The following is a 916,988-nucleotide window of genomic DNA, read 5'->3' as shown; positions in this document are numbered from 1 at the left end:
TTCACCCCATGCTTTTCAAGCAGTTTGGTATCAAGTCCATTTTTTCAAAATAGAAATCGGTTTCTGCATCATTTTTTGGTAGGCGGATAAATGTGCACACACACACCCCCACCAAATTTGGGATTTTAACTGCCCCAAAATATAATTTCACATTTTAGAGGAAAACACTTGAAGTTTGTGATGCTCCAAATACTCAAAAATTAAAGTCAGGGTGTTTAAATTTTTATTTTGCTGCCCTCCATAAGACTACTTGTAAAAAAGTGATTATGATTAGAATGTGATTTTTTTTTTTTTTGAGGATACAATAAAACATGTTTCCAGCTTAATTCGTTTTCCCTCCAGGGAAAAAGTAGATGGCACAAAGCCATTATCTGGGAGACTGTCCTGGAAAGTAATAAGAAATATCTTCAAAAGAGTTGTTTCGATAGTGCCATTTCCATTGGTGTGAACAATGTTTAACAGGGGGCTTTGGTATGACACTTGGGAATGTCATTTCTCTTATAAAACTGACAAGCAAACAAAGACAATACTACCATTAAATTTTAAATGTGCTTTCTCTTCAAGCTCCAAAGAAGTTCAAATATGGGGAAATAAAGGCAGGAGTGGAAACAATAAAAAAATTAATAAACAGTAGTGACAAAATCCACATCTCTATTTGAAAAGGAAAATCCTTTCACAATTTCGTTTCAAAGACTTAAAACATCTCAAGCAATCCAGCAAAGGGTGACGGAGAACTGTGCCACCTCTATGGATGGTTTATAAAGGAAATATTGTATTTGGAATTATCACCACTGTCTTACAACATTTCAAATGAGTTTCCTTTATTTGAATTTCTTAGCAATAAGCATAAATGCCTACAGTAATAGCAGCTTTGAGTTCAATCCTGCAGGTTATAAGTAAAAAAGCAAAAGCAAAAAAATAATGAATTAAGAAAAAAATAAACACAACCTAGCCTTTAATATAGACTGTTGAGCATTTTTATTGTGCAATAAAATGGGTACTTCCACCCCCTTCAAGATAGCTTTTCGTCAAAATTATAACTGCTTTGTTTTATTGAATTGCTGAAATTTAATGGTTTAATGGGTGAAGGCATGAAGGAAAGGCTGTAAAAATGTGAATAATGGTGAAGCAGAGCTGTGCGGAATCTGGAACCCGCCTCCTTGTACAACTCTTGTTAAACACAGCGTGATATGTATCTGTCATCGATTTAATATGTCTTAATTCAAATATAGCTCCCTGATCAATTTCTTTTTATGGACGCCTTAAAAAAGAAAAGATTTTCTTCAGAAATGATAGAGTTTGGGTAGCAGTTGGAAAGAGGGATATTTACAAAGTGAGTTTAATGAATATTTGCAAATTTATGACCAAACCTAGACCCTAAAAAGATAATTGACTCAGGTAAATCGACTTGAGATGCTAATTCTTAAAAGAAAGGACTGGGAGCAAAATTTCAATCAACACCAATAAGGCGCCAATAAACCGCCTGCCAATTAAACCTGAGAATAGGCCTAGCTAGATGTTCCTCAGGAAGGCTCTCAGTGGATTTCCGGGATTGCCTTTCTTTATAAAAGAGCTTTTTATTTTGTAGAAGCGCTTTTTGTTATTGTGATGACCCTCCTGACCCCAGGTGCGCTGTTTCTCTTTCAAGCTATTTGGGAGCCAAATCAAATCCCCTGAACATTCCGAGTTTCTAAGGACCCAATAACTGTGCCACACTTCCTAAATAAACACCAACAAATTCCAGGGCGTTGAAGAAAATAATAATACCAGTTTTTAAAGCAGGGGGCTGTAGAAGGCGTTATGCCAATTCTCCTTCTGTGGATTTAGTCCCACATTTCGACGGCGGTGCTGGTTGTCCGGGCCAGTCCTCCAAACTCATGCCTGAGTTTGTGTTTTGCAGCGGAGGTGCTTGTGTAGAGGGAGCAATTTGGCAAGCCATGGATATGCCCTTTCTGCAGTTAGCAGGACATCTTGGGGCGTCGTTTTCCAGATCTCTCTCCTTTGCACCTCAAACCCCAAACTCCTTCCAACCCCAAACAAAGACGCGAGAAGGCTGGGGAAGTGAGAAGCACAGTGGAGTCCCAGCTGGCCGGAAGCCGGCCGCCACGCCGCGCTCAGCTGCCTGGAGACCGCAGGACCCTGTGTCTGGGGACGCTCCGGCTGGCGCTCACGGCTCCCCGCTGCGCCGAGGGGAGACACGGCCTCATGGCTCTCCTAAGTCCTAGGTTCATCACGGGACGCAGCCCAGCTTCCTGAGATAGGTGTGGGCAATTAATAAACTCTAAGGGAAGTGAATTGGACATTTCCTGGCCTTTGAGCCTTTGTTTGATTGTTTCTGCGGGCGGAGGGAGGGGGAACTATGGGGGGTGGACAAGAAAGCAGCTGGGGGATCCACCTAGCCCCTGTTTATTGCCCCTGCAATTGCTCTACGACACTCTGGTCCCGCGTGGTTTCCATGAGAGCCGCCTCCTTGCAGAAGAGCTGGGTGCCCGCGAGTTTGGAGCGTCTACTGCCGCGCCGGGGGCGGGTTCAAGGGCGAAAGGGACGCCAAAGGTGGATAACGCGAAAGAGTAGAGAGTGGCTCTAAGACACTAGGAAGGCGGTGATAATCAGCTCACCCTCTTTGAAAGCCGGGGCGAGATGGGCAAAACTGTGGTTTAGTAGAGCTTTGTCACCTCCGGAAGGGACAAGAACTTTGGGTTCAAGGAATTTTCCCAAATCAGGTTCCTCAGGCGTCTAGGCAGCAGGGTCCAGGCCCTCCTCTCCTGATCGCCTGCCCCGGCTGCCCTGGGATACCCTCCCCCCAACTTTTGTCACTCACAACTGGACTTGTGTGAGGGCTGCGACCCGCCCAGATGCCTTGGGGGTTCCTAATCGCGCCCTGTGAGGCCCTCTCCGAAGGTTTTCTCCCTTCTGAGTTTACACTGGATCCTCAGACTCCACGGACATATCCGGGGCTAAGAGTAACCAAAAAAGGGCTTCTTGCTAATTTCATCACCCGTAAGTGGACTTAATGAGGATAAAAAGAAGATTGGGGCAGTGTGGCCATCACTAACATGTTGGATTCCCTGGGGGATTATTATTATTTTTTGTTGTTGTTGATTTTTGGATTGTCAAGAATTGGACTCATCCATGTCCACCTCACCTTGGTGGTTAAAAGCTACTGAAAAAGTATCACTCTCTCTACTTCCCCTCTAAGAAGGAATAAGTTGAGTAAAATTTGCCTCCCTTCAAATACTCCTATTGGGTTATCAATCATTTTTACCCTCTGAAATGGAGGTTGTTGGAGAAAGGCCATTGGCCGACATTTAACCATCAGGGTTGGTGTTTTCTTGGAAAATATTATACATCATTGTGCTAACATATGCTCAGAAAGTCAAAACGAGAACCACAAAACTCTACATGTTCACAGTTCATATAACCACCCAATATTTATTTACATTGGCCCCCAAATGTGTTTCTCCTCCTCTTCATCCCTTAGCCTTTAAGATGTTTTTGGATAGACTATAAAGGAGTAGAGGTTGTACAGTTAAAAATATAATCTCAAATTTCTTGGGTGGTTCCTCCCATGCCACGCTCCTTCCAGTATCTATTCTTCAAAATTTGAAGAAGCTGTTGAGATAAATCAAATAGTGACACGTTGATGGATTTACTTGTATAAGCAATATGGTTGACATATGGCATTGTTATTTATGAATGACAGCATAAATTGTATTACAAAGTCTATTGGAATAATACTGCAGTTTATTGGAAAGCTGTTTGCCTGTCATTGGTATTCAACCTCCCTCAATATGGTTGGCCTGGGAGCCCCAAAGATAGGTCCTCAGAATAATTAAACACATTCATGTAAGCCTATGCCTCCTATTTTTTGTTTTGTTTTGCAGTAATAGAAACAATGGGGAAGAGGAAACAAAGTAAGGACAATTAATTCTCTTCCTTTTGCAAAACCACAACCACTCACTGTCACCAATTCAAGGGAAAAGGCAGAGATGGCTAATGGCTTCTATTTTTTCTAAGTCCCTTTTGACAAACACACAAATAGTTACATACCTATCACTAAGCTGCTGTGGAACATATATTTTGTAGGGAAACTTTTTATAAACCCAGTTACAGAACAGTAACTTTTAACTGTAGGAAGAAAAGACATTCTTTTAGCAGACTAGAGAGGGCCTTGTCATATGACAACTCTACTCAACCACTCCCCACCCTTCTTAAAAATGGTATTTAAAAGTTACAATATTGGCTGAGATTTTCACAATTTCCCTTTCTTTTACATTACACATCTCTAAAGCCCTGACAAAGAACTTTTGTTCTAGGTGTGTTTTACCAGGGAGCTCCCCCACCACATATGTGGTCCTTCATGGGTCAGGGGTCACCCAACCCAGGAGTGGCTGGGAAGGCCGAATCAAAGGTGACCTGCAACTTAATATCCTGTTGATGATCTTGTTGAATTTATGAGTCTGCGATGCAGAAGATGGTGCTAGAATCTTCGGAAATCCTTTTTTAATTTTTTATTTTTTTAGTCCAGTTTATATAGTTTATTCCACACACACACACACAACCCTTCCCTCAACTCCCACCACCACCCCATTTCCACCCCCTTCCTAGGGAGGAAAATTAAAAGTTTGAATGATATGGCCACCAAATGCTTCTGCTTTCCAATTAAAGGTCAGTTTTGTTTGCTTGTTGTTTTTTCCGGCTTCTCTTGTGCAGCAATGCATACCTCTGTGTGTGTGTGGGATGGGGGGAGAGTACGTGTGTTTATATAAGCTGTGTTTATGTATAGGTACACAAAAATGCAAATCATACTACAAAAAGATCTCAGTCAACACCGTTCACAGAGGTTCGCTTGGATGTGTGGAGGATTTTCCAGTTTTTGATGACAGCCCGAATTCTGAATTATTAATTGTGCTGTCACTCCTCTTCACTTAGGGGGAAATGTCTGCCAGCCCCAGGCTCTGGCCCAGCACAATGCCGGCTCCTTAAGATTTCCATAGGACAATTTTGGGAAACTTACTAAGAGGGACAAGTTTGTAGGATGGAGACAGTTGCCCATCCTGAGGGCCTGACACCACTGTAGACTGGTCTTTTCAGAAACCTGTTGAAAAACAGAATTCACTCACATGGCACAGAACCCAGCTTGGCCACTTTCCTTTCCTACAGCAAAGGAACCTGCGTCCACTTTTGAAGCAATAACTCTGAAAGCCTTTGCAGGTTTTCCCCCCTTGCTTTCTCTCTGGCTGGTTCTTCGCTTTTCTTCCTTAAAAAAAAAAAAAAATACAGTGTCATGAAGGAAAGAGGTTTTGCGGCTTGCAGAGAAATAAAGCACTTCTGAGAGGAGAAGACGACGTGACTTTGAACTTGGCTCAGCTTCTCTGTGCCCTGACGAGAGAGGAGAACTAGAGCCGGGGAAGAATAGCCAAGAGGGCCCAGGCTGCGGGATCTCCGACGGGAATTAAGGCGTCCGCCCGGAATCCAGCCCAAGCAAGCGCCCAGCCGCGCAGCCCCAAACGCTGGCTCACCAAAGGAGGAATCAAAGTGAAAGGAGAGAATGGGTCACGGAGAGAGGGAGGGAGGACTGCGGAGCAGGTGAGAAGTGGGGAAGGAGGAAGACTTCCAAGTCTAGTGTCTTGAAAGAAGGAAGGAAAGTGAGGTCTTTGGATGTGCAGGTCTGCTATTCTCATAACCAATGTCTAAGGAAATATTTTCTTTTGGAAATGTTTTTGGAATAAGCCATTCCAAGTACTTTCCTCTTGCTCCCCTCTCCGCCATGTAAGTTGATGAATAAAGTAAACAAGTGTGAAAGACTGTGCATTGGGCAATTTTCAATGGATTCAACGTAGCAGAGCAGCTTAGAGCAGCCTTTTTTTCCCCTCTCCGTCTGTCTCTCACAGTTCCTTCTCAATCTAGGGGGCCTGCGTGGCATCCGCCCTCTACCCCCTTTTATATACAGAGAAAGGGGTGTGGAAAAGAGGAACATTTCCTCCTTTTGTGGAAGGGAAGAATCTCCAGACTCCAGGCACACTGGTGTTTTCAGACAAGCTACCACAGCCTCAAATGGCCAGGAAGGTGGGAGCACCGGGCCTCTTAGGCCAGGGACTGCGTGCAGCCAGCTCCATCCTTCAGTGACTCGCTTAAGTCTGAGATAGGCTGTCCGAAAGGCGCAAAAGAGCCAGGCTCTGCCCGCAATCATGAGCTGCAGGAATTCTTCCCACGTTTTTGTTGATTTCGTGTCAATATATAATTTTGAAATCGTGCTAATTTTCGCTTACTCGAATTTTAACTCCCAGAGACTGTAAATAAAAACAGTTCTCCAGACCAACCAGGCGAAGACGCCTGAGGCTCTAGCCTCAGGCTGTCTCTTCACACCTCCGCAACCTCCTGGCCCGCCATTCCTTCTCCTTTTACCTCGAGAGGGAAAACTTTGGGCAGCGGGACAGGAAATGTCCGCAGTAGTCAGCCTGGGGCCCGGGACACGCCGGAGCTGCGGGAGTAGCCTCGCAGCTAGGCTACCGCCCCAAGGGCACACCCTGCTCCAGGAGAAGACCGATATTATACCCTTCTGTAAGGTTTAAGCGCTGCCAATGTGGTAGTTTCTTCTCTGGAGGCCCGGGATTTGACCTGTAGCCAAACTCTGGCCACAGCTTTGCTTGAACGCAGATGTCCCCACACTTCCCAGCTCATCGAGGCTGGGGCCCGGTTTCTGGGCATTTACCCCGAGGGTGACACAGTCTTTAAAGGACTTCCAAACAACTCCCCCCCCCTCCCAGGAGCTACGGCCCAGTGTTTACTGCTGTAATCAGAGCAGGGGCGCGAGCGGCGGGAGGTGGAGGGAGGGAGCTGAGATCGCCCGGGGCGGATGGGGGCCAAGACGTGGGGGGGTAATGTCTGGGTGGGCGTCCCCAGAGTGGGAGGAAGGGGCAAGCTTCGCTTTATCACGGCCCACGGTTCTGCACCTGTGGTTTCAATACCACCAAGCAAGTTTACAAAGGTGCGGGGAGTGTGCCAACCCGGCAGGAGACCGCCACCCCTCGCCGCTTCCCGCGATGCGCTCCGGGTGGGGATCCCTGCCCGAAAACTCCCCACGGGCAGAGCCTCCAGTGGGGCGACCTGCCAGCTGGCTGCCTGGAGCGGTAGGGAGCGTTCGGGTTCGGTGTCCGTCGGGAGCGGATTGGATACCCAGGGAGTGGTGGCCTCGGCGGAAAGATGAGAACTCTGGGCGCCGTCCTGCTCCTGACCTGGCCGAAGGGCCTTGACCCAGGGGACTTGGCCCGCTCAGAGCCTGATGCCTGGTTCCCGGGAGCGCCGCGGCTGGCAGGAACTAGAAGCAGCGCGGGGCGCGCGGGCGAAGCGCTGCAGGATCGCAGGCCGAGGCCGCGGGCACGTTCGGCGGCTGGCGGGGCAGCAAGAACCTCCAGGGCTCAGGCGAAGGGCGGGCGGGCCCGGGGAGGGGGCGCCGGATTGACGGGGCCGCGGCGGCCAATAGCTACGCCGGGAGGGCGGGCGGGGCGGGAGCCGCTGTTAAAGGGGCGGTTTGACCGCGAGGCCGCGGCCGGGAGCCGGAGCGAAGGAGCGAGCGGGGGAGGGAGGGAGGGAAGGAGGGAGGGAGGCTGGGGCGGGAGGCAAGGGGGAGCGGGGGGAGGGGAGAGGAACAGGCATAGACAAAAAATAAAAAATAAAAGGCTGCTGCTGCGGTGGCACCCACCGAAATAAACAGAGGCGGTGGCGAACGCAGCCCACCGCAGCCGAGACGGGCGAGTCCGCTCTGGCCTCCCCGCACTTGCTCCCGCCGCGGACTCAGCTGCAGCCTCGCGGCGCGGACGCCCGTTCCCGGTCCAGCGCCCAGGCCCTGCTGGGGAGAGAGAGGGGGCGAGCTAGAGATCACTTTTTTATTGTTATTGTTTTTCAGCCTAGCCTCCCCTCCCCTCCACCCGCCCTCCTACTCCCCTCCCACTCTCCCCCTCCCCCGACACAACTTAAAGAAAGGGGGAGCAGCGCGGCTGCTTCCTTCATCTTGGGGAATTCGTGGCCACTGCAAGTTTACTACGCGAGGCGCAGCCAATGCCAAGCGCCGAGAACTAGGAGGGCTAAGCTCCGCGACCGCGGCGCCGAACAATACAAGCCGCGCGGGGCGGCGCGAGCCGGGCCGCGGGGGAGGGAGCTGCCGTCCGAGCGCCGAGGAGAGGGCGCCTGGCCTCCGCCTGCCGCGGTCAGGTGGAGCCACGGGTGCGCTGGGCCCGAGCGCCGAGCTCGCCTCTGCTCTGGTTGCCCGCTCGGCCTGCTCCCCGCCGCCGCCGGGATTTCATTCTGCCGCCGCTGCTCTGTGCGGCCGAGCCCGAGGTCCGTGGGGTGTGCGAGCGAGCGAGTGAGTGTGTGTGTGCGCGCGCGAGTGCGCGCAGGGGTGGGAGCCGCGCCGCAGCGCTCACCCCCCGGCGGCCCCCCTCTCCGCTCTGCTCCCCGCACCTCCCTCCCGCTCCCTCCTCCCGCCCGCCCTCCTCGGCCCTGCCCGCCCGCCCCCGCCGCAGCTCCTTTAATACACTTTGGTTCTCCTCCTGGCTTTGGACTCTTCTCCACCTCCACCTCCTCCTCCCGCGCCTCCGCCGCCGCCTCCTCCTCTTCCTCTCCGCGCCTTCGTTCTGCTCCCGGCCGCCGGAGGCAGATCCGGCGGCGGCGGAGGCGGCGGGCGCAGGAGCGCGGCTCCAGGAGCCAAAGCCGCCGCTACCACCGCCGCTTACGCTCGGAGCTCGGTGGCCGCCGGACGTACCGCGCGGACCAGGAACGGGAGCGGAGGCGACGCGGAGGCTTGGGGCTCGCCGGGGCCGGCGGGGAGGGCGGGCGTGTTGGCCATGCTCCTGGACGCGGGTCCGCAGTTCCCGGCCATCGGGGTGGGCAGCTTCGCGCGCCACCATCATCACTCCGCGGCGGCGGCGGCGGCGGCGGCCGCCGAGATGCAGGACCGTGAACTGAGCCTGGCGGCGGCGCAGAACGGATTCGTAGACTCAGCTGCCGCACACATGGGAGCCTTTAAGCTGAACCCGGGTGCGCACGAGCTGTCCCCGGGCCAGAGCTCGGCGTTTACGTCGCAGGGCCCCGGTGCCTATCCCGGTTCCGCAGCCGCTGCGGCTGCTGCCGCGGCGCTCGGACCCCACGCCGCGCACGTTGGCTCCTACTCTGGGCCGCCCTTCAACTCCACCCGGGACTTCCTGTTCCGCAGCCGCGGCTTCGGGGACTCAGCGCCGGGCGGTGGGCAGCACGGGCTGTTCGGGCCCGGCGCAGGCGGCCTGCACCACGCGCATTCGGACGCGCAGGGCCACCTTCTTTTTCCCGGCCTCCCGGAGCAGCATGGCCCGCACGGCTCGCAGAATGTGCTCAATGGGCAGATGCGTCTCGGGCTGCCCGGCGAGGTGTTCGGGCGCTCTGAGCAATACCGCCAGGTTGCCAGCCCGCGGACCGACCCTTACTCGGCGGCGCAACTCCACAACCAGTACGGCCCGATGAATATGAACATGGGTATGAACATGGCAGCGGCCGCGGCCCACCATCATCACCACCACCACCACCCCGGTGCCTTTTTCCGCTACATGCGGCAGCAGTGCATCAAACAGGAGCTCATCTGCAAGTGGATCGACCCCGAGCAGCTGAGCAACCCCAAGAAGAGCTGCAACAAAACTTTCAGCACCATGCACGAGCTGGTGACCCACGTCTCCGTGGAGCACGTCGGCGGCCCCGAGCAGAGCAACCACGTCTGCTTCTGGGAGGAGTGTCCACGCGAGGGCAAGCCCTTCAAAGCCAAATACAAACTGGTCAACCACATCCGCGTGCACACAGGCGAGAAACCTTTCCCTTGCCCCTTTCCGGGCTGTGGCAAAGTCTTCGCGCGCTCCGAAAACCTCAAGATCCACAAAAGGACACACACAGGTAACCACTGGCCGAGGCGGGGAGTGGTGCGGAGGGAGAGGGGCTGGGTGTGCCGGTGCTGGACACAGCGCCAGCCGGGCGCCTGGGGTGGGAGATGTGTTTTGTGTGTGCGAGAGAGCCAGCAGCTTGTTTTTATTGGAGGATGAAATAATATTATTCGGCTGGATTTTTCCATGTGCGGAAATTGAGTTTTAAACCATCAGCGAAACAGCAAATGTATGCTGTGGGTCATGCAATTGCTTCGTTTGCTCAGTCGGTTAATAATTTCCGTTCTAAATAGAACGCACAGAATAAAACTGCTTTCTAACTTGGTGCCCGGGAATCGAGCCTAGAGAGGATTTTGCCAGCTTGTCTGAATGTGCTTTTCTGCTCCGGGGGTTTGTCTGTGTTTGAGTAGCTTGTGTGTTTTCCCATTTCTTCCACTCCAGGTCCAAACGCCCTTCCCGAGACTGTTTCCCATTAAATTAGTCTGGTGTGAGCCGAAGCTGTAAAGCGTTTCTCATTTTTAAAGTGTTTTTTAAAGCTGATCTCGGGGTGGGTCGTGGGGGGTTTACGGTGGTTTCACAGCAGTTTGTGAAATTCTGTAATGGGCACCAGAGGGTTTGCGATTCCCAACTTGTACCCACAACCGGGTCAGCCAGAGCCCCAGGCGGCGCAGCCCTGCGGGGGGATCGCGTGAGAAGCTAGAGCCGCAAAAGAACGCGCCTCCCGCCTCATAGATTATTCATCTATGACCAGGTCCTAGCCAAAATCGTGCCAGACGATTTCCTAAAAGAAAGCCAAATGTTTTAGCAACTTCCCCCGTCAATATTTACTCCGAAGTGGGGATGCGTCAGCGGCCTATTGTTCTCTTCCGGGAAGGGAGGGAGCGGAGGTGCGAGACAAGCTTTTAACAAGGTTTAAAATTTGAGAAATTTATTTGTATGCAATGCTAGCTTTCGAGTCCTGTGTCTGAGCGGATGTCTTTAAGAAACAATTTAGGTGCTAATGGAATTTAATGTTAAATGGTCCCCTTTCCAAGTGGAACGACGTTTGAGTTCTCACACCTCTAAATGACTCCAAGCATTTGGAATTCTGGCAACAGGATGCGGGGACCGCCAGAAAATTAAACAGGGAGATTTTGAAAGGCTTTCCAGGCCCCCCCACCTCCCAGCTTGTGCCCCTCCACAATCGCTAGATGCTGCCTGTCTCTAATAATTTACTTTCTCCCCTCCTTTACTTGTAAAATACTGACAGTGAAACTATGACTAAATCAATTTGCAGAATTTTGGATGAAAAACACTGGCTCAGTAACTAGCCACAGCCCGTCCCCAAACAACAGACAGCAACTCCAAATGTAATTGCCCACTGGCCTCGGAGAGAAACCGACAGCAGCCCAGCAGCCTGTGTGATTTTGATAATGTCCCAAATATTTTGTCATAATAACAGCTTCTCCATGGTGAGACCAACTTGTTAGAAGCTGCGAATCCAGAAAGGCAGGCAGGGCCAGGAACTACCCCAAATTCCTTAGAAATTTGAGGAGATGGGCTTCAGCCTGGAAGAAAGTAAAATAAATTAATAAGGAGGACTGTCAGGTGGGATGGAAGGTGGTTAATTTCAACTAGGTTCTGCCACAAAGGGGATTCAACATGTTTAAGGGACATAGCCCCCGGTCGCCCTTCCTTCCTTCTCTGTCACCCGCGGCCCTGCCCCCTCCAACTCTGGGTGCAAGTTCTCAGGGCTCCAGGTGTCCAAAGCAAGCACTGGTGTTTGCTGTCCACAGGGGAGAAGCCCTTCCAGTGCGAGTTCGAGGGCTGCGACCGGCGGTTCGCCAACAGCAGCGATAGGAAGAAGCACATGCACGTCCACACCTCGGATAAGCCCTATCTCTGCAAGATGTGCGACAAGTCCTACACACACCCCAGCTCGCTTCGGAAGCACATGAAGGTACCACCACGGCGGCCGGGAGGAGGGCGAGGCCGGCCCAAGGCGCTGGTTCTCAGCCAGCCTGGGAGGGACTGGGGACCAGGGCATTTCTGGGGGTACTCCCTCTTGGGGGGCAGCCCCACAGCAGCTGCACTCACACCCAGTCCCCTCTGGTCCCCCCTCCTGGCTTTTGTCTTGCAGGTCCATGAGTCCTCCCCACAGGGCTCTGAGTCCTCCCCGGCTGCCAGTTCCGGCTACGAGTCGTCCACGCCCCCGGGATTGGTGTCCCCCAGCGCTGAGCCCCAGAGCAGCTCCAATCTGTCCCCAGTGGCGGCGGCGGCGGCGGCAGCGGCCGCAGCAGCGGCGGCCGCGGTGTCCGCAGTGCACCGGGGCGGAGGCTCGGGCAGTGGCGGCACGGGAGGTGGCTCCAACGGCGGCAGCAGCAGTGGCGGGGGAGGCGGCGGGGCGGGCGGCGGGGGCGGCGGCAGCTCTGGCGGGGGCAGCGGCACAGCCGGGGGCCACAGCGGCCTCTCCTCCAACTTCAATGAATGGTACGTGTGAGGTGTCCGGGCCTCTCTCCCTCCCTCATTCCTACCCCGGCTCAGCAGCCCTCCCCTAATCCAGCGCCGGGGGCACCTTATGATCATGTTAAAATTATGAATCTGATTTTTACGATGATGAAAATGATTTTACTAGCAGAAGGATTTTTAAAAGTTTTTTTTTAGTTATCTAGGCATGAAAAGCAAAAATATCCCCCTCGGGAGTCTTTGAAGCTGAAAATATAAAATAAATAAAAAAATTAAAACCCATAAAAATATTGAACCAAACCTTCCTGCTAACCCCATGCCCACGTCCCTGTTCCTAGTCTTATGACAGACTGTACATAGCAGACTCCTCCTTCCTTCTCCGAGGTGGTTTTAATGGCTTCTTGGTGTATAGAAGTTGTCCGTTTGTAAAACTCTGGATTGCGTTTCTCTTTCCTTTCTTTCCCTTCCCCAAGTGATGGGCCTTTTCTTTTCTCTTTTTAGTTTACTCGATTTCTTTTTTAAGTAATGTGGAAGAAAATGGTTTATTTTGTACTGTGATACTGAATATTGTGTTCCTTTTTATGAGGCAACCTGATTGTAAACTTCATGCAACTATAGACTGGAAAAAAACGAGCCGTGCCAAAGTCTCCTTTCTGTTTCTTCAATACACTGATCCACAGCACACACACTTGCCACCACCACCAACGCTTGTGAATGTATTTTTCTGTTAGCTGGGTTTACATGTGATGTTTTAGTGCTTTTGCAAGTTCAATTTGTTAGTTCCTGTATGAAAGATTGTGGGGGGGGGGGATAAACGTCGTGCCGTTAGCTTTTTCCGTAATAACACCCTTCCTTCTGTAAATACCCGTTACCATATTTATCCATTTGTAATTAAATTATGGTATTAACTTGCTACAGAGGAAACAATATTTATAAAGAATGTTTCTTAACTATAAATATGTACACTTGTGGGCATAAACTGTTTCAGATTTTTTATTTGAAGGTTTTAAGTGGTTTGATCATTTCTTGTGATGTTTTGAGAGTAATGCATACAGAAATATAATAAAATGTGTTGAAACTGCATGAACATACTATTTTTTTCCAGCAAAGTTATTAAAGCAAAAGGGGAAAGAGGCAGCTGAGGGTTGACCTGCAGATGGGCCAGTGAGGCTGAGTGAATGGGAGACACCACCATGCTTTCTGGGGAGAAAGGTATATGTATGCATAAAAAAAGGAGACCAAACTGCCCCTTTGGCAGAAAGTCTCAAAATTATTTTCTCCGTTCTTTGTTTAGTAGCTGAGAGTGAATTAAATTTTTGGAAAGCCCCTGTGAGGAATGGTGGCAGGAACCTTCAGAGTTTCTAATGGCTCCATTATCTGAGGGAATGCCTTTCTTTCTTTCAGCTATTTGGGCTGGATTTAAGAGCACTAAACATTTCCTTATTCTTTTGTTTTCTCTCTTCCCTGCCTCCTTTCCACTCCTCCCTCTGAAAAGCTGAGGCATAGTTATTTTTAATTGCACTTTTAAAACTAAGTTGAGTACTTTGTTTTTGAACTTGGCCCAATGGTTATGGTTTAAAGGCCCAAATTTTTACCAAAAGTGTTTTTCTGGAAATTTTAAGCAAGAGAGTGAATCCTGCAAAGCAGCTGGGAACACATGAGCACGACCTTCAAGGGAAGGTGGTAAATATACTAATTTTCATTTTCTTTTGGGAGGGGAATAGATAAGAAAGCCACACACTTTTTTAGCCCCAAATGAAAGAGACCCTCTTCAAGAGTTCAGTACAATAAATTGGAATAAAGATATAAAAACTCAAGATTGCCAGGTGGAAGCGAGCTGGAGCTCCAGCCACCAGCTTCTCTTCTGGGTCTGTGGCCTTACTACCCTCCCCCTCTGGAGCTGAACGATTTTCAAACAAGGTACTCTAAGGAAGAAGGCAAAAATAATTTTAATGACAAAAGGGTGGGGATGGGGGAATATTTAAATCCCTGAGGCATCCAAACATCTCCATCAAAAAGTCTCCATCTCTTGGGCGGCACCCTGGAATAGGGTGCCAGTCACATATGCCGGAGGTGGAGGGTTCAAACCTAGCCCTGGCCAAAAAAAAAAAAAAAAAAAAGTCTCCATCTCCAACAGTCTCCCTGAAGCCCTGAAAGGGCTCTGGCGGTCGTGGAACTACCCCCCTGCCCCCTGCGGCCCAAACTTGGGAGGCAGCAGCACCACCTCCGAGAAATAGCCCAGCGCAGCACCGCGCTCGGTCCACCGAGAGTAGGGGTGGCTGCGATAGCGACCGCTGCTGTGCTCCCCTTCCCTTCTCGAATGGGCCAGGCCCGAAGTGCTCTGGGGAAGAGGAGGGCAACTCTGACCTCCGGAAACCACACTACCAGTTCTTCGGGCAAAGAGTCAGCCTAGTGTGTGAGTGTGTGTGTGTCCAGAGGATGACAGACGCTAGGCTCCCCCAAGCGCCAAATGCTGAAGCAATCAACCCCCTATTAAAATCAAATTTATAACCCCTAATAATATTAAGCGAAATTATTAAAATAATGGGCATATGTTATTGGTCTTTAGGAGAGTTCATTGAACACATTATAAGCTGTGAGAAAAATTGTTTAGGGTTTTCCAAAGCCTACCAGCCCCGTGGGTGGGGGGAACGAAAGAGTCACAGTAAATATTTGTCATGACTTGTGCAAGAATAAAAGGGCCTATTCCGAATGTTTTCAACTTTTAAATTTTCTTGTTGGAAATTGTTGATTTTGAGACATCAGATCTAAGAAGAAGAATGAAACAAGCGGGAACTTTAGCATCAACTCAAAGCCTGGAGGCTTTTCTTATTTGGGGGAAGAAGGAAAACGGCAAGACGTGTTCGACAATCTCAGTATTGAATTGGTTGAATGACTTAGATCTAAAAGCTGGAGAGCTGCCAGAGGCCCCTTTAGGTCCAAGGACACGGGTGCTGGTTTTCAGCAAGAAAATAAAATGTGAAGGAAGAAGATGCGGCCTGGGGGTGGCCTTCTAGTCCACCCGAGGACGTGTGGAGCGGGTGGCCACAGCTTTCTCACAAAATGGTTCCCAGTTCTCCGGCCCTCGTGTCCCAAGGCTTTGTCCGAACAAGTCACTGACCCGACGGTATAGCCCAGTCTTCCCCTTTCGCCTTTCTCTCCCGCTCTTCCACTGCTGAAGATAGGATGGGGAGCGGGAGGGAGACGGCAGAAGTGTAAGAGTCTCAGATTGAGTGTGCAGTTTAGAGCCTGGGTAGGGGCTCTGGGCCCAAGGACCTGCCCCGCTACCAGGTGCCAGGGCCTGGGCAGGGGGTGGGATGAGGGGTGCAGGCGTCCTCCCATCCTGCACCCACGCCCCCACCGTCTAAACAGACCTGAATGCTAACCTGCCCTTGCCTTCACTCCAGAGCCCTCACCCCCTGTCAGGGACCCAGAGCTGCGCTGCGGTTCGCTGCCCACAGGGAGGCCCGAGTGCGGTCAGCGCAGGATGGTTCCTGCCAGCCACCGCCAACGTGAAGTTCAGTGAGCTCCAGCTTGCTCCCTTCGCGCTGCTCTCCATCCGCCACTAAATAACTCCCCTCAACGCGAGAGTCACTTTATCCCGAGGCAGCTGGAGTCCCCTGGGGAGGCCCATCATTATTATTATTAATCATCGTGACCCTCACTGCATTATTAATGACCACATGATAACTGGCATCGGTATCAGCTTCTCCCGGCTCAGGGATGTCCCACGAAGTCCCGAGCTGGGAGGAGGCTCCTCTCGGATCAGAGGCTGCTGCGGTTCTGCTTGGGGCACGAGCCAGGGGACGCTGCTGGGGCCAAGGCTCGGCTGGGCCCGAGGAAAGGAAACACGTTCCAGGCCACACACGCCCATCCTACTCCCAGCCGGCTCTTTTCCCCTTTGCTGGCACCTTCTCTCTTCTTCCTCCCCACCCCTTAGCTCTTTTGTCTCTTTTTCAGACGCTGTTTTCAGTCTCAAGTGGTTTTATTTTCCGCACAAAACCCTGAGATCAAGAGCAGATCACAGGCTGGACCGAAGGCTCGGGTTTCCCTAGACCCTGTGCGGTGCTCCCGCACCCGGAGGTTCGCTAGGAAGGCCTCGGCCCTCCAGGTGAGGGACAGCCTGCCTGGGTGGCTAGGATGGGGAGGTGTTTCCTGACGGGTCCCTGGTGAGCTCACTGGTAGCATCAGGCATATCTGGGGACCCACCAAGGATCCACTACGGACTCGGATTCTATCCTCCCCCACATTACCCACGGAAATAATCTGTAATCCATAGGGCACGATAGGGCTGTTTCCAAGGACTAAGATATATAGGCCTCAGAATAACAGCCAATAATATTTGGATGAGTTTTTCTTTTAACTTCAACATACACATGCCCCGGAAAGAGGCCCTGGGGATCCAAAGCAGGGGTTCGATAAGTACTTGCCTATTGATTGATTATAGTCTGATATCGCTCTGGTTCCACAAAACTTGGAGCTCCTTGGCCCACTGTTACCCCCAGCAGACTGCAAGAACGGTTTCTATTTTTAACTGGCAGCTCAGAACAAGGCCTTAGAAATGCCTTCCTCCCCCCTTCACTTCCCCTTTCTTGTCCCCCACCCCTTCCGCCCCGGCTGATTGTTGCTGGATTTTTATTTTAGGTAAAAATGTAGATCTTTCCAGACTGGATCCGGTGGTCGGGCATAAACCCTCAGGTCTGTCCCGCTGAGCGTCTGAGAACCAAAAGGCGGCCTTGCCCGTTTAAACTGAGTGTTACAAATGAGAACTTCTGTAAACCATAACCAGGGCAGCCGAAGGGTCCAGGTTCATGGTCAAGGCTGTGAGGCGAATGGGGCCAGCAAGTCCAGGCCCCGCCCCGCCCCTCAGCGGCGACCACCGAAATCTCCCGCGAGGAACTTGGGACCAGGGTCCTCCCACTCTAGCCCCGCCCTGACAGGGCACAGTCCGGGAGCCCTGAGTTCAGGGGCCACCTCGTCGTCGCCCTCCCACGTTTTCCTTTTGTTCCGAGGGGCCAGAGCTTTTGAAGAGGTGACACCTTGCTTCGCCTTCCCCAGCTCTAGATCCTGCCTTCCTCCGGCACCCTCCTGATCCACCGAACCCAGAGAGGTTCGGCTCAGCTGCCAGGCAGGGGGTGGCGGCGCCCCTTCCCTTGGGCGCGCGCGCACAGGCACACACACTCAACACTTTCTCCACATCCCAACCGACTCACACATGCTCACTTCCTTCGGCTTCCGCACCTCCCAGCCACGGGCTCGCGTGGGTGGGAAGGACCTGAGGCCGCAGAGATGGGGGTGGGGTAGCGGGAGGACCCAGCGCAAGATGCTCCCCGCACCCCTCGGCTCATTTCTGCCTCTCCCACCCCGTTTCTAGAATCACTACAAGCTGGCCACGTCTGCGCTGCGCCCTTGACTCAACCGGTCTTTGGAGGGGCCACCGCCCGGGCGGCACCCGGAGGCCGCCCTTTGAACCACCAGCGTGGGACTGGGCAGGATGGGGGCTACTTGCAGTTGGGGGTCCCTCAGGCCCATAACCCGGGGACTGCGAGGAGCCAGACTGCCCGGCCTGCCGACGCTCCTCCACCCCTGGGCAGTGTGCTGGGGGGGATCCCCCTCACCTCCGGGTAAATCTTGAATGAGGGAAGAGCGGACTCTCCCCTCCCCCTCTACAACCCTGGCCTCAACCTCCTGGAACCAGGCATTCTCTGTCCCAGAGGCCCGGCCAATGGCCCGGGGGAGCACAACGGAGCTCTGCGGAGCCATAGAAGGTGGGGGGTAGAAATAATAATAATGTTAATAATGTCAAAGATAATCATTATCGTTAACCTTCCGCCACTGAGCTTCTCCTGAGAGGCCCACAGAGGCCTGGGGAAGCTCCTTACCGAGCAGAACCGGGAATGGGCATGGGGTTTCCTTAGGGGAGAGGAGCTCTTATTTTGTCCCCGCTAAAAACGAACCAAAACCTCGGGTCTGGAACCAGGCAGAGCCTGCGAGGGCCCCTTGCTGCAGACAGGGCTGGTCCTTTTTCTTTTCTTTTCCCCTGGGCCCACAGTGGTTAGTGTGAGGGCGTGGGGTTACCCGAGACTGTGGAGTCTGCTGGGTCTCCTAGGCGCGGCCTCCGCCCCCACCCCCTGGACCTGTTCCGCGGCCTGTCCCCGCCTGCCTGGACCCGGTGGCTTTAATGAGCGCCAGTGCGGCGTTGGCCCCGAGGTTCTGCAGATGCGCTGACCTGAGTGGAGGGCGCGAGAGGTCAGGCGCGCGCCGGGCTCCTCCCAGGCCCACGCTGCGCGGATATTGATCCTGGGAGAAAGATAAACAGAAGAGTTGGACATTCAGTCATGAATACTAATGAGCCAGGGTAGGGGTTTTAATTGCTGTGGACTTCCTTTTTCCAGTTAATCCTTATTGCAAACTTCACAGGAGTCAGCTTTTTCCAGCTTCGTTTTGTCTCTTCTCTCCCCACCACCCTCCTCATATTTTCGTGTGAAATGTCCCCGTGAGAGAGACCCGTGTCAACTTCACTTTCTCTCCTCGTAGTGCTAGTGCAAGTGCCAGGGCCTACATCCCCGCGTCCCCAGCGTGGCTCAGCTCACTAATTCTGAAAATAGAGGGGATCCTATAAAATAAATTGTTTCAATGTGGGTTTGGCGAGTCTGCTTCTTGACTTCCTCACCCTTATTGTTTCAAATACTTCGTGTCCTTGGCCTTTAAACTTCCTCTTGACAATTGCCTCTTTTCTCCTGGCACCAAACGGTGGGTGTATTCCATCCATTTCTCAAGTCTCCAGTATTTGGCACTGGCTTTGCCAACCGCAGTTTCTAAGTATTTCAACCAAGCAGTGAATTGTCAGGCAAGCTAATTCACCAGTTTACATAAATGTAGTGGTTTCTTTGGTATCTATAAGCAACACTGAAATATGAGACTAGAACCTAAGGGAAATGTCAGAAAGATTTCTGCCTGCCTTCTTGATATGCATTTTATAACTTAGCCATAACTATTTTCTCAAAGCCACTCTTGAATTGAGTTTCTTTTCCTTGAAACTGTATACATCAACTGCAAATTCTATGAAGCACTTTTGGTTGTGTGATCAGGAGAGAAAAACAATGCAAGCCCATTTCTGTGACAGACTATGTAGACATGTGCTGAAATGCAAGCCAGAAAAAAAAATCAAATAGAATAATTTCCAATGTTATTCTGATCTTTAAAGTTTCGGACAAAATAGGCCTATATTTCATATCATTGCCAATAGGTTGCAGCATTGAAGTCTCCTGAGGATTCTGTTTCACTTACACTTTTCAGTCCAAACTTTTTTTTCTTCCCACAATGATTTATTATGTAAGTAATTTTAAGGGATACAGTTTACAGCTTGAATTATTAGACTGAACACCTCTGGCTGACACCACAACGCCTTTTTTTTCCTGCCTGCAGCTGTGAGTCACAACCCCATTTTCATACCCAACTGCTGCACATTCCTTCACAAGTATACTTCCTTCTTGCAAAGATCAAACATGCTTTGGTCAAAGTGTTTATTTTAAAATACAGGAAAATTAAAACTAAACACAGATCTACTGAAAAATCCCCAAATGTATCATATTTTCCTCCTCCTGTGCCCACAAAAAAAAAAAAAGGTAACAAATTGCACCACTTTCTGGAATAAAATTTTGAATTGAAGAACACATAGGCATATAAAGACACAGTTTTCATTTTATTTTGGAAACATAACAGAAAATGTCCCAATTCTGTTCATATCTAGGTTTCTGTTTGAATGGCTCTGATTTTTACCATAAAAATATCACAGGCCAAAAAATAACAACATCAACATCATTAAAAAGATGCTGAAGGCATCTGTTTTATTCACCAACCTACACACTCCTTGTTCTTAGTTCATTTTTCCATCTTAGTCTTTTTATTTTAATTATACCTTCCAGAATGTAACTTGGATATCTTGGAGAAGGATATCTTGGAGTATTTTCCAAATAGAAAACAAAAGGACTTAATAGCTCAGAAATAACAATTCCTAAGTGTCTCTGTAGGTCTTTGGTGTGTGCGTGTGCTTACCTTTTCATTTCAAATTAAGGTGAAAAATTATAAGGCAGAATCACTCCTTCTCGGCACCTAAATCCTGGAAAGTGGATTTTACCTGAGGATTTTAGTGAGCAAGCTGCCCTTTTGCAGCACATTGCCTGACTGCTTATTTCAGCTTCTCTCCGCTCCCTTGTGAAAGACACACAGATTTTAGCCACCTTCTCTCTGAAGCAGTTTACTCAGCTTCTGCAGCCAGAGTTCCTTAACAGGGCAGAAATTGTTGGGCTGTTTTTAATCAAGTTTGGAAGCTGAATCTTTTCCCCCGGACGACTGTGCCCAGGGGTGGATCCGGCTGAATGTCTGGCTCTGCAGGCAGCGGATTCAGCCACTGGTTTTTCAGACACAACACTAGAGAATGGCGTTGAAATAATCGCGAGCGGCAGAAATGTTTAAAAAAATATTAACTTCCCATACCTCCCATACTTCTGAACTAAAAGGCAAAAGAAGCCAGAAGGAAATCTGAAATGATACTCATTTACTTACTGAAAGCAGACCAAGAAACTGTAAAGATACTTGGTGCTTTAAAAATGTACTCTACAAAATCTTTCAAATTAGATGCCATTTAGGGTCAAGAATAGTAAAGATATTTTACGATTGATTGGTTAAAACTTTGCTATACATTAGGGATAATAAATAAACAGACCAGAAGTTTCTTTCCAGGAAGAATTTGGGAAGCATACAGAAAATAATCTGTATGTGATACTCTTCCTTCTATTCTCTCAGGGGAGATAAATTATAGTACATACTATTTGTATTTTTTTTTTACATTAGAGAAATAAATAAAAATATTTAGCTTTATATGCTATTGAAAATTCTTTGCAAGAATGAAAAATTCAGGATTTTCAAGATAAAGAACAAAACAAAGACTCATATTACAGTCTTCCTCTAAAATACATTTCTTCCTTTGCTGGGTTATCAAATGGCATCTTTGGTGATTTTTTGTTTATTTGAACAATCTTTTCAAATTAAAATGCACCGAATATTTTTCCCTAGCTAGCTTAACTTCAGGCACACAAACATTTCAAAAAATTCTAAATGGCAATACAAGTGTTTTTGTAAAGCCTGAACAACAACATTTCATATTATGAAAAAATTAATTTATTGTGACTTTCCTATTTAGTAAATTATCAGATATATCAAAAAATTTCACCTTAAAAATGTGAACTCCTAATCAATCTTATAAATCTGAGAAACTATTTTTATAATGGGTAATTTTAGGTTTATACTTCCATTTCCATTCTTTAAATCCAAGTGAGTTCATTTTGAAAATAGATTTGGACTAAAGGGAAGTAGTGAAAAGTCTTAAAGTATTAATAAAGTACATCTCGACTATATTACACACACATACTTCTTGAGTAGGCAAAAATGTTTCAACTGAAGAGAGCCATCACATCGACCATCTGACTTCAGATGCTTTCTACAGAAGTTTAACATAGCTATTTTATAATACAGCAAAAATGTCATCTGAAGCTTCAGGGTGACATTTTCTTAATCTTGATGTGATATTAGTAGATTACTAATTCAGACATGTAACAAATAACTGATTTTATTGGGCAAAATACTGCTTCATCTATTTGTTAATATAGCTATCTCACATAAGATGCTATTGTAACCTATGCAAGTTCTCTTTTCTGTACAATTGTATTCCCTTGTAGGCAATCTACTATTCTCTTATGCCCCCAGCATTCTTGCACTGGAAAGGTGAATGTTGGGTACTCAGGTTGGAAACCAAATTGAGTGTCTTATGAGAAAGCAAAAGATGTCTCCCTCTGACAGATGCTACTCTGGGTGCCTTTTCTGCTAAGCAGATCTCAGAGCTAAATTAGCCTCATCATTTGCCTTTCTCTTTTTTTCTTCCCCTAAGGTTTTGGTCCAAGTGGCAGCCCTCCCTGCAACAGACCATAGGTTCCGTTCCATAGCTGTAGTGTCAGCTATTTCTTTGCTTCAAGTTTTCCTTTGTGTTTAAGCTACAACAAAACAAGTTTGAAAATCATTTTTAAGACAGCATTTTCAAGAAACTCTTCCTTTCCTGCTGCCAAACAGCGCTGCTCCCCAACCTCTTGGCTGGAACCCTTGCTTTCGATTTGTTTGTTTCACGCGTTTCCCTAAAGAGCCGGCTCTTTGCGCTGTTTAATTCTGCTTTTAAAATGCATGGCTTATGCCCTGAATCATTTTCTGAAACAAATTGCTATCGAAAGTGTATCAGATTCGTTCCAAATATGGGATTTGGGTCAATATTCTCATGGTCTAAATATTTTTTTAAAATGTTTTTTGTCGTAGGAGTTCACACTTTTGCAATATATTTTCAGTTGAAGTAGTGTTGCCTGTATTTCTCATGATAAACAAAAAGTAGCAATTACCTACTGCTTAGACTTTCCTTTATTATTATTTTTAGCCTGTGTATCATTACCTAACTGGTATGTGTTGTTCTGTCCAGCTCTTGATGATCTAGTTGAATTCTAGACATTGTGCCAAGAAGTGTATTTGAAGCAGATAAGTACGTATAACACAAATGCGTTTTGTTAGACCTGATGGATGCTATTTTTCTTTTAATAGGTTTGTAGCAAACTAACACAATAACACAATGTATTCCTTTTCAAGGTACATTGTTGAAACAGGTCTATTAAGAGCGCGTTGAGCTATTTCTCGCTTCTATTGAACAGTCTGTTGCTCAAACACAACAGCCAACAAACGCCAGCTGCCTCAACAAAAGTAGAAACCTAACCCTTTTATGTAATGTTTTAACAGAAAGGGTAGCTCTGTTTAATTAAAAACATTGATGATTCAGTGAAACAATGGAAACTCAAGTTCAAGTGGTGCTCTATTGATTTAAGATGATTTTTTACTAGCAATGGGTATAATTCATTTTTTTTTCCAGCTCTCTCTTGTGTAAAGGGGTTCCTTCTAGGGGCATTATTTGGGTGAATAGGAAAAGACAGAGATGGCTATTGCCTTAGAAACCTGATTAAGGCATGTTGCTTTGAGGATAAGGTGTTTAATTTATAAGTGCACCCCATATTTTTTGTCAGTTTATTCGCGGCAGGGAATCTTTGAAAAGTAGCTCCTCTCAGCAGGTTAAAAAGTGAAGTCTGCGTCCTGGCATTTAAATGTCTTTGTTATTGTGTCAAGCAAGTTGTTGAAAACTGCATGCTTGGAATACTAAGGTTGGGCAGCTAGAGGAGGCAAGGTGTGTGTGTGTGTGTGTGCGTGTACGCGCCCCTGGGCGCAGGGCTGTGTTGGGAGGACAATTATTTCCATCAGCTGCTCGCTAGCCCGCGCCCGTCTGCTCCTCTTTAGAGAACCGACGGCCTCCTGGCTTTCAACTCTGGAAGTGAAGCAGGACGAATTCCTCCTTGGAGACTCCCTCTTCGGGAGCGTCGAGCTCTCTCTGTCCTGAGGAGTGGGGCTCGATAAAGGGTACCCAGGTCACCCGGGCAGGGGAGCACTCGAGGGCCGCAAGGCTCCGGCCCCGTCATCCTCAGCCGGGCGGTCAGCCCAGGAGGGCGGCGGCCTCGGGGTCCAGGTGGGCGGGGGCAGGTGCTTCCCCCGCGGCCGCGGCCACAGCCCGCGCCGTCCCTGCTGCCCGCCGGAGCCAGGGCGGCCGAACGTGGCGGCCGCGTTTCGCGCTCCTTCCTCCCACCCGGGCCCGCAGGCCGAGCTTCCCAATTCCCAGAGCCCCGGGAACGTGAGCGCCCTGAGGGGACGCAGGCCCCGTCCCTCTAGGGCGCCCCCCTCCGCCCGCCCAGGCCGGGAGGAGCAGTGGGCGACGGCCAGGGGCTCTGCTGGGTCTTTCCCAGCGGCCCGTCCCTAGGTGGGACGAGGACAGAGAGAGCCCCAGGCGTCGCCCACCTGCCGCGACCCGCCCCGAGGGCCGCGCTTCCGCCGCCTCCGACGTCCCGCGCACCCAGGGGTCAAAGGGCGCTGCCGCCTCGCCGGCTTCCGGGGTGGCGTCCCCGACCCCGCTCGTCCCCTCGCGACCGCGGGCCACTGTGGGTCCCGAAGGCCCGAGACCGGGGCCCCGTCGCGGACGAAACTCCGGGGGAGACAGTGCCCAGAAGAGGGACCTGGGAGGGAAGGTCCGTGCGGGCCCCTCAGGCCCACGGTGAATTATTTAAGCTGTTCCTGGTGTTTAAAGAGGTTTTTCAGTTTTTAAAGAATGTTGTAAAAAAATATCAGCCCTTGTTAACTCCCTCATTATATGCTTTTTTTCCCTCGGCTGAACAAACCCAACTTCCTGAGACCGAGGAGCTATGTAAGTGTTTAAACATGTGTCAAGTGTCTTATAAATAATACAAATTCATAGAGAAGAGGAGGAAATTTAACTGATACCTGAAGTAGTTGGCATAGCTGCATTTTGCTGTGAGGTTATTTTTGGCCGTGGGGCGTAAAGAAACTACCCCGAGAGGGGGCGTCGCGTGGAGCTCCTCACTCTGCTCACCCACCTGTGCTCATCCCCCTCTGGAGATGACTGGTAGGGGCCTGCGTCCAGTCAGTCGAAAAAGTTCAAGTTCTCTGCAGAGTCTGTAAGTTACAGAGTTAATGTTTAGCATTTTGGAGTTGCCTTCCTATCTTTTCCTCTCAACCCCCTATCCTTTTCCCATTTTCCTTTCTGCTCTTTTTATCCAAGTATCTGCTGCTATGACATTGCTGTGACATCGCCCATTTCTTTTTTGTTTTTGTTTGTTTTTGAGACAGAGTCTTAACTATGTCTGTCGCCTTCGGTAGAGCCGTGGCGTCACAGCTCACAGCAAGCTCAAACTCTTGGGCTTAAGGCATCCTTTTGCCTCAGCCTTCCCAGTCGCTGGGACTACAGGCGCCTGCCACGATGCCCAGCTAGACATCACCCATTTCTTGTTTATGGGGATTAATGCTGCTTCTGGCACAAAAAGACAGTAGGAGGGATGAGGTCTGGGCTTTAACTTGAGATCTGGGATGCCAAACCATTTATGTTTTGATATTCATTTTCTTACCTGGAAGAGCTGAAAAGAAAAATGTTGGGTGTAGTAGCTTATACTTACAATCCTAGTATGCTGAGGCCAAGGCAAGAGGATTGCAAAACCAGCCTGAGCAAGATCAAGACCCTGCTCTATAGCCGGGCATTGTGGCGGGCGCCTGTAGTCCCAGCTACTCGGGAGGCTGAGGCAAGAGAATTGCCTAAGCCCAAGGATTTGGAGGTTGCTGTGAGCTGTGTGACGCCACGGCACTCTACTGAGGGCAATAAGGTGAGACTCTGTCTCTACAAAAAAAAAAAAAAAAAAAAAAAAGACCCTGCTCTACTAAAAATAGAAAAACTAGGTGGGTGTTGTGGCAGGTGCCTGTAGTTCCAGCTACTTGGGAGGCTGAGGCAGGAGGATTACTTGAACCCAGGAGTTTGGGGTTGCTGTGAGTTATGACATCATGCACCCTTTACTTGGGGCGATGACATAGTGAGACTCTTACTTTAAAAAAAAAAGATTCTTCCTTGGGCGGCGCCTGTGGCTCAGTCGGTAAGGCGCCGGCCCCATATACCGAGGGTGGCGGGTTCAAACCCAGCCCCGGCCAAACTGCAACCAAAAAATAGCTGGGCGTTGTGGTGGGCGCCTGTAGTCCCAGCTACTCGGGAGGCTGAGGCAAGAGAATCGCCTAAGCCCAGGAGTTGGAGGTTGCTGTGAGCTGTGTGATGCCACGGCACTCTACCGAGGGCCATAAAGTGAGACTCTGTCTCTACAAAAAAAAAAAAAAAAAGATTCTTCCTAACACATTTTTTAGTACTTCTGAGGAAGTAAGTATAACATATTATGATAAAATTACATATACACACTATTTTGTACTAAACTGTACCCTATTTTTAATTGCACATTAACTTTGTGGCCACCCTGCATTGTGTGCCAATTAACCTTTAGTGTTGTCTCCATACTTTAGTTCCTTGGATGACATTTTTCATATTGATCGTCATTCTGAGGAAGATTTCTTTGGGCATTCTATTTCTAGCTGTTTTAAAATGTCTAAACTAGGGGGCGGCGCCTGTGGCTCAGTCAGTAAGGTGCCGGCCCCATATACCGAGGGTGGTGGATTCAAACCCGGCCCCAGCCAAACTGCAACCAAAAAATAGCGGAGCGTTGTGGGAGGCGCCTGTAGTCCCAGCTACTCGGGAGGCTGAGGCAAGAGAATCGCTTAAGCCCAGGAGTTGGAGGTTGCTGTGAGCTGTGTGAGGCCAAGGCACTCTATCGAGGGCCATAAAGTGAGACTCTGTCTCTACAAAAAACAATAAAAATAAAATGTCTAAACTAGAGGGAGATGTGGGAATTTTCATTTATTTATTTTTTATTTATTTATTTATTTATTTATTTTGTAGAGACAGAGTCTCACTTTATTGCCCTCGGTAGAGTGCCGTGGCATCACACAGCTCACAGCAACCTCCAACTCCTGGGCTGAAGCGATTCTCTTGCCTCAGCCTCCCAAGTAGCTGGGACTACAGGCGCCTGCCACAATGCCCGGCTATTTTTTTTTTTTGGTTGCGGTTCAGCCGGGGCCGGGTTTGAACCCACCATCCTCGGTATATGGGGCCGGCGCCTTACCGACTGAGCCACAGGCGCCGCCTGGAATTTTCATTTATTAAAATAATCAAATGTTGGCCAGGCACAGTGGCTCATGCCTGTAGTCTTAGCACTCTGGGAGCCTGAGGCGGGAGGATCACTTGAGGTCAGGAGTTTGAGACCAGCCTAAACAAGAACCAGACCCCATCTCTACTAAAAATAGAAAAATTAGCTGGGTGTCATGGTGGGCCTCTATAGTGCCAGCTAGTTGGGAGGCTGAGGCATGAGGATTGCTTGAGCTCAGGAGTTCAAGGTTGCTGTGAACTAGGTTGAGGCCATGGCACTCTAGCCCTGGCAACAGAGTGAGGCTCTGTCTCAAAAAAACAACAAAAAAAAAAACTCAAGTGTTTTCATAAAGGCAGAAATATCTTTGATTTTTAAAGCATCATATTCATTGTAAGTATGATTATCTTCAATTTGGAAGATTAACAAAAATTGACTGCAAACCTGTCTATCTTACCTTGACCACGTCGTTAAATTAGCCGTGGTCCCTGTTCACAGCACCATGAATTTCCATAAAACTCCATCCAAATATTTCTAGGGTACTCAAGAGATGTCTTAGGTATTTTCTTTTTTTTTTTTTTGTAGAGACAGAGTCTCACTTTATGGCCCTCGGTAGAGTGCTGTGGCCTCACACAGCTCACAACAACCTCCAACTCCTGGGCTTAAGCGATTCTCTTGCCTCAGCCTCCCAAGTAGCTGGGACTACAGGCACCCGCTACAATGCCCAGCTATTTTTTGGTTGCAGTTCAGCCGGGGCCGGGTTTGAACCTGCCACCCTCGGTATATGGGGCCAGCTCCTTACCAACTGAGCCATAGGCGCCGCCCTGTCTTAGGTATTTTCAATGACAAGTCCAGTAGTAATAGTATCTTACATTTTTAATCTCTTCTCCAAGTCCTTGTCTTCTTCTGTATGCTTTGCCTCCAGGCTGTGGTTGCCTCATCTCTGTGCTCTGTTGACTGGTCTGCTGGGTGTGGCCTCTCTTGTCAGACATGCCTTCCGTGTGCACTGTTGCTGCTGCCTCTGGATGCAGCTAGTGGTAACTGTGCTGGTGATTTAGAAATACCAAAGCTCTGTTGTTGATTATCTCTGATGTCGTCTCTCACAGGGTTCCAAACCTATGGTCTGCAGTGTATTTTGTCACTGGTCTTCATATAAACAGTATTTCTTTTCTTTTTATTTTCTGAGACAGAGTCTCACTTTGTCACCCTGGAATTGAGTGCTGTGGCATCATCATAGCTTACAGCAACCTCAAACTAATGGGCTCAAACAATCCTCATGCCTCAGCTTCCTGAGTAGCTTGGACTACAGGTGCCCACCACAATGCCCAGCTAATTTTTTTATCTTTTTTTTTTTGTTTTTGGCCGGGGCAGGGTTTGAACCCGCCACCTCCGGCATATGGGACCGGCGCCCTACTCACTGAGCCACAGGCGCCACCCTAATTTTTCTGTTTTTAGTAGAGACAGGATTTTGCTCTTGCTCAGGCTGGTCTTGAACTCTGAAGCTGTCTCAGCCTCCCAGAGTGCTAGAATTACAGGCATGAGCCACCACAGCTGGCCAGTGTTTCCATTTATATTTATAGCCTTACTGTTTTGTTTTTTTTTTTTGTAGAGACAGAGTCTCACTGTACCGCCCTCGGGTAGAGTGCCGTGGCGTCACATGGCTCACAGCAACCTCTAACTCTTGGGTTTACACGATTCTCTTGCCTCAGCCTCCCGAGCAGCTGGGACTACAGGCGCCCGCCACAATGCCCGGCTATTTTTTTGTTGCAGTTTGGCCGGGGCTGGGTTTGAACCCACCACCCTCGGCACATGGGGCCGGCGCCCTACTCACTGAGCCACAGGCGCCGCCCAGCCTTACTGTTTTTAATTTGAATCCAAGGTGGTCTGAGCTAGGGATAATTTCCAGTATTAGGAATTAATAGTACATTCAAAATTACTCCTCTAAGCAACCTTTGGTACTTTGTTTCTAAATCAAGCTACCCAATTTTCTTTGCCTAAGATAGTAAGTTTACTCCCAGGAGGCTTTTTGGTTTCTCATGTAAATACATTTTAGGTGATTGTCTTCCTGCCTTTTCAGAGTTGCTCAGATACGTATGAGCCCTAGTGAAAAAAGATAGGAATAGTTAGGATTATTTCTCTTCCCAGTACTCTCACTTAGATGTAAATCTGCATCTATACTGATCAACTCCGAAATTGGCAGATGAAAACTTTGTTGAGGTTAAATAAATACCTTTTTGATGTGTAAACAATTTGTAATAAGAATGCCAGCCATCTGTTGAAAGACAAACAATAAAAACAAATAATTGTGAACAGAATAGTCAATACATACATAATTTACTAATTTGTTATTTGTTTTTAATATTTAGCTAGTTGTCAGTAAACTGACAAAGCTAGGAACTGAGACAAGACTGATGCTGAATTCAGATAGGGAATTTTGATTTTTTTCTTTATGTGCCACTGTCCATCCCATGAAAGAATATGGTGCCTCCTCACAGGAAAAGATGTAGCTTGTTCTGTAATGATGGAGTTAAGGCAAGTATGGAAAATGAGTAAGTAATACAAGGTAAATAATACAAAGTATGGAAAGTGGCTAAGTAATACAAAATATCGTGACTCCCTTAAAAGAATTATTAGTAAATTATTTTTGTCTTTTTTTTAAATTAAATCATAAATGCATAGATCATGTATACATTAATGCATGTATGGAGTACGAATAAATTATTAAATATTCAAAGGCAAGATAACTTCAGAAATTATAGAAGGATTACATAACTTACCAATCGATAAACATGTATATTTATTTATAAATGTAATACATAAATCATGTATAGGTGGTCCCTGGGCTATGGGTGTGATTATATTAATGAGAATGGATGGGGTTAGGGCTGATCTGTATATGACTCAGATCCCTAATGATCAGTAATAACAGTAATAATAATAACAACAATACTGTAATGACTCATATATGGTAATAATGACACAGTGTAATACTGTGAAAATAGTAATACCCCTATACTGTTATAATACGTTACAGAAAGTATTCTCTCTCTTTTAATTCAAACTGAACATTAAAAAAACTCATATAGGGCGGCGCCTATGGCTCAGTCGGTAAGGCACTGGCCCCATATACCAAGGGCGGCGGGTTCAAACCTGACCCCGGCTGAACTGCAACCAAAAAATAGCCTGGTGTTGTGGCGGGCGCCTGTAGTCCCAGCTACTCGGGAGGCTGAGGCAAGAGAATCGCTTCAGCCCAGGAGTTGGAGGTTGCTGTGAGCTGTGTGATGCCATGGCACTCTACCGAGGGCCATAATGTGAGACGCTGTCTCTACAAAAAAAAAAAAAACTTATATAAAAAGTTTTTTTTTTGCAGTTTTTGACCAGGGCTGGGTTTGAACCCACCACTTCCAGCATATGGGGCCGGCGCCCTACTCCTTTGAGCCACAGGTGCTGCCCCATATAAAAAGTTTTGATAGGACATCAGGGAAATTTCAAAAAGAGTCTTAAAGGTTAAGACTCACCTAATGGGCGGTGCCTGTATATCACTGGGTAGGGCGCTGGCCACATACACTCAGGCTGGCAGGTTTGAACCCAGCCCGGGCCTGCTAAAACAACAATGACAACCGCAACAACAACAAAAATAGCTGGGCATTGTGGCCAGGGAGCTGTAGTCCCAGCTACAGGAGGCTGAGGCAAGAAAATTGCTTAAGCCCAAGAGTTTGAGGTTCCTGTGAGCTGTGATGCCACAGCACTCTACCCAGGGAGACATAGTGAGACTGTCAAAAAAAAAAAAAAAGAAAGAAAGGAAGGGAAAGCGGGTGGCGCCTGTGGCTCAGTGAGTAGGGCTCAGGTCCCATATGCCGTAGGTGGCAGGTTCAAACCCAGCCCCGGCCAAAAAAAAACCACAAAAAAAAAAAAAAAAGAAAGGAAGGAAAAGAAGGAAAGGAAGGAAGGAAGGAAGAAAAAAAAAAAAAAGACACCTAATGTTGCATCAACATCTTGCTTACTGGAGGGGGCATTTTTTGAGTCAAGAAGTAGGCTAGGCCAGGTGTGGTGGCTCATGCCTGTAATCCCAGCACTCTGGGAGGCCGAGGTGGGCAGATGCCCTGAGCTCATAGGTTTGAGATCAGCCTGAGCTAGAGTGAGACCTCCTTCTCTAAAAATAGTTGGGCGTTGTGGTGGGTGCCTGTAATCCTACCTATTTGGGAGGCCGAGGCAAGAGAATCACTTGAGCCCAAGAGTTTGAGGTTACTATGAGTTGTGACACCATGCACCATGGCACTCCACCAAGAATAACAAAGTGAGACTCTGTCTCAAAAAAAAAAATGAATTAGGCTGAAATTAACAGAAGATGTACTTGGTGGCTTGCCTTCCAAGTCACGAGATTTCTAGGCTTGCCAGGACAATGTCTTGTTCTCAGTAATTCCTCAGATGAGTTATGACATTGGTGGCTGTTGTAGTAAGTATGTTTAATCCTCTATAGATGATGATGGCGAGGATGGAGTGGGTGCTGGAGAATCAGGATTTGATCCTGTTGTTGGAGGAGGGGAGTTTACCACTGAAATCAGTTTCTTGAAAGAGGTATCTAGGGTTATTTGCACACCCTTTTTTCTTTCTTTCTTTCTTTCTCTCTCTCTCTCTCTCTCTTCTTCCCTTCCCTTCCCTCCCCTCCCCTCCCCTCCCCTTCCCTTTTTTGTTTTGTTTTGTTATAAATGGTCTTGTAGCAGCTGATGTTCTCACTAACTGCACAGTAAACCTTTGTAAACTGCTCAGCATTAGGATCCTAGCAAATCCTGTTTCAGTGAGATGCAAGGCTTCAGGTAATTCTTTTGTTGTAAACATCTTGGCTGTAGATCTTTTGATTCTTTGTGTTCTTGTGTTTCTGTTAGCTGCTTCTGTAGTTCCATAAGGTCTTGTGGTTAACTCCTGTAAGTCAATGACATTGTTTCCATTGCTGTCGGATTGTACTGCATTGCTGCTGTCCTGCACAGCTTTTCTAGCTTCAGCATTGTCTTCCTTTGTGAAGCCATGAAAATAATTAACAAAAGTGAGGGCACAGTTTGTTCCACACCCCTTTCATTGCTTATTGCTTCATTTTTCTCCCAAGAATCAGCAGTGGTTTTGATGGCATCACAGATGTTACAATTCTTCCAGAACTCTAAAGGTCATCACATCATCTTCCATAGCTCCAACTGCTTGTGCAAATGTAATAAGCCTTAAATGCAGAGATAGCTCCCTGTTCATTGGCTGTAGTAATGATGTAGTATTGGGCGGCGCCTGTGGCTCAGTGAGTAGGGCGCTGGCCCCATATGCCAAGGGTGGTGGGTTCAAACCCGGCCCCGGCCAAACTGCAATAACAAAAAAATAGCCGGGCGTTGTGGCGGGCGCCTGTAGTCCCAGCTGCTCGGGAGGCTGAGGCAAGAGAATCACATAAGCCCAAGAGCTGGAGGTTGCTGTGAGCCGTGTGACGCCACGGCACTCTACCGAGGGCGGTAAAGTGAGACTCTGTCTCTACAAAAAAAAAAAAAAAAAAAGATGTAGTACTGAGTGGTAAAAATATGACCTTTATATTAGAGTAAAGGTCATCTGAATGTAGCAACCCGTATAGCCTATGGCTAAGAGGAGTGAGAGTTACAAGAAATACCTGTATAGCTCAATAATGGACCACCTTGATGAAAAGGGCATGGAGAGGGATTTGGCTCTCCTAACAAGCATGAGAGCTCGTGAGATGAGAGCAGTGGTGAATTGGCAGTCTCTATACCTGTGGTGTTGAGAGGCACGATATCAGCCTTTTATTAGGCTGGAGGAGAAGGCAGTCGTGGGCAAGTGCCTTCTATCACTGACCCGCTTACTCTGACTCTCTCCTCTCCTGCCTGCAGAACGCCAGCATGGTGGCTCTCAGGTGAAGATTACCAAGCTCTGCTAAAGACTAAGATCTATCTATTCTAAGACTGCTTTACCCTCTCTAAGACACACACACACACACACTCTCTCTCTCTCTCCTGCTAAAGTACACAGCCCTCAGGTACCTAAGAGAAATTGTTCCTGAGCAAGGTAGCTAAGCGGTCTGCATCTGGAACCTAGTTAAGCCGGGCCAAGACCTGGCCAGTCCAGGACCCTAACAAGCGGTTGCAGTGGTGGGCTGTGACATCTGAAAATGTTGGATGTCCAGGAGCACTGTACAGCACAAGCAGAATTTTAAAGAAATATATACATACATATCTATTTTATTTTATTTTATTTTGAGACAGAGTCTCACACTGTCGCCCTGGGTAGAGTGCTGTGGCATCACAGCTCAACAGCAATCTCAAACTCTTGGGCGTAAACAATTCTCTTGCATTAGCCTCTCAAGTAGCTGGGACTACAGGCGCCCACCACAACGCCTGGCTATTTTTTGGTTGGAGTTGTCCTTGTTGTTTGGCGGGCCTGGGCTGGGTTTGAACCCGCCAGCTCTGGTGTATGTGGCTGGCACCCTAGCTGCTTGAGCTACAGGCACCAACCCAGGAATATTTTTTCTAAACAATAATGTTTCATAGCAGGAATAAAACTGTTCAAGATTCTGGGCCAGGCACCGTGGCTAACTCCTGTAATCCCAGCACTCTGGGAGGCCAAGGTGGGTAGATTGTCTGAACTCATGAGTTCAAGACCACCCTGAGCAAGAGCGAGACCCCTGTCTAAAAAATACCCCTGTCTCCCAAACTAGCTACTTGGGAGGCTGAGACAAGCGGATCACTTAAACCCAAGAGTTTGAGGTTGATGTGAGCTAAGATGCCATGGCACTCTACTGGGGGTGACAAAGCGAGACTGTGTCTCAAAAAATAAAAATAAAAATAATGCTGTGAAGTACTCTTGGATTTTTAGAAATAGAAATAGTAATAGAAATAATAGAAATAGAAATAGTTTCTATTTAGAAATAGAAATAATTTCTATTTAGAAATAGAAATAGCTCACGCCTGTAGTCCCAGTGCTGTGGGAGGCCGAGGGGGGTGGATTGCCTGAGCTCAGAGGTTCAAAACCCATATGAGCAGCAGTCAGCCAGAGTAAGACCCTGTCTCTACCAACAACATCAAAAACAGCCAGCACCGCAGGAGAAAGAAGAAAATCAACAAAAAAGGAGTACTTCAAACAAAGAAGAATGAACAAGCACATTGAAATTAAAAAAAAAAAAAGAAATAGAAATAGAAAAAGCCTTGAGCTTAAAGTCTCCAGATGTATTACCCCCAAGCAACAAGATTAGTAGTCTCCCCCAGTGTACTTTTTTATCTTTCAAGATATAAGTTCTTTCAAGCACTTTTTGTCTGGAACAATTCATTTTTGTCCATGTTAAGTATTTGTTCTGGCAAATAAGCCTCCTCTCAATAATTTTCTTCAACATTTCAATGAATTCAATTGTTTTAGCTACATTGGCACTGGCTGCCTCCCCTTTCACTTTAATATTATGTATATTTATTCTGTTTTTAAAGTGATTAAACCAACCTTTACTTGCAACCAGTTCTTCATAACAGCTGCTATTTTCCCGTATAGTTTCTAAACTGTCGAAAATGCTTCCAGCCTTTTTCTGCTAGGCTAATAGGAATATTACACTTATTTTGATCTTCTAACCAAATTAGTAATAACCTTTCCATTTCAGAAATTAATCCACTGCTTAGTGACAATTGATGCTTTCACTGGAACACTGCCTGTCACATGTTGCACTTTCACTTTATCCTTTATGATTGTTGGATAGTTGAATGACCGAAGCTTAATGCTTTCCCAGTGAATGGTGTCTGGCCTATCCAAATGCTTAAGTTTTTTTTTTTTTTTTGTAGAGACAGAGTCTCACTTTATCGCCCTTGGTAGAGTGCTGTGGCGTCACACAGCTCACAGCAACCTCCAACTCCTGGGCTTAGGCGATTCTCTTGCCTTAGCCTCCGGAGTAGCTGGGACTGCAGGCACCCGCCACAATGCCTGCCTGTTTTCCTGTCCAAATGCTTAATTATTTCTACTTTGATTTCCATTGTAATCACCTTCCTTCTCTCTGCAGGCTCACCTGGACTTACAGTGGACTTTTACTTCGGAGTCATGATCATAAGAGTAATCATAGACTTACAAAATCAAATTAAAAAGTTAAGACAATAAACATACTTTTTTTTTTTTTTTTGTAGAGACAGTCTTCACTGTACCACCCTCAGGTAGAGTGCCATGGCGTCACACGGCTCACAGCAACCTCTAACTCTTGGGCTTACGCGATTCTTTTGCCTCAGCCTCCCAAGCAGCTGGGACTACAGGCGCCCGCCATAACGCCTGGCTATTTTTTGGTTGCAGTTTGGCCGGAGCTGGGCTTGAACCCGCCACTCTCGGCATGTGGGGCCGGCGCCCTCCCCACTGAGCCACAGGCGCCGCCCAGTAGACATACTTTTATCTGACAATGTGAACGTTACTTTTTTTCGCATTATTATTGCTCAATATTTTGTTGCAGCAATCATTTGATTTCTTTTCTGATTTTTTTTTTTTTTTTTTGAGACAGAACCTCGAGCTGTCACCCTGGGTAGAGTGCCATGGCATCACGGCTCACAGCAACCTCCAACTCCTGGGCTGGGTGATTCTCCTGCTTCCACCTCCCAAGTAGCTGGGACTGCAGATACCTGGCCACAATGCTTGGCTGTTTTTTGGGTGTAGTTGTTATTGTTGTTTGGCAGGCCTAGGCTGGGTTCAAACTTGCCAGCTCAAGTGTATGTGGTTGGCGCTGAGCCTTTTCTGAATATATTTATCTTCATTCATTCTTTTTTTTTCTTCATTCATTCTTTACGAGGTTTTTGTTTCTAGTTCTTATTTTAAACATTGTTATTGTTATTAAATTTTAAGTCTCTTTAATTTTGTGAAGGCAAAAACTGGAAACCAAATAAACACATGTACATGTATAGAGAAAATAAAAAAATAATAAAATGTCTTTACAAAAAAAGAAAGTTAAGACAAAAGTGATGTTCTGTATAAGCAACCGTATAAACAAAGAGACTACCTGCTAGCATAAAGACGCTACACTCATGAACTGCTTGTACCACATGGTTTGTTTGCAGGCATAAAAGAAACTAGTTCTTTAGTTATTAATTTTTTTTTTTTTTTTTTTGTTGCAGTTTGGCTGGGGCTGGGTTTGAACCCGCCACCCTCGGCATATGGGGCCGGCGCCCTACTCACTGAGCCACAGGCGCCGCCCTAGTTATTAATTTAATTATTTAATTATAAATTATCCTTATGTGGAGCTTTGGTAGCCATTAAGTATGAAATGCTATAAGTTGGGTCACTGGTAGCCTAGAGACTGACTGTATAGAATTAATATAAATTATATTGTAGGGCGGTGCCTGTGGCTCAGTGTTTGAACCCACCACCTCCGGTATATGGGGCTGGTGCCCTACTCCTTGAGCCACGGGCACCACCCTATTTTATTATTTTTTTTGAGACAGAATCTCACTTTGTTGCCCTTGGTAAAGTGCCATGGTGTCATAGCCACAGCAACCTCCATCTCTTGGGCTTAAGCGGTTCTCTTGCCTCAGCCTCTCAAGTAGCTGGGACTACAGGAATCCACCACAATGCCCAGCTATTTTTAGAGACGAAGTCTCGCTCTTTCTCAGGCTGGTCTCAGACTCCTGAGCTCAAGCAACCCTCCTGCCTCGGCCTCCTAAGTGTTGGGATTATAGGCGTGATCCACTGCACCTGGCCTATATATAATTTTTTTATTCTATGTCATCTCTCAGTTTTGTTAAGTTGTATTATTTATTTATTTATTTGGAGACAGAGTCTTACTTTCTTCCCTCTAGTAGAATGCCATGGCATCATAGCTCCTAGCATTTTCAGTCTCTTGGGCTCAAGCAGTCCTCTTGCCTGAGCCTCCCTAGTAGCTGGGACTACAGGCACCTGCCACAACACCCAGCGATTATTTTATTTTATTTATTTTTATTTATTTTTCTTAAGACAGAGTTTTACTTTGTTGCCTTCTGTAGAATGCCATAGTGTAGCTCACAGCAACCTCAGACTCTTGGCTCAAGAGACTCTCTTGCCTCAGCCTCCTGAGCAGCTGGGACTATAGGAGCACACCACATGCATGGCTATTTTTAGAGATGGGGTCTCGTTCTAGCTCAGGCTGGTCTTGAACCTGTGAGCTCAAGCAATCTACCGCCCTCGGCCTCCCAGAGTGTTGAGATTACAGGTGTAAGCCACTATGTCTGGCTTTAATTTTTAAATTTTTATTTTTTTTTTTTTTTGTAGAGACAGAGTCTCACTTTATGGCCCTTGGTAGAGCGCCGTGGCCTCACACAGCTCACAGCAACCTCCAACTCCTGGGCTTAAGCAATTCTCTTGCCTCAGCCTCCCGAGTAGCTGGGACTACAGGCACCTGCCTAAATTTTTATTTCTATTAGAGATAGAATCTCACTGTTGACTAGGCTGGATTCAAACTCCTGGGCTCAAAAGATCCTCCTACTTCAATATCCTGAGTAACTGGGGCCACAGGCAGATGCCACTGTGCCCAGCTGTGTTACATTTATGTTGTGTTAATAGTATTAATCTCTCTCTCTCTCTTTTTTTTTTTTTTTTTTGTTTCGAGACAGAGTCTTACTTGGTCGCCCTTGGTAGAGTGCTGTGGCGTCACAGTTCACAGCAACCTCCAGCTCTTGGGCTTAGGTGATTCTCTTGCCTCAGCCTCCCGAGTAGCTGGGACTACAGGTACCTGCCATAACGCCCAGCTATTTTTTTGTTGCAGTTTGGCCAGGGTCGGGTTTGAACCTGCCACCCTCTCGGTATATGGGGCCAGTGCCCTACTGACTGAGCCACAGGCGCTGCCCAATAGTATTAATCTCTTATCAAAAAGTTGTTAAAAATCACTCTTTCTCTGGCCAAGATTCACTAACTGGTACCAGAGTATAAACTACATAAAACTGGACAAAATACAAAAATACATAAAACAACTGTTTTCAGATTTTGGACAAGAGGCAGTGTAGGACTGTATCTGTTAGATAAAGGAAACACACAAGTTGAGCCTCATAATTTCCCTGACTTTGTGCATGGAGGTGCTTTTTGATCTGTGGTGTGGAGAAGTAGAACCCATACAGAGCTGCACAGAAACATAGTATCAAAAATCTGCATAAGGACCCCTTAAGTCTTTGGAAAAATGTAGGCTGTATATGCACGGGGAAGGACCCTGCAAGACCTGTAGAGAATAGCTACAGCGATGAGCTGAATGGACATATCAGAGACCACATTGTGCTGGGAGATGCTGGACATCCACCAACCAAATGGGAGAGATCTCAATAAACACTCCAGTTAACAGCTTAGGAGTTTGGCTACTCTAACCCTAAGGTGTCCTCTAGACCCATGTACTTAAAATTTTAAAACAAGCCTCAAAACTTGGAGGTGATATGCCAGTAAAAAATACCACCTGAAAAAAAGTCCACCTGCCACAATAAACCTCTCTTTGAAGAAAGATAAAATCAAAAATTAAAAATATAACAGCCAGACTTGGTGGCTCATGCCTGTAATCCCAACACTGTGGGGGTATGAGGCGGGTGGATTGCCTAAGCTCACAGGTTTGAGACCAGCCTGAGCCAGAGTGAGAGAGACCTCGTCTCTAAAAAAAAATAAAATAGCCATTGTCGTAGTGGGCGCCTGTAATCCCAGCTACTCAAGAGGCTGAGGCAAGAGAATTGCTTTAGCCCAAGAGTTTGAGGTTGCTATGAACTATGATGCCTTGGCACTCTACTGAGGGTGGCAGACTGAAACTCTGTCTCAAAAAAAAAAAAAAAATTAAAAAATAAGGTAGCATGCATGCAGGAAATTGAGATTTATAACTAAGAGTAAAGCAGTCAATAGAAACAGACTGAGAGTTGACAGGATTCAAATAAACAGACAAAAATGTAATATGACTATTTTTTTAATTTTTTTGTAAAGACAGAGTTTCATTTTACTGCCCTCGGTAGAGTGCTGTGGCGTCACACAGCTCACAGCAACCTCCAACTCCTGGGCTTAGGCGATTCTCCTGCCTCAGCCTCCCGAGTAGCTGGGACTACAGGCGCCCACCACAACGCCCAGCTATTTTTTTATTGCAGTTTGGCCGGGGTTGGGTTTGAACCCACCATCCTCAGTATATGGGGCTGGCGCCCTGCTCACTGAGCCACAGGCGCCGCCCTGTAATATGACTATTTTAAATGTTTAAGAATTCAAGGAAGCTGGGCGAGGTGGCTCACACCTGTAATCCTGATATTCAGGGAGGCCAAGGCAGGTGGATTGCTGAGACCAGCCTGAGCAAAAGTGAGACCCCATCTCTACTAAAAATAGAAAAACTGAGGTAAGAGGCTCATTTGAGCTCAAGAGTTTGAGGTTGCTGTGAGCTAGGATGCCACGGCACTCTACTCAGGGTGACAGCTTGAGACTCTGTCTCAAAAAAAAAAGAGGCTCAGTGCCTGTGGCTCAAGCGGCTAAGGTGCCAGTCGCATACACCTGACCTGACGGGTTTGAATCCAGCCCAGGCCTGCCAAACAACTATGACGGCTGCAACCAAAACATAGCCGGGTGTTGTGGCGGGTACCTGTAGTCCCAGCTACTTGGGAGGCTGAGGCAAGAGAATGGCTTAAGCCTAGGAGTTGGAGATTGCTGTGAGCTGTGATGCAACGGCACTCTATCCAGGGCAACAGCTTGAGGCTCTGTCTCAAAAAAAAAAAAAAAAAAAAGAATTAAAGGAAAAGAAGGACCAAATGAATGAATAGATAGGACATATCAGTAGAGAAATGGAAACTATTTTAAAAGAACCAAATAGAGCTCACTCCCCGGCCATCTTGGCAGCTGGTCTTGGTTGGAGGCTGTCCTGCATTTAGGGCAGGAAGATGGTGGCCGCAAAGAAGACGAAAAAGTCACTGGAGTCAATCAACTCAAGGCCCCAGCTCATTATGAAAGGTGGAAAGTATGTGCTGGGGTACAAGCAGACTTTGAGGATGATCAGACAAGGCAAAGCGAAATTGGTCATCCTCACTAACAACTGCCCAGCTTTGAGGAAATCTGAAATAGAGTACTATGCCATGTTAGCCAAAACTGGTGTTCATCACACAGTGGCAATAATATTGAATTGGGCACAGTATGTGGTGCCCCGGCCCACGGGGAATTCAACAGGGACCTGGGAAACAAAGGGGTCAGTCGAATGAGGGGACAAGAGACACGAAAGAATGAGAGTAAGTCAAGAGTCTGATCAAGCTCCGTGGAGTTTATTTTTCAGCTGGACTTATAAGCACACAAACGAGGAAGTAACTAAGGGCTATTCCTAACAGGCTGGGGAGGGGGCTAGTTTCTGGAAAATTACTAGGAGAAGGACCCTAAGGCAGGGGGTGCATTTTTGAGGAGATATGGAAGGGGAAAGTACCGTTGCTATTTACGGTTGAATTCCTGAGAATAGTTTGCTCGTAAAATCAAGATTGCAAGGGGCATTTTTGTGATATGTTTTGGCTCCCGGCATGTGGGAAATACTACAGAGTGTGCACACTGGCCATCATTAATCCAGGTGATTCTGGTATCAGTAGAAGCATACCAGAACAGACTGGTGAAAAGTAAATCATGTACATTTTTTCTTTAATAAAACTTGCTAGAGCTTGTTTAAATAAATAAATAAATAAATAAAAGAACCAAATAGAAATTCAAGAACCAAGAAAATATTATATCTAAAGGAAAAATTATACAGGATAAATTTGACAGTGGATTTGATATGGCAAAGGAAAAGATTAGTGATCTTGAAGACAAGGCAAGAAAAACTATCCAAATTGAAGTACAGTGTGAAAAAAGGCTGGGGAAAAAATGACTGGAGCATCAGTAACCCGTGGGCCAAGATTTGTGAAACTGGAACCTTGTAATTATAGGAGATGCTAAGGGAGAAGATTTCTAAGCAATGGTGGCTGAGAAACTTGATGTATTTGAGGAAACTATAAACCTATATAGATCCAAGAAGTTCAAGTAAGGGTTTGATAAATGAAGACAACACACCTAGGCATACCATACTTGATTTTCTAACATCTGAAGATACAGAAATAAAAGTCAACTAGGAGCGGTGCCTGTGGCTCAGTTGGTAAGGCGCCGGCCCCATATACCGAGGGTGACGGGTTCAAACCCAGCCCTGGCTGAACTGCAACCAAAAAATAGCTGGGCGTTGTGGCGGGCGCCTGTAGTCCCAGCTGCTCGGGAGGCTGAGGCAGTAGAATCGCGAAAGCCCCAGAGCTGGAGGTTGCTGTGAGTCCTGTGACGGCCTGGTACTCTACCGAGGGCAGTAAAGGGAGACTCTGTATCTACCATAAAAAAAAAAAAGAAGAAATTCTATAGTCAATGGAAATATCTTTCTAAAATTAAGAGAAATAAAGATGTTTTCATATAAGCAGAAGTTTATAGAATTCTTCACTAGCAGACTGCAGTCCAAGAAATTTTGTTAAAGGAAGGCTAGAGGAAAAGGAAAACAGAAAACTGTATCTGCAAGAAGGGAAGAACACTTGAAAATATGTGGGGAAGTAGGAAAGCCTTTTTTTTTTTGTAGAGACAGAGTCTCACTTTACTGCCCTCGGTAGAGTGCCGTGGCGTCACACGGCTCACAGCAACCTCCAGCTCTTGGGCTCATGTGATTCTCTTGCCTCAGCCTCCGGAGCAGCTGGGACTATAGGCGCCTGCCACAACGCCCGGCTATTTTTTGTTGTTACAGTTTGGCAGGGGCTGGGTTTGAACCCGCCACCCTCGGCATATGGGGCCGGCGCCCTACTCACTGAGCCACAGGCATGCCCGGGAAAGCCTTTTTTTATTTTTTATTTATTTATTTATTTTTATTTTTATTTTTTTTGGCCGGGGCTAGGTTTGAACCCGTCACCCCTGGCATATGGGACCGGCGCCCTACTCCTTGAGCCACAGGCGCCGCCCTATTTTTTATTTTTTTTGAGACAGTCTCACTTTGTCGCCCTTGGTAGAGTGCTGTGACATCATAGCTCATAGCACCTCTCTTTTTTTTTTTGAGACAGAGTTTCACTTTGTCACCCTCAATAGAGTACTGTGGTGTCACAGCTCACAGCAACCTCCAGCTCTTGGGCTTAGGTGATTCTCTTGCCTCAGCCTTCCGAGTAGCTAGGACTACAGGTGCCCGCCACAATACCTAGCTATTTTTTGTTGCAGTTTGGCAGGAGCTGGTTTCGAACCCACCACCCTAGGTATATGGGGCCGGCATCCTACTCTGAGCCACAGGCACCGCCCAACCTCTTAACTCTTGAGCTCAAGCAGTCCTTTTGCCTCAGCTTTCCGAGGGACTACAGGCGGCTGCCACAATGGCTATTTTTAGAGGTGGGGGTCTTGCTCTGGCTCAGATTGTTCTCAAGCCTGTGAGCTCAGGCAATCCACCCGCCTCTGCCTTTCAGAATGCTGGGATTATAGGTGAAAGCCACCATGCCCGGCCCTTTTTAAAAATTTTTAAATATCTTTAAGAGATAATTAACAATTTAAAGCAAAATGGCAATGAAATAGTAATTTATTGTGGAGTTTAAACCATGTAGAAGTAGTAATAAAATGTGATATCCTCAGTAGCACAGTACACAGGTAAGGGAAAATGGAAGTGTTCCATTTTAAGGCGTCTTTGTTTTATGTATATCAGTGGTCCAATATTAATTCATGGTTGAGTATAATAAGTTAAGGATGCAGATTATTATTGTTATTATTTTTGAGGCAGAGTCTCAACTTTCTCACGCTTAATAGAGTCCTGTGGCATCATAGCTCACAGCAACCTCAGTTTCTTGGGCTCAAGTGATCTTGCCTCAGCCTCCAGAGTAGCTGGAATTACAGGCACCTATCACAGTGCCTCGCTAGTTTTTCTATTATTAGTAGAGAGAGAATCTTGCTCTTGCTCAGGCTGGTCTCAAACTCCTAAGCACAGGCTGCTATCCACCCAGTTCAGCCTCGCAGAGTGCAAGGATTACAGGGGTGAGATACCGTGTCCTGGCCCAAAGTTGCATATTATAATCCCTACAGCAACCAATAAAAAATAAAACAAAGAGCTATACCTAAAAAGCCAATAGAGGACATGATGTGGAAAATACAAGTAATGCAAAATAAGGCAAGGAAAGAGGGAAAAAGGAACAAAAAACCCAAGAAGGGGCTAATAGAAAACAAATAGTAAGATAGTAACCTGAAATCTAATAATATTAATAGTTGTATTAAGTATAAATAGACCCAATCAAATTAGAAAGACAGATTGTCCGACTAAATTAAAAACAACAACAATAAAAAAGTAAGACCCAGGTTCTTTACAAGAGACTTTAAATACAACGTGAACACAAAAAATTCAGTTTTATTTTGGCATGTCAGCAAGACATAAATGGCAAATGAAATTTTTAAAATGCCATTTGCAATAACAAAAAAAAGATTAGTGGAGAAAACTCTAACAAAGATGTAAGAAGGAAGGAAATATAATAATGAGCACAGAAACGAGTAACTAGAAATGAAAGAAGCAATTGGAGGCTCAAGAAAACCAAAGCTGATTCTTTGAAAAGATTAAAAAAATAAACAAATTTTTGGCAACAAATAATTTACAAAGGTACCAAAACACACTTTAGAATTTTGTTTATTTATTTTATTTATTTATTTTTTTGGCCGGGGCTGGGTTTGAACCTGCCACCTCCGGCATATGGGACCGGCACCCTACTCTTTGAGCCACAGGCGCTGCCCTGTTTATTTATTTATTTATTTGAGACAGAGTCTCACTATGTCGCCCTCGGTAGAGTGTTGTGGCGTCACAGCTCACAGCAACCTCAAACTCTTGGGGTTAAGCGATTCTCTTGTCTCAGCCTCCCAAGTAGCTGGGAATACAGGCGCCTGCCACAACGCCTGGCTATTTTTTTGTTGCAGTGTTTAGCTGGCCCAGGCTGGGTTTGAACCCACCAGCCTCCATGGATGTGGCCATAACCACTGTGCTACAGGCACTGAGTCTTTTCTTTTTTTGAGACAGTTTCACTATGTCACCCTTGGTAGAGTGCTGTGGCATCACAGCTCACAACAACTTCAGACTCTTGGGCTTAAGCAGTTCTCTTGCCTCAGCCTCCCAAGTAGCTGGGACTATAGCCCGCCACAATGCCCAGCTTTTATTTTTTTTTTTAATTGTAGTTGTCATGGTTCAGCAGGCCTGGGCCGGGTTCAAACCTGCCAGCCCCGGTGTGTGTGGCCGGCGCCCTAACCTCTGAGCTACAGGCGCCAAGCCCACACTTTAGAATTTTTTTCTTTTGGCAGTTTTTGACCAGGGCTGTGTTTGAACCCACCACCTCCAACATATGGGGCCAGCGCCCTACCTCTTTGAGCCACAGGCACCGCCCATACTTTAGAATCTTTAAAGGGGTCAAAACTATAGATACAGTAGAGATTCCACTATAGAGTAGAGAAGTTAGGACTATTGGTGAAATGGACAACTTACTAGAAATATGTAAATTAATCAAAGTGACTGTAGCAGATACAGCCAGTTGATAATTCAAAATCCAACCTTTTTTCTCCTTTACTAACAGAACTCTGATTTTGTTTGTAGTTACAATGTACAGGTAAAGAACACATCACCAGTTTCCTTTGTTGGCCAGGTGGGCCCTGAAACACAGTTTTGGATAATGAAGAAAAAGCTTTTGGTTTCTTGATACAGGCACCATGCTTATCTGCTTCATTTTCTTTCTTGCCTGAAAAATTGATTGTGAGAACTCAAGTCAGCTATTTTGAGTTTGTAAAAGCATAGGGTGGAGTCCTCTAAGTTAAGGACAGTAGAATGGAAAGATAGAAAGAGCCTGCATTCCTGACAGCATCATTAGGAAGTTGTATCTTCTCTGAATTGTCTGTGTCTAGTCTTCATGTTATGTGAGGAAAAACTTTAAGTCAGAGGGAGTCCATTTTTCTGTTATTTCCTGTATTCTTTACCTGGTACACTGCTTAAAGAAAAAATAGAAAACCTATGTGAACAGTGTATTTACAGTCATGCATTGCTTAATGACAAGGATGCTTTCTGAAAAATTCATTCTTAGGCAGTTTCTTCATGCAAATATCATAGACTGTACTTACACAAACCAATATGGTATTGCCTACTGAACATCTTGTGGTATAGCCTAATGCTCCAAGGCTACAAACCTATACAGCATGTGACTGTACTAAATATTGTATGCAGATGTAACATGATGCTAAGTATTTGTGCATCTAAACTTACCTAAACATAAAAAACATAATGCATTGTGTTATGACATTGTGATGGCTACAACATTACTAGGTGACAGGAATTTTTCAGCTCTATTATAATCTTATGGGACCATAGTTATATTTGCAATCTTTTGTTTACCAAAACATCATAATGTGGCATATAACTATATATTATGTATTTTATATTTATAAATTATTTGACACCATGACATTTATTTTTTATTTTTTGACACCATGATATTTAACTCCTAAGCCTTTAGCATGTACCTGCTAAGATTGAGGATCTCCAATGTAACTATATTATCATTATCACAATTTCTAATATCTTGCTCATACTCAAATTTCTCTGAAACTTAGGAGTTTGAGAGCAGCCTGAGTGTGATCCAATCTCTACTAAAAAACAGAAAAAGGTGGGCGTTGTGGTGTATGCCTATAGTCTCAGCTACTCAAGAGGCTAAGGCAGGAGGATTGCTTGAACCCAGGAATTTGAGGTTGCTGTGAACTAGGCTGAAGCCATGGTACTCTAGCCTGGGCAGTGGAGCGAGAGCCTGTCTCAAAACAACAACAAAAATAGAATTAACACACTGAAGCTTTTTGTCAGAGATCATGTTTCTGAGAAGATTTTAGAATATCATCTTAAAAGCCCCAGAGCCAGGGAAGAGAAAATGGGGAAGGAGAAATACCACGTTAAGAATTCACTGTTACAAAAATGGCCTGGAGAGAGTGACCAGAGTTCAGGAAGGGGCAGGGAAGTGCAGAGGGCATTTCCATTCTCACACCTGTAAGTTATTAATGACCTTTGAAGTGATTGTTGATGGAAGCGCTTGTACATTTGAGCTGCTTCATATGCGTTCTTAGTGTATTCAGAGAACTGCCTGGCTTTGGGAGCCCTGAAATACCTTCAAACTGAATCAGAGATCAAATGGGAAAATCTATAACTTGGGAATATCATGTAGCCATGTGACATGTGGAAGGATCCAAAGCAGGAGAACCAATGCCTAAGTAACTACACTGTATGTTTTTAACTCTGAGAAATTTAGCATTGCTTTCACAACTTTAAAAATAGCAATCTCAGAAAATGATGTTCCAGAGTTACAAGTTAATATGGTAAGAGATAACATTTTTATAATTTAGTTTGGGTTCAAATGCCTGTACTTAGGAGATTAGAATCTAATTACCTTATTTGCTTTCAAATTGTCATCAGATAGCATGTATAGCATTTGCTTGTTTTATGTTTTGAAGTCCTGGGACAAGGACATTGCCTTTCTTGTTGAGAGCTGAGTCAATTTTGTTTGTATTTATCAAAGATGAAATCACTCCAAGTCTAACTTTCTTTCTATTATAGGCAGTTAGCCCATGAGTGCATTCAACAATTAGTTTCCCTTTTAGAGGAAGTAGCAAAGCACATAGGTCTGTGACTTTATTTTTATTTTTTCCTATCTATATTTCTTAAAATTATTTTTCATGCTTTTTTTTTTTTTTTTTTGTAGATACAGAGTTTTATTGTGTCGCCCTCGGTAGAGTACTGTGGCATCACAGCTCACAGCCACCTCCAACTCCTGGGCTTAGGCAATTCTCTTGCCTCAGCCTCCCGAGTAGCTGGGACTATAGGCGCCCACAACAACACATGGCTATTTTTTTGTTGCAGTTTAGCTAGAGCTGGGTTTGAACTGGCCACCCTCAGTATATGGGGCTGGTGCCCTACTCACTGAGCCACAGACGCTGCCCCTTTCATGCTTTTTTACTAATATAACTTTCTAACTTAATATCAACAACTATTGACATGACATTGCATTAGGAAACAATCCTAAAGAATTCATGGGAAAATTATAGAACATGAGTTATTTCCAAAGTATAATTTTTACTTCTTATTAGTAGGCAAGGACTCAGGTGAATCCTTTGTTTAGAAATTAGTAATTAGGGGCGGCGCCTGTGGCTCAGTCAGTAGGGCGCCGGCCCCATATACCGAGGGTGGCGGGTTCAGACCCGGCCCCGGCCAAACTGCAACCAAAAAATAGCCGGGCGTTGTGGCAGGCGTCTGTAGTCCCAGCTACTGGGGAGGCTGAGGCAAGAGAATCGCTTAGGCCCAGGAGTTGGAGGTTGCTGTGAGCTGTGTGAGGCCACGGCACTCTACCAAGGGCCATAAAGTGAGACTCTGTCTCTACAAAAAAAAAAAAAAAAAAAGAAAAGAAATTAGTAATTAGGCTGGGCACCTGTAGCTCAGTGATTAGGGCGCCGGCCACATACTCCAGGAGATGGTGGGTTCCAACCTGGCCCAGGTCTGCTAAAAAAAAAAATAGCCGGGTGTTGTAGCAGGCACCCCAGTAAGCCAGCTACTAGGGAGACTAAGGCAAAAGAATCACTTGAACCCAGGTGTTTGAGGTTGCCATGAGCTATGATGCCACAGCACTAGGGTGCGACAAAGTGAGACTCTGTCTCAATAAAAAAAAAAATTAGAACTTAAGTACATAATTCTATTGGTTATCACTTCCATTATTTCCTGCATTTTCTCAATTTCTAAAAAAATACGAAGAAGTAAAGAAAAAAGATGTAACATGGTATAGGTCATTAAAAAATATTTTTGGCAGGGCCAGGTAGCTCATGCCTATAATCCTAGCATGGGGATGGAAGGATTCCTCGATTGGTGGAAGGATTCCATGAGGTTGGGAGTTTGAGATAAGCATAAACAACATAAGGAGACCCCCGTCTCTACAAAAATAGAAAATGTAGGGGTGGGCATAGTTGCTCACGCTTGCTCACACTTGTAATCCCAGCACTCTGGGAGGCCGATGTGGGTGGATTGCCTGACCTCACATGTTCAAGACCAGCCTGAGCCAGAGTGAGACCCCCCTGTCTAAAAATAGACTGGCTTGGGACTGGCACCTGTAGTCCCAGCTACTCGGGAGGCTGAGGCAAGAGAATAGCTTGAGCCCAAGAATTTGAGGTTGCTGTGAGCTGTGACGCTATGGCACTCTACCGAGGGTGATAAAGTGAGACTCTGTCTCAAAATAAATAAATAAATAAATAAATAAATAGAAAATGAGCCAGGTAGGGTGGTGTGTGTTTGTGGTCCCAGCTCCCTGAGAGACTGAGGCAGGAGGATCACTCAAGCTTTGAAGTTTTATGTTCAGTGAGTATGATCATACCTAGGCAACAAAGTAAGACACTGTCTCAAAAAAAAAAAAATATATATGTATGTATAAGATTCTCCATAAATGGATGACAGAATAAAGAAAGGAGAATGGGAAGACGAGAGCAATTATTCTAATACCTGAGATCCTATCTATTGTCACTGTCAGCAGTTTTTATCTTTCAAATTCTCATTGTGCTTTATGAAAGTGATTCATTTATAGCAACACCAGAAGCTATATACAAGCTATAGTACAAGACAAGAAATATACATGTATAGGGTGGTGCTTGTGGCTCAGGGAGTAGGGCACCAGTCCCGTATACCAAGGGTGGCAGGTTCAAACCCGACCCTGGCCAAAACTGCAACAACAACAACGAAAATATACATGTATACACACATTTCATTTATAAATCCTAAGTAAAATCTAAGCAAATTAAATCCAGTGATGAGTAAACTGATAAATATATTATGACTGGTTGGGCATGGTGGCTCATGCCTGTAATCCTAGAATTTTTGGAGACCAAGGTGGAAGGCCTGTTGAGACCAGGAGTTTGACACCTCTTTAAGCAACAACTAGACCTTGTCTCTACAAAAAATAGAAAAAAATAGCTGCATGCCTATAGTCCCAGCTACTCATGAGGCAGAGGCAGAAAGATCACTTGAGCCTGAGAGTTTGAGGTTGTAATGAGCTATAACAATGTTACTTCACATTAGCCAAGAGATAGAGACTCTGAAAAACCAAACAAAAACATCATGACCAAATTGGATTAATCCCAGTGATGCAGGATAACGTTAACATTCGAAATCAACCTTATTACATTTAATACTTTGCATATGTAATTTACTAGTTTAAGAGGATAAAGGATTAAAAACCATATGATCATTTTAATAAATGCAGAAAAAAAAAAGGGCCACCGCGCCCAGCTGTATTCACCTTTTTAATTGAGAGTTATTGTCAAGTAATGTAAGAAGAAAAAAAGGTTTTTGTTTGCAAAGAATAAATCAACATTATTTATAGATGACATGATTGTCAGTGTAGAAAAGCTTAATAATCAATGAATAAATTATTAGGATGAATAAGAATATTTAGGAAGGTCGCTGGTTGCAAAAGAATATATACATCTATCTATCTATCTATCTATATATATATATATTTTTTTTTTTTTTTGAGAAAGAGCCTCAAGCCGTTACCCTGGGTAGAGTGCTGTGGCATCACAGCTCACAGCAACCTCCAACTCCTGGGGTTAAGCAATTCTCTTGCCTCAGCCTCCCAAGTAGCTGGGACTACAGGCACCTGCCACAATGCCCAGCTATTTTTTGGTTGTAGTTATCATTGTTGTTTGGTGGGCCCGGGCTGGATTCAAACCCGCCAGCTTAGGTGTATGTGGCTGGCACCTTAGCCGCTTGAGCTACAGGGGCTGAGCTGCTACAAAAGAATATTAAACACTCAATTAAACACCAGGAATATGTTTTAGAAATATAATTTTATAAAAGATTCCATTTATTAAAACACCCAAAATTATGAAGTACCTTAGAAAATGTAAGAAAAAAAGTTTGTTGGGGCGGCGCCTGTGGCTCAGTGAGTAGGGCGCCGGCCCCATATGCCGAGGGTGGCGGGTTCAAACCCAGCCCCGGCCAAACTGCAACAAAAAAATAGCCGGGTGTTGTGGTGGGCGCCTGTAGTCCCAGCTGCTCGGGAGGCTGAGGCAAGAGAATCACGTAAGCCCAAGAGTTAGAGGTTGCTGTGAGCCGTGTGATGCCACGGCACTCTATCCGAGGGCGGTACGGTGAGACTCTGTCTCTACAAAAAAAAAAAAAAAAAGTTTGTTGAAGAGATTTAAATAAATGTAGGGCTATTCTATGTGGATAGGCAAGACTCAATCATATAAGAATGCTGGCCAGTGCTAATCCTAGCACCCTGGAAGGCCAAGGTGGGTGGATTCCTTAGCTTAGGAGTTCAAGATCAGCCTGAGCAAGAGGGAGACCCTATCTCTGCTAAAAGTAGGAAAACTAGGTAGGTGTTGTGGTGGGCGCCTGTGGTCCAAACTACTCAGGAGACTGAGGCAAGAAGATCACTTGAGTCCAAGAGTTTGAGGTTGCTGTGAGCTACAATGATGCCACGGCACTCTACCAAGGGTGACAGAGCGAGAATCTGTCTCAGACAAACAAAAAGAATGAAATATAAGCCATGAACTGGGAGAATATAATAGTGACACATATAACCGACAAACGATTAATATCCAGAATGTATAGAAAAGTCTTACAGATCAATAGGAAAAAGAAAAGTCAATTAAAAAAACCCCAAAAGACATGAACAGGCATTTCATAAAAGAAAAATATAAACAATCAGCAAAGTGGTCAAACTCATTATAGTGAGGATTGTGCAAATTGAATCATAATAAAATACTAAGCATATCTACCAGAATGGAAAAATTTTAAAGTTGGATATTAATAAATGGTGACAAGGTTTATTGAGTAAAACAATTTATCATGTACAGATGGTGAGAAAAAGTTGCTACCATCACTTTGAAAAACATTTTGTTATTATCTAGGACTAGCTGGCAGTACTAGTCAGTAAAGCAGAGCACTGGTGTATATGAACTATTCCCTTCCTAGGAATGTATGTATCCTAGAAAAAGCTTATGCATATTTTGAGCAAGGGACAAGTGAAGAATGTTACCTTCATCATTGTTTAATAGTGACGAAAACACAAAAGTAACACAAATCTTCATGGATAGAAGGGTTGGTTAAATAAAATGTAGTAAGTCATATCTTGATCTATTTTATAGCAATGAAAATTAATGAACCTTAGCTGTACTCATTTGTATGAATGAATCTCAAAAAATGAAGTATTGAGTGAAAAGAAGTTACAGAAAAGTAAATGCCATTCTGTTTGTATAAAATGGTAAATAAGAACATTTGAATTACACATTGTTAAACTCTACTTATATGTGTGATAAAACCATGAAGAAAAGGATTGAACAGTTGTTATAAAACTTAGGATAGTGGGGCGGCACCTGTGGCTCAGTTGGTGGGGCGCCGGCCCCATATACCGAGGGTGGCGGGTTCAAACCCGGCCCCGGGCTGAACTGCAAACCAAAAAATAGCTGGGCGTTGTGGCGGGCGCCTGTAGTCCCAGCTGCTCGGGAGGCTGAGGCAGGAGAATCACTTAAGCCCGGGAGTTGGAGGTTGCTGTGAGCTGTGTGATGCTATGGCACTCTACCGAGGGTGATAAAGTGAGACTCTGTCTCTACAAAAAAAAAAAAACTTAGGATAGTAATTACCTGGGATGGAATGATGAAGATGTGGTTAGGAGAAGGGCATCTTTAAGTACCCAGGATGTTCTTCATAAGCTATATCCTGGGTACAGAGGTGTTCATGTTATGTCCTAAGCCATGTGTTCATAATATACACTGTTTTCTTTATATGCTATTTTTCCACATTATAATGACAAGAAGAATTCACAAAAATTAGACATATGACTTACTCCCTTTACTTTCATCCAGCATACAAATGAGCCATGTTCTTGAAGACTTGAGAGAGTGCAGAATTTTTCCTTTTCAAATAAAAAATCTTTTTATTTGGAAATAATTTCAAACTCACAGAAAAATTGTTTCGAAAACAACTTTTTACCTTTTATTGAATTGTATCAAAAACTCCTATTTACCTTTTATCGAAGTTCATTTATTGTTAACTTTTTATCTTATTTGCTTGATGGTTATCGAGAGATTTTTTTTTCTTTCTCTCAACACACATACATTTTTTCCAAACTGTTTTAAGAATAAACTACACACACCATGCCTTTGCCTTTGCCTCCAGATACGTCACTGGTATTTTTGTAAGAAGGAAAAAAAACCCAAACATCCGTTATATAACTACAATAGAGTTATCATTGTCAAGGAATTTAACATGGAAACAATACTTTAAACAAAAGCCTGCCATCCACATTCCAACTTTTCAGCTGCCCAAATAATGTCCTTTATAGCATCTGTTTTTTCCTCCACTAGAGGTTGCAGTATCTGTATCACATCGAGTTGTTATGTTACTTCAGTCTTTTGTCTGGAACAGTTCCTCAGCTTTTCTTTGTCCCTTATGGCAGTGATATTTTTGAAGAATACTGATGTTTTTTCTTTAAAGAGAATGATTCTCATTTTGAGTTAGATATTTTCTCATGATATTCGGGTTATGGATTTTTAATTAAAATGCTACACAAATGATGTATTCTCAGAGTATCACACCTTGAGACATTTAATATCTGCTTCTCATTGGTGATATTCATTTTGATAATTTGGGCAAAGTGTGTAATTTCTGCACTGTAAGGGTGAGGAATGTTTAAAAAGATTTCTTTGATGAGAGCTGCTGGTGGGTTTTGTAGTCTGCTTCCCTCTCATGGAGACAGGTGGACACATTATTTCCCTCTTGTCTCAAGTCAAAAGAGAGAAGCTTCAATGATACCACTTAGAAAGCTTAAAGTGTGTCTTCTGAATTTATCGGGTCACAGTTCACTGAAGTCCAATTCCTCCTTTTCAGGAAATCTTGAGATCAACAGACTGGCTTGCAGCTTGGAGGTGAAGCAAAGGAGAGCTGCTGGTAGATTGGAATTAGGTTCTTCTTCCTGTTTGTCAGGCAGTGAGTGTGTAAGTGTTTCCCATGAACCAGATGTGAAAGAGAACCTGTCTGGGGCCATTTCGCTATTTGACTCAAAGCCCACTGTAAGGGTGAACAGGCCTATTAGGGGAGACACTGCAAGAAACCCATTGAATTCCTAGTGGTTAGGAGTGATTGAGGTCCTTGGAATGGGGGTACATTCTTTCAGGTCTAGGGAACCACAGGTGAGTCTAACAATAATGGTTCTCTCCTAAGAACCATTAAGGATCCCCAGAGAGGAAGACTTAGCTTTCAATACCTGCAAGCCCAGAATGCAAGAAACCATCAGAGAATAAGAATATCGCTCTCCTCTTTGTAGAGAGGGCTCCAGGTCAGAAAGGGAGGTTAGTAAAATCACAGGAGGCAATGTAGCAGCTTGAGGGGAAAGAGGACCATGCCCTCTTTCCTCATTAATGAGGTTGACCCACTGTAGATCCTGTTCGTGGAAAAAGGCAAGATCTAATGTTTGATTAACTTTGAAATCCATTATTTTATGGGAGCAAAAGCTTTCACTTAAAATGAGATTGAGGGCAAGGCGTGGCAGCTAATGCCTGGAATCCTAGCACTCTGGAGGCTGAGTTTGAGACCATCTTAAGCAAGAGTGAGGCCTAGTCTCTAGTAAAATACAGTGGAAAAATTAGCTGGGCATGGTGCCACTGACCTGTAGTCCCAGCTATATGGGAGCCTGAGGCAGGAGGATGGCTTCATCCTAGGAGTTTGCAATTGCAGTGAGCTATGAAGCCATGACACTCTTCCCAAGGAAACAGAGTGAGACTGTCTTAAAAAAAAACAACAAAAAACAGCATCGAGGCTAGGTGTGGTGGATCATGCCTTTATTCCAGAACTTTGGGAGGCCAAAGCAGGGGATCACTTGCGGCCAATAGTTCAAGGCTAGCCTAGTCAACAAAGCAAGACTCTTTGTCCCTTAAAAAAAAAAAAAAAAAAGGCTCAGTGCCTGTAGCTCAAGCAGCTAAGGCGCCAGCCACATAAACCAGAGCTGGTGGGTTGGAATCCAGCCTGGGCCTGCCAAACAATGACAGCTACAACCAAAAAATGGCTGGGCCTTGTGGCAGGCACCTATAGTCCCAGCTACTTGGGAGGCTGAGGCAAGAGAATTGCTTAAGCCCAGGAGTTGGAGATTGCTATGAGCTGTGATGCCAGGGCACTCTACCCAGGGTGACAGCTTGAGGCTCTATATCAAAAAAAAAAAAAAAAAAAAAAGAAAAGAAAAGCCAGGCTCAATGGCTCACACCTGTAGTCCTACCACTCTGGGAGGCCGAGGCAGGTGGATTGCCTGAGCTCAGGAATTCAAGACCAGCCTGAACAAAAGGGAGACGCTGTCTCTACTAAAAATAGAAATAAAAATAGCTAGGCATTGTGGTGGGTGCTTGTAGTCCCAGCTAGTTGGGAGGCTGAGGCAAGAGAATCTCTTAAGCCCAACAGTTTGAGGTTGCTGTGAGCTATGATGCCATGGCACTCTACCCAGAGTGTTGGAGTGAGAATCTATCTAAAAAAAAAAAAAATATATATATATATATAATATATATATACACATATATGTTTATGTGTATACACATACATATGTATTTGTGCAGGGCAGATAATTTTAGTTCATAGGTTATAAACAGACTTACCAAGGGAGTTGCATCTGGATCTGTTACACATTACAAATTACTGGACTTTGAGCCTGCTGCTGTAGTTGGATAAAACTCATAAAGCCCTGCATGTTATACAATTCTACTTATATGAAATGTCTATAAGGGGCACAGTTATATGCAGAGAGTAGATTACTGTTTTTCTAGGACTGGGGAGTTGGATGGGGATGATTACTGATGGTACAGGGGAATGAAAATGTTCTAAAATTGATTACGGCAGTGATTATACAAGTCTATGAATGTACTAGAACCCTTGAGTTGTACACTTTATTTTATTTATTTATTTATTTTCTAGGGATAGGGTCTTACTCTGTTACACAGGCTAGAGTACAGTAGTGTAATCATAGCTCACTGAAGTCTTGAACTCCTGGGCTCAAGTGGTCCTCCTGCCTCAGCCTCGCATGTAGCTCAGAGAGAAGGCAAGCACACCAGCACAATAGCTAGTTTTTCATCCTGGTCATCCGAATGTGTGTGAAGTGAAACCTCATTATGGTTTTAATTTGGATTTCTCTAATGATTAGTGATGGAGAGCAGTGGTCCCAGCCTTTTTGACAACAGGGACAAGTTTTCTGGGAGACAATTTTTCCACATTCAGGGTGGGAGAGTGGAGGGGATGGGACAGGAGACAGTGCTCAGGTGGTGATGCCAGTGATGGGGAGTGTCTGTAAACACAGATAAGCTTCATTTGCTTGCCTGCAGTGCACCTGGCCTCCTTAGGCCTGGTACCTAACAGGCCATGGTCTGGAACCTTTTTGGCACCAGAACCTGGTTTCATGGAAGACAAATTTTCCATGGACCAGTGGTGGGGGCAGGAGGTTGAGCTCAGGTGGTGAGGCTGTGCTCCCCAATTCCTAACAGGCATGAACGGGCACTGGCCTGAGGCCCAGGGGTTGGGGACTACAGATTAAGAGCATTTTTTCATATACTTCTTGAACATTTATGTATCATCTTTATATATCATGTTATTTGCCCATGTTTTAACTTTGTTGCTGAGTTGCAGATTTTTTTTAATATACTCTAGATATTAACCCCTTATCAGATATGTAACTGGCAGATATTTTATCCCATATCACAGGTTGCATTTTGCTTTGTTAATTATGTTGTTTGATGTACAGAAATTTTTTAGTGTGATATAGGCCCATTTGTCTAGTTTTTCTTTTGTTGCTGTGCTTTTGGTGTCATATCCAAGAAATCTTTACCAAGTCCAATGTCATGAACCTTTCCTTTATGTTTTCTTCTAGGAGTTTTATTGTTTGGGGGCTTATGTTTAGGTCTTTAATGCATTTGGACTGAAAATACCTTTATTTTCTCTTCACTTTTGCTAAGACAGAATTCTTTTTTCTTCCCATTATTTAAAAAATATCATTTCATTGTCTTCTGACTTCCCTTTTATTTTATTTTTGAGACAAAGTCTCACTCAGTCGCTTTGGGGTAGAGTGCTGTGGCATCATAGCTCACAGCAACCTGAAATTCTTGGGCTTGAGCAATCCTCTTGCCTCAGCCTCCTGAGTAGCTGGGCCTACAGGTGCCTGCCACAATTCCCTGCTAGGTTTTAGTAGTCTCACTCTTGTTTGGGCTGGTCTTGAACTCCTGAGCTCAAGCAATACACCCTCCTTAGCATCCCAGAGTGCTAGGATTTCAGGCATGAGCCACTATGCCTGGCCTAAATTTCTTTGAGAGATTAATTTTCAAACTTATCGTTTCTCCTCCTCCTCCTTGTTCTTTTTTGAGACAGAGTCTCAAGTTGTCACCCTGGGTAGAGTGCTGTGGCATTGTAGCTCACAGCAACCTCAAACTCAGGCTCAAGCAATCTTCTTGCTTCAGGTTTTTTTTTTTTTTCTATTTTTAATAGAGACAGGGTCTCAATTTTTGTTCAGGCTGGTCTCAAACTTGTGAGTTCAAGCAATCCATCTGCCTGAGCCTCCCAGAATGCTGGGATTACAGGCGTGAGCCACCACACCCAGCCTTATTGTTTGCTTCTTAAGGTAATACATCACTTTTATATTTTTGTTCTTTGTATTTTATTTTTTTCAGTTTGTCTATTATATGCCTAAGTATATTTTTCTCTGTATTTATCTTGCTTGAGATTTGTAAAGCGTCTTGAATATGTAGTTGAATACTACTTATCGAGTATCACATATTGCTTTTGGAAAATTTTGGTCCATTATTTTTTCACTTATTGCTTTTGATCAACACCAAATCCATGGATGTTAGACCTCCTCATCATCTTCCATGTCATTCTCATGTTCTTTACTGTGTTTTCTATCTTTTTGACTTTCTTACTTTCAGTGCTTGATTTGGTTATTTTATACTGATCTACTCACTAGTTCACTAATTCTCTGTTCTGTTATATGTACTCTGATATTAAACTCATCAATTAAATTATTACTTTCAGTTGCAATGACTGTCTGTTAAGACATTTCCATTTTCTTTTTTTCGTTTCTCTTTCTTGCTTTCTTTTTTTTTTTGGAGATGGGCGTCTCATATGTTTTACATGGCCAGGATGCTGTGTAAAAAATATTTAGATTATTATTCTTTGATGAAATTTAATATATTTTTATATATTCTCTTGTATTTAACTTATAGATATTTTATTTTATTTTATTTATTTATTTTTTTTGGCCGGGGCTGGGTTTGAACCCACCACCTCCGGCATATGGGACCAGCGCCCTACTCCTTGAGCCACAGGCGCCGCCCAACTTATAGATATTTTAAAGTCCCTGTTTGATAATTCTAAAATCTAATTCACTTGTAGGTCTTTTTTTTTTTTTTTTTTTTTGAGACAGAGCCTCAAGCTGTCCCCCTGGGTAGAGTGTTATGACATCACAGCTCATAGCAACCTCCAACTTCTGGGCTCAAGTGATTCTCCTGCCTCTGCCTCCCAAGTAGCTGGGACTACAGGCGCCTGCCACAATGCCTGGCTATTTTTTGGTTGCAGCCGTCATTGTTTGGTGGGCCCTGGCTGGATTTGAACCTGCCAGCTCAGGTATATGTGGCTGGCGCCTTAGCCGCTTGAGCAACAGGCGCCAAGCCTCACCTATAGCTCTTTTTCTAGTGTCTAGGTTTTTTTTTTTTTTTTCCTTTTCTCTTGCTTTTCTTTTTTTGAGACAGAGTTTTACTATGTCACCCTCAGTAGAGTTCCGTGGTGTCACAGCTCATAGTAACCGCAAACTCTTGAGCATAGTGATTCTCTTGCCTCAGCCTCCCAAGTAGCTGGTACTACAGTCTCTTTCCTTTTGATCATTTGGTGTTTTTCTTAGCATGCTTCATTTGGATCTGGACATTGTGGATGACAAGTTGTACTTTTTCCTTTGGTAGCCAGTTAGAACAACATTAGAATGAGTGCATCATTTTATTTTTCTTTCTTGTGTTTTTGAGACGGAGTCTCACTCTATTGCCCTGGGTGGAGTGCTATGGCATCATCATAACTCATAGCAACTTCACTCTCTTGGGGCTTGAGAGATCCTCTTACCTCAGCCTCCCAAGTGACTGGGACTACAGGTATCTGCTACAATGCCTGGCCAGTTTTCTATGTTTAATAGAGACAGGGTCTCATGCTTGCTCAGGCTAGTCTCGAACTCTTGCAATCCAGCCTCCCAGAGTGCTGGTATTACAGGCGTGAGCCACCTTGGCTGGCCAAGGGCATCATCTTGATTCTCAAATGCCTCCCTTCTCTAATTATTAAGTCCTCCTTTGTGTTTTGTTTTCTAATGGTTTCAAACAATTTATCTTATGTTGGATTTTCCCACTAGACCATGAACCAAGGATTTGGGTGAAATGATTAATGAAGAGAGTTCTTCCTTGATTAACCAGTAAGAGTGGAAGAAGAAGGAAATGGAAGAGAAAGCCAAGGCAGCATGCAATTCAAGACCCAGAATCAGCCTCATCGCTGGAACCTTCTGGAATATCACCTATCACCTTAGTGTATGTCTCACGCTGAGGCAAATGAGTTGAGCTTTTATATTCCCATAATGTTCAGTCATAGTCTAATCCAGGCTGTTTGATATGGCCAGAAGCAAAAAGTCCCCATTTCTCCTTTATTGTAATGGTGGAATGAAGAGCATTTCACGGTCATTAATGAGCAAATGAGAGAGGTACAATCTTCTCTTTGACGAACTCTTACAGTGTGTAAAATTATCATGAATATTAAACCTCTTTTATTCTCTTCAAGCAACCTGAGTTATAAGGGGCAATATCCACTCATTTGCTTTTTCTAAAGGGAACACCACCTCAAATACTATGAGATTAATGTCTGGTGGTGGAGAAGTGGGCCTCAGGGATGGGAGGAGAGTATCTTAACATCATTGCCTTTCTTAAGCTCTATCAATGTGACCTGCAGTTATAATTGTTAGGAGTTCTAATCCCTCCCCACCTTTTTTTTGAGACAGAGTCTCACTATGTCACCCTCGGTAGAGTGCTATGATATCACAGCTCACAGCAACCTCAAACTCTTGGGCTTAAGCAAATCTCTTGCCTCAGCCTCCCAAGTAGCTGGGACTACAAGCACCCGACACAACGCCTAGCTATTTTTTGGTTGTAGTTGTCATTGTTGTTTGGCAGGCCCAGCCTGGGCTCAAACCTGCCACCTTTGGTGTATGTGGCTGGTTCCTTAGCTGCTGAGCTACAGGTGGTGAGCCTCTAATTCTCCTCTTTACTGTATGTGAGACTAAGGCGAGGTAATTGATTTGAGATAATAGGTCAAAGAAGGCCATGCAATGGATTGTATTTGTTTATTTTTCCAAGCCAAACTGTGTCCAGGTTTCTTAAGGGTACTTTTCATAAACAATCATGGTATTTCAGGCAGGACATGGGCAGACTATCATTAACAGTATGCAACAACTTTCAAACTCCCTTCTTCCATGGTCTACCAAAAATTGGAAAGCCACTATAAAAAGCAATGGAGTCTTCATTTGATGCTCTTAACAGGGGAATTTTAGAGTGAGGATTGACATTTAACCTTTCACATGTTGTTTAATAACTTTTCACAAGCTGATCCTGACTTTCAGGAAATGAAATGAAAATGGCAGAATTTATCTAAAGATCCACAGTCTACAAATGGAACCGCTGGTCCTTGAGGGATGCCATCTCAGTAGTGTTACTGGAAAAGTCCAGATTCCTTAACATACTGGTAGCCAATTATTGGGGATCAGGTCCCAAGAGGTGAGTGGGTTGCAGGGAATTAAGGCTATGCTGAAGGCAGAGAGAGTACAGGAATAAAAACAAATTAGTTTTTCCATACCACAAGGCATTTGTGCCAAGGTTCTGTGTGTCCACATCAGGGAATCCCTTCTCTTGGGAGCCAAGAGGAAGTGTCTTAAAACTAGAGGGGAAAGGTGTTTTCCTTCATATCAATTTAGCTTTGGAGACATTTTCTTTATGATACATGTCTCTTCCCCCCCAAAATGATGAAGTATTCTGTGTGCTAACAATATAGCTTTAACAAAAAGTAAAACAGAATCTTGTGTTTTTATAAAACTTGATAAAAAAATAGTATTTCAAAATGCTTACACTTCCCTTGCCATCTGCAGCCTCTTCAGCTTCCCGTGCCTGGTCTGTGTTGGATCTCCATTTTCTGCAGAGTATTCCCCTCCTTGCCGGCATCAGCTTTCCCCTTTTTCCCTTTGGGTGCCTTCTCTCCCTTTTTTGCAGGGGCCCTTTCAGGCTTGTTCTCTGGCTTTGAAGCAGCGGGTTTAGCAGACAGCCTTGCAGGTCTCCTCTGTGGTTCGTCCTTTGCCTGAGCTTCATCTCCTTTAGCATCCGTCCCTGTCAGCTTTTCTCTTGGGCATGGTGGCAGGACATAGGAGCTGGGCTCGGGGATTCAGCGACACCTGGGCTTTGGCTGATCTGGGGATTATTCTCACTTCCTCTTCTTTATGCTGCTCCTGGATTTTATTTCTATAATAAATAGAAGCCTGTACCCCATGAAAAAGTGGCTCAGATTGGTACATTTTGAAGCAGCTTTATATTGTATTGGTGAAAGAGTATGTGTCTCTTTCACAATAGGCCCAAGCAGCATGTATTTATCAGAGCGTTTTGTTTGTCCCTTGAAGAACAAGATTACATATATTGTATGGTATGTGTACATGTGTTCTATCTACCCAAACTAACAAGTTAGTCAAGTATAAGTCAAACTTCCACAGTGTTTACTCGCACACAAGAGCAGGCCTTGGGGGTTTAGTACTTCTTTGGGCATTTTAATGTTCATTAGCATCTCTAGCGTGTGTCTTGTGTAGATATCAATCAATTTGACTACTTGTTAGATACTTGGGGGAAACATTTATCCATTCAAGAGGCTGGAGGCACTGGTTAACTTTCCTTTCTTTCAGTGTCTGGGTTTTGGGTGTTTGCTCCCTCGTTTCTATTGACAGAGTATTGGATGTGCTGTTGGTAGTAGACCTGTCTTCCTAAAGTATCCACTTAAATTGAGTGTAGAAAAACCTGTCACAGGATATAGAGAAATGTTTTTAATTGTTTATTCATTTTTACTTTTATTTTGCAAATCAAAACATCTTTTAAACAAGTATAGCTTTCATACAGAGAGGGACTTAAATAATAAGTGTACATTTTGATGGATTTTTTACAAAGTAAACATACCTATGTAACCAATACCCAGATCAAAAAGAGAATATTTCCTGCACAGCAGAAGCCCCCCTTTGACCCTTCCCCATTTGTCATTTCCAAGGGTAACCATTATTCTGACTTCTAACATCATAGATTCGTTTTGCCTGTTTTAAACTTTTCATAAATGGAATCATACTGTATGCTCACTTTTTTCTCCAGCTTCTTTTGTCCAGTCCAATATTTTTGAGATTCATTCCCTGTTGTGTGTAGCAATAGTTCATTCATGCTACATTAAAAACTTTAAACACACACAAAAGCATGCAGAATAGTGTAATGAGCAGCTTTCCTATCATCTAGCCTCAACAATTACCAACTTGTGGTCAATCTTGGTTCAGTAGCCTCCTCCCCACTGTCCCCAACTCTACATTATTATAAAGCAAACCCCAGAAATAATTTTGTCTAGAAATATTTTGGTATATAACTCTGGAAGATAAAGCCATTATTTTTATAAAATCATTTCTTCTTTTTTTTTTTGAGACACAGTTTCACTGTGTTGCTCTCGGTAGAGTGCTGTGGCATCACAGCTCACAGCAACCTCAAACTCTTGGGCTTAAGGGATTCTCTTGCCTCAGCCTCCTGAGTAGCTGGGACTACATGCATCTGCCACAATGCCTGGCTATTTTTGGTTGCAGTTGTCATTGTGGTTTGGCCCGAACCCTCCAGCCTTGGTGTATATGGCCGCCACCCTACCCACTGAGCTTCGGGCACTGCCCTATAAAATCATTTCAATACAGTTATCACACCTAAACTCACAATAACTCCTGATGTTATCAAATTCCATTCACTGTTCAAATTTCCAATTGACTCATAAATGTCATCAATGTAAAAAATCAAATTGTTTCAGTTAGGATCCAGAGAAGGTCTACACACTGTGATTGCCTTTTACAGCATTTTTTCTAATATGTGTGTGTATGTGTGTGCTGTGCATGTATGTGAACCTTTTAAAAGATCCATGTATATTTCACAACATGCAATCAGGATTTTTTCCCTTCCCCTCCCTTCCGTCCCCTCCCCTCCTGTAGCTCCCCTCTCCTCCCCACCCCTTCCCTCCACTTCCCTCCCTTCCCTGTCTCACTCTGTTGCCCTGGGTAGTGTGCCATGGCATCATATCTCAGAGCAACCTCAAACTGTTGAGCTGAGGCAATCCTCTCTCCCAAGCCTCCTGAGTAGCTGGGGCTACAGGTGCCTGCCACAATACTCGGCTATTTTTATTTATTTATATTTCATTATTATTGTTGTTATTATTATTATTATTATTATTATTATTATTATTATTTTGAGACTTAGTCTCACTTTGTTGCCCTTGGTACAGTGCCATGGCGTCACAGCTCAAAGCAACCTCAAACTCTTGGGCTCAAGTGATACTCTTGACTCAGCCTCCTGAGTAGCCGGGACTATAAGCACCTGCCACACTGCCTGGCTATTTTTTAGAGATGGGGTCTTGCTCTTGCTCAGGCTGGTCTTAAACTCCTGAGCTCAGGCAATCCACCCACCTCGGCCTTCCAAAGAGCTAGGATTACAAGCATAGGCATGGATCACCGCCTGGCCGGGCTGCTATTATTATTTTTTGTAGAGACAGAGTTTTACTCTATCACCCTTGGTAGAGTGCCATGGCCACACAGCTCACAGCAACCTCCAGCTCCTGGGCCCAGGCGATTCTCTTGCCTGAGCCTCCCGAGTAGCTGGGACCACAGGAACCCACCACAACGCCCAGCTATATTTTTGTTGCAATTTGGCCAGGGCTGGGTTTGAACCCGCCACCCTCGGTTTATGGGGCTGGTGCCCTACCCACTGAGATACAGGTGCCACTCTGGCTGGGCTATTTTTTCTTTTTTTTTTGCAGTTTTGGGCCGGGGCAGGGTGTGAACCTGCCACCTGGGTATATGGGGCTGGCGCCCTACTCCTTTGAACCACAGGCACCACCCTGGCTGGGCTATTTTTAGAGACAGAATCTCACTCTTGCTCAGGCTGGTCTCCAACTCCTTAGTTCAGGCGATCCCCCTGCCTCAGCAGCCCAGAGTGCTAGGATTACAGGTGTGAGCCACCAATTCTGGCAGGATTTTTTTTTTTTTTGAGACACAGTCTCAAGGTATCGCCCTGGGTAGAGTGTATGGCATCACAGCTCACAGCAACCTCAACTCTTGGGCTTAAGTGATTCTCTTGCCTCAGCCTCCCAAGTAGGTGGGACTACAGGCGTCTGCCACAACGCCTGGCTATTTTTTTTTTTTTTTTGCAGTTTTTGGCAGGGGCCGGGTGTGAACCTGCCACCTCCAGTATATGGGGCCAGCAACCCTACTCCTCTGAGCCACAGGCGCTGCCCAATGCCAGGCTATTTTTAAGTTGTAGTTGTCGTTGTTTGGTGGGCCCGGGCTGGATTCGAATCCACCAGTGTATGTGGCTGGTGCCCTAGCCGCTTGAGCTACAGGCGCAGAGCCAGGATTTCTTTTTCTTTTTGATCACTCAACGTTGTTTTTTTTTTTTTTTTTTTTTGAGACAGACTATCACTCAGTCACCCTGGGTAAAGGGTCATGGTGTCATAGCTTACAGTAACTTCAAACTACTGGGCTCAAGCTATCCTTTTGCCTCAGCCTCCTGACTCAATTCTTGATGAATATATTTCCAGACATGGAATATTTCTTTTTCTTTTCTTTTTTGGAGACAGTCTCACTTTGTCATCCTCGGTAGAGTGCTGTGGCATCATAGCTCACAACAACCTCAAACTCTTGGGCTCAAGCAATTCTCTTGCCTCAGGCTCCTAAGTAGCTGGGACTACAGGCAACCCTTGCTTGGGCTGGTCTTGAACCCGTGAACTCAGGCAATCCACCCACCTGGGCCTCCCAGAGTGCTGGGATTACAGGCATGAGCCACTGCACCAGCCACACATGGAATATTTCTATCACCCTAGAAAGTTTCCTCATGCTTCTTTCCCACTCAGTCCCTCTATAAGCAACCTTTGATCCTTTGATTGATTTCTAGTGTAGGATTATTATAAATGGAGTCATATAGTGTGAACTTTTTTTTTAATTTTTAATTTCAGCTTGCTTGTTCATTCTTCTTCGTTTGAAGTACTCTTTTTTTTTTTGTTCATCTTCTTCTTCCTCTGGCGGTGCTCTTTCCCATTGTCTCCCCCGTAGCTGGGATTACAGATGCCCACCACAACGTCAGGCTGTTTTTGATGTTGTTAGTAGAGACGGGGTCTTACTCTGGCTCACTGCTGCTCATACTGATCTCGAACTTCTGAGCTCAGACAATCCACCTGCCTCGGCCTCCCACAGCGCTGGGACTACAAGCGTGAGCCACCACGCCCGGCCTAGTGTGCACTTTTTAATGTTGTTCTCTCTCATTCAGATGTATCCCTGTCATCGGATATATTAGTACAGGGTGTCCCAAAAGTTGCCCCTAAAGTTGCCATACATAGGGAAAATGGGAAATTGTGGCTAAATGTACTTTTATTTACAAAGTGTTCATTACAAATTTTTATAAAGAGGTGGCCAAGATGTGGAGACTGCACATGGATTGTTCCGGACTCCACCTGTGTCTGTTTGCCATATAATTGATTGTGCATCTTTACTATAGCCTTGAAATAAATCTCAGCTGTGAGCACAACTGTGTGTTGAGTCTCATGTGTCTTTCTAGTAAATCTTCAAAAGTGGGGGGTGGTATTTGGAACCCCTAAACCAGTAAGAAAGCAAAAAAAGAAAAAGCTGAATTAATTATTTACTTTACAGTTTAGGCAGGTGGCCTGAGATCAGTAAGTTGTCAGAGATGCAGGACTTTCAAAGCTAAAACTGGGATGGCTGCTCACTCTAAACTTGACCTTGAGGGAAATAGTATTTTTTTGTTAAGTTCCCAGCTCTACTCTTCTCTGGCGTCACAGAACAATTATTAGAAGATTTCATTTTGACTTTTCAGTCCTGAGTGATTTTTTTCTTTTTGCAGTTTTTGGTCAGGGCCGGGTTTGAGTCCGCCACCTCTGGTATATTGGGCTGGCGCCCTACTCCTTTGAGCCACAGGTGCTGCCCCAGTCCTGAGTGATTTTTTACTTTCAGTCCCAGATGCTGATTTTTTTTCCTAGAAGCAACAAGGTAGGATGGAAACGTCAGGATACATGAAGTTGTGCAGCCTGGGTTTGACACCTGGTTCAGGTATAGAACCTCAGGATGGTACCTTGGGTATTATTAGTCTCAGTTTCCTTACCTGAAAAATGAGGACAACACCACCACCTCTGAGGTAATAATAACTGTCTCCTTGTCAGCAAAAATAAAATGAGATCTGGGCAGCGCCTGTGGCTCAAAGGAGTAGGGCGCTGGCCCCATATGCTGGAGGTGGCAGGTTCAAACCCAGCCCTGGCCAGAAACTGCAAAAAAAAAAAAAAAAAGAGCACTCTTCATTGTGAAAGTATCTAGTGCAGGTGCTGGTACCTACCTAGCAATGTCCGTTTCCTCTTTAGAGAAGGAGCAGGACACATGGGATACTAACACCAATACATGGGATTGGCAATTCGAGGGATATAAATCAGAATTTCTTTCCTTCTTTCTTTTTTTTTTTTTTTTATTAAATCATAGCTGTGTACATTGATATGATCATGGGGCATCATTCACTAGCTTCACAGACCATTTGACACAATTTCATCACACTGGTTAACAGCCTTCCTGGCATTCTCTCAGTTACTGTGCCAAGTTTCACATGTACCCTTGTAAGATGCACCACTGGTGTAATCCCACCAATCCCCTTCCCTTTCCCCTCCTCCCTTTCCCCCTTCCCCCTATTCTTAGGTTGTAACTGGGTTATAGCTTTCATGTGAAAACCCTAAATTAGTTTCATAGTAGGGCTGAGTACATTGGGTACTTTTTCTTCCATTCTTGAGACACTTTACTAAGAAGAATATGTTCCAGCTTCATCCACGTAAACATGAAAGAGGTAAAGTCTCCATCTTTCTTTAAGGCTGCATAATATTCCATGGTGTACATATACCACAACTTATTAATCCATTTGTGGATCGATGGGCACTTGGGCTTTTTCCATGACTTAGCAATTATGAATTGGGCTGCAATAAACATTCTGGTACAAATATCTTTGTTATGATGTGATTTTTGGTCTTCTGGGTATATGCCCAGTAGAGGGATTACAGGATTGAATGGCAGATCTATTTTTAGATCTCTAAGTGTTCTCCATATCTCTTTCCAAAAGGAATGTATTAATTTGCATTCCCACCAGCAGTGCAAAAGGGTTCCCTTTTCTCCACATCCGCGCCAACATCTCTGGTCTTGGGATTTTGTGATATAGGCTAGTCTCCCTGGAGTTAGATGATACCTCAAAGTAGTTTTGATTTGCGTTTCTCTGATGATTAAAGATGATGAGCATTTTTTCATATCCATGCTCATGGTTGGGAAGAATCAACATTGTTAAAATGTCCATACTACCCAAAGGAATATTTTATTTCAATGCAATCCCTATTAAAGCTCCACTGTCATACTTTAAAGATCTTAAAAAAACAATACTTCGTTTTATATGGAATCAGAAAAAACCTCAAATAGCCAAGACACTCAGAAATAAAAACAAAGCAGGAGGAATTATGCTACCAGACCTCAGACTATACTACAAATCGATAGTGATCAAAACAGCATGGTATTGCCACAAAAACAGAGAAGTAGATGTCTGGAACAGAATAGAGAACCAAGAGATGAATCCAGCTACTTACCGTTATTTAATCTTTGACAAGCCAATTAAAAACATTCAGTGGGTGGGGCAGCGCCTGTGGCTCAGTCGGTAAGGCGCCGGCCCCATATACTGAGGGTGGCGGGTTCAAACCCAGCCCTGGCTGAACTGCAACCAAAAAAAAAAAAAAATAGTGGGGCGTTGTGGCGGGCGCCTGTAGTCCCAGCTACTCGGGAGGCTGAGGCAAGAGAATCGCTTAAGCCCAGGAGTTGGAGGTTGCTGTGAGCTGTGTGATTCCATGGCACTCTACCGAGGGCCATAAAGTGAGACTCTGTCTCTACAAAAAAAAAAAAAACATTCAGTGGGGAAAAGATTCCCTATTTAACAAATGGTGCTGGGTGAACTGGCTGGCAACCTGCAGAAGACTGAAACTGGACCCACACCTTTCACCGTTAACCAAGATAGACTCTCACTGGATTAAAGATTTAAACTTAAGACATGAAACTATAAAAATACTAGAGGAGAGTGCAGGGAAAACCCTTGAAGAAATCGGTCTGGGCGAGTATTTTATGAGGAGGACCTCCCGGGCAATTGAAGCAACTTCAAAAATACACTACTGGGACTTGATCAAACTAAAAAGCTTCTGCACAGCCAAGAACACAGTAAGTAAAGCAAGCAAACAGCCATCAGAATGGGAGAAGATATTTGCAGGTTATGTCTCCGACAAAGGTTTAATAACCAGAATCCACAGAGAAGTCAAACGCATTAGCAAGAATAGAACAAGGGATCTCATCACAGGCTGGGCAAGGGATTTGAAGAGAAACTTCTTTTTTTTTTTTTTTCTTTTGCAGTGTTTTAGCTGGGGCTAAGTTTGAACCGGCCACCCTTGACATATGGGGCCAGCGCCCTAATCCTTGAGCCATAGGCACCACCATAAATCAGAATTTCTAATTTTTCCTTTTACAACAACCTTGGATGGGGCATTTGTAAGCTCATTTCTATAGAGGCTCCCTATAGGTAACACGTTTTCCAAGTTGCTTTTCAGATTCTGTATTAGAGTTTTCCAGAGAAACAGAACCAGTGGAATGTATAGTCATCCCTTAGAATCTATGAGGGAATTGTTCTAGGAACTCCTGTGGATACCCAAATCCACCAATGCTCAAGTCCCTTGTATAAAAATAACAGTATTTGCACATAACTTACACATACCCTCCTATATACTTTAACTCATGTCTAGGTTACTTGTAATACCTAATACAATGTCTATACTGTGTGAATAGTGCTTGTATTATATTGTTTAAGGAATAATGACAGGGAAAAAAGTCTATACATGTTCAGTACAGATTCAACCATCCATTTAAAAATATGTTTTTTTTTTTTTTGAGACCAAGTCTCATTATGTCGCCCTCAGTGGAGTGCTGTGGCATCACAGCTCATAGCAACCTCAAATTCTTAGGCTTAAGTGATTCTCTTGCCTTAGCCTCCCGAGTAGCTGGGACTATAGGCACCCACCACAACACCCAGCTATTTTTTGGTTGTGGTTGTCATTGTTGTTGGGCAGGCCTGGGCTGGGTTTGAACCTGCCAGCTCTGGTGTATGTGGCTGGCGCCCTAGCCACTGAGCTACAGACGCTGAGCCTAAAAATAAGTATTTTTGATCGATGGTTCTCAAATCTAGGACATGGAACCCAGAGTTGTGGAGGGCTGACTGTATATAGATCTGTGTCAAAAGAGATTTATTACGGGAATTGGCTTACACAGTTATTGAGACCAAGAAGTCCCACAATCTTCCATTTGGAAGCTGAAGAATAAGAAGAGCTGGTGGTGGAATTCAGTTTGAGTCCAAAGGCCCTAGAATCAGGGATTGGTGGTGTTAAGTTCCTATCTGAGTTTGAAAGTCCAAGAACCCAGGTTCTTGATTTCTGATGCAGGTTCCACTAACTCCTTCAAGGAAAAAGGCTGAATTTGCCCTTCCTCTGCTTATCTGTTCTATTCAGGCCTTCAATGGACTGGACGATGCTTGCCTGAATTGATGAGGGTGGTCTTCTTTACTGCTTCTACTGATTCACATGTTAATCTTTTCCAGAAAAACCCTTACAGACACACTCAGAAGTATTATTTCACCAGTTATCTGGCCACCCCTTAGCCTGGTCAACTTGACACAAAAAAGTAATCATCACAGGCCTGGCACCTGTAGCTCAGAGGTTAGGGTGCTGGCTACATACACTGGGGCTTCTGGGTTTGAACCCAGCCCATTGCCTGCTAAACAATGACAACTACAACAAAAAAACAGCTGGGCATTGTGGCAGGTGCCTCTAGTTCCAGCTATTTGAGAGGCAAGAGAATCACTTAAACCCAAGTGTTTGAGGTTGCTGTGAGCTCTGATGCTATAGCACTCTACTGAGGGCGATATAGTGAGACTGTGCCTCAAGAAAAAAAAAAAATTAATCATCACAAATTCAGCCTGTACCTTGGTACATTCCTAGTATAAATTCATAATTAAAAAATATGTATATAGTCCAGCATCTGCCCTCTGGAAGGAGCACCTAAGTACGAATGATCACACCTAGTGTTCACATCTTGGTTTTTAAATTCTGTTTGCCACTAAATAGCCAGGATCCTTTGAAAAATAGCTAATTCCAGCTTTGGAGCAATAAAAGGGATAAGGTGAGCCTGGCTGCAGAAACTCTCAAAGACTAATGGTGCAAAAAGGACACCAAAGGGGCTTTCTGGCCAAATTTGGGAAATTCTGAATCATACAAAGAATGATTATAACTCTTTGAGGAAATAAAAAACCATGACGCCATAGGGATGAGACAGAGAGAGGGAGAGAGGAGTGGGATAATAAAAAAAAAAAGAAAATCCTTTCTTTACAGAATGTTATCTAAGAAATATAGAAGGAATTATAGAATTAAAAATCCCTATTGTAATGACTGATATAAATTAATTCATTTAGGCCAGGCATGGTGGTTTATGCCTATAATTGCAGTTCTTTGGGAGACTGCAGTTGGAGGATTGTTTGAGACCAGGAATTAGAGACCAGCCTGGGCAACATAGCAAGACCCCATCTCTACAAAATATAAAAAGCAATTAGCCAGGCTAGGGTGTCTATAGCTCAGCGAGTATATGCTGAGAGGTTAGGGTGCTGGCCACATACACTGGGGCTCCTGGGTTTGAACTCAGCCCAGGCCTGCCAAACAACAACTATAAAAAAAAAAAAAAAATAGGGTGGCGCCTGTGGCTCAGTGAGTAGGGCGCCGGACCCATATACCGAGGGTAGCGGGTTCAAACCCAGCCTCAGCCGAACTGCAACCAAAAAATAGCTGGGTGTTGTGGCGGGCACCTGTAGTCCCAACTTCTTGGGAGGCTGAGGCAAGAGAATTGCGCAAGCCCAAAAGCTGGAGGTTGCTGTGAGCCGTGTGACGTCATGGCACTCTACGGGCAGCAAAGTGAGACTCTGTCTCTACAAAAAAAAAAATAGACAGGTGTTGTGGTGGGCACCTGTAGTCCCAACTACTTGAGAGGCTGAGGCAAGAGAATCACTTGAGCCCAAGAGTTTGAGGTTGCTGTGAGCTATGACGCTACAGCACTCTACTGAGAGCAATAGTGAGGCTATCTCAAAGAAAAGAAGAAAAATTAGCTGGGCATGGGTGGCATGCACCTGTGGTCCAGTTACTTGGAAGGCAAGAGGATCATTTAAGCCCAGGAGTTGAGGTTTGAGCTATGATGACACAACTGTACTCTATCCTGGGCAACAGAGCAAGACCGTCTCAAAACAAACCAACCAACCCCCCCGCCCCCAAATAGAATTGCTAGATAAGCTTTTCATCTAAATAAAAATGCATTAGTTAATTAGCCAATAGTGAGTTGGCACAGTGCATATGAAAATGTCTGAACCCAAGAAGGGCTCTTCTTGGATAGGAGTTTATGAGAACTCTAAACAGAAAACATCATGAACTTGGCTCTTTGCTGGAGCACTGAGGAGTTCTCAGCAAAGGAAAGGCCGGAATGATAGTTGTTAACTTGGGATTCTGTCTGTACATCTTCAGTTTAGTCCTTCTGAAGATTTCAGTTTCCCTTCAAATCTAATTTGTTGAGGGTTCTTATGAAAAATTTTGCCAAATGCTTTTACTGCCTCAATTGAAATGACCATGTAATTTTTGTGAAAACTTTAAATTTGAGTTAAACTGCCTCCAACTAAAGGAAATGTGATATTTGGAAAATACCTAGTCAATAAGATTCAGTAATATTCTCAAATTGGAGGCACCAATTTGGTTCAGCAGCAAAACCCAACAATTGGGTTTTGCAATTGTTTTTGGAATAACTAATGCAATTATTTTGGAATCTCAAAGCTTACGGGTCATATGAAGGTATCAAGTTGAGGTAAATTTACAGTTTTTCTACCCTTGGAGCTCTAGTCCTCCCTGCTTTGCATTGAAGGAAAGTTCTAGAATAAACAGTTGGAAAGATGGAAGAAGGAAGGAACAGAGGCCAGGGAGACTGTGGCAGAAGTAGTCTAAGGGAGACAGGGAGCCTGCTTTAGCTCACTGTTGGGCTAGTGAGTTAAACACTGAGGTCTACACAGATATCCTTCTGCCTTCTTATCAAAGCTGTGATCACAACTTTACCCCCACCATTGTGTTCATGTTCTGGCAAGATGGAAACAGAAGGGAAAATGGAGGATATGTCCCTTCCCTGAGGGCATAACCCCACAGTTGCCCTTGTCATTTCTGCCTATTTCCCATGGGCCAAACTTAGTAACCAAATTTTAGTAACCACTTGTGCTGCAATGTAATTTCGGAAATGTATGTCTTCATTTAGAAAGGAGAGAAGGGGATATAGAGGGCACAGTTCTTAGATTCCATAAGCCAGACCTTAGTCACATGGCCACACCTATTGCAACCCTTCACTGGTGGCCAAGTACCCAGCTAAAATTCAGACACTCTATTACTAAAGGAATGAGTGGGGAATGGATGTTATGAGACAAGCAGTTTCTGCTATAGTGCCTTTCATAAAAAGAACTCTTAGGAAAACAAATAGAACCTAAGAACTAATAAACAGGTTAAAAATGGGGAAAAGAAAAAGCAAAGCCGATTTCTTGGGTGTCAAGTGAGTCCAGCCTCAAGTACATGTACAAGAAATCCTATGATACTTCTCTTTTTTTTTTTTTTTTGCAGTTTTTGGTGGGGGCTGGGTTTGAACCCACCACCTCCGGTATATGGGGCGGCGCCCTACTCCTTTGAGTCACAGGCACAACCCCACTTCTCTTACTTTTTCCATAAAAGTTCCTACTTATATTAAAAAATTCCATTAAATGTCATCTTTTTTTAAAATTTTTTTTTTTTTTTTTTTGTGGATTTTGACAGGGGCTGGGTTTGAACCCGCCACCTCTGGCATATGGGACCTGCGCCCCACTCCTTGCGCCACAGGCGCCGCCCTAAATGTCATCTTTTTGATATCCCCAAACATTTTCTTTATCTCTTTTAGCATTTACCATCTATCATATATTCTAGGACATTCCTACCTTTGTAACTCTAAAGGTGACTGTGCAGGACAGGCAAAATAGTTAAGTGCAGAACCTGATGGCCTGATGTCTGAGGTTTGCTTTAAAATTCTCCAGCAAAAAATAAAAAGGTAAATAGATGAAAACAGACGGACAAAATGTTGATTTGTTGATGCTGTGTGATGGGTGCTTGAGTAATCACATTATTTTGTCACTTTTGTGCATGTTTAAAATAATACAATAAAACAAACCGAAAGACCAGCCCCTCAACCCAGCCCAACAACTTCAAACCTTTGTTTCATCATTTACTCGCTGAGTGACTTTGCCTCTCCGCAGTTTCAGTTTCTCAAAATGGGGATGATATATAAGCCATTAGGGTTTTTATAAAAATACACGGAATTCGAGGCATCTATCTTAAGGTCTGGCCCTTTAAGTAGTTAATAAGCGTGTCTGCTTGCAGGTGATAGGAGCTAAACTGTATCTGGTTCTGGCTAAAGTAGTATCACGCGTACTAAGTGGCAGAGGTAGTACTTGAGCTCCAATCTCTGATTTCTAGACCTTTCTCTGTGTTATCGCGCTCGTCCAAAACTTTCCCTCAGCAAACATACAGGAATAGAGTTTGAGGCTAAGTCTGGAACTTTGGGCTCTCGGAACCCCAGGTGGCCAAGGGGCGGGGTAGACTCAGGGACTTTAACTTGGCATTGCTCCGTACTGGTTGCTAAGTAGACGCTGGGACAGGACAGGGTTTGCCCCTGCCCGCAGCTGGACCTCACGCTTGTCTCCCAGCCTCTCTTACTCCCAGAGTCAGCACAGGCAGCCTGTCTCTCGGCTCCGGTCCGGCGCTCCGCCCTCCAGCTTCCTCCAGGTCCCAGGGCGCTCTTTTCTAGGACCGGCTCCCCGCTCCGCAGCTCGGGCAGAACATCCCCCCGCCCCCCAATCCGCCCCTGACCGCGCGTAGGGGCGTGGCTTCCCGTTCCTGACTCGTGATTGGCTGAATCCCATGCGCTCCCCTTCCCCGCCCCCTCCGGTGAGGTGAGAGGTCATCGGAGAGGCGGTCTGAGGGGACCACAATGGCCGGGCTTTGGGTAGGCGCGGTAGCGCTGGTCGCGGCTGGACGGCAAGGGCGGCGGCCGCCGCAGCAGCTGATGCGAAGCGCGGCGCTGTGGACCCTGAAGGTGAGGGGCGACGGGGCGCCTACGGGCCTGGGCTTCCAGCTCCCACCGCCTCTGAGTGGCCGGTACCCGGAGGGCTCTGGCTCTGTCCCGCTGCCCCGGCTATGCCCTGGCGACACCCGCGTCCCTTCCCGCCTGTCCCCGCAGCCCGAGGCGCTCTTGTGCTCTCTCCTGGCGTTCGCCCTAGAGTAGGCGAAAGAGGCTGGTTGCAGCTGTTTCTTCCAAGGATCCTGGAGGGCAGAGTGGCCTAAGGAGGCAGGCTGTGGTGGGTTCTTCGCTCTCTCCTGGGCGGCTGGTGACCATAGGGCAGCAACGTACCAGCATTGCCCTTGGTCCGATTCCAGTGCCTTGTGGTACTGGCTTCTCTTAATCTTTACAGGGTGTGCTTTTAAGTTTCCATGTTCTCTTGCCTTTTCCTTTTAGAAGGGACACTGAATTGCTGTTCAAGCAGAGTTAGTATTGCAAGTTCCTCTTAAGTTTTAAAGTGGTATGCAGTATCAGGATTGCTAACAGATTTTATTGACTTGAAAGCATGTCTTCCTTGCACGACTCTACAGTACACTGTATGAAATGCATCCTGTGAATTTCTCTCTTCTATGTAGTGGTTAGCTTGGTTCTGTACGGTTATAAACACATTTCATCACTGTTAGTGAGTGAACCAGGGGTCCTCAAACTGCGGCCCGCGGGCCACATGAGGCCGTGTGATTGTTATTTCTTCCCGTTTTGTTTTTTTACTCCAAAATAAGATATGTGCAGTGTGGATAAGAATTTGTTCATAGTTTCTTTAAAAAACTATAGTCCGGCCCTCCAATGGTCTGAGGGACAGTGAATTGGCCCCCTGTTTAAAAAGTTTGAGGACCCCTGCTCGGGTGTCTTAGTGACAGCTGACTTACAAGTTGGAGGGTTTGTGTATGCCTTTTAATTCTTTTTCCCTTCAACATTTAGTCTCTTGTCATTTTGGGCATGGGCTACCTTACTTATTTTAATAATATGGTTTATTGAGTCACTTCAACAAATTCTTTCAAATGAAGGTTCCTTGAAAAGCATTTGTCATCTAGTTCAGTGTATTTGTGTTTTTTTTTTTTTTTTTGTAGAGACAGTCTCACTTTATGGCCCTCGGTAGAGTGCCATGGCATCACACAGCTCACAGCAACCTCCAACTCCTGGGCTTAAGTGATTCTTTTGCCTCAGCCTCCCGAGTAGCTGGGACTACAGGCGCCCGCCACAATAGTTCAGTGTATTTGTTAAATTTTCTTTTTAAAACTTTTTTTTTAAATTGCCACATGGTAACTTGATTTATTGGCATTCAAATTTAGAAATGGAAGACACTTGGGAGCTGATCTGCCCTATCCTACTCTTTTTAAAGAGTTGGGAACTGAGGCCCAGGTGAGCGGTGTGAGTTGGAGCTGATTGTGGGAATGGAAGTCAGCTGGCACCTTTATTTGCTTTGTGTTGACTTAATGATCACTCAGTGTTCTCTGTGTTGCCATACAGTTTGTACTTTATTGTTCTATGAGTGAGTATAATCTTTTAATCTCTGTTGGCCTTGTCAATTGCAGTTGTAAGGCTTGTACATTTACAAAGAGACAAGACAAGGTGACCTTTTCTAGCAAAAAGAGAAGACAAAGTATTTCCCCTAGACTCTAGAGAATTCTGACCAGTCTTTTAACTAACAGTTTGTTTAAACAATTTTAGGGTATATGTAGAGTTCACTTTTAAGTTTTGTTTTGTATATCAGCTTTTAAAACACATTCTGTTTCAATATTAGTGTGGTGGAAAGGTGTGAGCTTTCGGGTTGTGTATATTGGACAGGTCACTTTGTTGGGCCTTTTTCCTTTTAGCTGTTATCTTTTTCCAACAGATCTTTTTATTTTTAATTTCAGCTTGCTTGTTCATTCTTCTTCGTTTGAAGTACTCTTTTTTTTGTTGTTGTTCATTTTCTTCTTCCTCTGGCGATGCTCTTTCCCATTGCCTCTCCAGTAGCTGGGATTACAGATGCCCACCACAACGTCCGGCTGTTTTTTTTTTTTTTTTGATGTTGTTAGTAGAGACGGGGTCTTACTCTGGCTCACTGCTGCTCATACTGGTTTCGAACCTCTGAGCTCAGACGATCCACCCGCCTTGGCCTCCCACAGCGCTGAGACTACAGGCGTGAGCCACTACGCCCGGCCCCAACAGATCTTTATTAAATATCTCCTATGTTCCAGCTGTAGGGAATGAATATGGTTTCTGTTTTCTTAGAAATTTCAGTCCCTTAGGAAGAGACAGACAAGTGTAAAATGCCATTAGGGCCCTGTTACAACAAGAAAATTAAATAGAGCAGCGGTTCTCAACCTGTGGATCGCAACACCTTTGGAGGTTGAACGACCCTTCCACAGTGGTCACCTAAATACATTCTATCTCTAAACAGAGCTAACTCTAGACCAGGCGTCCTCAAACTGCGGCCCGCCCGCGGGCCACATGAAGCGGTGTGAATTGTATTTGTTCCCGTTTTGTTTTTTACTTCAAAATAAGATATGTGCAGTGTGCATAGGAATTTGTTCGTAGTTTTTTTTTTTTTTAAACTATAGTCTGGCCCTCCAGCGGTTTGAGGGACAGTGAATTGGCCCCCTGTTTAAAAAGTTTGAGGATGCCTGCTCTAGATGATACAGAGTACGATTCATAACAGTAGCAAAATTATAGTTATAAAGTAGCAATGATAATAATTTTATGGTTGGGGGTGACCACAACATGAGGAACGGTAATAAAGGGTCGCGGCATTAGGAAGGTTGAGAACCACAGAAATGGATTCCACCAAGTCAGGAGGATTTTGAGCTCTTTGGCCTAGATACAGTTCTGGTGCTTTACTTGAGTTAATTTATTCAATCCTCACACCAGTCATGTAATCCGTATTTACTGAAGAGGAAAGGAAGGTACAAAATATTATGTAGAGCTAGTAAGTGGCAGACCTAGGAATTAGAATTTCAGGACCTGTGTGCTCTTGATCATACCATGGTACCTAAAGTAAGGAAGTGTTTTTCTTTGGAAGTGAAAATTGGGACAAGTTTTGAAGAACAAGGTGACCTTTTCTAGTAAAGAGAAAAGACAAGTGTTCTCTATGAGAAAGCAGTGTGTGCAAATGTCCTGTGGCCAGAGGTAATGACAGAGTAGAAGAATTGAGAAAGTCCACTGAGGTTTTGGTGTGGAGATTGGATAACATTAGAAAGGTAGGCCAGAAGGAGACCATGGTGGGCCTTATAGGTCATGTTATGAGGTTTGGTGTTTGTCTTAGAGTAGTGGGAAGCAATTGATGTTGGAGGTGGGAGGGATGACTGTGACATTTTAGATTGGCGAGGCTGAGGAAACTTTTGTACACTTGTTATACACTTACTGTGTAACATATAAGCTTTGATTTTTTTTTTTTTTCCTCACCTGGTTTCTTTCTTTTAATGTATCAGCAGAGACTGCATCTTGTCTATTTCTGTGTCCCTAGCACAATGTTTGACACAATAGCTGCTGAATTTGTAACAATAGAGTTGCCTTATGTTTATGCCTGCAAAGAATTCCTCCTTTAGGTGGAATTAGAAGCATCTTGGAAGTTCCCTGTCACTCTTTGGGAACTTGAACTGCTGCTTGTCTTCTTTCGGTGCTTCCCTTCTATGAACTTGAAATGTGCTCTGCTGTGTTTGTTTGAAGCTGAACCTTTTGAAGATTTTAACCCCTCCCATTCCTTCCTCCACCTCCGTAAACCTTTTGGTTGGTTGGAAAACAGCTAACTCTAGACTCTAGAGAATTCTGACCAGTCTTTTAGCTAATTAACAGAGTGTGTTTAAACAATTTTAGGGTATATGTAGAGTTCACTTTTAAGTTTTGTTTTGTATATCAACTTTTAAAACACATTCTGTTTCAATACTTGGTTTTTTCTTCTGCCTGCATGTTTTAAGTGGTTCTAGGATATGGTTTTATGGTTATTGCTACAGTTTTTATTGAATTTCATATGCTTTATATGGTTTTCACATATGTATTTTCTTTTATCTTTTATCCAGCTGCAACTAGGTCAAAAATCTCAATTTTGGATAGGAGGAAACAAAGCTGGGAGCAGTTAAGTAACTGTTTAAGGACATAATTGGCAGAGGTACATTTGAATGTTGGATAAAATGATTCCAAAGCCTTGCTTTTTTTTGATTGCAGGTTAATTTGAGGGTATAAACTGTTAGGTTACATTGTTTGCTGTTTGTTAGGTAAAGTTTGTAGTTGAGCCCTTCACCCCGGAGGTGTGCCAGATACCCTTAACTTGTGCCAGTTAGGTGAGAGCACACTAAAGGCTTGTTTTTCTAATTACAAATTATCTCTCATTTGGTCTCATAGTGTGGGTACATTCACAAAGTTTGAACACTTAAGCTATATGCTCCTTGAAATCAATCTTTTTTTTTTTTTTTTTTTTTTGAGACAGAGTCTCACTATGTCACCCTCACTAGGGTGCTGTGGCGTCACAGCTCACAGCAACCTTGAACTCTTGGGCTTAAGAGATTCTCTTGCCTCAGCGTCCCAAGTAGTTGGGACTATAGGAGCCCACCACCGCAACGCCCAGCTATTTTTGTTGTTGTTGCGGTTGTTTAGCTGGCCCAGGCCGGGTTAGAACCTGCCACCCCTGGTGTATATGGCTGGCGCCCTAACCACTGTGTTATGAGCACTGAACCAAAATCATTTTCTTTTTAAGTCAAGAATACTTAACTGTGAAAAGAATAAGTTTATCTGAATGCTTATAATTGCCTGGAGGTTAATCTTTTCAATATGCTGATATGAAAAAGTAGTTTTTGACACATCATTTGAGGAAAAAAAAATCTCAGCTTATTATTATTATTTTTTTTTATTTATTTTTTATTTTTTGTTTTTTTTGGCCAGGGCTGGGTTTGAACCCGCCACCTCCGGCATATGGGACCGGCGCCCTACTCCTTGAGCCACAGGTGCCGCCCAAAATCTCAGCTTATTACAGAAACTAGTTTCTGGTGTAATAAAATATTTATAGACATTTGTGTATTTATACATCTACCTTTGGATTTCATTCTGTTTTTAAGAGGTTCAGAACAGAGGTAATAACCGCTACAACCCTTTTTTAATAAGGGAGAAAGATAGCGACAGTTTTTTTTTTTTTTTTTTTGTAGAGACAGAGTTTCACTTTATGGCCCTCGGTAGAGTGCCGTGGCCTCACACAGCTCACAGCAACCTCCAACTCCTGGGCTTAAGTGATTCTCTTGCCTCAGCCTCCCGAGTAGCTGGGACTACAGGCGCCCACCACAACACCCAGCTATTTTTTTTTTGGTTGCAGTTTGGCCGGGGCTGGGTTTGAACCCGTCACCCTCGGTATATGGGGCCGGCGCCTTACCAACTGAGCCACAGGCACCCCTTGACAGTTTTTGATCAAGAGTGAAAGAAAAGTTACTTAAATGATTCCAAAATTTTTAAAATGTAAGTGGGAAAACAGTGAAAAGGGAAATTAGGGAAGGAATTTTTTGGGGATAGAAACATAGTGTTTCATGTTAAGTATCTGGAATTAGATGTCTATAAGAGTTGTGTTATGGTTCTGGGAAGACAGAGGAGAATCAGTGGCCAGTTTTGGGGTCAGTAGTCAGAGGCACAAATTAGAGTACGTGAACCCTAAATATTCTGACAACCCTAAATTAGGATTTAGAAGAAAGAAGAAGAAACTATAGGATTTAGAGGAATGGTTTGAGAGGAGCCAATATCGTGTAGTATAACTAATGCCAGGGAATAACTTTCAAGAAGCAGTCAGCATTTGTTCATTTGTCTAGAGCAGTGTTTTCAACCTTTTTTATCTTGTAGCACACTCGAACCTTTAGTTAAACTTCTGTGGTACACTTTAATTATGTTGATCAAAAAAAAAAAAACACAGTAAAACAAAAAGAAAACAACCAGCCTTGCCTAGTAGCTCACATCTGTAATCCAAGCACTCTGGGAGGCCAAGGTGGGTGGATTGCCTGAGCTCAGGGGTTCAAGACCAGGCCTGAACAAGAGCTAGACCTGAACAAGAGCTGAACAAGAGCTAGACCTTGTCTCTAAAAATAGAAAACTAGCCAGGTGTTGTAGTCTCAGCTACCTGGGAGGCTGAGACACAAGGATCACTTGAGCTCAAGAGTTTGAGGTTGCTGTGAGCTCTGATGCCCTAGCACTCAACCCCAGGGTGACAGAGTGAGACTCTGTCTCAAAAAAAAAAAAAAAAAAGTTAAAGAATATACTTACTGTGCTTTGAATTTCTTTTGAACCTAATTTAATTAATGATCTTTAAACATTTTTGTGGCACACCTAAGATCCTTTTAGGGCACATTGGTTGAAAATTGCTAGTCTAGAGATTTAGCTCTCTCTCAAAAAGTTCTAGGAACCATGACCTGTACAGGAAAGGCCTCCCAGAGTGTTAGGATTATAGGCATGTGCTACCATGCCTGGCCCTCCTGTCTCTTACTTTATTTTTATTTATTTTATTTTATTACTATTATTTTTTAACAAATTCTGCCTCAAGTTTATTTGTACAAATAGCACAGGAGGACCCCAGCCCCATACAGACAGCAGCCTAGAGGTCACACCAGTCCTTTTGTCCTCATGGCAGACAGATGCCTCTACTCTGGAGCCTTTGTGGGGGCCTGGGCACCTTTGGGAGCCTGAGCTGGAACTGAAGCTGGAGCTGCAGATGAAGCAGCAGATTGGGCCTTTGTCTGATCCTTGGCCTTGGCCTTTGGCCTGCAGAGCCTGAGACCCTTGGCAATGCGTGCACGAGCACGCTTCCCAAGCTTGGGGTGGGCGATGTAGGCAAGTCGACTGAGTTTACGGCTGGCACCCTTTGGAATCTTGGTCTTAACCTCCTTGGGCTTTATAAGGGCCTTTATAGCTTCAGCACGTGCACTCACGGCCTTGGCATTGTTGGCCTACATCACCTTCAGGCCCTTCTTGTTGTACTTCTTGGCAAAGTGCATGTTCCTCAGGAACTTGGGATCTACCCCCTTAAGAGATTCATATCTTTGTGATCGGGGTTTCTTGATGTCATTTCTGTGCCACTTTCGAGACTGGTTGTGTGTGGTGTGGTTCTTGGACTTGGCCATGTCTGCACTGCAACCCATGACGCCGGTCTCTTACTTTAAATCAAGAGCTGGAATGATGTTCACTTATGAGTGCATGTTGAAAGGTGAGATGGACTAAAAGCCAGGCCTCTTATGCCCAAAAGTCAGGTTGTGAATGCAAAGGAAAAGTTCTTGCAAAAAAAATTAAAAGTGCTACTCCAGTGAACATGCGAATGATAAGAAAAGTGAAACAGCCTTTTTTTTTTTTTTTTTTTTGAGACAGTCTATGTTGCCCTCAGTAGAGTGCTGTGGTGTCATAGCTCACAGCAACCTCAAACTCTTAGGCTCTAGGGATTCTCTTGCGCAGCCTCTGGAGTAGCTGGGACTATAGGCATCCGCCATAGCCCTTGGCTATTTTTTTGTTGCAGTTGTCATTGTTGTTTAGCAGGCCCAGCCTCGGTGTATGTGGATGGCGTCCTAACCCCTGAGCTACGGGCACCCAGCCTGAAACAGCCTTATTGCTGGTATAGAAAAGGTTTGACTAGTCTAGGTAAAGATGAAACCAGCCATAGTGAGATCTATAGTAAGGCCCTAACTCTCTTCAATTCTGTGAAGGCTGAGATATATGAAGAGGCTGCAGAAAAAAAGTTTGAAGCTAGCAGAGGTTGATTCTTGATGTTTATTATGAAGCCATTTCTAAAACATAAAAGTACTAGGTGAGGCAATAAGGACTGCTGCAGAAGCTGCAGCATGTTATCCAGAAGATCTGAAGGTGGCTACACTAAATAAACAGATTTTTAGTGGAGATGAGACAGCCTTCTATTGAAAGAAGATGCCATTTAGGCCTTTCATAGCTAGAGAGGAGAAGTTAAATGCCTGGTATTAAAGCTTCAAAGGACATCCAAGTGCAATGGTGTGCTCCTGTAATTCCAGCTACTTGGAGGCTGAGGTGAGGGGATCCTTGAGCCCAGCAGTTCAAGTGCAGCCTGGGCAACATAGTGAGACTGCCCCCTTCCCCATGTCTAAAGGAAAAAAAGGCTTCACAGGACAAAATGCAGTCAAACAGCATCATATGCATGAAAGGGAATTGATGTGGCAAACTTCATTGTTGCCTTATTTTTAGAAATTACCACAGCCACTCCAACCTTCAGGAACCATCACCCCAGTTAGTCAGTTGCTATCAACATGGAGGCAAAGCCCTCCACCAGCAAGAAGATCATGAGTTGCTGAAGGCTCAGATGATCGTTAGCATATTTTAGCAATAATGGATTCCTTTAATTTTTTTATGACATAATAACGTGGTTCACCTAATAGACTACGGGATAGTATAAACGTAACTTTTTTTTTGGCCGGGACTGGGTTTGAACCCGCCACCTCCGGCATATGGGGTGGGCGCCCTACTCCTTTGAGCCACAGGTGCTGCCATAAACGTAACTTTTACATGTGCTGGGAAAACAAAAAAATTGATGGTTTTGTTTTGTGATATTTGCTTTATTGAAGTGATTGGAACTTAACCCAAAATACACCAAGATAGGCATGCATAAGGAAGGGAGGAATCCAGGATGGTTCTTGAAAACACAAAAGATCACATATCCTGTGATTCCATGTATATGAAATCTCCAGCGTAGGCTAATCCTTAGAGACAGAAAGTAGCTAGCAGTTGTCTAGGGGCTGGGAGGAAAGGAGATGGGAGTGACTTAATGGCTAATGGGTTTTTTTGGGGGGTGATGAAAAATGTTCTGTTGTTAGTAGTGATGGTCCACAGCTTGTGGATATCCTAGAAACCACCAAGTTGTATATTTTAATTTGTTTAGTTTTGAGACAGAGTCTCACTTCACTGGCCCGGGTAAAGTGCTGTGGCATCATAGCTCACAGCAACCTCAAACTCTAGGGCTCTAGCGAGCCTCTTGCCTCAGCCTCCCAAATGCTAGGAGTCCATTGTGCCCAGCCTTAAGTTGTTTATTTTATTTTTATTTTTAATTTTTTTTTGAGACAGAGTCTTACTTTTCGCCTTTGGTAGAGTGCTGGAGCGTCACAGCTCACAGCAACCTCAAACTTGGGCTCAAGCAATTCTCTGGCCTCAGCTTCCTGAGTAGTTGGGCTATGGGTGCCTGCCACAAGGCCTGGCTAGTTTTAGAGACGGGGTCTCTCGCTCAGGCTGATCTCAAACCTGTGAGCTCAGGCAATCCACCCACCTCAGTCTTCCAGAGTGCAAGGATTACAGGCATGAGCCACTGTGCCCAGTGAGTTGTGTATTTTAAAACTGTGGTCCCCAACCGTGGGCCACAGATTCGGACACAGGAGGAGAGCAAGTGAAGCTTCTCATGTATTTACAGCTGCTCCCCATCACTTGCATCACAGCCTGCGTTCGGCCTCCTGTCAGGAGCACAAACCCACCTGTGAACTGCGCATGTGGGGATCTAGGTTGTGCACTCCTTAATGACAGTAGTTTTCAACTGTCATGAGTGTGCCGCAAAAATTTTTAAAGATCATTAATTAAATTATTTTCAAAAGAAGTTCAAAGCACAGTAAGTATATTCTTTACTCTTTTTTTTTTGGATTGACATAATTTAACTGTTCTGCAGAAGTTTAACTATAGGTTCAAGTGCGCTGTGAGATAAAAAAAGTTGAAAAACACTGCCTTATGAGAATTTAATGCCCCATGATCCGAGGTGGAGCAGAGGTGGTGATGCTAGTGTTGGGGAGTGGGATCATCATTAGCAGACAAGTTTGACCACACAGAGACCATAATAAATCAGTTGCTTATAGAATCATCTCAAAACCATGCTCCCTGCCCATGGTAAAATTATCTTCCAGGAAACTAGTTCCTGTGCCAAAAAGGTTGGGGACTTCTGCTTTAAAAAGGTAAGCTTTATTGGGCGGCGGTCCCATATGCCGGAGGTGGCGGATTCATACCCAGCCCTGGCCAAAAACCACACACACAAAAAAAGGTAAGCTTTATTGTGTGTCAATTATAACTCAAGTCAACTACCTAGCTCCTGCATTTGGTAGTGTCTTAGAGCTGGGGTAAGGGGAAATAGTTACCTTGAACAGATGGTTTTTACAGCTGGAGATGGGTTTCTGTCTGTCTTATCCCACAGAGAGGCTCTAGAGCATTGATTCTCAACTTGTGGGTCACGGCTCCGCCTTTGGGGGGGGGGTCTCCTGCATATCAGATATTTACATTACTATTCACAACAGTAGCAAAATTATAGGAAGTAGCAATGAAAATAATTTTATGGGTGGGGGTCACCACAACATGAAGACCTGTTGTAAAGGGTCGCGCATTAGGAAGGTTGAGAACCAAAGAGAAGTGGTTCTCAGTGTGGTGTTAGGCCAGCAGCAACAGCATCAGCTGGGGACATGTTAGGAATACACCGTTCCCCAGCCTCACCCAACACCTGCCCACTCAGAAAATCTAGGACTGGAGACCAGCAGGCTCTTTTAACAAGGCTTCCATGTGATTTTGATACGTTGTAAAGTTTGAGAACTATAGCACTAGATCAGCCTCACAAACAGTAAAATGAGTTGCAAATGAAATTGAAATCTAGCATTCTGTGGGCAAGATGAGAGCCTAGATCAGGCTCTCTCAATGTTTTTCTGGCCACTATATAGGGCTTCAGAGGCTTTCCATCTGTGCGGACTTCCTATGCTAGCTCCCCAACTCTCCTGAGCTGAAAAAAGGTGGATTGTGCGTGTTTGTTTGCCTGCTGCCATAAGCTGAATAAAGGGCATGTCACAGTTACCTTCTGCTCCTTGGTTTTTCTTCCATCAGTCAGAATTCAGTTCATATCTCTGTGGTCTCAACCTTTTGCACTACACATTCATCTGAAAAGGTAAAATGAAAGAAAAAATAAAACAAGATGAAATTAATATATTTTATTTACCCTAATATATTTAAAATATTACTTGAACATTTAAATATAAAAACTTACTAATGAGGCGTTTACATAGTTTACTCTTTGAGCAGATCTGAAGTTGGCCTCTGCACATTTCAAGGTGGCCAGTGGCTGCCATATTGGACAGCACAACCCTAGAGGATAGATTCAATGACTGAATTGGTCCCACCTTTAGATGAGGGGACTTCTCTTTTGGAAGCTGTGTTAGTCATTCCTTGGCTATAGGTTGGGAGGGGATAGCTCTCTGGCTTGATAGAGAACTGGATAGCTGAGGCTCATTGAAACAACAGTCAATGTCTCTTTTGAAATGAAAGCTATGCTTCCATGAAAAAGCTGGGTGTAGCTCAGTGTCTTCAGAGGGGGCATGCCTTCAGGTCACTGAAGGCTTGTTAAAATGCTGAAACAATATTCAGCTGATACTTCCATGTTATGAAACATGGAAGAGAAGACCTTCCGGAAATTTTAGAGATGAAGCATTAACGTTTACTTTTGCCTAAGTAAGATCATTTTATGGTTCTATTGACACATAATTTTGAGGATAGTTTCTTTGAAGCAGAATGCATTCTGATAATGACTTCACCTGCCAGCAGAATTATCTTAGTATTATTCACCTGTATGCCACTATAGATACTTAGGACCAACAGTTTTGATTTTGGCTAAACTAATATTTAAATTGATCTTTAAGGTAATTGCTAGTGGATTTTGCAGTTTCTACTGCCATGTAAGGCCACATCTCAATTATGAAAGTGCTGCCATCTTACCAAAGGATATTTGCTTCCCTGGCGGGAGGCATGCATCTACTTTGTCTCAAGAGCTATCCCGCTTCCCTTCCTTTTTGGGGTAACAGTTATTGTATGCTGACAATAACATATATGTAAAGCTGTGCTAGCATTTTATACATTATCGTTTAATTCTCATATTAGCATTATAACCTACATAAGTACTAACTATTATTATGCCCAGTTTACAAACAAAGGCATTTCTTATCTACTTAAGATTTGAACTTGGGGGCGGCGCCTGTGGCTCAAAGTGGTAGGGCGCCGGTCCCATATGCCGAAGGTGGCAGGTTCAAACCCAGCCCCCGCCAAAACCCACAAAAAAAAAAAAAAAAAGATTTGAACTTGGTTCGGAATCAGTCTAGACCAGAACTCTTAATGACTACATTCTTCTCTCTTGGTAACTCTCCAATGGTGCTGGTATAATTTTAAGAAAGAAGGGATAACTGTATACTTGTGTTCAGTTTTACTTTTTCTGACATTTTACCATTTATGAAGACTAATTTATCCTTTTAGGAACTCTCTAGGAAAGCAGGGAGTTGTGAAACTGGGGCCCAGAGAAGTGATTAACTCAATGCATCTCAGACAAAGCAGTGGAAGTAAGAGTTGACCTGGGTCTTCAGCCTCTCAGGGCCATGCTGCTTCCCGTGTGCCTCGCTGTGGTGTTTCTTTTCTAAGTGTGGAAAATACAGGAAATCAATTTCCGAGGAAGAGAACTAAGGCCGTTATGTTACTGGGAAGTTGCTGTGCACACCCTGATCTCTCTCCCATGTGGCTGTGATAGGCTATATAATCTTTTAGAATGGAATTGATTAAAGTTTTTCCTCAAAATCTTTGCTGCCAGGAAGTATTTTAAAAGAGTTTTGCACTGGGCCTGTAACCAGTTTATTATGTGCTTACAAAAACAAACCTTAAAATTCTTTGTAGCCAACCAAATTGGCAAATTTCTACTAACATGTTCCCTGCATTTAAAAAATAAAGTTTATGTTGTAGCTTTATAAAAATTATCTTAGTTTTGATCCAGGTTCTTCACTGTTGACCTTGCATGAAGGTCTGCCAGGAGTAAACAGGATCAGCAGTGAGTCCAGATTCACTATGAAAATGGTCCAAGCCCCAATCCTTTTTTCCCTTGGTAGTTAATTATTGTGTTGTTACAAAGTTCTGTCTGCTTGTAGGATTTCTAATTCTAGTTATTGGCTAACCAGGGGCACCTGTGTTTTGCTAAAACTTTGGGCCCCATTATTGCAGATTCACAGGCGTACGGAACATCAGATCTTGGCTTTTGATAGAGTAGTGTTTGTGTGGGAGATGCTACTTTTTATTATCTCATTATGAGAAAGCTTATTATGTTCAAATCTTGTAACCATTACAGCTTCATCCTGTGACCTTTGCAATATTAAAGCCCTTGGGACTCAGTTTTCTCATCTGTAAATTGGGGCCAATACTCTTTAACTCACAGGGATGCTTGAAGGAATACAGGGTGGCCATAAAGTTCATGTGCAATTTTAAATTGCACACTTTTAAATTAGATACGAACTTTATGGCTACCCTGTATATGAAAGATTGTCTGGGTCTTTAGTCTTTTACCTGATAAAGGCTTTGTTTTATAAACTATATCTTTCATATCTATTACTTTCACTTTTGTAAGCGTTTATCTTTTATAATTGGGGTTTGATACTTTAAAGAATAGTTGTATAAATCTTAGAGTTCATTTAAAAATGTCCCTGTAAAAACATTTTGCTTCTTATTTGAGTTGTTATGCTCTTAGAAAGTTCTAAGATGCAGTGTTGCGTTCTACTGATTTCTATCTCCCATCGGTTCATCTAGCTTTATTAGTGGTCCCTGGGTAAATTGTTTGCTTGGCTATAAATTTTATTAGTCTTTAAAAAAATATTTTAAAGCACTATGATATATTTTCTCTACAAACATTTTAATGAATTAGAAGTGAATTTGATTTTTTTTTTTTGAGACAGAGTCTCACTTTGTCACCCTTGGTAGAGTGCTGTGGCGTCACAGCTCACAGCAACCACAAACTCGTGGGCTTACGCGATTCTCTTGCCTCAGCTTCCCAGGCAGCTGGGACCACAGGCACCCTCCACAATGCCCAGCTATTTTTATTTGCAGTTGTCATTGTTGTTTAGCTGGCCTGAGCCAGGTTGTTCAAACCTGGCTCCCTTGGTGTATGTGGCTGGTGCTGTAACCACCGTGCTCTAGGTGCCAAGCCATGAACTTGATGATTAATGTTACTTTTTCACATCAGCCAAACCACTGTTGTACCCAAAAAATGTAAAATAAGAAATCATGCCCCAAACATTAGCAAATAGACAATATTTTTATTATTTTTTTGTTGCTGGTAAAATCAAAGCTCCTTGAGGCCAAGGCTCTTTCTTATTTTATGTTTTATTATAAAGTTCTGGTCTGTGACATTTCTGACCCACCTCTGTCATTCTGCATGGTCAGAAAGACCTTTCTTCAGATTTCTTTGGCCTATTGACTCTCCTTGTTATACTTTTTTGGAGATTGCTTTGATGCCTTTGTTTTTTCTTGAGTGCCAAGGGGACGTGTCTGGAGTTCTGATTTCTCTTCTGTAATTATGGTATATTCCCTACCATTACATATATTGATTGATAAAACATTTCAGCTGGAAGTGACCTGGAAGACGTACCCTGAAAGAAAAATATATATTTTTCCTTTTGAAAAATATTTGAGTATAAATAAATGTCCTATACATTAAATATCAAGAAATATTCATAATTGATTACAAGTCAGGCTGTAATACTGAGGGAACCATAGAATCAAGATATCTACTCATGATACAGCAGTGGTAATTCCATTCCCTATTGGACATAGTAATGATTTGCTCACAAGACACAACAAAACTCATCAGAAAAAGGCTATCACTTTAACAGACCTATAGTGCCCCAATAGAAAATGTTTTTTTTTTGTTTTTTTTTTTTTAAGAGACAGAGGCTCACTTTGTCACCCTCGGTAGAGTGCTGTCACGTCATAGCTCACAGCAACCTCCAGCTCTTGGGCTAAGGCGAATCTCTTGCCTCAGCCTTCCGAGTAGCTGGGACTATAAGCACCTGCCACAATGCCTGACTATTTTTATTGTTGTTGCAGTTTGGCCTGGGCTGGGTTCAAACCCACCACCCTTGGTATATGGGGCTGGCGCCCTACTCACTGAGCCATAGGCACCACCCAGAAAATGTTTTTTTTTTTTGTTGTTCTTTGGTGGAGTGTTGTGGTGTCACAACTCACAGCAACCTCAAACTCTTGGGCTCAAGTGATTCTCTTGCCTCAACCTCCCAAGTAGCTGGGACTACAGGCGCTCACCATAACAGCTGGTTATTTTTAGAGACGAGGACTCGCTCTGGCTCAGGCTGGTCTCAAACTTGTGAGCTCAGGCATTCCACCCACCTCGGCCTCTCAGAGTGCTAGGATTACAGGCATGAGCCACCGTGCCCGGCCTTAGAAAATGGTTTTGAATCAGAATATGAACAGCCCCAATAATTTCATCTCTGTCTTATCAATTTATCATAGAGTTACACTGTTAAAGATTTTAAAGATTCCCATTTCCTTGATTTTATTTTAAATGATCATAAATGAATGAAAATAAGTCATACAAAGCCAAAGATACTTTTAAGTAAGTCTTTCATAAGAGAGAAAGGAATCAAATTTTAGTACCAAGAAAGCCTCTCCAAAGGAATGAGTCTCTTACTGGGGGGAAAAAGAAAAAAAAGCAATGTAATTAACCTTTCTTTCAAAGAAAAGAAAAAAACCTAAATCTGTCATGGAGAATTCGGAAAGATAACACGTTTCCCAGTCCCACAATGTATGTTCATTTTATACGAGGTACTTGAATGATGCAAGTCTATGAAGCAGGAATCTGTGGCAATCCAAATTCATCCACCAGGACTCCATCCTTGTTTTTTGTGTCAGTGGGAACACCTTCTGGAATTGCAGGTGCAGATGCTGCTTCATCCAAGTAGAAACTATCTTCATCAGCCAGAAGCTCATCACCCAGTGCATCCAACTCAGCTTCCAGGTCATCTTCATCTAATTTTGGGGTGCCATAACTGCGACTCAGTGCTTCTTGGATTTCATTTGCATCTTCCATCATATTCTCTAACTGGTCTTGTAAATCCTCAATCTGGTCAGTTTTCACGTGGGTTGTATGCTTTTTTCATTTCTTTTTTTTTTTTTTTTTTTTTTTGTAGAGACAGAGTCTCACTGTACCGCCCTCTGGTAGAGTGCCATGACGTCACACGGCTCACAGCAACCTCTAACTCTTGGGCTTACGCGATTCTCTTGCCTCAGCCTCCGGAGCAGCTGGGACTACAGGCGCCTGCCACAACGCCTGGCTATTTTTTTTGTTGCACTTTGGCCGGGTCTGGGTTTGAACCCGCCACCTTCAGTATACAGGGCCAGCGCTCTACTCACTGAGCCACAGGCACTGCCCACTTTTTTCATTTCTTTTACTGCCAGTTTCATGGCATCAACCATGGTCTTGGTGTCCTTTAGTGACTGGATAGTGTAATTGGCTCATTCCATGTTAAAAAGACTGTTGGGCGAGATTGTCCCACTGCTGCTCATACGTCCATTTTTGCTTTAAAACCCGCAAGGCTTTCTGCTTGACCATATTCTTTGCAGGACCCTCTCTCGTCATCTTGATCTGATCCTTATACTTCACTAGCTCAGCATCCAATCGAGAAATCTTGTCAATGGATTCTGCCCAGCTGTCCACTGTGACAATGCAGTCAGTCAGGCTGGGTGACGGAGCCTTGGGTTTCGCTTTCCAGAAGAATCAGTTCATCTTGGGCAGCCGAGGAGAAACCCCCTGAAAAAATATTTTTAAGCCCATTCAAGTATCTGTAATGTATTTCATTTAACTTTTTTTTTTTTTGTAGCACTGCTCAAGACAGCACTTTATGGTGTCCCGTAGTCTTGGTTCACTGGGATATGATCCTAATGAAAAAGTAAGTATTTAAAAATGTTCTCAACAACGAGGTTCTCATGGCTTTACTTTTTTGTCTCCACATTATGTTCAGGGAATAGATGAAGTTTTGTTTGTGCAGTGCAGTTATTTATTGCTGTAGCATCATAGATTTTATAGATGCTCAATCTTAGTTCCTTTTCTTCATCATGGGTCACTTGAGTCTTTTTAATTTTGTGTTTGTAGCTATACTAAAAATTGAGTACATTTGCATCATGTTTCCCTTGTTTTCAGCAGAATACTAATACAACTTTCTTTCTTGAAGATTGGGCAGTTGAGAGATTTTGATTGAACTATTGAATTTTTGCTTTTTTACTTAATATTTGAGTGATTTCTTTGGATCAGAGGTAACTATGCATATTGTAAATTTTGGAACAAGGAAATTCCAACTAAAATCTTGGTATGTGGTAGTATTTTAACCTGGTGATAGGGAAGATAAAGGGACTAAGAAATGATTAGAAAAAAAACATGGTTTGGTGGCAATGAAGGCATCAAAGAGGGCAGGATAAGAATTTTGGTTAAGAAGAGATTGTTCCAGGTGACCATCATGAAAGGAGAACTAATATGAATGATTGAGATTGACATACTTGAAATATCTTCTTAATCATCTGACGTGCACAAAATTGCTTTCTAGATTCTTTTGAATCTGGAGGTTTGGAGGACTATGTAGCCTAATAGAAATGCAGTGTGAAACACAATTATAGGGCAAATGAAATCTAAATTTTTTAATAGTCACATTAAAAAGTAAAAAATGGATGAAATGAATTTTAATCATATAGTTTATTTAACTAAATATTTAAAATGTTTGGGCGGTGTCTGTGGCTCAAAGGAGTAGGGCCCTGGCCCCATATACCGGAGGTAGTGGGTTCAAACCCGGCCCTGGCCAAAAAAAAATAAAAAAACCCCCAAACTGCAAAAAAATAATATTTAAAATGTCATTTCCATATATATTCGGTATAAAAGTGTTAATGGGATACTATATGTATTTTTTTTTTTTTTTGGACCATATCTTCTAAATCTGGGACTCTCACTTTGATTACCCACAATTGAATTGCTAAGTAACCTCATGTGGCTAGTGGCTACAATATTGAACATGCACTAATCCCTAAATTAGTGCATGTCTAGATAAATTAACTGTGATAAAATTCCTGTTAGGAAAGTTTAATAGTTTATAGTTTTATAGTTTAATTTTAAAGCTTCACTATAGCTTCACTAAAGCTTCCCCATAGGTACAGTGCTTTGGGGTTCATGTTTATATGTTTGTGCACATACGTTCCAATCTAGAGATAATCAGCTATCATAATTGGGAACACTCTAGGAGTAGTTAGCTAGCATTTATTATAGAGGCCACATTTACTGGTAAGTGGTTCAGCCATTTTTCTCCCTATAAACATTGGTAGCCTTCCTCATTAGAATAATGATTATTAGAAATGAGCTATCATTGAGTAAATTAGATGTATTTAAGATATGTATTGCTGTCTATTATTTTAGATTATTCTCTGCCGCTTTATTAACAGCTAACAATCTACAGATTGCTCCTGAAGTCGCCATACATAAGGAAAATGGGAAATTGTAGCTAAATATACCTTTATTTATAAAGTAGTCTCTTGCCCACCTCTTTGTAAAATAAAGGTACATTTAGCTACGATTTCCCATTTTTCCTATGTATGGTGACTTTTGGGACACCTTGTATTTTGAAAGGAATTTTTTTTTTTTTTGGAGACAGTCTTACTATGTCACCCTCAGTAGAGTCACAGCTAACAGCAACCTCAAATTCTTGGCTTAAGCGATTCTTTTGCCTCAGTCTCTCAAGTAGCTGGGACTACAGGCGCCTGCCACAATGCCTGGCTATTTTTCTGTTGCAGTTGTCATTGTTGCTTAGCTGGCCCGGGCTGGGTTCAAACCAGCCAGCCTCGGTATATGTGGCTGACAGTGTAACCACTGTGCTACAGGCGCCAAGCCTTTGAAAGGAATTTTTTTCTCAACAGTAGGTCTGAAGAGTAGGCTTCAAATATTCAGTAAATTGTGCTGTAAACAAATGTGCAATCATCCAGTAGTTGGCCTTTCATTCTTTACCTTTCAGGATAACATTCAGGCTTGATTAGTCCTGTGTTTAGTGACTGGTCTGTGGGTTCTTGATGGTTTGAGACTGACAATATGGTTAGCCAAATCAGAATATTGTTCCTTGGTCTCAGGTGAACTGTTCCTATAGGCTGTTGGAGGAAAGTACAAGAAGTTGAGACTTTGCTGAATGTACAGAGTAGGTTTTGAGATTCTTTTTATGTCTATTAATAAATGTTTGTATGTGACAGGGTTTGTTCTAGAACTTTTTTCACTATAACCTCTTGGTGAGGTTACAGGAATAGCTAACTCACCTCTGACATTGGTTATTACTGATAATTACTAAGAATAAATGAATAAATTTGCATAACTATCTTGGTTTAGTACATTGAAAGAGATAGGAAAGATAAAGGGACTAGAAGTGGAATCTCTTGGGGGCTCACAGAATATTTGTCATGACTATCTGAAATCAAATTTTCTCCCTGCTATCTTTGCCATCTCCTTAACTGTGGAGAAATTCCATGGTGCCCTTAGTCAGTGATGGATGTTTTTTGACACCCACTGGTATAGTACAGGTGCATGTTCAGACCAAGTTAGTGGCCTCTCCCTTTACTTGAGGGCTGTATTTAATTAGACCTTTCTGTCTCCAGGCCATTCCTGCTGTCTTTTGTAACCATTCACTAAATACTGACTTGGTTTGTTCTTTGTGGGTTTTTTTTTTTTTTTTCTTTCTTTCAGTTTTTGGCTAGGGCTCCGCTTGAACCAGCCACCTCTGGCATATGGGGCTGGCGCCCTACTCTTTTGAGCCACAGGCACCGCCCTTCTTTGTGTGATTTTGAGACAGGGTCTTACACTGTCACCTGGGCAGGAGTGAAGTGGCATGATAACAGTGTTGTGATCATAGCTCACTGAATCCTTTAACTCCTAGGCTCAAAGGATTGTCCTACCTCATCTTTATGAGTACCTGGGACTACAGGTGCACACCGTCATGCCTGGCTAATTTCTTAAAAAATTTTTGCAGACATAGGGTCTCACTATATTGTTCATATTGGTCTAACTCCGGGTAATACTCCTTGATAATACTCCTGGTCTCAGCCTATAAAAGTGCTAGGATTAAAGACATGAGTCACTGGCTGGCTGCACCTGGTTTGTTTGTTGTTACCATTGTAAGCACAATAGTAATAACTTTGATATTGGTGAATATCTTTGATAATATAATTCATGTGTATTTGTTAAATTGATTCTCATTATTAATCTATTATTAACCCCTTTCTTACTGTACACTTTGTCAGTGACTCACATCAAATCAAAATTAAACCATGTAAAATTTATTCATTACCAAAAGTATTATTTTTAACTTTTTTTTTTTAAGACAGTCTTACTATGGCATCACAGCTCACAGCAACCTCAAACTCTTGGGCTTAAGTGATCCTCCTGCCTCAGCCTCCCGAGTAGCCGGGACTACAGGCGCCCGCCACAATGCCTGGCTATTTGCTCTGACTGTCTCTTAATCACAAGTGTGCTTTTTCTATTTAAACTTAAGAGGGTCTCACTCTATTACCCAGACTACCAGACTGGAGTGAAGGGCCTGATTGTAGGTCACTAAAACTTTGAATTCCTGGCTTTAAGTAGTCTTCCTGCCTTGGCCTCCCAAAGTGCTGGGATAATAGGCATGAGCCATAGTGCTCTGCCTATTCTACTTATTTCAACAGAAATTAGAATGCAAATTCATACTTAATCCTTACAATGTTATCATAATTTGTTACATTTATTATAACACCTGCTTAATGTGTAACTTCCAGTAATGGTGTTTGTGGTGCCTTTATCAGGTGCCCATTTAACACTTAATAAAACTTGACATTTGGCTAGGTGCCAGCCACATACACCTGAGCTGGTGGGTTCGAATCCAGCCCAGGGCCTCCAAACAACAATGACAGCTGCAACCAAAAAAATAGTCGGGCTTTGTGGTGGGCGCCTGTAGTCCCAGCCACTTGGGAGGCAGAGGCAGGAGACTTGCTTGAGCCCAGGAGTTGGAGGTTGCTGTGACTGTGATGCCACGGCACTGTACCCAGGACGACAGCTTGAGGCTCTGTCTCAAAAAAAAAAAAAACCCAAAAAACTGTAACATTTATACAATTCAAGGAATGAATAAACATTGTTTTCTTAGGATATACATGTACTTACAGTTTCACATGGATTTGTCATGTCCATTTGGATACATTCTCAGGCCTGAGCTAAGAGTAGGATATTGAAGGGTCCATATGAACAAGACTCTCAATGGCCCTGTCAGGGTTCTATCACTTTAGAAGTTTACCACATTTTAAGCAAAGCCCTGTTTTAGTTTTAGGTTGGTGGATTAAGGCATGTGTGTTGTAAAGGTTGAACTAAGACTTTGAAAGCCTTTTCCTATTCTTAGATTCTGGGCTTTTTCCTGTAGGAAATACTGCTGTTTACTTTTTGGGGACCATGGGCACTATCTGGGTGATGGGTACACTAAAGCCCAGATTTTCCCACTATATAAGTCCATCCATGTAACCAAAATCACTTGTATCCCTAAAGCTACGGAATTAAAAAAACTGCTTTGGGGCGGCGCCTGTGGTTCAAGGAGTAGGGTTCCAGCCCCATATACCAGGGGTGGTGGGTTCAAGCCCAGCTCAGGCCAAAAAAAAACTGCTCTAAGTTGTTTAAGAGTTTTTTAAAAAAGATCATATGTAACTCTTTTGCTATGTAGATAACTAAAGCTTTTTAAAGTATTTCCATTTAACTTACAATAATTCATTAATCTAGACATAATTTTATACTAATAGGAATTATACTTAATTACTTATAATTATGTGTGTTGTGTGTTTTTTTTTTTTGTGAGACAGAGTCTCTCTTTGTTGCCCTTGGTAGAGTGCTGTGGTGTCTTAGCTCACAGCAACCTCAAACTCTTGGGCTCAAACAATCCACCCATCTCGGCCTCTGAGAGTGCTAGGATTCCAGGCGTGAGCCACTGTGCGTGGCCTAATTGTGTTTTTTTTAAATAAAGGATTAGCTTATATAATTTTAGAGTAGGAAGAAAAACTAAATCGCTTTTCATTTGAGTGCTCTCAGTTTACATATTTGGAAATCAACACCTATAAAAATTGATTTGCTTCATTAGTGTCAAAGTTGGGCTTGGGATTAGGTCATAGAATGGAATTTTTCTTTCTGTTATTTGGCCTTGGCTGCTTCAAAATTTTATGTTTATTCAAACTTAAAGTTGTATCCAGATGGTATAACCTGCTTAATCTGAGCGTGTCCTGCCTCAAGCACAACTGGTATCTGTTCTAAGTTATTGAAAATATGCCCCAACCCAACAGAGATGGCATGTAAGTTACATAGTATTGGACGTTCCTTTGAAAAACAATCTATGGGACTTAGAATTTCTCAGAATTTAGAAAATAAATTGTGAAGCAATTCTGACAAAAGTTTTTTAGTGTTTTGAAATCTCATTGGAAGATTTTCTTTTGGCAAGAGAATTTATAGACAGCCCTTTAGTCTACTTAAGAATAAATTAACCTGGGTGGTGCCTGTAGCTCAAAGGGGTAGGGCGCCGGCCCCATATGCGGAGGTGATGGGTTCAAACCCAGCCCCGGCCAAAAACTGCAAATACAAGAAAAGAATAAATTAACCTAGTCAATTGATGCTTTAACAAAGTAAGTATAGGTCCTGAGCCTACCAGATGAGTTTAGTAGATCTTTGGTTGTAAATGAGCATATTATTTCTATCATTTAATATTATTATAGGAAGAAATGTTTCTTAGGAATATATTCACTGTTAATTGTGGAAAAACTTGGTGTTTTCTGGCCCCAAAGTAAGAGTAACAATTTCTTTTATTTATTTATTTATTCATTTTTTTTTTATTGTTGGGGATTCATTGAGGGTACAATAAGCCAGGTTACACTGATTGCAATTGTTAGGCAAAGTCCCTCTTGCAATCATGTTTTGCCCCCATAAAGTGTGACACACACCAAAGCCCCACCCCCCTCCCTCTGTCCCTCTTTCTGCTTTTCCTCCCTGCCCCATAACCTTAATTGTCATTAATTGTCCTCATATCAAAATTGAGTACATAGGATTCATGCTTCTCCATTCTTGTGATGCTTTACTAAGAATAATGTCTTCCACTTCCATCCAGGTTAATAAAAAGGATGTAGTCTCCATTTTTTTAATAGCTGAATAGTATTCCATGGTATACATATACCACAGTTTGTTAATCCATTCCTGCGTTCGTGGGCATTTAGGCTGTTTCCACATTTTGGCGATTGTAAATTGAGCACAATAAACAGTCTTGTACAAGTGTCCTTATGATAAAAGGATTTTTTCCCTTCTGGGTAGATGCCCAGTAATGGGATTGCAGGATCAAATGGGAGGTCTAGCTTGAGTGCTTTGAGGTTTCTCCTTACTTCCTTCCAGAAAGGTTGTACTAGTTTGCAGTCCCACCAGCAGTGTAAAAGTGTTCCCTTCTCTGCACATCCACGCCAGCATCTGCAGTTTTGAGATTTTGTGATGTGGGCCATTCTCACTGGGGTTAGATGATATCTCAGGGTTGTTTTGATTTGCATTTCTCTAATATATAGAGATGATGAACATTTTTTCATGTGTTAGCCATTCGTCTGTCATCTTTAGAGAAGGTTCTATTCATGTCTCTTGCCCATTGATATATGGGATTGTTGGCTTTTTTCATGTGGATTAATTTGAGTTCTCTATAGATCCTAGTCATCAAGCTTTTGTCTGATTCAAAATATGCAAATGTCCTTTCCCATTGTGTAGGTTGTCTCTTTGCTTTGGTTATTGTCTCCTTAGCTGTACAGAAGCTTTTCAGTTTAATGAAGTCCCATTTGTTTATTTTTGTTGTTTTTGCAATTGCCATGGCAATCTTCTTCATGAAGTCTTTCCCCAGGCCAATATCTTCCAGTGTTTTTCCTATGCTTTCTTGGAGGATTTTTATTATTTCATGCCTTAAATTTAAGTCCTTTATCCATTTTGAATCAATTTTTGTGAGTGGGGAAAGGTGTGGGTCCAGTTTTAGTCTTTTACATGTAGACATCCAGTTCTCCCAACACCATTTATTTAATAGGGAGTCTTTCCCCCAAGGTATGTTCTTGTTTGGTTTATCGAAGATGAGGTGGTTGTAAGATGTTAGTTTCATTTCTTGGTTTTCAATTCCATTCCAAGTGTCTATGTCTCTGTTTTTGTGCCAGTACCATGCTGTCTTGAGCACTATGGCTTTGTAGTACAGACTAAAATCTGGTATGCTGATGCCCCCAGCTTTATTTTTATTACTAAGAACTGCCTTAGCTATATGGGGTTTTTTCTGGTTCCATACAAAATGCAGAATCATTTTCTCCAAATCTTGAAAGTACGATGTTGGTATTTTGATAGGAATGGCATTGAATAGGTAGATTGCTTTGGAAGTATAGACATTTTAACAATGTTGATTCTTCCCATCCATGAGCATGGTATGTTCTTCCATTTGTTAATATCCTCTGCTATTTCCTTTCTGAGGATTTCATAGTTTTCTTTATAGAGGTCCTTCACCTCCTTCGTAGGTATATTCCCAGGTATTTCATTTTCTTTGAGACTATGGTGAAGGGAGTTGTGTCCTTAATTAGCTTCTCATCTTGACTGTTATTGGTGTATACAAAGGCTACTGACTTGTGGACACTGATTTTATATCCTGAAACATTACTGTATTTTTTGATGACTTCTAGGAGTCTTGTGGTTGAGTCTTTGGGGTTCTCTAAGTATAAGATCATGTCGTCAGCAAAGAGGGAGAGTTTGACCTCCTCTGCTCCCATTTGGATTCCCTTTATTTCCTTGTCTTGCCTAATTGTATTGGCTAGAACTTCCAGCACCATGGTGAATAGTAAAGGTGACAGAGGACAACCTTGTCTGGTTGCAGTTCTAAGAGGAAAAGCTTTGAGTTTTACTCCATTCAGTAAAATATTGGCTGTGGGTTTGTCATAGATAGCTTCAATCAGTTTTAGAAATGTGCCACCTATGCCTATACTCTTCAGTATTCTAATTAGAAAAGGATGCTGGATTTTATCAAATGCTTTTTCTGCATCTATTGAGAGGATCATGTGATCTTTATTTTTGCCTCTGTTAATATGGTGGATAACATTTATGGACTTGCGTATGTTAAAACAGCCTTGCATCCCTAGGATGAAGCCTACTTGATCATGATGAATGACTTTTTTGATGATAAGCTGTAATCTATTGGCTAGGATTTTGTTGAGAATTTTTGCATCTATATTCATGAGTGAGATTGGTCTGAAATTCTCCTTTTTGTTTGGGTCTTTTCCTGGTTTTGGTATCAGGGTGATCTTTGTTTGCTTCATAGAATGTGTTGGGGAAGATTCCTTCTTCCTCAATTTTTTGGAATAATTTCTGCAGTACAGGAATAAGCTCTTGAAGGTTTGATAGCATTCTGGTGTGAAGCCATCTGGACCAGGGCGTTTTTTGGTTGGAAGATTTTTTATTGTTTCTTTGATCTCAGTGCTTGAAATTGTTCTGTTCAGGAGCTCTATTTCTTCCTGGCTGAGTCTAGGGAGAGGGTGTGATTCCAAATATTGATCCATTTCCTTCAGATTGTCAAATTTCTGGGCATAGAGTTTCTGGTAGTATTCAGAGATGATCTCTTGTATGTCTGTGGGATCCGTTGTTATTTCCCCTTTATCATTTCTGATTGAGGTTACTAGAGATTTTACTTTTCTATTTCTCGTTAGTCTGGCCAATGGTTTATCTATTTTATTTATTTTTTAAAAAAACCAACTCCTTGTTTCATTAATTTTCTGAATGATTCTTTTGTTTTCAATTTCATTGATCTCTGATTTGATTTTGGATATGTCTTTTCTTCTACAGAGTTTAGGCTTAGATTGTTCTTCTTTTTCCATGGGGTGATGAGAAGAATGTATATTCTTTATCCTTGGGGTGGAGTGTTCTATATGCGTCTATCCAGGACAGTTGTTCTAGGGTCTCATTTAAATCTCTTATATCTTTGTTTAATTTCTGTTTAGAAAATTTCTGTCCAGCTCTGTAAGAGGAATGTTAAAGTCCCCTGTTATGATGGTATTATCAGATATCATATTGCTCAGACTGAGTAAGGTCTGTTGCAAGAATCTGGGTGCATTTAAATTGGGTGCATAAATATTTAGAATCGAAACATCTTCTTGTTGTATTTTTCCCTTGACCAATATAAAGTGACCATCTTTGTCTTTTTTGACTTTAGTTGCTTTAAATCCACATGTATCTGAAAATAAGATTGCAACTCCTCTTTTCTTCTGAATTCCATTTGCCTGCAAAATTGTCTTCCAACCCTTGACTCGGAGCTTTAATTTGTCTTTTGAAGCCAGGTGTGTTTCTTGCAGACAGCAAATGGATGGCTTGTGTTTTTTAATCCAGCAGCCAATCTATGTCTCTTCAGTGGGGAATTCAAGTCATTAACATTTATTGAGATAATTGATAAGTGTGGTAATGTTCTATTCATCTTATTTTGTGAGAGTCCATTGCTTAGTTTTATCTTTTGCATCAGTGTGGAGGTTAGGTTCTGTCCTTTAATTTCTGAGTTCTTACTTTGCTGCTGATCCATTGTGGTGGTCAGTGTGCAGAACAGGTTGAAGTATTTCCTGTAGAGCTGGTCTTGTTGTGGCGAATTTTCTCAATGTTTGTATATCCGTAAATGATTTGATTTGTCCGTCAATTTTTAAGCTTAGCTTAGCAGGGTACAGAATTCTGGGCTGAAAATTGTTCTGTTTAAGTAGATTAAAGGTAGATGACCATTGTCTTCTTGGTTGGAAAGTTTCATTAGAGAAGTCTGCGGTCACTCTGATGGATTTGCTCCTGTAGGTCAACTGGCGCTTACTCCTGGCAGCTTGCAGAATCTTTTCTTTTGTCTTGACTTTGGACAGGTTCATCACAATGTGTCTTGGAGAAGCTCGGTTAGAGTTGAGGCGACCTGGGGTCCGATATCCCTCTGAAAGCAGTGTGTCAGAATCTTTGGTGATATTTGGGAAATTTTCTTTTTTTTTTTTTTTTTATTATTTTTGTTATGTCTAGATTGTTATGTTCCAATTGTTTTGATGATTGAGCATGGCATGATTTATGAAAATTTAGAGAGTGTTCTAGAGTCTTTTGTGATTAAGTGGTTTATATCTGCTAAAAGTGTAAGTTTCTTTTTCTGATTTAATCTGTGTATATAAAGGATTGCTTAAAATGAGGATAATCTCTATTGTTCTCTTTACCTCTGTCATGGTGTCAGCATATCTAGTTGGATAGCATTTCATCCTCCACTAAACATGTAGATAATCACCAAACAGAGGCAAGGGCCTAAAGCTGGAGGTAAATCTCTAAAATTTATTTGCAGCATCATAGGGGATAGTGTGAGCCTTCGAATATTTCTGCATTATGAGTAGGCTGGTCAGAAAGGTAGAAAGTGTTAAAGTGATGTAAGATGATGGACGGATTAGTTAATAGGGCCAAGTGATGGGTAGTCTGTAGCTGTCTGGAGAGGGACTGTGTCTTGTGAACTTACAGGAGAGCAGACTCAGAATGTGGGATGTAGAGGGAACTGGGGAAGCCTAATGTCAGAGTACCGAATTTGTCAATTAGGGCAGCAGCTGTGGCAACCGTAGGGCTGAGGAAAAACTTGTCTTTCCCCACTAAAAGTTTGCTGAAAGATCAACTCACAATTAAGGCAGATTAATAAGAGAAAGTTTTATTTACTATGCACATCGGGAGAATAACATAGGGATTACCCAGTATCCCAATAAAGTTCACGTATGTTTATACCTTTTGGAGTGGAGAGGAAATGAGGAGTATAGAGAATTCTATTTAGGAGTGACACATGGTGTTAGGGAGGACAAAGGGCATGAGAAATAGATTGACTTATAAGTTAACCTGTGAGATAGGTATTGTGTTTAAAATAATTTGGGCCAGGTGTGGTTGAATTTTTTATCATCTTTCCTGCATTATACTGAGATGACAGGGAGAGGAAGGGAAGGCAATTGCCCTCTTTATCTTTGATCAGGTCAATCTGGTTTATGCAGATAGGGGAAAATTGGCTTCCAACGGGCTGTTAATTTCGAAGAGACTTTAATTCAAAATACTCTTTATTCACGTAACAAGGAGAAATACTTGGGGGTAAAATTTCCTGAGCTCCTTTACTATCTCAGGCAGGGGGGCATGTGATGTCATAGAGGTTAACTGACTTAAGAAATATAGTATAGAACATGCAACCAGACCTGACCCAAATTATTTTCCATGTGGACAATACATGGAATAGTAATAAATTTTCCTATCAATAGCCAAATACCCCCTCTTTTGAGATGCAATCAGATTCCCTTTGATAGCAGGGTGTTCTTATCTTTACCTCCTCACCCTGAAATACCCTAATGTTTCTAATAATATTCCTTCAGTAATAACCCAACCTCATTTACATATGAAGCCCAGAAACAGAATTGAGACATCTTTTTAGATTACATTCTCTTCAGAGGAATTTAAATAGAGGTGGGTTTTCATTACAGAAGGTAGGAAGTTTGAGATGGGAAAATAAAAACATCTTTATCATTACTCTGTATAGTAGGATTATATTTACATAACAAATTTCTGCTTAAAAGGTTTATCAATGAGGAGACAGAAACTAGAAAGGCCAAATGCCAGGGTCCCACGGAGAGCAGCGGCCCCTGAGACCTGTGGAAACTGACGGTGATTGACTGAAGAAATATAAAGTTAAAAGCAATGGGAAAGAAAGACAAGAGACATAGAGTAGAATTAAAAGTGGGAGCTCAGGGGTCCATTGCCCATCGTTGGATTCCAGCAATGGCCGGAAATTTTCTTTTATAATATTCTCTAGTATGGCTTCCATTCCTCTGGGGCATTCTTCTTCCCCTTCTGGGCTTCTTATAACTCGTATGTTGGAACGCTTCATAAAGTCCCATAATTCTGACAGTGAACGTTCTGCTTTCTCTCTCTTCTTTTCTGCCTCTTTTACTATCTGAGTTATCCCAAGAACTTTGTCTTCTACCTCTGAAATTCTTCTTCTGCATGGTCTAACCTGTTGCTGATACTTTCCATTGCATCTTTAAGTTCCCTAATTGGCTGTTTCAGTTCCTTCAGCTCTGCTATATCCTTTTTATATTCTTCATATCGTTCATCTCTGATTTGATTCTGTTTTTGGATTTCCTTTTGGTTATTTTCCACTTTATTAGCAGTTTCCTTCATTCTTTCCATCATTTCTTTCATTGTTTTCATCATCTGTAGTCTGAATTCCCTTTCTGTCATTCCTAACATTTCTTTATATGTGGAATCCTCTGCAGTAGCTACCTCGTGGTCTCTTGGCGGGGTTGTTCTGGACTGGTTCTTCATGTGGCCTGGAGTTTTCTGCTGATTCTTCCTCATGAGTGATTTCTTTTATCTGTTTCCTTGCCCTAATTTTCCTTTCACTTCCTCTTGTTCTTTAAGTTCTCGTGCCTGTGGACTAAGAGTTTGATGAGTCCTTTTGGTACAGGACCAGAAGGGTGAGAAGGTTGAAGAGCAAGAAAGGGATGAAAGAAAGGAGGACCGAGTGAAAAGAAAAAAAAAATAGAGAAAGGAGAGGGGGTGGGTAAAAGGAATATTGACAAAAAGAAGAGAGGCACAGAAATAGGGAGACGGAGTAATATAGGTGTACAGTAGGGTACTTTGACACAACCTTAAAAAAAAAAAAAACACCTTCTGGGGGTGCCTAGTTGAGTGGTTCCCTCGAGGTCAGCAGCTCTTTGCTAACCTGATCAGACACAGTACCCCACCTCCACCAAGTAGAGAGGAAAGACAAAAATGCTATAAATCAAACCAAAACAAGCAAACAGAAAACTTTACGGGATAAAATTGGGTGAAAAACCAAATAATAGCGGTAGAAACACTAGCAAAAATGAAGTTCTAGTTATTAAAAAAGGCAGCAATGGGAGATTATAATTAAACTAGAAAAATTGAGAAAGAAAAAAGATCTGTATGGAAAAGGTTGAATTTAAAAAACAAAACAACATCAACATCAAAATGAACAAAAAAACAACCAAACAAACAAAAAAAACACAACCAAAAACAAAGCAGTATGTATATGTTGTTGAATATTGTCTGGGCAACACGTGGTCTTGTGGGGTATGAGATGTTAATCACAGTTCTGATACGACTGGAGGCTGCTGATTTCTCAAACCCCAGCAGGTAGACACCCTAAATCTCTCTTCAGCCTACTTAAAAGGCACTTTGAACTTGTCAACTTGCTGAGCAGAAGCTTTCCCAGGAAAGTGCTTGTCGCAGGAATCACTGCTGATGTGGCTATCCATTTACCCAGTGTGCCAAAACCGGTCTCACTCTGCCCCTGAGGGTTAGGGCTGCAAGGCGGCTCAGACCCCACCCTTAGGCTACTTGGTCGCTGGGTTACCAGCTCCCACCCGATTCTAGCTCTGCGACCGTGAGGGCGGAGCTTGCCGGGGTAGATCGCTCACAGTGGCTCCCTGTGGCCCACAGCCAAACACTATTAGCTCCGTCTGGCTCAGCGGCTCAGACTGGGGCCCTAGACAATGGCCAAAGTTCTCCGCACTCCCGCTCAGGCTCTCCCCAAGGTAGCTCAAATGAGTGCCAAGTCCAAAGACACCGAAACAGTTCACAGGTAAGGCCTTTCCAGTTTCAGTCTCACTGCTACTGAACTTACAGTTGCGGGTGGGTTTAGACCGATTGAACACACGCGACCACTTGCCGGTTTTCCACTGTTTTGTCCTCCTCTTGGGGTCCAGAAGTCTCTCGCTGACTCTCTGTATCCTCACAGGGGTGATGATAGGCAGATCCCACCAGCCAGAGATGCCTGGAGTCCTATCTCCCCGGACTCACGGTGCCCAGATGCAAGGAAGCTGTTACTCGGTCGCCATCTTGCTCTCCTCTAGAGTAACAATTTCTAATACTTTTTTTCTCTCTTTAGACTTTTGATAAAATTCTTGTTGCTAATAGAGGAGAAATTGCATGTAGGGTAAGTAGAAATTTAATTTTATTTTCCATTTTACTTGATGAAATTGATTATTAAATCTTTTCAAATATGAAATATTGTTAATAAGTAACACTGATTTTAAAATAGGTTATTAAAACCTGCAAGAAGATGGGCATTAAGACGGTTGCCATTCACAGTGATGTTGATGCTAGTTCTGTAAGTATATTTTTGCTTTGTTTAAATGAGGACTTAATTTTTGGGTGAGGTGTAAGAAAAGAGAAAGATTGTTTTCCTTGGCCTCCAAAGCATATATTCAGATTTTAAAACTAATTGTTCACTGTTGTCTTAAGCAAAATGAAGCGTCACAATATCTTAACTACTTTTTTTCCAAAGCTTTGATAGATTAGACTAAAAAATTGCCAGGCTGATTGCTAGTTATCATCTAGATTTAAGCAAAGCATGAGAAAGTCATAGTCAAAGATGAAGGAAGTGTTTATGGAATGCTCAGTTATGAGAGCAGGTTTCCCCTGGCGTAACTCCACTACCACAAAGGGAATGCTGTCATAGTTCAACCTTTCCTAAATGCTTCAGTGTGTTCAGCTGAAACTTTGACAAATGAAAGATAGGCTAATGCTAATTGGACATGAACAAAAGAAGGTATAGCATAAAAACAGTAAATGATTCAAAATTTTATTTGGCATCTTTAACACAGCAGGCATTTTTTGCAATAATGGATTATGAATGGGTAGGAAAAAAAATCCTTGGGAAAGAATATAAATTATTGGATCTTTATGGAATAAAATATAGGTAGTTCTATAATTTAAGTTACTATTTTTTTGTTTTTTTCATACTTCTTTAGATAAGTAAGCATACTTCATACTGCTTTTATAATACAGTCATGTGTCACTGTACAATGAGGATAATGTTCTGAGAAGTGCATCAAGTGATTTTGTTGTGTGAATGTCCTAGAGTATGCTCACACAAAGCTACATGGCTCGGCCACATGTGAATATTTTGTCCCTGAACAACCTCTCATTGATTTTGTACCAATAGGGCTGGGTTCAGTGGCTCATGCCTGTAATCCTAGAACTCTGGGAGGTCGAGGTGGGTGGATTGCCTGAGCTCAGGAGTTTGAGACCAGTCTGAGGAAGAGTGAGACCCCATCTCTACTAAAAATAGAAAAAATTAGCTGAGCGTTGTATTGGCACCTGTAGTCCCAGCTAATTGGGAGGCTGAGGCAGGAGGATCAATTGAACCCAAGAGTTTGACGTTGCTGTGAGCTATGATGCGACAGCTTTCTACCTAGGGTGACAAAGTGAAACTCTGTCTCTAAAATTAAAAAATATAAAAATAAAAAATAAATTTTATATTCGTAATGAAAATTGCCTTACTCAATTACTTTGATTGCATTTGTCATTTTTGCTGTCTGTTGAGAAATTTTTTGGTTTTCTGCTCCTTTTTGAATTTGCTTGTTTTTTGTATTGTCTTTTTTTCTTATATATTGAATCTTATTTTCATCCTTTTTTTTTTTTTTTTGGTTTTTGGCTGGGGCTGGGTTTGAACCCGCCACCTCCGGCATATGGGACCGGCGCCCTACTCCTTGAGCCACAGGCACCGCCCTTATTTTCATCTCTTATTCATTTCTAGCATATTTATTTTAAAGACTTCATTACTTTGTATTATTTAAAGTTTGCGGGTTTCTATTTCTGTTCCTGATTCTACCTCATGATATACTGTTTTATCACATGTTTGCATTTTGGCTTCTGACCTTATACTCCATAATTGGTATCTTTATTGTTGAATTTCAGGATGCTTTGGGTTACAGATATGGCCTGGTAGGGTGGGTGTTATATTTATTTCTACCAGCTCCTCCAGAATGTCACTAAGCTGAAGGATGGTGAACTGTGAAAATAGTGAGAAGAACCAAATGAGATTTCACACAAATACATCTGTTGAACAGGCACGTGGTTCTTATTGCCTAAGGAGATGATTTCCTTTACTTTGACCTACAGAGAAGCCGGTAAAGTATTTGTTTTCTCCCTTTTTAGTAGTTTGTTATCCCTATCGCCTTTCCACTGAGAGTGTTATCTTCGAGTATCCTGGTGTCATATAGGAGGTTTTCCTTCAAATCTCAAATCTCTAAGGTCTGGTTCATTTGTCTGAGAGTTAAAGCCCAATCTTGGAAGTCCCACCTTTACTCTCCCAAGATCGGCTCTTGTGATTACAGTTTGATTTTTAGCTTCCTCTTTGGTTTATTTTTTTCTTTCTTTTCTTTTCTTTTGTTTTCTCTTTCTTCTCTTTTCTTTTCTTCCTTCTTTTTCTTTCTTTCCTTCCTTTCTTTCCTTTCTTTCACAGGGTCTTTTTTTTTTTGAGACAGAGTCTCATTATGTCATTCTCGGTAGAGTGCTGTGGTGTCACAGCTCACAGCAACCTCAAACTCTTGGGCTTAAGTGATTGACTTGCCTCATCCTCCCAGGTAGCTGGGACTACAGGCACCTGCCACAATGCCCGGCTATTTTTTTTGTTGTAGTTGTCATTGTTTAGCAGGCCTGGGCTGGGTTTGAACCTGCCAGCCCTGGTGTCTGTGGCTGCTGTCCTAACCACTGAGCTGTGGGCACTGAGTCCATCTCTTTACTTGTCATAAGCTTATTCAGATATTCTACTTCTTTAGTCAATGTTTGTAGTTTGTGTCTTTGTAGGAATCTGTCCATTCTGTCTATGTTATTGGCATATACTTTATAGTATTTCCTTGCTATCATTTTTATTTCTATAAGGTTAGTAGTAGTGTCTCTTCTTTCATCACTGATTTTAGACATTTGAGTCTTTTTTTTTTTTTTTTTTTTGTCACTGTCTTATTTCATTCAGGCTACAACAAAATATAGACTGGGTGGCTCATAAGCCATAGGAATTTGTTTCTTACAGTTCTTTAGGCTGGGAAGTTAAGATAAAGACACTGCAGACTTGGTCCCTGGTGAAGGATTGCTTCCTGTTTTCTTGACAGAGCCTTCGTGTTGTTTCCTCACGTGGTGGAATAAGAAAGACCTATTGGGGGTTTCTTTTATAAGGGCACTAATCTCAGTCATGAGATCTCTGTCATTACTGTTACTTAATAGTATTCTAGAAGTGATACGTAACACAGTTTGGGAAGAGCTATAAAATAATGTACAGGAAAGGCAAAAATATGGTTTTATTGAGTTTCTAGTTACACAACCAACTGAATAACTCTTTAGAAACAGAAAAATCTCTGGTGGTTGATTAAAACATAAATATAAAAAAAATCTATAAAGTTCATATATATCAACAAGATAGGAAATACAACTTTAAAGAATATTACCATGGAGGCAATGGAAGTGACAAAGCACTGTATTATGTGAATTATAAGTGAACTCTTAGGACTTACTTGAGGACTTCTGTTTTTGTATAGGGAAACTCAATATTTTAAATTCTAGTTATTTCTAAATTACTCTGTACATGTTTCTATTAAATGTTTTTTTTGGGAGGGAAATTGACAAGAGAGTAAGTATTGGGCACTAGCCCCATATACTGGAGGTGGCAGGTTCAAGCCCAGCCCCGGCCAAAAACTGCAAAAAAAAAAAAAAAGAGAGTAAGTATTCAAGAATGGCTTAGAAAATTCTGAGAAAGATTGATGGGGAGTAACCTAACATATTAAAATACTTTATAAAGCAGCAAGAAGAGACAGGTCTATGGAATAAATTCATTAGATTTTAGGCAGAAAGATGATGTGGAGGGATTTTTGACTTGAAATGCCTTATTAATATGATGTTGACTTAGAAGATTGGAGAGATACATTCTGGGGTTGTCTGTCTCTACTGTGGTTTTAGGTTGTGCCAGAGAAGATTAAGAAATGTAAGGAACGAGAAATGTTTAATGGCTTTAGTGACTAAGATTTTTTAAATGGGTAGGTGGGTTCCACCTCGTTATTTTGGCCAGTAGTGGGAGCAAAGAATTTGAGACTTTAGAGATTGTTGTACTCCTCAAATGCATGTTAAATAACAGCCATTCATTCATTTCTGTTTTAAATGTAAAGACTAGTATGCTAGTATGCTTTCCCACAAAACGTATTGTTAAATTTATATTAAGCCACTAACATTGTGGTTTTTACTTTTTTTTTTTTTTTTTTTTTAGAAAATGAGAGCTCATTAAGTAAAATGAAAAGGATTGAGGATCTTCATTTCCAATGAGCATGATGATTCTGTACTTTAACCTTTGACTGTATTTTCTACCTATGTTCCTACATTGAACTTGTCAATATGAATTTTGTTGTTTGAGCTGGGACTGGTGGCTCATGCTTGTAATGTGGATTGCTTGAGCTCAGGAGTTGGAGACCAGCCTGAGCAAGACTTGAGAATCCATCTCCCCTGAAAATAGAAAAACTAGCCAGGTGGTGGCGTAGGCTTGTAGTCCCAGCTACTTGTGAGGCTGAGGCGAGAGGATCTCTTGAGCATAAGAGTTTAAGGTTACTAAGAGCTATGATGCCACTCTAAGGGTGACAGAGTGAGACTCTTTTTAAAAAAAAAAAAAAAAAAAAGAAAGCCAACAAAAACTTTTGTTGTTTGGTCTGTGTATAGTCATGTTGGATTTAAGTGAGAAATATCTGGTATTTACTGTGTTGAAAGAAGAACCTCAAATCAGGAAGGATTCATTGTGACTCAGTCTTACCCCAGCAGCCTGCTGTTGGAAGTACGATTCCTGGTGGGCACTGTGTTCCTACCCTTAGGTTTCCATAACGAGATTGAGGGGGCTTCCTATGAGCGATCTGGGGTGATTAACAGGAAGGTGAGGGCCATCATCACTTTTCATGCCTGCCCTTGATAATATTTCCCTGCTGTCTGGGGAGGGACTGAGGACAAATCGGACTTCATGATGTTTAAGTAATTAGTGTACGTTGGTTCCAGCTGAACAAACTGGAGGGTAATGATCAGGTAAATGGAGCTGGAATACATTAGGTTGGGCTGAAGTATAAAGGACCTTAGGGAAAAAAACTTATCAAAGTTTTATGGGGTTGTTGGAATATCTTTATTTTCTCTCTTTCTTCTGTCTTCTTTCTTCCATGTTCATATTTATTTGTTAGTGTATTTTCAGTTTTACCCTCTATATATAGAGAGGAAGGCAATTTAAATGTAAAAACCTTGGACAGTTATTTTCCTTTTACATGATTTCAGGATATTTTCAAACTTTTTCTATTTGGAAAGGAGTTGAATTTCTTCATTAAGAAAAATATAAAAAAATTTTTAAATTTTGCAAAATATTAATGGACTTGTGTGTAGCTGATGCTGTCACTTATCTCTTTTTTCTTTTTTTTTTTTTTTTTTTTTTTTTTGTAGAGACAGAGTCTCACTTTATGGCCCTCGGTAGAGTGCCATGGCCTCACACAGCTCACAGCAACCTCCAACTCCTGGGCTTAGGTGATTCTCTTGCCTCAGCCTCCCGAGCAGCTGGGACTACAGGCGCCCGCCACAACGCCCGGCTATTTTTCGGTTGCAGTTTGGCCGGGGCTGGGTCTGAACCCGCCACCCTCGGTATATGGGGCCGGCGCCTTACCGACTGAGCCACAGGCGCCGCCCGCTGTCACTTATCTCAAGTAGGAATAAATAACTATGGTTAGGCTTGTAAAACTGTTCTGGGGGTGTTAACTGAAAAACTCCAGGTGAGCTTTTACATGGTATCTTGTGTCTGTGTCCATTTGTAGTTGAGATGGTTATTTAGGTAGCATTTTCTTAAATCACCTTTACCAGTAAAGGATATTTTAAGGTGATGGCTCTCATGTTGTTTGCTTCCCAGTTGGTTTTGATTAGGTCAGAAACATTTCCAAACATTTAGATTGCCAGAGAATTTTCTATAAGATTCTTAATTTATTCTTGCAAAAAATACTTATAGTTGTCTTTCAATATGAAGTTTCCTTCCTCATCAAATTGTAAAGCCCCATGACAAAACCTCTGAATAGTGATTATAATACAGTGTTGAATGGGAAGGAAGGAATTGATTTTAATAATGTAATTTTGGATTTTGGAGGCTGATAATTTGGTAATCAAGGGATTTTTAAATGGCATACTTACTTAAAACTTACTATTGCTCACTTTATCATAAAACTTAGACTTTAGTAACCTTTTTAGATCAGGATTACAGTATATGTACCTATGTAAATTTAAAACAAGAAGAACTAATTAGGAGAAGAAAGCATTTAAGAAGTTTAGATATTTTCTTTTCCTTTTGGCTTTTTTTTGTTTTTGGAAGTACTTATTTTGCAAAAATAGTATACTATATTTAAATGTTTTGATTATCTTTGGCTTGGCTAAATTACTTTCTCTGCAGTTTTGAATAAAATGGAATATGATAGGATTCCTGGTAGGAATTTGTTCACATTAATATGGCTCATCAGGGACATTATATTTAATTGGAGATCCTGCAGAATAGTAGCAGGAGGCTGAAGAGAATTATTTAGCATTAGCAATGGCTCGTCTGGGAGTTGTGCACTAATCAAGGCGCTGGAGTGTTAGCGGTGGGGATGATGGGAATTATGACGATTATGACATGTAAGCATGTCTGTGTGAGAACTGGACAGGCAATGAGTTAATGAAGAAGTATATTAAATGGCTCCCATGCTGATTCATTATTATCTACGCTAGTGCCTGTCAGATTGTGTATTTAAAAAATACAATTATTTCTGAATTCCATATGTATATGAGCTGAATTTAGCCATCATTTGTTGCTTTTCAATAAAATAACTTCATGTTACCTTATATATACAAAAATAGAAAATTGTGCCATCTGTGCCAACCATTGATTTGTTTTTTAAAAGAATAATATCTCATTTTTAAAAATATACTAAAGTTTTTATTTCAGATTCATTTAAAAATTTGTTTGCTTTGCCCTTTCATGTGTTCCCTGTCAATCTCTTTGCCTTATTTTATACTCCACAAAGGATTTGGGCTCAAAGATAAAATTTATGTCTTTATTTTTTGAGATGAAAAAATAATTGCAATGTTTGAGAGAAATCAATGTTTAACACATGAAGCTACAGACAAATCAAAAGATGAATCTTTTCCACCATCAGAATGCTCCAAAATCTGAGGGTAGGCTGGAAATCTCCTTTGATGTAGTGGTGGTATTTTTGTGACAGTTGGAACTATTCTGTGCCCAGCATGGTTAGAATCCTATGTCAGGAAGTTCTCAGATAAAAATTCTAGAAATGTACATATTTTGGAGAAATGGAACAAATAAATTGAACTCCTTTTAGGAAGTAAATTGAAATCCATCAGCAAACCAGATTAAGTCTGTAGGGAAATTTATAGAGTTACTATACAGATGAACAGTTTTTTATTATTGTAAGCACTACCAAATTTAGTCAAACTTTCTACCAAACTGTGACCTCATGTATTAACTTAATTAAAGCAGTATTATCAGTGATACTCAGAGTGTTAGCCTGTGGGTGGTTATTATTGAAACCTATTATCTGTGACATCAGTGTTAGTGGTCAGCAGCACCAGAAGTAAACTTGCAACCAAGACCTTCTGGTTGGGTGCTGTGAGCTCAGCAGGTTAAATCGTCAAAAACCAGCAAAGCTTCTTAAAAGACTGATAGTTTGAGCCCCCTGGAGTTAAAGGTAAGTTAGTCATTCTAGTTAAGAAGGTCTTTATTTAGCAGTCTGGCAAACGTTGTATTTGGACAGTAAAGAAAGGATTTATTTATTTTTTATTTTTATTGTTAAATCATAGCTGTGTACATTAGTGCAATCAAGGGGTACAATGTGCTGGTTTCATATACAATCTGAAATATTCTCATCAAACTTAGAGAGAGGCATTTTCTTAGTTATTGTATTTAGACATTTGTATTCTGCCTTTAGTAAGTTTCGCCCGTACCCATTCTAAGATGCACTGTAGGTGTGGCCCCACCCATTACCCTTCCTTCACCCTAACCTCCCCCCTCCCTTCATATACCTTTCTATTTAACTTTAATAAAAACATTCCAACTTTTTTTAATCTGTGGAAAGTGATTTGTGAATATTTTCTTTATAAAATGGAAGGGGATGTCCCCAAGGCCACCTACATTTTTTTGTTAATAAGAAATTTGTCCTTTTACTTATATTAAACATTTTTTTATTTTTTTGAGACAGAATCTCACTATGTCGCCCTTAGTAGAGTGCCATGGCGTCACAGCTCACCTATCGGTTATTAAGTATCTATGATGTACTAGAAAGTGCATAATTATGTAAAGGGACTATTGTTGTCACCATTTTAAATTGAGAAATTTGGGGCTTCAAGATTAAAAAAAAATGGGTTGCCAAAGATCATTGAGCTAGTAAGTAGTGAGCTAAGAGTTGGTTTATGTGAGACTCCTAAGTTGTATTCTTTCCATTGTACATATTGCTTTCCATACTAGATTAGGAAACGTCCCCTTCCTCCCCAAAGAAAATGAAGTTTGTTGCTCCAAGGGCTGTTTTTATTAGTGCCTGCTATTAGCCAGGTGCTATGGTAGGTGCTGGAAATAGAAGAGTGACCAGGAGCAATAATGATTTCTTTTCTCATGGCACTTCTAGTTCAGTAGTAGAGATAGTTATAGAGTGAGAAAACATACATAAGTAATTATAAATTGTGTTATGAGGGAAACAAGTTGTTGAGAAATAGTCTTCATTAATAGGTTGGTCAGAGAAATTCTTTCTGGGAGGGTAAAATGTAAGCTGAGACCAATGGATGCGAGGAGTTAGCCACGAGCAAGGCAAGTTAGCATGTGGAAAGGCCCTGAGCTGTTCCAGTCACCTTCTATCCTCAACAGTCTACTGAGAGTTCTTGCTGGCTCAGTGACTGTAGCTCAGCAGCTAGCGCACCAGCCACATACACTGGAGCTGGCAGGTTCAAACCCAGCTGGATCCTGCCAAACAACCACGACAACAACAACCAAAAATAGCCGGGCTTTGTGGCAGGTGCCTGTAGTCCCAGCTACTTGGGAGGCTGAGGCAAGAGGATCGCTTAAGCCCAAGAGTTGGAAGTTGCTATGACATCACAGCACTGTACCAGGGCAACATAGTGAGACTCTGTCTCCAAAAAAAAAGAGTTCTTGCTAAGGTTACTAGGAACTTTCTCATGTTAAATCTAATGGACATTTTCCAGTTCTCTTCTATTTCTCAGCAGTGTTTGACACTGGCTGGTTCCCTTTGCCAAACACTTTCATCCCCTGGCTTTAGTGACATATTAATGTGTTCTTGAATCATTATTAAAGGCCTCATTGGTGGGCTCATTAAACTTTCTATAGACCTTTCCCTGAAAAATCTCATTTTCTTCCACTTCTGTTTCTGTGGTTTTAATCAACTCTGGGCTTCTAAATTTGTTCCCTCTCTCCCCCTTTCTCTGACACCTCAAGTTGGGTATTTTAAAACTATCTCAAACCCAACATGGCCCACACTGAACTTTGATCCTTCTGAATTCCTTATGTCTGAATCCTGTTGCAGAAGAAAAAAGTAAGAATTTGTCTTAATTGTTATTATTTTTCATTTCTCATTTTTAATCCACGAGCAGGTCCTTTTCATAAATAATTTTGGAATCTAGTCACACCTCTTCACTTAGTTATTACTTTCTTAGCAAAATCGTTTAAATCCTTTTCCTAGTGAATATTTCTAATCTTTTCAGATTATTTGATAAATTACTCCACATGAAATTAATTTTATCTGGAGTGAACTTTTGTTTCAGTTATTGGTTTTTTGGTTGTTTTCTTAGCATTTGATTTCATAATGTGTTTGGAATTTGGTCTTTGGGCTCTTTTTTTGGTGAAGGTTTAAAGTGTTTGTCCCTCTTGTTCCTCCTTTCCCCTCATACCTTCATCTTCTCCCTACCTCTCACCTTCCCCTTCCGCTCTCTTTCCTTGTTTCTCTCATCTCTGCCAACCCCTGCCTAACCCCCTTCCTGACATTCACTTTTCCCTCGGCAGCAGTTTTGTGGTTGCCCCTACCTGGCACTTTGGATTCCTGATTAATGGTAATGACCAGTGTTCTAATTCGGCCAGACTGGAGAGAAACTCAGCCATGGAGGGCAGGTGCAACATGATTTATTCAGCTCTGGTGGCTGGGGAGCTAAGTTACATGTCACAATCTGCATTCTCAACCTGCAATCCACACAAAGTAAAGGTCCTGTGCACCTTTATACACAGGGGAACAAAAGTGGCAACATGCCAAGCAGCACTTACGTAAGTGTGACTTCACTGCACACGGTCGTGGCTGTTTAGGACCACAAAGCACCTTCTGGCAAGGTCATAGGTGAGAAAGCCCTAACACATTTTGTGCCCCAATACTAACCCATATCCAGGCCTTATGATGATGGCCTGGACACATGGCAGATTAGTCCCAGCAGTTGGTTCAGGTTTTGACCTTGAAGCTGTGTTTCTGCCTCCCTAGATCTGTAGGAGCTGGGGTCCAGACAGTGCTTGATGGCCGCTTCTTCAGGCCTGGGGCAGCTCCTCCTCAGCTTGGTGTTTACTGGTGATCCTGGCTCTCTTCTCAGACTCCTTCAGAAAATTCTGTGCTCTCTATTTAGTACTTCCTGCTTCTGGAGGAACCAGCTTGCAGTTAGCATTGTTTTTTTATCTTTCTTCTGTTTTGCACTTGTGACACATTTACCTTTAGTTTTTGTTTGTCCGTCTTCCTGGTTTTCTGGATTTTATTGTAATTGCTACCCTTTTGAAGCAGAAAGGGCTTTTGAGGTATGAACTCACTATGCTTTCCTCTTTTTGTACTAAGGTAGATTGGGGTCTAATCCGTGCATCAGCACCACTCAGCACATCTGAGCATTGTTTTGCAAGCTCTGGATCTTGGGCTATAGCTGTCACCTACCTGATTTGGAACTGCTTCCTTTGCTGCTTTTTCTGCTACTTCTAAGTGGCCACAGTAGCAACTCTAACTTAGACTAGCAGAGGGAGAAGTCTAGTAGGCATCTTTCAGGAAGGTATAAGGCCATCTGCAGATGGCAACAGTGGGTGTGTATCTGCTTTATTCATCTGAAATGGAGCCTATACTAAGGAAGAGAGGTTCTAACTCAGATAAATAATTTAGGTATAAATCCACTTTTACTATCTATTTTCAGTCATTCATTTCTATAATAAATGCAATCGAAAGTATTCTCTAGATGCTGGGGTCATGGTGTGCTGTGTCCAGTGGAGAGTTTGTAGGTGTTCTAAGGGCAGCAAAGTTATTTGTCTCTGTGGAACAGTGTTCAGTTCAAGTACAACTGCTTTTAAGTAGTATTTCAAAATCTCCTTCTAAAGAAATTTATTTTTATCATCATCATTATTTTTTATTTTTATTTTTGAGACTGGGTCTTGCTCTGTTGCCCAAACTAGAGTGCAGTGTTATCATAGCTCACTACAACCTCAAATTCCTGGGCTCAAGTGATCCTCCCATCCTGACCTCCTAAATGCTAGGATTATAGATGTGAGCCACCTTGCCTAGCTAAAAATATCTTATTTTGTAAGTAACTAAGTGCATGGTTGCTTCCAAGTTTTTCTATGAATTAATCATGTTAGTTTAGTTTCCAAGTCTATACTATATCCCCAAAACGGATATTAGCTATTTTAGTAAAGGGGCCTTTATAATTAAATATAGAAGAGTATCTTCAGTTATCTGTTCTAATTAAGTGTTATGGGTCCCTAGGCAGTACTGATGAAACTTAGCTGGGATATTCTGCATGTGGTAGGGGAGTTCAGTTACAAAACTATACAACCTATTTATGAAATTTCATGTGTTTTTTTCTATTTTCTTTTTTTAATTAAATCATAGCTGTGTACATTAATGCGATCAAGGAGTACCATAAACTGGTTTTAGTGACCGTTTGACAGATTTTCATCACACTGGTTAACGTAGCCTTCCTGGCGTTTTCTTAGTTATTGTGTTAAGACATATATATTCTACATTTACTAAGTTTCACATGTACCCTTGTAAGATGCACTGCAGGTGTAATCCCACCAATCACTCTCCCTCCACCCATCCTGCCCCATCTCTCCCCCTCCTCCCTCCCTTCCACTTTGCCATATTCTTAGGTTATAACTGGGTTATAGCTTTCATATGAAAGCCATAAATTAGTTTCATAGTAGGGCTGAGTACATTGGATACCTTTTCTTCCATTCTTTATTTATTTATTTTATTAAATCATAGCTGTGTACATTAATGTGATCATGGGGCACCATACACTGGTTTTATAGACCATTTGACACATTTTCTTTTTTTTTTCTTTTTTGTAGAGATAGAGTCTCACTGTACCGCCCTCGGTAGAGTGTCGTGGCGTCACATGGTTCACAGCAACCTCTAACTCTTGGGCTTACATGATTCTCCTGCCTCAGCCTCCCGAGCAGCTGGGACTACAGGCGCCCGCCACAACGCCCGGCTATTTTTTTGTTGCAGTTTGGCCGGGGCTGCGTTTGAACTCGCTACCCTCGGCATATGGGGCCGGCACCCTACTCACTGAGCCACAGGCGCCACCCCATTTGACACATTTTCATCACACTAGTTAACATAGCCTTCCTGGCATTTTCTTAGTTATTGTGTTAAGACATTTACATTCTACATTTACTAAGTTTCACATATACCCTTGTAAGATGAACTGCAGTTGTAATCCCACCAATCACCCTCCCTTCACCCACCGCCTCCCTCCCCTCCCTTTCCCCCTTCCCCCTATTCTTGGGTTATAACTGGGTTATAGCTTTCATGTGAAAGCCATAAATTAGTTTCATAGTAGGGCTGAGTACATTGGATAGTTTTTTTTCCATTCTTGAGATACTTTACTAAGAAGAATATGTTCCAGCTCCATCCATGTAAACATGAAAGAGGTAAAGTCTCCATCTTTCTTTAAGGCTGCATAATATTCCATGGTATACATATACCACAATTTATTAATCCATTGGTGGATCGATGGGCACTTGGGCTTTTTCCATGAATTAGCAATTATGGATTGGGCTGCAATAAACATTCTGGTACAAATATCTTTGTTATAATGTGATTTTTGGTCTTCTGGGTATATACCTAGTAGAGGAATTATAGGATTGAATGGCAGATCTATTGTCAGATCTCTAAGTGTTCTCCAACATCTTTCCAAAAGGAATGTATTAATTTCTATTCCCACCAGCAGTGTAGAAGTGTTCCCTTTTTTCCACATCTATGCCAGCATCTCTGGTCTTGGGATTTTGTGATATGGGCTAATCTTACTGGAGTTAGATGATATCTCAAAGTAGTTTTGATTTGCATTTCTCTGATGATTAAGGATGATGAGCATTTTTTCATATGTCTGTAGGCCATGCGCCTGTCTTCTTCAGAGAAGTCCCTTGTCCAGCCTGGGATGGGATCACTTGTTCTTCTCTTGCTTATACGTTTGAGTTCTCTGTGGATTCTGGTTATTAAACCCTTGTCAGAGACATAACCTGGAAATATCTTCTCCCATTCTGAGGGCTGTCTGCTTGCTTTACCTACTGTGTTCTTGGCTGTGCAGAAGCTTTTTAGTTTGATCAGGTCCCAGTAGTGTATTTTTGAAGCTGCTTCAATTGCCAGGGGGGTCCTCCTCATAAAATACTCACCCAGACCGAGTTCTTCAAGAGTTTTCCCTGCCCTCTCTTCTATATTTTTATAGTTTCATGTCTTAAGTTCAAATCTTTAATCTAGTGAGAGTCTGTCTTAGTTAATGGTGAACAGTGTGGGTCCACTTTCAGTCTTCTACGGGTTGCCAGTCAGTTCACCCAGCACCATTTGTTAAATAGGGAATCTTTCCCCCAATGAATGTTTTTAAATGGCTTTTCAAAGATCAAATAACGCTAAGTAGCTGGGTTCATCTCTTGGTTCTCTATTCTCTTCCAGACATCTACTTCTCTTATTTTGTGCCAGTACCATGCTGTTTTGATCACTGTTGATTTATAGTATAGTCTGAGGTCCGATAGTGTGATTCCTCCTGCTTTGTTTTTATTTCTGAGGAATGTCTTGGCTATTTCAGGTTTTTTTCTCATTCCATATAAAACAAAGTATTATTTTTTCAAGATCTTTAAAGTATGACAGTGGAGGTTTAATAGGGATTGCATTAAAATAGTATATTGCTTTGGGTAGTATGGACATTTTAACAATGTTGATTGTTCCCAGCCATGAGCATGGTATGTTTTTCCATTTGTTAACATTTTCAGCTATTTCTTTTCTTAGAGTTTCATAGTTCTCTTTATAGTGGGCTTTCACATCCTTTGTTAGATAAACTCCCAAATATTTCATCTTCTTTGGCACTACTGTGAATGGAATAGAGTCCTCAACTGTTTTTTCAACTTGACTGTTGTTGGTATATATAAGGGCTACCGATTTATGAATGTTGATTTTCGTAACCTGAGACGCTGGCTGTATTCCTTGATCACCTCTAAGAGTTTTGTAGTAGAATCCCTGGTGTTTTCCAGATATACAATCATATCATTTGTGAAGAGTGAAAGTTTTATCTCTTCTGACCTTATATGGATACCCTTGATCGCCTTTTCTTCCCTAATTGCTGTGGCTAAAACTTCCATTACAATGTTAAAGAGCAGTGGAGACAATGGGAAGCCTTGTCTGGTTCCTGATCTGAGTGGAAATGTTTTCAATTTAACTCCATTCAATATGAGATTGGCTGTGGGTTTGCTGTAGATGGCCTCTATCAGTTTAAGAAATGTCCCTTCTATACCAATTTTCTTAAGTGTTCTGATTATGAAGGGATGCTGGATATTATCAAAAGCTTTTTCTGCATCAATTGAGAGAATCATATGGTCTTTGTTTTTTAATTTGTTTATGTGCTGAATTATGCTTACAGATTTATATATATTGAACCAGCCTTGAGACCCTGGGATAAAACCAACTTGGTCATGATGTATAATTTGTTTGATGTGTTGCTGGATTCTGTTTGTTAGGATCTTGTTGAATATTTTAGCATCAATATTCATTAGTGATATGGGTCTATAATTTTCTTTTCTTGTTGGGTCTTTTCCTGATTTGGGGATCAGGGTGATGTTTGCTTCATAGAATGTGTTGGGTAGTCTTCCTTCTTTTTCTACATTTTGGAACAGGTTGAGTAATATAGGTATTAGTTCCTCTTTAAAGGTTTGGTAGAATTCTGACGTGAAGCCATCTGGTCCCGGGCTTTTCTTTATGGGAGATTTTATATGGTTGATGGTATTTCAGAACTTGATATTGGCCTATTCAACATTTCCACTTGATTCTGGCTAAGTCTTGGAAGGTGACATGCTTCCAAGTATTGGTCAATTTCCTTTAGATTTTCTTATTTCTGAGAATAAAGTTTCTTATAATATTCATTAAGGAATTTTTGAGGAGTCTGTTATTTCGTCTTTGTCATTTCTGATTGATGAAATTAGAGATTTTACTCTTTTTTTTTCCTGGTTAGGTTAGCCAAAGGTTTATCAATTTTATTGACTTTTTCCAAAAACCAACTTTTTGATTTATTGATCTGTTGTATTATTCTTTTGTTTTCAATTTCATTTAATTCTGCTCTAATTTTGGTTATTTCTTTTCTTCTACTGCGTTTGGGGTTGGAATGTTCTTCCTTTTCCAGTTGCTTGAGATGTCCCATTAAGTTATTAACTTCCTCTCTTTCCGTTCTCTTGAGGACGGCTTGCAGTGCTATAAATTTCCCTCTTAGGACTGCCTTTTCGGTATCCCAGAGGTTCAGATAATTCATGTCTTCATTGTCAGTTTTTTCTAAAAATTTGACAGTTTCCTTCTTAATCTCATCTCTGACCCAGCTATCATTCAGCATAAGGTTATTTAACTTCCATGTTTTTGTATGAGTATGCAGATTCCTGTTGTTACTGAGTTCAACTTTTATTCCATGGTGGTCCGAGAAGATGCAAGGAGTAATTTCTATTCCTTTAAATTTACTGAGGTTAGACTTGTGACCTAAGATGTGATCGATTTTGGAGTATGTTCCGTGGGCTGATGAGAAGTATGTGTATTCAATTTTGTTGGTATTAAATGTTTTGTAGATGTGTGCTAAATCCAAATGTTGGATGGTTAGGTTTAAATCTAAAATTTCTTTGCTCAGTTTCTTATTGGAGGATCTGTCCAACACTGCCAAAGGAGTGTTGAAATCCCCGACTATTATGAAGCTGGAGGAAATCAAGTTGCTCTGTTAGAATTTCTCTTATTAATTGAGGCACATTCTGGTTGGGTGCATAAATATTAATAATTGAAATCTCATCATATTGAGTATTACCTTTCACAAATAAATATGAAGTGACCATTGTTATCTTTCCTTACTTTTGTTGGTTTAAAGGCTGTTGTGTCTGCAAATAGAATTGCAACACCTGCTTTTTTCTGATTACCATTTACCTGAAATATGGACCCATCCTTTCACCCTGAGTCTATATTTATCTTTTAAGGTAAGATGCAATTCTTGTATGTAGCAAATATCTGGCCTGACTTTTTGTATCCAGTCCTCTAACCTGTCCTTTTTAGAGGACAGTTTAAGCCGTTCACATTAATGTAGAATATTGATAAACCTGGTAAAATTTTGGGTATTGAGTTTTTCGAAAGTCCAGTGGACATTTTTAATCCTTTTGCCACTGTGGAAGTTGGAGTTTGATCAAAAGTTTCTGAGTGAGTTTACTTTTGTGGTAGAGGATTGGGCTGGTCATTATGGAGGATAGGTCTGAGAATATACTGAAGAGTTGGTTTGGTTATGGCAAATTTCTTCAACATATGAATGTCATTAAAGTATTTAATTTCTCCATCATAAATGAAACTCAGTTTAGCTGTATACAGGATCCACGGTTGAAAGTTACTTTGTTTTAGGAGATTAAAAGTTGATGACCACCTTCTTCTGGCTTGAAAGTGTCAGCAGAGAGATCTGCTATAATGGATTTGTTACGTCTGGCTGCTTTCAGAATTTTCTCCTTTATATTAACTTTTGTGAAGTTAATTATGATATGCCTGGGGTATGTCTTATTCGGGTTCAGTCGTGCTGGCGTTCTGAAACTGTCTGCTATCTGAATTTCCGAATCTCTTGGCATGTCTGGAAAATTCTCTTTCATAATTTTAGGGAGAAGGGCCTCTGTGCCTTGCGAAGTCACTTCATCACTTTCAGGGATTCCAATGAGGCGGATATTACCCTTCTTCGAGTTATCCCAGAGCTTTCTGAGAGAATGATCCGTTTTTGCTCTCCATTTCTCTTCGTCTTTGAGAGTTTGGGAGCATTCAAAAGCTTTGTCTTCAGTGTCTGAAATCCTTTCTTCTGCTTGCTCCACTCTGTTACTGAGGGATTCTACTTTATTTTTCAGATCTTTGAGGGCTGCAAATTCTTGCTTTAGTGCATCAAAATCTTTAGTGGTTTTGTCTTTAAATTCGTTAAATTCTTGAGACAACTTTTGAATTTCTCCTCGAATTTATAATTCTGACTTTTGAATTGCTCCTTGAATTTCTAATTCCAAATTTTCCTACATTCTTTTAATCTTGTTTGCAATCCAAATTCTGAATTCGATTTCTGACATCTTGGCCAGCTGTTTATGAATGGGATCCTCAGTTACATCTGCCATATCTTTCCTTTTGGGGGGGTTGACCTATTCTGGTTATTCGTGTTCCCAGAGATTTTCTGCTGATTCCGCGTCATCATTATTTCACACCGTTTGACTTTTCCCTTGGAGCTTTGTCGAGGACCCATACAGTGCTACGGCCTAAGAAACTGGGGACCTGTTTGGTATGATGTGGCTAAGTGGCTCTGTCTTGTTTTCAGCTTGTCTTTGTCTGACCTTAGTATAACAGTTGCTCTGGGTTGAAGTTTTAGCTGTGGAGAACTACCAGCAATTATCACCCCGCAGCCCACAGGTAACAATTGGAAAAGGAAAATCAAACCTTCCTACAACCACACAACCAGGGCACCACTTGGATAGTCCTCGGGCGATTGGCTCAGTTCAAAGTCTCAGTCAGCACCTGTCTCTGGTGGGAGAATTTAAAGGTCTCTGGCAACTAGATCGCAGGGGTCTGCTGACAATTTAGATATGACTTGCTCTGGTGCTCCGTGAAGTCAAGAGGACCCACCAAGCAAATAGATTCGTCTGGGAAGGTTGATGCCTCCTTCCGCAACTTACACCTCTGTCATACCCAGTCACTGATAACCCTGCAGGGATGTGACCCAGTTACCTCCAATGAGCAGATACTCCAGGGGTTTGCACCTGCCTGAATCACAAGGAAATATATATCTGCTCAGGTAGGCTGCTGGTCTCTGCCTCTATCCAGCAGGCGGTGGTGAGGCCTGACAACCTTGGGCGCTTGATGGAGGCTGGGGGGTTGTTCACTGAGTTCCAGCCCTGCCCCTGATTGATGTTACTGACAGAACAACTTTGCGGGAATTTGTTTCTGTCCCTTCTAAATTCCCCTGCAGAAGAGAAGCTATTTTGAGTTCACAGAACCTGCGCCTCAGGGCCTGTCTTTGCTCCTGCAGGTTTGTATTCGCAACACGGTCAGCTGTCAGTTCTTGCCTCCTGCCTGCCTTTGTCTGTAGGCTGACGGTCCCTGAGGGCCAGGTGTGTCTTTGGCTCAGTAAAGCGGTCCTCTGGGTCAGCCCTGCCCTGGGAAACTCCCGTCTCTGCACGTCCATTTTCTAGTCTCCACGCTCCACTCAGTCCGGTACTGCTTCAGGCAAATACTTTACTCACAGGGGCTGTGTTTCCATCGCAGATCTGTTCCGGGCATCTGAGAAGATGCCCGGCCTCCTCTGGTTGCCCAGGGAGACAAGGGGTGTGACTTTGGACTATCCCGGGATGAGTTCTCTTGTTGCCAAAAAGCGGCTGCTGCTCTGTGCCTTGGGGCACCGCCGCTCTGGTGTGGTTCCCCCTCAGCCAACCGTCGTCTCCTCAGTCCTGTGCTGCAGAATCAGCACTGACCAGCTGCAGTCCAGGCCCCTTCCACACCCCTCAAAAAATCACCCAAGAATCTGGACTCCTGGGGGACAGGCCTCCAGACCTCAGAGTGAGAGTGGAGGGGTGTGCTGGGAGCTTAGAATTGCAGGTAGAGAATATATACAGTTTTATGCCTGGCAGGAGAACTCGGTGGCACCCTGGTAGGGGAGGTAGGTCCAGGAGGGAGGACCTTTGAACTCTGCTCATTCGTTTCTGGGGCACTCTGAGCCGTTCTCATGGGGGAGGGAACTCCTGTCCGCTTGGTGATGGATTTTCTACCTTTTGCTTGTATCCTTGGGGTCGCAGCTCGCCTCAGCGGGTTTGATGTGTAGTCTTCAACCTTCTCTCTTTGTGCAGCTTTAATCCACCAGGTTACTTGCTAAATTTCTGTCCTTTAACTCTCCTTCTGGACGGGAGCCTCTGTCGAAAGCTGGCTTCAGTCAGCCATCTTGTCTCCATTCCCCAGAGAAGGGGTTCTTAATAGTGATAGCAGTAACATTGTACCTTTGTTTTGGGCGGCTGTCCTGTGCGTAATAGGATGTTTTGCAGCATCCCTGGCATCTTATCCACTATATACTAGCAGTGTCCCCCAAGCTCCCAGTTGTGTTAACCAAAAGTGTCTCTAAACTTTATCTGCTGTGTCCTGGGGGATAAAATTCTTCCCACTGGGAACCCCAGCATAGACAGATTAAGGGCTGAGTATGCATACTCACCTGTTAAGTGATCACTGAGTGTGCAGTCCTAATAAGCACAGAGGTGTGGTTAGTGTGTTGTTAGTTTTATTTTGAATAAGAACATTGTTTGGCTATTATATATATTTATATATATTATATATAATTAAAATAAAAGATACCTTTGCTTTTCTATAATGTGTTTTATTAAGTTTCAAAATGGTTAAATGTTGGAAGAAATAATTCCCAGACATGAAAATGTGCCCAACTCACTAATAACCAGGGAAATGTAAATTTTCAAAAATTGAGGAATTATTTTTCTCCATTAGATTAATAAGGTTAGGAAGATCAACCATGTTCAGCGATGGTGTGGGGAAATTCATTTTTATTTTATTTTTCTTGTCTTTTTTCTTTTTTTGACACAGAGTCTCACTATGTCACCCTTGGTGGCGGGCCATGGCGTAACAGCTTGCAGCAACTTCAAACTCTTGAGCTTAAGCAATTCTCTTGCCTCAGCCTCCTGAGTAGCTGGGACTGCAGGTGCTCACCATAATGCCTGGCTATTTTTTGGTTGCAGTTGTCGTTGTTTAGCAGGCCAGGGCCAGGCTTGAACCCAGTAGCCCCGGTGTACATGGCAGGCACCCTACTCACTGAGCTATGGGTGCCAAGCCGGGAAATTCATCTTTAATAGGAGTGTAAGTTAACATAAGCTTTTAAGTGTGTATTTTGCAATAGTTGTACCTTAAATTTTTTTTTTTCTGGAAGTGTACATGTGTATACAGATTCGCATGTTTAGGAAAACTTTTTGCAGCTTTGTAATACCAGCCATTTAGAAGATATGTCCAGTGTTAGAGGAGAATGGATAAAGAAGCTCTGATTCATCCAGAATACTAGGAGTATTAAGTAGAAGGTAGAACTTTAAAAAATAGTGAGTACTAAAGCAAGTTGCAGAATAATATGTAGTTTATGCCAAGACAAGCCTTAAACATAAAATAAAACTGTACTTTTAGGTCTGCATATTTGTGTGAAATGCTCAGGTAATTCTGAAGGACATACACAAAACTGGTAATAGTCGCATAATATTAATAAGGGGTGAGGAATAATGTTATCTGTTATCCATACTGCTTAAGCCTTATTTCTTTATAATCAAACTGGTATATTCATACATTATTTGCGTAATTAAAATAAAATTAAAAAATTTGAAAACACCTAAGTGACTGACTTCTGTGCATAATGTCATCACTTCGCGGCCTGCATTGAGCGATGATAGCTGCTGGAGGGCTCTATCGCACTTTGAGATCTCATGATTTTTAAAGGCTATTCATATTTTATTGAAACTGACGTTTAGCTTTTCGTATGGTTTGGAAAACATTTTTTTAAAAAAACTGATTTCATTGGACATTGTTTACTAATCCTGTTCCTAGAATTTTACTGGCATTGTTTCAGAAATCATTGTGTCATCACTTTGCGGCCTTCACTAGACTCTTGAATGCATCTGTGGTAGTTCTCTCTATAATAAGTGGAAAATGACCTTAATGATTGCAGGTTAGACCTGGCCTGCATTCTCATTGTTTTTCTTTTTGTTCTTTCCCGACTTTATAGTTTTTCTTTTTCTTTTTTTTTTTTTTTTTTGTAGAGACAGAGTCTCACTTTATGGCCCTTGGTAGAGTGCCGTGGCATCACACAGCTCACAGCAACCTCCAACTCCTGGGCGTAAGCGATTCTCTTGCCTCAGCCTCCCGAGTAGCTGGGACTACAGGCGCCCGCCACAACGCCCGGCTATTTTTTGGTTGCAGTTCGGCCGGGGCCGGGTTTGAACCCGCCACCCTCGGTATATGGGGCCCGGTGCCTTACTGACTGAGCCACAGGCACTGCCCCGACTTTATAGTTTTTCTTAGGTAGTACTGTTTATGTATAAAGCTCTTTTAAGGTATACTTTCATTATTGTTTGCCAGTAATTTTGATGGCTCTGCATAGAGTTTTTGTGGTTTTTATTTTTATTTATTTATTTATTTTTTGTTGTTGCTGTTTGGCCAGAGCCTGGTTCAAACCTGCCACCCTTGGTATATGGGGCTGGTGCCCTACTCACTGAGCCACAGGTGCTGCCCGAGTTTTTGTGGTTTTTATTGTGATTATATATATAATATAAAATTCACCACTTTGTTCATTTTATTTAGCTAATTTTTTTTCAAAGGGTCATGCTATACTGTTGTGGCTGGACTTGATCTCCTGGGCCCACATGATCCTCTACCCCAGCCTTCCGAGTGGGTGGAACTGCAGGCACATACCACCCCACTCCATGATTTTATTCATTTTTAAATATACAATGCAGTGGCATTAAGTACACTCACAGTGTTGTGTAATAATTACCACTATCCATTTTCCAGAACTTTTCCCCTATATAGATTTTGTAGAATATTTTTATAGGTTGTCTTTTATCTTCGTGGCTATATATTTGGCTGCTGAGAATGATGTTATTTCATGTGAAGGGACTTGTAGTCGGGCTTGTGAATATATGCTCACATTTGTGAAGTATTTCTCTAAGGAGAAATGAGCTCTCTGAAAAGTCGGAGAGTTTTGTGGCAAACTTTGTATATATGTACTATTGAGTTTCCCCCCAAATTATGGAGATACTTAAGTAAAATGTCTTTGCATTCTCTAGCATGCAAGTTAAACTACTTGAAAGATTAGTCTTCTGTTTTTTTCTTTTCTCACGTTGCATTCCCTCTCAATGCAAGAAGATATGGATTCTGTTTCCAATAATATTCTAAGTTGGTCCCCAAGGTGACCAGAGATCAGATCTGTCAAATCCAACAGCTACTTTAGATTTCCATTTTATCTCATCTATACAGCATGTCAACCTAAAAAAAGACACCAGCGAAAATTATCTCCATGTATGTTGATTTTACTCAGAATGAGAATAAGTATTATGACCTGGAATGCACGGAATGGTGAGCTACCAGTGCATCTCATGAGTGAAGTGTAAAGGGAGCTTTTATAAAAGCCAAAGAAGGGGGAGGTTCACATCAGCTGCTTACAGTTCATGTGTTCCAGAAGCTCAAAGCCAGAGGTGTCAGTTCACTGGTGGGGATGCTGTTACTGAGTAAGTGTTCTTTTGAGAGCATCTTATCTGAATTGCTGCAGTCCTGAAGAATGTCCAAGTAATAAATCTCATTAAAGTAGGAGGTGTGTGATGGACATGAAAGTGTTTCTAGAAAGTCCTTGAAAATGGTTCACATCTCACACATGTAAGTTTGAGCCTCCTCTTCTTTGTGCCTTCCCAGCCCTGTTTTGTCTGCAACTTTCCCACGCATTCAGCATTGATGACTGTTTATTTTGTTTTGAAGCTTTTTATTCCCTTAACATCTTCTAATTTCTTTCAGGCCTCTATACATTTGATATGCTATTCCTACTTCTAGAATACTCTTTCTAGACGGCTCCTTATCTCAGAAATCTTCTCTGTCAAGTTAATTCTGCCTTTTTTTATTAGTTGGGATTATCAGTCAAACACAAGCATGTTATGCCACAATTATCTTCCACAGCAGAGCTCAAAGCATGGTGGAATTAAAAAAAATTTCATGTGAAATTTTCTGATTTTTATTTAACAGCTTTATACAGGTATAATTCACATTTTGTAACCTCTCCCGTTTCAAGTGTATGGCTCAATGAGTAAATTTAGAGTTGTTCAGCCGTCACTTCCGTCCAGTTTTGGAACATTTCCATCACTCCGTGAAGATCCCTCTTGTCCATTTGTAGTCACTGCTCCTTCTCATTTCCAGGGAAGCCATTGATGATGGGCTTTCTTTCTGTAGTTTTGCATTTTCTAGATTTTCCAATAAGTAGACTCATGTAATATTTGGTCTTTGTGTTTGGCTTCTTTCACTTAGCGTATAGCCTCAGAAGAGGTTTGTGCATATGGCTGCACATATCAGTACTGTATTGTTTTGGCCAAGTACTGTTCTGTGGTTAGCATATAACACATTTCATTTATCCATTCACCAATTCATGGTCATTTGTGTTTCTAGTTTGTTATCAATAATGCTACTGTGAATGTTTGCCTACATGTCTTTTTATGGAAATATATCTATTTCTCTTGTGAATAAATGTAGGGGGTGGTGGAATTTCTGGGTCACATGATAACTTTTAGGTACTACCACTGTTTTCCAAAGCAGCTCTACCATTTTATCTTCATGTGAGTACTGTAGGAGGGTTTAGATTTCCTCAAATTCTTGACGGCTCTTGTTATTATCTGTCCTTTTATTTTTTTATTTTTTATTTTTTTGAGACAAGGTCATGCTCTGTCAGCCAGGCTGGAGTGTGGTGGCCCAGTCATAAGTCACTGTAATGTTGAACTCCTGGGCTCAAGTGATCGGTTTGCCTCTGCCTCTTAACGACCACAGGCACGTACCACTGTAGCTGGCTCACTTGTTTATTTTTTAAGTGATGAGGTCTTGTTATGTTGCCCAACATGGTACCTGTCTTTTTTTTTTTTTTATTATAGGCATCCTCGTGGGTGCAAAGTGGTATCTCATTGTAATTAATGGTTTTTTTTTTGAGCTACAAAAGTTCTTACTTTTGATGAATGCCAGTTTCAAGTTTTTGTTTTTAAATGGCTTCATCTTTAGGAGGCTGGCATCTATGGAGTGTGACTTACGCTTCTTGCCTTCTGCCTGTTTGGCTGTTTGGAGACATCAGCAGGTGAGGGTATTTCTCTCCACCTTCCCTTTCCCCACCTTGCTGCAGCTCTGATGTAGGCTGTGGTACTGTTGGGTCACCCCCACCTCCCAGCTCTAGTTTTTCTTCCCTTTCTGTGTCCCCCCAGGACTAGGGGTGACCATAGCTTCCAGTGCTAGTCCCTGGAAACCGAACCATCCTGTGTTGGTTCCTTTTGTTCTGCCCTTTGTTGTTGCCTTAAGTTTGTTATTTTCAGTTAAACATATGAGTGTGTTACCTGATTCTTGGTAAATCCTGACTGACATACGACATAAAAGCATTTCTATTTTTTTTTAAATTAGGTATTTTTAATTTTATTAGATCACAACTGCGTACCTTACTGCATTTATGGGATACAATGTGCTGATTTTGTGTACAATTTGGAATGTTTACATCAAACTGGTCAATAAAGCATTTCTAAGGCAAGGGTGATAAATGTCTCTATGTGGGTGAATTTAGACTGAGATTTGCTTTTATTATACTTTTTAGACAGGCAGGGACATACTAACCCTCACACATCTGAAACATTTTGGTGTCCACTATCATTTTCTGAAAGAACTTAAGAGCTGTGTGACCAAATTGGCCTAAGTTCTTTTTTTTTTTTTTTTTTTTTTTTTTGTAGAGACAGAGTCTCACTTTATGGCCCTCGGTAGAGTGCTGTGGCCTCACACAGCTCACAGCAATCTCCAACTCCTGGGCTTAAGGGATTCTCTTGCCTCAGCCTCCCGAGTAGCTGGGACTACAGGCGCCCGCCACAACGCCCGGCTATGGCCTAAGTTCTTTCACACCAGAGAGAACTGTTTGTGAACCTTGGTAGTACCTGACAATCCTGCTGGGTTTCTCAAAGATTTTGTTCTTCCCTGCCCTCAGTGACCTTCTGCCTGTTCCGTTCTTCTTCCCCCACCACTGATTCCTCTTTCCTGATTTCTGTCTGAAGGTGGTCTAGTTTCTTGTTTCACAGATAAAATAGAAACTGCCAACAAACTGAGCCTTAATTTCCACTCCATGCTTTTATATCCATTCTTGGCTATTTGAAAGGAAAGAGACATAATAGTTTTCTCTAATCTTAGGGGGATACATTCCTATGAATACTTTATTTTTTCTATCTATATATATATATGATAAAGTTTAATTTATACTGTGCTTTGGGGACATTTTTAAAGGCTTTAAAGGCTTGAGCACGCTGATACCTTGGTAGTGTGTCTGATAACCAATAACCAGTGGTTCCTAAGTCACTAATGGGTGGGCAGTGTCTACACTGTAGAGAACCTTGATAAGGGGATGCATCCTGTCCCAGATAGCATGCAGCAGTCTGGCATGCAATTTCATCATGTTACTCAGAACAGTATGCCATCGAAAACTTAAAAATTACTTATTTCTGGAATTTTCCATGTAATTTTTTTTGGTCAATGGTTGACTGTAGGTAATTGAAACTACAGAAAGCAAAACTGTGGATGGGGGTGTGTGCTGCTGTATTCCTGACTATGTCTCTGCTTTTTCTCTGCAGTGGTGGCGCTCTGGAATTTCTGTAGAGGAGAGCATCCAGGCAGCACAGTGATTTTGGGAAGGGGGTTTGGGGCCTCGTTTTTGGAGTGCATAGTACGCTTGCTTTCTTTTTCTCTTTAAAGCCTGACTTGTATTAATTATGTTTGCAGGGGAAGATCAGTTCTCTTCTCCCCACTCCCTCCACTGTCTCCCTGTACCTCTTGGCTCTGCTGCTGCTTGTCAGAAACCTTTTACTATGAATTGTTTCATATCTCACTTGCTTTTTAGCTCCTTTGCACATTTTCCTTCTCAAAGGTATTTAAGTTTTTCCTAAGCTAACACAAGAAAACAAAGCACTTTTCAACCATCACTCTGCCTCTCTCAATCTTTCCATTCAGCCATATCAGCAATCCCCCCATGCCCCCTGCCCCCATCCCCGCCCCAATTTCTTCCCTTCTTTACTCTGCTATTCATGCTGTCTGGGCCCACACCAGCAAGGTGGACATGGGTTCTGCTGGAATCCTTGTGTCCTTTTCCCCCTCCATCCCTCCTCTCTTGATGTGTCTCCCTTGATGCTTTTACTAAGGGGTCATTGGTGTGAGAATAGAGTTCTAGTCCTGCTGTTTTTCATTCTTTTGTTGTTTATTGTATCCTCAGGAATGCATCCTTGCAAGACAAAAACTGAAGAAAAATAAAACACCTTTGCTTTGGTTCTAGGATTGATTTATGATCAGTTCCCTTTTGTAATGTGACTATAAGATCATAGCAAATGGACTTGGAGTTTTGAAATTGGCAAAAACCTAATCTCCGTTTTCCCTGTAATTTTTAATTTTTAGTTGCCCACTTGGAAAATTATGTGAATTATAGCTGAAGAAAAATAGTGAAGTCACTAATTCTACCATCCAAAATAATGAATAAGTATGTCATGGTGGTATATATGTAGGGATTATAGGTGCCCACCATAATGCCCAGCTACTTTTTTAGAGATGGGGTCTCCTTCTTGCTCAGACTGTTTTCAAACTTGTGAGCTCAGGCGATCTACCCGTCTTGGCCTCCCAGAGTGCTAGGATTACAGGCGTGAGCCACTTTGCCTGGCCTACACATGTAGTTTTACAAGGTGGAATCAAAGTGAATTTAATATTTACTACCTTAAAAATATCATTCTTCTTATGGACCAAATTGTCTTTCTGGACATAAGAAGAATGATATTTTTAAGATAGTAAATATTAAATTCACTTTATATGTAAGTATCTTTAGACACATTATATAAAATAGGAAGAAGAGTTCTGTTCATGTATTCTTCTGAGACAAGATTTTATCTGCTTGTTTGAAAACAATTTTTTTTTTCAGTTTTTCAAATTAAAATTGATTCAGTTGGCTTTTTTAAAAACGCTTCAGTCTTTAAGGGTAATTTTCATTCGTTAGTAATGTTTGGAGAATTTGGTTAGATTTGGTGGATTTGGAAGTCTGTCTGAGTTATATGAGGCATTGCTAATTTCAGGGAGGAGAAACATCTAGTCTATGTTATGTCATCTTTTGAGTGTTGTACCCAGTACCTTTCATCGAAGGTTATCACAAGGAAAAGTCAAGTATGGTCATGGCAAATAGTGCCCACTTGACTACAGATCTTGAGTGACAACCTTCAAAGTATATCTAGGCACGAAGAAACATTTTCCAAGCTGCTTGTTTTTCCTCTTTCTTAATGTGTACTAGTTTAGAAGGTATTGAAACATTTTCACTCAGACCTTTGAGTTTTATTGTAAGTATAGGATCTGGCCTACCACTTTTTAACACTAAGATGCAATCTATTTGATAAAGATAGGGATCAAGTGGAATATCTTTTCCAACATATATTTTAGGCAATTGACTAACATGAAATTTTCTATTATTTCCGATTTTTCAAATGTAGGCACAATTTTTAACTTATCTGTACCCAAGCATTTGAAATTGTCATTTAAAAGTTAATAAGATAGTCAGGCATGGTGGCTCACACCCTATAATCCTGGCGCTCTGGGAGGCCCGTGCCTAAGGATAGCTTGAGTTCAGGAAGGAGTTCGAGACCACCCTGAGCCAAGAGCAAGACCTTGTCTTTACAAAAAATAGGAAAATTAGCTGGGCATTGTGGTGGGTACATGTAGTCCCAGCTGCTCAGGAGGCTGAGGCAGGAGGATTGTTTGAACCTAGGAGTTCAAGGTTGTTGTGAACTAGGCTGACACTAGGGTACTCTAGCCAGGGGCAATAGAGAGAAACTCTGACCCCCCCCCCCCAAAAAAAAAAAAAGTTAATAAGATGATTATTTTTTCCAGTCCTGTAAGTTGACAGCATACCCTTTGTTCTAATTCATTATTTGGAAAATAATAGGCTGATATAAAATTTTTTTTCTAAAGAATTAGAAAATTCAAAATGTAAAACTATAAAAGCTTGAGGAAGAAACTAATAATCTGTTTTAACAACCTCTCATGGTTTTTAAGAATAGGAAGTTTGTGAAGACCAACTGCTTTTCATAGTATTAGAGCTTAAAGTGTTTTCTTTTTCTTTTTGAACATACAGCCAGCAAATCCTGCTGAGGTGATTAACTTATCTCAGTTTAAACTTTCCAGAATTGTTATGTATTTCCTTTACCATTAAAATACATAAAAAGGAATCTATACTTTTCAATGTTGTGAAGTTTGGGGAGTGTAAATACATCTAGTCAGTCAGCCTATGCAATATTAACTTGTTCTGCGGAATAGCACTTGCATTTCTTGGATACAGTTTGTTTTATATTACTAAGCCAAAGAAAATTTAATTTTCTTACACATTTAATACATTAATAACAAAACTGAAATTGAGTTTGAAAACTTTTTTTTTTTTTTTTTTTCAGTTTTTGGCCAGGACTGGGTTTGAACCCACCACCTCAGGCATATGGGGCCAGTGCCCTACTCCATTGAGCTACAGGCACCACCTGAAAACCTTGTTAAGCTGGTCTTTCCAGCTTGGCTCATCAGTGTCTCCTGGAGAAAGAAGGCAGGAGAAGATTGAGTTTTTCTTTCACCTGGCTTTGCCCAGCGTTTCTGCTAGTGCTTACCCTTCTGGACAGTGTTAGAAACAAATCTTAATTCAGCAGGAAAGGTATGTTCACATCTCTACAGTCCAACCAGGGTAAGCACTAGGAGAAACACTGGACAAAGCCATGTGAAAGAAAAACTCAATCTTCTCCTGCCTTCTTTCTCCAGGAGACACTGATGAGCCAAGCTGGGAAGACCAGCTTAACAAGGTTTTCAAACTCAATTTCAATTTTGTTGTTATTAATTTCGTGTCTATTAAAGTTGTTTGAACACCCCCCCCCCAAAAAAAAATTTGTTTTTGAGAAATAGAAGAAAAGAAGCCAACCAATCCTTCAGGAAGAGTTTGTGCTTAGTCCTTCTTTGTAATGCCCATAAAACAGTTTAACCTGCTTTTGATGTATAATTTATTTGAATGTTTATTAGAACAATATTGATAACCTGATAGGCTCTGAGCTAGTTCTTGGGTATGTTTATAAAGAGTCTGTGATAACATAGGAAAAATACCTCTTATGATAGTTAAAAAACAAAAGGATACAAAATTATATATGCAGTATCATTAAAAATGTATATTTAGAGAAAAGAGTAGAGGAAAAAAGGCAAAATACTAAGGCTTCTCTCTCCTTTTTACTTTTGATGCCAGGGCAACAGAGTGAGACTCTGTTTCCAAAATAAAAAAAAAAGCTACTAAGGTGATTATTTTATGTGCATGCACGTGTGCATACGTGTATCTTTTTTGTTTTTATTGTTGGGGATTCATTGAGGGTATAAGAAACCAGGTTATATTTGTTAGGCAAAGTCCCTCTTATAATTATGTCTTGCCCTGAAAAGTGCATATGTGTATCTTTTAATTTCTTCCATACAACCATCAGTTGCCATATATATTGCTAAGATTGAGAAGATTTTATTTGGTTGTAATTATTGTTGTTAGATTTTTGCCTCAAAGAGAATAACCTAAAGTTTAATGCCTTTAACATTTAATAATGCCTGTTATTAAATAAATTGCTGTCTTAGAGTATCTATGAAGTAATAAGCTTTTAGCACGTAACACCGGGCTTAGGGGAGATTCTAAAAAAACACATAAGACACAGTCCTTGCCCTCTTCATCACAACCTATGATGTTGTGGAAGAAGGTGATAAATAGTAACAGACACAGTCTGTAAAGCAGTGAAAAGGAGGCTGCTAGGTAGGATGAAATTAAATGTTAAAATTTATATTAAGTACTCTTGGAGTTCAGATTGAAGGCTGTTCATTCATAGCTGAAGTACTTGGGAATGATCCAGCGGTAGAAGTGAGACTTCAAGTGCATCGTTAGTAGTAGGTAATATTTGAGGGAAGTGAAATTTTCAGAATAAGTGTGGATTTAACTGCAAATGAAGATGTTAGCCTCACCTGAGTAATGTGTTCTTTTTAAAGGAAAAACACCACCACAACAAGTGACAATATAGAACTTGAAATGGGCAGAGGGCAATGGAAGAGGGGGCTTTCTGGTCTGAGGGCAGAAGAACAAGTGGAGGTGGGATAAGCCACTGTCAGGAGAGCCTTGCTTTGAATGTGGGAATATTTAGAAGCCCTTTGCAAGCGGGGCTGCCATTCCTTGCAATTGTTGTTAATAAAGGAATCACAGAGTGTATATATTTGAGTATTTTGTCTTAAGATACTGATCTGAAAATTCCTTAGGCAGGTATGTTTTATCTGTTAATGAAAAGTATAAATTTTGACTAAATTAGAAAATATTTATTGACTAGTTAGGGAATCCAGAGCTTTCTAAAAGACTACTTTTAGGTTTCTTTTTTTTTTTTTTTTAGATCTTATTTAAAACAAAATATTAAAAAAATCATGACTGCAGATGTAACTTAGAAATATTCAAAAGTACTTAGCATCTTGGACTTTTTTTTTAGTGTGAGAGTGGGTCATAAAGGTTCAGTGTGTCTTTGTGCTCCAGTTTTATATTTGTGTCTTGAGAAAGAATTATGATCTTATTGGGAGTTCATTAAACTAGAAAACCATTAAGAAAAGCCATTCTACAAATACATTAATCCTTCCATCATTTTAAAAGAATAGATTCCTTTTAGAACTAAACAACTTATTCTTCTTGATATTGAATGCTTAGTCTCCATTAAGCAAAAATAGATTTAAACATTGTAGAGTGAGAGCAGTCTTAAAAATGGAGAGTACATTCCTGAATTTTGAGTAGATTTATAACTTAATACTCATATCAGTTCTTTCAGAAATAAATGTAAAATGGACAAGGATTGAACGTGAGAGTATTTAAATGAATCTTAAGATTTTTCTGGTTCATGTGTTGTGATATTGAACTCTTTCGTCCTAGGCTTTAATTTGTGCCTGGCGCTGACCTGATGCTGTGCAGGGACACTCACTGCATCCCTCCATTTATTCCCTCTAATTATCCCAACTTCCTGGGGAGCTTGCTTAGAACTGGGCAGGAGTGGTTGTTATTAAAATATTGGGCGACCATGGCTCCATGTAACAATGTAGTTTTTGATATCAGATTTATGTTTAGATGAACAGAATTGGAAGCTAAAATTATTTGTTGTGATATTTACATAAATAGGTAGGGGATATTATGGAAATTACTTGTTTAGACAATGGACTGGGCTATAATAAATGAAATTATAGATAGGTTCCTTAGCTTATTTGTTGCATTGTTGGTTTTTAGTGCATTCTCAAAAAGAAATAAGACATTATAAATGATAAGTGAAACAATCAGATTTGCAACTTTATATTTGCAGAGGATGGTAACTCCTTTTGCTGGTTATATCTGTTAATGCAGAGATTTGTCTCTTCAGGTTCATGTGAAAATGGCGGACGAGGCTGTCTGTGTTGGCCCAGCTCCCACCAGTAAAAGCTACCTCAACATGGATACCATCATGGAAGCCATTAAGAAAACCAGGGCACAAGCTGTGAGTCTGAATGAAGCTATCTACTGCAGCTGTTTCATATGTAGTGAGCAGAAAGCTAGAGTTTGTATTTAAAAAAAAAAAAGAAAGAATGATTGAAAATGCTGTTGCAGTTAGTTCATGTCACATGAGTTAAATGTGGCCGAATTCGCTACTGGAAATCAAAGGCTTTGTAGCATCTGGCAGTGTTGGTCGCTGATCCTGCAGGTGGCTGCTGGATTCAGCTTTCACACCAGGGAGCAGTTTCAGTTCATTTCCAAATTTGCTAGGCAAAAAGAAATCCCTATTAGTTTTGAGCATTAACCCTTTCTGTGTAGTAAGAGCATTAAAAAAAAAAATCTCTGTTACATGGATAAATAGGATCCAAAAGACTGTTTAAATTCAGTTTTAATCATTTAAAAATTATATACAGCTAGTTACACTTCTAGAAGTAAAAAGAGTACACTTGGTCATTATTTTAGTTTGTTAATGTCATTAGAATTCCTATAACTTACATGGATAAATAAATCTCTATATCCCCAATTTTGTTTGAATAGAATCCAAGAAAAAAACTGATTTTCGAAATCAGGAATAGGGTCCCCCCCTTTTATTATCAGAGAAGTAATGACATGTAATGTTCAAAACTATACAGAGTTTATTTCCAAAATTGATGGATGCAGCTAATACCACAGCTTGGAGCGCTTCAGTTAGTGTTCCCATTTCTTTTGAAAGAAAAAATTGTTTTTTTTTTTTTTTTTGTGGAGACAGGGTCTCACTTTATCGCCCTCGGTAGAGTGCTGTGACGTCTCAGCCCACAGCAACCTCCAACTCCAGGGCTGAGGCGATTCTCTTGCTTCAGCCTCCCGAGTAGCTGGGACTACAGGCACCTGCCACAATGCCCTGCTAATTTTTTGTTGCGGTTTGGCCGGGGCTGGGTTTGAACCCGCCACCCCTGGTATATGGGGCCGGCGCCCTACCCACTGGGTCACAGGCGCCACCCTTGAAAGAAATTTTTTAGTAAGATGCATGCTTAAATAAACTAAATTCAGGAACCCATATTATAGACGTTTACAGTTTATTAGCACAGTTAATGAAGACAAACTTTTAACATTTTAACTATAGCTTGTCAGGATATAATCTTCAGCTAGATGTTTACATGAAATGAAATTGGTGGAATGAAACTCTGTTCTCTTGATGTAGTAATTAAAAATATTCTGTACCATGTTCATAAAGCTCAGTTCATCATCGGAAAATCTCTGATAAGTAGCTATTTCTGGACTAGGTAATCATATCCGTTCCTTCAGAAATTTGACTTTTTTTTTTTGTAGCTGAATTGTCTTGTTAGGAATGTGTTCAACCTGATTGATACTGTAGTGGTCAAATTTAATTTTGGCCAGTGTTGGTCAAAAACCTTGTTAGGACAGATAGCATTTTAGATAGTAACAGAATGGCTTGTGGGTGAGGATAATAGCACAGAGTAGTTGTGAAGGGCTAAATTGGGGCCAGGAAGAAGAGTAGACATTAGAAGAAGAAAAAAATTCAGTGTACAAAGTAAAAGTAAAACCAAACTTCCATTTTAGTGCCATTTAAGAGAAAGGGCTCAGTCAGTAGTAGCTGAATTGAGTATTGTTAATAGCATCAGGAATAAAATGTGTTACTTGACTGCTTTGTGCTCTGGGTTTTGGAAGATAGCAGTGCCTAGTACTGTAAAGAAAGGGGAATTTCAAGTTTTCCATCTGTCTTGGCAAAGGTTCCTTTAAGATAATTCTTTGACCCATTAATCATTATAAAATGTTCTAAATCTGTAGCTAAAGTTTGCCTCAGAAAAAGTAGGCTAACTGTTGAATAGTGTGGACAAAGGCAGGTGAGCAGGAAGGTAGGTCGGCATATGGCCCCAGTTATGTTCAGGACAAAGGTAGAATGTGGAAAGTAAATGGAAGAGCAGCTTCTTGGAATGTGATTCTATACTCAGAACTGTGAGTTAGAGCTGATCAGTGTGTAAGAGAAACTTTTGAAAGGCTCTTGAACAAGAAAGACATGAACACACTATGTATTTTGTTTATAAAGGTTTTGAAATATGATAAAGTTGAAAGTGTTTTTGCTTTCATTTCTAAGGTACATCCAGGTTATGGATTCCTTTCAGAAAACAAAGAATTTGCCAGATGTTTGGTAAGTTGGTAATGTACTATTACTTATAAAAGAAACCATTAACTTATATTTCAGAAAGCAGGGTAGTAGCCTGGCTTTTGGAAATGTGGGTAGTGATGAATCATAGAATTGTAATTGTCCCAGCAATTCTTTGAAGATTGTGAAAAGTGAAGAGTTTTTATTCTATAATCTAAGTCTTGATTTGAAGAGTAATTATAAAAAATGGAAGAGTTATAAAATCCTCTAAAATGGAAGAATTATAAAATCCTCTAAAGAGTTATAAATTACTCCTAATGGTTGATTCCTAGTTTATTATATTGTACATGATCTTTGAGTTTTATAATTAAAAACTTAATCCAGCTCAGCACTTGTAGCTCAAGTGGCTAGGGCGCCAGCCACATACACTGGAGCTGGTGGGTTCGAATCTAGCCCAGGCCGGCCAAACAACAATGATGACAACTACAACCAAAAAAAAAAAAAAAAAAAAAAGCTGGGCACTTAAGCCCAAGAATTGGAGGTTGCTGTGAGCTGTGACACCACGGCATTCTACCCAGGGTGACAGCTTGAGACTCTGTCTCAAAAACAAACAAATAAACAAAAAACCCCCTTAATCCTAGCACTCTGGGAGGTCAGAGGATCCCTTGAGGTCAGGAGTGCAAGACTAGCCTCAGTGGGATCCTGTCTCTACAAAAAATAGAAAAATTAGCTGGATGTGGTGGAAGGCACTCATAGTCCCAACTACTCGAGAGGCTGCGGCAGGAGAACGGCTTGAGTCCCCAGAAGTTTGAGGTTGCCCAGATCTATGAGAATGCTACTCTAGTTAGGGAGACAGTGAGACTGCCTCAAAGAAAAAGAAAAAAATGCTTATTTGGGATCTGTGTTCAAGTCACTTGAGAAGGATATAAAAATGAATCAGATCTGGGTGCTGCTCACTGGGAGCTGACAATCATGTTGTGGAAAATAAGTTTGGTACACAAATGAGTTCAGGGAAGAAAATATTGTGAGAAGTGGTCGGAATTCTCTGTAAATAAAGGTAAGATCATTTCCATCCGAGGTTTTATATTAGAGTGTAGAATGTTCGGCCCCCTTTCTTCCTCACTAATATTTTTTCTAAACGTGATTTTACACTTCCCTTTAATGACAGCATGCCTCCTCTGGGCTTGGCTGCATGCCTTTCCCAAATGTGGCTCTGTTCCGTCACATGCTTTTTCTCACTATCTTTCCTCAGTGGACACACTTGTTCTCTAGTGCCACCTTTCCCACTACTGTCTTTAAAGGCACACTTCACATGTTTCCTCTGCTTGGAAAGCTTTCTATATCCTTTTGGTAAGAAGTCATTTACTTCCTCTAACTTCTAGAGCAATTTTAAAGTTTCAAAAATTTCTTATTTGGTATACATACCACTTTGCATAGTCTGTTAAAAATTGTTTTTGTACTTTAATTTCCCTTTAAGATAAGAGACTTGGTTTCATCAGCTTTTTGTTTCCCCCTTTTTCATCAATGCTAATGGTTTCTACACAGTAAATTCAATACACGTTTATGGAAGGATCAAATATACATTATTAGATTATGAATTATAAAAAATTAAATGTGCAAGAATGTTCCTTCTGTCACAAAAAAGACTAGTGTAAACTAGAACTGTGTTTTTGTTGGTTATAAAAATATGCAGCTCCCTTGCTTTTTGTCTGTGTATCAGGGCAAGATTTTTATTTGGGATATAATTTCCTTAGCATTAAAATATTTTCCCATCAGAGCATATCATTTAAAATGTTCCTTTTAGAATATCTGGTTCTAGTTGGTAAGTTTTTTAAAGTAACTCAATTAAATGAAATTACATACAGATTTTCTTTTGCCTTATAAACATTGTGTCATCCATTGAACATTGGTAGTTTCTATTTTAACCTGGGTATGTTCTTAGAAATCCAATGATTTTTAGTGCTGTGGTGGTATATATGGCAAGTTTTGGTGAAGAAAACTAGCAGGAGATTTAAAATCTTTGTTTTTAGGCTGGGCATGGTGTTTCATGCCTGTAATCCTAACACTCTGGGAGGCCAAGGTGGGTGGATTGCCAGGGCTCAGGAGTAGGAGACCAGCCTGAGCAAGAGAGAGACCCCAATCTCTAAAAATTAGCCAGGTGTTGTGGCAGGTACCTGTAGTCCCAGCTTCTTGGAAGGCTGAGGCAAGAGAATTGCTTGAGTCCAAGAGTTTGAGGTTGCTGTGAACTATGACGCCACAGCACTCCACTGAGTGACAGTGACAGCAACAAAATGACACTCTGTCTCAAAAATCTTGGGGCTTGGCGCCTGTGGCTCAAGAGGCTAAGGCGCCAGCCACATACACCTGAGGCTGGCGGGTTCTAATCCAGCCCGGACCCGCCAAACAACAATGACAGCTGCAACCAAAAAATAGCCGGGTGTTGTGGCAGGTGCCTGTAGTCCCAGCTACTTGGGAGGCAGAGACAGAACAATTGCTTGAGCCCAGAAGTTGTAGGTTGCTGTGAGCTGTGATGGCACGGCACTCTATCCAGGGTGACAGCTTGAAGCTCTGTCTCAAAAACAAAAACAAAAACAAAACCTTCCCCTCCCTTTTTTTCTTTTAGTTTGATACTAGAATTCCTTCATTGTAGTTCTGCATCTTATGTTTGAAATTTAGTCAAATACAGAGAGTTTTTCCCCTATTAATTTCTGGTTCTGTTTATTATGATATGTTTACAAAGACCAGTATAAATTTTTTGTTTACAGAAAAATGATTTCTGGTTTATCTGATACATTATTCTTACTTAATATCTATGACTAAAACAATTTCTTGACTTTTAAAAAATAATTCCTGTAGATTTAACTTAGAAATGTACAATTCCTCCAGTGAACAATACATATCTTTATAACGCTAATAATTCTTTATAATCAATTTCCATTGAGTGGGCTTGGATTCTGTGTACATTAATGCAATCGTGGGGTATAATGTGCTGGTTTTATATACAATTTGAAATATTTTCATCAAACAAGTTAACATAGCCTTCACGGCATTTTCTTAGTTATTGTGTTAAGACATTTATACTCTACATTTAGTAAATTTCACATGTACCCTTGTAAGATGCACTGTAGGTGTGGTCCCACCAATCCTCCCTCCACCCCATCCCCTTTTGCGATTGGATTCTGTACAGTTCCTGCTGTACATGTCTTGAGCATAATCCTATTTCTTTGTTATTGTTTAAATAATTCATGGAAAAAATAAAGCTACAAGTTATCTTCATAAAAATAGCAATTTTCAATAATTTTAACGTACCAAGCAAACAGATTTTATTTCTAACCTGTTTTCCATTCTTTATTTTCCCTCTGGGCTGCTTTTATTACAAGCTATAAAGGACCAGCCAGGAGAGACTATGAAGAATATTAGGACTAAGAAAAGGAATTCCTAACAGAGTTTACAAATGAGCTTTGAACCGTAAAACTACTTGCTCCTGGTTAAAAGGAGTGTTAGGTTTAAAGAGATTTCATAGTCTTCCTGAACAGTTCTCTGTCTTGTTTTTCTATATTATTATTATTATTATGTCATTTCAGTGCAACATAGCGTTTTAAGTTATAGTAATTAGCTTTAGGAGAAATTGACGTGTTAGATTTAATAATTTATGTTTTGTGTCTGGGTCTTCTCTGTATTTAAAAGTCAGTTCTGTCCAGGATGCCCAGCATTGAAGGCATAGGAGGAAACTGGCAAGCAGGTGAGGTTTGACAGTTGTGCTCTTTTATCGTCTTTCCTTAGAGAGTTTTTAGCAAGATAAGGAATGTAGCTATTGTAAAAATGAGACGTAATTTTTAAAATCTATTTGATTAACCAAAAAACTTTTAAATAGCTGTAACATAGTGTAGGGAAGTGTACAGGGAAATAGGTTTATTCTTGGAAGTGTAAAGTGTTTCAGGCCCTCCCTCCCGAAATTTGTTAGTGTCTATCCAAATTTAAAACACGTATATATTCTTTGATGCAGGAATTCTGCTCTTAAGACTCTCATCTACAAAGATACATATCAAAAAACGTTCATTGTAAAGTCTTTTGTAATAGCAAGATTTGGAAATAGGTAAAAAGTTTTTCATCTATAAAATGAAGAGGATGACAGGTATGCCGCAGGGATATCAGTTACACGGCTGCAATCCATGGTATGTTGTAGTTGTAAAGTGTGTTGTAAGTACATTGTAAGTAATTCTAAAGTTTTTTTTTGTTTTTTTGTTTTTTCTTTTTTTTTGTAGAGACAGAGTCTCACTGTACCACCCTCGGGTAGAGTGCCATGACTTCACACAGCTCACAGCAACCTCTAACTCTTGGGCTTACGCGATTCTCTTGCCTCAGCCTCCCAAGCAGCTGGACAAAGTCTCCCTATGTTGCTCTGGGTAGAGGGCCACCGCAACTCTTAGGCTCAAGCCATACTCTTGTCTCAGCTTCCCTAGGACTACAGGTGCTTGCCACAACGCCCAGCTATTTTTAGAGACAGGGTCTCGCTGTTACTCAGGTTGGTCTCCCAAGCTCAGGTGATCCACCCACCTCAGCTTCCTAGAGTTCTAGGATTAAAGTTGTGAGCTACCATGTCCTGCTAATTTTGAAATTCTGAAGTGAGAAAATTTGCCAATGAAAGTGATCTGTGTGACGCTCTACTTACTTTTTTTTTTTTTTTTTTTTTTTTGAGTGGGAGAAAAGGGACTTAGACTCTGCAAGCCCCAAGTTGTTTTTAACCCTTATTTATATAGGCTGTAATCCGAGTAGCTTGTGGAAGTATATATTGTGTATGACCTTTATTATTTTTATATGTCACAGTTTAAGAAAGATTGAGAACTATTTCTACAGTATATTATGTAAACATTCAGTTTTAACTATGTAAATTCTCTTATTAACATAGATTTTCCATTTTGGACACAGACCTTTGATTTTAGTACATTAAAATTTTTAATTTTTGAGAATGTAAAATCTTAAGCAATTTAAGGACCTGAATACATTGAAAAATAGGTTTCTTTTTATTTCAAATCTCCAATCCCAGCCTCTAGTTTAAATCTCTAGAAGTTGCTATCAAATTTATGTTGTTTTGGCAAGAATATGTGTATGGGCATGCAGGCATGCATCTGATTTTTCTAAAATTTTGCTATAGATCTGTTATATATACCTCTTATTTGCTGAAGTAGGTTTTTTGTTTTTTTAAATGAGAAGATAAGAGACAGAGAACTTTTCTAAGAAAAGTGGATCCCGGGCTTTAAAAAATACGTATGGAATACCGACCTGCAGATGAATTTGCACCATTTTCATTTAATCTTCACGACAATCTGTGATGTATTATTATTGTTGGTTTTATTCAAGAGAGAATAATCTTCAAAAGGTTAAATACTTAAATGTCACATAGCTGATAAATGAGAGTATGATCCCATGCTCAGTGCACGTTCCAAATTGCGTCTAAGACGTCTTGCAACCCTGGAATAAAACCAACTTGATCACAGTGTGTGAGAAAAAAAAAAAGACATGTTGCAATGAGGCCAGGTAGTGGGTTGTTTTTTATTTCTTGTTTTTTTAATTGATACCTTTAGCTGGCCCCTGCTCTTGGGCTTTGGAGACTTCTCTCTTTGCGTCCTCTTCAATTCCCCCATTGGTATAGCATCATGGAGGTCTAAAACCAGAATTATTTCTTTTGTGTTTCTGATTTTGTAAGTTTGTATACCAGTGAAAGTAAATCCTCATTTGGTTTTGCTGACTTTATGGTAACTGAGCGAGCTGGTAGGGCTATAGTAGACCTTTGATATTCTTAGGTAAAACTGCTCAAGTTTCCCTGCATTTAGGAAAGAAAGTTCTGTTATTCCTTTTTTTTTTTTTTTTTTTTTTTGTAGAGACAGAGTCTCACTGTACCGCCCTCGGGTAGAGTGCCATGACATCACACGGCTCACAGCAACCTCCAACTCTTGGGCTTACGCGATTCTCTTGCCTCAGCCTCCCGAGCAGCTGGGACTACAGGCGCCTGCCACAACGCCCAGCTATTTTTTTTTTTTTGTTGCAGTTTGGCCGGGGCTGGGCTTGAACCCGCCACCTTTGGCATATGGGGCCGGCGCCCTACTCACTGAGCCACAGGCGCTGCCCGATTCCTTTCTTTTTGACAATAATTTTCTATTATTTTTATAACTGTGGCCAGTACATATGTGATGTTCAAAGAATTTTTAAGAACTGATGAATGCAAGTTCATGTAACCCTTATCATGACAGATGTATTTTGAAATGTTTGATAACATGTTTCTTTTCCTGAATGTTGGCATAAATTCAAATTATAGAACATTTACTGAAGATTTCAAAGATGGTGTGTATAGTACTAAGTGCTCTAATACCCAAAAAGAAGAAATGTTCCTTTATAGTTAGAAAGTCTTTTAAAGATGTAGGCCAGGCATGATATCTCATGCCTCCTTACACTCTGGGAGGCCAAGATGGAAGGATTGCTTGAGGTCAGGAGTTCAAGACCAGTCTGAGCAAGGGGGAGACCTTTGTATAAAAAGAATTAGCTGCATGTGGTGGGGTAGGAGCCTGTAGTGCCAGCTGCTTGGAGGGCTGAGGCAGGAGGATCCCTTGAGCCCAGGGATTGGAGGTTGCAGAGTTAAGATTATACCAGACTGCTGGGCAACGGAGAGAGACCCTGTCTCAAAAACAAAGACAAGGCTCGGTGCCTGTGGCTCAAACGACTAAGGTGCCAGCCACATACACCTGAGCTGGTGTGTTTGAATCCAGCCTGGGCCCGCCAAACAACAATGACGGCTGCAACCAAAAAATAGCCAGGCATTGTGGCCGGTGCCTGTAGTCCCAGCTACTTGGGAGGCTGAGACAGGAGAATCACTAGAGCCCAGGATTTGGAGGATGCTGTGAGCTGTGATGATGCCACGGCACTCTATCCAGGATGACAGCTTGAGGCTCTGTCTCAAAAAAAAAGACAAAAACAAAAAGTCAAATACTTTTAGGGCTGTGGGGTTTTGAGGGATAGTTTAAAAAGAAGGTGAAAAATTGGGGGTTTGATGACACTGGGATTTTTCTTTCCTTCTTTGAGGTTAAAACAGGTTGAAATTTATATTCTACCTTTCTTATTTCTCTCCTTACTGCCCCTGTGCAGTTAGGAGCACAGTCTGGAATCGGAACGACAGGTAAAATTTTTGCTCTACCATTTAGTAGCTGTGTGATTTTGGACAAGTTGTTTGCTGTTTGACTCTGAAGACTATATTTTATTCTTATTGTATGTATGCTATGTATTTCTTTATCTGTTACTTCATGTTGGAATATTATATATACCTTGTAGCTAGGATAAAGTTGAGTCACACTTTTTTAATCATTCTAAAATCTTTTTATTGTACTATTTAGTCTATTGCTTTTTTTTAGTTTACCTTATTTTATTTTATTTTATTTTTTGAGATACAGTCTCACTATGTTGCCCTGGATAGAGTGCTGTGGCATCACAGCTCACAGCAACCTCAAACTCTTGGGCATAAGCGATTCTCTTGCTTCAGCTTCCCAAGTAGCTGGGACTGGAGGTGCCTGCCACAACGCCGGCTATTTTTTTGTTGCAGTTGTCATTGTTGTTTTAGCTGGCTCAGGCTGGGTTCGGTGTATGTGGCTGGCACTGTAACCACTATGCTATGGGTGCCGAGCCTACCTTAGTTTATTTTTTAATAATAGCTTTATTGATATAACAGCTATATTGATATATCACATACCATAATGCTTACCCTTTTAAAAGTAAACAATTCAGGGTGGCACCTTGGCTCAGTTGGTTAGGTGCCAGCCCCATATACCGAGGGTGGCGGGTTCAAACCCGGCCCCGGCCAAACTGCAACAAAAAAATAGCCGGGTGTTGTGGCGGGCACCCTGTAGTCCCAGCTATTAGGGAGGCTGAGGCAGGAGAATCGCTTAAGTCCAGGAGTTGGAGGTTGCTGTGAGCTGTGTGATGCCATGGCACTCTACCAAGGGCCATAAAGTGAAACTGTCTCTACAAAAAAAAAAAAAAAAGTAAACAATTCAGTGATTTATAATATATTCATTGTTTTGTAACTATTACCACTGTGCCAATATAGTAAAATCGATTATTATTTAATGGCTGATGTGGTTGGGTTTATGTTTACCATCTTATTTGTTTTTTTCTTTGTCTCTTTTTTTTTTTTCCCCTTCTGTTTTCCTTTCCTGTCTTTGGATTGTTTTAATAATTTTTTTTTTTTTCCAGTTTTTAGCCAGGGATGGGTTTGAACCCGCCACCTCCAGCATATGGGGCCAGCACCCTACTCCTTTGAGCCACAGGTGCCCTGTTTTAATAATTTTTGAAATTGCATTTAAATTTACCTATTGGATCTGGGTTTTTTTTTTTTTTTTTTTGCTTTTTTTTAGTAGTTTTTATTCCTTAGGATTGCAATATTCATAACTAACTTTTCATGGTCTTTCTAGAGCTAATGTGGTAACTTTCAGGTAAAATGTAGAAATTTGGCAATTGTATACTATAATCCGTTTTCCCTTCTCATCACTGGCCTCTATATCATAGTTGTCATGTGTATTTCACCTGCATACATTATAAATTCTGTGGGAAAATTCAGACTTTTAGTTTCAGTATATTTGAACTGAGTTAGGATGTTTCTTTCATTAATGATCTTTCAAAGTCCAAATAAACTATAGAGATGAATCTCAAAATTAAATGTTTCGAGAATCACAGAACTGGAATTTGGGACATACACATGATCTTTAGCATGTCTGAGGAAGACATTGGGAGTTTTATTAGAAAGAGAAAAAATACCTATTGTTTTGAAAGAAAGCTTATTGACACCGAAGAAGTATTTGGGAGCTGGCAAGCTGTCACTTCACTGAGTGTCGGCTATAGGTGAAACTAGTCTTAGTCACAACAGGTCATTTTAGCAGCCAGTGCGTTAACTGATCTGTAGCTGTTGCTACAGCTGGAAACTCATGGAAAATTCATTTCTTGGAGCAGGTGTTATGTGCCTGAGTGTTTTTTACCCCTGGTCTCTCAACTCTGACTTCTTTGGGTATGATGAGAATGACCCCATTCTTTTTTTTTTTTTTTTTTTTTTATTGTTGGGGATTCATTGAGGGTACAATAAGCCAAGTTACACTGATTGCAATTGTTAGGTAAAGTCCCTCTTGCAATCATGTCTTGCCCCCATAAAGTGTGACACACACCAAGGCCCCACCCACCTCCCTCCTTCCCTCTTTCTGTTTCCCCCCCCATAACCATAATTGTCATTAATTGTCCTCATATCAAAATTGAGTACATAGGATTCATGCTTCTCCATTCTTGTGATGCTTTACTAAGAATAATATCTTCCACGTCCATCCAGGTTAATACGAAGGATGTAAAGTCTCCATTTTTTTTAATAGCTGAATAGTATTCCATGGTATACATATACCACAGCTTGTTAATCCATTCCTGGGTTGGTGGGCATTTAGGCTGTTTCCACATTTTGGCCTACTGTAAATTGAGCTGCAATAAACAGTCTAGTACAAGTGTCCTTATGATAAAAGGATTTCTTTCCTTCTGGGTAGATGCCCAGTAATGGGATTGCAGGATCAAATGGGAGGTCTAGCTTGAGTGCTTTGAGGATTCTCCATACTTCCTTCCAGAAAGGTTGTACTAGTTTGCAGTCCCACCAGCAGTGTAAAAGTGTTCCCTTCTCTCCACATCCACGCCAGCATCTGCAGTTTTGAGATTTTGTGATGTGGGCCATTCTCACTGGGGTTAGATGATATCTCAGGGTTGTTTTGATTTGCATTTCTCTAATATATAGAGATGATGAACATTTTTTCATGTGTTTGTTAGCCATTCGTCTGTCGTCTTTAGAGAAAGTTCTATTCATGTCTCTTGCCCATTGATATAAGGGATTGTTGGCTTTTTTCATGTGGATTAATTTGAGTTCTCTATAGATCCTAGTTATCAAGCTTTTGTCTGATTGAAAATATGCAAATATCCTTTCCCATTGTGTAGGTTGTCTCTTTGCTTTGGTTATTGTCTCCTTAGCTGTACAGAAGCTTTTCAGTTTAATGAAGTCCCATTTGTTTATTTTTGTTGTTGTTGCAATTGCCATGGCAGTCTTCTTCATGAAGTCTTTCCCCAGGCCAATATCTTCCAGTGTTTTTCCTATGCTTTCTTGGAGGGTTTTTATTGTTTCATGCCTTAAGTTTAAGTCCTTTATCCATCTTGAATCAATTTTTGTGAGTGGGGAAAGGTGTGGGTCCAGTTTCAGTCTTTTACATGTAGACATCCAGTTCTCCCAACACCATTTATTGAATAGGGAGTCTTTCCCCCAAGGTATGTTCTTGTTTGGTTTATCAAAGATTAGGTGGTTGTAAGATGTTAGTTTCATTTCTTGGTTTTCCATTCGATTCCAAGTGTCTATGTCTCTGTTTTTGTGCCAGTACCATGCTGTCTTGAGCACTATGGCTTTGTAGTACAGACTAAAATCTGGTATGCTGATGCCCCCAGCTTTATTTTTATTACAGAGAACTGCCTTAGCTATACGGGGTTTTTTCCAGTTCCATACAAAACGCAGAATCATTTTTTCCAAATCTTGAAAGTACGATGTTGGTGTTTTGATAGGAATGGCATTGAATAGGTAGATTGCTTTGGGAAGTATGGACATTTTAACAATGTTGATTCTTCCCATCCATGAGCATGGTAAGTTCTTCCATTTGTTAATATCCTCTGCTATTTCCTTTCTGAGGATTTCATAGTTTTCTTTATACAGGTCCTTCACCTCCTTCGTTAGGTATATTCCTAGGTATTTGATTTTCTTTGAGACTATGGTGAAGGGAGTTGTGTCCTTAATTAGCTTCTCATCTTGACTGTTATTGGTGTACACAAAGGCTACTGACTTGTGGACATTGATTTTATATCCTGAAACATTACTGTATTTTTTGATGACTTCTAGGAGTCTTGTGGTTGAGTCTTTGGGGTTCTCTAAGTATAAGATCATGTCGTCAGCAAAGAGGGAGAGTTTGACCTCCTCTGCTCCCATTTGGATTCCCTTTATTTCCTTGTCTTGCCTAATTGTATTGGCTAGAACTTCCAGCACTATGTTGAATAGTAAAGGTGACAGAGGACAACCTTGTCTGGTTCCAGTTCTAAGAGGAAAAACTTTCAGTTTTACTCCATTCAGTAAAATATTGGCTGTGGGTTTGTCATAGATAGCTTCAATCAGTTTTAGAAATGTGCCACCTATGCCTATACTCTTCAGTGTTCTAATTAGAAAAGGATGCTGGATTTTATCAAATGCTTTTTCTGCATCTATTGAGAGGATCATGTGATCTTTATTTTTGCCTCTGTTAATATGGTGGATAACGTTTATAGACTTGCGTATGTTAAACCGGCCTTGCATCCCTGGGATGAAGCCTACTTGATCATGATGAATGACTTTTTTGATGATAAGCTGTAATCTATTGGCTAGGATTTTGTTGAGAATTTTTGCGTCTATGTTCATGAGTGAGATTGGTCTGAAATTCTCCTTTTTGTTTGGGTCTTTTCCTGGTTTTGGTATCAGGGTGATGTTTGCTTCATAGAATGTGTTGGGGAAGATTCCTTCTTCCTCAATTTTTTGGAATAATTTCTGCAGTACAGGAATAAGCTCTTCCTTGAAGGTTTGATAGAATTCTGGAGTGAAGCCATCTGGACCAGGGCATTTTTTGGTTGGAAGCTTTTTTATTGTTTCTTTGATCTCAGTGCTTGAAATTGGTCTGTTCAGGAGCTCTATTTCTTCCTGGCTGAGTCTAGGGAGAGGGTGTGATTCCAAATATTGATCCATTTCTTTCACATTGTCAAATTTCTGGGCATAGAGTTTCTGGTGGTATTCAGAGATGATCTCTTGTATCTCTGTGGGATCAGTTGTTATTTCCCCTTTATCATTTCTGATTGAGGTTACTAGAGATTTTACTTTTCTATTCCTCGTTAGTCTGGCCAATGGTTTATCTATTTTATTTATTTTTTCAAAAAACCAACTCCTTGTTTCATTAATTTTCTGAATGATTCTTTTGTTTTCAATTTCATTGATCTCTGATTTGATTTTGGATATTTCTTTTCTTCTACTGAGTTTAGGCTTAGATTGTTCTTCTTTTTCCAATTCCATAAGATCTCTTGTGAGATTGTTGATGTGCTCTCTTTCAGTTTTTCGAATGTAGGCATCTAAAGCGATGAATTTTCCTCTCAAAACTGCTTTTGCAGTATCCCACAGGTTTTGGTAGCTTGTGTCTTCATTGTTGTTCTGCTCAAGGAAGTTAATGATTTCCTGTTTTATTTCTTCCTTCACCCATCTGTTATTCAACAGAAGATTGTTTAGTTTCCATGCCTTTGGGTGGGGTCGAGCATTTTTGTTAGAGTTGAGTTCCACCTTTAGTGCCTTATGGTCTGAGAAGATACAAGGTAAAATTTCAATTCTTTTGATTCTGTTGATATTTGTTTTGTGTCCCAGGATATGATCAATTTTGGAGAATGTTCCATGGGGTGATGAGAAGAATGTATATTCTTTATCTTTGGGGTGGAGTGTTCTATATGCGTCTATCAAGCACAGTTGTTCTAGAGTCTCATTTAAGTCTCTTATATCCTTGTTTAATTTCTGTTCAGAGGATCTGTCCAGCTCTGTAAGAGGAGTGTTAAAGTCCCCTGTTATGATGCTATTATCAGATATCATATTGCTCAGACTGAGTAAGGTCTGCTTCAAGAATCTGGGAGCATTTAAATTGGGTGCATAAATATTTAGAATTGAAATGTCTTCTTGTTGTGTTTTTCCCTTGACCAATATAAAGTGACCATCTTTGTCTTTTTTGACTTTAGTTGCTTTAAATCCACATGTGTCTGAAAATAAGATTGCAACTCCTCTTTTCTTCTGAATTCCATTTGCCTGAAAAATTGTCTTCCAACCCTTGACTCGGAGCTTTAATTTGTCTTTTGAAGCCAGGTGTGTTTCTTGCAGACAGCAAATGGATGGCTTGTGTTTTTTAATCCAGTCAACCAATCTATGTCTCTTCAGTGGGGAATTCAAGCCATTAACATTTATTGAGATAATTGACAAGTGTGGTAGTATTCTATTCGTCTTATTTTGTGAGAGTCCATTGCTTAGTTTTATCTTTTGCATCAGTGTGGAGGTTAGGTTCTGTCCTTTAATTTCTGAGTTCTTACTTTGCTGCTGATCCATTGTGGTGGTCAGTGTGCAGAACAGGTTGAAGTATTTCCTGTAGAGCTGGTCTTGTTGTGGCGAATTTCCTCAATGTTTGTATATCCGTAAATGATTTGATTTCTCCGTCAATTTTGAAGCTTAGCTTAGCAGGGTACAGAATTCTGGGCTGAAAATTGTTCTGTTTAAGTAGATTAAAGGTAGATGACCATTGTCTTCTTGCTTGGAAAGTTTCATTAGAGAAGTCTGCGGTCAATCTGATGGATTTGCCCCTGTAGGTCAACTGGCGCTTACTCCTGGCAGCTTGCAGAATCTTTTCTTTGGTCTTGACTTTGGAGAGGTTCATCACAATGTGTCTTGGAGAAGCTCGGTTAGAGTTGAGGCGACCTGGGGTCCGATATCCCTTTGAAAGCAGTGTGTCAGAATCTTTGGTGATATTTGGGAAATTTTCTTTTATAATATTCTCTAGTATGGCTTCCATTCCTCTGGGGCATTCTTCTTCCCCTTCTGGAATTCCTATAACTCGTATGTTGGAACGCTTCATAAAGTCCCATAATTCTGACAGTGAACGTTCTGCTTTCTCTCTCTTCTTTTCTGCCTCTTTTACTATCTGAGTTATCTCAAAAACTTTGTCTTCTACCTCTGAAATTCTTTCTTCTGCATGGTCTAACCTGTTGCTGATACTTTCCATTGCATCTTTAAGTTCCCTGATTGACTGTTTCATTTCCTTCAGCTCTGCTATATCCTTTTTATATTCTTCATATCGTTCATCTCTTATTTGATTCTGTTTTTGAATTTCCTTTTGGTTATTTTCCACTTTATTAACAGTTTCCTTCATTGTTTCCATCATTTCCTTCATTGTTTTCAACATGTGTATTCTAAATTCCCTTTCTGTCATTCCTAACATTTCTGTATAGGTGGAATCCTCTGCAGTAGCTACCTCATGGTCCCTTGGCGGGGTAGTTCTGGACTGGTTCTTCATGTTGCCTGGAGTTTTCTGCTGATTCTTCCTCATGGGTGATTTCTTTTATCTGTTTACTTGCCCTAATTTTCCTTTCAATTCCTCTTGCTCTTTAAGTTCTTGTGCCTGTGGACTAAGGGTTACAGGACCAGAAGGGTGAGAAGGTTTAAGAGCAAGAAAGCGATGAAAGAAATGAGGACCGATTGATAAGAAAAAAAAAAAATGAAAAAAAAGAACAATAGAGAAAGGAGAGTGGTTGGGTGAAAGGAATATTGACAAAAAGAAGAGAGGCACAGAAAGAGGGAGACAGAGCAATATAGGTGTACAGTAGGGGACTTTGATACAACCTTAAAAAAAAAAAAAACACCTTCTGGGGGTGCCAAGTGGGGTGGTTCCCTTGAGGTCAGCAGCTCTTTGCTAACCTGATCAGACACAGTACCCCACCTCCACCAAGTAGAGAGGAAAGACAAAAATGCTATAAATCAAACCAAAACAAGCAAACAGAAAACTTTACGGGATAAAATTGGCTGGAAAAACCAAATAATAGTGGTAGAAACACTAACAAAAATGAAGTTCTGATTATTGAAATAGGCAGCAATGGGAAATTATAATTAAACTAGAAAAATTGAGAAAGAAAAAGGATCTGTATGGAAAAGGTTGAACTTAAAAAACAAAACAACAATCTAGAACGTCAAAATAAACAAAAAAAACAACCAAACCAAAAAAAAAACCAAACAAACAAACAAAAAAAAACACACACGGAACCAAAAACAAAGCAGTATGTATATGGAATTGAATATTGTCTGGGCAACACGTGGTCTTCTGGGGTATGAGATGTTAATCACAGTTCTGATACGACTGGAGGCTGCTAGTTTCTCGAACCCCAGCAGGTAGACACCCTAAATCTCTCTTCAGCCCACTTAAAAGGCACTTTGAACTTGTTCACTTACTGAGCAGAAGCTTTCTCAGGGAAGTGCTTGTTGCTGGAATCACTGCTGAAGTGGCTATCCACTTACCCTGTGTGTCAAAACTGGTCTCCCTCTGCCCCCGAGGGTTAGGGCTGCAAGGCGGCTCAGACCCCGCCCTTAGGCTACTTGGTCGCTGGGTTACCAGCTCCCACCCAATTCCAGCTCTGCGACCCTGAGGGCGGAGCTTGCCAGGGCAGATCGCTCACAATGTCTGCCTGTGACCCAGAGCCAAACTCTATTAGCTCCGTCTGGCTCAGCGGCTCAGACTGGGGCCCTAGACAAAGGCCAGAGTTCTCCGCACTCCCGCTCAGGCTCTCCCCAAGGCAGTTCAGCTGAGTGCCAAGTCCAAAGACACCAAAACAGTTCACAGGTAAGGCCTTTCTGGTTTGCAGTCTCGCTGCTACTGAACTTACAGTTGCGGGCGGGTTTAGGCGGATTGAACACACGCGACCACTTGCCGGTTTTCCACTGTTTTAGTCCTCCTCTTGGGGTCCAGAAGTCTCTCGCTGACTCCCTGTATCCTCTCAGGGGTGATGATAGGCAGATCCCACCAGCCAGAGATGCCTGGAGTCCTATATCCCCAGACTCACGGTGCCCAGATGCAAGGAAGCTGTTACTCGGCTGCCATCTTGCTCCACCCTGATCGAGAATGACCCCATTCTTATCATTACCTTTCACAGATCCAAATATCATTCAGTTGAAATTAAGGCTCATTTTATTTTGATACATTTTTAAATGTTTTATTTTACTTATTTTTAAATTACATACATTTTTGTTGTAAAGCATATATAACATAAAATTTTGCTCTTTCACCATTTTTTTTTTTTTTTTTTTGTAGAGACAGAGTCTCACTTTATGGCCCCCGGTAGAGTGCCGTGGCCTCACACAGCTCACAGCAACCTCCAACTCCTGGGCTTAAGCCATTCTCTTGCCTCAGCCTCCCGAGTAGCTGGGACCACAGGCGCCCGCCACAACGCCCGGCTATTTTTTGGTTGCAGTTTTTGGCCGGGGCCGGGTTTGAACCCGCCACCCTCGGTATATGGGGCCGGCGCCTTACCGACTGAGCCACAGGCGCTGCCCATCTTTCACCATTTTTAAGAATACAGTTTAGTGACATTAATTTTGTTTACAGCTCTTGCGTAGCCATCAGCACTATCCATCTCCAGACCTTTTTCATTACACAGACAGAAACTGTACCTATTAGATGCTAATCCCTATTCTTTACCTACCCCCAATTCTTATTAGCCTCTATTTTCTCTTATGAATTTAGCTATGCTAGGTACCTCATATAAGTAGAATTATACAATATTTGTTCTCTAGTGTCTGGCTTATTTCACTTATGTTTCATGTTTTCAGGGTTCATCTGGTTGTAGTACATGCCAGGATTTCCTTCCTCTTTAAGGCTGAGTAATGTTAACGGTCTGTTGTGTGGATATAGCACAGTTTTTCCATCACCTGTTTATGGATGTTAGTTTGTTTCTACCTTTTGGCTATTATGAATAATGATCCTATGAATATTGGTATAGAAGTATTTGTTGGTGGCTGGGTGCAGGGGCTCACACCGTAATCCTAGCATTCTGGGAGGCTGGGGCAAATGGATTGGTTGAATTCAGGAGTTTGAGACCAGCCTGAGCAAGAGCGAGACCTCATCTCTAAAAGTATCTGGGTATTGGGGTGGGTGACTGTAGTCCAGTGGTTCTCAACCTTCCTAATGCTGCAGTGTATTTTCATTGTTAAAAAGGGGTCAAGACTCACAGGTTGAGAACCGCTTCTGTAGTCCCAGCTACTCAGGAGGCTGAGGCAAGAGGATCTCTTGAGCCCAGGAGTTTGAGATTGCTGTGAGCTGTGACGCCATGGCACTCTACTGAGGGCAAAAAGTATTTGTTGGAGTCCTTGCTTTCACTTCTTTTGATTATATAGTTAGGAGTGGAGCTGCTGGATCAAGTGGTAATCGTGTGTTTAACTTCTTGAGAGTCTGCCATACTATTTTCCATAGTGGATGCATCGTTTTTCTTTCCCACTACTTTATTGTTTTTGTAACTAGTTGACTCATTGGATGTTTATAATGCAACTTTACTTTAACTTAAAGTTTAAGAGGTTTAGTTTGACAGTATCTTCCTAACCAATGAGACTTATTTACAGACTTCTGGGAATAGTGGGTATGGACATTTATTAATATTTTTTCCCCTAACATATTCTTTTAATGAAAAAGTTAAGAAAGACAGAAAAAGAATTGTACTGTGAATGTCAGCAGATTCTGCAGTTAACAATGTCCTGTATTTGCTTTTCACATATTTATTCATTTCTCTTAGGTCTCTAAGTTCAGGTTATCATTCACAATATATGACACACAACCAATAGGGAGAGGGCACTAAGATGGATACTGGAATGAGGACACAAACATTTTTTTGCCCTTGGATTTTCTTTTTTTCCAAAGGGAAAAATATTACAGAGGTTAAGACCTAGTCTGTCTATTTAGCTTTAGCCCATAAAGTGGACCTAATGGCCACTAACAACAGAGCTGCAAATAATGAACTCTCTTGAAAATACTTTGTCCACACCACCTTCATTTATTTCAGTACATATATCTTGAATCCCACATCTTGGTTTGCCAACCTCCTCCCTCACCGCTAACTCCCTTTCTTCTCTCAAGACTGCCTTACTTTAACTATTCAATTTAAACTCTTATGCAAGGCTTACTCAGGAATTGAATCTAAACCTGAGATGCTAATGTTCATTCTCCAATTCCACACACACCTGCCATGGGTAAGAGACATTCATGCTCACAGAAGGATGGGGTTTAAGGTTGTTTTAGTCATTAATAGTATAAAGATGTCAGATATTAGCTTCATTAGGTCTAGGTCTCTAGGATAAATTAGTCTGTAATCAAGAATATTAATATGTCTTAGTGGAAGGTTCTGTTTTTGGTAATGGTTGAACAGCTTCTGTCCAACCAGTCTCTCCATAGATCCCCAATTCTATATTCTGGGCAAATGTAAAAAGGTACTTACTGTCCAGAGTTACTAGAGAGCAGCCACCATTAGGCAGAAGCTGGAAGGAGGGTACCCTTGAAAGAAGGAAATGGCGTGGGGACATGTTCCTGTTTTGGCCTTTTTTGTACAATTCTTGGAATTGATTCTGAAGTAGTCATGTGTGGGTTAGATTCTAAGCAATCCAGCCAAGTCTAAAAGAATCGAAGAGAAAGAAACATCAGCTATTTCTCATGGTAGTCTTAGGGGCAAATATTCATTTAAAGTTCTACCAAGATGACCTTTGAACCCCCTTTTGAAATGTCACAATATAGCAGATCCCGTTGGTACTTCCACCTACTTTTTCTGCCATCTGTGGCACCTTTGAGGTAGGTGCCAATTTCTTTTCTGTGATTCACAGTGGTAAATCCTGACTAGAGAAATGTCAGAGATATTAGTATTTAAAGAAATCGGGCATTTCATCCTTAATAACCTAATACATAGTATAATAGATTTATTTGAGAGTAAAACCAAAAGGAACTGTAATCCAGGATGCACAGCTATAGCAAGGTGCAGGTGCACCCAGGACGGGGGGAGGGTAAGAGAATGCTCTTATTGGCAAAAAGGAAAAGTTTACGTAAGTTGCTTAGAAAGAGAGTTCGTTAGGTAAAAAGCAGAGATGGGGTGGTTCATTGGTGGAGAGGCTGTTACTAGGCAAGTATCTTCCTGATAGCTGTCTGAATTGCTGCAGCCCTAGCGGATGTCTACTGATAAGCCTGGACCTAGAAATATGTGCATATGTGCAAAGCATAGGTCATGAAAAGTGTAAGAGGCTTGAAGGATGTGAAAAACTTTCTTGTGGGGTTATTTTAGGTGAGTCCTTGAGGCAGTTTCCACTTAAGACGTCATAGGCATGAGCCCTCTTCCTTCATACTTTCCTGTCTCCAATTTGTTTGGGTCTGATGAGTGATTTTATCCTGGTACTTGCAACTTTCACAACAGAATGTCCATTAACACTTGGCACAATTTGGGAAACTGATGTTACATGGTAGAATGAACAGCTTCCATTGATGGTGTATATGTTTTTCAATTATAAGAAACCAAACATTGAACTCACTTGAGTTCACCTAGCAAAGGCTAAGAATCTATGCGCATTGTTTTCCAGGTGGGTTACAAAATTAAAGACAGACCATTAATTCATTTACATTGGAGTTTCATCACTTGCTTTCTGCTGTGAGTGAGTGAGAAGCAGAATTATACCTGGTACTGGTGTCAAGCCCTGGGGAGCGCCTCATTGTGCACTGGTTACCGATTCTGGGGGAGGACTTTAAACACCCTGCCAGATTTACAGAGGTTCCAAGATCTGGCAGGAGGCTTTACACAAAACAAGTCACTGGCATATGAGTCCAGTGAGACAGAACATTTGCACAGTACATCAGCAAAACATGTTTATTACTCATAGATACGTAGCAAGGATAGACAGAAACCTAGGCTCCGTGGCACGCCAGTCTGCAAGGATCTGGAAAGCTGTCTGGGTTGGATGGAATGTTGTCCACACATGCCTTATTCTGCCCTGCAGCTGAAGGATGCCGAAAGTTCTCCACTCTGGGTTTTATAAACCAAGGGGCTCTTGGTTATACCCAAGGGTATTTGTTGGGCCAAAGCCTTGTAGGACATCCTATTCTAGAAAGGACAAGGACAAAGGCTGGGCTGTTTCTGCAAGTTTCTTCTTATTTCAGAATGTTGTATCTTTGGTATATTCTACCCAAGAATTTTAGGCAAGGGGGAAAGGAGCCAGGTCAAGGCCATTTGGGAACCTGTTCTGCAGTGGGAAGGCATCAGATCTGTTCTAGATTCTAGATATATATGTCACATACATATGTGTGGATATATTCAATGTGAACAAGACAAAGTCTGAGCTTTCATGGAGTTACTTTCTAGTACACATACGAGAGGTTGATAATAAATTCACAAAGTCAGATCATGATGAGTGCCATAAAGAAAACAAAAATGAGTGATACAATAAAACAGGTTTTCTTTTCTTTCTTCTTTTTTTTTTTTTTTTGAGACAGAGTCTCACTATGTTGCCCTTGGTAGAATGCCATGGTGTCACAGCTTACAGCAACCTCAAACTCTTGGGCTTAAGTGATTCTCTTCCCTCAGCCTCCCGAGTAGCTGGGACTACAGGCACCTGCCAGCCTCAGTGTATGTGGCCGGAATAAAACAGGTTTTCATCGTGTTCTGGGGCACTTGGGAGCCTTCAAGATCCTTTCAGAGACTCTAAAGCAGGCGTCCTCAGTCTTTTTAAACAGGGGGCCAATTCACTGTCCCTCAGACCGTTGGAGGGCTGGACTATAGTTTAAAAAAAAAACTATGAACAAATTCCTATGCACACTGCACATATCTTATTTTGAAGTAAAAAACAAAATGGGAACAAATACAATTCATACCACTTCATGTGGCCCGCGGGCCGCAGTTTGAGGACGCCTGCTCTAAAGTAAACAGTTTACTTTAGTAGTCCTCCATTCTCTCAGGTTTGTTCAGTAGGATTTGCCAGCAGCTACATGATCAGCTGTGTGTTATCACAATAGAGTGAGTGCAGAAACCAGATGTGAGAATCCAGCTTTCTTCTGTTAAACCAGATGTTAAAGAGATCGACAAAAATAGAAAACATTTCCACTCTTACTAATGAATTTGTCACAAAATGTTATTTTTCATTGTTCATATTAAATGGGCTATTCTTTTAAAATTTAAAATGTTTCTTAATTTTAATATGGCAAATATTGATAGATACAGCATACATCAAGCCCAGTAGACATTTTTAAAACTGTGAAGAGATTCTGAGCTCGAAACGATGGCCATGCACTGTGGCTGGAAGGTGCCTGGGTGGCCTATTTAGATGTAAGGACAGTCCATGGAGAGGGTGGCATTTACACTGGGGTCTAAGGGAGGAAGAGCGTTCTAGACAGGATGAGCAAGTTTCCTCTGCTTGTCCCTCTCCACTTCCATGTTTTTTTTTGGTCATAGTGTAATTACTTTCAGGTCAAGCCAGTTGCCTTTCCTTACTCATCTCTGAACTGCTGCCGCTTTCCACCTTGCCTACAACTCATTCATGATTCTTTACCTTTCAGTGGAATTCCTTATATATACTTCCATACATGAGACAGACTTTTGAAGGAGGTTTAATCTTTTTGTTATTCACACTAAACTAATTTGAAATGTGTTTTTGTTTATTTGTTAAAAAACCTTAAATATTAGGCTCTATTATTTCCTATTTCATTTGCTTAAAAATCATATATTGGATTTTTTTTTTTTTACTTTGTGCCTTCAGTAGAGTGCTGTGGTGTCACAGCTCACAGCAACCTCAAACTCTTGGGCTCAAGCGATTCTCTTGCCTCAGCCTCCCACGTAGTTAGGACTACAGGCACCTGCCACAATGTCCAGCTATTCCTTTTTAGAGATGGGGTTTTGCTCTTGCTCAGGCTGGTCTTAAACCTGTGAGCTCTGGCAATCCACCCACCTTGGCCTCCCAGAGTGCTAGGATTACAGGCATGAGCCACCACACCTGGCCCAAAATCATATATTGGATTTTTGTAAATGACTTTTAATATAGTAGGGCTTTGTCTTCTATGTAAATTTGTTAGCTATATATTTGTCTTTTGCAATCTTTATGTTTTGGAGCTTTAATTTGGGTGCATATTAATATAGGGTATAAAGATTGTAGTTTTTATTATCCTGTTATTATCTTTTATCAGATCATTTAAAAGTATGGCAATTTTGGGTGGCACCTGTGGCTCAGTCGGTAGGGTGCCAGCCCCATATACCGAGGGTGGCGGGGTCAAACCCAGCCCCGGCCGAACTACAAAAACAAAAACAAAAACAAAATAGCCGGGTGTTGTGGCGGGCGCCTGTAGTCCCAGCTACTTGGGAGGCTGAGGCAAGAGAATCGCTCAAGCCCAAGAGTTGGAGGTTGCTGTGAGCTATGTGGTGCCATGGCACTCTACCTAGGGCCATAAAGTGAAACTCTGTCTCTACAAAAAAAAAAGTATGGCAATTTTATTTTACTTATTTTTATTTTTTGTGAGACAGAGTCATACTCTGTTGCCCTGGATAGAGTATCATGGTGTTGCCATAGTGCATAGCAACATCGAACTCTTGGGCTTGAACAGTCTTCTTGCCTCAGCCTTCCCAGTAGCTGGGACTACAGGCATGTGCCACTATGCCCAACTAGTTTTTCTGTTTTTAGTAGAGACTGGGGTCTTACTCTTGCTCAGGCTGGTCTTGAACTCCTGAGCTCATGCAATCCAACCACGCTGGCCTCCTACAGTGCTAGGATTGTAGGTGTGAGATACCACACCTGGCCAAAAGTATGGAAATTTTAAAAGTGAACAGGAGAGAAAAAATAATGAGCTTAGATAAAATAAGAGTACAAATAAAAATAGGTTGATTGTGGCCGCAATAGGAATAGAGGAGACTTAACACTTTTTGAGTACTTCTGTGTGCCAGGCACATTCCCAGTACTCTGTACATACTAACCCATTTGCTCAGCATAACAGCCTCTGTAGTGGTGAAGAAGCAGAAGTTTCTCAAGATCACACAGTGATTTGTGCCAGGGCAAGAATCTGAAGCCAGTCATTACTCACGCTCGTAACTACTGGGCTCTGCTACCTCTGAAGAAGAGATCGTACAGCTTGTGGTAGGGCAACACAAAATCCCAGATGTTTTCAGGTCTCTCTTTTTCTCATCCATCCTTATTTTTTCCCTGTAAGACTATAAGACTATACTTTGTTCAGTGTCTTGATATCTATAGTTTGTAGAACATTTAAGGTCCCCAGTAGATTACAGAAGTAGCTGCCTATAAAAATTCCACTCTGCTCCCTGAAGTTAGAAGAGGGAAGAAGCACCAGGAGAGGGCAGACGCCCAGCACAGAGAAAGAATGGGGGCGCTCAGTGGTGATCTGTGGCAGAGTCTGTGCTCGGCGGTTCCAGTTGAGTAGGTAGGTGGCATCTTTATCAGCAACCAAGAACCTGTTTGTTGGAGCACTCACTGTTCAGATGCCCTGGCTGGGATAGTTTTAGTGGTGGCCTGTGAGGGTCGGCAGTAGCAGCATTTGGTAGATTCAAAACAGCAATAAGGGATATGAACTGCAGTGAAGGATACTCATATCAAGTAAATGATGATAAGAGGTAGAGGGCAAAATGATTCTCTCTGAGATGCCAAAAAGTAACCTGCTAACACAGAAATACTTGTCCTAGAGAAGGTAGACACAGGTTTTTAATCCTCTGGGGAAGTTACCTGGATAGGTGTACTTTTTTTTCAAGGGCGGAGAAAGAGCATTTGCCAAACTCCTGATACCTAGGTGGGTGATGCTTCTGGATAAGAGAAAAAGTGATGTCAGTTGGGACTGTTGACAGTGGAAAGATGAGGACTCAGTGAGTCCTAGGAACTAGGACTGGTTCCTAGTGAACCAGTGATTCTCTTATTTGGGGCATTGCCAAATACTAAAAAATATCTTAACATAGATAAGTATACTTATAAATACAAATATACATGCATTAAAAAGTGGTTTCAGGCTCGATGCCTGTAGCTCATTGGCCAGGGTGCCAGCCATATAACATTGAAGCTGGGAGGTTCAAATCCAGCCTGGGCCTGCCAAACAACAATGACAACTACAACCAAAAAATAGCTGGGCGTTGTGGTGGGCGCCTGTAGTCCCAGCTACTTGGGAGGCTGAGGCAAGAGAATCGCTTAAGCCCAAGAGTTGGAGGTTGCTGTGAGCTGTGACGCCACAGCACTCTACCCAGGGTGACATAGTGAGACTGTCTCAAAAAAATAAAAAAAAAAAATAAAAGTGGTTTCACATGTTCTTATTAAGGGCCCTATTGTGTCATCATCTTTGATTTATACATGAAGAAATAATAATATTTAGAGAAATAAAAATGATTTTCCTAATCACATTCTAGTAGGTGCTCAGCCCACTGGGACTAGAACTCAAGTAGTAAAATTTGAGAAGACAACTGTCTTCTATTAAGCCATATGTTTGGAGAATTGCAAAAATGTAAAACATTTCCACTCCTTATGAATTGGTCATAAAATTTTTAATTTTTTTAATATTAATAACAAATGAGCTATTTCTGTAAAATGTATTTCTCTTCAAATAATATGAAGAATTATTTTTAGAGATTGTTTTTGCTAAATTGCACGGGCTGAGCTCAGTTGATCTTCTCACCTTATGTTCTTTAGATCAAACTTTTTACAAAACCTGAGAGTTCTAAAAAAGCTAGAGTTTAACTGAACACCAGAATCTGGAAAACTTAAGTGCAGTCAGACTCCACATGGAGAAAATAAGTATATTTTTAATGTTTTATTGTATAATATTTGTTATGATTACTCTTTTAAGGGCTTTAAGAATCTAGTGTGATTTTAGGCAAGCAGTAAAAGAAAACCACATTCAGATGTGCTAACGTTATGAGCACTTACTTGTACTTATAGTATTCTTTGGAACAATAACTGTCACATGATGACATACTAGTGATACTTTATTCTGTGGCCACATTTTTGAAATTTTTATTTAAATTTAAAAATTTATCTTATGAAAATTATTTTTAAAGTTAATAAGTACTAGATGTCAGGTGACGCCTGTGGCTCCCATATACCGAGGGAGGCAGGTTCACACCCAGCCCCGGCTGAACTGCAACCAAAAAATAGCTGGACATTGTGGTGGGCACCTGTAGTCCCAGCTACTCGGGAGGCTCAGGCAGGAGAATCGCGAAAGCCCAAGAGCTGGAGGTTGCTGTGAGTCCTGTGACATCATGGCACTCTACCAAGGGTGGTAAAGTGAGAAGTGAGACTCTGTCTCTATAAAAAAAAAAAAAGTATTCGATGTCTGTTTATATTTCATTTTAGATTTTTTCTCTATAAGTTGCAGATTAGATTACGCTGAGTTGACTCTAATCTTCTAATATTTTGTGCCCGGTAATACGGCCCCTGATCCCCTAAGTCGGATAACTGTTTTCATATATAAATCAATGGTTTATATCGTTTGTAATGTTTTTTCTTGACAAGGTTCTAAACTTTTCAAGATTTGACGAGTTTCTAAACTTGCCAAGACTTTGGTGAGTTTTAGATTACTTATGTTCAGATTTTGTTGACTAAATCAAGTACAGCCAAAAAATAGCTGGGTGTTGTGGCAGGCGCCTATAGTCCCAGTTACTTGGGAGGCTGAGGCAAGAGAATCGCTTAAGCCCAAGAGTTGGAGGTTGCTGTGAGCTGTGACACCACAGCACTCTACCCAGGGCAATGTAGTGAGACTGTCTCAAAATAAAAAAAAAAAAAGAATGAACCTATAGATTAGTACTTTGTTGAATTCTTTTTTTGTTGTTTAATTTTTTTTTTCCTTCACAATGAGAAATCCTATTTGCGCTCTAAGGAAATGGTTTGAAATAATGGCAACTTTTAGACAAGTTTCACAAATCTTGGCCAAAGCTGACCACATGTACAATAATATTTTACACAATATTTTTTGTTGATGAAATGTGACCATTTTTTTTCTGTCTTAACTTTCTCATCTATGTGGTATTGAGAGTGGTGACAGGGCTGCTCTGTTACTGTTTTGCAGCTAGTGTCTTTAATTGATGTTGAAGTGTAGCTTTCTGTGCACACAGGGTTAGGTAAAAAGGTTGCAGTCGTCCAGCGAGCATTTTCCTTTAATGTGCTCATTAGTGGTGGCAAGTCTAGGTTTTAGCACATGTGAGTAATTTACATTTCGTTGAGGTGAGGCTGCCCTTGTTCAAGAGTTGTTTCTAAGCCTGATGAATATATATTGGCAATAAACAGAGAAAAATTGAAAGCCAAATAGCCCTGCTAGGCCTTTCCCTTGGTTCTGAAGCTTCCAGTGGATCTCTGATTAGCCATGCATAGAGCAGGATGAAAATGCAAAGATGACGTCTACAAAAGTTGTCATGAGTGTGCTCTCCCCTTACATCCTCTTTTTGTGACTACCTTTCCATTTCATCCTCCACAGATCTTTTTTCATGGTATGCTTTCTGTTGACATGAAAATGCTCTGTATTAGACATGGGATGTGAACAATACGGGATCACCCTTCTTCCTTTACCCCTTCTAGCTCCAAGTCTGCTTGTTACACAGTGAGTCTTCAGAAGCAGAGGGTTTAGGGCTTTCCCGGTGGCTGTGATTTGGATCTTTGTGATGATTCCTTCTGGCATTCATTGTTCCCTCTTTGCCTCATTTGGTGGGTACCAGCTTGCTCTGGCTTTTGAAAACTTGCGTAGATCAGTAAAGGGTAACTTATGAGGTTGTGGTCTGTGTTGCTGGACACAGGGATAGGACCGTTACTGTTTTTGAAATTGTGGCATTTGGGAAAATCTAGAAGTTTTCTTTTTGTAGAGAGACTTGCTGTATTCCAATGAAGCATTTTTGGAACTCAGGATTTTATTTCAAGTCTCTTCATGCATAGATGGAGCAGCACTAGAAAAATGCTAGCCAGCTGTAGTTAGCTTTAGCATAAAACGTTATGAGTCTTTATACATTTTAAATTTAATTGTTTACCTGTATATGGACATTTGGGTTTATTGCAAGACAGTAGTTTTAGTATTGCCAGTTGTATGTGCTTGTATGATCCTCTCTCCATCTAACTATCTATCTATCTATCTATCTACCTACCTACCTACTTATTTTTGTGGTGCTAGCCAAAATGTTCAATTTAAGAAGTTTTGAACAGAATTTGTGGTTCAGAAAAGTGAGTGAATTTGTGACTAACAAGTATTAACAGACACTAAACAATGTCAGAACTCAAGTTGATTATGTTATGATAAATCCAGTTAGCACTTGGATCACTTAAATATATAGGCAAGTTAAGCACAGTTTCTTAGGCCTTTGTATTAGTTTTTTTAATTAGAGTTTTAACAGAGGAATAACATTGTACAATTTGGATTTTGGAAAATTTTTATATGTATAGAGATAAAAATGTAAATCTTGAGAATGTTAGTTCAGTAATGTTCTTATCAATATTTGTAGCCTTTGTAAAAATGTTAATTTACCTTCTAGATGACTACTTGGAACTATTCTATTTGGATGCTTGCCAGATAAAAGCCCTGTGGGATTAAGTTCTGGAAAATCACTTGCAAATTTGTGGGGGATATCAGTGACTTTGAATATTTAACTGTCCAAACTGTCATCTACTTGCATTCTGTCTCTCTCAGCATTGGGTGAAAAAATTACAAGTTTCCCAGCCAGTTAGAATTAAAGGTGACATCTGCTTTTAATTGGTGTTTTATTTTCTTCCAAGTCAGTAAAAATTCAGTAAGACGTGAATTATCAAGTTTTGCAATGCTAAGCAACTTGTCAAGTGACAGTAAGCACTACTTTGAACAATTGTACAGATGGGAAGTGTTAAAATGTTGACTAATCTTCCAGAGTTCTGATTATGGTTTTAGAAGGCTAAAGCTTATATAACCATTGACAGCTTTCTAGTGCCAAAAGAGTATTCATTTATTAATTTTGCAGGCTTTTCTCAGTTACAGACAAATTGCCTCTTATATAGTGAGCATTTAACTGGTTTTATTGATACTTAGCCTAGTAGACAAAGAGTCTTATAAGGCAATGTAAAATTCTTCTGTTTCTTTAGTCTATTGTTTGGTAAATATATTAACTACGGGTAAATGCGTTTTAGTAAAAAGCTGAAAAAAAATGCAAGAGTGAGTTTTAAGTTTTATTCTCTTATAAAAGTTCATCCTGTGTTGAGAAGGGAATATCTGTTTAAATCTTGGCAAAGGAAGTGCATGGGCCCCCTGTTGAAAAAGAAAATTGATTATTTCTGTTTTTAACATTTACAAAATATTTTAAGATATAAAACATAAGGAAAAAAAGTCAGTAGCTTCAAGTTGAGCATATAAAAATAACTCAAGACTTCAAACATTTTCTCAGAACTAAAAGTGTCCAGAGAAAATATTTCCATCATGCCAACTTTTAATTTTCTAGTTACTGAAAGTTAGAACATGGCACTAAGTAGTCTTTTATATAAAGTGTGTCTTTAGAAATTCAGTGTGAAGTGGATCTTTTTTGATCACCATTAATATAAAGGAAGATTTCTCTTTTTCCTATTTGAACTGTTCTGTATATTAGAGATAGAATTGTATTTTAAAGGTGGTTGGGATTTGTAGTAATGTTTCTGAGATAAGTTTTGCAATTTTACCAAAGTTCAGTTTAATTTCTTTTTTGCTTTCCACTTTTGAACACCTGATAATTATTTTATGTAGTAATGCCTTTTTGCTACCAAAAAATCATTGGGTTATTTAATTTGATTCAGGAAATCTGTCCTTTATGGTTACTTGGATTTCTTGTAGATTTTATTTCAACTTAAGTAGATAAGGTGCTTGGGAAAATGAAATAGTTTTATATACAATTGGCAAATTGCATCTTAAAGCTGAGGGCCAAGTTTAGTAATCTTATATATTTTTTAAAAAATAGTCAAATAATAGAAAGTTAAGGTCTTTTAGTTAAGGTCTTTTAGAACTAAACACAACACTTTTATAGTCATATTGATGCCTGATAACTTCAGGGTTCATTGCCCTAGTACATTTCTTAAATTATTTGCTTCTCAATACATAAGGCTTTAATTTACCCCCCACTGACAAATCCCAGTTGGGTTTTTAAGAATTTTGAGAGTGGGACTGCTACAGTTCAGCTTCAGCACTGGTTTTGATTGCTGACACAGAATCTCTTAAGACGCATCAAATTTAGAAGGATGGGAGGTTTAGGCAACATTGCTTCTGACAGGTGCTATGTTGTATGGGTTTTTATTTTCTTTCTTTTTTGATATGGAATTACTGTTTTCTATAATATTTTTCTTTTTAAAGAATAATTTAGACACAAAACGTAAACACATTTTTAATTTAAATTTATGGGTAGATGAATGATTTTTGAATCTTTTTATTATTATTAAATCATAGCTGTATACATTAGTGCATCATGGGGCATCATACACTGGTTTTATAGACCGTTTGATACATTTTCATCACACTGGTTAACATAGCCTTCCTGGCATTTTTTTAGTTATTGTGTTAAGACATTTACATTCTACATTTACTAAGTGATTTTTAAAACTTAAATGTTATAAAATAATAATAAAGTTAAATATTTATACCTTGAAGTACCCTAACAAAATTAATTATTGCTTCTGTAAAAAACTTTGATCTTATAAGTAAGTATACTTTATATGTTGCTGAATCATATTAACCCCAAACACGTTTTCTGTGAGAGGTGCTCCTAAAGGCTTTCATGCCGTCCTTCATGCTTGCTGTGTTTTTAAAGCATAAGGGAAACAGATAACTGTATTTTACTGGAAAGAAGATTAAAACCCACAGCTAGTATTTGAGTTGAGGTGATAAACTGCTACAATTTTTGCCCCTAAGTACTCTCATGGTCTTTTAGGGAATTTTGGTCATGGTACAACTGGCTTATTAACCAGTTCTGCGTTTTCAGCTCAGTTTGTTCTTGAATACTTAACCACTTATATTCTTGTTCCCATTTGCCTCTTTGCATGAAGTTCCTGTTTACATTACCAGCTTTCCTTATCGTGTGATCCTGTCACTCTATTGATGATTGGATCAGAGATTAGTTTCTGACCCAAGGCAATCATCTGTAGAAGTGTCACTGGCGGGCGGCGCCTGTGGCTCAGTGAGTAGGGCGCTGGCCCCATATGCCGAGGGTGGCGGGTTCAAACCCAGCCCCGGCCAAACTGCAACCAAAAAATAGCCGGGCGTTGTGGCGGGCGCCTGTAGTCCCAGCTGCTCGGGAGGCTGAGGCAAGAGAATCGCGTAAGCCCAAGAGTTAAGAGGTTGCTGTGAGCCGTGTGACGCCACGGCACTCTATCTGAGGGCGGTACAGTGAGACTCTGTCTCTACAAAAAAAAAAAAAAGTGTCACTGGCCTGTGGTGGGCATGTGTCTGTGTGTAGAGGGGTGTGGTGGATGGTGGTTGTGGTGCTGAGAAGGCTGTGACATTTGAACTAAACTGAAAAGTGAGAGGAGCAGCCAGCACTTGCTGATGTGTTGGGTGAGAGCTCTCAAGGCAGAGAGAGCAGCAGGTGTAAATGTTCTGATGCAGGAGTGAGGTTGGCTTGTTGGATATAGAGAAAGAAACTGGCATGGCAGGGGAATTATAAAGGAGGCCCCTGGTGCCAGATGATGTTGAAAAGGTGGGTGGCTCAGGGCCTTTCGGTTAGGGCCCCTGGAAGAAGCTGGGATTGCAGTCCAAACATGTTTGTGTACTCTTGGAGGAGTTTTAAGCATGTAATGACATAATGTGATGTACTTCTGTATCAATGTAAGAACTAGGCATACCAGACTGAAGAATTATGTGAGTTAAAGCACTTATTATATAGGAGTAGAAAAACTTTATATATTAAATGTGAAAAGAGTGCCCTAGAAGAAGTTAAACTGTCAAGGGCATCTACCTGTTCACTTCCTCTCCTTAATTTTGCTCTACTGTTCTTGTAATTGCATCTCTGTGAAAACAAAGCTATCTTCTAGTTTGCACTTTGCAAATCATCTACTTTTCAGTAAACTCCACCCTTGCCTATCCCCAGTTTATCTAATACCAAGACCCAAGATTCTTTTCCCCACAATGGTTTATTTCCCCTAAGCTAGTTTATTCATTCTTGAGAAACATCCCTAAAGATAACTGTGGGAACCTTTGACCTTTCGAGTTCCAGGAGCAGTTAGGAGTAGGTGTTGGACACAAAGGGACTATGTGGTGTTCCAGTTTAAGGTGGCCACTCCAAATTCTGTCTCCTCGGATATCTTTCCCCTGGTATTGATTACCGATAATCCATCTTGGACTTTCTGTCTGGCCAGTAGTTATTGGTTCCACTGCACAACTTTGCTTAATAGAATGCTTTCAGAGGGGTGGGCTTGTTTGCAGGCTCTTGTCTGCACATACGCACTCATATCTCAATGAACACCTTACGTTGCCTCCAACTTTTCCATCACAGGTGATTTGGTTGAAGCCAGTCATGATCATTTTATCTTCCCTGACAATTATTGATTCAGGGACTAACCAAGGCTTAAGACAGCATGAGTTAGTGAAACATGATGAGAGGCTTGTTTGAGATTCCCGGGAATCTTTCTTATTCTTAGAGAGGAAGCCAGGTTGTCTCAAATTCTCCCTCTACTGCCTTTGTGAATGAGAAACTTGGTTACTGCTGCAGCCATATTGTGACCATGAGGATAGCTGGTCTAAGGGAAAAGCTGACCTACAGAAATACAGCAAATCTGAGAAAATGCCAGAGAAATCCATTGGGAGAATTGGGAGATATGTTTTTAGGAGAATTTTCTGTCTAAAATTGTTGGTGGGGTAGGTGTTGTGGGGAGGGGAAGCTGGGCTCTTTAATGGGTTAACAGCATTTTGTTTATTCTTTATTGAATAATTTTCCTATTCCATTGGCCCAGACACCAAGGGACTCAGTTAAAAAATAAAATAGAGGCCGGGAGCCCATGGCTTATGCTTGTAATCCTAGCACTCTGGGAGGCTGAGGCCGGTGGATTACTTGAGCTCACAGGTTCGAGACCAGCCTGAGCCAGAGCAAGACCCCGGTCTCTAAAAATAGGCAGGCATTGTGGAGGGTGCCTATAGTCCCAGCTTCTTGGGAGGCTGAGATAAGAGAATTGCTTGAGCTTAAGAGTTTGAGGTTGCTGTGAGCTATGACAACACGACACTCTACCGAGGGTGACAAAGTGAGACTCTGTCTCAAAAAAAAAAAAAAAAAAAAAATAGGGTACAGAACTAGTTTTTCTAGGAAACTTCTGAGTATTGGATTTTGATTTCTTCTTTAACTGTCTCTTATATTGGATTTGGGGACTGAGCACACTCAATTGCTAGTATTCAGTTTAAAAATTAAAAAAACCCAGTACTTAAGGCATAGTGAACCCTTGCTTATTCAGGAGCGAATACTGGACTGGGAATTGCCTTTAACATTATTGTTGAGCAGTCAGAATCATCTGTGTTTTATACACAGATGTTTGGAGGAATCCAAGAGTAGGAAGAAAGATAGGCTTAAAGAAAGTGCTGGCAACAGCCAGCCAGCTGTCAGGTCTCACCTAGCCCAGTGTTTATGATTTATTCTTTGAATTCTTTCTGCAGGCTGCTCTGCTTCTGGGCTCCATAGCTCTGGAGCTTAATTGCTATAGGACTGGGATCCTGCTAAGAGGATCTTTTTCTGTCCCTATTCCTAGGAAGGTCCTCTGATAGGTCTAGTTTGGGTCAGCGGCTTTTTGCTATAACTGTTTGTGTTCATGACATCCAAAAGGGTTACAGTCAGGGGGGTCTTTTGGTGTGTTTGGGAAAAGGCAATTCAGGAAAGTTCTGAGCTGTCTAACTCTTCACAAACGTTAAGTACCACATAATTATGGGGCAGTATGATGATTGCAGCAATCAAGGGATATCTGGTGTAGGTGTTGTATGAAGGTGGTGGCTAACTCTGGCGGGTTGGGTAGAGCTGAGAGAAAATTGTCAAACTTCAAATAAGGAGCACATGTATGTGTATAAAGGGATCATGAGGAAGAGGTTTTGTATTTATACAGGTGTTAGTTTCCTCCCTAGGAATTTATTCCTATCATAAAAATTCTGTGCCACTATGAAGCTAAGTATCAATTATGATATCAACAGTTTTAAAGTATACAGAAAAGATATGTAAGAAAATCATGGACTTTTCAGCTGGAAAAACCTTAGAACTTATCTAATTTGTTTGACATGCATCTCTTGATGTGCTGGATTCTGATGAATACAGAGATGAAGCAGGTTCCTTGCCCTGCAGAAGTTTATAGGGGAAAATGAAATAGGGAGAAGAGACTGAGAAGAGTTTATCTGACTAGTTAGGAGAGTTACACCTGGCTGTGTGGGGAAGTCACACAACGGAGGGATCACTTTCCATGGGGGAGGGCTGTCTAGAAAGGTTTTCTGAAGAAGGTGGCATTTGAACTAGGCCTTGAAGACAGGTACTGTTTGAAAATAAACTGAATTATTTTTAAGACTCTAATCTCTAATAAATATAGTGAAAAATGTGCAATACTTCAGAATAAACATCACTGAAAGAAATTTAAGCAAACCTAAATCAATGGAAAAATATACTATGTTTTTGAATTGGAACAGTCAATAACATAATGATCATGTTATTTCTCCGCTAATAGAGCTACAGTTTCAATGAGATTCCAATCAAAATGTCAACAGGTTTTTTCGTGGAAATTGATAAGGTGGTTCCAAAAATTATTTTGGGAATAAAAAGGTTGAAGAATGGCTAAAATATCTCAAAGTAGAACAAGAGATATAAAGGTTTAGTAAATTTGACAATGTAATACTGACATACAGCCAAATAGACCAGTGGAATACAGAGCACAGAAATAGACCTGTGCATATGTGGACTCTTGGACTTTAACACAAGTGCACTTTAGAACCATGTAAGAAGGGCAGTCTTTTAATAAACGATTCTAGGACAACTGGATATACATATGGGAAAAAAATGAACCTTGATTGTTATCCAAAAAATATCAAAAAAATAGGTTTAGGGCAACCTGAAGGTAAAAGCCAAATCAATAATGCTTTTTAAAAGATAACATAAAGGGCTGGGTGCAGCAGCTCACACCTGTAATCCTAGCACTATGGGAGGCTAGGAGTTGGAGACCAGCCTGAGCAAGAGCAAAACCATGTCTCTACAAAAAAAAAAAAAGACTGTCAAAAAAAAAAAATTAAAAATATAAGGGAACATCATCACAAGCTTAGGTGAAGAAAAGATAGTTTAGGGCATATAAAAGTAGTAACATAAAGAAAAAGACTGATACATTTTAAAACATTGAGAATTTGTGTTCATGATAATAGATGAAAGGTAAGCCAAAATGGAAAACAAACCAGTGTACACCCACTGATGTTCTTTTTAATATTTGTCAATTGAGAATGTGGACAATAAATTACAAAATGTGGAAAAATTATTTTCAGAATTTAAGTGTTTCCATAGTCAAAAATGAGAATTAATTGCAATGATGAAATATATATCTAATATGGTAGCTTATATAAAGCATTAGTGTTTAATTTATAACATTTCTGGTTTTCCCCAAATATGTTGATTATGCTGTGGATACAGGCGTGTTCTACCTATGGCCTATGGGCCACACACTGATTATGTGAAGATTTTTTTTTTTTTTTCCTTATCTCTGGGGTCAGATATCAAGAAGAGTACACACGGACTTTCTTTTTTTGCTAATCAGCTTTTGTTGGTGTTTGTGTTTTTAACATGTGGTCTAAGATAATGCTGCTTCTTCCAATGTGTTGTGGAGAAGAAAAAAGGTTGGACATCACTGCTAGAAAAAGCAAGCGATTCCCATCCCTACCTCTACCCTAAACATAGCTACAGGGTTGGGAAACCTTGTGGATGCTGAGTCAAAGCACAGAGAAGTTTTAAAACACCCCATTTTATGGGTGTTTAATAAGCTTGTAGCTGTTGATTGTTAAATTTTGAATTCATGGATTAGGTAATCCCTTTGTGCTTAAAAAAAAAATTACGGAGTAAGCTCTGTAAGAAAACCAGAATTATGACTGCATGTTGAGACTAACATGGGAAGAAGGAATTCCTAGAAATAAGTCAGGTGGGCTTTGGGACATGCTAGGGAGGATTTTGGGTAGATGCAGAAAATGGTGCTATTTTTAGTCAGTTTGTTTTTATGAAGTTGACCATAAGATGAGGATCATGTGTATGGTCTTCTGCATGACCTGTGATGACATCCAGGTTGTAATAGATTAAGATCTAAATTATTTTAAAGAACTTTCCTTTTAATTTAGAAATTTATAAATGAGTTAATTTAGAACAGGTATTTTGTGGGTCTATCTTGATCATTTAGTGGTACCAACAGTGATCTTTTTTTTTTTGTTTCTCAGTGCTGTTTCTTATTTTAAATCCCTAAAGTTACTCTCCTGTGCCCCTCATGGTGGCATTCACAATAGTTTGCTTCCTGGCTGTCTTCCTGATCTTTTTCAGCCTAAGATCATTTCTGTACTGTCCTATCACCAAAAACACCCTGAATCAATTTACATGTTGCTAATTTAAAAATTCTTTACTAGGTTGGACAGCCATATTGCAAAAGGTCTAAATCTCTTTAAGGCTTTGTTATTGGTAACATAAAGAGGACAGAAGAATTTATTTTTAATTAGTTGTCATTATATGAGGTGTTGCCTTTCATTTCTTGGCAGGTCATAACTAGAATGTAGCCTCCTCTTGTAACAGTTGAAAATATCTTTTGACTACACTATGTGATTGGCATGTTGTTTTCTGATTGTAAGGTGTGTGGGCCTTTATGAAATGTTATCCTCAGATCGCTTATTTCATCTTTGATGGCTGTTTTGTTATATTGACTTCTAATAATTCCTGTGTTCAACTTCTAGTGTGGATATTAAAGCCATAAGGTCTTTTGACGTTTATCTGTAATTAAATGGCATTATTAAAACAAAGAGTCAAAGCCTTGTCAGAGGTAGTAAATTCAGTGGAGAAACTGAGCTTTTGAAACCAAAAAGCATTCTCAACCACAGAGATTTTTAACATGAATAATAGTACTTCCAAAACACCTTTTTTGTGTTAGAAGTGTATTTAAGGCAATGATAAGGTCCGTAAACTGTGTCACATCTGTCAGAAGTTCATCTCAGCATGAGACAGTAGTGATTTCATAAAGTTCTTCAGGGTTAAAGTGCAGAGCGTTTTATCACAAGAAAATGTACTTTGGTTTGGTGTCTCTTTCACTGGAGTCCTTCTCAGGTCTGTGTGAGGATGTCTCCCAGGGAAGTCTCCCCTGGTTGTCCTGGGAACAAGTCGCTTATGTTCAGAATGGGCTCCTTTTGCTTGTAACTGGACCTACTTTTTGATTCCCATTTCGGTTAAGTTTTCTGGTCTCCAAATGTTACGGTCACCTTGCTGCTCTCTCCTGTGTGTCTTGGTTTATGTACTTTCTCTATACCCCCTGCATGTCCGGCCTCGTGTTGCTGCAGCCGTCCTCAGCTCTTTACTCCGTTCCCACTGCCGTCCGTCTCTCACGGTGTTCTGTGGATCCCACCTGGTCCACTAACAGCTTTCATCTCAGCCTTTCCTGCTTGCCGCCACCTCACACTGCTGCCAGGCTGAAGGACTGCGCTTTGGAATTCTTCAGTGGCGTAACATCATCTGCACAGCCTGTGCCCCTCAAGGTGGCATTCGCAATAATTTGCTTTCTGGCTGTCTTCTGCATTCTCTGTGTTTATTCTCTCTGAGATAGAGACTGTTGCATTATGGGAGACATGCTCGGTTTTGTCTCTGCTCCATCTTATTTTCTTTTGAGAACAGGGCCTTGCTCTTCCTTCATGAGGCTCTTGGCTACATGTACCCTATCCGTGTAATTGAAAGGAAAGCAAGAGGGCAGGCAGTTAGGGTTAGGCTGAAAGGAAGGAGCCAGTGGAGAGGAAGAGACAAGAGGTGTGGAGAGGAGGTGGGTTTGTCTTCCCAGGGTAGGTCTGGTTTAGTTGTGGCTAAGGGACTATAACTTAATGTTACTACTATCTCAGGAATGAGGCTCCTGGGAGGCAGTAAAGTCTACATCCAGGAAGGAAGGCCAAGTTTTTCCTTCATCACTTACAAGGCATGACTTTAATGAAGGGATAGCCTAAATGCTATCTCTTTAGTGAAGTGTTCTTTGATTCCCGTGTTGGAGTCTCTTCACTGTAATTGTCTGATTTTTACCTATGTTAGTGCATTGAGTTCTCTCTACCATAAATTATATTTATTATTTATATATGTTATTGTTTGTTCTACTAGACTATAAACTCCTTGTAGGTGAAAACCACGTCTGCCCAAACTGCCTACCTCTGAGAATGGGGACGTTGATCAGATGGGATGCTGGGGTAATGTGTGTGTCTATCCAAGGCTGTGCCAGGTGAACCTCATATCTCATAACTTAGTGACCTTTGACTTGTTGAGTAAGCCTTGAACCTATACCTGTTTAAAGCAGGGTGAGCTGGGTGTGAAAAGGTGGCAGGGTCATAGATATAAATGCTGGTCTGTGCCTTACCCTTGTCTGTGTCACTTCACCAGTCTGGGGACTTTGAGCAAGTTATTTCATCTTACAGATTCTCATTTTACTTTTTTTTTTTTTTTTTAAAGTTTTTTTTTTAATTAAGTTTATTTATTTTTGTATTTTTTTTGTTGTTGTTGTTGCAGTTTGGCCAGGGCTGGGTTTGAACTCACCACCCTCAGTATATGGGGCCGGCACCCTACTCTCTGAGCCACAGGCACCACCCCTCATTTTACTTTTATTGACATAATAAGTAGAGATGATAATTTATTTTCTGCTGGTTTCTTCTTAGGACTTTTTTTTTTTTTTTCTTTTTTTTAGAAGAAATGACATAAAAAGACGCGGTGCTTGTGGCTCAAAGGGGTAGGGCACCGGCCCCATATGCCGGAGGGGGCGGGTTCAAACCCAGCCTTGGCCAAAAAACTGCAAAATAACCCTGTCCCCCCCAAAAAAACACTTTAAAATATCTATGTAGTTCTAGAATACATTGAAGATTTTTCTAACTTTGTTAATAAACCAGAATCTGCTGACTACAATGTTTCTCTTTAAAATGTTTTTTAGGAGGGGTGGTGCCTGTGGCTCAAAGGAGTAGGGCGCCAGCCTCATATGCCAGAGGTGGCAGGTTCAAATCCAGCCCCGGCCAAAAACTGGGGGGGGGCGGGGGGGGGGAAAGGTTTTTAGGATAAAGTGAGCCCTAAGACAAAACTTTGCAAATAGCTCTAAATAAGCAAGTAAATAAGTATTATAGTTAGTATTATTATATTCCTTGTTCTTTTGCTACTTTAAACTTAAATATTTCCTACCTACTGTTAGGTAAATCTCAACTTGAGTCATTCTGTTACAACTTACTGTTACCTTTACTTCATTGTAACGTTGTTATTCACTGGAATAAAGAGGGAACACTGCAGATTGTAGAGTTAAAATAGTGCCAAGTAATGTGCGGAATTATTATGCAGTTACTCAAGGCAATTAGTTAGAAATCATGATCTCTGCTATTTTAATATTCCATTCAGTGTTTGAAATAAACTTTATAATGTAGGTTATACTAGAACACAGTAATTGTTTAAAAAACAAAAAAAAAAACAAAACCTACTGTAGGGAGAACATGCTTTATTAAAACCATGCAACTCATATTTTTACCCAACAGTGGGATGAAAACTTGATGTCTTCCAGAAAATACTTAAGCAAGACGTGTGGAAGGATTTTGATTTGTCATAAACTTTAAAAGAAATTTGTAAATATTTTCGAAGGAAACAGAAAAAGCACACGATTGGGAGAATATCCTAGGCCTAATGAAAAAGTTTTTAAATTAAATTAAATTTAATGTCCGATGTTTGGACTAACAGAAGATCTCTTGCCTTTCTCTGGTTTACCAGCTTCCTGTTCTTATTTGCTCTCAGCAGTTCAGTAAATGTGAACGGACAGTGATGTGTTGGAAGGGATGTGAATAGGCACTTACAGCAGTGTCCCCTCATGCCAACTGAAATGTTATCAGGTCTTCATGTTTTTGCTTAAACTTTAACATTGCTAATCTAAATTCATAGTTAGTAGTTACGTTCCAAAGTCGAGGCAGAAAAATACTATTTTCCAACCAAAAAGGTATCAAATAACTTTAGTATTCATGAAATAATAAAAAGAATTGAATCAGGGAGAAATGAAAACAGGTCACTTTTAATATCTAAATTGTAGGTATATAACAAATTTTTTTATATGTGGTATAAAATGTATTATAACTTCATAATTAAATAATTCCTATCAGTTTGCTTTAGGAGGACTTAGCAATACTATGTATATACCAGATTTAAATGTGAAATGTCTTTCCTCATCTTCTTAAAAATATATATAAAAGGCTTGGCGCCTGTAGCTCAAGTGGGTAAGGTGCCAGCCACATACACCAGAGCTGGCGGGTTCAAATCCAGCCTGGGCCTGCCAAACAACAATGACAACTACACCAAAAAATAGCCGGGCGTTGTGGCAGGCGCCTGTAGTCCCAGCTACTTGGGAGGCTGAGGCAAGAGAATTGCTTAAGCCCAGGAGTTGGAGGTTGCTGTGAGCTGTGACGCCATGATACTACCCAGGACAAAAGGAAATAAAAAAAAATCTAAAAGAAAAACTTTAAAATTTGTATTGGTATCTTTAATTAAAGCTTTATTGTTAGAGTAGGAGGTTAGGAGACAGGGCTGAGACCAGATTCAGGGGCTTGCAGGAGGGGGGTAGAGGTTAAAGTAAAGAACCCTCAAGCAGACACTAACTAGAGGCTGATAACCACCATCAAGAACCAGCTTGCCAGCTCTCTCTGCCACCTTATATGAACTTTGGCTAGGTATATGATCATTTATGTTGTAGTTTTAAATTTCTCTGCCCTTGAAATCAACATGACAGTTCCAAAACAACAATATAAGGTATGAATATGGGAGGGAGCCCAATTCTGGGAATTATTACCCGTATTCTTAGTAAAAGCCCACACCTTACCCTTGGATACTCCTTCGCCCCTCCCTTTAGTAAGAATTCAAAAAACCACTTCCTCCCAGTGCAGCTGCTCTCTCTGGAGCCTCCCCTGCCTCCGTTCTTGTCTCTTTCCTGGATTATGCTTTTGCTGTTACTTGCTAGGCTTCCACATTGTGTCCTGAAATTCTTTTCTCCCAACATCCACCAAGAACCTGGAAAAACCTCTTCTTGGAGGCTGCTGGCATTATCACTTTATAAAGCAACAAACAGCATAACTTCTTGAAAATGCCAAGTAGCAATTTCATCTAAGAGAATTTAGTGTTATTGATTGTCAGTGTTTGGTGATATATTTTCTATAATGTTCTAATATATATATATATATATATATATATTTTGTAGAGACAGAGTCTCACTTTACTGCCCTTGGTAGAGTACTGTGGCGTCACACGGCTCACAGCAACCTCCAGCTCTTGGGCTTATGTGATTCTCTTGCCTCAGCCTCCCAAGCAGCTGGGACTACAGGCGCCCACTACAACGCCCGGCTATTTTTTTGTTGTTGCAGTTTGGCCGGGCCTGGGTTTGAACCCACCACCCTGGGCATATGGGGCCGGCGCCCTATTCACTGAGCCACAGGTGCCGCCCAACGTTCTAATATTAAAACTAGAATTTCTTTTAAGAAAGGAAGCTACAATTCATCTCACAGCCTAATGTTTTGTTAACTCTAATTTTGTCAGTGTTATTGCTGAATAAATTATTGAATTTTTCTCTAGATATCTTTTATATTGCTTTTCTTTGATTCTTGCTGGTACAATCAGTGCAAGGTTTTAGGGAAATCTGTGGAGCTAATCCTAGAAACCTCTTTCTATTTTCTTATATAACCCCTCCAGGCACAGAGAAGACAAATGACTTTATTTCAGTTAGAAATGTTATTGCATCTACAATTTTGAAAGAGAAAAAGGGTTAACAGCCCACTTAGGTTTATGTTTACTCATATCTTTTTAGCATTGTCATTTTTAGGAAGACTATACAATGTTAAAGCTTTACCTCTCTGTCTCTTCCTTCCTTAAAATCACTGAGACTCTGGAAGTAGGTATCAGTGCTGATTATAGGCAATAAAAGAAAGACATCAGATATGCACAAAAAATTGCAAATGCTAACAAACTTTTATTAGTCTTCCAAAAATGGAAAGAACATTTCTAAAATTAATGTACACTATATTAATATTAATTCAAATTAAAAAAATAAAATGTTTGCTCTTTAAGTTTGAAAAGCTTACTGAGAAAGTACAAAGATACTCAGAGATTTACAGTTTTGTTTAAATGGTGTTTATTAAAGGAATAAGTACTAAAACCTCTTATTTGCCTTAAATACCTTTGTGAGAAAACCTAGAACATTTAATAAAAGTAATTTAAGAATTTTATGGCTTAATATTAGTTAATGGAAATGGAAATCATTTCACTGCTAAATATGGGAAATAGAAAGCATTTTATTGCTGTAATGCTTACTCTTCACCTTTGCATGAGAAACAGGCTTTATATTTAACTATATTCCTTAAAATATACTTAGCTAGGAAAGTTGACTTCTGCCAATAATGACAGTGGGGAAAGTTGCCATTATTCTCTTCCCTTGACTGTGTACTGTGCATGACTGTCATCCGGAAGTGATAGTGTTACTTGAGTGCATTGTGCCAAGTAGACACTTAAAATATACATTGGACTAAATCGAATACAACCCAGTAACATTAAAAGAGAAAGACATAGTTTTCTTTGATTAAACTAAGCCACAGTACACACAGCGTACCATAAATTCAATACTGTTTTGTAAGTATGTCATTGGACTTTAGTTGAATTTGCAATTAGCATCCCAAACAAATTACAAACCTGCATTGGTTAATAAGTGTTTACATGTATTTAGAATTTTAAAATAATAGAAACTTTGCTCCCTTCCAGTACCCATCTCCCATAATATTCAAATTCCTTTACGTTCTTACCCTAATGAGCCATATAAATTAGATTCTTAATTTACAGTGAGCTGATACGAGTTAAGGAAAATGACTCCTATGGATGTTGTGAGTTGGAGGTGAGAGAACCCCTTCCAGGTTGCCCTGCACCTCTCTTCCTTCACACGCCGCAGTCATGCTGTTGTCACATTGTCCAGATGTAGGACCTCCAGGACAATGTTGAGTAGTAGTAATGCTCATCTTTACCCAGTGATACGAAGATAACACTAGGATTGCTTCTCCTGTCTCTGTGTTGAAATTTTCTCTTTATCTTTTATTTTTAATGATTATTTTTTAAAAGTACACTGAGTTCAAGTTAAAAAGTAACCATCAAATAGATTTGAATAGTTAGCTGGGAGGAGAAGCCTCTCTTCTTTAACTGTAACTCTTTTGAGACCAGATGCTAACATGTTAAAATTCCATCTTGATGCTGAACTGACTTGTTCATTTTTTTCTCTTTTTAATTTTTTTATATTATATATATTTTTATTAGTATTAGATCATAGCTGTGTACATTAATGCGATCATGGGGCACCATGCACTGGTTTTATATACAGTTTGACACATTTTCATCACACTGGTTAACATAGATGTTCATTTATTTTTCAAAAAAAATAAAAAGGTTGAGGGTGAGCACAGTGGCTCATGCCTGTAATCCTGGCACTCTGGGAGCCTGAGATGGGAGGATCGCTGTGCTCAGGAGTTTGCAGCCAGCCTGAGCAAGAGTAAGACTGTCTCTACTAAAAAGAGAAAAATTAGCTAGGCTAACACAGAGGACACTTGTGTTCTCTGCTACTTGGGAGACTGAAGCAAGAGGATCACTTGAACCCAGGAGTTTGAGGTTGCTGTGAGCTAGGCTGATGCCACGGCACTCTAGCCTGGGCAACAGAGTGAGACTCTGTCTCGGTGGTGGGGCAGGGGCAGATACACATGTATGTATGAGAATTCTCTTTGCAGGTTGTGTCTGCCGTATTTAAGCCCAGGATATAGCTCCTGGCACTACCTGTCCAGGGAAGGTGGTAAAAGGGCGAGGAAGATGAATTCTCCTTCAGTCATCCATTTCATATTTCATTACCCAGAGGACAACCCCAGTCAGTCCTTTATAGAGCTGACACCATGATGCTGGTGCCCCCCCAGTGACCGGATGTTTCTGTTACTCAGACAATGCAGTCCCAGCTCATCTGTGATTTCAGCAGCAATCAGGGTGCTGGGAAGATTCTTTTGCTTTGCAAACACTAAGAAAATTAAATCCCTGAGCACAAGGTCTTGGGACTAGTTCCTATAAAGAGTAAGATCTGAGTGTTTTGGAAGTGATGCTGTGGAGTTTGGATCCTATTCTACTGATGCTTTTGGACTTTACAGTTTCCACATTTAACCTTAGGGGCAGTAAACATTTCACCATGCTTCACTTTGTACATAATGTCAGTCTTTACCGAAGTATCTCCACAAAGCATGAAAATGAACTTAAAACAATTATTTTTTAGAACCAAAAAGTACCTAGAAGAGGTTAGGAAACTGACCACCAACACCTCACTGGCTGGGGTGGGGGTGGGGGTGGAAGCTGCTGCAGTGCTGGTATTGATTTCACTCCTATAAACTGGTGGTTAGTTTGAAATTGTTTCTAAGACTTTTATTATAAAAGATACAGAAAACCACACAAAACAAATGTATTGCTTAATAAGGTAGTATAGGGCAAACAATCTTTAAATCAGATACAGACCCTGAATCCTAGAAAGCCTGACTGTGTGCCCCATATTAATCCTAACCTTCAACCTTTCTAAATATGTCCATGACTTGGGCTTTCATAGTAATCATTTCCTTGCATTTTAAAATAAATTTTTTGTCCACATATGCAACCCTAGATACCATGATTTATTCATTTATTTTTGAATTTGATGTCTTTTAAATCTGTCTTTGTTCATTTCCATTGGACGGACTTTCTTTTCTTTACAGTTTATCTGTTAATAAACTTGCACAGTTGATCTGTAGTTTCCCTGCAGTTTTGACCTTGTTCATTGTATAATGATAGTGCAGTTCAATGGTTTCCTCCATTCTTGTCATTTCCTACAAATTGGACTTAGTTTCAGAGATGGGGCCAGCCTCAGGTTTCATCCCTTTGACTAAGATTGTACGAGGCACATAATGTCTTTTTAGTTCTTTTTAAGATGTAAGTAGCTCTTGATGCTTACTGCCCACATCTAGTAATTCATTCCATTAGAAAATCTGGCATTTTGATTTTAACATTGTTTTTATTAGTTAAATGGAAAATATTCATGAGGAAACTCTTCCCCTCAATTTACTATTTGGTTACCCAGTAGTATAATTTGTATAGGAAAAGCAACTAAAATACTTAATTCTTTACCTTTATGAATTTTTTTCCTTACTGTCCTTCAAAGTTAACCAATTCTTTAAGAAAACATTGCTGTGAAGCCATGGTTTTAAACTTATTTTATAGATTTAAATCAGATAGAGTGGGGCTTAACGTATTGATTAGAGAAAAAAATTTTTCCTTGGGACCACAGTGTTTTATTACAAAAATAGAATAAAAACTTTTGTTGTTGTTGAGATAGAGTCTCATTTTGTTGCCTACAGTAGAGTACTGTGGGGTCATAGCTTACAGCAACCTCAAACTCTTGGGCTCAAGCTTTTCTCTTGCTTCAGTCTCCCAAGTAGTTGGGACTATAGGCGCCTACCACAACACTGGGCTTTTTTTAGAGACAGGGTCTCACTCTTGCTCAGGCAATCTACCTGTCTTGGCCTCTCAGTGTTAGGATTACAGGCATGAGCCACCACATCCGGCCTCTAGAATAAAAACTTTGAAAACAAAGCAATCCTTTTTAATTTAAGAATTTGTTACTTTTTATTCTTTTCTGTGTGTATGAGTCCTATGTAACTTATGTGGCACTAGAATCAATTTTTACACAGCATGTCCTGTGATTTATATGTGACTCTTGACATACTTATTGAATCGTTTCTGAGAATTGAGTCTTTGTTATTCCACAAGTATTTGTGTCTGGAGTGGTCTTTGGGTGCTCCCGTATAATGATCTCTGAATCATACCCTCTAAATAGGTGCAATAATGTCACATTGCTGTATCGATTTCATCCAAAGAGCCCCCAGGCAAACAGTGCAGGGGAAACGCGCAGTTGGCAGGTACAGTAATCAGAGAAGACAGTCCAGCCCTTGTGACATGCTTGGGCAGGCTGGCTGGAGCAGGGCAACAAGGAGATGGGAAAGACGTGCCTATTGAGAGTGAAAACAATGAGCAGGGGTTGTACAGCATGCAGGCCTGCGATGGACCCTCCTGCCTGCCCTCCAGTTCTACAGGCTTCATGAGGCCCTGGTGTCAAAACTAGCATGAGTTAAATATAACTCACATGGCAGTTAATGTGTTAAATTGGCTTGTGAGTCTTTTTGACATGCCCTCAGGCTCTTGGATAGCCTTTTTGCTGTCTGATCTGACAAGATATTATATCTAAGCTCATGTTTTACATTTTCAGCTCTAGGATTAGCCACCTTTTCAAGATGATTTTTCTTTTTGTCTTTAAAAAAAAAAAAAAAAAGCTATTTGGAAGCTGAGTGCTGTGCCTCAGGTCTGTAGTTACAGCGCTTGGGGAGGCCCAGGTGGGAGGATTGCTTGAGATCAGGCATTTGAGAACAGCTTGAGAAACAAGTGAGACCCTGTCTATATGAAAAATAGAAAAAATCAGCCAGGTGTGGTGGCACATACCTGTAGCCCCTGCTACTTGGGAAGGAGGGGAGGAGGATTGTTTGAGCCCAGGAGTTTGAGGGTGCAGTAAGTTATGATGTAGTGCAGGCAACAACGTAAGACCCTGTGTAGAAAAAAAGAAAAAAATTCTTAGATCCTATTTCTTTTCCTTTGAGTCTTACTCAAGCAAATTATTTCATTTTTTTTGGCATACATTTGTACCATTCAAGTCTGATAATTAAATTTCTCTTTTGTATAGCTTACATTGTTCTTTTTTTTTTTTTTTTTTTTTTTTCATTTAGTATGCTATAATGTATCTTGGTGTGTCAGGCAGGCTGAGTTGAATTTCTCAAGTATGCTGTAGTATAGTCTTTTAATATGTACTTGTAATTCAAGCTAATTTCTTGAGGTATAGTTTCTAGTATATATATTTTTTGCCTTAATTTTCTTTAAGGATTCTTATTATCCATATGTTGGGTATAGTTTATCCTCAATATTTGTTGTTTTTACTTGTGTCATTTTTGGTATAAAAATATCTTTTAATAAAAAAAATAAAATATCTTTTTCTAATAAGTCATTATTTTCTTTATTCCCTGTTTTTTTTTTTTTTTTGAGACAGAGTTTTACTTTGTCATCCTTGGTAGAGTGTTGTGGTGTCACAGCTCACAGCCACAGCAACCTCAAACTCTTGTGTTCAAGTGATCCTCTTGCCTCAGCCTCCCAAGTAGCTGGGGCTACAGGTGCCCTCCACAATGCCTGGCTATTTTTAGAGACAAGGTCTCGCTCTGGCTCAGGCTGGTGAGCTGAGCAAACTCATGAGCTCAGGCAATCCACCTGCCTCGGCCTCCCAGAGTGCTAGGATCTTTATTCACTCCTAAGTTCCTCCTGGTTTACTCATCATTTCTGAAATGATTTTCTTTTTCATTTCTAGGAGTATCCTGAGTTCTGTCACTTCATTCCTGATCTTTTCTGATTTATGCTATTTCATGTTTTATATTCATTTAAAAAATGTCATTTACCTCGTTTTTAAACAGAAGGTAATAGTTTCAGTCTGTTGTGTTGGTATGTCTTTCTTTTGTGTTTTATTCCCCCCTTTGGACATCATTCTGGTCCCATTCTATTTTCTTTATAAAAACATTGCAGTTGTAACTCCAGCTACTTGGCAGGCTGAGGTGAGAGAATGACTTGTACCTAGGAGTTGGAGTCTCCAGCAAGCTACACCTGTACCACTGTTTTGCAGCCTGGGCGACAAGCATGAGACCCTATCTCATAAAGCCCAAACATTGTATTAGATTCACTTTGATACTTTTATGAGTTTTATGTACAAAATTAGTTTCCTTCTGTATTGCTCATTAAAAAGCCATACATTTTAAAATCAGTGACACACATCTAAGAAGTTCAAATACTTGAATAGAAACATCAGAAAAATACTTATTCTGAGGTCTTGAAAAGATAAATGAAAATATTTTCCAATAATGATGAAAAAATGCCCACTTTTTCATGGCCATAAAACATTTATCTGGTTTTAGGTATTGTATTTATCATTATTGTTCATGATAAATTAAAGGGACCTTAAAAGGCTATTTTCAGAAATAAATTTTATTGCTATGGCATATCAAAAAGGGAAACCGCTGGGCGCAATGGTTCACGTCTATAACCCCAGCTCTGTGGAAGGCTGAGGTGGGTGGATTGCTTGAGCTCAGGAGTTCTAGACCAGCCTGAGCAAGAGCAGCACCCGTCTCTGCTAAAAATAGAAAAGCCAGCCAGGTGCTGTGGTGGGTGCCAGTAGTCTCAGCTACTCAGGGAGGTGGAGGCAAGAGGATCATTTGAACCCAAGAGTTTGAGGTTGCTCTGAGCTATGATGCTATGGCACTCTACCCAGGGTGATGGAGTGAGTCTCAAAAAAAAAAAAAAAAAAGAAACCAATAATTAGATAACAAAAGATACAGGGTTAACCGAAAAGTATTAAAAGATGGACAAAACCTGGCCTCAAGTTCTAAATCACACAGCTGGCTCTTGACAAGAAATCAGAACTTAAACCATGCTCCAGCCCTTTGTAGTTACGACCCTGTCCAGTCCTGACCCTGTCCAGTCCTGACCGTGTCAGGAGCCTTGGGGGCTGCTCTCACTTTGCTTTAGTTACATTTAGTGCCAGTCTAGGGAGAGCTCTCACAACATACTGACAAAAAGAAAGTTTGACACATTCAAACTACACATTTCAGTAGTTACCTAGCAGACTACTGACTGTTTTTCTTTTGTGTTGGACATGACAAAAAATAGTCACTAAGTACTTTACATAAGCTTTTTTTTTCCTGACAATTTTGCATTTTGGGGTGAGTAATTTGCCTCAAAGTATAATGCATGAAAAAAAATCTGATTAATCAGTGGTGCAGGTCTTTGGGCTCCTGTTAATCAGAAATCTCACTGTATAATCACAATGTATCTTGGATGTTCTCATTTATGTTATTTCTTCAACTCTTTGTATGGGCATTCTGATTACTTGATTACACATGCCTGGCATAGTGCTTTTTAAAACAGCATTTATAATAAAGTGCTTCCATCTTAGCAAGTAAAATCAGACTACAGAAAGACAATTGATAGTTGAAGCATGATTGTTCCCTCTTGCCTTTATTTAGAGTTTAGTGGGCTGCAGGTTTGGGATAAAGAGAAATGAATGTGATTATTGTCCTGGTCTGAAATGATGAGTTTGTCAAGCCGGAGACAGAGCAGCTCCACTTTTCAAGGCTTTTATGTTTTTGGGCTTTTGCATAAAATTTTTTTCATGGAAGTAAGATTCTATTAAAACTAGGTATGTGGGCGAGGGCCTGTGGCTCAAAGGTGTAGGGCGCCAGCCCCATATGCCGGAGGTGGCAGGTTCAAACCCAGCCCCAGCCAAAAACTGCAACCCCTCCCCCCTCCAAACAATAACAACAACAACAACAAAAACTAGGTACAAACATTTGATGGAGAGATGCTTTATGGGCATATGTTTTAGCTGAAGAGGTTTCTTGTCTAGGGTTCTGCCTCTTGTAAAAATGATAAATTGTAGGCTCTTGGGTTCCTACACAATAAATATTGAGGTCTTGTGATCCTAGCTGTCTTGTTATTCTAGAATTCGCTTTTTATTAAGACTCCTAGATAACAGACAAAAAGTAACAGCTGTGGCACTACCTTGGTGTTTATGCTATTGATGACTGAGTTCAGGACACGCTACTCTAAAATTTGGCATCTTGACACATTGAACACTTTCTTTAAGCTGAAGGAATTGGAGAAAACTGCAGAAGTAGGGATGTCTTTGATCGTCCCCTACCTTTCCTCCCTAAAACAGGTCATAACACCTGGAAAGGATTTTCTGAACTTCCTCTGAGACAGGTCCCTAAGACCTTCTTGTGAGAGGTGCTATTCCTATATCTGTAGGAAAGGAGCATCTTATCTCAAAGAGGAAAGGACACAGAGAGGAATCTGAACAACCATGCTGGACCAAACCCACCCCCTCCACAATCCCCAACCCCCATTTACTATGCTTACATGTACTCTTAGCTCACTCCTTTCTGCTTGATGCCCACTCTTCAGCAAACCCATATAAAAAATACTGAAGTTTAATTGTTTCTTTGGGTTTTTATTTTTTTACAGGCTCCTATGTCATGTAAAGCTTATATTAAATTGATGTGTTTTTCTTTTTTAAATCTGTCTTGAGATAGATGCCTCAGCTACAAACTTAGAAGGGCAGAAGGCAGCTTGAGCTTGCAAAGCAGCTGTTATCCACATTGTCACTCAAAGAAACAGAAGCTTCAGACTCAAAGCCTAAAATTTCTCTTCTGTCTTGCTTTTGGGCAGAGGGGAAAGTATACATCTTGAATTTAAAGGCAGGGCTTACTGCACATTTTCTCTGAATCCCTGACTTTTAATTCCTTCCTATACTGGAAGCCTTTTAATAGCTGTATCTCATCCTGGACTTGTCTCATAATGTCTCTCTACCTAACTGACTGTACCACAGGCCTCTTGACCCAGCTTGTGCAAAGTTGAAATCATCATCTCATCTTCCAAGTATTTATCTCCTCATATACTGCCTGTTCTGAATCCCAGTTCTATTTCCACTTCCTGCTCTGGGTCTGTTCAGTCTTCCTGGGCCATAATGGACAGGATAGCAGTCCAGGGGACACACTGCCATAGCTGTTGTGGTCAATGGGAGAATGAAGCTCCTTTCCCACTGCTAACAGTTGGAATCTCAGAAAACCCCTCCGTTATTTTTGGGGTGCCCAATGGTGGAGCTAACTGCATTGTATTTTGTTCTGTTTCTAATTAATTTTACCTTATTAGCATTTTGTTTATTATAATAACATAAACACATTGTCAAGAAACTAAATGTGGTTTGTACAGAGCACTTTTTTTTTTTAAACTGAAACTAACTCTATCTGGTCAAATTCCTACGGTATTCTCATCTTTTATAGTCACAAGTTGTAATCCTGCTGTGCTGCACTTTATTTCTCTGAGGTATCCGTGATCTGTCTATGTTCCCTGGAATTCACAGATCTGCCCTTTATTCATGGTACCTGCTATGTTTACTTCCGTGCCCTGCACAGAGTTGGTGTTCAGTAAATGTGGATATTTGTGTTGTATTAGCCAGTATGCTGCAGGGTATTGAGAATACAAAGATTTTTTTTTTTTTTTTTTTTTTATGTTGCACATTTTTATTAAAACTTTTTATTTTATTTAAGCATTATGATAAACATGCACACATTTGCACGATAGTGGAAATATTTATATAATGAAACCTATCACAAGTACTACCACTCAAGATGCTTCCAAAATTTTTATTATCTCACCTTTACATGGAAAAACCAACTTCTGTCACCCTAGTCACATAAAGTAAATGTAGCAGATCACATTATTTCTTTCTTTTTTTTTTTGTTTACATAGAGTCTCACTATGTCGCCTCCGGTACACTGCCGTGGAGTCACAGCTCACAGCAACCTCAAACTCTTGGGCTTAAGCGATTCTCTTGCCTCAGCCTCCCAAGTAGCTGAGACTACAGGAGCCAACCACAGCTCCTGGCTATTTGAGAATACAAAGATTTTTAAAGTTGAACTTACTGTTTAGATTGGGTGGTAGGATATTACATATAAATATGTCATCGAAGTTGCTTTTCTCAAGATTACTGTTAATATCAAGTAGGAGTGCTTCATTACTGTCATTTGATTTTCTTTAACTTGATTTTGTTTCATGTATCTAACTGCACAGGTATTGGATGTGATGCATTGTTACGCATGTTTAATGTGTTGGCCCAAATGCTTGCTGTTAAGTTGTTTTTGCTATATAAATAATTAGGAAATACACATGTTTTTCTTTTTGTAAAATTGTGACTCTGTACCATACTCTACAATGTTTTGTTATCTATTTCAACACAGGCAGCAGAAGATGTCATTTTCATTGGACCTGACACACATGCTATTCAAGCCATGGGTGACAAAATTGAAAGCAAATTATTAGCTAAGAAAGCAAAGGTTAACACCATCCCTGGCTTTGACGGTGTAGTCAAGGTAAGAAGCTATTTTACTCTAATCTTTATTGTGCACATCCTCAAACCACATTTTGTGGAAGTATAAGATGCATTATAATACTTTTTTGGGATCTATATGTAAACTAAGAAAAATCAGCATTGCTTGTGCTTGGGTTATTTTAAATGGCATAAATTAAAAAGAGTGAGAAGCCACTCAAGCATTGTATTTAATGAATCGGTATTGACTCAGACTTTCATAGGACAGAACTTGGTGATTAAAAAACGTGTTGTCAGATGTCTGGATTTCATTTAATGGTGGTTTATATTTAATGTTTTATTATGGGTTCTCTGTGTATCTTTGGGCTTCTCTCTGTGTGCAGAAAATATAAATGGTAATTTAAAATATAAATCATGTTCCTGGTGTAAGTGGCATAACTATGAATGACTGGTAGGTCCCAAACACTAAGCATGTGGCTTCTGCAGCTGAAGGCTTGTGAGGAAGAATACAGAATTTGGAGTATATGATTTCCCCTCCCCCATGAAAAATAACTCATTTTTTGTCATTATTAGAAGGGAGTCCTTATGTAGACTATTAACCTTGAGATTTGAGTTAGCTTGCAAGAACTCAGCATCTGCTGTTTCTTATTGCTACTTTTGGCATTTGGGCTGCGCAATTCTTTATTGTGCACGATCATTTCATGCATTGCAGATTAGTTAGAAAAGTTGGCCCCTGCTTAATAAATATCCTCAGCCTCTTGCCCACGTTCACCTGCATGCACCTTTATCTGTGTTCATCACGTTTGTTCTCTGTTATCATGAGGAAGATGTTCCACATCCTCAGTGAAGCCACTTCTTCCTCCTGCGCTGTAGGGGCGTTGTTAAAGCTGTCACAGCTGACGCTTTTTACTGGGCATCTTTCCGCTCTCATGGATCTGAAAACTCTCTTCATCTTTTAGCTCCTTTCTGTTACCTTTCCTATTAAAAATGCTCAGTGAAGAAGTGGATTGATCACTTGGCTGTGGGGAGGATGTAGTGATAAGGAGGATACACAAGATCCCTCACACCATGGGCTCAACAGTTTAGTGGAAAAGGACTATGTGTTTCTTCCATTCATTAAGCATGGTAACCCCGTTGTCACTCTACAGCTGCCACTTTCTTTCTGTCTTCCCTTTCAGAGCCAAAGGTCTCGGAAGAATTGTCTTTTTTTTTTGAGACGGAGTCAGATTTTGTCTCCCTTGGTAGAGTGCTGTGGTATCATCGTAGTCACAGCAACCACAACCTCTTGGGCTCAAGTGATCCTCTTGCCTTAGGCTCCCAAGTAACTATTGTGGGGACAGTAGTTACCCACCAGGGTAGTTTTCCATTTTTAGTAGAGATGGGGTCTCTATCTTGCTCAGGCTGATCTTGAACTCCTAAGCTCAAGGGATCTGCCCACCTCAGCCTCTCAGAGTACAAAAGAATTGTCTTTACTTTCATTTCCACACCTTTCATTCCATCTTTATCCTGTTGTGGTCTAGCTTCTTACCTCATTCCTACTGAATCTCTTTTGCAAAGAGTGCCAGCAACCTTTTTCTTTTAGCAAATCATAAAATTTCATAAAATTTCACCCTGATCTTACCTCAATCTCTTTGAACAGTTGGTTCTTTTCTTTCTTTCTTTTCTTTTCTTTATTAAATCATAGCTGTGTACATTAATGCAATCATGGGGCACCATACACTGGTTTTATAGACCATTTGACATATTTTCATCACACTGGTTAACATAGACTTCCTGGCATTTTCTTAGATATTGTGTTAAGACATTTACATTCTACATTTACTAAGTTTCACATATACCCTTGTAAGATGCACTGCAGGTGTAATCCTACCAATCACCCTCCCTTCACCTATCCTCCACCCCGTTCCCATACCTCTCCCTCTTCCCCATACTCTTAGGTTATAACTGGGTTATAGTTTTCATGTGAAAGCCATAAATTAGTTTCATAGTAGGGATGAATACCTTGGATACTTTTTCTTCCATTCTTGAGATACTTTACTAAGATGAATATGTTCCAGCTGCATCCATGTAAACATGAAAGAGGTAAAGTCTCCATCTTTCTTTAAGGCTGCATAATATTCCATGGTGTACATATACCACAATTTATTAATCCATTCGTGGATTGATGGGCACTTGGGCTTTTTCCATGACTTAGCAATTATGAATTGGGCTGCAATAAACATTCTGGTACAAATATCTTTGTTATAATGTGATTTTTGGTCTTCAGGGTATATACCCAGTAAAGGAATATGATTAAAGATGATGAGCATTTTTTCATATGTCTGTAGGCTGTGCGCCTGTCTTCTTCAGAGAAGTTTCAAGTCCCTTGCCCAGCCTGCGATGGGATCACTTGTTCTTCTCTTGCTTATACGTTTGAGTTCTCTGTGGATTCTGGTTATTAAACCTTTGTCAGAGACATAACCTGGAAATATCTCCTCCCATTCTGATGGCTGTTTGCTTGCTTTACTTACTGTGTGTTCTTGGCTGTGCAAAAGCTTTTTAGTTTGATCAGGTCCCAGTAGTGTATTTTTGAAGCTGCTTCAATTGCCCGGCGGGTCCTCCTCATAAAATATTCGCCCAGACCTATTTCTTCAAGGGTTTTCCCTGCCCTCTCTTCTAGTATTTTTATAGTTTCATGTCTTAAGTTTAAATCTTTAATCCAGTGAGAGTCTATCTTAGTTAATGGTGAAAGGTGTGGGTCCAGTTTCAGTCTTCTACAGGTTGCCAGCCAGTTCACCCAGCACCATTTGTTAAATAGGGAATCTTTTCCCCACTGAATGTTTTTAATTGGCTTGTCAAAGATCAAATAACGGTAAGTAGCTGGATTCATCTCTTGATTCTCTATTCTGTTCCATACATCTACCTCTCTGTTTTTGTGCCAGTACCATGCCGTTTTGATCACTATCGATTTATAGTATAGTCTGAGGTCAGGTAGCGTGATTCCTCCCGCTTTGTTTTTATTTCTGAGTAATGTCTTGGCTATTCGAGGTTTTTTCTGATTCCATATAAAATGAAGTATTATTTTTTCAAGATCTTTAAAGTATGACAGTGGAGCTTTAATAGGGATTGCATTAAAATAGTATATTCCTGTAGTCCCAGCTTCTTGGGAGGCTGAGGCAAGAGAATCACATAAGCCCAAGAGCTGGAGGTTGCTGTGAGCCGTGTGATGCCACGGCACTCTACCGAGGGCGGTAAAGTGAGACTCTGTCTCTACAAAAAAAAAAAAAAAAATAGTATATTGCTTTGGGTAGTATGGACATTTTAACCATGTTGATTCTTCCCAGCCATGAGCATGGTATGTTTTTCCATTTGTTAACATCTCCAGCTATTTCTTTTCTTAGAGTTTCATAGTTCTCTTTATAGAGATCTTTCATGTCCTTTATTAGATAAACTCCCAAATAGTTCATCTCTTTGGCACTACTGTGAATGCAATAGAGTCCTTAACTGTTTTCTCAGCTTGACTATTGTTGGTATATATAAAGGCTACTGATTTATGAATGTTGATTTTGTACCCTGAGACGCTGCTGTATTCCTTGATCACTTCTAAGAGTTTTGTAGTAGAATCTCTGGTGTTTTCCAGATATACAATGATATCATCTGCAAAGAGCGAAAGTTTGATCTCTTCTGACCCTATGTGGATACCCTTGATCGCCTTTTCTTCCCTAATTAAACGATGGCTAAAACTCCCATTACAGTGTTAAAGAGCAGTGGAGACAATGGGCAACCTTGTCTGGTTCCTGATCTGAGTGGCTCTGTCTTGTTTTCAGCTGGTCTCCGTTCAACCCTAGTGAAACAGTTACTGTGGGGTTGAAATCTCAGCTGTGGAGAAATACCAGCAATTAAGTCACTCCGCCCCCTCCCACAGGCAACAATTGGAAAAGGAAAATCAAAGCTTCCCACAACCGCACACCCAGGGTACCAGTTGGATAGTCCTCGGGCGATTGGCTCAATTCAAAAGGTCCAAATCAATTGTCTCAGTCAGCACCTGTGTTAGGTGGGAGAGTTTAAAAGGTCTCGGGAACTAGATCGCAGGGGCCTGCTGACAACTCAAATATGACTTGCTCCGGTGCTCCGTGAGGTCAGGAGGACCCACCAAGCAAATAGATTAGTCTGGGAAGGTTGATGCTTCCTTCCTCACCTTGCACCTCTTGCACACCCAGTCACTGATAACCCCGCAGGGCTGTCACCCAGTTGCTTTCAATGAGCAGATACTCCAGGGGTTTGCACCTGCCTGAATCATAAGGAGATCTTTTGTTTTCGTGTATTGTCACTTGTTGCATGCCCTGTCTTATTCCTGTCTTGGTCCTTTGCGGTTGCTTTTATGCTTGGTTCTGAGGAGGATGTTTTCTCTTCTTACTGTGCTAATTTGCCCTGATCCGTCTTGCTTATTTTCATAGCTTCAGCTGCTACCCTTTCTGATAAATCTGAGAGCTGTATCTATTCTCTTTTGAACTTCAGAATTGCATATCCAGTTGTTTCTTTTAAAAAAAAAAATCACTTAATTTTTTTGAGACAGAGTCTCACTCTGTGCCCTGAGTAGAGTGCTGTGGCATCATAGCCCACAGCATCCTCAAACACTTGGGCTCAAGCAATCCCCTTGCTTCAGCCTTCTGAGTAGCTGGGACTATAGGTGCCTGCCTCAACCCCTGACTAATTTTTGTATTTTTAGTAGAGATGGGGGTCTCAATTTTGCTTAGGCTGGCCTCGAACTCCTGAGCTCAGGTGATCTACCCACCTTAACCTCCCAGAGTGCTGGGCTTACGGGCGTGAGCCATCTAGTTGTTTCTTTTTTTCTTTTTTTTCTGTCTCACTGTGTTGCCCTTGATACAGTGCCATGGCATCACAGTTATACCACAGTATAACAACCTCAAACTCTTGGGCTTAAGTGATTCTCTTGCCTCAGCCTCCCAAGTAATAGGTGCTCACCATAACACCCAGCTATTTTTTTGTTGCAGTTGTCATTGTTGTTTGGCAGGCCTGGGACAGGTTTGAACCCACCAGATCCAGTGTATGTGGCTGGCGCCCTAGCTGCTGAGCTACAGGCACCGAGCCCATCCTGTTTAAGAAACAGCACTCACTAGTTAATGCTTCTGAGGCACATTGAAAGTAACAAGTCAAAAGCTGAACTCATCATCTTTCTCTTAAAACCAGGGATTGGTACTTTTGGTACTCATGCATGACTATTTTTATAAGTAAAGTTTTACTGAAACACAGCCATGCTGATTCCTTTACGTGTATTCTGTGATTGCCTTTCCACCATAATGGCAGAGTTGAATAGTTGCAACAGAAACCTAATGGCCCATGGAGTCTAAAATATTTATTTACTGATACATTAAGAAAAAGTCTGCTGATTCTGCTCTAAACTACTTATCCTTCATTATTTCTGCCTGAGGAAGTGATGGCATTTTCCATAACATTTTTCAAGCTAGAACTTAACATAGTTCTTTTTTTTTAACATAGTTCTTGAAGAATACCACTACAGAATGTTCATTTACATGACTTTCTGAACCATCTAGTTTTTGTTTCCCCATGCTAATACCAAATTGCAGATATCTCTAAGTCCAGATTACTTCATTAGCCTTCTGACTGGTCTCTTTATAGTCATTTTTGCTTTCATTCAATTCTTGTGTTTTTATTCCTTTTTTTTTTTTTTGAGACAGAATCTCACTTCGCCTCTCTTGGTAGAGTGCTGTGGTGTCATAGCTCATAGCAACCTCAAACTCTGGGGCTTAAGCGATCCTCTTGCCTCAGCCTTCCAAGTAACTGGAACTACAGGCACCTGCCACCACATCTGGCTAGTTTTGGAGACAGGGGTCTTGCTCTTGCTCAGGGTCGTCTCAAACTCGTGAGCTCAGGCATTTCACGTGCCTTAGCCTCTCAGAGTCCTAGGATTATAGGCATGAGCCACTGCACCTAGTCTGTCCATCCAATTCTTGACACAGTATAAGTGATCAAACATCCAAATTTGGTCTTTAATAACTCTCAAATCTCAATTCATTTAAGTCCTTTAAATGGCTGGCCTTTGCTTCTCTCTCTAGGCCTTATGTCAGCCAACCCTTTGCTTTCTGTGTATTAGCTGTACTTGACATCATTCAGATTCTTGAAACTTTTGTACCTAATTCTTTCGTATGTATGTCAGTTGTTGCTTCTGGCTTCATTCTTGATTGTCTCATACTCACTGTTTAGGTCTTGGCTTAAACACAAATTCCTCACACAGGTACTACTTGACTGTCTACATTAGATCAAGCCCTCTGCTGTATTTTCTTTTAGTACCCACTTAACCCATCACATTTTAAATCATTCATTTATTCATCTATTCAGAAAATATTTACTAAGTGCACACAATTTGTCTGACACTGTTTAAAGTGTTGTGGGGATAATAACAGTGAACAAAAGGGATTGAAAGATTTTTTTTCTGCCCTCTTAGAGGTCATATTATAGAAGAGGAAGACAGATAATAAACAAGTAATGAAATAGATAATATGTGCTATAAGAAAAGGAGTGGAGAAGGGGAATTCTGGAGGGGGGGCCATTCATAATCTTAAATATAGTTGTCTTTTGGTATCTGAGGATGGTTGGTTCCAGGACGCTCTATAGAAATGGGGTAGTGTTTCATAGCCATGCACATGCTCCCATACACCTTAAACCACCTCTAGATTACTTATAATGCCTATACAATCTAAATAGTTTTATGCTGTGTTGTTTTAAAAGCTTACAGTATTTTTAATTATCTAAAAAAAATTTTTTTTTTTTTTTTTTCATTTTTCTTTTATGGAGACAGAGTCTCACTCTGTTGCCTGGACTAGAGTGCAGTGGCATCAGCCTAACTAATACGAACCTCAAACTCCTGGGTCCAAGTGATCCTCCTGCTTCAGCCTCCCAAGCAGCTGGGACTGCAGGCATGTGCCACCCCACCTGGCTAATTTTTCTCTTTTTTCCTACCTCAAATATTTTCCATCTGCGGTGGGTTAGCTATATGGATGCAGAGCCCCAGGGTATGGAGGGCCAACTGTAGCTTTAGTGAACCATCTTAACCACATGGGACTGTAAGGGAGAAGAACAAGCATAATAGGAAGAAAGAGTAACAGGTGCATAGGTGCTGAGGTTCAAGTGGACCTGGTACAGAACAAGCAACAGGGAAGCGTGGGGTTGAAGTAGAGTGATGAAGGTAAAGACAGTGAGAGAAGTGGAATAGGGGGAAGATGTATGCCAGAGAACTCAGATTTTGTAGGCCTTTATAGTCTATTTTAATGATAGGTTAAATACCTCCTTCCTGCTTTGGTGTGTAAGCTCCTGATGGAAGGGGACTGTGTTTTGTTTATTATGGTATCACTTGCTCATGGCATTGAGCACACAGTGCTCCCTAAGTAGTTGTTGAGTGAATGAGTGAATGATATTCTAAGAGATAAATTTTATATGCATACCTACCAATTTTATATACTTTGTCTGCCAGGCAGTACATATTTATTAAAGACACCAAAGAAGTCCCCCCCAGTAGAAAAAATATTATAGACAGTAGAAACAGATCTACAAATGCTCCAGATATTGGAGTTAGCTGATAAAGGCTGTAAAATAAAATGTTAAAGAAATTTGAGGAAAATAGAGAAAAAATATAAAGAATTTCACCCAAGAATTTGAATCTGTTAAACAGAAGTTTTGTAATTGCAAACATAATGTATGAGATAAGAATTTTAGATTTAACTGTAGATTAAACTGAGCCAAATATAGGATCCATGTTGTAAGGATAGCCTTTTCTGACTGAGTAATAACCCATTATACCATTGATTATACCACTTCCGAGAAATGGATTCATTGGTTGGTGGATACTTGCGTTATTTCCACCTTTTGTTCATTGTGATTAATGTTGCTATGAACCTTCGTTTATAAGTATTTGTTTGGATACCATTTTTTGGCTCTTTTGGGTATATACTCAGGAGTGGAATTGCTGGATTATATAAAAATTCTGTGTTTAGCTTTTTGAGGAACTGTTAGGGATCCAAACCTCTGAACTCCCCTTCTTTTCAGTTTGGGTAGAACCTGTGAATGTTTTTTCTAACTAATAGAATATGCCAAAGGTGATATCATGACATTTAATTAGGTTGCCTTGCATGGCAAAAGTGGTGGGATGTCAATGCATTCAGTTCAATTATGTGGCCAAGTAATTGGGCGTCACTCCTGTGATTATGTTCCATTATATAAGGCTCCATCTGTCAGACTAGAAGAAAGCAAGATTCTTTTTGCTGGCTTGATGAAGTAAGCAGCCATATGGAGGAAGTCCACCGTGGGCAGCTTCTAAGGATCTAAGTGAGGGCCTCTATGTCCAAGAGGTGGCCAAAAGCTGAGGCTCTCAGTCATACAGCCACAAGGACATGAATTTTGTCAACCACCTGAATCAGCTGGGCAGCAGGGTTTACCCTATGGTAGCCTCCGATGAAAATGTAGCCTGGCTCCCTCCCTGATTACAGCCTTGCAGGCCCCTGAGAAGAGCTCAAGGCTGCTGCAATATATATATATATATATATAGAGAGAGAGAGAGAGAGAGAGAGAGAGAAAAGAACCTCTGTAAGTTGACCACCTAAGGAACTATAACAAGCTGGTCAACATACAGAGATGGTCAACATAAGGAACTAGGCCTGCTGTACTGATACAGACGTGTGGTGCATGTCTGGTCTATGAAAACTAGGTCAACATAAAAAGGTGGTCAGTGTATGGAGGTGGTTCTTTACTTTCTTCTTGTTTTAGAGATTTGTGCAAGTTTGGGTAGAGATCTGGATGAACCCTTATGAGCATTATCTATTAATCTTAATAATTCTGCCAATATAATTGTAATTTCTTTTTGTGAAAGAAAGAGAGAGAGAGAGACAGACAAAGTAACTGGTCTTTTTGAGATCTTCAATTTGGGCTCAATTTATAACTCACAAGGTTACTGATGAATCACAGTCCAGACTGACTCTGGCTTGATGATGAAAAGCAGAATCCTCAGTGGTTAAGGGAGAGCATCAGGGCAGCATTTGATCTGGCAGTTCTGTTCACACAGCAGATTTTTTTTCTTTTTAAAATGAGTGTAGTATCTTCTTGGAAGAGAGAATGGAATGTTCTCTCATTAAAGGTCCAAAAGTGACAATTGTGGGCTTGGACATGGGAAATGTGAGGAGTATTATTGATACCTATCAACTGAGTAGTTTGTTATTCTGAGAAAGAGCTTGTGTAACACTGGCAGGAATTGATGTTAATATTTTACCACCTGTATCAATACAAAATTCACATTTCTCTCTTAATAGATGAAATTCTGCTTGTGAATTGAAGGGCAAAAGGGAAATACTAGATTTGCTTCTAGAACATTATCTACTATAATTACTTTACCCTTAATTTTCTTGGATAATATACAATTATTTTATTTATTTTTTTATTGTTGGGGATTCATTGAGGGTACCAGAAACGAGGTTACACTGATTGCATTTGTTAGGTAAAGTCCCTCTTACAATCGTGTATTGCCCCCAAAAGGTGTGGCACACACCAAGGCCCCACCCCCATAACAATTATTTTTTATTACTTCTGTTTGTAATATCTGTAGGTGTCTTTATCAAAAGAGAGATGTTAAATTTCTGGACTGGGGGCATCTAGTTTTATTTGTAAGGCTGTCAGTTTGTGGCTCCTTGCTAGCTAGCTTTTGTTTATAAAATTTCTTATTTCTGGCTCAAGGCTGCTCACAAGAAAATGAGGAGGGAGGGAGCTGGAGTCACAACTTCCTCAAGGCTTATGGCTAGAAGGTAACAATGCCATGGCATCCTCTTGTCTCAGCCTCACGAGTAGCTGGGACTATAGGCACCTGTCAAAATGCCTGGCTATTTTTTAGAGACAGGGTCTTGCTCTGGCTCAGGCTGGTCTCGAACCTGTGAGCTCAGGCAATCCACCTGCGTCGGCCTCCCAAGAGCTGGGATTACAGGCATGACCCACCATGCTCGGCATAAATGTAATTCTTAAGTAGTCATCTAGTACCAAGTATTAATATCTGCCTTTATGAAGTTTAGTTTTGTTAAATATTTCTTACCTTGCTCTTGGGAACCTGAGAGCAGAGTGAAGAGTGTGCACATGAAGATGTTGGACAACAAGAACTAGAATCCAGACTCTTTTTTTTTTTTTTTTAAAGTAAAGAGCAAGCCTGACATGGTGGCTCACACCTATAATCCTAGCACTGTGAGAGGCCAAGGTGGGTGGATTGCCTGAGCTCTGGTGTTTGAGGCCAGCCTAAGCAAGATCAAGACCCTGTTTCTACTAAAAATAGAAAAACTAGCTGGGCATTGTGGCAGGTGCTTGTAGGCCCAGCTACTCAGGAGGCTGAGGCAAGAGGATTGCTTGAGCCCAGTATTTGAGGTTGCTGTGAGCTATGATGCCAAGGCACTCTACCTAGGGTGACAGAGTGAGACTCTGTCTCCCCCACTGTCCCAAAAATTAAATGAATAAATAAATAAAGAGTAACATGCCACAGACACTGAATTCAAAGAGCTTCAATTCCCCTTGGAGAGCCCTACAAATATTCAGGCAATTTAATATATTTTAATACTGCTAAGGTCAGGGTGCATGGGTCCCATATAGGAAGATTGTATGACCTAGTTTTAGGGTAACATTGCAGATTTTCCAAAGAAAATGATAGCTCAGTGATATCTGAAGTTGTGTACGTTTGAGTTAAGAAGTGAGTGTGATGATGAGACACAGCTCTACTGTCAGTGAAAACATTTTATTGCAAAAGCTTGGTACTGAGAGTCATCTAGTGTCTAGATGGGAGCTAGGGAAAACCGCAGATGTGCAGCGTGATAGGCTGTGGTGAATTAGAGAAAATTAGGATCCAGATATGTTGGCCTTGAATGCTGTGCATGTGATTTTAGAGGCTATTCTTGAGGCTTGTGTGTGTGTGTGTGTGTGTGTGTGTGCAGGCTTCTCTGAATAGTTTCATACCAACAGTTAACATGACAGAATTGTGTAATTAGAAAACTTTTGGTTTGTTGTGTGAAAAATGGATTGAGGCAGAGCGAAACTTGAGGCTGGCAGACAAATTAGGATCCTCTTCTTTTAATCCTGGCAAGAAATGACAGGCATTTAACATGAAGTATGCAGTAAAGTAGAAGATTTTGAGAAAGATGGTGGAGGTGGAATCTACAGGATTATGTCATCTGTTCAATGTCAGGTGTGAAGCAGCAGGAGGAACCAGGGGTGATTATATCGCTGCATTTGGTTGTTAATACCTGTCAGCATACCAGTTTCGGAAGAAATTCATTTAATGTCGTTGAGTTCTGATTGTTCTTTAAAAGGAAATGGTAATACCCATTTACACCACAGAGTCCGGTCATGTATTTGAATGAGTTTTGTAAATTATGCAGTGTAGGTTTAAAGTAGTAGTAATTGCTTTTATCACCTCATTAGCCACATTTAAAAAACTGTACTATTGCTTTAGCAGAAGGAGGCAAATAATAGAAAAGCTAGTGTGAAGGAAATCATTAAAAAAAAAAAAAAGCCAAAAAAAAAAAAAATAGAGATAAGCTGTGTCCTAGCAATTAGAACATTCAGTTTTAAACATCAGTACTACATTAAACTTTTGTCTCTGCTAAACCAAAAATAATTGATTTTCCTGATACCTCAAACAAAGGCTTTATATTTTTGAAAAAAGGCACAATTATGTTTACTATGCTGTTTTTATGATTATAGAAAAGTACACCAAATTTTAGAAAGTTTTGAAAGCATACTAAAACTAGCCTTTTGCTTGACTATGAGTTAACTGGAAAACCCAATAACCTGAAGGCCATACCTGAGCCCAGGATTGTGGAAATGTTTGGCTTTGCTTTATATATGCATGAGTGCAGAATAGTTGAGGATTACTTTTTTGTTATAGAGATAGCTCTTACCCATAGTGTTTTGAAATCTTGAAGTAATGATTTTATTCCATTCTGGAATTAGCTAAGTAAAGTAAACTCCTAAGCTTCCATGTAAGTGAATAGCAGGATTCACGTCCACATAGTAGAAGATTAAGTAAGTAGGCTGTGGCAAGTGAGAAAGGAGCATAGTCTGAATCATGGATGGCAGAGTCAGTATTTAATGCTAACATCACTGTAAAAATACCTCGGGTGATGAACATCTGGGGAGAATGATTTGAATCTGCCTGTCGTTCATGTAGTTTTTTCTGCCCTTCCCTGCCCTTTTCCTCTGTTAACCAGCAGCAGTGAGTTCACAGATCATCTGATCCAGCGCGTTATGAAAACTGCATGCTTTTTGCAGCATTGTGGTGCTAGTGATAGCTCTGTGTTGCTTAGGTTCAGAGGGTGAATGACACAGGTTACAACACCCAAGGCCAGCGTGGGAAGGAACACCTTGATGGCTCAGCGTGGTGGGCTGCCTGTTTTACTACAGATTACTAACTTTAAGTGCCCACTGTGGGCCAAGTGCTGTTCTAGTATGCTTCATCGTTAACTAATTTCATCTTATCAGTAACCCTTTGAGGTAAATACTGTTGTAATTCATTTTACAGACAAGGAAACTGAGTAGCAGAAAGGCACCCTAGCTGGTAACTACATCATCATAGTCACAGAGCCGGTACAGGCACTGATGCCTTTCTCGCTCTAGTGCCTGCACCCTTTAGCCGCTGGGCTTGGTTGCTTAAGGGTTGATGATCGCAGTGGTGTCCATCCTTTTAGCTTCTCTGTGCCACATTGGAAGAAGAGTTGTCTTGGGCTACACATTAAATACACAAATACTTACTGAAGCTGATGAACCAAAAAAAAAAAAAAAAAAGACATGCATAATTTTCATGATATCTGCCACCACAGACAAGCAAAAAAGTCCTCAAGTAATTCGTTTGTGGCCTGTGGGTTACAGGTTGGACACTCCTTTAGGATTTCAGAATGGGCATCTGATTTTCTTAAACTGTTTCTGTATTTTTGTGATCTACTTAGCTAGTTTTGGTAGCATCATTCACATTCACAGTAAAACAGCACTTTTTACTGTTGTTATTCTTGGGTCAGATGATAGAATTTACTTAATATGGGTCGTCATAGCAAAGGAATAAGAGAAATGGGTGCTGGTTCCCTTAGCTTTCCGCCTCTTTCTCCATTTCCTGGACTGCTATTTTGGAAGTATATACTTAACCCCTTCCTCATAAGTCCTCCCAAGAGTCAAATAACTTCAGAACCTGAGTATCTTCCCTTAGGACAGGAAGGGATTATGGAAAAAATAGACCACAGAGTTTTTATCATTTAGAAGAAGAAAATAAAATGATATCATTGGACTCTTCTTTTTTCCTACTTGTTGATTTGAAACCATCAGGAATATTATTATCTGAGTACTTTTGCTGAAAAAAATATTACTTATTTCTGTACTTTTATTTTCTCAATTTCATTACCTTCTTTTTGTTTTGGGGAACAGAATCTCTTTTCTGTTGCCCAGGCTAAGAGTGCCATCTCCTTAGCCTCGTTCACAGCAACCTAAAACTCCTGGGTTCAAGCCGTCCTCCTGCCTCAGCCTTCTGAATAGGTGGGACTATAGGTTTGCTCCGTAACACCTGGCTAATTTTTCTATTTTTTTTAGTAGGAGCAGGGTCTCGTTCTTGCTGAGACTGGTCTCGAACTCCTTAGCTGAAGGAATCCTCTTGCCTCAGACTCTCTGAGTGCTAGGATTACAGACATGAATCGTGGCACCTGGCCAGTTTTATTACTTTTGTTATGAAAGTACAAATACTCCAAGCACTTCAAATGAAAATTGTGTAAGGGAATGAGTAGCATCATATCTGGCTCATTCCCTCTGTGGAAATTTTCGTACTTTACTTTTTCTTCCCTTTTGGAGTGATTATTATCCTACCTGTTAGACATTTTCTTTTAATAAATTATAAAATATTTTTTACATTGAACAGTACTTTAACAGAATCTACTGTTTTAAGCCCTTTAGCATTTTCATTTATTGTATCGTTATGTCATATAATCGATAGATATGAGAGATATTTTAAGAATGTTCCAAAGAAAGAGTGTTAAGCAGAATCAGCTCTGCTTTTTCTTCAGATACTGACTGCCACATTGCTTTTGTGAGCAGGTAATGTTTTGCTTAAAAGAGATTTGTTTTATATAATTAAATAACAAAGTATACTTGGTAAAAGAAAATTAATATTTATTTTATATTTTGATCACAATATATGTAAGTTGAAATGAACTTGTTTTCTATTGCTTTTTATTTATTTTTTTGAGACAGAGTCTCACTATGTCACCCTCTGTAGAGTGCTATAGCGTCACAGCTCACAGCAATCTCAAACTCTTGGGCTTAAGCGATTCTTTTGCCTCAGCCGCTCAAGTAGCTAGGACTACAGGTGCCTGCCACATTGTCTGGCTATTGTTGTTGTTATTGTTGTTTAGCAGGCCCAGGCTGGGTTCAAACACACCATTCCTCATGTGTACGTGGCCAGTGCCCTAACCACTGAGCTATAGGCGCCAAGCCGCTATTGCTTTTTAATATAACTTAAACTTAGAGCCTTTCAAATTGAAAATTCAATGCTTTGTAAAGTTTGATATTTGTGCTGGATGAAATACTTAATAATTATAAATGGAACAGCACTGTATATATTTTTATAAGAACAGGCTTTTTGAAACCTAAATTTCACACTTTTGAAGTTGCATAATATGATAGGAAGAAGTACTTGACTGAGAAGTCAGAAGCAAGGGTAAATATTGACTTGGTTTTGCCAAGGTCAACAATATTTAACTGAGTGTATTTTGTTTTAAACTGAAAAGTGAAGCCTTTCTGGTTCTTCAGTCTGCTGCCTTTGGATAGACATTTGTTCACTTACAAAATTGCTGCTCTGGAGATGAGTAATACCATTGGCATTTGAGATCGTATCTTACCCTAAAAGACTTATTTTTATGGAAGTTGATTGGACAGTTGTTTATTTACTGAACAAATAATGTGTTGATCGTGTCAATTTGCTAAGCTCTGGGCATTCAGTAGAGAGCAGGACAGGGCTGGTCGTTGCCCTGGTGGAGATTAGGTCTGACTGGGGCTTCATAATTGCTGGGCAGGGTGTTGTGCTCACACAGCAATGGCATCTAGCCTGGCGTGGAAGGACTGGGCAGGCTTCCTAGGGAAAGTGGCATTAGGGTGAACCTGGAGGCATGACACTCGAGGCTGAGAGGAAATGGTTATCTTTCTCTCACCTAGACTACAGTTTCCCAGCTGCCTCTCAAGGTGTCATTTGTCCTTCCTTCCACAACAGTTGATTAAATAACTACTCTGTGCCAGGCACTGCTCTAGGCATTTGAAATCCATCACTGCATCAAGTAGACAGAGATTCCTGCCTTTCCAGAACTTAGATTTTAATGGGGTAGGAGCTACAGAGGTGGACAGTACACACGATGGATAAGTAAATGATACACTAGAATTCTTTAGCATGCAGCCAGAGGCCCTGTGTTTCCTTGTTGAAGTTCAGTCTCTTCCATGTGACCTAGGAGGCCCTGCTTGACTCGGTAGCTTCAGTGTTGAGGCCCCATGCACTCTGTCATCAGGCTTTTGTTAGGCCTCTGTTCAAAGTCATCATACCTGAGAGGAATCTGTTTTGGAATCAGAGATTGATCCCCTGTTGTCACATGCCCTCTTCACAGTGTCTACATAACATGCATCTCAGTGGTCATTTCTTAGCTGCCGTGCAGTCTTAAATATTTGAGATTTGCCTTTTCCATTAGTCTGTAAATTACCTGTCGGCTAAGGTGTGTTTTCTTGTTCTTTCCTGTGTCTTTAGGGTCCTGTCCATGGCTGTTGTGATAAGAGCTGGTTTGGGGAAAGGAGATGAAAGAAGAGAGTTCCTGGCTGTGCCTGGAACTTGGAGTGGAGGGGACAGTGTGAGGTGGAAAAGACTGGGGCTAGACTTGTGGCCTAGGTAGGCAGGGTCGAGCATTGAAACCCAGTGAGGGAGTTCAAACTTTGCTCTGAGGCAATGCAAAGTCATGGAAAGCTTGCATGGATTTGGGGGAATACTAGTTCATTTTGATAACATTAAGCACTCTGTAAATCATTAATTAGATAATTTAAAAAGACTTTCAAACATGACTGTTTAATTTTTAAAATATGAAAGTATGAAGTATAATGATTATTGTAAAAAATCAGTGTGGGGCAGCGCCTGTGGCTCAGTGAGTAGGGCGCCGGCCCCATATGCCGAGGGTGGCGGGTTCAAACCCAGCCCCGGCCAAACTGCAACAAAAAAATAGCCGGGCGTTGTGGCGGGCGCCTGTAGTCCCAGCTACTCGGGAGGCTGAGGCAAGAGAATCACTTAAGCCCAGGAGCTGGAGGTTGCTGTGAGCTGTGTGATGCCACGGCATTCTACCAAGGGCCATAAACTGAGACTCTGTCTCTAAAAAAAAAAAAGAGTTCAGCGTGCATGTAAGCGTTTACAGTCTTAACAAAAAAGGTCCTCTTTTCTTCCTGACTCTCAGTCCCCCCCTTTTTTGTGAGTTGGGGGGGTCTTGTTATATCGTGCACGCTGGTTTTGAACTCTTGGGCTTAACTGATCCTCCTGCCTTAGCTTCCCTAGTAGCTGGAATTACAGGTGTGAGCCAGCAGCTAGCTCTTTAATTTTATTTTTGAATAGTAACTCAAGTTGAGTTTTTCTGTAGCTGTCTTTATGTAAACTTTCATGTGCATTTAAACATACATTTCTGTCTTAATGTAGATAAGGTGGTACTATATGTGCTGTAGCTCTCCCATGTTTATTTTGCATATCTTTAAAACATAAGAATTATTTTAAAATCTGATTCATTCCTCCCCACCCCAACCCCCACTTGCGCTAATAGAACCAAGACATTTGGGGTGCTGTGCTTGTGCTGCGTCCCACAGGACTGAGCCAGTATAGGGCCATGCCCCACCCTTACTCATCCTGTGCTTTTCTGCCACTTCTTTACTGTGTTTCAACTTTAGCCTCATGAATCTTTTGTCTGTATTAAGAACCTTCCTAATCTAGGGTTTTTGTAAATGTTGTTCCTTCTCCCTAATGTGGCTAATTGTGTTTTTATTCTCAGGTTTAAAATTTTACTTCCATAGGCCCTTTCTGAGTAGTCTGTGTAAGGCAGGTGTCCCTCTCCTTCTCTGCCTCTGTTTCCATGTAATATTTAATTCTCAACTGATGTTTGTTTACTCTCTTTTCTATTTCACTCATTAGGCTTAAAATAAGCTCCATGAGGGCAGAAACTGTATTTCATGTTGCTGGGTAAATATTTCTTCAATTAATGTCTAAATGGATAAATAAGAACATATGGCTCAACCTCATTCTTTTAAAAGACTATGTAATATTTCATTTTAGGGATGTATCATTTTTGGTACCAGTCCCTTATTAGAAGCCTATTTAGTTGCTTTTCAGACATTTTTCTTATTAAAATACCACCAAGAAATGGAAAATTTCTTTATAAGTCAAGGTATGCATGTGAGTATGTCTACTGGACAACTTCCCAAGGAGGAAAATTGCTGGGTCAAAAGAGAACAACATGTCCTCAAACTCTTTGTAGGTATTGACAATTTCTTTGGAAAAACATTGCACCATTTCCTACAACACCAGTAGTGTGAGAAGTGCTTGTTTACCTCTAAGTCACCACTTCTGGCCATTATCAAAATTTAATCTGCTAGTTGAAAAAATGGGATCTCATTGTTTGGGTTTGTATTTGTGTAATTATGACTAAGGGTGAATAATTATCCTTTTGGAATTATTTTTATGTGAACTTTTTCTTTAATCTTTTTGCCCATTTTTGTTGGTGATTGTTGATACTTTTCTAGTTGCTTTGAAGTTTTATTAAAAACTTTTCTGTACTTGTGACTTTCTTGGGAACTTTTAGAGTGTGATATGTCACTTAGTGCCATTGAATTTGGAGCTATATGGGGCTTTCTGTCTCTTCAGAAATAATTTTATATAGCCCAATGATAAAACTAAATGTGCTCGAAGACAGTATTGGAGTTGAGTGTATTTAGTAGTTTATTATTGTAACTGACAATAGAGTTTTCAATGTCCAGTACATAACAGTTGCCCAATAAAAATATTTTAGGATGAGTGCTAAGTGAAAAGTTAATTTTTAAGGCAATTTGATTTTTATAGTATGAAGAAACCTTAAGCAGTCAGATTAGTTGAAAGCTAACATAGTTTTGTGGCAATTTATAGAAGTGTTTTGTGACAGTTACAGAATGTTTGAACTTATGCTATATGTAAATACCTTTATATATACATATAACAGATCTGTAACATACATGTACATGACAAAGTATGACTACTGGAGTCTGTGAATTATCCCTTAAAGCTTGCGTATTCTCTCAAGATAAGGAACTTTTAGATAGCAGTTTACTTTTCCTCATTGCATTTGAAAGAAATGTTAAAAGTTTCCTTCTAGGCTTATTATAATCCAGTCTTCATCAGCCATCACTCTTCCTGTATTTTATTCAAGAGGCACTAATTGTCCGCATTTGGCAGGTTTAACACTTCCTGACAGAGAGGCTATTAAGGGGAAGTATTCTCCAATAACTGTCACTGGCTGGAACAAAGAACCTTCCAACTCAATGTGTGGAAGCCACTAACATTCTTAAATGACTCTTTTCATGGATTTTTATCCCTTTAAGCTAAAATTTGGAGAATGTAGGGTCAGTGAAAACAGCAAGGTGTAATAAAGCAGTAAACCTTGATTTTGGAGGGTGTAGGGTGGGAGGTATAGATTTATCTATGACTTGAAAACAATTGTTATTTGGAAAATCTCATTAGCAGATGTGACTGCTTGGAGGGAAAAAAAAAAAGACTTAAAACTGATGTCGCTTTTAGGACTGCTTTGAACTTAACAAGCACCTATTTGTGGAGCAGACTGGCTAATGAAAGGAAATTAAATTTTTCTGACAACTTCCCCTGCCAACCTCCTTATTCAGGGGATGTTATTAGGTACTGAAGACTTTTAAGGAAGATTTTTTTTTTTATTAGACATAAATGAACCAGTTATAAACATCCCTTGCCCCTCCCCTTCTCTGTTTAGGGGAGAATTCTGACATTGTTGCTCTACATTTTAAATGTATTAGCTTAAAAGCTTAACATCAGGCTTTACTTCAGTATTTTTAGTCATTTTCTGATAATTCAGTCATACTTACCAGCTTTTAAAACAATATTGTCAGTTCTTGTGATAGTTTAGTTTGTGTCACTGACTTATAAAAAATAAATTTAGAAGGAGGTTATATCATTATTGTTATTCCAGGAAATGTATCAGAAGTATCCTATGTTGAGTGTTGAAGGTGAAAGTTAATAATCAATGAAATGACTTAGATTCAGGGAAGTTTTTGTCTTTTCAGCTTCTTAAAGGCACAAATGGTTGATATTTAGCAGTAACTAATCCTTACTTGATAAACTCTTAACTTGTATTGTTTAGGAAGGTGGTTTCTTTCCTTGGCTTTTTGGTTTTTTTCCCTACTAGTTGATTCATTGAAATAAGGTTTTAATTTATATAACAAGACACAATTGTAAAGAGAAAATAGGTACCTGGAAAAAAAGATAAAAATAGAAAAAGTAATGGAGATTACCGAAAGGATTCCTTTTTTTTTTTTTTTTTTTAACACTGGATAATTCCTGTAGATACTGGAAATTTACTTTTTTATTTCTAGAAAATCTGTCGAGCTTCTCGCAAACAATAGAGAATCAACTCCCCCTGCTGACAGAATCTAGGAAAACATGACACTTAAACATCAGAAACACGCTGGCTGCGGACAAGCTTTAATGATTGGATTTATGATTCAGTATTGATTGTAAACATCCAAATTCTGCCATTAAATTCCAGCAACTGCACCAAATCATTGGCAATTTTGGTGCTGCTTCCTGCCAGCTCATTTCAAACTGCTTTGAGTTTCTTAATATAATAATGATGAGGTAGAATTTACATTCCACTTATGGTATTAATTTTACATTTCTCTGAATGAAAAGGGTTAGAAGGTTGTAAAATTGAACATTAAATGAATCAGAGGAGACAGTAGTGCAATATATGACTGCCCTAAAGACATTGTGCAATGCCTCATGGGATTAATGTTGAGTCTCATTTCCTGCTTTTACAGGATGCAGATGAAGCTGTCAGAATTGCAAGGGAAATTGGTAAGTTCTTAAATTAACTTAGGTAGGGTTTCTGTGTCTTTCAACAGATATGGTTGAGTAAATGTGTAATAATAAACTCCCATAGAGCAAATAATATTTTAATGGTTTTAGATTTTTGATTACTGTTTGTTGCTCTGGAAGAATTTATCAGTCAAATTACCATATTTGATTACTAAAGGAGACTTACGAGTAATTTAACCTTAACAATATAGAGCTCTTTTGTGAGATGAAATCCTGACTAATTAAAAGAAGGAATTGTCTTAATGCATAAGATTGAACTGAAATGTAAATTTATATGTGTGCAGTTATGTGGTTGGTTAAAGTTAAGGATAGATAGGATCAAAACGAAAGTATCATATTTAACATGGTTCTACCTTTTCCTAAGGTAATTTAGGAAACTTAGGCTCAACTTAACAATCTTGCTAGGTAGGAAAGACAAAATAGAACATGAAAAAGTAGAACCAAATATTCTATATTAGAATAAAAGGTAAGCTGGAGGACATTTTAATGTCTGTTTTACTTAACTCTTTCAGATATATTGGGGCAGTACTTCTCAACTTACTAATTTTAAAAATATTCCTGTAGTTCATGAGAACTATTGCATTTTTTGGTTATCTACTAATTGAGAAAATGTGTAAAGGCATGTTCTTGTCATGAATTAGCAATGTTGTTGAAGAACTTTAGATTTTATTACTCAAATCAGAAGTTGTATACATTTGACAGAAATTTGTAGATGGTGAGAGACATGACGCAGTGCTTGATAGGCATTTCCAGCACTTTCTCAGCCCCCATGTATTCCTGCTTCTGAGCTTTTCAACATTTTATTCTAACATTTTTATAGTCCTGTGTTCTATTGAATCAAATATTTAGACTTGTTTTTTACATTTGGAAAGTATTTGATTTGGCAAAGTTTATGTAGTTGTGATATGTTAGAAATATATTAGTCTGAAAGTGATTACTTTTTAGAATAAATATGTTTGTTGCAAGTGGGACAGGCTAGCTTAGCAGTTCTTCAGTGATCTGAAAACCAGGTTGGTTTGTAATAAATCCCTCTTTCTAGATGGGTCTGGTCAAATCGTTTGGTTCTTTTATTAAATGTATTTTATTTGTTTTGTAGAAATCTTATTGATTATAGGTTCTGTGTTTAAGACCAGACCATAGAAAATCTTACTTTATTTGATTACAGTATCTCTTCATTAATTAGAGAATTATTGATTCAGAATCATCAACATTTTTTCAAAAAGCATTTTAGTACCGTACTTCATAGGAAGATTTGCCAGATTGCTAAATAAATTGGACCACATGGAACTGATTCTGTGGTTTCTTTATTGAGAAAAATCAAAAGTTTCTGTCTGTGGTCTGAAACCACTGGCATTCCTCACTGCTGAAGAGGCATGTATTGCATCCACTGGGTTTTGAGGAGCTTTTCTAAAATAGTTTATTCTTTAAATATATACTTTAAAAAAGTCCTCTTTCTAGTTTTAGCTTGTTTATAATTATTATCTATCTCCTTGGACATAATAGTACTATTATAGTATCTACATAAAAAGAACAAGGCAGTATTTGGGGGAAATTTAGGGAAATGAAAATGGATTAGAAGATAACCTACAGTTTCACTGCTGTGCCACATTCTGAAATGTGAATCTTCAACTTGTGAGCATTTCCTTTGTATAAACGGCAGCCTGCAGATTGCTTTGCTTGCTTTCATGCCGTTCCTTCCACCTTTGTTATAACCTGTGACCTTTAAGATAACCAGTTAATTGTGATGGGATCTCTCAGAGAGATTTCCTCTCCTCCCTCAATAGTTCAATGCTGTGCTTTAACACCTTTTCAGGTTTTTTTCTACCCAGCTTACTTAATTCAGTCTAAGTCTCTTTTCTTTATACTTGGGCACATCCTTTATGATTCTTTCCTCCTTCCTATTTTTCCTCTAATTCTTCCCCAATTACTCCCTCTCATTTGTGAAATATATGATAGCAATCATGGCTATTAAGTATAAGAGTGCCAGTGTTTTGCTTATACTCAAAGAAAGGGAAGCCATAAAATTTGTGGTAAAATAAAACATAAAGAAGTAGGGTCATCAGTTTTTAAAAACTCTTTGGAACTCCCTGAAAACCCCTTCTAAGTCACCACAGAAACCTGCCATAAAACCTTTTCCTTCAAGAGCTAGCTTATAAAATAAATTACATATTACTAAAATCTCTAGGTTTTCTGTGTTGCTTGGTAATTCATCAGTTTTCCCTACTAATTTTATTGAGATATATCCCATTTTAACTATGGTATGATTTTGCTAGGCCTTTGTGAGTTTATCTAAGAGGTGAACTATTCATGGATTTCATGAGAAAATATGTTTCTAGTTCTAAACAAATGAATTATAATCAAACCTTTGAATCCATCCATTTGTAAGTTGCTGATTGCGCCCATGTCGTACCAATTCGTATGGTTCTCTCTTTTCTTTCTTTCTGTGTTACGTGGTGAAAATGAAATTGATCCTCTCTTCTGTGGTCCCCGTTTCTCTCCTGTCTTTTCTCTGGACGCAGGGATCAGTGCTATGCCGGAGTAGGAACCTGAGTGTCCTCAACATTGATGAACGAGGTATCTTTTACATGATAGCAGCTCCTGCTCATGAACATTTCCCCACCAGCCAGGCACTTTTAACTAATTTCTAATGCTAATTTTTGGGTTTAATTATTTTCATTAAGGATTAGAAAAGGCAATTTGCTAAAGTTCACAGAGCTACTGAGTGGCACACCCTGGTTTAACATCTAGGTTTATTTGGCTCCACAGACCACAATTTTCCATTATACTTTGGCTAAACTAATGGGATTAGGGGATAAGAGCTAAAATTTGAGCCACGACTTTGTATAAAATACTTTAAGGTGCTTAAGTGTGTTATACATGGAATTAAAGAAGCAGACATCTCTTATCATGGGTGAGGTGAGAGACACTTAAGACTTAATATGTTACTTCCGTGTATTTGTTTTTGTACTACTTTGTCTCCTTCATTCTTGCTCCTGTTTTTTTCCCTTTATCCTGTCAGAGTTTAGAGATACAGGGCTATTGATCCTCAGTTTATCTTTAACCTCAGTGGTAGACAACAGTAATCACTGAGCCTGATTTCCATTTAAATTTGATCTTTTCAGTGGACTGAAAGTCCTTAATACAATGAAGTCGAAATTGATTCTTAAAAGGGAAAAGAAATTGTAAATCTAAAACCCATCCTTTTAGCAACTTCCAGATTAATCTGATTCTTTTCTTTTGCTTATTTTTCTCAGAATCACAAATCATGCCCAATTTAAATAAGAAAACATTTAAAAATTCTCAAGCCCACCATACTACAAACCTGCTTCTCCCGGTTTCTTCATGTCAGTAAATGTCACCCTGTTCAGTCCTGGATGCCTCCTCTCCTCCTCATCTTCTTGTAAATCTGTCAGTTCTTCATTCAGAGTGTATTCCATTTCCACCACTCACCACCTTCTAGCACTCTCCTGCTGCAGACTACCATTGTCTTCTGCAGGGACTATGACAATAGTTTCTTTACTTCTTTTCTTAAACACTTCAAAGTCATTCTTCACATAGCTGACAGTGCTTTATTTTAAAGAACAAGGACACACCTCATCTCATCCTTCCCCATTCCTGTTTTAAACCCTCCCATGACTTTCCACTGTGCTTAGATAAAATCTCCAGTACAAACTCCATGTGAGCTGGCACCTGCCTTTCTATCCAATCTTATTTTATACTATCCCTTCCTTGCCTACTCTTCTTCAGTCATGTTAGCTTAACATCACCACCCCAAATTTCCTGGCTTTAGGATAAGTTTTGGGGGGTGATGAGGAAAGAGGGGGGACCTGGAAGACCTTTGCTTATAATTGCACGTAGATAGCTCCTTGAGGTCTTTTAGAGTTTAACTTAAATCTCATGTCTTCAAGGGAACATGCTCTAATATCGCCACCCAGTCATTTTTGTGTAGTAACCATATTTTAAATTTCTGAGTAGTACTTATGAATTGCACATATTTTTCCTGGTCATTGACTTCCCTCCAATGTTTTTGTTTGAAAAATTTCCATCAAGCACTATTTTGTTGTTGTTTTTTTTTAATTTATTAAATCATAGCTGTGTACATTGATATGATCTCAAGCACTATTTTGAAAAAGTTTTACAGTGTAGATGTTTATACTCAACACCAAGATTCCACTACTAACCTTTTGCTAGATTTGCTTTATCCATCTTATTTTTGGTGCATTTCAAAGTAAAATGTACAAACCAGTACATGTCCCAGTAAATACTGCACCACACGGGTTATCAACTGAATTCAGTATTTGTATACATTTATGTTATTTAGTTATAGAATTTACATCAAGTGAGCAAATCTTAAGTCTGTATTTGTTGATTTTGACATATATGCACATCTGTGTAACTCTGAGCTCCATCAAGATGTTGAACATGGCTATCACCCCAGAGAGTTCCCTCATGCTTCTTCTGAGTCAGTTTTCACATATCCCTTGCCCGGGAAGTAGCCGGGTTACCACAGATTAGATTTTTAAAAATTGAGATAAATTTTAAATACTGTAAAATTCAGCTTTCCAAAGAATACAGTTCACTGATTTTTGATAAACTTATAAGATTGTGTAACTATAATCATTGTCTAATTTCATAACATCCTTATTTCTCCCCAAAGAAACTCTTTACCCATCAATATTTACTCTTTATTCTCCCTTCCCCTTACCCCTGACAAGCATTAATTTGCTTTCTGTCTCTATGGATTTACTGATTCTGGTGATACTTCATATAAATAAAATCATATAACATATGAACTTTTATGTCTGGTTTCTTTCACTTAGAATAGTGGGTTTTTTGTTTGTTTTAAGGCCGGGAGTCTTGCTCTGTTACCCAGGCTAGAGTGCTGTGGCATCAGTCTTGCTCACAGCAACCTCAAACTTCTGGGCTTGAGTGATCCTGCTGTGTCAGCTTCCCCAGTTCCTGGGACTACAGGGACCCACCACCATGCCTGGCTAATTTTTCTATTTTTGGTAGAGATGGGGTCTCACCCTTGCTGAGGAATTTTGAACTCCTGAGTTCAAGGGATCATTTCACCTCAGCCTCCTAGAGTGCTAGGATTATAAGTATGAGCCACCATGTCTGCCCTTTTAAGGTTCATAAATATTCTACCATGTATCAGCATTTTCCTTTTTATCAGCATTTATCCAAAATGTGATATGGATAAATATGTCACATTTTGTTTTTTCATATGTTGATGGACATATTTGGGTTGTTTTCATCTCTTAGCTATCATAAATAGTGCTGCTACAAATGTGTGTGCCCATATATTTGTTTGTTTGTTTGTTTTTTGAGATAGTCTCACTTTGTCACACTGGGTAGAGTGCTGTGGCATCATAGCTCACAGCAACCTCAAACTCCGGGGCTCAAGCAATTCTTTTGCCTTAGCCTCCCGAGTAGGTAGGACTACAGGCACCCAACATCACACCTGGCTAGTTTTTATTTTTCTTTCTATTTTTAGTAGAGACCTGGTCTCCTTCTTGTTCAGGCTGGTCTCGAACTGTTGAGCTCAGGTGATTCACCAGCCTTGGCCTCTCAGAGTGCTGGGATTACAGGCGTGAGACGAGCATTGGTCATACACACACTTAAATACATAAATAACTGTATAAATACATTTAAATAAAAATGGGCCAATATTGTGCACGTAAAAATATAATGAAGTTGGTCAGTTGGTCATACACACACTTAATACATAAATAACTGTATAAATATATTTAAATAAAAATGAACCAATATTGTGCACGTAAAAATATAATGAAGATGTGTTATAAGCTAAAATAAACTGATATGTAACACTTTAATTGGTGGAGAATGGCAAAACTGATTTTGTCTGGGCATATAGAAAATACCAGATTCTTAACTCTGCTCCAGGAATCAGCAAGTAGATTAAAGTACAAGTTTTCACAGACCACAAGCTTCCAAACAAAAAAACCATGTTTTTTCACATTACAATGTGTTTCCACATTACTGCTAGAATATTGTGTGGTCTTTTGCAACTGAGTGAAAGAAAAAGGAAAAAGAAAAGATTGACAACAACAAATAACAATAGAACAAGACGAAGAGGATGAATGGACATGGAGAGACTTGTGGAACTATGCTCAAACCCCAACGTGTACGCTGGAATAATGAAGGAAAATACAGGCAGCCAACTGACGGTGGAAAAGAAAAAGCCACAGAACCACACATTCCCACCCTCATGTATTTGTTTGAATACCCATTTTCAGTCTCTCAGGTATATGCCTATGAGTGGAATTGCTGGGTTTAACTTTTTGAGGAATTGCCAAATTGGTTTTCACAGCAGGTATTCCATTTTACATTTCTAGCATGAATGTACAAAGGTTTCTATTTCTTCACTTCCTTGCCGATACACACACACACATACACACACACACATATTTTAGAGACAGAGTCTCACTTTGTTGCCCTTGGGAGGGTGCCGTGGCTTCACAGCTCATAGCAGCCTCCAGCTGTCGGGCTTAGGCGATTCTCCTGCCTCAGTCTCCTGAGTAGCTGGGTCCATAGGCGCCCACCACAACGCCCGGCTCTTTTTTGTTGCAGTTTGTCTGGGGCTGGATTTGAACCCACTACCCTTGGTATATGGGGCCGGTACCCTACTCACTGAGCCAGAGGTGCCGCCTGCCAATACTTATATTAAAAAAATTGTTTTTACCTTCCTAGTATGTATGAAGTGATATGTATTGTGGCAGAGAGCAGAATGGATCAAAAGAATATGATCCAAGCATGTGCTGTCTATAAGAAAGTCACTTTAGATTCAGAAGCAAGTGGATTGAAAGTGAAAGGATGGAAAAGATACCCCAGGCAACTAGTAACCAAAAGAGACCTGGGGTGGCAATACTAATATCAGCCTTTATTCCCAAGGCCGGACTAACGGAAGTTTTTAGGAATCTGAGATTCAAATGTATGAGGCTTTTTTTTTTTTTTTGAGACAGAGTCTCACTCTGGTGACCTGGCTAGATTGCTGTGGCATCATAGCTCACAGCCACCACAAGTTCTTGGGCTCAGGCGATCCTTTTGTCTCAGTTTTTGTATTTTTAGTAGAGATGGGGTCTTGCTTGTTGCTGAGGCTGGTCTCGAACTCATGAGCTCAGGTGATCTGCCTGCCTGGGCCTCCCAGAGTGCTAGAATAACAGATGTGAGCCACTGTGCCCAGCCTGTATGAGAATTTTTTACTGAACCTTTATACTAACCCATAACCATAGCATCTTTGTTCTTTGAACTTAGGCTCTCTCATTTGTCTTTTCTTCATATCAGTTTCTGACTACTCTTTCTTGGTCTTTGATTAGTATAGAGGGTCTGTGACAGTTCGTTCTTCTCAGCCCTGGCTATTTTCCTTTGCCTATTCTACCCATCTTCCTTATGGCATAATATCACATGAAAAAAAGTTGCTCATATTGTTTATATAGAAAAACAAATTGTTTATATGTCAGAGTGATAAAAATGTGTGGCTAAGCCTGGAATCTTTGATTTCCTCTATTTCATATTGCTTAGAAAAATTTTTATATGTCACATGTGTCACTGTGAGTAAGGAAACCTTTGAGTAAATGTTACAATTTATACCTTCTTTAGCATGCTACACCCCGTGAATTTATTTGCTAATTTGCTTTTCAGTAGGAAATATGTTTAATATCTAACGAGATTTATAAAACAAAGTTTAAGGAAAAGTTATGTTGAAGAAAATGGTGTTACAACATTCTTTGTGAAAGCCATTAAAGACTGAGATGCTTGTTTTGCTGTTTTCCTGTTACTGAAGTATCATGGTCTTTGGTGTTAGAATGATACTCCTGGGGAGGTGGGAATGTGTGGTTCTGTGGCTTTTTCTTTTCCACCATCAGTTGGCTGCCTGTATTTTCCTTGGGGTTTGAGCATAGTTCCAAAAGGCTCTCCGTGTCCTCTCAGTCATTCATCCTCTTCGTCTTGTTCTATTGTTATTCGTTCTTGTCAATCTTTTCTTTTTCCTTTTTCTTTCACTCAGTTGCAAAAGACCTCACACAATATTCTAGCAGTAATGTGGAAACACATTGTAATGTGAAAAAACATGGTTTTTTTGTTTGGAAGCTTGTGGTCTGTGAAGACTTGTACTTTAATCTACGTGCTGATTCCTGGAGCAGAGTTAAGAATCTGGTATTTTCTATGTGCCCAGACAAAATCAGTTTTGCCATTCTCCACCAATTAAAGTGTTACATATCAGTTTATTTTAGCTTATAACACATCTTCATTATATTTTTACGTGCACAATATTGGTTCATTTTTATTTAAATATATTTATACAGTTATTTATGTATTTAAGTGTGTGTATGACCAACTGAGGAAAGGCCATCTATGTGCAGTCGTGGAGGAGATGTGGACGATTCATAGTTGGACTGTGACACCTGTGTTCATTAGTTAATGACTATAGGCTCCAAACACTACCAATGCAAATGTGCTTCCCCTCACTCTGAAATGTGCCAACCCAAATGGCGCACCAAAATGAAATTGTTAATGATTAAACTAAAATAAAACTATTTTGTAATTTGAAGAGAGCAATAAAATCAGTAGAAAGTTATGATCAGATAAATACAAGATGAGTAAAGCTTTGATAATACAATTTATTTCCCCAGCTCTCTTGAATTTAAACTGTCTCCTTGTTTATATCCACAGTCAGAATTTTTCAATGTAGCCATGTAGTACACGGCAGCCAAATTTCCCAGAAAATCCTGAGTTTTATTCCTTGAAGGACTGTGGTAACGTGCTGAGTTTTATTTGTGCTGTGCAGCTGTCATTAGTTCATCAGAGCTGGAGTATACCACATTTTTATCTCTTGCCCTACCCCCACTGTGACTTTAAAAAACAGAGATTTACTTTTCTTCATTTAGCATGTTTGCTTCCCATCGGTCAGGTTGTCGGTTAGAGCAGGAGTCGTTTTGTTCTGTGCTATCATTCAGTGACCTAGGCTGGAAGGAGCTTCCACCATCTATAATATCAGAGATCACAGAGGCAAGACCTAGAGAAGTCTTAATTTTTATAATCAGTGATGAGTTTCTTCATGATGAAGAATTCATTTAGACCTATGTATGGTTGTCTGGCTTTTGCAGTTTGTAGGTCGTTAACACCATCTCCTAAATGTTTCTTCAGTTTTTCCACTTCTCTCCATTTCTCCAATGACTCTCTATGTTGAAGGTAGTGTCATCTCTTGCCTATATCACTGTGGCTGCCTTCTCAATGTACTTCTCTTATTACAGCTTGGAATCCTTGGAATAATCAGGAAAGGTATTGGGGGAAACAAGCTTGGGACCAACTCCTGTGGAGGGGCGAAGGAAACTGGAAGGAGGGAGAAGTGGAGTTGAGATTTGTCTCAACAAAGGGCTCAGCTAATAATTGAAAGAACTCTGAATGTTGGTCAGTCTTCCATAGTTATCCCAAATTGGGACAAAGGGATTGAGCCTTTATGTACCTAAGTCAACTACTCACTGGGTGTGGGCTGCTCCTAGGAAAGGGCAAGACCTTTGGCAGAAAGCTGAGGACAAGTTAGCCGTTGTTTGCCATGCTTTCAGAAATCAAGGGAATGTCCTGAACCAGGGATGTGGGCAGAGAAGTGTATTTCATAATTTTGATACATATTTTTCATGATTATTCCTTTCTAAGTATTTTCAGATTTCCATTATGATTTTTTGATTCATGTTTTTTTGTGATGTACTTTAAAATAACTAAAAACCCCCAGCTTTTTTGTTTTATTATTCATTCTAACTTAATTGTTTTGTAGTCAGTGAATATCATCTTTTTCATTTAATACCTAGACATTTCATTTTAAAATTAAAAAAGTATTTATCGCATTTTTTCCCCTTGAAATACTCTTCCATGTTTGTAATAGTCGTGCTTTATAATAGTATTTATAACCTGTTTTAAGATTCTTTATTTCTGGGTTTATTTCTGTTGACTGTTTTCCTTCTGATATGCATCACATATCTGTTTATTTTTTACTGGATTCTAGACATTGTCAATGTTGTGTGTTTGGATATTTTTACCTTTATTTAAAAGGTCTTGAAAGGTAATTTAATTTATATTTACATTAATACCTTTTTAGGCATTAAAAAATTCTTTTCTTAGGGCTAAATCTAGTATAGCTCTTTGCCATGTTTTGATTAAACAAGAATATATTAGGTAACCTTTCAGTTTTCTCCACACTATTTATTCATGTGTTCATAATTTTTATTTCATTATATATATATATTTTTTTCTTAGTATAATGTGAACACATTAGAGTGTTAGGCAGGAAGGAGAGGTGATCTTTCACTGACCACTGTGTGGCTTAGATGGGGGCAGCTGTAGTTGTAGACAATCCTGTTAGGCTATTCTAGGAGTTCTCTCAAGAGGTGACAGTAGTTTGTATTAGTGATGCGATAATGGAGATAAATAAAAGTGACAATATTTGATCCTTGTAAATAAAGAATTTATACTAGTGGTATGCCACCTGGCAGCTGTACCCGTAGACACATCCTCCAGGAACCTCATGCAAAATTCCAGGCAATCAATACAAAAATATTTAAGGAAGCATTATGTGTAAATAGGACAAAATACAACCTGAATGCCCAGTCACAACAGAATGGATAATGCTGCAATAAATATGGCGAAAATAGCAGTAAAAATAACTGCTGGACGGCTACTCAAATGATAAACAAATACACCTAGTAACTATTACTTTATATAGTATTCTTTAGTCACTGTGTTAGCCACTGGAGAAACAACAAAGGTGGGCAAAGATCTTTGTCTGTTTTATTTTTTAACTCATTTTGCGTGAATAATGTAGAAATTGATTAAAGCAAGAAGCATTTATGTTCATTATCATAGGTGAAATATTGCTTGGATATAGGGCAATCACAGTTTCAAAGTGACAATCTATAGATTATTTGCTAATTATAAAGAGAAAATGGCGTATTTTCTGTAACTTTAATGGATGCCAACTTAATCAAGTAATCCAGCCTAACTTCATCAATAATGGAGCAAATTGACTGTTTTTTCTTTCTGATGTGATATAAGAATGAGGATACAATATCAGCTATTTAGTATTTATTAATACATTCAAATTATTGAATATATTCTAAAATAATCACTCTGGATTCTTCAGTAATGTTATCATGAGGGATTTTCCCTTTAAAACAATAAAAATGCACCAACAATCTTCTTCCCCTACCAAAAAATGCCCCAAAGCAAGTGAACTACTTCATATTAAAGACAGTAAAGAACTATGATGAATAAAATCTGTGATACTTGATATCTCTATGTTTCTAATGTTGAACTTTTACTTCCTGTCTTTGTTGGGAATCTTTTATTTTCTCTTGTGAGATCTCATTATCTGGCCCTATTCTATCCATGGAGAAGACTGTCCTACTCCCTGAAATCTATTGTTTTGTTTTTATTAGCTTTGCAGCTAATTATAGGTGTTTCCTAACTGTTTTAAGAAGAAGACACCACTCTATCACTCTCTTTGATCCATGAGCGATTTCTGACCAGTACCACTAAATTAAAAATAAGACATTTCCCAAGAAATATTTACTTTCCCCTTCTTTTTACCTGTTCTTCTCCATTAGTTATTCTATGACATTTTAACTCAAGAAACTGTAGGGAAAATGTGACATGAAATTATTACACAATTTATGACTTTATCACGATGTCATTTTATGTTAACAGTGTCTGCCATGTGTGGAGTAGGTTTTGCTTGGAAGAGTGAGATTATTGTGTCTTGTGTAGATAAATGTGGCATCATCAGTTGGTCAAAAAGCACAGTTCTTTTCAACTTGGAATCCATAACTAAATGGAAAATCTCCTAAGCTCCTAGAGTCCTTTATTCTTTTATTTTCCACATGCAAACTGTTGTTGACTCTAGCCAATTCCAAGTCACAACCTGTCACCTGGACCACTGCAAAGGCTTACTAGTCAGTCTCTCTGTTTCTACCTTTGCCCTTTTATAATTCGTTCATTGCACCGCAGCTGAAGCGGTCTTTTTTTTTTTCTCCTTGAGACAGAGTTTCACTCCGTTGCCTGGGTACAGTGCCCTGGCATTACAGTTCACAGCAACCTCAAACTCCTGGGCTCAAGAGATCATCTCGCTTCCGCCTCCCAAGTAGCTGGCACTACAGGTGCCTGCCACAATGTCCAGCTATTTTTCTATTTTTTTTTAAGTAGAGATGGGGTCTTGCTCTTGTTCAGGTGGTCTCTAACTTCTGAGCTCAAGTGATCTGCCTGCTCTGGCCTCCCAGAGTGCTAAGATTACAGGTGTGAGCCACCATGCCTGGCCAGCCAAAGGGATCTTAAAAAATATTTTATTAAGTCACATCCCACTCCTATATAACACTTTCTGGCTTGTTCCTTCCTTCTGTGAGGAACCATTCTCCCTCATTGGTTTTCCAGAGGGCTAGCTCTGCCTTGTCATTTAGATCTCATCAGTTTTCTCCAAGAAGTCTTTTTAAGGAACACTTGCTTTGATAACTCTCAGTTACATTCCTGTGGGTTGTTTTTATTATAGCACTTAACCACTGTCTCACATTGTACATATAAAAAGTGTGTTTGTATATGAGGTTAGACAAGTGAGTTGGAGAACTCATCCTAGTAAAAGTGATACATGCCTCATTGCTGAGTAGTGCTGTGGTCACCTTTGAAGTACTCCCCTTAGGAAGCTAAGCACTCATGTCAGCGCCTAGTCTGCCCTTCAAGGGAGTTTGGAATTCTTTTTTCTGGAATGGCCATCAGAGATGTCATAGTATGAAGGTCTGGCAATTAAGTTTGTGAACTCATCCTAGAATAAGTATGCCTCATTGCTGAATATCACTATGACCACCAGATGGCCAAGGGGAGTACTTGAAAGGCTAATTCTTCTTTCCTGATTTCACTCTCATTCTTTTATGCAACATTCATTGCAAGGCTACAGCATTGAGTGAGACAAAATATCATTTTTACTACTCTAGTGCAGGATCAAAAATCATGCATGCTCTCATGCAGGATGAAGAATCAAAGCATGGAAAATCTTTTCTACTTTGCCCCCCAATCGGTGTTTTCAGTTTTCTTTTCCTCTACCATCTTACATACGTTCTGTACTTCAACTGAAATCTTCTAGTCATTTCTTAAACTTGTCTCACAGGGTATTTTTCTTCTTCTTTCTGTACTTACTGTTTTTTAAAATGCTATCCCACATAAACATAATGAACAGAAACATCTTTTTAAAATAAAAATCATAATTGAATTAATGATGAAACATTTAGGAAGCAAGTGCCATTTTAACTAAGTAGATGTTAAGGGTGATGTTTTGTGGTTGAGGGTTAAAAGGTCTTTGACTTTTGATCCTTCTTCCTTTTTCCTCTAAGGATGCTGTAACTTGAGTTTAGGGCTATTAGAACATCACAGACTGGGAAGGGTCCTAAAAGTGCTCACTGACTTCTTTCTTCAGAAAAGATCATAAACTATCACAAACATAATGAGTGTCTTCACCTTGTTTTCAGAAAACCTGTGTGAGGGAGACTTATAATTTTTCTTGATAGATCATTATAGATGACTCTTGTTGTCAAATTTTACTGTACAATAACTAATTTAAATAATCATATAATTGGCAACAATTTTAGGATTTTCTGTTATAAAACTTTAGCTGTAGGCTGGGTGCTGGTGGCTCATGTCTGTAATCCTAGCATTCCAGAAGGCCAAGGCAGGAGATTGCTCGAGCTCAGAAGTTTGAGAATAGCCTAAGCAAGAGGAACACCCAATCTCTACTAAAAAGAAAAGAAAAAAAATTAGCTGAGTATGGGGGCACTTGGCCTGTAGTCCTAGCTACTTGGGAGGCTGAGGCAAGAGGATCACTTGAGCCCAGGAATTTGAGGTTGCTGTGAGCTGTGATGATGCCATAGCACACTAGCCTGGGCCATAGTCTGAGGCTCGATCTCCAAAAAAAAAAAAACCCTTTAGCTGTTATGTCCTTTGTTTTGGACCTTACTTTGTATTTTCAAAATACCCTGTTGAGTGTAGGGAGCAGTGTGATAGCTCTTCTATTGATGTTAGTGAGTCTGGGTCTTCTGCTCCCGCCCCTGCTATCATAGCTGTTTGATTCTTCCCAATACTATTGTGTCAGTTCTTGCTGATAAAAGATGTAGAGGTTTTTTTTTTTTTTTTTGTGACTTTTCAGATGAAAATACCTCAAGTACCTAAAAATCATTTTTGAGAAAAGGAGTTTGATTTGTGATGTATTTTAGGTGTTTCTGGTTCTGTGTAGGGCCGTTTAGATCTGTTTAGATCTTTGTTAGTTTAATACTATATCTACTTCTGGTTTTGGAATCTACTTTCAATTTATTTATATTTCTTTAGCTTTTATTTTATTACTGGGGAAAAAGTTACGCTTGTTGATAAAAGTAGCCTTTTTTCTTTTAGAATGATCACACTCTCATTTTTAATATGTGTATAAGATCATTACACTGGTGTTATTTTCCTGACTCTAAGGAAAGGAACTTTTAAATAAATTAGTTATTGTCTTCTCTGTTATTGAACATGTGGTCAGTTGTCATGTTCATACATCCAAACGATCAAAGTCTTAACTTCTGTCTAATTCTTCCCTGCTGTTAGGCTACCCTGTCATGATCAAGGCCTCGGCAGGTGGTGGTGGGAAAGGCATGCGCATCGCTTGGGATGATGAAGAGACCAGGTGAGAGGCTGTCCAAAATATACTTTTGATGAAAATTGCAGTTACTGGAGTTTTATTAAACTGACAGGTAAACAGATAGCAAGAACATAATGGAGCCATTATAGTAACCATATAATTTTTATTTTCAGTGGGAAAAAAAACTTTCAATTATGCATAAACCTTCCTTATTTATATTTTGGTAATGATTATCCTGTGATAGAAAGGTTTTTATTATTTTAAACATTAACAAAGGATTTTCTTTTTTTTTAACAGTATTTTTAAAAAATTGCAGTCATGATTTTATTTTTGAGGCAGAATTTTCTAACATTTGGCTGTATAGTTCTGAATGTGGTCTAATGGTTTGAACCAACTATATTTAAAAGTAGTCATTATTTCATTGAGAGTTTATGTATTGCGTCAGTATGTACTTGCCTTCCCTTGCTAGTCCGTAAAAGTTGTGAATTACTTTGATAATTTTATGGCATGACACATATTCTTTTTTTCTGCTCAATTTGAGATTATCGTGTCCTTTATACACAGTGCACTCTTGTTCTAAGTATAGAATACTTTTCTTTCTTTTTTTTTTTTTTTTTTGTTTTGTTTTTTTGTAGAGACAGGGTCTCACTTTATGGCCCTCGGTAGAGTGCCGTGTCCTCACACAGCTCACAGCAACCTCCAACTCCTGGGCTTAAGCGATTGTCTTGCCTCAGCCTCCCGAGTAGCTGGGACTAAAGGTGCCCGCCACAACGCCCGGCTATTTGTTTGTTGCAGTTTGGCTGGGGCCGGGTTTGAACCCGCCACCCTCGGTATATGGGGCCGGTGCCTTACCGACTGAGCCACAGGCACCACCCATAATACTTTTCATGACTGAATCACAGGTATGCTTTCCCTTCTACTGTCTTCTACTCATTACCAGCAAGTACAAGCTTCTGATCAAATTCAAGTGGAGGGGAAGAGACTTCACTCCTTTATGAGGGAGTGACAACATTCAAGAGCACATGGAATGGGAGATGCTGTGGCCATCTTTGGAAAAGACAATCTGCTAAAACCTCTTTGTGGGACAGAATGGTACAATATAGTACAGATAATGAACAGGGCTTGGTTTTGTGATTTTGTGAGAGGTGTATTTTTATGAACCTTAATTTTCTTCTCATTGTTTTTCCCTTATATATATATAAGGGAAACTGCTATATAAGTACCATGAAAAACATTTACCACTTATTTATTACTCTTCTTGGGGTCTCAAGTTTCCTTTTTTTTTTCTGGAGTGTAGTGATGTCTTCATAGCTCACTGTAGCCTCAGACTCCTGGGCTCAAGCAGTCCTCTAGCCTTAGCCTCCAAAGTAACTAGGACTACAGGCTTGGCTTTTAAAATTTTTTATTGTTATTTTTCCTGGAGGCAAGGTATTGCTATGTTACTCAGGCTGGTCTCAAACTTTTGGTCTCAGGCAATCGTCCTGCTTCCCAAAGTGCTGAGATTACCGGCTGACTCATTGCACCAGGCCAGATTTCAATTTCTTAGTCATTTTGCCAGGGGTACTGTCAGTGACATTTTATGGTGGAGAGTGAGGTTTGCTGTGCTGCTATTGATCTACGAATTTTAATTTACACTTTAATATTTTCAAAAATCACTGTAATCGTTTATTAATTGGGGATCCTTGGGTAAATCTTTTCTTGGAAAGTAAAATTGCATTTATTAAAAATATATTCATAGAATTAATACAAATACATGAATACTTTTCAACCTAAAATGGTACTCTTTTTACCTTGATGAATAAGCGATCTCTGAAACCTTGTGGAGATCAACAAAGGTGTGACATTATTTGATTTAATAATACATGTTCCTTATTTTAAAATGTTGCTCCATATCCCCTGTTCATTTGGACAAATCAAAACTACAGAAGATTGAAAGGGCAGTCCAGCAAGCACCTGTATGAATTACGTTTGTCTCCTAGAGCCACCAACTGTTAACATTAGGCCACAACTTGTCCACACCGTTCCTCCTTTCTTCTCTCCCTCCTTCAAGAAGTAATTTTTATTCTGTATAACCCACAAAAATTTTAGATTTTTTTGAATGCAGGGGAACATTTAGCAGCCCTTAATTGCTTTATTCTTTTATCCTAAGGAATGTCTTTCTCTTGCAACATCTTTCCTGAGCTCTTTCAGGGAAGTAACATCTGTAGAATAATCTGAAAGATTTTTAAAAAGAATGTTGTTGACTAGGCTTATACAATACCTTGTGGTGAGAATTGTGAAAATCGTTAAAGGTGGACTTAGATAATCTTTGGGTTTTTTTCCTTATTCAAATTTAAGTGAAATGTATAGCATGAATGGAAAATTGATTATTTCTACATTTTTCAATACTCCCAGACTTCAGGCATTCTGAGGGGATTTCTGCTTTATTTTTATATTTCTAGCACCTAAATTATTACTGGGTATATAAAGTTTGGTCATCATTGAATGAACATACAATTGAATGAAACAAACACTGTTCCTACTTTTGATTCTTTACTCTTGTTGTTCTTGGTTTAAATGCAAAATGAATGCTCTCCATTGTTACAGCAGAGACAAACTGTAAAGTGCTATATTTTATCTGTGTAATTTATTACATCCCATCTAGTAAAACGTTGGTTATATGGTATTGGAAACTGATTCATTGTGCTTCTAGTTTCTTTGAAGTTTGTGGTCTCCTGAGAGCCAAACTCCATTCCTCTAAATCAAAGAGGTAATGGAGGACTAAGAAAATCAAACACCTTTCCTCTGAGACCTCTGGGAAATAGGACGGTTTTACAATGTTTTGAAATTTGTTTTCTAGTCAGTGTTTATCTGCAGTATTGTATGTTTCAAGCACAAAAGCAAACATATCAGAAAATTATCAGACAGATTTTGCAAATTAAAGGACCAGAGGATTTGGTTTTAATGTTGTACATTAAATACAGGTATTTAATCTAAAGATTAAGAAACTATTTATTAGATATAAGAGAAGCTAAATTTTATTATCTCAGTATATTAATGAATGGAAAATAATGCACTAAATTTTAGAAAAGCAAGTTGAGTTTTTAATGGACTGGTCAATTAGTCCCATATTATGAGTTTAATAGATATATTTTAATAATGATTTAAATTATAATTTATGAATAAACTATGTAAAGCAATAATTATATTCATATTTGTATTTTCAAAAATTGTACTTTCCTGTCTTGTTAATTTTAAAGAGGATACAATTGTAATGACCTGTTGGGGGGTGTGTGATGAGCTTGCTTGCTTTCAAGGTGTGTTTAAAATATTAGGAAAGTTCTTGAGAACTCCCCTGGTGTGTTCTGTCACAGCAAGTGCATTTATTCTGGTTCTACTCCAGTTGTGCAGGTGACTCGACCCTTGGTATTTTTATTTGCATCTTCTGAATTCTGAGTCAGATATGCATTTTAATATTTTTTATTAATAGTATATTATAGTTGAAGAAATGGAACTGAATTTTATATGCTCTGTATGGTTGATTAAAATGTCATATTTAACAGTTGGTGAAATATCAGTATTGCTATTTCCATAGAAAATCTAGTATCAGGGAAGCTGAATAACTTACCGTATGTCACAGAGCTAGGAGGTGGGAAAGTTGCAGTTCAACCAAAATGAATTTAGTTATTTGTACATTGAGGGAATTTGTTTTCTGCTTTGTTCAGAAGTAAGTCAAAACAAATATTTAATTGATCTGGCATTCTTTGACAATGATGGCTGTATTTGTTAGTCTGATATATTTAATTGATCTGGTATTCTTTGACAATGATGGCTGTATTTGTTAGTCTGATTCTTCTTCTTTTTTCCTTTACAAGGGATGGTTTTAGATTTTCATCTCAAGAAGCTGCTTCTAGTTTTGGTGATGATAGACTACTAATAGAAAAATTTATTGATAACCCTCGTCATATAGAAATTCAGGTTGGTATATTGAAAATGCTTTTTCATTATTATGACTTTACAGTAATAGCATTTAATTCTATTGGAAACATATTTTCTTCCATTTGGAATGATTGCGAATCATTTTGGCATGTTTGAATAAGAACAAAATACATTGCTTACCTGCCTTTGGAATCTGGTATCCTTTTTTGTTTAAGTGCTAGGATAGGGCTTTGGGGACAGGGAGTGATACAAAAATCCATCTCCAGAAAGAAGCAGTACCAAGATATCTGACCAGACTATGTTCTACCTTCAGATCACTAAGTCCCCTTCTAGGCCAGGGCTGGACTATTTGGGGGCATTTTTTTTGTTGGTTTGTTTTTTGTTTTTGAGACAGAGCCTAAAGCTATCACCCTGGGTAGAATGCCGTGGCATCACAGCTCACAGCTCACAGCAACCTCCAAATCCCGGGCTCAAGCAATTCTCCTGCCTCCGCCTCCCAAGTAGCTGGGACTACAGGCACTCTCCACAACGCCTGGCTATTTTTTGGTTGCAGCCGTCATTGTTTGGTGGGCCCGGGCTGGATTTGAACCCGCCAGCTCAGGTGTATGTGGCTGGCACGTTAGCTGCTTGAGCCACAGGCACCGAGCCCATTTTGGGGCATTTTTAAAAGAAAAGTGCAGCCTGACCGGGGGGCCTGTATCATTTGAAGTTATCATGTGGTTGTGTACCTTGCTGTGACAAGCATTCTGCTAGGAGCTGGATTATAGAGACAAATAAATCACTTCTTCTATTCAGATTAAGATATTAATCCTTCAGTTGGATGTCGGGGTGTGGATTTTGGCAAAACAAAATAGGTTTTCTGAAATAAAATACAGAGGAAGACAAGTCTGTTGATGATTTCATTTGTCGGAAATGCCTTTATGCTAATTTTACACATTATGACTATGAATTGATGTGTAATAAAGTTTGATAAAAATGAATATCAAAATTGAAATCTTTAAATTTTGAGTATATTTGTTAATCTTAATTTGGTGTAAAGAACCAAAAAACTAAATAAAAGGTTATTTGCTGGCCTTGTCTCTTCTGATGGGGGCCTGACATAACAGCCCTGGATTCTGTTCTTTTTTAAGTTCATTGATGATGTTATATAGATATTATTTTTAATTTTTGAAGGGGTTTGGACTTTTTGCTGGTGGAGAATGTGGACATTTATCATAGGTATGGTAGGAAATTTTCATGTAGATTCTCAAATTTTCCAAAGTGAGAAAAATATACAAACTTATATAATCAGTTAGAAGTCTGCAAATCTTAAGTGTACAATTTAAACATTTTTTTACATATACACATTTAACTGTGTAATAGTCATTTGTAGCTACATTTCCATGAGCACCAAGAGATTCCTTGGCACCCCTTTCCAGTCCCTATTCATGGCCACCAAGAGTAACTGCTGTCCCTAGGTCTGCCATCCTGGACTAGTTCTGTCCTTACGTTTCTGGTTTGGTCTGACTTTTTTCACACATCATCATATCTTTGAAATTCTTTTATGAGATTCTGTGTTATCATTTGCCCCTAAAAATTGTTCTGTGGTGTTTGATGGTTTGTCTAATCTGTGATTTATCCATCTTCCTATTGATGGATCTTTGGTTTGTTTCCAGCTTTTTTTATATTATAAAAAGCTATATTTTTATAGATGTAACCACGTGTGTACACACACACACACACACACACACTTCTGGATAGACTGAGGAGCGATACTATTGGGTTACATAGTAAGATTATGTTTAGTTTTAGTAGGTGCTCTGGCTGTACTAACATACACTCCCACCAGTAATATATGAGAGTCTCCTTTGCTACCATCTTTTCCAACACTTGTCATTCTCAAGTTTTTAAATGTTTAGTCATTTTGGTGGCCTTCTGACGGTATTACTTTGTTTAATTTGCATTTTGCTGTTAAGTATTGGTGTCAAACACCTTTTTATAAATTTATTGACCATTTGGTTATCTTTTTGTGAAGCGACTACTCAAGGCTTTCATCTTTGCCCTCCTTTTTTAAAATTAGATTTTTTTCTTTTTCTTTCTTTCGTTTTTTTTTTTTTTTTTTTTTTGAGACAGAGTCTCACTATGTCACCCTCAGTAGAGTGCCGTAGCATCACAGCTCACAGCAACCTCCAACTCCTGGGCTCAAGCAATTCTCTTGTCTCAGCCTCCCAAGTAGCTGGGACTACAGGCGCCCGCCACAACGCCCGGCTATTTTTTTGTTGTAGTTGTTGTTGTTTGGCAGACCCAGCCTGGGTCTGGACCCGCCAGCTCTGGTGTATGTGGCTGGTGCCCTGTCTGCTGAGCTACAGGCACCAAGACTTAAAATTAGACTTTTAAACATTATTGACTAGTCTGAGTTCTGTCTCTATTTTGCTTATGAGTCCTTTGTCAGACGTGCACGTGTGCACACATACACACACAGTGTAGCCCTCTCCCTACCTGTGGCTTGCCTGTTCACTTTATTAACGATGTCTTTGTAGGAACAGAAGTTCTGAATTTTATTGAAGTCCAGTTTAATAAAGTCTGTTTTGCTACCCTAGTTAGGAGTGTGTTTATTTTAGGTGTGATATTTAGGCCTATTATTCTCCTTGAATTAATTTTTTCTGTTTAGCGTGAAGTAGGGTCAGCGTAAATTTTTTTCTATTCTGACATCTAATTTCTTCAGCATTTATTATTTCTGTGACCATTTGTTGTAAATTGAGATTTGGCCATTGTCTTAATTATTGTGGTTTTATAATAAGTCTAGAAATCGTGGGCTGTAAGCATTCTAAATTTATTATTTTTTTCTTCAGATAGTTTTGGCTCTTTTTAGGTTCTTTGAATTTCCATGGAAATTTTTAGACTTTACCTGTCAATCTGTCTCCCCACCTTCCCTGTTCCCACCTGAAGGGATTTTTTAGGTTGTATTGAATCTAGAGATTATTCTGGGGAGAAGTGACATCTTAATAATGAATTTTTAATTTTTATTATTTATTTATTTTGAGACAGTCTCAAGCTGTTGCCTTGGGTAGAGTGCTGTGGCGTCATTGCTCACAGCAACCTCCAACTTGGGCTCAAGTGATTCTCTTGCCTCAGTTTTTCTATTTTTAGTAGAGTTAGGGGTCTTACTTTTTTATTGTTGTTGTTCAGACTGGTCTCAAAATGGTGAGCTCAAGCAATCCACTCGCCTTGGCCTCCCAGAGGTACAGGCATGTACCTCCCATGAGGTACAGGCTTAATATTGAATTTTTAAATTTATGAACTGGAATATTTTTCATTTATTTAGGTCTTTTTTACTGCTTTTAGGACCGTTTTATAGTTTTGAGTGTGGGGGTTTTGTGTGTGTTTCATTAGATTTACTCCTAGATATTTGATAATTTTAGATATTAAAAGTGTTATTTCCTAAATTTTATTTGTCTGTTGTTTGTTGTGTGTGTGTAGAAACATAGCTGATTTTTATATATGGGTCTTAAATTCAGTTTCTTTGCTGAATCCACTTGTAGCATGTTTTGGTTACCTTTTGCTGAGGGATAAACTATCTCAAAATGTGGTAATTTAAAACATTTAAGGACACACAACAATATGAATGTACTTAATGCCACTTAAAACTGGCTAAAAAGGGGTGAATTTTATGTTACTGTATGTTTTTCTCTAATAACAACATTTAACTATTTCTCATAATTCTCAGGATTGACTTGGTTTAGCTTTTTTTTTTCTGAGATAGATTCTTGTTCTGTTGCCCTGGGTAGAGTGCTGTGGCGTCATCACAGCTCACAGCAGCCTCAAGCTCTTGGGCTCAAGTGATCTCCTTCCCTCAGCCTCCCGAGTAGCTGGGACTACAGGCACCTGTCATAACACCAAACTAATTTTTCTATTTTTAGTAGAGATAGGGTCTTACTATTGCTCAGGCTGGTTTTGAACTACTGAGCTCAGGTGATCCACCTGCCTCAGCCTCCCAGAGTGCTGGCATTACAGGTGTGAGCCACCGCGCCCGGCCTAGCTTGGCATTTCTTTGCTTCATACGGTGTCCTCCTGGGCAGTAGTTTTGTGTTGGGGCTGTTTCAAACCGGTCATAACTGGTTTGGAACACTCCATGTTAGGTGCCTAGGAGGGATAGTGTAAAGACTAAGCTCAGCCAAGACACTCTCTTTTTCTCGGTGTGAAGCCTCAGGGCTTCTCCATGTGGTATTTGTATAAGAATGTCTACAATTATGAAGTTACAGGTAAGAACTGCCTGAAAAAAGCTGTCTTCCCTTTTATGATTTGGACTCAGAACCAGCACAGAATGAGTTTTGTTGCATTTTGCAAGTTCCTTGACTTGCCTAGAATCTTTTGCAGATGGGCTTGTGCATGTGTGGTGGTCCCAGCACGTGTGTCACCCTGGGGTCACCTTTGGTTACTAGCTACTACAGTCTGTCCTTTGGCACCTGGTGATCATGTCCTTGTATAAACAGACTAGACACATTTTCCTTTCAAGACCAGGATTTATCTCATCTTTAAACTTCGGCCAGATCTGAATGAGACTTTTGTTTATGTTCCCATGAAAGCAAGGCTTCTGAATTTAAAGGCAGCCTGACATTCACTCGTCTAACATACAAGGATGAGAAAAGGATATGACACTGCAATAAATACCCCCATTCAATAGTTGAAAAACAAGCACAATAGCGACTGGTTCTTAGCAGCAGTCTTAGCCAGCAGTGGAAGCAGAGAGCTGCCTCAGCAGGTTCTTACAGGAGGAACGTTGGTGAGAGATGACAGTGGCTTGGGTCACAGGACTGGCAGGGGAAGTAATGTGATTGAATTCTGGATATTTTGTGAAGGTAGACCAGATTTTCAAATAGATGGATATATTTCATAAGAAAAAAGGCATCAAAGATGACTTTAGAGTTTTGGCTTGTGAAATAAGAAGGATAGAACCATCTTTTACTGAGACGGGTGGGAAACACTGAGAGGTGCATGTTTTGGGGAGGAAATCAGGTTATCAAGGAGATGTCCATTAGATTAGTGTAGCTGTCGTGTAGTTTAGGGGAGAGTTTGGGCTCTTCTTGTAAGGTTCTAAGGGCAGAATAATTTTGTCCTATTCCCCATCTAGCACTTGCTCATGCTATTGGACTACTACTACACTATTTTATTTTTAGATTCTGAGTTTCCTAATTGGCCATGAGGGTCAGGAGGACAGAGAATGGATCTTACCCATTTGCTGTCCCCAGGAACCAAGCCATTAGCTTTCACACTTCTCATACTCAATAAATGTGTATTAATCTGTGTTAAGTAGTTACTGTCTATGCCAGCTTTTTAGTTTATTTAGCGTAAAACTGGGTGATATTTTTAAACATAGGTGAAAATGTCTCCCAGCTACTTAATAGGTAACACAGATGTTCTCATATCTGATTTGTACTCGGAAGGTTTATAAATTTACTTTAAGTTTTAATTTTTTACTTCTATGAGGTGATTTGTGCACATAATAAAGGGTATTCAAGAAAAAATAAGCATCTCTTTTACTTTGTGCCCTGATGTCTATTACTGGGTGCAGTCTCTGTTGCTGTTTGTAGAGTCTCTCTCCATGCATAACCTATGTGCAGTATACATGTGCTTATCACCTACCATTTTTCACATGAGCTAAAACATACTGTGTCTTTTTCCATACTGAAAGTTCATTGCCAATGTGAATGGCACATGCCATGTGGCTTAAACAGGTGCTGCTCAAGCAGGCATGTCCTGGGCTGCGTCCGGGGATGCTAAGTGGCCTGCGTTAACTGGTACATGTTTTGAAGCTTTTTTTCCCCAGGAAGCTGTATCTCTTAGAGATTTTTCATATTCTGTACATGCAAATGTGTAGTTTTAAAAAACTCATGATGTATTTAAGAATTCCCCTATAACAGTGGTTCTCAACCTTCTTAATGCTGCAACCCTTTAATACAGTTCCTGTGGGTCACGACCCACAGATTGAGAACCACTGTCCTATAAACACTATTTACTTATAGTATTTTTGGTTACTTAGCCTTCTTATTTATTTAATGGAATAATATCATTTTTGTTGAATGCCTAGTGTATACAACTTTGAAAAATGAGCTGGGTGACTATACAAAATTTAGAGAAAAACTGTTGATTCTGTATGTTAATCTAGTATTTTCTAATATTTAATTGGAGATATTTCTGATAGTTATTGGTTATTTTGGCTTCATTTCTTGGATACTGTCTACTTCCACTTCCTTGTCAGTTCAAATAAAAAAAGAGGTTGAGGCCCAGTGTAGTAGCCCAAGCCTATAATCCCAGCACTTTGGGAGGACAAAGTGGGAGGATCAGCCTGGGCAACATAGGGAGACCTTTTCTCTACAAAAAGTACAAAAATTAATGGGACATGGTGGCATACACCTATAGTCCCACCTGCTTGGGAGGCTGAGTAGGAGGATTGCTTGAACCCAGGAGTTAAAGGCTGCAGTGAGCTATATTGACATCATTGCACTCCAGCCTGGGCAGCAGAGTAATACCCTCTCTCTTAAAAAAAAAAAAAATAAAAGAGGTTGAGAAGTGTTTAATGTCTTAAAATAGTTTTAGATGTACTTCATGTAGCTACCTTTAAGTCTTAGTAATAAAATTCCAACTTAATAACATTTTATTACTGTAATACTTTCTATCATTGCTTAAAGTCATTCTTGAGTTGTGGAAAGGTTTTATTTCTAAAAATTAACGTTGCAGTCATATATTAAATACTTATTTTATAGTATGCCTGTTTCCAGGAGCCATATAAAATGTTAAGATGATATTATCTGTTACTTATAATGTATGAAGAAACAGAATGGCTTGTCCAGAGAGGCTGCATGGCTATTTGGGTCTAGAATTAGTGCCTAGTCTTTTGGTGTCCAAAATAGGTCTTAACCTCTGTGAACTGAATGTATACATTCAGACATATACATCTACTCTTTTTTTTTTTTTTTGTTAGACAGACTGTCACTATGTCATCCTTGGTAGAGTGCCCTGGCGACACAGCCACAGCAACCTTAGACTCTTGGGCTTAAACAATTCTTTTGCCTCAGCCTCCCAAGTAGCTGGGATTACAGGCACCCGCTGCAATGCCCGGCTATTTTTTTGTTGCAGTTGTCATTGTTTAGCTGGCCCGGGCTGAGTTCAAACCCACCAGCCTGGGTGTATGTGGCTGGCGCCCTACCCACTGAGCTACGGGCGCTGCCCTACATCTACTCTTTAATCCTGAAAATAGATTACTCCATTTCTGAAAATCAAACATTCTAGCCAAAACCTTTAATGAAGAATCTCTTTTGGGGTTTCCAGATTTAGCTGATAAATATATATGCTAATTTTGAATTTCAGACAAGCAATGATTTTTTAAAATATCCCAAATACCACAGTTTTACTGAGAAATTATTCATTGCTCATCTGAAATTGAAATGTAGCTGGTTGTCTTGTATTTCACCTGGGCATCCCAGCTTACTTCCCATTATAGGTTGAGTATCTCTTGTCTGAAATGCTGGGGACATGTGTTTCACATATTGAATTGCTTCTAATTTTGTAATACGTGGTATTTGCATGTATACTTACTGGTTAAACATCCCTAATCTAAAAATCTAAAATGCTCCAATGAGAATTTCTTTTGAGCACAATGTCAAAAAGTGTCAGATTTTAGAGCATTTCAGATTTTCAGATAGAGTTGTTCAACCTGTATTACAAATGGGAAAAGATTATAATGTGTTTTATACTTGAGTTTCCCACAGCAAAAATAAACCACAGTAAAGACATCCATATTTAAATAACAGACTAAATATTGGATATAAATACATAAAAGATCATTTCCTAATCAACAGATATTTAATAAAGTTAACAACAGACAGATGGTTGCTGTAACACTGCTCTCCTAAGCACAGTTGACATCCAGAACTGTATTGTCTTTATTGATACTCAGTGCCCTTCACAAAATTTGTACAACTGGTTCTGATGTTTTACTCATGGTATTTGGAAACTTTTCCTCTCAGATCTTTTTGGTAAAATGTTTTATTGAGTTTTGGGGTTGTAAATATAAAATTGTCTTTCTGTTAACATAAACTGAAAGGCTGTTTTGAGAGGTACATATGGTCTGTGAGGTTTGAGGATTAAAAATGAAGAGATGTTGCATGGGGAAAATATTACCTGGGCACATATGTAGTGGCTGTATCTTCTCAAATGGTATTGCTCTTTCAGGTTTTAGGTGACAAACATGGGAATGCTTTGTGGCTTAATGAAAGAGAGTGCTCAATTCAGAGAAGAAATCAGAAGGTGGTGGAAGAGGCGCCAAGGTAAGAGTTGCTTCCAGTGAACATTTATGAAATTGCCTGTTTTTATGTATTTCTTATGTTTCTTTCCTTATTGGCTGAAATTGCTTTAAAATTCATGTAGACTTTATTAGTACATATTTTTATAAGTAAAAATTTGTCACTTGATTTTCCTTAGTACTTTGATATGTAAAAGCGAGAGAATACTTGAAAAAGAAACAGGTTTTTATTGGAGGAGAAAGTTGAGTAGACAACTCCTCTAATAAAAGGAGGAGTTAATTTTTTTCTATGTGAAGGTTTCATAATGTTGATTCTGGCTGAGCACAGTGGTTCAAGCCTGTAATCCCAGTACTTTGGGAGGCCGAGTTGGGAGGATTGTTTGAGGTCAGGGATTTGAGACCAGCCTGGGCAACATAATGAGATCTTGTCTCTACAAAAAAATTTTAAAAATAAGCCAGGTGTGGTGGTGCACACCTGTAGTTCTAGCTATTGGGGAGGCTGAGGCAGGAGGATAGCTTGAACCCAGGAGTTTGAAGTAATAGTGAGCTATGATTATACCACTGTACTCAGGCCTTGGCAAGAGAAGAGACCCTGTCTCTTAAAAAATAAACAAGTAAAGATGATCCTGAATTTATCCTATCATGAAAGGACTCCTAACATTTTTGTCAAAGGATTAATACATAACCTTGTTTTATGTGTGTTTCTGTTATTTAATAATGTTGAATTATTAATAGCGAACACACAATCCTGGCCAACAAGCCTGAGTAAATGTCTTCCCACAAAGGCAGTTCACAGCTTTCTTGCGCTGGGAACACCAGACAGCACTTCAGCACAAAGCCCAGGGAGCCGCTGTAAACAGTGAAAGCACACATAGAAGAGCACACAAATGCAGAAAATCCGGCACCAAGCAGACCTGAAAAGGACACTTGTTTATAGTCTGAGCATCAGAACACGAAGGCGTAGCACCACCTTGTTCAACCTCAGCGTGTCAGGAGTCTAAAACTTTTCACCTCTCTGCTCTTGTTCCTGAATGACCAGGAGAGTGCCTTAGTATTGATATGGGGGATACAAATAAATTTTAACAAGTAGGCAAATTTGCACACGTGGAATCTATGGACAAGGAGGATTGCATGTATATGTTAGTTTGTGAGAATCCCAGTTTTTAGCTCAAGGCCACTTTGAATATACATGTTAAATTTTACAAATTGAAAAATCATATTGTCTATGAGTAGACTGAAGGTGCAGTATAATGTGAAAGGTTCAAATGTTAGTATTAAAAAAATCCACAGTTGATTTCTTTAAGCATGCTATACTTAATAACACAATCAGCGTATATTATAAAAGTATAGAAAGCATATAATATTATGAACTTTCTAATTGGATATAGATGATCTATATCTGAGTAAACTTTATGTAATGTACAAAAACGATAACTTGATTTTTTAGTCTAGGTGTAGATGAAAACTCTTTTTGCATTTGTAGCATTTTTTTGGATGCTGAAACTCGAAGAGCAATGGGGGAGCAAGCTGTGGCTCTTGCCAAAGCAGTGAAGTACTCCTCTGCTGGAACTGTAGAGTTCCTTGTGGACTCAAAGAAGAACTTTTACTTCTTGGAGATGAACACGAGACTCCAGGTAGCAAACACTGTTTTTATTCCTCTCCATGCGTTTGTACTTTGCCCCTCTATACCCACCTCTTTTTGTTTAAAAATTAAAATCAACTCCATAAACTATTAAACAAATTTTTAGTTTTTATTCTCATGCTAAACATCTATTGGGAATGAGGGATAAGTGTCCCACTAACTTAAAGTTCAGTGTCCAGACCCTGCTCTGTCATAGTTCTACTTGGAATGTGGAAATTCCACTTTGTTTTCTTCTTGAACCTCTTTAGATGAGCTATAATATATTTGTGCTGGTAAGAGAAACTACTTGGAATATTGTAAATAGAAAAATATCAAGTGATTACAAAATCCTGGGGGAGAAGAGTGCAAGGAAGGAGACCCAGAGAGAACTTCCGGGAGGGGCTCCTATAGTTATGTTGCCCACTAGGCTCCCAGAAGAGCTGCTACCTCTGCCCTGTCACGAGGCCGAGAAATCCAGGGGCAGCCCGGGCAACTGCCGGCTGTGGGGACGTCCTCCCGTAATGCCAATCAATCTCAAGAACTTACTGGTACTATAACTGGTGCTTTATTTCTTTCCTTCCTTTTTAGAATTTTGTTTAAATTGTGAACTGTGCACATATGGAAACATACCTAGAACACAAATGTGTAATTGCAAATATTATTATAAATCGATGTGAACATCAGCTGGGTCTAAAAGTATAAAAAAGCCAGCCTTTTTTACCCCAGACCCTATTTTCTTGTCCTCCTCAATTACTTCCCTCTGTCTTCCTAGAGCTGCCTCCTGTTCTGACTGAATTCTCAGCACCTCGTGTTTCTGTCAGGGTCTATTTTTGCCTGTTTTTAAAATTTTTATATTAATGGGATCATACGGTATATATTTTTTTGTGCCTCTGGCTTCTTTTCTCAATGTTACATTTGTGAGATTCATGCTGTTTCTTGTAAACTCCTGTATGATACTCCTTTAAAGAAAATGCCGGGTGGTGCCTGTGGCTCAGTGAGTAGGGCGCTGGCCCCATATACCGAGGGTGGCGGGTTCAAACCCAGCCCTGGCTGAACTGCAACCAAAAAATAGCTGGGCGTTGTGGTGGGCGCCTGTAGTCCCAGCTGCTCGGGAGACTGAGGCAGGAGAATCGCGAAAGCCCAAGAGCTGGAGGTTGCTGTGAGTCCTGTGACGTCATGGCACTCTACCGAGGGCAGTAAAGGGAGACTCTGTCTCTACAAAAAAAAAAAGAAAACGCCACTATTTGTTTATCTACTCAATTTCCATAGATACTTAGTTTCCAGTTTTATAGAATTTGTATTAGTTTTTTAGGGCTGCCATAGAAAATGATCATAAACTGGGTGGCTGTACACAGCAGAAATTTATTCTTTCACACTTGAGGAGGCCAAAGTCTCACTTTGAGGTATCAGCAGATTTGCCTCCTTCCTCAGGTTCTGAGAAGAATCTATTCACGTCTCTCTCTTGGCCCTGGGGGGCTGCTGCTGGGGTGTGGTCTTCCTTGGCTTGTGGCAGCGGAACTTTATTCTCTGCCTCACTTGGCATCTGTGCCTCACTGTGTCCAAAGCTCCCACTTTCTGTAATGATACAGTTATGTTGGATTTAGGAGCCAGCCTATTTCAGTATTACTCATCATAACTTGATGATGTCTGTCACAGTCCTATTTCCAAATAAAGTCATGTTCACAGGTTCTGGGTGGACGTGAATTTAGAAAGGGATGTTGTTTAACCCAGTATACCATTCAAAAAACACATGTGAGCTAAAGAGACAGAAATTAGTGGTCATCTAAGACTGAAGTGGGTTATAGGCTGATAGTAGGACAGGGGAGACAATGGAAAGGCATACTTACGCCTGAACCTTGGGGTCAACTCTTCTTCCATTGGGCTTTGGGGATGAGAGGGTGGGAAGGGGTATTGGAGTCACTGCAGACATGAGCTGAGTACCATGGGTTACCTGAGGGTTTTTCTCCATTGCTATTTTGTCCTTAGCTTTAGGATTTTTATGTGGTCCTGTGCTTCACAGCTCTGTCTTCATGGTCATGTCTCTTTCCCGGGGATAGACTCCTTAGGACCCTTGAGCAGGGTTGTTTGTTCTCTTTATGCCTGGTCCTTGTGTCCCTGAAACTTTTAGGTGCATTTTCCTTAGGTCCTGCTCCTCCCCCAGTGGTAGGGAATGTAATGGTCTGGGCTTCAGGGTTTTTTTTTTTTTGCCTTTTTCCTGATAGTTATCTATCTTTTTTTTTTTTTTTTTTTGAGACAGAGTCTTACTATGTCACCTGGGTAGAGTGCTGTGGCATCACAGCTCATAGCAACCTCAAACTCTTGGGCTTAAGTGATTCTTTTAACTCAGCCTCCCAAGTAGCTGGGACTACAGGCACCCGCCACAACGCCCAGCTATTTTTTTTGTTGCAGTTGTCATTGTTGTTTGGCTGGTTGGGTCCAGGCTCGAACCTACATATACCCAGCCCTGGTATATGTGGCTGGCGCCACAACCACTGAGCTACGGGTGCTGAGCCCTGATGATTATCTTTTGCCTAGTCTATCTTCTTCCCCCTTTATCTCTCTGTTACACCTGTTCTACAAACAGTGTATAAATGTCTTTAGCCAAGATTTGATAATCTTTGCCTTTTTTGTTGTTGTTTTTTTCTGAGATGAGGCCTTGCTCTATCACCCAGGCTGGTGTGCAGCTCACCGACTCCTAGGCTTGAGCCACCCTCCTGCCTCCGCCTCTTGAGTAGTAGGGACTACAAGCATGCCCCCTGGCTTTGATAATCTGTGTTTCCTATTTTGACCATTTGCTCTGTAGAAAGTTAATATAAAGTCTGATATATTTGAGTTTAAATTTACAATCTTTTAACATGCTTTTCGTCCCATCTCTGTTTTTTTCTTCTTCTCTTTTTCATAATATTTATCATTCACCTTTTTTTTCCTGTACTAGTGTGGGGGTTATATATACTTTTTCTAATCTTTGGGTAGAATTTATAGGTGACTGCATACATCCTTAACTTACCAAATTTAGTACCAATCAGTATCTTTTCACCTGGCCCACCAGTCTGTATAGGCAACTCAGAACATTTTAATTCCCTTTACCATCTCCTGACTTCTGTACAATTATCCTTCACAGGCCATTTCCCTTCTTATTTTAAATAGTCAAATTCATTTAATTCTACCCTTTCTCTCAATTTGTTTCTGAAAATTTCTTTTAGACCTGCACTTGCTACAGCCTCTTTCCGTGGATAGCCAGTGACTTTACTTTCCCTTCATTCATGAAAGGCGTCTTTAGTCTCAGAGGGTCTTAGTTTGAGCAGTATTGTTTTGAACTCCTTGAAAGTATCATTTCCCTGTCTCTGGCTATTTCTGGTGAACATTCCACTCTAATTCTGCTTTCTACTTATTTGGATACAATTATTTTTCTTTTGCTAGAATTTATGAGTTTTTATCTGTCTTAGATTTTCTGTAGTTTTTCTCTGATTTGTATACATATGTGCTTAGAATTCATTGAATTTTTTTGTCTTTTTGAAAGAAAAGGGTAAGTCACCACTTACCCTTCTGACACAATCTCTTCACCGTCCTTCTGGAACATTCTCCTTAGTATCTCAAGAATGGAAAAGCAAGCATTCCTTGTACTAGATACTAATTTGAAACTAATGGATGAACAACTGCAGGCCCACATGAGAGGAAAAACACAACTAAATTCAACAAGTGGGGATGGGAGCAGGGACTCAGTAAGCTCCCACCTAATGTACAATGTAGAGATATATGGCATACCTCTTGGGTGAAGGACTCAGGTACAACTCTGACTTTCCCTAACAAATATAAATAATGTAACCTAAGTATATGTACCCCCATATTAATCTGAAATTTCAAAAATCAGATAGCGTGAAAAAAATAAAAAATAAATACATACATATATGAATATATAACTTTAAGTTTTAAGTTGCCAAGTTTTTTTTTTTTTTTTTTTTTTTTTGTAGTTTTGGCCGGGGCTGGGTTTGAACCTGCCACTTCCGGCATATGGGTCCAGCGCCCTACTCCTTTGAGCCACCGGCACCACCCTTATAACTATAATTTTAGACTTTTTAAATAAATCTTTTGTATTCTTAACCTGTCTTTGATAGTTTTTGCCTTTTTTGTGTAATTTCTTTTGACCCATCTTTCATACTTTCTCATGAGCTGTATTTAATTAATTAATCACCTATCAAATTCCTGATTTCATTTGCTTATATTTCAGTTCTGGAATTTGTTTCTTTCTTTTTTTTTTTTTTTCTTGAGATCGAGTCTCACTCTGTTGCCCTGGCTAGAGTGTAGTAACCATCCTCACAGTTTACTGCAACTTCAAACTTCTAGGCTCAAGTGATTCTCCTGCCTCAGCCTCCTGAGTATGTGGGGTACTATTAGCTGGAATAATTTTTTCTGTTTTTTGGAGAGCTGGGGTCTCGTTCTTGCTCAGGCTGGTATCAAACTCCTGGCCTCAAGTGATCCTCATGCCTTGGCTTCCCAGAGTCCTAGGATTAGAGACATGAACCACTGTAGCCTCAGTTCTGGAATTTCTATTTGATTCTTATAAAAATGATTCAGGATGGATATAGTGGCTGGTGCCTGTAATCCTAGCAGTCTGGGGACTGGGGCAAGAAGATTTCTTGAAGTTCTGAGTACAGGACCAGCCTGAGCAATATCACAAAACCTTCTCTGTTTAAGGAAAAAAAAACTATCTGGGTACAGTGGCATGTATCTGTAGTCCCAGATATTTGTAAACTGAGACAGGAGATCATTGAGGAGATTGCAGTGAGCTATGATGAAGCCACTGTACTTTAGCTCAGGTGACAGAGTAAAACCTTGTCTCAAAAAAAAAAAAATCCACACCTTTCATGTGTGTCTGATACTTTTGGTATCTGAAGTCTCGTGATTATTGTACTATCTGTTTTTTAAGCGATTTCTTGGTTGTGGTATTTAGTTCCTTGTGCACATTGTTATCATTGACAGTATACTGTCATATGTTATTTTAGAAACTGTTATTTTCAGATTTATTTTATTAATAGAAAACTTATGGAGATTTTTTTAACTGAATTTTTATTAGATTATAACTGTATACATTTATGGGATACAATGTGATGGTTTGGTACATAATGTGGAATGCTTAAATCAAACTAATTAATACAACCATCACCTCGTTTACGTATTTTTGTGGTATGACATTTATAATATACTTTTAGTTGGTTTGAAATGTACCCCTCCATTGTGTGCATTAGGTGAGATCCTGCCAAAAACCTTCCCTCCACTCATCCTCCCCTCTCCCCGCCCTTCTCCCTCCTCTCCCTTTTTTCTTATGGAGATTTTTAGTTTTTTTTCTGCCACATACTGGTAAACACTTGTATTTTGTAACTACAGAGATCCAAACTCCAAGTGTGAGGTTCCTTTGACTCCTGAGGGCTGCCTGACCTGGCTGCAGTTCTAGAGAATGGTGGGTTTTGTTCCAGTTCTTACCTTACGGTTGCCAACATTGCTTTTATGGCCTCCACTTAAAGTGGGAATGATTTATCAGTGTTCTTATTTTTTATTTTTTGAGACAGAGTCTCACCTATCGCCCTGGGTAGAGTGCCCTGGTGTCACTGCTCATAGCAACCTCCAACTCTTGGGCTCAAGTGATTCTCTTGCCTCAGCCTCCCAGGTAGCTGCGACTACAGGTGCCTACCACAATGCCCGGCTATTTTTCTGTTGCAGTTGTCATTGTTTAGCTGGCCCAGGCTGAGTTCAAACTTGCCAGCCTTGGTATATGTGGCTGGCACCCTACCCACTGAGCTGCAGTGCCGCCCCAGTATTTTTACTTTTGATGGTCTCTTCTCTGTGGTTGTACTTTGAACTTCTTGATGTCACCAAAAGTGTAGCTTAGATTTATAGTTACTTTTTCCTGGAATGGCAAATGCCTCTTTAGGACAAAAAAGGCATTGAATGTTGGGTTTGTATCTCTATGTTTTCATCTTCTGGATGTTGGCTGATAATTCTGTACTGTGTTCTTGCCCTTTGATAGTTTTAATAAAATCTCCCACTTCCTTGACCCACCCTGCTGTTACCTAGTCCCCAGGAACTTTGAGCGTAAGTGCCCAGCTGGTAGGTTTTGAGGTATGTTATGCCTATAGATTAAATAAAATTGTGCTCTGACTCTCACCGTTCCTCCCCACGCGGGAAGAAGGTGTGGAATGATGGTGTGTGCCTCACTCCCACCTCACTTTTTCCTTCTAAATCTTGTGCTTCTGCACTGGATTGACACATCTAGAACCTCATTTTTTTTAATCAAGATCAAATTAATCAAAGCTCTCTCATGGAGAGCTTTAGCTGTGAGGGAATCTGGGGTAGGATTCTTAACCATCTATATTCTACAGTTTAAGAGAGCACCCTCGATGGAGTTTGAGGGCATGGTCAAGTACCAGTCCACCATATTTACATGAATAAATATAAAAAGTTAACAACATTCATTTATTGTAATTGTAAAGTACACTTGTAAAAGGATGAGGTTGATTTTCATTTAGAATGGTGGAAATAATGCGTATAGGTGCATTTTAAGAACAATGTCATAAATATTTGTAGTGTTTGTAGTATTTATATAAATATTAACTCAGTAGTTGCTCAGTCCTTATGGTACCTTCTTTGAAATTGCCTCGTTAGCTTATTTTTTATCTTGTGAATATCTTTAGAAGTGACATAACTTTGCCTTTTAAAGATTAATTTGATATTGATTAAAAATGTCTTTATAACTTGGTATATCTAATTAGATAATTAGCTGGAAAATCATGTTTTTATTGAAGTGGAGACTTTACTATGTCATGATGAAAATAATAGTTTGTACTAATATTCTGAAGACAATTTGAAGTGACTGCAAAACATCTGTATTTTATTCCAGACCTAAGAGGTACAAGATTGTTTAATTGCAGTATCAGTATTTATGGACTTAATAGTTTTTTTTTTTTTTTTTTTTTTTTTAAAGGCAATTTGTTGCAGTATTCTTTTCCCATAATGTTTGTTGAAGTTTGTCTCATGGTCATTTTTGCTGTAAGACCCAGTAGCTGATACTGATATAAAATAATTCTGTGCAGTTGGTCAAAATCATTTCAGTACCTGTGTTTTGTATGTTGGATAGCTTGCTAGGAAATTATATTCTATACCCTCAAAAAAGGCTATAAATGAGTTTCAGGAAGTCAGAATCAAATTGACAGAGATTTTATCATGTTAGATCTGATCTGCTATTTATTATCATACTTTGGTACATGTGCCTCTGATTTAGCGTTTAATATTTCTTTTCTCTTTTGCATTGACTCCCAGTGACTGTGATTCTTTAGTTACCCGAAGGAATGAGTTTTGATTTTGTGGAATGTGTCTGTGTGATGGGGATATAACTGAATAGGAACATGAACAAAGAATCTGGAACTTGATGAGTATTCAGAAAGCCATTCTTAACATATTTCAAACATTTCTTTCTGATAGTGTTGAAACAACCCAAATGTTCTTTACATAGTAGAGATCCTCTTTCAAAATCTTCTTTAAAAATATTTTTTTATTTCAATTATAATTGTAAGAGAGTATGAGTGTTCTTGTTACGTGTATGAATTGTATAATGCTGAAGTCAAGGCTTTTAGTGTGCCTGTTACCAGAATAATGCACTTTGTACCCGTTGTACACATTTTTATCCCTTCCCCTTCTGAGTTTCCAATGTCCTTTTAGTACTTTACGACCATGTGTCCCCATAGGTTAGCTCCCGCTTATTAGTGAGAACATGTGGTGTTTGCCTTTCCGTTCCTGAGATGCTTCATGTAGGATAGATGATGTTCTCCAGTTCCATCCAAGTTGCTGCACAAATTTCTTCACTAACCTTAAATTATAATACTTAAGGCCTATTCGCCAACTTCTTTATCTCCTAAGATACATGTTATCTCTAATTAGTGTTTCAGTTTGAGTCCAGAAGGCTGTAATTTTCTTGGTTCTCTTTTTTCCTTGAACTTGCCCCACCGAACTGCCACTTTTTCTAGCTTCAGAAAGTGTTTTTTGGTAACAGAAATTATGAGTAGCATCTTCACTTACTACAGCGGTTCTCAACCTGTGTGTAGCGACCCCTTTGGGGGTCGAACGACCCTTTCACAGGGGTCGCCTGAATACATCCTACATATCAGATATTTATATTATGATTCATAACAGTAGCAAAATTACAGTTATGAAGTAGCAATGAAAATAATTTTATGGTTGGGGGTCACCACAACATGAGCAACTGTATTAAGGGGTCATGGCATTAGGAAGGTTGAGAACCAATGACTTACTATATTTCCTTAAGAGTGAAATTTAAAATAACAGTACAGTTTCTCCATTAAGAGATGTGACACTAAGGGAGTCAGCAGGTTTGCTGCATAAATATTTGGTTCAGTTGCCTGGTTTTATTTTCAATCTGCTCGGATCTGTATCAGCATTTTACGTTATCCCCATATGCATGTATTATTGCTTTATTTTTTTAAGTCACTGGTTTTCTCTTGCTTAAAGATAAACTTCAAATGCTTGTGCATCACAGTACAAGTTTTTTTTGATGGCCCTAATCTCCCATCAGAGCCCGTATCTCGCCTTGTGCCAGTCTCTGCCTGTGACTTAGGTGAGACTCTCCTTTTCTCTGAAGGCCTTTCAGTTTGATCCCTGTGCGCCTCCTATCATTCCGCTCCCATTTCCTGGAATGGTCTCTGCTCTTTTTCATAGTGAACACTTACATACCTACCCCTCCCCTCCTCACCCACCCTTCTCTCTCTCATCATTTCTCTCACTCACTGAGTGAAAGGTGGCTAGCTAGAAATACTCTTCTAAAAATATGATTTTATTAAAATGCTATTTTTAATGAAGTATATTATAATAGTTACCCCTTATTCCTGGGTTTGCTTTCTGTGGTTTCAGTTGCCTGCGGTCAAACTTGGTCCAAAAATAGTAAATGGAGAATTCCAGAAATCAACAATACTTAAGTTTTAAATAGAATGCCATTCTGAGTAGTGTGATGAAATCTCATAGCATCCGGCTTTGTTCCTTTGCCCAGCAGGTCCCAATTGTAGACACTCGCGGCCATGAGTCACTGAGTAGCCATCTCGGTTATCAGTGGTTATCAGATCAAGTATTGTAATATCACAGCACTTGTGTTCAAAGAACCCTTATTTTACTTAGTAATGGCCCCAAAGTGCTAGAATAGTGATGCTGGCAATTCATATATGCCAGAGAGAAGCCGTAGAGTGTTTCCTTTAAGTGAGAAGGTCAGAATTCTTGACCTAATAAGGAAAGAAAAAATTCATGTGCTGAGAGGTTGCTAAGATCTGCAGTAAAAATGAACATTTTATGTGGGAAATTGTGAAGAAGGAAAAAGAAATTCATGCCTGTTTTGCTGTCGCATCTCAGACTGCAAAAGCATGGCCACAGTGTGTTATAAGCACTTATTAAAGCTGCAAAGACATTAAATTTGTGGTTGGAAGACATTAACAGAAAGGTGTCCCAGTTGATGGTGATGTGTACCCCCCCCCACAGAGAAGTGTAATTACATACACATATTGTATATGTAATTTGCTTGAATGATTTTAGTTTCTTATTTTATTGAATGGTAATACTCAGAATTGAGAAATACTTGGTGAGGGGGGTCTCTTTATAAAATTAGCCCTTTGAGATATTGTCAGGAAGTAATGGCCTTATTAATATTTTCACGCTTCTATGTGACTTTCTGAGCAAAGACCTAGATACCTGGATTAAGGGGTAGCAACCCCAAAGATAGAGTGCTCTGGAAAGAAAGTCTGTCTTTGACAGTCCAGAGAGGATGTGTTTGCATTGCACTCTCTAGCTCCCTTGTCCATCCTCTCTGTCTCCCTCTTTCTCTCCCTCTCTCCAGAGTTGAGGAAGGGCAGATAACACCAGCACTCTCATTTAAGCTCTGAGTTTAGTTTGGGTATTCCTCTGTGGTACATAACCCTGTGCATATGTAACCACATTGCCTCATGGTGGGTACAGGGAGTAAGGCTGAGATACTCTGTGAGTGACAGTTATTCTGTTCTTTGGTCCAGAAGCCATTTTTTTTTTTTCTGGTGGAATCAACAAACACAGATATTAAAACAAAACAAATATGATTTGTAGGTATTTTTCCTATCATTTGACTTTGAATATTGTTTTTTCTTCTTATGGAGAAAATGTTTATTATTAATCAGTTTAATGTTTAAATCTTCTATTTTATCATTTCTAGTGGCGTGACATAGTTAGGCTTTCCCTGCTCTGTGATGGATTAAACATGGAATCTGCATTTGTAATTCATTTTACTTTATTGTAAATGACTACCTGATTGTTCCAACAATTATTAATCAATCAGTCTTTTGTGCAACAATTAGAAATGTCACCTTCATTTGTATACTTAATTCTTACATGTGTGCAGATCTGTATGTCAAGTCTTTCTGCTCATTCATGTGCTAGTGCCATACTGGTTTAGGTATTACATCTTTATATATTACAACTAGTATCTAGTAAAAGTGTTCCCCTCTCAATACTCTTATTTTTCTATGTGAAAAATTGGCCTTTTGGATTAGCTTATCTTATTTGGCAGAAGAAAAATGAGAGTGATGGAATTGCTGAACTATTAGATAAATATTTATAATTTTCTGTAGTTACATTAATTCTTAAAATATGTTCTTTAGAAGAAAAATGATTGTAAAATATTTTTGCTATAATTTTTCTTTCTATTCCAATTTGAAAGACTATATTCTTTCCTTTTTACAAAAGTAATGAAAACTTGCATGTTTATATTTAATCCTGCTTTCTTTACCTCCTAACTCTTCATTTTTGCTGTTTTGTTATTAGTTTTACATGATTATAACATTTGCTGACTTTGCTGTAGGCATGGCTCTCCCAAGGGTTTCATTTTACTTTTGTATTTTATTAATAATGTTGTTTTCATGGTCACTATCAGCATCATTCTGTAACTTCATGATTACTGTGATTTCATCTTACTATAACTTCATTTGATTTTGATTTATTTTATGGTTATGTTCTTTTTCTTTTAATCAAGAATTTATTTATTCCACATTGACTCACACCATGTTGCATACCATGTTTCATTTTGTTTTTAATTTTTTTTATTCTTTTTTTTTTTTTTTCTTTCTTTTTGAGACGGAGTCTCACTATGTTGCCCTGGGTAGGGTGCTGTGGCGTCACAACTCACAGCAACCTCAAACTCTTGGGCTTAAGTGATTCTCTTACCTCAGCCTCCCAAGAAACTGGGACTATAGACACCCACCACAATGCTCAGCTATTTTGTTGTTGTTGTTGTTGTTGTTGCAGTTATCATTATTGTTTTAGCTGGCCCGGGCTGGGTTCGAACTCGCTAGCCTTGGTGTATGTGACCCGCACCCTACCCAATGAGCTATGGCTGCTGCCCTCCATGTTCTGTTTTTGTCTGTTGCTGGTTTTTTTTTTTTTTTTTTGAGACAGGGTCTTGTTTTGTCGCCCTGGCAGAGTGCTATGGCGTCCGTTATAGTTCATGCAACCTCAGACTCTTGGGCTCAAGTGATCCTCTTGCCTCAGCCTCCTGAGTAGCCAGGACTACAGGTGCCCACCTATTTTTAGAGGTGAGGTCTCACTCTAGCTCAGATTGGTTTCCAACTTGTTAGCTCAGGGAAATCTACGTGCCTCGGCCTCCCAGAGTGCTGGGATTATAGGCATGAGCCATCGATGCCCAGCTGTTCCTTTATTTTAAAGCCCTCTTTACCACTTTTTTAGCTTTTTTTGGATTTAAGTACAATTTTTAAACAATCCAACCTGGCATTCTCTTTCTTTTAGTGTAAAAATCCAGTCCTCCTTCTTTTAAATATTTTATTTTTTTCTTGTTTTTCTTTGTCTTTTTTAAAAATTTTCTTTCCTTCTGTTTGCTACTTGAAATAAATTGCTGTTCTTTCTTCTGTTTTCCATTGGAGAAATTTTGTTGTGCTTTAAAATTTCATTTATCCTGTTCAGACAGACATTTTCTTTACTTATAAAGATGATATAACTAGTTCTCTTCACTTTCCAACACTAATGATTTGCCAAGATAATTTAATACTTCTAAAGCTGTTTTTGAATTTCTCTGGTAGTTGTACCTCTTCCGTTTCCTAAGTCCTTTTTAGCTTCTATATATACCCCAGATACACGTCTCATTATTTGCTAAATTTTCTTTAGCTGTCCTCTTTTTTTGAGATTTTTGCTCTAGTTCATTTGTTTGTTCAGATCATTGTTTCATGAAATTTCCTTGGCTGGAAAATGTGGAAGTCTATGCTCTAACACGCCACATTCTCAACAATGCTTCTTTAGCTCTGAAAGGGGAATGACATTTTGGTTGGGTGTAGGGTTCTTTCCTCCCAGGAGTTTATGGCTTTCTGCTGTGTTAAGTCTGATGTCATTCTCATTTCTCTTCTGTGATAGGTAAAGAATCGTTGCTGTCTGAAAGCTGGCCCAGTTTTCTTTTAAACATTGAAATCGCTTTTCATTCCATGTCCTCTTCCCATGCGCAGACTAAGTATGTCTTCATTTCAGGGGCAGTTTCTTCTGTTACGTAACTGTTTCCTTCCCTCATCCATTAGTTTTCTCCTTCTAGGACTCCTGTTTCTTCAGATTAGATATACTAGAGACATTTTTCTCATGATTACTGTCATTTTATATTTATGTTCTAGTTCTTGGCATTATTTCTTTATGTTTATCTTCCAAGTTATTAATTCAGATTGCAAAAGTGCTCATCCTCTCTTTTAAGTAATCGGCTGAATTATATAATTGAGAAATCACATTATTTTATCTTGGAAAGTCTAATCACATGTTCAGTTGGCTCTCTGTATTCAGGGTTTCTGCATCCACAGATTCAACCAACTGCAGATTTGAAAATATTCAGAAAATAATGCAAAATGATAATTCACCTGGGCATTGGTGGCATGTGCCTGTAGTCATAGCTACTTAGGAGGCTGAGGTGGGAGGACTGCTTAAGCCTAGCAGCTCAAGTCCAGCCAGGGCAACATAGCAGGAACCCATCTCTTAAAAAAAATAATTCAGTAATTTAAAAAAATTCAAAATTTAAAAGCAACTATTTACATAGCATGTTCATTGTATTAGGTACTATCAATAATCTAGAGATGATTTAAAGTATATGGAGGATGTGTATAGGTTATATGCAAATACTATATCATTTTATATCAGAGACTCTAGCATCCTCGGGGGTCCTAGAAACAATCCCATGGGGATGTGGAGGGACAGGTGTGTGTGTGTGTGTTTGTGCTTACACACAGGATGATCATTGCTACTCTTAAGTTTTTTTAAGTGCCCTTACTATTTTTTTGGATAAAATTGCCCCCCTCCCTCACTTTTCAGTGGCTGTTTCACTTGGCCTTTGCAATCATTGCTCTGAATGCTTTCTCTTTCCTAGGCTGGCAAACTCCTTACTGTGGTTATCCTGCGATTGTTTTGGGGTCTCAGTGCTGAGTTCTGCTTGTAACATGGTTGAAGATACAACCGTGTCTACTCTGGAGGCCCAGAAGAGTGTGTCTGTTAGCATTTTTATCTTAACAAGGACAGAATTCAGCTTTTAGTAACCACTACTTAGATTTGTTGGCAGAGAGGCCAGCAAATTACTTTCTCCTTAAGGTCCCTAGATCTCTGCCACTCCAGCTGCCTCTGTGATATGTTCCTTTCACATTCTTTCCCAGACCTCTCCCACACTAGCTTCTAGGTTTTGTTCAGTCACCAAGGGAAAAGACTGTTTTCTCAGTTGTTGGTGCTCATTTCCCCCCAGATCTTGGTGCTTCCTAAATCCTTAGCAGGGAAAGAGCATGGAGTGTGGAATGGAGCAGCCGTGGGTTAGGCTGGTTTGGATAGCTTCCCCCAAGCAGGAACAGCTCACCTGGGTTATCTGGATCTCCCTGAGGAGTGTTAGGGGAGTCTGTGGATGCTCTGAAATTGGATGCATGGTTTTCTAAGGAGAAATTCAGTGAGGTTCTGAACTCTAAAATGGTTGTGGAACAGTTGTATCTGCCTGATAGGAAACTAATTTAATCATTGTTTTTGTTAATTGCGAACATCCACTATTTTCACTTAGTCATAGCTACTTAGCTGAATAGCAGGTGAGTTCCATTCCTTCCTGGCTGTGTGGCCATAAACAAGTTCCTTAGCTTCTTTGAGTTTGTCTCCTCATTTGTAAACGACAGTAATTACAGCACTTGCCTTAGATGTGTTAAATGAATTAATAAACTTAAAATGCTGAAAATAGTGCTTGGTTTATACTGAGCATTTATTTCTTCCTCTAACTGTGAGAATCCTACTAATATTTTGCATGCTATGTTTGTTAATCTTGGTTAACAGTTTTACTGTTACTATTGTTGTTATTTTTAATAAACCTTGTCAGTAGTCCAACATGGCAGACTGAGCCATAAATTAAATAATAACTGTCTCTTATAAGGATGTCTGTATAACAATTTGGGAGGAAAACACAGATGGAAATCTTTCTTCTAAAAATGAAACTGATAAACGAAAGTGTTTGCTCCATTGATAAGCTATTTCTGCCTAGATCTTGGTGTTAAGATTAATTTTAGGACCGTGACTACACCCTTCTAAATTCTAGCCTGTGTGTCTGTGTATAATTATTTATTTCCAAATGCTGGGTTATTTTTAGATTTTAGGTTTTTGGAAAGGCACCTTCTGTATGGTCTTCAAAGACTTTATGAGTCAGAAAATTCTAAAATAAAATCTCTAGAAGTAAATAATTAAATGCTCAAACACAGTCAGTTGGGTGTTCATGTCTTCAAGAACAGAGAGTTAAATTGTCCCAATTTTGTCAGACTTTAGTTAGTTGCTTATATCGATTGCTACAGTGAAGGAGGACTCTACTTTTGCTATGGAAACATAAGTACAATAAAATTGTTGAAATTCTATGAAGGGCAGCTACTCTTTTATCTCACCAGAGAGAATTCTGCATCATAAGAACCTTTGTATTTCAGAAAGATTTTAGAAACTTAGCAACTTGACTTTGCTCTTTCAATTATTTAAAAATTAAGAACAAAGTGGGTGGTTTGGTGCCCCGTAGCTCAGTAGTTAAGGCGCTGGCCACATACACCAAGGCAGGTGGGTTCATACCCAACCCTGGCCTGCTAAACAACAATGACAAGTACAACAACAACAACAACAACAAAATATCTGGGCGTTGTGGCAGGCGCCTGTTGTCCCAGCTACTTGGGAGGCTGAAGCAAGAGAATCTCTTTAGCCCAAGAGTTTGAGGTTGCTATGAGCTGTGACGCCACTGCACTCTACCCAGGGCGATTTAGTGAGACTCTGTCTCCAAAAAAAAAGAACAAAGTGGGTAAAGTGGCATGTCCCTGTAGTCCTAAGTCCTAGTTACTTGGGAGGCTGAGGCAGTAGCACTCAAGCCCAAGAGTTTGAGGCTGCAGTGAGCTATGATTGTACCGCTGCACTCCAGCCTAGATGACAGAGCAAGATCCCAATCTCCTAAAAAAAAAAAAAAAACCCAACAAATTCAAGAATTTTTGCAGCCTGGCACCTATAGTTCAAGCGGCTAGGGCATTAGCCATATACATTAGAGCTGGCGGGTTTGAATCCAGCCTGGGCCTGCCAAACAACAATGACAACTACAACCAAAAGAAAAAAAAATAGCTGGGCGTTGTGGCAGGCGCCTGTAGTCCTAACTACTTGGGAGGCTGAGGCAAGAGAATCTTTTAAGCCCAAGAGTCTGTGGTTTCTGTGAGCTGTGATGTCGTGGCACTCTACTGACGGTAACAACTTAAAACTGTCTCAAAGGAAAAAGAAAAAAGAATTTTTGCAACCCAAATTTTGCTTGGTAACAATTGACTATAATTGAACAAATATTGTAATTTCAGTACAGTTTTATTTATGTTTTTATTTAAATTTTTTTTATTGTTTCAGCACCCATAGCTCAGTGGTTAGGGCGCTGGCCACATACATCTGGGCTGGTGAGTTTGAACCCGGCCATGGCCTGCTAAACAAAAATGACAACAATAACAAAAAAATAGGTGGGCCTTGTGGCAGGTGCCTATAGTCCCAGCTATTTGGGAGGCTGAGGCAAGGGAATCACTTAAGCCCAAGAGTTTGAAGTTGCTGTGAGTTGTGAGGCCATGGCTGTCAACTGAGGATGATATAGTAAGACTGTCTCAATAAATAAAAAATAAATAAAAATTTTTTATTTTGACTTATGGGTATATAATAGTCACATATATTTATCGGTACATAATGATTATTTAATATAAGCATACAAGGTATAATGAGAAAATTAGGGTAATTGGGGTATTCAATCATTTATCATTTGTGTCACTCAGATTCTAATCCCACTCTCTCAGTTATTTTGTAATGTACAGCGAATTACTGTCAACTATAGTTTCCCTGCTATGTTACTGAGCACTAGGTCTTACTCCTTCTCACTGTATTTTTGTACCCTTAACCATTCACTTTTTACACCTGCCCCCACCTTCTAACTATCCTTCCCAGCCTTGGTGACCATCATTCTACTGTCTCCATGATTTCAATTATTTATTTATTTATAAAATATGTAAAATATATTAAATACATTCAGTATTTATCTTTCTTCACCTGGTTTATTTCACTTAGCATAATGTCCTCCAGTTTCATGCTTGATGTGGCAAATGACAGGATTTCATCTTTTTTAAGGTGGAATAATATTCCATTGTATATACACACCATGTTTTATTTATACATTTATTCATTGATGGACAATTAACCTATCAGAGCAATTTTCAATTTAAAAAATATTTTTGGATATTTTAGACCAAAAGATTTTGGGCTTTTTTTTTTTTTTTTTGGAATTGGAGTATTTGATCAAAGGAGTGAAGAGAAGTTACTGGGAAATGGGTTTGTAACTAATTTGTAAACTTTCATTTCTCTAAGGGGACATTTTGGGTCTGGGCAAAAGACCTTTGTGATTTAAAGTTATAGAGGCTTGTGTTCTCAAACTGTCTAGAGATGTTTGCAGTCAGTCTCCTGGAAAACTGAGGAGAGTAAGCAGGGCACGTCATGACTTCCGTTCTTGTTTACTGAGTCTTGTTAGAAAGCTGAGGAAAGAAGTTTTTGGTATACAGATATGCATAGGGGAGCTCGTCCAGCACTTACATTGTGGATGGTGGGTTTTGTACTCTTGGGAGCAGCTTCTGCTTTGACATCACTCATTAGCTGCCAAACAGTTATGGCCCCAAACATCTCTCTGTTCAAGGAATTTCAAATACTTCTCATCAGCCTCCTTGCCATGGTGGCCAAGTTAATATATATCGCATCTTCCTTTTTTTCCATGAACTTTTTCTTCTTTTAGACTTCTCTCAGTCTAAATAAATTAATTTTCATTTAAAGTTAACTTCAGGTATATCATTAAAATTTGCCTAAATCTTTCTGTCCTTAAGGAAGATTTGCCTGTTATTTAGTTACCTATTCTTAAAGTTTTAGGAATTATTAGATAAATATCACAGTGAAATATTTAAAAGTTTAGGTCAGAGAAAACATACTGAATAAATTATCCGCCGTTGGATAACTATTTAACACAGTGGGAGGATTCTGACTGAAGAGAAAAGAATGTTGATCAAGTCAGATATCTCTTTTTTAATAATGTCTTATAATATGAAAAACAAGTCTTTGCTTTTATTTTTATTAACTTTTATTTTGAAATGATTTCAGACTTATAACAAAGTCGCGGAAATATTACAAGGAATGTCTGAACTGTCCTCACTAACATTTACCACATTTCCTCCATGTTTCTGCTTGTATTTGTATCTATATTTTATCTGAAATGTTTCAGTAAGTTGCACAGCTGGTGCCCCTTTGCTCTGATTATGTCTGTATTTCCTAAAAATAAGGACATTCTTTTACATAATCACAGTACCACTATCAAAATCAGGATTTTAACATTATTATCATCAAATCTACAGACTATATACAAATTTTTATCTTTGTAAAAATTGTCTCACTGATGCCTTTTGTAGTAAAAGAAAAAAAGTCTGGTTCGGAGTCTTACATTACGTTTAGTTATTACATCTCTTTATTTTCTTTCACTCTGGGACAGTGCCTTGGCCTTTTTAATTATTACTTTATTATTATTATTGTTGTTTGGTCACTTGTAGTCTTGACATTCTTGATGAGCACAGGCTGTTTGTTGTATAGAAAGTCTCTTGCTTTGGGTCTCTTTTCTCTTGACTAGAGTTAGTCTTTGCATTTTGGTCAGGAACACTACAGAAATGATGTAGTCCTCTGTGAGCTCTGCACAGGAGGAATGCTGTCTGTTTGTCCTGTTCCTGGTGACTAACGTTGGCTTGGTTAAGATGCTGTCTCTGGCATTTGTCCACCATAGACGTTTTATTTTTCCCTTTGTCGTTGATAACGTGTTCTACAGGGAGATACTTTGAGACTCTGTAAACATCCCATCACATGTTCACTTACTAATTTTAGCATACTTCCTGGGAGGAGGAGGCAAGAGAATTGCTTGTATTTAATGAGATAAGCTATACGTGACAATGGCAGTGTCAGAATTTATGATTATAATTTTTAGAATCATGAAGGAAATAATGACTACACAGTGGCAGAAAGATTTGGCTCTAAGTTTATTACTACTGAAATTTGCTAAGTTAAGCACTCATAGATGAAGAAAAATCTAATTTACCTCACAGTTGTATTTGACAAGCTCAGTTATTTTGGGGGGAGATAAATTTGAAGCAACAGATTAGTAAGAGGGAGTGGTAAAAGGTCTGGACACAATGATAATAGTGACAGCTTCCTGGTGACTCAGAAGACAAAACTAAAAGTACCAAATAGATCTGTAAAAAGCTTGGCATTTGATGATTGTAGATTTTTGTACCTGCTTGAACAAAAAAAATTTGTGGTGAACTAAGGACATTACCAATAGAAATGGATTTATCAACTAGTAATGGACCCTGCAGTGTGGCACTACCTTGGCCGGTATATCCCAATCTGAAATTTGTCAAGGAGGATTCAGAAATTACAACTTGGTTGGGCCTACTACTTCTTTATGTGTGTGAATTTTTGTTGTTGTTAGGGCTTACTCAGGGGCAAGATTCATATATTTGAATGCATGCAAAGTTATACTCTCTGGTGGATCCCTGATTCATGTGTTCCTTGGAATAAGCACATTTCTGTTGGGTAGGAAAAACATGAAGCCAGGTTCTCAAAAATTTGCCTAGTGAGGAGGAGTTACAATAAGGAAATTCCATTTTGTAAGGCATCGTTTCCAAAAATGTGTTCCCCACTTCGCAACTCATGGAGTAAGATATTCTCTGCAAAAAAGAAGTGGAAGCACTGCGCAGGGTCCTCTTGGAAACCACAAAGTTTGTGGACATGTTAGTGACTGAGGTGTCTTTCTTAAGAAAAAGAAAAAAGAAAAGAAAACAACTTGTTTAATTTAATCTAGTGTTTCTCAAATAGAAGCGACACCCACCCCCCAATAGTCCTCAGAAGAGATGTTTATTGGCAACAACGCTTCTATAGTTACATTTTTGCTTCTAAGCCAAATAAGGTGAACTTGGTTCAGCAAACAAAAATTTTTGACTCCTTTTTTTTTTTTTTTTTTAACGTTTTAATCTGTTAACCACCTTCACTTCCCTCCCTTCCTCTTGAATTATATTTTGGCCTGGAGCCATTTTGTTCCTTCGTATAGCTCCGTTCTGACCTCTTTAAGGATTGAGTTTAACTTGTAGGGGAAACCATTGCAATGTTTTTTGGAGTGGGGGAGATAATGTGATGATTTAGGCAATGTTACGCTTATAAGATAATAATAATAATAATAATAATACAGAGCCTAAAGGAAATGTTTCATATGTCCTATGGAATAGCTTAGGAATTCTGTGAATTTAGAAAGATTTTTTTCAAACCTGTTTAATGTTAATAAGTGTTACTTGAAAGAAAATATCTTTTGCTTGATAAATTCAAGTAAGTTAGACTATTTCGTGGACTTTGACAATACTTGTCAATAAGTGGATATTTTTTTAAAGTTCTATTTGTCATCACTTTACTTTTAATTATCTAAATTATCTTAGTTACTTTTGTTTTTAATTAGTTGTAGCTCACTAATTTAGATTGTAAATTGGTACGTTTCTGTTATATAGCTGTAAGTTTGGAACAAAGTGGGTTTATTTTTGGATCCCATTCCAAGTGGGTCTAATGTACTTATTTTTCTACCTACTTACAGAGACGTCTTTAAAGGTTAAAGAGCCTCACAATGAATTTGGATTTTTAAGCCTTCATAGTAATATGTTTTAGAAAAGACAACTGTGCATGATTGTATAGCCATTCCTGTTTACTACATGCTTTCATGTGCATTTTTTCATAAGGAAGAACAGGAAGATAATGTCATCCCTGGAGTGACATAAATCCAACCCCTTCTCTACCACTTAATATAGGTGTGACTCTGGATTTGCTATTCATTCATTCAATATGTATTTATTTGTCTGATACATAATATATACTTAGCTGGGCAGTGGTCATATGTGGAAAGAGGAAACAGAATTGTTCACTTAATTTTTTTTTTTTTTTTTTTTTTGTAGAGACAGAGTTGTCTCACTTTATTGCCCTTGGTAGAGTGCTGTGCCATCACAGCTCACAGCAACCTCCAGCTTCTGGGCTTAGGCGATTCTCTTGCCTCAGCCTCCCCAGTAGCTGGGACCACAGGCGCCCACCATAACGCCCGACTATTTTTTGTTGCAGTTTGGCCGGGGCCGGGTTTGAACCCACCACCCTCGGTATATGGGGTCGGCGCCTTACTCACTGAGCCACAGGTGCCACCCTGTTCACTTAATTTTTAAAACTGTCTTCTCACCTAGTGGGTAGGTTCCTTCGTATAGCTCCGTTCTGACCTCTTTAAGGATTGAGGTGGTATATAGCAGGTGGTATATAGTAGGCTCACCTCTTGAATAGAGTGCTCAGATGCTTTTTCATATGAAATCGGCTTCTAGTAATATGAGAGGGGTTTTATAGTATTATACTTATCATATAGATGAGTTTTGTTCTTGCAAAACCATAATTTATTTTCCAAAATATGTATTTTAAACTAATAAGATCTTTATTTAGTGTCACATTTATTTTACAAAGGGTAAATGCTTATTTTAGTGATGATTTGTCATTAAAATTATGTCAAAGTGTCTTAAAATGTTGTCGAAACTGTAAACAAACTCATAACACACACAGAGCTAATTATGGATGCCATCTGTTTATTTTTACAAAGCTTTTTTTTAAGACCATGGCATTGTCTGCTTATAATAAGCTTCAAGATTATTATAATGACTAAGTCCTATCCTTCAATTAGTGTAGTTGAGGATGGGAAGATGATTCGTTTGTTCACTGACCTTTTCCTGTTTCACAGTGTATGAAATATGACATGTCATGGTAAAGAAACTATTGTGAAGTGCATTTAGAATGTATTTAATTTTTGCAAAGAAAAAATCAAAGCAGCAGATGTGGTCAAAGTTTTTAAAAACATTTTTAAAACTTAAGATTTTAGATGAAAGATTATCTGCTTTTTTCCAGTGTCTTAAGTGATGTTATTCTAACTCAAGTTTGGGGATTTATAAGTGATTGATCAAGTTTATAATGGCGTGTATCCCTGACTGTGTACCTATATGTCAGTGAGTGGTTTTGTGCATATGTATTCCATGTGTTAGTGTGGAAAGCCAGGTATTCCTGTGACAGCATCAGCCAAAGTGGTTATCAGCAGTTTGCTCACGGGGCAGCATGATCTCACCAGCTCAGTTTTGCTATTGTGCATGCTAAGCACTCCCCAAGTCAGTCTGGAGGGAAAGCAACCTGAAGGATCCATCTGCTCCTTTCTGCTACACTGCATTGATGCAAGATTACGCTAATCTGGCTGCTTGTCAGGACAGGTTAGTGAAAGAATGCAAGTGGGTGAGACAGGGTAGACCAGCGCTTTGGAAAATCAGAAGCTGCCCCTCTAGATGCCATGTTCAGTATAGCAGAATGGGTTAATATCAGCTATGTTGAGGATTGCAGAGAAATAAACGTGGTTTTCAGTTAAGGATTAATTCCAGAATCAAAATTGTTAAACATGGTTAGACCACAAATAAACCAAAATTTTAAAACAGTTTAAAAATACCTGTCGTGATCCATGTACTATATTGTTTATTCTTTGGTTTTGTTCTCCTAGGTAGAGTGTTTTTCAGTCAAGTATAACTAACTGTTAAATAACCCCATTTTTCCTCAAAACTTTTGAAACTGTTCTTGTTTATTTGCGTTACCTTTTTCTACACCTACTGACTGGCAGGTCTTGGCCTTGCAGGTTGAGCATCCTGTCACAGAATGCATTACTGGCCTGGACTTAGTCCAAGAAATGATCCGTGTTGCTAAGGGTTACCCTCTCAGGCACAAACAAGCTGATATTCCCATCAACGGCTGGGCAGTTGAATGTCGGGTTTATGCTGAGGTAAAATGAATGGTGTTGGGAGGAAGGATAGTGGCTGTGTCCAGAGTCATGAGACCTGGTATAGCTAGACAATGAGGTAAAGTTAGGGGTTTATATCTTGTGTCAAGTATTTGATTATATAATCTGTAATTAAACCAGAACATATACTAGGTAATTTTGGTATAATTTGAAATAGTTTTAAAGAAATGGGTTTAATTAATTCTCTTATATTTCTGGGAGGAGAAATAGCTATCAATCTGTTATGAGGCAATAAAGCGTTAGTTAAATATTCTTGAGCTTGAACAGACCACAGTTTCTGTTTTGTTTGCTTTTTCTTTTCAAACTATATTAGCAAGAAATAGCATTTATTTCTGTGGGTGTTTTTAAGCACCTGTGTTGGGTACACGTTAGCTGTTGATTTGATATTTACTTAAATTTTTTCCCAACAGGTAAAAAAAATTGTCCTTTACGATTATATAGAAGTAACATTGTAAATCATAAAGCTTTTGGTAAAATATGTACTCAATTCAGAATTTTTATTATGGACTTTACTCATAAACTCTCTCAGATCAATACTCATGTTATAAATCAGGTCAATATCTAAAAATGCCTTTTTCAAATGATTAAAACAAAAATGAAGGTAACATTTATACTATCTTTTACTTTCAGCCATCAAAGATATCTGTCAAAAAAATCAGTGTCTATTTTTACAAACACTGACAGTTCTAGATCTTTTTTAAGTAGCTTGAATGCATGTTTTGGCATGGTCGTATTGCTCTTGTTTTTTATTAATGTTTTAAGTGGTATTCCTTTCTTACTATGACACTAGACACATCTATTCTGATGATCTAAGATATTTACTATGAAGTGCATATCTAGTAAGCAGCACATGCAAGGTTTCTTTTCAGGTCTTTATTTGAAGAACACAAATTCTCAGGTTTTACCATATGTGAGCTGTTTTGAGAAGTAAGAAAAACAAATATCTCTAGTGTACCACATTTGTTGTTCCGAACTTGAGTATGTTTTGATGTAGGGTCTAGGTTATTTTATTTTTGCCCAAGGCATTCTAAGAAGCTGTATAAAAAGTTGGAATTTTACCAATTTCAATAAAGTATGATCAAGGTCAGGCTAAATTCTGCTTACAGTTCTGTTTGATTTTTAAGTACACTTCTAAGTTGTGTAGAGTATAAGACAATAATATTCTGAAATTTGTGATTTGGTAAATACCGAATGTTGAAAATACATCTATAAATGCTTTTTCATTGTATAAATATTTAACCTTACTTGTGCTGATTTATATTTCAAAGACTGTGTTTCCTTTCCTTTGAACTTTCAGGACCCCTACAAGTCTTTTGGTTTACCATCTATTGGGAGACTGTCTCAGTACCAAGAACCATTACATCTACCTGGTGTAAGTCATTAAGCTGTAATACCAGCTGAGGGGGTAAAATCTTGATTTATGTTATACTTTTATGCTAAAGTATGTCAATACCAAAGGGTGTAAATTGAAGGACAAGTAAAATTCATGGGGAATCACACAGTTTTGTGTTTAAATAATTTTTTTATGGCTGTTCAGGAATGTCAGAATTCACTTTACAAGGAAAGTCTAGAAGAAATATCTGCTGATATTAATGGTAGTTTACAATTTTCCCAATTCTTTCAAAAATTATAATCAACATGGTCATGCATCTTAAGAATGGGAAATGACTTTCGTGTTAATCTTTTCAATAAATCTAATCTAGTTCCTCTGTATCATGTCAAGGAATACAAGCACAAAATCGGCTTGTTAGTAGAATGAGATGCACTTTGTTTTCCTTAGTCCGTTTCAATCAAGTGTCTCAGACTTTAAGAAGTACATATTATTTATATTAGTTTAAAAAAGTAATCACTATCCCCTGCATTGCACAGTTCTTTTGTATTCAGTAGCTGTTCTTTAAATAGTTTTTGTTGGATAAAAAGAACAAGGACATACCCTTTCTCTTAATCAAGGTAATAAGTGCTTATCTCTGTGACATTATGTTAGCTCGTGGGTGACAAGGCTTTACCATCTGTGAATATGATTATTCAGTTTGATTACTGGCATGAAGATGGTGAAAGATTACAGGAAGAATTCTAAATTTGAAGATGTTATTGGGTATATGATTTATTTCACTTTTTAAATTGTTTTTACCCATGTGCTTTCCAAAGGGACTTGACCCTTTCTAGGCTTGGAGACTCCATGCTGTGTTCAAAGCCCAAAGGCAGAAAAAAAAATTGTAAAGATTTAACAGGCATTATGTGACATTAAATAGCAGATGAGAAAACAAGTATCATAGGGACATACCTAAACACTTTTTTAATCAAAGAAAAAATATTAAATAAGAATTTGTAATGATTACTCTAGTTGCTAGAAGTTTTCACCATGTTGTAATAGCTAACAGTATGTCAAACATTTTGCCCTCACAAGTTTTTGCAATTTGCAATTTTCAAACGTGAGACCTGTTGAAAGCACAAGTGATAATGGACAAACTATACCCCCTACAGTCTTTGTCCCACCAAATCTTTCTTCAATTAATGCTGCAGCAGGAGTTTTATGTAATAACATTTGCAGTTGTGAGCCATCCATAGAAAGAAAAAACAATTAAAATGCCTTAAATGTTCTGCTTACTGCTGTTATTTGCTTGTGTGAATGTTGCATGTCAGCTAAATGGACCAAGGACTAGATGAAGTGATTGGGTGCAGGAGAGTGCACACTAAGCTTTGTCTATCATTATTGCTGGGAGCGATCAAATTGATGTCAGCAGGACAGTAGATGCGTTGACAGCTGTAATTATGTATCTCCATGGTGATCACTTTTGGCCTGTCATGGAGGCCCACGAGTCCCCTCCCTTGGAAGCATTTAATCAGATTGGGCTGTCACTTGTCAGGTAGACATGGCGGGCTGGGAGTTGTGCTGAGGGGGAGAGGTGAATTGAGAATGAAGGGCGGGAGATGCCCGAGTTTCACAGGGCCCACTGTGGTACTGAAGAGGGAAATTTTAATTATGCTGGAGGTTTCTGAGCAGTGGTTTGAGAATCTCATACAGAGGTGCTTGGGTGTTTTGTTGCGATTTTTATTATTTGTTTTTCCTTCTTGCCTTATTAAAACTCAATCAGTTTACCTTAGGAAATCATTTTTGGCTGTTACCTTTTTTGATCACAAGAAATATACTTAAGAGTTAACTTATGGTTCATACTGTCCATGTGCTTCTTTGTGCCTGGAATTTATTTATATGACAAAGATGAAGCTCTTCTTTATGATCTTTGATCACCACAGTTTGTAAATTTGTTTTCAGGGCACAATTTTGTTCTATTCAGGAATTTGGTTCCAACTACATTCAACTTTGTTACAAAGATATATGGTGATATACATATGTATATAATATATTACATTATATATATAATGCATTATTACATTATATATATGTAATGCATAGATATATCTTGATTTTTTACCCTGTAGATTTTTAAATTAAAATGACATACCTTCTGTCATTGTAATTTTAGTTAATAACAAAGACACAGTTACATTTAGAAGCCCTAGGTAACTTAACTTTTAGGATGGTATTATTCAAGGTAACTGAAATTTTAAGAACTACAGAAGGTAATATTCTTATTGTCCATTTTATTTACTAGTAGACTGAACATCACAGGTCCTCACTAACTTTGTAGCAATTTATGTAGCAGATGATAGAATATTTTTAATATCAAAAGTCTTAGAACTTGTACCAATCTCTAAACATAGCTTTAGCAAGCATGCTATGGTTTTAAAGATGTAAGGTTGGTAAAATTAGCTCTTTAACTTTTTGGTACTAAATTAAGAAAGCTCACAGGTATCTTTTCTGGTATGTAACCTGATTGTCATTTGCTGTTTTGGGGCTATTTAAATGTGGGGAAAAGGTAGATTGTGGTTGTATTGCTTTTAAAGCTTCTCCATTCTTTTTTTCCTAGTTTTTAATCAATACTGTGCATTTCATAGAACTTAAGTTTATATCCTGAAGTATGTTTTAAATAAACATAAAGCCACCATAATTTGTAACGGTGGTGAATGACTTTCATTTAAAATTAACATTTTTGTATATAAATATGAATACAAATATCCATTTCTTTTTGCTTGCAAATACAGAAATAAAAGCCTTCCATGTATGTTATAATGTTACTTTTTACAATGTTACAAAGAAAATAATAGTAGTGTAATTCTTTTTTTCTTTTTTTATGAGAATGAAACTATGGCCTAACTTGGATGTCACCATATAATAAAGCCATCATCGGACCCTCATGTGGATATCCTAGACAAGAGGTTTTACATGTGGTCCCTTGATAATTGCCTAAATTAAAATATTAAAGGCCTAACAGCCACTGTGTTGACCTTTTCTCTGCCTTGCTGCAGACAGATGAGCTGCTGTTTATTAGGAAGGCTTCTTCCCACAGGTGGAGAGCTACGTGGGCGTATCCCCTTTTCTTCCCACCCCTTGGAATTGTTGGGCATCAGAGTCCTGCTGTTCTAGCAGCTTCATTTCAGTTCCTCTATCCTCAAGATCCCTAGGATATGCCTGACCGTCTTAACTATTTTGATTAGCTTTTAAATACTTCAGATTCCAAAACTTGGACAGGATAATTTAATAAATATTCTGTCCTTGGCAGCTGCTCATTTGAAAAGTTTTACATGGCTAACCTCCGTGCCTTACTGCTGGTATCAAACTGGGAGATGAAAACAAGAATCAGCAATGTACTAACTAACTTGCTGGCTGGTTAACAGCAATCAGGCTCTTCAAAAGAATATTTTGAACTTGTGCTATTTCTCCCCCCATGAAAATCTCAAAATCAGAACTCTAATTAGGGGTGTGTCCTTACAAAGCAAAGCCGTGGAAAAAGCTGTATAAACATTAAAGCCTTGGGGGACTAACAGTAACAGAAAACAGTGTTTTACAGTTGAGGGGGTGAGGCAAAAAAGGAAAGTGTTAGAGACATGAAAGACCCAGGCCAGCATTCCTATGGGGCTGAGGAGTGGGCTAGACCAGGACCTCACTTGTGCTCTCGGAGGGTCCAGGGCGAGTGAGACAGCAGGGGCCTTGTCCTTGCTTTGCTGCAGCTGGAAGGCACCGTCTGAGAGCCACAGACGTATCCTGGGAGCAGGGCTGCAGAAAGTGGATGTTTTTATTTTATTTTATTTATTTATTTTTTTAATGTTTCCCAGTTTCATCGGTTAGTGGCAGAACAAAAAGCACATGTTGCATCTTAACAGATGAAGACCATTCGTCTCTATGTACTTTTAGGTTATTTTACTGATTGTCAAAATCTGAAATGTTATTTGAGATTGAAATTGCTCTATGCAGTTTTTACTGTGGACATTGAATTTGTGATTTTAAAAAAAAAGTCTGCACAATACAAGTTACTCTTGTTTTCTTCTTTCTTTCTCTTAGGTCCGGGTTGACAGTGGCATCCAGCCAGGAAGTGATATTAGCATTTATTATGATCCTATGATTTCAAAGGTTAGTCGGATTTCTTAATGGATTCTTTCAGTTTTCTTCTGAACAGACAGTGTACATATTTAAAAAGGCTAAACTCGGGCCTTTATCTCAATCGTATGTATTATAATCAAACAAGTGAATATGCACTGATGCAAATGGGAAAGCAGAGCAAATTTTTTTCTTGAGAGGGAAAATCCAACATCATGTTACTTGGCAATATTCCTTCCTTCCCAGTCAAATCATAGCTGCGCACACACGTATCCACCACACACGATGATAATAATGATAAACATTTAACCAACAGCGCCAACTCAACTTACTGTAATGAGAAGGAATTAAGTTCCTTTTTGGCCATTACTGAAAATTGTCTGAAATGACAGGTAATACCAAGATTTTGCGGGTGATAGGCAGTGTTTGTTAGGATACTTTTGACCTTTTCTTTTTTTCCTTTTTTTGGGGGACAAAGTCTCTAGCTGTTGCCCTGGGTAGAGTCCCATGGCATCACAGCTCACAGCAATGTCAAACTCTTGGACTTAAGCGATTCTCTTGCCCCAGTCTCCCAAGTAGCTGGGACTACAGGCACTTGCACACAATGCCTGGCTATTTTTTGGTTGTAGTTGTCTTTGTTGTTTGGCAGCCCCGGGCTGGATTTGAACCTGCCAACTCCAGTGTATGTGGCTGGCATCCTAGCTGCTGAGCTACAGGCGCTGAGCCTACTTTTGACCTTTTCAAGTTTTATCCAGTACTAAAGCTAAGTTTCATGTAAAAGATGTGTTTTGCCCACCTGTCTTTTGTGAAATTTGACTTCCAAAATAAATTAACAATTCTACCTAAATATTTAGATCTTTAAAAGCTTTAAGACTTGGGGCGCTGGCCCCATATCCCCAGGTGGCAGGTTTGAACCCAGCCCTGGCCAAACTGCAACAAAAAATAGCTGGGTGTTGTGGTGGGCACCTATACTCGGGAGGCTGAGGCAAGCGGATCGCCTAAGCCCAAGAGTTGGAGGGTGCTGTGAGCTGTGACACCACAGCACACCAGCACTCTACCGAGGGCGACAAAATGAAACTGTTTCATTTTTAAGACCTTATAAAATGTAAAATACTGGGTAGTTAAAACTTTTAATTTTATTTAGAAAATCCCATGTTCTCCGAAATGTTAGACATGTTGTTAGGAATGATTTGTTTATAAGTCCCATTTCTCAAGATAATTTTCCCCAACTATACTTTTTCATCTAGTTGCAGTAAACAAACCATTTTTATCTTTCTTTTTTACTTAAGTTTTTGCTCTAATATTGTTAAATTTTAGATCTTTTGTCTATTAGAGAAACATTTAATTTAAAAATTAAAATACATAAACATTATAGACTTACTTTTAAATGTATCGGATTTTATTTTTATATTAATGTATTTCTGTTCATAAAAATGGCCCACACATTAATTTTCAAATTGCTTAAAAGAGCTAGTAAAATATGCTAAAATAATTGCAATCTACAGATTGACTAATATAACCATCAGAAAAATCTTCAGTGAATAAATTACATTTTATTGCTAAATTTTATGTGATACATATAAACGGGCACTAAATCAAATAAGATGGGAAGACCTTTCTGTTTTTCTACTAGAGTATCTTTTGTTTCTGGGCTATGTGATGTATAAAACTATGAATAATTCTTAAGGTAGTTTTTTCTCCTACTTTTATATTTAAAATTTTACTCTTTTTGTTATGAAAGTGTAAGCTACATAGTGTATCAAATTTGGAAACCATAGAAAATTGGAAACGAAACAAAACCTAACCCTCATTATCTTAGATGTTCACATTTTCTCTCAAATTTCACTTTTTTTGAGACAAGGTCTTTTTTGTCCTGGAGTAAAGCGCCATCATCATAGCTCACGGCTGCAACCTCCAAATCATGGACTCAAGGGAGCCTCCTGCCTCAGCCTCCTAAGTAGCTAGGGCTACAGATGTGCACCACCACGCCTGCTAATGTAAAAAAGTTTCTTTTTGTAGAGATGGTATCTTGGCTTTTGTCTAGTCTCGTCCTGAATTCCTAAACTCAAGGGATCCTCCTTCCTCAGCCTCTCAATGTGCTGGGATTATAGATAGGAGCCATGCTGCTCAGACTTGTTTTGTTATATTTCCTTTTAAATTTTTTCTATGCTTGTTTTTGTTACTTTTTTTTTTTTTTGGTCAAATTACTCCTTATAATGGCAATGAAATATAGGTGAAAGTCTGACCTTGTTTGATTCTAATATTTATATACTCAAAAAAAACTTGACATATTTTATGTTTAAAAACTAAGCCACTGTGGTTATAATTGGGTTATAGTTTTCATATGAAAGCTATAAGTTAGTTTCATAGTAGGGCTGAGTATATTGGATACTTTTTTTCCATTCTTGAGATATTTTGCTAAGAAGAATATGTTCCAGCTCCATCCATGAGAACATGAAAGCCGTAAAGTCTCCATCTTTCTTTAAGGCTGCATAATATTCCATGGTGTACATGTACCAGAATTTATTAATCCATTCGTGGGTTGATGGGGAAAGGGAGGGGAGAGGGGAGGATGGGTGGAAGAAGGGTGATTGGTGGGACCGCACCTACGGTGCATCTTACAAGGGTACATGTGAAACTTAGTAAATGTAGAATATAAATGTCTTAACACAATAAGAAAATGCCAGGAAGGCTGTGTTAATCAGATGGATGAAAATATTTCAAATTGTATATAAAACCAGTGTATGGTGCCCCATGATTGCATTAATGTATACAGCTATGATTTAATTAAAAAAAAAAAAACTAAGCCACTGTGAAATTTGAAAAGATATTTTGGGAAATCTGTTAGGACATGTTCTAGTTTTTACTGGGCTGTGTCATTTAGCATATACACGTATGTATGCTTGCTTTCAGCTAATCACATATGGCTGTGATAGGACTGAAGCACTGAAGAGGATGGAAGATGCGCTGGACAACTATGTTATTCGAGGTAAAAGCAGACACTTCCCATCCTCATCTGTTTTACTATGGCATCCAGTTCCGGGAAACAACCTGAGGTTTACTAATGAGAGAATTACACGGAACACTTGCCTATCATGTGTTTAAATAGAAAGAAGAAAAGCTTGAATTAATTAAATGGACAAAGTATAGGTGTTTTATTTTACTTAGCAGTCCTAAACTTTACATACACATCTTTAGTTATTTAATTAAACTTACGATTTATTATCTTTCCTAGACCAGCGTCTAGTTCTTTTTTTTTTTTTTTTTTTTTTTGAAAGAGCATCTCACTCTGTTACCCTGGGTAGAGTGCCTTGGCATTATAGCTCACAGCAACCTCAAACTCCTGGGCTCAAGTGATGCTTCTGCGTCAGCCTCCTGAGTACCTAGGAGTGCAGGTGCCACCACGCCTGGCTAATTTTTCTATTTTTCGTAGAGACAGGGTCTTGCTTTTGCTCAGCCTGGTCTTGAGCTCCTGATCTCAAGCAATCCACCCTCCTCGGTCTCCAGAATGCTAGGATTACAGGAGTACCTAGTATTTTGTAGGTATATATTAAACGTTAGGTGAGAGCCTGCAAAATAAAGAACTGTTGGCCGATGTGCTGTTTGGTGGTGATTTTGCTGTGTTATTGTTCGTAGTTTGTTTTGTTCATTTGTTGTTTTGAAGTGGAAAACTTGAAAATGTATGGTGATATAAAGCATAGCAACACACATTTCACTAATTTGGGGGTAGAGGGAACAGCTGTTTGCTTCTCTGATTAAAGCTAATTATAGACTGTTTTCTAGGAAATGCAATTGTTACCTCACGTACAGATCTGATACTTTTAATGCCTAATAAAATGTGATTCTATAAACCTTTAGAATATAGGGTGATAACTGAATTAGGAGTAGCAGTGACAATTAAATAATGAAAGCAAAGTTATACTTACTGCTTTAGGGAATAAATTATATTCTAAATTTTATTAGCAACTTTCTATTAGTAATAAAAAGATTACTTTAGCTCAACATAAATTATCATAAAATAATGGACTTTAATATCAAATTTAATGTTTAAAATGTAAGTTCTCTTTGAGTTCTGAACAGTGCAGGTGTGGGAACATTCCCTAGGGAAGCCTGGCTGCTGTATGGTTCTGCTCCCTTGTGGCTCACTAGGTGGAACAGTGGGCCTGGGAGGCTAGATTTGGACGCTAAAGGATAGAACAGTGGAGGAGTGGGATGGCACAGACCTCTTCAAGACCACATTGAGCTTTCTGCAAATTTCAAAAGGCCTCTCTTTGAGTGGACACACGTTTTAGCTCCTTGGCTGATAGACTAGAGCTTTGTGTGAAATAAAAAAAGTGCTCTGTTTTCAGGGCACTTCCTATCTGCTCCGGGGCAGGAAGCCCACTTAGCCATGGAGCGCATTGAAGGCTTGCTTTGGCCTTCTTGGCCGAACTTTTGTTCAGTGAGCAGTTTGTATAACTGTACAGTAGTGGTCAGGGTCACTCAGTGAGAATTTCTGTACATCACCTTTCCCTGCTTGTTTTCATCTAATGACAGTTATGTCAAGTAATCCACACTTTTATTCATCCTGTGTTAGACCAGGAGAAATTTCCCCCCTCCCTTCCCTTTTAGCATTACCCTCTTTTCTTTCCATTTGTTAGCTAACACGGGGTAGTGATTCTGTTTATAATCTCACGCAGTAGTGATTCTTCCCAGTCCACTAAAGGAAACCTAGGTATAATTTTTTTAAAACTCAGCAAATCATTATCCAGAGCATCTAAAAATTTGAAAAATTCCCTTCACATTGTTTCTAGTTTATTTTCTATTCCTTTTTTAGCCTTGAGAATGGATATTTACTGGTTTTATAGCTTTCCTATTTCTGATGTTTTAAGTAGCAAATATAAATTTTCTTGATACATTCGTTGTACTAAATATAGGCCTGGAAGATTCTGTTTTCTTACAGAAATAACTTTACCCCAAACCTCACTTTAGGTGCATGGTTGGAACACATGTCTGGTTTGGATGTTTATCTCTGCGGGTTTAACACACATACACAAACAGGTTACTTAGGAGGATTATTCCTGGAGGACTTTAAAGTATTTGCAAGCATATTTATGGGGTTTTTCACCTTGTATCTTTTTCATGGTGGTTGTTAAGTTATTTGATTTTGGGTTAATTTAGGTTTTACTTTAATAAGCTTGAAATATCATGAGTTTGAGATGTTGAGTGGGAGTATTTTGTCAGATCACATCTCTACTAAACTTTGATATAGTATAAAATAATAGCATGGCATCTGGACAGTTTGTCAAAATATTAGTATTGGTCCCATCTAGAAGCTATTCTTTTATTCTCGCTTTGAAAGGAATATCCTTTCATATTTACAGAACATACTTTCGGGTGTTATACTTAAATAAGCATGTTTTCCACTAGTTTAGTTACTGTATTTTAAATTTAGGTTCATCAGTTACTGTATTTTTTTAAGTGACTCAAATACAAGTAGGCTTGCCATTATTCTCTTAACTGTATATGTACCAAATGTAAAAAAACAATGATTTTCATTGTGCAGATAGATTTTTCCAGGCTTAATCTGAAATTCTGGCTTTGAGTTGTTGCAATCTAATAGAAAGAAACCAGACAGACCTGGATTCATATCTTCTCCTGACACCATTCAGTAATTATGTGATTTATATCTAATTACTTTCTCTGTCTGAATCTCATATCCCACATTTTAACAATAGGGTGATAGTTTCCGCCTTACAAATTAGTGGTGATGATTAAACGAGATTAGGTATACGTTACGTATAAAGGGCATGGCATTATACTGGCCTATTTAGTTCTCTTCTTCTTTTCTCCCTCTTTCATTATCATTATAAAACCACATCTTAAATAATCCTATTTTGTAATCACATTACCTATTATTGGTGTGAAATTTATGAAGCCATACATAAATAATACTGAAAGCCCATTTTAGGACATTTCCAGCACTGAGCTTTCATTGCATTCTACTCCAGCACTTCTCCAGAGTATTTGTCAGTACTGCAATAAAGTATTAATTGGGTAATTAATTTAAAATATTGGGTTATCACATAATAATGTGAGTTGCCAGGCATGGGGGCACTGATGGCCTTTATCTCGTTTGCTTGTATATTATGGATGTTTAACTGGGTCTGACACATGGTAGGTGATTAGTAAATGTTTGTTGAATGTATGAGTAATTTCCTATCCCTGATTTCAAGGAGTTTTTAGTGTACCTAGTATGAGAAAAACATGAACAGAGAAGTATCATATAACTTTGTAGTTGCCGTAACAGTAGGGTGAAAAAATACAGTGGGAGTTTAAGGAGGTGGGTAGTGAATCTTTCTTTTCTCATTTCTCCCTTTTGGTCCTTTGAAAGGAGTGTGAATACTGATTCAGGACTCATAGGTGACTTTTAAGAGTACCTCACTTTGTGCTGCCTTCAAATGACCTGCAGAGTGACAGCAGTTTTAAAAAGACTTATCCTGTAGGTGAAATAAAGGGGATGGGACACTCGGGCATCTTTGGGGTGTGACTTGCTGTGGTCTTATGGGGAAATAATCCGGCATTAGATGTTAAAAATAAAAGTATATACTTTTGGACTCAGCTGTTCATTTTTTGGGAATCTTTTCTATAGAGTTACAGACTGAATTGTGAGATGATGTTCACCAGGACGTTTGCAACATCATTGTTTGCAGCAGCCAAAATGCTGGCCAACCAGTGTCCACTAAATAGATGAATGATTGAGTAAATTACAGTGCATTTTTAGTATAAAACACTATGCAGCTGTGATGTGATAGTGTGTGCATATATGTATTGTTAAAGTAGAAAGCAATTTGCAGAATAATCTGTAAATCACCTTTCCATCCTGAAATATTTTTAATTATGTTTGGATGAGCACATAGAAATGTGTGAGTGTATACACATCAATTTTTTTTTTTTCGTCTCAAAGGCTTATCAAATAGAGGTTTTTATTGATACATTCGTATATATATATATTTTTGCAGTTTTTGGCTGGGGCTGGGTTTAAACCCACCACCTCTGGTATACAGGGACGACGCCCTACTCCCTTCAGCCACAGGCTCCGCCCTCCCCTATACTTTTTATTTTCAAACCTAGAGAGAAGGTGAATGAACAGTATAATGCACACCTGTGTTCTTTTCACCCAGATTAATTAATGACTTAACTTTTCAACATTTGCTTTGTTTCCCCATTTCTCCCTTTCTCTCCCTTTTCCTCCTCCTCTCTCGTATCCTCCTCCTATTCTCTCCTTTCTGAGGTTTTATTTTTTTGTCCATTTGAAGCAGAGTTGCAAACAACATGACATATCACTCGTAAATACTTCACCATGCATCTTAAGCAGAAGGTCATGTTCCCATTAAACCACAATGTCATTATCACACCGAAGAAAATTAATAGCAATCTGATGTTATTATCCATATTCAGGTCTCCTAGTTATCCTTCCAGGTGTCTTTTAGGTTTTTTTTTTTTTTTTAACCTCTTCCATGGTCTAAAGTTTATACGTTTGGTTCTGTCTCTTTATTATCTAGCCCTCTTTTATATTTCCTTTCATTGATTTTTAGAAGAGTCTGGGTAGTTGCTATGTAGAATGTGCCACATTCTAGATTGCAGGCATCAGGTTGGTCTAGTTGAAGGCACCCGGGAAGTGACTTGTGGTTGGAAAGCAGTATTCTTTGTTGGTTTTGAGTATAGTGCAGTTATTGAAATTAGAAGATTTCAGCATGTGACAGTGAGACTAGATTATTGAAGATAGATCCCGGCTCTGCGCCCATAGCACAGTGGTTGTGGTGCCAGCCACCTATACTGAGGGTGGCAGGTTTGAACCCAGCCCAGGCCAGCTAAACAACTGCAACAACAACAATAAAAAACTAGCTGGGCATTGTGGCCTGTGTCTGTCATCCTAGCTACTTGGGAAGTGAGGCAAGAGAATTGCATAAGCCCAGGAGTTTGAGGTTGCTGTGAGCTGTGACGCCACAGCACTCTACCAAGAGTGACATAGTGAGACTCTGTTTCAAAAAAAAAAAAAAAAATGAAGAAGAAGATGATGAGATCCAAAACATTGAGAGCTGAGGATGTTGCCTGGGCCATCCTTCCAGGGGACAACATGAGTTAGGATTGGAAGAAAGAGACTGCGGGTCGGGTAGCAATTCTTCAGTGAATACGGGCTTGTGACACGGATGTGAATTAATGACAGTGAGCCTCAAGGTGATGCAAGTTTCTCCAAGGATTAAAAGAGGTGATGTTGTGGAAGTGGCACTGGATTGCAGGGAAGTATTTGAGGGCTGCTGGAGAAGTCTTGGGGGCCTTGAGGCCCTTGAGGCTTTTAGGTGAGGTGAGGAGGTGGATGGATGATACCCAACACACTGAAACCTGACTAATCATGGAGCAGCACCTCAGAAGATGGTGTAGAATGGCTTGGAAAAGTGGGAGGAGTAATTCTGGGAAGTGGGCGTAGCTGAGGGTTCAGGTTAAGGGTGACCAGAGAAGCCCCTTCTTCTTGGCATGTATACTGAGTTCCTGACATATCCTGTGGAAAGTGGCTTCAAAGGCATTCTGAGAGGGCTTCCTCCATCCACTTCATCTAAATAGGAAGAAATGATTATCACAAATGGAAAATTTTTTTTCTCTTCTTTCTCACTTTCTCAACTATTCTGAGACGAACTGTGTAGCACTCCCTGCCCTCTCCAACCCAGAGTACCCAGTTCACTGCAGATAACCACAAGGTGTCCTACAGCTGAGGTCAGTTCACTTCTATGTATCTACGTAGAGTTAGACCCACAGATTGAGGCTCAGTCCCTTAAGAGTGCCGCCACTTTAGGTGCCAGTCAAAAGTCCAGGCTGCCCCTCCACTTCTGACTCGCTGGCTGTGCAATGGGGATTCCCACGTCCCCTTCCTCAGGCTTGACAATGTGTGATAATGGCTCACAGAACTCAGGGTAACACTTTGCTTTCTATTACTGGTTTAAAGGTTCCAGCTTACTTATAGCCACATGGAAGAGATACACAGGGCAAGGTGTCAGGGAGGGGTACAGAGCTCCCCACACCCAGACCCTCTCCAGGTATGCCACCCTCCCAAACATCTCTCTGAACCCTGTGGTGTAGGGCTTTTATGGAGGCCTCATTAGGCAGGCATGACCGATTCTAGCATGGACCATTGTGATTAAATCTTCCTCAGCCTCTCTTATCCTAGAGGTGGGGGTGAGGCTAAAGTTCAAACCCTCTAATCTCCGGTTGGTTCCTCTGGCAATTAGCTCCCATCCTCATTAGCATAACCTCAGGTTTGTCTCAAGGGAGCTTATTGTGATGAACAAAAGACTCACTCCTCGCAAGGAAATTTCAAGGGTTTTAGGAGCTCGATTCCAGGAACTAGGACAAAGACCAAATATATATTTCTTTTTTTTTTAATTTTGAGACAGAATCTATGTTGCCCTCAGTAGAGTGCTGTGGTGTCACAGCTCACAGCAACCTCAAACTCTTGGGCTTAAGCAGTTCTCTTGCCTGAGCCTCCCAAGTAGCGCTGGGCCACAATGCCGGCTGGTTTTTTGTTGTAGTTGTTATTCTTGTTTTTAGCAGGCCTGGGCCAGGTTTGACCCGCCAGCCTGGTGTATGTGGCTGGTGCCCTAACCAATGAACCATATATTTCTTATGCCACAATATCATGGTGTTCTTGCTGCTTAAAACCCTTTAATATCTTCCCATTGCCTTTGTTTGATTTTTGCAGTTTTTGGCTGGGGCTGGGTTTGAACCCACCACCTCCGGCATATGGGGCCAGTGCCCTACTCCTTTGAGCCACTGGTGCTGCCCTACCCATTGCCTTTTTATGGCCTGCGGAGCCCAGAATAGCCTCTCTGGACTCATGTATACTCCTTCCTTTCCTGCCCTCTTTTTTCCTACTTCACTGCTGTTTTCATTTCTGGAACGGCACCATCATCTACCCATCTACTTCATGAGTGATCCACAGTCTGTGTCATGGTGAAGGTGATGGGGGCAGGGAACAAGGTAAATGGGGGCGAACAGGAACAGGTAAGACTTCTTTGATAGGGCCAGGTGCTGTGGCTCACACCTATAATCCCAGTTCTCTGGGAGGCCGGGTGGATTACCTGAGCTCATAGGTTCCCTGAGACCAGCCTTAGCAAGAGCAAGACCCCCATCTCTAAAAAAAAAATAGCTGGGCATTGTGGTGGGCACCTGTAGTCCCTTATGTGTGAGGCTAAGGCAAGAGAATCGCTTAAGCCCCAGATTTGGAGGTTGCTGTGAGCTATGACACCATGGCACTCTACTGAGGGTGACAAAGTAAGATTCTGTCTCAAAAAAAAAAAGACTTCTTTGATTGTATATTTTTATATGATTCTTTTAGATTCATGTTAATGTTTATAAATAAAATCATTAATGTTGGCGCTCAAAATGATATACACACAGAAACAAATGGACAGGACTGTTGCGTAGTCTAGATGAATAATCATGCTGAAGGAAAGAGGAAAAAATAAAACTCAGGTAATGTTTAATAGTATTTTTACTGTGTACCCTCAGGTCCAAGACAAAAATATATATAAACAAAAATTAAACTCTAGTTAGTAGGTTTGTTTTTCATAGTTCATGGGTTAGCAGTTCTCAAGCCAGTTTATGTATATTTTGGTATCGAGGAAATAAATACATATATTTTGAATATTAATGACCAAATTTCTCATTGTGAAGGCAGTTATAGATATGAGAATGGACCAGGGAAGATTTAATCTTGTGGTGCTGGATTGAGATCAGAGGCATTAGTGTGACCTCATGAATTTTAACTTTGACTGGTAGGTACATAAGTACATGTTCGCGTCTGTGCATGGCGCCCATGATCTGTGGCTAAGAGTTTCTCAACTTTGGCCCTGTTGACATTTTGGAACTCCCTTTGTTGTTGGGAGTGCTGCGCTGTGCAGTGTAGAATGTTTATTGCCAGCCTTGTTCTCCAACCACTAAATGACAGTCCTGTCTCCTCACTGTGATGACCAAGCATCTCCAGGCTTTGACATACAGCCCTAAGGGGACAGATCCCCATTGAGGGAGATTGTTGCTCTGCTGAGTTCATACTAGCATTGACGCCCATAGTTTGAGCACACCAAGCACCCAGATGTTGTTTTCTAAATACAACATTGTCGTGTAAATGAACTAAGGCTCTGTGATAAAATAGTTCATTTTAGGAAGAGCCCAAGATGAACCCTAAACACAAGATGTTTAAGTAAGCAAATGCTAAAAAATGATGATTTGTTAAAAAGACACAGCCAGCTTGAAGGGATTCTCACTGTCCAAATTTGGGAAACCATCAGCAAGAAAATAAATCATACTAGTAAGGAGTATAATCTATGGAATGTCATAAGAGTTCATGAGCTAATGGGGACATAAACACACTGGTCAGATAAATGGGAGGGAAGGCACAGCTCTTCCTTACAGTAGGGTTTTTTACTAATAAATATAGAAAATCACCATTCCTTACAGTAGATTTTTAACTAATAAATTTAGAAAAGCACCATTTGGTAAACACCATGTTGTTCAGGTAAGAATCACCATTGGTACAAAAATTAGTGGATGAAAATATGTGAAACAGACATTGGTGTAGTTTCCTAATATATCCACACAAGCTATTTACTGATTATAATGGGAAAACAGGTGCTGTCACAAAAGAGAAATTGGGCAATTTACTGAGGTGATCAAAATTAACCTCACCCACTGCTAAGGGGACAAATCAGCACCAGGTCCCTCTTGATAGACTGTTGTGAGAAGAACACAACATCAATTCAGATAGTCTTGCCAAAAAATGCACAACCTGAATATAATCATGAGGGAACAGACAAACCGAATTAAAAGACAGTCTACAAAATAAATGGCCCTACTCTTCAAATGTGTCAAGGTCAAGAAATACAAAGAAAAGTTGAGCAACTTCTCTAGATCAAAGGAAGCTAAAGACACATGACAACTAAATGCAATGTGTGATCCTGGGTTAGATCCTGGACCAGAAAAACATGTTTTTCTTTTGTAGTAAAGGTCATAAGTGGGACAGTCAGTAAAACTTGAATAACGTCTGTAGATTAGATAATGATAATGTTATCAGCGTTGTACTTTTCTGATTTGGGTTCTTGTACTGTGATTACATAAGTAATTTACCTTGTTTCTAGGAAATATACACTGAAGTATTTACAGGTAAAATGGGATCTTGTCTGCAACCTACACTCAAATGTTTAAGAAAGAAAATTATGTATATGTATGGATACATAGAAAATTAGCAGATAAATGTAGTAAGATGTTATCATTAGGAGAAGGTGGATAAAAAATATACTGTAACTCTCTGTACTATTTAAAATTTTTTTTTGATAGTATTCCAAAATAAATTTTAAAAATAGGGAAGAGGAAACCCTCTCCACCTCCACTAACATTTGAGGAATAAAAAACAGAGCAGCACTTGAGATTTTTCCTTAAATATTATTCATCTGGCTAATTCTGAAGGTAGACAGGTTAAAAACTTGCTTTAGAAAGAGCAGGAAAGGAATGACAAGTTAATGTCTTGTATGGTGAAAGCTTAATTGTTCAAATGTAAATATTTTTGTCCTGAACTGATTGTGAGCTTTTGTTAGGTAGAGAAACTTTAGAGCAAAAATGTAATTTGGATAAAGTTAATTTCTAAGTCCTCATGAAATAAGCAGTGCTTCTTGTCCTCCGTTTGATCCTGGCAACATGTGTCCCTAATGTCTGGGCAGTGTTTTGGAAGCAGCAGGTAGTCAGGAGAAAGCTGCTCATAGCGGCCTCTGTGCTGTGGCTTGGTCGTGATTTCCCATACAGATGGGACCTGGTGAACTTAGGCAGAGGTCATCCTCAATTCCCAATCTAAAGCTCCCAGTCATAATTTTTATGAGTATGTGATTAATAGTATCCTTGAAGTTATAAACTAACTTTGAAAGAATACCTCTACTGTCCACTTACTCTTTAAATAAGGATCTGTTCAAATAGCATTGTCCTTCCTGGCATGTGGGAAGAAAGAAACTAAATACAAAATGGTACCTTTCCAATATGTATAATACTTTTTAATAGTTCAATGATTTTTCCCATCTATCTGACCTTTGGCGTTTTCAGGTATAAAATCATTTTCTGATTATTCCAGTTAGGCTTTAGAATTAATGTACAGTGGGTTTGGGAGCAGTCCGTTGAGGCACCTGGTATTAGAGGTCTGTCTTGAGCTATTATTTCACTATGTGGTCCTTAGGAAAGAAACATAGATAATGATTTGATTTTGCATAGTAATATATAATATTCTATTCAGAGGACTTTAAAAAGAAAACGTTTTTGTGTTTTAATTTTATTTTTGAAACATGTAGTGAGACAAAACTCTATTTTCATACTCTACTTACTTCCAGTAGAAAAACTTTTAAAGACTATGCTTTATTTCTGAGCTTGACTGGCTCTGTTCTTTGATAACTAAAATGTAAATTAATATTTGCTTATCGTTTCTTTAAGTTACATTTTTAAAAATCATTACCACTTTTTCAAGTTATCTGGTTAAAGCATGCATTTTAATTTTTTGGATGTCATCAGTCATGAATTGATCACTGAGCATCCACAAATAGTCTTATTTTTGTCCAGATTATCATTAACTGTTTCCAAAAGCTATGTTATGTTAATATGTTACACAGAGTCTCATTCCGGCTGTTTTGACATTGGCCACACACAGAGCTAGAAAACGTATACCAGCGCTAGGCTGTGACAAGAAAGCCCGTAACGTTAAATGTGAAATATTAAGGATGTAAGTGAACAGTTTTGTTTTATTTAAGTGGAGGAAGGAAGAGACTACCTTGCTACCTTACCTGCTATTTGCAAAAAAGCTTGTAAATTGAAATTCTGAATTATTAATTTGTACATAATGGCAACTTTTGGGGGGAAATTACAGCTGCACCTTTGTCGTCTAACTGGCATCCTTTCCATGCCTTCCCTTAGGATCTTATTTTTTATTTTTCCCCACATTACAGTTATTATAGTGTGTGAATAAATCACATATTGCTGATTTAGTTTGCATTTCCTTACTCTCGCACTGTTCTGCATTCCTTTGCGTGGATGTCTACCCCCCTAGCTAGAGACTGTCTGGATTCTGATGTATACCTGGTAATCTGCCTGCTCTTCTGTGCTGTAGCCATTCAGACATCATCTCACAGGCATCTTAAGTTAACTGTCACGAATCAGGTGTTTTCCTCCCAACCCATTTCTTCTCTGCACATGGCACCTTCTCTTACGTTGCACAGCCAGAAATTTGGGTGCTGTGCTCATCTCCTCATCTTTGGCATCAGCCTCTATCTGCCTCCTGCATATCTCCCAAGTCCAGCTCCTTTTCCAGCTGCATTGTCAGTCCCCTGGCTGTGGACCTGTGCCTTGCTGATTCCTAGCATGTCTTTGCCAATGTCAGCTAGTGAATCCCCCCATCTTGGGGGGATCTCTCCCTAATCCCTTTTCTGTGTATTGCCTGAGTGATTCCTGGATTGTGTAGTTCTAGTCATGTCTGCCCTGCTTCAGCCATTCTGGTTGCTCTCCAGGGATAGTAAAACCTTTGTGTGGCCTGTCAGACCCTGAGTACACTGCTGGCCTTTCTGCTGCATCTAGCATCCCCCTCTTGTATTCCCACTTTCAGGCCATGGTGTCCTTTCAGTCCTGTCTACAGAAGTACCCGTGGTGACCACATGCTTTTTACAATAGTAAACATTCATAAGTACTTTAGGTTCCTCCCCAGTATTGCCCAAATCTCAACTACTCATCTTTGGGTCCTTTTGCATTTTGCTCTGTTTTCTTTCCCAGCCAGGAAGATCTGTGTAAGTCATAACTGCTTTCCTCCTCTGAAACACGCAACTCCCAGCTGTAGTTTCCTATGCATGTGCACCTCTCTGGAACACGCAGCTCCCAGCTGTGGTTCCCTATGCACGTGCACCTCTCTGGAACACGCAGCTCCCAGCTGTGGTTCCCTATGCACGTGCACCTCTCTGGAACACGCAGCTCCCAGCTGTAGTTTCCTATGCACGTGCACCTCTCTGGAACACGCAGCTCCCAGCTGTGGTTCCCTATGCACGTGCACCTCTCTGGAACACGCAGCTCCCAGCTGTGGTTCCCTATGCACGTACATCTGTCTGAAACACGCAGCTCCCAGCTGTGGTTCCCTATGCACGTGCACCTCTCTGAAACACGCAGCTCCCAGCTGTGGTTCCCTATGCACGTGCATCTGTCTGAAACACGCAGCTCCCAGCTGTGGTTCCCTATGCACGTGCACCTCTCTGGAACACGCAGCTCCCAGCTGTGGTTCCCTATGCACGTGCACCTCTCTGGAACACGCAGCTCCCAGCTGTGGTTCCCTATGCACGTGCACCTCTCTGAAACACGCAGCTCCCAGCTGTGGTTCCCTATGCACGTGCACCTCTCTGGAACACGCAGCTCCCAGCTGTGGTTCCCTATGCACGTGCATCTGTCTGAAACACGCAGCTCCCAGCTGTGGTTCCCTATGCACGTGCACCTGTCTGAAACACGCAGCTCCCAGCTGTGGTTCCCTATGCACGTGCACCTGTCTGAAACACGCAGCTCCCAGCTGTGGTTCCCTATGCACGTGCACCTGTCTGAAACACGCAGCTCCCAGCTGTGGTTCCCTATGCACGTGCACCTCTCTGAAACACGCAGCTCCCAGCTGTGGTTCCCTATGCACGTGCACCTGTCTGAAACACGCAGCTCCCAGCTGTTGTTCCCTATGCACGTGCACCTCTCTGGAACACGCAGCTCCCAGCTGTGGTTCCCTATGCACGTGCACCTCTCTGGAACACGCAGCTCCCAGCTGTGGTTCCCTATGCACGTGCACCTCTCTGAAACACGCAGCTCCCAGCTGTGGTTCCCTATGCACGTGCACCTCTCTGGAACACGCAGCTCCCAGCTGTGGTTCCCTATGCACGTGCACCTCTCTGGAACACGCAGCTCCCAGCTGTGGTTCCCTATGCATGTGCACCTCTCTGGTAAATGACGTCCCTTTTCTTCTCCAAAGATGCTTTAGTTCTGCCTGTTTGTGAAACATAGGGTCAAGGGTTTAATTTCCTGTTCATAGCCTGACCTCTCAAGGAGCCTTGAAAACTTTTGCCTGCCTTCTTCATCTTCCTAGTATATTGCCTTCAATTCTTCATTTTTTCTGTCCAAATTACACCTATAAAATGGGTAAATGCCACATCCTCCCCCACCCATGATTCCTCAGGTATATAGGTGTCTTCAGAAGTTTCTTACAGCTTCTAGTACTTTTATCATAAAAAATGCTTACTTATAAAAAGCCCTTAGAAACATTAGCTATTAGATATGGGCTAAGTCTTGACCCACAGAACAAGCTGGAGATGGTTGTGCATTTCTAGTGGGCGTGTGCTGTAAAAGGGTGTGTGTGTGTGTGTGTAAAGTAGTCTATATGATATTTATGTAATCTAATGGTCTGTTAATGATTTAATGATGCATATGATCACTTCTTCCCTGAAATATTTGTGTAGCTAAAGGAATATCATTAATACTTGAATTTGGAAGTTTCTCTAAATGTTCTGGGGTAATTTGAATAGATTGAGAATTGGCTATTATAAAATGTAGATATAGAGTATCCTCTGAGTCAGGAACAGAGATACTAGGATTACAGGCCTAAGCGCCTGGCCCAATTTTCTTATTCGTATGGTCCCTTTGTTCTTTCTTATTCTGTAACTGGCTACTCAGAGTCTCTCACAAGCAGGCACCATAGTGTGTGCTTTCGTTACCTTCCCATGATTTCTTTTCTTTTTTTTTTTTTTTGTAGAAACAGAGTCTCACTTTATGGCCCTCGGTAGAGTGCCGTGGCCTACACACAGCTCACAGCAACCTCCAACTCCTGGGCTTAAGCGATTCTCTTGCCTCAGCCTCCCGAGTAGCTGGGACTACAGGCGCCCGCCACAACGCCCGGCTATTTTTTGGTTGCAGTTTGGCCGGGGCCGGGTTTGAACCCGCCACCCTCGGTATATGGGGCCGGCGCCTTACCGACTGAGCCACAGGCGCCGCCCCCTTCCCATGATTTCTAACTGCTGTCTGATTAGTAGGTGTAGAAGAGGTGTCGATACAGACAGATTGGCTTTCTCAGCCTAAAGGGTTGGATGGTAAATGTTTTAGACTTTGCAGCCCATACGGTTTCTGTCACAACTGCTGTCTCTACTTTTGTAGTACAAAAATAGCTGTATATAAAGAACACGCCTGGCTGTGTTCTAATGAAACTTTATGTACAAAATAGGTGGTAGTTCAGATTTGGCTTACTGGCCATATTTTACCCATCCCTGCCTTTTAAGAGAGTTACAACTTCTAAATAGAAATAGGTATAAACCTTGATTTGAGAAGTTCCACTCTTAATAGAACATGAACCCAGAAATTAGGTAGGTAGGTCAGTGCTAAAGCTTAGGAGGCAGTACAACTTCTTTCTGACGTTTTATTACTTACATTTGTCTTATGCTCGTGTTTATTCGCATGTGAAAGGATAGTAATGTACCATTTGAGTGCTCGGCATTGCAGTAACCATTCTCTCATTCATCTTGCTGGTAGTCACACAAAATAGTTTCTATTATTGATAACAGTTTACAAATAAAGTTTTGAGAGTTTAAATAGTTTACCTAAGGTAAGAAGTAGACCTGGTACTTGAACTTGAGAGTCTGATTCTTTACTTACTTTATAATTATTGTTGTAAAGTGGGGATTCCATGACACTTTAATGGCAAAATCAAAATTAGACTTTATATGTTTGTTATGTAGCATAGTGATACAGATTAGAACCATACCAAAATGGGCTAAAGAAATCGGAAGGAATGAACAAAACTCCTGTTTATTTCATCTTCAGTTCTGTTAGCTGCAGTCACCTACGCTTCTCTTGGAAGCCTGATATAATTCCTGCCTTCTCTGGTTGTTAAATGCTTCCTCACATTTCCTTTTATTCCCATGTAATGTCTTTGTAATCTAGATGACTAAGGTTAATACTCCACTCTTCATAAAGCCTTTCTGTATCATAGAATTCTCCCAGTGCCATTAGTGTATCCCTTCTGTAGTAGTTACCTATTTTGACTTTACAGTTGACCCTTGAACAACACAGATTTAAACTGTACTGGTCCACTTATCTTGGATTTTTTTCAATAAATGGAAAAATTTTTGGAGATTTGTGACAATTTGAAGAAAACTCGCAGATAAACAACATAGCCTAGAAATATCAAAAAAATTAAGAGAAAGATAGGTATGTCACGAACACATAAAATGTGTATAGATACCAGCCTACTGCATCATTTACTACCAGAAATGTACACAAATCTATTATAAAAACTTAATATTTATCAGAACTTAGGCACACGGAGAACATACATGGTGCTATTTGCATGAAGAATGTAAACAAATGTCAAGATGCAGTTTTAAATCATGAGTGGGTAGAATTAACTGTTCATTACCTCCTTTTGCTCTTGTGGTAAGCTCAAGCATTGCAAGGATCTGTTCAAAGCACCGTGTGGTACTGATTATCTCTGTGTGAGCAGTCCATCCTACAGTAAATTGTGTGTCTCAGTAAAAAGTGATCTCTCGGGTGGCGCCTGTGGCTCAAGGAGTAGGGTGCCAGTCCCATATGCCAGAGGTGGTGGGTTCAAACCCAGCCCTCGCCAAAAACCACACACACACACAAAAAAGTGATCTCTCTTGGTTATCGCGTATTTTTCATGTTTATAGTGCAATATCACAGACCTTGGTTAACACCATGTGACTCATATGAAATGCCTAATGATTCTGGAAGTGCTCCCAAAAAGTAGAGAAAAGTTATGACATTGTAAGATAAAGATGAATTGTTTGATAATGTACTGTAGATTGAGGTCTGCAGCTGCACATCATTTCAAGATAAAATGAATCCAGTGTAAGGACCATCATTAACAAAAAGAAAAGGTAATGCATGAAGCAGTAGCTACAGCTAAACCAGAGGCATGAAAACCTCACACATTTTGTGAAATACCTTTTTATCTTGTATTGAAAATGCAGCTTTTATGTGGGTGCAGAATTGACATGAGAAAGGTGTAGCTGTAGACTCTCGTATGATTTGAGCAACAATGAAGTCCTTATATGATAAAGTAAAAGGAAGGTAGAGGATCTAAAGCTGGAGAATGTAATGTCAGCAGAGTATGGAAGAGAACTCTGATAGAGTGAATGTAAAATCTGAGGGGTTACACCATTGCTGTCACAGAAAAACCACAAAAACTGTCGAGCTCAAAACAACAAATTCCTGCTGGAGAAAACTGGTTCCATATGTTGCCCCTGATTTCACAGGATTGACCCCAGAGCCAGTCAAGGAAATCATGAAAGAGATTGTGGATATGGCAAAAAAGGTAGAGGGGAGGGTATAACGGGTTTCAAGATACAGATCTTGGGGAAATTCGAGAGTTACTAGATCTGACTCCAAGGAAAGTACAGAAGATGACTTGATGGAGATGAATGCTTCTGAACTAGTGCTGGATGATGAGGAAAAAGACATAGAAGAAGCAGAATGACGGCAAGACCACCGCCGTGGGCCACACGGGTCGACAGCTCCCTTTGCTCCACCTCCTCGCCAACACTTCGTATCTCTCTCTCAACTTTTTTTGCCTTGTAAACTAGTCTGGGGGAGGATATCTTCATTGTATTTTTTTTTTTTTTTACAATAATGATGTTCAGTATCTTTTCCTGTGCTTACTTGACATTTTGTGAAATGTCTATTTAGATCTTGCACCCATTTTTTTTTTACTTGGTTTATTCATCATCTTATAATTGTGTTGTATATGTTCTTTATATATTCCAGATACAAGCTCCTGGTCTAATACATGTATTGTGAATATTTTCTCTCAATTTATGGCTTCCCAATTCATTTTCTTAACTGTATCTTTTTTTTTTTTTTTTTGTAGAGACAGAGTCTCACTTTATGGCCCTCGGTAGAGTGCTGTGGCATCACACAGCTCACAGCAACCTCCAGCTCCTGGGCTTAAGCGATTCTCTTGCCTCAGCCTCCCGAGTAGCTGGGACTACAGGCGCCCGCCACAGCACCCGGCTATTTTTTTGTTGCAGTTTGGCCGGGGCTGGGTTTGAACCCGCCACCCTCGGCATATGGGGCCTGCGCCCTACTCACTGAGCCACAGGTGCCGCCTTAACTGTATCTTTTGAAGACCAGGCTTTAAATGTTGATATTTTTATGGTGAATGTTTGTGTATGATCTGAGAATCTATTTCCTACCTCAGAATAACAGTTTCCACCTCCCTCTGTTTTCTTCTGAAAGTGTTAAATTGGTTTAGATTTTACATTTAGGTTTGTGATCCATTTTGAGTTAATTTTTTTCTGTGTGCTGAGTTAAGGTTGAAGTTCATTTTATTTTTTGCTCAAATGGATAGCTAGTTGTTCTTGTATCATTTACTGAAAAGATATTTAGATCTTCATTGAATGACTTGGCAATAACCAACTGCTTAAGTTTATCTTTAGTGTTTTATTATAACTCAAGTTCACATGTTTCCAGTCAAGGAAGTAAGTAGTCTTACATGGTTTGTGCTAGGTCATAAGATATCACTGAGGATAAATTTCCCTAGATTATAAGAATTTGATTTTTTACTAACTCTTGTTCTCTAACTCAATCTGATATCATTTTATTTTTAGGTGTTACACATAATATTGCATTACTTCGAGAGGTAATAATCAACTCACGTTTTGTAAAAGGAGACATCAGCACTAAATTTCTCTCTGATGAGTATCCTGATGGCTTTAAAGGTTTGTATGCATTAAAATATTTAGTGTATTGAAGTTATTTTTATACTTTATTGTAATATACAATTTTTTCTTATTTGAAATGTAGGCATTTTGACTTACTCTGGATTTATTAGAATTCTTAGTGTATTCAAGACTATTGACATTTGTGATTTTGAGTGTTCATAGGTGACTCATGAGTATGATAAACTGCAATTCTATGGGATGAAGAATTCAACTATGCAGAATGTTCTCTGAGTCCTGTCTTGAAGCAAAACTTGGAGGCACATCATTAGCCTACCTGATTTTCTGGTTCTTGAAAGTCAAATCAGATTGGTATTTTTTACTGACAATAGGCATACACAGAAACTCTTCTTTAGGGCGGCGCCTGTGGCTCAAAGGAGTAAGGTGCCCACCCCATATGCTGGAGGTGGCGGGTTCAATCCTAGCCCCGGCCAAAACAACAACAACAACAACTCTTCTTTAATGTTTTAAAACATGTTATCTTTATGGAAAAATAGCACTGAAAATTTCAGAAAACTGAATGCTAGTCCTGTTAATGAAAATGAAGGTAGATAACAAGATGATGGTTTTTACCCTGAGAATTGAAGTTTTAAATAAAGTAACGAGTAGATAGCGAGATTTAATACTGCAGAGTTGTCAGTGGGTTTTTCTGTATAGTTGAAAAATTGCTCATCAAATGAGAGACAGAGAAAACCCTTAGCATTGAAAACATGGTTAACACAGATGTTAAGAAACCAATAAGACTTAGATGAGACTTAATAGAAATGTTAATAGATGTGTCAGGTGAGAGCCAGAACCTCTACAATCATTTCTAATGAACTTGGGGAATATGAAGGTTAGATATTTTCTCACAAATTTAAACCGTTTCTTTATATCCATTTAAGGTGCTTTGGTATATAAAATGATCCCCTAGTCACGGCTGCTCTCTCCCATTCGTCTTCAGATCACTCTCCTTCTCCTTTCCTGTTGCCCCCCAGATCAGATCTTAGATACATTAAACTGTATCATCTTTGTTTGATATATGTGCCCAAAAGAGACAGCGGGAAGTGGCAAGTGAAGTTAATCCAGGATCTTCTCCATATGTTGAGGCCGGGTCATTCTGCCCCTTTGGGGTTACCCATCTGCTTCCCATCTGTCCAGCTATCCTAGGCACTATTCACAGGCAAGTGCCTATTTGCCTGTGTTTATGATTGCATTAAAATGTTTTATTATATTTGTTTATTTTTCAAAATTTATAGATTAGGAAAGTTTTACTGAAGCTTCTTAGTGTTAAACTTTAAAATGATTATATCTAAAATTAAAAAAAGATACTCAAGTAATCATTCTTATAAAGTTTTTAGATTCTGATGTTGAAAAGCTAATTTCCTTTGATTCTGAAAAATAAGTGGAATATTAAGATACTTTGATTCTGAAATAAGTGGAAAATGAGAAAGAAGATACTTGAAAAAACTATAGCTTCACTTGGCTTATAATGAGTGGTTTGGACTTATTTCTGTGATCCCCTGCCTCAAGCCCCTTCAAAATAAATTGTTAGGCCAGATGCGGTGCTTCACCCCTGCAACTTGGCACTTGGGGAGACTGAGGCAGGAGGAACGCTTAGCCCAGGAGTTTGAAGTTGCAGTGAGCTATGAGGATGCTACTGCAGTCTAACCTAGCCAGTGGAGCAAGAGCCTGTCTTAAAAATAAAAACAAAAGAAGAAATTGTCAGAATATTTCTTCTGAAAAGTTACAGATCTTTGGCAAAAATTTGATTCAACACAAAAAATGTACAATTAAACTTCTCTTTTCCACTGAATTTAGTCAAGTATTTCTGTACCTATAAAAGTAGTGCTATGAGAGAGGGAGGGAGCATGGGAAAGGAATAAAAATAACATTTTAAAAAAGTAGTACGATGATATTTGAACTGAATTCTGTCTTTAAAGTCAATCAACAAGTAATTGATGTAGGCGCTAGAGGACATCAAAGGTGGATAGTGTATTTTCCCTACCCGTAAGGAGCTGACATCATGTGAGAAATAAACATGGAAAGAACTAGCTATACTACAGGCCAGAATAAAGTAAGGGCTAGGTAAAAATACAAGCAAAGTATCATGGGAGCAGAGGAAAAGAGCAATTCCAGTTTGGGGACTCAAAGATGGCTTCAAGGATGAGGTGGTGTCTTAGGCTAGTGCAGTGTCTCTCCCAGGGCTCTGTTGGCAGGGCTGGGGCTGCCATACTGGCTTGTGAGAATTAGGTGTGCATATCTGTATAAACCATCCTCTTTGGTATGATGTTGGTATTTGAATTCAGCTACTCAGAAAGAATTTAAGGCAATTGGCAAATGCTAGACATTGGGGCATTCCTTACTCCCCACACCCCAGTCAGATGTTAAGCATTTACCAGAAAATCTCTGCTTAGGCCTTTGACCTGCGTATTGACAGCAATTGGAACCACTAGTGTGGAAAGGAAAAGGGTTACTCATTTAGGGAGGGGGAACTAGAAGAATCCCTGAGAAGAAGTGATGTTCAGTTTTAGAACTGCTGGTGTGGGGGCAGATGACTCTGCTTACTGAATAATAGAAGAACACTTCAGAATATTAAATTAAGGGAGCAAGACTTACTTAATGAACCCAAAGCTATGATTTTGAGAACTAAAACATTTCAGCAATGTGGAAGATAGAATGATTGCTGCTGGAATGGTTGGAATCAAATTAGTGACCCAAAGGAATAAATGGAAGAAGTATATGAACACATGTAATGAAAAGGTAGTAAGAATGAAATCATGAGGGAAGGGATAAGATAGGTAAGGAAAAGCCATCTTTTATATGTAAAACGATTTTACATGTAAATGAATAATAAGAGTTGTTTTTTTTTTTTGTAGAGACAGAGTCTCACTCTATGGCCCTCGGTAGAGTGCCGTGGCCTCACACAGCTCACAGCAACCTCCAACTCCTGGGCCCAAGCGATTCTCTTGCCTCAGCCTCCTGAGTAGCTGGGACCACAGGCGCCCGCCACAATGCCTGGCCATTCTTTGGTTGCAGTTTTTGGCTGGGGCCGGGTTTGAACCCGCCACCCTCGGTATATGGGGCTGGCGCCTTACCGACTGAGCCACAGGCGCCGCCCAATAAGAGTTTTGTGAAAAGAAAAATGGACAAATAAAGGCAGGATAATATTGAAAAAAATAACGGGGGGCGGGGTTTCTCCCCACTGGTCTTAAGAAAGTCTTGAGGTATTATAGGAAAGACTCACTGCATTTCAGACAGGATTGATGGGAAAAAAGTAACTCTGGTAGGCACATCAAGAATGCATAATTTAAGGCATGTAGAAGAAAAAAACAAGTTGTAAATAAGGAATGTTCAATGAGATCATCTTCATACTTTATAAACTAAAAGTTAGAAAACATTAAAATAGTAATCTACACAGGAAAAAAACTTGACTCAAGAATACTATACCCAATTAAGATATCTTTTCATTTGTCAACATAAAAAAAGTTTTTTTGTTAAAGAGGGGTTCATAAATATTTCACCCCTTTTGAGGAAATTGCTGAAGAAAATACTTTAGTTTTGAGGTAAAGATGGTGGCTTAAATACACAAACTTTTTCCTACCCTCAAACCCACTAACTTGAATTTTTTTAAGAACACAAGCCCACAAGGAAAAAGAGGAAATAGCATATTGAAAAATGAAAAGCTAAAAGAAAATTCTTAACTGACTTAGCAACCTAACAAAGTTGAATCATAAGCTGACAGTGGGAAACATTGAGAAGTAGTTTGTTCCCGTTCCCACCTCAGAGCCCTTATGAAGTCTCATAAATTATTAGCTCCAGGTACTTGGGAGATTCTTAAAGGTAGGACTCTCAGTCTAAAATCTCTGTAAAGTTTTCTCTGTATCCCTCCCTTGTTCTTCAGAGCAAGGTTACTCCTCTCCCCCCGCCCCAAAAGCTTTGAGATTCTTTTCTGTAGAAAACCAGGGGACACCAGGCACAGCTGGACAGAGTCTAGAGATGTGGCCCTACTGACTATGGTGACGCTCCTTCTCTAGCCCTCGTTCCCTGGTTGGTTCTCAGAATCTCAGCAGGCATACAGGTACTCACAGGCACAGTAGTGGACCGGCTCCTTTCAAGAGATCTAATTAGCCTAGCGAGATTTCCTAAAGACTCCCCCACAAAATGATCCGGCCAGATGACCCTGCACACCAAGCCCATGGTCAACAAAACCAGAACTCTCGGAGAACACAGGCTCAGCGCCCGTAGCTCAGTGAGTAGGATGCTGGCCACGTACACTGAGGCTGGCGAGTTTGAACCTGGCCCGGGCCTGCTAAACAACAATGACAACTGCAACCAAAAAAAAAAAAAAAAGTAGCCAGCATTGTGGTGAATGCCTATCATCCCAGCTACTCGGGAGGCTGAGGCAAGAGAATCGCTCAAGAGTTGGAGGTTGCTGTGAGCTGTGACGCCACAGCACTCTGAGGGCAACATAGTGAGACTTTGTCTCACCAAAAAAAAAGAGAGAGCACATAGGGGCACAGATCAGGACCCTTCTGAGCATCATCCCCTGCACCTACACGAATGTTGAAAATAAAAGATAGTAAAACCATGTGGGAAGAACACAGATCAGGCTTCTGAAAAACTGGATGGCACAAATGAGGGTGGCTCATATGGTGAGGCTGTGGTGGCACGTCACAGAGCTTGCAGGTTCTGCGGCTGATTTTCACCTCTAGTAATTACTGGCTTAATGAGCTTGGGGACTTTGTTTGAAATTATTCCCCCAAAGGTTTAAGAAGGTAAGGGTTAATTGTGAGGAGGAAGTTGAAAAACTTTAGGTCCCATACACCACGCCTGTCAGGTCACAGGTAGTCAGCAGTCTTGTCTCTGAGGGTACTGAGGCCAAACTGTGTCAAAAAACCTGTGTGAGGCTCCTTAAACTGAGAGCTGCCACTTTCTCCAGCCACGTCTTCACTGACGAGGCTTTTGCTCCAGTGGCTGGGTCTGAGAAAGCCTTGGAGCTCCGCCTGGGCTTCTCCTGAGGCTCTAGCTTTGCTGCCATGTCACTTATGTTCCTAACAGGCCCATCCTTCATTCTCTCAGATGCTTGTCAACTTCTTCATCAGGGTGGGGGAAGAGGGGAAAAACCAGTGCTGTTAGTTTCATTCATACTTCTCCACAGAGAGCCCATTACTGAGACAACCAGGAGGATTGTGAAGGAAGAAAGGGATTATAAACTGAAAGTTAGTAAACATTAAAAAACTTGACTCAAGAACACTATGCCCAACTAAGATATCTCCTGCAGGAGAGGTATCTGCTGGTGGGGGAGGCACAGACAGCCTCAAAGCCGACTCCCTGACCAACAGGGTCGGGGGTTTTATGGAGGTGGAAATAAATGATGCACAAGGCCAGTGAACATGATCACATGTGGGGGCGTGCAGGGCACTTACGGTCAGTGAGAGGTCATGCCAGTACATACATCCCATGCACAACAAGGTGGATAAGCCCCTCCCAGGGTGAGGACTTTAGTATTACAGTGAGCTAGGGCTTAACACCATCTTTATTTCAGGCTTGTGCGCAGGCTCAGTGCACATTGCTTATCTTTTCTAGTGGTGTGAGGCTCTGTAGTTACCACATGGCTGCAAGGAGGTTCCGCAGTTATTGGGAAGGCAAGTCAAAAGGGAATGCATCAGTGCTATAGAAAATTACAAAGTTCTGGTCAGCAATTCTTCCTGGCCTGGGAACGTGAAGCATAATAGAATGAGGAGGAAAGAGAAAAACATGAAAAGTGTTTTCTTGCTTATAGAGCCAGTTACGTACTGTGTTCCGGAGTTCATCATTAAACAGGAGAATGTGCTGCCTCCTGTGACTTGCACCCTAGTGGTCTGTGGTCAGCAGGATGCATTCTCAACTCCCCTCCTGGGCAGCTCTTTAGGGAATGCAGTGGATAAAGTCATTACCTCAGCTCCCTAGCTTAGAGCAGAAAATGAATGGAGATGTGTCTGACTCTACACCACGCTAGCACACTGCCACCACAGGACAGTGGAGAACTTTCAAAAGGAGTCCAAGGGCAGAGCCAGGGCGGAAACCAGGGAACAGTGGAAGTGAAGGCCACTCTTGCTAGTGAGCGGGAATAGCATTACCCTAGAACCATTAGCATGAGAGTAGGTCAGTGTGATAGGATTTCTTACACAAGGTCTCTTTGAGGTGGAATGTTAATAAAAGGGTTAAGGTTGATATGCATCCTGTCAGTTTGCCTGTGAGAATGAATGGTGTCAATTTTTGTTGAGAGCCTGCTCTCTCTGTGTTGCCTGAGTTGGTACTCTAGCAGCTGATAAGACAAATGAAATACTGATTGGTCATCCTGCAGTCACCATGGTACTTTTCCCTTATTGATGATAAATACTGTGCATACATGTCTAAAGAAGTGAATTTTTACATATTTTGATTGTGAATAACCATAAGAAATATATTTTATATCCTTAGTATGCATATAACAAACACTCAAATACACCCAACGTTTTCATGAAAAATACATATACTATGTTCATAGTGCTCTGCTAATTTATCTTGCTGGGCATGCCCCACTGAACTGGTTTCATGAACTTTAAAATGGTTTCTTTACATAGCTTGATAAACATGAGGCTAAAAGTTCTATTGAAGGTGAGACATGATAACCAGCAGCTGTAGCATCACTCTGAGACTTGTCAGAAATGCAGATTAAACTCTGCCTACCCCCCTACCCCCATTCCATCTCTGCAGGAGGAGCTCAGGGACTGGGGCTTCTGTTCAGTGAAGTTTGAGAAACACTGGTCCTCTTTACTCTTTACAAAAGCTTACAGATATAAGCTTTTGTGCTTATATCTGTTGGTATTTTTGCCACATTACAAATTGAAGCTGTTTATTTAGTAAAATGATAATCTATTATGTGTTGACATGAGAGCAATGATGTCATCATATGTGATGTGTCCCTTGGATCTGGGAACCTCTGTGGTATACTCCTGAGAAAAGGAGAGTTTTAAAAAAATCACATCTTAGTGTTATTAAGGAAGCCATTGTGATCCTGTGGGCCACTAAATGGCATCTAGGGACTTCTGTGGACAGAGAACAAATTTCTGTAATACGTCTCATGGAGGGTAATTCATTGTGGAATCATGTGGGATGTTTTCATCGTTGCTTACATGTCAGGGTAAAATCTGGAACTTTGCAAAGCTTCCATAAGTGTGGTTTGTAAAGGTTCTGTTATTGAATTCCCAGAAGCAATTAATAGAAGCCATGTTATTATTATGATTTATGTAGCTTCTAGGTTTGTCTTGAAGAGGGACAGGACTTGTGTGCCCCCTGCCCTTCAGTTTCATGAAGTCCCTCCCCATAGACACACATCCTGCCGGTGTTGAAAGTGTTTATATTCTAATTTGGAGTATTTTTAATCCTGTTCCTGAGTGACTTCTAAGATACACTATTCAAAATACTTAATTTTTTTAAGTTCAGATTATGGCCTAATGTTTTCTTAATTATAGAGTTGTCCCTCGATATGTATAAGGATTGGTTCTAAAACTTCCTTGGATACCAAAATCCACAGATGCTCAAGTCCCGATAAAATATGGTGTGGTATTTGCATGTAACCTACAGACTTCCTCTTGTATATTTTAAATCATCTCTAGATTACTTACATAGTACAATGTAAATGCCATTTTTACAGTTCTTAGTTATACTGTATTGTTTTGGGAATAATGACAAGGAAAAAAAGTCTGTACGTGTTCAATATGGACACGATCACCCTTCCTCCCCCTTCGCCCCAAGTATTTTGACCTGCAGTTGGTTGAATCCGGGATGGGACCCACGGATATAGAAGGCAAACTGTGTAAGGAGCATCGTACTGACGATGCCCCAGCACTTGAGTTGCTCATCCTGTACCATTTAATACTCTGCTGTTTGTATATGGCACAGTGGCAAATAGTGTTAGAAATTGTGATATTACAGAGCTCTTGAGTGACGTTTTGACCTGTAGACCCTGGAGCATCCAAATTCTGTCTCGAAGAACTTTGTAAAAGTAGGTTTCCCTACTACACAGTACTCAGACAAGGAGACTTTCCAGGCCTTCCTAGGTCAGCCTACTGTCCCTAGGTCCAACTGTGTTATGGTGGGAAGAGAGAGGAGAGAGTCGTCGTTGGTTGACTGATGGATTGAATGGGATTCAAGTGCTGACTGCATAGAGGCAAGAGAATCAACCTTTCTCTTCTTGAGTCCTTTGCACTAGAGAATATGGCCTTTCTGTGTCCTCGACCAGCCACTCTCTTCCTCTTCAGAGGTTGGAGCTTCTAGCCCTTTGTCCTCACTTTCCTGAAGAGTAAAGTTGGGCTGAGGAGCAAGAAAAAGAGTAGATGTGAGGAAACTTAAGCTTTTCCTATAGATCTCTGTGGAAATGGTTTTCTTAATTGTTTTGTTTTGTGTCTTTATTTAGTATCTTCTTTTTTAAGTTAGATTTTATACTTCCAGTGAGCAAGGGTTTTTGTCTTATTTTAAGTCTTGCTCTCCCAACCCAGCATGCTTCTGTGCCTAGTACAGTACTAACTTCATGACAGATGTCTGATAAAAACACCTGTTTGAAAGACTAGTATGAATTCTATAAGATGGAAGGACAGATGTTAACATTATACATGACTGATTGGATGACTTTTTCCCCCCTCAGGACATACATTAACCAAGAGTGAGAGAAACCAGTTATTGGCAATAGCATCATCCTTGTTTGTGGCATTCCAGTTACGAGCACAACATTTTCAGGAACATTCAAGGTATGGTAGATAATTTTAAAATGAAATGAATGAGCGGAAAAATACCAGTAATGTAATCAGCATAGGAAAGAGCTATTAAAATATCTGACTAGTCTCAGTTTTAGATCTTATGGGTATTTGGAGAAATATAATAAAGTCACATTGTTGAAATATAGAATTGCATATATTTTCAAGCAAGTTTTTAAAATTCAGAATGAAAAAGGATCTTGGCTTCTTTAATTTGGATGTATTAGAGGTGAGAAGATATTCTGAAATCTGATGGGAGATCTGTTTAAGTAATTAGTATTTATTTTATTAGTTTGAAATTAGGGGGAAATTTATTAATATTTCAGAATGAATCTGGACAACTAAAAAATATGTATCAGAGACTAGTTTATAAGATACAAGAAGGAATTAATACTAGGTTGAATTAGTTACTTTTGAGCTCTAAGTATCCCTTTTATGCATGTATCTGAGAAGGGACTTGTGTCTAGAATGTGCGATTAATTCATACAACTCAAAAATAAGCTAAACAGCCCAGTAAAAAATGGCACCATCACTAATAAGCAAGGGCAGTTTTGAAGGAAAAGGTGAGAAGTTCTGTTTTGGAAGCCGAGCTTGAGATCCTTAGGAGCCATCATTTTATCCCCTAGGGGCTTAGGTGTATGATAAATTCTATCCTTTTGAGTGTTTCTTCTTTAGCATAATTCTAGGAGCCCTAGGATTTTCTGAATGGGTAAATGAATATTGGCTTGAACTTCCAGTCACCATCTATATTAGCTCTTAACAAGAGAGTCAGTCTGTCCTTGGAAGCTTTAAAGCCAGATGTTGACTGCTTTCTAATGGTGAAAGCCCTAGATGGCATCTTCTAATAAAAGGCTGATATGTGTACCCCGAAAATATGTTTAGTGTAGCCATCTCCATTCACATACTCGGTCACGACAGTTTTGGTGAATTTAAGTAGTTCTTCCTTTGATAGCGGTGCCTTTTTGCGGGTCTTGGCAGGCTTTTCCTGGGTAAGTGGTGGATTAGTTTTGAGACCAAGCTGAGGTGTCTGTCCCAGAGGTGGTATTTGAGTGCATGGTGCTTGTGAACTGGAAGGAATCATAGTCATCTGGGGCTGAAGCTTTGGCACTTGATTTTTATTTATTAGGAACAACTGAGCAGGCCTCAGGCTGATCTCATCTGTGTTAAGCTGTCCTTTCTTAGAAAACTAAGGTGGCATATCCTTTGACTGTCCTTGCAAATAGGATGAGTCCCTGACTCTGGTTCTGGAATGGCTGGCTTAGCCCCTGGCTTTTCATAAACTTGCCTCCCATCTCTCTGAACTGCGGTTGTGTGAGAAGCATGATGTATCCCCTGATGGCTATTGAAGAGTTAATTTGAACAATGATGCCCCATGGTGGGTGAAAATCTATGCTGGATAACTCCTAGACCAGCACCAGTTCTGCTATCTGGCATTTGCCCAAATGTATCAGCAAGTCCTCCATGTGGGTCCCTATCCATTTTTATTCTTGGTGGCATGAATGGCCCCTCCACAAAGAAGTCACTTCTTATGCCTTGAGCCTTAGGGGCAGGAGTAAATACTTCTGGATAGTTGACTGTATCTTGATGGATTCAACTGATCCTTTTTGGTCCATTGTCCAGAAAAGCCCTGTGAAAAACCCAGTGGTGCTCTTGTAACTCTATGGTATCCTGCAGCAGGAAACAAGTTCTTGTTGGCAACTCTTTACTGAACATCAAGGAGTGCATTCTGGCAAAGGACTGATCCATCAAGGATTTGGCTCATTCATGATCCAGTCTAGGCCTCACTGTCCTCATTACCTGGCAGAGGCACTCCAAGTCCTCTCCCATATCTTTGAGTTGACTTCTGCAATTGTAGTCTCCACTTTGGTGGCTTGACAATGAAGAATCTTCAAAAGAATAATATTAAGGGATGGGATAGGGAGTAGAGGGTATAGAAGAAATGAAAAACCTTCACCAAGAACTCAGCAGCTGCCTCTTCAGGATCCTGTTTTTGGAGATTGGGAAGGGAGGGGAAAGGGGGACAGAAGACAACCAAGGGATGGAGGGAGAGGAAGGAGTCAGCGATGGCTTGGAACTCTCAGCTCAGAGGAGTCACTGCTGCAGCCACCACGAGCTGCCATCTCGGTAGAGCTCCGACTTGCTGCTGGCCCATAAATATTGATAAAACAGTGACAGGGTTTGAGAATATTGACTTCTGTTTTGAAAGAAGTTTTACTATAGAAATCTTTCAGGAAAGGAAGAGAAAACGAAAGCGGCAAACTTTGTTGTCTTATTTTAAGAAATGGTCAGAGTCACCCCAACTTTCAGTCATCACCCTGATTAGTCAGTAGCCATCAACATGGAGGCAAAACCCTCCACCAGCAAAAAGATTGACTTGCTGAAGATTAGATGATTTTCACATTTTTTTTAAAAGGCAAAATATTTTTACAATCTCAAGCAAAACCAGAGCATAGATTGTTGACATTTTTTAGCAAAAAGTATTTTTAATGTGTGTACATTGGTTTTTAGACATGTTATTGAACACTGAATAGATTGCAGTGTAGTGTAAACATAACTTTATATTTACTAGGATACTAAAAAATGTGTGTGACTTGCTTTATTGCAGTCATCCAGAATTGAACCCACTGTACTATGAGGTCTGCCTGTTTCCTAATGTGCGTTCTTAGTCTCTGAGAACAGGGAATAGGTGTACTTTTACCTAAACTTTTTTCTTCTTGTGAAAACCTTTCTTCTAAAAGCCCTTTGAAAAAAATCAGTATTCCAACAACAAAAATAAACAAATGGGACTTAATTAAACTGAAAAGCTTTTGTACAGGTAAGGACACAAAAACCAAATCAAAAAGACAACCTTCAGAATGGGAAAAGATATTTACGTATTATAAATCTGGCAAAGGCTTGATAACTGGGACCTACAGAGAACTCAAATTAATCAACAAAAGAAGGTCTAACAATCCCATTTATCACTGGGCAAGAGACATGAACAGAACTTTCTCTGAGGAAGAGAGACTAATGATAACAGACATGTGAAAAAATGCTCATTATCCCTAATCATCAGAGAAGTGCATATCAAAACCACCCTGTGATATCACCTAACCCTAGTAAGGTTAGCTTACATCACAGAGTCCCAAAGCTACAGATGTTGGTGTGGATGTGGAGAGAAGGGAATACTTTTACAATGTTGATGGGACTTCAAACTAATACAGCCTCTTTGGAAAGAAGTATGGAGAATCCTCAAACAGCCCAAATTAGATCTCCCCTTTGACCCTGCAGTCCCACCACTAGGCATCTACCCACAAGAAAAAAAAATCATTTTATCATAAAGAACCTTGCACTAGGTTGTTTTTCGTAGCTCAATTTACAATCACAAAGACATGGAGCAACCTCAGTGCTGTATCCGTATCCAAATATGGAACCGTATTTGACTGTATCTTGATGCATTTGATTGATTGTCTTTGGTCCTTTGTCAAGAAAAGCCTTGCGAGGAACCCAGTGGTGCTCTCGCAACTCCATAGTATCCTGCAGCAGGAAACAAGTCCTTGCTGGCAACTCTTTTCTGAACATCAAGGAGTGCAAATTGTGGTGTATGCATACCATGGAATATTATTCAGCCATAAAAAAGACAGTGACTTTACGTCTTTTGTATTGAAGTCAAAAGGATAGAGCTGAAACACATTCTTCTTAGTCCAATGTACTCAATACAAATATGAAGCCAGTAGATGATCAGTAAATGTTTTTTTGGGAAACACAGTAGAACACTTTATTTTATGATGTATAGTGTTATAGATAATGCAAACCCTAATATTCCTTAGAGATTTCTGATTCCTTAGAGTATTTATTCTGAAATATCAGAATAAAGCAATTGCGGATTCTGGTTAATTTATACCAACAATTAAATTTTGATTATTTCTATGTTAAAAAAAAAATGTTACTTTTGGGTTGACACCCATAGCTCAGTGGTTAGGGTCCGGATACATGCACCAGGGCTGGCGGGTTCAAGCCCAGCCTGGACCTGCTGGGAAACAATGACAACAACAACTACAAAAAATAAAAAATAAAAAAATAATAAAAATAGCTGGGCCACGTGGCAGGCGCCTGTAGTCCCAGATACTTGGGTGGCTGAGGCAAGAGAATTGCTTAAGCCCAAGAGTTTGAGGTTGCTGTGAGCTGTGATGCCACAGCACTCCACTGAGGGCAACATAATAAGACCCTGTCTCAAAAAAAAAAAAAAAAAATCTTACTTTTGACCTTACCTTTTATATATTGGAAAAAATTATGTCAGTGAACTATGTAGGCCAAATGTTAAGTTATCTAGATAATTGCACATGTATTTCCAGTACAACAAACAGTTACTCATATTTGGTGAGTTTGTTTTCTGTTGAATTAATCATTTATTTAGTAGGCCAGTTTACTGTAAAATTGGTGCAGTGTTGTAACCCCGAAGAGCTATAGCTATAACACCTAGCAAAATATATCATTCTTCTTAACAAAGCATGATCTCGGTTAGCTGATGTAAATGTATGTTTTTTTTTGCTTGTTTACTGTAGAAATCCCTGACATCTATATCGTTAAGTGCTGCAGGGTATTTGAACCTTCACATTTTGGCATCAGAGTCATGTTTTCATGATTGGCTTGGGAATGGGGTCTGGGAGGCGCCTCCAGGTGTGGCTGGGTATTGCTGTCATGAGTGTTTTTCCTTTCAGGCCAGTAGCCCGAGCCCTTCCTGTGTGTTGCTTGTTCTGGCTGCTGATCTTGTTTTCCCAATTTCTCTGTGGGCTTCACTCTTTCATCATTTATGACTTGGAAAAAGACATTAATAATACATACCCATAATATTTGGGGTTTTTTTTTGACAAGTTTAAAACACGTATTTAAAATACAATAAAATACATGCTTAATCTGCTGACTCAGAAGCCTGTGGTGTAGGGTATGGTGGGGGTGGGCAGCTGCCCACTACACCAGCAGAGCAAGACTGCAGGGACATGGCCCTCTCTCCCATGTCCTTCTGTTCAGACACCCAGGGGGCCCATGTGCACCCCTGGGATCACATGACAGGGAAACAGGGCCCCAGAGGTTTCTTGAGTCTCTGCTTACCAGGGAAGCTGCATGCAGCCCTGCAGAGCACTCCCAGATGGGGCAGAGCAGGGTATGGTGGGGCAGGTGGACTCTGGAAGAGGCTGATGTTAGCAGGTCAGGTGTTGCCTCCTGCAGATGGGGAGCACCCTGACTGAGTGGGCTGAGACGGCTTGATCACCGAGGCCTGGCTCATGGGGTCAGGGAGTAGCTAGGGGAAGGGGGAAGTACTGTGAAGGCAGATAAAGGGGCAGCAGCCTCAGGTTTTGCTCCCCCACCCCCCATCTCCTGGGGTGTTCTAAGCCAAAGTCTACAACTTAGTTTAAAAAAAGAAAAGATAGGGCAATGCCTGTGGCTCAAAGGAGTAGGGCGCTGGCCCCAAATACCGGAGGTGGTGGGTTCAAATCTGACCCCGGCCAAAAACCGCAAAAACAAAAAAGAAAAGAAAAGATAGCCGGGCATTGTGGCAGGTGACTGTAGTCTCAGCTACTTGGGAGGCTGAGGCAAGAGAATCGCCTAAGTCCAGGAGTTGGAGGTTGCTGTGAGTTGTGACACCACGGCATTTTACTGAGGGTGATATAGTGAGACTCTGTCTCTAAAAAAATAAAAAAGAAAAAAAAGAAAAGTAAAAAAAGCACTTAAGGAAAGTTACAGACTACTAAAAGACTCCACACAAAATCCAAACCATTTTCTAAGCCCCCCTCCCACCTCCCTTTAACTCAATAAAGTTTCCTGTTTTCTTTCTTTTTAAAATTTTGCTTGCCACCTCTCCATCTGGAAGCCAGGGCATCACTGCTGGTGGGTGGTGACAGGCACACAGTGGGCAGAGCCCCATCTTTGGCTGGAGGGAGGTGGGAGCACCTCCACATCCTCAATCTAGACACCCACTAGCCCACCTTCATGCTACTCCCACTAAAGGGGGTGGGGTAAAAACAGGTGGTCCCAAGGCTGAGCAGTGAGCACTCCTACACTTCCCATCAGGACTACCTCTGCACCCTCTCCAGTCGAAAGGACAGTCTCATGTTGGGCCAGAAACCACTATTACATGAGGGAGGGACACTATACATTTAGAATGTGGACACCGATCAGGGCAGTAGAATGATAAAGATAGCAGCCAGCTTTCTTCCTTGCTCACCTCTGGAGATAATTCTCCCTCTTACTCACTGAATCCCTGTTCCAGCTCTGCTCAACGGCAATTCCTGGCTTCACACAGCTGTAAGGCAGGGCTGTGACTAGTCTCTGGTTCACGTGTTTAATCAGATTAATTTTTTTCTTTGTGGTTTTTTTATTTCGCTTTTATTCTTTTAAAAACCTAAGAATTCATAAAATATTTACTTATATTTCATGTCTTTCAGAGGTTTCCTTTGTTGCACTGGCATTTCATATTTCAAATTTATTTTGCATGATATGAATTTGTAGTCTAATTTTATCATCTCATATAATGTTAACCAGTAAAATCAGTTCCATTTATTGACTTGTGAATTGCTTCCTTATTGCCTTTGTTTTCTTTCCCTTTTTAATTTTGAGATATTCTTGCAAGTTCCTCAGGATGGAATGCTATGGCTATTCACAGATGTGATTATAGTGCACTATAGCCTTGAACTCCTGGTCTCAAGCTGTCCTCTTGCCTCAGCCTTCCAAAGTAGCTGGGACTATACAGGCTTGCACCACTGCACCCACTTCTTAGTGATTTGTGAATGTCACATTCGTCTTTTGCAAATTCTTAAATATAGTATGATCTATTTCTGAGTTTTCAGTTCCACTAGTATCTCAATTCTTACATTAATAACTTATTTTTTTCTTATAGAATTTGCTGATCATCCTTCTAGGTGAGCTTTGACTGTGTGTCTCTAAGAAGTGAGGAGACCTTTTTTAGAATTTACCCAGTTACTTATTTCTCAATTCTTATTGACTAGAATTAAATTACCTGTCCATTCCTCAAATGTTATAGTAAATTTGGACAGAATAGACACCTTTACAATGTTGAGGCTTTTCCAAAAACATGATAAAATTCTATATTTATCAAAATCTCTCTTTGTTACTGTCATTAAAGGTTTATAATTTTTTTCATTGTTTAGTGTACACTTCTTGCTTGTTCTTAGTACTTAAAATTTTTATATTATTCCTAATTATATCTATTGTATTATTATGGATAGAACCTTTCATTTTCTAAGCAATTAATGATTTGATAAAGAAATAGTAATGATATTGGTTTTCTAATTGTAAAAATTACACACATAAAATTTACCATCTTACCTATTTTTAACTATACAGTACAGTTGTGTTAGCTATATGGGTGTGGGAAGCATCTCTAGAGCTTTTATATCTTGCAGAACTGAAACTCAGTATCCATTGAACAACAAACTTCCCTTTCTTCTTCTTCCCAGCCCCTGGTAACCAGCATTATACTTTATTTATTTATGAATTTGATTACTTTAGCATTTATATAACTTTTTTCCATAATAATTTTTTTAAACTTTAAAAATCCACGATAATAACTTTTTATGTGGTTTCTAGTAGGGTGGTTATACGTGGATTGAGTTAAGGGAGCCACGTGAAGAAAGAAAGGGTAGCAGAGAGAAAAGAGTGTTCAGGTGCAATATGTCACATACGATGGTGACTTGGCCTTTGAGTGGAACAGTGGAGTTCACAGGAGACCTTCCTAAAGCAGTTTTAGAAGATGGTCCCTCTGAAGTGGTGGGTAAATTCAGATTAATAGGAGTCAAGAAAGAATGGGAAAGGAGAAATTGGTGACTGCAAGTACTGGCATCTCTTTTGATGCCTTTTTCTGTGCATATATGTTATTTTGATTTTACAGAAAATGCGCTATGCTTCTTAAAAGGATTTTTTTTTTAAAACACATCATTATGCTGTCAACATTTTCCCATTTTAAATATTCTTAGAAGATGGGGTCTTCAAAGAGTGTACAACATTAGTACTTCAAAAAATTAACATTTGATAGAAAATCTTGCTCTGGTAGAATAAGTACTTGTATTACAAAATGTGAATGGTCACTGGCATTCTTTAGATACTGAAAATGCATACACCAAATTCTGTATGGATTATTTTATTTATTTATGGCATTTCCTCTATTCAAGGATCTGAGCTAGAAAATTAGCGTCATCTCCAGTTCTTTTTGCTCCTTCATGTGGCACCGAATTGTCAGAACAGTGGGTGTAGTGCAGTGAAGGGAACTGAGCAAGGTGTTGGGAGGTCAGGGTTTGGTCCCAGCTCCACTGCCACGTTGCCAGGTTATACAGGCCTTTGCACAAACTTTTGACTCCATTTTCTTCTCTGAAAAATGGTAGTGTGAGATTGCCCGATTACTGAGGCCTTTTCAGCTCTGATGCTATTTAAATTGTGTAAGGTCTCAAGCTTTGTACTTTCTGGTTTCCACTTTATCCTTTTAATTCCTTTCTTGATATTTGACCAGAAGTTAAAAACTCAGAAAGGAGCACCTTCACTTTGGCCGGTGGCAATATTGATGAAAGTCCTTAGAGCCTGAAAGGTTCAAATAAAGCATTGACTTTTGTGGAGGATTGCCTTATGGTGTGGTGTCCGCGTGTACCTGCCACTTCGTGCTCGGACTCAGTTGAACGTATCAGCTGTCTTGACTGGCTGCATGACCTGTTGTCACTTTAGCCACAGTAGTGTAATGAGAAATCACTTTCACTTCTTTCCATGCGCAGTCGTGTTTATGTTTGTATTTTATTTCCTTTCCTTACCTGGATTTCTGCTAAAATAGGGAATCCATTTTTAGTGATTTCTACCTGACAGATAGAATTACATTAGTCTTTGTTCTTGCTGTTAAAAGACAGTGGCCAGTCTTGGTTTCAGATATATAATTTATTCCCCTGTTAAGTTTTCAATTAGATGACAGAAGTTTAATGTTTTAAAATGTGATCTTAACCATTGAAATATAAGTGGATAAATAGGAAAAAAAGTAGCCATGTGAAAATAATTCCCAAGGAAAAGGAGATACTGTTGTACAGTTGCATATCAGCTCTTTTGCTTAAGTGTCTTCTGAATTTAGAAGAACATGTTAAATTATAACACATTCATACATCAATGAAAATAAAACGCAACTTTTATATCATATTTGTTTCATGTATTTTCTCAGAAAGCCACTTATGACAATGAAGTGTATGTTCTGGTAACTGACTACATAATATAAAACAGTATTTTAGGCATATATTTGCAAACATACATAGCCATACTATATCTTTGGATATAGTCACTTCCATTTTGAGCAAATAAATTCCCTGAAAGCAGCAAGAGTGGAGTAAACGTTAACTCAATCATTGTCCTTTAAATTGCCTTACATTTTACTATCTCTGTTGTGATATTTTTAGGTATTTAATATGACTGTCTCTTGGATGATTTAGAAATAGATGTGAGATTAAGCATGGCATATTTAGTGGGTAAGATGGCATATTTATGTATTTTTTGCTAAACATTACATTTTAAAATATTTTTCTTTTATGTGATCCTACTATAAGGGCTGACTGGAAAACAGAATAGCCTCATTATTGTTGGAGAATTTCTCTGTTCCCTGCAATGATTCCAAAAGCTCCTGCACACTTCATCAGTATTATTGTAATTCTTTGGCTGCAGGATATTTGGCAGCTGTTGCACCCCACTGGCAAATCCTATTCATACTTCTTTCCCATTCACCATTGCCATTGGAGAATTGATTTCTCTCTCCTCTACTCTAACCTTTCCCAATTCATTTTGGATTGTTCAATGTGAAACATTTTAATTTTATATCATATGGCTATTCAGCTCACAATCCTTTTTTTAACCTGTCACCAGGGTAACAGCATAGCATGCTTTCTTTAGGCAATCAAGTTTTTATTTCACATGCTTAATGTTGCATTAAATGTTTGCATTTTGTTTAACCCCCCTTAAATACTTTGAACTCTGGGTATGTTTTATAGGGTGATGAAATCCTTGATTTTTGAATCGAAACTAAATCAACACCATCAGTGCCTTTATAATAAAATGTCAAAAGATTAATTTACATAATACAAAGATTATTATTAAAAATCCAAGTTAGCTCATCTATATAAGGCAATTTTCTGTAGGTAATGGAGGAATATTTGTATATATTCATGTTCAGCCTTGGTTCCAAGAAAGGATTTAAAAATGATTTGGAGAGATTTGTCTATGAGAAAGTAAACAATTTAAGAGGAATAGAATTGGAGTAAATGGGAAAATATATCTTTTGAGGCCATTGCTTTATTTTTTTCAGTACAATGCTTTTTTCTCTATTCATATATATAAAGATCATAATGATTTAGGAATTTGATGATGAAGGAAGTAATGAGATATACTAGAGTGAGGTTAAAGGTCTCTCCTAGGAGGTCAGTTTGGGCATTGTGTGCATTCACATCAATTCATCAGTTTATGTTAGTATTACTTTTTCCTTAAAATAATAATACTTAGAAAAGATGATAATGTGTATCTTTAGATCTTGATTCTTTGACTTTGATAGACCTAAATTACCTCTGTATAGAGCTACCTCTTCATCTTTTCAGTTTTACCCCAAATACTTTCAGTGAAGTTTGTTCTGTGAATAAATCCTGTGAAATTAAGAAAATAATAAGTATAAAGAAGTATGTAAGAAACAAAAGAGACAAACATACCATGTTGTTTGAAAGTCTTGTTTTAAAAGGTATTATTAGCATTGTAGCTATTTATGCATCCATATATCCATTCTATAATTACTAAAACTTTCATAAGAATCCATAGGATAAAATTTGAATTAAGCTGCCCTTATTTTTCTTCCTTTAAACTATTTTTTTAAAGAACTTTTGTTTTACTCTAAGTATATGTATATTTATTAATGCTTTTATCTTTGATTTGATTCTCTTTTGGAAAGTCTGGTTTCTCTTAGTGTATCAGACTAATTTGATACTGTGAGTGCTTGTGTGTAACTAATGGGCCTAATTAGAAAGGACCATATAAAAAGGAAAAAGCAAAACGGTACATGTAAATCTTACCTGGTGGTAATTATATTAAATGTAAATGATTTGAAACTATTGAATAAAGGCAGATATTGACAGAGTGGATTGAAAAATAAGCTCAAACTATATGCTTTCTATAAGGGACACACTTCAGATTCAAAGAGACAAGTAGCTTGAAAGTAAAAGAGAGGAAAAGAGATATCAGACAATATTAACTGGTATTTTTAATATCAATATTTTACTTCCAATAATGCAGATGTCAGACAAAATACTCTTAATGATAAAATTGATACTAGAGACAAGGAATATTTCATAATGATGACAGATTCAGTCCATTAGAAATCTATTACAACTATGAACATATATGTACCTAATAACACAGTTCCCAAAAATGTGAAGCAAAACTGAGACAGTTAAAGGGAGAAATAGACAATTCCATAATAATAGTTGAAGGCTTTAATACCCCACTTTAAATAATGAATAGAATAATCAGAAGATTAACAAGGAAGTAGAAGACTTGGACAAGACTATAAACCAAATAGACAGACCTAAAAGACACATCTAGAACCAATTCATCCAACAACAGAATGTACCACATTTCAAGTACACACGCAACATTCTCCAGGGTCGACTGTTGTGTTTACCTTACTATTTCATATCATATGTTAGGCTATGAAACATATTTCAATAAATTTAATAGAATCAAAATTACACAAAATATATTCTTTGATCACAATTGAGTGACTTAGAAATCAAGAACGAAGGACAGTTGGGAAATTCATAAATGTGTGGAGTTGAGCAGTGCATTCTTAAATAACCAATAGATTAAGAAAGTAATTACAGGGGGCTAGAAAATAGTGTGTGATTAATATAAACAACACCAACATCTAAAAACACATGGGGGCTTGGCGCCTATAGCTGAAGTGGCTAGGGCGCCAGCCACATACACCAGAGCTGGCGGGTTCGAATCTAGCCTGGGCCTGCCAAACAACGACAACTACAACCAAAAAATAGCTGGGTATTCTGGCGAGTGCCTGTAGTCCTAGCTACTTGGGAGACTGAGGCAAGAGAATCGCTTAAGCCCAAGAGTTGGAGGTTGCCGTGAGCTGTTACGCCACGACACTCTATCCAGGGTGACAGCTTGAGACTCTGTCTCAAAAAAAAATAAAATAAAAAATAAAATAAAAATAAATAAAAACACATGGGATGCTCAAAAAGCAGTCTTCAAGGGAAATTGAGAGCCATAAGTATGTGATTTTAAAAAGAAGAACTGTCTCAGTCACCTTATCTTCTACTTTGGGAAACCAGGTAGAATAGAGCTAACTTAACCCAACACAAGCAAAGGAAATAAAATACTAAAGATTAGAATAGAAATAAATGAAATACAGAAAACAAAGGAAATGATGAATAAAAGCAGAATTTGGTTTTGCAGAGATTAACAGAAATGATAAACCTGTTAAGATAGCTGACCAAGAGAAAAAGAAGACTCAAATTGCAAAAACCAGTAATTGAGAAAGTATACCTACTGGTATTATAGAAAGTAAGAGATTTTAAGAGACTACTGTGAACAAGTGTGTGCCAGCAAACTAGATAACTCAGATAAAATGGAGAAATTCCTAGAATGACAAAGGCTAGTAGAACATCTGAATAGACTTACCATAAGAGATTGAATTTGTCACCACAGAACTTCCCACAAAGAGTGCAGCACCAGATTGCTTTACTTGTGAATTCATTGAAACACTTAAAGGAAAATTACTTAATACTAATCCTTCACAGATTCTTTCAAAAATAGAAAGGGAACAGAACAATTTCAACTTACTCTACAAGGCCAATATTACCAGAATACCAAAAGCAGGTAAAGATGTTGCAAATAGAAAACTAAAGACCGATGTCCCTCATAAATACTCGTATAAAAATTCTCAACAGAATACTAGCAAACCAAATCTAAGAATATATACAATGATAATACACTATAACTAAGTGGGATTTTCTGTAGGGATACAAGGTTGGTTTAATATCCAAATAACAATCTGTGTGATAAACCATATTGGTACACTAAAAGACAAAAACCATAGAATCATCTCAAATGCAGAAAAATGCTTGACAAAATCCAATAGCCCTTCCTCATAAAAAACACTCAGCCAATTAGGAATAGAAGGCACTTCCTCAGACTGATGAATAGTAAACATCAATAGTAAACACACAGCCAAAAATAAAAAGGCTTCCTAGATCAAGAAGAAGTAAAACTATGTCTGTTTTTAGATGCCAGCATCTTGTAAATAGAAAATCTCGAGGTATTCACCAAAAACTTTTAGAACTAATGAGTTCTGCAAAGATGCAAGATATGAAAATGATATGCGAATATCAATTTTTATTTTTATTATATAGTAGCGTGTATAAACCATAAATTAACAAAACAATTCTATTATAGCACCAAAAAGGTATGCAGTACTTAAATATAAATTTTTAAAAAGAAGTGCAAAACTTGAACACTAAAAACAGTGCAACATTGTTAAAGATGAAACAAATGAAAAACATCTTATATTCATGGATCAGAAGACCTAATGTTGTTAAGATGCCAGTGATTCAGCACATCTACAGATTCAGCACAATCCTTTTTCTCAGTTGCGTGTTTTTTTTTTTTTTTTGCAAAAATTATATCTGATTCCAAAATTCATATGAAAATGCAAGGGACTCAGAATAGCAAAAACCGTCTTGAAACAGAGGAATCACTTTGGGAGACTCATACTTCCTTATTTCCAGACTTATTACAAAGCTGCTGTAATCAAGACAAAGCGGCCCTGGTATTAGGATAGACATGTTGGTCAGTGGACTAGAACTGAGAATCTAGAAATAAATTGTTACATTTACGGTCAGTTGAGTTCAAGGATATGAAGACAACTCAATAAGAATCTTTTCAACAAATATTGCCTGGGTACATGGATATGCACGTGCAAAACAATGAAGTTGCTCACACCATATACAAAAAATAAACTCTAAACACCACAGACTTAGGTATAAGAGCTAAAACTACAAAATTCTGAGAGGAAAACAGGAGTTAATTGTTGCCTTTGGTTTGGTGTGATTTCTCATATAAGATGCCAAAAGGGCAAGGAACAGAGACCAACAACAACAACAAAAAAAATAGATAAACTGACTTCATGAAAATTTAAAACTGTTGCTTTAAATAAAAAAGTGAAAAGATATCCATCAAAATAGGAGAAAATATTCGCAAATTATAGATTTGATAGGGTCTTTTGTTTAGACAATAAAAGGAACTATTAAAATTCAATAAAAAGATAAATGACCCAATAAAAAATGAGCAAAGGATGTGAATAGAAATTGTTCCAAAGAAGATAGACAAATGACCAAGAAGCCCATGAAAAGATGCTCAGCGTTATTAGTTGTTAGCAAAATGCAAATCAAAAGCATAATGAGATACCATGTCCCACCCACCACAGCGGCTGTAATCTGAGTGGCAGTAGGAGAATGTAGAGGAAGATGTGGAGAAATTGGAACCTTCCTAAGTTCCCGGGGGGATTTATGAATATAATTGTATGAGCTTGGAAATAGTTTGGCAGTTTCTCAAAATGTGTTCGAGATTACCACAACCCAGCTATTTCAGTGCTAGGTATATACTCAAGGGAAATGAAACCATGTGTCCCCAGAAATGTACACAAATGTTTATAGTGGCATTTTTCAGAGTAGCCAAACTGTGGAAACAGTCCTAATGTCTGTCAAATGATGGGTGGATATACATATAAAATGTGGTATACTTACAGAATGAAATATTTTTCAGTAGTAAAACTAAATGAAGTATTGTTATTTTCTACAATATGAATAAATTTTGCAAAAATACTAAATGAAGTATTGCAGTCATAGTAGGCCACAGATTTTATGATTTCCTCCATATGAAATGTCCAGAATACGCAAAGCTATAGAAATAGAAAGCGCATTAGTACTTGTTTAGGGCTGAGGAGGTTGAGGGAAATGTGGGGTGACTACTCATGGACCCCATGTTTCCTTTATGGACTAATGAAAATGTTTCAAAATTGCTTGTGGTGGTGGTTGCACAACTCTGTAAATATACTAAAAACCATTAAATTGTACACTGTAGATTGGTTAAATTTATGATGTATGAATATTCTTTCAATAAAACTGTTCAAAATTTTTGTAGTTTGCTATGTATTTTATATGTAAGAATTTGTTTTTCAGCCTGGGTGTGATGGCTCATGCCTATAATCTTAGCACTTTGGAAGGCCGAGGTGGGTAGATTGCCTGAGCTCAGTAGTTCAAGACTAACCTGAGTAAGAGGCAGAACCCGTCTCTACTAAAAATAGTTGTGGTTGGCACCTGCAGTCCCAGCTACTTGGGAAGCTGAGGCCAAAGGATCTCTTGAACCCAAGAGGTTGAGGTTGCTGTGAGCTGTGATGATGCCTCAGCACTTTACCCAGGGTGATAGAGTGAGACTCTGTCACCAAAAAAAAAAAAAAAAAGAATTTGTTTTTGTAATGGTATAATAGAAGTTCAGATTTTAGGAATTAAATGAAACATCATCTTTTTCCTAGATTGACGGAGTCCTCTTTAGGAATTTTTTTTGTTTGTTTTTAAAGAAACAAGGTCTTGCTTTGTTGTCCAGGCTTGATGGCAGTGGCATGATCATAGCTGACTGCTATATCTGACTCCTGGGCTCATGTGGTCCTCCCCAGTAGGTGGGACCACAGGCACACATCACCATGCCTGGCTAAGTTTGAAGGTTTTTTTTTTTTTTTTGTAGAAGTGAGTTCTTGCTGTGTTACTCAGACTGTCTCAAACTCCTGACTTCAAGTGATACTCCTGCCTCTGCTTCCCAAAGTGCTAGGATTACAGGCTTGAGCCACTGTGCCTGGCTGAGAATATTTGTTCTTAAATTATAAAATATATATGTTTATCTGACTTATCTGAATTTAGTGATAAGAATTTTGTGTTACTTCTTTGGAAGTAGGTCCGGGTCCCTGAGATTCCACCTGGAAGGTGGAAGTGGAACACAGATGTGAGCCAGTGTTCTTTCTTTTATCTTCTGCCTTCGAAGATGAGAGATGTAAGGTTAAAACAACGTAGACAAGTGCGAGTTCCTACCATGGTGGTATAGCTTATTTTCAGCTTACCCTCCTCTAGATAACAATGGAACTCTGGACAAAATATAAAACACAGCTATTTGAAGGCTATGCATAAACAACCAAGTTTGTTTGAAAGAAGGAAACTGCGCTAATGAGGTGCACGTTTACTTGGCTTTTCCCCTGAGAGCTGTCATGACCGCATCTGTGAAGGCATGGCTGAAACTCAAGCAGTTAGCCATGGTCTTCTTGGCTTGATGTCTCAGAGAGTGACGTTCAAGGTTTTCAGAACTCCTAGAAATTGAACAGGGTTATCATGGCAAAAGAGAGCAACAGAATAAAGAGCTCAATATCCGAATGTTTGTCCATAAAGAAGACTCCCAGGAGCCCAGCATGGAAAACCTACTGGAATGCTGAATGGACCGACTTGAAATTTCAGTTGCCTACCAAGTAGAAGATGTTTGGAAGTTGAGTCTCATCAATCTGAGGTGTTTGTAAACACCTTGAGCTTTCTGTTAAAATCCTGGCAGGACCATGCCTTGGGAGAAAAACACTATGTTTCTGGAATAAGTAGTTGGGACTACTAAGTTTTATTTACTAAGAGGAAAATCAATGGATACACACTATCACAACATTGAAGTGAGCTTCCATAACTTCAGGATAATTAGTGATAATTAGTCTTAACTGCCTGCTATAATAAAAATCAGTACTTTTCTGTGGAAGATCACCTAATTAGACTGTATAATATCTCCATGACCTGGTATACAATAAAAATTCACCTAGCATGCAGTTCAACAATAAAGATGACCTATAGTCAAGAGAAAAAGTAGTCAAGAGATATCAACTGTGAGATTACTGTATGTTGGATTCATGAGGAAGAATTTTAAAGCACCTATTGAAATTGTTATCAAGTATTAAAAATCAAAACGAGGGAACAGGACTGGGTACAGTGCCTCTATCCTATAATCTTAGCACTTTGGAATTCTGAGGCAGAAAGATCTCTTGAGGCCAGGAGTTCAAGACCATCCTAGGCAACACAGCAAGACCCCCATCTCTTAACAAAAAATAGAAAAATTAGCCAGGTGTGGTGGAACCTTCTGTAGTCCCAGCTACTAGGAAGACTGAGGCAGGAGGAAGATTTGCTTGAACCCAGGATTTGAGGCTGGATTACACCATTGCAAAATCCAGCCTAGGTGACACTGTGAGACCTGTCTCTCAAGAAAAAAAAAAAGAACAGGGAATATTAACATAGAAATGGAAATTATAGCACATCACTAAGTGGGATTTTAGAACTAAAATGTATTATACTTGCAATTGATAATTCCTGGAGAGGCTGAAAAGTGCATTAGTGATGACAGAAATAAGTAACCTTGAAGATATAAGAATAGAGATTATAAAATATGAGAAAAAAAGTATATTTTAAAGAAATGGAGAGACATGAAAGACATAGATATATCTATTTCCTTGAGCAGGGTGATGGTTATCCTAGGTACATGCAAATGTCCAAACTCGTATATAATGCATAAAATCGTATGCATTAAACGTATGAGTCTTTTTGTATATCAGTTGTACCTGAGTAAAGCTGTTTAAAAAAATTGAAGAGAGCTTCAGTGACCTGTGGGCACTGTAATTTGTCAGGAGGTGTAACTTACATGTGTTGGGGGCCACAAAAGGAAAGGGTAGAGGGGGGCAGGAAATTTTTGAAAAATAATGTTGTCTTAAGATTTCAAAAAAGACAAAATTGTCTATTTTTATAACTTTTATTCAATATCCTAAAGATACTTCCCAGTGCAATGAGAAAGAAAAAAAAGTAAAAGGCATAGAAATAAAAAAAGGAGGAAGTAAAGTTATCATTTCTGTTCATAGAAGACATAATCATTTGCATAGAAAACCTTAGGGAATTTACAAAACAATTGCTAGAACTAATAAATTTATCAAGCTTTTGGTATAAAAAGTCAATCAAATATTAATTGTACTTCAGTAAACTAGTAGGAATGTTTTCTGTAAACCTAAAACTACTCCCCAAAATAAGCCCTATTAATTTTTTAAAAAATCTGCTAAAGGAAAGATGTTAAGAAAACTAATGAGAAATCCACAGAAGAGAATTCTTGCAGTTCGTAAATCTAACAACTGCCTTGTATCCAAAGTAAAGAACTTCAACAAATCAATAAAAAAATAAGGCCAACAAAAAAAAAAAAATAAGGCCAACAACCTGATGAAAATGGGCAAAAACTTGAATAGAAAGGGCCAGTAAGCACCATAAAATCTTCAACATTTAGTCATAGGTGACGTATGCATTCAGCTACCTAGAATAAGATGTGGTTTCACAGCCACTCGCCTGGCTAGATTTGGAAAGAATGACAACATGGGCAGGGATGTGGAGAAACTCCATCGCCCTGCGAGCATAGAAATGTTATCTTTTGGAAAACAGTTTGGTATTATAGTTTATGTAATATTAAACATACATTTGCCCTATTTTCACTTCTAGATTTTCCCCTGAACAGAAATGAAGCGTATGTCCTCTAATAAATAAATAACCATACAAAAAACAGCCTTGTGCAAAGAATGTTGATAGCAGCTCTGTTTATAACAGCCCCAAACTGGAAACAACCCAAATGTCCATCAATGGAAGGATGAATTAATTTAAGTATATTGTACAATAAAATATTACTAAGCAATTAAAAAAAAGAACTATAGCAGACCTCTGTAAGTTGACCACCCAACACACGGTAACAAACTGAGTAACATTTGTAGGCAGTCACCATAAACAACTTCCATTGAGTACTTGAGGTGAATGGTCTCTGAAAATTAGGTCAACTTAAGGAGATGGTCAACTATGAAGGTTCTACTGTTGTCAATGGCAGGAACCTTAAAAACCTAATACTGAGCAAAAAAGTCACATACAATAGAACATATATTTGGAGTCCATTTATGCGAATCAGCTTTAGAATTGGCAAGTGTAGCCTGTGCAGGGCAGATTTACTGAGAAGGTGAATGATGGAACTTAAGTCTTTGAATTCCACTGCATGTAAATTGCATATTAATAAAAGTTTTAAAAAGTAGCAATTGTTGAAACAAGGGAGGATTTCAGAAATTTCTACATGAAATTATGATAACCGTGATTACTAAGTTGAATTTATCATTTATATTCCAAGCACTAGCCTAAAGCATCTTACACCTTTTTCTCATGTAAGCAGCATATGGGCTAGGTCAGCAGTTCTCAACCTGTGGGTTGCGACCCAAAGGAACTGTGTTAAAGGGTTGGGCGTTAGGAAGGTGGAGAACCACTGGGCTAGGTATTCTTACTATCTTTGTTTGGCTGGAAAGGAAACTTTGGCACAATGGATCTACATTGTGGGGGTCATATGGCTTTTGGAGGTTTGCATTCAGCCAGACGTGGGCCCTCCAGGTGACAGCTATACTGTGTGTTGCCTTCCCATCTAATTGTGCCCAAAGTGTAAATTGTGAATTTTAAGCCCTTAATGGTGGAAGAAGGAAAGGGACTATACATAATGTTAAAATATGTAAGATTATAAATGGTATTGTGTATTGGAGTCTGAATTCGCATGTTGTGTGTGTAGTTAGTTGTAATGTCAATAACACCAAACTTTGTGATGTTTCCTATTTCTCAGTGCAATTGTGTGACACAGACACTTCTGCACCATCTCACATGTTTGAACGTACGCATTTTAAATTGCATATCGGCAGAATTCTAATCCTCTGTGCCATTTACTGGCTTTGTAGAGGTTCTCTGAAATGCTGCTTTTATCTTTTTTCTACAGTGATGAACTTTAATGTTGGAGTGTTGTAAGTTCTCACATAATAAGGCTTAGATTTTTGTTTGGTTTGGCAGTAGACTTCTGTTTAAAATTCCTTTAATCTGTTCATTCCGTGCTTTTTATATTCATTTTACTAGCTGATGGCTCTGTGAAGAATTCATATGAATTTACTGCACTAAAACCTATCAAAACTTGTTCTTGTGACTCTTCCTCCATCTCAACTTGCTAAAAGTGAGTTTTTCAGTGAATTGCTGAATTTTTGTCTTCCTTTCAGTTGCTGTTTCTCCCCTCCCCACCCGGGGGAAAATAAGAAACAATTCATATACTAGATCTAAAGTTTCATTAAAATTGCTTCAGCCCTGTCTCAGGCATTTGAAGTGGGCCATCTGTCTAAACATCTCTCTCTCTCTCTTTTTTTTTTTTTTTTCTGATCATTTCCTCGACTTATTCATGAGCCATGGGAGGGCTCCTTTGTAGTCTCCATGTAGCTGGTTCTGTCTACCCCCACTGAATACATCTATGTGCTTGCATAACATATCTTTTCACCATGCTGGAAATTCTCTGAACTTGGTTCAGATGAATGGCCCACTTTCTGAAGGCCTTTTTCTTCCTACAAAGATTTGTATGCAGAGACTGACCTCAGTGGCTATGGAATGCCGCATATTATTTTCCCGATCATTTTACAGACCACCCACTGTGAAAGTTATGATGAAGCATTTCTTAATGATCCTTTGACCACTAGCATTGTTTTAACTCAGTATTTCACTCCTAAAGAGGTGATGGCACAATTGAAAACCAGCTTTTCTGAGTGTCTATATGGTTTTGAGATGTGTGTAATTCTTTCTAGCTGAAGATGCTGATGGTTTTCATGTTTACACAAAGTCTGCTTTTAAAATTGACATTTAAGAGCATGTATTTAAGTTAGCATTTCTTGTACCTTTTTGAGTAAAATATTCTACTAAGTTACATGTATTAGTATTAATGTTAGTGATAAGCAGCTAACTACTTTTCATCATAAAATACAGAAAAATTTAGGATTTTTGAGCATATTCATTCTAGCTGGCTGATGATAATCAAAGTGGACAGGCCTGGGTAAAGGCTATTATTTGATTTTCTTTGTGAGTGGCTGTTTATGTGAATTCCTTTTTACTGGGGTTTTTGTGTTTTGTTTTGTTTTTGACGTGGTAGCTTAATTGATATCAGCTTTGCAGGTGACTAATAAGTTGCACAGATTAAATTTTGATCAGCTGGCAGCCTCTTATGTTAGAAACATACTTCATTAAAGGAAACTGTTTTCTGTGTATCTTTACCGTGATGAGTTGAATGAAGCTCCCAGCCTTTCCCCCCACTCTTTTTAGAGATTTCATTAAAATCTTCTTTGATACTATTTTGAATTTAATAGATGTAGGTAATTCTTTTCTGAAATTTAATATATAACATTAGGTATTTGTTACCATTTTAAACATGTTTGTGCTTATTGAATTGAAATCAGTGTTTCAGACCAGTGTTAGTATACTTTCAAAGATGCTGCAGAGATAGAGCATGTGTACTTTTAGGTCTGTATTATTTTTATTTATAGTTTATTTCTGCTGCAAGGCATATTTGGATTTGCTAATTGACTGGCATATATGCCCAACTTGTCCATTTTATTGAAAAACCAAAACAAAACCACTTTCAAACTTATGTAAAGTCAGAAGGAATCTTGGAAACTTCTGTTTGTAGAAGAGTGAACCCTTTTAGCTTTCTCACTTTTGACTCTTTTTGGCATCTAGAGAGTGTGCTTTCATAGTGACCCTCTTTCCTGTGTCCTATTAACAAATCACCAGAAATTGTTAGAAAAGTGCCTCTTGAGGGTCCTATCACCTGTCCAATTCTGCTCTGATCTACTTTTACAGATGTGGGAATTGTTTCAAACAGATTGAACGAGTTCTCAGGTACATTGTTAGTAGGAGAATGGGCTAAGACTTAGACCTCAGTGTTTTAACTCAAGAGGCTGCAGTGTTTCCATCAGGTCCCTCCTGGGGCAAGTTATAACATATATGAAACAGATGTGGATCAAAACAAAACAATGGAAAAATAAATAGTAGTTAGGTTCTGGAGAGTGGCAGCTATATCTTGCCACCATCTGTAAGATCGTTTTCCATGGGAAAATGCCTCCTGGGTTGGAATGGGATGTCAGGATTGACAACCTCCCAGCTCCTCCGGAAGCAGAGGCTCATCATATAACTGAAAGGCACCTCGACATTTGTGTGAATGGGTTGCCTCTGGTGGGCCACTGCGTTTTGAAAAATATTACATTAGATAGAATGGGTTAGGTAGAAAGGCAATCATGGAAGTTATACTATAATTAGGGAAGAAATTATAAGGGAAGCAGCAGTCTCCTTGAAGAATCTGTTAGAGAATCTTAAAGGGGGAGGTTTGCCATTGTGGAGGGAATTAAGAGTATAGGCCTCCCTCCTCCCCCGTCCTCCCCTCCCCCTCCCCCTTTCATCTTCCTTTCCTCCTCCCCTCCCTCCTTTTCCTTCCCCCTTTCCTCCTCCCCTCCCTCCTCTCCCCCCTCCCCTGCTCCTCTCTCTCCCTCCTCCTCCTCTCCCCTCCTGTGTCTTGTTCCCCATTCACACACTGTTGTGTGAAGGTCTGTCCTCTAAAATAATCCTCTTCAAGTTGCCAAAAGAGAATCTTCTGGGCCTTTTGTGTACAGTGTGTATTTTTATTAATACATTTTTTACTTTTCTTTCATTTTTATTTACATGCTATTTAACACGTCGTCTTCTTTAGAAAACAGATCAAGAAGAGGTGAGCCAAATACAGATATTCACCTAAATTATCAATCATCATCCATTAGATATTGTAGCTAGAAGTGATTTGATTAGAATCATAGCTTTTGTGACTGTTCTATTTTTTCTTTTTAGTGAATACTGAGAGAATTCTTTTGAAATGTGGTGGCTTTAAATGAAAACATAACTTGGTACATTTTTTCAGAACTGTGGCTTAAGCCAGAGCTTGGATACTACAAAATACTAGTGTTTAGTGCTTAGTAAATATCACTTCATAAGTACAAACTGTGGAAACATGTAGTATTTAAATTCAGTTAATTCTGAAATCATTAAAGTTTTTATTAAAAAAATGGGAACATATTTGTATTTAAATTGTTTTTTCTCCAACTGCTTGACTTAGTATTTCTGAGCTATGCAGAAAAATACCTGTACAACCTATCAGACTAGCATCATTCAGAGATATGGAATCCTCTTTCTTATTTTTTCTTTTCTTTTTCTTTTTTTTTTTTTTTATTTTAGGTAATGGGGAAAACCATGAGTAGAAAAGACATAGTAAGTTCCCAAGATGAGACCCATGTCTTATTTCTTTTTGGTGTCCCAAAATTTAGTGCTGAGCCCTTAGATTTTGTCGAACTCATAAACTGTTTAGGTTGGTTTTTTGTGTGCCTGTGTATGTGTGTATGTGCCTGTGTTTTGTTTTAACAGATTTATGATATTGTTCTTTTATTATATGAGAGTACTGTATTAAGTGGGTAGATGGGTAATTTTTAAATTTGTTTTTAAAAATTTGAAAAATTTTTAATAATAGCATATAAAACAAGTATAGCTTTTTATAAAAAGTTATATCCTATATGATATCCTACTATAATTTTTCTTCTAATTGACATGAAAAACATTCTACCATATTTTATAAATAATACACAGAAGTCCATTCTTTAATACATTTTTAGTCTCATTTTTTTTTTTTTTCCTGAGACAGTCTCACCTAGTCGCCCTGAGGTTGAGTGCTATGGCTTTATAGCTCACAGCAACCTAAAACCCTTGGGCTCACGAGATCCTCTTGCCTCAGCCTCCCAAGTGGCTGGGCCTACAGGCACTTTCTACAATGCCCAGCTATGTTTAGAGACAGGGTCTTGCTCTTGCTCTTGCTCATCTGGTCTCTAACTCCTGAGCTCAAGCAGTTGGCCTGCCTCTGCCTCCCAGAGTGCTGGGATTTATAGGCATGAGCCACAGTACTCGACCTAGTCTCATCATTTTTGAAAAATAAAACCAAAATAATTCTCTAGGCCTGCAGTACCCAACCGCCAGGCTTTTAGGAACCAGACTGCACGAGCAGTTGAGCAGTGGGCAAGTGAAGCTTTATCTGTATTGACAGCCACTCCGCATGGCTGCCTGATCACCACCTGAGCTCTGCCTCCTATCCCATCAGTGAGGCATCAGGGGTCCTCAAACTACGGCCCGCGGGCCACATGCAGCGGTGTGATTGTATTTGTTCCCGTGTTTGTTTTTTTTTTATTTCAAAATAAGATATGTGCCATGTGCATAGGAATGTGTTCATAGTTTTTTTATTTTAAACTATAGTCCGGCCCTCCCTCGGTCTGAGGGACAGTGAACTGGCCCCCTGTTTAAAAAGTTTGAGGACTCCTGAGAGGAGTACAAACCCTGCTGTGAACTGCACATGTGAGGAATCTGAGTCACGTGCTCCTTATGAGAATTCACCCCCCCACACCTGATCCCTGTTCATGGAAAAATTATCTTCCATGAAATCAGTCCCTGGTGCCAAAAAGGTTGGGGACCGTCACTGTAGGCAAAATCATGCTGACTCAACAGTTCATTTTATGCATTCCATGTCTCTGAAGTTTAAGGCATGGCATGGTTGTTTATTTTATTTGGTCTTTTAAAAAAAGTATCTTGAGACCAGGTGCAGTGGCTCACACCTGTAATCCCAGCACTTTGGAGGCTGAGGTGGGTGGATTGCTTGAGCTCAGAGGTTTGAGACCAGCCTGAGCTAGAGGGAGACCTCATCTCTAAAAAAATAGCCAGGCATTGTGGTGGGTGCCTGTAGTCACAGGCACTTGGGGGGCTGAGGCAAGAGAATCGCTTAAGCCAAAGAGTTTGAGGTTGCTGTGAGCTGTGATGCCACAGCACTCTACCGAGGGCGACATAATGAGTGAGACTTTGTCTCAAAAATAAAAAAATCTTGAACAGTAACAAAATATTGAGAAAAAAACAATAATGCTTAAGGAACTTATTTGTGAAGGACTGTCAAAATTAAGCAACTCAAATTCATAGACTAGATGATGGCCCTACAATAATCACAGAGTTGACTGCCCTTGTCTTTGGTGTATGTTTTGTAAACCTCTCTAGTTACATCCGAGAGCTTTTTTCCAAAGATGGAACCTTTTAGAATAATATAAAATGTCCTGAAATACCTTTTGATAGTTTTACCTTGCATACTTAATGTCAATGAAAAATTAGTTTATTGAGAGAGTAATATAAAAGTATTAAAATGATTTACTATTTTTCTTTCTTTTTACTTCAGAGTGCCCATTATTAAACCAGAGATGGCTAAGTGGGAGCTCTCAGTAAAGCTGCATGATGAAATTCATACTGTCGTAGCATCAAACAGTGGGTCAACGTTCTCTGTGAGTATTATACCTCTATTTTCTTAGTAATTTTGAAATGATCTATGAATATTTAAAACCATTTTTAACCTGTTCAGTGACTCTTACCTTTTGGAATTTATAGAATTGCTGTGTATTTGTTTCATCTTCTTTAGGAAGCTGAATGTAAATGGAAATTTTTGTTCTTTGATAATAATTAGAAAATACATTTCTAGATTTAGCCTTGTTCTAAACTCACTTCCTGAAACCTGAATTCATTTTTCTTTTGTGTTATTGAGAAGTAATATTTTTGCTTTTGTTATAGGGAAGAGCATCTTTAATTATAATTATAAACATAAGATAGTTGTGGCAGATAACCATTCCTTTAAACAAGTAATCTGAAGCCTCATATAACATTATCTTCATATTTCATGTTGTGAGACATTCTTGAGGCTAAGTTTACCTTATGGTGACATTCTTTTTGTTTTGAAGAACTTAAACCCCTTGGATAATATCCATGACAGAGCTGCCTTAGTTTGAAGTCTGGTCTACAGTGAACAATGTTACAATAAGATTTCAGTGTTTATACTGTAATGTGAATTATATGTTTAAAATCTGTGATTTGAGGCTCGGTGCCTGTGGCTCAAGCGGCTAAGGCACCAGCAACATACACCTAAGGTGGTGGGTTGGAATCCAGCCTGGGCCCACCAAACAATGACGGCTGCAACCAAAAAATAGCCAGGCATTGTGGTGGGCGCCTAAAGTCCCAGCTACTTGGGAGGTGGAGGCAGGAGAATCGCTTGAGCCCAGGAGTTGGAGGTCACTGTGAGCTGTGATGCCACAGCACTCTACCCAGGGTGACAGCTTGAGGCTCTGTCTCAAAAAATAAAATAAAATCTGTGATTTGACATTGCCAGAAAAATAACATTAGGAGTTGCTATTCTAACTTGTGTGCTTTTTTTATTTTCCATCTGAACCCAAGGAGGCTGCTTTATAGTTAGCATAGTGAATACTGTGTTTATATTTATTTTCTATTTCTCTTCTTATGGCTATGTTGCATTGAAATGTCATTTTGTTGTGGGAAAACAAATGGCTTTTTTTTTTCTTCTGAGACGGAGTCTCACTATGTTGCCCTCGGTAGAGTGCTGTGGTGTCACAGCTTACAGCAACCTCAAACTCTTGGGTTTAAGCGATTCTCTTGCCTCAGCCTTCCAAGTAGCTGGGACTACAGGTGCCCACTACAATGCCCACCTATTTTTTTTTATTGCAGTTGTCATTGTTGTTTGGCAGGTCCGGGCTGGGTTCGAACCCACCAGCCCTGGTGTATGTGGCCAGCATCCCAGCTGCTGAGCTACAGGCACCAAGCGGACAAATGACTTTTTGTCAGAAGTTTGAAACAGAATGTGGAAGTCAGAATTTCAGTAAATAAGAGCTGGTGAGGCCTGAGGAGGTATGGCAGTTTCTTGATCTCAGTGGGAAAATATTATAAGTTAGAATTCATGAGAATGAATTTGTTGAACGAATGCCTCCTGCATGTCTACTACGTGCAGAGTAGGTGCTAGGCTGTTGCCCTGGAGAAGCTGACCTTGTGTGGTAGTCATACTCACATATAAATGATATTAATTCATGAATTAAAGCTATTCTCATTGGTTTTCCTTACATTTTGTGATTTATTATATGTGCCAAAGTTGTGTAAGTTTTGGTTACTGAAAGATATTTTATTCAACTCTCTTAAACTGAAAGCTGTGATGAAGTTAAACGGTTATCTTATGATATGTAATATTTTGTGATACTCTTTTGTGATTCTCTACATTCCCTCTATCCATAGGATCATTTTTTAAAAATAGTTTTATAAGTAGACATTTAACTGTATATCAGGTTGAGTAGCAGATGATATGAATTCCGTAGTAAAGAGTAGTGCTTTTACAATGTAGCATTTTCTCGAGGGGAAGGTTAAATTTACAGAAATGTAGACGGTAGCATAATTTTCAGTTCTGAATTGAGTCACCACTGAAGCCTTACTGTAATGTGATATTCTAATGCAATGTTTTTCTAAGCAATGCCTTGCCTTAATAAGAAAATTGCCCATATTGCTTCTTAGAACTGTTACTGCTTTAGATTTTAGATTCCCGTGTTTGAAAACTAGAGACCCCTTAGCTGACTATATATGTGGTGTTTTTCAAATTTTATTTTCTTGTAGAATTATATCCAGCTTCATTTTTCTAGCTTATGAGGGAAATAGGGCTATTTAAAAAACACATCGAAATTAGTACATTAAATATGACCTTGGAAAATATCCACATACATACATACATACATATGTAAACTATAAAAGAAAATTACCTGTCGTATTTATTAGCTCAGCTATTATCAGAAACATCAGTAGTCTATTGAGAAGTGTCTGCTCATGTTAGTGTAGCCTTTTCCCAAGACATATTTGAGTTGAACTAATCCCATTTGATATCATTATTATGAAAGGAGGCAGGTTGGACCTTGTGGGGTAAGTAAAGTTTCACTGGTGTTAAGATGTCAATAGTGTGGGACTGGTACCTACTTTAGGGTCATAGAAGGGAGAACTGTTTGGTTTCCCAGATCACCTACTTCACTAGCATCTCAAGAAAAAATTAATTAGCCTGGAGTGGACACTCTAGGTCTGGGTTAATTACTCCAGAGATATAGTACAAGCAAAGTATTTAGTTCACAGAAAAGCTTCAAGGTACCCCATGATTACAGAGTTCTTTTATTTCATTTTTAGAAATTTAAATTTTAGAAATTCTAACAAGGAAAGTATAGCAAATGATCACATTTTCTATACAGGATGTCCTATTAAGAAAGAAAAATATATGTAGTCCTGTCTTTATATCATCTCATTCTGTTCTCTTTCTCCCCAGTGGGGTGTCCTAAAGATGCTGAATGTTCTTATACATGTCGTTACACTTCCAGCATAGAGGCATCCACCACAATAATGCTGGGGAGAAAAATTGAAAAAATATACATAACAAATAGAACCATTGTGCACAATTTTAAAAGTGTACAAAGCAGGGTGGCGCCTATGGCTCAGTGAGTAGGGCGCCAGCCCCATATACCGAGGGTGGAGGGTTCAAACCTGGCCTCGGCCAAACTGCAACCAAAAAATGGCCGGGCGTTGTGGTGGGCACCTGTAGTCCCAGCTGCTCGGGAGGCTGAGGCAAGAGAATCGTGTAGGCCCAAAAGCTTGGAGGTTGCTGTGAGCCATGTGATGCCATGGCACTCTACCGAGGGTAGTAAAGTGAGACTCTGTTTCTACAAAAAAAAAAAAAAGTATACAAAGCAAAAACTTTTGTTTACAGTAGCATCCAAAATAATAAAATACTTAGGAACACATTTAACCTAGGAGGCAAAAGACTTGTGTGCTGAAAATAACAAAACATTGCTGAAAGAAATTGAAGAAGACACAAATAAATGGAAAGACATTTTATGTTAGAGACTGGAAGACTTACTATGGTTAAGGTGTCAGTAATACCCACAGTGATCTACAGGTCAAATGCCAACTCTATCAAAATCCCAAAGACATTTTTTGTAGAAGAGGTAAATTCATCCTAAAATTCATATGGAATCTCAGGGGATCCCAAATAGTAAAAATAATCTTGAAGGGTGGCGCCTGTGGCTCAGTCGGTAAGGCGCCGGCCCCGTATACCAAGGGTGACGGGTTCAAACCCGGCCCCGGCCAAACTGCAGCCAAAAAATAGCCGGGCGTTGTGGCGGGTGCCTGTAGTCCCAGCTACTCGGGAGGCTGAGGCAGGAGAATCGCTTGGGCCCAGGAGTTGGAGGTTGCTGTGAGCTGTGTGAGGCCACGGCACTCTACCGAGGGCCATAAAGTGAGACTCTGTCTCTACAAAAAAAAAAAAATAATAATAATCTTGAAATAGAACAAAGTTGAAGGCCTCACATTTCCTCATCTTAAGTCTTATTACAAAGCCAAAGTTTGCAAAACAGTGTGGTACTGCTTAAAGACAGACAGGCCAACCAACCTATGAGAACAAAGAGCCTACAGATAACCCCTTATATAATGGTCAGTTGATTTTCAAATAGTGCCAAGAACATTCAGTGGGGACAAGACAGCCTTTTAAACATGTGGTGTCAGGAAAACTGGATATCCAAATGCAAGTGAATAAATTTGGATTCTTACCTTACTCCATGTACAGAGCTAACTTAAAATAGATTAGACCTAAATATAAGAGAAAATGCTATAAAATTCTTAGAAGAAAACAGGAAAGATTCATGATACTGGATTTGGTGTTGGTTTCTTAGATATGACACACCAAAAGCACAGACAACAAAATAAAAAATGAATCAGACTACATAAAAATTAAACACTTCTAAGCACCAAAGGGCACAAGCAACAGAATGAAAAGAGAATTGATAGAATAGGAAAAAAATATTTGCAAATTATATATTTAATAAGGAGTTAACATGCAGAATATATAAAGAACTCCTACAATTCAGTTGCAAAAATAAACAGTATAATTTAAAATGGGCAAAATACTTGAATAGACAGTTCTCCAAAGAAGCGCATGAAAGGGTGCTCAATGTCACTAATCTTTAGGGAAAAGCAACTTAAACCTTCAATGAGATACCACCTCTCATTCATTAGCATGGCGATTATCAAAGAAACAGGGAATATTGGTGAAGGTGGAGAGAAGTTGAACCCCTTGTGCTATTGGTGTGACAGTAAAATGGTGTGGTCACAGTTCACGGCTGGATGCAGTGGTACCTGTCTGTAGTCCAGCTGCTGGAGTGTCGGAGCTGGAGTATGGAGGTTCAAAAATTTAAAAGTAAAATTTTCATTTATTCTACTTCTGGGTATATGTCAAAAAAAATTGAAAGCAGGACCTCAAACAGAGATTTTCACATTCGTGTTCATAACACATTATGCACAGTAGTGAAAAGACAGAAACAACCCGTGTCCACCGTGAAACGCGGTTTGTACATACAATGGAATATTATTCAACCGTAGAAAGGTAGGATATCCTGACATGCGGTGTCATATGGTTAGACCCTGAGACCAATATGCCAGTGAAATAAACTAGTCACAAAAGCTCAAACACGACATGATTTTCCCTGATAGGAAGTACTGAGAGTAGTCCTGCTTACGGGGACAGAAAGCGGAATGGTGGTCGCCAGGGACTGCGGAGTGGAGCATGAGCAGGGTACAGACCTTCAGGTTTGTAAGATAAAAGGAGTTCTGGAAGTTGATGGTGGTGACGGTAGTGCAAAAATGTGAATGTATTTAAGATTAGTGACCTGTACACTTAAAAATGGTTAAAATGGTAAATTTTGTGTGTTTACTACAGTTAAAAAATACACAAAGCAATTCAAATTAGCATTTATAATAAAAATTGAGGCATAAGAAGAATGAAAATTCTGGGAAATGAAGAAAACATGGTAGAAATAAAAGTTAGGAGTTAGTAGAAGTGAAGTGCTTCCTATGTTTTAGGTCTTAATTCTGATTATTCTGAATACAGCTGTCATAATGAATAGCAAAATTATTTAAATGTAAAACCTACTGAACACAAAGTAGAAATACCATTCAGTTTATCATGACAACAAACCCAAAAGTATAAAAAACAAACTGATTTTTGTTTATAATTATTTCCACGATGCCCTTCTGGATTTCCAAGATATTTTTCATTTCTATTTTATGAAGTGTAGTTCAAAACTGGTCAGAACAGTTCATGGCTGGACGCAGTGGTACCTATCTGTAGTCCAGCTGCTGGAGTGTCGGAGGAGGGAGGATTGCTTGAGCCTAGGCCACATAGGAAGACCCCGTCTTAAACAAAAAAGTTATGATACATGTAAAGATCAATGAAGTTATCTTAAAGATTTTGGACTAAATTCATATGGAAGACAATTCACTTCAAAGAAAAATGTCAGAGTAGTCCTGATGTGTAAGAAACTTAGCATAGAAATTTGGCCTTCCCAGTAATGAAAAAATGAGCTTTGTAGATGTACTTACAAAAAGCACTTTGCCTGATGTTTCATGTTAACTACTAATGAACTAGAAAGCATTATATGTGATCTTAGATATTAATTGGATATCTAGTGTTATAGTGAGCCAGTGATAGAAATTTTTGTAAAGACCTTGTAAACTACTAAAGAATAGCCAGAATCCTTAGACTTTTGTTATACCAATGTAATAGTTACAAAGGAAAATCTAAATAATGAAAAATAATATTTAGTATATTCAGTAAACATCATAATTTTCTCAAGGTTGTAAAGCTAGCTTATTGTTTCTAAAAGACAATTTTTGCTTTTTATAGGCAGATAAAACCCTTTTTGAGCATAAAACACTGCTGCAGTTCTAATTAGAATCAGATGCTTTTCATTCTCCCGATTTCTAATAAGTTGTATATTGATAAAATTTATGGTAAAAGTTAAATGGCAGAGATAGCAAGTTGTTATCTATAGGATATCCTATGGAACCAACTGAGAAACTATGAGCAACAAATAAGTAAGTTCAGCAAAGGTGCAGAACACAAATTGCGTTTGCAAAAATCAATTGTAATTCTACTCACCTGCAGTGAAAAATCTTAAAATCAAATTGACAAAACAATTCCATTAGCACAGCATCAAAAGAATAAAATACTTAGAAATGATTTTTCTTTTTGAGACAGAGTCTCACTATGTTGCCCTTGGTAGAGTGTTGTGGCATCACAGCTCACAGCAACCTCACACTCTTGGGTGTAAGCAAGTCTCTTGCCTCAGCCTCCCAAGTAGCTGGGACTACAGGTGCCTGCCACAACACCCTCCTATTTTTGTTGTTGTTGTTGCAGTTGTCATTGTTGTTTTAGCAGGCCTGGGCCTGCCTTGGTGTATGTGGCCAGAATAGCTAGAATCCTACCCACTGAGCTAAGGGCGCCAAGCCACTTAGAAATAAATTTAACTAAAGAAGTGCAAAATTTATATTGTGAAAAGTACAAGCCTTTGAAAAAAGAAATTAAGGAAAATCAGAAAAAAAAGGAAAGCTTCTCATATTTGAGAATTGAAAGGCAATATTAAGATGGCATTACTTCCCAAATTAGGCTAAAGATTCAACTTAGTTCTCACCAGAGTCTATGCTGTAGTTTTGTGAGAAATTGACAAGCTGATCCTAAAATTTATACAGATGTTAAGGGACCCAGAATAATTAAAACAGTCTTGGAAAAAAAACAAAAGGATACCTTCACATTACCTTTCAGAACTTACTACAAAGCTATCTTACACTCAGAGATAGCATAGTACTTGCAAAAAGGAAGAAATGTAGATCAAATTGAAGGATAGAGTTGAGAATCTAGAAATAAAACCAGCAATATATAACCAATTGATTTTTGAGAAAGGTGCCAAAATAATTCAACAAAGGAAAGAATAGGGTATTCAACAACTGGTGCTGGAATAACTGGGTATCCATATGCAAAAGAATGAAGTTAAACCTCTACCTCATATTGTGTTAATATTCAAAAATTAACCCAAAATGGATCAAAAACCTAAATGTAAGAGTTAAAACATCTTTGTGACCTTGCATGTGGGAATGCACCTTTAGATATGACACCAAGAACACAAGCAGCAAAAGTAAAACTGGATAAATAGGTCTTCATGAAAATTAAAATGTTTGCTTCAAAGGACACCGATGAGAAATGGAAGATCAACGACAGAATGGGAAAAAACATTTGCACATCTTATACCCAGCAGAGCGCTTGTGTTAAAAGTGCACAAGGAACACTTACAACTTGACATAAAAGACAACCCACTTTTAAAATAGGCTAAGAATCTGATGAGACATTTCTTCAAAGAATATATACATTAGCCAGTAAGCATGTACAAAGATGGTCATGCCGTGTCAGTGAAATGCAAATCACAATGGCAGTAAGTCCTTCGCACCACTGGGACGGCTGTAATGAAAAGTTAGGTAATAGCAAGTGTTGACAAAGATGCGGAGAAGTTGTTTTCACCCCCTACCGCAAGCAATTCTTCTGCCTTGGCCTCCCAGAGTGCTATGACCCACCAAGCCTGGCCTTAGATGTAGAGAAGTTGGAATGTGAAATGGTGCAACCGCTTTTGAACAGTCCAACATTTCCTCAAAAGGAAAACATCTTGATTATCCAGAAGTTTGGTTCAATTCTATTATTAGTATTTAACCTTGAATATTTAAATAAGTGTTTGTGTATATTGTTTTTATTAATACTATAGTAAGTATATTTACCATATAAAAAGATAATATAATAAAAACATAAAATAATTTTTCCAAATAATAGTTGCAGTCCTAGATGTCAGCAGTTCAAAGATGAATTAAATGGAAATATTTATTTGCTTAATATTTCTGCAAAGTAATTGGATAGCATTCATCAAAGACCTTTAAAAACATTTATATTCTTTGGTCTACTAATTCTATCTTGAGAACTATATATTCTAAGGAAGCTATGAAAAATTGCTAAATATAAACATAATTTTTTTTGGGGGGGGGATGAATTAAAGACAATTGGCCTTGGGGATGCCCGTGTAAACAGATTGTATTTATGGTGGTAAACAGGAAGGCAGAGTTGATAATAATTAAAATACAGTAATAAATGCCATAATAGAGGTACCTTCTACCCGTTAAAACCATGAGAGAGAAGAATGCACTCAGCTGCCTGGGGGAAGATGAGAGAAGTTCCTCCTGGAAGAGATGACTAATGAGTGATGACTAAGAGCATGTTTTTTACTGTATATAAGTTGGGACTTGCCCCAAATCACTGAATAAATAGATGAAGAGAAAAACTGGAATGTGGTAGCTTGAGAGAGAGAAGAGTTTGTTGAAAACTCAGAGACATCTTCTGTGTATGACTTCAGTTTCCTACCTCTCCAATAATACCATATGCTTCCTTAGTTTTACTGTTTCTCATTTTCCACAGACAAGAGATTTCTCTGTCTTTTTCTAGTTGCTTTTGGTAGTTATTTTTTGCAATTCAGAGGTATTTTGATGAAGCAGCTGTTGACTTAGGTCAGCATTTACTGAAATTCTGCCTTGTCCCAGGCACTCTGGGTACACACTTCACATATGTCATCTCATTCAGTCCTTGTAGTTAACACAGCTAGATATTACTTGTCCCAGGTCACAGGTGAATTGGAGGACTGAGGTTCAGTGAGATGGCAGGACAATCAGGGAAATTTAACTAGACTGTGGATAAGTCATTGTTAATACAAGGAATCATAGATTTATTTATTTTATTTATTTTTTTTGAGACAGAGTCTCACTTTATTGCCCTTGGTAGAGTGCCGAGGCATCACAACTCACAGCAACCTCCAACTCCTGGGCTTAGGTGATTCTCTTGCCTCAGCCTCCTGAGTAGCTGGGAGTATAGGCGTCTGTCACAACCCCCGGGGCTGGGTTTGAATCCACCCTCGGTGTATGGGGCCAGCGCCCTACCCACTGAGCCACAGGCGCCGCCCCATAGATTTATTTCTAACCAGAATAATTTTGTCACAAGACAAAAGGAATTTTCTTTGTGATGTGCTGAAAGTAAAGGCTCAAGTCAGACCTTTGATAGGAATCTTTGGAAACAGCATGAGAACATGTGTAGGTCCCTAAATGTACACAATAATTCTCCAGGATAGAGATGCTCATTTGAGTAGTGTTGGAAAGCATTTTGAGAATCTTACCATGTGAATGGAGTTTTCAAGTTGGTATTAAAATTCAAAAGAATGACTTCTAGCAGTGATTGTTATGGCTTTATCCCAGTACATACTAATTTTTGAGAGCAGTATAAGATTTGAGATAGGTAAGATTTGGTGTCTAGAAGAGTTTGTGCTTTCATTTTGTTTTCTTAATAGTGTCCATTCCGGTTGATGTAAAATTGTCTTATTTTTAGATGCCTGTGGTGGGGGGAGGGAAATGTTTTGCAGTATTCATATCATTGAAATTACCACCCTATATTTCTCAGCTCAAAGAAAGAATATGGTGATGAACATAAGAATAATAAATAATATTTATATATGGATGCATAATAAGAAATAATTATATATATATCATTGAAAGTTTGCCTTTTCTGCTATAACTGCCCTTTGTTCTACTGCCCTATATTTTGCTCTAGATTTCTTGACTAAGAAAATATTCCACCACAGTTTCTTTTGATATTTAAAGAGTACTTTGAAAATTTGATTTTAAGTAAAGCTGTTTGAGTATATTTGTGTACCATTTTATATATATATAATTTGTGCACAAAGTAACAGTTTTTTTATGTTCCTAAATATAAAGAATCTTGGCCGGGGGCAGTGGCCCCTGCCTATCATCACAACACTTTGGGAGGCCAAGGCAAAGAGGATCGTTTGAGGCCAACACCTAGACTAGGCAACATGGCCAGACTCTGTCTCTATAAAAAGTAAAAATTAGCCAAGAGTGTGGCACATACCTGAGGTCTCTGCTACTTGGGAGATTGAGGCAGGAGGGTTACTTCAGCCTAGGAGTTTGAAACTAGCCTGGGCAACATAGCAAGACCCCATTTCATAAAAATTAGCTGGCTGTGATGGTGTGTGCCTGTATCCCAGTGCTTTGGGAGGCCAAGGCAGAAGGATCACTTGAGGCCAGGAGTTCAAGGCCAGCTTGGGCAACATAGACCCTCATCATTTATAAAAACAAAAACAAAAAAACAGTTGGGCATGGGGATGCTTGCCCATAGTCCTAGCTACTCAGGAGGCTGAGGTGAGAAAATTGCTTGAGTCAAAGAATTTGAGGCTTCTGTGAGTTATGATTGTGCCACTGCAATCTAGCCTGGGCAACAGAGACCCTGTATCCATTAAAAACAAAACAAACAAAAAACCTCCCAACTTAATTGTATCTTCAAGAAGAGTTTGTATTTGCATTTTACATTGTAATCTCTGTTCCTTTTGTCCCATTTATAGAGTAGAAAGTAGCATTAAATCAGTTACTGGATTTTTTTATAAGGATATGATAAGAATCATGGCTGTTCTTTTAAATAGTTAATTTTCAAAACCCCTTCCTAGAAGAAATAGAATATATATCTATCCCTTTGCCTCTATAGTCAGTTTTTAAAGTATGCTTTTATTCTTGAACACAAAGACAGCAGCAAACAAGATCAGTTAACTATTACATCTGTACTTACTGTAGGCTTTTTGTTAAGAAATTATCTATGACTTAAATGCACAGATAGCAGATAGAAAAGAAAAGAACTTTTTATAGTAGTATTTTAAAAAGAATACTATAATGCCATTAGGAATTTATAATAAAGGATTATCCTATTTAGAAAATTGACTTACAATACATGATAAATGTAGAAAATTGAGGTAAGTTTTTTTGAAGCTCTATGGTATTTTATATTTAAAGCTTTTTTCATTTTTTTTTCATTTGACAGAAATTAAACGTTTTGATCATGTAAGCTACTTCTCTGATTGGGTAACTTTTTCATTTAGACTTTTTCCTTCCAGCTTTAAAATGTAAACTATATAAAGAAGAAAAAATTCTATTTGAGACAAATGTATAATTTTTTATAAACAGATTTTTTAAAAAAGAAAACATAGCATTGCATAAACATGAAATTCTCTCATTTAGGCAAGAACATTTTTTTCTTGATAAAATTGTTTTTCCATTTGAGAAAAAAATTACTAGGAAAATATGTCAATATAATGCTTTAAAAATATAAACATTTTTTGCAACAAGTAAGTAAAGCCAACAGAGAAACTGACAAGCCAGAGGGAAAATTTGCACTCATTTTAGTCACAAAAAGAGCATATCTTTCATATATAATGAACTCTTATAAATCAATATGAAACTTGACCCTGGGGGAAAATACTCAGAGTCAGTTTGTAGTAAAGGAAATATAAATAGCTCCTGCAAAATGAAAAATTTGATAATTCTCTGGTTTTATGGGATTATAGAAAACTAAACTCATGCTTTATTGGTTGGAGTATAAATTAACGCCAACATCCAGAGAAGAATTTGACAAAATAAATTTACTATAGATCATGCCCACGTGTTGGAGATGAACAAGAATGTTCATGGGCTGGGTGCAGTGGCTTGTGCCTGCAATCCCAGCACTTTGGGAAGCTGAGTTGAATTACCTGAAGCTGGGAGTCTGCGACCAGTCCAAGCAACATAGCAAGACCCGTTTCTATAAAAAATCAGGTACAGGCGTGATGGCATGTACCTGTAGGCCCAGTTACTAGGAGGCTGAGGCAGGAGGATTGCTTGAGCCTGGTAGTTAGAGCTATGTTGACGTCACTGCATTCTAGCCCAGGCAAGAGTTAGACCCCGTCTCAAAAAAAAAAAAAAAAAGAAATCCAGGCTCGGTGGTTCATGCCTATAATCCTAGCACTCTGAGAGGCGGAAGCTGGTGAATCCCTTGAGCCTAGTTTGAGACCAGGCTAAGCAAGAACAAGACTCTGTCTCTACTAAAAATAGAGAAAACTATCTGGTGTTGTGGCAAGCACTTATAGTCCTAGCTACTCAGGAGGCTGAGGCAAGAGGAACTCTCTCTCTTTTTTTTTTTTTTTTTTGAGACAGAATCTCAAGCTGTTGCCCTGGGTAGAGTGCTGTGGCGTCACAGCTCACAGCAACCTCAAACTCTTGGGCTTAAGCGAGTCTCTTGCCTCAGCCTCACAAGTAGCTGGGACTACAGGTACTCACCACAACGCCCAGCTTTTTTTTTTTTTTTTTTTGGTTGTAGTTGTCATTGTTGTTTGGCAGGCTGGGCTGGGTCTGAACCTGCCTGCTCCATTGTATGTGGCTGGCACCCTAGCTGCTTGAGTTATAGGCGCCAACCCAAGAGGAACTCTTAAGCCCAATAGTTTGAGGTTGCTGTGAGCTCTGATGCTACAGCACTCTACCCAGAGTGACAGAGTGAGACTCTGTCTCAAAAAAAATTCATGGGAGTATTGTTTGTAATAGCAGAAGACTAGAAGTAACCAATATTCCCATCAAACTGGGATAAGTTAAATCAAATGGTACATGCATAGCATTGAAATACTAAAAAGATTGTGAGCATTTTCTGTGTTCTACTTTATGAGGTGATAAAAGCAAAGTATGTTTCTTGGTTAAAAAAGAATGTTACATGCATAGAATATGTTTGGAAGGAGCCATAAGAAACAGGAAACCATGGTTACCTTAGAGTTGGGGAGCTGGGTGGCTGATGCCATGACAAGTGAGAGAAAGATATATATCTTATACAGTGCTCTTCAATATTTTTTGAATTTTGAATCCTGTGTGGATGTGACCTTTTTTTTTTTTTTTTTGGAGATAGACTATCACTTTATCACTCTTGGTAGCAGGATAGCGTCATAGCTCACAGCAACCTCAAACTCTTGGGCCCAAGTGATTCTCTTGCCTCAGCCTCCTGAGTAGCTGGGACTATCGTACCTTTTTTTTTTTTAAGATTCGAAACTATGCACTGAAAGGGTCCAGAAGATGTAGCGCTGTTGGAATAATGGCATTTTAATTACCTGCCAAGAATCTTCTGCAGTGATTTGGCCATTCAAAGGAAGCAATCAGATGAGCAGCTGGCTCGTTAAATAGAGAGCTCTGGTCCTACAGTGGTAAATACAGAAAATGCAGTTACCGAAACTCCTTTGGCTAGCACTTCCAACTTGAAGGTAGTTGCTGGAGATCACTTAATGGGCTGTTTAGAGGTTTATCTAATGTAAAATAAGAAATTAGAAAAAACGAGGGAAGAATGTAACATGGGTCAGAATAAGAAAGTTCAGTCAGAGCAAGATTGGATGGTTCATCCAGGAACCTCTTGTTCTTTCTGTAGGTCTATAAACTGCCCAAAGAGATGACTGTGTATGCAGAAGAGTTAGAGGGGTGTGTGTTTTGCTCATAGCAGAAAGTAGTAAATGCTCACTCTGGAAGTTTGGCTTAGAGTCCCAGAATTCATGGTAATTTCATTGGTTCTAAAACATCACTGGGCTGTTTTGGAGAATGGGATGATTCTCCCTACTTTTGGTTTAAGGAAGAAGTTCCAAAAATAACTTGGTGTATCAACATGACTTCCTTACCCCAAGCTAAAGAATATCCTTTCAAGGCAAAGTCATCCAAATCAGCTTGACCTGTGATGGGAGGGGACAGATAAACAGGTTGTAGAAAAATCAAATCTTAAGAGTAACCTTGCATAGCTTAATCTGTTTACATTTTAAATGCAGCCTTATTCTGTGGGCATCAAACTCTACTTTGAACCATAGGAATGAATTTTCACAAAAATGTGAGGATGTTGCCCATGTAATCTGGAAAATTGCTTGTCTAATTGGGCGCAGAGCTGCACCTGTACCCTCTTGACTAGCTCAATCATGTTGTGCTCAAGAGTCAAGTAACTTGTTACTGCACTAAGAAAAAAATAAATTATAAAATTCATTTACTTTGGAAATGAGAAATACTAAATGGCATTTGGTTGTTATATCAGAGTTGGCAAATACTGTAATTAAGACTTCCATGCCAACACCAGGTATTCAACTTTAGTTCAGTTCAATTTTATAAACGTTTATACAATATCTACAGTAGTTTAGTAGCTTGTTATGGGCACTGGTCAAATTTCTACAACAAGAAAGTATTAACAGTTTTAAAATTTATTTTGGTACAATATTGTTGACCTCTCAAACTATTTAGAAATAAAATGAGCAGTTAAGCCATCTGTTAAAATGCCTTTGCTAAGGGACTCAACCATTAGATGAGTTTTGATATATTTGTGGCTCTATTCATTGATTGTTTTTGCTAATATTGTGCTGTGTCAAGCAATCACTTACATGTGCTATTTAGCAACAGTTTTAGCCAACATGTATGATCTTCAATCTCTAAACCAATTCCAGAAGGCATATGTACTATTATTTAGTCTCATATGAAGTATACATGCAAGGAAAATGAAACAGAGTTTACTTTTCCTAAAGCCACACAGCTATTCAGACCCAGGAATCCATTTCTGCTTCCTGAGCTCACACATCTGTACCATAAGCTGTCTCACAGCAACCCTGTGATTTAAGATGAGGTTGGAGAGAAAGAGAAGTTAAGAATATTCCCCATGATTGCATTAATGTACACAGCTATGATTTAATAATAAAACAAAACACACAAAAAATATTTCTACTTGGGCAGCTGATTAGAAATAGTGCCATTTGCTGAAATGTGGTATCCACAGGAAATTAAGAAATATGAGTCACTGTTGGAGAGATCTGTGAGATGCACAATGTAAGCGGAGATGTTTAGTGGGTCATTGCATGTGAGGTTCTGTGGCCTAGGAGAGAGTTTGGGTAGAGACTTGTCCTCCTATGCTTGTAAGTGGTGGTTGAGTGAGGGGCTGAGTTGAGAAAGCAGAGAAGGGAAGAGGGCCAACACAGTGAAAGCTGAAGGGTACTGAAGATGTAAAGGATGGGGGAAAGGAAGAAGAATCAGCAAAGGATACTAAAAAGAAGCATAGAAAGATTGTTTCAAAAATCCTAAGAATTGTATTGCTTCATAATCTAAAGTAAGAGACTGCTTCAAGAAGATGTAGTCAGTGAATGTTAAAGAGGCCACATATATATATATATATATTTTTTTTTTTTTAAGGCTGACATGTGTCCATTAGATTTAGCAAAAATAACAGCAATTTCAGTAATGTAATGTGGCTAGAAATGAAATTGTAGCGAGTTGAGATTTTGGGATGTGTGGGCAAGTGGAGTGAAAGACACCTCTTAGAAAGGCCAGGTGAGTGTGGGGGTTGCAGTGGGCCACAGAGTTGGAGGGGGACTGACATTTCTTTCTTTCTTTCTTTTTTTTTTTTTAATGGAGTTGTAGTCTCACTGTATTACCCAGGCTGGTCTGGAACTCTTGGTCTCAAGCATTTCTCCTACCTCAGCCTTCCAAAGTGCTGAGATTATAGGTGTGAGCCACCATGCTCCATGTAGGATTGACTTTTAAAGGTGGAATAAATTTGAGCGTTCTAAAATGCTGATAGTAGGAGTTAAAAGAAGGGAATGTTTGAAGAGATTAAGGGATGGGGGAAAAGAGCAGAACTAGAAGGGTCTATGTTCCATTTTTGTCTGGAGGGAAGAAGATGATAGAAATGAAGGAAAAGTTGGTGATTTACCCTCTGCTGTTTCTGTGGAGGAGTTGGGGGGGGAGGAGGAGGTTGTGGCATTAGAAGTTGGAGGCACTTGAAATGGTGGTTGTTGATGTTGGGAGGGAGGATTGACTAAACACAGAGCTTGATACATCCGTGCGCCGTCTAGATGAGAAGTCGATAGTGCATTGGGTCCATGTGGCTAGACGGGCAGGTAGCTCATGTACTGAGTGCCCAGAGGAGGCTCAGGGGAAAGGAGGGGAGTGACTACTACAGGAGGGGCCGGGTGCGTCTTTCAGGGTTTTTTAAGCCTTGATTTGATTCTGTTTTATTTATAGTATATTCTAGAGAATATTATTGATTGAGATTTTTTAAAAATCTAAATTGTGTTCAAATCGATACCTTGTGAGAATTAATAGAATTTGTACTTTGGTCATTGTCATGAATGAAGAAATTTACTTTATATATTTTTTAGTAAATTTATACTTAGTATCTAATCAAAGTCTTACAGTTACTAATTCTGACAATTTAAAAGTTTTTTTGGTTATTGGTATTATTGTTTTGTCTTCATTGTTTTTATGTAGAGAAGCGAGATCAGCTTTTAGGCTCTTCAGTGGCCCCTTAGTAGTCACCTGCTGCTGTCACAGTGTTTATCTCCACTATCACACTTGTCCTATACCTGCATTCTCTTGTTTATTTCTTCGTCAATTTGTTTAATTTCAGTCTCTTCACACTAAAACATAAATTTTATAAGGATAAGGACCTACCCTTGTTCCCTGCTACACCCCTTGTACTTCTCAGGAAATATTTGTTGAAAAGAAGAGGGGAAGGAAAGGGAGGAAGAAGTTCAAAAACCATTTCCTAATGGTCATGAAAAGCCTTAAAGTAGAATGTTGCCAACAAAAAAACTCAGGGAAATTTGCATTGGCAATTGCCTTTTATATACACATAACTAGTTGTATAATGGGCATATCAAAATTCAGCCAATATGTTTGCCAGCATAATTTATTATGGTTAAAGAAAACAATGATTTTATTTATCATAAATTCAGCACCTACGAAATGTAATTCCAAATATCAAAGAGTAAGCATTCTCCATTCATTTCTAAATTGAAAGGTCATTCAAATAGAATTTACATGTGAGTATATGCGATCATTATAAGTATCACTAAAATGAAGATGATCTTGGTTTTTATTTATTAATACAGTAAGCTGAGATTCGAATCTTAAATTTTTAATTGCCATCAGATACAGGGTGCCCAATATCTGTATATTGTTCTAGTTACCAGATTAGAAGTTAATGTTTTCTGGCCTTTCTTGTAGTAGGTAACATGGCAAACACGTAGTTCAGTGTGCAAGCTTTTCTAGTCACTTCTGAACACCCTTCTCCATTTGCACTGGAGAAGCAGATCATGTGACTGTGCCCACCTCGGGTTAGGATGTGCAGTCCTTTAAGTCCCCAGAGAGGAGAATAGCTCTGACCAGGACCTTGAAAGATAGCGGTGGGGATGGAAAACATTCATTTCCATTCAAAAGAGAATTGTTTACTAACCTAGTAGTGTGTTTTGAAGAACACACTCACTACTCATTTTTATGAGTAGATTAGGTATAGAATAAATATACAAAGCTTATTTTGGTTGAAGGTTGAAATTCTTTACACTGAAAAGTGTATTCGTTTGAATGTTATATTTCATTAAACTTTCAATAAAGTTATTATTGTACAGGTTAGTCTAACTTTATCAATGCAAAGTGTATTTATAGGAAGTTATCTAATCATTTTTGAGGACAAATCAAAAAATGTTTAAATTTATAAATTGTAGTTGCTAAAATTATTTTAGGATATAAAAAGGGTTTAATTAATATACACTTACATACAATATGTCCAGATTCTATAAAAGGGTTTTGTTGTTTGTTTGAGATAAAATCTTAGTCTGTCACCCTGAGTAAATTGCCATGGCATTTTCATAGCTCACAGCAACCTCAAACTCTTGGGCTCAAGTGATCCTCTTGACTCAATCTCCCTAGTAGCTGGAGCTACAAGCGCCTGCCACAATACCCGCCTAGTTTTTGTTTTCTATTTTTTAGTAGAGATGAGGGTCTCACCCTTTCTCAGGCTGGTCTTGAACAGCGGAGCTGGAGCAATTCATTTGCCTCAGCTTCCCAGAGTGCTAAGATTACAGGTGTGAACCACCAGCCAGGCTTTATAAAGGGCTTTGTTCAAAGCAACAAAAGCAATATAAGAGACATTTGCCTTCCACTAAGAACAACATGATTTCAACCTCTTAAAAGGCAAATTTAGGGAACATTATATATTCAAGCTGATTTGTTTCAGTTATGAGATTAGGAAAATATAACTATTAAAGCAAACTCAAATTAATATTAAATTTGGATATAGATGAAAGACACCAAGAAGTTAATCACCAATGGAAACTTTAGAGCGTAAGTATAAAGGCTTCTTGTGAGAAAAAAAGAATAGTGTTAACATGGCACATTTTGCAGTAGAGCAACTGGCCCATTCAAATATATCACCAGCCTGTCTAAATTTTTTTCTTCTGTAGTCTTGTAAATGAGGAGAAATATCTTATACTTTTAGAACCCTTGTAAGTTCTCGGCTGAGGCCCCTGTGACCAAATTCAGATTAACAAGGGAAACACTTATAAATTGATTTAATGTAGGTTTTATGTGACCAAGAGCCTTCAAAAGGATATGAAGACCTAAAGAAGTGGTTAAACCTGAGTCGTTTTATACTAGATTTGGTGAAGAGTGGAGAGTCATGGAAACACGTGATAGGACCAAAAGACGTGTGAGCTTGAGGGAAAGTTAGCAAGGCCTGTGGGTTCCGCTTCCTCAGGGCACCCCCATCTTCGAGATAAGGACACTGCTTTTTTTTTTTTTTTTTTTGTAGAGACAGAGTCTCACTTTACCGCCCTTGGTAGAGTGCCATGACGTCACACGGCTCACAGCAACCTCCAAGCTTTTGGGCTTAGGCGATTCTCTTGCCTCAGCCTCCCAAGCAGCTGGGACTAAGGACACTGCTTTTCTCCCGGTATCAGGAGGGCTCCTCTCAAGGTCAGAGAGTCCCTAATAGTGTTCCCATTTCTCAACTTTCTTTGACTTAAAATGTTCTGTATGCCAAGGTGCATGTTTGGGGTAGCTTGTCTTGAGCCCCATAACTACAGGGTGCTCTTCCCAAGATTCTACTATCTTTTACAATTGATCTTTTTTATATATGCTACATATTTCATTAATTTAGTTAAAAATGATTAATAGCATTGATATTGAGTAAATTTTAAAACCATGCCAGTCCACATATATTAGTAGATTATGTTATGCTTTATTGTTTTGAATCTAGTAAGGCATCTTCAATTTGATTTTCATTCAGCTACTCTAATTTTTTTTTTTTTTTTTTGTAGAGACAGAGTCTCACTTTATGGCCCTCGGTAGAGTGCCGTGGCCTCACACAGCTCACAGCAACCTCCAACTCCTGGGCTTAAGCGATTCTCTTGCCTCAGTCTCCCAAGTAGCTGGGACTACAGGCGCCCGCCACAACGTCTGGCTATTTTTTGGTTGCAGTTTGGCCGGGGCCGGGTTTGAACCCGCCACCCTCGGTATATGGGGCCGGTGCCTTATCGACTGAGCCATAGGCGCTGCCCCAGCTACTCTAATTTTTATACTTTATTTAATATCTATAGTGCTATAATTGGCATCCATGTGAATTGAATGTATACTTTTTCTGCAACTGGCACTTTGTAATACTGAGATCAGCCTTTGTGCATAATTCCTATTCCTGAATTTGAATTCTTGAGTGTACAATTGCAGGCAATATTTTCAAATAGATAATAATGCCATATTTAGCAAAAAAAACCTGTTGTTCTTCATCACACTTTTTTTGCTCTGTCAGTAATATAGCAGTATGTATTTGTTGCCAGAAATTTTTCTTTGCTATAAAATTTCCTCTGAACTGAAATCTCTTGAAGTTGGAATTAATTTACGAAACTGTCATGGAATGTTCAAAATTTTCCTGGGGCAGAGGAGATAGCAGAGAAGTGTGAGCGTGTTTCCATCATGTGACTGATAAATTGGATTCCAAATAGAATCTATGTTGTGTGTTTTCACAAATTCACATTTGAAGGAACAAGTCACAGATTTTAAAACTTACAGAAATTTGGCCCCCATAGGCCAACTCCTCCTGTAACAGGAGAGAACTCATTGTAGTAGGATCGAAGGCTGAGTGACTCACTCAGAGAAACCAGTGTCCTGGGCTCCTCTATTGGCTCTAAATGTCAGCAACTGGGCAGATTGGTTGGCATTGGTTTGCTTTCTGTCTTTTGAAAAAAAAATGTCGAGGGGTTGGATTTCTGTCATTTAAGGAGCTTGTCACCTGCTGTCGCATCTAATTGTGTTCCCTTAAGCAAAAAGTGTGATTGTCCAATATGATTATTATGAGCTCAATTTATGATTATGTAGGAGGACAGACACTGAGATGGCTTTATTCTGTTGGGATAATATTCTAAATTCTGAATAGAACTTTCTTCTACCAATGCATAATCCAAATAATGGCTATTAAATGGAATATTTCTGTTAAGCCAAGTTTTTAAAGTTTTTGGTTCTTTCTGCTGGCTTTTATTAACTGCTAAACAGTTAATAAAATCTGAACATCAAAATCCTGGTTTTATGTATCAGGAAAAATACAGAGCAATCATGACTAATTCTTCTCTTAATTTTTTTAACCACTTCTATTCAACAAATACATGAGACACTTTAAATATTGAGGCATCTGTCTTGTTTTTGGTTTTGAGGTCTTATAGACAATCTAGAAAACTAGGGTTGGGGCTGGAAAGAAATTTCAGATCATGATAATTAAAAATGTTGTACCTTCACTCTGAATGTAAGTTAAATTGGAATAGTGTAAACTCTAGAGCTTTGTAGTCCATAAAAATAACATTGTTGTAGAGCCTCGATGTGCACCAGCACTGTTTTGATGTCTTCGCAAAAAGCAGTGGAGTGCTTTCCTTTGAAATGTGTGAGGCAGTTTGCGATGCAGCTTCTCAGATGGATTTAATTAGTCCTTCATAGGACTGGATGTCCGTTTGTTGCGCTGAATTCTCATTTCATTCACCCATAACTAGAAACACCTCGCTTCAAACGAGTTTCTTCAAAGAAAGGGGGGTTTAGGCTTCTATGTTTTACTGCTTTTTGATGTTGGTTTCTCTTTAACTGAGAAGACCTTATGTTTATACAACTGTTATTATTAAGAAAACACAGCTTTCTCCACCGAGGCTCCTTTTGTATCAGTGCCGGTTATTGGTGGCAGTCTGAGATCTGTGGAATAGATTATTGCTCTTACAGCAGCTGTGTGTTTGCAGTTTTTTGCTTACATGAGGCGTGAACCAAAAATATGGTATAAACTTGTGGAGTAATTTCCTAAACTCTAAATGTTGAGCGCCTATGTAAGGTAAAAACCAGTCACTGAATATGATATGGGGGTGGTGGTTTCAGAAGCTTTTATTAACCACAGAAACATAGTGAATCAACTCCCAAGGGTTATGGCAACTCAAATAGTAACTGTGTTTGGTTTCACTTTGCCCACACCACACGGGTCATGGTGTGCCTTTCAACAAATATGTTAAAAGAATGAAAATAATATTCTTCATAGTACAATTATGTGTTTAAAAATGTGCCCTACTACTGATATTTTTTGAATATTTTTTACTGAAATTATTCCTAACCCTTCACATTTCATTAGAATAGCTACTTGAATTTGCACGAGAATAATGCTTTCTTCTCTTTCCAGTTTAGTTTGTCTAGGGTCTGGCTTGCTCTACCATCAAGGCAGCTTTTATCTTCCGTGCCCGTGATTCTAATTACATTTCAGGGGGTTGTGATCTCTTTTAGAATCCTGTTCATGCATTGTATTTAGGATGAAATGCTTCAGGGGGTTTGGGGGGCTGTTCACTCATGGGCACAGGTTTGCTCTAAAATCCTGATTTGTATAAAAGTCCTAAAAGCAAATTTTAAACTTTTAATTATTCTTTGCCTTTGAGGAAAGACAAAGATAATTTAGACTATTGAAGCTTAAAAGTTTTCCAAATTTCAGATCACACTCTAAAAGACAAAGTAGTTATATCCCACAAATTCTTTTGGTGTCTTGCTTCAATATGCAAGAGTCTATAGAATCTCAGGTTGTATTTCTGCCTTCTTAGTCCTAACTGATTTTTCCCATCCTATTCAGCAGACTCAGCACTACATAACTGTGACAATTTCTAAAACTCATTGGTCAGGAATATATCACCACTGAAGATATTAGAAATGATCAACAAAGGCTTGAAAGTGTTTTAAAAAATATTTTGAGCAATAATAGCAATAAGTCAGTAAGGGATTTCACTAAAAGAGCCCATATATATTTGGGTATCAATCTCTGTGGGAGTTTTGGGGATTTTTTTTTTTTTTTTTTTTGAGACAGTTTCACTCTGTCGCCCTGGGTAGAATGCCATGGCATCATCATAGCTCATAGCAACCTCAAACTCCTCACACGATCCTCTTACCTAAGCCTCCTCAGTACCCTGGACTATAGGCACCTGCCATGAGGCCGAGAACTTTACTTTAGTAGAGGCTAGTCTTGCTATTCCTTAGGCTGGTGTCCAACTCCCCTTTTCAAGGAATCCTCCTGCCTTAGCCTCCCAGAGTGCTAGGATTATAGGTGTGAGTCACTGCGCCTGGCCTGATCTCTGTGTTCTTGATTATGCTTTTTATGTCTTGTGAATATTTTGTGGAATTCCTGGTGTTAGAAGAATTATGGACATGGCTTAGGAATATTTTATTATATTTGTGTAAATAAAATAATTTTTTAAATGATGGGAGTAATTTATTTAAAGTTTTTTTTTTTATTTTTATTTTTTGCAGTTTTTGGCCGGGGCTGGGTTTGAACCCACCACCTCTGGCATATGGGGCCGGCACCCTACTCCTTTGAGCCACAGGCGCCGCCCTATTTAAGGTATTCTTTTGGTGATCCTACCTTTAGTATAGTGTTACATGATTTTATGGTGTTTTTACTTCTTGCATATGCTCTAAAAATCCTGGCAGAAATATAAAATCTCAAAGGACAGAGTATTTGGGAATTTTCTCTTATATAGATTTGCAAGATAACTTGTTAGAGAACCCTATTTCTAGTAATTGATGTTAATAAGTAACATATCAGGGTGACCACATCTTCTATTATGCAAACAGGACAGTCTGCTACAAAAAGAAATATCAATCATTTTGGATACAGGGAAATAAACAATTATATCCTTCCTCTATTATCTTCAGTTCCTAAAAATCAACCTACCTATCATCAGCATTCACGTGCAAGATTTAACCTGGAGTTAGTTAAGGGAGTAGTAGAGAAACAATAATGTAACATTGTACTGAAAACATTGAGGAGCCTCTTTCACTTATCAGTTGTGTAACTTTGGAAAAGTTACTCTACCTCTCTAAGCCAAGTGTTAAGTCCCCAAGGCAGGTGGACTTGAGTTTAAATACCAACCATGAGGCTCCTGGCTGGGGAATCCAGTAGTAGTTAGTTATCTTTTCTGAGCTTTAGTCTTCCCCATCTATAAAATGGAGATAATATTCTCTAGGATTTTTGTAAAAATCAAATGAGACTCCATATAACATTAGTACAGTGGCTCTAGTACTATGGCTGGATGGAGTAGGCACTATAAAAACTATTTCTTTTCCTCCTTAAATATTTTTTTCTTAGAAGAATCTCAAGTAGGTTTTACTTTGAAAGCAGTTCTTTTCCATTGTATAAAAAATTAGTGTAAAAATTTAAAAATAAGGCTGCAAATAAAATGCACAAACATTGGCAAGACTTGTCAGTACTGATTAGTATTTTAGGAGTCTAATATTCTTTGTTACAACTGTATTACTTGTTTTATGAAGCAGAAGACCTGGAAAGTCGTTACAGAAATAATCTTCATGTTTTCATGATTGACTTTTTGGAAATTTAGGCCAGTGAGGCTAGTGGATCCATCACAGTTGTCCCTACTTCCTCTCCCTTTCTGCCGCCAAGACCCTGCTGTGATTGGAAAGCCTGAATAATCCTGCAGTTCCTCCTTCCTCCACTATGGGGCGCACCTTTGCTGTAGGGTGCATGGTTGATTGGACCCTCACCTCTCAGAGCTTCTTCTCTGTAGACGTTCTACTGAGCCATCATGGATTTACCATACCACTTATTAGAGTGGTCATTCTCTGCAGTAAAATAATGACCCTTGTGTTTTTTCCTCCTGATGAACTAACAAATATCTAAATTGTCTGGCTTGAGGTATAATCAGATCAATCTAGGTTTGGATATGCTATTTTGCTGGCTGTGGAAGCTTGAGCAATTATTTAATTTCTCTGCACCTCATATGTGTCATCTATAAAATGTGGTTAATAACATCTCCATTGTAGGCTTGTTCTAAGAACTCAGTGAATGTACTGTATATTAAAATACCTGATTGATGTTAAGCCCTCAGTATGTGTTCCCTTTGATCTAGACTTATTTCTCTGAATGGGAAACAAAATTTTGACAGCTGGAAAAAAAGCCAAAGAGCATTCATAATCTGTATTACCACTATTGAAATTTCTGTTTTGATTCAATGTTTTTTTAAGGTTTTTTATTTCTAAGGAAGGATATAAAATACGATGTTTTCTAGCTGTTTAAACCTTAAAAATACAGACATTGCTTGAAATTTTAAAATATACAGATTTGCCACAAATGACTTGGGCCATGGCTCTGTGTGGCCAAATTTGCTTTTAGCCATATTTATCATGGCAGCATGGTGATGGGTTTATATTGGCACTGCCTCATTTTATCACTTAGTTCTTTATAAATACCACTGACTATTTATACTTGTGATGTCTATCATGTGGAATCAGATGAAGATTAAACATAGCATGATCTTGTATCGTAAAAACACAGGCAAATTTATGAATAGCTACTGAATTCACCCTGTTGGACAAAAAGTACTTCAGTTAGCATTGAAAATCTAGTGTTGATGACTTGAGAACTTCCTTAAATGTACTCATTCAAGTTCAACATGATTTAATAGAAGAGTTATTCTAATTGTTTTTGTTATCAGAGTTGAAATGAGGCTTAGAAGAATTTGGTTTTGTTTGTAGCCAGCTACTATAATTATACTATGTTAAGTGTAAGAGCCAGCAGCAATTGGTGAAGTTTCTGATAGTAAATATTGTTTCCATTGGTTTAACTTACCAGACATTGGAGAAAGGTTTGTTCTTTTTCATTCCACACCATTGGTTAAGGTTCATTAATTGATGTTTCAGCCAGAAGTTTTATGCAAATCAAGTTTTAGGTTTAACCTATTCAGTTTTTTTTTTTTTGAGACAGAGTCTCACTATGTTGCCCTCAGTGGAGTGCCGTTGCATCACAGCTCACATCAACCTCAAACTCTTGGGCTTAAGCGATTCTCTTGCCTTAGCCTCCCAAGTAGCTGAGAGTACAGGTGCCCACCACAATGCCCAGCTATTTGTTGTTGTAGTTGTCATTGTTGTTTAGCAAGCCTGGGCCAGGTTCGAACCTGCCCAGCACCCTAACCACTGAGCTATGGGTGCTGAGCCTCTGTTTTCTTTCTTTTTTTATTAAATCATAACTGTGTACATTAATGCAATCATGGGGTACAATGTGCTGGTTTTATATACAATTTGAAATGTTTTCATCAAACTTGTTAACATAACCTTCATGGCATTTTCTTAGTTATTGTGTTAAGATGTTTATATTCTACACCTAGTAAATTTCACCTGTACCCTTGTGAGATGCACCGTTGGTGTGGTCCCACCAATTACTCTCCCTCCACCCACCCTCCTCTCTCCCCTCCTCTCCCTCTCCCCTTTCCCCTTCTTCTAGGGCTATAACTGGGTTATAGCTTTCATAAGAAAGCTATAAATTGGTTTCATAGTAAGACTGAGTACATTGGATACTTTTTCTTCCATTCTTGAGATAATTTGCTAAGAAGAATATGTTCCAGCTCCATCCATCTAAACATGTAAGAGGTAAAGTCTCCATCTTTCTTTAAGGCTGCATAATATTCCATGGTATATATATACAATTTATTGATCCATTCATGGGTGGATGGGCACTTGGACGTCTTCCATGACTTAGCAATTATGAATTGGGCTGCAATAAACATTCTGGTACTTATATCTTTGTTATAATGTGCTTTTTGGTCTTCTGGATATATACCTAGTAGAGGAATTGTAGGATCGGATGGCAGGTCTATTTTTAGATGTCTATGTGTTCTCCAAACATTTTTCCAAAAGGAATGTATTAGTTTGCATTCCCACCAGCAGTGTAGAAGTGTTCCCTTTTCTCCACATCAATGCCAACATCTCTGGTTTGGGGATTTTATGATGTGGGCTAATCTTACTGGAGTTAGATGATATCTCAAAGTAGTTTTGATTTGCATTTCTCTGATGATTAAGGATGATGAGCATTTTTTCATGTGTCTGTAGGCTGTCCCCCATTGGGTTTTAAGTGATCATCCAGACCAGACCACACCACACCACACACTGGGAACTATGATTCAATGGGAAGGTGTTTCATTCTTGGTTGAGGGTAGCATTCCAGCTTATAATTAAATTGCAATACTAACTTATTAGGAGGATATTCTTGCTAGCATTCTGTATATATCACTTGCTTATTCAAGCATGTAAAACTTCAACAAGAGGAGGTAATTTTGCTTAGATTTCTTGATTTGAATTGTTCTACTCTTTGGCACTGGGTGGAAAAGGGAAAAAATCATATTGAAAGCATTGTTCTGTTAATGAAGTTGCTTGTCCTTTTTTTGTGCCCAATTTGGCGGTAAAATTATCATTTATTCTACTTGCTAGAGCTCAAGAATGGATTGTTCAGGAAAAGTAGCAATTTAAGTAATGACAATAGATAGAATGTGCCACATTAAATATGTATCCTATACTTTTAGATATCGATGTCCAATTTTTATTTCTCTTTAGTAATGCCTATCTGTAACCACTATATTACTTCCGATAGCTTTCATCAGATATATGCAATTTCCTTCAATTATGAAATTTTTAAAAATACTATTACTGGTAATTATACTAAACCAAAATGAAGCATTTTGATCTGATAGTAAACATTATTGTAACTTTGTTCTGGATATTTCGAAGTATTGTATGCTTTTTAATTGTGAACAGTTATTTAGAATAAAAAAGATGAAATATATTTTAATGAATGTGAAAATATATAATCAAATTCCAGGTGGCATAATTTCTTCCATCTTAAATACTATTTAAGCACTTAAATAGCACTTAAGCACTATTTATAAGTGCTTTCATTTTTGTTTTTGTTTTTTTAATTTTTTTATTGTTAAATCATAGCTGTGTACATTAGTGCAATCGAGGGGTACAATGTGTGGGTTTCATATACAATCTGAAATATTCTTATCAAACTGTTCAACGTAAGTGCTTTCATTTTTGGTTTGTAAATTATAAAAGAAGAATTTTAGTTAAACTTCTTATTTTAAAATGAGAAAACATATCAAAGTACAAATTGGTGGGTTTTTAGTTTAGTCATGTGTTTAACTGAAATGCATAAATTTGGCATTTGCTAATTTCAGTGTATTAATATGTTTTTTAAATGAAATATGCAATTAACTATGTTTCTTACAGATTAGATTTCTCTTAGTTATAAAACTTCATGTTAAAAAACTATTATGACTATTATAGTTTAGAATATAATGACTAAACTTGTCCCTCACCTTCCTGCAAAAGGAAGAAATGGGAATTAATTTGCAAAAATACATTTTTTAAAAGAGCCAATTGGTAAATTTATAGACTTGCGGATGGTAACTCAGAAATGAGGTTGAGTATTGCTGGAACTTGTAACTATCAGTCACTTTTCTGTCCACTAAACTAACTGGTTGGCAGGTGCAGATGTTACAAAATCTAACATTGCAGTTGACACTAATTGGCATAGTTGTTGGCAGTCTTATCAGAAAGCAAAGGGCTGAATGGTTGAATGGGTTTAGAGAACTTGAATGGTAATAAGCATTTTTATATGTACCTTGCATTACTTTTGTGACCTAGACTAACAGGAACACTTTATTCTGACCGCATCCTTCAACGAATGGAAGTTGTAGAAAGCATAATCTGTAGTATATGTGATTACTGATTGTTTTTCGGGTAACCTTTTACAGCTCTCTGCTCCCCCCCCCGACCCCCCACCAGTGCTCAAAGAAAGCAAAGTACTGTGTATATGTGGAATATAAAGGAGATTGTTGTTATTGAATATTGAATTAATTTGAGTAGTTCGCTTGATGCACATCACAGGAGTTAAGCTAAACTTAATAAAAGTATCCATTTGAATTTATGGATGAAACAGCTAGAAGTCTGGGACTTGCTTCTTAATTGCGTTGGAGCAAGTGGGTAAATCAGTTGTAGATATAGATAAAGCTTTGAGTGGGTAAGTTCTGAATTTAAGTGATGGATGTATTGGGCCTGATAAAGCAATTCTTCCTGTTTCTGGATATATTTGCAATTTTCCAGAACAGAAAGGCTGTCTGTTTAATATGCAGGTGACTTCACCCCTACTACTGTGAGGTTTTCTGTCCCTGCCACTTCTTTCCCAGAATCTGCTTTCCCCTCTTTACCCACCATTGGTCTCTTTTATCAAAAGATACCTATCTACAGTGAGAACTACATAACTGATAAATTAACCTATATAAATGAGTTAATTCCTAGGCAGTGTGGATTTTAATACTTTTAATGGTTTTCTAAGACTTGCCTTAATTGAAAGGAATGACTCTTAGGTTAGAAATTATAGTTATTGGGATGAGTCTTTTTCTGTTCTGTGTGGTCCAACATAAACGCTCACAAAAGTGTTAGTAATAATTTTAGGTGTTATATAGTGATTGATCTTAGTAGTAGTTGTTGTTTTTGCTTGAGATAGCAATGTATTTTTCTTCTATAGAAGTACTTTCCAAAAAGAAAGTGCTTTTCTCTAGCCGAGTTAGAAGAGGTTTAGCTTATGTTTGCTTGTATAGGTATTTCTATGTGTTTTCTATTCTTCCAACCCTCCCCCCCGCTCCAATAATTTAGAATTGCTTGTGTAGAGTTCAGGCTAGGTACAATGGCTCACGCCTATAATCCCACCTCTTTGGGAGGTCAAGGCTGGTGGATTACTTTAGCTCAGGAATTGGAGACCAGCCTGGGCAACATAGCAAGATTCGTCTCTGTGAAAAGCAGAAAAATTAGCCAGGCTTGGTGGTATGCACCTGTAGCCCCTGCTACACAGGAGGATTATTTGAGCTCAGGAGTTTGAGGTTGCTGTGAGCTGTGATGATGCCAATACTCCCTTCAGTTAAACTTTAACTGTTAAAGGTTCCTATTTGCAAAGTGGTGACTCAGGATAGATGCTTGCTGGAGACTTCACTTGGAAGTTAAGGATTGAAAACAGTGTCTGCCACCTGTTTCTTCTGCCTATTGGTTATTATCTAGATGAGTTAATGTACATTTTGTATCCTGGTATTGATCCAAGTTTCCCTTGAGCTTTGTTACAGCAAAATAATAATAAACTTTGAAAAATGTGTTTAAAATGTTGGCTTTTGGCTAATGAGTGGTAGAAAAACCAAGATTATTTTTCGAACTATTGCCTCTTTTTCCATAGTTTTGGTCTATCCTGAGAATTGACTTGAGTTGATCTTATTTCAGAGTAGGATTGCTTGAAATATAAGGTATTTTAGATTTTTCATAGCTTTCTAAAGAATTAAACTATAAAATGATTCCATTAAAAAAATTTATCCCTGGAAGTCTTCAAAAATAATAACAATTTGCTCATTAATTCCTTATACTATTCCCAATCATTTCCCACTCACTCCTCATTAGCTTTCACTTTGGCCATGCTCTGGGTGTTATTCCAGTAACTTCTACTAAAACTGGTATATGGATTAGCCACACTCTTTTTCAAGACTCCTGGCAAAGCACCAGGCTCATTTTCCTTTCAGTCTGGGAGCACAGTTTTATTAACAATATTATAGCCTTAGTTTGTTCACAGAATTAGAGGGATTTATCTGACAACTTGAATTGATTATTTTTGTAGACACCAAAGTGAAACCCTAGAAATGGGATAGAATTTTAAGTAGCATTTTAAGTTTTGTTTTAAAATTGTTTTTCTTTCCTTCCAGGAAAGCAAGACCCTGTTAAGCACCTGTTGGGAGGGTGGCTAACAATGAAAAAAAAAAAATTTTTTTTGTTTTTATTTCCTTCCTTTCTTTAAATGAGCTGTGTTAAATATACTGGGATGTACTACATGTGTGGGTTAGTGATGGGATAGTTGTCTCTGTGTTGTAGATTTTGTGTTTTAAAAGGGTTTAATGGAGTCCTTTATGTCTTCTGTCCCCAACCCCAATACTTCCTGCTCTCTGGTCTGTGGAAAAATTGTCTTCCACAAAACTGGTACCTGGTACCAGAAAGGTTGGGGACCACTGCTTTATGTAGTTGGACTGACTGACTGTAATCTGCTATATATGGATTTTTAAATATAAGAATCATCAACACTTGCTGATATTACAAGTAAAAATATTTTTACTTAAAAGTTGCTTTATCAGTCTTACCAAAGCTATCTTAGGGAGTTTCAAAATAGAACCATGCTATCAGTAGATCTAAGACATAATATAAAAACACTTAAACCTGAAAAACATCCGTTGAATATGAAAGTGAGTCACTATCCTTGTGTCAGTGTTATGTTATGGCATTTTAGTTTAAAACATAGCTTTTGTAACTTTCCAGTAATCTTATAATCATAACGATAAAAGTTAGTTTCTGTCTAACTTGATTAGATATTTTTTATTTTAATATGGTTAGTATTTATCAAGATCAGAACACTGTGCTGAGACCTTTATGAGGGACATGAACAATAGCTCACCCATGACCTTCGAGTTTAGTTGGGATGTGTTGAGATCAATACAGTAATGACGGCAACATGAGACATGATTTGATAAGTACGTGGAGATACAAAACGTTACAGAAATTTAAGGCAGGGAAAGACCTCATTTAATTTTGCAGAGGACAAGGGATGGTACTGGTAGATTTGGGGAAGTTGAATCTGAAAGAAAAGAGGAAACTTCATGAAATAAAAAGCATGTGTAGCAGGTGATAAAGGATGGATGATGAAATCCTATTAGGTGGAATTGGCTAGTCTAGGTTTAGGAATAGTAGGAATAAACTTCAGAATATAGTGCCTCTGCACATGTGCTGAAAGTAAGAGAAAGAGGGAAGAAAAATCTAAGTGGTAAGTTTCTGGACGGAGACCATTAGTACAGAAGACCTGGAGGACCATATAGAGAAGTTAAGATTTCATTTATTAAGCAACCAGAAGCCAAGAAGGATTTCAGACAATCAATGCCACACGTTTAACTGGTTGATGGAAGTGAATAGAACCGTACCAGAATGGTGATAGGACTTTTGGAAGGATTCCTAGATGGATGGGGTTGTCAGTAGTAAAAGAGATCAGAAGGAAAAGAGTTTGTATTTGGCATAGTTAGATAACACAATTTAAGGAGCTAGATTAGAGAGATGTCAGTTAGAATAGAGAGAATAGGGCCAAGCAAACACTTGGTGAATGCCATGTCTTTTAGAATTAGTCATTTTTGTCATCCCTACTTGTAATACATGTGTGACTTAGTAAACCCGTTTCTCCCTATGGCCAAATTGGCTCGCTAATTAATGGACAGTATGAACTAGAATTCTTTGGTCTGTCCAAATCATTGACCTGACCTAATCCCTTTAACCTTTCACCATGGTAAGTTTTAAGAATATACATAAAACTGAGAGGCTAGGATGATGAGCGCCACATTGTGCTTGTAGACCTCCTTTGATCCTTTTTTTTCTAGAATATTTTATAGCAGATACTGCAGACCTATAATTTGATGCTTTTTTTTTTTTTTTAAGTTTGTTGAGTTGTAGAAGTTCCATCAACTCCCAAACCTGTGTCTACTTATTGTCTAGTACTGCAGCCCCCAACCCCTAGGCTGAGGACTGGTAATGGTCTGTGGCCTATTAGGAACTGGGCCATGTAGCAGGAGGTGAGTAGCGGGCAGAGAGTGAACTTCATCTGTATTTATAGCCACTTTCCATCACTGACATCTCCTCCAGAGCCCCGCCTCCAGTCAGACCAGCAGCAGCATTAGATTCTCACAGGAGCACAAGCCCTGCATGTGAGGGATCCAGATTGCATCCCCCTTAGGAGAATTCAATGCCTGGTGATCCAAGGTGGAGCTGAGGTGGTAATGCTGATGCTTGGCAGTGGGTGCAAACAGAGATGATCATTAGCAGAGAGGTTTGACTGCACAGAGACCATAATAAATCAGTTGTTTGGAGACTCATATCAAAACCATCCCCACCCTGACCCCAGTCCATGGAAAAATTATCTTTCGTGAAACTGGTCCCTGGTGTCAAAAAGGTTGGGGCCCTCTGGTCTAGTACACTGTTCTTTTCTCCCCAAAGAGAAACCTATTTTTTTTTTTAAGATTTTGCATTAGTGTCAAGTTAACTTTTTTTTTTTGTTGTGGTTAAAGCACTGTCATATTCTTTTTCTATAATATATACCTTTTCTTTCCTTAATTTTTTTTTATTAAATCATAGCTGTGTACAATAATGCAATCGTGGGGTACAATGTACTGGTTTTATATACAATTTGAAATATTTTCATCTAACTGGTTAACATAGCCTTCGCGGTATTTTCTTAGTTACTGTGTTAGGACATTTATATTCTACATTTAGTAAATTTCACATGAACCCTTATAAGATGATAAGATGCACTGTTGTGGTCCCACTGATTACCCTCCCTCCACCCTCTCTGCCCCCCCCCTTTCTCCATATTCTTGGTCTATAATTGGTTATCATATGAAAGCTATAAGTTGGTTTCATAGTAGGGCTGAGTACATTGGATACTTTTTCTTCCATTCTTGAGATACCTTGCTAAGAAGAATATGTTCTGTAATACATACTTTTTGATGTCTTGTGAAATATATTTAAGATAGAAGATTTATGTGTATGTGTGTCAGACAAATTGAGAAAGAAAAAGGTAGCAAACTTGCTAGTTAACTGGATAATGAGGGACAGTTTCTCACTGTTTTTGAAGGAAGTTGCAAATTGAGGCCGGAGAAAGGCTAAAATAAACCTTGTGGCGTTGGACTGGTTGGAATGTGAGGGATATGGGAAGTTATAGTTGTTTATAGGTAGTTATAAAAACAGGCTTGTATATATTTGCGTAGGGCTTAACATTACCATGGACAAACTTGGCAGAAACCTTCTGACAAAGTTACCTCACTGGTAATGGGACAGATTGACATTGTGCATCTTCTGATTTGATGCTGAAAAAAGCACATCATTTCTGGGGTATTGCTGCTAAAAATGGATAAATCACGTGGAAACATTTTTCCAAACCCAAGGACACTCTACAAATTAACTAGTGTGTAATCTTCAGAACTAGCAAAGTGTCTTAGTCAGTTTGGGCCACTGTAACAAATATGGCATAGATCAAGTGGCTTAAACAACAATCATTTACTTCTCTGGTCCTGTATGCTGGGAAGTCACAGATCAAGGTGCTTGCAGGTCTGGTGTCTGGAGAGCCAACTTCCAGGTGGCCGTGTTTCTTGCTGTGTTTGTGTGTGATAGAGAACAGAGATGGGAAACAACTCTTGCATCTTCTGAGGGCACTAATACTATCAAGGGGGCTCCACCCTCTTGGAGGAACACTCCAGGATATTCATGAGAATAACAGAAACTAATTATACTGTTTTTCTATCTCCTTTTAGTAGCCATAAAAAAGATACTGGTAACTGTTAACCTTAGTTACAAGTGAGGCTATGCCAATGGCCTATAGAGTTGACAAGCTGACTATTATTTGCAAGTGCATGATTGATTATGATTAACTTAATGGGTAGTTATTTTTGTAGACCAAGTCTTCCTTGCTGTGATGGATGCAGAGTGATTGGCTGATTGTTAGCTTATTCATTGGATGGATGGGATGAGTAGGTCTGGAGTAGAATCAGTTTCTGCTTCTCACCTTTACCTGTCAAAGAAATCAGGACAAACTGAGATAGCAAACAGAAAGGAAAAAAAAGAAGTTTTATTGTTCATGGTTATAAAACATTACGTTATTAGATTTGAAATCCACGAAAAGTGTTAAGAACACAAAATATACACTAATTCTTTTGGGAATAAATTTGCTACCCAAAGTTTTAGATACAAACATAAAACCATCAAATATGTTATTTGTATTATAATGTAAAAATATATAATCATAAATCTTTCATTATACATATTAAGAATAAAGCTGGGCATAGTGGCTCATGCTGGTGATCCTAGAACTCTGGGAGGCTAAGGCAGGACTGTGGGAGATTGAGGCAGGAGGATTGCTTGAGCCCAAGATTTGAGGTTGCAGTGAGCTACTATGGTGCTACTGCACTCTAGCTGGGGTGACAGACTGAGACACTTGCCAAAAAAAAAAGAAAAAAGAATAATGTCACTGATGGCTACAGAAACTGAGAAAACACCTACTGGAAAATCCTTGGTAGATAGGAATGTAGAAAACACAATATTGAACATATTTATTATTGTTCAGGAGAAGTGAATTATTAGGGGAAACTCTCGAGTATCGAAGGATGTGCTTTAGAATGTTCAACAACAAGCCTTCAAAGTAGGCTTTGTAGGAATTAGCATGTCACAATTAGCAGTGTATGGAAAGGAAGACTTAGGTATTTTTGTGCCAGTCCTATAGCCCATTTAGATAATGAATGTGTTCTGTGCTGGTCAACCACCAGCTCAGGTGATGGGATTTTGGGGGACCTCTGTAGTACCAAAATATCTGAGAAAAGCAAAAGAGACAGTAATAGGAATCAAATTAAAAGGATAAATAATACAGGAGGAATTAATGGAAGAACAAGAAAAATAAAAGAACAGCCAAAGTAGGTATGTTGAAAAAGGTAAAAAATAGATCTAGAATAATCTATTGTGGGAGGAGAACTTAGCATCACTAAGTTGAACTACTGACAATCACCACCATTCACTGAGGGCTTATTATGTACTAGGCATTGTTCTAAGGGCTTGACTTCATTGCTCACGACCACTTAATTTGTGTTACAGATGGGGAGATGGAGACATGAACGGTTAGGTAACTGAGGTTCAAAGCCAAGCGTTTTTTTTTTTTTTTTTTTTTTTTTAATTTTATTAACTTGCCAAATAATGGTACATATTCATGGGGTACATACTATGGTTTGGATATAATGTGTAACTGTGAGAACAGTAGCATATCCATCCCAAACATTTATCAGTTCTTTGTGTTGGGATCTTCTTTCTAGCTATTTGAAACTATATATTGCTGCTAACTTTCGTCATCCTGCAGTGCTGTGGAATATTAGAATTTACTCCTCTTCTCCAGCTGTATTTTTTCCCCTGCTGGTAGCTCACAGCAACCTCAAGCTCTTGGGCTCAAGCAAACCTCTTGCCTCAGCCTCCTGTGTAGCTGGGACTACAGGTGCCAGCCACCATACTGGTGTAGTTTTTTTTTTAGGAGACAGACTCTTGCTGAGGCTCAGATTGGTCACCCAACTCTGCTTTGGTTTCCCAGAGTGCTGGGATTACAGGTGTGAGCTGTATTTTTATATCCTTAATGATCTTTACATTCCTCTCTCCCCCTACCCTTCCCAGCCTGTACTAAACTCTGTCCTACTTTTTACTTCTATGAGATCCACTTTTTTATTTTTATTTTTTTTTTACCTTCCACAGATGAGTGAGAACATGTGGCATTAAAACTTTCAGATTCCTGCCTCATTTCACTTAACGTAATGTCCTCCATGCTGTCCTTCGTGGTGGCTGTACCGTTTTTGTCCCACCAACAGTGTGTGAGAGTTCTCCCTTTCCCACATGCTCATAAGCATGTGTTATTTTTTTGTCTTTTTTATAATAGCCTTCCTCACTGGTGTGGGATGATACCTCATTGTGGCTTTAATTTGTGTTTCCCTCATGATTAGTGATGCTGATTACTTTTTATATGTCATCTTTTGAGAAATGTGTTTTTAGATGATTTACCTATTTTTAAATTGGATTTTTTTTTTTTTTTTTTTGCTGTTGAGATGTTTCAGTTCCTTGTATACTCTGGATGTTAATCCCCTGTCATACGAATAGCTTGTAAATATTTTCTCTTGTTCTGTAGTTTTCTCACTATTGATTGTTTCCTTCGTTGTGCAGAACTTTTTAGTTTGATATAATCTCATTTGTTTAATTTTGTTTATTTTGCCTGTACTTTTGAGCTATTATTATTCATACAGTCTTTCCTCAGACTAATGTCCTGAAATGTTTCCTGTATGTTTTTTTCTGGTATTTTTGTCATTTTGAATCTTACATTGAGTTTTACATTGGGTCCATTTTGAGATGATTTTTGTATAGGGTGAAAAGCAGGAATCTAGTTACATTCTTCTGATATGAATATGCAATTCCCCAGCACCATTTACTGAAGGGACTGTCCTTTCCCCAGTGAGTGTTCCCTGCACCTTGCAAGCACAAGCATTATGGTTGTGGAGGACAGGGCTGCACTGGAAACACCAGGCTTCATGCGACCTGGCAGGGGAGGGGAGAGTAGCTCCACCTGCACTTTATGTTACTCTCACCTGCCTTGAGTTATTCATTAGGCCAATATAATTTACAGTGTGATCTGCAGTGAGTGACCTTCTCACACCAATCCAGAATACACTACTATTATAATTAAACTGTGGGCAAAATAACGTTGAGTTTTTTTTTAAACCGTAAAACTGAAATTAAAGTTGTTACTGATCAATTAATGAGGCGATAATTAAACAGAAACTAGTCAACCTGGCTGATTGTAGGTTAGTACCTAAAATTTGTTTTTGCAGTTTACATCTTTGGAGATATATTTAATTACATTTATAACATATGCATATTAAATAGAATTTTTTGTGACAAATCAACTGATCTTTACCAACATTATATCTAATTCTTCTTGATGTTATTGTCATTATTACATATATATTTTGGAGAGAAAGAAAAGGCTGTTTCCAAGATGATAGTGATAAAGAGCAGACTTACCAAAAAATAATTCATCCTTTTGATTTTCATAAAACAACCATTTCATTTCCATCTAGAAGGTCAATAGAGATACATATATCGTGTGAATATTTAGAAATATTTTAGTAATCAGAAGAGCAAGATAAAGGAAACCTACCCTTTTTGTGTTACATTAAGGTATAAAACTGTTATAGTACATACGGAAATGTTAAGAATTATTAATGATTATAATTGCATTAAGATGTTAGAATTTTCTTATGTTTTACCTAGAAATAAGTGTTGAAACAAGAAGCTTAGCAAATTTATTAGATCTATTAAATGATAGAAAAATTATATGATGCTTATTGTCAATATTTTAGCTTTTAGAATTTTAAAGTATATTTGTGTTTCACAACTGCATTAGCCATTTATGTAAAATTTAGTGAACTATAATTATGTTAGATGGTGGTAATATCCCAATTTAATTAACTAATGGCATACAAATTCTTTGGTTATAGGGAGAATGGCTGTATCTCATGTAATGGATATATAATTTAATAATATTATTTTTGTTAGTAGTTAAGAGATAAGAACTAAAAAGAACCAATAAACATATGTGTCTTTGGAACAGTTTTCTTACAAGGTGCAGTGAGCATGTACTATATACAAGCACTGTATTTTAGTATTCAGATTACATTTGCTACTTTTACTTTCAACATGTAGATGTAAGTAAAATACTCTAAGGAGTATTTCAAAGTAGTTTCAAGGTAATTGCTTCTGTAAATTATGTACTTTTATATGGTTCTTTGATTTTCTTATGCGTAAAATAGGAACAGGAAAGGGCTGAGTGGGGATATGTTACTTCTGGAATCATTGCTAGCCTAGGAGTCAAATCAGAAAACTGCAGATCTTTCCCCACACTTCTTGCAGTATGATTATTTTAAAGATACTATGAAAGCTTGTTAAAGGGGCTTTCACGGGATGTCTTTATACTATAAAACTAGTTATTACTTTCTGAGACTTATTTATAGTCACAAAAACTCACCTTTTTATCCTTCATATTGTTTTTAGAAATAGAAGCAAGATCTATGATCAAAGTCTTCTTTAAAATGGTGGAATACCTGGATTTTTAATTTAAATTTAACTCTACACAGTGCTAATCTCCTTAACATTTGCTGACAAAAAAGAATTCACGTATGACAAAAAAGACAACTGATGAGGTGACTCAAAAACACTTCTTACGGTGTTTTATTATTTTGGGAAATGCTATTTTGGCAAATGTTTTGTAAGTTTTACATTTCTAATGTTGAATAAATTTTTAAAAATGTTTAATAGGTGCCAGTTGCAATGCAAGCTGTAATATTTTGACTGTGTCATGAGGTATCTCTGAGGAAGTCGGGTTTTTTGAGTTTTAATGTTAAAGGATGTAAGTAATCTCTCTCAAATGTCAAATTAATTTAGGGTGTGTATTTTCTTTTTCCCTTATGATGACGTAGATAGGAAAACTGAATGTTCCAAACAACTCGTGGAAACTATTCCCACATCAACATTATTTGTACTACAAATGCAGTTAAATACTTCTAATGCAATACAGAGTTACAGGTAGATTATTAAATGTGGGAGAAAATGCCTTTTTGAAATAGGAAAGAAATCATGTTTTTGTATCATACATATTCCTTTTATACATTTCAGTGAAACTGATCTCTCTGGTTAAGCTAGGGGAAAGTTTTCAGAAAATAAAGTGTGTTGAGATGAATTTCATGAGTTGTACCCACCATATCCTTGTCCTGATTAATTCAAATTTATACTGCCATTACTGCAGTTAGCCTGTGCCTCAAATGCCTGTGAAATGGTGACTCTGACATCCTTACACTAAAGAGTGCCTGCTACTGGGTGCCGTGGCTCACGCCTGTAATCCCAGTGCTCTGGGAGGCCAAGGCTGCAGATTGCCTGAGCTCACAGGTTCAAAACCAGCCTGAGCAAGAGTGAGACCCAGTCTCTAAAAATAGTCGGGCGCTGTGGCAGGTGCCTATAGTCCCAGCTACTTGAGAGGTGGAGGAAAGAGAATTGCTTCAACCCAAGAGTTTGAGGTTGCTGTGAGCTGTGATGCCACATCACTCTACCAAGGGCGACAAAGTGAGACTGTCTCCAAAAAAAAAAAAAAGACTGCCAGCTCCACATTTGTTGTAGAGTTTATAGTTTTCAGAAGCTACAGCCCCTCTACACACTTTCTCTCATCATTCTGGCTCTATCTGCCCTTTATCTGCTTTCATAAATGATTAGCTTTTTGTTTACACAGATTATTCTGGCCATAGTGAAGAGATATGGAAGAGTCTAGGTGGGGAGGCTGGAGAATTGCAGTACTCTCCGGGAGAGGTGCGGTGGCCCAGGTGTGGACTGAGGGGGAGATGGGGAGAAGTCAGAATATTTGAGTCTCTAGAGGTCCTCACGTCCTCTGTGGACGTGGTTCTAAATCCACGTCCTCTTCTGTATCATCTCTCCGCTTCCTGTCAACCCTTTCCTTTGCCCCCCTGAGTCTCCTGCTTTGTGGCCAACAGACTCCCCTGTATTACCTTTCTCGTGAATGTTCCACTTCTCTTAACTGAAACCTTACAGTGGTTTTATTCTCATGCCACGTGAACCTCAAAAGGAGGTTGAGTTGTTTTTCTCCCAGTGTCAGTCTAGACTAGTGTTCAACTCTCTCCTAGGGCCTTTCTATGAAAATCATATTATCAGCTCAGCGCCTGTGGCTCAAGCGGCTAAGGCACCAGCCACATACACCATAGCTGGCCTGTTCTTATCCAGCCCAGGCCTGCCAAACAACAATGACAACTGCAACCCAAAAATAGCCGGGTGTTGTGATAGGCACCTGTGGTCCAAGCTACTTGGGAGGCTGAGGCAAGAGAATCGCTTAAGCCGAGGAGTTTGAGGTTGCTGTGAGCTATGATGCCATGGCACTCTACCCAGGGGGACAGCTTGAGGCTCTGTCTCAAAAAAAAAATAAAAAATAAAAAAAGAAACTCACATTATCATCTTCATCACTTTCTCACCTTCCTCTTGGCAACCTTCGGGCTTCCTCCCCTGCTTCCCTCTCCCTGCACTTGAAGACTCCCAGTCAGTCTGTGGTCTCTCTCTCTTCCTCTACACAACATCAGTCCCTGTTTTCTCTCTGTTCATAGGCGCCACTACTGTTTTTACAGCTTTTACCCAGCTTAGATCCTAGAACTGACCTAGAACTGTAATCACTGACTTGTGAATACCCTTAACTACTTCACCCCTTCATTCCTTCCTCAAACTTAGATAACTCAGCCTCCCTCTTCTCCCGTGCCTGTGTCCAGTCACCTGAACATTCCTGGCACACATCGCACAGCAAGGGCAGATTCTCATGGGTGCACGTGCACTCTGGCCTGCGTCAGCTGAGCATCCACCACTGGGGGGCACTTTTGTTGCTTGCTTCTCTGATAAGCTTCCTCTTCCCCTCCTCTCAGGAGACTCATGTCTCCACCGCTGTATTCACATGTCCCACTTTCCTTCCCTGATGGATGTTACTTCTGAATGTCCCTTTTCTCTAGATCTCGCCAGTGTAATATCTGTTTTTGTTTCATCTAATTCATTCTCCAAGTTGTGACCAGAATGATCTTTAATAACAGTGAGAGGATGATGTCCCTTTATAGCTGAAACCCTCAGTGTTTACATGGCTGTCCCCATTCTCTGGGCACTGTTCTCTGTATTTTCTCTGTTCCAGGAACACTGGTTTTGAACCAGCTAAGCTCTTTCTTGCTCAGGTATTTTTGTTTAATATGATAATCTTTCTGGAATATTCTCATCCATCCAGCACTGGCACACTTAACTGATTTCCTCCTTTCCTTTCTGGTCTTAGCTTAAAGATCATCTCCTCAGAGAGGCTTCCCTTCCTTCCTGCTAAGTAAAGAAAAATGAGAGTTAAGAAGCAAGTATAAAAATTGCTGAAGAGTTATGATCTTTTAGAATTCAGTTTTATTAGACAGATCATTGAAGGATATGGGGAAAGGATATGGTAAGAAAATATGTCCAGAGCTCTTGTTCTAGAACCTCCAAAGAAGAGGAAAGATACAGGTGTCCAGGGAGTGCTCTACATGCCCGAAAGCAGGAGGGAAGGAGCCAGTGTAGACTCAAGGTGGAAAACACTGAAGTGAAAGGGATTAATTAAGAAGCAGAAAAGGCAGGAGATGTGGGTACAGGAAAGATCACAAATGGCTTTGCAGCCTTTTGGCTAAGATCAAGTGTAGGAAAGAATGTGATTGACGATGCAAGAAAATTGGAGGACCTGTATCTGCAGCTTTGATTTTGGTAAAGAAGAAAAGGAAGTCATCTGCCCAGAGTGAGGGGTAATATTAATATTATAATTAATGGAAAGTTGGTACATTTGCATCCTCAGTGTATTTAAGGACACAACATAACATCTTTTTTTGGATTATTTAAAAAATATAGAGTTTTTACATAATTTAAAATATTCTAGTGTCTTTTTTTTTTTTTTTTTTTTTTTTTTTGTAGAGACAGAGTCTCACTGTACCACCCTCCAGTAGAGTGCCGTGGCATCACACGGCTCACAGCAACCTCTAACTCCTGGGCTTCCGCGATTCTCTTGCCTCAGCCTCCCGAGTAGCTGGGACTACAGGGGCCCGCCACAACGCCCGGCTATTTTTTTTGTTGTTGTTGTTGCAGTTTGACCGGGGCTGGGTTTGAACCCGCCACCCTCGGCATATGGGGCCAGCGCCCTACTCGCTGAGCCACAGGCGCCGCCCCAATATTCTAGTGTCTTTAGGCTGCTAAGACATTTTTAATAATATTGTCTGCCTGGAAAGAAGTATGAGGCTCATGGTATTATGTCATTTGTCACTTTAATTTTGGTCTATTTTACTTTTTATCTCCACACTGAATTTGACTTAATTTATTAGCTTTTGTTGCCTATTAAAGATCTTAAAACCTTTTAACTCCAAACAGAGGCATTTGGGCAAAGCAAAAGTCCCTTTACAATATTGGAAGCTATCATATCAGAAATTAACCATCTAAATTAACATCTGAAATAAAAGGGCTTTGTAGCCCCCCAAACCAGAGAATTTTAGACCTCGCGGAGACCTTTAGCATTGCAGTTTCAGGTCCCTCTTTTTCAGTTGAAGAAGATTGTCTGAAACACTTTGTAAAATTGGGTGGTGTAGATAAAGTCAGTAAATCTACATCCAGAGAAACTGAAATGAGTACCCGCCTCTTAACCAAAATGCAGTTTATTTATTTATTTTTATTGAGACAGAGTCTTACTTTGTATCCCCTCAGTCTAAGTGCTGTGACATCACAGCTCACAGCAACCTCAAACTCTTGGGCTCAAGTAATTCTGTTACTTCAGCCTCCCGAGTAGCTGGATTACAGGTGCCCACCACAACACCCTATTTTTAGAGGGTCTCGCTCTTGCTCAGGCTGGTCTTGAACTCGTGAGTTCAGGCAGTCCACCCGCCTTGACCTTCCAGAGTGCTAGGATTACAGGTGTGAGCCACTACACCTGGCTGACCCCAAAATGCAGTTAAAAAAACCAGCTACTATTATGTGCCTGCTAGTGAAAGACCTGAAGTAGCTATTGATTATGTGTTGTAATGACAGAGAAAATTATTACAGCACACTTAGACTTCACTTTAAATTTCTTTTTTTTTTTTTTTAACCATATAATACATGTATACAGGAGCAAAATTTTAGAAATGTAAGCGGATTTATGGAGAAAAGCAAGCCTTCTGCCATCACTGTTCCTCAGCACTGTGTTCCTTATGTATTTGTCCAGAGCTATTTTATGCATTTAAAAACACATTAAGGTTTCATTTTTTAATAAATGATAGCATACATTTATTAAAATAATATACACTATTCAGTATTGAGGATGGTTTCATATCAGTACATATAAAGCTACCTCGTTTTTAAAAGAAGGGGCACTAAAAAGAAAGTTCTTACATGCTGTGGAATGTATATATTTATATGATACATTTTAAGGAAACTTTGGCTGGGTATAAAATTGGGTGGAGGAGCAACTTTTTTTTTTTTTTATAGTACTTAGACCATATAACTGTGTGGTCTTATATCAGTGTTGCTCTTGGGAAATTAGGATGACCTGAGCCTTTTCATTTGTTATAATTTCTGCCTAAATGCCCCCATAATTCTTTCTTTCGCCTTAAAGTTCCATGAACATCATCAATCTACATTTATTTTGAAAAGTTTATCGTACTGTCTCTTTGTGTGTACGTGTATTCTTTTTGCTTTATAAGCCTTCTTGAAGAAGATAGTTGTATTTTCTGTGTTCCCTTCTTCCTCCTCCTCCTCTGTATCTGTTGTCTTCCCTTTATATTGGGTTTATGTTATTGGTCTTATCTATTTTGTTTTATATGATTTCTCCATGTCTTTGTCTTTCTTTTTAGTCACATTCTATTTTTGGTTGCTTCTTAATGCGGCTTTTTATCTCAATGATGTTATTTTTCTCTTCATTTTTTTTCAGAGTTCTACCAGCTTGATTTTCATTTCCTTCTGTTGTTGCATAATCTCTTCTTTGAACCTTTGTTTTTCTTCTCTGAGCTCACTTTTTTTTTTTAAAGAGGGGTCACTTCCTATGGTTGCCTTTGAGACTTTGGATAATTATTTATCTGAACTCTTCCTGTGTTTCTTTGAGGAGATCTTATGTTATTTGCTCTTAATTTACCTTTTTCCCTTTATAATTTTTTTTCTCAAATTATATACAGAGGTCTCCTGTATTGGTTACATTGTAATAGGATGGGGGTGGGAAGCAGCTTGTCCCCTTGGTGCCTCTTTAAGCACAAAATCTGTGCTTAAAACCTTTGCCCTCAGGCTCATTTCCCATTAGTTGCTGGCACTGAGGAGATAAGTGATTGTCTTTCCCAGTGTTATTTAATGAAATGCCACCTCAGCTCTACGCCTGGGTCTAAAGTCTCCCTTGACTAGAGAACTGGGTGTGAACAATGGGTATGGCACAGCAGGAAGAATTCTTCAGTTCAGTCTGCCCCCGCCTCTCTGGGGCACTACACTGTGGTTCAGAGACACTCTGGGCTTCTCCTGTGGCCTCTCCCTGCATGGAGACTTTGCTCCTCTGAGGACAGCGTCAGTAAAGCTCTCTGGGTTGTGTAATGACAGCTGTTGTTCAGAATTACGTATCTCTGGGAAATCTGTTTCCTCCTGCTAGAGGCCTGAGAAGACATGTATGGCTTTAAGCACACCCCTTGCCTCATTTCATATTTGCAGCTATGTTTCCTAGTTTGTGATTTGGAGGCATGGTTGCATCTTTGCTTCATAATATAGTAAATTTGAAAATTTGTACTAATTACTCATCAGATGTACAAGGGAATGTAGCTTGTTTATTTTTTATCACATAATAATGTCTCTCATAAGCCTTCTACCTTTAGTTAGAAGGGGTGGTGGGAAGAAAACCTTGCCTATAAATAGGATGTTGGCCTCTTTTGGTTTAAACAATCTCTTTTGGGTAACGTAGTATTTCAGTTTTCTCCCCCTATTCCCAGCTCCCTCTGAGGTGGCATCTGGGTGTGTGTCCTTTGGGGATGGTGGTCAGTCTGCCTCATGACGATAGCTGGGGAGTAGAACTCAGTGCTGTCCTAGTAAATCTTTGCTGCAGGGGCCTGGACTGGTAACCATTAAGTAAGGAGTCCTATGCTCTGGGCTCTGAAGGCATTGTGAAGGCTTCTGCCACCCATGGTCCCTCTAGCAGTTGTCCCTCCATAACGCTGGGTTCTGCATCGTGGATTCACCCAACCATGATTGAAAATATTTGGAAAAAAATTTGTGTTTGTGCTGAGCAATGATTTCACACAATGTTTATGTTGTATTAGGTTTTATAAGTAATCTTAGGTGATTTAAGGTGTACAGGTGGATGTGCATAGGTTATGGGTAAATACTGTAACATTTTACATCAGGGACTTGATCAAATTTGATATCCTCCATTGGTACTGAGGGACACCTATGATTGCCAGCAGTCATGGAGTCCCCCTGGGCCATGTGGTCTTCATCATATGGATGAAGGCTGTCATTAAGTCACTCATTAGACACGTAGACACTTCTGGATTCCTACTGTGATGTGCTCAGGCTATCTGTGCAGCCTCTCTGTCCTCAGTGTGGTGAGTGTTGCCCCCACAGCTTGTTTAGAATGCCTAACACTGAGGACTGGGCCTGCAGCCTCCCCTAGACGATGTCCCCGAAGCAGACTTCTACCCTTTCTTAGGGTACCTGATGATTGTCATAATGTTGTTACCAGTCTTTCTCCACTGCTACACCTTTACCTGTCCAGCAGAAAAGGAAAGAGTGAGGACTGTGATATCTGATTTTTTTTTTTTTTTTTGAGACAGAGTCTTTATTTTGTCACCTTTGGTAGAGTTCTGTGGCTTCACAGCTCACAGCAACCTCCAACTCATGGGCTTAAGCAATCTCTTGCCTCAGCCTCCCACATAGCTGAGACTACAGATGCCCGCTACAATGCCCAGCTTTTTGTTGTTGTTGTTGTAGCAGTTGTCATGGCTATTTTAGTTGGCCAGGGCCGTGTTCAAACCCGCCACCCCTGGCGCCCTACCCACTGAGCCACAGGTGCTGCCCAATATTGGCTCTTAATGAATGTCTTTTAAGAGAATCATTTGATAGTGAGGGAATTTTAAAATCAGGTTGATTTTAAAATTTGAACAAACGTAAGTACCCTTTTGTTAGATTGTCTACTGTAGACTTTAGTAATATTTGCAAGCCTCTCATATTAAAGCGTTAGGGACTAATCATCAGTGAGTGAAAAGGAAAAAACTATAATACTATATTTAAATTAACTATGATTTTTAAATTTTTTATTATTTCTTTGGAAATTAAATTTTTATATTATTATATTTACTTGGAAATTAAATTTATCTCTGTTTTGAATGAGTATGTGTTTTTTAGTGTATCTTCATGAATGATGACTTGATAAAATTAGTCCTTTATGATTGACAAAATGTGATAGGACTTTACAAAGTTTGAATGGACTTTTGATATTTAATACCAAAGAATTTTGCCTAATTAAAGCTTCTATTTCATTAAGATAACAATTGATAGTCCTTCATTAAAATTAACACAGAAAAAGTTCTTCCTTGGTCCTTGGAGAGGATATTATATGCAAGCCCTGTTGTGTGGGTTGCAAAATGTCACTGGAATTTATATGCATTACTTGTCTAATTGCAGTAAATGTAGCATGTCCAGATAGGTTTAGAGTTAGAAGGCTGTTTGCTACTTGCTGGAAATGGCTTGAAACCTCAGTACCCAGAGGCAGCTGTTCACAGGTCCTTCACCTCTCCCTGGAGATGGTGAGGGAGACTCCGTTGTTGGACCCTGTCTTTCATTGCTGGAGCAGTAAACATGACAGGTTGTTTGGGAGCCATCTGTTTAGAATGGCTGCTGCTTTGTATGCAGCAATGAACTTGAGATCAGTTTTCTGTCTGTCTTCATGGTAACAGTCTTATTTGGTGTCACAACAGGTGGAAGTTGATGGGTCGAAACTAGATGTGACTGGTACGTGGAACCTGGCTTTGCCCTTACTGTCTGTCACTGTTGATGGCACTCAGAGGACTATCCAGGTAAGTGTTCTGATGATTTAGTTAGAAGGCCTCCTCAAGTTCAGAATCCTTGTCAGTACCTACAGATATAGGAGGGGAAAGCTGTGTTTGATTCATCTTATACTGTTTATAGTTGAAAACATTTTTTTTCTTATTTTAGAGGATCTAAACAGAATTAGATCTAATTATTTTAGGAATTAATGTTTTCCTTCATGTTAATTCCTGAGGAATTAATGTTTTCCTTTTTCAGGCAGTCTAAGAAGATTAGTGTGTTATGCTTTGCTGTAAAAAAAGAATCCTGCATACTTGTTTAAAATATTAGAAGATTAGTAGTTCTTTGCCTTTATGGGTTTTTAGTTATAAAATATGACTCACTCTATAACCTTCTATGGATTTGAAATTGCATAGATGCAGGTTAACAGAAACGTGCGCTGTTCAGGACAACGGGCGCCTGTGGCCCAGTGAGTAGGGCGCCGGCCCCATATACCGAGGGTGGCGGGCTCAAACCCAGCCCCGGCTGAACTGGAACCAAACAATAGCCGGGCGTTGTGGCGGGCGCCTGTAGTCCCAGCTGCTCGGGAGGCTGAGGCAGGAGAATCACGAAAGCCCAAGAGCTGGAGGTTGCTGTGAGTCCTGTGACGTCATGGCACTCTACCGAGGGCGGTAAAGTGAGACTCTGTCTCTACAAAAAAAAAAAAAAAATTCAGTAACCTTCAGTCTGGGCAACATAGTAAAACTCTGTCTCTACAAAAAAAAAAAAACAAAAAAAAAAACTTAAAAAGTAGCTGAGCATGGTGGTGGATGAATTAGTGGAGCTCAGGAGCTTGTGAGCTATGAGTGTGCCGCTGCACTCCATTTAGGGGGACATAACAAGACCCTATGTCAAATAAACAAACAGTAAGACTTTCTTGCATTTGTTTATGACCAGTAGAATATAGTCTGCACTGAATGGTTGTGGCACAGGTATTCACATGTCTTCATCAGGGGGACATAGGATGACCTCTCAGTGGTGAGAAGAAAGAGATACAAACTCCTACTATCCAGATTTTTGTATCATGATACTCTTACCATCCTTCTCAATGACTGTACAGATAGTTGTCTTGATGACAACCATGTAGAATTTATAGCTAAATTAATACTGGTAATATATTTAGAATTATCATCAAAAAATACTTTCCCTAATGGCGAGGATCATATTCAGTAAATCTCTTTTCAGTCTTATTAGGTTCTTTGCTACAAAAAGCATTGATGTATCTGAAATAAGCCTTTAAAGCAGATCCCTTGACTCTTTGGAAGCGGTCACTGCATAAAGTTAAGTCCAACTGGAAAGAAAGAAGCTCAGAAGGGCAAAGGTATATTGGAAAGAAAGTCATTTACCTAAAAAAGGGTGAGCAAAGTTTTTCCTTGTGAGAGGGAATAGATCTTACTTACTCTCTGTAGGCACTAGCATTCAGTGTAGACTGTCTCCAAAATAGAACGTGTAGTCCGTGTGAAATTAATGACAGTTAATAGTGGTAATAAGAACACATGGTCTTTCTGTGCATCAGGTATAAGCACCATTCCCATATCAAGTCTTTTAAACTTCACAACAACTGTATGAAGTGGGTGCTATTATTGCTCTTTTACAAATGAGGCAGCCGAGGCTCAAAGAAAGTGAGTGACTTGGTGAAGGTCACATGGCTAACAGGAGGTATGGTTTGAATCCAAGCAGTCTTGCTGTTAGGCATTACACCATGCTGAGGCAAGCTAAGTCACTTTCCTGCGATGACAAAGCTAGGAAGAAGTTGGGCAGAAATGTACACCTGCCATTGTGCCCAGCGTGTGTGTCCCTCACCATGCGCAATAGTACTTTCCGTTTTACCCATCAGAATTCTCCAAGTACAGGCAGTCCTCGAGTTACAAACATCCAACTGACGCACAATGCGCGCTTTTGAACAGAGACTATTCCAGGTAATAGGTAAATGCATGTGTTCCAAGTAAGTTGAATACAAATTCAACAAAAGAACAAACCTACAGAACCTATCTTGTTTGTAACCTGGGGACTGCGTATAATAATTGCCTCTCATTCATGCTTTACGCAATGGTCAGAATCAACTGGAAGACTTTTAAAACCCATATTGTTGGGTCCACCTACAGAGTTTACTCTGGTTTAGTAGGTCTGGAAATAAGTTTCCAGGTGACAGTGCTGCTGCTGGCCCACAGGCCCCAATTTGAGAACCCCTGCTTTTTAAACTCTTGCAGTCAGAGACTAAGTAGAGTGTGGTGAGCCAAAGTGAGGCAAGTGGGAGCCAAGCCACTCGAGCCTCAGTAAGGACATGGTATGGATCCGACTGTATCCTCGGCTAGTGGGGACCTATGGCAGAGTTTTCAGTCAGGAAGTGATGCCATATTATGAGGGGCTTTTGGTGTTTGGTGCATTGTGGAGAGAAGCTTGAAGAGGGCGGTGGTTGAGTGGGAGGTAGAGGGGTCGGCAGGCTGTGGAGAGATGGAGACGGAGTGAGATGGTAGCCGGGCAGTGAGGGTGTGGAGCTTGTGGCAAGGAGGAGCCTGATGGTGACAGGAGGAGAGCTGCCGGCTCAGCTTCATCTTTTCCTGTCTCCCCCCGCACCGCCACACCACACACACACACACACACACTCAAAGTCCTATCACTAGCTCCTGTTTCCCTCCCAACCTCCTTCCTGAGCTGTGGTGCTCCGAAAATTTCAGCACAACACCTCCAGGCAAATGGCTGTGAAGATGCTAATGTGTGTGTATTTCTCTTTGCACTTATTTATGGTAAATTCGGAGGACTGTGGGATGGACACTACCTCAGGTATTTCAAGTGATTTTACAGTAAATTCACTTTATAGTAAAATCACTTTATCGCCCCCTTGCTTTTCTCAGGGATATTTACACATACATTAAACCTGTGAACAACACCTAGTTTACCCTTCTATGGTCTTGAACTTGGTGTAATTGGCATGGGCTCTGCATTCTTCCAAGAGTTGCTTTTTCTCCCAGTAGTAAGTTCATCAGACTGGCCCGTGTTCATGCCTGTGGGTTTGGTTATTTACTTCCATGCTATATGTTACTATGTCATATTAACAGAGCACAAATTATTTAGTCTCCTCCAAGTAGGCATTTGTGCTGTTTTCGTTATTTTGTTGTCATAAACTGTGCTTCTGTGACCCTTCTGCTACATGTTGCCTTTGAAACGGGTTTGTGGGCCTGGGGCCTGTGCAGTGCAGTGGCTGTGCTGTGGAGACTCTGCATCCTTCGCCTCCCTGGCGAGGCCAGCTGGGTCTCCCTCTGTGGCTGTACCAGTTTATGCCCACCAGTGGTGACGGGGACAGCAGTGATGCTCAGCTTTCTTAGGGGTGTTTTTCCAAACCTGTATCTCAACTCGTTCTTTTTTCCCCTGTATGAACCCACCTGCAGTTTCCAGTCTGTACTCTTGCTGCCAGGTCGCAAACAAGCAGCATTGTGTTTGGGAGAGAAAAGCATGTCTAGTTTGTTATCACAACATGTAAAACGTCCCTGAATTCTCTTTAACCTCAGACCAAGAATCCTTTACTAGGGAGGAGGAGAGAGAGGCCTTCTTGCTTTATCTTGTAGGAACATAAAGGGGATGATCCCGCTCCCCATCACAAGGGTCATGGCCAATAACAAAAGACAGATTGATAAGGGAAAAGAATAACAAAGTTTATTTAGTCATAGTTTTGTGTGACACGGGGCCTTCAGAATGAAATCCAAAAGACACGGGGAAACTGAAGAGTGTAGGGTGTGACTGAACAGGGTGTGAGCTAATGCAGGGAACCCAGCAGGGCCTGTCTCTTCAGGCTCTTCTTGACCTCTCCTCTGTAGCATTTTTTTCCTCCCAAGTGCCAAATCCCTGGGACTCCATGAAAAGTAGCATTTGGCTTCTTTTATCTGATTAAATAATGAAATAGCTGGGAGGTAGCATTCCTTTGCTTTAGGAATTAGCACCCTATTCAGCCAATAAGATCACATTGTCTGTTCACTTTCCCAAACCTTATGAGCTTGATATTACCCATTCATTCTTTTAAAAATAAATTGTATTTTTGCATGGACTATCATTAGGGCGATGAATTCTCTAAGTTACTAACTTCCTTTAATTACTCTAATCACCTGTTTCCTTTTTGAGTTGACTTTGAATTCCTACTGCTTTATAGGTTCTCAGCATGTGTAAAGGCCCAATAATTATATGAATAGTTAGCAAATGAATAGGTGGATAGTTGTCTAGAATTTTGAAATTTCAGATATAAATATGTTTTATCTATACTTTTAAAATTTAGATTGTATTTTTTCTAAGCCTTCATCAAATTAAGCCACGTTCGTAAGAGGGCCTCTTAATTGTTTTATCAGTCCTCTTTCACTCTTGACCCCCCCAACATTTGCACCATCCATATTCTGTTAGACAAGTGTGGCTGGAGGATCTCTTTAGATATAGAACCACCAAGGTTTCTAGGAAAGAGAAATGAGAGGGCACCTCAGCCCCTGCCCGCACAGATGCTTTGCTTATCGGGTGTGTTTCTCCCCAGTCAAATAAGTGTCCTGCCTCTTCGCCTCCATTTGCTCTGGGTGTGCCATAGCTGTTTAGGCCCATGGTAGCACCGATTGATAGATACACCTAACTCGGTAGGTACCGATAGGTATAGGAAAAGATTTGCCCCCAGCTTCCCCCCGTTCCCTCTTCTCAGAGTTCATGCCTCCTGCACTTGTGCTCTTTCCCACATGGTCTCACACACTGCTCATCTCTCAGTGAGTCTGCAGGACAGTCTCTTTTTCTGATAGACCCACCTAGTTGCTTTTAGCAATCTTCTAACTTCAGGAATGTCATATTCTTGGTAAAAGTTCTAATCTTTGTTGATAACTTTGAGTATAGAACTAGTGATATGTCTGCCTGAAGGGAGGAGGAGATCGTATATTTTGAAATGAAATAATTTATAATGAGACAGGGACATAAGCATTGAAAATTCTTTAAAATAATTAAAAATTAGCTTTAGAATTTAAATGCATTTTTTCTCTTTAATAATTTAGCTAACTTTTTCTCAAATTCTATCATATAGGGAAAATAAAATGGCCGTATTTCGTATTTGTTTGCTTTTTTATGTTATACATTTACTGTGTTTTCTTACTATTTTCATCACAAAAGTAGAGTCAGTTAGCAATGATGTTTATTAAATGGTTCCTAATGGTATCATCCAAGAGCCTAGCAATCATGCCTTATGCTTCTTTTGTGGCAGGATATATTCTGATCTCCAAATTATCAGCTTCAAAAGTGGACTAGAACAGCCTTGTCCAATAGAAATCTAATACAAACCATGTATATAATTTAAAATTTCTTAGTAATGTTAAAAAAAAACAGTGAAATCAATTTTACTAATACATTTTATTTAACCCTAAGTACCCAAAATGTTATCATTTCAACATGAGAAAGTATGAAAAATTATTCATATGATCCCAGAAACAGCCTTGACATCTGGCACATGGATGACACAGTCTCTCTAACAGTGCAGTGGTCAGAGTGGAAAGTCGTTACAGCAAAATAGTGAAGTTATATTTAACAGAAATGTTACACCGCTTCAATTTTTAAATTAAAATAAAAATTAAATATAACTGAAAATTTAATTCCTCAATCATACTAGTCACATTTCAAGTTCTCAGTAGTCATATGTAGCTAGTGGTTACTGGTTTAGACAACTAACAGGCAAAATTTTTTTTTTTTTTTTAATCAAGGAGTGTTTATTAGAAAAACAAAACCCCACATAATGATTTTTTAAGGGTCCCTTCCATGTTGTCAACCACAGTTTTGGTTTTTATCACTTAAAACTAAGAATAGATGAGTTGAATTTATTTTTAAACAGAGGATGAATTATCATCTAGCTGAGAAACTTTTGCAGATTTTAATTTAGAAGTTTTAAAAATGTAGAATATATCTAAAAAGTGGAGTGATTTCCTGCCTGTGGCATGTAATTAAAGTGATGAAACAAAACAGAAGATTGGCTGGGTCCTGGCCATGCTGAACTTACTCTCTGTTTTCTTCATACACCCTAGAACCTTTGTAGTGTGGAATATGCTGGATGAATAGAACTTTTTTTTCTTTCTTTTTACTATGTCTATACTCTATTCCTGTGAAGTAATTTTCTTTAACCTTGAAAGAGTTCAGTTTTACTTTGAACTACACAAATAGCTTTCCATTTCTTACAATGTGATTTGTCTACTGGGACTTAATATATTGTCTCTTGTTAGCATTTTACATACTTGATTTTCATTTTGCGCAGTCACGTTGTTTGAACATTTGCAAGCAGAGCCAGCTAACTGCTATTGGCCTGCTTCTTTGTGTGCCATGATTTCTTCTTTCCACCTGCTCACAGCAGGTTGTCTCCAGGCCTGAAGAGTAGCTAAATACTTTTGAAAATATCTTGAGATCCTGCTACGGTCTAACAATTTCTGCATTTGTGGGATGTGAAGCTATTTGTGGCGTACCTTTGAAGGCTTTTTTTCTTTTTCTTTCTCATATTCTTGCTCAAACATTTTCAAGAGAAGATAAATTTATTATAAATAACAGTGCAGAGCTGATTACAGCACTACAGCATCCATATTGAATAGGTCATTGATACTCAACTAAGTGGAACTAATTTTCTATGTTAAAAGCAGGCAAATTTGGAGTAGTGTCACATGAATCTCCTGTCATTTACTACAGAATACCAGATCGTATGGATTACTTGTGAATTGATTAGATATTAAATAGATTATATAACATAATTTAAAATGCCTGATGGGTCTGTGTAATACAGCCTATTACACAAGCACATGAATGTTACAGAAGAGGTGGTGTTGTGTTTGCAAACTGTATGACCATGATGTTTATAAATGCTTGAATAGAGATTTATAAATGCTTGAATATAGAATTTGAATAGATTTTAACCTTGTTGTTTCTGAAGAAAATAAATTATTGATTTTCATATCCAGTTAAAGAGAGGAAGCTCAAAGTAAATTTATTTTCTTTTCAGTTTTTTAGATTAAAATCACTCCCACAGCCTCTAAGAACAACACTTAATTTTAATCCTAGCAGCTATTTATAGATGGTAAAATTAATATTTTAGTTAGAAAATTAAATGAAGGGGCTTGACATTTGTACTTTGCCAGCACAAAAGTAAAAGTGGATTTGGAAGTAATTGTCTTATTTTTTTAGTCCTAAAGTAAATGTTTTATATGTTAGTAAAGTGTTTTTCCCTGCCCCCACCTCTTCAAAGTGATTAGCTGTTACTTTGTACTACATGTACGGCATTACTCTAGGATCACTGAATGGGATATAAAACCATCTATTTAGGATGTATAGGATATATAAATATATAACTTACAATAAGTAGAGGTTGGCATTTTTTCCCTAAAGAAGTAGGAAATGAGAGAGTAATTATTAACCATCTTTTCATGTTGCTGAAAACATCAATTAAAGTTGCGCATCTTAGAAACAAGCTCACCAGTAAAACAGAAATAACTCCTTTCCCTATGCATCAAAAAACTTAATCACAATTTAACAGCTGGTATTTACAATCATAATGTAAAATATTAATTCAGAGGCAAGGCTACTGAATTGGTTTGGTAATACAGTCCTAGACTCTTAGCGGTTTTCCTGGTCTCAAGTGGCATAGGTTTTATGATTTGGAGTAGCTTTTAAAATTTAAGATAATAGGAAAATGTCTCTCAGAAATTCTCCCCCTACCCCCACAAATACACTTTTTCCTCTTGTACTATCTGTTAACTAGAAAATTACATTTTAGTGGCTGCCAGAGGAAGAGAATTTTGAATAATATAAACAGTGATCGTAGTAAATGTGGAAAATAATACCAACAGCTGCACCGGGGACCGATAAGACAGATCCCACTGTAATGGCCTTTAAAACACATTATCAAGTAGGAAATCAGTAAGAGGAAAAAGAAAACTATTACTATTTCTTCCGCTTAAGTTCAGTGGCATTACTTTTAAGAAGAAATTGCCTCTGATTTTAGTATCCTAGGAAGATATTTTTGGAACATTGGATATATTGTTTTGTAAATGTGTTTGCTTTTGTGGGAATAACCTTGCTAATTTGGTATGAATTCGGTTCTTATAAACTGTTGAAATACTTTTCTTAAGAAAATTGTATTTCTAAGGTATTCCTTTTTTTTAAGAAATAAAAAGGAGTCTATTTTGTAAATGTTGGAGCCGACTATCACAATAAGGAAAGAAGGAAATTTTTATTTGGCTATGAGGTACCACTTTGGAATAGGAAATGGAGTAAGATGTTTGGAGACAAGATTTTAATAAGAGTGGATATGTTTCATCAAGTGAAAGTGTTACTTTTTATGAAGACTCTAGCTGTTAGCTAATCTGGTGCCTGTCCCTGTTTGTTTTGGCATGAGTCAGACTCATTGCAAGCATTGAATACTTTGTTTCTTGTGGATTCTAAAAGCTAGTTTTCTTAATCCTAGATGGTGGGAAATGTGTATATTCCTCTTGGGAAAGATAGAAGCAAATTCCACTTGTGAATGAAATTTCATTTCCCTATTCAGTCTTTATTACTCAGGTATGTGAGGTTTTAGCCCTGTCCGTCTGTCCTTCCTTCTGTATAGATTGTAGTAGTGCTGGGAGACAAAAAAGGGCTATAGTCATTATGTATGCGATTGTGACCTGCTTTAAAGTGAATGCAAAGTTAAGGGCAATTTATTGGTACTTACATGTATGCTTACGCATCTATTGATACAATTTAATTGTCTTCAATGTGAAATTTTAATTTTTTAAACCTGTTTCTATTTTGCATATTGCAAAATTACTTCTTTTTGCCCAGAAATGAGTCTAAACCTTGTAGGGCAAGGAATGGGAATGATGATACTGTTCTAGTATCCCCTGCATAGAAGGAAAGCCCAGTGTGCCCTGGGCTGTGTTAGACTCTGCAGGTAAAGCAGGGATTGGGCTTATGTTCCACAGGGGGATGCAGACATCAAATGTGTAAGAACATAGGTAAGGTAATTTCAGTATGAAGAAGTTAGATGAAGACTATAAAATCAATAGGTGACTAGAATGGGCGGTTTTAATCTAGGATGTTAGCAAGTCCTCTCTGAACAGTTGACTTTGAGACCTGTGAGAATAATGGCAGCCAGAATCCTGGGGTTGGGGGAGACCAGGTGGAAGGAGTGGTGAGTACAAGGGCTCTGAGGCAGCAAAAAGCTTGTTTAGTGGGAGGCCAGGAGAGTAGAACTGGGTAGGCTGGGGCCAGATCATCCAGGGGTCAAAGATTTGGGGTTGCATCTCATTCATGTCATGGAGCATTTGGTAGGTTTCGAATAGGAGAACAATGTAATGTGGTTTAAAATCACTGTGAGCCGAGTGGTGGCGATGGGAAATCATTTATTTGACAGTCGCAGGCCTTGTGTGAGAAGCATGGTGGCTGAGACCAGGAAGCAGCCAGATCCAGCCCAATGTCTGAGTGGTTATTACATTTTTAAGTGGTTGGGAAAAAAATATAGGAGAGCCTCCCTAGTTGACCTCCTCTCTACGTTGACTGCCTCCTTAAGTTGACCTAGTTTTCTTTTTCTTTTCTTTCTTTCTTCTTCTTCTTTTTTTTGAGACAGACTCTTACTTTGTAGCCCTGGGTAGAGTGCTGTGGTGTCACAGCTCACAGCAACTTCCAACTCTTGGGCTTAAGCAATTCTCTTGTCTCAGCCTCCCGAGTAGCTGGGACTACAGGTGCCAGCCACAGTGCTGGCTATTTTTAGAGAGGGGAGTCTCACTCTGGTTCAGGCTTGAACTTGTGAGCTCTGGTGATCCACCCGCCTCGGGCTCCTAGAGTGCTGGAATTATAGGCAGGAGCCACTGTGCTCAGCCCTTGACGTAGTTTTCACAGACCAGACATGTACTCAGTGGAAGTTCCTTATGTTGACCACTCTCATATCTTGGCCACTTTGTTACAGTCTGTTGGGTGGTTAATTTACAGAGGTTCTACTGTAAATGAATAACATTTCCTGACACATGAAAAGTATGAGATTCAAATTTCATTAATTATAAGTACACTTTTATTAAGCCACACCCAAATTATTCATTTTTGCCTGCTAGTTTGTGGCTACCTTTCTGATTTTTGTTGTACAAAGCTTATGCCCAAACTATCCCTACCACATAGCTGTTCAGTGGCTCAGCTTATTGTTGTAAAACTTATTGTGCTTTTTTTTTTTCTAGCTCAGAACTAAGATTACAGTTTTTCTTGGAAAGTTGAAGTGTAGGCATATCACTTTTTGTATTCCTGTGAGTGTTTCCTCATCTCTAAAATAAAATTAAGGTTATGTTTCAGGTATGATTGCTGTCTAAATTGTAAGGTCCTGTGAGAGAATCAGACTCACTTGCACTATTGTGTTTGCTTGGCCAGTCAGGTTTATTGTACATTACTTGGCCTCCTAGCCAAATCTCTTCCCCATTCCTGACCGCAGACCATCATCTTTCTAAAACATAAACATACCATACCCCAGTTCTTAAGGACTTTGTCACTTACGAGCGCTCTCCTTACAAGACACGACCTGGCTTTGTAATTCCTTCCCAGTTTCCATTCTTGCTGCTTCCATCCTAAACTCAATAGGACGACTTCTCTTAATCTGAAATTTGCAGAAGCTGTCCCTTCAGTCCACAAGGTTCTCTTTCATTTTTCTTTTGGAGAGTTCCTGCTCATTTTTAAAAAATTTCTTTTTAAGTGACAAATTAAAATTATATGTGTTTATCTTGTCGTCTTGATTCATTTCATGTGGCTATAAAGGAATACCTGAGACTAGATAAATCTATAAAGGAAAAAAGTTCACTTGGTTCATTATTCTGATGTCTGGAAAAGTTCAAGATTGGGCCTCTGGGGAAGACCTCAAGCTGCTTCCGATTTTTTTGTTTTGTTTTTTTGAGACCATAGTCTCAAGCTGTCACCCTGAATAGAGTGCTGTGGCATTCACAGCAACCTCCAACTCAGGCTCAACAGATCCCCTTGCCTTAGTTTTTCTGTTTTTAGTAGAGATGGGGTCTCACTTTTGCTCAGGCTGGTCTGAAACTTGTGAGCTCAAGCAATCCACCCGCCTCCACCTCCCAGAGTGCTAGGATTACAAGCATGAGCTACTGTGCCCAGCCCAGGCTGCTTTCAATTATGTGAGAAGGCAAAGTGGAGCTGGAGTGTGCAGAGATCATTTAGCAAGAGAGGAGGCAAGGGTGGGGGAGGGGGATACTGGACTCTTTAGGAAACAGCTGTCTCAGGAACTGACAAAGTAACAGCTCATTCCTGAAGGAGGCATTCATCTACTCACGGGGGATCCACAACCCCTCCACCCCCCACACATCCCCCCCGTGGCCCAAACACCTCCCACTGGACTCCACCTCCAAACCGAGGGTCAGATTTCAATATGAGGTTTGGAGGTAACAAAGCATACCACTTGTTAAATGTGTTGTTTTGAAATATGTATACATTGTGGGGTGGCTAAATTGCCCTAATTAACATGTATTACCACACACATTTACCTTTTTGGTGGTGAGAGTATTTTTTTTTTTTTTTTTTGGGCCAGGGCTGGGTTTGAACCCGCCACCTCCGGCATATAGGGCCGATCCCCTACCCCTTTGAGCCACAGGTGCAAGTAAGAGAGTATTTTAAATCTACACTTTTAGCAATTTACAAGAATATCATACTGTCATTAGTTATAGTTACCATGTTGTACAATCTCTTGAATTAATTTCTCCTATGTAACCAAAATGTTGTATCCTTTGATCACATCTTGCTAAACCCAAGCTCCATAACTCCAGCTCCTGGTAACTACCATTCTGCTCTCTGTATCGCTGGTTTAACTTTTTTAGATTTCAGTCATAATTAAGGTCATATGCCTTTCTATGCCTGGTTTATTTCACTTAACATAATGTCCTCCATGTTGTCACAAATGTCAAGATTTCTTCTTTTTTAATGCTGACTAGTATTCCACTGTGTATATATACTGCACTATCCTTATCCATTTGTCCAGTGATGGACACCTGGGTTAGTTCTGTATCTAGGCTACTGTGAATGGTGCTGCAGTAAAAATTGGAGTGCTGGTGTCTCTTTTACATAGAGATTTCATTCTTTAATATATACTGAATCGCAGGATTGCTGGATCATACGGTAGTGGTAGCTCTGTTTTTAATTTTTTTAGGAACCTACATACAGTTTTCCATAATGGCTGCATCCTATTCAATTTTTAGTACCTAGCTTTAATATTTATCTGTAAGTCTTCCTTAACCTTTCTGGGCATTTAGTTGGTTTCCTCTTATTGCATAGTCTTTTGTACTATCAATTTATAATATTAAATTATAGCTACTTATCTTATAATTTGATGTCTGACATGGAAGGGGCACTTTCAGAACCTAGAAGTCACCTTTCTGTTCTTACTTGAGTCTCTCTTGGGAAACTTGGTAAAACAAAGGAGTCAGTTTTGTTCCATTTTGTTTTACTTCTTTCTCTTTTTGCCTTTATTAAGTTAGACGTGTCCATGTAAAAGAATAGGAAAACAGATAAGTAAAAAAGGGAAAAAGATCAACTAAGACTTTTCACCTAGAAGTAATAGCTGTTTTATGTACATTATTTATTCTAGAAATTTTTCATAACAGAATTCTTAGAATTTTTGAACATACAGTTTTGTTCTTTTTTCACTTAAAAATATGCTGTAAACATTTTTCATGTTTCTAAAGTTTTTAAATGACTGCCTAGGTATATTCTATAATTTATTTAACCAACTTCTTTGCTGATCATTTAGATTGCTTGACGTTGTTAAATTCTATAAACTATGCTGTGATGATCTTTCTATAGCTTTCTTCTTCTGCCTGCCCATAATTTTTTTTCCTTAGGATAAATTCTTGATTTATCTGATTTTGAGTTTTATACTTAATACCATTTTGCCTTGAATATGCTAGCAAGAGTACTCAAATCACTTGGCAATATTTGCAGGCAGGGAGAACATTTTGGATGAGACCACTTTTTTCTTGTTGATCTAACCCTCCTCAATCAAAGAACCAGGGACTGAGCTTTAATTCTAGGGTCCACTCTGTGTTCTGTTACGTTAGTGATCATAGAGATTGGAGCTGGTAAACCTCTACTTCTATAAAAAGATTGAGATTAGGATAGTGCGTAGTAGCTCATGGCATGCAGGTGAATGAAAAATCATTCATACCCCCTCTAGGACTACATTTGGGAACTTGAAAACAAAAATTATGCTGCTTAGTTAGAACTGCTTTATCTGAGTTTATGTTTTTTGAAGCTACAAGGCCCTCTTGATTAGCTCAGAGAGTGAAAATTTTTGAAAAATAGATTAGGATTAAATAGAGCAATTTTATAGGTGAGAATGATCTGGAAAAAAGTATAATTTACTTCCAGTGTATATTTTGTCATTCATTTTTAGTACTAGTATTTACTTTTAACTAAAACTCAAACAAGATATAACTAATAATGTTATATTTCCTTGAAGCCTATCTTATGTACATAACAGAGGTTACTTCTTTTGCACTACTCTCTGGACATAGAAGAGTTGCATTGTTGCTATAAACAAAGTCCAATTCTTTTTTATAACTGATTTACTAAGATATAACTCACATACTATAAGATTAACCTATTTAAAGTTATAATTCAGTGGTTCTTAGACTATTCACAGAGTTGCGCAGCTATTACCATGGTCAATTTTAGAATTTTCACACTCTTAAAAACAAACCCTACATCATTTAGCAATCATTCTTCATTTCCTCCCAACCCTCCTCTTGGAGGCAACTTGCTATCTATTTCTGTCTGTATAGATTTAACTATTCTGGAAATTCTAAATGGAATCAAATACCGTGTGATCCTTAGTGACTGACATTTATTATAGCACGTGTCAGAACTTATTCCTTTTTCTGGCCAAATAAAATTATACTTATGGATATATTTTGTTCATCCATTCATCAGTTGAAAGACATGAACATTTCTCTATAGGTTTTCTTGTGGATGCAAATTCATTTTATACCTCTTTTTTTTTTTTCAGTGTCTTTCTCGAGAAGCAGGTGGAAACATGAGCATTCAGTTTCTTGGTACAGTGGTAAGTATGAAAAAATTATTACTTTATGTGTTCTCTTAATTTATAGAGAATAAAAATGTTCAACTACTTTTATTTTAGCCCATTTGTTTGAACCTGGCTTCATTATGGGTTTTTGTTTGTTTGTTTTTGAGACAGTCTTGCTCTGGTGCCCAGGCTAGAGTGCAGTAGTGTTTTCTTAGTTCACAGCAACTTCCAACTCCTGGGATCAAGTGCTCTGCCTGGCTCAGCCTCCCAGTGTTAGCTGGGGTTACCATGCACCACCATGCCTGGTTAATTTTTTCTGTGTTTAGTAGAGACAGGGTCTTGCTCTTGATCGTGCTCAGGCTGGTCTCAAACTCCCGAGCTCAAGTGATCCTCCCACCTTGGCCTCCTCCTATGACTATGGGTGTGAGCCACTGTGCCTGGCCCATTATGATTTCATTTTGTTGTTAAATTGTACAAGACATGGATTCAAAAAAAAAAAAAAAAAAAAAACAGAACTCAAGAAATGGGTTCTCTAATGTGTTAGAGAAGTTTCCATGACAGTAGTATTTTAGCTATTTCTTTTTTTTTTTTTTTTTTTTTTATTGTTGGGGATTCATTGAGGGTACAATAAGCCAGTTACACTGATTGCAATTGTTAGGTAAAGTCCCTCTTGCAATCATGTCTTGCCCCCATAAAGTGTGACACACACCAAGGCCCCACCCCCCTCCCTCCATCCCTCTTTCTGCTTCCCCCCCCATAACCTTAATTGTCATTAATTGTCCTCATATCAAGATTGAGTACATAGGATTCATGCTTCTCCATTCTTGTGATGCTTTACTAAGAATAATGTCTTCCACTTCCATCCAGGTTAATATGAAGGATGTAAAGTCTCCATTTTTTTTAATGGCTGAATAGTATTCCATGGTATACATATACCACAGCTTGTTAATCCATTCCTGGGTTGGTGGGCATTTAGGCTGTTTCCACATTTTGGCGATTGTAAATTGAGCTGCAATAAACAGTCTAGTACAAGTGTCCTTATGATAAAAGGATTTTTTTCCTTCTGGGTAGATGCCCAGTAATGGGATTGCAGGATCGAATGGGAGGTCTAGGTTGAGTGCTTTGAGGTTTCTCCATACTTCCTTCCAGAAAGGTTGTACTAGTTTGCAGTCCCACCAGCAGTGTAAAAGTGTTCCCTTCTCTCCACATCCACGCCAGCATCTGCAGTTTTGAGATTTTGTGATGTGGGTCATTCTCACTGGGGTTAGATGATATCTCAGGGATGTTTTGATTTGCATTTCTCTAATATATAGAGATGATGAACATTTTTTCATGTGTTTGTTAGCCATTTGTCTGTCGTCTTTAGAGAAAGTTCTATTCATATCTCTTGCCCATTGATATACGGGATTGTTGGCTTTTTTCACGTGGATTAATTTGAGTTCTCTATAGATCCTGGTTATCAAGCTTTTGTCTGATTGAAAATATGCAAATATCCTTTCCCATTGTGTGGGTTGTCTCTTTGCTTTGGTTATTGTCTCCTTAGCTGTACAGAAGCTTTTCAGTTTAATGAAGTCCCATTTGTTTACTTTTGTTGTTGTTGCAATTGCCATGGCAGTCTTCTTCATGAAGTCTTCCCCCAGGCCAATATCTTCCAGTGTTTTTCCTATGCTTTCTTTGAGGATTTTTATTGTTTCATGCCTTAAATTTAAGTCCTTTATCCATCTTGAGTCAATTTTTGTGAGCGGGGAAAGGTGTGGGTCCAGTCTTTTACATGTAGACATCCAGTTCTCCCAACACCATTTGTTGAATAGGGAGTCTTTCCCCCAAGGTAAGTTCTTGTTTGGTTTATCGAAGATTAGGTGGTTGTAAGATGTTAGTTCAATTCGATTCCAAGTGTCTATGTCTCTGTTTTTGTGCCAGTACCATGCTGTCTTGAGCACTATGGCTTTGTAGTACAGACTAAAATCTGGTATGCTGATGCCCCCAGCTTTATTTTTGTTACTAAGAACTGCCTTAGCTATACGGGGTTTTTTCCGGTTCCATACAAAACGCAGAATCATTTTTTCCAAATCTTGAAAGTACGATGTAGGTACTTTGATAGGAATGGCATTGAATAGGTAGATTGCTTTGGGAAGTATAGACATTTTAACAATGTTGATTCTTCCCATCCATGAGCATGGTATGTTCTTCCATTTGTTAATATCCTCTGCTATTTCCTTTCTGAGGAGTTCATAGTTTTCTTTATAGAGGTCCTTCACCTCCTTCGTTAGGTATATTCCTAGGTATTTCATTTTCTTTGAAACTATGGTGAAGGGAGTTGTGTCCTTAATTAGCTTCTCATCTTGACTGTTATTGGTGTATACAAAGGCTACTGACTTGTGGACATTGATTTTATATCCTGAAACATTACTGTATTTTTTAATGACTTCTAGGAGTCTTGTGGTTGAGTCTTTGGGGTTCTCTAAGTATAAGATCATGTCGTCAGCAAAGAGGGAGAGTTTGACCTCCTCTGCTCCCATTTGGATTCCCTTTATTTCCTTGTCTTGCCTAATTGTGTTGGCTAGAACTTCCAGCACTATGTTGAATAGTAAAGGTGACAGAGGACAACCTTGTCTGGTTCCAGTTCTAAGAGGAAAAGCTTTGAGTTTTACTCCATTCAGTAAAATATTGGCTGTGGGTTTGTCATAGATAGCTTCAATCAGTTTTAGAAATGTGCCACCTATGCCTATACTCTTCAGTGTTCTAATTAAAAAAGGATGCTGGATTTTATCAAATGCTTTTTCTGCATCTATTGAGAGGATCATGTGATCTTTATTTTTGGCTCTGTTAATATGGTGGATAACGTTTATGGACTTGCGTAAGTTAAACCAGCCTTGCATCCCTGGGATGAAGCTATTTCTTATTAGAGGAAAAATATTCTTATTATTTTCAGCTTGTTGAATATTTTAAGTACTTTTTTCTATTGAAGATTTTCTCTGTGTTCACATAATAAAAGCATAAGCATATTATACTATAAAGATGCTTTTGAAAATAATGACCTTGACCTTTTTTCTTCCTAACTTTGTCTATTAGGTCTTTTCAAATCCTCCTAGTTAATGAAACTAAATCATAATTTTGTATCTTGATTTTATTTCATGTAAGATCTTGTTAATTATTTTCATATTGTTATTAATGGAGCTATATTTAACATTCTCATGAATAGAGGTCACTTACTTTACTTTAAATCCCAAACGTTAGGTATTAATTATCTCTACTTTTTTTTGCTATTACAAATGGTATTCTAGGGAACAACTTCATGTGTTTTCCTTTATTGATGTTTAGAATTATTTTCTCACATACGTAAGATTTTTTTATTGACATACAGCACACACACAAAAGATGAACCAATTTTTAAGTGTACAACTCAAGTATCCCAAAGTAAACAGCTGAATTTCTACCCAGAAGTGAACAGAGAGAGCCTCATTATGTTTCACAAGCCCCCTCCCTTGTACCCCTTTATCCTACGCAGAGGTAACCATTGTCCTAACTTCTGGTTAGTTTCTGCCTGTTTTTGAATTTTGCATAAATGGAATCATCTATTGTTATGTGCCTGACTCCTTTCCCTAAACATCAGGCCTGTGAGATTCTTCCGTTTACTTGTAGCAGTCGTTTGTCCATTTTTATTGCAGTGTGGTTCCCACTGCATGCCCAACTTACGTATCTGTTCTACTCTTGATGGACATGTGGGCGGTATCCAATCGGGGGCCATAAAAGAAACATTTGTATGAACATTTTTATTTGTGTCTTTGTTACATATAAGTATGCATTTCTGGTGAGTATATATGCAGTAGAGGTATTGCTGGGTCATGGAATATGTGCATGCTCCAGTTTTTAATAGATGTCCAACTTTTTTTTTTTTCCAAAGTGTAGTGTTCATTCTAATTTTCACTCCCACCACCAGTTCCATTGATTTGGCATTGCTTAGTATTGTTAGTCTTTTTTATTTTGCTATTCTAATGAGTATGAATAGTGGTGGTTGTTCAGTGTATTTTTTATTGTGGTCAAAACCCTATATACAATTTACCATATTAACCAATTTTAAGTGTACAGTTCATTAGTGTTAAGTATATTCATATTGTTGGGGAAAACATCTCCAGAACTTTTTTATCTTGCAAAACTGAAACTCTGTATGCATTAAACAACTCCCTTTCTCCAGTCCCTCTTGCCCCAGCCCCTGGTAACCACCATGTTACTGTTTCTATGAATTTGACTTTAGACGTCTCAGATAAGAGGAATCATACAGGATCTGCCTTTTTTAAAAAACAAGTTATTTATTGTTTAGAGACAAGGTCTTGTTCCATCACCCAGGCTAGAGGCAATGGTGATCATAGCTCACTGAAGCTTCAATCTCTTGGCCACAAGCAATCCTCCTGTCTCAGCCTCCCAAGTAGCTGGGACTATAGGTGTGCCACTGTACCTAGATAATTTTTTTTATTCTTTATAGAGATGGGAGTCTCAGTGTGTTGCTCAGGCTGGTCTCAAATACCTGACCTCTAGTGATCTTCATGCCTCAGTCTCCCAAAGTTCTGGGATTACTGGTATGAGCTACCACACCTGACCCATAATACTTGATTTTTATTTCACTTAGCTTAATGTCCTCAAGGTTCACCCCTGTTGTAGTATGTGACAGCATTTTCTTCTTTTATAAGGTGAAGTAATATTCTACTATATGTATATACCCATGTTGTTTGTCTATTCCTCTGGCGGTGGGCATTTTGGTTGCTTCCACCTCCTGGCCACTGTGACTAGTGCTGTTGTGAACACAAGCATGTACATATCTCTTCAAGATCCTGCTTTCAGTTTTGTGTGTATATATCTGGAAGAGGAACTGTCATTTCACAGTTCTGTCTTCAATTTTATAATAGTATATGTGTGGGTACTTACTCAATGTTACCTAAATTTGAACACATCAACTGCTACATGAGTTGTGTTTAACTTACACTAGTTTTAAACTGAGGGCCTATCTATCACTCACATATCTCTTTACCTATCTTAACCTAATAAAACATTGCAGACAAAAGGAAAAATTTTGTTTTTTCTAATGTGGCAGCCGCTGTGTTAAATAATGGAAGTATGATCAGTTATTCTGTTTTTCTGATTAATAAAGTAATACATGTTTACTGTAAAAAATTGTTAATAGCATTAAATATATGTCATAAGCAGTTGTATTAGGGTTGTTCAGAGAAATAGAACCAACAAAGGTGTGGGGCAGAGGGGAAAAGGAAGGAGTAATTTATCTTAAGGAATTGGCTTATGCAATTGTGGAGACTTGGCAGGTCTACATTCTATAGGGTAGGCCAGCAGGCTGGAGACCCTGCAATTCAAGTCCAGTGGCAATCTGGTAGCTAACTCCTCCTCGCTACTGACTGGGGAGGTCAGTCTTTTTCTCTTAAGTCCTTCAACTCTTTGGGTGAGGCCTAGCCACATTACGGAGGGAGGTCTTTTTTACTCAACCTACTGATTTAGAAGTTAATCCCACATAAAAAATAACTTCGCTTTGAGGTTACATTGAGCTATGATTATCCCACTGTACTCCAGGCTTGGGTGACAGAGTGAGACCCTGTCTCTAAAAAAAATAAAGAAATAAGTAAAAATACAACAACTACCTTCATAGAAATGTTTGACTGAGTACCTGGCTACCGTGGCCTCATCTACTTGACACAGAATTAACCATCACAGAAGTATATATCCTGTCCCCTAGAGGTATTTAAGTTATTAACAATAGATATATTCTTCCAGAAATAGAATTACACATCTTTTCGTGCAATAATAAGTCTTAGACATCTTTCTGTGACAGCACATGAAGAATTCATTCTTTTTCAGGGTTACATAGGGCAGTATTCACAATAGTCCCATGCTCATGCTGGGACGGGCACTCATGTCATCTCTGCTAGGATTCTAATAGATTCTAGCAGCTTCTCTGCTAGGATTCTAATAGATTTCTTAGACTTGATATAGTGAAAACTCAGCCCTTTATACACTTAACCCAACCCCCCAGTCAAACAAAACAAGCAATCAAAACATTCTCCTTCAGTTCTTCCTGTCTCAGAAAATGGCAGCTTGAGCTCAACCTTGGCTTTGTCCTTGATTCCCCCTTTCACACTTTCACCCACTCCTGGCACAGCTTCTGGCATCTCTGATCTGTAGAAGTGGCTAGGGGTCTGCCCACCCCTCCCGGCTACCTGGCCTGTTATTAAACATAGCAGTTGATGTGGCCCCAAAGCGGCATTTGCCTTGTTGCTTTCTTATGTGTGGGCATGTGTCCAGGGTCTGTCTCCTCACTTGTTTTTTTTTTTTTTTTTTTTTGCCAAGACATCTGTCCCCAGATGGCTGCACAGGACACTCCCTCACTTTCTCCAGGCCTTTACTCAACAGCTGCCTTCTGGGGAGGGGATAGTAGGCTTTCCTGGTTATGCCACTTAGAATTCTGGTCACTCTTTCGCACCTTTTATTTTCCCCTTTCCCAGCTTTATACTTTTTTCTTTATTCATTATTATTTGACATACCATAATTTCACTCTTTTGACGTATTTGTTGCCTGTCTTCCCCCACGTGAAAGTGGCAAGAACCTTGAGCACAGGGCTCCTTGCCTGTTTTGTTCAGTACTCTTTACCCCATGCTCCAAGCAGGGCCTGGTGTGCAGGAGGCACGCAGTAAATGCTGGGCAAGTGAGTGAATGAAATCGGCTGGCGGCAGGTGTTGGACTTGAAAAGGAAAAGTGAGGAAAGCAAATACAGAAACAAATGAAGAAAAAGAAAGTGCAGGGGGCTGTTCGGGACTGAAGAGCTGAAGTAAGCTGTCTTCCTCAGAGAAGGAAACTCCCAGTCAGATTGCCTGACCTTCCCACAGTTTCAAGTCCAGGTGGTAGGCAGAGGTGGAAGGGCACAGATTGCTCAGCTCACTCCAATGCCTATTCCATCAGCAAGTGCCTTTTCATTCTGCTCGTTCATCTACTTCCAGCACCCAAAATTTATTAGCAAAACACACACTCTCCCCCCATCTCTTCTCATCCTTCTGTCCCCCTCCTTCTCTCTCTCTCTCAGCCAACAAAAGATCACCTGAAAAAGGAAAAGAGAATTTTGTGTGGCTAACACTTTACCCTCCACCCCAGTAAATGATAGATAACTTGCTAATGAATTCCAAACAGACTCTGTGTCCACTGTTTATACAGTTTACACCGAGTACGAATGTCAACTTCTAGCACACTTTCTGGAGTTATTTCTACACTTGATCTTAGCCAAAAGGCCGAGAAGCGATGGAGTTATTTCAAATTACTCTAAAATTTAACAACACAGTAGTTTGGATGCCCAGTGTATTTTGTCCCATTGAATTTTTCTGTGTGTATTATTAGCAATCATAGGTCAGTATGGAAGAGGGAAAGACATGGTTTGAAGATAGTAGGCCTGTTACAGCAGATACAGAACAATTTCCACCCATTGTGTGCTGTTTCGATTGATGATGTCTAAAGCAAATGTCCTTCCCAAATGTCACGTGGTAAAGGTGATGCTTCCCAAGTATATGTTTGTTTTTGTGAGAATCCTTATAGAATTTACTGTATAAGTTGGGTTTTGTGAATGTTGATAAACATGACCTTCAGTGTTCAAAAAAGAGTTTTAGGCAAAGGCTTTTGTCGTATAGTTCAAAAGTATTAGTGTTTCAAGTTAGAGAAAGTAGAAACTTAAAAATAATTTATTTCATTCATGCTTTACTCATTCTAAACTTTTACAAAATGCCAGTTCATGATTTTCATTTCCAATAAAACAAATCTCATAACTTTTTAAAAATTTGTTTAAGATATAAATATAAAATATTATATGAGGTATTACAAATATACTTTATATATTTATAAAAATGTATGAAAGAATGTTTATACAACATTTGTAAGTTATCAAGAATAATGACACACAGAGCCATGCAGGAAGTTTCCTTTAACACAGAACCATTGGTTTCAGAGGCGTCTGTGTGCACCTCCCCATCCATCACCCTTTCTCCCCATGGAGAACTTCTTCCTGACTTGTATTTATCATTCCTTGCTTTTCTCTATGATTTTTCCACATATGTAAGACATCGTTTCATTTTCCTGCCTTTAAAGTTGATGTACATGGAATTATATCCTGGAACTGTCTGTGACTTGGTTATTCTGCTGTGTGTTGTAGTGTCCAGAGTTTTTGCTGTAATTCTCGATGCTACCCCAAACATCTGTACACATGGGTATATGTGTGCTGATGACATGCGTGCAATAGTTTCTTTAGGATCTGTGTGCATTAAATATGTTCACTTTATTCCACATCTTTCACTGGCACCTGCTGTTATCACACTTCTTATTTTTCACCAGTGTGAACAGTGTCTTCATTGTGGTCTTGTCTTGTTTATCCTGATTACTGCTGAGGTAGAACATCTTTCCTTATGTTTACTGACCATTTTTGTTGATCTACCATTGAGCTTCCATTTCTGTGAAGTACCTCTTCAAGCTTTTTGTCCATTTCCCTATGATATGGGACTTCATAAATATATGAGTTTTATCTGTTTATGTCATTGGGATTTTTAATAAAAAAGCAAGAAGTATTGTGTTGGGATCATATGACTAGTTGTGACTAAAAACCATGCGTAGAAGTGAATGTCAAGAACTATGAGGTTTGAGATTTACCCTACCTGCAAGCCGACAGATTAGCCTGGTACAGTTTCATGGGTGCTGGTGGAAGACATGAGACTCCGGGGTCAGAGATAAAGGACAGCAGGAGCAGCCATCAAAGTACCGTTGTTTTTGCACCATTTCCCTGGTCCCAAACTCCCCAGAGTGATGCAAAGTGGGCAAGATGACTCCACATGTGAGGGGTTGCCTTGCAGGGAAGGAGCCCTGGGTTTAGGGAACTTGAATCTTTTATAATGGGCATTAATCAAGCCTGCCATTGTCCTGGAGAGAGATACTGTGTACATTTTGAGGCTATTCATTGCACAAACATCCTTGAATAGACAGTGCAGAGCAAAGGGCAACCAGTATCTTGCTCATAAGAAGTGGAAAAAAGCAAAAGACTCAGGGAAAATTGTCCCCTTGTAGTGATGTGTGTTACTTCTGATCAGAGATAGTTAAAAGGAGGTGTGAGCCCCTGGTGTCCTGCTGTGTCCCCCTTGTAGGCTGATTGTGATGTTGTTGTGCCTGTGCCAAGTCCCTGGTGGGGGTGGCACTGAGCACTGCCACCCCAGCCTCCGCTGGACTGACATCTCAGTGTTGACTTACCGCCCAGCCTGTCCTAAAACACAGCCTGGGGACACAGGGACCATCTTCTGTTTATAGAACCCCATGTCCACTCCATACAGTGTGCTCCAGATTCATATGAAAGGTAGGGATTTGAGATTCAGTAGATTTATTCTGTCCACCTTAAAGCCTTTGGCTCATCAACTTTCAGTTATGCTGTTTGAACTTGATTTAAAATTGTTAGGTAGTGTTTTTGTATCATGACGCCAAAGTCTTCTTAATAGAATGGGCATTCAGAGATGAAATTTGTGCGTTTATGACCCCAAGAAACACATTTAATGTGCATAGTACATACATAGGTGTGGGCATCTACATCTTAACCTTTAGTATCTATTGATTTCATTACTACTCCTAAAACTGGGTGGTAAATGATATCAATTTACTGTGTCCCAGTTCTAGGAGCCAGAAGCGGAAAGTCAAGGTGTGGGCAGGGGGTTCCTTCCGAGAAGCTCTGGGAGGATCTGCTTCATGCCTCTCTCCTCCCTTCTGGTGTTGCTGTCAAGTCCTGGTGTTGCATGGCTTGGAGCCTGTCACTCCAGTCTCTTCTGTCGTCACATGGCCTTTGTCCTTCTGACTTGTGTTTATTCATTCACATAAATGCAATGATACCAGTCATCAAATTTAGGACTCACTTAAACCAGTAAAAATTCATCTTTGATAATTACATGTGCAAAGACCCTATTTCCAAAAAGGTCACATTCTAAGGTTCTGGGTAGACAAGAATTTTTGGAAAACACTGTTCAACCCAGTACACTACATAGACATGAAATCATATTGGACACATATGAAAAGCTGAGAAGTGACTCAGGCAACTTACCTAAAAACGTATTTTATAAACAGAGCATTACTTCTTAGGTCTTAATAACACCTCACTTCAGTACTGCTATTTATTCTCCCCAGTGTTTCCACACTGTTATCATCACACACATGACTGGAGCTACCTGTCCTACACACAAACATGCAGAACACTAAAGATGGGTGTGCCTGCTGTTCAGAAGAAGAAGGGAGCATAGAGGCTAGAAACTATGCTGTGGCCGTAGCTGGGCAGAGCCAGGTCTCTCTGACTTTAAAGCCAAGCTGTTAACCCTCCGCGCACCTTTAGAACAAATTGCTTGACTGCATAATCCAGGAGCCTCTTTGCCGTACCTGCTGAGTACGGCTGCCTTAGTCTGTCAGGCTGCTGTAACACATGCCAGAGTGGGCGGTTTAACCAACAGACGTTCATCTTTCACAGTTGCAGGGGCTGAGAAGTCTAGATCAAGCTGCCAGCAGATTCAGTTCCTGGTGAGGGCCTTCTTCCTCACTTGCAGGCGGATTCCTACTTGGTGCGTTCTTGCTTGGGGGGGAGAGAGAGTGAGCATGGAGAGCGAAAGCAAGCCAGCTGTGATCTCTTCTCCTCTTCCAGTAAGGGTGCCAGTCCTGTATGGGGGCGCCCTCATGACCTCACGTAAGCCCAATTACCCTCCCAAGGCCTCACCTCCAAATGCCATTGCATTGGGGATTAGGGCTTTGACATATGAATCAGAGGGGGGCACAAACATTCAATTCATGACATAAACTGAACTAGTAAGCTACACATCCCAGAATTTTCACAAGATATGCAAATCTTAAATTGTCTGGGTTTTGTTTGTTTTGTTGCATGTTTTGGTGAAGTTTGTGTACTTTAGTCTAAGCTCACAGAGAAAAGGAAAAGATATGGTGTTTAACAAGAATTTCTTACTTGAGCTGTGCTTCACAATAAGAACGAATACTTTGTTGCCATTTTATCCCACATTTTTGTATTTATAATTATTATTTATATTTATTTTGTAAAGTGCTGTAATATTAGGCCAACATTTCTCTGTGAGGCTGATTTTTTTTTTTCTTTTAAAAACAATGCCTATTGCCTGAAAGAGCAAATAGGCTCGCACTATATTGAACAGCTTCTCTGTGGCAGTGGTGTTGGCGCTCACCCAAGGACTCTTGAGGAACTATCAGATTCCGTGTCTTTGAAACTTAGCCAGAGATCTAATGAAACCAAATGCCGCTAAAGTTCTTAAAGCTAATTTAAATCTCAAATTGTACATTTTAAATTAAGTTTTTATTGATAATAAATATGCTTTATTCCTTATTACTTTAAAAGCTTGAGTGATACTATTAGTAGAATAAACATGCTTTACAAAGATTTACCATTAAGAATGCTATTAATATGACCCTTGATACGCCAGCACAATTAGATTTCAAAGTAAGCATTTACGAAGTAACAGCGATTAATGACAACCATCGAAAACAATTTTGAACTCCATCAGTTTAACTCAGGAGGGTAAACTTAATATGATAATTCATCTAGTTGAATTGTATCAGCTTAGCAGGAAAGTATGTAAATATGTGACCCTTACCTAGCTTCTAAATGGATGCTGTGCTGATAGATTTATCAGTTCCATTAAAGAACTTTGGGGAACTTTAGAATTTCAGCAATTGTTCCCTTGGAGGCTAAAAACCCAACCTGATCTCATACTGGGCCCATTCTGGTCTGCATATTTCCATAATTTGCCTTTGCTACTAATATGACAGCAAGACACAAATAACTGTTTCTAATAATATCAGATGGAGTTGTGGAGGACAGCATTTTAATGTAATAAAAGACCTCCCCGTGGGGTTGTTATTGCTACTATAGAACAGCAGCCACACAGTTGCAACCGTAGTCTCTTAATTGATTCGTTTAATTAGCAAGAGCTGAAGCTTGGTCTGTATCTTGTCATCTGATACCGTAGAACCCAACATTTGCATCATTCATATTTATAGATGTATAAACATCATCCAAAAGTTAGGCCTCTTCTGAAAATTCGCTTATGGATATTGAATTTTAATACAGCAAACTCCCATTTGTTTGAAATCCAAATAATTGGGAGATAAAAAGAGTGAGGTGTGTTGTTATTATTTTTCTTTTTCTATAGGTACTGTTTGAGAAGCAAATGATGTCATGCATATCAGGTTGTGTATGGTCTTCCAAATTAAATTTCCAGGGAACTTCTTCAGTTTTCTATACCTTATAAATTGATAAGCCTCTCAACTTTCAAGGCTGACTTAAATTTATCTCTCATCTCCTGCCCCATCCCCTTCTTTGATAGTGGGGTTTCAGATATGACATGATGCCTATAGGGATTTCTTGCACACGTGTGTTGTGACTTTCCGCCTGTCCCAGCCTGCGTTTGCAGCCACCCCGAGTCCGCTGGCTTAGATTTCTGCTCGTGCTCTTCACTTGGGGGTCATCTAGCTAAATCGCCCCCTGGGACTTGCCCACCTGACCCATCATGCTGCTTTGGTCCTCACTTCTCCTGGATGGGGAAAAGAGAGGGGGTAGGAAGTGTTTGCCATGGAATCTAGAATCTTCCTCAGACCTGCTGCCTGCCCCACTTGGTCTCCCCACTAGGTCCTGGTGGCCTTATTCATGATGCTTTGTCCATCCAGTGATAGAAAGCAGGTGGTAGCCATAGATAGAGCACTTTTTGGAGGGTTGTTGAAGTTTTCTGATGTTTAGTACATTTTACAGTGCGAAGAAAAAGGTAAATCTATGGCATTCCTTCCTATATTTTCCCTTAAATATACAAAATTTTGTATATTCCCTTAAATATAAAAAAATGTGGGTAGAATAAGATTTTAAATGGGCTATACATGCAATCTTAATCTTAAAAGCATGAACTTTTAGAATATAACTAAAGTTCAATTTATATTCTTTTGAAATTGGCATGTCTATACAATTTGAAAGTTTGGTTATTAATATCCCTCCCAATATGATGCATTCTGAGTAAAAATGTAAAAGAAATCATTGCCTGCTATACTATGTGAGGTGGGCTGGATATATATGTCTTGGTCTCTACCCTTAAGTAAGACGGGCAAACTGACAGCATAATATCTAGTTAAGTGCTGAGATAGGTTGTACGTAGGCTGATGTAGTAGCAGAGAAAATTATAGATATATTAGCTTACTTTTTTCCTTTTCTGGTATAAAACCCGATACAAAAAGTACCGACCGTAGGGCATAGCTCTCTGATTACAAGATATCTATTTCACTTGTCAAATATACCTCAATAAAAATGTGAAAAAAGAAGAATTTGCATTTCATATCTTACTAGATTTCACATTTTGATAATAAGCATTAAAGTGTAGCACTTAAGGTAGTCACAATAGTCACCTTACATTGCTTCATAACCTTGTTATGTGACAGACAGTGAATTCTGGCAATTTTAAGGCAGAAGAGATCTCTGCCATCAATGAGCCCATTTTCACTTAAGGCTATATAAATGTAAACAACCAGTTACAATACACTGTGATAAGAATGATAACAGAGGCGTGTGATGAAGTAGAGATATTCTCGGATCTAAACTAAGGAAAGTGGAAAACTCAGGAACAGTTTTTCAGGGGACATCTGTAGCTTCTGCTGTGACAAGCAGAGGAAGGCATTTCTGAAAAAGGAGAAGAGCGGGCTTAGAAATTGCACTCTGCTGATGGTTGAGAAAGAGAAGGATAAGATAAGTGAAGGCACAGAGGCGGGAAGGTGCCCAGCTGTCTGAGAAAGAGAAGCTTGGCCGGTGACAGGTAGATGATGAAGGTCTGTTTGAGAGCTGAAATTAGAATGGCAGAGCTAGGTGATGCAGGACATGCCAAGGGGATTGGTATTCTTTGAGGTTCATTGAAGGACTTGAAAGATGAGTCGTGCTGTCACCAGGTGTGGGTTTTTTTTTCTTTCCAGAAACTTGTGGGAGTAGGCAAATAAAGATGAGGGTACATTTGAGAACAGCTTCTTGAGGATCCAGTGGGCAGTTTAATTTTTTTTAGACACAGAATTTCATTTTGTCACCCTGGGTAGAGTGCTGTGGCACCAAAATTCACAACGACCTCGAACTCTTGGGCTCAACTGATCCTCTTGCCTCAGTTTTTCATTTTTAATAGAGACTGGGTCTTGCTCTTGTTCTTGCTCAGGCTGGTCTTGAACTCATGAGCTTAAGCAATTAACCCATCTTGGCCTCGGAGAGTGCTAGGATTACAAGTGTGAGCCACTGCGCCTAGCCAGTATACAATTATTTGTATGAGGCAAAATTGAAGATGATTCTGAGGTTTCTAGAAACAATAATCGATGCAATTAACTAAGGAAGAAAAAATAGGAAGAAGAGAATTACACCAGAGAAAAGGTGGAGTAGATAAGAAGTTGGATGTTGACTATTGTAAGTTTGAAATCCCCAAGAGACATCTATGACTTAAAGGAAATTTCTGCTCTGGATATCAGGAAAAAGAGTAAGGATTAGCATGTAAGTCAGTGTTTCATGAGATCCAAAGTCACATAGTAGATGAGGTTGTCCAAAGGGATTGTGAGGAAGCAGAGGGCAGGCCCAGAGTGGAACTCTGGAAATGCTGACAGCTAAAGGGAGGCTTCTCTCCTCTTAAAGAGAGTCATTTAGAATTATAAAATTATCTGTTGTCCAAAGCATTTATACTATGTGTGGCTTTTGGAAGCCAATTTAATGTAACCTCAATCATGATTTCCCAGTATCCTAGGGTATCTCTAATTATTTTGTAATATCTAAACATCCTGTTGCCATCTGCCATAGATCCTCAAACTTGATTGCAGTGGATAACTTAATGCCTTACATCCCATCATGCTGTAGAGGTTTAGAATACCTCCACATGTCTTCTCTCACTGGATTCCATTCTGATTCTTAGATGAATAAGCCATGGAGTACCTTATTCTTTAGAATTTTGTCAATTTGAAATATTGGGATTAGGAGTTACATGTTCACTGGAAACTTCCATGAAATAGGATGTTAGTGAATATTGGAGTGGGCAGGGGTTAGGGGAGAAATAATAAATAAAACTTGTCTTCTTGCATTTTAATCTCAGATCTCCCATCTACTAGCTTGGTGAAGTTAAACAGATTAATGTCTCTGGCCCTTAATTTTCTCATCAGCAAAATAGACATTATCTACTTTAATGGATATGCAAGTGTTGTGTAAGGAACTGTTTATAAAACACCTGAAAATAACAGGCACTTGGCACAACAGCTGCATTTTTCTGATAGCCCTTACTTTTCCTTGCTTCATTTTGCCCAGCATTATTTCCTCCTTTTTTTGCTTGCCTGGAGAAATGTTATCATCTGAAATTGTAATCTTTTTTTTATTATTGTTAAATCATAGCTGTGTACATTAGTGCAATCAAGGGGTACAATGTGCTGGTTTCATATACAATCTGAAATATTCTCATCAAACTGTTCAATGTAGCCTTCGTGGCATTTTCTTAGTTATTGTATGTAGACATTTGTATTCTGCATTTAGTAAGTTTCACCTGTACCCATTCTAAGATGCACCATAGATGTGGCCCCACCCATTACCCTCCCTCCACCCTAACCTCCCCGCTCCCTTCCCCTCCCTTGGCCCTTTCCTCATAGTCTTGTGCTATAGTTGGGTTATAGCCTTCATGTGAAAGCTATAATTTAGCTTCATAGTAGGGCTGAGTACGTTGGATACTTTTTCTTCCATTCCTGAGATACTTTGCTAAGAAGAATATGTTCCAGCTCCATCCATGTAAACATGAAAGAGGTAAAGTCTCCATCTTTCTTTAAGTCTACATAATATTCCATGGTATACATGTACCACAATTTTCTAGTCCATTCATGGGTCGATGGGCACTTGGGCTTCTTCCATGACTTAGCAATTATGAATTGAGCTGCAATAAACATTCTGGTACAGATTTCTTTGTTATATTGTGATTTTTGGTCTTCTGGGTGTAAACCTAGTAAAGGAATTATAGGATCGAATGGCAGGTCTATGTTTAGGTTTCTAAGTATTCTCCAAACATCCTTCCAGAAGGAACGTATTAGTGTGCATTCCCACCAGCAGTGTAGAAGTGTGCCCTTTTCTCCACATCCACGCCAACATCTCTGGTTTTGGGATTTTGTTATGTGGGCTACTCTTACTGGGGTTAGGTGAGATCTCAAAGTAGTTTTGATGTGCATTTCTCTGATGATTAAGGATGATGAGCTTTTTTTCATGTGTTCGTAGATTGTGCGTCTGTCTTCTTTAGAGAAGTTTCTCTTCCAGTCCCTTGCCAACCCTGAGATGGGATCACGTGTTCTTTTCTTGCTAATACGTTTGATTTCTCTGTGGATTCTGGTTATTAGACCTTTATCGGAGGTATAACCTGCAAATATTTTCTCCCATTCTGAGGGCTGTCTGCTTGCTTTATCTACTGTGTTCTTGGCTGTGCGGAAGCTTTTTACTTTGCTCAGGTCCCAGTAGTGTATTTTTGATACTGCTTCAATTGCCTGGGGAATCCTCCTCATAAAATATTCACCCAGGCCGATTCCTTCAAGAGTTTTCCCTGCACTTTCTTCAAGTATTTTTATAGTTTCATGTCTTAAGTTTAAATCCTTTATCCAGTGAGAGTCTATCTTAGTTAATGTGAAAGGTGTGTGTCCAGTTTCAGTCTTCTACAGGTTGCCAGCCAGTTCACCCAGCACCATTTGTAAATAGGGAATCTTTTCTCCACTGGATGTTTTTAATTGGCTTGTCAAAGATCAAATAACAGTAAGTAGCTGGATTCATCTCTTGGTTCTCTGTTCTGTTTCAGACATCTACTTCTCTGTTTTTGTGCCAGTACCATGCTGTTTGGATCACCATTGATTTATAGTATAGTCTCAGGTCTGGTAGCGTGATTACTCCTGCTGTGTTTTTATTGCTGAGTAATGTTTTGTCTATTCGAGTTTTTTTCTGATTCCATATAAAACGAAGTATTATTTTTTCAAGATCTTTAGAATATGCCAATGGAGCTTTAATAGGAATTGCATTAAAATTATATATTGCTTTGGGTAGTATAGACATTTTAACAATGTTGATTCTTCCCAGCCATGAGCATGGTATGTTTTTCCATTTGTTAACATCTTCAGCTGTTTCTTTTCTTAAAGTTTCATAGTTCTCTGTGTAGAGATCTTTCACATCCTTTGTTAGGTATACTCCCAAATATTTCATCTTCTTTGGCACTACTGTGAAAGGAATAGAGTCCTTGACTGTTTTTTCGGCTTGGTTATTGTTGGTATGTATAAAAGCTACAGATTTATGGGTGTTGATTTTGTAGCCTGAGACATTGCTGTATTCCTTGATCACTTCTAAAAGTTTTGTAGTAGAATCCCTAGTGTTTTCCAGATATACGATCATATCATCTGCGAAGAGTGAAAGTTTGATCTCTTCTGACCCTATGTGGATACCCTTGATCGCCTTTTCTTCCTAATTGCAATGGCTAAAACTTCCATTACAATGTTAAAGAGCAGTGGAGACAATGGGCATCCTTGCCTGGTTCCTGATCTAAGTGGAAATGATTTCAATTTAACTCCATTCAATACGATATTAGCTGTGGGTTTGCTGTAGATGGCCTCTATTAGTTTAAGAAATGTCCCTTCTATACCAATTTTCTTAAGTGTTCTGATCATGAAGGGATGCTGGATATTATCAAAAGCTTTTTCTGCATCAATTGAGAGAATCATATGGTCCTTATTTTTTAGTTTATGTGCTGAATTACATTTATACATTTATGTATATTGAACCAGCCTGGAGACCCTGGGATAAATCCCACTTGGTCGTGGTGTATAATTTTTTTGATGTGTTGTTGGATTCTGTTTGTTAGGATCTTATTGAGTATTTTAGCATCAATATTCATTAGTGATATTGATCTACAATTTTCTTGTTGGGTCTTTCCCTGGTTTGGGGATCAAGGTGATGTTTGTTTCAAAGAATGTGTTGGGTAATATTCCTACTTTTTCTATATTTTGGAAGAGGTTTAGTAATATAGGTACTAGTTCTTTAAAGATTTGGTAGAATTCTGACGTAAAGCCATCTGGTCCTGAGCTTTTCTTTTTAAGGAGATTTTGTATAGTTGATGCTATTTCAGAACTCGATATAGGCCTCTTCAACATTTCCACTTCATTCTGGCTAAGTCTTGGTAGATGGCATACTTCCAGGTATTGGTCAGTTTCTTTCAGATTTTCATATTTCTGAGAATAGAGTTTTTTGTAGTATTTGTTAAGGATTTTTGAATTTCTTGAGGGGTCTGTTGTTATTTCATCTTTACCATTTCTGATTGATGAAATTAGAGATTTTATTCTTTTTTTCCTGATTAGGTTGGCCAAAGGTTTATCTATTTTATTGATCTTTTCAAAAAAACAACTTTTGGATTTATTGATCTGTTGTATAATTCTTTTGTTTTCAGTTTCATTTAATTCTGCTCTGATTTTGGTTATTTCTTTTCTTCTGGTAGGTTTGGGGTTGGAGTTGTTCTTCCTTCTCCAGTTGCTTGAGATGTCCCATTAAGTTATTAACTTCCTCTCTTTCCGTTTTCTTGAGGAAGGCTTGCAGTGGTATAAATTTCCCTCTTGGGACTGCCTTTGCAGTGTCCCAGAGGTTCTGGTAATTCGTGTCTTGATTGTTGTTTTGTTCCAAAAATTTGGTGATTTCCTTCTTAATCTCGTCTATAACCCATCTATCCTTCAGCATAAGGTTGTTTAGCTTCCATGTTTTTGGTATGGGTATGCAGGTTCCTGTCGTTATTGAGTTCAACTTTTATTCCATGATGGTCTGAGAAGATGCAAGGAATAATTTTTATTTTTTTAAATTTGCTGAGGTTAGATTTGTGGCCTAGGATGTGGTCTATTTTGGAGTATGTTCCGTGGGCTGATGAGAAGAATGTGTATTCAGTTTTGTTGGGATGAAATGTTCTGTAGATGTCTGTTAAGTCCAGATGTTGAATGGTTAAGTTTAAATCTAAAATTTCTTTGCTTAGCTTCTTTTTGGAGGATCTATCCAGCACTGCTAAAGGGGTGTTAAAATCTCCAACTACTATGGAACTGGAGGAAATCAAGTTGCTCATGTCGGTTAGAGTTTCTCTTATAAATTGAGGTGCGTTCTAGTTGGGTGCATAAATATTAATAATTGAAATCTCATATTGAGTATTACCTTTAATAAATATGAAGTGTCCATCCTTATCCTTCCTTATTTCAGTTGGTTTAAAGCCTATTGAATCTGCGAATAGGATTGCAACACCTGCTTTTTTCTGCTTTCCATTTGCCTGGAGTATAGATGACCATCCCTTCACCTTGAGTCTGTATTTGTCTTTTAATGTAAGATGCGATTCTTGTATGCAGCAGATATCTGGTTTGAGTTTTTGTATCCAGTTAGCCAACATGTGCCTCTTTAGAGGACAATTTAAACCATTCACATTAATTGAGAATATTGATAAACCTTTTGAGAGTCCGGTGGATATTTTTAATCCTTTTGCAACTGTGGAAGTTGGAATTTGATCAAAATTTTCTGGGTGGGTTTACTTTTGTGGTGGAGGATTATGCTGGTCTTTATGGAGGATAGGTCTGAGAATATCCTGGAGAGCTGGTTTAGTTATGGCGAATTTCTTCAACATGTGAATGTCATTGAAGTACTTAATTTCTCCATCATAAATGAATCACAGTTTAGCTGGTTACAGGATCCTGGGTTGAAAGTTATTTTGTTTTAGGTGATTAAAAGTTGATGACCATCCTCTTCTAGCTTAAAAGGTTTCAGCAGAGAGATCTGCAGTTATTCTAATATTCTCGCCCTTGTAGGTGATGGTTTTCTTTCGTCTGGCTGTTTTCAGAATTTTCTCCTTCATATTAACTTTAGTGAAATTGATTATTATATATCTGGGGGATGTCGTATTTGGGTTGAGTTGTGCTGGAGTTCTGAAATTGTCTGCTATCTGAATTTCAGAATCTCTTGGCATGTCTGGAAAGTTCTCCTTCATAATTTCATGGAGAAGAGACTCTGTGCCTTGTGAAGTCACTTCGTCACTTTCTGGGATCCCTATAAGACGAATATTGATTTTCTTCGAATTATCCCAGAGCTCTCTGAGAGAGTGATCTGTTTTTGCCCTCCATTTCTCTTCCTCTTTGAGAGTTTGGGAGCGTTCGAAAGCTTTGTCTTCAATGTCAGAAATCCTTTCTTCTGCTTGCTCTATTCTGTTACTGAGGGATTCTACTGTGTTTCTGAGATCTTTGAGGGCTGCAACTTCTTGTCTCAATGTGTCAAAATCTTTGGTCATTTGGTCTTTGAATTCACTGAATTTTTGAGATATTTTTTGGGTTACTGCTTGGAATTCTTTTTTTTTTTTTTTTGGTTGGGGATTCATTGAGGGTACAATAAGCCAGGTTACACTGATTGCAATTGTTAGGTAAAGTCCCTCTTGCAATCATGTCTTGCCCCCATAAAGTGTGACACACACCAAGGCCCCACCCCCCTCCCTCCGTCCCTCTTTTTGCCCCCCCCATAACCTTAATTGTCATTAATTGTCCTCATATCAAAATTGAGTACATAGGATTCATGCTTCTCCATTCTTGTGATGCTTTACTAAGAATAATGTCTTCCACTTCCATCCAGGTTAATACAAAGGATGTAAAGTCTCCGTTTTTTTTAATGGCTGAATAGTATTCCATGGTATGGAATTCTAATTCAATCTTATTTGCTATCCAGATTCTGAATTCGATTTCTGACATCTCAGCTATTTGTTTGTGCATGGGATCTTGTGCTGTGTCTGCCCCATTGATCCTTGGGGCAGTTGATCTCCTCTGATTATTCATATTGCCAGAGTTTTTCTGTTGATTTCGCCTCATGATTGTTTTTCACCGTTGCCTCTGGCCGTCCTCAGAGTTGGGGAGGTGTCTCTCCAAGATTAGACCCCAGCAGGATCACTCTGTTGTTGCTGGATCTTTGTAGAGAGTGATCCTGTGTCGTTTCTCTGGGGCTGCCCCAGCCAGGGAGTTCTGGTTGTGGAAGCAGCTCCAGTGTGTGACACACCCGGATCCAGCAACAGGGCGGGAGGTGGTGCACACGGTTCTGGGAGAGCCTGGCGCCCAGTGACTTTGGCAGAGAGACCCCAAGGCTCTGGCAGTGTCTGGCCAGGAGAAGGGCTCTGTGCAGAGGCAGGGAGGGCTCCCGAGGGCACCCGGCTACCAGAGTCCCTGGCCAGACCAGCGGGCCGTTTGAAGGCCGGGAGGCTACAGGAGGGAGGACGCAGGCTTGCGCGGCTCCCGCAGTTCCTGGTCACGGCATGCGGAGGCTCTGTGGTTGGGGGTTGTGACGCAGCTTTTATGGAGGTCTATGTGGTGCCAAGCTCAGGAGTTTGAGATTGCTATGAGCTGTGACGCCACGTCACTGTACGCAGGGCAACAGCCCAAGGCTCCAGTGTGTCAAAACCAGTCTCACTCTGCCCCTGAGGGTTAAAGCTGTAAGGCAGCTCAGTCCCCGCCTTTAGGCTGCTCAGTCACTGGGTTACTAGCTCCCGCTTGATCCTTGCTCTGCGACCCTGAGGGCGGAGCTTGCCGGGGCAGTTCTCTCACAATGGCTCCCTGCAGCCCACAGCCGAACACTTTTAGCTCCATCTGGCTCAGTGGCTCAGTCTGTGGCCCTAGACAATGCCTAAAGTTCTCTGCACTCCTGTTCAAGCTCTCCCCAAGGCAGTTCAACTGAATGCCAAGTCCAAAAACACTGAAAACAGTTCATAGGTAAGGCCTTTCCTATTTGCAGTCTCAATGCTGCTTGTACTTACAGCTGCCGGTGGGATTAGGTTGATCGAACACATGCAACCACTTGCCAGTTTTCCACTGTTTTTGTCCTTCTCTTGTGGTCCAGAAGTTGCTTGCTGACTCCCTGTATCCTCAAAGGGATGATTATAGGCAGATCCCACCAGCCAGAGATGCTTGGAGTCTTATCTCCCCAGACTCACTGTGCCCAGTTGCAGAGAAGCTGTTATTCGGCCGCTATCTTGTTCTACCGACTGAAATTATAATCTTGATTGAGTCTATAATTTGGCATTTAGTCTACAAAAAATTCAGAAGGAAAAAATCTTTCATTGTATTTGAAAAGCCAAATTTTTGTTCATTCTGTGGTCATGTCTTCTTAACATAGTTAATGTATTATTTATCATTAAATGCTATCTATAAAACACATATTTGAATGTGTACCCTGTGAGCAAGATGCTTAAGAAATCTGTTTCGTTGAAGAATAATGAAGATCACCAGTAACAAATCTGGGCCAGGGAAGAATTTGGTGCCTTGTGTTTAAATGTTGCTGCTTAAAATACATTCATGTGGAAAGTCAAAATACTTCTGATCTGGGATATTTTATGACAGTGTTTATGATATTTTTCTTTCTTATTTCAGCCTTATTTTAAAGGAGTAATGTTTTTAGATAGGCCTTTTCCAGCCAGTATGACATATCATTACATTGGTCTTTCATTCCTGTGAATTATTTGTTGCTCTTTAACTTAAGCAAAAAAGAGGTGGAAATGGCTGCTCTTATAGAAGCCAAGTCTAAGTTAGTGGTTGTCAAAGAATCACCTGGAAAACTTGAAGAAATTACAAATTTCTAGGTTCCTTTCCCTTAGAATCTGATCCCCAAAGTCTGATGGGAGGTCTAGAGTCTGCTTTTGTAGAAATTAGCTTAAAATACCCCAGGACTTGGATTTTGAATATATTTTGACAGTTAATGGAGAATTGCTATCTAGTTTAGGGAATTGATACCAAAGCACATTATATTACTGATCTTATTAATTCAAATCAAGCATAGCAGCGCTGTTCTAGATGTTTCTTCTAAAAAGAAAATAAGATGGGGCATCGCCTATGGCTCAGTGGGTAGGCTGCTGGCCCTATGAACCGAGGATGGTGGGTTCAAACCCAGCCCAAGCCCCAGCCAAAATGCAACAAAAAATAGCCGGGCGTTGTGGTGGGCGCCTGTAGTCCCAGGTACTCGGGAGGCTGAGGCAAGAGAATTGCCTAAGTCCAGGAGTTGGAGGTTGCTGTGAGTTGTGATGCCACAGCATTCTACTGAGGGCAATAAAGTGAGACTCTGTCTCTAAAAAAAGAAAGAAAGAAAAGAAAAGAAGGTGAATATTTGATTATTTGTACTAATTTAATGTGTACTTTCATAATGCATATTATGTTTAAACCAAAGAGTAACATGATAGAACCTAAAGTATAATTAGACCCATAGTGTCATCACCCATATCTATTAAATTTATTTATCTTCTGCAGAATTCTTTAGAGCCAACTTTAGTTATTTGAAGTCTTCTACCCATAGATCAGTGTTTTTCAACCCTTTTTTTTTTTTAATCTCATGGCCCACTTGAACCACAGCACACTTAAATTATTATGTTGATCAAAATAAAGAGTAAAAAAAGAATATAGTTACTGTGCTTTGAACTTATTTCAAAAGTAATTTAATTAATGATCTTTAAAAATGTTCTCAGCCCACCTAAGATCCTCTCATGGCACATTGGTGTGCCAGAGCATACCAGTTGAAAAATCACTGCCATAGACAGTGATAATTTTTATTTTTGGCCTATAGCAGGTTTTTCAGTTTCAGCAGATCATTCTTTATTGTAGGGATGTCCTGTGCCTAATAGAATGTTTAGCAGCAGCCTTGGCATCCACCCAGTGGATGCCAAAGCACATCCTCAGTACAACCACCAAAATTGTCTCTGAACATTACCAAGGACCTCCTGGGGGCTGGGTTGAGGGGGAACAGGTTGGGAGAGGCATGGCGCAAAAATTATTCCCAGTTAATAGCTGTTGGCCTGGTGGTGCCTATGGCTCAGTGAGTAGGGTGCTGGCCCCATATACTGAGGTTGGCAGGTTTGAACCCAGCCTCAGCCAAACTGCAACAACAACAACAACAACAAGAGCTGTTGGCCTAGGGTACGTGTAATAATTGACGTCTTAGAGTTTTTTTTCCATTTCATTAATAAGTGCAATGTTTTTTATAGCAAATATGAAATATAGTGGTCTGAAGCTTACAAAGTATATATGTCATCATCTACTCCAAAAACTTTTGCAAGGAAAATAACAAACTTTATCTGGTCCCATGTTTGATTTGCTTTAGGAATATGTTTAGCTATTAGCTGTTCGGAAGTGTGTAAGAGACTTTTTCTTCATCTTCCTCGTACTGTGTTGGCTTTGGAGTCTGTCCAGAAAAGTACCAGTGGATTTTAATTTATGGAGGTGACTGAGTGTCCAGAGGGAGAGGTTAATGCCCTTGAAAGAAGAATTTGTTACTTATGTTTCCGGAGAGGAGGAGACATGCCCTGCCTTAAAGGGAGACATGCCCTGCCTTCTGTTCCCTGACCCCCCAGAGTGGGTCAGGGAACAGAAGGGGGCAAGGTGGGGGAGTGTGGCCAGGAGTCTTTATTAAGACCTCCTTGGAAAAGGTGGGGCAGGGTAGGCAGCTCAGGACTGGCTGATCTGAATAACGTTGGTAGGCTTTGGGGTGGTCTCTTAATTGCCTGGTAACTGGCCATGGGCTGACTTAGGGCGGGGGCAGTGTTGGGTTGTTGCATGAGAATTAGATCAAAGAGGTGATCGTCTTGTTTAGGAGTTATGTCTAAGAGGGGCAGGCTTTGGGGGTCTGTGAATCCCACTATCATAAGATTCAGAAAAGTTTTTTGAAACATAATCAATACAGAACCTAGAAGTAACCAGAACCAAAGAAAAAACTGTCCTATAATAACTAAACTCACAGAGATTGCTGTCTAAATCAGAATATGATGTTATTGGCTGGAGGCGAGGACTGTTTCGTCTGTACTGCAGAACGTTAGCTGAATTATTCTGCCTTCCAGAGTACACAGAAAGTGTGTTAGCAAAATTTCACACTGGTCTGGCTTATCTGGTATTCAGAGCACGGGGTGACATAGTGTCCCTAGGGCATGCAGAAACCTGTGAATCATTTCTCACCAGAACCCTTTCAGCGGCACCTCCAAGCCTCCCCTTCTCTGTGCCCGAGGGCCCCTCTGCACCTTCTTCCTGGAGAGGCCACCTACTCAGTCATGACAGCCCCGAGCTATGTAGAACTGCTGTTCTTCCCACGGCCTGACAGGCCACTTTGATCAGAATTTTGAGCATCCCCAAACTCTGGTCAGGCAGTTCCACAGATGGTTAATTATAGCACTTCTCTGTGGAGTTTCCCGGGGAGCTCTCAGAAAGTTCTGGAGAATCTACATTTCTTAGGATATTACCTTTGTAGTATATATATATCCATGCAGAAAAATTATTTCATGAAAAGAACCCCGAAAGATCTCATTCTAAACTCTGGAATTCTTCAAACTAGTGGTGTGACATTCGTAAACCTTAGTTCTCTTTGTTGTACAATGAAAGGTTGGGGTCGGTGACCTCTAGGGTCTCCCCCACCCCCATTCTGCTTGAGGATGATTGCATTTGGCACCGTGTGCAGTTGGCTTCCCAACAGAAGCAAACATCACACATGTGACTTATTGTCATCATTGTCTATCTTGTGATTTCCCTGAGTTTTCCAGTCTCATTAAGGGAGACATCTCTGGCCTATCACACAATGACATTGTGTCTCGTAACTTAATTTCTGGGGACAACACATTGTGCTGCTATAGGCTCAGTGCTAATAATCAAGATTATGTGTTCTGCTTACTGTGACTTTTTTGCGGTTTCTGGGAGAAAAATGCAGATGCTTTTCAATTATTCTAAGGGAATTTTGATTAACCCCCTGGGTAGAGTTCTTTGTACCACCTGCCATGGAGAAGCAAGTTTTATTGAACAGAAGGTATAGGATTGAATTGCTCATATTTGTTTTCTTCCTGGTACCTATAGTATTATTTCAAGCTAAAACATTTTAATAAATATTTAATAAATATCTGTCTCAAATAGGTCAAAACTGTGATAAACTAAACCTTGTTTCTTCTTCAATATTAAATGCAAATGAGTTAATTTGACTTTGAAGTGAAATTTCCAAGTTAAGACTCAGGTTTTCCCTTATATACATAAACAAAGTAGCTGTTTGTAACTGGGATAGGCACTGTCTTGCTTGGTGCGTATTCTGAGTATTAGCCCTTGGAAGCAAATTCCATAAATTTGTTGCCACATTATTTTTGTTGTCATTCTTGCTGGTAATTTTGCATGTTTACTATGTTTCTTTTGTGTCCATTTTTACCTTTTTCCTGTGGCCAGAATACTTTGCTTGATTTACAGAGAATTTTCAAATGTCAGTTTCTAAAAGACATTTAACAGTTTTATTGGGATATAATTCACATATCATGTAAGTCACCCACTCTAACATGTACGATTCAGTAGTTTTTCTTTTATACGCAGAGCTGTGCTATCATCACCATAATGTTTTAGACATTTTCATCATCCTGAAAAGGAACCCCATACCCATGCCATTACCAGTCACTCCCTGTTTCCCCTAACCCCTCTTGCCTCCGGAAGCTGTGTATATTTGCTTATTCTGGACATTTCATAAAAATGGAATCATATACAAGCTATTGTCTAGAGATCTGACAATTAAGTTCATGAACTTGCTACTGTGCCCTTACCTTGGCAGCACTGTACAAACAACTTGGTAAGGTTTCATAACCTTGGTGTATCAGTAACTCACAGCTGTGTTTGTGTTGACATGTGGCAGTGTCTTGCTGAGTGGTGTTTCATCATTATTACGTGTTTTTGTGTGTTATATGGCAACAGCTCTGATGATCATTGCAGATAAAGAGTTCCAAAATTGCTTTGAAGGGTGGACTAGATGCTGGCAATAGCGCATAGCTTCCCAAAGGGGTGTACTTCAAAGGTGACTGTAGTGATTGATATTCAGCAATGAAGTATGTAGTACTTTTTCTAGAATGAGTTTGCAAACTTGTCAGACCTCTTATCCGTTCTTCGGTTAATGGGTGTTTGGATTGTGTCTGTCTTTTTGGATGTTATGAGTAACTGCTATGAACATTCATGCACAAGTTTCTGAGTGGACATAGGTTTTCATTTTTCTTGGGTGTATACCTAAAAGTGGAATTTCTGGGTCATATGGTAGCTCTGCATTTAAGTTTATGTGGAGCTGTCAAACTGTTTTCCAAAGTGGCTGCACCATTTTACATTACCTATAGCAGTGTAGGGGTGATCCAGACCTGCTTTTTAAGTATTCTTTGTGTAGAGTTTTTTCTCGTTCCCTAGAAGTTGTAATTAAATTGTTGGAGTTTTGGTTTTTAAAACAAACTTAACCTCACAAAACAAAGCACTTACATTTAAGTTAATAGGTATTTCTAGTACATTGTTGTCTTTTTCTCAAATAAAATGACTTTGATATCAAGCCAACAGCTCCTTTCATTTCCTTTGGTGCTCTTTTTCTTTTTTTCCTAAATGGCAGCACATACTGTGCAGGAAGGTGATTATATAAAGAGAAGAAAAAGAGAGAACACGCAGTCCCTGAGTTACCAACATCCAATTATGTACAGCTCATACTTGCACATCGAGTCTATTACAGGCAATAGGTAAATGTACCTGTTCCAACTTACATACAAATTCACCTTAAGAACAAACCTACAGAACCTATCTTGCTTGTAACCCAGGAACTGCCTGTAATTAGCAGAGAAAAACGAGTTAATGCTGTTCATATAATTTTTAAAATAGGAAACTTACAACATTTTGAGATTAAAACTGATTAATAGGCTTGGTGCCCATAGCTCAGTGGCTAGGGCACCGGCCACATACACCAGGGCTGGTGGGTTTCAACTCAGCACAGGCCTGCCAAACAACAACAACAACTGCAACAACAACAACAAAAAAAAAAATTACAAAGGCATTGTGGTGGGTGCCTGCAGTCCTAGCTACTTGGGAGGGTGAGGCAAGAGAATCGCTTAAAACCCAAGAGTTTGCTTTTGCTTTGAGCTGTGATGCCACAGCACTCTAGTGAGGGTGACATAGTGAGACTCTGTCTCAATAAATAAATAAATGGATAAATAAATAAATTATATTTGGGGGGCTAGGCATAGTGGCCAGGGCGGGTGAATTGCCTAATCTCAGGAGTTCAAGACCACCCTGAGCAAGAACAAGACCCTGTCTCTTTTTTTTTTTTTTTTTTTAATTTGGCCGGGGCTGGGTTTGAACCTGCCACCTCCGGCATATGGGACCGGCACCCTACCCGCTGAGCCACAGGCGCCGCCCAAGACCCTGTCTCTTAAAAAATAACTGGGCATGGTGGGGGGCTCCTATAGTCCCAGCTACTTGGGAGGCTGAGACAAGAGGATCGCTTGAGCACAAGAGTTTGAATCTGCAGTGAGCTATGCCATGGCACTCTACCAGGGGCAAGAAAGTGAGACTCTGTATCAAAAAATAATAATAATATTTTTTGTATTACTGGACAGTTTCCTCTTGTTACCTGTGAACTGATGTTTTGCCTTGGATACTCAGGCAGTGAAAATATTTGTCAAAGCTTTCTATACCATTGTTTTAATTCCTTAGTCACTTAGGTATTGATCCTGTTCTATAAATCACCTACATGTATTTGTAAGGGATATAATAACTAATGTTGTATTTAATTAGCACCAACACTGTGAAAAAGGAAAAATATGTTTTTAAGCACTCTTTTTGAGTCCCTAGTTCAAAATTAAGGAAAGTGAGTAAGAAGTTCTATCTGTCTACCACCATTATTTTGTGTAATCATGGAAATTTTTGATCCATTTACTCATTCATTCATTCAAGTATTTGTTGAGTGCATGTTATGTACTAAACATATTCTAGGTGGTGAGGGAATAGACCAATTTCAACACTACAGAGATCCAAATCACAAATAAGTATCCAGTGGCAACTGGTTGGTGTATGCAGTGTGGTGAGGTACAAAGTTCTATGTACACAAAATCACCTTTCTTAGTTCTTCATAGCAAAACTACTTTGATAGAGGATTCGGAGCCAGTCGTCAGAATACCTGGTTGAGGGATGGGGTGGGAAAGTTGAATAAGGAAGTAGGATGAACACAGATTTCGGCTTCTGAAGTTTGCCACTTTATTCTGCCATATTTTGGTTTTGTGGTCTTAAATCTCTTTACGTAAATGTAAATATCTTGCTTCCTTTCTTGGGAAGGAAGTGTGGTTATCACTTCAGTCATGTACGTCCCATTTGTCCGTGTGCAGATGGTGATTTACAGGGTGGGACTAAGCACACCTGTGTTAAAGTCAGGCGGCTACTGATGCGTGGGCTTGTTGGATATAGTGAGAATTAAACGAATTAGCACATGTGTAACCATGTGGATCTTGGCACAGTGTGATCATTCATAACTAAATAGCATTGTGGAAATCATATGTGTATTTCACACCCAAGACCTAAATTTTATTTAACTTTATGAGACAGGATCCTGGGAACATTCTGGGTGGTGTAGCTGCTTTCTAAGGGCAACTAAATCTAGCATTTCTAATTCCTGTTGGAAATTCAATGAATAAGAAAATACTAAGGGGTGGTGCCTGTGACTCAATGGAGTAGGGCGCAGGCCCCATATGCTGGAGGTGGTGGGTTCAAACCCAGCCCCAGCCAAAAACTGCAAAAAAAAAAAAGAAAAGAAAAGAAAATACTAAAAGTTGTATTATTTCTTGTACATTTATGATCAGAAACATATTATACATCTTTAAGTTCTCAGTGATGAGTGTAATTGCTGCAGCATTTGAAAGTGAATATTAAAAATCTATAGCCTGTTTATCTGAGTGCTGTAACCCCTGGAGTATTTTAGGTACGTATGTGTGGGAGACATGAGGAGTTCTGACATTTAAAGGAAGATGAGACCTTTGGGTCAATAGTTTTTCTAGTAGGTCTTACTCCAGAGCAACTTTGGGCCACATTGTTCCAGGATGGTTTACATGAACACAGAAACACATGGCCATGGTATTTATCCTTGGTGAAGAATGAAAACTGCTCTGACAGCAAAAAGCTGTTTATGATACAATTAGGATTATCATCATGCTTTCTCTGAAGTGTCTTAGAAAACAAACAAAAACCTGTTCCATTTCTCTTTTCAACTGAGACATAGGGGTGCCACCTCTTCTTATGTATCAAATCTGGGTACAGAAGGGGACCCTTTGAGTAAGGGCCATTCAAGTTCCCCTTTTCCACTTCCCTAGACTCTGCCTGAAGTCAAGGCAGAGAAGAGACTGTCTTCTTTCCCACACAATTTCCAGGTTCAGTTTCTCAGACCTCAGAAATTTCTGGAGTGCCTCCTGTCTCTAGCCCCTCAGTCTGCCTTTCCAACCAACCCCCCACAAGCACTTGTGGCACACATGGTTTAAAGAGGCACCCAAGCCAGTGCTCAGAACACAGAGGTAAGGAGTTCCCTTCTCTCTGGGAGCTGCTGGACTTCCTGGAGGGCCTCCTGTCTCTTCTAGTCCCCTCTGCAGTTATTGGTAGTGGCTGGAGAGGCCGCACAGCAAGTGGCTTCGAATGAGAAGTGTGCATCCCACTGCCTTGGACCAGAAATCTTGGTGTCATATCTTACTGTGTATGTCACTTCGGGGAAGTTACTTATCTCCTACCTTGGTTGTGGAGTGAATGACTTCACCTGTGCAAATTTCCTGGCACGGATCGTGACATGCTATCATTACTAATTGCTAATAACTGTTAGTGATCATGGTTATTGCCGACCCCAGGTCTGAGCCACATTGCTATTTCTAGCAGAGCAGGGTCCCCAAGTGTTCCCTCTGATGGAGCCTGTTCCCCTGTATGTGCTTTTGTCCACTTGTTTATGCATCACATGTTTGTTGTGTCCTGGGCACTAGGCGGTTACCTTGGTGCTGGCAACACAGTAGTACAATTACCTAAGCTTCCAGGTGTTCCTTACTCTGACAGCTATAATGGGGTTAATCAAATAATTACACAGAGAGAGGAACAACCAGAGCTGGGACAAGTGCTGCGAGAGCCTTTGGGTGGCGTTGGGGGCATTGGGAGTATTACTGGGCAGGGGCCAGGGGCAGGGGCAAGGAAGACACCCCAGGAAGTGGTGCCATTGCTGAGATCTGAATGGTGAGGAGAAGCTGCTTACAGGAAGAAGGAAGGAGAGAGCTTTCACCAGCATGTGCAAAGGCCCTGGGGCAGGAGGGCATGGTCCTGTAGAGCTGCTGGTGCTTGTATTTAACTTGTTCACCTAGGGGGCCTGTGTCTGACCAGTGGCATTCCCAGGGTTGATAATTCAAGGACAACCCATTCCGGGTTTTCAGGCAAGAGAGAGTGAATGATGACAGAATTGTGGGTTGTGTTAAGAGAAGACCACTCTAGCTCAGGAATGAATTGGAGGGGGGGAAGCCAGACCAGGAGGCCACTGGGGCAGTGCAGGTGGGAGAGGGGTTCACAGCACGGTGGCAATCCAGGTGAAGGGAACTGTTAGCAAATGCTTTTTAAAGCCATCCAGAGAGTTTTGTATGAAGAATTGTCCCTAAAAGAAGATTCCTTATTGAATAACAGGTTTGGAAAGTACAATGTAGGGAAATCTCATGAATGTAACAAACAAAAAAGAAACAGAGACAGACTACCAGGAGAGCCCGGTAAAGTGCAGACTGCCCCCGAGAACCGTTGTCAGCCGTGTGTCCTCCTTCCCTCTAGTCCCAGTGACTGCTCAGCCTTTCCTCTGACAGTGTCTTCTCCCCTTACTCTCCATGCCTGGGCAAGCAAGGGGTGCTTCTGCCTCCCCTGACTAAATGTAGCCCTACGAGAAAGAGCAGTTCTGTGCTCATGCCTGCTGCAGCGGGCTGGGGGGCACCAGGTGGGAGTGCAGCGAGCCAGGCGTGGTGAGCCGGCTCTGTGGCCAGGCCTGTCCAGATGCTATCAGCTGGAAGTGGTGAGGCACAGGCTATCCCCGCTTTAAGGCTTTGGCTTCTTAGCCAGTTAGCAACTGTGAATTGGCCACAGTTTCACTTATCTTTATTATCTCAAAAGGCTACAATTCATTCTGAAGAAGGATGGCAGGCTGAGGGGTCATATTTATTTCCCAGTGGATTGTTTTCCCATTGACCAGGAAATTGTCTGACTTCCGCAGCCTGGTCTATCTTGTCCTCCAGGGAAGTTTCAAAGTCTCTGAGGAGCAGTGTGTCACGGCTCTAGCCTGTGGGTGTGAGGCCAGGAGCACAGACAGCTGTCCTCCTTCCTGGGCTGAAAGGGACATCGGAAGCTTTGGGGACCTGGCTCAGCCCACTCTGGTGAGGGTCTGTTCCCTCTCCCCCTGGGAACAGGGGTTCTCAACAAGCTTCTTTCTCTGCATAGGTGTCTGTGAAGACTGTGGCCTGTCCCTGTAAGCAAGGCAGCCCTGGGGGATGGGAAGACCTGTTGCCCCCTGCCCCTGCAGTCAGGCCTCTGATTTAGTTTCTACTCACCCGGAATTTCTGTTCCTAATTGGATATTATATTTGCTAAAAAGACTTCAAGGAGACTTCTTGGAGATCTTCACCACCAGATTCCTCATGACAGCAGGTACATTAAGGGGCCCACACAGGGATTACACTCAGATACAGAACCTCATGTCTTAAGCCCCCATGTGACCCTTATAATTAAAGCATTACACTTAGCAAAGGTGGATAGTAGGGTAGCCGCACCCAAGTGCTGCAGTCCTGTGACAGTGAATCCAATAACCAAGGTGGTTGCTAAGTAACTGCTGGTTGTAGACGCTGGTCAGAAGGAGGATTCACAACCCAGGCAGGATGCAGCAGGATGGCATGAGATTTCATCACACTGCTCAGAATAGAACAATATAATGCACGATATAAAACTTATGAAGTGTTTATTTCTGGAATTTCTCACTTGACATTTTTGGACCACAGTAACTGTAGGTAAATGAAGCCTTACAAAATGAAACCTTGAATAAGTGGGGGACTATTGTGATATCAATTTTATACTTCCCAAGGTGAACACTTAGGCAGACCCCATCCATAAGTTATTACAATGTGCTATCAATTTTATAGTTTTAGAAAGATAGTTATTGTTATCCCTATGTGTAATAAAGATAATCAGTGCTGGCTCGTGCCCGTAGTGCTGTGGTTACGGTGCCAGCCACATATACCGAGGCTGACAGGTTCGAACCCAGCCTGGGTCAGCTAAACAATAATGATAACTGCAACAGAAAATAGCTGGGTGTTGTGACAGGTGTCCATAGTCCCAGCTATTTGGGAGGCTGAGGCAAGAGAAACGCTTGAGCCCGAGAGTTTGAGGTTGCTGTGAGCTGTGACGCCATGGCACTCTACTGAGGGTGACATAGTAAGACTCTGTCTTAAAAAAAAAAAGATTATGCTTTCTCTATCTTGGAAGTACCTTTTCAATGTATCTTATTCTGTTTCTTCTAATATGAACAAAAGTGTAGCAGTTTTTCTACCTGAAACATCTGTCATTTGAATGTCTAGATGGGTTGTTACCCAGAGAGAACAGTGGGGCCACAGCCACTCTGTTGGGTGTGGTCATCGGTGCATGCGTGGCTGCAGCCACCAGAGCAGAGGGCTGTTTGGGAACATGATGGTGGCAGGGGTCGGAAGGCAGTGAGCATGGGGATGCAGAGTCAGGGAGAATTTGTTTCTTGGAATGACCCAAGCCGGTTTTCATGCTGGAGAGAAGGATCCAATAGAAAAGAGTAAAGGGGATCAATTGATAGAGGAGCGACCCAGGGCAGATGGTATGATTAAGACCCAGGGTTCAGCTGTGCGTGGTGGCTCATACCTATAACCTGAGCACTCGGGGAGGCTGAGGCAGGTGGATTGCCTGAGCTCAGGAGTTTGAGACCAGCCTGAGTAAGGGTGAGACCCCCGTCTCTACTAAAAATAGAAAAACTAGCCAGGCATTGTGGCAGGCACTTATAATCCAGCTACTTGGGAGGCTAAGACAGGAGGATCTCCTGAGCCCAGGAATTTGAGGTTGCTATGAGCTAGGCTGATGCCATTGCACTCTGCAGAGTGAGGGAGACTCTGTCTCAAAAAAGGGGACAAGATGGGTGGCGCCTGTGGCTTAGTCGGTGGGGCGCCGGCCCCATATACCAGGGGTGGCAGGTTCAAACCTGGCCCCGGCCAAACTGCAACCAAAAAAAAAAAAAATAGCCGGGCGTTGTGGCGGGCGCCTGTAGTCCCAGCTACTCGGGAGGCTGAGACAAGAGAATCGCTTAAGCCCAGGAGTTAGAGGTTGCTGTGAGCTGTGTGAAGGCCATGGCACTCTACTGAGGGCCATAAAGTGAGACTCTGTCTCTACAAAAAAAAAAAAAAGGGGGGGGGGACAAGATGTAGCATTCAAGCGGATGCCTGAGGATGGACAGAAAGAGCTGGCTCTCTAAGCTGGGGGGAGGGAACTGAGGAGGAGCCTAGTATGGGGGAGCCGAGAGAGGTGGGCTGTTTGGGAAGCCTAGTGTACTGTCTTCTTTGATGAAGTGTTAATCTACTTGGGAGTAATTATTCTATTCACATAGCAAGCTTGCTATTTCAAAAGTCCAGTCATGGGCAGCAGCTGTGGCTCAGTGAGTAGGGCATCAGCCCCATATACCAAGGGTGGCAGGGTTCAAACCCAGCCCCTGTCAAAATGCAACAAAAAAATAGCCAGGCGCTGTGGTAGGCGCCTGTAGTCCCAGGTACTCCCGGAGGCTGAGGAAAGAGAATCGCCTAAGCCCAAGAGCTGAAGGTTGCTGTGAGCTGTGATGCCATGTACTCTACTGAGAGTGACAAAGGGAGACTCTGTCTCTAAAAAAAACGAAAGTCCAGTCATGAGCACATTTATTTTATGCTTTTGATAGTGGAGATGTATACTAGTTTTCAAGCTATGTATCTTAGATACTATTAAATATTATCTAATGTTTCTAAGAATGGAATTAATAGAAATGACTAAATCATCCAAATTTCACTTTGTACTAATATCATACTTGGCTTACTCCAAATCTCTGAAGGTTAGCAAGAGATAAATTTGGCCTACACTGGGTCTTTTCCTGAATTCATCACTTAAAAAAGGGAGAAGAAGAAGAAGGGGGGGAAAAAAAAGAACAGGGAGGAAAAGCTATCTTTTACTTTTATAATTTTTAATCCATCATTAAAAGTACAACTTGCTTTATGATCTGAAGAAATGCCTTCTAAGTCTTTATATTAGGAACAAAAGTGAGCCTTTCAGGAAAAAAAAAAAAGCAGCAGAGCTTAATCTGCATTAGCTCTTTGATGTATTTCTAGATTTTAAAAAGCTTCCCGCCGTTTGCAGCCACGTTGAAACGGACTGGTGATGTGTCCGGCACTGTCCTTTTCTCCTCTCCGCACTCACTTAGCCAGAGACACCTTTTGGCGAGTGGCAAGGATCCTTCCGTGGCATCTTTGACACGTAGGCATGTGCGCAGGCTTGCTGGGCACCTGCTGGTCATCTCTCCACCCCAGGCAGGAGCTCGGGTTGTAATTGGGTTGGGAGGATAATATTGCCCTTTCGGTTTTCTTTTGAATATTTCTTAAGATAAGACTACTTTTAGTGTATCTAGGGTACTTTATTAATTGAGAAACAGAAAAATACTAGCTGAAACAAGGCATGTTAGCCTGGATTTGCTTTTAAATAAAAATTGAAGCCCTATTTGGATTCTTGCCAGTTTTAGTCATTTTTCTCCAGCGCGTCTTTTAGCCTAGTTTTCTGTTTTAGAGAAGTTGCTGCCTTTATTTACAGAGCAGCTCTTGGATGCATGTTTTCTAGTGTTGTCGAGTAGGGCACTGGTGGTAGGCGTCTTCAGTGCTCTTGCCAATGGACGCTATTCCAAAAGCAGCACTTTACCCGCCTAGGTTAACAAATAAATGGGGGAAACCAGTCTGGGTTTTGGTTTTAAAAACAGAAAAACAAAACCTAAGAGGAAAAGGAAGTAATTCGTTAACAGAGGCCACTGTGCAGAGTAGGATAACCTGTCTTCAAAGATTTTTGGTTCACACACTATAATATCATGTTTAATAAATAGCTTACTTCAAAGAACTCTAAGACAAGAAAATCAGCTGCTTTCCTGCTATTCTTGTTCGCCAGTTCAGTATTACTATAAGTAGCTCGTATCCGGTTCTCTGTGGTCTCAGGTGGTCATTTGTGTTTATGATCCTAAAGCTGAAACTGTGTCCCTATTTTAAGTCACTAGCAAATCCACAGTGTTCTGCAGGAATTGATTGAGGATCTCCTGTAACCCTTGACACTTTGACCCATCTTAAGGAAAATGCTTAGATGCCATAGGCAATATGCACAGGGATTAATTATATCCTCCCAAAATAGAAAGCCAAACTTACTAAGCAAGGACTAGAAAAACTCATCTGAATGCGCCAAAAGTTTTTGATGTATTGTGATCACTTCTGCTGTCCCATTCCAAACTTCTAAACAATGTGTTTGGTATCTCTGAGATAAAAGCCGGGCTGAAATCACAAAGAGAGCATTGCAGACATTTGAATTGGTTTTTTTCCTGCAGAATTTGAGAGCCCACTATTCATATCTGTCTCTTCCAGATATTGCCAGATACCAGATAGACAGCTGGAACTGAGAAAGAAACCATTGTATTTTTCCACTATAAACCTTAACCAGCAGTACATTGGGTCTGGGTGGAGCCTGGCCATATCTGTGTGATGGGATTTCCCGTGATTCTGGTGGGTACCTCTGTAAGAGCCACTACTGTAAACTCTCTCTCTCTCTCTCTCTTTTTGTTTTTTTGTTTTTGAGGCAGAGTCTCACTCTCTTGCGCAGGTTAGACTGCAGTTGTGTTGTTGTAGCTCACAGCAGCTTCAAACTCTTGGACTCAAGTGATTCTCCTGCCTCAGCTTCCCAAGTAGCTGGGACCCCTCTGTATGTTATTACTTCTTCTCTCTCTTTCTGTTCCTCTCTTCTGTTTGCCCATCTTCCCTTTTACTCACCCCCCTTTCCTTTCTCTCTCTTTTTTTTTTTTTTTATTGTTTTTTGGCCGGGGCTAGGTTTGAACCCGCCACCTCCGGCATATGGGACCGGCGCCCTACTCCTTGAGCCACAGGCGCCGCCCCTCCTTTCTCTTTTTTAATCTTTTATCCCTTCTTGCTCTTTACTCTTCTTATCCTTATACTTTACCAAAAGGATACTTTGACACCTTAGGTCAGAGGCATGGTAACTTAAAGAGCAAGAGGAAGTGAAAGGAAAAAGTAGGGCAAGGAAACAGACAAAAAGAAAAAATAAAACACTCATGAGGAAGAAACAGCAAAAAAATCCTGGCAATATGAAAAAACAGACTAGAGCAACTCCCCACCCCCACCCCCAAGGGATCATGAGGTAGCTACTGCAGAGGATTCCACCTATAAAGAAATGTTAGAAATGACAGAAGGGGAATTTAAAATATGGATAGTAAAAAGAATGAAGGAAATTGCCGAGAAAGTGGAAAATAACCAAAAGGAAATCCAAAAACAGAATCAAATAAAAGATAAATGCTATGCAGAATATAGAAAGGATATAGCAGAGCTTAAGGAACTGAAGCAATCAGGGAACTTAAAGATGCAGTAGAAAGTATCTATAACAGATTAGACCACACATAAGAAAGAATCTCAGAGGTGGAGGATAAAGCTCTTGAGCTAACTCAGGCAGTTAAAAGAGTGAGAAAAAAGAGAGAAAGCAGAATGTTCACTGACAGAATTATGGGACTTCATGAAGCATTCAAACATACAAGTTATAGGTATCCCAGAAGGGGAAGAAGAACACCCCAGAGGAAAGGAAGCCCTAATAGAGGATATCATAAATGAAAATTTCTCAGATAATCACCAAAGATTCTTACATACTCATTTCAGAGGGATATTGGACCCCAGGTCATCTCAAATCAAATAGAGCTTCTCCAAGACACATTGTCATGAAACTGTCCAAAGTCAAGACAAAAGAGAAGAGTCTGCTAGCTGCCAGGATAAGCACCAGTTGACCTACAGGGGCAAATCCATCAGGGTGACTACAGACTTCTCAAATGAAACTTTTCAAGCCAGAAGACCATGGTCATCTACCTTTAATCTACTTAAACAAAACAGTTTTCAGCCCAGAGTTCTATATCCTGCTGAGCTAAGCTTTAAAATTGACAGAGAATTCAAATCATTTACTGATAATGCAAACATTGAGGAAGTCTGCCACAACAAAACCAGCTCTACAAGAAGTACTTTGACCTGTTCTACCCACTGACCATCACAATGGACCACCAGCAAAGTAAATCCTCAAAAACTAAAGGACAAAACCTAGCTTCCACAATGCTGCAAAAGATAAAACTAAGCAATGGACTTTCACAAAATAAGATGAATAGAACTCCACCACACTTATCAATTCTCTCAATAAATATTCTCCACTGAAGAGGCATAGGGTGGCTGATTGGATAAAAAAGCACAAGCCGGGGCCGCACCTGTAGCTCAGTCGGTAAGGCGCCGGCCCCATATACCGAGGGTGGTGGGTTCAAACCCGGCCCCGGCTGAACTGCAACCAAAAAATAGCCGGGTGTTGTGGCGGGCACCTGTAGTCCCAGCTGCTCGGGAGGCTGAGGCAAGAGAATTGCTTAAGCCCAGGAGTTGGAGGTTGCTATGAGCTGTGTGATTCCATGGCACTCTACCGAGGGCCATAAAGTAAGACTCTGTCTCTACAAAAAAAAAAAAAAAAGCACAAGCCATCCATTTGCTATCTACAGGAAACAACACTTGCCTTGTGTTTGAGTTTACCATGTTAACAGGGTTAAGGGATGGAAGACAATTTTTCTGGCAAATGGAAATCAGAAGAAAAGAAGAGTTGGAATCTTATTTTCTAATACAAGTGGATTTAAAGCAACTAAAGTAAAAAAACACAAAGATGGACACTTCATATTGGTCAAGGGAACAATTCTATTGTTAGAATTTAGAAGACATTTCAATTCTAAATATTTATGCATCCAACTTAAATGCTTCCAGATTCTTGAAACAGACCTTAACTCATCTGAGCAATATGTTATCCTATAACACCATAATAGCAGGGGACTTTAATACTCCTCTTAGAGAGCTGGACAGATACTCAACAGAAACTAAACAAAGATACAAGGGACTTAAAAGTGACCCTAGAACCAGCTGTGCTTGATAGACATATATAGAACACTCCATCTCAAAGCTAAAGAATATATGTTCTTCTCATCAGCCCATGGAACAGTCTCCAAAATAGATCAGATCCTAGGACACAAATCAAACCTCAACAAAATTAAAAGAATTGGAAGTTTACCTTGTATCTTCTCAGACCACAAGGCAACAAAGGTGGAACTCCAACAAAAAATGTCATTTCTACACGAAAGCATGGAAATTAACTTTATGCTGAATGACAGCTGGGTCAAGGAAGAGAAAAAAGGAAATCATTATCTTCCTTTGGCATAACAACAATGAAGACACAAGCTACCAAAACCTGTAAGACACTGCAAAAACAGTCCTAAGAGAGAAATTTATCACATTAAATGCCTACATCTGAAAAACAGAGAGCACATCAATAAACTAATGAATCGTCTTAAATAAATGGAAAAGGAAGAGCAATCCAATCCCAAATCTAGCACAAGAAAAGAAATAAGCAAAATTAAATCAGAAATAAATGAAATTGAAAATAAAAGAATCATTCAGAAAATTAAGCAAAAGTTGGTTTTTTGAAAAGATAAATAAAATCGATAAACCATTGGCCAGATTAACCAGAAATAGAAAAGTAAAATCTTTAATAACCTCAATCAGAAATGAAAAGGGAGAAACAACAACTTATACCACAGAGATACAACAGATTGTTTCTGACTACTACCAAAATCTTTCTGCCCAGAAATTTGACAATGTGGAGGAAATAGACCAATACCTGGAGTCACACCATCTTCCTAGACTTAACCAGGAAGAAATAGATCTCTTGAAAAGACCAATATCAAGCACTGATATTGCAGAAACAATAAAAAGCTTCCAACAAAAAAAGCCCAGGACCAAAAAGCTTCACATCAGAATTCTATCTCACCTTCAAAGATGAGCTTGTACCTACACTGCAGAACCTATTCAAAAACATTGAGAAGGAAGGAACCTTCCCCAACATGTTCTATGAAGCAAACATCACCTTAATTCCAAAACCAAGAAAGGACCTTACTAAAAAGGAAAACTACAGACCAATTTCACTGATGACTTTTGATGCAAAAATACTCAACAAAATTTTAGCTAATAGATTGCAGCTACTCATTAAAAAAATTATACATCACGATCAAGTAGGCTGCATCCAAGAGACGCAAGGTTGGTTTGACATACACAAATCCATAAATGTAATACACCTATCAATAGAATCCTTTCAAATGATCCTTTTAATCGGTGCAGAAAAAGCATTTGAAAAAATGCAGCATCCTTTTCTAACAAGAACACTTAAGAAATAGGCATAGGTAGTACATTTCTTAAGCTGATTGAAGCCATCTATGACAAACCCACAGCTGACATCATACTGAATGGTGTAAAACTGATAGTTTACTATCGCCACCTTTATTCAAAGTAGTTCTGGAAGTTCTAGCCAATGCAATCGGGCCAGAGAAGGATATAAAGGGCATCCAAATAGGGGCAGAGGAGGGCAAACTCTCCCTCTTTCCTGATTATATGATCTTATACTTAGAAAACCCTAGAGACTGAACCACAAAACTCCTGAAAGTCATCAGGAAATACAGTAATGTCTCGGGGTATAAAGTCAGTGTCCACAAATCAGTAGCCTTTGTATATGCCAATAACAGTCAAGTTGAGAAGCAAATCAGGGACACAATTCCCTTCACAGTAGCTTCAAAGAAAATGAAATACTTTGGCATATACCTAACAAAAGAGACTAAAGATCTTTTCAAAGAGAATTATGAAACCTTAAGAAAAGAAATTGCAGAAGACACTAACAAATGGATGAACATACCGTGCTCTTTGCTGGGAAGAATCAACATTGTCAAAATGTCTGTTCTACCCAAAGCAGTCAATCTACAGATTCAATGAAATCCCCATGAAAGTACAAAGATCATATTTTGAAGAACTGGAAAAAAATAGTACTTCATTTTGTGTGGAACCAGATAAAAACCCTGTATAACTAAGGCTATTCTTAGTAATAAAAACTAAGTCAGAGGCATCACCCTGCCAGACTTCAGGCTATATTACAAGTTTACAGTAATCAAAACAGCATAGTATTGGCACAAAAATAGAGACATAGATGTATGGAACAGAATAGAAAACGAAGATATGAAGCTGGTCTCTACTTGCCATCTGATCTTTGATAAACCAAACAAAAGCATACAATGGGGGAAAGAATCTCTATTCAATAAATGGTGCTGGGAGAACTGGATAACCACATGTGTAAGACTGAAACTTGACCTACACCTTTTATCCCTTACAAAAATTGACTCAAGATGGATGGGAGACTTAAATCTAAGACATGAAATGATAAAAATCTTAGAAGATAATGTGGGGAAAACTCTTGATGATGTTGGACTGTGGAAAGATTTTATGATACAGACTTCAGTGGCCATGGTAACAGCAAAAATTAACAAATGGGACTTCCTTAAGCCAAAAAGCTTCTGCACAGCTAAGGGCACAGCAAATAAAGCAAAAAGACAGCTTTCAGAAGGGGAAAAGATATTTGCAGGATATGAATCTGACAAGTGGTTGATAACTAGAATCAACAGAGAACTCAAATTAATCAACAAAAAAAGAGTAAACAATCCTATCTACCTTTGGGCAAGGAATATGAATAGAACCTTCTCTGATGAAGACAGATGAATGGCTAACAAACATTTGAAAAAATGCTCATCATTCCTAATCATCAGAGAAATGAGAATCATAACCACCCTGAGATATCACCTAACCCCAGTGAGAATGCCCACATCACAGAGTCTCAAAACTGCAGATGCTGGTGTGGATGTGGAGGGAAGGGAACATTTTTACACTGCTGATGGGACTACAAGCTAGTACAGCCTTTTTGGAAAGAAGTATGGAGAATTCTCAAAGAACTCAAATTAGACCTCCCATTTGATCCTGCAATCCCATTACTAGGCATCTACCCAGAAGAAAGAAAAAAATCCTTTTATCATTAGGACATTTGCACTAGACTATCACAGCTAAATTTATAATCGCCAAAATGTGGAAACAGCCTAAATGCCCACCAACCCAGGAATGGATTAACAAGCTGTGGTATATGTATACTGTAGAATACTTTTCAGCATTTAAAAAGTTGGAGACTTTATATCCTTTGTATTAACCTATAGAGCATCACAAGAATGAAGAAGCAAGAATTCATTGTACTCTATTCTAATATGAAGGCAGTAGATGATCTAACACAGTGTAGTGGGGTAGAGGAATGAGAAATTTGGGAGAAGGGAAGAGAATGGAGGTCACAGTGTATGGAACACCTCTTGGGGGCAGGACCCAGTTACAAGAGGGACCTTACCTAACAACCACAATTAGCGCAACTTAATTCTTTGTACCCTCACAGAATACCCCCCCCAAAAAAAAGAACAGCAACTAGAGATGGTGGTAATGAAGCCTTGTTAAAACTCAGAGCAGCGGCAAGGCGTGGTGGGTCATGGTGATGACCCCGGCGTTTGGGGAGGCCCAGGTGGGAGGGTCACTTGAGCTGAGGAGCTTGAGACTAGCCTAGGGAAAAAGAAATCAGCCAAATGTGGTGATTCACACCTATAGTCTCAGCTACTTGAGAGGCTGAGCTAGGAAAATCACTTGAAGGTCTCAGTGAGCTGTGATCACTCCACTGCACTCCAGTCTGGGCAACAGAGAGAGACCCTATCTCACAGTTAATGAAAACAAATATACACATTCAACATAGTTGAAAAACAAAGTGATATCTGTGAAGTAGTATCACTGGATATGTCAATTTGCCATTGATATATTACTATGTCATTTTTCCGTCTGTAAACTCTTTTATAAGAATGATTGCCGAGGGCCTAATTTACTTTTGAGCAATAACAAGATCACAGAATAGACCCCGTTCTTGCCATCAGGACAGAACAAGACCTGTGTCACATGCTGGAAGGAGATTAGTTCCTTTTTAGGACAACGTTCATTTTGACAAATCTGTTCAGATGGTTCAGGGGTGTCATTGGATTGTATGAGGACATTTTTGCTGTCTGGTGGCAGATATGAAAATTATGCAGAGACTTTTTTTCTCTCATCAGGTTTTGTTAGTGTTTGTGCATTTAATGAGTGGCCCAAGACAACGCCTCTTGTTGTAATGTGGCACAGAGAAGCCAAAAGAAAGAACCAACATCTGATTACTGTGAGCAAAGCACTTCTCTAAACATTTTAACTATTTCTTAAAACAGGCTTCTTGAGGTAAACTTTACAGGTAATAACACTGCGCTCCTTACAAGTTACATTTCAGTGAATTTTGGTCAATTTACAAAGTTGTGAAGCCATCACCACATTCCAGGTTTAGAGCATTTCCTTCTCCTTGAAAGTTCCTTTCTGCCTGTTTGCAGCTGGTCCCTGCCAGCCACAGGCAAGCACTTGTGTCACTAAGGTGCCCCTCAGAGCAGCCCTGCGAGGTGGGTCACTGTCATCTCAGTCTTACAGGATGAAGAAAGGCGAGCACTGAGAGCTGGCAGGGAGGGGGCTCACGTGTCCAGGCCCAGAGCCTCCTACCCCCTGTTAAGTGGAGTGTGCCCCGGCATGCCCTGCAGAGCTAGTGAGACCAGGCTTGCCCACTGCCACTGCAGAACTCCTGACTCCCTAGGTCTGCGTTGGGGCCTGATAATCTGCATTTCTAATGTGTTCTCCTGCTGCTGGGTGGGGGTACCCTGCTTTGAGAACCAGTCTGCAATTTCAAGCCCTGTGAGATATAATCACTCCTGTGATTTGTCTGTTTTATATACTTGGTGTGGAGTGTACAAGGATTTTTGAAAAGCAAATACTGCTAAATGTAAGGGAAGAGAAATGTATGTTATGAGATAATTTAAATGATAACACTAATACCATCTGAAAGATGATGTTTGCAGTGGTGGGACTGCTGCTTACTCTGTGTGTGTGTTGGTGTGTGTGGTATGTGTGTATGTGGTGTGTGTGATATGTGTGTCGTATGTGGTGTGTGTGCAGTATGTGGTATATAGTGTGTGTGTGTGATATGTGTGCATGGTATGTGTTGTGCATGTGTGTGGTATGTGGTATGTAGTATGGGTGTGGTATGTGGTGTATGTGTGTGTTATGTGTGTGTATGTATGGTATGTGGTATGCAGTGTGTGTGTGGTATATGGTGTGTAGTGTGTGTGGTATATGGTGTATGTGTGTGTGGTATGTATTGTAGTGTGTGTGGTACACGGTATGTAGTGTGTGTGGTATGTATTGTACATGTTCATGGTATGTGATGTGTGTGGTATGTGGTATGTAGTGTGTAGTGTGTGATATGTGGTGTACGTGTGCGTGGTTTGTGGCATGTGTGTAGTACGTGGTGTATGTCTGTGGCGTGTGTGTGGTATGTAGTGTGGGTGTGGTATGTGGTGTATATGTGCATGGTATGTGTGTGTACGTGGTATGTAGTGTGTATGGTATGTGACGTATGTGTGTGGTATGTGGTGTGCGTATGTGGTATGTAGTTTGTGTGGCATGTGGTGTGTGTATGTGGTATGTAGTTTGTGTGGTATGTGGTGTATGTGTGCTTGGTATGTGGTGTGGTACATGGTATGTATTATGTGTGGTATGTGGTGTGTGTGTGCGCGTGGTATGTGGTGTTTGTGGTACGTGGTATGTAGTGCGTGTGTAGTATGTGGTGTATGTGTGCGTGATATGTGGTGTGTATGTGTGCGTGGTACGTGGTGTGTGTGTGTGTGCACCTTATCCTTGTATCATTGTGTAATTAATTTGAAAGATCATCATGTGACTGCTGTTTTCATTTCTGCCTTCAAAAAAAGTGGATCCAAACTTTGTTGTTATGCCTCTAGTAACAGGCAAATATTTGTAAAGGGTAATTTACCAAAAAAGAAGAAAATAGAAAAAAAAAAAGGAACAGAATGAAGAGAAAGTACTGACTCACTATAAACAGCTGCAAAATGTTGCCCTTGGGATAGGGGTTAGCTCAATTGTGAAATAATGGCCAAAGCTCACACTCTTAATAACTTTTTCTTAGCCCCTGAGAAAGCGCCTCCATTTAATGGGAGACACTTGGCAGAAGGTGCTGCAGTTTAGCGGCTGGCTCTGCGGGAGGCCCCAGATTGAAAGCTCCCTGTTTGTACAAACTCATTTGCATTTGTAACGCTTTTATTTTAAATCTCCTCTATATGTAAATATTTTGGTCTTTTCCCCTCTATTTTTTAAAATGAAGATATTTTAGTGTGACTCTCAATAGAGGAGACTCAAGTAGTTGTGAGTCTCCCTGAACAATAAAGTGGAAACATTAGGTGATCGTAAAGAGTGACGCTGAATTCTGATCCAGAAAGAACCTGGGCAAAGGTCAATCAGAGGTCCCATTTCCTCCATATTTTGGAATGTAAAAGAATTACTTAGAAAAGGTTCATTTACTTGGAGAGGAGGTGGTTAGATACTTGCCTTAGAAAAACTAGCAGGTCCCGAGGGACTTTGCCTAACAATTGCAATCAGTGTAACTGGCTTATTGTACCCTCAATGAATCCCCAACAATAAAAAAAAAAAAAAAAGAAAAACTAGCAGGTCCCTGCCCCTCAGTAGCTGCCTCAATGGATTGTCGTGAGTCTAAACAGTGGAAGACAGTGGTGACAGCAGCAGGGCACCAGAGCAGGTGCCCCTTCACCTGTGACCACAGCGTTCTTAGACTTTCAGAGGCCTCTTGGGTGGACGTAGGGGTGTGATCTGCCTGCCTGTTGCCCTGCCAGCTGGTGCCTGACCAGGGGAAGGACTTTAGAAGAACCTGTGTTACAGGCCCCATGATCCCATCACACCCTCTGGTGAGGCTTTCTGAGTGCATCTGAGCTCCACACTGAGAAGAGGGTCAGCCCCCTAGGAGGCAGCTCAGTGCTTTGGGCTCACGTGAACTTGGATCAAACTGCTTCTGCCGATAACCATGACACCAATTCTCCCAAACCCCAGTGGAGACTTGAGATATCCTTCTTGCAGTCCAGATTGGGATAATATAGAATCAAACAAAATGAAGAGTTGGTCTGGGTCATCCATATGCTTCAGAGTCCAGCCTCCAAGGCCTGTGAGTGCACATGGACACAACAGAGCGGTTCACCAAGCACCTTGAGCCCGTGTCCAGCCAGAGCCATTCTCCCTCTCACTCTCCCCAACCCCTCCCACTCTACTTGCTTGCTTTCAGCTTCTCTTTAAAGTAGACCTTAAAATTAAGGTCAGATCTGTGTCATTCAGATGTTGAAAGCAGAGGCATATAAGAAAGCAAACATTTAACAAGTCCTCATGTCTGGTCGGGCACCGTGGCTCATGCCTATAATCCCAGCACTCTGGAGGCTGCAGTGGGAGGATCATTTGAGGTTAGGAGTTCAAGACCAGCCTGAGCAAGAATGAAACCCTGTCTCTACTAAAAATAGAAAAAATTAGCCAGGCATGGTAGTGTACTCCTATAGTCCCAAGCTACTTGGGAGGCTGAAACGGGAGGATCACTTGAGCCCAGGACTGTGAGGTTGTAGTGAGCTATGATGACACCAGGGCACTGTAACTGGCACACACACAAAAAAGCTCTCATCTGGCTCGTTGCCCGTAGCTCAGTGGTTAGGGCACTGGCCACATACACCAGGTCTGGCAGGTTCGAATCCGACCTGGGTCTGCTAAACAACAATGAGAATAAAAAAGTTCCATCTCCTAAGCTAATGGTTTTTGTGGTGATGGGGGGAGTAGGTAATCCAGCACCCCATCTTTTTCACAGAGCATTGTCCTTTCTAGCACTGCCCTTATCATCACCCTTCCTATGGCATTCATAGGTCAAGATGACACCCTAAGCAATCTTGGCTTTCGGTTTGAAATTCCCTCAGCATATTCCAACATTACAGATGCTTCTAGCCTTGTCTACTGGCTTCCTAGTGATCATGTGGTGGCCTGTTATTTCCTACCTTCCTCTCCCCCATCTCCTCCCCAATTCAGAATGGTTTTGTCCTGAGACTTACCTTGACTCCTGCCTCCTTTATGAGTCCTCTGCTGACTCCTTGGGCTCTTCCTTTGAAATTCTGTGATATTGCTGACTCTTGAACAATGTGAGTTTGAACTGTGCAGGTCCATTGACCTGTGGATTTTCTTCCTCCTCCACCACCCCCAAGACAGCAATTCCTACTATCCTCCTGTCTTCCACAAGAAGACAGTGATGGTAGAGCTGTTAGTAGTTAACTTTTTCAGGTAGGAAGAGATGGTCAAAAGATACATACTAATTTTCAACTGTGCAGGAAGTTGGCACCACGAGCCCCATATTCAAGAATCATTTTATTTTCTCAAAACAAAGGCTCAGAAAAAATTGCTGATAGGAGGGAACTTAAAGCTGTGATTCTCAAAGGGGGGGGCACTTTGGGGAGTATTTGGCAGTGTCTAGAGACATTTTTGGTTGTCACAACTGGGAAGGGGGTGGCTGTGGCATCCAGTGGGTAGAAGTCAGGGGTGCTGCTAACTGCCCTACCATGCCCAGGATGCCCCCAAACAAGATTTACTGGGTCTTTGTGCTGTTCTTAAGAAGGCTGTCCATGGTGGCACCATTGAGAAACCTGGCCTTCGAAGTTTCTAGATGAAAGTAAGAACATTCTGGTAGTACGTGAAGAATATCTTAGTTGTGCTTAAGTGTGTCCAGGGTGAGTCTCACCCTTTACCAGGCCAGCTGGGTTCTGTGGGTTCTGTTAGAAACTGTCTGCCAAAGCCAGGTGCGGTGGCTCAGCCTGTAATCCTGGGACTACTCAGGGAGACTGAGGCAGGTGAGTTCTTGAGCTCAGGAATTCGAGACCAGCCTCAGTAAGAGTGAGACCCTATCTCTACCAAAAATAGAAAAATGAGCTGGGTGTGTGGCAGATACCTGTAGTGTCGGCTACTTGGGAGGCTGAGGCAAGAGAATCTATTGAGCCCAAGAGTTTGAGGTTGCTGTGAGCTGTGATGCCATTGCACTCTACTGAGGGCAACATAGTGAGGCTCTGTCTCAAGAAAAATTCAAAAAAGAGAGAGAAACTGCCAAGTTGGATTGATGTCTGTGTGCACCTGTCTGCGTCTTCCCTGGCCAAGCACGAGGAATCGATGTCTTTTCCCCTGTGGGGGCCCATCGGGTGTTTACTGAGAACAGTCCTTGGTCTTTCTCACAGCAGCTCCACGTACCTGGTATATACCACAGTTTATCTCTTCATGTGCATGTTCCCAAATAATTCACATTTCCTGGTGGCAAAGACAAAGCCTTACTGTCTCATAGAGCCTATAGTTGGCACTGTTAATTTATTCTTGTCATAGAAAGTGCCAACTCTCAGAAATGGCCAGTGCCATGGAGACGAAGCCGCTGCTGTCACGGCCGTGGACTACAAACTGCTGTACTGGTGCTGTGTGTATCCCTTGCGGTTTTGTAGGGTGATCGCCTTTAAGGGAGGGATGGGCGGTTTTGGGTTTGTAAAGCCTGTGAGAAAAAAATGTTTATTTGTAAAGCTAGTAGATAGCGCCACATTTTTTGGAACGTTCTTGCTGCTTTCTTACGACTACTCCACACAGAAAATACCTTTTCACTGCTCTGCTGTCCAGTTTGCCGGGTTAATTTGGGAGATAGTGTTAGTGACCTGGAATTGTGCCAACTTCCAATTAGCACTCTGTGTAACCATTGATTTCATTTTAGAAGTAATTACTGCAGATTTTTTCAGCTACCCTGAACATAGCATACACTTTTTAATCCCACACTTTTCTCATCTAAAAGACAAACTGTTTTTTAGGTAATTATACTCCGTCAAATTTTGAAATTTCTAAATAACTTCAGATTTATGGAAAAGTTACAAAAAATAGTGCAAAGAATGTCCATATAATTTCACCCAGATTCTCCAAATGTTAACATTTTATCGGCTGATTATTGTTCCCCCCAACACACACACACAAACCCCACCATCTGTGTGTCTAGTTGTTTTCTCTTGAGCCAGTTCAGCAGGTTGTTAACAATACTTATGAGTGTGTTTTGTTTTGTTTTGTTTTTTTGTAGAGACAGAGTCTCACTGTACCACCCTCGGGTAGAGTGCCGTGGCGTCACACGGCTCACAGCAACCTCTAACTCTTGGGCTTACGCGATTCTCTTGCCTCAGCCTCCCGAGCAGCTGGGACTACAGGCACTCACCACAACGCCCGGCTATTTCTTTGTTGCAGTTCGGCCGGGGCTGGGTTTGAACCCGCCACCCTCGGTATATGGGGCCGGTGCCCTACTCACTGAGCCACAGGCGCCGCCCTTATGAGTGTGTTTTCTCAGGACAAGACAACGTTCCCTTACACAACTGCAGTGCGGTACCATTATCAAAATTAGGAAATCAGCATTCATATGGAACTGCGGGCTAATCTCCAAACCTTTCGCATTTTGCCAGTTTTCCTACTATAAAAATTCTGGCTATTATAGCTAAAGACAAAAAATACTATTTTCTGGTCCAGGATTCGTTCACAGTCACACATAGTATTTATTTCATGTCCTTTTGGTCTCCTTAACATTATCAGTTCTTCAGTCTTTTGCCTTTCATGATATTGACATTTTTGAATATGGGCCATTTGGGTTTGTCTGATGTTTCCCCATAATGAGAATGTTTCATATTTTTGGCAGGACTGCAACAGCCGTGATGTGGTGTCCTTTTCAATGTTTCACGGCAGGAGGTTCATGTTTCTACTTGTCCCCTCACTAGTGACATTACTTTGATTACTTGGTTAAGGTGGTGCTTATTAGGTTTCTCCAATGTAAAGTTATTACTTTTTCCATTTGTTTGGTAAAGGGAATAGACACTTAAGCTGGTAATTTCCATATAATACAGTGAGTATTAAACACCCAGGGAGATCCTGGGAGCTAGTACATGGATATCACCCAGCTTAGAAGCTCAGGGAAAGCCTTCGAGAGTTGATGACACCTCAACTTGTGACTAAGGAATTACTATGAATCAGCCATGGAAAGAAAGTGAAGAGGGCCTTCCAGAATGACAAAGCACTGTAGCCTTTCCCTCCATTCCACACCCAGCCAATTTAATTATTCTTATTTTAGTGGTAACAAGTACTGACTCACCAAGTCCTGGGGTAGCAGACACAATTGGAGCTTCTAGGGCTTTTCCAGGCTTCTCTCAGGAAACTGCTACAATTCTCCAAGAATCTTCAAGTTATATTCAAGTTAAAGTCATTTCTTCTATTCTTCTACTAGCATGGTCATCTTTGCTGATGACCGTTATTGATACTGTCAATAAGAAAAAGACTATGAACCTAGTTCTAAATTTCAGTGATATCCAGGCAAAAATAAATTTTCAAAAGAATTTAGTAGCCGGGCATGGCGGCTCACACCTATAATCTTAGCCCTCTGGGAGGGCTGAGGCAGGTGAATTGCATGAGCTCAAGAGTTGGAGACCAGCCTGAGCAAGAGCGAGATCTGGTCTCTATTAAAAATAGAAAATTATCCGGGGCGTTGTGGCAGGTACTTGTAGTCCCAGCTATTCTGGAGGCTGAGGCAAGAGGATCGCTTGAGCCCTAGAGTTTGAAGTTGCTGTGATCTATGGTGATGCCACGGCACTCTATCCAGGGTAAGAGAGTGAGACTATGTCTCAAAAATAAGAGAATAAAAGAAAAAAAAAAAAAGAATTTGGGGAGGATTCTGGTAAATTTCTCCCCAATTGTGGAGAAATTGTGTCTTTTCCTTTTCTTTTTGGATAGGGCCCTACCCTTATATCCTACATCTCCTTTGAGCAAATTGCTTCATTTTGCTCAAAGGAGATGTATGGGTTGGCAAAAGAAAAAATTTTTTTTTCTTTTCTTTTTTCATTCACAAATATTGAGTGTGTACCAGATACAATGATCCGTACCCTCATGGAAGTTAGGATTGTCTAATGGAGAAGAAACAGAGACACCACAAATCAACTAGAAACATCCATATTATTGACCGAAGAGCCTTAAAATGGAGGCTTTACCACATTCATCCAGCCTTGTTCCTTTTTTGTTTGCATTTAAATTCATATAGCATACAATTAACCATTGACTTTTAAAACATATGATTCAGTGGCATTTACACGTGGCATATGCACAATATTGTACAATAATCATCACTGTCCAGTCCTAAAACGTTTTCATTACCTTGAAAGGAAGCCCCACATCAGAGAAGCACTCACTCATTCACCCTCCTTCCCCAGCCTCTGATAGCCTCTTGGTCTGCTTTCTGTCCCCGGCTGTCCTATTTCCTTATTTATTTGTTTATTTATTTAGAGACCGAGCCTAACTTTGTCTCCCCCAGTAGAATGCCATGGCATCATAGCCCACAGCAACCTCAAACTCTTGGGCTCAAGGATTCTCTTGCCTCAGCCTCCTGAGTAGCTGGGTCTACAGGTGCCTACCACAATGCCCAGCTATTTTTTTAAGAGATGAGGTCTCATTCTGGCTCAGGCTGGTCTTGAACTCCTGACCTCAAGGGATCCGCCCACCTCTGCCTACCGGAGTGCTGGGATTCTAGGCATGGGCCACTGGCCCAGCCTGAATTTCCTATTTGAGATGCCTTATATAAATGGATTTGTGTGTATGTGTGGCATCTTTCACTTAGCGTAATACTCCTCCGTTTCATCCATGTTACAATAGAATACTTTTGAGTTCTGTCCATATTACAGTGTGTTTTTATGGCTGAAGAGTGTTCCCCTACCAACCGTATTCATTAAATATGCTTACAAGGGTGGCGCCTATGGCTCAATGGGTAGGGCGCCAGCCCCATATACCAAGGGTGGCGGTTCAAACCCAGCCCCGGCCAAACTGCAACAAAAAAATAGCTGGGTGTTGTGGCGGGTGCCTATAGTCCCAGCTACTTGGGAGGCTGAGGCAAGAGAATCACGTAAGCCCCGGAGTTGGAGGTTGCTGTGAGCTGTGACGCCACAGCGCTCTACGAAGGGTGACAAAGTGAGACTCTGTCTCTACAAAATCCTAAGTAAATATGCTCACAAATCCTAAGTAAATATGCTTACAAATTAACTCCTCCCTATTGAACTGTTGAGTGGTATTTCCTGGAGTGGGGGTAGCTCCACGACTCATCTCCGTCACATTAGCGTGCTTCTTTATATAGAAAAAAGTTTTGTATTCTTCCCCTATGCTTTGTCAAAACCTTTTAACAAGGCATTGCCTCAGTTCTCTGGTTCTGAGAACTTGTCAGTGACTGCAGGCCAGACCTTCTCCAGCATTATGGGCAAATCATTTACGTCAACTCATGTCTTCACAGAAAACCGTGAGTTGTGTTGACAAGTGGTGGGTTTTCACCAAGCCACAAAATTATAGGTGTGTGGTTGATGCATAGAACTCTGAGTTGTTCAGCATAGAATTCTTTTTGCTAGTTTTTAAATGGCAGCAGCCTTTGCTGTTCTCTAAAGAGGCTTAAAAAATGAGAATTCTCCTTTTCAGCATCGGTGTCACGTAGCTGGTGAAACTAGGAAGGTGGTTTCGTATCCTGGGAGATAGTTGTCTTCCATTTGGGCAGCAAGATTGGCTTATTTGCTAGTTCCCAGAATGTAAAAGGTTAGCAAGCTATTCGTAATTCTAATGTCTGGCAGAGAAACTCTTCCATTACTTCCTTCTGGTCCAGGCCCCTTTCTTTCTAGGCCACACAGCTCTAGTTGGCCTATTTTATTTGGGAAGATAATAGGCAAGCCTGCAGGATGCCTCAGACAGATGTTGATACTAGGATGTAACATCTTAGTTCCAGCCTTTCACATCAGTGCTTCTCATGAGAAGGAGCGTGTTTCCAGTGTCTCCAGGTGTGTGTCACACCCACACTTTGTCATGAAACACTCTGCCTTAAAGAAACACACTTGCCCCGTTGTGCCTGGTGACAAAAATAAGACCAGACCAGTTCACTCTGTGAACTTTGCCATAGATCCTTATGTAAACAAATCCAAAGTGTGTTTGACATTTAAACAAGGGCTTTTTTTTCTTTCACAGGATAGTTTTCAAAACAATACAGAAGGAGCAAATGCAAAAAAATATTTTATGTATTTCTGATGCACAGGTTGCTTGAGACTGTTTTTGGAAGTGCTAGGATTTCATTGTAACTAGGTTAAGAGTCTCTTAGAGTTTCAGAGGAAAATGCAATTAAATCATGCTTCTGTCATTTGGGGAGAAAGAATAACAGATTCTTTTTTGTCGTTAAGAGAGACAACATTTGGGATCTATCTTTAGATTCCTCTACCTGTGAATTTAACTGAAGTAAGAAACTGGGTGAGAGTAGAATTCTAAACAATTCTGATTAAATCCATGTTTTCCTAAAACCTTCTTCAGACTGAGGTGATTAGTTTTAAAGTGAAGTTACCAGACTTACCACTATTCTACTAATAATAAGATTGAAAGTCAAGTGAAAGTTAAACTTTTTCAGTGTATAATCTCCTATTGCAGAGACCATACCAAGGGCAATAGTGATCTAGTTCTTATATTTTGTGGAGTTCATAACTCTCCTTTAGGATATATTTATATATTTTTTAATAATAAAGTCTTTTTCCAAGGAATTTATACTTAATAAGTTTGTATAATAACATGTTGCATTCCATTAGAGGTTACCTTGCCAAATTTGTAGGACTTTTTAGCTTCCCTGTAGTTTTTAATAAACCAGGATATCAAAAGAACAGTCTCTCAGTTGCCTAAATATTACCCAGTTACACTGGTTTCAGCACATATAAAATCTGTAAATATTTAAAGAGAACCTCTCTTCTAGAAGACACTTTGAGCACAGTTGTAATGTCCAACCTCAGATGGGTAAGGTTACTTATTCAATCTGAGATTAGGGTTATTTTCCCTAATCGTACCGTTCTAACAATTTATGCGATCTAATGTAGGGCCAGCAACATTGAGGTCAAAGAAAAATTACTGGGGTAGTAACACCCCACAAACCTTAAGACATGAAATAAGGAGGACAGAATATATGCAGAAGATACATTAAGATGTTCCTTTCTGGCCAGACACCGTGGCTTATGCCTGTAATCCTAGCACTTTGGGAGGCCGAGCCGAGTGGATTGCCCTGAGTTCACAGGTTTGAGACCAGCGTGAGCCAGAGTGAGACCTCGTCTCTAAAAATAGCCAGCGCCTGTAGTCCCAGCTGTTTGTGAGGCTGAGGCAAAGAATCACTTGAGCCCAAGAGTCTGAGGTTGCTGTGACCTGTGTCACCCTGGCACTCTACTAAGGGCAGCAAAGGTGCCAGCCACATATACCAGAGCTGGAGGGTTCGAATCCAGCCCCGGCCCACCAAACAACAATGCCAACTACAACCAAAAAAAAAAAAAAAAAGCCAGGCATCGTGGCAGCACCTGTAGTCCCAGCTACTTGGGAGGCTCAAGCAAGAGAATCACTTAACCCCAGGAGTTGGAGGTTGCTATGAGCTGTGATAGCATGGCACCCTGCCCAAAGCGACAGCTTGAGGTTCTATCTCAAAAAAAAAGTGTCACTCAGATTTTTTTTTTCTACCTAGAGAGTCAAAGAAGCATTTTTTAAAAACAATGTGTTGTTAGCTAAGTTAAGGGAGAGAATGGCTTCTCAATATGTATGTGAGCTCACTTCCTCTGGGAAGGCAATTCCAGTAGTGGAGAAGGCCCCATGTTTACTCAGTGTGGTTCCCAAACCAGCAGCTTCAACATCTCCTGGGAAATTAGAAATGCAGACCCCAACCTAGACCTGACCTGAACCAGAAACTCCAGACAAGGCCAGCAGTCTCTGTGTTAACAAGCTCTCCAGGTGGTTCTTCACACACATAGTGTTTTTGTTTGTTTGTATGTTTGTTTTTGAGGTAGAGTCTCACTTGGTTGCTCCAGGCTAGAGTGTTCTGGCATCATAGTTTACAGCAACCTCAAATTCCTGGGCTCATATGATCCTCTTGCCTCAGCCTCCTGAGTAGCTGAGACTACAGGTGCCAGCCACTACACCAAGCTGGTCGTTTGGGGGGGTTTCTTTCTATTTTTAGTAGAGACGGGGTCTCACTCTTGCATAGACTGGTCTCAGACTCTTGAGCTCAAGCAGTCCACATGCCTGCACCTCCCAGAGTGTTAGGATTACAGGTGTGAGCCATGTGACCAGCCTTTGTGCACCTTGTTTGAAGAGCCACTGCTATGCTGTATTAGTGGCGCACACTTAAGATCAGCTGATGCCTCTTCCGTGGATTCTATATCAAACAACTGCTAACTAATTTATGTGCCCACACTATAGTTAGGGTATGCACCAGTGTGTGTGTTTTTTTTTTTTACAAATCTATATGTGACTGTAAATTCAGACTGTAAATAAGACAATTTGCACGTCTGTATCTTGAGAATTTGATGAGCAAATCCATGTAGCTGAGAATGGTCCACTCTAGTTTTAAGTCTGTGAAACAGAGGCCCAGCCCCTGACCAGGGTGAATTCACTAAGGTAGATGTGACAGTAGCTGTGCCTTCTCATCCTCACCTTGCCGGGGCTCTGCCTACTGTGAAGGGGTTTGGGGGAGAGCACAGAATGGCTGATATTTAGCACTCCGGGCCTCTGGTTTGGTACATGAGGGAATTGTCCTTTAGTCTTACTTCATGTAGCATTTTTAATGGTAATGGTAAAAGGGTTAGTTAGATAGGCATTTTTCATTTTGATTAAACAGCTGTCACAAATTAGTCCAGAAGGAATTGCCCTAACAATCCTCAGATCACCGAACAATTACAATCGACAGAGGTAGGCGAGCTTTCTGTGGATGGGCATGAGTACACGCTCGGTGAGCATAAGGGACAGGGTTTGGGGAAAATTCTGGTGGAATCTTTGCAGCCAGGCAGAGTTATCTGTTACATGCAGATAGTAAGTCATGCTGCTGGGAGTAATTAGAAAAAAAGGAGGCAAAGTTGAGAAAAGAGGGAGATAGAGCAGATGGCAGAGGACTTGAATTTGCAGTGCAGTCAGGAAAGGGGAGTGGGGGCCAAGGCCAGCTGACCCAGGGCTGTAAGGGTGTATTTACATCTGGGCCTTGTAATTCTTGGGGGGGGGGGAGTCAGATCATGTGTAAGAGACTGGCAGGGCCAGTTGAGGCCATTGTGCCACATATTGGGGTTGTCATGGGCAAAAGCTGTGTGTCATGGAGGGAGGCTGGGATTTCCCCTCTGCTTACAATGAGCTCATAAATATAAAGAAAAATAATTTACTCCAAGGTCTTTTTGGCTTAAACATCCTTGTGTTTAAAAGTTTATAGTGAGTCAAGGCAAAAAAAAAAAAAAGCAATGACTGCTCCAAAGCTGTCTTTATTGTTTTGTTTTACCCAGTGTAAAAGTGTTTGTAGGAATAGATACATGTTTTTATGTTTAGATACATATGTGTGAGTAAAAGATACTCGATAAAAACTATTGCAGGGGGATGGGATTGGACAGGGGAGAGATCAGTAAGTAACCTGTTTTATACACTTCTTTACTGTAGGACTTGTTACTACAAGCCTATAATTATTTTTAACTCCATAAAATGCATTTTAAATTTTATAAGTGCGTTCAAGGTTCAGTGGCAAACTCGGTCCCCCAAGTTTCTTTTTCTCGTAAAAGCTCAAGTTCCTGAAATGTGAATTCTCCTGCCAGGAGAAATTAGAAACATAGTCTTAAAGTCTGTGGAAAGGTTCTCATAGGTCAGCATAGACAGGGTGGAACTCCCAGTCAGGAGAATGTTCACGGGGTAGAAAGCCAAGTCATTAGGCTAAAAACATGGTCAGAGGAGATTCCAAATGAACAGAATCGGCAGGAGGAGTTGAGGTCTGTGTGTGCGTGAGAGCGAGCAGCCCATCTACGTCCTTGCGTTTCCATGGATTCTAGACCCACCCAGAGCAGCCCACGTCCTCTTCTCAGGACCGTGCCCAAGAATTCTGGAGTCCTAATTTTTACTTAATTTCCGCACTCTCTGTAGACATATATTAATAACAACTACAAAAACAGTAGTAATAATGGGTATTAAATACTTACATGGCATTTTTATGTTCTAGGGGTCCTTCATATGAGAATTCCCTTCTCACATAGCCTTTTTCTTTTCTTTCTTTCTTTTTTTTGTAGAGACAGAGTCTCACTTTATGGCCCTCGGTAGAGTGCTATGGCCTCACGCAGCTCACAGCAACCTCCAACTCCTGGGCTTAGGCGATTCTCTTGCCTCAGCCTCCCGAGTAGCTGGGACTACAGGCGCCCTCCACAACGCCCGGCTATTTTTTGTTGCAGTTTGGCGGGGGCCGGGTTTGAACCCACCACCCTCGGAATATGGGGCTGGTGCCCTGCCCACTCAGCCATAGGCGCTGTCCTCACATAGCCTTTTGAAGAAGGTGCTATTAAGATCCACAATTATAAGTTAGGAATCTGAGACACAGAAAGTTTCAGTAACTTGCCCCAGCTTCTAAGTGGTGGATTTAGGAGGCAAGCCAAGGTACTCTAACTCCAGATCTGAACATTAAATCCCTCCTTTCTCCTGTCTCCCAGCCCGGAGGTTTCCTTTAAGACAGGCAAAAGTAAAAAGTATATTGGTCACATGTTTATGAATATTGTATCATTCATGAATGTTTTTTCTCTCTGGCCAGGAGCCATTGTTTCCTATTTATTTTGTATTTTTACGTATTTTTACGTGGCCAAGATATGCTTCATAAATGGTTTTTGAACAAATGAACCAAACTATTTCTCTAATTCACTGTGCGCCTCTTTAAGTGTTGACAGAAAGGAGAGCCATAGGGTCTCTGACTGCCTGATCTAAAAGCTCTCTTAATATTGAGACTAATTGCCTTTCTTCGAACTTAAAGCCAGATTTGGTAATTGAAGAATTTCATCTATTTGCTCTCAAATGAGCAGGAGTGAGAACTGTAACAGTTAGACAGTGTGAATCCTAGATGTCCTATGTCTAAATGCACCGAGTCATTCTGCACAGGAGAGACGTGTGCAAAGGAGAAGGGGGACAGTATTTGGTGAGTAGTTACTGTCAGGGACTTGCTAGGTGCATTGCAAATCTTTATAAATTGAATTCTCCCAAACAAGCATTCAAAACGTGTATTATCTTGATTTTACTTAGGCATATGTGACATCTTACTGGGATGTCACATTCAGGTTGGTTTTCACGTGCCACTGCCTGCAGCATGGGGACCCCGTCTCCAGACTGTGCCTTTCCAGGTCTTGTCTGCCTCTTCTGTCTGCTGCACGGCACACCGGGACCAGCTGTCTGTTTTGCAGCCCGAGTTCAATGTCTAAGATATGTCAGATTGTGAACTACAGTTCCTCAGCAATCCCCTACTGGAGACCATTCCTACTACTTTGGACCAACATGTGAAGAATTGCTGGGTGGTTTTCTCCTTTGGTTTTCTTGGCCAAGAGTTTGCTGCACAGTATCACAGTCCCCTCTAGCTTCCTTTACTTTGTCTTTACGTATTTCAGTTTCTGAATTTCTAACGCAGCCAGCATTTTTGCATATTGGATTTTGAGTTTCTTCAGTGAATTCATAATAGTAAAAATATTTTATTATTTTAAAAACCTGGAAAGGCAAGAGTGTTGTTGAAGGCCCAGGGCTCTGGTGCTCTGACTCCAGGGGGATGGAGGAACTTACAAGGGAAGGAAGGCCAAGCTCCCATCTCTGTTCCCCAGAGTTCATTCATTCTGTACACTGTGACAGCATGACTTTAACTTGAGATGAGCAAAGAACAATTTAAGTAGAAGAGGAAGAAAAAAGATGGGTGGTGACTGTAGCAAAATGGTACACTTCTTTACCTTGGTGCTTATTTACATAATTGTGTTTTTATAACATTTCCTGTACTTTTCTGTAAGCTGATGCTGCCCTAATTATAGATTTCCAAGAGAACACTTCATTGTACCCCAAATTATATATAGTGCTTTAAAAAGGTACTTTCTTACTGGTTTACCAAATACCTTATAAACTCATAATTACATAAAACAATTCAGGATGCAGAGTAGAAACAGCCTGTACTGTTAACAGATGTCAGTATTGTTACATAATTGAGTACAAGGCTTTCAAAGATATGTAATATTCTTCTTGTGTAAAAAAAAAAAAATGACTCATTATAGTCATAATGTGTCACAGAGACTCCTGATCAAACAGAACGCACATGTTCCATTTTGTGAGTTCTGTACAGTTCATTGTAAGCGACCTGCCTTTGTGGATGTGAAAGTGCCACTTATTCCAGCAAATTGCCTTTGCGGCATATGCACCTACTCGTTAGACAGCTTGTGGGCACCTGGGCTAAGCAGAGGCTGGGCCCCTTTGTCGTGGGTGCACCTGCACTCAGCCGTACCACAGCGCTGAGCTCTGAGGCCACCAGCATTGACATCTGTGCTCCCTGAGAACAAGCAAGGGCTTCCCAGTGTCCATCCCATCAGAGATGGCCTCGTGAGCCTCAAGGGATGAGGAACGGAGCTGGCCACCTATATTGTATCTCTTTTTCTTCTTCATCGTTTTTGGGTCTGTCTCAAGATACAACTGATTCAAATCACAAGGAACAGCCTCAGTGGAGCATAATGAAGGAAATAAATTCTGTGCTACTGAGTGCTGGGTCTGATGTTTAATTTTCAATTTAATTTTTGTCACTGTTCAAAAAAAGTTGCTTATTTTAGGACGGTAGAACTAGAGGGAGCTTTGTGTTTCTTTTTACGAAAGCAAAACCAGTAAAAGACTAGGTTAGATTTTTGTTATGATTGACAGACGTCCCAGGTTTGTCTCACCGGAGGAGACTCATTTTGGAACAAGCCAGGGGTACATGTACATGCAGCCTTACTCACTCTTCTTTTACTGTTAAATCATAGCTGTGTACATTAGTGCCATCAAGGGGTACAATGAGCTGGTTTCATATACGATCTGAGATATTCTCATCAAACTGTTCAACGTAGCCTTCATGGCATTTTCTTAGTTATTGTATGTAGACATTTGTATTCTGCCTTTAGTAAGTTTCGCCTGTACCCATTCTTTTTTTTTTTTTAATTGTTAAATCATAGCTGTGTACATTAGTGCAATCACCTGTACCCATTCTAAGATGCACCATAGGTGTGGTCCCACCCATTACCCTCCCTCCACCCTGACTCCCCCCCTTCCCCTTCCTTGGCCCTTTCCTCATAGTCTTGTGCTATAGTTGGGTTATAGTCTTCATGTGAAAGCTATAATTTAGCTTCATAGTAGGGCTGACTACATTGGATACTTTTTCTCCCATTCCTGAGATAAAGAAGAATATGTTCCAGCTCCATCCATGTAAACATGAAAGAGGTAAAGTCTCCATCTTTCTTTAAGGCTGCATAATATTCCATGGTAAACATGTACCACAATTTGCTAGTCCATTCGTGGGTCGATGGGCACTTGGGCTTCTTCCATGACTTAGCCATTATGAATTGAGCTGCAATAAACATTCTGGTACAGAAGTCTTATATTGTGATTTTTGGTCTTCTGGGTGTAAACCTAGTAAAGGAATTATAAGATCGAATGGCAGGTCTATTTTTAGGTTTCTAAGTATTCTCCAAACATCCTTCCAGAAGGGACGTATAAGTGTGCCCTTTTCTCCACATCCACGCCAACATCTCTGGTTTTGGGATTTTGTTATGTGGGCTACTCTTACTGGGGTTAGGTGAGATCTCAAAGTAGTTTTTATTTGCATTTCTCTGATGATTAAGGATGATGTGTTTGTAGATCGTGCATCTGTCTTCTTTAGAGAAGTTTCTCTTCAAGTCCCTTGCCCACCCTGAGATGGGATCACGTGTTCTTTTCTTGCTTATACGTTTGAGTTCTCTGTGGATTCTGGTTATTAGATCTTTATCGGAGGTATAACCTCTAAGTATTTTCTCCCATTCTGAGGGCTGTCTGCTTGCTTTACTCACTATGTTCTTGGCTGTGCAGAAGCTTTTTACTTTCATCAGGTGCCAGTAGTGTATTTTTGATACTGCTTCAATTGCCTGGGGAGTCCTCCTCATAAAATATTCAGCCAGTCTGATTCCTTCAAGAGTTTTCCCTACACTTTTCTTCAAGTATTTTTGTAGTTTCATGTCCTAAGTTTAAATCTTTTATCCAGTGAGAGTCTATCTTAGTTAATGGTGAAAGGTGTGGGTCCAGTTTCAATCTTCTGCAGGTTGCCAGCCAGTTCACCCAGCACCATTTGTTAAATAGGGAATCTTTCCCCACTGGATGTTTTTAATTGGCTTGTCAAAGATCAAATAACAGTAAGTAGCTGGATTCATCTCTTGGTTCTCTATTCTGTTCCAGACATCTACTTCTCTGTTTTTGTGCCAGTACCATGCTGTTTTGATCACTATCGATTTATTGTACAGTCTCAGTAATGGGCAACCTTGCCTGGTTCCTGATCTAAGTGGAAATGATTTGGTAGTGGAAATGATCAGGTCTGGTAGCATGATTACTCCTGCTGTGTTTTTATTGCTGAGTAATGTTTTGGCTATTTGAGGTTTTTTCTGATTCCATATAAAACGAAGTATTATTTTTTCAAGATCTTTAAAATATGCCAATGGAGCTTTAATAGGAATTGCATTAAAATTATATATTGCTTTGGGTAGTATAGACATTTTAACAATGTTGATTCTTCCCAGCCATGAGCATGGTATGTTTTTCCATTTGTTAACGTCTTCAGCTATTTCTTTTCTTAAAGTTTCATAGTTCACTTTGTAGAGATCTTTCACGTCCTTTGTTAGGTATACTCCCAAATATTTCATCTTCTTTGGCACTACTGTGAAAGGAATAGAGTCCTTGATTGGTTTTTCGGCTTGGTTATTGTTGGTATATATAAAGGCTACATATTGGGTGTTAATTTTGTAGCCTGAGACATTGCTGTATTCCTTGATCACTTCTAAAAGTTTTGTAGTAGAATCCCTAGTGTTTTCCAGATATACGATCATATCATCTGCAAAAAGTGAACGTTTGATCTCTTCTGACCCTATGTGGATACCCTTGATCGCCTTTTCTTCCCTAATTGCAATGGCTAAAACTTCCATTACAATGTTAAAGAGCAATGGAGACAATGGGCAACCTTGCCTGGTTCCTGATCTAAGTGGAAATGATTGTAATTTAACTCCATTCAATACGATATTGGCTGTGGGTTTTCTTAAGTGTTCTGATCATGAAGGAATGCTGGATATTATCAAAAGCTTTTTCTGCATCAGTGGAAAGAATCATATGGTCCTTATTTTTTAGTTTGTTTATGTGCTGAATTACATTTATAGATTTATGTATATTGAATCAGCCTTGAGACCCTGGGATAAATCCCACTTGGTCATGATATACAATTTTTTTGATGTGTTGTTGGATTCTGTTTGTTAGGATCATCTTTTTGAGTATTTTAGCATCAATATTCATTAGTGATATTGGTCTATAATTTTCTTTTCTTGTTGGGTCTTTCCCTGGTTTGGGGATCAAGGTGATGTTTGCTTCATAGAATGTGTTGGGTAATTTCCCTTCTTTTTCTATGTTTTGGAAGAGGTTTAGTAGTATAGGTACTAGCTCTTCTTTAAAGGTTTGGTAGAATTCTGATGTAAAGCCATCTGGTCCTGGGCTTTTATTTTTAGGGAGATTTTGTATAGTTGATGCTATTTCAGAACTTGATATAGGCCTGTTCAACATTTCCACTTTGTTCTGGCTAAGTCTTAGTAGGTGGCATACTTCCAGGTATTGGTCGATTTCTTTCAGATTTTCATATTTCTGAGAGTAGAGTTTCTTGTACTCTTGTTAAGGATTTTTTGAATTTCTGAGCAGTCTGTTATTTCATCTTTACCATTTCTGATTGATGAAATTAGAGATTTTACTCTTTTTTTCCTGGTTAGGTTGGCCAAAGGTTTATCTATTTTATTGATTTTTTCAAAAAAACAACTTTTGGATTTATTGATCTGTTGTATAATTCTTTTGTTTTCAATTTCATTTAATTCTGCTCTGATTTTGGTTATTTCTTTTCTTCTGGTGGGTTTGGGGTTAGAGTGTTCTTCCTTCTCCAGTTGCTTGAGATGTCCCATTAAGTTATTAACTTCCTCTCTTTCCATTTTCTTGAGGAAGGCTTGCAGTGGTATAAATTTCCCTCTTGGGACTTCCTTTGCAGTATCCCAGAGGTTCTGGTAATTCGTGTCTTGATTGTTGTTTTGTTCCAAAAATTTGGTGATTTCCTTCTTAATCTCGTCTATAACCCATCTATTCTTCAGCATAAGGTTGTTTAGCTTCCATGTTTTTTGTATGGGTATGCAGGTTCCTGTCGTTATTGAGTTCAACTTTTATTCCATGATGGTCTGAGAAGATGCAAGGAATAATTTTTATTTTTTTAAATTTGCTGAGGTTAGATTTGTGGCCTAGGATGTGGTCTATTTTGGAGTATGTTCCGTGGGCTGTTCAGAAGAATGTGTATTCAGTTTTGTTGGGATGAAATGTTCTGTAGATGTCTATTAAGTCCAGATGTTGAATGGTTAAGTTTAAATCTAAAATTTCTTTGGTTAGCTTCTTTTTGGAGGATCTATCCAGCACTGCTAAAGGGGTGTTAAAATCTCCAACTACTATGGAACTGGAGGAAATCAAGTTGCTCATGTCTGTTAGAGTTTCTCTTATAAATTGAGGTGCGTTCTAGTTGGGTGCATAAATATTAATAATTGAAATCTCATCATATTGAGTATTACCTTTAACAAATATGAAGTGTCTATCCTTATCCTTCCTTATTTCGGTTGGTTTAAAGCCTATTGCGTCTGCAAATAGGATTGCAACGCCTGCTTTTTTCCGCTTTCCATTTGCCTGGAGTATAGGTGACCATCCCTTCACCTTGAGTCTGTATTTATCTTTTAATGTAAGATGCAATTCTTGTATGCAGCAGATATCTGGTTTGAGTTTTTGTATCCAGTCAGCCAACATGTGCCTGTTTAGAGGACAATTTAAACCTTTACATTAATTGAGAATATTGATAAGCCTTTCAAGAGTCCGGTGGACATTTTTAATCCTTTTGTGACTGTGGAAGTTGGAATTTGATCAAAATTTTCTGGGTAGGTTTACTTTTGTGGTGGAGGATTATGCTGGTCTTTATGGAGGATAGGTCTGAGAATATCCTGGAGAGCTGGTTTAGTTATGGCAAATTTCTTCAACATGTGAATGCCATTAAAGTATTTAATTTCTCTGTCATAAATAAAACTCAGTTTAGCTGGTTACAGGATCCTGGGTTGAAAGTTATTTTGTTTTAGGAGATTAAAATTCGATGGCCATCCTCTTCTAGCTTGAAAGTTTTCAGCAAAGAGATCTGCAGTTATTCTAATATTCTTGCCCTTGTAGGTGATGGTTTTCTTTCGTCTGGCTGCTTTCAGAATTTTCTCCTTCATATTAACTTTATTGAAATTGATTATGATGTGTCTGGGGGATGTCGTATTTGGGTTGAGTCGTGCTGGAGTTCTGAAACTGTCTGCTATCTGAATGTCAGAATCTCTTGGCATGTCTGGAAAGTTCTCCTTCATAATCTCATGGAGAAGAGACTGTGCTTTGTGAAGCCACTTTGTCCCTTTCAGGGATCCCTATAAGACGAATATTGGTTTTCTTCGAATTATCCCAGAGCTCTCTGAGAGAGTGATTTGTTTTTGCCCTCCATTTCTCTTCCTCTTTGAGAGTTTGGGAGGATTCAAAAGCTTTGTCTTCAATGTCAGAATTCCTTTCTTCTGCTTGCTCTATTCTGTTTCTGAGGGATTCTACTGTGTTTCTCAGATCTTTGAGGGCTGCAACTTCTTGTCTCAATGTGTCAAAATGTTTCGTCATTTGGTCTTTGAATTCGCTGAATTCTTGAGATATCTTTTGGGTTACTGCTTGGAATTCTAATTTGATCTTATTTGCTATCCAGTTTCCGAATTAAATTTCTGACAGGTCAGCTATTTGTTTGTGCATGGGATCTTGTGCTGTGTCTGCCCCATTGATCCCTGGGGGAGTTGATCGCCTCTGATTATTCATATTGCCAGAGTTTTTCTGTTGATTTCGCCTCATGATTGTTTTTCACCGTCGTCTCTGGCTATCCTCAGAGTTGGGGAGGTGTCTCTTCAAGATTAGATCCCAGCGGGATCACTCTATTGTTGTTGAATTTTTGTAGGGAGTGACCCTGTGTAGTTCCTCTGGGGCTGCCCCAGCCAGGGAGTTCTGGTTGTGGAAGCAGTTCCAGAGTGTGACACACCCAGATCCAGCAAAAGGGCGGGAGGTGGTGTGCACGGTTCTGGTTGCGCCTGGCGCCCAGTTACTTTGGCACAGAGAGCCCAAGGCTCCAGCAGTCTTTGGCCAGGAGAACGGCTCTGCGCAGAGGCTATGGAGGGCACGCGGCTACCAGAGTCCCTGGCCAGACGAGTGGGCCGCTGTGGAGGCTATAGGAGGGAGGACACAGGGTCGCGTGGCTCCCACAGTTCCTGGTCAGGGCATGCGGAGGGCCAGGGGGCGCGGGTCTTGGTGCAGATCTTATGGAGGTCCATGCGGCACCAAGCCCAGGAGTTTGAGGTTGCTATGAGCTGTGACACCACAACATTCTACCCAGGGCAACAGCCCGAGGCTCCAGTGTGCCAAAACCGGTCTCACTCTGCCTCTGAGGGTTAAGGCTGCAAGGCAGCTCAGATGCTAGGTTACTAGCTCCCTCCTGATCCTTGCTCTGCGACCCTGAGGGCTGACCTTGCCGGGGCAGTTCTATCACAGTGGCTCCCTGCAGCCCACAGCCAAACACTATTACCTCCGTCCTGCTCAGTCTCGGGCCCTAGACAATGCCCATACTTCTCCGCACCTCTGCTTAAGCTCTCCCCATGACAGTTCAACTGAGTGCCAAGTCCGAAAACACCAAAACAGATCACAGGTAAGGCCTTTCCAGTTTGTAGTCTCACTGCTGCTTGTACTTACGGCTGCTGACACACGCAACCACTTGCCAGTTTTCCACTTGGGGTCCTCCTCTTGGGGTTTGTCCTCCTCTTGGGGTCCAGAAGTCCCTTGCTGACTCCCTGTATCCTCAAAGGGATGATGATAGGCAGATCCCACCAGCCAGTGATGCCTGGAATCTGATCTCCCCAGACTCACCGTGCCCAGTTGCAGGGAAGCTGTTACTCGACCACCATCTTGCTCCACCACTCTGCCTTATTCACTCTTTCCTTCAACGTTTTTGATACTAGTGTTGATACAAAATAGCTCTTTTGTTCAAGGAAAGCCTTTCTGTTTTAGCAAAAAGTTTCAAAAAAGAGTTGCTGAAATGGGGTTCTTTTAAATTTTCTTCTCCACTTCTATTTGTGTAATTCTTTCTTCAAAAACCTGAGATCTTTTCTCACAGTTCTTGCAGCCCCTTTACTTGTGGCACACTGATTAGTTTAGTAAAAGATCAAAGTTCAAGAACCAATTTACCAGTAATAAAATAAAACCTTGAGTATAGATTGATGCTTAAGTGTCAGGGGATGAGTGTTCAATGTGATGCCTCACGTCACTGCAGCATGTTGACGTTATCAGTTGTATGTTGCTAGCCACTGAACGATTTACTTCGTGTTTAACTGCTTTTCCAATTGGAGCAAATACTGAGGGACTAGGCGTAATATCAGAAACCATATATTCCTTCCGTTAACATCCTCATCATGGGGCGGCGCCTGTGGCTCAGTCCATAGGGCGCCAGCCCCATATACCGAGGGTGGCGGGTTCAAACCCGGCCCCGGCCTAACTGCAACCAAAAAAAAAATAGCCGGGCGTTGTGGCAGGCGCCTGTAGTCCCAGCTACTCGGGAGGCTGAGGCAAGAGAATCGCTTAAGCCCAGGAGTTGGAGGTTGCTGTGAGCTGTGTGAGGCCACGGCACTCTACCGAGGGCCATAAAGTGAGACTCTGTCTCTACAAAAAAAGAAAAAAACATCCTCATCATGGACGCGTGTTGGTGCTAGCTGTCAGGCTCCAGGTCTAGTGGTCTGAACACATGGTGAGTGATGGGAGCAGGTTCTCACTCTGCTTCCAGGTTTTTCCTCCAGCAACTTTCACATATGTCACCTTGCTGCATGGGGGGAGGGACCCTTTCAAGGTAGTTTCCACTTCTTACTTTGCTGACCTTGGTTTTTATTCCAAGGGCCCTTGACATTTCTTTGTGGGTTTTTTTTTTAATATTTAGCATAATGATCCACACTTAAACTGTGAAACTTGAAGTTACAATACAGGTGTCCCTCAGTGAGGGTGCATGTGGTGAGAATAAGATGGAGTCAGTCAGGCTAGGATGAGACGACACAGCTGGTCTGGTCAGTTTAGGGCCTATGTGACTTTGGCCTCATGACTTCCATTCTTGTTTTGTAAATTTAGCTTCAACCTAAAAAATGTATCTCTTGAGCAGTTTAGGGTGATTAATTAAGGAGATTAACTTTTGATTTGGAAATGTTGTAATAGGTCATGGGTTATGCTGATTATTATTAATGTTTAAGATAAGGGTTAATATGGTTTTTGCTTTGGACTTTTATGTATAAAACTGTGGTTTTGGAAATGGAAGAGCAGAGTAGTCTTGGGGAAGCTACACTCACTGTTTTCCAGAATTGCTGGCCTCTGACAATAAAGTTTGTTGGACCTTATCCCCATCCCTGCATTTGGCTGACAGTGACAGGTGGCCAGACCCTCTTTGTCCAGTAACATAAGGGCTGCGCTCTCTGTTGAAAGGCAACAACTATGGCCCCCAATAGACATTTTCTGCAAACTTCAGTGGTGATAACTTGAACCAGGCACCCTAAGCTGTGGGAACTTTGCTTTATTTTCTTGCAAGGTAACATGGCGTTCGTATTTCACAAAGCTAAGCTGTTGGTCGTATTTATCAGATGAGCACTTGCAATAGATGATATGCTAACTGTTACCGTCAAGTTGAGAATTTGAACTGTTAACTGACCTACTGCATTTGTTCTCCGTGTAAAATTTTGTTATAACAGTGCTAATTACTACGCAGCTGAATTTGTGAAAAAGTGCACGGCAGTAATTTGCACCTTAGCGTTGCCTTGCTTTTTTTTTTTTTTTTTTTTTGTGGTTTTTGGCCAGGGCTGGGTTTGAACCTGCCGCCTCCAGCATATGGGACCAGCGCCCTACTCCTTGAGCCACAGGCGCTGCCCAGCGTTGCCTTGCTATTAAAAATATTGTGAACACGTAAGATGGGACACGCGCACTTGATTTATGAACTTCCCATGGGTATGTTTATCTGTGGTCACTAATGGTTTGACTTGTGGGGTATAGCATTTGGTTTCTCTATTTATGCTTTTAAGACACTCATTTTCACCCTAATGAGAGCTATTAAAGGCAGAATAGGACGTTTTAAAAAGAAGAATAGCATTTTGCGATTCAAAAAAAACTGAAGTTTTTAAATTATTACATGCTTTTGTTTATTTTTTTGGTAGTTTTAGAAAAACAACGAAACAATCTCCTGTTTACTTCCTATCTGTATGAAATCAACTGAAAGAGTCAAATTTTGGTGTTTTGGTAATGGTGCTAAATTCACCATTGTTTCAGCAGCAGATGCAAATGATTCTGTTCTGTGAGATTGCCATCCTGAGTGTTTCTACTTAATCAATCTATAACAAATCTAAATCAGTATGTGTATATATATATATATATTTAAATCTAAAACAACAGCTTCAAGTCTTGGGAAAGAATTTATTTTTGCCCTGTGGATGAGTCAGAAACATCTGCTTCAGGTAGTTGACAAGTGTTACTTATTAACCCATAAGCCAAAAACCCAGATAAGGACTCTGCCTAAAAACTACACATTCTATGTTTTTATAAATGTATATTCAGATTAATTCCACCTACCTATAATTTGGATTTCTGGCTGCCAGGACTTTTAAAAGTAATTTGTGTTTTTAAAAAATATATATAAAAAATTAAATTTTTTACCCTTAGAACCAGAGTTGTGCTGAGACTCTGCTCTTGGGCAGGAAGGAAATGTTTCAAAGGAACCTCATCTCCATATGGTTTCACTCGATAATCCTTTACCCACCATCTTCAGCTCTCATTCCTTTGCTTTCTTGCCTGTGGCTACATTTCTATCTCTGCATCAATTAGCACAGTGATTTATACAACAAGCAAGCAGTTTAGAGGTAATGGTACACAATTAACATCTCATTCCACCATAAAGGGTATGCTAAATACCCCAGTCATTCTTTCTCTGCCTGGAATTGAAATAAGTGTTTGTCCTAATTCATATGCTATCTGATGTGAAGTGGGCCTGCTTTGTACAGCACTACACCATTAATCTAATTATAGATAGCTGCAAATGAAGTGCTGTCTGTGCTGGGAGATTGAAGAAAATAGCCTTTTGTCATTTAACATGACTCTGAGAAGCAAGATCACACTTTGCAGGGCAATACTGCAAAATGGAAATCTCGATAATATTGCTGCCTGTTGCCTCTTTTCTAATTACAACAACATTGTAAACACAACTGGGCGCTGATATAAATAGAGCTGTAGATATGCTGTCATGTGGGTTGTAGGAGAAAGTCCTCTGAGTGCTGTTGGATTAAATGATGCGTCCTGATTGACAGCTACCTTGAGACTGCGCTGATGGAGTTGTCACAGCTTTCTGGGGACCGGCTGCTCCAGCCACTGCAGCGGCAGGAGGCTGTGGCTCGCTGCACTTTAGCTGCTGCCTGTTTATGGCACCTTCTTCGCCTGGGTTGTACCTCCAGAAGGACATCCGCAGGCTCCAATTCTGTATGATCTTAGTACTGTTTCTTGGATGTCTTTGGTCTTTTGTTGTTGTTTTAGGATATCAGGCTGTCAGGCCCTCTGAGGAAGCAGGGGGAGGGGAGTGTATTTTGCACAGCTTTGAACCTTGCTGTCTTTTTCCTCAGGGGATAGCAGTGTCTCCCCCACAGAGAACTTAGGAGAGGAAAACGTAGTTGAATTACAGTTGTCATTTTACTGAAGTGTTTTCGTTTATATTTCTTTTTTCTCTGCTTTTCTGCTATGCAGATGTTTTTAAAAATACATTGTGCAGCTTATCATTTCTGTCACTTTAAACAGGTTGACAGTTTTTCTGTAGCTCTGAGTCAGGAAAGGAGACAGGTAGGGAATTTTTTGAGTATTAGTTCTCACTGCCACACCGTGGGAATGAAGAGACCGCTGAATGTTCAAGACCTCTGGGGCCAGAGGGCATCCAACCTGGAATGGGAGGAGATCCTTACCGTTAAAGCAATGTGTCTGCCACCGCCCTTACTTACTGAGCGCACGTACACTGTTTGGCCAGTACTTCAGGATGTTGAGATAACCAATGTAAAAATTTATATTCAAGGATCAGCCTTTGTCCTGGACTTGGTGTCCTGGACTGTGGTCAGATGGCCAACAGTTGACATGAAGAAACATTCACGATTGGTCATTTATATGCTGTACGTTTCCTAATTGTCATTGAAGAAAGACTTAGAAATGAGCTGAGCCCGTGGGAAGAGGAACCACTCCAGAGGCTCTGAAATCACAACTGCAAATGTCTGTAAGCATACTGCAAGTACCCACCTTGTGTGCAGCCACGGACCTGGGAATCACAGTGGTGGGTTAGCACATGGGGGCTGGAGCTTGCAGGATGGTGTTTTGTGTACCCACCCGAGAGAAGGAGGTCTCATAGAAGATGATTCTTCACCCTCTCTGGGGTGCCGAGCTGTGGGCTGCCCACCTGCAGGATGTTTTTATTAACTTTTTAACCAGTTAAAAAGCACCCATCTCTCCTAAACCACAACTGGCCTCCCCTTTGTCTCCCAACTGCCGCACTCACTCCTCCTCCATCAGGTCCCACATAAGAGCTATGTGTTAATTTTAAAAGCAGTCCCACTGGCGTTCCTTTAATCATTCGTCTCTTGTGGCTTTCTTCCTGATCTTTTCATGTCTGCTGTGATTACTTTTCTTTCTTTTAAACTTCTGGAAGAAATTTTCTTGTTAGGCATGGATTCACATTGTAGACACTATAAAATTAATTTGCTTAGAGACCTGAGCTCTAGCCTTTACCATAATGGGGTCATTAGATAACACCTTGTTCCCTCCCACTGTTGATTTCCATGCCTGGGCCAAACCCAGAGAGCACCTGTTCTCTGCTCCAGCTTACACAGGGAGGGGTTTTTCAAGAACTTTTTATTCATTCAACTGTGGTTTGGAGAGCACTTCCTAAATCCAGCAGCGTGGTTCTGACCAACCCAGGGCTAATCAACTTCCAGCTTCCTGGCAGCAGAGTCTCACCGACAGGCAGCTTCTTATTACTCAAGCTGAAGCTTCTCCTGATTTCTAAGTAGGGCGAAACCTTCTGGCTTCTGGAATCATGCCACTCTGTACTGTCAACTAGCCATTCAAATCTTGGACCCTTGCCTCCAAAACATTAACTTCTTGGTTTATCTGCTTGAAAATAACAATAACAATGCTTAAAATCAGAATTCTCCAGGGGAGTTTGCACAACCCATGAAGAATATTTAAATGCCCATCGTGAAAGTAAACTTGGACCTTGTCACCGTAGTAGGGGTGCTTTCCTGGGATCTCTGCTAGTTGGCTGCCCTTGTGCCCCCAAAGAATTCAGAGAAGCAATAAATAGCAGTTTTGATCATAAGCTCTGAAAGCCCTGGTGTACATTCTTAAATGACTTCTTTTCTGGAGCATCAAAAAGCTTTGACGGTTCTCACCAGGCAATTCATTCTGATGGGCCCCCATGCTGCACCCCGCTTGGGCCACATCCCGGCACGCGCCCCCGTGAGCCACAGCACGGGCAAGCCAAGAGGTTGTTTTAAGAAGGCGTGTTTGTGCGGTATGCTGAAGGGGTCAGGACAACATCAAAGGTAATCTTAAAAGGAGAACCTCTCTCTGCCTCCTCTTTTTATTTCAGAAAGGTCATTTCTAAGCCAACTGTTTGCAACAAGGTCTCTCCAGAGGAGTTTACTCTGTTGTTATTTTTTGCTTGGGATTACAATAAGTCGCTTATCCCCCAAACAGATTTAAGAACAATAAACAAATACAAAAGGAAAAGGAACATCTCATCAATAACAAAGACTGCATCTAAAGGCATTGAGTCTTGTGACTCCTTTACATCTCTTTCCAAGCAAAGCAGGAGTCCTACAGGGAAAAGGAATCAAAAGATAGGAAAATTATAAAAATAGTAAAAGGATCCCGTTTTAGTTAGGATCTTGTAATTTCTGGGGAGAAATGGAGCTAAGCAGAATCTTAGCACTTTATCTGTATGCAGGCTTGTTTGTCTGAAATTAGTTTTCTGCTGTGTCCAGCGTAGTGAAATGTGGTAAACCATAGTCTTCTCAGTGCATAAAGATACTTTCCCTAAATTTAGGGCTTATGTTATGAAGTGGAATTGTACAAAACACGAGAAAAAACAGATCTGCAGCACAGTGCTGACCAGCCCAGGGTGACGCCACCTGGAAAGTAACTTTTTTGTTGACTCTGATGCCTCAAGTGATGTGGGTTTTCCTTTTCTCAGACAGAGCGCAGATACTAAAACTGTGCAATTTGGTCCAATTATATTCTCCCCTGTCCCCTCCTTCCCCCATTGATTTAATGAAGGACTTTGAGATACAATTCATGGCTGACAAATCTTCTCTGCCCAGAATGTTTATTAGACTGACAGCAGCCTGCACTCTCCTCGTTTTCTGTCGCCACTTATGACTCAGATGAATTTTAATAGGAGCAAAAAGCTTTTATTTGCTCTGTAATTTCACTTAAGGATCATATCCTTCAGAAGCTGGCAGCCACTTGTATGTCTTGATTGCAAAACACACACTCAGGAGTAAAGAAACATGCATGAGATGTTATTATTCAACCTGTCACAGTGTCGCAAATCCACTTGGAACCCAGGCCATCAAAGTGCTTCCTTGGGACCCTCCCCCACTCCTTTTCAATAGGCCCTGTGAAGAGCTGGCTTACAGATTGCACGGTCCAGGAGGGAATGAGAGGGGGAATTATGTTTTGTTTTTGCATCCCTGCCACCATGATGCCCACAGGAGGCTTTGAGTTACAGCAGCTCTTCCTGAACAAAATGGAGCGGCTGTTTTTTCTTATCCAAAAGAAATTTGGCCTGGTAGGGATCCAGAGATCTTCAGGTGGTGGTTCCAACTTCACCCATCCACACTTCCTCAAACCATTCTATCTTGTTTCTGTTTGGATAGACCAAATTGTGCCTCATAGATTTAACTCACAGAGATGGCAGGAATTCTCTTTATTAGAAATGTTCTGTTTCCAAAAAAGAAAGAAAGAAACAAAGAAAGAAAGAAATGCTCAGTTTCACTGAACTGCCTTGAATGTGTCCCTAATTTTTTGAGGGTCACCTACAGAAGGTGCCACAAAAATACTTGCCTATAAATACCGTTTTCTCTCAATGCTTGTAAAATCGGGATGTTATTGTCTTTCCGTGCAGAGGGCTTCCTTGTAAATACTTCATTTTCATCCGTCCTAACCATCTTGTCACATCAGACTGCATAATGTGCCTAGAAAGGAAAGCTAACCCTTTCTGTCATAAATACAATATTTTATATCACTGAAAAAATTAAATTTTATGTTTTGCCCAAAATGAACACTGAACCCCTTTGTCTTAACTTATTGATACCAGGGAACAGCAGCTCTCAGGAGGGGTGTGGGGAGTCTGTGACAGCAATCTGCTGCCATCTACTGGCAAGTGTTCACAGAGTCACTGCCTTTATCCCGCTGGCTCACCCAGCTCCTGGGATTTGCCTTCACTGGGTTAAGTTTTAAAAGCAATGAAGGGAATACAAGTAAAATTCTCACTGCTTCCTTTATAAAGTTTTGAAATGATTTCTTTAAAGATATAGGATGATGATTATTTAACATTAGTTAATAATCAGAATAGTTCTTGTTTCAAAAAATCTCTAAAATAAACAGCTCACAAAATGTGCCCGAAACAAATATATTTAGATGTTGTGTACAATAATTAAAAACTATATGACCTTTAAGGGCGTTATTGTTAAAAGCTAAAAACATTTTGAATGGATGCTACTTTTGAGGAAGAGTTCGTCATTTAAAGTCATTTATGATTTTGTTTTGTTTTGTTTTCCCTAAGTATAAGGTGCGTGTCTTAACCAAACTCGCTGCAGAATTGAACAAATTTATGCTGGAAAAAGTGGCTGAGGACACGAGCAGCATTCTGCGTTCCCCAATGCCTGGACTGGTGGTAGCGGTCTCTGTCAAGCCCGGCGACATGGTAAGGGGCTGTGTCGTCTCAGTGGAACATGCTGGCTTCTCACTTCTGTCCAGAACGAGGGCCAACAGCACCATCACACTCTTTGCGCTGCTTTCTTGAGTCCCATGACTCCCACAAAAGAGCAGAATCTGTTTGGCTCATCATTCTTTGTATGCTTGTTTCACTTTGGATTAGATTAGTAAATATTTGGGCACCTCTCCTCCTAAATGAGCTGGGACTAGAAGAGAAGGAAGGCTAGATTCATTCTGATATTGCAAATTCAGTGTTCAGGGAAATGTTTTACTTAAAATTGCTATTATCTTTCTAGTACTGTGTGCTTGAAGCATCCTTGAAGAACTCATGCCAAGGAACAGCCTTCCATGGAGGAACTTTTTGCATGATTTTTGGAATAAATGTCTAATTGGGGAAGAGAGTTTTAAGGAAAGGGTAATTCTATAATCTGGGCAGTACCAGAGTACTCCCCCAACTTGATAAATATAATTTAGGATCACAGTTTGAAGTTTTTCATCTTGATCTTATGACATTAAAGCATAAATCAAAGCTATGTTGATATTCCTCATGTGTTCAGTCTCAAGATAACTTGCTATGGATGAATTTGTAGGATGCATGCATTTTCTTAGAGCATGGATAGAAATCTCTATTGATAAGCAGGAAAATGAAAAGAAAACAACTGAAGGCACAATCAGAAGATTGCTAAGGGTGCTTGAGTACTGGCGTGTTGAGTTATGGGCAGGAACACAGCAGCCATGCACAATGGTCTTTCCTAGATACACATGGCGATTCCCAGTTGCAGCTCAGTTACGTCTTTGGGCTTTATGTACTCCCCTGGGAAGGTCATATTAGAAATGCTTCCTGATTTCTTTAATAAAGGTAAAATATCCTCTTAGCATTGAGAGAGAATCGTGTAATTGACAGTGGCTTCTGGAGGAGTATTTATGATAAATGAATGTTAAGAAAACATGATCCGTTTTAGTTGTGTAAACAGTTCTGAAATTGATATGTGAATTTAGAAAACTGACTTAACAGTTACTTTACCTGATGATATAGAAATACAATTACTAGCTTTTCCAGAAAAGCATAAAAGAGACTAGTTATGCCCGGCCCCGGCCAAACTGCAACCAAAAAATAGCCGGGAATTGTGGCGAGTACCTGTGGTCCCAGCTGCTCGGGAGGCTGAGGCAAGAGAATCGCTTAAGCCCAGGAGTTGGAGGTTGCTGTGAGCTGTGTGAGGCCACGGCACTCTACCGAGGGCCATAAAGTGAGACTCTGTCTCTACAAAAAAAAAAAAAAAAAAGAGACTAGTTATGAATTGTTATGTTTATTTTGAAAGCAATGATATTCCTGGAAGAAGGTACTTATTACAATTGTCTAATACTCGAGTTAGCACTCGGGATTTGGGAGGGTAGCACATGAGAGCTGTCTCTGTGTGTGTGTTGAATATGGGGCAGGATTGGCCTTGTATCTGTTCCTTCTACAGGATTAGGCTGCCCCTCGGCCTTGACATTAAGAATCACACAGTAACATATGAACTAGCCACAGTCAGCAGGATCTTTTAGTGACTAGGACTGCCTTAGGTTGGTAAACAATCTAAGGGGCTTGTTTTTTACTCGTCTGGAAGCCACATAGTTTGTATACTGCCAGCCTGAGCTTCTCAGTCTTGTGTGGCTTTAATTATAAAATCACTGCTGTGTTGTTGTTTTTTTTTTTTTTTAATAAATGCTTTTCCTTAAACCCTTACACCTGAGTACAAATCTAAGCGGGGGGTGGAGGGTAGGGACAGGAGGGCTGATGTTGCACTTGGAGCCCCACGTGCCTGGCGTCCCTCACAGAGGCTGCTGAAGGCCAGAGCTGCGTGGCCTTGTCCTGCTACACAGCTGCCGTCTCCTGGTCCTGCTTTTCCACATACCAAACGGGTTTGGCCTTTGTACTTTCCATTTCCTGGTTAATAATTTAGCGTGGGAAAGGAGGAACAATGTGATTTTAGTCCTCGGTTCATTGGGGGAGCCCAGATATTGAAAACACCCACCAAAAATTAAATGTGGGTACTCAGGGTGGTTTAATTGGAGAACTAATTGTTAAAAATGTTACTGCAGAGCCATAGGGACTGTATTTATGTATTCCTTTAAAGCAGAGTACATGGTAGGGGCATGCCCAGTGAACTGGCACATCCCGGAGCTCTCCTTCCTCTTACAAATGCTGTGTGCACGTGGGTTTTTGTAAGTAAGGCTGCCCAGGTGGGCCCACGCTGTCTTCTATTTGTCTTTTTTGGTCGTCACAGAATTCCTTTCATATTCTGTGCCATTGTGTTTTGATAAAACAGTGTTTTCTCTTGAATTACTACTTGGGAAAATGTCCCAAAGCACTGATACTGAAACCAAGTGCAGGATGAGGAGTTTCATTGCTGGCTTTTGTAACAATTCCCATAGTTAAATTCTGCCTCGTGTAATTAAAACACAAGAAACTTTCCTTGGACCAAAGGCACAGCACTTAACTTCAGGCCATTTTAAGAAAATACTACTTGTGGCTTTTAAGTTTTGCAGTTTTAAATTATTTTAACGCTGCGGGACGTGTTGTTTTTCTCAGCAATAACAATGGTTGAGCGGTGTTCCTCTTTTATCAGTGGGAAGATAATGGAGTCCGTCATCTCCGTGTACTTCAAGGAAAACAAGGTCCTGAAAACAGCTACGAGCCTTACAAGTTTTCTGTTTTTCTCTGAAATGTTCTTTTTTTCCAGTAATCTGTAATTTTTATGTTTAGCTGAAGTAAAACTTGACAAATCTTAGTATGACAGGCCTGGCAATAGTAAGTTCCACCAGTCTAATAAATCATAAAAAATAAGTTTTGTGAAGTAAACAATTAGAACAGAATTTTAAAAACTTCAGAAAGAAGAGATTTGGGGTGGCTGTCGAGAAGTAATAAATCTACTCATGGAGCTTGTCGAGCTCTGTAAGCTGCTTCATTTGAAACCCGGTCCCTCTCTGCGCTCAGAAGCTGTGCTTTTTTCTGCATGCTTTTTTAGCTTACATGGCAAAAGTTCCCAATACTGTTTCAGGGTCTATTATATACTATTTAACATTAATTGTGAGTAAAATAAATTTTTAAATGATTGTATAATATGTGCAAAGAAGATGTTAATAATAAAATACATATAAGCAAACAAGTCAGTAAAGAACAAAGTAAGAGTGGATTTTTAAAATGAAGAATCACAAATTTAATTCAGAAAACAATTGATAGGATGTATTAAGCATGTCTTTTCTACATCCTTTTTTTAGTATGCCTTCTAAAAATGTTTTTGCAGTAACTGATTTTCATTTCAGTTTGAACCGTACCTATTTTTCTCTATATAAAACACCATCATAAACTGGGAGGACTCCTACAAAGTTTGCATTTCTATGACTTATTTTAATTTTTTAACTTCTGTCTTTATGATAGTCTTCAAATAGAAATATTAAAAATATATGTTCTTTCAGAATAGCAGTAGAACACATTCTTCTTCCCAGGTACTAACATTAGACTTAACAGCTACTGAATTTGTCACACAATTTTCATTTTGGCTTTGAAGTATAAAATAGTCTATGAGCACATCTGTTAGCCTTTTGATACCAGAAACTAAACAAAAAGACACAACCCAGGGAGATATTTTAATATTGCCTTTAATTAAGATTCTTTCAAGATGTGTTTGGATTCTACAGTCATCTTGGATTTGCTTCAGAAATATTCATCTTATTAAATACAGGGTGGACATAAAGTCCATAAAACTGGACACTATTTTAAATTGCACACTAACTTTATGGGCACCCTGTACACCAAAAAATTACAGGAGACACAAACTATACCCCTTTTACGTTTATCTCTTAAATATGAGTGAAACAGGTAAAATAACAGGCTGACACCAAGTACCTCTTGCTGCTGCTACTTGCCACACATTAGCAGGACAGACTTTGGTTTGATGGGCCAAGATTCACCTTGTAAAGGAACTGATTGTTAGTAGAAGGGCAATGAGGTGTTTGGGATTGTTGGTCTGGTGAACAATGCCAGGCGGCAAAAACAGTCTACTAGACTGTGCACCAGGGAAAAGAGGACACCTGTAATCACTGGTAGCTGCATACCACACCTCACCCTGATTTTTTTCCCCCTGTGTGTGCTCTCAAAGAGGGCAGGATTTCTAAGCAGGTGGGTGACAACAGACAATGGGACACAGGAACCCCATTGCAGAACATGGCATTCACACCTCCCCTTTGTCTGCAAAGCGCCTGTGTAATCGAGCTTATAGCCCATCCTGGGGCAGTGGCCAATTTGCCAAGAGACCTTTATTTTTCATTTCTTGAAGAAACAGGATTTGCAAAACTCCTTAAACTCTGAGGATTGCAGATGAACAGGGCTGAGTCGACGCCCTGCTGTGTGCTCCTCGGCCTAGTGCCTATGTGCCTCGTCCAGTCCAGTGTCAGTAATTGTGGCTTTTCCTGACAGAGGAGCTGCTTGGCTGCTTTGAGTTTCCAGTTTTGGGATACTTTGATTTATAATCATAAAATAGTTGTAATAATTAAATGTACATATTTTATAGCAGTAGTTATTCAAGCAGTTTATTTACATGGTGCTAGTTTCTCACCCAAACCTCAGGTTGTATCTCCCAACATACACTCAAATACACAGATTCATGTGTTTATTAACATATTTAAACTTTGAGATTATGAAGTATTACATGATACAGAAGGTTGTAGACAGTTGTCCAACAAGCACTCCTGTGTTGTGTGCTCACCTTTACCACATGCCTTTCAGCTTTAACTTAACAATAAAAATTGACATAGACCATGAACTTGCCCTGTGGCTGCTCCCCAGTCTAATTCCTGTCCTGTCTTCTTCAGAAGTAATGACTCTTCTGAATTTGGCCTTTTAATCTTTTCCAGATAACACTTATTTTTAAATTTTAGGGTTGGTTTTTGTTCGAGATAACAATATGGGAATTTTTACAGTTTAACTTAATGACAATTATCAATAAATGATAAAAAATATTTTTATGGATCAAGAAATTAAATACTGTAGGAGAGTCTTATGCAAGCTTGGCCTTTGATTTGATTTTTCAAGGAATGACGTAACTGGGATTAGAGGTGATATTATCTTTGTTTTAAACATGTTTGAAGATGATCATTTTCTCTCTCTCTTTTTTTTTTTTGGCTGGGGCTGGGTTTGAACCTGCCACCTCTGGTGTGTGGGGCCAGTGCCTTACTCCTTTCAACCACAGGCGCTGCCCTGAAGATAACCATTGTCAACCTTACCAAGATTTGAAATGTTTTCTCTTCTAAAAATAAAAAATGCAAATAATAATACATGTTCTTAAAATTCATTTCACTGAGTCCTTTAAAACAGCATTTCAGGTTAGTAACAACTAAAACTGATTTGGACACTAAATTTAAAAATGGGCAAATTTATTTCAATTTTAATTCCAAGGTGATTACCGGCCATGTGCATTTTCGAAGTGCTATAATAAAGCATTTTTTCCAAAATAACCCCCCAAAACAAAAAACCAACTCCCAATACATTTCATAAAGGTAGAGAGAATCCAGGCTGATTTCTGAAGGTATTGTAAATGGCATCAATTTTGACTAGTTCTCTTTGTAACTATAGGCCTTGGCTCTGTTTTTGCACTAACTTAGAAGGCAGTAGGGAGTAATATTTTTCTTCATTTTAAGGAATTTAAAGAAAACCTGGACCCGTTTTACATTGGCTGTGACTCTGCATTCCCACCCTGAGTTCCCACTGCCCAGTTCCTGGGAGTCAGTCTGAGCACCCGTGTACACATGCCGTGCTCAGAGCAGGTCACTGAGCTCAGCTGCCTTCCCGCCCTGTGTCTGGTGACAGTTCCATCCTCCCTCAAACACTGTGGCCTCAGTGCCTCTTTTTCTCTGTTTCATACAAAAATGTGGGGATGTACATACACATTTCTTCTTCGGGAAGTATCAGGCCACATTTTCCAGCCTGTCTCACCAGCTCAGAAAGAGGAGGTGGCAATGATCAGGTGCCCAGAGTGCTTTTCCCCAAATCTGAGCTGCCTTTCTTCACATCTCAGGCCTAAGGAGAAGTGTCTATAACAACGTGATTGCAGGATTTCCACTTTGTGGCATGGTCAGCAGGGCTGACATTGATCTAGGTTTTTCGGGTGGCCCAGCTCCACAGAATGGGACACTGCAGGGCCGGTCAGCCCTCTGAGCCTTCTGTCTAATTTGGCAGAAAAACACAGAATGTAGGACAACAAAAGAAGGCTCTCCTTTTTCTATAAAAAATTCTCTCTCCCACCCACCCCTCTTTCCCAAAAAGGGGACTTAATTTTTCAGCTGCACGGAGTGATTTGGTGCTCACTCTTGCATTGAAACAGTTGCTGTCTGAACAGGCAGGAAACAGTTTTCTTTTAATTGCCGAAATCATTCGGAAGTGCTCGGTGCCCTGCTTCTGTACAGCAGATGCTGTGCATTAATTGGCCTGCGTGGAAGTGACCAGGGTTCCTTGCAGCGGGCCCAATTTTAGGCAGAGGGTTTAAATAGCTTAGTTATTATTTTGTATAATCTGGCGTACATTGTGTGCTCCTGCACGTGTCGTATTTCATGGTCTGCAGTTTCTAATGTCATGTGGGTTTCAAAACCTGCGTTTCTCTGGTAATGTACTAGCAGCAGGTAAGCTCAGAGTACCATCCATCAGGAGCTAATTTTTTATCCAGATACTCCAATGACTGATGAACCTGTCTTTTGTATGAATGTTTAGCACAGTAGAAAGCCATATGCCACTGGCACGGTTTCCTCGGCACTCTTTACAGTTGCTGGCGTGGGCTTACAAGGGGGGTGCTTGATGCCGTTTACGTCCTCTGGCCTATATTTCAATGATAACGCCTTTGAAACAGCCCTGGGTTTGGACGACAAAAGAGGGTAGGGTCTGTCTTGAAGGATACCTGACTCCCATCATCATTTTCTTTATCAGAAATAGGACTGCACACTCCTAATAGGGAACCTTGTTTTGTTACTACCCGTCTGTTCAAAACAGACCTCAGCCCATTAGAAGGGCCTCCCTTGTGTGGGAAGACCACAGCTGTTACTGTAAATCTCATCCAGTCACTGTATCACCCCCATTTTGTGGCTCTGAAGGATGAAATTGAGAAATGAAATACTGTGCAGTCATCCTTCACATCTCCAATTTTAGGCCTTTGCCATCATTTTCATGCTTTTATTCCAAATCAAATAACATTAGTGAGCTATACCACCTTCTGATGAGTATCTGGTATTGAGTGCAGCTTTCAAGTCTGTACTTTTGGGGGCTTCCTTTTATGCTGGGTGATCTTTTTTTTCCCCTTTCTCTTTTTTCTTTGGGCATTTTCTTTGAGCTTTCTTAGTGGCGAAGGCAGTTTGCAGTTTGAATGATACATGTTGCCAAACGTGTCCCGTCTTAACATGTTTTCCAACGGGGGCGCATGTGCGGGAGAAGCTTCTATGTCTTTTAATCTTTGAGGAAGGAATGAAGAGAACTTGGTAGAAGGATATTGGGGGCTTTAATCAGAAGTAAGAAGTGGTTTAAATCATTAGCACAACAAAGCATGCTATAGGCTTGAAGATAGAAGTCTCTGGGGAAAGAGTCCTCTGAAAATAAATGGAACTTGATAGATTTCCATATCATTTATAACTTCCCTTAATTACACTTGGAAGACTCGCCAGTAAAACTGGAAAATTGGCAGCCTATATCCATTAAAGTCATTTTGCCGACCATGGCAAGCAGCTGGCTTTACTGGATTTTATTTCCCATCACTCACAATTAATCATCAGCTGGAGATGTCTGAAACTCTTCAGCACTGAGCAATGCTGGGTGACAGGCCACAGACCATGAGAGAATCTGCTGAGTAAATGGGCCGAGGTTTTTCTCAAGCTTACTCACTTTGGGGCAAGGCCGACTCCCTCTTAATGAGTGCCGCTCTGGTAATCGGATGTGAATGTGAACCTTGACCCCGTGTCAAAGGAGAGGACGCAATAAGCCGGATGAAAGATACAGGATTCAGGCCTAGAAACTTTACACCAATTAGACAAGGAGCCGGGAAATACATCAGGCCCACTAGGTTTATCAAAAAGACTTGCGAGGCTTGTGACCATTTTGTAAGCCCAACATTGGAGACATCCTGTCACAATCATTAAGTCTTTCTCAGACGATTCACAAAAGTGTTGGAGGAGTGTGTGCTCATATCCTGTGGAGTGGGGCTGCACAGGGATGCTGCTGGCAGAGGCTGAATGTTGCACAGCCCCCACTGCACGCCCAATGCCTGGCCTCCCGAGTACCTGGGGCCCTCCGGAAGGTGTCGCCTCTGCTGGGCCCACTGCCCAGCTCCCTGTGTGCGCATCCTGTGAGAGCTGACACTGCTGGGCAGCAGGCTCCCGAGTCCTGAGGGGAGAGCAGAGCGGTGCTGTCTCAGTGCCTACCCCGTCCATGGAGCACATCCCTCCAGTGACAGCCGCTCCCAGAGCCCAGGCAGGCGTGCCTTATGTCCCACTGTATTCTTTGATATATGTTTTGTACCACATTTGGTTCTCTGACTTGATTTTTAAGGCATGAAGTAAGTAGGGATTGGATCGATGTGTCTCTGTGTAGAACATGATCCTGTCGAAGAAACGATCTTTGTCTCAAAGGGTACAAGGAGCAATGTCTAAGAGCTGAGCTTGGGGATGAGTGAGTAAAAATGGTCCACAAAACAGACTGCTCCAGGTGAAGGGAGGGAGATGCGGACAGCAGGTTTCCCCTTGTAGCTAAACACACCAGGTAGACCAGCAGTTACAGTGAGAGGAACTAGAGGGAAGACCAGGTGTGAGGAGGCACCTGGAGTGGCCGGGATCTGATTCTGTGACCCAGTGCCATACTGTGGATTGGGCGGGAGCTGGGATCGCTTTGGATCCAAACACACTATTTTTGGAGGGGAAGAGTGTTTCTCTGTCACCCTGGGTAGAGGGCAGTGGCATCAGCATAGCTCACAGCAACCTCAAACTCCTGGGTTCAACAATCTTCCTACTTCAGCCTCATGAGTAGCTGGGACTATAGGCATTCACCATGACACCTGGCTAGTTTTTCTGTTTTTAGTAAAGATGGAGTCCTGTTCTTTCTCAGGCTGGTCTTGAACTCCTGGTCTCAAGTGATCCTCCCACCTTAGCCTCCCAGAGCACCTAGATTACAGGTGTGAGCCACTGGATTATACTTTCTTTAAAGTATAATTTATATATTTATTGAATACCTTTAATCGTGTATTATATGAGAGCATTCTTATAGGCACTTTTTTTTTTTTTGGTAGTTTTTGGTCAGGGCTGGGTTTGAACCTGCCACCTCCAGCATATGGGGCCGGCGCCCTACTCTGTTGAGCCACAGGTGCCACTCCTCTTTAAAGTCCTTTTAAACAATTTATCAGAGTCTCTCAACCAAAGGGAGGGACTGTTTTTACTTTGGGACTTCTCACTTCTGATTGTCCCTGGCAAAAGTAGAGGTTTTGTTCTTCTGATTGATTGGGAACCCAGCCCTTGCAGTCACCTGCCATCACCTCTTTGCAAATTGCCCACCTAACAAGCACACAGAGGCTGGCCAGGAAAGATGAGTGTGGGCAGTGAGAGCAGAGCCACCATAAACTCCTTGTCGACCTCCAGCTGCCCTTTGGCACATCTGTGGGACCATTGTCAGGCTGGACTTTGCAGGCATGACCATTGGAAATCTTCAGGCCTTGCTACTTTTTCATATTTGCAATTTAACTGTTAATCAGTTACTTAAAGATTGGCATTAAGAAGCTGGCTACCTTAAGCAGGGCCATCTGTCTGACCAGCAGATTCTGTGCGGTGGCTGATGGGATGAGAAGGGGGTGCACCTTCTGGCAGAGGGGGCAAGGTATGCCAGTCACAAGAACCTGCTGGGCTGGGTGGGGACATGAGAAACGAGCATGTGGGTACTCTTGGCGGTGTCCGTCCACCTGTGAGGGTAATAGTGATTAGAGCTGAGGTGGGGAGTTGGTTCTCAATTTTCAATGTAATTTCTGTTCTGTTCTGTCACGTCTCAAAACCATTTCCTAGAAAGTCCCCTGGCCCTGGTGCCTCGGTGCCTAGTCCCTGGGTCAGGGTCCACCTCAGTGAGTCCAGATTGAGCCTGAGAGGCCTCTCCTGGCACCAGGGCTTGCGCTTGTGGAGCTGTGTCGCAGGTGTGCTGTAGTGGGACTGTCCCTCCCCATCTCTCCTGGTCCTTTCCTGCCTTTGAAGAGAGAAAAGGCTCTAAACTGCTGACGTGAGGGAGTGACCCTTCTGACCCGTCGACGTCTCTGTGCTGTCCCTCCTTCATCCCCCTGCATTGTGGAGAATCGCCCTTGCAGGCTGATGCCTCAGTCTTCGCAGATGCAAATGCCAAGTGAAGGGAATCAGAGGGCAGCGGGCACAGCGCTTCCCAGCCTGGCTCTTCCGCAGCATCTCTCCTCCGTGCCAGCAGTGAAGCGCTGGCATCCCCTCTCTTCCTATATTTCTGTGCCAGGAAAACACAGCCCACCACCTGAACAGCACAGGAGAAGAACACGCAGGGCTCAGGCACTCCGGATTGCCAGCAAGACAGCTTGTGCCACATGGGGGGCCCGGAGGGGGACTTGGAGATTATCTGGGGATTTCAGGAAAGAACATTCTCTCGGTACTTCTTTGGCCTCAGACAGGCATAGCCATCATGGTGTGAGCGGCCAGGAGCCCCACACCAGCATGTCCCTCATACCCCACAAGGCTGTTGGACTCTCTCATTCCAAACGCTCACAGAGATAAGGGAGAAATCTGGCCCAGCTCGTCGTATCCACCCATCAAGGCCGAGAAAAGTGAATAGGTGGCTTTTAGTCATAGCTGATGCCTGTGCAGAAGCCCAGGTTTGGCCCCAGTGGGCCCACACTGGCTCAGCCTGGCTCCCTCTGGCTCACTCAGATGGAAGGCAAACGTCGGAGCAGGAGCCTGAGGGAGGGCACGGGCCGAGGCTGCTGCTCTCCCTGCGGGGAATGGGCAGAGCTCCTGACATTACTCCCTGTGTGGGAAAGTGCTGTCTGGGAGCACTGCCTCGTCAGAGCCCCTGTGTCATCTGGAGATTGGGACTGTGGTCCTCAGGCCCTGATGCTGAGTTCTCCAGGGGTACAGACTGAAACTCCCATTTTTTAGTAACAGCTTCACTGAGATGTAATTGACATAGAATTCAGCCTTTTAAGGTGCACAATTCAGTGGTTTTATTCTGCTCAGAGCTGTGCAGCCATCATCGCAGTCCATTTTAGACTACTTTCACCGTCCCAAAAGGGAACTCTGTCCCCCTCAGCTGTCACTCTCCTTTCCCCCTCAGCCCCAGGCAACCTCACCCAGTTGTCTGGAGATCAGCCTCTTCTGGACACGTCAGGTAAGTGGACAACATTCCATTTTTGCAGCACCTCTGTCAGTGGCAAAGACAGCCTTAGAGATGCCTGGGAAGCCCCACCACCAGTGTCCCCAGTCCTCTAGTGTCAGGATTTTTTCTAACAAGGACTTGATGGTGGAGGGAATGCCCTTTATCTGCTGTCCCTAGAGATGAAGAGATCCCTGCTGCTGTTTACAGGTGAAACTTACAACGCATTTGACAAAGAATTTCTTAACAGCTTTGGTCTTAAGCATTATTATAAAATTAGAAGGCTTTGAAGACTTATAGCCATTCTCTCTCCATTTTTTAGGTAGCAGAAGGTCAGGAAATTTGTGTGATTGAAGCCATGAAAATGCAGAACAGTATGACAGCCGGGAAAACTGGCAAGGTATGTCCCGGAGTTTCCACCAGCCCTCACTGGCCTTCCTCCTCTGAGCGATGGACAGTCTAGCCTGAAAGGGACTATAGGGTGATCTCTTCCACCTCCCCCATATTAGGATGGGGGGGCTCTTCTCACTCTCCCTGAGACATCCCTGCCTCATGGAGAATGGGCCTTCCAGAAGAGTCTGCATTGTGTTCAGGTATTCAAAGAACTGTTCTTCATCTTAATGTCTTTCAAATTAAGGGGTCTTTAATTTTTAATGTTTACATCTGTCTTGGAGGCAGTTTGAGACTTCAGTGACACAGCAGGAAACGGTTTTACAGATTGCAAAAATTAATGCAACTCTTCAAGAAAATTTTTCCACAAAGACAATTCAATCTTAGATCAGGGGCTGAGCACCTGCACACGGGTGCAACTGAGTGACTTAGGGAGACAAAAGGAGAGATCTGTTCATCCTGGAATTCAAGGGCAAAACATCTTTAACTGTATTTTTTCCTTGAAGAAAATAGAAAAGTCCTTTTAAGTAATAAATTCATTATTCTACCTGTGCCATCACTGGGTAAATAATCCTTTCCTGAGGGATGTTTTGGTTTGGAAGTGTCTGCAGGTTGGAGTGTGACTTGGGGGCAGGGCTGGAGACAGCAGCAGAGGTCAGCTGTGTCCTGCACTTGGCTGCGCCTTGGGGACATCAGGTGCAGTGAGAGATCCACCTGCTCACTCCAAGTTTATATCAGAGACACAGTCTCTGTCTGTCTCATGATTTGTTGCCCCAGAAGGCAATGAAACTGATTCCCAGAGAAGGACCCAGAGGTGCCCTGCCTGGTCCTAGATGGGCCAGCGGAGCCCAGGCAGAGCCTGGTGGCCCTGGGTTACACAGGCAACTGTGCGTGTCTGTGGGGTTTTAAGAGAGAAAAATAGCAAGAGTTACAGCCTTTTAGGAATTCTAAATTAAATCACTTTTTTATATGAATAAGAAAACAGTTTCTGTTAATGTGAAAATTGCTTTATTTGTTCCCTGGGATTATTTAACATTTATGCTGTGCTAGGATGAGATTTCCATCCCAGAGGAGGATGGCCTGGGTGTGGGGGACAGAGATGGGAGTCTGATGCATGCCAAGGCCCCTGTGCTGCTGGGCCAGGGTGCTGACGGAGTGTGGGTCACATCTGTCAGTGTGCTTTATTTCCTGGCAGCCCAGGGCTGCTTTTTAGGGCTGTGAAAGGCCCAGTGAGTTCTGTCCTTTGGCCGGAGTCCTTCCTGACTGTTCTGGTCCTCTCTCCCCACCCCCAGACCTCTGGAATCTAGCCCAATAGGGCCCAGGAGGAGTGGCAGGAAGCCCCAGCACAAAGTAGCAGGCCCTGGTTCTCACCTGGGGGGGGTCACTTTTCCTCCCAGAAAAAAGGCTCATTAAAAATTAATCATAGACAAACATCCGAGGCAGCCTCTGCCAGCCAGGCCTTGGAAGTATTCCTTGCATGGGTTCACATCCTTCTTAAAGACCCTGGACTTGAGTTTAAGAAAAAAGGCCCTTATAGGCTGCTCACTGTGGAGAGGCAGGGACACGGGCCAGTGCACCAACCCAGACATTGCCAGCGTCTTTCCTGTTTGCCAGTTGCCCATGCAGCCAATTAGTTCTAACCCATTGTTCATTTTCATGCCCAGGGAAGAGCCTCCAAGAAGTCAAATGACTGTCTCCTTCCCCTCCTCCCTGCTAATTTTAAATCTGTACACAAATTTGGGAAAGAAAAACTTGATAAAAATGGAGAGAAATTGGGGGCGGGGGGGGGGAGGGGGAGGTGAAGATAGAGTTCCACATTGCCAGATGGTGCCACAAAGGGCAACCTGTCCCACCTTTATTTCATTTCCCTTCACAAGGAAGGTGTCAGTTCGGTCAGGGAGATCCTCCTCTTAATCAGTACCTGTTTTGTCTGTTGGATAATTTTGTCATTTGTCTTTTATACTAACTGTCCCATTAGCTCTCCAAGAACATTTCCTCAACCTAAACCCACAGCAAGACAGGGAGGCTGTGTGCTCAGAACTCAGCTGGCATGGACCCTTCAGGGTATAGAGTGCCACCTGGACCTGAGGGTGCCCCGTGCAGGGGCCAGTGAGCCAGCTACAGCTTAGACCCCCAGAGAACATCCTTCAGATGGGCACTTTTTAGGTTGACAAGGACAGCGGCGGGAGCAGGAAAGTTGGGGTCACAGCCAGCACATGGACATCCCTGTTCTGCAGGCTCCCCTACAGATGGGCTCAAGCGGGACAGCTGATACCTGTGCTTACAACTCCCAGGCTGTTTTGTGTCCAGAAACAGGGTCAAAAATTCCTCCATCTTGGTTCTGGTTGATAATTCTTGCCCTCCTCCCCAATTTCCTTTTTTTATTTCAAGGTAAAATCTGTGCACTGTAAAGCTGGCGACACAGTTGGAGAAGGAGATCTGCTCGTGGAACTGGAATGAAGTATTTATAGCCTTGCCGTCATCACCCAACTTAGCCATTTGTATTGTTCCCTCACACTCGATTTATTCCAGCATTTACAGGAACACTCCTGCGCTGCAGGTCTTACGTCGTCATGTTTATTCCACATAAGAGTCAAACCAACCTTCTGCCAACTTATCACCGATGGAAATGTTTGATATACTTGCACATATGATTTGTACTTCTGCTGTGAGATTTCCTAGTGTCAAAACTAAATCAATAAAACCAAGCATTTGTCTAAATATTAATTTGCCCTTTTTTGAATGAAGACAATGTACACATAGTATTTATAGTCTGTTGGCACAGCCTGTAGCCTAACATTTCTTTGTCATCCTTTTAAAAAAATATGAATTCCAGTTCTCTGCCTTTAGTTGTATCAAATCAGCATTTGCTATTTTATAATCTGATTACCTTAGTCCTTCTGTAATTGAGGACCTGACTGCCCAAAGAAAGACCAGATGCTGATTTTGGCAGTGCCCTTCCCTCTGTGGTTCCATATGGGTGTAGCACTGATGGATGTCCCCTCTGGGCTTGCTGGCTGACATGGGGACTGTCCACTCTGCTGGTGAGGAGCAGGCCCCCAGGTTGCCTCAGTGCTGTAGTTGGTGCAGCAGGCACAAGCCGTCAGTCTGCAGCTCTTTGCCTTTTCATTTTTGTGAAGCAAGCTTCCAATGAAGACAAAGAGGCTAAAAATAATGATCATGTTTTCGTGCTAGATGCAGTTAGTGATCAGACTCTTCAACTTAATGGTAGACTAAATGAGGTCTCCCAGCGGAGATGAGGTCACTGAGGACCAGCAGCTGCATTTTCATTTGCTTCTTAAATTCTTGGAATACGTTTCATACTTTGCTGGTGAGCAGAAGCAGAGTCGTGTGCCGATTTGAATCTGTGCTGACAAATTATCAGATGGAGGTGGGTAGTAATTGGTACTTCGTGCCTTGCTAAAATTATTTTAAGGGCTGTTTGTATTTGGAAGCTAAGCTGTCAGGCCTGAAGAACAAATTACTAGCGTGCTGGTTCTTCTCTGAAAGGCCACCCCCAAATGCTGCTCCCTTTAGGAGGCAGTGATGGGCCTGGCTGCTGAGAGCTGGGCTCAGATAAACTTCCATTTGAAGTCCGGGGTGCTCAGCTGCATCTACCAGCAAGTGGGTGTTCATTATTTTGCTAGATTAAAATGAAAAGACGCTTCTACCAAGTATACCAAAAATGGGGATTAGGGGGAGAACATACCACCACCACTTTTATATTTTTTTTCCCAAAACATCTAGTTTAATTTTAAGTGATCACCTTCAATAGTTTGTATGTAAGCTTGATATAAATATTAAGAATGATATTCTATATATTCTAAAATACAGCATGTTTTTCTTGAAGATTTTTTTTATTATGTTGATGGTGAACCATCTAAAATTGGCTCATTTAAAAAATTTTTGTAGATGTTATAGGCCAGAATCAATGCAGTGGGACTGCTAAAATCTAGTTGCCAACACACATCATTACATTCATTTTAAATGTTATCTCCAGATTAAAGCAAAGCAAAAAAAAAAAAAAAAAATGAAGAGGGGGAGGCGGGGAAGAAGAAAGGAAGGCATGGTAACATGAGTTCTCTAAGTCCCATTCAGGGGAATTAAAATCCTGAAATGTTCTTACCTAATACATTTAAGCCCATGATGCTCTTTAAGCAGCAAGCAATAAAGTAATATTGGAAAGAAAGATTTGAGGGCACAATCTTGTTATTAGTATGTCAAAATTATTTGTAAAATCAGCTGCCATTGAAAAAGATGGCTTTTCCTACAGATCAAGTTATTGACGTGATATGGTAGAAAGGGCACCACCCAGCTCCGGCTGAGCCGGCCTCACACCAGGGTCACTGCGCCTGGGCTGCAGAGCCATCCCTACCTCATCTGTCCTCCCGGCGGGTGTAGCGCAGCCCGTGCTGCCCCTCGGAGTCATAGCTGTCGTGGTGCGGAAGGTGGACCCACTCGGGTGGGTGGGTGGCCGTGCTGTACACAAAGCACTGCACTGTGGTGTGGGGTGCCAGCATGTCCTTAGGGTCGCCCTCGCCTGGGCCCTCGAGCACCTGCACCGCCACTGTGGTGCGCTGGTACATGTCGGGGCAGCCTTCAAAGTCATCTAGGAAGCGCAGCATGGCCTCGTCCACTGTGTAGATCTCGCCCTCCACGCAGCGCCCAGCGCCAGGCAGGTTCAGCATCCGTGGGATGTTGTGCTCCCCGGCGATGACCAGCGGGTAGGGCTGCAGTGTGCGGGCGCGGGCGCGGAAGGCAGCGGAGCCATGGGCGCTGTCCAGCAGGACTGGGTGGTTGGGCTGGCCGCACTTCAGGGTACCGTACAGGAAGACCAGGGTCATTGGGTGGCTGCCGGAGAATGATGTGACAGGTCAGAGTCAGCTGTCCCCCACCCAGCAGCCAGATGTAAATGACCAGTGTGGCCTGGGTGCCATCGGGCTCTGGTCATGGACGCAGAGCCAGACACTAGAATGTCGCACAATTTTCTCATCAGGAAATGTGGCTTTTTTTCAGTCATTTAAAAATATAAAAGCCATTCTTAGCTTGTGGGCCATTTAAAACCAGACACCAGGCCAGATCTGACCTGGGAGTTGCAGTTTGCTTGCAATTGTGACTTGGCTGACAAGTCTGTAGCAGACAGGGCAGGTCTACTGCAGTGGGAAGATGAGGTTCCCCAGGATCCCCTGCACTACCTGGCTGGACCCAAGCAGAACTCTCACAGGGACCCCACACACAGCCCAGGCTCCCTGATAGCCCCTTGGTGCCAGCATGGGAGGTGCAGCAGAACCTGAACACCTTCCCCACTCTATAAAAGATGGCCTTTCTCTCCTGAACACTGACCCAGGCCATCCTCTCAGAAATGTGAGCTTGTCCTCCTGACTGCCTTGGCCTCCCTCATACCCTCTAGGTCACCAGCCATGACTCTGGAACCCCCGCCCCACTGATAGCAGCTCAAGGCCAGAGGATACACTGGCCACACCCCAGCAGTGACCTCCCAGATCCACCCTGTCTGGAAAAGTTGCTGCTCGTCTCCTGCACCCCCAGCACAGTCCAGAACCCACTGCTTTTGGTCACTGTGTGCACCAGGCAATGCCAGCCACCACCTAGAGCTGCTGATCTGGGAAAAGGCACATCTGAGAACAGCTGTGTCCTGGAATCAAGGCCTGAAGAACTGTCACTTTCTTGTCTTTTTTTTTTTTTGAAATAGGGTCTTGCATGATTGCAAGAGGGACTTTGCCTAACAATTGCAATCAGTGTAACCTGGCTTACTATACCCTCAATGAATCCCCAACAATAAAAAAAAAAAAAAAATAGGGTCTTGCTCTATTGCCTGGGCTGAAGTGCAGTGATGTGCTCACAGCTCACTGTAGCCTCAAACTCCTGGACTCAAGCAATACTCCCATCTGGGCCTCCCAAAGTGTTAAGATTACAGGTATGAGCCACTGCACCTGGCCTGCCATATTCTTGGTCAGTTTTCAGTCTTTGTAAAAGGACTTTGAGAACTGCACAATACATTTTATAGAAAAATCAGAAACCACCACCATATGTATGTGTGTATATATTTATATGTGTATGTATGTATATTTGTAACCATTGTAATCCAGCTACAAGAGAATTCAGGTTTCAGTACTAAATTTACATTCCAGTTGTGGCAGTGTGACCCAGCAAAACTTAACAATCACCTCTCAGCATCTCCTTTTTCAAGGTCTTAGAGGGTAATGATGCTTCATGGTGACTCACTGAAGCGACCTTGGCTCCAGTGTGAAAGTAAATGTTTACCACTTGCCTGAGTCTGGGCCACAAACTGTTACAGAATGACAGAAGAGGTTTGTGTAAAATGATTCCAACCCACATGGCAATGAAGGCTGAGAGGTCAGGGCTGCCCTTCCCTGTCCCTGGCTGCCCGTGGCATAAGGACAGCCTGTGGCAGCTTCCGAGAGCCGCAACTGCAGGTGCAGGGAAACAGAAAGATGCGTCCACCAGCCAGCGATGTCTGGCGGTGACACCCGCGCACGCGGACGAGTGGCCCTGAGAGAAGGCACACTGAACTCACAGAACTCCCATTTTCTTCTCACAGACACAAGTGGTTCTAGGCCTTCTCACAGGCCCAAGGTCTCTGGGCCTCTGCGTCTGTGACCTACTTGCTGCTCACCCCGCCTCCTCTCTGCCTCTCAGCTGGGCCCCAGCCTGTGCCACTCTGTTCCCCAGATTTCAGGCACATCACACTGGAAAAGGCATGGTGCTAGAAAACACCAGGCTGGCCAGGCCTCTTGGCAGCCAGCTAGCCAGGGTGGGGACTCTGACAACAGTGCAGGGCCACAGATTAGACTTGGGGGACTTGGTGGGAGTGGGGCGCACCTGCAGTGAGAGTCGAGACATGGATAAGGAGGAACCTGGAATGGGGTGGTGCAGAGGGAGAGGACGGGCAAGTACTCCAGCTAAAGTTGCCAGAACTCAGCTGCTAGGGGAACCAAGAATGAAATGACATGTGAACAGAAATGGTGGGCAGTGAGAGGCTGGAAGGTCTGGAGAGAGTGACAGGGGCAAGGGTACAGGGCTGACTACCACAGTGGGCAGAGTGCACAAAGGACTGGCGTGGGTCTGGATGGACCTGCATGGGGTAGGAGTCACCCACTGTCCCCACTCCTGCACCCCAGTCCCTGCCAGGGCTGCTTTGTTCCCCTCCAGCCTGTCCCTTGTACAGACCCCAAGCCCACCTCCTACCGCAGACTGTGCTCCCTGCACTGTGCAGCCAGCTGGTGCTGACATGAGACCACCCATCCAGACAGGACACCAGCCCCCCTCAGCCCCCAGACTGCCTGGCTCAAGTCCTCTGACTCAATTTTAAAAATAACACATACCTGTAACATAACTAGTGAAATAGCTTTACGGGAAAATTTAAATTTCCTACCCCCTTCTACTTGCCAGAGGCAATACTTTCAAGACTACTTTAACCCCTGCGTTTGGTATTTATCTCCACGTTACTTATACCACTGCTTTTCGATACTTTAGGTTATGTTATACCTCTCTACCCCCAAAGCAGGTGTGCCTGGCGCTTTAAAGCACAGACTTCAGAACCAAATTGCCTGGGTTTAAAACCCAGAGTCTACCACTTATAACTGCCACTGTGAACCTTTCTGGGCCTCAGCTTCCTTAACTGTATGACGAGGTCATAACAGCCATGTGCCTCTGGAGGCTGCTGAGGGTTAACACACGTGGGAGCCCCGTGTGCTCAGGAAGTTGCCTTCACCATCACTACAGAAGCTCCACGCTGGGCCCCCTGCCACGCCACAGTGACACAGCTCTTGGCTAAGGCAGTAGTACTTTATGATTGCGTTTCCTTTCTTGGACAACTTTGTGTTTGTAGTGAAATTAAAAATTAATTCATGTTTGGTTTTGTTCGGGTTCTAGGACAGTGGCTCCGCCCTTTTCTGAAAGCAGTGACAAGATGGGCCTCTGTTCCCCGCCTAGGGCCCTTGATGTCGCTGCCATCGTGGCCTTCCCTTAGTCTCTCTCTGCTGTGGCAGCCGCAGCCCTTGCTGGGTTGACTGCCTCCTTTTGCTGAGGTTCATTCCTTCCCACCCTGGATTAATAATGTGGCTGAGTAGAAGATTCTAGAAGTCTTTTCCTTTAGAACTTTAAGAGCATTTCTTCAACATTCTCTAACTTCCCCAGATTTTGCTGAGAAGTCCAGTGAGTTGCGATCCACCGTCTGTAGCGCTTCTCTGGAGGCTCTACAGGTTTTCCCTTCATCCCTTGGATTCTGAAATTTTACGATGTGACTTATAGATCTGTGCTGGGAATTGTTTTCTTAATTTTAAGTTATTGTGAGGGTACAAACGGCCAGGTTACCATTTTGAACTTGTTAGACAGAGTCTGTCTTGTAGTTGTCCAGCACCTACAAGGTGTGCCGTACACCCCACCTTGTGCCCTTCTGTGGGAATTTCAATGTAAGTACTCCTCACCTTGGATCCCAGGGGACGTTCTTCCCTCGCCTTCCTCTTTGTTTTCTTTCTGGATCTCCTAATATTTAGGTGATAAATATCTTACTTCAATTCTCCAATGTTTTTTTCTTTCTTCCAGGCTTTTTTTTTTTTTTTAACACTTTATGGTGTTAAATTGGTCTTCCAATTCTTCTATTATTTAAAAAAAATTTTGTGGTCAGGAACACTGGCTCACACCTGTAGTCCCAGCACCGGGGAAGGCTTGAGGCCAGGAGTTTAAGACCAGCGTGGGCAATATAGTGAGACCGTATCTCTACAAAAATATTAAAAAATTAGGGTTGGGTATGGTGGTACACACATCTGTAGTCCCAGCTACTCAAGAAGTGAGGCAGGAGGATCCTTTGAGCCCAGGAGTTTGAAGCTGCAGTGAGCTATGATTGCACCACTACACTCTGGCTTTGGCAAAGAGTGAGACTGTCTGGAAAAAAATAATAAATTGCCATTGTTTTTTTTTTTTTGGCCGGGGCTGGCTTTGAACCCACCACCTCCAGCATATGGGACCGGCGCCCTACTCCTTGAGCCACAGGCGCTGCCCGCTTTATTTTTCTTAATCTATGTTCCTTTGTAGACACAGACTTTTATTAAAGTTTTTTTCTTTTCTCATCCTTGCTTCCATTTCTCCTAAATTCCTCTTTTCTCTTTGTTTTGCTATCTGTGTTTCATTAGGAGGTTTTCTACAAGTGTCAGCAATCCCTGGCTAGCCTTTCATGTGGAAAACTGAGACACTCTTTAGAATCAAGACTGCAGCTCTGCATGAGGCAGAGAAAACCTGAGAGAGCCCAACTGTTAGAGGGCTTGTGTGGGGCCCTATTGAGACTGTAGCTCAATCTCAGAGAACTGGAGAGAGCCCAACTATTGGAGGCTTGTGTGGGGCCTTGAGGACAGTCTGGGGGTCCCCAATAATCTGTCTGTGGACTTTCCCTTAACCCCCATTTTCAGGCTGCCACTGCAAGCTGGAGCTACTGTTCCCAATACCCAGGTATTCTTGCCACGCTCTCCAGAAAGGCACCCACTGTCCTCTGCTGGGTTGGAGGGGAGACTGTAAGGTCTCTGCTGCTTCCTGGCCCTGCCCTTGCCTTACACACCTGCAGCCCAGAGTTCTAGAGCTTCTCTGGTGTCCTCAGACTCTTAGGTCAGCTTTATCTATGATTCCTAGTACTCTTTTGAATACATAGAAATGGGGACAGCAAACATCTTTATTTTGTTCCTCATCTCAGAGGAAAGGGTTTTTTTTTTTTTCTTTTGGCCGGGGCTGGGTTTGAACCCGCCACCTCTGGCATATGGGACCGGCGCCCTACTCCTTGAGCCACAGGCACCGCCCAGAGGAAAGGGTTTTATACTGTCAACATCAAGTGTGACATTAGCTGTGGGCTTTTCATATATGGCCTTCATTGTGTTGAGATAATTTCCTTCTATTCCTAGTTTTTTTTTTTTTTTTTAAACCATGAAATACTGTTGAATCTTGACAAATGTTTTGTTCTGTTTTTTTTTTTTTTTTTTGAGACAGAGTCTCATTCTGTTGCCCTGGGTAGAGTACAGTGGCATCACAGCTCACAGCAACCTCCAACTCTTGGGCTCAAGTGATCCTCTTGCCTTAATTTTATTTTTTTCCTATTTTTAGTTGAGATGGGGTCTTGCTTTTGCTCAGGCTGGTCTCAAACTTGGGAGCTCAAACAATTCACCCACCTTGGCCTCCAAGAGTGCTAGGATTACAGGTGTGAGCCACCATGCCTGGCCTTGTTCTGTATCAGTTAAGATGATCCTGTGGAGTTTTTCCTTCATTCCATTAGTGAAATTTATTACATTGATTGATTGTCCTTTTGTTGAACCATCCTCGAATGCCAGGAATAAATCCCACTTGATCAGGGCACATAATCCTTTAAATGTGTTGAATTCTGTTTGCTAGTATTTTGTTTAAGGATTTTTTTCATCAGTCTTCAAAGATACAAGGCTGTATTTTTGTTTTTTGCAGTGTCTTCGGCTGGCTTTGGTATCAGAGAACTATTGGTTTCATAGAGTAAGTTTGGAAGCATGCCTGCCTTCTTAGAATTTCTTAGAAGAGTTTCAGGAGGGTTGGTATTAATTCTTCAAATGTTTGGTAGAATTCACCAGTAAAGCCATCTAGTCCTGGGGTTTTTTTGTTTTTGAAATTTTTGAATGTTCTTCAGTCTCCTTTTTATAGGTTTTTTCAGTTTTCTATTTTGCATGATTCATGAGTCAGTCTTGGTATGTTGTGTATTTGTAGTACTCTAAGTTAGCTATTTTTTTGGCATACAGCTTGTTCATAGTGCTGCTGCCTTTGGAGAGTCATAGTTACTGTGTCTTCATCCCTGCCCCCCAGGCTAGTATTTTATTTCTTACAATCTTTTAATCTTTTTAATTTCTGTATAATGGGTTTTAATGTCCCCTCTTTCACTTCTGGTTTCAGTTATTTAGGTCTTTTTATTTAAAGGTTTGTCACTTTTGTTAATCTTTTCAAACAACCAACTCTTGGTTTCACTGATTTTCTCTATTGTTTTTCTACTGCCTGTTTTATCTCTTCTCTAATCTTTATTATTTCTTTCCTTCTGCTAGTTTTGGGTTCAGTTCTGCTCTTTCAAATTCCTACTTCTCTATACTCTAGTTCCTCATCTGTCATGTTCAGCCCATCTCCAAGGCTGCTGTTAAGGATCCCAGCCAACAGGACACATGTAAAGTCTTTTACACTGGCCAGGTGACTCAGAACCACAGCCAAGAGTAACTCAGAACATGCCTTTGGTTTGTTCTAGCCAGGAGAGTACTTGGCCCCTCGGCCAGGTTGGAAGGGGTGGCACTGCCACTGCAGAAGGGGATGCCACCGTCTGAGAGTCGTATATTACTGTCTTTAGCCCTGCCTCATGCTAGTTTTTCCATGACACTGCGTTAGGGTCAGATTCTTGGATAAAACACAAGAGCATAGTTGAATAAATAATAGATAGAAATAGCTGTAGGTGAGCCATTTGGGCTTTGCCAGAGTAAAACGAAGATTGCTCTGTCTCTGCTTTAATGTGAAGCAGATGCACCCAGGCATGTCTGAAACACGACCCTGAAGGCCAGGCCTGTGAGATCAGACACAGCAGGCACGCAGCCCTCAAAGGGAACTAGTAATCCAGGGTGGACTTAGAGTTCTGTAGATGGACATTTAGACACATCACGGCAAGTATAAAACATGCACTGGGGCATGATGACAGGTCCACACTGAATTCCCACCTCCACCACTTAGCACCTGTAGGTCTTTACGAAAGTTATTTCAAGTCTCTGAGCTTTTATTTCCTCCTGTTTAAAACTGGGTTTATCATAAGTCTTCCCAAGAGCTAATCTCTGCTGCTTGCTGACTGTGTGCCAGGCATATGTCCCCAGTGAATGTGAATTCCCCCTTCCCTTCTCTACCCCATTCCCTCCTTTATCAGGATCTTCTAGCGATATCTGCTAACTATATTCTTCCCAACAAAGCCCCTTAATAATAAAAATGAATACACTGTAAGTGGTAGAGGGAATCAAGCCATATGAAGTCATGCTGTAGGCTTAATTTCTCAAAACCGGAAGAATATTTGGGAAAGTGGTAGTACATAGAAATGGTGGTAAGTAGGCCATAGATTAATTCCAACTCTATGGAATAAATATCAGCTCAATAACTTCCTAACTTTTCTTTAAATTAATCCCATGACAGATAAAGCTCAGTAACTTTCTTCTATAAGAGGTAATAGAATATTCCATGAAAGAAAATGAACCAATAAAAGTTAACCTTCACCTCTAGGAATAATTTAGGAGACAACTTACTTTCTACATTTTATCTACTGAATTCAGTAAATGTACCCTTTATAATACAAAATTAATTTGAATGTACTATTTGTGCAATAAAAAGGAAAATTACTATTCCGCATTTCTGTCATCTTTTATAAAACAAACATCATTACCTTTCTGATTGTGTTTTGAACACCACACAGATCCTGCAGGAAGAAGCTTGTCCCTGTAGGGATTGAAAAAGGATCAGAGTTAAGCACAGAAACAAGCAATTAATTCCCATTAGAGGATTAAGCACTTACGTTCTCTTTGAATCAGAAAAGCAAATTGTGAATAAAATGGTGTGCAAGCAAGAGGTTACTGTCCAAGTTAATAAATTAGAGAACTGAAGGGCAGCACGGGCAGCCACAAAGCCTGCTGGCAAGGAAGCAGGGAGGGTTTTGTATCCATGGGACAAGACGGCCCTTCTCTTAATGACGCTGTGGAAATCTGGGGGGAGTAGAGTCTGTGCCATGTGATGCCAGTCTTACTGTAACAGATGGAGCCCCAGAAAATAAGCCTAAAACCATTTTCCAGCCTATTGCATCACCATCCCTTGTGCACAGATTTCCTTATAGCCTCTCACCATTAACACACAGAATCATCCAATTTGGACAGTTTTGCTTTGGGGTTTCAGAGCGGATTCTTAAAGAAACTTGAACCCTATCTCCCTGGACGTTGCCATGCACTGAGGAGGGAGAGGGCTGCCATGGCATTCACAGCCCACGCTGAATCTGTATCCCAAACCCACTGGTCACAGATGATGTGGACATCCTCGCATCAGCACAGAGGTAGTACTGGCTCAGAGTGAGTCCCCAAAAGGTTTAGTTCAGCAAAATTTGGTTGGTTTAACAATGTCAATATTTAAGAAAACAAAACACTCAATGGAGATGCCCATCTGGCCTAGCACTGCTTGAAATGCCTCTGTCACTTAACTCAGCAGTTTTCTTTCTTGAAACACAGTCCAGCTATAGTTTCATATTTCATCACAAAAGCAGAAATTGAAAATGATTATGAATCCTTCAGATAATTGGATTTTTCTTAATTTTTTTCTTAGCCACCTGGTGGCAAAAATGTAAAAGGCAGGATTTAAGCCTTTTATTAAAATAGTTTACAAATTAGAACTATCAAATTAGAACTATTAGCTATGCCTGGCCCATATTTAGAAACACACCTACACATACCAGGTGAACCCAACAAGGAAAGGGCTAATATTTAACTCTAAAATTAATCTGCAAAAGGATTTCCAATTGATACAGGCTTCTAGCATAAAAACCACCAGTAAAAAAAAAAAAAAAAAAAAAAAAGATGATTCAATAAAATATTCATCCTGTATGTATGAAAAATTAATGAAGAGAAAATGTTAGTATAATCTATATGTCATCACTTCAAAGTGTCTGTTTTCTCCCCGTGATAAATCATCGGGCCACCAATAATGTGTATTGCCAGTTCTCAAGACTGGGTTAGAAAAAAACAAAAGAAAAATGACCAGATTTGGGTGGCTTGAAGTCTGCGTCCCTGTTAGAACAGGCTCTGCCACTCACCACTGCCGGGGGCGGGGGAGGGGGGATTCTTTCAGAACCAGAAACGCCTGGTCCGGAGACCTAACTGGCAGGGAGCATCGCTCAGAGCGTCTTTGGGTGTGCTGCGTGAACTAGCTTCTGTCATTCCACAGTGTCATCACTGGGGCCGGCAGAACCTTGGCCTACCAGACCCACAGGGGACACCAGGCCACTGAGTGCTAGTTTCAAGGCTGTCAATGGCTGCCTCACGTGGCCACCAGTAGCCACACTGGGTGCCGGCCTTGAGCAAACCCTTAACGTCCCGAGTGTGATGGAAATATGGTAAGAAGCATATGCGATGCTGGGCATGTTTACCCAGAAATTTCTCTTATTTTATAGAAAACTTGCATCTCAGACTAGTGGCCACTTCCCTTCCCTCCCGTGCTGTAACATTATTTTCCCTGGAGAAAATGCTGAGTGTCTGATATAGTTACACATTAATTCTTCAGAAGTTTCTTAGAACTGTAGGAAACAGGTGAAAAAACAAAATGCCTTGAACTTTCAACTTAAGCCTGGCCTGGGAGCACGAAACAAGCTCCAGGGTCACTCTTCCCCGCATGGCTCAGGGGTGACGTGCCAGTGAGGGCTCCGGGCCGCATCCTGTTGGTGCTTTGATGGCTTCGTTTTGTTGCTTGCTGGTTTCTTTACAGCAAAGACAAGGGCTTCCTGCTCAAGCAGATCCCTCGCCAACCCCGCTGAATGCCCCGGAAAAGTTCGCGGCAAAACACCTTTCTTACATTAGCCGTGCAGGCCCCGCTGAAGCGCTGGCCCTTTGAAATCAGAGGCTGGGGCTCCTCTTCACAGTTGTTTGCTTAAAACTATGAACTTTCACAGGTCTGTAAAAACAAATGGGGGCTCTATGGTCCCTGATGCCATCTCATGCCCTCTGAATGCTGCCATGGCAACCACTGTTGCCCATGCCAACAGTGAATAATGATGGTTTCCATGCCACATCACTTTAAAGGCAATTTGTATTATCATCTTTAAAACACACAGTGACCTAAAAAAAAAAAAAAATCTGAAAAAAAAAGGAAAAAGAAAAAAACAACAACACAGTGACCAACAACATGGATATGACCTTCGGCTGTACCCCTGTGCCCACTTTGAGAGTAAGGACAGGAAGAGCTGGAAAATCCCAAGACGCCATGCTGGGATGAGCTCTGTGCAATCCGGCAGGATGGAGAACCGGCTGGGCCACCTAGTGTGTGGCCAGAGTCTGCCAGGGCCTCAGCCCACATTCCAGGGCGGCCGGGCGTGGAGGTGCTACCAGCTCCGCTGCCTCCTGGCAGGACAGCTCAGAAGGCACAGCAGAGGCCTGGCAGCGGGAGCCAGAGCCACAAACACGTGCTAGGGCAGGTGGCCAGCAGGCCTGACGCCTGACACCAGAGAGAAGGTGCCAGTCAGCCCACACTTGGAGCCCCCTGCCCTGCAGGACCCGAGTGCCACCTGCCAGTCCTACCTGGGGCTCTGAAGTGACCCAGAACAACACCGCTGCCCTAGCCTCATACTGCACATCGCTAACAGTCTCAAATCAATGCTCAAAACAACAAATGAGATCATCTCGCCCCCAGCTGTACCCCATTTACAAATGGGGAGGCTGAGGCACAGATGATGTGACTACACAAGGTGAGATGGCTCAGCCTTCACACCCACTCTTGACCTGCACATCCAGGGGGGCACCCCCCAGTGGCTCCAGCCACTTCAGAGCCCCAGGCAGCTAGTGGCCTGGGCCACCTGCACACTCGGGCTCCTGTCACATCCCCCCATGACCAAGACCTCAGAGACACTGATGCATACCCCTTGTTGCCTGCTGGGCTTGCACTGCTGAAACTCTCTCCATTTCATTGTCCTGAAATTCTCACTTTTACCACTGAACTTGTGTTTTGTAAGTGAAGTCTGCTGGGACAGGCAGCACTCATGTGAGCAGAGGAAAAACACAAGCACAGACTCCCGGGGACCCAGTGCAAGGCCTGAGTGCATCAGGGAGGGAAGCAGGACGCCCAAGGACATGAGACAGAAGGACCTTATCATGTCCTCTCCAGCTGGTCTTGGGCAGCCACATACCCAGAAAACCACGACCCAGAAGGCTAGGGCACCCCTGGGTGGCCTGGAGTTCCTGTCCCTGTGCCCTTCCTCCGTCACCAGTACTGAAGGCTGACAATGGTGAGGGAGAATTGGTGCAAGTCAAGAGGTGAAACAAAGACAGCTGAGTCAGTTTTCTGGCAAGAATAAGATACACAAGCGCTCTCCAGTTAGGAAAGATTGTGTTATTATCTGTAATTCCACATGTGAGTTAAATGCCTTTAAACTGAAGCCAACACTGTCTGCTACAAAGTGAATGATAAACTCTGTGCAGAGATACTAGCTTCCTATTTTAGTCCCTTTCACTGCACCCCTCCTCCTAGCTTTTCATTCTCATTGTGTACCCCCATCCCACTCCTGTACCCCCAGGGAATCACTGGCCCTGAGCTTCCCTAAATCGTGTCTTCATCTCACACTGTGTCATCTAGTACAGTTCAGTGCATGCAGTAGACACTTCATAAATACTTGCTGCAAGAAACCAAGTGGTCATCCCCACTCAGTCCAGAATCCCAAAGAGGCACCAGGGGCCTCCTGTCTGTTTGGAATCTCTCGTGCTCTGGGTCAATGGTCACGCACAGGTTCAAATATAACCTCGGAGGGCGGCACCTGTGGCTCAAGGAGTAGGGCGCCGGTCCCATATGCCGGAGGTGGCGGGTTCAAACCCAGCCCCGGCCAAAAAACTAAATAAATAAAAATAAATTAAAAAAAAAAAAATTGTCTACAAATATAACCTCAGGTGCAAATCTACAGGCATTGTGTTGGGACCCAGGCTCTGCGCCCCTCTCCTCTTCTCCACATGGCCAAGTACTGTGGACCCTTAGACCTGGCCCGGCCAGGCCAAGTGTCAGTGTGCCCCTCACAGACACTGTGACAATGCCCGAAGACACAGAACTCACCGTGGGCAGCACCCAGAGCATGGCAAGGGGAGGGGTGAGGAGGGGTCCTTGGTTCAGGGGCCCGTGCAGGGGTACATTAGAATCACAGACCTGTGCACCTAATCTGGTATAAGTTATATCTCAAAGACAGTTGACTAAAAAACGCTACAGGAGCTTTGCAGGGAAGGCAGTATGTGGGCACTCGGGCTGCTATTACCATCATCTGAGACTATTCTTATCCAAGTTCACAAACTTTACATCCCAAATCAAAAGCAAAAGCTCCTCACCTTTTCTTTAGGGTTCCACGAGCATCCCAGCCTGACCAGAGTACTTCTAAAAACAAATTTGTTTTCTGGAACCTAACACTCAATAATACAAAACAAGAATGAGAGACACCTCTGCCCTCAAGCCTAGACTGGAGGAAAGAGGCAGCAGAGTGAAGGTCGCGCAGCCCAAGGTGGGGTGAGGGGCCATGTGACCCCCCCCACAGGCAGACACTGGACGGACCCAGGGCCCCCGCTCCCCACCCAGGACCCCGTCTGCACTGGTACTGACCAAGCAGTGGTTTCCTGTGATTGGGTAGCGGGAAACACAGCAAATGATCTGCCTTTAGAATATTTTTCTAGGCCTGCTAGAAAAGAGTGCGCAGCTTTCAGCTCCAACGCTGACAGGTGCTTGGAAGGCTTATTCTATCTGGAGCAGCAACACCCCTCCCTGGACACGGAACAAGAGCCAGGAATCTGTGCCTGTTAAACAGGACCCCTGGGTCTGGCTGAAGGAGGACCTTCGACTCTCCCTTCTGTGTTCCCGAAGTCGTTATTGCTTCAACTTGGTGACTAGTCAGACAGAAAGTAACCGAGGGCTAAGAACGCCACCCGGGCCCTCTTCTGACATTCCTTTTCCTGGAGCATGCCACTTTCCATTTAAGAACCTTTGGGTTATTAGAGGTAGTTTCACTAACTGGGCTGGAAACAGGAATGGGTGGACATTAGTGTACTATGTGAAAGGCTTTGTTTGGTAGAAACATCTTAAGGTTATGTTTACATTAACTCAATATAGCTTTTATGTGATTGTTCTGCCTTCTTAGGTGAGAAATGGAGATTCCAACTTTAAGCAGAAGCACAGAACAATTACAAAATATCACAGCCATTCTCTTCTGGGCAGTTTGCTAACAGAATATTCTAGAACAATGACAGCATATACCCATTTAAGCAACTCTTAGTCATTTTAGAAGTCAGACCTACTCAGAAGTGAAGAAACAAAAGTTAAAAATACAGGTAAGGCCTTGGCTAGCTTCATTTAGCAGCGTAGCTATCTGGTTGCTTTGGGAGCAACAGGTCTCCTAGGAAGAGGACCAGGCTTAGAGCCGAGAGGCTAAGGTCAAAGCCATACTCCCGCCAGCCATCTCGGGGAGGCCCACCTCACCCAGGCCCAGCACAGCAAGGCCACACAAGGCGCCAGGAGAGCACAGGCGAGTCTGGTTCAGCTAGCTGGGGGCACAGGTTCTAAGATCTAGCCAGGGAGCCTTCACCCAGTAGCACACAGTGGAATAAGTCACTCAGAATGAACCAAAATATTCCGAAGAATACTTTGGAAAATGACCACCAAATACAACTGTAAGGTGTCAGCCACCCTAGGGGTACTGCCTGCCCTAAAGAAGGGACCCTGAGTATAACCTAGAGACCACCACGGCCTGGCCCTCTCTGCCTGTCTGGAGCAAGCTGGCAAAGCACCGGCCATCTTAGGCCCTACTAGACCAGACTCCACGTCCCACTGCCCAGAAACACAAAACCAGGAGCTAAAGGGACTCTGACGGCCAGGGAGGGAGTTGTGCCGTGGTCACCCAGCTTCCTGTGCCAAAAGCAGCAAGCTGGGTTGGGGAATAACCCAAACTCTCTTTCCCATGGGCTTTGGAAAGAGGGATTTAATTCCTCTGGTAGCAATAGCAGGTTTACCTTCAGAACTACTTTTGCGAAGAGTGTTATTAAATCCAGGTTAAATCGGGGCCCTGCAGAATGGCTCCCACAAAGAAGGGTGGCTAAAAGAAGGGCCATCGACAAGGTGGTAACTCGAGAATACACTATCAATATTCACCAGCGCGTCCACGGAGTGGGCAAGAAGCGTGCCCCTTGGGCACTCAAGAGATCCAGAAATGTGCCGTGAAAGAGATGGGAACTCCAGATGTGCGCATTGATACCAGGCTTAACAAAGTTGTCTGAGCCAAAGGCATACGGCATGTCCCATACCGTATCCGTGTGCAGTTATCCAGAAAAGCAATGATGATGAAGATTCACCAAACAAGTTCTATACTTTGGTTACCTATGACCTGTTACCACTTTCAAAAATCTATAGTCAACACGGATGAGAACTAACTGGTGATTGTCAGACACAAATAAAATTATAAAATAAAAAAAAACAAAACAAAGAAAACAAACAAACAAACAAAAAAAACAGGTTAAATCTTCTGAAAAAAATGTAGACTACCTGGAGGTAATCAGGTAAGCAGGAGGCAGATTAAAGGAAGGTGTGCAAACCTAGGAAAATTAATTGCCTACATCAGCTGCCAACAGAAAAGAAATATCCCCGGGCAGCGCCTGTGGCTCAGTCGGTAGGGCGCCGGCCCCATATACGGAGGGTGGCGGGTTCAAACCCGGCCCTGGCCAAACTGCAACCAAAAAAAAAAAAAAAAAATAGCCGGGCGTTGTGGCGGGCGCCTGTAGTCCCAGCTACTTGTGAGGCTGAGGCAGGAGAATCGCTTAAGCCCAGGAGCTGGAGGTTGCTGTGAGCTGTGTGAGGCCACGGCACTCTACCGAGGGCCATAAAGTAAGACTCTGTCTCTACAAAAAAAAAAAAAAAAAAAAAAAAAAGAAAAGAAAAGAAAAGAAATATCCCCAACACAGGCATGCGCACACACACACACTTCATTTGTAAACGTTAAAAATAAGCAAGCTTTTTGAAAATTAAAGCACAGAACTCAAAATTAAGCCTGATGGTTTTTTTTTAGTAATTACCTGTTCCTGGAGCATTCTAATCCTTTCAGTGCTGTATAATTACCCCAAGTTAAAGTCAATTAAAACAACCGGGTGATGTTAAAACTATGAATTACAAGTATGACGGGGAGTAGGAGAGAGGAAATTAAGGGCATATTATTAAACATGCTTTTAAATACCTTATATGAAGTGGATCCATTTACTCACATTCCTACATCCTAAACACACAGCTAGTCACTGTTGGCTGATAGCAGCCTGCATTGAGTTCAAAACTTCCAGAAAAATGCATTGCACTGGAGTGACTGATACTTCTAAGTAAACTAGATGCCCTGACCTAACAGAATGGGAGCCTATTATAGGCTACATCCCTACCAAAAAAGTCCCACTTTTAAAAGCTTTATTATAGCTGAGTTCTGCTGACGAGCCCTGGCCAGGACTGAGAGGCTGAAGCCAAACACACCATCTTGCCTTTGAATTTACAACTCTTGGCCTCTCCAGTGTTGGGCATAGATCCCAGGACCCTAAATATTATTTAACACATTTTGGTACATACTCTGCTTTTAAAATGCACTTAAAAGCCAATGCATGGTCCACTCTCAGGATAACAAAATCCCTCGTGAAAATGTGAAAATCCCCTGTCACTGTGTTATGGTCAGAGAACAGACCAGGCTACGTTCAGTTTAAGGTTTAAGCACCTTTTCAAATCAACTAGTTTCAAAAACAACAGAACAACAGTTTTGTTTCTCATTATAGGAGGTTTTTTGTTGCCTTTTTTTTTTTTTTTTTTTGTAGAGACAGAGTCTCACTTTATGGCCCTCAGTAGAGTGCCGTGGCCTCACACAGCTCACAGCAACCTCCAACTCCTGGGCTTAAGCGATTCTCCTGCCTCAGCCTCCCGAGTAGCTGGGACCACAGGTGCCCGCCACAGCGCCTGGCTATTTTTTGGTTGCAGTTTGGCTGGGGCCGGGTTTGAACCCGCCACCCTCGGGTATATGGGGCCGGCGCCTTACCGACTGAGCCACAGGCGCCACCCGGTTTTTTGTTGCTTTTTAAAGTGTTTGGTCTTTTTTAGTCATGATAAAGTGAAGAACTCATTGAAGTTAAAATTATGTTTATTTAGCAACTTTCTTCACTGAATAGCTCAAGCATTGCCCTTATTTAATTGGAGGGGAGATATTTATAGGAGCTTTGTCATTCCCTCACCCCAAACTACTTTAATTAAAAAATAAATAAAAAGCCCCCCAAATGTATATGTAAACAGGAAGAGAAAACCAAGGCCTCTCTCCTTTCTATCCCTCAGCTGGGCCACAGTGGCTCACTCCTGTAGCACTCTGGTAGCCTGAGGATGGATTGCTTGAATGAATCACCATAGAAACAGATTAACATAGAAAAACCATACAATGATCTTAATAGATGCAGAATAAGCATTTGACAAAAGTCAACAAATGCATGATAAAAATTCTCAGCAAACTGGGAATAAAAGAGGACTTCTTCAGTCTGATAAAGAGCACCTATGGAAAAACCTACAGCTCAGGTTGTCTTTTAGGGTGAATAGTCACTTTCCCCTTAGCGTGGCTACAAGGCACGGATGCCCACTCTTCCCACTTCCATTCAACTTTGGATACTGAAAGTTCCAGCCAGGGTAATAAAAGAAGGATAAGAAACAAAAAGCCCACACTCTAGAAATATATTTTTAAAAATTATCTTTTCTTTTGCAGTTGACATGACTGTATAGAAAATCCTAAGGAAACCTTACTAGTTTCCTAGTAAAAGTTACTAGAACTAATGAGTATAGCAAGACCTTAGGGTATAAGTTCAATATACAAAAAAACAGTTGTATTTTTATATACTACAAGAGAAAACCTGGACCTTGTAATTTAAAACTCCAACATCATTTATAATAGCACTACGAATTTGAAATTAGGGTGAAATTTAACAGAATATGTCTAAGATCTACACACTGAAAATTCAAAACACCATTGAGAGAAATTCAATGTCTAAATAAATGGAGCGATAATGTTTTCATGATCGTTTTCATTGTTAAAATACTAATTATCCCCAAATTAAGTTATAGATTTAACACAATCTTAATGAAAATCCCAGCAGTTTTCTTCTTTTTGTAGAAATTGATTTGATTCTAAAGTTTACATGAAAGTTTGAAGGATCTATGATAGCCACAACATTATTGAAAAAGCTGAACAAAGTTTATATTTCAATAATCACTACAAAGCTACAATTAACAAGATAGAATTAGAGAAAAGACAGACATTAAGATCAATGGAATATTCTTTTTGAAATGAAAATGAGGTAGAATTAGTGGTGATGGTGCACAACCCTATGAATATACTAAAAACCACTCAGACACTTCAAAAAAGGTGAATTTTATGGCATGTGAATTATATCTCAATTTTAAAAAACACTACTTAAAAGAATCACTACAACAGAACAGAGTCCAGAAGTAGACATACACTTGTATGGTGAACTGTTTTCAAGAAAGGCGTCAAGGTAACTCAGTGGAAAATGGATAGTCTCTTAAATAAATGATGTGGGAACAACTACATATCCACATGCAAAAAGATTTAAAAATCTCCTATAATCTCATTCCATATACCTAAATTAACTTAAAATGTATGCAAATGTAAGAACTAAACTTTCTAGGAAAGAAATCCTTTGACAGGACACAAAGCGCCCATAATAACAAGAGAACATGAGTAACTCTTGACTTCATCAAAGTGTAAAGCATCTGCTGCTCTCAAAGGACCCAGCTAAGTAAACAAAAAGGCAAATGGAGACTGGTAGAAAATGTCTACAAAACACTTATCTAATAGAAGCCTGTATCCAGAACATACAGAGAACTTGTACGATTCAAGAAAAACAACCCAATTAAAAATGGGCAACATCTCAATAAAGCTGTGAAGATGTGTAATTCTCTACACAGTTCACTGTGAGTATAAAAGTAACATTCAAATGATTCTATCATTTCTTTTTTTTTTTGTAGAGACAGAGTCTCACTTTATGGCCCTCGGTAGAGTGCCATGGAATCACACAGCTCACAGCAACCTCCAACTCCTGGGCTTAAGCGATTCTCTTGCCTCAGCCTCCCGAGTAGGATTCTATCATTTCTATCATAAATGTAATTGTTCCTAGGTGATGGTCAAATTCTTTAAAAAAAAAAGCAATCTAGCTCTCAAAAAGATGTTGTATTACATAAAATTCAGTTATTTATGCCAGTTAAAAAACCAAAGAACCATGGTTCATAAAATAAAATATGGAATAAAGACCTGCACGTGAACGCTTACTGCAGGTCTGTTCACAATAGCCAAATGGTGGAAAGAACCCAACACCCAGCAGCTTGGGAATCCACAAACCGAGGTACACAGACGCAGAAAGCTGGACAGATAAACCTCAACTGCACATGCTGAGGGAAAGCCAGACCCAGGACTGCGTACTGCACCTGCCCACGACATTCTGGAAGAGGCATAGGCCTGGGGACAAGGGGGCAGGGAGGGGGACTGCAGAGGGCCCTGACAGCAGGTTAGGGGTGGTGGTGGCTACCTAATAGACATTTGCCAAAATTCACGGGACCTGTAGTTAAAAAACATTTACTGAACTTTAAATAGTAAGTGGATGAATTTTATTGCATATTAACTAATAAGGTGATTTTTTTCTTAAAAGCATTTGAATAACGTCCTTTTATCCACCCCATTTTTACTGGCTTTTTTGTAATATGTCAGTGCTCCATGAATATCAGGCCTCTCTCCTTTGCCACTGTGGCTCACCCTTCCTCTCTCTTTCTCTTTGAATGAAAGAGCCAGGGCAATCTCTCCAGGTGCACCTCGCTCAGCTGTGGGCTCAGGGTTGCTTAACTTCTAAAGACAACTGGGAACAGACAGCCCACCCCACCCCCCGCCCCCACCACGTGGTAGCTGAGTGGCCAGGGGCCACCTCCTCAGACTGGTCCCAGGGGCCTTACCCGGGATCACAGCCAGGGACATTTTTTCCATTGTTTCACCTGCTGACCCTTCCCAGCTAAGGACGCTTACTCTCTGCCATCTCTTGGCCCTGTGAGATTGCTTCATCTTCACCATTCCCCTTCTTCACATAATCTTTGTTTTCCTAGACTCTTGGCCAAGACTGTTTGGGTAAGTGTGTTCCCAGGACAGTGTGTCCTGAAGTACAATGGAGCAATTTTCCAAAGAACCGGGACATGTGATCTCACGAGACTGGGACAGCCTGGGCAGCACTCCCACCCCCCACAATCTCCCGCAGGGGTCAGAACAGTGGGGTGTCACTTCATCCCCAGCACAGGTTCCCAGACCACTGGCATGGCCTTAGGCACACTCACCTTTTCTCTCTAGGGAACTCTGCACTTGTGGGTGAGCTCCCAGCTATGCGCACCTATGTCTCATTAAACTTCTGGGACATCTCGTTTTTATATTTCTAGTTATATTTCTCCTATTATTTTGCCATTAATTATTCACAAAAGTTCCCTGGACTTTGTTTTATATTTCCTCCTGGTTATCATTTTCTGTGATAAGCAAGATTTCCGTATCAGAAGAGAGTGAGCTGCCTATTGCGGAAGCTGTCAGTGCCTGTGTCCATGTGAGTCCTGCCTCTTCTGACTCACCTTGCTGCTATGTCTGGCCATGGAGGCTCTTTTGAGACATGTGATCTGACCTCACCTGGGGCTATTAACACCGAAAGGAGATGATACTCTGAATTGTGCAGGCCAAACTCCTGTAGGAGGTAGTGGTCACCTGGCAGATGGAGTATGTACCATCTTCAGCAGAAAAGCACCTCCGGGCAGCAGAGTCCCCCCTACTTGGAAGAACTTGGGACACCTCTACCTGGGACCCTCCAGGAGCAGAGGTGCTGTTCACTAGGGGACCCTGTGCTCATGACCTTGGCAAATGGCCAGACTTCTGAGCCTCCGTTTCCTTCTCCATCCAGTGAGACCCCAGCACTTACCAGAGGAGAGTGGAGTCCACCCCGTACCAAGAGAGCACAAGTGCCTGGCAGGGGCAACAAATGGGTGTTGTTTTGAATGAAGTCAAGAGAAAAACATTAATCCTGCTTAATTCATTCGCTGTCAGGCCCCAGCATCTCCTCGCTCTGAGAAGGTGCTGGAAACAGCAATAGCGCCAGGGCTTCGGCATGGCCAGTGCAGCTGTGGGATGCAAAAGGGCCAGCCTGGGATGAACTGGGCTGGCCTGTCAACCTTGCTCAGCCTCACTGAGGGCCTAGGTGACTCCCAGATAGGGACAGAGACTCTCATCAGGCCTACCTGATAAGTGCTGCACGAAGGCTAAAATTACTGGCAGTGCGCAGACATCACTGTGGAATTTTATTCTATAAGATGGCAAGTTCCCGCCCACTGCCCATGTAGACCTTGACAGAAACTGCCCTGGACAGTCTGTACAACTGAATTCAGTGCAGGCCAGAGTTTTGATTTCCATCTTCATAAGTACACCTCAGTTCTTGCAGAAAAGTAAATGTTTCCTTTGCATGAATAGCATCCTCTCCAAAACAGGTGTCACAGCACTGATCACACATAGCGCCAACTACATGCCAGAGACCCTTTACCCATCTTAACTGACTTGGCCCTCACAGTGGCCTGTGGGGCTTCACCTGGGAGGAAACTGGGCAAAGAGCACAGATGACCTGCCCAGAGCCAGACAGCTCGTAAGCAGCTGAATAGGGCAGGAAAAAAGTGCTCCCATTCCCCCTAGAAGGTGGCTTTACTAAAGGCCTATCTAACAGAGGAAAATAAACTGTCAAACAGAACATAAGAGAAATAAACTCGCAGCACATAATTGCCCCTCTGAAAACTGACAACACAACTACCCCCTTTGTTTTGTTTAATGGAAACATCTGTGGCCTAAATTGTTGTCTCTAAGAATTCATTTTCTCAGCCTTGAGGAGCCCTAAGGAGACAGTGGGGGTGCGAGCTCCCCACTCCAACTCTGCCGCAGTGCACAGCACCAGACTCCAAGGACTCAGATAAGCTGGAAAGAACACCTGTCACTGCTTCCCTTCTGTTCCCAGTCTCCTGAAGCAGAGAAGGGGAAAAAAGCCATTTTTACCCTTTGAAACACCAGCCACTTTCCCTCAAGTAGCCGGCATCATTTACATGCCTTTCTCTCTGCGCCCTGGCCACACACTCACTCCTCTCTGGAAAATAAACTTTGTACTTCTTCCTATCCTAATCACTGTGTGAGGATTCTTTCCCCAACCTGCTGTGAACACCTAGTAAGCCCCCTAACACTCTCCCCACCCCCAGATACTTAGAAAAGAAGGCAAATCAATTGAAAAGGCCTTGAATTGAAAGCAAAGGCCACATAATCTACTTAGATGAATCACATGTTCACGTCTGTTATGGGCCAAACTCCATCCACGCCCCAAATTCACATGTTGAACTTCCAACCCTGTACCTCAGAATAAGTCGATTTGGAGATGTCTTCACAGAAGAAATTAAGTTACAAAGGGGTCAGCAGGGCGGGTGCTGGTCCAGCAGGACCAGTGCCCTTCTGAGGGAAGGAGATGAGGACAGACTTACGCAGAGGGAGACCATGCGGGGACACAGGAGACCAGGGCCATCTCTAGCCCAAGGGAAACCAACCCTGCCGCACCTCTGCCTCAGACTTCCAGACGGCAGAACTGTGAGGAAACACCCCTGTGTGTGATTTAAGCCCACCAGCCTGTGGTCCCTTCTCACGGCACCAGCACCACAGCAGAGTAACACATGCCAACAGGGAACACAGCCCGGCACTGTGCCCACCCTGCTAGGACACCCTTTTCCACTCTCTCTGTTCGGGGATCTCAACTCTTCTCTTGGCCTGCTGCCCCCTGCACTCAGGCCCGGGGCCCCGCCACTCCACTGCCCTAGGTGCGCCACCTCACTGTCCATACATGGTCTTGCTCAGACTGAGCTCCCTGTCTCCCCAAAAGCCGGTTCTTTCCCAAGGCTGGTGCACTCACAGCTATCCTGTCCTGTCCTCCACTGCCTGGCCCTGCCACACCCAAGGGGACCTCAGCAACCCAGCTCAACCCTTTCAGACCGTAACCTTTTCTAATCTGGGTCTCCCTTCCAGGATCCCCACCCCAGCACCTTCACCCCAAAGCCACACTTATCTGCTTGAAGCTGAGCTTAGACCCCTCAGTGCCTCCCCAATGACACTCAGGATGTCCCATCTCCTTTTCCAAGAAACTGACCTCCCTGGCCTCGACTCTCACCCTGCAACCATAGTCCAAGCTCCCCAAGTTGGGCTGCTGGTGCTCCCAGAGCCTCCCGGGCTTTCCCACCTCCTCATCTTCATTAACCCCCCAAACACCTGATCCGTACCTTACCACCCACACCCATCCCGTCCCACATCCCAGCTCAGAGACTACCTCTGCCACAACCTGTCCCTGATTTTCTGCACCTCAGTCTTATCTTAGCCTACATCTCAGCTATTTTCTCTATTAAATTCCTTAAGGGCTGGGGACCCATTTTAACTTCTCCATTGCTGTAATGCAACATGTGTAGAAAAAGAACACACTGATTCATCTGGTCCCTGGGATTCTCAATTAGCCAATTTCTTTTCTCTAATTAGATCAGGAAGAAATGACAAGAAGACAGCTTTTGATAATTAGTTTAACTGCCAACAGAAATACTAGCTATCCAGAGATCATTAGCCCCCATTCCATACACACACTGTGCGCTCCGCAAATGCAGAACTTGGGAAGACACTGGCCAGGGAAGTCGATGCTCAGTTCACTGTAGCAGGCACAGTAACTGGACCACAGAACCCAGCGCTCACTGAGGCTGGAGGATGATAAAGACACGACCTCTACCTGCCAGGTCCCACAATAGGAAGGAGGCTGGGCCCCGAGTCCAAAAAAATCTCTGCAGTGGACAATAGGGTATAAATGGAGTTGTAGAAAAGGTACACTTACTGGTATATGTCGAACTGTGTCTCCCCAAAATTCACAGGTGGAAGCCCTAACCTCCAGTAACAAAATGTAACTATATTTAGAGACAGAGTCTTTAAGGAGATGATGACTGAGTTAGAATGAAGTCTTTAGGGTGGGCCTCAGTCCTGTCTGACTGGTACCGCCCTACGAGGAGGGAATCTGGACACAGGAAGAGACACCAGGGACGCCCACACAGCACACGGAAAGACCTGGGGAGACATAATGAGAAGGTGGCCGCCTAACAGCCACGCAGAGAGGCCGCAGAAGAAGGCGACCTTGCCAACCCCTTAGACTTCTGACCTTTAAACGTGGGAGGAAACCCTGATGCTGACATCAGTCTGTGGGGCTGGGTACAGCAAAGTGATGCCCTGCTCCATCCTACGCCAGGGGGAAGGAAACTTGGAAACCTTGTCCCGAGGGAGGGGGCCAGACACAGTTAACTCACCTGTTAACTGAGCCCACTGATATGGAGTTCCCAGAATAGGTAAAGCCACAGTGACAGAAAGGGGGCTGGGGACTGCCAGAGGCTGAGGGACAGGGAGTGGGGACTACTTGGTGTGAATGGGGTTCTCCTTTCGGGATGATGAAAATGTTCCAGAACAAGGCAGAACTCACGGTCACATAACATTGTGAATGTACTAAATACTACTGAATTCTTCATTTTTAAATCATTTTCTGTTAGGTAAATTTCACCACAACAAATCTTGAAAAATGATACAGATAGGCTGGGCGCCCATAGCACAATGGTCATGGTGCCAGACACATACATGGAGGGTGCCAGGTTCGAACCCCACCTGGGCCAGCTAAACAATGACAACTGTAACAACAAAAATGATATAGATAAAATATACTGCTTGACTATCATATGTGTTGAATACCAAAGAGAAGATGTTTCTACAGTGTGTCCTGAAGAACAGGAAAGAGAGGGATAAATTCTGCTTCTGGGTGACTTAGAAGTCACTCCCAGTTACTACACTTAGAGTGAACTAACCCTGATGAGGTGAAGGGGAGAAGTTACGGTGGAAAGGGAAGGGGGACTTCCAGGCCGGGAGGGTGAGCTGAGGCACCCCAGTGGGAAGGCCCAGGGGACTGGGAATGGGAACCACCTCCACCCTACTGGGAACCCAAGGGGAAGGAGCGGACGGTGGGAGCCTGGGATGGCAGTGCGGCGTTGACGGCAGGAGGCCCTGTGTCGGTCTCCCAAAACACATGTGAAGCTTCATCATTTATATTCCAGACCCTCCCCAGGAAAGTCTGATTTAGTAATTTAGGAGTTAGGGGACAAGAACCTGTACTTAAAATACAGTATTTTGTAAAGAACTCCAGGTGATTCTGGCAATTACAACCTTTTGGGAAACTACTGATTGTGGGAACGGTCTTCCAGTTCTATAGCGATGCTTTTAGACTAAGATTAACTCTTAGGTTAAGGAGGATGCATCTTGCTCTATATACTGTAAACAAAGACAAGATCCACTAATTCATTTTCATGGGCTTTTCTAAAACAGATTTCTCCTTAACCTTCATCTACATGGAAAGTTCAATTAACCAAAAATTTTTAATGTGAGAAATTTGCTTAACATACTTTTTTTTTTTTTTTTTGAGACAGTCTCACTATGTCACCCTCAGTAGAGTGCCGTTGAGTCACAGCTCACAGCAACCTCAAACTCTTGGGCTTAAGATTCTCTTGCCTCAGCCTCCCAAGTAGCTGGGACTACAGGCGCCCACAACAATGCCCGGCTATTTTTTTTTTTTTTTTGTTATTGTTGCAGGTCTTATTGTTTTAGCTGGCCTGGGCCAGCCTGGGTATATGTGGCCGGTGCCCTACGCACCGAGCTATGGGCACTATCCTGTATACACATTTTTTAAAATGCTTTCAGTGTCCAAGTTATACCAAAGGAAAACAAAATACATAAAAAATGACAATAACATAACAACCTTAGGATAACCAAAAAGTAGCTTGGAAGTTTACATATTACCCTTTAATTTTCCCCATTGTTTTGCGTAACTGTGAGACCATTCTGTAAACAGTAATGCTAAGTACAAATTTTTAAGAGCATTATATTTTTACCCTCTTATGATTCAAAGTCAACTGAAATATGAATATTAAGCAACAAGAATGATCATTTGAGAAGTATGGAATAAATGACACTTTTTACTTTCAACATCTGGTGTCACCAGCATAACGTGGTAGGCAGAGTGCTCTGTGCTGGGTGTGCCCAAATGAGGTGGTAGCCACAGTGTTTGTGGAGGGAGGTGGAGCCCCAGGCTCAGGTCACCCCTTTCTAGAAGCAAGATTTTAACCACACCCTAGACAGCTGCTATTCCTGGGGAATATGCAGGTTTAAAGGACGGCTGCCATGTTGCTGTTTCATTTTAAGCACAATGGTGCCAGGGAAAGATGGAGTAACCCAGACCTGAAATAGCCTCTCTATGACATTTCACAAGCGACAGCCAGTCCACCTCCTCCTCCCCACTCCCTGGCCCACTGTACCCTCAGCTCTACTCCCGGAATTCAGAGTTAATCTTGTTCTGACTGGCACAGTTATGACCTACCTACAACCCCCAAATCCAAATCTCTGTAAAATCTTCACGCTGTAAAGGAATTTCTGTACAGATCAGACTTCAAGAAAAGGAGAGATTTCAAAAGGAAAAGACACAAGCCTTTAACAGTCACAACTAAAGATCGAGTGTCATCTTGCAATAGGATTAGTTAGAATGTTAAAGCCTGGTCCAGTCAACCCACCAGACAATTTAATAATTTTCAATTGCATGTTTAACAGTCGTTCTTGTTTTTTTTTTTTTTTTTTTGGCCGGGGCTGGGTTTGAACCCGCCACCTCCAGCATACGGGACCAGCGCCCTACCCGCTGAGCCACAGGCGCCGCCCGACAGTCGTTCTTGTTTAAAGGAACAGTTGAAGAACCATAGTGCTTATAAGACATAACTGGAAAAAATAACAGCCCTGATATTACACAATCTGCAAATAAGTTTTGAAATGAGGCCCCTGCCCTGCGGCCTTCACAGCAAAGGAAGGCCTTCACTGCAAAACCCTCTCTGCAGAAGCCGGTTTCTCCCATTCAGGTCCTTGACCCTCAGCCCTCCCTGGCTGTTTTCCCAGTTTTTTACATTGACAATGATGCCTCCTCCTCCTTCCTCGCCTAATTCTACCTTGGATGACCAGCTCCGAAATGGCTTTGCTTCCACTCCCCACAAAGCTGGGCCAATCCCTCCAAGACACGTGCTGGGCCATGCCTTAACCATCTGGCCACGTGGGTTCTGGGATTCTCTCGGACAACCCTCCACCGAGCCCATCCTGGCATCCCTGCCCCCAAACACAGGCCAACAGACACAACACAGAGGAAGTGAGGGATGTTGCTTCCAAGATGAGGTTATAAAAAGATTGAGGCTGCCATCCTGGGGCTGCCTGTGCTCTTTTTCTCAGATCCCTCAATCTGAGGAAAGCCACTGCCACTCTGTGAGCCCTCTCCAGAGATGCCACGTGGAGAGGACTGAAGGCCTCCACCAGCAACCAGAAAGGACCAGGCCTGCCAGCTGACATGGCAGGAACTAAGCACAGCCAGCAACACCCTGGCTGCAGCTTATGAGAGAGCCCAGTCCAGAATCACTCAGCAAAGCAGCTCTCAAATCCTGTCCTGTACAGACCATGGGATAAGATTTGTTTTCTGCCATGAATTTTGAGAATGATTTGTTCCTCAGCAACAGATACAGTCCAGAGGGCCAAGTCCAAATTTCTTTGTGCCACTTACAAAGGCCATTACCATCTAACCATGCCTCACCTGCTCTGGGGTGTAATCTGGTTTTCTCTGTGCTCACAAGGTTACTACTGCCTTCAAGGCCCCTGACTCTTCATTCCTCCACATCTGCCTGGAAAAATCCTATTCAACCTACAAATCACTTCAAACATCACCTCTTGTGATGTCCCCCTGAACCCTAAGCCCTGGGGGCAGAATTGGTCCTTGAACACTCTCTTCAAACCAGCTGGGGCTCTTCAACACTCAACCCTGGTTCTGGGGTTTGGTGGGGGGTTTGTAAAGGTCTGCGTGGTGAATAAATGACTGGTTAGTTGCCAACCTGATGTCCCTTCATCCCTGAACACTTTTAATATCTGTTTCCTACTGGGAAACAGTAGGAAAATGTCTGTTTCCTCTTATCTAACAACACATGAATCCTTATGATATTTTAGATTTGGGGGTATTTTGTTGACTGTCCCTCAATTTGGTTTTGCATAATATTGGCCTGTGATGAGATCCAGATCATGCATCTGTGGCAGGAATTTTTCAAATGATGCCATGTTCTCACTGCCTATCAGGTGGTGCATGATTTCAATTTGTCCCTTACTGATGACGTTCACTCTGATCCCTTGACTAAGGTGCAGACTGCCAGGCTTCCCCACATGAAGTTACTCTTGTGCTTTTATAGCTGACAAGAATTTTGTGAGAAGAAACTTTGTACAGGTATCTCATTCACCAACAGACTTGCCAATTGTGCATTTATTTTCTGTATGGACTTCATAGTTTCCTATTATATCTAATGCTATCATTTTCTATGCTCAAATTGCCCCTAGTTGGACAGATGGAGCTAATTCCATCAGGCTTGCCTGTCCTCTGGACCCATCTATAGAGGATTAAACATCATACTTACTATAACAGCCACCAATATCATAACTCATCTGAGGAATTACTGAGAATAAGACATTCTCCTGGCAAGCCTGGAAATCTCTTGTAACTGGGAAGACAAGCCACCAATTAACTCAGTAATCCTGGAGGAGCAAAGTTCAGTCCTGTAGTAGTAAGGCTATTGTTAAACATTAAGCATTTTATGACAGTTCCTTGAAGGATTAGTGGAGAAAAACTGCAGGTAGTATTTTTGGAGATCATTTCCTTGAGTACAGACTCTCTTGGCACCTATGAGATCACTTCCCTGAGGACACAGCCCCTGCATGTCTTTGCTTAGTAATCTTTCTTCTCATTATGTATCTTCTAAATAAAAGGACTCTGGGAGACGTGCTCAGGGCTATCCTACACCTATGGTTAGCCTCACCTCTTGCAAGGTGTACTGTCAATCCGTGTCTAGCGTGATCATTTATGTGGTCGCGACATCTGGTGAAGTTGGCAGAACCTGAACCAGGCCCTGGACTGAAGGGGAACAAACACTCGGGGGCAAGTGAAGCCTTTGGCAAACATAAGAGGAAGATTACGGGGAAGCAATGGGTAATTCCCAGTGCACTGAATCACAATATCTCCAGCTTTTATTTTTTGCAGTTTTTTTGGCTGGGGCAGGGCTTGAACCCACCACCCCAGTATATGGGACCGGTGCCCTACTCCTTGAGCCACAGGTGCCGCCCATCTCTGGCTTTTAAAAACATTATTGAAGGGTGGCTCACTTGGTAAGGCGCTGGCCCCATATACCAAGGGTGGTGGGTTCAAACCCGAACCTGGCTGAACTACAACCAAAAAATAGCTGGGCGTTGTGGCGGGCGCCTGTAGTCCCAGCTACTTGGGAGGCCGAGGCAAGAGAATCGCTTTAGCCCAGGAGTTGGAGGTTGCTGTGAGCTGTGTGAGGCCATGGCACTCTACCGAGGGCCATAAAGTGAGACTCTGTCTCTACAAAAAAAAAAAAAAAAAAAAAAGAAAGTCGATTAAATAACCTAATAAACAACACCACTCCTTCAGCACCTCCATATCCAGACAAGCCTTCAAACCCAGATAATTCCTCTACAACATCCGTCATGAAGGCTTTACTAGAAGGCAGGAAAACAGGAGATTTTACTTTTGAGGACACTTTGGGACTTTTTCTTTTTGTTGTGACTGATATTCCACCCAGTCCGTAGTATCCACAAGGGGGACAACAATATGACCATCTTATGATTACTTTTAAAACCTTCAAGGACTTAAAACAGGCTGTAACACAATATGGCACGCAATCCCCTTTTCTAGAGGCATATTACAAGGACTAGCGCAAGAACAGCGACACCCATCCTCATCATTCTTGGAGCAATTACCTCATTTCCTGTCTCAAGATATTCCAGGCTCATCTTCTACTTTGCTAAGGCAAAGACCAGCCCTGAGGGACTTCTCCAAAGAGCTCTTGTTCCCCTTGGCAAAAATGCGATCTGGAAGCCAAGTTCTGGATGTGAGGGTTGCTCATTGCTGTTGGGGTATTTCTGCCGCCTGCTCCCTCAGGGGAATAAGTGCCCACATCTACATACCGCACAATGCACATTTTACTTCTGCATCTATCCGTATTTATGGAAAACCACACCAGTATACTCAACCCAATCCGTACCATAGGATTCATTCCCATGCTGTGTGTTTCTGTATTCCTAACTCTCTTCTCTGACACTGGGAACCAGGCTCCCATTAGGTTTAGTGCAGTGACTCATCTGATCAATCCTTCCATTGTAACTCATTTCCAATCTCAGCCACCACCACCTCCCCTGCTTGGGCTCTGATCTTGCGTTCACAGTGACCCCCCCACCCCACTCAGCCTTGGACTCTCCACACCAGCTTCCATCTCTCCGTGGGGGAAGTGGCAAAGCTACAATGCAGGGGCACGTGCTGAAGGGCGTGGGAGGGCTCTGCTGCAGGTGTGGAACCCACCCTACCAGGCCCTTTTGTCTCATGGTGAGTCTATGTCTTCCATTCTCAAGCTCCCCTCAAGACAGAAGACGGCTGGTGGAGTTCCACCACAATGTGGCATCCAAAGGAGGAGGGACGTGGGAGGAAGCTGGGCGACCGGGGCGCTGCTTCCTGTTGAACCAGGTTCCTCTGTAAAACCTCCCTGCAAGTCCCATGCATTTCTCACCTCTCATTCACCATAACTTAGCACAGGAGTTCTTCTGGCTAAAAGAGGATCAGTAACCAAGGAGAGAATGGCCACTCAGTGCCGTTGAGCATTTTCTGCCCTTCTCACTTTTTATATTTTCTTGCCAACACTCTGCTGTCAGGGGTTACTGAAGACCCCTGAATGAATCTCTGGAAGCAGTCTGAGCCCCCATTGAGGCTTATAAAGTCTCAAGGACTATCACCCTGCTTGCACAGGACCTCTCAGAGATGCTTAGACGGCTGCTCAGATGATGTGTCAGTGTGTCTTTGTTCATCTAGAAAATCCCACATCTGAGAAAATGTTAAAACTGGCCTCCCCAAGAGCTTGCTGAGTCTTCAAGAAAACGACCCCCTATGAGCACAGTTTATAGCCCTTTAGCTGTGTGAAAACACAGCGCCAGAGCAGATCAAAGCACCAGCCCCAAACACTGCGGCACTAAAGGGACAAGGGAGCAAAGAGCGATGACAAGGGTCCTACCTCTCTGCCAATCAAAGGACAGGAGGAAAGGAAAACAGGGAGAATAACGCAGCAGAGGATAACCTCAAACAGGGGAATCACACGTGAGAACCACACTTTTGGAAGTAAGGAGATTTATTTTGCAAAATCCCCCAGGAGGCAAGCTTTGGCAATACACGTCAGATGAACTCATCTGAATGGATGCCGTGTCCCTGCAAGGAAAATCAAAATGGCTGTTATTTAAGCCAAAGATGTTACAGAAGTTTTTCCCATATAAATGAATGTGTAAGTGCCATTTTTTGACATTGTTCTTATATCCTTCGGATCACAGATGTACAGTGACTCCTCGCAGTTGGAGAAAGTGTGGGCTAGGAGGAGCATACAACTTTATAGATGTACTTCACTTCAAGGGCAGGTAAAACCTTGCCCTCTTTTATTTAGCTGTGTGACCTTGTTCAGGGTATTTTATCTCGTAGCCCATCACCTGACAAATGGGGATAATAATTGCCACCTCAAGGACTGATGTATGGAGACAGTGTACATGTATACAAACTCTGACCCACCAGTGGTTTTATTAAGTATTATTCCCCTTCTAAGAGAAGGATAACCACAGAATTACCATAAGGACTAAGTAACAGGATGCATCAGATACACTACAATACACATAATGCCTGGCATGTACTCATCCATACAAAAAGCCATATAGTACCTCTTTGGTATGGTTGACTAATGTTCTTTATAATGAAATTGAACTTTTGTGCACAGAAAAAGATTATATAAATGCTTCTCTGCATTAGCAAACAGAGCACACTACAAATGATGTAGCAACTCATGTTTCTAGCCCCAGTATTCATAGTAGCCAAGAGGTAGAAGAAACTCAAACATTCATCAATAGATGAATGGATAAATAAAATGTGGAGTATGCACCCACACAATGGAATATTATTCAGCCTTAAAAACAAAAATTCTGACACACACCTACAATATGGGTGAACCTTGAGAACATTAACCTTAGCAAAATAAGCCAGGCTCAAAAAGACAAACACTGAATGATCCCACTTACATGAGGTAGTCAAATTCATACAGACAGAAAGTAGAATAGCATGGACCAGAGGCTGGGGGAGGGAGAGAACAGGAAGTTCTTGTTTAATGAATATAGAGTTTCAGTTTTGTAAGTTGAAAAAGTTCTGGAGATTGGCTGCCCAAAAATATGAATAAACTTACCACTACTGAAGTGTATACTTAAAAATGGTTCAGATAGCATAATTTACATTATGTGTTTTTCCTACAACTAAAATAAAAAAATAATGTTTTCTAAATGATAGCTTTTCATGAGAATTCAGGGTAATCAGACTGATTAATTATGGGCAGTGCCATGGTAGGTTTATGGAGTTTGTGGCCCAGCACGGAGTTTATTAAGCTACAGAATGGACTCTAGAACCTGTTTACTGACATAAATACTTGGGATTTAGGAGGATACAGCTGACAAAGGAAAAAATGAAACTTGACATCTTTTGCTATGTAATGTTTGCTAAACCATTGGAGAATCACAGGAAGATAAAGCTGGAAGCAACTTTAGAAATTACATTTAAAGTTGAAGAAAGTGAAAACTACACTTTAATCAAACTAAATGATTTGCCTAAGATCATACAGGCAGTAATCACAAGAAGAGTGGGGAAAGAGAGAAATCGTATCTCTTCACTCCCTCTACAATCCTCTGGACGGGGCGGTACAAGGGAACCAGAGCTCCACAAGTCCTTACCTTTGAATGGTGCTGCTCACCATGCTGCCACCAGGGGGCACAGATGTATTGGTCTGGTATTCCCCCAGCCCCCACCTCCATCCCCACCCAGGTCTGCAGGCACCAAAGAACCTCTATTATCCCTAACCCGAACTCCCAGAATATATGTATGTATATATGCACATGTATGTGACTGTATTAAAACAAAGAGCGTAAAGTTGAAAAGACATCCATAAATAAGCTCTCAATCAAAACAAAGACTTGGGCCCATCCTTGGGTAACATCTTTACTAACACCTCACCATTTGATTTATTCCATTCCAGATTGATTTAAAGGTCAATTAATATGCTAGTCGTACATGAAAACTGACCTTACTGCAGAAATCTATTCCATTTTTTAACAATTTGAACCAAACCTTCCTAGTACTTGGCCTCTGATGCTTCAAACCACAGCCACCTTAATAAGTCCATGGGGCAATTTGTCCTCAGTCTTTCTTTGCCAGCCCAGTTCTTTCTGACGTCCCTAATATTAGAAAGGAAGGCCTGTCAGTAAGCCTAATCTTCCAGCCAATTTTCAGAAGCAAAAACAGGGAGATTCAAGTCACAAAATAAAACCTATACACTACTGTTTTTCCAAGTAGATGACAGAAATCTTTTCTCCCTGTTATTTAAAGACTGCCATCGGCCAGGTGCGGTGGCTCATGCTTGTAATCCCAGAACTCTGGGAGGCTGAAGTGGGTGGACTGCCTGGGCTCACAGGTTCGAGACCAGCCTGAGCAAGAGCGAGACCCCTGTCTCTAAAAAGTAGCTGGGCACTGTGGCAGGTGCCTGTAATCCCAGCTACTGGGGAGGGTGAGTCAAGAGAATCGCTTGAGCCCAAGAATTTGAGGTTGCTGTGAGCTATGACACCACAGCACTCAACCAAGGGCGACAAAGTGAGACTGTCTCAAAAAAAAAAAAAAAAAAAAGAAAAGAAATAAATGAATAAAGATTGCCACCAACTGGAGGCCCAACCACAGAAGCCAATAGCTGAGGCCTGAGTTTATAGAGTGTCCCTCAGCACGACCTTGTGTACTACCTGGGGGACATTTACAGTTTCACCTGGAGAAGTGAGACACAACACACAACATTAACAGTGGCATTCTGGAAACTGATCCAGTAGTCACCACCATACTTTCAATAGTGATCATGGTTCCTAAATCATTCAAAGGTGCAGATGCATGATCTGTAGTTCACAAACAAAAATTTGGAGCACCCCATTAAAAAACTATAATGATGTTCATTATACGTAAAGGGCATTCAAAGAAATTACTCTCCCTTTGCATGCAATTTGCTCTCATATAATTAGTCACTGATCTAGCATAAAACTGATGGCAAAAGCAAAGATGGCAGGCACTCTTGGTTACTGATGGCAAAATAAGAATGAGATGCTCACAAGCTGCATATAAGGAATGGATCATTATAAAATGCATCATGTATTCAGATAATATTCTGTAACCCTTTGATTACAGAGTTCTCAGTTGAGGAGATTAAGAATGATTCCTAGGCCAGGTGATGTGGCTCACGCCTACAACCCTAGCACTCTGGGAGGCCGAGGTGGGTGGATTGCTTGAACTTAGAGGAGTTCAAAGCCATCCTGAACAAGAATGAGACCCTGTCTCTACTAAAAATAGAAAAAAAAAAAAAAACTTAGCTGGGTATAGTGGCTCATGCCTATCATCCCAACTACTTGGGAGGCTGAGGCAAGAGGATCACTTGAGCCCAGGAGTTTGAGGTTCCTGTGAGTTATATAACACCATGGTACTCTAGCCTGTGGCAACAGAGTGAGACTTTATCTCAGGGGAAAAAAAAAAGAAAAGGAATGATTTCTGTCCATATAATATTCTGGATTTAATTTTAATATGGAATAGTTACCATATTTAAATAGAAAAAAAATCAGTGAACCAAAGATTTTTTTATAATAGATATATAAATTCAATAATTTGTTAAAGATTATTAAGAGCACATTTTTATAATCTCAAAAAACCTAAAATCAGAAATAAAATAGAAACAACAGAACTATTAGTTGGCTCAAATAAAAACAAACAGATAACATGAGGTGCTGACAAGGACGTGGAGCAACTGGAACTCTCACACGTTGCTGGTGGGAATGCAAAGTGGTACAGACATGCTGGAAAGTTCCTTATGAAATTAAACATACAGTTACCAAATGACCTAACAGCTGCAATCTTAGGAATATACCCTAGAAAGATGAAAACTTTTCACGTAAAAGCCTACATATAAATGTTTATAGCAGCTCTGTTCATAATCACCAAAAACTATAAATAATCCACATGGTCCTTTAGTAGTAAATTAACACCCACTGTGGTACATCCAGACAACAGCAAGAAAAAAAGAATACACTCGCAGATGACTCTCAAAGGCACTGCTTGAGTGAAAGAAGTTGGTCTCAAAGGTTTTATACTGTGTAAATCCATTGCTATGACATTCTGGAAAAGGAAAAACATAAGGATAGAGAACAGATCAAGGATATCAAGGATTAGAGGAGGGGAATTATTTGACCACAAAAGGGGCAGAATAAGGGAGGGCTTGTTTTGTTTCCTGGTTTACTTGGCAATGAAACTGCTCTGTATGAGGATTGTTGATGATGGTTATAAAAATCTACACATATTAAAACTCACAGAATTGTGCAAAAATGTCAGTTTTACTGAGGCAAGAGAGTAAAAGCAAGAGCTAAATTCCGTCCTAGTCACTCTATACAGGCATTAGCCAGACAGTCTGTAACACTAATTCCTGCCTCTACTGTAGCAGATATCTGTTATCCATATGCCCTTCCCATGGTACGTGCTGGACCTATGTGATAACCTTGTAACTTCCCTAACCTTCTGTCACCTTTGAGGATAGGTAGCCCAATACCAAGGGTGCAGGCCAACCTGACCTTCCCCTGAATCAAAAGACTTTCACATCTTTCGTGTCTTTCATTACTTTCACATGCATCCAAGCCCTAAAAATGTATAAAAGATAGTCAAGAGATTGAGTCAGTGGGCTCAGTTTTTAGGACACTAGTCTGCTGAGTCTCCCAGCCGGTGAATAAAGTCGCTTCCTCTTCCAGCTGGTACCTGGAGTCTTTTGTCTGCATCGATTTCCTGCTACATTACTATATACAAATTTAAGTAATAAAAAAATGAATAAAAGCATGACAGCACATTACTACTCTAAAACAGTTAAAAATGAAAAGGTAAAAATTCTGTAAGAGCATTCTGCATTAAATCAAATTAATGCCTGGGATACATTAATTATTATTAAAAGAGACTTGAGAGATGTAAAAAAACAAATACAACAAATGGGCTTTTAAAATTCTGACCTGAATAAACCAACTGCACAGACCTGTTTTAGAAAACTGGAGCAGCGTGAACACAGTATTAGATGATATTAAGGAATTTTTGTTCATTGTTGTTAGGTAGAATTGTAGTTACATAAGAAAAAGTGTTTAAACAAAATTCGTACTAGGATATTTAGGGGTGAAATGACACAATTTCTGGCATTTGCTTCAAAATTCCCCAGAAGCACATGAATGAATAAAACCCTAGAACACAAAGGAACAGGGCAATGGAACAAGCATGGCGCATCCATCTCAGATGCTGGGCATGTGAGGATTGTTATATTCTACTTCCGAGTAAGTCTGGAAATGTTAATAATAAAGCACTAGAAGTAGAGGTTGTAGGGGAGGGAGGTTTCACTTACTTGGATGAGACTATCTCTGCAGGCGCCAAGCTAATGCCAATTTGCCCCTAATTGTTATATAGAAAAGGTAGGAATGGTATGTCTACTTGCCTTTATTTAGAGGTTTTTTATTTACTTAGGTACAACTAAAATATGAGAAAAAGAGAGGAAAGGAAAATAGATATTTTCTAAATGATGCCTACATCATAAAGTTGACTTTGAAAATCATTCATTTGATAAGGAGATACTAAAGCTTCCATGTTCACAGAGAAATCTGAGCACCAGGCGTACCCCTCTTTTCTTCCCACCATAGCTGCTTTCTCTGCCTTTTCCACAGCTATAATCCCAAGCACTGCCAATGTCTGCTATATACGGCTTTGTTACAGACATTCTGCCAAAGCACAATAACACCTCTACATACACCACCTCTACACTGAAACCTGGGCCACTGGAGTTCAGAATGTGTCCATTTGCTTATGACATTTGCCAGTCAGCACAGATGGAAAGTGACCACAGAGACTACAGAACCTAGGTAGCAGCAGCAGGTAACTGAGCTTCTGGAAAGTTCTTACAGCCAATGTATTCTTACTATATCACAGCTGATCTCAATGCCCAGAACACTGATACGCCCAACTTATCTGTGAGTCCACCTGACTTTTGTAAAAGATCTTGCTGTTCACAATTCTTCATGAAACTGTCACATTAACAGTGACTCAGACTTTGTAAATACTCCCAGAAATGCCAAGAAACTGTTTATTCCTTTATGAAATATACTAACATCCTCTTAAAAGCTTTTTTAGGCTTTCATAATCTGCATCTAACTTCGTAAAAAATTGTATCAAAGGAGGAAGACTGATTCAAAGCAGACAGTTGTGATTATTTTAAAAAACAATGGGCTCAAAGAACACTTTCCAAATCTCATTTAATGCTTGTAAGTTAGTAAAACCATCATGAGATAGGCCAGGCACAGAGGCTCATGCCTGTAATACTATCACTCTGGGAGGCTGAGGAGTGTGGAACACTTGAGGTCAGGAGTTCAAGACCAGCCTGAGCAAGACTGAGACTCCATCTCTACTAAAAATAGAAAAAATAGCCCGATGTCCTGGTGGGAGCCTGTACTCAGGAAGCTGAAGCAAGAGGACTCCCTGAGTCCAAGAGTTTGAGGTTGCTGCAAGCCACAACACCACAACACTCTATCCAGGGTGACATAGTGAGACTCTGTCTCCAAAAAAAAAAAAAAAAAAAAAACAAAACCATGAGATAATAGAATTAATCATTTTCATTAACATATCTGCTGCATATTCCTAAGTACAGATGACAAAAGAAGAATTTAATGCTCACAAGCATAATCTGGACTGAGCACAGCATATTATGATATGTTCTCTCTCATTTACTCCTCTTCACTCTAAGTTACCCTGGCATGACTCCGACTATCAGAGCTTCATGAAAACACTCTCGACTAACAGGAGATGAGTTCTTTCCTACCGGTGCCACCGTGCGGAACTGAAGCGAGGATGGTGTGGTTCCTGTCTAGCCAGAGCTCTCAGCCCAGCAGTGTTTAGGCTCAGATAAAAAAAACAATCACACAAGACCAAATAATGACATTTAAACAAGTAAAACAGCAGCTGCAGCAAAATACCAATAGGGTGCAGAGGCAGGAAGACCCCAAGTTGAAGACCTTAGAAGCAAAGCTTCTCTCTGACATCCTCCCAGCTCCTGTCTCTGGTACCCCTTCTTCCCACGGCCAGCCACAGAACCCGAATCTCTCTTCCCCAAGGCAGGTCATGGAAGCCAGACCTTCTTTCCAAAGCCAGCCATAAAAATCTCAAAATAGGACTCCAACCTTTCCCCTGCCTTCCTGTGTAACCTCTGGCCACAAAGAAATTATTGAATGAGACTCTTATTCCAGAGGGGTGCTGCCCTGTGCCTGGGAGAAGGAAATGGCACAACAGAGAGGCCAGGAAGCACTCAGACAGGCCTTGCTGGTTTCCCCACTTATCTATTTGCATTAGCTCATACCCTTTTTGTCTAATCACATTTTTGTACTCAGCTGTCCTGGTTCACGAACCTCAGCTAAACATGACAGTCCACCTTGTGTCTTTGAGTCTTCATGCTGAAGGTTCCTAGGTCACATAAAACTATGATTACATAAATGTGTTATGCTTTTCTGTTGTTAACTTGTCTTTGCCATAAGGTGCTGCCATAAGGTGCTGGGAGAAGAGGGAGTCAAAGAAGGCTTCCGACTATAGTTCAGCTGAGCTCTAAAGAAAGGATTTCACACGTGGAACCAGAGCCTCCCTTCATCCCAAAGCCCTATCCTGTTAATGTTGAGGAAGGGGGGCCTGAAGAGAAAGGCCAGGACAAGGCCAGAAGATAACTATAAACACACTTGGAAGATTAGCATCTGGTCTTAAAGTACCTGCCACAAAACGCCTGGAAGGTTGCTGAGACCCTGAAGGCATTACAAAGTTAGGCAGACCGAACCAAAGCCTCCCCACCCCACCCCAGGATGCCCATGTCCTAGTCCCCAGAGCCTTCGAATATGTAACTAACATAGCAAAGGGACTCTGCAGACGGGATTAAGATAGAGAGCATCTTGAGTTATCTGGGCAGTCCCTAAATCCAATAGTAAGTGTCCAGATGAGAAATAAAAGAGAGAGAAGGCAGATACCAGGTAGGAGGCTGTGTAGAGATGGAGGCAGAGGCTGGAGTGACAGCCACTAGCCAAGAAGCACTCGGAGCCTCCAGAAGCCAGAAGAGGTTAAGGAAGATTTTCCCACAGAGCCTTTGGGGGAGTGTGGCCTTTTGATACCTTGATTTCTGACTTTGGACTTCAGTGAACAGTGAGAGAATAAATTTCTGTTTTAAGCCTCCCTGTTTGTGGTAATTTATTAAGGGAACCCCAGAAAACTAGTACAGTTACTAAGTAACCCTTCTCTGTCTCAGGTAGGGACAGCGAAGGCTGACCTGGCTTCATGTGCTCAGTGTGCCTAAGGGACAGAGAACTGCTGTGCCAAGCCATGGAATCTCTAGGCTGTAGATCTGATGGGTAAGATAGTCATTCCCAAAGGAGAAGGGGCTCATTTCAATCAGCCCAAAGAAATTATCTGGCCTTGTCCGTAGTTTCAGGACTAAAGGCAAAACTGTACATAAAAAGACTGTAGGTGATTAAGCTTGTTCCCCAGGGTTACAAGTTAACAGTTCTGATGCTGCAATATATGGATACACATACTGACCAGGTTAGATCAAGGGGACGGCATAAGGAGGGAGCCAGGTTTCTCACTGCAGGGGCAAGAGGTCACAGACAAGCCTGTGATCCATATGGTGAGGGACTAGAGCTGGAGACACCGGTGTGAACTAGAGTCTAGCTTACTCTAGACACAGAAGGCTACACACGGAAGCATTGATAGACACATGCGCATACCTAGACGTTTCCTTGTTCTACCAGCTGAGGGGACCCAAAAGTGATGACACTGCAGCAGAAAGGAACACACCCAGCGTCCAGCTCTTGGTTTCTACCGCCATTGCTAGCAGATGGAACCAGGTCTCCCTGGAGAAATGGCAGATTCTAAGACTGGTGCAGGGCACATATAAGATGGATCTGGAACATGTAGTGGGGCCAGAAAGCAAGAAAGTGCTCAAAAATAAAAAATAAGCAGCCAACCCACAATGATGTGAGTACATCAGAGGGACACAGGAGCCAAATGAGAAACCTCCCAATGGGCAAAGCAGGAAACATTTGAGGAACAAAATAAGTAGTGCTGGGTCATAACCTAAAGCATAAATCAAATGTCTAAGTCCATAATGATATAAATGACTGAATAAATAAATGTGAGGAAATAAGGAAATTTCCTATTTGTGCAGGAAAAAATTCCAAATAATGCATGTAGATACTTCACCCTCCAGGAATTGAAGCATGACCCCTCCCTCCTAAGTGCAGGGTACTCACTGTGACTTCCTTTCAAAGAGCACAACATGGAAAGGACAGAACATGACTTCACAGTAGACGATCCTGACAAACACAGCTTCAGCCAGGTAATCCAGGTCAACAGCAAAGGGGCCAAGTCATGTTGACAGTAAGCATGTAGCCTTGACACAATGTGATGGAAATGACACTTTACCTCTGTGGCCTTCCCACCCTAAAACCTACACCCCTAGTGGCAGAGGTTCTTTGTGTGGTGAGAGATAAAGCAAATGACTAATTATGCTACTTTTGTTGGGAACTGAGATGTATACAGAAGAAAAGGTATGGATATAAGCACTATGATGTGAAAGAAAAAAAAAACGTGGTACAGAAACACTTTGAAGCTATCAGTACGAACTAAGGAAATATTTTATCTCAATGTTTTCCCTTTTATCTGCCCACAGAAATGGCTTACAAACAACTGCCAACTAACAGCAATGAGCACCCCATAGTCCTGCTTATGGTTTCTAAATACCATTTTTCACTTTCAAACAGCCAACCGTGATACCTTGGAGAAATGGTTGACTCCAAGTTTGTGACAGTAAATATGACCGTGACTTTCTCTTGTTGTTGGGATGAACTTCAAAACTTAATATGACCCACAGGACCCTCTGCTTCACTATCTCTCCAGCCCGTCTTTTCCCTGTCAATGCTTCAGCCACACTCACCTTCTCTCATCTCCTCATATCTGTGGTTGGCAGAATAATGCCCTCCCCTCCAAAGATGTTCACATTCTAATCCCTGGAACCTAAGAATGTGTTACCTCACATGGCAAATGGGATTTCACAGTTGTGGTGAAAGTTAAGGACTTTGATATGCAAAGTTGATTTGGATTTTCCAAAAGGGCCCAACCAAATCATGTAGTCATTAAAACTAGAAAACTCCTCCGGGGTCAGATATAAGAAAGAAAGATACAATAATGAAAGCAGACTCAGAAAAGGACAATACTACTGACTCTGAAGACAGAGGAAAGGGACAAGCAGCCAAGGAATAAGGGCAGCTTCTAGAAGCTGGGAAAGGCAAGAAAACAGACTCTCCCTAGAGCAGTGGATTTCAACCTGTGGGTCATGATCACTTTGTAACAACAAAAATACATCCTGCATATCAGATATTTACATTACTAGTCCTAACAGTAACAAAATTAGTTATGAAGTAGCAATGAAAAGAATTTTATGGTTGGGGGGTCACAACATGAGGAACTGATTAAAGGGTCGTGGCATAAGGAGGCATTAGGAAGGATGAGAACCACTGCCCTAGACCCTCCAGAAGGCTGTTATTATCTTCATTTTTTAAATTAAAAAGTTCAAAATCCAGGCAGTCTACCACAGGAGTTAGTACCCTTAGGCTTGACACTAATATTTGTCTACCATGTAAGAAATATAAATTCCGGGTGGTGCCTGTGGCTCAAGGAGTAGGGCGCCAGTTCCATATGCCAGAGGTGGTGGGTTCAAACCCAGCCCCGGCCAAAAACCACAAAAAAAAGAAATATAAATTCCATGGCCTTGTACATTTATTAACATGATACCACCAGTGCTCAGAATAGCTTAATAGCTGCTGAATATGAACAAATGGGATAAAGATGCATTTCCCCCCTACTGTTATACAGAAAACTTTATTATGGAAAGTCAAACATATACAAAACTAGGGTAATGATATAATAATCCCTCAAATACCCATCTCACAACTTGGAAAATTTTCAACACAAGGCCAGTCTTACAGCTAACATTTAATTAGTTTCGTATTACGTTAACTAGTAGCAAGAGTCCCCTTTCAAGAGAATCATAGGTTCCTAGTTCTTGCTACATGTTCATTTATCTGTGTTAATATGAATTTTAAAAAGAAATCTTAAAACGGGCAAGTCTTTCTAAACAAAACCCAAAACAAAAGTGTAAAGGGGAGATTGACATTTTTCACTCCATAAAATTAAAACTTTATACAGAGCATTAATATTGTACATAAAATACAAAAAACTGGGGGGAGGTGACGCCTGTAGTTCAGTGTGTAGGGCGCTGGCCACATATACCCAGGCTGGCATGTTCGAACCTGGCCTGGACCTGCTAAACAACAATGACAATTGCAACAAAAAAATAGTCGGACGTTGTAGCAGATGCCTGTAGTCCCAACTACTTGGGAGGCTGAAGCAAGAGAATCACTTAAGCCCAAGAGTTTGAGGTTGCTGTGAGCTGTGACACCACTGCACTTTACCAAGGGTGACACAGTTAGACTGTCTCAAAAAAAAAAAAAAAAAAGACAGTGGGGAGGGAAAGTTATCTGACAAAAGATTAAAATTCTCAATGAATAATTCTTACATATCAATAAGACCACAACCTAATAGAAAAATGGATAAAGGGATGAACATACCGTTTCTCCTACTATTCTTAAATGACAAAAGACAAGGGCTTCCAAATGGTATTATTTGTCAGCATACTTTCTCTGGTGCTATAGAATTTACAATGAACATTCTAGAATACAGGATAACAGTTCTCACCTGTAAGCCTGTTTCTTCAGAAATGTGTTGCCTTGGAATCAAGCACCAGAGTCAATCTAAGAATCTTGAAAGTTTTTGGCTTTCAGAATCTTTCCATAGGACACAGGGAAAAGTATGTCCGCTCACATGAAGACCAGAAAGTCTATGTGGCCCAAATACTCAGTTTTCAGACCTGCTGGGAGGTGAGATAGGAGGAAATCAAAAGAAGAAAATTGACTGTTTAAGAGATAAGGGGCTTTAAAACAAAAACCAAGTGACCCAATCCCCGTTAAAAGGCAATCCCAGACCCAAAGATGGAAAGAATTTGGCAAGTCTACTTCACAAGTGGTTTGAATTCAGTGGAAAAATATGGCCCACACACTCAAGGGGCCAAGGAATGCCTTGAATAAAGTTTCCACTGACCTTGAGAAGGGGTTCAAAGTTCTCTCCTCCTTCAGAAATAACAGCTACATCTTTTCCTACAAGTAGGACAAGAAAGAAGAGAAAGAAAAAAGTGTATTCTCAGCCATCAGGCAAAGCCCATTTTAGTAATGTTGACAGCTTCCTTGATGAGGGTTTCCAAGTCTTTTAAAGTCAGATAAATTTAAACAAATGCAAACCAATTCTGAAGTAGACTTGACAAAAATGGTGAACAAGAACCTGTTAAGCCTTCAGATCTAACTTCCAATTTACAGGAAACAGAGGGTATAGAGGAGCAAGATAAACCCTAGGACCCTAAAATCAGCTAAATAAATCCTGAATATGCAGCATCCTATAGGCAATCAACCAAGGGATGTCAAGAAAGCTCTAGAGGGAATGCTCTAGAGCAGGGGCAGCAAACTAGGACCAGGTTAGTAGAGCCTTCAGGTGGATTTTATTTATGTATTTATTTATTTGAGACAGTCTCACTCTGTCTCTCTTAGCGTCATAGCTCATAGCAACCTCAAACTCTTGGGCTCAGGTGATCCTCTTGCCTCAGCCTCCCACGTAGCTAGGACTACAGGCGCCTGCCACAACACCCCATTATTTTTTACAGACAGAGTCTCGCCCTTGTTCAGGCTGGTCTTGAACTCCTGAGCTCAGGCAATACACACCTTGGCCTCCCAGAGTGTTGGCATTATAGGCATGAGCCACACCCACCCACCTGGCCCTCGGGTGCATTTTAAAACAAAACTGTGGAGCCGAGTTGACTATAATCCCAGTGCTTTGGGAGGCCCAGGTGGGTGGATTGCCTGAGCTCAGGAGTTTGAGACTAGCCTGAGCAAGAGTGAGACCCCCTCTCTAAAAGTAGCTGGGCATTGTGGCAGGCACCTGTATGTAGTCCCAACTACTTGAGAGATTGATGCAAGAGGATCACTTGAGCCCAAGAGTTTGAGATTGCTGTGAGCTATGATGCCACAGCACTCTACCAATGGTGACAAAGTAAGACTCTGTCTTAAAAAAAAAAAAAAAAAAACTTTAAAAATGAGGCTGGCTGGGTGGCGCCTGTGGCTCAGTGAGTAGGGCACCAGCCCCATATACCGAGGGTGGCGGGTTCAAACCCAGCCCCAGCTGAACTGCAACCAAAACAATAGCTGGGCGTTGTGGCGGGCGCCTGTAGTCCCTGCTGCTCAGGAGGCTGAGGCAGAAGAATCGCGAAAGCCCAAGAGCTGGAGGTTGCTGTGAGTCCTGTGACATCATGGCACTCTACCGAGGGTGGTAAAGTGGGACTCTGTCTCTACAAAAAAAAAAAAAAAAAAAATGAGGCTGCCTATGGTGCTCACACCTGTAATCTTAGCACTTGGGGAGGTTGAGGTGGCTGGAATGCTTGAGCTCAGGAGTTCGGGACCAGCCTGAGCAAGAGTGAGACCTCATCTCTCCTAAAAATAGAAAAACTAGTTGGACATTGTGGTGGGCGCTCGTAGTCCCAGCTACTCAGGAGGTTGAGGCAGGGGGACTGCCTGGGCCTAAGAATTTAAGGTTGCTGGGAGCTATGATGCCACAGCATTCATTCATTTCAGTATATGAGCCATTTCCATACGGTTACTTATGCAGGACAGTGGCAGAGCTACGCGGTTATGAAAGAGACCACATGGCCTGCAAAGCCTATAAAAGAACTGGTATCTGGCCCTTCCCAGGAAGTTTATCAACCCCTGCCCTAGACTGAAGGAGATAACAGATACTCACCCAAACACCACCTCCATCGTTCTTTGTTTGGAATTGGATTCACATAAATCAACAGTAAAGATAAATGTTTCTGGTCCAGCGTGGTGGCCATGCCTGTAATCTCAGCACTCTGGGAGGCTGGGACTGAGGGGATTGCTTGAGCTCAGGACTTCAAGATCAGCCTGAACAAGAGCGAGATCCACCTCTACTTAAAAAGGTAGAAAAAACAGCCAGGTGTTGTGGCGGACACCTGTAGTCTCACCTACTCAGCTACTCAGGTGAATCGCTTGAGCCCAAGAGTTTGAGGTTGCTGTGAGCTAGGCTGATGCCAGGCACTCTATCCAGGGTGGTAAGAGTAAGACTGTCTCAAAAAAAAAGTGTGTTTCTAAAGCAATCAGGAAAATGTGATCAAGGGCTGGGTTTTAGAAAATAGCAGAGTATTATTGTCAGTGTCATTAGGAGGTGATAACGGTATTATGGTTATACCAGAAAATGCCAGAGGGAGGAGCAAGATGGAGGCGGAGTAAGAGCTTCTTTGCAACAGTGTGCAGTGAGACTGGGGAGAGAAGACTCCAGATACCTCTGGCTTGTAGGCTATGCCCAGAAACATCCCTTTGGGGACACAGGAAGATAGCGAGAGACTTCTGTACCCCAGGAAGACGACAAAAGCAGTGGAGAAGTGGCAAGTGGTTGCATTTGTTTGCTCTGAGGCTGAGCACCTGCCACAGATAGCTGTAGCGGTAACAAGCAGCTAGATTGCAGACAGGGAAGGCCTTCCCTGTGGTTTGTTTTTTTGAACTTGGGCACCTGGTTTAATTACCTTGGGAGAACTTGGGCAACAGTGCAGGTGACTTTAATTGTTGTCTAGGGTCTGGGACTGAGCCACTGGGCCAGAATGGAGCTATCATTGTTCAGCTGTGGGCCAAGCCCAGCCATTGCTGGAGAGCTGCCCAGCAGGCTCCACCTCAGGGTCGCAGAGTGAGGCCCGGGCTGGGAGACCTTGAGTGAGTGATCTAGTGACTGTGAGCAGGGCCAAAGGCCAGGACTGACACACCGGGCAAGAGTGGAGCTTTAAGTGTTCAGCAGTAGGAGAGCTGCCTTGCAGCCTTGGCCCTCAGGGGCATACATTGAGGATGGTTCTGGCACACCTGATAAGCAGGCAGCCACTTCAAGAGAGATCCCAGTGACAGTGCTTTCCTGGGAAAGCCTCTGCTTAGCCAGGGTTACCGGTTTAAAGTGTCTTTTAACTGGGCTGAAGAGAGAGTCAGGCTTGCAACCCTATGGGGTTTGAGGGCAAAGAAGCCAGCAGAGGCCTCCAGTCTCCATCATATACAGCTGAATCAGCTTTGTGATTAGCATCTCATACCCCAGAAGATCACCTGTTGCCCAAACAATATTCAGCAAGCTATATATACTGCTTGTTCTTGGTTTGGGTTTTTTTTTTTTATTTAATTTCAACATTTTCTCCCTAGATTTATCTTTTTGTTTTTCTTTCTTCATTTTTCTAATGTAAATATATTTTTCCATTGTTGTCTTCTTTAATAATAAGGAATTTTTTTTTTTTTTTCAGTTTTTGGCCAGGGCTGGGTTTGAACCCACCACCTGCGGCATATGGGGCCAGCGCCCTACTCCTTTGAGCAACAGGTGCCACCCAGAAATTCATTTTTGATAGTGTTTCTGCTCCTGTTATTTTGTTTTTCCCACAATTTTATCCTGTAAGGTTTTCTGTTTGTTTTGGTTTTATTTATAGTATTTTTATTTTTCCTCTCTATTTGGGGATGTGGGGTGTTGTGTCTGCTCAGGCTGGCAAAGAGCTGCTGACCTCAAAGGAATCACTGACCCCAGCACCCCCTAGAGCTTGGGGTTTTTGAAGGTGTGGGTCAAAGTACCCTCCTATACACCTTTATTATTCCTTTCTTCCTCTTTCTGTAACTCTCTTCTTTTTGGCAATATTCCCTTCTACTCATTCCCCTTCTTTCTTTTTTTAATCTTTTTTCCCTTCTTGCTCATAAATCTTCTCATCTTTTTAGTCCTGTACCAAAAGGAGTCATCAAAACCTTAGGTCAGAGGCAGGGTAACTTAAAGAGCAAGAGGAAGTGAAAGGAAAATTAGGACAAGGAAACAGATAAAAGACAACTCTCATGAGGAAGAATCAGCAGAAAAATCCTAGCAACATGAAAAACCAGTCCAGAACAATACCTCCCCCAGGGACCATGAGGTAGCTACTGCAGAGGATTCCACCTATAAAGAAATGTTAGAAATGACAGAAGGGAGATTTAAAATACAGGTGATGAAAACAATGAAGGAGAAACCAAAAGAAAATGCAAAAACAGAATCAAGTAAGAGATGAATAACAGGAAGAATATAGAAAGGATATAGCAGAGCTGAAGGAACTGAAGCAGTCAATTAGGGAACTTAAAGATGCAATAGAAAGTATCAATAACCGATTAGATCATTCAGAAGAAAGAATCTCAGAGATAGAGGACAAAACTCTTGAGATTACTCAGATAGCTACAGAGGCAGAAAAAAAGAGAGAGAAAGCAGAACATTCACTGACAGAATTATGGGACTTCATAAAGCATTCAAACATTCAAGTTAAAGGTATCCCACAAGGGAAAGAAGAATGCCTCAGAGGAATGGAAGCCATACTAGAGAATATTACAAATGAAAATTTCCCAAATAATCACCAAAGATTCTGACACACTCCTTTAAGAGGGATATCAGACCTCAGGTCACCTCAACTCAAATAGAGCTGCTCCAAGACACATTGTGATAAACCTGTCCAAAGTCAAGACAAAAGAAAAGATTTTTCAAGTTGCCAGGAGTAAGCGCCAGTTGACCTAGAGGGGCAAATCCATCAGGGTGACCGCAGACTTCTCTAATGAAACTTTCCAAGCAAGAAGACAATGGTCATCTACGTTTAATCTACTTAAGCAAAATAATTTCCAGCCCAGAATTCTATATTCTTCTAAATTAAGATTTAAAATTGACAAAGAAATCAAATCATTTACTGATATGCAAACATTGAGGAAATTTGCCACAACAAAACCACATCTACAGGAAGTACTTCAACCTGTTCTACACACTGACCACCACAATGGACCATCAGCAAAGTAAGTACCCAGAAATTAAAGGACAGAACCTAACTTCCACAATGATGCAAAAGATAAAATTAATTAATGGACTTTCACAAAATAAGATGAATAGAATGCTGCCACACTTAGCAATTATCTCAATAAATGTCAATGGCTTGAATTCCCCACTGAAGAAGCAGAGATTGGTTGATTAGATTAAAAAACACAAGCCATCCATTTGCTGTCTGCAAGAAGCACACCTAGCCTCAAAAGACAAATTAAAACTCAGAGTTAAGGGTTGGAAGACAATTTTTCAGACAAATGGAATTCAGAAGAAAAGAAGGGTTGCAATCTTATTTTCAGATACATGTGGATTTAAAGCAACAAAAGTCAAAAAAGACAAAGATGAATACTTTATCTTGGTCAAGGGAAAAATATAAGAAGACATTTCAATTCTAAATATTTATGCAACCAAGTTATTAATGCTCCCAGATTCTTGAAACAGACCTTAATTAGTCTGAACAACATGATATCCTATAACACCATACAACAGGGGACTTTAACACTCCTCTTACAGAGCTGGACAGATCTCTAAATAGAAATTAAACAAAGATATAAGGGAACTTAAATGAGACTCTAGACCAAATGTGCTTGATAGACGTAGATAGAACACTCCATCCCACAGCTGAAGAATATACATTCTTCTCATCAGCCCATGGAACATTCTCCAAAATTGATCATATCCTAGGACAGAAAACAAACCTCTACCAGAATCAAAAGAATTGAAATTTTACCTTGTATCTTCTCAGACCACAAGGCATTAAAGGTGGAACTCAACTCTAACAAAAACATTCCACCACACACAAAGACATGGAAATTAAACAACCTTATGCTAAATGAGAGTTGGGTGCAAGAAGAAATAAAAAAGGAAATCATTAACTTCCTTGAACATAACAACAATGAAGACACAAGCTACCAAAATCTGTGGATACTGCAAAAGCAGTCCTGAGAGGAAAATTTATTGCTTTGGATGCCTACATCTGGAAAATAGAAAGAGAGCCCATCAACAAACTCACAAGCCATCTTATGGAATTGGAAAAGAAGAACAATCTAAGCCTACATCCAGCAGAAGAAAAGAAATATCCAAAATTAAATCAGAGATTAATGAAATTGAAAATAAAACAAAAAATCATTCAGAAATTTAATGAAATAAGGAGTTGGTTTTTAAAAAAAAATAAATTGGATAAACCTTTGGCCAGACTAACTAGAAATAGAAAAGTGAAATTTCTAGTAATCTTAATCAGAAATGATAAAGGGGAAATAGCAACTGATCTCACAGAGATACAAGAGATTAGCTCTGAATACCACCAGAAATTCTATGCCCAGAAATTTGACAATGTGAAGGAAATGGATCAATATTTGGAATTACACCCTCTCCTAGACTTAGCCAGGAAGAAACAGATATCTTGAAGAGACCAATTTCAAGCACTAAGATCAAAGAAAAAATAAAAAAACTCCTAACAAAAAAATGCCCTGGTCTGGATGGCTTCACACTAGAATTCTATTAAACCTTCAAAGAAGAGCTTATTCCTATACTGCAGAAATTATTCCAAAAAATTGAGGAGGAAGGAATCTTCCCCAACATGTGCTACAAAGCAAACATCACCTTGATACCAAAACCAGGAAAAGACCCAACTAAAAAGGAGAACTTCAGACCAACTTCACTAGTGAATATAAATGTAAAAATTCTCAACAAAATCCTAGCCAATAGATTACAGCTTCTCATCAAAAAAGTCATCCATCTAGATCAAGTAGGTTTCATCCCAGGGATGCAAGGCTGATTTAACATACACAAGTCCACAATCGTTATCCACCATATCAACAGAAGCAAAAACAAAGACCAGATGATCCTCTCCATAGATGCAGAAAAAGCATTTGCTAAAATCCAGCATCCTTTTCTAATTAGAACACTGAGGAGTATAGGCATAGGTGGCACATTTCTTAAACTAATCAAGGCCATCCATGACAAACCCACAGCTAATATTTTACAGAATGGAGTAAAACTGAAAGCTTTTCCTCTTAGAACTGGAACCAGACAAGGTTGTCCTCTGTCACCACTATTCAATATAGTACTGGAAGTTCTAGCCAATACAATCAGGCAAGACAAGGAAATAAAGGGAATCCAAATGGGAGCAGAGGAGGTAAAAAACTCTCCCTCTTTGCTGACAATATGATCTTATAGAGAACCCCAAAGACTCATCCACAAGACTCCTAGAAATATCCAAAACACACAGCAATGTCTCAGGATATAAACTCAATATCCACAAGTCAGTAGCCTTTGTATACAAAGACAAGCCGAGATGAAAGGCCAATTAGGAACACAACCCCCTCCACCATAGCTTCAAAGAAAATGAAATACCTAGGAATATACTTAACAAAAGAGGTGAAGGACCTCTATAAAGAAAATTGTGAAACCCTAAGAAAAGAAATAGCAGAGGATATTAACAAATGGAAGAACATATCACACTCATGGCTGGGAAGAATCAACATTGTTAAAATGTCTATACTTCCCAAAGCCATCTACAGATTCAATGCCATACCTATTAAAATACCAACATCGTACTCTCAAGACTTGGAAAAAATATTTCTTCATTTTGTATGGAACCAGATAAAAACCCTTACAGCTAAGGCAGTTCTTTTTTTTTTTTTTTTTTTTTTTGAGTTAGGTAGAGTACAGGACTGATCATCTTATTTGTTTGTTTTTATTTTTGTTTTCTTTGGTTTTGTTTTCATTGAGGCATTTCATTTGTTCAATATGTATTGCATCCCTAGAGAAAGAATCGCAGGATTTTCCCTCCGTGTGTTTTCTTCTTGCTTCTTCGTGGTCCGTGATGCCAGCTGAAGTTGTCAGTACAGTGAAACCAAACCGGCAGGATGGGAGCAGACAATTCTGCCATCTTTCTAGAGTTGCACAGCAAACCTGGGGCTGATTGCTCCACACTCGTTTAACCTGTCTGTGAGGTTCTCAACGATTTTCCCAGCTCTGCGATCATCGAGGATTTCAAATTTCCCAATGTAACCATGCTTCATCATCACAGCGGACAATGGGGTGGCTCCTGTGGCTCACGTTACAGTGGCACGCACGGAAAGACGGGGGTCGGGGGGTGGCGGGGAGGCCAGGCAGGACTGCTAATTTTGCCCTCTGCCCTAGACAGACAGAGGGCCTAGAGTTTCAGCACACTCGCACACATGCCCCTGCGGTTCGGAGGCGGCTGCAGACAGCCACAGCTAAGGCAGTTCTTAGTAGTAAAAAAAAAAAAGCCAGAGGCATCACCATACCAGACTTTGGCTACATGGCCTCAGTGGTCAAAACAGCATGGTACTGGTACAAAAATAAAGACATAGACATTTGGAATTGAATAGGAAACCAGGAAATGAAACTAACATCACAGCCACCTAATCTTTGATACACCAAACAAGAACATACCTTGGGGGAAAGACTCCCTATTCAATAAATGGTGGTGGGAAAACTGGATATCCACATGTAAAAGACTGAAACTGGACCCACACCTTTCTCCACTCACAAAAATTCATTTAAGATGGATAAAAGACCTAAATTTAAGGCATGAAATGATAAAAATCCTCAAAGAAAGCATAGGAAAAACACTTGAATATATGAGCCTGGGGAAAGACTTCATGAAGAAGACTGCCGCTGTGGCAATTGCAACAACAAAAAAAATAAACAAGTGGGACTTAATTAAACTGAAAAGCTTCTGTACAGCTAAGGAGACAACAACCAAAGCAAATAGACAACCTACACAATGGGAAAGGATATTTGCAAATTTTGAATCAGATAAAAGCTTGATAACTAGAATCTATAGAGAACTCAAATTAATCCACATGAAAAAAGCCAACAATCCCATGTATCAATGGGCAAGAGAGATGAACAGAACATTCTCTAAAGAAGACAAATGGCTAGCAAACATGAAAAAAATGCTTATTGTCCCTAATTGTCAGAGAAACGCAAATCAGAACCATCTTGATATATCATCTAACCCCAGCTAGAATGGCCCACATCACAAAATCCCCAAACTACAGATGCTGGCTTGGATGTGGAGAGAAGGGAACACTTTTACACTGCTGGTGGGACTGCAAACTAATACAACCTTTTTGGAAGGAGATATGGAGAAACCTCAAAGCACTCAAGCTAGACCTCCCATTTGATCCGGCAATCCCATTATTGGGCATCCACCCAGAAAGAAAAAAAATCCTTTTATCATAAGGACACTTGCACTAAACTGTTTATCACAGCTCAATTTACAATCGTCAAAATGTGGAAGCAGCCTAAATGTCCACCAACCCAGGAATGGATTAACAAGCTGTGGTATATGTATACCATGGAATACTATTCAGCCATTAAAAAAGATGGAGACTTTACATCCATTGTGTTAACCTGGATGGACGTGGAACACACTATTCTTAGTAAAGCATCACAAGAATGGAATCCTATGTACTCAATACTGACATGAGGAGAATTAATTACTTAGTACACGGTAGGGGGTGGGAGAAAGGGAGAGCAGAAAGGGAAGGTGGGAGGGGGTGGGAGATGGGAAGAACAGAGAGAGGAAAGGAGGGAGGGTGTGGGGGGTCTTGGTGTGGACACACCTTTTGGGGGTGGGACACAATTGTAAGTGGGACTTTACCTAACAAACACAATCAATGTAACCTGATTCTTTATAACGTCAATGAATCTCCAACAATAAAAAATATATATATCCTTTGGGGGTGCATGCTGAACTCAGGGGTGAGATGTTAAACTTTTTTTTTTTTTAAGAGTCTCACTTTTTGCCCTGTGTAGAGTGCTGCTGTGACATCATAGCTCACAGCAACCTCAAACTCGTGGGCTCAAGCAATTCTCTTACCTCAGCCTCCCAAGTAGGTGGAATTATAGGTGCCTGGCTATTTTTAGAGACAAGGTCTCGCTCTTGCTCAGGCTGGGCTCGAACTCCTGAGCTCAGGCAACCCACCCTCTTCAGCCTCCCAGAGTGGTAGGATTATAGACGTGTGTTAAATTTATTTTAATTACTTCAACCAGCACCAAAACCAAAACAAAACCAGATAAAACAGATATTGTAACAGAAGTGAGGGCCTGAAAAACGACAGAATGTATTACAAGTCACTTCTTTAACATTCCTCCATACTCTTTTGGGGAATTTTTTATTTTTTGAGACAAAGTCTCATTTTGTCCCATCCCCCCCCACCCCCCATAGGGGACTGAGGTGTCGCAGCTCACAGCAACCTCAAACTATTGGGCTCAAGTGATTCTCTTGCCTCAGCCTCCCAAGTAGCTAGGATTACAGGAGCCCACCACAAACCCTTGGCTATTTTTAGAGATGGGGTCTCTCTCTTGCTCAGGCTGGTCTTGAACTTGTGAACTCAGGCGATCAACCCACCTCAGTCTCCCAGAGTGCTCAGATCAGCAGGCAAGAGTCACCACACCAGCTGTTTGGGGGAATTAAAACCTGCATTCCTGGCAAACCCCAGTAACCAGGGACACAGGAGAGTGTCCTCTATTCTTTGTACCATAGGCGCAGCAGAACTCATGAAGATGCTATAGTTAAACAGCAATAGCCCAAAGCTGAAAACTCCCTTTAAAAGCTCTATTTCAGCTTATAGGGAGGAGAAAGGTTTTTTTGGGGTTTTTTTGTGGTTTTTGGCCGGGGCTGGGTTTGAACCCACCATCTCCGGCATATGGCACTGGCGCCTTACTCCTTGAGCCACAGGCGTCACCCAGGAGAAAGGTTTTTTAAAAGGAATCCGCCATCCTCATCATTTACTGACAAATTAATAAACTTTTCTTTCCTTTTCCTCAAGCCACTTGTCCTTGTTCTTCGTTTGGTGAGGGGTCAAGCACCAAACTTTCAATAATAATGTGGTCAAACATGAATTGTGACATTTATTTGATACATATTCAGAAATTCACTATACTATATTCCCGTGTTTTTATGCTGGCTTAAAATTTTCCTACTAAAAAAGAGAAAGAAAAAAAAATCAGAAAACTTAGATCAAAAAGTTTATCCCCAGAGAACTGCTCTTTCCAGGAGCCCACTGGCTGCATCCCTCCCCTCATGGGGTCCAGCAGCAACACACTAGGCGTTCGCCTTTCTCACAAGAATCTTTGTTGTTTTTTGAGATAGAGTCTCACTCTGTTGCCCAGGATGCAGTGCTGTGGCATCATAGATCACAACAACTTCAAACTCCCGGAGTGGTGATTCTACTTCCTCAGTCTACCAAGTAGCTGGGATCATAGGTGCTAGCCAGGATGCTTAGCTAATTTTTCTATTTTTAGTAGAGACAGGGTCTTGCTTTTGCTCAGGCTGGCCTTGAACTCCTGAGCTTAAGAGATCTTCCTGCCTCAGCCTCCCAGAGGGTTAGGATTACAGGAGTGAGCCACCGTGTGGGGCTCTGAACACAGTTTTGCGTTAAGCTTTTAAACTTTGCTTATGCTATCTGCCACCAGGAATGCCCCTTTCCACCACTCTGCTTATAAAAATCCATTCTCTGCTCGAGGTCTGGTCTAAATGGTATAAGTGGAATTTCTCTGCCAAATCTCATCATTTACTGACAAATTAATAAACTTCTCTTTCCTTTTCTTTCTCTTTTTTATTATCTGCCAATGAGATTATTGGTTTTGGAAATGTGATAAATGAATTTACCACAAGCCAGCAAAAGGACAGATTTTATTAGCGATAAGAGAGGGTAAAGAGGCACAGCAGAGGGGGGACCCCAAATGGGTAACCCATTTCAGCTGTCTAGGGCAGCAGTTCTCAACCTGTGGGTCGTGACCCCTTGGTAACAATGAAAATACATCCTACATATCAGATACTTACGATTCATAACAGTAGCAAAATTACAGTTATGAAGTAGCAACAAAAATAATTTTATGGCTGGGGGTCACCACAACATGAGGAACTGTATTAAAGGGTTGTGGCATTAGGAAGCACTAGGAAGGTTGAGAAGATAGAACGTATATGTCTAAATACATATACAGCTTTTCCTACCCTGAGGGGATGAGGTTGAGAAGATAGAATGTATATATCTAAAATATGTTATAAACATTTAGTGCCAGAGGCTTATGGGCAAAAGTTAATTTAAAACTGCCCTTGTGTGGGAATGTGGTCCCACCTATGGCATTTCACCTTTCCTGGGAGTGGCAGTGCAGATGGAACATCGATTGTACTGTTTGGTGAGCTTGTTTAGGCCCAGAAAATGGGGTCCATCTCCAGCACTGAGCAGGGGGAACCTGCATCAATGGGACATTCCCCACTCCTCTATATACTATGAGGTATTCCCCATACCCTCACTCTGGGCTCCAACAGAACACTGCCTCTGTTTTCATTCTTCTCAACGTTTAGCTCTTTCCCATGTCTGTTATCTTGAGAGCACATGTAGTGGGAATAAGATGGAGTCAGTCAGGCTGGGCCGAAACAACACAGCTGGTCTAGTCAGTTTAGGTCCTATCTGATTTTCACCTCATGTCTTCCATTTTTGTTTTGTACATTTAGCTCCAATTTAAACATGTGTATCTTGAAGAGTTTAGAACAATTTAGGAGATTAAATTTTGCATTGTAAATGTTTTAATAGGTCACTTTTGTTCATTATTAAGACAAAGGTTAATGTGATCTTTGAAATTTTACATAAAAAACTGTGGGTTTGGAAATGGAAAGGCAGAACAGACTTGGAGAGACTACTCTCGCTGTTCTCCACAATTGCTGGCCTTCTGACAATAAAGTTTGGTGGACCTAGTCCCTGTCTCTGCATATTGGCTGGACAGGGAGAGGTGGCCAGACCCCTGTGTCCAGTAACAACCTCACAAGGCCATACAAACCCCAAGAATTTCAAAAGCTGGATCTTTTCTGTAAATCTAATTGAGGAGGTATCACAACACCTTAAACAGAGCTGGTTCTACCTATAAAGCTCAGAAACCCTGGGTGGGTCCTCACAGCCTAAACAAGGCAGTTGCACTGACCATAGAGTCCTTCAACTGAATAATGAATTCCTGTTCAGCAAGATGCTGAGTGGTCATGTCTAATGGAAGCTCTCTTAATAACATCCCTATTACCTATCCCAGTGAAGAAGGTTCTAGAGAAGACTGCTAAGATCACTTGATTTTGTCCTTATTGTCACCTTTCCTTGAGTACAGTCCCTCTTCAAACACTGCTGCACTACACCTCCATGCCAGCCTGCGGGGTGTCCTGACCCCTGGTAAAGGCCTTGGCTTGCTGTGGGTACAAAGCCTTCCGATGACTCCACTTCAAAAGTGGACATGAATTGGAGCTTTTAAGAGATCTCACTGGGTCAAATAAAGAGTAAAATGAACAGGTAACATGTTAAAGATACAGGTTTCTGTCCCTCTTTTGTTCCACTTATTGCTACCCACTATCCAAGCTCACCAGGAATAACCACCATTTCTAGGACTAGTATTAATAGGGCCCGTAAGATCAATTAGTCCATACAAAAGTCTACCAATTAGAAATTAATATAACTTTGCAAATTCAGCTTTTAAAATAGAAAGGCTCTCTGCTAGGATATAATGTTCTGCTTATTCAGGAATATCTGACTTCTCCTGGGAGTAGTTTCAGGAAAGCAAGGTTTTGGGAAGAAATGAGAACAAACTGCATTTCCCTTACTAATCAAGTCCCTATCAGCATTTCAATAAATTGAATGGGGCCAGGGGAAAGTCTTCATTTACAGGCAAATGTACATAAGGGTGTGTGTGTGTAAGACCTACACCCTTCACGTAGGTCTAGCCAACTGATTTAGAGATATCTTGTAGTTTTTAATTAATGATTTCTCCTTGGGGCATTCAGCAAAATGAGTAAGTTGCTCTTTTTCTTTTTTTGCAGTTTTTGGCCGGGGCTGGGTTTGAACACGCCACCTCCAGCATATGGGGTCTGCGCCCTACTCCTCTGAGCCACAGGCGCCGTCCCCTTTCTTTTATTTATTTATTTTGCTCTTTTTCTTTTTTTAAAGGTGACAAGTCTACCGCATTTTCTTATTTCAACACTAATCACCTAAGCTTGGTGACAAGAAGCTGTGTTCAAAGTACATCTATGTTGGGTTTTCAGTGAGACTGGCTGTCCTGACCAACTGAGGGAAACAGCACAATAACCATATTTCGCAATCGGGAAGAGAAATTTTTCCAAAGATTCAGGTGTTTCCCTAACGACTTCAAAGAAACCTAACATCGTAAAGGCACAAATGCAGAGTTTTTAGATTTTTTTTTTTTCCATCTTTTGGTCTCCTCACAAAGTGAACCAAAAAACAGAATTTCTGACAAGTGTTGGACTCAGGCGGCTCAGAGGGGCCTTACAGCCGCCTTCGGGGCAGGCGTCCCTTTGCATCGATCGTCTAGGCTCGCCCCCAACGTGCCCTTCCCGCGCCTCGCCCCTGCGCGGAGCCCCGTCCCAACGGGTGCGGGTCACGATTCCCCTGCCTTCCGGCTGGCCCCGTGGCCGCGCCCCAGGCCTGCCTCGCCACCGCCCGCGGGGACGCCGGTGCCGGGCTCGGCCCAGACTCCTCGCCGGCAGAGACGCCCCGCGGTCCCCGGGATGCCCGCTCGGGGGGCGGGATCACCCGGTCTCCGCTCGCACCCAGCGTCTCACCTGCCGCGCTGCCGGGACCGTCGGGCACAGCCGGCCGGGCGGCGGGGCGGAAATGCGGGGCGGGGCGGAGCGGAGCAGCGCGCGACACCCAGGCCGCCCGGGGCGGCGCCCCCTGCAGGCGGGACGCGGGGCTCGGCCGCCCCTGCAGCGCCCCGCCCCGCTCCGCTCACGCGCCCCGCCCCGCCCCGCTCACGCGCCCCGCCCCGCCCCGCTCACGCGCCCCGCCCCGCCCCGCTCACGCGCCCCGCCCCTGCAGCGCCCCGCCCCGCCCCGCTCACGCGCCCCGCCCCTGCAGCGCCCCGCCCCGCTCCGCTCACGCGCCCCGCGCCCCGCGAAGCCCTCGGGGCTGCTCCGCGGCCGGCTCCGGAGCCAGCGGACGCCCAGCCCAGTCACACACACCCTAACACACCTGGGCTCTCCGCCCAGCCTGGTGCCTGCACAGGGAGCAGGGGTTTGTTGTTGTTGTGTTTTCTGAGACAGAGCCTCACTCTGTCACTCTGGGTAGAGTGGCTTGGGGTCCTGGGCTTAAGCGATCCTCCTGCCTCAGCCTCCCGAGTGTCAGCTCAGACTTGACTCAGCGTTGGGCCCAGACTCACCTGGGTCCTACCTCCTCAAACACAAAGGACTCCACAAATTCTGGGACATGCCACATCAGATAAATGCCCAAGGCGAGGCATCCTGTTGGACGGATGGTCAGCCTCAGCAAGGCCTCCCCTCTGAGCATGCGCACTCAGCACTGGCGCTGGTGATCTCCCAGGATACTGCTCGCGTATTTATCAATTGTCCATTTTTGAATAGAACTGTGATTGTGACGATGGAAGGACCTGGAAGACAGAGCAGGAGAGCTTGTTCCCCTCCAGGGTTCTCTCTGCCAGGAGGTTTGGTTTTTGTAGTTGTTGTAATTTTTGTTTCTGTGAATAAATCCTGACTTACCACTAATCCTGTGCTCCCTCCATTCTTACAGACCAAGAACCTGAAATTCCAGTATCCTATTCACCTGACTCCTGGCCCCAGGACTGATGTGAGTCCCAGAAATAAGTGAGCACCATAAGCATAAGGGGAATTTTTCTGTAGAAAAAGTGTTCATTTTTGGTGTAAGCAGTGCCACTTAGGGTCCCACGGTTACAGGGATGCAGAGGTGGATGGGAGTTCCTTGACAGGGGCAAAAGTCACAAGTGTCTCAGGAAATGAGTTGGTCACTCCAGGCCAGTGCTGTGCTTCTCAGTTTAAATTTGGTTGGTTATCCAGGATCTCTTGGCAAGACAACTGCTCAGGTGATTTTAGGAACTGGGTTGACTCACCAAGTCAGTTTGGTACCTGGAGTCTTTCACCCAAAGCGCTCAGCTCACCCTTTGCCTGAATGCCTGAGCGAAATCCTGGGGCAGTTTCTCTGTTTATTCTGGTCTGTTTGCTTTGCCTTTTTCCATTCTCCCCCCAGGGCAGGGTCACACAGCTGGGAAACTGCTAAGCACAGTAAAGCTCAGCAAACATTTCCTTTATCAACTCCAAGGATTTAACAAATTCTTTTTAACCCAAATTATTTGGCCATTTTTATTATCTAAATTGGAGCAGCTAATTGCTGAGCTTTGTTTTCCAGATCCGGGTATAATAAAATAAATGCCTATTAAATAAATGCACTGCTACTTAATACTATGCAAATGAGGACAGCCTATCTGCTTCTCACATCCAGCATACAAGTACAACCTAATAGATGGGAAGTGTCTTCTGCCTCTTGAAATTATAATGGGAACTAAACAACAGAAAGGAGAGGCTATTTAAAAATAAAGAAGTCCATCTGAGTAACACTGTAAAATCTACTGAAATAGTCTAGAAATTATTAAAAAGACAACATTGGCCCTCAGTAGCCTGCAGCCAAAATCCAACACACCACCTGGTTTTGTACAACCCTTGAGCCAAGAATGAATTTTTTTTTAATGCTTGAAAAAAAGTCAAAAGAAAAGTAATAGTTTATGAAATTCAAACTTCAGAATCTGTAAATAAAGTGTTACTGGAACCCAGCCATGTTCTTTGTTTACATCTTTGTTTGTTCTTTGTTCCATGACCGCTTTCCTGGGAGGGCAGCAGACTTCAGTAGCTGCCACTAACAGCATATGGCCTGATAAGACTAAAATATTTGCTGACTTCTCATGTAAGGAAAAACTTTGCCCACCCTGCAAACTTTGCTTCTTGCTCCAGCCTTTGTTTCAAATCTCCACTTTTCTGTTACAGTTGATGTGTATGATTCTACTGAGAGAGGATAACTGAGAAGGGTGAGGTCTAGAAGACCAGGTCTTCTCAAGGAGACCACAAGGATACACATGCAGGGTCCTTTCCACGGTGACTAAGCTCTTGGGAATTTGTAAACTTGACTTCCTGAAACTTGGAAATGACCAAGTTCTGTGAAATCCTGTAGTTCTGTAGGAGCAAGAATAGCATCTCCTGCTTGATTCAAACTGGCCAATGAGAAGGGTACCTGTGGGGTGGAACTTTCTGACTGTCAATAAAAAGGGAAAGACCAAGGTAGTCAGGGAGCGCAGCCATTTGAAATTCTTCTATGCCGTAAGCTCCGGGCTGGTGAATAAAGCCCTTCCTCTTATAAACGTGGTGTGTTTGGGTGCTCTTTCTCTTGGTTGGGCCTTGTCTTCCTGCAACACTACTGCCCTGAGTTTCACAAGCCTAAATCCTTTGTGTGTATGTTTCGAGCTCCTCACACCATTGTATACAGGGTAGAGCTTCAATTATTTGGGCTCAGGTAATCCTACCTCAGCTTCCTTAGTAGCTGGGATTACTGTGCAAGCCACCAAGTCTGGCTGAATTTACTTTTTGCTCATTTCCCTCTGTAAATCATATGAACTTAACAAAAAGACTTTATAGTTTTTATGTAGGATTCATTAATTAGGTTAATTTAGAAAATTTTTCTGCAAAAAATAGGAAACTGTATATAGTGTATATTCTGTAAATCATTAGATTTCTTACTTCCATTTCTAAACCTGGCTTTGCATTTTTTTGTTAAATTTGAAAGCAGCAGGATTATTATTTCTTTCTTTTCATTCTGTGAAGTTATTTTACTTGATACAACAGGTCTCACTGCTGAAGAATTTCCATAGCAAAGTAGTTAAGGATGGGAAAAGCAGCCTCATGCAGTCATGTTCACTCACATTAAATTCAGTCCTGGTATTTCTGGAATTAATGTTTTAAAGATGATGTCGATTGCTGTCAGGTTTCCTTGAATAAGGCATTCACCTTTTCTCCATAAAAATATAAGCAATATCTTTTCTAAACAGCATATGCAATTTTCTTTTCTTTCTTTTTTTTTTTTTTTTGTAGAGACAGAGTTTCACTTTATGGCCCTCCGTAGAGTGCCGTGGCCTCACCCAGCTCACAGCAACCTCCAACTCCTGGGCTTAAGCGATTCTCTTGCCTCAGACTTCCAAGTAGCTGGGACTACAGGCGCCCGCCACAACGCCCGGCTATTTTTTGGTTGCAGTTTGGCTGGGGCTGGGTTTGAACCCGTCACCCTGGGTATATGGGGCCGGCGCCTTACCGACTGAGCCACAGGCGCCGCCCAGCATATGCAATTTTCTAAGCAATTGCAGTTGTGATAGTTTACGCTGTTCTTTCCTGTCTTCTGTAATTTCCGGAATAACAAGCAGACTAAGCACTATATCAGACTATTTCATTAGTTCTGGTGAATAAATCCTTAATCATGGATAGGAGAATAATGTTAAGAATTCTCCCAAGTGGGCGGCGCCTGTGGCTCAGTCAGTAAGGCACCGGCCCCATATACCGAGGGTGGTGGGTTCAAACCCGGCCCCGGCCAAACAGCAACCAAAAAATAGCCGGGCATTGTGGCGGGCGCCTGTAGTCCCAGCTACTCGGGAGGCTGAGGCAGGAGAATCGCTTAAGTCCAGGAGTTGGAGGTTGCTGTGAGCTGTGTGAGGCCACGGCACTCTACTGAGGGCCATAAAGTGAGACTCTTCTCTACAAAAAAAAAAGAATTCTCCGAAGTAACCAGACCAGCCAAGTATACCATCCACTATGCTTGAAGTTAATTACATTGCAAAGAGTCATGGCCAAGCCACAACCCATCTCTAACCCCGTCACATTGCCAACATTGTCCTTGAAATTGGAATCAAGTGATTGGAATTTGCTATCCAAATTTGCTATCCTTTTTAAAGGGAATAATGCCAACCTGGTGCTTGGGAACGTAGATGTTACAAGCAAAGTGACCCCCTTGGGTGGCTAATGGCTAACTTGAATATGTCGAGTGCCTCATGGGCCAGGCACAGAGGGCTCTTCTCATTTCTTCCTGTGAACAGTAGCACGAACCAGACATTGTTGTTCCCATGCTTCATGTGAAATGGCTCCAAGTGGCAAAATAACCCACTCAAAGGCACGCTGCCAATAAACAGAACCACAAAGACTGGACTCACAGCCAGCTGAACTGAAAACCCTCTCTAACAAGAGAGTTGAAAGAGGGACACTGGACGATGTCCCGCCAAATCTGGATTATTGGGACTAATCATTTCTTTTTCTTTCTTTCTTTTTTTCTTTTTTGAGACAGAGTCTCCTCACTATGTCAACCTCAGTAGAGTGCCATGGTGTCAGAGCTCACAGCAACCTCAAACTCTTGGGTGATTCTCTTGCCTCAGCCTCCCAAATAGCTGGGACTACAGGCACCCGTCAACACCTGGCTATTGTTTTGTTGTAGTTGTCGTTGTTTAGCAGGCCTGGGCCGGTTTGAACCCGCCAATCCCAGTGTATGTGACTAGTGCCCTAACCACTGAGCTATGGGCACTGAGCCTAATCATTTCTTTTACATCTGAACCTCTTTGTTAAAAGTACTAGTTCTAATAAATGATCCTTTACTGTAGTTCTCTCAATGAGGAGCTTTCCTGTATATCATCATTGGTCCTTGCTCATGCATTATGTAGTAAAGGCCAGGGGGAATTTCTTTTGCTTTTACAGAAGAGGTTATGAGGCTAGATAGGTTGGCCAAGGTTTTTTGATTGGCATGTGGCCCATCTTAACCCAATCAAAGATTACCAGGTACAAAACCACAGTTGGACAAAGTCGGAATTATTGGCTCCTGGCAACCAGGATGGACTCAGCCCAGTGGAGTCCTGGGATGCCTTGGCAAACAAACGTGAAGTTGGGAGATTAGGAGGAGGGGTGAAATTTAAAGGAGCAGTGTTGTGACAGGTTCAAGGCAAAGAGGGCTGGGCTCGAAGGGTCAACACTAGGTCTGGACTGCAGTGTGGACCCGGGGTCCTGTGACCTTGGAGACTACAAAGTTAGGATAGGTACAGACTGTGTATCCAAAAACACTTTTCTTTTTTTTTTTTTTGTAGAGACAGAGTCTCACTTTATGGCCCTCCGTAGAGTGCCGTGGCCTCACACAGCTCACAGCAACCTCCAACTCCTGGGCTTAAGCGATTCTCTTGCCTCAGCCTCCCGAGTAGCTGGGACTACAGGCGCCTGCCACAATGCCCAGCTATTTTTTGGTTGCAGTTTGGCCGGGGCTGGGTTTGAACCCGCCACCCTCGGTATGTGGGGCTGGCGCCCTACCGACTGAGCCACAGGCACCGCCCCAGAAACACTTTTCATTCATTCATTCTTTTTTTTTTTTTTGAGACAGTCTTACTTTGTTGCTGTTAGTAGAGTGCTGTGGCATCACAGCTCACAGCAACCTCAGTCTCTTGGTCTCAAGTGATCCTCTTGCCTCAGCCTCCCAAGTAGCTGGGATCATACACACCTGCCACAATTGCCCAGCTATTTTTAGAGATGGGGCGTCCTCTTGCTCAGGCTGATCTCGAACTCCCGAGCTCAGGCAATCTGCCTGTCTTCCAGAGTGTTAGGATTACAGGTGTGACCAGAGACCCTTTAAAATGAAGCTCTACACCTGGGTTGGAAATGGAGGATGCTTGTGGGTTTCAAAACATGCTGGATCCACCAAGCAAGGGTGGGATGTTTCACTTTTACTGATGGTTTCAAACAGCAGCATTTCCGACAGTGCTTTTTAGGAGGCTTGTCTTAACCATCAGTAAGCAAGAAACCAGCGATTGCCCAAAGAAGGGGGTTATTTAACTTATGACAATGTCATCATGTCCTCGGATGACATGTTTCCTGCTTATTTTGCAGCTTTTGTTACCTGTGCTATCTCAGCCTGATGGGTGGCAGGGGGCAAAATTTTACTTTTTCAGTATTTGCCTTCTCAGGCCATCTCAGGACTAGAAACCTTCAAAATGTTTTATTTCCACAAGGATGCTAGAATGTCAGACCTTCTTACATTTCACAACAGATTTTTATGAAGATTTATATTATAAGCATGCAAAATAGCTCACCTTTACAATGTTTTCCAGTGGCTGTCTCAATATGATTTCAATTTTTTCTTGAACCTAGAGGTCATGATTAAGGCTACTTGTAAACCAACCAACTATATCATTTCATAGAGGAGAAATTAAACAAAGCAAGCATCACCACTGGTATTTTCCTTAGAAGCAACTGAGTTGTGGAGCAATTTAGTGACTCCTCCAAGGTTCCAGGGACTAACCGGAGGGTTTGAACTATTTGTATCTAATTGAATTTTTGGAGCTTAAAAGCCAGTGACAGTGACCCTAGGTTGGATCACCTACACCTTCTCCCTTGTTCTTTCCGCTCCATCACCTTGTTCTGTGAGATCAATAGTTTCCTAAGCCAGTACTCTGAATGCTATCGTCCATATACTCCATCAGAAAGTTCTAGAAATGATCAAGTTTTGATATTCCTCACGACTAGCCATCAAAATTAGTCCTATTGAAATTTAACTTCTGAGAGTGAGTTGTTTTTACAAAAGGCATAAAAGTGCAACTTAAGAGGGAAAACATTTTCTCAAACCCTTCTCACAAGTAGGAAGGAGAAAGCTTTATTGGTTCTGGAGAAATGCCACATACTTAAAAATAAATGATTAGAAATGTAGAACAGGCAAGGCAGTTTGGATGAACAATGTAACAGATTAAAAGTACTTGAGCTAATCAGACTTGGAAACTAAGTGATCAACGTACAAATCTGAGATTGTTTCTGAATCATTTAATTACAGGATAAAAACAAGAAAAGTGAGGGGTTTTTCTCCCTTCGATTATTTACCAAATAGTTTTATATGCCAAGCACTGGCCCAGGGCTTTATATAACTTTTCTCATTTAAACTTTCCAATAATTCTGTGAAAAAAAGGTAGTAATATTTCTTGGTAGCTGAGGTGCTAGAAGATTAAGTTGTTTGCTCTTTTAGGTTCCTAGGGCTGCCATAACTAGGTCCCACTAACTGAGTAGCTAAAAAACACAAAAGTGTTCTTCACCTTATCGCCCTCGGTAGAGTGCCGTGGCGTCACACAGCTCACAGCAACCTCCAAATCCTTGGGCTTAGGCGATTCTCTTGACTCAGCCTCCCAAGTAGCTAGGACTACAGGTGCCCGCCACAACGCCCGGCTATTTTTTTGTTGCAGTTTGGCCGGGGCTGGGTTTGAACCCGCCATCCTCGGCATATGGAGCCGGCGCCCTACCTGCTGAGCCACAGGTGCCGCCCAGAAGATGATTTTTCTAATCTCTATTCTTTCAACATTTATTAGCTCTAATTAGTTTATAAAAAAAGAGGATTCTCCCTCATCAACCATGGCTATTTGCTAATCATGTAATCTTAATAGGTATGCTGAATCCAGTTTTCCAAAGGGTATCTGACTGGTCCATTTAGGGAAGACTTAGGGACAAAGATGATAAACATAGGCCTTTACAGAATCCAATAATTGTAAAAAATTAATAAGACTGTAATAATTAGGTGTAATAAATGTTCTTTTTAAAAAATGCACTAGGTTTCTAGGTAGGTATCATACACTTAGCTCCTACTAGGATCTAGACAAATGCTGCCCATTAGAAATACAAAGTGAGCTACAAAATGCAAACCAAAGGCATAATTTTAAGTTTAGTAGCCACATTAAAAAGTAAAAAAGATACAGGAGACAGTAATTTTAATGTTTTATTTAACATAATATATCTAAAGTATTCCAATGTAATCAATATAAAAATTACTGGGCTATCTCACATTAATTTTTCATACCAAGTCTTCAAAATCTAGCATGTATTTTATGCTTATAGCCCTTCTCAGCTTGGCCTGGCCACATTTCAACTGCTCAATTCAAGTGCAGCTATAAACATTTTATTATATTAACTTTAATTTTCACAGCAACCTTGCAAATTAGACATTCTTACCTGGTCTTTTTTATATGAGGAAGTCAAGGCTTGGAAAGATTGGCATTGTAATTTTGGCTTGCTGTACAGATGTGCAGAGGCGGCCACATCTATTCCAATCTGGACCTTGTAACATACAGGAGCTTTATTTCCTGTTTGGTAGGGAAGGGGATCAGATTTCCACCTGAATTTGGGCCCCATCTGTCCTTCCTTCTTAAGAACCTTCTTTCTCCAGGGTAAGGCCAGCCTCTGTGCTGAACCGCACAGAGGTCTTTAGCACCTCTCTCCCCACCCACTTCCCGTCACCAGCCAACTCCAAACATTTCTCCAACCCACTGCCACTCAGCGACACCAAGCCACCTTCATCTCGATGCTGGATGCCTGGAGTGCTCTGCTCATATCCTCTCTAATTCCTTCCCCACCAGTAGCCGGCCACCTTGTCAAAATGTAAATCTAATCTCCCCTGCTTTGAATCCTCTCATAGTTTAATAAACACCACTGGGTCTTTGAGCATTGGCATAAGTGGGCTGTAGTCACCTTTGCCAGCCCAGTCAAATGCCCTTGGATTCAGCTTCCTCACCACAGGGCCTTTGCATATGCTGTTTCTTCGGTGTAGTCCAGATTTTTTTCAAACTTGATATTGCTGTGTTCTGAGCTAGATGGTTCTTCTGTGTGTGTGGGGGGGTGGGTTTCCTATGCATTATAGGATGTATAGCAATACCCTGCCTCACCTCTCCTGCCTACAATCAGTTGTAAGAACCAAAAATATCTTCAGGCCTTGCCAAATGCACTCCCTCCTTGGGGCGGGGGGAAGCAAGAGGTCCCATGATTGAGAACTGGCCTCCAGTAACCTTCTTCTGCTCTATCAAATCTTAGCCTACAGTCCACCTTCTCAGGGAGCCCTTTGCCGAGTTTATTTAAATCAGGTCTTGGGCGCCGGCCCCATATGCCAAGGGTGGCGGGTTCAAACCCAGCCCCAGCCAAACTGCAACAAAAAAATAGCCAGGCGTTGTGGTGGGCGCCTGTAGTCCCAGCTGCTTGGGAGGCTGAGGCAAGAGAATCGCGTAAGCCCAAGAGTTAGAGGTTGCTATGAGCCGTGTGATGTCATGGTACTCTACCCGAGGGCGGTACAGTGAGACTCTGTCTCTACAAAAAAAAAAAAATCAAGTCTACTTCTCAGTTATTAATCTTATCCCTACTGGAGATTTACTTTCTCACTCAACTGTCCACTGCTGAGGGAAAGGGACCAAGTCCACTTCCACTTACCTTTGTACTCTTCGTGCCTAAGACAATGTCTGGCACATAGTAGGCGCTTAATATTTGTTGAAAAAATGGGACAATGCTTGAAACACAGACCCTCTTTCAAAACCCAACTTACCATTTACTGAGGTCTACTAGTCTGAGAGCTCCCACTTATCATTCCCACTTTACTGACAGGAACTGGGGCTTAAGCAATGACAAATGACTTGTCTGTGATGTCACAGTGGGAGAGCCAATGCCCAAATCTGGGTTTTTTTGCCCCAAAGTCCAAGCTAATTGGGTATGAATATTGACATAGATGTCAGTGCCTTGGTGCTGGACTTAAGTCTTCTGTTCTGCATGATATTTTAAGTCCAAAACTGGAAATAAAATGTGAAAAAATTGCTTAAGAAAAATTGCTTAATAGAATCCGAATCCCAGGAGGCCCTGTCAAGGCCTGGTAGGCTGTATCTGACAGGATAAAACTTAAAGGAAACAAAAGTAAAGGTGAGGGAAGAAAGGTAGCGGTAAATCAGGGGAAATCAACCAGCCAGCCAGCCAACCTCTTACCAGATGGGATGATGCTGGCCAGCAAGCAGGTGAAGGGTGATCTCCCAACCTTGTGACGTCCCCAGGTTTGTGTGGCCAGCAGCCTCTCAAATGTCATTCGTAATGAAACAACATTAAAACCACATCGGATAAGAGAGGAAGCGGGAGACAGCCTTCCACTTCAGTCTGTACAGAAGGAAGCCCAAGAAACAAAGAAAGTGACTGCTGAAGAGGGAAACAGGCGAAAAGAGGGCTGCCTGGTACGCTTCCAAAATTTGCGGAGATAAAAGACTTCCTGAAATATCCATCAAATTAATGACTGTTTTCTCTGGAAAACAGCTGCCATGGAAATCCTGAGAGCTGAAGCAGCAAACGCTAAGGAACTCGTTCTGTAGGCAGGGGTCCAGATTTACACATCTTGATTTGCAGTATCAGTAGGAAAAAAAAAATTGGATCCTGAAGGGGCTTTTATAAGAAACATTATTTTTTCTTTACTCTCAAAAGACAAGGACTGTTTCAGAAGAAGAAGTTTTTTGGAAAACTATCAACAAAGCATATAGTGCATCTATTATACACCAAACTAAGCACTAAAGGAACATAAATAATGAGACAGCCTCTCCCCCTCAGAGAGCTATAAATTATTACTCTAGTTTTGGGGCCATGTAAGAAATATTTGAAACATGTCACTCCCTTTTCTGATACATCTCAACCATCATTAGTTACAATTACTGGCTTACAACTCTACATATCTGGTCTCCAAAACATGAGTGTTGAGAATCAAATTCATCTCAGTATGGCTTGGCGCTCGCAGCTCACTGGTTAGGGCGCTGGCCACATACACTGAGGCAGGTGGGTTCAAACCCAGCCTGGGCCTGCTAAACAACAACAGCAACAACAACAACAAAATAGCCAGGCGTTGTGGCAGGCACCTATAGTCACAGCTACTTGGGAGGCTGAGGCAAGAGAATCACTTAAGCCCAAGAGTTTGAGGTTGCTGTGAGCTGTGATGCACTCTACTCAGGGTGACACAGTGAGACTTCTGTATCAATAAAAAAAATACAAAAAACAAAATTCATCTCAGTATGAGTCTATTCACTCTGTTTTCTGAACATGGACAAACACTATTGCAAGCTAATGAAATGCTCCCCTAAAATAGAAGCCCCATACTAGAAAAGATTTGGCCATTTGGATTTCATTTTAAGAAAAAGAGGACACACAATTCACTGACTTAAAAATCATCTATTAAGAAGGCAACACAACATTTTCACACTAGTTTGTGTAATAATTTTACTGCATAAGAAATTACGGAGATTGCACAATTCATTAAGTCCATAGCATACAGAGTAGAACCAATCTCAACAGGATGGTCAGATCAAATAAAACAGGAAAAATAATTCTTAACAATGCCACAAACTCCCCAGTTGTGGCTCCTTTTGAGAGAAAATGTTGTATTTTTCTGGATAATGTCTGTAGTTCCATTAAGCAAGATGGTAAACTGCTTTACAACTAAAAACATATAAAAGCAACTTAGAAAGAGGTGTCATCTCTTAACCTTGCATATAACAAAAATCAGAGGAGTGCCTGCTTTTGACTAAAACATGGCTTGAATTTTCTATTGATAGTGGCAATGTATGTGTGGAAACAGCACAAGTTAGAGAATCCAAAACAACAACAACAACAACAAAACCAGAACATTGCAGGAGGCAATTTCTTCCTAGAGAAGAACAGCATACACACATTTCCATCCCTCATTCAATTATTTACCCTATTCAAAACATGAACATACAAATAAATATTTCCTTATAAATGAAATTCACTGTATATTGTTTTTAAAAAAGAGATAAAAAAACAAGAATCTTAATTTGCTCTTTCTGGTCATTAAATAAAAATGCTAATATACAGACACATTTGATATTTATATAAATCGTAGGAGCCAGGCTGTTCTTTCTTGGCTGCCATTAAAGTTTAATAGTGCTAGTCCACACACAACAAGGCATATATCCCAAAATGCATATTTAACTCTACTAAAAGTCATTTCAAGGTAATTTTTTCTCTTTTTCTTTTTAATTAAAAAAGACTATTTTTGGAATTTTAGAATTACATTTGAGTCATCTGAAAAAATACAATTTCAATGCAAAAATCATATCAAGCATTCAAGAGTATATTGCTGGTGCTGTAATCTTTTTGCATGTCTCTGTTTTCATAGAAAAAAACAATAAAAATAAACAAGATGTTTAGACTTAAGTAGTTAAACTTAACAGCATTATATCAATGATATGCCTCATGTACACATACGCAAACTCAAAAAAATGCAGGAAAAAGGATCAAACGTCTCTTTTTTGCATTTGTTCTAGCTTTCTTCTTAGAAGGCCATAATTCTCCTTCGTTCCTGATGCCACAGGGTCAAGCTGCAAGGAGATTTCATAGTGTTTCTTGGCCAAGTCTAGATGTCCCCAGCGATGATACAGCACAGCTGAAATAGCAGGAGGTGAAATTCATTGGAAATGGTTCTGAATAACTTGCAGTATTCCTAACCACTGTGCAAAGAAATATTACAGACTCTTTGCAAATAGTTCTCAAAATCCTTGCGTTGAAAAATATTGTTTGTACTGAAAACTATTTATTGTAATCTCACTCCTGGTGATTGTAGATTTACCCACCGCCAGTTATGTCTAAGGCTCTTTGTAGTACTGGATAGGGTCCATCTGCCTGTTGCAACATTATTACATAAAGAAGTAATGAAAAGAGTGCATTAATTGTCATTGAAACTGCCATGAAATTTCCAGGAAGCCAGGCTGGGTAGTGTGGGGCCAGGCCCTGCTTAGAGCACTGATGTCCCAGAAATCCAGCTGCTCATTTTAAATAAAGGTTTTCCTTCCTCTTTTGGTGAAGCCGCAGCTTGTTTATTGCCGCTTGGAAGTGAGGCCTCTAATATCAAGATGTGACCTTCAAATGACAGTTGCAATAAACCTAATTATAAACCTGTGATTATTATAGCGATTTTGTTAATAAAACTAACTTTCTATATGGCCAGAAGAGCATCTGGGGATACTTTCTGACTTCTGTGACAAGCACAAGACCAATGTGGAGGAGAAAATTCATGTGACGGAGCATCTGAACACTGATGACACTGCCATGCTGTACTCTAAAAATCTTAACTATGGAGATGTAAAAAACAGAAGAAGGCTGGGTGGTGGCTCACACCTGTCATCTTAGCACTCTGAGAAGCTGAGGCAGGAGGATCCCTTGAGCTTAGGAGCTTGAGACCAGCCTGACCAAGAGCAAGACCGGGTCTTTACTAAAAGCAGAAAAATTAGCTGTGTGTGGTGGCCAGCACCTATAGTCCCAGCTACTCAGGAGGATCACTTGAGCCCAGGAATTTGAGGTTGCTGTGAGGTAGGCTGATGCCACAGCACTCTAGCCAGGGTGGCAATGTGAGACTGTGTTTCCAAAAAAAAAAAAAAAACCAAATGACAACAAGAAAAACCAAGAGGAAATGAATTCTAGGAAAAAATGATTATAAATGCATTTTTAGCCACAGCATAAAGGGATATAAGAAAGCAGAGAAAATCAGGCTGTAAGAAGATCTCCTATGGAAGCAGGAAGGAAAAGGAGGTAAGTTAGACACCAGACTTCCACAGGACTTCTCAGCTTAATGTCCCAGGACCCTTCACACAAACAAGGAACACCTGAGTTGTAACCACTAGACGGTGATAAAATGAATGGGCAATTTGGGGGCTTGCTATGGTCATACACTCAAACTGATGAATGTGACTGCCACTTTGCTATCTTTTAAATGTAATAACTAAACCACTTTATAAAACCAGATTGTGAAGGACAATACAGGCTAGATTTGAAAAAAACTTCTCCCAACACTGATTTTATAGAAATGCACCCATTCCATTAAAATTATATAGAACTTCAGTATGATTCAAGTTGAAAGTTTTTCTTACCCAAATTACCATGGTAACTTGCAGCATTTGGATTCGCTCTAATTGCCTTGAGGAATAAAGCTTCAGATTCCTAGAAAAATGAAAGACGTAACAGAGAAGGTTATTTGTTGTACACGAAGCAAAGCTATCCTTGGTTATATACCCTATGGTTCTCAAACTTTAACATCCTCCTTTTGTACCACTGTATTCTTCCAGAAATGCTCGGGAGGCCCAGTGGGGCCACCCTCTTCTGACAGGAGGCCCCAGGAGCTAGAAGGGAGCAAAAGTGATTGGGGCGGTGGGAGGCGGTGCCAGGCGCAGAGAGGGGGTGGATGTGCTCCAGGGTTCTGCCACCTGCTGCCCTGCAGCTGCTGGAATGCACCTTGAAGGAGGTTACTGGGGTCAGGGTGCTATGGAAGATGAGAAAAAGTTGGGGGACAGAAGAGGCCAGGCTGCCAACCAGATCCCTGCAGGTGCTGTTTTCAGTCAGCACTAAGGAACACATTTCCAGGGCTCTCGAGGCAGGAGCTGGGACCTATCTCACCTCTCTGAAGAACCAGCAGCACCAGAATGCAGCCCATTCAGCTGGAAAGAATGAGCAGGGAGAATAAGGAAGGAACAGCCACCTGTCACCTAAGCTGTCACAGTATTGGACATGACCATGACCAAACGCCCCTAATAGGCATGAACTGATAACTATGCAGACCCGTTCTTCCTCTAAATAGTTCTTACTTCCAATCTGGTCACTAAGAAACAGGGAAAAGTGTCTTCTTACCTAATCACTGCTGAACTGCTGCTGGCTGGACAGGACCCTCCTATGATCATCTGAGAAATAAAGATGCCTAATCTGTTACTGACCTGTGCCCGGAGCTGTTTACCCTACCCTACACTCGCATTCCTAATCAGTGGCAAATGCTGAGCTTAACTAACCAAAGCTCTTGGTTTGAGGGTTTCTGCAGCTTCCACCTGTGCTATGCTGACTTTCTCCACGTGGACTTTCCGTATCTAAGATTACGCACTTTCTAATGTGCAGGAGGACCAGTTCCTTTGCCCCGTAATGACCTGTGGCTCTCCTGAGAAATGGATGGGGAATGAGAGTGAACATCTCTGAAACTACTACTTTCAGACAGAGCTGGCAGAGAAAAAAATTTGTATTTTAGAACTGTCATCCAAGAGGCACTGCATAAAGACATCAGGATAACATACAGGATGTCAGTTCAAGGTCAGTGTCTACGTTCCAAGTTTCAGTAGCAGAAACTTCTACAAAGAGGTTCAAGATGTTCCTACCACATCAGATAGGCTGCCAAAAAAAAAAAAAAATCAAATGGATTGTATAGTTTTGTAGCGGTTTCTAAGTAGCTGTGCTGCTTCTGATGATTTCAAACATTTCCATTTAAAATCTAAAACCTGAGAAATAGGAAGGAACCAAATCTATTTTAAAATCTTCCCTTCACTGCACAGCAAGTATTGTTAACTAGAGAACTGGTTTAGGGCTAGTACTTGGGAGGCTGAGGCAGGAGGATCTCTCTCTTTTTTTTCTTTTTTGTAGAGACAGTCTCACTGTACCGCCCTCGGGTAGAGTGCTGTGGCGTCACACGGCTCACAGCAACCTCTAACTCTTGGGCTTATGCAATTCTCTTGCCCCAGCCTCCCGAGCAGCTGGGACTACAGGTGCCCGCCACAAGACCTGGCCATTTTTTTGTTGTTGCAGTTTGGCCGGGGCTGAGTTTGAACCCACCACCCTCGGCATATGGGGCCGGCGCCCTACTCACTGAGCCATAGGTGCTGCCCCAGGAGGATCTCTTAAGCTCAGGAGTTTGAGTCAGCCCGGGCAACATAGTAAGACCCTGTGGCTTAAAAAAACAACAACAAAAAAGAAAGTTAGGAGTTTTCTAAGGAATGCCAGATTCGTTTCTTTAGTCATTCACCTAACTACTCAAATGCCAGTGAGGATGGGCATCACCCAGGACGATGAGGAGTGGGTCAGTTTGGGAGACACAGTGGTGTTGAAGACAGGGAGTTGACACCTTTTAGGGGCAGGTGGGGGCTGGAGGGAGTGCTGCTGATTCTGCAGGATGCTGTGGTGTGGCTGTGAGGAAGCCAGGTGGAGACAACTGGGAGCAAAGTAGAAACACAATGGCACACAGAGCTAAGGGCAAAAAGGCACCAGGAGGAAGGGCTAGTTTTGGGGGTGAGCATGGCTCAGATGGCTCCATCCCAGGTAACCAGGGCAGCCTGGGCCTGTGTCTGGGCACCAGGTGTGCAGCCACTTTACAACCCAACATCTGTGGGTATTCAAACCCCATGAAATGCTCATCTAATAAAACAGGCTTTTTTTGTTTTTGTTTTGTTTGAGACAGTCTCACTCTGTTGCCCAGGCTACAGAGCTAATGGGGTCAGCCTAGCTCACGGTAGCCTCCAACTCCTGGGCTCAGCAATCCTCCTGCCTCAGCCACCTGAGTAGCTGTGACTACAGAAACCAGTTAATATTTCTGTTTTTAGTAGAGACAGGGTCTCATTTTTCTCAGGCTGGTCTTGAACTCCTGAGTTCAAATGATCCTCCTGCCTCACCTTCCCACAGTGCTAGGATTACAGGTGTGAGCCACTGTGCCTGGCCTTAAATCAGTCTTTTAAATGTCCCTGTTCAGGAAAGCAACAAACTGTTTATAAATCGATCTTCTATAGAGGTGTCTGAATGCTTCAAGACCCAGGCCATAAGCCAATTTATGCCAATGAACCCGTAAACTCGCATTTAAACCTGGGATTTTTTTCATCAATTAAAAGAAAAAGAAATTCAATGTTTTATGAAGCATAGTAGACAAAACATATTCAAAAGAGGTTTAGGACTGAGAAAGGGCTTGCAACGTGTGTCTCTAAGTAGGAATAAGACCAAGTTCAGGTCTTGGGGGCTGAGGTCATCCCAGCCACAGCCATGGGAGGTGGGCAAGATTCGGGAAGGTCACAGAGGTGGTCTGAAGTGAAGTGGAAACCATGACCCCAGTGCTCCCTCCTTCCTTCTGACTGAGTCAGGGCAGAGTCTGAGCCCAGTGTTAGAGCCACACCCTCTAACACAGCGGTTCTCAACCTGTGGGTCTGAGACCCCTTTGTAACAATGAAAATATATCCCACAGATCAGATATTTACATTACAATTCATTACAGTAGCAAAATTACAGTTATGAAGTAGCAACAAAAATAATTTTCAGGTTGGGGGTCACCACAACATGAGGAACTGTATTGAAGGGTCACGGCATTAGGAGGTATTAGGAAGGTTGACAACCACTGCCTAACACCTGCCAGTCTCCCTGGGAAGGTAACAGAGGGTGACCTCAGGCTCAAAGCCTTGGCCAGAAAAGCATCTAGCTAAATAAAATGTTTCATTTTCAGTTACCTTCTATGTACAGTAATGACAGGACGTGTCTGCTCGAAAAAGCACAGGGCTGGGCAGAAGTAACACCGTTCTGTGCTTGAGTGTGATATTGTTATATTACAGAATTTTGTGCAAATAATGCAAATTACAAATAATGGAACCAATAACACCCCCTTTTTATGAGCTGGTAACCTATGCCAATATTTTATTATAAAATCATAAATATGTAATTTTGTAACACACCAACATCGCATGCAAGTACAAAAGGGCAAAACTTTTGCCAGACCCTATATTTCCATTAAAAATCTATTTAAAGAAAAATATCAAGAAAATAAGTCAGTTAATATCTAGACTTGGCAAAAGAAATTAATCAGGGTGGGGCATAAATGTCTGGAGTTTTGGAAACTGCTCTATCAACTGCTCTGAAACCCCTGGGCTGTGGAATTAGCAATACAGAAAGAGAAAGAGAGTGGAAGCGACGCTCTGAGCGCTGGAAAACACGACTTTTGTAGTTTTATCACATTAACCCCAAACTGGAAATTAAATGGCAAGAAGTAATATAAATTCAAATACGTTTTATCCTTAGACATGTATTTAAGGATCACTAAACTATTTTATATATATGTGTGTGTATACATATATATATACACACACATACCATTTAATAGTTACAAATTATGTTTTTGTGTATTTTTTCAGATCACTCTGTCAGGAGGTTGAGCAGATTACTACCTCCATTTCAGATGAACAAACTGAGGCCAGGAGCAGTTAAGTGACTGCTGTTAAGTTTTCAAAAGGGCTGCCAAGACAGGATAAGGAGGCACGCTAGGACCACACAGGTATCACGAGACTATGCTCCCTCTGCACATCAAAGACTCAAAATGGGTTCCCAAAGCCTGACTGTTTCAGGGCCAAATTAGAGCTGCCTTTGGTCATTTCATGACTACTAACTGGGCGCTCACTAACTGTCCATCACCAGCTGGACAAAAGCCGAGGAGACACAAAAATAGAACTGAAGACTGGGCCCCAATCTCCAGGAGCCTCCATGGGCTCTAAGAAGATGTGCTAAGTGAGCGACAGGGTACAACAACAGGTGTCCAGGAGCAAGGCGAGCTCCAGACGGCAGAAGCCTGCCCTGCCCTGGGTGAGTCAGTGGGCACAGATGCTCTCTTCCCCACAGCATTCCATCCTGCTCCAAGCTCAGCAAGGAAACAGGTCCTCTGAAACAAACAGTATTAGGGACACAGCCAACCAAGAGAAATAGGTATCATATGTGCATTATGAGAGGAATACTGAGCACTTGTTTACAATTCCAAATCCTTAATTGAAAAACTACATTAAATGCCTGCCTGGTGGCTCCCATCGTTGCTGGGGAAGTCCCATCATGCCCCCCCTGCATGGCAGTTCCTGCAGAGCTCCTGGTGAGTTCCTGACTTCAGATTCCATTTCTGTGCCCTTATCTCAGGCCCAGCGCTCTGGCCTCAACAACTAGCAAGCACATGGTGTAGAGAAATGGGAAACTGATTTCTCCATTCTGCTTTATGGAGTATTTTCTACTTTATCTGGTGGGGGAAAAAAGAACAGTGTGAGCCGGAAGCCAAATGAATCCTGAGTTCTGTCCCCTTAATGGAAATTCCAATTTATAAACTGGGATGGTAGAAAAATCAATACAGTGATTATATAAGGCACATCTTGAAGATGACTCACTGTAGCTGGGTCACTGGATGAGGACCGAGACTCTGGACTCGCCCCCGGCGGACAGATGGCTGGAAAGGTCATTTAGAAGGGAAACCTGTAAACCTCGCCTTCCCCTGCTATGCAAGTAAATCCATCAAAGACAAAACTGAACTGCTCCACAAGCCATCTCCGGAGCCCAATCTAAAAATGCTGCACATGTGTGGTGAAGCCATCAGAGTCCCCAACTTTCAAACATGAGGGACACGTGTGCAATGTCTTACTATAATGACATCTAATGAATAAGAAGGGGGAAGTAAATCCAGGCTGAAATATTAATCAGTTGCCCCTATTTTGCTCATGAAAGGAGGTAAGGCGCTGCTGCTGTAACGTCCGTGTCAGGCACCCAGGATGCCAGCCAAATCTGACCTGGCGCACAGAGATGATCTCAGGGCATCTGTGTTCCAACAGCTCCCTTGGTGATTCTGTCTGACATACAGAATTAAAGTTTGAGATCCCTGGTGTTTAGGAACATCAAGTCCCCTTCAATTTACAGGGCCTACTCCCGACCGAGCCTGGAGGCCCAGCCAGAGCAAAGATGTAATATCTGGGGTCAGAAACCTCTGGGCCTTACTGATGGATGGCCTGTAACCTAGATGAAGAAAAACTCAGAAGCACAAGAACCAGTAAGGTATCCTCCATGGGCCAATTATTCTTGTGGGCAGAAGACAGAGCTCACAAATAAAACCCGGAGCTCCAGCCAAGGGTGACAGAGTCAACCCCTTTGTGCCAGGGGGGGACTAGGGCGACTCCTGCACTACCCTGAGTCCTTCTCCTCCACCCTCCGCACAGCAAGTGAGGCCAGTGTGTAGCAGCCCCCTGCCTGCTCCCATCCCGGCCAACGTGGGGCAGCCGTAATTAATTCTGATGAGAAAGGACACCGAGTTCGACCCCCACATGCATCTTCTGGGCAACTTCTCCAGGAAGCAAACTGACCAGGCCACCCTGACGCCCCACTGCCGCTGTTCTGGCTTGATTCCGAATCTAACTGGGGCAGAAGTAACACTTATGACTTCTGTCAGGTGCTGGCATGAACTGCAAGAAATCGCGGCTGCAGTTTACACACCTTGTATTTCTGGGATTTCCCCAGCACGTTTGCCAACGAGAACATAAGAGAGTGATCATTAGGTATTAATTCCAGTGCCTCTCTTCCAACTGCCTCCGCTTGGGCTAAATTACCTGGGAGTAAAAAATGGAAAAACAAGAAATATGTTAATATTGTACTTGCGTTTTAGTCTCTATAATTAAAAGGGCTTCGGTGCATAATACACAGCAGTTATGAATAAACTACTTAGGAAAATCCCTGCAGAACGCATTACGTACACACCTACACACCATCTTGTCAGCGGTAAAGCCACTACAATTCAGCACGATCCTGACATGACACATAAACAGATTTTGATTAACTTGTATATAAAATCTTTTATTTTTCCCCCAGATACCAGTTATACCCAAAGCAGAGAAAACAAGTCGGTAAAATAAGGGTATCATAGTAACACTTTTGTATTTATCATATTGAAGTCCGTGTTCTGTGTTTTGCCTAGCGACAGACATATATCAAAGCACTTTACTATTGATATATAATAATTGTACACATTTATGGGGTACACACGTGATACTTTGACACAGGCACACAAAGTGTAATGATCAAATCGAGGTATTTAGGATATCCATCACCTCAAACATGTATCATTGCTTTGTGCTGAGAATAGTTTAAATCTTTTCTTGTCGCTATTTAACATATACAATAAATTGTTAACTGTGCTAAGGAACATTAGAACTTACCTTCTGATCCGTTTGCACCAATAAATCAAACTCTCTCCACCTCCCTCTACCCCACCCAACCTCTGGTAACTTTAATTCCATTCTCCTCTCTGCCTCCCTAAGATCCACTTTTTGGATCTGTGTCTACCATCATCATTTCTTAAAGAATGTTTGGATTTTTAAAGGCAAGTGTGCAGAGTAACTTCTAACCCCATGGCTGTGTCAACTGAGAGCATCTCCTCTGTGTAAAGTCGGTGAACTTGGAGCACAGACCTAATACCATCCACTTTTTAAGCCTACCTTCTTCAGAAGAAAGGAGATACCACATCTCTTCCCCCATTACTCTGCTCCAGTTCTAAGTGAAGTGGCAAAATGAAGTCTCATTTTCCCAAACATCCATATTCCAACGTCTATTCTTTTAGAAAATCCTACTTTATAACATAAAATATTTAGCTCCATATTCATTAGCGTTTAAACTAGGGCGAAAGCACAACAATCTCTATCTCCTAATTATTCGATGGTGGAGCAAGTCATTTAATTCACCTTTCTGTACCTGTATTATCAAGGAGTATGATCATGTTGTTCCATGCCAGACTGTGCTCTGGTTTCAGCATGGTGGCATTCCTCCACGCATTCAACGCGTCAACATGACGATTCAGATCTGCATACTGAGAATAAAGCACAGGCCAACAAGTCAATATTGTAGATTCAATTTACAACCTTCCCTCTCTGACATGCTATTAAAAAACTAAAACCAAACAAAACCCCCAAAGACAAAACAAGCAAAAGAAAACACCTAAACATGGGCGGTGCCTGTGGCTCAAGGAGTAGGGCACCAGTCCCATGCCGGAGGTGGCGGGTTCAAAACTAGCCCCGGCCAAAAACCAAAAAAAAAAAAAAAAAAAAAAAAGAAAACACCTAAACAAATAAGACAAACTTTTATTTATGGAGCTTTTTAATCATTTTGTCCTTAAATAATCCCAATGAAGTAGATATTATCATCCCCATTTTATAGATTATGTAAGGCACAGGGAAATTAAGTAACGTTCCCAAACGTGCATTTGTAGAAATGATTGAGCAGGAATTAGAACCAGGTGGTCGAGCTCCCCAGCCCTAATGTCTTAATTATTACCTATTATTTAGTGATTCTAATTAATGAATATAAATCATATTTCAGACTACTGAAATACTGCAAAAAGACTATCATTCGTCTTTTTACAGAAAGACTTCATAAGTCCATCTTTGACAAAGTATCATTTAGAATACTACACAAAATACTGGTTTTTCAAATAATTTCATAATCAAGAGCTGTGTGTGTTCAACTCCCCTTGGGAAGGATGGTCTAAAATTCTCTGCCTGCCTATCCCTAAACTTAATATAAAAATATGAGGATATCAGACATAATTTTTGAACTTCTTAGAAAAGTCACCTATGGTAATATAAAACCACCTGGCAATTTGGAGCCTGTTTGCCTTGTTTTTTTTTTTTCTTTTTTTTGTAAGACAGAGTCTCACTGTACCGCCCTTGGGTAGAGTGCCATGGCGTCACACGGCTCACAGCAACCTCTAACTCTTGGGCTTACGCGATTCTCTTGCCTCAGCCTCCCGAGTAGCTGGGACTACAGGTGCGCGCCACAACACCCAGCTATTTTTCTGTTGCAGTTTGGCTGGGCCTGGGTCCGAACCCGCCACCCTCAGCATATGGGACCGGCGCCCTACTCGCTGAGCCACAGGCGCCGCCCGCCTATTTGCCTTGTTAAGGAAGGGGAGAATTATCTGTTGCTTTCATTTGAAAGGGAATTTTGTGTAACATTGATCTGAATTTGCATCGTTAATAAAAGCCCATAGAGGGAGAAAGTGATGGATTTTACGGCAGGTCACCCTCTTGCCCTTAATGTGGCTGAAACACCATTTTATCTGAATGTACTCGATCCATTTAAATGTGCAAAAAAATATAAATCATCAAGGTTTATCTGAGTTCAAGGTGGTTCCCTTACTTACTGCCAAGTCTGTCTTTTCTTTGGGTAACAGGGACATTCTGACTTGTCCCATAACACACACAGCAAATAGACGGCATATTATGCAAGAGAAGGAAAGATTTAATTAGTTATGGAAACCTTTAAAAGGACCCATTTCCTAAAGATGTTGCCAGAAATTTCCCACAAGACTCAGAAACTCAGGCAGAACCTGTGGCTCAGTGAGTAAGGTACCGGACCCATATATGGAGGGTGGTGGGTTCAAACCTGGCATCTGCCAAACTGCAACAAAAAATAGCAGGGCATTGTGGAAGGGTGCCTGTAGTCCCAGCTACTCAGGAGGCTGAGCCAAGAGAATCGCCTAAGCCCAGGAGTTGGAGGTTGCTGTGAGCTGTGACGCGACAGCACTCTACCGAGGGTGATAAAGTGAGACTCTGTCTCTTAAAAAAAAAAAGAAAAAAACAGGGCGGTGCCTGTGGCTCAAAGGAGTAGGGTGCTGACCCCATATACTGGAGATGGTAGGTTCAAACCCGGCCCTAGCCAAAAATTGCAAAAAAAAAGATTCAGAAACTCAAGTTACAGTATTTTACCCTAATGAGGAAATGATATGAAAAGTTAAAAAAATAAATATAATTTGGGATGCTTATTTAGCCATCATTTAAATGACCCTATGTTATGTCCCTAGGATTTCTCAAGTCAATTCTTTCCAGCAAGTGATAGGCATTTGAGTCACGTGGACAAAATCCACGGTGACATTTGAACACACCCAGGAAAACCAACATAAATTCATTTATACGATACAGCAAAACTCTTCACATACATAGCTATCATTACTACCACTGGTGTTACTATTTACTGAAGAATGACAACAGAACTGAGTCCTTCTGTTTCATGTGCTCTGTCGTGACCTCAGTTCTTCTTATAGCATCTATACGAAAGGAACAAACACTTTAAGGGAAGCAGGGAAAAATGGTAGTTTAAGAAGAACCATCCATCCGGAAAGAGGATGGGTAAGGTGCACATTATTCACCGATCAGTCCAGCGTCTGGACTTCTGTACTCTGTGTGGCCAGGGCTCGGGGTCTGTAAACCACTCCATGTTAAGTTTCTGCTAACAAGTGTCACAGGTGTCAGATGGTGGGGAGAGGGGCGTGGTCATCCCCCCGACCCTCACTCACTCCTTCCTTCCCCAGCAGTGTCTCTGAAGTGGCTGTGTCCCCTCCTCTGCAGAGCTGGAAGCAGTGGTTGTTTCTCCATGATCTCAGCTCTTGAGGTTGTGGTAACCCCGGAGCTCCTTCTGAGTTCTTAAATTCCTGTAGCTCTGCCTCCTCCTGTTTGTTCCCTAAACCTACGGGATTTCCTGTATTTACTAATCTTTGAGTTACTATTACCTTTCCATTTTTGCTCTCCCAAAATCCCAATTTCCTCTATTAAATTTTCTCCATTTAAAATAGTTGGCATGGGGTGGTGCTGGTGGCTCAGTGAGTACAGCGCCGGCCCCATATACTGAGGGTGGCAGGTTTGAACCCAGCCATGGCCAAACTGCAACAAGAAATAGCCGGGCATTGTGGCGAGCACCTATAGTCCCAGCCTCCCTACTCGGGAGGCTGAGGCAAGAGAATTGCCTAAGCCCAGGAGTTGGAGGTTGCTGTGAGCTGTGACGCCACAGCACTCTACCAAGGGCAACAGACTGAGACTCTGTATCAAAAAAAAATTAAAAAAATAAAATAGTTGGCAGAGTTTATGTTCTCCTGAACAAATCCTAACTGGTAGAATCAAGCCTTGCACCATAAATCATCTCTGGTAGTACCTCCAGCCACTGCTACTTGTCACTCTGAGATAAGGAATATGTCCCAGGGAACCCAGCTCTGCCTAATTTCCTGCCTCACAAGAGAAATGCATCACATTCTCTTCTTATCTGGGCTAGAAATCAAAACAAATTTCTGTCTTTTGTTATTAAAGAAGGATTTCTAAACCAGAACATTTTAAGTTATTACCTTCCTCTTACTCGCCAATATATAAATGGGTTAGCTGAATTGTTAGATTAAGCTCTTAACGCTTTTAAGCTGTCAAGCAGGCAAAAGCTGGATAATTAAACCACAATGGAGAGCAAAAGCCTCAATGAGCAGGAACAGTTGGCGGAAGGGAAGGTAGGAAGACCGTTTCATGGCAGCCTAATCGGTAAACAATATAAACAAAGAGTCATGTGAGGTTTCAGCCCGTTCAGTCCCACCGATGATCTTCCAAGTTCAAGTGTGATGAATCCCAAGACTGGAGCATATGATAAAGCTGGTGTTCTGTATTTTATGTTCCTTTCTTTGTACGTAACTCTTACAGAAGGCACTTTAAGCATAAATCTTCTGTTTTCTGAATCCCAAGGAACCACAGGGACCAGCAGCTACTGGGCAGGAAGACCCAGGGGCTGGAGGTGGACTCACTCATTCTGCAAGTAACAACCGAGAGAAGAGTGGCCCCCGGAATGAAAGAACTCATGTGGCAATCAAGCCTCAGATTTCACTCAAGCACTAGTTCAACAAACCCAGTAAACAGAAACAATGACACATGCCCACTGTATTCAAACCACCCCCCTGCACGTATTCAGATAACACCACCTTTGCCCCCCTCCCCACTCAGCCCCCTTCTCACATCATTAACTTTATGAGGAACAACTCCACCTTGTACGTGAATTGGAGTACAGGGTCCTTGGGATTCATTACATTTTCACTTAGAAGATTTGAGGGCCTCTACTTGTATCATTACAGTGAATGCTTTTCTCTGTAATAGCTTCAATTCTCCCTGAATCTTCAGGTTTCGTAGAGGAAACTGTTCCAACATCAAAGCGTGTAACCAGTTCACAAAGCACAGAATTTTAAAGTGTAAAAGAAAACAGAAATGCATGCAAGTCTGAGTGCTCCTAGAGGAAGTTCACAGGACAACAGGAATATCTAGCTGTCACTCTTCCTTGTCCAAATATCTTGCTATTTCAGAGATTTAGCACATTCCTGCCACCTTCCTCTCTGGGCCCAGGAAGAAATAATTCCTCTTTTCCACTCTGGAGTAAGCACCTAGAAGAGGCATCTTCCTATGGCACATAATAACTAAAACACGCTCACTTTAAAATTGATAATGCCATCATTATCCGCCACGCCAGGTGGCTTCTGCAGGGGGGAAGGTCCAGCTGCTGCCACTGGTCAGCCATGTGTTCCTGCCATCTTGTTTCCTCCATTCATAAAATTCTATCCCTGCTGGACATGGTGGCTCACGCCTATCATCCTAGCACTTTGGGAGCTCCAGGTGGGTGTATTGCTTGAGCTCATGTTTAAGACCACCTGAGCAAGACTGATAACCCGTCTCTACTAAAAATAGAAAAACTAACCAGGCATTGTGGTGGGCACCTGTAGTCCCAGCTACTTGGGAGGCTGAGGTAAAAGGATTGCTTGAGGCCAAGAGTTTGAGGTTGCTATGAGCTACGATGCCACGGCAATCTACCCAGGGTGACAGAGTGAGACACTATGTGTCAAAAATAAATAAATAAATGAAAAATAAAATAAAATAAAATTTTATCCCTACAGCTCACAAAACCATGACTAACCAGTCCAGAAACAAAGACATTAAGGTCAAAGACATTCACAACATGGCAAAAATTAACACCTGGCTTTCAATAAATCTAAAGCAGTTTTCTAGGCTACTCTCCCCAAAAGGTCCCTTCTGCTCTTGCTCAATTTGCCAGGTCAAAATTCAGATAGAGCTGCTTCCCAAATGCAGGACCAAGGACAGGGTATAGGAATCACCTGGGGGGCTTATTACTGTTGTTTTTAAATACAGATTCCCTGTGGAGTTTCTGATTGATAACTCTGAGGAGGGGTAAGACAATGTGCATGTATAAACAAGTTTCAGGAACTACTGGTTTGTTTGTTTGTTTGTTTGTTTGAGATAGAGTCTCGCTTTGTTGCCCTCAGTAGAGTGCGGTGGCATCACAGCTCACAGCAACCTCCAGCTCTTGGGCTTAGGCGATTCTCTTGCCTCAGCCTCCTGAGGAGCTGGGATTACAGGTGCCCGCCACAACACCTGGCTATGTTTGTTGTTGCAGTTTGGCCGGGGCTGGGTTTGAACCCACCACCCTCGGTATATGAGGCTGGTACCCTACTCACTGAGCCACAGGCACCTCCCAGGAACTACTGGTTTTGATAACGTAAGGACTCCTTAAAACCAAAAAGCTTCAGGCCTTTAAAATGATAATAAATAGGCCTCTCTTTAGAACACTAGGATGCTATCCCATTGTTAAGGAAGTTAAAAATCTGGAAATCTACATAAAAACTTCCTTTAAAAGGCCCATCACTGCACATGAACTCCAGTTTGGCTAAAATGAACAAATAGTTTTTCCTTAACAATTTTATCCAAAAAATCTAAGTATACTAGAAAAAAATTAAATAGTCGATTGTGGGTAGAATACAATCATTCTTGTTTAAAAAATTTTGTTATTTGTATGTGTCTTATTTTGGGGGTCAAGAAAAACAAAAGCAATCAGATTTATAAATAGTCTGTCAATAACTAAAAGTATAAAGCTACTATGAAACACATTATTTTCTATTTCTATAATGCCAAAGCCCTTTCAAATAAATTATGTGCCCTCCGTGGCTGAATTTTTTTGGGGGAAATGTCCCTTGCAGTTGGAAAGATCTGATCCTTTCAGAAAAAAGAATAGGAAACTCACAAATCACACTACTGTTTTTTTTTTTTTTTAATCTTAATGTTTATTCAATTTTTGTTTTAGAGACAGAGAAACTGATGTTTATCAGAAAGTTACCCCTTGGAGCACTGTTTTACAGGACAGGAGGAATTAAAAAAATTTTAATTTATTCCTCTGTTTAACCTTTTGCCTTGGTCTCTTAAACTTGATTAACTCAATCTGAATTGCTCTCTAATTAGAGCTTTAAACAATTACACATAAGGAGCTCAAATAACTGCCTTCAAATGAGATAAACACATGAAAAAGAACTTATAAAACGTAGGCCAAGTGTGGTGGCTCATGTCTGTAATCCCAGTGACTTGGGACTGAAACAGGGGGATCACTTGAGGCCAGGAGTTCAATACCAGCCTGGGGAACATAGCAGAACCCTCCAATAAGAAAAAATTAGCCAGGCATAGTGTCACGTGCCTAGAGTCTCAGCTACTTGGGAGGTTGAGGCAGGAGGATTGCTTGAGCCCCAGAGTTTGAGGCTGCATTGAGGTATGACCACAAAACTGCACTGTAGCCTGGGCAACAGAATGAGACTCAGTCTCTAAAAAAGTTTTTAAATTGGAGAGTGATAGGTGGTGTCACTACTATCATTCTACTATAACTAAGAAAAGAGACACAGGGCATGCTGAGCTTACCAGACGGCCGAGGTTGTAGTAACAATCTGGGTATTTCCTTCTGTGTTTAATTGCTGTCCGGTAACTTTGCTCTGCTGCTTCGAACCGTTTCAGGCTGTTTTGCACGATGCCCAAATTCATCCATGCAGCAGCAAAATCTGGCCTAGAAGAGTATTTTATAAAAGAGTAAACAAGAAGAAGAAAGGCTTGAGGCTGGAATGCAGGAGCTCGCTTCGTCTCCAGCATAATTCTAAAAACAAGGCTTACTGTATTTGTACAGCCATAGACAGCAGCTCCTCTGCTTCCTGTAACTCATTTCTTTCTTTTAAGATATTTCCAAGATTATTCATGGCATGAACATACTTGGGATTTAATCTGGAAGTTGAGAGAGAAACCAAGACGACCGTTAATGCAGAGAAGTTGTCACTAAACTCTCAGGAATTGGCCACCATATCTTGAAGGTGGATCTTTAAGAGGATATGCTTTTCATGCTAGACAGCAAGAACAACCCACGCACAAAGATGTTATTCTTTCGCGAGACACGCCTGCCGTACCTCACAGCTTCCCGGTAGTATCTGATGGCTGCCATTTGGTTGCCTTTATCAGCCAGGTTTTTGCCGACGTTGTAATGAACCTGAAAACAGATGATAATTTGGCTATCAGCAGACAGACTTCTTAGTTCAGAGCCTGGAACTCTATCCTGGCTTCTCACTGAAGACAAAAGGTAAAGGGATAAAAAAAAAAAAAACAAAACATCCACCAGAACTTTGGCTAAAATCCTACAGTGGGAAAAGGGCTGTTTGAGCTTCAGTCCTCAACTCTGATAAGAAAAGATCAGAAGGAACGTACAAGCAGGTAGCATCACTAAAGCAAGATAGATGGGAAACAACAGAAGAACTCACTACAGAAAACTGGAAAACTGCGAAGATGGGCTGTTTCCTTTTTTTTTGAGACAAGGTCTCTCTGTATCATTTAGGCTGGCCTCGAATTCCAGGGCTCCAGTGATGCTCTTGCCTCAGCACCTCAAGTAACTGGGACTACAGGTATGTGCCACCATGCCTGGCTTTTTATTATTAAATCCTCAAATCCCCCTGACCTCACTCCCCCTTGCAGATGAAATCACAAAGTCCAATCACATGTAGAGATGAAAGGAAGAAACCATGATTCTATCCACCCTTTTACACAAATGCAGCCCTGCCTGAACACCTGTCTTCTGTTGCAGCACGAGCATTTTACTTTATGCCTATTTCGGGCAAAATGTCTTCCCCAAACTCACAGGCCAAAATGATAACCTACAACGTGATGGCATCAGGAGGGTGAAGACCTTGGGAATAGGTCAGAGCCCTTATAAAAGAGAAGCGCGAGAGTTCCCCCTCTGCCCCTTCCTGAGGACACAGTGAGAAGCCGGTCTGGGAACCAGTAAGCAGCCCTCACCAGACGTTCAATCTGCCCGTACCTTCATCTTAGACTTTTTAGCCTCCAGACCGTGAGAAAGCAATGTTTGTTGTTTAAGCCAGTCGGTCCCTGGAACTCTGTTATGGTAGCCTGGACTAAGGCTACACCTGATAGAGTTCATCTTCCCTCTTTCCCTCAGGTACTGATGATGCTGACTGTGTCTGCCAGGGTGCCATCGCTGAGAGACCACAGTGGGCAAAGCCATCAGACCTCTTCGTCCCGGGGTTGCCGCCAAGGTGTCAAACAACCACGTGAGTACACCTGTCACCACAAAGGGCTCAGAGGGTGCGACAGGGCAGAAGGGTTTTGGCAGAGTGAGGATGCCCAGCTGGACGAGGCAAATGGGCAGGGCTCCAGGGGTGGGGGGGCACCTGGTTTGAGCAAGAGCCCCATTTGTCATGGGAGCGCAGAGGACAAGGGGCAGCAGGCAGGGAGCCCTGAGCAAGGGCAGGTTTGGTTTCATCACTGGCTCAGAGTGGCTGAAGCTCAGCATGCTAACTCTATGAGTGTCCCGGGGCTGCTGCAAAAAGGCACCACAAACTGGGGATCTTAGCACAACGAGGTCTTGCCCCTTTAGTCCTGGAGGCCAAGATGGAGGTGTCAGCAGGGCTGGTTCCTGCTAGAGGTTCCCAGGGGAGACTGTCACTCCTGTCTCCTCACTCTGGCACTGCTGGGGATCCCTGGCGTGCAGCGGCACTGCCTGATCACGGCCTCCGTCTCCTGTGGTCTTCTCCCCCTTGGCCTGTCTCTGTGTCTCGTTTCCTCTCTCGGATGGACACCAGTCATATTGGGTTAATGGCCCCCTCCTATGTGATCCCAACTCAACTTACATTTTAATTACACCTGCAATAAGCCCATTCCCAAATAAGGTGACATACCCAGACCCCAGCGTTAGGGATTGAGCACATCTTTTCGGAAGCACAATTCAACCCACGGCCTGTAAGATGGGAGGGGAGGGTGGCAGAGGCTCATGCTCAGATTTCTGTCCCTCGGGGTGAGGGAGAGGCTGTGGCTGCAGTCCTGGGGACAGAGGACGGCAGAATAAACTAAGGTGATGGTGAAGTACTGGAGGGATTTGGGGAATGTCAAGGAAGCAAAAAACACAGGAACTGGCAACGTACTGAGCGGGGAGAGGGAAGTGAGGTGAGCGTGAGAGCCAGGCTTCAGTCAGATCACAGAGGATGAGAAGGGACGGGTAAGCGGGGACCGGAACCAGGCCACTCCGGAAGTCCATCGCCACCATCCATCTACAAGACTTTTCATTGGCAAAACTGCAACTTTATACGCATTAAATCCTAACTCCCACTCTCCTCTCCCCTGGGCAACTGCCGTGCTACGCTGCGTCTCTGTGAATCTGGCTCATCCCGGGACTTTCCTAGGAGGAAGTGTACTGTACCTGTTCATCTGTGTCACGTGGGCCAGAGTTTCCCTCCTTTTTACAGCTGAGTCATATTCCCTTGTATGGGTACACCCCATTCTGTTTATCCGTCATCTCCGGACAGACACTCGGTGCTTCTACTGGAGCAACAGTGAATAATGCCACTGTGAATGTGGGAGCACAGTGTCTTAACCACTGGTTTCAATTCCTTGGGGTATATGCCCAGAAATGGAATTGTGGATCATACGATAATCTTGTTTTTAATTTTCTGAGGAACTAAAGTGGTTCATTTTATGTTTTATGGAGAATTTCACCTCCATTAAAAGGAGGGAGAGAGAGAACGAGGAGAGAGGGCACCTCACTGACCGCAGAGGGTAGGAAAGGAGGCCGGGGGGGCAGGACACCAGCTGTCGGCCCGCCAGGAATTCTCAGGCCGCTCTGCAGCAAGGGCGCCAGGAGGCCAACACACCGCACTTTCTCAGCCACACACGCCTTAGAAGAAACGACAAAGAAGGGAGTGGGGACTTGGATTGAGCCCAGGGCAGCAAGATTGCACAGGCTCGGGAGGACTATCATCAACAGTGGCGATGACGCCCAAAGCTCCTGTGGGGACCATATCCCGTGAAGCCCAGTAGCAATCCCAGAGGAGATGACGGTAGAGAAATGTGTGGGATTAGGGGTAGGGAGTGTGACTGCTGCTAATGATAATGATTCTAGCAGCTGAGACAAACCGGGCCGCCTGGCAGTGGCTGTTCTGTGCACATGTGGTCTCTTGTCACCACAGCCCTGGGAAGTGGCTGCTAGGACCCTACCTTAGGAGTTGATAAACGGCTGCCACTTCCCTCGGCTCTTGTCTAAGGCTGTGATGCTGGATCTGAACCCAGGCTCCCACGCCTGTGTTTCTTCTCACTAGATCCCAACCTTCACTTACTGCACTGGGTGAAGACGGGGGTCACTGCCCGAGGCAATTTCTAGATCCACTTATTCCTACCACTGGCTTTTTTCTTAAATGAACGCTTCTTGTTATGTGTTACTGTCCCCCAAAGTTCATACGTCAAACCCCCAGGGCCCCAGAGTATGAATGTATTCAGAGCAGGGTCTTAAAAGAGATAAAATGAGGTCATATGGGGGTGCCCTCATCCAGCCAACTGGAGTCCTTATAAGCAGAGGGGGTTTGGACACACAGAGAACTGGGGATGGTGCACACAGAGGGAACACCAGGTGAGGATGTGGGGAGGAGGCAGCAGTCCACAAGCCAAGGAGAGGAGGCCTCAGAGGAAACCAACCCTGCTGTTACCTTGACCTTGGACTTCCAGCTTTCAGAACTGTGAGAAAATGAATTTCTGTGGCTTAAGCCACTTAGTTGGAAGTACTTTCTATGGCAGCCCAAGTAGACTAATAAATCTTGAAATACAATAGCACATTCAAGTAACATTATGTCTGAACACAGCTTCAAAACCACCTCTGAAAATTGAACTACCTCCTGCCTTATTAATCTTAACCTACAGTTATAGCATTTTCTCAAAAATACTTGTATTTCTGGAGGATTATGGAGCCGTGGGACATTCTTTAAGCACACACATAACAGATTTTTTTCAAGCTGCCAATTCAATAGTATATACATTTATGTTTCCCTACTCTAACGAAAGGAAACACAAGCAGAGAAATCACAGGTAATGTAAAAGTGTACTATCGCGCACAACTCAGAGCAATTTAAACTTCCTCAACAAAATTATTGCCCATTCATAGGCAGGTTCATCCTTAAATTACAGCTGGGAGAAGGTTCAGTTAATGCTACCATCAGAGCAGGCATGGAAAAAACGAGTGGCTCTAAAATGGTTAGAATTCGCACCTCCCCCAACCCAGCCTGGAGGTGTGACTTCACTGTCCCATGCACAAAAGAACCCAAGGCTGCAGAATCCAACCTGCCAGCGACATCCTTGTGGTCCCTAGAATACAAATACAGCTTTCACTCAGACTTCAACATGACTCCTGTCTCTTCCACCCCGAGTTCCTGCTGTTTTCCTTTGTTCCGGGCAAATTCTGCTTTCTCAATAAAAAGCCCAGACAAAGAGTTCAACTGCCCTCTGCAGTATGACAGTGTTCTGTTAGAGCTCAGGATGCCAGAGACCAGGAGATCAAGGGAGAAGGACCGGGACCCTGGAAATCCAGACTGCAGCTACTTAAATGGAACTAGTTAAACACCTGACACAGCCCTGGGTGGTAGTCCATAGTTAAGGATTGGTAATCAGGTTTACCCGGAGGCCAGCCTTACCCTGCAGGGAATTCTTTGAATAGAAAATAGCTGCCAAGATTGTAAAGCAGAACAAAATCTCACAAACAGGTCACTTAAAATAGTGTTTGGAGAATGAGTGATTTTTGTTTCCTTGTTATATATAAAAGATTGAAATAGCTTGTTTATTCTTCAACTTGCTCTCTAATATTTGTAAATCATATGCTGAGGCAACTAGCACAGGAGAAGCCAAACATAAACACTTCCATGCAACCTCATAATATAAAAATGCAAATGAAATCAGAGGTCAGTAACAAAAGGCACAGTTAGGTCCCGGCTAACCCAGCTATTAGAAACATCCTGCCAACATTTGATGTTAAATTTGAAATTTTTTTTTTTTTTGTAGAGACAGAGTCTCACTCTATGGCCCTCGGTAGAGTGCTGTGGTGTCACACAGCTCACAGCAACCGCCAACTCCTGGGCCTAGGCGATTCTCCTGCCTCAGCCTCCCCAGTAGCTGGGACTACAGGTGCCCGCCACAACGCCCGGCTATTTTTTGGTTGCAGTTTGGCCGGGGCTGGGTTTGAACCCGTCACCCTCGGTATATGGGGCCGGCGCCTTACCGACTGAGCCACAGGCACCACCCTTGAAATTGTTTTAAACATATAAAAATCTTGGGTCATCCCTGGTTCATTCCTTAAGAGGATAACTCATTGTGGTGTATGATCCTTTTTATTACTAAAAGAATTTAGTGTTGTATCACAGAGTTGCTATTCAGGGCAATATGCTTTTTAAGACTTAACACCTAAAAATGACTGTTTATATATGCCTGGTATCTCATCCACAGTACACTCAATGAATCCAATTTCCATTTGGCTCAATTCAATAACTAATACTGGGTGCCTACCATATGCAAGGCATTCTGGGTAACTTAAATGCAGACCAGGCACCAACACAACCTGCCTGGATGCTGCAATCTTTCAAAAAAAGATGAATCTGGCTTGGAGCTGGTAGCTCAAGTGGCTATGGCACTAGCCACATACACTGGAGCTGGCGGGTTCAAACCCAGCCTGGGCCTGCCAAATAGCAATGACAACTCCAACCAAAAAATAGCCAGGCATTGTGGTGGGTGCCTGTAGTCCCAGCTACTTGGGAGGCTGAGGCAAGAGAATCGCTTGAGCCCTAGAGTTTGAGGTTGCTGTGAGCTGAGATGCCATCGCACTCTACAGAGGGTGACACAGTGAGACTCTGTCTCAAAAAAAAGAATCTTAGTCTATAAAGCAGGCCCTAAACTAGGCCCAGTTGCCAGGTACTCCCTTAACAGTCAATGACTATTAAGAGAAACTAATATACAAGATATGTATTCCCTTTAAGAAGTTGAAGGAAACCAGAATCTTCTAAATGAGATGCCTTCCCTGAAACCAACCTAGCTTTTTTCATTTTTATTATTATTATTTTTTGCGGGTTTTTTTTTTTTTTTTGGCCTGGGTCAGGTTTGAACCCACCACCTCCAGTATATGGGGCCGGTGCCCTACTCCTTTGAGTCATAGGCGCCGCCCTCAACCTAGCTTTTTTCAAAAAGGCAATTTTACAATGCCTTAATTTGTAATAGGAAATTAAAAAAAGAAACACTCTATCTTGCTTATAATTGGAAAAAGTTCTTGGAAAAGGGCTATCACCACTGTGCCTGTTTTAAAGATGAGGTCATGTATGTATCTCTTAAATTAAAAAGAGAAGACAACACACACACACACACACAGACACACAGACAAACATACAAACACACAGAGACACACACACAGACACAGAGACAAACACACACACACACACAGACAAACACACCCTCCCCGTGACTGTGTGCCTTCCCACATGTGCATGCCCTCTGTTCTGGGCTATAAGGTATGAAAACCACTTTTTTGTGCAGACTTTTGGGCTCAGATGTCATTTATTTCCCACCTCCCTTTATTTACTAGAGTACCACTGCGCACCACCTTACCAGGTCTCTGTCCAGCCATCTAAACTGCTACATAATGTCAGTTTAATTTTTTTATGCCTCAGTTTCTCCCTCCTGGAAAAATAAAGAAAATAATACCCTCTTTCCCCTAAAACCTTAGTGAGAGGATAATGGAGATTAATTATAGAGTCTCTATAAAGAGATCTGAGTTCCTCGTGGTAAATAACTATGTATGGAAGGGGTAATCACTGCTATTCAAACAATAAAGTAAAAATGAAGCAAATCTATTAACTTTTATGAAATTAAATCATAGGCGATTTATTTTTGTTGGCATAACATAAATTGGTAACTCAGAATCAAATTAAGATAAAAGCTCAAAGTAACTCACTCTTATTATTGAAGTCTCTTAGTTGTAAAATATGAACAAGATGTTTTAAGCCAAGGAAAAAACAAACAAGGAGTCAGCACCTTTTATAGTCTACTACCCATCACTTCAGGGTCACAATAAAATGTCTACTGTTCCTTAGCTTTATTTAGATAATTTTGCCTGAAATCACTGCTTTCCCTCAAATACAGAATGCATAAATGAGACAGAATCCAAGAACCACTCCATGCCCCTGCCCTGGAGGATTACATTTAAGCATCCTAGACAGCTCTGATTCTGAGGATCTAAGAAAGAATAAATCATTATTTAATGATAATAATCTATACGAACAGCAAATTCTTCTAACCTCACTCCTAGGCCCAGCCATCCTGAGCAAACAGCACTCCCTTCCTATCACTTAAGGAAAACCTAAACTAAAATGAGCCCACGAGAATTAACATTTTGTGAGCAGCTACTACGTGCTAAGCACTGTTAGGGCCTTTTTAGTTCACTCAGCACCAACAGCAAACCCAACAGATGAGTACTATTCCCTTTTCATAGAAGGCACTGGAAGTTCAACAAAGTTTAGTTTCATCCAAAGCAGCACAGCTGGTTGAATAAAGAGCTTAGATGCATCAGGGATTCATCCAGGATACCAGTGAAATAAATCCCTACCAGACTGCTCCAACAGAAACCATCGCCAATTTTAAAGTGCAGTCCTGTGTCACTTAACAATGACAGGGACACATGCTGAGAAATGTGTCCTTAGGTGATTCTGTCTTTGCGTGAACGTCAGCGTGTACTCACACTAACCTAGATGGCACAGCCCACTGCACAGCAAGGCTGGATGGGCAGCCTGTGCTCCTGGGCTACGGACCTGTGAGAGTGTGTGACTGTACAGAACGCTGTGGGCAACCACGACACGGCAGTAAGTGTTTGTATCTCTAAAGACATCTAAACACAGAAAGATACAGTAAAAATATGGCATTGTAATCTTACAGACCACTACTGTACATATAGTCTGCCAGTGTCTGAAACACTGTTACGCGGCGCATAATCTGCTTTCCTAATCTGAGGAAAGGAACCACAAGCACAGAACTCAGCGGTGATAAAGCCCTTTACTACTATACGGACACAGCGTAATTCAAACTTCCTGAACCAAATTACTGCCCATTCGTAGGTATTACCACCTTCTGTGTACAGCTTAGAGATGGGTAGTTAATGCTACTGCCACAGGATGCATTTGGAAAAGGGGACCCAAATATTAGATTTATGCCTTGCCCAAACCCAGCATGGAAATAGGACATCACCCCTGTCCCTGCTGCCACTACTTAGAAGGGTGAGATTAGGTCACTTGGAAAATGAGTAAGACCTCATTTAAGTAATCCGCTTCACTCACGCATCAGCTTTTCATGATTTCCTTTATTTTGGCTAAGTAGAATTTTAATAAATCTTAGCAAAACCATAAAAAAAAAAACCCACAACAAAGACAAACTCAAGTATTTGGTCATGATCTCCTATTAGATCCTATATGATGTAGATATCTTTATTCAGTTGAGAACTTCAGGCATTTTTTAGTAAAGTCTTTGAAAAAGAAACCTGGAAGCCACGATACCTTAGCATTGAGGGGACACACAGACAGGGCGCTTCTGAAGAGCTGTTCTTCACTCCGCCACTCGCCACTGCGAATCACACATCTCAGCATGTTGATGAATAAAGTCCCCAGTACGAGGGCAGCAATTAGTTTCTTAAGAACAGAGAGACACGGTGCATATCATTAGTGAGACGCAGCCCACCATTCTGGTTCTCTGTGGTGTCATCACTCTCAGCAGATACCTTTTTCTTACTGTGTTTGCTTAGGGCTCCAAGCCCAAAGGTCAGCAGCATGCAGTACCCGGCGCTGGGGAGGTACAGGACTCGCTCTGCCACCACGAAGCCCACTCGGAAGAAGAGGTTGCTTGCAGGGAGAAACGGGATCACGAGAAATCCCAGGCCCAGTGTAAGGATCCTGGAAAAGGAAAAGTACTAAAATAAATGGCTGTTTTCAAATTTCTTAAGAAAAATTTCCTATGCGACATTAGTAATAAAGAATTTTCTTTTTCACGCCACTAATTGAGAAAAAGGTACCATTGTCTGCAAAAAAACATCAGCAGTAGAGAGGAGTTAGCCTGGAAGTGTGGGGATAAGACATAAGAACATTCCTCAGGTGCTTATAACCCAGTCTAAGGATTAAACCTGTAAGTCATGCAACTGTGAATAAAGTTAGAATGACTGCATTTAAAGGTTCCTCTACTCCTAACTAAGTCTCAACCCATGTAGGTATTGAAAAGTTCAGTGGATACTTGCCTCAATTAGATTTTCATGGAAAAACTACTCAATGTGGTTTGCATGGAAAAAAAAATCCCTCTGTACTTAACAGGAATAACATGTAAGTAATTTAAGTGTTAAACTTTAGTTTTACACAAACTCAAATAAAGTAACATAATTTTTGTTTGCTCCGTCTCCACAAATTTCAGTCATGCAGGAAAAAGGCTGACCACTAAAACACTTCTAGGACTAGCCGATCATTTCTAATGCCCTACAAGAATCAAGAGAATAAATTCAAAAGAAACTATTTCAATCTAGAGCCCCTTCCTGGACCCTGTGCCTACAGTAGTAAAAAATAAACATCCTATTTCACATGTATAAATGAACAGGGAATAAAGTTTGTTGCTCTTTACAATTACCAACCAATTTAAGACACAGGTAAACTTAAAATTTAATTTATTTTGAGAAATTACTAATCTAATTCTATAAACACTTAAAGGAAATCATCTTAAACAGTTTTCTTTTTCATGAAACACATTTGTTTTTCCCAATAACTTTTTTTTTTTTTTTCTGTCTAGAAAGAATAGTCTCTTTGGGACACCAGCTTATTCTGTACTCAACAATAATAGAAGGAATCACCATTGCATTCACCAGGGTTTTTTGAAAGAGAATTGTGGAATAATGGGCACAACACACATCAATTACACTCTCTGTTCTGACCATAAATTACTCTTTACCACCTACAGCGAAAAGGATCTTAAAATGCTACTTCACGGGGAGGGAGGCGGGGGCGGGGAGGGTAAAGCGCTCATCCATATGCCCTCTTCCAACCTCACTCCCTGCTCCTGTGAGCTGGCAGGCGATGAATTCTGAGTGGATGGAACCCATCCCAGCCATAAATATGCATTTGAAACGAATGTCCTCAGACGTTACCTCCACAAAATCATTAAAAGCATCAGTGCTGGATTTGCAAAACGCTTCTGACTCAAGCCGTGTGGAGTTAAAATCCAGTGCTGCTGCTTACCTTCTCTTGTGGCCGTCCTCAGAGCACAGAGCCTGGCATATTAGGCCAATTAGGCAGAGCCAGAGTGCTGCGGGTGCAATTACCCTGCAGTCGCTGACGGACTTAATGAGGGGGATGCAGCCCATTGACCAATCAAAACACAGCCACCAGGGACACAGCAGCAGCCAGGCATTCAGTGAATAGTAGTAATTATAGTTTATGGCCTGTCAGTCAAAGGAAAACAAACATTTATTTGATACTGAACTTAAAAATCATAACATATACACATATATCTTCTAACTTCATCTCTGAGGCATTCACACGCTCCTAGTCATGGAAAGCAATTGCATAAAACAGAATGTTGCCAATTTGTATATAGGGCCTGGGACTACAGTCTGTAACTTATTAAATGTATTCATATTTTAATATACAAGGATACAGAAAAGCCATCAGACTAGATAGTGTATTTGTTATATTTCTGGCCAAACTATGACCCACTTCTTTAGTGCTGCTTGAAGTCTACGACCCAGGAAATCTGAGACCCAGGGGTCACCTATGTGCCTAACAACTTAAGAAAAGGGTTCCACGTTTCTCCTCTTGATTTTCGGTCTTCGTGAAATGCACAGCTAAGAATTGGTGGCTTGATACCCTTGCCTTTTAAAAAAAAGTAAATGGAAAAGAATAAAGAGGGTGTTAGATTTCTAAATGTTCAATTTGGTCTCAACACAGCCACAGGGTTAGGAAGCACGTTAACAAGACCAGTAAGAACCTGATGTTAGGAGGGAACATCCCGCTTTGCTCCTCGTTAGAGAGGAAACACAAGGAGCTTACATACACCCTCATACAGCCCGTTTTCATCCTAGAATATCCTTGGTAACAGAAAACAAACATGAGGTGCCCCATTTACTAGGGATTTTGTGGGTATGACAAGGGGTGAGATGAACAGGAGGGACAAGGGACTTGGGAATCTCGTGAGAGAAGAATCCAGAGGGGAACAGGCTCGGAACTCACCCTCACCCACACGCTGTCGGCAAAGGAGGCCGGGTTGTCCACCTCGGTGAAGGCTGGTGGGCCCGTGCCCATGATTTTCCAGCGCATGTAGAGCATCCCAGCCCCTCCGGAGGTGAGGAGGGCCATTCTGAAGAGCAGGCCCCCATTCCTGAGCATGCCAGCATTCTGCAAGGAGATCCCAAAGCCACTAATGGTGCGGATATTCAAATAAGGATGTGGCCAAGCCAGGTACAAATGTGCCGCAGTTCGCCTGAGCTGCCTTGACACTGTGCTTTAAGCACACGGGTGATTTTAGAATTTAACAATCACAAGAAGTACTTTGAAAGTGGCATTTTAAAATCAGCTGGTACTTGACATTTTCCATGTCTGGGTTGGAGACAAAAGTAAATACTCACCTCTAATGACTTGTCCTTATGTAGCATCTTCTGGGCAATTTCTAGAACGTTGAATTTGCCTATCACCAAGATGTCAAATACTGCGTTCACACCCTGAGGAAGCAAACCAAAACAATGAAGGATGGGAGAGCCTGACTCTGATTAAGCAGCAATTACATTCTACGATTGTTTTTACTGAATTTAGACAAAGAATGCAATGGACTATATAATCACAGAAGCTCTTAAAAACAAACAAAACGTAAAACCTATGTTTCTATGAAATTGGCTCATGGTAATGTATCACATTAATTATCTAGTAGTAAGTTCCTGATAGTAATGATTCACATAGTCTGCAAATCAGTACTGCAAGATTGTAAGATTCAGGATTGCTAGAAATTTGGGGTTCCCAGGGAAAGTTCTTCAAGGTCCCCCCCCACAACTTTGTAACTATAAAAAGCAGTCTTTTTGTTCATGTAACAGAGTGGTTTCCTGGGTAGTAATTACGATGGAAGATGAAGATACCAATCTACCTGGAAAACCCAGCCACATGAGTAAACCACAAATGCTGACTGATGTCGGCACACTTAGTGTAAGGAGGCGTTGAACATGCATGACAATCTTTGATGGAGCTCTGGAGAGCTCTTGGGCAGAGGCCTAGCTGTCCAGTAGTTTTCTTTCTCCCTTTTTTTTTTTAGACCGAGTCTCACTATGTCACCCTCTGTAGTGTGCTATGATGTCATAGCTCATAGCAACCTCAAACTCTTAGGCTCAAGCAATTCTCTTGTCTCCGTGTCCAAGGTAGCTGGGACTACAGGTGCTTGCCAAAACACCTGGCTATTTTTAGAGATGAGGCCTTGCTCCTGCTCAGGCTGGTCTCAAACCTGTGAGCTCAGGCAATCTACCTGCCTCAGCCTCCCAAGTGAGCCACTGCGCCCGACCTGTCCAGTAGTTTTCTACCAGACACACAGCTAGCCCACATCTCTCCTGCAGCTGAGTGGGGTCACATGCCTGAGTTCCAGCCTATGGCACCATGAAGGAGATATGACATGCACCATTTGGGAGGTTTGTTGTAAAGCCTGGACCTGGTCCACCACTTGGTTTCCTCTTTCGCTGGCTGGGATGGAGATGCCCAGGGTGACTTTGGCAACTATGCACTGATGGTAGCAGGGCCTCAGCCACACTGGGCCAGTTGTGTGGGGACAGCCACCTCTGTGGATTTGAAGCTCCATCTATAACTGTTAGGTGAGCAACAAATAACTTCATTCAGCAGCTCCCCCTACATTAACAATTTCCAATAGCAGCATAATAGTTTCTTTCTAGCACACATAGAAGGAGAGGTAAGAATTGGGTTCTATTCTCTACCCTACAATGGACTTTCTACAGATGCCCCTGAAATGGGCGGTGCCTTCTAGGAGAACTCCCTACGCAATCTGCATAAAGTGGTCTGAACGTGCTCAGTGTATGTGTTTAAAGCCGCCCCTGAATGACCCAGGTCTTTAATATGATTTTCTTTGTGACAAAGAAGATCATAAATCATCAGAAGTCAGAGGTAATTGTGGTTTTCAGAGCAAGGATGACATCCCTACTTAACCCTCTCCTATAAATGCTGGGAGCCACTAATTATCCAATACATGGGCCAGTGCTAGGTTAATCATTTCAAAGAATCCTGATTTTATTCACCACGTGATACATGATCTTAGTGGGTCACAGAAGACCATTTCTGCCTGGTTAGAAACCATTTTCTGCAAGGCAAAACTTCCCTGCACAGTTTCAGCTGTCTTCTCACACTGTTCTCTGCGAGCTGCAGGACAGACACTAAGGGGTGACAGAGCCAGAGTCTCGTGGTCGTGAGGATTACGCCAGACACAATATCAGCACTCCCTCTCCGTTCCCACTTTAAGCGCATCATCAAAACATCCGCATTTTAATCACATTTTTGAAAACAGCTATATTTTCCCACCACTTTTATTTATGTAAATTCAACCTAATTCATTTGGCATCTAAAATGTGAAGGTGTACAGAAGTCACCCTGGGACCCTTATAACAGGGATTCTGACTCAGCAAGCCAGGGTGGGGCCCCAGATGGTACTGAGGCTGCCGGTCTCCAGGCCACACTTCCTATGGGGTAAGGTTGAAGAGCAGGGCTGCAGGCTGAGTTTTTGCCACTCCAGGGAATGTCTGGAGACATTTTTGGTTGTCACAGCTGAGGGGGTGGTTACTGGGATGTCGTAGGTAGGGGCCAGGGACACTAGTGAACATCCGGCGGTGCACAGAACCGTCCCTTCTCCCCCAGGAGACAACTGTCTATTCTACAGTGTCAGCAGGGACAAGGGTAAAAAACACCAGTTTACAGCAGACTTTTAAAAAGGAACTCATGAAACTCAAGTATCTTTCCACACTAACTCTTCCCGTACCATCTCCTTGCCAGCTTAATCTGACTAGATAAGAGCCTAGTGAAACCATGAATCTCTGTCTTGACTTGGGTCAACTCCCAGACAGCTCTGACTGCTCTTCCTCTCCACGGGTTTTCCTATGTGGTTTCCCAAATCCCACGTCTTTGCTTTCCATTTCCTTACCTCTGCTCACATGCCTAAATTCTAAATTTTTTTCTAATAATGTAAACCAGAAAACTGGCTAGAATGGAGAAAAAGGAATGCGGATTTCAATATCTTTTCCTTGCTGGGACCCAACCCCAGCCTCTATCCTGATCACACTTAGCAGGTGTCAGCACTAGCACCTGCGGAGCCAGCCCCGACCCCTCTGCGTGGAGCTGGGTGCAGTCCTCTCTGAGAGAACTGGACACATCAGCACCTGCTCACTGGCAGCTGCTAGATGGGCACAGAACACTTCATGAGACGGTGTTCCTTCCCAGGCTGATTCTCTCCAGGAAGACCTACAGGGAATTTACCGTCTGAATATGGGTTCACCCCTTTGGAGTTCAAAAACAGGCCAGTCCCTGCCCTCAGGGGACTTGAGCCTAGAAGGGGGCAGCAGACACAAATGACAAAATGGAGGTGTCACCACGGCAGGGAAGTTGAGACTGAGAAGATTCTATGTGCGCAGATCTTGTCAAAACAATTCTTATCCTCCTTCAGCTTCCTCCCAGAGTTTACTTTTCTATAATTGCATCTCTTTGTTCAACCTGAGATAAAAGCATGTAGGTTTTGCTATTTTGTGGGGTCTTCATTTCCTCACGAGGGCTCCCATGTCATGTAAAACTTACATTAAATACATTTGGATGCTTTTATCCTGTCAACATGTCTTACATCAGTGCATTTCTCAAGCCCAGCCAAAAAAATAAAAAATAAAAAAAACCCTAAGAGGGCAGAGGTAAATGTTGCCTCCCCTACAATATCTTGATTGGAACAGTGGCTACACAGCAGTGCCTGAATTCAAACCATACCTTTATACCTACACCATTTTTTGTATATAAATTGTACCTCAATAAACTTATAGTTAAAAAAAAAACTGTTGACAAGTTTGGTTTTAAATATTGAAATGGAGTTTCAAAAATGAACTAGATTGATTTTTTTCCTCTAAAGCTGGACAACTCGGCCCAGCTGAGTTTTTACTTTTCCTTAGCAAAATGTACTCTAAAACACATTTGAATAAAACCAAGATACTATAATGCATACACTATGTTATATATAAAGAGATTTCTAGGCTAAAAGTTAACATACATGATTATGAGGCATATCTGTTTTAAATAGAGCCCTTTGGGAACAAAGTCCCACTTGAAACATTAGCAATATTATCTATTCTTTAAATACTAGGCTAGTAATCTTTTAATTTAATGTAAAACATTTCTGAACACTTAATGGTTTGGTTCTAATGCTGATTGAGTTCTCAGGTGAGTGGTGATTAACTATAACCACTAGTAAGTTTTGGGGGCAAGAGAATGGGGAGGAGAGAGAGGGGACGGGTGCGCCATGAGTAGGGTGGACCACCCACTCCCTCCTCTCCAGACTGCCCACTGCCTTTTCTAAATCCAGTTTCAAAAACATTGATGGGATCAGTCTTCTGCTACTGCCAAAATATACATTAGCATCCTAGAAAACTCAAATCATTCTTTCCTCCTTTCTACAGTGCTTCTTGAGAAGACTATCACAGTCCTGCAAGGAATTCTCATTTCCCATTTCCCACCAGTTGCTAATGATTGTCAAGGAAGACAGTCAATATTCTCCATCTGAAATGCTAGAATTGTGACAGCAAAAGTCATTTGTTGAGAAAGGTCTGTGACCTCTGGCCAAGAAGGAGAGGAGATGGTAGAGGCAGGGCCAAGGCCAGGATGTGTAGTGGGCAGGGGTGGGGGTGGGGGGACACAAACAAAGGGAGGGCCTGCTCGAGTCCTGGCTCTCACCAGCACGGTGATCCCCTGCTCTTTGCACAGCATGGCAACTGCTCCCAGAAGGATACTCAGCAGCACCCAGAAGGTAGAAGTATGTGTTCCCTCCTTGTTACCTGCCAATTAAGAGAAATGATAAATGCAAAATCACGCAATGCAGCTCAGTCTTGTTAGCAACAAGAACCAAAATTCTAAGCATACACCTCAAGTAACCATACTTTAAAAACAAGGTTTGGTCTTCAGATACCTTAAGTGGCAGCAAGTGTGCATTTCTGGTTAGACAACACCCTCTGAATGTTAGGGATGTCCCTGCTTCAGGCTCTCCTGAGCAGGTGCCCAGAGCCTTGCAGAGGCATTGTAAGCCATGGCCACAAAGATGCCTCCCACCGGAGTCCCCATGGGGACTTGTTCCCAACCTGCCAATCACCTACTGTATCATTCTGACAAGTCATGTCTCCCATTGAGTGAACTGTGAACAATCCATCTGGTTTCAAGATGACCCCAATAGTTGCTGCTGCTGTCATGACGGAGGAGCTGGGAGTTCCTATGCAGCTCTGAGCATCCCTCTCACTCCTGTATAGAAGTGTAGGCTCTTGAAACACCAGATTGCTTAAGATGGGTCTGCTCTGCTCCCAGTGGGAAGTGTGCACCCAAAAGTGTGCAAGGACTGACAGGGAGCTGGCACCTAGGTAGCACACGGGACAGGTAAAGGCGAGGCTGCCAATCAGCACGGGCCTGAGCACCAACAGGAAGCCAAAACATCACCAGACGTGTGAGCACCATAAGAAACTCAGGTGGGCAGAGGTCTGAGTAGCCACCACCCCATCCCTGAGAGGCCTTCTCAGGGAGCAAGGTCTGGCTCTATGCTCTTTTGGTTGATAGCGCATGCAATTTGAGGGCCAGAGCTGAACTTCCAGGGAAGAGTGGGAAGGCCATGTGGATTGCTCCCCTCTGTTCTTCCTTGTGAAGCCCTCGCCCCTCATCTAAAGAAATGAACAATTTTAAAAGACATGATTTGAATGGAGGCCAGTGTGAACCTACATGGAGGATCCAATCAGTAGCTGAGGGTGCCTTGGTTCAGGTCTACTTAAAACCAGAAACCTCGCTCTGAATTCCGGCCCTGCCATTTGCTATGTGATGATGAACAAGTTACTTACCCTCATAGTCTCAATGACCTCGTCTGCAAAGTAGGGGCAACATTGCCTACTTCAGGATATATATGATAGGAAAAAATTACATAGGGACACTTGGCCATTTGTGTTAAAAATTACACAAGTATTTATCTATATAAAAATGTCAAACATATCTCTAAAAAAATATAGGGACACTTGGCCATTTGTGTTAAAAATTACACAAGTATTTATCTACATAAAAATGTCAAACATATCTCTAAAAAAATACTACTGACTATAGTAGTTTCTGAGAAATTCAAAGAAAAAAACATAGGGGTAGGAGACAGAGAAAGTCTTACTTTTTACCATGGTAACTTTAGTACCTTTTAAATTTTCTTAACCATGTACTGTTATTAAAAATCACACTAAAAACTAAGGCCAGGCATAGTAGCTCAGGCCTGTAATCCAGCACTTTGCAAGGCCAAGGCAGAAGGACTGTTTGAGGCCAGGAGTTTGAAACCAGCCTGGGCAACACAGTGAGACCCCATCTATTAAAAAAAAATAAATTAAAAATTAAACTATACCTACATATCGGTATAGTTCCACAACCACAGAAAGCATTCAATAAATGTTTGCTGCACATGAATCAGCAAACTCTGGTAGCTCAGAGGGAAATAGATGGAATTGCCAACAGGACTGTGGTCCTGGTGGTGGCTGACCTTGTCACAAATGTGCCAGGCACACTATGTAAAAAGTACACCTTGGTTCTCATTAAACTGCTCATTCAGGAAACCAAACAAGTGTGTGGGTGAGCGGCCTGCATGTGTTTTGTGCAGACCCTGAACCCAAGTCTTGTGAAAACTTAAGAATTTAAGTCTGGTGAACACTTAATCAGCAGAGCCCCAGGATGGAGGCCTTTCTGTCCTGTCAACAGCCACTGGGCATGGCCTGGTGGGAGAGGCACTCTTAACCTCCCATGTTATATTCAGATTTCTTGTCAAGGTGACGCAGGTCTGTACCCAGCTGAGATCCCCTGGCCTCTCAATCGTGGGCACCTCTCTAACTCCTAATGTGCCGGATCAGGAGGCAGACTGGGCTGGAGCTAGCGGGCAGGGGTAGAGAGCTGGGGGCCTAGGAGTCTGCAGGTGCTGAGGGCAAGGCTTCCCAAGCACAAATAGACAGGCAGGTCAACAGATCCTAACCTTTTCAGCCTTTTTTGGGGGATCTCTGCATATCAAATTTCCATATTTAAGTACACAGAAGCAAAATAAATATTCTACGAAAGTGTATTTGGCTATTACAGTTGAGGCATTTTAGGGCTTTTTGCAAGGCTGGTAAAACCTCATTAACCGGGACCCTGTTGTCTCATAAAACACAATGACCACTCCTGTTTTAAGGTCTTTGAAATACTCCCTGTTGCCTTCTGATAAGTGGCTTTAGAGGGCCCACTAAAGCAGCCAGGGCAGCAGCACCTCCCAGTGGGTACTGCTTTCTAGCCACCCCCCAACTCTGTTCCCTTAGGCTAGAATGCCCCTGGCAAAATCCTACCCAATCAATAAGGCTTTCAAATGTCACTTACGGCTGTGAAACTCCACCCCGCCCTCCCAGGCAGTCTCCTTTCTCCGCTTACAGCAGTGACCGCTCCTGCCGTAGGCTCGTCTGTGAGCACCGCTGCATTCACCTCTCAGCGCCCCTAAGGGACCCCAGGATTAATTGAAACCCAAATGTACAGCACCCTAAAGCTGTCCTTATCACAGCCTATCTCAACGTTCTGCATGCAGCTGATGACACTTGACCTCAACATCGGCACTACTCACGTCTGGGCTGGGGAAGAGGCAGGCCTGGGCGTCATAGGATGTTTAGCAGCACCCCTACCCACCCCCCCAAGCCCTGCCCTCAACTGTGACAGTCAGAAATGTCATGGACATTGTCTAACATTCCCAGAGGTGTGTGTGGGGGGAAGGGGGTAGAAAATCACCCCCACTTAAGTACCATTGCCCTAAACCAGTGCTACGCAAGAGTGTGGTCTATGGACCTGCACCTGGATCTCGTCAGAAACGCGGACTCGGGGAACCAACAAGATCTGCTGAATCAGAAGTTGAGCTGGGAACCAGCAATCAGGCTTTAACAAGCTCTCCGAGGGACTGGAGGCTTCCTAAAGGTTGGTAGCATCATCCCAACAGTCCCCGCTCAGATGGAGGCCGGGCACCTCACCTCCTGAGCAGCGGCTTGGCAGTGCTGGAATGCTTTCCAAGATGCTTCCAGCAGGGGGCCACCTGGTCTTGGCTTGAGTAACTTCAGTGATGGGGATTAATTTCCCAAAACACAGTCCATTTCGTTTTTAAACTTGGGTTGTTAGAACTTTCCTTCTTATGCCAGGCTCAAGCCTGTCTCCCCAGCCTAGGGGTCTTAGATTTGCCCCGGGCAGCGCTGAGGCCACAACCTGCGCAGGCACATGGAGCCCATAAGTCAAGTTCTCCCGGATGAAAACCAGTACAGAGCAGTGGGGTAAGATCCAGGGAGCAAACCAACGATTGTGTTACCCACATGAACTAATTACTTCATATGTACGTAACACCAAAAGATCATAATTACCAGCTACAACAACAAAATCTTGTCTAATTAAGCATAATTCCAATCTGAACATTTACATGTTTATTGAACTTACCTATTTTATTTGGTCATTTGCTAGCACTCAGATGCAGACAAGTATTGGCAGGCACCAATGCCCCCAAATAACCTTAAAGTTAACACATTGATTAATTCCCTTCAGGGAAAGGCCCCACCAGTTTGAGCAGGAGCACCCAGGGGCACAGCTGGTAAAACCGAGGTGATCTCAGCTCAGGATGTAACAAGCCAGGGCACTGGCGAAGTCAGGGCCCCCTGCCTCATAACAGAAAGAAGAATGGCTAGGCCCACTTAGTCTCGGGACATCTGCTCATGCAGCCCTTCTATCCATAACACATTAACCTAAGTTGCGGTCAACCACCTTTCAGGATTTTTTCCTATTAGCAGTTTATATGTAAACAATACAACCCTCTAATTATAAATGACATCATTAATTACCACAGGTTCTCATCCACAGACTAAAAGGATAAAGGACACCCCTGCCCCGCCCAGCTCCCGGCGCCTCCAGGCCCAGCAGCAGAGATGGTACCTGGTCAGGCCCCAGGGCACTGCTTTCCTGCTGACTAAGAATCAGTTCAGCAGTTCTCTGTAACCAAACAGCTCCTGCCTGCACCCCACCTCACCAACCCAACTGCCAGAATTTGATCTTTTTTAGGCTTCACTTAACTCCCACAATTTGCGTTTGTACCTCTCAACTAAACATAATAAGATTTCCAAATGTGAAGTTCCCTGTTGTAAATTTCAAAAGCCCTAGAAAAAGCGAATTAGCTTATATTTTTACTTGACTGTGATATGGACTAATTTTTCCCCCACAGACCAGGGGCCTTTGATAAGAAAACAATTCCTCCATTGAAATGCCCAGAGGACTGCTTTGAAAGCACTCTGATAACACAGTCAAACCACTACATGGATGTGAAAATGATGTGCTCATGTTCCACTTACCCACAATTTAAAATGGGGTTCTTCTTAGATGGCTAACTTGGAGCCATAACTGAAAACAGGAAAGTAACATGCAGAAGCCAGCCTTTGGATTTACTCGTATGTTCTCCCTAGTCACACCCATGATCTCACCTTTCAAACCCTTAACTCTCTCCACCTCTCAAAACCCACTCCTATAATTCCCACAGAAGAGTCCTACTCTTTGATGTTCCCTTAGACTTCCAATTTTGCTTCAAACACACCCAGGATGAATACACATGAAAGATGAAGGCAACATTTCTTTGCTGAAGAAGTTTCTTCAGTCCCAATGATTATTTAATATTAAGTACCACTTCTTAAAACGGTGGCAATTTCAGATTAATGACAACATTTCAATGGTCAGAGCTATAAACCTGTTGGTCAGAGCACTGCTTCCTAGACCTGTCGCTGTCCAAGAGGGCAGTCATCATGGCTAAAGGACACTTGTAATGTACCTCATCCCAATTAAGATATGTTGTGAATATGAAATACATTCTCAATTTTGAAGACTCAGTACGGGAAAAATGTGAATGATTTCATATTTTTATACCAATTACATGTTGAAGTTATAGTTTTGATGTATTGAGATAAAGCATATTACTAAAATTCACCTCACACTTTTTTATGAGGTAGCTACTACAAAAATTAAAATTACATGTATGGTTTCTCTTGTATTTCTACTAAATGGCAGTGTCTGCTCTTGACCATAAAATGGATGTAGTTCATAGAAGGATTGATTTGTACATTGCTATGTTTGTATTCCAACTCTATCTTGGAAAACTCAGAAAATAGGAAAGGAGTTTGCCTATTTAAATCCAACTCTTATCTTCCCCAATCCCTACCAAATTAGCCACTCAATATTTTATCAAGAGTAACAGGTCTAAGCATATATACATACTTAGAGTCTTCCAGAATCCAAGTTGGAGAGCTTAATTTAACTAATATTTTTAAACCAATTTAATTAACATTTTTGAACCATTTCATATAAATCAAAGGGGCTCCTCTTTATATAGAACAGTTGAACATGTATGTGAGTGATAATCTGAAGCTAACCTGGATAGCCCTGAAAACATGTTTCTGCTCCTGAGGGTGAACAAAAATAGCCTCATACAAATTAAACTGGGACACTGATTTTGAGTGTTCAGATAGCCCAGCCCAGTAGACTTCTGGTAACATGATCTGCTTCAACATAGTTTTACTCAAAGAACCCACCAAATTCAGATTTACTTTGAATCTTGGTTTGTCAAGGTGAATATTCTAACAATTATCTGTCTTTTGTGTGTGTGTGTGTGTGTGTGTGTGTGTGTGTGTGTGTGTGTGTTTTTTGGCCAGGGCTGGGTTTGAACCTGCCACCTCTGGCATATGGGACCAGTGCCCTACTCCTTGAGCCACAGGCACCACCCACTAACAATTATCAATAGATAGCACAATCTAGATCAGGGGTTCTCAACCAGTGGGTCACGACCCACAGGAACTGTATTAAAGGGTCACAGCATTAGGAAGGTTGAGAACCACTGATCTAGATGAATTTATGTTTTTGTGGCTATGTTCTTACATAGTAACAAATGCAAGCCATCCTTCTATTTCTGTGTTTGAGCATTTTAATGAGACAACTAAGACAGATAATCTTGCAATAGTGGGTACTCAATAAATATTTGCTGAATTGATAAACAGTTTATTTCCACATTCATCAGAAGTCTTATTAGGTTATCATATTTCTTTTGTAATTATGAGGTGTAATTTAATATTTAAAAGTTAATAATTCGCTTAGTGTGAACAAATACAGCTGGAAATCAAGTCTTTTCCCTTTTAATTTAATCTTCAAAGCCCGTCACACTGGAAGAGTCTCCATCATGTAAGAGGCTTAAAAAAAATTACATAAGGAATATAAAAAAGCATAGGGAAAATGAATTGTTTTCACTTTAAATTTAGAAGTAACTGTTAAAAACAGCAAAAATAAATCCTGAGAGACAGATGTCACCTCCAGTGCAGTTACATTTATAAATATCTTTATTCAGAAAAATCTTCCCAAGATAGGGAATCCTAACTTGCACATGGATTTGCATAAGCATCTCAGCATATTACTTTTACCCAGAGTTCCCCATCTCATCTTCATCCCAACTGCTAAATTTTAAGCATCTAGGACCCCGGAGAGGAAGGAAAAAACCTATTTTGACACCATGCTGTATGTCTCATTTCTCAAGACAACTTGCTCTAGGATAATCATGCAGCATTTGCATACAGCAACTGCGAGAGAGGCGTCTGGACAACGTTTTTCTTGTTTAAGTACATGTCTCTATTATCTCGGATAATTCAATCACTTAGGTAAATGGAGGCAGAGGCCCACAAAGGGAAGGGAGTACAGAAAAAAAAAGCAAAAACAGACAGACACTTATCAGTGCTAACACCCACAAGTGCCAACAGATGTGATGAATGTAATGAAGCGTGTGCCTTGGATTTGGCACTCCTTCCCAGTGGGAAGATCTCCTTTCAGAGAAAGCATCGCATTGTACAAGCTACCCCTCTTCACCACTCTGCTCCTGGCATCTCCGCTGCTTGAAACTGGCACGTCATGGTGTGTGTGGGAACCACGCCACCCCGACAGGTGGCCGCGATGCTCTAGCTGCCAGAGCAACACAATGAGCACCAGATTCATGTTCCAACCAAGCCGAGCTTCCACGCGCAGAATGAAAGAAGTCAGACATGCCGTTCTAAAATATGGGTCCATTTTGGGAAAATTAAGCAATGGAGGAACCAAGAAAAAAAAAAGTGAAGACAGAGAAAAAGAGAGTACATAGGAACACCACAGTCAGAATTCAGTCCGCAACAGCCCCGATCTAAAAAAATAAGTATCCTGAATGACATGAGTTAGGCAAGTGCCCTATTTTTTAAATTGCATGATTCTAAGTCAAAGAAAAAACAGATGTCTTAAATCAGAATGAAAATATGAAGGAATGGCATCCCAAGACTGAGAGTTATCCTGCTTTGGTGTATGAACTACGATCAGGAGAACAATAGAGCAAATAAGGTGCAAGAACTTAAAGACAACTGAGATTTGAGATCTTGTCTTATGAAGAATAGTTTAGAACTTTAAATACTGTTCTAGGTGTATAGCAAATCCATCCCCCTCTAACAAGACTCTCTCCTCCCCACTATAAATGAGACTAAGTCTTCATAAAAAAAGCATTTCAATGCATTTGTTTAGAAACAAAATTGTTTTGGGCTATTCTAGCAAGTTCATAATGCAGAGATCATCTCTCTCCAATGCAATATACGAGGCTTTAAGAGAGATGCAGATATTGACAAGATGCATCATCATCATAATAATACTTTTTGATTTGGGCACTCAGAAATAACCAATGCACCACAGAATTCATCTGAATTAGTAATTTTCTTTTTTAAGAAAAAGTATGCTTCTTTTGTAAGGACATTTACTTTTTAAAAAAAGATTCTTTGCAAAGATCTTACTTGGAAACATTCTACTTAAGCATCCCCTTCCCCCTCTAAAAAAAGAGGGCAAAGCCCCAGAAATGTTATGTGAATAGATTTGTTGTTGTTGTTGTTGTGGTTGTTGCAGTTTGGCCAGGGCCGGGTTCAAACCCACCACCCTCGGTATATGGGGCCAGCACCCAACTCACTGAGCCACAGGCACTGCCCATGTGAATAGATTTTTTTTTTTAACTTTCTGAAAATACCAGGATTCCACAGTTAAGGACAGAATTGCTTGTTAATAAACTCAGGCAGTTAAAAATTGTCCCAGTTTTATAATACAGACATTGCATCTATAAAGAAAGCTAATATGGTTACCAAAAAAGGAAATACATCCCCTGAAAGAGAATTTAAACTAGTTGAGTCATTAATTTCAGAACTCTCAGTTTTTTGTTCCCATAATATGAAACCTATTCTTCTATAAAATCCTTTCATTAACTTCAAATTTTGTGTAACTAATGCTAGGCCTTTCTCTGAATTTATGTTCAGATCCAAAAAGTACGAAGACCACGTGACTTTAAACATTAACTTTAAACTTCAAATGGCATTATTTGTATCCCAATAAATAATGGACTTAACTTCTATCACAAAAGAGTTTCCATTCTCTGCTGAACATTTACAAACACAGGCAGGCTGGGTGGGTGGCTCACACCTGTAATCCTAGCACTCTGGGAGGCTGAGATGGGTGAACTGCTTGAGCTAGGAGTTCGAGACCAGCCTGAGCAAGAGTGAGATCCTGACCCTATAAATGCATTAATGTACACAGCTAAGATTTTGTTAAAAAAAAAAAAAAAATAGAAAAACTAGCCGGAAAAAAAAGAAGGAAAGAAAAACTAGCCGGGCGTTGTGGCAGATGCCTGTAGTCCAAGTTAACTGTGGAGGCTGGGGCAAGAGGATCACTTGAGCCCAGAAGTTTGAGGTTGCTATGAGCTGTGACACCAGGACACTTTAGCCTGGGCAACAGAGTGAGACTCTGTCTCAAAACAAAACAACCTCCCACCCCCCCAAAAAATAAAACCCACTGGCAACTGGAACAAGAAATCCTTACTGCAATGACAATAAAGACCCTTTCAGACATCTCAAACTCCGAATGAAAATACATACACATGAATGTCCACTAGGTCTCTGCTCTGTTGAACTGAAGGAAAGTTAGTAGAAGGAAAAAGAAAGAAATCAGAAGTACAAAGGCCTCCGTCACCATTCTGCGTATACTTTCTGAGCACCTGTTGTGACAGGTACAGGAAGGAAAAAGTCAACAAGGAAGTGTGAAGAACCAGAACATGGCTTGGCCATTCTGAATAATGGGAGCCTCATTTTAATCAAAACATATTGGACTATACATCCCTTAAGGAGACAGACCCTATCCTTCTAGTCTCTGTATCCCTAGCACTAGGCACACGGCCTGGTATAAGAAACACCCTTAGGCTGGGCACAGTGGCTCACACCTGTAATATCAGCACTTCGGGCGGTTGAGGTAGGATGTCTGCCTGAGTTTTAGGCCAGCCTGGACAACATAGTGAGACCCTGACTCTAAAAATCAAATCAAATCAAATCAAATAAATTAGCCAGCTATGGGGGCATACATCTGTAGTCCCAGCTATTTGGGAGGCTGAGGCAAGAGGATTCCTTGAGCCCAAGAGGTCAAGACTGCAGTGCCACTGTACTAAAGCAGAGCAAGATCCTGTCTCTCAAATAATAAGAAAAAGAAAAACTCCATATACCGAGGGTGACGGGTTCGAGCCCGGCCCCGGCCAAACTGCAACCAAAAAATAGCCGGGCGTTGTGGCGGGCGCCTGTAGTCCCAGCTACTCGGGAGGCTGAGACAAGAGAATCGCTTAAGCCCAGGAGTTGGAGGTTGCTGTGAGCCGTGTGAGGCCACGGCACTCTACCGAGGGCCATAAAAGTGAGACCCTGTCTCTACAAAAAAACAAAAACAAAAAAAAAAAAAAAAAAAAAAAAAAAAGAAAAAGAAAAACTCCCTTAAAGTGTAATTAATTATTGGTGATGGAATGACCAAAATTAATAAGCCTCTATGGTATTTTAGAACAGAATCAGAGACAATGGCATTTCATGAATACCTTCACCAGAATTGCTTCTGCATGGAGGGCTCCTAATGCTTCTTCTCTCTATAAAGGTTTTGTTACTTTGGAGAAAGTCTGCTCCCCTTAAAAAATACCCTCAGGCACCTTATGTATACAGTTGAATATTAACATGACATTTCAGGATTATTCCAAAGAGTTGTCAATGAACAAAGCAGCATATTCTAGCCTTCGCACGTTTACAAAGGGATATGAAAAATCAGAATCACAAAAAAGTTGCTGAAAACACTGTCTCTATCAAGAGAGTAGGAAAGGCTCCACCAGACTTCATCAGGACCAGTTTGGGAGAAGATTAAAGAAAGGGAGGCTTGGGGGTTGTGCAGAGGGGACAGAAGCACTTGGCAGGGGAAGGGAAGCAAAGTGGACTGGATGGGGCTGGGCTTGCCATCCCAAGTTCCCAAGGCAACAGCATGTGGGGCTCAGGGACATCACCCTGTTAGGGAGGGGCCAGAGAAGTGATCATGCGTGGGGCTCGGGGACACTCCCAAGAAAGCTAATGATAGACTGGCTACAGCCCTCTGCCAGGAATCCAGGCTGCGCTGCGCCACCAGACTTGTGTTAGAATGGGGAGGCGGAATCCAGTCATTCTGCGCCGAGTCTGTGATAGGAAGCCATGCAAGGCAGAAAGCCAATCCAAACTGACGGTGACGGCAGCTTTAGGGACGGGTGTTTTAAACCATCCACTTGAAACCCCTGAAAAAAACTGTAATGATCTCTAACTCGAAGCTTGCCTAGACAGGCGGGCACTGTTAGGGGACAGAAAGGACACAAAATGCATGGCTAATAATAACGTTCAGGATCAAGACCCTGAGCCTGAGATGCAAAATACTGTAGCCTCCTACTTTCCAAAGACTAACAAGACTAAACAAGCTGTTGGTGACTACGAAGGACCAGAGACCAGTCTGGAGGCAACTCCATGGGCTCCACTGTCATCTACTCTTTCCTTTTTTCCAAAGGGAGTTCAAGCTTATAAGGGAACAGATCCCAGGAAGATTGGATGGCTGAAGACGAGAGGTCGGCCAAAAGCTTTCTTCAAAGACTTCCTAATCTATCCATTTGTCTTCTAACTGTTCTAAGTAACTTCAAGCAAATGAAAAGCTATTCAAAATCTTAAAAGAGCAAATTTATCACAGCTCAATTTATAATCACCAAGATGTGGAAACAACCTAAATGCCCACCAATCCAGGAAGGATTGACAAACTGTGCTATATGTATACCATCCAATACTATTTAGCCATTACAAAAGATGGAGACTTTACATCTTTTGTATTACCCTGGATGGAGTTGAAACACATTCTACTTTGTAAAGTATTACGAGAATGGAAAAGCAAGTATCCAATGTACTTAATACTAATATGAAGCCAGCAGATGATCTAGTACATACCCATACATAAGAGAAAAATTCAATTCAAGACGAGGGGTGGGGGAACGAGGAGGGTACAGGGATGGGGGAGGAGGGGAGGGTGGGTGTACTCCCACTTAATGGGCACATGTTAGGGGATACGGCATACCTCTTGAGTGTGACTCTATCTAACAAGTGCAAACATTGTACCCTAGTTGTTTGTACCCTCATATTAATCTGAAATAAAAAAACAAAAATACCCCAAATCTTAGAAGGGTTTCCACAGAACTGAACCTACTACTGCTATTGGTTTACAACTGTTAAATATTTTCGGGTTTGTGAAGCTAGTGAATGATGCCCATGAATATATCAATGTACACAGCTATGATTTAATAAAAATAAATAAATAAATAAATAAATATTTTCGGGTTAATTTTCTCAAAAACATTGCAAACTTAACATTGAAGTCCTGATAATTTCTTTCTAATTCTAAAATAAACATAAAAGCCTAAAGAATGTTACTGGGAAAAAAAAAAAAAAAAGAATGTTACTGGAACAAAAGACAAAGGTCACATTGGTACTTAACAGTTAATATAGTCATGTCAGTATTAAAATAGTCTGCCTATTTCTCATGAATCAAAGTATCAGTTAAGTGAGCAACTATCACACATTTAAACTTCTTTATCTTTGGTATTCATTTCCAGAAACAATGAAAAATTTATCTTTCAAATGGATGATGCTTGGAAATAATTTTATAACTTTAAATAAATTAAAAACCATATATATAATATATAAATACCAATATACAAATTTGTGAATTAGAAATTAGAAAAAGTTAATAAAAGGATCCACAAAAAGAATGCAAAATGTCTTTAGTTTTTCACCATTCTATGAGAATACCCCATTAAAGGTAGCTAATAAACTGTATTTACTTAATGGAAAAATTTTTACTCCCATGATAGTTTTTTCATTATTTCACAAGGGCAATCTTTAGTAGTAGTGAGAAGTCCTATTATATCTCCTGAATGATGTAACCCGCATGTTAAATCAATGCTTATAACTCTTCAAAAATAACTTCAGATGTCTTTGAAATTCATTCAGAATAGGGAGTACTTTAAGGGAGGATATGTTAAAATTCATGAGAGTGTATTTTCTGAAACTTTATAGAATTTTCTTTGAGAAAAGCCACGAGTCTTAATTTTTAATTCCTTCAAGAAAAACCTAACAGCTAATAAATGATCTTTTCTGCAAATTCAGATTTAATTGCTGACTTAATAACATGAAGTATCATAACAGCAAGGCGGAAGGGACTACCTTCCATCCCCCCCCATTCCTGTCACCACTCAGGATCTAACAGAAGAGCCACATGACAGTGCTGAACTCAGAACCACACAGATGCAACCTCCCCAGACTCCTGGGGGCCATGTGTCCCTTGGGAGTTTTACATTCATCAAAGGTGAGGAGACCCATCCCAGGCAGAGGTGAAGTATGTTATTGCTAAGTTAACCTTCAGTCTCAGGAAGAAAAGTTACCACTGCTGTTCTTAGTACTTGAAGCTATTCTATTCAGCTGTCCCTAACACTTTGACTTATTAGAAATATATCACAGGCATAACTGGTGGTTTTATCTTGCTATGATAAAATACTAAGAATAAAAATACAGGGTATGGTTGGGTATTACCATATCTGAACATCACCAAAGTCTGAAGCCATGTGGGTCACCCTTCTGCCTTAGTGGAGTAACAGGTTTCTGAGAACAGGTGCTCCAGGACACAGCCAGATTAGGAGGGGTCCAAGGAATGACAATGACAGAAAAGTCTCCTGGGCCCTTTCCAACCTACCCCAGGAAACTATGGAGGGACGGCTGGGCTATAAATCCACAGAACATCAAAACAGCAGCACCTGTCCTAGAATAACTTGTAATCCTATGATTTTGTTGGAAATACAAAATCCCCCCAAATGCAAAAATCAATCATGACTGCTTTAGCCCTTCTGCCACTGTGCCTGTGTCGGCTCTCACCACCCAACAGGGTAGGCCTGCGTGACTACTGACGCCGGAGCGCTGCGACACGGCGAGCACCTCTCACCCCCCACGGGATACAGTTACATGGACGGATCACATCCCATCTGCTCAGACACTGCTCCACACGACACAGGTGGAATTGAAGCAGGCAAAGGTCATGCTTACTTTCTCTGAACGCTTTACAGTAGCCAAGGAAAGAGAGCAGGAAGAACAGAGCACACAGGAGGTCTGCGCGGCCAACAACACCAGCAACCTTGAAAGAAGAAGAAAACAAAGAATTAGTAGAAAACATTTAAAGCGCATCCTGAACTTAGGAAATACAGACCATTCTTCAGACACGTAAAACAAGAAACTTCCTGGACCCTGCCACCTTTTATAATGCTGAGGTGTTATGATTGGTTCTTTTCTCCCTTTTTTGGTCTGGGACTTGATTTAACTGCTTCCAAGAGAAAGCCAAGTTGCCTAGGACCAGTCATTCTGCAGGCTGGACAGAGGGCAACACGGCTGTGTTATTTAAAATGTTACACCTCCATCCATGTAAACATGAAAGAGGTAAAGTCTCCATCTTTTTTTAAGGCTGCATAATATTCCATGGTGTACATATACCACAATTTATTAATCCATTCGTGGATCGATGGGCAAGAAAATGCTACGAAAGCTATGTTAACTAGTGTGATGAAAATGTGTCAAACGATCTATGAACCAAGTGTATGCTGCCCCATGATCATACTAATGTACACAGCTAGGATTTAATAAAAATAAATTAAAAAATAAATAAAAGAAAAAAAGAAAAAAAGAAATAAATAAAATGTTACACCTAAGAGCTCCAGAGACTCAGGCTTCTGATGTCCCCAGAGTGAATTTTCAAATGGAAAATGTTATCAGCTCAAAGGGCGTGATATTTAAAAAATAAAATTTGATTTGAAACATGAAGGACATCAAGGAAGGAAAGAAGTGTTTAAAGTTATCTTGTGGACAAGAAACACAGCAATGAGCCTTCAAAGCTGCCTCTGCCCTGTTTTCCTCCCTTCAGACCAAAATTGATTATGTGGGTTAGCCTGAAAAGCTTCAAACATGATTAACAAGCAGATGATAACAATAACATTTTTATCATTTATTTTTTCCCCGCTTTACACATGACTCTGCCTTCCCTTTTCTCCTTTGTGAGAATGAAGCCATATAAACTTCGTGTTTATTTATTTTGGGCTGATTGCTCCAGTAACTGCTTCCCAAATGTTTCATGGTGATGGAAGACACAGAATTCCACTCCGAGGAGCCAGCCTAGCATAGGCGGGGCCTTTACTAACCAGCGCCACATCAAAGCTTCTGCTGTGATTCACTAGATCAGCTGTTTCAACCTGTGGGTCACGACCCCTTTGTAACAATGAAAATACATCCTGCATATCAGATATTTGCATTACTATTCACAAGAGTAGTTAGTTACGAAGTAGCAATGAAAATAATTTTATGGTTGGGGGTCACCACAACATGAGGAACTGTATTAAAGGGTCGGGGCATTAGGAAGGTTGAGAACCACTGCAGTAGAGTTTTAAAGGTTGGTAGGTTGATCCTTTCTCAAAGGACAAATATGATATGTGAGGACTGTTTTATAAATCTTGATGAGAAAATACACAATAACTATAAAACAACTACATTTACACATAATGCCTGAGTGCATACAAAACCAACAGTGGAAAAAGAATACCCTTTTAGGAGCAGTTTTCCCTACACTAGCCTGGTTACCTGTGAGGTGCTGAGGTCTATTATCCACTTTAATTGCGAGCCCCTGCTGGAGAGCACGTGGCAGCCCTCCGCCCCCACCCCTGCAGTGGCTAGAAGGCTGACTAAGCCAGTAAATCCAACCTGTGAATACCACACACATAAAAAGCCCTCCCTGGAAGGAAGCTAGGGACGAAACAAAGGCTTAACAAATCTGAAACAAGTACCCACCGCCTAGCACGTGCTGGAGGGTTAAACAATCCAATTACTTTATGAGTGAAATGAATATGCAATGTGAGTTCTGGAATACCCAGGGCTACAAACTCAACAGGGATGCAGTGACACAATTGCAGAAGCAGCTACCCAGGGCAGAGCCTGGCAGGGGGTGGGTGCAGCTCCCAGTTACTTCCCTTGGTGAATCCCATGGAGTGCTTCCAGAAACAGGAGCAGCAGAAAAGGACAAAGGACACAGAAGCTGGGGGAGGCAGGGTGTTGTATCTGTGGCACAGCCGCCCGTGAGGAAGCAGCCAGAACACCCCGTCTTGGTGGTCCTCAGGCCAAGAAGGGAGGGGGGAGGGCGTGGCAGAGCTGCTGCTGTCTGCAGCACGGGGAGGACCAGAATTCCAGCCTCCGAGGGGACAGAAAGCTAATCCGGAGAAGCTCGGCCAAAGGGCCCACAGAGCAATTGGGTCCAAGAAAGCCTGGGGAAGAAGGACCAGAGACCAGGGGGCATGGGGTGAGTGAGAGAAAGGAAACAGTGTGGACGAACATGAGGGCTGAAGGCCAAGGGGACCAGTCCGTCTGAGCCCCTGGTCCAAGCTGAGCCACATGTGAAGAATCACACTGAAATGAACCTTAAACATCATAAACTTATTTTTAAAGAAATGTTTTTCTTTTTGTTGATTGTTAAGGACAGTGCTGAGACCTGAAGCAACGTACTTTATACTGTCTCACATAAAGACAAACACATTTTTTAAAGTATGGTAAGTGTTCTAAAGCAAAGGAGTATTTTGTAAAAATAAGAAAGTAAAAATTCACTTACAATGAATTTTTGGCATAGTGATTAGAGATTTCCCAGAAAAAAAATAATGTTAAAAGCCTGTCCAAAAAGATACTGTATCCAATCATGGTCTGAGGATGAACCTACGCAGGAAGAGATTTTATTTTCCTTCTGACATTTGCATAACATGTATTTTCAGGCAGACTTCTCTACAAAGGCTATTTTTTTTTTCCTTACAAATAACATGAAACACTCCTAACAGGGTTTTCTGGAGAAATAACTGCAATGCCCCTGAACCCATAAAGCAGGCAGCAGGGTTGTCTCCCCACTAGGAACCAGCTGCTCAGGGGTCATGAGAAGGAATGGGGCAGGTTTCCCCACCTCAATCCTCCTTGTCCTGGGTTCACTGGACAAGCATACCTCTCAAGGAGGCCCTTGTTTCCCTCTCTGATACTCAAATTCGGGCAACTTGAAATCTTCCCCAATGCTTTGAGGAAGACAAACAGTAAAATCCACATGGGACACTCCTGTCCCCAGAGAAGCCCTGGGGCCTCCTAGTGTCACCAACAGACAGAGGCTGCCTGGTCCTCTGTAGCTGCTCTCCCTTCAGCAGAAAATGGTATATCAGAGGCCTTGTTCATCTACAAACAGGTCTGGGGGGATATATTTGAACAAGAGAGGCTCTCATATCAGTTTGGAAGCAAATAACACCAAGGTTAATTTCTGCACCACCAGTTGGGGACCGGGATGTGGCTAGCCTGTGGTGTGATGCAGTCCTCCTCGTTTGCCCAGGTTGTCCTGGTTTTAAAATAGAAAGTCCTGGGAATACTGGATAGCTGGTCATTCTAGAAGACTGGAAAATTTAGGAGCTTCTTTGCAGTGGAGAAAGTCACTTTCGGTGTTTTCATTGAAGAGTGGTAAAGACACAGAACACAAATGTTAACATAAAGACATTCCTGTCGCTGAAACCTGCAGGGGCCCACAAGGCCACTACCTTCTCTCAATACATGTAAACAGAGGCATGAGAGCCACTCAAGTCCCCACTGTGCTCATCCCACAAGGGATCAATATTCAGCCTGGGGACGCTGCGCCCAGCCGTCACTCAGGCCTCTGGCCTGGCTCACCAGCGAGCTGGGCTGCCTCCTTGGTGCTGGCCGGGACACCTGTGAAGGACTCGTCCACCACATGTTTCCCTCGTATCCCACTTTTTGCACATTTTTAAAGCTGGAATTTTAAAATGCAGGGTGGAAGATAACAGGGGAATACAGATAAAGGGAAACTGAATACTATTTGACAAAACAATGTAAGATAAACATATGGGACGTCCATCTGCGAATGCTAATTTTCAATCATCCATAACCCTTTTTCTGAAATCTGAGTTGGAATGGCTGTCGTGGAATGGAGACAGAGAGATAAGGGATTCTTCAAATACTCCATTCTCTCTTATAGCTAGACTTGCCTCAGCTTCCTCTTCAAGATCTGGAATGTGGACTTTTAAGATTAACATGTTTCCAGATTGCCCTGGTCTGGAGTGTGCGTATGTGTGTGTGCACATCTAGTTATACTTGGCATTAGAAGCTTTTTATATATCAAATTCTCAATACTTAAAATGAGAATTTTAGAAATTTTCTTTGGTTAAAAATTCAAACATTACATGTTGCTTTGAAGATCATGCTAAATTAGATAAGAAGCAGGAGAGTGAATTAGTACTTTTCCAGTGAAATCAGCATAGTCCAGTCTCTTATTTATGATCAATGTGTAGACTATTTCTGGGTCCCAACAAACAGAATTCAGACCAAAACAGATTCTAAATTGGTTTTAGTCACTAAATAAGAACTCATAAATAAAATCGAACAACAGTTGTCCCAGTCTATCAAGCCCTTAAGTCCTCTGAATTTGCTTTAGTAAGAAAAAAATATTAGGAGAAGGCTGTAATAACAGCTCCACCATACTCTTGATACCAAAGAACAGTTTAATATTATAAACCCAGGTGCTAAAAATAGGAATTCTGCTCATTTCGAAATTTATTCAAGAAGCTCAATACAATTGGCTAAATGTAGGTATTTAAATCCATATTAAATGCAGAAGTCCACTGCGAGGTAGTACAGGCTGTGATTCCAGGTAGGCCAGGCTCACAGAACGCATGGCTCAAACAGAATCTGTTATGTCGGTGCCCATGCAGACTCACACTTTCAAAGGCCTCACGGGGTGGAGGTGGGCTAGTTCCTGAAAACCTCACGAGCATCGAGTTAAATCCCAACACAGCCTGTACTGAATACGTGCACCAGCAGCTCAATGGAATGGAGACAGGTCGGGCACCTGCCAGAAGCTGCCAATCACCTGGGCCACGTCTGACATCGGGAAGAAAATAACATGGGACAGAGGAGAAGGAAGGTGGGGAAGACTTCAGGAGCAGTTCCCAGCAGGGGCCTGGCAAGCCCAGAAGGTGAGTCCGATCCTACACTCAGGCTACCTCCCCTGGATAAATCCTTCATTTATACTCCCAGGCCATTTCCTCATTGGTAAGTGGAAATTGTCACAACAGCCCAATTGATATCACGGTATCTTTATGACAATTGTATTAGGTGTAGGAAAGTATTCTGTACAGCAGTAAGCTGTGAGCTAACAGAAACACTGCATCAGACCCTTTGCTGAAGAATGGTTTGTAGCCTCTGGCCTTCAGTCTCCAAGCAGTCAATGCTCAGCGCTCGCACCTTCCCGGCTAGTGTAGTCACAGAAGCTGCCCAGGAGGAGGACTGGAGGTCATGCCACACCTTATCCTAAAGTCTGTACCAATATAGCACTCTGCGATTTTTCACCAGAGATGTCTTTGAAATAGGTATAATTGTTTCCAACGTTTGATGGGGCTTTTGCACTGTGTGCTTAGAGTCTGCAGAGCACACTTTCTCTAGCTCTAGAAACAAGATGAGCACATAAAGGGCACCTGTTTTGGGAAATGAGATGACACTAGGATGTCCTAACACTTCTCCTATGTGTGCAGACGACACTTACGCACTCGGTGTGCACAGGATGGACAGCGAACAGCAGCGCGGCCAGCAGGGATGCCCTGGGCGCCAGGTGCACCCTCCGGCCTCTGCTGGTGTACTGCAGGCCGCCGAGCAGTACCGAGAAGACGTCCACCATGAGGACGGAGATGCCACCGTGCAGGAGGATGTTGACCACGTGGAAACCCATGGGGTGGAAGCCGCCCGACAGATAGTAGTTAACCCTGTGGCAAACACACAGTGTTCAGGCTGGACACACCATGGCAGGCGCAGAGACACAGCAATGGTCTGGAGAAAAAGGCTTGTGCACGAAGACATTAATATTACAAGGAGGAGGGAAGATGTTGTGCCAGATCGGTAAAAATAGCATCGAGATAAATAATGCCTGTCAAGCTAAGAAGGTTGAAGAAAAGGTGGAAACATAATTAAGCGTAGAGGGACAAATGGACATGGCCAAAGGGAGTGGCAAGCAGAGGAAAATCATAAGGAAAGCTAAAGCGTTTAGTGCCAAAAGGCAGGACTGCATTCTGAGGTGCAGAATATACTGCTCATTACTCCTGGTACCCCACAGGGACCTGGATTTAATTTGCTTATCCACAAAAACCCTTCTTAATGGCACGCCTGCCTGCCCATACCTCACTGGAACCACTGATGGGACTCCCCAACCCTCAGCACCCCAAGGCACAAACCATGCCCATGTCCCGGGCCCTGTGTGGTTACACGTCACCTGAAAGTCAGGACGGTGAGAGGCCGGTAGGACTTGTGGCTGGTGTTGCTGCTCAGTCTGCTGCCCCAGAAGTCATGGTGCCACAGGTCGCCAAGGGGCGTTTCTGCTTGGAGGTCCTGCGGAGACACACCAGGGACACTCTAGACAAGGCAGTCGGGACTCCTCCCTTAGCCCTAGACCGACACCCTCGCCAAGCCTCTTCTTGAGCTCCTCAGCGCTCTCAAATCTGCCCCTCTCACCTCTCCCACCAGCCTGGGCCCAGCTGCGTCACCTTGCCCTGAGGCCACGGCCTGTGGGGTTGCTGTATCCTCAGATGTGGTCTCTGTATTGATCATTTCAAACCACACATTGGCTCACCCGCCCACGTGCCAGAGCCCGCCTCCTAGGGGACTACCGCAGCCTGAGGTGCTCTGGTTCCCATGAAACTTGACATGGTGCCCTCTATGGCTCCCGTGAGCTCCATCCCTAAGGCTTCGCAGGTCTCCCCTGAATGGTCACGGTCAACTCTTTACAATTCAACTCCTCCCACCATTCATATATCAACCACTGAGCTCTGCCCTTTCTGAGCCAACCCCACATCTGTGGGTCTGGGGCATCGTAGCCCTGTCCCCCCAACATGTGGCACACTGGGATTGTAATCCCATGATCATTATCCATCTGCACTGCTAGGTGGGGGCTCTACAAGGCCTGGGCCCCATCTGAATTTGCTGGGAATACACAGAAAGTGCTTCATACATGTTGAATGAATCACCATTAACCTCTCATATCCATGGGCTTAGCATAGTGTACAATTTGGACCCCCCCCCCACAAAAAAACCTTCCACATAATTTTTAAAGCTAAAAATCACTACACATGAAAAACTGTCCTCAAACTTACTATTGAGGTAATCTAATTTGGTATTGCACCACAGTTAAAAGTGCATTTTTATTTTTACATTTACACTGTGAAACTAGATGGCTTAAACTGTGTCTATCAAGAAAAAAGACAAACAAAGCACTACAGAGTAAGTCGCAAAGCTGACGATTAATTTTCTCTTTAAGGCACAATTAAGCAGGGGTGTTTCAGGAACTAGAATTACAATGCACTGATCATCGCTTAGAATATCAGTCAAGATTCTTTATTGTGGTAACTAAACACATTCTGACTCAGTTAGGCAAATGAATACTTGAAGGGCGAGTGTGACACTCACAGACTCACCATGTGGGGTGGAAAACCAGAATGGGGCTGAGCAGCCAGAAGTGCACACAACCGAAAATCATACTCCTGGATGCCTCAGGGACTAGCCAGCTACATCCTGACTCTTTCTTTGCATGACTAGCTCCCGACTCCAACAGGTGGGCATGCCTGAGAGAAGTGCCCAGGTCTGTGCCGGCTTCCTAATCAAATGATCTTGAGCAATAAGAACGTCCCAAACAAAAAGCGGATCAGAGGATGGATGCCCCCAAAGAGCAGTAACTGTCCCCGTCACAGGTGGAGTTCAGTATTTGCTACTGAAGTCCTTGCTGACTCACAGGAAATGCTTGAGCAGAGGTGACAGATGCAAAACTGCTCACCTCATTCCCACAGTAAGGGGCCTCTCACGTCCAAGAGAGGTCTTGAGTGCACCACCCACCCTGCCTCCCCAGGAGCTGGTTATTTGGTGAGTGTCTGCAAGCCACCTGCTAGTTTAGTTGACAGGGTGACAAAACCTGAAGCTTAACTTCTTTTGCATCATCACCAAAGTACTCATTCAGCTGTGGGGGGGGGAGGGTGGAGGATCTTCCTTTACCTTTAAAAAGGAAATGAACACCACCAGCAGCTCTAAATATTTGATTAGGTGGAGCCTACACACAGCAGGGTGTGCTACAGAAAGAAAGGTCAATTTTTCCTTATAATGATTTATGGAAAACATACATTGTGTCTGAAATTCCTCCTCACTTCACTGTCTCCAATAGGATCACATCTCGTGGAACAAAAAAGGCAACTCCACACTCCAAGGCAGCCTCTGGAACATAGTCTTTAACATCACTAAAATCCAGCAGCAGCCTGTTCCACATTACCGTGGGCACGGTGCCAGTGAACAGAGGAGTGCCTTTCATTAAACAGGAAAGGAAACGGGGAGGGCTAGCAAGTTAACAAAAGGGGCACAGTGTGATGCCCCAGGAAACACTGCCAAGGCAGAGTTTAGTAGAGCCACAAAACAGCTTCATCTGCCTCACCTCATACAGGACAGACGGGCACACCCACAGCTAGGGCCACCCACACAACAAGGCTCAGGTTTTCTGTTCTGTCTGGTGGGCCAAAATTTTTCAACATAGGTTCTAGATCAATACTTTATATCTATCTCCCACTTCATAAAAGAAGAAGAGTCAAGAAACTCTCACCAAAATGAAGAATGGAATTTAAAAAATAAAGTATCCTGTGAGAGAAGCAATTCTATGGGTATTAAGCCACCAATTTGACATAGTCGTTTTAGAACAACTTAGTTCTTTTAGGCATAGTTTGAAAAGGAACTGAAATGGGGCAGCACTTGTGGCTCAAAGAGTAGGGCGCCAGCCCCATATGCTGGAGGTGGCAGGTTCAAACCCAGGCCCGACCAAAAAAACTGCAAAAAGAAAGAAAAGAAAAGAAACTGAAATGTAATCATCTACAGTAACTGATGGGTGACCCTGAATGAAAAACCTGAATTAGAATAAACGTTAACAATGTTCTACTTTGTGCCACTAAAATGGAGATCAATATTATGTTACAAACGAAATGCTTGCCAATCAGTTATTTTTTTTTCCCCCTTTAGAACACGAGTTTTTCCTCAACATTTCCGATATGAAAACAACTTCCTCCTCATGTCCTGGCATCTGTGACCTCACATTTGTAAAAGCACTCAATAACAGTGTTACAAAGAGTTGCTACAATTATATCCACTAGAGCTGGATTCTTATATTCTTTCAGGTCCTCTTCCTAAATTAAGGAACAGACACAAAATATCTGTTGAATAACCACAACTCCTTATTAAACAGATTTGTCATAAACTTGAAGGCCGCCCTTAAGGACCTAGAAGGCCATGTGTGACCTTAAGGCCACAAGTTTCCCCACCCCTAAGCTAGACTGTGTCACAAAAGCTCTAACTTGTGCCATTGCAGAGTTGTTTCTGGAACTTTCCCTGCTTCTAAGTTTCTCGTTGTGATTTTTTTTCTTTTTTTTTTTTTTTGAGACAGTCTCACTAAGTCGCCCTTAGTAGAGTGCTGTGGTGTCACAGCTCACAGCAACCTCAAACTCTTGGGCTTAAGTGATTCTCTCAAGCCTCCCAAGTAGCTGGGCTACAGGCACCCACCACAACACCCAGCTATTTTTGGTTGCAGTTGTCATTGTTGTTTAGCTGGCCCGGGCCAGGATTGCACCCTTGGTGCATGTAGCTGGCACCATAACCACTGTGCTATAGGCGCCGAGCCTTGTTCTGATTTTCTTTTAGCTTGCATCTTTTCCTTCCCTTGCCACAAACCTACTTCTTCTCCCCTAACTCTAGTTAATGAGTAAAAAGGAATACCATTTTCTCTGCACCAGTATACAGCAGCCAGCCACTGGTGAGCAAATCTGACTGGGATTTTGCAAGTTCAGCAAATTTGAATCTCTAAACATGAAATGAGCAGAGTGCAGCACCCAGGGGTGGCACATTCCTCCTGCCGCAGCTGCTGGCAGCAGGCTGTCCTGATACCCTCAGTGAAGGACAAAGCAGCGGCCAGCTTGCTGTGTGCTGCTGAGAATGCAGCTTTCAGCAGGTGCTCACACCTGCCCATCACTGAAGCAAATGCATCATTTTTTAAAAAACAATTCTGGAAAAAATTCACATAACCTGAAGTACTTAGTCTGCAATGCCCTGTAATCTCCATGCCTCATAATCTCTGATACATGTGCAGACCGAGCCTCCTGATGGTAGAGACGAATTCATGCAAAGGTTGGAGACCTTGCTGCCAGAAGTAGGAGGGTGGAAAATCTAGAAAAGAACTGGGGCCCCGGCAAATGCCTGACCTGAGTTTCCCAAAAAAGAATGAGGCGCAAACTTAGGTGATTACTGAGGTGCAGGCCAGTGTTTAACAGAAGTTTACCAGAGGAGTACAAAGACACAAACCTTATTGTTAACAATAGCTTCAGAGTCATCAAAGACAAAATCTCCATCGTAGCTCCGTGCAAAACACATGAGGGAAACAAATCCCACGACTAACTTGGCCCAGAAAGGAGGGAGAACAGAAGACGGAAGGATGTGATCCAAGTCAGTGTCCAGCTCAGCCATTCTGAAAACTGCAGGTGGGTGGCCCCCGGCTCCAGCATTATGCTGGTTAGAAATCTGCAGGAAAAAAAGAGCCACATAAACAGCTATCGACATTTTGGTGGATGTACTTCCAGAGTGGAGATATTTACTGTAAGTAAATCAGAGCTCTTATTACTGTAAGTGAAACAGTAGTCATTTATGCTGCAATTTTATAGGACGTGATCATTAAAAACTTTTAAGTTGTGGTTTCTAAACTCCAGTGGGCAGGAAAGTCACTTGGGACACACACAGATGCCTGAGCCCTGCCACATGGTCTGTCCAAACAGATGTCCTCAGGCTTCTGATGCTGGCCTGCCCACTAATTTAATGAAATCTCATATTTATAAGTCTCATAAGACAAATCATTTTTAATTACCCTTGTACCAGTTAACAAAGCTTAAAAGAAAGAAGCTACCATCTTACCTCATCCAAAGCAAGAAAAAACAATAAATCTTCATTGTTGGGTTTCAGCACATTGCATGTGTCGGGGAGGGTGTGTATAAAATGTGATCCCAATTCTATTTGCAGGACCTAGGTGCACAGGCCAGTGAGATGAAAGCCTGGGAGAGAAGAGTTTCACAGAGCAGGGCACATGATTGAATGACTGATGGCCAGTTTAGTGGTTTCCATGCAGAGGACAGGTAGAAAGATGAATGGTTTGGGACAGGATAGGGCTGAGCTTTATCTCAAAGAAAGGAGGTTGTTCTACCTGAGGACATGACCTTTAATACTGGTGAAAGAGTAAATATACACTTATTTTGAACTTTCCTTCAAATGGACCAGGAATGTCAGTGTCCCAGCCTTGCCATGTGTCAGGTGTGTGGTCTTCATGTCCCATCCTCTCTGAGCCTACTTCCTGTGGCATTCTGCAAGGTGTAAAAACTGTCTAGTAGTGAGAGTTGCTTAACAGCTTCCTGCCTTAGAATCCACCCAAATCACATTGTACCTGCCCCCACTTCCTACCATGCCCTCAATGGGTGCTATCTTTGGATGCACCAGGATGTTTAGATTGGATTCCTTAGTTCCAATCTTGGGTAACTTTCGACAAGTTACTTACCTTTTCTGGGCCTGTTTCCCTACCAGTGAAATGGACATGATGATAGTGCGTCCCTCACAGAGCAGTCACAAGGGTCAAATGAAATTCCCAGCACTGCCAGGATGTCAGGAGAGCTTAGTGGAGGTTGGCAATTATCACTAGTACTTCCTTCCAAGAGGATGAAACACAGGGAATGATTTTCTCTAGAAAATCCCCTTGGGTACAGTAAGTCCTCAATTAACGTCATCAATAGATTCTTGAAACCTATGACTTTATTTGAAAGAACCTACAGGAGGTCCCCAAATACGGCTGTTTCATTCAACATCATTTTGTTTACAGTTGAAATTTCTAAGAACCTAATGATGATGATGTTAAATGAGGGTTTACTGTATGTGGTTTATTGGTGCCAAGGCTCTTGTCTTTCCTACTAAGGGACCCACCCCTGTCCTTTCCTCTGAGATAGATAGAAGCCAGTCCCAGCCCCCAGATTAGAATCAATAAGAAGTCAGCCAAATAGACCATCTGAAGTCATAGGCATCTTTTCCTCCTGAGTAAAGGTGGAGACAGACCCCTCAGGCAATGAGACACCCCATTTCATGGTAATGCTGACCCTTTCCAGAGCCCACAAGGAGGTCCATATTTGCCATCTAGAGATTCTGCAACTCTTTCACTGACGTAAGACATGCTCTCCCCAGGTGCTGGGGTAACATTCCAGGCATTATCTGGTTTTTTGTTTTGTTTTGTTTTTTTTCCAATGAAAGGATAAATCATTGCTCAAATACACCTCAAACACAATACTAGTCACCATGGAGGCCTAACCACCATGTCACTATGCTTATATTTCCTGCTACTTAAAAAAAAAAAAGGTATAAATTAAAAGACTGAATAGTTAGGTAGATATGACTTAAAATGCAAAGAATAAGTGTTCTTCTTTTTCTTCTTCTTCTTTTTTTTTTTTTTTTGAGACAGAGTCTCACTACCACAGCTCATAGCAACTTCACACTCTTGGGCTTAAGTGATTCTCTTACCTCAGCCTCCCAAGTAGCTGGGACTACAGGTGCCTGCCACAATACCTGGCTATTTTTTTTTGTTGTTGCAGTTGTCAACTGTTGTTTTAGCTGGCCCGGGCCAGGTTTGAACCCGCAAGCCTTGGTGTATACGGCTGGCGCCCTAGCCACTGAGCTATGGACACCGCCAGAATAAGTGTTCTTATTAGAAAACTTAATTTGAAGTTTACATTTAAAAAAGTAAAGGAAGCCCCTTCCTCAATGGCACCAGGTCCCTGGTTGGTAAACCTATTTGCAGGAACAGACAATGGCAACATGGGTGTTCCCAAGACAGGTGATCAGGGATTAGGCCCTGGAAGCTAATTTCCTCTAAAATATGACAATAATAGGAATTAATTGTTTTAGAAAATTAATGTGAAGGAAAACAAATAATTTGTAACAATTTTAAATGTACATAAGAGTCATGAGCTGACCCAAGGTCTCATAACTGGTTTTGATGTTTTCTGGTTTAGCCCCAAATACTTGAATGTGACTTCACACAAGTTGGTCATGAGGTTCAAATGGCCTTATAGGTAGAATACTGAGACAGGAAAAATACTTTGTGCTCCTAAAGTAGCTACTGTACCTCAGATACACCCCAACAGACTAATCATTTTGGTAGTTAGGCAACAGCCCAGTAGGCTGTAGACCCAACACTTGGGTGCCCTCCTAGGCCAGGCCCAGACTCTTGGGCAGTCAAAGGGATGGTTGATTCAATCTTAGAATGAAATCTTCCTCTTCTGTTACAGAAGTGATTCTCAACCTTCCTAATACTGTAACCCTTTAATACACTTCCTGTGGGTTGCGACCCACAGGTTGAGAACCATTGTGTTATAGGGACATTAGGGAATCCACAGGTTGTCCCCAGCTCCTCCTGCCACCTGCTCCACTCTGTCCTCTCTCAGTTCTGGCTGGCTCTTTCCTCCTTACAGTGACTCCTCTATCTCAGGGGCTACTTTCCCTTTAGTCTCCAAGGACTCTGCTTTTTTTGCTGCCACTGAAAATATCCATAAATGCCCTTTTCATTTAAGAGACTTACTATACAATGTACATAGCAGAATAGTTCAGAAAATGCCTTTTACTAGCCAATGCAAAAAGAACTATAAAGTATTAGAAATACATGCAAAGTTCTCAGAGTCCAGTAGATGAGAGCAAAGGCTCTGCAGACAGATAAATCTGGACTTGCTGGCTGCATGACCTTGAACTACTCAGTCTTTCTGAGGACCAATTTCCTCATCCACACAATAGGGTACCACTACTTTCTTCAGGAGGTTGTAGTGATTAAATGAGGTAATGTATGCAAACAATTGGTTCCCATTTCCCATTATTGTCATGTTTTAGAGGAAATTAGCTCCTGGTGCCTAATCCCTGATCACCTGTCTTGGGAACACCCATGTTGCCATTGCTGTTCCTGCAGATGGCTCCTGGTGCCACTGAGCAAGGGGCATCTTTCTCTTGGGCAGACCCAGGGCACATGGCTTCCTTAGCCAAGCACCTCTATGTTGCAGAAACTGCAAAACCACACACAGCAACCTTGCTTCCAAGTCGTCTTCCTCCAATAATTTGTTCTGCAATGATCCGAGACAGGCCACATGAGGCGGTAGAGATGGGGGACCAGCCCCTCCACTCTCCTTCATTCCCAAGCCATGACAGAGGAAGAGACCCCTATTTCAGCACTGGGCCACCCTGTCTTATCCCTCTCCCTGCCTGGGACCCTCTGCTCCTCCGCCTTGGCTGGAAGGTAAGTTCCCCTCGTGGGGTGAGAAGAAGGGCACCCCACAGTGGCCTCAGTGGAAGTAGAGTGCACCAGCCTGTTGTAGAAAAGGCCAGCCTCTGATCACTGCCTGACTCCTAGGTCAGAACCAACTGTCCCTTCAACAGTAGCTTAATTTGGGATAAAGCAGAGGCCCCTTCAACCCCAATCTCTAAAACTTTGAATATCAAACCTCAGTTTTCAGGCTGTTAAAACAAATTAATCATCAGTGCAAAGGTCAACAAGACCTCCAACAGGGACCCTCCAAGAACAAATGTCATTCAGCCACAAGAATCCAGTGATGGCTGACACAGCAGCCTGGACTGCAGCTAGCAGAATGGTGAGACCAAAACTAAATGATTCACCCTGGAAAAATTAGCAGTAGCCACCTACTGAAGATATCCTTCCACAAGCGCAGAAAGGTCTGGGGGCCTCAGCCTGGCCTTTCTACCTCATCAGTAGCAATCCATCCACACAGCCGGCTGCCCACTGTCATGAGATGTGACAGTGCCTCTGGAAATAAGACTAAAAAGTACGATGGTTTCTGACCAAGCCTGGATGGCCCTGAGCTGGGGGCTCTGCTGCTGTCCCCAGCCTCTCACGGCAGGGGAGCCAGCCATCTCCACCGCCCTGTCCGGTGCAGTGTGGAGCCATATGCCACTGAGGAAGGTATTGTCCCGTTGTGACCCGCTTCCCATTTTTAAGTTCAGTAATGCACGAGGGCCATGGCTGCCTATAGCAAGAACGTGTGTGGTTCGACATTCACAGTCCCACTGTCCCGAAAAGTTTCCAGCTTGCTACTGTAGCCAGTTTCCCATCTCGGTCCGCAGGCAGTCACTTTAAAAACCCTCCTGCATCCCGGACGCGCCAGGCACAGACGGGACTGCAGCGAGAGAGGACAGGGAGGGGATCTGGTCAGTCCTTACTACAACTGTTCACCAAGAATTTCTCCCCATCCATTTGCTCTCCCAGGGAAAGAGCAAAGTGTGGGATGACTCATAGTGGCTAGAGCGTCCCTCTAACTCCTCCCTCCTTTTGTGCGTGGTTAAAAAAAAGAAGAAGAAGACATACACACAGCCCAGTCACAACATCAACAAGACCAGAAGCCCCGCGGCATTCGCAGGAGGCGAGGCGGTGGTTGCGCCACCTGCTCAGCTTCCCGGAACTCCGAGCCCACGCCGCGGAGTGGCGGCTCGGTGGCCCCGCACTCGCGCCGCTCCGCCGGGCAGCCGAGCGTGGAGCAGCCGGCTCTTGCGGCGCTGCGGGGGAGCCGCCTCGTAACCCAGGGCAGGCGGCCAAGCGGCCCGGCTGTGCCCAACCATCGCCTTCACAGCGGCCAGCTGGCGGCCAGGCGCGGGGCCCCGCGGCCAGGTGGCCGCCCCCGAGACCCGCCGCGGGCTGAGGGGAGCCCACGCGGCTGGAGCGGGCAGGGGCGGGGCGGTGACCTCGGCCGGGGCGGAGGGAGCGCAGGGGCCAGAGCGGCTGGCGCGGGCAGGAGAGGCGCGCAGCCTCCACGCCGCGCCCTTTGTCCCGTGTGCCGCTTGCACCGGGGCGCTCGGGGCCCGCGTCCCCGATGACCCCGGCCGCGGCTGCAGCCCGGGTCTGGGAGCCGACTCCTCCACCAGCACCGCCCCCGGGCGCGGGCCGCCGCGTGGGGCTCGGGGCTCAGCGGCACAGGGGAGCCTGCGTCCGCTCCGAGCCCAACTCCGCTCACCCCGCGGCGCGCTCGGCCCTGCAGGGCCGCCCCGCGCGTTACCTGCAAGGAGCCCGAGCCGCGGCCGCATCTCCCTCCCGGGCGCGGAAACTCCGGCGGCTCCCGGCGCCCGCCTGCAGCTGGCAGGGGAGGGGCCGCCCGCGCGCCGCCCCCCGCCGCGCCCCCAACTCCCCGCTGCCAGCCTGCAGCTCCCCACGCGCGGGGCGCTCCCCTCGCACCCCTGTCTCGGCCCGCCCCTCCTCCCGGCCATTGGCTGCTTCTCCCGTCACTTTTCGGCTGCGGCCCTGTCCCTCTTAACTCATTGGTGAACGCGCCGGTGACGTCAGGCCAGCGGGCGCTAGTCGGCCGCGAGGAGGTTCAGGAACAGACGGACTCCGCGGGAGAGGAGGAAGCAGCTCCTAGGAGTGGATCCGAGGCGGGGCCCGGGCGGGAAGGGGCGGCCTCAGCCTGGCTGGGCGAGGCGGGCTGCGGGAGCCAGAGCGCGCCCTCCCTTCCCGGCTGCGGTCTGCGAGCCCCAGACCCTGTTTCTGGCCTGCCTTTGCGCCTCGGAGGGACTGCAGCGTCCCTACAGAACGGCCAGAACTCCCGACTCCTCCTGTCTGGGAGAGTTTTGTTTTTTTTTTTTTTTTTTTTTATTTGTTTATTTTTTTTTTTTATTGTTGGGGATTCATTGAGGGTACAATAAGCCAGTTACACTGATTACAATTGTTAGGTAAAGTCCCTCTTGCAATCATGTCTTGCCAAGGGAGAGTTTTTTAAAATGTGTGTGTGCACCTTCTGCCTCCCCAGAACAGAACGGACTGAAACCACGTTCTTCTTCCCGAGGCTCTGCTGTCCCATGAACCCTGCTGCGGTCAGAGCCACCAAACGAGCGTCCATGCGCCACGCCGCTGGCCTCTTGGTTCTAAACCTCCACTCCTAACCGGATTGCCACTTCACTCCCATACTTACATTCTCATAGCTGACTTTGCCACCTGCTTCAAGAAAAGAGGGAAAGAATCTTCTTCCACTTAACACCTACACGTACCTACACACCAAGCCCCCGCCCTTTTCCAATATCCTGGAATCCGAGCAGTCCCTCCCTCTATACTGGAATCCGTATCCTCAGCATTCCATGATTTTGTTTTTGTTTTTTCAAAATGCATCACTTTATTTTCCTTACAAGGGAGCCACACATTAAGCAGGTGACAATCACATGGTTTCTTCAGTAAGCCCCAACCCATCCATGAGTGTTGCTGGAGCTCATAGCGAAAGGAGTCCTGAAGTTTCAGATAGTAAAGCTTTCCCCACAGCCACAAGTTCCTTTGATGTTTGGGTTATTAAACACAAACTCACTGGATAATTTGTCTTCCACATAGTCCATTTCTGTTCCTAGAAGTGTTAGCTGTGCTTTCTTTTCAATGAATACTCTCACTCCGTCTTGAACAACTTCTTCATCAGAATCTCCCTTTTTTTTTTGTATATTCCAGAGTGTAAGAAAGGCCATTACACCCTCTGGTTCGGACACCGACTTTCACGCCTACGTGTTCAGGCTTGTCTTTAAGAAGTTGTTTTCTCTTGTTCACTGCTGAAGGTGTCAGGGTGAGGGCGGCCCGGGTGGGCTGCAGCTTCCGGTTGCTCACAGCCCGGACAGTGGCACGGACTAAGGAAGCCGACATCTTCGCCACCCGGGCGCCCCCGTGCCTCGGGCCGGAGCTCGGCGACCTCAACCTCTCTCCAAGGACACGGCTGGCGCATTCAGCATTCCATGATTTTGAAGGCTTCCTCTATCCCACCTGCCACTCTGCCTCTCTTTTGCTGCTCTCATTTGCTGGGGTGGTTGAAAGAGCTGCCTGCCCCCACTTTTCTGGTCTCTCAATTCTATTCGTTTCTTGGTTTCCACGCTCAGTGAAATTGCCTTTGCTGTAGTCATCAGTGAATCCATGTCACTAAATCCAAAGTATGCTTTCCTTCCTCATGTTACCTGAGGGCTCAGCAAAATTCCTTTTTCCTCCTTAAAACATGTCCTTTCTGTGGCTGGACAGCACTCCATTTCCCTGTTTCCCCCCAGTCTTCTGGACTTGCTTATCTGCTTCTGAAAAACCACCAAACAGCATTTTCAAGGTCTCAGACTGTTTCCTCTTACTCCACAAATTCGCCCTGCGTCATTTAATCCACTGCCAACATTTCAATCAATATATCCCAAATTTACAACCCTAATCCTTGCTTCTCTGAGCTCCAAACCCATATATCTAGCTTCCTATTCAGCTTTTCCACTTGGATGTCACAAGCACTTCAAACGGAACACCTCCGAAGTTGAATGCACACTTTTCACCATTTGCTTTCAACTCCAGGTTGCCTTTTAATACTCTACAGATAATACATATCTTATTTTATGTCCCCAGAATGTTTGTGCCCACTGTGGCCCCTCTTGGTAGGCCACTGCTTCCTGTTACTCTTAGACCAAAGACCTAAACTTTCAGGACCTGGCCCCTTGCCCACTGCTCCTGAATTGTTTCATGCTGCCCTCATGCTGGCTTTTGCAGAGTCCTGCCGTGTGCGTCTGTGTTCCTTTCCATCGTGGGCTGTTCACATGCACCAGAGTGCTCCTTTCTAATTTCCTTCACAACTGCTGGCCACCTCTAATTCACCCTTCAAGTCTCTGCTCAAATGTTACTTCCTCTGAAAGCTTCTCCCAAACGTCTTTAGGTTCATCTGTATATACTCTCACAGTTTTAATTACATTTGTAATTAACTAACCATGTGATCATTTGTATACAGTCTAGTTTCCTCACTAGACTGTGAGTTCCATGCAGGGAAGGACCGTGTCTGTACCCTGCAGCCACCATGCCTATTGCAGGACAGGCATTCAACAATGTCTCCCCTAGAGAGGTTCCGCTCTGCAAGTCATACTGCACATTACTGGCAATACTACAGTTAGAATTGGAGTTTCCTGTCTTAATCCAGTGCTCATTTGTTCTGCAAATTGCTGAGGCAGCCCTGATCAAAATGGCTTATTAGCACATGTGCCAAGCACAGGGGTAGGCTCTGTGGAGGATATAAAGGTGAGCGTGACACTGATTCTGCCTCTTACTATCTTATAGTTTAGTAAGAAGATTAGGCCAGAGAAAACATCCCTGCTGCTGGGCCTATACATTGACCTCAGCCCCTTGGACAGGAGCTTTGGGATTTTGCTGTCATACTCTGAAGGCAGGATAGTTGACCCTGAGTGTGTGCCAGGCAGGTGCTTGTTTTATTTAACTCTCAACAGCAGTTCTGTCAAGTAAATATCATTATCCTTGTTGTACAGATGAGGAAGGAAGTGCTGAGGTCTAGGGTCAAACAGCTAGTGTATTATCCAGTGAAGTCCAGACTGGGTGTACAACTGAGGGGTATAGCCAGAGAGTTAAAGAACCCCCCAAATGCCTAATAAGGTTATTGCGGACTGGTAGTAACTGGAACAGAGAAGATAGCAAAAGTGTCTTGTCTCCCCCTACCTTCTGTCTACTCCCTTCTCAATAGCAGATGTCAACGTTGTCAGGAGGACATGAGACATTTGAGCCTTTGTGGAGTTAACCACTTCCATTCAGCTGGTTTGGTTGCAGGTCTGGAGAGTGGCTGGAATGTTTTGGGGTCTGGAAAGTCTTTGAGCTCTGAAAAATGTGTACATGCAAGGTGCATTATGATTGTGTGAGCAGAGCCCTCTGGGACGGTGCACAGCAATACTCTTCCAAGTGTAGCCGGCTTCCCTGGGTTTGGAGGTCTTGCTTAGTGAGATCCCCTTGACCCTGGGAGAGTGTAGGGAGACTCACAAGGGTCTTCCACCCCTGCCTTCCACCCCTGTTCACCAGACGGTCCGTCAAGGATCAGCGTGTGCACTGTACGGCAGAGCAGCCCAGAGTCTGAAGTGTGGCAGCTGTACAGGGAGCCCCTCACACTGTCCTCAAACAATATACTACCTAGAGAGAAAGAACACGTAAACAGCCTGCGTGGTAAGGTAAATGGAATTAAATAAGTACTGTCAACCGAATGCCAGAGAAAAAAGTGCAGATGACACAGCGGTTGTTTCCTAAAGGAGAGACATAGGAAGATGTAAAATTTGAGCAAAGTCTTTTTTTTTTTTTATTAAATCATAGCTGTGTACATTGATATAATCATGGGGCATCATTCACTAGCTTCACAGACCATTTACCAAGTTTCACATATACCCTTGTAAGATGCACCTGAGCAAAGTCTTAAATGGAGAGGCAGTGCACTATTAGAGTAGGTTAACTTCTGTTTGAACAACGCTAACTTGGTGGCTTTTTAGCTTTCTTTCTCAAGTGTCAGCCATGCAGTCAGCTCCATGCAGGCATTCAGGAACCCAGGCTCCACCCATTCTGTGACTGTTGTCTTGCATCTTTAATTGTGGTTTCACATTTGTTTGGCGTAATTTGGTGGAGGAGTGGGAGCAGAGAGTGAAGGCTTTAAGAAGACGCATGTGCTGTGAACTGCTTTGGCCCAGCAGCTACACACATTCCTTCCACTCCCTTTCTTTGGAGAAAAGCAGGCATGCTGTCCAGGTGCAAGGGGCTGGAAAACGTAGGTTAGTTGTGTGTCCAGAGAGAGGAAATGAGTTAGTTTCAGATGCATGTCATTTCAATAGGAGAAGGTTGGTGAGGGACAGCATTTCAGCAAAGAAACTGCCCTGGGCATGTTACAGAAAGCCAGATAACCTAGACACACAGTCCAGGGGGAGGAATCAGCCTGGAAAGGTTGGAAGTTTCTAGATTGAAGAGGGTATGAAATGTTGTAATAAGGAATTTGGACTTTGTCCTATAGGCTGCAGGAGATTCCTGAAGTTTTTCTTGTGGGAATAAATTAAGCAAGCCAAGTTGAAGGAGATTCATCAGCAGTGATGGTACAGAATGAGAGGGATAAGCCTGGGCTTGGACATTCCTTATTTCCCCCCAGGAGCAGGGTGTTTGCTGGAAAAACCAAGAAGGAATCAGATGATTAGAAAGGCATGCTGCTGAGAGAAACAGTACTGGTCACCAGAAGCGGTACCACGAGCCCAAAGTCTCCAGTTTGTGAGGCCTTCGGAATCTTCCTGCCCTATGATTCTGGGAGATACCGTCATTTCTTTCCAATATATTCTCCCTTTTTTCCTTCGTTACCTTGAATAGCTTCTCTTCCTTTTAGATCAGTGGTTCTCAACCTTCCTAATGCTGCGGCCCTTTAATACAGTTCCTGGGGGTCATGACCCACAGGTTGAGAACCGCTGTTTTATTTATTTATTATTATTTTTTTTTAGAGATATTGTCTCACTTTATTGCCCTGGGTAGAGTGCTGTGACGTCACAGCTCACAGCAACCTCCAGCTTTTGGGCTTAGGCGATTCTCCTGCCTCAGCCTTCCAAGTAGCTGGGACTACAGGTGCCCACCAGAACGCCCGGCTACTATTTTGTTGCAGTTTGGCCGGGGCCAGGTTTGAACCGGCCACCCTCAGTTATTGTGCCCTTGCCCTACCCACTGATCCACAGGCACCGTGCCCGAGAGAACCGCTGTTTTAGACAAAGGATTCTTGACTAAGATAAAGGTTATTGGAAGAAAGATTTTTTTTTTTTTTTGAGACAGAGTCTCACTCTGTCACTCAGGCTAGAGTGCCATGGTAATCATAGCTCACAGCAACCTCCAACACTTGGGCTCAAGCAATTCTCTTGCCTCAGTCTCCTGAGTAGCTGGGACTACAGGTGTGTGCCACCACACATGGCTAGTTTTTCTATTTTTAGTAGAGATGGGATCTCACTTTTGCTCAGGCTGGTCTTGAACTCCTAAGCTCAAACGATCCACCTGCTGCAGCCTGCCAGAGTGCTACGATTACAGGTGTGAACCCACCTGGAAAGATTTGAGTACTTACTGTACCAGGGAAGGACCCACACCTGTGGGTGAATTTAACCTCCACTCTCCACCCTTTGCCCTGTTTGCTCACAGTCTTAGCTGACTAAACAGAGTCAGAGAGAGCCAGTGGTCAGAGCAGCCCAGGCTTCAGAATCGACACTTCAGTCTCTGCCATGACTCGTGGATCATGGGGTTGATGGCCCAGGAGAACATGGAGGATCCTGGGGCCGAGAAAGTCAACATGGAGGGGAAATGTGCAATGAAGTAGAAGATTCTGAGAGCTTGAGATTAAAATACAATGAAAAGGTTTCTTAAAAAGTTAAATATAGACTTAGCATAGGATCCAGCAATCCCCTTCCTGGGTGCATACTGGGAAGAGTTGAAATGAGGTATTCAAACAAATATTTGCACATGAATTTTTACTGTTGGCAAAAGCCAAAAGGTGGACACAACTTGTATGTCCATCACCTGATGAATGGATAATCAAAATGTGGTCTGTCCATACAATGGAATGCTAGGCCCTCAGGACAGGTAATGGAGCAATGATGTACACTGCAACATGGATGCGCCTTAAAAACATTATGCAAGACACAAAAGGAAATATATTCCCTGATTTCATTCATATGAAATATCCAGAGTAGAAAAAAAAAAACAAAAAAAAAAACAGCCAGAAAGCAGATTAGAGGCTTCAGGGGGCTGGTGGGTTGGAGGCGAGAGGAGGTGGGGAATGACTAACAGGTAAGGGGTTTCCTTTTGCAGTAGATGAAAATATTTTGGAACTAGATAAAGGTACAAGATTGTGAATGTACTGATTGCTACTGAACTGTTTACTTAAAATGGCTAAAATGCTGAATTTTCTATTACTTGAGCTTTACCTCAAGTTTTATGCAAGGTAATAGTTTAGTGGTAGTTTTCTATCGATTCTCATTTTCAATTAACTACCTATGTTCAGCCATTTCTTTTTTCCATAGCCCTGCAATCCCCTTATTTTTAGAATTCCCAAGTTTTGTAAGAGTTGGTGGGAACTTTTGTAGGTCAATCAATATTTGCCAATTTTTTTGCTATACTTATTAACGATGCTTTGAAGAGAAACATGAAATGGGTTTCCTTATTTGCTTAATCTTAAAGCATCATATTTTTACATAGTATTTCCATAAATTTTCATGTTTAATGTTTGTTTTCAACATTAGGTATATAGCAGTTAATGAAGCAAATGAGCTTGTGTAGCCTCTGTAGTTACCTTTGAATCTAAACTTTTAAGTCCTGAGATAACTGTAGTCAGAGGAAAGGAAAAAGTGACACGTACATAGTGCTTACTCATCATAATATGGTATATTTTCTAATACATTACAAATGAATAGAATATTTTACATTAATTTCCAAAAATTGTTCTATTAATATATGTACCATATATTAATTTATTTGGCCCATAAACAACTTTTTTTTATTTTTCCCTATTTAAGGGGTGGACGCTGAGGCTCACAGAGGTTAGGAAGAGCTAGCATGTGGCGAGCTGGGATTTGAGGTCAGGCAGCCTGGCTGGGGCGGGGGGAGGCGGTGGTTGTGCCTTCCACCTGCTCACTCTGTTGATTCTATACACAGCCTGGGGCGTACCTCATCCAGTACTGTAACCACTCCTTCTCAAAACCAGTGTTTTCTTCTTCTTCAAACTTCCTTTGCCCTCCCCCCCGGATTTTGCTCTCTTCTCCAAATCCTAGCTTTCTCACTTTAAATTCCTGTTTAAAATAAATATTACTAGATCCTAAAAATTAAGAATAGTTATGGTTCATGGGTAGCTTAGCATGTGTCAGGCAGATGACACGTACTTTCATGGACTATGTGATACAAACCTAATAATTCCTTGAAGTTTGCCATCACGACCCATTTTATAGATGGGGGAAGTTGAGTCTCAGACATATTAAGGAGCTTGCTCACAGTCATGCAAAAGAGTCAGAACCTGGGCTTGGACTGGGTGACGTGACACCAGATTCCATTTCAAAATTATTACACAAACTACCTTGCGTTTGCTTAGTATTTCTTTATTTTTGCTTTTCTCCTCTAACAGACCAAAATCTCTCCAATAGGCTCCCTTTTCCCTGGATTGGGCTAAGGAAACACTGACATGTTCTTACTCCTTAGCCCAAGTTTTACGATCCTTGTGCAGACCCTGCAGCTTATGCCTACATTTTTAGGAACAGGCTATGTTTCCATAATCATCATTTCCCCCATTAATTACAGTTATATTTTTGTGGCTCCCATGGAATTTTCAGGGTGCTCTAGAGTCTTGTGATTAGTTGAGAAATTTCTTCTGGCTTTTTTTGTTCATGCTTCTTTCTGGCTTTGCCTGGGATGTCCCTCACACCTTGACCTGGAGACTTCCCACTTACCTTCAGAGCCTAGTTCAAGGGGCGCCTTCTTTGTGAAACCAGCCTTTCTCAGACCCATGGGTAGGATTATTCATGCTTCAGTCCATCCCATAAAGCTGTTTAGAGTCTTTCCAATCTGTTAATTGTTCTTGCAGAGATTAGTTTATACACTTACATTGTTTCCTCTGTGGTCCAGATGATATCTGATTCCCTTTCATCTCCATAGCATCAAACACAGTAGAAGCTCAAGAAAAGGTGGGGGAGGGGGATGGTTGAATTTAATTCAGCTTCCAAATTCACCAAAACTTATGGTGCTCACAGGGGTCATCCTTAGCCTGGGGGAGGAAATACCAAGGGGTTAGGATAGCAAATGTCCTGAGGGCTGTCAGATTCTGTGCTGCTCTTGAAGAAGTACAATTCAAATGAATACGCAAGAATTGGAAGGAGATTTTACTTTAGTCTAGAAATAACTTTCTAGTGATAAATATCTAACCACAGAACAGGTTATCTTAAAAACATTCACCAGTTCCTCATCAAGTAAAGTCTTCAAGCACAAGAACAAGCCTATTTATAAATACGTGGGGGGAACGAGACGGAATCAGACCACCTCACGAGAATACCCAGACCTTGACGATCCTGGGCGTTGTGAAAGTATGATTTTGAGAAAGTTAAACACATGACTCCCACACACAAATAGAATGAAAAAATGTCAAAGATTTTATTTCACTTTTGAATGAAGCCACCTAAGATGGTAAAACCAATTCAAATGAAAATGAGAGAAATGGGAATTATCTCCACCAGAAAAGACATTTTGATATGTTTGCTGAGTTTGAAATAAAACTGAAATGTCCTACAGAGTGTTAAAATTGTAACCTTTTGGGTTATCTTTTTAACCAGATAGAAATTATTTGCATACAAATTAACATGTAACTTTACAGAGACTGAGCATTTGCCTAAAATATTAAGTAGAAAAAATGACAAAGTTAGAGTCCCCTAAAATAATCCAGCAGTACTTGGGTGAGCTTGTTAAATGATATCCCAGGGTATCAGTTTTCTTGAGCTGTTGTAGCAAGTGACCACAAACCCAGTGGCTTAGAACAACAGAAGTGTGTTCTTCCAAGTGGTCAAAGTGTGGGTAGGGTTGAATACTTCTGGAGGCTCTTGGTGAACCTTGTCCATGCCTGGTTACAGCTTCTGATGGTGGTTGGCTGTTCTGGGTGTTTTTAGCTTGTAGACACATCTTCCCGTGAATCTCTGCCTCTGTCACCCCATGGTTTCTGCCTGTATGTCTGCTTGTTTCTGTGCCTCTCTTCTTATGAGATCACAGTCACACTACACAATGGATGTAAGGCCCACTCTCCCATCCTATGACCTCATCCCAACGAATTACATCTGCAAAACCCCTGCTTCCAAATAAAGTCACATTCCCTGAGGTTCTGGGAAGGACATGAACTTTGGGGGATCCTATTCAACCTAGTATATCAAGTAAGACAGAAAAAGGGACACACCACCTACTCTTCTGCCTTAGTTCCAAGTTTCAAGTCCTTTTTCTTCCCCGCAGCAGCTGTGGCTCTCCCAGACTCTTTCCCCCCTGATGTCTCCTGCATGTCGGCATTAGTCACTCAGCTGGAGCTGGCTGACAGATATCACATATGTTTCTAATAAAGAAATGTAAGGACTAGATCAAATAAGAATGCTAGCATGTAATGATACAAAAGACTTAATTTCCTGTGCAGGTCTCTAGCTTCCCAGCTACTATTTGGGGAGAAGTCATTTTCATGGCTGTTTTCATGTAACACGGCTCTGGAATTATTAAGGCAGACTTAGGAGAGTGGGTCTTGGCATATGTTAAGAGTTCAGGGGAGAATTTCAAGTTACGTAAGCAGCTCTTCCTCCTAGTTTTTTTTTTTTTTTAAATAAAAGCTTTTCAATAAGATACTCCATTGGGCAAAATGTAGGGGTTTTTTTAACAGTGAAGTTACCAGCACTTACCCAGGTTTGCCTCTGCAGAAAATCTCTTCAGAGCAGACTTTTTTGGGGGGTGGGGGTGGGGAGCAAGGGGCTTTATTTTTTTTTCTTATTTTTTTTTTGTAGAGACAGAGTCTCACTGTACCGCCCTCGGTAGAGTGCCGTGGCGTCACATGGCTCACAGCAACCTCTAACTCTTGGGCTTACGCAATTCTCCTGCCTCAGCCTCCCGAGCAGCTGGGACTACAGGCGACCGCCACAACGCCCAGCTATTTTTTTGTTGCAGTTTGGCCGGGGCTGGGTTTGAACCCACCACCCTCAGCATGTGGGGCCGGAGCCCTACTCACTGAGCCACAGGTGCCGCCTGAAAGGGGCTTCTTAATAATGCAAATGTTAGATGAGTAGGGATCCATTATCCTACTCTGTCCCCCACGTAAAGAAGGTTCTATGTTACTTTAATAGGAAGTTTTTCATCCAGACTTTGTTCTACAAACTATGATTGCACCTATAATCGTAGCACTCTGGGAGGCCAAGGGGGAGGATCACTTGAGCTCAGGAATTCAAGAGCAGCCTGAGCAAGGGTGCAGACCCCTGTCTCTACTAAAAATAGAAAAAATTAGCTGGGCATTGTGGCAGCCACCTGTGGTCCCAGCTTTTCAGGAGGCTGAAGCAAAGAGGATAGTTTGAGCCTAGGAATTTGAGGTTGCTGTGAGCTAGGCTGATGCCATGGTACTCTTGCCTGGGGCAACAAAGTAAGACTCTATCTCAAAAAAAAAAAACTGCAAAAAAAGTAAAGTAAAAACCATGGTTGACAGAGGTGGGTAAATCAGAGGGGGAAGGGATCAACACTTCCCCTACCCTTTCACAACTAAGATCCCATCTTATTGGGCTCTTACTGATGAAGTAAGATGGTCCCAGCCAGACGAAATCCAGTGATGGTAAAAAATCATCTGGGAACAAATGGGAGTTGTCTGTCTTTCTCTCTGTCTACCTACCTACCTCCTTTAGTGGAGGGAAGTATCTGGGCTGGTGAACTACTTGTGGCCGTCCTAATCCAACCGTCTGGCAGTCTCACACAGGGAGAAACAGTTGGGCATATGGCTTCACTAAAAGTGACGTTCTCCCTTAAGGTCCAGTGTGGTCACAACTGTGTCCAGACCAGGAAGCTGTGAGTATCAACTGGACATCACCGGGCGTGTGGCTGTGAGTGGAGGTTCAGAGCTTGATCTGCACGACTTGGGTTTCCCTCTGCCTGGTCCTTCGGGGCTAAGCAATTGAACTCTAAATTCTTGGCACTGAGACGGCAGGTAAAAGTAAAATTTCTGACAAACAGGGCAGATAGGGCTCAAGTTAGAAATCAGATTTCTGAGTTGTCTCCAGGCTAATCCACTTTTGCCTGACTTCCTTTGACTACAAGTCACCCCAGAAGTAAGCCAACCTTCTTTTTTCTTTTCTTGATATAAAAATTCTGGCTTTCTGATTAGAATTGTGGTGTTATTATTTCTGGAAAAAAAATTTAAGAAAATTGGGTAGAATGATCTCATCCAGAAGAAGATGATGCCCCAAATTCTGTTTTCTTTTGGCAGTTGTCAAACTACACTTTGTATTCTCCATGGTATTTGTTGTATGAAATACAGAGATGCTGTCATCTTTTTTGTGTAGTTAACATACAAAAAGCCTAGGTTTAATCTTGAGGTATTGCAAATATTGTTATGGTTGTTGTTTCAGTAGCTCTTTCTAAAATTAGCTTTATATTTTAAGATGCTACCTGTCGTAAGATACTTAAGTAAAGCAGAAAAATAAAGAGAGAAAACACTAGAAATTCTACCTCGTAACGATGACTATATTGGTACATACAGGAGCATCAAATATATATGTACACTTTGATATGAATGCATATTATACCTGAAATCAGCATCATTTGGTACAATGCTACTTCATCAATAAGAGCCCAATAAGATGGGATCTCAATAATCTGTCACGGACATCTTTTCATTTTGAGAAATTGTTGGAGATTGTTACATTGTACCAAATTTACTTCATTAATTTCCTACCAAGGGCCATTTAGGTTGCATCTGATTTTTCAGCACTATAAACAATGCTTAACATCTTTGCACCTACATTTTCCACATTTTTATACATTCAAGGTAAATTCCTTGAAGTGGGATTGCTAAGTAAGAATCTGCAAACATTTTACAAAACATTTCTAGAAAAGTTATACCCATTTATTTTTCTCTCAACAATACATAAAAACACATTTCTCAATACCTTGCCCAAGCAGGTTTTGTCACTATGTATAATTTTTCTGATAGACAAGAAAAGTTTAATTTTTTCACAAATATTTTAAATAAAAACCTTTAAAAATTTTAAATGCACATGTCTTCTGTACCAATCAGACATCTTAGGGTGTCTGGTTCTACTCTCTAAGACCTTCTATTTTAAATAATTCCGTTTTATTATTTATTCTAACGATTTCTATAAGTTAAGCTACTACTATTATATTTGTATTTATTTATTTATCAAATTTAGAGGACAATTTGACTTTCATTGGATTATCATGGACACACATTCTTATATAGTCCTCTCTGCTGGTTTTTCTGCACCTGCTGTTTTTATTTTATCCGACATTAACCCCAAAATAACAGTCAATATTTGTTTGGATTTAAAAACAAAATCCTACCCATGCAAAGCTTTTATAAACAATGTATATCCCTGGAGAAGACTGAAGAGAAATTTATGTTGAAAGAAAGCAAACAATTTTAACAGTCAGAGAAGACATTTCATTACCAAAAGCTCCACCAGCGGTCTGTGGTTAATAAAAGATGCCAACGAATTCCTTGTCATTCTCCTCATTGGAAGATGGAGTTTATTTCCCCTTTCACTGACTCCGGGCCAGCCTCATGCTGCTTGACCAGGACAGTGCAGTGGAAATTTGTCTGTGTCAGTTTCTCTAAGGACTGGCTGCTTATGCGTCCTCTCTCTTCCAATACTTGCCCTTGGGATGGTCCCTCTGGAAATCCCACCACCAAGACTGAGAAGCTGTAGATGGTAAGTACCTGCCCAAACCCAGGCCAGTTGTAGCAATCACTGCCAGCCGTGTGAGTAAGCCACCTTGGACCTTGGACATTCCATGTAGTTGAGCACCCAGGTTTCTTCAGGAAGCGTCCTGCTCTGCACACTTTCTCTTTGTATTAGTTTGCTAGGGATGCTATAATGAAGTGGCATGGACTGGGAGTCTTAAAACAATAGAAACCGATTTTCTCTCTGTTCTGGGGGCCAGAAGTCTCCAGTCAAGGTGCTGACAAGGTCGTTCTGCACCTGAGCCTCTAGGGGAGGACTACTCTTTGCCTCTTTGAGCTCACAGTGACCCCCAGCATTCCTTGGCTTGTGGCAGAATCACTCCAATCTCTGTCTCCATCCTCATATGCTCTTCCTTCTTGTGCCTATGTCCAAAATGTCCTCTTCATATAAGGACAACAGTCATATTGTATCAGGGCCCACCACGATCCAGTGTGGTTTCATTTTAACTTGATTCTATCTACAAAGACCCTATTTCTAAATAAGGGCACATTCATAGGTTCTGGGGGTTAAGACTTGAACCATGTTTTTGAGGGGTGCACAATTCAGCTGCTAACACAGTCTTTCTTTCTTTCTTTTTTTTTTTTTTTTTTGTAGAGACAGGGTCTCACTTTAGGGCCCTTGGTAGAGTGCTGTGGCCTCACACAGCTCACAGCAACCTCCAACTCTTGGGCTTAGGCGAGTCTCTTGCCTCAGCCTCCCGAGTAGCTGGGACTACAGGCGCCCACCACAACGCCCGGGTATTTTTTGTTGCAGTTTGGCCAGGGCTGGGTTTGAACCCACCACCCTCGGTATATGGGGCCGGCGCCCTACTCACTGAGCCACAGGCGCCGCCCAACACAGTCTTTCTTTCTTCTTTTTCCCTCTGATGAAACTTCTCTTCCTCTCTACATCCTCTTCTCCTCACTCATTTCTGCCCAGACCAGCCTCCCCTTCTTCTCAGCTCTGTATAAAACCCCATTTCTCTGCCATGGTGATGCTGGCTCCCTTGGACAGAGGGCACAGACGCCCAGAGGTGACAAAGGAAGCAGGGAGTGCAGGCAAATGTGTTTAGAGTGACAAACACCTCGGCAAGTGCTTTCTCCCATGTGCTCAATGTCCCACAATCTTACATGTGCCACTCACCGGCAAACACACTGGAAAGAGAGAGCTGAGAGAAGAAACGGGAGCTAAGAATGAAGCAGTTCTCATGCGTATGAATTGTAGGTGACTATATATCAGTTTCACAATAATATTGAGTACATTGAATACTTTTTTCCCATTCTCGAGAAACTTTACTAGAAAGAATGTGTTTCAGTTCCATCCAGTGTTCCACATTGTATATCAAATCAGCACACTGTACCCCATAAATGTACACAGTTACGATTTAATGAAAAGAAGAATAAAGCGGTTCTGTAGCTAATTACAGTGGACAATCTAATGAAGCAAATATTATTCAACTGCCATCATAATAATCTCCAGAATGTTACATGATATAAGATTTTGCTAAAGCACAGAAGTATATTTCTAAATAGGCAGAAAAGCATTGTAACTCTTAACTTTGGCAGTAAAATGTTGAGTAAATCCACTGATTGAATCTTGCAATGGAGTCTGTGATTGGCCAGTAAATCCCTGGTGTCTGTGGAATACCTGAGGGATCCCTGTTAGAGCCATCCTAACACTGAGGAAGTCACTTGATTACAGAGTCTTTCTCTGAAACCCAAGCTTCAAACCTCTGGCATCTTTTCCCTTTCCTCATTCACTCCGAGGTGAGAGATTCTGGGCACCTCTTTGTTGCCCCAATTGTGTTATCGCAGTGGGGGATGAGCCCATCTCCAGGTTCTCTCTCCCATGAACCCGCTATTTGTCCATAAAGGAACATGACTGGACCTTGTGGCCCTGGTTTATGGCTTCCTAGGTGGGAAAATGAAGAGAGTGTATCACGGTGACACATTTCAAACAAACTCCTGCCCGCTGTGAGCCAGTTCTGTGGCAGGTAAGAAGAGCTTGTTTATTAGCACGCTAAGGCCACCATAGCAAAATAGTACTGACGGGGACAGGGTGGCTTAAACAATGAAAATTTATTCTCTCACAATCTGAAGGCTGGAAGTCCAAGATTGAGGTGTCCACAGGTTTGATGTCTTCTGAGGCCTCTCTGCTTACCTTGCAGGTGGCCACCTGGCCGTGTCCTCACCTGATGTTTCCTGTGTGCACACACCCCTGCAGTCTCTCTTTGTGTCCAAATTTCCTTTCCTTGTAAGGATATCAGTCAGATTGAGTCAGGGTCCACCCTAATGGCCTTGTTTTGAGTTAATCACCTCCTTAAAGGCCCTGTCTCCAAATATAGTCATATTCTGAGGTACTTGGGGAACACGGTTCAGCCTGTAACAGCTGTTTTGCCCAAACCCCTTGTTTTGAAAGGAATAGTATATGACTATTCCTTCTTTCCACCTTTCCCCTTGAAAGGCTCCCCTGGAGCCTTGATTTGGTACCTATACCTAACATCTCTGGGGACCATATTTAAAATAGTCTCTCCATACCTCTTAGGAACACTGTATAAAACAGATTTCAGGTGGCAGATTTTTGGGCCAGCTGATATACGATAAGTATGAATCTCTTAGGATTGTAGCCTACGAACCTTCACTTTCTTAAGAATGACCTCCCCAGGTAATCCTAAGTGACGCTAAACTATCACTCTGAAACAAACTGACTTCACAAAACTAGCAATTGATTTCTAATTTTTAAAATATGCTGACATGTTTTTTGAATAAAAGTTGCAAGCTGCTGTGGGTGAACTGCGCATAACCCACACTTTTATTGATGTTGGGCCAGGAGGAAGGGCCCGTTCCTGAAGCATTAACAATAGCTGTGGTGATTATAATGATCGCTGTCTAAGTGCAGGCGATCCCATGGGTGTGTGTTGCACATGGGACCAGGACACCCCACGCTGTTCTTCAGAGGAACATCAAAGGGCTTAACTGCTCCCGACGTCCGTTCTAAGTCAGCAAGGTTGGGTGTGTATCTGTGCTCCTCTACTTTGATGGGGTTACCTTCCAATAAACCACTGTAAGTCAAGAACATTGCAAGCTGAAAATGCATTAATATGCCCAAACGAAGATCACAGCCGAGCCCAGCTCACCTTAAAGATGCTCAAAACGTATTAGCCTATAGTTGGGCGAGTCACCTAACACAAAGCCTATTTTATAGTACAGTATTGACTATCTCATGTAATTTATCAAATATTATACTAAAGATGAAAAATAGTATGCTTGCACGGGTACTGGAAGAGCAGTTTCCAGTGACTGTGTACCACATATTTGTTTATTTTTTATTTATTTTAGAGACAGGATCTCAGTCTGTCCCTCAGGTTGGAGTACAGTAGCAGGATCATAGCTCACCACGGCCTTGAAGTCCTGGACTCAGGAATCCTCCTGTCTCAGCCTCCCAAGTAGCAGGAGCATGTTACTATGCCCAGTAGGCATAGTAAAAATTTGCTTTTTTTTTTTAAGAAATGAGGGTCCCAGTGCTATGTTACCCAGGCTAGTTTTGAACTACTGGCCTCAAGTAATCCTCCTGCCTCAGCTTCCCAAAGTGCTGGGATGACAGGGGCGAGCCACTTCACCTGGTCCTGTTTTCTTTCTTTATATCCCTATCTTTTTATTATTTATTTTTATATATTTTTAAATTCTTTATTAAATTATAACTGTGTACATTAATGCATTTATGAGGTACAATGTGCTGATTTGATATACCATGTGGAATGCTTACGTCTAACTGATTAATATAACCATCTCCTCACTTACTTATTTGTTGTGGTAAGACATTCATACTCTGTTCTTAATAGTTTAGAAATGTATCATTGCATTATGCACATTAAGTTAGGTCCCTCCAAATAGTCTCCCTCCTCCTGGTCTCCCCCTGCTCCCCCCCACCCCTTCCTCTTCCCTTCTTTCTGGACTATAGTTGTGTTTTACCATTCCTATGAATGTGTAGGTGATTATATACTGATTTCATAGTAGTATTGAATACATTGGATACTTTTCCCCCATTCTTAAGATACTTTACTAAGAAGAATATGTTCTAGCTCCATCTATGTGAACATAAAAGATGTGGCTGCATGGTATTCCATGGTGTACATATACCACAATTTGTTAATCCATCTTATAACCTGTTTTGTATTTTTAAGATCTTTGTACTTTTTTAATTTTGAAACTTTTTTGTTAAAAACTGGGAATACTTTTTTTTGAAGTTCTTATTGTACTTTTTGTTTTTTTGTGTGGAAAAACATGTAGCATAAAATTGACCATTTTTAGGTGAACAATTCAGGATCATTAAGTATAATTACAATGATATACAACTACCTGCACTATCAATTTCTAGAACTTTTTTCATCATCCTCAGCTGAAAGTCTGTAGCCACTAAACAATAACTCCCATTCTCCCTCCCTCTAGCCTAGCAACCTCTCTCCTGCCATCCGCCTCTGTGAATTTGCCTACCCTAGCTAGCTCAAATAAGCGGAATCGCACATTTGTCCCTTTGTGTCTTGCTTATATCACAACATGATATTTCCACAGTTCATCCGGTATCAGAACGTCATTCCTTTTGAAGACTGAATAATATTCCACTGTATGTCTAGACCTCATTTTGTTTAATCCATTCACCAGTCGATGAACATTGGGGTGGTTCCCACCTTTTGGCTGCTGTGAATAATGCTGCTACGAACATGAGTGGTCAAATACCTGTTTGAGTTCCTGTTTTTGATTCTTTGGGGATAGGTTCCCGGAAGTGGAACTGCTGGCTCGTATAGTGATTCTATGTTTAACTCCTGTTGCACCTCTTTATATCAGCTCTGGTATAGCACATGTCAGCATCACACTGGGAGTCAGAAAGCCCAGGCCCTAATCTTGCCTCTGTTGCTGATGGTTGACCTCCAGGCACAGGCAGGAGGACAACCATCAGCAACTCCCTCTGCATCTCCTTCCTCCAGCTCTACAATTCATGAATCCTATATTGAATGCTATGTCACATAGCCATGTTATACCTTGTTTCAAAAACACTCAAATCCCTGAAAGCACAATCTTCATTTTCTGTCTCCCAAGTTATTCTCTGGCAACATACTATCTTTTGTGTAGTCAAATGTAGCTATTAATATTTGTATCAAATATTGTAGCAATAATTCTGACAGTTACTTATCAATGCATCCATGCCTTTTGAGATTTTCAGTGTTGGAGATAGAAAAATGAATCATACAAATTCTGTTCTCAAGAATATTTTAATCCAGCAGCGGGGGCAGAAGTAGATCAGTTCTTTCCCTCCCTTCCTTCGTTCTCCCTCCCAATTTCAGCAGGGATAGAATTTTGGCCCAGGTCTCAAATTCATGAAGAACCTTAAATGTTAGACTTCTCATGTTGAAGTTAAACACAGTGACAGAAAGAAAGTTATTTCATATAAGTTTAACCTTGTGTCTCAGTACTATGCCATACCTCTGTAGCATTATAAATTAACATTTTAAATGAATGCTGTAATTATCTTATGATTAATAACATTATACTAGTGGTACAAATGTTAAGGTGTTAATTTTCTACATGTAAATATTTAAAGTACGCCACAATTATACTTAGCTGAGAAGAACAAAGATTCTTAATAAACAATGTCTTCAATAAGGAAGATGTATGTTTCTCCTCTGGTCATCCCTTCAGAGGCTAGAGGGAGGCAGTTCAGGGTTGGGGTGGCTGCAGGAAGGGTGCTGTGGCAGAACCCAAATCTTCTTCCCTTCCTCCTGGGCTGGATTACATTTTCCAGACTTCTTTGCAGTTAATGTGGTCAGACGATTGAATTCTGGCCAAAAGGAAAATGGGTGGAAGTTGCATTTACTGTTTTCCGTTCTGGTTCATCAAACTTTATTGTGGAATGGTCCATTCCCCTTTTTCCTCTCTCTGCTGGCTGGATGTCCACACCCAGGGTGATCTGAGAAACCACATGTTGAAGATAGCAGAGCTACCACTAGGCTGGGTCCCTGAATGATGACGTGGAGCAGAGCAACACCTTCCTTCCCCCACCAGAAGGACTTTACACACATAAGGAAGAAACCATTGTAGCATGAGCTGTCAGCGTTTGTCTGTTACAGCAGCAGCTGCTGGCTTAACTTTCAAAGGTTACATAGGCAGACCAGACTCTTTCAGTCTTCTTTGTCCTGGAAGCTTGTGGCTTTCATCTTTGTGGTCAGAAGATGGCTACTGAGTTACTACCTGTCAATATCTGCATCCCAGCCAGAGAAAAAGAGAACAGGGAAGAGTAGAAGGGAACTCTTTCCTAGACTAAAAGGGGAGAGTGGAGAGAGGCTCCTTCATAGACCAGCAGGGGAGAGTGGAGAGAGGCTCCTTCCCAGACCAGCAGGGGAGAGTGGAGAGAGGCTCCTTCCCAGACCAGCAGGGGAGAGTGGAGAGAGGCTCCTTCATAGACCAGCAGGGGAGAGTGGAGAGAGGTTCCTTCCCAGACCAGCAGGGGAGAGTGGAGAGAGGCTCCTTCCCAGACCAGCAGGGGGGAGTGGAGAGAGGCTCCTTCCCAGACCAGCAGGGGAGAGTGGAGAGAGGCTCCTTCCCAGACCAGGAGGGGAGAGTGGAGAGAGGCTCCTTCCCAGACCAGCAGGGGAGAGTAAAGGGAAGCTCTTTCCTAGACTCTTATATATTTTTCAGTGATCACCTCTTGACACAGAGGAGGCTGGGAATTGGAATATTTCATTTTCCAGCTTCTACTGAAAAGAGACATAGTGTTGAAAATTAGGGTGGTTCTCACCCTAATTCATTCATTTCATTTCAAGAACTTTAAAAACAACCTCTTTGATCCCTGACGGGCCCCGTTTGAGTTTAAGCATCTCTGTCCTCCTGCCTGTGCTGGGAATCTGCCACCCAGGAAGACGTGCTGGGTCCATTCACTCACCCCCAGGGCTCCCAAGTGGCTGTGCCCTCTGCCGCTGGGCTGCCCACTCTTCCTTCCCTCTCAGATGCCTACCATCTTTCAGTGCAGCACCTGGAGAGGCTCTGTGCTGTGCGCATCCAGCGTCATGTGTTCAGCTGGTGTGCTGTTATTGGCTGGGCTCACTTCTGTTCCCGTGTGTGAGTGGTGGGGATGGCGATGGTGGTTAGGGAGGGCTTGTTGAAGCTTTTGAGCTGGTCTGTGCAAGGTGGTCTAGATTTGGACAAGTGGAGACAAAGGGATGGCCTTTCTTAGGGTCATAGCTAAGACTCTAGGTAGGACAGGTGTGACTGTCACCATCCTGACTCCACCCAAAGCCTCTCCATCCCTTTCCCATTTTTATTCTTCCTCACCCACTCATCCCCCCACACAACTTTCTGTGTGTTTTGCTTCCAACAGCTTGGCAGTGGGGACTTTGGGAGCCACACTGAGGTCCAGAAGCGCCTGAGTTCAGAGCTCATCTCCCCTTCCCAGCCCCATCCTAGCGGGAGTGTAAAAGCCCAGCACTCAGCCTGGATCAATCGGGACAAACTTCAGAACCCCCTTCTGTTCCCTCCAGGGACTGCATCTGGATCACACTGTCTAGGCTTTACCTGTGCCCTGTCTAGCTTCCTCAGCAAGTCGCCTGCAGACGAGCCCTCTTAGGCCTCTAGGGAGCCCTGCCAGAGATGGTAGGAATATGTCTGGGGGACAGAAATGGCTCCTTTGAACTGCAGTGAAGAAAGGTCAGTCAGCCCTATCATGGAAGGCTTTGATGCCAGGCAAGCTAGTTAGGCCTCTATTCTGCAGGGAAGGGATGGTGTTAGCAGCTTTTGAATAGTGACTCAGCTCACATAAGGGAGGATTAATCAGTAAATTACAGCAGGGGAATGTGGGTGCAGGAAGCCAGCTAGAAGGGTAATTTTAATAATCCTGAGTTCCCAAAGGCTTGAAATCCATCTGGAGAGTGTGAGGGGTGAGGGCACATGAAGGGCGACTCTGAAGGCCTCTGAGGGCAGGAGGGAAGTAGGTGACTCCTTCTCTCCTGCACTGATGCCCTGGCATGTGGGGAAAGGGGGTGCTATTCACAGGAGTCAAGGGCTGGTCTGGAAGGAGGAGGACCACAGAAATCACACACGAGACCCTGTGTTCATGTCTCTTCCCCTCGCATTCTTCCTGATTTATCTTCCTGGAGCAGACCACCTTTCCAAGTCATCATCTCACATAATTCTAAGATCATTATGGCTTAATTGGTGTTTGATCATTTTTAGCCTCGGCTGTTCAACATCAAGGGAGAATTTGTAGGGAAAAGCAAAAGAGATCTCATGGCAATGACACCAAGTTTCCCAGAGCCGTGTACTAAGTCCTGTTTTACAGCCTTTTGAATGGCACAGCGTCGCATTTAGATAACACCTAATGCCAGCAAAGCAGTGAGCTGTGAGGATTGAGCTGTGAAACGGTGGCATTTAGCAGTAGGGCTGAGTTTACTGTACATTTTAAAAATTAACTCTGTCCTTCATGATCCTAATAATCATTCTGCAGAAGCAGGATGAGCAAAATTTTAGGCCTAGAAATGTGGAACAATAAAGACACAATATAGCCCACGAGTCACTTAGATCATTTTTCTTATGAGCATAATATAATACTTAGCTTTATTCGTCAATGTTATCTGTGATTGTGTTTTGCTTTAGATAACAAGCCTTTGTATTAAGAATAGAGAAATGCTCAAAGGCACTCGCTTTTAATTTAAACACAAGCTAAATGTACCATCCCAGAGTGGAGATTGCTACCGTTGTTAGAGCATTCACCCGGGGTTTATTGCTTTCCAAATGTACATGTTCTTTGTGTTAGATAACAGTGCTGTACCTCCCTATCCGCAGCTCTCTGTGGGTGTCCCAGTGAAAAGTATGTTCTTATTAAACAAGGACCAACTGCTAGAGGAATGACGCTTTCATTAGTTTAAGTATTCATGGGTTGATGTAGAGCCACGGATGTTTTTGAGCACCTACTGTGTGCTAGGAACAGTGCTAACCAGTGAACACTGGGCACACACAGAAAAGCCCGTCAAGCCTGGCCCCTGCTCTAGAGACACATGCCCCTAGCACTGTGGTGAGGTACACAGAGGTCTCAGTGATACGGGGTTTCCAGGTTCAGGGATGGACAGGGACTCCTTCCTCCCCCATTTTTCTAGGCCTGGGCAAATAAGTCTTTCCAGACAACATCTCTGGACTCAAGCAATATTAGAGAAAAGTAGACTGACTGGTGTCTCATCTGGGTGGTTTCTGCCTCACCTGGGAAAGGGACTGAAATGATGGCATTCATTTGCTAAATATATCCATTTGCTGATTGTTTTCTGTCTGGTGGCCTTTGGCCCATTGTGACATGTCTGGGACATGCATTCCCCAGACAACCCCCCCCCCCCACCCAAAGGTGGTATATGAATCCCTAGACAAAAGGCCCACGAGGGCGTCCCCCTGGGGTTTCCTTCCTCCCTGCTGCTGGAGTTTCTGTTGCCTTTTTTTCCTTATCTATTTCTTTCTCTGTCAATAAACTCCATCCTTTTGCTAATCTATGTGGTCCGTGGTTTCAAGGGGAAACCTTGCTGAAAATGGAAGATGGTACAGTATTTTCTGTTTAGTACTTTGTGCTAAAGAAAAATGATTGTACTAGGAAAAATAAAATGTATCAATTACCTCCACAAACATGTATGTGAAGTTGATTCAGTTCAGTTTTCAAAATATGTTTGTTTGAGACCCTGTGCATTGAATATCCAGATATAAAGATCTAGTTCCTGTCCTTGCAAGTCTAATAGCCACGAATATAAATAGGCAACTAAGTGAGAGACTGATGTATAAATGGACAATGACCTGATCATATATAAAAATAGAACTCTGACCCACAATCTGCAGCAACCAGCCCAGAAAACTAACCCATTATTTCCTAGAAAGCTGAGCTCTTGTGTGCAGGTTGGATTTGTAGGAAGTCAGACCACGTCTCTAGCAATTGGTGCAGGAATCCAAGCGATAACCCTCTACCAGTCAGCCCCAAATGGCCAGGACTTGATTAATGACTGACTGGTTCCCTAACTTTTGTCCCCACCTTCCAACTTAGGACCAACTGGAGAAAGTCAATTGAGCCCCCCCAATCATGTGGGGTCCCTACTCAGGTGAGCTGCCCCTGCTGCCCTAGGCCCACGGCCTGCGGTCAGGGTGCACCTGGGACCATCACCTCCATCCACTATGCTGCCTGCCTCTGAGTCTCTGCCAAACGCAAAGGACGGTGGCTGACTCCCTGGCTATACCAAGCTCTGAATTAGTAGCCTTTGCCTTCCTCACGTGGGTGGTCTTCATTTATTTCTACATAGACAAGGCAGAATAAAGGAAGTTCTAAAAATACCTACAAATTTCACACTGTGGTAACAAAAGAAAGAGTAATTCATTGTGTCTTAGAAGGTTGGGAAAGAAACCTTGCAGTGAAAAACACCAGGGTATGTCCCTAAATAATTTCTCGTCTAAAATCTTATGTGCAGATGATAAAATAGCTTGTGGACTGTTTTTGTTTGTTAGTTTTTGAGACAGAGTCTCACTCTGTTGCCCTGGGTAGAGTGCTGTGGCATCATATAACTCACACCAACCTCAAACTCTTGGGCTCAGGCGATTGTCTTGCCTCAGCCTCCCCAGTAGCTGGGACTACAGGCATCTGCCACAATATCCAGCTAATTTTTAGAGACGGGGTCTCGCTCTTGCTCAGGCTGGTCTCAAACTCCTGAGCTCAAGCAATCCACCCGCCTTGACCTCCCAGAGTGCTAGGATCACAGGTATGAGTCACAGCGGCAGGCCTCTTGTGGACCGTTTTTGAGGAGGGAGCAATGCTGTCCCACCTCCAAAGGGCAGTCCTATGAGTCAGCCAAAGAGGCGACTGCAGGTAGCATGGCCTAGCCTTCTCACCCCCCTGGCTCAGGATTCTAAGAAAGACTCACATTACTAAACTGGCGTAGCCCCATCTAGACCTCGAAGTGTCTCTGCTGGCGTGAGTATACACGGGCTTCAGACTGAGAAAGGCTGTGGATCTTCATTACTATTGGCTGAGCAGACTTCTGAGATATTTGTGGTTTTTCAGCCCAGTTTTGTCCTTTTATGCATCATTCAAGCAGACTTTGAAATTCATGGCCCCAGGGAAGGCTTGAGGCTGCCAGAGAGAGAGAAGATGAGGCTGGAGACCCCTAGAGCTGCAGTGTCCTGCCAGGAGACGGGGACTGCAGGGACGCAGTGAGGAGAGGTGGGGCCTCCTGCTGTCCACGGGAGGGTCCCGGCATGGCGCCTGTTAGTCAGAGGAGTGGGAAGTCTGAGTGTCTCAGAGGACGGGGGTCTTGGCTAAAGCTTCCTGGAAGCACCCGGAGATGCTCAGGGACCCAAGAACAAACAGCCCCCCAGAACACTGAGGGGGAAAGCAGTAGCAGAGCCCCACTGGGGTGAGGAGATGAGGATGTCTCAGCTGTGAGCAAACTGAGTCTTGTCCAAAGGGTCTGTCGCAGACGTGGCAGCAGGCAAACCTCCCTAACCTTGCCATCGCTCCAGAGAGCCGTCTGGAAGCTCTCAAGAGTGGGGTTAAATTTCCTGCATCCTGGCATTACTGGCATAGGATCAGAAATGAAATTGATTTAGATAATAAATAAAGAGATGTGGCGTTTCCTGAATCTGAGTGTGAGGACTGTGATTCACGTATAAACTTGATACTTATACAAAGTCGACAAAAAAAGAAGGGCCATGGAATAAACCATCTCGCCTGGTGTGTGTGCACAATTCCAGGGTGGACTGTGTGTCTGGAAGCGCTCCTGCCTCGGGGGGGATGGAAGACCAAGTGGGCAAGAACGATCAGTTGTCTGGCCTCCCACTAGATGGTGTTATTTCACACTGGTGGGCAGGTGTCTGGGCCCTCCCCGTCCCCCGTCCTCCTTCCTTGTTACAGACATGGCCATTGTTCTTTGTGTCAGGATTGTATGTCTGTGAATTGGGTAAGAACTTCGAGTCCCTCAGGGAAATGCATTGAGTAGGAGTTGAAAGCAGAGCAGGAATGATGAGGAGGTTGGGAAATATTAAATCTTTATTACATAAATTCTCAGTGCTGTTGATGTCTCTGGCCTTAGAGAAAAGAGAGCTAGAACGTATTTCTTCCAGGGGGATATGTTTCACAACAAGCAGGATTTGGGAGAACACAACACCAGCATCTACGAATTACAAAATGTGATTTGATTAGAGATATTAGTTACTGGATTTCCAACAGAAAACTAACAGGTCCTGAATCATGGCCTAGGAGGCGTCCTGCACTTTGCAGCCCCTTATTGTTCCTGTCCTTCTGCAAAGCCAGTCTCTCTGGGGGCAGCAGTGGGGAGAGAGCAGAGGAGGATGGATAGTTCTGGAAATTGTTAGTGCGGGATTCTGGGGGAAGGCCATGGCAGAGGCCAGTGCTTTCAGACAGAGGATGTTGGAGGGGTGCCAGTCATTTTCTGGGGCACTGTGCAATAGCAGGGCAACACTAGCCTCGGGGAAACACCAGCCTGGGGAAGAAACCAACAGATTTTCGCCTGGTCCCAAACCAGCTTCCCAGATGGAGACCTGACCCCTGGCAGGGCCATGGACCACAGTAAGGAGTGAAGGCTGGAGGATAGTTCCATGACAGTCCAGCATGGGAGGCCACACTTGGGTGCAGAGGACTGCCCCATCCCAGGCTCTGTAGATTATGGGTCTGCTTGGCAACGAGAGAAACATGGGGGGGAGGGGAGTATACGGAATTGACCCCTGAAGCCGTCTACATCCTAGTTCCTGGAGTCTGTGAATATGTTTCATCACACGGCAAGGGAGATTTTATAGATATGATTAGAATTATTAACAATAATCAGTTAACACGAAGAAAGGTAGATTGTCCCAAATCACAGGGGATGGGGTGACTCAGAAGGGGGACACCAATGTGGTCACGTGAGTCCTAAAGCAGAGATCTTTTGCTGGCTGGAATCCAAGGCTACAGCAGAAGGAGATGTCAGAGGGACTCAAATGCAAGAAAGGCACCACGCGCCGTTTTTAGTTTAAGGACAGGGGAATGTGCCAAGGAGTACAGGTGGCTTCAGCCAGCTGAGAGAGGTTCCCGGAAATAGCTGGGAAGAACTGACTTCTGCCCACGATCTCAGCCATCTGGGAAGCAGTTTCTCCCTAAAGTCCCCAGAGAAAAGCCCAGGCAGGCAGGCAGACACCTTGATTTTGGCTTCCTGAGACCCAGAGCCAAGAAAATGCTGATCCCACCCTGAGTTCTGACCTATGGATCTGAGAGCTAGTATCTTTGCATTTTAAGCTGCTGACTTTAGAGTAAGTTGTCACAGCAGCAGAAGGAGAGGAATACAGTGCTGGAGGTGATGGGGGACTCTTGAGGGGCTGCGGGGGACAGATCCAGGCCCAGAGACCTATCACGCCGATCACACTGACTTCCAGGTCTCACTTGAAGGTGAGGGTGGGGGATGTGCGGTATGGGCTGGTGGCGCTCTTTCCTTGTCTAGGGCCTCCTCTGGCCTGGTGCCTTGATCCTGGTGGGGGGAAGGATCACACGCTCGCCCTTTTTGGAAATAGCATTTGTCCATGATGGCAAAGCAATCAGTTCTACTTTTGGTCACTTTTTGTTCTCAAGCCTAATTGCCCCATGTGTCTAATTCTCTTATAATTAGACAAGAGAATTTCTTTGTTGAATTTTCTTTCTTTTCGAATTTTCTCTTTCTATATCCCATGTGAAACTGTGCTGGAGATTTGCCAGAAGGACTGATTTTCCCAGAGAAGAAGTAGCAAAATTTATATTGTTTTTATCTAAAATAAAAGTTGTGATTTAAAAATAACGTCAAGCCCAGAACTTCCACAAGTTACCCAGCAACATGGATAGTTTTGTATAAAATGCCAGTCAACAGTGTGTTAAGATGTTGGCGGTGCTAAATGATTCTATATTACAAGCAGGTGAGAGATGAGACAGGGAGCAGGAATCAAATAGGCTGAATTTGGGACTACTGGGAATTGAGACTGGAAGAAATCAGTGAGGGAACAGCTGCTATGTTAATGCCCTGTTGACCGGCAATTTTACGCAGAAACTAGGCCTGTCACCGAGTAACTCGTGACTGGTCAGCAAGGTGTGAAGATTCTAAGGCTCAGTGTGTTCTTGCAGTGGCTGCTTGATGGAAAACCAGTGACAGCAGGTTAAGGACGGCTGGTGGCTGCAAGTACCAAGTGTCTCACACTAAATACAGAGCTCAGTACAACACAGCTGGGATTGTAGCTTCTTCTGTCTCAAAGGTGGACTAAATTGACTGTTGCAGCTTTTCTTCAGCTGCAACTGCACAGAAGGAAGGTTGTAACCTCCCAAGAGCTAATCTAGTAATTAGAACAGGAAATTGCTGTGGGGTCCCCAACAGGGACTGTCTTGGGATATCTTCTGAGAACTCTGTTTCCAGAAGGAATGTTTCTTGGTGAATCTGAACCATCTTTAAGACCTAAGATGCTGTGTACAAGGTTTTCTAGTTTTTCCATCTACATGGATTCAAGGGGTGGGGGAAGGACAGTTACTTGTCATATTTGAAATTTCTATACACAGGGTGGTTACTTCCCTGAAGTGATTCTCTAATGCATCAAGACCCTTCCTGCCTGAAAATGTCACCTTTGACTATCTTCAGCCTACCCCCCAAACTCTACCTTTACGTTTGTTCTATTTATTTGTGTACGTATGCATATTTATGCCTTATCTACTTCCAAAATATGATTTGAGGAGGCTTTAGACATTCGATCTATTTAAACAGAAGCCAGAAACTGAAAGCCTTATGGTAGAACAAACAGATTTTATTTTAATCAGAAACTTTAGGCTGAGCAAAAATATGAACACCAAAAACAAAACTCAGAGCTTTCCGGAGGCAAAGAAAAAAAAATTAAGACAAAACCAAAGAAACAGGATGGATTTCAGACAAGAATTCCCACCAGCAGATTCCCTGAAGAAGGTTGCTAGTTATGCTTGCTAAGGGAGGTGGGGAGAGGCATGGCCTCGGAGGGCGGTCTCAGCAGAGGGACACAGTGGGTGTGGCAGCTGGGGGTTGCCATGACAACTCCTAGGGGGACCCCCTACATGGGCAGTGTAGGTAATGTCCTGTTTCTTTATCTTTCCCCCTATTTTGAGGTCCTCTTTAATCCAAAAGCTATTTAGCTGAATGTTTTTAAGCTTCCAGGCAAAAATATTTTGGGACTAAAAATTTATATTGTGGGCTGTGAATGGGGATGGTGTCACATCAGTTTCTGGGGAAATGTTTTGAGCTTTTGTGTGGCCTGTTTATAAAGCTAATTTTTCAAAATATAAAGTGGGTGTTTGAAAAAATATGCATATCTTCTGTTTTGAGAATATATACAAAATTTCAGTAGTTTAGTCTTACTTGTGGAATTGAAATCCTATGTATTTTTGTTTGTTTATGTATTTATTTTTGGTCTGCTTGAAGAAGGGGCATATTAAGACTACAATCTTCAAAGCGTTTAGCTCTAAAAAAAAAATTTCAAAAATTACCCCTTCACCATTGCACGATTTGGGCTGGCATTTAAAAGTATTAATGTCAGTTTAAATAGTTTCATAAAATGTAATTTCTATAAATATGTTTCAGTCCTCTAGTTTTGGATGCTAAGGAGTGAGAGCTCAGATAGGATGAGATTTATCTAAACTCTGAATGTATTTGGTTGCTAGGTTCAGATAGTATGAATTTGGATAGGGGGTATCTAGATTGAAATAAAAAAAAAAAGAGGTAAGTGTGGAGATGGTTGGCTACACCACTTCAGCTGATGTAGAATGTCACGGGGGCAGCTGGTTCTCATATGTGGGGTTTGGTTAGATAACTGCCAAGATACCTTTCAGTGTTTCTGTACTGATTTATTCCACCCACCAAAAGTCTGAGAGAGCCTCTTTCCCCACACCATTGTCAACAACATATGTTATAAACCTCCAGAAAATTTTCTAAAATGATGAACAAAAAGATTTATATGTTGTGTGCATTTGTGTTTCCCTGGTTAGTAGTGAAACAGCGTATTGCTTCCTGTCTGTCAGCTGTTTAACGTGTTATGCCCTCTGTGAATTGCCTGCTTGCAAATTTTTGCCCAGTTTTCTATAAAGCAGTTAAAGTACAAGTGACAGAAAAGAATATTTGAAAGAAAAATAACAATGTGTCAATACACTCAAGGCATAAAGACTACACTGACATTTTCAATAATGAACTTGTTACACTACAACTTACACACAGAAAAATAAGTAAAGCATAGGTCTCTATGACATGACCAGACTCCCGGAAGCCTCCAGTCTCCTTCCCACTCACCCCTTGCTCTATCCCAAGGATAACCACCATACTGGCTTCTAACACCATTGGTTAGTTTGCTTATTTTTGAACTTTATATTGTGAAACAAGTTTACCGTGCACTGGTCACTAAGTTGCCTGGATCTACTGAGACAGACCCCCTTGTGTGCAAGTGACATGGAGCAGGTCGTTGATTACTTACAGATAGGCAGCAAGGAACAACAAAAATCTAGGAGTCCTATTAATCTGAAATAAAACAAATCTAGGAGTCATTGTGAACTGGCCCCTTAAAGGCTCGGAAAGCTTTCCAGGTTGGTTGGAGCCTCATAGCAGAGAGAAGCAGAGAGTCCCTGAACCACACCCTGCCTGGGTGTGTACCCGGGGCCACGGGCATTGCTGGGTTAAAGTGTTGAAGGATATCATGTTCCAGGAGTGGGGCTGGAATAGAGCCTGGGCTGTTCTGTCCAAATCCCCCATCTCAAGATGCTGTATTCCCAGTTATTCTTGAGAACTGTGAGAAAAAGGAAAGAACTGGGTGTGTCCAAGGTCACCTGGAGAACTATTCTGTATATACAGAATCTTGGACTCTGTATTAGTTGGTAAGATTCAATTGTGAACCAATGCTTTAAAGTAAACTTAATTATACTTTTAAATGTATCCAGTGAAACCTAAATATACAATGATTTGATACCTACTATCAAAAGTATACACAAACAATCCTTTCTTAAACATTAGAAACATTTATATTTCCTCTTTCTCCTTGACTTAATTTCATTTCACTTTCCCATTGAATTTTATCTTATGAATATGGTAGAATTTTATGATTGAAAGTCTTAACTGGCCACTTTTGGTCTCAGCTGTGTGTGCCTCACTTGGGGGCACACACAGATTATAGACACACAGTTTGATAGTTTATCAAAGTAACAGTGTATTACACATTTTGGTAAATAATTATTAAACTTAAAACTATATTTTATTGGAAATGTTTTTCAATACTTGTAATAGGCCAGATACTGGCTACCCAAAGACCTGTGAGTCTTAATATCTGGAACCTGTGAATGTGTTGTGTTATACGGCAAAGAGGAATCTGGTTTCAGAAGAAATTAAAGTTGCCAATGGACTGACTTTGAGATGGAGAGGCTATTCTGGATTATCCAGGTGAGTCTTATGTAATCACAGATGTCCTGATAATTGCAAGAGGGAAGCGGAAGAGAGAGAACCTGAGAGATGGTGACATGAGAAGGACCAGCCTGAGACCACTGGCCTCAAAGACGAGTCAAGGAATATGGGCAGCAGCTGGACATTCACAAAGGTGAGACAATGGATTCTCCCCCAGAGTTTCCCAAGGGAAAGTTTTAAGCTCAGTAAGACCAATTTCAAACCTCTGACCTCCAAAAATGCCAGATAATAAATTTGTATTGTCTTCAGCCACTCACTTTGTAGAGATTTGTTACAGCAGCAACAGGAAGCTAATACCTATAACAGTTGAATATGGCCTATCTCTAAAATGAGATAGGGTGGGGCATCAATTTTATTTTTAGTTTTTAAGATAGGAAGTAGAAAAAAAAAAAAATGAGGGGCGGCGCCTGTGGCTCAGTCGGTAAGGCGCCGGCCCCATATACCGAGGGTGGTGGGTTCAAACCCGGCCCCAGCCAAACTGCAACCAAAAAATAGCCGGGCGTTGTGGCGGGCGCCTGTAGTCCCAGCTGCTCGGGAGGCTGAGGCAAGAGAATCGCTTAAGCCCAGGAGTTGGAGGTTGCTGTGAGCTGTGTGAGGCCACGGCACTCTACAGAGGGCCATAAAGTGAGACTCTGTCTCTACAAAAAAAAAAAAAAAAAGAAAAGAAAAAAAAATGAGACAGTGTGAAAAGTGACTACTTGAAATACAAATTTTATTTAGAATAATTTTATAGCTTATTGATTTGTAAGAAATCATGTGCAAGTTTCTGTCTGTGTTTTGTCAGAAATATCTTGGAAAATGTATTTCCAGAAAAAATAACTTAAAAGCACCACGACGCTAACCCTTACTACTTTTACTATTTGAATGTTTTTCTTTGTAGCTACTAAAATATCCTAGCCATGAGTATTGAACTGCTGAAAAGAATTGCTTATGTTTAAAAATATGAAAGAAGCCACTTTTGCATTCAATGTTTCTTTAAAAAGCTCTCTTTGCTCTCTGGAGATCTTCTCCAAGATTGGTACATATATCCTTTTATGATGGTTCAGAATGATAATGCTGTGGAGATAAAAGAAAAGTTTTTACTCCCACCATTACACTTCACTCTCAAGCTTAAATCAGAACATCTAGCAGGGCTCAAAATTCCTACCTTCTTGGAATGTACTAGTTAACAAATGTGTGTAATACAGGAAAATCATGGGATCCTATGGGAGTGACCTGTGACCTGATTAGTCGTTAAAGACAGCATGTCTTTTTTTGCACTTGGAGAATTTTTCCATCGAATAAGCAGGTGAAGTAGCTGCAATCAGCAACTCTCCAGAGCAGGAAGACAGCCTGAGGGACTTTAAGAACAAACACCCAAGGCAGCTGGGGTGGGTAAGGTCTCTAAAGTGTCTACCATCGTTTATCCCTTGTAAGCTGGAGATATAGAAATTGGTTTTGTGCATGTATTGTGTGCATTATGTGTTACAACACAAAATTGCATATTACTTTTAATGTGCTCTGAGGGAGGAAATTTTTTTCTTCTACTCCCTTAAGGTAGTGATGGGAGCCTGTGAATTAAACTAACAAAAGACAGGTGAGTAGGAGAAAAATGTATCATTCTTATCAATATTTATGTGCTTGAGAGTTCACAGAAAAAAAGTGAAACTCAGTCAAGTGGTTCAACTCTGGGGCCTGGATACCATTTTAACAAAGGAAAAGGGGACTTGGGCTTCAAGGGATGACAGACTCTGGGGAAATAACAAGGAAACATATGGTGGAAACTAATGGAAGGTAGGCAGACTCATGTTGGTGCCAACTCTGTCCCAGGGAATGAGTTGCTCTTCTCTTCCTGCTGTGGGAGAGGATACACTTTCACAAAGGGAAGTGTATGCTTTTTTGTTTTAGGTGAATAGGGGAGGGCAGGGAACTCTTCCCATAGCTGCTGATTTCTCAATTGCCTTCAGCTCAAAATGATTCTTATGCCAAAGTGGCATGTTTTGGAGTGGCACACCTTGATCCCTTCACCAGTTTAACCGGTCAGATTCCATCAGCACATCCTGCCATCTTTCTCTTCAAAATATCTCCCCAATTCTATTATTTGTCGCTGCTTCTGCGAATACTACCCCAATCCAAACCCCTCTCACGTATTGTCTAGACTAATGCAATAGCCTCCAAGTTGACCAAACTGTATCTCTCTCCAGACCTTCATTTTGCTTTTTACTTTCTAAATTAGCACCTGTACTTGAGATCACATTATGTATCTGTTGGCTCAGGGTCTGTTTCCTTATTAAAATGTAAGCTTCATAAGAGCCACTAATTGCTTTGTCTCTAGTGTCCATAATAATGCCAGCCGCAATAGTGTGCTCATTATAAAAACAATGTTAAACTAAAAAAGAGTTCCTTAATTATATGTATCTATTAAATTCACTGATATGTTTGGATTTATTCTTACTGTCTTAATTTGTGTTTTCTTACTCACTTTCCAGTTGCCTTTAACTGGGGTAATCAGTATTTCATTTTTCCATTTCTACCTTCCATAATGTCTACATTTTACATCTAATACTTAAACATTTAACATCATCTAGGATTAATAATCATCTAGAAATAACCTAGAATTAATAAATTTTGCCTGGAGTTCTCTCTATCTGGTTTCCTCAGTCCCACCAAGAAGACAAGCATCTCATTACCCTTTTAGTCCCCCTCCCACGGTTTCCACCTGCCTCCATGGGATTTTTAAATTTAAAACTCAAATATTTAATTCTTATTTTAATGTATAAATAAGGCTTACTTCTTATTTTTAACTCATTCTTTACACATCTCACTTCTTCCGCCTAGAACTTCCTGTCCCTTTTCAGTCTCCCATAATTCTTCAAGGAGGATCATTGATAGTAAATTTTATCAGATTTTACACATCAGCAAATATCTTTATTTTAAAGCAGGCATCAGAAAACTTTTAAAAATGGGCCAAGGTTTTTAGGCTTCTAGCAATATGGTCTCAGTTGCAACTGTTCAATTTTGCTAAGGTAGTGCAAAAGCAGCATAGATGTAAAAACATATCATATGATGATATGATATGTAAAAACATGGTGTCACTGCATTCCAATATTTGTTGCTAGCAATGAAAATAATTTCATGTCACCACATCATGAGGAACTGTATTAAAGGGTGGTGGCATTAGGAAGCTTGAGAACCACTGCAATAAAGTTTTATTTGTACAAACAAGGGGTTGGTCCATTGGCCATGGTTTGTTGACCTCAATTTTTATTTTTTTATATTAATTAATTTATTTATTTATGACAGAGTCTCACTATGTTGCTCTTGGTAGAGTGCTGTGACGTCACAGCTCACAGCAATCTCCAACTCTTGGGTCTAAGCCTTCTCTTGCCTCAGTCTCCAAGTAGCTGGGACTACAGGCACCTGCCACAATGCCCGGTTATTTTTTGGTTGCAGTTGTTTAGCTATTGTTTAGCTGTCCCAGGCCAGGTTCAAACCTGCCACCCTTGGTGTATGTGGCTGGTGCTGTAACCACTGTGCTACAGGTGCCGAGCCTGACCACAATTTTTAAAGGACAGTTTGTGTGGGTATAAAATTTTAAGCTCAAACTTAATTTTCCTTTAGATATTGAAGATAATTGTTCTAAGGTCTTCCCACGTGCACTGTTGTTGTCAGAAAGCTTGGGGTCAATCTAATTCTTTTTCCTTAGTAAATAACCAGTTTATTCCTTTCTGGGGGATTTTTCAGGTTTTACACTTGATCTTAGCCAAAAAACCAAGAAGTGATTTTTAAAAAGATTTCATTTTTATTTTAGTGATGACATTTCCTCCTATATTTTCAACTGTCAGCCTCCCTAAATGTACATCAAAAATAATCTTTTGATAAAGCAAAGCTAAGTTTCTTAAACTTATTGTAGTAAGGAAAACTATCACTTTGAGAGGATCTTAGCAATATCTCAGAAGGTTAAAGTCAGGAGAGGATATTTACAGAGTTTTGGGGTCATGGCTCATGTGATTTTAAAGCAGGTCTTTTGAGGAGAGGAATTGACTGAGATTTGGCAAAGATCGTTACTAATACCCTGTTTCCCCGAAAATAAGACATCCTCAAAAAATAAGACCTACTTACAGGAAAGATAAGACGTCCCCTGAAAATAAGACCTAGCACATCTTTGGGAGCACACCTTAAAATAAGACACTGTCTTATTTTCGAGGAAACAGGGTAGTTTAGGGTTGGTGGACACAGTGGAACTAGGGGCTCAAAGCAAATATTAGTAAGGAAATGGTTTTATAGAAGAGCTCTTCACCCGGATGAAGACATTATTGTTCTGTAAGGAAAACTGTTTGCCCAGATGCACAAACTATTTGCCCAAGCAAATTGGTTTGCAGTCATTTCTTAAAGCAAATAATAGTTATTTATTGGTTACAGCCTTATCTTTCTGGGCAAGGATTTTCTGGAGCAAATAATCAAGTCATGTTGAAACAGCAGCATGTTGTCATCGGTCCTAATAGTTAAGCCAGGTGGTCACAAAGGTTCCCCATTCTCAATTTTGTCTGAATAATTGAAAAAAACCTTGATTCTTCTGGACAATGATGGCTCCTTTCAGAGACCTCATGTCTTACTTCAGTTCTGTCATTTCTAACCAATTATTTCTTTAGAGTTTATTTACTTTTCATTTTCTCTAGGCTCATTTGTAAGTCCTATTTCATGGATACTGGAACTACATTTAGTCTATGAGTCTTTTAATTTGTGTCATTTTGAGCAAATTCCAGGGCTCCACTTTCTAATGGATTTGCTCCTTAGCTGGGCTCATTCTGTTTTCCACCTACCTACTAAGTTTTCAGTTTTGACAATTAAAATCCTAAAGCCCCATAGGTTCGATTGGTTCTTCATATCTATTCTTGTGATTGCCCACATTATGTTCTTAAATCTTTAAAGATATTTATTATGTATTTGAAAAAAGTCCTTTCTATGCACCAAGCTGCTTCTTGAGTTGAAGTTTCTCCTTTTTCATTTTTTTTCTGTGTGTCCTCAAATTTTTGATTCTGATCACATGCATTAATGCCAAGATTCCCTGCTGCAAGATTTGCCTCAGCAGTTCATGTAGACAGTAGAGGCATCTGTGGGGGACTGTGGCTGCTGCAGGTGCTCCCCGCTGGTGATGTTGCATGTGGCTGGTGATGGTGCACTGTGATGTGTTAGGACATAGCATCTCACAGCCGGTCTTTAAGGCATCCCCAGGCATCCGCAGCTATTGCTACCAGAGCTCCTGTGGCCCTGCTTTGGGAAAGAAGCACTTACAAGAGAGGGAGGTGCCCTGTGCAGGGAAGAGGCCGGGCTGAGCAGCTCTTGTGCAGCATGGCATTGGGGTGGCGTCAGCAGGGGAGCTGCCATGGAAATCAGCACTTTCCTCCTGAAACTGTCCAAGGTAAACAAGCGGCTCTGGGCACCTGCAGCTTCAATACCAAGCCTCTCTTCTCCATCAGAAGCCCCAGAAAGGCCCTTAAATAAACGTACAATCTGGTCAAAACCAGCATGCTTGCTGCGAAAGGGCAGCATCAAGACACATGTCTGGTTCTTCCTTTCAGCCACTTTGCTCCTCCTGGGGACAATCTGGACTGGCCTCTGCACAGCAGTCAAAGCAAACCCAATTTCATATTTCAATAAATTATTCAGTATACATCGAAACAAAAATGTTCATTTGGGCATCTGTGGGCGATGAGATTATTGGTACTTTGTTTTAGTCTTTGGTCTGAACATTCTACATTTTCAGTTTTCCAAACTAAGCAGCACCTAGAAGGCCACGTCCCGGCTCCCGCATGTCGGACGCCCCGTGCTGTCTGTCCCGCATGGCCTTCTCGTCCTTCCCACCCGCATCTGCTCTCCTCTGGGGCTGTCCCTGGCATACCGCGTTCTCCTGCCCGCTGGGTTTTGGTTGTTTTGGCCAACGGGAGGAACTGGCAGGGGCTGGGTGGACAGAAGGAGGAAGCAGGCTGGTATTTGCTCACTTCTGTGTCGTGGCTCTGTTGGTGACCACAGCCCCTGAAGTCTGGGTCCCACTGGGGACCCGCCGCCCTGGTTCTAGATTTCAACAGGTTCAAATACATCATTTCCTATTTTTCCCCCTTTAGGCCAAAGGATGGTAACTGCTTCTTACTGTTGCTTTTCCTATCCCTTGATGGGTCCCTTAGAAAGGCCCCAATCCCCGTAACTAATTCTTGCGTTAAGTTCTGTCCGTAGCTAGTGTTGGCTGCGTGGTGGGAGTTTCCTGCTGAGCCTCCAGCTGGTTTGCCACTGAAGAGCTGTGTCGAAAACCGATGCACAAGACCCTCACCTCTTAAGCTGCTATTTCCCCATTTGTAAAATAATAGATTTGGACTAGACTGGTGCTTCTTAAACTTTACTTCATGTTAGTAAGTGTTGCTTAAAACAGGGTTCCACCCTATGTATGGTGGGTGGGAAGGTAAAATGTGTAGCTACTACCCAAGGCAATGTGGTGATTTCTCAAAAAATTAAAAACAGAATCACAGAGGATCCAGAACATCCAATTCTGACATATGTACCCAAAAGAATCGAAAATGAGATCTTGAGGCGGTATTTATAAACCCATGTGCTAGGTGCATTAACCACAATAAACGAATAGAAGCAACTCACGTGGCTATCTGCGGATGAAGGGATAAAGGAAATGTGGTCCATCTACACAGTGGGAGGTATTCAGCCTTCAGAAGACAGGGAATGCTGACAGATGGGGATATGGATGGACCTGAGGATGTTATGCTGAATGAAATAAGCCAGTCACAAGAAACAACTACTGTATGATTCCATTTACACGGGGTAGGGGTAGCTAGAGCAGTTAAATGCATACAAACAGAAAGCAGAATTGTCGTTTCCTGGGGCCAGGGGAGCAGGAGTGGGGAGCTTTTGTTTAATAGGCACAGAGTTTCAGTCTTGCCAGATGAAATGTTCTGCAGATTGGTGTTGACACTGGTATTCACATTGCAAAATGAGCTGAATACACTTTTATGTTACTGAACTGTACATTTAAAAATGGTTCAGATGGGCGGCTCCTGTGGCTCAAAGGGATAGGGTGCCAGTTCCATATGCTGGAGGTGGTGGGTTCAAACCCAGCCTTGGCCAAAAACCACAAAAAAAAAAAAATGGTTCAGATGGCAAGTGTAATATGTATTTTCCCACAATTAGAAACAAAATAACCTTTAATGCGGTCCGTTTAAATGGGGGCAGTTTTGAGCAAGCACAGTGGCTCATGCCTCTAATCCCTTTGGATTATACTTTGGAGGATTGCTTGAGGCCAGGAGTTCAAGACCAGCCTGGGCAACATAGTGAGACCCTGTCTCTACAAAACGTTTCAAAACAAAAATTATCTGGGCATGGAGGTATGCATCTGTAGTCCCACCTATTTAGGAGACTGAGGCAGGAGGATCACTTGGGCCCAGGAGTTTGAGATCACAGTGAGCTGTGATGATGCTGTTGCACTCTTGCCTGTGCAACAGAGGGGGACCCTGTCTCAAAAATAAATAAGAGAATAAAAATACTAAAGGGGGGAGGGATTCTACAGGTACACCAGGTTCAGAAAAGGTAGCTATAATTTTTTTTTAAAGATTCAAAGGATACAGGCTCCTGAAAAGTCCTGAGTAAAAACCTCCCATTTCCTTTGTGTAAAGCCATTTTCCAGAAAGAGCTTACCATGGAGAATGTTTTGGATGCAAGTAAAGACGATAATCTCCAGGTCCATCGCGGTTCTGAGCCTGTGACTCTTTCCTAAGTCTGAAATGAGTCAGTCCCAGCCGTGATTATTTCCGACATTGATTTGCTGCCTTCTCCTGAACTCAGGCATTCTCCCTGCCACAGGTGTGTCTGGATGGTGACAGATGGGGACCAATTTTCCTCAGTGACCAAAATCCATGCTGACAGCCTTGGGAACCCAGAGTAAGCTGCATTTATTTCCTTGGGCTCTCTCCAAGTATTAGGTGGAAGAGGGCTTGTCAAAATATTTGAAGTTTGCTTGAATGCAAACATTTTGTGTATAAATGGCTTTCAACAGTTCTCTTTGTTAATAATACCATTTGTGAGAATCAAAACCTAGGCATAGGGCGGTGCCTGTGGCTCAGTGAGTAGGGCGCCGGCCCCATATGCCGGCCCCATATGCCCAGCCCCGGCCAAACTGCAACAAAAAAATAGCCGGGCGTTGTGGCTCAGGAGGCTGAGGCAAGAGAATCGCATAAGCCCAAGAGTTAGAGGTTGCTGTGAGCCGTGTGACGCCACAGCACTCTACCCGAAGGCGGTACGGTGAGACTCTGTCTCTACCAAAAAAAAAAACAAAAACCTAGGCATATACACTTCTAAGAGCTGTTCAAATTCCCTGTGGTATTATATTTTATTTAACTGTTTTATGGACTAGAGAATTATTATGAGGGATTTTAAAAATTATAATTATATTTATCATGTTAGGAATCTGATTACAATAATCTGACATAGGCCTCATTCAGTCAAGTTCTACATAAAAATGTAGTCTTTCCAGATTTTCTTCTTCTTCTTCTTTTTTTTTAAAAAAACAGTCTCATTCTATCACCCTGGGTAGAGTGCCATGGTGTCATCATGGCTCACAGCAACCTCCAACTGTTGGGCTTCAGCAATCTTCATGCTTTAGTTCCTGCCCAATGCTCAGCTAGTTTTTTTTATTTTTAGTAGAGACAGGGTCTCACTGCTCCTCAGGCTGGTCTTGAACTCCTGAGCCACCTGCCTTGGCCTCCCAGAGTGCTGGGATTACAGGAGTGAGTCACCGTGCCTGGCCCCAGATGTCCTCCTAAAGGTAATCATTTAGCGATTAAAAAGAGTTGCTATACATTTTATTTTTCAAAAATACTTCAAGGAACCAGCACATTGCACCCCATGATTGCGTTAATGTACACAGCTATGATTTAATAAAAAATAAAAAAAGAGGAAAAGACAAGGGAGAAAAAAATACTTCAAGATGATTAGTAAGTACAGAAAATTCCAGAATAATGATGATGTCTTGGCCAGAAAAAGACCCCAGAACCACAACAAGTATTTGTACTACTTGATTCCTGGCATAAGATTGGCCTGGTGGGAAATCAGGCAAATTGTTTGACTGTCTAAGGGACAACCAACTTCCCTTTTCTCTGCCCATCTCCCATCACAGGCTAGAAAAGAAGGTTGGGGTAGTTGGTTTTCTAAGCCTTTTTGCAGAGGATCCAGAGTTGATAGTTGGGGGAATGGCAGCCACCTTGCAGCTAAAGGGAAAAGGCTAATGACTTCACAGAGTGGTTGACCCAGGGTCCTGGATGGATCTATTTTTGAAATACCTGTATCTCTAGACTTTTCACTATATGTGTGATAACTAAATGCTTTTGTTTCAATAAATAACAAATTTGGCTCAACAGGTGTTTACTGAGTACCTACAAACTGTTATTAGTACTTTGAAAGTGCCACTGAACAAAGATCCTTGCCTTTGTAGGGTTATACTTCAGCCACTTTGAGTTACATACCCTGTTGTCTGCAGTTTAAAGCATCTCAACAATGGAAACTAAGCTTTTATGGGTTGAGTGCAGGGGTGTGCTGGGGTTGGTTGTTAAATTTTCAGAATGTTTTAGGAACTGTTGTTAAACACAGCAGGTTTGTTAAATTAAACTAGATAAACTTATAATACATTATATTAAAAATACAGGACATAAACTCAGCAGTTTCAACTTCTCATCCAACCTTTTGAGATTGTTTACATTTATTGTATTTATATGATGCAGATAATATGTCAGGGGGCCCTAGTGTGTATGTCTTCCCAATTCCATCTTCAAGGACAGGATTTTGGTCTTGAAGTTAGCCATCATGGAAATATTTATGCTACGGAAATTCACAACCGCTACAAATTAAGTCTTGATTTATTGTTCTGATGATGGTCTAGACTTAAGAACAAGAGGGAGAAAGTGTTAATAATCCAGATTAAACTTAAAAGATTGTCATGTCTGTCGCTATTACATTGTGATTAGCACAAAAATTTGAGGAAAATTTCTTTCAGCCTTAGAAACCTGTTATCTGAATCAGCAAAGAAGTTAGTGATCAAGTACATTCTGATATATGTCTTCACTGTTTCATCTTTACCTTACTCGTTCATGTAAACAAAAATATCAAGCAACACTGTAGACAAACTATACTCACGTATCACATATGCAGTTTAGGTTGGCCATAAACACAAGAGCTCAACACAGGTCAAGGAGAGCATTCCCTGAGAATCAATTGGCTGTATGGAATTTACAGTGAAAATTATTGTGTTCTTTATTATCATTTGTAAAATGTGTGACATGTATCTTTTGTATCAACAGGACAAACAATAAACTTGTGTGTGCACATACTTAACATGTGTTGGAGAGCCGGTTGTTGAACATTTATCAGCATACCACTGGTGGGGTGAGATTAAGGGGGAGGCAAAGGGCCTTGGCTCACTGTTCAACCAAAACCATTTTGTAGGGTTACTCTGGAATCCCACACTCTTAGAAGCCCACACGTGACGCCAGGCTTTAAGTCTAGCAGTGTGAGCAAGTATCCAAGCTGGTCAGAGAGGTTTTAGTCTAACCCCACTAGTTACTGAGTCACCCAGAAAGTTGTCTGCCAAGAGAACTGTAGGAAGTACAATCCAGATGATCCCCATACAGCATGTGTGATTTGGGCTATAAAATTGTCCACAGTGGACACCAGCTTAGTTGTTTAGAGTGGAATGCATCTTCACAGCATGTGCTGTGCCCCATGAGGCAACTGGTATATTGAGAAAAAAAAAAGTAAAACTTACAAAGAAAATACATATAGAAATAAAAAGATGTTCTGAGACTAGGATGTCCTTGGTCCTTGGTCCTTGGTTAGATTGGCCTTTATGAGCCAAGGGCTTTACTGATAGATTCTGTACATGTGATTATTTTCTTTTCCTCAGAAAATAAAAGATGGAAAATATAAATGCCGATTATTAAGCAAGTTACCCCATGATTGTGCGTGTCCTTTCTTGGAAGATAAATATCTCGATAAGGGAAGGACGCATAATATTTGCAAAATTCCTTAGAATTTTTTTTTTGTTTAGCAATTTGGGAGATTGATGATTAATGTTAAATCTTACTAAATGAGGTAAAAGAGACATGATTGGATTCACTGTGACCCAGGATTGATAGCAGGAGGAATAAAGGAGTCAGCTACCTTCCTTTGGAAAACAGATGTCTGAGAGTGTCTGATATCTGGGCTGTGACTTGCCTGTGACTTTGTCCATTACCAACAAGAGCCCAGGCCTTTTTGAATATGTGCAAAAAGAGAATTTCATCTCAACAGCAGAGGGCTGAAAGGAGTGTGCATAATTTGTGAATGTTGTTATCACTTGTTTTGCACTGAAAATTAACAGAAGGATTGAACCACCATTGACTGTTTTCAATTTCTTGGTGTGACACTTTACTCAGGAGTTTAAGTGTCTCAAGAATGGAGGAAAAAAAAAAGAATGGAGGAAAAAGTATCCAAGGTACTCAGTACTTCTATGAAAGCTACTTATATTTACTCACACTTTCTTATGAAAGATAGAACACAACTATAGCCCAGGATGAAGGAGAGAAATGGAGTGGGAAAGGAGGGGAGAGGGGAGGTTTGACAGAGGGAGGGTAAAAGGTGGGACCACACCTATGGAGCATATGACAAGGTACAAGTCACATCTGTCAAGTGTAGAACATAAATGTCTTAGCACAATAATCAAGTAAATGAGATGAAAGCTATGTCGATTGGTTTGATCTTACCACGTCAGATTGTATAAAAAAAATCAACACATTGTACCCACATTGTACAGCATAAATGTATTCGTGATCTATGTGTATTTGACTTAATAAAAAAAAATTTCTTGGTGTGTTAAAACTCAGACTTCCTTCCCTCTTACTCCCCATCCTTGTTTCTTCCTTTTGTTTGTGGCTTCTTGTCTTCATGACTATTAGCACAGAATGGAACATACTGTCTTAACTTGAGTTCTTGCCTGTTAACGTAATATCTACCTAATTCACATGTACATAAGAAGTTAAAACACATCACTCTTTTTTGACTGACATTGGAAAGCTTCGTTGAGACAATGATTTAATGTCTGCTATTAATCCTAAGAGGATTCTCATTCATGAAAGTGTAAAAATGATGCCCTACAGAGAGATCTGCCCTGATGACACAGTTGTTTTTCCTACCACTGTCCACTGTATTCTAACACATTGACTGATTTCATTCAGGACCTGTTGCTTTTTAAAGCTTTTGGTAGGCAAGGCTCAAGTCTCCAGGGATATGATCTCCCTTGATTTTAGCAAGGTCTAAAAAAAAATGTTAAGAATGTTAAAAAATGTTTTAAAATGTTAAAAATGTAAGAGGAAGGAAGACAAATCTTTTTTTTTTTTTCCTGCTGCAGCCTCCAAATAGCTAGAACTATAGGCACCCATCACAATGCCCGTCTATTTTTAGAGACAGGGCCTCAGTCTTGCTCAGGCTGGTCCCCAACTCCTAAGCTCTAGTAATCCACCTGCCTCGACTTCCCAGAGTGCTAGGATTATATGCATAAGCCACTGTGCCTAGCCCACTTAATATACTTTTTTTTTCCTTATTATTGGGGTACAATAAGCCAGGTTACACTGATTGCATTTGTTAGGTAAAGTCCCTCTTGCAATCATGGAAGACAAATCTTTTATGGAGACAGACAACAAACCACTTTCTAAGTGGTAAACGTGTACCTGTTGGAGGTGAGCTCAGCTCACTTAGAAATCTCGCGGCAATGAAGGCCCCTCCTCACCTGTGGAGCACATGTATCATTTCACACTTACGGAGAAAGGAATCATGGTAGAGTGTTAAGGGGAAGAAGATTCGGACAGATCCAGCTCCACATTTTCCTTCTGCTACTTCTGTATCAACTTGGGCAAGTCCTTTAACCCCTCTGAGCGTCTATTCTCTCATCTATAGAATGGGAGTTATCTTTTTTTTTTTTTTTTTAGGCAGTGCCTGTGGCTCACATTCATCACATGAGAAAATGTTTCCATGACCTTATAAGAGAAGATTAGGATGCAATTAGAAAAGAGAGACAATGTGAAGACACGGGAGGAGACAAGACAATAGGAGAGGACTCAGGAGAAATCAATCTCCTTGACACCTTGATCTGAGACTTTTAGCTTCCAGAACTTTGAGAAAATAGATTCTGTTACTTCAGCCTGATTTGTGATGTTTGTTACGGCAGCCCCAGGAAACTAATACGTTTCTCCAAAGGAGATATACGCATGGCCAACAAGCACATGAAAAGATGCTCAACCTTGTCAGCAGTAAGGGAAATGCAAATCAAAACCACAACGAGATACTACATCAGACCTTCATACCTACTAGGAGGGCTATTAAAAAAAAAAAAGGGGGCGGCGCCTGTGGCTCAGTGAGTAGGGCGCCGGCCCCATATGCCGAGGGTGGCGGGTTCAAACCCAGCCCCGGCCAAACTGCAACAAAAAAATAGCCGGGCGTTGTGGCGGGCGCCTGTAGTCCCAGCTACTCGGGAGGCTGAGAAGAATCGCGTAAGCCCAAGAGTTAGAGGTTGCTGTGAGCCGTGTGACGCCACGGCTCTCTACCGGAGGGCAGTACAGTGAGACTCTGTCTCTACAAAAAAAAAAAAGGAAAGTAAGTGGTATCAGTAAGAATAGAGAGTAAATGGAAACTTTCTGCAAAATGGAGCAATAATTGTGGAAGACATTTTCATGTTTCCTCAGTAAACTACACACAGAACTGGCCTAGAATCCAGTAATTCCACTCCGGTATAGAAGTTGACAAGAATTGAAAAGAGGGACTCAAACAGACACTTTCCAGGCCAGGGTTCACAGCATCATTCACACGCGCCAAGAGGTGTAAACAACTCAGGGGTCTATCAACAGATGACCAGGTCCACACAACATGGAATCCACACACAGAGGGGTGAAATTCCAGGATATGCCACCACATGGATGCATCTTGAACACATTACATTAAGTGAAATAACTCGCACAAAATACAAATCCATAACTGTACTTCTGTGAAATATCTAGAATAGACAAATCCATAGAGACAGGAGGGAGATTAGGTGTTACCAGGGACTGGAGGGAGAGGGGGAGAAGGGCGTTATTATTTAGTGGGTAGAGAGCTTATGTTTGGGGGTGATGAGAGCATTGTAGAGATGGATGGCTCACAGTGATGGCTGCACAGTGTGAAGGTACTTAATGCCCAGGACTGTACACTTAAATGTGATTAAAATGGTAAAATTTGCCATGTATATTTCACAACAATTAAAAAAATTGATAAAGAAATATGCCTCAAACCATTGAATTATACATGTTAAACGAGTGAATTGTAAGGTAGGTAAATTATATCTGCAGCTGTTGAAAAAACCACAAAGGACTATAGCGATTGGGAAAAGTGGGCAGTGGAGACTGACAGACTAGACTGAGGAGCCCGCTGGGATTTTCCCCACTTTTCCTCGTTCTAACCCTCCGATGAGGCCCTATTTCTGGGAGATGAGCCAAAACCATTAAACAGGCTTGGCTTCTACTGCAGCCCTTCTTTCCTGAGTCTGAGCAATTTAGAGATTAGAAGACGGCGTGTCCACAGCAGGCCCAGGCTGAGCAGCCTCTCCCCGGCCGGAGTGGCCGCCTGTTCTCAATCAGCCTCCTGGATGGTCAGGTGGCACCTGCTTTCTGTTGCCGCTGCCTGTGGTCTTTCTAGATTCCATAAATATGGATGGAACGTAAATAAAGAGCCTGGCTTTGGGGCCTCTGAGTGGGATTGTTATTTACTGTTATGTAGTATGGTTCTGCACCCCTCAGGGCTGTAGGCTGGTGTTTGCTTTGGAGACCTGATTGAAAGGTATTTCTTCACAATCATAAAAGCAAGTCAAAATCATCTCCCGTGATCCAGCCTGCTGCTACCAGCTGCAGCCTATGCTTTTACATTATGCATGATTCTGCTCATAGTGGAGGAAAAAGATGCACACAATTCCATGAGTGGTTCCAGTGTTACGCTGAGCATTTCTTGGCTACTGCTGCTAATTAACGTGAACACGGAACTGCTCACATAGTCACGTCTCGGCCCATGCACCGTGAACGTGGCACAGTGCTCCTCTTACCAGGGCTGACCAAGCCAGCTTAACACTGGTTTGAAAGCCAGGAGGTCTGGCTTTGGAGTGGGTGGCTTTGGTGTTGCGGCTTCACACTAGCAAGCAGTGAGGACCTGGAGTGCCTTCGCTGTGGGGGTGCTGCATGCTCACTGCACCCCGCAACTTTGACTCTCTCTCTGCCTCTCCTGCTGTTCTGACAGCACATGATAACCCATGCAGGTCTGGTACCTGACTTGTTCTGCAGTGACCCACTGGGCCACAGAAGCCCAGCCCTGAGCTGATGGGTGACTGCAGATAACAGCTTCTCTTCCTAAGCTCCTTCCCCTGTTTATCTTTCTGCTTCGAATCCTGCTGCTTTCATGCTGCCTGCTGAATGCACTTGATTCCCAAAGCCCAAGGAGGGGAAGTGAGGGAGGAACCAAGGAGAGTGAGACAGAGAAAGAGGAAAAGCTGGTCCCAGGGAGGCTTACTGGACTGTCCCTGCTACGGGCGTGAGGCTCAGCCCTCCCGCCCTTCTGTCCACCCAGCACCCTGGTGGTCTTGCAGATCCTTCTGTCCTGGGTTCCCTCGGGGGCAGCAGCTTTTCTCTGAACTCCCAGAAAATGTGCAAAACTCCCAGCAGGTTTCTTCTCAGATCTCCTGCCATAGGATCAGGGAGGTGCAGTGAAGGCAAAGGCACTGGTCAGACCGTACTGTGGGACAAAGTGGCAGGGAACTCCTGCCCACAGCTGCAGCAGGAGCCCGAGGGCAGGTGGTCGTGAGGCACTGCTGAACCACCTGATCAGCTCTCCATCCCGGCCCTCCCGAGAGGCACCTGCTGAACCACCTGATCAGCTCTCCATCCCAGGCCTCCCGAGAGGCACTGCTGAACCATCTGATCAGCTCTCCATCCCAGGCCTCCCGAGAGGCACTGCTGAACCACCTGATCAGTTCTCCATCCCGGCCCTCCCGAGAGGCACTGCTGAACCACCTGATCAGCTCTCCATCCCGGCCCTCCCGAGAGGCACCTGCTGAACCACCTGATCAGCTCTCCATCCCGGCCCTCCCGAGAGGCACCTGCTGAACCACCTGATCAGCTCTCCATCCCGGCCCTCCGGAGAGGCACCTGCTGAACCACCTGATCAGCTCTCCATCCCGGCCCTCCGGAGAGGCACCTGCTGAACCACCTGATCAGCTCTCCATCCCGGCCCTCCGGAGAGGCACCTGCTGAACCACCTGATCAGCTCTCCATCCCGGCCCTCCTGAGAGGCACTGCTGAACTCCCTGATCAGCTCTCCATCCCAGGCCTCCTGAGAGGCACTGCTGCCCTGGGACATCTGAGTGGCTCAATGTGGATTTGTGCCTGTTCCCTCCACACCTGTACTCATGTCCCCCCTCAGCTTCCCCTGGAGGTTTTCCCCGTCAGTGCCAGTTCAGTCACAGCTCTTCATTCGTTGTTCATTACAGCACTCACTGCTTACAGTGGACCAGGCTCTTCGCTGGTTCTGGAGATAAAAAGGACAAAGGGGAGCATAACCAAGACGTGAAGACCGGTCCCTGAAACAGACCGCAGCAGAAGGTGGGTCTGTACGGCAGCGACGACCACTTGCGGGGCCTCATTCACACTTTCACTTATTCCACAAATGTTTGCTGAACACTCTGGGCCAGGCAGTCTCTCGGCTATCAGGGGTTCAGTGTGTAAAAGCCACACAGTCCTTTCTTCTCTGGGCTCAGAAGAGGAGGCGGCTGCGGGGCAGGATCAGGATGAGTGCACAGCTGGAGGGACCCAGAGAGGTCTTCCCTGGAAGAGCAACACTGTAGCCAGACAAGCCCACCAGGGAGGCACCAGCAGAAACCAGTTCCAGCCACTCTCCTGGCATTTGGACACCCGTGTGCTGGTCTCATGCATCACTCAGCTGCGCTTGTTCAGTGGTTGAACGTCCTTCCCAACGTCTCATCTCCACAACTAGCACCTCCAGACCTTGTGGAGAAGCACCACTTTGTGTTAGGGCAACAAATTCATGAGAAGCCAGAGAGAAAATGGGCCTGAACTGACTGCAGGGAAGGATGTTGATTTGCAGGAAGAGCAGGTGACACGTAGGACTTCAAAGCAAAAGGAAAATGCCTGCTTTGCTTTCCCTGACACCTCCATGTCATAGGGTCATTGCGTGCCAGGCGCTTTTTTGTCTGAGAATTTTGCACGGGAGATGGTATAGTCTTACTTGGGATGGGGCAAAGCGTACAGAATGCTTTTTAAAACTCCATACCAAAATCCTGAATTGGGCCTGAAGCTGCTAGAACTTTACTGTCAAGGATGAGATTTTTATAGCAGTCAGGACCTTGCAGATTGCCTCTTCTGTGCAATCTCCTCACTGTTTAGATGAGGAAACCGAGGCCAGGTGAGGGGAAGGGACTTGCCCAGCAGCAAAGCTGGAGCTGCACTGAGTGGCCCTGACAAAACATGGCTGAGGGAACAGGGCAAGGTTCAGCTGAGCAGCCTGTGCTCATGAAGGTGACAGTGGAAATTAGAGCTCCCAACCCACGGCCACCGGGCACATGCCCTGAATGGATGTCAGAATCACCTGTAGAGTTGTTAATACCAAATGACAGATTCTCAGACTCTGCTGACAGACAGAATGGTGTCCCCCTAATTCATAGACACCCTAACCCCCAATGAGGCTGGATTTGGAGATGGACCCGAAAAGAGGTGTGATTTTGTGATAGAATAAGATCTTTTAGAGAATCATAAATTAGCCTGTGTTGTTCTCCAAGCCCTTTTACACTTTCTGTTCTGAACATGTGACATGTGACTATTGGGGGCTGGATAGGTGGTGGGGGCGGGAGGGAGCTCAGCGGCAGCCCTCTCTGGTCATGTGGGATTTCTGGGATCTGGGTGGCAAGTCGCAGGCATTTCACAAGTATGTATGCAATAACCCAAATATAAAACAGATTTTCTCCTCCCATCATGAGGATATTTGAAACTTATCTAATGTAGCACAAATGACATCCTGCCCCCCGCTTACCTCCAGTCTCCTGCCAACAGACATCTGCACACAGGCAAACACACTGCACACGTACGCACACACACAGGCACGTCCTCACACTCAGCTACCACAAGATAGCAATCACGGCAGCTGGATTTCACATCAATGCACTCCTCATTCCCTGCCTCAGCCTTTTTGCTTTGAACAGAGATTTAGAAAACCTCTTAAATAAAATGAAAGAAAATTTCTTTCTTCTGCTACTTTTTCAACTATAAATCGAAAGGTCCCTTCAGGGTTTTGATGTGCAGAAGCAAGTCCACAGCTTTCTATGCGCCTCTTGACTTCTCCCCAGCTGGAACTTGGGCAAAAATAAATGACAGTGATTGTATTTTCTTATCCCCTTGGTTCCCTGTAAACCTGCATGGCCCCAACCCCTGTTTCTCATACATAGAAACTCGGCCCGTGCGAAGGTCTAGAGTGGGGAGCACTCCGCCTGGCCCACCTGGTGACGCTTCTGTTCTCTCCCCCAACTCACTCCTGGGCTTCCCGTCTGTCACCTTCACCCTCTAGCTCCCTGCGCCCTCTGCCTCCCACCCCTTCCCTCGTGGGGCCCATGGGGCTCCAAGGACAGAAAGACTTTGGTGAACTTCTGAAGTACACAGAGCATATCTGGTTTGGCCAGATCTTCCTTGGAAGGCTTCAGGCCTGGAACTTCTCCAAGACAACTGCCGAAGGGCAGGCTCAGGTCAGGAAACCTCGTTTCTCATTCTCTGAGCAGGGCTCTCTGGCTATGCCATGCTCTTTGCCTCCCAGCTGGGGGTTTCTCCCTTAGCCGCTGTGATGGTGGCCTCAAGCTGTACAGGTCTCACAACCTTTCCCTGGGGGTGGGGACAGCCACACTTGCTGCCCACTGCCACCACCGGCTGCCAGGGCATCCAGGCTGATCCTGGGATGGGGCAGCAGCTGTTCAGGGCACCAGGCAAGGCCACATAAGGTGAGGCATGTTCCTCTGCCCTGAAGACATAAGACGTCCCAAAGGCTGTGCAGCTTCTTCATTTAGCAGGATGACACGTCCTGAAGTGAAAGATGAGGGTCTGCAGAGTCCCATGATCCAGGACCCTGCTGAGAGGACAGAGCTAGTGAAGACCCCCTCCCCGATGTGACCACATGCCAGCTGGTGCTGGGGTGCATGGCAAGTCCCCAAAGCTAGGGGCATGTGGGACACACATTTCTCTGAGAACCACAAGCTACCAGTGCACCTGTGACACCCGCTGGCTGCTTTCCAGGCCTGCAGCAGCAGACGGGACAGCAGTGGAGAATCTGAAGTTGACTGGTACAGACAGAGAACAGCCTATATGTGGCCACGCTACATGAAGCGTTAGTGAATTCACACATCGCTACCCATGACATCACAGAGCCCCAATACGGCACAGAATGGAGGAGTTGTCCTCGTTGTTTAACTCACAGAAAACACTTTTCCTATTTCCTTTCCGATGGAAATACTTAGAAACTGTGAATTCTATGGTGCTGTGGACTCAACTGTCTCTCTCCAGAATTCAGGTTGATGCCCTAAACCCCAGTGTGGCTGTATTTGGAATAAGGAAGTAGTAAGATTAAGTGAGGTCAGAGAGTGGAGCCCCAATCCGATAGGTTCATTCTTTATCAGGAGAGACACTGGTGACCTCGTGCTCTCTCTCTGTGACTATGAGGACAGAGCGAAGGTGGCTGTGGGTGACCTCGTGCTCTCTCGGTGACTATGAGGACAGGGAGAAGGTGGCTGTGGGTGACCCCGTGCTCTCTCTCCGTGTCTATGAGGACAGGTGAAGGTGGCTGTGGGTGACCTCGTGCTCTCTCCCTGTGTCTATGAGGACAGGTGAAGGTGGCTGTGGGTGACCCCGTGCTCTCTCTCCGTGTCTATGAGGACAGGTGAAGGTGGCTGTGGGTGATCTCGTGCTCTCTCTGTGTCTATGAGGACAGGGCGAAGGTGGCTGTGGGCGACCCTGTGCTCTCTGTGTGTCTATGAGGACAGGGTGAAGGTGGCTGTGGGTGACCTTGTGCTCTCTCTCTGTGTCTATGAGGACAGGGCGAAGGTGGCTGTGGGGGACCTTGTGTTCTCTCTGTGTCTATGAGGACACAGCGAAGGTGGCTGTGGGTGACCTTGTGTTCTCTCTCTGTGTCTATGAGGACACAGTGAAGGTTGCTGTGGGTGACCTCGTGCTCTCCCTCTTTGTCTATGAGGACATGGCGAAAGTGGCTGTGGGTGACCATGTGCTCTCCCTCTGCACTGTCTGATGATATGGTGAAGCCATGGTCTGCAAGTCGGGGAGGACCTTAGCCAGGGACTGAATAAGCTGTGTCACCTTGATCTTGGACCTACCAGTCTCCAGAACTTCAAGAAATACATTTCTGTTGTTTTACCCACCCATGTGATGGTGTTGTGTTATCGCGGCCTGAGCAGCCCAAGACAAATGGCTATTTGACTCTGTTTATTTGGCATTTGGGACATGGCCTATATTTCCAGGAAAAAAAGATGTTTCCAGAGGCATTTCCCCCGGAAAGCGTGGCTTTGGCTGGTCTCCTGTTCCATCCATTTTATTTATACTTCTGGGTTCCAGGATATAGTGTGCTAGAAATACAGGTACAGGCAAGGCATTTGTGCTCTACCAAAAATTAAATTGAGCTTCCCATTTGTTCCCTCTCAGTCTGTATGAATTGTGAAAGTGAAACTTACAGGCTTTTTGCTGGTCTTTGGTACTGGGGGGTAGGCAATGCAGGCATCTCTTTAGTAGGTAAAGAATTTTATCAACAGAAAGCCTGATGACTGGGTTGGAAATGGAGCTGCTTTAAATCTGCTGTCACGCCTCAGAGTGAGAGAGGCAAAATTGTCGCCGCTACCCCAACTCCCACCCAGTGGGGACAGCAGCAATCCCAGATTTCCTCTCTCTCTCTGGCAGCCCTGAGGACAGGATAGAGGACTACATGCCACCGGGCATGTTCTAAGGCCATCTGCCTTTTGTGCGTGTCTCTGCGCACAAAGATGTTTCTGCAGCTACCTTATGTAAGTAATTCTGGGAATGGTCTGGCAAAAGGGCAGTTTTCTCTTGGTGATGTGCCAGGAAAGCCACCTGCAAACCTTCAGCAGGTACGTTGGGGACTTGTCTTTGCAATGCATTTATTTTCCAAGTATGTTTTTGCTTGTGACAACTTTCCAACACGATCAGGGTCTGTTTTTCCAAGAATGAAAGAATTCATCTCACAGAAGTGATGGATTGCATTGTAAAAGCCGCTGACCATGAGAATTCATGGAAGAGTGGAAAATTCCCTTCACACCAGAGGACAGGTATGGTGCCCACCTCTCCGAAGGACAAAGGATGAGTTTAGGAACTGCAGAGCAGCTCACTTTACCTGCCGCATGTAGGAGTGCCTAGAATACATCATCCCACAATGACTTTGTAACCACCCAGAAAAGCAAAAGGCCACGCAGAGCAGTCAGATCAGCCTTGTGTGGAAAAGAATACACCAGAACAGATGGATTTTTTTCTGTGGGGAAGAGAGGTACTGAACAGAACAGGTGTGTATGAAGTGTGCCTGGCTGGCGCCTGTGTATGTGACGTTTTCATCATCCGGCTGGGAAGATCTGGGTAAGCCACACTACTGTTAGGTACAGCGTGAGTTGTTAATAGTTCTGTGCCATTTGACTAAGTCCACCGTGCATCACAGTCATTACTGGGAGACAAGTCAAGTCTGGGGACAACTCTCACCTCAAGACACAGTCTCACGCAGGGTCCCTGCTCTACTGCAATACTCTTGGAATCAGTGAATCCAGGGTCCTGGCAGCCAGGGCTCGTACCATTGCCTCTGAACACAGTGGGAAGGGACAGTCAACCAGATTGTTTCTCTTTACGTCTTGGAAATGATTCTTGGATTCTGTGTAACTGAAAACAGACATACTCTGTTGGCAGCTCTACTTTGTAAGTCCCTTTTAGATCTTGTGGGGGACCCCCTCAACTTTTGTCTTCAGATCTTTGTGACATTGGAAATTTCAAGTTACTACGAAACCTTAGAAAGCCTGCAAGCCACTTGGAATGTGCAGGATATGAATTGCAGGCTGTGGTTCATATTTAGAGAAGCTTGGGTGACACACATTCACTTGTTATTGCTGCAAAGCACGTTGGGAGGAGCAGGAAATCCTAATCCTGACAGCCAGCGTTTCTTTTTTTTTTTTTTTTCCTTTTGAAATATAAAATGTTACTTATTTAATTCAATAATCCTTGAACATCAGCTGATAGTTACATATTTTTAAAAATTAAACTTTGAAAATGTAGGCCTCATCTTCTTTTACATTTTTAATATGAAATTTATGTTTCCAGTTGACTGTGCACATTTTTCTATTTCTTGTCTTATGTGTTTCTTATGAATCTTCTACCTAAATTCCTAACAGTCATTGAACTATTAGGCCTTTGATATTTTTATCTTCTTTGTTTTTTTTTCTTTTTTTTAATTGTTAAATCATAGCTGTGTACGTTAGTGCAATCACCTGTACCCATTCTAAGATGCACCATAGATGTGGCCCCCCCCATTACCCTCCCTCCACCAAAACCTCCCCCCTCCCTTCCCCTTCCTTGGCCCTTTCCCCATAGTCTTCTGCTATAGTTGGGTTATAGTCTTCATGTGAAAGCTATAATTTAGCTTCATAGTAGGGCTGAGTACATTGGATACTTTTTCTTCCATTCCTGAGATACTTTGCTAAGAAGAATATGTTCCAGTTCCATCCATGTAAACATGAAAGAGGTAAAGTCTCCATCTTTCTTTAACAGCCAGCGTTTCTTTACTACCACAAGTCAGGCAGTTTACATTCACTGTGTTAATACATGTTCATAATGCCATTATGAAGCCGAGATACTGAGGCATACAGAGGTTAGTTGACACGCCCAGGGTTGCCCAAGAAGTAGATGGCAGAGCTGGGATGCTAATTTGGGTTTGACTGATTTCAAAAGTCCAATTTTTAAACCTCTAGCTCTCTTAGTTTTCATCCTCTTGAAATAAAAAACATCAGCGACCCCTATAATCTTACACAACTCTCTCAATGCTTGAACAACATATACGAGTATATAACTTCTGTTCACTTTTATGAAAATGGAATAACATTGGCATAGTTACCTGAAACTCATATTAAGATTATATTAAGAGTGTTTTTCATCTTTTTCTAAGATCTAGCTAGAGAGGGCTAAAGAAATAGGAATTTTCTTGTATTCAAAAACCCGAGACGAGCAACAGAGCCACATGGACCAAGGGCCTTTTAAATAGGAGCTCTTTCGTAGTTCAGTTTCACCTCTCATTATTGGTCTTTTTACGTGTTCTTCTTGGGTTATTTTCTGTAGTACTAATTTTCTTTTAGATATTCAAATTTACTACTGTACATACTCTGAACATTTTTCTGATATTTTAATCTACTTTATACCTCTAGTAAAATCTATGCATTAATTCCTAAGAATTTTACTATTAGCTTCTCATTTTTTCGGTAAGTACGCTTTTTGAGGGTTTTCTATCTTAGGTTTTGTTTTTTTTTTTAATTTAAGTTTTAGCCTGTGGCTCAAGGAGTAGGGCGCCAGTCCCATATGCCAGAGGTGGCAGGTTCATACCCAGCCCCAGCCAAAAATCACACACAAAAAAAAAAAAAAAAAAAAAATTTAAGTTTTAGGTTTTATCATTCTTTCTTTGTTTTTATTCTTTCTATGTAATAAGCTAATCTTCCTAATTAGTTTTGGATAAGTTTTATTCTAATTTCCTAATTTGAAAACCTCAGGGATAAGCTAATGTAGTAATCAAGTTCATGGACTCTGAAGACTACCTACTTTGGTTCAAAGCCTTGGTTTTTCACTTACAAGCTGTGTGACCCTGGGCATTACTTACACTTCCTGTGCCTAAAGTTCTTCACCTATCAAATGAGTTGTGAAGATTAAATAAATGAATGTGTATAGGCTCTTAGAACAGCACATAGTATCTACTTGGTAAAAAATTCTAGAAAGAAAACAAAAACAAAAACTCTTTAAATCATAGGAGTTAAGTTTAGAAGATTAATTTTGATACATTTTAATCAATGTTTTTGGCATGAAACCTTCCTTTCAGTGATTTCTAGGTGATCATATATTTTAGTTTTCAATATATTTCTTCCAATGTTTTATTATTAAAAATCTCCAAGCATACAGAAAAGTTGAAAGAATCAGTGAACATCACCACTAAATTCTATAATGAACATTTTGCTGTATTTATTAGGTCACCTATATATCCCTCTGTCTATCCATTACTCTAGCTGAGTTATTGGATGCAAACAACTTTGGGTACATATTATTTTAAATTATTTATTTATTTACTCTTTTTTTTTTTTTTTGAGACAGAAACTCACCATGTTGCCCAGGTTGGTCTTGAATTCCTGGGCTAAAGCAAACTTCCTACCTCCCCCCTCCCCCCCCCCAAATAGCTGGGATTACAGGCCCTTGGCCTTAGAATTTTAATAAAGGTATCAATGAAGGGAGTCTTTCTTAATTCTAATAATGTAAGTTTTCAAATGATCTTTTCAGTGCTTATTTCATTTTATAAGAATATGAACCAAAGATGTGGCTTCTAAGATTTCTGTTTTGGGAATGTTTTCTTTCTTTGTGGTCAAGCATATAATCATTTTTTTGCAACATGGATACAAAAGAAAAATTGTGTTTTCTTCTTGTAGGAAACAGAGTTCTCTATCCTTATTAAATTTTATTCTTGATTAGATCATTCAAATTCTCTATATCGTTATTGATTTTTCTCTGCTTGATTTGTCAAATTCTGAAAGATATATATTAAAATCACCTTTTATAATTTTTAAAAGGTTTTCTTTTCATTGTCTTTAATCATCAGAGAAATGAAAATAAAAACTATCCTGAGATATCACCTAACCCCAGTGAGAATGACCCACATCAGAAAGTTTCAAAGCTGCAGATGCTGGTGTGGATGTGGAGAGAAGGGAACACTTTTTTATACTGCTGGTGGGACTGCAAACTAGTACAACCTTTTGGGAAGGAAGTATGGAGAATCCTCAAAGAACTCAAATTAAACCTCCTATTTGATCCTGCCATCCTATTACTGGGCATTTACCCAGGAGAAAAAAAATCCTTTTGCCGTAAGGACATGTATGCGAGACTGTTTATTGCAGCTCCATTTATAATCACCAAAATGTGGAAACAACCTAAATGCCCACCAATCCAGGAATAGATTAACAAGCTGTGGTATGTGTATACCAGGGAATACTATTTAGCAATTAAAAGAGATGGAGACTTTACATATTTTGTATTAACCTAGATTGAGGTGGAACACATTCTTCTTAGTAAAGCATCACAAGAATGGAGAAGCGAGACTCCAATGCACTCAATTCTAATATGTATTAACTCATATACAAGGTGGGGGTGGGTGGGGAATGAGCAAGTGGGAAAAAGGAAGGGGGGGTGGGGATCACAGTGTATGGCCCACCTCTTGGGGGCAGGACACATTATAAGAGGGAATTTACCTAACAAATGCAGTCAGTGTAATCTAATTCTTTGTACCCTCAATGAATCCCAAACAATTAAAAAAAAACGTTTTCTTGTAATTCCATTAAGTGTATTTCTTTTATTTGAAATATATTTAAAAAAATTTCAGATGAATATAAGGGTTCATAGGATGAGGTTACATTGTTTGCGTTTGTTAGGTTGAACCCTTCACCAGGAGGTGTGTCATTTTATCCCTACGTGGTGCCCATCAGGGGAGAGCTTACGAAGTCCCCCACCCCCTCCTCTCTTCCCTTCCTTCTTGAACGTAACTGTGTTTTTGTCTCCTGTGGGTGTGTAGTTCTTCATCTACCAGTTTCATATTAGTAACAAGTACACTGGATGCTAGCATTTCCATTCTAGTGATACTTTCCTTAGGAAGACGTTTGAAATGTTCTTCCCCACGATTCATATTATAGGTTCCCTGATCATTACCATGGTCCATCTGATGTAGATATAGATTCAAAGAGTCCTTAACTTCTCTTCTTTTGAGGTGTCTGACCTGAGTCCATTGGTATTTGGTTCAGCATTTTCTGTTACCTTAGCTAGGAACATCAGGGGTCTGTATCCTAAACCATTCCAAATATGCCCAGAGCTAAGTGATATCATGGCCTGATGGCTCCTCTAAACCTCTTCCCTTAGCCCTCAGGATTTTCATCTCATTGTGTTTTTGCTTTGGGTTATGAGTTCTTGGTCTTTTGGGTCAATTACTTGGTTCTCAGCCCTGACCGTCTTCTTTGTCAATTCACATAGAATGTCTCTGTCAGTGTGGGCATAGACTGTGTGGCTTAAACAAAAGAAATTTATTTTCTCACAGTTCTGAAGGCTGGAGTTCCAAGATTAAGGTAGCAGCATAGTTGGTTTCTGGTGAGGACCCTGTTCTCTGAAAAGAGAGAAAGAGAACAAGCTCTTTGGTGTCCCATCACAAGGGCTTCATCTAAATCTAATTATCTCCAAAGTCTTATCACATTGGGGATTAGGGTTTCAGCATACGAATTCAGCCCATAGCATCAAGGTTTTTGTTTTTGTTTTGCTTTAAACCTCCGTGTATGTGTTTCGAGTGACCTACTTACCACTTCTCAGGGATTCTCACTCATCCTCTGTCCTCAGTTATCTCCTGGGTCTTTCCCAAGTTGTCCTGTACTGACAGCCTCCCTATTCATGGGTTTCATGACCTGGTCTCCCCTCTAACTTTCTTTACCTTTCCCAGGACACCAAGTCCTCTTAAAATGTTACAAGTTTGCTCAGTTGTTTCCTTGAGGCCTCCTGAGCAGTATCAAACTGATGAGCCTTCAGTGAATACAGTGGAATATTGCTAAGTTTCTCTGAGTGTGAGCAGATTCACAGTGCACCCCAGCCATGGACCTGGCACAATTTAACTTGGGATCACCCAGGAAGGGGCAGGCCTTTCCAGACCCTCTTGTGCTACAGGAGTACATAGAAAGAACTTCTCTGAAAATAATCACAGGCTCTGACACCTGAGGTTCTCAGCTAGCCAGGTATGCCTGGATGTCAAGTTGCTGCATACCCTTGTGTTTAGCCATAGACTCCTTAGCTCTCCCCAGACACCCATGAGAATAGAGTGTATATCTGGTCTCTCTTTCAGAGATGCTGGGAGAACCTGTGGCTTCAAATGCATGGTCCAGACTCCTCCAGCTTCAATGGTGTTGGGCGGCCCCAGGGGATCTGAGACATGTGCTCTAACCAACTTCTCCTAATTCTCACAAGCTTGTGCTTTTAGCATAACAAGCATTGTGTTGCAAATAGGTTAACTTTGTGTTACATTAACATCAGGGTTGGAGATGGGGTGCTCTACTTTCCATCAGTGAAGTTAGGAGATGTACAGGATTGGGGTGACATTCTGCAGGCTGCCTGAAGAGTCAAGGCATTATTAAACCTCAAGGCATTTTGGAGAACAGAGGTTCTCTGAATTGGGAGTAGAATACCAAGGGGAACACTGAGGATAATCGTAAGAATCAACCAAGACGGCTTTTAGAAAAGACTTGAGATGCCAAGGAGGAAGGGGGTGGGCAGCCATGGCAGTGCCAGGGATTGGCTCAGCCAACATGGGTATGGGTCGAACAAACTGTCAGGAGATATGGGAGGGGCAGGAAACGGCTACTTCCAGGGGCAGTGGGACCAGGCCTGGGCTAGCGGATGATGTCAGGGGGTATCAGGATCCTTCCTAATGGGGTGTGCCCACAGCACATGCTCAAAGGGGCCTGGTGGAGGGGATGGTGGAGGCTACAATCCTGAGAAAGGAGGACCTTTTGCAATTTGTTCACGCAGAGGATGCCACTTTATAATTGTCATAAATGTGCCACAGTGTTGGCAGCAACCCACTGCAGCAGTCTTGGGTGGAATGAGATAACAAAACGAAAGGTTATTTTATGCCCTCAGCTGCAGTACTTAGGCAAAGTTATATGATGAGATTTACTACCTGTTGTGGGGTTTTTAGCAAACAGAATGGTGATAGACTTTAAGAAAGAAACCTGATGCTTTTGTGCTGAGCACCCGAGACTTCATTGACACATCCACTCCTGGTCTCTGTACAGATGACAAGAACAGTAGGTGATTAGTAAATCCTTCTTGAATGAACCCATGCCTGCACACACAGATGATGCTAGAACAACCCTGAGCTCTTTTTGTTTGGCCTATTCTGTGTGCTGATGGCTCTGTCACCCGCTTATCTATTGTCAATGCCAAGGCACAATTGCAGTCTCGCTTTCCCACTGTGGGAGAAGGGTCTCCGCGGCAGGTGTCCGAGTGGTACAGAGGGCAAAAGCTTTAGCAAGAGAGCCGTGCTACAGCAATGCTCCATGTTGTTTTCCATGTTGGGGTTATCGTATAGATGGAAAAGGAAGATGTGAAATTTTAGCCTTTGATGAGAAGTTTATATCCTGAATAGCTAAAAAAAAAAAAAAAGAAGAAGAAAATAGTGATTCAAATAATGCCTGTGTATCTCTGCAGTTTCCAAATGTGTCATAATTGAATTGGAGGCATTGCTGGGAACAGATGCTAATCAATGCACTACACATACCCTCCAGTGAGAAAGATGACAGACTTCGCTCTATTTGCCCAAAATCCATTAAAGTTTTAACTTGCCTTAATTGTTGCCTATTTGTTATGCAATTTAACGGAAGTTTACAGAAAGATCCAATGGCAAACAGTAGGTTTCGTAAAGGGTTTCAGCGTTTGTGTGTGTAGTAAGCAGTAACCACACCTATCACTTCTGACTATCCCTGTGCCAGTCCGTGGATTTCTTTTACTAGAAAAATGTTATCACCTCCATATTGTATCATTATTTACACTCTAATCACCCTCTGGTGATGAATGCAGAACGGAAGCATTTTTCATCCGACGGTTTGCCATGGCAACTGGGCTTGGGGAAGGCTCCTCTGCTGGCTCTGCCGCTGGGCCTGGGAGCTGGGCCTCTCTCTTCCTTAGCTGTCATTGACCTCCTGCCAGGAGATTCATCTCCTGATGTGCCCTTGGTGGCAAATGGGACTGGAAAACCCCTACAAATCCTCATTTGGAAAGAAGAAAAGATAGTTTGTCGCTCATCATTGGAAGCACAATTAGATGTTGATAGACACATACACGGCTGGAAAAGCAGGGCATTGATAGCAAGCTGTACAATCTAGTTTCATCTGATCCAAGAAAGCCAAGTGGAATCTATCACTGTTGATCCCGACTGAGTGCCCATTAACATAGCAATTCTTAAATTGCCACATCGTTTGATGTTTTGAAAAGGGTCCTAGGTTTTCAACCAGTTGTCAGGAATGACGGAAATCATGGGTAAGAAAATCTGGCTTTCATAACTTTGTTGACAGCTGAAGACAAAGAAAAAGAGGTTTTCTCAGGAATTCATGGGACTGGTGTAATTTAATACATCTTGCATCTGTTTCAGAGAAAATATACAACTACCAAAGAATGAAGAAATATTGAAGCAGGTTTTAGGTCAGCCCAAGAGCTAATGTGATTCATTTATCACTAAACTCAATCTTTATTTAGTTATTCAGCAAAGACTGTCCAGCAAGAGCTAGTTTGGTGGGGGTAATATTAAAATAAAATAAGTGTCAGTGTTTTTTAGTTGTGGACAGTCTTGATTACTATCTGATGTAAAATTTACCTTAATCTTCCAGAGATTTTTAATATCAGGGAGAGGTGAGGGCTATAACAAGAGGAGAAAAAAAGGTGGGGCCTGTGGCTCAGTGGATAGGGCACTGCCCCCATATACCGAGGGTGGTGGGTTTGAACCCAGCCCTGGCCAGCTATAACAGCAATGAGAATTGCAACAAAAAATAGTGGGGTGTTGTGGCAGGTTCCTATAGTCCCAGCTACTCGGGAGGCTGAGGCAAGAGAATTGCTTAAGCCCAGGAGTTGGAGATTGCTGTGAGCTGTGACGCTGTAGCACTTTACTGAGGGCGACGAAGTGAGACTCTGTCTCAAAAAAAAAAGAGTGGGGGGGGAAGGAAGGAACACATATATTTTCATACATATAAACAGTGGTACAAAACATCTGGCTGTGACAAGCATTATAGATGGCACGGGAGCAAGCAGAGTTCAAAAGGAGTAATCAGATAAAATGTTGCCGAGAATGTCACCTTGGAATAATTATTCTTTATTTTAATGATTACAGATGTAGAAATATAGAGTTTAAATATCACAACTATCTAAAAGATAAAATTAAAGTCTTCCCTATTACCACCCCTCACAATAGTGTTGTAGAGAGTCCTAAACCTTTTAAATGTCTGTCTGATTATATACTTTTTTCAGTTTTTTACAGTAAAAATGGGATCATACTATACACACACACTATTCTGCACCCTGTTTTTCACTAAATAAAAGTAGTATCATTAAGTCATAGGGGGATGACTTTAGTCATTTGGGAGGTGGATATAGAGATGTGATAAAATGGGTGAAGGTGAAGGCTGATGAGGGTAGAGCGCTTAGTGGTGAGCTGAGGGTTCAGCTTGCCAGAAGAAAGACATGCGAAATGGGCAAAGCTTCATCCTCATTAATATGACCATGTTTATTAAGAAGAAATTTGATGGGTGGTGCCTGTGGCTCAAAGGAGTAGGGCACCGGCCCCATATACCGGAAATGGCGGGTTCAAACCCAACCTCGGCCAAAATCTGGAAAAAAAAAAGAAGAAGAAGAAGAAAAAATTTGACTTAATTTACATTTCAGTTTGATTCAGAAGGCCAGTGAGAAGTTGGACCAGTACCATTCTATGGCCAGTTCCTACCTGGCCTGAAAGCAGGATGTGAGTGGCAGGCCAGCCAGCAAACTTCATCTGTATTTACAGCTGCTCCCTATCTCTCGAATCAAACCTGAGCTCTGCCTCCTGTCACATCAGCAGTGGCACTGGCTTCTCACAGGAGCACAAACCTCCGTAAACTGTGCATGGGAGGGATCTAGATTGTACGTTCCTTATGAGAATCTAATGCCCCCCACCCTGGTGGGAAAACGGTCCTTCATGAAACTGGTCCCTGGTGCTAAAAAGGTTGGTCTAGGAGACCAACAATGCTTGAGGACACTCATTCTTTTTAGGCTGAATTGTAGGGAAAGGAAGCAGAGGGCAGGGACTATGGGAGTCCACACTGGGATGGAACTCCCCATTCCAAGGTGAGCATGAAAAAGGAAAGAAGTACTTATGTAAAGGAGCTGAAATCCAGAGAATTCCTTTCTTTCTTCTTCTTCTTTTTTTTTTTTAGCAGACTATTCTCAGCTTTTCTTTCTCTTGTTCGTCTAATTGGTGTGTCCTTGGAATTCAGCTAAGATGACCCAGGACACAGAGACAAGTTCATCTCCCTCTGGCTTTTTCTGTTTCCTCTGCTCTTCAACACAAGCTTTGGGAGAGGCAGAGCTCTTGTTCAGAGTTAGTACATAAAGTGACAATGTGGGTTCATGCATCCTTTGAAATGAATTCTTGATTTTCCTTTGAATGTTTTCTGTTGGATTCATGGTATGAAAAAGGCATGAGAAAAATGTTCATGGGATTGTTCCCGGCGGTGCAGAAATCATCATGTTTTGTTCTTAGAGCCAGGTTACAGTTTCAGTTTTCTATTTATCTTGATTGCAAACAAAAACATATAGTCTTCATATAATTAGAGGATTCTGCTAAACAATTTTTGGAAAAACAACAAAAATCCCAGCTGCTTTTGATTGTGTTACATGAGTTTTGTAATTGAGATAGTGGGAGATGGATTTATTGAGTGCATCTGGAGTAAAACAGGCGTTTCAGTGGGCCTAAGAGAGAACGGAGAATGCGATTTGTACCAATTATCACTGGGACGTGTGATTGAATGTTCACTGTTACGGATATTCTGTTTATTGTAGTTTGTACAAAATTACTTTAAGTTTTTTTTTATGTTTTCAAAATAAAAGCTGTGTGATACAAAATATACACACCAGACTTCCACTTTGTAAGCAAACAAAAATCCCTTGTATTTTTACATTTATATTTTTCAAATATTAAGAAATGTTTCAAATATTGAGAAAAGCAACCTTCAGTCATACCATGCATGCTAGGCAAACCTGGGAAAAATTTTTACTTTTACCTCTGTCTAAAGGTTAGTTTGATTGAACTGTAATGCATCGGTTGAACAGCAGGTGTGTGTCTGCTGTTGGGCTGGGGTGATCACTGCCCATTAGCTCCCTTAGTCTTTCCGTCAAGCCCTTTGGGATGGATACTGTTCTGATTCCCAGTTTACAGTTTGTTTTATGGGAACCAATGGGCTCCCCCAAAGAAAAATAGACCATGAAGAATTGACAAGTTTTATAGCCAGTTTGGTTTCTCATAGAGCCTTCTGTTTTCTCCCAGCACAAATCACATCCCCCATGGTTTCCTTAAAAACAGGGATTTTCTGCTGGGATCTCTGCTAGCCTCACCCTAGCTCGCTGCCCTGACAGCCTCAGTCAAGCACCTGGATTCAGTTAATGCCCTGGGTAGATAATATTGTTAATTTACAGCCAGCTCATCACTCTCTTCTGAGTGCCGACAGCTCGTCAGCTTCTCCATAGATGTCTAATGGGCACAGCCAACCAATTGGACAGTCTCTAAGCTTAATTTGTGATAGTCCCTTGCAGGTCTGCCGTCCTAGTGCTCCCAGTACTGGTAAACACGTGACACTCTACAAGGAGAAATCTGGTTAGTCTTATCTTCTCCTTCTTTGTAACTTTCCACTTTAATTTATTTACCAAGTTCTATCAATTTATGCTCTGAAATGGCTACAGGTGATGAGGTGATGGATGTCACAATTACTCAGATTTCATCATTGTACATTATACGCTTGTGTTAAAATACCACATGCATCTCATAAATGCATATGTAAAATTATCAGGTATCCATGACAACTTAAAAAAAATAAATTCCCTTATAAAAGAAAAAAAATTCTTCTTAAAGTAGGTGCACAGTCATCCTTGCTGCAACCCTGTGAAACAGCCATCAAGGATTTGCCGCTAGGCCAGGCATGGTGGTGCCCGATATAGTTAGTCCCAGCTACTTGGGAGGCAGAGGCAGGAGGATCACTCAAACTCTGCTCAGTGAGCATTATGATGATGCCACTGCACTGTAGCCTGGGTGACAGAGTAACACCTGTCTTAAAAAACAAAAGATCTACTCTGTTCCACTCTTAGGTACTATTCTATAAAGGTCACTTGGAGATGATAAAAGGGAGTGTTTCATCTCTTTATAGAATGTTATATTAATTGTATCACTTTCCTGCCTGAAGCCCTTCAAAAGTTTCCTAGTCTTGGTACTAAGTCTGAAATTCTTAACATGGTCTACAAAATCACAGGTGACTATGGTCTCTTCTTACCTCATCTAGTATTATTTTCTACACGTAATTTCTATTTTTTTTTTGAATTTCTAAAATATGGCTAAATGTGGTGGCTTACAGCTGTAATCCTAACCCTTTGGGAGGCTGAAGTGGGAGGATTGCTTGAGGCCAGTCGTTTGAGGCTATATTGATTGAGCTATGATTGTATCACTGCACTCCAGCCTGGGTGACAGAGCAAGACTCTGTCTCTTATGAAATATGCCGCTGTTTCTGCCATATGAGTTGACGATCTTTTAGTTGCCTGGAAAAGTCATCATTATCTTCTCTTTTTTAAAAATTATAATCACTTGTTTAACTATTGCACTTACCTATTAGACAAAGTCTGTCTTCCTTGCTCCACTATAGACTTTAGAGAGAACAAAATCGATGTAGCATTTTCCCCCTAGAATATGAAAGGGCTAAATAAATGTGGTTGATTAACTGAATTGTATATATATTTCGACTTCTGTGGTTGACTGACTGACTTGCATCTGGGGCTGTCCAGAGGGACTTTCTGTGTTGGGTATCTGTGCTTCTGATATGGTAACCAATAACTACTCAGGACTCTGGGCTCTTGTAATATGGCTAGTGCAACTGAAGAACTGAATTTTAAATTTTATTGCTTTTAATTAATTTATGGCTAGAGGATGCCATATTAGAACACACAAGATAGATATTTGCACTTTCTAACTAACGTTAGACATTTCTGAGTTTGTATGGTGTTAGGAGGTAATTCTTCATGGGTCTCCTGTGTTTATGTGATACCGCAGTTTCAGGTTCTTGGTCTTGGCGATTCATTCTAGGGACCACAGGATCAGTGGTAAGTCAGGATTTATTCACAGAAAAAAAAATTACAACAACTACAAAAACCAAACCTCCTGGCAGAGAGAACCCAGGAAGGGAACAAGCTCTCCCGCTCCGTCTTCCAGGTCTGTCCTCTGACTCTGTGCTCAGGGGTTTATATAGTGGCAGGGGGGGTTGTTTTGCCTGAATTCAATGTTGACTTTTAGGGCATGCGTCTTCGTCAGTTACAGCCAAATGCAATGAGCTCAGTGCAACGAGCAGCAAGGTGCCAGAGCTCTCAGGCCCTGGAAACTCACGTGAGGAGATAGCAAGGCACCATCCATGAAATTGACCAGCCAGAAGTGTAAGGGGAAAAGACAGCAAGGCACCGGAAGGGCAGGTGTCCGGCCCTTCTAGCAAGCTGGTTCCTCCATCCACTGCAGCATCTACACCTCCAGGGCTAAGCTCAGCGGCAGGTCGTGGTGCCACCTTGTCCTGCATCATATGGCACTTTCTGCAAGCAAAGGTAATCATCACTCTTTGCTTCAGGTTATCTTTCCAACATGCTTATGTAGGGAACAGTCTTGGAAAATAGAGATAGTGTCCCCCTGTGGAACAAAGGACAAGGATGTTTATTGCTCATTTGAAAACATTCAGGTTCCCTAAGCCCAGGGTTCCTCTCAAATGACACAACTCAGCACACGAGCCAGGGATTTCCGGCCCCCTTCACATCCCCTGTGGAATTGGGACTTGGGGAGCCGGCTTACAACACCAGTCCTCTGATTCCCGTCACTGTTGTGAGTAACAAATCTGCTTTGCCTCTAACACAGACATTTTTTATCTTATGGCAGCCTCTATAAAATTGTTACAGGATAATTTATTAGCTTCCAAATAGGGTAAAATCTCATACCCTCTACAGTTCCTGACACATAGATAAAACTTAAGTTCTTACATATTTTGTTATTTTTAGTTTTAGTTTTCAAGTTTGTTTCCTCAATGTTTATTCTCTTCCTTCAACTACCAAGGAACATTTTGCTTCTCTTAATGTTCTAAACGCAACCTTTCCTATTATAAAGAATGACAAGAAAGCTCTATTCTAAAGTAACAAGATAACTTTATAATGTATCTAATGAGTAGAAGATGTTATTCTACAAAATATCTCCAGTTCTCTTGTGGGCAACTGAATAGCAAACCTCTGGAATGCCTATTGAAAAGTCTCGTGTTTTGCCAACATGAATAAACTCTCATTTTCTATTTAAAAAAGAGATATATAAATCTTTATCATGTTACTTGATAACATGATAAAGGTGGTTTCCCAAGGAACAGAGGGAGATTTTCCTTTTTAACACTTCCTAATTACAATGATAAAGGTGGTTTCCCAAGGAACAGAGGGAGATTTTCCTTTTTAACACTTCCTATGTCTGAAAGAAATATTTTCCCCAAACACAAGATTTTCAATTTGAACGGATCCAGCGAGTATTTACAGAGGGCTTTACCGATTATTGCTTTATAACAGAACAGCTAAGGCAGCGGTTCTTAACCTGTGGGTTGCGACCCACAGGAACTGTATTAAAGGGCGGCGGCATTAGGAAGGTTGAGAACCACTGAAAGGGAATGGCTACTTTTTTGAAACAATACAGTCAACAGAAATTTTCCTAAGATAAAGCCCAGTGGAAAGTTCTAAAATCTTGTCATTGTGGATATTATTACTGACATTTTGCTCTTTTGGATTTCGGGATCACCTTACCCACTGTGTTTTTCAGGTAAGTCAGATTCCTTTGTTTTGCTTCATTGCAAGGTGCGGTGGATCATGTTCTTCTGAAGTGGCCACGGTAATATTTCTGAGCCCCGTGTCCTTTCAGTCTTGCCATGCCCATTGAGAATTGCCGCCTTTGTCCCTTCCCTGGAAGCTGGATAGGCCTGTGCAAAGGCCCAACAAGTAGCGTATGTTGGAGATGACACAGTTGTATGTTGGAGATGACACCAGACTGGAGCAATGTGACTGTGGCCCTTGCTTTAGGTGTGGGAGCCAGTTGGACTTCACCTGCTGGGCCGGCTGTGTGTGGGATGAGTACTCGAAGCTTCCTAGGTTCAGTCTGACACGTGACCACTTCAGAAAAGCAAAACCTCTCTTCTCTTCTGCTTCACTCCCCCCGTTTTTTTTAGCCTGAGATTCTCTAATAACCACTAACTGGGTCTGACACAAGGTGAGCGTTCAGTAAATGGTTCACTCAGCCACCCTTTATTTCCTTTACCTTCCTCCTCTTGCTGACAGTTTGGACAGTCCATCTTCTTGGCTTCCAGACAGCTTGATTTTCATCTTTAAAAGCAGACTTTGCCCACTTTTCTCTCCTTATTCCTGTCCACTTTCTTTGCCCCTGAATGTCAGCGGCTGTTGCTTCACTTTCCAGAGTGAAGTGACCGTGACTGTTTTGTGTCTATCCTCACCTCCCTCCTGGCCTCTGTTTACACCCCCAGCCCCTTCTCTAGGTAGTGTGTGTCTCCTTCAGCCTTAGCTATTTTCTGTCTTTTGTTTTTAAGAAACATTTTTGTGAAAAATAACATATCTGCCACAAAGTGCGCACACTGTTAGTGTACAGCTTGGAGAAGGGTCACAGAGGCCACAGGCCACCCAAAGCAGGACACGGAACCTCTGGGCACCCCAGGAAGAGTTCACCCCATCCCTAGTTTATCCCCATCCTCTGCTCCAAGTAATCAGATCCTAATTCCAATACCACAAATTTTGTTAGGTTTTGAACTTACGATTAATGAAATCATATGATATTAATTGTTTGTTTTTTACTTAAAATTACGTTTATGAGGTTTAGTCATGCTATATTTGGTTCATTAACCTTCATGCTGTATAATAGTCCATCGAATGACGATAACCAGATTGTGTTTCCCTGCTCCACTATTGGTAGACACTTGGATTTTTGGCTCCAATTTTGGCTCTTACGAGTAATCCTGAAGTAGCATCCTTGTGTATGCCTTTTGTACGTCTCGTGTACATATTTCTGCAGGACAGATAGAAGTGGAATTGCTGTGTCATACGTAAAGGACATTCACCAACAGTTTTCCAAAGCAGCTGAGCCAATTTATATTCTTACCAGCAACATGTGAGTGTTCAAGCAGCTCCATGTCCTTGCCAACTTTAAGTACTGCGATTCTATTAAATTTCAGTTTCTACGGCAGGTGTGAAACTCTTAATAAAGTTAAACATACCGTTGGCTTCTTGTGTGTGTTTATTGGTCTCTTGTGAAGAGTCTATGTAACTCTTTCGCATTTGTTTCTTGCCATGACTGTCTTTTTCTTAATCAATCTCTTATTTGAAGGTTAGAATGTTTTGTGTCCTATTTAAGGACAGTTTTCCTACCTCAAGGCAATAAATATAGTCTTCTATGTTATCTTTTACAAAGGTATTGACTTACTTTTCACATTTAGATCTGCTTGTGAAAGATTTTTCTGTACAGTGTGAAGTAGAAGTGGTTCCCACTTTTTTTTGTATGGTGACCGAGCTGACTTTCTACATTTGCCGTTCCATTGTCGTTACACCGCGGTGTTGACTACTGAGTCATTATAGTATGGTATATTATATTAGAATCCCCCCATTTTTTGAATGGCTGTAATACTGATGTTTCACCAATTATTATCTTAAAAAGTAAGCAACACAAACCAGTAAGCCCATCCCCTGGTTTAGCTAGGTGGTATTCTAACAGTGAAAATTCCAAACAAAAGGGGTGTGAAGGGAAGAGCATGGCCACCTGTCTCCACCTTGGCGCATTCTCTTACTCATCAACAACTAAGTTATTTAGCTCCAGGTTTTCATCCATACAACAAGAATAATAATAATGATCATTATTATGATCATTGATCAATAATAATAATGATCAATAATGATCATTCGGTTGTTATGAAGATTAAACATAAGGTAGCTTAGGAGGCTGGACATAGAGCTGCCTCCCCAAAAGCGACAGCAGTTTTTTTTTTTTTCTTTTTTTATTGTTAAATCATAGCTGTGTACATTAGTGCAATCGCCTGTACCCAGTCTAAGTTGTTAAATCACAGCTGTGTACATTAGTGCAATCGCCTGTACCCATTCTAAGTTGTTAAATCACAGCTGTGTACATTAGTGCAATCGCCTGTACCCATTCTAAGTTGTTAAATCACAGCTGTGTACATTAGTGCAATCGCCTGTACCCATTCTAAGATGCACCATAGATGTGGCCCCTCCCATTACCCTCCCTCCACCAAAGCCTCCCCCCTCCCTTCCCCTTCCTTGGCCCTTTCCCCATAGGACAGCAGTTGTTATTACAGTGAGAGGTTGAGGGAGGAGGGGCTTAAGAATTCATCTCAGTTTCAGAAAGACCCTGGTCATCTTTGAAATAGGGAGGCTGCTATGTTGGGATAGTTTAGTTGACTGACTACAGGTGAGGGGTACATGTTTAGCTCCTGACTGCCTTTGGCTTAAGAACCCTATTGGAGACTCAAAGGTAGTATCAGTTTATGAAAACTTCATTGCTAGTCTCACGGCCTGCCGTGCCAACACCAACAGCTTATTGTTGTTTGTTTTATTTTTCCTGGAGGGACACAAAGCACATTTAGAGAAGATTTCTATAATCAATTACTTATTTCCTATTGGTTTTCAGTTTCCCCCAGAGAAGGAAAGAATCGATTTAAAAAGAAAATTAAACTAAGATTTAAAAAGCCCTTTCCTTGGGACGGGAGTGTGAAGGGGGCCAAGACGGGAGGATAGAGGATCACTTGGGCCCAGGAGTTCAAGTCCAGCCTGGGAAATACAGCAAGACCCCCATCTCTAAAAGAGAAAATTAAAAGCCCTTAGATGAGAACATTTTTCTAATGGAAGTTTACCTCCAGATTCCTGTGTCACTGAGTTTATAGTTCTTAACAGCTGACCAAGGAGACCTAGGATGTACCATAGTGTTCATATTTAAGGAAAAGAAACACAATATTTTCTTTTCAAAAATACCTGCTGTCAGGATTACTGATAGTATATTAATCTTTACATTAGAAATCTCTGTGGAAACCGAGAGGAGAAAAGACTCTTTACGATGGGATAGAAAAACTTTTGGTAAATTATGTCTCATAACCCTCTTTGCTTTGGGCTCTCCCACTGAATATAGCCTAGCCTAAGGTGAGAAGTAAGGCTTCTGATCCAAGTTAGAAGTAAGGAGCAGAACTTGGGGGGTTTTTTAGACACAATAAAGGGGAAACCCTTACGAAAATGACTGAAACCGACACAATCAAAAGGTGTCAGTTGGGTTTCTAACAATCACCTTTTAAATTTTATCCTAAATGCATACATGAGGAGTTCCAGATCAGAGACAAGATCTGTTATCATGGCTCAGTCATCTGTTATTTCTTGTTAAAACTCAGTAAATGTCAGCCCCTCACCTCAGTACTTGCCTCTGGGCAACTTGTAAGAGCCCATGGGGGTTTGCCCTACACAAGCAGCCCACACCGCATAGGTGAGGGGAAGGAAGAGTACGTTGCTCTGCTTATCAAGGGGAAGGAGGTAGCTGTCCCTCTTCCCTTCTGAAAGGCTGTCCTTGCAAACATAAAGCACAGGAATCCCAATTTCAGCCCTTTTCTGTGTAACCAAAGTCCCCCCGGTGCCTGGTAGTCCCAAGAGACTCAGATTTTAGGGCAGAAAAGCTAAACCTCTATTCTCCCAGGCACTGTTGGAGGCAATCTAGGTGTCTATCCCGAGATACAATCTTTTTAGCCCTTGGGAGACAGGAGAAATTTTATTTTCCTTTCAGACCAGAGCAATTAAGTAGACAAATAGCTTCGGGTCTAACTGGTGTATGGAGGCTCTGGGAGGCGAGGGCTTTTCCTGGAGCACTGGAATTGTTCCATCTGGGAATTTGCTTGCAGAAAGGGAGATGGTCAGGTGACAGACAGCAGGCCATTTTCCCTAGTGGCTGCAGGACCACTGCTACCAGGACGAGGGAGGAATATGTGATGGTGGTGTGCGGGGGAGATTTCCTTCTCCCTCTACAGCAGCGAGAAAGCATCTTTTTATGTGCAGTTTACCAGCTGCCAGTGTGACAAGTAGGGTCCATAGCTAATGAGTATTATTACACGACCCCCGTTAGATCTTGCATCTAGTCTGTCTAAGTGAGTTGCTTCAATTTTTCTCTTGGGAAATGTCAGTGTCATCAACGTTATCTTTAGCAGAGGGAATTTTGGCTCCATCTTTACACTCTGGTCTTTTTTCTTTTTCTGGAAAGGGCCAGATAGCAAATATTTTAGGCTTTGCTATCCTTATACAGCCTCAATATTACCTTTCTCTTTATTCTGTAATGGATAAAAATGTCAAAACCGTTCTTAGTTTGCAACTCGTACAAAAACAGACTGTAGGCAGGACATGGCCGTCTGAGTAGTGCTTTGTGGATAACTGCTCTGGTGACGTTTTCTGCCCTGTCTGTATTTCCCATGCTCCAAGTTCCCAACTTGGGGAAGTTGAAATCATCACTATAATGTGTTTTATTCCTCAGTTTTCAGATCTCAAAAGAGAGGCTAACTATATTGTCTGATACTTAACCTTTGTCATAGCCCCACCGATATCAAGTTACCTATTCCACACAGCTTGACACAAAGCTTAATTATTTATATTTCATGCCCATCAGAAGGAATTTGGAAAGAGGTAAATATTCACGAAAATGCATCACTTTGGTGATCCAGTAACAACAAGGGAGGAATGAATCTGCTTTCTGTCTCCTGAGAATTACATCATTCAAAGCTGCGATGGAATGACATGAAATATGTATTGAAATCATATGCTCCAGAAAACATTTCATTGCCACACTTGCTTTGAATATGATCACCCAGTCACACAGTGAAAGAGGTTTTAGGCAAAGCTATTAATCAGTATTCAGTTGAGAGTACCCGAAATGTTACATCTCCCAAGAACTTGTTTTGGGGTCTGGTCTTGCTTTGAGGCTGGTCAGCCACTTAGAGAGATTGTTGCTTGATGAAGAGTCAAGAGCAAATGCCCACGGTATCTGCCCCAACAAAGAGCCCAGGGTTGCTGCCTGAGCTGCTGAGCTCCTCACCTCCCCAGACTACGTAGTCCCTCTCTTCTCCTCTCCTCCTGGAGGGCCTCCTATCTGACCTAAAAACAAGGACATTCTCTTTTTCAACAACTTCATTAAGCTATAATTCACATACCATACAATTCACCCTTTTAAAGTATGCGCGTCAGTAGCTTTTCGTGTAGTCACAGATTTGTACTGTCATCACCACTATCTAATTTGAGAATGTTTTCATTACCCTGAAAAGAAGTGATGAGCTCTCATTCTCCATCCTGCACCCCAGCCCCAGCCCCAGCTCATGGAGTTGCCTATTCTGGACATTTCATATAAATGCAATCAGACGCTATGTGGATTTTGTGTCTGGCTTCTTCCAGTTAGTACAATGTTTTTGAGGTTCATGCATGTGGTCGCATGTACCAATACTTCATTCCTTTTATGGCGGGGTCATGATCTAGACCAGGGGTCCTCAAACTGCAGCCCGTGGGCCACATGAGGCCATGTGATTGTATTTGTACCAGTTTTGTTTTTTTACTTCACAATAAGATATGTGCAGTGTGCATAAGAATTTGTTCATAGTTTTTTTTTTTTTTTTTAAACTATAGTCCGGCCCTCCAACGGTCTGAGGGACAGTCAATTGGCCCCCTGTTTAAAAAGTTTGAGGAGTCCTGATCTGGACTACAGATACACCACACTTTGTTGATTCATCGGTCGATGGACATTTGGGTTGTTTCTGCTCTGTTTATAATGCTGCTCTGAGTATCGGTATACACAGTTTTGTGTGAACACGTTCTTAGTTCTCTTAGACATACACCTAGGAATGGAATTACTGGGTCACGTGGTAACTCTGTGCATAACTTTCTGAAGAACTGTTAGACTATTTTCCAAGGCTGCCACACCATTTTACATTCCTATGAGTAGTTGTTTGAGGGATTTAATTTCTCTACATCTTTGCTCATACTTTTTATTGTCTATCTTTCTGATTACAGCCATCCTCGTGGCTGTGAAGTCGTCTCTCATTGAGGGTTTGCTTTTTATTTGTGTGATGACTGAAGCTGTTGAGCATCTTTTCATGCTGCTACCAATGTGCCCTTGATGGTGGCTGAGGTGATAAAGGAAGAGGATTCAGGGATTGGGTTCAATCCTGTAGGTCAGTTATCCCTTTCTACGGTGAATTTTTTTTTTTTTTTTTGAGACAGAGTATTACTACGTAGCCCTCGGTAGAGCATTGTGGCGTCACAGCTCACAGCAACCTCCAACTCTTGGGCTCAAGCGATTCTCTTGCCTCAGCCTCCCAAGTAGCTGGGACTACAGGCACCTGCCACAACGCCCAGCTATTTTTCTGCTGCAGTTGTAATTGTTACTTAGCTGGTCTGGGCTGGCTTCGAACTTGCCCCAGCCTCGGTGTATGTGTCTGGTGCCGTAACCACTGTTCTGTGGGCACCGAGCCTATGGTGGATTTTAATTGTTTTTCTAAATGCTAATTTGGAAGGTTTGGCTTTAATTTTAATGTCTCTTCCTTTAGGAGAGTAGAGAGGAAAAATTCTGATTCTCTGTGAATCCTTCTAAGATAGAAAAAGAACTTAAAACTTTTCTCGCTTCATATGTCTGGGCACATGCAGGTGCCGCCTCTTCCGTCCACTTTGCTCCATGTTGTGCCAGGCCAGTGATTTCACATGCGTTTACCTCTTTCTTAACCCTCTCTTCAGGGACCATCCCTCCTGACTTTTGCTCAGATTTGTCTAGTGAGTAAAACCCCCAATGTGGTTTCCGCTTTTCATGCCATTTATAGGCAGAAGCATTTCTCAATCATGAGACTCAGCCAACAGTAAGAGTGGAGAGTGGAGCAGGAGAGAAAGGGTTTTACCCTCCGAAGTTGCGGAAGATCCCCGAGTCTCTTTGGAAGATCCTAAAAGGTCTTCCCCCATCCCCCACTCCCACCTCAAACCAAACTTGTTACGCAACAAGTCCTGGCAGTCAAGGTAATTCAAGAATGGTTTCCTTTTGTATTTTATTTGTGTGTTAGTTTGATGACTGAAATGGCTACATGAGCTTTGGGGTTTTTTAAATTCTACATATATGTATAAATACCTGTAAAGGTGATAGTTGAACATCTTTTATCAGGAATTTGGGCATCTCATTTGCCGGGTGGTTGCCAATTCTTCTGTTGACAGCAAGTCCTTTTTGTCTTAAGACAGAGTCCTCCCTCTGTCCAGACAGCTCTGAAGTTACAGGTGCTTCTCTTCCACTGATCTCCATATATTGGTTTATATGAAATTCCTGTGAAGAACGTCAGCCAGCCGACTTACAACGTTTGAAAACCCAATCCATTTAGGTTTGGGACTGACAACAACCTGATCATACCTAATGCTATGGTTTAAATAATATATGCTGTAAAAAGAAATGACTGTAATTAAAAAAACATGCCTCTCACTGTAAGTGTCTAGGAGAGAAAGTGAGATCTCCATTTGCTCTGAACAGAGCCTGTCCCCAGCCTGAGATCTCAGCAGGGCGGAGCTACCAGAGAAGGGGGCAGAATGGTGCATTTGTCAATGCTCTGGCAAGGGGCTAGAGATGAGAAAACACACACACACACACAAGCTTCCCCGTCCTAAGCCACAATAGCCAGCCCCTTTGGTCTGGGAACAAGTCCAGATCTTTCATTACAGACCAGCTGGGGCAGGGTGAATGTGGAGAGGAGACATTCTTCTTCCAGAAGGTGAAGGAAAAAGGAATGAATTGCTCTTGAGTATGTCTGGCTGTCTGCCAACAAGTGGGCTCTTTTTGGCCCCCAGGCGATGCCGCAGTCTGTCCAGGCAGGGGGGCGTGGACGCAGTGCCATTGCTGGCTACAAGGGAAGCCAAGAAGAAAACTCTAGGGACCTCTCCTGGTATGAAGGCACCTGGAGAAGAGAGTCAGCCACCAGAGCTCTGCTTGCCCAGGACAGGATGGTACCGGGGCGGGGGAGGGTCCTGTTGGCTGCTTGTGGTTTTCCTTCCGTAAGACAGAGTCACCTGCCTAATGGCCACCAGGCACATGGTTTCCCAGGACCCTGCAGCAGAAAGGCTGACAAATTCTAAGTCCTAACACTCCTTTTTGTGGTAACTTTGACTTAGAGAAACCTGCCATTTTAGCTCCCTCTTACTTCCTATGTACTGTGGTTACGACAGCAGCTTAATATACTTTAGTTACTTTGTATGTTGACTACTTCTGGACACCCCAAATCACCAGTAAATTTTCTCCCCATCACACCTGGGAATGGCTTGATTCTGGGAAGGTTCCCCCCAAAGGCTAATTCAACCCATCATTTTTGCCTCTAGTAATTTCTCTCTCCATTCTGGAAGCTCCAACTAGCTTCCCAGCTTGCAGCCTCTAACAATGGCTCACAGATCTTTCTCTTGTGACTTGTGTGTGGAGTGTGCATTTGCTTAGGACAGAAGAAATATGGCAGGATTTATTTATAAGACATCACATCTATCATCTTTATTTCTCTGTGCTGATTGGAACAATGGAAGATATGTTTAATTTTCATATTATTTTTTTGTACATGGTATTTATGTCTTTAATATAAAATGTGTTTATTATCATATGTAAGTGGCTTAAATATTGAGCCTTTCAAAATAAGAAATTTCTTCCATTTTTATCATTTGAGGGAAAAATGCTCTTTCTGGAGAATGATTTGTTATAAATATAGTTCATTTTAATTGTGGAGATAAACCATGCCTACAGTGTAAACCTCTGAGAGTCACAATAGCAGCTAATTTATTTTTAGTTGTTATTTGCAGAGAAGTGTAGTTTATAAGTCATCTATGATTTTATCTGATATTCACAGAAAAACGTTATAGGGCAGGGTATGGTCATTCCTTTATTTTTTTATTCCTTCCACAAATTCATATTAATTGCTACCGGTGTGTTGGGCACGTTGAGAGGTGCTGTTGATACCACGGTGAACAGGGTGGGTTTGCTCCCATCCCCAGAGACTTATAGTCAAGTAGGAGCAGGTGCTATTAACATGTCTGTCTATCAGTCCAACCAGAGTTCAAGTTCAGGCTGATTTGGATCTGTCTGTAACCCAGGACCTCTGATCTGTCTGTAACCTCATTTCTATCCTGCTACCTGAGCTTGCTGAGGAAAGCCACGCTGGAGGGGCCTGGCTCCACCACGGTCATTTGGCCAACCAGAAGGAAACTAAGAAAAAAGTGTTAGAAACTGAGCGAAGGCAGTTTGGGAACAATCCCTCCTGACTGTAGGGTTATTTTTGGATGAGCCTAAGGGATAAGACTTTATAGCCCTGATTTAGTTGCTTCAGGGAGTTATCATTCTCTGGGTGCAGGACTTTCAATAACAGAGTTGGGGTTTTATGTCTGTAGAGAGCGGTGTTTTTCAACCACTTTTATCTTATGTCTCACTTAAACCTATAGATAACTTCCTTGGCACACTTAAATTGTGTTGATAAAAAAAGAGTTAAAAAATAAGAATATACTTACTGTGCTTTGAACATCTTTTGAAAATAATTTAATTAATAATCTTTAAAAATTTTGAGGCACACCTGAGATCCATTGGTGTGCCATGGCACGTTGGTTGAAAATCACTGGGCTGGACCACAACTCTAATCTCTTACCAGCCGGTGCCTGCACAGAGGTTTGTACTGATTGCACTTGGATGAGGGGAGGTGTACTCAGTTTCACTGTCATGAACCCAGGGGGTCTTGAGACAACTGAGAGACCACTAGAGTTCACCGGGATAGAGGTCATCCTCTGCCCGGGGCACAGAAAGACGCAGTCCCTTCCCTAAGGAGCTCCCAGAGGTATTGGTGGTGAAACAGGAGGCCAGCCCCTAGGACAAGCACACCCAGAATTTTAGGTGCCCCTCAAGTGTGTAGAGGTCACCGTGGCTGATACCACATGGTCAGGGCATCCACTGGCCGGGGCACAATACTTTATGGGGTGGACTTGGCTGGGCAGGGTTTTATACCCCCCTCCTCTCTCCCTGGGTAGCTTATCAGAAAGGCATGTAGACACATTTAGTTCCTCCTGGCTCCATCTTCCAGCGGGGGCTCTGGAGTGTCTTATGACAGCTTAGGAGACAGCTTGGGGACAAAAAGCTCAGCGAAAGCCTACTTAGTTTAAGATTTAAAAAGATAGCAAAAATATGAATTTTATGACATCAGCTGTGAGAGGACTTCATGAGATTAAGCAGGGTGGGAGGTGGATTTGCAGACTATATGTGTCCCCATTTATATTCACTAATTTGTACCCAAAACATATGCTGAACATTATATGTATGATGAGGTTAAAGGAAAAGTCCAGCTCCTTGATGTTACATAAAAATATATTTCTAGTAGTTTCTCTTTTGGGTAACAAGAGTCTACATGGATTTTACCAGCTGTGTAACTCTGGGAAAACTGCTTGCATTAACTTAAATAATAAGATTCAGAAGGTATGATTAAATACAGAGTTTATTTGCACACAAAGCTTGAGGATAGCCACCCAGGTAACACAGACTCCAAAAGGAGGGGATCAGTGTTCCAAAGTGGGGAAGTTAAAGCTTTACTTACATAGGCAGAGATAGAGAAAATTAAGAGAGTTGCAACATTTCCCACATAAAGCTAATACATTCACTACAGTGATTTGATTGGCTATGGTTTGCCACTTTCCTAGGAAGGCTGCTTTAATATTCCATAAGGAGAGCAAATGGGCTCTGGGGAGGCCTTATTTTTCTTAATCACCTGCAGGATAGGAATAAGGAAGGGAGTTAATTTATAATCAGAGACGTAGGAGCTGCAGCTGTCTGCTGCTACGTGACACACGCCACTCAGACATGTTTCTCTCAAGGCTCAATATAATTAAAGTTCCAGTGGTTTTAAGTTTGAATTACTTAATTTCATGCTTAAATGTTAAGAATCTGTTTTCCCTCTGCAAGATGGAGGCAAAGAAAAGTATCATCTTGATGGGGATTTTAACCCAGTGTTTGCCATGTTGTAAGCCCTGACCAGGAGATCACAGTTGCCCACTTCTTACCCTCTGCTTTGTCTCAACCACATTTTAATGGGCTTTGTCTTACCCACAAGCCCCTGAGCTCTGAGCATTCCGGAGCCCAGGCAAACACAAAGTAGACCACGTCCCTGTCAGTTTCTCTTGGCAATCAGCTGAGCACACTGAGCTCAGCTTTTCCCTCCAGACCCCCAAGTTATTCCTGTGGCTTGTCCATTTCTCCCCGCCAATTTCTGCTGACCCCAGATTACCTCCTCTTTTACCCCACAAAGAAAACTCCTTTTCTGTTTGATTTTGGGACACTTGCAGACTTCATGGTCAGGGCACTCTCCCTATTGCAATAGTCTCTTTTCCTCCCTTGCAGGAATTCTTTTGAATAAAAGTCTGTCCTTACTCAGTCCTGATCTGTTTCATCTTTGCTACAAGTTGGCTTACTAAATATTAGCCACTAACCACCAATAGCTAGTTTTAACCAGTATCCAGGTTCAAGAGGAGGAAGGCAGGCAGCTTGGGGCTGACCAGCTTCTATTGAAAGCGTCCAGTGCACCCAGAAACTGCTAGACATTGCCTTTGGATCTCAGTACATTCCCACACTGCCTTGCCTTCAGTTGCTACCTTTTGTTTTCCACACAACAGAAAGAGAAGTGGTCCACGGCGCGTTACTCCTTTATGTCTGGACATTCAGGTCTCCGCTGGCTTCAGGAAGAAAATGAGTTTCTCTTTTGAGTTCTCATTTTGCAGCATGCCTGGTGCCCCATGCCCAGGCTGTGCTGGCCAGAGAATGGCCAGTCGCTGCAGGGAAAAGGAGGGGACCAGCCACGGAGGGCATCCCCTGAGGGCGATCACAACCGGCATGGATGGAGGAGGCAGGATGCTAGTAGGTGTTTTGAACCCCTTGGGCTGTTCTTCCCCGCAAGGAATCGTTGTGCCTAAGCTAGGAGAGAATTCAGCTTTGGAAACTGCCCTGCTGAAGGCCGTCTTTCTGCTTTAATGTTCCTTGGGGTCAACTCTATCGTAGGTTGGTGGAGCTTCCTGCTCCTGCGAAACACCCGCTTGCTGGCCCTTGCCTCTCCCCTCGTGACTTCTTTTCTTTCTCTCCTGTTCTTGGCTCTCCTGGACTAGGAAATATCGCCTTTCCTTGACTGAGCCTACCTGTCTACACTCCAGGATCCCAGGGAGGCACGGACAATTACAGGCTTCTTTACGACCTCTCTCATCCCAACCTCTCTTGTTCCAGTGACAGAAACCCCCAACGGAGGGAGACTGTGTTGTCAGGTTGCTAGGTCAGCCTGGGGCTTGACCAGACTCTGGCCTTGCTTCTTTAAGATCTTCTTGACTCAGCCCTTTCTTGGGCCTGGTCCTCAAGAGCCTTCTTGGAGCAAGAATTCTGCTGAGTTACAATATGGAAATCTGATCCCTAGAGAGCTGATGGGGTTTCTCATGCCCACCTCTCCTGGGCGACACTTGGGCATGGTGGCCTGCCTTCAGCACCTGAGCTGAACCAGAATTCTACTCCTCAGCCACGTGTTTCCTCTTAGGAACATCCATCCACTGTCCCCCACTTGGCACTTTTACTATAAACCCCACCTGCCACTGCTATATTTGGAAGAGAGCCCAGTTCTATCCTGAGGTCTCTTTCCTCCAATTCAAAGCCCCAGATTTTAAATAAAATCTGTTTTTTTTACCACTTTTACTACTGTGCAGCTCCGGTTTTCTTCAACACTACAACAAAAGCTTTACAAACCATTCTAAACCATTCTTTTAATTGTTTTATTGTTTTTATTCCTCCCAAATCAATTTTGCTTGAGAAGAAAATGGTTTTGTTATGTTTTTTAAAAGAATTCTGTCCTACCTAAATAAAAAATGCACTCAGATAATTTTCAATCTTCTAGTTGAGTTTTGCTTGCTTAAAGCAAGATTGCAGAGCAACTGGCCTCCCAGAATAAAGAGAGAAGTCTGTTATTATAGTTTAAATTGTTATATAGTGGTTGACAGTTCTGTTCTGATTGAAAGTCTTGTCTCTGATAATAGGAAAAAGGATCACAGCTTATCTCTGGCTGTACGGCTTTAGAATGGCCTGTAATTCAAGGCTTATCTCCGGGAAGGCATGGCTTTTAAAAATGTAAATCTTTCTGGGCTCTGGTATTTGCCATCTTTTTGTGTCAAAATGGGCTAAGCTAAGGTTGAGAATGTCAGTTTTATTTTTTCAGGTTGTCTTACGAGCAAATTCTACTCTGAAGGCATTAATGTGACAAATATGTCTGTTCTAGGTTTTCTGATTTAGTATAATCAATTTGATGTTATTTATGTGGTTGGTTTTATTTACATAGGTACAAAAAGAAGTAATGGCTATTAATCAAAGACCATCTTGTATGCTTGGCCATAGATATTAAGGTTAAAGAGCGAACTTGTATCTGTGACTCCTTTACAAAGCTCCTAGAATCATATTTTTGATTGCTTTTATGATGCCAGAAATATTCTGCCTTGCTAGTTAATCTATATCCAGTCTGGGAACCCAGGACATGAACCAAGTTTTCCCTTGCAGTACCTACATCTGAGAAGTGTAGCTTCTTTCTCTGAGATGCTTGCTTGTTCTGACCAGTGAACAGGTACGAGTCTTGACTTCCTGTGAGGGTTGGACTCTGTAAGCCACAGGCCAGGCTTTAAAGCAGTTTTCCAGGAGGATTTTGTATTATTTCCACCCCTGAAGTATGTAGTCCTTGTTCCTTAATAATAAACGGGTCAAATCTAATGAAACGGGCTTTATGGAAAGGTTACACATTTGGTTTGTCCAATTATATCATTACAAAGACAGATTCTTTTTTTTTTTTTTTTTTATTGTTGGGGATTCATTGAGGGTACAATAAGCCAGGTTACACTGATTGCAATCAAAGACAGATTCTTATTGAACCCACGTCAATTACTACGTTGCCATGAACAGTAAAGGAACTTGGCAAAGGCACTTGGAGTGTTTGGGTCAGTGTTGCCGACAGAGACAATCAAAATACGGTGTTTTCTACACACTCATCACCCTTAAGTTCCTCTGTTGATTCTTTAGCTTGTAACTTACACCAAGATTTTCCCATAGGCTATTTCTCCTGAACTCTGAAGGGAGATGTGGAGCAACACACCATCCAGTGAGTATTTTCTTGCAGTATATGATTAGTCTGCTAAATTTGAGAAAGGAAAGATAAATGGCAATAAAAGGAAAGGGTTTTTCCTACTTCCTCCCCTTGTAAGAAAAAGGACCCTAACCACAATCAAACTACTCTCTTCAGTTCCCTTTAGTCCTGCACAATGAATTCTTCCTGTGCTGGAGCCCAGGCCAGCCTGGTGGCAGTTAGGAGTCATCTGCCTCTGGGCTACAGGAGCCCCGGGAAGCCTGTCTCAGTCCTCTGGCACTGGCTGACAGGTGGTGATGCCACTTCACCATGGGAGTGCTGGCTACCTAGAACAGTGCTCTGTGGAGGCTTTTTCTTTCTATTTCTTCCACAAGGCTGAATTCCTGCTCTGTAGCTTATAGGAGGGACCCTTAGGGAGTGTAAGCGGGGAAGGGGGAGCCACCTTTTTGTGGTAAGATCGAATGGTTTTGGTTACTTTACTGTAGTAATATAAAAGAAAGATAGCACTGGACACTTGTTACATGTGGCAGGACAGATTTTATTTAGACTGCTGCAGTAGGGGAGAGAGACTTCAGTATCGACTGGACTGGACTTCAGTGAAAACACAGGTGACTGAGGTCTTTAAAGCAAGACATGATTGCAAGGACTTTACCTAACAAATGCAATGAGTGTAATCTGGCTTTTTGTACCCTCAATGAATCCCCAACAATTAAAAAAAAATAATAATAAAAAAAGCAAGAATGAAAGGGACTTATGGGAAAGTGAAAGCGGAACAAAAATTAGACTAGGAGTGATAGGACTCAAAAGGCTTTAAGGCAGGGATAGAGAAATGGGGCCCAGAGAAGGAGGGTCAGAAGAGGTTAATATAGTCAACAAACCTAGGAAATCTCCAGCAGGAAGTGTCATAACTGCCACCAAGTGCCTATGCAACCTGTGTGGCCACGAGTCACAGCTATCACTGGGTGGGACATACCAGGAAGATAGACACCACCCCCGCCCCCCAGCAGGGGACTGGGTGAAGGAAGCCCACTGGCTGAACAGGGAGCCAATAACCATGAGCCATTTTAAATTGAAAGAGCCACCAATAACCAGGAGAATACCAAGGCTTAAACTCCTGACCAAGAGCCAAGAGCAGCAGCCCACCTGGGACCCCCCTCTGTTGTGCTGGAGGCTTTCTTCTTTCCTTTCTTCTCAATAAATTCTCTTGCTTTCACTTACTGGTGTCTGAGAATTCATTCTTTGATTCCTGAAACCAGGGACCTGGTGGGAAAGTCTGTTATCAGGAGAGGTCTGGGGAAATGCACAGTTTTGGACCAGGGTGAGTGGAGAATTACTGCAAATGCTTTGGCAACATGGATTGGGACAATGAGCATTTTGAAGTTTGGCAGAGTTTTATTAAGGAAAAAATACAACTCAGCAGAGGGGCTGGGGGTCACCTCTAGGAGCACAACCTAGTACAGGTGAAAGCCAGGGTAAAATTGAGTGAGATCTCTTAGCGCAGTGTTCTGGCAAATTCTCTGGGACACCTAGGAGTTCATGGTGACCAGAAATAATGGAATGGAAGTGAGTGGAATCCCCCATAGAAGTACAGGAATAGTGTCTGAGCCTTTCCTCATGATTGATTATCCTTAGGGTAAAGACCTTGATGTCACCTAGGACACTGACCCTTCTCCAGGACCTTCTTCTAGTCCAGCTAATAAAGAATGTTTTATAAACAAAGGTATTTAAAACTGAGGAATCCAAAGTCTTAAAAATCAACCTGTTAATTGCTAATGGGCCAATCTTTATGTTTCATTGTGTGATTGCTCTGATCTTCCTGGTCGGCCAAGGGTGGTGGAAACATACATCTCACCACTGCTAAGGGGTGTGGAGGATGGAGCCTCTCTTTTTGACTTGATAGTTCTCAGGTGATTGCCTTAGGAAACAAGTTACCTCTCACAATAGTTATTTACAAATTTGGAGAGTGGTAACCCTGATTGTTTCTCACCCTTTCTTATCTATGAGGGTGCAGGGCGGGGTTCTGGCTGCAGACTTAGACACCCACCAGATTACCTGCCTTGCTTATCTTTCCTCATTCCCACATTCTGGCTCTTACTGGTCCCCACAGAGTGCTCGGGATGAGGTTGAAGTGTCTAGTTTCCACAGATCCAGGGCCTTCCTCCCTTCCAGGCTTGCTTCTCACCCCTCCCTGAGGGTTCCACCCTTCTCTTTCCAGGTTGGCCAACCAAGCAGTTTATTCCTGAGGGCTCATCAGCAAGGACCTAGACAGGCATCTGCAGTAGCCAGGGTTTTGTATTTTTTTTTTTGATGTTTTGACATCTTTGGGCTTTACTAACTGTGAAGGTACCGACTGTCCTAGGCTTAGCCAGTTCCCAGAGATGTCAGCCAGTACCTGACTCCCCTGTGGGTCATTTGCTTACGTTGCATATGCTTCCATTATGTAAACTAACCAATCCAGAGCCTGCCTCCCCACCTCTTCACTGTATCTGATCAATAATACGGCTTACGTTAAAACACTCACACACATACAAACAAACAAACAAAAAGAAACACAAGGTGCTATTAATACTGCTTCCCCTGAGTATGCAGTAGGAACCATGCCCCATTCCCAAGGAAACGACATACTACATTCTTCCTCCGGAGTTACGGCACTCCCACCCCTCTGATGATCCAAGGAGGATAAGGAGGGACTTCCTGTGACAGCAAGGAAGTTCTGGAAGTTTTATACTACCAGGGGATTTCTATTTTAAAATATTCTTGTTTGTTAACAGAAGCATTAAACTTGGAGTTGGAGGCTGCCCTCCTCTGTGTCATCTGGCTCTGTGAACTTCTAAGAGACCCAACTCTTCAACATCTTGTTCTGTGTTCCCATTATATAAGAATTTTGGGGGTGGCACCTGTGGCTCAAGGAGTAGGGTGCCGGTCCCATATGCCAGAGGTGGCGGGTTCAAACCCAGCCCTGGCCAAAAAAAAAAAAAAGAATTTTGGATTGCATTATCCAATTCCTCTGATTCTATTTCTCTAGGTTTTAAAATTTTATCAAAATCTTGTGCATTGAGAAACATTGCTGCTTTGCTCAGAAACAGAAACCAAGCACGTGAAATATGTATCTATCTTCGCAGATAGGAAGCAATTGGCAGTGGCTCTCTGGTTTGAGTTCCAGAGCATTCTTAACTCAAGTGCTTGCTCTGGCTGATTTCTATTTGAATACCCATTAAAGCAGAGCTTTTCTTTCATTATTTAATGGGAAGAAATCCTCTTAGTCAACAAGTCATCTATTTTCACTCCCCTCAGAGCTTGGGGCCTCATACTGGAACTACCAAATATGAAAGCCTGCAAATTAATTTATCTGCTTCCAGCCTGTCTAGGCCACCCTGACTGTTAGTTTCCTACAACTGCTGGAGCAAAACATCACAAACGTGGTGGCTTAAAACAATAAGCATTTCCTCTGTCCCAGTTCTGGATGTTAGAGGTGTGAAATCAAGGTGTTGCAGAGCAGCGCTGCCTCCGACCCTGTCGGGAAGTATCCTTCCTTGTGTCTTCCAGCTTCTGGAGGCTCTACGCATTTCTTGGCTGGTGGCAGTATCACTCCAATCTCTGCTTCTGTCTTCCCATGACCACCTTCTTCCCCTGTATCTCTGTCTTCATGTGGTATCTTCCTCTTTTTATAAGGACATAGTGATTTTGGGTCAAGGGCCCATACTATTCTGGTATGACCCCATCTTAACTAATTACATCTGCAATGACCCTATTTCCAAATAAGTTTATGGTCACACTGTGGGTTGGAATTTCAATATATCTTTTTGCGGATTCAACAGCCTACTTGCCTTAATCTTTCTGCTTGTTGTTTTTTTCCTCCATGTCACTATTACAGAAAACACAAGGAAATGACTTTGAGGTATTTACAGCAAGAACTTGCTAAAAGAAGGGTGGGGCGAGTGTCTTCTGACAGTGGAAGAAATACACAAAATAGGTTAGTGAAGAGAGGGAGCCAGTAAACTCAAGAGACAAAGCAGATACTAATCCAAGACCCAAGGGCAACGTGATCCACACTGTGTTACTCTGAGTGTGCAATCACCTGTGTGTGCGTGTGTCAAGGTGGACTAGTAGGCTGAGCCAAGGGAGAACAGAGAGGCCAGTGTTGGGGCACATCTGTTACACATCCACGGGGTGCAGTTTCCAGCCCTGGCATCCTGGGAAACTAGCCGGCAGAGTGATTTAGATCCAGGTGACCCTGGTCCTTCCTAGTGTGTGACTCTAGATGACTTAACTGCTTTAAGCCTCAGATTCCTTATGAGCATGGTCAGACCTCTCTTTAGTTGGCTGTACGAATAAAGCCCTGAGCAGAGTGCCAGGACACACCTAGTGCTGGTTATTAGGACAGCGATCACACAGCAAGCATGTCAGGGCTCTTGGTTTCGAGTGGTAGAAACAGCTTAGTCAAAGGCAGAATATAATGGAGGGTCTATGTGACCATGACACAGGCAGGGAGCCAGCTAGAATCGAATGTCACCGGGACTCTGTGCTTCTGGGGGTTATTTGGCACCTTATTTAAAAATATGTTGCCTGGGTCGGTGAAACTAGGAACCCCCCAAATCTTTCTCTTCAATCTTGGGCAGGGTCAAGGAGCTTTAATCCTTCTCTCTGCATCCAACTACTTGTTACTCTAAGAACAAAAGAAGAGGAGAAAATGGGTATTATCCTTGTCACAGAAATGGCCACAGTACTGGAACTTTAATTATTGGGAAGAAGTTAAGGTAAACTGCTCTCGTGAAGCACCACTTTTCTCACCATCCCATTGGAGTCTCCTCATGTATTTAGATCGTTCTCATTTGCTGGTGGCCCTGCTTTGCCCTCCGTAGCCAAGATATCACTGTCTTCCAGTCCCGGCTCTTCTGCTGTTCTCAAGGGGCCCAGAAATGGAGCCCTGTGGTCTCTCTCCCTTCGTTTCTTTGCTTCTTTTACCACACAAGGCTTTGTTTTGGAATGCAAAAACTCAGCATTTTTACTAGAAATATGAGAAAAGAGAAATTACACCAAAACTTATTTGTTTTCAATTTTGCTGTGACTTATTTTGTCTTTGTCCAATATCATTTCTTGCTCTTGGTGAGAAGTGGAACTTATAATAAATATAGTCTTGTGGGAAAATGATATGACATTATGAAGCCAAACCACCTTCCAAGCTACCGTAGGAAACGCATTCTTAGCTTTGAGTTCCATCCCCCTTTGGCTTCGCATTTGGCTGTTTCTGGAGGAGATAGACTACTCCATTTGAAATACTAGAAAATTATGTGAAATTAATTCTTGAGAATTTTCTATGTATATACGTAAAGTATGTAAAAATATAATGAACATGAACATGCTTTATAAATATAAGCCTACTCACGAATGCAAGTTTAGTAACTAGCCCTTTAACAGGCGGACCTAAGACCAGAAAGAAATGATAGCTTTTGTCACCACCATTGTTTCCCAGCTGCTTCAGAGCTTTGCCATATTAATATACAAACCGCACTGTGTCTACTGTCCTTCCAACTGTTCAGGGTCCATTGTTACCCTGACGGGAGCTGTGGAGGGGCTGGGTGCATTCACTCCTCTTGAATTCTTTGTTCAGACCAGACCCAGCCAGTCAGGAGTGCAGACGGGCTGGCGTGGGTGTAATTAATTGGCCTCAGTATTTGCAGGCCAAAAAAATGATAAGCTTTGAGCTCCAGTTTGTTCTGGCATTGAGGTCTTAATTCATACAGTGTCTAATGAGATGCCTTCTCATAGATTTTGATAATGCCTAGAGCAGCAGCACTTAGACACCACCAGCCGTCAATGGTGTTGAACCAAACATGATCCATGCTAGGGAAGGAGAGATGTTATTCCAAAGGATTCTAGCAAAGTGGCCTGGGGAGGGACTATTGCCATAGGAAGAGTACTGTGCAGGGGCCTCAGGAGTTAGGCAAAACAGGGTTTTCTTGCATAAAGAGCCTGTTCTCAGGAGCCGCTGTGTGCCGATCAGGCTGAAGACTGGACAATGTTCTGGTAGCAGGGACAGAAGAGAAGCTTGACCTACGCTTGGTTAGAGAACATTTTCTTCTTCTGATGGGTACTTGGGGACAAACAGTCCTGTTACCGCATTGTGAGGCCAGGAATGAAACTTGGCGACTCAGGGAGTCTGGGTCTGGTCTTGTCCTCAGAAAACGAGGGGACCATCTGTCAGTCTTATCTAAGTCCTGGGGGGTAGTTCTGTCCAGGCAGCTGTTTTCTGGAACACAAGAGAGTGTGGGGATTTCTTAGCCATCACTATTTTGTGGGATCACTGGGCTCAGGTAAAATTCAGCATTGTCGGTGGTGATGCTTAAATATCCTGGAACAAAACAACAAACAGAGAGGCTCTGCAACAGAAAAGATGCTTATTTGGGAATAGAGAAAATGGAACGCTTCAGTGGGAATCTATGTGTCATAGTGAGAGCTATGTGTGTATTTAGAGATGTATAGGAAGACAAAAAATTTTAATGGAACAAATGAGGATTATGTCATTGTTTTGAATTAATTATTTTTGGCTATCAGGATCAGTAATAAAGGTGATGCCAGTTGGAGGTTGGACAGGTAGTTCTGGACAGATGTCCTTATAGAAGTATTTTTTTGTGTAAGATTGCAATGGCCTTTATTATAGAGTCTCTCTCATTATCAGACATGCAAGGATCAGAAGCCTCTCTCTCTTCACAGCCTTCCTCAGCTCTCTTTGTCAGGGTTTTCTTAACCTCAGTGACTCCATTTGGATTCTGACAGCTTTCACAAAGTGAATTGGTGTTTTTATGAACGTCGGAGTGCCAAGTCATGCTCCAGCTTACTCAGGGGAAGGTGGGTGCCCATCAGCTGAGGCAAGATGGTGATTTGACACCATGTCCCAGAGACACTGGGAGGAGAGGGGGAGGGCTATTTCCAAATGAGGGACCATAGTGGCTGATCACACTCAGGAAAGGGGTTTATGTAGGGAGAAAGATTGTTTTGAAAAGGGAAAAACTCTCTCTCCCCGAAACCCAAGGAAGAAGCAGACCAGAACCTTCTATTCTTTGCTAAATAAGAGCGAAGTTGTGCCTGATAAGGCAGTTTTAACAGAAAAGTATCAATGAGATGTAAAGGAGGAGTGGGCAGGGATTCCAAGTCTGAGAAGAGGGGTTTTATTTGCATTTTAATCTGGTCTACGTTTCGTACCATTTATTTATGGTGTTCATTTCAAGTCTGCATTTGCTTGAATACTTGTAAACAAATAGGCACTCTTTCTTAGGTGCTGAAACAGTGGTGGTTCTGTGTGTAGTCTTAGTTGTTTGTACAAACCTGCCCTACCCTGGCTTGGTTATATCATAAAACCCAGCAAGAATTCATCGTGCTGCTAATAAAATCAGAGAACATCCCAGAAGAAGAAGACAAAACCTTTTTCATCTTTGGGTTTGCACCATCTCTAACCAGTAACCAGGGAAAGAAACAGCAAACCCAGTTTAGGTCAACTTCTATTATTTCTCTTAGGATTTGTGCCTCCAACATCATAAACGAAGAGATATATACAAATTACAGAGAAAGCCTGACACAGTCCTTTCAATATATGTGTACTGCCTAGGTGCTGTGTTCATGCAATTAAACAAGGTATTTATTTTATAAGGAAGATTTAAGAACTCCAGTGTATATTGACTACTAAGCTGACTCTGAGTACTTGACAATACACTTGACAAAAAATTTAATCATCTTTTATATTTGTGTAGATCACAGAATGATTTTTATATACAAGATTTTGGTAAAATTGGATGGGACCTTTATTCTGGAGTCTCTGTGTGGATATAAAAGACATTTTCTCTTCTAGTCCTTTCTTTCTCTTTTTTGTTTTGCCCAGTATGTTGAATCTTTCATATCCCTTAGCTTCAGTATATGTGAATTGATGATTGAATAAATTAAGGATAAGCATACTGTTCTGTTCCTCTAAAACCTGTATTTATTGCTGTGATTTATCTGACAATTTACATAAAGTGCTAGTTAGTACAGCTGAAATTATTAATTCTTCAGAGAATGAGATGTTCAACTGTTTCCACAGCTCCAGGCAATTTTTCCACATTGATATGCAGGAATTACACAGACCACAACTTGTTTTTTGAATTAAAATGCATCATTGATGCTAATTTTAAGGAAGTCTGTATATTGTACTCCTATTTAACCAAACATCACATTTCCTCATTAAAATATCAGCATCCATAATGAAGTACTTTGCATTATAATTTAAAATGTCCCACTATGTCGAATGCACATTTGAACATTTAAATGTAATTCTGCTAATGTACTGATTAATTTATGTTATTCTCTTCCACTCACGTGGCAGATTTTAATTGCAATTAGTTAGCTACTGTTGGGTCTCAGCATGCCGAAGGCTGGGAGAAGTCCCAATCGAGGCGGAACAATTACTAGGACTTTTGAGCGGGGCTGGTGTTAGAGAGAGCAAGAGGACCCATCAAAGTTGTGAATCTTAATTCTCCCGGTAATAGCTATGCTTGGGGGGCCGGCATTTGCTCTGAGGAAAAAGCCAAATAAATGGGAATTATCAGAGCACTATAATACAATTACGCTGTCACAACAACTTTGGGGACTGATCTTTTGTACTCTTTGCATGTCTGTCCCGCCTGCTTGGGGGCTGATGGAGCAGAGAACGTGCTCTCCCCAGCGTCCTGGGCTTTTGATGTGTGTGATATATAGCTGCAACAAGGCATGGGGTACAACACCCGCCTTTCACTCAGCGTTGTTGAGCTACAAATTCGTGTAATTAATTTTAAAAAGCCATTACTTTGATCTTCATAAATATGCCCAGGATTCAAATGGAAAACCTCAAGGGGAATTTTCTCAGGACGACGATGATAGGGCCAAAATGCAATTTCATTAGGGTCTACTACTTGTCCATAAATGAGGTCCCCCCCCAGCCCCATCTTTTATTTCAGCGGCTGCCATTAGCAGCTGCACTGGCATATTATGCAGAAAATCTGCTTGCTTCCTCTGCAAACAAACTGCCTTGCTTCAATGAGCTATTCATAATGTTATGCTAAGCTTTGCCATATATTGCTATAATTTGGTTTAAAGCACTTTGAGTTCTTATGCCAGTTATATTATCTTAACTATAGGGCATTGGTGTTTAGAAATGAGATGAAACACAATCCCTGCAGTCTTCACTATTAGTGAGGCACGGAGGAGGGGGCTCTGGGCCCCTTGAACTTGGGCTCTACTTAAGTCACTTCATGGTCTGTCTGGAGCTCCATGTTTTCAGCTCTTACATGGGGAATAAGAAACAATTCCCAGGCTCAGGTTTTTTTAGGGGGTTACATTGCAAATATAGATAAAAGAGTTTTGTAAGCATTAGAATGCAACACACACATGAGGCATAATGTTATAGTAGTGTTTTCTTTCTTTCTTTTTCTTAATTTTTGAAGTGCTTTAAAATTCTGACCCAAATACTGTCAAAAGAAATGGAGCCTCCCAACCGTCTCTTTAATAAATTATTTTTCATAACCCTGATAAGCAGTAGAGTCAAACAGTGAGAGTGTTATCTGTGGTTAAATGGTGGAATTTCACAAAAGACTATGGCATCTAGCACTGTTCAATACTACCAAGATTTCAGACAATCCCCAAATTTCATTGGCTTAACAAAACAATTGACTTTCAGCTCATGTTGTATGTCCAAGGCACTTTGCTGATTGTGGTTACAGGGGGACCTGGGCTAATGGGGGCCTTATCTTTTTTTTTTTTTTTTAACTGTAGTAACACCCACGTGTTTCCCACACTGCTGAGATGAGAAAAGGGGCAGAAAAACACAGGCACAGACAAAGGCTGCAGTGACCCAAGTGAGTTGCAGGGTTGCACCTGCCTTCAAAGGGGGCTGGGAGTGCAGGTCTCCAGGTCCTCTGAAAGAGAAGAGAATTAGAGCACTCCCCCTCTGATGACTTTTGTAAAAGCCCTGTCATCAGCTCTGGGGAAACTGACAAGCTCCCTAAAGCCTGGGAGTGCCCTAGAGCTAAGGAGCTGGAGATCCAGACCCAGAGGGACTGAGCCCTGCCCTGCGCCAGGCAGCTAGAGCCAGAATCCTGGATCTCCCAGGATGACTGAACTTGGACAGGCCCCAGATTCCTTCTCTGTAAGCAGGAGACGTACTAATATTATAGGGCTCACCTCCCAGGACAGCTGTGAGGGTGAGCAGGGCTCTTTCTTTTTTTTTTTTTTTATTGTTGGGGATTCATTGAGGGTACAATAAGCCAGGTTACACTGATTGCAATTGTTAGGTAAAGTCCCTCTTGCAATCATGTGTTGCCCCCATAAAGTGTGACACACACCAAGGCCCCACCCCCCTCCCTCCGTCCCTCTTTCTGCTTCCCCCCCCATAACCTTAATTGTCATTAATTGTCCTCATATCAAAATTGAGTACATAGGATTCATGCTTCTCCATTCTTGTGATGCTTTACTAAGAATAATGTCTTCCACTTCCATCCAGGTTAATACGAAGGATGTAAGGTCTCCATTTTTTTTTAATAGCTGAATAGTATTCCATGGTATACATATACCACAGCTTGTTAATCCATTTCTGGGTTGGTGGGCATTTAGGCTGTTTCCACATTTTGGCAATTGTAAATTGAGCTGCAATAAACAGTCTAGTACAAGTGTCTTTATGATAAAAGGATTTTTTCCTTCTGGGTAGATGCCCAGTAATGGGATTGCAGGATCAAATGGGAGGTCTAGGTTGAGTGCTTTGAGGTTTCTCCATACTTCCTTCCAGAAAGGTTGTACTAGTTTGCAGTCCCACTAGCAGTGTAAAAGTGTTCCCTTCTCTCCACATCCACACCAGCATCTGCAGTTTTGAGATTTTGTGATGTGAGCCATTCTCACTGGGGTTAGATGAAATCTCAGGGTTGTTTTGATTTGCATTTCTCTAATATATAGAGATGATGAACATTTTTTCATGTGTTTGTTAGCCATTCGTCTGTCATCTTTAGAGAAAGTTCTATTCATGTCTCTTGCCCATTGATCTATGGGATTGTTGGCTTTTTTCATGTGGATTAATTTGAGTTCTCTATAGATCCTAGTTATCAAGCTTTTGTCTGATTGAAAACATGCAAATATCCTTTCCCATTGTGTAGGTTGTCTCTTTGCTTTGGTTGTTGTCTTCTTAGCTGTACAGAAGCTTTTCAGTTTAATGAAGTCCCATTTGTTTATTTTTGTTGTTGTTGCAATTGCCATGGCAGTCTTCTTCATGAAGTCTTTCCCCAGGCTAATATCTTCCAGTGCTTTTCTTATGCTTTCTTTGAGGATTTTTATTGTTTCATGCCTTAAATTTAAGTCCTTTATCCATCTTGAATCAATTTTTGTGAGTGGGGAAAGGTGTGGGTCCCATTTCAGTCTTTTATATGTAGACATCCAGTTCTCCCAACACCATTTATTGAATAGGGAGTCTTTCCCCCAAGGTAAGTTCTTGTTTGGTTTATCAAAGATTAGGTGGTTGTAATATGTTAGTTTCATTTCTTGGTTTTCAATTCGATTCCAAGTGTCTATGTCTCTGTTTTTGTGCCAGTACCATGCTGTCTTGACCACTATGGCTTTGTAGTACAGACTAAAATCTGGTATGCTGATGCCCCCAGCTTTATTTTTGTTACAGAGAACTGCCTTAGCTATACGGGGTTTTTTCCAGTTCCATACAAAACGCAGAATCATTTTTTCCAAATCTTGAAAGTACGATGTTGGTGTTTTGATAGGAATGGCATTGAATAGGTAGATTGCTTTGGGAAGTATAGACATTTTAACAATGTTGATTCTTCCCATCCATGAGCATGGTATGTTCTTCCATTTGTTAATATCCTCTGCTATTTCCTTTCTGAGGATTTCATAGTTTTCTTTACAGAGGTCCTTCACCTCCTTCATTAGGTATATTCCTAGGTATTTCATTTTCTTTGAGACTATGGTGAAGGGAGTTGTGTCCTTAATTAGCTTCTCATCTTGACTGTTATTGGTGTATACAAAGGCTACTGACTTGTGGACATTGATTTTATATCCTGAAACATTACTGTATTTTTTGATGACTTCTAGGAGTCTTGTGGTTAAGTCTTTGGGGTTCTCTAAGTATAAGATCATGTTGTCAGCAAAGAGGGAGAGTTTGACCTCCTCTGCTCCCATTTGGATTCCCTTTATTTCTTTGTCTTGTCTAATTGTATTGGCTAGAACTTCCAGCACTATGTTGAATAGTAAAGGTGACAGAGGACAACCTTGTCTGGTTCCAGTTCTAAGAGGAAAAGCTTTCAGTTTTACTCCATTCAGTAAAATATTGGCTGTGGGTTTGTCATAGATAGCTTCAATCAGTGTTAGAAATGTGCCACCTATGCCTATACTCTTCAGAGTTCTAATTAGAAAAGGATGCTGGATTTTATCAAATGCTTTTTCTGCATCTATTGAGAGGATCATGTGATCTTTATTTTTGCCTCTGTTAATATGGTGGATAATGTTTATGGACTTGAGTATGTTAAACCAGCCTTGCATCCCTGGGATGAAGCCTACTTGATCATGATGAATGACTTTTTTGATGATAAGCTGTAATCTATTGGCTAGGATTTTGTTGACAATTTTTGCATCTATATTCATGAGTGAGATTGGTCTGAAATTCTCCTTTTTGTTTGGGTCTTTTCCTGGTTTTGGTATCAGGGTGATGTTTGCTTCATAGAATGTGTTGGGGAAGATTCCTTCTTCCTCAATTTTTTGGAATAATTTCTGCAGTACAGGAATAAGCTCTTCCTTGAAGGTTTGATAGCATTCTGGAGTGAAGCCATCTGGACCAGGGCATTTTTTGGTTGGAAGATTTTTTATTGTTTCTTTGATCTCAGTGCTTGAAATTGGTCTGTTCAGGAGCTCTATTTCTTCCTGGCTGAGTCTAGGGAGAATGTGTGATTCCAAATATTTATCCATTTCCTTCACATTGTCAAATTTCTGGGCATAGAGTTTCTGGTAGTATTCAGAGATGATCTCTTGTATCTCTGTGGGATCAGTTGTTATTTCCCCTTTATCATTTCTGATTGAGGTTACTAGAGATTTTACTTTTCTATTCCTCATTAGTCTGGCCAATGGTTTATCTATTTTATTTATTTTTTCAAAAATCCAACTCCTTGTTTCATTAATTTTCTGAATGATTCTTTTGTTTTCAATTTCATTGATCTCTGATTTGATTTTGGATATTTCTTTTCTTCTGCTGAGTTTAGGCTTAGATTGTTCTTCTTTTTCCAATTCCATAAGATCTCTTGTGAGATTGTTGATGTGCTCTCTTTCTGTTTTTCGAATGTAGGCATCTAAAGCGATGAATTTTCCTCTCAAAACTGCTTTTGCAGTATCCCAGAGGTTTTGGTAGCTTGTGTCTTCATTGTTGTTCTGCTCAAGGAAGTTAATGATTTCCTGTTTTATTTCTTCCTGCACCCATCTGTTATTCAACTGAAGATTGTTTAATTTCCATGCCTTTGGGTGGGGTCGAGCATTTTTGTTAGAGTTGAGTTCCACCTTTAGTGCCTTACGGTCTGAGAAGATACAAGGTAAAATTTCAATTCTTTTGATTCTGTTGATATTTGTTTTGTGTCCCAGGATATGATCAATTTTGGAGAATGTTCCATGGGGTGATGAGAAGAATGTATATTCTTTATCTTTGGGGTGGAGTGTTCTATATGCGTCTATCAAGCACAGTTGTTCTAGGGTCTCATTTAAATCTCTTACATTTTTGTTTAATTTCTGTTTAGAGGATCTGTCCAGCTCTGTAAGAGGAGTGTTAAAGTCCCCTGTTATTATGTATTATCAGATATCATATTGCTGAGACTGAGTAAGGTCTGTTTCAAGAATCTGGGAGCATTTAAATTGGGTGCATAAATATTTAGAATGGAAATGTCTTCTTGTTGTATTTTTCCCTTGACCAATATAAAGTGACCATCTTTGTCTTTTTTGACTTTAGTTGCTTTAAATCCACATGTATCTGAAAATAAGGTTGCAACTCCTCTTTTCTTCTGAATTCCATTTGCCTGAAAAATTGTCTTCCAACCCTTGACTCGGAGCTTTAATTTGTCTTTTGAAGCCAGGTGTGTTTCTTGCAGACAGCAAATGGATGGCTTGTGTTTTTTTAATCCAGTCAGCCAATCTATGTCTCTTCAGTGGGGAATTCAAGCCATTAACATTTATTGAGATAATTGATAAGTGTGGTAGTATTCTATTCGTCTTATTTTGTGAGAGTCCATTGCTTAGTTTTATCTTTTGCATCAGTGTGGAGGTTAGGTTCTGTCCTTTAATTTCTGAGTTCTTACTTTGCTGCTGATCCATTGTGCTGGTCAGTGTGCAGAACAGGTTGAAGTATTTCCTGTAGAGCTGGTCTTGTTTGGCAAATTTCCTCAATGTTTATATATCCGTAAATGATTTGATTTCTCCATCAATTTTTAAGCTTAGCTTAGCAGGGTATAGAATTCCGGGCTGGAAATTGTTCTGTTTAAGTAGATTAAAGGTAGATGACCATTGTCTTCTTGCTTGGAAAGTTTCATTAGAGAAGTCTGCCGTTGCTCTGATGGATTTGCCCCTGTAGGTCAACTGGTGCTTACTCCTGGCAGCTTGCAGAATCTTTTCTTTTGTCTTGACTTTGGACAGGTTCATCACAATGTGTCTTGGAGAAGCTTGGTTAGAGTTGAGGCGACCTGAGGTCTGATATCCCTCTGAAAGCAGTGTGTCAGAATCTTTGGTGATATTTGGGAAATTTTCTTTTATAATATTCTCTAGTATGGCTTCCATTCCTCTGGGGCATTCTTCTTCCCCTTCTGGAATTCCTATAACTCGTATGTTGGAACGCTTCATAAAGTCCCATAATTCTGACAGTGAACGTTCTGCTTTCTCTCTCTTCTTTTGTGCCTCTTTTTTTTTTTTTTTTTTGTAGAGACAGAGTCTCACTTTATGGCCCTTGGTAGAGTGCCGTGGCCTCACACAGCTCACAGCAACCTGGCCAACTCCTGGGCTTAAGCGATTCTCTTGCCTCAGCCTCCTGAGTAGCTGGGACTACAGGCACCCGCTACAACGCCCGGCTATTATTTTTTTTTTGTTGGTTGCAGTTTGGCCGGGGCTGGGTTTGAACCCGCCACCCTTGGTATATGGGGCCGGCGCCCTACCGACTGAGCCACAGGCACCACCTCTGCCTCTTTTACTATCTGAGTTATCTCAAGAACTTTGTCTTCTACCTCTGAAATTCTTTCTTCTGCATGGTCTAACCTGGTGCTGATACTTTCCATTTCATCTTTAAGTTCCCTAATTGACTGTTTCAGTTCCTTCAGCTCTGCTATATCCTTTTTATATTCTTCATATCGTTCATCTCTTATTTGATTTTGTTTTTGGATTTCCTTTTGGTTATTTTCCACTCTATTAGCAGTTTCCTTCATTGTTTCCATCATTTCTTTCTTTGTTTTCAACATGTGTATTCTAAATTCCCTTTCTGTCATTCCTAACATTTCTTTATAGGTGGAATCATCTGCAGTAGCTACCTTATGGTCCCTTGGCGGGGTTGTTCTGGACTGGTTCTTCATGTTGCCTGGAGTTTTCTGCTGATTCTTCCTCATGAATGATTTCTTTTATCTGTTTCCTTGCCCCAATTTTCCTTTCACTACCCCTTGCTCTTTAAGTTCTCGTGCCTTTGGACGTTTTTCCACTGTTTTAGTCCTCCTCTTGGGGTCCAGAAGTCTCTCGCTGACTCCCTGTATTCTCACAGGGGTGATGATAGGCAGATCCCACCAGCCAGAGATGCCTGGAGTCCTATCTCCCCAGACTCACGGTGCCCAGATGCAAGGAAGCTGTTACTCGGCCGCCATCTTGCTCCACCTGAGCAGGGCTCTTTTGCTGAGTAGCTGGGGAACTTTTCTTCTGCAGAGGGGAGGGGCTGCTTGTATTTTCTCTCCCTGTCTGCAGGCAGCCGGCTACTCAAGGTTGGTGTTGGGGTGCAGAATAGACACTGCCTGTGATTTCTGCCCCCTGTGGCTGTGGTTTGCAGGAAGATGGAGCTGCTAGTGGGACATCTGCTGAAAAGAGGAGGAACAAGGTGACACAGAGGTATATTGATTCCCCCCAGGTAGGAGTCTGTGGACCCTTCGCTCTCTGAGCACTGTGTAGGCTCTGGCAGTGGTCCCTTCATAGCCCCCTCAAATGTTTTATTCTATTCAGAACCTCAAGGCTCAGGGGGATGAGAGAGAGGAGCCCTCATCACAGCCACAGTGAATTTACCACCAGTCCAGGAGAAAGAGGGCTCAGAGTGAGCCTTCACTCATTTAAAGAAAATAAAAGCAGCGTTGCCCTGGATTTGTGTAGTGAGAGTCATACCCACTTTACCAGCCAGTGACGCCAGCGCTTCACTTTGGAACTCGCTGCTCACTGGCAGGTGTGGGTGATGGATTGATTCATGGTGAGGGAAGGAGAGTGTCTGGAGCCAACAGCACGTGTTTCCTCCTGGAGTTTGTATGCTGCATATGATACATCAATGGCAGTCTGTTCCTCAGACCTCCATTTCCCTCCTGCACACTGTACTGGCTTTCTTCAGTTGTCTTTTGACTGTGATTTCAAGCCTTGGTCTACTTTATTTCATTAAGGTCACTTCCTCCGACTGATCTCAGAAGTGAGAAGAATATTCCTTCTCACTTGGACCCCAGCCTGGATCACCTTCTCACAGCCTTAAGGTGCAACTCTCTTGGCTCTGTTCCCTAGCACACTGGAGTCACAATGGCTGTCTGTGGGAAGGGGTTATGCATTCTAATCTATTTTTGACTCTGCACTATTTTTATAAGTGCTCCTTCTCAGACATGATATCAAAGACTGTCCAAAAAGGACAGTCATCCATTTATGGAGCCTGGCTTGGACAAAGGTCCAGAGGCAAGTGAGCATGCTGTCTTTCTGAAATAAAAGTTTAGGCAGTTGGTGCTATAGGGTCATTGTGTCTGGTTGTGCAGGTTGTGCACTGAACAACTATTGATTCATAATCTATGTCATAATTTTTGTGCTCAAGATTGCCCCTTGGCCCCTGGAAATAGACAATCACAACCTGTTCAGCCACACACTGACCCAAGGGGGGCTTGTAGAGTGAGAGAGAAAGAAAAGGTAAAAGATGACGGCTGATATGTCAGATAAGGCAGGGCCTTGGAATTTCTCCAAAGGAAGATGGAGCCAGTATAGGGCCTGCAGCAGGAGGGAGGCCGTATGAAGGGAGGGTTGCAGAGGGAGGCCAGCTGGGAGAGATTATGTGGCTCCATATGTGAGAGCATGTGTGGATCAGGGTGGTACATGGTGGTGAAGGTGGAGAGAACTGGGGAAGCTCATGACTCTGCAGGAGGCAGCATCAGCAGGACATGTGAACTGGCCCGGTCTGGACTCGCTGTCCTTCTCTTGACAATCATTTTCTTTAGTTGTTTCACATGTGTGTTCTGTTTCCCTAATTCCATTTTGTACATTTTGAAGACAGAGATTGTATGTTCTGTTTTTTGGATGTACTTAAATAATTTGGACATACAAGATACCAAACAAACGTTAACGGGCTCATCACCAGTTTACTTGCCACCTTCTCTGAGTTGCCAGAGAGCCTGAGATTGGAATGCCAGCTCCCCAGTCTCCTGTAAGGTGATGACAGAGGAATGATCTTGGGGGGACAGGCTCTTTCCCTGGAAGCATTTCCTGGGGGCCCAATGCCTTGGCAGAATTTCCTAGGAAATCTCAGGAACAGGATCAAGTGATGGTTCTAGTGCCTTTCTGATGTTGTCACTGGGGAATTTATCCAAGTCCATTTCACTTACTCACTGAAGGGGCAATTCATCAAACTTAGAGGACTCACTATATTCCTAGAACTGCTCCAGGTGAAATGTTGTAGGGGACATAGAAATAAAAGCCATAGTCTGTGCCCCCAAACAGCTTGTACTCTACAGGGACAGACTTTCTAAGAAGCAAGATTCAAGTTCAAGTCCTTAGTTCCTCCATGGGACTGTGCTGGATCCCTCTGGCTGCTGTAAAAAACTGCCACAAATATGGAGGCATAAGCAATACAAATTTATTACCTTATTGTCTTATAGGTCAGAAGTCTGGCATGGCTTAAAATCAAAGGGATGGTAGCCCCCTTTCTGGAGGCTGTAGAAGAGAATCTCCTCTCTTTCCTTTTCCAGCTCCTAGAAGCTTCCTGAGCTCCTTTGCTTATGGCTGCCTCCTCCATCATCAAAGCCAGCAGCATAGCATGTCTCTGCTCTTGGTTTTGCCTTCACATCTTTCTCTCTGACTCTCTTCTTCTTCCTTTCTTCTATTTTTTCTTTCTTTCTTTTTGAGACAAATGTTGCTACATTGCTTGGGCTGGCCTTGAACTCCTCGGCTCAAGCGATCTTCCTGCCTCGGCCTCCAGGGTCTCTGGAATGACAGGTATCTCTTTCTTCTTTTAAGAATTCCTGTGATTACACTGGGCCCACTCAGATGATCAGGACAATCTGTATCCGTCACAAGGTCCTTAATGCAGCCACATCTGCAAGTCCCTTTTGTCACATAAGCGACCACATCACAGGTTCTGGAATTAGAAGGTGGGACATTTGGGGGCCTGACGGTAGTTAGGAGCACTGGCTCTGGGCCAGAGCCTGCACATATTCTCTGTGTGCGCTGTCCCACTCACCTGCACAGCAACCCTGCCAGGTGGGCCCTGCGGTATCCTTGGGGAGCAGATGAGGAAGTCGAGGCTGGGGAGCTGAGGCAGGCTTTGCAGCCGCCTCTCATGGCGAAGAGCACACAGGTTTTGGAATAGGTGGTGTGACTTTGGCTCCACATCCCGATGAGCTGTGTGACACTGAGCCCCTCTATGCTTTAATTCCCTCATGCATGTACTGTGGTATGGGGCCTGTGACCTTCATAAAGACTGCTGTGCTGGCTGACTGGACAGAGTTGAGATACATCCTCAAGTTAAAAAAAAAAAAAAGGAAAAACAATACCAAAAAAAACCCTCGGAGTCTCCCTAGTACACTGGATGTTGTGGGAAGAGCGCAGCATATGGAGTGAGCCTAATTTGAATCCTGACTCTCACCCTGCCAGACTGATACGCTCTCATTAGCATATACACGTGTGTATAGAGGTATCTGTATGTACGAAGCTCCCTTTCCTTCTGTTCAGCAGCAAGCAGGGACCTGGCAGAGATGGTGATCAAGCTTGTGTTTTTCCTCATTGTCCAGAGCAGTATTTTCTGCTAAGTCTGCACCCCACCACTTACCTAGGTCAGTACTATGAACTAAGAAAGGCCGGCCCCGGTCAACTTTCTATCTTTCCACTATACTCTCCAGGAGCCTTCCCTATTGCCCCTCACATGTGCTCCCTTTATTCAAGTTTGCAAGATCATCGTTCTCCCCCTGCTCCTAGCATCTGGCCCAGTTTGTTATACCCCATCAGTCTGCCTCCTAAATGTCTCTCCCTCCTCCCTTCCATCCCCAGTTGGACACAAGTCCTCCTAGTGGAGTTTTCTGCTTCCAGTTTTGTCGCCTGGAGTCCCTGTCCCTGGGCTCCTTTAATAAAATGGCACCCCATTCTACCTAGCAGATAGTGGAAGAGATTCTCTGCGGGGTTGTGTGGGTTAGCGGGACCTCACATTCTCCTCTCCTGTTTTGGGGGTACTGTTAATCATGGCTGTGACCTCTGCTGGCTGTTATAGCTCTATTTTCCCATTGCCACTTCAGGACACAGACCTTAAATTTGTTTAATTTCCCACCTCACAGCGGAGGCTAGGACTGGCACTTAAGCACTTAAATAGCCTCTTTCCCTCTATGAGAAAAACGGAATGGGGGTACAAGGAGCTGTTTGTATTTGTTACTAGAGATGCTCGGTAACCTCCTGAGACCCTGGGGTGCTCCTGGCACCTTGGCAGAGACCCCATGTCCTTTTAATGCAGGGAACACCTCCAAACATCTCTAGGGACCTCCTTTCTCTTTGACATCACAACAAACCTCTCCATCCCCAATTCCTGCCTTCCCAAGAGGTCTGGTTTGCTGGCACTTCACTCTTGCCTAGAAGGGTGTGGCCCACCCTGTGGTCTCTCCACATATCCAAAATGGACAGTGGCAGGGGTGGTGTTTCCTTTCTTCTTCCTAAAATCCAAATCTAGTCAATCCAATCACTGTTTCTGATCCACTGGCACCTCTCCATTGTCTTCTGAACAAGTCTGAGCTCATCATTCATGATTTTCATGTCTTTCCACATGGAGCCTATTCTCCAGCCATCTTGAAAGGCATGGTGCTCCCTGTTGGCATTCTGCCCCTCACCCCTCTGTGCCTGGCACCTGCAGTCCTCTCTGCCTGGAATTCGTCCCACCTAGAAAATTTTTATTATTCTTCAAGGCACACTGCAGGTGTCCCCTTCCGCCCCTGCCAATCTGTCCCTGAACTTCTCCCCTTGTCCCTTTATAGAGGTAAACATTCCCTTCTCTCTGCTCCTAGCATAATCACACAGGTTCATATGGGAGGAAAAACTTTTCCTTTACACTCTCAGATTCAGTAACTGGGAACCTATGAATGAAAGAAACAGAAGGCAGGTTAGAGGAGAAAAGGCATATGTTTCTTCACTGATGTTAGTATGCACAGGAGCTTCACTGGAAAGACGTGAAAACCCAAGAAAGTAGTTAGGTCAGAAGCTTATATACCATTTTAACAAAGGGCAATAAATTATGGAGACTAGACAAAGGAAATTGGGGAGTTAGGCTTCTGGGGGCAGTAAATTGTGGGGAGGTAAGTATATAGGGAAACTAATGAAAGATAAAGGTAATTTCAGTAATGCTTGTTTCTGCAGACTCGTCTTGGTGCTAGCTTTTCATCTTCTTCACGGCTGTGCAATTCCTCTGAAGAGAGAATTTATGGCAGTCTTCATTTCTCAGAAGTTTCTGCTTTTGGTCAGATAAGATCTCTGAGAAGGTTCTTTTTGCATTGGCTATTTCTCAATTGTCTTCAGCTCAAGATAATCCATATGCCAAAGTGGGATATTTTGGGGTGGCATGTTCTGACCCACTTCGGCTCTCTGATATCATCTGTGTCAACTTGTTCTGTCTGCTTCTCTGTTCCCTCCTGTGGTTTGTGGGCTCTTCCAGGACAAAGGACAAAGATTGAGAATTACCATATTTTGCCATGTGTAATGTGCTCCCGTGTATAATGCACACCCATGTTTTTGGCTCAAACTTTCAGGAAAAAGGTCTTTTGTGTTAATTTTTTAATTCAAATTGTATTTATTTATATTTACATATTTATCTTTGCATACAAATACTGATGCTTGCGTCTCATACCCACAGATTCTGACATGATTGATCTGGGGTGCTGCCTGGGCACTAGGATATTAAAATTATTCTAACCTGTAGGCAGGATAGAGAACAACTGTCTTTGACCAATCTTTAAATCCTAGCATTTCCCTGGCATTCTTCCAAGCTCTTGGTGAACTTTCTCTCAAGGAATGTTTGTCAGTGACAGAGAAGAGGCTGCTGAAAGCAGTCTGTGGCTTTGGCTTTGCTGTAAAGGCAGAGCACGTGTGGAGGAGAAGGTGGGAGTGCTACAAAGAGACCTAAGAGCATAGAGATGCCATGTTGGGGCCACCATTACATTTTAGGCCTCAGTTAGGATGAATTTTAAGGTGTTTGTCAAATCAGGCTTCTGTTCTGGTAGCATGGGACTGCCATTCTCTGGGGGGAGGGGAGAATCCTCCTCCTCCTGAGAAACAACTAGATTCTAAATAAATTATACCTTTTTAGGAACTGCTTAGCTTGAGAAATGGAGGGGATTTTCCCTCCTATCCTTCCCAAACTAACAAATTAGAAGCTGTGCTGTAAGTTGGCAGAAGGAAAGGGTCATCCTGGGAGCAGATGCCAGCAGTAGCATCTTGATCTGTGAGTGGGCACTAGACTGAGCAACAGCAGCAGGAAGGTAGCTGGTCTGGAGATGGGGCATTAACTTGTGAAGGTAGGGTTCATTAGGGAATATGGAGAGACTTAGGGTAGTGCAGAGGCAGACATCAGATTCATAAGGAAGACCCCAGCCCTGGGCTGTTTGGGAAGGCATCCCAGCAGCAATATGATATGGCAGAACTTTGGCGCCAGCACTGCTCTGCCAACTTGGTGTTCATGGATGAGGAGGTGCAGTCCGTTCCCAGGCATGGGCAGGGGGCCAGAGTCCAAGCTTGGAGGTTGACTAGGATTGATTGCCCTATGCATGAGCTGTGGCTGGTTTCCAAGGAGCTTTGTAGGGAGCCAAGTCCTCTTCTAGGAGCCCAGCCTTCAGGTGTCTGTCTTGGGCAAGTGAACTCTTGCTGCTCCTAGAGGATGGACTCACAGAGACGGGCAGGCAATAAGAGACTTCAGCATGACCAAAAAAAATTTTTTTAAAATAGAACTTCTGAAAATGAAAACTATAATTATTGAAATTAAAGAAAAGTTTTTAGTAAGGCAAAGAAATAGTGAATTAGACATACGTAAGGAGAGAATTACTGGAAGACAGAATTGAAAAAATCACCCTGAGTGCAAATATTGAAGAGAGACAAAAATGACAGGAAATTTAAGAGGGAGTATAGAAGGAAAAAGTGGACCAAAAATCTAAGTGATTCTAAAGAGAGGATAAAGTGATGCAAGCAAGGTAACATTTGAAGAGATAATTTGCTGAGAATTTTTCCAGGTGGTTGGAAGAGATGAATATGCAGATTCCATTCCTAGTAAAACTTCACTGTACTAAATCCAGGGAGAAGATTCTAAAGTTGTCAGAGGAAAATATAGATCACCTATGAAGACTAATGATTAGTGAGTGGACTTCTCAGTAGTTACACGGAAGACAGAAGACAGAATCATGCCTTCATGAGAGAAAAGACATGTTATTTTAGAATTCCATACCTGGAAAAATTATCTTTTATAAATGAGGGAGAAACACATTTCAGATAAAAAGTATGTAGGATTTACCACTGCCAAGCCGGCGTTAAATAGCCCTCTAAAGTGTGTACTTCAGGAAGAAGGAAAAAAAATGACCTCTGAAGGAAGGTCTGAGAAACAGAAAGGAATTGATCCAATAAAATGGCGAGTACACACACATTGAAACAAAGAGTTTCTATGTTAGAGAACAATGATTAATTTTTATCTTTAAAAAAGACCCAGAATGGAAGCACTTGTCAACTGTTAGCTTGTCAGTTGTATCAAGAAAAGGATAGTGGTTATGTGAAAGTACCCTGCAGTCCTTGAATTTTAGGTAAAAAGGTTAAGATACAATCTAATACTAGACTTTGGCAAGTCAAAGATGCATAGTACAATTTTAAAGGTGTTAAAACATGAGATGAAGGTACTTTGATTTCTAAGCCAGTAAAGAGAATAAATAGAAAAATGGTATGAAAACAAACAAAAAATTCCCAAATGAAAAAAGAGGCATTGAAGGATCATAAAGGGGCTTTGAAAAGAAGAGACAAATAAAAATTTAAAAGCAAGAGGGTAGAACCAAGTTCAAATATATAATTTATCTCAAAAACAATAAATAAACGGAATTAATTACTTAAAATATATTTTTAGAAAACCAGCCCGATTTTTTTTTTTTGAAAACCCCAAAGGGATCTAGTGCTATGATATTTCTAAGAAATATTCTTATAATTATATGAATAGAAAGGTGGGGAAAGGATGGAAAAATATTTACCAAAGACAATTGAAAAGAAAGTTGAGACAGTCGTATTAGTATCAAACAAAAGTTGACTTTAAGGCGAAAAGCCTAATAGGGGAAGAAGTGAGTCATTTCTTAATGACAAAGAGTGTAATTACTAGGAAGATTTAATATTTCAAATGTGTATACACCTAATAAGTATCTTCAAAATATATAAAGCAATAATTTATACATCTAAATCGAAAAATTAATTGACAAATGCACCATACTAGTGGGAGATTTTGACACCTCTTTCAATTATTGATATGCGAAACGGACTGAAAAATGGTAAATAAGAGTGACACGAGATAATTACGGTGCTTGATTTATTGAACTTATGTAGAATTCCACTCCAACGTGCATCCATCACAAGCACATGTAGGATGTTTACTAAAATTGACCATATCATAGGCCAAGTATCAACCACTTTCAAGAACTGGTAATATTCAGAGCACATTCTCCCACCACAGTGCAATTAAATTAGAAATCAATGACAAGGATATTAAATGGAAAGAACACCCATATATTTAGAAATTAAACCACACATCTAAATGGACCCATGAATCAACGATGAAATAATAATGCAAATGAAAAAGATGATTCGTATCCAGGAACCATCCAATCCAAGTTGGAAGGGTCACGGGGAGGGCCTGACGGTGGCTCTGGGAAGCTCCAGAGAAGGATTGATCCTGAAGCAATTAAGGTAAAAGCAACTAAATCCCTGACTGTCGAGATTTCATTTCTCTTTATTGATCGGTCAAAGGGTTTAAATTCTCTTGCTTGAGTTGCTTCTTCTCTAATTAAGGATAAAAATGTTCCTGTGTTGCCCTGCATAGAGCCAGGAAAACAGCTTCTTGAGCAGAGTTCTGCAGCCCTCAGCTGCCTTCACAGGTGCCTTCTGGGGTATAATTCCCAAAGAGGCACCCAAGATTTGGTATATGGCTACTAACACGTAGGAAGGGCCTGTGGACATCACAGGGGAAGACATTTGACACTGAAGGTAGCTGGCTGCAGTTTAACGGCCAGGGTTTCATCTCAGCCATGCACTGAAGTGTGGGGCCTCACCTGGGATGCCTTTGAACTGGAGCCATGAAGACTGTGACTGTGCCTGGCTTTCTCTTCATTTCCTTTCTAAATTCTACCTCGGTTCCCCCACTTTCAGCTCACATTTGTTTTCCTGACTTAACAGCACATTTTAAGAAATGAGGGGTATGTCTGTGCCAAGCTCTGTGCAAATCTCCAAGTTGAGCGAGTACCTGTTATTTTCAACCCTAATGTTTTAGCACATTGGCCTCGAAAAACTCCATGCTACTCTAAGGCCCATAATGTCAAGGTAGGACCCATCCATCCAAATTCTTTTTCAGTTTATTAAAATTAGAGCTGAAGTCTGTGGATGTTAGGTACTGACCAGATACAGTAGATGTTCATCTGCTCCCAGTTCACTGACTCCAATTCCTTCTTACTAATTAATATCATTAATGGAACTGATTAATCCTGATGGAAACCATGTCAAATCTCCTAGCTCCCTAATGCAAGTGATTGAATGGGGCACATTTCTGCGTCAGCCAAAATGCCAATTATTTCAGTCTTTTGTGGATGGTATATCAATAAAACTTTAAAAAACCTAGACTTGAATCTGTTCAGAGTGTCATCACTAAAGAGCCCTGCCTGGCTTTTTAGTCTTGGTTTTGAAGTACAACTGCAATCCCTACCAATTTAAACTGCCTTGTGTGCCTTTGTCAAGTGGTTACTTGCTGGCATTTACTTCTCTTCAATACAGAATAAATTTGCGAGCCAAATCTTGCAACCAAATTACGGTAAATACGCTTTCCCTATACATTTCACAGAAAGCCTAAATAGGCAGGAAAAAAGAGGCATCTTTTCTCCTCTTAAAAGGCAATTTTCAAAAATGAATTCACTCGAATAATAATATGTCTGAGTAATTATATCAACAAAAAAGAGCAGCTACAGCACTTCTCATGAGCAAATGGAGACATAAGGTTGCTGTGTCTTACTCAAGCAATGTTTAGGTTCTAGACTAGGGAGGAGGGAAAACACAGATGTATTACTCAAGGCAAGAAAACGATCCAAATGGCGACTATTCTCTCCTACCCCTGACAAAATTGGTATTATTTTCCTGTTCCCAGTTGCTCCTGGCCAATGCCATGATTAAAAGGAAGAGACACAGTCTGATGAGTCCTCCTTACATCCTGGTGGTATCCACAAGCCCCAGAGGCCTCAGCAGCCCCATCTGGGTGCGGACAGCCGCCCTCCCTGCGATGATTATGGGACGTGACAGCAGCTGTCTAAACCAGCCTCTCTTTCCCAGAATCTGTGAACACAGCCTCTCTTTGGTGCCAGGGCCAGTGGTCAGATCGTCAGCTGAAGGGCCAAAAAGCCGTCCATCAGCCCCGTAAGCGTAATCTGCATATTTACTCTTCCGCATCGTGCTCTGCTGACTTGATTAGCCGGATGGGGTGTGTTTTAGAGACTTTCAGCCAACATCTTCCTAAATGAAGCTTTTTTGGTCCTGGGTGCTGCCCTTCTCTCCTTCTTTTCCAGGTTTGTGTGTTGTAAGGTGGACATGCTGTTCCTGCACTGGCTGAATTGCTGACTATTGTGGCTCTGTTTTCTGTGGAACGCTAGTTCAGATGGCATAAAATGTTCTTTTGGCCATCTCAACACCAGGAATGTGTCAGTGCACTGAGACTGCAGCTGTGCTTTCTATGGTGGGGAGCTGGAGGACCCCTTAGGACCTCAGATGCTGTCTGTCTGCAGTGGAGTTGGGTGAATCTCATAGACAGTATTTATTTTTCCTAGATAGTTTTTATTTTCCCATCTGTCACTTTCTCCTCCATAGACCCATATGATTGAAGTCTATGAAGAGTTACAGAGCCAGAGCTTCTAAAAATCCCAGAGTATTTTACTTTTTATTGTTGATTATACTGTCTAATAACAATAGATGGTATTTGTAAAATAGCTATACCATTTGCAGTGAGCAATGTTTGTTGCCAGGTAGCCTAATGAGGAGACAGGAGTCTGTCTCAAATCTGTCTCCCATACTGGCCTAGAATTCAGGGAGAGGTTTTGAGTGTGGGGTTTCAGGGCTGGACAGCTAGAAACAAAGGGGGTTTGGAAAGTCCCTTGGGCATGAGCTATCTCCCCTACAAGCTGCTTCAGAGGCCACTTATTCAAAAAGTGGTGGTGTTAGCGTGACCCAAAAATGCACCTTTCAGCCCTCTGACATTGAAAGGTCACTCAACTGGGAAAAAGCCTATTCTGTACTGACTCCAACCAGCCATGTTGGTTCCAGCCAGTTTCAGCCAATTATGTTGCCAACAAAAGGGATTGTAACAAAGTGTCTTCTTTCCCCACTCTTCTGCAGGACAAACTCAAGAAGACATTTTGCTAGTTCCCCAATTCTCTTAATCCTATGGGGCTTGATTTCAAAGGTTAATTCAATGCTGTGTGCTTGAAGCTGTGATCAGATGGTGGAGGCCGTTCTCAGACTGGAACGGTGCAAAGTGTGCAGAGAAGGGAGAATGTATGCAAGGCATGGAAACGTGACCCAGCTGCCATGTCCCTGGGCCTCCAGGCTGGGCTGGGAAGCCACAGAGAGGGAAGGATCAGGAGCCACATCCAAGAAGGCCTTGGGAGGCATTCCAGGGAGTTTGCACTTTGGTCCTCAAGGCCACAGGAAGTCCTTGAAATCTCTTGTGCAGGAAAGTCACTTGATCACACCTCGTGATGTTATCAAGCTTCCTCTGCATCTTCTTTGAACCTATAAAATTGGCAAAGATGGAGGAAGATGAATATGTTTCTTGTTGGAGAGAGTGCACTGATGTGGAAATTTGCACAGAATGTTAGCAAAAAAAAAAAAAAAATAGTGATGTATGCCTGCTGGAAAGAACTCTAGCAGTACGTGCTAGGAGCCCTGAAAATGTTCATTGTATTTGACTCAGTTACACTGCAGCACATGTATTTCAAGATTTGGCCTCAAATACAATGAACATTCTAGGGCAAAGTTAAAGTGTTTGGGTGACTATTTATTAACAACAGGCTTTTAGGAATAACCTAAAATGTCCAACAATGGGTAAAGAACATAATATACTCATTTGCTTATATTGAAGCTGATGAAAAATTTTATATGCAATGATGTAATAGACGATTGCACAATGGTTTTGCTGCCAAAGATGCTTCCATCCTTATTCTGATAAGAGCTTTGTTAGATCCCAGGTTGGAATTAACATGTGACCTAGGTTAAAACATCTACTCTGCTCTCAGAGACTACTCATGGGACACAAGCCAATCTAATCTTGTCTAACCTTAAGGGTTATTCTGTAAATGCTAGAACACTGATGCACCCACCCATTTCCTGCAAAATGTGTACAAGTTTGTGATAATTTGTGATTTGCAAAAAATAAACCTAATGCAAGTAAATATAGCCAGATTCTAGGAAGGCTTATCAAGTTAATCAAAAACCATTTGGGGGGATGTGATGAGACTTCAGTGGGTTTTCTAAAATTATTTGTCTTTTAAGGGAATATCAACTGAGCACCTCATTTATTAATTAAATGAGTAAATAGAGAAAAGTTATACATTTGGGGACATCTTCTCCCTACCTTAAAAGATGGCTGTACATGTAACATACAGCATTGAGATGCTAGAACAAAATATGGAAATCCCTGAAGATTCACAGTGGTCCTCCTGTCGCACTCCAGAGTAACCTTTGTTAACTGAAGTGGAAAAAGTCATTTTCCCTCTAGACTTGCTGAGTTTCAGTGACCAAACCCTCAGGAGTGTTGAATATGAAATGTAGGCAACAAAAGGGGTTGTGGAGTATGAATTTACTGATTTGACCTCTATGTCTCTCAAGAAAAGTTTCTCAAACTTACTTCTCCTAAAAGCACAGCTCAATTTCCAAATCTGAATCACTCCAGACTTAGAGTGAAGAATTGGCAAATATGATATAATATGAAGTAAATATCACAGAACAATTTTTTCCCCTGGGTGTGCATTTCAGCCTCTATTTGCCTCAAGAATATTTCAAGACACATTTGGCTGTTTGAGGATATTAAGGTTGCAGGTGACTGGGGCTCCTCAAGGTCAGCACTGTTCTCTGCAAAACACAGTAACAGCTTGCAGGAGGCTGAGGGCTACATGAGAAAATTAAATATTGATTGAGGAGTAGATATGATGTTGTGCAATGTAGTTATTAGACTCAATTCAGTGCTGTTAATTTGAGGTCTCACACTTTCTCAGACGATTACACCAGTAAACAATGTATTATTGAAGTCTGGGGAGCTTTCCCATCTGCCTCGTGCACACTGCATCCTTTTTCTCAGCTGTGAAAGTCTACTTTGCCCAGTCGATAGGCTTTTATTGAACCCAGACTCACCCATACAACCACTCAGCTCAAATCCGATCACTTTCAGGAGTCTGTGATACTTGGTAAAGTCAACCCTACTTCCAAATCCTCTCTTCCTATTAAAAAATCAGGAACCTTGGATTTAATCATCCTCATTTCTGGTTCCTGTGCATTATCATGGGACCTCACAAATGAAGATTAAAAGAAATTTATTCTTTTTTTTTCCCAGTGGTCCTCTCTGCCCTAAAATCACTTAGGCCAGCGCCACTTTCCATGGGCTTGCAAGAGACAAGATCCCTAAATGTGGGAAGGGATTGGAAGTATCTGTGACTCAAAATAACAGAAGGAAAAAGTCCTCCGTAAAACCTTCAAACAGAAAAGAGCCCTAGAAAACCCCTAGGCCAGTTCTTTCATTTTCTAGATGACTGAATCTATAGCCAAGGTGGCTGTGATGTGCTCAGACTCCATAAAGAGTTAGTGGCAAAGCTGGGAAAGTAATTCAGGTGTCCTGACTCGGAACCTGCTTCTTTCCGCTGTGTGTTCTGCCTGTACAGCCACATTGGCTGTGGGTAGGAAGAGTGTCTTGAGCCCACAGTCCTTTATGAACATTTATATTTATAAAATTTACATTGCATTTCTTTCCTCCCACCTTTGAATGTCAGATGCAGCTAACATACAGAGCTCTGAGGACCTTGCACTTACGTTCATAGCAGGTTCTAATAACTCTATTGTGTAGAGAGGGAAGTTTTTTAGTGATTCCCACCTCGTTGATGACAAAATAGAAATCCTGAAAATCCAAGTGGCTTGTCTTAAATGGCATAGTTGTTTAGGATAGGCAGATAGATAATCAAATCTTTGTGCTCTTGGTTCAGAGCTCCTTCTGTTCTCTGCAGTCTCTGAAATTTGTCTTCCCTTAAGACTGAAGCACTTAACACTTCTCCAGCTTTGCTACTGCTGTTCCAGCAAGCCATATGCCCTGAGAGAGGCTAATGTGTGCTTAATATCTTAGCATATACCAGCTTAATGCCCAAGTTTTAGGACTGAACTCTAATATTATTTCTGGCTTCTCTGCGCATGGCAAATATTGTGTAGATACTTGGCACCTGCAATCTGCCTCCATATGGCTACTACAAACATGATGTACAATATGTAAGTCATTTATTAATCTCTCTAAATTTACATTTGGCGATGTTCCTTTCAGCCTGCACAAGTGAACACACACAGTTCGTGATCAGAACTGTGACACCTTCAAAGTGGTTCTTTTCTCAGTTGTCTTCTGTGACTGGGTCTTTTTCCCCCAACTAAAATCACTCTGGTTGACAAGGGCTTCCAGTGTTGAGTTTCCTTTTGAAGTGGTTGCAATTTATGTTTTGCAATCAAAATGGGAACAATTTGTGCTTCCTTACAACTCCAGAGCTGCCATAAATCGGGTTAATAGATTTTTCAGTGCCTAGTAAGATAATTGAGTTGGGGAGAAGATTAAAGTGTGTGCTGGGAGCCGCCAAGGCAGTGCCCTTTCGTTCTCTTGTTCACGTGGCTTCCAGGATGACCTAGAAAACAAGGCTGAAGGAAGACAGCTTTAAATTCTGCCTGCTAAATTAATTAGTTCTGAGACACTTCTGGGCAAAGACTGCCAATGGAACTCTTTTGACAGTGGAAGTATTTACGATGATATATAACGAAGTAAAATTTAAGTCCCAAATTGCTCTACAATGGAAGCACTAGAATTGCGATTCTGGTTATAGCAACACCTCCAATCACCAAAATGTGAAGTCATTTTCTTTCCAAGAAAAATGACTTTCTTTCTTTGGAAAGAAAATGACTTCACTTTGAGGAAATGAATATGTGGTAAGGGTCATGACGCATACACCAGGGGCTTATAATCGGCACTCTGGTGTTACTGCTGACCCCAGCCCAGCAAATTAGATCCCTCATGTCTGTTTCCCGCACTAGAGGCAGCCATGCTTACCAACAAGCCCCATTCTGAGGCTGATGTGATGTGCGAAGCCTTTCCAAACAGCTCTGGAAATGAAAGCACTGGGTATGGAGTGGGAATTTTTGCAGCAGTATAGCAATTGGATATAGGATGTGATTTCAGTCCCCCAGGGCTACCACCCTTTTTGTAGGCGAGACTCATGCTTTTTGGAAAGATCCTTTCTCAAGACCAAAGAAAACTGCTGACACAAGCGGCTGGCTGCTTTGATTCTCAGCGCATGAGTTTGTTTATTTCTTTATTCAACAAACATTTATTGCTCACGTATGTGTGCCAGGTGCTATGCTTGATACTGATGATACAGCAATGAATATGATTGATGGGGTCATTTCCTGAGAAGATATTAAAGCAATGCACGGTCAATTCTTGTTATTCGAGGTGATTTTGTTTTATACAGTTACCACAAATACTGAATCAGAGAAACCATTGCTCCTAGGGGAAATACAGGGCCAGGTTCCTGTAGGCTTATGGTCTTAACATTTTTATCAATTCATAGCTTCGTTTTATTTGTGCTTCTGTTTAAAAACACCTTATTTAATAGATGTTTTTGATTAATTAACATTGAACTCATGCCCAATGAGATTGTGATTTATGCCTGAATGAAGCTTGTCCGACACATATTTTCTCTGTAAGTCATATCACGGCACTTCTGTGCTGGGAATGCTGGACAGCACTTGAGCACTGGGTTTGGGGGCCATTTCAAATGGTGAAATGACCAAGAAAAAGCACAAAACGTAAAAGATGTAGCAGTGAATAGATCATGAGGAGCTATGAGAGCTGAAACAAGAGGACAGAGCATCAACGTGTGGCCTTCAGCTGTGAGTTGGGTAATGCAAGTTTTTGCTGCTTTGTGCGTGTCTTCAAATGACCTCTGAAAGTGCCTCATTTATTGATTTTGGGGTTCCAAATAAATTTTAGTGAGGAGGCAAATTTGCAAATGCAGAGTCTGCGAACAATAACCATCAGCTGTAGCTGTTTGACTCAACTTCAGAACCCTTTGACCTTGAAGTGAGGACAGTCAAGCTTCACCTGGACATTCTCCCCACCTCCCACCCCAGACATGCCTGCACATAATAATGGGGGAAGAAGGGGTTCTTCATGAGAAGGTCCCTGGCATTACATTCTACTGTTTTAACGGGAATGTGGGTTGTAAGACATAGGTCACTTTTAAGAATATCAAAGCCCACAAGGACACATATGGATCATTATGAAAGTTTTGAGATACACAAAAATCAAGAAATACAAAATCTATGTGGATGGAAACAAATGAAGCCGTCCCAGCAATACTGATAAGCTGAGCAAGTTGAAACTTGCATGGGCGAATCAGAAAGGACACTGTTGACTGGTTTCTTGTAAGTGAAATAATGGACCATACATGAAACAGTCAGTCTCAAAACTTTTGTAGTGACTTACACACAAGTTGTGGTTTCCAGGGAGCTTTGTTCCTGGTGCCTTCTCAGCCATTCAACATCCAGCCTGTTCTTGGGAAGCATTTCCATGTATTTGGGCCAAAGCCCGTTTCTAGAACGTTCTCATTACATGAACTGAGACTTGATATCTTCTGACCATGTGTGGTTCTCCGCTTGAGCATGCTCTGGAGCTCCAGCAGGTCTGTTTGGAGTCTCTCGCAAGTCAAGGGCATCTTTCATGTGCCCTGTGCTTCCACATCCTTGGCCCTGTGGCCCCTTCTCTGGATGCCATCTTCCTTGCTCTTGAAGGCTCCAGAGCACTAGTTCTCATGGTGGTGCATTAATTCTTGCTTTCATCTGGAAGCAAAGCATTGTGTACTTATAGTTCCTTCTGATTCTTACAGCCTGCTCCCATCTCAGCAGCCTCAGACCTTGCTCTCTTCCTCGATAATTTCTGTGCTGATCCTTAGCCAGTTATGTCTGGCTCATTGCACCCCCACGATTCCTCAAGAGTTATCACACTGAGGAAATTCAGTGTCTGGCTTTGTATGGTCAATGCCAAAGGCCCCCAAAGAAGGCATACCTCCTAATGACAAGGAAGACCTTCTAAGTTTTTATATGCCCTCTTATACTGGTTAGTATTCCCTCTGAAAAATACCAGAATATACATCATTTCAGAAATGTCTTTTTCTAGAGTGTTACGTCTATAAGAAACCTCCACGATCAGGATTTTAGCTGAACTACCAGGAGGATGAAGTCATTGTTTTAATGTTCCTTGGCATTAGTGTTGGAAGTAAAACCTAAAAATAAGGTTTGTTATATGGTAGAGACTCAATGAATCAGTCAAATGAAGAAATTACTAAAGGAGAGCATAAGCAAATAACTCTGATCCCATGCCAGGATCCTGCCTCTTGGTTTTTAAGTTTGGACACTAATTGGTGAGTGATCGGTTCAGTTCTTGCATTTCAAAGTCAGATAGTCAGCCCCCCCTCCCCCCCAACTGGCATAAATCAAAAGCACCGACAAGAAAGTGTTTTTACAGAGTGAATAGCTCTATGAAAATTCAAGGTGGTACTTTTGCTTTGAAAGCCCGGACAGATCTGATTGTTAGGAGGGTGTAATGTATGTTCACCATCTTTTCAGCAATCTAGCATTTGAATCCCCTTTTATTTTTACAAATCACCCATCAAACCGATGTACCCTCCCCACATCTGTACCAAAAAGAGTGGAGTGTGTGTGAGGGCAAAGGCATCGGCTGAGTGTCTGGGGCCCAGGTCTGGGGTGGAGACGGCCGAAAAGGCACAAAGCAGGTGTTAGTGTTCAAGAACAGCAGCAGTGTGGTCCCCACTGCACTGGCTTTGGAGTGATTTTGGTCCTAGTGGCTGCCTAGTGTCTTTTATTCCTGGTTTTGCATCTTTCTTAGAAATTTTGCAAAGTAATCAATACTGTATCAAAAACTTCCTTTTCTGTTTTCAACCAGCCAGACTCAATTTCAAAACTGGTACTGGCAATGAATGGCTATAGGCACAAAAAGGTGGAATCTGGTATTCGTTATGTGGTTTCATTGAAAACTCCCAGCCAGCGTTAAGAGATGGGAATCCTGAAAGCCCCTGGCAGACGTTGGCAAAATAACTCAGCAATCACTTGGGGTCACCTGGGAGGACGTGCCCAGTGAAGTCAAGGATTTAAGGGGGCAAATGCTGACATCATGTGGTAGGAAGGGAATGAGGGACTCAGACTGTGAGGGACAGTGGTTGCTTCTGAGGGCAACTTGTTAAAGCAGAACTTGACTAATTTTAATTCTTAGCATCATGGCTCCAGACATGGTTTGAAATTCAGGGATTTTTAAAGATGGCTGTAGAAAAACTATGTCTTTGCTTTGAAGTCTCAGGGCTAACTGTGTTGAAAATAGAACAAAAAGTTTGATTCTGAGAAGTTGCCACAAGAAGCAACAACAAAACCCAGCACATACGATCAGGCCCTGACTACATGCCAGGTGCTGTTTCAGATGCTGGGCAAACTATAGTGAAAAAAAAAAAAGCTGATTCCTTGATTTTGCTGAGTTGATACTACAGTGTGGGTTGAATTCAGTGTCAACAGTGAAATGGAAATTAGAGCATGTTGTATGGGTTGAATTGTGCCCCCCACAAATTCATGCGTTGAAGTCCTAACCTCCAGTACCTGAGAACGTGATCACCTTATTTGCAAATAGAGCTTTTGCAGATGTAATAACTTAAGGTGAGGTCATTAGGGCGGGTCCAAATCCCATGTAGCTGGGGATTTGAGACAGACACGTACATGGAGACAGTGAGTGTGAAGATGAGGGCAGCGACTGAGGGGACGCTTCTATGCTAGGGGATGACAATGAGAGCCATAAGCCACCAGAAGCTAGGGGCGATGTGCAGAATAGCCTTCCTCCCAGCCCTGCCCTGATCTCAGACTTCTGATTTCCAGAACTGTGAGACAATAGATTTCTGTTGTTTAAGCACCGTCCCCCCAATCTGTGGTGCTTTGTCACGCAGCCCCAGAAAACTCATGCAGAGCGGGACCCCAGGGACTTAAAAGGTTGAAGGACCTGCTCTGTGTACAGCAGCAGTGCCAGGCCCTGCTGGTTCTTGATAAAATGCCCTTGATGGCAAAGATGGCTCTTCCGCCAGGGGTGTCCCTCTTGCTAACAGCAGTGTGTTCACTGAGGCCCAGAGCCTCTGATGTATCCTGGGGGCTGGGAGGTGGTGTGGGGAATCAGCGCCCTGTGGCCAGTTGACTGCATTGTGTCTCTTTCATTACGACAAGGGTGGAGGATTTGTATTCAGCGGACTAGATTCTCATTCCAGATTCCAGCTTTGCCACCAAGCTGCCTGGGTTCAAGTCCCAGCGCTGCCAGTTATCAGCTGCACGAGCGTGGGCAAGTTCCCCTGGCTTTCCATGCTTCCAGGGGTGGAAGCTGAGGCCTTGTGGGCCCACACGTTGATTTTGTGAGGGCTTGTTTTGCTTGTCTGTGGCATCTGATATCCCAGAAAGTATGCACGGAACTTTTTTTTTTTTTTTCTAATCAGTTTTGTTAGCGTTTGTGTATTTATCGTGAGGTCCAAGACAACTCTTATTCTTCCAATGTGTGGTAGAAAAGAAAAAAAGATTGACACCCCTGCTAACGGTAGAGCATTTACCATTTGCAGAGTGAGGATAGAAAGAGTATCTCTCTGTGTTAGTTTTCCATGGCTGCTGTAATAAATTTCCATAATTTAGTGACTTAAAACGACAGGAATTTATTCTCTTTCGACTGTGGAGACCTGGAGTCTGAAATCATGTTGTTAGCGGGGCCAGCTCTTGCAGCTTCTGCGGCTGTGGCCACACCTTCCATCTCTGCCTTCTCTGCTCCCTGTGCCAACTCTCCCTCTCCCTCTCCCTCACGAAGACATTTGTGATTGCATTTAGGATCATCTTCAACAGTCTTCCCCAGCCAAAACCCTTAATTTAATCACATCTGCAAGGATCCTCTTTTTTTTTTCTTATAAGGTAACATTTACAAGTTCCAGGGATCAGGAGACATTTTTGGTGTAAGATTTTGGTGGCCATTATTCAGCCTACTCCACTGTCACCTCAGACTGCTGAGAGAATTAATTCTGTTAATTAATTAGTTAATTCCTGTAAAGCTTTTAGAACAATGTGCCACATGATAAGCACTCAACAAAGGTTACCAGTGAGGAAGAATATGGCAATGATCTCAGATAATCAAAGGGTGACAATGGTTCTGCAACCTTCCAGTGATGCGAGTCTCTCAATAATTCTGTTCTTACTTAAATCGGACTGAGATCAAATTACTTAAATCAGACTGTAACCAATATTTGACTGCAACAAATAACCCTGGCTGATATTGACAACGTGGGCATGATCAGCAAAGTGTTGCTGTAACTCCCGGTTGAGGTAGAAATCTCCTTGTACAGAGAGCGTGGCAGGTATACTTTCAGAATTGAAATCTGAATGTGGTGCCCACTCCTGAGAAAGGGTCAAATCGTTTTGAGATTGATGTCCCTCCAGGGGACCTGAACATACATGTCTTAAGTGGGAAACAAAATGCGTTCAAAAAACTCAAATGAAGACAGACACTCATTGCTTAGCAAATGCTGCTGCTTCCGTGCCATTTAGCATTGCAGCAGAGTGTTTTGAATTAATTACTCAGAAAATCTATGATACTTTGCAAACCATTTTATAATTAGTTTAATTAATCACATTTTATGTCCTTCCTCCTGACATTTAATAAAGTCAACCCTAATAGGACAATATTTTAGCACATACTGCAAATCAGAAAGTAATGTTGGGCAAGTCGATAGAATTAAAATTAAAGGAGAGAATGGTACAACACTGTGGATTCTGGAAAAGATAGAATTTGGTGGCATTTCTAGGTCCTGTTTTATCTTTAATAACCTTTTCTTTTTCTTTTTTTGGAAAATCACTGAGGTTCAGGTTAGTCTTGTCCAACTACCAGTGTCTTAAGGGCATTGACCTTGCTTTGCAAGAAATTCAGTATTGAGTAAAATTTTTATTTGTATGGTATTTTAAGCATCATTTCAGTTATACTTCTTTTTTTTGATAAAGTGCTCAACATTTTTTAAAAAAGAATTCATCCTAACTTTGTCTCACCATTTGGAAGTCCAGTAGAACCTTCATAGCTGACCACCTCCCTACATTGACCACCTCCTTAAGTTGACTTGATTTTCATAGACTGGACGTGCACCGCATGTAGTTATCAGCACAGTAGGCCTGGTTCCTTATGTCGATCACCTCTGTATGTTGCCCAGTTTGTTGAAAGTCCCTTGAGTGGTCAACTTACAGAGGTTCCACTGGCTTGTTTTCACAAACGTGGAGAACTCAGTCCTATGTTGCAGTGGCACATAGCATAAGCCCATCACTTGTATATGAACTGCTAAGGAAAATAGTGTTCTCGTGTGCAGGCAATTCCTTTATTACAGATCAATATATTTTGAAACTCTAACTCAGACAGAAGTTAAAAAACAGTAGGAGTGTTGCTTACATCTACTGTCTGATTTTCACAAGGAAGCTACACATTCATGTTCATGGTTACGCATGTTCTTTGCCAATGAAATCTAAGATGAACAAATTGAGAAATATGTACATCACCAATACCACTATATTATATGTAGAATATTATATACATGCTACAATACATGTAATATGGCTTTGTTGGTGATAGACGTATTTCTGAATTGTCTCATCTTAGATTTAATTGGCAAAAAATATACACAGCAATACATATATATAATACATAAATAAATACATAAATATAAATAAACAAATAAATAAATAGCCCTTCCCTCCGATCAGAATGGCAAGAGTTGGAAGTGGGGGAGAATTACTGTGTGGATTACTGAGAACTGAATTCTGGCTTTTCGGTGATGGTCCTTGTGGCTAAGTTAGGTATGGAGGGAACGTATGTCCTAGGGGCAAACGGTAGGCACCTCTAGGAGATGTGACTAAATCCCCTAGATTCCTGTCACATCTCAAGAAAACTCCTCCCTCCGATTCCTCACAAAATGACTGAGCCTGGATTTCCATCCAACTGTAACAGGTTGTGGCTGAGTCATACTCTAATTTCCCAAGTAAAAGAAAGCTATCATTGCCTGGGCTTGGAATGGTGAAAAGCAAATTCATACTGCCTCCTAGGAAGCAAACAGCCATTTGGTTTTATTTATTCAGATGATTTTTTTTTTTTGCAATTCTTGAATGAATAGTACTTATATTGCATTTATCCTTTTTTAATTTTTTTGGCAAGGAAATCATCAGCGTTTAAGTTTCCTTACAAACCTGTTGACTATCTTAAGAGGAAATTTCGGTTTGGTGATAGTTTTTTAAAAAAATTGTGGTAAAATATACAATAACATAAAATGTATGATTTAGTCACTTCTAAGTGCACATACAATTCAGTGGCATTAAGGGCACTTGCAATATTGTGCAGCATTGCCAGTATCCATTTCCAGGACGTTTCCATCTTCCTGCACTGAACCTCTATACCCATGAAGTGTAACTTCCTATTCCCTCCTCTGTCCAGCCCCGGGGGATTTCTAGTCTACCTTCTGTCTTTATGAGTTTGCCTCTTCTAGGTACCTCATGTAAGTAGAATTGGGCAACCTGTACATATTTGTCCTTGGTTTACTTCATTTTGCATGTTTTCAAGCTTTGTCCATATCATATCATGTTCCAGAATTTCACTTTTTTTTAGGGCTGAATGATATTCCGTTGTCAAGTACAGACCACATTTTGTTTATCCATTTATATTACTTTGTATTTTTGTTCTGATTCCTTTCAATATTCTGAGTCCCTGGAGGACAGATAATAACATATAGTTTGGTTTTGTATTCCCAGTGCCTCACATAGTTCAAGGAAAGAAAGGAAAAATGGTTCCTATTGATAATTCAATGGCAGGCAGAGTTAGATCTCAGTCATCACCCAAAGGCACTTTAACTGGACAGTAGACCTGGATCTTTAGTCCTGAAAGATGAGGCTGTCATTTTTTAGCTGTGTCTTAGGACAACCCTTTTAAAACAGAGGGCTTAACTCCTTCCCTGCCTCTGAGGCACGAACACAGGACAATGAGCTTTCCTTACTCTGGGGCTTCCGCCCACGCACAGAGAGGGTAAGAGGCTGAGCTAGACAAGGTTCGGCAGGGGAGCCTCTGGCCTGTAGCCTCACAGTTTACACAGAGTGTAAGTGCAGAAACATATTCTGAAGACAAATTCAATTTTTACCTTATCTCGCATTTTCCTGTTCCCTTCTTTAGTTCAGATAATCAAATGTGTGCTTTGGAGTAGATCCAATATCAAATGGAATTGAATATAAGTTGATGCAGTCAATTTAGGCAAAGGTAGCCTAGTAAATGATATGCCCCAGACTTTAAAAAGGACTTAGGAGATTTCTGCAAATTCAGAAATAGCTAAGCTCCTGTGCCACCTGACAGCAGAAAATATTCCTTCTGTCCTATGGATCAGTCGTGCTTTTCATCTTCTCTTGTCTAGGGCTCATAGGTGCATCTATTTCAAGTTTGACAACAGTCAAATATGGATTTATTAATGCCAGAGACGGAGAGCCCTGGCACAGAGAATGGAAGTGTGTGGATGCTGAAGCCAGGGAGACTTCGTGAAGGGCAGAGGCCTGGCTCCCTGTGAGAGAGATCTGGACCCTTCAGCATGGCCATGGGTGGGGTTGGATTGGGGGACAACCTTAGCATCTGTAGGCAGACAGACCGAGGTTTGAACTTTCAGCCTGAATTTCAGTAGCTGGGTGGCTATGGGCAAGTTACTCTCTGGGACTGAATTTCTTCCTTGCAGGGCTTTTTGGAGAATTACAATATGTATAAGTGGAAATATCTGCAATGTATGAAAAGTGACTGTCTCATAGTAGCTTTAAAAATTACTGGTAACAGTTATGATTATATTTTTGGATCTGTATGATGTGGTTCTCTGCAAGACTAGGGAACAATGTGGGGCTTTTGGTGAGGAAGAAGACAGAGCTGCCTGTATAGAATAATTTGAGTAGGTTCAGGCACATAGGGTTGCCATATTTAGCTAATAAAAATACAGAATACTCAGTTAAATGTCAACCTCAGACAAGCAAGAAATAACTTTTTAAGTTTAAGTATGTCCCATTCAATATTTAGGACATATTTATGTTTCAGTAGACTAGGACACAGGGCTGAGACCAGATGCGAGGGCTTGAAGATCAGGTGTAAGTGTTAAAATAAACAAGTCTTTGGCAGAAGCTAACTAGAGAGGCTGATAACTACAGGAAAGGCCTGGCTTCGACTAGTTTTTTAGTTTTCTCTGCCAACTTATATGCACTTTGGCTAATTACAATACCATTACACTGTGGTTTTAAATCGTCTGCCCTTGAAATCACCATGACAGTTCTAAAACAACCATATAAAGTTTAAAAATGGGAGAGGACCCAGTTCAGGGAATTACTAGCCAAACTTTCAGTAAAAGCCCACTCCTTGAGCTTGAATAGTTCTCCTCCCAGTCAGTAAGACCACAGAGGACCTAATGCCACCTCCTCCCAGGGCAGTTGCTCTCTCCGCACCTGCTCACTCTCCTCCCAGGCCACGTACTTTCACTTTCAATAAAGCTTTCTTAGCTTACATGATATGTCCTGAAATTCTTTTCCATGCCGAACACCAAGAACTTGGAAAAACCTCCAGGCGGGGGCTGGGTAACACGTACACTAAAAGATTGTCTTTTATCTGAGATTCAAATTTAACTGGCCACTCTATATTTTATTTTATCTTGCAACCCTCTACATAAAGGACTTTATCTAAAAGATCTACTTTAATTTCTGTGGTTCTTAAAGGGACTTTTTAGTTTTTTAGAATAACTATTAAGTCTCAGTTATGTATAGGCAAATAATGAACTTGATATCATGACTTCAAATTCAGAGCAAAGCACATGAGAATGGGGCCCTAGCTTGGGGGCTGTTTGGGGTAAGGTGAAAAAGGAGGAGCTGAGAGCAGTGGGCATCTGAGACTGGATAATACCTTGTTTCCACACCCAATCTTCTTCTGGAAGCATCAGAGAGGAGTGAGTAAAATTCAGGGATTGGTGATGAGATAGGCAGCATCTTACCTGAGACATACATTGGACTAAAAAATACAAATAAGATTTTAGTATAAATATGTCCCAAATATGAAATGGGACATGCTTACCCTAAAAGTTATATTTTGCTGTGTGAAATTGATGTGTAACTGGGGAGCACAGGCCTGGCAGTGGCCACTTCTGTAACTACCACTGTGCTGACCAAAATGCTGGTTGAAAGGGATACAGACTATATTTGAAGGACAAAAGTGACTATGGTGGCAGAGATTAAGAGAATGGTCCAGACTCAGAGGTGCCATGGATTGAACACACATCCTGCCCTCACAGAACCATCAGATAGAGGCAGAGACTGAGAGAGCCGGGAGAAACCCTATGAATTCTCTAGCCCCTTCCCTTCTCAGGTGAGGCACCCAAGGTTGAAAGCGACCATGTGATTGTGAGAGTTCACACAGCAAATTAGGGGATGAGCTGAGAAGAGAATCCTGTTCTCCTGACCTGCCAGCGGTCAGGCGCTGCACCCTGCTCACAAAATCAATGTTTTATGGATTGAGGGATTATCTACTTAAACTTCAAAGAAGGCCTTTGGAATGTTTCTGAGCCCTCATCTGCTGTAATAATTAGTGCATTGATGCAGAGTCAGACTGTAGTTCCGCCTCTGGACTCCTAGGGCTGTGTTTCTGCCTGGATGCCCTCTCCCGCCTCTTACTTGGACCCACAACTGCATATCCTCAAGGCTATGCTCACCCAGAATCAGGGAAGTAGAGTATGGGATAAGAGAGCATGTGTGGTTCTGGGGTCCACACAGACCTGAGTTCTAGCCTCGGTTTTGTCCTGGATATAACATGGTGTATCCATCCCTTAGAGTGACTGGGGTAATCTCTTTAAGGCTCAGCATCCTTATGCATAAAATAGACATACTAGCAGAATTCAATAGAATTCAATATAAAACATTTAGCACAGGGTTGGATGTCAATAAAATGACAACATTGTAATTGTTTTGAGGGAGGCTTTCCCTGGCCCAGGCCATTGCCTAGGTGTCTGTCTGAATTGGGCACCTTGCGGTGTATTCCCTAGAACTCTGAGCCACCGTCTGTTATCACATTTATCACACAGGGCTATCACCTGTAATTGGACTATCTCCCTGTTCTAGACTGTAAGCAATGTGGAGTCAGTAGTCAGGGCGTTTCTTGTGTTTGTATTTTTCCAGCATCATATATAGTACCTGACTCAAAATTTTACAGAAAAACAAAAGAGCATAATACTAGCTAGCACTTACTGAGTGCTTACTGTATGCCACTGTTGTATGTACTCCACATATTGACCAACAATTCATTTTATCCTCATGGTACATCTGAGATGTATGAAGTCATAGTCCCATTTTATAGATGGGGAAGCTGAGAGCTCTCAGTTTTTCATCCTTTCCACTTATTTCTTCCTACATTTTCAACCAGATGGCAGGTTGCCTTTCTTTCTTGGACAGATCACACTTCTGCTGTCGAGTTTCTGGAGAGAAACCTGGGAGGTGGCTGCTGAGGCTGGAGGAGCCAATCACAATTGTCCAGGGTCTTTTATCCAGGGGACAGATGATGATTTTCTTCATCATCCTGTTATTTAAAAAATGTCAGTTTATTGAATTAGTAAATGAACAACTTACGTGCTGGATAAAAACAAAACAAATCATCAGCTAAGCAAACGAAAACAAAAAACCTGGTGCAGCCTCCCTTAATACTCTGAAAATAGCTCAGTCTTTAATGGGGACTTATTTAAAAATAAGTACCAGTGTGTGAAATCTCCTACTGTTTACGGCCTGAATTCGGGTTGGTATTTCAAGCACAGCAGACAGGTGATGACTACTGATGCCTTAGCGATTGATTCCTCAGGTCTCCTCTCCCAGGGTCAGTAAATGAAATCCTCCATGAGGGTGGGAGGGGTGACGCTTTGATTTCCACAAGCTCTCTTACATCTTTCCAGAGTCAGCATTTTTATATGATAGATATAATTCATCGGAAACTTACTTTCTTGCTACGACTCATATTCTAGCCAAGATTAGCTATTTAATGTGCAAACATTATACTAATACTCGACACCTGAGGCTTGTAACTGACAGTTCCCAATAGAGTCTGGGGATTGCTGCTGCCAGTGGCTTCCCTATTAGACACACATCGTAGTCATGCAGGTAAGCTAGATAGTCACATACCGTAATTTGATGTGGAGATTTGTTTTCAAATGAACTCTGAGATCTGGAGAGTGTACTGATCCTTCACTAGCTAGAAAGAGAGGGTAAGATCTTTATAATTTGGGATATTGCAGAATATTCTAGAAAGAGGCACCCTCCTTCCCCATAGCTAGTACTAAGGAGACTCCCTTGAGTTCTCTTGCAGCTATAATCACTAAGTCTGCCACATAGGGGGAGTTTTGTGCCATCTTCACAGTAGGAGGAGTGGGTTGTTCTTGCTGGACTTGGTTTCCGGTGGGCAGTGCAGTGACACAGCCTCGCCCTGCCCTCACTACCTGGTTTAATGCCTCTAGTTCCAGGAACCCAGCCAAGATGGTGAGTCCAGCAATAGGCACACGGTGAGTGTGAGAGTGCAGAGGCCTGGCCTGCTGAGAAAGTTACCGTCAGCTGGGAGTGGTGAACTGGCAAAAGTGATACTTTAATCAGTTTGATGTCAGCATTCCACATTGTATACAAATCAGCACAAGCGGCGCCTGTGGCTCACTGAGTAGGGCGCCGGCCCCATATGCCGAGGGTGGCGGGTTCAAACCCAGCCCTGGCCAAACTGCAACAAAAAAATAGCCGGACGTTGTGGCAGGCGCCTGTAGTCCCAGCTGCTCAGGAGGCTGAGGCAGGAGAATTGCATAAGCCCAGGAGCTGGAGGTTGCTGTGAGCCATGTGACGCCATGGCACTCTACCCGAGGGCGGTACAGTGAGACTCTCTCTACAAAAAAAAAAAAAAAAAAAAAAAATCAGCACATTGTACCCAAGAAATGTACACAGTTATGATTTAATAAAAAAAAGAGAAGTGTTGCTAACGCAAAAAAAATTAAAAAATAAAATAAAACATATCTATAAACTCATGGGTAGAGGAGTGGTGGAAAGGGCTTAGAGAAGAATCACAGAATGATCCAAAGAGAGTCTTTAAGTTAGGATCAATAATTACTCATAGGACAGGACCGAGGAGATGAAATAACGTTCCTAATGCAAATTAAGAGGTGTTTGGCACAGGCAGAAAATAAATAGGTGATGGGAAAGAGCAGGTTTTTCTCAAAAGAACTAATGGTTGCTCGACCTTATTAAAAGACAGTCAATGTCAGGAGCAATAAAAAATGGAAATTAAAGAGAAAACATGGCATAATTTTTCATATGTACCATTAGCAAAGATTGGAAAGACTAATGTGAGGGGGAAGGCGACACTCCCGTGCATGGCAAAGGGAGCCAGATTGGCCAACTTTTTGGAGGACAATCATGCAGTGTGTGTCAAAACTTAAAAAAAGAAAGCTGGGTGCTAGGGCTCATGCCTGAAATCCTAGCACTCTGGGAAACTGAGGTGGGTAACATAATTTTTTGTACCTTTAGTGAACCTGAAACAATAAAAAGAAAAAAGCCAAAAAACTTTTAACAAATAGGCTCCAGCAATTCCAGTGTCAGGACTTTATCCTAAGAGATGATTTGGACCAGTGTTAAAAGGTGTGCATAGGGGGTTTATTGCACTGGTGTTTATTGCAGAGAAAGGTCATAAATGCCAAACATTTCCATCGGTCTGGGATAAATTAAGCAAATTCTACTATAACTAAATGAGGGCTCAGCACTTTTTCTTTCTTTCTTTTTTTTTTTTGTAGAGACAGTTTCACTTTATGGCCCTCAGTAGAGTGCCGTGGCCTCACACAGCTCACAGCAACCTCCAACTACTGGGCTTAAGCGATTCTCTTGCCTCAGCCTCCCGAGTAGCAGCACTTTTTCTTAAAGAGTTATATCAAAATATCAGGCCTTGGGATTAAGAGGCAGAATTGAGGCACTAATATAAAAATTTAAAATGTAATGATGTAAATAGGTAGAAGTCATTTTTAGCTTATGGGCCTTAAAAAACAGGCAGTGGGCTGGATTTGGCCCCGGGACTTAGTTTGGCCAATCTCTGGTCTCTGCAGTGCAATACTATGAAGCTGTTGAAAGTAATGATGTAGATCTATATTTATTGGCAAAAAATATTAAGGGCAAAAAAAATAAATAAATAACAGGTTCCTGAATAGCATGTGTAGCATGGTTCTATTTTTTTTGTAAGAATCAGTTTCCAGGTATGGCTATATATGAGTACGGAGTCTGAAAGGCTACAATCAACATGTTAACTGTGGGTAACTGGGTTGTGGATTGGGCTGATCTCCATTTTCTTCTTTAACTATTTCTGTATTTTCCAATATTTAAAAGCAATGAGCAAATATTACTTCCTTCATTCTAAAATAAGATAAAACAATTAAAAATTCTACAAACACCTCCAAAGTACAAACCCAAACAAAATAACAAAGCATTATTATACAGAATATTGTTAATTGCTCAATATCATACTTGAATTTAGGGATAGGAAATAAAAAGAGCCTAATTTCTTTTTCAGATAATAGATGTAGGATAATCCCTGACAATGACAGTATTAGGGTATTGGCAGGATTCCTCCTCCAAGCCCTGCCCTCTTGAATTCCTAGAATGTTGTAAATTCACTTTTGAAGGTGGGGAATACTATACTTACTGCTCCTGTTAAATACAAATTTTGGAGTCCATACTGTAATAAAAATCTCGTTAGACAACCTTGGTGAGAGTGGAAGATATGTTGATATTGTCTGCCATAAAGGGAATGGAAAATTTTAAATTTAATCACAGCTTTTGGTTTGAACACGAGACCATCCTGATCCAGGGAGATAGAGTCATCTAGCCTGAATCAGAACGTGAACAGGGAACAAAACAACTCAGAAACACGACAATGAAGCTACTTAGCCAAAGTCAATAAATCACTCATTTTAAATCTCAGATGATTTAATTCCCCAATACTTGCAAAATATCCCTCTTGGAAGCCTTCCATAAAATTAGCTTTTTAACTTTTCTTCACTACCTTTGGGAAGGAATTTTCTTGGTGAGTGGATTTTCTGCACTGTCAATCGGCCCTAGTGATAGCAGCTTGTTTTCTCTGGCAAATGTTAAGCGTGTAAGTATACCCAACAAAAAGAATTCTCTTACCAATAAAAATGTACTGAATGAGAAATAATCTCTGACTTTGAGGTGTCTTTAGTTTGGTAGGGAAATGGACATTTAAACGTATTGGGCTAAGTAGTTCTGTTTTGGTAGTAAAGACGAATAATGATAACAATGGTATTAATAAAAGCTTTGCTTTATTAAGTACCTACCAGATCCGTCATAATATCAGATAACAAGCCTGCTAGGAACAGGTATTGCTATGCTATTTTAAGATGTGGAATTGTAGTTCAGAGAGGCTAAATAATTCTTTTCAGGACACACAGCTGGTACGCAGTGGAGATGAACTTCAAATACAGACCTGGATTGAATTTTGCACGCTTTCCACTATGCCAAACTGCCTGCTGAATAGTGCAAATGCAAACTATAACTATGTTATTTATTAGTCTGCTTACTTCAATTATCAGCACACATAATTGGGAGTTGATTGTTGCTACAAAACCATTTCTAAGAGGAATGCTGTGAATCTGATGAAACCATTATGAAATTGTTGAACCCAGAGCGACTCAGTCTTGATGGTGACAGGACAGCCATATGCATTGCATGTCCACTGTCACCAATTCATTTTCTCTGCTCACGGAAATATGCTCTTGACATCATGCAGCCTGTGGGTGAGGAACAGCTCCCCAGCCCCTTCGAGAGGTCTCAGGGAAGTCACGTGCTTCCATTTCATGGCCTTACGCCCCTGTTGCTTCTCTGCCACGGCCTGATACATGGTTAATTGACTCTTAGGTAATAATGGACTAAAGAAAAACAGATTCATATGTGCAATTCCATGGTCAAAAAGGAGGAAAAAAGAAAACAACCACCAAACAAGCAAACAGACCCCCTCTTTATTTTTTGCACATAGATTCTAAATTTTACCTTTGCATTTCCTTCACAATGCCATTCATCTCTCCTGTTTCCTTGATTTGTCTCAGAGCTGGGGCAGTGTTCATCGTGGAATTGTACACCGTCCTGCTCTTCCCTCCATCATGTGTTCCACGCTCATTTACTGAGGCCAGCTCTGGGGTAGGACACAGGGCCAAAAGCCAAGTGAAGAATGCTTTCTGCCTTCCAGGAACTTTCGGTGTTTTGTTGTGGGTGAACAGTGGCAATGCGTGTGATGGTGAGCTGTCACCACCATGATACCAGGAGACAGACTCTGTACAGTACCTGTTTGCTTTACATCATGCTGCAGATTGAATGGTGGATCAGCAATGCTGCCATGACATAATACCACAGCCAGGATGGCTTAAATAAAATAATGTGTTCTTTTCCACCATTCTGAGGCTAGAAGGTTAAGAAGGTCGAGAAGGTTTGGTGTCTTGGGAGGCCCCTCTCCTTTGATTCATTTTTTCTTCGTATGGCCTTTTCTTTTTTGTGCGTGACCATGTCTGTGTCCTAATTTCTGATAAGAACACCAGGCCTATGCCATTAGGACCTACCCGCATGTCCTGATTTCATCTTCATTACCTCTTCAGCGGCCCTGGCTCCAATTACAGTCCGGTTCTGAGGACTTGAATATAAGGATTTGGGTTGGGGATTTAATCCAGTCCATACAGATGAGATTAGTTGGTTTAGGCTGTGCTCAGGTGGGATCTGTTCAGGCAGATCTCACATTTCTCCATCTCCCAGACAAGGAGGCTACCTGGGGCAGAGCTTTTCATGGCAGAAGTTGGAAGCTTCCAGAAAGGTGAACAAAAACACATAATGTCTCTTAAGGCCATGGCTCAGAGCTTGCACACCGTTGCCTATACCCACATTCCACTTGCTGAAGTAAATCCAGTGGCCAGACTTGACTTTAAGGGGACAAGGAGTAAATTTGCCTCCAGTATAAGGAAGCGCAGATGCACAAGAGGGAGCACATGGACACAGGAGTGGGAAGAATCGGGAAGAATAACGCAGTTTCCCCCCAAAGGGGAATGCATTCATTCAGGCTGGAGTTTTCTCTACCTGAAGAGAACTATTTATTTTGTTCTTGAGTGTTTAGCATGGAGTAGTTTTTTCAGGTTCTCAATGTGGGACAGTGTGCTTGTACAACAGTGAAACAGCTGCACTAGCAGCCACTGGCCCAGGCCTCAGCTCTATGGTGCACCTCGGCTGTGGCTCCCCTGGGGATTCTCTTGGAAGGTTCTTCCTTTGATGCAAGTGGTGGGGAAAAGACCAGCAGATTTCACTGTCATGACTGTGGGAACCGTTGAAAGGGGGTGTTCCCTGACAAAGAGTCGTATGGTGAGAATGTGAGTAGGGGATAATGTGGCGTAAGTCATTTAGATACCCCACAAGCAGCCAAAGTGGAAGGAACACTGTGAACAGAGGAAGATGCCTCAGTGTGGTGGCCTGGGCTCCACCAGAGATGGGAAGGAAAAGCTGACTAAGTGGGAGATGAATATCTGTGGGATTGGCCATCAGACTAGAGAGAAGAAAGCAAAACAGTCGGACCACCTTAGAGAAGGAAATGAAATTTATAAGAACAAAATAATCAGAGCAAGTGAAGCAGAGGGGGGAGAAAAAGAAGGTAGAGGAATGAAGAAAGGCTAGATTAAAATTCCCCAAATTGACTTTTCTGCAGGCTATGGCTATATTCTCCAGGTTTCATAAGTTTTAATGAAATTTTATCATTTTTATGTATTCACTTTATTTGATGGCAAGCTAGAGAAAATTTAATTGAAGAATACGCTGGGTGATTTGGATTGACTGTCTCGTAAATGGAGCTGCAGGGCAATTTCAGGCCCACGTTTGCATTGCTGTCTGCCATCATCTTGGGGATAACCGTAAGCCAAAAAACATTCTGGGGTACGGGACGAAAAGTGATTCATAGTATTTCAAACCTGGAAAATGTGGAGGGTAAATTAAATACAGCATGACACGTGGCTGCTCAACGTGAAAGAACACATTGGTTGATTTTATTCTGAGCCTGAATGTGTATATAAGCCTTTGCAATAACTTATCACAGCAATTATAATCTTAAATATGAGGTTATGATTTTTTCTTTAAATGACATTATAAAAGATTTCTGTATTTTGTTCTTGGATATACTCTTACATTGTGTGCCCCATCAATAACATAGATCAGGGTCAATTTTACTTTAGTGCTGAAAGGAAAAATAACAATAGAGATGGCAGTGAAAGCTTCAATTAGCTTGCTTAAAATCAGAAGAAGCAAATCAATAATAAGCAAAGCCAAAAGGCATATATACATCTTTCTTCTTTCAAATCTGCCATTAGGGATGTGTTCTCAGTAAACATCTTCCATCACAGTAATGCTTTCTGAGAAGTTGTATTGGGGTTGTAGTTTTATTTGTATTTATTTTGTAAATTTATTTTGGTTGTAGAGTTGTCGTCAAGCTATAATCGTATGGAGTTTATACTTAGTTCACTGTTTATGACATGTTTTAAAAACATGACGACAAAAAATTAAAGAGAGATTTTAGAATTCCTTTTCCCTATAATTGATGCATAAAGTTGATGAATGAAGGTGATAAGAGATAGGTGGTGAAGTGAAGATTTTCTAGCAGAAAGATAATGGGTAACCAGAGTTTCCTATTGCTTTTGTAACAATCACCACAAACTTAGTGTTAGAAACAAGACAAATATATTCTCTTATAGTTCTGTGGGCCAGAGGTCCTAAAGCAAGTCTCAGCTGGGCTGGTTCCTCCTGGAGGCTCCAGACGAGGATCTGTTTCCTTGTCTGCCCAGCTTCTAGAGGCCTCTGCATGCCTGGGCTTGTGGCCTCTTCCTAACATCACTAACCCCATGTTCTGGTGGCACACCTTCAATTCCTCCTTTGACCTTTAAGGCCCACTTGGATAATTGAGGGTAGTCTCTTCATCTCATGATCCTTAACTTAGTTGCTTCTGCAAGTCTCTTGCCATGTAAGGTAAAATTCAAAGGTTTCGGGGATTAGGATGTAGACTTTTTGGGGGACCATTATTCAGCTCACCTCAGAGGAATAGTTACATTAAGATCCCAGTTAGAAGAAGAATTTGAAATAGGATTGGGGCTGCAGAGGTGAATGCTGCCTGGAAAATGTATCTGGCTTGGAACTTAATCACCTGATGGATGAAGCAACACTTATAGGTAGGCTCTCTAGAAAGAAACAGCGAACCCTTAGAAAGTAAAATTTTGGGAGAAGAAAATGTTAAGAGTATTGTAGTGGGTTTTTTTTGAAGTGTAAAAAGGGATATGATGGTTGGCTATCAGCCATTGTTCTTAAAACAACTCTGGATGTTAATAATCACCTAGTGTTCACATAGTTAAAGCAACATTGATTTAGATTCTGGAGAAAGACCCCCTGGTTTCTCTCAATCAAATGAGATTATTAGCTACTGGAAAAGCACTATGGACTGAATGTCTGGGTTCCCCCCATTCATATGATGACATCTTTACCCCCACAGTTGAGGTATTAGGAGGTAGGGTCCCTGGGAGTTGATTAAAGTCATGAAAGAAGAACTCTCCTGAATGGGATCAGCGCCCTTAAAAGGGATGGAATCAGGGTTCATAGTTCTCCCTTCTACCATGTTAGGTTACAATGAGAAGATGGGCCCCACCGGAAGGCAAGTCTGCTGGTGATTTGACTTACCAGCCTGCAGAAGTGTGAGGAGTACATTTCTGTTATTTATAAACTGCCCTGTCAATGGTAGTTTGTGACAGCAGCCTGCATGGACTGAGACAAATGGATTTCTAACAAATATTTTGGAATCTTCTGGAAAATTTTAAGACTCAAAACAGTATTCCATTGAAAGTAGCCAGACAGTGTTAGAGGAGGTACATCATGGGATGAATGTAGATGTTTATGAAGGCCACAAGTTGCCCTTTCTGTAGTTCCAAACTGCTCATCCTCCACCAAATTAGTTTTTTTCTCAAGATTTCCTGGTTGCTCCACTGACTTGGAGGAACTTTCTGCCCAACAGTGAATTGTTATGTGTTCTGGGAGCCCAAGTTACAGAACTCAGCTGATAGCCTGTTGAAGCTTGGTGAGAAAACCCATGTTCATAGTAACGCAAGGAGGGTGGAGTTACAAAGGTCCCCGTCACAGTGCATAGCCTCTCCACACTGAGGATCCCACTGGGCTCCTGCTGCAGCTCCTGGCCAGGGCCAGCTGCAGGTGGTGAGCCACCAGCAGCTGCTGTGTTTAGGATGGTCCTGTGCTTGGTTTTAGGCTCCGTTATTGTTATTTTGAAAAATCTTAATATTTTTGAGCACGGGGACCTGCATTTTCATTGTGCTCTGAGCCATGCACATTCTGTAACTGGTGCCTGCACAGCTTCATGCAGCAGCCCCGCAGTTCCTGTTGTGTGGTCAACCCTGTCCAAATTGAAACAAAAAGCACGCACCAGCAAATTGTCAGGTGGCAGAAACAACTGTGACCGTTGGTGTGTGCTCAATTGCAATTGTCACTTTGTACTAATTCATGACATTAGATAGTTCTTTTTTTCTGTTTTATGGAACAAGAAACTGAGCCCTGACTGCAAGAAGACTTGTCCAAATTGTTACAGAACTGGTTTGCTGCAGAGCCAAAAATTAGACAGAAATATGTGGTTCCAGAACTCATGCTTCACCCAAATTAACCATTTGCTCTGACATTTCCCTGACAGATACTATATTTTAGGAAGGACAATTGCCTTCTTTACTTTTTTCATAGGGGAGCTCACTTTACTTTGGGACATCTCCGACTGCAGGAAAGGTCTTACTCGTTCCGAAATATAGGGAAAGTTTTACATGCAGTGGTACTTAGCAGAGCATTGTTTAAATCTATAAAATGTTTTGAAACAGGCTAAGTAGAAACTAAGCCATCATTCTATTATCATATAAATTACATTTATGAAGATTTTAATGATATAGAAAATAATGTTTTATGATACAAATCAATCATGACACAGTGTTGTTCATTTTGTCCATGTGAAAAGTACATAGAGAAAAGACTTGAAGGAAATAAGCTAAGATGTGAATACAGATTGTCTCAGGACTAAGGGCAATTTTGATTTCTTCTTTATGTTCTGTGCTTCACCAATTTTCACGATCAATGCAAATTCCATTTATAAGTTAAAAAGGTGCATGGAAAATATGCTACTAATTCAATAAATATTCACTGAGCACCTACTATGTGTTAGATGCTGTTCTTGGCACTGGCAGGAAATAAGACAAAGTCCTTGCCCTCATCTTGCATATATTCTATAGTTGTTATTTTAGTGGCTCTACCATCATTATTTAAATAGTTGTGTCAAGTTAATAGGCACTATTGACCCCCCAGGCAACCAAAACCTTTTTGCTTTTAAATGAATTGTTAAGTCAACTTTATTTTGGGGAAGTTGATTTTTTTTTTTTTAATCAGATAGTCTCAGTCTCTTGAGAAGTTTTGTTTCAGGAGTTTTAATTCTGATGGAGAGTCTATTAGCTGGCCCTCCTATCTTTGAGACATTTGTAAATTATTCAAGCACCTTTTCTCTGGCTCAAGTCAGGTTGATGGGATACTGACGGAATAGTACCAAATATGGTGCTTTGGAGTAGTCTTCTAAGTTCTTCGTTCAAGCGCCTGATTCTTGAACACACTCTGGGTGTGGCTGCTCCGAGAGAGGGCTCATGTGCTGTAGACACTTGCTAGAAAGTTGTAAAAGATTTTCCCCAAAGCCTTATTGACAGTAAGATATATTATATTTATGGAATGCTGTTATTAACGCAGTTTAGAAACTCCATCGAAGAAGGAAACGGGCTCTGATTGGCACAGCCTGTTCTTGCCCACACCATTTCTTAGAGTCTCTGCCTGTGTGCAAAGTGTTTTCTTTCTTTTATTTATTTATTTATTTATTTATTTATTTATTTCAGTTTTTGGCCGGGGCCGGGTTTGAACCTGCCACCTCTGGTATATGGGGCCAGCGCCCTACTCCTTGAGCCACAGGTGCCGCCCCAAAGTGTTTTCTAAATACCCACAAACCCAATGTACTCAGCTCTACTATGAAACTAATTTTTGGCTTTCATATGAAAGCTATAACCCAGTTATAACCTAAGAATATGGGGAAGGGGAGAGGGAGGGGAGGTAGGGGGGAGGTTGGGAAGAGGGAGGGTGATTGGTGGGATTACACCTGCGGTGCATCTTACAAGGGTACATGTGAAACTTAGTCAATGTAGAATATAATTGTCTTAGCACAATAACTAAGAAAATGCCAGGAAGGCTATGTTAACCAGTGTGATGAAAATGTGTCAAACTGTTTATAAAACCAATGTAGGGTGCCCCATGATCGCATTAATGTACACAGCTATGATTTAATATTAATAAAAATAAATAAATAAATACCCACAAACCATCTGTTAAGTAATTCATTATAGCATTTCCCTGGTGAATAATATTAAGTTCATCTGTCTATGGGTTGGGAATTTTTTTTTTTTTTTTTGTAAATCAGAACAATATTTTCTCATAATAAAGTCCTTGCAGGGCTGAATGGAGAATCACAAATACCTTGCTAGGTGGTCCTTGAGATGGAAAATAGCCTCTAATCCTGACTAGTGAAGACCCTAGAAGTGTCTTGGCCTCTTCCGGGTTGTCCTGAGGCCCTGGGAGAGGGGTGAGCTCTGTTCATTAAACACTCTTCATCTAAGACAAAGCTTGCCAGCACAGGGAGATTTCAGAAAGACCATAAATGTGAATTTTATTTTGCATTTAAAAAGCCACGCTTTATCCAATTGATGTGTTGGAGAAAAGATTGATAGGGGACTTTTTAAGAACAGGAGAGGGGCTGGCAATTTGCATATTAATTGTGTACCCCAAATGAATGCAGACAGCCATAAAATGCACTTGTAATAATTATACTACCATTGAACTGTGGGCTTTTAATTAAATGGAATGTTTTTATCTTGTGTTTTTCACGTTAACCATGTTGCTATGGATGTCAAGCTGTTCTTGCAAATCAAAGCGTTGTAGACGCCCAATCCTGGCTTTCATCGCAGTGGCCCGCATTCCAGGGCAGTGGCAGCTGGGGCTGGTGCTCCGGGCCAGCTCTGGGCACCTCTGTTTTCTGCAGGCTTTAAAGGAGGGCAGTGGAGACCTATATTGGTCACGCTGGCCCAGGACAGGCATGAAAACCCAGGCTTTGGAAAAGAGAAAGGAGCAAGGCTAGCAACCTGTGATGAGCCTTTTCAATAAATCAGAAAACGAAACCCTGGGTGTTCTCCTTGAGACGTGTTGCACTGTTTGCTGGTGCTAGTTGTTTTGATCTCCATCTACATTGTGGGCATAGCCGTGTTGGAGACCGAAGCTGCGTTATCCAAATGATCATTTTCACACTTTTCAATGCAGTGAGAAGAATGGTCCTCCTGCCCTTTTTTTTCTCTTCAAAAAAGCTGTTAAACGGAGCCACCGGTGCCTGATGTAAACGACTGTCATCGTGCTTTGATGATGGGGCTGGACACCCTGAACCTTTTGTTTGTTTTTTTTTTTCTCCGAGTTGTGTGGGCTGATCCATATCTTCATGGCAATGGCAGAGCCTGGGCACATCCAGGCCAAGGCGAAACAGTTCTTTTTACTAGAAGAGGCTCCTGGGCCCTAGAGTTGGGGCTGGAGAATCTCTGTGTATATAAAAACGAATAACAGACAGGCACGGTTCCCATGACTGAGGGAATTAGCAGGGAGAGTGACCGCAGATGTACCCCAGGGGTTATTGAGCTTTGTGACTTTTGCTACAACTTGGGCACCCAGGGGCATTCGAATGCCTCCCTCTGAATTGTATCAGTTACTTTTGGCTACAAGTAACAAAAACAACTCAAACAAGAAAAAGAGGAGTTTTTTATTCAAGACACAGGTAGGGTTGGGACTGACCTTCAGAGACAGGAAGTGAGAATTTGGCAAAACCCCAGGGCGTGCTGGACACATCCCTTCGTCTCTGTTTCTGTCTGTGGTCTGCGCTCCATTCCTTTCTCTGGGGGGCACGCTGGCGTTCCTGCTGTTCTGCCTTCAGGGCAGGCTGAGCAGAGACCACCGGGACCGCCTAAGTGTCATCTAGCCTTCCTATGTCCCTGTCATGGTCTTTCTCTCTCTTCCTCAATTCCAAATTCCAGAGAAGAGGCCTGGGCCCAGCCTGGATCTGTAGCCCAGTCCTGGCTCAGTCAGCTGTGGTCTGGGGCAGGGGGCGTGTCTGTGTGTGTGTGTCATGTGTGTGTGTGTGTCTGTGTGTGTGTGCGTGTCTGTGTGTATCTGTGTGTCTGTATGTGTCTATGTGTGTGTGTCTCTGTGTGTGTACATATGTGCCCGAGTTTGTGAGTACTTGTGTATGCAGCAGGGCTGACAAATGTGCCTATGGGCAGGAGGGGACCGTTCGTGACACACCAGCTGCCCCTATTGCTAGGCCTCTACTTCTTTTTAATTTAATGCCTTCAGTGACTTCATCTAGGAATTTTCCTAACAAAACAGAAGATCATGAAGCCAGGACCATGGTGAGAAGGTCTTGGCAAGTCATATCCTTTTAAAGCTAAGGGAGTTCAGAAACACTGTGTGTTCTTTAGAGGAGTTGCTTCGGAGACCATCTCTGTGACCACAGTCTGCAGTTGACAAGTGAGGACAGAACAAAACGGGGTAGTGATCTCTGGGACCAGGATTCTTCTGAGAGGTGGATTGACAGCGACACACCGTTTCTCCCTACATACAATGAGGATTTGGTCAGAGAGCTCTCTGAAATGTCACCCGTCACCTACTGAGTAGGTAGACAGTCTGATCAGATCTGTGATAAAAATTCTGAAAGCAGTGACAGAGTCTATCTGTGATTCTCTCCAGTCTTCTACATTTTGGTTTCTTCCTTGTCCTGTTATGTCAACGTCTCTTGTTCCTTTTTAGTGTCACAAGTTTTTGAGAGGAAGGCCCTTATTCTATGTTTTTTCTACCATATTTTCCTGAAATTCTCAAAAGATGCAAACATTATTTCTGAAGCTGTGAAATTAAAAGATGAAGAAGAGACAAACTGCAACTGTGAAATTTTAATTGTTGCTATTCGGACATGAATTATCAAAGAATAATGGAAACATTAATTTCCATCTAACCCCCCAAACAGGATGTAATAAGAAAGCACAGTGGTGCCAGGGGTCATCAAGGAGGTTGGAGTTATTCTGTCCCCACCATTGTTGTGAATCCTGAGTGACATCACGTGCATAGGCCTCGCCAAGGAAACGCCCACCCCAAGGGGGCTGATTGTGCCATTTGGTTTCTGCGCAGATGGGTATTTGGCTTTGTCTCGTTTTTGTCCCACAGACCCATGGCCTTTTCTATCTCTTTAATGCCACTGGCCAGTATGTATTAAAATCTCATGTCTGAGTTTCTTTAATAGATGTAAGGCTTTGAAGTGAGAGCACACGCCAATTATGTGAATTGCAACTCTGCCCTCGGGTGTTGGCATCCTTTCCCCCGCCACCCCCGTCTCCTCTATCCAGACCGTGTGACTGTCTTATTCAACACTCTCTTCTTCATCTAAGTTTTCAATTGGTTGGAAAATAAGACAGAAAGAGCCAGCAGTGGGAAATGGAAAGGTAACCCTAGTCACTGATGAAGGCTGGATTGTAAGATGGGCACATGTGGGTGAGCGAGGGAGGCCAAGAGGGTGTGCGGCCTCTTTCTCCTCTTCTGCACTTTGGAACAAGGAGTGTCTGCAAGTGTCCACGCTTATCCAGATGGTCCTTTCCATGGTCCTGGGGGAGGAAAGAGGAGGGAGCAGATGCCACTTTGCTCTGATGTGAATCTGTGATAGTTCATTTCTATGCAATGGAGAACTTGAAGCCCACCAACTCGGCAAGGAGCAGTTAGTAGTAGGCCAGGGGCTGGGAATGTTTGGGGTATGGTTTCCTCTCCAGGGCATCTACAAGCAGGAAAACACGTCTCCCCCAGGCTACGAGCCGTGCAGTACAATAGCCGTGCCTTTGATCACCTGCTCTATGCCAGAGCAAATCCCAAGGCCTGGCACCCAGGAAGTGGACAGAGAAATAGCAGGCATTCCTTAACAGTCACTGAATAAATAAATGCTTACATGCCTTAAGCAACAAACTGCCCCTGAAGCGAACTGTAAGGGATTATAGCAATAACTGGGTGTGACCTCAGGCTACAGCGCTTCACAGCTCTCAAGGAATATACCCACAGAGCCTTGCCGTCACGACCAGGGATGTGGATTTTGATCCCTAAGATTCTGAGTTTTCTTGCCACTGCGCCAGGCAAGAGCCAGCCAGTCTGCAGGCCCTGTGGTCTCTGGGGGTGCCGAGATTGATCCACCAGAGTCAGAGGGACCAAGCGCTGCTGAACGAGGCCGTGGGGAAGTCAGCCTTACACAGTGGCATCAGTGTTTCCTTTTCCGGTCCTTGAATCCTACTTAACCACGTGTGGATTTGCCACCCAGTGGCTGGTGCCATGGCTGCTGATATTTGGAGATAATTAGCCTTGGCTCCAAGCACCCTAAGTGGATTCTGTGGCTTTCTTGAGTATGAGGGGGATTCGATACAATTAATTGGCATTAATTCATTGACTGAAGGTGTGATTAAAGAACATTTCAGTTTTTAATGCAGCTCATTGATAAGACAAAGCCTTCTCTTTGGTGTATTTCAGCATACCAGTTAGGTTTCCTCATTTTTCTCAAAACTGTACATATATATGTCTGATATTTCTAGAAGTACAAACTTTGGCACTGTCTCTTCCCTTAGAAATTTCTGATTGTTAAATAAGGCCATCCATGAGGCTTTAGTGCAGGCCACATCTCAAACCACATTTGGAAGGAGTTCTGATGCGTGTTTTGGTTCAGTGCAGGTTCTGTGTTAGGCAGGTGGTGCCCACCACCCTCCCGGCCACTCTGGGAGAGGTGGCCAGGTGGCCCAGTCACTCCTGAGGAGAAGGTACTGCCTTTGCCTGAGAGAGTCACCCCAAAGGCAGAGTGAGACAAGGTCAGCTTGTCACAGTGTCATCGGAGAAGAATGAGCAGAGTGCGGGCGTGAGTTCATTTGCTGCTGTCTCAGGTGAGGCTGGACGGCTTTGCTATTTGCTTGTGACTTTGGTCATGTATTGGAGAGTCAGGAAACCCTGGGCCTGAGGTGACTGTCCTGATGGGTCAGTTTGCCTTTATACCTCAACTTCTGGGATATTTGTAAGAAGCTGTTGTGGCTCGAATTGTGTCTCCCCAAAAGAGATGCTGCAGTCATAGCACTCAGTGCCTCTGGAGGTGACTTTGTTTGCAGATAGGGCAGCTGCAGATTTACAATGCGGTGGCATCGAGGTAGGGTGGGGCCTGCTCCCATATGTAACTAGTGTCCTTATGAGAAGATGGCCCCGTGAAGCCAGCGACACACAGGAAAAACGCCAGCAGGTGACAGCAGAGGAAGAGCACAGCTGCAGTAAGGGGACGCTGAGGGTTGTCAGCCTCCCCCAGGAGCTGGAGAGTCTGGGAAGCATCTGCCTGAAGTCTCGGAGAGAACACGGCTCTACCCGCACCTCAATTTCTGATGTCCAGCACCCAGAGTTTTAAGAAAGTGAATTTCCATGTTGTAAGCCCCTCGTCTGGGGACTCTGTTACGGCAGCCCTCCGAAAGGAACCCAGAAGCCCTTGGTCCTGTCAAATGCCTGCAGCCTTTTCCCAGAGATTCATCGGAATCTCAGTTTGCTAGGGATGCAAGAAAGTGCCAAACCCTAGGTGACTCAAACAACAGAAATTTCATTTCCTCCTAATTCTGGAGGCTGGGCTGGTTTCTTCTCAGGCCTCTCCGTGGCTTGCTGGTGGCCATCTTCTTGTTGCGTGTTCACCTGGTTGTCACTCTCTGTTTCTGTGTTCTCACCTCCCCCCCTTTTTTAAAATTTATTTTTTATTAAATCACAAACACATAGACCATGTACACATTAATGCATTTATGGGGCCCAATGTGCTGATTTCATATACAGTTAGGAACGTGTACATCGCACTGGTTAATATAGGCCTCAGCTCTCATCTCCTCTTCTGAGGAGGACGCCAGCTCTTCTGGGTTAGGTTATACCCCAGTGACTTCACTTTTACCTTCATTACACTTTAAAAACCCCACGGCCTCCCCCCACATTCTGAGGTGCTGGGGGTTAGCCCCTCGGCATATGAACACTAGCGGGGTGGGAGGGGGACAATCCAGTCCAGGGCTGGGGTGGACTCCCGAGAGAACAGACTGCATCTCATACATTTTCTACCTGCAGAGCCTGACCCAGAACCAGCCACAGCCAAGGCTGTAAACTTTTGTGGAATGTGCGCGCTTCTGTTCCTAAGGAAAAAGCAAAGGGAAAGACGAGTCTGTTTTTTCTTCTGTGCTTGCTGTGCAGTCGCGAACTGAAATCCAGATGACGTGTGAAGACGGGACGAGGAGGACGAAGGGAAGAGACAGAGGTGCCAGATGGGGCCAGGTGCGCGGGTGCGCAGCCACAGCGGTAAGGACATGTGGCTTTTGCTGTTGCGCTTGGTGTAATTTGCTCAACTCAGTTTGAGTTGCAACGTGGAGATTTGCCTATGTGTGTGTTATGATTCTCCCCGCGTAATCAAGACCGTGATAGTGGGTAAGGGAAGAAGACAGGGCCTCGCCCGGCCACGGCTGCCTCTCTCTGCTGTCTCCAAAGGACCGCAGCCCGGCTGTGGCGCGATGCTCAGAGGGGGCCTCCGCACACCTTCCTGGCTCTCTTCTGCCCACCCTATCCCAGGCGTCCCTGTCCAGACAGCTGTTCAGAGTTGTTGGGCCAGCCTCTGCCTGTTTCACTCTTAAAATAGTAAACTACTTGAGAATATGAATTCATTTTCTCCCCAAATAGGTAAGAAATAGGTGTAAGAATGTTGGCCATCATTTATGAAAATACGTTGTTGCTTACATGAAAGAAGTGAAACTTTATTCTTTTTCTTTTTTTTTTTTAAATACATTTTATTGTATATATTTAAGAAACAGTGTGATGGTACGGGGGACATACAGACAGTCAAAAGGTTTCTCTAGTGAAGTAAATCAACATATCCATTATTTCATGTAGTTACACCCTCTCCTTTCTTTCTCATTTTTGTGGCAATGGACACAGAACCTGTTCTTCTAATATGAATCCCACATACAGTACAATTGTATTAGCTGTAGTCTTCATGTCACACATCAGATCTCTAGACGTTCATCCTACCTAGCTCCCTATTTTCTGTCCTCTGACATCCATCTCCTCATTTTCTCTCCTTCTCCTCTCCCCCACCCCTGGAAGCCCCTGTTTCATTTTCTATCTCTGTATTTTTGATTTTTCTTTTCTTTTTTTTTTTTTTTTAGTGTGAATGAGGCCATGCGGTATTTTTCTTCCTGTATCTGGCTTGTTTCACTCGGTATTGTGTTCTTCAGACTCCTCTGTCTTGGGGCAAGTGGCGAGATCTCATTCTTTTCTAGCAGTCCGTTGTCCGCATGTATCAGAGTTTCTTTATCCATTCATCCATCACAAACACGTAGGCTGTTTCCATATGTTGGCTATTGTGAATTTTGCTGCAGTGAACTGTGGGAGTGCAGATATCTTTATGAGGTGGTGATTTCATTGTCTTTTTGTTGTATTTGTTACATTTGTTATAAAATGTGTTAGTTACATTTTTAATTTCTTTAGAAACCTCCATCCTGTTTTCCACAATGGCTGTATCCACCTACATTCCTACTAACAGTCTTCAAGAGTTCCCTTTTCCCCACACCTTGCTAACATTTGTTATCTTTTGAGTTTTTAGTGATAGCTCTCCTAACAGGTGTGGGTTGTATCTCAGAGTGGTTTTGATTCACATTTCCTTTGTGATTATTGATGTGAAGGAACTTTTCGTTACCTGTTGGCCATAATTATGTCTTCTTTGGAGAAATGTTTATGCTGGTGTTTTGCCTATTTTTAAACCGAGTTTTTGTTTCTGCACTATTGAGTTGTGAATTCTTTATAAATATTGGATATCAACCCATTATTTTATATATGCTTTGCAAATATTTTTCTCCTGATTTGTAGACTGGGAAAATCTCACCATTTTATTTTATTTACTGTGGCTTATGCTATGCAGAAATAAGCTTTTTTGTTTTATGTAGGGCCACTTACTTGTTTTTGCTTTTGTGGCCTAAGCTTTTGGTATGATAGCTAAAAAATCACTGCCAAAGCCAATGTCCAGTAGCTTCTCACCTATGTTCTCTTTTAGGAATTTTATAGTTTCTGGTCTTCTACTTAGATCTTTTATCCATTTTGAGTTATTTTTGTGTATCATATAGGATCCGATTTTATTATTATTATTATTTTTTGGCATGCAGAAATCCAGTTTTCCCAGAACCATTTATGGAACAGAGTTTTCTTTCCTCATTTTTTCCTGTTTGTGCCCTTGCCAAATATTAATTGAATGTATATGTCTGGATTTATTTCTGAGCTCTGTATTCTCTTCCACTGGTCTGTGCGTTAATACCGCATGGTTTTGATTACTATAGATTTCTAATACAATTTGAAATCAGGAATTATGATGCCTCCAACATTTTTTCTTTCTTACGAGTTATTTTAGCTATTTGGCATCTTTTATGGTTCCATATGAATGTTAGGATCATTTTTCCTATTTCTGTGAAGAGTCCCAGTGGTATTTTGATAAGGATTCTATTGACTCTGTATATATTTTGGATAGTCTGGATATTTTCACAATATTTACTCTTCCTGTCAATAATCACAGTTATCTTTCCATTTATTTGTGTCTTTGATTTCTTTTATCAATGTTTTATGCTTTTCAGGGTATAGATCTCCACTTCCCTGGTTAAATTCATTTTGAGGTATTGAATTTTTTTGATGCTATCATAAATGGAATTTTTTTTCTTGATTTCTTTTTTAGTTAGGTTGTTATTTGTGTATAAAAATGCCACCAATTTTTGCATGTTGATTTTGTATCCTGAAATTTTACTGAATTTATTAGTCCTAACTGGTTTTTTTTGGGGGGGTGGTGGTTTTTTTTTACATATAGGATCATGTCACCTGCAAATAGAGATAATTTTACTGCTTCATTTCCTATTCACGTATCTTTTATTTCTTTTTCTTGTCTGAATGATTTTGCTGATACTTTCAGTACTATTATGTTAAATAGAAGCGGTAAGAATGGGGTTCCTTGCCTCACATTGGAACTTTGTGAAAGAACTTTTAGTTTCTCTCCATTGATTATAATGTTAGCTGTGGATTTTTCATAAATAGCTTTTATTATGTTGAAGAATTTTCCTTCTACACTAAACTGTTGAGAGTTTTTATCAAGGAAGTCTGCTGGACTTTGTCAAATGATTTATTCTGCATCAATTGAGGTGATTATGTGGTTTTATCTATCATTCGGCTAATTGATCGATTTGCATGTGTTAAACTGCCTTGTATACCATGGATAAATCCCATTTGGTTATGATGTAGAATCTTTCTGATGAGCTGTTGGATTTGGTTTGATAATATTTGATTGCGAATTTTTGCCTCAATGTTCCTCAGAGAAATTGGCCTGTGGTTCTCTTTTCTTGTAACATCTTTGTCCGGCTCAGTTATCAGTTGATGCTGGCTTCATAACATGTGTTTAAAAGTATTCCCTCTGGCTCTATTTTTTGGAAGAGTTTAAGTGGTATTGGTGTTAATTCTTCTTTGAATGTTTGCTAGAATTCAGCTGTGAAGCCATCCGGTCCTGGGATTTTCTGTGTTAGGAGGTTATTCAATATCTTTGTTATTGATTTGTTCAGGCTTCCTATTCCTTTTGACTCAATCTTGGGAGGTTGTATTTTTATAGGCATTTACTCATTTCTTCTAGATTATCTAATTTGTTGTCATATACGTGTATTTGTTTTTAACAGTCTCTTACCATCCTTTTTGTTTCTGAGGTGTGTGTTCAGGAAATGAACATTCTCTCTCAGACCTTCTCTGTCCCTCTTTCACTTGCTGAGGGAGGGCTCTAATTTGACTGTGGGTGAAAAGATCCTCATGCCCTACAGGAAAGAAATCTGCACAGAGAGGCCAAGGAAAGTCTGAACCGACAGGTCTTGTTGGCTTTAGATCATGTGCTTTTTGTCCATCATGTTTCTACAAGACTGTCAATTATGCTTACGTAAGGAAGGCACCAATACCCCGCCCCCCAAAGGAACAGGGCTTTGGAGAGCTGAACACATGGAGATTCCTGCGGGCGGTGGGCGCTCCATGCCCTTCCCCGAGTCCTTGCCCTGTGCTTCTCTCTATATCTGTGTACTTTCTAGTGTCTTTTATCATCAACTGGCAAATGTGTTTCCCTGAGTTCTGTGAGCTGTTCCAGCAAATTAATCAAACCCAAAGAGAGTAATGGGAACGCCAACTTGAAGCCAGTTTGATAGAAGTCCTGGAGGCCTGAACTTGTGACCATTTTGACTTTTAACTTTCATACAAGAGAAATCTATAATTTACATACCATCATTAAAGTATTGGAGTATTTGGATTTGACCATGTAATTACCTCCACCAGTGAGTTTTATATGAACTTTCATATATATTCATAATAGTAATTATCATCTTTTTGTTTCTGCTTAAAGAACTCCATTAAACATTTCTTGCATGACAGATCTAGTAATAATAAATTCCTTCAGCTCTTGTTTGTCTGTGAAAGACTTTATTTCTCCATTTCTGAAGGACAGACTTGCTTGCCATAGTATTCTTGGCTAATAGTCTTTTCTTTTTCTTACAGTATGTCGTCCCATTATCACCTAGACGACAAGATGTCTGCTGAGACTCTCCTTTATAGTCTAGAGATTATCTGTTGAAACTATTTGAAAAAGATTGAACCTCACGAATCTGGACGTCCTTATTTCTCCAAAGCTGGGGAAATTTTCAGTAATTATTTTATTAAATAAGCTTTCTGTTCCTTTCTCTATTTCTTCTCCTTCTATAAATCTTATAATGTAAATATTTGTTCACTTAATGGTGTTCCATAAGTAGCATACATCAATATTCACTCTTTCTCATTCTTTTTCTTTTTTTTTTGACTCTGAGGGAATCATTTCCAAAGCTATATTTTCCAGTTAACTGATTATTTCTAGTACTTAATGTAGTCTGCTGTTGAAGCCATCAAACGAAATTTTTTATTTCATTGACTTCTTCAGCCAAAAGATTTGTTTGTTCCTTTTTATGATATCCATCTCATTATTTAATTTCTCATTTAGAGCATGAATTATCTTCCTGATTTCACTAATTTATTTATTTGTATTCTCTTGTAGCTCACTGAGTTTTCTTAAGATCATTATTTTGAATTTCTTTTTAAGGAATTCCCAAATTTTCATTTTTGGGAGTCAGTTACTGGAGAATTATTGTATTCCTTTAATGGGGTCATATTTTGTTTCCTTGTTTTTTCCTTTTGTTTGTTTTTGTTTTGTTTTGTGGGAGACAGAGTCTCTTGTTGCTCAGGTTAGAGTGCAGTGGTGTCATCATAGCTCACTCCTGTCTCAGCCTCTTGAGTAGGTGGGACTACACGGCTGTGCCACCATGTCTGGCTAATTTTTCTATTTTTAGTAGAGACAGAGTCTTGCTTTTGCTCAGGCTGATCTTGAATTCCTGGTCTCAGTGATCCTTGCTCCTCAGTCTCCTAGAGTGGCAGGATTATAGGGATGACCCCCTGTGCCCAGTGTCATGATCTTTCTTGTGTACCTGATTCATGTCTGCATATGTGGTGGTACAGTCACCTCTTCTAAACTTTATAGAGTGACCTTCATAGGGGAAAATTTTGCCCCATGAATGGGCCCGAAGGTGCTGGTTGGACAGGGTGGGATAACTGGTTGAGGGTGGTGTAACAGTGTATTCTCTGCGCAGCTTCTTTATCTGTGATCAGTGTTTATAATGACAGCAGGCCTTAGTCGTCTAGGTTATTAGGGCTTTTAGGATCCTCCTGGTCTTGTCCTTTTCTTTTTTTTTTTGGCCGGGGCTGGGTTTGAACCCACCACCTCCGGCATATGGGACCGGCGTCCTACTCCTTGAGCCATAGGCGCCGCCCGGTCTTGTCCTTTTCATAGCAGGAGTCTTACCTGAGGGGATCTCTCTTGGTGTTGGGTCCAACACAGCTCACAGATAGCCACAGAGGCACTGGGATCCAGGACTTACTTGCTCAGAGGAGCTGTGAAGCTGGGTTCTTGGGCTGAGGGTCTTGAAAAACCACTGTAGAATCTGGGGTTTAAGGGCACAGGTTCACTCTCCAAGGCAAGAGTGGATGCAGTTCTCAAACTGAGCCAGATCTGTTGCTCGGATCAAACATAGCGTTGATACCACTCTGAGGAAGAAACAGTGCTCTGGAGGCAAGGGCCCAAGGAGCAGGGCACAGTTGCAATTTGGGACCCAGAACGAGAAGATAGAATGACAGCGTGGGCTCTGGAGGATGACATATGGTGCGGTGGTACCTATGGACCCTGGGAGTAACCCAGGCTTTGTGAGCAAAGTGCAACAACGGCAAGGACCTCCGAATGGCGTGAGGCCACCGTGGCTTGGGACCCAGGAGGCAGGCAATGGCACAGCAATGACCCCACTCCCCAGAAAGACAGGGCACCTCAGCAGCTTGATTACAAGGGCCTAGTTCAGTTCCAAGTAGGTAGGGCTCTGTGGCTGTTCGGGATGGAGGGTGGCACAGCTCAGCCAAGGCTCTGATTCCCTGGGACTTGAGGCACTGCATCTGCTCAGCCTCCAAAGGTGCAGCTACATGGGTCCGTGGAGCCTCTGGATGCCTAGAGGGTGGTGCCATGTCAGCTGTGGTGCGGGAAGGTGCAACTGCTCTGATGTGTGGGAGGCTCAGAGCCCCTGGAGGATAGAATGCTGGCTCAACTGTGGCACAGGGAGGAGGGCCTGCCCACTCTGGTACTTTGGGGTTTCAGGTTCCCAGTGATGGGGCACCACTTCAGCTCAGCCCTAAGGGGAGAAAGCACCAGTGACTAGGATTTGGTGGGTCTTCAGTAACTTGACCCTTGGGGCCAGCAGGTAGCAGTGTGTCTGTTGGGGATGGCTTGCTACCAGGTGGGTAGAGTGCAGTGGTGGCTGAGCCTCGGGGTGGAGAGGAGTGCAGTGGCTCCTCGCTCCCAGAGCAGGGTTGCTGAGTAAAGCCTCTTGTTTCAAGGTGACTCCAGGCAGTGGTGGGGAATAGTGCTGGCTACTGCTTTTCTGGGAGAGGCTCCGTGAGGGCCCTCCAAGCACCTTCCTCAGCTGTCCTAGCCTGTGAGGACTGCAGGTGGTGTGCAGTGGTGATGGTGAACGCTGGGGCCCTCTTACTTCTCACTCTCCTTCTCCTTGCAGTAAGTACTCTCACCTGGGTCCAGGCTGGTACCTCCTGGGCGATAGGGTGGCACGAGTGAGGTGTTTCCATCCTTCCCTCTGTGGCCACCTTGCTTTCTGTGCTCTTAGGGTTTCTGCTGCTTCTTTGCTGTTCCCCAGTGTTCTTCTTTAGTTATTTTGGTTGAAATGTAGTTGTTTATTCATTGGCTTTTTGTGTGTGTGTGTGTGTGGGGGGGTTGGGGTAGTGGTCAGTGCTAGAAGCTTCTAGCTGGCCATCTTGCTGACGTTCTATCCTGAATCCCTTATTCTTTCAAAAATTTTCATGCATGCGTGCATTCAACATATTGAGAGCCTACTATGCATCTAGAAGATTTTTCCTTTTTAGAACATTGTACCAATGCTTCCCTTTACCTGGCTTCCTATGTCAGATGCAGACCTTTGCAAACTCTAAGTCAATGCTTCTCAAACTTTCCTGTGAATGTGATTAGCCCAGGTTGCTTATCAATAATTCAGATTCCTTGTCTCTATTCCCAGACAGTCTGAGTTAATGGGGCTGGTGTGTGGCCTAGGAATCTGAATTTTAAACAAAGACAAAGGGTCTTTGAGAAATAGTTCTCTGGGGTTGGAAGCACAGGTGAGGCAGTGGTTCTTACCTCAAACATATTAGCACATTGCTCTTAATGCTGAAGTTGGGCAACCCATGGAAAGAAGTGTGTTTGGGGTGAGACCTGTGGGGTGCGTCCATGGGATGGAGTGTGTGTGTGCTGGTTGGAGGGAGTGGGGGGTGGGAAAATGAAAGGGATATCCCTTAGCTGGGATCCCCCACTCCGATTACTCCAGAAGTCTTGGATTCCAGGCCACACAGTTTTCTTTTCTTGGCATTATTTTGATCAATTCAGCTCACCAGAGTTCAAAATTAAATCATTTCCTTAGCAAAGGAATTTAGTTTCCATCTTGCGAACGTGGAATCGGATTGTGTAGCCCTGGCCTTACAGCAGCTTCTTACCAGTTTAGACTACCTTGTCAGCGGTAAGACTCGAGCTGTGCTTGGAATTCCCAAGAAGAGTTTTTCTTTGCTGCTCTGAAAAGCCTTCGTCTTCACTCCCATTATTTCCAGCTTAATTTAAAAAGTTTGCTGCCGAGAGAAATGGTCTATGCTTATGCTTGGGGGGATCTTTCGCTGAGATCTGAGATTTCTGTTTACAGAATGAATATTGTAGCTTGGATGGACAGTCATTTTTATCCTAGTCCTATGTTGAAAAGTAAATGGGAAATAAACCCATGAAGACTAATAGGGACTGTACCACCTGTGGCAACTCATCTCAACATATAAATTTGTTTTCTTTTACCTTCGACATAAAAATCCTTTGTAAGTCTCCCTTGGTAGTATACAAAATTGCATGTGTGATATTTTATTCACCAATCCCTGAAAATATCCCTGCCATTTCAATGCTATCTGGAGCAGTTACTGTCCATAATCTATGGTAAGGACTAATGGAGAAGAGGAATAAATATTATGGCAATTATTACTATGAGCTTTTATTTTAAGCTGCAAAGCCCAAGATTTCTATGGAGATATAAGTGCATCAAACTATATTTTTTATGGTAACATCTAAACTGGGCAATAATAGCATATCAATAAACTTCAATTACACTCGAGAAAATACTAAAAGTGAACCTCTAGTGATGTTCAATAAAGTCTACAGGCACATTAGAGTTATATAGAGCAGTGACATCCATCTGGTACTTTTCAGTGACTTCTAGTCAATTACTACATTTCATCCTGTGTAATCCTCTTTTATCTCTAGTTCCTGCTGGTGTGGTAATTCTCACTCTGCTACATCTGTGGCTTTACTGTCAATTTTTATCGCCTATGAATCAGTGCATCCCTTCCTGCCCCCGGATGTTGTTGAACTGTGTATCTGCTGAAGAAGATTTAATTGCAACGTGGTATAAAATGTGGATTTAGAGACATATAGCAACTATGGAAAGCGATTGACAGCATACTAAAAAATGGGCATGCTTTGAAATAAAACCTTGCATCTCAAAGTACAGATTCCACGGGAGCGTTAGACCTGGAGTTTGCAGTGTTGTGTGTTTTAGAAGGCAAAAAAGTAAACAAAAAGCCTCACAAAAACACAAGCAAAATCAACCCTGTCTGATGGCGATCTTTTGAAAAGGAGGGTTTGTACATGTTTTCTATATACATACATAACATATGCATGATTGTCTTGTGTGCATATGAAAGTATACATGTGGATAATGTTATATGACTATGTCGTATGTTTGTATAAAAGTCATAAAATGTATTTTATATTTTGGAACGGTGAATGCATTTTTTTTTTTTAAAAGAGAATTAACATTTTAGAGCAATTTTTGGTCCACAGGAAAATTGAGAGGAAGGTGCAGAGATTTCTCGTATACTCCTTGCCAATGCCCCACATCCCTTACCAGCATGATCCAGTTTGTTATAGTCAATGACCCTACACTGACACCTCACTGTCACGCAGAGTCTGTAGTTTGCATTAATGTTCACTCTTGGTGTTGTACATTCTGTGCTGTTTGACATGCGTAAAGTGCCCTGTGTCTACCTCTAATCCACCTTTGCTGTATCATGCACAATGCCCCTGTGGTCCCACTGCCCTAAGATCCTCGGGGCTCCACCTGTTCACCCCCCACCCCAACAACCCCTGATCTTTTTACTGTCTCCGTATCTTTGTCTTTTCAAGAGCGCCATGTGGTTGGAATCATAGAGTGTGGAGCTTCTTTCACCTAGTAATGTGAATTTACATTTCCTCCATCTCTTTTCATGGCTGGATATTGGCTGTATTTTTAAAAGAATTAATGAGCAATAAAACTGAATATATTAATTGTATAGTTTTTGTGAAAATGCATTTCAATAGAGGCAGGCAGTGTTTATGTACCTTTATCCTTCGTATCCTTTTACCTTCGACATAAAAATCCTTTAAGTTGATTTTCCCTTCCTCTTTCTTTAGTATTGTATCGTGTTTGTTCACTGTCCTCATACCATTCCTCCCCAGCCTCCATCAAACCCACTTTTAGTTGTACCAGGAAGATATTCATTCACTCATCCATTCAATTGGTCAGTCAGATAGGCCAGATGGCCTGGTGGGAGGTCAGGAGGAAAGGAGGTGTCCAGAGGGCCCTTCTCATTCCCTGTTGTTTTCTGTCCTCACCATGCATGAACTTTACCTTGATGTAGATACCATGCAGCAGCCTTGGGTTTTTTGGTTTGTTTGTTAGGGGTTTTTTTTGAGACAGAGTCTTGCTATGTTGGCCTGGCTAGAGTTCAGTGGCCTCAACACAGCTCACCGTAACCGCCAACTCCTGGGCTTAAGTGATTATTCTGCCTTAGCCTCCTGAGTAACTGGGACTACACATGCCTGTCACTGTGCCTGGATGATTTTTTTCCATTTTTTGTAGAGTTGGGCTTTCACTCTTGCTCAGGCTGGTGTCCAACTCCTGACCTTGAGTGATCCTCCCACTTCATCCTCTCAGAGTGCTAAGCATTATAAGGCATGAGCCACCACATCTGGCCCAGCCTTGGTTTTATTTGTATTATTTTAAATCTTCCTGGGTCCCTGAAGTTCCCGAAGTCCACAAAGCCTTCACTTCCAAGAAAGGTGATGAGACCAGCCACATCTCTTGCAATGACAGGAAGAAAGAGCAATTGTTCCTGTCCATCGATGGCTCCCTCGGCTCAGGCTACTGCACATAAGTGAACATGCTGCTCCTCCCAGACTGCTGAGTGGGGCGGGCACCCGGGGCTGATAGGTGCACCTGCCCCACCATTGCACTGGGTATGGGCCCTGAATTATGGGTCTCTGCTACCTCTTCCACAGACCTGGCTCTGGCTGCCGCCCCCTGAGGCTGTAGATGTTCTGAAGCACTTTCCCTGATGGCAACTGAGGTTTTCACATCCTCAGGGTTCATGCATGGCTTACTCTGCCCAGACCTGGATGATACAGCATTGTGCCACTCTCAGTGTCAGGACAGGCATGCTAGAGGGAACAATGCCAGAGTCTGAGAGTCTTAACATGTTGCTTGTGCCAAGGCCCAGTGCAGGGTGGCAGTAGGGACTCTGCTCCACACAGCATTTCAGGGATCCAGGAGCTCTGCCCTGTCCTAGGCTTTATGGCCTCTTCAAAGGTCATTAAACAGTTTTGGAGAAACAGCACATAGTATCTGTTCTAGTGTAATATTTTTCTCTTTCTCATCCAGTGTATTTACAAATTAGACAAGGATGTTCTCGTTGTATTCTTTGAAAATATGATTTTATAGAAATCCAACATCTTAACATTTTTTATGGCTGAAAACCATGATAGTCATCTCATGGGACATGTTTTAGGAGGTGATGTCTTTTCACTTGTCAAAATAAAATATCTCATGAAGTATTTTTGCACACTTTCAGTAAATCAAAAACTGACCAAAAACTTTCATTAGGAAAACTTCACTATCATAGTTAAGCAAATTATATTCTTTTCAGTAATGTGTATAAGACATTTAGCAGTGATAACTTTTAATTTTCTTTGGTAGGAAGTTTATAGACTGAATGGAATTTGCCAAGGTTTACATTTTAACTGTCTCCTAAATATGCAAACAGATGAGCAAAATCTCGTTTGTATTTGGATGCAGTACCAACAATCATGTGTTTTATATTTCCTGTGGTGTCATTAAAATCTTCAAAGAAATACTAAGTACATTGGATACTTTTTTCTTTCATTCTTGAGATACTTTACTTAGGAGAATATGTTCCAGGTCCATCCATGTAAACATAAAAGAGGTAAGGTCTTCATCTTTTTTAAAGCTGCATAGTATTCTATGGTATACATATACCACAATTTATTAATCCATTCATGGGTCAATGGGCACTTGGGCTTCTTCCATGACTTGGCTATTGTGAATTGAACTGCAATGAATAATCTGGTACAAATATCTTTTTTGCAAAGTGATTTTTGGTCTTTTGGATATGCTCCAAGTAGAGGAATTGCAGGATCTAATGGCAGGTCTATTTTTAGATCCCTGAGTGTTCTCCAAACTTCTTTCCAAAAGGAACGTATTAGTTTGCATTCCCACTAGCAGTGCAGAAGTGTTCCCTTTTCTCCACATCCACATCTGTAGTTTTGGGATTTTGTTATGTGGGCTACTCTTACTGGAGTTAGATGGTATCTCAAAGTGGTTTTGATTAGCATTTCTCTGATGATTAAAGATGATGAGCATTTGTTCATATGCCTGTAGACCATGCACCTGTCTTCTTCAGAGAAGCTTCTGTTCTATTTACTCACACTTTCTTATGAAAGATAGATCACAACTATAGCCCAGGATGGAGAGAAATGGAGTGGGAAGGGAGGGGAGGAGGGAGGTTTGATTGAGGGAGGGTAAAAGGTGGGACCACACCTATGGAGTATATTATAAGGGTACCAGTCAAATCTATCAAGTATAGAACATAAATGTCTTAACACAATAATCAAGTAAATGAAGTGAAAGCTATATTAATTAGTTTGATGTAAGCACTCCAAGTTGTATAAAAAAATCAACACATTGTACCCCACATGTGCATAAATGTATTCATGATCTATGTGTATATGACTTAATAAAAAAAAGAAAAAGAAATGCAAAAAAAATCTTGAGAGAAATCAAGAAATTAATTTGAAACTCCATTTTTTAAATCAAAGTATCTAAGAGGACTTTGTTGTATTGCTGTGATTTCCAGACACCACTTGATTTACTGTAGAAAATATATGATCCCTGGTAAGATCTATCAGAATCACCTCCACAATTTAAGAGGCCAAAACGTCTGTTATCAAAATGCTATTTGGTCATCCGCAGAATGTTTAATTTGCCTCTGAATCAGGAACTTTGCCTTTCCTCAATTTCATAGAGCAAAGATGTATGTTCATTCTTGTAGTATGCCCAAGCTAATTCAGTGGCTAGGATTTCTTTTCCTTTCCTTGCCTTGCCTTTGCTTTTTCCTTTCCCTTCCTTTGCCCTTTCCTTTCCTTTTTTCTCCTTCTCTTTTCCTTTTTCTCTCTCTATCTCTGGCAGAGTCTCCCTCTGTTATCCCAGCCAGAGTGCAATGGCATCACCATAGCTCATAGTAGCCTCCTGCTCCAGGTTGAAGTGATCCTCCTGCCTCAGCCTCCCAAGTAGCTGGGACTATGGGCTCAGGACACAATGCCTGGGGGTAGTTTTTCCCCATTTTTTTGTAGGGATGGGGTCTCACTCTTGCTCAGGCTGGTCTTAAACTCCTGACTTCAAAGATCTTCCTGCCTTGGCCTCCCAGAGTGCTAGGATTATCTTTTGGGGAGATGAAAAATATTTTTATTAATTTAGAAATACTTACCTGTCTCATTCTGAATGTGAGATTTTGCCTCCAAATATACTTTCACGTGCCCTTCACCAGGTCCAATCCCAAATCTTTTTCGACAGATTTTGCATTGGGCTCTTTTGGTTATTATGTCCTTCCAAGGGGGTGTCATTAGTATAACAGCCTTCTATCCTTCTTCAGTAATGTCTGGGTCATGCTGGTGTTGGTATTGTAATCATTCTTATTTTCATAACCTAAACTCTCAGAAAACATGGTTCACAAGAATAGGATGAATTAATTGTAGTCCTAATCACAATAGTCACATTGTTAAACAGTGAAATAGAACAATCTTAATACAAGACACAGTGGGCAATCCATAGGCAAAGTGAGACTATGGAGGTTCACGGTCACAATGTAGTTAAATCACAAACTTGAGTCATGTCACTCACAATGATGCAAAGATGAATAGCTCATTACTGTGAACCATAAATGAGGTTGTCAAATCTGTGGTTGGGGGAAAGAAAAACAGAGACAGCAGCCATGGGAGGCTGATAATCTTTGCCATATCTATTTGGCACTAAAATAGGGTTGCTTTTAGCTTCCATTTTTGGGGGACCCATCATATAGGGCTTGTACTTCTCTCTCCAGACTTCTGCATTCATTGCCAGAAAACAGAGCTTTTGGTGTCCTGGAGGGACATTTTCTGGAAATGGAAATATTTAACAATATTCACAATGTTAAACAGTAAAATAGTGCTTAAAAAAAAAAAAAAAGGAAATTCCTAGGCAAACGAGGGTGGTGACTCACCTGACACTGCTAGCCAAATATTCATATTCAGAGGGCTAAACTTGGTCATGTAAATCCACCCTGAAGTGGGTCTGTGACCAGTTGAGTGCTCAGGAGAAGAGCAAATGTGCTTAGTAAGCACCTAGTAAGATTGAGACTACTTCACCCATGTTTTTGCTTAGCCAATTCCTATTTATTTTTTCAAATATTATATCATTTAATCTTTTCTGAGAACTTGAACTTAACATAGTCTGATGTTCCTCATCCTTTGAAAGTAGCTCTATCATATCCCTCCCTTCTTCCTCCCCTTTCCTCTTCTTTCTCTCCTCTCTCTTTCCATCTCCTCCTTCCCTCCCCTTCCTTCCTTCATTCTTTCCTTCCTCCATTCTTTCCAAAACTATTGTGCATCAACTGTGGGCCAGATTCACTACTAGGTATCCACTTGGTTAAGTCAATGTTCACTTTCATAAGAAACTGACCAGCTATCTCCAAAGTGGCTGTACTATTTTGAATTTCCGCCAGCAGTGAGAGTTCCTATTGCTCCACATCCCCTCCAGCAGTTGATGTTGTCAGTTTGGGAGATGTTAACCAGTCAGCTAGATGTATAATTAATAGTATTCTTAAACACTGAATCATTTTTATAGTCTCAGTCATGAGTCTAAGGCATGTCATTGTTGGAATAAATCAATGACAACAGAGAATGGTAGGGACTGTGGCAATGTGGACACCCCAAGAGAACAGTGAACTCAGTTCAGCAAGATTTAAAAATTTTTAGGTCAAGCCATAAAAGCAAACTTCTAGATCTCCCCATTTGTAAATGCTGGTAATCAACGAAAATTTTTAAAACACTCTGTAAGCTAGACAATCCCTGTCTGGAGGCTAGATTGGAGCAGTGGGCTATCCTTCTTTAACCTATAGTGGGTAGGACTGAGAAGGAGTGGAAAATCAAGGTGAAGACGTCTGTATTAGAGAGAAGGTAGAGAATCAAGCTGCTGCAAAGCTTTCCTCAGTGAACAGTATTTGATGGTCGATTGCTGGAGCCTTTACAGATGTGAGGACCCTGAGCTGGGAAGTCATCTGGGCCCATCAGCTCCATGTTGGAATGGGGATATTTAATTTAAGCTACTGCCTTACAGAGTTTTAAGAAATTTTCTATTTCTGTAAGTAGAGCTTTCTGGGGAAAAAGAATCAGGCTGGCTGCCCAAGTGGGGCAGTTGTTTCAGTAACCTATTCAGTTTGTTGCCTTCCTGCACTCCCTCCCCCACCACAATGATGTGTCAAATGTGCTCATAATTTATGGGGAGAGAAGAAATTATATGTTACATGCAACAATCTGGTAAATATTTATGAATTTTCCACTTTTTAATCTGAGGGTGTGAAATAACTTAACTTCTGATTGCAAATTAGCAATTTCTATAAGCCTGGAGAAGATGACAAGAAACCTACAGTTCTTAAAAAAAAATGTCTTTCTACATAGAAATGTTCTGGTTAAATTGTCTTTCCTCTTTTGACCTGCTTGGCCACCTCTTGTTTCATTACTTTTCAAATAAACCCCAAAGCCGTACTTCAAGAGAACCAAGACTCTCTCTAATCAGGGACGACGTAACCCATAGCAAGATGGCTTCTGCATCCTCAGTGGAATAGACAAAATGCAAGAAAAACACCCTTTCCCTCATTTTCATTAGAATTAGAAGGCTCTCCAGGCTGAGTTAGTAATCCCTCTTCCCCAAGATGCCATGTTCTGACTTTCTTGTGGGCCAGTGAATCTTGCTGAGATCAGGAACCAGAGCTTGTGTGCCTGGCTCTGTGCTGTCACTTAGAGAACACATCCTCATAGTCGTTAAAGAAACCAAAAGTCTGAGCACAGGGGCATTGCTACATCTGGCCAAATGACTTAAAATACAAGCCCTGGTGATGTGTGCGGTCAAGACCATTATCTCCATACCCAAGGAAGAGAACAGTCTGTGGAGAGGACAATGGACTCCCTTGCTCTTTAGAACAGGTGTCCTCAAACTGCGGCCCACGGGCCACATGAAGCGGTGTGAATTGTATTTGTTACCATTTTGTTTTTTACTTCAAAATAAGGTATGTGCAGTGTGCATAGGAATTTGTTCATAGTTTTTTTTTTTTAAACTGTAGTCCAGCCCTCCAACGGTCTGAGGGACAGTGAATTGGCCCCCTGTTGAAAAAGTTTGAGGACGCCTGCTTTAGAACCCTAGTTTTCTAATAAGGAGGTCAGCAGTTAGGAAGAGATGCATAATCCAAAAACGCCATCGTTAACCTATGGTTCCTCTCTAGGGAAAATAATCTCTAGTGATGACAATAGCCTAAAATAGAAAATCTGCATTCTATTTATTTCAAGAAGTAAGATTTTGGTCTTCTCCCAGCTCATTGCTATCATCAAGTGGAGGCGTTCAAAAGCTCACTTTTAACAGAAATCCGTGCCACTCTCCTAATTCTCCATCCCAGCCTTGTTCAGATCAAAGTCCCAGAGCAGCGGTGGCGCAGCCTCTGGCCCAAGTTTGGGATGTCCTGGTGGACACCACTCCACACCCAAGTGCCCCTCCCCCGGCTTCATTTTCTGGGCTTTCACATAATACTTTGTTTAAAGAAAAAAATCTGTTATTAAAAACTTATATTTAGACACCACTGAGAACATTCTAAATATACCATAGAAGTGCAGTGAGAACTATCCAGACTTCAAGAAATGATAGAATAAATTATCTGGTTTCTTTAATAAAAACATTCTAAGGGGGAAAACAATATGCCATGATATTCTACCTTCTCTCCATAAGTTTTCCTTCTTTCCTCTGCAGAAGTCAGTTTTTTCTCTCACATCAATCCACGGCACCACCATACAGGAATCTTATTATTTTTCCCATCTTAACAAAATATTTCAACTGGCCCGACCTTCTTTGCTCCTCTTTGCAGTAAAACTCTTCCAAAGTATCGTCTGTCATTGTGTCTCATTTCTCTCCTCTCATCCTCTCTAGAAAACACTCCAAACAAGTGTTTCCCTCCGCTGAAACTGTTCTTAACAAAATTCAGGGGTCAGGGTCTGGCCTCATCAGACTTGACCTATTAGCAGAATCTGACATTCTCTCCTGGAAACACTGTTTTCTCCTGGCATCCTCAACTGATTTTCTTGCTATCATTCTCACTGTTTTTTCTTATAGTCTTTTAAGATTTTTCCTGGTTTCTCCTTCTCTTCCTGACCTGTATGCATTCTCTGCCCCAAGGCTCCATTCTTGGAACTCTTCTCTTGGCTGTAAGTCTGCCTGCGTTGTGAGTCCCTCCGAGTTCTTGACTTTCACCACCACTCTTACGGTGAGGACTTTCTGCCTTCCATCAACTGCAGCCTATCTCTGTAACCACACATCTTCCTCTCACCTGGGTGTGTAACAGGTGTCTCAGACTTGAGTACACCCTGACCTTGCCTCTGGATGTTCTTCCACCATCCCAGCCAGTTCTTTCTCCCATTCTGGTGCCTCTGGACAGGGCTCTCGTTGTGCTGGTGAAACATCTTGCTGTGACTCTCACCTCTTCTCTTTTGCTCATACCATCATCTGGTTTTCCAGAAAACTTCATTTTGGACTCTACCTCCAAAATACAGTAGAACCTCCATAGTTGACCACCTCCCTACACTGACCACCTCCTTAGGTTGACCTAATTTTCGTAGACTAGACGGGACATGGACCACATGTATGTATCAGTACAGCAAGCCTAGTTCCTTATGTTGACCACCTGTGTATGTTGACCAGTTTGTTACAGTCCCTTGGGTGGTCAACTTACTGAGGTTCTACTGTGTGCGGAATTTGACCACTTTCACCACCCTGAGGTACTCTGATTCGGCCCCCCACTGGATTTTGCCTGGAGTTCTGCAGTAGCCTCCTGCTTCGGCCCAAGCTTCCCATAACTAAATTCTCAACCCTGCAGGCAGAGGGATCCCCCTTAAATCCAAGTCAGGTTGTTTCTCCCTCTGATCAAAACTCTCCAATGGCTCCCAACATAGTGCAAAAACTAAACTCCTCCCTCCAGTCCACATGACTCTGGTGACATGAGTCACCTTCCTGGCCTCGTCTCCCAAGACCCTCCCCCTGCTCACTGGCTCCAGTCACACCTGCCTTCTTGCTGTTTTGCAGACACCTGTAGATGGCTTTGCTGTCCTTAACACCTTGCTTCTCCTGCCAGCATGAAGATTCCATGAGGCGATTGCCTGTTTTCTACTCTCCAGAATCCCTGCTCCTAGGACAGTACCTCACAGAGGGTAGGCAGGCATTGAATTTTTTTTTTTTTTTTTTGAGATCAACATCTTACACTTTATAATACACTCACATTTACACACCAATTTCATGTTTACGAGTACAAAAGGCAAAGAACTGCAAAGAAGCTAAGCAACAGCATCTTCGACTACATTCAACAATACTAATACTGTTGTCCCCATTCCCCGTGTTCCAAATCCAGAGGAAATGGTCAGTGCCACCCCATACATGGACTCCACTTTTAGAAGTTGGAGACTCCGTGTAGTTCGGCACAGGTCTGGGTTTCTACAGAGCTGAACTGAGATTACATCGTGTTCCAGGCCAAATCAGCCACAAGAAAGTCATCCATTGCTGTTTGAGTTTCATTGCTGGTGAAGAACAAGCTCCCCAGGGTTTCAAAACCAGAACTCATGGTCTGTGTCTCTGTGCTGTTCAACTGAACCTTACTTTCCAGAGCGCGTATGTTTTTAGCAGTGCAAATTCCTTCGGTTTGGGTCTCGGTGTCCGATGAGTCAGTACTCATGGAAAAGCTGGAGTGCTTCAGAATATTTCCCAGAGGCAGATGAGGGCTACTGTCTAAAAAGAAGTTTAAGTCTGTCTGTGTCTGTGTGTCCAACATCTCAAGGCCTAAGAAGTTGGAATTTCCCCTACATCCATAGGACGCAGCAGAGGTGTCTGCGAGTAAGAAGTCAGTTTGGGTCTCTATGTCCAGAGATTCCAAGACTGGTTCAGTGTTTATGGTGCTAAGTTCACTCTCTTCAGTTTGCGTCTGGATATTTGAGGCTGAAAAGAACTCTTCAATGTCAAAATCTATTCCGGGATTCTGAACTGGGCCAGATGGGAGCTGGGTGTCAGATCCAGGATTCGTGTCCGACAAAAGGCTACAATTATCCAATGTCTGACCAGGCAGATTACTTGACAAGATGTTTTCTAAATCACTTAATAGATCCATGGTTTGGGTCTGATTATTGGTCATGTTCTGTGAAGTAAGCATACTATTCTGTGCACTTAAGTTTATAATTGGTGCAGATTTCTCAACATCTTGATTTAAAGTCTTAGGATCATTCTGAGGCAACGAACCATGGGTTACAGTCTCTGCTAACGTACTGCTTATGATATTGTCTGTAGCAACACTGTACGATGAATGAACACTCTCAAAAATGTCTCCGCACATTCCAGCTTGGTCCATCTGTATGTGGTCATCTGCCCGACTCTGCATCCCACTAGTTTGAGTTTCTCTGGAGACCCCACCTGGCTGGAAACAAGTGTCTATAAATGCATCGGTCTGAGCAGCAATGGATGAAGTTACCTTAGAGCTGGGCAAAAATGTCTGAGTGTGAACACTTATGGGAAGAGACACTTGAGAATCAAAAGACAAGTCAGTCTGGGAACAAGATGACACAGAGGAATCAGGGCTAGCCCACTGCGTAGAAGGTATAAAGTTTTGTGAGGCATAAGACGTATCTGTCTGTACATTGATTGAAGAAATGCTGTTCTTTTGACATGTGTTCCCCAATTCTTGTAAAGAATTAGATGGACTTTTACCCAAGTTCACTTGAACACCTGTACTAACTGGCTCAATTTTGGAAAGAGGTAGGCTCTCCTTAAGAGAGTAAGCCTCTGAATCTAGGCCGAGGATCAGGGTCCCTACTGACAAGGGCACTAAGTGCACAGCCCCTGTCGCAGAGCCCTGATCGACACCTAACACCACAGGCTGGGCCGAGGAGTCGGCTGTAGGCACAAAGACAGGCACAGGAGAAAACTGCATCACGGGTAGTTTAACCAAAGCCACTTTGGGCTTTGGTAAAAGCAACTTTTGAGGATATCTTGGAGGTGCTGTAAGTGTCTGCTTCCTCTCATTTGAGGCACAAGAATCTTCAAAAGGAGCTACTAGCTTTGTTTCTGAAGCTTCTAGTTCTTGGGTGTCTAGTTTAGGGACTGGTTCATTGCTCAGCGATTCAATGGTCTTATTGGACAACTTCTGGTTTTGCAGGCAGTTTTGCATTTTCCTTTTCTTACTGGGTGGGTCCCTGTGTTCTGCCGGGATCTCACGGCCAGTTCGGTAGATGTGGGACTGCAGTGCAGTCCTGCTAGCGTAGGGACAGCCACACGCGCACTGGAAGCTCTTGGTGCAGTCCTCAGCGTGCCTCTTCAAGTCCCACTTGGTGCCGTAGGAGTTGCTGCACTTACTACACTTATGCTGCTTCTCAGCGTGCATCTTCATAAAGTGCTGTTTTACAAGAGAAAATTGAGAAAATGGTCTGTCAGGGCCTCTGCGGCATCCTTTAATTGGGCAACAGTAGAATTTCGGCACAGTTTTCAAATCTTTTCTTATGGTTGGATTTACTATGCCGTCCTGCAGGCGGTGGCTCTTGACCAGGTGCATGTTGAGCGCCGGGCTATTGGGCAGGATCTTGCCGCACCCACGCACGGTGCACAGGATGTTGGTCCGCACGGACCGGGACAGCTCGCTCACCGACGGCTGGATCAGCTCCCGGGCCGGCGGCACCGGGGCTGCGGGCCGCGACCGGCTGCCCCTCAGCCGGGGTCCTGGGGGCTCCCATGGGCCCGAGGCGCCGCCGCCGTCCGGCAGGCATTGAATATTTATTGAACAACCAAATTAATTTGAAGCCTTGGAAAATATGTTTAAGTATGCATATTAAAAATTCATTTACTGAATAGAAATAATAGATGTAATATCCAAGTAATTCAAAGAGACATATGGAATAAACAAAACTTGGTTAACAAGAAACAGGGAGAAAAAAAGTAACAAGCATCCATAATCAATAGCAAACCAAAACAGAACAGCGGAAGGAACAGAAGGGAACCGGAAAGGAACAGCATGCCAGGAATCATGGGCCACCTGAACGGCTTGACTCTCAGGTTGAGTTAAAAATCCAGTTTTGAGCTATTTACATCAAGCAAATATAAAACCAAATGATGCAGAAAGGTTGAAAATAAAGAGAAAGAAAATTATGCACCTAGCAATCATTAACAAAAAGAAAACAGGAATAATAATGTTAAATAACAAAATATAACTTAAGGATGAAAGCTTAAGAAGGAAAAAGGAAAAGATGCAATATATTAGTAAAAAACAGACCAAGAAAAGAGAAGAATCATAAAGCTACGTATGATTTTCATTATAATGAATTGAAAATCTATATTCTTAGAGACTTTACTGCTCTTTTCTCAAAAACTGACAGATCAACCAGATGGAAAATCAGGACACGGGGTATTTGAATACCCGTAACAGTTTTTCTTGGACACTCAGTGAAAATGGTGCTCCAAATGTATATCTGGAGGATTACAAGGATTTAAGAAACAAGGAGACATGTGGGGTCAATAAAAATAATCACACATTGTGCACACACTGTCTAAACAATAGAGTATCCTAATCCATTTATGGGCTGAGTGTTTAAAAGGTAGAGTTGGGCTGTTCCTTATGTTTTAAAAATCCTAGATCCAAAAGCTGATGAAATATGGGACAGGAAGTTCCTTTTAGAAATGACCCTAGCTCAAAAGAGCAGAACATACGTAAATTTGAAGTCTCCTTACATGTGACTTAAGCTTTGGGCCTGAGATGAGTTCAGGCTTGAAAACAAAGAGATAGTTAGAGGTTGCAGTAGGTAGCCAGGACTCTGAGCCTCCACTGAGCCACTGACTAGCTGAATTATCATGAACATGGTACTCTGTCATTTTCAATTCAGCCTTTTCATCTAGAAAATGGGAGTAATTCTATCCATTCTATAGACGTGTTGTGAGAATTGAATGCAATACTGTACATAAAGAAGCTGGCAATGTATCAGGTACAAAGCAGATGCTAAATAAAGTCTAGCATAGAAATAAGACTTTTACTAGACAGCAAGGATGGGCTCCACACCACCTCCCTTGGTTTTCCGGAATGCGATAGTGTTGATTACAAGGAAAGTGTGGATGTGAATGATAAGTCTTTGTGCTTTGATGAATTCTGTTGGAACCTCATTAGCCCTACAGCTCTTAGGAATGGTTCTGGGTATCATGGACCATGCTTTTTGTCTAACTAAGGCAGATGTGTGAGAAATAATCATTCCTTTCTCTTTTCTCTTCCTTCCTTTCTCTCCATTTCCATCACAGTGTTGTGTTTTTCCTACTGTGTAGGACTTGCGATGTGTGTTATTGTGGCTGCCACTACTCTGTGGTGTGACTGGGTACGAGTCTCTTAAACATTCTCAAAAATTAGAGAGTTAAATCTGGAGACTGTCTTGGGTTCTGTGTCATGCTAACATTGTATAATTCTGCATTTGTCAACTCCATGCCCAAAGATCATTCTTTGTCTGCGAAGGATTAATATACTATTAGCTTCACTGCTCAAAGTGTGGTCTATGGCCCAGCATCATCCTCATGACTTGGGAGCTGGTCAGGAAGGCAGCATCTTGGCCCTCACCCAGGCATCCTGAATCAGAATTTTCAAGGGATCTCCAGGTGATGCTACTTTAAGAGAAAATAGCACTACAGCATTTCCCACTTGTTCATCAGATTTGCACAAGCTTTTATCTTTCCTGTGTATTTCCCAGTGGTCTAGGCGGACATACTTTAAAAAGTTGGAGAAGTGCTGCTTTAAAAAGCACAATTCATTTGTATTTACTCATACAAAATTAACTACCTTTATCTTCAAAGTATGTCTCTAGAAACCACAATAAATCTCATAAAGTTCCCGTGAGGAGGCTCCAGTGTGAACTATTTTTTTTTTTTTTTAAGAGACAGAGTCTCACTTTATCACCCACAGTACAGTGCCATGGCATCACACAGCTCACAGCAACCTCCAACTCCTGGGCTTAGGCAATTCTGTTGCCTCAGCCTCCCAAGTAGCTGGAACTACAGGTGCCCACCACAACGACCAGCTATTTTTTTGGTTGCAGTTTGGTGAAGGCTGGGTTTGAACCTGCCACCCTTGGTATATGGGGCTGGCACCCTACCCACTGAGCCACAGGTGCTGCTCTGAACATTTTTATAAAGGGAAACTGAGTCAGAGAATCAAAGTCATTCTCTGTGCTGACTGGTGCATAGAGAAGTGATCACAGCCACATTCGGCAGTGGCTACCGCAGGTAGGGCTAGGGTTCCAGCTGGAGCCACATCTGCCTGGTGACACCCAAGCTGTTAGCAGTTAGAGTGTGTCATTTGCACAAGATGATGCCCTCTGAAAGCTGTCAAAGCTTCGTTGCAATGAGAGAGACGGATTTATATACTGGCATTTTTAAGACTTGATTAATGTCGTTCTATTTATTTTGGCCACCCCTGCTCTTTAATTATAAAATTATGCAGTTTGGAATGCAGCCGTTGTCCTCCTTCTGTGCCAAGTTTAACTGCACACATTTCTGCCTGGTCTCCTGTCACGGTATGGGCTTCAAACTCAATAAGTGAAGCCTCACTCTCAGACTCTTGATTCCCCATTGTAGCTGACAGTTGTAATTTTTTGAGGACAAATGTTTATTGTGGCTTCTATGGCCGGCTGCTCTTTACCCACTTTCCAATAGGCTATGAAGGACATCAACTTTCTTTGCTGCTGGCTGAGTGCGTGACTCTGAGCTGCTCTTCTCAGCCAATGGTTCCCTCCCTCTGTTTTTCAGGAATGTGCTTTGTCCCTCTGTACTGAAGGGAATTGCAGGTGGGCAATAGTGCGTCTGCCTAGACCACTGAGAAGTACACGGGAAAGATGCAAGCTTGTGCAAATCTGATGAAATGAAATGCTATGGTGTTATTTTCTCTTAAAGTCTTTCCTCTCATTCTTCATGTCCTGTTTAGTTTTGGAAACTTGTCATCATTTGGTGATGCTTGTAGTCCTCTTTTTTTTTTTTTTTTTTAAGAAGGAGGCATCTCTGTCCCGAACTGTGTCTACCCCTAACTCCTAAACTCTTAAGACTGGGGTCCCCAATCCCTGGGTTGCAGACTGGCACCGGTGTGTGGCCTGCTAGGAACTGTCCCCACAGTGGGAAGTGGGCGGCAGGGAGTAAGTGAAGCTTCATCTGTATTTACAGCTGCTCCTCATCACTCACATCACCCCCCAAGTGCTGCCTCCTATCAGGTAAGTGGCAGCATTCACTTCTCATAGGAGCACAAACTTGATTGTAAACTGTGCATATAAGGGATCTAGGTTTCCTCCTCCTGAGAATCTAATGCCTGATTATCTGAGGTAGAGATGTAATGTGCTTGAATCATTCCCAAACCATTATCCACCTGTTCCTCCTTGGTCTGTGGAAAAATTGTCTTACATGAAACTGGTCCCTGGGGCCAAAAAGGTTGGGATCTAAGAAAACGAAAACAAACTCTTGGGGTAGAAGTGTGACATATCATAGGAAGTAATAATTAGACAAAACCCCTTTCAAAACCTTCTGAAAGAAGATGGTAGTTTTAAATTATACATTTCCTATATATGGTATGTTCAATATCTTCCTATTTTACCTGTTTGCTTCCTCTATCATCATTTTGGGTCTATTTAAAATGACAGTATTTTGGACTTCAGTTTCATAAAGTATTTCAAAAAAAGATAGAGGACAACTCCATAATCTTTATGTATAGATAGTTCTGATTTTCCTTCTTGAGTCTTCTAAATAAAATTTCCACAAGCTTTTTAACACCTCTTCTCTGATGGAAATTAAAATGTTGTTTAAAACAACACCCTGGCAATTTTGAGCAACAGATGAAATTTTCACACTACTTGATGCTATTATGAATCATTCATATTGAGTAAGTGTCAAAAATGACTAGGACTTAGTAGTTTAGGGAATAAAATGCTCCCCTCCCCTCAACTCTTATCCTAAGATTTTACTGTACTTTGAAGATCTTGAGAGATGAGCTTATCTGTTCTGTGATAATGGACATGATCTCTATTTGTGATGAGAAATTGAGATACACCTAGTGCAACTAAGGAAGTGAATGTTAAATTTATCTTAGTTTTGCTGAATTTAAATTTAAATAGCCACATGTAGCTACGAGCTACAATACCTGTTTAGATCTCAGTTTGGCAAATTCTGATCCATGGGCCAAATCTAGCCAGCCAGTTGTTTTTGTAAAAAAGGTTTTTGGACCCTAATTATACCCATTCATTTCCATGCTGTTTTTAACGGTAACAGGAGATTTGTATAGTCACAATAGAGACTAGTCTGCGTAATGTGAAATATTTACCATCTATCCCTTTATAGAAAAAGTTGGTCAACCCTGGTCTAGGAGCAAGGTCCACAGGATGTAGGTAAGAGCAGTCATCCCAATCTGGGGACACCTCATGTTGGGCATGTGTATAAAATATACAACAATGTAGTCTTAAAAAGTATATTGAGAGGTTGGTAACTTTTTTGTTAGTATTTTTTTCTTATAAAATGTAGTTTAGGGTTATAGTAAAATTTTAGAAAGAGAGAAAAAACTTAAAAGTCATTTTCCATGCATCTATAATTATACAGGGATTCATATGTGTGTTATAAAATAAATAATATTAATGTTATTCCATATGTAGTGTCCTATATATTTCATGTTACCCCCATTCAACACTTTATCTTGATTTTTTAAATTTCTGATTAGTATGAGTATATATATAATTAGGCCACATAAAGCAAAGTCTAAGTTGAAGCTATGTCCTTCACCCAGGAAGTGTGCCATACACCTATACACCTGCACATTGTTCACGCTGGCATTTCTGAGGCCTCAAACATCAATCTATCCCATTGCTAAGGTAAAATCTGAGTTCAATGATCACTTCCTTTTTTTAGAAGGGCACTCTTTAGTGTATACCAAATTTCAAAGACAAAAATTTTTGATGATATTCATTAGTAAGAGTTAAGTGTAAGAGAAAAATGTAAACTTACTGTTTACTCTTCTATCTAAAAACAAGCCTAGTATGAAAATTGACATGTATCATGAGAGATTTTACTTGAACCTTTGAAAAAAAAAAGTGGATTTATTTTCCATACACTGGGAACTGAGTGTGCTATATAAGAAAAAGATGAAGAATTTGATTCAATCATATTTGGGGGGCACTGTCTTGGTCAGTGGTAACAGAGCTGTGACAGAGATGAAAGCTTTGGTGGAGTCCTGGCTTCTGGTCTCTCTGGATATACAGATAAATTCACACCTACGCAGAGCAGTGTACATATTCCCGGTGAAGGGCACACTTAAAGTGTATGATACCAGATTATGTAACCAAAAATGTATATACCTTTAGATTATTCTGAAATAAAAAAATTTAAACCCCCCCTCAAATCACATAAAAGTAAAAAGGTAAAAATGCAAAACAGTACATAATTAGAAATCACCGGAGTAACAGTAACTTTCAAGGAACATCTATTCCTGTTCAGTTTTAACCAGGCTGTGAGGCATAAATCTCAACTGGAACTTTACCATGAAGCTCAAGTACAAGAAAGAAGTCCTACCTTCCAGGAGGTAATCAAAAATTCGGTGTACGGAAAAATGAAAGACTCGGCGAGCACAGTGGAGGGTTATGCACCCAGGAGAGGAAGAAGCACAAAAGGCTGAATGGCAGGAAGGAGAGGGGAGGGTAAAATGATAGAAAGGAAACCTATGGAGACCATGCACTGATGGAGTTACTGCACCTACCCCCAACACTCAACCTTGGCCCCAAATGAGCAATATTGTTGGAAGAAGAGCCTTCTGAGGTTGTATCGATTCAGTCCATCGAGGAGTGGCTAAAGAACCAGATCCTGTCCAGGGCAGAGAGATGGGAAAACTGGGTGGAGGCAATTAGCAATCTGTATCTACTTAATGAGCTGTTTTAAAGGGCTCTGGTGACAGTTAGCCTTGTACTTATCCTGTGCCAGATGGAAGTCATTTCAGTTAACACCAAAGTTGGTCTCTGTAGATTGCTATAAATAGTACTTTCCTTTGGCTGGAAGTGACTCAGCACTATCCTTCTCCAACCCCACTGTGTCATTAAGAGGCAGTGTAGGAAACTTGTTTCAGGATCCCTGGGGACAATATAAGGCGGCTGCGAGGACAGAGAATGCCTCACCTTCGGTCAGCAGGGCCCTATGACTGCGGGTTGGCATGTGATGACAGCAATGTCCTTGCATTCCCCATTCTGGGATAACAGACAGCCATGTTGAAGAGTGGAGACCATGTTCACATGACCTTACACAAGCCATGCAAGCTCTCTGTAGGTGGTTTCCTCACCTACCTCATACTTAATAAGAAGATATGATAGTAAAAAATGCTCTGAAGAGGTAAGGAAAAAAAAAAGCCCTATGCAGGCGGCGCCTGTGGCTGAAAGGGGTAGGGCACCAGCCCCATATACCGGAGTGGGGGTTCAGACACAGCCCTGGCCAGAAACTGCAAAAAAAAAAAAAAGCCCTATGCGTAGTTAACAAATCACCAATGCAGGACTCTAGAGCCAGATCCAAATGTGAAGATCAGAATTAGGCATGACCCGGGTCAGGGGGAGGGAGGTGTCACTTAAGATATTCATCCCAAATTTGATTTAGATTCTGAGTGCGGAAGCTATGTTGAAATGAGGACCTATTTCATGGATCTGCCTATTGCATTGACTCACCTACTAACTAGTAGAGTCTGTAGAAATTTCTCTAGAGAAAACCCTGCCCTGGGCTAACTCAAGAAGGTATCATCCTACCATCCCAGGGAGTCAGCCACCATCCCTTGCATTTGGCAGAGGATCAAAGGTAGGGGGTGAGGGGGTAGAAGAGCATCACAGTGGACAAAAGGGATGGCCTCAAGTGTGCCCTGATTGGAGGCTGCTGGCCTGAGGAAGCCAGGGGTGGCTAAGTAGGACAGGGCAGCTCACATGACTTGTTTGGGGGGGCACATTTGGCTCACTCTGGTTGGTCCCAAGTTAGAAAAGGCACAGGAATTAGGGAAACCATCAGTTATTAATAAAGTCCTGGACATTCTGGGTCTTTTATTACAGAAGCTATTATTTAACTTCTGGGATTGTTCCCAGCCAGCAGGCTGGCTTCCTGGGCTGGTTATTGTAGCTAGAGCATTGGTTTCCCAGGCAGGCTGCTGTCGTTGTGGGTCACAGTCCTATCTTTCCATGGTCTGGCCATTTGTATTCAGTCTTCCATAGTTAAGACCTAACACTAATGAAGATCTTCCTTCAAGTTCTTGTTTTACTAAGACTTGTGTGACCTTGACTAAGTCACTTAACTCCTTATCTAGGAATAAGATCATACTACCTCCCTGGCTCAGCATACAGTGTTGCTTGGAGATCAAATGGGAAAAATAGATCCCCAGTGCAGTAGTCTCTTCTCTGGGTGTTGAATAAATTCTAATGATGGAATACCCGGAACCCATTGTTATTAATAGGAAAAAGTTAATTCACATTTCTTCAGCATCTCCAACCCTCACTAATCTTTGAACCACTTTCCCCATGAAGTTTCCCAGTTATTAAGTATATAAGAGGAAATGTACTCTTTCTTAAGTTCTCATGTTATTATCCACTTTGGGAATAACAGACCCATTTAAGAATTTGATGAAGGTTATGGATAATTTCCTGAAAAATACACATAGGCACATACACCCAATTTTGGTGAAGTTTCAGAGGGTTCATCAATGGGGAGCCCGATAATATAGACTTTTAAAGGTAGAGGTTGTCAAGGTGGCCACATACTGAACACATCTACCCTGTTTCCCCCAAAATAAGACCTACTTACAGGAAAGATAAGACGTCCCCTGAAATTAAGACCTAGCGCATCTTTGGGAGCACACCTTAAAATAAGACACTGTCTTATTTTCGAGGAAACAGGGTAGGTAGTTTTTTACAACTCCCATTGGCAGACCTGAGATAGGACCCAGACACCATGCTTCAGGTGTAAACTATTGCTCTACTGTGGTGGTTCTCAAACTTTTAAGGAATATTAGAGTCATTTGCAGGGTTTGTTAAACTCAGATGGCTCGGCCCAACTGCCAGTTCTTATGATCTCGTGGGTCTGGGGTGGGAAGTGGATTTCTGTAGATTGGAACAACTCCTCAGGGGACCCTGATGCTGGTCTCTGGCTGAGATTCATAGCCCTAGAGGAGTGAAATGAGGGTCAGTTCTGAGAAGTGGTGTTGTGGGTACAGGGAAGAAAACTAAAGTATCTGCACAAAAGTGTTCACACACCGTGCTGTTCAGGGCCACATCCCGGTGCACTCTCAGAGTGAAGAGTGTTTTTCTGGGGTTTGCCAGGCTGGAAGTGTAGTTGGGAGGCAGAAGATGCCTTCAGAGCTCAGTTCCAGTAGTGGACTGCTGGTTTTGTATCCCTGCTCCCAGGGCCTTCCATCCCACCCACCTGTGGTGTCTGAGGCTGTCCAGAGGGTGCCCAGCCCAACACTCAGAGCAAGGAGGCTGTGTTCTGCACTCCTGCCTGCCACACGTGCATTGGGTTCTTCAGCTTATCTTCTCTGTGGCATCAACACCTGTGCCTTTGGGCTGTTGGGCAAGCAGACTCCAGGCCAGATCAATCCAATGGAATGATTCTTTCTTGCCCATCACGTCCCTGCCTCTTCCTTAGATGGTGGCACACTTTCCTGATTTTTCTTTTCCTCATCATGTAAAGATTTTAAAGGCTTTGAGGGGACCCAGCCTTGACTTCATTGAACTAAATCCTGGATGGCATTTTGAGGGTTCTTTATGCTCCACTCTTTCCTATTTGAGGGTCTGCAAAAATCTATGCATGTGTGTTGGACTATGGTGGTTCTTTCATCCACCCTCCTCTTTGATCTGGTACCTCCTCTCTCTGGATTAAGGGGGAGGTCAAATAAGTAATTTCTGGGTGCTGAATCCTCACTGAAGACTGTCTGACTCTCCTCTTATCACATCCCTCCAGGGACTAGAGAATAGGAAGAGGTTGGGTCAGCTGGCTAGAACAACCCTAACCCAGAAGTACTGGGGTGACTGCACTAAGGTGCTCCCCTGTCTGCTGGATGTATTAACAAGGCAAGGAACACCAGGACTCAGCTCACTTCCCGCTGGTGACCTTACATGCAGAACATTTGTGCCTTTACATTTCTCTTCCTATAACAATGTTGGTTTCTTTTTTTTGATTATCTTGTTTGATGGCCTGTACTGTGTAGAGTGGTTAAAACAATAGCAGCATCAGAAAATCCATTAAGTAAAGAAAAAGTCTTGGACAAGAACTTCCCCTTTAATAGGTGAAAGAATTCTTCATTTTCAGCAGAGGAAACTAAAGAGGAATCTGATTTCATGCAGTAAACCCTGAGACATGATCCGATAAGGCACAATGGCTGGACTAGGGGTTGGGGTCTAGGACCTCAATTGTTTTGACTGTCTCCCAATTTTCTATGTTTATTAAAAAGGCTGTAAAAAGTTATTAACTCCATTGTGCGAATTTACTCTCAAAATGATCATATTTAACTTATGAGTCTGTCATCATAGCCTTTCATAATTTATTCAAGGTACCTCCAACCCATGATGACTGGTGTTCCTTTGATATTTGACTGCTCATAAACTACAAAGACTGATATTTCCTGCATCCAGAGAGATTATTTTCGTAGTTCTATTGACGTTTATATTCATGCTCTATCAAGGTCAAAGACTTGTGAAACTGTCAATGGTGAGTCACTTACTGAGCTCTTGGCACGTGCCAGGAAGTACCCAGCATTTCATGTGCATTAACTCATTTAATTCTAGAAGAGCTCTTTGAGAGAGGCACATTATTATTCACATTTTACAGATGAAGATATTGATCTCAGAAGTGCCTTGTTCAAGTTCACACAGTGAGGAATGTGGCTGTCTTTTGATTCAGTGTGCAAAGGGATACATAAATACAAGAAAAAGGGGTGGGAGGGTAGGTTTATTGAGTGCCTAAGCCACTGCTCCTTCCTGCCTCAGAGAACTACTTAGAGATTAATTGTATATAAATTGTGAAATGATTGGGCAGTTGGGATTTGGAGGCAGTGATTCATGCACTTCACGCTGCCTTGTAGAAGTGAGAAGTAAAGGGTGATGCCCTGATGCTTTCGTGTCATTAGCTATGCTATGGGCATGTTTAATTTTGATTGGGTTTGAGTTGAAAGAGTCAAGGATCTGTAGCTTTGGGACTGCTGTGTGTGTGAATGTGGGGCGGGGATGTGTTTGAGATGGGAAAGTAGAGACCACCAAGCTCTAAGAGGAGCAGCAAACCCCAGGAGGGTGCATGGCCCACTGGTGTGCCATGAGAGGATCCTAGGTGTGCTGTGAAAAACTTAAAAAAAATCATCAGTTAATAGCCGGGCGTTGTGGCGGGCGCCTGTAGTCCCAGCTACTCGGGAGGCTGAGGCAAGAGAATCGCCTAAGCCCAGGAGTTGGAGGTTGCTGTGAGCTGTGTGACGCCACGGCACTCTACCGAGGGCCATAGAGTGAGACTCTGTCTCTACAAAAAAAAAAAAAAAAATCATCAGTTAAATTATTTTCAAGAGAAGTTCATAGCGCAGTGAGTATATTGTGCTTTTGACTTATTTTTCTTTTGATCAACATAATTTAAGTGTGTCATGAAGGTTCAAGTAGTTGTGAAATAAAAAAGGTTGAAAACACTGCAGTAGCGGAATGCTGAAGACCACCTTGGCGGCTCTGCTCCACTCTGTAGACACAGAAATCTCATGGGGTGTTGCAGTGACAACTTCTTTCCCTTCCTTTTCCAAAGGATGGAACTTGGGAATGTTCTGAGGTTTGGATTCTGTTCTGTCACTGCCTCTTTCTGATCTCAGACCCCACAAAACATTGTTTGAGATGAGTGGCTCACCTGTGCCCGTCTTAGAAAAGGACACGTGTCTTCATGGTGATGTCTCAGCTTTGCTCTGCCCACTGGACATGAGGTCTAGGAGTCAGGCTGAGTGTCGCTCAGCTTGCTCAGTCGCCCTCTGTGTTCTCACAATGCACAAACACATTGTATCTGATAAATGTCACATAATCATACTGGTTCTGTGTTGCGGACAAAGCTGCCTTAGTTATCCCAGGGGAACGCAGTGCAAAGCCGGGGAAATTCTGTTTTATACCATTTTTAGAGTAGCTGTCTTCTCACACTTGTTGAGGGCTCTCAATGACTCCAGGTCTGGCCCTTGCATGGGGTATGGGACCTGATGTAGCATTTAGAATTATGATCATTAAGTAAAAGACACTCATTTCCCTAAATGAGATCTCGTTCTGCTCTGTGTAATTCTGTTCTTAATATGAGTATAAAAGCTATTTCTTGTTCTTTCTCACAAAGCACGTTCTCTTGTTTTCTGTTCTCTAACTAAATAGGCTAAGTTCAGGGGGAGAGGAGATTTCAGTTTTTCCCTCTGTCATAGGCTTTTCAGAATGAGGCGTTAATGGATGCAGAAACACTTTGATACACTTGGAGAACTGTTCTTGTAGGAGGACAAGATGTAATGTTCATAGAAGTCGGTCTGGTCTGCAGCATGAAACCCGCCAACACTTAAAGTCCCATGTAGTGTAAACACCTGCATCTTCCAGTTTATGCTTTTCCTGAGGTGTTGTCATTGCCATTCACTGTTTTCTCTCAGTTTGGATGATGTTGGGTTTATTTATTTATCTTTTTAAAAAGCATCAACTCCTGAGCAGAGACAATATTATCTTTATTGGTTTTGTATTTACCAGAGTAACCATAGAAATGTACAAGCTTCTCGACTAATAATTCATCGTTGCAAAAAAAGCCTTAAAAACCTGCTGGGAATTGAATCTCAAACTCTGTGGACCGATCTTGTAAGATAATTAGCCATCCATCTGCCTTAGAAATGCCTAGGATCAAAGAAGATGGCTTTAAGATTGAACTCTTCCTAATTGTAAGATAAGGAATAGGAGGACCTAAGGAGTCCAGGCACCTGCTATGTGGTTCCATCTGTCCTGAAGGCTGGATTGAGTCCAGGAATTAGCTCAGGAATTACCCTGAGTCTACAAGTGACAGGATGTGTTCAGTAAGTAGTCTGCTGTGCAATGAAAGTATCTGTGGTCTTTGGTCTTCATGAAGGACACAGTAGTACTGGGCCATTCTGAGAGCTGGAACTAGGTCAGGGCTGGGAGAGGGGGAAGACAGGAATGGTGTGTATTAGGATAAAAAGTTACTCTAAAACTTAGTGCCATTTGAAACGCATTCTTCTTGGTAAAGTATCACAAGAATGGAAAAGCAAGGGTCCAATGTACTCAATACTAATATGAAGCCAGCAGATGAGCTAATACAGGCCCACAAAAGAGAAAACCTCAATTCAATTCAAGTTGGGGGGAGGGGGAATGAGGGAAGATGGGGTGGGGAGATGGGTGTGTTCCCATTTAATGGGCACAATGTAAGGGTATTTGGCAAACCTCCAGGGTGCGAGACACAATTATAAGAGAGACTTTACCTAATAAATGCAAACATTGTCGCCTAGTAGTTTGTACCCTCACATTAACCTGAAATAAAAATAAATAAATAAATAAAACTTAGTGCCTTAAAGTAACATTCATGATCTCACAATTTCTGTAAGTCAGGAATTTGAAAGCAGTTTAGCTTGGTGCCTTTAATCCTCTTAGCCTTCAAAAATGCTGTAATCTTACAAGGGTATATGTGAATCCTAGTAAATGTGGAATGTAAAGGTCTTAGCAAAATAACTAAGAAAATGCTACGAAAGCTATGTTAACTAGTGTGATGAAAATGTGTCAAACGATCTATGAAGCGAGTGTATGGTGCCCCATGATCATACTAATGTACACAGCTATGATTTAATAAAAATAAATAAAAAAAACAAAAAACAAAAATGCTGTAATCTAGATGTCAGCTGGGGCTGCAGTGTCACCTGAAGGCTTGACTGAGGGTGAGCCTGCTTCCAAGCTCATTCTTGGGGCTCTTGGCAGATCCAGCTTCTTAAAGCTGTTGACCTGAGGTCCTATTTCTTCCTGGCTATTGGCTAAAGATGTCTCTCAGTTTCTTGTCACATGCCTTCTCCAAAGGGTGGCTGGCTTTCCTCACAATAGGCAAATGCAAGAGAGGGCACCCAAGGTGGAAGCAGGGATTTCTGTAACCTAATCTCTTAATTTACTCTATGGCAGAAATGACAACTAACCCAGGATTCACAATGGCTGTGAAAAGACAAAGGTTCTTATCTCAGAATCAATTCGTTGTGGTTATCAGTCATTAAAAGCTGTGGGGTATCTTTTCTGCCTATGGTCCATTTCTGGTGCCAACATTGTCCCTGATAAAGCAAAAATCTGATGTAAGTAACATTTTCAAACTAACTGAGATATGAATAGCTGTACCCTTGAGAGTGCATCACGGACAAATTATATCCAGCTGTCATAAAAGCTGGGGTTCTGAACTGTTTGATTTTCTTTTTTTTTTTTATTGTTGGGGATTCATTGAGGGTACAATAAGCCAGGTTACACTGATTGCAATTGTTAGGTAAAGTCCCTCTTGCAATCGTGTCTTGCCCCCATAAAGTGTGACACACACCAAGGCCCCACCCCCCTCCCTCCGTCCCTCTTTCTGCTTTTCCTCCCCCACATAACCTTAATTGTAATTAATTGTCCTCATATCAAAATTGAATACATAGGATTCATGCTTTTCCATTCTTCTGATGCTTTACTAAGAATAATGTCTTCCACGTCCATCCAGGTTAATACCAAGGATGTAAAGTCTCCATTTTTTTTTTAATAGCTGAATAGTATTCCATGGTATACATATACCACAGCTTGTAAATCCATTCCTGGGTTGGTGGGCATTTAGGCTGTTTCCACATTTTGGCGATTGTAAATTGAGCTGCAATAAACAGTCTAGTACAAGTGTCCTTATGGTAAAAGGATTTTTTCCCTTCTGGGTAGATGCCCAGTAATGGGATTGCAGGATCAAATGGGAGGTCTAGGTTGAGTGCTTTGAGGTTTCTCCATACTTCCTTCCAGAAAGGTTGTACTAGTTTGCAGTCCCACCAGCAGTGTAAAAGTGTTCCCTTCTCTCCACATCCACGCCAGCATCTGCAGTTTTGAGATTTTGTGATGTGGGCCATTCTCACTGGGGTTAGATGAAATCTCAGGGTTGTTTTGATTTGCATTTCTCTAATATATAGAGATGATGAACATTTTTTCATGTGTTTGTTAGCCATTCGTCTGTCATCTTTAGAGAAAGTTCTATTCATGTCTCTTGCTCATTGATATATGGGATTGTTGGCTTTTTTCATGTGGATTAATTTGAGTTCTCTATAGATCCTAGTTATCAAGCTTTTGTCTGATTGAAAATATGCAAATATCCTTTCCCATTGTGTAGGTTGTCTCTTTGCTTTGGTTATTGTGTCCTTAGCTGTACAGAAGCTTTTCAGTTTAATGAAGTCCCATTTGTTTATTTTTGCTGTTGTTGCAATTGCCATGGCAGTCTTCTTCATGAAGTCTTTCCCCAGGCCAATATCTTCCAGTGTTTTTCCTATGCTTTCTTGGAGGATTTTTATTGTTTCATGCCTTAAATTTAAGTCCTTTATCCATCTTGAATCAATTTTTGTGAGTGGGGAAAGTGAACTGTTTGATTTTCATTGGCCAATGACTCCTAGAATTTCCTGGCACCTCTGAGGTTGGATCTTATAATGTATCTTGTGAATCAGTGATCTCTTTCCCTCACTCTGAGCCAACTCACCTTAGTGGGAAGGGAACTTTCCTGTCTCTATCTTTGCCTTTTTTTTCTTATACAAAGGTATGGAATTTTGAGTTGTGCTACTTACATAGCCCCAATGATAGTTCTAAAAAAAATAAAAGTTCATCTTAGTTATAAAGTAGGAAGGAAAGATGAAAACCATGGAAAAATACAACAGATTTTATGGTATGGGGCATGGCAAAAATGACGAGTATTACAATTTGTTATGTATAATGGAAAGAGACTCTTAAATAGAGACTCTTAAATGGAGTCATTTGTCTTATACCAAAATGATGAAGATAGATAAACGGGGCCTCCTTAAGGAATACAAGTAAAAGTAACCGTTACCCCATAACATCATGTTTGTTGCAGTTGATATGAAAGTGAAAACAACTGGTTGAAAAATGCAAGCTTTCCTTGGAAGTTCTGCTGGATTTGGCTGATTTCTTTTGACAAGCCACAAGAGTCATAGTTCCATGGCAGGCTCAGAATTTCACATTGTTTGTGACATTGTGATTTCTATGGACATTAAAGAGGGATGACACACTAGACCTGAAAAGTATAATCTACAAATGAATGTGCCACAGATGGAATAGTGTACACTTCTTTTTGATTCTCCACACATACTTCCATGGCTTTTACATCACATTTAGGTCTTAACCAAACCAGAGGGCTTTGCTAGTATTTTCTTGAGAGACCTCCAAAACAATGTGTACCAAGTTACGGGTGGTGGTGGCTTAATCCATAGTAAAGAGCCACCTGCTGGACAGTAGGCTTGTGGTGGGCACAGTAGCCTGGCCTCTGTTTCTTTGGAAGAGACATCCTTTCAGGGTAAGGGCAGCATAGTGTGATGGGAAGGGTCAGAGGATAAATTACAGAGTCGGAGACTTATACCCAGGCTTGAAAAATCAGTCAGATCCTCTATAGATGGCTTTTCTTATCTGTTATTAGGAAACAATAATTAAACCAACCACCAAAATGTGGTGGGTAAATAAAAGATTATTCATAAAATGTGGTAATTATGCATGATGCAGTTATCAGCAATTGTGATTTTCAGAGTGAGGATACATCCTCCAGATGGTCTTTTGAAGTATTAATATTTACAACATGAAAATATTTGTATCTTTGTTCATGGACATAGAACTTATGTCACATCCAAATTAGAAGAGTTATTTTTGTTAATACTTCTGAAGTTTTGGGGGTTGGGTGTCAGGTTCAGATGGGAAAGACTGAGGGGATAAATGGAGACTTTCACTGTCATGGACATTTCTGTGGATTAAAAATAATAACTAAAATAATTTGGATGCAAAATGTGATTTAGTTTCTCCCAAAATCAGCTCTGTGTCCTGCTGGGGGCTTGGAATATGGTGGAGGTGAAGGTCTTCATTTACTTCCTGTGCCCAGGAGGGAGGAGGACAAAGTCATTTCCAGGGTTGGTATTTTCTTGATGCAATAAGTTTTAAAAACTTTTCTCCTCCAAAATGTCAAATAATAACATTTGCCCCATCCACCCCTACCAGAGGCCAGTTGCTGACCTTCTTTACCTTCCTGGCTCAAGTCACAGGTGTCCTGCCTATAGTCTGAGATGAGCCAGTTCTGACCAAAGGAAGTGAACAGGAGGCTCAGTCCTCCAGCTGGAGCAGATACCCTTGGAGAGCTTCTTGCTGGCCAGATCCATTCACAACATCAGGATTGTTCACCTACCCTGTTTCCCCCAAAATAAGACATCCTCCAAAAATAAGACCTACTCACAGGAAAGATAAGAGGTCCCTGAAAATAAGACCTAGCACATCTTTGGGAGCACACCTTAATATAAGACAGTGTCTTATTTTTGGGGAAACAGGGTACTATGTTAGTTCTCCAGTTTCTCACTGGCACCCCGGAGTGCTACCTCCTGCCTCCCTTCCCTCCAGCTGCTGAGGCCCTGGATCCCCAGTGCTGCCATGTGACTTGGAGTGTCATGTGCTGCTATCCTTGTGGTTCTAACTAGACCCAGAGTGGCTGTATCTGTCAGGGCTCTCCAGAGAAACAAGCAGTAGGGCACATATATAGAGAGAAAGAGATTTCCTATAAAGAATTGACTCACGAGAGTATGTAGGCTGGCAATTCCAAAGTCTGTGCAGCGGGGTGCCAACCTGGAGACCCAGGAAGACCCGGCGCGCTGCAGTCCTAAAGGCTGGCAGACAGGACAGTGCTCTTTCATTTGGAGTAGATCAGCCTTTTATTCTATACAGGCCTTTTTATTCTATACAGGCCTTCAGTGGATTGGATGAGGCCCAGTCACATTATGTAGGGCAGTTGGCTTTGCCCAGTCTACCAATTTAAATGTTTATCTCATCTCAAAACTCTCACAGAAACATCCAGAATACTGTTTGACTATATATCTGGGCATCAGGGCCCAACTGAGTTTCCTTACCCTAAGGTAGAGGTTAAGGATACTAATTCTTCAGGGATTGTATAAAAATTAAATGAGATAATAAAGTTATTTAAGTCAGCCAGCACATAGTAAACATGAAGAAAATATTAGATATTATATCATCATCATCATCATTGATGTCATATTAATCATTGATTACTAAAAAAAAAAAACAACAAACCCTAGACACATTACACTACTTTCTAAATAGGGTTTCTAAGTAACCCCAGCCAGAGAGCAAGGACCCATAGAAGGTTCTCATAAAAAATCAAAATGTTAAAACATTTACTAAAGTTTATTAATTATTTCTTGAATGAGAATAGCTTTTTATTTCATGAGGGAAGTAAAGCCCTTGAAATTCACTTATTGAAACATGTCAACAAGTTCTGATGAAAATGTGAAGAAAGATCATAAACTATACTAGGACATCAAATGATTAATTCTGAGTAAAAGTCAACAGATGTTCAGCAAATCAGTGATTAATTTAAAAGATTGCCCTATTGTGTTGTCACTACAGCTCACATAGACTCAATAAACTAGTCACAGAAGAAAAAACTTAATGTGCCTAATTTGTCTTTGAGACACCTTTGTGTCTAATAAGTACGCAGTGTCTAAGTTCTTAATGATAGGAATTTTTTTTCTCAAAAAGTAGACAGGTGGGTGTAATGACTAGTGAAGAAATATGAGACAGAAAGAAAAATGGAAGCCTTATCAAATCTGGCAGAAACATCTGGCCAGGATATGATGGAACAGGCAGGAAGTGATAGGCCCAGGTTCCCCCAGCCTCATCACCTGCTTTTGGAGGAGAGAAACCCCCCCCCCCATTTGAAGATATCGTTATCCTTGTAGCTGAACTGAACTGTTTGATTTGGCCACTCACAGCCAGACTATGTCAGCAAAGAAAGAAGGCTTTGCTCTTTGGGAGTGTCAGACATTTCATGAGTTAAGAAAGAAGTATGAAATCATTAGAAATGTTTAATGTGTCACAATGTAATTGAATATGTACTTTAGAGAGATGCTTATTCTAGTCTTGACTCCTTTTAGTAAATAAAGATAACATAGTTTACTGATACAACAAATATACCTCAATTTAAGAATGTAAAAATGTATTTATGTATAGATTAAACAAATAATAAAATGAATGCCTATGCACCAGTACCTTAGAAACTTTCCTATGTGACTTATAGTCTGACAAAATCAGAGGCATTGGCCCATTGCAGTGTCAGTGTGGAAAACCACAGCCTGAGAATCATAAGATAGACATGCAAAGGAAAAGGTAGAGGTCATATAGGGTTTGGGGGAAAGGTGGCGATCAGGTTCAAAGCAACATCACATAACACAAGGTCCTGTTCCCTTGGTGCTTACAAAGTTGAGATAGATATGGAAAAATCAGAGATGACAAAGGAGACCTTACAACTGATACTACAGAAAGCCAGAGGATCACTAGAGACTTCTATGAGCAACTATATGCTAAGAAATTGGAAAACCTAGAAGAAGTGGATGAATTCCTAGACACATGCAACCTATCAAGATTGAACCAGGAAGAAATGCAAAACCTGAATAAACCAGTAAAAAGTAATGAGATAGAAACAGTAATAAAACGTCTCCCATCAAAGAATAGCCCAGGACGTGATGGCTTACATCTCTTTTCCTGGCGGCAGCACCTTGATCTATGTCTCTGAAGCTTTGACCTTGTTGACCATATTTTTCCTTAACCCTTATTAGGTGAGACAGGGAGGCTAGAGTGGGCTGATCTGAGGATTGATCCCTTACTCCATCTGGGGTAGGTGTCAGAATTGTGCTGTGGTTAAGTCCCCTTTCCCCTGAAGAGGAGATGTTTGCTAAGGAGAAGGCTCTGGGCATATTTCACAATAACTACTTTTCCCTTCCCCTTGACAAAGTATCAAATGAATGTTTGTGGGATCCTCACTGTCAGAACCTCATCAGATTCTTTGAAGTAAAGCCCAAGACTGTCTGTGGGTACCCTGAGACTGCAGGGATGCGGGAGTATCTCATTCCCATGCTGGTCTACACCTAACCCCTTGAAACTTGTCATGATTACTATTTAAGTATTCCTGCAAATTTATGGTTTTGGGTGATTCTCCCCTGGATAACCAGATCTCAGTTGTTTTCTCCCTGGATGTAATTGTCTCTCCTAATTTGGAGACATTGGTTTGAACTGCAATCTGAGTTCTCTTAGTCCAGTCGAACAATATTGATTTTTAAGTTTGCTCAGCTTCTTTTTGTAAGGATGGGAGTTATAGCTTCTTAAGCTCTTTGAACATCATAGCTGCAACTGGAAGATTCTTGTTTAGTTAAACTTTTAGTATTTTGTTTCTCCTATTTTCAACCTCCTTTTTTTCTTTTTAAAGAACACATGTTTTACCAAAATCAGTTGTATTTCTACACACTACTAATGAACAATCTGAAAATGAAATTAAGAAGACAATTCCACTTATAATACCCATGGCACCAAAAAGAATAAAGTACTTAGGAATGAATACAACCAAGGAAGTGCAAGTTTGTACCTGGAAAAAGTGTTGAAAGAATTTAAAGACCAAAAGAAATGGAAAGACAACATTTGTTCATGTAGTGGAAGACTTAATATTGTGAAGATGGCAATTGTTCCCAAATTGATCCACAGATTCAGTGCAGTTTCTATCAGAATCTCAGTAGTTTTTTTAATTTTGGTAGAAATGAATATGCTAATCCTCAAATTTGTATGAAAATGAAAGAGACCCATGAATAGCCAAAACAATCTTTAAAAAAAGAAACGAAGTTGTAGAAACTACACTTACTGATTTCAAGAATTACTTCAAATCTACAGTAATCAAAATAGTGTTAGACTGCTGTAAGAATAGACATATTGGTCAATGGAATAGAATTGAGAATTGAGAAATAAGCCTATACATTTATGGTCAATTGGTTTTTGATAAGAATACTGGGAACAGTCACTGGAGGAAAGAATAGTCTCTTTTATAAATGATTTCAGGTTAACTGGAAAACACATTCAAAAGAAGGAAGTTAAACTCCTCCTTAATTCCCTATACAAAAATTAATTCAAAATAAATCAAAAATCTAAATGTAAGAGCTAAAGTTACAAAACTCTTAGAAACTAATGTAGATGTAAATCCTTATGATCTTTGATTCAACAGTGGTTTCTTAAATATGGTGCCAAAAGCACAAGCAGCAAAAGAAAAATAGGTTAAGTTGCACTTCATCACAATTAAAAACTTTTGTTTATTAAGTGAAAGAATGTGAAAAGACAACCTGCAGACTTGGAGACAATATTTACAAATCATATATCTCATAAAAGTCTAGAATCCAGAATATATAGAGAAGACAATTGGAACTCAACAATAAAAAGAGAAATAAGGGGGGAGGATGGATGGAGGGAGAGTAATTGGTGGGATCACACCTACGGTGCATTTTACAAGGGTACATGTGAAATTTACTAGGTGTAGAATATAAATGTCTTAACACAATAACTTAGAAAATTCCGTGAAGGCTATGTTAACCAGTGTGATGAAAATATTTCACATTGTGTATAAAACCAGTACATTGTACCCCATGATGGCATTCATGTACACAGCTATGATTTAATAAAAAAAATGGGAAAAGGTTTTTAATAGACATGTCTCTTAAGAAGATATATATATATATAGTTGGCCAAGAAGTACATGAATAGGTGCTCATGATTATTCGCCGTTGAGGAAATGCAAATCATGGCTATTTTATATTCTGCATCTGTTAATTGAAAATGCTGAAGGCTTTATTGGTCTAATTCTCCTATTTTTGTCTTTGCCTCACCATGATGTGTTATTTTCATGTGTGTTTTCTAAGTTTTGATTCTGAGCTGTTTTTTTTCCTCAGAGTGTCATCCGTGGAATTAGGTTGAAAATTCATTGATGTTGTATTTCTTCAGCATAACTTTGCATTTATGTCAGCTGGTGACTTGCAGATACTGACAACCTGGGACCAACAGAAAATAAACTCGAGTTTGCTTTTGTGCTCTTAGTTATTATGGTTTAAGTCACACAGCTATGGCAACTTTTGTTTGTTCATTTTTTCCGAATTCTCAGTGGAATTCTCAAATTCTTTCCCCCCTTTTTATCAAGCACCCAAAGTCAAGGCATGGTTTTTTTGAGGTCTTCCTCTGAATGGCGGATTTATTTCTCTCCATCTTTACCATCAGGGTACAGTCTCTGTTGTCTCAGGTCATGTGGTGTGAATTGGGGGCCACATAATGAAGATCTCAGCTGAAATGTAGACATCTTCCTCACAGGTAGAAATGCCTGAAATAAGCACTTTGACATGTTTGACACCAAATCATGGTCTATCCTGGGGATGTCCAGGGCAGTCTCGCATGCGGTTGTGTAGGGGATGGATAAAGCTTTGTCTTCCAGCCACTATTCTCTCTCTCTGCTGCCCTTGCTGTCCACGCCATTTGGTAGATCAATCTCTGTTTGATCACTTTCTCCCATCCATTATTTACTCCTCCATTCAGTTGTTGGCCCAGTTCCCCTGGGGCTTTCGTCCCATGCCACCCCACTGGAACACTTTCACCAGGCCCCCCGATGAGCTCTTAGCTTATTCACCTTTGACTTTCACTTCTTATCTCACTCGGCCTCCTGTCACTGGACACTGTTGGACACCACCTCCTCCTCCTTCAAACTCTCATGTGCCGTGACTTCCGGTTCTCCTCCTATGCCTGTGGTCATTTCCTCTCAGGGAAATTGTTCCTTTCCCTCTGAATGGCATTTTCCTTCTCCATCCTCTCATTCTTCTGTCTCCACCTGTTTAGCAAATGTTTATCAAGTGAGGAAAGGAGGGAACTCATTGCAAAGGATTATTGCAACAGGGAGAACACTCTGACTGTGAGGTCTTTAAGTGTGTGTAAGATTAGGCAGAACCAGGCTTTTCCTGTATAGGGAGAAGGGAGCAAGGCTGGAAAGAACTGGTGGCGGTGGGATGACCAGCATCACGTCAGAGACTGTTTTGCCCTGACGTCAGGAGGGCCTTTAGGAGGAGCCCCGCGCTGCTCAGGTTGAGAGTGGGTCAAAATTGAGAGTCTTGGGAGCAGGAAAGAAAGCTAAGTTTGATCAAGTGAGATTAATGGATTTATTGTGAGTGATCAGTGGGTATCCACAGTTGATCTAAAGGTTTATGAGGCAAAGAATGGGAATTGGAGGGTCTGTGTCTACCCTTGTCGTTGGTGGGGGCCTCCATGTGTCTTGTCTAAGTCATATGGGGAAGCAATTCTTTGCAATAAACCACTTTCTAGAGCACAGAGGAGGGATTTCCTAATTATCCCCGTTCTCTAGGAACACAAGGCTCCGGTGAAAGTACTTTCAAGCCAATTGGAATAAATATATTTAAGAAATAAGCAGCAGTAGTGTTCACAAGTTTTGCTGAGACATTGAATGTTAGAATGAGGATGAGCGAAGAAGCATGTCTCCCAAGTCCCTGTCTTGGGCCCTGGTGGAGGGATAGTGCAGAGATGAAGATAGTGATGTAGGAAATAGGCAGTTTGGTATTATGGGAAGATAGACAATGTCCACAGGGCAGTTTCAGTTTCTCTTCCACTGTAACCTCTTGATCATAAATTTCCTTCCATCTTGTCTCCTAAATGTATCTTGAAGCCAAGTCCTCTGCCTCTGCCTTAGTTAGTTCAGATTTCTATCCTACGTTGCCTGCATTTATGAAATCAGCTTTGTAACCACACTCCCTGCCCCGGTTTGCTCTCACACTCCCAAATGCATCTTTCACATTCCACTGGGGTGATAGTTCCAGATGAACTATTATATGTCACTCGTGCTTCTGAAAGCTTTCTGGTTGCACATGTGCGGACCTGCAATAAACTTTCTTTCTTAGCCAGTGGGAAAACCTTTATTTATTATTCCGAACTCTTCCTAAATGTTACTCCTGTATGAAGCCATAACTCACCCTGTCACCTCCCCAGCTGAGTTAGTCTGTCCTTCTTTAGAAACATGCCTTCACCTTCTTTTTCCTCACTAATTTTTTCACTTGTCACTTCTTTCACTGGATTTTAAGTGCCTTTAAGGGAGTGTTCAGCACCCTTAACTTCTGTCTCCACGGTGCTGACAGAGAGCTTTGCATCCAGCAGGTGCTCAATGAATGTTACTTGAGCTTCTGCTTGAACTACAGATATGGAATCTCTGAGGCTGCTTCCATACCAGCTTCTGGCCTTCTCCACTCCCTCCTAAAGCCCTGCTTTACCTGTAAGTGAAGGAAGGCTCTTGCCTGGGGTGAGCTTTGCGGGGAATCTTAATTTTCCCCTCTCCCTGGTGTTTTCAATCTCTCTGTGGAGCTTTCTTTACTTGTTTTGTGGTTTGCCCTCTTTTTTGTGGCTTCTCTACAATTGACGTTGGAGGGGAGACATGAAGAAGTTTGGCAAATTTCTCCTTGAAAGAAGAGAATATTTTGTGTTTGATGTGGGCACAAGGGCAGAGGCAGGGAGTGGAGGATGCCAAAAGCAACCTTGATTTAAATCATGGTGAATAGTCCTGCTTAGAAGCATTATTTTTTATTAGTCATTTACTATGCTTATCATTATTTTGGGCATTGGAATGGAATGGCAGATTTTATTTTTTTTTATTTACTTATTTTTTATTGTTTCAGGTTACTTTGAGGGTACAAAGAATTAGGTTGCAATGTTTGCAGTTGTTAGGTAGAGTCCCTCTTATAACTGTGTCCCACCCCCAAGTGTGCCATACACCCTAACATCGTATTGTGTCCCCTCCCCTCCCCCCTCCCCGCTCTCTCATTTCCCCACACACCACCTGGAATTGAATTGAGTATGTTCTCTTATGCGGGCATGTATTAGATTGTCTACTGGCTTCATGAGCCTTAGCTCTCAGTGGGGGTGCTTCTGAGTCTTCTACTCGTGGGGGTGGGCAGATGTACCTGCCCCCTGTACCTTCCTCCATTCAGCCAGGGCACCTCCCTTAATTCAAACTCATATTCACACTTGCCCCATCCCAGCCAGTAACCCTTGATACCTATTTTATTTTTATTCGTTTTTGATGCTCACGTACTCCCCAGGAGTGTCAGGTTCTTCATTTCCCTTCAACTAGTTCAGCCCGCAGAGTTGACAACTTATGTCAGCCAAGATGGGAAATTTGTTGTCTGAATTCCCTTTACAAAATCTTCCCTACTCGATTCCTGATACTGTTTCCTAAAATATATAAGGAGTCAAGAGAGGCTCAAGAAGTCTCAGCACAGACCAAAGAAATAGTTTCTAAACCATGCTTTTAGAGGTCTAGGCTATTGCAAAGGCACTTAGCGTCTCCCTGGGGGGCTGAGAGAATCACCTGCTTCTGTGCTTTAGCTGGTGCATTCTTTCTTTTAGCGCCCGGGACTTTGTGGAATATTTGAAAATAGCATTCTACTTCTAATGGGAGTTTGAACACCACTGGCCTAGAAGATTATTCAAGCCCTTTTCAGCTAAAATACATCCTTTCTTATGAGGCAATACTGAAAGGGAAATTACGATATTTTTGTCATTGCACGGAACATAAACCATGGTTCCTGGAGCACATGGGGTTGTGCCCTGGCTGGCTTTGTCTCAGAACGGCAGAGCTGAGGCTCTCCTAGATGAGCGAGGAAGAGAATCTCAGTTGCTAGGGGTGCGTGGTGCACACTACTTTACACACATGCATTTTAATGCCAGTGTCAGGGCAAACTTCCACCAGCTGTCTAAACATTTACAAAGCCAAATAATAGCATGCAAGATATGTGGGTTTCAGATATTTGCCATTTTCAAACAGCACTTAGTCATTAACTTAATCACAGCTGCCATCAGCCAGCCAGTGTATTTTGTTTGTAAACAAGGCATCTGCTCTAAGCAGCAGTCGGGAGCTCCTCTGTGGTGGTGGATGGCAAGCTGGTTAATGAAGAAACCAGACATCTCTAGAGCATCTGAGATACACAGGACTATCTCTTGGGCTGAGCCTGTTTACTCTAGAAGGGAAACAAAAACTTAGAGTTTATTTTTCCCCAAGTGCCACTGTCGTGGTTTTTCTCTCAACAGAATTAGATGTTCAATTTGGAGAAATGTCCTGATGTCCATAGTCATGGGTTCATCTGAAATGAGATACCACCTCCCAAATTACTTGCTTACCCTTTGCTGTGTATTGCATATTTATGACCCTCTCAAATTCATAGTTTGAAGCCCTCAGCTCCCAAAGTGACTGTATTTGGAGATAGGGACTTTTGTAGGGGGCGATAAAAGCTATGTGAGGTCATAAGAGTGGGGCCCTAAGGGGACTCCTTATATAAAGGAGACACAGAGAGAAGTTGCCCTTACATGAAGAGACACATGTCAGGAAGAGGGCTGTCACCAAGAATGATAGGTGCATATCACTGTGCCTTGATCTTGGACTTTCCAGCCTCCAGAACCATGAGAAAGAAATTTCTGATGTTTAAGCCACTTTTGGTATTTTGTTATGGAAACCCAAGCTAATATAGCCTTGTTTCTCCTCCAAATTCTTTAATATAACGCATTTCTTAATAGCAATGCAAATTCAGCTGCTATTTCAAAACATCTTATTTGGCTGTGCAACTTGTTTCCTTCCTTTGGTGTTGAATGCATTTCCTAGTCTCTGCCTGAGAGAAAGTACCTTCTCTTCTCGTGAGTTCCTATAACATGTCGCTGTGCTCATTGTTTCTGTTTGTTAAGGCCCAAGGGATTTAGAATGACTTTTTTTCTTTTTTAAACTTTTGAATTGTGTGGTTGATAATTTCAGTTGCATATGTGATATCCATTGCTCCAAAAAAGAATTCTCATTTTTGCTCTGGGCAGCAACATGTCCCAGTTCTAAGAAGAGAAATCAAAATTGGTCTAAATCAAGATCAAAATTCTTGATTCTGCCTTTCATAGGGATTGCTATGTGACCTAGTTCTGGCAAAAACTATTAGAGTGGAAATCTCATAAAAAGTATACAGATGGAACTGATACTGCCCTTCCTTCCCTTTCTCCTGCCTTTACATGGATGTGATGTATGGAGATGCAGTAGCCATTTTGTCACCAGGAGGATGAAAATCAGAATGATGATGTTGGTGGAGAAGAAAGACATAAAAAGCCTAATCTTGAGTTGAACAGTATCAGTATCTGCCTGCTCTAGATTTCTTTTCCTAAGCATAATATCTTTGTGATTCTTCTATGTCGTGTAAGAGTGTGTTTCTTTTGGTTGTGTCAATTCTACGATATATCATCATTGTCCATTATCCTGCTGAAAAAAAACTTGAGCTGTTTCCAGTTTTGGAATAAAGCTACCATACACATTCACACAGGAGTTTGTTCTGGCCATATGTTTTATTCCCCCTCTCCCTCCCTTTGTTTTGAAAATTCCTGGGCGGCGCCTGTGGCTCAGCGGGTAGGGCGCCGGTCCCATATGCCGGAGGTTGCGGGTTCAAACCCAGCCCCGGCCAAATTAGAAAAAAAAAAAAAGAAAATTCCTAGAAGTAGAATACCTGAGTAAGAAGGTGAGTAGACCTGTAATTTTATAAGAAGTAGCCAAATGATTTTCTGAAGTGATTTTTTCTGCTTTTTATTGCCATCAGCAATGTATGAGAATTCCAGTTGCTTCACAACATTCCCCCAACACTTGGTATGGTCAGTCTATTCATTTTAGCCATTCTGGGGGTTTTTACTGGCATCTCATTGTCTTCTACATTTGTATTTCCCTCGTGACTAATAATGAACTGAGCACTTTGTCACGTGGTCATTGACTATTTCATGTGTGTGTATATATGTATGTATTTTTTATGTGTGCCAGTTCAAGTTTTTTGCCCATCAAAATAAATTGGATTGTCTGTCTTTTCATTACTGAGCTGTAGGAGTTCATTATATATTTGGGACATAAGTTTTTGATATAAGTGTGGGAACAGTTTTTCCCTGACTGTGGGTTGCTCATAAACTTCCTGTGGTGCCCCAATGTCTGTGCACAAAACTGTCAACTCCAGGCCTCGGCTGTGCTGTGTTTTCTCTCCCATTCACCTTTTGCATCTCTTGTTTCTATCAAATTGGTTCCTCCTTAGCATCCCAAAGTACTGTTCCTGACTTGATAAAGAATGCTTCCCTAATCAATTTTTCTTCAGGCTGGCTCCTCAGAACTCTATTCTTAGTTTGGGAGGATTTTATGGTTGTCTCTGAAATGTCCAGTTATATCAGGAATCCTGCTAAGTCAATTTAGCTAGAATCCCCTGCCCTCGATATCTGGATCACCCTCCATATCTGATCAGGTTCCTCATCCTCCCGCTTTCCCTCAGGGATGTCTGGTCACTGTAGCCTGCCTTCAGCAAGAATCCTATTAGGTTGGTTTAGCCAGACTTCCCCTACCCCAGTGATTCCTCTTAGGAATTTCCATCCACTGCCTTCCACCCTTCTCCTTGGCTATCAATTCCTACTTTCCCCCGTAGTCAGAATTGAACTCATTCCTTTTCCCACTGCAAAACCCCATTGTAGATTTCCTTACACCCATCACAGTGGTCCTCAAATAAAGTCAGCCTTGTTGTTCTTCAACAGGTGTCATGAAAAATGTTTTTTTTTACACCCCACACTTTCCCCTTGGCCCTGCCCCAGGTTTGGATGCCTGGTCCCTCTCCCCATTGAGTGGCTATGGCATTTGTTGTTTACAATGCTCATCTTTGCATGCATCAGGCATTTCCTTCACATGGGTACTTCATATCTGCATACTTTGTCTCATCATCTGGATCGTTGGGATTGTTAGCTCCTTGAGGACAGAGGATTAACCTTTTCTTCCCTTTTTGTTGTTAAAGCAAACGTACTTGGACATGCAAACGTGTCAAAGCATATGTCCTCTAAATAGGAAGCTTTAGGGAAGATACTCTTTCAGCTTCTTAGCCCAATACAGTTGGCTATTTGCCATTTCTTCCTCTTATTTTGGATAAGAAATAGACTTCATTTTGTACATTTGCAAAGATTTTCTATTAATTTTTGATGCCTTTTCATTTTAGAATTTCAAATAGTTCATTATATATGTATAGAATTACAAGTACAGATCACCTTATATGAGACTATTATACCATAACATTCTGGCTTCAGAGAATTGAACAAATTGTGTACTCTCAAAATCAGAGTTTTCAGAATATCGCTATAATAAATTTTGGGGAGATAATAATAAAATTATCACTCATCCTTTTGTTATTAATTTAAGATGTCTAAGACTTCTGGTTCAGGTTCCTTAAGGCCACATCAACACCTAATATCGATTAGCCAGACAAAAATATTTGGGGAAGAACGATACTAATTCTTTGAAAAATAGAAGGTCAATGAGATACATTGTTGACAAGATGTTGTCCCCTTCTTGGGAAATTTATAATCTACTAACTAGTCCAGAATTTCCTTTCTTTCATCCACCATGACAACAACAATAACAAAAGCCCTCTCGTAAAGTAACATATGTCTTGCCCTTGTTTGTGTTACTCTTCCTGCACGGTCACATTGAGAATTTCAGGATATTAGGGATGGTTCATTGTAAGAAAGAGTAAGAAGGATTTCAGGAATTTTTCAATTATGTGTCCCTCAATTTATTTAAGAAAACTGATTGATTACCTAACATGACTCAAAGGACAAAAGCCGAAGAGAGATTCTATTAATGCTTTGAATGTTTGTAGAATCTAGCTCTAAATTTCAGAAATAGTTTCATGGACAGTCTATACTGTCTTACAAAATATCTAAATGTTTCCTGATGCCATTTCTAAGAAGCTTTCTTTTTTTTTTTTTTTTTTTTAATTTTTTTATTAAATCATAAGTGTATACAATGATATGATTATGGGGCATCATACACTCACTTCATAAACCATTTGACACATTTTTATCCCAGTGGTTAACATAGCCTTTCCGGCGTTATCTCAGTTACTGTGCCAAAACATTTATATTCTACATTTACCAAGTTTCGCAAATACCCCTGTAATATGCACCACAGGTGTGATCCCACCGATTCCCCTCCCTCTACCCACCCCCCCCTTTCCCACTTCCCCCTATTGTTAAGTTGTAGTTGGGTTATAGCTTTCATGTGAGAGTCCCAAATTAGTTTCATAGTAGGGCTGTGTACATTGGATATTTTTTCTTCCATTCTTGGGATACTTTACTAAGAAGAATATGTTCCAGCTCCATCCATGTAAACATGAAAGAGGTAAAGTCTCCATCTTTCTTTAAGGCTGCATAGTATTCCATGGTATACATATACCACAATTTATTAATCCATTCGTGGATCGATGGGCACTTCGGCTTTTTCCATGACTTAGCAATTATGAATTGGGCTGCAATAAACATTCTGGTACAAATATCTTTGTTATGTTGTGATTTTTGGTCTTCTGGGTATATGCCCAGCAGAGGAATTACAGGATTGAATGGCAGATCTATTTTTAGATCTCTGAGTGTTCTCCATATATCCCTCCAAAAGGAATGTATTAATTTGCATTCCCACCAGCAGTGCAGAAGTGTTCCCTTTTCTCCGCATCCACGCCAACATCTCTGGTCTTGAGATTTTGTGATATAGGCTAGTCTCATTGGAGTTAGATGATATCTCAAAGTAGTTTTGATTTGCATTTCTCTGATGATTAAAGATGATGAGCATTTTTTCATATGTCTGAAGGCCGTGCGCCTGTCTTCTTCAGAGAAGTTTCTCTTCAAATCCCTTGCCCAGCCTGCGATGGGATCCCTTGTTTTTTTCTTGCTGATGCGTTTGAGTTCTCTGTGGATTCTGGTTATTAAACCTTTGTCAGAGTTATACCCTGCAAATATCTTCTCCCATTCTGAGGGCTGTCTGCTTGCTCTGCTTACTGTGTTCTTAGCTGTGCAGAAGCTTTTTAGTTTAATCAAGTCCCAGTAGTGTATTTTTGAAGCTGCTTCAATTGCCCGGGGGGTTCTCCTCATGAAATACTCACCCAGACCAATTTCTTCAAGGGTTTTCCCTGCATTCTCCTCTAGTATTTTTATAGTTTCATGTCTTAAGTTTAAATCTTTAATCCAATGAGAGTCTATCTTAGTTAATGGTGAAAGGTGTGGATCTAATTTCAGTCTTCTGCAGGTTGCCAGCCAGTTCACCCAGCACCATTTGTTAAATAGGGAATCTTTTCCCCACTGAATGTTTTTAATTGGCTTGTCAAAAATCAAATAGCGGTAAGTAGCTGGATTCATCTCTTGGTTCTCTATTCTATTCCAGATATCTACTTGTCTGTTTTTGTGCCAATACCATGCTGTTTTGATCACTATCGATTTGTAGTAAAGTCTGAGGTCTGGTAGTGTGATTCCTCCTGTTTTGTTTTTATTTCTGAGTAATGTCTTGGCTATTCGAGGTTTTTTCTGATTCCATATAAAACGAAGTAATGTTTTTTCAAGATCTTTAAAATATGACAGTGGAGCTTTAATAGGGAGTGCGTTGAAAGTATATATTGCTTTGGGTAGTATGGACATTTTGATAATGTTGATTCTTCCTAGCCATGAGCATGGTATGTTTTTCCATTTGTTAACATTTTCAGCTATTTCTTTTCTTAGAGTTTCATAGTTCTCTTTATAGAGATCTTTCACGTCTTTTGTTAGGTAAATTCCCAAATATTTCATCTTCTTTGGCACTACTGTGAATGGGATAGAGTCCTTAACTGCTTTTTCAATTTGACTGTTGTTGGTGTATATAAAGGCTACCGATTTATGAATGTTGATTTTGTAACCTGAGACGCTGCTGTATTCCTTGATCACTTCTAGGAGTTTTGTAGTAGAGTCCCTAGTGTTTTCCAGATACACAATCATATCATCTGCGAAGAGCGAGAGTTTGATCTCTTCTGACCCTATATGGATACCCTTGATCGCCTTTTCTTCCCTAATTGCGGTGGCTAAAACTTCCATTACAATGTTGAAAAGCAATGGAGACAATGGGCAGCCTTGTCTGGTTCCTGATCTGAGTGGAAATGATTCCAATTTAACTCCATTCAATATGATATTGGCTGTGGGTTTGCTGTAGATAGCCTCTATCAGTTTAAGAAAAGTCCCTTCTAGACCAATTTTCTTGAGTGTTCTGATCATGAAGGGATGCTGGATATTATCAAAAGCTTTTTCTGCATCAATTGAGAGAATCATATGGTCTTTGTTTTTTAATTTGTTTATGTGCTGAATTACATTTATAGATTTACGTATATTGAACCAGCCTTGAGACCCTGGGATAAAACCAACTTGGTCATGATGTATAATTTGTTTGATGTGTTGCTGGATTCTGTTTGTTAGGATCTTGTTGAATATTTTTGCATCTATATTCATTAGTGATATTGGTCTATAATTTTCTTTTCTTGTTGGGTCTTTTCCTGGTTTGGGGATCAGGGTGATATTTGCTTCATAGAACGTGTTGGGTAGTCTTCCTTCTTTTTCTACATTTTGGAACAGGTTGAGTAATATAGGTACTAATTCCTCTTTAAAGGTTTGGTAGAATTCTGACGTGAAACCATCTGGTCCCGGGCTTTTCTTTTTAGGGAGGTTTTGTATAGTTGATGCTATTTCTGAACTTGATATGGGTCTGTTCAACATTTCCACTTGATTCTGGTTAAGTCTTGGAAGGTGGCGTGCTTCCAAGTATCGGTCTATTTCCTTCAGATTTTCATATTTCTGAGAATAAAGTTTCTTGTAATATTCATTAAGGATTTTTTGGATTTCTGATGAGTCTGTGGTTATTTTGTCTTTGTTGTTTCTGATTGATGATATTAGAGATTTTACTCTTTTTTTCCTGACTAGGTTGGCCAGAGGTTTATCTATTTTATTGACCTTTTCAAAAAACCAGCTTTTTGATTTATTGATCTGTTGTATTATTCTTTTGTTTTCAATTTCATTTAATTCTGCTCTAATTTTGGTTATTTCTTTTCTTCTACTGGGTTTAGGGTTGGAATGTTCTTCCTTTTCCAGTTGCGTGAGATGTCCCATTAAGTTGTTAACTTCCTCTCTTTCCGTTCTCTTGAGGAAGGCTTGCAGTGCTATAAATTTCCCTCTTAGAACTGCCTTTGCAGTGTCCCAGAGGTTCTGATAGCTTGTGTCTTCATTGTCATTTTGTTCCAAAAAATTGGTGATTTCTTTCTTAATCTCATCTCTGACCCAGCTATCATTCAGCATAAGGTTATTTAACTTCCATGTTTTTGTATGGGTATGCAGATTCCTGTTGTTGCTCAATTCAAGTTTTATTCCATGATGGTCCGAGAAGATGCATGGAATAATTTCTATTCCTTTAAATTTACTGAGGTTGGACTTGTGACCTAAAATGTGATCAATTTTGGAGTAAGTTCCGTGGGCTGATGAGAAGTATGTGTATTCAGTTTTGTTGGGATGAAATGTTCTGTAGATGTCTGCTAAATCTAAATACTGGATGGTTAGGTTTAAATCTAAGATTTCTTTGCTCAGCTTCTTTCTGGAGGATCGATCCAACACTGCCAAGGGAGTGTTGAAATCTCCAACGATTATGGAGCTGGAGGAAATCAAGTTACTCATGTCTGTTAGAGTTTCTCTTATAAATTGAGGTGCATTCTGGTTGGGTGCATAGATATTAATAATTGAGATCTCGTCATATTGAGTATTACCCTTAACAAATATGAAGTGACCATTCTTGTCCTTCCTTACTTTTGATGGTTTAAAGCCTACTGTATCTGCAAATAAAATTGCAACACCTGCTTTTTTCTGATTACCATTTGCCTGAAATATGGATGACCATCCTTTCACCCTGAGTCTGTATTTGTCTTTTAAGTTGAGATGTGACTCTTGTATGCAACAAATATCTGGCTTAAGTTTTTGTATCCAGTCAGCTAACCTATGCCTCTTTAGAGGACAGTTTAAGCCATTCACATTGATGGAGAGTAAGGATAAGTCTGGTGGAATTTTGGGTATCGAGTTTTTCAAAGGTCCAGTGGACATTTTTAATCCTTTCGCCAGTGTGGAAGTTGGAGTTTGATCCGAAGTTTCTGAGTGAGTTTACTTTTGTGGTATAGGATTGGGTTGGTCATTGTGGAGGATAGGTCTGAGAACATCCTGAAGAGCTGGTTTACTTATGGCAAATTTTTTCAACATATGAATGTCATTGAAGTATTTAATTTCTCCATCATAGATGAAACTCAGTTTAGCTGGATACAAGATCCTGGGTTGAAAGTTTTTTTGCTTTAGGATATTAAAAGTTGATGACCAGCCTCTTCTTGCTTGAAAAGTTTCAGCAGAGAGATCTGCAGTTATTCTAATATTCTTACCTTTGTACGTTATAGTTTTCTTTCGCCGGGCTGCTTTGAGAATCTTCTCTTTCATGTTAACTTTAGTGAAGCTAATTATGATATGTCTGGGAGATGGCTTTTTGGGGTTGAATCGTGCTGGGGTTCTGAAGCTGTCTGCTATCTGAATTTCAGATTCTCTAGGCATGTCTGGAAAATTTTCTTTCATAATTTCATGTAGAAGGGCCTCTGTGCCCTTGGCTGCCACGTCATCAGCCTCCGAAATTCCTATAACCCGTATGTTATTTTTTTTCGAATTATCTGAGAGCTCTCTGAGTGAGTGATCCGTTTTTGCTCTCCATTTCTCTTCCTGTTTGAGAGATTGGGAGCGTTCGAAGACTTTATCTTCAATGTCAGAAATCCTTTCTTCTGCTTGCTCCATTCTGTTACTGAGGGATTCTACTGTATTTTTCATATCTTTGAGGGCTGTAAGTTCTTGTTTCAGTGTGTCTAAGTCTTTGGTGGTTTTGTCTTTAAATTCGTTAAATTCTTGAGACAGTTTTTGAATTTCTCCTCGAATTCCTAATTCCATTTTATTAATCTTGTCTGCAAACCAAATTCTGAATTCGACTTCTGACATCTCAGCCAGTTGTTTATGAATGGGATCTTCAATCACATCTGCCGTATCTTTTCTTGGGGGGGTTGATCTATTCTGGTTATTCATGTTACCAGAGTTTTTCCGCTGATTCCGCCCCATGGTTTACTCCCTTTGGTTTTTCCCCTGGGGTTTTATCGAGGGCCCGTAGAGTGTTGTGGCCTGAGAAACTGGGGCCCTGTCTGGTGTGGTGGAGCAAAGTGGTTCTGTCTTGTTTTCAGCTGGTTTCTGTTCGATCCTATTGCAACTTCTACTCTGGCTTGAAGTCTCAGCTGTGTGAAAAAATCAGCAATTAAGTCACCCCGCCTGCCCACCTCTGGCCCCAGTTGGAAAAGGAGAATCAAACCTTCCTACAATCGCACACCCAGGGCACCACCTGAAAAGTCCTCAGTCTATTAGCCCAGTTCAAAAGGTCCGAATCAACTGTCTCAATCGGCACTTGTCTCAGGTGGAAGGGTTCAAGAGGTCTCTGGGAACTGGATCACAGGGGCCTGGTGACTCCTCTGAGACAGCTCACCCCAGTGCAGCGTGGAGTCAGGAGGAGCCACCCCGCAAACAGAGCAGTCTGGGAAGGTTGACGTCTCCTTCCCCACTTTGCCCCTCCGTCGGACCCAGTCACTGGTATCTCTGCAGATGGCTAACCCAGTTGCCTGCAGTGAACAGACACTCCAGGGGTTTGCACCTGCCTGAATCGCGAGGAAGTCTGCCAGGCCCCCGCAGACTGCCGCTATCTAGCAGGAGGAGATGGGGCTTGACATCTTTGAGTGTTTGATGCAGGTGATGGGAAGGAGGTGTTCACTCAGGCTTAGCCCCGTCCCTGATGGATGCTGCTAACAGAACAGAACAGAACAGACAACTTTGTGAGGTTCTGTCTCTGTTCCTGTCGTCGCCTACAGGAGACGGGCTGTTTTGAGTTCAAACGTCTTTGCTGCTGGAGAATTGCGTCTGAACACCTCTCTGGGTCGGCCCCGCCCTGGAGGCTGCTGGGTTTGTGAGCCGTGACACCGGTGGCCTCCTCTGGTTGCCCAGGGAGACAGGGGGTGTGGCCTCAGAATATCCAGAAGTGAGCGTTCTGCCGTTAAAGAAAAAACGGCTGTTGATCTACCTCCAGGGAACTGCTGCTCTGGTGTGGGCACTCAGGCGACCCTTTTCTCCTCTGTCCCGCGCCCCAGAGTCAGCACTGAGCGGCCGCAGTTTGTGCTGGGTCCACACCCCTTAAGAGATCCCCCAAGAATCAGAACTCTTGGGGGATGGGCCCCCAGACCCGGATTGGGTGTGGGGCGGGGGGAAGCTAGAGTTTCTTTCAGTTTCACGCAATACTACGGTCCGGGGAGGGCTTCTGCACTGCACCGCAGGGAAGTGCCGCCAAGGCTTGATTTTCCCTCAGCAGAGTGCCCTCTCCTCGCTCACGTATCCCAGAGTCAGCGCTGCCCTGACGCAGTTCAGGCACTGTGCACTCCCCTCGAGAAATCACCCAAGGAGCCGAACTCCTGGGGGATAGGCCCTCAGACCCCGAGTGAGAGTAGGGGCTCTCAGCTCTCAGCGGGGAGGCCAGAGTCTTATTCAGTCTTGTGCCCGGGGAGGGCTCCTGCACTGCACCGCAGGGAAGTGCCGCCAAGGCTTGATTTCCCCTCAGCGGAGTGCCCTCTCCTCGTTTACGTATCCCAGAGTCAGCGCTGACCTGACGCAGCTCAGGCACTGTGCACTCCCCTCGAGAAATCACCCAAGGAGCCGAACTCCTGGGGGATAGGCCCTCAGACCCCGAGTGAGAGTAGGGGTTCTCAGCTCTCAGCGGGGAGGCCAGAGTCTTATTCAGTCTTGGGCCCCGTATGCCCGGGGAGGGTTGGTGCACTGCACCGCAGGGAAGTGCCGCGAGGCGTGACTCCCCCTCAGCCCGGTGCCCTCTCCTCACTCTGGCGCGCCTCAGAGTCAATGCTGACCAGTAGCAACTCGGGGACTGTCCACTCCCCTTGAGAAATCACCCAAGGATCCGAAGTCCTGGGGGACAGGCCTCCAGACCTCAGTGGGCGGGAGGGGAGCGCCGGGGATTCAGGGTTGCCGGCAAAGGATTCCCAAAGTTTTATTCAGCCCTATGTCCGGCAGGAGAACGCCACGGCACCCCAGTAGGGGAGGTAGGTCCAGTTTTTAGAAGGTCTCTCCCGTGGAGTGTAGTGGGAGGGCCTTTAATTTCTGCCCGCTTGTTCAATTGTGGGGCTCCAGAGCCAGTCTCATGGGGGAGGGGGACTCCCGTCCGCTTGGTGGTGGATTTTGTACCTTTTGTTTGCGTCCTTGTGATCACAACTTGCCTCAGCGGTGTTGATGTGCGTTCTTCAGCCTTCTCTCTTGGTGAGGCTCAAGTCCACCAGGATACTTACTAAATTCCTGTCCCTTAACTCTCCTTCTGGACGGGAGCCTTTGTTGAAAGCTGGCTTCAGTCCGCCATCTTGTCTCCCTCCCTCTAAGAAGCTTTCTAAGATGAGTGGAGAATTGGTCCAACAAAGCACAGCTTTTGCTATGACTTTTTTCTTCTTTTTTAAAAAAATTTTGGATTAATATAAGGGCACATGTGATTACATTGTGTTTGTTATGTAAGGTCTGACTTGTAGTTGAGTCGTTCCCCCAGGAGATGTGCCATATACCCCTACATTATACCTATTAGGTGGGAGCTTACTGAGACTCCTCTCTTTTCTTCTTCTCCCCTTTTTGTATTTGTGTTTTACTCTTGTGTGGGCCTGTAGCTGTTCATCTACTGGTGTCATATTAGTATTGAGTACATAGGGTGTTTGCTTTTCCATTCTTGAGATACTTTACTAAGGGAGAATGTTCTTCAGAATGTATGTTCTGTCCATACAAATGAAGTAAGGTCTCTTTCTTTTATTATGGCTGAATAACATTTCATGGTACATATGCCATAGTCTATTAATCCATTGATGGGTTGATGGGCACTTGGGTTGTGTCCACATATTTGCATTTGTGACTTTAGCTGCTAAAAACATTCAAGGGAAAATATCCTTCTGATAAAATGATTTTTTTTCCTTCTGGGTAGATACCTAGTAATGGAATTGTGGGATCAAATGGAAGGTCTAGTTTTAGCTCTCTGACGATTCTCCATACTTCTTCCAAAAAGGTTATATGACTTTGCAGTTCCACCAACAGTGTAAAAGTGTTCCCTTCTCTCCACATCCATGCCAGCATCTGCAGCTTTGGGACTTTGTGATGTGGGTGATTCTCATAGGAGTTAGGTAATATCTCAAGGTGGGTCTGATCTGCATTTTCTGATGATTGGGGAGAACAAGCATTTTTTTCCATGTGTTTGTTGGCTATTTATCTGTCTTCTTAGAAGAAAATTCTGTTTTTGTCTCTTGCCCAGTGATTAATTGGGTTGTTTGCTCCTTTCTTATTGATTTGCTTGAGTTCTTTGTAGATTCTAGTTATTATTCATTAGTCATATTTTAATATGCTAATATCTGCTCTCATTTTCAAGGTTATCAATTTGCTAACAGAAGTAAAGAAAGATAATGATGGACACTAGTCAAGGGAACAATATGTCTTTTTAAAGTGATAGGGTATTAAGTGGGTTCATGGGTACTCAGGAACACAGAATATAGATGTGGCAATTTGTTTTCCATGATTGAAGGTTCATAGAAAGCAGACACTTTCAAATATACATTGGGAGCTTTATCTACTTAGGGGCTAAATATCCTAATGCATATTTTTCATCTGTTCCTCTAGATTTGTCCTTCACTTAGACACACCCTCTTGGCCTTGGACAGCTGACCTATAGGTATAACATCTAGGACTTTTTTGTCCTCTGAATTCCATGTGGGGTCAGCCAAGACCCTGGAAGGACGTTGGAGAGAAGAAAGAGAATGAAGTCAGGCTGTCTATGTCCTTGGATGAAGGGTCACTGTTCATGTCAAGGTGATCTTCTTGACATTTCTTTTTTTACTTACAAATTTCTACATACAAATTCAATTTAAGAACCAACCTACAGAACTTATCTCATTTGTAACTTGGAGACTGTCTGTAGTCCCTGTTATTTTAATTCAAAAGCTAAGTATGTACTGGCAGAAAGGCACTTTTCCTCAGCAAATCATGTATATAGTGGGTAAAATAGGGTAACAATTAAAACTGTATCTCTTCATTTCACACCTATTAGGAAGGCTGTTATTGTTTTTAAAATTTTTTATTTTTAATTATTATTGGTATATAATAAATGTCTTTATAGCATACATGTGATGTTCTGATACAGACATACAGTGTGAATTAATCAAATCAGGGCAATTGGGGTATCCATAGTCTGGCTATTAAAAATAAAGGAAAATAAAAAGTGTTGGAGAGGGGGGGCCTGAGCGCTTCTGGGCGTGGGGAGGCGGCAGGTGTTAACTTTGCTCACACCCCACGGCTTGTTGAAAGACTGTTGGTTGTGGCTATCTGGACGTATCATGACACACCAGGGAAGGTTTAGGAGACCTTGGAGGTCTCAAAACTGAGTTCAAGCCATCCTCTTGCTTGACCTACAAGGACACGTGGTGGCAGGGGTTAGGACTAGGGTGAGTAGAATGAAGCATTGCCTTGGACACAATTCCAAAAGTACAGCAATCAAGAGACAGAATCTCGGAGAGGCGGAGCAAGATGGCAGCCGAGTAACAGCTTCCTTGCATCTGGGCACCGTGAGTCTGGGGAGATAGGACTCCAGGCAGCTCTGGCTGGTGGGAACTGCCTATCATCACTCCTATGAAAATACAGGGAGTCAGCGAGAGACTTCTGGACCCCAAGAGGAGGACTAAAACAGTGGAAAGCCGGCAAGTGGTCGCGTGTGTTCAATCCGTCTAAACCCGCCCACAACTGTAAGTTCAGTAGCAGCGAGACTGCAAACCAGAAAGGCCTTACCTGTGAACTGTTTTGATGTCCTTGGACTTGGCACTGAGTTGAACTGCCTTGGGGAAGGCCTGAGCGGGAGTGCGGAGAACTTTGGCCGTTGTCTAGGGCCCCAGTCTGAGCCGCTGAGCCAGACGGAGCTGATAGTGTTTGGTGGTGGGTCACACGGATCCATTGTCAGTGATCTGCCCCGGCAAGCTCCGCCCTCAGGGTCGCAGAGCTAGAAACGGGTGGGAGCTGGTAACCCAGCAACCAAGTAGCCTAAGGGTGGGGTCTGAGCCGCCTTGCAGCCCTAACCCTCAGGGGCAGAGTGAGATCGGTTTTGGCACACTGAGTAAGTGCATAGCCACTTCAGCAGCGATTCCAGCGAGAAAGCTGGGAAAGCTTCTGCTCAGCAAGTTTACAAGTTCAAAGTGCCTTTTAAGTAGGCTCAAGAGAGATTTAGGGTGTCTACCTGCTGGGGTTTGAGAAATCAGCAGCCTCCAGTCTTATCAGAACTGTGACTAACATCTCATACCCCAGAAGACCACGTGTTGCCCAGACAATATTCAATAACATATACAAACTGCTTTGTTTTTGGTTGTGTATTTTTTTCTTCTTTTTTTTTTTTTGGTTTGGTTGTTTTTTTTGTTTGTTTATTTTGACGTTGCTGCTGTTCTTTTGTTTTTTTAATTTCAATCTTTTCCACACAGATCCCTTTTTCTTTCTCAATTTTCCTAGTTTAATTATAATTTCCCATTGCTGCCTTTTTTAATAACTTCAACTTCATTTTTGCTAGTGTATCTACCGATATAATTTGGTTTTTCAACCAATTTTATCCCCGTAAAGTTTTCTGTTTGCTTCTTTTGGTTTGATTTATAGCATTTTTGTCTTTCCTCTCTACTTGGTGGAGGTGGGGTACTGTGTCTGATCAGGTTAGCAAAGAGCTGCTGACCTCAAGGGAACCACGCAACTGGGCACCCCCAGAAGGTGGGGTTTTTTTAAGGTTGTGTCAAAGTACCCTACTGTACACCTATATTGCCCTGTCTCCCTCTTTCTGTGCCTCTCTTCTTTTTGTCAATATTCCTTATACCCACCCCCTCTCCTTTCTCTGTCTTTCTTTTTTTCTTATCACTCGGTCCTCCTTTCTTTCATCCCCTTTTTTTGCTCTTCAACCTTCTCACCCTTCTGGTCCTATAACCCTTAGTCCACAGGCATAAGAACTTAAAGAGCAAGAGGAAGTGAAAGGAAAATTAGGGCAAGGAAACAGATAAAAGAAATCACTCATGAGGAAGAATCAGCAGAAAACTCCAGGCAACATGAAGAACCAGTCTAGAACAACCCCACCAAGGGACCATGAGGTAGCTACTGCAGATGATTCCACCAGTATAGAAATGTTAGGAATGACAGAAAGGGAATTTAGAATACACATGTTGAAAACAATGAAAGAAATGATGGAAACAATGAAGGAAATTGCTAATAAAGTGGAAAATAACCAAAAGGAAATCCAAAAACAGAATCAAATAAGAGATGAACGATATGAAGACTATAAAAAGGATATAGCAGACCTGAAGGAACTGAAACAGTCAATTAGGGAACTTAAAGATACAATGGAAAGTATCAGCAACAGGTTAGACCATGCAGAAGAAAGAATTTCAGAGGTAGAAGACAAAGTTCTTGAGATAACTCAGACAGTAAAAGAGGCAGAAAAGAAGAGAGAGAAAGCAGAACGTTCACTGTCAGAATTATGGGACTTTATGAAGCATTCCAACATACGAGTTATAGGAATTCCAGAAGGGGAAGAAGAATGCCCCAGAGGAATGGAAGCCATACTAGAGAATATTATAAAAGAAAATTTCCCAAACATCACCAAAGAGTCTGACACACTGCTTTCAGAGGGATATCGGACCCCAGGTCGCCTCAACTCTAACCGAGCTTCTCCAAGACACGTTGTGATGAACCTGTCCAAAGTCAAGACAAAAGAAAAGATTCTGCAAGCTGCCAGGAGTAAGCGCCAGTTGACCTACAGGGGCAAATCCATCAGAGTTACCGCAGACTTCTCTAATGAAACTTTCCAAGCAAGAAGACAATGGTCATCTACCTTTAATCTACTTAAACAGAACAATTTTCAGCCCAGAATTCTGTACCCTGCTAAGCTAAGCTTCAGAATTGACGGAGAAATCAAATCATTTACGGATATACAAACATTGAGGAAATTCGCCACAACAAGACCAGCTCTACAGGAAATACTTCAACCTGTTCTGCACACTGACCACCACAATGGATCAGCAGCAAAGTAAGAACTCAGAAATCAAAGGACAAAACCTAACCTCCACACTGATGCAAAAGATAAAATTAAGCAATGGACTCTCACCAAATAAGACGAATAGAATACTACCACACTTATCAATTATCTCAATAAATGTTAATGGCTTGAATTCCCCACTGAAGAGACATAGATTGGCTGTCTGGATTAAAAAACACAAGCCATCCATTTGCTGTCTGCAAGAAACACACCTGGCCTCAAAAGACAAATTAAAGCTCCGAGTCAAGGGTTGGAAGACAATTTTTCAGGCAAACGGAATTCAGAAGAAAAGAGGAGTTGCAATCTTATTTTCAGATACATGTGGATTTAAAGCAACTAAAGTCAAAAAAGACAAAGATGGTCACTTTATATTGGTCAAGGGAAAACTACAACAAGAAGACATTTCAATTCTAAATATTTATGCACCCAATTTAAATGCTCCCAGATTCCTGAAGCAGACCTTACTCAGTCTGAGCAATATGATATCTGATAATACCATCATAACAGGGGACTTTAACACACCTCTTACAGAGCTGGACAGATCCTCTAAACAGAAATTAAACAAAGATGTAAGAGATTTAAATGAGACCCTAGAACAACTATGCTTGATAGATGCATATAGAACACTCCACCCCAAAGATAAAGAATATACATTCTTCTCATCACCCCATGGAACATTCTCCAAAATTGATCATATCCTGGGACACAAAACAAATATCAACAGAATCAGAAGAATTGAAATTTTACCTTGTATCTTTTCAGACCATAAGGCACTAAAGGTGGAACTCAACTCTAACAAAAATGCTCAAGCCCACCCAAAGGCATGGAAATTAAACAATCTTCTGTTGAATAACAGATGGGTGAAGGAAGAAATAAAACAGGAAATCATTAACTTCCTTGAGCATAACAACAATGAAGACACAAGCTACCAAAACCTGTGGGATACTGCAAAAGCAGTTTTGAGAGGAAAATTCATCGCTTTAGATGCCTACATTCGAAAAACAGAAAGAGAGTACATCAACAATCTCACAAGAGATCTTATGGAATTGGAAAAAGAAGAACAATCTAAGCCTAAACTCAGTAGAAGAAAAGAAATATCCAAAATCAAATCAGAGATCAATGAAATTGAAAACAAAAGAATCATTCAGAAAATTAATGAAACAAGGAGTTGGTTTTTTGAAAAAATAAATAAAATAGATAAACCATTAGCCAGACTAACTAGAAATAGAAAAGTAAAATCTCTAATAACCTCAATCAGAAACGATAAAGGGGAAATAACAACTGATCCCACAGAGATACAAGAGATCATCTCTGAATACTACCAGAAACTCTATGCCCAGAAATTTGACAATGTGAAGGAAATGGATCAATATCTGGAATCACACCCTCTCCCTAGACTTAGCCAGGAAGAAATAGACCTCCTGAACAGACCAATTTCAAGCACTGAGATCAAAGAAACAATAAAAAAGCTTCCAACTAAAAAATGCCCTGGTCCAGATGGCTTCACTCCAGAATTCTATCAAACCTTCAAGGAAGAGCTTATTCCTGTACTGCAGAAATTATTCCAAAAAACTGAGGAAGAAGGAATCTTCCCCAACACATTCTATGAAGCAAACATCACCCTGATACCAAAACCAGGAAAAGACCCAAACAAAAAGGAGAATTTCAGACCAATCTCACTCATGAACATAGACGCAAAAATTCTCAACAAAATCCTAGCCAATAGATTACAGCTTATCATCAAAAAAGTCATTCATCATGATCAAGTAGGCTTCATCCCAGGGATGCAAGGCTGGTTTAACATACGCAAGTCTATAAACGTTATCCACCATATTAACAGAGGCAAAAATAAGGATCACATGATCCTCTCAATAGATGCAGAAAAAGCATTTGATAAAATCCAGCATCCTTTTCTAATTAGAACTCTGAAGAGTATAGGCATAGGTGGCACATTTCTAAAACTGATTGAAGCTATCTATGACAAACCCACAGCCAATATTTTACTGAATGGAGTAAAACTGAAAGCTTTTCCTCTTAGAACTGGAACCAGACAAGGTTGTCCTCTGTCACCTTTACTATTCAACGTAGTGCTGGAAGTTCTAGCCAATACAATTAGGCAAGACAAGGAAATAAAGGGAATCCAAATGGGAGCAGAGGAGGTCAAACTCTCCCTCTTTGCTGACGACATGATCTTATACTTAGAGAACCCCAAAGACTCAACCACAAGACTCCTGGAAGTCATCAAAAAATACAGTAATGTTTCAGGATATAAAATCAATGTCCACAAGTCAGTAGCCTTTGTATACACCAATAACAGTCAAGATGAGAAGCTAATTAAGGACACAACTCCCTTCACCATAGTTTCAAAGAAAATGAAATACCTAGGAATATACCTAACGAAGGAGGTGAAGGACCTCTATAAAGAAAACTATGAAATCCTCAGAAAGGAAATAGCAGAGGATATTAACAAATGGAAGAACATACCATGCTCATGGATGGGAAGAATCAACATTGTTAAAATGTCTATACTTCCCAAAGCTATCTACCTATTCAATGCCATTCCTATCAAAGTACCTACATCGTACTTTCAAGATTTGGAAAAAATGATTCTGCGTTTTGTATGGAACCGGAAAAAACCCCGTATAGCTAAGGCAGTTCTTAGTAACAAAAATAAAGCTGGGGGCGTCAGCATACCAGATTTTAGTCTGTACTACAAAGCCATAGTGCTCAAGACAGCATGGTACTGGCACAAAAACAGAGACATAGACACTTGGAATCGAATTGAACACCAAGAAATGAAACTAACATCTTACAACCACCTAATCTTTGATAAACCAAACAAGAACTTACCTTGGGGGAAAGACTCCCTATTCAATAAATGGTGTTGGGAGAACTGGATGTCTACATGTAAAAGACTGAAACTGGACCCACACCTTTCCCCACTCACAAAAATTGATTCAAGATGGATAAAGGACTTAAATTTAAGGCATGAAACAATAAAAATCCTCAAAGAAAGCATAGGAAAAACACTGGAAGATATTGGCCTGGGGGAAGACTTCATGAAGAAGACTGCCATGGCAATTGCAACAACATCAAAAATAAACAAATGGGACTTCATTAAACTGAAAAGCTTCTGTACAGCTAAGGACACAATAACCAAAGCAAAGAGACAACCTACACAATGGGAAAGGATATTTGCATATTTTCAATCAGACAAAAGCTTGATAACCAGGATCTATAGAGAACTCAAATTAATCCACATGAAAAAAGCCAACAATCCCTTATATCAATGGGCAAGAGACATGAATAGAACTTTCTCTAAAGATGACAGACGAATGGCTAACAAACATATGAAAAAATGTTCATCATCTCTATATATTAGAGAAATGCAAATCAAAACAACCCTCAGATATCATCTAACCCCAGTGAGAATGGCCCACATCACAAAATCTCAAAACTACAGATGCTGGCGTGGATGTGGAGAGAAGGGAACACTTTTACACTGCTGGTGGGACTGCAAACTAGTACAACCTTTCTGGAAGGAAGTATGGAGAAACCTCAAAGCACTCAACCTAGACCTCCCATTCGATCCTGCAATCCCATTACTGGGCATCTACCCAGAAGGAAAAAAATCCTTTTATCATAAGGACACTTGTACTAGACTGTTTATGGCAGCTCAATTTACCATTGCCAAAATGTGGAAACAGCCTAAATGCCCACCAACCCAGGAATGGATTAACAAGCTGTGGTATATGTATACCATGGAATACTATTCAGCTATTAAAAAAAATGGAGACTTTACATCCTTCGTATTAACCTGGATGGAAGTGGAAGACATTATTCTTAGTAAAGCATCACAAGAATGGAGAAGCATGAATCCTATGTACTCAATCTTGATATGAGGACAATTAATGACAATTAAGTTTATGGGGGGGGAAGCAGAAAGAGGGATGGAGGGAGGGGGGTGGGGCCTTAGTGTGTGTCACACTTTATGGGGGCAAGACATGATTGCAAGAGGGACTTTACCTAACAATTGCAATCAGTGTAACTGACTTATTGTACCCTCAATGAATCCCCAACAATAAAAAAAAAAAAAAAAAAAAAAAAAAAAGTGTTGGAGAGGAAACGAAAAACTTGGAACCTTCTTGCGTGGCTGGTGGAAATGTAAAATTGTGCAGCCTCTGTGGAAAAAAGTCTGGAGGTTCCTCAAAAAGTTATCAAGAGATTACCAAATGATCCACATGCTATAATAGGAGTGGACCTGGAAGACATGACGCTAAGTGAAGCAAGCTAGTCACAAAAGACTAAAAAGTATTTGCGTGATTTCACTCATATGAGGTGCATAGAGTAATCAAATTCATAGAGACAAAAAGTAAATTAGAGGTTACCAGGGGCCTAGGAGTGGGGGAAAGGAGGTTATTGTTTAATGGGTGTAGAGGTTCAGTTCGGATGACAAAATGTACTGTAAATGGATGGTGTGGAGGGTTGTACAACATTGGCAATGTAGTTGGTGCTACAAAATTATACATTTAAAAATGGCTAAAATGGTAAATTTCATGTTAGGTATATTTCATCACAATAATCCTCCTCCCCCACTGTAGCCAAATAGAAAGCAAGAAAGAGAAATCCGCAGGTGCCAGAATTAAAGACAGAATGAGGAACACTGAGGAGAGGCTGGATAGAAATGCCCCCCCAAGGTAAAGAAAGATGCAGGACTCTGCACGTTAAGTCGTCTGGAGGGCTTTAGCCAGTGCTGATGTCTCGGCCTCTCCCCAGAGACTCTGATCTCGTTGTTGTGGGGTGGCCTGAGCTGCTTCTGCAGCTAGCTGTGGGGCATTCCCATGGATATGCTGCTCCCTGAAGTGAGTTCATGGCCCAAATTACGAATTATATGAGGGAGGGTTGGGAGACGAACTGTATTTTCAGGCCCAAACAAAAGAAAAAAGAACAACATAAAAGATAATTTGAAGGTATGTGTGTTCTAAGGTTTCAATGAAAGAGCAGTAACCACAGAGTAGGGACATGAGACTGTGACAAGAAGAGAAGGAATGGAAATAGAAGCAAATAAAAGTTCTGCAAAATCAATGGAGAGAAGCTGAAAGATGGAACAGTTGAGGAGAATTTGTAAAGCTTGGGGTAGAGCAAACAAGTTCCAGTATTTGCATAACAGACCTTCCTGGATAACAGAATAGAAGGAGTGGAGAAGACACACATTGTGTAGAATATTCTGTGTAAAGGAAAGATGCACATTCTAAGAGTACAAGAATACATAGCTCTGAAAAATTAAAAAAGAAGTCATATCAAAGTTAAATTGTAAAAAATCAAAGACAAAGAGAACATCTTCCACTCTGCCTGAGAGAGAAGACTGATAACTCAGAAAGACCCCTGGGGTGACAGCTGCTGCCCCCCAGCAAAAAGAGGTGACAAAAGACAAGACATTACACGTTTTTCTTGTTATTCAAGAGTTAAAACAAAACTAGACAATCTTAGATCGACAAAGGCAAGGAAAATGTACAGCCTCCAGGCCTCTCATGAAGGAACTAGTAAAGGATGTACTTTCAGAAAAGAAACCTTTTTTTTTTTTTTTTTTTGTAGAGACAGAGTCTCACTTTATGGCCCTCGGTAGAGTGCCGTGGCCTCACACAGCTCACAGCAACCTCCAACTCCTGGGCTTAAGCGATTCTCTTGCCTCAGCCTCCCGAGTAGCTGGGACTACAGGCGCCCGCGACAACGCCCGGCTGTTTTTTTGGTTGCAGTTCGGCCGGGGCTGGGTTTGAACCCACCACCCTCGGTATATGGGGCCGGCGCAATTTTTTAATTAAAGTACTACATGTCAATGTTTATGAGGCAAGATAAAGCATTTGTGTAGGGAGAAATGTGTAACATGAGTTAGAGAACAAGAAAAATGGAAAACAAATAAGTGTCCAAATCAAGAAAATGGGCAAAGAAAAAACAGAGTAAACCCAAGTAGCAGGAGAACGATAATAAGGACAGAAGCAGAAATTAATGAACCAGAAAACAAACAAATGATGGAAATGATTAATAAAGTTATTTGAAATTTAGAACCAGTCAAATGATTATGCAGCATCTCTCTTTATCATTGTCTTTATCTCTATCTATATGTTCCAGAAATCAATAAAAAAGCACAAAATAATGTAATAGAGGCTAAAGGTTATGAGCAAGCATTTCATATGGAGAGAAATGTAAATGGTTAATAAATATGAAAAGCTGCTCAGCCTCACTACTCTTTAGGAAAATGCCAAGTAAAGCAACCTGGAGATACCATTTCACACCCGTCAGATTATCAAAACTTAAAAATGAGAATCTGTCAGCACCAATAAGAATACGGAGAAGCAGAAAGGCAGATCCACGGCTGGTTGGAATATGAATCAGTTTGATGACTTTAGGGGGCAATTCAGCAGCTTTCTGGCAAAGCTGAAAATGGACCCAACCAGCGTTTCTGGTTCCAGGTGAATGTATTTACTGCAAAGTTGTTTTTGTTATAGTAAAAAATTAGAACCTCAATAGCTATCAAAAGAGTTATGGATAAATTGTTGTCAACACTACACTGAATATGATGCAATATTAAGACAAATGACCTACATCCGTATGTGTCAATATGCGTTGAGATCAAGAACACAATGTTGATATGCTAAGTGAAGTAAGCCAGATACAAAAAAGACAGACATTGGACAGATATTGTGTGATTCCATTTACACGGTGTTCTTAGAGTGGACAAGTTCATGGAGACAGAAAGTAGAAAGGTGATTGCCAAGGGCTGGTGGGAGGGGAGAAATGGGGAGTGTTATGGAATGAGTATAAGATTTCTGTTTAGAATGATGAAAAAATTCTGGAAATCAATGTGATGATTACAGAACATTATGGATATGCAAAATATCACTAAATTGTCCACATAAAAATAGGTAAAATTGTATTTATTATGTATATTTACAATAAATATTTAAAAAACCCATAATGTTGAATGAAGAGAGAAATTTGTAGAGAGGTACACACACTATTTAAACATATTTAAAATTGTTTATGATACATGTGTACACATTAAAAATGTAACTCATCCGGGGACAGGATGTCCACAATTGCTAGAGAGTTATTTCACCCTGGGGAGCAGCACAATGAGAAGCTTCAACTAAGTCTGTGATCTCTCTTAAGAAGTAAAAATTCTGGAAGAAGCATTAAAAAAAATACTGACACTTAATTCTCTGTGGCAATATGTGTACATTTGAGATATTTACATTTAAAAAATTACCAGGACCCTGGTCTGGGGGAGCTTTCTGGTCATTTATTTGACTGTTTCCTAAATGTATAAAGTAGGAGAGTGGTGGGTTGGGGGTGGGGGTTCTACACATCTCTCAAACATCTGTTTACATCCTCCTTACTCCAAGGAATTTAATTACCAGACATTGACATGTATTGTGGAGGATCAGGTGTCACAAGAATGGTCCTCGTATTTCAACAAACTAAGGTGAGCCAGTCTTTTAGTGGAAGACCTTCCCTCTATACGAGGTCCTGGAGGAGAGGAATCATCTGGTGCCTTCTGGCTGGCTGAATTGTACATGGATTCTAGCTAACTGTAAATAACCATGAACAAAGAATATCTCAGTAGCCAATATTTTTCTCTGCTGGTATCAAATGAAATTCATTTGGTATCAGCTGGAGTTTTTATAGTGCTAATGGAAGTTATTTTCAGTTATCACGTCAGTCCATAAGTATACAAAGGCAGCAATTTCACTGGAAATCTGGAGATCAGTTTGTATGCAGGGGGTATGCTTTAGACTGTTTCTGCAGTGTAAGCTTTTATCTTAAGAAATGTGGGGACTCATACATAAAAAGGGAATGATGAAATAGAACATCCAGCAAGGGCGAAGGTTGACTTGGAAGCGTTTCATTGCATGAACATCTGAAACTGTGAGATGTGGTTAAGTCTGCAAAGCCCTAGGCATGATGAGAACTCCGGCATCTGAGAACTCATTCCCCAAATGTTAGTAAGCTCCCCTCCTTTCTTCAGTGATAGCTCTTTAAACACCGACAGTGTTTGTTTCTGTGCAGCCTCTACTTGATCTCATTGCATGGGGTAGGCAAACAGAGCTGGAACCATCAATTTTTGTTTTTTAATAAACTTGTGTAATTTTGCCATCCTCCCACTAGGTACAAGAAAGACAATGGAGCCCTGTAAATAAAAACCTGCTCCCTGCAGGATTTTAATTATTTATATTCTTTCAGCAAACAGAACCCCCATCCATTGTTGATGATAGCACATGTGTGGACGGGAAGATCAAAATGCCGTGGTGAGTTGTTTGCCCTGGGAGGGGAACTGTAATGTCCCTCTACCCATGAATTTGGAAATGCTGAACGCCTGAGATGGTTGTAGCAAATATCACAGCTAGAAGTTTTGCAGAAAGCCTGTCTTATAGTAAGGACTCAGAGCCTAAGGGATTTTTTTCTTTCCAAAGATGGGGTTGTCTGACTCCCATTACTATGTTGCAAATCCAACTCTTGGAAGAAGAGAATGCTACATTTAGAAGGAGGAAGCAAGGATTGTACTCCTAAAATGATAGGAATCAAAATGATAAATTTAATGTTATATGTATGCCTCCACAGCTTGTTTAACATGTTATAAATGTTCTGGTTCAGTTATAGGAATAGTGAAAGTTATGACAATTTTTGTTCATCTCTTTCCTCCCAATCCTTTAAAAAAAAAAACAAAGTAAAATTCTGTGAGAGCAAAGCAAGGTGCAAATTTTAAGAAATACTGAGTGTCAAAAATGGCCTTTTTCATGTATTTAACTATAGCATTTCAGCTATTCTTAGGACGCATTCATAGTCTGTTTTATTAACTGGAGAAAAGGGACCTTTGAAGAACCTGAAGGTAGGTTAGTATTGCAGGATCTTATAAATGTCACTGGAATGCTTATAAAACTACAAAACCTTTTAGGATACATTATATAAAACCCTAGGCTAAGACTTTTTTTTGTTGATTTTTTTAATTATTATTAAATCATAGCTGTGTACAGTAATGTGATCATGGGACACCATACACTGGTTTTATAGACTGACACATTTTCATCACATGGTTAACATAGCCTTCCTGGCATTGTCTTAGTTATTGTGTTAAGACATTTATATTCTACATTTACTAAGTTTAACATATACCCTTGTAAGATGCACAGCAGGTGTAATCCCACCAATCACCCTCCCTCTGCCCCCCTCCCCTCCCTTTCTTCCTTTCCCCTATTCTTAGGTTGTAACTGGGTTATAGCTTTCATGTGAAAGCCATAAATTAGCTTCATAGTAGGGCTGAGTACATTGAATAGTTTTTCTTCCATTCTTGAGATACTTTACTAAGAAGAATATGTTCCAGCTCCATCCATGTAAACATAAAAGAGGTAAAGTCTCCATCTTTCTTTAAGGCTGCATAATATTCCATGGTGTACATATACCACAATTTATTAATCCATTCGTGGATCGATGGGCACTTGGGCTTTTTCCATGAATTAGCAATTATGAATTGGGCTGCAATAAACATTCTGGTACAAATACCTTTGTTATAATGTGATTTTTGGTCTTCTGGGTATGTACCTAGTAGAGGAATCATAGGATTGAATGGCAGATCAATTGTCAGATCTCTAAGTGTTCTCCAAACATCTTTCCAAAAGGAATGTATTAATTTGCATTCCCACTAGTAGTGTAGAAGTGTTCCCTTTTCTCCACATCCATGCCAACATCTCTGGTCTTGGGATTTTGTGATATAGGCTAATCTTACTGGAGTTAGATGATATCTCAAAGTAGTTTTGATTTGCATTTCTCTGATGATTAAAGATGATGAGCATTTTTTCATATGTCTGTAGGCAGTACGCCTGTCTTCTTCAGAGAAGTTTCTCTTTAAGTCCCTTGCCCAGCCTGCGATGGGATCACTTGTTCTTTTCTTGCTTATACGTTTGAGTTCTCTGTGGATTCTGGTTATTAAACCTTTGTCAGAGACATAACCTGAAAATATCTTCTCCCATTCTGAGGGCTGTTTGCTTGCTTTACTTACTGTGTTCTTGGCTGTGCAGAAGCTTTTTAGTTTGATCAGGTCCCAGTAGTGTATTTTTGAAGCTGCTTCAATTGCCCGGGGGGTCCTCCTCATAAAATACTCGCCCAGACTGATTTCCTCAAGAGTTTTCCCTGCACTCTCTGCTGGTATTTTTATAGTTTCATGTCTTAAGTTTAAATCTTTAATACAGTGAGAGTCTATCTTAGTTAATGGTGAAAGGTGTGGGTCCAGGTTCAGTCTTCTACAGGTTGCCAGCCGGTTTACCCAGCACCATTTGTTAAATAGGGAATCTTTTCCCCACTGAATGTTTTTAATTGGCTTGTCAAAGATCAAATAACGGTAAGTAGCTGGATTCATCTCTTGGTTCTCTATTCTGCTCCATACATCTACCTCTCTGTTTTTGTGCCAGTACCATGCTGTTTTGATCACTATCGATTTATAGTATAGTCTGAGGTTAGGTAGCGTAATTCCTCCTGCTTTGTTTTTATTTCTGAGTAATATCTTGGCTATTTGAGGTTTGTTCTGATTCCATATAAAACGAAGTATTATTTTTTCAAGATCTTTAAAGTATGACAGTGGAGCTTTAATAGGGATTGCATTAAAATTGTATATTGCTTTGGGTAGTATGGACATTTTAACAATGTTGATTCTTCCCAGCTATGAGCATGGTATGTTTTTCCATTTGTTAACATTTTCAGCTATTTCTTTTCTTAGAGTTTTTTCATTGTTCTCTTTATAGAGATCTTTCATGTCCTTTGTTAGATAAACTCCCAAATATTTCATCTTCTTTGGCACTACTGTGAATGGAATAGAGTTCTTAACTGTTTTTTCAGCTTGACTATTGTTGTTATATATAAAGGCTACCAATTTATGAATGTTGATTTTGTAACCTGAGATGCTGCTGTATTCCTTGATCACTTCTAAGAGTTTTGTAGTAGAATCCCTGGTGTTTTCCAGATATACAATCATATCATCTGTGAAGAGTGAAAGTTTGATCTCTTCTGACCCTATATGGATACCCTTGATTGCCTTTTCTTCCCTAATTGAGAGGCTAAAACTTCCATTACAATGTTAAAGAGCAGTGGAGACAATGGGCAGCCTTGTCTGGTTCCTGATCTAAGTGGAAATGATTTCAATTTGACTCCATTCAATATGATATTGGCTATGGGTTTGCTGTAGATGGCCTCTATCAGTTTAAGAAATGTCCCTTCTATACCAATTTTCTTAATGTTCTGATCTGAAGGGATGCTGGATATTATCAAAAGCTTTTTCTGCATCAGTTGAGAGAATCATATGGTCTTTGTTTTTTAATTTGTTTATGTGCTGAATTATACTTATAGATTTACGGATATTGAACCAGCCTTGAGACCCTGGGATAAAACCAACTTGGTCATGATGTATAATTTGTTTGATGTGTTGTTGGATTCTGTTTGTTAGGATCTTGTTAAATATTTTTGCGTCTATATTCATTAGTGATATCAGTCTATCATTTTCTTTTCTTGTTGGGTCTTTTCCTGGTTTGGGGATCAGGGTGATGTTTGCTTCATAGAACGTGTTGGGTAGTCTTCCTTCTTTTTTTACATTTTGGAACAGGTTGAGCAATATAGGTACTAATTCCTCTTTAAAGGTTTGGTAGAATTCTGAAGTGAAGCTGTCTGGTCCTGGGCTTTTCTTTTTAGGGAGATTTTGCAGTTTCTGACCTGGGCTGAAACCCACCACCTCTGGCATATGGGACTGGTGCCCTACCCTTTTGAGTCACAGGCGCCGCCCTTTAGGGAGATTTTGTATGGTTGATGCTATTTCAGAACTTGATATGGGCCTGTTCAACATTTCCACTTGATTCTGGCTAAGTCTTGGAAGGTGACATGCTTCCAAGTATTGGTCAATTTCCTTCAGATTTTCATATTTCTGAGAGTAAATTTCTTGTAATATTCATTAAGGATTTTTTGAATTTCTGAGGAGTCTGTTGTTATTTCTTCTTTGTCGTTTCTGATTGATGAGATTAGAGATTTTACTCTTTTTTTTTTTCCTGGTTAGGTTAGCCAAAGGTTGATCTATTTTATTGACCTTTTCAAAATACCAACTTTTGGATTTATTGATCTGTTGTATAATTCTTTTGTTTTCAATTTCATTTAATTCTGCTCTAATTTTGGTTATTTCTTTTCTTCTACTGGGTTTGGGGTTGGAATGTTATTCCTTTTCCAGTTGCTTGAGATGTCCCATTAAGTTGCTAACTTCCTCTCTTTTCATTCTCTTGAGGAGGGCTTGCCGTGCTATAAATTTCACTCTTAGGACATCCTTTGCGGTATCCAGTGGTTCTGATAATTTGTGTCTTCTTTGTCATTTTGTTCCAAACATTTGGCAGTTTCCTTCTTAATCCCATCTCTGACCCAGCTATCATGCAGCATAAGGTTATTTAACTTCCATGTTTTTGTATGAGTATGCAGATTCCTGTTGTTACTGAGTTCAACTTCTATTCCATGGTTGTCTGAGAAGATGCGAAGAATAATTTCTATTCCTTTAAATTTACTGAGGTTAGACTTGTGACCTAAGATGTGATTGATTTTGGAGTATGTTCCATGGGCTGATGAGAAGTATGTGTATTCAGTTTTGTTGGGATGAAATGTTCTGTAGATGTATGCTAAATCTAAATGTTGGATGGTTAGGTTTAAATCTAAAATTTCTTTGCTCAGCTTCTTGTTGGAGGATCGATCCAACACTGCCAAAGGAGTGTTGAAAGCTCCGACTATTATGGAGCTGAAGGAAATCAAGTTGCTCATGTCTGTTAGAGTTTCTCTTATAAACTGAGGTGCATTCTGATTGGGTGCATAAATATTAATAATTGAAATCTCATCATATTGAGTATTACCCTTAACAAATATGAAGTGACCATTCTTATCCTTTCTTACTTTTGTTGGTTTAAAGCCTATTGTGTCTGCAAATAGAATTGCAACACCTACTGTTTTCTGATTACCATTTGCCTGAAATATGGACCACTGTCCTTTCACCCTGAGTCCATATTTATATTTTAAGGTAAGATGTGACTCTTGTATGCAGCAAATATCTGGCCTGAGTTTTTGTATCCAGTCAGCTAACCTATGCCTCTTTAGAGGACAGTTTAAGCCATTCACATTAATGGAGAATATTGATAAGTCTGGTAAAATTTAGGGTATCGAGTTTTTCAAAAGTCCAGTGGACATTTTCAGTCCTTTTGCCACTGTGGAAGTTGGAGTTTGATCAAAAATTTCTGAGTTAGTTTACTTTTTTGGTAGAGGATTGGGCTGGTCATTATGGAGGATAGGTCTGAGAATATCCTAAAGAGCTGGTTTTGTTATGGCAAATTTCTTCAACATATGAATGTCATTAAAGTATTTAATTTCTCCATCATAAATGAAACTCAGTTTAGTTGGATACAGGATCCGGGGTTGAAAGTTATTTTGCTTTAGGAGATTAAAAGTTGATGATCACCCTCTTCTGGCTTGAATAATTTCAGCAGAGAGATCTGCAGTCATTCTAATATTCTTCCCTTGTAGGTAATGGATTTCTTACGTCTGGCTGCTTTCAGAATTTTCTCCTTCATATTAACTTTAGTGAAGTTAATTATGATATGCCTGGGGGATGTGTTATTTGGATTGAGTTGTGCTGGGGTTCTGAAACTGTCTGCTATCTGAATTTCAGAATCTCTAGGCATGTCTGGAAAATTCTCTTTCATAATTTCATGGAGAAGGGCCTCTGTGCCTTGTGAGGCTACTTCATCACTTTCAGGGATTCCAATGAGGCTTCTTCAAATTGTCCCAGAGCTCTCTGAGAGAATGATCTGTTTTTGCTCTCCAATTCTCTTCCTCTTTGAGAGTTTAGGAGCGTTCAAAGGCTTTGTCTTCAATGTCAGAAATCCTTTCTTCTGCTTGTTCCACTCTATTTCCAAGGGCTTCTACTGTATTTTTCACATCTTTGAGGCTGCAGTGTGTTAAAATCTTTGGTGGTTTTGTCTTTAAATTTGTTAAATTCTTGAGACAACTTTTGAATTTCTCCTCGAATTTGTAATTCTGACTTTTGAATTGCTCCTCGAATTTCTAATTCCAAAATTTCCTGCATTCTATTAATCTTGTTTGCAATCCAAATTCTGAATTTGATTTCTGACATCTCACCCAGCTGTTTATGAATGGGATTTTCTGTTACATCTGCCATATCTTTCTTTGGGAGGGTTGATCTATTCTGGTTATTCATGTTACCAGAGTTTTTCCGCTGATTCTATCCCATGATTGTTTTACACCGTTTGATTTTTCCCCTGCAGCTTTGTCAAGGACCCGTACAGTGCTAAGGCCTGAGAAACTGGGGACCTCTTTGGTGTGGTGAGGCTAAGTGGTTCTGTCTTATTTTCTGCTGGTCTCTGTTCGACCCTAGTGAAACAGTTACTCTGGGTTGCAGTCTCAGCTGTGGAGAAATACCAGCAATTAAGTCACCCTGCCCCCCAGAGGCAACAATTGGAAAAGGAAAATCAAACCTTTCTTCAACCACATACCCCAGGGCACCACCTGAATAGTCCTTGGGCAATTGGCCCAGTTCAAAAAGTCCAAATTAGTTGTCTCAGTCAGCACCTATCTCAGGTGGGAGAGTTTAAAAGGTCTCTGGCAACTGGATCGCAGGGGTCTGGTGACTACTCAAATGTGGCTTGCTCTAGTGCTCCATGGAGTCAGGAGGACCTACCCAGCAAATAGATCAGTCTAGGAAGGTTGATGACTCCTTCCCCACCTTGCACCTCTGTCACACCCAGTCACTGATAGCCCCGCCGGGCTGTGACACAGTTGCCTGTAATGAATAAATACTCCAGGGGTTTGTACCTGACTGAATTACAAGGAAATCTATTTCTGCTCAGCCAGGCCGCTGCGCTCTGCCTCTGTCTAGCAGGAGGAGGTGAGGCCTGACAACCTCGGGTGCTTGATGAAGGGTGGGGGGTGTTCACTCAGTTCCAGCCCCGCCCCTGATTGATGTTACTGACAGAACAGAACAGAACTTTGTGGGAATTTGTTTCTGTTCCTGCTAAATTCCCCTGCAGAAGAGAAGCTGTTTTGAGTACCCTCAGGACATGTCTTTGCTCCTGCAGGTTTGTATTCAGTTAGCTGTCAGTTCTAGCCACCTGTCTTCCTTTGTCTATAGGCTGATGATCCCCTGAGGGCCGGGTGCATCTTAGGCTCAGTAAAGCGGTCCTCTGGGTCAGCCCTGTCCTGGGAACTTCCAGGCTCTCTTGGCTTTGTGAATGCATTTCTAGTCCCGTGCTCCACCCAGGCCGGTACCACTGTAGGCAAACCCTTTACTCACAGGGCCTGTATTTCCATCCCAGATCTGTTCCGTGGTGGTTGCCACCTGAGTAGATGCCTGGCATCCTCTGGTTGCCCAGGGAGACAGGGGGTGTGGCTTCAGAAATCCAGGGGTGAGCCCTATTGTTGCCAAAAGATGGCTGCTGCTTTGCGCCTTAGGGCACCACTGCTCTGGCATGGTTCCCTCTCAGCCGACCATTGTCTCCTCGCTCCTGTGCCCCAGAGTCAGCACTGAACAGCTGCAGTTTGGGCACTGTCCACACCCCTTGAGAAATCACGTAAGAATTTGGACTCCTGGATGACAGGCCTCCAGACCTCTGAGTGAGAGTAGAGGGGAGTGCTGGGAGCTCAGAGTTGCATGTAGAGAATATATACAGTTTTATACAGTTTTATGCCTGGCAGGAGAATGCCATGGCAACCTTGTAAGGGAGGTAGGTCCAGTTTTTAGAGGGTCTCTTCCATGGAGTGTAGTTGGAGGACCTTTGAACTCTTCTCATTTGTTTGTGGGGCACTCCGATCCATTCTCATGGGGGAGGGGACTCCCATTCGCTTGGTGATGGATTTTGTACCTTTTGTTTGTATCCTTGGGGTTGCAGCTCGCCTCAGCAGGGTTGATGTGCGTTCTTCAACCTTCTCTCTTGGTTCATCTCTAATCCACCAGGTTACTTGCAAAATTTCTGTCCTTTAACTCTCCTTCTGGATGGGAGCATCTGTGGAAAGCTGGCTTCAGTCAGACATCTTGTGTCCCTAGGCTAAGACTTCTTTGTGATTTTTTTTCAGATTCAGGATACATAGTCCAATCAGATAGTTAAAAATTATCTAATCACATTGTATATTTATTTTAAGTATAATCAGGCTTAACCTTTGTTACAAAATATTTAATATTTCCAACTTCTTATTAGCATAAAATCATACATGGTAGTTTCTGAATGGGTTAGTTATTTTTTTAGCAGTATTGCTTAATAGATGCTAATTTCTAATAAAAGTGTTCAAGAATTATTATTTACTCAAATTGATAGTATGTTTAAATTTTTGATCTCTTGTTCACTGCTAATAATCTATTTATTAAAATACTTTTAGCTGGTGTGGTGGCTCATACTTTTAATCCTAGCACTCTGAGAAGCTGAGGTGGGTGGCTTGTTTGCTCTCAGGAGTTCAAGAATAGGCTGAGCAAGAGTGAGACCCCATCTCTTCTAAAAATAGAAAAAACTAGCTGGGCATCATAGTGGGCACCTGTAGTATCAGCTACTTGGGAGGCTGAGGCAAAAGGATCACCTGAGCCCAAGACTTGGAGGTTGCTTAGAGCTATGATGATGCCATGGCACTCTACCTAGGGTGACAGAATGAGATTGTCTAAAAAATGAAATAAAACATTTTCTATAACCTTGCTCATGGAAGTAATAATAATCTTAATAATTATATGAAACAAGAATTTTTAATACTTAGAGCATTATGATAATAGGAAATACAACGTTAAAAATTTTAATTTCTATAAACACATTTTTATTAACTAAGGAGTGGTAATGAGATCAACAGAAGACTTCCAAGCATTAAAATGTATTAGGATATGCATCTGAAGGAAAAGTAAAAAAATACAAATAAAAGAAAGGAAAGGAAATATAAACATTTCTAAAGTTAAGAAAGAGCATGCTTATGTACTATTAAATTGATAACAATGCTGCCAAGTTAGAACTGTGAAGAGTCTGAGATTCTACCTTCCTTGCAACCTAGCAAGCTAGCCTGCAGTAGTTTCATGGATGCTGGTAGGACATGAGTCTTCTGGGTCAGAAACAAAAGACTTTTATTCAAAATACAGAAGAGAGCATGAGCTTCATATTTGAGCTGGTCCCCCAGGCCTAATAAGATCCATGATGTGATGGCTTTGTAAATGCATCTACTTGCCTAGGCTGAGCTGTGTTTCCCAGAATTCCCTTCCTAGTATATTTCTGGTTAGGGTGGGAGATGTTCAGGGTCAAGGGAAGTTGCAGTCATTTGATAGTCCGCACATTTTTACTGATCTACTGATTCACCTTGTTGGTGTGAGGCTTACAGGTATTTCACCTCCTCATGGATCTTTTTATGTTTTCTGTCTTTTGGGGCCACGTGTGTGTGTTCACTCTATGATGGAGGAGCCTGGCTCCTGCAGGATACCCTCATCACTGGGGGCACAAGCAAGAAGAAGAAGTAATTGTTTTCCAACAAGTGGCTTTCAAACCATAATGCAATCTAGATTCCATTGCATACATATAAAAGGAGGCTATAATTTTCATTTTAACATTCCAACATTTAAAATATCCTAAGAATCACGTTCTTTACAACTATTTAAGCTTATGTATAAAATATTTAAATGTCAATTTAAAAGTGTGCAAGGAGCTACATAATTTTTTGAAAGAATTTTACAGGTTATGTGAGTGACAAAGTTTGAAGAGTTTTTGTTTATATAATAGAATGGCTTATAGGATGACCAAATACAAGCATGTAGATCTCTGTCTCCTCCCCTCTGCCCCCAACCCCCACCCCCAGGCTCTCTGTGATATCTGGTATCACAATAGGGCTGGGGGAAGCCATAACTCCATCTTCTTCTTCTAGAAACAGTTTCAGAGAGAGGTTGTGATGATTGATTTTGATTGGGTCATGGGATACCCAGATATATGGCTAAGCATTATTTCTGGCTGTGTCTGTGAGGGTGTTTCTAGAAAAGATTAACATTTGAATTGGTGGAGTGAGGAAAGCAGATGGCCCTCCCCAATGTAGGCAGGCACCATCCCAAACTGATTAGGGTCTGAATAGAATAAAAATATGAGGAAAGCAGAATCCATTTTCTACCTGACTACTTTTCTCTGGGACATCAATCTTCTGCCCCTGGTGCTCCTGGTTTCCAGGACTCCAGACTTAAACTAGAATCTTTTACCATCAGCTCTCTGGCTCTCAGGCCTTCAAACTACACCACCAGATTTCCTGGTTCTCCAGCTTGTAGATGGCAGATTGTGGGAATTTTCAGCTACTTAACTGGATGAGCCTATACATTATAATAAATCAGTCTCTCTCTCTTTCCCTCTCTCTCTCTGTATATATGTGTATCTATATTTATAGATAGATAGCATAGATATAGACATATAATAAAGATTATATGAACTACCTATTGGTTATGTTTCTCTAGAGAACCCCGACTAATGCAGTTGTAATTGACTGAACATTTATGTGCACCCCAAATTCATATGTTGAAATCTTAACCTTCAGACTGATGGTATTAGGAAGTGGGGCCTTTGGGAGGTGATTAGGTCACAAAGGTGGAGTCCTCATGAATGAGATTAGTGCCCTTATGAAAGAGACCACAGAGAAATTCCTTGCCCTTTCTGCCATGGGAGGATCTAGCGAGAAGACAGCCATCTATGAACAAGGAAGAGAGCCCTCACCAGACATGGATCTGTTGGTACCTTAATGTTAGATTTCCCAGCTGCTAGGATGATAGTGAACAATAAATTTTGTTGTTTATATACCATTCAGTTTATGGTATTTTTGTTATAGCAGCTTGAAAAAATTAAGGCAATAGTGGTCCCTAGAATGTTACTTTAAGCAGAAAACAATTCAATATAAAACTTCCTCATTTGAGTGATGAAAAATACTACTAATGATGAAAAATATACTGTTTGTTGCTGATTTTGATGATGAAAAAGTTGCCTGAAAAGGATGCAGCCTTTTCAGTGCTGTCACTGGGTTGCAGTAACAGTAGTGTGTAGCAGTTTTAAGGAGGGCAGTGTCCTAATATTTTAGACAAAACACCTTAGAGCAGGTAATTTTTAAACAAGAGAAATTTATTACTCACAGATATGGATGCTGGGCAGTCCAACATCAAATTGCCAGCTAAGGGCTCTCTGCTTCCTAGATGGTGCCCTATTACTGAAGTCTTCACATGATAAAGAGGCACAATAAACTCTCTCTTTTATAAGGGAGCTAATACCACTCATGAGAGCTCTGTTCCCATAATTTAATCATCTTCTAAAGTCCTCACCTCTTCATACTATCACATTGGGGATTATATTTCAACTTACAAAATTTGGCGAGACAGACATTCAGATCTTAGCAGCAGGTTTGCTGGCAGTGAGTGTGTCACTGAGCCTGCCCTAACCACACTCATTCCTGCAGAGTGTGTCCCAGGTGATGAACCAGAGGTGGACACTTGGTCAAGTGCGACAATGAGAATCTCTCTCCTGGGAGTCTGTAGCAAGAGAGGTGAAGTTAGAGAACAATAGCTCAAGTTGTACTTCCTGCATGACTATGGGAAAGTCATTTAACTTTTATGACTTTCTACATCTTGAAAATAGTGAAACTAACAGGGTCATATGAGAATGAAACCCAGAAATGAATGTAACAGTACTTTGTGGAATAAAAGTGGTAGAGAACCTAATTTATGATTCATACCACTTTCTGCCCAAAGAAGCTGTTTTCCAGCATCTCTGTTCAGGATTGTGTTGGAATATAGTCTTGTGCATTCAGCCCCATTGTACCTGCAGCAATTGTATTAACAAGATGTTGGAATGTAAGAGGTGCTGTTAGCCAGTTGGGTAATCAGTATGCTGAACTGTATATGGCAGTCAAGTACAACATGTGAGTTCTTAGGTATTTGTGTTCCAGATCATGCTCTTAGATGGCATGTTTATGCATCAGTGTCTTTGAGTGGGTACTCACTTTAGTGATTTTATTTTCTTTCTTCTCATTGTCAGTTCACAGGACAATTTCTCTCAAACTTGTGTAAGTGTGAGAAGGCAGCCAGACACACAGGTGCATGATCTTTGGATTGGCTGTATCTCTGGCTCTCAGAAGGGAGAGAGGGAACTAAATACAGGCTCACTGGTATGTCAAAGACCACACCCCTTCTCCTGTTGTTCAGACCTGGACATTTTGTAGGTAGGTACCATGAGTGATTTTAGCATTGGAGGATAAACTCTGCAAGGAGAATATTTTCCTCTTGCTTGTTTCTTTGAAAACAAAGGAAAGAAAAGAACTTTAAGAAGATTTTCAGAACTCAAGTTTCTTGCTTAAATTTTATTAAAAAAAATAAGACATTGGTTAACAGCTGATAGTATGTGGATACATGTTGAAATTCCTAAAAGATAAGCTTCTAAGTCCCACAAACATCCATATCAGTTTCTGAGAGGTGTTGAAACAAAGTAATGTAGGAATAAGGAAGAAAAGGAAGGTTGAGAGAGCCTGAGTGTAGCCGTTTTGACCAATACCCATTCCTAATTACCCTGAACAAGGAAGTTGGTGTCTTGGGACCGCCCAAAGATGGATGACTTACTAAACTGGATGCCTTAAAAACTGCTGTGTCTATGTTCTGTGATAGCAGTTCGTGATTAACGAACTGACTGCGAGATAAGGCTGGTCAGGTACAGCTGTTCCCCAGCTGTTTTTTTTAACATTTAAAAACATTGCCATTGCCCCATAGGGGTCCACCTCTTGCTTGAGAAAGGACCCCTTTCTCTGTTTGTGGAGTAGGATCTGTCTGTCTATGTCTCCATACACCTTCCTGTCACTAGTTGTCTCACACTTGAATTCTTTCCTTTGTGAAACCAAGAACCCACTTGGAGAGTTCAGGGAGCTTTTCTCCCTTCATTAGAGTACTCCCTAAATCAAAACTACAGCAAATTGAGTGCATTAAAACAACAGAAACATACTCTCTTACAGTTTCGAAGTCTAGTCATCTGAAATTAAAGGATTGGCACTCCCCCGAAAGCTTTAGGAGAGAATCCTTCCTTGTCTCTCAGCCTCGCTCTCAATGTTGCTGACAATCCTTCACATTCTTTGGCTTGTAGGCTCCTTATTCTAATCCCTGCCTCTGTCTTAACATGGTAATATTCATGTGTGTTTCAGAGTCCAGATTGCCCTCTTCTTATAAAGATATTAGTTATATTGGATCAAGGTCTGCTCTACTCCAGTATGGCTTCATCTTAATTTAATTAATAACATTTTTAATGACCATGATACTGTGATTTATTTTATAATAAAAAATACAGATGCTCTTTGACTTACTGTGGGGTTTCATCCCAATAAACTCCTCATAAATTGAAAATATTGTAAGTTTAAAATGCATTTACTATACTTAACCTATAGAACACCATAGTCTACCTTAAACATGCCCAGGACACTTATATTAGCCTATGGTTAGGCAAAATCATTGAACAGAAAGCTTTTTTAAAATGAAATTTTGAGTATCTGTCAACCCAAATAAAGAAACTAAGGCACAAAGTATATTTTTAAAGAGTTTCCTTGAGCCAAAATGAGGACATCTTCCAGGAAAACACTTCCAAGTAACCTTGGGAAGTGCTTCATTTGGCTTTTGTTACAACCAGGTTTTTAAAGGAAGAGGGGGAACAGGGAGCTGATACAAAGTTGTTTGTCACAAGTTCTCACTGGTTTACAGAAAAACTATTGATTACCGATTGGCTGTATGTTGTTGGAGTATAGGGTATGAGTTTTGCTGTCCAGAGTGTGGCATTGTTAGGTTAATTTATAGCTACTTGGCATCAGTCAGTCTAGAGCTTCAGGAGATGATTACTTAGCTCAAGGTGGGGTAGGGTAAGGTGTGACTGTTGTCTCATTCCGATGCCTCTCTGGGCCCAATAACTTTAAGGGGGCTCGCATTCCCAGATAAAACGTTTCTTCCTTTCTCACCACTCATGTAATTTATTGAATACTGAATGGTTATATGGGTACTTGAAATACAGTTTCTGCTTTGTGCATATAATTCCATAATATCATAAAAATATGACTCATCTACATATTAGGTTTTGTCAGTTTCCCAGCACACAGCACTGAAAATTGGAATCTCCAAAGTGATGGGTTTCTTTGTTGGGAGCTCAAGATTGCCTCAGGTTTAGGGCTGGTTGCCAGGGGAATCGACTCCGTGGTTAGAGGGCTGGAACTCTCTCAGTCCCACCTGACCTCTAGGCAGGGGAGAGAGGCTGAAAGTTGAGCTGATCAGCAATGGCCAAAGACTTAATCAATGATGCCCCTGTAACAGCCCCACAGGAAGGGTTTGGGGGAGATTCCAGGTTGCTGAACATGTGGAAGTTCTAGGAAGTTCTGGAAGCTCTGTATACCTTCCCCCATACCTTTTATATGGCTGTTCATTTGTATCCTTTGTGATATTTTTATAATAAATGGGTAAATGTCAGTAAAGTGTTCTGTGAGTTATTCTAGCAAATAAACCTAAGGAAGGAATCATGGGAACTCTAATTATAGTCCATTAGTCAGAAGTACAGGTTACCATTGGTACTCATGATTGGCTTCTGAAATGGGGGACAGTCTTGTGGGACTGAGCCCTTAACCTGTGGATTCTGAGATATCTCCAGGTAGACAGTGTCAGAATTGAATTGAACTTTAAAATAACCTGTTGGTGCCTACTTGGAGCATTTCTTGATGTATGAGGGAAAACTCCCATACATTTTGGTCACAGAAGGTTCTGTGTTGTGTTGGGTGGGAGAATAGTAGAAATAGCTTGGTTTTTCATTTCTCTGACAATGATCTTATTTCCAAATAAGGTCACATTCTGAGATTCCAGGGGTCACAACTTTCACATATTTTTTTAGGGAATACACTTGAACCCATGGAAAGTTCTAAGTGTTAAATGTTCGTCCAGGAGATCTTCAGCCAGTAATTTCCCCAACAGCCAAGCCAGAGAGCCAGAGTCATGAGTTACTATTTTCAACATAAATTTTTATATTCTATATGGCTTTTGTTCTTGTAATTCCCTTATTGGAAAAAGCTAGGAAAGAGTTTCTCAGTAAAGAATGAAAAGTGGGCATTCAATTTAGGCATTATTTTTCTATCTAGAAGAGAAAGCTCTGATCTTTTAATGCACAGATTTTTTTTTAATGGAAATATTTGGAGATTTAAAGTTCAATGATTATAGCCTGAGTGACTATGACTTTCTCTTGCTAATTCATTTAAGTTGGACTGGTATCTCCTATAAGAATTTAATTAGAGCTACTGCAATTCATTTTATTTTTTCCTCTACAGAGTATCATTTAAAAGCAATTTGGGTTTGCACTTTTGCAAGCATCAAGATTTCTGGATCTCACATTTAAAGCTGTGACTATTGATCTCAAAGATATTGTGTTTTCAAAACACACCCTCACTGAATTTTGTATCCAGACATTGAATATCTGGTAAGAAATAATTTTAAGAAATGTTCTTTATGTTTTTTGTTGGTTTGGCTTAGAAGAGAGGAGCATTAACATAACCATTTAACTATAGTTATAAATACATCAAATGTGATGCAGTTTTAATTATCCAAGGCCAATGAAAATTTAAAACTTGAACATGTAATGTTAATTTAGATACGTTCATAATTATAAGAGCACTTCTTACAGGAAAAAGCACCAAAAAGTTCCTCTTGGTCCCCTTTACCCCTCACTCCTTCAATAATATTCTTATTCGTTAAATCCTCTAATACCCCTAGAGGTGTTCTTTTCTTGTTTTCCTTTACTTCTCTTAGACACTGAAACCCCCATTCTGCCTAAAATCCAGCATGAGAAACTGTCTGAAAGCTTCATGTTATGTTTTTAGAATGGCAAAATGGTTGTTCTCCTATGTACTGTCAAGCAAAAGTATCTCAACAAAGTTGATTTCTGACCCATCAATTGCTTATGGGCAAAACTTAACATGAGCATTTAAATAGTAGGAACTGTGTTATACACAAATATATTAGAACTTCATAGTGGTTTAAAAATAGAAGCCTGTTGTCTTCAATATATAGCTCTTTACTTGTTTGCTTAAATCTCCCACATGTACATTCTCAAATATATACTTTAACTTTGCAGATAGGTAGTGAAGAACATGAAGCCTCCAAAAATACTCATGTCCCAATATTGTTTCAGCTGGAGTCACCTTACTTCCCTTTGAATTCAGTGTGATTATCTATTTACTTTGTTATTAAATAACATGATGGAAGTGAATTTCTTCTTTTTAGATGTAACTGTTAATGAAATGATAAATAACATTTAACAAATCAGATTTACAAATCAATTGCATATTACTTCCTTCTACTTAGTCTCCCTGGGAGCCGTAGACCAAGAGCAATGAGATTTCTCAAATCAAGGAGACCCCACTGAGGGTGCCTTGGGCTTGAGTGCAGGTGTTCCTGGAGGCAGTTAAGAGTAGCTTCTTCTGATCCCTTCTTCTGCCATTGTGATCCCAAAGCTACTTTTATCTACAACATTAGCATAATGCCAAATGCAATCATTGCTTGGGCTTTATATCACTTATATCTGATTCCTAACTATCACAACAATAATGAGGCATATCCTTAAATATTAGTTTGGGGGAAAGATTCTTTTTCAGTTATACAACACTCTATTCCCATACGATCAATTTACATACTTTGTTACTCAAACAAAACCCCGTGCCGGTAAAAAAAACAAATTAAGGAGGAACACTTTTATCAATCTGATTAAAAATCTGATTAGGGATGATTCATGGAATTGCCTAGCAACAAAGCACTTTGATTTTAGGAGGAAAATTCTCATTCATCTGCTTAAAGATTTTCCACTGCTACCACAAATGTTTAAGTGGATTCCTCAGAAACATGTTGGAATTAAAAGCAACAATCAACTCCTTTTCAATTAGTGCCTTATCATTTAGAGAGCTTTTCTTTGGAAGGTTTTATTATTCAATACCATTGTAACCAATAATACAATGATCATTATGAAAATTAGTATCAGAAGTGTTTATTAAAAGCATTTTCCTGGATTATAGATAGGGTCTGTTGCTGTGAGAAAGAAATATTAAAGAGTGTCTTAACAATACAAAAGCATTTACATCATCTTCCATGTTTCCTAAGACATTCAGGAGTCATTTTCCTAACATTCGGCAGGAATTGAAGCTAGTGAAAAATGTTTTGATGGTAAGTATCACTACACTGTAATTCCCACCTGCTTCTATACAGGCCACTAAGGTGATAATCCTTCCTCAATTTGTCATACAGAACCTTCTTGGTGTCCAATTGTGTGTGGGAATTGCTTCTAGGGAAGAGTAAAGGGAACATTGTTTTGGTGCCTACAGAGTGAATGGACTTCTGGGTTGTTTCAAAAACACAGTTTTGTCACTTAATGCTGTGCTTCAGAGATGCTCTTGAAGTACCTACGAGAACGGAGTGCGAGATCCCAATGTGCTTGTCTAATTGGAACGGATGAGAAATGAGTGTTCTTTTAATGATTTTTTCAATGATCAAAAATTACTAAAACAGTAATTTTGTATTGCTTCTTTTTAATCATTAATTTTCAAACAATAAGAAAAATATAGTTGGTATTAAAATGACAGTGAACATAACCAGACCTGGTCTTAAACATCACCTCCGGAAAAAGCCTTTCCTGATGATTCTCTGTAAAGGCACATCCCACCCTCATTCAAATCACTCGCTCTTACCAGACACCACCTGAGAGCACCAGGTGCCTTTATTCCATTACCTGCCAGAGAGTGAGCTCTGTGGGGAGCTGGAGACCGTGCCTACCTTGTGTCCTACAGTATTCCCCGCAGCTGGACCAGTTCCTGGCAGATAATGTTAAATGGCCAATGAGATTGTGAGATGTCTATGGAAAAAGGGCAAATTGTGCTATAAGAGCCTTGGATGTTGTTGACTCTTACCCTTATCACAATGTTAATTTTCCTAGCCTTGTAACTTACTGGGAATCCTCAGGGCTGTGTTATAAGGCGTGGAGAAGAAGGAAGTCCCAGCCAGCCACCCTTCTGTTTTCACATGGGGACCATATGCGATCTTTGTGTATCAGAAGTTTTGCCATTCAATAAAAAGATGTCATTTCCCCATATGTGTATGATAGCCTCTTTTACTTTTCCGGGCAATCACAAATAACTTCTGTTTAAGAACCTTGTTTTGATTTTGATTTTGGGTGCACACTTTCTCCTGGAATTTCACTAAATTTTAAAATTAGATCTTTTGACTTCTTAAGGGAGTTTTGTTTTTTGCTTTTTTCAGCTATGCATTTGATCTTATTTTCTTAACTAATGCCATTATTTTATAATAGTTGTACCTTTTCCTGAAGCTAAAAAAATAAATGTTTTTTCTCTCCCTGGTTATGTCCCTCCAGATTTTAACTATTACCTAGTTGTTCTATCTCAGATATTCTCTGCATCACTTTTTTTTTTTTCTTGCAGTTTTTGGCTGGGGATGGGTTTGAATCTGCCACCTCCAGTATATCGGGCCGGCGCCCTACTCCTTTGAGCCACAGGTGCGGCCCCTCTGCGTCACTTTTTATTGCCCACTATCTAGTCTAATTTATTTCTTCTTCTTTGGTATGCTAAAATCACTATTTCTATGAGATGATAACTTATTTAAAAAACCCACACATTTTTGCATTTTGTTCTGGTTGATTATTTTGCTGCAATATAGAAATCCAAAATCCTCCTTACCACTGAAGAGTCTAATTTTGCTTTTTCTTCACTTTGATTAGGCATGTCCTTCCAGTCTTATTGCTATTAAAGGCTAGGTCTGTGGTCCCTAAAATGCAGACTACATGGGACCCTGAGTTGCTTCCTGAGTCCACATCTCCACTAGTCATTATCTGTAGGCTGAATAAGTCATGTCTTCCATATGGATGGAGTATACATTTCTAATATGTAAAAAGACACTGAAGAGTAATAAAATTCAAATTAAGAGCATTATCAAGTTCATAGAAGGGTATTTATATATATTTTCTTAGTAAGAAGATAAATCAAATTATAAATACTATCTTAAAAGGGTCTAATACATGTTCTAATGTTAAAAAGGGTTAATAAGGATTCTCATATTCACCTAAAGACAATCTATGTTCCTTCCCTCTTCTAGTAAGATTTATAACATGTGGTGGTGTCCCAATACACAATGCTAATCCAGTGTTTCCTCCTGGCCTTTCTTGCTTTGGAACATATACATATAAGTGTGCCAGATGGTTTTAAAAATTACAGCACCTATTTACTTTAATAATATTTGTTCATTCATTTTGTTTATGCATTCAAAAGTATGTGTAGCGCTTACACTGACGGGTTCTCTTCACTTCTCACAGTCAAGCATCCTCTGGGGAGAAATATAGACAACTCCCTCTCATCCCTACCAACTGGGTGAGCTCTCCTGGGGAGCAGAGGGTGGTTTGACACCTCTGTTTTAAAATAGTCCCTGAGAGATTCAAATGCATAGTAAGTGGGGAGAACCAACTGCTTGTTGTGGACCAGGCACTGCACTGGGGGCCCAGCCTCACAAAACTGAATGAATTACACTTAGGAACCACCTCCTCTAAGCACCAGGTCTTGTAGAAATCCCACAGCAACTTCTTTTTGGGCCCAGTTAGCTCATCACCAAATGCACTATAGTCTGAGATCCTGCAATAATTGCATGAAATGGTTTACTTAATTGGGAAATGCCAGGCGTAAGCATTTGATTCTTGGCCTTAAAAGCTCAGACACCAGACTGTCTGGCTCTCAACGACACGCCTGGCAAGCCCAGCGCACAACGCCTGGCACAAAGATGTGAAGCGATAGAGGCTTGTGCTGAATGGGCAATTGAGTAAAAGAGCAACGTCTGCTGTGAAGGAATTGTTTGCTAACTCTGAATTTTCAATTACTTAGTTATGGGGGAAAAACTGCCCAGAGGCAAAATTCCTGATTCACAGAAAATGATCACTCACAAACAAGGCGGTTCTTACTACATCTCCCAAGTCTATTCAATTCAAGCATGTTATAGTCCTTACTGCTAAATATTTAAAATTGTTCTTAATTCCAAGTGGCATAAATTGGCGCTAGGCTTTTTCCTATGATAGCACTTGAGATTCATTCTCTCTCTCTGTTATGGTTATTGTTCTACTTTATTTATATATTTTTAATTTCTTTTTTGGAAAGGCTAAGCAGACTTTGACTCTGCTACTTGCTTGCTGGATGACTTTGGGAGCTTTGGGAAAGTTTTGCGGCTTGCATTTCCTCACTTGTATTATGGAAATAACATTTGCCACTTCCTGTTTTAGGACAGGAGATCACATAGAAAACACATTTAGCATGATACACAGGACGTGCTGAATAAATGGAAGTTGCATCTAAATACACGCCAACATTCTCATTTTACAGATGAGGTAAATGTGACTGAGGATGTTTCACCAAGATGCTCCAGGATGCTCAGCAGCCTAGGACCTGGTAGGTGCATGGAGCGAGGTGGCAGAGATGAAGGCCCCAGGGAGGGGTTACTTTGATTATAGGAAACATGGGACAATGGGAACAATAGTTCAGTGGCACAGATGTATACCTGACATGTATAAATCTGTAACAGACTTCCCGAGGACAAACGGGAGGCTGCCTGCCGATAAAAATAATACTAGAGGTTAACTCTGATTGCTCCTTCCTCGAGGGCCTTTCCTGTGGGCTTTCAGATGGTTCCTAAATCTCTCAGCCTGCATTCTGTGCAGGGGCCATCCTAGCACCTCTACCTTTTCCTTGTATTTTTCTTCCTCTTGATTCAGTCTCTTTTTCTTACCTGCTTTCTCCTCTCTCTTTATCTGATGTGGCTGAGTGCCAGGTGGTACCCTGGCACTGCTCGGCTGGTCTCAGCTCATGGGAAGGACGAGACCGTCCTGGTCCCTGCACTGTGCCCTGTTCCCTTTGACTTCTAAGCTGTGTTTACACAGAGCTGGCTGTGTGTTCCTGTGGTCGACTCCCTTGCAAACATCTTTCCTGAGCTGATTCCCCTGATTTTGAGTGGATCAGTGTTTCCCTAACAAAGGACAGCAGGGTGTTTGCTGTAGCTGCTCTGCATTTTTCCTAGAACACCAGAAGGAGCAGGCATTCGTTTGGTTTTTGCCAGGCTCTCTTTGTCTAAATTGTTTTATTTGGCTTGGCCTCTTGGCTTTAGTCTGTTAGAGTAGGGATGGAGGAAACTGGTTGGTTTATGAGCTCAAACCCAAGTGCATCGCCTTGTGCATTTCCAGCACAGAGATTTACATAAACATTTCTGCACCCTCAGAGCTCTGGGAAGAGAGTTTCTGAGTTCCAGATGCAGGGCGAGATGTGGAAATCCCAGGTGGGGATCACGGTTCACTAACTCTTGGAGGGCCACCTAGAGAAAAGAAGTGATTCAGAATAATGACTCTGCAAACTGTAGACAAGAGACCCAGAAACCACCATTCTTTTGGCACTGTTTACAATTTGGGCAGGAAGCCACAGACACATTTTTGAGGTGAGGAGAACTGTGTTTTCTTTTTCGTATTAATAAAAAAATGCCTTTAGCATTTTCAGCATAAGCAATATTCATCTCTCAATTAGCATTAACAGCTAATCAGGGTGCAGCGGGGTGGCGGAGCTCTCCCCTTGAGCAGCAGGCAGCTTGTTTTATTTTTTCAATGCCACTTACAGATTATTTGAAAAATCTCCTTCAGAGACCAGTGTACGGGGAGCCACCTACCCCCAGTCAGAATTTAAAATGATCCAAAATACAATATTAATGATTGATGCAGAAGCTCACAGTGTGGGGCTGGGGTTTAATTAGGTAAGCGCTGCAGCTGTTTTGGGTGGCGGCAACTTGATAGGACACAAAGCTGTTATGTGACTTCCCATCTCCGGGATATCTATTGAAGCGGAAACAGAAGCAAGCTAGTAGGAATTATCATGATGACATTTTTTTGTGTGTGTGTGCTGAAATGATGGGGGAGGGAAAAGCATTTTGTAATTAAAAAGGTAGATTCGGATGGCCTATTCATTTGTTGATGAACTTAACACTCATAAAAATCAGGGACTGCCAGCCAAGTCAAGCATGTGTCAAGAACTCACATGTGTGGCTGTTATGGACCGTGCCACTTTGCAACGTACAAAACGCTTGTCTCAACCCCATCCTTTGTCTTAGAAGCATCGAGTTGCATTGGGCTCATGTCTTGCCCATGCAGACAAATGCCTGCAATATGTGGTTCTGAAACGGCTTTCTCTCCCTGAAAACTCGAGAAGAATTTAAATTGGGATCCTTTCACTGAGTTCAACTTCACCAGGTCACAGGGAGTTGTCAATATTTGATCATCATAAGTGTCTGGAGCCTTTCGGTGTGTCAAGCTGGAAGACTAGACCACAGTGGAGTCTCCGTCTACAGCGGAGCTTCAGCAGGTGTGCGTGACCTCTAGTCTTGAGTGCCAAGAGAGCAATTTATTGAAGTTCACTGTAAATTAAATGTACAAGGCTTCCAGAATGTATCCATCCTGAATGAGGCTCAGCACTTTGCACCTTTAAAGTGATATTGTTAAATTGATTTTTAAAACATCCCTGTCCAATATAAAGGACACCTGTCTAGGTGGTTAGCGTTGTAGCCATCTATCCATCTATGACATAAATTCTCAATTGCTAATGGTCAATAATTATAAAATGTGAAATTCTGCATGAATGCTAAATATATTATTTTGATTGTGTAGGTGAAACCTAATGAACCTTCTCCTGATTCTTATAAATCAAATTGTGCCTGGCCTTTTGTGAGGAGAGGAGAAATGAATGTTTGGGGAGGTGCATCGTTTCTCTTGGGTTTTTAAATTATCATTCCTTGCACTGAGAAGGCAGTTACGTGCTGGTCTCTCCCTTCCTCTAGAGGTTCTGGAAGGTGTAGAACTAGGGATTAGAATGTTTGAAAAATTGAGTCCTGATTTGTCCATTTTCAAGTTATGTGGTCGATCTTGTTTGGCTTGTTAAACTTTGAACCTATCCTCATTTCAAAATCAAAACAATAGTACCTGCCCTACCCATCTGACAGATGATCCCATCTGACAGAACATGCCTTCAGTTTTGGACCTGAAGCTGAGAATTCCTAATATTCTCAAATAAATTGGTAATAAATGAATGGTAGTTTTCTGTGAGACACTTCTCTGCAATCTACGCTGCTGAGAACAGGTAACTTTCTTTTGAATATTCCATTGAGTAAGGACAAAGGCGAAGTGTTTGGCTTTTCAAGGCTTTTCCTAACAGTAATACTCTGACTGGTCCCTGCCTCTGGGGAGAGATGTGGAATGAGCGTAGGATTATTTACACAAAACAGAGATGCGGAAAATGAACATTTGTGCTGAATAAATGACAAGTCCAAACTTGGACCCAAGACTTCTGCTTCCAAGGTGAATGTTGCCTCCTTCACACTGATAGTCTCTGCAGACAGCACGGGAAATAAACGGAAATGGGGGTGGGCTATGAAGACATGTGCGATTAACTTTGGAATCGCAGGGTGCAGATGTCATCAGAGCAGGTAATCCATTAGAGATGATCAATGGGGCCACGTGAGGTGAGCTGCAGATCACAGTTTTGCATCTACATCAGAGTTTTGGATGTTAAAAAAAAAAAGGACAGAGCAGACTCCTTTTAGCTGCGTGTAATGATGATTCTGATCACCTACAAGGGATGCTTTTATACTTGCTCCCTTGATAAAATAATTGATAACCATATAATTCCTTCATGGCATGTCTAACTGATGGTGATGGAAAAGCTGGCAATGATAAAGAATAGGGCTATTGTAATGCTCCATCCAGGTTTGAAGGGTAGAGATGGATTAGAGTGCTTTAAACAGTACCCTGTACCCTAAAGGCAATCAATAACATTCCCGATGATGGGAAAGCCTGGTGGTATGCTGAGAGAAAAATAGGCATGAAGATTTTGGATAAAGGGAATGAATGGAATGTAGGAAATACTACTACAAAGGCAATTCATAGGCAGTAAACACAGGGCTTGAAATGCCTAGAGAAACACTTAGCTTGTAGAATAATGGTAACTTTGCTGAATGATAACAGCAGTTACTTTTACTGAGTGGTGCTTATTCATCTTTTAATCTAGTGAATAGTTTTTCCCAGTTCTAGCTTGGATTCTCTTTCCTCTCTCTGCATATCCCCTCCTTGGGACCCCATCTTATGAGGTTATGTTCACAGCTGAATAGCAATGGCCTGAATCAGACAGACTCCCTGTATGCCTGAGCCACACACCTCTCTGAATACCCCACAGCACCATCTAAGTGCCTGTCTCGTATTGTGTGGCTGAAGCTGTTGACCCAATTCAGCTGACTTAGAGAGAAGATATAATGGGAGAAGGGCAGACAGCCTATGGTCAAGGGATCAGGTGCCCCAACATTTAAAGGCTGTAGCAGGACTGAGTTGGCAGGGAAGATGAGGGCTGGAAACTATGTCAGTTGGATGGAGCAATATGAAGACCTTTGGTGACCTCAGCAAGGACTGCTGTGGTGAAATGAAGAGGGTGGGAATCGGATGTCTATGGATCAAAAAGTGAGTGGGAGTTGAGGAGAGAAAACAGAAAGTACACACAACTCTGCTGCTGAGAGTTATTTTAGAATCGCTCTCATGTATTCCCTTGGAGTCACAGTGATGACAAGCTGTGAAGGATTCCGTCCAGAAAGGCCTCCCATCCATCTGCAGCCAGTGTCTCTTCCAGAAATTGGTGTCTCTCCTGGGAACCAGCCCATCCTGTTGCTAGGCCCACCTGGTCTAGATTCCAGGAGCAGCTGGCTTCTTCCAGAGAGGCCCGAGTCCTCCAATCCATCAGAGACTTCAGGGTCCAGTTCTGTGGAAATTTCCGGGTCAGTTGTTTCCTGCATGATTCACCCATGTCTTTGGTCCAGATTGATGAGAGACCCTCCAGTCACCAACCTGCCCCTGTGTTTGTGTGTTTTCTTCTCCCCAGACCCCTCCTGAACCTTTCTCCTGTGCTCTGCAGAACCTCTGCTTTGTGGCAAACAACTTCATGTGTGTCCTTAACCTAGTTTCAAATCTGTCATTCACTTCTTTGCTCTGGCCCAAGTCTTTCCTCTCAGGCGGACACTCCCACTTGGGTTGGAGTCCCCCACGTTCTCAGAGTCACTTGCAGGCACTGTGTCTCTTGGTCACTTCCCTTCTGTCAGGGAGACCCCAGACTCACTGTCAACCACTTTATCGCAGGGGTGTATAACCCACCCCGGGCCTGGGCTCTGGCCTTCTTACTGCCTCAGCAGACCAGGCATCTGGTGAGACCCCCCAGCCTGACCACTGCTTACTGCCCTTGTTCCCAGGCCACTAGAGCCTACCAGGGCTGCTGGCCTCGGAAACCAGCTTCCATTTCTGTTGCAGCCTGTGCACTCGTCTGGAGGATTCTCTTAAAAATGCCACACTGTGGGGTGTGGTGGCTCACACTGGTAGTTCTAGCACTTGGGAGGCCAAGGCAGGTAGATTGCCTGAGCCAGAGTGAGACCTCGTCTCTAAAAAATAGCCGGGCGTTGTGGCGGGCGCCTGTAGTCCCAGCTACTTGGGAGGCTGAGGCAAGAGAATTGCTTGAGCCCAGGATTTTGAGGTCACTGCTAGCTGTGACACCATGGCATTCTATTGAGGGTGACAAAGAGAGATTCTGTCTAAACAAAAACAACAACAACAAAATGCCATACCATGTCACACCCTGCTCAGAACTCTGTGGGGGTATTTGATCACACCAAGACTGAATTCCAAAGCCTTTCCATGCTCCAAGGCCCTCTGGGGTGGGCCCTGCCTATCCTCTGACCATCTCCCCCTGGGTCCAACTTGCACTTGAGACCCTGACCCAACCACGCTTGTTCCTTCCCTCAGCTTCTGCTGGAGAGCTGTCCACCCAGGAAGCTGCCCCTGCAGGAGAGCTGTCCCCCCAGGAGAGGTGCCCCTGCAGGAAAGCTGTCCCCCAAGGACAGCTGGCCCCCGAGAAGAGCTGCCCCCCCAGGAGAGCTGCCCCCTCTCCCCCCAAGAGCTGCCCCTCCCGGAGAGCTGCCCCTCCTGGCCCCAGGCTTGCTGCTGTCTTCGCAGTTCCCACTTGACTGCCAACTCCCTGCCAGGTCACTTTATCTGCAACAGTCCCTTCTCTCCCTGGCCCCTCCAGTCCTGATGCTGTGCACACTTGGGGACCACAGCTATCTTCCCTGTGTGTACCTAGTGTCTTCGTCCTCCCCAGAGCACCCAGAAGGCAGGGATGCGTCCACAGTGCTCCCACTGAGCACAACCCGGGTGCTAAATACTTGCCAAGGCCAGTTGGATGAGGAAAGGCAATAGCCACCTGGCTCACTCTTTCTGTCACCTTGTCTTAAGACCAGGAAACAAGTCTTGTGGTGCCCTGACTTGTTGGAGCAGAGACATGAAATAGCAGGTCTGCTCCCAGATGTATTGCACCTCCACAGGGGACTGACTCTGCCTCTTCTCTGTGTGACTCATAACTGTGCAGTCACTCCCAGGTCTTAAGACAGGCACATTTCTGTCCTGTGATTTAAAGGCTCCTGTGTCCCTGTTGAGGGAGGGAGAGAGTGTGGGATTTCTCTGCTGGGTCCTCTCTCCCCACTATGGGACAGGGACGAGTGGACCTGTCATGTACAGGTGGGAAAGGCAGCCGGTTCCTGTCCCCTTGTCTGCAGGTGTCACAGCTGTTGGGCTTGCTGTGCTTTGCTATTCTTCTGTAGGCCGGGGCCCCTCTCAGTAAGCCCGAGGCGGCTGGCCCGTCACTGGAAGTTCCTTGGAACTGAGGATGTGGCTTTCAGGATTTTTAAACTTGGCTTTGGACTTTTGTTGCAATTCTGAGAAAAGCAGAGAAAACTTACTGAATCTCAATGTCATCCTTTCAACTCAAAGATCAGGAGCAAATCAGCCTCTAACCGTGTAAGGAATATGCTGCCCTGGCCTTGGCTTCCTGGTCTTCTGGGGTTCCCAACTCTCTCTGATCCTTCAAGACTTTCAGTACCCCCCTTTCCACCAGCCCCTAGGGCCTTCCCCCCACTCTGCACCCTGCCTAGAGTGTGGGGGCGGTACTTCAACCCCCTCAGAGACCACCCCAAACACAGCAGTCTCCTCCCCGCGCCAGGCCCTTCAGAGCGCGTGGCTGCTGTCCGAGGTCCTGATTTCCTTGTTCATCCACTTGTTTCCCAGTTGCCTCCACTGCACTGTGCCCACAGCCCCTGCCTGTTTGTTCACCTCCATGTCTCTAATCTGTACACAAAGCTTGGCACATATTTGACACCTAATAAATATTTTTTGAATGAGTGAAGACATTTCAAAAGTTCGCTCGCTGATACCTTCAGCACTCTTTCCTTCTCGCTTCTTCGGGATCCACACACCGAAAGGCCAACCTTAGTCAATCTGCACGCGCCCTTCCTGCTCCCTCAGAGGCGTGCTGTGGAGAAACCCTGGCAAGCCTGATGGTGGCTGCTGCGATGCCTGATCTCCGGTGTCAGCTGAGGGGGACCACCCTCCCTTGCCACTTGCTCATCTCGCCCACTTGTCATGGTATTTATTTTAAGGCTTTTTCAACTTCGCTGGGCCCAGCAACCCACATGGGAAAATAGAAGACATCCGATGGGAATGATCGCACTGTCCCTTCTCCCTAACACTCGCCTCGGATCATCCTCACCTTCCTCCCTCATTTCAGTGTGGCCCAGACGTCTTCCCTTCTCTTCTCCTGTGTGAGCACAGCTGTCCCTCCTCCTGGGGGCTTCCCTCCTCCTTGGGGACCTCCTCTATCAATCAGCCCTGCTCCTGTGGTTTCACCATCTTCTTCCTTGCTGATCTTTGCTATCAGGATTTAGGCAACACCAAATCTCTCTAGTATTGAAAAAATAAGCAAAACAAATCTGTAAACCTACCTCTCATGCATGTTTCTTTTAGATTATGTCCTATCTCATTCATTTAATTTTTCTACACATTATTCATCAAATTCCTTCCCTCCTATTCATAGTACAGCCTTCCACAGTCCTGTTCCACCCCATTTCTAGGTCCTTTTTATCTTCTGCTGATGGTTGGTATTTGGTTTAGGCTACAGGAAGTGTGGGCCATTGCCCAATTTTTATGGGTGGGAGAGGAAATGGCCTTCCATTTGTTTGCCCCAGCCCCATGTTTTTCCTAAGACCTAAGGGTCTTGAAGTTTCAGATAAAGGCTTGAAGTCTCACAGAAACCAGCAAAGTAACCCTCGTCTGCTTCTGTCATCCTCACAGCTTTGTGGCCAGTGTCACTCTTGATTGGCTGGGCCTCCTGTTCTGTCACACGCCCTCTGTCTCCTGTTTTCATCCGGAGCACTTGGTATGGTTTGGTGCTCTAGCATGACCCTTCCTTCTTCCATGGGAATAATCTTGACCTTGGCAGAGGTCTAAAGAGGGTACGCCTTCCTCTCACTCAGTTGTGACCTGAGGATAGAAGTTCTCTTGTGCCTGATCCATAAGTTGCACGCGTCTGTAAAGCCAGCTGCTGCTCTTGTCTCTTGCGTGGATTTCCCAGGTTGTCTGGGCTCCACGTGTGTCTCAAGAAAAGAGCAGGAGGGCATAGTGTCCAAAGGCTACTCCAGGAGTTTGGGAGAATCTGCCACAGATGGTTAGAGATAGACAGATGGTTTTGCATAGCCTGAAACCAAAAATGCAAACACAACTAATTCTTTTTGAAGCCTTCTGATTTTCACAGTTCTTTAGGTCTGCTTAGAACAGGTAGAAAGGATAAGAGGCAAACCTGGAAAGAAGCCGGGAGGAACTAGTGGCACAAATAGCGGAGGGGAGTCCGTAGTGAAGGAGGGGTGGAGGATGGACCCGCCTTGTCTGGCTGTCACACAGGAAGCACCACAGCCGGTGCCTTGTGCGTATGTGGCAGTGTCACGTTGCTAACCTCCCTTTTCATTCCACCATGTTCCCTACATTTCGAAACCACACCCGACCGACTGGTTTACCCACTAACCTCATTGCCCTCCAGGTTCCTTAACCTGCAATTCCATTCTTCATGAATTCCCTATAGAAACTATGCTCCTCCAACGCCACCTCCCCCATGAAGTCCTCTCTGATGCCCACACCCGCAGCCCCACTGGAATGGATTTCATCTTTCCCACATTTCGTGAGACTACCATACTTTTATTGAGAAGTAACACGGTCCTCTTAAGAGAAAGAATTTGTATGTGTTCGACTGAGTCAGACAGATTTGGACTCCTGAACAATTGAGGATTTAGTCTGTGTCAACTTGAAGGAATCACTTGACTTCTCCGAGCCTCAATTTCCCCTTCTTTGGGAAGGTTATAACGTCCAAATCAGAAGGCTGTGGTGGAGATTGCGATGAAGGTGGCTGCGCCCTTTGCCATGTGCTCAGTGCTCAGTAAGGTCACCCCCACCCCCTGTATCTCTCTGAGCACCAAGTGGAGAGCAGGGTTAATAGCTGTGTCTGTATCTATTTTCCTAGAGGGCCCAGCACAATGCTTAGCAAGTGCTCAACCAATGTTTGACAGATTCCTAGACTGTCCCTTGGCAAATTTCACCTCCTGGGAGCTCACAGAAAGCGGTAATATTTGTGTGGCTCCCCTGAAGGGTCTTTGAGGGCATCAGTGTGGGGCTTGCTGAGAAAACTAAGCACTTTTAAAAATCTTATACAATTATGATAAAGAAAATAAGATTAATGAGCTACTTATTAAAGATCTGGCTTGTATAATACTTTAAAACATGATCTCTTTATATTAGTGCACTCAGGAAGTTTACAGAGAAAACTAAAACATTAGAACTCAACAAGTTTGAGTGATTTTGAAAACATTGGCTTTCCTTTTTTAATCACTACAAAAATATTTAGAAACATCAATAGTACTCAGGGCACTGGTAGTCTATTTGGGGAACATCAACTTGAAGAAGAGCTTTAGTCAATGTTTACCCCAAATTCCGGACCATTTTCTAGGTAGGTCAGTGGATTGGCCCCCAGGCGATGTCCTGCTGGAGGTCAGAGTGAGTCAGGGCAGTCTGCAGGTGTTCCTATCTCACCACGGTCTGAGCCCAGTCACCTGGCTGGTAATCAGCAAATAATGGCATCATCTGCATATCACTTGACTTTCAATTGAGTCACATCACCTCTGTGTTTACTTTAAAAAAAGGGCTCTTGACCAAAAACAAATATACTTAGTTAAAATGCCAGGGACACCCTACCAAGGTCACAGACTTGTTTTGGGCATGGCTCCTGTTGACAGCTCTGGGTCTCTGATTTTTCATAGCATGTAGGTTAGCCTTGTTTGTTGTACGGTTCTGGAATGACTTTGAAGAATACTGTTGATTCCAAGGGACCCACTGCCTGCCAAAATTGTGTTCCAGGAGAAGAGATGGAAGGGGAGCAGAGAGGTACAACCTCAGGGATTGGAAAATTAGACAGACGTAGCCATCTGTTACCTTTTCTACCTAGCTCAGGGGCGGCTGTTATTACTAGGCTATTTTTACAGGTGCATATTTTTGTTACGTTTGTCCTCCACTTGTCTTTCTGGGCTCATTTTGAAACACTTGAGGTGATGCAGGAAGCCCTTTGGCTCTGTAAAGACGCCAGGATGGCTCATAGCCTGGCACCGTAGGAGAAGATCTGCCCTGACATTCTGCTGTATTACCACATCCAAGAACGGAAGGGCATTTGGTGGCAGTGGTGGGAGAGGGGGCTCCACAGGACACCAGTTTGGCCAGATAAAAGACACCCAGCAGACATAATGGAGTATTGGCAATGTAACTCCCCCACATGTGCCAGCCTGAAATGCTTGGGGGTCTTGCCCCACTAACACAGAGTTCAGTCAGAAAAAAACTAACTAATATATAAAGAGGGTGCCCAAACAATTTAAGAAAGGAAAAAAACTGCTTTAAAACTGTAATACTCAAGTCATCTTTGACTTCCGCAATGACAAGAGGTGCTCAAATGGGACTTGTATGCATCTTCCCATTACAGTCATATAACCGAGTATTATAATTTTAATACAGTTTTTTCTTTTCTTAAAATGTGTATGTATTTTTTGCACCTTCTGTATGTGGGCACATAAGAATTTTTGCCTTTATAATCTGCCCCTAAAAATGGATATATAGAATATGCCACGTCATGTGGGCCTCAGTGAAACTTTTCTTCAGGTTATGGCTCCATTTTGATTCTGGAAGTTTCCATTTCAAGGGAAGTTCAGATGGTAAGATCTCAAGGTGCCAAGCTTTTTCTCTTTCTGGTAGAGATTTTTGTCATTTGTTGACATTAGTCACACATTAAATGCAGTCCAGTTATTAAATATCCACCATGAAACAAGCACTGTGGTAGGTGCTGGGGACGCAGGGCTGGGCAAAGCAGTCCTGGCTCTCAGGAACTTCCCAGCTGAGGTCCACCCGGCTGATATGTGCTGTGGTAAAGGTGGTGTGCCCCACAGAGACAGAAGAGGGGAGCTAAACTCAGCCTGAGCCATCAGAAGAGCTGCAAGTAAGAGGCAATGTAGATGCCTGGACTCCTATCTGCAGGAGTAAGCAAATATTGTTAGGGGGGGTCACAGATATGGAGGGAATAGAATGGGGTCCAAGAAGATGGAACGGCACATGCAAAGGTCCTGGGGTAGGAGACAGCCTGGCCCATTCTAGGTATAAAAGACAGCAGGCACTTTGGTAAAGCCAGGGAACAAGTTGTTTAGGGGGTAGGGAGAATAGTAGATGGGGCAGGGGAGGTGGGTGAGTACTAGAGTGGGAAGGTGCTCATGTGACAAGCCAAGGACTGTCCTATGAAAGCAGCAGGGAGCTGGTAACACAGTGCAAGCAGGTGGAGCACAGTTACATTTGAATTTGAGAAGAATCAGCTTGCTGGCGACGCCCAGGGAGACCAAGCAGACCTTCCTGTGTGGCTCAGTGGTGGCCTCTCAGCTCATCTGGTGATGCCCTTCTTCATGTGACGTCTCTTCCTCTCAAATATCTCAGGCACTAGATGCTGTGACTGAGCAACGTGGGGGCCCATCTCTGACTCTGTGGACATGTTGACCCCTTGGTCTTCAAGTTCTCCTTCCAATGGGGGACAACTGCAATTCCACAGTGACCAGCACTTTTGCGTGGGTGCTTTGGTGGACAGTGACTAGGGTGTTTCCATCCCATCGGCTGAGGTTTTCACCTGTGCATTTGACCTTCTTGATCTAACAGATGAGGCTCTGAAGGGTTTATATCCTAATGCATCTGGCTACATTCTAAGCTGGTTAAAGGTAGAGGTATTGCTGTATCCCTTCAGCCCTAACATTTACCATATAATAGATGCTCAGTAAACGTGTGTTGTTGGAAAGGTTCTTGACTAGGCAAATTTCTTTGAAACAATCAGTAATAATAGCTTATATATGTATAAATAAATAATACAGTGTTATCATATTTATTGTAGTTAGTGGTATTATTTTTTTGTTGAGTACCTACCTACTAAGTGTCAGCACTATTCTAGGGATTCTACATATATTCTCTCTCTTTTTTTCTTTTTTGAGAACTTATTTATTTATTTATTATGATTTTTTTTAGCAGTTTTTGGCCGGGGCTGGGTTTGAACTTGCCCCCTCCAGTGTATGGGTCCGGCACCCTACTCCTTTGAGCCACAGGCGCTGCCCTGTATTTTGTTGTTTTACCCAGGCCAGAGCACAGTGGCACAATCCCAGCTGGCTATAGGCTTGAACTCCTGGGCTCAAGTGATCTCCTGCCTCAGCCTCTAAGTAGCTAGAACTACAGGTGTGCACCGTCATGCCCAGCTAATTTTTCTTATTTATTTATTTTAGTAGAGACAGAAGTCTCACTATGTTGCCCAGTCTGATCTTAAACACATGGCCTCAAGCCATCCTCCATCATAGGTATGAACTCCCATGCCCAGCCCACACACGGTTTCTGATCTTCTCAACACTTTCATGCTCATGATCACGGTTTAGACATGTATTTATTGAGACTTCATGAGGTTAAGTGACTGTCCAACGCACATCAAAAGCACTTCAAGTTGGGGTTTACATGTAAGTTCATTTTGAGCAACACTCACACTCCTTCACGAGCTTCTTCTCTCCAGCGAATACCTTTGATGAGAAGTCTACCTGTGTGACAGCACCAGCACACTCTCCGCGGGCCTGTCAGGCCCTGTCCTGTGCTTTCTGCCATCTGCACCTGCCGCCCCTGTGGCACGCAGCGTGCTCGGGACACGCGATGCAGCACACACTCCTGCCTGCTCTGTGCTCCGCAGGGACGAGACCCTTCCTCTTCCATTAAATGTTCAGTCTTGCTTTCTTCTATGTTTTTCTTTTTTTTGTGCACACTATTTTCTCCTTTTTTAGTTTATGGTTATTCTTTAGAAGAAATGCTTATTAATGTCTAAAATGTTAATAAATTGCCTTCGGCTAGTGTTCCCCATGTTTTGAACATGTAACTATTTTTGAAGAAAGAAATGCTTGTTCTTCAACACAAATTGGTTTTGCCATTTCTTTCCTTACTGTTAGTTTTTCACCTCCAATCTTTCCCTCTTTAAAGGCTTCCTTTCTTCCATATTTTCCTTTTGTATCTGTTGGGACTTTACTATTGGGGTTTCCTTGGAGAATTGTTAGTATCAAATATGGAGCCGTTTAATTGCAGGACTGGGTAAACTCTGTGGTCAGATGGATTTAATGGCAAGGAAATGTCCGTGTTCCAAGACCAGTAATTACAACCCATTTCTCACTGGCTTCACCGCTCCCACATGGTTCCCGGCAGTCAGTCCCTTAGGCAGAAGCCAACTTCATTTTTCTCACTGCTGCTCTGATGTCACCTCTCTCCTCCAACCCCCACAGTGGCTGCTCTTACCCTTCAAGCCCTTCCATCCCCAAGGTCACCATAGCTTTAAGACCCCCACTTTCCCAAGAGTCTTCCACCCCCTGGCCCTAGCCAGCACCCTGCTGTGAACACATTCACATTAGGATGCATGAGCCCTAGAGGCTTCCTCTGCCCCGACCCCCCCCAAACCCAGAGGGGCCAGAGCATTCCCAGCGGGTCCCTGAGTGCTGCGTGCTGCTCCTCCACCTCTAAATCCCTTCCCAAGACTCCTGGTGTTCAATATCACTCACTGTTAAGGATTACCCTCCTAAAATTTCACTGCTTCCCTCAAGTCTTTTTTATTTAATAGAATGATAGATTGTACTATACATTTTAAATTTAAAAAATTATGGTAAAATAAATATAACATAAAATGTAATATAAATCAATAGTGATCAAAACAGCATGGTACTGGCACAAAAACAGAGGTAGATGTATGGAACAGAATAGAGAACCAAGAGATGGATCCAGCTACTGACCATTATTTGATCTTTGACAAGCCAATTAAAAACACTCAGTGGGGAAAAGATTCCCTATTTAACAAATGGTGCTGGGTGAACTGGCTGGCAACCTGTAGAAGACTGAAACTGGACCCACACTTTTCACCATTAACTAAGACTCTCACTGTATTAAACATTTAAACTTAAGACATGAAACTATAAAAATTCTAGAAGAAAGTGCAGGGAAAACTCTTGAAGAAATCGGCCTGAGTGAATATTTTATGAGGAGGACCCCCCCGGGCAATTGAAGCAGCTTCAAAAATACACTACTGGGACCTGATCAAACTAAAAAGCTTCTGCACAGCCAAGAACACAGTAAGTAAAACAAGTAGACAGCCCTCAGAATGGGAGAAGATATGTGCAGGTTATGTCTCCCACAAAGGTTTAATAACCAGAATCCACGGAGAACTCAAATGTATTAGCAAGAAAAGAACAAGTGATTCCATCGCAGGCTGGGCAAGGGACTTGAAGAGAAATTTTTCTGAAGAAGACAGGCGCACGGCCTACAGACATATGAAAAAATGCTCATCATCTTTAATCATCAGAGAAATGCAAATCAAAACTACTTTGAGATATCATCTAACTCCAGTAAGATTAGCTCATATCACAAAATCCCAAGACCAGAGATGTTGGCCTGGATGTGGAGAAAAGGGAATACTTCTACCCTGCTGGTGGGAATGCAAACTAATACATTCCTTGTGGAAAGATGTTTGGAGAACACTTAGGGATGTAAAAATAGATCTGCCATTCAATCATACAATTCCTCTACTAGATATATATCCTGAAGACCAAAAATCACATTATAACAAAGATATTTGTACCAGAATGTTTATTGCAACCTGACTCATAATTGCTAAGTCATGGAAGAAGCCCTAGTGCCCATCGATCCACAAATGGATTAATAAATTGTGGTATATGTACACCATGGAATATTATGCAGCCTTAAAGAAAGATGGAAACTTTACCTCTTTCGTGTTTACATGGATGGAGCTGGAACATATTCTTCTTAGTAAAGTAACTCGAGAATGGAAGAAAAAGTATCCAATGTGCTCAGCCCTACTATGAAACCAATTTATAGCTTTCATGTGAAAGGTATAACCCAATTATAGCTCAAGAATATGGGGAAAGGGGAGAGGGAGGGGAAGGGAGGGGGGAGGATGGGTGGAGGGAGGGTAATTGGTGGGACCACACCTACAGTGCATCTTGCAAGGGTACATGTGAAATTTACTAAGTGTAGAATATAAATGTCTTAACATAATAACTAAGAAAATGCCATGAAGGCTATATTAACCAGTTTTATGAAAATATTTCAAATTGTATATAAAACCAGCACATTGTACCCCCTGATTGCATTAATGTACACAGCTATGATGTAATAAAAAACAGAATACTTTGAATAGTCATTAAAAAATAAAAATTTATGGTAAAATACATATAACATAAAATGTACCTTCTTAATTTTTTTTTTTGGAGCTAGAATCTCACTCTTGCTCAGGCTGATCTCCAACTTGTGAGCTCCATCAATCCACCCACCTCAGCCTCCCAGAGTGCTAGGCTTATGGGCATGAGCCGGCCTTTCTTCACCATTTTTAAGTGTCTAGTTCAGTGTTAAGGACCGCCTTGTGCAATGCATCCCAGGACTCTGTTCATCTGGCAAAACTGAAGCTCTGCACCCATCATACAAACGCCCCGATTCCTCTTCTCCCTCATCCCCTGACAACAGCATCAGTTTCCTGCCTCTGTGAATTTGACTGTTCTAGGTGCCTCATTTAAATGACCCCTTGCAGTGCTTGTCTTTTTGTGACTGGCCTTTTTCACTTAGCAGAATGTCCTCAGGCTTCGCCCATGCTGCAGCACCTGTCTGAATTTCCTGCCTTTTTCAAGCTGAGTAATTTCTGGCATATGCATATCCCACATTTTGTTGAGCACTTGGGCGGCTTCCACCTTTTGGCTTTTGTGAATACTGTTGTTGTGAACATGAATGTATAAACATCTCTCTTAGAAATGCTGTTTTAAGTTCTTTTAGCTAAGTATCCATCAGTACATTTTTAAACTCAACAAGATAATTTTTGAAATTTGCTGAAAGAGGGTTAAGTAGGATGAAACAAAAGCAACTTTGTAGGGCTTTGCAACTGATAGTAAGGGATGTGCTGACAGTAAGATAGATTGTATCTGCTCTAGAATCCAAGATCAGGATGATAATCCAACGGGATATTTCCCAGGGGTCTGTGAGTGGCATTTATTCATTGAATGGCTCAGACCTCAGAAGCAGTGGGAGAGAAGCTAATCTGAAAAATCGTTGATTGTGGTCAGCAGAGCAAATATACTTCAGGTTTTAAGTGTCTTAAGTCTTAAGGTTCATTTTATGGCACTTAACTGTAGTTTAGGAGTTTCAGAATAATATGTTTGTGGTAGAAAATACGAGAAGCACAGAAGTGCGTGCATATGCGTGTATGCGTGTAGCCAGTTGCTAGGTGGAAAGACGTATCTCTGTCCTTGCTTAGATAGCTTCTAAGAGAAGCCCCCCAGTGGTCCAGATGGCACCTTCCACAACCTTCACGGGCTGCTGTGTGTGCGCAGAGAGCCACCCCGGTGGGGGAGCTGGACTGAAGGACAAGTGACACTCTTTTGTTTCTCTGGCACAGGACTGAGGATAAATGTGGTGCCTTTCCCCTAAGTTCACACCTGATGGTACTCTCGAATCTTAGTCCTCTGATGACAAAAACAGGTGAGAAAAGATAAACCTAAGGAAAAGTAACCCAAGGGCAAAGAGTACTGTGCACCCAGCCAAGATGCCCTGAGCCCTTCCTTCCCTCCCTCAGGCAGGCCGCTGGGGAGACATTTCCACGGGGAGACCAGGCTCTGAACATCTTCTCTGCTCACAGTTTAAGCTGCAGCACCCGGCACCACCCCCAGGGGACGCCCGCAGGTGGCTCTGAGCTCTCCCTTTGGCTCTGCACCTGCCATTGCAAGGGTCATGGTGGGGGTCCTCTGTTCTCCCCCAGTGAGCTCCACCTTGTGTGGCTCAGATTTTGAGACCACTCTTTTAAGTGAAGTATTGTAAGAGTAGAAAAACAAACACCACATGTACTCACTACTAAATTGGAACTAATCAATCAACACCCACTTGGTAGTAAAACTCAACAAAAAGCAAGCAGGTGGGAGGGGGAGGGGGGTTAAATTCACACCTAATGGGTGCAATGCCTGCTGTCTGGGTGAGGGGCACATTTATAACTTTGACTCAAACTGTACTAAAGCAATTCATGTAACCCAAACATATGTAACCCCTGCAATATTCTGAATTTAAAAAATAAAAGAAGGATACACTTAATATTCATCAGTATGCTGCAATTATATTATTATTATTTTTTTTATTGTTGGGGATTCATTGAGGGTACAATAAGCCAGGTTACACTGATTGCAATTGTTAGGTAAAGTCCCTCTTGCAATCATGTCTTGCCCCCAGAAAGTGTGACACACACCAAGATCCCACCCCCCTCCCTCCGTCCCTCTTTCTGCTTTCCCCCCTCATAACCTTAATTGTCATTAATTGTCCTCATATCAAAATTGAGTACATAGGATTCATGCTTCTCCATTCTTGTGATGCTTTACTAAGAATAATGTCTTCCACGTCCATCCAGGTTAATACCAAGGATGTAAAGTCTCCATTTTTTTTAATGGCTGAATAGTATTCCATGGTATACATATACCACAGCTTGTTAATCCATTCCTGGGTTGGTGGGCATTTAGGCTGTTTCCACATTTTGGCGATTGTAAATTGAGCTGCAATAAACAGTCTAGTACAAGTGTCCTTATGATAAAAGGATTTTTTTCCTTCTGGGTAGATGCGCAGTAGTGGGATTGCAGGATCAAATGGGAGGTCTAGGTTGAGTGCTTTGAGGTTTCTCCATACTTCCTTCCAGAAAGGTTGTACTAGTTTGCAGTCCCACCAGCAGTGTAAAAGTGTTCCCTTCTCTCCAAATCCACGCCAGCATCTGTAGTTTTGAGATTTTGTGATGTGGGCCATTCTCACCGGGGTTAGATGATATCTCAGAGTTGTTCTGATTTGCATTTCTCTAATATATAGAGATGATGAACATTTTTTTCATGTGTTTGTAGCCATTCGTCTGTCGTCTTTAGAGAAAGTTCTATTCATGTCTCTTGCCCATTGATATATGGGATTGTTGGCTTTTTTCATGTGGATTAATTTGAGTTCTCTATAGATCCTAGTTATCAAGCTTTTGTCTGATTCAAAATATGCAAATGTCCTTTCCCATTGTGTAGGTTGTCTCTTTGCTTTGGTTATTGTCTCCTTAGCTGTATAGAAGCTTTTCAGTTTAATGAAGTCCCATTTGTTTATTTTTGTTGTTGTTGCAATTGCCATGGCAGTCTTCTTCATGAAGTCTTTCCCCAGGCCAATATCTTCCAGTGTTTTTCCTATGCTTTCTTTGAGGATTTTTATCGTTTCATGCCTTAAATTTAAGTCCTTTATCCATCTTGAATCAATTTTTGTGAGTGGGGAAAGGTGTGGGTCCAGTTTCAGTCTTTTACATGTAGACATCCAGTTCTCCCAACACCATTTATTGAATAGGGAGTCTTTCCCCCAAGGTAAGTTCTTGTTTAGTTTATCGAAGATGAGGTGGTTGTAAGATGTTAGTTTCATTTCTTGGTTTTCAATTCGATACCAAGTGTCTATGTCTCTGTTTTTGTGCCAGTACCATGCTGTCTTGAGCACTATGGCTTTGTAGTACAGACTACAATCTGGTATGCTGATGCCCCCAGCTTTATTTTTGTTACTAAGAACTGCCTTAGCTATACGGGTTTTTTCCGTTTTTCCAGTTCCATACAAAATGCAGAATCATTTTCTCCAAATCTTGAAAGTACGATGTTGGTATTTTGATAGGAATGGCATTGAATAGGTAGATTGCTTTGGAAGTATAGACATTTTAACAATGTTGATTCTTCCCATCCATGAGCATGGTATGTTCTTCCATTTGTTAATATCCTCTGCTATTTCCTTTCTGAGGATTTCATAGTTTTCTTTATAGAGGTCCTTTACCTCCTTGGTTAGGTATATTCCTAGGTATTTCATTTTCTTTGAAACTATGGTGAAGGGAGTTGTGTCCTTAATTAGCTTCTCATCTTGACTGTTATTGGTGTATACAAAGGCTACTGACTTGTGGACATTGATTTTATATCCTGAAACATTACTGTGTTTTTTGATGACTTCTAGGAGTCTTGTGGTTGAGTCTTTGGGGTTCTCTAAGTATAAGATCATGTCGTCAGCAAAGAGGGAGAGTTTGACCTCGTCTGCTCCCATTTGGATTCCCTTTATTTCCTTGTCTTGCCTAATTGTATTGGCTAGAACTTCCAGCACCATGTTGAATAGTAAAGGTGACAGAGGACAACCTTGTCTGGTTCCAGTTCTAAGAGGAAAAGCTTTCAGTTTTACTCCATTCAGTAAAATATTGGCTGTGGGTTTGTCATAGATAGCTTCAATCAGTTTTAGAAATGTGCCACCTATGCCTATACTCTTCAGTGTTCTAATTAGAAAAGGATGCTGGATTTTATCAAATGCTTTTTCTGCATCTATTGAGAGGATCATGTGATCTTTATTTTTGCCTCTGTTAATATGGTGGATAACGTTTATAGACTTGCGTATGTTAAACCAGCCTTGCATCCCTGGGATGAAGCCTACTTGATCATGATGAATGACTTTTTTGATGATAAGCTGTAATCTATTGGCTAGGATTTTGTTGAGAATTTTTGCGTCTATGTTCATGAGTGAGATTGGTCTGAAATTCTCCTTTTTGTTTGGGTCTTTTCCTGGTTTTGGTAACAGGGTGATGTTTGCTTCATAGAATGTGTTGGGGAAGATTCCTTCTTCCTCAATTTTTTGGAATAATTTCTGCAGTACAGGAATAAGCTCTTCCTTGAAGGTTTCATAGAATTCTGGAGTGAAGCCATCTGGACCAGGGCATTTTTTGGTTGGAAGATTTTTTATTGTTTCTTTGATCTCAGTGCTTGAAATTGGTCTGTTCATGAGCTCTATTTCTTCCTGGCTGAGTCTAGGGAGAGGGTGTGATTCCAAATATTGATCCATTTCCTTCACATTGTCAAATTTCTGGGCATAGAGTTTCTGGTAGTATTCAGAGATGATCTCTTATATCTCTGTGGGATCAGTTGTTATTTCCCCTTTATCATTTTTGATTGAGGTTACTAGAGATTTTACTTTTCTATTCCTCATTAGTCTGGCCAATGGTTTATCTATTTTATTTATTTTTTCAAAAAACCAACTCCTTGTTTCATTAATTTTCTGAATGATTCTTTTGTTTTCAATTTCATTGATCTCTGATTTGATTTTGGATATTTCTTTTCTTCTACTGAGTTTAGGCTTAGATTGTTCTTCTTTTTCCAATTCCATAAGATCTCTTGTGAGATTGTTGATGTGCTCTCTTTCTGTTTTTCGAATGTAGGCATCTAAAGCGATGAATTTTCCTCTCAAAACAGCTTTTGCAGTATCCCACAGGTTTTGGTAGCTTGTGTCTTCATTGTTGTTATGCTCAAGGAAGTTAATGATTTCCTGTTTTATTTCTTCCTGCACCCATCTGTTATTCAACTGAAGATTGTTTAATTTCCATGCCTTTGGGTGGGCTTGAGCATTTTTGTTAGAGTTGAGTTCCACCTTTAGTGCCTTATGGTCTGAGAAGATACAAGGTAAAATTTCAATTCTTTTGATTCTGTTGATATTTGTTTTGTGTCCCAGGATATGATAAATTTTGGAGAATGTTCCATGGGGTGATGAGAAGAATGTATATTCTTTATCTTTGGGGTGGAGCATTCTATATGCATCTATCAAGCACAGTTGTTCTAGGGTCTCATTTAAATCTCTTACATCTTTGTTTAATTTCTGTTTAGAGGATCTGTCCAGCTCTGTAAGACGAGTGTTAAAGTCCCCTGTTATTATGTATTATCAGATATCATATTGCTCAGACTGAGTAAGGTCTGTTTCAAGAATCTGGGAGCATTTAAGTTGGGTGCATAAATATTTAAAATTGAAATGTCTTCTTGTTGTATTTTTCCCTTGACCAATATAAAGTGACCATCCTTGTCTTTTTTGACGTTAGTTGCTTTAAATCCACATGTATCTGAAAATAAGATTGCAACTCCTCTTTCCTTCTGAATTCCATTTGCCTGAAAAATTGTCTTCTAACCCTTGACTTGGAGCTTTAATTTGTCTTTTGAAGCCAGGTGTGTTTCTTGCAGACAGCAAATGGATGGCTTGTGTTTTTTTAATCCAGTCAGCCAATCTATGTCTCTTCAGTGGGGAATTCAAGCCATTAACATTTATTGAGATAATTGATAAGTGTGGTAGTATTCTATTCGTCTTATTTTGTGAGAGTCCATTGCTTAGTTTTATCTTTTGCATCAGTGTGGAGGTTAGGTTCTGTCCTTTAATTTCTGAGTTCTTACTTTGCTGCTGATCCATTGTGGTGGTCAGTGTGTAGAACAGGTTGAAGTATTTCCTCTAGAGCTGGTCTTGTTATGGCAAATTTCCTCAATGTTTGTATATCCGTAAATGATTTGATTTCTCCGTCAATTTTGAAGCTTAGCTTAGCAGGGTACAGAATTCCGGGCTGGAAATTGTTCTGTTTAAGTAGATTAAAAGTAGATGACCATTGTCTTCTTGCTTGGAAAGTTTCATTAGAGAAGTCTGCGGTTACTCTAATGGATTTGCCCCTGTAGGTCAACTGGCGCTTACTCCTGGCAGCTTGCAGAATTTTTTCTTTTGTCTTGACTTTGGACAGGTTCATCACAATGTGTCTTGGAGAAGCTCAGTTAGAGTTGAGGCAACCTGGGGTCCGATGTCCCTCTGAAAGCAGTGTGTCAGAATCTTTGGTGATATTTGGGAAATTTTCTTTTATAATATTCTCTAGTATGGCTTCCATTCCTCTGGGGCATTCTTCTTCCCCTTCTGGAATTCCTATAACTTGTATGTTGGAACGCTTCATTAAGTCCCATAATTCTGACAGTGAACGTTCTGCTTTCTCTCTCTTCTTCTCTGCCTCTTTTACTGTCTTAGTTATCTCAAGAACTTTGTCTTCTACCTCTGAAATTCTTTCTTCTGCATGGTCTAACTTGTTGCTGATACTTTCCATTGCATCTTTAAGTTCCCTAATTGACTGTTTCATTTCCTTCAGCTCTGCTATATCCTTTTTATATTCTTCATATCATTCATCTCTTATTTGATTCTGTTTTTGGATTTCCTTTTGGTTATTTTCCACTCTATTAGCAGTTTCCTTCATTGTTTCCATCATTTCTTTCATTGTTTTCAACATGTGTATTCTAAATTCCCTTTCTGTCATTCCTAACATTTCTGTATAGGTGGAATCCTCTGCAGTTGCTACCTCATGGTCCCTTGGCGGGGTTGTTCTGGATGATTCTTCATGTTGCCTGGAGTTTTCTGCTGATTCTTCCTCATGAGTGATTTCTTTTATCTGTTTCCTTGCCCTAATTTTCCTTTCACTTCCTCTTGCTCTTTAAGTTCTTATGCCTGTGGACTAAGGGTTACAGGACCAGAAGGGTGGGAAGGTTGAAGAGCAAAAAAGGGGTAATAGAAAGGAGGACCGAGTGATAAGAAAAAAAAGAAAAATAGAGAAAGGAGAGGGTGTGGGTAAAAGGAATATTGACAAAAAGAAGAGAGGTACAGAAAGAGGGAGACAGAGCAATATAGGTGTACAGTAGGGTACTTTGACACAACCTTAAAAAAACCCCACCTTGTGGGGGTGCCCAGTTGGGTGGTTCCCTTGAGGTCAGCAGCTCTTTGCTAACCTGATCAGACACAGTACCCCACCTCCACCAAGTAGAGAGAAAAGACAAAAATGCTATAAACCAAATCACAACAAGCAAACAGAAAACTTTACAGGGTAAAATTGGGTGAAAAACCAAATAATAACACTAGCAAAAATGAAATTCTAGTTATTGAAATATGCAGCAATGGGAAATTATAATTAAACTAGAAAAATTGAGAAAGAAAAAGGATCTGTATGGAAAAGGTTGAAATTAAAAAACAAAACAACATCAAGAACATCAAAATAAATAAAACAAACAAACAAACAAAAAAAAACACAACCAAAAACCAAGCGGTATTTATATGTTATTGAATATTGTCTGGGCAACACATGGTCTTCTGGGGTATGAGATGTTAGTCACAGTTCTGATATGACTGGAGGCTGCTGATTTCTCAAACCCCAGCAGGTAGACACCCTAAATCTCTCTTCAGCCCACTTAAAAGGCACTTTGAACTTGTAAAATTGCTGAGCAGAAGCTTTCCCAGGAAAGTGCTTGTCACTGGAATCACTGCTGAAGTGGCTATCCACTTACCCAGTGTGCCAAAACCGGTCTCACTCTGCCCCTGAGGGTTAGGGCTGCAAGGCGGCTCAGACCCCACCCTTAGGCTACTTGGTGCTGGGTTACCAGCTCCCACCCGATTCTAGCTCTGCGACCCTCAGGGCGGAGCTTGCTGGGGCAGATCACTCACAATGGCTCCCTGTGACCCACAGCCAAACACTATTAGCTCCGTCTGGCTCAGCGGCTCAGACTGGGGCCCTAGACAATGGCCAAAGTTCTCCGCACTCTCACTCAGGCTCTCCCCAAGGCAGTTCAACTGTGTGCCAAGTCCAAAGACATCAAAACAGTTCACAGGTAAGGCCTTTCTGGTTTGCAGTCTCACTGCTACTGAACTTATAGTTGCGGGCGGGTTTAGACGGATTGAACACATGCGACCACTTGCCGTTTTTCCACTGTTTTAGTCCTCCTCTTGGGGTCCAGAAGTCTCTCGCTGACTCCCTGTATCCTCACAGGGGCGATGATAGGCAGATCCCACCAGCCAGAGATGCCTGAAGTCCTATCTCCCCAAACTCATGGTGCCCATATGCAAGGAAGCTGTTACTCGGCCGCCATCTTTCTCCACTACCTCCTATGCTGCAATTTTATATTTTGGGTTTCCTTCTTCAATTCCTTCCCCCTCACCCCAAACAGATGTGTTTCTGAGATGATTTTGTTATGCCAGGGAAGACTGGTGGAAAAGCAAAAAATGGAAGAAAATCATGTCTTTATTTTCCTCTCTTCATTTGTTATTGTTTATATCTTTATCTTGTCTGATGGCAAATTCAATCCAGAAGGAACTGATCCATCCACTTTCGCTTCTAACAGAGGGCCATGGAATTCTCATCTCAGAGCTAAACTGAAAAACCCAATCGATAGCTACTTAAAAAGCAAATTAAAGGCACCATGCTCATATGGAAATTCGGGTCCCCTTGGGACTGGCTGGGAAGCCAGCTTCCCATGCATTTAGCTCCTGCCTGCCTCTCTCTCCAGGGCTTCCTACTTGATAATCCTCAACCTCCACATGCCGCCCATTTCTCTGGACTTAGTGCTGTGATGCAGGATTCTGAATCAGCTCTCATCTTTGCTGCCATCCCCAGTAAGTCATAAAGAATGAAAGTATCAAAGAAATTCAAATCCCCTGTGAATCCTCAGTTTGCAGAGTGGACATCCCTCATGTTGGTGCCTCTCATTAACACGGAGCAAGATGTGTATTGATAGAAACTGCCAAGGGAGTTTTAAAAGCTCTTTATGCCCTCCATGGCCCAAAATGATCAAGAAACCTTTCCACTACTGTATCTTATTTTCCATCAGAATTTCTTTCGGTAGCTTTAAACTGATGAGGCCATAGGTTTTGAGATAAACTCACTAAAATGAATGAGGAGATCAGGACAGGTCTCCCCAGGGTTAGAAGAGAAAGGGACCCAAGCTCGGCTCTGTTTATCCTTTCAAATCTCCGAGCTGTGGAGTCAGTAAGGCCCTGTGAGGCATCTTAGCAGTGCCTGGAGTTTGTTCCATTGTTTGTCTCAACCGCGGAGTGTACCTTCTTGAGTGGTTCAAACACCTTCCACAGCACTCTGAAGCCTCCTAGTACACCATTTGCAATAGAATGAAATTAGAAATAAGTCAGGCCCGTCTTGTGTGTGTTCATTTACATATGAATAAAACCCAGCCCAATTCTCCCAATGACCTACAAAGTATCTACTGTCATCTTCCTTTTACAGATGTAAAAGCATAATTGGTCTGACATGTCACAGCAAGTGTTGGAGCCGTGAGTGGCATGAGGGGTATCTACTAGCCAAGAACCAACGTTCTTCCCATCTCTGTCCGGCTGTTCCTTCGGTGATGAAAACAGTGATTATCTATCAACCCCTTTGCCGCACCATTTTCTCTCAAACAATGCCTGGCTGCTAACAGTTGCCCAACAACTGTGAATTCCCTTCCTTCCCTTTCCTTCTTCTCCGATCTGGCTAATTTCCTTGGCTGCTAGCTTTCGCAGACTATCACAATTCCCCAAACAGTTCAAATCAGTTCTGTGTTTGAGCGGAATATAGAATCTGTCACAATGTTGGCCTTCTGACATTGTGTTTTTATACACTATGCTTTTCAAATTGGGGCCAATCAACTTGTCATTCATGGAAATGTTTTCAGCAGAGATTATGCTGACACATGGGAATGCATATGTCACATTTATAGGGAAAGTTTTAAAATCTGATCATTCTGCTGGCACTGATTCATTGTTAACCAAAGACAAGGTTATTAGGATGCCTTAAGTGTGGCTCTTTTGGATCAACTCAGCTACTTCTGATGGCCCCCAGGCTTTTAAGAATTTCTCCTACAAGGATATAAAAAAGAAGATCAACTCTTCTTTAAAAAGTAGGAAAATGATTAAATAATATACTATAGATATTGGAGAAATGGTCCCGCATTCAATCAGTTACAATGCCAGTTCACTGAGTTCCTTCTCACACTATGGCTCAGGGTCTAAAATAGGGTCTCAGTCACATTAAGGTGGCCAGGGAGCTCTTTGGCTAAGGGTCCTACTAAGTGAAAAACAGGATGATTGGGTTATTCTTCTTGGAAATAAGACCAGTGCAGATTTGAGCACAGCAGGAGAATGTAGCCTCACCACCATGGTTCTCATTCTGGAAAAATCCAAGCTAGGGCCGTGGGGATGCAGCAAGCTGAGGTGAGCACTGTAGCAGGAATTTGTATCTCAGCCCAAGAATGTCTGCCATGCATCTGACAGCTTCTTGGGTGTCTCCTCTTAACTTCTCTACAACAGACTTCTTACTTCTCCCCCCCAGTCCTGTATATTGACATTAGCCCCTCAAGCTTGGAAATGCTGCACTGCTAGTTGCTGTGGCCAAAAACTTTAGGGCTATCCCTAGTGCCTCTCTCCTCTCACCCTGCACTTCCGAGCTGTCTGCGTGTGCCATTGCCTCTGTGTCCACCATACACAATGCATCCAATTCCAATCACTTCTTACCACCTTCATTGCCAATACTTTGGCCAAGCTGCCATCATCTCAAGCCTGGATTCCTGCAGCAGCCCCCAGTGGATATCCTGTTCCTTGGTTGTCCTGGACAAGCCACCATCAATATAAGAAACCTGATTATAACCAAGGGCAGATCAGCCACCTCTCTGTCCAGACCCTCTCTGGCCCCTTTAGATTAGCAGCCATGGTCCGTCCAGGGGTCTGCAAGGCTCGCAGTCTTACCCCTGCTCCCTCTCTGGCCTCCTCCATTACCATTCTCTCCCTCGCTCTTTCTACTCCAGCCACAATGGTGTCCTTGCTCTTGTCAGCCACCAAACAGCTCAACCAGAGCCTGAGTCTGGATTCATAACCCGTGTTCCATCTAGAGTCCTTTGAACAAGTTTCAAATATCATCTCAACACCCTCTGGAGAAAGTACAAACCACGCATCTAATCAATCAACGAGACAAGTCAGTTCTAATTCCAAAATATGTGTCTAGCAGGTTTTTTTCACCAGCGCCACTGTCGCACTGTTTATACCACCCCTCAGTTGCTCGCGTCTGAATCAGCGCCTTATGGCTGTGCTCGGGCGCCCTTCCCAGACGTGTTCGCAAGGCAGTTCTCTCATTTCCTTACTCACACAGCTATCTCGCCCCCTTTACAATTGTCACCTGTATCTTCGCCTACCAGAGTGTAAACCCCATGAAAGTAGTCATAGCTATCCTTTTTACAAATCCGTGGTATCCCCAAGAACTTAGAACGGTGCCCAGCAGTGGCAAGCACATATGGCGTGTTAGCTTAAGGAAAACAAGAAGCTGAAAAACCTAGTTCTAGACCTGGATTCGACATTGTGAGACTTTGGGTAAGACATCTCAATCTTCTGACGTCTGGAGAGATGACTGTCTACACCTCCTGCTTCCTGATTTTGAGGTGACTCTCAGGTTGTCGTGAAAACATTCCAAAAAGGAGACCTCAGCGTGCAAATGCAGAGTGGTGGAGGGACACACGTGGTTGAAGCCGTGGACGGCACAGCGGGCTCGTGCCTGGCCTGTGCTGCAGCCACATGCTCAGGATTGCTCTTCTGGAAAATTATCATGTTATTGAAAAGTCTTGTCAAATTCTACCTTAGCGCTAATGTGTAGCTGCAGTTTGATGAAACCAGAAAAAAAAAAAAAAAGGATCATGAAAAGATGAGGGAGCTGAGCAGTAAATGCTCCTGGTAAAAACCATTGCCATGGAAACCCCCCACTTTGCTTTATGTGTACGGCATTCTGGCAGTGACCGAGCAGAGTGCTCCAGCTAGCTTGCTGAATTATTCAAACTCACGCCACGTAGTGCCGGAGTCTTTGTGCTCCAACTTTGTGTGGATGATATGACTGTGCTCTGAAGTTCAAAAATAGCGTTACCACGGGGTCTTAACACTTTTGAATAAATTCTTTATTAAAAACACTTGCAGCAGAATCACTTCTCAAACTACGACTTGCAATTGGAGCAGACGCACTGTTCTGCATTAAATAGTGAGGAACCTGTTTTAAAGTGTTCTTCTTCATTTTTTAAAATGGGTTTCCTTCCTTTGGGCATTGTGATTTATGCCTTTATTCATCCTCATTAAGATTTGTAAGCAGCTTAAAAATAAAAAATGTTAATTTTACTTGTAAAGTAGTAGACATGCACCTATAAATGTTAACAAGCCTCTTGCTAGAAGGCAGATGACTTTTTCTCACTCCTTCCTTCATGCAGCTGTCCACGATGCACCTCCTGTGCGTCAAACGTGTGGTAAGTAATGAAGAACAGTAGCTCACAAATGCCTCTAGCCCTTCCTTTATTCATGGAGCATACAGGCTAGTGGGAGAGAAAATCAAACAAATAGCCAGAGACAGTCTAATTAAAATCGGGCTGATTGCTGGGCGTTGCTGTGGGCACCTGTACTCCCAGCTACTTGGGAGACTGAGGCAAGAGAATCACTTAAGCCCAGGAGTTGGAGGTTGCCGTGAGCTGTGACACCAAGGCACTCTACCGAGGGCAACATAGTGAGACTCTGTCTCAAAAAAAAAAGAAAAAGAAAAAGAAAAAAATCAGGCTGAGTGTCACTAAGGAAAAGCAAGAGGCTGAGCAGGAGTGGGGACTACAGTTTTCCAACGGACGTCCTTTCACCTGGGACCCAAAGGAGCCGGCTGGGGAGGGATGAGGATGAGCCTCCTAGGGGACTGAAGAGCATGTGTGACAATCCCAGGGTGAGGAGGTGAGGAGAGAAGGCGCGGAAAGAGAGGAGTGATGAACTGGTGAGACCTGACAATTCGGGGCCCTGTAAGCGATGGGGAGAACTTAGGGAATCTTTGAAGAGAGAGCTTTGAAAGGTTTGAGGTAAGAAAGTGACGGGATTGGATTCTGGTAAAGGGTCTCTGTGGGTGGTGAGGGGAGGCTGAGCTGGAGGTGGGGTGTGGGTGGGGACAGCACTCAGGGGGCTTCTGCCTTGTCCAGATGTAAGTAACTTGGTTATGGTGGTGGCAGTGGTGGTGGGACTGTTGGTAGTGAGGATGGTGAATTGACAGCCCACTGGACACACATGTTGGAAGTAGGCTGGACAGGTCTGGCTGATGGATTGGATATGTGGTTTATGATCCGGAAGGTGTTGAAATATTTTTGGAACAGACTCAAAACATGCTATGTGAGGACACGTGAGGGAACCTTAGGAAGGGATCCAGACTCAGACCATGGGGATGATGGCAATGAATTTAGCACCTGGAGCCGGGTGGTTGCTGTGGGACAAAGGCCACAGAGAGCTGATTCCATCAACTGCCAGCTTGACATGTGGCGCAGAACCGCCAAGCTGCCTGGCAGCCGCCAGCCTTGGATTCTCCTGCAGAGGTTTCTGGGAGTGGGTTATTCTCCTGTGTGTGTTAAAAAGGGGCCCATTCTCCTCCTGAGAATCCCTATGACTGCCAGGATCTCCAGCATCCTGGAATGCTTATCTTTTAAGAATAATCAACACTTTAAAAAAAAATCAAAGTAATACATGCACATAGTTAAGACAAAAGTAAAATTGTTTGAAAAGGCTAAAATAAGAAGCTGTGGTCCCAGCTATGTCTCTCTTCTCCCCTCAAGTTCTAGTCACTAGAGGCAACCACCTGGGTTCTTTCAACTGTTGCTGTGGTTACCTTCATGTCTGTGATGACATGACCATATTATTATTTCTTGATTCATCAATTATTTTTATCAGGTGAAATTTACACAATATAAAATTAAACCTTTTCGAGTGTATAGTTCAGTGGCATTTAGTGCATTCACAAGGCTGTGCCCGCCTCTCTCTAGTGTCAAGACTTTGCCATACTCCAGGATGACACCCACAGCCTCTAAGTGCTCCCCACTAACTTACCTTCAATCTTTCTGCATTTGTCTAGTTTGGATATTTTCTATAAAAAGAATCATACAATATGGACCTTTTGTGCCTGGCTTCTTTCATTTAGCATAATGTTTTCCAGATTCACCCACATTGTATCATGTTTCAGTACATCATTTCTGTGGATGGCTGAATAATATTCCATTGTCTGTAGAGAGCACAATTCATTTACCCATCGTGTGTTGAATATTGGGTGGTTTCCACATTTTGGCTCTTATGAAAAAATGCTGCTATAAACATTCATGTTCAAGTTTCTGTGTAGACATAGTTTTTATTTATACACACACAATTAAAGGAGGAATTACTGGATTATAAAAGTTCTATGTTTAACTTTTTGAGAAACTGCCAAACTATTTTCCACAGTGGTGGCACCATTTTACATTCCCATCAGCAATGAACGTTGATGCCTATTTCTTTATAACCTCATCAATACTTGTTATTTCCTTTTTTAAATTTTTGCTTTATTTTGTTTTCTAATCTAGCCATCCCAAGTGTGAGTGATGTGGAATCTCACTGGGGTTTTGATTTGAATTTCCCTGATGACCACTGAAGTTGCATATCTTTTTATGCTCTTGCTGGCCATTTGTATATCCTTTTGGGGAAATGTTTATTCACATTCACTGCCCATTTTTTAATTGGAATTTTTTGCTTTTGGTTGTTAAGTTATAAGTGTTCCTTCTGTATTCTAGACCATACTGAAATATATGATTTGTAGATATTTCATCTCATTTTATAAGTTGTCTATCATTTTCTTGACAATGTCAGTTTTATCTATTTTAATCTAGATGAAATCAAATGTATCTATATTTTCATTTTCTTTTGATGTCAAATCTCAGAATTCATCGCCAACTCACAAAGACTTACTTCTACATTTCTTCTGACAGTTTTATAGTTTTAGCTCTTACATTTAGGTTGTTGATCCATTTGGAATTAATTTTTGTATGTGGTGTGGGGGAAGAAGCCAGCTTTATTCTTTTGCATGTAGTTATCCAATTGTTATAGGGCTATTTGCTTAAGAGACTATTGTTGACTATTGAATGGTCTTGGCAACTTTATCAAATCAATTAAATATAATTATTGGGTTTATTTATGGAATGTCAATTCTATTGCTTTGATCTATATGTCTATCCTTATGCCAATACCACATTATTTTAATTACTGTAGCTTTGTAGTAAGTTTTGAAACTTTGTTTTTCTTTTTTGGAGATGATTTTGGCTATCTCAGTTCCCCTGCAATTCCATATGAATTTGAGGATTGCCTTTTCCAAGTTCGCATAGCTTTTAAAAGCTATTTAAATTTTATATGACATTGAAAGTAATCTGCAGATCCTTCTTTTGGCAGAATTGTCATCATAGTCTTCCAGTCCAGGAACATGGCTGTCTTCTCGAAAAATTATCTTTAATTTCTTTCAACAATATTTTGTAGGTTTCAATGGACATGTCTTTCACCTCCTTGGTTAAATTCGTGTGTAGGTATTTTAGTCTTTGGAGGTTATAGTAAATAGAATTATTTGCTCAATTTCTTTTTCAGATTGTTCATTGCTGGTGTACAGAAATAAAACTTTGATTTTATTGATTTTGATTTGAACAGCAGTTTTAATTCTGTACAGCAGTTTTGGATTATTGATTTAATCTCTTCTGTTGTTATATGTCTGGTGAGATTTTCTATTTCTTCTTGAGTCAGTTTTGGGAATTTGTGTGTTTCTAAGAATTTTTCCATTTCCTCTAAATCTTAGTTTGTAGATGTATGATTGTTCTTAGTATTCTCTTATAATTCTTTAGTTTCTGTATGGTGGGTTGTGTGGTCCTTCCCTTCATTTATGATTTTAGTTATTTTCATCTTCTCACTTCTTAGTCAGTCTAACTAAAAGTTTGCCAGTTTTGTTGATGTTTTCAAAGAATCAACTTTTGGCTTCCTTGATTCTTTCCATTGTTCTCCCATAATTCCTTGGGATGGGCAGCCATACTCTTTCCTGGAGACTTAAAACAATAGTTATTTTTCTCACTCATAGTTCTACTGGTCAGTTATGAAAGTTCTTGAAGCTATGTTCCAATTATTTTATCCTCTAATATATTTTCATATGTTGCCTTTCAAATATTTCTCTCTTTTTTTGCAATCATGTTTTGCAGGAAATCCATCTAAAACTTACTTTCAACAAATATACTCAAGTGCGTTTATGTTGCCATTTAGTTTCCTTGCTTTTGAGTTAGGTGTACCAGAATAACTAGATGCAAGAACATCTGTGGCCACTATGTAGAATTGCCCTTTCTAGTCAATCTTCAAAATGCCTACTCACATATCACAGGGGAGCAAAGCCAAATCAACCATGTCCATCCTACTCACACTTGAAGTAGTTGGCAGTGTCTTGCTGTGCAAATAGAAACTCTGTAGCCCTTCATGTGATGGCCTATTTTCCTTGAAGGCTGGAGGGGTGAAGATTGTCAGCTCAGACAGGACAAAAGTATCTCTGTGCTTACTCCAGGCAAAATTGAGAGGCAGTTCTTCCCTCTTGTTAGTAAGTTGGGGTTGGGGCTCACAGGGTTGCAGGCCTGTTTTTGCTCCCCTATTCTGAGAGAGGAAATTTTTTTTTTTTTTAATCACAAAGTTCTCTGTGATGGATAGAACTTTGTGAGCCCTCCCAGGACTGTTTACATTTCAGAAGGGATCATTCAGGGCCTTACGAGGGAGAAACAAGATGATATCATTTTTGGTATCAACCGAGGAAGAAGAAACAGAAGGCAGATACTTTTCTAGACATTATCTTATTCAGGAGACAGAACCTCAGGCATTTCCAGTCTTTCTAGACTGTATATCTATTTTACTTCTCAAATTTCTCCTTTTTAATAATCTCATTCCTAAGCATATGATGGGGGCCTTACATGATATTTTGTGTAGAAAAATAGGCCCTGTATTATTTTCCCTAAAAAGCATAGCTTGTGGCAGTAAACATCAGGCCTGGGACTGACAGTTGTGTCTATAGGTTGTATTTTCCTGTAAGGGCTTTTATCATCTGGGTCTAGCTCACTGATTGCCTCGCTTGCTTTTTTCTAGCTTTGGTTTGTGTTTCTGATAATTTCTCTGTCTTGGAAATATTTATTTATAACTGAAAATGCTCTTACTCCCCAAATGGATTTGAGCAGCACACAAGAAAAGATGCAATAATAATAACTATTTAAAAATAAAAGTCAGAAATTAAAAGCTATGTGGTACATGTGGAAATAATATTATAAACAACAGGCTTTGAAGTTGAACACCCCTAGGAAAATTAGCTCTTAGTCCTTGTCTGTTGCATATAAATGAAAAATAATAATTAAACCTACATCCTGGGGTTATTATAAAGATTAAAGTATAATATTTAGTTTGATGCTGGCACATTGGCAAAATTAAAAAAGTAGGTATTATCACATGGTTAGAAGGGAAATAAGTAGACCAAAACCTTGGGCTTCTTTATTTTCTATGATTTTACTTTTTGGCACAGAGTTTCTTGAAATACCAGGCAAAAATATGGATGCATAAGATTAGGTAATACCTATTAATTTTCTGGAATGTGGCTTTTGTTGGCCAAGCCTTTCCTGCCTGCCATAGGCAAATCCAAGAATTTATGATGCTCAATCAAAGGAATAAAATTTCCAAATAACATTCTTGTTAAGGGCAAGTCGATGCCAGGGTAGAAAGAGTGGCCAAAATTCAGTGAGCATCTACTTTGTACTAAAATCTATTTTAAGAAATGAATATATTTGATTCATTAAATATTCTCAATAATCCTATGAATAGATATACTAAATTAAGGTTAAGAAATTTAACAAAGTCCACAGAGCTATTTGAACATCTATGTCTAGAACTAAATCTGGGCCTGTCTGATGGCAAAACCCATATCCATCTACTTTGCTTACCCCAGAGGATTAAGTGAACAAGTGTTCAGAGAGACTAAGAAATCTCTAAGTAAATCCACACCACCAGTTAGAGAAATGATTTTGGCTTTATTTACTTTGCCTTAAGACATAAGGAACTTTTCTGGGCTGTTTTCTCATTGACCCCTGGGTCGGTGTTTTTTTATCTTCTCTGAGGTTTTGTCTTGGACGTTTCCTCTAGGATTCAAAGGAAGCAGGCAAGTCATAATATCTAGAGTTCAGATGATTTCAGTAGAAAACCAGAAAGCAGGTTGCTATTTTTTTCTCTTTGTGTCCTTGCCCCCGCCTCTGTGTGCATATGTATGTGAGTGTGTGCGCGCACACGTGTGTGTGTGTGTGTGTGTGTGAGAGAGAGAGAGAGACAGGCAGCTTGACCCCTCTCTTAATTGTGGCTTTTTTGGTTGTTGTGGCTTTGTTTCTTTTCTCTCTGGAGCAAACATATTTCCAGTCTTTTTGCCTTCTGAGAGCTCTCTCTCTCAAACACAGTGTCAACACACCTTCTCCTTCCACCCACACTGTCATCCACCTCCTGGCAGTGTCCCCCTCCCAGTGACAACAGCGGAGGCAGAACCATCTGCTACATCTCTTACGTCTGCCCACACATTCGATAGCATAGTATCATCTCCACTATCTGACAAGAAAGAGATATCTCCATAGCCTCATGAAAAATGTTCTTTCCAACGGCACTTCTGCTGAAGCTCCAGAAATGCTGTGTAGACCTAGACACAGGGCTGGGGCTCCCTTCAAGTTTGGGAAGATGTTCAACCCTCTCTTTGCACCATTCCAGGGCTTATTCTAAGTATTTGCTTATTTGAAGGACTTGAGGAAAAAGGACAAAGGTTTGCCATGCCCAGGGGTGACGGCCAAGCTACATACGGTCTGGTAGGAAATATTTGCAACACTTACATCAAATAAACTACATGCCTAGAATATACAAAAGCAAAATAAACACCCCTTAAGCTAAAAACCAGGACAACAGCCCAACAACAGACAAAATGGGGGAAAGATGTGAAGAGGCATGTTATAAAAAAGGATACAGGAATGACTAATAAACACGTAAAAATATACTCAACATTGTCAACCAGCAGGGTATCCACATTCTATCCATGGTGAAATGCCCCCTACAGACTCAGTAACATGGCTATTACTACCCAGTGTTAGATAAAAGAAAGACCCAGAGTTGGTGAGGATGTAGAGAAACTCAATTATTCCTGTTTGTAGAAATGTAAAATGGAATAGCCAGGTTAGAAACACTTCAGTAGTTCCTTAGAAATTTGAACATACACTAACATATAACTGAATCCTATTCTACTCTTTAGTATTTACTAAGAGAAATGGTAAAAGCCCTGTTCACCCAAAGATTTTTACATGAACACTCATAGCAGCTTTATTTGTAATAGATCCAAGCTGGAAACAACCTATATGTCCATTGACAGGTAAATGGGCAAACGTGGTACAGCCATACAATGAGCACTCACAGTCAATACATGCAACAGCATGGGTAAATCTTAAAATTATCATGATGAGTGGTCCCATTTAGGTGAAATTGTAGCAAATGACAATTTATGTATATTGGTATAAAGTAGACCATTGGTTGCCTGGAGATTGTAGAGTCAGAGAGAGAAGAATTTATGGCATAGGACACAAGGAAAATTTCCAGGTTGGGTTGGTGGGTTACAGCGCCAGCCACATACACCAAGGCTGGCAGGTTCAAACTCAGCCCCAGCCAGCTAAACAACAATAACATCTGCAACAAAAAATAGCTGGGCATTAAAGAATCCACAGAAATGGCAAGTAAGTGCATGAAAAGATGCTCGATACTATTAGTCATTAAGGAAAAGATATAATAAAGTACCACACCACCTATCAAAACGACTAAAATTGTTTAAAACTAACAATATTAAGTGCTGGTGAGAATGCAGGGAAATTGAATCTTTCATACATTGCTGGTGGGAATGCAAAATGGTTATTAGCCACTTTGGAAAGTAGTTTTACAGTTTCTTATAAAGTAAAATATAGACTTACCATGCAACCCAGGAATCCGAACCTAGGTATTTACTCTAGAGAAACAAAAACTTACGTTCGTACAAAAATCTGTACAGGAACGTTTACAGCAGTTTTATTCACAATTGGCAAAACCAGCAACAATCCAAACGTCCAGCAGTAAGTGGATAGGTAAATAAACAGTACACAGTATTTCCACCAAATGGACTACTTAGCAATAAAAAGGAGAGAACTCCTGATGCAATATTGAGAAATAGGCTAAAGCTACATATTATGTGATTTCACTTATGCAAAATTCTGAAAATGCAAAAATTACAGGGAAACAAAAATATATCTTTAATTGCCAGGATGAGGATAAGGAATGACTACAAAAGAATCCAACAGAACTCTTTGGGGTGATGGAACTATTCTGTATTTTATAGCATATGCACTTAAAAGAACTAATGAAACTGTACACTAAAAAGGGTAAATTTCAAATTTATACCTTAATCTTGAAAAATTCCAAGATATAAAAGATAAAAATACAACAGAAACAATTAGTTTTTCAACACCTCACAACCATGGCAATAGATTCCAACCGAGAAGTGATAAAGGCTTTTGTGATTTCTGGTGTGTAAGTGTCTAACAGGTGGGGTTCAGTTGATTTCACAAAAGGAACTGATGCTACCATCCTTTGCCACAGAGTTAATAAATAATGAACGCTGTTAGGAGCAAATTCCCAGTGCTACAAAAAAATAAAACGAAAGCTATTTAAAATAACATTACTAAACATCTATTTTAAAACCAACTTTTATTCTGATTATATAACAAACACTTCATATGCCAAATTTTATAAACACAAAAAAGGAAGAAATAACATCTCTCATTACTTTGCCATTGAGAGATGATAACTATTAGAATGTTACTGTATTTCCTTCTAATTATTCCATGAATATTTTTCAGAGTCAACATCATGGAAAATATGGTTTTATATCTTCTCCCCTAAACTTATAAAAAGAGCTTTTCTACAATACGACCTGTAAAAATATACTTTCATTTCCTCACATAGATTTTACTATAGCTTCTCAACTCACTTTTCACTTTTTAGATATTAAGTAGCTTCTCAACTTTTATTATTATAAATGTTAACAATGAACTTTTTCATCTAAAACTTTACAATGAACATGTTCAGCAAATTACTCAAATTAAGAGATGTTTAAAAAAAAAAAATCCTCCACCAATTTCAAGAGGGACTTTGCCTAACAAATGCAATCAGTGTAAACTGGTTTCTTGTACCCTCAATGAATCCCCAACAATAAAAAAAAAAAAAAAGGTCTCCACCAACCCTTACCAAGAAATTGTTTTAAAACTGACTGTAGCTTAATATTATGTATTTTTACTTACCTGTAGACTAGTAATGGTAAAATTAGCTATCAATCTGATAACTTCAGGGTATTCCTTCACCATAACTAATTCTCCCAGCTGATAATTTGTCTTTAAACGAGCCAAAAATTGACAAAACTCATGGTAATTACCTGGATCAGACAAACCCTAAATTATGAGACAAGAAAGGCTTTTAAAAGTACTTAAAAACAAACCAACTCATTAATAATAAAATTCCGAAGCATTTATTATTTATTTATTTATCATTTTATTAAATCTTACAGTTTTTGTTGGTACTTACAGTACTCTGTGTCAACTAGGTAATTAACAATGTTAAGCAAAGAGATTTTTCCTAGATTAATTAATGTCATCAATGACTAATAAAAAGCAATTCAAAGTTGGAAAAAAAAAATAGCTGGGCATTGTGGTGAGCATACGTAGCCCCAGTTACTTGGGAGGCTGAGGCACGAGAATCGCTTAAGCCCAAGAGAAACTTGGGTTGCTGTGAGCTGTGATGCCACAGCACTCTACTGAGGATGACATAGAGAGGCTCCGTCTCAAAAAAAAAAAAAAAAAAAGTTTGAATTGAGTTACCTTTCGGATACACACACACGTATATCAAAATGAATCACATTATATATCTTAAATATGTGCAATTCTTATTATATAAATTGTCTTCATAAATTAGCAAAAGAAATCAGTAAAAATTAGCAAAAAAAATAGTAAAGGTAAAAAGTAGGAACAACCAGGAGTAAAGTATGAAGGGTCTGAAATTGGATAGTGATACTTAGGAATAAGGAAAGGGGAACCGATTTGAGAACCCGTTTGAATGAAATATTAGCAGGTTTTGTTGAATACCTAGGTAGAGGTGTGAAGAAAAAAGAAAGAAACTGAAATCTTGAGCAATAGTGATTGAGAAGGTGTTGGAAACGTTGACAAAAATAAAAGAGGTGGTAGAATTGATAGGCTTTGCTAACAGGAAGGGCAAACGGATGAAGGACGGCTGACCACTCACTCACTCCTGGGCTCCTCCAGACAGTGCATCTTTAAGGCCTTCTTGCTTCCTCTTGTACTATGTCAAATTATTATTCCACGCACACAATAAAACCTTTCTTGGTCTTTATGGAGTTTTCTCCTTTTTTCTTCTTCCTAATGCTTAAACCCAGAGCCACATAAAGTCTCTGTTTTAACTGTAGATACTACTGACTTCCCTCCCCACCCCCATTTCTCATTTGTTACAATAAGAAACTTCTAAGACACTATCTATTCACTAACGCTGTTGGCCTTTCCCCTGCTCTCTTTGTCCTTTTCTACACGATTTAATACATAAGCATGTAATATATTTGTATAAAGGATTCTTTTTAAATTGTTTCAATGCATAGGAAAACCTGTTGCTCATTAGGCTGAGCTTACTTGGAATGACTCCTTGCAAATAATTGTAGACAAGTGGAATTAAAGCCAAGAAGGACAGTGATCTCATTAAGAAAGAGGGTTGAGGATGCTTGTGGTGGGCACAAACTGCAGGGAGTGCTGTGGATGGGGGTTGTGAATTGGAACTGCTAGTTGTTCCAAACCTAAAGTTTGAAATTTGTCTTAAATTCCTTTTGACTGAATTGGGTCTCCTGGCATTTGACTCCCTGCCGAGACCGAGTCACATGAAGCCCCTGAGTCTATGAGAATTGCATCTGAACTGGCCAAAGTGGCTAAAAGTTCTGCTATTGAAGTAGCCAAGTCCATACTACTTCAATAAATAGACAGCAAAACAAAACAAAACAAAACAAAAAATCTACTCAATGAGAGGCAAAATGACAAGGCAATAACAAAATACTAATCCTTTTTTTCCTTAGGCTTTAGGCTACAACACGTTAATAAAGTAAATGTAGCTGTGGGGAGACTGTTTTAACTGCCTGCGGCACAGGCTTTTGGCTCTGGTTTTAATTGGAATTGTATACTTGAATATTCATAAGTATGATTTGCATACTTATACATCAGAGTTATTTCCTGTGCAGGCTGCCACCCAGAAACCATGACTCCATTTATTTAGAAAAAACAATATGGTGCATGAGATGGAATGAGGTTGAAGTAACATTTTCCTGACCCTAAGTTGGTCTGTGTTCTGACACATGGTTTGACAAAGCAAAATATTTTAAACCAGCAGAGTGCTGGAAAAGATAGGACATATGGCTGCCTTAGCATTGGTACTAAAATAGGATCCCTTACTCAGACACCATCGTCTCAGTAAATTAAACAACAGTTCTTCGGTGAGTTCATGGATTCCTCCATTCATCCATTTGACCACTTCCCAGCGAGGTATGGAAGCCTTTCAATGCACATGTTTCTAGTCTCATCTTTTGATCCTGTTCTCTGTCACAGCTCACCCTCATCCTTTCTATAAATGTCTTAGTTTCATACATATGACGAGCAGGAGGTCTGGAGTTCTGGTCCAGTTCCTGGTCTGGGTGCTGGGGCATAGGTGCCTACGGTTTGTACCCAGACGTGTACCTGACCTTTTCACTTATGGTGTCTACTTTACTGTATGCATGTGGCTTCTCAGTACGAATCGTAAAAAGCAATCAAAATTCAGTAAGCAATGAAAGGATAAAATGTTCTGATGATCTGACTTAGGAAAACGTTGTAGAAGGATAGGTGTTTGGCAGATAATTTCTGCAGAAAGGGAGACTATCAGTTGGTGGGATAGGGAGGAGCTATAGGGGCTGGCTTCTAGCTTAGGAAGAGGAGTGAAAAAGAGTGAGTTAAACATGTCTGCATCAGAGAAAGATTTTATTTCATTTCACTTTCTTCCTTTTGATTGAAGGGAGGGAAAGTAAGAGCAGAAAGTATCCAAGTGGGAGAAGTTTGAGGTGCAGGGAGGGAAGCCCAGGCAGATCCCTGAGAAGGGGTGAGGATGGAATGGGAGCTAAGGAGGAAAGTGTGGGCCTGGAGGAGAGGGTCACCTCCTCTTCCTTAGAATCTTAGAAATGGAAGGATGGGAGGGAGGGTACCGAGGCTCTTGGAGGCTACTGAGTCCATCTAGGAGGTTAAAATGTGGGAGGTGGGAGTTGAAAAGGGTGGGAAATGAGCAGTAACATCCACAGAGAATATACTCGTGAGACCAGAAAGGAGTACAAGTTTTGCATGAGCGTGTACGTGGTCTTCATCAGTGTGCCATTGGGGTTTTGTGGTGTGGTGCTGTGGCGGTCAGGGAGACATGGAAGGAAGGCGGTCAGAAGGGCTGCTTAAACTGCGCTTGGCATAAGCAAAGCTCTAAGAGGAGAGTGGTTCTGGGGCTGTTACACACAACTCTACACAGTTTCCAGAGTTGTTTGGCAGGAATTAATTGAAGTTGAGTGAGATGTGTAAAATTGGAGACAGAGAGAGGGTCCAGGGACTAGGGATTAGGGTCAGTGGGGACTATGTTTGGTCCCTGCAGGGGAGGGAAGGGACCAAACAGGCCAAACTCTCTGTAGCCCCTGGTGTAAACTCCTTCCTTAATTTCCATTGTCTCACTGCCCCATCCCAGAGTGAGGATGTCGTAATTTCTTTATATAAAACTTAAGAAAAAAAAAACCTGGATTTTTTTCCTAAGAAATTAGAAACCTAATTTCTTTTTGGATAAAGAGAGCAGTTCCTCACGTTGCGTGGCAATGGTCCTTGTGGTTGTACCCATATGAAGTCACAGCCAGATAGCCCATCAGCTGCAGGAGGCCCAAGACAGGGGCTCTAACATTCTAACTCAAACAAAAGGGGTTCTGAAAAGGTTGAGGACTCTAAGTAAAGGTGCCAACAGAGAGCTATGGATAGAATGATTTCTTCAACCCAGACGCCAGGTCCCTCATTTCTAAGTATACTGTCAAATATGCTCTTTTTATTTTTTAAAATGTAAACCTCAAAACATGTTCTTTTTACTAATGGAAACTTTGAATCAAGTCTCACTTCAGCTCTTGGGTTGTTAGCCCTGACCACACAGACCTAGATTTTTATCCAAGAATAACCCTTCTGTCACCATCACCATCATCATCATCTGTTGCTTCTAATCCAAATTCTCACATTACACGTGTTCAGCATCATTACCTCAAATTGAAAAATCTCAGGCAGAGTCATCTGCAAAAGTATCAGGGGTCAAAATCAGCTATTATTGGGTGTTGATGTCACCCTGAGGCCTTGTTTGCCACTTTTCTGCTTATTTTACTGCACTTAACTCACTAGAAAAGGCACTGAACTCTAACCAACTGCAATTTATCAGTGCTAATGGAGAGGGTAGAGACCCTGGCAATACAAGAAAGCAAATAATAGAGATAAATGTAAGAAAAAGACACCCTATGCATACCCGTTTTTAAGAGAAGATAAATATTGTAAATATCTGCCCTAAGACCATGTAGTTCAATCGGGATGTTCTGTGGTCTGGAAAGGGGGAAGCGGTAGAGCCGGATTAACTGGGCTATGCATGTATTGGTCACTGGCAGAGGCGGAGAAAGCTGCGTCAGAAAACACAACCAGCAACCAGCAGAGAATTGACAGCAGATCTTCAGCTGAATGTGACTGAAAACAGATGGGTGTATTTGAGCCACGTTCACAAATCTTGCTCATCTTCTTGTTTAAAAAGTTGCTACGCCATTTTTACTCTGTGGCTTATTTCGTCTGTGAATCGCCTGAAAGTAGATCTTACTTTTTTGCTGAACTCCAGGGAAAATTCAAATTCAGCCTGGCTTTCAATTTTCACTTCTGTAGAAATGGCCACAAAGCTTAGTAGTTGTCAGTCTGGTGAAGGGACTCAGATTTTCACTCTCCTTGAAGCAGGCCCGCAAGGAGAGGCTGTGGGACAGAGGCCGTGGGACAGAGGCAGCAGGAGAGAGGCCGTGGGACAGAGGAAGCGGGACAGAGACAGTGGGACAGAGGCCATAGGACAGAGGCAGTGGGACAGAGGCCGTGGGACAGAAGCAGTGTGACAGAGGCAGCAGGAGAGAGGCCGCGGGACAGAGGAAGCAGGACAGAGACAGTGGGACAGAGGCCATAGGACAGAGGCAGTGGGACAGAGGCCGTGGGACCGAGGCAGCAGGAGAGAGGCCGCAGGACAGAGGCAGCGGGACAGATACAGTGGGACAGAGGCAGCGGGACAGAGACAGTGGGACAGAGGACGTGGGACCGAGGCAGCAGGAGAGAGGCCACGGGACAGAGGCAGCGGGACAGAGACAGTGGGACAGAGACAGTGGGACAGAGGCCATGGGACAGAGGCAGTGGGACAGAGGCCATGGGACAGAGACAGTGGGACAGAGGCCAGGGGACAGAGGCAGCGGGACAGAGACAGTGGGACAGAGGCCATGGAACAGAGACAGTGGGACAGAGACAGTGGGATAGAGGCCATGGGACAGAGACAGTGGGACAGAGGCCATGGGACAGAGGCAGCAGGAGAGAGGCCACGGAACAGAGGCAGCGGGACAGAGACAGTGGGACAGAGACAGTGGGACAGAGGCAGCGGGACAGAGACAGTGGGACAGAGGCAGCAGGAGAGAGGCCGTGGGACAGAGCTGGTGGGACAGAGGCCATGGGACAGAGGCCGTGGGACAGGCCGTGGCCAACTGTCTGTGGAGGGGACAGCATCCTTTGCATCTCAACACGTCATTCCTGTTGAAAGGCATGGATCATTTTGCTAGACCTTGCAAATAAGTCAAAATAAATCAAGATCTGCATTGGAACTGAAGTCTCCATTATTCTTTTCATCATGTTTTCTTGGGCTGTATATAAAAAATGGAAAACGGTGAAGACACAGAATACTAAGCAAAAGTCCCACTCTTCCTATAATTTAATTGTAGCCCAAACCCAGCTATGTGGGAGTTTATGGTTTTAATGACTCTGTGAGACAGATCTCAGTGTTCCCACAGAGTTTCCCTTTCTAAAATGTCACTGTCTCCCTCGTCCTAACTGTCGCATGTGGTATTGCGTTGTCATGCCCTTCACCCTCGGAAGCTCCTACTCCAGAGAACGGCGGTCTCCTAATGTTTGGTTAAGTGCTTCTTTCTATGACCCAGTCAGTGCTGTAGCCAATTAGCTAGTTCACTGACTCATGAAAAGCTACAACACTACTAGAAGCAATAAAATTAAAGCACAGTGCTCTTTTAAAAAGACAGGAACAATATGCAAGGATTTTCTGCTGCTGCCACTGCCCTTGTTAGCGTCCTTCATGTGTAAGAAGCAGTGGTGGCCAGGAGCTTTCCTGGGTGCTCTGACATATGAAGAATCTAATAGAAAGCTTAGCCTGTGCTAATTTTCCAGACACTAAGCCAAGCATTTGGGCTGGGGGAAAGATGTTTACAAGGAGGTTTGAATGGCAGAGATTTTTGTGCCTCAAGGGTGACAGAAACTGGTTTGCCTCTAACCAAACCCATGCTCTCTTCCCTCTGAGCCTAGAGTTAGATCACATTTTCCAGGCCTGTTGTGGTTGGATGTGCTGAGGTCTGGATGATGAAATGTGATACAAGTCGTGTTCACTCCTCCTACTTAGGACCTCCAGTGGTCTTTCCTCTCTGGCTGGATGCAGACCAGTGTGGTAACCTGGGGACCCTTGTGCTAAAGATGGAATGACCATTATGTGAAAGAAAGAAATAGCTAATCCCTGAAATTACTGAGATGGAGCATTTTATCTGTTCTAGCGTTAGCTAGTTCTTCCTTAACTAAAACTCTAAACCAGCAAATGCCTAAATTTAGGGTGTATTGAAATTGTTTTAATTCACTGTGTCAAGCCATGTTAGACTTACCCTGGTTAAAACAAATAAAGATTACATATTTGTAAGAGTCATTTATTTTAAAAGCTTCTAAGACAACAGATTTCTAAAAGTCAGTTAATGTAGTGATCAGAATGGCTCTGTGTGCAAAGCACTGTCTAAAGTACTAGGTAGGGGTGATAGCCGTGGAGGAAGATTGATGGCATCTCCAAGGTGGGAGTGAAAATAAACCTATAAGAATGCACTGAAGGAACACATATAAAGGTGGATAAACTAACAAAGGACATGCACTGTGGAAGTTAATATTCAGAACTCAAAAAGAATTGTTATAAGAGGTGCTAAGGAGCATGAGACTTGCTGAAGACACACCAAAAGCCTCCAACAACTGAACCAATTTCAGTTTCCTTTTGAGGCTGCCTCCAGCTTGGGGAATACAGACAAGGACATGGTTACAGTGATAGAGTGACACTCTTTCACAGCCAAGGTCTCACTCTGGAGGTTCTCTTGGTAGAGATGTTTTTTTAAATTATGCCCCTGAAGTGTACCTTAGTTCTTATAATCCGCTTATCTATAAAAAAATGGACCACCTCTCACACAAGGAAAGTGAAGGCCATGTATTCAGAGCTTGCTGTAGCAAGGGAATCAGGCACCATCAGCTGTGTTCAGAGAGACTCAAGCCAGGAAGGGCAGGGGAAAGTTTCACAGCTGGCAAAGGCACAACTTACCTGTGTCCTGATTGGAGGCTGTTGGTCTGGGGCAGCTGGGGTGGCTCCCTAGGACAAGGCAGCCCATGTGATTGGTTAGTGGGCATGTTTGGTTTTCTCTGGTTGGTCCTAAGTTGGAAGCAGGCACAAAAATTAGAGAAGCTGTCAGTTATTGTGATTGTTAATTCTATGTGTCAACATGAGTGGGCTAAGGGATACCCAGATAGTTGGTAAAAGATTGTTTCTGGGTGTGTCTGTGAGGATTTTTCTGGAAGAGATTAGCATTTGACTGAGTAAAGAAGATCACCCTCGCCCGTGTGTGTGGGCATCACTCAGTCTGTTGGGGGCCTGAATAGAACAAAAAGGCAGAGGAAAGGTAAATTCACTCTCTTCTGGGGCATCCATCTCCTCCTCCTTCCCTTGGACTTCAGAGCTCCTGCTTCTCAGGCCTTTGGACTCAGTACCTGCACCACAGCTGCAGGAGATGGAAGGGACCACTCCCCAGGTTCTCAGACTTTCAGCCTTGCACTGAACTACAACCATATGACCAGATTTGCTTATTCCCGGCTTGCAGATGGTGTATTATGAAACTGCTCAGCCTCCAGGAGTGTGTGAGTCAATTTCCATGATCAATTTCCTCATATATGTACTAATGTATAATATTAATATGTACATAATATATCCTATTGGTTTTATTTCTTTAGAGAAACCTTATTAATACAGTTATTAATCAAGTCCTGGACATTTTGAGCTTTTTGTTACAAAACATATTGTTTAGGCTCCCAAATTGTCACTAGAGACAGGGGTTAGTCTGGCTTTCTACAAATTCGATTTCCAGCCAGCTGGCCTCCTGGGGGCTTGTTGTGGCTGAGAAGTTCGGTTTCATGGGAAGTTGCACCATGTTATGGGTTGCAGTTTATTCTGATATACGATCTGGCCATTGTCCATTTGTATATTCAGTCTTGCATTTGTTCATTTATTTTTATGATTAATTTATTTTAAACATACTCCTTACTTCCTTACAGGAGGCAACTGGCTGGCCAACCTCCTCTGGCATATATATATATATATATATATATATATTTTTTTTTTTTTTTTTTTTTTTGCAGTTTCTGGCCAGGGCTGGGTTTGAACCTGCCACCTCTGACATATGGGCCTGGCGCCCTACTCCTTTGAGCCACAGGTGCCTCCCACTCCTCTGGCATATTAAAAAGCTTCTGTCTTCACTGATCAGAGATAGGTACCAGGAAATTCAATGTCTTCTTTACCTCTGCCCTCCTAGGGCCCAGAGATTTTGGGATAAAATTTGTGCCTACATTATTGCCCCCTAAAAGTATTATCCTTGTTAATCCTCAAAATTTTGTCCCTTACTTCTTTTTTTTCCAGGGTATGGTGTCCACATGCAAGCCAGTCTACCAGTAGCTGCCCCTGTGACGTGCTCTTCTAGGTGGCCTGCAGACACATTATAGAGTTGCCTTTAAAGAAAAAAAGATATACGTAAAAAGCAACTATTTGGTATGTATAACTTTATGCATATTTTTCTTATTGACTCTGTTGATTTATTTTTTAATTTTTAAACCAGAAATGGATCTGTATAAAAGTGAAAATCAAATATTTTTCTTTTTTTTCTCATACTCCCTTTTTAACTGCCTAAGTCTGATAACAGAGTATCCTAGGCCTGTTGAATATTCTAGAGACTTGCCAAAGATGCACTAAAAGCATCTTTGCTTGGTAGATGAAAGACCAGCATCAGCTCTTTGAAGCCCAGTGTCTTAAAATTTGCAAAATAGGCAGGCAGGGCATGATGCCATGTTTCCAACTCCCTAGGTCCCATTTTGGAAGTTCGATTAACCTTTTTGGTTCATGTTGGCAAAGGGAAGCTGAAGTGTCCCCTTAGAAATGGGAATGAGGTGGGAGGACAAGGCCAGGAGCATTCAGATGGGGGCTCTTTTCCGCCAAGATCAAACCAGTGTGACACGTTTGGAAGAGTCAGATTTGCAAAGCCTTGCTGGTTAACTGTGGCATCATCTTGAAGTCTGTTTGTTGAGAAGTGACCTCTTGAGCCATCTTAGGACTGAGTGGGGAATGTGGGTGAGGGACCCCTGTTTTGGAGGAGGAAGGCTGAAGAGGAGAGGAGGGAAGACCCTAGGGCAGAGGAGACCTGGGCTCAGGCACCTTCCCTTACACCCTTCCTTCGCCTTTATTAGCAGGAGGTGCTCTGGGAAAGCTAGCCTGTGTTTCTGAGCTCACATGTGGGCCAGGGTGTGGGGGGTAGTCACAAAGGCTTTTAAGACTAAAGACTAAGGGTAAATAAACCACCCACGGGAAACACATTTCCAAATGTCTAGGAGACAGGGTGAGAATTGTTCTCTTCTGGTTTGTGTGGACAGGATGAAGTACTCCAAGGAAGAGAGAGGACAGGATGGTGGAGTTCCCTGTGACTTGGAGGGTGGTGGGGGCAGTGTCTTCTCCTGTTGGAAGCATGGATCTCCACACAGGGAATGACATTCTACTGCATTCCCTTGTGGCTATGGGTCTACTCCTTCGTGTTCACAACAGGTCCCAAGACACACAGCATGAGTGACCCAAGTGAAAATAACCTACGAATGTTTTTAACACATGGCTGAGTAAGGTGAGCAGCTTCTGGCAGACTCCCCCAAATCCCACCATCTGCATCCATGCCTCTGCCCAAGCCCATTCTCCTGAGTGTGACCTGGGGTTAAAAATTCACTTCTAATGAATACAGCAGATGTCCTGGGATATTGTGCATGAATAACGTTAAACGATGTTAAACAAGACTGTGACTTCTGCAGGGTGACTCTGGTGAAGCTGGTACCACATGGACAGCTACTCAATGGAGAGGACCACGTGGCAAGGAACAGAAAGCAGCCTCCAGCTCCCCGCCGGTGAGTCACTGAAGCTCTCAACCAGGCAGCCCGTGAAGAACTGAATACCAGCCACAACCCCATGAATGACCTTGGAAATGGCTCCTCTTTCCGTACATCTGCAGCCCACTGCTTTCAGTTCATACCAGGCCTCAATCACACCCGGCTTCTTGAGTGACAGCAAACACGAGATGGTAGGTGTTTCCTGGGAGTGTTTGTTCTGCAGCGACAGTTAACAAATACACGGAGGTGTCGTGATCGTCTTCTGCTGCACCTTCTCCTCTGCTCTGTCCATCTACTTGGCTGCTGAGTCCTGTAGAGACTTATCCTTTAAAGTGTTTATCTCGTCTCTCCTCTCTAGTTTTAGAGATGCAGCCTATTCCAACACAAGTTTAAAGTTCCTAGGAAATTATACGAAAATAAATTAAGAGCCCTGAGACCTGTAGGGTGTTCTCCAGACATTTTTCCTCATTGCTGCCTCTTGGTTCTTTAAGTTCGTCACATCTTACTCATCTGTGCACCGATTAGATTGCCTCTGTCTACAAGAGACATAAAATCTGAAAAATAGTGGATTATATAAGCAAAGGGTTTATTTTTCTTGCACAACAAAAAGTGTAGAGTTGGGTGGTCAAGGATGTTATTTGGCAGGAGTTGGCAAACTTTGTAAAAGTTCAGAGTTTTAGGCTTTGTGTGCTGCACAAACTCTATTGCGACTATTTGAGTCTGTCTTTGTCGTGCAAAATCAGCCCGGACAATGTGTAAACAAATGGCTATGGCTGTATATCAATAAAACTTTATTTGTGGAAAAGGAATTTCATGTAATTTTTATGTCATAAAATATTCTTCTTCTGATTTACTCCTTCCCCCCACCAACCATTTAAAAATGTAGACTCCATTCATCTTGCAGTCTAGATTTAAACAGGCCACCAGGCCCAGACACACTGTTCACACCTGTAATCCCAGAGATTGGGGAAGCTGAGGCAGGAGGATCACTTGAGCCCAGGAACTCCAGGCTGTAGTGAGCTATGGTCATGCCTCTGTGCTCCAGCTTGAGCAACAGAAGGAGACCCCATTTCTAAAGAAATATAAAAACAGGCTGGCCGTATTTGCTGACTTTGTTTTAACCTTCCACTATCTTCCTACAGGCTCACTTTTGGTGCATGGTTTGGTCTTCATGAACACATCTTCAGTCACTGTGTCAGCATTCCAGGCAAAAAAAGAAAGTGGAGAAGAAAGAATAAGGAGTCGTGCCCAGGCCAGATCGGGAAAAGCCTTCCAGAACACCTTGGTTTCTATCTCAAAACTTGCGTTGCTCTTTTTAGCTGGGCACATTGCAAACCCGATCACATTTGGGGTTCCACCAGTGAGAAAGAATAAAAAGAATGGCTATTGGAATGGCAAGGAGTGAGGTGCCAGAGCTGAGTTCTTAGTCTACCCTCACCTATGAGATCCAGAGGCAGCATCCGAATGTGTACTTTCCATGAGAATGTGGCTCTCTTGCAGCCTGATTATGCAAAACGTTACTCCTCATTCTTCCAGTAGTAGTTAGTTCTTGCTACATCAGCGCCTCAGTGAGATCCAGAAAGTTTGTTAAGTAAGCATTTCAGAAATTTGGCTGGAGATTTTCTTATTACCCAACAAACTTCCAATGCATAGAGATATCACCAGGATCAGGTTTGGATGGGCACATTTAAAGTACAAAGGCAGTATTAGCTGTCATGTGCTGAATGAGTCGTGCCTTGAGCTTGTGGTTATGGCTAAATTTACAAAAGTAGTAGTTAACATCCTTGCTCCAGTGGTCTGTAGTTCTTTCTTGCTTTGAGTCCTGAAATTGAACAGGTTTCCTTGAAACCGTTTGCAAATTGGGAATTAAGATAATTTTTATTGTTTGGATTTTGTGCAAGTTCTACACAAGTACCTGCTTTTGGAAATCTTTGAAGATGCTAATGGACCACACAAAGAAGGGGGCAGTGAGCCGTGTCCCCTCAAAGAGAGTAGAGAAGAGCATTGGGATTGATTCTACGGCCTACAACTGCAACATTCTAGGAAGGAAAGACCTTAGGAGGCATATTGAAAGTAATGGCCCCTTCCTTGGCCCTTTCCCCATAGTCTTGTGCTATAGGGAGGGGAGAGGTTATGGTGGAGGGAGGGTAATGGGTGGGGCCACACCTACGGTGCATCTTAATATGGGTACAGGTGAAACTTACTAAATGCAGAATACAAATGCCTATCTACCGTAACTAAGAAAATGCCATGAAGGCTACTTTGAACAGTTTGATGAGAACATTTCAGATTGTATATAAAACCAGCACATCGTACCCCTTGATTGCACTACTGTACACAGCTATGATTTAACAATAAAAATAAATTAATTAATTAAAAAAAAAAGAAAGAAAGTGATGGTCCTGGTACATTTACTGTGACATGGACATTTGTAAACAAGATAGCAAGACAAAGGTGATGACAGGTCACTAGTAACTAGCAGTTAATTTCTGGGCCTCTGCCTAGCTGTGCAGCTTGGAAAGTCACTAATCTCTCTAGGCCTCAGTTCCTACCTCTCCTAGCCTCTTCCCATCTTGTGTTCAGATGATAAAAGGTAACATGTAAGCACACATTCTGGCACCAGACTGGCTGGGTTCCAGCTTTGTCTCTACTAGTTCCATGCTGGGTGACCTTGGTTGGACCAGTTGCTCTATCCCAGTGATTTCAACCTGGCACACTGGTATGCCATGAACATTTTTAAAGCTCATTAATGAAATTATTTTTGAAAGAAGTTCAAAGCACAGAAAGTATTTTCTTTCTTTCTTTTTTTTGGATCAACATCATTTCAGTGTGTCAAAGAAGCTGACCTGTAGGTTCAAGTGCACTATGAGACAAAAAAGGTTGAAAAACACTGCTATATCCCTATGAGCCCAATTCCAGCTACTATAAAATGGGACTAACGTGATTTTGTTCCTACCTTGTATTCAGTATAAACTGAGAAAAGATACGTGACACCTTTAGCGCAGCACTTGCCATCCAGTGAGCACTCACAAAATCTGTTACCTGCTATGACTCTCATTTTAGATTCATGTGATTCTTTCACCAGATATTTGCTCGGTTCCTTTGGGGAATATTCTGTACGTAAAACTCAGTATTACCATATTTTGCTGTGCAAAATGTGCTTCTGTCCATAACATAACCCACGTTTTGGGCCCAACTTCTAGGAAAACGCCCCTCATGAAAGTGGGGTGCTCTTGGCTGGGTGGGAGAGACTCATCTGGGAGGGGCTAACACTCCCTTGGTCAATGTACAGATTGGACCCCCCACCCCCACAGCTACTCGCTCTATGAAGGCTGCCCCCTTCTCTCTCCCGGGAATCCTTCCCTCCCTTCCACGTTGGGGGCTGTGGCTGAGATGACCATGCATGCGGCCAGTGGGGTGGGAGCTTTGGAGAAATTCAGCCCATAGGTAGCCAGGTGGCCCCTTAAGGCCTGTGTGGGGGTCTCAGTCCCCTTTGTGTGACCTGCCTTCAGGTCTTGGTCCTCACCCTGCATGGATTGTGGCCCACCTCACCAGCCCCGCCACAGACCACTCCTCTGATTGCAGCTCTTGACAGAGGCCACTCCTCCCCCCACCCGCTCCCACCAGATCCTGGGTCTTTCCAAGGTGGAACCCTGTGCACCGGCAGGCTCAGGCGGGAGGGTACAGCAGCCCCAAGAGCCTGCCGGGCTCCCCGCTCCGGAGCCACACTATCTGTGTGTAATGCACATCCTTAGTTTTCCCTCAAAAATTTGGGCAACAATGTATATATTATACACGGCAAAATACTGTGAAATCTCAGCTCTATTTGAGAGTTAACTTCATTATACAAGCCACGTCAGCCTTGTGTTATATTTTGGAGTAGTATTTCCAAAAATACTGCTAACAGTTCCTGAGGGCCTATGTTGATCCCCACACGGCTTTGGACAGTTTACAGTAGTATTCATTAAATCCTCCTAACCACATACAAAAGGGAGGATCATTATTCCAATGAGGAAACTGAGGCACAGTGAGGTCAGCTTGTATTGCATCATTCAGCACAAAAGTGGAGAAATTGGAAGCTCTAGGCCAGTGGCTCTCAATGGGGGTGATTAACTCCTACCCTTCCCAGGGGATGGTTGGAAAGGTCTGGAGACAGTTTTGCTCGTCACAACTTGGGGTTGATAGGGGTGTGCTACTGGTGTCTTGTTCGTAGCAGCCAGAGATGCCACTAAGCATCCTACAATACACGGGACGGTCTCCCAGGACGACGCAGGATTCAGCTGGAAGTCCATGGTGCCAACCTTGAGAAAGCTTTGCTAAGCAGTCTCGCTAGTCTCAGGTACTTCTCTATCCAGTTTTCAACCTTTTCTTTATTCAGTTCCCGTATGTTTTCTGTGAATCTGACAAAGATAATTTAAAGACAAAGTGATGACTTGATAGGTTTCCTCTGGTCTTATATACCATTCTTAATAATTTTGGGAGTGAGTAATAAACCTGGGAATTACCCAGTTATTCTTGGTTAAGAATAAATTATTTGTTTTTTTCCAAGAAGTCAATGATGGGATGACTTTGGGTTTCAAACCCAAATACAAGGTGGTACCAGAAAAAACCCAAACTATCTCCCTTTGCTCCAGAAATAGCACACGAGGGGGAGGTGAAGTTGGAAAGGCAGGTCCATGTGCCGCTTCAGGGAAAGTAAGTGCCAACCACTCAGGGAGGTGGCCCCTGTGGGGGGTGACAGTGCCCAAGACGAGGGAAGAACAGAGCAGATGCTGGTTATATTTTCTTAAAGCCAAAGAACCAGGGATCATGTACAGGAACTGGAAAAAACCCTGGGGAAGACAGGGCAGAGGGGGAAGCATAAGACCCGAAGAGCAGCCTTGGAGTTCTTTGGCTGGAACGAGTGGTCAGCCTCCAGCTTCCATTGTCACTGCTCTATGTCCTGGATGACAAGGCATGAACACTGAGCAAGGTCCTGCCCTCATGGGGCATCTGCTTTTGGATGACAGCAAATGATACATGACTCGATATCAGATGGGGACAGGTGTAGGGCAGAGAACAGCAGAAGATGGTGCTGCAGAATGCCGGCCTGGTGCTGCTCTAGGCAGGAGCTCCGAGAAGACCTCCCTGAGAAGGCGGCTTGGAGAAGCCCAAACCGCCACCCAAAGGCATGGTGGGTGCTTCTGACTATGGTAAGGCCAATGTGACTGTGAAATTACATATGCAGGCACTCAGAATTCTTAACCAGATAGAGTCCCATCCCTTCTTTATAATGTGTTCTTTTACACTACATGGTATCTTTTACATTAACCTAAGATTAATACTCTATTTCCAAGCTTTATGCAGAATCAAATAATTTGCCATTCTTTGTACACTCTACTATGGAAGACGAAGAAAAAAAAACTCAACTCTTGTTTTGTACTAAAACAGCACCAAAAATTTTAATTCTATTTTGCTGATGAGTTCAAGAGAGTGTATCCACTTTCTTTATTATTGAATTTGGAATTGCTATTCTGTAATACATTTAAATTCCCCTGTGCTTTATTAGAACAGTCTATTAAATTTTGTGTTTGTAAGAGATGCATCCATCTCTTTGCATATGATTATTATGTAAAACTGGGAACATGTATTTCATTTGCTCACCACGGTGTGACTTATGGGGAAGCAGTTCATCTATGAGGATTTAAAAACCAGTTACAGGCTAGTGGATCAAATCAGAGAACAACACAGTTGATAAATTCTTGCTCTTTATTAAAGATAATAAATATAGACGCACGTTTCAAAAGCATTAAAAACCAGTATCTTCACGGCTCCTATATGCTAAGGAGCTGAGGGAAGCTTACATAGAATTTAAAATGAGAAATGTTGGCTGTTGGAGGGTATCCCTAGGAAAGAAGGTGTGTGGGGTTTTGTCATGGCGTGAGAGGGGTTGGGAAAGTCCCTGTACAGGGTCATAGAATGTTAGCCCTGGTTTCAGATAAGCTGGGCTACACGTGATGGGAACAAGGGACCTGTGGGTTTTCCTGTCAAGTTGATTCTTCAGTGACCTCAGGAAACTGGCTCACCTGAACAGAATCTGATATGAATTAACAGAAAGGACACACACACACACACCACCTTGCAAAAGAAGCAGGGGAGTTAAGAAAGAGGAAGAGGCTCGTTTCTTGACAGATTTGAGGAGCCATGTTCCTGTTGAATGGCACATATTGAATTTAATTCCATTTTTCTGCTCTTTTTGCTGAAGCAAAGATCAATGTAGAGTGTAAAATTTGGTATGACATTGATTGTGAAATATATATATCTCTCTCACAAATTCCACCCTTCATCACAAACATCTCCCAAATTATAAACATAAGCCAAAACTTAATTCTGTTCAGGAATTCTTCTCTAAAATCTGTGGCCTGTATAGTTTATTCTGGCCAAAAAAATACTCAACTATTTTGTTTTTAAAAGTTCTATTCTATCTTCCTTTGACCTTCTTAAAATTCTCATCTTGATCACACTTCTATTTTTATCTGTAGCTTTCTCCCCAGTTGACGTTCCAATTCATTAAAAAAACAAAACAAACAAACCCAACACCACCAACAACAAAATACTCCTAAGAGTTCTGTATATCAATATTTCCCCAAAGTGCCTTAGCATTCCTTTCTGCTTAATGTAAATTTGTCCTACCTTTCAACATGATGTACAACTCTATGTGTGTGGCTATTTTTATATAGAATTGTCATCTGGCAGATTTTTTCCCACAGTGTTAAGCCTTTCAATGGCTCTCTCAACTGCTTCTTTACTCTGTACTACCTTGACTTGATGTCCTGAATTCTGCTGACATTTCACAAGCAATTACTTTAGTTGTCTCTGAAATATTATCCCTTAGAAAATATACACAAATAGTATATTTTTTGAGGTCTATGCCTAATAAAACCACAGCTATCTATCTGTTGGGGAAAGGTTGGAGCTACAGCTCTTGAGCAAGAATAAAGTATAGAAATATCATTACTCAGTAATAAATGAGCTACAGAGCAGAGTATGCCAAAATGATTTCTGTTTATCTGCATCTAAAATGTGGTCATGTAGGCCAGGCAGGGTGGCTCACACCTGTAATCCTGGCATTCTGGGCGGCCAAGGCAGAAGGATCACTTGAGATCAGGAGTTGGAGACCAGCCTGAACAAGCATGAGACCCTGTTTCTACAAAACAAATAAACAAACAAAGAAATAAGTAAGAAAAGAAATAAAAAGAAAAATTAAGGTGTGTGGCAGTGCATTCCTGTTTGGGAGGCTGAGGCAGGAGGATCACTTGAGCCCAGGAGTTTGAGGTTGCACGAGCTGTGATGAGGCCACTGCACTCCAGCCCGGGTGAGTAAGACTCTCTTTCAAAAAGACAAATGTGATTATGCCGACAAAGCCTTTAGACAATGTGTGCATGGCAAGAATTTCTGTTTTGGGCAATCAGAGAGAAAAATCTGTACCTCTAAATACATAAAGGTATTTTGCAAAGACACACGTCATTTTGCTGGAGAACCTCTGCCAACAGAGGTGTGTTTAGTCGTAATGGTAAATCTAAGACGGAGGCAATCATGGAATTGAACAATAACAGTAATATCCTTCCCAGAGAAAATTCAAATGAGAACTTCTGTAATTTTCTCCACCCTTTCCTCTTAATAAATAGGTCTGTTAATGTTGAATTGTTTCTTTTGTTAAATCCTTTGACACCGAAGCCAAAACCATGCTCCCAAATCAGTTGGCTGTCCTGTCTGTGCCGATACATGGTCTGGCTGCAGCCAAAACACATTCTGTGTCCACAATGGATTTTATACTGTCCATTTAGTAGTGACCAAGTGGCAGGAAACTAGCTTGTTCTCTGATATCTTGGAATGTTCAGTCCTGCTTCTCAGGGGTTGAATTCATGAAATAACAGTGACAAAAGCTTCTGACCTTACTTTTACCCCTTTGAGACCAATTTCTCAAGTGCTGGTAATGCCGCAGTCATCTCTGATGTTCCGCTAGAGCGGAGTCTGCTGACCTTGAATGAGAGGGCTGTGATTGTCCTGTCATGTTGAATGGTTAGAAACGAGGAAAATGCTGGGACCTGAAAGAGACATCCCGTTAGGAAGCCACTAGTGCTGTGGGTGAGACAGAATGAACTGAAGTTAATAGGAGTGATGGGGAAAGTTTGGGCATATGGTCAGTAAGACTTGATCACCATTAACAGAGGAAGAAGAAAGAAGGAAAGGTGGCCTGGTGGTCTCTGTCACCTGCTGAAGTCAGTAAGCCATGATACCTCTTTCCCGTCAGAGGAAGACAGGGCTTGGGGTAGTCATGGTTGCCCAGCTGCATGAATCAAGCAGGCCGATGCTCAGCTGGTTGGCTGGACAGCACTGCAGGCTACACACATACTGTTGTTTCCAGGCACACATCCCTTACTACAGCACCACCCGGGCCTACCAACCACACGGTCTTCTCTGAATCCCTGATTTACTCACCATTTAGCGGTAGATGGGCAATGATGTCTCCATCACTGTAACTGGAATTTATTTTGGTTGGATAAGGCCCATGACAGAAAAATTTTAAAATATTCTGAACATCACCTTTGGTCTTAAGGGCTGAAGGCAATGTGGACAGGTTGTCCCCCAGACACAGTGCGAATAGTAGAAAAAGGGAAAAACAGAAATGGTGTATTAAAAGGGAGTTGAAAGGTGTTGATTTGCCAGGGCCACCATAACAAAGTGCCACAAATGGTGTGCCTTGAACAGCAGAGATTTACTGCCTCACAGTTCTGGAGGCTGGAAGTCTGAGCTTGGCGGGGCTGGCTCCTCTGAGGCCCCTCTCTGTGGCCTGGAGATGGCGATCACCTCTCTGTGTCTTTACATGGACATTCCTCGTGGGTGTTTCTGTCCTCATCTCTTCTTATAAGGACCCATGTCTTGTTAGATTAGAGCCCACCTTCATGGCTTCCTTTAACCCCAATCACCTCTCTAGAGACCCTACCTCTAAATAAAGTCGCATTCTGAGGCCCTGGAAAGTTAGGACTTCAACATAGGATTTTTTTTTGGGGGGGGGGGGCGGTCAACACAATTCAGCTACACCATGAGGCAAAAGATGAGAATGTAAATTCAAACAATGCTTGAAAAACAATTTCAAAACCAAAATGCATCAAAGAATCAGGACAGGTGGGAAGGTGGTGGCTAGCAGGCCTAGAGGAGATAGCTGGGGGATTGTGGAGCTGGAGCGCCATGGGCTTTGACAGGCCCTTAAATGGTTTTCCTGACTGTAGAGCAGTGTTTTTGGACCTTGACCTCACAGCACACTTGAACCTGTAGTTAAACATTCATAGCACACTTATGTTGATCAGAAAAAAAGAGTAAAAAAAGAATATAGTTACTGTGCTTTGAACTTCCTCTGAAAAATAATTAAAGTAATCATCTTTAAAATTTTTCATGACACACCTAAGATCCTCTCCCACCACACTGGTTGAAAATCACTGCCATAGAGGGTCAAGGACTATCTGAACATAAAGCAACTGTGGAGTAGGCCGGATGGCTCCAGATTCTCTGGAGGGAAAAATCCTTTAGGACTTGCAGTGGGAGATTTCTAGGAAGCTACCAGAAGTGAGGCTCTGCACTGAGAAGGGGGTTGGCCCTAGAAGTCACCATATGTGGTTGGGGCTAAATGCCATCCTTACCCCAGCAGTGTGGCGACTTCTTGTCAGTGCCATAAACAAGCTTACTGGAGGCCCTGTTATCATCACCCTGGGAGAACCAGCTGGGCCTTCCTGTGAGTCAGCCATAGTTAGTGGCTCAGAGGTGCTGCCTGAAGGGCTCAATTCAGAGCCATTAAATAGCTTGTTCCCAGGGTCCAGGGCTCAGGAGCTCAAGCCCATCCCACTCCCCCTCATAGATACTGACTGCGTTGTGCACATTTCTCTTCAAATTTACCAAAGTCTTATTTGACAAGCTTCCAGATCACCCACACCCATTACTGTTTTCTTGAGCAGAAGACAGAAAGTAAGAAATCAAGGCATTGATGCATCAGCCCTGCAAAAAAAAAGTGGCAAAGGTTATAATATGTTACATTTAGACCTGCAATTTATCTAAGAAAGATAATTGAGAAATTAAGTGGCCTGGGTTTGGAAATCAGCCATCTTTAACATTTTTGTCTGGTCGTGTAGTCCCATAAAATGTTCAGGGTTCAATACCTTCAGGCACTAATAATTAATTTTTGAAAAGAATTGGAAGACTCTGTGTACAAACCGTCTGATTTAATGAGATAAGTCAAAAGGGGAAAAGAGAAGGGACTTTCTTGCAGTAATTGGCTGTTAAATTTTCCACGTTGCCCTTCTAACCATTCCTTTCAACAGAGTTAGATTTTCTGATTATCTGGGCACCATGGCTGTAAGGGCTGTTCAGGACAAAGAGGCGTAAGGAGCCTCAGCCGCACCCAGAGAGGGTGCAGGAGGTCAGCAGCCTCTTGTCTGCTCCACTGTGGCAGGGAGAGAGGGTCCTGCACCCACAGTGTACCTGGAGTTAGAGTCATAAATGGTGAGGATGTCTTAGCCACATTTTGCACATTAGATTTTCTGGGGACTCCACTCAACCCTCGAGGAGGAAATCAATACTTTCTGTAGGGAAAAACAAGACAACGAAAGCCCCAGACATCCTCTTGGCTAAGGAGGACCCTGAGTGTGAGGAGCCGGAGATGAGATGTTGTGTTTGCTGAGGCTGCTAAACAGCCTCACGTTGGGGGCTTAAACGCTGGAAATTTCTTTCCTCGCAGTTCTGGAGGTTCAAGATGTGGGCAGGGTTGGTTTCTCCTGGGGCCTCGGTGTCACCTCCTGTGTCTCCATGCAGGTTGTCCCTCTGTGTGTGTGTGTGTGTGACCTCTTCTCAAAGGGACCTGATTTCCACGGGACTCGGTCTATCCACAGGGCCTTGTTTTACCTTCGTCACCTGTTTCAAGGCCCTGTCTCCAAACCCGGTCACATTCTGAGGAACTGAGGGTTAGGACTTCATATAAATTTAGGGTAGAGGGACACATTTCAGGCCACACAAAAATCTTTATCTTATTTTCCAAAATAAAATTCCAGAGGCTTTTCCTATCATTCCCTTTTCATTGTCCTTTCATTTCTCGTATTAGCTTAGACAGTAATTGAGCTTGTCAGCTCTCCCCCCTCCCAATTTCTTTCTCCCTCCCCATTCTCTCTCTCTCTCTGTCTCTCTCGCATACTTTGTCTCTCCTCCCTTCAAAATCATGTTCTTATTATTGAAAGCAAACATGCTTTTTCCTTCATATAACTCTTCCTGCCCAGTTCTCTCTGGGTGCTGTGGTCAGAGGAGGCCAGCACAGCTCTGAGTAAAGGGAAAACTCAGGCATTTATGAAGACCACCCTGGCTACCTTCCTTGGGCTATTTTGTGGAAGAGAAACCGGAGGGTCAGCTGGCTGTTGACACCAGGGGGATGGTGGCAAGGTCACCGGCTGTTGGCGGAGTTAAGTGACTTGGTCAGTACTGATGCTTCTGTTCCTCCTTCTCTGGGGCTGTATTAGTTACAGGAAACATTTCCTGCGCCTTCAGATTTTCTCCATGTTAGGGCAAGTCTGACTTCACTGTGCTTGTTGGTGTGGAAATAGACATAACGGTCAAGTGCCCTGTGGTCTATCCAACAAATGGTGACAAACATCTTAGGGTGTCTGTGCATGGGCAGTAGTTGAAGCATGAACATACATGTAAGGTTCCCCTGGGGAGAACATTTGGATGAGAAGGAAAGGGAACACAGGACAGACTCCTGAGAGCATCAGCACTTCAGATTCAGACTCACCCTGTCAGATAAGAGACATGAAATCAGGGGCAGAAAGGTGAGACAGAAACCAAGGCTGAGACAGGCCACCGAAGGCAAGATTAGAACAGGAGTTTCATGGGGGGTGGGGTGGGGGTGGGGTGTCAACAGCGGTCAGGCTGCTGACATGTCTAGTATCTGATTCCTGAGCGAGGACGCCGTGAGGATTTCTGCAATGCTTCCTTTAATTTCTCTGAACTCACTTCCGAAGTACTGCCTAGGGGTTCCGTGGAGTGAGTTTCCCTTGATGCTTCCTTTCATGCTGCAGTTGGCTCGTGGGGAATGATAGACCTTGGAGGTTTACTGGTCCTTTCTGAAGCACCACTGCAAATCTGGGAGGCCTCATCCTTATTTTGGCTACTGAGTAGGCAATCTTCTGTGCGCCAGGTCCAGCGACCTGCCAGCAGGTGCATCCTAACAGTCCTCGCCTCGGGCGCACAGTTCCCCCTTTGCGTGCTGGATTTCTCCACCTGGCTGGTGGAGCAGCACCTGCTCGAGCTCACGAGTGCACAGAGTTAACTCCATGAGGGCAGCCTGCAATCAGAGGGGGTCAGAAGCCAATTCAATGCTGCCTCCTTTCTTCCTCTGGGAATAGGGTCTGCGGAATTGAGCACGTGCTTGCTGACTGTGCCGGCCAACTCTCTAAACGCATCTTCATGTTGACCCTCTCCTCTGCTGGGCTTTCTCTCACTCTTGCTCCTTGGATCACCCTTCCTAGTAAAGTACTTGTCATTCAGCTTTGGGGACAACTGAGGACGAGAGTGTTAGTGTGGGAAAGAAGAGCTAGGTTGCTACAAATTCACATAGGAATAAGGACCCCATTGCTGGTGATATCAGGAGTGTCGTACTGCTAAGGTTGTGCCTGTGGTGGAGTGAGGTGTGGTTCAGACGGAAAGTGATGCATTGACTTAGGACAGGGGCCAGCAAACCATTGCCCGTGGCATATTTTTTAATGGCCTGTGACTGTTTTTCACATTCCCAAAGGATTGTAACACACACACACACACTCACACACACCTCCCATAGACTATGAGACAGAGAGCATGTGTAGCCCCAGACACCTAAAATGTTTGCTGTCTTGCCTTTATTGAGAAAGTGCTGATCTCTGGTGTAGGTGCTAGGACGCCACTTGAACAATGAGAACATGAAAATGACCAAAGGCTGGTTGCTGATGTTCCCCCTGAACATGAGTAACATTCGTAGAAAACAAACAACAATCAGACAAGACCACTCTGGGACCACAGTGGAGCAAGTCAGAGACAGTGCCACTCCATGACTGATGAAACAAAGCAGAGACAGGGACCCTCTGCAGCATCCCCCAGATAACTGATGAACATCCCATGCTTCACACCAGCGACTTGAGGGACACTCACTTCTTACCGACTGCAACTCATCTCCCCTGCTTCATCTTCCTCTCGGCTCCTAACTAAAAATGACCGAGGTACCAAAGCACTGCCAACACATTCTAATGGCATTCAATACAGAAATGCCTTTAGATAATCATTGAATCTTTCTGGATTTCATGTCTGTATCTGTAAAGAGTAGTGGCTGAAGACAGTGCCTCACACACCTAAGCAAGCATTGGAATCATCTGGAAAGCTAGTGAAAGTACAGAGTTTCCCCCCTGCTCCCCCTGATTCTGACGGAATGGCTCTGCAGTGGGGAGCTGCCTCTTTCACATGTTTTCACATATGAAAACATGGACTATGAGTTGTGGATATCTGAGGCAAGACCCCAAGTTCCAGGCTGCAGGGAAGACTCACTGTCAGAAAGATGCGGATGCTTCTGCTCTGCCTGAGACCAATGAAATGGGATGTTGAACCCAGACTTCCCAGCATTTTGAAGGTTCCCCACAGGACTCATGCATCCCTGTTGAGATCCACTGGGAGGAAGGGAGCTCCCAAGACCTGCAGCATGATCTGGGAGCTCGTTAGGAATGCACCGTCTCAGCCTCCACATTGATCTACTGAATCAGAATCCGCATTATAACAAGATCTCCAGGGGATTTCCAAACACATTAAAGTGTGGGAGATGTGGCTTTGAAGGTAGGAATGGGAGTAGTATTTACAAATTCTTCTTTTCCTACTGTAGAAGACCAGATGATTCAAGGACAGGAGAAGTGAGAGTTAAGCTTTGAATGCTCTGTAACTATAAGAAACACCTGTGATACAACAGCTCAGTAACACCTTGGTGATAAAGGCATGGGGATTCGGCTCTCCTTATTATGATAGCGCAACCATCAGTGCTTGGAAGTCTCCACATCTGTGGTGCAAATAACCATGCAATCACGTCTATAAATAGCTGCTGGAGTGTTTAGTCCTGATTCTCCTTCTCTCGCGGACTCCCTCACTCTAACTCTTTTGCTCCTCCTGCTCGGAGGGCGCTTGCTGGGTGCCCTTCTATGGGACTGCTAAGATTCACTCTCCTACTAAGATTGTTTCTTTCCGTGAAAGACTGTTTCTCTCTCTCTCTCCTGCTAAGACGAATTGCGCCCAGACATCTAAGGGGAGTTAATCCTGAGCAAGGTAGCCCAGCAGTCCACGTCCAGAAAGTTAGGTAAGCTGGGGCCAGCCACCTGGCCAGTCCTGGGCCCCGACATCCTACCATGTGCCCAGCACTGGGTATGTTACCTAACTCACTTTATCTTAAACTTGCTTGTATGAGTTTTTGCTGTTTCCCTGGTAAAGTAACAAAAACCCCCAGTAGTTTAAAGCAATGCTCATTCGTTATCTCAGCTCTGTAGGTTGGCAGTCTGGGCAGACTCACTTGGATTCTCTGCTCAGTCTCACAGGCCCAAGTGAAGGTGTTGGCTGGGCTGGGCTCTTAGTGGGAAGCTTATGGGGAGAATCCACTTTCAAGCCTGTTCAGGTTGGGGTTTAGATTCTAACTCCTTGCTGTTGTAGGACTGAGGTTCCTATTTTCTTGTGGGCTATTGTCCAGGGTTGTTCTTGGCTTCTAGAAGCCTCTCTGAGTTCCTTTCTACCATTTATTCATCTCTGAAGAGCAAGTACGTGTCACATCTTTCTTACTCCCTTTCTGCCACCAGCTAGGGAAAACTCCTTGCTTTTAAAGAGCTGGGGTGATTATGTTAAGCTCCCCTCCTTAATCTTTACTAATTCATGGTCAACTGATTAGTAACCCCAACAACTTCTGCAAAATCCCATCCCATTCCCAGCCTTGGAGATGAGGGCTGAAGACCTTGTGGGGTAATTTCAGAACTCTGTGTACCTCATGGCCTCAGAACATCCCACTCCCAAGTTAGTCTTAGAGCCACATTTGAGTCTGGCTTTGTCTGACCCCCAAGATCACAGTAACATTATTTCACTAACTTGTGGTAAAAAGGAATGTGTTACAGAGAACTTCATAGTTATCAGAGCTTTCGCATGTATTTTTTTTGCCTCATAAAAAACCTTTATGAGGAATTATTATTCCTTTTGTCAATGAATGATTAACAGGGGGTTGAGAGTTTTTAACTATTTGTGAAAGAGCCTACTGAAAATAGCAAATTTAGGACTGAAGAACAGGTGTCCTGATTTCAAATCTCGTACTTTTCCTGTTACATCACCATGATTTCCCTATTTATTGTTTAGTAAGATCTTTCTCATTATCTAATTGGGAAACAAATTTCCTGGGATAAAGGATTAGCAGAATAATTGCAGATGGGATGTTTCTGTCTGAAAGTTCCAATGGGCCCTTTCAGAAAAAGGGGCCCACCTGTGATGCTAATTCAAAGGTGATTATGGCCAAAGTGCCCGGACGTGCCCCATTCAGACCTTTAAAATAATCGTTCTTAAAGAAGGTAGTCATTCAATTTTTAAATATAATTTAGAAAGCAACAAAAGTCATCAAGTAAATACTTTTTACTGCAATCCAAGTAAATATGTGATTAGTTTTGAGAAATGACAGTAAATATTGGCAAACAGTGTGGATACGTCCATCTTGCATTTGTGATTAGGGAGTTAGCCTTTTCCCACAGAAAAAGGAGAAGGGAGATCTTAGAACCATCCTACTGCCAGTGACTGACTTTGGTGCATTCCCTTTTGCTTTGGAATGTAAAGAATGTGCCTACACTTAACAAAGTTAAAACTCTCTTAGAGGTCAGGCTGATGGCTACTGGTTAGGGTTTTCCTGGGATGGCCATCTACGATACTGGCATTCAAAGCATCTCTCACCTGAGTCCCCTAATAATTTAATAATTTTTTCCCTCTCCACATGGGGCAAAGCTTGAGTCCAATAGTTTGAGGTTGCTGTGAGCTGTGATGCCATGGCATTCTACTCAGAGCAACAGACTGAGACTCTGCCTCAAAAAAAAAAAAAAAAAGTTATGCTTAGAAAACAGCCTGATCAAGTTATTTAAATAAAAAACAGCTAGAAATTCAATAATATCTTGGGCCTGTTTCCTTGTCATGATTTATACATGTAAGGAGTTCTATTGCAATGTAGGAGACAGTCCATGATTTAAACAAATTAAAAAAAAATTAGGTCTGGGTCAGCTAAGTTTTATTAAAAGCCTTCAAATCTTCCAGGATCAATGACTGCAAGGGAAAGGTTAACTCCAGGGTTCCTGGTTGGTGAACAAACACATCAAAGTGAAATCAGAGTTCAAAGCCATTGTTCCCTTGGCCAACTTCTGACTTTGCTACATTCAGTTGATTCCAAAAGATGGGGAATGGTAAACAAGACCAGGGTATAAACACACGACTCTTTCGCTACATTCATTTAGGCCAGAAGCTTTATCCCTTTGTTTTTCATGAGGTGGGACATTTTAATAGTCAGTGCTGGTGACAACAGTCAACATTCTTTGTCACTTGCAACATGGTCTTTCCTAAGAGAATATTGGCATGTTTGACAGAAAACACTGCTTGTCCATCCAAGATTTGGAGGAGTAAGTTATTTGTGTCCCCTTTACGCTGGTTTGAAGATATTTGATCTCTCAAGTTATGTACTTGATGGAGAACCAGTTGTTAGGACAGAGTGGACGTTGATGAAGAAACAGAAGTGGGCGAGAGTGGTCAGTAGTCTCTGTGATAAATGGTAATGCTGATTTCATCACCTGAAAATGAATCTATTCCAAGCAGTGGGCATGCAAAGATCATTAAGACATGGCTCCCAACATCAATAATGAGGAATTCATAGTCCAGATTCAACCATTTAAGGAAGGCCATACATATCTCATTCACATCCACTTAAACAAATGCAAAAATCGGTATTCTCTCTACAATATTTCTGATGAAATTGCTTCTGAAGGTTGCAAATTGGTGCTCAAGACTGCTGAAAAGCAGTTTCTGGCATTCATTCATGAAGTCAAGTGCCCAAACGGTCCTATTTATTTGGGTTTTATTTATAGCACGGAGAATAATTTAAAAAACTGACATAGTATTCTTTCCAAATCTGAACTCAATGTTCTGTTTGTGGAAGACCCATTTTAGGTCTACTGCTATAAATCAGAAAAACAAGCAAACAAGCCAAACAACTGGACCCCAGCAGTGGCCCAGTGCACCAGCTGCCCATCAGTACAAGAGCTGGCTGGTTCTAATCCTTCACCTTTCCAGCCAGAGGTTTTTAGGTTTTGCTCTCTATTGAGTCAACTGCTTGATGGGAGAGAAAGAAAAAAAAAATCTGCAAATTGCATTATGTATCACTCATTTCCCTCTTCTATAGATTCCCCCTCTGTCCTCCCCAGGAGTATTGATTTTCCTCCTCAGGTATCCGAGAAAGCTTTGCTCTCCAGGCCTCTTTATGTGTTTGCCGACCAAAGCATTCTGCACGCTTTCCTGTGGCCACGCCAGGCCACACCTGCTGTGCGGCTCCTAGGGTCCCGCCTCTGAAGGACAGTGGTGTGAGTTTCTGACACGAGCTGGGCAAACCTTTGAAGGCACAGTGTAAGAACTCTGATCACTGAGGATGTAAAGCCTCTGGCAGGTGCTGGCTTTATCCATCACAGTGTGCTGAGGATGCCTCTATGAGTGTCCACTCTTGGGCCAGTGCAGCTAAGGAGCTCCTCGGACTGACAAAGGACTCTGGTGGCTCTGCTGCAGGCCCAGGTCAACCTCTTTAGTTTGCTTTCACAGATTGGGAAATGGGTGCAGAGGAGAAATATCCCACCTCATCTGGAGGTTTATTAAGGAACCTCCAGGAGGCCCCATCGCTGCCTCACATAGTAACAGCCTCTGGCTCTGAAAAGTATGGTGGTTTTAGGAATAGAATGACCCCCAGAGTGATCCCTGGGGCCTTATGTGAGCAAGAAAGCCCTTATCAGCAATCACCTGATGGAACAGGTGACATCATTAATATGGGGCTATGCAGGCTATCAAATACTTTCACAAACATGATCTCATTTGATCCTCATAATCTCAGTGAAAGGGAAGTAGAGGGTCATTGTTACTAATCTCCTTTTACAGAAGAGAAGAGAGAAGCTCTGAGAGGTGAAAGCACCAATGGGAGGTCTGACCGTTCAGCTCTACCCGCACCCCAGGCTCCTGGAAAACAGCCATGGTCAAGAAAGGCTGGCCCTTTCCTATGAAAGCTAAAGCAAATCTCTCACAAGTGATCCCTTATTTTTCTATGACAGAGCCAGAAACAGATGCTCCAAATTCCCGTTCTTTGCCTCATAAATGATTAGCTGAACTGTTTGTATTTACAGACTAATTTTGACAAAATGCCTGTGAACTTGACCTGTTTGGAAGTTTGAAAAGTCAGACTTTAATCAAGATATTATTCTAGACTACGCTGATAACATCTCTCCTGGTTTGAGTTGGGATTTTTTTTTTCCCTTTTTTGTTTTAAATTCTTTCAGCTTAATTTGAGGGTACAAAAAATCAAGTTACAATGTTTGCATTTGTTAGATAGAGTCCCTCTGATAATTTTGTCCCACCCCCAAGAGGTGTGCCATACACCCTAACATTGTGCCCAGTAGGTGGGCACCGTCCCCCTCCCTCCTCCCTCTCCCTGCTCCCTCATCCGCCCGCCTCCCACCTTGAATTGAATTGAGTTTTTCTCTTAGGTGAGTGTGTATTAGCTCATCTACTGGCTTCATATTATAATTGAGTACATTGGATTCTTGCTTCTCCATTCTTGTGATACTTTAGTAAGAAGAATATGTTTCAACCCCATCCAGGTTAATATAAAAGCTATAAAGTCTCCATCTTTTTAATCGCTGTTCATGGTATGCATATACCACAGCTTGTTAATCCATTCCTGGGTTGGTGGGCATTTAGGTTGTTTCTACATTTTGGAGATTGTAAATTGAGCTGCAATAAACAGTCTAGTGCAGTGGTTCTCAACCTGTGGGTCCCAACTCACAGGAACTGTGTTAAAGGGCTGTGGCATTAGGAAGGTTAGAACCACTGGTCTAGTGCAAATGTCCTCATGATAAAAGGGCTTTTTTATTCTGGGTAGATGCCTAGAAATGGGATTGCAGGATCAAATGGAAGGTCTATTTTGAGTTCTTTGGGTATTCTCCATACTTCTTTCCAAAGAGGCTGTATAAGTGTGCAGTTCCACCAACTGTGGAAAGTATTCCCTTCTCTGCGTATCCGCACCAGCATCTGCAGCTTTAGGAGTTTGTAATATGGGCTATTCTCACTGGGGTTAGGTGATACCTCAGGGTGGTTTTGATTTGCATTTCCTGATGATCAGGGACAATGAGCATCTTTTCAAAAGTTTGTTAGCCTGTCTTCATCAGAGAATATTCTGTTCATATCTCATGCCCAGTGGTAGGTGGGATTGTTTACTCTTTTTTTTGTTGATTAATTTGAGTTCTCTATGGATTTATCAACTCTTTGTCAGATTCATATCCTGAAAATATCTTTTCCTATTCTGACGGTTGTCTTTTTGCTTTACTTGTTGTGTTCTTAGCGGTGCAGAAGCTTTTCAGCTTAATTAAGTCCCGTTTGTTTATTTGTGATTTGTTTTTTATCTGACACAGATCGCTGGCTATGGACCAAGGGGTCTGACACCACCCCTGTCAGGGCAGTGGTTGCATGCGGCCATCTCCAGGCCCGGCTCAGTCCAGCTTTGGTTCCCGTGGCTGCCTCTTTGTAATCTTGCAAAAACTGAAGGAGAATTCCAGACAAACTCCAGCAAGTTTCACATTGCTTTGTTGATGGTGGTGTTTTACCTGGACCTGAGAAGAGCTGTCTGTGATTCTCAAAGAAGTAAGTTAAAGGCAGGAATGGAATAGGGATTGAGGATGGAAAAAGGGAAATTTCCTCAGTGGTTGTCCTATTGTTTTTGATGAATGCCAGGGATATTAAACATTCTTATTTAGAGGTGAGTTTAACAAATCCAGGCATCTCCACTCTTTCTGTAATAGTTTAAAGAGCAGCAATGAGAATCATGTATGTACCAATGTGCCAGCTGGAGATGCAGATGATACAGTGATGGGCAGGTGTCCAAGCCCTCCAGGCTCTCAGGATCCAGACACATGACCTGGGCCAGAGAAGTCAGCTCCAGAGCCATCTGCAAGCTGAATCTACCCTGAAGTGCCTCCATAGAGGTCTCAGTGATTGGGTGTCTTTTTGGCCAACTTCATACGTTTTTCTTCTGTGCAATACCAGCGGTAGTGGAAAGACTTCTGGTAGAAATTTTGCATTTTGCTTTTGAATTATTATTTATTTATGTATTTATTTATTTATTTTGAGACAGCCTCCCTTTGTTGCCTTGGTTAGAGTGCCGTGGTATCACAGTTCACAGAAACCTCAAACTCTTGGGCTCAAGCAATCCTCCTGCCTCAGTCTCCTGAGTAGCTAGGATTACAGGTGCCATAATGCATGGCTAGTTTTTCTACTTTTAGTGGAGATGGGGTCTTGCTCTTGCTCAGGCTGGTCTTAAACTCCTAAGCTCAGGGGCAATCCACCTAGCTCAGCCTTCCAGAATGCTGGGTTTACAGGTGTGTGCCACTGGGCCCAACCTGCATTCCTTTCTAACAGTTTTCCAGCTTTGCAACCTACATGTCTGTGGTTTGTTGATTCATGTGTGTGCCCACAGGTCACCGCACACCGTACACGCTCAAGTTTGCAGCACAGAAAACTTCTGATGGACCACCTGCAATCTAACCTGCTTTGTGGCTGCCTTCCATAAAATCCAATATATTCAGAAGAATGTGATCAATAAGCAGATGGCTCAAGCCCATACACGTGCCAAGAAAGGAGGCATTTAATTAAGAGTTACACAAGGGTGTGAAGCAATTACAGAGGGGGAGTGGAGGCCCTGCCTGGGCCAGGAGACCCCTGGATGGGAGAGTTAGGGCCAGTGGTGTGACATGTCAAAGCACTGCAGCCAGTGGAAGTGTGAACACAGCCAGGACCTTCATCAGGCCTTTACACAATTCCCAGTTATCTCTTGACCTGGCCTCGAGCAAGGCCCCATTTCACTGCCCTGAAGGAAGAGTCAGCGGATGAAAGGTACACCTAATTTGACATCCTACCTGGATTTGGTTTGGAAGCTAAGCTGGTGGAATGCAGAAATGAGGCATTCTTCTGCAGCCAGTGATGGCTACAGGGAGGGGGTGAGAGGTACCAGGACGGAGCATCAGGTGTCATGGAGGCAAAGGCAGATTTTTTGAGATGGGCAGTAATGGTGCCCTAAACAAAGCTCAGGAAGAGATGATTTGTGAGAAGAGACCAACACACCCCTTTCAATGAACTCCTAAAGGATGTTGCTTTTAGCCTGCAAGTCCTACCAATGGTGTCAAGAGTTAGGACTTTTACCTGTACCCAGGTTTCTTGGTTCAAACAGGAACAGAAGAGGCTTTCTCTCTTCTGTATCTGGAAGTGCCTCTTGCTGAGTGTTCCCTGGTGTCAGAGCAGGGAACTGGGCTCAGTATGACGGCTTTTCCTGCTTTATGTAAAATATAATATCAACCTGTTGACAGCCTCATGTTCCTGGGTTGACTGTTTGGTTGCTGTGTTTCCTGGGCAGGGCTCTCTCTACATGATGGTTCTACCGTGAAATGCAGACTGAGAAAGAGAAGACAGTGCCTTAATTCTGGTCTGTCCTAGGAGCCTGGGCTAATGCCTCTGGGACCCATAAGGCAAAGAAGGTCAGGACTGTACTTCTTGGGAGGTGATGCATCGCTCAAGTTCATTAACACCCGAACAACAAATAACACACATTAAAACAAAAAGCCAGTGCAACTTCTTTTTCTCAATCTCCTTATCTTTCTTCCTTCAAGAGAAGAAATGCAGGAAGCCGAGTGAATAAAACCAGCATTCTCTTTGCCTCTTGCTTTTGCAACTAAGTCCAAGTTTGTACCACTTGCCACATGACAGACAGTCAGACAACTGAGAGACAAGGGGAACGACTTTATTTAGAAAGCCAGCAAACTGAGAAGATGGTGGACTAATACCCCAAAGAACCATCTGAAGTTAGAGGGGGATTGCAAGAGGGGAGCAACTGCAGACTTCTGGGCATTTGCGAGGGTCTGAGGCGGTTGTGGAACTTCTTTGTTTTTGGTCAGTTAACTGTGGATGATGTAGGTCAGGTCATAATGTGCCCAGATACCTTTACCATCTGTTGTTACCCATGTGCATATTTCCCTCATTTCCAGGGAGTTAGTCTTGGGAAAGGGATGGTTATCATTTTTCTTCTAAAGTTGAACTACAAACTAAATTTATGCCATAATTAGCTGGACTGCATGTAGAGCTAAGCAGAATCTTTTGACCTGAGGGATATTGCTGCTGGGGGTCAGAGGGGAAAACGGAGTTAGTTATGCTAAGCTTCCCTTCACTGTTATATTCTAAGGAAAAAAGATAACTGGTTGGTTCCCAAGGGCAAATGAGTGACTCTAATAAACAACTACAGATTATAAGATAATAGTCATTGTGATAGTTAATTTCATGTGTCAATTTAGCTACACTGTGTTTGGTTAAACACTGGTCTAGATGTTGCTGCGCAGGTGATTAGCACTTCAACCAGTAGGCTTTGAGTGAAGTAGATTACCACGTATGATACGAGTGGACCTTATTCAATCAATTGAATGCTGAAAGTGCATGATTAAGGTTTCCAGAAGTAGGATTTCTTTTGCCTCAAGACTTCAACGTAGAGACCCTCAGCCTGTGGATTTAGTGCTCGAGACTATTGCATCAGGGTGGGTGTGGTGGCTCATGCCTATAATCCTAGCACTCTGGGAAGCCCAGGTGGGTGGATTGTTTGAGACCAGCCTTAGCAAGAGCAAGACCCCATCACTACTAAAATAGAAAAAACTAGCCAGGCACCTGTAATCCCAGCTACTTGGGAGGCTAAGGCAAAGTGATCACCTGAGCCCAAGAATTTGAGGTTGCTGTGAGCTATGACACCATAGCACTCTGCTGAGGGCAACAAAGTAAACCTCTGTCTCAAAAAAAAAAAAAAAAGGAAAAAGAAAGAAAGAAAAGACTATCACATCAGATAGTGCCTCAATTCTAGTCTGCTGGCCTGCCCTACAGACGTTGGAATTTCATCATCCCCCCACAATGGGATGAGGCAATTCCTTAAAATAAATGTCTCTGTTAGTTATGTTTTTCCAGGGAACTCTGATTAATACACTCATTCTGTCTATTCAAGATGATTTGACCTGCCTGGCCAGATCACTGGCCAGCACTCTGGCCTTGTTACCTGTGAGCACAGGATAACATGATCTATTTCCAAGGGTGCAGGGCTAGGATAAAGACTATTTTTTACCTCCCTCATTTTATCTCCCTCTTTCCCTGTCCTCTTTCCTTATCTTAATCTTTCCAACCTGTTCTTATGCTCCCAGGGTATTAACTACTCTTTTCCTTTTTTTGGTCTCCAAAATTTAAATTAAATAAAGAGGGTATGAGACTATTTAGATAATTCAAACCAGAAAGCTGCCTTTCCTGGGTGTAGTTTATATGTATAGCTCTTTTCCTTGAGATGTTGGCTATGGAACACTTTTCTGGAAATGGTTTATTCCTGGTAGGCAGTCTTGGGTCAAGTTGCTAATTTATTATTTTAGATGGTTTTGATCGACATGGTTTCAAATGCAAAAGTATCCCCCTTTAATAATGAATTTCTTGGGGAGGAACCACAGGCCTGAGCTCATTTCTGTGCCTACAGTTGGGTTTGATCTCGTTTGTGCTGAACGTCTCAGTGGCTACACAGGCAGCGGGGACACTGCTAGGAGCGAGGCCTTAACACAGGTGTTCCTACTTAGTGTTATTTAGGGGTCACCATCCAGATCATGGAGGAAATGGAGTGACAAATATCAATTTGAGGAAGGAACACAATGAAGCTACATAATGCCTTTTGTAGGTTAGTTGATTCTGTAACCAAGCCTTAAAAATTGGTATTGACGTTGTACCACAGCCCGTGAACGGAAAATGAGAAACAACTTCAAATCTGCCTCTCAACAAACCCTCCATGGCTTAATTCAATGGATGGAGATACCAGTTCTCGAGCATTCATATGGAATTCAGGGATTTATGAGGATACGCATGGGGATTTTTAAGTTGAACATGTAACATACAGCACTGGGACAAAATAATAAGATACTATTGCTGGTTTAGATGACAGCAAGGGTCTGTCATCTAAGCAGAATTTAAATCAGGTAAACTGGTCCAGTACAGAAAACAGATGGGAAGCATAATTTAAGATGGCATTGGAATTGTTTTGCTATTTCAATTTGGCTACTAGCTTTGGGATTGGCTGACAAGATGTATTTTTAAAAATAAAAAAAAAATTAATTGTGATACAAAGCACATAGCATAAAATTTGCCTTGTTAGCTCTTTCTAAGTATTGAGTGAGTAGTGTGGAGTCTGTCTGTGTTGTGGCACAGCATCTTCAGCACTTGTTTGTCTTGCAAAACTGAAACTCTGCCTCCTTAAATGACAACTTGCCCCTCCTGCAGTCCCTGGCAGCCACATTCCACATCCTATTTCTGTGAGTTTTACTACTCTGGATACCTCATTTAAGTGAAATCATACTGTATTTGCCTTCTTGTGATTGGCTTACTGTACTTAGCACAGTATCCTCAAAGTTTTTCCACCGTGAAGCACATGTGTCAGCATTTGCTTCCTTTCCAAGGAAGAATAATATTTCATGGTACACATGCACCGTATCACGTCTGCCTGTCCATCTGGGTCTGGGCGTTTTGGCTGCTTCCACCTTTTGGCTTTTGTGAATAATGCTGTCATAAAAGGGGGTACACAAATAGCTCTCAATAAGACCCTGATTTCAGTTCTTTTGGATACACGAGGCCTGACAATTAAATTTGTGAACTCATCCTAGAAAAAGTGCTACATACCTCATTGCTGAATATCACTACAGTCACCTTCAAAGTCCTCTGCTTGAGATGCTATGCACTAATGCCAGCACCTAGTCCACCCTTCAAAGCAATTTTGGAACTGTTTCTCTGGAACAATCATCAGAGCTGTTGCTGTACGGCACACAAACACACAACAATAATGAATGCCACTGAGCAAGACATCTCCACATGTCAGCCAGAACATAGCTGTGAGACACCCGTATACCAAAGTTACGAAATTTACCAAGTTGTTTGTATAGTGCTGCCAACTTAAGGACCTGGTGGCAAGTTTGTAAATTTAATTGTCATACATTTGTATGACTACAGCTCTAGTGGTTGTTCCAGAAGAAGAGTTCCAAAATTGCTCTGAAGGGTGGACTAGGTGCTAGCATTGGTGCATAGCTTCTCAAGGGGAGTCTTTTGAAGGTGACTGTAGTGATATTCAGCACTTTTTCTACGATGAGTTTCCTAACTAAATTGTCAGACCTTGCATACCCAGAAGTGGCTCAGATAGTAATTCTATTTTCAGTTTGAGAAACCTCCACACTGTTTTCCATGGTGGCTGCACCATTTCACACTCTCACCAACGGTGCACAAAAAACAATTTTACTTTGTCCACATCCTTGTCAACACTTGTTATTTTCTGTTGTTTTTGTCTTGGGGGATTTCTGGGTAGTGGTTATCCTAATGAGTGTGAGGTCAAGAAGCAATTTTTAGGTGGAAACCTCCTGTTGTTAGAGGTGGTGGTGTGGGAAAGTCACTGCCTGACTACGTGTAGTAATGTGTTGAGCTAACGGACTGGGGAGGAGGTTCTGGCCATCAGTTTCCAGGCTGTGAACAGAGATTTAGGGTGTCAGTGTGTGGTGGCTGTTTCCATCCCTATACTGACTCAGAAAAGTGGACTTTTCTGTTAACTCTGGGCACATGGATCTTGTGTGTTTCTGGGCCTTGGGAAGGGAGAGAACGCAGAGTTAAGTGTCTCAGTTACGGCTTGACAGGCTCAGGACTCATCTCTTCTTTCCTCTGAAAGGTTGTCCTGATAGCCTTTGCCACAGAGCCCTACCAGGGATCTTGTTAGGGGCTGAACTGTGTCTAAAACTCATGGGGTGAAGTCCTAATACCCAGTACCCCAGGAAGTGACTGTCTTTGGAGACAGGGCTTTTGAAGAGATGATTAAGGTAAAATGAGATTGTACAGGTGGGCCTGAAGCCAGTGTAATGGGTGTCCTTACGGGAAGAGGAGACCAGGATGCAAACAACAGAGAGGGAAGATGTCAAAAAAGACACGGAGATAGCCACCTCGGGCCACAGAGAGAGGCCTCAGAAGACACCAACTCTGCTGTCACTTTAGACTTCCATCCTTCAGAACTGTGAGAAAATAAATTTCTGTTGTTTAAGTCACCCAGTCAAGCTTTGTTGTGACAGTTAAATACCATCTCTACACGGATGTTCCCAAATCTGGGTCCCACTCCCACAGTGATCCCCAGCCTTGTCTGTTCAACCATGGAGCCTGCATTCTCCCCTGTGAAGTCTAATGACATCTCTAATTCCACATGTCACTGGTATGTCAAATAAGCCCAACTCATGGTATAGTTAAAATATACTTTATTTATTATAGTTTTTAGTCATCTCTTTAAAATTAGTAGCTTTCCCTTGGTCCTAGTTAGGAACTCTGGCAGTCCACAACTTTTCTTCTCACCCATAAGCATTAGAAATGTCCAGTGCACACCCCAGGCAGCAAGTACTGTCTAAGTTCAGAAATTCAAATACTTCAACGTGAACGTGATTTAATGTCAGTTATTCTCCCTCTCACCTATTCAGGCCTTCACCAAGCTAGAAACTTGCTGCGGTGGACAGAAAAATGCCCCTCTCCCCCAAAGACGTTCCCATCCTGACTCCCAGGACTCATGGTTACGTTACTTGCACACCAAAAGGGACTTCGCAGATGTGATTATGTGAAGAAATTTGAGAGGGGAGGATTGTCCTGGATTACCTGGGTGAGTCCAATATAATCTTCAGGTTAGAAGAGGGAGAGAAGACAGGGAAGAGGGAGGAAGAGCGATAAGAACTCAACCTCTGTTGCTGTCTTTGAAGATGGAGGAAGGGGCCAGTAGCTGAGAAATATGCGCAGCTTCCAAATGCTGGAAAGGGTGAGGAGCAGACTTCCCCGAGCCTCCAGGCTGGGGCACGGCTCTGCTGAGGCCTCCATTCTAGCTTAAGGAGACCCATGTTGATTTCTGACCTATAGAACTGACCTGTAAGACATGATGTGTGAGTTGTTTTCTGACACCGAGCTCGTGGTTACAGCAGAAATAGGAATCCAATACATCTGTAGTTGGTACATTGGGACAGGGTAAGTTTGATTTCCTTTGAACGTCTTCTCTCTGAGCTTTGATTTCTCTTGTTCTCCTCTTGCTGGTGAGGAGCCGAGGGGAGGGAGGGAGGGAAGGGGAACAGAACAGGCTCTGTGGGGGGCTGGACCCCGCTGAGTATCTTTTCTCCACTCTCTTAGCTGTGCGTTTCAGTGTTGCTGGACCCCTCCTGCTGTTCCTGTCACCTGTGCAGATTCATCTCTGCTGTTGTTAGCTGTTTGGTGTTCAAATTCTCCCTTTGTTTTGTTTCCAGCTGCTGTGGCTCCCTGTTGGGGTTCTCTGAACTCTTGGTGGCTCTACTGAACAGAGCTCCCAGGGCACCACATTGGCAGGTGCTCTCTCTCCCATTCTCCACCCCCCACCCCCCAAATCTCTCTCTCTCTCTCATGCTCACTCACCCCTCTCTCTCATCTCTCTTTCCTGCATGGCCAGCATTGACCCCACAGCAAACTCACACATCCCTGGCCTTCACCAACTCCAGGAGTTTAGGTCCAAGTCAAAGAAATACCCTGTCTGGACCCACCAAAGCTCTTGGTTGACTTTCCCTCACCCCCTAGATTTGCTGATGAGATGCAGTTCACTTAAGCTCCCCAAATGCGGGTTACACATTTTTAAACCTCTTTGAGTGGTTGTTGAAGTGGCCCTTCACCCTGAGGTGAAGCAGTTGCCTCTGCCTGTGGCATGGGGAGACGACTCAAGGGAAACCAGGTCTCTCTCTTAAGCAAATGGACAAAATCCGCAAAGAAAAATACTTCCAGCCATCTTCCCATGTTGCCACACTTTGACTTTTTTTTTATAACCCAGATTTGACTTAGGTGTCCAAGAGTCTTAGAAATATTTCTCATGCATTTCTTTGAACTTTGCCAGGGTGATTTGATACCTCATTTTGGGTTTTTGTGTCTATTGGTATCTTGGTGAGATTGTAAATTTGGACATTATTGATTCTGCTCTCACCTCCCATCCGCCTTACCTGTCTCAGTTATATCCACTTCATCCTTCCGGTTGCCCACTTGATCTTACCCTGGACTTTGTTCTTCTTGTCACTCTGCGAGTCAAAAACCCTGCTGGCTCAGCCTTTGAAATAAATATATCTGGGGTCCTCTTCACGACTGCCACCACCACGCTGGCTAATGCACTGTTATTTCTCATCGGTTATGACAACACCTTCTGACTGGTCTTGCCTCTGCAATCTAGTCTCCGCACAAAGCCACAACTATTCTTTTAAAACTTGCATCAGAGATCATCATTTCTTAGCCCACAATTCTCTAATGACTTCCTGTCATACTGAGAGTAAAATCAAAATTTGATCCTGGCCTACTCATTAGTTTTCTGTTTCTTTCATAACAAAATGTCACTATTTCAGTGGCTTTAAAACAACACCCGATTATTATCTCACAGTTCTGTGGGTCAGGAGTCTAGTAGGCTAGGGTGGTTGCTTTGCTCTGAGTTTCATTAGGTTGACATCAAGAGGTCGGTGGGGCTGCATTCCCTTCTGAGAGTTTTTGCCATGGAAGAGTTTCTGTGTTTGTTGAGGTTGATTGTTGAATTCTGTTCCTGGTGCTTATAATAACACTAAGGTGCCAACCCAGCTGGCCTGTGTTCCTGGGTGCTGCCTGTGGACCCACGGACCACAGCAGCTGAGTCCCTCTCATGCTTCATCTCTTCCCTCCTTACTCTCCTGCAGCCACCTCTCTCACTCCAGCCAGAGAAATTTTTCTGCTTTTAGATCAGATCCGCTTAGATAATTCAGGACAAGTCCTTGGTTTAAGGTCGGTTATTACACCTGCAAAGTTGCTTCATGGAAGATTCACACTGGATCAAGTGACCAGGAGCTAGGAATAGGGAGGGACACCATAGGAATACTGCCTACCTGCAAATCTGGACAGATCCAATTTCCTGCTCCCTTTGTGACTTTGTTCCATTCCCCCCTCTCTTTTACCATCTTGGCTCCAAGTCAATGTGGCCTCCTTGCTATTTCTTCACCCACAGGGCCTTTACATTTCATGTTTCCTCTGCAGGAATGCCCGGTGCCCAGAGTGGACCCCGACACCCGTTCTCTCATGGGTAGGTTGGATTCTCTGGGAAGCAGACACCAAGAGGGTGTCAGAAAAACTTGGGATTTAATGGGGGATAAGGCCTGGGAAAGATAAGGGAAAGAAGGGGTTGGAGTGGGTAGGGGGCCTTTAGATCACAGCACAGGTCAGTCTGACATTCTTTCAGGGAAAAAATGAGAAAGGGAAATTGTGAAGAACCTCAGTCTTTCCTGGGCTCTGCACCAAGAAAGTGTCAGCTAGCCCAGCAGGGAGCCTTTGCTACAAGATTGCTGCAAAGAAGCATGCTGCCTGATAACTGAGAACCCTTGTCCAGCCACATCCAGTCATTGGCTGAGAGCAGTCCAGGAGGTAAGTGGCCTCCACTCAAAACCTGAAGAAGAAACAACCTAATGTCCATCAACCAATGAGTGGATCAAAACAATGTGGTGTGCACGGGTGAGTATAGTGGAACGTCACCCGTGAAGAGGAATGACGTGCTGACAGGTGCTCCATGATGGATGAACTTTGAGAACACCGTGCTAAGTGTAATATACCAGACACAGAGGGAAATAGCGTATGATTCTATGTGCAGGAAAGACTTAGAGCAGGCGAATCCATGGAGACAGAATGTAGAGGCACAGGCTCCAGGGAACCAGAGGCTTGGTGAGGAAGGAATGAGGAGTCGTCGTTAATGGGTACAGAATTTCTGTGTGGTATGATGAAAATATTAGAAGTCGATGGTTGCACAGAATGGTTGAAGTGGCGAATTTTATGCTATACACATTTCATCACAGTAGAAAAAAATGTTAAAAAAATAACCGAGGCAGATCTTGAAACACCTGCAGCTAGAGGCTGTCCACTAAACTGCCCCTTCTGAGGGAGCCACATCCCCATGGTGTCACACTCATCCTCCAGGTCTCTGCCCAAATAGCAATTTATAAATCCTTTAATGACTAAGTTACAGCAAAGAGGAATGTTCTTCTCCCTTACCCTCCTGTATTTTTCTATGTTACACTTCAAACCTTCTGACATACTATATAATTAGTTGTTTAGAAGGCCTGTGGGAGAAAGCTGGGTACAAGCGGGCCTTCTGGGATTAGGTCCAGAACGTGGTCAGTGTGTGTTGGGGGTTGTGTAGTTCAAGGAGAGGCGGCCAAAGGACTGTGTTGTTTGCAAGAGCAAGTGGCTGGTGCCAGATGAATGAGACCAGCCTGACAGGGTTCCACAGTCCCTCTCTTCTCCATCCTCACTCCATGGCTTGGGCCTCTGCAGTGGTTCAGTCTCCAGGCTTCCCAGGGTTCCTTAGAGAACCGCAGCATTGCAAATGTCCATCCTGCACCCCTCTCCTCTGCTCCATCTTACTCATCTCTCCTCCTAGAGCAAGAGTCTTGTGTGATCACTACAATCTCCCTGCCCCTCACCTCTGATGACCTTATTTCTGCTGATCCCAGTCAGAGGTGGTGGGGGATGGCACAGACAATGGTCTTCATGCCCTTGGCCAGACCTGAGGTTCCCATCTGCCCTTTGTGTGCCCATGCACTAGGCTTGGCATTCATGCGCTCTCTTTCTATTGCTCCAGGTGTCATTCTGTCCTCTGTGTCCCCAGCGATGGCTACTGAAATCCAATTACCCTTTCTTTGATGCTTAATTCAAATGGCACTGTCACCTGAAGAGCTTCCCTGGAGGTCCATCACCCCTTTCTATGGCAGATGTAACAAGTGGCTTGTAGCACAGGGACCTATTGTCTTGCCTCCCCTTGACAGTATCAGCGAAGGGCCGTGATGGTGCCCTCATCCCTGGAGTCTCCAGAAGGCACAGCACAGTATGTAGAAGATGCTCAGAAGTTTGATAGATTGGAATCAATCGATCAGTGGCTCAGGTGGAGAAGTAAGGCTTGGAAAAGAAGTAGGCTCCTTCTTCCTGAGACAAGAGGGGGAGAGGAGGGATGAGCATATACAGGAGACATCGAGATGAAAAAGGAAGTTGTGGATGTGTGCAGGACAGAGCTGCTGTCACTAGTTTCCTGGGAGTTGAGGACAGGGTTAGGGAAGCATCATAGGAAACCTGGTCAAAGCAGAGGTCAGAAATACACAGGAATAGATTATTCCTGGAAACGTGAAAGATATTTTTATTGTGTGTGTGGCATGGATGTGGGGTGTGGGGTGGACAAGACTGAATCTAGGGCAGGGGGCACCTATGGGGATGACTAGGAAATTGGGGAGGGGAGAGGCTGCCATGTCAGAGAATAGAATCGGAAGGGGGGGGTCAACAGATGGAATCTAAAAAAATAAATTCAAAAATGCATAAGCAAAGAACCTTCTCTAGTAAGAAGAAATGACCTCTGAACAGCATTTTTAGCGGAGTGGAAGATACAGAAGCTTCCCCTGCCTGAGGCACATGAGCTGCGTAGAGCACAGGGGTCTGAGCCCGCTACAGAGATGCAGGGCACTGGCCACAGCCACCAGGGGAGATCAAGCGTCAGTGTGAAGGGACACATGTGATTTTCATCCTCTCCTCATTCAGCCACTCTCGGCAGGTACTTGAGAAGGCCAGATGCCTACTAGGCCGGGTGAGTGATGCAGACACTCGCTGGACGTGCTGTGCCTTCCTGCCCTCTGAAGCCAAGAGCCAAAGAAGAAAATGAAGCGATCGTGTAACGGTGCAAAGTGCCACAAAGATGTGTGTGGAGAGAGGAGTCTGTGGACAGGGGCGGGTCCCCCAGGGGAAAACTGAGTTAAGTGCTAAGAGATGGAGAACCTGGAGGGTGATCCAGGCAAGAGGAGGATTCAGAGAAAGAACTTACAGCTAGAGGAAAGTCAGAGGCCCTCGATGAGGCTTGGAGGAGTGAGAACGGGATGGCGGGGTCCATCTGGGGAGAAGCAGAGGACAGGCTGCGGAAAGGAGGTGAGGCTGGAGGAGGGCCCTGAGGAGGGAGGGCTGGTGGGGAGCAGCTTTAGTTATTGGGAGATGGGAGGATGGAAGCTGGATTACAGGTGGAAGGTGTGAGAGGAGGAGGGACATCACTTCCCTGAGTCATTCTGGAACATTCCACAGGGACATGTGAGGGCAGAGCTGTGTCAGGGGAAGATTAAGGAAGGCAGATAGCTCATCACAAGTAACAGTATTTGGTGCTTTTGGGGTTCTCTTTTCCAGCATTAATGCCCTCCACATATTGGTATCATGGAGAGTTACTGCTGAGGAAGGTGTCTAGCTTGGGCAAAGCCTGGGCAGAATGTGGGTGAAGAACCCAAGAGGGTGTTTTGTGGCCTCTCGAGGTTGCAGGATGAGGAGGGGTCCTGTGGGAGCGGGACAGTGCTCTGTCTACAGCCCCCTCCCAGTAGGGGCTGGCAGACCCCCGGCCCCGTCATCTGCAGCCTCTAGGGATGGAAGCCAGTAGGGTTTTTTTTTTTTTTTTTTTTTTTGGACTTGAATTCACTGTTAGGGACTTGGAAGACTGACAAAGCAAACTGAATACAAAGGTCACAGGACACTTTCCTCTAAAAACATTATCTATTTTACCCAGATGTCACCCTGTGGAGATGCTGAAAGAAGAAGGGAAAATGTAAGGAGGGAGAGAACTGGGACAAATAATTACTCTGGGGTTTTGCTGGAGTGCTGCCAAAAAGGCATTGTATGAAAATGCTCTCTGTGCAGGTTGAAAGTGGGAGGAATTGGAGGAAAGAATGGGCTTCAAGTCAACTCATCATTTAAATCTCGGTCTGGGGGACTTTCTAAAACTGATTGTAACCATAGCTGAGAAAACAGGTGCTTCACAACTGGCCAGTTGAAGGCTCTGGTAGGGAGGTGGGCAGCCAGCTCATGACCTGAAGAGTGTTGCACAGATTAGCTCACTAGCAGACTTGTGAACTTCTCAAGTAAATGAAGCGAATGAGCTCCCTCTCCTGACTTTTTTTTTTTTAAATCAAGAAGCTGAATTTTGGCTCAGCGAGGCTGTAAAACTCATCAAGATTACATAGAAAGTGACCAGTAAATTGGAAACTTGAAAAATCTGTTGAAGATCATGATCATTGATCTTGACCAGTGTTTTCCAAACTGGGTCCCTTGGCACACTAGATTATTTGGTCCATATTAGGGGACTGAAGTGGGATTTGGGGGGCATGTATTAGTTTTCTAGAGGTACTGTAACAGTGTGTGCTTTAAAACAACAGAAATTTATTCTCTCACACTTCTTCTGTCTGGAAGTCCAATATCCAGGTGCTGAGAGGGCCACGCTGCTTTTGAGGCCCCCAGGGAGACTCTTCCCTGACTGTCACAGCTCGTGCCCAGGTGTGCCTGTCTCTGCCATGTTCCTGTGTGTCTGTCTTCACATGGTGTTCTCCTCCCTCTGTGTCTCTCTTCTTTTATTTCTTGTTTTCAGACAGGATCTCACTGTGTTGTCCAGGCTGGAGTGCAGTGATGTGACTAGCTCCCTGCAACCTCGAAGTCCTAAGCTCAATGGATCCTCTTGCCTCCACCCCCTGAGTGGCTGGCAGTACACGTGTGCCACCATGTCTGGCTATATTTTTACAAAAGTAGTTTGAAGAGATGGGGTCTCACTGTGTTGTCCAGACTGGTCTTGATCATTTCTCTTCTTATAAGGATCCCAGACATGTTGGATTAAGGGCCTATCCTACTTTATTATGACTTCATCATGACTTAATTATTTACATCTACTAGACCCTATTTCCAAGTAAGATCACATTCACAGGCTTAAGATTTTAACTTGCCTTTCTTTTTTTTGTAGCGGGGGAGCACAATTCAACTCATACTGATGGATAAAAAGAGGCCATATGAGTGGGGTTTTTTAATCTTTACCCCAACTTCAACCAGGGATCCCTACTTTTGCCTGGTTAAAATTTGGGGATCCCTTGGAGGACTTGGCTTGAGAAAGAATGTTACTGCTCAGTAACTGGTAACAATAGGAAACCACTGGTCTACAGAATGCCACTTCCTAGGAAGGAACAGCCAGAACATCATTCAGCTGGCTTGGAAACCACTTTCATGTAAAGCTTTTAACGCTGG

The 916,988-nt window shown here is 41.5% G+C and overlaps 5 protein-coding genes and 4 pseudogenes across 14 annotated transcripts; 3 read left to right on the top strand and 6 right to left on the bottom strand.

The window, feature by feature from the left end:
- The first annotated feature begins 8,671 nt into the window (after positions 1–8,671).
- ZIC2 (Zic family member 2) lies at positions 8,672–13,433 on the top strand. Its single transcript, XM_053563987.1, has 3 exons — positions 8,672–9,918; positions 11,681–11,844; positions 12,025–13,433. The coding sequence occupies exons 1-3, from the start codon at positions 8,847–8,849 to the stop codon at positions 12,382–12,384; spliced, it is 1,596 nt and encodes a 531-aa protein (XP_053419962.1). The 5' UTR covers positions 8,672–8,846; the 3' UTR covers positions 12,385–13,433.
- Positions 13,434–39,858: 26,425 nt separating this feature from the next.
- LOC128566830 (60S ribosomal protein L30-like) lies at positions 39,859–40,579 on the top strand (annotated as a pseudogene).
- A 32,830-nt stretch (positions 40,580–73,409) lies between these two features.
- Positions 73,410–470,019, top strand: PCCA (propionyl-CoA carboxylase subunit alpha). Of its 3 annotated transcripts, XM_053563972.1 has the most exons (24): positions 73,410–73,596; positions 90,231–90,299; positions 104,352–104,399; positions 104,505–104,573; positions 135,984–136,097; positions 138,189–138,242; positions 188,942–189,073; positions 209,152–209,188; positions 223,844–223,922; positions 227,732–227,834; positions 236,007–236,101; positions 237,560–237,710; positions 260,028–260,171; positions 261,487–261,561; positions 265,591–265,659; positions 268,540–268,615; positions 286,320–286,430; positions 295,081–295,183; positions 320,420–320,522; positions 367,107–367,205; positions 381,227–381,280; positions 455,377–455,517; positions 467,231–467,308; positions 469,690–470,019. In XM_053563972.1, the coding sequence occupies exons 1-24, from the start codon at positions 73,492–73,494 to the stop codon at positions 469,756–469,758; spliced, it is 2,178 nt and encodes a 725-aa protein (XP_053419947.1). In that variant the 5' UTR covers positions 73,410–73,491; the 3' UTR covers positions 469,759–470,019. The 3 variants fall into 3 exon arrangements, with proteins under 3 accessions (XP_053419947.1, XP_053419949.1, XP_053419948.1); XM_053563974.1 differs by lacking the exon at positions 455,377–455,517; XM_053563973.1 differs by lacking the exons at positions 467,231–467,308; positions 469,690–470,019 and adding an exon at positions 455,825–456,590.
- On the bottom strand, positions 80,101–80,871 carry LOC128566878 (60S ribosomal protein L29-like; annotated as a pseudogene). The gene has a single exon (XR_008374660.1). The product of XR_008374660.1 is annotated as a 60S ribosomal protein L29-like (transcript).
- On the bottom strand, positions 88,893–90,136 carry LOC128566880 (charged multivesicular body protein 5-like; annotated as a pseudogene). Its single transcript, XR_008374661.1, has 2 exons — positions 89,785–90,136; positions 88,893–89,500 (listed from the first exon to the last, which is right to left on the bottom strand). The product of XR_008374661.1 is annotated as a charged multivesicular body protein 5-like (transcript).
- Positions 469,873–529,227, bottom strand: GGACT (gamma-glutamylamine cyclotransferase). 4 transcript variants are annotated; one of them, XM_053563975.1, is made up of 5 exons: positions 529,147–529,209; positions 514,686–514,741; positions 514,284–514,455; positions 479,741–479,793; positions 469,873–472,149 (listed from the first exon to the last, which is right to left on the bottom strand). In XM_053563975.1, exon 5 carries the CDS (start codon positions 472,140–472,142, stop codon positions 471,675–471,677), a length of 468 nt encoding a protein of 155 aa, XP_053419950.1. In that variant the 5' UTR covers positions 472,143–472,149; positions 479,741–479,793; positions 514,284–514,455; positions 514,686–514,741; positions 529,147–529,209; the 3' UTR covers positions 469,873–471,674. The 4 variants fall into 4 exon arrangements, with proteins under 4 accessions (XP_053419950.1, XP_053419953.1, XP_053419952.1 ...); XM_053563978.1 differs by lacking the exon at positions 514,686–514,741 and having other exon boundaries at positions 514,284–514,458; positions 529,147–529,227; XM_053563977.1 differs by lacking the exon at positions 514,686–514,741 and having other exon boundaries at positions 529,147–529,205.
- An 11,981-nt stretch (positions 529,228–541,208) lies between these two features.
- Positions 541,209–603,816, bottom strand: TMTC4 (transmembrane O-mannosyltransferase targeting cadherins 4). Of its 3 annotated transcripts, none has more exons than XM_053563620.1 (19): positions 603,684–603,816; positions 597,913–598,128; positions 593,807–593,922; positions 593,087–593,303; positions 587,521–587,608; positions 573,722–573,822; positions 569,383–569,475; positions 568,988–569,152; positions 567,998–568,200; positions 566,503–566,674; positions 566,282–566,413; positions 557,837–557,916; positions 557,550–557,657; positions 557,304–557,445; positions 550,507–550,621; positions 549,256–549,368; positions 544,859–544,939; positions 543,108–543,177; positions 541,209–541,627 (listed from the first exon to the last, which is right to left on the bottom strand). In XM_053563620.1, the coding sequence occupies exons 2-19, from the start codon at positions 598,072–598,074 to the stop codon at positions 541,479–541,481; spliced, it is 2,307 nt and encodes a 768-aa protein (XP_053419595.1). In that variant the 5' UTR covers positions 598,075–598,128; positions 603,684–603,816; the 3' UTR covers positions 541,209–541,478. The 3 variants fall into 3 exon arrangements, with proteins under 3 accessions (XP_053419595.1, XP_053419596.1, XP_053419597.1); XM_053563621.1 differs by lacking the exon at positions 603,684–603,816 and adding an exon at positions 598,516–599,408; XM_053563622.1 differs by lacking the exon at positions 544,859–544,939.
- A 1,081-nt stretch (positions 603,817–604,897) lies between these two features.
- Positions 604,898–605,374, bottom strand: LOC128566820 (iron-sulfur cluster assembly 1 homolog, mitochondrial-like; annotated as a pseudogene).
- A 157,606-nt stretch (positions 605,375–762,980) lies between these two features.
- Positions 762,981–765,182, bottom strand: LOC128566699 (ATM interactor-like). Its single transcript, XM_053563669.1, has one exon. It carries the CDS (start codon positions 765,060–765,062, stop codon positions 762,981–762,983), a length of 2,082 nt encoding a protein of 693 aa, XP_053419644.1. The 5' UTR covers positions 765,063–765,182.
- Positions 765,183–916,988: the final 151,806 nt, after the last annotated feature.

This window comes from Nycticebus coucang, chromosome 15 (genome assembly GCF_027406575.1).
Source record: "Nycticebus coucang isolate mNycCou1 chromosome 15, mNycCou1.pri, whole genome shotgun sequence".
Taxonomy (NCBI): Eukaryota; Metazoa; Chordata; class Mammalia; order Primates; family Lorisidae; genus Nycticebus; species Nycticebus coucang.
This window is presented reverse-complemented; position numbering and strand designations above follow the sequence as displayed.

What these genes read in the sequence shown, in the direction of transcription:
- LOC128566699 (XM_053563669.1), bottom strand. Translation starts at nt 765,062, where the DNA reads ATGCACCTGGTCAAGAGCCACCGCCTGCAGGACGGCATAGTAAATCCA.
- TMTC4 (XM_053563620.1), bottom strand. Translation starts at nt 598,074, where the DNA reads ATGGCTGAGCTGGACACTGACTTGGATCACATCCTTCCGTCTTCTGTT. An exon ending in AAGCTATTGTTAACAATAAG is followed by an intron (nt 593,923 to 597,912) that starts GTTTGTGTCTTT and finishes GTGTCTCCGCAG; the next exon opens with GACCTCCAAGCAGAAACGCC. An exon ending in CTGTAAAGCGTTCAGAGAAA is followed by an intron (nt 573,823 to 587,520) that starts GTAAGCATGACC and finishes CTTAATTGGCAG; the next exon opens with GTAACAAGGAGGGAACACAT.
- ZIC2 (XM_053563987.1), top strand. Translation starts at nt 8,847, where the DNA reads ATGCTCCTGGACGCGGGTCCGCAGTTCCCGGCCATCGGGGTGGGCAGC. An exon ending in CCACAAAAGGACACACACAG is followed by an intron (nt 9,919 to 11,680) that starts GTAACCACTGGC and finishes TGCTGTCCACAG; the next exon opens with GGGAGAAGCCCTTCCAGTGC. An exon ending in CGCTTCGGAAGCACATGAAG is followed by an intron (nt 11,845 to 12,024) that starts GTACCACCACGG and finishes TTTGTCTTGCAG; the next exon opens with GTCCATGAGTCCTCCCCACA.
- GGACT (XM_053563978.1), bottom strand. Translation starts at nt 472,142, where the DNA reads ATGACCCTGGTCTTCCTGTACGGTACCCTGAAGTGCGGCCAGCCCAAC.
- PCCA (XM_053563972.1), top strand. Translation starts at nt 73,492, where the DNA reads ATGGCCGGGCTTTGGGTAGGCGCGGTAGCGCTGGTCGCGGCTGGACGG. An exon ending in AGAAAACCAGGGCACAAGCT is followed by an intron (nt 136,098 to 138,188) that starts GTGAGTCTGAAT and finishes TTCATTTCTAAG; the next exon opens with GTACATCCAGGTTATGGATT. An exon ending in GTATCCTGATGGCTTTAAAG is followed by an intron (nt 286,431 to 295,080) that starts GTTTGTATGCAT and finishes TTCCCCCCTCAG; the next exon opens with GACATACATTAACCAAGAGT.